The 1,019,624-nt window shown below is 46.3% G+C and overlaps 3 protein-coding genes across 7 annotated transcripts; 1 reads left to right on the top strand and 2 right to left on the bottom strand.

Annotated features, from left to right (window-relative positions):
* Window positions 1-58,412: 58,412 nt before the first annotated feature.
* Window positions 58,413-258,748, bottom strand: LOC147730424 (queuosine 5'-phosphate N-glycosylase/hydrolase-like). Of its 3 annotated transcripts, XM_086955231.1 has the most exons (6): window positions 258,564-258,667; window positions 232,593-232,633; window positions 168,522-168,872; window positions 134,892-135,151; window positions 91,022-91,217; window positions 58,413-59,093 (listed from the first exon to the last, which is right to left on the bottom strand). In XM_086955231.1, the coding sequence occupies exons 3-6, from the start codon at window positions 168,856-168,858 to the stop codon at window positions 58,861-58,863; spliced, it is 1,026 nt and encodes a 341-aa protein (XP_086811357.1). In that variant the 5' UTR covers window positions 168,859-168,872; window positions 232,593-232,633; window positions 258,564-258,667; the 3' UTR covers window positions 58,413-58,860. The 3 variants fall into 3 exon arrangements, with proteins under 3 accessions (XP_086811357.1, XP_086811359.1, XP_086811358.1); XM_086955233.1 differs by lacking the exon at window positions 232,593-232,633 and having other exon boundaries at window positions 258,564-258,748; XM_086955232.1 differs by lacking the exons at window positions 232,593-232,633; window positions 258,564-258,667 and adding an exon at window positions 195,772-195,872.
* Window positions 227,439-712,363, top strand: ORC2 (origin recognition complex subunit 2). 3 transcript variants are annotated; one of them, XM_086955229.1, is made up of 17 exons: window positions 227,439-227,566; window positions 295,560-295,663; window positions 298,343-298,495; window positions 334,071-334,157; window positions 355,929-356,021; window positions 381,502-381,533; window positions 439,909-439,966; window positions 454,918-455,099; window positions 466,316-466,414; window positions 488,432-488,541; window positions 531,935-532,067; window positions 558,783-558,879; window positions 559,997-560,143; window positions 560,766-560,937; window positions 681,327-681,388; window positions 699,963-700,081; window positions 711,939-712,363. In XM_086955229.1, the coding sequence occupies exons 2-17, from the start codon at window positions 295,570-295,572 to the stop codon at window positions 712,023-712,025; spliced, it is 1,725 nt and encodes a 574-aa protein (XP_086811355.1). In that variant the 5' UTR covers window positions 227,439-227,566; window positions 295,560-295,569; the 3' UTR covers window positions 712,026-712,363. The 3 variants fall into 3 exon arrangements, with proteins under 3 accessions (XP_086811355.1, XP_086811353.1, XP_086811354.1); XM_086955227.1 differs by lacking the exon at window positions 227,439-227,566 and adding an exon at window positions 258,686-258,997; XM_086955228.1 differs by lacking the exon at window positions 227,439-227,566 and adding an exon at window positions 278,707-278,836.
* Window positions 712,364-884,828: 172,465 nt separating this feature from the next.
* Window positions 884,829-963,904, bottom strand: BZW1 (basic leucine zipper and W2 domains 1). The gene is made up of 12 exons (XM_086955226.1): window positions 963,518-963,904; window positions 943,404-943,476; window positions 942,938-943,114; window positions 942,317-942,411; window positions 932,928-932,993; window positions 918,372-918,507; window positions 908,319-908,428; window positions 907,774-907,944; window positions 906,388-906,534; window positions 905,706-905,844; window positions 885,993-886,115; window positions 884,829-885,299 (listed from the first exon to the last, which is right to left on the bottom strand). The coding sequence occupies exons 2-12, from the start codon at window positions 943,465-943,467 to the stop codon at window positions 885,268-885,270; spliced, it is 1,260 nt and encodes a 419-aa protein (XP_086811352.1). The 5' UTR covers window positions 943,468-943,476; window positions 963,518-963,904; the 3' UTR covers window positions 884,829-885,267.
* Between the last annotated feature and the right edge of the window lie 55,720 nt (window positions 963,905-1,019,624).

The raw sequence follows: 1,019,624 nt of genomic DNA, 5'->3' as shown, positions 1-1,019,624 counted from the left end.
AATCAGTACCTACAGCATCCCAGTTAGTGCAAGCATTTAATCAGCATGTAATTCGCGCTCATGGGGTTCCTCAAGTAATCCTATCTGACAGAGGCACACAATTCATGTCCAAATTTTCGAACACTTTCATGCGCAACTTGGGCATTGACTCCCGATATTCTACCAGTTATCATCCTGAAACCGATGGTCAAACTGAGAGGTTAAATCAGGAATTGGAACAGTACTTGCATCTCTATTTGTTGGAACAGGATGGTGACCGGTCAGAATTATTGTGGACGGCAGAGTTTGCCTATAATAATGCGATGCATGATTCCACAGGGTATACCCTCTTCTATTTGAACACAGGCAGACACCCTAAAATCATAATGGGCAGTCAGAATAAGGATGTACCAGCCATTACCAGTGTGATGAGGAATTTGAAAAAATCTTAGGAGAAGGCTTTGCAGAATCTAATTAAGGCAAAAGAATCTTATAAGAATCAGGCAGACAAGAAGAGGAGAGTTGGGTCCAAGTTCGAAGTGGGTAAACAGGTGTGGTTATACACAAAACATTTAAGGTTAAAAGGGAACAGAAAGTTTCAACCCAGATTCATTGGCCCATTTAAAATCTTAAAGGTAATAAATCCTGTAGTGGTCAAGATACAACTGCCAAAGTCTTTGAAAATCCATCCCGTCTTTCATGTTTCACTCCTTAAAAAGAACCCATAGAATGTTAGGCTTACAAATACTCCTCAACCCATCAACATTGAGTCATGTGAAGAATTTGAAGTTAGCAGAATCTTGGATTCAAAAATCACTAGAAAAAATCTATTCTACTTAGTTGAGTGGAAGGGTTTCGGTCCAGAGGAACGGTCATGGGAACCTTCTTCCAATGTACATGCCCCAAGATTAGTTAAGAACTTTCATAGAGCACACCCAATGAAACCCAAATTGGGGGAACATTTCTTGGAGGGAGGTACTGTCAAGATCTCTACTGTCACCACCAGTGCAGTAGGAACGTGGGACAGTACAAAGCATCAGGTGAAAGCTACATCTAAATATCCACATTGGAAAAGGCATCACCAAGTGACAACATTGTTTTTGAAACAATGTTTATCCATTCTGGGAGTCCGGACAGCGACAAATGGCGTTAAGGGAAAGACGCGATCGAAATCGAGTTGCTGGTCTAGTCTTTCAGGGCGCGCAGACAGTAGCGGTAACGAAGCGCACGTTTGTCTGAAGAACTGTGCACTTCAACTGAAAACCCTCTGGAGTGACAGCGCGTCTCCTGTGAGAGCTGATTTCTTCAGCGGAAATCCAGTCAGCGAAATTTTGGTGAGGCAGAAATAAACGCATGCACAACGCGGGATTTCTTGACAAGCTACTATGTACTGTTTGAGACTCTTCATTTATTGAAGTTGAATTTTGAGTCAATTCTTAGCCTTTTCTTGAAACGTCTTGGAGCTTCAGAATTTTGAACTGCTACAATGTTTCCTACAGATACTGAAGTAACTATCTAGTTATTCTCAGTTTATTTTACTAATAGGGTAAAAAAATATTATTTGGAGCGAAATTCATGTTCCTTTTTTTTCCTTGTGCTTAACTGGAGTGAGTTACCATCGGACTTTTCATGACACCAGGTAATAGAGATAATACATATAAGGATAAAAGAAGTCATAGCCACAGTAGAGCAGTATTCTAATTGTGTTGTTTGTGGAGGAGCTGTCAAAGACTAAACATACCAACCATCAGGGAGAGAGGCTATAGCCCAGGTTCACATGGTAAGAGTTTTCCACAGTGTATGCATACTTAACTTACAGCATAGTGATATTGTGAATATATGAAATGCTCCTTTGCAGGTGTTGTCATTAAGAACGCCAGTGAAGGAGTCTATTGAGAAGACCAAGGCTAATCAACCGGAGGCTGCCTCTCTTTTTTCTTCCACTTCCCCTTTCCCCCCTGCTTTAAAAGTTACCATTAGTCATCTACTGGTGGCGGTTGAGGCGGAGGGACGTTGGGACCATCGTCGGCTCCTGTGGATGTCTCAGGCCTTCTTGACAAAGATGAAGGTTTGAGTTTTTTTGCAGATAATTGATAATAAGGAACTTGATAAAGTTAAAACTACTAAGGCCATGAGCATGACGTCATTTTGTAGTTTCGAGCTCTCTCATGAGGTTATATGCGAGACTTCGAGCGGAGTTGAACAAAAATGGCTCTTTGTTAAGAAAAAGGGATTTCACCCATCATGCAAAAGGTATTTGTTTTATAAATAACAGCGCTCACTACATTTTAATATATTCGTTGAATGTGTGTGGGGAGGCGCTGTATAATAATGGGCATGTCGAACTGAGACTGTTTTCCAGCCGTACACGGGGCCAATAAAAATGCCTTACCTGAGCCGTTCGTTGCCTCCCCTTATACTCAGGATCTGTCAGAGGCAACGACGGACAGGTAGGCGAGTGAAATGGTTTTGATTAACAGTAACTGGTTTAGCTTGTGGCGTGTTACCTGGATGAATGCAGAATTGGCTAGTTAGTATTAATTTTACCCTCAGAATAGGAGTACAATGACTATCCCTAAGGACTCCATGATATTGGGGGTTTGTTGATGGCAATTAATTGCACAATCAGCCATCTTAAGCTCTAACATTTTACAGGAGATTGAGTACATTCACTCATTGGCTTTTAATCAATGGAATGCATATTTAACTCTGTCTATAATATAAACTTTGTTCAAGAACCTATTTTACAACACACGAAGAGACTCTTGTTTATTGTAATTTTGGAGCATTGCTATCTTTAAATATAAGATGGGAGCGTAGTTGTTGAGAGGAGCTTTTAGGAGATGCTACGTGGTTGTTCTGATTTGACAACTTCTGAGAAGGATTGAGGTTATGAGGGTTCATAAAGTGAGGATGATATGGACTGACAGAGTCAAGTTCTTTTTCTCTTTACTCTATAGTTTCCCTTTGCTTTACCTTCACAGAGCGGGCCTCATATTCCTGAGCTTGGTCCAAGTGAGGTGAGGTCCAGTCCCCGGTCAAGCTAGGTGAGCATATTATAAATTTGTTTTGATTGAGCACTAACCTATAGGAACAAACAAACAAGAGAGCAATTTTTTAGTAACTTGATATATAATGTAATATACTTTAGATGCCATTTGCATGCCTTGATGCAGAGGAGTAGTACAAGCAGGTTGTATTAATTCCAACCTTGACTTTTTCTTTTCTTATCTTTATTTTCACTCAAACAGATATTTTTGACACATAGTTTCTCACCTTGAGCTAGTACACAATTGTTTTTGCAGTAGCAAATTTTGAGAGCGGAGGCCCTGAAGAAAGCCGAGGGATTTTGTTCCCGAGTGGCTGAAACATGTTGGCCTGATAGTTGCAGTTATTTGTTGAAACTGCCCCTTGCACTGTTCTGTTTTTAAACTAGGGGATGAGTCGGTATAAAAATAAAATGTCTTTTTCTTTCGCCTCATTACCCTATTTTAATCACCACTTTTTGTATTTTGCACTGCACTCAATTTTTCTTGTGATCTGACAAACACTTTCTCTGCTCAAAGTGATTCTGGTTTTGATCCAATCTGGCTAATTACCGTTGGAATGGTAGCAAGTCTTGATGATCAGGAGACAAACCATCCCAATAGAGGGATGACCAGATGAGAAGATTGATCACTGTGATACATTGATGGGAATCCAATTAGTTGCTTTTGGATCTCACTAGGAATCACTTTACTTTTGCTCTCTTTTCCTTGTTTTTCCTGCTCTCTGGGCTTTTTTGTGACTTCAGTTCTAACTCACTCTCTGATGAGTTTTAGGCAGCCAGCCATATTGTTGGCTTTTAGACCCCCAGTTCTTATTTGTTTATTAAATTATATGTTAAGAATGCATGGCTGGGAGCCATCGGCCCATTTTGGGACTCAGTGTTTAGCTTTATTCACTCTATCTGCAGGATCCCTCTGGAGCGATCTTTCTTAACACTGCTCAAGGGATTTTTAGACCCAAACATCAGATCCCACTCCGACAGCTTGATAATCGATATTCTTCTCACAGCCACCGGCAAATCTATTCTAACGAATTGGAAAAACACAGTCGCCACCTCCTTCTGCCCTAGGCTAAACTGGATTGCCATTCTGATAGGAACGGATAACTTCTCTTTACAAAATTCAGTACGGATTATACGCAACACATCTATCTGGAACTCCCTTGACAACTATTTTGCCTCCCCAAAACCACCATGATTCTCTTTTGCCCACACCCTATATTCTCATACACCTTTCCCCTATCACATGGGTACAAATATGAGAGATATTTAACATTGTTAACACCACCTTTCAAAACCCTTGGCGAGCACTTTGACTGAATGGAGCATATGATCTGGAATGCACCTGCTCTTAAACACGCTAAGATCTTCGTGAATTTTACGTAATTGTACATGTATTTGGGCTCTATAGCTACTAGTGTCCCCTCTTCTCCCCTTTCGTCTTGCTCAATTTACTTTACTTCTATCTCTTATTTTTACGCCATAACACACATCTTTGGGTTTATTGAATCTCCATTTGTTGTTTTCCTATTATTTAGCATCTGTTTCCTGGATTTTGCTTTGTAAATCTAGAAACTCCGGTCTCGATCAATCCTCCAGGACTCTATGCATTTGAACTGTATATTTTAAGCTGGACCCTTGTATTCTCTGATTGTTCTCTTCTCTATTTATTTGTTTACAAAAAAATGTGTTCAATAAATTTCTCCTAAAATAAAAATGAAACAATGAATGGCTGGGAGAAACACACAAAATCAAGATTTAAAATAACACAGTGCTTGGGGTTGTCTGTACTAATAAAACACAATTACTACCCTGAAATGCCTCTTTTAGCAGCTTTATAAAAACACCAGATTGATAAAAAACAACAAGGTTCTAAACAAAATCCTTGCCGTTTGCATGCAGGCCCTTGATGCGCACTGTGCTATATTAGAAGGATTGCATTTTCTGAACAGCAACCTTGGTGTCAAAAGCAGTACCCACTTAGGCATGTGATATTAATCTGTTATCCGCATATTACACAATGTGCTTTGCAGGAGACACATTAACCCTCTATGCTACTTTATGAGTAATAGCGGTGACTGGACAAAACACAGATCTCTCCAGCTAGTGCATTAACCACCAGAGTTACCCGACCTTTATTATTATTCCCTGAGATTTACCAGGCATACAGAGCTCTCTGCAGCATGTGTCTTCCTAATGCTATAAGATATTTTAAAATGCAACTTTTGCAACCAATTAAGCAGAACAGATTTACTGTCTCGTTGTTGCCAATTTCTTTGAGACATAGTTTGGAAAGAAAAAAATCTATACTTTGACTCACAGACTGCTTTTCATGAATCCGCCTCTCGTTACTCCACCCCCTTTTTGCCACACCTTAACCCCAATTTATGTGTTACCATATTAAAGTTTTTCCATTTACAGCACTGACCAGGGGCGGCTCTAGGCTCTTGGTGGCCCTGGGCAGGGAGCATAGGTAGGGGGCCCCGGAGGAGGAGGTCCGGGCGGGGCGGAGCGTGGAGGCCAGTGAAGAGGGGGGGTCAGGGTGTTTGCCAGGGTCCGCCACGCAAATATGTCTCCATCCTCAGAGGATTATTTTATTAAGGATATATATTAGCGTGGTGGCCCCTGGGTTCTGGTGGCCCTGTGCAGGTGCACAGCTTGCACATGCCTAAGGCCACCCCTGACGGACACAATTGTTACGGAATTGGGCGAGTCGACTCTGAGACTTAGAGCAAGCTCCAGTGACGAATTAAAAAGATTTGTGTATTTTTGGATCTGAGCAGGGCGAGAGGCAGGAAGTGCAGATGATCGGGAGAGACCTTTTGTAACTGAACAGGGGGTCTAAGTCTGGTACACAGCTAAGTTGAGGGTGGAAAAAAAATTGTATTTCCCCTGCTACATGCAGCTAACTTGAGAGTGAAGAAAACATATTTACTGGGGTGATGGGGGGGGGACGACTCGCAGAGTTTCACTTCACAGAATTCTGCGGAGTTTCATAAAGACGCTGTGAGATTCTGCGGGCTGAATCGGCACCGCGGCGCGTTACACTGATGTTTTGCGTCGGGAGCTTGTTCCATGGTGCGTAAAGGCGCTACTTCTTTGCTGCCGCTCGAGTAGATTTTCTACTTTAGCGGCAGCTTTCTCACTGCTAACGGTCGTGACCACCTGCAATGAGAAAATCTCTCTGGGTGTCATCCAATTGCCCTCAAATCGCGCTAAGGGATGTCAATTCTCCCTCGACAACGCTCTGTTGACCATCAGCGTGACAAAAAAACTTCAACGCACGTCCTAGTGTTCACCCAGGTACATGCAGGTAAGTTGCCGGTGAAAAACACATATGTATTTACCCAGGTACCTGCAGCTAAGTTGAGGGTGGTAGAGAGTGAAGAAAACATATATCTTTCCCCAGGTGCATGCAGATATGTTGAGGGTGAAGAAAACATATATATTCAGCCAGGTACATGCAGGTAAGTTGAGGGTTAAGAAAAGATGGATTTCCCCAGGTAGATGCAGCTAAGTGGAGGGTGGTAGAAGGTGAAAAAACATATATATTCACCCAGATACATGAAGCTCAGTTGGGAGTGCTAGAGAGTCAAAAAAGTATATGTATTCACCCGGGTACTGATATTTTCTGGAGGCCAAACATGGGAGCGACTTGGGTGAGACACTAGGTGTGCGAGCCACAGGATTGGCCCAGAGGCCACAGAGCCCTCTGCGTGATATTCTCCGGATTAGGGGGGGAGTGGGTGACAAGAAAGGTGATGAATACACCTGACGTCAGAGCTTGAAATGACAGCGTGTGAGAATCACGGGTATCCCCGTGCTCCCGTTGAAGGGGTTAGTATGCTTCATAGGTTTAAAACAGAAATTATATACAGTGAAGAGATGTTTTGAAATTGAGTATTGTTGTGCATTTATGAGGAAAATTGTTATGACGGTGGCTCAATAAAACCCATTTTAACCTTAAAATAAGTTAATTTTTATAACTGAAAATATCACACGACAGGTTCAGGACCAAGGACCGGCAGGCAGAGCTGAACCTGCCCAAGAGCATTGAACAGCAGGCACATGCACCAGAGAACACCAGAAGCAGCACAGAGCAGGCACAGTCAGCTGGGACCCCTTTGATTTTCATCAGAGGAAATAGAAAATGGGACTAGCTAGACGAGGCTGAACCTCAAAATGGAGTAGAGCAACACAAGGCCCACTTATATGCCAATGGAAAGAAACAAAGGATGTCATTTGTAAAGGTGGTACTAGAGGGGAGGTGCAGGGGTTGGCTGTCAGGTCAACAAAAGCAATTCCAGCAGGACGAAGACACAGTAAGAGTGAGTGAATAGGGGGGAAGAGAGGGGACGGTACTCCCTCCCTGTTGGAAAGAAACAAGCAAAGCATTGGTCAAATCAGACAGTCCTCGTTCAAAATGTTGTTGCTGTACTTTTCGTCTTATACAAATTGGACAGACATGTTTGTTAACAGATCCAGATAGAGAATCGAACAGAAAAACATGGCACTTACGGTAAGTAGCTTGGTTTTCCTTATTTAAGGTGCTTAGCACCAATTCCCTACATAAAGACATTTCAGTTTATACAATTGTGTGATAATTGATATTGTGAAAGTTTGCACCAACGTTAGTATCAGAATATTTCTTTAGATTGGTTTGTGTATTCTTCTTTTACAGCGGACAGCCCTGAAACCCATCAATCGGAAAACCAAGGTGATGATGCGATGCAGGCGCAAAGTGGACCTACAGATCCTCATGGAAGGTGACAGCAGGTTTCAAGAGACTGGAATATAGAAACCCACCCACCCTTGTAAAAACTCACTGCAACAGAATCAGAACAGAAAAAGAGCACACAGTGACACCAATGAGGTGGCTGAACACTTTGGGCTGCTTGTGTCCCCTGCAATAATCGTGGCTTAGAAAAATATTTGAGCTCAGCCCCAAATGGCAAAATAAATGACAATTATCACTAAACTTGAGAAGGACGTCAATGTAATGTAGTCAGCCATAAAGCCAATCATAGAGGTAGCTCAGAGTGTAGCTGGCAATAGAATGTGAATGTTTCTTCCAGCTTGTCTCCTGTGGCTTATATCCAAGTGCAGTTAATTCGATCTGTTCAATCATTGGCCACTGTTTATGATGTCATGTGATCAAGGGTAAGTTCAATATCTGTACGCATTGTAAATTTGACTTGTGATTTTATGTTGTGATTGTAGTGCACTCCTTTGGCCCTGAGTCTCTCTGTGAGGTGACTGCTTTAGAGATAAAGTCTACCTGGCTTTTGCATGTTTGACAGCTTTTAAGATATCTAATTAGGAATTTGTGGTCCTGGCCTTTTAATCTCTGCCCTTCTTCTGAAGGTATCGCCTTATCCGAAAAATGTGCTCTTCCTTCTCATTGTCTATTTATTTGGCGTTTTCCTAGTAAGAATACTCTATGCTCCGTCCTCATTCTCCCCTTGTAATGCTTGATTAAAAAATATTTTATCTGTGAATTGAAAACAAATGTTCTCAAGCGGTGTTAAGAGAGAAAGGTCTCTATTTTTTTTAATAAAAGTAAAAAAATAAAACATTCTCCATCACTGGACGCTAATCATGTTGATAAATTCAGAATTCAGGCAACGTGATCTTCTGGAAATCATAAAATGGATTTATTAATACAACATTTATAGTACATGCATGCAATATAGGTGTATTGATTCAAATCACGTTTGATACAGAAAGGGTTTTGGGGGTAAGGCTTAGTGCAGAGAAGGTGAGGCAAGAACCTGCTCCCTGGGCCTTTAACAGTGAAGTTGTCATGACACGCAGACTTCACTCTCTTCCCGTTGTGGCCACAAATTATTCCAGACCACTTATCATTGCTGATTCCAGGTATAGATAGATACCGAGGGAGCCAGCATTTCTCTCACTTGACCCATTTCAAACCAATATGAAACAGCAGAACTCTCTCTTCCCCGTTTAAAGTGCTGCTTGTAACTTTGTCTAGACATCCATTCTCACTGGGCCTGGGCCACTATCCAGTACAATGGCTTTATGGAGATAATATGAAAAAACCGATAGAGAGAGGGTCCAAGGGAATGTTTAAAGACCAAGCACAGATACAGCCCCCAAAGAAGACAATGCAAAAAAACAAAATGTAACTGTGGGTCTAAGCAATCTACCTGGTATTCAGTGTCTGACATAAAACTCACAAGCAATTATAACAATAGATCATAAAGTGTGACTCAAGCATGACAAGATACTTCCAAAATGTGAAAGTACCCATCAGTTACCGTCCGGTACCACCCATGTCATCATCTGGGACTCCTCAGCCCAAGGAGAGTACCTGCAGCCACTTGTTGTGCTGGAAGTGGATGCCCCAGTGTATTGAGGGTGTGTAAAAGGTGACCGTGTTCCGATAACTGAAAAGCAGTGCGTAGAAGAATGAATGTGTGAGCAAAGTGAAATGTGTAAAATTGGAGAGTAGGGAGGAAAAGAAATTTATTAGGTACCTCTCAGACTTCCAATAGTTAAAACCAGTGCGGGAACATCGTAGGTTAAACAAATAGCTACTATTTAGATTATGTAGGTCAACATGTTTCTGTAGTATGTGGACCCAACAAGGTATCCGCTGCTTTCATCAGGACCAACCATCGCTACTGCGTTGATAAAAAAAAGAAATTTTACGGTACAATAGTGTCACCTGGACGTCCTAGGTACGTATAAATCCTCCAGGATACTATTAGGTAGGAGGATGGTACTACGCCTCACCTGGCTGCAGCTCAGATAGGTAGAGCACCGCTCTGACCGTCGGTACTCTGAGCGTTCCTCTGGGCCGTCTACGGAGATAACACAACATATAAATTGACTGCAATTCATGCTGCAAAATAAAGACTTAAAAATGAACACCCGAAACGCAATACTTCCATTTAGATAAAAAACATATGCGAATAAAAAGGTCTTTTGAAATCTCGCACAGTTTGTAATGAAGCTTCCACTCTTTGCCGAACGCCCTCCTCGCTTGAATGTGTGAAGTATGTCACCCTTTTGAGAAAGCAGTCCCAACCTAGGTACCCAAACAAAACCTATCAGGTATTTAGTTTTCGAAAGCAATGCTGGTACCCACTGAACCAGCAGATTTGCATTGTTATAGTGTTAATACCGGACAAGATCTTACTGACCCGAAAATCCGGCATGGCCGGAAGCCAACGGCGTAGGATGTCATTCTCAGCACTTTAGCTTATTGATCAAAAATCCTACCATTGTCCTCGTGTGCCGGGGGTGCCCATTAAGATGCGTAGCATTACCTTATTGACAATTGTGTATACCTTAAGTGGTTTTATCCCCTTTCCTGGGCCATGACTACAGCTACTGCTGCTGTTGCCCTTCAGTGTCTATGTTTAGATCAAAGATTGTGGCCTTGAGCTATTGCTGAAACATGGATGCATAAGTTGTACAAGAAAGCTGTGGCTACTGAGAGTAAATAGAACTTAGCCATTCCCTGATGGTGTGACTATGCAGCCTCAATAACACCCCTGTGTAATGAGAACACTCGCTCCTCCACCTCATTGTGAGGGCTATCTATATTGAAGTCAGAGCTTCTGAATACTATGATCCCTGTTTCAATCCATATGACTGCTATGAGAGCTCTCAGCAGTAAGTGTAACTCACTCACTCTGAGCGCAGCAATCCACCTTACTTACGTATGCCTACTACCCCTCCTAGGGTACATGCCATCAACCAGGGATCTTAGGCCATCTCTGCCCTGGGCTTTTCTTTCAATCTGACTCCAGGTGTAACCAACCTCCTTGCAGACAGCCTTGAGGCCACAGCGCCAGATCTTTCATGGCCTTCATCTTTTCCTTTTCCCTTGAGCGTTCCAGGCCAAAGCTTGCCTGGTGGTGTTTGATGTGGGCTTCTGGAGGGTGTGACCTAACCAGCCCCAGCATCCTTTCATGATTTCTTCATGAGCTGAAGAACCGGGCCTTTGGGCCTGGCGGCGCAGGGCACGCCTGAAATCTTCGAGTTCACCTGCCTTGTTGCACAGAGACACGGAATACTCTGTTGGCGTAGAAAATTGTGCTTAGCTGCAGCTAAGCACAGTTGTCCAAGAAGTACATCAGGTAGGTTCTCAGGAGACTGCCACTTTACTCCGTGGCTCACAGTCTTTTATAGCAAAAATACATCTGTACAAACATACACCCAATGCACAAAATTTTAGCCAATCAGAAGAGTTCGAAAACAAGGTGTTGCGTAACCACAATGCTCTCTGCTTACATGTTGTGTGTTATGCAGCCCCAAAGTTAATCAATACTGGTACCCATAGTTCAGTGTTGCAATGGCAGGACCTGTCTGTATGCTTCAAAAGAAAGGTTGTGAAATGGGAAAACACAGGGAGAGAAGGCGAAGGCCAAAAAGATAAGATAGGCAAGAGAAGAACACTAAAGGCTAACAGATAGTTGATACAGGGATTGGGTAGTCCAGACAAGGATTAGTTCGGCCGGCTAGTGTCTGAGATTGGTTTCAAAACAAGGACGGAGGGGGTTTTCGACACGTTGCAGTCCAAAAGGGCAGAGATATTTAGTTCATCGAGCAGCCTGTGTAAAGGCAACACAAAATGGCGGCAAATGTAAAATGGAGTCGAAATTAAAGAACCTCAGAGAAGGGAGTTGGAAAGTTTTCTGCCATAGGTCGTTGTTGCTGATGGTGTTTGGCAGGGGATTTGGAGGATTGTCCTCAGACAAGTGTTGATAAAGGTCTGGACTTTGTTGGTGGTGGTCACTTTTGGCCTCCAAGGACAGATTGTACGCTGGTGTTAAAAAGCCCGATCTTCATTTGCAAAAGACCAGGTCATCGAGCTGCGTCCAACATGTCCACTGGATCCCATTTCTTCTCCTTGCTGTTGATATCTTCATGATCCAATCTATGGCCAGCAGAAAGAAAAAAGGTGAGAGCAAGCAGCCAAGACAGACTCTGTTCCTCACTTGGAAGGAGTTGTCCTCCACAGGGACAATCATGGGGGTCATTCCCTCGTAAGAGTTCATGATGGTTCTTACAAGTTTCACTGTAGTGGCAGAGGTGTTTCTAAAGGGTCTCTCTGTTTATGCTGTGAAATGCCTTCTCATAGTCGATGAAGTTGATACAGAGGGGGAAGTTCCATTCCATAATATGTTAATGATGATGCGCTGTGTTGCAATTTGGTCTGTACAGGATCTATCTTGCGGGAGCAAGCTTGCAAGTCTCACAACTGGGCTGGATTTGTTCTGATGGAAGAGGTATCCCTTTATATTTTATGCAGTTACTCTGGTCACATTTCTTAGGGATCATCATGAGATATCCCTCCTTACAGTCCATTGGCACCTTTTCCTCTTCCCAGATCCTTGCAAACATGGGGCAGAGCTCGTCTACTGATGTTTAAATGTCTGCCTTCAGTGCCTCTGCAGGAATGCGGTCTGGTCTGGCTGCCTTCCCATTTCTCAGATGTTTGATGCCTTGCTGTATTTTTTTCTTGTTTGGTCTGCTCCAGTCGATTGACAAGTTCTTGTCGTCTGGTTATATATCTGATGGAGACTGTGGCACAGGCTGGTACAGCAGCTCTTCAAAGTGCTTTACCCATCTTCGTTGTTGGCTTGCAATACCTATGATTGTTTTTCCAGCTTTATCTTTAACAGGTCTTTCTGGCTTGCTGTATCTATTGGGGTGCCCCAGGGGCTACAAAATCATCAGAGCCGATCGGAAAACTGTGAGAGGTGGTGGAACGGCAGTGGTGTTCAGGGATACCTGGTCCTTTTCCAGTAAGGTTTCTGGTGAATTGAGGGAGGGCGAGGTTTTGCATTTTACCTTCATTTTATCTCCTCATTTTACGCTGGGTGGTACATTGGTGTATCGCCCACCTGGCCCGCCCGGTGCTTTTTTAAAAGCCCTGGATGATGTCATCATTTCTCGCGCCCTCCGCTTCTCCAAGTTTTTACTCCTGGGGGATTTTAATATCCACCTGGATGCACATGAATCCCTGGATTCTAAAGTCCTCCTGGATTCATTTAACCTGGCTCAGTTGACCCAGTGGGTCAAGATGCTGTTGCACTCAGGGGGCCATTAACTGGATCTAGTTTGTACCAATTTTGATCTGTATATAAGGGAACCAGAGCAAATTACCTGGTCAGATCACCATCTGATGAAGTTTTCCTGGTCCATGGGGGAGTCTCCTGGTACTTCTGCCATGCCTTCTGGTACCTGCCCCAGAAGATTAATCTCCCGGCGCTCTCCGAAGCTCTGCTTCAGGCCCTTGATCTTGCTGGGGCGGTGGATAGCTTTGACTCCTGGATTTGCCAAGGGGTTAGCTCTACTGCCAAACCTGCTGCTAGTGGTAAACAGCGTTTTCCACCTTCGAAGCCTTGTTTTTCGAACGCCCTAAAAGAGCTGAAACTTCCTTTTTTATTGATAAAATAGCTAAGATTCAGGACAGCTTGGGAACTCCCCTCCTTGAACAGAGGAGTGCTCCTTTAGCACTCCCGCCGACCTTTAGTCCTCCCACCGCCCTGTTCATGCATTTTGTGCTGGTGGCTGAGCCCGATATTTTAGCTATTTTGAAATCACTGAAATCTGGCTCACCCATTGATCCTTGCTCAGCCCGAGATCTAGCTGGGGTAGCAGAGGTGGTTTGCTCAGAGGTAGCTGAGATCATCAATCTCTCCCTTCAGACTACCACCGTTCCTGCGGGCCGGCTCTGCTCTGGTGTGGAAAGAATTGTTTCTGGATGACTGTACTCAGTAGGTTTGGGTGCCTCCCCACTCGTCCTCCGTGAGGAAACTTTCAACTGTAGTACCGTAGAGCCCCCTACTTTTCAATATATATCTGACCCCCCTGACTTTTTTAGCTGAGGAACTGGGTGCAAAAATGATAGCCTAAGTGGATGACACCCAGCTGTTATTTACTTGGAGGGGTTCGGATCTGGATACCAAGGTCGCTCAGACCTGCCTCTCATCTGTTTTCCGCGGGCTTGCACATGCCCAACTTAAGTGCAACGAGGAAAAATTGCAGGTACACCTGTATGGCCAGTTCCCCCCCCGCCTTCAGAGAATCACTGTGGTTTCCCAATGTTCCATGCCCCAACTCCGTGGGTGATCCGGCGAAGAACTTGGGGGTACGGTTTGGGGAATATCTACGGTTTAAAGAACACATTAAAAAACTTACAGGAGTCTGCTTCGGTACCCTCAAGGCCTTATGAAGGTTCTTTCCCTTGCTTCCGAGGGAGGCTAAAAAAATGATAGCACGCGCCCTCATCCTCTCCCGCCTCGATTATGCCAATGCGCTGTTCATTGGTATTCCGGTCTATCTGGTTAAGAAACTACATATCACACAGAAGGCCGTGGCTAGACTCCTGTTCAACATCTCTCGGAGATCTAGTGTCCGGCAAAATTTGCGTAATCTGCATTGGCTAGTTGTGGCCCAGCTGGTGCAATTTAAGGCCCTTATTCTATCTCACAGGGCCAGTCATGGCCAAGGGTCAGCGTATCTTAGGAGGCGTTTTGTTCTGTATATGCCAAATCGCCCTCTACGATCTGCCACTCAGCACCGGCTGGTCATCCCACGGTTTTGTAGGGCGCTCCTGGGTGGCCAGTCCCTCTCTGTTAAAGCAGCAGCTGCCTGGAATGCCCTCCCCGTGGAGTTACAACATACACAGGACTTTTGTCTTTTTAAAAAAAAATTAAAAACCCATCTCTTTAAAAAGGTCATTTAACTTTCCTGCCCGTTCTCCCACAGCCCGCGCAGGAGCCAGGACACTCTAGAGTTTTTGAGCGCAATACAAATCTTTATATAACATAACATAACATGTCGTAGAGTTATTTCAAGTTTCCATGGCTTGCAGCTTTCTGGACTTCTATGGCAAGACCATCAATGAATCTTCGCGCAATCTATCTTGTGCAGCTATTAAACGACTATGGGCCCCATGCTAGTCTTACAGTGGCAACCAATGTCACACATGAAATCCGGTCTAACCAGTATTCATGTGCTCCGTGGACCTCTCCAGTCACCCATTAATCCTTGTGTCAACAATTTCGGGTCCATACTAATGGACTGGCCAGTCACCATCCTAAGGCTGAGCTGAATGAGTTGGCAGAGTACGCTAAGTACCCGACAAACCAAAACCATGCATGACGGTGTATACTGAGGCCTTACACCTGGGGCACTTTGGGTTCTGGCATTTGCCATTCTATCACAATCTCTCTTAGGTATTATATAAGCTATGGAAATCTTTAAATTGTATTGGGTATAAACAAAATTAAATGACCAGCCTCAAGGGGCCATATTTGCCTCTGTTCACTCTGCCCCCTCCAAAGGGCCTAGATCTTGTTTCCATTGGCCCATAAGGGTCAGTAATGGTCAGACAAGTTAACTACCAAAGAAAAACAAGTTCAGGAGGTTCCTTTTTCCCTTAGGTGTTCCAGTTAGTTTCCATTGTATCGAAGTCTGGGAGGGACGCTAGATCTGCCCTATGGACCTCAAGCACATTTCCTGGTTGTAAACAATCAAAAAAATAGGAATTGTGAAGGGAAAATCTTCCTGTGCTTCTTCAAACGATTTAATATTGCTCTTCCCTCATTTTTCCCCGAGCTTTGAAATGCCAATCATGTCTCATGGTCAAAAGCCCTTGAGTTTCGTGGGGTATAAGTGAGCCATGTTCCCTTCCATCATGGGGACTTTCAAATGGGATGCAATCCCACCTCAACATTCTGCCCCAACACTCAAAGTTACCTTGCTGGTGGAGGGGAGCATGTGGGGAATAGCCAAGATGTAACATAGGAACAAAGTCTCAAGTCTGTCATAGTGGTTGATTTCAAATCTGTGGGTTGGGCCATCTGTATCTCCAAAGAGCCAGTAGTTGATGAGGAGAACCTGGACGGGCCGGTAATAAAAGTGGATGTCTGCAACATGCATCATACATCAACTGTACATATTTTATTTAAGGATACTCTTGGCAACCTACCAGTCCACATAAATCGGCAAAATTGGCATGCAGCCCTGTGAAAAAGTCTGTTGGGATCTCATCAGGTAGTTTTGCAGTGTGTACAGTAGAACAGAGTGAAATCCTCTTAAAAAGAGCTATCCTCTCAATAATGAAGATCAGAACTGCATCCCTTTTATGCTTTTCTCACAATTGATCCACAATCGTGGCACTGTTGAGTTTTCAGCACTGCTGAGCATCCCTCGTAACACACAAACCTAAGTATTTAAAACCGGGGGGGGAGCCTAGCCCTGTGGCAAAATGGCTGCTCTCTAGATGGCTCTACTGGCTTAAAATGTGACAGGCATCCTTGCTCAGTGGGCTTCCATAAGCTTAAAACTGCAATGGCATCCTGAAGAAGACAGTGAGCAAGACGTCTGTGCAATTAGGTCGCGACGCCCACATTGCACTAGCTCCTGCGGCGGCCTGCACTGGGCCTCAGCTCCATCCCACTTCTCTGGATGCTCCAGCGGGCCGCTCCTTACAATCTATGCTGGCCTGAACACCAGGAGAGCCACAGAAGTGCCAGCACTGGGCCAGCACTACACCCTCGTAAAACTCAGAACAAGAAGGGCCCCTATTGCTATCGAGGCCCACCACACTGGCACTGCTCGCTTGCTGATTGCAGCCCTACTAACTACTACAAGTCCACTCATGCCAACTGACATGTCCCTCCCCTAAGGCCTCTCTCTTCTGGTCTCCATGCCTGCTTATTCCCCCCCCCCGGACCTTTGATGGTGCCACTTCACTCAACTTGGCCCCTTGTGTTTGGCTCACAGCTGGAATCTCCTCAGTGCCTCACTGAACATCACACTGGTTCTGCACACTTGCCATCCACCTACACTGCAAACTGCCCGCCTACCTTACAACACAACCAATCACGGGGAATCAGGTTGCACAACAATCTAAAGGAACGTTTGAGGGCAAACGTCAACCACGCCACACTGAACAGTATGTGCCCACTAAGGACCCCTCTGACCGGCCTTTGTATGGACCCAATCCACAAGACAATGATCTCAAGGAGATACTAGTAAACATCAAAAATATTCTGCACGCAAAAGACACGAAAATTAACCTTCTGACCAGCAGCACTGACTACATGAAGAAGAGAGTCAACAAACATGAAGACAGACTTTGCCACCTTGAAACTTGCATGTCAGATGCAGACAAAGCGTTAGCGGTCACCAGCAAGCATTTTTTTTGCATGGACATGGTCCTGGAATTTATCTAACTTAGAAATAACGATCTGGAAGCAAAAACCTGGCATAATAATCTCTGCATAATAGGGATTCCAGAGACCACAGCCTTTGACAAAATGGAAGACTACATTGAGACGATGCTCCTCACACTCTTTGGAGATGTTTTATCCCCACTCCCTTGGGCCGTGTTCTCTACCCCTGGGGCCCCCGCCCAATGTATAGTTGCCAGACTCCTTAACTAAAGGGGCCAGGATGTGGCCCTCCGCCTTGAACTCAAGCGTCAATCCATTCAATATCAGGGCAATGCGGTTTCCTTCTACCCCGATTTCAGGTTGGTGGTGCTGGCTACCCACTGTAAATTCCACCCAGCCAAGTGACTTTTCCAAAAGCAGACATCCATTACGCACTTCTTTATCCCGCTAAGTTGCGCAACCTGCACAAGGGGAACCTCACTATTTCACAGATGCTAAAGCTGCCTTAAAATTTGCCAAACACATCACTGCCAAAAAGTAAAACGGGCGTCCCTGCAACATCATAGGGAGAACCACCTCAGCGAAAATGACTAAACCTCTATGCAGTCACGGGTGTGCACTGACAATGCTGGAGCTGCTTCACCTCCCTCGCTGTACCAGCGCTGCGCTTGTCCTTCCAGGCGGCCTGTGGATGCTCTGACCTCTAGTGCTGTCAATCTACATTGGAAGCCTGCTGACCTCATGTTGGGTGCCTCTGCACCCCATCGGCCACCTAGTTGGACCCTGACTGGGGTGTTTGCTTGGCTTGCTGCAGCCCTCAGGGATGATTCCCATGTTGTATCACTGTTTTTGGGATGGATGTTGGGGCGGGGGTGGCATCAAAGCTTTCAACCATGTTTTGGGGTGAGAGTGGGTGTGGGTTGCGTTAAAGGGCTTTCGTTGGTTGATTTCTTTTTCCCTGATACATCTGCACGACTCTGCATGATTTCCCTGCTCCCTACAGATACACGCTGCGCTTGGCCCTGCCTTTTACATCCTTGCCACCGTCTTTTCTCAGCATAATGACCACCACCAGATGCCTAGCTTAGAACATCCGCAGGCTAAATGACAGTAGAAAGGATAGATTGGTACATGCCTATCTTAACATATACCACATAGATATCTGCTTCCTCCAGAATATCCATTTAACTCAGTCCACTGCATTCCGACTGCGTGTAGGCTGGTGCACTGACACTCACACATACTCTAATAATGCTAGAGGAGTGGCAACACTATTGCACAAAGGCCTGCCTTGGCAGTTGTGACATGCCATATGTGATGACAAGGGGAGATATGTCCTCCTTGCCGGCACACTGCATAGACAACTCATCATGCTGGCTTCAATATTCGGTCCCAACACAGATAGCCCCAATTTGTTTCTGAGGTCTGGCGATTGATCAGTAACCCGGGCCTGGGAGCCATTATTTGCGGTGGAGACTTCAATGTGGTCCTTGACAGTGTAGTGGACCACTCAGGCGCCCCAATACAAACGCAGCGGCAAAACTTCATATACTCATGTGTGAAAACTACTTAAACAACGTTTGGCAACGTCCTTTTCCTGTGATCGGAATCCATTAACATCGGGCGTTATGTACCAAGAGTGATATCAATCTTTTACAGGCCCCCTGCTAGCAACGTTTTTTAGAGCAATCTATCCCTACGCTATATGCAGTACCGGCTCAATTTGGAAATATTTAGCCGTTAGAATCTACATGGAAACTAGACAACAGCTACATCTGGAACAGGAATGAGCCTGCTGCCTCTGTCCAGGAAATCGTTTAACCCTAACAACAGTTTCTACTTATAGAATATTACTGTGGAGATCAGGTTACCTTCATCATCTATCCAAACTTAACCTATCAAACATTGCAGAGGATTTCACCTTCCATCATTATTACTGCATGGATAGAGCATCTAATGTTGATTTACTGTGTGTCTCCTGAAGAAGGCGGTTCACTGCCGAAACGCGCGTCGAGTTTTTTATGCTTTTTTATTATTGGATTTACTGTATATATTTTTTGTGTATGAATTTCATTGTATTTAAGTTTGATATTAGATGTTGATTTAATTGTATGTAACTGAAATACTTTTTATCTTTATCATATGGTTTGACCCCTTGGTCATACACAATATGATTTTTAAAGAATACTCATTAAAAATATATATTTTTTATAAACATTGTTAATCTTTCGATTATTTCTCCTTGACCTCTGACCTTACCTGATTGTTCACACTGTCCACTTAGACATCCTAGGAAGTTTTTCACACCTCTTGGCCCTGCCTTTTACATCCTTGCCACCGTCTTTTCGCAGCATAATGACCACCACCAGATGCCTAGCTTAGAACATCCGCAGGCTAAATGACAGTAGAAAGGATAGATTGGTACATGCCTATCTTAACATATACCACATAGATATCTGCTACCTCCAGAATATCCATTTAACTCAGTCCACTGCATTCCGACTGCGTGTAGGCTGGTGCACTGACACTCACACATACTCTAATAATGCTAGAGGAGTGGCAACACTATTGCACAAAGGCCTGCCTTGGCAGTTGTGACATGCCATATGTGATGACAAGGGGAGATATGTCCTCCTTGCCGGCACACTGCATAGACAACTCATCATGCTGGCTTCAATATTCGGTCCCAACACAGATAGCCCCAATTTGTTTCTGAGGTCTGGCGATTGATCAGTAACCCGGGCCTGGGAGCCATTATTTGCGGTGGAGACTTCAATGTGGTCCTTGACAGTGTAGTGGACCACTCAGGCGCCCCAATCCAAACGCAGCGGCAAAACTTCATATACTCATGTGTGACAACTACTTAAACAACGTTTGGCAACTCACTCACATGACCAGCATGGAGGGCACATGTGTTACCACTTCACACAAAGCTTTGTCAGGTATAGATAACTGGCTACCTCAGTGACGCATATGCATCGCACTCTCTCCGACTATGCCCCTGTTCTGTTGGAACTCTCACTACCGCAGTTGGCCCAGCGGGCCTTCGCCTGGCAGTTGCCATCGAAACCACTCTAACATGTGGTTTTCCAGGAGCTCCTAGATGAGTAGCAGGAGCCACAGTCCGCTTCTGTTGGGTACTTCAAACCATGACCTCCTTCTACTCCAACCTCTACGAAGCAACTTTGGCGCCGTGCGCAGAAGAGCCACATACCTAAACTCAATCCAGCTGCTTTGGCTGGACCATGCTTACCGCTCGTATCTGGATGCCCCCTTTTCAGTGGAAAAGGTCATACAAGTCATTCAAGGCCTGCCTGGCAACAAAGCGCCAGGACTAGATGGTCTAACCACCTCTTTTTTAAAAGAGTATGCAGACCTGCTGGTCCCACATTTACTTTCTTATGAGTGAGGACTCTTTTGAGTCTGAGGTGCTAACGCTGTCCCTGCAAGAGGCAGTTATAGCCACAATTCTAAAACCCGGCAAGCCAGCGGATCGCTGGGATTCATATTGGGCACTTTCCATGATAAATGTCAACAACACTTCTTGCGAACTACCTCCTCCCTCTGCTACCTGACATCATACGCCAGGACAGATCCATGTTTTTGCCGGGTTGATCTACTTCACACAATCTCCACACAATGTTTGCCCTCATGCATTCCATTGACCCTCAGCGTGCTACTGCCACCGTATTATTGAATGCCTCAAAGGTATTCGACTCCTTGGAGTGTCTGTATCTATTTCATCTACAATCCCGGCTTGGTCTCAACCCACGCATTTTCTGCTTGATCTAGCTCTTCTATGTCTCCCCAATGGCCTGTCTTTGCCTTAACGGTATGCTGTCAGAGCCATTCCTGATTTACAGTGGCTGTGCTCTAATTTTATCGCCCTGATCTGGGCTGGCAAGCAACCAAGGATCGCATTGGAGACACTCACCCTACCTTTCCAACAGGGGGGCTTGGGTGTACCTGACATGTCCCTCCATGCACTCTGAGCCCACTGTACCCCACTCAATTTCAACCACACGCGGCTATTGAGGCCGACCGTGCAGTGTTGTGTGCCCTAACTGTGGTGCTCTACAAACCACCGGGGACTGTGATTGATTTGATGGAGTGCGTGCAAAGGATATCAGATGGCATGCGACTGCATGCCCAACTTCTCTGTTTATACATGCCTTCAGTTCCCCTTGCGTGCAAACCTCTCCAGCTGCTGGATGAGAGGCCTGCAGTGAGGGTGCGCAGACACGGCCTCAACACCTTCATGGATCTTTATACTGACGACCACTTTCGACTCTTATTTTCACCCTCTAGGCCCACCTCCCACTGCGCTTGAGATCCTCCTTTACCACCAGCTCTGAGCCACATGGCACATTCCCTGCTCGCCCTCCCACACTGAATGCCCTTTAACACATACAGACTAACCCATTACCCTGCCTACTGGTTACTGGTCTTTACTCCGGTATGCAAGAAACAGCATTGGTGACAGCCCTGGCCACTCGTACCGCCTGGGGAGAAGATACCAACCCCCTATTACTGATGCTCAATGGTCATATATTTTTGTGGCCAAATGGCAGTCTTCTCCCCTAACTATAGATTGCGCCTCATCCACTTCAAATTCCTCCACGGGCTATACTGCACCCTGATACAGCTCCATCGCATAAGTCTACTGGAGAACACCCGCTGTCTATGCTGCGCTGCCTCTCAGGCCTCCTTCCTTCACCTGGCATGTGAGTGCCTCCGAGTGGCTGATTACTGGTCTGGGTTTTTTGTGCTCTGCTCCTTTTCACTGGCCAGCCCTACCCCACAAACTCCCCTCGTTAGGCTCCTTGGATATGTCAAAGATGTCCCCCCTAGGGCAAGCCCTCTCACTGCCATAGTCCTACCCCTGGCCAAGCGCTGGTTGGCCATACACTGGGGGAGACGGCCTGCTCCCACAGTGCAGACTTGGCTGCAGGCACAGCCTACTGCTAGGAACAACTCTCCGCATACTGGGAGCTTATGCCTCCTAGCTCCCCCCCAAAGACATCTGGGAACCACTACTAACATTTCTTTATAGACAGGGAGACTGGCCCCACCGGTTGAATGCGGGAAATCCCCCTCTGGATGGCTACCCTTCTCCCTTCCAGACAATGCACATGGCCATCTCTGACACCTGGCCCTCACCTGCTCACTCACCCCCCTGATGCATGAGTGTCCACATCCTGGAGAAATCATGGTCTTCCCCCCATTTTACACTGTTCAGACCACAGACTGCATTCATTGTAGGCATTGTTATATTACCTGGTTCCTAGTAGTTTCCACCATGGGATCTACACATCCGAAAATAATAAGCATGACTCTTACCTTAATTTTAATATTCAGCATAGTAGAAAAGGCCTTACTCACGTCTCTCCAGAATGCCTGGATCTCTGGACAATCCACAAGCATTCATCATTCTCTCTCATACTGCCGCACTTCGGGCAGGCTACATCACCTCCTCTCCCAAATTTTGAATGGAGAAAAGTTTATTTCTTCTCAGGTGTGCAGGTTTGACTACTTTAAATAACATGGACATAGATACTTGCCATTGATGTTCCAGCTAAGCCTCCAGCAAGCATCTTCCCCACAGTTTCGTTGGCAAGATAAAAGCTCCATCCTCCAGTTCAACAGATAATAGATGACGGCCAGCACCTACTTGGCTACAGTCTCTTGCATAAATCGATCTTCAAGCTCGTTTTGATACCTATTATATTTTTCAAAACTTGGTACCAGCTCCATATCTAAAGGTATTTGGAATCTGGATATTTTATGGTCTGTTCGTTGTTTACACATTTCACAAGTAATCTAAATGACCATCTTGAATTATATGCTCTCAACGTGTAAAACCTGCCTTTAGTAATGGTGCTGTGAGTGCATCTCTTGTCCATTCTGGAAAGCCGGGCGAGTCCCAAACAATATGCTATGATATGGAATTTTAGTCTTAAACCTGGTCTCAGCCAGCCCCCTCAAGTTCTTTAGTCTAACTTTTTTAAAATACTTTGGGTCTGCATATTTACACAAAAAGCTGATTAAATTGTCAAATTACCTGCGTTTATCCATATTCTGGTGTTACCCCACCATGACCCTTCCCACGTCATCCCCCGGTAGCACTCCCACCGGGAGCCGCTACTGCCCCAGCCAGACTTATGTATTCGCAGGTGGCGGTCGTGACGGTTCAGTCGTACCTGTTCCCCAGTGTCACCTCATGGCCCCGTGATTGCCCAGTGTAGCAGGAAATGCCCCTGTTGTATTTCCCAGTCAGTGCTGAAGTCCTTGAAGGAGAGAAGCTCCCCATCCCAGAAGAAATCTCCCACCCTCGTGGCCCCTGCTTGTACCCAATCGTCTATTCCCCACCATTGTCCTTTGTGGGGAAGGGTCCCCAGCAGCGACATCGCCATTTCTGGTGAATATGGGTGTTTTGTTCTGGTTTTCTGCAGGCATCGGCCCCAGCAGCGACCCACTAGTCGCAAGCCTCCATGTTTTCCTCCTGATGTCCCTGCCTTGAACTAAAACTTTATTCTGATCGAGTCCACTGTCCAGCTTGGGGCCCTCTTTCATCAAGCCTGCCACATGTTGTTTTTGTGCTGCTGGGGAGAGAGAGACCATATCCCCCAGCATTTCCAGCATGGCAAGGAGGCCGCGAAGCAGTTCACGGATGCCATAACACCCAGTGAGGTGTTCCGCAGCGCAGCCCATGCCTTCTTCAGGGCAAAGAAATAGTCCACACAATCCAAGAACTGTTGTCAATATGATGCGAGCGCAAGTCGAGCTGCACTTTCTCAAATGCTTTAAATTTAGTCGCAGAGTCTGCAAACACATTTTTATTCCATAAGCAATGGTCCTTGGTCACGGTCCCATTCCGGGAACAGACTGTACAGGGTATTACGCGCTCAATCGCCAGCTTCTTCTCACGGCCATCTAATGGAATCGTGTCACTTCAAATGTTTCAGGAAATAGACTACAGTTCCTGGATTGTGTGGACTAATTCTTTGCCCTGAAGAAGCCCGTAAGGGTGAAACACGTTGGCTGTTGTATGTTCAATAAAGAATAAAAGGATCTTCAAAACCAAAAAGTGAAAGGTTCTGCATTTTCTGTCATTGTATTGTTGCATTATTTGTGTGATTTTGAACCTTATGAACTTGTCTTCTCGTAACAATGCCCCTCCTAATCTCTGTATTTCCATCCTTTAATAGGACTGTGCTTGCAGACTGCTTAAAACTCAATCCCTTGGTTTAAGTATATACAGAATGTAAGTCATACTATGGGACAGGAGGACTTGTTTTCCTCTCCTAGTAATGCATTAGCCAGCTCGATTAGGACTCTGAAGAATGCGTTTTTAGAGGGATGCCTATACAACAGAATCCGGAGTGCTGTAGGTAAACCAATAGTCAAGACCTATATGGGTATTTGTCCGGCTGTTAGTACTGCGCCATTCTTAGTGAGGGAGAGAAAAACATGCATCATACATTTTTACTGACTAGATGTAGATTATGCATGGTGCACTTTCTTGCTGCCTTTCCATCACATGGCACATATTTTCTTTACATCTTCCTCTATGCCCTTGTAACCACCAATCATCACAAACTACCTTACATTTTTGGGTATTTTGAAAATTTTATCAGATGCTGAGGAAACGCTATCTGTTGCCCATCATCAGCATGGCCAATATTCATTATTGTAGAGCCTTCTTTATCTACCTGCAAAATCCACCCACAATTAATATCTGCTTCTCTGCTGCCACATATATGGAACGTGCTATCAAGCTCATCTTCAATTTGCACAAGGAACTGGGATCGATTCATGCAGGCGACACTGGGAAATATTTAGATTTGCAGCGGTATATTTCTACATGGAAAAAAAAGGATTTGCATAAACGACTATGGTGCACATGCATCAAAATTCAGAAAAACAAGTCCTTATTAGCGATAAATAAAGAATTGCAAAAAAAGGATTTGTTTTTCGGGATGCAACAACAGATTCTGTATTTTTTAGCGATTCAGTAAAAATCGCTAAGAATCACCGAATACATAATAGCGAATCCTAAAAATAAAGAATAACAATTTCCTAATTAGCTATTACCGAATTCAGTATTAGCGATTTCGCAAAAAACGGGTCACATTGGAAGCAGGCTGATGACATCACAACCAGGAAGTCAGCTGGACCATGCTTCATTTAGTGCCCTGAGGAGCTCAGAGGAGGAGGCAGAGCACAGGAGCTGAGTTGATAGACTTCACCCTCACAACCCAGCCACACCACAGCTATCCAGGTTGGAGAAGAATGCATCCAAACCATCAGATACGCCCAGAAAAAGGAAGAGAAAGTTCTCTGATAGGGAACTGGAACATTTGATAGAGGGGGTGAGCAGCAAGCATGACAAGCTTTTTGGAAAGCTGTCACTCAAGGTGCCCGAAGATGAGAAGCGCAAGATCTGACTGCGCATCAAGGAGAGGGTAAATGCAGTAGGAGTCACTCACCGCAGCATTGGCAATATTAAAAAGAGGTGGTATGACCTCAGGAAGAGGGCAAAGGAGCGAATTGTGGAAAGGGTGAAGGAAGCAGCTGGTACAGGAGCGGGGCCATCCAGAGTACCTGCCAACACAGCCCTGGAGGACCTCGTTGAGGGGACTATTGAGCCAGAGGCAGTCGCGGGAGTCACCCAAATGGACACTTCCGGCGCAGTGACCATAGAACAAGGTAAGATGCATGCCTGTGCTGATACGCTGCATATTGTATCCCCATGACCATCCCCCCAGGCTAATTACAGTGTGCAAGAAGAAGTGCATAACACATATACCCTCACAGAAGTGTTGCAACATGGGTGTTGTAGTCATGTCAGCCAAGAGTGCATGTATGATCACCAATGCGCCAGAAATGAGACCAGCAGCACAGATCTAACAGTCTGTCTAAATATGTCATTTATTATGTTCAAAGTATGTAAAACGATAAACAGATAAAGTAAAAAAAATAACACAACAATGCATTATTTCACACACAGATGCATCTCCGGTGGACTCTGATGACAGCGAATGCCTCATCATTTCTGAAACACCGGCAGAGACTCCGCAGGAACGTCCATCCACACTGCCACCACCGAAATCAACACCATCACCACCATTACCGACAACACCACCAAGACGCAGGGCACATGCACCCTCCCTGCAGGTAATGGAGACGGAACAGAGCCTAGCACCCACAAATGTTCCCCGCCAGTCACGTGTTACTTCGCCAGCTCCAACGCCAGCACATGGCCGAGTCAGACAGTGGTGCAGGCCCATGGGCAGTCTTGCTGAGGGATCTGAACAACCTACACACGTCTATGGTGGGGTAGAGTCCCAGATGATGTGTGTGTAGCGCCTGCAGGGGAGACATACAGTAACAATGACTCTGAACATCTCTAAATTGGCAAAACACATGTGCACAATGACTTACGCTGTGAGTCAACTGACCACAGTTGTAGCAGAGGGGAATCGTGATATCAAACAGAGTCTACAGGAGCTCACCCATGCAGTCCTAGCAGGACAGCACAGCGAGCGCAGGAGGCATCGTCAGAACTTGCTCTGTTCTATTGCATCGACTAGGGCCATCACCAAGCTCTGCAATAGCACTACTGTTTTGTCACGCAGATCCGTGCCACTGCAGATAACCTAGGTCATTACTGCGGTGATGTAGCAAAGGCATTAGGCCAGGTGACCACTGCAGTTGAACATCTGCAGTCTGGCCCATTTAGTGCCAGCAACTTGGGAGGGGAGGAGGGCTGTGAGGCGGCATCGAGCGTGAGCAGCGTCTCTGTGCCGGAGACCAGTAACAGGAGGCAGAGTTTGCACAGCTCTACAGCCACCGACACACATCGTGGTGATGTAGAGGATCCACGCGACAGGAGGCTGGGGGTACGTGGAAAGCGCAAATAGACATGCACTTCTGCCTATTTGGCCATGGTGATGGAACCATGGGCAACTTACATATTGTGATCGTACTCCCTTGATGCCAACTGATATGTATCTTTACACAATGTGTTGAGTCACCGTCATGTTTACTTATTATTTATATTTACTTTGATAAGTGCTCATGTGAATTAAACATTGGCACACCAGAATATATTGTGTTGGCTCATTCTTACCTGCCTCTGCAGTGATGTTGTGTGATGTATGTCCACCTCCTTTGACCTTCAGCTGTGTTTGGCACGTGTGCCTGTCGGTATTGTGTGGGGGGTTGTTCATCACAAAAGTTGTCATCTCCGTTTACCTCTATTGGTAACCCCCTTCTTGTCGCAATGTTATGCAGCATGGCACACACTGCTATTATCCTGCAGCAGGTTACAGGGTTATACTGCAATGCACCTCCTGTCTTATGTAGGATCCTGAAGCAACTTTTAAGGATACCAAATGTTCGCTCTACCACATTCCTGGTACTGATATGTGCTGTGTTGTAGCGCTGTTCCAGAGGTGTTGCTGGGTTGAGGTAGGGAGTGAGGAGATATTCACGCAAGGCGTATGCGCTGTCACCTACAGGGTGGGGAGCTAAGGGTTAGCGGCATAAATACAATTACATATGTGATGATGGAGTAACAAATAGGTATATATATGTACCAAGTAGGTGTCCCTCTCCGAATTCACCGTTGAGCAGACGCCTGTGGATGCCACTGTGTCTGAATATGTAGGAGTCGTGTGTGCTCCCAGGAAATTGCGCTACAATGTCCATAATGATGTGCTTGGCATTGCACACGACCTGCACGTTTATCGAGTTATGGGACTTCCGGTTGTGGAATATGTACTCGTTGGCTGAGGGGGGACAGATGGGGACATGCGTGCAGTCAATGCATCCTATGACATGGGGAAATTGTGCCAACTGGTAGAAGTCCTGTTTAGTCCGGTTCAACTGCTGTGGGGTTGTGGGGAAGGTGATGTGGGTATGTATCATTGTCAGCATGGCATCAATGAATTTGCTGAAGAAGCGTGAAAGTGTGCTTTGTGATACGCCTCTGGCAACAGCTACGACCCCCTGGAAACTTCCAGACGCCAGCAGATGCAGGCTGCATAGGACCTTGACGTTCGCAGGGATGGCATTGGTCCTTCGGGTCTGGTGCTGCAGTAGTGGTTCCAGGTCAGCAATTAGGAGCATGATCATGGCACGATTTAGTCTGTACTTGTCATAGATGTTGTCGTCATTTTGTCCCAGCAATGTGATGCACACCCTGAATACCCTCTCCTGGATCCTCCTTCTGCGCTGTGCTGCTGCATTAATTCTCATCCTCCTTGCAAGCAAGTAGAGGGCAGCCTTTTTGGTTAACATACGGGGTCTCCAGGGCCACTTTTGAAGGGTTTCTGATTTTATCCACCTGTTTCAAAATTATTATTATTTTTTTTTTTACCTTTCGTCAACTTTACCTCCTGGTTGAAATTCCCCTTATTCTGCTCATGCTAGCGAATTTGGGAGTTTTCGGTATTTGATGCATTCCATTGCAATTTATTATTTTCAAATTGCTATTTCCGGGAGCATTTGAATGTTTTGGTATTTTCAAATCGCTATTTTGGGATTCAGTAATTTACCATGTGGGTTAATTTGCGATTCTTTAGTTTTTTCGGTATTGGGGTTGATGCATTGGGAAATGATGTTTTGAGTTGGGTAATGGCCTGTTTTACTGATTCGCTAATTTACCGAGGGCAATTTTGGTTGATGCATGTGCCAGTATGTATTATCAATATATGTGTTCAGCATTGGGAGCATCACTAAATATAGTGAATAAATGGTATAGCATCCCTATTAGAATGATGAAAAGATATCAGTGAGTCAGGCGGCTACTGGAGAAATGGCGGGGGAGGAGAGACCTGCTCCATATTTGGTGTTTTGCCCAAACCTAAAGCCCTTTGGCCTTGAATCTTCTGAAGACCCCACCTTATTATTGCCAGGAGGGAAAGATGAATGCGTTGCACTCCCCTTATGAGTGACTGGGGGAAGTAATTTTATGTGCACGCATGGAAACTGCAGCTAAACTGGTAATTTGCACTCACTGCGGAAAGGAACTGTGCCTGTCTACATTGTATTGTACAGCAGCATTTATATAGCACTTACTACTCCTATTCAGGGCACTGAAGTGCTTACCTACATGTGTGGTTGGAAGGGTGTTGTCTTTGTTTGTGATCCTGTGAGAGAAATGTTTCCATGTCTTGAGTGAGGACCACCGAGGTGCGGTTATCATGTTATGGGACGCAACGCATAGTAGTCTGGTGGATGATGCGGTGTGACAGACTGATGGGCAGTTTTCTGGGCTCTGTTGCTGGTATGTGGGGTGGTGTAGCTATATTGGAAATAGCCATGTTTTCAACCATCTTCTCAAGTGCATATGCTCATGGATGTTCCTAATGTTGGCTGGCAGTGAGTTCCAGAGCTTGATAGCTTTTATTGATAAAGCAGTGCCTCCTATGGATTTATTATGGTATGGTGGCATGATAAGTGGTACCAGCCTGGAGTGCAGTGTTCTGTTTTGTTTGTACTTCTTGAATTTAACTTGTAGATATAACAGTCCTTTTCCATGGGAGGAAGCTGAAAAAATATTAATAAGGAATAATACAAATAACACAAGTCTCTGTCAGCACATAAGATAGCAAGGTTTATTGGAGACCCACAAACAGCAAATTAACGTGCAGCACGGAGACATCAGCAAAAGCCACTGAATGTCCAAAGAGGTGACGGGTCTGACAGTTTATATAGGCCAAAACCACAAAAGGATGTAGCATCATAACATACGTAGCACAAATTAAGCATAGTTCATTTGACCAATTAACAAGAGTTTGAGTAGTCATATACCATGTAAGGTCAAAACTATACTGTTGCCAACCACGTGGCCCCAAGTGGCCAGCTTCTGGGACTTTCCACTGTAATGTAAGATATAAGTCTGGTGCTTTTCCAGTTAATAATTGCAACATAATTGAAAGGACCAGACATATTGTAAAATGTGCTATGCTGAAATGTCTGGGCCTACGAGAGCATCTTCCCTGTCACATATTATTCCTGATCAAACCTTGTCTTACAAAGCTGTGTCTCCGAAGCAATTAGAAAATCACAAGCATTTGTGCACTGCTTTTTATGTCAACTTAGCAGGCCCTAAAAGCTTACAGCATTTGGTATCATACAAGAAAGATGGCTTCAACATCGCTCCATCTGATACTAAATCACTATCTTCTAACCCCTCATCTCCCCGAGCAGGTATCTGCCTCTGGTGTCTTCTGTCTTCTGTTGGAGGCCTAGCCTGCCCCGAGCAGGTATCTGCCTCTTACTTCCCGAGGGTCTTGTCCTGCATGGTGGGTCGGAAGTTGTACCTTCGTAGTACCTCAGAATTCGCTGGTGGTGCAGGTGGAGCTGGTTCTCTGCTGTCTGGTCCTCCTCATTTCTTTGCGTGGGAGCTGTGGATCCAGGATGTCAGCCCTTGGCACTTTACTGATGATCTGGTGTTGTCCCTTTCACCAGGGCTGGAGGCAGTGCCGTCGGTTGTGGGCCTTTACCCAGATCCACTCATAAGGCTGCAGGTCATGTGGCAGTGGAGTTGCTGCTTCTGGAAGAGCCTGCAGAACCTGGCGGTGAAGATAAGGTCTCTGTTAATTCTTGCAAACACATAAAAGCAGGTTGTCTGTTATTGGTAGTGGAGCTTGTGGACATATGGCCTACAATGTTCATAGGGTGGCCAAATACTGTTTCGTGGGGGTTGAGCTTTGTTACCCCATATGGTGTTCTTCTCATTGCCAGCAAGGCTAGTGGTAGTTCGTCTACCCATGAAAGTTCACTTTAAGCACAAATGTGTCAGGTGATTCAAGTCACTCTTACCTGCAAGGCTGTGCAATCTTACCTGTAAGGTGCTTGTAGGGTTTTGCAGAGACGCTATGAGCCAAACTCCCTGAAACCTATCCTACCTCTGGTGGTTAGTAGATTTACACGCCAAGATGCTGGATAGCTAAAAGGGAGAGTGGCCGGATCTGACGCTAATGTGAGTTCTTGTAGTCGACCTGCAAAACAACAAACTCACCTTAGTTTCACTCTCTCTCACTTTTACTATACTGCAATTCTCCCAATCTATTTTCAGTTTTAGAAGTCCTACCTGCGATCTACTAAGAAAGGCTTCGCGTCCTGGAAGTGGTGTGGTGTGTCGGTACTGGTTAGCAGAGATGTGATGTTGACGGGGATTCCGTTCTGGAGGTGAAATGTTGGAAGATGTAGTTTCACTACAAAGATACAAATGCACAATTATATCAACTCTAAAAGAAAGGTTCTAAATTAGCTCAACTTCCCATTACACTTACTTTCTTGCTAACTGTTTTAACTTTCACCACTTCCACGTTTTTTCAGATGACTTTGTTTTCCTGCTTAAAGAACTAAAAGATATGTACATGCACATACAGCAAACAAGAATGTACACGTAACCTAAACAGAATTCACAATCTGTAACCACTTTAAACAAATCACACAGTATGTTCTCTTTGAACACATTAAACAAAAGTCTTTCTTTGTTGCAAATTCTCCTCTTGTATTCAGAGAGAAAGTTTCCAAAAATTGTTCTTTCCAAGTAGGTTGCTAGCGGTGGGCGCCTTAAGAAGAAAAGAGTTTGCACTTAGCTTTCTTAATCATGATGTTGCTTTGTCCAGAATCCGTCCTTGAAAGAAGCGCTGCAATCTGCGAGCCAAGAAGGAGTCCTGAAGGTCTTCCTGAGAAGCGCGATGTTTCCTCATGAAGGGCTGGAAGGCTAAGCGTCTTCCAGAAGCTCGGGTGTGGTTTTTATAGAGGAACCACACCCGAACGTCAAGACGCATGCGTGCCTTCCGATGCTGTGTTTCTCTCCGTGCGCGCAGAGAAGAATGTAAACAAACGCGTCTTTCCAGAAGCGGAACACACGCGTATTTCAGAAAGCTAACCAAACGCGTGTTGCCGCTTGTCTGCAGAAACGAGGCAGAAACCAATGTTGTTTTAAACCAAAGCATTAGGAAAGCATACCGCCTCAAGTTACCACTTTCCAAATCACAAATTAACCCTAAGCTTACCCCGCCAAGAGTCACAAAAAGGAGATCAGTGTTACCATTGTATAATACATGCACAAACAATATTCCTGAAAGATAATACACATCAACACCTTAACACGGAGTGCAGGATGCACGGGACAGGGGTGGGTTTCCTAAATGAAATATAGTTTTCTTCTTTTTCCTTAACGTGCATGCTGCAGGTTTTTGGGAGATTGAAGAGGCTGTGGTGTGATTTCATGACAGTACCCCCCTCGTAGAATCCCTCCTAACACAGTAGGAACTGGTTTGGGCTTATTAGGATACTTAGTATGAAAAATCTTCAGGACTTTGGGAGCATTTTGCAGATTCACCAACGGTTCCCAAGTTCTCTCCTCAGGACCGTAGCCTTTCCAATCAACTAAGTAATGTAATTTTCCTTTTACCCTTTTGGAATCTAATACAGCTTTAACTTCAAACTCTGGAATTCCATCAATTTCAATAGCTGGAGGGTTTTTAAGGTGTCTGGTTCCAGGATTACAGGGTTTAATCAAGGACATGTGAAATACAGGATGAATGCGAAACCTAGCTGGTAATGTTAATTTCACACAAACAGGGTTAACCACCTTTTCTATAGGGAAAGGACCTATGAATCTGGGGCGGAAAGTTTTGTGACACTTCAATTTAAGATTCTTAGTTGCCAACCAGACCTTGTCTCCTACTGCATACTGAGGTGTTTCAGAACGATGTTTGTCGGCATACCTCTTTTGGGTTTCTTTGGCTTGTGCTAGATGTTGTTGAGCTTCTTGCTGAATGTCAACTAGGTCTTTTACATAGTCAGAAACCGCTGGAACTAAAGTTGAACCCAAATCTGATCCCAGTATTTCCTTAGGATGATAACCAAAGGAGCAGAAGAATGGGGACATACCAATAGAAGAGTGGTCAGCATTATTATAGGCGAATTCTGCGGCCCAAAGAACGTCTGACCAATCCTGATCGTGAGAGGCTAACAGGCAACGTAATAGTTGTTCAACAGTTTGATTTGTGCGCTCCGTTAACCCATCGGTTTGGGGATGGTAACTCGTAGAGGTACGAATTTCCATTTTCAAAGCCTTCCCCAAATTACGCCAGAAATGAGAAATAAACTGTGGGCCCCTGTCAGATATTAAGACTGATGGTATTCCATGTAATTTCACTACCTCTTTCATGAAAATTTGAGTTAATTCAGAAGCTGTGGGAAGCTTAGAAAGAGGTATGAAATGAGCATAGCGAGTGAAATGATCAACTACAGTGAGAATCGTAGTGTGACCTGTCTTGGAACAAGGTAATTCTACAATGAAGTCAAGCGACACAGTATGCCAAGGCTGAGGCGGTAAAGCTAATGGCAAAAGGAGACCACTAGGAGCATGATGTTCAGGCTTGTTCTGACTGCAAACTGTGCAAGTATCCACGTAATGTTGTATGTCTTTATACAATGAAGGCCACCAAAACTTTCTCTTGATCAACTGATACATCTTTGTAACCCCAGGATGTATTGACAGAGAAGTATCATGATACAACTGCAAAACCTTTTTTTGAAGAGATTCAATAGGTACAAATACTTGATTATTCATGTACAAAACATTTTCTTTCCATTGTAACGAAGGATAGGCTTTATTCCAATCCTCCTTTGGTTGAGATTGGAATGCTTCTTTAAGATCTAATGCAACATCAGAATCTACAAGACCTACAAGAAAACGTTCAGCAGGAATAATCGGAAGTATAGGCTCTTGTCTTATGTTCATATCATCACTACCTCCAATTCTTGATAAAGCATCCGCTTTATTGTTTTCTTTCCCGGGACGATAGGTGATGATAAAGTCAAAATCATTAAAAAACAGAGTCCACCTTAGCTGTCGAGCAGACAAGGCCTTTACAGATTTAAGTGACTGAAGGTTTCTATGATCTGTGTAAATGGTCACTGGGTGTCTGGCCCCTAGCAAGTAGTGTCGCCATTCTTTGAAGACAGCTTTAATGGCAAGCAATTCTCTATCTGCTATGGCATAGTTCTGTTCTGTTGGATTGAGTTTTCTAGAGAAAAAGGCAACAGGATGCATCTGACCAGTGTTAGTACTTCTTTGGGAAAGTATGCCTCCAATAGCGAATTGGGAAGCATCAGCCTCTACGATAAATGGTTGGGATGGATCTGGGTGTTTTAGAATCGGGGCGGTAGTAAATTGAGTTTTCAATTTCTGAAAAGCTTTATTAGCTTCAAGATCCCATTCAAATTTCACATTTTTTCTCAGCAATTTTGTGATTGGGGTGATTATTTGTGAAAAATCCTTAATGAATCGCCTATAGAAATTTGCGAATCCTAAAAAGCTTTGGATTTGTTTAACACTGTTTGGGATGGGCCAGTCAATGATGGCTTGTACTTTCTTTTGATCCATCTCTATGCCAGAAGGACTGAGGATATACCCCAAGAAATCTACAGTGGTAACATGGAACAGACTTTTCTCTAGTTTCACAAATAGAGAATTCTGTAAAAGCTGTTTCAAAATGGCTCGTACTTGCTTCACATGCTCAGAAATATTCTTGGAGTAAATGAGAATATCATCAATATACACGATACAACATACATCGAGAAATTCCCTTAGAACCTCATTTATGAAGAACTGAAATGCTGCTGGAGCATTGCAGAGTCCGAAGGGCATGACTTGATACTCATATAGTCCAAACTTCGTGCGGAAAGCAGTTTTCCACTCATCACCCTCTCGGACTCTTACTAGGTGATAGGCTCCTCGCAAATCTAGTTTAGTATAGATTGCTGCATCTTTAATTTGGTCAAGTAAAGTCGGAATCAAGGGCAATGGGTATCTATTCTTGACAGTCATGTTGTTAATTGCGCGATAGTCAATACAAGTGCGTAATTCCCCTCCCTTCTTTGGAATAAAAAATAAAGGAGAGGAGACTGGGGACTTAGAGTGTCTAATAAATCCATTTGCAAGGTATTCATCCAAATATGACCTAAGATGTTCGTTTTCCTTCTCAGTAAGGGCATAAATTCTGCTGCATGGTAATGTAGCTCCTGGAACTAGGTCAATTTGACAATCATAATCCCTGTGTGGTGGCAAGGTATTGGCTTTAGTCTTGTCAAATACATCCAGTAGGTCCTGATAATCTTCTGGAACCCCTGAAATAGTTAGTACACTCTGAATTTGTTTAGGAAAATTATAGCCCTGAACTATGAGATCTGTACCAGGATATTGCCTAAAGCACTTTGCATGACAGTAATCAGATTTGAAGAGAATGGTTCTGTTAACCCAATCTATATAAGGGTTGTGGAGGACTAACCAAGGGATACCCAAGATTAAACCAAACTGAGGGGCATCAATTATATCAAAGGTTATATCTTCGCTGTGTTTAGTTGCACATAACATAGTTAAGATCTCAGTGTGATGTTGTATTGGACCTGAAGTTAGTTCTTTTCCATCCACGGCCCTAACTATTTCTGGGGATTTTTTCTCGGTTCTTTGCAAACCTAACTTCTCAAACAATTGGGTGTCAATAAAATTGCCAGTGGCTCCTGAATCTATTAAAGCATCCACAGACCAAGAGCGGGTGTTGTCTATTTGAGATTGAAGTAGTACTCTCATACTAAGATGACTATGGGAGATAGTTGGAGCATTAGAGGCCAAACTAAGCTGCTTACCCGATAAACTGACCTCCTGGTCTATCGAGCTCACAAGTTTTCCGCCTGCGATATCGCGTTGACATCGACTGATTTTGTTTTTGGTTTTGTGGGTCGAGTCGGGCATTCTTTGACAAAGTGCCCTGACTTCCCACAATACATACACTGATTTAATTTTCTCCTCTTCTCTCTTTCGTCTTTGGACAGAGGACCTCTAACTGTCCCAATTTGCATTGGTTCAGTTGGATCCTGCCTAGGCGTGGTTTCATTTTTAGAATTTGCTTTGTCTCTAGATAAAAAGAACTTGAAATCTGTCTTCCCTTTTTCTCCCTTTCTTTCCAGTATGCGGTGATTCAACTTAACTACCAGATCTATAAATTCTTCGCAGCCAGTGGGAGGATCAAGGATCTGAGTAACCATGTCTTTTAAATCGTCCTTCAAACCCCTATAGAACAAAGACACTCGTTTGTCTTCTGGCCATTCAGCTTCTATTACTAACCTGTTGAAAGAGGAGATGTAATGTAAAAGATCTGAAGACCCTTGCTTCAAACTTAATAGTTCGTGATCGGCCGACTGCACAAAGACATGTTTGGCAAATAGTTTTTTCATGGTATTTTTAAATCGCCTTAGATCATATAAAATAGCATCATCCCTCTCTACATAGGGTACAGACCAGAGAGCTGCCTCACCACCCAAATAAGAGAGGATAAAAGCCACCTTCGCCGAATCATCTGGAAATGCTGTGGGTTTAGCTACAAAATGCAAATGGCATTGATTTAAAAATATAGCAAACTTGTTGCAGTCCCCATAGAATCTCTCTGGCGGTGCCAAGGGTACAGAAATAGGGGTAACTACCTGAATTTGAGTGGATGCAGAAGGGGAACTAGATGCGTCTCCCCTGTACAGAGTTTGCAGTGGAGGTTGGAAGGTAGCTGGTCTAATAGGAGAAGTCCAAGATGTTTTAGTAGTTTGCAAATTATTCTGTAGTTCAGAAACGTCCCTACGTAACTCTGCATTCTCGTGCCTGATCTGCGCTAACATAACTGCTATGTCTTGAAGAGACACCTCACCTGTTTGGTCCATAGCGTCTGGGCAAAACTGTTTCCGTGGGCTTAGCCTTCTGTCAGGTGATTCAAGTCACTCTTACCTGCAAGGCTGTGCAATCTTACCTGTAAGGTGCTTGTAGGGTTTTGCAGAGACGCTATGAGCCAAACTCCCTGAAACCTATCCTACCTCTGGTGGTTAGTAGATTTACACGCCAAGATGCTGGATAGCTAAAAGGGAGAGTGGCCGGATCTGACGCTAATGTGAGTTCTTGTAGTCGACCTGCAAAACAACAAACTCACCTTAGTTTCACTCTCTCTCACTTTTACTATACTGCAATTCTCCCAATCTATTTTCAGTTTTAGAAGTCCTACCTGCGATCTACTAAGAAAGGCTTCGCGTCCTGGAAGTGGTGTGGTGTGTCGGTACTGGTTAGCAGAGATGTGATGTTGACGGGGATTCCGTTCTGGAGGTGAAATGTTGGAAGATGTAGTTTCACTACAAAGATACAAATGCACAATTATATCAACTCTAAAAGAAAGGTTCTAAATTAGCTCAACTTCCCATTACACTTACTTTCTTGCTAACTGTTTTAACTTTCACCACTTCCACGTTTTTTCAGATGACTTTGTTTTCCTGCTTAAAGAACTAAAAGATATGTACATGCACATACAGCAAACAAGAATGTACACGTAACCTAAACAGAATTCACAATCTGTAACCACTTTAAACAAATCACACAGTATGTTCTCTTTGAACACATTAAACAAAAGTCTTTCTTTGTTGCAAATTCTCCTCTTGTATTCAGAGAGAAAGTTTCCAAAAATTGTTCTTTCCAAGTAGGTTGCTAGCGGTGGGCGCCTTAAGAAGAAAAGAGTTTGCACTTAGCTTTCTTAATCATGATGTTGCTTTGTCCAGAATCCGTCCTTGAAAGAAGCGCTGCAATCTGCGAGCCAAGAAGGAGTCCTGAAGGTCTTCCTGAGAAGCGCGATGTTTCCTCATGAAGGGCTGGAAGGCTAAGCGTCTTCCAGAAGCTCGGGTGTGGTTTTTATAGAGGAACCACACCCGAACGTCAAGACGCATGCGTGCCTTCCGATGCTGTGTTTCTCTCCGTGCGCGCAGAGAAGAATGTAAACAAACGCGTCTTTCCAGAAGCGGAACACACGCGTATTTCAGAAAGCTAACCAAACGCGTGTTGCCGCTTGTCTGCAGAAACGAGGCAGAAACCAATGTTGTTTTAAACCAAAGCATTAGGAAAGCATACCGCCTCAAGTTACCACTTTCCAAATCACAAATTAACCCTAAGCTTACCCCGCCAAGAGTCACAAAAAGGAGATCAGTGTTACCATTGTATAATACATGCACAAACAATATTCCTGAAAGATAATACACATCAACACCTTAACACGGAGTGCAGGATGCACGGGACAGGGGTGGGTTTCCTAAATGAAATATAGTTTTCTTCTTTTTCCTTAACGTGCATGCTGCAGGTTTTTGGGAGATTGAAGAGGCTGTGGTGTGATTTCATGACAAAATGTTTTCCAATCTTATTCTTCAACACCCCATTATTCCTCTCCACCGCACCCACTGTAATTTCTGTGCGACCCCAGGCTCCTTTCATAGTTCCCTTTCATATGGGAGATGAAAGCAGGGTCATTATCTGAGCTCAGGAGGGATGGAATCCCAAATTGCGGGATGAGTTCTTTTAGAAGGCATTTGGGCCCAGTCTCTGCATCACAGTTCTTGGTGGGATACTCTTCTGTCCACTTGCTGAACATGAACACTATTACCAAAACATATTTGTACTTTCGAGTGGGGGCCATGTCTATGAAGTCCATCTGGATACTTTCAAATGGTCTGTGGGGAAGTGGGAAATGACCAGGTGCAGTTGGTGTGTCTTCTCCAATATTGTATTGTGCGCAAACATTGCATTGTCTGCAAAGTCTTTCTGTTATTTGGTGGAACTTGGAGCTGTACCAACATCGGGAAAACAGTCTGATCATGCCATCTCGGCCAACATGTGAGGGACTGTGAAAAAGGCATATGATGGAAGGAAGCATAGCTGAAGCAGGCATATCCTCCCATTTGGCCTTGTACATAACCCCTCCTTGTTTGCACACATCCTCCTGTGACCCATTCCTCTTTTTCTTTCTCCTCTACTATTTCTCTTCTATTTATTGGGTCAGAGTGTAATGAGCCACTGTTATCTTTAGTGTTCTTCTCGCTGCTTGTTATTTGTACCATTGCTAACTGGCTACCTGTCAGTGCTACTCTCTTTTCTTCCCCATCAATGAATGTGTTGTCCTTCAATACATACTCCTTTGATGATGTGTGTGCTGCACATTTTATTATCTTTTCAAAGTACAAGGGGACCCAACGGGTAGCTAAGTACCATGGGTATAACTACGTTATAAGGAAACAAGGGTTACTTAGCGTATTTGAGATTAAAACTGATATAGTATAGGAACACAATGGAAGCTATACGAAAAACAAATTTCCAAACCCAGCCGGGAAAGGAGTTTATTTTCTGGAGGCAATATCCAATCTTACAATATAAACAGTATAACTTGACACAAGCCTGTGCCGTACAAACCAGAAGGGAAGAAACAAGGATAGCGTAAAAGTGAAAGGGGTGTTTTTCAGGCAAAGGAAAAGGAGCAAGGACAGGGTACTGTAAAGAGTTAACAATTAATCACAGTATCGCCTGAGAGTTGGGTGTACACAGTCACAATTGAAAATAATCTAGGTGTGACCCCACTCATGGGTGTCGACGTTTCGATCCCTTAGCTCAAATAAATACATGGGATCATCATCAGGACTTTTGTAATAGACAAAAACATGCCTGAATGTAGTCAATAACGCCTCATTGAGGTCTAGAGCATAATATGTAATGGTAAAGCGTCCTTCACTTCAAGGTGTGGTACTGGCTCACGTGGATAACGTGATTGAGAGCCTTAATGGGGGATCCGGTGGAAGGTTCTTGCGATACCAAGTACCTCGAAGTCCGTTTTCAACTGCGGAGGGTAGCAGCTCTTAGTTCACTCTGTATGTGAACACGAATCCGTTTTTAGTAATGCAGGCTACGATGGCCGTGCATGTCGGAAGCCAACAATGTGGCGGTAGTGACGCACGTCTGAATGCGGGCGCGTCTCTCGTGGGCTGCTCGGTAAGCATCAGGCACTGACCGAGCAGCCCACGAGAGACGCGCCCGCATTCAGACGTGCGTCACTACCGCCACATTGTTGGCTTCCGACATGCACGGCCATCGTAGCCTGCATTACTAAAAACGGATTCGTGTTCACATACAGAGTGAACTAAGAGCTGCTACCCTCCGCAGTTGAAAACGGACTTCGAGGTACTTGGTATCGCAAGAACCTTCCACCGGATCCCCCATTAAGGCTCTCAATCACGTTATCCACGTGAGCCAGTACCACACCTTGAAGTGAAGGACGCTTTACCATTACATATTATGCTCTAGACCTCAATGAGGCGTTATTGACTACATTCAGGCATGTTTTTGTCTATTACAAAAGTCCTGATGATGATCCCATGTATTTATTTGAGCTAAGGGATCGAAACGTCGACACCCATGAGTGGGGTCACACCTAGATTATTTTCAATTGTGACTGTGTACACCCAACTCTCAGGCGATACTGTGATTAATTGTTAACTCTTTACAGTACCCTGTCCTTGCTCCTTTTCCTTTGCCTGAAAAACACCCCTTTCACTTTTACGCTATCCTTGTTTCTTCCCTTCTGGTTTGTACGGCACAGGCTTGTGTCAAGTTATACTGTTTATATTGTAAGATTGGATATTGCCTCCAGAAAATAAACTCCTTTCCCGGCTGGGTTTGGAAATTTGTTTTTCGTATAGCTTCCATTGTGTTCCTATACTATATCAGTTTTAATCTCAAATACGCTAAGTAACCCTTGTTTCCTTATAAAGCACATTTTATTATGGCCACTTTGGATGGTCTTAGTAATGCTTGGAGGAGGTCACTTATCAACTGTGCATGTTGTATTTGGTGGCCTATGGATGTGAGGAATTCCCTCATGGAGAGAGATGGAGAGAGACATTTTAATAAACACAGAAGGTCATCATTAAATGCCAGACCTAATTAGGTGCCCAGTTATGAAATAAAGTGCACCCACGTTCTTTCATTAAGTGCAGATATACAACTGTTGTTAATTCACAAGACTTTACAGAAGTAGGCCAAGAAACAGTACTCCTAGAATATATTTGTGAACAGCATTTAAGCATGAAATATGCAGGTGTAGTTCTGCTCATGCGACAATCTACACCTCCACTTTTATCCAACCTTGGAAGAAGTATTATGTCTGCCACTTTCAGGAGTAAAATCCAACCTGTCTCAGCATGGGAATATTTTTCAGAGAAGAGCTGGTGAAAACCCTTAAAACATGCAAGTTAGTAGTTTTGCACATACTCCAAACGGCATTTCAGCCCTGTAACTTTTTTCTTCTTCTTACCATTACCTTCAGCCCCTGTTGAATATCTGTGGCACGTCTCAGCATAAGGTAATAGTTATTATTCAAACCCTGCCATGGAAGGAGCCCTGACAATCAGAAATGCTATTTTAGAGATCTTTTATAAGGATATTGCTGCCATAATTTGTCGCCGCATTACATGGCACAAAAGGGACAAGCATTTTTTGGGGTTTTTTTTTTTAGGACACCTATTCACAAACACCCCTCAAGACTGCACCTGTATATTAAAACACATATTAAATGTGTGCACATTGTATCCTTGAAACATCATAATACGAAGCAGAGTTATTCAATGCACACTATCCTTCTGTATTTGCATATATTCATTACTAAAGATCAATTACTAAACATAATATTACAACTCTGTGTCCGAATCCTAGGTGGGCCCGTGCGAATACACTGCTTTAAAAAAAAAAGCATTTTAGCATATTCACATTACAATATAATTGGTTATATTTCTTTGAAGAACCTAGAAATGAAAACATTAATATTCATTCTTTTAGATGCATACATAAAATAGTACTTCTCCTTGCGCCATTCAATTAGGTACAACCCTTATAATCTTGCCCCCTTCCAGTACTTTTCTAGCCGTGCCCACTGTTTAAAAATTTTCAGTGAGCCTGTGTTGTTGCTGAAGCATGAACCAGAATTAGAGCTATATCTCCATTGTGGAAAGGTGTGCCTCTTAAATCACGCTGAATATTTGCATAATTATCTTCAGCTAGCACACATGCATTACTCCTTACCAAACACCCCCTGTCCATGACCCATTGCTAGGTGAGAAATCAGTGAGAAATCCGTAGTGGTACAATGAGTGGGCCTAATTGTCAGAATTATAGAACATATTTGCACAAGTAGAGCTTTCTAACAAGATATGAGAGGGTGAAAACCTTTAGCATTACACTCTGTAGGGGAATGAAGGAAAGAACCTAAAAAGTATGTTATCTTCAAAGCAAAAGAAGAATGAAAGCTTTGTGCTTATGTGGAGGGCCAGTTACCTAACCTGACCAAATTGTGTGATCCTGGGCATTTAATCCCCCCCCTTTTTATATGTGCATATATACACATAGAAATACATATATACAGACACATTTTCCATTATCACATACCTCCCTTCAATTGACTTATAAGCAAATGTTTGCCTCCTTTAAATTAACTTTAAACAACTATAAATTGTAACAGTTATTCCATCCTATTTTGTAAATATACATTTAGGAATTTGCATTCCCTTCCATTCTCCACTGCGAATAATACATTTTTTTTTAACCAGTTCTGTTCATACCCACAGTAAACTGTCGTAGTGTGTGGTTTAGTCTTGGCGCAATGCCCAGAATCCGTGGCCAGCCCATGATCATTATTTCAAAGCCAGTCCAAAAGAGTTTTCTTTAACCCTTCAATGTATCCTATCATCAATGGCCATACTGGCCATTTCTCAGTACCTATTGTTGTATTTATTAAAAAAAAGTATTTCACTCTTTGCACCCTACGAAATTATCAGGCGTTCCCTTCCACCTATTTGTCTCCCTTCCTGTCTAATTAGTTCTCTGTACCCTCTTGTTTGTTCCAGGGGCGTAACACAGGCCCCTGCAGACCCCGCGGTGCGAGGGGGCCCGCGCTCTGGGGGGGGGCCCACTGCGGCCGTGCAGCCAGCAACCACCGACCTAGCACTCCACACATCTGATCTGTCTCGGATGCAGGGAGATACATAACTTAGGTAATGAGCGTCGTAGTTGCACGCACGGCCGGGCCGTGTCATCATAAATTAAACAGTGCGCAGGCGCAGCCGCGTCTGCGTGCTCTTTACCCTTGGGGTGGAAGCGGCTGTCCGTCAAGGATTAATGGTGTATCTGTGTCGTGGTGACTGTCTGCCCGCTCTATGTATATGTTGTTGGTTTGAAGTGGCTGATGGATGTCTTTCAGCCAGAACTCCATGTGGGCAGGCTCTTCGATGAGGAAAATTCCCTGCCGGCCTCCTAGTGCTCAGTGCAACTCAGCAGGGAGCGGAAGGGAGATGCGCACGTGAGGCCCCGACCAGGCTGTTGTTCTCACAGTGACCGGCAGCAGTATGGGCGAAAGCAGTGATAGAGGCAGGCCAGCAGCTGGGCTCCCCAGAAGGCACCGACCGCCGTAGATGGAGTCCCAAAGGCACCTGGCAGGGCAGATGCAGAGGCGCAGGCCACGGAACCGCAGGTAGGCCTGATGGTCAGTGGTGTAACGAAACTTGAGGGGGCCCCCCTGCAAAGCACATGGAAAGGGCCCCCCAGCTGCCCAGCCCATCACCTACCACTTTGCTCCACCGACAGAAATAAGAAGTCACCTAAAGCCGTATTTTCAGCACTCATCTGTGCATACTTCGAACAGCAAATATAAAAAGAAAGCACTTTAATTGTGTTCTAGGGCTGCCTGAATGATGAGATCCATGACTGATAATTAAAGGGAACAAGGACAGAAAAGTCAAATTACAAATGAATACATACATTTTTATTTATAACCCTATTTCGTGCCAAGATAAAGTCTTTCCTGGCTCTTTAAACACATGGCTGGTATTTTTCTTTTGGCAACCCTACTTTATATTCCTATTCATGAAATGGATTCTCACAATACAGCAGTAAATGTACATTTCAAATGCAAGGAATAGGCGAGTGGGGCCCAGGGGGGTACTGGAACCAGAAAAAAACTAAGCCTCTGTAACCAGTTTACAAAGGTATGTTGACTGTGCACCTCAGATAGAGCGTACCGCTGACTGTTGTTGTGCACTGTAGCTCCCCACAACGCTTTTCGATAATATACATCACACTCAAACATGCAATAGCGCACACTGGATAGAGCTTATATAGCACATAACTCAGAAATACCATATAGCTGGATGGCACACAGCTTCCAAGAGCATTGTAAGTAGTTAAATAACACATGCAAGCATCAAACAGAAAGCACTGGACAGACCTTATATGCACCCCTGATAGTGCAGATATACTATACAGCTGGCTGCCATGTGGCCCCGAAGAGCACTTTTCAATAGCATCGAACACACACAAACGTCCAACACAACACATTAAATAGAACATTTTGCTAATATCTAACTAAGCACAGGCAATGCATTTGGGCCATGGGCCATATTTTCCATAGAATGCAGTAAATAAACATAAATACCGTAACGTAACATGTTATTGCTGCTCCTATAGTATTGTAGCTCTCTTACTTGGTCATCAGAATGTGCTACAACAAAGATAATGATGATAGGGTGGTAAACAGGAGAGAGGGCCAACCCATCTTCACTATTAAGAGGCGCAGAAGCGCATCATTAATTTATGAGGCAGCCCGCCTAACTGCAGGACTGATATGAGGCAACCGGTGCAACCATGCTGCAGCTACCCACTACAACTACTGCGCTGATGCCCTGAACTCTATGCCACTGCAATCTACTCCACTGCAGTCTACTCTGCGTCAATGCAGTGTATACCAGTTTACTCAAAACCAATCCACTCTATGCCAATCTACTCTGCACCACTGTACTTAATGCCACTTCACTCTACTCCACTTGGCAACACTCCACTCTTTGATGCTCTTCTGCACTCAATGTCATTCTATGACACTACCTGCGCCATTCCACTCTACACCATTGCACTCTACGCACTGCAGTCTACTCTGCACACTTCACTCTACTCTATTCTGCACTACTCTGCTCTACGCCAATGCACTGTATGCCAATTAATCAAAACCAATACACTCTAAGCCACTGCACTCTATGTCAGTCTACTCTTCACCACTGTACTTTATGCCACTTCATTCTAGGCCACTCTACTCCACTTCACTCTATGATGCTCTAATCCCCTCTATGCCACTCTACGACACTCTATGCTACGCCTTCTACGCCACTTCATGCCATTTCACTCCGCTATGTTCTATAGTACACTCCAGTATACTCCACTGCTCAACTCTATGCCACTCCCCTGTGACACTCTGTGCTACTCCACTTTATGCCATTCCATTCTACTTCCCTACTCCTCTATATGCCAATCTACTGTACAACAATCTGTCTGCTCTACACCACTCTATAACACTGTACTCCACTAGACGCAACCCACTCTATGCACACACTCTATGCCACTGCACTCTGCTCTACACCACTCCACACTCTATGCCACTCCACTCTATGCCACTCTGCTTCACTCTACAATACTCAACTATATGACTCTAATACACTCTACACCCTTCAAATCTACAACACTCTACTACCACCATGACACTCCACAACACTATGACACTTCACCCTATTCAACTCCATGACGCTCCACTCAACTCTACTCTACGGCACTCCATGACTCGACGCCACTCCATAACAGCCCACTCTACTACTCGACACTGTGCTTTACGACACTCCCGCCACGCCAGTCTCCTTTACGCCACTAACTATCTTTTAGCCATGCTGAACAGTTGCCAAGCTAGTGTACAACATGGCTAAAACATGTTGGCAAACCCAATATCTATTGCATTGCAGAGACCTATTGGATTTGCCAATGCTTGCTTAAGAGTAAGCAGGGGTACGTGGTACCACTTCCTGTTCTGTTCTAAAAAAAATACTTTGGTAAACATTTTTAAATGGGAAGGGGTCCAAGGGGTGCCACGCGGCCCCCTTCCTACTTATGAATTGTTACCACCTTCTTCGAAGTGTCAGCAAAAAATGTAGTTTTGTAACCATAATTCTGTCGCAAAACATTAATACATACCACTGCAAGTTAATTAATAGCAATTTGATTTTAGTAGATATGAAAATGCTTTGTTGCAGTTGCAAATGGCCATATTCTGCGAATTTGGCTGTTTGCGACCTCTAAACAACTTTTTAGCATATGATCGTTTGTTCTTTACTTTATCAAAAATAATTGCCTTAACTTTCCAAACCTTGCCTTTTAAAGACATTATTGGAATTGATGATGGTACAGGTCGAGATTGAGGTACAGTGGAGTGGTGTGGCTCACTGGTTAGAGGCGGCAGACCCGAGAGCAGAGGACGGCCCGGGACCAGGGTTCAATTCCCGACGCGGCAGGGTCGTGGACCAGGGTCACCGGACTCGATAATTCTCACCTCGGTGCCTACTCTAACCAGGGATCACACTCGGCAACTCTGGGCATTAGCTTGCCTCATCTCCACAACGGCCCCCCACATACGCCGGGGATGCCTGGTTTCACCTTGGAGATACCCAGTAGGGACCATCTCACAGGGAAAGCCAGGACGGGATCCCCAGCGGTCTACTGCGCAGAGATACTCCTTCGGGAGTCGATTCTAGCGCATTACAAACCCATAATTAATTAATTAATTAATTAATTAGAAGCGCACGGTGTTGCACTGTAACAGAAGTGAATGTCTTGTCAGGATTTCGGGAGATTGGCAAAGCTGTAAGATGGGCTCTGCACTGAACCAACCCGAGGTGATGCTACAGCATTTTGGGTGGAGATGCACCAGTGAGTGAGGAGCCCCAGTACTGGACTAGAAGTGCCAGCTGCAGATCAGAAATGATTGTGCACATATGCAACTCCGAGTGGATCTCTGTACTAAAATTGCACAAAGGGGCTTTCCAACTGGCCAGACACATGCTGGCAGAGTGGCCAACTAGAAGCAGAGCGCAGGGGTCATCCCCAGAGTGTAAGTGTCCATGGCCCACTCTAAACATATCCTCAGAGTGCCATGCAAAGCTGAGACTCCCCCACCATACCCTGGGTGCTTGCCCTCTACTGGTCCCTGCTTGCGTCAGGGGTCAGGCACAAAAGGGCTCCCCCACAACACAAGACCCAAGTGATTGCTGGAATTGAGCCCAAACTAACAAAGATGGCCGTGCACGTCTTCCTACTCAGTCAGAGGCTCTGCACCTATATCACAGCATCCATTTACAGGCCTCAAAGCACACTGAGTAAACAACTGTCAGGCTCCATTTACCGCCTCAGAGAAGGCTGTGCTCACATCCGACTGCATCCATTTACAGGCCTCGAAGCAGGTTGAGCAAAAAACTGCAATGCTCCATTTACAGCCTCCGAGGAGGCTGTGCACACATCTGGCAGAATCAAATTACAAGCCTCAAATGAGGCTGCTTAAACACCCGGCAGTATCCAATTACTCCCTTAGAGGAGGCTGTGCATACATCTGGCAGCATTCATGTAAGGCCTGAAAGGAAGCTGCGTATGCAGCTGGTAGCGCCCATTAGGAACTCAGAGGAGGCTGTGCACACAGCCGACAGCATCCATTTACTGGTCTCAGAAGAGGCTGACTACAGCTAGCAGGATCCATTTACATGCTCCAGACGAGACTGTGCACAGCTAGCTGGCAGGACCCACTATGACCTCTGAACAGTCGGTGTACACAGCTTTCAGGATCCATTTGCAGCCCTCAGAGGACACTAGGTACAGCTGGCAGGATCCTTTTACCTGCCTCGGAGGACACTATGTACAGCTCTCAAGGCCTGTTAAGACCTTAGATGAGGCTGTGAGCAGAGCTGGCCGAATCCATGTCCATGCCTCAGTGGAGGCTGTGCACAGCTGGTTGGACCTCTTTACAGGCTACAGAGGAGGGGCCGTTTTGGCCCCTGTATAAGTGACCATAAAACAACACACTGTTTGTTGTAGTTATTTAGCATGGGGTGTGGTTAAGATTTTGAAACAGATCAAAAGGGAGTCTATTCACAAACTGCATTTTGTAGTACATAAGGTAGTACTGGGTAGAACTTCCCATGTACTATCAAATGCTATTCACAAACTTACAAGCAGAGCTCTCCATATCTGCTGTCTTTTCTATATCAAGATTTCTGTAAAAGTGTCGGAGGTCTCCACACACATAAACCTACAATGTAGCTGTGAATATCAGAGGGACAATGGAAAGCTGCTGGGAAATGAGAAAAAAGTTACTACTGAATGGGAGGGGTTCAAGGAGCAGTAAAGAGAAGTTTATGGTGTAAGGATGGGTTAAGGGTGGGGTCTGCTAACAAACACACCCATTGCTAAGCGTGGGGTCTGCTAACACAAACACACCCATTGCTTTTCAGAAACTACACTTCTAAAGTTACTATAACTCAAAAGGTCACAAATCACTAGTAAATGCATTCCAGCCCAGTCTTGGAGTGAGTATAGCACCACACATGGCCACTCACTAGTACAGACATCCACTCCCAAGGAAAACGTATATCAAATTCAACATAAAATGTAAAGATTTTAAAATGAATAATTAACGAATTAAAAGAAGTAATTCAATTAAACTTGTAAGCTTTTACTATATGTCTAACGATTTTTAATGAATACAAAAATACATCACTTTTGATCAAATTGACTAATCATTGAATATTAAAATGCTAGCTGCAGGTATATTATGCTAGAGGCTGCAAAAAGGCGGAGGGGCTAACTTTGAAACTGTCCCAATAAACTATTGGCAAGGTGTTATCACAAAAGCGTGTGCTGTATGTGCCATGCCTAGAGGTGGATCCAGGAAGGAATGAGTGGAGTGGAGGTAGACTGGACCTCAAGACAGTGTAGCGATTGGTGGAGCATTAGCTTCTGTACGAACTTCAGAATGTTGCTGTGTTATGAGGTCGGTTTTTGTAAATAAAAATGTTAATCTCCAGGGTTGACTTTTGAAAATACCAGTAATTATTTAATTCATAAAAGATTAATCTGATAAACACTGCATGGGCGGGGCTATGGCGGTCAATTGTCCCAACCCATGCTGATGGGGGTGGAGAAAATGGGTTCCATTGAAGATATGGAGGTTGAAAATTATGCCTTGTGAGACAATCAACTTTTCAAACTTGAGAATTTGTAAACTACAAACTGAATCACCCGAGGCCTGGCCTGCAGCTTTTATGGCAGGCGAGAGCGGGCAGCAGAAGACCGGGCAATGTGATCATTGGCAATAATTCAATTAAGGCCTCACCAGTCCGTCCTAAGCCGCAGGTCACTCTCAGCCGCCTCACCTCACGCACACTTTAAATTGCGCAAAGTGGCATGCGAATGAGAATGACCAGCCTCACCATAGTATGCTCCACCCTAAGGGTGAACACCGTGCAGACGTGGCTGCGCACCTTTTAATTTATGATGAGGCGGCCACGCGTGCAACTACAGTGATCGACCTGTTTCCGTAAACAGTATTTATTTCTGTAGATCGTTCTGGCTGCATGCGTGTCATATTTGTACATCAACACGTCATAGAAGCAAAGAATACATTTACCTAAAGGAACTCAGGCATATTAGCTTTGCCAATACTCGTTTTTGTTTAACTGTACATTACCACCAGGTATAACCTGATAGTGAGGGACTGTAAAAAGACAAGCATTTGCAATGCAATAGGTCTCGCAGCATTAAAGTTTGAGTTATTGGCATTGTGTATGACAATGCCAATAGCTATAACATTTGCAAATGTGACACCTACAGCATTTGTAATGCAATATGAGTTGTATTTACATGACTTAGATGTATTGATATTACAAATAACAATGGCTTTTCGTTTTTTTAATACTTAAATAAAAGTTATTGTAATTGAGTTGGTGGAAGGGTGAAGTGGGTCGTGTCCCCGAGTGATGTGGTGGTGTCCCAAGTGATGTGGTGGTGTCCCCGAGTGATGCCCCCGAGTGATGTGGTGGTGTCCCCGAGTGACGAGTGGTGCCCCTGAGTGATGTGGTGGTGACCCAGAGTGGTGTGGTGGTGTCCCCGAATGAAGTGGTGATGTCCCCAAGTGAAGTGGTGGTGTCCCCGAGTGATGTGGTGGTGTCCCCGAGTGATGTGGTGGTGTCCCCGAGTGATGTGGTGGTGTCCCCGAGTGATGTGGTGGTGTCCCCAGAGTGATGTGGTGGTGCCCCCAGAGTGATGTGGGCGCCCCTGAGTGATGTGGCGGATGCAACTAATAACCATTGACAAAGCCAATAGTCCTTACTTGTAGGTATGATGTTACTTGTATCACATATCTGGATGCAATGACAGAAACAGCAAAATGCAAGTCGGGCTGCACACTATGCTAAACACAGATTTTTAGCGTAAGATGTGTAAAGCCACGTCCCTAATTACACTGGCCACACCCCTTGGAGAGACCCCCCAGTTTTTTCATCCCACTTAAAGCCCTGCTGTCTCTTAACCTCATTCAGCCAAACCCCAACAAACAGTAGACATAAATGATTGATACCCTATGAAGTTTGCAGATTCTTGATGGCCTACCTCATAACGAATGCATCACGAAGCTATAAATAAGCTAGTTTGAACTGTACAAATAGGAATAACATGACATTCATGTAAGGTTTCCCTCCAAGCGGGAATTCCATGAAGAGGATGTGAACGCAATTCTTTGAGCGAAAATGTGGAAATAGCTGGAGCAGTTTGAATGGCAGTACTAGTAGGACAGAAACTATTAAAAGGTAAACTTTCCAATAGTAGAAACTTCTATAAAATGCATGTTTCCATAATGAGGGCCTTATTTTGAATTGTCTAGTGGGGCATACAGGGAAGTTGGTGGAGGGGGGTGATACTGCTCTGGACAACAAATGGTCTGGTGCTTCAGACCCCCAAATTACCTTGTCCAGAAACATTGAACTCCGTTTCACAAAGAGCAGTTCAGTGGTCTGTAACCCGTGGCTGGAGAGTGACTGTGAGCAAAGGCATAAGGACCCAGTTCCTCGGGCCTAGGGATATGGACAAAACTCCCCGACCCTGGCATGGCTGTAGAGCCCGGAACAACACCAGCCATCCGCTGGCACCCATCACCTGCTGAAAACAGATGCCAATGACACCAGTAAACCCCCCCACCAACAGTATGGAGGGGCACTTTTAGGAAAAGGTCGGTAATTCTGGGTCTGCTGGGTTATTCCCCATTCCGTGGACGTTAACTCGCGGTGGGGTAAGGCTGGGATTGATTCTGCTCCTGTTACCTCCTTGCTGACAGAGAACACGCTACGAGGCTGAAGAGGAATGTTAAAGCTGCATACATATCTCTTTGCGTCTCGTTAACTCCAGAGCCCTTTCACGTGACTATTCTCAGTCCCTCGTTCAGTTCCTTTCCCCTGTTGACGTTTAAGAAAACGGCGTGGGGTGATGGGATTCTTAAAGGCCTCCATCGTTGCCCTTGCCGGTTGCCTAAGCGCAGTGATGGTTCTATAATAGAGCTGAAAGATTAAACGTGCTTTGTCCTGGCCTGTGAGCCCTAGCAAAGGTTGTGAAGCAAAAAATACTTATTGCAGCGTCTAACCGTCTTTCTATCATATTGGGGATCATTATTGACAATTATTTAAAATCATAATAGAAGCGAAACATGATAAAACATTAAATGCGTCGAAAACAGAGTGGCTTAAAACACTATTAATGCAATCTTCGCTACACACTCTACACATTCAATCTCTCCTGTAAGACATTCGAGATTAGCGAGTAATTCAATGCTTATCCACATTGCATGTAGATGTTTTTATGTTTTAGAAAAAAAATATGTAACCTTGGATTTCAGGTTTCTACGCAATGCAGGTACAATTCCAAATTGATGAATGCCTTTACTCTCTTCACCTGCCGTTACTTGACAATCCATTGATAAACAGTGACTAAACAGACACTATCCCGATGTGGACTACACACCATAAGGGATCTATTTTGTGATGCCGCACTGCGATCTGTATCGGATCTTGCAGGGGGGCACAATGTCTTCCCGATGGACAGATTTCTGTTGCACAGAATACGGGTTTCCAACCTAGCTGCATTACGCTCCTAGACTACTCAGCCGAGGGATTCTCCCCCCCCCCCCCCCCACTCTCTCTTGTCATTACATCTGCCAGCAACACCCATCTGGTTTCCAGTCTTTATCACTTAGTTCAGAAACTCTGGCATAAAGTCATAAACTTCTCCATTTCAAATATCTGCATAGAGCCTACATTATACCAAAAGTCCTTGCCCAGATGCACTCCTCTAGACCTCACCGCTGCCCTATATGCGCAACTGAAAACGCCGATTTTATACCCTTAGCGTGGGACTGCCCGCCATTCAGGGCATTCTGAGGGGGACGTTTTCGGACGTCTAACATTGATGACTGACTCTGAATAGACTCCTTCCCATTGCTGGCACTGCTGGGATATGTCCAGACTCTGGGTGCTGGAATAGGACCATTCGCTGCTATTGCCCTTCTTCCCGCAAAAAGGCAAGGGCTCCAGGCACTGGGGCAGCCCCATGGATGGCCCCAGCGATTAAGGCCTGGGTGAGAGATTTAATTTATTGCAAAATGATTAACGATACTTATGCAACATTGCTACCACTCTCCTCCAGGCCCAAAAATATATGGTAGCCCCTTCACTCTTACCTGTTGCTCCATCCCGAGGAGACAGACTGAAGATGTACATCTCCAATTACCCCAGGGAACCTTTTAACAGAGACGGGAGGGATTGAGGAGGATTCCATACAAGGACATGTAGCGACGACTTGTTAAAATGTACTGATGACTTACTACTGCATCTCCTGCTGTGGATTCTATGTACCTGACGTAGCTCTGCTCCTTTCTATTTTTATCTCTGATGTTCTATTTTTGGGGTCTCTGCAGCTTAATATTGTGCGCAATGCAGGTACAATTCCAAATTGGAGAGGCTCGCGCTTCAATGAAATCGTCCTATTCCGGCCGCCCCGGAAGTCAGGCACGGTCGCCTGTGACGGGGGCGGGGCCACGTCCAGACCGGAAGAGGAGGCAGGCGGAGTCAATGCGTCTCGCGGCCCGGGGCTCCTGTGAGCGGTGTGGAGCCCCGGGGCCGCGCTAGCAGGAGGTTGGGCGCCGCGTGCTGAGAGAAGAGTCCCCGACATTGGCCAGGTAAGTTCCAAAAGGCTGGGGGGGCTTGGTGCACGTGTGTGTGTGTGTGCGCGTGTATGCTCGTGTGTGTGTGTATGTATGTGTGCGACGGTGACGGCGGGGGAGGGGGGGCCTCGGTGCACTTGTGTGTGTGTGTGTGCGCGCGCGCGTGTGTGTATGTGTCAGGGGGGGTGACTCTGTATGTATGTATGCATGTGCGTGCATGGGCGCTTGTGTGTGTGTATGCGCATGCGTGTGTGGTGCTTGCGCTTCCCAGGAGACAGCGCCTGGCCACAGCGCGCGTTCCAGTTTCAAATCCGCTCCAAGGCGATGCACGCGGCCGGGACTGTCTCCTGGGAAGCACAGTCGCTAACAATAGATCTCTAGCGAGACACAGCGCTGACGCGCTGTGTTTTCACTACGAGACCTAAAAAACTAAATACCCACACACTATGGTGGAAAACGCCCATGGTGTGTGGCCATTAGTTTTATTATTTTTCTTATCAAAAACAAACTACAGCTTTGGTAGTTTGCTTTGAAAGATTAACGAAAACATAAAAATGTTTGATAGCCAGTTGTCATGCTTGATGGAGTCTTCTATCAAACATGTTCTACACTGACAGGTACCACCAGGACAGCAGTTCCTGTCAATGTATGGAGATGCACCTTTGTATGGAGACGCTCCTTTGTGCACAGGCAATGGAAGAACTTATCAGCAGACACCCTAGGCCCTGCCCTGGAAATTAATCCCCCAGCTCTGACCACAGACGCCAATACAGACGCGGTGGCGATGAATCTATGGATAGGTAAGACGGTGGAGGCCATCGCTCCAGCTAAACTCTCCATGTCACGCAGAGAATCACCTTCCGCCCTCTGGTTCTCAACAGAGTTGATGGCAGAAAAGAGTAGCTGCAAGAGACTGAAGCGCGTATGGCGGGTAAATTAATGTGAATCAGCTAAGATTTGGTAGAAGAAAGCCCTCCGTGAAATTCATAAATCTATAAAAAAAGGCCAAAAAACTCTTCATTGCTACTTCCATCCAGCAAGCTGAGCAATCTAGCAAAGAAGTCTTTAAGATTGTCTAATCCTTTTTTAAGCCGAGACTCATTGAGACAGAAGTCACTCCGTTAGAGAGACTCTGCGAAGACATCTCGGACTTCTTCGACAATAAAATTTTGAAAGTTTATGATTCCTTCACTAATCCCGGCCCCAAAGTAATGGCGGACTCGGCTGATGACAGCACACCCGCCCCGACCCTAGTTCAATTCCACTCTATCTCTTTTTCTGAGGCACTGGAGGAAATAAAAAAATGTAAATCAGGGGCTCCGGATGATCCCTGCCCTTCCAAGCTATGGAATATGATGTCAGGATCAATTGTAATAACACTCCTACACATTTGGAACACGTCCATTGCGTCAGGAGTGTTTCCCGAGTGTTGGAAATACGCCACACTTCTCCCCCTGAAAAAATAAAACCTAATGGTGCCCCTGAGGATCTTAGCAATCTCCGCCCTATCTCCCTACTAGCAGCCACAGGGAAAATGCTTAAAAAACTGATACAACACCAACTGAATAGCTTTGTAGAGGAAAGCAGGATTTTGCATGAAACTCAATCTGGTTTTAGATCAGGTTTCAGCACCGAGACCGCCCTCATCGAGGTGGCTGAGTCGATTAGGTGATCTTTAGATTCAGGGGCATGGGCAATGCTGGTGCTCCTGGATCTATCTGCCGCGTTCGATACTGTAGACCATGACAGACTCTTGCAACGGTTGGAGAATATCGGTCTAAAGGATAAAGCACTGGGTTGGCTTCATTCCTATTTAACCGACCGTTCCCAGAAAGTGGGTTTGGGTTCCTTCTCCTCTACACCGAAGCGCCTCTGGTGTGGGGTCCCCAAGGGGTCGGCACTTAGCCCTCTACTTTTCAATGTTTACTTAGCCCCACTCTTCACCTTGATTGCCAAATGGTGAGTCATGGCAATTTCATATGCAGACGAAACACAGTTATGTCTTCCCTATTCAGAAGTGTTGGTGGCAGCATTCAGCAAATTTAAGGGCTGTCTTCGTGATGTAGCTAGTTGGATGAATACCAACAAATTAAAACTGAACGCAGGTAAGACTGAGGTGGTCTTTTTTGGCAAAGACATGCGACCCCCAGCGGACCTGTGGTGGCCAGCTGAAATGGGCCCCCGCCGCTCCCCAGCACTAATGCTAAACATTTGGGGGTGAGATGGGATGACAGCCTCTCCTTCTCTTCCCACATTCAGCAAGTCACAGCAGGGTGTCCACATAAACTCAGAAATCTCCGCAAGTTTCATTCGCTATTACCTGAAGATTGCCGTAAAACGGTAGTCCATGCGACTGTTACTTCAAGGCTGGATTACGCGAACGGCCTGTACCTTGGCCTACCAAAATATTTGTTTCAACGATTGCAGACCGTGCCGAATGCAGCTACGAGACTGATAAAGCATATCCCTTTTAGACAGAGTGTCTCTCCGCATCTGCGCGATCTGCACTGGCTCCCAGTGGTAAGCAGAATCAAATTTGAAGCTTTGACCCTGGCTTTCAGGTCACTACAGGCCACCTGCCCTAACTATTTAAAATTGAGACTCCCCCGCTACCATCAGGCGAGGCTCCTGCGCTCAAATTCCTTACTTCAACTCCATGCCCCGCGAGTCAGAAAGGCCCGACTTGGAGGCAGGACCTTTTCTGCTGGTACGGTGAAATTGTGGAACGCCCTACCGCCCTCCATCCAGTCTGCAACTTCAGAATCTGGGTTTAGAAAGCAATTAAAGACTTGGCTCTTTAATCAGTAAATCTAGCCTTTCTTTTCTTCTCTTTGCTACTTGTTTCAGCTAGCTGCTCACATAGCGCCGGGACACCTCCAGGTAAGGTAGCTGTTCGCGCTCTACAAGTATCAGTATTATTATTATTATTATTATGCATTGTTAGAAAGGCGGTCCTATGGGGGAGGCAGCGGTTGTCTGGCCGACCACCCCGAGACCCACCTCTCCTTCTGGAGTTGGCCGAGCGCCGTCAAGAGGCCTCCTGGCAAGGTTCCTCTCCTAGAATCGTACAGGCGAGCAATCACACCACTACAAATGGACACCACACAAGGATATATTCTTAACGTCTTTATAAGCAATCAAGGCAGGTTATCTCAGCGATATATATACAAATGGATCGAGGGATCCTTAAGGTCTCGGTAATTGTGGGAAGGGGGTAGCGGGACAGTCTTGGTACCAGCCTGGTACAGGGATACCCTGCGCTCAGCTCTCAATCCTCGAGCTGGGGGGTTCCTCGGGGTCGGGCCGCGGCAGCGCCAGCAGGGCTCCGAAGATGGTTCAGCGAGGTCGGGCAGCGGCAGTGCCAGCAAGGCTCCAAAGATGGTTCAGCGAGGTCGGGCCGCGGCAGCGCCAGCAGGGCTCCGAAGATGGTTCAGCGTGGTCGGGCCGCGGCAGCGCCAGCAGGGCTCCGAAGATGGTTCAGCGAGGTCGGGCCGCGGCAGCGCCAGCAGGGCTCCGAATATGGTTCAGGGTTCCGTAGTGAGTTCGTCTCAGGGTCAGCCGCGGTTCAACCTGCAGGGCTCTCGACTCCAGGATACAACTCCCGACCCATTTCAGAGCTGCCCCAGATATAGGTCTGGAGTCCTTTGATGTCCGGACCCTCGCACTTGGGGGTCAGAGGGGCCGGGATGAGAGTGTCCAGACACCCAGCAGGGGGGTGGAGCCAGCGCCCAGGGAGGCCGGAGGGCGATCGAAACTAGGCGTCCGGGGACGGCTGGAGGGCCATCGAAACTCTCCTCCTCCTTGATCCGTCAAGGGGCCGTTTTACCACCTGGTTGGATCTTGGTGCCTCGATGTCGGGGCCTCGCTGGGGCCGCGGCCGAGGTTGGGCCGAGGCCACGGGGCCCGGACGTGGAAGGCCCAAGATGGAGTCGGGGCCTGAGAGGGTGGCCCGGGATAGGGGTCGGACCAGCAGCGTGGGGCGAGTAGGGGTCGCCAGGTTCGGGAGGGGGAGAGCCGGGGGTCGATGTCGTCCAGGGCCCGCCATGCGGGAGGAGTGGGACCACGCCACGAGGCCGGGTCCAACATGCATAAAGGCCAACAGACATTTCTAAATTGGGTCGGCGCAGTCAAAGCAGGGTGGCAGACATAAAGTCCCCCAACAGTCTAACTGCCAAACCCTAAATCAGACCCTCTGTCTAGATTGACACAAAAGGCAAGAAACAATGGTTTGGAATGCTACCCCGAGGGATTCCTCGTGGTTAGACTGTTTGCAAGCATTCGTCCCATTACCTTTCGGGTGTTTGGTTTCCAGTAGAATGCCTGGAAACCTGAAACTGGCATAGTTTAACAAGCCTACATCAGTCAATGTTTGTGAATTCGAAACATTTCCGACACTAGCCGATGATCCTGCCTGGAAACAGCATGCTGCTGTTACATGTCGACTGTGTGGTAGCTATAAAGAAGATATAATACACATAATCTGTCATTGTAAGATGCTGTCCAAGGAACGGTCATACTTATTAAAGGAAAGTTTTCGGATCAGGAGACTACGAACATGCAGATCTACAACTATTGGCAGCCTGGACATAACCGCTCCTCGAATACCTTGTAAGCTGGTGAAGTTCCTGCAGGCATTTGAGAAACGCATAAAGCAACATGAAGATTTTAAATTGTTAATGATCTGAGTTTTTTCTGCCTCAATGATCCTTATAGTGATGTAAATAACAGTAGGAAAATTATGAGTTTTACCTTCCGTTTTTATCATAAGCCTTTTTTTCACTCATTTTTAATGATATTTTTATAAATTTGTATACCTGTTGTGTGACATACATCAAATTGTTATGGTTATAATTAACTAAACAATAAAGTTTAAATTTAAACAAAAAAAAAATTCGAAAAAGTAGTACATTTGCATCCATTAAAGGACTACTTTTATTTTTTTGGCGAACTGGTCATTTAAATTCCTGATACAAAAACATAACACGTTTAAACACAGACATAGCACATCCAACTCTCTGGTCCCCCAGACCCAATTAGCAAGCCAGGAATGTATTTATTTGTGGGGTGTCACACAACAAAGTCTCCTCCCTCTTCCCCCGAAGCCAAGTCCCTTACTTTTACACTATTGTTGCAATTTATTTCCTTTTGCGTGCGATTAGTTACCAGAATGCAATATTTCTATTTCATTCAGATACTGGCTGGAGTTGTTAAATAAAACGCCAATCATGTTGAAAAATTCTTAGATTTATTAGAAAAGTTTAGATTGTGTGCTGTGTCAATGCTATTATTCCTCTGTACTTACAATCAGAGTTCCTTCTGCTAATAGGCAAAGCGCTGCATCTTGGAACAGTTCCACTAATTCCTCTAGACATACCTTTCAAAATACTCACAAGGTATCACGGGCCAGACAGGTTCTTACTAGAGAACCTAGAAAAAGATTACATGTTCACTAGCTTTAAGTGCATTAGTAATTGCTAAATTAGCAAGCATTACATCATGTTTTTGCCTTCAAGCTACAGACAGCTTATGTGGAATCATATGTCAATCAGCAACAGGCTAAGGGCAGTATATTCATTGAGTGATTCCCTTTCAGTGCCTAAAGTAGTATGTATTGAATGCAGGTCTGATCCTTACATGATTGCATTTGTAGACCACACCTTGTGACCACTGCAAGCTAGTAGTATATGCAGCGCGCGTGGTGAAAGGGAACATCTTTCATATCTTCGCGGTGATCTCGGGCGTAGTCCCAGAGGTAGTGGTCAAGGTGGATAGCATTGATCTCCTCACTCATCGTCTGTCCCTTCTGCTTAAAAAGCTCCCGGACATGGTCGCAGATCAGTTCAACGCACCAAATAGAGCAGCCTCTGATCTCCATCTCTTGCCGGTCACCATACTGGAACATCACGCCTGCAGGGGACAGGAAGTGAGCATTCTCGTAAATACACAAGTGCCACTCTGTGATGCCAATCAGATAATTCTTGTTTAAGTAATGTCACACCAGTGTATGCAAAGAGGTAGAGTAAAATTATGCAACACATTATTACACCATGGACTTCATTAGCTATCATCCCTCACTTGCTTCCTGCAACCCCTGTTACTACTACCTTTGTGACCCCTTGCCTCAGCGTTGGAAAAAACACTGTCATGAACACAGAGGCAAATTGCCCATATGGGTGCCAGGGTTCCACCCTCCTTACTTTATACCCATTTTGTGTAAACCTTCCTTATGGGCAAATTCCTCGCTTAATTTTCGCCTCAACCCCCCACATACATCTGAGACGATCACTACGAGTAAATTTATAATGCAAAATATACAAACGTATCCTCTATCCCTTATGTACACAGTACCTCGCCACCTCCTACTCTATTGTACACTTTTGAGACTATTGCCACGAGTAATATGTAAAATGTACATACGTACCCTCTATCCCTTATGTACCCAGCACCCTGCCCCTTCCTATACTATTGTGTACTTTTGTGAAATTCAAACCTATTGTATACTGTTTTGTTCCTGTAAAGCTCTCTGATACCCTAACAGGTCAAGTTCGCGCTCTAAAAAAACACTTAAATAAATAAATAGACTAGTGTATTAGTCACTACTAGAGTAATAAAGTAAGGAACACCAGGAGCTGAAACAGGTCCTTTTTTTTTTTTGTTGAAACCTTTATTAGTGACAAAATAAAGAGTACACAGCTTAGCGCCTACAACCTGCGGCTGCAGGCCGGCAGCTATCAATGAAAGAAACATGCAAGTGTTAACCTCCAAAAAAGCAAGGAAATGGTGACTTAACACAGCATGTCGCCTACAACCCTGCTGGGCCGGCCGCGATGTAAAGGTGGTATAATCTGCTGAAGGGTGCATTATGATGACAGTAGGGTAACACGATATATGCAAGCAGTATATACTTGAGGTTTCTTTTATCATTTTTTACAAACTACAAAAACCAAACATAAACTGTTCCCTCCCATGATTACCCACCATACATAGTATGTGGTATATAGGACCTGGAGGTGAAGAGCTATAGAGTGGTACCTGTTATGTCGAAAATTGACCCTCGTAAGGGATAACGTTACTCAGCACCAGATGAACTCTTCTAGCTGACACGGGAAGGAAGGGGGGGGGAGCGGGGGTATTCAATGATCCTATCTATGAGGTTAGCAGTGTGCAAAGTCCTTGGACGCTGTGTTGCTGATGACAGTCTAGTGTAGTGTGCAAACAGTCTGGTGATGCAGACGAGCAGCTCATTAGCCATCCGCCGGGTAGCTTACGCTGGTAAGATATATGGTCTAGTTTCCAGAATACTCAGGGGATAGTGTAGTGTCGGGAGTTAGTCGCCTCAGGGCCTAACATGCAGGCTGGTCTATAAGTGGGATGATGCAGAAGGGGGGAGGAAGCCCGCTAGACGTGGCTAACTGGATATCTGGGTCAGGTCTGAGTAAGGGAGATGGGTTACATTAGCTTGTTTCTCTGTGGCTTCCCGCCTCTGACGAATCATCGCCCTGCTCACGAAGGAGATATGCAGTGAGGGGTCCCATAGGTCCTTGGGGCGTGACTTATGTGGTAAAAGTTCAGCATAGTTATGTAGTTGATCCTGCCAAGTAGACATCGTGTTCAACCATATCTTGAATTTAGGCGCCCGTCCCCGTCCCCATCTACATGCCACGTGGCGTTTAGCTATTAGGAGGCCTAGCGCGAAGAACTTCCTATGCGATTTTATCGCTGGGGCTGAGTGGCCCAGTAGGGCCACCTTAGGGCAGGGAGCGACGACCACCCCGATCATGTCAGACAATGCCTTGAATATCTCACACCAATATGCCGCCACAGAAGGGCACGTCCAAGCCAGGTGGAAGAAGTCTGCACCCTCGCACTTGCAATCGTAGACAGTTGTCATTGTCACGAAGTCCGAAGCGGAACAGTTTGGCAGGGGTATAGTAGAGTCGGTGTAGAAATTTGAAATGAATCAGTCTGAGACGCGCATTGCCCGTCACAGCATTGGTGTGCGAACAGCTTTTCTTCCATTGTTCGTCCGACAACGGGGCGTCTAGATCCTCGTCCCAATCGAGTCGTGCTTTTAGTTGTGGGGGCGATGGGTCAGCCTTGGCATGCTTATATAGCATGGATAAAACATGTCTCGGGGTGTCTGTCTGTAGGAGGGCATGTAGGGGCGCCATAGTATCAGGCTCATCAGGGAAACTGGGAGTGACCATCTTAACATTTTGATGAAGCCGAATATAAAGGAACATATCCATTACTGAGGGGGTGTTATCCCCAAAGAATTGAGCCGATGTAGGAAATTGCCCCTGGAGGTACAGATCGCCCCACGTATGAATCGCCAATTTCGTGAGCATTTTACGTCCGATCTCCTCACAGGTGACGCGTAATCTGGGGTCATGCGCCAGGGGCATACATGGTGAGTATAGAAACCTGACCTCCATGTGATCGGCTAGGCGCTTCCAAGCCTGTACCGTGCAGTCAACCGTGGTTGGGGCCCGGTCTGTGACCCGCATTGCAGTGTATAAATATCCCGACGGTTGTACAGGCCGCATATATCCGTCCTCCACCGCTAGGTGGGCCATGAAGGGAGGAGGATGAAGCCAGTACGCCACGAAGTGGCCCTGGGCACAGTCATAATATCGTTGAAAGTTTGGAACATCAAACCCGCCTTGATGATAAGGTAGCATGAGTGTCTTCAGACCAATCCTGGCCTGTTTGACACCCCATATGAGCCGTGATAATTGGGAATTGAGGGCGCAGAAGAAGTATGAACCAGGGCTGTACGGTATGTTAGTAAAAAGATATAGCAGCTTGGGGAGAACCACCATCTTGATCAGGAAGATGCGTCCCGCCATTGAAAGTGGGAGATGGATCCACTTAGTGATGGTGTCGGCCAGTTTATCCAGGACAGTACCATAATTAGCTCTAATGAGAGCCTCCCAGTTTCCGGTCACTGTGATGCCCAAGTATTTTATTTCCTCAGTCTCCCATATTAGGGGGTAGTCCAGGGGGAAATGCAAGGTCTTATCCGTTAAGGGGAATAGAGCAGACTTCGACCAGTTAATTTGTATCCCCGATATGGCCCCGAATTTGGTGATTTCACGCAGCAGAGGGTTGAGGTTTTCTTGCGGTTTATGCACATATAAGGTCATGTCATCCGCATACAGAGCGACGAGCAGCTGCCGCTCCGGGTATATTAGAGAGCGGTGATTATGATGTAAATTGTTGTGTCTTGTAAAGCGCACTGCTACCCGGAGGCCTCGTAGCGCTATAGACCGCTGGGGAACCCGTCCTGGCTTTCCCTGTGAGATAGTCCCTCCTGGGGGTCTCCAAGGTGAAACCAGGCATCCCCGGCGTTTGTGTGGGGCCGTTGTGGAGATGAGGCAAGCTAATGCCCAGAGTTGCCGAGTGTGCTCCCTGGTCGGAGTAGGCACCGATGCGAGAATTATCAGTCCGCTGATCCTGGTCCAAGACCCTGCCGCGTCGGGAATCGAACCCTGGTCCCGGGCCGTTCTCTGCACTCGGGTCTGCCGCCTCTAACCAGTGAGCCACACCTCTCCAGGTGCTTAGCCGCCAAGGGCTCAATGGCTATCGCGAAGAGAACTGGGGAGAGCGGGCATCCCTGCCGCGTACCCCTGTGGATCTCAAAGGGTGCTGACCTAGAGCCATTGAGCAGGACTGAGGCACGGGGATTACAGTATAGCAGTCGGATCCAATCGAGAAAGCTATAGGGGATCCCCATCCGTTCCAGAAGGGCCAGAAGGTAATCCCACTCAAGGGAGTCGAACGCCTTCGTGGCGTCTAGGAAGACTGCAGCAGCTTCGCAGCGAGGATTAATGTCCTGCAGCACAGCCTGAAGGGTGCGCAGGTTATGTGACGTCTCCCTATTTGGGACAAATCCCGCTTGGTCAGGCAAGACCAGACACTCCATCAAGAAGTTGAGGCGTGACGCAAGCACCTTCGCTAATATTTTCACATCAGTATTGAGCAATGAGAGAGGTCTGTAGGAGTCGCAATGCTCCGGAGGCTTGCCTGGTTTCAAAAGAGACGTTATAAGGGCTTCACGCATAGTGAGCGGCAAAGTACCCTCTTCAAGGGCCGAATAATAAACTTGCTGCAGTATTGGAGCGAGTATATGGATATAGGCTTTATAAAAGTCAATTGGCAACCCGTCAGAGCCAGGTGCTTTGCCTGACTTCATAGACATGACAGCATCTTTTATTTCGTCCACCTCAAGAATATGATGCAAAAATTTCAGCTGGGAAGTGCCAAGCTACGCAATGGCGGTTTCATCGAGAGATGGATGCAAGTTGATAGGTGTCGATCATTGGGAGGTATATAGTGTGGAGTAATGATTGGTAAGAATGCGGAGTTGTTCTGTAAGGTCATGCTGCGGAACTTGATGTTCGTCCAGTAAGGTCGAGACATAGTTATTATATCTAGGGGATCTGACAGCGGAGGCTAGGGCTCTACCGGGCCTATCACCCTCGCCGTAAATACGCGCTGAATGCTGTTTACCGAGGAACTTGCATTCCCTGTCAGCTGCCTCAGCATACTCATTAAGCTTCTCCCTGAGCAGAGCGTTAGAAGTATGTCCTCGAGCGTCGTGAGGCCTGCTCTGTTCTAGGTCTCGGAGCTCAGATTCTAGCCTGCGCAATTCATCACGTAGTGATTTGAGGACGCCACCTCCTTTAGCAATGCACCACCTCCGTACCGTGACCTTAAAGGCTTCCCAAACCGTTGTGAGATTCGACACTGACCCCACGTTACGCTCAAAGAAGTCTTGTATGTCCTGTTCGAGTTCCGCGCTGAAGGCTGAATCCGTGAGATGTGCGGGGTTAAAGCGCCAACTTAAATATGGGGAGGCATCAATGGGTATGCGCAGTGATACTAAGACAGGTGAATGGTCTGAGAATGTGCTGGCTAGGTGTAGGGCATTAACTAACATAGAAGTAAGGCCCGCCGATAAGAACACGTAATCAATACGCGCCCATGTGGAATGCACTGCTGAATGGTGTGTGCCCTGTTTGCGGGACGGGTGTAAGTGCCTCCAGGCGTCGATGTAGTGGTGTTCATCAACAATAGATGACAGCGTACGTTGGGTGTGGGAGTAGTGTAAGGCCTGGGGGTGGGATCTGTCAAGGCCTGGTTCCAATGCTGTATTAAAGTCCCCTCCCAATATGACATGGCCTATGCCCAATGTTTGAATTTTACCCCACATTGTAAGAAGCGTGGAAGTGTCGTCCGTATTGGGGCCATAGTAGCAGGCGAAGAGGACAGTATGCGAGTGGAGTTTTCCCCAGACCATGCAATATCTACCATTTGAATCCACCTCTGTACCAGCGGGTGTAAACCGCATCCCTCGCCTGACCAAGATAGTCACCCCTCTGGCATAATTGGAGTAAGAGGAGAATACTTTGCATGAGGCCCATCGAGACGCAAATAAACGAGAGCTATCTGGCAGTAGGTGTGTTTCTTGCAGCATGGCTATAGATACGCCCTGCCTGTCCAGGTATCCCAGTATTTGTCTCGTTTTCCTTGGTTTGTTCAGCCACCGAATATTCCATGAGACCAGTTGAAACTGCTGTGCCGGTTGTGCACCTGTTACGTCACCCATTCAAACATATAAAGAATCTTACAGCAAGTAATGTCAGCACCATGGACCAAAGCGCAGTCAATATCATATAGGCAAAGGTTCCACCCCCCACAGGACCCACCCAGAACTTGCGTTACCAACATTACAGTAATATCAGCATTAGATCGGAGTGTCTTCCCACCAACACCGGCAACCCCAATTGGCCGGGTATATAGTCCCCTCCCACCTTCCCAGAACCAAAACAGAACCAAAACCAGAAAAAAAGCTACATATGCCCCTGCACTAAGGAGGGATGGGGTGTGTAGGGGTTCGCCCATTGGGGGTCAGAAACTAGGGGCACCAAACCTGCCAACCACCTCCCTACTTGCACCCACAGACATCAGGCTTGCCCCGGACGTCTACTGTGGGATGGAGGTGGGTGACCGAGCACTCAGTTACACTATAGACCAGTGAGATTCAATTCAGAACAAGCATCTCACCAGGATACGTAGGTATCAGTCTCCGCATGATCAATGTTCAGGGGTTGTTTGTCCCCGAGGGCCAATATCACAGTACGCCATTTCAGTCCTGATGTGACATAGGTGATTGTGACCTGGATCGTCGGCGTGCCGCCTCTTCACGGTTCTGTTCTTTCCTGTGTTGCTTGATAAAGTCTTCCACCTGCTGTGGATTTTGAAAGAAGTGATGCTTGCCTTGAAGGGAAATTTTTAATTTTGCCGGGTACAGCATGGCGTACGGGATCTCCTGCGCTTGGAGTTTCTTTTTGACGCCTGCAAATTTACGTCTGGCCTCCTGGACCGAGGGGGTAAAGTCAGGAAAAAAGGATAGCGTTGTGTTGCCATAGTTCTCTCGATCGTCTCAGCACTGCGTCCCGGTCCCTGTAGTTTAGAAATCGCGCAATGATGGGGCGAGGTTGGGCTCCGGGAGGAGGGCGAGCAGCCAAAGACCTGTGGGCTCTCTCGACGATGAGGTGTGAGGAGAAGGATTCTTTCCCAAACAGTTCCATTACGAGGTTCTCAACATAGATCTCCATTTTCCCTGTGTTGGTGGACTCCGCAAGGCCTAAGATACGGACGTTATTGCAGCGGGATCTTGCTTCCAAATCATCGTTTTTGTCCGCAATTATTTTAAGCAGCCTGTCCATTTGAGTGACCTGTCTGCCAGTCGAGGTAGCCCCGTCTTCCAGTACCGAAATCCTGTCTTCCGTCTCCTTGATGCAAGTGTCATGTTGCTCCAGCTTAGCCACCACGCTGTCCATACGTGTATTTATGGTATCAATTTTAGAGTCTATTGTTGACAGGCTCTGCTTCATACCTAGCAAGAGAGTTTTCCAGTCGTCCTCCTGAGGGGCCAGGGCGGTTGGACTGCCCTCCGTCTCCGGCGGCGTTTTGGAAGTTTTCTTGGATTCGAAGGGGATTTTAGACTGTCTAGCATCTTTGCGGCCCATGTCCCGCCTAGGCGTCCGCGATGCAATGGAAGAAGAGGCCGCCAGTGCTTAGGAGGGTTCAGGCTGAAGGGGGGGAGTGGGGGGGGACTGTTGCAGACTGGACGGGAAGGCAGGGTGTGGGTTGAAGAGCGTCCGTTGTAGCCAGCACCAGCTGAATGGGGGTTCGGGCTGCCAGACACACTGAATGCGCAAGGCGTAGTTCGCGGGAAGCGGATGTATTGCGGACCGACGTCCCACGCAATGGCCGCAGGTAGATCAGGCCTCGTGCCGCTTCGTGTCGTCACCACTCCAGATTGGGAAGCAGAGAACAGGCTGATTGATAGTAGGTACAGGGATGCAGTTGGTATGGCCCCGCGTTCGGGGGGGGGGGGGGGGGGGGGGGGTAGCCTTGTCCACTCGGTCTGCTGGAGGGGAGCCGGTAGGAGACTGTGGCGCGGTGACCGCTGAAGCAGGCCCAAACAGTGGCGTGGCCTTGCAGTAGGTACGATCAAGAGGGCCCCACGTGGTTGTCAAGTCCACGGAGATACCGCTTGGGAGCAAGCAATCTAGCGCCAGGGCACTCAATGGCCTAAGCAATGTCAGCAATGGATTCGGCCGGGTCCCCGTGGGCCGTGAAGCACCGGGCTTGTGTGTGCGGCCTGCCCGTAAAACGGGAGGGCCCTCCAGGCGATGTAGCAGAGGGGTGAGCAGCGGCGTCAGTCGGTCGTGTGGCCGCAGCTCTGCAGATGGCGCTTCAGGTATGCAGTGCCGTGGGGGCAGGCGTGTGTCGGCCCAACCGTTGAATAGAAGGGCCCAAGGCGGGAAATGGTAGCAGGGCCCGAGTGGAGGCGAGCGCGGAAAGATACGTCATCAGCGCCGGGGGCGGGGGGGGTTTGCAAATTGCAGGCGGCGCTCACCTCCAGTGCCAGCTAGGGCCACTCCGACGGCGCCAATGTCCACGGGCCCCCAGGCAATCCGATACCCCCAGGTGGGCAGGTCACCTCCGGCAGTTCCGCACAGGCCGCGAAGCCGCGGCTTTGCTTGGCAGGATGGGCCGGTATTCGGGAGCCTTCCCTCCGACGCAGCAGTCCGCTCAGGGTTCTCCGGTCGCTGTCTCCGCGTCAGGTTGGGCTTTTCGGGCAAGTGAGGTACCGCTGTGCTCAGCGCAGTGTAGCGGAGGCAATGATGCGATGTTTAGACCGAATTCACCGGTCAGGATCACTGCAGGATAGAGAAAGGTGCTCGATATGGAGGGAGCCTCACACCAGTGCGGCCATCTTGGTTCCGCGCCACCTAGCGTCCCCCTGAAACAGGTCCTTCGCTTGAAGCTGAGTTAAGTAAAAAATTGCTTTTAAATGTATGCTGTGCACTTGCATAGAGGTGTGTTTGCCTGGGAACATGTATGTGTGAAAGTGGGTGAGAGTGACAGGTTGTGAGTGAGTTGGAGTGTTAGTGCGTCACAGCGAGTGAGAATGATTAGTGAGAGTGACTGAGTGAGAAAGTACAAGAATAAATGTGAATGAATGTTAGAAAGTGTGAGGGTGTGAGTAACTCAGTAGGTGAATGATTGAGAGAAAGAGTGAATGCAAGTGAATGTGAGTGTGCATGTTTGAGAGTAAGAGTAAATGTGAGTATGAGTAAGTGAGTGCAAATGAGTCAAAGTGAGAGAGATTAAGCGAGTCTGTTGGAATGAGTAAGATGACTGGGAACTGATTAGTGGATGGCCTCGGGTAATTATTGACATTTGGAGGCATCCATAGTACATTTTTAAAAATTGTATCAACTCCTGGGGAGCATGGCACACCATGAAAGGACTTGAATATTTAAGGAGTGTCCTTTCACAGCCCATGGATTTTGAGCAAATTTATGTAAGCATTGTGCTTTTAAATGCACTATTTGACCCAATTGTTTAAAAGGAATTTTCTGTGGTGAATTGCCTCTTATCCCCTGACCTTCTCTAAAGGTATTGGGCTCACTTACTCCACTCTCAAAAATTCAGGGTAAATATTACACTACACAGCTTTTAAAGAGTCCAGGTGACAGCGAAAACCTGAACAAAGATGGAAGCGAAAAAAACGCCCAGCAGATTTTCCTTGCTGAGGGCCTGCAGACAGTGCTAGTAGAAGGCCACCCTGCAGTCTCGGTACATCCCGTTCTGCAGGGGCTCGCAGAAACTGCCTCTCCTAATCCCCTGGGCGCCGACAACATAGACTGGAAACAAAAGAGGCTGCCATGTTGCTATGAGTGAGGAGAGACCACAGCCACCCCTCTCGGATGTTACACAACTGTGTATACTGTTTTGTTTTTGTGCTTACTTCATGTAACGTATTTATCTATATGTAAACCAGGTAACTGTCTCTTTGCCAACTATGCAAAGCGCTCTGATGCTTTCAGGTCGAGTTGACCCTATACATAACTCCATAAATAAATACATTCAGCAGTGCAATGCTCACTCTTCTGTTGACGTTTAGAAATGTGTTTGTTTTTAGTTCATTTTTATAAGATGTTGTTGCCATATTTCATTATTGTGGATATATGAAATATTATGTGTTTGAATGAAACCTTCACCTCGTGAGATAGCCCCACTCAAAAGAACATAAATCAAAATGTAGTAATAATAAGGGATCAAAAAAGCAAATAGCATAGTTCATATTCAAATTTAGGCTCCCAGGGCGGTTTTGTGACACTACATCCTCATCAGATGAAAGCATACTTCTTCATGGAATCCAAAGAGTAACAAGAAAACAAGTTACTTACCTATAACTTTGGTTCTCCAGTATTGGAAACTTTCATAGATTCCCATGCTTGTATCATTCTGTCGTTGGAATGGGAGTCCCTGGTATACATAAAATAGCAATAGAAACCATTACCAAAACAGAAACCAGGCCTAGGCCATTCAAGTTTTGTACCATATTCAACATCAGCCTCACCCCTTAGAACCCTCCTGAGAGAAGCTCAGAGCCTCAGATTTTCGTAGCTGTTGTGTAACCATGCTACTGAATGTGCCGAAGGCTAAGCCTTCCCAGGGAAAGAGGGCGGGTCGCATGGGACTCTATGACAGTTTCCAATACTGGAGAACCAACGTTACAGGTAAGTAGGAAAATGCTACTTACCATTATGCAGCTGCAGAGTTACAAACTGTGCATAGATCGCCACCTAGTGTTAGGCCCGGATGTTTGCAGTTTGTTGTTGTCCTGAAAAGTTCTTTGGAAGTCACGAGATAGGTGACTCCTCCTTTCGCCCACATTGCGCATGGGCATCGGCTCCATCCTCAGATTGTTTTTCACCATTAGGGAAATGATGGAGCTTTGCAAGAAAAGGAAGGATGTTCATGTAAAGTGTATCTAATTAAGATAATACTGGAACAGACAAGGGTAGCCGGGGAGGTGGGTGGGCGTGTGTAACTCTGCAGCTCTACATGCCAAGAACAGATGCATACTGGTAATTCGCATTTTCCTTGCGAGGCATATGAGCTGCAGATTACACATTGTGCATAGATTGTATAGCAGTACCCACTCTTAGCGGCGACCACCCCTATCTGTTGTAGTAGTTTGAAATAATGTTTTGAGAACAGCCTGGCCCAATTTAGCTTGTTGTTTGGTTTGCACATCTACACAATAGTGTTTTGTGAATGTGTGCGGTGTAGACCGTGTAGCTGCTCTGCAGATGTCATCCAGTGGAATGTTCCCTAAAAATGCCATTGAAGGCCCTATTTTCCTTGTAGAGTGGGCTTTAGGGGGAACAGATAACGTACGTTTAGCTTTGTGGTAACAAATCTGTATGCATTTGACAATCCATCTAGCTATCCCAGATTTTGAAATGGGATTACCCTTATGTGGTAGTGAGAAAGACACAAAAAGTTGTTTGGTCTTACGAAAGGGTTGTGTTCTCTCGATGTAGTATAGCAATGCTCTTTTGACATCTAGTGTATGAAGAGTTCTTTCTGCTACTGTCTGTGGCTGCGAGAAGAAAACGGGCAGTTCCACAGATTGATCGAGGTGGAAGGGAGAAATGACTTTGGGCAGGAATTTTGGGTTAGTACGGAGAACGACCTTATTAGGATACATTTTCAAGAAGGGTTCTTGAATGGTTAGTGCTTGTAGTTCACTAACTCTCCGCAGAGAAGTAAAGCTACTAGGAACACAACCTTCCATGTTAAAAATTGTAGTTCACGTTTATGTAAGGGTTCGAAGGGAGGTCCCATTAGCCGTGTGAGAACAATGTTTAAATTCCACACAGGTGAAGGTGATACTCTGGTAGGAGTTATTCTCTTAAGGTCTTCCATAAAGGCTTTAGTAGCAGGCACTCTGAACAGAGATAGATGCTGTCTGTTTTTCAGAAATGCTGCTATTGCAGCAAGATGCAGTCTAATAGACTTGTAGGCTAAGTTACATCTTTGGAGGTGCATTAAGTATCCTATGATGTGTTGAATAGACACGTCTAGAAGATTAATATTGTTGTTGTGACAATATATTACAAAGCGTTTCCACTTAGCTGCATAACATGCTCTAGTGGTTGGACGTCTAGCTTCTTTTATGACATTCATGCAGTATGGAGAAAGGTTAAGATATCCAAATTCTAGGATTTCAGGAGCCAGATCGCATGGTTGAGCTGAGCTGGGTCCGGGTGCCTGATCTCTCCACGTTTCTGTGTTAAAAGGCGTGGAGACAGGTATAGTTTTTGGTGCAGTACTACAGACAGTTGTAGCAGTGTGGTGTACCACGGTTGTCTGGCCCACGTTGGAGCAACTAGGATGAGGGTCAGAGAATGTTGCTGTAGTTTGCGTACTACTAGTGGCATGAGTGGTAGAGGTGGAAAAGCATACGCAAATTTATTTGACCAGTTCATCCATATCGCATTGCCTTTGGACAGTAGGTGTGGATATCTGGCGGCGAAGCTTGGGCATTTGGCGTTTTCGTGGGTGGCAAAGAGGTCTATCTGAGGTTGTCCCCCACATCTGAAAGAATGGTTGAAGAACTTGCTGATGAAGTTCTCACTCGTGGATCTGTTGTGTCTGCCGACTTAACAGATCTGCTATGGTATTTTGTATCACTGGGACATGCTGGGCTAAGAGGAATATGTTTTGAGGTATAGCCCACCGCCATATGTTTTGTGCTAGATGAGAGAGTTGCAGGGAGTGTGTTCCGCCCTGTTTCAGTATGTAATACATGGCTGTCATGTCCGTGCGGACTAACACCGCTTTATGTGATACTTGCTGTTGGAAAGCTTTTAGTGCTAGGAATATAGCTAGTAACTCCAGATGATTGATGTGAAGCAACTTTTGGTGCGGATTCCACCTGCCTTACATGGTGTGTTGCAGTAGGTGGGCCCCCCAGCCGGAGTGCGATGTGTCGGTTGTCAAGATTATCTGAGGAAGTGGCTCTAGGAACGGTCGACCTTTGGAAAGGTTTTTGGTGTTCCACCACTGCAGAGAGCGATGAGTCTGACCGTCTACCAACACTAGGTCTGTTAATTGACCTTGAGCCTGGTTCCATTGACGTGATAGGCACTCTTGTAGAGGACACATTTGAAGTCTTGCATGGGGGGCTATGAAAATGCAAGAGGCCATCATCCCTATGAGCTGCATGAACACTCGTGCTGGAAGGGAGCGTTGTGGCTGAAACTTTGTGAGAAGAGTTTGCATGCTGGCTATCCTTGCTGGAGTGGGATAAGCTAGCGCTGTTGAGGTGTTTATTGTGGCACCAAGGTACTGTTGTACTTTGGATGGTTGAAGATGAGACTTGGTGTGGTTTATTGTGAACCCTAAGTTGTGGAGCAGTTGGATCGTGGTATGAGTGTGTTCCACACACTGGTTGTATGAGCTAGCTTTTATGAGCCTGAGCCAGTCATTGAGGTACGGGAAGACATGGATGTGCAGTCTTCGTAAATGTGCTGCCACTACTGCTAGGCACTTGGTGAATACTCTTGGTGCTGTTGTGACTCCGATTGGGAGTACTTTGAATTGATAGTGCAGCCTGTCTATTACAAATCTGAGATACTTCCTGTGAGCTTTGTGAATGGGAATGTGGAAGTATGCGTCTTTGAGATCTAGAGTAGCAAATACGTCGTTTTGTAGCAGGAGAGGAAGGACTTGTTGGAGTGTGACCATGTGAAAATGGTCTGACTGTATGTATATGTTTAGCGGTCTGAGGTCTAGAATAGGCCTTAGAGAGCCATCCTTCTTTGGGATAAGAATGTATAGGGAGTAAACCCCCTTTTGTTGGTGTAGAGGAACTGGTTCTATTGCACTTTTTTCTAGCAAAGATATTACTTCTTGCTTTAACAGTGATAGATGTTCTTGTGACATTGGACGCTGTCTGGGTGGTATGTTTGGGGGGGTAGATGTTAGTTCTAGACAGTAACCTGACTGAATAATTTGTCGCACCCACCTGTCTGATGTGATGTTGGTCCAGGCAGGAAGGAATTGTTGCAGTCTTCCCCCCACAGGATTGGAATGTTGGGGGGGAAGGGGAGGAAAGTCATTGGGTAGGGGTGGAGGTGGAGCAGGAGTTGTTGGTTTTGCCTCTGCCTTTGTTGTTGTTACCCCTGTAACCCCCTCTCTGGTAGCCCCAGTGAATGTGGATTGGCTAGGGGTCTTGTAGGAAGTGGAGGGGCTTTCGGAGGAGTAGCCTCTTGCGTTGCCTCTATATGATGAGCGACGAAAAGAACATCTGGGAGCTTGCAGCTGCAAGGCTCCCATAGATTTTGCTGTGTCGGTGTCTTTTTTCATTTTCTCTAAAGACACATCGACATTAGGGCTAAATAAATGTGTCTCATCAAATGGCTGATTGAGGAACCAATTTTGTACCTCAGGTTTAAAACCTGAAATACATAGCCATGCATATCTACGCAAAAGGATACTGGTATTGATTGCCCTTGAGGCAGTATCTGCTGCATCTAGAGCACAACGAATGGAAGTATTAGTAATATTTTTACCTTCTAGTATAAGTTAGTTGGCCCTATTTTTATACTTGTCTGGTAGATGCTGCATTATGGACTCCAGTTCATCATAATGTGCCCTGTCATATCTTGCCAACAACGCTTGAGTATTGGCAATGCGCCATATGTTAGCTGCCTATGACGCTGCGCGCTTACCAGAGACGTCAAGGAGTTTAGATTCCTTATCTGGTGGTGAGGCCTCACCTGATGTCTGTGAATTAGCATGTTTACCTGCATTGGATACTACTAAAGAATCTAATGGTGCTGGACCTCTAATGTAAACTGGATCTATAGGGGCAGCTTTGAATTTTTTCTCAATGCGAGGGTTGAGGACCCGAGCCCTGACAGGATCTTTAAATACCTCTGTTGCGTGCTTAATGACCCCTTTAAGCATTGGCAAAATGGCAGTGGACCTTTGTGTATTATCAAAAGTGTCCAATAGGAAATCTTCCTCCACAGTATCGGTGTGCAAGTCAACCCCATGGTACTGGGCAGCTCTCTGGACTAGTAGGTTAAAACCTATAGTGTCCTCTAGTAGGGAAGGCCTGGAAGGATGTACATCGTCTTGGGGGACGTAAGGCACATCAGGGGTGTTATAATCATCCCATGGGTTAGGTGACAGAGTAGGACTATTGGCCCCTACTGGGTCATGTGCACCCCCACCTGTGTCATCAGAGTCTGTATCTACATCATCATTTGGATTAGTGGATGGTGTTGGCGAATTATGTGATGGAGGAGGTGTAGGAGGAGGAACAGTATAGGGTGGTGGTGGAGAAGGGACCCTTAATGGAGAGGTTGCAATGTCTCTCTTCTTTGGAGGAGGAGGAGGTGCAGGCGCCTCTAGTGGTCTCTTCTTGGAGCTAAGAGCTAGTTGGCCAGTCTTAGGATCCTTTACAAGAGTCTTTTGAGTAGGATCTGGTGTAAAAAGCTCTTCTGTGTAGGGCAGACTCTCTGGCGTCGAAGTTTTCGGTTCCGGAGGTTTTTTCGGCACCGACTCGGAAGCTGGTCTAGAGTCTTTTGCCTTTCAAGTATGACCTTTCGAAATGTCTTTTACTGGAACGTGTTTTTCCGGCTCCGAAGCGTGTGAGCCGGGACCTTTAGGCGTTTTTTTACTCAGCTCTCAGTGCGGTTTTGGCATCGAAGAGCCGGTGCCAGTCTTCGGCGATGAGTGCTTAGGTCGGCTTGGTTGAAGAAGATGGCTTCTTTTTCGGTGTCGGTATGGGATCGGCACCGGGAATCGGCTGACTCGAGCCCGAGCCGCCTGAAGGCTTAATAGGCTTCTTTGCCAAGCCCGAAGGCAGGGTGTGGGAAGCAGTCTCTCGGTGTGCACCCGGGCCCGAAGGTGAGGGTGTGACTGAAGCCTTTTTTCAGGGTGTCGAGGAAGGGTTGGGTTCGACGGTCTTACTTACGACCCGTTGAGCTGGAGTGATGTCCTCGACATCTGAGTCTTCGGCATCAGAAAGAGTTGGCACTTTCTTTGGCCCGCTGGTGTTCTGTCACGTCAATGCCTTCTTCAAAGATGTCATGGGGAATCGACGCTGACGAGCGAGCCATTTTTCTTCGAGCTCCTCGGTCCCGAATCGTCTTTTTGGAGAGGAAAGAGGCACAAGCGGAACAGTCTTTGGCCTCGTGCTCCGGTGAGAGACAAAGGTTGCACACCTTATGTAGATCTGTGTGGGGAAACTTCGACCCACATTGAGGACACTTCTTGAATGACGTCCTTTCCATGAGCCAGAGAGTAAGGCCTAGGTAGGCCCCGAAGGCCTTCATCGACGACCGGAATCGAAGACTTCGAAGTGGTGAAGAATCGTGTCGATGTGGGGCGCGATCAAAACAATCCGTCGAAATGGGTGAGGATTGCGCGCCAAAGGAAATACGGTTCCAAACCGGAGCGCAGGAAACACATCCGAGCCCGATGGCGGAAAAAAACATGGATGGAGCCGATGCCCATGCGCAATGTGGTCCAAAGGAGGAGTCACCTATCTCGTGACTTCCAAAGAACTTTTCAAAACAACAACAAACTGCAAAAATTCAGGCCCAACACTAGGTGGTGATCTCTGCACAGTGTATAATCTGCAGCTCATATGCCTCGAACACTTTTCTTACTCCAGTATTGGAACTTTCATAGATTCCCATGCTTGTATCAGAGTAGCTAGCAGTTATGAGGAGCACATTTTTAGAACCAAGATCATTCTAAAACCTAGAACAAAGCAACAGCCAATTCACCATAATGACAACTTCAATGGTCAATAAACATTCTTCGAAATATCATTAATTATAAATACCTGAGGTTCAAAAATGTGCAAGAGCTGGAAAACAGTCAAATGGAAGGAGGGATAAAAGGGAAAGCTCACCACTACTGAAAGAGGTTTCCTCAGGACTGCCTGTCCAACTGCTGTGTCGCTCTGTGCCGAAGAATCTAGGCAGTAATGTCTTGTAAAAGTAGGAGTACTGCTCCAGCTCACTGCTCTGCAAATCTCCCGGATAGGAACTCCAGCAACGAGGGCTGTCGAAGATTGTGGAGTGAGCACGGACCTGACCTTCCAGGGGCTTACCCGCTGCTCTGTGACAATATTGGATATCGCTGGTAATCCGACGAACAATACCCTGCCTGGAAAGAGGGAACTCCTTTCGAGGGGCGCTAATAGATACAAATAGTTGAAAAGACTTCCTGAAGTCTTTAGTACGTTGCAGATAGAATTTTAAGCACCTCTGTATGTCCAGCGAGTGGAGTGCTTTTTCTGCTGGAGTAGAAGGCTGAGGGACAAAAGTTTTGAGTATGACCGGCTCATTAAAATGAAAGTCTGAAGGCACTTTCGGTATGAATTTTGGGTTAGTACGGAGTATCACTGTCCACTTTTTTAAATTGGAGAAAACGTTACTGAATGGGGAGAGCCTGCAATTCGCCTAATCTCCTAGCCGAAGTTAAAGCCAGCCTCCTTCCAGGAGAGGAATTTCAAATCCGCCCAGTGAACAGGTTCAAAGGGATGCTTCATGTGCTGGGTGAGAACCAAGTTAAGGTGTCAAAGAAGAGATGAAGGCTTGACTGGAAGGAAAACTCTAAAAAGGCCCTTGAGAAACTGCTTGATTATCTTTGCTGACCATATGGAAGGACCAGAAGATGTGCGTCTGAAGCGAGATATGGCGGCAAGATGAACTTTGATGGATGAGTGAGCCAGCCCTGATTTTGCTAAAATGAAAGAATGTAAGGAAGAACTTCATGCGGTTCAAAAGGAAGAGGATTGATACCCTCTCGTTGGCACCAAAAGCAGAAACGCTTCCACTTTAACCGGTATGTCTTGTTGTACTCGGGGCTCGTGCCTGAGAAAGCACATCCCTACATTCTGCCGAAAGAGTCAAACCAAACAACCCTCGGTTCTCATGAGGCATGCCGACAACTGCAGAGATTGAGGATCTGGGTGCCCAACCTGGCCCTGGGACATTGTCAGCAGCGGAAGAATCGGCTGCAACGGAAGAGGAAGGTCCAGGGAGAGGAGATGCAGCTCTGTGAATACAAAACTGTCGAGGCCAAGCAGGAGCTATCAGGATCATCTTGCAAGGTTCCGCCTTGAGCTTCCTGAGAATCAGCGGAATGGGGGAAAAGCGTAAACAAAGGCGCCTGACCAAGCCATCGAAAGCACATTCCCCAATGATCCCGGATGGTGAAGCCTTCTTGCATAAAATCGGCATTTCTTGTTCTCCGGCGTGGCGAAGAGGTCTATGGAGGACCTGCCCCATAGGCAAAAAACCTGTTCCAGAGTGGACTGGTCCAGTTCCCATTCGTGGCTGACTGATTTCAGTCTGCTCAGCGTGTCCGCCATCTCTGAGCCTGTTCCAGGCGAGGTCGCCCCCACTCCGCTGCTCCTGCCCGCTGACTACCTGAGCTGCCCTGACAAGCTGTTCTGCTGCCTCGCTGCTGCCTCCTGCTACTTCCCCACTCTGCTGCCTCGTGGTTGCCTTCGCCACCGCTTCTGTTGCCGCTCTTGTTTCTTCCCCTCCATGGGTTGCCTTTGACTCGTGTTGCTTCTCTTTTTTCTGCTGCCTCCTGTTTCCCCCCCTTAAGCTGCCCTCCCCCTTCCTTGGAGACCGCTCCCGGCCGCCGGACGCCCCAGCCGCCGCTGAGCCGTCCTCAGTCCCCCTTCCCGCCACTGACCTCCGCCGACTCCGCCCCCCTCCTGCCCATTGGCCGCCCACGCTCCCGCCACCCAGCTGACCCGCCCTCCCGGCTCCTTACTTATGACGCCCCCATGGCGACCGCGGGAGCGCCGATTGCGGCGATTGTGCGCCGAAGGTGCGCCAAAGGTAAGCCCGTCTGCGCCCGTCCGCGCCTGGACCGCGCCCAGTGCCAGGACCCCTGGTTCCCGCAGACCCCAACTCACCCGCCGGACCTACGACGCCACTGAACTCTACGCACTCAACGCCGGTCGAATCCCGAGCTGCTACCGGGCCACCCCGAGACGCACCCACGGACCCTTCTGCTGCCATTCCTGCAAATTCACCTGCATCCGGACCTGCACTACACCTGCATCGACCAAGCCAAGCCACAGCAGCAACCACCTCAAGTGCATCCTGCTCAACACCCGCTCCATCCACAGACATGCCGTCGAGCTCTGGAACCTGCTCGACACCACAGCCCCAGACGTCGCCTTCCTCACGGAAACCTGGATGAATGCCTCCTCAGCGCCCAACATCGCCATCGCCATCCCGGACGGCTACAAGATCATCCGGAGGGACCGCGTCAACCAGACAGGAGGAGGCATCGCCATCATCCACAGGAACACCATCCGCATCACGACCAACTCCGGCGACACCCTCGCACCCGCCGAACACCTGCACTTCCAGATCCACATCAACCCCAGGACCACCCTCAGAGGCACCCTCATCTACAGACCCCCGGGACCACGCACACAATTCAGCGAAGACATCGCTGACTTCATCAGCCCGCACGCCCTCCTCTCCGTGGACTACATCCTCCTCGGGGACCTCAACTTCCACCTGGAGAACAACAACGACCGCAACACCACCACCCTGCTGGACAACCTCGCCAACCTCGGTCTCAAGCAGCTGGTGACCACCCCCACCCACTACGCCGGACACACACTCGACCCCGTGTTCTCATCCAGCAAGGACATCACCCTCAGCCACGCCACCGGACTCCACTGGACGGACCACAGCTGCGTCCACTTCAGCTTCAGAAGGACCACGATCCACCACCACCAGCAACAGGATGCACGCAGAAGCTGGAACAAGATCACAGCCGACCAGCTCGCGACTTCCCTGAGCATGAACCCTCCCACCAGCACAACAAACCCAAGCCAGGCGGCCACCAACCTCGCAAAGTGGATCAGCGACTGCGCAGACAACCTCGCCCCTCTGAAGACCCCGCCTAGCAGACCCGGCAGCAAGAAAGCCCCATGGTTCACCGACAAACTCAAGAGTTCCAAGAAGAACTGCCGAGACCTCGAGAAAGCCTGGCGCAGAGACCCAACACCAAACAACATGGCTGCCCTCAAGCTCGCCACCCGAAAACACCACCAACTGATCCATGCCACCAAGAAAACTGCATTCAAGGAACGACTGGACAACAACGCACACAACAGCAAGGAACTCTTCAACATCGTCAAAGAGCTCTCCAACCCCAACGCCGGAAACAACAACATCACCCCCTCACAAGACCTCTGCACCTCCCTGGCCTCCTACTTCCACAACAAGATCGCGGACATACACAACAGCTTCAGCACTCAACCGACGCACGCCACGACTGAACCACCGCCCCCCACCACCACCCTCCGCGCCTGGACCCCGATCAGCACCGAAGACACCATCGCACGATGAACTCGATCCACTCCGGATCTCCGACCGACCCCTGCCCTCACCACGTCTTCAACAAGGCCGACGCTGTCATCGCACCCCACCTGCGGGACATCATCAACACCTCCTTCGACACCGCTACCTTCCCGGAGAGCTGGAAGCACGCCGAACTCAGCGCCCTACTAAAGAAGCCATCAGCCGACCCCACCGACCTCAAGAACTACCGCCCCATCTCGCTGCTCCCGTTTCCTGCAAAAGTCATCGAAAAGACCGTCAACAAGCAGCTGGCCGCCTTCCTCGAGACGAACGGATCCCTCGACCTCTCTCAGTCTGGCTTCCGGGCCAATCACAGCACCGAGACCGCCCTGATCGCAGCCACCGATGACATCCGAGCCCTGCTCGACAACGGAGAAACAGCGGCCCTCATCCTCCTAGACCTCTCCGCGGCCTTCGACACTGTCTGCCACCGCACCCTAGTGCAGCGCCTCAGCAACGTCGGAATCCAGGAGAAGGCACTGGAATGGATCATCTCGTTCCTCGCCGGAAGGACACAGAGAGTCCGCCTCCCCCCGTTCAGATCCGAGGCCACCAAAGTCATCTGCGGCGTTCCACGAGGATCTTCACTCAGCCCCACCCTCTTCAACGTGTACATGAGCCCCCTCGCAGCCATCGTACGCCAACACAACCTCAACATCATCTCCTACGCCGACGACACCCAGCTGATCCTCTCCCTCACCAACGACCCCGCAACCGCCAGAGCCAACCTACACGAAGGGATGACAGAAGTAGCCAAGTGGATGATGAACAGCCGCCTGAAACTAAACTCGGACAAGACGGAAGTCCTCATCCTGGGATACTCACCCTCCGCCTGGGACGACTCCTGGTGGCCCCGCGCCCTGGGCAGCGCACCCAAACCAACAGACCACGCACGCAACCTGGGCTTCATCCTGGACTGCTCCTTCTCCATGACCAGACAAGTCAACGCCGTCTCCTCATCGTGCTTCAACATCCTGCGCATGCTACGTAAGATCTTCCGGTGGATCCCCACCGAGACCAGGAAGACGGTCACCCAGGCCCTCGTCACCAGCCGACTGGACTACGGCAACTCCCTCTACGCCGGAACCACCACCAAACTCCAGAAGAGACTCCAGCGGATTCAGAACGCCTCAGCACGACTCATCCTGGACATCCCTCGTCGCAGCCACATCTCCGGACACCTGAGAGATCTGCACTGGCTCCCGGTCCCGGTTGCCTCTGGTTATAATTCGGCCAATAAGCTTGCAAGTTTGATCCATATGAGGAATACCGTTGTTGCTGGTATCCTCCTCCATAGGTGACGTTACCTCTACCTCTGGCTCCACGGAAAGGGACCTTGCGGTACCGCAGAGTCCCTAAGGATTTTGCGGTTTCCGTGTCTTTCTTGATGTCCTGGAGCGCATCATCAATATGTTTTCCAAAGAGCGCCTCCCCATCAAATGGTAGGACCTAGATCTTGTTTTGGACCAAAGGACGAAACCATGTAGCCCTCAGCCAGCCTTGACGCTGAAGGACAGCAGCGCCCGCAAGGGAGTGGAACGCAGTCGTTGCAATGTCCATTGCACAGTCAATGACTTCAGCAGATGTTACCTCTCCTTTCTTAAGAATCCATTTCACTTCCTTTTTCGCATCTTCCGGCAATTGGTCCAGATAGGGGGAAAGGTTGCACCACATCTGGTGATCATAGCGACCAAGTATCGCTAAGGAGTTCGCAGCCCTGACCAACAGGCTGGACATGGAGGAAAACCTCTTGCCCACATTATTGAGGCGTCTGCCCTCTTTCTCTGGAGGAGTCGTGAGGATTTCTAGTTTTTCTTTGGGTAGCCTGAAGATGACAGAGTCCGGTTTAGGCTGGCTGACCAAGCAGGCCGGACTATCGTCTGGAGCCTTATATTTCTACTCAAGGCGAGACAGTACCGAAAGTAGCGTAGCTGAATTCCGCATTACTTTCAACCCCTCATCCCAGACGTGAACAACAATAGGAATAGAGCGCAAACTGCTTTCTTATAAGGCTCCTTGAAGTCATAGAGGAAGCATTCAGACTGCATCGTGGGCATGGGCAGTTCAAACCTCTTAGAGGTCCTTCCATTCAAATTGTGGAAACCCCCTATGTCTGTGGGGGAGAATCAACAGGTGCTGGTGAAGGAGAAGCCAGATCAGGAATGACATAGTCATCCTACTTTGTGTCTGGATCTGGTATTGTGACGTTGCCCTGGTCCTCATCAGAGGTGTCATCCTGAATGAGAGACACGATAGGTGGTGCATCCTGGGCCACAAGCATTGGCGGAGGTGGGGGCAATTGAGGAGTAACAGGTCGAGTAGGAGGAACAGCTGTAACTGGCACCACAACTGGAGCTGGAGGTTGTGTTGCGAGACTCCCTTCTCCTATAGTCCAAAAGCATAGACTGCAAGTCTGCCAGTAAGGAGAAAGGCATAGAGATCATCTCCTGCTGGTAGTCTTCCTGATAATCCGAGGAAGGATCATATTGCTGCTCCTCCACATATTCCCCTTCAGAGTCTGTATCCTGACACTTGACGTGCAATTGAGAAGGACTATCCGCATAGGCAAACGGTTCATCATCCTCTTCAGATCCCTCTTCTTCGAGGAGGAGTGCAGGAGGTTGAGGAGTCGCCCTCCAGGGGGAAGTCATATCTGGTGTAATCTGGCGCTTTCTGACAGAAATTGTTTTTTTTTCCTTCATCGACGATGAGAAAACCGTTGACGAAGAAATGGACGTCGTCGAGACTGTCGTCACCACAGCCGTCTTCGCCGTCGTTGTTGACGTGGTAGCTGGTGTCACCATCTTCGCCAACATCCTCGTCGACACCCTCGACGACGATACAGCCACCATCGGCATTGAAGTCGTCGATGCGGAACCCTGAAGAGTCAGGCCATCATCCTCTTCAGATCCCTCTTCTTCGAGGAGGAGTGCAGGAGGTTGAGGAGTCACCCTCCAGGGGGAAGTCATAGCTGGTGTAATCTGGCACTTTCTGAGAGAAATTGAATTTTTTTTCCTTCGTCGATGAAGATGAGAAAACCGTTGAAGAAGAAATGGACCTCATTGAGACAGTCGTCACCACAGCCGCCATCGCCGTCGTTGTAGCCGTTATCACCATCTTCGTCAACATCCTCGTCGATGTCGTCGACACCCTCAACGACAATACAGCCACCATCGGCGTCAAAGTCGTCGATGCGGAACCCTGAAGAGTCAGGGCCGGAGACTAAGAAACCACCGTTGACGGAGCCAGAGTTAAAGAAGATGTAGACTGTACCTTTGATGATTTCTGCGACGAAGTTGTAGACAGCATCATCGACGAGTGGATTTTCTTCATCGATTTTGCCTCAGAAGAAAGAGATGAGGGCTTTTTGAAAGTTTTGGGACGTTCTGGAGGAGAAGATGGAGGAACAGAACTGGATTTCCTCCCAGATACCACTCCTGTTGACAGTCCTTCCCTTTCCTTTACACCTCGGTGAGGAGATTCGCCAGTACTACGCCCTTCAGACCTATGAGAGATCTTTTTCAAGGCCTTACACCAGGACGCTCTTCAGAAGGCGAAGAAGATGCTCTACCCCTTTTTACAGATCTTCTGGAAGATGTTGCAGAGGATGCCCCATCACAGTCACTGGAGACTGGTTCCTTCCTTGACTTGAATTCTTTGGAGCCAGGAACCCCTCCCAGTCTCGCAGAGTCTTTGTAAAAAAAAGTACAACATCTTTTACAGTCTGCTGTCTTTTGGTCTGGGTACAGACAGTAAATACAATCCTTGTGCTTGTCCCCCACATACAACCTCTTTTTAGCACAAGTTGCACAGGCTTTCAATAGGGATTTTTTCTCCTTGTCAGACATCTTGACAGGAAGTCCAGGCAGGGCTTGAAGAAAAACAAGTGAACTGTAGAAGAAAGATTAACAGGAAAAACTGAGCAGAGCTCATTGGAGACTCCCTTTGCACAAAGTGCAGTAGAAATTCTGAGGCTCTGAGCTTCTCTCAGGAGGTTTCTAAGGGGTGAGGCTGATCTGATGTGTTGTTCACTTTATTTGGTCTCTTTTACAAAAAGAGATGGATATGGTTTCTATTGCTATTTTATGTATACTGGGGACTCCCATTCCAACGACGGGGAATGATACAAGCATGGGAATCTATGAAAGGTCCAATACTGGCTTAAGTAGTGCTCCCTTAGCATATCAAGTTTGCACCCTAATGTTGAGCGTCAGTGCTGAAACTCGAACCTGCTTCCCCAGCTTCGAGGTTGACCGCTCTAGCCGTTAGGCCCAGCTGGGCTTAGAGATCCATGACAGCACAGCCCCACAATAACTAGAGAAAATATAAGAGAACAGGTCAGCTAGCTAGAAGACTCTTCCTCTACCATTATTCTAGTAAATCAGATGATTAGGACCCCTCCCTCGCTGCTCCTGATACTCTTCTCCCATTGATGTTGTCAGGGGTACACAGGATCCCTAGCCCCTGGATTCCCTCAGATTACTATTAAGAAACAGTTTCCCAACATAAAGAAAAACACAACAGAGTTATGTGAAGAACTGCAGTGTTTAAAGTGTACACATCAAATTGGGCAGATATGAATCAGTTGTTGTGGTTGGCAGTACTGAGCAAGGTAAGACAGATTGGTGGAAAAGTCAGCATGGCTGAGACTGGACCCCTGAATTGAAGGGAAGCTGAATGCGGCAAAGCATGCGCTGTTGAATGTGGTTAAGGATGTGTGCCAAGTGAAAATTAAACAGATTGCACTAAGATCTCGAATTGCAAACAGAATACTGTTAAGTGGCCCGCCCATTATCTAGACAAGCTGAAGGATGTCTTTAAGATGTTCTTGTACACTGCCAGTCAAATCGAGAGAGCTCAGGAAGCTGTTGTGTCTGCTTTTATGCAAGAATGTTACTAAATGTAATATCCAATATGTTGGATGACAAACTAAGAAGATAGCGGAGTTAGTGACCCTCCCAAATCATTATGTGGTCTCAATGGAGCCTGGGAAAATCACAATTTACCTGCAAAAGTAGATATCTTATTATCCCTTCAAATACAAGGCAGAGGGAGGGATTCATCTTTTAATAGCTGATTTGATCAAACAAGGGGTTTTGGTGCCTATTGTAAGCAGGTGTAATAAACGGGAGGGTACTACACATATCTACTAGTTAATGCAGGATTTATGATCCTTAAATAACGTTGTTACTAGGTTCCCTGTGGTCCGCAACCCTTCCAACATCGTTCCATGCATACCCACAAATGGTTTACTGTAGTAGACCTCTGTTCTGCCTTTTTCTCCTTCCCTGTACACAAGGACACAGTTCCTCTTTATTTTCTCTTTTCAACTGCATCAACGTTTGCGGCAAATGCTCCAACAATGATTTACAGAGCCTTAAACTATAAATTAGAACCTGGAAATGCTGGTTTTCATGCAGTGTTCCTCTTAGGTTCAGTGCATTGTTATGTTATGGTATTTTAATATGTATTTGTATAGCACATGGTTACTACAAGGAGTGTCCCGGCGCTAGAGCAAAACGTGTAGACCACATAACATCAAATCATGCACAGCCGCGGCTCAGAACTTCACTGCTGGAAGAGCCACGTTTTCAGACTTTTTCTGAAAATGAGGAGGTCAGGGCTCTGTCTAATAGCAAAAAGTAGGCTATTCCACAACCTAGAGGCCACAACATGAAAAGATCTACCCCCTAGCCGGGAGAATTGAACCTTAGGGACAGTAATCAACAATTGAGAAGAAGATCTCAGAGTGCGTTGGGGAAGATAAGGAGGTTGGAATCTGTCCCCAAGGGAAGGTGCGCCAAACTTGGGGAGAGCTTTAAAAAGCCAGGACCAGGGCAATGAAGTGAATTCTTTTTCGCACCGGAAGCCAGTGCAGTGAGGACAAAAGCTGAGAGGTATGGGTTCTGGACCCAATCAAGAAAATGGCCCTTGCCGCTGCATTCTGAATCACTTGTAGTAGGCTCAGGAGATAATCCGGATGGCCGAGATACAAGGAATTCACATAATCCAGCCTGGAGACAGCCAAGGCCTGGACAACAGTTTTCCTATAAGGGATGGAAAGCAAGGGTAGGAAATTCCACAGCATTCTCAATAGTCCAAAACATGTCCCAGCTACAGTCTGAACTTGAGCTTTCATGAAGAGGGATGCATCCAACTTGACTCCTAGGTTTTTCACAGTGGAGACAGAAGACACAAAGGGGGGGGGGGGGGGGGGGGGGGACATGTCCTGTGGCCACCATGTATGCCAAGCTTCAGAGGGCCGTTGCCCAATAAAAATAATCTCAGATTTCTCGGAGTTGCATTTTAAATGATTGTGACCGGAAAAAAACTTTAGAAAGACAGGAATTAATGAGAGTGCCATTGAAATCTGAGCCCTTATTGCAAGTGAACAACAGCTGGGTGTCATCAGCTTAAGACACTATTTCAGCTCCAGATTCCTCGGCAAGAGGGGCACGTGGGGCCACATACAGATTAAATAGTGTGGGGCTCAATATAGAGCCCTGAGGGACACCCACGTTCAAAGGGGGGATCTCTGCAGCAAAATGAGGAGCCCAGATAGTTTGGGAGTGGTTAGGCAAAAAAGATGTAAACCATCTCAATACCTGCTTAGGACTTTATTTTGATATCTGTTACTTTCGATCACTGCAGGGTAGACTTACGCTACCCGCTCACTGAACTGGCTATAAAGGGGCACAAGGTTACAAAGAAGAAACTGCAAAGGCCACAAATGTGCTTGTACAAATAAAACAAGCATCAAAATCTGCTCGCACTTTGGGGCTCCCTGTTTATGCTAAAATGTTTAATGTTTAATTGGTCTGGTCATGAATGCAATGGTTTTGCCCTTGGGGTGCATTCCAAGAGTATGGGGATCAACAAAATAACTCTAGCAAATTATTCTGCAGCCCTGAAACCCATCACAGTTGGGGTCACACTAGGTCTCTGCTCTGTGGCTGATGCTTCTTATCTCATTGAATCCTCTGAAAACACTGTACTGAGCTCCACTTTGATTGTTGTGGTGACTCATGCTGTTGATACCCTTCTTCTCACCACCAAAACCCAACATCTATCTACAGCCAGACTGTCAAGATATAACTATTATTGTTATCTGCTTTTCATATTACTCTTTTTCTTTATTTAAAAATAATGTCCACCCTTGAAGAGGAAGAATTCCCACAACTGCTTGATTGCCACTGCCCACATCACCAAACCCTGTACTGATTTAACTGACATTCCTATCCCCAATTGAAAACATCTGCATTTTGTTGATGGTTTATGCCTTCAAAATCATGAAGCTGTCTAGGTTATGCTGTATGCACTTTATATCAAATTGTAGAAAGTTGCTGGTTGCATAATGTTAAATCTGTTCAGGGTACTGAACTCATTCCCCTAACTCAGGCTTGTACTCTGGCCGAGAAAGATTTTAACCATGTATAAGAACTCAAAATATGTGATTGATGCACAGATGTGGGTTCTTCAGATTCAAAGAGGGTTCAGCACATCTGCAGGGACCCCCATAAAAATGTTACCTTCCAATGAGGTGTCCCAAGGGAAGGCCTATGCTGATGGCCATGAAATAGCCCTTCAGGCCTCCAGTGTTGCTATCGCCTCAAAGTCTCCAGTGTCCCCAGGAGCCTTGCCACCCACTTTTCCCACTGTCCCAGATAGCTGTTTTCCAGCCCTCCCCTATGCCCAGTATCCCCTCCGCCCAGGACCTACCTAATGAAGGCCGCAGCGCAGCCGCACAGAGAACGTGCCGCCGGCATGCCAAAAGCAAGCCTGTCTGCGCCTGCCCAAACATGGAGCCGCACCCAGCGCCAAGAACTCTGGCCCTCTGGACTCCCACAGGTTCTCCGCCGCTGATCTCCATACCCTAGACCCCAGACGCAACAACAACTGCTGCAGTGCATCTCTCGACTCCACAGCGGGACCGTTCACCTATCTCCACTGCCACTTCACCTCCACTCCAGGACATACTGCACTCACAGGATCCCACACTGTGCTATCCCTGTCAGACAACACCCCGCCAGATCAACTCAGATGCCTCCTGATCAATGCCAGATTGCTGTGCAAAGATGGCACCGAAGTCTGGGACACAATTTCCACCCTCGCTCCGATGTGACAATCACAGAGACCTGGCTCAACCCCTTTTCAGTCCCGTACTTCGCCACCGCAATACCCAGCGGCTACAAGATAAAACATTACACCCGCACCAACAGGCACAGAGGCAGCATCACCATTGTACACAGGGAAACAATCATCTGTACAACCACCAAACATGAAACCATACCGTTCATGGAAAATCTCAATTTCCAGCTGCATACTGATGACAAAACCACCATCAGAGGCAACTTTACATACCGACCCCCAGGATCACGAACCGGCCTCAGCAACACCGTAACAGAATTTATCACCCCGCTCACCATCGAATCCGTACACTTCGTCTTTCTGAGAGACCTCAGTTTTCACCTGGATGACCTTACAGACTCCACTGACCTCCTGGAATGTGTAGACAACATCAGCATCATTCAGTTGGTCTCCGACCCCATCCACCAAGCTAGACACACACTGGAGCCCATCTTCACGTCTAGCAACAGAACCAGATACGCCCACACAACTGAACTCACCTGATCTGATCATTCCATCGTACACTTTACCATCACTGGATCTCATCGCACCACCCCCCATTGCCACAGCGTCCCTTTCTGCAGCTGGACCAAGGCCACTCAACACCAATGGACAAATGCCCTCAGCCTCTTCCAGCTCTCAGCATCCACCAACCTGAACCAATAAGCAGAGAACTTCAACGCCTGGATCAACTGCACTGCCGACTGAGTCGCCCCCACCAAACCAGCCAGAACGGATGGACCCACCAACTGAGCCAGCTGGTACACCCCAGAGCTCAGCGCGACACAGCGCAGTGCAGATTAAAACAACCGGAAAGAAGATGGCACTTCAGCAGAAACAACAGTGATCGAGCCATCTTCAAGCCTGCCGTCAACAACAACCTCCAGAACTAGTCACCCCATGTCGCTGCTCCAGTTTCCCACTGAAGTCCTGGAGAGGTCAATCAACCTCCAACTCACCGAACACCTGGAAAAAAATAACCTTCTAGACCCCTTCCCAATCAGGATTCAGAGCCAACCACAGCACTGTAACGGCTCTGATGACCGCCACAGATGGCATCCCTACCCTACTCAACAGAGGGAAATCAGTTGCCCTGATCCTTCTCGACCTCTCTGCTGCCGACACGGTCTCCCACCACACACTCATCAACAAACTGCACCAGAGCGGAATCAAAGACAATGCTCTTAGGTGGATGGCATCCTTCCTCTCATGGTGAACATGGAAGATTTATCTCCCTCCCTTCACCTCACAGCCTAACCACACCATCTGCAGTGTCCTGCAAGCCTTGTCCATCAGTCTCACCCACTTCAACATGAGTTTGAGTTTAAAATATTTATAAAGCGCGTGTACACCTGGCGGTTTCATGGCGCTATGAAGTACCGAGTCCAGGAGGGCTAGAAGACAGGGGGAAGAAGGAAGAGACATTTAAGTAAAGAAGGCTTGTGAAAAAAGAAAGGTTTTTAGAGCCTTACGGAAGAGAGTGTATTGGGCAACATCTACATGAAGCAGCAAGCAGACATCATCTCCTATGCCGACGACACCCAGCTCGTCCTCTCACTCTAAGCAGAACTCTCTATGACGAAAACCAACTTTCACAACTCCATGAAGAACGTCTCAGCCTGGATGAAAGACAACTCCCTGAAACTCAACCTGGACAAAAACGAAGTACTGATCCTCACCAGCCAAACCTCCCTCTGGAACGACTCCTGGTGGCAAGACCCACCCCCACTCCAAAACATCACGCCTGCAGCCTCGCCATTATCCTAGACAGCAAACTTTCCATTAAACAACAGGTCAACGCGTCTCCTCAGCCTGCTACTACACGCTCCACATACTCTGCAGAAATTTTGAATGGCTACCCACCTGTGTAGAAAAACAGTGACGCAGGCCCTCATCACCAGCCATCTGGAATATGGCAACACACTCTATGATGGAACCACCGACAAACTCCTCAGAAGACCATAGATGATCCAGAACGCAGCAGCCAGACTGATCCTTGCCCAAAAGAACCCACATCTCCCAGCACCTGAAAGGCCTCCACTGGCTCCCCGTCCAGAAGAAATGCAATTTCAAACTTCTGCCCCACGTCTATAAAGACCTCCCCGATCATGTACCAGCATACATGAACCACTGCCTAAACTTCCACCAGCCACCCAGAAACCTCCGCTCTACTTACCTCCCCTCAGACAAACATTGCGCATTTGCCACTGCTGCACCGGAGGACGATCCTTCTCCTACCTCGCTGCCAAATCCGGGAACGCCTTTCCCCGCCACCTTCGAACATCACCCTCATTGGCAGACTTCAGGAAGGGACTCAAGACCTGGCTCTTCGACTGGGACCCTCAGCCCAGTGCCTGGATACCCTCGCCGGGATTGTCGTGCTATATAAGCAGAGCTTGATTGATTGATTTAGCCACTAGAAAGGCTTCATTTTACAATACTGCTAATGCTTCCACGTACATTGTCAAACTGATCTCTTTTCTGTACCTTCTCTGAAAGGTTGGCCTCTATGGCAGGAACAAGCCTCAGAATGAGAAACGGTATCTATTGGATCAAGCAGAAATAACCAAAGGGACCATGTCAGTAGGGATGGCATGATTTGTGACGCAGCAACCCACTGGTATGCACCCTTCTTTTGCTTTATGGTCTAAAGACGTTGCCAATTCTGTGTCCCTTGTCAGTACCATCATGTTATGTGGTTCTATCCCACTATCATCGCAGATGCACTCAGTCTCTGCATTTTGGTGGAAAACATTCTTGCTGTGGAAAGTGTAGTTGCCAAACGACCTAACTGTACTGAGCCAGACCTAGAGCGAGGCGGCTGGCCGCTCAGTGAATTTGAACAACTACTATGTACTGTAGCAATACTGTCAAACGATTAACCTTTCTTCCTGCTGGATCTGCATTCATTTGCCTGTTGATGTGGTGGGGGAGTTCCTTTGATCGAAGTGCCCCTCTATAAAACCGAAGCTTGCCTAGACTTGTTCTATCAAGGGCACATGCTGCCAGAATGTGCCGGCATCTGTCCCCAGTCTTTACAACGACTCAAAAAGTAGAACAATCCAAACCCGATTTTACTCATCTTGCCATGTCAGAACGTGGCTGGTGTGTGAGCACTGTAAAGATAGTGTCTTTGTGGGCTGGAGGGAGTGTGACACTGTTTCAGAGAATAAAAATCACAGCTCCCTGCTGCTGCCGCAGCAGCACTGTCTCCGTCCCGTCCTGCCACTCAGCTCAGGATGGGTTGGTTGCTCAAAAAAAAAAGTCAATAAACAAAACTTTATTACCATTTAATTTTTCAGCTCTGGCCTGTGTGGCAAAGCTCCTATGCCCAAACAGAGGAGACACTCCTGCCAAAAGGTAGGTCTGTGCAATATCAGGTTATGAGTATTGTACAGTTATACCAAACACCTTACTTAGAATACATGAATAGGTAGACCATATTAAAAGTAGTGTTAAGAAACTACATGAAATCCTACATGGCTTTGATTTCCACCTGATTGGCACCTGGTCTTGGTTGTCGGGTATATTCAGGAATTGGAGAATGAAAATGCTTGAAATCGTGACTGCAATTATTCTGAGCCCTGAATCTTACCTGTACCCAACTATTTGCTAGAAAATACATTTATTATGTTTCCTATCTGTAAAGCACTCTGATACTCTTGGGTCCAGTAGCGCTATATAAAACCTTTTAAATAAATAAAAGTGTAACACACCAATCACCCCCTACCCTCAAGCTTCGCCCCTGGGTAACATCACAAGCAGCACCACCTAGCTGCATTCTGAGCAGTTTTGTTTTGTTCTAAGTCTATTCTTTTGCCCCCTCAGACCCTCAAATCAATCATAATGGGTAAATCACTGTAGCTCTACGCATAGCCATGAAGCTTATTCAACGCAGCTGCTAACCTTCTTGAAGTTTCTTCATCAGGTCTTTCGAATAGTGCATTGTTCCCAGGTGCACTAGAACTTGAGGAATCCGGTAGTCCGCAAACATGGTCACCCCGGAAATGTCGCTGAAGCAGCCATCTCCTTTTCCCTCAAGCACAGCCCAGGTGTCAGCCACCAGAATCTGGACCCGCTTATAGAACGCCACTTTTTTCCCCTGAAGAAAAAGATGAGTGCAGAGAGAGTTGGTTAGCTTGGCACAGCCTACTACAGCCCCACCCTGCACACCAAGCCTGCTTCCGCCACTGGCGATTCTGCATTTCTAAGGGCTGTGGTGATGAAGCTGGCTCATCTCTTGGAGTGTGTGCCAAAGATTTCAACAACAACAGAACTGAATGCTCTTGAGTAAGGCTTTACTATGCTACAGACTAAAACAGTATTCAGTCAAGTTTGTTGTATGAGGACTTAAAATCATTACAAGATGCATATCGCATATATCACAGTACATAAATCCAGACATAAAAACCCTTAAAAAAATAACATTTCCTGGGTGGGAACATATTTTGTGTAAGCAGTAAAATTAATACAAAGCTTATAAAAATGTGATGCGACTTTGTAAAATACAAGTATGTAAAAATAAGAGATGCAACTCAGGATCATGCTGGCGTGTTAACAAGTTGTAAAGCTGAAGTGCAAAGTAGAGTGCCTGATGGTATACATCTTGTAACGTTTTGATAACACAATAAAAGGTCATATACAGAAGCTGCACGAGGTCTGCATTTTGTGAGGCACAGACGACAGAGTTAATAACATTTTTTTTTAAACAGGCCATATGCTAAAGTGCCTAAAAAAGTATGGCTTGTAGGGTGCAGAAGGCATGTAATAATTTGTTGAAAAGAACAACTCGAGATCTGGCCGGTCGTGGTAGCAACTGTGGAGCCACAGAGGAGTAGTGCAAATCATATGTGCCAAATTATGATCTACGACCTTCAGATACAGGGTCCTGCAATTTATGAAGTCCCCATGACAAAGTAAATCAGTTTGTTGCATCAGTGCAGAGCCCTTTAGCACTGCCCCTAGTGGAGAAGGAATACATTAACTACAGAGACTGTTGGCGTTTCGAGTTCTTTAACAAGTTGCAGGCTTGCATTATGTTTTTCCCCAACTTTGCATGTCAACCACTGTGTACAGAGAATATAAAAGAGGGACGGCTCCTTTGGCCGACCGAATGCTGAGCTGTAAAAAGATGGGCTACAGTAAGACTCGTCGTGGATGTAGCAATGCCGGGCATCAGAGAAGTGTGTGTGCTAAGGATTATCTTCTATAGTTACATAATCTACATCTGTTGATTTTTTCGAGAGCTCTCCAGGTTGGATTCAGGTCTCTGATTGGAAGCGGGACTAATCTGGCTGATAAATTGCTTTTAAAACGTGCTTTCCTACTGCCTGGTCAAGAAGAGATTTGGATAAGTTGCTCAGTGGTGGGGTCGTTATTGACTCGTGAGGGGCCCTGGCTAGAAGAGCTTCCATGTCCAATTGTCAAGGACAATGAGTCTATTGCTTTCTTATTGCAGATTTAATGCAATTATAATTGATCGCAATTATGTCCAAGTTCTCCACCGGAAGTTATAAATGTTCCTTTGCTACAGCAAGATTGCTGGACCAGGGTTTGTTAGTGTTTGTAAAAACTGTTTTTATTAGAGCCTTCATGGTGTTGGTGAGAGTGACTGTTACCTGAAAATAGTATTCAGCAAGGGCTGCCAAGTTTTTCTGATCTAGCTGCACCAGCCCAAATTCTCACCTGATCAAAGTGTTCATTGTGTTAGCTTGAAGGAACTTCTTGTAGGCTGTGCAGTGAATCTTTTGTAGGGCTGTTGCCAGCATGCAATGAAATGCTTGCTGGGCATAGTTGAGCAATTTTGCACGGAACACCCTCGGAATGGCGATGGACGTTAGGCTAACGACTGTGGTGTTCAATTTGCACAGGCATATGTAGCAAGTTTTGCCTTGCTTTTCGTTTTATTTAGCTGCAGAGTTGGTCTGCCGGTTTCGCATGGTCATGCTACCAGGTAATTATAGTGGTGTACACAGTCAAGCCTCAGTGCCCCCAGCCGCCAACTAGTTAGCCTCTTCTTTGGTTATCTACCAAAGATCACTTCTTTTGTTTTGCTTCCTTTAGCCACAAGCTCTTTCCTAAGATTATACATATTCAGGGCGTTGAGGGCTTTTTGGAGACCAGTTTTCGTATGATCAAAGAGCGCTAGGTTGTCTGCATACTGCATAAGTGGGAATTCTCCTGTCTCCGATACAGACCTTGATCTGTGTCAGTCTCGGCGGTGGCTGTCTCTCCCCTGTGAGTCTGACTCGCTCCCAGGTCCTGGTGTATAAAGACACGATTGCTCGTAACACTTTGGGGGAGATGTTCCATCCCACTAGCTTCTGTCATAAAATGTTCTGGGCAACTCCGTCAAAGGCGTCCAAGTAGTCAATGAAACATGCGAAGAATGACATTGATATGTTGGTTACAACTTGATGAGCAAGGTATGAGAGGGCTACAGTATTATCCACCGTTGACCCTCCTGCATAGAAACCTGTTTGCTAGCAAGGTGGTAAGCCTTCCACACAGGCCCAGTGCATTAGCTCTTGGAGCATTATGTTGGCATATGCTTTGCTCTCGGTGTCTAACAGCGATATTAGCCGATAATTTCTTGGGACAATGTTAGAGCCCTTCTTAAAGATAGGCTGGAGAAGGGATCCTTTCCAAGACTCCAGAACCTCTTCAAAGAGCCAGCATTCATGACGCTAAGGTTTAGGTCCAATACTGTGAGTCCTCCATAAATAGTGACCCAGGAAGCCTAATGGGGCCCTAGGCACTGTCCTTTCTGATCATCTTTAGGACTCTACCAATGTCAGATGCGCCCCATGGTGGTTTAATCGCTCTGTCGGTTAAATCTGCCACCTTCTTATGTTCTCGGTTGGTCAAGGGGAGTCTGCTCAGAGGCTCACAATAGAAGGATTTAACGTGTGCAAGCCTTTCTTCAGCTTGAAAGGGGTTCGCCCTGCTTTTATCTCCATGACATATTAGATTCACTTATTGCCAGAATTGCTGATTATTTGCCGCTATCAAATCAAAACTTTGATCCACTTGGCTTCCTGCACTTTTCTCCTATGCTCCCATACTAGATGTTAGTGTTCTCGGGCAGCATAGCTTAGGTGCCCCATTGAAGAGATGGTGTTCATTTTACTGTGTGCCCTTTGTGTGTCCCTTGGGTGCTGCCCGCTTTTCTTTATTCCTCTTTCTGGGCCTAATATGTGGGTGTTGTTGTGTTTCGCACAGAGCAGAGGACAGCTCGGACTAGCATGCAATGATTGCAGGCTTTGTGGGCATAGGAGGCCACCTGGGCCAGTTTGATTTCCAGGTTTCAAACTTCTCTTTAAACGTGTAGTGATTGAGCCATTTTGTATGGAAACGGCTAGATTATGACCGTTGCCCACTACCATCTCAGTATATTTTGCTCTAATATATTGCTGTGTAGACCTGCATAATACGAACTAGCTGTAAAGTAAGACCCGATAATGTTCTTTCTGTGTCTGACTGTATCTTCCTCAAAGGCAGGGCTTACCTATTGGCTTTGGCATGCTCTAATGCCATCTTGCATACTAATTCGGGCTCTTTGCGGGAATAGTGGCCTATGCTTAAGCGACTCCATTTTCAAAGCTGTCGCCATCTTCTAAGCTCTTCTGGGTGAGGAGTCATGTTTTACTTCTCACTTGTTTTCCGCACTTTGTATGCTGGTAGGAACCGGTTCTTGTCCGAGGAATGTGCCCGCTCTGCCCCGGAGTCATAACAAACGCCTAGCTAGCTGATGTTGTGGTCTTGGTGCGGAGTGGTACGGAATCTGATGGGAACAGGGGACGAGGCTTGATAGAAGCTTCGACTAACGTTTCCACTTGTACTAAAGGGGGTATTCGGGTCTCGAACACTGGTAGTCCATCACATTGCAGACGTGCAGCTGTGAGAGTGGAGCAGAGAATCCTGATTCGGCTGGAGAAACGGGCTCCCCTCTAGCGAAGTGGAAGCAGGATGTGTAGAAACTTGGTGAGGTATTTCACTAACTCTTATTTCCTAACTGTTCTTATCTAACTGTCTTCTACTATTTTCAGGTTATATACTGATTTACTTATAAGTTCTGTATATGTACATTCTAATTGCATTTAGCAATTGCTTAGGGTTTGATGTGAGGAAGACCAATTGTGACATAGTAGTAATTTCTTTCTTTTGTCCATCTATCATTATGTAATAAAGAAACCCCAGAGTATATCCCTATTTGTCTGTGTTCCTTGGGATGGGAGGTCAGGGCCCTTCTGACCCAAATGCTGTAGCATCGGAAGGATGGTAAGTTTCCCTTCCTGTAGGTAGTTGTAGAACGGGGGATGACTCCGCTCTCATCCAGGGAAGTCAGAACTGATAAGTAATCCACCCGAGGCATTGTTAGGAGGAGCGTACAGAGTTTATTCAGTTCCACCAGGGTGGGCTTTGTTACGCATAGTTTTGCATTGTTGTTACCCTGTGGCCCTTGGTACTGTGTTGTGTTTTCGTACCCTGGGGTACATTGTTACCTTGTGGCCCTTGGTTTCTTGCGTTGTTTTACTGAGTGGCGTAATTTTCCCGAGTTGTTACTGTTGTCGTCACTGGTATTGATTCTTGCATTGTTGTTGCTGTTTGCAAACTCTCCGGCAAATGCCATATATGTATAGATAATCATTAGTATTATTCCTTTCTCGGGTAAGTATTGTGAAGTGTTATATCCTTTTGGGTCCCGAGAGGGGATAAGGTAAGTATGGCCTGGTGATTGGCAGAATTATCAGGCCATTACATCTTGGCGTCGTGACTCACATGATCGAAGAGGTGGGTTATAGGGGAAAAGAGAGGATTATGTTTTCTAGGAAAACAAAGGTTAACTTTCAATTGTCAACCGAAATTCCCGGATGGGGATCGACTAGGCTAAATCTGCTGGTTTGAGTGAAAACTGGAATGCGTGTTTGTTCGAAGCCAAACCGGCTCAGGTGGTTTCATGTTTGCAAAAAGTGACGGTAACAAGAGGAGAAGAGCTTCCTCTATTAGGACGGAGAGGTTGTGTTTTGCTAAACGCTTACAGAATGATACATGAGAAATATGTGAAGTTACAGCGTGAGTGTAAAGAATTGGAAGAACAGTATGTTGAAGCAAAGAATACCACTATGTTGTTATGTCAAAATAAATTATTGTTGGACAAGATAGAGACTTATCAGACCGTAGCGGAAAGGGCTGCGGTGCACATTGCAAAGTACAGGAACAAGCGAGGGAGAGTTAGTAAGAGGAAAGTACACTTAGTCATTGCAAAAGCAGGGCTTGACTGGGATCTCGAGAAGTGGGATGGAAATATTTGGGATTCTTCAGAGTTTTCAGGTTCGGGTGAGGAAGAGGATAAGAAAACAGAGCCTATTAAGACTGAGACCGAAAATAAATCAGAGGAGCGTAGAGAGGTGCATGCGTAGCCGATACATCGGAGAAAGTTGCAGGGTGGCCCGCAACATCCCCAGGGGCTGGCTTTAATCAGCCTGGAGGTTTTACGCAGCAAGAGATGAATGACATTCTGGATAGGTTTCGGCAGAGACCTTGAGAGAATTAGCTTACGTGGATGGTTTGCATCTATGACTTGGGTGCTGCAGGCGTAATGTTAGACCAAGGAGATGCTTTAAAATTTTGTACGATAAGCACAGACCCAACAGTTCAGGAACGTTTTAGAAACTATGGGCTTAACGATCAGATTAGCCTATTACAATTGGCTGTGGCCGGATGCAGTCATAAATACCCGACTGAATCAGATTGGCCAGTGAATGAAAAACCGTGGTATACGTTGAGAGATGTAACACAGAGATTAAAGGAAGAGGTGATGAAAACATCTATTTTTCTAGATATCGCACACAGACTGATGGAAGGATTACTTAATACTTCTGTAAGGAATAAGATCATTCGTACTGCTCCTCCTGCTTATAAGCAGGTAATGATGACATTGTTAATAAATCAAACAGGAAACACACTAACTCAAGTGATTGAAGCAGTGCGTGATTTGGGCGAACTGCGAGAATGGATGAAAATAGAAAGACCATCTAGATCTGAGGTCCGTACAGATAACAACAAATTGACTAGATGAGGTTTGTTTACAGCCTTAATGAAGGACGGGTGAGAATAGAAGACATAGATGGGGAACCTACTCAGAAGCTATGGAATATATATCGAAAAAGGGGTTTGGATAGAAAAGAAGGGAGTAGGAGAGTTAATAAACAGGATCATGCACAGAGACATTCAGAGGGAAGCGGGGACAAGTTATATAGGGGAGAAAGGAAGGATCCCCAGTACATAGAACATGATACGAGGGAAGACTCCTCAGAACGCAGGGCTAGAAATGAAAGAGGTAGATCTCCTGAACTGAGTTTAAAAACTGAAAGAGGTAGGTCTCCTGATCGAAGATCACAGAGTGGCAGGAATATGAGGAATTCATATTATGAAGAGAAAGTGTAGGAGGAAGACGTACTTCCTAAACGATATTAGAGTCTGTACCCTGATTTGTCCTGGGCGCAAGACAGGAACAAAAACGACTAGGAAATAGGTCAAGCATCGGTACAGAATTGGCCTCGCAAAGATCATAGACCCTATGTACATATAGATATTTTCTGGAGGCATCGTAATATGCAACGGGCCCGAGCCTTAGTAGATACAGGAGCGGAGGCCACTTTGATATATGGAAATCCCAAGAAATTTAGAGGACAGTATTTTACAATTATAGGATTAGGTGGTAAAGAGACCCCAGCAGAACAAACTAATCTCCAATTAAGAATCGGACAAATACCAAGAAGAGAATATAGTGTACTAATTGTGCCCCTTTATGAATATATTATTGGAATTGACATCTTAAAAGGAATGGCACTATGTTTAGATGATGGATACGATCGCTTTGGAACGAAACGCTATATCTCAGCTAATGCTGTGAGAGTAGATCGCTTGAAAATTCTTCCTGTAAAAGTGCCTTAGGCGACTAAAGTAATCTCGATGAAACAGTACAGAATCCCAGGTGGGCATGATGAGATCAGTGCTACTATTCAAGACTTAATGGATGCCAGGGTTGTGGTTCCGATTACTTCTGCATGGAACAATACCGTGTGGCCGGTGCGCAAAAGTGATAACTCATGGCGCATGACAGTTGATTACCGCGAATTGAACAAACATACACCATCTTTGACTGTTGCTGTTCCTGACACTGTTACTTTAATTGAGAGAATTCAAAAACATTCAGGGACTTGGTATGCGACTATTGATATTGCCAATGCTTTTTATCCATTCCTTTAGCTCCTGGATGTCAGGAACAATTCAGTTTTTCATGGGGTGCCAGACAAATGACATTTCGAAGTCTGCCACAAGGCTATTTGCATAGTCCGACGATATGTCACCGGCTGGTGACAGAACATTTAGATGAGCTACCGATAACTTCTGGTGTGCAAATTTGTCATTACATTGATGATATATTGATACAAGGCGAAACACAGAAGCAAGTTCAAACTCAATTAGATCAAATTGTAACTCATTTGCAAAGCAAAGGGTGGGAGATTAATCCTGATAAATTAAAGGGTCCAGCACAGAGTCTGAAATTCCTAGGTATTCAGTGGCATCAGGGAAATCGAGAGGTGATCTCACAAGTGAGACAGAAAATTAAGGAATTTGCAGTACCCCGAAACAGGAAAGAGACTCAGAGCTTTATTGGCTTGTTTGGGTTTTGTAGACAACACATTCCCCATCTGAGTCAGATTTTGGCCCCTCTGTACAAGGTTACTCGAAAGAAAAATGCATTTGAGTGGGGTGAGACACAGCAGACTGCATTTGAACTGGCAAAAGAGGCTATTCAGCATGCTTTGGATTTGTAGCCAGTGCGAGATGGTGATGCTGATTTGAATGTGACTGTACATGTTCTATATGCAAATTGGAGTTTATGGCAAAAATAAGGTAAGACAAAAGTACCCCATGGATTTTGGACGAAGAAATTGCCCGACGCAGGTGAGCGTTATACACCTTTTGTGAAACAGTTACTTGCATGTTATTGGGCTTTGGTAGACACATAACAATTGAACTTGGAACACAATGTAAATTTGAGCCCTGAGATTCCGATCATGCAATGGGGTATGAGCTCCCCTAAAACTAATAGAATTGGACATGCACAGGAAGCTAGTGTGATCAAGTGGAAGTGGTACATACAGGGCAGGGCTTGAGTGGGTCCTAAGGGTACAGCGATGTTACATGAGCAGGTGGCGCAGGCGCCAATAGAAGAGACTAATGTAGAGTACAACGTGCCTATAGTACAGGAATCCGCTGTTAAGTGGGGTAAGCCATTTAGCGATCTTTACGCAGAGGAGAGGAAGCACGTGTGGTTTACGGATGGTTCAGCCAGGTATGTTGGAGCAAAGAGACAATGAAACGCAGTATCCTATAATTTGTTACCCAGAAATTATTTAGTACAACTGGTGAAGGAAAGAGCAGTCAGTTTGCAGAACTTTATGCTGTTTATCAGGATTTGAAACAGGAATTACTGGGAGTTTGCCATATTTACACCGACTCCTGGTCAACCGCTAATGGATTGGCGACTAGGCTTCCCACATGGCACCCTCATAACTGGCTAATTAACAGAAAGGAATTATGGGGAAAAGAATTGTGGAAAGAGGTGTGGGATATGCTTCCTCAAAATACTGTATTTGTTTTTCATGTAGACGCTCACTTTTCTGTTGATCCACTTGATAGGTGGTTTAACCTCAATGCAGACGAAAATGCTAAGATTTCTGAGGCAGAGGTGGAAACACAGAATTCTGACCTGGTTGGATTGGCGAGGTGGGCACATCAAAAGTGTGGACACTTTGGAGAAAAGATTACTAGCAGGTGGGCAGCAAATAGAGGGATACATCTGCCCCATGATATGGTTAAAACAGTAATGTTACAGTGCCCCATTTGCAAGCATTCTCGACAACGAGAGGTACCACAGATAGTGAGGGGTCAGTTACATCGAGGTAAGTCATCAGCACACATCTGGCAGATAGATTACATAGGTCCCTTGCCAACATGCAGAAGTTGTCAATATGTATGTACAGTAGTAGACACATATTCAGGATATTTGGTTGCATCCCCTTATAAACGTGCTACCCAGGTAAATACACTGAAAACTTTGGATTTGATTGCTCTTTATTATGGAGTGCCTTTACAAATTCAATCGGACAATGCCACACACTTTAAAGGGAGGATGGTGCAAGAATATTGTGCTCAACGCAATATCGAGTGGGTTTTTCATATTCCTTATTACCCACAGGCTGCGGGATTGATTGAGAAGATGAATGGCCTTTTAAAAGATCAATTGAAAAAACTGACAGACGGATCATTGCGCAATTGGAGAAATCATCTAGTTGATGCCTTAAAAATTCTCAACAATAGACCTTTACATAATTCTGATACACCCATTATGCGAATTATGTCTCCTTCTCTGAATGTGCAACCCCATATGGCAGTGGCTACCATTGTTTATTGGGAAATTACTCCCGGAGCCTTGGCTCCGCACAGAGCGACCCCTGAAGCTACTGGTTCAGATTTACTTACTTTGAAACAACATGTGTTGAAGCAAAGAGATATTGTCCTCATTTAAACTGGAATTGGTGTCCAAATACCAGCAGGTCACTTTGGTCTGATCGCCCCACGCTCTGGACTAGCGCTGAAAGGCATCTAGGTGCTGGGCGGTGTAATCGATTCTGATTATCAAGGTGAAATCAAAATTATTCTGTTGAACAGTGGTGATCTGGTTTTGACAGTTCAACCTGGTGATCGAGTTGCCCAGTTGGTTATAATGCCAGTTCTTGGAGGAGTGGTGAGAAAAGGGACTGCCCCAACCCTCCTAACTGTACGTGGAGAAGGAGGTTTTGGCTCAACTGATAAAAACCCAGGAGCCAAAGTGTGGGTACAGTCGCCTAATCAACCCCCCAAACCGGCTGAAATAATCGCCACGGACAGTGATAACAGGATATTGGTCATTAAAACATGGACAGGAAAAATGGGACCATGTCCCAGCTGAAAATTCTATCTTCGAGAATTAATAATGCTTGTTTTTGACTTGTTTTCTTTTTTTTTTTTTAGTAAATATATTTTTATTGCAGATATTCTTTTACAGATATACATTGGTCAACAACTGTACAATCATCGTTGGTAGCGACGAGTCTATGGTATTCTAGTTACACAGCCATTTAGCCCACAACACGGAGGTCGGGCGGCAAGTATCATTCCCGTATTGTGCGTGTGTACTGTGCATTGCTAGCCATGACCGACTATTAAAACGGCTTGTATCTGCTTTTCTTTTACAACCTGTACCCCAACCAACCAAACTAAACTGCCCCTGAGGTCTAACAACAAGTCATCAATCTCGGGACTTATAGAAGTTTATATGAAGCTTGAAAGTCCCCCCCCGCTCTCCACCTCCCCGAGGCCATCGGTGCATTGTTGGTAGGACAGACAGTATGAAGCAGGAGTCTCGCAGTCAGCAATTGGGGAATCATGCAGTGTACCTGCCGTGCTACGGGGATATAGTCAGATCATTGCCTTCGACGTCTAAGTCACTTTGTGTGTCGTGGTCGCGTAAAGCCTGCACCAAAGCCTCCCATGCATGCGCAGATTCTATGTCAGGACCGGAGGCTTCAGATTATGCTATATCTTCCTTCGCTTTATTAACATAAAGACTCCACAGCAGCTTAGGAAAAGATATAATAAGAACAAAAATGCTTTAAACATAAAGCATTAACGTAATGTTCAACAAAAATAAACAACAACTCCCAAGAGTCTCTTGCGTAACAATAGTCCATAGTCCTTTTACTCTGTCCATCATCACTATATAACCGGACTACTCATCATCTTCCGCCTCTTTCTTCGCTGCTCCCGCAGCCAGATAAGTGCTTTTCTATTTGTTACCTTTTCATTGTGATTGATTGTCTTGTGTACGATCTTTGGGGGGACTCCTTGCATGGTTTATTCCCTTACAGAGTCCCCAGTTGCGGGAACGTTCTTCGTTCCTACGCGACTTTATTCCCACTTGTGTGCGGTGTGTACATAGACCGCAAGGGGGTGGCCTGTCGTCTCGCCGACCCTCCGGCGCGCCTCCGCAGTGCGAGGAGCCACGCCGGGGGCCGACCCTCGCGTACCCCTCTGACACCTGGTGATCCGGGTCAGTACTTTGCCCACTTTTTGACGCCCTCTGGGGTCTGTATGGCGGTTCTGACCGCGTGAATCGCCTTCGGGCGAGATCTGTGCACCTCTTTACCCGTGTGTGGCCTAGCGCGCTTGAGGGGTACGTAGACCCGGTCCCGGCGAGGAGGGTCTGCGCGCTTGGGGGTTGGTGCAGCCCACCTGCCACGTCAGCTGGCCCAAAAACGTGATCGCAGCCGCTTGGCCTGCCCACATTCGAGAACTTTCTCGGTTGCCGCCCTCTTGGGTGCCCCGCATTTGCCCTTGGTTCCGAGATGGAAGGGGGATACGATGAGGAAGCCTGCCCCTATCTGCAGGATGATGAGTTCTATCAGGCGGTAGACAACTCCATCTATCGTTGCGTGACGGAGGTGGTAGGGCCCATGGAGGACCGCCTTTCCGCCCGCATCGTGGAGGAGTGCGCGAAGCTGGCAGCGGCGCAGGTGCCTCCGTCCCCCGAACTCCCGGGGACGTCCGGCGGGTTGCCACCCGCTCCGAAGAGACCTCGTGGGGTGGGATCTTCATCAGAGGCCCAAGGCGTGGACAGGGGCGCTTTCGAGCGGCTTCGTGACGCCTTCCTGGCCAAGGCGACGGCGGTGCCCCCTGCACCCTTGGTGGATCCTGGCACTTCGGGCGACGTGTCTACGGCGCCCGCCTCCCCGATCTACGACTCTCCGGACTCGGATGACGACGGGGAGTCGACCCGTTCTTGGCTTCCGACACCTTCAGCGAAGGAGATGCCCCGAGACGAGTCGGGCATGCTGGACCCGGACGAGATCGTCCACCCCCGATCCGCGGCCGGGGCCCCGGGGGAGACGGTGGCGAAGTTTGTCGCGGGCAGGCTGCGCAAGCCCCTAGAAAAGGAGGCGAGGGGTTGCCTGCGTGGGGAATGCCCTCGGCCTACTCTGGAAGGGAAAGTGGCCATGACACCAGAGTTGGACCCCAAGATGGCCACCTTCCTGGCGAAGTTCATGAAGGATCCCAGGAAGGGGATCGACCGGTCCTGGCGGGCTTGCCAGGACAAGTTGTTGGATGCGGTCGGGCCCGCCACGAAGATCCTCGATATGGCGGAGGAGGCTCGAGTGAATGGCACTACCATTTCTCCGGAGGTGCTCTCCAACTGGGCCCAGAGGGTGATCGTATTTTTGGGCAACGCCAACTGTGCCCTGTCCACGGAGAGGCGGCGTTCGCTCCTTATCAAGCTGGATCCGAAGCTGGGGGACCTGGCCTCGTCGGAGGCAGGTGCCGTGGCTCAGGGTGGCCTCTTCGGTGAGCCTTTCATCCGCGAGCTGGGAAAGTTCGTGAATACGTTCACGTCGCTGGACAAGGCTCAGTCCAGCATCAAGAAGGTCTTCCACCAGCGTTTTTCTGGAGGGGCCGGTCGCGGCAGGGGCCGCGCGATCGGCCGTGGTCAGCAGACCAACAACCGAGGACAAGGCTCCGGAAGAGGTCAGTACCAGACCTCTGCCAACTACACCAACTTCTACCCCACGAGGGGACAGCGCTATGGTGGCAGAGGGTTCAAGAAGAACTCCGGACAAGGAAATGCCCCCGGTAAGTGTACTTTGCTTGGATCAAGTTCCGATTGGGGGGCGGCTGGCAAGCTTTTACGGGGAGTGGGAATTGCTCACTGCCGACGCTTGGGTTTTGCAAACTGTAAGAGGTTTCCATATCGAGTTTTACGACCAGCCAACTCAGGCGAGGCCCCCGCGCCCGATGGTTTTTTCAGAATCCGACGCGCGATTGATAGACGAAGAGGTCTCAAACTTGCTGCGCAAGGGAGCCATCCGTCTATCAATGCGCCACCCACATGGGTTCCTCAGCAACGTCTTCCTAGTGGACAAGACGGATGGGGGCAAGAGGCCGGTGATCAATCTCAAAGAGTTCAATGGGTGGTTGGTCTACCGTCACTTCAAGATGGAGGGGATCCACCTCCTTCGAGACGTGCTCCTCCCTCGGGATTGGATGGTACGACTGGATCTCAAGGATGCCTACTTGGTCGTTCCCATCCACCCCCCTCATCGTCGTTTCCTACAATTCCTGTGGGACGACAAGGTGTTCGAATTCACCGCCCTGCCGTTCGGTCTTTCTTCGGCCCCGTGGTGCTTCACGAAGGTCCTCCACCCGGTGGTGGAGTTTCTCAGAGGTCAGGGGGTCCGGATGCTTGTATACTTAGACGACATCCTCCTCATGGGGCAGTGCCCGGAGGTGTTGGCGGACCAGCTGCGTCAAGCTGTCGGCCTGCTTCAGAGACTAGGGTTCGTCATCAACGGCTCCAAGTCGGTTTTGGTTCCCACTCAGCAGATCACCTTTTTGGGTTTCGTGGTGGACTCGGTACAGGCGGTCTCGAGCCTGCCGGGTCGGAAGGTCGCGAAGATTCGACACCTGCTTCGGCAGACGATCGCAAGAGAGCGTACGTCACTGCGTCATATCGCCAAGGTGGTGGGCCTTCTCTCGTCCTCCATCCAGGCGATTTTCCCGGGCCCGCTGCACTACAGGGCTCTGCAACGCTTGAAGGCGCAGCATCTGCGCCGTGGGATGTGTTACGACCAGTGGGTTCCCCTCACGGACGAAGTGAAGGAGGAAATGTCATGGTGGCTGTCTCACATGGAGGCATGGAATGGGCGAGCGATCTTCGGTTCGGCTCCGGACCTGATCATAGAGTCCGACGCCAGCAGGTCGGGCTGGGGCGCCCGGTGCGGGGTTTCTCCACCGGCGGCGCCTGGTCGTCAGAAGAACAACAATTGCATATCAATTGTTTGGAGCTCCTTGCGGGCTCCTTCGCAGTTCGCTGTTGGACCAAAGACTCGGTCAAGGCTTGTGTCCTGTTACGGATGGACAATATTTCGGCAGTTCGGTATGTGAACCACCTAGGAGGTCCTCGTTCCCGCGCCTTGGCGGATTTAGCGAAGGATTTCTGGGATTATTGCCTGTCTCGTCACATTGCGGTGACGGCGGAGTATCTGCCAGGCCAGTGCAATCAGGTAGCGGATTGGCACTCTCGACATCTCAGGGACGCCAGCCAGTGGAAACTGGATCCGGAAGTCTTCCGGTGGCTACACTCCCTTTGGGGTCCCTTCTCGGTGGACCTCTTTGCTTCCCGTCTCGACCACCAGCTGCCACGGTTTTACAGCTGGAGGCCGGACCCTCTAGCGGAGGCCACGGACGCGTTCTTGCAGGATTGGAGTCGGGATCAGCCGTTCGCGTTTCCCCCGTTCTCCATGATCATGCGAACGGCGGCTCAAATACGCCGCCAGGGTGCGGAACTGGTGTTGGTTACACCGCTGTGGAGGTCTCAAGTATGGTTTCCGGTTCTTCTGGAACTTTCTTGGGATTTTCCAATCCTACTCCCCCTGTTTCCTCTGCTCCTGACGAACCCGGATCAGGAACCTCACCCTCTCGTCGTGCAGAACACTCTCCGCCTCGTGGCGTGGAGGCTCTCAGGAGACGCTGGGCGCTCCCGGGCCTTTCGGGGTCGGCTGAGCACTTGCTCTCCAAAGCATGGGCCGACAGTACGACGAAGCGTTACAGATCCGCTTGGCTTAAGTGGATGCGTTGGTGTTTACGAAGGGATCTGGATCCCGTGGTCGCAGGCCTTGTTCCCGTGCTGAATTTCCTGGCACATTTGGCCGACAAGGGTCTAGCGTATAGGACGATCAATGCTATCCGGTCGGCGATTTCTGCGGGCCATGATAACATCGATGGCCACCCGGTAGGGGAACATCCTTTTGTGTGTCGGCTTCTGCGGGCTGTTCGCCTCGCACTGCCGCCAGAACCCAGGTACTCCGTCCTTTGGGACGTCAATTTGGTTCTGAATTTGTTCCTGTCGTGGCCAGCCAATTCTTATCTGTCTCTTAAGGAGCTGTCGGCGAAGTTAGCCATGTTGTTATGTCTGGTTTCTTGTAGGCGCGTCTCGGACGTGCGCGCGCTGGATGTCTCTGCACGCATTTTTTCCCCGGATGGGGTTACTTTCACCGTGGGCCGGCGTACTAAGACGTCGTCGCGTTCCATTTCTTATCCAGCCTTTACTGACACTCCTAAGTTGTGTGTCGTGCAATGCCTCAAAGCATATGAGGACCTGACCTTGGATCTGCGCCCTCCGGGCGAGCGTCAGTTGTTGATTGCCCTGCGGAAGCCACACAAAGCTGTCTCCTCCCCTACTATTGCTCGGTGGGTGCGATGGGTCATGCAAGAAGCAGGCATCAATACTTCTCTCTTTGGAGCACACTCCGCCAGGGGGGCCATGGCCTCTAAGGCATTCTCGGTGGGTGCTTGTCTGGAGGACCTAATGCGCGCGGCGGATTGGTCCTCGGATTCCACCTTCAAGAGGTTTTATTTTAAGCCGGTGGTGGATTTGGCTCAGTTGGTGGTAAGTAAGCTTTAAACTAGCATAATCTGAAGCCTCCGGTCCTGACATAGAATCGAAATTTGCCTAGCTTACGTAACGGTAAGTTTCAATTCTATTAAGGACACGGAGGCGAGGATTATCCCACCCGGGCCACAGTGGTGTCTCTACCCACCCGTATGGCAGTAAGTAAAGCGTTTTCCTTTACATTGTCAGTACTGTGTTATTCACTGAATGCTCCTCGCCTTGTTGTCGCATTCCTGGGCCACCTCGCTGACGCTGTTCCTTTTTTGACAGGAAACGACGGTGCTAAGCAGGACCAATGAGGCTCAAGCGTGTCCTGCGCGAAGAAAGAGGAGGAAGATGATGAGTAGTCCGGTTATATAGTGATGATGGACAGAGTAAAAGGACTATGGACTATTGTTACGCAAGAGACTCTTGGGAGTTGTTGTTTATTTTTGTTGAACATTACGTTAATGCTTTATGTTTAAAGCATTTTTGTTCTTATTATATCTTTTCCTAAGCTGCTGTGGAGTCTTTATGTTAATAAAGCGAAGGAAGATATAGCATAATCCTCGCCTCCGTGTCCTTAATAGAATTGAAACTTACCGTTACGTAAGCTAGGCAAATTTCGATTCCAGTGCCCTTTCATTCTGCTGTCGCCGCGCTAGCTGGTATCTCAAGGTACTTTCTCCCTCAGCCCATTTAAGAAACTCGCTGCGCCATTTAGCTTCTGTTGGACCCATTTGGGCCTTCCAGTGTCGCGTAATTTCCCGTTTTGCTAGGAGTAGTCCCATATCTATAAATTTGCTGGTGATTTTAGTTTTAGGGGTATGCGGAAACCAATGAAGGATCTCCACCGCCATGTCGTACTGCAGTGTTCGTTCTGTCACCTCATTAAGAGTATCCCTTCCATTCTCCAGTAAAAGGTCAGACCAGGGCAAGTCCATAGCATGTGGCCCAGTTCCGCACCACCTGCCTGACATCTAGGGCAGGCCGCGGTATCTGAAGCAAAATATTTTTGTATCTTTCCTGGGGTCAGATACGCCCGGTGTAGGATGTAGAAGTGGACCAATTGGAACTGCGCATTGCGCATGCTCTTCCAAGCCCGGCGCATCAGGTGAGCCCATGTGGTCTCCGGAATTTCCCTCTCTCTGTCAGCTTCCCATTTGACCCTGAGCGCCTCTAATGGAGGTAGTCTCTCGTTAATCATCCTGGAATATAGACATGTCACTGCTTTGACCGTTCCTGCTGCCATCATGACATATTAAGAAAACAAAGAAGGCTTGGGTCTATCCACTACCTAGCCTAGACCACTTGAATTATAACAACAAAAAATACATTGGCGACTATAAATGAAACGTATTCATATTTACACAATATATACACATTATATACATAAAACACAGACAAAAATACCTATTATCAGTTAATGTGTAAGGCACCAGTCCTACAATACAACCGACAACCAACAAGAGGCACTAGATCCTTTTTCTCGCCTGCTTGTTTGTTTATACTGGAACAATAGCGAATAATAGGGTCACAAAACAGGAGAATTAATGTCCATAGTCACTATCCTGGTGTGCCCTTCCTGAATCTTGTTCCAGTAATATGTCAACGCGTTTCGAGCCCGCGTGTTATTGAGGGGCTCTCCTCAGGACCTGGACTGGAAGCTGTCCTATACTGAAGTATCTGTGGTGAGAAAGCAACAGTGTTCTTATCAAAACGCTCTGAAACTGTGTATCTCAAATTCGTGGTCTTTTTCAGAATTCCCTTGCTTCTACCTGCGGTGCTCTGCATCATTTACTCATGAATGAGCGGTGGAGCAGACTTTACTGCTTTCTGCATTTTCGTGAGAGTGGTTCCTTTCACCAGCTGTTAATTGGGCCTCTCGTTAGTATTAGGCGGGTCGAAAATGAACAGACTCTGCAAGATTCGCTTCTCTTTCTTGCATCCGCTATAAATCCGGCATTCGGTCTTTCACCCTGCTCCAGAGTTAGGCGTCTGACGTAAATATGAATACGTTTCATTTATAGTGACTGTCCAATTTATGTTGTGCAAAGTGTAACTTTATGTGAATTTTTGTTACTGAAACTGTACCTTTCTTGTGTCATATACAAATGATCTTTGTGAAAAGAAGAAAAGAGAGTAAAAATACTAAATGATTAGTGGGTCTGCTTAGATCAATTGGGTAAGTGTGACCAGAATTTGTTATTTCAACTAACCTACCTCGCCAATGTATCATGACATATTGGCATGCCATTGTCGTCTTTAGTTCCTCTAGTCCCCCCTTCCAGTGCGCTTGTATTGCCCTCGTGATCGCTGCGTGCAGTAAAAAATCGCCTTGGGTATGTCGAAACGGTCCGAAATTGCATGGAAGGGCAGCAACACCCCGTCCTCGTATAGATCGCCTATTATTTGTATCCCTGCCTCCTCCCAATTTTGCAATTGCCACCAATCCCGACCATGTGGCAATGCTGTGAGCTTCCCCAGCGGTATTTCAGGGGCATAGGGGTGGTTTACTCCTGCTCTACGCTGTGTGCGGTTCCAACACAACCTAATTGTACGTTCTTCTTGTGTGAGGTCACGCAGTGCTAGTCTCTGCTGCATTGCGATGTAGGAGAGTACGTGTCTAGGTATTCCCAGTCCCCGCTCATCCTCAGGTCCCCGGAATTCCCGTGCTATTTCCTGAGTATAGACCTGTAATTGGACTGCTAAGTAATACACTTCGAAGTCAGCTACAGCCAGCCCCCCCTCCGCCTTGGGTCTCATCAAAGTCGTAAGCGCCACTCCGCGACGGCCCGATCCCCAGAGGAAAGGCACGAACAGTGACTTCAAGTTCCGAAATACAGCAGGAGGGATCAAAATCGGGAGCATCCTAAAATAGTACAGGAGCCTGGGGAGCGCCACCATCTTAAGTAGCGCAATTCGTCCCGCCACCGACAGTGGGAGGGTGGCCCAAAAGGACATGCTGCCCTTCAGCGCTCTGATACTACGGAAGATATTACCCTCCAGTACATCAGCTGGGTTGTGATAAATGTAGACCCCCAAATACTTCAGGCAATCGGGTTCCCATCTAATTGCTCTGGGTGTGGTGGGTTGGGTTTCCCCCTTACGGACTGGGAATAGGCATGTCTTGGAACAGTTTACTCTGAGGCCTGATATTTCACCAAAGGTAGTCAATACAGCATCGGCACCAGCCAAGGCCCCATCAGCATCCTCAAGGAAGAGCAACAGGTCGTCGGCGTAAAGGGAAATAAATTGTTGCCCCATTAGGGTCCGCAGCCCTCTATAGTGGGCCCCTGTGCGGATTGACAGTGCAAGGGGCTCCAACGCAAAAAGCAATGGCTACAGCGAGCATCCCTGTCTCGTTGCTCTCTCCACCGGATAATGTGGGGAGATTAGCGCGCCCGACTTCACTCTTGCCATCGCTGAAGCATATAGCACTGCAGTCCACTGCAGATAGCCCTCTCCTATCCCGTAACAACTGAGTGCCTTACGAAGGTACTCCCATTCCAGACTATCAAACGCCTTTTCCAGGTCGATCGATAATATCATGGGGTGAGGGGCCTCCTCGTGGTCCTCCTCCAGCAGGCGAACTAGTCGGCGTATATTCATGGTGGTATTACATTTGGGTATGAACCCCGCTTGATCTTTATGAACTAGAGTGCCCATGTGTTCGAGTAGTCTGGGCGCTAGGATGCTACTTAAGATTTTATAATCCACTGTGAGCATCGATAACGGTCTGTACGACGCCGGGTCACCGCTCTCTTTGTCAGGTTTAAGGAGGGGGATCACCAGCGCCTCGCGCATCGTGCCCGGGATATACCCCAGTCGTTTCGCCTCTTTATACACTATTAGTAGTCGTGGGCCAACAAGTCTATATAAGCAGCGTAGAATTCAACGGGTAGTCAGTCTAGTCCTGGAGTTTTGTTGGGTGCCATACGTTCTATGGCAATACGGATTTCTCCTATTTCTATGTCTTTACCCAAGTCCTGCTCCTGTTCGGGTTCTAGTTTCGGGATGGGCAGCTCTCCGAAAAATACATTTATAGGAGCGGTATCTGCTATCAGCCTGCTCTGATAGAGAGTTTCATAATAGCATGTGAAACTGTGGAGAATTTCGGGTTGGGTATAGACCTCCACACCCTCAGTGTTGCGCATGGAGACTGTGGGGGAGCTGCGCCTCGTGGGGTTGACTAGCCAAGCCAGCCACGCTCCCGACTTGTCTCCCTCCACGAGAGACCTGGTTATGTAAGCCTTATGATCGAAACTGAGCAGTCTTTCCACTTCGACCGCCACCGCTTCTTTCGCCGCTGCAGTCTGCTGCTGCAGCTCTGGGCGACCGGGTCGCAAGAGCTTCAGTTCTCGGAGTTTACGATCTGCTTTATCGAGGTAGTCTAGAAGTACCCTGCGCATCCCCACCTTCTTAGCTATACAATAGCCTCTCACTACTACCTTAAAGGCATCCCATTCTGTTGCTCTCTCCCCAGTCGTGCCTTCATTCTCAGTGAAATAATTAGTGATCCTTTCCCCCAGTTCCCTTCGGAATAGTGGGTCTTCTAACATTTCAGGGCGCAATCTCCAAGTTGGAACGCAGGAGGCGCCCGGAAACCACTTGAGGTCGGCTAGTAGAGGGTTGTGGTCGGAGATCGTCCTCGCCAAATATTCGGCTCTTGTGACCGCGGGTACCATCTCCGTGGAGCACAAGATCACATCCAGCCTCACGTGTAATTCGTGCATGCCCGAGAAATGAGAGTAATCCCGGATGTGCGGGTGTTGGGCTCGCCAGATGTCTGTCAATCCCCATTTTGTTTGCCATTCCAATCTACCCTTGGCTATTCGGCATGTTGGGGAATCTGCTATTGGGGGATGCGACCTATCAAGGGCTATATCCACCACCGAGTTAAAGTCACCTCCCATCTGTAGTGGCCCCACTAGATAGTGGGCCAGGGAACCCGACAGTGTCGCGAAGAAGGCTAATTGGTCCACATTAGGTGCGTAAATGCTTCAAATATTTATGTCCTTACCTCCCAGGTTACCCGCTATGGCCACAAACAGCCCTTCCGGATCTATCGTGTGTTTGGTCACCTGGAGAGGGACTCCAGCTCTTATCCAAATCAGCGCGCCTCTAGCATAAGCTGAGTATGTAGTATTGTATAGCTGTCCCCTCCATCTGCGCTGCAATGCCAACCCCTCTGCTTTCGTGAGGTGTGTTTCCTGTAAAAGCGCTATTTGCACTCCTCTGCGCACTAAGTAAGCATGTACCTTGTGTTGTCTCGTCATAGTATGAAGCCCGCGTAGATTCCAGGTAATACATTTTAAATTAGATAGTTCAACCATTGTCCCACAATGCTCTGCTCCCTCTCCTCCGCCCGAGCTCTATTTGGGCCAGACATAGTAGTTGCCCTGCACCGATGGCGTACCCACCCCCAAACAAAATAACAACCCCAAATCTCTCCCCCTCCCCCGCCCCCCCGCCCCCCAGAACAGGACCCAAAGACCGTGATCTAGTTACCATCCAAACGTTCCCCAAAGAAAAGTTAGAATATCCTGACGGTAGCCACAGCAGTCTTGCCTTAAGGGCAATGTTGGGGTCGAGCACCGGCAGGAAGCTGCCTTCTGCCCGAGCTTCCTATGTGCGATCGCGCTCTAGTAACACAGGGCCAATTTAGGGCTTATCCCCCAACCCATCTATCAGTAGGCTATCAACCTCCCCCCGTTAAACACTACACTCTCTCCCATTGTTCGTTCTTTTGTCGATTCAGCTCCCCTGGTGTCATCCTTGCCCATCCAGCAGAGCTTCCACCGTCTCTGGGGTGATCGTTGGCAAGGGTACACTGTCAGTCTCAGATTCCTCCGTGTCCGTACGGTCTTCCCCTGTGCCAGGCTCCGTGTCCTCCATTATGGGCATCCCCTGCGAGCCCGACATACTGGACACCACCTCCAAAACCCCTCGCCGTTCCGCTGTTGTCTCCAGAACTGAAGGCCGCCCAAGTCTACTTCGGCCATTTCGAATCCTCCTAGACCTCCGATCTCCGCCGCGGCCCTCCTCTGGTACTGTTGGAAAAAGTGATCCAGAGCCGTCCTTGCCGGCTCTATACAGTTCCAACCAGCTACACGCCTCGTCAGGGGTGTCAAAAAATTTGGTCGTACCGTCCAGTATTATTCGGAGCCTCGCCGGGAACAGTAAGGAGTACTGTATACTCTCGCTTCTCAGCTCCCGCTTTATCGCTAGGAAAGAGGCTCTCTTGCACTGAGTTTCATAGGTATAATCCGGGAAGATGTTGACCCTACTGTTCTCCACCTGGAAGGGACCGTTCAGCCGGGCATTGTTAAGAAGTAAGTCTCTGTCCTGGTAGTGTAACAACCGCGCAACCACTGGGCGCGGGGGCGGCCCTGCTGCGGCGGCCTGGATGGAACTCTATGCGCCCGTTCCAGGGTATAGAATGAGGATAATCCCTCGGGCGCCACCACCGTCCGGAGCCACTCTTCCAGGTAGCAAACCATGTCCCCACCTTCAATTTTTTCCGGCAGCCCCACTATTCGGATGTTGTTCCGTCTATTGCGCCCTTCAGCGTCCTCTGACCTCTTCTCTAGTGCGTCAATCCAGCCCAAGACATCTTTCATGGCAGCAGAGAGTGATTTTTGTGTCGGTTCCAGAGTGCTGATCGAGCTCTCCACCTCCTTAACTCTGCCCGAGAGCTTACCGTGGTTGGCCCTGAGTAGTCCTAGGCCCGTCGCGACTTGTGCTATATCCTATTGGAGCGCCGATCTTGTGTCCGTTATCGCCGTCAGGATCTTGTCTAGTTGGTGTTGGAGGTGCGGGTCCCGCGGCGTCTCTGGGTCCAACTGGTCGCCTCTGTCTGGCATCTCCGCGTCTGATGTAGCCTGCGTGTTGCCCTTGGCTCCCTTTGGTTTCCCCATGGTGTCCGTAGTGTCCAACACTGATCCGGGTGAGCGGAGGACAAGCTGGGAAACAGCAACCAAGTCTTGACAAGCCCCACTTCAGTTCGTTAGTCGTCACACTTCAATAAATACCTTCCTCGGCCTCTCTCCGATCAGGTCCAGGTGGAGTGGCGCGGGGGGCGGGGGTCGACCGCTACGCCATTCAACTCGTGCCTCGGGGACGTCAGGCCAGGATAGCACCAACCAAAGCTACTCCGCTCCCAGTTTCATTCGGCTCCCACGGCTCGTTCACCGGTTTCGTAAAGGATCCACTGGGGGTTTCAGACTGGTTAGCGGCGGCGCCCGCCTCGACCACCGCAGCGGATCACCACGTGCCCCGGGCCTTCCGTGGATCGTCCTTATGGTGGACCGCGCCGCTGGGAGTCCAAGCGCAGGATGACTTCAGCCCCCCGTGGACTGGACACAGGCGGGGGGTAGGGGGGGAGTGGAAGGGCCGTCACCGACCTGCAATGTTCCTCCTGGGACCTCGACCCCCCCCCCGCTCCACCTCCACCTCCACCTCTAGTGCTTCAGGCACTCTCCGTCTTCCACGTAGCCTTAACAGGCCCCAAGGGTCAGGCCGACAACCCTCTCTGTTACTTTTGGCCTCCAGTCCTCTGTTCCGGACCCAGAAGTCTGGCAGTGCGTCCACAGTGGCCCCAGCGCACCTCCCGGGTCACACCTTCAATGGGGGCCGCCAGCAAGTGCCCATATGTTGATTTAGGCAAGGCTCGCACCCGGGACCCCAGCGCCAGCTCCGCCACTCGGTCGCCCAGCAGTGCCCGGAGGGGCGGAACAACTCGTCCAAGTCTCGGTCCGGTAGAGGCCGAGCTCATCAGGGTTCCGATGGGGCTCCGGTCGGCCCTTTTTGCCTCCTTCCTCACCGCAGCACCCAGCGCCCAAGGGGCCGGGCCGGGCAGTACCTCTGATGGATGCCGCGCGGCTGGCGTGCTCCGGAGCCGCCGCGCGGGAAATCAGCAAACGCCGTCGGCCGCCCAGGGGAAATCCGCTCAAATCCCCGGCGTCACAAGTCCGCAGACCGCTCCCGACCAACTAACTCGGAGCGGGCGCCATTTTGGTCTCGGTACGGACCGAGCCGTCGGAGCTCGCCTGGCTCTGCTCGCCTCACCCAGGCTCCGCCGGGACCCTTCGATGTTGCCTTTTAGCCTAGTGCCCCTTCCCACACAGTAGCTTGTGGGTTGGGGAGCCTCCAGCGCCCGGATTTCAGGATTAAAGGCGGCTCGATCGCGGAGCCGAACGCTCAGGCGACCTCCACCTTCGGCGCTCTAGCCACGCCCCCTTGACTTGTTTTCTTTAGGTCATTATATGGATTGTGGCTGCGGGATGTGTTGTCGGTGAACTCCTTTCGGCATGGTGCGTTTGGGGCCGAGATGGGCCGTGGAGGATCAAAAGCGAGACGATCATTCGAGAACGCAGGACGGATTCAATCCATTTTGACACTAAAAAAGTTTGGGAGAGTTTGGCAAATCGAGTACTGAACCATTCCTATTTCTGCATGTCCAACATGAGAAGCGTCCCTGACATTCTGTCCACCTGCCTCGTTTCAGTTCCCACTCCGACGGCTGTTTTGATTAATGCTTTCAACGTTACAAATATCTATAGCAGTGTTGACATCGACACGGTGAAAAGTCGGCTGTCAGTGTATGACTATTGTGCCTCCTGCACAGTGTTACCTGATCTTGATCCGCCGCAGACTTTTGCCGTTACCACTTATAACATTACAGACGGCGATGTTTGCTTTGATTTCACGTTTGATCCACAATTGATTGGCAAATGCATTCAAAGTAAATTAGACAATGTTTCCACGCTTCCCCGACATGTACAGATTTTGTGTTATAGTTGTAAACCCCATATGTGCCTTTCGGTTCGTAACTCTATGTCCTGTAGAATGACTGTTCTTTCAGTTAGTTATTACAAAAATGTCCTACTACCAACAGGATGGCTATTTTCTTGCGGGAATATGTCCTGGTCCTTTATTCCTGCAAACATTTCCTGTGGACCGTGTGCCTTAGCCAGACTTAGTCTAGCCATATTTCCTCTGTTTCCCTCTATGCATACTCGAACTGTACGTGAGGCACCTCCATTGAATGAACATTGTGAATCTAATCTGCATTTGCTCTCTAAATCAGAATATATACGCCTTGCTGCTTCAATTGTGGAAATTCCTGGGATCTCAATTTACAATTCCAGAGCCATTAGTAAGCTGGCATGTCTCATAGTCAAATCTATCAATCACACTTCAACTGCTTTGTCGGAATTTTTATTAGGTGCACTGGGTGAGCGCTAAGCTACTTTACAAAATAAGGCTGCCATTGACTATCTTTTGTTAAAACATGATCACGGGTGCTCTGATTTCGAGGGACTGTGTTGCTTTAATCTGTCAGGCCATTCGAGATCAATTCAGTCCCATATTAATGCCTTGCATAATTTGTCCATTGTAGTTCGTCAAAAAAAAAAGGGTGGTTTAATTGGTTTTTTGGGTGGCTGCTGATTTTAATTTCCTTCGTTCTATTTTGGGTCGTGCAATCTTGGTAATTTTTTTTCTCATTGCTATGTGTTGCTGCATCCAATGTGTACCAAATCTTTTGAATATGTTTCGACCTGGTACTATATCAAGATCTGTTAGTTATGTTTCCTATTATTCTAGTATTGATTTGCGATCTGTTTAATGTTTATATACATTCGCTGGTATTGGACAATGGTCATGGGTGGAATGTAGTGATTGAGCCATTTTGTATGGAAATGGCTCGATTATGAATGTTGCCCACTACCATCTCAGTATATTTTGCTCTAATATAAGGCTGTGTAGGCCTCCATAATACGAACTAGCTGTAAAGTAAGACCCGATAATGTTCTTTCTGTGTCTGACTGTATCTTGCTCAAAGGCAGGGCTTACCTATTGGCTTTGGCATACTCTAATGCTATCTTGCATACTAACTCAGGCTCTTTGGGGGAATAGTGGCCTATGCTTAAGCGACTCCATTTTCTAAGCTGTCGACATCTTCTAAGCTTTTCTGGGTGAGGAGTCATGTTTTACTTCTCACTTGTTTTCAGCACTTTGTATGCTGGTAGGAACCGGTTCTTGTCGGAGGAATGTGCCCGCTCTGTCCCGGAGTCATAACAAACACCTAGCTAGCTGATGCTGTGGCCTTGGCGCGAAGTGGTACGGAATCTGATGGAAACAGGGGGCGAGGCTTGCTAGAAGCTTCGACCATTTCCACTTGTACTAAAGGGGGTGTTCGGGTCTCGACCAATGGTAGTCCATCACGTTGCAGACGTGCAGCTGTGACAGTGGAGCAGAGAATCCTGATTCGGCTGGAGAAACGGGCTCCCCTCTGGTGAAGTGGAAGCGGGATGTGTAGAAACTTGGGGCCAGATGTAGGAGCCGAAACCGGCAGTTACCGACCGGTATTTAGTATTTGGCATGTAGGGGCCCTATTTTACCGATTCGGTAAATTTACCGAATCGGTATTTTTACCGATTCGGTAACTTGCAGATGTAGGTGGGACTCTTCTGAGTCCCACAGGCCTTACCGAATCGGTATTTTACCACCCAATCCAATTGGGTGGTAAAATACCGATTCCAGGTGTGCATGCACATGTGTGCATGCACACCTATGCCATGTGACAGACAGACATGTCCTTAGGGCATGTCTGTGTGCCACATGTCACACGTGCCTGAATTTGGGGTGCTAGAGGGTGTCAAAGTGACACCCCTTGCACCCTTGCAACATTCGGTATTTACCGAATCGGTAAATACCGATTCGGTAATGCCCATTGATTCCTATGGGCTTCAATGCCCATAGGAATCAATGGGCATTACCGAATCGTTATTTACCGTTTCGGTAACTACCGATTCTTACAGAATCGGTAATTCAATTACCGATTCTACCTAAATCTCCCCCCTTCTATTTTACCGATTCATAAATACCGAATCGGTAAAATTCGGTATTTATGAATCGGTAAAATTTACTTACCTACATGTGGCCCAGTGTGAGGTGTTCCACTAACTCTTATTTCCCAACTGTTCTCATCTAACTATTGTCTCCTATTTTCAGGTTATATACAGATTTACATATAAGTTCTGTATATGTACATTCTAATTGCATTTAGCAATTGCTTAGGGACTGATGTGAGGAAGGCATATTGTGACATAGTAGTAATTTCTTTCTTTTGTCCTTCTATCATTATGTAATAAAGAAACCCCAGAGTATATCACTATTTGTCTGTGTTCCTTGTGATGGGAGTTCAGGACTCTTCTGACCCAAATGCTGTAGCATTGGAAAGATGGTAAGTTTCCCTTCCTGTAGGTAGTTGTAGAAGGGGGGATGTACCCGCTCTCATCCAGGGAAGCCAAAACTGATAAGTAATCCACCCAAGGCATTGTTAGGAGGAGCGTGCAGTGTTTATTCAGTTCCACCAGGGTGGGCTTTGTTTCGCATTTTTTCACATTGTTGTTACCATGTGGCCCTTGGTATTGTGTTGTGTTTTCGTTCCCTGGGGTATGTTGTTACCTTGTGGCCCTTGGTTTCTTGCGTTGTTTTACAGAGTGGCGTTGTTTTCCCGGGTTGTTGGTGTTGTTGTCACTTGTATTGATTCTTCCGTTGTTGTTGCTGTATGCAAGCTACCCGGCAAATGCCATATATGAACATAAGTTACTTATCTGTAAACTGTGGTTCTCCAGTATTGGTCTCTTTCATAGATTCACATGCTTGAATATTCCCCGTCGTCGAAGTGGGAGTCCCACGGTACATAAAATAGCAGTAATATATGCATATATAAGTAAAATTATTATAATTATAAAAATACATATACATATATATAAAATACTGTAAACTCAAAAGTACCATAGAACTGAATAGGCCCATAGAAAGCCTAAGGGAGAAAACTCAACTTGGTAACATATCAGTGTCATTATGTTTTGGTCCAAATTCCAGCCAATCAGGCTGCAGTTCCCTCTAGAACCTTCTCCTCAGAAGCCCAAGACCTCAGATTTTTGTAGCACAGAGTAACCAAAGTGCCTGAGGAGAAGGGAGCCTCTGAGGGGAGGATGGGAGGGCCGCATGTGAATCTATGAAAGACACCAATACTGGAGAACCACAGTTTACAGGTAAGTAACTTATGTTCTTCTCCAGTATTAGGGGTGTCTTTCATAGATTCACATGCTTGAATAAGAGTAGAAAGCAGTAATCATCATATAAGTCATAAAGGTAACAGTCATTTCAAGCATATAAAGACATATCATATTAAGAGAGATAACCTTTATGACAGGAGTCGGGTAGCAACAGAGGCTCACCTTTAATGGAAAAGATTCCGCAGTACCGCTTGTCCTACTGCTGCATCTGCGGCATCTGTTGACTGCAGACAGTAATGCTTCGTAAAAGTATGGCTGCTCGACCACGTAGCAGCTCTGCAGATGTGTCGCAGAGGTACCCCCACAAAAAGGGCAGTAGAAGCTGACACAGCTCTAGTTGAATGAGCACGTACTGGAGCTGGAAGAGGCTTGCCAGCTCGCTGATGACAAAAGGCAATAGTGGAAGAAATCCACCTAGTAATAGTTTGTTTGGTACCAGGTTGTCCTTTAGAGGCCGGGCCATAGGCCACGAACAGTTGATCAGATTTCCTGAAGGAAGCAGTGCGCTGAATATAAAACTTGAGGCAACGTTTTATATCCAGGGAATGTAATGAACGTTCCGCAGGAGTTTGTGGATTTGGAAAGAAAGTCTTTAAAATGACCGGTTCATTAAGATGAAAATCACTGGGAACTTTCGGAATAAACGTAGGATTAGTACGTAGTGTAAACAGCCTCCTTGGAGAACTGGAGAAATGGAGGTTGAATTGTGAATGCCTGAATGTCACGGACACGCCTAGATGACGTCAAGGCGAGCAATAGGGCAACTTTCCACGTGAGGAATTTTAAGCTTGCTGAATGGATGGGTTCAAAAGGAGGTAGGAGGAGCCGAGACAAGACCAGGTTTAAGCGCCAAGTAGGCGGAGGACGTCGAATGGGTGGAAACATCCGGAAGAGACCTTTGAAAAACTGTTTAATAATTCTAGACGAATATAGTGAGGAAGAGCCATCATGACGGAAGCGGGATAGAGCCGCTAGAAAGACCTTCAGAGTGGAATGGGAAAGTCCTGATTTCGCAAGGGATAAGAAGAAAGGCAGAATCTGTTCTGGTTTAGCGGTCATCGGATCCAAGGCCTTGGTATGGCACCAGACACAGAAACGCTTCCACTTCAACTGATAGGTTTGAATGGTGAAAGTAGCACGGGCGTGCGCCAACACCTTTCGACAGTCTGCGTCAATGTTCAAACGCGCAAATTCATGGTGCTCAGGTTCCAGGCATGAAGTTGGAGGTATGCTGGATCCGGATGGAAAATCTGCCCCAGCTGCATCGTGAGGAGGTGAGGCAAAGGATGAAGCGGAATTGGCTCGCTCTGGGAGAACAAGAGAAGGTCCGGGAACCATGGGCGTCTCGGCCATTTGGGTGCTATCAAGATGACTTGACAGGGTTGAAGCCTCATCCTGTGCAACAAGCGAGGAATCAGAGGAAGCGGAGCAAAAGCGTAGCTGAATGCGTTCAACCAGCTGATCGAAAATGCATTCCCGCTCGACTCTCTGTGGGGATAAAGACTTGCAAAGCGTTGGCATTTCTTGTTGGTGAAAGTCGCAAAAAGATCTATCTGTGGATGGCCCCACTGGCGGAAAATGAATTCCAGAGTTGGTTGATTGAGTTCCCACTCGTGGTTGTCGGAGAAAGACCTGCTGAGTGTGTCCGCCAGAACATTGGAAACACCCGGCACATGTATGGCAGTGAGATGAATCTAGTGATGAATTGCCCAATTCCATATCTCCTGTGCTTGTTGGGAAAGCAAAAGGGATCTGGTGCCGCCCTGCTTGTTCAGGTAATGCATGCTGGTGGTGTTGTCTGTTCTCACCAGCAGAGATTGACCTTGAACGATCCGTTGAAAAGACTTCAGAGCCAGGAAGATCGCCAGAAGCTCCAGGCGATTTATATGCCAAGTGCGTTGGACCGCAGTCCATTTTCCTTGTACTGACAGGCCTTCGAGATGTGCTCCCCAGCCCTCCAGGGATGCATCGGTTGTAAGCGTCAGAGTTGGGGTAGTGTCTTGAAAAGACCGAACTTTTGAAATGTTTGGAGGGTGAGCCCACCACTCCAGAGCCTTTTGGATGCAGGGTGTAAGAAGGATCTTGTCGTTAAACGATCCTGAAATCTGCTTCCGCTGCTTGTCCAACTCCTCTTGGATGACCCTCATATGAAGTCTGCAGTGGGGAATCAGCTGTATGGCAGAAGAAGTCATGCCGAGGAATGATTTCAACATCCGGACTGAAACGTACAGTTTTGACTGGAGGGATCGTACCATCTGGAGCATACAGTCTTGTCGTTCCTGGGAGACAAAAACCATTGCCAGATGAGAATATAGAGAGGCTCCTAGAAAATCTCGCCGTTGAGACGGGCGAAAGTGTGACTTCTGGCAATTGATGGAAAGGCCCAAGACTTGAAACAGGGAGAGGCAAGACTGTGTGTGCTGGATTGCCAGTTGAAGATTCAGAGCCTTTATGAGACAATCGTCCAGGTATGGATAAAATTGTATGCCTCGTAGACGTAGAAAGGCAGCTACCGGGGCCATCATCTTGGTAAAGACCCTCGGTGCTGAACGGAGGCCGAACGGTAGGACCTTGAATTGAAAGTGCAGGTGTCCGACTGTGAAGCGTAGATACTTCCTGTGTCTGGGGTGAATTGGCACATGGAAATATGCGTCCTGGAGGTCGATCGTGGAGAAGAATTCCCTGGATTGAGGTAATGCAGGATTTGAAGCAGAGTTAACATCTGAAAGGTTTTGCAAATGATGAATTTGTTCAGGGCCTGTAAATCCAAGATTGGACGCCATTCTCCCGACTTTTTCTTCACTAAGAAAAACCGGGAATAGAATCCCTTGCCGCGTTGACCTAGCGGCACTACCTCGATGGCCCTTTTTGGATCATCAATTTTACCTGGGCCAAAAGTTCTTTGAGGTGGGGGGAGGGTGGCCGGAAGGTGAATAAGTGGGAGGGAATTTTGTGAACTCCAGGGTATGGCCTTTGGAGATAACGTCCAGGACCCATTGGTCGGAGGTGATTTCGGACCATTTGCAAAAGTATTTTGAGATGCGACCTCCAAGATGCACAGTCGGCAGACAAAAGGAACTGAGACTGTCACTGTTTTTTGTTGTTTGCGCCACCTCTATACGTTGTTTTACGTTGGTATGGTCTGGAGGAAAACTGACGATTCTGGTTTTGGTGAGAACCTCTCTGCCGGTTATCGCCGTAGGTATTGTATGAGCGATACTGGCCTGATCCACGAAAAGTAGAGGAGCCACCGCCTCTACCTCGTGCCCCCCGAAAGGGCCGCTTTTTGTATTCGAGAGTAGCCAAGGACTTTGCGGTGTCAGTGTCCTTTTTGATCGCCTCAAGAGCATCGTCTACATGCTTGCCAAATAAAGACTCTCCATCGTAAGGCAAGTCGAGGACTTTTGCTTGTACTTCTGGGCGAAATGTTGTAGATTTCAGCCAGCCTTGACGCCTCAAGACTGCAGCCCCAGCTAACTGGCGAAAGCCTGTGGATGAAATGTCAAGCGCACATTCGATAATTTCAGACGAAATTACCTCTCCCTCTTGGATTATTGCCTGCGCTTCTGCACGGATGGCCTCAGGCATTTGAGGAATCAGTGCGGCAATCTCGGACCACATTTGGCGGTCGTAACGGCCCAGAATTTGCCGCTCTGACAGTAGTGGCCGCCATGGTAGTAAACTTTTTTCCTATAGAGTCCAACTTGCGGCCTTCCTGACCAGGAGGAGACGTGAGTGGTGTAGCTGGATTACAAGATCTTTTCTGTGCTGCCTGAGTAATAACCGATTCTGCTTTTGGCTGTGACACTAAACAGGCTGGAGCGGAAGCCGGAGCCTTATATTTTTTGTCCAATCTGGGCAAGACTGCAGGTACTGAGTTAGGATGTTCCATGAGTTTAGGACCCTCTGACCAAATAAAGTCAATAATTGGAATTGTGTGGGATTGTCTTTGTGAAACGTCCTTAAAATCATACAGGAAGCATTCACTTTCATGTTGCTGTTTCTCGACAGTGAGATGAAAGAGTTTCTCTGCACGCACCATTAAATTATGGAAGTTTGCAATGTCCACTGGAGGCGATGCAAGAGGTGAGGTGGGCGGAGTGGAAGGTGTTTGAGCCCTGTAATTGTCCCACTCATTCATATCGACATCATCGCCGTCATCAGTGTCGTGAGGAGCAGGATCCTCATTGTCAGTGTCAGGTCAAGTCCTTTCCGGTGACGCAGGTGTAACCGGAGCAGGTGCTTGTAGGGGTTGAGGTTCAGGCTGGGGAGGAGGTTGTGATGCTGGGGGGGCAGGTGTAGATGGAGGGAACCTGCGGTTATAGTCATCAAGCATGTGCTGTAAATTTTTGACTAAAGATAAAGGTTCTGAAGTGACTGTCTCTGCTTCGTCAACAGGAAATAAATCATTCCCACTTTCGACGTATTCCTCTTCGTCATCCTCATCACTGTACTCCTGGCACTTAATGTGCAAGTCAGATGGACTAGATGCCTGTCCAAACAGTTGTTCCACCTCCGATTCATGGCCGGATTCTTCTGAACCTGATTGAAACAATTTTTCAGGAAGACGTGCTCCACTCCTTATTGGACTTATTTGAATGAGAGGCACAGTTCTCAAGGTAGAAGCAGTAATCACTCTAAAAGTGGTAGCTGAAGTCGGAGGAGGATGAGATGCCAACGAGCCTGTTGATGTAACAGCAGTAGTCGTATGGCCAGCCGGAGGCGCAGAAATTGAAGGTTTGGTCATCGACGATGAAGTAACCGTCGACGAGCTAGCCGTAGACGAAGTCATCGTCGCTGATGCGATGGCCGTCGGCGAGGTTGTCGTCGACGGGCCCGTAGACGAGCTTCTTTTAGATGATTTGGTCTTCGTCGGCGGTATTTGCTTCGACGACGAAACCGTCGACGGAGTTCGCGTCGACGATGGGAGCGTCGACGATGATTTCTTCGTCGACGGCATAGACTTGACACTCGTCGACGAGATCTTAACAATCGACGTAATGGGTCTCGACTCCTGGGCTGTCGTCGACGAGGAGATCGTCGCCAACGCAGCAGTGGAAGACATAGAACATGTCGTCGTCGACGTAGAGGTTACAGACTTCGTCGCTGAAGACGTCGACGGGCGCGTCGACGAGCCCGTCGACGAGCCAATGCCGGATTTCTGAGAGGAAGGGAAGGCTTTGGGCGCAGACGCCAGAGAACCAGGTCCCGTAGACGTGCCCTGAAGCAAATCCTGTGGGGAAACAGTCCTGGAGGATTCCAACAGTCTACTCTTCTTAAGAAAAGGAGATGGAACCTCAGTTTCAGACCCACGCTTCTGAGAGGCTCTAGAAATGCCGGAAGAAAAACTTTCTACATCAGAAACCACCGACTCTGAAGTCTTCAACTTCTTTAGCCACAGAAGGAGACGGGCCTCTCTATCCCTCAGAGTCTTGGGAGGAAAAGTGCGACAGTACTTACAGTTCTTAACCTCGTGGTCTGGGTAGAGACGGTAAATGCATTTACTGTGAGGATCCTAATGGAAAAGGCGCAGTTTACCACAGGAAGGGCAAGCTTTAAACAAAGATTTCTTATTTGAAGACATTTTGAAGAAATAACAGGTAAGGTTGAAGAAAAACTGAGCAGAGCTCAGGGAGACTCCCTTCACACGACGTGCGGTAGAAAATCTGAGGTCTTTGGCTTCTGAGGAGAAGGTTCTAGAGGGAACTGCAGCCTGATTGGCTGGAATTTGGACCAAAACATAATGACACTGATATGTTACCAAGTTGAGTTTTCTCCCTTAGGCTTTCTATGGGCCTATTCAGTTCTATGGTACTTTTGAGTTTACTGTATTTTATATATATGTATATGTATTTTTATAATTATAATAATTTTACTTATATATGCATATATTACTGCTATTTTATGTACCGTGGGATTCCCACTTCAACGACGGGGAATATTCAAGCATGTGAATCTATGAAAGACACCCCTAATACTGGGGAAGTATAGATAATCATTAGTATTATTCCTTTCTTGGGTAAGTATTGTGAAATGTTATATCCTTTTGGGTCCCGAGAGGAGATAAGGCCATGGTGATTGGCAGAATTATCAGGTCATTAAAAACGCCACTGACCATTTGATCCTCCATGTGAGTTTATAGTCATCCGTTGCCGTTGGCAGTTCCTAGAGGGCTGAGACGATGACGGATTCTAGCAGATGCGTCTAGACTGACCCACATGGCGGTATGGTCCCTCTCATTTCGCTGGAACACCTCCGGTTTAGTGACGCATTTAATTTGGCCCCGCGACAGGAAGACAGTCAATGGAGGATGGATTGTTAAAAGAGGGGGAGGGCCATATGAAACTCATGAACTGTTTGTTGCAATTGCTGATTGAACTGGTTAGAGATAGTAGGATTGCAGAAAAGGGTTGAAACTTACAGATTCACTATTGTCCCTGTAGCCAGTGTCGACCAGGTAATGCATGTTAAAGTCCTCCAGTAGTATAATTTCTAAGGCAGGGTGCTATATTATTAAGTTTTCTTTATGTCGGATCATTTGGTCCAATTGATCCAAAATGCCTATGCCGTGGGTACTGATTTAGACGTTGAGCCTTGCCTCATTACACCTTTTAGGACGGCTGCTTGAAACATTTTGGAGTAACCTGTTCAAGTCCATGGTTTTCAGATTAATTGATCGTTAGATATAAATTAAAATTCTACCCAGTGGTCTCCCAAATAGGCGTATTTTTTTCACAAGCTTATAAATTTCGGAGTATGCTGCCAGCAGCCTAGGCGTTAATGCCCATGTGTTTTGTATGCAGATGATATCCACAGCCTCGAAAAGTGCGAGTGCGCCCTTGCTTTGTAAGGTTTTCTTGATCCCAGCCACATTCCATGATACAATATTAATGGCATTAGGCTTGCTGTGCGCTGATCTTTCGTTCTTTTTATGCTAGGACTTGGTCTATTTTCTTTAAGCCAGGTTTGCAGTGACCCAGTTCCAGTAGGCATCATCCGGTGTTTGCCAAAGTGTGCTGCTGTGGGTGGTGGTGACTTGCGGGCCGTTTCCTGCCCGTTTATTCTGAACAGGATGTGTAGGTTCTCATAGCGGCTTGGGGCATCAAGTTTTTTTGTCCCTTTCAGAATGCCCATCCTAGGGCCCATAGAATATATGGGTATTTTTCTTCTATTAGTCGCACGTGGATTTTCCATTCTGCAAACTGTGCTTTTTCCTTCAGGGCATTTGTTGATGTATTGGTATCTTCCCAAGGTACGATGGTGGATTCTCTTCCTAGATCTGGGGCGCTGATGACAAACTGAACCCGGATAATGTTGTTGGTGGTGATGAAGGCCATGTTTGAAATATGATGTAACAGCATTAGTATGTTTGTTCTATTGAGAATGTCCATATTACCTCTGGAGGTGCCCTGCGGTCTGAATATTGTTCTCTGGGGGGCCTCCGTCTGTGACACTACTGCTTTTTGTTACGCAAGTGACAGATGCTCTTACTGCCTGAATTACACTTTTGGTAGGAACGGACTGCCACATGGTCACCCCCACATCTGACTGTGTACTGCTCCCTTGTTCTGGGGTACTCCCAGACTTTCTTGTGGTCCTTTACTATCTCCTGCCACAGCATTGGACTACCAGTTACTGCACCACTAACACAGGGATCTGTCTCGGTTGGGTGGCCATCTACCCTGCCCCTGAGCCTACTGACTTCTGTTGTGTAGCCAGGCTCCCAGCCCATTGCTCTGAATAGGTTCCTACAGACCTGGTCACATGACGCTCCCTCTACTGTGGTGCTCTACTCCATGCTTGGACGTATGTTTGGTGATACAGTGCCCAAAACCTTACGGCACTGGCCGCCCTGTACTTCCTCCTCAGACAGTTTGCGCCACCAGTGAAGATGGTGAAGCCTAAGGGCGCCAGGCCACAGCTTGTGGGAAGCAGCAAAGAGGAAATGAACCCGGTGCCGATGGACAAGACTCTTGGCAGTCTTAAACACCTTGAAAAGACCCTTCAGGCCGTCTCTGCACAATTCGACAGGGTCTCCAGGCCATCATGGACACTAAGGGCCAGTTGTAGGTAATCTCGATTTACCTACTCTTAAATACCGAATCATACCGATTCGGTATTTAGGAGTAGGTAAATGGTATGTAGGTAATTACCGATTCAGTAATTGGGGGAAACATTGAAGGGTGGCAGGGTGTCACTTTGACACCCTGTTGCACCCCTTAATCGTGTATGGGTGCACATGTTGCAGACATACATGCCCTAAGGGCATGTATGTCTGCAACATGGCAGTGTTTGAAAAGCAAAAAAAATGCTTTTTCAAGGCTTTTCATTATTTACCACCAACTTCTAGTTGGTGGTAAATAACGGATTCTTAAAGCCCTGTAGCCATGATTGCAGTGCTACCTACATCTAAAAATACAGATTCGGTAATTTTACAGATTCGTTAATTTGACCGAATCGGTAAAATTACCGATTCGGTAAAATTACCGAATCCGTATTTTAGGTGGCCCTACATCTCAGTATCCAAACACCGGTCGGTAACGGCCGAAAATCGGTATTTTCGGCCGTTACCGACCGGCATTTGGATATCTACATCTGGCCCTAAGACTTCTCTGGTGACCCGCACAGACTTTGTTTCTGTGAAGGTTAATCTGCTGCGGCTGACTACCGCAAGTTGGCAGAACGAGGGCGGAAAACAGAGTCCACATTGGCAGTTGTACGACCATCATTGCAAGAACTGCAGAAGCATCTAAAACAGGTGGATGCTGAATTCGTCACCTTACATCACTGGGCGGAAGAAGAGAGGGCAGATCGAGATGCATTAACATTTGCCTTATGGGCTTTCTCGAAAGCTTGGGGCCCTAGCGTACAGCTGTTCTTGGAAGACTGGCTAGGGAAGAATGTCCTGGAGGGTAAGGCACCTAACCTTTTCCTCTATTGAATGTGCGCATCACACACCGGGTTGATCCCTCTCCCTGGAGCATCTCAACGCCCTATCATAGCTCGTTTCTTCAACTACTGAGACCAGGACCTGCTCTTACAACGCTTGTGCACTGAAGGCCCTTGGTCCTATGGAAATGCTTGGATCACGGCATACCCTGATTTCATCGTGGATCGTCCTCTCGAGCCAATCAATGTCTTTTGGAGCTGGACATCAAATATGCTCTTCTGTTTACCACTAAGTTTTGTGTAGTCAATGGCGAAAAGATTCACATCTTCCACTCGCCGGAGGATATGTGGAAATGGCTCCACACGAAGGACATGCTGCACTCAACTTCTCCGGAGCAGACTGATAGTGACTAGATAGTACCCTAGCCAAGGCATCACCCTCACAGGGCACAACAGACCAAAGATCAGGCAGCTGAGGAACAAGCCCGCGCGGTGGCGGAGGCCGCCCTCCACAGTACGAACTCCTGTGCTCCCCTCCGAATGAGAGTTCTTCGGAGTCAGGTTTGGACTCACAGAACACTGTTGCTCATATACTTGGGCCAAGCTAGGAACCTTAACCCTGGCGCTAAGTCACTGCAATGTTCCCAAGTGGGCTCCATTGTAGACTGCTTTTTGTGTGTTTTTCTCTCTCTTCTTAACACTGTTACCATTGTATAGTTTGGGGGTGATTTTCTGGATGGGCCCTACCAGGGCAACTGTCCTGAGGTGGAATTGAATTTTAACTTGTTGTTATGGTTCAACGAGATGCTCTTAAAGTGTTCCAAACAGTACTTGTTGCTTTCTTGAACGCCACATATAAGTATAGGACTTCCCTAGACTCCATGGGCTGGTTTCGGGATGGACAGGGATGTCTCACACTTTTCCCTTTAGGTTTGCACTTTCACCATCATAGCAGATACGCTGGTTGCACCTGTATCTCCCAATATCACATCATCATCTGGAACGTGCGTGGAATGGCCACTCTGTAAAACGCTATTGCATCCATGTTTGTCTTAAGCAGAGTCATGTACACATAACTATGCTCCAGGAAACACACCTTAATGTCACTGAATTACATACGCTTCGCACTAAATGGAGAGGGTAGGTACATGGCACTTCAGTGTCCTCCTTTGCTAGTGGGGTACTCATATAGATAGCACCAGTAGTACCTTATGTTGTGAATACGCAGAGGGTGGATGCAGGACGATATGTGATTCTGGGGGGTCAGATGGATGGTGTACCAGTTACACTGAATTCAATCTATGCCCCCAACACACAGCAGGGGGAGTTTCTAAAAACTCTTACACTGGCACTTTTTGGGGCATCTGTCTTCCACTGGATTCTGAGGAGTTGGGATTTTAATTGCGTCCTGGAAGTGGTCCTCGATCGCCCCTCCTCCCTCGGGTCGGTTGCCACAAGGCGTGCTGCTCAGCACCACAGATAATGGTTGACACGAATGGGTTGCCAGTGTGTATGGCGACTCCTACACCCACTGGACTGCGAGTACTCCTTTTACTCACAAATGCACGACATGCACACCAGAATAGACCTTTTTTTATGCAGGGCCCAACTTGATGCCCAGTTGGCCAGGGCGGAATTCCTAGTACGCACACTGTTAAATCACTGCCCATTTCTGCTGAACTAGCGATGGGGACGTCAGCGTCCAGTTATACCCACTTTGTGACTAAAAGTGGAAGCTTTGTCTGCCCCACCTTTTTGTGCAGATCTAGCCCAATGCATTGATTAGAACTCAACAGGGACACTGTGACACTACGGGTAGTCGAATGAAATGCCAATTAGGTGGTAGTGCACAGCCACTGTCTATCAGCTTCCTGAGGGATACGTACATGATTGTTGAGGGACCTTCCAAACATCGAGTGCGACCTTTGCTCCCTAGTAATACGGGTGGCCAACCACATGGCCCCGGCCGAGCAGCTTCACCAGCTGCACAAGCAGTGCAATGAAGCAAACCTAAAGCAAGCCCTGCAGCATGCAGAGGGGACAGCTGAGGGAGATTGCTAGCTTGGCTTGTACATGAGGATCAACAGCGTGTTCCCATTGGTGCGGTTCGCTCAGCTGGTAATAGCCTGCTTACCTCGTAGCTGGACATCAATAGGGCCTTCCGCGATTATTATCAGGAGCTTTATGCAGCCCTGGTCCCGCCACCCCTGAACCGCATGCGTGAATTCTTTGGCCCCTTCTAGCTGGTGTGGCTGAATGCCTTACAGCGGGCTGAGCTGGATGAACCACTGAAACTCGAGAAGGTACGCACAGCCATATCTCAGATCGCTCACGACTAGACCCCAGGCACCGATGGCCTACTGGTTGAGTATTAAATCACCTTCCTCACCCAACCACTCAACGCCTTCTTGATGTGTTTAATGAGATTAATAAGCAGGCTCGCCTATCGGATTCACTTTGTGGTGCCCCGGTTGTGGTTTTGCCCAAAACCGGCAGAGACCCGTTAGATATTCATTCATACCGCTCCCTCTCCCTGCCTAATCTAGATTGTAAAATCATGGGCAGGATCTTGGCAAACTGTCTCCTTCCCTTCACTCAGACCAATCCGGTTTCATACCGAGGCGCAGCACATTTTTGAATATTCGCTGTCTAATGCGCCTCCTGCATAACACCAGCAGATGCTTATGACCAGGTTGCGGTATCATCGGACATAGAAAAAGTATTAGACACCCTGAGCTGGGGTTTTCTATTCTTAGTCCTCACTCACATTGGGTTCAGACCGGGATTCTTGGGCTGGGTGCTCACCCTCTATGCTGGCCCTATGGCGCGAGTTAAGACAGGCCAGGTGATTTCGGATAGGTTTAACATCTGCACGGGTACGAGACAGGGTTGTCCGTTATCCCCTCCCATTTTTGCGTTAGCCATGGAGCCCTTGACCTGCCAACTTTGTCAGCGGGCAGTGGACTTGGGCATTCGTGAACGTGACATGTACCACATAATATTGTTATATGTGGACGATCCCTAGGTCTGCCTGCGGGAGGTGGGGTCTCCGCTACCAAGTCTAATGCAGATTTTGGATGGCTTTGGTATGATTTCTGGTTTATGCGTGAACCAGCATAAATCATGAATGTGTCCCTTAGTGCGCAGACCAATCGAAGACCGGACAGAACCCCCAGGGACTTGTTTGCAGTGGAGACACAACGCTTTCAAATACTTAGGCACACAAGTTTACCACACCGAGAGATACCTTAAGGAGGGAAATCTTGACAAAACAATAAGCTCCACCGATGCTGCCCTTCTGGCACTCACTCTCCTTGTCCCCATTAGGATGAGTAGCAATTTCTAAAATGTTAGTACTTACCCTATTGCTGTACTTCTAGTGGCCCTTCCCACTGTAAACCCTAGGAACTTCTTTCGTGAACTACATGCCCTGCTACTAGAACGGACATGGAGCTCGGCCGCCGCCGGGTTGAATTGACCACACTACAATGCCCACTCACTAATGGCGGACTCTGAGAATCTGATCTCGAGATCTATTATGTGGCAGTGAAATTACAATCGTCAATGGCATGGTTGTGCACACCACAACACCCCAAAACGTTACTGGTGTGCACAGCTCTGCAGGCTATGAGCTCTTATACCTGGCTGTCCGATCCTACTGTCCACCCGAGACAGAAGTTCAGACAGATGGTGGTAGCCTGTGCATGCTGGCACAGATGCATATAACCCAAGGGCCCCACACTCCCATCAATTGTTAGTTGGTATTTCCTGCTGCTAATGCGCCGCAAATCAGTGATTCGGCTCAGTGGAGCTCACGCAAGTAGGTGACCTTTATAATGAATGCAGGCTTATGTTGTTCCAAGGAATGGTGGACACATATGGGCTGAGCGCCGGTCAGTTCTTAACACACTGTGCTCTTCAATATGCGATTCACGAGACGTAGAACAATGGGGATGCGGAGCCACCTAATTCTCAGATACTGAACACATTGCTGTCTGCCACTAGCACTGGACCCAACATTACAGCCTTATACACTGTGCTTAACATCCTTTGCCTGATAACGCAACTCAGTGCGCACTGGATGAAACGAGGTTTTACAACAACTTATTTTAAATGTGGCCTGGGCTCGTGCCATCCAAATGACAAAGTGTGTGCCTTGCAACCACAGGTTCCGCTTCTCACAGTTCAACTACTTGCACCACACTTACCTCTCTCCAAGGCGTATCCAAGGCATGTACACCGGCACTCTCCCACAAATGCTCTGGATGCAAGTAACCGAATGCAGATTTTGTTCCACCTGGTATTAGAATGCACTTCACTGCAACTTACATGAACAATGGTCACCTCCACCAGGAAAAGACCATCATCCCTGTGGCTTTACCCTGAGCTCCTGACGGAGAAAAGCCTATGTAAAAAATTGGAGCACACCCGGAGACAATCCTACGACCCCGTTGCCAAACTGGCATATAGAAAAGCCTTTAAAAACGTCCACAAACAAAAGCGTAACACCATGAGGGATTACTTCACACACAAGATTAAATTAGCTGAAAATTCAGCGAAAACTCTTTTTAAAACTGTTCAAGACTTTACCAAACCAGCTGTTCTTGCCAGTACGGTACTTTCCACCTCCTCCCTCTGTTCCAGAATGTCTGACTATTTCCAGGACAAACTTCAATCTATCTACACCACCTTCCCTTCCACCCTGACAACATCAGAGCCAACTGTCTCTCCAGACAACAATGAAGTGCTGACCAGTGCTTTAAATGGGCCGGTACTCACCGGTACTGAGTACCGGCACTTCCAAATTTTCTACCAGTCAGTACCGGCACTTTTCTTTAGTCAGGGAGAGTACCGGTACTCTGACTGAAGGCACGACAGGCTCGGGTTTGGTATCTCCTCTAGATGCTGCTCTGCTTCAGGATCTCGAAGTCGCACTGAGCCTCTGAAGTCGACATTGGCAGAGAGGCTGCTAAAGTCCAGAGGCGCCCCTTTGAATGTCCCCACACTGCAGGGGTTTGAGAGGGCTTGCTTCACGCTGTGTTTAACAGGGCAGTGTCTAGGCAGACCCTGCACTGTTAATTAGGCGTGCAACGAGCATTCAGGTGAAAGTGCTAACTGCCAGCATGAGGTCTGCACCCCCTTGTCTAGAAACGCCTGCCACAGCAAACGCGTCTTGCTGGTGACTAGGAACTGTGGAAGCGTTTTTTTCAAGTTAATTTGTTTGTTTACTGGCCTCCTTCGACCCCGTACTTATGACCTTCACAAATGCCATTTTGTATGCTGATATTCCGAGTGGGACATTGAGACATTTTGGCATTTCACCTGAAAACGTCGGAGTTGTGAGTTGCCGTTTTTCCTGCTATGATTGCTTGCCAATTACCGGCATAAGGAACTTAATGAGACAATCATGTTTCCTGAGGAAATGCGGTTTAACATTCGGCTTCTCCTGAGTTATTTCTATGATAAAATTGCTCTGTACATAAGGCATATGTTAAATTTCAGTAAGTTATGCCTCATATTTTACTTTTGTTCAGGTTGAGACTTGCATAACTTAACCTGAAGCATTATGGGACTAGTAGTCCCGGTTGTGCAATAAATGTTAACATGCAGACCGACAATTTTGTCTGTAAGATTACACAATTTGTGTTTTTCAGCCTCTTGAATGTTGTTCATTAAGCTTAATATTAGACTGCCTCTACCTGTTGAGTGAGTATGTGTAGTATCTTGTGGCGCACTGTTTATTGGATGCTTCAGAATATCGCTCCCCTCTGCAAAGCATTAATAAGACAGTAAGTCTTATTGGTATGTCATTTTCAGATTTTATCCCACATCAAATACTGTCTCCTCTTAATTGGTCAGCATGTTTTTACTACATGTTTTTTATTGAGGTTACATTCACTGAAGGGGTCAGTCCCATCTTATGAGTCAATTCATACACATTTTTGTGTTTTTAATAGTATATACCCAACCCTTTGGCAGGCAATTTGATCATTCATGTGCTCTTTCATGTTCACTGGTAATGTGGACTGATTACGTCCCACGCAGTCAAATGTATTTTATAATTTTGCAGTTTGCTTAATTATGTTTTAATATGTACTGCAACTTGCATAGAAGTTATTATAAATAATTATGTATTACCCTTAGCCCTGCCCCTAGCCCCGCCCACTTGCCACACCTCTAGCTCATTTTAGTGAGTACCTGCACCTATTTTTTCACATTTAAAGCACTGGTGCTGACCGATTTGCGCCCTCTGTCTTTTGATGCTTCCCTACAAAAATCATTAGCATGTAAATCTGGCTCACCGGGTGATCCCAGTTTTTCAACCTCCTGGCTCTCTGATTTAACAGCTCGCTAAACCAGATTTGGAACGCCTCTCTGCAGCAGTGTGGAAATAGGCCTTCCTCCTGCCTATCCTCAAGAAACCAGATGCTGACCCTGCAGAATATAAAAACTTCAGACCCACCACCCTTTTTCCGGCACTCTGAACAAGTAGTCCAATGTCAACTATGTGAATATCTGGAATCAAAGAACTAGTCTACGATTCCCAATCCGGCTTCAGAGCAGGCTACAGCACGGAAACCGCCCTCCTCAAAGTGTACGAGAGTGTCCGCGAGACTATCGACCAGGGCAATGCAGCTATGCTTGTGCTACTAGATCAAATAGTGACCATGCAGTCTGCATAGCTCCTGGAGGCGGAAGAACTCCATACACTCCTTCTAGTTCGTTTGTCTGTACATATCTTCGGCATATGGAGGGAGGGTGTCACTCGCCCTTCCCTTCCTAATACCACACTTTATACACATGGTATTTTGTTTGTTTTTTCCTCTGTAAATAGTCTTAATTTTCTTTTCACTGGTGACATTTTCCAGTACTATGTATTCCTGAAGGATTTCTCGCTGTGGAAACCGGCAGTGTTTTTTTTCAGATCTAGATATATATAAATCAAGTATGTACATTTCAAACTGTTTCACGTTTTGCATTTTAGAAATGTATTTTGATCTTTGAGTACTATAACGTTTTGTAGCTTGTTTTCAAAAGATTGAAGTCTGGTGTCTTGAGAGTCTTCCCCTTAACTCCATTCTATAATCTGATGAAGGAGAGCGGATCAATTCTTTAGTTGACAGTCGCCCTGCCACTACCTATGGATGAGGTACCTTATGATAAAGAGCTTATCAATAACCTGTGAATGTTGTACTATAGATAAACTACGAAATCAAAAGTTACAAAAAGAAAAAATAAAGAACTCTCAGCTTACCTCAAATATTCCCTCATCTTTGTATGAAGGGAAATTCTCCACCACCATCTGCATCAGCTTAAGTGCACTTTTTCCACTCTTTTTCACACAGTTGAGGTAGGAGCCTCCAAATTTCTCTAGCATGATCTTTCCACTTTCGTGGAGCACCCGCAGCCTCTCTTCCATCAGCGGCATCGAGACGTCAGTATCAGAGCGCAGTACGTGCCTTAGCTGGTCCATCGTCATGGAGCTGTAGTAGGAGGCCTTTGTGATTGGAATGCCTGAAAACAGAATCAAACAGAGCATGAGTGACAGCCGATGTATCGAAGAACTCAACACGTGTGTTTTGCTGTCTGCATGACTGCAACCCTGGGCATGACAAGAGCCTTGCATCAGTGAAATGTGTGAAGGTGAAAAAGGGTGCCTAGTTGGATAAGTGGATGTGAAGACGTGTACCTCTCTGCGAGACTTTCAATCCCATAGAAATGTAACGTTTCCTTGCAAATTGTTCCTTAAATCAAAACAGTATGAAGAATCGAAACGCTGGGCCAACAGGTTTAGTGGTTTTGTAACACTGCCCTACTTCACGGGCAGCGCATGTGCAAAATGGAAAATTGAAAGGATAGCAGTGAACTGGCACTCCAAGGCCTGATCCTCTACATATCTGATTATTGGACAGGAACACCATCTCACCGAATCAAGGATAACATAAAGTAATCAAGGGTATGCCTATTTGGACTCAAATATGCTCACGTTTTTAGACACCTTTTTCTGCTGTAAGTTCTATAATCCATCTTCATTGAGTCCTTCACAAGCTGGAACATGGCAGGAAGGGGAGAGAGGAGGTTGAATGATTTTAAGCGTAAGATTACCCCCACTATGGCAATGTATTGCCGCCGCCCCAACGCTAATGCTCTTCATCATATTTTCAAGGATATGAAATACGGCTATATACATGCATTTAGGATGAGAGTAGGAAACAGCTAGACAGGACATAAAAATAGGTTGCTCCCATGATAACATTCTTTACTCTGCCGGTGGGTTTTTCCTATATTTCAACCATCTGTAGGAAAACCCAGGGACTGGCAAAGGCACACATACATGTAGAGATGGAGGACTGTGGCTGGACTGGAGCACAAAGCTATCTGTTTATCAGCTTTAGAAGCAGTTTTCAGTCTTGCCGTAGTTGGGTAATGTGAAAAAGCCTTTGGAACAAGAAGAACAGGGTCACGATTAATGTAACTTTATAATTTTTTCGCAAGGACATTCTTTAACCAAGGTGGCATAGATACCCACAGGTTGATAAAGAGACAACACCTATGGCACTCTTATTCCAGAGTCACCATGAAGGTCATTTTATCCCTGTTCCTCAAGAGTAACAGCATACTTTATCCTAAGCTCTCTAAACCCTACAGGGATGTGGAATTTAATAAAATATGCACTTGTCCATGGGACAAGTCGCTTCACAAATCTACTTGTCCTGTAACAAAATCCACTTGTCCCCTTGGTGCCATGTAGTGCGCCGTCAAATAATGGCTGCAATCTCTTTATAAAAGAGCTCCGATAATAGCCACTCTGGTTATGTCAGGCTAATACTATAAAAGGATTTGAATTTTGGGGGTTTTCACCAGGTCTTCTCTAATCTTTTCCCATACTGAGAAAGGTCTGAAATTTACCCCTGACAATGGCAGAAGTAAAGTTTCTTCCAGGGCTGGGAAAAAAGTGATTGGAGGAAAAAGTGAACTTGTAAACGCTCAACAGATTTCCGCTGAGCCATATTCATATTTGCTCATGCTAAGAAGCCATTCACAAATATTTTCTAGGACTACGGTTTCCTGGCCTACTTAAGGAAATTCATGTGTATTCATGAAAAACGTAAATCTGCATTAATACAAGGACACATATCATGGGTGCACTGTCATGACTAACATTTGAGCCCCTAATTAAATTTGAGTTAACCAAAACCATTTGTTTTTATTAAAATGCTGTCTCATGCTATCTGTGAGCTGGCTTCATTGTGTGTGACAGCATTCTGCTCTTTTACATAGCAGTTTTGTTCAGTGCCAGGAATTTCTATGGCAATGTTGCCTTTATGAGACCAAATACTAGCTGTCTAGTAAGAACACACTGGCAAATAGCACCATGCCTACCTGATAATCCCAAGGTAGAGAAAGGAGCATAGTGTACGCCAAGTGAGTAACCTGAAAATGTAAATACCCCCACGTTGATTCAAAGTTCTTATGACACCAAGCAAGTGAAAAAAAAGTCATTGGAATCCTCTCCAGAATAGCTCGTCTCTTCCATCCATTCATCCTTTCACCCACTGATATCTAGCATTTCACCTTTACATTGGCACCCATTCATTCTTTTATCCATTAGACTTTCACCAATGAGTTCATCCACCTGTTCATCTGTCTGTCCATCCACTCATCCATATCCAAACCTACCCATCCATATCCAAACATATCCATTTCAACCATCCATCCATCCTTTCGCTCATCCATACACCCTCCCTTTCACTTCATCTATATACCCTTCCATTCACTCCATCGATCCACCCTCCCTTTCACTCATCCTTCCACCCACCCTTCGACCCATCCATCAATCCATCCTTCCACTCATCCATCCATTTATCCTTTATTCATCTATCCTTTCATTCTCTAATCCTTACACCCTGTAACCCATCCACTCATTCACCCTTTCCTTCATTATAACATCCTCTGTCCATCCACCATCCCCGTCACTCAACCATCCCGGTCATTCATTCATCCATCCATCCATCCATCTAGCCAGCCACACTTCTACTCACTCATCCTTTCACCCACACATCCATTCATCCTTTCAAATTAATTACGAGTCTTTGTCTGCCGAGTTGCAGACAGAAGAGGCCCATCAAGAGCTCCACCTCTATTGTAGTTGCTAAAGCCTATCCTGCCATCTCCAAACCTATCGATCCAACTGATCCATCCCGCCTTCCTTTCACTCATCTATCCGTTTGCTCATCCATCCATCCTTTCACCCGACACATCCTCCTTTTCAGTCCCATTCATCCACCCTTTCACTCATCCCTCCATCCATCCTTTCACTCATCCATCCATCCTCCTTTTCACTCATCTATCCACCTACCCTTTCACTTCATCCATTTATGCTTTCGCTCATCCACCCACCCTTTCACCCATCCATCTTCCGTTATCTCATATATCCATCCACCCTTTCATTACTCCCTCCATCCACCTTTACATTCAACTGTCCACCCACCCATCCATCCATCCATCCATCCATCCATCCATCCATCCATCCATCCATCAACCCATCCATCCATCCATCCATCCCCCACCCAGTCAGCCATCTATTCAGCTACTCTCTCACCCATTAATCCACCCTTTCAATAAGCCGTCCATCCTTTCACTCAATCCACTTTCAACCTATCCATCCACTCACCCATCGCTTCATTCACCCTTGCACTTATCCTCCCATTCTTTCACACATCCATCCTTACATCCATCCACTCATTCATCCATGCATCTATCCATTCACCCTTTCACTCCACTCATTCATCCATCCATCCATCCAGCCTTTCACTCATTCATCCATGCATCCATCGATTCACCCTATCACTCATTAATGTATGCATCTATCATCGACTCTTGCACGTATTAATCCATGCATCTATACATCCACCCTTTCACTTATTCATATATGCACCTATCCATCCACTCATTCATCAATGCACCTATCCATCCACCCTTTCACTCATTCATTCATTTATGGATATAAACATCCACCCTTACACTCCACTCATTCATCCATCCATTCAGCCTTTCACTCATTCATCCATGCATCTATCCATTCACCCTTTTACTCATTAATTTATGCATCTATCATCCACTCTTGCATGTATTCATCCATGCATTTATACGTCCACCCTTTCACTTATTCATACATGCATCTATCCATTGACCCTTTCATTCATTAATTTATGCATCTATCATCCACTCTTGCACGTATTCATCAATGCATCTATTCATCCACCCTTTCACTTACTCACCCACCCACCCTTTCACATCCAGTATGGGCCTTTGTCTGCAGACCTGCAGACTGAAGAGGCCCATCAAAAACTCAACAGCTGCTGTAGTTTCTACAGCAGTGTGTTCACAATGCCCCTGGTGCAGGCACAAAGTGAGATGAGTGAAAGGACAGAATTGGGGGTGGCCTTAGGCTTGCATGAAAGCCCATGGGAAAACTAATGAGCTTTAATGTAAGCCCTCAATGACGTAAGATATGAAAGGCCAAGGGGAGCGGGTAAGGGATGTCAGAGAGGGTGGCGGAAGGTGGTGGGGTGGGGTTAGCAGGTTTAGGCACCGGGTGTAACATAAGGTGTACAGGAAAGGCAAAGTGCAAAGGAGGGGGTGCACGAGCTGCATAAGAAGAGAAAGCAAAGTGAGTTGAAGATGAGGCCCAGGAGTGGAGCAGAGAATACAAGGCATGGGTCATACAGTTCAAGTCAGAGCAAGGGGCCAAGAGGCAAATAAGGCAGCCTTACATGCCATTTCTGCGAGTGTACTGGAGCTGCAGAAGCTAGATGTTTGTCTCATGCTTGAAGAAAATAAAAGGACCAGGGGAGGGCCTGGAAGCCACACAAGCTTATCGAGCTGGCTCCAACTTTGAGCGCTGCTTTATCATTTTGTTCTGTTCTGGGGAAATTAAAGTGCAGGACCCAGCTTTTGCATTCACCCTTTCACTGCCAATAAACTGCTCAGAGCAACTTATTAACTGGCTGTGACCTACAGGGTTGAACAGCTGTGTATCGGATTACATAAAACTGTCTACTTGTCCTTTGGACAAAATACAAATTAAAACCTCTTGCCCTCCTAAGAAATCTAGATGTCTTGGGCGTCGGGAGATAGGAATTCCCCACCCCTGCCCTACCTTCAGATTCCCCTAATCCCTCTGAGCACGCGTACTGTCCTAAATCCATGGATTCCAAAACCTGGTAGGAAAGATTCTAATTGCAAGAATTATCGAGTAATTTCACTCCTTAATGTAGATACCCAAATCTTGGCAAAGGTCTTTACTTTCACATTAGAGAAATACAATATCAAAAGGTATTAGAGCCCCTCAAACTGGTATTATTAGTGGCATTTGAAAATCTCATTATGGAAATTGTGTATTTAATAGGTGCATTAAAAAACAGCACAGATGTGACCCTTGAGATGGATGTGACTCTGTGACGGATGTCAAGAAACCTTTTGATAAAATGAACTGAGACTGCATGACTTGAATATACACTAGAAAAAGTCTTTTAGAGAGAAATTAAACAATTTATTTAGGGCAATGTATTTTGATTGGCCACTCCTATCCGACAATGATATAAAGCCATCAGATATTCCTCAATGTGGAGCTAGTAAAGTTGTCTGTGATCACCCTTTTTTCAGGTAGACGTCCTTAACAGAAGACTAAACAGAGCAATGCTAGGAACAGGGGCGGCTTTAGGCATGTGCAAGCTGTGCACCTGCACAGGGCCACCAAACCCCAGGGGCCACCACGCCAATATATATCCTTAATATAATAATCCTCTGAGGATGGATACATATTTGCGTGGCGGCCCCTGGCAGGGATTTGGCGGCCTCCGGGGCTATACCACTTCCAAACACCCTGACCCCCCCTTCTTCACAGGCCTCTGTGCTCCGCCCTGCCCGAACCCCCTCTTCTGGGGCCCCCTACCTACGCTCCCTGCCCAGGGGCGCCATGAGCCTAGAGCCGCCCCTGCTGGGAACATCATGCCCAAAACAGGAGTCAGCTGTTCTGTCAATGCCCCAAGCACTTCAATGCCTTGTCAGGGGTAGTAAGCACTAAATAAATACAATTACAATACAAAAGCCTCTACTTCTCATGAAACTGCATCGACACGTGCACTGGTGCAGGGAAGACAATCCTTCCCCCAGCGGTGACTTCAGTGAACCCATCTGCCACCCGCCCTGCAATTAACTTAGCCCTCTGATGCAGGCATTTCCATCAGTATTCCCTCCTTCCCCCACACTGCAATACAATACAATACATTTGTAAAGCGCACGGCTACCTAAAAAGGTGTCCAAAAGCAAAAAGAAGTTCCAAAGGCAAAAACTGGCTTAGGTAAAGGTCATATGGCTGGGTCTAAACTGGGGTGGCATGGTGAGAAAAAGAACAATGGATTTAACCGAGATCTCTTGACTGGGTGCATGTATGATTTATTCGGCATTTCGCCAATCATTTGTTTGCATAGCACTTAGGAGAAGGTCATTGCAAAGTCAAAAAGAAGCGTTTTAAGCTTTTTGCTGAAAACCATTTCAGATGGACTACTTCTCTGGGCCAGAGGTAAGGAATTTCACAGTGTCAGGTAGGCAAAGGAACGACCCTCTCTTCCGGATTTAAACCGCAAGGGGTTTGAAACAGATTAAGGTTGCTGGAGCAAAGGGATCGCACTTTGGAGGACAGTTTGATTCGACCCTTAAGACAGAGAGGTCCCCTGGAGTTAAAAATTTATGAAAGAAAAAGTGAGGGCCTTAAACTGGATCAGATTGGTAACCAATAAAGCTGATGGAGTTGTTTCTTACCTGTAACCCCAGTTCAGTAGTAGGGGTATCTCTGTTATAATCATGATCATGTGAATAGTCCCATGTGCGTGGACCCGGGAGCAATCAAAATAGTCTCTTAAGATGTCCTCTTCAGCAATCCTGCATAGACACTTAAGAGAAAATCAAAGACAAATAATGCAGCCTGAAATTAACAAGGCTACACTGGCCAGTACCTCATTCTGAATTGAAAAAGGATAGCCATATAACACTGAAATTTAAACATTTTGCTAAGTTTCACACATGGAGAACTCCCCTTCACAAAAATCCTTTGTCATGATAGAGAGGAAGGGTTGGACAGACAAGTCCCATAGGCTGCCATTATGTGTCTGTAAATGGATACCGTGCCTTTAAGGAACCCTACAGACACCCTCGGTATCCTGTGATGCACAGCCAAAGGCAAGTTACTTTCAGTTCTTTTTGAAGGTGTATAAAGCCAGGCCTGTAGAATTCAGGATATTATTGTTTTATCCACCGGGGAGGAGGGCGGGTGCGGGTTGCTTATGACTATAACAGAGATACCCCTACTACAGAACTGGAGTTACAGGTAAGAAACTACTCCTTCTGCGGTAGGGGATCTCTGTGTAAAGTCATAATCATGTGAACAGAATGGCAAGCCCACCCCACATAAACCAAACCCAGTGGTGGAAGAAACAGACAGAACCAGTGCAAATAAATTTCTCAGCGAAGCCCGCCCAACCGGAGCATCTGCCCTGGCATCAGAGTCCATGCAGTAGTGTTTAGCAAAGGTATGGACTGACTTCCAAGTGGCAGCCCTACATATGTCTGCAATGGGGACATTGCGCAGCAAAGCAGCTGTAGCAGCTTTACCTCTGGTAGAGTGAGCCTTAGGCTTACCCCCTAGAGTCTTGTTAGCTTTCTGGTAACACAGTTGAATACAGGACACAATCCACCTAAAGATTGTTTGTTTAGAGGTAGCAAGACCAGTCCTGACCGATCCATAATTAACAAATAATTGATCCGATCTACGAATCTCCTTAGTCTAATCTAAGTAGAATTTCAACACCCTTCTCACATTAAGGGAATGAAGGGACCTCTCCACCGGAGAAGGATGCTTAAAAAATGTGGGCAAAGTGATTTTTTGATTCACATGGAAATCTGACACCACCTTAGGAAGAAACTTTGGGTGAGTTCTCATGACAACCTTAGATGCATGAAACACTGTATAGGGCTCTTGGCAACAGAGAGCCTGGATCTCACTCACCCTGCGAGCCGATGTTATAGCCACAAGGAAAGCTGCCTTCCAGGATAGATGCTGTAGAGAAGCCTTATGAATAGGCTCAAAAGGGTCCCTCATTAGTCTAGACAGCACCACATTAAGCTCCCACGGAAGCGAAGGATGCCTAATGGGAGGAAACACCTTCTTCAAACCTTCCAGAAAATCTTTGATGACTGAGATTTGGAAAAAGGAACTTTGTGAAGGGCATTTCCTATACGCAGTTAAAGCTGCTAGGTGAACCTTAATGGAATGAAAATTAAGGCTAGATTGAGCCAGATGCAGCAAGTAGGGGAGGATGACAGTCTCCTTGCAGGATATAGGGTCTGCACCCTTAGACGTGCACCAAATGCAGAATCTCTTCCATTTGCATGCATAGGACGTCCTTGTAGATGGTCGTTTTGCTTCTTTTAATATCTCCCTGAAGTTCTGAGGAAGATTTATATGTCCATACTGCACTAGCTCAGGAGCCGTGCTGCCAAATTCAACGATGAGAGGTTGGGATGCACCATCTGCCCTCCGAACTTCGTGAGAAGGTCCGGTCGACACGGAAGTCGAAGATATGGCAGGAGAGACCAGTGTAGGAGGTCGGTGAACCACCACTGCCAAGGCCATTCCGGAGCAATGAGGATCATACTGGCCCAGGACTGGGACAGCTTGATCAACACTGTCGGGATCAGGGGAATGGGTGGAAAAGCATAGAGAAAGCTGTTCGACCAGTTGATCCACAGTGCATTACCCAGCGTCCCCGGTTGGTAAAACCTGGAGGCGAAGTCTCGGCATTTGCTGTTTTCTGCGGTGGCAAACAAATCGATTTCTGGAGTGCCCCATCTTGCGAAGATGTCTCTTAACACCTTGTTGTTTAAGACCCATTTGTGATTTTCTTGAACGAGCCTGCTGAGCACGTCTGCCTGAGAATTCTGCACACCTGGCAGATGAGTCGCCGTGATAGTCAGACCCCTGGCCAGCAGCCAGATCCGGATCGCGCATCTCGAGACAGTTTGCGCAATCTTGAGCCCCCCTGCTTGTTGAGGTAATACATTGTTGTTGTGTTGTCCATCTGTACAAGCAGGGAACTGGCCCAAAACAATGGCTGGAAGGCCTTCAGCACCAAGTGAACTGCTCGGAGTTCCAGAAAGTTGATGTGATACGTAGACTCCGTCTGGGACCACGTCCATAGTGTCTGAAGGTGGTCTGAATGCGCTCCCCAGCTGTGGAGAGAAGAATCTGTCACAATGATTTGAGACGGTATCTCTTTGTGGAACAGAATCCTTCTGAAGAGATTGTGAGGTGAACACCACCACTTCAACTTCAGGGCCTGGACAGCATGTTGCGTCAGTTGGATCCTGTCCTCCCAGCTCCCTTGTTTCTGGTCCCACTGATCCTCCAGACTTTCCTGCAGCGGCCACATGTGGAGGATTGCATGTGGAGTGAGAAAGATACAAGAGGCCATAGAACCCAGGAGAGAGGATACAGTCCTCACCGTCGCAGAGGGAGCGGACATGAGAGCCTGAGCCTTCTGAAGGATCGATAAGCGTCGCTCCTCCATAGGACACACACTTGCCTGTAGTGTATCGATGGAGGCTGCCAGTACTGCAGACACTGAACAGGGGTCGGGACAGACTTTGACATGTTGATGTGAAGACCCAATTATTTCAACAGAACGGCCGTCCTGTTGAAATGTAGCTGCGCTTCCTGAAACGTGGCGGCTTTGATAGGCTAGTTGTCCAGGTACGGATAAACAAACACCTTGTTCTTCCTCAGGTGCGCAGCAACCACCACCATGCACTTTAAAAAAGTCCTGGGCGCAGACTTCAGGCCGAATGGAAGTACTGTATATTGGTAGTGATTGGTGCCAACTAGGAACCGTAGGAACTTCCAATGCTTCTTTCCAATGGGTACATGGAAGTACGCGTCTTGCAAATCTATGGCGCATAGCCAGTCCCCTTGACAGAGCTGAGGATAAATCTGGTGCAGGGACAGCATTCAGAACTTTTCACTGCGAATCCATTTGTTTGCTTGCCGCAAATCGAGAATAGGTCTGAATTCGTTATTGTCCTTTTTGCGCACAAGAAAGAACCTGGAGTATAGACCTTTTCGCCTTTGAGGAGGAGGAACCAGTTCTATTGCCCCTTTTCTTAACAGGGTGTCGGCCTCCACTTGAAGTTCGCGCAACAGGTATTGTGAACGAACTGGTGGAATAGATGGAGGAGGACTGATGAAAAGTAGACAGTATCCATTGTGAACAATATTCAGCACTCAATTGTCCTGAGTTATTTTTCTCCGCTCTGCCAGGTAATTTTGAATGCTTCCCCCCACCGGAGAAGGTAACAGATGAGGGGGAAGTAATCTCTCAGGGCTTAGAACCAGCGGGGGCCTTGTTCCTCGATGTGAACTGCTGGTTGCCCCTGCCTCTCTGCCGTCTCCGAAAAGGCTGCCGCTGAAACTGCTGTTGCTGTCCAGGCTGACGGCCCTGTCTGCGTCGGAACCGTTGGGAAGACTAGCGCCATTGGTAGGAGCGGAAACTCTTACTCTGTTCCTTAGGCTTCTCCAAGCCAACAGCCTTGAGGGTCTCAACCTCAGCTTTCATACGAGCCATTTCTTTGTCTACATGGGAACCAAAGAGGGTGGAACCAGAGAATGGTAGGTTAGTGATCTGCTGCTGGGCCTCCGGTTTCAGGGAGGTGAAACGCAACCATGAATGGTGCCGCAGAGTCACACCCTGGCAATATCCCTGAACTCCGCGTGCTCTCTGCCAGACGCGCGGCAAGTCACTACTCAGCTGTACTCCTTCACGCGGTTTACCGGACGGCTTGTATTTTCCTAACGGTCCCGCGGGATGCCTTGCCCCCCCTGTAGGATCTCCTCACTCGCTGCTGGCCCCACCTGGACAGCTCGTGACACCTTCAGGAGGAACCATAACGGGTAAGCGCATCGCTGATCGTGACATTGTCCTCGCTCACGCGCACACGTCGAGCAGGGCACTTTATTCATTTATTTATCTGTAACCTCGCGGGTGATCGCGACTACCACGCCGGCGCCGACCTTACTTAGAGACAGGGTGTCAAATTTTACATGATCGTTCTATCTGTGCGGTTCTTTGTTATTGTGGCTAAACTCTTTAGTCTACAGATATATTTTTATAAACATAGGCTCCTCACGCCACCTGACTGTGTTAGGGTGTAACATTACCACTGGCCTTGAATTGTGATTGCCCACCCTACTCAGCATGTTTCACCGCCGTGAGTCCAGCCTTTTTCACCATGATGCATGCTATAACTGAACAGTATGGCAGCTGAATACAGAACGTGATCACCTTGCGCTCTTTACTTTCTAATTCTTTTCTCTCACAGTATCACCATACACTGTCATGAATCATGCAGTTTTTATCCACTGGGCACACATTACTGTCACTTTAAACACAGGCACGATATGATGTATTCCGGGTACAACAATCTTCAACATCATTAATGTCTGTTTATTTCTCTCTAGTTCCCAGGAGGTCCCTCGTAAGGAACCATTTCTGTGCGATACTATACAGGTCGTATAACGGAGTCCTCTTATTTGAGAGGATTCCAGCAATCATATGAGCACCAAGGTCCTGACGAATTGCCCTTATGGCAAGAAACATGTCGACCGCATTCACATCAAGGGTTGAATAAGGATTGGTCCCATTGCCCATCACTCCTTAATACCCCTTTATTTTTAATAAAGCAGTGAGCCTGACTATTAAAACAATTCCTAATGGACTCGACTGACTTTTTTTAGACACACACACCCCCACGCTCACTATTGCACTTTTTTAGGACTCGACTGACTTTTTTTAGACACACACACCCCCACGCTCACTATTGCACTTTTTTAGGCCCCTCACACACACACACCCGTTGGCTCGGAATAAAAGATCTCCGCCAAAGTGCAGCTCCCCCTGCTGCCCGACGGGCATTGCACCGCCAGCCTGCCGCAGGAGCAGGATACCGATGATGACGCTGGACGGCCATCGGCTGGGACAACAGTTGTTATCCTGCCGGTAACCTGTGTGAGGTATCCTTATATTCTGAAAAGGGTCTACACCATGCACTTACCCCTTTATAATCAGTGAGAGAAAAGACAAACTGAGCTAAACCACTGGCTCCCACTGGGGAACTCTGTACAATACTCTTTGTTTACTGCTTCCTAGGACGAGTACATTGGACCCCAATAAAAATCGTCCACTTTTATTCCCCTTGTTTGATACCAATTTCAGCGTGCTTTTCGCACGGGAATCTTTTGCCTGAGGTTACCAGGGTCGAGGAGCTCTCGTTCCCCTGGACCAAACCGCCACAGTATACTTTGCGCTGTGATCACCTTGTTTTGACACTCTGTCCTGGCTTACGTGGTACAGGGCACCCTACCCACTCCGCACTTCAACATGGAGGATGTTCCGGGTCTTAGCTTTAATCAAGACACCATAGCTGAAACACTAAGGAACACGCCATCACTACTCAACAATCCCCCTGCTGCCACCTCTGGAGCCTCCTCTGATGAGTGGTCCATACTAAGTGAAATGAAGAAAGAACTAATTAGAATAACGATCCATGGGATTATGATGACAGAGTACCTGAGGAGCAATATAGCACCACAGGGCCTAATTTTAAACATCATCCCGAGATTGTTTCTGGATGACAAACGCTTTAAAGTAGACTGGTGCCAGGTTTCCTGGAAATGCACCAAGGACCTGCTTTTTCTGATTAGCCAAACTGCGAAACGATTGCCTGAAGCGCTACAGGAGAAAATTTCTGCCATTGAAGCGACCATGAAGAACGCCACTTCAAAAAACAATAAAACAGCATTCACTACAAAGCTCTCCGAGATTAACCAAGAGATGGCTGACCACCACGACTTCTTACTTAAACAGAAAACCACCAAATTGGAGAAGGACATAGCCAAATTCGCAAAGGAGAAGGTATACCCCTACCTTAAAGATGATTTTAAAGGGAAGAAGAACAACTACTCTTCGGACGATAATTCGAGCACGGACACCAGACGTGGTTCCACAAGCAGTGACTCCAGTGGTGGCCACCCGGCGAGGAATGCACGACCTACTCGTCCCTGGCAACAGGGATATCACCAAGGACCAGTGTTCCATGGCCCACCCCATGTACCACCACCGTGGCAATATCCCTTCTACCCACAAGGCCCCCCGCAATTCTACCCCCTTAATCCGCCTCCTTTTCAAGGCAGAGGTTGGGGCAGAGGAAGAGGGCGAAAGCGAGGCGGGCACAAGGGAGTACAGTGGCAGGACCAGACACCAGTACCGACTGGTATGGAAACCAGGAGCGCGACAACCAGAGGGAGACGAGTTTGATCGTGAACCTATCAAAAAGAACCCTCTCCCCTACAGAGAAGAGCGTTCTGGAAAAAGGCCTTGGATTTGTCCCCACCCCGATCCCTGACTCTTTTCAGGAAATGATTGAGCTAAAGCAGTTCTTCAGGAAGATACGTCTCCGGGCCTTCTTTGATAATCGGCCAGAAATCCCCAGTGAAGACACAGGTCTGAGGAAACCTTCCACCTTCACCCCCTCTGATGGGATGGTACCACCGGAAGTCTTGACATTTGAAAGAGCAGTCCTGAGAACCATGCAGAACAAACCTTCAATCAAACCCTTTAACAACCTGTCCAATGCTGAAAGACAGGCAGCTACCTCCCTTGGTAGGGACACCTCAATTGTCATCAAGCAAGCTGACAAAGGGGGAGCTACGGTCATACAAGACTATGAAGATTATGATCGGGAGTGCAGACGCCAACTAGCTAATACAACCCACTACAGACCGCTGACGGAGGATCCCACCAAACGACTGACCACTACCGTGATGGCTCTTGTCATCGAAGCAGAGACAAATGAATGGATCAGCAAGAAAGAGGCAGAATTCCTGGTGACAACGGACCCGGTCACACCGTATTTTTACACTCTGCCCAAAATACACAAGGGCACCACCCCTGTCCCGGGGAGACCGATTGTGTCCGGCATCGGTTCTATCTTAGAACCCCTGTCCCAATTTTGCGATGCATTTCTTCAGCCATTGGTTAAACTCATCCCGTCTTATTTACAAGACACCAGAGATGTACTACGTCTCATTGACGACATGGATGGCAGAGAAGATATCGATCTCCTCCTCACTCTCGACGTGGAAGCGTTGTACACAAACATACCTCAACAAGCAACGCTGGAAGCAGTAGACTCACTTCTACGACAAGAGGATTGGTTGTCCCCCACCCCGATACCATTCATAATGGAGTTGGCACATATTGCACTTACTGAGAATTTTTTCAAGTATGAATCCACTTTATACCACCAAGTCCGTAGAACATCAATGGGCTCGACCTTTGCGCCGAGCCTGGCATGTATCTATATGGCATAATTTGAGAGGAAATGCATCTACCCCCCTGAACACAATCCATACCGTGAAAATCTCACGTGTTGGCGTCGATACATCGACGACATCCTGGTGTTCTGGAAGGGTGACCGTGTGACATGTGAGGCCTTCTGTACGTGGATAAACCAACAAGACCCATTTTTAAAGTTCACGGGCACGATCTCCAATAAATCCATACCTTATTTGGACCTCACCATTTCCTTGGAACCTACCAACATCAGTACCACTCTATACAAAAAGGACACTGACAGAAATAGTCTATTGCCTTATACCAGCCACCACACGAGATCCTTGAGGGACAATTTACCTTTCGGACAATTTCTCCGCCAACGGAGAAATTGTAGTTCAATCACTGATTTCAAACAGCAAGCACTCTCCCTACAAACCAAGCTTCTGGACCGGGGCTATCCCACACGTCTTCTGAAAACTTCCACCAAAAGAGCCCTCAACAACAATAGAGAAGCCCTGCTCGAGGTGCACCCCAAGGAGCAAGACGACACGATCACCTGCGTGACCTCATTCACGAAACACTCATCATTCATTAAAAAAACCGTCAATTCACATTGGGGCATTCTCAACTCTGCAGGGATGGAGCTTCCGCGCCCACGCTTTGCATTTAAGAGGACGGCAAACCTAAAGGACACTCTAATTCACACCCGTCCAAAGAAAACCAACACCCAAGCTGTCAACACTCTCTGGGACCTCCCTCCAGTAACTGGGCACTATCGCTGTGGTTCCTGCGTTGTATGCCCTCAGACCATCCAGGGCAAAACCATTGAACTCCAAAGCAACTACACTTGGACAATGAACAAACATACCAACTGTAACAGCTCTAGATGCATTTATGTTTTGATCTGCCCGTGTGAGATGTTGTACATAGGGATGACCATGCGCCCTGTTAAACATCGGATAATGGAGCACAACAGCAACATTCGGTGTCACAAGACACACACCAAGCTTTATGAACACTGCAAAGAAAATAATAATTTCCCAGAAAACATTCGGTGGACTGTCCTTGAATGTTTACCAAACTTCAATCAACAGGCCCTCTTCAGACTCGAACAAAGATGGGTACATCGACTACAGTGCGATGAACTGGGGTTGAACGATGGGGTGCCCTGGACAACACTCGCCAGATAGTCATCAATCAGGACTACTTTGTCCATACCCAGACGATTACCAACACGTCGTACCAGACAACTCTCCCCTTTCCAAAATGGCCCCCACATTGAAGTGTACTGGCCTCGCTGTTTTGAGCAATCCCTCTTTGCTCTCTACTCCCGCGAGCCGTTGCCTAGCAACCGGAGGGTCCCGCCCCCTTGGTGCGCGCTCAACTCTCCCTTATTTACACCGGACAGTGCCCCACTACTTTTCTGGCTGTCCTGACCTCGGTGTATTCGTGGGAGGGGTAGGTGCTGAGATGCCTTCCACCAGCGACCTTTGAGGTAAGGTGTTGAGCTTATCCCTGAACTCCGCGTGCTCTCTGCCAGACACGCGGCAAGTCACTACTCAGCTGTACTCCTTCACGCGGTTTACCGGACGGCTTGTATTTTCCTAACGGTCCCGCGGGATGCCTTGCCCCCCCCTGTAGGATCTCCTCACTCGCTGCTGGCCCCACCTGGACAGCTCGTGACACCTTCAGGAGGAACCATAACGGGTAAGCGCATCGCTGATCGTGACATTGTCCTCGCTCACGCGCACACGTCGAGCAGGGCACTTTATTCATTTATTTATCTGTAACCTCGCGGGATATCGCGACTACCACGCCGGCGCTGACCTTACTTAGAGACAGAGTGTCAAATTTTACATGATCGTTCTATCTGTGCGGTTCTTTGTTATTGTGGCTAAACTCTTTAGTCTACAGATATATTTTTATAAACATAGGCTCCTCACGCCACCTGACTGTGTTAGGGTGTAACATTACCACTGGCCTTGAATTGTGATTGCCCACCCTACTCAGCATGTTTCACCGCCGTAAGTCCAGCCTTTTTCACCATGATGCATGCTATAACTGAACAGTATGGCAGCTGAATACAGAACGTGATCACCTCGCGCTCTGTACTTTCTAATTCTTTTCTCTCACAGTATCACCATACACTGTCATGAATCATGCAGTTTTTATCCACTGGGCACACATTACTGTCACTTTAAACACAGGCACGATATGATGTATTCCGGGTGTAGGAAGGTACATCCTGACTATGGTTGCCCCCAACTTTTTGCCCTGTGTTTTAGCTGGTTTTGGACATAGTCGACCTGGGACCCTGCCAATCAGGACCCCAGGCCTACTGCTCTCTCTTTAAAATGGATTCCATGTACCCTAGGTACATTTCCAATTGGTACTGGGCCACCCTATCAGACCCTGTAACTCAGGGCATGGGTGTACCCAGGGCTGCCAGGGGCTGCAGCATGTATTATGCCACCCCTGGTTGGCCTCTTAAATTTGACACAACTGGCTGCATGACAGCTGGGGCAAAGTCGTGTAATCACCCTTTGCTGTAGGTGTAGTATACCTATACCTAACCCTAAAATGGACACACAGATTCCTATCAGTCACTCCTATGGCAGGCCTTGACAATCCTGAAGGCAGAGTGCTTGGAATCGTGTGAGATGGTGCTCTGGCATGAGCTGAGCCTGTCTGCAGCTTGCGGAATCAAGTCCTAATAGCTGTTCCATGATAACGCATACCATATACTCTTAAGTGCATTATAATCCTCGCGGTTAAATGCTAACTTTGGTATTGCTTTATCAAAACATGTCGAGTAAGGTGTCATACGAATTGGAATACTAACCCCTCGCCAATTCTGGCGACGGGGTTAGCATTCCACCCTTCTAGAGGGACACGACATGTATGTAACTGTGAACCCCGGTTAAAGTTAACTGAAGCCTCAGCTCCACAAAATGGATGCTGCCACCACAGACACGAGTCTGACCCCCTGCAGCTGGGAGTCCTTCCAGTGAGGGGAGCCTGGACAAAGGGTTTCCTGTCAGGGGCGGTGCTAGCACCGTCCCAGACATGGTTTTGTGTATCCTGGGTAGGCAGGGCTTTACAGGAAGGTGACTGCTGAGTGGCACCCCGGTGCTCACTACGCATAGGCCGGTCTGAACCAGTTCCAGGGGCACACCAGCCCCTGGCCTGGGGAAGTCCGGCATGGCTGAGGGGTGTAACCACCCCCCCACCTAGTCCCACCCATAGGCAGGACCTAGTCACCGGGTCAGCCCCCTTTTTTAGTATAAAGATAGGAGCGGGCCCCCTGTTCAAATTAGATCATCTTTGGAATCAAGATACTACTTTCTTCGAAAGGACTTCACGATTTCTTCTTCAAGATTCTCCCTTGTGGCTAAGGAGTAGTCACCCTGCATCAAGCGGGCACCATCCTAAAGAACACTGCGGTCTGCTGCAAGTCCTTCATCACGAATCTGACGACCCAGCTCGACGAGACCCGGCTTCCCTGGCACCTCTGACCTCTACTCACCTCTACAGCCAAGCTGAGAACCGTGAGTGCGACGAGACCTCGAGGGACCGACGATCGCCAAGACTGCACGACATCTTTACTGCAAGCCCACCGTGTCCTCCACTGGTGAGTGCTTTGGGGTCCGAGAAGCCCCGACCCTGCGCAGCTCCAGCACCCAAGGTCAGCCTCCCTGCATCACCACGATCTGCGTGGGGCCCTTCTGCTGTTTGCTGTGCACCGCGTTGTTTGGCTACTAGCCGGCTGGCTTGTGGCCCTCTGAACGACGCCCGACGACATCTCTTCTGCTGGTCTGGTTGCTCCAGGCTGGCCCTTGCCTCCTTGTTCAAGAGAGGCACCCCGGACCCTCCTGGTCCACTCCAGACGCCATTTTAGGTCCACCGCGTGGGCTTGAATTTGCCAAGGCTTTGTTGCCCAATCCTGGGTCCAGCGACGCCGACAGCTTCCAACTTCGTGGGACAGCTCGATCCTCCATCCTGGTCGCCGACAACGCCTCCTGGTCCGCGAGATCTTCGAGCTACAGCGTCACCCACTCACCTTGTCGAGGTGGCTACCATCCGGTGCCCTCCTGGTGCCCATTGACTACTGGCTAGTAGTCTCGAACTTGGTCCCCTCTGCTTTCAGGTGTCATCTATCTTCGAGATCCAGGCTTGGATCCAACTGAACTTTCTTCACTGGTCACCGGCCAGCATCTTTTCTTCCGGCTCCTGGTCCGTCTACGAGGATTCCCGACGTCTTTTCAGACCTATGCAGCTGCAGCCCCTGGGCTAGGTAACTTCGGCATTTCGGTGCCCCAGCATAGCCTCACTATCCAAGGGTCAGAATCTACTTTCGTTTTCTCCCTACCAGGTCGGGTTCGCCCGAGAACACTAACTTTCTAATTCCTAGTTACCATAGACTTTTGTCCGCATCTCGCGTGAGAGTGCACACACTGCACCCGAGTCCCCTAGGCCTCCTAGAAGTAATCTAACGATTCCCTAGTCAAGTCCTAGCGATTCCAAAAGCTATTAGTACTGTACTTACCTGCTAGGAATTTCGCATTCCACTTTCAGAGTATATGGTTTTCCGTGCCCCTCGGGCATTTGTATATACTGTGCTAACTTAAGTATTTTTGTAAGAGTTTTGGTTTGTGCTTAGTACCCTGTCCTCATAAAGAGTACAGGGCTGTTGTGATCTTTAAATAAATAACTGTTTATTTTCATAACACTTGTGTGGTGTCCTTTCACTTGGTATTCAAGGGGTATATGTGTGGTAAACAGCTGGCTTAACACGCCCTCTCGAGTCTTTAGCCTTAGACTGCTCGTATCCACGCTACTAGGATAGCTGGTCTATAAGGTTGACTTACAACCAATCATCAATAAGGGTTGCTGGACTGATACATAGTGTTCACTAGAATAGTGAGCACTGCATATCAGGCCACCTTCTCACATTGGTGAGCAGCGGTTGGGATTTGAGCTTGCTGTTGTTTTACCACACGTATCCTAAGAATATCTTGTTGAAAGATCACATAAGTACTGTTAGGTACATATAACTAAAGCTTAGAATACTCTGAGTTCTACTGAACCAGCTGTTGTAGCTCCTCAAGGCTTAGCACACCTTGGCTGCAACTCTAGCAAGGGACCAGTAGGTAACACATAGTGTAGGTAGGTGCATCACTTACACCACACTAGAAGCAGTATGTCGGTCACAGGAGGAAACACTGAGTCTCCCCTTGTGTCAGTTGACCCTCCACAGGTCATCCCTTCAAAATATACTGCTCTTAGCTTCCATGAGATGAGACAGGTGTGTACTCTCAGGAAACTAAAACAGGGGTCTAACCCCACCACTTCCTTTCTGATTGGTCTCCTAGAGGCTTATGATGCCAGTAGGGCTGGTAACCCAGACCCTTCTAATCCAGAAGGAAGTATGCCCTCCTTACAGGGTCCCTTTGATATCCATCCCCTCCATGAGGCAGATGATGCTGAGGAGGAGGATGAGTTGTCTGGGGATGAGGCAGATAAGGGACAGGTAGAAGTCAATAGACTAACCAGGTCCAACTTAAGCAGACATGAGCTTGGTACTGGGGGACCCCTGGGCCCACTCTCAGGTCAGCTTAACATTGGGAATGGACGAGTTAGGTCTCTATCAAGAGGCTCTAACAGATCCTTTCGAACCAATGGCTCTCTCAACTCTTCTCACAGAGGAATGTCTTCCCCTAAGAGGAGAGTGTATGAAGCTGAAGAAAGGGCAGTCAAACTGAGGATTGAAAGGGAAGAACTTGCCCTGGCCAAAGAGAGACTTGCCCTTGCTAGAGAGCAAGAATTATGTGGGCTAGTTCCCACTGGTGGCAGCAATAAACCTAGCAATAGGGAAAGGAGTTTTGATACAAAGCACCTGAATAAGATAGTGCCCCCCTTTAAAGAAGGGGATGACATCCACAAATGGATTACTGCTTTGGAGAGAGCCTGCACTGTGCAGGGTGTTCCCCAAAGTAAGTGGGCAGCTATCTTGTGGCTCTCCTTTGATGGTAAAGGTAGAGATAAGCTCCTCACCACAAGGGTGGAGGATGCTAACAATTACCAAGTCTTGAAAAATGTACTGGTTGATGGGTTTGGTTTAACCACTGAACAATACAGGATGCTGTTCAGAGACACCCAGAAAACTCAGTCTCAAGATTGGACTGACTTTGTTGATTGTGCCACTAAGGCTTTTGAAGGCTGGCTACTGGGTAGTAAGGTTACTGATTTTAAAGGATTGTATAATCTAATTATGAGGGAGCAAATCTTAAATAATTGTCAGAACCAGCTATTACATCAGCACCTGGTAGACTCTGAGTTGACCTCTCCACAGGAATTGGGTAAGAGGGCAGACAAATGGGTCAGAACCAGGGTTAGGCCTAAAAACCAGGGTGGTGACCAGAAAAAGGAATCAACCAAGCCTCAAGAGAAGGGTGGGGATAAATCCACAGAGAAGACTTCCCAAGGGCCCCAAAATTCCAACAAGGGTGGTGGGTCCCAGAACACTCCTTCAGAACAGAAGAGACCTTATTGCCATACCTGTAAACAGGTGGGTCATTACAAAAGTGATGCCAGTTGCCCTAAAAATGGTAATAAGGGAAATACACCCCCAGGTAATACTCCTAAACCTCCTGTTACCACTAGTGGTAATCCCCCAGGTGGTGGGAGTGCCCCCAAGAATGTGGTGGGCATTACTCTGGGCCAACAGGAAGACTATGGCTTAGCCAGGTTCCCTGACCACACTCTTGTCTGTGAGACTGGCATGGGGTTTGCCAACTTCACTACTGGACCCCACATTTTGGGCAAGTATAGACAAGAAGTTTTAGTGAATGGTCAGAAAGTTGAGGCATTCAGAGACACCGGGGCCAGCCTCACCATGGTGAGTGACCATCTGGTCCCCTCTGCTCAACTGACCCCTGGTTTTACTTATCAGGTGACAGACATTCATGGAGTGAAGAGAAGGCATCCCATGGCAGTAGTCAAGCTCAGTTGGGGTAATGTCACAGGGCCCATGAGAGTGGCAGTGACAGATAACCTACCTGTAGATTGCTTACTGGGGAATGACCTGGAACTCTCAGCATGGGCTGAGGTGGAACAAGAAACACATTCCAGAATGATAGGCCTATCCAGACAGGTTAGTGGGGCAGTAATAGCTACAGCCCCAGTCCAAGCACCATTCCTCCCTGAAAAGGTTGGAAGGGCAGTGGTAGCCACTGCCCAGGCTCAGACAGACTTTTCAGAACAGGATAGGAGGGCTGTGACAGTCACAGCCCAAACACAGACTGAGTGCCCTCCTGAAAAGGTTGGCAAGGTTGAAATGGTCTCAGCCTCTACTCAGACAGATAGTGAGGTTGTGAAGCCTGAAACAATGGATCACTCCACTCAAACAGAGAGCATTGAGGAGGAAGAAGAGTCTTCCCCCTCCCAGACACTAGGTGAGAGCCAGCCTCCTCAGGGAACTGACTCTACCCCTGTTGAAGGAACTGCCCCAGAGGTAGTCAGGCCTAGCCTGGCAGAGCCCCTGATGGCAGGGGACCCTTCCCAGGTGGGACCCAGTCTGGAGCAGGTAACCTGCACCTCTCTACCCTGCCTCAGTCAGCCCAGGGCTGAAGAGATCAGGGAGGCCAGTGGTGGACCCCAAAGGGCCCCCTGTCCAAAAGAACCCCTTAATCAACAGATTAGGATCACTGAAGCTAGTAAACCTAGCCAAGTGAAAATAAGTCAGACTCCTGAGGGATCCCCCTTAAAAGTAGTTAGGGAACTCCCACAGCTGGACACTGTTGGGCACAGCCAAACATGGGGCCTAAAAACCCCAGACCTGACCTGTCCCTCCAGTAAGCCAAACAGAGGGACTCAGCCTCCAGCTTTAGGTAGCCAGAGGCTGACCCTGAGAGCTCAGTGCATCTCAGCTAAAGAAAGAAAGGCACACATGATGAATGGTGATTGGAGGAAGTTGAGCCCAAAGGTAGAGGAGCCTCACTTCAGCACTCCATCCCAGCATCAGCCTTCTTCTTTCCCAAGACACACCAGAGACAGAGATTCCCTATGGTGGAGACCCTCAGATACCCTTAGGGTGAGGGGTTGCCTAGTGGACCATGACACAGGGGGAAACCAAGCCAGAGCTGGTACTTCCTTATATGGCCACTTAGGTAATAGAGGCTTACCTGGACAAGGATAGCCTTATCTCCTTTCGTTTGGGGGGGGGTTGTGTAGGAAGGTACATCCTGACTATGGTTGCCCCCAACTTTTTGCCCTGTGTTTTAGCTGGTTTTGGACATAGTCGACCTGGGACCCTGCCAATCAGGACCCCAGGCCTACTGCTCTCTCTTTAAAATGGATTCCATGTACCCTAGGTACATTTCCAATTGGTACTGGGCCACCCTATCAGACCCTGTAACTCAGGGCATGGGTGTACCCAGGGCTGCCAGGGGCTGCAGCATGTATTATGCCACCCCTGGTTGGCCTCTTAAATTTGACACAACTGGCTGCATGACAGCTGGGGCAAAGTCGTGTAATCACCCTTTGCTGTAGGTGTAGTATACCTATACCTAACCCTAAAATGGACACACAGATTCCTATCAGTCACTCCTATGGCAGGCCTTGACAATCCTGAAGGCAGAGTGCTTGGAATCGTGTGAGATGGTGCTCTGGCATGAGCTGAGCCTGTCTGCAGCTTGCGGAATCAAGTCCTAATAGCTGTTCCATGATAACGCATACCATATACTCTTAAGTGCATTATAATCCTCGCGGTTAAATGCTAACTTTGGTATTGCTTTATCAAAACATGTCGAGTAAGGTGTCATACGAATTGGAATACTAACCCCTCGCCAATTCTGGCGACGGGGTTAGCATTCCACCCTTCTAGAGGGACACGACATGTATGTAACTGTGAACCCCGGTTAAAGTTAACTGAAGCCTCAGCTCCACAAAATGGATGCTGCCACCACAGACACGAGTCTGACCCCCTGCAGCTGGGAGTCCTTCCAGTGAGGGGAGCCTGGACAAAGGGTTTCCTGTCAGGGGCGGTGCTAGCACCGTCCCAGACATGGTTTTGTGTATCCTGGGTAGGCAGGGCTTTACAGGAAGGTGACTGCTGAGTGGCACCCCGGTGCTCACTACGCATAGGCCGGTCTGAACCAGTTCCAGGGGCACACCAGCCCCTGGCCTGGGGAAGTCCGGCATGGCTGAGGGGTGTAACCACCCCCCCACCTAGTCCCACCCATAGGCAGGACCTAGTCACCGGGTCAGCCCCCTTTTTTAGTATAAAGATAGGAGCGGGCCCCCTGTTCAAATTAGATCATCTTTGGAATCAAGATACTACTTTCTTCGAAAGGACTTCACGATTTCTTCTTCAAGATTCTCCCTTGTGGCTAAGGAGTAGTCACCCTGCATCAAGCGGGCACCATCCTAAAGAACACTGCGGTCTGCTGCAAGTCCTTCATCACGAATCCGACGACCCAGCTCGACGAGACCCGGCTTCCCTGGCACCTCTGACCTCTACTCACCTCTACAGCCAAGCTGAGAACCGTGAGTGCGACGAGACCTCGAGGGACCGACGATCGCCAAGACTGCACGACATCTTTACTGCAAGCCCACCGTGTCCTCCACTGGTGAGTGCTTTGGGGTCCGAGAAGCCCCGACCCTGCGCAGCTCCAGCACCCAAGGTCAGCCTCCCTGCATCACCACGATCTGCGTGGGGCCCTTCTGCTGTTTGCTGTGCACCGCGTTGCGCAGCCGGCTGGCTTGTGGCCCTCTGAACGACGCCCGACGACATCTCTTCTGCTGGTCTGGTTGCTCCAGGCTGGCCCTTGCCTCCTTGTTCAAGAGAGGCACCCCGGACCCTCCTGGTCCACTCCAGACGCCATTTTAGGTCCACCGCGTGGGCTTGAATTTGCCAAGGCTTTGTTGCCCAATCCTGGGTCCAGCGACGCCGACAGCTTCCAACTTCGTGGGACAGCTCGATCCTCCATCCTGGTCGCCGACAACGCCTCCTGGTCCGCGAGATCTTCGAGCTACAGCGTCACCCACTCACCTTGTCGAGGTGGCTACCATCCGGTGCCCTCCTGGTGCCCATTGACTACTGGCTAGTAGTCTCGAACTTGGTCCCCTCTGCTTTCAGGTGTCATCTATCTTCGAGATCCAGGCTTGGATCCAACTGAACTTTCTTCACTGGTCACCGGCCAGCATCTTTTCTTCCGGCTCCTGGTCCGTCTACGAGGATTCCCGACGTCTTTTCAGACCTATGCAGCTGCAGCCCCTGGGCTAGGTAACTTCGGCATTTCGGTGCCCCAGCATAGCCTCACTATCCAAGGGTCAGAATCTACTTTCGTTTTCTCCCTACCAGGTCGGGTTCGCCCGAGAACACTAACTTTCTAATTCCTAGTTACCATAGACTTTTGTCCGCATCTCGCGTGAGAGTGCACACACTGCACCCGAGTCCCCTAGGCCTCCTAGAAGTAATCTAACGATTCCCTAGTCAAGTCCTAGCGATTCCAAAAGCTATTAGTACTGTACTTACCTGCTAGGAATTTCGCATTCCACTTTCAGAGTATATGGTTTTCCGTGCCCCTCGGGCATTTGTATATACTGTGCTAACTTAAGTATTTTTGTAAGAGTTTTGGTTTGTGCTTAGTACCCTGTCCTCATAAAGAGTACAGGGCTGTTGTGATCTTTAAATAAATAACTGTTTATTTTCATACCACTTGTGTGGTGTCCTTTCACTTGGTATTCAAGGGGTATATGTGTGGTAAACAGCTGGCTTAACACGCCCTCTCGAGTCTTTAGCCTTAGACTGCTCGTATCCACGCTACTAGGATAGCTGGTCTATAAGGTTGACTTACAACCAATCATCAATAAGGGTTGCTGGACTGATACATAGTGTTCACTAGAATAGTGAGCACTGCATATCAGGCCACCTTCTCACACCGGGTACAACAATCTTCAACATCATTAATGTCTGTTTATTTCTCTCTAGTTCCCAGGAGGTCCCTCGTAAGGAACCATTTCTGTGCGATACTATACAGGTCGTATAACGGAGTCCTCTTATTTGAGAGGATTCCAGCAATCATATGAGCACCAAGGTCCTGACGAATTGCCCTTATGGCAAGAAACATGTCGACCGCATTCACATCAAGGGTTGAATAAGGATTGGTCCCATTGCCCATCACTCCTTAATACCCCTTTATTTTTAATAAAGCAGTGAGCCTGACTATTAAAACAATTCCTAATGGACTCGACTGACTTTTTTTAGACACACACACCCCCACGCTCACTATTGCACTTTTTTAGGCCCCTCACACACACACACCCGTTGGCTCGGAATAAAAGATCTCCGCCAAAGTGCAGCTCCCCCTGCTGCCCGACGGGCATTGCACCGCCAGCCTGCCGCAGGAGCAGGATACCGATGATGACGCTGGACGGCCATCGGCTGGGACAACAGTTGTTATCCTGCCGGTAACCTGTGTGAGGTATCCTTATATTCTGAAAAGGGTCTACACCATGCACTTACCCCTTTATAATCAGTGAGAGAAAAGACAAACTGAGCTAAACCACTGGCTCCCACTGGGGAACTCTGTACAATACTCTTTGTTTACCAATATCCATGGGCTGCCAGGAGAGGTGTCCCCGGCCGAACTGATGATCTGATTAGAGACCATCAGATCCTCATTGAGAACCTCCTGAAAGTCCTCACGCATGTCTCTAGCCAGGAGTTCCACGAACTGTTGAAGAGACTCTCACAAGGAGCGGTCATACCGGCCCAAGAGGGCAGTCGAGCTCGCTGCCTTCATTGAAGTGGCTGCAGTGATGCAGACTTTTCTCCCCACAGAATCAAGTCTACGGCTTTCCTTGTCCGGTGGAACTGTGGTCGAAGGGGCCATAGCGTGCTGCTTCTTCGGCACCACCACTATGACTGAATCTGGAGGGGGATCCACCCGATGAAATGCAGGATCAGAGTCCGGGGGCCTGTGTTTCTTCTAAAGTCTCGAGGGTGCCGTCTTCACTGAGGCAGGCATCAGGAACAACTCCATCGCTGGTTCCTTCAAACCGGGTACCAAAGGAAGCAGAGAGCGAGAGAGTTGCTTCCGCTGTAATGTCTCAAAGATCACAGACGTGGTAGGGGCAGGCACGGACAGTGCAATACCCAGTTTTGCCGCTCCCCTTACCAGAACCTCCTGAAACGTGGTAATGTCATCAACAGGTGACACCCTCGGAGGTGGGGAATCCGACAAGTTTGTCGAGTATCTTCCTCCACTAGAGGACTCCATGTCCCTAGTGTACCTGGAACGTGACAGCTCATGACGATGACGACAACGATAGCCGGTAGAAGACCGGTGCCGGCTGCGAGAACGATGTCTCGCCGGAAATGAGACCATGGCCTTCTGGGCACCGCCGGGATTACCGGCACAGGTGGAGCCACCGGCGGCCAAGGAAGCGGCTGAGGTGGAGGAGGCGGTGGTGGAGGCATCAGTGAGCGTGGAGGAGGAGGAGGAGGAGGAGAAGGCGTCCTAGGTCGCAGCGGCGACTGAGGAGCGGCCACAGGTGGAGCTGGTTCCGGTGACCTTGTTGGAGAATAGGTCCTGGAATACTCAGAGTCCGAGGTATGAATCACCCTCCTCCGCTTGCGGGCAGGCCTCGAAGAAGAAGCTCTGGAAGCAGTGCCCCTTGATGGCGAACGTCAATGCCATTGTGACCTTGAACTCGCAGACGTGGAGATGCTGACCACAGAGGATGACAGGCTTCTCGACGACGAGCTCCGATGGCTCCTCAATGTCGACTTTCTCCTCGACGTCGATTTTCTCCTCAACATCGACTATCTTCTTGTCGACGGCGACCTGCGCGTCGACATCGAATGGCAGTGTCGCCTCGACGGCGAGCGCTGATGTCTCCTGGACTCCAATCAACCGCAATGATGTGTTGACGTCGTCTGTGATGTCCTCGACGTCGACCTCGTCCGAGGTCTCGACGTCCTTCGCCTCGACATTGATCTTCGACGTTGTTTAGACTCAGAGCCCTAGGTCGACGGGGAGCATATCGTTGTCATACCTGGTTTCGACAGCGACGTCCTCAACGTCGACCAGGACCGGTGTAGTTTCTGAGCCTTCTTTCGACTGGGGAGCCCCCCAGAGGCCGACGCAAGGGCTGTGGAAGAGGAGAGACTCTCTCCATGCCCAGATGTCCCACCTGCAGCCTGTTGTCTTCTCTGCTCTAGGCCTTGAAGACGAATCTCCTCTCTGTCACGCATGGTCCTTCTGGGGAATGATTTGCAGATGACACAGGAGTCAGGAACATGAGATGAAGGAAGACAGAGTATACAAACCCTGTGAGAGTCCGACTTGGCCTTCTTCCTGCCACATTCTGGGCACTTGTCAAAAAAAGATGGCCTTTTGACAAGAAAAAAGCGGCTTAACTTCCCCAAAAAGACAGCAAAAGGAAGGTAAAGGCCTCAGACGTCGAGTGAAACACTCAAACTATCAAAAAAGCAAAAAAAAATTGAAGATATACCACTAAAGGTAGAGCTTTTTCACTTCAGGATGAAGTACTGGCCAGTGTAGCCTTGTTAATTTCAGGCTGCATTATTTGTCTTTGATTTTCTCTTAAGTGTCTATGCAGGATTGCAGAAGAGGTCAACTTAAGAGACTATTTTGATTGCTCCGGGGTCCACGCACATGGGCGGGACTATTCACATGATTATGACTATACACATAGATCCCCTACTACAGAAGCAAGTAACTTGAGATCGAGCACCAGGAAGGAATTTTCAGGATCAATCAGGCAGCAGCGTTTTGAATAATTGGAAGACGCTTAAAAGGAAAGGAAGGGAGTCCGAGATACAGATTATTGGAGTAGTCTAGTTAAGAAGTGATCAAGGCATGTACAATGGTTTTCTGCTGTTTCAAGTCACTCCTGTTTACTCCTCCCTCACACAAGCATTCCTGCTTGCCCTCTTTATTGCTCCTTCCTCTGGCTCTTCTGTTTGTCCCCTCCCCAGGCTGCCCATGGTGCTCCACACCCCAAATACTCCCACTTGAGCGTTTCCCAGCCAGCCAAGTGTTTCCTGCGTGTGTCCTTCCCCTAGCACTCTCACATGCCCACAGTACTAAACGCAGTTTCTCCTCAGGTTGCCCAAGACACTCACTCTCTCTCCCGGGGAGTGCCTATGGGGGAGACATATCCCCAAACTTGTCATGTGAAGGAGAGGCAGCCCAGAGCACCAGTGAAGAAAAAAGTCTCAGGACCACATTTAAAACCATTTCCTTTTGAGACTCACAATTTGCGAGTCGCAAAAGGAAATGTACCATTGTGTCCCAGACACATTTTGCAATTCCCACTGGGATCGCAAATGACCTTCTTCATTAATACTCATGGTACAGTAATAAAAGGTCCCAGCGTGGAACCATCGAAGAACAAAAAGAAAGGAAACTTGCAAGTTTAAGAAAAGGAGTTAAAAGAAAGTAATTGAGATTCAATGTTAATCAATCACATAGAATCAATAGACAATATATGGTTCACAATTTAATTCAGTCACAGGTAGGTTCAATAATTTACAAAGGACCAAAAAGCAACAGTGCCCCGGGGAGGGAAAGGGATAGTGCAAGGAAATGTGTGGGTTGGAGGGATAGATAGTGAAATAATACTGGTCAGTGGGACCCAATTTTCAACAATAATTGCAATACGTGTTGGCTTATAAATTCAGCCACACTAAGTACATAAATATTATACAACATTGATACATAAGCCTCCAAAAATAACCATTTAAGTTATTAGAGCAATATGGTTTGTTCGTGGGCAAAAAACAAGAAAGATACTCGACGTTTCGACCCCTCTAATTCTAGGTAGCGGTGTAACCTTAGACTAGGGTCTTCATCAGGACAAACGCGGAAGGGTCAGGGAACCGTGATTAAAAAGTCAGACTTCATGGTGGATATGGGCCAAAGGCTCCAAGCGAGACGGTGATATACAGACTGTTTTTGATCTAGTGGAGTAATTTCAGGATAACATCAAATGAATAACGCCGCCAGGAACTGGTCGGCACAAAACAAAACAGAGTGCATCCAATTGTGATGCAATCTTTTAGCAAGGAACAGGGTTACCGCCTGATAAGGTCGGGACTCACGTTCAGAGCGCCGGAAAAGGCCGCAAAGAAGTCGGTCACGTTGGGACCGACTTTAGTGCGGGAACAATCTTCAAGATTGCCTGTTGTAGGTAACTCCACCACTACTACCTGTGACCCTTTGTGTGCCCCACCCCCATTAAAACAATTCTAGAGATGCCATTGCCCCTCCCCAATCCACTTGAGAGCAGATGAGGCAGAAGCAGCCCACAAATGGCATTGGGTTGGAAACAAAAGATAGCCAGGAGATCCAACAGAAGGTAAGCATGTAAAAGAAAAAAGCGTGTGTGTTTTCTTGTGTACCCAGGAGGAGTTTGTTTGTGTATGGGCAAGGAGGCTCTAGGAATGTTATGCGCCCACTGCGTTCCCTGCCCAAATAGTGGTCCTAGCACAATTATGGTAATTCTTGGCATCTTGTGGGTATCCATGGGACAAAGCCCACTGACCACTCCTGATAACTTGCTGGCCCTAGCAGAAAGAAGATAATTCTTTGCAACTTGTAGGTCTCCATGAGACGATGTCTATCGTCCACCCCTTGGTATGTGCTAGCCCTGGCACAATGATCGTAATTCTTGGCAACTTGTGGGCATCTATGGAGAGATGCACATTGCCCACCCTTGGTAAATTACTGGCGCCCACATCATTATGGAAATTCTTGGCAACTTGTTGGCAGCCACGTATTATTAACACTTTATTCAAAATATTAATGTTACATCATGTCATAAGGATTCATTACGAAGTATTTGATACTACTGATACATCGAGATATACAGAAAACAACATGCATTTACGCCAGGCATCAATTCAATGATCATTATCTTCACCTGTACGATTAGATGTATAATTGTGGGTCTAACATAACTTGGTAAACTTAGGATAATGGTGTGATTCCTCCTGTCCCCACACAACAGACATGCTGTTACCTCATCAGGTCACATTTTCTGCCACCACGTCAATTCTACCCATTGTGCTTATATTATAATGTTCTGCCCTGAGCAGGCGTTCTTTCAACAGTTTCAATGAAATATCGTGGTCCAGCTGCTCGGTGTATTGTGCCCAACTAGAAATCTATCATTTCACTACAATACGCTGTATCTCGAAGCGTGTCTATGTTTGGGTGGGTGGCCACTAATCCATTTTACATCTACTGTAAGTTTAGCAAGTAATAGAGCCATAGACCCAAAGTTTCTGCAAACATTCATGACTCCTGTTACCTAACCCAGGAGAGCTATCACTGGGTCACAGGTTAAAGACTCTCTTGTCAATACTTCAATGGTCTCAAAGACCATCTCCTAGTACCACCTCCATGAAATGTCTAAGAAATCTTCATCACTAGTGTGGCATCTTCAACAGGTTTTCACTGCATCTTTAGTGTATTTAGCTTTAAGTGTAGGTGTGACATATGTTCCACCTGGAAACTTGAAATAAATCAATGTATGCCAGTCATTGAATGTCATGCGCTCCAGTTGCATATCAGAATTCCCAAACCCTTACCATGAGTGCAGGACAATATCTGTTTGAGACAGATTTCTGATCCAAGGTTTGGTTTAATGAACACTGTCCACTCATGGGCAAAATATTGTCCACCCATGGGTAATTGCTGACCCTTGCATTATGCTAGTATTTCTTCCTGACATATTGTGCCATCCAGGACACCCATGCCCTAACTCTGACCCCTGCTTTATGAGGACCAATGACCTATTGTGTGCATACAATGCATAATGCGGACCTTGGCTCAATGGTATTACTTCCTGTCATATAGTGGACAGCCATGGTATGATAGTGCTGAGAAACAATTTCAAATACATTAAATTTAAAGAAGAATTAGCGGAGAGATACAAATGAATTTGTAAGGCACATACACTAGGATACATGCTTAGCCATTACTCACGCCGATTGTGTGACATAATGCCGCGGTATTTCTCCCCGCAGGGAATCACAACGCGGTTGTTACAACGACCGCGTTGTGATTCCGCATACTATTACTCCGCAAGTCGGAAGAACGACTTGCGGAGGGAGGGCGCTGGATGTTGGAATAGTGTAATTTACTATTCCAACTCCAGTCAGTGCGGACACTAGGGAAGGTGTTGAATTTAAAATACAACACCTCCCCCCCACCTCCCTCCGCAAGTTGTTGTTCCGGCTTGCGGAGTAATTGTATGCGGAATCACAACGCGGTCCTTGTAACAAACGCATTGTGATTCCCTGTGGGGAGAAAAATTCCTGGTAAACGTTGTTTATCCTCACGCCACAACCTACCTGTGGTATTGTAGGGAGGGTTGGGCAAAGCAAAAACGACTGTATTTGTTGAGGCTTTTTAAATTGGAAATGGAACCTCACACATCTATTATTCGCCTAGCATCAGATCTGTTTGGTATTAACTGAGATGAGGACCAACTCAAAACGATCCAAGATTACATATTCGTGTGCCCAACCTATATACAAAAAATAGTCTGCTTTGCTAGAATTAAGGTACATTGTCCGGCCATAAACATTACTGCCATTAGTGAGAAATATTTTTTGTGTCAGAATTTTTTTTAAAGAACATTTTGAACAATGGAAAATCAAATGGGCAAGAAGTAGTCATGAACATTTGGTAGTTACCTTGTAAAGAAAAGAGAAAAGAATGGTGTTTCAATTCATATTAAGCATATGCTTGAAATTAATAATGATAGTCTGACAAGACGGAAATATCTAGCTTTGTTGCACATTTTTGGAATTTCTCAAGCTATGGTCTGCGAGAGGTTTAAAATTGATCATTAGTATCGAGCCTTTCGGTTTTTTTCAGAGATCAAAAGGACTAGATCCTTAATGTAGGAATGTATAATTAGGAGCAGTAGGCTTAACTATCGAACTGTCAAATATTTTTTTTTTCTCCTCATTTCTGAATTTAATCTGAATATATGAATGGAAAGCTCAAAATAGAGGTGCAGAAATCCATACAGGTATCATGGATGGAAAAAATATTAAATTACACTTCAAGCAACTAAATCTGAAAAGACCATTAGTCAAGGAAAGGTATGAATGATATTTCACAAACAAATAAATCTGTGTGGGTAATTCCAAAACCATGACCCATAACAAAAAGCAACACTGAAAATTCTGGGGTGAAACTGGGATCAATATGGTCAAAATTATATGATCTAAAAAAATTAAAAAATGTTTTAAAATGTATTTGTTTACATTGAAACTTAAGCTATTGAAAAAAATAGGAAAAACAAAACGTATTTTATAGTTTGAATAAAATGCTGTATCTTAAGAGTTCCAGAATATCCTGGTATATTCAAAAGCTTAAGCTCTACTCATGCCTCTGCATAATGCTATAAACATTGATTTAAACACACAAAACTTTTCTGGGTATTTCAGGAATTCAGGAAAGTTGTGTTTAGGACCCTGACATACATGTGATTCTGAATGGTAAAATGTATGTATCTCAATTTGAACTTGCAGAACACAATTCAGCATGTCATATTTAAAATCAGTTGGTCTCCTTTTAAAATATCTGAACTAGTTTTATAATGACAAATTTACTGTCTGGTAAGACTTTGGGAATGTAAAGTTGCTAAAAATCACTTTGGTTAATGATCTGACTATTCCAAGAACTGTATCAGGCTAGTATCAATTCTACTCCTGATTTAGCTAAATTTTATACACCTCGGTATCACGGATTTCGTGCAAAAAAGGACATTTCAAAATCCTGGGATTCTAAAAAATAATTAAATGTGGGTGACTGGATTTCACTGCTTTAGCAGCTAAGGGTAAATCAGTGGTTACTAGATGGAAAGTTCTAGACATTTTTTTTAAAAACTATCTGGTGTAGTTTTCATGAAACATTTTTGAACTTGCGAGGAAACTGCTCTTCACGCGTGATCATTTCAGATGTATAGTTCTGCACTGTCTTCATCTTCTCATAATGTCTTTCCTTCTTTCTTTGGTTTCTTATTAAGATACCTCTATTGTGTAATGGCAATATTAATGACCATAAGGTTATTATTCTATTGTTATATTAACATACACCTGATGACTCTTTTTTTGTACTATGCGTAAGGCAAGCATGGTAGGTGACTGACTGGTGAAACCCACAACCCTTTCAGAGTCTCCAACCTCTTTGGAAATGTTCTCTCGGTTCATCTTCCTCTATGATCCATCTACCTACAAGTCTATTCCATACAGAATTAGCCGGCACATTGAAGTGTGATCGATTTTCGAGCAATTCTAATGTTTGAAACAATTTCAACATGAAAATTGATAGGTTATAGGCTGAACTGATTGTAAGAAACTGCAGTTAAGAGAATGGCCCACAAACCTTCATCAAGTGCTCTGTTGACAGCAGCACAGAATGCCCAGAAGCCACTGTAAGTTTTCCCCTTGTAGGTTACCAAACACTTGTGGTCATTATTTTCAGCCCAGAAGGAAAAGTTGAGCGTGTCTGTCAAAAACACCCAGTTGACGGCATCTTCGTCAGTTGCTCGTGGGTTCAGCTCATGAAGGGCTTTCCAGCCGGCAACAGAAAACTGATTCTTGCAGACTTTATCCAACAGTGTTTCTGCAAATGACTTCACTCCATTGTGATCAATAAAGACATCTTTGCTATTTTCTGCAATGAATTTTCCAGATTCTCTTGGAGACAGTGTTTTTGCCATTTTCTTCTAAATATCTGGGGAGGAAAAAAAATCAATAGTTAGAAAACTGCTTCCTAATATTTTCAAGAAGCACTTTAGTTAATACACTCTTTAGGTTGTGACCTATATATAAAGAGAAACTTTGGATACATAGACAATGCGGGGAGAACTTGAGGGCTGGGTGTTGGACAGACTAAAGATATATATGAAAATGTTCATTAAATTATACAGTGTTATCATGCCCTTAAAGCTCTCAGCTATACAAGGAAGCCATAGCTGGAGCAATGGGTTTCTTCAGGAAAAGATAGGTATTTGCCATGAAAGCAGTTGCAGCAGGTGCAAGGAAAGGAGAGTGGGTCTGCTTCAGTAAGACTTTTTCTTGTACATCATGCCTCAGAGCACTGTTTTTCTTCGAGCATCTGTGCATTTGCGCATACAGGTCTCCCAAATGTACACATCTTCAAATATCATACCGAGTAAGACCTTCTGAAACATGACATTAATTTAAGAAAATTAAACAATGATAGGAGTGGGAAGAGTGGCACAACAACCTCTGAAAACTTAGTAAGAACCCCGCAAACAAATCACTTTTTTGGCACACATTCCAGGTTTAAACCCCAAAGCGGATTACAAGTCAGGAACAAACTGTACCTGATGAAAGACTTTGCACTTATGATATGCCACAGATAAAACATGCAAAACATGGATTCAAAGTGCTCTCAATTTTGGATTATGCACCACAGAAAAAATTCATGCACATACTGCAAACAATTCCCCATTCTGGAGACTGCAAGTCAATCAATCAATAAAAAACTTTATTTCGGTTTAGTTTGCAAACCATAAAAGTACAATATACAGCATCCATAGTTCATTTAAAAGAAAACAGAAAAAGTCATTATCAAGATACAATGGTACAAAATTAGCAGCAATTTATCTCAATACATAATATAATAAAATATATAAATACAGAAGAATATTTGATAAAGTTCATTAACAGTCCAAGCATTTTCTGTACTTTAGAGTTGATTTCAGGAATTCTAATACAAAGAGAATGCTGTCGCTATGTAATAATTGTAGATACATCATGGCGGGTCAGATCTGATTAAAATTAAGTTTCTTTAAAAGAGGTACCAGATAGCGCTTGCGGGGAAATTCATAAAATTTACATAAAAACATAAAATGCAGCATGTCCTGCGGAGACTTTCCGTCGCAGCCGCAGGGAGCTGCTTCTTTATTAAAAACAGTTCTTTGTGGTCTAACAAGCAGATAGTAAAACTGGTTCATTCGAAATCTAGTTAATAAAAATTTCTCATAAGATGTCAGTGAGCCCATTAAATAAGGTCCAATAAATGGGGTTGTTTTTAACATAACATATGTTCTGACACTCGATTTCTGAACCTCTGTGGTTTCCCTCAATGTTCTCCTTTCCATGAGGAATGCCGTTTTCATTGCCTCCACGTCCTTCTTGGAGATACAATCAGGGGTTTCAAATAGCTCAACCCGACCTAGGCTCAAGAAACGCGTCTTTAAGTATTTCAACCAAGGTATAGCCAATGAATTATCCCTAAAGAGACAATCTTTTAGAATCATATGCATCAAGGGGATGTCTGGATTTAACCATAGTTTTAGCCAGCAAGTCAGTGGGCGCAGTAAAAAAGTATCACTGACATATTGGACCCCTAGTTCTTCATGAACAGCTAAATTGGATGTACCTTGCGGGAGACACAGTAAACGCTTTAAAAAGATATTCTCCACTATCTGAAGCTGCTCTCCCCGTGTGTACCCCCAAATTTCGCTACCAAATATTGCTGTAGCCACAGACTTAGCATTATATAATTGCAACATTGCATCAGTAGGCTTATTCCCCAATTTAGATGCGAAGTAAAAAATTGAAGCATTCACTCTTGCAACATCCCCCTTCTTTTTCAGAACATGCGGGCCCCAGTTTAATCTGTTATCAAAGAGGACTCCGAGATAGGAGAATGTGTACCACCCACATTAATTTGGAAGTTCCGTCTTGGCGGCTTGCCTACTTGCATGATATAAGATTTAGAGTTTTTTATTGTTAGGTCTCTATCTGTCATAAAGGACTCAAAAGCAGTTAAAAGAGCTTGTAGGCCTTTTTCGGTCCTTGATACAAGGACCGCGTCGTCCGCGTATAATAGGACCGGAATACCCCGACGACCAACTCTGGGGCAATCAGCCCCCACCTCTTGTAAAGCGCTATCTAGATCATTGATATAAAAATTAAACAAAAAGGGAGCCAAAATACATCCTTGTCGGACTCCCCTTTTGATGTTAAAATACTTGATCACACTCAGATCCTAAGAAAATCTTACATTAGCTCTGGTAGATCTATGCAGATCTTCTAGGAAGTTCACAATGCCAGCATCAACCCCCTTTGCCCTCATGGACCGCCACAGCTTCTGCCTGTTTACACAGTCAAAAGCTGAGGACAGGTCCATGAAGGCAAGATGGATGGTCCCCTTTCATGCCACTGTATATTTACTTACTATTAAAAAGAGCTTAAGGCATTGAGTAGTCGTAGAGCGTCCCCTACAGAACCCATACTGTGAGTCAGACATGATGTTATTGTCTTCAACCCAAGTAATGAGTCTCAGCAGGAGAACCCTTACCAGAACTTTCACCATCGAGTCTAAAAGCGATATGGGTCTGTAGCAGTGCGGACTACTTTTATCCCCTTTTTTAAAAACAGGTTCAATAGTGGAGACTCCCCAAGACTGTGGGCATCCACTCTGTACCGCAGCATTAAAAACAGATTCATGGATTGGAGCCCAGAAGGAGGGATCAGACTTATATAAGTCTGGGGGATTCCATCTGGTCCTGGTGCTTTACCGGCTGTTAGACCAAGAATTCCTTCAATTATCTCCCCCCTACCAATTGTGATTTTATTGCTGTTAGAGTCAGGTGTCAGACTATCATGCTCTTCCAGGGGGCAGTCATACATATGCTCAAAATGAGCCTCCCAATCCTCCTTAGCTATATGACATTCAAGCCTATCTCCTGACTCCAGGACAAACAAACAAACAAATCACTTTTTTGGCACGCATTCCAGGTTTAAACCCCAAAGCGGATTACAAGTCAGGAACAAACTGTACCTGATGAAAGACTTTGCACTTATGATATGCCACAGATAAAACATGCAAAACATGGATTCAAAGTGCTCTCAATTTTGGTGCAAGTCATTATCTGGTGCAAATTGCCCATTGTCTAATTATTACACCTTGCATCTATAATCTGCGAAGTCCAGGTAATGAGGGTCTTAACTGTGGATTTCCCTGGATACCCAAAATAATGTGTTCAGGGAAGCTTTGGGGGTTGTTCAGCTTTAGGGGGAAGTATATATATGCGCAATGTATGTGCCTCTCTAGACCAGTATTTCTATTCCAAATGGAAAGGTCAATGGCCTCATGCAACCTTGGCTTATGATGAGGATCAGGCAAGCTTGATAACAGAGTACAAGGTCATAGTAAAAGCTACTGGTGCCACGAAATGGAATGATCAGAAACAGTAATGAAACTTTGGTAAGATATCGTTTTAATTAATGAGGATCTTCCAATCAGAAAGAACAGCAATTATATCCATTATTTTTTGGTTCAATTAATTGATTGCAACATCATAATTTGAGGTTCTCGTGGCATTGAGGTTACAGGTATTTCACCGAGTCTTGATGCTATTTTTTATTCATAAAGTTTTATATAGCGCAAACTTGATCCCAAAGGATTCAGAGCACTTTACAATTTGAGGCAAAGGTAACAAATCAATGGCATAATTACCATCTTCATTCCAGCCAACCCCCACCAGCCCGGCACCAGCAAAGCCGAGAATCCCATGCTGAAATCCACGTCCACACAAGTCCAGACGTCTCAAAAATGGCCCCAACCTCTCCTAATCTACCCATTTCATTGCCAAGACAAATGCACCCCACTGCCTGCAGGCAACAGAGTGGGACAACCCAATTCACTGACTAACTACGTCATACCTAGTGCAGTTAATATTCAAACAGGAGCTTTCACTGGCGGGCCTCATTTCTGCCAAAAGTGATGTAAATTTACTACTGGTTTACAGATATTCAGCACAATATAATTATCAAATAGATTAAATATGGTCCAGTGAGAATAAAAGTAGATACACTCATCAGAATGTTTCCTGTGGACAAGGACATTCAATAGCTTTACAGCCAGTGGTGAAGTTGGGAGGGTTGGGGATTCAAGGGTGGGGTTGGGGGGCGATGAGCAAAGGACACTTTGTGCTATTAATTTAAATGGTGACATGCAATGAGAATCCATTGCTGTATACAGTAACAAGAGGGTTGGTGTAAATTTGCAAAATTAATAACAAAGTATGCTATTGGATTTTTTTCTCTACATAAAGGCACCCAAATTGCAGATGTATTAGTCGGCCTCTATTTTGGAAAGGCCAAATTATCACATCCAAAAATATCTGTTTATCACTATTACTCCACTCGGACCAAGCCACTGCTTTACTGCAACTGAATGGGTGCACTGGTGTGCTTTCATAACTTCTGTTTCTGACTGTGGTCAGGTAGATATGTTTGATTATACCAAATCTGCCATTTCCAATGAAGCTTGAGTGCATCTGGACATCTAACAAAGTGTTAAATATGTATAGCAATACCTTTTTTTCCAGTAGCATCAGGCTGAAACTCTCTATCCAGGGAAGCTGCCAGAAACATATTTGGGCCGGATTTGCAAATGATAACAAATGCACCTCTAAACAAAGTCCATAGACGTTTCTCTATATTTCCTATGTATTTTTCTATGTGCTGAAGAGCCAAATGTGTCTTCTCCAATGCCCCTAAAATCGAGTCAACAAGTATTTCACTCAAAGACACCAATTGCTCTGCTGCCTCTCTCAGTTGGGGAGTCTACATAATTAGGTTTGATTTGATTTTTGTCATAGAGTCATGCATATTTAGCACCTTTAACTTGGTCGTATTACCACAATGGCACTGGTACACACCCATCTCATTCACTGGTGCCAGTGGTGCCTAGGTTCTCTCCAGTTTCCTTAACTATGTGCAGTAAACACATGAGGGAGAAGAGATCCCGTCTAAAGAACACGCTAGTACCGTGGTGAGTTGGTCGCTTGTATCTTTTAAATATTTCATGAAAGCAATGAAAGATACGCATGAAAAACAAATAACATGTAAATAAATGTTTTTGTGAATATTTCCGTTAGACCAGTTGCATTGCTGGAATCTGAATATCAAAACACATGACTAGTTAAGTGACATTTTCCTTCTTCTACTTCTAAAGGAGCTTGTCCCCTAATGTTTTGACTATAAGAATACTTGGTGTAGGCGTATTTCCTGTTGACTGCACTAACTCCACAAATTCTTGGTTAAGTGGCGTATGAAGGATACTGTCCGGTAATAAAAGAGGGTGTTACAGCTTGCTAGTGTTATCACACCCATGTAGTTCTGAGCAAAGTGCTGTAATGCTGTAACTGAGCACTGTGTTATAGTGCTGAAATTGTAATGTATTTGAATATGCTTGCGCTACTGACGCAGTCCTCGAGGTCGTCATCTCGTTCGGATCTCAGGATTCGATAGCTCTTGTTGGCAGTGAACCTGAGATGCGAGGAGGTACGACAGAGGATAGCGGGCTCTATACATTTTGGAATAAAGGAAGCAGGGCATAAGTCTTAACAAGCATTTTCAATGCAATGGTTTCGCCTTTGGAAAAGTTTGAGCTATTGGCATTGTTAATGACAAAATTTTTATTTATGTGTTGGTTTTTAAAACAGATAAATACACACCCAGAGCCACACACACACCCAGAGCAACACACACACCCAGAGCCACACACACACCCAGAGCCACACACACACACACCCAGAGCCACACACACCCAGAGCCACACACACCCAGAGCCACACACACACCCACCCAGAGCCACACACACACCCACCCAGAGCCACACACACCCACCCAGAGCCACACACACACTCAGCAGAGCAAGCACAGCGAGGGGGCAGGGAACTAAAAGTAAAATACTAAAAATAAAATATTCCATGGCGCAATTAAAGTTACCATCAACCAGTCACTGGTTAATGACTGTAAAAACATCATCATCACCTATATACCGAAGGGAGGAGTAAAGAACCTCAGGATTCCACAAACAATTTTGCTGCACCTCTTCAGTGGGTGATTAGGAATGCAGAAATGGGAAAGAGACCTTCAAGCATTGGTACCAAAAATCTTGCTAAATTAGAGGCTTTGTACTATCTCAAATCATAAAGACCTGCATGCTCGGGGCTAAAGTTACTTGTTCATTTAGACATACCTTATCTTTTCTGAAACCATACTTTACAAACCTTTTGTGGTAGTGCATTTCTGACATGGGTTGCCCATTAAGGAAGTACAAGGCTTTTAAGAGGATGTCTTGCCCAGCTGTGCAAGTCACAGATGTCTTCGGAGACACTAAGCTTGTCAAAGATGTAACTGGTGGCAGGCAAGTTTCCACCTGTTGTATGCCTTAAGAGTGGCTGTGTCCCCCTAAGTGCTGGGCTTTAAAGTCATTGATATCAGCCAACATCAAAGTGGGCACTAAATTGCAGATGTGCATATTAGAGATGCAATTTTTCAGGAAAAGTAGTCACCTCCATGCAGTCTGCTATCCATTAGAAATCCTGCAGTTTGGTGTTTGGAACTAAAGTTGAAGAAATCTAATTGGCAGCCATCATTAGCAGCCACTGCTGGACTGCAATTTAAGATTATGGTTGTAATTTTGTGTTATTTATTTGTTATGTTTATCAACAACGTCCTGGTGTATTGCAATAAGGCCACATATGCGGATATGCACCAGAGCCCCAAGACATTTGCTTTCTTCCTTGAAACAATTAGCATCCCCAAAGGCACTCTATACGATGCCAGCACGTTCACTACTGCCACTGACTGCACTGAGAATACCAAGCCAGGCTGTGAACAATCAAAGCAAGGGAGCCAGTTTCCAGCAAAGTAGTGGTCCGTACCGCCTAGAAAATGTTTCCATTTGCCCTTTCCAGATTTTAAAAGTTAGGTAATTCCTCAACAGATTTCCCCATAGAATTGGAACTTCAACTGGCGCATGCCTGGCTACCGCTCTGCAGAGGCCATGGATAGGATGAGCACGTAGTAAGAGCACATTTAAGACAGTGACTGGCCCTGTCAGAATCTCGCGCTGCCTCCAGCCTCCCCCCAGAGCGCGCAGTGCTGATGTCATGAACACTAATCCACTCCTGAGTTCAAACCCACACTCAAAGAAACTCACTCACCGTATGCGCTCGCATGAAAAACATAACCTCTGAAACAAAACGCCTGGGAGAAGACACGGTTACGAGAAAGGCAACATATGCCACACACCATGAAGTTAAAGGGCGAAATGTAACAGAGAACGCATCACTGATTCCAATTACCCAAATAATTCTTGCATACGTTGTCAACAAAGAAATATTGTCTCTGCCTGTAAAGTTAAGCAATTGAAAGACAGGGTCAGTTTCAAAGTCTGTTTTAAAATACAGCCGATGCTAACTACCCGCCGCATATAAATCCCCGACTCACACACAGGCACACTCTCTTTCTCGTTACTCCTCATCTCGCATCTCATGCTGCCATAAGAGACAGACAATTAGTGTTGTGTAAACAGCGTCAGTCTTGCACTGTTTACACAAAACTAACGGGCTGTCGAAAAGCAGCGGTGTGTGTGTGTTTGTCAGGGGGAGGATTGTGAAAGGAATCCCAGTCCCCATGCCGGCGAGCCCCACCGCCACACACTGGTACAAATTAACCACTGAATCTACCTCAGGGGAGCACTTGATGATGCGCCTCTGAGGAACACTGAGTGGCGTGCCTCGTGGCGTGCCTCATGGCAGCACCTGGTGCTGTACATCAAGGCACTGGATGATGTTGTTCAGGGACATGGGTTGTAGATATTAGCGGCTCTGTGATTTGCAGTGAGGGACAGGGTGAAGTCAGAAGTTGTATGAACACATGTGCAATGTAGCACACACTTCGATGTGCTGTAGTCAGGCACACAGGGTGTTATCATAGAGGGCTCAAATTCACCGCATTCTGTACTACAGGCACACGGACAGCGGGAGGGGGGCGGGCAGGCACACGGACAGCAGGAGGCACACGGACAGCGGGAGGGGGGCGGGCAGGCACACGGACAGCGGGAGGGGAACGGGGACACAAACAGCGGGAGGGGGGGGGGCAGGAACGGGAAGACGGACAGCGGGAGGGTGGTGCGGGAACGAACGGGCACACGGAAAGCACTCACCTGGACCTGGACTTCCTCCGGCGGCGGTCGGCCGCGGAATGACGAAAAGAAACCTCGACGACCCAAAAAATAAAACCCGCCCACCGCCGCATGACGTACTAAAAGGGGCAGGATGGGAAAAACATTGCCGGAACGCCCACAAATCGCCTCGGTGAATGACGGACGCCTCTGTCTTCCAATGGCTAGCCTCCATTTATGGAGCTAGCCAATGGAAGAAGGGGCGGATTCAAGTCCCCCATACTGTAAACAAAAGTTTTCTCCTGGGCGGAGCACTGCTTCGCAGTGCTACGGCCAGGCGAAACCTAAAAAAGAAGTGGGGGGAATAACCTAGTTAATCAGAATACAAGTGGCATCATGGCGCGTGACATCACAGGAAGTGGCATCATAAGTGACATCAGATCTTAAGCCCTCACATATATGTTTAACATGTCTATCATTAGTACATTGGGGCACATTTTTTCGAGTATACAGGGAAACCCTCCTGATTTAGGCAGAAGATTCCCACTTCTGAAAGCTACACATAAAGCAATGTTGCCCTTTGTCATCATAAACTTCCTCTACCCATAGTGCTTTACAAGAATAAATAGTGGTACTTAAATTATTTCTACACGTCCTCAGCACTACATAAATCACATTTATTTTGTGTAAATACAGGGAAAGACCAACGCATCTGATATTCTTACACTGAATGCATATCTCCTAAACAGGGAATGAACATAGTGAAAAGCTGCCTCTCTTAAGTAAGTGTGAAGTGCTTACAAGGTGTGAGCCTTTGTTTTCCCTCCACTTCATGTGCATCTAGGTGTGAGCTGCTCCCAGCCAGGAGACTCGACAAAAGGAGGCCGGATGACCCCTCAAATTGGACTTTTGTTCTGGGCCCAGCAGGAATCTGAACTAAGAAAGCCCCCTCCCCGCCTTCACTTTGTTGTAATTGAAAGCAGACAACAACGTGCAGGCGCTGCTGAATGTGTCCCGGTGTTTGCAAATTACACCATGCCGAATTCAGCATATTTTTCATTGGGGCCCATCTTCTTGGCAGGGTGGACGGCGTCCACCCTGTGAAAATAGTGGGCGGATGCCGTCCACCCGTGTGAACCCCCGACTCGTGCCCTGAAAGGAAGCATAAACCCTTTTCTTTGCATGCGGTTCAGTGAAGGTCTTACCTCAGCACAATGCAAGGCAGTTGTAGTGTTTTCTGCCAAAAATACTTCAAGCAATGGGGGTCCTTGTCATATTGGTAAATCTTTTTTGCACAATACGCCGCCCTTACTCCCAGCTCCTCTCCACAAACCTTGTCAGAATCTAGTCTGAGGTGGAAGCTTTGAAACCATTTGGATGATCATCCCTAGATGTCTGCCAGAGTCAGTAAAGATGTCACACATGGCAAATTCTACTCTTGGGGTAAATGGTGCGACCATTTTGGGATGGGTCCGCCTCTGTAACTGTACCTGCATTGTGCCAGTTCATTTTCTCTGCTGGTTCCACTGTGGCTCTGCTGTCATCACTACACTCCAAATGTAATGCATTGCTGCTGCACTATGAATACTGATAATGATGTGATCGCTTTTGAATTGAAAACCAATACAAATGTTTATCGAAAATAAAATAATAATATCAAAGCCACAATCAAACATGAGCCACCATTTGAAAATAGTGGTCATGACCTTACAAACTTTTCATGATCTCACGCAGTATGTATTTTCATGATCAATAGTGAGACCTTAATAATGGCAGACAAGCTAAAATATAGTGGGCAACTTCTGCATCCTGCTGGGGTGCACCATACCATTGATACTTAACTTACAAAATAGCTTGGGATTCATTCCTCCTCCGTTGTAGGGTGATCCCATTTGATAACAGTAGCTTGTAGGGCACATCATTTATGTAAAGATTAGCAAATTGGCAGCCCCCATCCTAGCTAATACACCTCATATTTTTATTATTTTCAGACAACTCGGCCAAAGTAAGGTTCACCTCAAGGTAAACGTACTAAGGAGAGAAACAAGGGGGTCAGAAAGGGATGCTCTTTAGCTCCTTTGATAGTTTATATTTTTTATTAAGTAACTCGATTTCTGATTACTCCCAGTATCTACTGATATTCCATACTTGAACGTGAAACCGTGAATAAGATGTTCTATGCTGGTGATAGAGATCTGATAGCACACACGGAGATAGCCCTAGTCAGTTTTGAGCAGCATTGTGAGCATAAAAGTCACTAAATTGATTACAAAAAGAGTAAAATAATGGGTCGTTTGCAAACAAACTGTATAAAAGCATTTCATTTTGCATAAATTCAAATGGGAGATAGCACCCGATTTTGATTATTCAGGACTCCTTATCAATCCCAGAGAAGGAAGGCATACCCAGATGACTAAAAGTGTAACATTGAGAATTAACGTTTCACAGATACTCTTGCCGTATAATTTTAGAAAAGTAGGGGGCCTTCTTTCAGGTCCCATGAGCATGTGCCAAGCAAAAATGCAAGCTTAAGCTTTCTATGGTATCCTTCATTTTTCACAAAATGCTTCTGAGGGAACCCAGGAGAGTCCATTCCAAGACTTTTACCACAGTTTATAAATGCAAGTATGCCCAGGCTGTCCGAGGAATGGGTCAGAAGGATATCCTCCGACACCCCCAATTTACCACCATGCAGTGGAAGGAGATGGATTTCGCAATTGTCAACTGCAGTTTTGGTAGTTATATTACCAGTCAGGTTGTCAAATTCCACTTACTCCAAGGAGGGCTTCTGCCAAGCACACTAGAGGTGCAGCAATGACAAGTCCTTGTTAGCCTAAGCAGACTACTTTGGGGAGGCATAAGGAATTTCAGTCAGGTCTCTAAGTAAGACACAGACCTGAAGATGTAGTCAAAGCTTAGTCTAGTCTGGTGTTTTACAGCTAAAAAGTAGATGATCAAGGTAGTAGTGACACACGGATGTCTAAACCCACCAATATTCACATAGGTTATATTACAAACATACACCTCTCCAACCACACAATCAGACCTACCTGGAAACCCTCTTGTGTGTTATACAAATGCCAGAAAAAACAAAAGAATCTTCCCCAATGCTAGATGAAAGCATCAGATGAATTAGCATGCCACACTATGTGCGTGAGAATCTACCATCCTACACAATTTTTGTCACATACGTTATTGAATAAAGGAACACGCAATGAAAGAACAAATCATTATGTCTCCACTTTGCATTTGGGGGACTTCCTGTAGTGGCCAATATATGCAGGCACAAAAGTCGGGTGCTGTTTTGACCTACTCTGTGTATCCTGACTATAGCAGTGCACAAACTGCAATTGGACCTCTTATAATGAATCCTTTTGATACACACAAAACCTCCCTTTTAAATATTAATAAGTTAATCCTATGCGGAATACGTACCTCACATGGCAGGGTGCATGTTATTAAAAAGTAGGACAGGTAGTCACTGCAAGGACATGTTAATATAAAATTTCTAACACCAAAAAACTATTTGTTTACGGTAGCAGACGTAGCAGTCCTATGTATAAAACCAGATTAAGTATTAAAATCATAATACTGTATCTCAGGAATGGGACTAACTGACAAAATAATTAAACAAGTATTTTAATGGTTATTAAATAGTTATTAAAAACCAATTGAATGGTGGAATCAGATTTGTAATAAATATTAAGGAACACGTAACTTTTATAAAGTTGCATTTCCCCTGCCTTAGTTCCTGGAGGCTAATTTGCAAATGCTATCCAACTTCTCCCAGCCAGTGATTAGTATTTGAATAGGTGTGAAATGCCTCCCAGGAGCAAACAATAGGATGACTCCTGTGAACCTCACAGAATATGGGCTGTGGGAATCCTTTCAACACTGCAGTGTCAAATCCCGCTAGATGGGTCTGCTCGGTTTTACCTAGAACACTTGGGGCACATTTGAAAGGAAAAGAACAGCATGTCAAGACTATTGTTATGTATCCACTGTCTGGTGACTGAAGAATCCTGCTTTGTCCTACCAGACTTATGTCTCTGGGTTTTACATACAACACTGGGAGTACAGTTGAAAGGAAGGGAGCAGGATGTAGTGGCAATTCTTGTGTATCCACAGTTTGGTTGCTGAAGAATTCTGCTTTTGTCGTACCAGACTTCTGTCTCTAAGTTTATTGGGGATCAATGGCTTCCTCAAACTGGGGTTTGGTGTGGGAGGACACTAGGATTACCACAGTAAAATTCCCATACACACCCATGGCTCTCGGAGCCCATGTCTAGTGTGTTTGAAGACATTTGTCTATTGCAAATGCCATAAATGGGTAGGATTGGCCCGAGGAACTTTTACCCCATTGGTTACGGCATGCCCAGAAAGCCTTTCTTCCCACAGGTCTGTACCAGGCATAAAGGTGGCATCCACTTCAGCTGACCAATGGCAACTGGACCTACACTGGACCTTGCTGTTGTTTCTGCCCGATAGCTTGTGAGTACCTAAGTGCCTCCCCTGAGGTACTGAAGAGCTTTAGAAATGTACTCCTGTGGCGGATTGGGAAATGGAGCATTAAAGTCAGAAGGTAAAATGTTTGACCAGGATGACACTGGTTGCAGTATCAGACCCACACTTCATCGCGGTCAGCATCAAATTGTGCTTAGGTTCCGGTCTACAGCAACAACTGACGAACGGCAGCCAGGCTCATTTTCAACCTTCCTCACGGTACAGTACCTCTTCTGCCCCGATACAAAAGGAGCTCCAATATATTTTTTAAATATCCTTTCTCCACTTCAGGAAAGAGCCATTCTTCAAGAAGCACCTCATCACAGGGTAATCCCATAGTGAATGGACCATTTAAAGAGACTCCTGCTTACCTATCAAATCCCCAATAGCCTCTGCCCTCACTTCTGTTCCGCCTGCACTTCTCTTAATCTTCTCGCCTCTTGTGGACAGACGGAGAGCTGCAGTTTGGAAAGAAGAGGGGGTGGCACTCACAGTATTTTTGTCCTAGGAAAATACTGTACAAAACTACAAATAACTCAATACAACAGGTATGTGGCGACAGATGGGACCCTAGAGAAGCTGGTGTGTGTGTACATTAACTGGCAAAAGTTTTTTTCTTTTCTAACTTGTCCTTCCAAACTTTATCAGTGGAGGGTTGGGGTAGCTGCAGTTAAGGTAATGTGTGATATGGCTCTAGCAGCCCTGTCAATGTGACAATCGCACAGCACCACATGGTGCTCCACTTGTTAAAGTCACAAAGAAAAACTTTTCGAGAAGGGGACGGGGTTACAGGAGTTTTCAAAAATTCAACAATTTTATTTATTTATTTAGAGTTTTATAGAGCGCGAACCAGACGCGTGAGGGTATCAGAGCGCTTTACGGAAATGATAGGAGGTAAACAAAGGGCTTAGGAGGGGAGGAAAGAGTTGGGATAAAAACAGGGAGATACATTATACAAGGAAACAGGCGGTTTCAATCCCAGGATACCTATGGGAAAAAACTGGTGAAAACATTTAGTCTCAGTGTAGGTCGGAATCATCCAGAACGACCATGGATAATGCCAAAATAGAGGGTGGAACAGGGTCACGGAGGTGCATGTAATGCCAGCGTTAGGGGAGGAATTTGCCCATTAGGTAAGTTTTGGCCTCTTTTTTTGACGCAAGCCAGAGAAGGAAGTCTCCTGATGGCGGGTGGAAGTGAGTTCCAAATTCTTGGAGTGGCCCCAGAGAAGGCCTGATTGTAAGGTTTTTTTTCCGCAAGCGTGCCGGTTGGAGCAAATGGTCTCTGGCAGACCGGGAACTTCTGGCGCCTCCGGATATTACGAGTTTCTGGGCCAGAAATGCCAGGGAATTGGAGTATATAGTTTTGTGAGTGATGCAACCCAGCTTCAGTTGGATCCTGGTCTCTAGAGGAAGCCATTTTAGAGGTTTCAAGTGGGGAGAGATGTGGTTGAATTTCTTTGAACCTGTTAGGAGTCTGGCGGCAGCGTAGAGGCAGGCTTTCAGTAGGCCTAACAAGCGCTTGCGTAGACCTGCGAGGGTGGAGTATCCATATTCTAGCCTTTAAATGATTAGCGCCTGGATTGCCATTTTTAGGTCGGGAGTGTCGAGGAAGGGTTTCAGGTTACTTAGGTAGCTGAGGTGAAATCTAGCGGTTTTGGCCATCGAATTGATATGGCCACATATATTCAAGCAGCCGTCAAGGGTTATTCCAAGGGATTTGGCCGAGCCTACAATGATAGGGGGGCAGTTTAACACTGCGATAGCCTTGCTCCATTCTTGAATGTCAGGGTTGTTTGTGTTTGGGGAGATGAGGAGAAATTCTGTTTTTATTGCGTTAAGTTTGAGCTGGTTAGAGGTGAGCCAATGCACAGTCAGCTTAAAGGCCTCATTCAGGGAGAGAATGTCCTCCGGAGTAGAGATTTTAATGTAGATCTGAGTGTCGGCGGCATACATGTGGAGAAGTGTGGCTCACGGGTTAGAGGAGGCAGAGCCTGAAGCAGAGGACAGACCTGGACCAGGGTTCAATTCCCGACATGGCAGGGTCTTGAGCTCAAAATGTCCACTGACTCAATAATTCTCGCTCCGGTGCCTACTCAAATCAGGGACTCACACTCTGCAACTCTGGGCAATAGCTTGCTCAATCTCCACTACGGCCCCCCGCAGCGGGATGCCTGGCTTTCACCTTGGGGGTGCCCAGTAGGGGCTATCTCACAGGGAAAAACCAGGACGGGTTCCCAAAGCAAGCGCCTTGAGACCCTTTGGGGTGATTAGTGCGCTATATAAGAAGCCACACATTTACATTTACATTTACATGTGGTATGCGATATTGGTAGTACGAATCACCTCTGTGAGCGGTTCAAGGTAAAGGTTGAAGTGGGTTGGGGACAGGGTTGATCCTTGGGGAACTCCAACCGTCATCTGAGCTGGAGCGGATAAGTTACCGTTGATTAGGATTCTCTGTGAACAATTCTGGAGGAAGGACCTAAACCATTTGAGAATAGTGCCATCCAATCCATCCTGCGTTTGAGGCGTTCAAGGAGTGTTTCGTGGTTAACCGTATTGAAAGCCGAGGATAGGTCGAGGAGGATTAGGAGATATGTTTTGCCTTGGTCAAGGGCTTGTAGGGAATCATCAACGATTTGTAGGATTGTGGTTTCAGTGCTGGCACTAAATCTGAAACCGGATTGGAAGTCATCCAGTAGGTGGAAGTTGGTGATGTGTTGGCTCAGCTGCTGTTGCACGCATTTCTCAAGAACTTTCGCTAGGAGTGGGATGTTGGATATAGGCCTATAGTTGTCAGGGGATGCAGGATCCAGCGTAGGTTTTTTTAAAATAGGGACGACTTGGCCGGCTTTAAGAGAGTCAGGTATCGTTCCCTGTAGGAGGGATGCATTGATTATTGCAGTCCAAGAGGGGATGATACCTTGAAATGCGGCGGCTAAACAGTTAGAGGGGAGAGGATCGTTGTAGTGGTTGTTCGGGTTTAAGAAAGATAGAATTTTTTAGACAGAATGTTTGTTGTAAACTTTGAAGTTGGACCAGTGCGCTAGGTTTTTGGGTGAAGTCTGGGAAGGCAGCGTGAAGAAAAGAGGTGGAGCTAATGTGGTTTGGGAGTGCGTTGCCGATTTAAGTTAATTTCCTAGGGCAGAGATTTTGTCACAGAAAAAGGAGAAAACTATATTTAAACTCTGCATAATATCCAGCGCACCTTTTAGTCTGAGAGTTGTGTATTCAAATTTAATGACAATAAGTGCATGGACAGTAATGAACCCCTCAGATCTTGTTTATGTATGTGTGGGGTACTCCACTGCATGGGGGGGGGTGTTGCTCGTAGAGGAGTTGCTGTGGGAATAGTCTCATACTTGGGGTGTAGACTGCACACACAGCACCTGCAAGTCACATTGAGGTGGGGGCTGAATTGTGAAAGGGCTAACACATACCTCAACGCCACTGATCTCTCTTGAGCAATATTTAATGTGGTTACATTAGCTGTGGATATGCACCTCCACCTACTACGATCCAGCGCCCTAGGGCGCCTGAGGGAGCGGTGTCATGCCTCACGGGTCAGGGAGGCTGCGGTGCCCCGGCAGCGGAGCATACACGAGTGCTAGAACATCCCAGGGAGAAATAGGGCCCTCTCTCATCGGGGTAGGACTTTAGCTGCGCTTCTGTAGAGATCTGGAATACTCTGCTAAAACAGTTTCCATTGATTTAAGGCTGTAAATGAATGATTATAAGTAAAATAAAATGCCGCAATAATGCATTAAAATGTAAATTTTTGTGCCGCAAAATATGTAAAGGCATGACACAATATCTTGGGGAGTGTGGTTTGGGCTCATTTTTATTATGTCTTTAAAGAAGTGTTGGAGGCAGTCCTGTGTGTCTGTTGTCTCTATGCGCGTAGTGTCTTTGTGCTGCTTTGTCTCCAATAGTTTCATTCAATCTAATGCTGATCTGACCTCGCAACTTTGTCAATGCAAGTCACAATGGCTTGCTATGTTCACAGAAGCAGAATACATATAATGGAGCACACTGTATCGCAAATGAAACACCAGGGACTGTATTTGGTAAAGTACCCGAGGGCGTACTCCAAGAGCACTTTTTGTAATACAGAAGGGGCTTGTGTGAACCCTTCTGTAATACAGGTAGTATCTTTTAGGGAAAGCTTATATTAGCATGGCTCAATGGAATCAGGGCAATACTTTGCCTCTGCGCCCGCACTGCATTGTGAACAGGGGTGCATAGACAAGGAGGTCGTGAGGCAGTGCAATGTGCAAAAAAGAGGCGATACACTCCTTACACCCGGAGGGTACGTACCCCTATGAAGGGGGGAAGAGGGAGTTACATGCAATTCTCCAGACAACCCCTTCAGGTTACCTTACACTTAAATTTCAAACCACACACTTGAACGTTACATTTTTCCTTTTTTACATATGAACATTAATTCAGTCTGATGCCCCATGCCCTTACCCTATACTTTAATCCTTTATCCCCAACTCCAATCCCATAACCTTAAACTCTTCTTCCCTTACACACTTCACTAACTTGATATACTATGTATTTCTGAAACCAAAACTTTGAGAAATGTTCCCTTTTCGAAGTATTTATTTTTAGAACTAACAAATGGGAGGTGTTATGTTTAGAAGTGATATTTTCGAGTTAACATTCAATGTCCTCATTTAATATCAGCTCACACACTTAAAATGTCATTATTTTGCTTCGCTGCATGCTGTCTATCCCATCTCGCCAACCCTCTCCACTTCTACTTGCCCAATCATTCCCATATAGCAGCTACTGTATTCTAATGCATTCAACATTGCTCCAAGCTCTTAAAACACTATTAGGTGATAGTGTAATAGTGTAATAAATACATATCTCCATAAATATTATTAGAAATGCTGCCAATTTGGTGACATTTTAAAGCTCGTAATGTATTTTCATTTGAATGTTTCACTATGACAGTATTTTCCATTAGATTTGTTCAGCGAAATCTTGTCATAAATTGCATTCTATAACACAAATAAACACTAAACTAATTCGCAAACAAATTCATAAGAGGCTTGGGTTCTCCAAGGGGAATTGTTGGGTAAGTCGGTGTGGCCATTTCTGTGCATAACTGCAAATTTTCTCTGCCACCCTGGTTAAAACTCAACTAACTAACAATTTGTGAACAGGGGATTTGGGGTTTCTAGTCCAGGGATTTTTGTCAATGCAGATGATGAACCATAAAGCACACTGGACCACTATCATTGGTTGAAAGTGAATACAATTTCTGTATTCCCTTAAGGAATTTATAAGAAACTTAGTAGCAAATGGTACATTGCAAAGCATAATGGAGTAAGACTGGTAAATACCGGTTATAATTAAGTATATACAACTTTATAGATGGTGTTTAATGCTTCTCCCCAAAGGAATAGATGGTGAACGACATGACAAACAATAAGTTTTCGAATATGTTTAGCTACAACGCATGAATTAAAATTGATCAAGTTTGAATATTAATTGTTAAGAAGAGTTGATCTTTATAGACAAAAATCTTTACAATAGGTACACATCAGTTCCAGCGCACCTCACTACACCCCAAAGCATATGCTAGCCCTAATAAATGCCCTCCTGAACTTCTGCAAAAAGAGGTACACTGACCAAACAAACCAGTCTTCTATCAACCCTTCAACGCAAGGGCTGAGGAACGATGGCCCACATCCTTACTTAGCCTCAAATTTGCTGCTTTTGACACACAACCCGTCAGTATTAAAGCCCATACCAAAATAAGTAAATGTAATGCACCAAATATTAGATGTCCCAATGCAGTCAAGCCACCGTTTCTAACTTACCTGTGCCTCAGTTAGTAGCACTCATAATGCTCGGACTTGGAAAGCCATATTTTTGTTGGAAAAAAGAAAAAGTGTAGAATTTATGGGGCTAGATTAGAATTACTCATATGCCAGAATGAGATCAGCGCAGTTGGGAAAAGGTCGGTCATATTAGGATAGCATTCAAAATAAATATTACTCCTAGCTAAAAAGGATGTGTGAAAGAAGTCCTACTAAATCTAGTAGCTACTTCATTAAAAAAAAATTGACCTTTGGGTTTAGAGCAAATTTGTTGATTTTCAGTCCTGCTCGCCACGTCTTTCTAACGTTTTCTCCTCACTTCCACCCGCACTCTTGCTGGCTATCACCTGCACGCCGTCTAATATTACAATATTGAAATGGGGATGATTTTTGGTTAGGAATGAAACAGGTCACATATAGATGTTTAGTATATAATTACTGTCAAGCGAAACAACATAAAAACTCACTAAATGTAACTAGCCCCATGACAAATACTTTTTTCCTGCTAAACAGGTGCAGATCTGGCATCATCTCATTCATTCTCCTCCTGTTCTGCCTTTTAGGTCTTGTCTGCGACAGCGCATTCATTGAATGTGCTCTAGCTTGCGAGATAGTGCATAAAACAAGGGCAATGCAGCCGGCCCATTGCTTAACATTCGTTGTCTTCTATGTTACTCTTATTTGCTGACTTGTAATTGGCCAGCACATCCTGGCTTCACTTCCTCTTCTTTCAACTGGAGCCTGGGTCAGTTTCTGACTCTTTCAGCTTGATTGCTTACCACGCTGTGATTGAGGAACTACTTTTATGTTTCCTTGTTATCCTTGTCGAACCTCTTGCCATTGTAGTAGCTAAGTTTTACTATGCCACACAACTTCAGAGAAGCCCCTTTCTCCTATTAAATAGATGTTTATCATGCCAGCAGATGTTATCTGCTTTCATTGTGAAAAAAGATTTTATCTGCTTCCAAATGTATTTTCATTAATACATGGACATGGGTGCAATTGCTTCCTTTAAGCAATTGCTTAGGTCTTATTTTATTTTTAATATGCATGGGGAGATTAACTGACTTCACGGAGGCAGGGGTGGGGGAGGGCGTTGTGCAGAGACCTAACAAACATTGGCAAATAAAATAAGTCTTGCCTTTGAGACTTTTGATTGTGCCATTGCCTTTTGTTTGCGCTACACAAAACAGGCATTGCTGATTTTGGCAATGATTTTAGCCATCCTGTATAGCAGCGTGGCTGCTCTGTAGGATGGCTAAAAATAAGAATTAAACAAAGACCATGGTGCATATGTAGGTAATTTTCATTTTGCTATTCTCAAATTGCGATTTTTAGGGAATCACAATTAGAGAATTGGAAAACGAAATGTAAGTAGGATTAGCAAATTTTATTGCGAATCCCACATATTCCTTATTTGCAAATCGCAAATTGCCATTCGCAAATAAGGAATACTTTCTCATTCATTCCTATGGGCTAGAAGGCTCATAGGAATGAGTGGGAAGACATTCTCAATTTGCGATTCTCAATTAGAGAATAGCAAATTGAGAATGCAATTTCAGGGTTGTAAGGGTGTCAATAAGACACCCTTTTGCACCCCTGAAATTGACATGTGTGCACACGTGGCCCACATACATCCCCTAAGGGCATGTATGTGACCCACATGGCACTTTGAAAAATGCCAAAAAGTGCATTTTTCTAAGAAATTGCTAAATACCACGGTGGTATTTTGCGATTCCTTAAGCCAAGTCGCACAACTTGGGTGCTTCCTACATTGCATTTAAGGAATTGCAATTTGCGATTCCTTAAATGCAATAGCAAAATAAGGAATCGCAAATTTTGCGATTCCTTATTTTGCATGTGGGTTTTTGTGGGCTACATAGCACACTGCCCTAATTGCGATTGCAAATGCTGAAATTCTGCGAATTTCAGCATTTGTGAGCGCAATTAGGCTTCCTACATATGGCACTAGGATGCATATGGTGTCTATTCACTTTAAAAGAAAAAGCACACTAGCCCTGGCTGCGTTATGGTGCTTTAAAAAAAAAATTGTGCCACACTGCAAAGCATTTTCTCTGCTGTACAGCACGATTAAAAAACATTGCCAAAGCAAATATCGCTCATATGCATGGCCAATTGGATTTGCGAATACTTGTTTATGTTCTGCCCCTGCTCTAGTTCTACCTGTCCATGATCTAGTCTTATTTCTAGCCCCATGTATATCCCTCCTTCTTTTCTCCTCTCTCTTCCCTAACCTTTTCCTCACAGTTGACATTTTGCTGCATTCCTCTACCCGTCCATTTAGGTACAGGTCTTATGAGAGCAAGCACTGGAAGGTGTTATCTTCCTTTTGATGGCAGGCATACTTTAACTCTTTTAAACTGAGTTTAAGAAGCCGTTGGCACTTCTATCAGTAAGGGGAAAGAAATTCAAAGTTCCAAAAAAATTCAATAAATGAGTGTGACCCTTGATTTCAAGCCCAAGGCTGTCAAAACAAGGTTGTTTGCACATGGTAGGCGTGTACAGTATATCAATATAAAAAGGTTAATGTGTAACTGATTTCAGTTTAACCTCAGGTCTGAGGTAACGAGATCTCGTGTATCAATTATCAAATCAATGGAAACTGGAAAAGCAGGTAGAATAGGACCTATTTCATGGCTGTAGATCCACACAGTCAGTCCCATCCAAACTAGTGTAAGATCTGGCTGAAGTTTTCAGGAGGCCATCCACTTACCAGCACTGCATTAGTTAGTAACCTCTTTTTTACTTTCTGAAAGGACATGGAAAGGGGTGCTTCTGTGCTTTCTGGGCAGAGACATACTTTGGGGCACACTATATGCCAAGTGCAACATAAAAATGATAGAAACTACAAAGGCAGGCTGGAATGTCTGTCCACCTACACTAAACAACTTACGTACTGATTCAAAGTTTTGCGGACGGGTTACTTTATCACAGACATAATAGATATCCCGCCCTCCTTATTACAAGTGCATTATATGCTATGGCACTAGCAATAAAGCAGATGGGATATGACGGAGGACCCAGCCACCAAACTCTACATCAGGCCCTTAATGTTTTATGCAGGAACATATTGCCGATGTGGGCATTATGGCAGTGCCCTACTAGAAATATTCCTTTTTACTCCAAGAGTCTGAATTTGTGAGGTGCCAAAACAGAGGTAATACCACTCAACTCCACAATCTTGGCATGGAATAGAAATAATAATAACTATGCATGTTTGAATTTATTGGCTCAGGCCAATGGCAGAAAGCTATCCAGATTTCTTTCAGCTTCTGGTTCAGACAGCAGAGGTATCCCTCAGGGCGCAGAGACTTTCCAGGCTCAGGGTTCTGACAGGATCGCTTCCCATTGGTGTAGAAAGATTTTAGAGGGTGAGATCTCAAACACAACAATTATACATTAGGCTTCAACATTTGTACATCTATACATTTGACAGCAAAGCCATTCCACGGATTAAGCATATTTTAGAGCAGGGTTATCCAAAGTCAGTTCTAAAGGCCCTGGTCCATGCCAGAATGTTTGCATATCCACATTTAGATAAATGTAGGTATCCTCAAAGTCCACCAGCCATCCAGGACCGACTTTGGAGAACCCTGTTTTAGAGGATCAGATATTTGTGAGAAAAAAATAGCTTTGATGACACAAAACTCACAGGTTCAATCTAACAAATCAGATCGATCTTTAAAATGTCACAGAATGTACTGGCCCAATCACTTTACAGTAGAGCTGTCCTATCTTACAGGCTTCAGTTTCTGAATGAAGAGTTCTCAAGTTACACAGGTCCATCAGACTGCAAGTTATGTTTCTGATTAATATGGAAAACTCTACAGCCGACTTTATGAAATGTCGTCAGTTGTGAGACTCCTGTGAGCCACCATTCAGGGAGGTGAATTTTTGAAGGTTCTTACTTTTATACAGAAACAAAGCCTAATCTAAAAATAGATGAAAGCATTTATTGGTTTATACCTTAACAACTGTGGGATACCGTGACCTTAGTTTGGATGTTTCCATTTGTATTAGTTAAAGTGTAAAAAGGACAAAATAATATAGAGCACGCTTCTCTGACAAGTAGCTTCTGAGCTATTAATATATCTCTCCATGCTACCTGTAAATTGCTCTTCTCTGTGCAGTCCAGACTACTAAATTAGTAGATTGTGCTTTGCTGAATTAATATAGGTTTAGTAAACTTCAAAGTGGGCATTCCAATGTAAAAATTATGGATTTTCAGATCTTGTATACTGATGTCAAGAGAAAAATTGTTGAATTTCCAAAATATTTTTAACGCAGAAATTTGAGTGATAAATCATGCATCTCCGATTAGGGAGATCTATTACTAATGTTATTACGCTAATGCTTGGGCAATGCAGCTACAGCTGATAAAAGCATTACCCATGTAGAGAAATTGCAAGTTGACGAAAGCATTTTCTTACATTACAGCTTGCAACTTTGCCTCATGGCTACTAATTACATCACTAATAATATTAATAGTTCAGGATAATTACATTGAACATAAATAGCTCTTATTACGGAAAGGAAGGGAAAACCTTTTAATGCAGTGAATCATTAAAATACATTTGACCTTTACTTCTGAATGTCATGCAGAACTAACAATGTTAAAAAATCTCTTTCAAAGTCAGTAAAAGTGTCAACAGGTAACTGACAAGGAACCGTACATCCCAAAAAATAACTATAAAATAAAAATAAATGTGTATTCAATAAGAGAGAGGTAGGTTTAAGGCACTCATCCTAGAAAAATTAACAATTATTTCCCAATGGAGTCAAAATGTCCACCCTCCATAGCAGCTTGCTCCCGGACCTTTCTAAAATGGGCTGGTGCTGAGAGCACTGCATTAAGCAGGGAGGAGTGCAGGGGTCTCCGCAAGCGCCCCATCGCAGCAAATCGGGTTGTCTAGCTAGAGCAGTTGAAAGGGTTGATGCCCAAGGCTGGTCGCCCCTTGAATCCACAGCGTCAACTCGTTCCACAAGCCGGTCTAGCTTATTAGCTAGTTTGCAACACCCAGGGCTTTAGATACTTCTATCATATACTGCTTTCAACAAAAACCTAATCGAAAACGTTGCTCCGTTAGCGCCTCACCTGCTACCTGACCGCTCAGGTCCACTAACCTCCCCCATCAACACCCTGCCTTCTCCCTGCTTATCACCTCATCAGTTACTTTGTAACAGACCATCGAAGCTGTAACAAACTAACATGGTCAATTAAGGTACTGTAGTAGATGCGCCAGTATGAAGTGTTTTCGATGGAATTTGCTTATCAGGGTTATTCTATAGGCATTTTCTGAAGGACACTGTTTTTTCTTATTCTAACTTAGTTATCCATGGCCACTACTTCGAATTCAACATCTATATGAGCCCTCTCGCAGCCATCGCCCGCCAACACAACCTCAACAACATCTCCTAGGCCGACAACACCCAGCTGATCCTCTCCCTCACCAACGACCCCGCCACCGCCAAAGCCAACCTCCAGGAAGGAATGAAAGACGTCGCAGAATGGATGAAGACCAGCCGTCTGAAACTGAACTCAGACAAGACGGAAGTCCTCATCCTCGGACCATCCCCCTCCGCCTGGGACGACTCCTGGTGGCCCCCTGCCCTGGGCACCGCACCCAAGCCAACGGACCATGCACGCAACCTGGGCTTCATCCTGGACTCCTCCCTCACGATGACCAAGCAAGTGAACGCCGTCTCGTCATCCTACTTCAACACCCTGCGCATGCTCCGAAAGATCTTCCGATGGATCCCCACCGAAACCAGGAAGACGGTCACCCAGGCCCTCGTCACCAGCCGTCTGGACTACGGAAACACCCTCTACGCGAGAACCACAGCCAAACTCCAGAAAAGACTCCAGCGCATTCAGAACGCCTCAGCATGACTCATCCTGAACATCCCTCGCCACAGCCACATCTCCGCCCACCTGAAAGACATGCACTGGCTCCCCGTCAACAAAAGGATCACGTTCAGACTCCTCACCCACGCACACAAGGCTCTCCACGACACGGGCCCGAAGTACCTCAACAGCCGCCTCACATTCTACACACCCACCCGCCAGCTCCAGCCTCGCCCTCGCCTCCGTCCCACGAATTCTGAAATCCACCATCGGAGGAAGATCCTTCTCCTACCTGGCAGCCAAGACATGGAACTTCCTCCCCACTCACCTACGGCTGACCCTGGACCATCTCTCCTTCAGAAAACAACTCAAGACCTGGCTGTTCGAGCAGTAGCGACCCCCCCCTCCCCTCAGCGCCTTGAGACCCCTACGGGTGAGTAGCGCGCTATACAAATTTACTGATTGATTGATTGAATTCAACTAAGTACAACCATAATAATGTGCAGAATGTACTAGTATGTTTAAAATGCACAAAAGTAAACAAAGATTTTTTTTTAAAGAGGTAGCTTAGTAACAGTAACCTTTATCTGGCTTTAGAACTTTTCATCATTCGTAGTGTGTTAGATATGCCTTTTCTACAAGGAAGATGCCCAAAGACAAAGTGAAAATCTTGGTGGTAACAACGCATTGTATATCGAGTGAGGCACAAAAGTGCAGATATCACTCAGCTGCTGATCAAGCTTTGTATTCGTTGACACTCACAATAATGTTAGCACAAATAGCAGTAGATGTCTAGTCACTTTAACTAGGGGGCCTGCTGAAAGGTTGGCGCCCTGGGCCATTGTCCTGTTTGCCCATACCTTAAAACAACGCTGTGGTGTGACTGAGAATTGAAGAAAGGCCAAGCACTCATTCAGGATTAAATCTGTACCATTCTGGAAAGCCCTTTGTTTTTTCTCTAGTGAGAGCAATAATCATGGAAGCCTACTGCAGATGTAAGGGGGATACCTAAGGTATACTTTCTTTCGGAAGGTTACGCCCTCTCCCCCAGCAACGCGGTGACATGATTATAGACAAGGGTCAACAGCTTATCTGTCTGTACCTCTGTTGTTCGCCCCAATTAAAGGTCCTTTCAGTCGAATCACCGGTGGACTGGTAAATTATGCCCTGGTATCCTTGCTACTCCACTGACTTGTGCTGGTCATTATTATATTGCTGAAAAGGCTTCTTTAACTAAATAACAGGAAAATAAATCCCAGTGTATTGTACATTTATCGGAGGTAGGGATTTAGGTGGGATAACAAAAGTGTATGGGGGGTATCTAAAATGGGCACGTTGCTCAAACACATAAATTACATTTCTCCGATTTCTATAGCATACCATCTGACCGGCATTTTGGTGCCCCTATGAGCTTTCTGTTACTTATTCCAGATACACTGCACAACATGACATATACCTAAAACCAGCTAGGACTTTTGGCTTTATCAATGATTTTAATTATAGGACTATGAAATAAATATTACTGAGGCTTGTGGAAGAGGTAGTGTTCTTCACACTGTCTCAACCAAGCCTGTTATATTCACTCTATCTTAGACATGTACACCCTTTTTCTAGCCACATCTCCTCCATCCACATGTTTTACTTCTTTTGTTCCTCTTCAGCGCCTCTTTTCATTCTCTCCTGAATGCATTTCCTTGCTTCTCGTTTACTACCCCCAACACACAACATACCCACCGACCTGTAACACTGCATTTTCTTTTGCCTGGACAATATTTTGTCACATTTGCACCTCCATCCCACATATGCACAGAATCACAACTGCAACTAGAATAAGTGATCATTGCAGTGTGAGCTCTGCAGAGAATGATTGGATGACCATGTATTCTGAACTCCTTTTTGACTCACTAACCGGTACAGTGAGAAGCTCACTTTGCCTTCATCCTCAACTCCAGATCTCTCAATCATGGCCTGTTAAAAACACCTACAGGCAACTCAACGCAAAGTATGCGCTATCCAAGAGTAATTTATCACACAAAAAATACAGGAACACAACATACTAAAAATAACGGAAACTCTTAGGGATTCCAATATTAGGAAAAAACGAGAAACAAAAATCAGGAATTAAATAACTGATGGATTACCTTAAAGTTTTCACATTCAAATTCTAAGGGCCATATGCATGAACACATTTTCCCATAGACACAGAATGGGCAAAACCCTTTGATGCATCTGGCCCTAAATCACTTGGGGTTATTGCCTGTAATCATTGTATGAACATACAGCCTGTTAGGGACCGGTTTTAATATCCGTTTTAATTGCTACCGGATATGAGACCAGGAGGGACAGTGTGCTAATTCTAATTATAACCGATAATGAGAAATGTTAGGCCACAGCTATGTTTTTCGACAGAGATCTGCACAAACCCTAAAGTAATTACTAATAATTCAAGTACAAAATGAAATTCTTACCTTCCTTTTTCAAAGTGGGGCACTAGACTGTAAATACACATACACAGAGATTTTATAACCAGCAGGCTGCCATAAAATTAACTGAGTGCCGACTGTGCCAATTTAGTTGCAACATTGAATATCTTTTCGTTTATCACCTCGGTTATACATCAACTAGTGATATATTGTGCCCAACCTTGATTCAGGGACATTTCAATCAATACAGTTGATCAGTGGGTGAATACACCTTCTGTAGACATCTGCATTTAACTAACCAGCCGGTCACAGATTGGAGTCGGGTCGAACCTTTTATCCTATCCAATGTGTGACCAGTGTCATCTTAAGGAGTTTAGGGGCTTATGCCAAAGAAATATTTTGTGGTCCGCTGTTTGGAACAACTTTGAATTTTATTAACCATTTTTTGCTAATTCAAGTCCAATGTTGCCTAACAATATTGAGTTATACGTTAAAGGAAGGAGAGGAACGGGCGAGGATGTGGCCTAAGGGCCAGAGCGGCTGACCTCGACGCTGAGGAATCGGGTTCGAGTCTCGGCAGGAACGCACAACATCCTGTGATTCTGGGCAAATTAATGAATCTCCCCGAGCCTAACAAAAAAATTAATGCGCCCTTGTGTAAAGCAACTGTTGCTCATGTAAATTGTTCTGATACCTGAAACCTTTGAGTCAAGTTCAAGCTATATAAAACTAAGGGGGGAAAAAACATAAGATACAAAAATAAAACGGAACCCTGAGACAATGAAAAAAACAAAAAGAGATACAAATATAACAGAAATTAGCCATAGAGAAAGTTCACTTTCCCCAGAATGTGGGTTCCCTGGGCAAATGCCCACTTTGCCCATGTCTTAAAACGGCTCCGTGTGAGACCCTTTCTGTCACCTGTGAAAAGGTGATTTTTGTTATCACTGTAAAGTGTCTGTTAGGAAGTGACTGGCGGCCTATCCCTCTTATAATCTATTACAGATAGGCGAGCGGCATGGGTCCAATTTCAACAGTTCTGCTTGTGCTACCAACGCCTGCTTTAGCGATTTAGATATCCGGTAGGAGTGACAGACAAGAGAGCGCTAGGAGAAACAATGAGAAGAAAGGCAACACAGAGAGAGCGTGAGAAAAGCATCATGAAAGAAAAAGCAATGGAGAGTCAGAGGAGTTGAAGAGGGTGAGGTAGCAGAAGACAGTGAGAGAAAGTGATGAGGCAGAAAGACAAGGTTGAAGGAAACAGAAACAGCAAGAGGGGCATAAAGAAAGGTGATAGTCCACATCCTCAGGACAGGCACCTCAATAGTCAGGGTACAAACAAGATCTAAGTTTGGTTTTTTTACATGGCCATAGCTTATTTTAATAGACAGTCTCGAAAACGGAATGGGTTTTATACAAATGATTTCACCAAAATATTTCTCATTTTAATCGGGTGCAATCTTTTAAACATAAATATTATTTGCACACAAGTTCTGTCCATTTTTCCAGATTCAAAGTGACTCGGTAGCAAACGAAAAGATTTTTGGAGGGGATCCTACCCACCTCCTTTCTCTGAAATAAGCACCTTAATGTATGCAACTGCATAGGACATCTAAAAGGTGCCAATCGCTTGCCCAGCTGATTAATTTCAGACTTTCCGCCACAGGTGAGTTGGTTACGGGGCTTGCGCAGCCTAGCTCCTGCCTGGCACCTTGTATGGTATTTTCACAACAACTGCCCCTAAAATAATTTTTATTAAAACATCTATGCCCTTGTCAGGGAACTGCAATCAGATCAAAGGTCTCCATTTAAGGACGAATGTGTCGAATAGTGGTGAAGCATTCAAGAGCTGATTATTGTCTCCACCAAAAAGTTAAACGTTTGGATAAACAGCGTTACCACTTTTGGACATTCCTTGTTGCCCCACCAGGCTTTTGGGATCCTTTAGCATCACATCACCATAGATTGTCTTGATGGGATTGACCTTAAAACTGAGAGCAAAGGTCCTTTAACTCCATACCACCAGAGAGATACCACATCATTGCCGACCAGGAGGCAGATATAAATACTGCAGACTCTATGGCTTTCTCCACCTTGTTAGGGAACTGATCCAGCCTCAAACACATGATCCCTTACCAGTGATACTAAAATCCTGGCACCACTGCTCAAGTGTGCCGTTTTGGATACTGGTGTCTTTTCTCAGGCCTTTGAGTAAAGGAATGCCTGCACTGGTTCTGGTAGACTACTCTCGGGATAAAGGGAGAAAACTACGCCAGAAAAACACATTAGTGGTTTCCTGTTAAATTAGATGGAGCTGAATAGCTTATTCAAAATAGTGATATGCTCAGCGTCCCACCTCTAACATTGCAGACACAATCTTTAAGTGCAAAGAGAAGCCCTCAACAATTTCCCTTCGTTTGACCCTAGCTATGTGAAAGACCCTAATGAAGTTGAAGATTAGTAGCTTTCCCCCATGTAAATCAGAAGGTTGAGACGCACCCTCCTGGTCGTATCTACAAAAACTCTTTTGCTAGCCTAAAGAGGCAAATGTGAAACCCGATGTGTGTGACATATGAAATAACCCATTCCTGTGCTTGTATGGTTTTTATTTGCAATTCTGAATGAGTCACTCTTGAAGAGACAAGTGTCTGCCATGTTATACCCTTCACCACATCTCGACTACCTTCTCCTGAAACAAAGTATGTCATATTAGTTAGTGGAGTGGTGTGGCTCACAGGTTAGAGGCGGCAGACCTGGAAGCAGAGAACGGCCCGGGACCAGGGTTCAATTCCCAACGCGGCAGGGTCGTGGACCAGGGTCAGCGGACTCGATAATTCTCGCCTCAGTGCCTACTCTAACCAGGAATCACACTCGGCAACTCTGGGCATTAGCTTGCCTAATCTCTACAACGGCCCCCCACATTCGCTGGGGATGCCTGGTTTCACCTTGGAGATACCCAGTAGGGACCATCTCACAGGGATAGCCAGGATGGGTTCCCCAGCGGTCTACAGCGCCACGACACCTCAGGGAAGCAGTGTGCTCTACAAGACACATACATTTACATATCAATGTCAGTGCATATGGCCTCTGGGATAGTATTAAAAAAATAATGACCACAGCTTTGGCTGTGTCTATCAATTTTCTAACTTATCCATGTCTATGAGGAGCCTGACAGTGGGTGTCACTAGGCATTATCGGTACCAACACAGCATTACTTTTCAGACGAGAATTTGTTTGTCATATCTCATGTCAATTTTAGAATGGGTGAAGAAAGCAGTTGTAGCTAGCAGCCTTCTCATCGCACCAAAATATGTATCCGTCACTCTTTGAGTCTCATTGAATCGGATTACATCCCCTAGAGTGAATGCCTCAATTTTTTTGTGCTGCCTGTAGGTCTGCATACAAAAGGACAAAATTATTGCATCACATTCTCATAAGCCTTCTTCTCGTTTTTGAGGAGGTTGCTGCTCCGTGATCAATTTAGGGTAAATGGAGGTCCAAGTTTCCATAGGTCCTTTGAGAATCATGTCGATTGTATACACTGTTCTGCATTTTGTTTTTTACACTACCTTCAGTGGTTCCTCCCGAGTAAGTATCCTATTATTCCACGCAAACTTTTGGTGTCACACACGGGTTGATTTTTTACCATACCACTGAGTTTTATTCTTGACAGCTGTACTGTTTAGCTGTCATGAGAGGTATGTTTGCCACCTATAAGCCAATTCTACCATGCATATCCTTTGGCAACAATCTTGGATTTTAACAATATTCCTACATTTTTGTTTTAGGATGCCCCCTTATCATCTTGTCCTGATGAGGCCCAATTTCCAGTCACAAGTGTCGAAAAGGCAGGCACTGTATGTACAAACATGATAAGCCTAATTATGGAACAGGCTGAGGCACATCAAGTCTAAGGACTGAAGAGTCATGCCTGTTTGTGTTTTCCCGAACACACGTCTTTTTTCTCCGGATTTAAATTCATTTTTGTTTTGGGGTGGTTCTGTTTCACTTGGGACACAATGTTCTTTATAGGTGGTCTTGGTATATGTTAACCAATGTATAAATCATTACAAAATTTGTGATTCGAGTGACGGTTTCTTTTTGCAAAGTTGCTTGCATTAATTGCTCTCAGTGACTGTTGCTGATGACTAATGGTGCCAAAGAGAACCATTGCCACTCGAATACATTACTCACCACTAGAACATGCACCGATCTACAATAAATACTATTAAATAGACACTGGAAGATCGATTATTTTAGAAGCCAAAGAACATATGGGCATTGGGTGCTTTAATTGTTAATAGCTTTAAATGATAGCAGTCTATATGACCAGAATGCTATACATCGAGCTGCTAAGTGTTGTCCCCAAATTTTCATAGCTAAACTATCAGGAAAAGTTCAAAAAATGTCTGTTTTGCTGAAAAGAACTCCATACACGACTTTGTCTGAATAATGACCTAGACCCAAACCCCTTGTTTGTCACTGTACAACACTATGTTCAATTAGGAGGCAGCTGGCTGAGGCCATACGACACTGCAATTAATATCCTGCAAGAAGCAAACTCAAAATCTCATTTATTTCCTGACGTATATAGATTCCCTTGTATGCTGTTTTTTTAAAAGAGCCTCGACATGACTAGCAATATCTTATGAAGGTGGCCCTGTCCAATGAGATAACCAGTAAAGCAAAACCAAGCTGCCCTGTTAGGGCTTGCAGTCGGTATTGTGTTCCTTTTGGGGATTATTTTTTTTTGGACAAGTTTCCAAGGCCAACTAGAATTTTTACAATTTAACTACAAGTAGATTTCATGTGCCTACGCTGAATAGATCTTTATGTCTACAAATGACAGTATTCTTGTTGGACCTTCAGTTTTACCAACGGCTTAGAGGATGCCTAATAAATATCCCTGAAAAGTGAAAGGGCAAACAAATGACCCTGTGGAACCAATAAATAGAACATTATCTAGGCAGTGAACAATGTCCTTGGACTATACACCAACCTTGACATCCTCTCCAAAAAATTACTTGAGTCTTTAAATGTAAAACCCACACAATGGAAGTTCTCCGGGTGCACTGGTAAGAGTCTGAACACAGATTTGCTGTCCCATTTGTCCACTGAAACCCCTTTTTCTATCCTCCGCAAATCTGCAATAGCTTGGTCGAACAAGCACTAGCAAAGCTAATCCGTCTCACCTTTTGCCTTTGCCGATAAAGATCTAAGGCCAGATGTAGGTAAATCTAATTTACCGACTCTTAAACACCGAATCATACCGATTCGGTATTTATGAATCGGTAAATTAGAAGGAGGGAGATGTAGATAAATTATTATTTTGATTTACCGATTCTGTAACATTCGGTATTTGCCGATTCGGTATATACCGAATCAGTATTCCCCATTGATTCCTATGGGCTTTGGAGCCCATAGGAATCAAAGGGAAATACAGATTCGGTATTTGCAGAATCGGTAAATATCGAATCCAGCAAGGGTGCAGGGGGTGTCACTTTGACACCCTCTAGCACCCCAAGTGCAGGCTTGTGTGTCATGTGGCACATATATATGCCCTAAGGGCATGTCTGTGTATCACATGGCACAGGTGTGCATGCACAGATTGGCATGCACACCTGGATTCGGTATTTTACCACCCAATAGGATTGGGTGGTAAAATACCGACTCTTAAGGGCCTGTAGCACTCTGTGGAGTGCCACCTACATCTTGATTTACCGAATTCGGTAAAATTACAGATTCGGTATTTTACAGAATCAGTAAATTTACCGATTCGGTAAATTTACCGATTCTGTAAAATGAAGGGCCCTACATCTCAATATCCAATAACCGGTCGGTAACGGCCGAATTCGGTAATTGGCGACCTACATCTGGCCCCTATTGCGGCCACATGATGCCATCCATATACACATGCATGAACACTCATGGTTGCAATGTTTCGCTAAAATGACCATTTCCAAGATGGTGGATGCCCTGGAGTCAGCAATTAAAATAATTAAATAAAAAGGTGTGCAAAAAGCACGTTTTTAAAAGAAGAGCCCAGCAGCAAATAGCAGCTGCGAGGCCCCCCAATAGTATTAAAGTAATCAAAGAAAAAGGAATAAATGAGGGAGCAACAGAGGATCAGAGAGAAGCAAGAGAAACAATGCCACAGTCGGCATACAGAGAGGGGTGAATATGGCAGTTAAAACATGAAAGTTTTGAACAAAAAAAAAAAAAAGAAAAAAACACAAAGAAATTCACCAGTTATAGTTAAATAGGTGGGCTCCCTGGTACCTACCCACAGCACCCACCAATCACATGTTGGGGGCCACAAGTCGGCTCAATGGCACCCGTGCGGCCATCCTCCCTTTTGATGAGGGCCCTGTGTAAGGATGTCCCTAGGGCCTTTTTAAGTCTTGGGGAGAAGGGCAGAGTGAGTGGCTCCTCTCCCCTTATTAAATATTTTGGGCCCCGTGGATGGAGTCCCTGGAGCAGAATGCGGGGGGTCGGAGGGGTCACTCGCCCTTCCTTAACAAATTTAATTGGGCCCCAGCAGTCAAAAACGACTCGGGGAGCGCTCTCCTTTATGAATAGATTGGCCGACGAAAATGGCTCGGGGAGAGGGGGCTGCACCCCTCCCCCTTCCTAACACATTAAATTGGGCCCAGGGGATGGATTCCCCCCCAGGTAGAAAATGGCTCAAGAGGGTGAGGCATGTGCCCCCCTCCCCTTTATAGATTGGGTCCTGAAGGATGGATTCCCTGGGGCCGAAAATTGCTCAGGGAGGTGGTGGGCCGACCCCTTCCCTTAAATATACTTGGCCCTGGGAGATGGTGACCCTCAGGCCATAAACGGGCTGGGGAGGGGGTCTTACTGATCCCCCCTCCCTATATATATTTTTAAATGGCTATAGATATTTTTCCATGCATTAGTCCCACCATATTGCAGGAAAGAAAAGAAATGCAGATTTACAAATATTTAGGGTTTGGTGAGCTCCCTCTGGATACCCCCATGAGGCATAGGGGGCAGAATATCCCTACCCTGTGCCCATATATCTTTATTTTTGTAAAACTTCAGGACAGGGGACTAAGGACCCGATGTACAAACATTTGAAATACCGATTCCCTAATTGCGATAAACTTCTTACCCCCAAAAAGCAATTCCTAGTAGGTTGCAAATTGATCTACCTCATGGAGGTGTATGAGGTAGGTTGCAATATGCGACCCATTCAGAATTGCAGCCATCACAGGAATAGTGGCCTGCTAATCTCAGTAGACCACCATGTCTGTGATTGCTTTTTAGGTCGCAGCCTTAGAGACAGCGCAGCTGTCTGGTTTGCTAAAGACATCTTTGGGAGTTTCAGAAAGTTGAGCCTGAAACGCATTCTGCCCATTGCTTGCCATTGGTTTTGTCGTTTATGAATCACATTTTCAGACTTTATTTGCATTGGGCTCTCAAGGCTCACTTCGTCCTCACCATTGCCGAAGCCGTGCTCACTGTATTCTTCCACAAATTTATTTTCTGTAACCAGGCCTTTAACCCCTTCGCTGCGGGGGTTATTCCCCCGCTGTATTGGGGGGGCGCACAGCGCCCGCATGCTCACGACGAGCTCAGCTCGTCATGAGGCAGGCACTCCTGTGCTCATGACGAGCTGAGCTCGTCACAGGTGCATTGGCTCCTGTGGAACGTTCAGCACAGCAGGGGAATTCTCCCTGCACCTGAGCGTTCCACGGGCCATGTCATGAGTACAGGAGCACCGTGTCTCATGGCGAGCTCCGCTCGTCATGAGATTAGGAGGGGTTAAATCTTGTTCTTATCTTGTCACATTTGCTGTGCATTCAAAGACAGAGGTCAAATGACAAGCTGTGTCTTCGAGGGAGCTTGCGGGTTTACTTTTCTTTTGGCTAACTTCAAAGTGAGAGCATTTACAGAACATAGGAATGCAGATTACATTACCTATGAAGCCTGCTTGTTTCCCTTTTTTAGACACGCCTGTTGAGATGGTCATCTCATTCTCCAGCTGCACAAAACATTTTGTCTTTCTTTCGTGGGACAAAGTTACTGCATAGGTAGCTGGTCAAATGCATACAAAAGACTAGCTAATTTTGGACTTGCTTTTAAATGCCTTAAAATATAATGTTCTTTTGTTACCACTATGTGCTATTTTTTCTAACATACATGTCGATTTGGGGGATCTTTTCTCACTATTGTGTTCCTTTTTTTTATTTTTTGCATAGAAGACGAGGGGTTTTCGTGGCTAGCTTCTACTAAAACAGTATAGTAACTCTCATATTGATATGAATTATGGCAGCGATCGCCATTTGTTCTTTGTCACCTGTCTGAAACAAAACATAGCACCATGAGGTTGTCTGCAAAAATAAATCGGTTTATAGGTGCTGAAAAGGAGACTACAACAGTTCCTGATCTGCACAATATTTAGGGTATTTACATACAGCGATGAGCCGGGGAGGATTCATTGATGTGCGTAATGATGAACTACAAAAAGACACATGATGAGTACAGGGTGGGGCCCAGAGTTGCAAGGTCTGCCACAGAAGCTGAGACAGCCCACTTCCACCCCATGCACTCCCTCATCCCCAAAAAATGGTGTTCTAAAAAACTTGTGAAATGTGCATTGGTAATTTGTCCTTGAATAAATATACATAAATAGGACTTCCACAATAAGCATGTCAGAATATAAAAAGCGCCGGCAGTACCTGCATTTAGCTACCGGAAAGAGTTCAACGTTGTACCGGAAAGACTATTGTTTTCATTTCTTAATATATTAGGAATGTGGTTTTGAAAAGGTCAGGAATAAGAGGGCATGTAGATACAATATTTTACAAAACTATCAATTATATAAATTATACTTGTGTTGTGTGCCCATGTTCACCATTACAGCAAAAGCTTTCTTTCTTTACTTTCAGCCATGTTGCAACATGGCTAAGAGACAACGGCAAAGCCAATAAATCTCATAGACGAGACCTATTGGCTTTGCCAATGCTTGTTAATAAAGCAATCTTTTTTTCTTTAAATGCAGCCCATTTTCCTTAAAGGAGAAGAAGATGCATTGAAAAAAATGTAAACTTTCAAATTTAATTGGAACCACTGCCTGCCCTTAAAAAACATTTTTTCAATATTCCAAAACACTCCCCTTCCAAACACCAAATCACAAATGCAAATTGCGAGTCGGTAACAATTTACCAAATCGCATTTTGCACATCCGAGAAGGCATTTCTTTCGGTCGCACATGGCCTATTCTACAAATCGGGCTGTTTGAGACCAGAAAAATGCTTTGTACATCTGGCCTAAATGCCAGTGTACTATAATGGCTTTCAGAAACATTTTCTCATGTTGCTGGCAGCCAATCATAGCGCTTGCCAGTTGGCATAAGAGAAAAAAAGCTCCCTGTGACAATCAGAACGCTCTTGCCCTCCTGCGAGATTCTTGCGATCCTATAGCGGACTCAACCGTCTAGATATATACAATTTTAAAAGCCTATTTGTGCAAAAACTACTAAACGGATTTACACCAAATCACAAAAGGCACAATCTGTGGACCAAGATCTAGCTTAATGCCGAAGATGGTATAATTACGGTCAGCAGTTTTTGCGATAGCACTTCCGATATAAGTCTATTGAAAATGCATGGGGATTTTGTGTTTTGGGACCCTCATTTTGTCTCGGCCCCTGCTTGACAAATCACTGCAAACCTTTCTGTGCACAAACTAAGCAAACAAACATTGGCATAGCCAATAGGTCTTGCCTTTGGGACCTTATGTGTTTAGCCAGAACTTTTGGCTATGTTGTAGAGCATTGCGGCTGCTGTGCATTATGTTGAAAAGTTATAATAAAAAGTGTTAAGCATTTTTGTTACCTTTATACAAACGAAGACATTATACACAACTGAAAACCGATTAAAAAAAGATTTTAACATAAAAAATGTCTTCTAGTTTTTTTGTACTTTTACTGCTGGCAACTTTTTCCTGCCGGTTCTGCTGCTTGTTTGTTATAATTTTTTTTGTTATGGGGGAGCGGGACATAAATAACGGGGGAGTAGAGGTTGTAAAACAATAATTTAATTAGAACACGAGCAGCGGACGGACACTAGGGGAGAATCAACAGATGCCAGATTCCAAGGGCATACTGATGTGATGCCTAGGTGGTGCGCTGATGCAAAATGGTGGTGGTGAATGATGTTTGGTGCTTAGGTGGTGACACTATATGGTGTGGATTGGAGGTACGTTGTGGATTGTGGAGTTGAAAAATGTTGTTTGGTGTGTAATTATGCTGTGTGTATTGGAAATGTGTGGAGGTGAATTGTGTGGTCTGGAACTGTGGTGTTGAGTGAAATTATGCTTAGTGAAATTGTGCCATGGTGTGAAGTACATTTATGTTGATTGGTGGTATGTGGTATAAAGTGCATGTATGTGGGGTGTATTTATGTTGTATTGAGTGGAGTGCAATTATGTGGCGTGTAATTATGTGGCACCGAGTGGTATTATGTGAAGTGTATTTGTTGCACTGAGTAGAGAGTAATTATGTGGTGTGTAATTATGTGGCACAGAGTGGTAATATGTTGATTTATGTTTAATTGAGAAGAGTGTAATTATGTGGCGTGTAATTATGTGGCACCGAGTGGTATTATGTGAAGTGTATTTGTTGCACTGAGTAGAGAGTAATTATGTGGTGTGTAATTATGTGGCACAGAGTGGTAATATGTTGATTTATGTTTAATTGAGAAGAGTGTAATTATGTGGCATATAATTATATGGCACTGAGTGGTATTGTGTGGAGTGTATGTTGCATTCAGTAGCGTGTAACTATGTCGTGGGTAAATATATGGCACCGAGTGGTTTTATTTGGAGTGTATGTTGCATTGAGTGCAGTGTAATTTTGTAGCATATAATTATGTGGCACTGAGTGGTATTGAGGGAAGTGTATGTTGCATTCAGTAGAGTGTAATTATGTGGTGTGTAATTATGTGGCACTGAGTGGGATTTGGAGTGTATGTTGCATTGAGTGGTGTAATTATGTAGCATATACTTATGTGGCGCTGTGTGGTATTATGTTGAGTGTATTTATGTTTCATTGAGTAGAGTGTAAGTATGTGGCACTGAGTTGTATTAATGGTATACTTGTATGTACTTAATTGGGACACAGAAAATGATGAAAACACTTTCTTTTTAGCATTTTAAAGTCTTATTCATAATTGTTCATGACATTTTGGACTGATTTACACCTATTGGTGGCTCCTTTGGAGCTTTGGCTCTTGGAGCCAAACCAAAGACTTGGCTCGGCTCTCCCCAAGGCAGCATGTGTCTCACTCAGAAATACTGCGTATCTCCTGCGCATGTGCGCAGCCCTGTCATAAGCTGCCCCTCATGATGAATCTGCAGAGTCAATCATAACACAGCCCCTCCCTGTGCCCGCACCATAATCTGTACAGCACACAACTCCCTGCATTCTGTGTATTCCAATCACACCCTGAACAATACACAGACAGCCCTCTGCCTTTTCATCACAATCTATTCAACACACAACACTTACAGCCTCTGTACTCCCATCACCATAGTTACTGCAGCTCCCTTCACAATCCACACAACACACAGCTACTGCAGCTCCCGTCACAATCCACACAGCCCCTGCAGCTCCCACCACAATCCATACAACACACAGCCACTGCAGCCTCCATCACATTCCATACAACACACAGCCACTGCAGCTCCCATCACAATCCACACACAGCCCCTGCAACTCCCATCAAAATCCATACAACACACAGCATCTGCAGCCAGTTTTCACCACCGCCACATGACAAACTGTGCACAATACAGACCCTGCGGCCTCTGCAGTCTCCTTTACAATCTGCACATACATAGACCCTACGTCCCCATCACAATATGTACAATACACACTCTCTGCAGCACAATCGAACATCAAAAAAACCCTGTAGACTCAGCATTTTCTACAACAATCTATATCCGCACCAACTGTATGTGCCTACTTGTCACAGTCTGTACAAAGCACACACCCCTTAATCCTTATCACAAACACACAACCCCTGCAATATCTGCATATCCCATCAAAATCTGAACACACAACTCCTATAGCAGTAGCATCCCATCACTGTCTGGCAAAACACAACTAACCCCTTCAGCCCCTGAATTTACAATGAAAACTATGCAACGTGCAACCCTTGCATCCTCTGTATTCCATCACAGTCAGTTCAACACATCCTCTGTATCCCATCACAATCTGTTCAACACAACCCTTGCATCCTCTGTATCACATCAAAATCTGTTCAACACAACTCTTGCTGCTGCTAAATTCACCATGACAAGCTGCACAACACACAGATTTTCAAACCCCGTTCCAACCTAAACACACAGCCCCATCTCTTTCTGCACAACACACAGCCCCTGCAACATCAACACAATCTACACAACACGCAGTCCTACATTAATCTGCAAAACACAAAGCCGCTGTGACCACACCATAATCGGCACAACACACAGCCTCCGTAGCCCCGTCACAATTTGCACAACACACAGCCACTGCAACACCATCGCAATCCCCACGACACACAACCCATTTAGCCACCCCATAATCTGCCAAACTCACAGCCCCTGCAACACAATGACAATCTACACAACACAGAACCCCTGCACCTCCTCACAACCTGCATAACACACAGCCCCTTATAACTTCTGCACCCCTCACAGCCTGTACAGAACACAGCCTCTGCAGCCTTCGCATTTCACAAAAGGTGGTGAGTAATCATTTGATATTGTACACAAGACTATAAAAACATGCGGTCCGCCGTAGATAACGAATGGCTGGCTGTCCATTGTGGCATTTGTGTGCCAATTTCTCCTGCTACAACTGCCGGCTAAACTTGCTACAACTCTATGTGCACGCACGGTTCAACTTCGAAACATGTTCATTCAAGCCGAATTTACTTTGAATTAGGTGACGAGAATGACAAGACGTGCTACATAAATTAACATAAATAAAATAATGTGTTCTTGGTAACTATTGCTGGGGAGAAATGATAATGTTTCTCTTCCAGGAATTCAAACCTGTGCAGCTTCTAGGAAGAAATTTATTTATGCGATGATATCACTGTGGAACGCGGAAATCGATTAATGAATCCCAGCTACTCCACCCGATCTCTTGTAAAATTGTGACCATAGGCAAACCACTATAGCTGAGTGGAGTGAAGTAGCAGCAAAATACCAGTCGTCGGCACACTATGCTAAGCACAGATTTCTATTTTACTTGTGTTTAAGCCACACTCTTAATTACACTGGCCACGCCCCGATGATAGCCCCCCCACCTAGTTTTTTCATCATACAAAGCCCTGAGAGGAGCTCCTGTCCTCTCAGGTGGGCCGGCACTGGGTCCTGGTGCTGGCATTGGTGGGTGTGCTAGTGATAGAAAGTTCCTCTGCCTCTCAGGTGTGCAGACATGCAGCATTACAACTTAAGGCCTGCCACACTCCTCTCTTCTCACCAGCACACTTTCTTGCCTCCCTCGCGTCCCCGGGGCACCCCCTGTAGACGGCTGGCGGGCACTGCGCGTGTGCCCATGTACAGGAGATGAGCGCATCTCTGCCCTCGGAAGATGCGCTGGGTGCCAGCTGTGATGGAGGACTGCTCGTGGGCACACAGGGAGGGGGCGAGGAGGAGCCCTGCTCTGCCTTCACTGCTCGGAGGGTCTCACTTCCAACAGCTCTCTCCTGCCGCAGCGCGCGGAAGAGGAGTGTAAAGAAGAAGCTGAAGCTGGTAACTCAGCCTATCTGGATGTGTCTGGGTGCTGTGTTTAGGGTCCGTGGTGTTGAGCCGCTGCGACCGAAGGCGAGTGCCTAGAGGAAATGAGGAGCCGCATCCCCCGAGGGAGCCCGACAACTTTGGGCCAGCTTTCATTTTCCTTGGGAGGCGTTTCTGTGAGTGTTCTTCTTTCCACACACTTGTCACTGGAGGCAGAGTGCCTCTTGAGGTTGGAAGGGTAGGGGCTGGGTCAGCCAGCGGCGACCAGGGCGTACCGGAGCCCTTGTACTGCAACACTGCAGGGTAACCGAGAGACTGTTCAACAAGTTGGTGCTTGAGATAGGGCTGTGGAGCACTGCCCTCCCTCAGCAGGAGCCGGTGCAGGCAGGCTCCCGCTCTTGGGACAGCCCAGGCACGTGAGGTGAGGGGGAGCCCGCGGCGCGTGCCACTAAATCACCCTCAGCTGACAGAGCCCAGCGCGGGAGACGTCCCGGGTGATTACTGACATCTACTCCTCACAGATGCACCCAGGACACTCCCCCAGTAATTCTCCTGCAAAGGGTGTCAGCGTATCAGAGAGGAACCGCGAGCAGCAAGGAATCAGACAACAGATGCGAGAACCACTGATCTGGAGGCGCACGCTTGGCCTCGAAGTGAGATTCCCTTGCGGGAGCCAGCCGGGGACATCATGTGTTTGTAAGTTAATTACAAACATATGCTGCTAAGCGGGCTCCCGCAAGGCAATCTCCTCACGTGCACGCGTTGCCATTGAAGGCAATGGAACACGTGCACGTGCTTGGCTGAAAAGCCAAAGCGATTTCTATAGGTCTTTTTCCTATGCAATGCATGCGCGTTGCGTAGGCAAGACCTAAAAAGAGCACTTTATTAGAAAGTTTAGTTTAGATTATTCAAACGATGCCAAAGTTCTTTACAACACAAATATGGAAATGCTGATCTAACTATAACTGCCCAGTGCCAACTGCCACTGGGTAATATATTACTTCTCTCCTCGGATTCAAAGAAAGGCACCGGCATACTTCAAAGTGCCAAGTGCAAAATAGTTTTTTACTCAGAAAATGTGTTTTGGCTAGCAGCCTTGATCACGATAACGAGCGCTTTGTTGCATTTCCATTTCTCTTAACTACACCACAATACTACCAAGAACTATAAAAGAAATACTGACAACTTTAAACAATGTTTTAGCTCTTGAAGTCTGTCATCAACTGAAATTAGAGTGTGTGTACCTTACCACGAGGAACATAAACCAAAATTATATTTTATAGGTCTCAATAACTTTGATATGTATTCTGACAAAATTCAAAGTTCAAAAGATATAGTAGAATGCGTATATTACAGCCAGAGTTGAAAATGTAGGTAACACTCAATAACTAAAGCTTTGGAGAGAGTGAAGAATAACAAACAGGAGGATTTATTTATCACCAAAGCAGCAAGATGATACAGAAAATCAGTATGATATACACAGATTGATAACTACTCATAACGCTCAACACAATTCTATACGATGAATCCTCCAGAAATACTGACATGTACTAAAAAAACATGATCCTGTCGTAGGAAAAAAAAGCTTGAAAATAAACCATTGTTAACATTTAGAAAACCCCTGTTCAGGAAAGATAGGTTAGTACAAAGCGACCTTAAGACAGAGACAGTCTGCAGTTAGCTTTGAAATGAACGAGGCCTTTATAAGTGTGTGAAGTGCTAAGCTGGCAAGCACGGTCAAAAAATGATATGACAGGAGACAAGAGAGTACTTAATAAACACTGTGCCTGGGATGATCATGTGAGCAATGTTTTAGTTTGTCCTTGCCAAAACATATATATTGTAAGCACGAAATTACCTGTGCACAAAAGGATTTTACAACATCTCAAAACAATTGAACACCAAGATAATACATATCCAGTTGCTAGACATTTTTGGTCAGCCAAGAGGGAAAGAAATCATTATTGAAATACAGTAATATAGATGGGATTCTATGTACTATGAGAGGAGCAAATAGAGAGAAGGGTCTCAGAATGTTAGAAAACAAGTACATTTTGGAATTTGACACTAAGGGCCTTATAAAGGATGTCGGGCAGATGCACTGTATCGGTATGAGAACCGTCCGACCATGGGTCGGCGATTCCCCATAACTTATTACAATGCCACCTCACATGGTGCAGTCACGTACTCCCATTTCCCTATGGGAGCTTGTGCAAATCCCTGCACCTGAAGATGCCTGTCATACGGTGCAGGTATTTAAAGAGGACACCATAAGTGTCCCCTCGGCCCCCAAATGGAGGCCGCAGGGAGAAGGGGACCCCAAATGTCAGTTTTCAACACGCTTTCCACTTTGGAAAGTCTGTTGGAAACCAACATCGTAATCCCAACAGCAGAAACGCCATCCTATAGGGATTACGTGCCGGTTCTCCTTAAGGTTGTCGGAATCCAGCCGGAATGACCGTCAGCCGGTTTCACTTTCGACTGCCGGAATTATAATGCGGCGGTCGAAGGTGAGACCTACAATGTGAAAAGCCTCCAGGCTGTGGTCAGAGGCTTTTCGACTCACATCATAAGGAGGCCCTTAGTAACTTAATGGACCGCCACCCCACCCCCTGCTCTTACATTTGATTCGGTCCCCCTAAGGCCTAGCTATGCCAGACTTCAGGCAGAGTGCTCCCCGCCTTCTTTATAGGGGAAAGTAGCTTTGATTAGGGACACTGACCCTAAATTATCTACCTTTTTAGGAAAGTTTGTAAAGGATTTAAAAAAAGGATTTTCCAGATCCTGGAAAGCTTGCCAGGATAATCTTTTGGCAGGTTGGGTTCACAGGTCTGTTTGCCTCCTGTGCAATGCAAATTGTGCTTTTCCTCAGAACGTTCCTGTTCTATCTTATTAAGACTGGATCTCAAAGTCTGTGAATTGGTGACCAATGAAGCAGGACTTTTGACTGACTGACGTTTGTTCGGTGATCCCTTTGTTAATACCTGTACATCCCCTGACAAAGCCCAAACGGCCTTAATGAGGGTTGTCCAACCATACCTTTTCACCGGGTCTGGTAGAGGCAGGGGTTGCTCCACCAGCTGCTTAGCCTACCAGGCTCAATCTTACAAAGGCATTTCTCGATGCCAACCCGCCTGAAAAGACAGCTAAAAGAAAACCATTTTCTTCCTCTTAAGCGCTTGGGATTTTTTTTTTAAGTCTTTTTGCTGGGTTTTGTAATACAGTAGGTACATACATGGGATCCACATAGGTCTGCATATCATAGTTTAAACATTTAATAGCCCAGGAAACCGGGTGCGACAACATTGTAGGCATAGTAGTGTGCATAGACCCTTCCAGCAGACTATTGTTCAAATGAGCGCAAAAATATGCATTACGTGATTAAACATACTTTCATGGGGACATTGGTTTGGGGGGGGATAGATTAGCGCACAGGCTAGGGATTTCCACAGTTAGAGATCATCTTGAAGCTTATCATCAGTTCTGACCAGTAACATTCTGAGCTCCTCCGCTGTTGACCCTTCTGTCACATTGCGTATCCATCTGTGGATTTCCAGAGCCTTCAAGCTCAGCCAGCAGACTACCACATGGCGCCCAGCCAATAATGATTTATAGTTCACAAATATCTGCTTTATTTTACACTTGGTTATGATAACATCTATACCTAATAAGCATGCTGGTGGGGACCCGGTCACCGTTAGAGACAAATGTTTTGAGTATAGAGCTACTACCACACTGCTCCCCCCGCCGCAACTTTCCCAGAATGTGGCAATTTGAGGACATTCCCAGACCGAATGGAAATAAGTAGTCTTAGGATCACCACACTTGGGGCAGAAGCTCAGAGCGTCAGTATTCAGGCGGTGCAACATTGCATGGGTCATATATGTGTGGTGTATATCATTAAAATGGAGTAAACAAAATCTAGGAGTGCTTCAGAGTTAGGGACACAAGAGGCCGCTTCCAGTATGGAGGCTTCAGCGGCTCATCGGCAAATACAAATTTCAAAAGTAAATCATTCCCCTTCTTTCAATCCAGAACTTGAGGGAAAGAGGGGATCATTTTGTTCATGTTTGGGAACAAATTACTCAAGATGCGTGGATTCTTCAGAACGTCTAGGGGTTTCACTAAGAGGTTTTTGCTTTTCCCTAACAAACATCTCCCCACAATCAAAAACTTTTCTCAGACCAGCAGAAGCAACTCATAGATCAGAAGATTTCATCTCTACTAAGAAAACACGTCATATCTACTGTCAGCCTCATCACTGTCGTTTCCTGCGCAACATCTTCTTTGTCAATAAAAAAAAGGAGTCCTTTGCCTGGGTATTCATCTACAAAAATGTATTCCTGGATTCTTTACAGGCTTTTCAAAATGGATGGTATAAACCTGTTGAGAAACGTTCTAATAAAAAGCGACTTCCTGGTCATACCAAACCTGAAAAATGCCGACTTGAAAAACCTTATCTTTCCTCCTCACCGTCATTTTCTACAATTTCAGGGTCACCAAATTACATATACATTTTTAGGTTTCGCCTGGGGCACGGAGCTCCTAGCTCCGCCCCCAGAGAAATCTTTAGTTTTGAGTATGGGGGACTTGAATCCGCCCTCTGTTCCATTGGCTAGCTCCATAAATGGAGGCTAGCCATTGGAACAGAGATCTGTCCGTCATTCACGGACCAGATTCGTGGGCGTTCCCGCGATTTTTTCCCTGTGCGTTCCCTCTGTGTAGTCATGCGGCGGTGGGCGGAGTTGTTTTTTTTTTGTCTCGGCATTCAGCTCATTCCGCGGCCGACCGCCGCCGCCGGAGGAAGTCCAGTTCCAGGTGAGTGCTTTTGATCCCCCCCCCTCCCGCTGTCCGTGTGCCCCTTCCCGCCCCCCCCCTCCCGCTGTCCATTTGCCCGTTACCGCCCCACCCTCCCGCTGTCCATCCGTAAATGCTTGTTTTCTGCTGTTTGTGAACGTTGCTCGTGTTACTGTAAGCAGAGAGCGCCCCCTGACCCCTGGACAAACTCGCAGATTACTTGTCAACATCTGAGAAGTCCAAGCTGCAGAGACATGTGGGTGCGCATCGCACAATCCACAGCCGGGCAGACCTGACTCAACCAGGGACATGCTGCTGGAAGAGGCATGCAGTTCCGACAGGAGTCTGGGCATCGGGCCCCTTCGCAGTGGCAGGTTGGCACACCTGGGCAGCCTTGCTGTGGAGGGCAGCCTGGCGCATGCAGCCCTGGAGGGCACACACTCAGTATCTGGAAGTGAGCGCCAGGGAGGCTGCCGTGCACAACCGAGTGTGCAGCCGCGCGGCCTCTCAGCACAGATCACATTGCGTCGAAGCACGAAAGGCTGTTTACTTTTTGAGTGTGCTCACTTCTCTCACCGCCTCAGTTTTCATAGCCCAGGGGGCTGGAACGAGGAGGCTGGAATCTGGTGGCAAGTGCAAAGAAAGACAGAGGAATTCTTCTTTAGCAATCAATCGGAATGCAGTGGCATTTTTCTAGTGAGGGCGCAAAAAGTCCTACCTTGGGGCTGTGAGCAAATTTCCAATTTGCACTGCCCTTTTTAAAATGTCCCGGGGAGCTCCAGAAATTCTAATGCTGAGTTGTCACCCATGGAACTGTCTCAACAAGGGACATATATGGTCTTGAAAGCTAGCTAACAAAACTATTGCATGGCCTAATAAAAGAATATTGTCAGCAGAATTCTTCTTTGTGCTTAGAACCCACTTTTCTTCTATTGGGTGTCTGTGGGATAATTTTATTGTACAGATTATGTTAATATACAGATTTGCTGTACAGTTTCACGGATCACACATGTGGGCACGGGTGATACTGTGAGTCCCAAATACTTCCCTTCTCTGCCCACAAAACCGTGCAACTTGTTCAACTGTGATGGTTCTGTAGGAACTGCAATACATACTATGTTTTTTCGCAGCTGATTTGCTAATACCCGCACAATGCAGTAACTGCTACATGATTTTCCAATTGAAATTCTACACTTCTTCCACTTTTTCCATAGAAAGCTAGCAATTTATTTAATAACTTGGGCAGTTCTTACAAGGTGCTATAAGGTGCAGCTTCCAGGCACTAGGGATTCTCTCAAGGTTGAATTGGAGAGGTAGTGCTTCAGATCTCGAGTTTTTAGGAAGATGGCTTCCACCTGGTGATATTTAGTTTTGGAATATTTCCTTGATTGTACAGTCTCTCCTGCTGGTATGAGTGCATTTGGTGATTTCACAATGGGCTGCCAAGCAGTGAACAATAATTCAATGTCTTTATTAGAAACACAAATGGCTGCGGTGGTATCTGCACAACCATTGGTTATAAAGCACAAACAGGCTGCAAACTGGATATTTTCCAGGTTTCTGAATAATAGGCGTTAATGCTACCCAGTTAACTGGTACTCATTTATCAAGGATAGAAGTCTTGAATGCTTTGCTGTAATTTTCATCCTTGACTTGCAGGTTTACATCTGGCGATCTAATGATATATTTTAGACCCCCTGTAGCTCAATGGGTTATACATGACGTATATTGCATGTGTTTTTTTAATCAACTGATATAGTACATTTATTTATTTATTTATTTGACATTTATATAGCGCAGCGAATCATCCCCAGGGGGATTTCTCAGCGCACGCAGCACACTGGCAGAGCCCTCACCCCGGCGAGCACCCTAGAACAACCAGGTTTTTGAACTTTTCTTAAATTGTCACAGAGGAACAGCAGCGTAGTCTGTTCCAATGGAAGGGGGCATGATACGAGAAGGCACGCCCTCCCATTTATTAATACTATATATCAAATTCCGACATGTCATTTAGATTTTGTCTTTTAATATGGTCATAAATGCGGGAATTCCTTAGAGCTACTTGTCCACAGCGATCAAAAACAAAACTTTGGAAGTGAACCAAACTCTGAAGGGGGAAGGAATGACAAACATACTGTCCCGCTGCCGCTGCTGTAACTGCCGACATTTCACAAGGGTTTCCCTAGACAAAAAGCAGAAGGGATTGGCAAGGAACATTATACTGTTTAAAGTTACCTAACAAGGTAGTGAATCATTAGACACACACGAGGCAGACCGTCCATGCATTTATTAGGTTTCCTATTATGAGTGCAGTGCAGTGAATTGGCTTTGTTGTATTAAGGCCCACTGAACATCATGGCGGCTCTGATGCAAGAAGGGAAAATGTTGGCCATTTGAATGTGTTTGGGCTGCCCGAAGTGGCACAGCAAGGATGCCCTTGTACCCAATAGAATCTGGAAAATGGGCATACTCCCCTGATTTGGTAGTAAAAAGGCAGTAGTGTTTGAGGTGCAGTAGGCCCTGCAGACCCCTGTGCCTCCATGCCAGCACACCTGCTGTTCTATTGATGTGGGGGGGGGGCTCGCAGTGTGTGGCGGGGGGCTCTGTGTGGGGGGGGGCTCGCAGTGTGTGCGGGGGCTCTGTGTGGGGGGGGGCTCTGTGTGGGTGTGTGGGGGAGGCTCTGTGTCTGGGGGGGGCTCTGTGTGTGTGGGGGGGCTCTGTGTGGGTGTGTGCGGGGGGGCTCTTTGTGTGTGTGGGGGACTCTCTGTGTGTGTGTGTGGGGGGTTCTTTGTGTGTGTGGGGGGGCTCTGTGTGGGGGGGGGGGCTCTCTGTGTGTGTGTGGCATTTGCAAGAGATTAAGCTATTGGCATTGTAAATGACAATGCCATTTATTTATCTGTTTTCAAAACCAACACATAAATAAAAATGTTGTCATTTACAATGCCAATAGCTCTAACTTTTGCAAAGGCGAGACCGTTGCATTGTAAATGCTTGTTGTCCTGTGCTTTCAGACTGTCTACTGCTTCTTCCTGCTTTTCCAAGTTGCTCAAACCTATTGCAGAGTTTTTGAGAGCCGGGTGCCTTAACCTTAGTTTATTTAGATGACATACCTCTCAAGTCTTGGGCCTGCCACTTCCTGAAGCAGCAACTACATCTCACCATTTCTCTTAGAGGCTTTGGGCTTCATCCTGAATTATCCCAAATAAGATCTAATTCATCTAGACTGATGTCTTTCCTGGGATTTGCAATAGACTCCAACTTTGCCACTTTATCTCTTCCTCTTCACAAGATTCGTTGCTGGCTTGTCAGATTAGTGGGCCTCTTCCATCCAGGCAACCTTTAAGAGCCCTCTGCAGTATCGGATACTACAGAAATGAATGACAGCTCATTTACAGAACGGTCTTATTTCGACCAAGTCCAAAGAACTGCAGAAATTTGACAGGAACTACAGTGGTGCCTCAATCACATGGCTGCTAGGAACAGGAAGGACATTTTTGTTCTTGTTCCATGTTCCATACCTGATAGAGTCAGACCAGAGCTGCCTCGGCTGGAGCACAGGATACAGAGATCTGTCAAGAGCAGACAGATAGTCAAAAGACGAACTATCACTACACTTCAACTTCTTTGAACTTTTAGCAAACTCTTTTGCAATCCATTCCTTTTCACCACAGAAGACCAGCTATTGTATTATTTCAAAAATCAACGGTTCAATATGTCAATCTCCTAGGAGGAAAGAGGTTCTGTCTCCTACCAGGCAGGCAATTCTTAGCAAGGAACTTTATCTTGGTCACTATCACCATTCTTAGGTCTTTTAGAAAAATACAAGGGAAAACCATGGATGTATAGGGACCAGGGGTACATAATGCTTTAAAGGAACAATGGCCCCTATAACACACAATTAACGTTTTACAGAGACAGTCATAACCAGACGCAATGTCCATGAAAACATTGTCCATGCCAGTGCCTAATTTGTGCCTGTGTTTTCCAGCTCCAGTGACACCCCATCATATGGTGGTGTTGTCTTTTTTAATTTTGAGATGAACACAGCAGTCGTGTTTATCAAGTCAATATATACTGAAAACTAATCAAACCAGCCTCTCCTGACATTATTTTAGCTTCGTGTGGCCGGAAATCATCTGAATTGTCAAACTTGTAGGATGTCGATACTTAGGTGTTATGTTGGTACAGTCAATAGCCACACGGGGAGGGTATGGTATGGTTGGTACAGGCTGCAGTAGCCTTCCAAGAAGTGCCCTGGCACGTCATTTTTTTACCAATTAAGCACTGGTCCAGGCACTGACCCTATAACATGTATAAAATAATGAAAACAATGGCAGAATAGCTGATGTAGATTTATTTGTGACACACATTATTGCAGTTTGTTGATATGATGTTATGTCTTCTGTACTTTGTGTCCCCAACTACCAATACGGATTTCTTTGTTAAACAAATGTGATTTTATTTGTTTTCATGGACATTGCGTGTGGTCATAACTATCTCTCCAGTAATCCTTCTAACTGTGTGTGGTAGGGACCTTTGTTCCTTTAAATCATGCTTAAGTCTGGAAGTAGTTCCCCGGAGTCATACACTTCCTTGTAAAATGACAGTAAGTGATTGGTTATATCTGTAGCTATGCATTTAATCGTTCTGCCAGAAAGTAATTCGGGCCTGGGTTCTTACCACTCTGTAACTGGGCTAGGACAGTAGCACTCTCCTCATCCTGAATCTTTTTTGTAGGTTGCATTTAGTGCTATTGTGGGAAGGTTTTTTTTTTTACTAAGTTTTCCATTAATTTTTCTCTATGAGGTGTCTGGGTTCTATATACCCCTCATGTTTCTTGACATATCTGGATAATTCCTCCCTTTGTTTTGTTTCCTGCTCTGTCTCTTACTTTGTATTGCCATCTAGTTACTTCCTCTCTAGTTGGAAAGCGTTATTACTGCAATGAGAGTAAAGATGCCAGAAGACCTTTGCTACGTTTATACTAGGTTTGTTGTGAATATAATAACATCACTAACAGTAAAGGAAATTTATGCAATATTAATACAAGGATACTTTTTAGAATAGAGTCCTTAGAACTGGTTTATCAGTTGCAAGGAGGTCCTCTGTTGGAACAAAATTCGATCCGTTTGGATTGAATGCTCAGGTTCAGGCCTCAGGATGAAATAAAGAAAGAGGTTGGTTGAGACTCATCGCATTATTTCGGGACCATCACCATTCGTGCACAACAAACACAATTAGAACTGTGATGGAATGCTTCCACTTCTCTAATACCTTTCCCGCTTCCTGTTCAGTTAAGGGTGTCCCCGTATGGCCGACAACCCAACCACCATCCCCAGAAACCCCAACATTGGACTTGCCTCTGGCCATAGTTCGAAGTCAGAGCCGTGGCATCCTGAATTTCTTTGGCTTGAATACTGACACACCCTTGCCGGTCTTCTGTGTCTTTGTCTTCTCTTGTGAGGACTGCTGTTGTTGCCCAGCTGCATCCTTCTGTAGCTCTTTCTCCAGTCTTCGATGGCTCGGGGTCCCGCTCTCCAGGTCCTTGATACGCCTCCTCCTTCCTGTCATTTGTTCTCTTATGACCTTCCCACAACTCTATGTTCACCTGGCATCTCTTCCCCCACCTCCTCACATCGCCGCCCTTAATACTTCTCAGCTGTGATGTCAGCAAGGGGGGCGTTCGAGGGTCTAGAGCATTCTGCCCGGGTTTTGCTTGGTCTCCTATTTCAGTGGCCATAGTTGAATAGAAACCACCACCCATATTACAATCACTCACCTCAAACAGGTATCTATGCAAAAAGAGGAAACATTTTTTTACCATTTCATCAGCTAATGCTCTGGCATTTTGCTGTAAAGTCGGCAAAGTACAAGGTGCCTTTTGTGATTGTTCTCTTGCATACTTTCTAACCCAAGTACCTCCGATTAGGAGCGTTGCACTTGTTATTTTCTGGCTTTCTGCATTCCTGTGGTTTGGGAAAGTATACATCTTTATAGGCCTCCCACAGGGATATGTTTGATGCAATCGAGTCTTTATTCTCTGAAAAATATTGGTTGTGTTCCCTGCTAATAATGTTTATAGCTCTGTTCTTAAGCATGCAGGTGTACACTCTCCAGTCCTCTATCTCTATTTGTCAGCATTGTGAAAATCTGAGAATGGTTATTTAGTTCTGGGACCAAAATAGTAGAGTTCAAAATTTGCGAACATACGTGACAAGAATTTTCAATTCTATTAAGGACATGGAGGCGAGGATTATGCTTCTCAATTTTCTATACAGAATTCTTTTTTGTATTGTTTATTTATATAGTTTTTCATACAAAAACAGAAATACATAATCATGCAGCGTGACATGTATATCAGAAGTTACAATTGACAATGACGTCTTATTCATACCTTCTCCGTAGTTGCATTAGAGGCGGCATATCATATCCACATTGCTCACCAGTAGTAGCGGCATACCTCAATATACAATGCATCAATACTAAAAGCACGGTTGTGGAAACATAGGGATATTAGGAAGATCACAGACCATGAAGTGCAGGGGAACAAAAGTTTCCGGTTTACAAGGGAAGTAGGGAAGAACCGCCCTCATTTCTTGCCTCAGCCGCACGTACAGAAAAAACTCCAATGACGCCTCATGGAACAGATCACCCCATGTAACGACATGAAATCGTTTGCACAAAGCTCGAAATCCAGTTTCCCGGAGAATTACCATATTTGGGTGATATGTGAGCGGAAGCCGCGGAGAATACATCAGCTGAGACTCCAGGAGATGTGCCATGTGTCTCCATGCATCTACCGTGCAAGTTACTGTTGTGGATGGTGTCTCTAACACTAGTAGGTCCGTGTATGAGGCCGCTCAAAGGGAGAGGATGTGCCAGCCAATCCTCAGTTGCTAATTGTGGCATGTATGGCATAGGCAACATCCAGTGATATGCATAATGAGCTTGTGCACTAATATAATAGGTTTCAAAGTCAGGAATGTCAAATCCACCCCTATCATAGGGCTGTGTGAGGATCGACCATTTAAGTCTTGGTTGTTTACCTCCCCATAGTAAGCGTATCAATTCCGTGCGCAGGGTTTTGAGGAAAAATGCTCCAGGATAATAGGGAATATTAAGAAATAAAAACAGAAATTGGGGGAGAACCACCATTTTTATAAGAGGCTCTTCCTGCCATCGACAAGGAAAGAGAAATCCAACGTGTGACATTAGTGGTCAGTCTTGTGATCGCTGTGCCACAGTTTAATCTGAATGTTTCCTCCCTGTCCCTAGATACTTGTATGCCTAAATACCTAAGATCAGAATCACACCATTCGAGAGGAAAATCTAACGGCAATTTGGAGACCGCAGGCGTAAGTGGGAAAAATTGCAATTTTCCCCAATTTATGTTGACACCTGAGAGCCGTCCAGAAATTCTCTCAGTAGGGGGTTAATCTTTTGCTGAGGTTCCCTGATATATAATGTTACATCGTCAGCGTATAGCAAAATCAAAATTTCTTTACAGAAAATTCTCAGCAGCCAATCAGATAAAGTAAAAACAAAAATACACAATACCCATAAACACCAATAGGTATCACATGACAACCATAGAGTAGACCACTATATAAGGAGCATAAGAGAATACCACATCCTCTTTCTTTATGTGTAAATAAACAGTTAAGTCTAATAATAAACATAGTCTGACATCTGGAAACAGCTTAAAAGAAAACCAATTCTTCTGCACGAAATCCGCAGGTCAACGGGCAGCAAGGATAGACTTGAAGCCAGGTTCAACGGAACAGCTTTCTCATGTAGAGACCTTGAAAACTCCTTCAACTGTGAAAATCAGCAAATGTTATTTGAGATCAGAACCTGAAAGTGAATGACAGAGCCGTAACACCACATTCCCAGCAACAGTAACTCATATCATAAAGGGAAGGGCAAAAAACAGCATGAGCACATAATGCAAATCAGAAACACAATACTGAATTATGGGTGAGATAATCCTCGCCTCCGTGTCCTTAATAGAATTGAAAATTCTTGTCACTTATGTTCGCAAATTTTGAATTCTATGTCAGGACCGGAGGCTCCGATTATGCTTGTTTAAAGCTGCGCCACCACAACAGATGCAATATTTACAATAGGTTTATAATAAAGAGTTTTAAATGTAGAGTCAGAGGACCAGTCAGCTGCATTCACAATGTCCAATAAACTGACTCCAACAGACAAGGCTTTGAATGCCATAGCACCACGAGCAGAGTAAGCACCAAATCTTGCAACATCAATACCAGCTTCGCCCATGAGCCAACACACCCATCTTGCTAAGGTAGCTTGGGTCACTGTGTGAAAAGGTTTCTGCAGACCGATCAACAACTGACCCCTCATATCCTGGCGAAAGCCTGCAGTACTTACCTCATAAATTCCGCATACATTGTACGACACATTGTTTAGGATTATCAGGAAACACAGGATAAGTGACAGGAGAGGTGTTACATGTAGTGCGTCTAGTGCCTAAAGATTAACACCCTCTGGAGAAAACCTACGACCGGCCAGATCCAGAGCACGGATATCGGAAACTCGCTTGCAGGACACTAGACAAAGCAGCAAAGCTAGTTTAGCAGAAAGTTGTTTACGAGACAGAAATTGATTAGCCGGCCAAGCGTCCAAGAAACGTAATACAGTAGAGAAATCCTAAAGCTCAGAATACTTAGAACAAGGTGGTTTTACCAACCGGATACCTCCGAGTAATTTACACAATAAAGGATGTTCACCAATCTGTTTACCATCAATTGCCAAGTGACCCGCCGAGATGGCTAACCGGAAATTATTGACAGTGCGATAGGCAAGACCCAAAGCAGCTATGGAAGCAAGAAAATTCACTACCAAAGAGACATCCGCTGTAGTAGGATCCACCTCCCGTTGAGAGCACCAATCACACCATCGTTTCCAGGCTGCGGCAGAACGCTTGTGTGTGTTGGGCGACCAACCCTCACTGATAAATCTGGAAGCGTCTTGCAAAAGGCCTGGGATTTTCCAGCGATCCCCGAAATTCGCCACGCGACCAGCATGAGTTGGCCTGATGCTATCAATGGATGCAGGGGTTTGAGAGGGTCTAGCAACAGATTTCACCGGTGGGGAAGAAGGATCGGAACCGCACATAACATTTCCAGCAGTACTGGGAACCACGCTTGAGCCCTCCACAGAGGAGTGATCAGAATCAATTCTGACTGATAACATTTGGTCCGGGCCAGGACCCTGGGAATCATTACAAATGGAGGGAACGCATAACATAGAGCTGGCAGCCACACCTGCAGAAAAGCATCCGTGGCTACAGCCTCTGGATCCAGACTCCAGCTGAAGAGTACTGGAATCTGTTTGTTGAGTCGGGAGGCAAACAGATTGATCTGACAAGGGCCCCATGTCTGGTTCAACAACCGGAACACTCGAGGGTGAAGCCTCTAATCGCAGAAATCCCAGAGATGTCGGGAATCCCAATCGCCAACCTGGTTGCTGCACCCCAGAAGATACTCTGCCACTACAAACAGTTTGTTCTGAAGGCAAAAGTGCCAAAAATCTTTGGCAATCTCCGCTAGAAGTCGGGACCGTGTCCCGCCCAATTTGTTCACATAACGAACCACTGACACGTTGTCCATGTGGAAAAGAATGCAACAATTCGTCCATCGGGGCGAGAGGCAGCGAATCGCAAAATAACCCGCCAGAAGTTCCAGGCACTTGATGTGGAGATTCAATTCCTCCGGAGATCAACGGCCGCCTGTAGATACTTGACCGCAACGGGCTCCCAAACCCCACCGACTGCCATTGGATTAGATCACCACCTCCGGAATGGTGCCGAATAGGGCTCAACCGTTCCACGACTACATATGCTCTAGCCACCACAACATCTCCCACCTCGCCTCCTTTGTGAGAGGAATCTGATCGGAGTACTTGAGGCCTTTCTGGAGATGGCATATTTTGAGCCGTTGAAGTGCTCGTTAATGAAGGGGACCCGGGAAGATCACTTGGATACAGGAAGCTAACAAACCGACGATCCGGGCTACAGACCTCAAGGACACAATCTGCTTGTGCAAAATCAATCTCAACTCTCTCTTGACAGATCTCATCATCTGATTGTGCAAGAGGAGTTAACAAGTGAGGAAGTTGACTAGAAAACCCAGGAACTTGACAGACTGAGGCAGAATCAATATTGATTTCTGAGGATTGATCAAGAAGCCCAGATTCTGCAACAGATCTATGGTCCAAGCAAGATGCTGTATTACCAGGCAAGGACACTGACCCATGATGAGAATGTCATCCAGATAAATTATGAGGCGAACGCCTTGGGCTCGAAGAAGTTCGACCACAGGCCTCAGAAGTTACGTGAAGCACCAAGGTGCTGACAAGAGGCCGAAAGGAAGGACTTTGTACTCTATCAGATTCCCTGCCATTGGAATTGAAGAAAACGACGATGAGGTCTGTAAATGGGCACTGACAGATAGGCATCTTTCAGATCTAGGCGGACCATTCAGTCCCCTTCCTGAAGAAAATCGCGAAGAAGATGGATCCCCTCCGTCTTGAAGTGACGATACACAACGCATCCATTGAACTCCTTGAGATTTAAAACAAGCCTGGATCCACCCCCCTTCTTCTGAACTACGAAGACGTTGCTGACAAAGCCCTGAGGATGACGTGACGTCCGCACTATGGCCCCATTTTGAAGCAGAGACTCGATCTCGCTGGAAATTAACACTTGATTTTGAAGGGAAAAAAACATCGGACGAGGAGGGAGATTCTGAGAGGGGGAATGAAAAAACTTTATTTTGTAACCTTACACCGAATCCAGGATCCACGCATCCTGCGAGATCTTTTGCCAATTATTGAGAAAGTACTGGATTCGGCCCCCAATTGAACTTCTGAAAAGGGAATCAGACTCACCTGAAGTTACGGCATCACGTTGACCTCCTTGGTTACCACCATAACGGCCTTTCTTGTAGTTATTGCGGGATCCACGTGTTGGATAGAAGGAGACGGAGGAGTTGGAGTCCTGATACTTTCCACGTTGCACCTTGATGGTAACCGCGGCCGAACGACCGCCCCCGATGTCGTACGGCCTGGCCAAAAACGGGATGAAAAGCCTGCTTTAAGGAATGTGGGAATATCGAAGGGCTTGTAGTCAGAGAAACAAAGGTGCACAGCCTGACAATCAACACACTTGATATTAGTTGCAAAGGGTGAGTGGAGAGACCTTAGAACCACTCAAAAGTGAGTAGTTACAACTACCAACTGCAGAAATAACGGGGTTACCCAATGCACTCAAAACAGTGAAACATTTGTTAAGTAACAAAAAACGATTCAGTACAAAAAGACAAAGCGACAGAAGAAATCTAGGAATCTCCAGAGGGAGAGTTGTCCGTTGGAGTCCTTTATTGTGTAAAACAGCCAGCCCTCTGGAGATTCCTAGATTTCTTCTGTCGCTTTGTCTTTTTGTACTGAATCGTTTTTTGTTACTTAACAAATGTTTCACTGTTTTGAGTGCATTGGGTAACCCCGTTATGCCTGCTTTAAGGAACCGTGCGCCTTGTCAAAACCACTGAAAGTAGCGACAAACTTAGTCAGCTCTTTCAGAAAAGGCTGATCGCAAAGAAGACCCTGTGCCAAAGGGCCTGACTCAGAGGTAGATAACTCTGCCAACTTAGGGTCGAGCTTCAAAAGAATAGAGCAGCAGCACTCACAGGAAATGGCATAATTGGCATTGCCCAATTGACAGATGGCTTGCTGATCCCATCCGATCAGATCGTCAGGATTTATAATTTGCCGTGAGGTTTTGGATTTGAAACCCAAGTCCTAAACTTTTGTTATGGGACCAGTCAAATCAATTAACTTATCCTGACAGGATCTCCATGCACGATCAATTCCTTTTTTAGGATCTTTCGTGTATTTCTTCAGATAGGTGAGCATGGAGGGATCAACTTCCGGAGTGTCTGCCACCTTGTCTGCTAAATACGGTCTTGGGCATTCCGAGCGCAAACGAGCTCTGACATCCTTATCAAAGGCCTGACGCAGGTGTGACTGCACATACTCAGCAACCTCAGTAGAGGGAAGCCATGAGGAGGAGTTAGGGTGGACAATTTCAGCGGGGTCAGAATTAAGTAAATTTGGATGGGATGGAGCATCCACAAAAGGCTCTTTGCGTTGCTTCTTAGCTGGGGGAGGAGAAGCCTCCGGCTCAGAAGCCGTATCAGAGGCGGTATTACCATCATGTCTTAGAGGCGGGCTAGAAGAAGTATCCTTGGTTGAAAAACCATAAGAATGGTCAGTAGATAAAGCTTTAGCCAATTTTGCAAAAGTCTGAAGAGTGCGGGTTTTTGAAACCCTTTCCGCCTGAGGTAGAACGGGCCGTAGAGCCGGGAAGCCAGCCATGCTGTAGGGCATAATTACACAAATGTTGCTTTAAGGGTTCAATAGTCCTGACCATGGCCTTATTTACGGAGTGCTGGACTCCCACATCAAGAGCCTCGACCAGCTCATGCTCCAAAGACCCAGAGGGGCCCTCATCAAAATATTCCTCATCATAATAGTAATCAGACATATTGCCACTCATAGGTGACTGGTATAACAACCAGAGGAAAAAAGGAGCAAATATGCACGGTCTGTGCTGAAAAAAGGCACTGTATACACTGGAGGGACCGACAGTGATATAGTAAGGGGGAGTGGCGATCTCTAGGCAAGGCAAGGCAAAGCAACACAAGGACGCAAGACCCACTGTGTGCAGCAATAATTGAATGTGGAGGGAGGGCCTGCCTAGTAACACCACTCTAGGCAATGCCAATGCTTTAGTATACAACCCAAGTCTCAGTTGTAGACCCGAGCGTTGGTTGAGGGCTGGCACAAACTGGTGGGTAAAGAGCAATTGCACACTTTGCCCCCGCGGTCACTTAAACCCGAAAGAATTGCAAAATCGGGTAGAAAATGGCCACCGCGCATGCCCGGAACGGCCAGATAGTTGTGCCAGGAAGAGGACTACGCATCGGAACGACGCGCATCCTCACCCTCGTCTCCCGCCGCACTGAAATGAACACGGGCACACAGCGCCCGGTCCGGGAGGCGTCCGCGCTCCCAAACACACTCACAAAAACGGCAGCCGAAGGCCGAAGAAAGCAAGAAACAATGCACGATCAGCACGAGAACGGGAAAATGCAAAGCAGTCGAGAGCACTAACATCACTAGGGGCTCATAGCAGGAGCAACCGACAGAGCGGGAGCAGCGCGAACGGTAACAGGATACAACAAAAGGCTACCGCCTGAAACAGGTGAGAGAAGGCAATGAAGCACAATGCGCAGAGGCACAAAATGTAAATAAATAAATAAAGCGCAAATAACCACTAAGCCAACAATATGAATAATGGGAAAGGTAATGACACTTAACTGGCTGCGAGCAGCAAAGAAAGAGGATGTGATATTCTCTTATGCTCCTTTTATAGGGGTCTACTCTATGGTTGTCATGTGATACCCAGTGGTGTTTATGGGTATTGTAGTGTGTATTTTTGTTTTACTTTATCTGATTGGCTGCTGAGAATTTTCAGTAAAGAAAATTGAGAAGCATAATCAGAGCCTCCGGTCCTGACATAGAATCTGAATATCCACATAGGTCTGGTGAATAAATACTTTAGACAGTATTCTATGGGTGCCAGAGTACAAAATGTGTTGACAGAAGTCCCCACTCAAGTGTTATCTAGGCTGAGTGTGATAACATAAATCGTTAACAAATGTTTGTTATGTCCAAGTTGTTGGTGTTTGTCTAATTGATCAGCAAAGGTGAAATGAAAATAATCTGATTGTAAAATCGTGCTTCAATCCTTCTCAATCTAGTTCTCACAATCCCCAGCAATGTATCAGGCAAATATATTGATTCCATAGTGCTTGAATGCATACATTTTTTCCAACCACGAGACAGAGCGGCTGCCCCTTTCCTTGCATGAACTGACGTATGCGGTTAAACTAAACTTAAATTCCCATGCCGACTTGGTGGTGTGTTCTTAAGCGATACAAACTCTGATACCGCCATTGCAACAGTGTATGCTCGCTTCCCCGAGCAACAGCTCTCTCCCGTAATTGCCTGAATTACTTGGCTCCTGGAGACCACGGAACGTATTCACTTCTGAGACTGACCCTCGGGCCCAAACAAATTATCCACCACCCCCGCTTCAATTCATTATCTCACCGGCCCTCTTCCGGGTGACGAATTCCACATGCTCGCATATTTCGTCCTGAGGAAGAGCTAAAATCACTGAGATCAAAATGCCGTTGACCTTGCTTACAACAAAAAACTCCTTTATTGTTAAATATTATTGCCAGACGTTTTTGTTTATGTTGTCAATGCGATGTATATATTTTCAAATGTCACTTTCACTCGTCACATCACGCACCTTTTCACTTCCTTGTGAGCTCGTGAACTATATTTCAAAAGTATTTGATATAATATTTTTAAATAAATAATCTATTATCTCAATGCCCAAACCTGCGTTCCTTCGTACAATTGTAAACTGTCTACTGTTGATTCTTTTTATGGTATTTATTCAATAATATGCCTCATGCCATAGGCTAAGTGATTAACACTCATAAATCAATAGTTGCCTTTCCTTTAAGGACCATTTGGCCTCTACTGAACCTTTGTTACCTCCCAAGCACTATTAACTACCCCAGGTTCAAATATCGGGGCACCCTTGTTTTTTTTATACACAGTATATTGATTCCAGCACAATAATTTCACCATCCCATCCACAGCTGCATAGCAGTAATTGTGGTCTATCCAACTTTCTGTGAGGACAAAGATGAATTGTTTGACCAAAATTGCCATCATTCTCACTCCCAGGGGAAACCTATCATGAACTAGTCATTTATATTTACCCCTGGATAGATAATTACATTTATTGCCTGTTAAATGTACCTGTAGGACTACACAGGAGCATTTGATAAAATGGTTCCCCTTTTAATGTTATTACTCATACTGTTTACACCTCAGAATAGTATCTCAGGTGGTGTGGCACCATTTTATTTAAGCCCGGCAACTCTAATATCTATTTTGAATCTTAGGGCCATGTTTGAATCTTCTTTGTTTCACATTTTTCTGTAACTGATTCATCCATCTCTCTCTCTCCCCCCTTATCTACCAAAACCAGCTAGTCCACTCTGCACTAGGTTCGAAACTATACACCCCCCCCCCCCCAATTAGAACATTTCTGTCGCCATCCACTATAGAACATATTAAACTATAATATGACCTCACACTCAAAGTTTATCAGTCTGGTTTGCTGGGTTGAATTTTTCTCTTTTGACCCTCCAAACCATCAAGATCTCTCCCTACTAACAGTACTTATTGGTTTTTTTGTCAAAAGCTTTGTTTGGCTTAATATTCAGTTTTCTCTTCCCAGCTTCTATATGACTTCACTCTCTTCCCTCCTCATATCTGGGGATCCTGTTTTTCTTTCAATCCACCATCACATGTGCATGAACACAACCAGACCTATCATTCAGGTGTCTTACTTATATAATGTAGGCATAATTGCTGAAGGAAGGTGAAATCTTCTTGCACTGACCAACTATTAAGGTCACCAGTCATATCCCCTAGTTCTCTCCTTGAGTCCTCTTGCAATTTTATTTTAAGTCTCTGGGTCTAATCTCTTGTGTTCTCAGCATGTCACTGTCTCCATGGCTGCGTCCAGTATGTTCTGAGCTACGCCTTCTCTAACATTTCTTAGGGTTCCTCCTTCTATGTTCTGATCTTCAATTGTTTCTTACAACTTGGTCATTTGTACATTGTTTCTTCTCTACTTCAGCGCTACTGGGCACCATGCTTTGATCCAGCTCCGGGCTTCAACTTTCATTGAATGCCAAGTTGCTTGGATTCATCCTAGACACACACCTCATCCTCAAGGAACACATTGCACAAAATCACAAAAAAGGCTTGGTACCTTTTCTCTCTTCTACTGAAAGTGAAACCGTTTCTTCAAGATACAACTTCAGAACTGTTGTTCAAACTCTTGTTCTCTACCATCAGAATTGATTTGACACTCTGGCTCGTGGTCTAACTACGCAATGGCACCTTTTAAGGCATACTGCACGCCGCACCACGTCTCATGCAGGGTCTGAAGAAATATGATCACATCACCCCCATTATGATGGCACTTCATTGGCTCCTTTTGCTGGCCTGCACCATCGTCAGCACCTGCTTTATCATTTACAAAGCCATCATAACCACCACCTCTACTTATGTTGCAGAAACTGGTGGTTCTTGCCACACTTGATGTCAGGACACCATCAGATATCAGATTAAGACTTGTAAGAAATAAAAAAAAAAGACAGCACTCCTTTTCCATCTATACACCCAGGATCTGGAACGACATGCCTGTATCAATCAGGACATCCCCAATGCTGCTCCAATTAAGGAAAGAGTTGAAGATACACCTCTTTACAGAACACAACATCACTATTCATAAAAAAGACCAAAAACCAGGTACCTCTCCTATTACTCACTGGCTGTAATTTTATTGTTGACCCCTACACAGCACTCCGGTGACTTTTGGATACATTCACCCTCATAAAAAAAAGACACCACTGTGAGGAGCTCTGCCAGCTTGGTTCTGGGTGCCCTTGCTATCTTCCATTTCCCCCTTCTTATTCGCAGGATGTCTTTACATGATTGGTTCTAAAAACATCGAATATACTCTGCTGAGACAGGCGGAACCCTCACTCTTGTCCCAGGTTTGGCAACCTGTGGGGTGCTGTTGCTTCACTTAGATGCAGCAGCACCCAACCTGGTGATTCTACTTTATATTCACCTACTATTGTTCTTTAGGGGTGGGGGCTAGACCTGAATTAGCCTCCTCACTCACCTCTCTTCACAGCACCAAGAAATTTGCAGTTGCTTGCAACACTTAGCCATGTGCCACGGGCATAGCAAAGCCCCTGATATGCTAGCCTAAAACAGGGTGCCTGAGGCAGATAAAATAGTTTTATGGCGCTTCTTAACTTTCACCTCTGGCTTGCAGGTCATTGCAAGGCAGAAGGAAAGACATAAATTACAGTGGTAGAACTGTGGGATGTGGAAGGGGTGGAGGAGTTCAAAAACAAGTTACAATTGTGACAGAATGGAAGAGAAATGTTTATAATACAAAAGAATCAACAAACAATAAGAACGAGCTCAGGTTTAACTAGAATAGAACATAGAATTAAGGTAATCAAAGAAGTCTCCCTTACAGAAAAGCCATTAGGTTTATAAAATAACCCTCCCCCACCAACCTAGCTGGTGGCATGCTTCATCCTTGGGTTCCCACCCATGGGGGCTGAGTGCCTCATAAGTGTGCTTCGACGCCTGATTACAGGATTGATTTGAAGTGAGGAAGTGAATAACGTGAATGTGAACATTTTAAAACTGCCTCCAGGATCCCAGATTCTTTAATATGCAGTTCCTGTGGTAGGGTTAAAAAGAGTAATTGGACTTGAGGGAGAAGAAATTATCTTGCATGTCCCTGAAATTGTGAAAATGGTCAGAGTGAAATGGTCTACATGTTTCAGCCAATATGTTCCAATTCCATTGGCTTTCTTCAGGACCAGTGGCTCAGGGTGAGTTTTGCCCAGAGTTAGGGTTATCTATGCACACAAGCTAAGGTGTGCGTAGGTGCAGTGAGTGCGAAACTTACAAAATTCACCATCAGTTTAAAATGTTTTCTGCAAGAGAAAAGGAGACACATGGGGATTAGCAGTATCCATGGGCAAAAGACGGTGGTGACCAAACGTCAATGCATGCACCCCAAGCCCAGTGTTGTTCGTTTACAAACTAATGAAGTTGTGAGCTTTTTTATCGCATTGTCTGACATGCGATCTATATAGTTGGGTGTAAGGAACGTCTGAAATCTAAAACGTCCTTACTTGTCTTGAATTACCCTGAATTTTACAGTGGACACAGGTCAAATGTTCATATAGAAGATATGAGCACACCAAATGTGCCGACAGGCGACCAAATAGCCCATTTATTTTTATCAAATTTGCACACAACAATGTACCGACAAGTCGGACTTTCAGGCAGGAAAAAACAAGGCTGACGTGATCAAACCATTAAGGGTTCTCAATATGTACATCAATCATAACTGAGACAGATTTTGTACCGCCTACTTAAGTTACAAAGATTTTTTGGAACATGGATCCCGGTGGAAGGCGGTGCCTGTTATCAAACTCGATTAGTGTAAACAAGTAAATGTCAGAGAAACAATGGTATTAGTTGCTCTACGTTTGATTAGTACAGGTAGTAGGCCAAGCGGTTGCTCCTTTGGTACTCACTGCGTCAAGGTCAGCCGCCTGTCTGATTACCTGGAGGTCGTCTTTTCCATGAATATAAAAGAAAAAAAAGTTAGAGGCAAATACAATGAAATAGCTTGGAAGGAAGGAAAGAAAAATGCTAATAAAAAGAGAAATAATAATGGTTAAAAGGAAGTATGATGAAACGTATGCCCAAAAGAAGAATAGAAAGAAGGAGAGAAGAACAGAAAGGGATAAATTTGGAGAGGGAAGAAAAGAATGTAATTCGTAAAAAGGGGTAACATGAAGAAAGATCAAAATATACATAGGAGGAGTTAAAGGAAAGCTGACAATAGAATGAAATATTGGAAAGAAGAAATAAGAGATGTGTGGAAGGTCAGTGGAACAAAGGAAAATAAAGATTTAGCAAATGGGAGGAATTCATGAAGAAAGGGGATGGGAGAAGGGGCAAAGGAAGAACAGGAGATCATAGAAAGTAAGGAACAAGCAGGTGAGAATGGGACTAAGGAAAGATGTAAACAAGGAAGAAGGATTAAACATGAACATAAAGCAGGACAGAAAGTTCATAAGACACCTGAAAGAAGAATGGACAGAACAAAAGAAAGATTGAAAAACGGAATGAGAGGAGAATGAAAAGGGAGGAAAGACACAGAAAGAAAAATGGAGAAAAAAGGGAAGAATACAAAGAAAGAAAGAAGTCAATGTTAGTAAATGTGCAGTGTTTGGCCACATTATTTTCAAATCATGCTGTAAAATGCATCATTCTGAAGCTTTTTCCTCTGGATAACAATCCGCACTAGCTCTTTAATAGGAAGGGTCGGGACTGCTCACTTTGCTAGAACATTTCGTTCCATGTGGCTCAAAGTGGAAGGTGTTTTATTTTTCTGGCTGCTCCCTTGCCAGGTGCTAATTCTTCTGTTTCACCCCTAGTGCTGTTCATCAAACTACGTGGGGGTCCTCTCTATCCCGATCTTCTTACTGCTGCTTTTCACTGATCTAGAAGCGTAGGGCCTCTACAGGTCTCTGTGCCTTCTTATTCCTGTGCCTCTTCTGGGGGATATCTGCAACAAGATGTACCCCGGCACTCCTAGAGTATAGCATGTAAATATATGACATTGTATAGTCAGGACTACTGTAGCATAAGGTATACTTTAGCACAGGAAAATACCAGAGATATTGCTTATCAAAAAAATGTTCATCGGTTTATTTCATAGAAAAAAGCTTTTTTATCAAAGCATTACAGGACTGAGAACACTGATGGTTCTAACAGATGGTTACAAGATGTGATGTCTTATGTTGTAGTAGCGTGATCCAGTCCTTGTAGGGAAAATGTGAGTACAGCCAACACATGTTTCGTCACTTCCGTGACTTCCTCAAGGCTTATGAAGAGATAATTCGCCAGTAGATTCCCGTGATGAAATTATTCAACTTGAAAGTCAGTTTTCCAAATGACAGCTGTACAGTCTTTGGTCGCCTTTGGCAAATCCTAAGAAGTGCAGTCTGATCAATATTCTGAATATGATTCACGTCTAGTACCAGAATGGATAAGGTAAGGCAAAATTGTTGACCCAATTTCTGGTATTTACGTAACACCTACAGGACTAAAGGTCCATTTTATAAATGTCGCTGGCGGAACATTTCAGTGGAACATTGTATTCTGTAGTGACTCTCGGCTGACGCGAAGAGCAGTGAAAAGCCCCGCAACTTGAGAGCAGGCCGTCCGCAGCCGTGGGCCCAAGTACGGCCGATAGGGCTGCGGACGGCCTGCTCTCACGCTACTACAACATAAGACATCTCATCTTGTAACCATCTGTTAGAACCATCAGTGTTCTCAGTCCTGTAAAGCTTTGATAAAAACGCTTTTAGCAAAACTTGAATTTTGTATGGAATAAACTGATTAACATTTTTTTGATAAGCAATATCTCTGGTGTTATCCTTTGCTAAAAGTATACCTTACGCTACAGTAGTCCTGACTAAACAATGTCATATATTTGAATGCTATACTCTAAGAGTGCCGGGGCACATCTTGTTGCATATCATTTTTGTGAGAAGGTGGCCTGATATGCAGGGCTCACTATTCTAGTGAACACTATGTATCAGTCCAGCAACCCTTATTGATGATTGGTTGTAAGTCAACCTTATAGACCAGCTATCCTAGTAGCGTGGATACGAGCAGTCTAAGGCTAAAGACTCGAGAGGGCGCGTTAAGCCAGCTGTTTACCACACATATACCCCTTGAATACCAAGTGAAAGGACACCACACAAGTGTTATGAAAATAAACAGTTATTTATTTAAAGATCACAACAGCCCTGTACTCTTTATGAGGACAGGGTACTAAGCACAAACCAAAACTCTTACAAAAATACTTAAGTTAGCACAGTATATACAAATGCCCGAGGGGCACGGAAAACCATATACTCTGAAAGTGGAATGCGAAATTCCTAGCAGGTAAGTACAGTACTAATAGCTTTTGGAATCGCTAGGACTTGACTAGGGAATCGTTAGATTACTTCTAGGAGGCCTAGGGGACTCGGGTGCAGTGTGTGCACTCTCACGCGAGATGCGGGACAAAAGTCTATGGTAGCTAGGAAATAGAAAGTTAGTGTTCTCGGGCGAACCCGACCTGGTAGGGAGAAAACGAAAGTAGATTCTGACCCTTGGATAGTGAGGCTATGCTGGGGCACCGAAATGCCGAAGTTACCTAGCCCAGGGGCTGCAGCTGCATAGGTCTGAAAAGACGTCGGGAATCCTCGTAGACGGACCAGGAGCCGGAAGAAAAGATGCTGGCCGGTGACCAGTGAAGAAAGTTCAGTCGGATCCAAGCCTGGATCTTGAAGATAGATGACACCTGAAAGCAGAGGGGACCAAGTTCGAGACTACTAGCCAGTAGTCAGTGGGCACCAGGAGGGCACCGGATGGTAGCCACCTCGACTAGGTGAGTGGGTGACGCTTGACTCGAAGATCTCACGGACCAGGAGGCGTTGTCGGCGACCAGGATGGAGGATCGAGCTGTCCCACGAAGATAGAAGCTGTCGGCGTCGCTGGACCCAGGATTGGGCAACAAAGCCTTGGCAAATTCAAGCCCACGCGGTGGACCTAAAATGGCGTCTGGAGTGGACCAGGAGGGTCCGGGGTGCCTCTCTTGAAGAAGGAAGCAAAGGCCAGCCTGGAGCAACCAGACCAGCAGTCGTGAAGTCGTTGGGCGTCGTTCAGAGGGCCACAAGCCAGCCGGCTAGTAGCCAAACAACGCGGTGCACAGCAAACAGCAGAAGGGCCCCACGCAGATCGTGGAGATGCAGGGGGGCTGATCTTGGGTGCTGGAGCTGCGCAGGGTCGGGGCTTCTCGGACCCCAAAGCACTCACCAGTGGAGGACACGGTGGGCTTGCAGTAAAGATGTCGTGCAGTCTTGGCGATCGTCGGTCCCTTAAGGTCTCGTCGCACTCACGGTTCTCAGCTTGGCTGTAGAGGTGAGTAGAGGTCAGAGGTGCCAGGGAAGCCGGGTCTCGTCGAGCTGGGTCGTCGGATTCGTGATGAAGGACTTGCAGCAGACCGCAGTGTTCTTTAGGATGGTGCCCGCTTGATGCAGGGTGACTACTCCTTAGCCACAAGGGAGAATCTTGAAGAAGAAATCGTGAAGTCCTTTCGAAGAAAGTGGTATCTTGATTCCAAAGATGATCTAATTTTAACAGGGGGCCCGCTCCCATCTTTATACTAAAAAAGGGGGCTGACCCGGTGACTAGGTCCTGCCTATGGGTGGGACTAGGTGGGGGGTGGTTACACCCCTCAGCCATGCCGGACTTCCCCAGGCCAGGGGCTGGTGTGCCCCTGGAACTGGTTCAGACTGGCCTATGCGTAGTGAGCACCGGGGTGCCACTCAGCAGTCACCTTCCTGAAAAGCCCTGCCTACCCAGGATACACAAAACCATGTCTGGGACGGTGCTAGCACCGCCCCGGACAGGAAACCCTTTGTCCAGGCCTCCCTCGCTGGAAGGACTCCCAGCAGCAGGAGGTCAGACTCGTGTCTGTGGTGGCAGCATCCATTTTGTGGAGCTGAGGCTTCAGTTAACTTTAACCGGGGTTCACAGTTACATACATGTCGTGTCCCTCTAGAAGGGTGGAATGCTAACCCCGTCGCCAGAATTGGCGAGGGGTTAGTATTCCAATTCGTATGACACCTTACTCGACATGTTTTGATAAAGCAATACCAAAGATAGCATTTAACCGCGAGGATTATAATGCACTTAAGAGTATATGGTATGCGATATCGTGGAACAGCTATTAGGACTTGGTTCCGCAAGCTGCAGACAGGCTCAGCTCATGCCAGAGCACCATCTCACACGATTCCAAGCACTCTGCCTTCAGGATTGTTTAAGGCCTGCCATAGGAGTGACTGATAGGGATCTGTGTGTCCATTTTAGGGTTAGATATAGGTATACTATATCTACAGCAAAGGGTGATTACACGACTTTGCCCCAGCTGTCATGCAGCCAGTTGTGTCAAATTTAGGAGGCCAGCCAGGGGTGGCATAATACATGCTGCAGCCCCTGGCAGCCCTGGGTACACCTATGCCCTGAGTTACAGGGTCTGATAAGGTGGCCCAGTACCAATTGGAAATGTACCTAGGGTACATGGAATCCATTTTAAAGAGAGAGCAGTAGGCCTGGGGTCCTGATTGGCAGGGTCCCAGGTCGACTATGTCCAAAACCAGCTAAAACACAGGGCAAAAAGTTGGGGGCAACCATAGTCAGGATGTACCTTCCTACACAACCCCCCCCCAAACGAAAGGAGATAAGGCTATCCTTGTCCAGGTAAGCCTCTATTACCTAAGTGGCCATATAAGGAAGGACCAGCTCTGGCTTGGTTTCCCCCTGTGTCATGGTCCACTAGGCAACCCCTCACCCTAAGGGTATCTGAGGGTCTCCACCATAGGGAATTTCTGTCTCTGGTGTGTCTTGGGAAAGAAGAAGGCTGATGCTGGGATGGAGTGCTGAAGTGAGGCTCCTCTACCTTTGGGCTCAACTTCCTCCAATCACCATCCATCATGTGTGCCTTCCTTTCTTTAGCTGAGATGCACTGAGCTCTCAGGGTCAGCCTCTGGCTACCTAAAGCTGGAGGCTGAGTCCCTCTGTTTGGCTTACTGGAGGTACAGGTCAGGTCTGGGGTTTTTAGGCCCCATGTTTGGCTGTGCCCAACAGTGTCCAGCTGTGGGAGTTCCCTAACTACTTTTAAGGGGGATCCCTCAGGAGTCTGTTCTATTTTCACTTGGCTAGGTTTACCAGCTTCAGTGATCCTAATCTGTTGATTAAGGGGTTCTTTTGGACAGGGGGCCCTTTTGGGTCCACCACTAGCCTCCCTGACCTCCACAGCCCTGGGCTGACTGAGGCAGGGTAGAGAGGTGCAGGTTACCTGCTCCAGACTGGGTCCCACCTGGGAAGGGTCCACTGCCATCAGGGGCTCTGCCAGGCTAGGCCTGACTACCTCTGGGGCAGTTCCTTCAACAGGGGTAGAGTCAGTTCCCTGAGGAGGCTGGCTCTCACCTAGTGTCTGGGAGGGGGAAGACTCTTCTTCCTCCTCAATGCTCTCTGTTTGAGTGGAGTGATCCATTGTTTCAGGCTTCACAACCTCACTATCTGTTTGAGTAGAGGCTGAGACCATTTCAACCTTGCCAACCTTTTCAGGAGGGCACTCAGTCTGTGTTTGGGCTGTGACTGTCACCGCCCTCCTATCCTGTTCTGGAAAGTCTGTCTGAGCCTGGGCAGTGGCTACCACTGCCCTTCCAACCTTTTCAGGGAGGAATGGTGCTTGGACTGGGGCTGTAGCTGTTACTGCCCCACTAACCTGTCTGGATAGGCCTATCATTCTGGAGTGAGTTTCTTGCTCCACCTCAGCCCATGCTGAGAGTTCCAGGTCATTCCCCAGTAAGCAATCTACAGGTAGGTTATCTGTCACTGCCACTCTCATGGGCCCTGTGACATTACCCCAGCTGAGCTGGATTACTGCCATGGGATGCCTTCTCTTCACTCCATGAATATCTGTTACCTGATAAGTAAAACCAGGGGTCAGTTGAGCAGAGGGGACCAGATGGTCACTCACCATGGTGAGGCTGGCCCCTGTGTCTCTGAATGCCTCAACTTTCTGACCATTCACTAAAACTTCTTGTCTATACTTTCCCAAAATGTGGGGTCCAGTAGTGAAGTTGGCAAACCCCATGCCAGTCTCACAGACAAGAGTGTGGTCAGGGAACCTGGCTAGGCCATAGTCCTCCTGATTGCCCAAAGTAATGCCCACCACATTCTTGGGGGCACTCCCACCACCTGGGGGATTACCACTAGTGGTAACAGGAGGTTTAGGAGTATTACCTGGGGGTATGTTTCCCTTATTACCATTTTTAGGGCAACTGGCATCACTTTTGTAATGACCCACCTGTTTACAGGTATGGCAATAAGGTTTCTTCTGTTCTGAAGGAGTGTTCTGGGACCCACCACCCTTGTTGGAGTTTTGGGGCCCTTGGGAAGTCTTCTCTGTGGATTTATCCCCACCCTTCTCCTGAGGCTTGGTTGATTCCTTTTTCTGGTCACCACCCTGGTTTTTAGGCCTAACCCTGGTTCTGACCCATTTGTCTGCCCTCTTACCCAATTCCTGTGGAGAGGTCAGATCAGAGTCTACCAGGTGCTGATGTAATAACTGGTTCTGACAATTATTTAAGATTTGCTCCCTCATAATTAGATTATACAATCCTTTAAAATCAGTAACCTTACTACCCAGTAGCCAGCCTTCAAAAGCCTTAGTGGCACAATCAACAAAGTCAGTCCAATCTTGAGACTGAGTTTTCTGGGTGTCTCTGAACAGCATCCTGTATTGTTCAGTGGTTAAACCAAACCCATCAACCAGTACATTCTTCAAGATTTTGTAATTGTTAGCATCCTCCACCCTTGTGGTGAGGAGCTTATCTCTACCTTTACCATCAAAGGAGAGCCACAAGATAGCTGCCCACTGACTTTGGGGAACACCCTGCACAGTGCAGGCTCTCTCCAAAGCAGTAATCCATTTGTGGATGTCATCCCCTTCTTTAAAGGGGGGCACTATCTTATTCAGGTGCTTTTTATCAAAACTCCTTTCCCTATTGCTAGGATTATTGCTGCCACCAGTGGGCTGTAGCCCACATAATTCTTGCTCTCTAGCAAGGGCAAGTCTCTCTTTGGCCAGGGCAAGTTCTTCCCTTTCAATCCTCAGTTTGATTGCCCTTTCTTCAGCTTCATACACTCTCCTCTTAGGGGAAGACATCCCTCTGTGAGAAGAGTTGAGAGAGCCATTGGTTCGAAAGGATCTGTTAGAGCCTCTTGATAGAGACCTAACTCGTCCATTCCCAATGTTAAGCTGACCTGAGAGTGGGCCCAGGGGTCCCCCAGTACCAATCTCATGTCTGCTTAAGTTGGACCTGGTTAGTCTTCTGACTTCTACCTGTCCCTTATCTGCCTCATCCCCTGACAACTGGTCATCATCCTCATCCTCCTCCTCAGCATCATCTGCCTCATGGAGGGGATGGATATCAAAGGGACCCTGTAAGGAGGGCAAACTTCCATCTGGATTAGAAGGGTCTGGGTTACCAGCCCTACTGGCATCATAAGCCTCTAAGAGACCAATCAGGAAGGAAGTGGTGGGGTTAGACCCCTGTTTTAGTTTCCTGAGAGTACACACTTGTCTCATCTCATGGAAGCTAAGAGCAGCATATTTAGAAGTGACCTGTGGAGGGTCCACTGACACAAGGGGAGACTCAGAGTTTCCTCCTTTGTCTGACATGCTGATTCTAGTGTGGTGTAAGTGATGCACCTACCTACACTATGTGTTTGCCTACTGATCCCTTGCTAAGAGTTGCAGCCAAGGTGTGCTAAGCCTTGAGGAGCTGCAACAGCTGGTTCAGTAGAACTCAGAGTATTCTAAGCTTTAGTTATATGTACCTAACAGTACTTATGTGATCTTTCAACAAGATATTCTTAGGATACGTGTGGTAAAACAACAGCAAGCTCAAATCCCAACCGCTGCTCACCAATGTGAGGAGGTGGCCTGATATGCAGGGCTCACTATTCTAGTGAACACTATGTATCAGTCCAGCAACCCTTATTGATGATTGGTTGTAAGTCAACCTTATAGACCAGCTATCCTAGTAGCGTGGATACGAGCAGTCTAAGGCTAAAGACTCGAGAGGGCGCGTTAAGCCAGCTGTTTACCACACATATACCCCTTGAATACCAAGTGAAAGGACACCACACAAGTGTTATGAAAATAAACAGTTATTTATTTAAAGATCACAACAGCCCTGTACTCTTTATGAGGACAGGGTACTAAGCACAAACCAAAACTCTTACAAAAATACTTAAGTTAGCACAGTATATACAAATGCCCGAGGGGCACGGAAAACCATATACTCTGAAAGTGGAATGCGAAATTCCTAGCAGGTAAGTACAGTACTAATAGCTTTTGGAATCGCTAGGACTTGACTAGGGAATCGTTAGATTACTTCTAGGAGGCCTAGGGGACTCGGGTGCAGTGTGTGCACTCTCACGCGAGATGCGGGACAAAAGTCTATGGTAGCTAGGAAATAGAAAGTTAGTGTTCTCGGGCGAACCCGACCTGGTAGGGAGAAAACGAAAGTAGATTCTGACCCTTGGATAGTGAGGCTATGCTGGGGCACCGAAATGCCGAAGTTACCTAGCCCAGGGGCTGCAGCTGCATAGGTCTGAAAAGACGTCGGGAATCCTCGTAGACGGACCAGGAGCCGGAAGAAAAGATGCTGGCCGGTGACCAGTGAAGAAAGTTCAGTCGGATCCAAGCCTGGATCTTGAAGATAGATGACACCTGAAAGCAGAGGGGACCAAGTTCGAGACTACTAGCCAGTAGTCAGTGGGCACCAGGAGGGCACCGGATGGTAGCCACCTCGACTAGGTGAGTGGGTGACGCTTGACTCGAAGATCTCACGGACCAGGAGGCGTTGTCGGCGACCAGGATGGAGGATCGAGCTGTCCCACGAAGATAGAAGCTGTCGGCGTCGCTGGACCCAGGATTGGGCAACAAAGCCTTGGCAAATTCAAGCCCACGCGGTGGACCTAAAATGGCGTCTGGAGTGGACCAGGAGGGTCCGGGGTGCCTCTCTTGAAGAAGGAAGCAAAGGCCAGCCTGGAGCAACCAGACCAGCAGTCGTGAAGTCGTTGGGCGTCGTTCAGAGGGCCACAAGCCAGCCGGCTAGTAGCCAAACAACGCGGTGCACAGCAAACAGCAGAAGGGCCCCACGCAGATCGTGGAGATGCAGGGGGGCTGATCTTGGGTGCTGGAGCTGCGCAGGGTCGGGGCTTCTCGGACCCCAAAGCACTCACCAGTGGAGGACACGGTGGGCTTGCAGTAAAGATGTCGTGCAGTCTTGGCGATCGTCGGTCCCTTAAGGTCTCGTCGCACTCACGGTTCTCAGCTTGGCTGTAGAGGTGAGTAGAGGTCAGAGGTGCCAGGGAAGCCGGGTCTCGTCGAGCTGGGTCGTCGGATTCGTGATGAAGGACTTGCAGCAGACCGCAGTGTTCTTTAGGATGGTGCCCGCTTGATGCAGGGTGACTACTCCTTAGCCACAAGGGAGAATCTTGAAGAAGAAATCGTGAAGTCCTTTCGAAGAAAGTGGTATCTTGATTCCAAAGATGATCTAATTTTAACAGGGGGCCCGCTCCCATCTTTATACTAAAAAAGGGGGCTGACCCGGTGACTAGGTCCTGCCTATGGGTGGGACTAGGTGGGGGGTGGTTACACCCCTCAGCCATGCCGGACTTCCCCAGGCCAGGGGCTGGTGTGCCCCTGGAACTGGTTCAGACTGGCCTATGCGTAGTGAGCACCGGGGTGCCACTCAGCAGTCACCTTCCTGAAAAGCCCTGCCTACCCAGGATACACAAAACCATGTCTGGGACGGTGCTAGCACCGCCCCGGACAGGAAACCCTTTGTCCAGGCCTCCCTCGCTGGAAGGACTCCCAGCAGCAGGAGGTCAGACTCGTGTCTGTGGTGGCAGCATCCATTTTGTGGAGCTGAGGCTTCAGTTAACTTTAACCGGGGTTCACAGTTACATACATGTCGTGTCCCTCTAGAAGGGTGGAATGCTAACCCCGTCGCCAGAATTGGCGAGGGGTTAGTATTCCAATTCGTATGACACCTTACTCGACATGTTTTGATAAAGCAATACCAAAGATAGCATTTAACCGCGAGGATTATAATGCACTTAAGAGTATATGGTATGCGATATCGTGGAACAGCTATTAGGACTTGGTTCCGCAAGCTGCAGACAGGCTCAGCTCATGCCAGAGCACCATCTCACACGATTCCAAGCACTCTGCCTTCAGGATTGTTTAAGGCCTGCCATAGGAGTGACTGATAGGGATCTGTGTGTCCATTTTAGGGTTAGATATAGGTATACTATATCTACAGCAAAGGGTGATTACACGACTTTGCCCCAGCTGTCATGCAGCCAGTTGTGTCAAATTTAGGAGGCCAGCCAGGGGTGGCATAATACATGCTGCAGCCCCTGGCAGCCCTGGGTACACCTATGCCCTGAGTTACAGGGTCTGATAAGGTGGCCCAGTACCAATTGGAAATGTACCTAGGGTACATGGAATCCATTTTAAAGAGAGAGCAGTAGGCCTGGGGTCCTGATTGGCAGGGTCCCAGGTCGACTATGTCCAAAACCAGCTAAAACACAGGGCAAAAAGTTGGGGGCAACCATAGTCAGGATGTACCTTCCTACAATTTTCACAGGTCACCTCAGTGGTTATCTGTGTCTCTTTGCCCCTGAGGTAGTGGGGTATTCTCTACCCTTAGTGGCACCACTTCAAACTGTTTTTGTGTCCTTTGTTTACTTATTCCTGGTACCTAAAAGCCCATTTGAATATGTTCAATCTTTGATGTGCGACCTGTGTACCTCATCCTCTGACCTGTATATTCTAGGGGATATCGATCTACTCTCCTGCTTCCTTACTCCGAATGTCTTCTACTCTGGAAGCTATGTGAAGAGGGGCGGGGGGGGGGAATGAGACTCGCCCGCTGCGACACTCCTGATAGTTCAGGAGAGGGGGACTCTTTTTAATCACCGTTGCTGGGCTCTTCATAGGCCCCGCGCCGCAGCGGAGACTTCCATAGAACCCCCTTTATGCGGTGGCCTTGTGAGGCCGCCTCCTATTATGCACAACCAAGTCCTGCTTTCTCCTACTATTGTTCTGAGGCTCCCAACATGAATGGACTTGTCTCTCTAAACTCGTTGGCTGCACCCAGCATTGGGAGACCACATTTTTATAGCTCCTCTCTCAGAGAGAGGATAGAGCTAAAGTGTTCACATACACATTTTTCTGTTGCAGAGTGCCTCCTGCAGTTACATTATCATGCAACTGGATCTCGTTCATTAGCACACTGTTTGGGAGTATCCGTTGATGCATTTTTGTCTAATTGGCGTCGGATGACAGGAGCTTGATGATTACCAGCAGGTAGCTACGCTAGCGTGAGGCCATTTTGCACAATATTCAGCCACGTTGCCTTGACTGCTTTCACCCTAAAGAGCTCTGCTGTCCGCCCATTGGTAGGTCTATAAAAAAAACACATCTTCACCTGCAAACATGTGGGAAAAACTACCAATGCAAGTTCTGTGCCTCTCTGAAACACTGGTCAGTAAGAGGCAAGCTGACTGAGGCGCACCACATCAAAGACTGGTCCATATAGCATTGCTGCCGTTTTATTATCAGCAGGAAATCTTCCAAAGTTCCTGTCAGAGCAATTTGATATCTACTGCACTTCCCTTCCCCAGATCCCACACATTCCTGAGGCCTTGCAGAAATCTTCGAGCAAGCTAGCTGCCCTACCTAAATCAGTCCTTCTCATGTGTCCCTCGCCGGGGTTCCTTTACATTTAATCTGTGAACAGCTCCCTGATCAGAGCCACTGTTAGAGGTAGAGACTCAGAAAGGTATAAATCCTGGCGATGCCTTGACTTCAGCAAAAGTAAACCACTTTTTAGAAAGTCATCTTGGGAGCATAGCTACCAAAATTCTGTATTGGTATTAAATTAGATGCCAGATAAAAAAATCCAACAATGTATGTTCTCTGTTACTGCTCCCAGAGCGAGCTGTCCCAGAAAAAAAGGTGACTCCTATTAAGAAGTGGGCCTTTTACAAAACAAAGTATGCCAAATATGTAGTGCAAGCCAATGTCAAAATCTGGTATGTTCTGCTTTTTACACATAAAGCACCACAACCTTGTGGGCTTCAATGCACTACATAGGAGATTCTCAGCAAATGTTGAAAGCAGGTCTATCCAGGTCAAAATGGTTTACTTTGGTCTGTGCAATTTATGGATGGCATACATAATTCAACTTTGTGCAGAAGAATAAGAGCATGCTGTAGTGGCTCATTCCTCAGATCTAACTGCAGGACTGTGCCCTAATAGGTTTTGTGGCTAAAGCTAACATCATGGTACTTGGGAGGTATGCGTGCTTGCTCTTGCAACAGTTCTTTTGGATGCACTAAGCATGATAGAACGAAGGAAGGAAATACATGTCCTGTCAGACCTCGTACTCACAGCTCATCACACTCTATAAATAAAGATCACACCCTGCTGCTTGTGTTCAGTATTCTGCTGACACCACCTGGTGTCATTGATATCAGAAAGTGGGTTTTTGGGAACATACCGCTTTTGAAGAATAGGCTGACACCGCAGCCATTCAGGGTTTCAATTGCAGTCCTGAGCATGCTTTGCTTTTAAAGTCACCCAAATGGGTGGCGTAAAACTAAACTGCAGCCCACAAACAGCTGACCTTTATGCTACTTACTGGTACATTCTCCTCCACCGTATTACTGTGGCCTTATTGAATAGTCCGGCAAGTCAATCAGCATTAACCAATGTTACTAAGTTTGAGGGGTCTGCGTACAAGCAGAGGGGGCTGTTTAGCAGTTTTCCATTTGCCAGTGTAACAAAAAAAGTTATCAAGATCAAAAAAACTCAGTGAGGCCCGCAGAAAAAAATAGCAGATTCTTACACTCGTCATTTCTCGAATTCGTAATTTATTTACATAGAAATCACTGAACACTTATGGAAGACATTAAAACTAATGCAATATAAGACAAGCATTTGCAATGCAATAGGTCTCGCATTAGGAAAGTTTGAGCTATTGGAATTGTAAATGACAAATTTTTTAGTTAGGTTTTGTTTTTGAAAATAGCGAAATTAATAGCTTTGTCATTTACAATGCCAATAGTTATAATTTTTGCAAATGTGACACATATAGCACTTGTAATGCAATATGTGTTGTATTTACGTGACTTACATGAATTGATATTACAAATAACAATGGCTTATTTTTTTTTTACATAATTAATACTTAAATAAAAGGTATTATAATTTATAATGGAAATAGCTTAAACTTTTGTAAATAACTTGCGAAGATTATGTTCTGTGTCTTTTATTGTTACAAAACTCCTAGAACAGAAGTGAAATATTAACATCTTTTTGTTACATTTGTAATAAAGCTTGAAACATTGAGAGAACATATTTGAACTAGTTGTTGAATGGTTGCACAGATTGATGTTGTGGTGGCGAATGAGTGATGCGGGGTGAGGATTTGAGAGGGTGTTTGAGGGTGAGAGGGGGTGTGAGGGTGAGGGTGAGTGAGGGTGGGTGAGGGTGGGTGAGGCTGGGTGAGGGTGAGAGGGGGTGAGGGTGTGTGTGTGTGAGAGGGCGAGTGTGAGGGTGAAGGGGTGTGTGGGGGTGAAGGGGTGTGTGAGGGTGAGGGGGGGTGTGAGGGTGAGGGAGGGTGAGGGGGTGTGTGAGGGTGAGTGAGGGAGGGTGAAGGGGTGTGAGTGAGGGTGTGTGGCCGAGGAGGTGTGAGGGTGTGTGAGGATGAGTGAGGCTTTGATTGTGTGAGGGTGAGTGTGTGATGGTGTGAGGGTGAGTGAGGGTTTGATGGTGTGAGGGTGAGTGTGTGATGGTGTGAGGGTGCGAGGATGTGAGAGGGTGGGGTGGTGTGAGGGTGTGTGAGAGTTGTGAGGGTGAGGGGGGTGTGTGGGTGAGTGAGGGTGTGAGGGTGAGTGAGGGTGACTAGGAGAAGCTGGCAGTGTAGTTCTCCGGTTCCACACCTAGTGGCACAACATCACTGAATAAAAGAGGAATGGCAGTCCACACAAGTCAATACATCGCATAATCAGCCATCGGAAAATGTGAGAATATTCGGACGCCGCTAACGAAGAAGGAAATCTTGCACAAACATCAAGATCCAGTGTGAGGGCCCCTGGAGCCGAACTGAAACCAACTTGGCATGCAGCCCTAACTGAGACACTGTGGGGTGCTACGGAGAATAGTAGCCCCTCGGAGTGCACTATGGATCCTACACCCTACTCACAATAAAGAGGGAAGACATTTTAACAAGCAGAGTGCATTGAAACAGCACTTAAAGTGCAGAAAGCATGTGAGATGCATTAATCCCCGGCAGAGAGCGCTAAGAATGACCCGTGACGGCCGCTGCGACTCAGACACACCGTGTAGCATCCAGCATCGATCACAATAGCAGGAGCTGCACTCAGAGCGTCACCTACCTTACAAGCCCCCCCCCCCTCGTTTTTTCGTCCCACTTAATGCCCTGGGTGCAAAGGACGCACAGCTCTCACTGCGGTACATGCACTATCATACAATCCTCGCACAGACTTTGCAGGAATCTAGCCGTATGTAGCTCGAGAAAGCACCTAGACTCGAGGCTTGGGGTGACTGGCACACAGATCACTGTCGGTGAGTGGACCGGGGAGCTGGGCTTCAGGGCAGCAGAGGGCGTGTAGGGGCACCTCACTCAGGCATCAATGGGGGGGGGGGGGGGTAAACATCCTTAAATTAAGCACTGCCTGGACCACAGGGGTAGAATGGGGTTTCTAAAAGACCCAGGATACGGGCGTCTTCAGGTAAATGATTGATGTTTGAAGTCTGGGGCTCACCAGCTGCTGCAGGAGGCCTCTCGTCTGCGAGGAGACAGCTCTTGTGCAAGCACAGCGTCAAAGTCCAATGAAGAGCTGCATTTGAAACCAGACGCGCCCACGGAGTGGCTGCTAGGAGAGGAGCAGTGCCCGAGACCGGCCGCAGTGCCCAGAAACGATCACGTGACACGACACGTGGGAAAGGTCTTTCAGTGGAAGCAATTTTTAAATAGTCAAAGCAAGGTTGTTTCCAAAATTATTTCTTTCCTATAACATGCATTGGTAGAAGTTACTCTTTATAACAGTAGAATTCGTATGATTTTCTCCTTTAAAATGTGTGTACATCACCAGACGAAAAACAAAAAATAGCAACCAGACTCAACTGCCGTTGAAATGTAAATGTTGCACTACAAAGGAATGAAATATCTTCCTGCTGAGTGTTTAACTTGTACACAACGCGAAGTCATGCACAACCCACTTCTTCCAGAGAATAAAAAACAAGTTCATATTATAGGGTGCCGCCGCGCTGCCCGCGGCGACCCGGAAGCTCTTGGCCGGCCGGCCAATCCGCTCGCGGCCGACCGAAAGTCCCCCCTCCCGAGGTCCGCGAGCTGCCGGCGAATGGAGCGCCCTGCCGGTCCGGGATAGCCCGGGTCCCCAGGAGGGGGCCGGGGAGAAGGAGGAGTGTGGCGCCTGTTGCTGGGCTCCTCTGACCTGAGGGAGCCCCGATTTAGAAGAGGAGATGTGCCGCGCCGTGAGGAGCGGAGCGCGAGAGGAGCCCCGCCGGAAGAGCGCAGTCGGTGAGTGGGGCCCAGGGCTGATGTGAAGTCCGTGCGTGCCTGTGTGTATGCCTGTGGGGGAGTGGAGGGGAGGGAAGGGGGGGGGAGTGTGTGCGTGTGTGCGCGAGGGAATGTGTGTGCGCATGCGTGACTGTGGTGTGATTGAGAGAGAATGCGAGGCGGGGGACAGTGTGCCCTGTGCCTGTATGTGTGCCGTGTGCCTGCGTGTGCATGCACGCGCCTGTGTGTGAGTGTGCGTGCGTGCATGCAGAGGGGTGGGGGCTGCCTGTGTCTGTGTGCGAGCAAGGGCTTTGCACCGCGAAAGCGCAGCTCAGACGCGCGCTCCCGAGGTGAAATCTGACATTGTCAAAGCGCGCGTCTGATAGCTGTCCACATTCCTAAATATGGGCCACAATAGGTCTGAAGCAGACACCTTCAATGCTCACGCATTGAGGGTAGGTCTGCTCGACCTAAAAAACGGTATAGGTGAAAGTATAAGCAAAGAGAAATAAATGTATATTTTAGTAATTGTCCACCAATTCACATAGTCCGTACGCTCAACCACAAGGGATCTACCGCTAGGACCCCAAACAATCCAGAAAGGCACTATTACAGCTGAAGGAGCATCGTGTTATTCAAAAATGTTCGCAGGTTCAAAATTGTTGATTCACAAAGTTCTTTATTGAAGTCAAGTTCATCAAATAATGGAGACAGCGTTTCATCAAAATCAAAGGTTCCAAATTAATTCAAAAGCATAAAGTATACAGATCACAATACAGCCAACGCGTTTCGTCCGGCAACGGACATCATCAGGGCTCCAAGAACAATAACTGTATAAGAGTAGAATCAATGCCGATCTGTATCCCTGTACTGTACAGCAGCTGCCTCCGGCCTCCCAATTAAAGTGTGACCATCTCAAAAAAGAAACACTTGACTCAGTGGAAAGGAGGCCAGTTTTATGTTCAACAGTTCAATAAATTCTTCATTTCAATAATGTAAACCCTTATCAGGCCTGGATACACAAATTAGTTTTATCTTTTCAATGTAGAATCTCTACTCCGACAAGTATAGAGTAAAATACCCCAGCACTTAATTCAAATCACGATTATCAAAACATCTCCTCAAAAAAGCCAATATTCTTCTGTGCCTTATTCCAAACGGGTATTCTCCCAAACGTGATCCAAATCGGCGACACTGGGCATTTCCAAATCCAATTAACTACTTGGCCTTCAGCAAACATTGCTGCATGAACTCTTACTACAGGATAAGACTCTGAAGTAATCGGCACTTCTCTACATAACGAGTTCAGCTTTTTATAGGAGTTCTAGGCAGATCAGTGAATGAGGACTTCATTAAAACAATAGCCAGAAAGGAACAAGTGAGTAGTCCAGAGTTCCTACCCCTGGTTAAACGTTTAACTGCTGCTAGTTCCAGTTGAAAGACTTGCAGAAGTGTTACATACTTCTGCAGCCTGTGTCTCTAACCCGGACACTGGATTTGATCCAGAGTGTCCTTTCAAATACAGTATTTTCTGCAAGACTGAAAATAATCACAAATGAGAGATGATGGTCAAACACGGGTAAAAAAAACAACACATTTGTGACTGTACGTGCAGATATTTATTGTTAAAAACTTGTCAGGCCAAAGTAGGTCGGAGTGAAAAAAAATAAATAAAAAAAAAAAGATTATTGAACTACGGTCAAAATGAAATGAATTTGGGCCAAAAGACTGAAACCTAAAGGATTCGGAATGAGTAGTTCTGCTGCTGCTTCTTTAGAATGTCCTTTGCAATAAACAAGCTGGTATTTATACCTATACTTCAGGTACCCAAGTTTCCTACAAGCATTACTCAAAAAAGTATTTATGAAATGTAATTGCAATGCTCTCGTACATAGCTGAAATAATACTCAGATGACAACACAGAACGCTGCATCATAAAAGTGCCAGCCCTTTCAGGCAGTATTTGCATTGTAATCGTTTGATATGCCTCACCACGGTTTTCATTTGGGTAAAGAGCTGTTTCTATTTAGTGGTACAAGAGTGGACCCTTCTGGTCAAAGCTAAAGATATCAGGGCAAAGGTGACTGCAAAAGACAAAATAAAGTGTCATACCAGCATCCACTCTTGAGGATCCTTTCTCCTTTTAGTCACCCATATTTTTTTTAAACCATTATTTTAATTAGCATTTTAATAAAACCAGTACAGCGGCAAACATGGTTTTTTATCACATACAATGTTTACAATATGTTGAACTTACCAGCTCTATGTAATATCAGTAAAAACAAAAAAAAAAGAGAAACTGTCAAAAAGATAACAAAACAGACGGCTGTTATCCATGTCCAGCTGACCAAGCAGTCAAATTAACTTGCAGATACACTCATAGCAGATACATTATGCAGGTGGTGGCCAGTCAGTCACCCAACTCTCAAGAAAATAAAGTATAAGAGTTTTACAGCGACAAAGCCAGGGTAAGAGAACTGAGACTTGAGAGCCCTCCTGCATCTCAGGTGTCAGCATGCATCTTTTGGCCATACTTGTGAAATGAAGGACAGTAAACTGGACAATCTGATGTCTCTCTATGGCATGACAGACATAAATGAAAGAAACAGTAAACCTCTAAAATGCGAACAAAAGAAGCCTCCTGGCGCTATTAATCAGTGATAAAAAAAACAGGCAAGAGTTAGCAGATTATGGCCTGAAAAACAGCCATATTTTAGGGATTTTACGAAAAACAAAAACAGCGGATGGTCTGGGCATAAAAGGTGACGTGAAGTTAAATACACCAGCGGAGAAGCATGAGTGTCACCTTTGCCAGACCACAGATGCTGCCGTATTTAGGGGCATATTATCAACGGCCAGCGGTAATATCGCTGGCCGGGCTTAGCAATAATTTTATTATCGCAGGCTATCTCTTGAATTTATCGCCCTGGTACCGCGTTATTAACAACGCGTTACTCCAGGGCGATAAAAATTGCAGAGATAGCGAGGTTATCGCCGTTTTGCAGGGAACATCGCTGGTTTTCCAGCGATGTTCCCTGCAAAACGGCGATAACCTTGCTGATACGACCCACAGGGTCGTATCAGCATAATCCACCCCAATGTTAGGGATAGGTAAGTCTGCATTTTAGCAGACGTTAGTTTTTGCAAAAACTAACGTGTGCTAAAATTCTGGGGCAGCCTTGTAAATATCACGATGTGAACATCAGCGATATTTGCAAGGCTGTCCATCCGGGGTACACTGAGTGACGCCCACTTTGCATCTTATTAGAGATCCTAAGGAAGGCGTTGGGGAAAAAGGGTGCTAACATGCGATTGTGCAGGTTAGCACCCTCTTGTAAATAGGGTGATAATTTTATCACCACCTTTTTGGCTTTTTAAGCTACAAAAGTGGAGATAAAGCCCTTGTAAATATGTCTCTTAATGTTTCGCTACCTAAATTGGCTTATGATCATCAGTGATCCGGAGACTGTTACTTCAGTCTATCATGCCTGGATTGGCTCCGAAGAAAAATACCTTAGTGCCTCTAAAATCTGGTGGGGTGAGCAGATCTACCCCATTCGAGCCCTGGTTCTCTTGGGAACTCAGGCTTGGAAAACGGCGTTGTTGAAGTGGCTGAGTTAGTATCCGACAAACTGAAAGGAGGTGTCTGTAAACTTCCGATGCAGCCGCCACTGATGGAGGGAATTAAAGTATCAGCAGACAGACCTCTAGTATTTTGATTCATACAGACAGCGACCTAACTTTCACCGACTTTTTCTCTATAGAAAAATGCTACAGCGTTGCAGGTTTCTTTTTCTCTGGGAGTTTGGTTAATTTCTGAACAGTGGCAAATAATTATATTGGGCCATTTTTTTGGCCGATTTTATTTTATCTGTAAAGTAGCTGGAGTTCACATTACAGATCAACGCTTTATATTTTGAAATCATTCATCTCTTTCGGAGACCGGGCAACTGGAGAGCTTTAAAAAACGCTTGTATGAGCCCTCTCCGTTCTTCGATTCATCTCTTCTTAGTTTCCATCCTCAGCATGCCTCCTCCGACTATAGCCTACGCTCAATCGCATATCTTTTATTGTATGTCTATACATTGCCTGCCAGCCCCTCATTTCATAGATCACGTCTCCTTTGAAACTGAGTCAGTGCAACCTAAAAACACTCTATCTCCTGTATCCTATTTGTTCAGCCCACCAAACATTGCAGGTAGGCACTAACGCTAACTATTCCATCCCACTACATCAGAGCATTTCAGCCGAGAGCGTTACCTCACAAAGATATCTTTTAGGCTAAATTATCACGATGCGGCCAAATTTAAGATTCGAGAGATCTTGCTGTTTTGGACAATTACATGCATGAACTAAAGTATTCTTAGATGTCATTAAATAACCTCCCCTTTACAGACCCACCCCACCACCCATTGGCTTTGTAAGGGAACTCTGACCTCAGCCTCCACTAAAAAAATCCGTATTCCCCGTTTTTTTGCCCTGAGCTGTGCCCTCTGTGTAGCACTGTTATGTTGTATTATATTGTAATTGTATATTGCTTTAAGGCTCGTGTTGGAGCGAGCCCCTAGAATGCTTGTTGCATCACTTATGTTCTAAGGGTATGAGTCAGTTGGAGCCTGGCTACCTATCTGTATGGTTGTGCTTCCTGGCACTACCTGTTCTTCCACTATTTATCTTATCTAAATAAAGAACTTAAAGGAAATCGATTCCATCTCCTACTTTACAATTGGCGACGACGAGGGATACGGAACTTTTTATGATTTTTGACGTCGTGGTGAAACTGCGGACATTCAAGAAAAAAAATATGTATATTTCGGAGTACGCAGACAATGGAGAAATGACAGAAAACTATGCCTGCGTGAGTCTACTGAGAAGCTGCGACATCTAGCAACTTTCTTTCAAGGTAGGCGGAAAAGATCGCTTTAACTTACAGCTTTCAGTTAAGTGGCGCCTGCCTGCATCTTTTAATCGGGTGCAGAGTTCCAAGCACGATCTCCTTCCAAGCGCGATCTCCACGATCCGGCATTAGAACGTCCTTCCCCTTTTCTGCGCTCTGACGTATTCCCCGCTGTGATGAGTTTGCGGGATGACGAAAGGGCGCAAGGTCACGCAGCGTGACCCTGCGTGGCAGCCATTTTTTTTTTCACGTTGGAAAATAATTTCTGTTGTCAGTTTCACACGACGAAGCACACGTTAAACTGAATAAGGAGGAACATTTGGATTAAATTAAAGCGGTTCTTTAGCGCTTCACAGGAAGAACAGGTGAGACTGTCGGGTCGCTATTACATTGTATTGTGTGTTATTTGAGCATATTTACAACTACTTTATTACACATATATAAGTAAAATACAATTTATGGAAACTGGTGATCAGCCTGAGAGTACATTGAAAGAGGAGATGGCTCAACAAAGTTTTGTAATCAGCCCTCCACAACCTTTCTGGGCTACAGGATCTCAGTCAGATATGAAATGGGTAGAATGGAAGGAGTATTTCCCCAATTATATTTGTGCTATTGACGAAAACGCAAAAATGAAACCAGAACAAAAAAAAAAAAAGAATACTTTTACATTCCTTGGGACCGAAAGGTTTAAAAACGTATTCACGAATGCAAAAAGTGGTTAATGCAGATTTGCCATTGGAGATATGGATAGATAGTTTGCACCAAAAGTTTGTATTGGTGTAGTGAGGCATACATTTTTTTCAGAGGAAGCAAAAGAAAGAAGAATTAGTTGATGAATGGTTAGATGACTTAAAAAAACTTGCAATTGACTGTAAATTTGGAAACCTGCACGATGACCTCATTCGGGACCAACTAGTTATGCACAATGATAACTCACCGATACAAGACCGTCTTTGGGTAAATGGTGATGCACCCTTGGATGATGTACTTGCTATTATGAGGAAGTCGGAAATGTCTGGGAGAGGTGCCATTGTTGTCAAGGACACAGTAAAAGAATCGGACAAAGCGTCATCAGCAGTTTTCAAAATACAAGGAGCAGCAAAAAGTCAGACTAGACAATTTCAAAACAAAAGTTTTAATCAACCTTTCAGGAATCAAGGAAGAGAAAAGAATGTAGAAGAGAGAAGGTGTTACCGTTGCGACAGCAAAGAACACATGGCTTACAGCAAGTCGTGCCCTGCTCTAAGGAAAAAATGTGGAGTGTGTGGGTTAATGGGCCATTTTAGCAAAATGTGTCGCAAGCGTAGTAATGTTAAATATATCTGGAGTGAAGATTTGAGTGCTAATGAGAGTGGCGAAGATGATGAAGGTTGTGTGAAAAATGTGAGGGGGAATTATATGCTCAATATCACTGATGAAGCAATGGAGGGTAAACCAGTTTGCGAAGTGTCTTTAGGGGGTATAAAGGTAAAGGTGTATGCGGATTCTGGATCTCCATACACTATCATTAATGAAGAGATATGGAAGAAGAAATTTACACGCAAAATAGGGGATAAATTGAATATCTCTGATGTTAATCCTGCGAGTTACACGGGAGAAAGGATAGGTTTGTTGGGTTTCAGATGGCTCACTTTCCTTTTTAAAGGTAGGTTGACAAGAGGGAAGTTATACATAGCCAAAACGGGACCATCTGTCCTAGGGTGGCATGACCAGAAGAATCTTCACATCATTTTCGACCCTAACAGCAAAGAGAAGGTGTTGGTCTTAGACGAGTGTAGCAAGATAGAGGATGTCTTGAAAAGTAAATTCACTAATGTAGTGGGAGAAAAGTTGGGCAAGTTGAGAGGTTTTGAGCATAGGATCATGCACAACCTAAAGTGCATACGGTCAGACCTATTCCTTTATTGATAAGGGATGAGGTAAAGAAAGAAATTCAAGGCCTTTTGGCTAAAGGTGTTATCGAAGAAGTAGATTCATCAGAATGGATTAGTCCAGTAGTAGTAGCGAGGTAATCTAATGGCAAGATTCGTTTATGTATAGATTTACACCATCTTAATAAAAATATTGTGATTGAGAGGTTCCCGTTACCAAAGATTAATGAGATGGTCTCTTCCTTAAGAGGAGCAACGTGGTTCTCCATGATAGACCTTTCTGCCGCCTATCACCAAGTGGTTCTGGAGCCAGAATTGAGGCATTTAACGGCTTTCATCACGCCGTTTGGTTGTTACCAATTCAGAAGAATGCCTTTTGGGCTTGCATCAGCCACGGCTGTTTTTCAGCGGTTAATGCACAAATTGTTTGGTGATATGGAAGGTATTTGTTTCTTCCAAGATGATGTTTTAATTGCAGGTACCAACAATGAAGATCATGATGCAAAACTGGGGAAGGTGTTTGACACACTGAATTCAGCAGGATTAACTGTAGAGTTATCTAAGTGTAAATTTGGAGAGAGAAGTGTCTCTTATCTAGGACATATCATCAGTGAGGAAGGTGTCAGGCCAAAGGTGTCACTGGTAGAGAGGATTGTTTCATCGCCTGCCCCAGAATCTAAAGAAGAGATTAAATCCTTCTTAGGAATGGCAGAGTACTGCGCTAAATTCATAAAAAATTTCGCTTCAAAAGTGTATAATATTAGATCATTATTGAAGAAAAATGTGAAGTTTGAATGGACGAAGGAGTGTGAAAGGGAGTTTGCAGAAGTTAAATGGGAATTACAAAAAGTAAATGCCTTGTCGAGCTTTGACCCCAATTTGGATTGCCTTTTGACAACAGACGCAAGCGATAAAGGTTTGGGCGCTGTACTATCGCAGGTTGGGGATGATGGAAAAGAGAGAATTATTTTGTTTGCGTCCAGGGCTTTGTCACCAGCGGAAAGCAGGTACCCAATAATAGAAAGGGAAGCTTTAGCTTGCGCGTGGGCATTAGAGCACTTTCGTGCATTTGTATGGGGAAAAATGGTAAACATCAGGACGGATCATAAACCATTGGTCCACATTTTGTCTACAGATGGAACTGCAACGGCTTTAGCTAGATTGGCAAGAATTTCAATGCGTATGAAGGAATACATATACAGTATTAATTATGTACTATGAAAGGATAATGTAGTGGCGGATTGTTTGTCTAGACTGCCTGCGCCGCTAGAGGAGTGTGTTGATGACCCATGGGGGAACTTCAGCGTAGCTTTAGTACAAGATTCTGGGGTTCCTGCCATCAGCAGAGAAGAATGGTCTAAGGAACATCATAAGGATAAAGAGTTGGTAGAAGTTTCAAAATTTATTTGCAAAGGATGGCCTAAAGAAAAGTTTATGACAGGCAACTTGAAACCGTTTTGGGAAGTACGTTCTGAATTATCTTTTGAAAAGGAAGTTTTAATGAGGGGGGACAGGATTGTTCCACCTGCAGGATTAAGGAAAAAGATTTTACAAATGTGTCATGAGGGACATTTTGTAATAGTAAGAACTAAGTTGGCTGTCAAGGGTTTGTTTTGGTGGCCGAAGGTTGATAAGGAGATAGAAACTTTTGTAAAAGTTTGTCCAGTTTGTAGTTCGGCTGATAAGTCTTTGAGGACGTTAAGACCAACGATGAGTGAGGGACTGATTCCAGATCTTCCTTGGGAAACTATTGCGGTGGACATTTTTGGTCCAATAGGAGACACGAAAGAATATGGTCTGGTTGCTATTGATCTTTTTACTAAGTGGCCCGTGGTCAAGTTTGTGGAAAAAGTGGACACTCAAACAGTTATGAAATTCTTGGATAACATTTTTATGATGGAAGTGTTGCCTGTGAATATTTTAACGGATAATGGAGTGCAATTTTTATCTAAATCTGATAAAGAGTACTTTGAGAAGTGTGGTATCAGACATAAAACAACATCTTTGTACAATCCAAGTGGGAATGGAACGGTTGAACGCTTTAATAGGGTGATTAAAGGTATTTTGCAGGCAGCTAATAACAAGAATTTGGATTGGAAAGTAGAGATACAGAAGGCGGTTTGGTCTTATAAAGTAACTTTGCACAATTGTACTGGTGTATCCCCTTTTGTAATGATGAGAGGTAGATTACCCAGGTGTAAGTTTAATCCAGGTTGGTTATTTAAGGAGAGTGTGCAAAGATGGTCACCTGAAGAAAGAATTTAGAATTAGTTCATTTCAAAAGCAAGGAGTACTATGATAAACGACACGGTGCTAACGATACTATGGCGAAAATTTGAGATTGGGGCAGGATCAGGAAACCATACAGGGTCCAGAAGGGTGAGAATAAATTTGATTTGCCAAAAAAAGTTGTTGATGTTTTTAGAAACTCTGTTAAGTTAAGTGATGGTAAAGTTTGGAACCTTAAAGATGTTGCCTTTGATATTTGTCAAGATCGTGATGAAGAGCAGTTTGTGAGTAAAAGGTCAAGTGACTTTGATTGGGTGGAAGATTATTTTGAAAACAGTGAGTTACAATCTCAGTTAGCTCTGGGTGAAAAACAAACTGGAGATTTACTAAATGGTCCTGATGAAGGTGGTTTGTTTCCTCAATTAAGGGAAGGAGAAGGGATGGTTAGTGATCCTGTTAGGGACAGTCAGGTCGGTGGGTCCTTGTCAGGTCAAGGTGGTGAAGAAGGCAATGTGGGGAACAAGGATGGAAACAGGGATTCTAGTTTCACTGACGTAGACAAAAATATAGAGCCTTGTATTGTTAGTGCTGAAGGCTCAAAAAGGAAAAGAGTTTTGCCTAGTTGGCTTAAAGAATATGTTAGGTAGGATTTCTTAGGTTCTGTATTATTGTTTTTTTTCTTTTTGATTATTTCTTTTTCATTTATTGTTATTCCTAGGTTGTATATTTTGTTTTCATTGTAAGGGGGGGGGAGGGTGTTATGTTGTATTATATTGTAATTGTATATTGCTTTAAGGATCGTGTTGGAGCGAGCCCTTGGAATGCTTATTGTATCACTTATGTTCTAAGGGTATAAGTCAGTTGGAGCCTTGCTACCTATCTGTATGGTTGTGCTTCCTGGCACTATCTGTTCTTCCACTATTTATCTTATCTAAATAAATAACTTAAAGCAAGTACTACATAAAAACACACACTCAGAAAAACATGAGTTACATGTTGAAATGGCTGCATAACTATTGGTGCTATATCACACCCACGCGGCATGTTCGTAAATGCGTAATAAAAAGGAGCACATGGTGCAGTTACAACCGGATGCCGTTAGGATGCATCATAGTCCCACCACCTCTGACATACAAAAAGCAGCGTTGAACAGCAGCCGACATACTATTCCCCATTAGCCGTCAGCCAGGGAAGAGCGTATGCTTCACAAACCAACGCAAGCGAACACCGCCGAATACCTACCTCTCCTGTCAGCCGCTTTACAAACCCTGCCGATTCCAGCCCGGGTTTTCCAAGGGGCTCCTTAGTTTGGGGAGCCGCGCTGCGCTTCTGACGTTAGACGCATGCGCATGGCATCAACACACGTGCTGGAGAGGCAGAAGCAATTCGCTGTAGAAACATCGGCCCAACAGAGCGGGCGCACACTCACTTTCTCTTCCGGAGTGACAGGGCATGGACCTGGGAGGCTGGATCTTCTTTTCAGGGCGGTCTATTTTTCTGATAAATAGTCTTTATTAGGGAGGAAGTACCATAAAGATCCATTTGAAAACACTGCAGCTACCCCACATAGCCCAAAACTCAATAATAAGTTAAACTGGCGAATGTCCCCGCCCCCTTTGGCGTCTGTTAGAGTTGAAATCGAAGCAGAGGCAATCGAACTGTTCTGGCCGGAGGAGGTAAGGTTCGTGCCTGGGACACGCAGGCATTCGGTCTCGTTCTCGAGCGTTTGCCAACAGCGGCGCCCCTGTTACTTGGTTACCTAGTGTGAATGTAACTTCTCCACACTTAGGGTTTATATTTCCAGTTTTCCCCGGTCAATAAAGTTGCTATTGTTTATCTTTTCTGGGTGATTCATAATTCGTCACACAATTTTAAGTGAATGGGAAAACTCGCTGCTCATTCATAGGCAGAGCTCAAGTTTCAGACCTATCCAGTGCTGTCAATTGGGAAAATAAGTAAGTGTCCCCCAGAGTTCGGGGATCAAGGGATGGCAGAGTAGACCGGGGATGAAGTTAAGAGAGACTCACGTGGCGAGAGTCGCAGTCAACTCGCCCAGTGTCTTTTAAAGTCTATTCGCTAAATAAGCTGACAAGCACAAATGTGTTCATGCTGTTGCAGGAGCAATGTTGGTGCAGTCTAATAAGTCATTTACTTTACGAGCTATGTGAAAACTGCAAGGCGTAAGTAAATAGGCGTTCAAACACTTGGCAGCCCTAAATTACTGAGGAAGCAATGCCAAGGTAGCCCCCCTCAGGAGACATTCAGGATAACATACACGAGTACGAGCTAGATTCTATCTACAGTGGGTTTCATTTCCACTCACCTAGGGAGTAGCCTATGGAGTATGTAACGTAACGTATGCTTTTGCAATCTGTTGTTCGTGTAATGTTCTCAGTTTGTATCATTTCTGTTCCTTTTGTGAAGCGCTCTGACGCCTTCGGGTAAAGTCCGCGCTATATAAAATTGCATAAATAAATAAATAGCCTCAAGTACACTACACCCCAACCAAAAAACAATAATTCCACTGTTGTGTCTACCGGCAATGTCACAGGAAATACACTTTATATCAGTTAGTGCATGTGTATTTCAATAATAGTGATCGATCAGGACCAAGGTCACTGCTTTGTTGTTTCAAAAATCAGTTGGACACTTTTTTTTAATAGGTCTTAAAATGGGTGTTCTAATCAGATATCAAATTAAACCTCTGTTCGAGTCTATGTCTGTGTCTTACCTCAAACATCTGATTCTAAAAGTTGCTTTCTTTCAGACAGGGAATTTCAGTCAGGCACTAATGTTACACCAGACATGCCAGCAGGTAAATGAAGGATTAAGAATTTTACAGTCTTATCTAATGCATATTCCAAAACTTGGTTTATCTTACCATACCATCAAATAATTGTACTGTCATTGATATTTCCAAATTCACAATCTGCAGCAGAATGGGCGTTGCCTGCTTTAGGTGCCTGACCGCATTTTAGTCCAATCCAATATTTATTAAGTGCAAAATACTCCAGAATAGATCAACTATCTGAGGATAAGGAAACCCTTGAAGTTAATTTGTCTCCAATCTCTCATACGTCCTTGGTCTTGCCACGTTTTGTAGCATAGCTGCCAAGTTTTCAGCTTGCTTATGTGTGACAGTTCCATAGTTTCAGTGCACTTGAGTGACATTGAACAGCAGAATGTGTGACACTTAAAGTGACACTCGCAAGTAAATCCAAGAATGATGTGCATGGAAAGGGACAAATATCAGAAATGACACCTTTTAATGAGAAGCTTTAACAATATTGTGACGTTGGCTGCAGAACCCTTGGCTTTATAATGAACACTAAATCTGCAGCCTATGTTACACTGCGCGCCATACAATTTTGAAGCAATGTGCACGTTCACAGTGCTTTCAGTCGCATACTGGGATCTCGTATTACTATAATAGAGAAGTCGCAATCCACCATTGCACCAACTCTGACAACATTCAGTGATTGCATGAACCAATTGTAGGTTCCGTAACAATATAAGGGAATGCATTTCCGATCAAATGCATTAAACTTGCTAGGTCAGTGCTTCACCACTTGGGCTGTGTATTCTTTGGCCAGGCTGGCCTGGAGGGGTACGGGCTGCACCAGCAGGCAGTAGTTGAAAGGTGTTTCTGAATCAAAGTAGGACTAGCCCATTGGGCAATCAGATTGTGCCCGAAGGTCTGGTTTGTCAGGTCATTTTGTGCACATTTTTGTTTTTGGGCTGTTTGTGGGCCTGATTTGTGGTCTGCTTGGCTTATTTTCACTGTTGGTTTCCCTGTTATTAAAACAAACATTGCCTTCAGTAAGCTCAGATTCACACACGTCTCCATTCCTTGCAAAACACTTGCACAACATGTCTTTACAAGTTGAAACCTGCCACAAATTGCATTCATGACTCTGGTCACTTTCTTAATTAACTTCTGCAATAATAGGGGCACCTTTATTACTTTTTAGTGCCCAGCCTATTTTCTGTCCTAGTCTGACTCTGGTCTGAGTGGAGAGTCACAAGGCAGCATGATCTCTTTGTGAACTGTTTATTATCCGGTTTCTGTGGGCGGGAAAGACAGTACAGAGTAGATACACACTCGGGCCCATGTAGGCCCTTAAAAACACCCGCCCGCAGCAGCACGATCTCATCTAATTACTAAATAATACAATAACTGCACCTTTGTGGTGCGCACTCACAACAAGCAAACAGTAAACACACAGTATCACAAAACAAAGGCAACACTTTTCCACACTAAAATGCGTAGCTTGTTACACATGTGGGTAAGTGCTACAGTGTCCCACATAGCGATAGTAAGTGCTGTTTAAATTCTGCAATCGAATCCACATGTTAAACATGGCTGATTTTTTCTTCTCATTCCTGTGTTGGTGTAGGATTGCAAAAATAGGTTATTTTAAGGAGTTACAAACTTATTAAGTTCTGTAAAAATGGTTATAGACAAATATATCCAACCTTTTTACAGTTCATGCATATCTTTTCCACAAGGACCTTCAAAAAGTCAAACACGTTCCTCCAAATCATAGTTTACCCAGTAAGGACTTGTAAAGTGCCAAGCTATGGCCCATTATGACAGACAGACCTTGGTGTAGACCCACCGATTATACAAGACTTCCTCTTAAGAAACAGCTCATGTTATAAGGGACCATTAACCACATCTTAAACTGACTTTTACATTTAACCCAGCACTGTAAATATGTATGCATGTGATATTTGTTTGCACAGTTAGGTATTTAAACAATTCACCTGATTAGCTCAGCATTGCCTCCTCAAAATCAGCTTAGCCTCTTATCCACTCATAATTGCCCCCTCATCTCATCATAGCCCGTTGACAGAATCTCTGCATTGCCCCTTGGTCATCTGCATAGCATCATCAGCAGCTGAGCCTTGGCATAAATCAGCATTGTCATGAGTCTTTGTCATCAACTCAAATCTGTTGCATAGCTTCAGCTCAGCAGTACCACAGTTTTGGCACGTCATTGTCCCACGGTTGGCAGCTCGAATACCGTTTGTGGACCTGCTCAGCATTTCACTTGTCTTCACTTTGTGTAAATGGTTACTTGCTCATTATGGCATGAGTGCCTAAAGTCTGTCAATATCTTCATAGCGAGGAAGTAATCGGTACCACATTATGTGTTTTAAAATACATATTTTTTTGAAGATTGTTAAAATTTGAGATTTTTCACAACAGGCCACAATTAAACAAATGTTTGTATAAATTACTGTTTGAGGGTTCCTCCTCTCTGTTCAATAATTGTTTCAGCTGTCTCAACGCTAATCGACCTTCTGAAGCTTTCAACAGCGTTTTGAGACCGCCTTCTCTGTGCCGATCCCGACCCTCCAGGCCTCTTCCTCCCTGTAGATTTGCTGTGTCAGCCATCTGAAGATCATCCCAACTGCTTCATGATACCTAGTTGTCTGAGGTCAGGCAGTATTGGACGGAAAGCCTCAGACCCGGATCAGAGTAGCAGATTCAGTGGAATTTAGGCGTTCTTAATTGCCATTGGAGTGTAAGGTGTGAAACAAGACAGTACTTGTCTGTATAGCTCAGTTACACAGAGCCTCTATTTATTTACAACGTTATTAGCAGTTTAATCAGTCCATGATTCTCATAGAGAACTCTTAGCCAGTGATCATAACCAGAGCTAATGAGCATGTACCTCTCTCCTATTGGAACAACCCTTGAGTGCTTGCTTATTAAGCGGGTCAAAACAGGAAAAAAGTGATCATTTAATCTTATAGTCCGAGCGTCAGTACCTGCAGTATGGCATTGTGTTTCATGTTGTGTTAAGCTGAAGTTGAGGTAAGAATATTCATTTGGTCGTATTTGAGAACATAGTTCCATTTAGGTTTTACTACAGCATTCTTGCAATCTGCCTCTTGTGGTTGGAAGGTCTGCCATGTATAGAAATAGCCTCCATGATTTGGAGTCACACGTGGCTGCTTTCCTCTTCAAGACAAATACCATAGCTGAGTTTCTCCCCCGCACTTGTGGCATCATGGAATTTTCATCAACATATGTGGGCATTGGCAGTGTGCCCGTTCAATTGTGACTTTATTTTCAGTATGCACTTGTCAGTTGTGATGGATATGTTGTGCTATTCTCCCAACATGATAGGGGCATTTAAATTATGGTTAGTGAAAGATGGCCGTCCCCCCAATTTTTTTATGCTGCCACAAATGGCAGCAGACTGTTTGCCTTGGTTGGATGGCTGTCTGTCTTCATTTCTGGCTGCGCCTAAACAGGCAGATTGATGAAGGAGCTAGAGGGACATACCACTTCTGCCACAATCAAGACATTTTGTTTACATACAAGGGGGCTTAGGGCCCGCCCATTGTTTATTATTGGCTTGGTTCATAGCCTGTCTAATTTGCTGGCTTCTGTTCTGTCAGGTTCTGCCTTCTTCACTTAGACTTCACTTTGGTTTCGTGTTTCCTCGTCCCAGGAGCATGAACCAAATACAGCTTCATTTTTTTGGGAGTGTCCTTCGACTGCTTCCACCTCAGCCTACTTTTTTCTTCCACTCGCAGCACTTTGTAGGAGTATATGCATTTTAGGTTGTCTTTTTCTTGGTAGTGCTGTGCACTGTTGCGTCACTACTCGTTTCGCGTGTTCATTCTGTTATACTTTTCATCCTCTCCCCTTCTACTCTACGGTGCAGCCTAACAAAAACCAGCAGGCTACAGGTTTTTAGTGTTGCTTTTTTTTTTTTTGTTTCTTTTTATTGAAAGTTATGAACAAACAAGGCACTAGAGTACCATTTACAAAATACCAGTTCAAACGAGTGAGGAACGAGACAGTACAGAATAATTTGCAATCGGCAATGGGAAGGGGGAGGAGGGGAGAAACAATTCAGTACGACATCAAGATAATACTGCAGTAGGAACGTGAGGTGATGGGGAAAGTGGAGCGTCAGCGTTGGTCGCAATGGGGGGAGTGCAGATGCCACCATGGTAATTGTTCCAGGGACCCCATATCTTGCTCCACTTCCGGAATCGCCCCGGGCAACATATACAGTTTTCTCCCTAAACATCGCCCAGTCCATATTCTCCCTCCATGCTTCAACTGTAGGCGGCCTCCGGGACCCCCATAACTGTGCTATATCTCTTATAGCAATCATGTTTCCAAGGGTCACCCACTGAGTCTTTGCCGCATTGTGATCCGTTGGCTCCCACACATTCAACAAACAGCGCCTGGCCTCAGGCAAAAGAGCAATACCCATAGCTTCCTCCATCGCTTCATGCACCTCATTCCAGAAGACAGTCACCTCACGACACTCCCAGAGAATGTGGAGAAACGTCCCAACCAGCCCACAACCCCGCTTACACAATCCGTCCTCAGAGAATCCCATTCTAACCAGACGGGGCCAGTAACGTAGGTCCCGTGGAGTATCTTGAGCTGCACTAATCGTAGACGAGCCGGAATCGTAACCTCCTTGGGAGAGGAGACCGCTGACTGCCAGTCCTCGTCGTCTAACTCTAGGCCATCTCGGGTCCATGAGTCCCGGAGCAGAATCAGTAGGTCAGCCCTGTCGTTTATTAGTTTTTTGTAGATCAAGGAGATAGTACTGTCAGGCACGTGACCATCCTGCACCCTATCCTCGAGCGGGGCGATTCCGGGATCTTCTCACCCTCTGAGAAATTAGACTTCAAGGCATGGCGGATCTGAAGATATCGAAAGTATTCCCTATCATTTAATTGGAACTCTGTCTTCAGCGCCTCGTATGATTTTAATATTGCCCTTGACCCAGAGGTCACCCACCTTACTAATACCAATCCGGTCCCACTTCTCAAAGCCCTTGGTTTTCCACAGGTTACCCAGTCTCTCAAATGCGAAAAGTGGGGTCGCCAGAGTCATGCGATCTTTCCATCCCATCGAATTATTGGCATTATACCACAGACTCACTGCAGTCCTCGTAGGTCCCGACAGATCCCTACCAGCCAACCTCGAGTACAGTTCTCTATAATAATCACCCCCTGGCAACAACCACCTGTCAATAGAAAACGCGGGGTTAAACGTGGGTCCAAACATGCAATGATTAATAGCGCTCAGTTGAGACGCCCAATAATACCGCTTAATGTCAGGGAGAGCGATACCCCCATCGTACCATGGGAGTGTTAGTTTAGCGAGCGCGATACAGGATCTACTGTCCCAAATCAACTTCTTCTGGAGACCCTCCATTGCACGAAAATAGCTAGCCGGAACTGTGTCAAGGGTGTTTTGGAGTGCATCGAGGAAACGTGGTAAAGACATCATTTTGAAGAGAGCTGCCCGGCCGAGTGGCAAAAGCGGGAGCTTACGCCAACCTGCCACATCCAATTTCAACCTATTCAACGGTGGGATCAAATTCGGCTCATAACGAGCCACAGGGTCTAGTGAAATATAAATACCGAGATACCTAAACCCAGAAAGCGTCACCTGGATGGGACAGTCACGTAGAAGAGGGGGGACCTCACCCCAGAGCACATATAGACAAGACTTGGTCCAATTTATGACAAGACCAGAATTCCTACCAAAGGAGGTTAGGACATCAAACAGCACTATCAGTGATTTCCGGGGCGACGTTAGATACAGCAGGATATCATCTGCATAGAGAGAGATACGATCCTCGAAGTCAGGGGACCACTGAATACCCCTCATCGAGGGCTCCCACCTGATCCATGCAGCAAGGGGCTCGAGGGCCAGGGCAAACAGTAGCGGCGACAAGGGACAACCCTGTTGCGTACCTCTACCCAGAACGAACGGCTTGGAAACCCGCCCTTTAACAACAATCTGTGCCAGGGGGTCTTCATAGAGGAGCTGCACCCAGCCAATAAAACCTGGACCAAATCCGAACTTAGCGAGGGCAGCCCACAAATACGGCCATTCCACGGTATCAAACGCCATCGTGGCATCCAACGAGGCCAAAATGGCCGGCTCACGTAACGTCGCCGCCCTCGCGAGAACACCATGCAAGCGCCTGAGATTCAGAGCTGTGTTTCTGTGCGGCAGGGCTTGAAAAATCCAATAAATGGTACTAGTCCTGCAGGACTAGTACCGTAAAAAATGTCCTCGACCTAACTGCAACCTACTTGACCTAAGTCTCTGAAAGCGGAGCAAATGTGACAAGATAACAAGATTTAAAGGAAACATTATAGTTCATTAACTTTGTGAGCAATAAATATGCCTTTAAATCTTGTTATCTTGTCACATTTGCTCCGTTTTCACAGACAGAGGACAACAGTTGTTTTGTTTTCCTACACGCCAGAAAGGGCGAGTAGGTCCTAAAAACAGCTCGACCTTGTTAAATTCAGCTCGACTATGCGAGCGGTCGAGTGGAATTTTCGAGCCCTGTGCGGGATGAAACCAGATTGGTCTGGATGAATCAGCTCGCTAATCACAGTTATTAATCGATTAGCCAACACTTTCGCAAGAATCTTAGGTTCAGCGTTTAATAGAGATCTCGGCCTATAGCAGAGGTCTTCAAACTTTTTGATGCCGAGACCCCCTTGTAAAACCTTTTTAGGCGTAAGGACCCCCTTCCGACAAAAGTTTCTAGAAACTGGTACTCCTCATCATCAACTTTTGACAACCATAAATGCGCCTGTTAGACCTCATCACATCCCTCCATCATTCATCCACCCACACTTTCACACATCCATCCATCCATCCACCCTTTCATCCTTCCATCCATACATCCATCCTCCATCCATCCATCCATCCTTCATCCATCCACCCTTCCATCCATACATCCGTCCTTTACTCATCCACCCTTCCTTCATCCACCCATCATTCATCCACCCACCTTTTCACACATCCATCCATCATTCATCCATGCAACCTTTTATCCATTCATACATCCATCCACCCTTTCATCTTCCCATCCGTACATCCATCCTTCATCCATCCACTCTTTCATCCTCCCATCCATCATCCATCCACCCTTTCATCCATCCATCCGCCCTTTCATCCATCCATGTACCCATCATTCATCCCCCCACCTTTTCACACATCCATCCATACATCCTTCATCCGTCCACCCTTTCATCTTTCCATCCATACATCTATCCTTCACCAATCTATCCTTCATCCATCCACCCTTTCATCCTTCCATCCATACATCCATCATTCATCCATCCACCCTTTCATCCATCCATTCACCTATCATTCATCCACCCATCTTTTGTACACATCCATCCACCCTTTCATCCATCCATCCTTCATTTGTCCACCCTTTCTTTCTTCCATCCATACATCTATCCTTCACCAATCTATCCTTCATCCATCCACCCTTTCATCCTTCCATCCATCATTCATCCATCCACCCTTCATTCATCCATTCACTCATCATTCATCCACCCACCTTTTCACTCATCATTCATCCACCCACCTTTTCACACATCCATCCATCCATACACCCATCATTCATCCATCCACCCTTTCATCCATCCATTCACCCATCCTTTACCCATCCACCCTTCCTTCCATCCACCCATCATTCATCCACCCACCTTTCCACACATCCATCCATCATTCATCCATGCAACCTTTTATCCATTCATACATCCATCCACCCTTCCATCCTCCGATCCATACATCCATCATTCATCCATCCACCCTTTCATCCACCCATTCACCCATCATTCATCCATCCATCTTTTTACACATCCATCCATCCATCATTCATTTATTTATTTATTTATTTAAAGAGTTTTATATAGCGCAAACAAGATCTTCACAGATATCAGAGCGCTTTACATAGACGGGTACATGAGGGAGCAAAGTCAAACAGGCAAATCAAGCTTTACATAGAAGGGTGCAAGGGGGAGCATATTCAGACGAGTAACTCAATAAATCACAGTATAATAGTACTACTAAGTGACACAACCACTCATGTGGATGATAAAACAACTCATACAAATAAGTCAAGAGTCAAACATGTAATACAGAACGGTGCAAGGTGTTAATAGGATTCGAAATAGTAGCTCAAGTGTATTTAGCCATGAGGATAGCTTTTACTTCTTTTTTAAAGAGTGTAGTGGAGGAGATCAGCCTGGTTTCGGGAGGGAGTGAGTTCCAGATCCTAGGCGCCATTCCTGAGAAGGAGCGCGTGTATGTTTTTTCCTTCCGGAATCTTCGAGGTTTTAGCAGGAGATTGTTTGTGCCTCTCGTGTTTCTAATTCCCCCAGAGATTGTCAACTTCTGAGCGAGGTAGCCGGGTGAGTTTAGGTGTACCGCCTTGTGTGTCATGCAGGCGATTTTCAGCTGTATTCTGCCTTCAAAAGGCAGCCAATTCAGGGATTTCAGGTCAGGGGTAATGTGGGAGTACTTTTTTGACCCAGTGATGAGTCTCGCTGCAGCATTTAGAGAAGCTTTTACTCCCCAGAGGGTGGTGCTGCCGTATTCAATTTGTGGGATGACTAGTGCTTGTACTGCAGTTTGGAAGTCTTTGGCCGGGAGGTAGGGTTTGAGTTTCCTCAGAGTATTGATCTGGAAGTTCGCTCCCTTTGTTGCCTTGCTGATATGTTGCTGCATGTTGAGATTAGTGTCGAGTGTTATGCCTAAAGATTTTGCTGAGTCCACGATGGTGGGTTGGACATTGAGTGCGGTTAGGAGTTTAAGCCAATGTTGAGTGGTTGATATCTTAGCTGGAGGTGAGATCAGAAGGAACTCTGTTTTCAGGGCATTGAGTTTGAGGTGGTTATCGGCAAGCCAGGATTGGGTGCAACTGATCGTTGAGTTCAGGAGCAGGATGTCATTGGGTGATTGTAACTTGAGGTAAAGTTGGGTGTCATCAGCGTACATGTGAAAGCGTACATTGGATGCTTGTAGCAAGGTGGTGAGAGGCTCCATGACTAGGTTGAACAAAGTTGGGGATAGAGAAGATCCTTGGGGGACGCCTAGCGTTACAGGTATTGGCGAGGACATCAGGTTGTTGCTCTTGAATTTTTGCGACCTGTTGTGAAGAAAGGAAGTGAACCACTTGAGGACAGTTCCAGATAGGCCCATTCTTGTGTTTAGTAGTTCTAGTAGATTCTCATGTTTGACGGTGTCGAATGCTGAGGAGAGATCAAGAAGGATGAGGAGGCAGGTGTCTCCATCTACCCTTTCATCCATCCATCATCCATCCACCCTTTCATTCTTCCATCCATACATCTATCCTTCACCAATCTATCCTTCATCCATCCACCCTTTCATCCTTCCATCCATACATCCATCATCCATCCATCCACCCTTTCACCCATCCATTCACACTTCATTCATCCACCCATCTTTTTACACATCCATCCACCCTCATTCATCCATCCACCCTTTCATCCATCCATCCTTCATCCATCCACCCTTCATCCGTCCACCCTTTCATTCTTCCATCCATACATCTATCCTTCACCAATCTATCCTTCATCCATCCACCCTTTCATCCTTCCATCCATACATCCATCATTCATCCATCCACTCTTTCATTTATCCATCCACTCATCATTCATCCATCCACTCATCATTCATCCACCCACCTTTTCACACATCCATCCATCCTTCAGCCTTACATCCATCCAGCCACCCAGCATTCATCCACCCACCTTTTCACACATCCATCCATCCATCCTTCAGCCTTTCATCCATCCACATCCATCCATCCTTCAGCCTTACATCCATCCACATCCATCCATCCACCCATCATTCATCCACCCACCTTTTCTGTGCCTCTCTCATAGGGGGGAGGGGGGATCAGTATCTCTCTGCGTCGTCGTCCTTCTTCTTTCCCGCTCACAGGAGGGCATCTCTGTGCCTCCCTGCTGGGGGCGGGGGACGTGTCACGGGACCCACAGCTCCAGGTGCGCAACATCCATTGAACTCAAAGGGCTAAACTACAGCCACTCCCCCAGCCCTCCCACCCCCAGCTCCACCCAGCTCCACCCAGCTCGTGTATGTGAGCCAGGCTGAAACAGCTTAAGGGACACACACACAGTCACACCCAAGTACTTGAAAGGTCTTTAAAAGACCTTTTACTTGTTAATGAGGCGTTGATGTTTTTCACACCTCGGTGTGAATTAGGCCTCCGCCGTGAGCACCCTCGATCAGCCCAATGCCAGGAACTGCACTCTGCAGAATCTGCGACCATCTTCCAAGGACTCCACGACCCCCCTGGGGGTTGGGCCCCACAGATGGAAGACCGCTGGCCTATAGGAAGCACACTGATCCCACGGTTTCCCTTCCTTGTGAATCACCACAATGGTAGCTAAACGCTGATCACTGGGAAGGGAGCCTTTCTCGCACGATTCCACAAACTTATCCCGTATGTAGGGAGCCATCTTGTCGGGACGCAATTTATAGAGTTCAATAGGGAGACCATTGGGTCCCATAGCCTTCCCTGATCGCAAGGAGCGAATCGCAAGAGCCACCTTATCTACAGTTATCTCTGATTCCATTTGTTCCCTATCTGCGTCAGACAGGCACGGCAACGTGATATCTCGTAATAAAGATGCGAATCCTCCTCCGGCCGCTCTGATACAGGGGAATAGACTGCCTGGAAGTGCTCCGCAAAACATTGGGCGATCTCATCAGGGTCGGTAACCCGCTCGCCACTCACTCTCTCGATCACCGGAACAACACGACTCGCCCTATCTCTCTTATCCAGCCATGCAATCAGTTTACCCGCCTTGTCTCCAACATCACACAAACGACCCTGCTGCTCCCTATTCATAATCTTAGCAGCATCCGTCACCAATGCCTTGTATTCCAGTTGCTTAAGATGCAAAACATGCAGCTTTGCGCGGGTAATCCCCTGCTCAAGGCCACGCTCCAGATCCACGATCTCAGACTCAATCTTTACGACTTCTTCGTTTTTTTCGCACCCGCAATCAAAGACAACGCCTGGCCTCTGATGACAGTCTTGAAAGCCTCCCAAAGCGACACAGCGGACAATACAGATCCCTCGTTTTACATAAAGTACTGGTCAAGAGACTGAACCAGGGCAGCACAGGTTATAGGATTACGAAGATACCAGGGGTTGATCGGGGCCACCCGGCCCTCAGCACCCGCATGTAACTCCATTTGAAGCCACACTAGGGAGTGGTCGGATACACCCCGTGCCAGATGCCTAACCTCGGTAACAGAGAGGGCCTGTGCAGCGGGCATCAGCACATAATCGATCCTGGAAAGGCTACCATGTGCGCCCGAATGAAAGGTGTATTGGTGCTGGACGGGATGTAACAGCCGCCAACAGTCCACCAGGCCCAGCGTGTCTATAAAGCCGCGGAGCCAGGTATGGGCACTCGTGAGGTCCCTAGGCGGATGTCGATCCTCCCTACCGGAAACCACTGAATTAAAATCGCCGCCCAATACCAAAGTCCCCTCAGGGAGTGAAAGGATGACTCGCCCAAGGTCAGCAAAGGTAGTCGATTGCAAGCCCGGGGGAACATACACAGAGACCAAGGATAGAGTACGACCCTCCCACCTACCAGTGATAGCGACATAGCGTCCTCTATCGTCTAGAACTGTTGCGTCAATCTCTAACGGGAGGGAGTTCTTCATTAGGATGCCTACCCCCCTAGATCCAGAGGTAAACCCGGCATGTGCGACCAGACGATATCCCCTCCTATTCATGGCATGACAAGTGTTGCCTATCAAGTGTGTTTCTTGGAGGAGTATCACAGCAGGGAAAAGACGTTTCAACAATTGCAACTACACCCCACGTTTTATCCTATCCCCTAACCCATTCACATTCCAACTAAGTAGTCAGTCAGTCAGTCAAAATACTTTATTGCGATAACTTAATATCATATAAAGACAATGGCAAAATACAGATTGTTTAAGATACATATACTGTATACAGATACAGAAAATACATACTTTAAAAACAGTTAAAATACAATGAGGTAAAAAATCGTACATCATATTACAATTCATGTCAATAAAATAATACAAAGTGCAAAGTGCTAAAGTGCTAAAAAAAAATGCTAAGAAAATCCCCAGCAAAACAAACATTACTAGCACCAAATGTCCCTGTTACAGAGACCTTATATAATTACGATCTTGATATAATTACAAAGTGCCTGTTTGAGGTACACAGTTTCTACTACTAGGGAAAATAGGCACATTTTTTAATCTAATATTCCTGCTCCTAATAGCTTTCACCAAGAAACTAGCCACGTGAAACATGATCTTGGGAGTCTGTAGCAGCTGTAAATACATAAGAGCAGGTTTAACTTGGATAAATCCAGCTTCCCTAAGAATAGGCACAAGAAACTTTCTCCTAGCATCAATGTAATAACTACAGAACATTACAAAGTGCATAGTGTTTTGTTCAGAGAAATGATCACAGGAACATGGTGACGCCTTTTCTGGGGTACTCCATACAGGATAAAAACCAAGATTAAAATGTATCAAATTAAAACGAAAACGGGTTAAAATAAACCTGTGGTAAGGATAAGTCACCGTATTCAAATAATTTTCCGGGCCATCAGGTATGGACAATAATTAACTGACCCTGACACTGGGTTTTTTCAGCTCACATTCTTCCCTCTCCAGAGATAAAAGCTCTTTCATTGCAAATTTTACAGACACTATATCTTTAGATGTTATAGAATCTATTACAGAATAAAGCTCAGGCCTCCCCAACCTTGAGAAAGTTTCCTTGATGTATGTCAGCCACCTAATATTGTTAACTTTGTCCAAACACAAACAATCTCTCATAATAATATGGTTTAAAGGGATTTCTTTGTTGAGCCACAACCTCAGCCAAGCTACTAAAGGTGCTGTTTTTATCAGGTCTGTGATGTAGCCTTCCCCTAATTCCATATGAACAGTGTAGGACGGGGTTGACTGTGGGACGCCAAGAACAGATCTAAAGAATTTGTTTTCCATCGTCTGTAAAGGATCCACTCCCCTATATCCCATATCGAACTACCATATGAAGCCACTGAGATGCATTTGGCCTTATAGATTTTCATTATAGCTGCAATTGGCCTGGCCCCAAGTTTCTTAGAGAACCCCTGAAGGGCTGCAGATGTCCTAGCTAACATAGTTACTCTATTCTTAACATGGGGTCCCCAGTTACCCTTCTCATCAAAGGTAATCCCTAAATAGGGAAAGGAGATTACACGAGCAAGCTTTTCCTGTCCGCAGAGAAAAGTTTTGTGATAGTTTTTTCTAGCTGCCCTGCCCATGAGCATAATTTGAGATTTTTTCGCATTTATTTTCAAATCAAGTGAGCCCATGAAAGATTCAAAGGCGTCCAGAAGGCGTTGGAGCCCCACCCCGGTACGCGCAAGAAGAACCGCGTCATCCGCGTAAAGGAGAACAGGAATCCCCTGATCCCCTGCACGCGGAATATCGAGGGTCACGTCCCTAAGAGCAGGCTCCAATGCATTCACATATAATGTGAACAGTAGGGGTGCAAAATGCACCCCTGTCTGACTCCTTTTTCAGAAGCGAAAACATCGGTACACCTTCCACTCGAGGAAACTCTAATTTTTGCAGTAAGGCCAGAGTGCAGGTCAGCCAATAAATTAACTATTGTCCTATCCAGGCCCATTTCCAGTAATTTAGACCAAAGCTTTGATCTGTTAACCAGATCAAAGGCGGAGGAGAGGTCCATGAAACCAAGGTACATGGACCCCTCCTTAGCCCTGGTATATTTCTCAATCAGCAAGTGGAGATTAAGGCATTGATCCTGTGTACTGCTTTTAGGTCTAAACCCATATTGCACATTTGTCAAAATACTGTTCTCAGTAACCCACTCATTTAATTTTACTAATATAACTCTTCCTAAGATCTTAACTGACGAGTCAATCAGTGAGATTGGTCTATAACATGCAGGATCCTGCCTGTTTCCCTTCTTAAACACAGGGATAATTATAGAAGTTTTCCATGACTCGGGAATATTATCATGGTTTAATACATTAAAGACCCTGCAAAGTAGCCTCGACCAAAAATTGGGGAAACATTTAAAGGCGTCTGCAGGAACACCATCGGGTCCTGGCGCCTTTTTCTTCAGAGTACTGTCTATGGCATGTAAGACTACCGTTACTTCAAAGTGCAATTGATTCCCAATAACGTTAGTTTCAACCTCCTGAGCCCCAGGATCTTCACTGGTGTGATTAGAATAGATGTCACTAAAGTGTTCAATCCAGCCTTCATCAGGAATATTAGTTTCGAGGGGGGAATTTTCCTCCCCTGTAAAAGGTTGGTTGACAATCCTCCAGAATTCTCCACTGTTTTTCAAAATTGCTGGATCTAAGAGCTGTGTCCAGGCTTCATCTTTAATCCGTTTTTTCCTATCGGCTATGGCCTTTTTATACTGGGCTCTACAGGTGGCGATAAGTTCACGATCTTTCGGAACAGCTTTTAAAGCATTTAGCAGTGCAGAATGTGTTTTTGAACATCTGTGATCAAACCATCTTTTAATAGGCTTTGTCTTAGGTTTAGAATCAACAGATAGCCTGCGATTAATCTTACTACATATACTGCCAAATGCAAGTATCACTTCCCTATCTTCGGACACACTAGATAGACACACACCAACCTCATCCTCAGCCTCAGAGAGTACCTCTTGTACGAAGGATTCCGGGGTTATACTATCCCATTTCAGTCTGCGTCCCTGGTCTTTAACTTTGAGTACTTGTTTATTGTTACAAGGGCCATATTTACGCCTTATAAGATCAGAAGTTACTAAGTCCATGGAGACAGGATTGTGATCACTGTAAACAGAAACCACAGTTTTGTACATTAAAACCTTAGCTAAGAAGCGTACAGAAATAAATATATAATCAATAATAGAGCCATTGTCTGTTCCCTTAAATGTAGGGGCCCTAACCCCCCTCCTCCCCGCAGCCAGACTCATATAAGTTCCATCTTGCTAAAAAATTCTCTAGACAATCCCCCTGTTTGTTATGTTCAAGATGGATGGGGGAACAATTTGGAGGGGATTCTGCATCATCGCAAACACACACATTAATAAACACGGGTGAATATTAAAATAACCCAAGAAAATGATTTCAAAAGAATTAACATTTTCACTATAGACTGACAAAAAATGATCCAATCTATCTAGACTATATAAGGTGCAGTCAGATGCATTGGAGTTATAAAAATGTATAAAAAGAATGTTGGGAAATTCTACTGAGGAAAGTTAAACTATTAAACATTGCTCGGATCCCGAGTCACATTTCTTTAGACTAGCTTTAATATCTAGTTTAAAGAGGCTTAACAATCCTCCCTTGGCTCTTCCTGTAGCGCTAGACACTGCGGGAATACAGAAATGGCTATAGCCATCAAAAGAAAAACTGTTGTTTGTATCCCATGTTTCCTGCAATGCAATAATGTCGAACTTAATCACAAAGTCTGTCCATGCCACATTGCCTACTTTAGCCCTGATTCCCGCAATATTCCAAGTAAGCATACTAAATACTGGTACATTGTTCTCTTCTTGGCTTATATGTTCCAGCAAAAGTCAATCATTTTGATCCAAAAAGGATAGAGGAGCATATCGGTTAGACAACAAAAGAGGTTGTGCAAAAGGATTTTGGTGAACTGAAAGAGCTGGAGGATTTACAGTATTTCGATGTTGATCTCGACCCCATCTATTGTTTGTATCCCAATTATTATCCCACCCAAAAGCTGGAGTCCTAGGGTAGGTGACATTCTGTTGTTCTCCATAAATTTATTTTAAGTTAATGGGACAACAGTACCCTGCCTGCGTTGGGGCGGGAATAAGTTAGCGAGGATGTTTGGCAAAACGCCTGTATGTGAAAAGCTCACTGCCACACAATCCCCTTTAAATTTTTTGGGACGATTTCCTAACCAGGAAACCCTTTTTGCATTCTTAATCTCTTGAGCCAACTGTTGCCCCCCCCTCCCCCCCCCCCGGGGCTAGCCTCATATTATCTGTGAGCCATTGCAATGCCTTGTTAGACAAAGAGGAGGGGGATTCTACTATACCAGCTTCTAGGGGGGGAACATTGGCTAATACTAGGACAACAATTGCAACACCATCCCACGTTTTATCCTATCCCCTAACCCATTCACATTCCAACTAAGTAGTTTCAATCCCCTACCCCCCATCCCGAAAATGTAGACACATCCATCCCTCTCCAGAACTCGGCAGTTCAATCAGACAATAAAACAATACGTTGCCTTGCAACAACCCCAAACACCCAAACCAGGACCCTCCCACCCCCCAACCATGACCCGGTACAAACCCCCCCCCCACCCTGCACCCCTGCATAAGCCTAGAAAGCCACCCCAACTTGCAGTGTGCCTGTCGCCCTATCATCAAACTAAACTACAAAAAGTAAAACCGAGGAGGAGAAGACCCACCAATAGCCCCGCCACCCCCCAAAATGTCACTTTAGTTCACTCAGCTAGATTAGCGAACCATTGTCCGAGGCCAACATGATCCAGTAATCGAAGGCCAAGCGCCTACTCCTGCTCCTCCTAGTGTCGCTTTTAGCAATGATTTCAAAGTACATTAATTGCTTCGTGCTATTTCGATTAAGTAAGAACTTGTTTAGTTTCTAACAAAGTGTTTTTAGTACATTTCAAGATTTATAGGATGTGTTTGGCATGATCAAAGTGTTTTATGCAAAAAACAGAGTATGTTTTAAATTGGTTTATGTTAGTACAATTACTTTTTGGATAGAATGTTCTAGCGTGAAAATAACATATTGTAAAGCAGTTTTTTTGCTGTGCCACTCCTATTACGTTTTCTCCTGTAGCTTAATGTGTACATTGTAACAAAGATTACAATACTGTATTATACAGTGATAGGCTATACCATATCATACTATACAATGACAGACCATATTATACAATCACAAGCCATACCAAACCATACGATACAATGACAGGTCATACCATACTATAACATACAGTAACAGGCCATGCCATACTATTCAATAACAAGTAACACTATACACTAGAGTTACTATACAATGATCAGCCATACCATACAATGCTATACTCTACAGTGACTGGCCACACCATATCATATTATACAATAACAAGCCATAACATACTATACAATAACAAGCCACATAATACTATAATGTGACAGGCCATACAATAGCATACAATGACAGACCATACTATACAATGACAAGCCATATAATTCCATACTATGCAAAGACAGTCTATACCATATCATACAATGATGGACCGTGCCATAACATACCATACAATACAGTGAGAGGCCATACTGTACTGTACAATGACAGTCCAAACCAAACTATAAATTGGCAGACCATACCATATCATACAGTACTGTACAATGACGAGTCATACCGTGCCATAGTTTATAATGACATACCGTACCATACTATACAATGATTTATTTTTGTTTAAATCTTTTTATTAGGGTTTTACATTTTCAAGCAAAATCCCTTGGCGGACATACAACAAATCACAAGTCTGTCAGCATATACGTAAACTGTGTTCTCCATTAGTTATCATGGCTTGACAACAGCATAAGGACTCCAGTCTGGAATGTAGCAGGTGTGATAAAGAAAGGGAGCTAGGATCCGTCCCCTGAGTTTGCCGTTGAGCTGTCTCATCGCTGCATGTCGGTCTTGCCTATGCCTAACCTCTCTCACGGTGTGGTAGCTGGGTCGTAGTGAAACTATTAACCCTCCTGATAGCAAGGTACCCTTGTGGAGGTGTGTGAGTGATTATGTTTGCGTAACTGAGTTGGACTTTGAACTGCCGACTGGAACTAAGCTATGAACGATGGAGGGAGGTACCGCCCAAACAATAACTGGTGAAAAGAATGAAGGGTGGGACAGCGGGGGATGGGGGGGAAGAAGTGCAGTGGATGAGGGCAAGTGGCCCATGTGGTCAGTATGCGGACTGGTTATCAGGCAGCGGGGGGTCGACGTGCATGGCCCAGAGGGGAGGGGAGGGGGGGGGGGGAACGGACAACAGGACCCACACTGTCGGTGGGCGATCAATGGAGCAGAAACGGCCACTCATCGTGTGCCTGCCTCTCTGCTAATGTTGTGGCGACGGGTCGCGGCCTTGCGTGAGGTCACTGGGTGTGGGCTGTGTCAGCTCCGGGGTGTCCTCTACGGCTGTCTCCAGCTTAAATTGTATGAGGAGATGCGCCTGTTCCATAGATATTGGGTGTTTGCTTGTGCCTTTTACCTCTTCCTCCCTCAGGGTCTCTTCTTCTGCTGCTCCCCACTTATTTACCGCTCCTATCCAGGCCGCCTCTGGGGGTCCCGTAGGGGACCTCCAATGCATGGCTATATTTCTTTTTGCTAGGAGGAGGATTAGGGATGCAAACCGCCATTATAGTTTCTCAGATTTTTTTCTTATAGATCCACAGGGCGCATACCTCCCATGTGTCATCGTGTTGGAGGTGGACCAAAGTCTGTAAGGTGTGATGCACTCTAATCCAGTACGATTGCAGGGACAGACAATCCCAGAACATGTGTTTGAAGTTCGCGCTTGGCGTCTGACATCAGGGGCATTTAAATTCTGTGTCTGGGTTGAATTTCTGCAGCTTTTCTGGTGTAAGGTAAGTGCGGTGTAGGACGTTATACTGTATATTCTTAAAGCGGGAGTTGCCGGAGACTTATTTTGGGTATTCTAGCGCTTGTGCCCACTCCTTGTCATGGAAGACTCGGCCTACGTCGTCCTCCCAGGTTTGGCGTAGTCTGTCTAAGGGAACTTTAGTCAGTTACCGTATGGCCTTATAGTGCCATGTCCCTCTGTGCCTGCCCGTCCCCATCCGTAGTATTGTGTGTAGTACTGGGTGTGTAGGGGGTTGCCCACTTCTCAGATCCTAGTAAGCTCGGCCACTGTCTATCAGTTGCCTGTGTGTCAGGAATTGCCCCCGTGGGGGAAGTCGTACCACTCGATTAGTTGGTCATATGTTTTCAGTTGCCCTTCGTGGAACAAGGCTTCCATCTCCGTCACTCCACTGTCAGTCCACGTCCGCAGGTCTCCCTCGGTATAGTATCCCTCTTTTCGAGGAAAGCCCACCAAGGGGAGCAGAGGGGAATACAACGGTTGCCCCTTCGACAGCCGGTGGATCCGCAGCATACACTTGCGAGCTTCAGTGAACTGTATCGGGTGTGTGCAAACCGGTTTGGAGCCTGGCATTAGTAGTCGTCTAATGGCGGGCAGAGGCAGGCTCCCTCCATCAGTGATCTTCTCGCCCAAGTGTCTCTCGGCTGTCCAGTGAGACAACCATTGGAGTTGCGCGGTCAGCAAATATGATTCAAATGACGGGGCGCCCAGTCCCCCTTCAGTTGTGGGCAGCTGTAGAGTTCGCAGGGCTATTCTATGTCGCCCGTCCCCCAGATCAGTGTTGTGAGAAGCGTGTCCAATTCGCGAAAGAAGGACCGGGGTGGGATCACCGGTAGATTAGTAAAGTAATACAGTAGTCTAGGCACCATTATCATTTTAGCTACGGCTACCCGCCCTATAGGGGCCAGTGGAAGTGTCTTCCAAAAACCGATCGCAGAGCGAAGGCCTGCCAACACCTTTCGATGATTTCCCTCGTATAAATCCTCAGGTGTTCGGTATAGGCGTACTCTGAGGTATCTGAGGGCCGCATCACTCCATTTCAGGGTGTGTGTGCCCAATTGCATGTCATGGGGTGCCAGATCAGGGCCAAGTGGGTAGATTGCCGATTTTTCCCAATTAACGTTTAGGCCTGATATGGCTCCAAAGTCCTGTAGTGTACGCCAGAGTGAGGTGAGATCACCCGTCGCATCCCAGACATATACAAGCAAGTCGTCCGCGTATAGGGAGACGCAATGGAGCCCGTCTGCTATCAGAATACCCATTCCTCTCCCTCCCTCCGCAACCAGATGGCCAGGGGTTCCACCGCTAGTGCGAACAGGAGGGGGGAGAGGGGGCACCCCTGTCTGGTTCCCCTCTCCACCGGAAACAGGGCAGAAACAAGTTTTCCGATCCGCACCCTGGAGGTGAGTCCTCTGTAGAGGAGCTGGGTGTATGCCGTCAGTATGGGGCCTATCTGTATTGCCCGTAGGACGGCGAAGAGGTGAGACCAGGTTAGGGTATCGAACGCCTTCTCTAAATCGAATATTAGGCAGGCCGCCCGCGGGAACCGGTCCGCGACAGTGTCTTGTATGTGAAACAGCCTACGTAAATTGTGGGAGGTGTTGCGCCTGGGCACAAAGCCGCATTGGTCAGGATGCCCCAAGGCCGGGAGGATTTGACAATAGCAGTCAGCTAGTATCTTCCCCAGAATTTTACAATCCGCATTCTGCAGTGTAATCGGTCTATAAGAGGCCGGGAGTGTGGGGTCCCTGTGCGGTTTCGGGACCGTTACGACTAGCGACTCACGGAACGATTCTGGCAGCATGCCTCCGGCCAGGGCCTCTTCGAATATTAGCACCAATTGGGGCGTCGTTTCGGTCAGGAAGGTCTTGTAGTACTCCAGGGGGAACCCGTCCACTCCTGGTGCTTTTTTCCTCGCTAGCGAGCCTATGGCATGTTTGATGCCAGAGGGGGGGAATTTTACCGCCCAGATCCTTTCTGTCCGCCTGGGATATCACGGGCATGTGTGACGGGTCTAGAAAGTGAGTGAGTTCGCGGAGCGTCGCCGGTGTCGGGGCGCGGTACACCGCAGCGTAATGGGCACGAAATATTTGTAGGATGTCGAGCTGGGAATGCTTAATCTGTCCGTGTGCGTCCACGAGTTCTGTTATGGGGCGGGACATCGTGTCTTGTCTGATCAGCTAGGCTAGAAGCACCCGTGTTCTGTTGCCCTCCTTGTGTGTTCTAGCAGCGTAGGCGCGAAAGTTATATTTGCGCAAGTCTCTCATGGCCTCTGCATGTGCGAGCTTCGCTGCCGACAGTTGTGCAAGCGTGTCCGTTCCCTGGTCCGCGCTGCGTGAGAGTTCCGCTAGCGCTTTCTCTGCTCCCCCCGGTGCCTGTTCTAGTGTGCGTCGTACCCTCACCACCTGTTGAATGCAAACCAAAATATACAATGATAGGCCATACTGTACCATACAATACTAAACAAAGACAGGCCATACCATACTATGTGCTGTCAGTCCATATCAGACTTTGACATGCCATACCATATTATACAATTACAGGCCATACCATGCTATAGCATACCATAAAATCCAAGGCTATATATTACAATGACAGATCATACCATACTGTCTAAAGGCAGGCCCTACCCTATCATACTGAACAATTAATAGGCCATACCATACTATACGACAGGCCGCACCATACCATGCTATACAATGACAGGCCATACCATACTATACAATAAAAGGCCATATCACACCATACAATACTATACAGTGACAGGCCACATCATAGTCCGACTGTATCATACTGTACAATAGCAGACCATACCACACTATAAAATGACACGTCATGCCAAACCATATTATGCAATTCCAGGCTATGCCTTACTATGCTATACAATGACATACCATACAATGAGAAGCCATACAATGTTATACACTGACCATTCATAACATATTATACTGCACAACCCAATGACAGGCCGCACCACACCATACTAAAGGATAGGCCATTCCATAGGCATACCGTACCATACCACCAGGCCTAAAAAAATCATAAACACTTTACGAGACCCGCAGGTCTAGTGATTTGAATAATTTGCTTGATTTAACTATAAAACGATAATGCTTTTTTTTTTTTTTACAGATTTTATTTGTCAAGTTACACATATATTGCAGGGCTCTGTACCCCTGAGACATCTGCACAATCAGATCATTTTATGTTGACTGACATTTTTAATTGAATACACAGGAGATAGAAACGCAATACACATAAAATCTAACTCCCCCAACCCCTCCCGATCGCACTATACACCCACAGTTAGACCAAATATTTTGGAGAGTACAAAAGGACTGCCCATCAGACTATCCCATCACAAAGTACGCCCCGTTCCCACCATTAAAATAATAATCACATCAGAGGGAGGTCAACTGCCACAGAGACCAGCTCCAACTGCAGTCCTCTATAGTCCGTCCACTGTTTCCAATTTTTTTATTTTTTTGAAACAAATTTGATTTGCCTAGTTTCACATAGAGTGCAGGGCTATGCAGTCCAGAGGCCTCTGAACACAGCAAACCCCTTCCCCCGATTGCGCCCATATCACAGAAGTCTATCAAGTTTGTATCTGCACACCCAAAGATCACCGCCTCTCCGGGTCATCCCGTCCCCTCCACCAATTAAACATAAATACAACAGATAAATCACCCGTGGCGGGTCCAGTTCTAATCCCCGGTAGTCCGCCCACCTCTTCCATATCTTATAATGTTTGCGTGGGCACCCACTGGCAAAAAAAACGGGCTGCTCAAGCCCCATACAAAAATCTAGCCCATTTTTCCACGTGGCCAAGGACGGAGCCCGGGGCGCCTTCCAGGCCCTGGCAATATCCCTTTTTGCTAGCATCAGGCCCAGTAGCAAGAGATGGCGTTTATATAGATTGCTCCCTCCATGACATACAGCAGGGCCAAGCGCTGCGTGTAGGGGAGCTCCCAACCCAATACCTCCGAAAGGCAGGGGTACACCCCCCTCCAGAAGTTATGCAGTGAAAGCCAGCTCCAAACTGTATGGAGGAGCGTACCCTTCTCCCCCTGACAGCTTAGACACTTGGGGGGATGCGATCATCCCTGCCCTCCACAGGCACTCTCTGGTGAAGTACACTCTGTGTAGATATTTGAATTGCACCAGCCGCAGGCACGTTGCTATTGCCGCCCCCGCGGGCTCACAGTTTCCACATTTTGAAGTGTTTGTGTGGGCATCCCCTGGCAATGAAGATGGGTTTCTCCAGGCCCATACAGAAGTCTAGGCCATTTTCCACGCACCTACTGAAGGGGCTCCCGGTGCCTTCCACGCCCTAGCTATGTCCCTTTTCACCAGGCTAAAGCCCAATTGCATTAGGTGTCATTTATAGATGTTGCCTCCTACCCCTCCATAACATGTAGCTGAGCAAGTTTTAGCGAGCGGGGTAGATCCCAACCCAGTACCTCTGACAGACAGGTAAAGACCCCCCCTCTAGAAGCGATCTAAGGAGAGACAGTGCCAAACAGTATGTATGTGTACCCTCCTCCCGATTGCATCGGAGGCACACAGGAGAGGCAATCAGCCCCGCCCTCCACAAATGTACCTGTGTAAAGTAGGCCTTATTTAGATACTTAAACTGGACAAGGCGGTCGTATTGCTATGGCCGCCCCCGCGGAGCAGCTACGGCCTCTGTTAAGTCTTCCTCATCCAACGGACCCACATCGCTCTCCCAATCCCTCCGGAGTTTCTGTAGCGTGGGGGAGCAATGGGTAACTAGGGATTGCTAGATCTTGGAGATTTTGTGGTCCTGGAGGTCTTCCATCAAAACTTTCGCCCCTAGGGGGCTGAACTCCGTCAAGGACTCCAAGCCCTCTAAGCCAGGGGACAGAGCGTGCCGAAATCGAAGGTATTAATAGAATTGGGACTTCAGCATGTGAAATTCTGTCTGACGGTCCTGGAAGGATTTGAGTGCCAATCCCCTCATAACATCACCCAAGACCGAGATGCCTATATTATCCCACCCCAGGAATCCCTGCAGGGCTGCCAGATGCGGCAAATGCCCATTATTCCAGAGGGGAGTTTCCCGAGTCAGTGTATTCCACCAGCCCACCCCATCCTTTGCAGCACCTTCCCACAGACCTGCAATACAACCCTTGTTGCCGACGGCAGCGAGCATCGTAGCTGTGCTAAATACAGGATCATATGTAGCGAGCAGTCTCCCATAAGTCGTCGCTCGACCGCGTATGCTGGATCCTCCCTATTGCCATACCACCAATCATTTATGACTAGCAGGTGTGAGGCCTGATAATACGAGAGAATGTCAGAGGACGCTAGCCCCCCGCAATAAGTAGACAAAAACATGTCCGCAGAGCCACACGCATAGAAACTGCCAGAGAGCCACATTCACTTGTCGGAACCATCAGGGTGAAATCTGGTAAGGGTGATTCAGCAATTGGTATAAGAGCCGGGGAAGTGCAACCATCTTAAATATAGCCGATCTGCCATATATAGATAGGGGCATACGGGACCAGGACTTAAGATCGTCGAGCACTCGTTCCCACACCGGAATCAGGTTACGCTCCCATGAGATAGTGGGCACGTCCGATATAAACACACCAAGATATTTCGCCCCCCCGTCGCCAACAGAACCGACAGGACCCACAAACCCACACCCGACCGATCTCCAAGAATCCATAACGTAGACTTACGGGGATTCATGTACAGTCCAGGTGTCTCCCCAAAAATCTGCACAATACGCAGCAACCGCGGCCCCGTCCTGTCCATGTTCGTAAGGAAGAAGAGGACGTCCTCTGCGTATAATGTTATCCTGTCCGACAGTCCCTGTGCCCATTCGAAGCCCTGTACCTGCGCATCCATTCGCACCCATGCAGCCAGAGGCTCCATTGCCAGGGCAAATAAATATGGGGACAGGGGGCAGCCCTGTCTTGTGCCCATCCTGATGGAAAACGTGGAAGAGATCGCACCTGCTACCCGCACTGACGCTGTTAGATCGTTGTATAGGAGAGTTAAGTAGGAAAGGAATCGTATGTTCAAAATTAAGTCTATGCAGTAACGCAAATAGGTACACCCAGCTAAGGGAATCAAATGCCCTGTCCATGTCAGCCAAAGCCAATGGTAGTGCCGCCGGTTCACCCACCTGCTGAATAGCCGTCACTGCCACATGCGCCCTCCTGATGTTATGCCTGACCGCCCTCTGAGGCATAAACCAAGCCTGGTCAGGATGGACCAGAGCAGTAATATGAGGTAGGAGGCGATTTGCTAGGGCCTTAGCCAGGATTTTAGCCTCCACGTTCAGGAGAGAGATGGGACGATATGATGCGTGGTGATCCTGCCCGGCTTGTGAAAAACAATCACCTCCGCATGTCTCCAGTCTAGGGGAAGAGAGCCCCGCTCTTGCGCCTCCTCCACCACCGAGCGAAATTGAGGACCCAACTGCAAGAAGTAGCATTTAAAAAATTCACTGGGGAACCCATTGGGCCCTGGCACCTTCCCGGAATTAAGCTCTCCCAATGCAGCGGCCAACTCTTCATCCATCAGGGCAGCTCCAACTGTTACCTTACCTCGTCCGATAGAGTCTTGGGCGGAAGATCATCTAGGAATCTATCTATTGTGGCGGCTGGCAAACATTCTCTAAGGGCATACACATCTGCATATTATGTGGCAAAGCTCTCAGCTAGGGCCAGTGGGTCTGTGAGCGGTTCGCCTGCTGAGCCCAATATGCTAGGGAGGGCCTGAGAATTAAACATTGCTTGACAAAGCTGATGCAGCATCTTGCTGGATGTATCCCTCCACTGATACACCCTACTACGTGTCGCCAGCCAGGCTTGGCGGGCCTCATCCATCAGGAGTGTGGCATAGTTCTGTTTAGCCATCAGCAATTGCCTTCTGACCTGGCCGTCTCCAGCCTCCCGGTTCCTACGTTCAAGATCGGCTATGCCCGCCTCCACCTGCAGCAGCTCTTCCCTACGTGCCTCTGTACACCAGGAAATGTCCGCCCCCCCCCCGTGTAGGTTTCATCGCCTCCCATAGTAACTCGGCCCTGGGAACTGACCACACATTAATCATCAAGTATTGATCAATAGCGCAGCTCATGTGTTCTCTATAATCATCTTTTTGTAGGTGCCATACAGAGAGGCGCCACCTAAACGGCTGCTTCATCCTCCCCATTTGTAGAGTAAGGGCCACCGGGGAGTGGTCAGACAGGCCGGCAGAAGAATCTCTGCCGCCACCACCCTACCCACCGCTACTCGGGGAGCAAAGAGGTAATAAATTCTGGAATAGGAGTCGTGGACCGCAGAGAGATACGTGAATTCCCGATCATCTCCGTGAAAATGACGCCATACGTCGACACAGTCAAGCCCTGTCGCCAAGGAGTACAACTTCGTAGTATGGAGAAGTGTGGAGAAGTGTGGCTCACTGGTTAGAGGAGGCAGACCCTGATGCAGAGGTCAGACCCGGGACCAGGGTTCAATTCCTGACGCGGCAGGGTCTTGAGCTCAAAATGTCCACGGACTCGATAATTCTCGCCTCGGTGCCTACTCGAATCATGGGTTCACACTCTGCAACTCTGGGCAATAGCTTGCTTAATCTCCACTATGGCCCCACCGCGATGGGATGCCTGGTCTTCACCTTAAGGATGCCCAGTAGGGGTTATCTTGCAGGGAAAGCCAGGACGGGTTCCCAAAGCAAGCGCTAAGAAACCTGTCGGTGATTTGGCGCTATATAAATCGAAATTAACATAACATAACAGTACGACTACCCTCTGGACAACACCCAGCCTTCCAGCGATCCCTGGTTGCCTCGGAGGCACACAGGAGAGGCAATCGGCTCCGCCCTCCACAAATCCATCACATCGTTCCAGTCTTCACCAACTACAGCTAGACCATCTGGTAGATCCGCCCAGAGGGTCATGAGACGCTCCACTAGATTTCACTGCAGTGGGGAGGAACGTATACACTACCCAGCACCAAAGGATCCTCCCCAACCTTGCCCTGGAGGAATAGATATCGCCCCTGAGTGTCCGACCCCTGCTTGGTGTGTGTATAGGGAACTCTGTGGTGTATCAATATTGCCACCCTTGTGATCCCCTCACAAAACCAGAATGGAACACATGCTGTTAACCATTCCGCTGAAAACAGAGGACTTTCGTTCCCATGAGGTGCGTTTCTTGCAGCATAAGGACATCTGAACCTGCCCGTTTAGCCTATGTATGGCCCCTTTTTTGATCTTATCTAGGGCTCCTCGCACATGCCAGGTAATGATGCGAAGTGTACCTGGGACACCTGCTCCCTAGTTGAGATACAGGCCATCTGGGGTTATGTCAGTGAATGCATGGATAAGTAACACTATGTGGTGTATGTGCGAATAACTACTGTCAGTGAGCGAAAGTGCGACCAGAGAACAGAAACGACTCCAACCCAACAAACCCCCCACCCTATACCTCCAAAATGATGAAGCATCTGTCGCAGCAAGGAGGACCCATAACCCCCAACGGAAGGATGCGGCCCACCCCAACCAATGGATCCCCAACTTACAGCCCATGTATCATAGGCACACTCTCCGCTAGCAAAGGTCTAACAGAGATCCCTGCCCATAAACGAGCCCCTCCGATCAGAACAAGGCAGTCTTACTTCACTACAGCCCCTCGTGGGTTCACCAATCAGGCAGCCAATGTCTGTCGCCCAGAGGCCGAGCCAGCCTGGGACGATGCGCCACAGGACTGGGAGCGGTGCCTGGATTGTGATAGTCTGGTGCCCTTCTGCTGCAGCCGGGGCCCCCCTCGGGTCGCCTCACTCAATGAGGAATCTGTCTCCCTTCCGGGCGGCGTATGAGCTCACAACTTCACCGTCTTATCAGTCCATCAAAAAAACCTCTTCTGGTGAGTCAAAGAAATGGGTGCGGGAGCGGTATACTACTCACAGGTGGGCAGGATATAGTAGAGCATATGGAAGCTTAAGGTCTCTCAGACGGGCCTTTGCCTCTAGGAACGATTGCCGCTGTCTCTTTTGTTTGATTTTAATATACTAAACGTTTGCTCCAAGCATATTATTATTCTAACCCACATTTAGGTCAAAAATGACCTTTGACTTGTGTATCAGTTCTCGAACAGCATTGTCATCAAGGCAGATGCAGGAATGTTTCTCAGAAAAACTCATACTCTTAATAAATATATTACTGAAGCATGATGTATCACACTTCCTATACCCTGCACAATTATTAGTTCATTTTACAAAATCCTCCAACTTTTCAGTCAGAGAAAGAAAAGTAAACGCCAATCTCCAGTATAAAATAAGCAACAATTCGAAAGAAGACATAAGCTCATATTTGACCACTTTTGTTTTACACAGCAAACGTGACCAGGTAAAAACAAGATTTAAAGGCATCTTTGTTGCTCATTCACTTTCTGTATGTACAGAACATCTGTTCTTTGTCAGCTCCAGCTTTCTTGCCAGGACTGGGCCCTGATAAAATCTGACTTGTCCTAACGAGTGAGTGAGTAGTGTTTGATTGTACTATGTGATGACAGGCCATACATGACTATAAAATGACAGCCATACCATACAATGGCAGGCTGCTCCATAGCATAATATGTACCATACCACAATAACGTGACAGAATATACCATACTATACAGTAAAATGCCATACTATACCATGCTATACAAAGAAAGGCAATACCATAGTAGCTTACAAACACTATACAATGAAAAGCAATACCATACTACAATGACAGGGCATACCATACCATACTACCATGCATACGACAGGCCTGACCATATCATATAATGACAGCCCATAACATAGCATATCATACTTTACAATGACAGGCCATATCATATGTAACAATCATATTTTAATAAATATTATATTACAACATAACCCTTTTGTACAAAAGTTGTAAAACCTGGCTAAAAGAAATTGACAAAACCAAAAGATCTCTCATATCTGAGACCTATTGGCTTTGCCAGTGCTTGTTGATATACGTCAGTTATCTTGCTCGCCTAGATCTTGCTCCCATGACTCAGTTGATAAGTAGCATTGGGAAAGCCAATAAGTTGTGCCTTTATAATGCACATGCCACATTTATGGCTAGGCCACTGCTTGCTGCTTGATTGTAAAGCATTTATTTTTAAGTAAAGCATTAAAAAAAAATCACAATACTGGATTAAAAGCAAACTCCAATCTTAATGTATCTCAGAACTGCACACTAAATGAATATTTTTCAATCTTTATTCATTTTTTTAAACAAACTTTATTGGGTTTGACAAAAAATTCCAGTTGACATCAATACATCTTGTGCTTCCTTGTTCAGAATCATAACTTTTCAATCTTTAATGGCATGGTTATTTTTCAAATACTTTTTAATTACTCAACTCCAAACACAATTTAGAAAGATTAATGCAGCATCGGAATTTAAAAGAGAATGTTTCCCAAGGGCTAATACGGACAAGAGTCCGAGTGGAAACAAATTAAAGAGCTATTTGGTTGTCTGTAATAGCCCGGCACGCAGATTATCTACCTCCAAGAGAAGAAACCTCAACTTTTTAGTCGTTCAAAGTACACCTTTTTCCTCAGACTCCAGATGTGTGAGTGCCACATCCTACCCACTCCACTTCATTATAAAAGGCTTTGTGTGTGAAGGCCTCTTCTTTCATGCAATATGTGGAACTCAGGAGATAAAGCAAACCGCCCCCCCTTAAAGTGTCCTTTGGATGATATTGTGGTAAAACATGCAATTGTTGCTGGGAGGGCTCGGACTCAACACTGAGTAGGGTCTGGGGGAGGAGGGGCAGGGTTGGGTATTTGAGGGTGGAACTGCAGGTGAGGGAGACAGCTAGAAAACACATGCACTCTCAGAAAAATTTAGTTCACTGAATGTAGGCAGTAAAGTAGGCCGCGCAAAAAGATGGTAGAGAGGATATGTTCTTGGGAGGGGCAAATAAAAGAAGTGTAAGCCAAGCCATGAATGAATAAAAGGCAAGTCTAAAGGCAAGGCAAGAGTAATAATGAAGACAACCAATGTAAGCCTATTGTAAGGTGTTAGCACGGTCCACAAGGGGCCTTTCCCAACCAGACGACTAAATGGTGTCTGATAAGCGAGAACTAAAAATGTATATGTCCTCATTTGTAGCTAATAGATTTACGTGGAACTTGTTACAACAATGGCACTATATTCATGCATGACACAGTTACTGGAAAAACTAGGTTGTGCTACTATGGACGGCAACAATTTCCAGTGTAAGTATACATTTGCTGTGTTCACCAAATAGTCCATCATTAGCTTCATACTTTGTAGATTTAAAAAAAAAAAAATGTTCTAGGTCAAAGTTAAAAAGATATAAAAAATAGCATTGGAAAGCTATGGCAGGTACTATAAGAAAGTTAACTGTCCTTCAGTTGTTGATTTCTGCAATTAGTCACTTATACAAGAGACACTATTCCCAGATAATGAGGGCATTTTTGTCTGCAGCAGATAACAATATTAAATACTTAAATGTAATTCAAAGACAGTGAATAACCTGATTCCTTTCTCATTATTGGTTTTTAATTTTATTGCTAACCCAAATTTAAGTTCACACCACTGCCATTTTTAGGTATTTCCTAAGACTGCTTGCCTGCGCTGTTGCAAGCAAAAGATGTTGTATACAATAAGGGGGTTGGAGCCCACCTATTCCTTACCATTAGTTGGCTTCATTGTCACTTCTGTTTGCTGCCTCCTAATTACCCAGTGCATGTTGGCTTCACTTCCTCTGCTTTCATGTGATGCATGGACCAAGTACTAATTGCTTCATCTTGCTAATTGTCCTTCTGCTCGCACTGTGATTGAGATCTTATTTTATTCTTCCCCTGTCATCTGGGCTGTTTCTTCCTGCCCACTCCCCTTGCCCGTGCTGCTTTTCCCCCTCCCGCCCCCCTTGCTTGTGCTGCTTCTGCCTCTCCCACCCTGCCCGTGTTGCTTCTTCCCCTCCCACCCCCTGCCTGTGTTGCTTCTTCCCCTTGTACGTGTTACCGCTTCCCTCTCCCAACCTTGTCTGTGCTGCTTCTTCCCCCCTCCCACCTCCTTGTCTGCGTTACTGATTCCCATCCCAGCTTGTTACTGCTTCCCTTTTCCAACCTGAAAAGAAGAGCGGACCACAGGTAAGTTGGTAGCTCGTTTATTCATTGACCAGTCCTGATCGCTCCCAGGCAGCAACTGCCAAAGTCAGAACACAGTCAGAACGCTCCAGGTTGGAACAGAGCCATCCCCAGCACGAGCGCAGTGTAGCGCGAGCCAGGAAGATCCCAACACAACTCCTCCCGTGTTGCTTCTTATTGTCCCCCACCCTCCCGTTGCCCATGTTGCTTCTTCCATCCCACCCTCCCATTGTCTAAATTGCTTCTTCCCTCCGACCCCCCTGTTGTTCGTGTTACCCATTCCCTCCGGCCCATTTTTCATGTTGCCTGTTCCCCATGAATTATCTCATTGATTGAAACTCCTGTCTCCCCATTTCCCCTCTGTTATTAATGTTGCCCACCTGCCGTATGATAAAAAAAAGAGCTATGACATGGTCAGCGCTGGTAAACATACTAGAGTTCCCCCATGGTCAAATCATATTATCTTCTAAGGCAAGGCTAATCAAATTGATCAGTTAACCTTCTTAGTGACACAGGTACAACAAATTGAGTACCGTATTTTCCGGCGTATAAGACGACCCGGCGTATAAGACGACCCCCTACTTTGGCAGAAAAATTTTAGCTTTTGTGCTATACTCGCCGTATAAGACGACCCCCCACTTCCAGCGCAGCATAGCCATTCCGAGTATGTACCGGTATTTTGAACTTACCGTATTAGTCTAGTCCTCCTCCCTGTGGGTGAGCAGTAAGGCTTTATCAGTGGGCAGTGGGTACCTATAAGCGTTTATTTTACAAACTGAAAGACTGAACGCAAAGAAATTGGTTGTAGAAACAATCTTGCTTTACTCAGAATATTTTTATTTAAAACCATATCAAAAACTGTCACTTCTGAATATAACGGTACGGTACGGCAAACATAAATAACGTAGTGCATGAAACAGTGCAAGTGCATTAAACGTTCCATAACTTCCCATAAATCCAAGCGATTTCTACAGGATTTATAACGTTCCCTTTAAAAGCCTTCAAAATCCTCCTCTTCGTCATCTGATCTCATAAGTAAGTCAATGAGATCTTGTGGTACATCTGTAAGGCAGTCATCGTATGGATCTTGTACCAATTCCGTATCAGATGATGTGGTCTCTTCTTCGGCATCCTCTTCACCTTCCCACAGATAGTCGTCCTCCATACCATCTAATGAATTCGATATGCCACACTTCTTGAAAGACTTTATGACTGTTTCTGCATCGATGTCGTTCCAGGCCTTTATGACAAAGTTGCACAAAACATCCAACTGTGGCGCACGCATGTTTCCTCCTTTTGTGAATGTTTTTTCACCGGTAACCATCCACTCATTCCACTGTTCTCGGATGCGATCTTTAAATGGCTTGTTTAGGCACACATCCAGTGGCTGCACCAACGATGTCAGTCCTCCAGGTATAACAGCAGCATCCGTTTTTAGTCTTGCCAGCCTTTGCTTGGTGCTGGGAGTTAAATGAGCCCTGAACATATCCCACACCAGTAGACTACGCCTTTGTAGAAGTCCACCTGGTCGCCTGCTCCATACGTTATCAAGCCATAGCTTTACCCCTTCTTCATCCATCCATCCTTTCTCATTCACATGCACAAAACAACCAACAGGAAACTTGAGTTTCGGCATTGTTTTTCTTTTGAAAATAACCATTGGCCTCAGTTTGCCACCATCAGCTGTGCATGCAAGTACCACAGTGAAACTGGACTTCTCATGTCCTGTTGTTTTTATTAAAATTGTCTTTTCGCCTTTTTGATGGACAGTTTTGTTGGCAATCATATCAAAATTCATCGGAGTTTCATCCATGTTTCCGATGCTACTTAGCGCATACACATGTTCATTGCGCAGCCTAATGACGTAGCGATGGAAGCTATGCATTTTGGCATCAAGATCCGCAGGTAATTTCTGGGCAATTTTTGTCTTTTGCCGCAATACCAGATTATGCCTTCCCAAGAATCTGGTACACCAGGACACAGTGGCCTTAAATCTGTGGCTGAGATCGGGATTAGATTTGGCCCACTGAAGTGCAACCAATCGGATTTTATTTCGGGTCACGACATACCCGCTTTGCCGATGCTCGGCCACCGTGTCTGCTACATGCTTTTCCAGTTCTGGCCAATGTGGGGTGCCTCTTCTTAGTGCACACTTGCCCCTTGGCATACTCCGCAATGCTTGCTCATTTGCTCTCCAGGCCCGAACCATCTTCTCTGTCACTCCATATTGCCTAGCAGCAGCACAGTTATTATGTTCCGTGGCAAAAGCCACAACTTTGAGTTTGTAGCTGGCTTCATATTTCCTTCTCCTTGCCACTGCTGGAGCCTTGCTGAGTTCTAGACTGCCAGCCATTTGCTCTGGATGCGCTGCTGGAGCCTTGCCGGGTTCTTCGCTGTCTGCCATTTGCACGGAATGTGCTGCTGGAGCCTTGCCGGGTTCTTGACTGTCAGTCATTTGCACTCGATGTACGGTACTGGTGCTGTACAGTATGGACAGGTGCAGAGACTGTCTTCAACACCACACGTACGGTACGGCAAATACGCTATCTGGTCACGAGACTGCCTTTCCTCTTAGCAACAACCAGCCAATCACGGCAAGTGCTCTACTGCCTTCGGGAACATTCGGGAACATTGTACAGTCCCCTTTCTATGCCACGCCCATGCCAAGGGGAGAGGTGAGCGTGCCAAAACGTGCCAAACGTGTCAACACACTGGGCGCTGCCATCTTCGGCGCTGGCTGCCCATTACCATGTACCGTGTTTCGGACGTCCTGCTGCCTCGTCCTGCTGCCTCGTCTGCCTGGGGATGTGCAAGCGGTTGGAGGCGCGTGTACAGCGGCAGCGGCAGTCGAGGTAAGACTCATGGCGCCATTTGCTCGCTTGTGAACGGTTTGACACCTTCGAGTGAAGTCCTTGCTATGAAAAAAACGCTCGCTTTCGATACTTCATGGCGCGGGGCCTGGGTGTGGACGTTGCCAAGGTCGGTGGCTGTATTTTTTGACATAAGGTGTGTTGTTTCTTGTTATTTCCTATTGTGAAGCGGTCTGACACCTTCGAGTGAAGTCCTCGCTATGACAAAAACACGCTCGCTTTCGATACTTGCACAATTCATGGCGCGGGGCCTGGGTGTGGACGTTGCCAGGGTCGGTGGCTGTATTTTTGGACGTTGCCAGGGTCGGTGGCTGTATTTTTTAACATAAGGTGTGTTGTTTCTTGTTATTTCGTATTGTGAAGCGGTCTGACACCTTCGAGTGAAGTCCTCGCTATGAAAAAGCGCATGAAAAAATACCATAAAATGTTGTACCCGGCGTATAAGACGACCCCCGACTTTCCAGAAAATTTTAAGGGGTTAAAAGGTCGTCTTATACGCCGGAAAATACGGTACATTCATTTGATATATTTCATTTATTTTTTCTTTTTCTGTGATATATCACAAATATTTTTCTTTTTTTAGAACATTTCTTCTGTGTACATCAAGTTCATTGATTATGATGCAATCATTTTAAAATACAGTAAGAAGTACCATGATCTTTACAATACATTAAAAGAAACCCAATTATTTTCACAATACAAAGCAATAAGGCCCTGTCTCTCACACACCAACCAACAAGCACACTAGTCACTCATACATACTCGCATTTATTCCAATCCCAACAAAAACTATTCCTAAGGTTGAGGTAACACAGATGTTGTTTGTGTATTTTCCACGCCAGGTCTACGCGCGTTTCGGTGGGTTGAGACCACCTTCCTCAGGACCAGATCAGAAAGAGTTTTATTCTCTTCTCAGCATGTGTGTATAGGGTACCTTAAGCTTGTTGATAGCCAAAGGTGTCTGAATCCTTTTGTATGTCGATATAGACTTCTCTTTAAAATGGATAAATAAACAGACACACACCCAAATTTATCATAAATGCATCAATTGGGAAGTATTCTTTCTCTTGATCTGTGGGGCTGACCCAGGCATTTTATAATGTAGCTCTCATAATAAGACGTCCTTTGCTTTAAATAGGAGAATGCAGTCTTGGTTCCTCTTTTATATTCATAATGAATGCTCCATGTCAACTCTTTTGATTCCTTACGTTCCAAACCGGAGTGGTCTTAGCCGATGTGTACGGTCGTCTTGCCTCGTCTCCCCTGCTTCAAAAATGGTCAGCGCTGGTTGCATCTTAGCACTTTTTTTGTAACTTTTATTCATGCTGTACAGCAGCCGACCTGTTCTAAAACATGGCTACAAGACATTGGCAAAGCCAATAACTCTTTCATATGTAAGAGCTATTTCTTTGCCAGTGCTTGTTTATAAAGATCTAGTATTTCAGCCTCTCAGACTACAGAAGTCACAAATATGATTTCATCTCTTTTTAAATTTATGTTTTATGTTGCATCTCTTTTTTAGGTGCTTGTCTTTAGGAATACATAATAAATATAAAATGTAATATGCTGTTCTACAGCTTTGGAATGAGGGGTCACATAATGTGCTTTTCCTATCCAAATAATTTTATTACACTTGCTGCGGACTTCAGTGGTCCTGACTTCATTGGTCTGTGTCTCTCCGTAGGGACCTGGTTATGAGTAGGCAGAGAAAACTCGAGAACGAGGAATTCCATGTTCAGTTTGTGGGCGATGAAGATGTTTTGGAACATGTCATCGAAAAGCAAGAAGGTAATGGTTAACATATTAAGTGACCATCTTTTAAAAACTATTTTCTATTTAAAAATATGTAAATTATTGATTATTTCTAACTTTTGTCCTCTTTTCTTATTTTATGAGTCCGCTCTTACTGGGGTAGTGGTGAGTGGGGCCTGAGTGCATGCTATGTCAGCCCACAGGTGAGTTTGCACATTAGAGGATTGAGGGCTCTGTAAATGCATGTTTCCCATTGGTCCTTTAGGGATCAGTGCAGCGTCCTCTGTTAGGATACGGGTAGTGGCATACCCTTGATGGAGATGGTGACTGAGTGCCTGAAGTCTGTATAGAGGGTGTTTTGGTTTGACGAGAGACTTGGAGCCTGAAGGTTAGCTAATAGAGCCGCTAAGGGTCCGTTGCTGCCAGAACACAGTCTCCAGGAGAGGCCCCAGTTTGAAGGGCCTTTTCGTTCTCTTTTATCCCCTTCGCCATGAGTTTGTGCAAATTCCAAGATTGTAAGCGAACAGAAGAGCACTAGGCTTCTGAGAGCCGCTTGTAAATTAGTTACCTAGGGACGTATCGAATGCCACTTCTGTAAAACTCTAGTGTTGCGGGTGGTGCAACACAGCGGCAGACCTGAGAGGAGGATATTAACTAAAAAAGCATGTCTTAAGCCATAATACACAACACTGATGTTTCCACCGTTCAGGCACTAGTAGAACTCCCCCGTTCATATGTCCAGCTTGCGCAGTTCCTGATTCTCCCTAATGGGATAAAGTAGGACTGCCTACTCTGTACCAAAGTTTACCAAGGCGCTTCATTATCTTTCTATCCCCCTTTTTTAAAAAAAAAAAAAAAACCTTTATTGCACCTTTATAATACACAGCGGAGTGCCTACTCTATCCCCCTTTTTAAATGTTAACAGGCTTTTGATTTATTGTGGACTGTATTATAAAACAAACCCCCTCAAACTGCATTTCTTAATTTCCATTGAAGAGGGTGAAGAAAGACAGATTCACTATCTCATTATCTTCTTCATCCTCTACAAGAATTAATAACTCCATTGCCCCAGTATGAAACAGTCGATTAGTATTAAAATAATGATTTACCTTCCAAGCACTCACTATCAAGGGTACATTTGTTGCTCTTAGTTGGTGTAGTTAATTATTCAATTATTTTAGAATTGTCTGTTTCTTCCTCGATGTGCCAATATACCTACTTTCTAAATAAACCCACACACTCTATCTCATGACCATAGGAAGAGCGTTTTTTAGGTTTACTAGTAATCTTGGCGCCACTTGACAAACTCTTTATAAAACATTCCCCCCAAAAAAGTTCATCCACCTCTGCTCCTTCATGGAAAATGTTTTGGGGTGACCCCATTGCCCAAAGATGAAACTGTTTATATTAGAATCATTGACCTTCCATGCACTCACTATCAGGGGTACATTTGTTGCTCTTAGTTGGTGTATTTATTCAATCATTCATGCTTTTAGTGAGTTGGCGGAAATCCGTTCAGTAGTTTTTGATAAATGAAGGTATTAAAATATTTGTATATCTGGATGGTTGGGTTCATGGGATGATTGCGAGAATCTCGCGATCACGCAAGTTAAAAAATTGAAGGATCTTATTTGCTGAGTGGGCTTTTTTATTTCACCCGTCAGCTGGCACACTTCCGCAGGAGCAAGAGGCTCCGGCAAACTCCTGTAGGATCTCGCACTGATTGGCCAGAGCAACATGAAGAGAAATGTTATGGCCGCCATTTAAGATGTCTCAATTTCCTGAAATGTAAGAAAACAAAAGAGATAAGAGGGAAAGGCGGGGGTGGCCTGATCACCTAGACCTTGTGGGTGGTTCAAGAGAGACACATTTGGAGAAGAAAAAAACATTTTTGGAGGTTTTTTTTTGATCCAGCAGGAGCCAGCAATGACCCCTAGACTCCCCCAAGAGTCGCACAGGATTAGAAATAATAATAATAATAATTAGCTGCCCCTGTGGCCTATCTAATGACCTTTGGCCGCATGCTGGGAAAAGGGGTGAGGGCTGGTTACCTGTGGGTGTAGGAAGGTTGGATGCAGAATCTGGCCTTGATTTCTAGCTATTTGAAGTAACTATAATTATAATTTGTGGCCTCGCCATGCACTGCTTATGACCTCACATATTACAACACTTATGACTTGTTCCATGACGTCATTGATCACATTACTGATAACAGAACTAACATCAATGAGGACCACACTGTACATGGCCGGGTGGGGACATGAGTTATAGTTACTTGAAATTATAAAAACTGTAAAATGTCTTTTTTTGTGTTAAAAACGTTACATTTAAACTGACATTTTCACCTAACTATAATGCTTTGATTTGCAAAGTTGGCTAGGTGTTTTCTCATGTTTCACTTAATCTAAAAAAAATGTTGCAATAGAAATGATAATTTAATTTCATGTATGCAAGAAAATTGGTCTCCGGTTAAAGAAAGCCGATGTCTAGAAAAATAACGTTTGTATAAACAAGTGTGCATAATAGTAAGAGATATTTGGCTACTGTGGGGATTCTTCAGCATTTTTCTCAGACATTTGCCACTTTGTAACAGTCTGTGGAAGCAACTGCAATTTGCTGTATATTGATTAGTGTATATTGCTCTCTTTTACATAATTTGTGGATTTTGGAATGGAGAAGAAAATCAAGTGGAAGGTGTTTTTTTTGTTGTTGTAGGTGGTAAAGCGCGGAAGGCTGAAAGTAAGTCTGGAACCATCAACGTGAAGACCTTTCTAAAGAAGGAGCAGGCCACGCCGGAAGGTGAAGGTGAAGGTGGAGATATCCTGAAAGAGCAGGACTATGTGGCTGTTTTGGGGACTGACGTTCAAGGTAACAAGGAGTAGTACAGAATTATGATTTAACTTTGAGCAAAGGGATCTGAAGTAAGGAAGGCACTAATTTGTTACAAAACCAGCTGGCAGCTACCTTGTTAACTAACCCAGGATAGGAGCTCAACCTTATCATTAACTACGCTAAGATTTGAGCCTTTCTGGAGTTCCTTTGCACTTCGTGTTAATTTTGTGTTTGTTGTGGTCTTTGATGCAAAGAGGTTAACTTGGCAAATTTATTTGATAAACTTCAAACAATGAAAACATTAAATGCTAAATTAGATCGCTGGTACACTCCTGCAAAAGTATCACGGCCGGCGGACGGACGGTGGGCAGGGGCAAGGGCTGGATTTGTCCATAGCACCTGGGTAAGAGGAGATGTGCAGTATGTGCAGGTCAATTAACTTTCCTCCTCGGGGAATAGGAGAGTAAGTAGTACGCTGGCAAAAAACATATGCTAAGCAGAAAACAGAAAGTTAAATATAAAATGAACACCAATAATTCCTGTTCAGACATTACTGACTTCTGTGTTTTTAAAACAGAATGCTTTCCTTACCAGCTTTCTGAGTCATCGAGAAAGAACACAGCTTTATAAACAATCATTGGCAAAGCCAATAGGTATGGATTTAAGGTGATAATGCATGAAAATGCATGTGTGTTCTGCGTTTCCGTACGGTACTACAATAAAGCAGTGGTTCATTTGTAAAAAAAATAAGTGCTAGGGCTCTCATCAGGAGGCAGCTGGCACCAGCCCATTTCTCCTGTTATGCCGCTTAAAACAGAACTAACTGCTAACCTTGAAAGTGGGGAGAGAATGTGGCGTAATGGCCAGCGCTGCAGACTTCCGAGCTGGGGAACCAGGTTCGAGTCTCTGCTCAACATCCTGTGATTCGGGGCAAATCACTTAATCTCCCTGTAAATTAATGTGTCCTTAACTGGTGCTCAAGAAAAGCGCTGGTGTTGATTACGTGCTGGTGCTGGAAAGAAACCATCTGCTCAAAGTAAGCATTGCAATAAAGCCATATCTGTTGGCTTTGCTCTGTAGTAGAACAGGCACCATTGCCCTTGGGGAGGCCACTGTATCATGTTTAAACAATGTCTTGGGGGCAGCCCAAGGTGTCCTATAAGAGGCAGAAGATGGTATTCTGGGGCAGTGTATAATCAGTCACCCCTGAGGTGCCGCACACTGTCTCGTGGGGGAATATGCAGTGAATGGTAGTGTGACCTTAGGCAATTAACTGAATCTTTGGGGAATGGAGCTTTAGATGGTGTCCTGAGGGCAGTGTTTGGTGTTGTGTAATGGGGAAGTACACCGTTGGTGTATGATGGAGTACAATACACCCTTGCATAGAGTCATTGAACTGGGGTAGTGGATGGTAGCCTGGAAAAAACACAAATCTAAAATGTTCTGTACGTAATGCATGCATGTGATACATAAATTGTGTGGTGATTCAGTGCACTTTTGAGATGTAATGTCCTCTTCATGCTTTACAACAGAAATATTCCTAAATAGGCAGAATGATACATCAAACAGTCAACAGCATCAGGTGAGAGAGGAATACCCCCATGGGCAGAGCCAAAGCTCACTCTACTTCTATTTGAAAGAACTGCTATAACGGGTCTGCCGACAGCCACACTGTCAAGGCAGGCACAGTATATAGAGAGAGGATTTTTTTGTTTTCACGTGTTTCTGACTGTGGTTCTCTAACTGCAGATATATCTTTACGCAGAACTAAATCCTCTTTTTTGTGTGCAACATGTCATATCTTTGTTTTAGTTATGTTTAGTTCAGAATAAGCATACCAAATATGAGATAACATTTTGTGCAGCAAGAATGTATCTTTTGTTCTTACTACAATTTTTTTCAGGGCAATTTAGATGGTACAAGAGCTTAACAGTAAAATCAAAGATTACAGTTTCATCGTGGTGCCTTATTTCAGCATCATGGAAATTTCATATGAAGCATTCATTAATTTTATGGTGTTATTTAGAAATACAATGATTTGCCCTAAATCGTTCTTTGTGTGCCTGGCCCAAAGCTGGTCCCAAGACTTGAGCTCAGTGAAGAGAGCACTCAGTTCCCCATTATGGGATCGTCGTTCACAAAAATGACCATTAAGTAAGTCTAGCTAGGAGACACTTCTATGCTGTTGCCTTCACTTTATTTATCCATGTCCTAAAAAATAAAATGAAATAAAGGAAAACGATAGAGGAGTAACTTTGAAAAGGGGAACAGAACTAGAAGGAAAGCAAAGACACATGATCGCTTTGGGGAAAAAAGGGCTGATTATTCATGAGTGAGGCCTTGCTTCTGAAGATGATCGCCAAGGACTCTTTAGATCACAAACTCTGAATCCCATTATCACTGTCAATGAGTTTCAATTTTCTGAAAATTAAACCTCACGAAGACAAAAATATATGTGGCTGAACTGCCCAAATCCCCCTTCTGCTGGAGATAACTATTTGTTTCCTGTGAGACTGCGAATCACTAGGGGATCCTATTGAACTCTAATGTTTGAGGCCTAAGATTAAAGATGTAGTGGAGATCCGCTTTTTTTCATTGCAGACCCGTGAGGAAGATTTCCTATATATTGAATTTTCCACGTGCAGCTTAGCTAGTTGTGGCACTGCAGCATCCGGGTTTGACTGTGCCAAAAGTACCTAATTCGGCTTATCTCTGTACGTGTTAGATGAACACCTTTGACTCAAAAGTGCCATCCCCAGGAAATTAGTACCCTCAATTCATGGGGACCTGCACTGGTTTCCTCTATGAGAGGGTGATTTTAGATCCAATGATAGGGTCCATTAGACAGTTCGCAAATAAGGCTTGCCATTTCATGGAAAGAAATGTATTTTCGGTCTCTCCCTTTGAATCCTCCATTGTGGACACCTTTGACTCTATTGTTCTAAAAGTGAATCAGTCCAGGGCGTTCAGTGAGCTTTCTCAGATCTCCCAGCAACTGCTTTATTTATGCCATTTGTATAGAGCTCCTGTACCAAGATAGGTGTTAGGACGCTTTGCAAAGATCTTATAATATCGACTAGGTTACATTGTTAACGGTATGGGTTGGATAATCGCTCAATACATGAGAGGTAAAGAGAGCAACCGAAGTTCAGTGCCTTCATTTGGGTCCAATTAATCAAGCCAAGAAGGTTAACTCCTGAAAATTGGTGACCACCTGAAGTTTATGAATTAGTTAAATAACTCTTTCCACCAGGGCGTACAGTATTTCTTATTTATAACGCTGATTGTATTATGGTTGTAATCTTTCCCTTCCATGTAACTAAAAAGGTATGGCTTGACTGTGTTAATGTTAACTAACGGGATCTTTACATGTCTTTTTACGTCGAGCCTTCAGGCAGTGCGCATACGCTGTCAATATTGCGACCACCTATTGTAAACCTCTACATATAGGCTTTCAGCCTGCCCTTAAATTACCAAGTGCCATCCTAATCACTCTTCTTTGCTGCCTTCTAATTCATTAGTGCATGTAAATTGTCACTTCTTGCGCTGCTTACATTTCATTGTGTATCACATGGACCAAGTGCATAGTTACTTCACTAAATTAGTGTTTACCCGTTTCTCGCTGGGTGATCGAGGCACTAGTTCTTATTTTTGGGGGTATCTCTATGTTGTGTTTAGGCATGGGGAGAGTAAGTGATTTGGGGAGGTTTACAGGATGTTGAGCTGACACCAAGACTCAAACTTGGTTTATTTTGTGGTAGGATTATTCTACAAATTCCATGTAAATGTAGCTAAATACTTTGGGCACATGAAACATCCACATCTGCACACGTGTACTTCGTATGGACGTTAAATGTGAACTTATGAAAAAGTGCATACTAAAAATTGAAAAGTTGTTGGTCCAAGTTGAAATGTTCAACCAGTAGTGTTCAGATTCCAACAGTAGCACTTTTTTAGGAACTCTTTTGTTTTTGGTGTTCAGTCACGATAAAAACACATGCGCAAAAGGATACACTGCTTTTGTGTATTCTTACCTCAAAATTTCACTTGTGCCAAGAAGGAACCTAGTGCAGGTTTAACTGCAAATCTCTAATGGGTCAGACCTGATCCGTGGGCCAGCTGCTATCTTGTAGTGCGGTACAGTCCACTCATTTCAAGCCCTTTGCTGTGCTACATTTATTTCTTCCTTATCGTCAGTGGGGTGTGTTAAAATACACTTGGTGGACCCTTTGTGACCAGTCTTCAGAGTTCTTGCTGTGCAGCCTTGAGCTTAAAGGCCTGCCTTTATCCTCTCAACATACTAAACTCTGGCTGTTCATCTCTTTGAACTTGCAGGACCGAGGCAGATCCCCAACTCATGCTTATTCAACAAGCAAGCAGCAATGTTGTTGGCAGCCAGTATCTATAAATGCGCGTCTTTGATTAGTGGGGCTGATTACTTTTCACATTTTCACAATATGTGTGGACCTGCACAGCATACATTTGTGTTTTGAGACCTGGGCAAATTTGTAAGGACTGTCCCTATGCTAGATTTCAGATGTAATAGTTTGTAGGGTCTTGGTGCCCATCCAGAGACTTGCTTTTTCTATCCACAGATCTCTGTTGTATTTCCTATATTGTTATAATTTGTAAATGTGTTTTCTTGTGGAACATCCTGGTTCCTTGGCAACCGGTCTTTCTTTGTTCATGGTTCTGGAATGCTTACTGATCTCAGAGGAGCAATTGCTGAGGAGACTGGGTGGTGTTCTTCCAAGAGTCTTTGATGTTACTTAATATATCTACTTAAACCTCACATAAAAGGGGTCCTGTCTTCACAAAACTGGCGACGAAGATGGGAGGGTAGACTTGAATGCTTCATAACGATTTTTTAATTATTGGTCTGTGATTTTATGCGACCTCTGGAAGAGATTTAAGCACCTGAATTTGACGGCTGGCTGATGCCCAACGTCCTGTTGTCCCTCAGGCAGAGGTATGTCCTGCATCATTAATATACTGTAATTTTGGGACCAATTTGTCCTTACCTGCTTGGTCAACGGTCCAGAGGCACGCGCTGCGATTTCGAGCCCTCTCTGTGCTCCGCGCACATTCACTCCTGCTGAGCGAGGACTTCCCTTAAGCTGCTCGTGTGTGAAGGATAAATGTAGTATGCTAGTTGTGGAAATAAGAGATGAAATCCGAGTTGAGGATTTACCATAGGAGATTTAATGTCAAGAGTAAATCAACCCACGACCAGCAAAGATGAGTAACAGGCTCGCAATGGTCGTGACATAGCAAACATGGCATTCTAAGAAAACACCATGAGAATTCGCATATAACATTCCTTAAAGCGAACAAGTATAATAAATGCAATACATACTACACATCCTTCCCCCAATAAATAAACCTAAAATTACAGATAAAAAACAGTTACAGATAAAATACACTTACATAAGAAAAAGAAGCACTAATTCAAAACATAATCATGGAGTCTCACAGGAACAGATCTGATTCTGCGACCGACCACCCTACCATCCACCGCACCAATGGTATTGGAAACAGGTTGTAAAGCGGGAAGAGAAGAAAGATTATTTGAATCCCCATAAGCTAATAACGAAGAATCAGGAATAACATTTGCTGAACGATTGACAGGAGCAGATGGAACAGATGGAATCATTGAAGACTCTCCAACACCAAACCAATCCGTACTCAAATCATCGGATAAATCCGAAGTCTGCTTGTTAGAGGAAATAATCCTAGCCTGTTGATCAGAAATCTTAATGAGAGCATTCTTGTTCCACCAACCTCTTTCAAATAAAAGAGCTGCAGATCGAGAGACTTTTAACACTTTGACAGGAGCAGAAAATTTGGACTGACCCTTAGTGATTTTAACAGGTTTCTTAATAATAACCCAATCACCCGAAACAAGAGGCTTTTCAGTAACATGAATACGTTTGTCATAATTGCCTTTGTAACTCTCCTGTTTCATCTTAACACGTTCACAAATCTTAGCTAAATCAACATTGACAAGAGAACTCTTCATCAACCAAGAAGGATTCAATCTAGAAGTAGGAATCCTACCCCGAAGTAAAACAAAAGGAGATACTCCTGTGGTACTGTGCGGGGTACAATTATAGTTCCAGATTTTCTCACACAGAAATTCAGAAATATCAAGTTTGTTAGCACAAGCTGTTTGAACAGCTTCCTTCAACAAACGGTTGGCTCTTTCTACAAGACCATTTGATGCAGGACTGTAAAGAGGAACTAAAATATGCTTGACATCTAAATTATCTAAAAACATATTCACCTCCTGTGAAACAAAGTGTGAACCGTTATCGGAAACAATTTCATGTGGAGTGCCATCGATGACAAATAAACGCTTTAAAATTGAAATCACAGCACCAGAATTAGGATTCTTAACAAAAGAAAAATATATCCATTTAGAAAAGTAATCAATGGCCACAATCAAGAATTTAAGGTTATCATTAAAAATAGAAAATGGGCCAGAAAAATCTATGGCAATTTTTTGCCAAGGAGCCTCAGGCCATTCTACTGGCACAAGTGGTGAATTGGACAACTTCCAATGTTTATCTGAGCATAAACATTGTGGACATTGGTTGACAAATGATTTTACCTGATTATCAATACCAGGCCACCAATAAGTGGTTTTGATTTTATTTGTAGTACCAGTAATACCGGGATGAGTTTCATGTGCCACAGAAATAATGGATTGTCTGATGCTAACAGGTGGGACAAATTTGTCTTGCCTAAACAAAATGTCACCTGATACAGACAACTCAGATGCAACTTGTGCAAAATGTTTCTCCTCCATTGACCTACTTCTATCCCTGGGCCAACCTTTAATCAAAAATCTCTTAACATTCAGTAGGCAAGAATCATTATCCATGCCATTTAACCAATCTTGTTTAGTGATCTTACTTCCTAGAAGAGCATCATCAACTGCAAAAACACACTCTAGATCAGAATTAACTGACTTACATGTGGTCAAAGGAATGCGTGATAAACAATCCGCACGGATGTTTTTACCACCAGGTAAATATTTTATCTCAAAATTGAATTCTTGGAGTCGTGCCAATAATCTAACTAAACGAGAAGAAGCTCTGTTGGAGGAACTTTCACCAAGCATATAAATTAAAGGTTTATGGTCTGTGTACAAAAGAAACCTAGTTCCCCAAATATACATTCTAAATTTTTCCACTGACCATGAACATGCTAAAGCTTCTCGTTCTATAGTACTGTAATTGAATTCAGCCGAAGTCAAAGAACGAGAAGCAAAAGCAATGGTGCATTCTTCACCATTAATCATTTGACTAAGGACTGCACCTAGACCACGGGAACTAGCATCCACAGTAATGATGCTCTGAACACCATGGGAAAAAGGCTTGATGGCAGGAGCAGAGAGAATCATATTTTTGATGGAGTCAAAGGCAGCTTGAGATTCTGTAGACCATACATATTTGGCATGTTTTTTTAACAGATCTCTAAGCGGTTGGACTACTAGTGCGTAGCTCCTGACAAAACGAGCGTAATACTCACTTAATCCCAAGAATGCTCTCAACGAGTCTTTATCTAAAGGAGAGGGCGCATTTTTAATAGCTTCCAACAGAGAAGATTTGGGTTTAATTCCATCTTTTGAGAGGTTGTGGCCCAAATAATCAACTTCATTTGCTAAGAATTTGCACTTCTTCTTGTTGATGGTAAGACCATGACTTTGTAATGACTTTAAAACATATTCCATTAATATGTAATGTTGATCCAGAGATTCAGAATGTACCAAAATGTCATCTTGGAATGCTTGAATTCCCGGACAATTATTAAAAATGCTATCCATTAATCTTTGAAATATACTGGCTGCCGAAGCAAGCCCGAATGGTAGCCTTTTATACATATACACACCAAAAGGAGTAACAAATGTTGTAAGGGGCTGAGATTCTTTGGATAATGGAATTTGGTGGTACGCTGAGCGCAAATCAGTAGTGGAAAAATATTTGCTACTACCGATATTGGCCAGCATATCATGGATTTTTGGCAAAGGATGCACATCAATAACAATGTTGCGATTGAGCACCCGAAGGTCTGCACATAAACGAATTTCCCCAGAAGGTTTTCGTGCTACGACGGCAGCAGAAACCCATTCTGAAGATTCAATTGGACAAATAATGTCTTGAGCAATAAGAGATTCAATGTGCTTCCTCAAATCTTCTCTAACAGATAGAGGAACTGGACGTACCTTTTGGACAACAGGACAAGCGTTGTCTTTTAATTTAATATTATGCTCAAAATGTTTTACCAAACCAATTCTGTCTTCAAATACAACTTTGTATTTTTCTAAAACATTGCAGAGAATAGGATCATTACAATAATCAAAGACGGATAGAATAGGTAGATCACCCAAGGCAACAGGTTCGGGATGACCAGGCTTTAAAATAATACCAAGCCTGGCTTGATCTTGCCAACCCAAAATATCCCTGCCATTCAATGCAACATAAATTTTGGTATAAATTACTCGCCCTTTAAAAGCTATGTTATCAGGAAAATAACCACGCATGGTTATATCAAAACCCCCAAAAGCTTTGGGATTAACATCAGTAGCAAGTAATTCTTTGTTATTCCAAGAACACTGAAAGGTACTTTCATCTAAAATGGTAATGGGAGATCCTGAATCGGCCATAACTTGTATTGTTTGTATACCAATTGAAATCTTACAAATAGGACCCTTAATACTGAAGTCACATAGAGCATTAATCTGAATGAAGGATATGGAAGAAACATTTAACGCATCGCAAATTTCTTCTTCAGAATAAACCATATTAACTTTAGTCTTCTCTCTAGGTAAACGACATGACGCAGCAAAATGACCTATACGTTTACAATTTGAACACCTTTTACCTTGTGCTGGACACTTAGGGTTGTTTCCCACATGAAATTTTGAACCGCACCTGTAACAAAATACATTAGATTTTGGTTCATAAACTTTTTTGCCAGTATTGCGGTTAGAAACAACATTAACATTACAATTATCACTAGATGCCTGTGAAACATTACAAACATTTGAAGAAGAGGCATGCTCAGCTAAAATTTTTGAGGAAACAACGGAACACTCAATACTTTTCGCAATTACAATAACTTCATCCAATGTTGGATTTTTACAAGTCAAAATCCGCTCCTGGATCTTTTTGTTGAAACAATTAAAGACTAACTGATCACGCAGAGCAGTTTCTAAATAGGTACAAAACTCGCATTTTGATGCAAGAACACGTAGGGTTGCCACATAGTCTTCTATAGACTCTTCTTGTAACTGTTTCCTTTTGAAAAACATATGTCTCTCAACCATGACTGATGGATCATCTTTAAACTGTTTGCCCAGACGCGTTAATGCCTCAGTATAAACATTCCAAGTGTCATCATCAGTTGGAGCTTGAACAACTGCTAAATTGTCAAATAATTGTTGACCAGCGTCTCCTAAATGGTTGAAGAGAATAGCTCTTTTCCTAGATGCAGGATAATCCAAAGCATCTATGGCTTCCAAATAGTTTGTAAATACTCGTAACCATTTGTGCCATGGTGTTGGAGGCTTGCCAGGAGCAATTAAAAATGAAGGAGGTGCCACAATCCCATTGTTGTTATTTCCTGAAGTTGCCATAAGAAAATAAAATTAAACAACAATTTTCGAAAATTCTTACTTGTCAGTCTCAATATGTATTGTCTGCCCACACAATCTTCTTGTCTAGAGAAAAAACGACTATAATTTCAATAGTCGCGTAGATCTGACAAGGAATTCACCGTCAATGAGCAAATGGCAGTCGACGTGCTTATTCTGGTGACGCTACGCGCTGGAAGCGTAAACAATGCAGGTTGCTATGGAGCGCATTCAGTAATGACGTCTTAATAATCGACGTGCTGCGCGTGTGCAAGCGTCGCGTGAACAAACAACAAGTCGGCTTGGTTCGCGAGACCAGAACGCCTCTCGCGATTGAATAAACGGTGTTGCAGGGCCAACGTTAAGAAGATCTCTTTCAGGTAATTTGAGAAAGACGAAATAACTTACAGTTTTTGTAGTAGTCCCGTTAAATAAGGACGAAGTTTCAAAGTCAAAATCCAAATTGCCTGGAACGGTTAAGACGCGGTGGCTTTAAAGTTCAAAAGTCGATCTGCTCACGTCGGTGGGTTTGATCTTAACAAGCTTCAAATCGTCGCCAATAAATGTAGTATGCTAGTTGTGGAAATAAGAGATGAAATCCGAGTTGAGGATTTACCATAGGAGATTTAATGTCAAGAGTAAATCAACCCACGACCAGCAAAGATGAGTAACAGGCTCGCAATGGTCGTGACATAGCAAACATGGCATTCTAAGAACACACAATGAGAACTCGCATATAACATTCCTTAAAGCGAACAAGTATAATAAATGCAATACATACTACAATGACGCAACCTCCTACGTCAGCGTGTCGACGTGCCACCATCTCGAAGTCCGGCGAGAGCGTGTTGACGCCCAATGTGAGTGTGCCGCCATATTGGATGTAATTTCCTGCAATGTGCAACTAGCCACTGCGATTTAGTTTTCCTATGAGAGGAGACCATGGCAGCTTATCCTTGGGTTGGTGATATGCTCACCTTTACCGGTGTTGCAGTTAAAATTTTGTCTGCGTGAGGAGACTGTCAAGAGGCAGCGTATCTTTGGATTGGTGATACGCACACCCTTATGAGCATTTTATATTTTTTTTATTCCTTTTGCTGTGCATGTTCCATACTTTTCTGCACATCCTACGACTTTGTGCAAGTGTGATCGGTGAGTCAGTTTCATCACTTTTGTGTGTCAACTATTGTACATCGGTGACACACACACCATTATTTCGAGGGGAACATTCTGCACACAGTTGTCTTTCATTAGTGACACGCACACCATTATTTTGAAGCCACGTTGTGGTAGTAGGTCACATTTCTTTCTTTTATGTCTATGCTTATCTGTATATTGTTAGCTCATTTGTAGAATATGGTTGTGTCATATTTAGAATCACATGATGTAACTTGGAATGATTGAGGTTTGCTTTCTGTGGAGAAAACGGTTGGATTTGGAAGAGTTGGGATGTTTGCCTTACTGTTCCTGTGGGTCTATAGTTTATGAATTAAATAAACTACATTTAAACCACATCTTCGACTGCAGCCCATCAGTAAACACATCAGCAGCACGAAGCTCCTTTCCTTGCACAAGATCATTCCACATGCAACCACTATCCTCATCTTCAGCAAAGAAACGTTGTTGCCCAGGTTTAAGAAGAATAACTGAACCCTTACTCCACCAACCCTTCTCAGCTAGAAAAACAGCAGAATCAGTTACTTTTTCAACCTGAAAAGGATTGGAAAACTTAGAAGAACCCTTGCTAGACAAAGCGGGTTTCAAAACACGAACCCAATCACCAACCTTGATGATCTTATCTTTGGACTTAAGGGAGGCATCATGATAAATTTTGCCAGCAATCCGAGACTCATAAATGTTCTGTTTGACTTCATCAATAACACCTTGCATGCTGACATCACGCCTAACACTCCTCTCTTTTATTTATTCCATGTCAGAGTCTAGGCATGGCTAATGGGCAAATTTGTAATCAACCTACAGTTTTTCTACAAATTCCAGGTAAGCCTAAGTTGGAATGGAAAAAGTGGTTTGAAAGTTTTGAAAATTATATTGTAGCTATTGACGGATCCAAATTTTCCCCTGAAAGATTAAAGGCTATCTTATTCAGTTTTTTGGGTTCTGCTGCCATTGAAATTTTCAAAAACTTAATTCCTATTGCACCACCTAGTGGTGGTGGTGAAGGATGGAATGTCTATAAGGAAGCTGTAGCCAGACTTGAGAAACAATTTCAAGATGAGCCTAATGTTCTTATTGAAAGACATGCATTTCATAAAAGGAAGCAGTTTCCCGATGAGACCATTGAAGAATATGTTGCGGCCTTAAGAGTCTTAGCTGCTAATTGTGACTATGGAGCAACTGTTGATTATTGTATTAGGGATCAATTAATTTTTGAATGTGAATCAAAAAAAGTTCAGGAAAGACTTTTAGCCTGTCGTAATCAGACATTGAGTGAGGCTGTTGATTTGGCCAAAGGGATTGAGAGATCCATTTTATCTTCAGGAGTCATTTCTGCTGAGAGTTCTAAATCTCTTTCAAAAATTGTAAAACATCCAATTTACTCTCTAATGCAGCCTGAATCCCCTCCTTAATAAACCTATTGGCCCTCTCAACTTGACCATTGGCCCTTGGACAATATAAAGGAGTGGTCTCAGACTCTACGCCAAATTTTCCCAAAAAACATTTCATTTTCCTGGAAACAAATTGCACCCCATTATCGGATAAAATGAGATTGAGGGCACCTTTCAAACTGAAAACAAAATCCAAAAAGTCAATGACAGCATTGGTATTGGGATGTTCCACAAAGTGTAATAAATCCACTTTGAAAAATTATCTATCACCACAATAGGAAATCTCTTTTCCCTACCTAAACGTTCAAAGGGACCAGAAAAGTCAATAGAAATGTTATCCCAAGGACCAACAGCACCTTCTCTAAGAGACAAAGGTTGATTCGAAACCTTCCAATGCTTATCAGCCCTAACACAAACAGAACAATTATCAATTACTTTCTCAATACCTGCATCCATGCCAGGCCACCAATAATAGTTCTTGAGAATCCTTTTGGTGCCAGAAATACCTGGGTGACCAGCATGAGCAAGCTTGATGAGTTTGTTTCTTAAACCTTCAGGAGGAATAAACAAATCTTGACGCAACAAAATATTCCCCTCAATACTGAGTTCATCAGCAATCTGGGCAAAACTCCTCAAACCATCTTCCAAGTTCCTAATGGGAGGCCAACCTTCACCAACAAATTCCTTGACTTTATTAAGCACCAAATCCTTGTCCATAGCTTCAATCCAATCTTTCTCAGAAATGCTCAACTCAAAAGAACTCACAGCATCGACCAGAGCTACAACACATTCATGCTCATCTAAAATCTCATTATTATCTTCTTCAAAGGGAGGAAGCCTAGACAAACAATCAGCAGTAACATTTTTACCACCAGGGATATGTTGTGTCTCAAAGTTGTATTCTTGTAATCTAGCAATGAACCTAACAAGTCTAGATGACGCTCTACCACTCCTGACACCATCCATCATGAAAACAAGTGATTTATGATCAGTAACAAGAACAAAAGGCCTACCCCACAAAAAACTTTTGAACAGCCCAAACATAGGCTAAGGCCTCCTTCTCAATGGTACTATAGTGCTTCTCAGCACCACGAATTGCCCTGGAAATGAACGAAATAACTGTTTCTCTACCATCCACAATTTGAGTAAAAACAGCACCAATGCCAATTGTACTCGCGTCCACAGTAACAAAGGATTTACCCTGTGGATCAAAAGTCTTAAGACCAGGTGCTTTGGAAATAAGTTTTTTGACACTGACAAAAGCTTCATCATGAATCTTGCTCCAAATAAATTGAACATCCTTTCTAAGTAACTGTCTGAGGGTATCCACAACTAGCGCATAACCTTTCACGAATCTCGAATAGTACTCTCCCAAACCTAAGAAAGAACACAAAGAATCTTTGTCTTTGGGTGTACTAATTTTATCCAGAGTATTGACTAAATCTTCTTTAGGAAAGATGCCATCAGCCGTGATCCTGTGTCCTAAATAATTTAGCTCTTCAACTAAAAATGTGCACTTCTCCTTGCTGACAGTCATGCCTTTAGAACCAAGAATGCCAAGAACCTTATTGAGAATAACATTGTGCTGATCACATGTTTCAGCAAAAATTAAAATATCATCCTGGAATGACTGAACACCAGAAATACCATGAAACAAATTCTCAATAAGTTTCTGAAACACGCTGGCCGCTGATGCCAAACTAAATGGCATCCGTAAGAATCTATACAATCCAAAAGGCGTAATAAAAGTGGTAAGATCCTTAGAAGATTCGTCGAGAAGCACCTGATGATAGGCAGATTTGAGGTCTATAATAGAAAAAATGTTGGCACCATTTACAGCTGACAACATATCCTGAATGCGGGGTAAAGGGTGTGTATCAACAACAATATTCTTATTAAGCGACCTCAAATCCACACATAGCCTCAAATCTTGATTCTTTTTGAGTGCCAAAACAATAGCCGACACCCATTCAGAACTATCAGTTGACTCAATGATACCTTCTGAACATAAAGTATCAAGATGGACTTTCAATTTCTCACGCATGCTAAGTGGAACCATACGTACTTTATGTTGTATAGGAGTTGCATTTTTCTTTAACTTAATTTTATGCATATAGCCTTTCACTTGACCAACAACATTTTTGAAAACATTTGAATGTCTTTTGAGAATCATTTCTAGACTATATTTGTCCATGTAAACATTGTTAACATCAAAATCTCTAAGTTGCAGAGGGCGTTCAGAACCAGGACATAAAATTACACCCAGCCTACCTAAATCAAACCACCCAACTATATTCTTTCCATCAATGGCAACGTAAATCTTGGTAAAAATTTTCCTGGATTCAAAGTCTAATGAATCTTCAAAGTAACCTAGCATGGTAATATCAAAGTTACCAAAAGCTTTAGGATTAATGTCAGATTTACGGAGATTTACATTTTTCCAAATTTCCTTGAAAAACACATCAGACAAAATGGTAATCGGTGAGCCCGAATCAGCCATGGCTTGAAAAGAAATATCACCAACTAACACAATGCCCAAAGGTGCTTTAAAAGGTAGATTGATGTTGTTCACAGAATACTCAAAAATATTGTCGTAGATAGCCAATAACATATTCTCTAAATCTTCTTCAACAACATCAACATTATTAACACCAGAATTCGAAGAATTAGAAGCTTTTTTAGGTGCATGGCAAACAGAAGGAAAATGGCCAACTTTACCACAATTAACACATTTTCTCTTAATAGCGGGACAGTTGACACTATTGGCTAAATGAGCTTTGGAACCACATCTGTAACAGGACAATTTATTATTAGAAACTTGTTTGAAATTAGATCTTCCTTTGTTGTGAAATTGTACTGCACAAACAGGTGAAACCGCAGATGAGTTGAAAGATTTAGAACTCTCAGCAGAAATGACTCTTGAAGATAAAATGGATCTCTCAATCCCTTTCGCCAAATCAACAGCCTCACTCAATGTCTGATTACGACAGGCTAAAAGTCTTTCCTGAACTTTTTTTGATTCACATTCAAAAATTAATTGATCCCTAATACAATAATCAACAGTTGCTCCATAGTCACAATTAGCAGCTAAGACTCTTAAGCCCACAACATATTCTTCAATGGTCTCATCAGGAAACTGCTTCCTTTTATGAAATGCATGTCTTTCAATAAGAACATTAGGCTCATCTTGAAATTGTTTCTCAAGTCTGGCTACAGCTTCCTTATAGACATTCCATCCTTCACCACCACCACTAGGTGGTGCAATAGGAATTACGTTTTTGAAAATTTCAATGGCAGCAGAACCCAAAAAACTGAATAAGATAGCCTTTAATCTTTCAGGGGAAAATTTGGATCCGTCAATAGCTACAATATAATTTTCAAAACTTTCAAACCACTTTTTCCATTCCAACTTAGGCTTACCTGGAATTTGTAGAAAAACTGTGGGTTGATTACAAATTTGCGCATTAGCCATGCCTAGACTCTGACTCTGAATAAATAAAAGAGATGAGTGTTAGGCGTGATGTCAACATGCAAGGTGGTATTGATGAAGTCAAACAGAACATTTATGAGTCTCGGATTGCTGGCAAAATTTATCATGATGCCTCCCTTAAGTCCAAAGATAAGATCATCAAGGTTGGTGATTGGGTTCGTGTTTTGAAACCCGCTTTGTCTAGCAAGGGTTCTTCTAAGTTTTCCAATCCTTTTCAGGTTGAAAAAGTAACTGATTCTGCTGTTTTTCTAGCTGAGAAGGGTTGGTGGAGTAAGGGTTCAGTTATTCTTCTTAAACCTGGGCAAGAACGTTTCTTTAGAGAAGGTGCTGTTGGTCCTTGGGATAAAATTTCTATTGACTTTTCTGGTCCCTTTGAATGTTTAGGTAGGGAAAAGAGATTTTCTATTGTGGAGATAGATAATTTTTCAAAGTGGATTTATTACACTTTTGTGGAACATCCCAATACCGATGCTGTCATTGACTTTTTGGATTTTGTTTTCAGTTTGGAAGGTGCCCCCAATCTCATTTTATCCGATAATGGGGTGCAATTTGTTTCCAGGAAAATTAAATGTTTTTTGGGAAAATTTGGCGTAGAGTCTGAGACCACTCCTTTATATTGTCCCAGGGCCAATGGTCAAGTTGAGAGGGCCAATAGGTTTATTAAGGAGGGGATTCAGGCTGCATTAGAGAGTAAATTGGATGTTTTACAATTTTTGAAAGAGAAACTGTGGAGTTACCACGTTACTCCAAATTCTTCTACTGGTTTTTCCCCTTATTTGCTTATGAGAGGTAGACATGCTAAGTCTGTTTTAAGACCTAACTTTGTTAAGAGTGTTAGGCGTGATGTCAACATGCAAGGTGTTATTGATGAAGTCAAACAGAACATTTATGATTCTTGGATTGCTGGCAAAATTTATCATGATGCCTCCCTTAAGTCCAAAGATAAGATCATCAAGGTTGGTGATTGGGTTCGTGTTTTGAAACCCGCTTTGTCTAGCAAGGGTTCTTCTAAGTTTTCCAATCCTTTTCAGGTTGAAAAAGTAACTGATTCTGCTGTTTTTCTAGCTGAGAAGGGTTGGTGGAGTAAGGGTTCAGTTATTCTTCTTAAACCTGGGCAAGAACGTTTCTTTGCTGAAGATGAGGATGGTGGTTGCATGTGGAATGATCTTGTGCAAGGAAAGGAGCTTCGTGCTGCTGATGTGTTTACTGATGGATCTGCTCATGATGTTAGTTCTGAAAATGTTGTTCCTTCTGAAAATGTTGATTCTCCTGATTGTCCAGGAACGTCTTTTGTTCCTGCTTCTAACATGCAGGAGTCAACTGAGTCTTCTTCTCAGGTTAATTCTTCTTCCCACAAAAGGATTTCTAGAATCCATAAGAAATTTGATGATTATATTTTGGATGTCTGATTTATTTTATTTTTATTGTTTTTTTGTAAAAAGATACATGTGGTAGTCGGTCACATTTCTTTTTTTTATGTCTATGCTTATCTGTATATTGTTAGCTCATTTGTAGAATATGGTTGTGTCATATTTAGAATCACATGATGTAACTTAGAATGATTGAGGTTTGCTTTCTGTGGAGAAAACGGTTGGATTTGGAAGAGTTGGGATGTTTGCCTTGCTGTTCCTGTGGGTCTATAGTTTATGAATTAAATAAACTACATTTAAACCACATCATCGACTGCAGCCCATCTTTATACACGTGTCATTGGATACATAAATTGTGGAATTATTTATGTGCGTTTTGAATCCAGAGCAAGAGATAGCATGCACTTTATTGTTTCCTTTGATCAGTGATACGCACACCTTTGACTGTGTTGCAATTTACTTTAATTTTAAAGCTCAAGTGCATATATAAGGGGCTGTTATGACGACACAAGCAATTCCTCTGCCACTATTATTTTTACAGAGTCCTGGTCAACCGTGCATGGGCTGGGAAGACTGGAAGGAAACTTTTGAAACATACCTTGAAGCCATAGAGGGTGATGTATATGTAGTGAGAAGAGAATTAGCCATTCTTAAATATTATTTGGGGTTGGAATGAAAGAATGTTCTAAAAACTTTACCTATGATTCAGGGTAACAATATTGAAGTAAATTTGGAAGGAGAGGGTGGTGATAGCAATATAGATGTATATGAAATTGCATTAAATGCTCTAGAAGAGAATTTTGGGAAGAAAGTGAGTGTGGTTGTTTAAAAACACACATTTTTTTCACTTGCCCAGTCACAGGGAGAGTCCATTGAATAGTATGTGGGAAATTTAACAAGGTTAGCGGTCACATGCAAATTTAAGGACGCGAGGGATGAGATAATTATGGATCAATTGATCAATAGATTGTTTAACATTAAGATTCAAGAAAAATGGTTTGGTATGAAAGATCCTACCTTAGAAAGAACCATAGAAGTTGCTAGGAGAATGGAAAATACCTCTAGGTATGTGAAGGAATTGGGTAGTATGAGTTTAAAAAAGGACAACCGAGGGGAAGCGATTCATAATATCAAGAAAGGAGTTAAAAAAGGTGATGAGTCAAAGGTAACCAAAAAGAAACAAGAGATGGTGAAACCCAAATTTAAGTTGTGTTTCAGGTGTGTTAGCGTGAGACATACTGCTGAGCCTAGTCATTGTCCTGCAGCAAAAAGTAGATGCTATAATTGCTGAAAATTAAGACATTCTGCGAGGGTGTGCAAATGCATCGAGCCTACCACTTACAAAAAATCTGTAAATTTAGTAAAAGCTGTAGAGTCATCTGAGAAGGATGATGTTTCATGCAGAAGTGAGGAGGAAGTAATGGAACTATTAATGATCGAAGCTAACAATGGTGCCGATTAGGATGGCGGACGGACCTGCGTCCGTCCGCCACCTCCGAGGTGGAGGGACCGACCACAGGGGCAGCGGCGGTGCCTCCGTTGCAAGTAGGATGTGACCGCCACCCTCGCGGTCACATCTCGTATATTTTACATAGTGGCGGGTGCTGCTTTAAGCAGCACCCGCCGCAATGTAAAATATGCATGTTTACCTTTGGCATGCACAACTTGGCAGGCACCGCGTGGTACCTGCCACCTTGTGCATGCCAAAGCAGGGGGGTACCATAGGTACCCCTCCATGCGCACTCTCCACCCCCCAACACCATGGGGCCTCGCAACGGGCCCCCAAAACCAAAAGACCACATGCTTTTCCACGGCGGAAAAGCCGCTGTGGAAAAGCATGTTTCCGCCTGCATCGTGATATGGCTTGCGGTGTCTTGCAGACACCGCCACCATATGTGCGTACAACCACCGCAGATCAGCGGCGGACGGACTTGCCGTCCGCCGCTGATCCCACCGCCATCGTAATGTGGCAGGTGGTGTTTTCACAAACCAAAGTGGTGAATCCGCTTCCGCCGGCCCGGAGGATGAGGATTCACCGCCATCCTAATCGGCCCCAATATTTTTAATTGCAACTAAGGGAAAAATTACCAACTAAGTGTGCAATTAGGATAAAGCGTAAGGAAGTACTTGTCTGGGCATATTCTTGTTCCCCTTTCACCAATATTGCCGTCTTGTGACTGTGTACTTGGGATTTCTCTCGCCTGTACCCCTGGATTATCATTGACTTTCAAGCTCGCCGATTTGGGGCCAACCTACACGACCTGCAGGGCTGGGACTGCGAGACTCAGCGTTCATCGCGCTTCACCAACTCAGCGCAGCTGGTGTGTCTTCCCGCCCCCAGCGCCCCTGCAGCTACTTACGGCTCGCGCCCCACGCTTCGCGGGAGCCGCTCGCAAGCCGTCTTGTGACTGTGTACTTGGGATTTCTCTCGCCTGTACCCCTGGAATATCATTGATTTTCAAGCTCGCCGATTTGGGGCCAACCTACACGACCTGCAGGGCTGGGACTGCGAGACCTAGTGTTCATCGCGCTTCACCAACTCAGCGCAGCTGGTGTCTCTTCCCGCCCCCAACACCCAACCATGCCCCTCCCTGCGGACCGCGGGACGTGCGCGGGACGGAGCACCGGCCAAGGGCGGGCCCGTTTTAAGCTTGTTTAGAGACCGTGTGAGGCTGGGCTGGGCCCCCACTCTAAAATCTCAGCCCGAGTGAACTGCTCATATGTGTATTCCTAATTCTATTGTATTTTAAATTCTGTTTTAGTGATAGTGGACCTTGCTGTTCATTAGGAGTACACGCGGGAGTAGAAGCAAAACGGCTGCAGGGGGTGCTTCTCTAACGGGCACACTTGACAACTTCATTATAAGGGCAAATACATTTATTGACCAAGGGATTTCCTTAATGGAGCCTAGGGTGACCCAAGATCTAGCTCTGGCGAAAAGATACTCTTTGGGTCATTTCGCCTCAGCTAAAACCCTTGAACAGCTTAGGGAAGTGGGTCAAACAGATACTCATGCTGAACGATAAAGCTTGCCCAATACGGTGGATTTGTCAGCGTCTCACTTATTACCTGTTTCCCAAATTAGCTTGGAACTTGAAAAAACCCCGGACTTAGTTGTTGATACCACACAAGATGACATAAACCCCAGTCAGTCAAGGCGAAGGAGGGAGGGGCTATCCCTAAAATCCCTAAGTTAAAAAAACCAAGGGGTAAGGGCAATCCACCCAATAAGAATAAGGGGGATTTTGCCCAAACGTCACAAGTGAAACATGACCAATTACGCACTGCTGCCCCAATGGAGGGCATCAGTTCTGTAAACGCAGAGGCCTGGTTGAGAAAAGTGTTAATGGTGATGAGTCTGATAGTATACTCCTATTAAAAATAGGGGAGCTCTTTAAAAATTACTTCTCCCCGATTGAGACAAGACTATCTCACTTTGAAAAACAGATAACCGATTTGTGTGCTCTGTCTAAAAACACAAAACGCAAGGTGGCACCAAAAGTAGGGGGTAATAAACCAAGTAATATTAAACCTGCAGGCCCAGTAGTTACAAATTTGCTAGCCTCAGTGGTTAGCACTAAACCAAAGACTGCACCTGCCCCAGAGAAGATTGTAGTAGATAAATCTAAAGTTTGTGCCACCCCCTTGTTAGAGGGGACTATTTCTCCTATGGCGCATTCTCTCAACCTAAAGAGATTAGGAACAAGGGTGCATTAGACAGGAGACGAGTTGTGAATTTGCCCCCTGAGGTTAGCCCCTATGTGGTGGTGATGACCGGGGTTCCGGAACTGGCCAATGCCGCAGAGGAAGCTAGCTGGTCCCTAAAAAATAAGGTCCAACATTGGCTCAATTTTAATCGGCCATTACCTCCCTACTGATTGAGTAAGATCTTGATGGTGCGGAGGGTGCCGTGGGTGGGACACAAGAGGAAAACCATTCAGGGCGATTGTGTCCTGATTAATTTTGAGGATCCTCTTGCGGCCGACCACATATGCTCATGGAATACGCAAGATAGGTTTGAGGGAATTGAAACCAAATGACTCTCCTTCTTTTATCCCCAGAGGAGTCGCACTAATCATGACTGTAATTATGATAGGAATTGGTATAGAGTAGGGCAGCGAGAGTGGAGGGGAGACCGTGGGGTGTGGGGGGGGGGAGGCAGTCCATCAGGGACTCTGTTTATGGGGAAAATTGTGGTGGATTTCCGACTACAAATACGTTCAGCTACCTGGATATGGTCGATTGACAGTCACCAACTAATAGTTTTCCAAAAAGTAAAAGAGTGCATACTACTAAGTCTAATAGAAGAGCTAGTGGGTCTACTCACGTCTGCTCAAATGCTCTAATTGCTCAAATGGATAAAGATAAACCTGTAGCCTCTACCTCTCCTGGCCCAATAGCAACAGGGTTAGATAGCACTGTTGACTTAGTGACCATCCTCACTAGAGATACCGATGGAAACATTTTGATCAGTCTCAATCACCCAGGTGCACTGGAACATGATGTTGGAGCCACAGTAGGAGATACTATAGAAACTACAGCTATGATGGATGTTTTTTATCAGTAGCAGTAGATCCTCCACTAGCTGAGCACACGGATAGGCTGACTCTGTCATCTTGGAATATAGCGGGCTTGTCTAGTAAAGTAAATGACCCTAACTTCCTAGCATTCATAGATAAATTTGATGTAATTTGCCTTCAGGAATGCTGGGAACAGTCTGAGATACATCTAAATGGTTATCGTACCTTTTTTTCCCCAGCGCAGCAGTCCAGTAGGGGTAGGTGTTCAGGTGGGCTATGTTCCTTTATATCTAATACTGCTAACCTAGCAGCCAAATGGTTCCCTAGCAAGGAAAAAAAATAGTATTATCAGGCACCTACACTTAAGGTGGGAGGTAACCAGCATATTACATTGATTAACTTGTATAACAACATTCCTGGGGATGATCGAAAAAGGGTTCTAGACGAACTAAAAGAAGATCTATGTGGGGAAACGGGTCTAGAGCAAGAGGGAAGGTGTGCTATTGTGACAGGAAACTTCAATTGCCATCTCTGTCCTCACGGTAACTTAGACATATGTGGTATGGTCCACCTTAAGGGAGATCCCTGTTCTCATTTTGAGCATTCTACGATGGGGAATTTACTGAATAATTTATTATTCGAGCAAAACCTAGGTTTTGTTAACGAGCTTTGCATCCCCCAGGTCAAGTTTCAACCAACCTTTAATGGGAGGGGAACAAAGTCTGTGATTGACTATACCCTGGTCACTACAAGTTATCACTGCAATGTCATATCGTTTAAAACAGAGGACATTGCCCTCAGCGATCACTTTCCTATCAGTTCATCTTTTAGTAGGGGTCTGAGCTGTGGTCAAGCACCAAATGTAGTAGAAAACCTATATAGCCATTGGATTTCCTTGAACAGAACTAACGGCTATTCAATAAAATGGAGCAAGGTTGACCCAATAGGTTTTCTTCAAAGCTTGGTAGCAGACCATTTCTCCGACTTCATGATCTGTCTTGGGGAAAACCTTAATCCATACGAGGTTACTGCAGCTTTCCAAAAAAATTACCCTACAGATCAGCAGTAAATTAAGAGCGATTACTCGGGGGTGGGGGGGCGGGATAACATCAAGGTCGAGGGCTGGTTTGACTCCGACTGTAGTAAGGCGCACTCTCATCTAAAGAAAACCCTGAAGGTCGTGCCCAGAAACCCCCTGGATATAAAGTCTGCAAGAGCAACTTACAAATTTGCTCTGCAAAAACGAAAAAATGAACTGAAAGAGACCGCTTCGGGAGTCTTGCTTAAGGCATGCATATTAAGGGATAATACTGCTTTCTGGCGAGCAGTAAATGCTCCCTTTTTTGCAGAAAGGAAATGCGATGTGATGGAGATCGCCATTGAGGACACTGTCTGGGTTAATCATTTTGCTGAGCTTTATAAGAAAGATGATTCGGTCAGTTTGGGCAGTATCAGTACTTTTTAGCTTGTAACCCGAGAGTCTATCTTCCAAGATTCTTTCCCACTGGATATAGTCTTTTCTTTATCAGAGGTGGAATTGGCCATCACTGAAAGTTCTAACTGTAAACCCCCAGGTCCAGATGGTATTCCTATTGAATTCTACAAGGCTAATATTGATCTATGGGCCCCGCTCCTGACAAATGTGTTAAACAGTTATAACAAAAGTGGGTTTCCTTCCACTTGGTAGGATGCAATAGTAGTACCAATATTTAAAAAGGGCGATCGAAATGATCCAAAATGTTACCGCCCTATCTCATTGCTTGACTCCCTAATGAAAATAGCAGGTCAAGTCATTTTAAACAGGCTACAGGTATGGGCCAGTGAGGAAGGTATTTTATCTAAATTCCAATATAGGTTTAAGTCCGGTCTGGGTACTATTGAACAAGGACTTAATCTGGCAATGCTGATAGGAAAATATAAGACGGCCAAAAAGGGAAATTTATTTATGGCATTCATTGATCTCACTCCGCGTTTGACTGTCTGAGTCACGATGTCTTGTGGGACACATTGACAAGCCTGGGCGTTGATGTAAACATTCAAAATTTTCTTATGGAACTATATAGAGGGGCAGGGGCAAAGGTGCGTTACGGTAAGAAAGGAGAATGCACTAAAAAAAATTTAATAATGAAGGGTGTACGTCAGGGATGTATCCTTGCACCCTTTCTTTTTAATCTTTATATCAATAGTGTAGCAGACCATTTAACAAAATTGGCTGTGGATTACCCCCAAATTGGTGGTACCGCAGTCCCTATTCTTCTCTACGCAGATGACGCGGTCATCATGGCAAGAACCCAATTAGGCCTCCAGAAGGTGTTAGCCAGCTTTTCAGCATATATGAGTTCTAGGGGCCTGAAAATCAATATTGGGAAAACCTTTACTATGTGCTGCACATCAAAAAATAAGATCGCTTGTAACACTTCTTTAGAACAGTCAAAGATAGCATAAACTGGTACCTTTTCCTACTTGGGGGTTGTTTTTAATAAAAAAGGCACATGGTCCACAGCAAAAACTACTAGAAGTTTAGCTTTCTCACGTGCCATTGGGGCACTAACACAGTTCGCCATCAAGCTGGGTGGCAGGCCTCCACCCATTTTGCTTGATATTTATAAAGCTAAATGCGTGTCGACTGCCACTTACGGGGCTGGTATCTGGGGTATCTCAGACTGCCAGGAAATCCAGTTGAAGGAAAACAGCTTTTTTAGATACTTGCTAGCTGTCCCCAGATCTACTTCAACCTATGCTTGTCACATATAACTTGCCACAGCATATATTTCTGATATAATCCGGATTAGCCCTGTGATGCTTTGGCACAAGATCTGGACCTCTTCAGAAACTGATTTTAATAGGGCGATTATTATAGACTGCATGCGACATGAGGGGCCTAAAAACATACAGTGGCTCTCTTATGTCCAGGAATTTCTAATAAACATAGGGCATCCGGAATTTTTCAATACGCCTGTATCGTTATCCACCATATCCAAAAAAACGCTAAAGGAACGATGCTCTGTCTTTTTGGCTGACCAAGGTTGGTCTATTGAGGGGAAGAAGGCTTCTGTTCTGCATCATTATTCACTATTGCAGGATTTTGGCTTGCAGCTTTACTTGTCCCCCGAGTTGGCTAGCTATGATAGAATGCTTTTGGCATGGTTGAGAATGGGTATATTTTTTAGGATGGTCACTTTCCCAGCCTTAAACGACTGGTCCAAAAACCTAATTAACTGCCCATGCAATAACCATTCTGTGCAGTCTACAATTCATTGCATTCTTTTTTGTAACTATTTTGGGTGGGGAAGAAAAAGATATTTAATTCCCCTGTTAAAGCTTTGGGGCTTAAGACAGTGTAGACCGGCCCTTTTTAAGATCTTCTTGCTTCAGGATGAAATGACTATAAGTGCTGTTTCTAAGTTCCTAAAATTCATTATTAGATGTAGATCTTCTATAGTTTGAACGAACTTTTGCACTGTTAACCGCACTTTGTGCGTAATCGAATTGGTAATGTACTGAGGTAATGAATCTGGAGTGATGTATTTATATGCACTATAGAGAAAGCTCTAATACGCATTACTTACATTTGCAAATTTTTATAACATCTGTCTATACTTTTTATACTTTTTATATATAATCTGCTTTGCATTTACCCATAACGGAATTTTTAAATTTTGCGTGTTTTTATATTGTGCTTATATGATTTTTATGAAATCGAATAAAGCTATCTTTGACTTGACTTGACAAGAATATTTGGAACGGTATGGGAGGTGACCTACAAGATTTTCAAGCCACAGATGTAACACCTAAAGGGTATTGTGATAAATTACCTGTAATTGGTTTTGTCAAAACTGAAATGTGCTTCCAAGCCAGGAAAACTGTTGCAAAACTCTGTGTGATGGATAAAGGAAGATCTCTGCTGGGTTGGAGGGAACAACGTGCGTCGGACATAGTTTTGGACCCAGATCATCCACAACAAGTTTTACTGATGTTATCTCCAAACACTAATATTTGGGTAGAGAAATTTCCTGATCTTTTTAGAAAAAAATTAGGGTGTTTAAAGAAATTCAAGCATTGTATAATATTTAAAAAGAATGCTATTATTAAAGTGCATAAAGTAAGCAATGTCCTGTTAATATTAAGAGGTAAATTGAAGGAGGAATTACAGAGATTGATAGAGCCCATAGAAGCATCTGAGTGGTTAAGTCCAATCGTTATTGCTAGGTAACACAATGGAAGCATTTGGATGTGCATAAACTTGAGAGATTTGAATGACATCTGGATCAATCGCCACCACCAAGTGTTGTTGCACGAAGAATCGAGACACCTTACTTCTTTCATCACCCCTTAAGGGGCATTTCAATTTGTCTGTATGCCATTCGGTTTGGCTTCAGCCGTTTTCCAAAGGGTTATGTCGAGTGTTTTGGCAGATCTAGTGCTGGTCTTTCAGGACGATGTCTTGGTATGGGGGTGTGACAAGAGCGTACATGATGATGTTTTAGGAAAAGTCTTAAAGTAGCTGTTTAATGCTGGCCTCACGATTGGTCTGGAAAAATACTAATTTGGGTTAAGTGAAGTGGAGTATTTTGGTCATACTTTAACCTGTGATGGAGTCAAAGCCAAGCGTAGTCCGGTGGATGTCATTGAGAATGCACCTTCCCCAAGAGACCAGAACCAACTTTGGTCATTCTTTGTCCTTGCGGAATATAACTCCAAATGTGTTTACCATGTTTCTGATAAAGTGCAAGAATTAAGGCAGTTAATGAAAAAACGTGTCAAATTTGAGTGGGCAGATGTTTGTCAACGGGATTCTGATGAGTTAAAGAAAAGCATAGCTAGTGCGGTTACATTGAAATCTTTCGATCCTGATGATGAAACTATTATTTAGACGGACGCGATGCAGGGACACGAAGGTAAAGAAAGGGCTGTGGCGTTTGCCTCTCGTACTTTGAAGGGAATTTTTTTCTATTTCTATACTTTTGCTATAATCGCGGCACCCACGCTTGACTTTTAATGTTAAAAGTAAAGCGCTGGTGCCATGATTATAGCAAAAGTAAGTAAATAGAAAAAACTTCTATTTCTTTACTTTTGTTATAATCGCGACACCCACGCTTTACTTTTAAGATTAAAAGTGAAGCGCGATTGCCCCAATTATAGTAAACGTAAAGAAATAGGGTTTTTTTGCTTTTTCTTTACTTTTGCTATAATTGCGGCACCTGCGCTATACTTTTAATATTAAAAGTAAAGCGCCGGTGCCGCGATCATAGCAAAAGTAAAGAAGTAGATCAAAACTTCTATTTCTTTACTTTTGCTATAATTGCGGCACCCGCGCTTCACTTTTAACATTAAAAGGACAGATTCAAATGCTATGACAAAGACTCTGTCGCTAAAATACTCTCCACCTTAAACCCGAATAACCACTTTAATGACCCTCTACCATCCAACTGCCTCGCTGCTGTCTCCCAATCCAGTGTCCCTAGCTGGACTGCAATTATTAACGCCTCTCTCCAGCAAGGATCGATTCCTGATGTTCTGAAAGCCGGCCAAGTCCTCCCTATTCTAAACAAAACATAACTGGATCCTGCCTCCCCTGACAACTTCAGGCCTATCTCCAACATCCCTCTATAAGTCAACACATCAACAACTTCCACCTACTTGACGACTTTCAATCTGGATTCAGACCGGGGCACAGCACTGAAACTACTATGCTCCACATCGTGGATGATGCCCTCCAAGCCCTAGACCAAGGCAAAACCTGCCTTCTTATCCTCCTAGATCTATCCTCTGCCTTCGACATGGTCAACCATGAATATCTACTCGAACGCCTCAAACTTAGGATGGGTTTGGATGGCTCTGTTTTAGAATGGTTTAGGTCCTTCCTCCACAACCGATCACAGAGATTCTTAAATAACGGCAAACAATCAGCTCCCACCTCAGTCATGGTTGGAGTCCCTCAAGGCTCAACCCTGTCCCCCACCCTCTTTAATCTTTACCTAGAGCCGCTTACCGAAGTTCTTCGCACCGATAACATCTCCTATCATATGTACGCGGACGACACCCAACTATACATTAAAATCTCTTCGCTCGAGGAGATCATCTCCCTGAATGAGGCCCTGAAGCTGACCGTCCAATGGCTCACCTCTAACCAACTTAAACTCAACGCAAAGAAAACTGAATTCCTCCTAATCTCCCCTACAAAAGCCAACCCTGAGATGCAGATGTTGATCATGGCCATCACAGCCCTAAACTGCCTGCCGACCATCGTGGACTCGGCCAAATCCCTGGGTATAATCCTCGACATCAACCTGAACATGCGGGACCACATCAACTCGAAGGCCAAGTCAGCCAGGTTCCATCTGAGCTACCTAAGTGAGCTGAAACCATTCATCTAGACTCCCCACCTAAAAATGTCAGTCCAAGCACTAGTCATCTCTAGGCTGGAATATGGCTGTTCCACCCTCTCCGGTTTACCCAAGCTCTCCCTGGCACCCTTAAAAGCCTGCCTCAACGCTGCCGCTAGACTACTTACTGACTCCAGGAAATTTGACCATATCTCTCCACATCTGAAAGCTTTGAACTGGCTCCCCCTCGAGGCCAGAACACAGCTTAAGCTAGCATGCATCACACACAACGCTCTATACACAAACTCCCCTGCTTATCTGGTACAGAAACTAGTGGTATCTGAAAGAAACAGGAACTCTCGGTCTGCCAGGAGACCTCTTGCTCCAACCTGCCCTTTTCCGGAAGAAAAAACCTACAATCCGGCTTTCTCCGGGGCCGCACCACGAATTTGAAACTCTCTCCCACCCGCCATGAGAAGAATCCCTTCTTTGGCACGCTTCAAAAAGGAGACAAAAACTTTGCTCATGGGTAAATTCCCCATCTAAGCTCTGCCGTCAACCACTACAGTTGTGCCTGACTAATCTAAGACTACCGCCTTGCCGCAGATCACCTATTCACTCCACCAAGATTCGGTGGGGTTTTTACGGTCTCTAACTGTTAACGTACCATCCACTTGTGTTTCCCTTACTCCTCATGGGTCCAGCACCAATGCCCCTCTCCAATTTATTATAATTATTTTTTTAGTATACTCCTGTACATATATGCCTTTTTGTTTGTTCTCTTCTGTAAACCTTGTAAGGCGCTCTGATACTCTTAACGGGTCAAGTTCGCGCTCTATAAAACACTTAAATAAATAAGGTCCCAAAAGCAAGACCTATTGGCTATGCCAATGCTTGTTTCCATTTTATTTTTAGTACTTTGACCCCACATACATGGGGTGCACGGTAGCCTAGAATTTTCTCCTCCTTTTCAAATCTTGCTTGCAACAGCACGTGTTCTTGCTTGCGAGAGATATTACATACAGCAAGAGGCTTACAGACTTCTATTTGCTTAGCATTCAATGGCTTCACTTTCACTCTCATTTACTGCCTTCTGAATTGCCAGTGTGTAATGACTTCATGTCCTCCTCTTTCGGCTGGAGCAAGGACAAAGCTTGATTGCTGTTCTTCCCCTGAGTGTGCTTTGATTGTGGTGCTACTTTTATTTTTATGTCTCACCTAGACAGCGATTGCTCGGTCTCTTCGAGACTGTATTCAGGATAAGGGCAAGAAGTCCTCCCACTTTCCGCCCATCTTTTTATTGGCTCCTGTCCCTGTCCTTTGTAAATGGTGGCTTTTCATTGGCCAATAGGCTTAGTAGTCCCTCCTTAGTACCACTGTTTTTCTTCTTGTAAACTCCCATAAGGACACCTGCTGTTATGCATGTTGTTGCTCGATATGCTTTAAGTACAGCCTCCAGAGCAAGCTGTACATGCTCTCCCTCAGTGCTTACGTTTTCATGTATCCAGCAAGACACGTCTCGGGAAGCTTAATTGCTTTTATTTTCTTATTTGCTGGCCAAACGCGGCGCCTGACTTTTTTTTTTTGTTTAATAACTTTATTTTTAACATGATGTTGCGCACTTTAGCTTTGACCAGCTTAAGCTAATATGGCAGGGATACCCGTCACCCCCTCCCAACACAATCCCCAAGAATGGGAATACGGAAACGGTTCTTGAGCTTTTGGAAGGCGGGAGGGAGTTACCCTCCCGGCCGTATTTATTAAAATATGAAACAAAATTAAAACATTAAAATAACAGTTTCACATCATGTACAATTTCATTTACACATTACGATGTTTCTTGGCTAACCTTAACACATCTCTAATACAATTTGTACATCCTAACATTACGGGCCAACGGCAAGGTCGTAACCGGTGTCAGATCCCTAATACCAGAACTCCCCCCTCACTTGTGAGGGGCGGGCGCACAGAGGACTGTCCCTCTGTGCCAACTTCCAATTTCCCTTGTCTTAGCGGGGGCCCCCTATTTACTCGACGCCATCTTAGTGGTCGTACGAGGACTCGTGTGAGGTGTCTAGAAGGTAGCGTAGACCCCCCTCCCACCCCACACTGCTTACCACATCCGCCGTCGCGGATGTCCTGGCCCCGGGAAATTCCCAGGAGGGGCCCGTAGCCCCTCCTCCCCAGGGAGGGGCCTATGACCGCCTTCCCTTTCGGCGGCCCCATCCTTAGAGGGGACCGCCTCCCCGTTTGAGGGGCCAATGGCCGCCTCCTCCCGGGCGCTCCCATCCATAATGGGTGACGCCCCACCTCTAGGGATCTTCCAATTACTGCTCACCGATCATGACCTTACCGCCACAGGCCGGATAGTTGACCGGCTATCCGGACCCCCCACAAAACTCCTACTTAAAGGTCATGGCTGCACAAACTCTTTAACCAAGCTACGAAGTCTCCTATGAGTAAGGTATTACCCTCCCGGGACAAATGGATCCCATCCTCGAGATACATATGGTCCCCCCGGATACATCCATGTGGAATACAATGCAATTTCCCTGTACGAAACAACCTACCAAGTTTGTTATTCACTTTCTTTACCGACTGATTTAAAGCCGACACAGAGATAGCCCCCCGCCACACCTTCCGCGGAATCATGTGTGACCATGCAATCGTGCACCCCGGAACCCTTCTCGCCAACCAACTTACTGTGGATAAAATTAACTCGAGAAGTACTCGTCGACCAACGGTCACCAAATCATTGCCCCCAAGATGCACTATGATTACAGACGGCGGTGACCTTGTCCGCCCTAACAATCCCTCCATAAAAGTCTGAAACTGGTCAATACAGAGCCCGCCCCTTCCGTGGAAGGTCACCCTGTACCCGTATTCCCCAGCCATGTGAATCATGTCACCTGCTTTGAATACGTCTGCGGCGCGCCTCACGTATGAGTGGCCAACGACCCACACCACTCTTCCCTCAGCCGGTGATCTTTGACCGCTGGTCCCCAGGTGTCGGGTCAACTGCACGTCCACCCCGCAAAGCCTGCTCGCGAAACTGTAAACCAAACAGAAAACAAGAAGCGTGAGTGCATGACATTAGCTTCACAACATGTGCAGCCGCACATACCTTTTATAACAATTCGAGGACCAACGCTCCAACTGTTTCACTTTTTCCACACTCAGACCCCTGGCTGTAGCCTCTGTAGCAGCCCCTATCCGGAAGGAGTGGGTCCCAAAATCGCTCGGGTTCAAGCCCGCTGCCGCGATTGCCATTGTTAACACCCGCTGAAACTGAAACCTGGTTAGTGGGGTGGCGTCGGTATGTCTCAGCAAGCTCCCCCCCCCCATGATGCCGCCCTCTGCGCTAAATAATCCTCCACGCATCTCACTGGGCACATGGGGGACCCTAGTATGCGCTGAACCACCACACTTTCCCCGATCGCTCCCTGATCGGTTTTGGACCTGGCTATAGTGATTACCATCGTATCACTCTTGATCTGAATGTGTTCTCGACACAGACCTCCCCCCGTATCCTGCTTGTTCCTCGCTACCAGTTCGCTTACCCGCATAGCCCCATGGAATGCTAATGCAAAAGCGGCCCGGAACAGCACTGTCTCTGACTGAGATGAACATGTCTCAGGGAGTACGGACATTAACAGGGACAACCTTGCTAGCCCTATCGGGCGCCTCTCGTCCCCTCTACGACCCTGAAGGCGTTGCCACCCGCGCAGCGCCTTCTTCACGAGGAAGGACGCCGTAGGGTCCTGCATGCCATGAGCCTGCGCCATGAAAGCAATGGCGGCTCGGTGCCTATTGGCTGTTGCCACTGATCGGCCTGCCTGCTGTAATGATACCAGAAATTTCAGGACATACTCTTCCTGCCCCCAATGCTCCCTCCTAGCTGAACCCAAAAATGCCCAATAGGAACGAAACGCTCCTTCATATGCCTTCCTCGTCCTGGGTGCTAGACTCTCTCACACGAGGTTTTGTAATCCGGGGCACCGAGAGACCAGAGAACTTCGGGAAATGGTGCCGCAACCAAGTCCGCTGAGGGCAGATAGCCCCGGAAGGCCTGCATGTGGGAACGAGAGAGTGCATCAGCCGCCTGGTTCAGTCCCCCAGGCACATGTCTTGCTCTAAAGTGGACGTTTAATCTCATACACAGCAGGACCATTTCTTTCAGTAATCTCAAGATCAATTTGCAGCGTGCTGCCTGATTATTGACACATTCTACCACGGTCATATTATCGGACCAGAACACCACTGTACGATCACGAAACCCCTCCGGCCATGTTTGTAAGGCCACTAGAATGGGGAACAGCTCAAGAAACCCAATGTTAGCTGTGAGCCCACTATCGTGCCACCATGCCGGCCATGTTTGTGCCGACCATTGATTACCAAAGATGGCGCCAAAACCCACACTCCCTGCCGAGTCGGTCCACAATCCCAGTTCCTCGGAGGAAACTGTTGGCTTGTTCCATACGACACGACCGCTGAAATCCGCCAGAAATGCCAACCATATGCGCATGTCCTGGCGAACCTCTGCCGAGAGTCTTGTGCGGTGATGCCCTTCCCTAAGGCCCACCATGGCTTGTGCGATAGAGCGGGAAAAAGGGGCGTGCCATCGGTATCACTCTAAGTGCAAAGTTAAGCTGACCCACAGCCTGCTGCAACTGATGCAAGGTTACTTTCGTCTCGCTAATACATATGTTGAGCGAGGCCTTACATTTTAATACCTTCTCCTTAGGCAAACGGAAACACCCCTCTTCAGAATCGAGCTCAATTCCAAGAAACTCGAGTGAAGTAGACGGCCCCACTGTCTTGCCTGGTGCCAGTGGCACGCCAAATCGTCTCATGAGATCACAACATTCACTCAAAGCCTGTGCACATTCTGTGTCCCCAGCTGCCCCAAGAAACAGAAAATCATCAAGGTAATGCATAACCTGCGTAAAGCCTGTGGCTCTGGTGAACGCCCTATTGCAAAAAACGACTGAACTTTTCAAAATACGCACAAGAGATGGAGCAACCCATTGGCATACATTTATCCATGTAGTAGCGTCCTTGGAACACAAAACCTAAAAGACGCTGATCTTGTGGGTGTACCGGGAGTAACCGGAACGCTGACTCGATATCAGATTTAGCCATCAGCGCTCCGGGCCCCAGGCGATTCAACATGGCGACGGCCTCATCAAAGGATGCATACCGCACCGAACAAACTCCCGGGTCAATCGCATCGTTCACCGAAAGACCCTTAGGAGCGGACAAATTATGGATTAACCTAAACTCACCTGGGTCCTTCTTGGGGACTACTCCCAACGGTGAACAAACAAAATTAAGAACAGGAGGGTTCGCATATGGACCCGCAACCCGACCTCAGGCCACCTCCTTTGCAATCTTTGCCTGTACTACAACCGTATTCTGTTGAACCGACAGTTGGTTTTTACACAGTGCTTCCCCCCGAAAATCCCCCGCCGGGATGCGGAAACCATATGAGAAACCGTCTCGCAACACCCCGGCGGAGACATGATCGGGGTATTCGTTCAGCCAAGGGATCATTGCCATGATGTCGATGGGGGTAGGTAGCAGCGCCCCTCGGCCGATATTAGACCTGTTTGGCGCCACCTCTACCCCCTGTATCGCCATTTTTGGCTCTGCACGAACTCTCGGGGTGTGAAGACTGACCGCATCCTGCACACTCATGCCTGAACTTGCATGTCCCCTGTGGCCTAGTGCACTTGCCTCTGTTGAAGGTCCAACAGACCCCTCTTTTACCTGAGTTCCCACTACTCTTTGAGTGCTGATCACTGCCGGTGCCCGCTCGAAAGGGCACCGACGAAGAATGGCGGGAAGGCTCCACCCCATTCCCGCCAAATGAAGACGGCTTTGTCGTGTTTGGCATGACCTGTTTCTGCCAGGAAATGGAGTCGAAACAATCCCACGTCAGGGATGAGTCGTGCTCCTTGGCCTTACGAAATTTGTTATCATAACCCAACCATTGATTACCTTCGTACGTTTCATAAAATTCCATTATACGTGTCTGGTAACAAGCCAATTCCTGTAACACTTCGGGCCTACGTTCTCCCATGATTGCAGTGAACATTCCAAAAGCCCTTGCCCAATTAGCGATTGTCTCCTCAACTCTGAAACCCGCCATCTTTGCTCGCCATACACTCGGATGCAACAATTCCTTCTGATTTCTCACATGATCTATCTCATAATGATCGGTCAATAACGAAAACATGTTCACATATTTGTCAGCCCATATCATTTCCTTCGTGGCCATCGGGATATGTTGGACCACCTTTTCCCTCCTTGAGGGTAACGATCCCTCCCTCGCCATTGGCAATGGCTGCTTACCCGAATCAGTAGCTGCACCTGCTGCCGCTGCTGTTCCAACGCCCGAAGATGGCTGTTCCGCGGGAACCTGAGGGGAAACAAAAGGAGAAGGTGCCTTCGCAGCATCTCGCGATTGCCGCAACTGCTTCATTATCAATTTGGCCTCTTCGGCCGCGTCACCCGGAGCCGTGGCACCCTCGTTGTTCTTGCCTAACCACGCCGCTAACTGAGTGGCCAACTCGGGAGGCATATCCCCCTCGTTCACAGGTGTAACTACCATGGGGATCGGCTGTCCCGCGTCCGGAATCGGAACCGGGGCTCCTATTGGCCTGACCGGGCTCGCCGGGGGTGACTCGGGAACCGGGGCCTCACCTCCTGTTGCCCTATTCCTGGCCCTTTTACCTCTCCCGGCTGGGACTACTCCTGGCAATGCTGGTCCGATGACTTTCTTCGGCCTGCCCGTACCATTCATTGCCGCCATCTGCTTCTTCATGTTCGCCATGTCCTTCACCAGCATACGAAGCATTTGGTCGGTCCCAACCTTCTTTCCGACCCTTTTGCCAGGCATATTTTCAGGATAGTCGACCGAAGGTCCTGGATCCAAAGTTCGTAAGCACTGAAAGAGAAACACAAAAATTACAAATTCTCAAAATTGGCTCCTTGTTCCGTCTCGGGCTCACGTGCAACGAGGAGGTGCAGCTTCCAAGCACAGGAACAAGAGGATGCTTCCTTAGATTGTTGCTCCTTTTATCCTTCCTCGGGAGGGCGTGGACCCTCCTCCAATCCGCTTACGGGGCGTGGCCAACGGTGTAGGTGTCTAGGACAACCCCTCTTGGGCGGGAAAAGGCGCGCCCCGGCTACGCCGCTTCGGGCATACCAGCCGAGACTTGCCTCCCGCCCAAAATGGTTTCCCGGGGGGATCGGGGCACCCTACTATACGTTCGGGGGGACCGAGATGTCGCCCCTTTCCAATCGCGGGTGCCGCGATTGTATTAAGGAAAAAATGACTTTTTTGCTATTTATTTACTTTTGAAGCAATCGCGGCACTGCAGTGCAGCATGGCTAAAAATAATCAAAAGACTGTTATGCATCGAGCTCTAGCCTACTAACAGAAAAAAAGGCACAATAGGCCTGGCTGTATTATAGCACTTTTTAAAATTTGTTTTAGCCAAATTACAAAGCATCTGCATGGCTGTACAGCATGGCTACAATACATTCCCAAAACAAATAGCTGTCATAGGCGAGACCTATTGGCTTTGCCAATGCTTGTTTTCTTTCAGTTGCCTAGTGCTGATGTTTGGATATCTTTTTTTTTTCCTTTTTCTTTTCTATTTTCTAAAAATACATTTTGTTCCTATCCCTAAATAGATCCGCAGAAGGCTGGGCCTGTTGTTGGAGGCGGCGAAGTTTACACATTTCAGGCAGTGAAACGCTCAAACAAGATGGCACAGCTTGGTAAGCTTTTGGTGTTGATTGATTGATAAAAACAGAAGTAACTCTGAAAAGGCCCTGATAGTATTCTTTATTGTGTAATAGTACAATTAACACCTGCTCTAAATCTGAAGGACAGTTTAGATATCTTAGCTCCTCCATTAGAGTTGTTTTGCTGGCATTTTGTCAGTGCATTGATCTATCGTCTTTATTATGAAATAGCAACAATATAAATGAGCTGTATAATGATGACACTACTCCAGTTTTCCATGTATGCCATATGATAATGATGTAATCTTCTACACTTATTTGATCGCATTAATCCAGCGGGCATTCACATGATAACACAGCAATTTATAATGGCTTCAGTGTAGGAAGATTGGAGTTTTATAAAGCACCACAATAAATAAAGTTTGAAATTCTTAAATGTCATACCATGTATAAAAAATAGGTTGCAATTATTATTTTCAATTATTATTACTAGTTTATATTGCATCAAAGCCATGGCATAATGGCTACGATAATAGTGATCATTGTTACTTTTGCTATATATAATGTACGGAGAACTGGAGCTGTGAAGTTATTTTCATCATATGTCACAAATGAAATTGTTACTTTAATCACAAAATGTTTACAATGGCACTGCTATTTTATAAGTATTGTTTATAATGCGCCAGGAATTTAGGTCATAGCTGATACTGCTATTCCTGATAAAGTGCCATAGCCCTGTGCACTGGGAAATTGCTAGATACTGAAGAGTTCCAGGACCAAACAGAGATACAGGGCCCCAGAATGATTGCCTTTATAAGGACATTGTACTCTGAGGTGGCTTGCAATCTCCTCCTTTCAGAGGGTGAGGAAGGTAGGATTTTATTGCTTATGATACTTGGTGCCCAGCTAGTATGGTGAAATGATACCCCAGGGAACTTTTCGCACCATGCGTGTGTGACGTCATGATTTATCCAATGTTGACAAATCCTTTTTTACATATCCTATCTAGGTATCACAGACTTGGCACTTCATTGATTTTCATTCTATCTCTGTGGTTGTGCTTTCTAAGTCTTAGTCCTCCTTGCTGTGCACCACCTCTTCTCAACCAACAGTTGTCGTGTAGCACTCAGTCCCTGGCCCTCCCCTACAGCAAACCGCTATTTCACTATCATGACGACACCCAAATCTATCTCCCTTATCATAACCTCTTTCCCTCAAATATCCTAGTTTTCACACCCTAATCCAGAAACATCATTGTACACTCAAACAGTGCTATGAACAAAGAACCATTCATAACCTGCACAGCTATGACAGCTAGGTTTCAATTGGTAATCATTCGTAAAATGTTATGTTTATTTGTAAAACTCACTTTCCCCCTGAGAGCATTCTAGCACTAAGCAGCAGGTGTGTGTGTGTGTGTGCCTAGCCCTACCTATGGTAGGTTGGTTAATTGAAAAGCCAGGCTTTGAGCTTCTTGCAGAATTCAAGATGTGTTAGAAATTAGTGCATTTGGGTATTGAGAGCCAGTGGAGCCTGTGGTGTGATGTGAGGTCTGTGTGGGAGATTGAGGATGAGTCTGGCTGCAGAGTTCTGGATGGTTCGTAGTCTTCTGGTAAGCTGATCCCGGCATAGTGGGTGTTCCCTTAGTCCAACATGCTGGTGACTGGTGCTTGTCTGACGGTTTTCCTAGTGTTGCTTGGTAGGTATTTGAAGGTCTTCATCTGCATTGTCAGGGTGTGGAGCCCAGATGCTGTTACGGCGTTGACTTGTGCAGTCATGTCCAGTTTGCTGTCGATGATGATTCCGAAGTTCCTGGAGTCTATGTTGGGTGTGGGTTCGAGTTCATCCAGCCACCAGTTGGAGTCCCATGGTGGGGTGGTTTTGATGACGAACACTTCTGTCTTTTCGGTTTTGAGCCTTAGTCAGTTGGCTTTCACCAAGTGACCGTCTTTGGTCATGCAGATGGTGAGCTTGTTTCTAGTGTTGAGGGTCTTGTCTGAGAAGGAAAGTATGAGTTGCATGTGGTCGGTGTTGAAGAGGATGTTGATGTCAAGTGCCCTGATAACATTGGCCAGAGGCTTCATGTATGCATTGAAGAGTGTAGTGGCTGAGCAATAAACCTTGAGGCACCCCACAGATGAGTTTGCGGGCTTCCGAGGATTAAAGTGCCAGATTTAGCAGAGAACAGGACCTTGAATGCCGTCTGATGCAGTCGTCTGATGAGGATGGGGTGTGAGACAGTGTTAAATTAGTCCATATGTTTCTTTTCACACAACCAAGATACAGATCTACTCACTTGTGCTTAGCAAACTTGACTGTTGCGTGGGCATCTTGCTGTACTTTTATCCCCTTAGACAAGGCCATGAACTTCTTCACATGGACCCTTTATAATGTTTACAAAAATAATCTTGCTTCCTATTACCTTCACCAAGGTATTTTACTGTCGGCAAAAACAGATCTCTGGACAGGTACTGGGCCTGGCTTTCTGCGCTATGTATGGCACTTCCCCCATCTATTGTCTTTTATCTTAACCAAATATATCTCATCTCTTAATGTATGCTTAGCCATCCTTAATCACCTGGTCATGCCCAAACCTCCTTGGTGTGTCATCCCGATGTTGGTCTTTGTATTTACTGGAACCACTGTGCGACAAAATGTGCTCTACATCTCTTTCCCCCTCCTGCAAGATTTCTCCTAAGCAACAGCTCATGTTATAAGAAACCATTTCCACATCCTAAACTCACTTTTACACTTAATCCAGCACTGTAAATATGTATGCTCGTGATATTTGTTTGCACTGCTAGGTCTTAGTAACACTCCACCACTGACTTATCCATTTCTTCCCTAGTACATTGTCATCCTAATAACTGTTTATATATAGCCTTGCTTTATGATTGAAATACACTTACTTCAATAAATAAAAAGTAAAAGTGTGGCCATCAAACGAGCAGTGCCCTGTTTCTTTAATTTCTGTTGCTCTGCTGTCATTTCTCCCATCTCCTTAAATACACAGTGTAGGTATTTGCAATTATTTCTATTTCTTTCTTTTCAGTGTTTAATTGTTGGGGTTATTGCCCCCTCTTATCAAAAATGAAATATCCCTAGAGCTATGCCTCATCTTCTGTTCATCAGTTGTTTTGTTCAAGAGCTGCAATATAATATGTTTTCTCATTTTAGTATTGATTGAAGACCCCCTTCAAATACCTTGTTTGTCAATTTGTGTTGCACACATGTAAACTTAGTGCTGATTTCTCATAATAAAGCGAAACTGCTAAATCTTTGAATGTTTAGACTGTTGTTTCTGAGCTGCAGACTTGAAAAGAAAAATATTAAATCCCTGTGCCCTCTGTGGCCTCCAAAAACAAAGCCACCAGTTTGTTGTTAGAAGGCTGGAATAAGTTGTGCCACCATGGTGGAGTGAGGCCTTCTGGCATCAGATGAACTATTTAATAAGTTATCACAGCCAACCTGTGATGTTCTTTCTTTATTTCAAGACCACAAGTTATTACAAGATACAAGTTCAATCAATCAATCAATCAATCACAGCATTTAGATAGCGCACTACTCACCCACAGGGTCTCAGGGCGCTAGGGAAGGGGGGTCCGCTACTGCTCGAACAGCCAGGTCTTGAGTTGCTTCCTGAAGGCGTGGTGGTCCTGGGTCAGTCGGAGGTGGGTCGGGAGGGAGTTCCATGTCTTGGCGGCGAGGTAGGAGAAGGACCGTCCTCCTGTGGTGGCTCTTCGGATGCGGGGGACGGCAGCGAGGGCGTGGCCGGTCGATCGAAGCTGGCGTTTGGGAGCGTAGAAGTTGAGGCGGTTGTTGAGGTATCCCGGGCCTTGGTTGTGTAGGGCTTTGTGTGCGTGGGTGAGGAGTCGGAAGGTGATTCTCTTGTTGACCGGGAGCCAGTGCAGGTCTCTCAGGTGTTCGGAGATGTGGCTGCGACGGGGGATGTCCAGGATGAGACGTGCTGAGGCGTTCTGGATCCGCTGGAGTCTCTTCTGGAGCTTGGCGGTGGTTCCGGCGTAGAGGGAGTTGCCGTAGTCCAGACGGCTGGTGACGAGGGCCTGGGTGACCGTCTTCCTGGTCTCGGTGGGGTTATTACAAGACCACAAGTTACTTTTGGAATACCTCCAAAAATGGATCAGAGCAGACAGCTTGGTTCTGAAATGGTTCACCTCATATCGACATAACCGCTCCTAACAAATAAAAACAACTACACCTCAAATACTTTAGGCATAACCACAGGTGTCCCCCAAGGCTCAGTCCTCTCACCTACACTATTCAATATCTACATGGAACTCCTCACTGTCCTACTCAAACAATCAAACATCTCCAAACTAAAAAAGAAAATACAATGAAAATGTTTTTTTTAAAACAAACACGCAAACATTCCCTACCACCTTTATTTGAATGACGCCCAGCTTTACTTGGAAATATCCTTATTAGAGGACTTTACAACGGCTAAGAACTTCTGTCAGAAATGTCCAAAACCGGCTGCCACAATGACTTGAAACTCAACCAAGTTAAGACCAAGACAGAAATACTTCCCCTTTCCAACAAAGGAGAGACCCCCACCCCCAGGTACAAGAGTGGCTACATTAACGCTTTTAATTGCACCCTGACTCTGGCTGATTCCATCAAATCTCTGAGGATCACCCTGGACCAAATCTGAACTTGAGGTCACACACAAAAAATACAGGGAAGATTGCCATCTACTACCTAAAACACCTACACAAAATCAATTTCTTCCTCCCACTGAATGATCCAAAAACCACAGCGCAAGCTCTGGTTGTGTCCGGATTGGTTTATGGGAACTCCATCCTCGCTGGCACCACAACATCTCACTTAGCCTCCTTAAAAGCCACACTAAAAGCAGCAACAAGGATTGTCACTGGTCAACAGACACAGTCTCATCTCTCCCCCTCTTCCCCTCTCTCAAAGACTAAAGAAGCGTGTTGCTGCTTTAAAACTGACTGTCTCCCTCACAAAGTCCGTCACACCAGGAAACAAACCTACCTCGTGTCTAAACTCACAAAGGCAGACAAGAAATCTAAGAAGCACCAACACTGCTTCTCATCCCCCCAAAAAAACAAACGATAATCCCTATCCCACTCTTTCTGAGGTAATGCCACTAAAATCTGGAACTCCCTCCTAGTATATATCAGGACACAACCCTCCATGAGCTTTAAAAGACAATTTAAAAAACTTTTCCTCGATCAGCACCTTAACCCTACGTGCTTTAACGCCTAGCGCACAGCTGGATTCTCTTTCCCCGAGTTGGGTATATATATATGTATGTTTCAGATCCTAAATGCAGCAAGGGATGGGCGTGCGCCAGGTAGTAAAGTCCAGAGAATTGGTATTCGCTTTTCAAAAAAAGTCTTTATTTTCAATTGCTTATTTTTTTCACGATATGGAAACATTACATTCAGCCAACGCGTTTCGTTCTCACATGGAGAACTTCATCAGGGCTGAAAGTGACATAAGGTTACATTTAATTTACGGAAATAAAGCAAGAAAGATGAGAGGAAGAAAGACATGAAAATAGAAAGACCTATTTAAACACCATTGTACATAAAAGCAAAGACATTGTGTCAACAGAAAATAAACCAAACTTATATTACCTGTGTAGAACGAAGAAATAGTAGGAATGTATGGTCGGTGCTCCAGGCAATAACACTGGACGCAATCAGGAATTCGCAGGACTAAATGTGGCCTAAAAGAAGAAGAAGTCAGGAAAGCTGAAAGAGTGTGTAAGAAAGGTTAAACATGCCTCCTGGGTGTGTAGGAAATGTTAAAGGGCCTCTATGATGATGAGTAAAAATGCATGCATGACCTCTCCGGCAAAAATGGACGGCGGACGGTTTCGAGCTAGATGACGAGGACTGGCAGGAGGCAGTATCCTCCCCCAGAGTTGTGGGTATCTTTGCTAGACTGCGCCTGGTCCAACTTAAAATCCTACACAAAATATACATGATCGGACCTAGACTGGTGTTGATGGGCAGGGCACCTACGGGGGATTGTCGCAGGCGGTGTGGTCAGTTGGATACGTTCCTACATATCATCTGCGAATGTCCAGTTGTTCAGTCATAGTGGAGGGAGGTCCACCGAGTAGTGGGGACGATGTTGGGGGTCCCCCTGCGCATTGAGGCACGTAGGTGCTTCCTTAATGTGTGGGAACTCACGGACTTGAACACGCACCAAGCCCAATGGGCCACGCTAGGGTTTATGGTGGCCAAAAGGAACATAGCCCAAGCTTGGGGGGCAATTGCTCCTCCTTCGCTAAAAAACTGGAAGACCAATATGGATTGGAGTATGTTCCGTGAAAAAAACGTCTATGTGGCCAGAGGCTGCCCTAGGAAGTGGTCCCGGATATTGGGGCAGTTGAACCATTATAGAGGTGACATCTGCAACCCACCATTGCAACCAACCCAGGAGGACATGCACTCTCCTTGATTTATCTCAATGACTGTGATGTGCTGTAATGTGATTCAAAACTCTGTGTGCCGGATTGAAATGTCTGTATGAATATACTGTGTGCTATTTCCTGATTGTAGTCATTGATTGTAAATAAAAAAAAAAAATTTAAATGCCTGCATGGAGCAGCAGCAAACATAGTGTATTGTAACACTAGCAACTCATAGACATCTAATAAGGCATTTGCCTGATATGAATCCTCTAAATCAAGTGACCCCAGAGCATGGTGTAGTGGAACCTAAGTGCCTGAACATATCACAGTGCCCGTGTCAGCCCATCTGGTCAGGATATGCTTGGAAAATAGCATACGCCCAAACGCCTCCCAATAAACCGAGGACGTGAATTAAAAAAAATACTAGTATCTATGTCTGACCAGTAACATGCGGGAAACACCACAGGTGTCCTGTGTTGTGGTGGATGTGTGAGTGGAGCCCCGGGGAGACAGGGATGAACCGTGCCAATGTAGCAAGGTGAGGGGGGTGAAAAAAGAGATCAGGGGGAGGAGGAGGCAGCGAGATAAAATCTCAGAGGGGCGCAAGGTAAAACATATAGGCCTTGCCCCCTGTATTGAAACCTCCGTCGGGTTTAAAAATAAAGAATAGAAATTCATGACTCTGCTTCCCAAGGCACCAACTGGTAAGAACGTCTTACCCTTACACCCCATAGGAGAGACATACCTCCCAAGTGAAGCCTGATACTACGGACCCAAAGTAGAGTCCGGTAGCCCCTAATACTCCTTACCTCTCAAAAGCAATACAGCTGTCAGAAATGCCAAAGAAAGTCATTTGCGCCATTGTGCCTTAACACAACATCCTTCCGGAAGGGGTGTGGCCAGAGGAACGTCCCATACGTAAAAGTAAAACATCTAGAATGCCAAGTTTGCAAATGGCCAGGGAACTGAGAAAACGTGTCCCGGAAGGAGGTACGTGTCACGTGTGGTGTGATTACCAAACGGGGAATGGTGTCTAACACAAAGCGAGCATGACTGACATGTTGGAGAAGTTTTGGTGAAAGGAAGTCCCTCACTAGGCTACAGAATGATAACAGCATTGTGATTAGGGAGCGGACAAGCGTGGCAATGTTGTTGTGATGAACACACCAGACTACATGGGTGAAATCGCGTGAGAACTGGACAACAATCATTGCTATGAACAGGTTGGAATCAACCCTATGGATGAACTCACCAGGGACATCAACATGAAATTAACAGACTGGAAAGACATTTGCCGGTTATCCGACAATGAATACTGGTATCTGAAAGAGGAAAGTCCCAAATGCCCTTTTATCTACATTTTACCCAAGATCCACAAGGGAGGGGACTTTCCCCCTGGTAGGCCAATCATATCAGGTGTGGGTTCCTCGACTGAGGGACTTTCTGAATATGTGGACCTCAAACTGCAGCCATATGTACTGAATTTACCCTCCTATGTTTGTGACAGTAAGGACATCCTGACTAAGTTCAAAGACCTCAGTTGGTCTGAGGACCTACTTTTTGTGACTTTCGATGTAGTCAGTTTATACACCTGCATCGAACATCGATATGGTCTCTGGGTGGCCAGGTCCTTCCTTGACAAGGGGGTGCTGAATGCTATGAACACAACAGAATGGTCCTTGAGATGATTGAGTTGATCCTCACAAGGAACTACTCTCTCCACGTCAGTACTTGGTACCATCAAAAACAGGGCACTGCCATGGGCTTCAGGTTTGTTCCCTCCTTTGCCTGCCTATATATAGGGTGGTATGAGAGAGAGCATGCCTGGGGCAAATGTGCCTCCCCTTGGATTGAACACGTGTTCTGGGGGAGGTACATTGACAATATCATCTGTCTGTGGTCAGGATCAGAGTCCTCTCTGCGGGACTACTTCGCATACCTCAACAGAAATCCCTTTAACGTTAATCTTACCATGAACTTTCACCCTGAAAAAATTAATTTCCTAGACTTACAAGTCTATATAGAAGAAGGGGTGAGACATAGCACCCTCTACCGCAAAAGCGCGGCTTGCAATAGTGTGTTGCATGCCAGCAGGGCCCATGCCAGTTCTGTGATTCGCAATATACCCTATGGCGAGATGGTAAGAATCAGGCGCAACTGCAGTGAGGAAGAGACCTTCACTTGGAACATTACAGAGGCAAAGAAGAGATTTGGGGTTAGGGGCTATTCTTTTAAGGCCCAGAACACAGCATAGAAAAGGGTGCACCCCATCAACCGAGAAACCACCTCATCAGAACATACCGCAAGCAAGAGGGAATGTGGGAACAACAGGAAGGTACGCTTCATAATACAGTACACAACCCACAGTGATGAGATCTTAAGGCTGTTCAAACGCAATTGGCATCTCCTACAAATAATCCCCAGCTTGAAAGGCACCATTTGCAACAATCACATACAGAATAGTGTCCACTCTTAGAAACCAACTCTGCCCCAGTTATGTCACTACTACTGCTAGGAGAGAAACAGCTCCCTGAGAAGTCTAGTGGGGTCTATATTTGCTGTTCATGCAACATCTGCAAATTTGGGGTCAACCAGATTAAGAATTTCAGCCACAACGGATCCAGCTGACACACCGTTTATCAACTGTGATATAACTTTTATGATTTATGTTATTGGGTGCCAATGTGATTTGATTTACATTGGAAGCACAAGGAGCAATCTGAAACTCAGTATCCAAGAACATCGGAGTGCCATTATGAATGGCGACATGAAATACCCCTTGGCAGAACACTTTGCCAAAACCCACCCTGGAGAAAGTACGTTCTGGTTTTATGGTATTGACCATATAGAATCAGGACATGGGGTGGTAACAGAGAACTCAACCTAAGACAATGCGAGGCCAAGTGGATATGCAAATTACGTTCTATCACACATGGTCAGAACACCGACAATGAGATGCATTTCTTTCTTCATGACAACCCATGATACCCCTTGACTCCTCATTTTATGCTTTGTTACAATGTCAATTTGATTTGCCTTCATTCCTTATGTCTTTGCGTATCCACAGCTATCCTGATGTGCTGTGTACCAAATCTCTGTTATTTTATTCCACGTGTAACTCACAGGATATGTTACTATCTATTTCTGTGATACACTGGCCATTGATGTAAAATGTATTTGTTGCGCTAATGCTCCTCTAAAAGAATCCCAAGTGAAAACCAATTAGCGCATTATGTAATCTGGGCTCATTTATTCTAACTCAGATTTTATGTTACGTTTCTGTCATCTCTAAGCACTTGCACATCACTGCGACGGGGGGTCCTTTCTCAGTGTTATACCCCACTTTCTGGACTTTCAACATGCATTTTAATCCACCTTACTAATCAGCTATATTCTCCTTACTCTTGTTGATTTCTTCTCTCCATTCACAGGCTTCCACCAGTACATGGTCGTCTACGGTTATTTCTGGCTCCGCTTTAGACAATCCGAAGGTTTTCCTTTTTTCCTTATTCACACAGTTCGCCCCAGTTTTATTTCTCCAACATGTCAGTCATGCTATCGTTGTGCTAGACACCATTCCCCGTTTGGTGATCACACCCACACGTGAGACATCCCACATTCCGGGACACGTTTTCTCAGTTCCCTGGCCGTTCGCAAACTTGACGTTCTAGATGTTTTACTTTTACGTACGGGACTTTCCTCTGGCCATGCCCCTTCTGGAAGAATGGCTTCTTAAGGCACAATGGCGCGAATTACTTTCTTCCGCATTTCTGATGGCTGCATTGCTTTTGAGAGGTAAGGAGTATTAGGGACTACCGGACTCTACCTTGTGTCCGTAATATCAGGCTTCACTTCGCAGGGATGTCTCTCCTATAGGGTTTACGGGTAGCCCGTTCTTACCATTTGGTGCCTCGGGAAGCAGCGTCATGAATTTCTACTCCTTATTTTTAAACCCGACGGAGGTTTCAGTACAGGGGGCAACGCCTATATGTATTACCTCACGCCCGTCTGAGGTTTTATCTCACCTCCTCCTTCCTCTGCTCTCTTTTTTCACCCCCCTCCCGTTGCTACATTGGCACAGTTTGTACCCCGTCTTCCCGTGGCTCCCGTCACTCTTCCATCACAACGCAGGACACCCTTGGTGTTTCCCGCATGTCACTGATCAGACATAGATACTAGTGTTTTTTTAATTCACGTCCTCAGTTCATTGAAAGGTTTTAGACGTATGGTATTTTCCAAGCGTGTCCTGACCAGATGAGCTGTCACCGGGCGCTGTGCTATGTTCACGCACTTAGGTTCCACTACACCATGCTCTGGGGTCACTTCATTTAGAGGATTCAAATCAGGCATATGCCTTATCCGATGTCTATGATTTGCTAGTGTTACAATACACTATGTTTGCTGCTGCTCCATGCATGCATTTTTACTCATTATCATGGAGGCCCTTCAACTTTTCCTAAACACCTAGTAGGCATGTTTAACCTTTCTTGCACACTCTTTCAGCTTTCCTGACTTCTGTGTTTTGCTTTTAGGCCACATTTGGCCCTGGGAATTCTCGATTGCGTCCAGTGTTATTGCCTGGAGCACCGACCATATATTCCTACTATTTCTTCATTCTACACAGGTGAGAGCACACAACTCCAGATTCTTATATCCTTTGGGATTTATGGACCTTTAACCTGTTTTACATTTCTGACCGACTGTTTCTGACTGTTGGATGGCAGCTCAATGCTCAGAGGCCAGATACTTGCCACACTGCGCCCTCCTGTTCTGTTCTGGAGTGCGATTTTGCATAATCTCTTCCTTATTTTAAGGATACTAGCCCTTACTTAGGTCATTTAACATTCCAATCTTGTTTTGTTTTTACATACTCTTCATCCATCTACACTACTTAGACCCACCCTCTTCGTGTACCTCTGACTTTCAGATGTGAGGTCGGACCGTGCCTTTTGTACACCCTACAATGCGCCCTGTATACTTCATTGGAGCGCACCTTCTGTGTAGCCAGACTTCAGTTTCATGAGGATACTCGCCTTATTGAGGTGAGATCAAATTCCACTTATGGATAATTCAATTCCTGGCATTGTCCTTCCTCTGATTCACTGGTGGGGCCTATTTTAATAGAATTTCTTCTCTTTTCATTTTGCAAGGATACCACGCCAATGTTCATGGATTTTAGTTCACGCATTCCTTTTTCCACGCATTCGATTGCTTCTTCATGTTAGTTCTCCCTCAACTTTCTTTCAGCTCTTGACCCTCGTTTCTCGCTATCCCTATATGCATGTGTTTTACTTAAGCATCTATCTGCATCTTATCAAATGTTCACATGCTTGCTCTACCCTCTCTGTGAGAGCTTTTTTTACTGTTTAAGCATCTTTCTGCATCCTAAACAAATGTCCACATGCTTGCTCTGCTATCTCTAGTGAGAGTTCCTTTTTAACTATTTAAAAAATCCTGTGTACCAGTGTCTGTAAAAATCTTTTTCTCCTCCTTGTCTCAATTTTTTTCTTGTCCTCCTTGTCTCAAATAATATAATTTTTGGTTATTTTCTGTTAACACAATGTCTTTGCTTTTATGTACAGTGTTGTTTAAATAGGTCTTTCTATTTTCATGTCTTTCTCTTTCTTCCTCTCATCTTTCTTGTTATTATTTCCGTATATTAAATGTAACCTTATGACAGTTTCAGCCCTGATGAAGTTCTCCATGTGAGAACGAAACGCATTGGCTGAGTGTAATGCTCCCATATCGTGAGAAATAAACAATTGAAAATAAAGACTTTTTTTGAAAAGCTAATACCAATTCTCTGGACTTTACTACCTGGCGCACACCCATCCCTTACTTCGTTTAGGATCTGAACCACAGAGGCGTCACCTGATTGCTGATGCCCAGGCTCGTTGCGCTGGACTTTTACTACATTTGAAACTAGCGTGAGGTGCAGAAGCATTAGTCCGCCGTCAATTTTCTCTTCTGGTGTATATATATGTTTGTCTCTCTCAAGGAAATGTTTTGGTTCGTCTTTCTACAAGATTTTATATTGTAATCAATGTTGACTGATACTGCCTTTGACAATGTTGTAGAGCGCTCTGATGCCCTCGGGTCTTGCCAGCACTATATAAAACGCTTTAAAATAAGTGAGTACGGACACCTGAACATCCTTGTGCTAAAAATATTATTGATAGGAGGAAATAGACAGAGTAACAAGACATCTGTATAATTTCTTGATCATATTTCCTTTACATCCGGCCAGTACTAATTGAGTTCTGTCACCACAATAGATATTGCTACAGCTGGCAAAGTGTTGAAAGCATCCCCCATACAGAAATAGCAACTGGCGCTGTAGACCTTATGGGCAACCCAAAATGGGAGCTTTATTGTTATTTACTAGAGGACACTCCCTCGTAAGGTTAGGTTTTGTTGATGCCTACTATACACTCTTTCTATCAAAAGAAAATGCATATCTAGCCAATGCTGACTTAACCACATTGTACTAAATTAACTATGTTGGCTTCTAGTCCAAGCCAAAATAAACGTATAATGTCTTGCTTCTGAGTGGCCCTCCTTACTTAGCGAAACCTTTGACCATCTCAGGGGGTTCAACGACTAAAGAAATAATTCATTTATAAATCCCAACATTTCAAAAAAGCCATCCCTTAAAACAATCTTTTACTGATACAGCCTTCGAGGCTCCCCTCCACCCGTGAGAAGGACAAAGCTAGACCCCTCTCCTTCTGGAAACGGTTGAAACCTAGTTATTTCCATCTCATTTGAAACTATCGTCCTCCTGGGCAGTGCTATGTGTTTCTACTCCCATCAGTATTTGACTGGTTAGTTCTGCTTTTCTTTTCTGTGAACAAAACAAAATTCTACATTGTAAAGCAAAGAAACGCCGAAGTAGCACTGCAAGGCTATAGAAAACAAGCATTTGCAATGCAATAGGTCTCGCATTAGGAACGTTTGAGCTATTGGTATTGTAAATGACACATTTTTTATTTATGTGTTTGTTTTGAAAATAGCGAAATTGATAGCTTTGTCATTTACAATGCCAATACTTTGAACTTTTGCAAATGTGACACCTATAGCATTTGTAATGTAAGATGTTTTGTATTTACGTGACTTAGATGTATTGATAAAACAAATAACAATGGCTTTTAATTTTTTTAAATAATTAATACTTAAATAAAAGTTATTGTAATGTGGTTGTGTGTGGCTGTGGTTGTGTGTGGCTGTGGTTGTGCTGAGTGATGCTGTGGTGATGCAATAGATAGAGTGAGTGCGATAGATAGAGTGAGTGCGATGGATAGATAGAGTGAGTGCGATAGATAGATAGATAGAGTGAGTGCGATAGATAGATCGATAGAGTGAGTGCGATAGATAGATAGAGTGAGGGCGATAGATAGATAGAGGGAGGGCGATAGAGTGAGGTAGAAAGATAGATAGATTGAGTGAAGGCGATAGATAGATAGATGGAGTGATTGCGATAGAGTGAGTGCGATAGATAGACAGTTAGAGTGAGGGCGATAGATAGATGGATAGATAGATAGATAGATAGATAGATAGATAGATAGACAGAGTGAGGGCGATAGATAGACAGAGTGAGGGCGATAGATAGACAGAGTGAGGGCGATAGATAGACAGAGTGAGGGCGATAGATAGACAGAGTGAGGGCGATAGATAGACAGAGTGAGGGCGATAGATAGACAGAGTGAGGGCGATAGATAGACAGAGTGAGGGCGATAGATAGACAGAGTGAGGGCGATAGATAGACAGAGTGAGGGCGATGGATAGAGTGAGAGCGATGGATAGAGTGAGGGCGATGGATAGAGTGAGGGCGATGGATAGAGTGAGGGCGATGGATAGAGTGAGTGCGATGGATAGAGTGAGGGCGATGGATAGAGTGAGGGCGATGGATAGAGTGAGGGCGATGGATAGAGTGAGGGCGATGGATAGAGTGAGGGCGATGGATAGAGTGAGGGCGATGGATAGAGTGAGGGCGATGGATAGAGTGAGGGCGATGGATAGAGTGAGGGCGATGGATAGAGTGAGGGCGATGGATAGAGTGAGGGCGACAACAAGATATCCACTATAGTTTACATATATAAACAGAAGCCTAAAAAAATGAAGTGTGAGTACTTGTGTTCAATTTTATACTAGATTAATCAAGAGCGCCCTGTAAGAAATACCATGAAAACATCCCATAAAGAAAGATCTAGTGGTGACCCATCAAAAGAGCCAATTTCCTACGGTCCAATGTCAGAAGGGTAATAACAAAAGAAATAAACAAGATGTAATTAATTGATCAGCTACAAAAACGGAAAGAATCTATTTTTAAAAATATAATAATGTAAATACTTCAATCAGGAATAAGAAACAGTTTACTCCAGGAAATCCTCTTGTGCCGATTTCCACAAGTAACAAGCAAGATTAGCCAGGACGGAAGGCAACCCCAGCAGGCCAACCAACAAGATGAAAACAAATGTAAAACCATGATGGAGTAGCGTGTATTGCAGTTTTATATAGCGCAAACTCCACACAAAGATATTGGATCACTGTGCGTGAGCACCAGTTAAATTACACAAGATCACATTCATGTCTTGAGGCACAGGGAGAAGTGATGTGCCCAGAATCACAGGATTTTCAGCACGCCGAGATTTAATCGTTGTTCTCAAATTCCAAATTTTGCAATTCTGGTTGTAACGCCACAGTGAACCCTGCAGCTGGACAGACATGGAGATTAAGACGAACAGCGCCATTAAAAGGAGCCTTGCTGGTGGTGATGTACTGAAGCGCTAGGGACATGCCGGCATACCCACCATAGACCTGAAACGCGACACATGCTCAAGTACACAAGACAACAAAAAGAGCGCTTTGAGGGGAGGGGCGAATGTGGCGTACACATCCAGCACTATAAATTAAACAACTTTTAGCTCTCACAATGCCCAGTGGGGTGACGGTCATCATGATAGAAAATTGTAAATGTTCTGCAGCCACGCAGCGGTGCGCCGAGCAGCGCTGCCATGTCCGTTATACCAAACACACAGTCAAGTCAAGTCAAGTCAAGTCATAGAATTTATATAGCGCACTACATACCCAGAGGGTTTCAAGGCGCTTAGGAGGGGAGGAGGATTACTTGTCAAATATCCACGTTTTAATTTGCTTTCTGAATGCTAGGTGGTTCTGGGTAAGGCGAAGGTAAGCGGGGAGTGAGTTCCATGTTTTAGCAGCCAGGTATGAAAAGGATCTGCCTCCCATGGTGGTCTTGTTGATGCGAGGTACAGTGGCGAGGGCTTGGCTGGAAGAACGTAGTTGGCGGGAGGGGGTGTAAAAGGACAGTCGTGAGTTGAGGCATTCTGGTCCGATGTCGTAGAGTGATTTGTGCGCGTGGGTAAGCAGTCGGAAAGTGATCCTCTTATTGACGGGTAGCCAGTGGAGGTCTTTAAGGTGACCAGAGATGTGTTCGTTGCGTGGGATGTCTAATATGAGCCTGGCTGAGGCGTTTTGGATTCGTTGGAGTTTCTTCTGGAGTTTTGCGGTAGTACCTGCGTAGTGGGTGTTTCCGTAGTCCAGACGGCTCGTGACCAGTGCGTGGGTGACTGTTTTCCTTGTTTCGGGGGGGATCCAGCGAAATGTTTTTCTGAGCATGCGAAGAATGTTGAAGCAGGAAGAGGATACGGCGCTGACTTGTCTGTTCATTGAGAGTGACGAATCCAGGATGACGCCTAGATTCCGTGCGTGGTCTGTTGGGATGGGTGCTTTTCCGAGGGCTTCCGGCCACCAAGAGTCGTCCCATGCAGAGGGGGATGTACCTAAGATGAGGACTTCTGTTTTGTCTGAGTTCAGTTTCAGACGGCTTTGTTTCATCCATTCGGCAACTTCTTTCATTCCTTCGTGTAGGTTAGTTTTGGCGGTGCTGGGATCATTGGTGAGAGAAAGGATTAGTTGAGTGTCATCCGCGTAAGAGATGATGTTGAGGTTGTGTTGGCGTGCGATGGCCGCGAGGGGGCTCATGTATACGTTGAAGAGGGTGGGACTGAGTGAGGATCCTTGTGGTACGCCGCATATGACTTCAGAGGCCTCGGACTTGAATGGTGGAAGGCGGACTCTCTGGGTTCTTCCGGTGAGGAACGAGGTGATCCATTCAAGTGCTTTTCCTTGGATTCCGATGTTATTGAGGCGTTGTAAAAGGGTGCTGTGGCAGACTGTGTCGAATGCTGCAGAGAGGTCAAGGAGGATGAGGGCGACTGTGTCTCCATTGTCCAGTAGAGTTCGGATGTCGTCTGTTGCTGCGATGAGGGCGGTCTCAGTGCTGTGTTTTGCTCGGAAGCCAGATTGTGAGGGGTCGAGGGATTTGTTGGCTTCGAGGAAGGCGGCGAGCTGGTTGTTGACAGCTTTCTCGATGACTTTGGCTGGGAATGGAAGAAGCGAGATGGGGCGGTAATTTTTGAGTTTGGTGGGGTCCGCTGTGGGTTTTTTCAGAAGGGCGGTGAGTTCAGCGTGTTTCCAGTCTTCCGGGAAGGTGGCGGAGTTGAAGGAGCAGTTGATGACGTCTCGGAGGTGCGGTGCTATGACGGTGTCTGCTTTGTTGAAGATGTGGTGAGGACATGGGTCTGTGGGGGATCCTGAGTGGATGGAATTCATCAGGCGGATGGTGTCCTCAGTGGAGTAGCTCTGCTCCCTGTGTGTCATGACACATCCCTCAATAATAATTCCCGGTGACAACTAGTGTCAGTGCTGGTGGTTGTTGGATTGGACCCTCTTTTGTGTCGGACTCCATCCTGACTGTCTTCAGGGCTGAGGTGTCACATGAAACCTTAAGCTTTTGGCTGCTGCTTCTGCAAGCTAAGCAGACAGAAGTCTCCGTGATGTTTTTGTTTCACTGTAGCCTGCAGCACTCCTTCAGCAGCTTTGCCTCAAACGGATGCTGCATGCTTGAAGGCATCCGTTCATCTGCGACTGCCATAACCTAAAAAAACAAGCATTTTGAATTGCGATAGGACTGGCATAGAGTGGGTCATGCAACGCGGCGCATCTTCGGAGCTTTAGGCTGGAAAAGCTTGTGGGTAGGGTCCAGTGGTGATGGTATGGAGGGGTGTGGGGCGGGAGCAGCAAGACAGAGACATGCTGGGTGGGAGGAGCAAGGGAGCGAGTGAAAGCACGACAATTGTTGTGCATTTGAAGCTAAGCAGTCAGAAGTCTCAGTGATGTTTTTGTTTCACTGTAGCCTGCAGCACACCTTCAGCAGCTTTGCCTCAAACTGACGCTGCATGCTTGAAGGCATCCATTCATCTGCGACTGCCATAACCTCAAGCCAGACTAAATAATATATAATAGATGGCATAGGACCAGTATCTTGTGATTGGCTGCTTCAGAAGTGTTGTCCCTGTGATGAGAGTTTTGAGGAGGCACGTTTACAGATGTCAGTGCAAGGTACTGGATCTCCACAATACAGACATATCTTTGTCACGGTAGGGAGAATACATGACGGCCAATTAAACATCTTATTTGGAACAAGTGTACAAAGACACATGCATCCTCCTATTACTGCAAGGGAAAAGTCAAATCCGATGTGGACAGCTACGTTAATGTAAGGAAACATTGCTTCCTCGCTCATAAATTGCATAAATTGCATGTTGCAATGACTGCAGAGCAAACCAACTCGGCACATTATAAGACTGCTTGAACATGATTATTGCTTGACGGGTTTAACTCCTTGTGTCCAGGTAGATAAATATCTTTGTTTAGAATAGCTAAATATGAACAAACAGTATGACATAATAGTCAAAAGCATAGAAAGTGGTTTGCTATTGATAAGCAGTGTTCAGAGAGCCGAGGGACTTCGTGGGCCACTCGATCCTTCGTATCCCACCAGTTCTGGCTATTACCACACTGAGCAATGGCAATAAATCGCTTCATAAATACCTTCCGCACACAACTGTGTGGTGTGTGTGCGCGCGCACACATATACATATATAACATAACATGTGCATTTGTAAAGCACACTTTCACCCAAGGGTATCTTGCCGTTGAATAACATGTTTATTGTTACCCAACTCACTGTTACCCATTTCATCGACCTCAGAAAGATGAAAGGTTGAGTACATGCAGGGGCCTGCATCCATAAGTACATGCGCACGTGTGTGTATACAAAGCACACATTGATAGTCACGTTATGGATGCCTGTACAGTTAGCTATAGGTTATATGCCATTTAAAAGTTACAGAACTGAGTGGGGTGGAAGACACTCCACACATCATTGGACACAGTTTATAGTCTCAAGCCACCTAAACACAGACAGGACCCCCGCCCGGGCCTGTACTGACATTCATCCTTCTGACAGAAGCCCGTCTCCAAGGCACGCAATGTAAACATTGTAACCATGCAGGGCAGCTCGGAGTTTCTAGTTATCCATGTAGCACGTCTATCGCATGTCGAGCAGGCTCAAAAGGTGATTCACCCACTAATGCGGAGTCCTATACATCAGAGAGACATTCTCACTTCCCACAGCTGAGCGGGGAGCCAGCCCTATGTCATTTGTCCATATGCATGTCAAGTCTAAGATTTTCTGACGCCATTGTGCATAGGAGAGGTCCAGCCTGCCTAAGTACTCTTGGATCAAGTTAGTTTGCAGCTTCCCCAGGTAATCGCTCACGTCACGGAAATACAAGCAGTGGTAAATGAGTCATGGCCTGCGGCCGTGAAAAAGTGAAGTGAACGAGCGCACACTGGGGAAGCCTGGAACTCAATTGACCATATGGAGAGGGAGGGAGGTGGGCTGCCTGCTGGGAGAAGGGCTGCCTTTGATGTGGTGTCACGACCATATGGAGAGGGAGGGGGGTGCCTCAAGTAGTGGTTGGGGCTCAGATTTGCATGCAGCCATTGGAGAAGCCTGCTGGTGGGGACTGGGAGGAAGGGTGACAAGACGCAGGCCCTGCAGTGAATAATTATGGGAGGTGAGATGCTGGCGTGAGGCAGAGCGCACCATATGGAGAGGGAGGGGAGTGGGCCGAGTGCAGGAGAAATGCTGCTGGCAGGGGGAAGGCTCGGGCAAGCTCGTGCATGAGGAGCTTGTCACGTGATTCTATTCTCGTGAACTCTTGGGAATCCGGCTTGAAGAGAGCCAATCAGCTGCCTGAAGATTTTGAGCTATTGGCATTGTAAATGATAATGCCTTTTATTTATGTGTTTAAAAAAAAAAGTCAGTAACAAAATGCATTGTCATTTATAATACCAATAGGTCAAACGTTCAAAAATGTAACATCTATTGCATTGCAAATGTTTGTTCTTGCAGGGTTCAAGGTACATAGATCTGAGACACATTGCACAGTTGGGTCGGGAGGAGCAGGGACTTATGTGTGTAAGGGAGAGCACATGGCTGTGTGAGGAGGAGCTGGGACTCACAGGGAGTTAGAAAGATCACACAGTTGTTTGAGGAGGATCAGGGCCTCACAGGGTGTGAGGAAGATCACACAGTTGTTTGAAGAGGAGCAGGGCCTCATAGGGAGTGAGGAAGATCACAAAGTTGTTTGAGGAGAAGCCAGGCGTTTTAGGGAGTAAGGAAGATCACATAGTTGTTTGAGGAGGAGCCGTGCCTTCTAAGGAGTGAGGAAGATCAGATAGTTGTGTGAGGAAGAGTAGGGTCTCATAGGGAGCGAGGAGCAGGGCCAGGAAAAAACAATTTCATGATACATTTATGGACACCTAAAATTAAGGCACGCTGACGGAAGAACATGCAGCTTGTCTTTCGCTCGATTGGTCCGTGATAAATGCTAACAAAAGCTTATGCCCCAGGCCAGTTGTGCATATGTTTCTTTGCCAGACAAGAGGAGGGTTTAGTGCATCCTTAGTGAGGTAATTAAAACAAGCTGGAGACCGGTGACTGATTGGAAGGGATGGGAGAAGGGAGGGAGAGCAGAGAGAGTGGGGTGGAGGGGCGAGGAAAGAGGCAAGAAAACGAAAGCATTACCAGCGCGGCGCTTGTGTACGGGCGCCGTGCTGGAGACCGGTGACTGATTGGAAGGGATGGGAGAAGGGAGGGAGAGCAGAGAGAGTGGGGTGGAGGGGCGAGGAAAGAGACAAAACAATGAAAGCATTACCAGCGCGGCGCTTGTGTACGGGCGCCGTGCTGATAGAGCTCATACCTCCAGTTTTCCCCAGAGACCAGTGCAAGTCCACGTCCGGGGCAGCTGTGAGATGCAGGCACACACAGCAGCACCCCCTGCTTTGAGGCAGCATCACAGCCCCCCCTCTGGTCTGCCTGCCGGCTCTGCTGTGAGGCAGTTGCGGATGAAGACATTTCACTGATTGGGAAGGAGGGGGTAGAGGACCCTGGAAAAGACAACAGTGAAAGCAAAACCAGCGCTGCACTCATGAAACGGGCGCCGCGCTGATAAAATATGTATGCATGTCCACTTTTATTAAACAAGGGGCTGAAACGTATTTGTTTTGAGCACCAAACAGTATTCAATTGCACAGACTGCTCGCTAGAGCCACGTTGAAAACACCCTGTAACGTCCGGTGCTGCGCTGATACAAGTAATATTGCGTGAAGCGTGTGAAAGTTGAATTAATTATAAATAACATCCCGCGAAGCGTGTGCTCTGAGCATTCCCTACATGTTTTAACAAGCAGTGGTAAAGGAGTCACGGCCTGCGGCCATGAAAAAGTGAAGTGAACGAGAGCCTGCTGGTGGGGACTGGGGGGAAGGGTGACAAGACGCAGGCCCTGCAGTGAATAATTATGGGAGGTGAGAAGCTGGCCTGAGGCAGAGCTCACCATATGGAGAGAGAGGGGGGTGGGCCGAGTGCAGGAGAAATGCTGCTGGCAGGGGGACGGCTCGGGCAAGCTCGTGCATGAGGAGCTTGTCACGTGATTCTATTCTTGTGAACTCTTGGGAATCCGGCTTGAAGAGAGCCAATCAGCTGCCTGAATAGAGCATATGGGGAAAGAAGCAGATCAGCGACATAAGGGCTCACCCCTGTTTTCTATTTCTGCGAAATAGAAAAGGGGCGAGCCCTAAACAACCTCTCAAGGGCCTCGCAGGTCGCCATGATGAAAGGTTTTGTTTGCTGCGCTTAGCTGTTAGCAGCGTCAGAGCTATGTGTACCGTGACCTCACTCACAGCTTTTATCACATAAGTGCACTGCAAAGAACATTCTGTGAGTTGTAAAATCTATTATCCAAATGTCTGTCAGGGTCTTCACTCTGCTCAATTTGCTGTACAGATCCAACAAGCTCCTGTCTAAGGTGGGGAAAATAGTTGATGGCTTTCATTATTGTTGCCTTCTACTGCTTGATTACCTAGCTCGTTAAGCATTATTCTGCTCTCCCTTTTCTGCCATTTTCTCAATGAGTATGGTGAGGATGAAAATGATGTAATAACAGATTTTATGTGCTTTGCAGCTTCGGAGCTGGCACGAACACCGGGCAAAAGCGTGACCTTCAGCAAACCTGAAAGCCCTACGGAGGCAACCACCCCTCCTCCAAGCGGCAAGAGTAAGTGGAACCTCTGGTGAAATGTTGTGGTTTTAAAACTTTGCATGCCGTCTGTGGTCACCATTCCAGTAGAGATGATGAATGTGGCCTACAAGCCTTTCAGAACTGCCCAGTTAGCTCATTCATTCGAATCTAGAAAGTACTGACGACACGAAGCAGAAATGTAGACCGGCCTCACCCTGTGCACTTCTTGATCAAGACTGGTTTGAAATCTCCTCTGCCCGCAAAATCTGCAGGTGATCCAGATCACATAATAAAAGGTACACATACACATTAACTGTGACCACGTATAGAATCCGTTTCTTACCCAGTGCTAGTATTTCGTGGCTAATATAAAGATGTTATGATTTTGCCCTTTCGTTTTAGTGAGGCCATGTTTTAAAAGATGCGTTCTTCCTAACCAATGTTTTATAAGAGCAGTGGGAGTGTAAAGACGCTGCTTGAGGGGCTTGGTGGTGTGCAAATGTTTATTATCTGCTCCGCTTTACGATTGTTTTCCTCATTTATATCTTTCCAAAACATAAACGCCACCTTTCATTGTAAACGGTCTACCTGTGAAACATGATGAGACTATGTTCAATAGTATAATTTGGTGATCATGCAAATGATTTTTTAAAATTTTGAATTGTAAGGAAAACAATCCTTTTTAGGTCTTGGCTGGCGTGACTGCGCACATACGCAGCTCGCTCGGTGAGAGTTAATGTTTTGGAGGAGTATCAGTAAAGGGCTTTAAGCCCCGCCCCTCTTTTGCATTGGCTGGCGTTACTGGTTATGCTAAACGGTGGTCAGCCATTGAAAAAGAGCTTTTTGTGTTGTGTACTTTTGGCTTTTTCAGACCGCCCACTTGGACGGGCTCGCCTGCTTTCCGTTGCTCGTAAACGATTTCTTATCTTAATGGAGCCATGTGTTTAAGCACATGGCTCCATACATTCAAGAGATCGTTTTGCTCCGGACGAAAGTGAAAGCAGACCGTGCTTGTTGCTGTATTTTGATCCCGTTGTACATCACGAGCCTGGTGCGTGTTCTCCCTTTAAATGTAACGTGCAGAGATGATTGCTTGAAGCAGAAGAGCGTGTTCGGAGGCTGCAACATCTCCACAAAATGCATATTTTTTGGCGGCTCTTCATCTGTTTCGTAGCGTGGGAATAACGAAGTGCGCATGCGTGTGAGCAAGACACCTTAAATTAACTATATTCAACTAAAGCTTTGTGTCAAAACAATTGCCAACTTATTCGTTTTAAGGTGACAGTACTGCAACTCAGTATGTAATGAAAAGTTTCGGAAAGAATCTGCACCAAGGACTGGTGCTACATTAAGGACACATTTTATTTTACCAGCTGCTCGCCGTCGGTCTGAGGAACGGGTTCGTTTGCAGCTTCTTTCAGTACTAGGTCATACATGCCAACCCTCCCGATTCAGGCGTGAGACCACCGATTTGATGGCTAGTCTCCCGCCTCCCGATTCTTGTATTCAAAACCCGATTCCATGCAAATTGCCGAATGATAGGCTTGAGATAGCTTAGACCTAAATTGAGTTTGGAAATGACCTCTGCCCTCTGCCCTTCCTCCCCCGCCTCCGAAGTTGCCAATACATTAAAACCCGAGCCCATCCTAAACCTATTGGCTGAAATGTGAGCTTGGGCAGGCCCAGGGGCGAGAACTCCGGAAAGGAATTTTGCCTGGCTACGTCCTGCGTAAAAGTATTCCTCGGTGGGCTTCGGCAGGCACCAGGGATTAGTTTCCTGTGACTCGAAGTAGGCACTGCCAGAAACCTACTCCTGCAATATTGTCACACTCCCTTTGCCTGCAATAGCGTTTTTCTGTGCTCCTGACACACGTTAAGGTAAGAAAAAAAGAAAAACAAGTGAAACCCATCAATTGTCCCTGGGAGAAAAAATGTGTTTCAACCAAGGTTTCTAACTCTGTTTCTTTGAACTTTGTTAAACTATGAAAATTAACATGTTGATGCCAATCTCATTCACACTCTAATCTCCCTCTCCAAGAATTGCCTCTGAAATTAAAGCTTAACTCTTTGTCCTCAATTTTTTGGGGAGGGAATTAACTTTTTTTTTGTTTGGGTCCATTTCACATAGTGCTTACAAAAACAGAGTTTAGATAACTGTTTTTGTTAGCGCCAACAATGAAATGCTGATTCTCCCTATACTCAAGGGGCCTCATTTATGAGACCTTGCGTCAGTTTTGCGCTTCCGATGCGTCACTTTTTGTGACAGATCGGCGGCGTAAAACATGCCTCCTGTTGCGCACTATTTACGAAGTGACGCATCTAAGCAGTGAATCCCTGCGCTACATTATACCTGCGTCAGGTATAATGTATGCAGGGGGGGGGCGTTGCCCCGCAAAAAGCCTCGTAGAAGTGACGCAGTGAAATCTATGAGATTTCACTGCGTCATTTCTAGGATGCCTTTGCGTCAAAATCTTGAGCCACAGGCGTAAGACTGACGCAGGCCCTTTTACATGGGACTTGTCCCATATGAAAGGACGCATTGCTGGAGTTGCGTCACTTTTGTGACACTCCAGCAATGCGTCACTTTTGCTCTTACAGATATGTCAGAAATACTGACGTATCTGTAACTCCTTGCGACCTGATGCGTCATACATTAAATATGACACATCAGGTATGGCGCAAGGAGTGCACACTGAGAAGTGACGCATCGCTGCTTTCACGCAGTGATGCGTCATTTCTCATAAATGTGGTGTTAGGGCCAGAGTTGTATCCTTTGGAACTGGGACCCAGTTTTAAGTCCCAGCATTGGCTCAACATCTTGTGATTCTGGGCAAATCACATAATCTACCCATGCCAATAAACAATAAATGGTGACATTGTGTAATATAGCTGGTGCTTATGTAAGGCGCTCCAGTACCTTGGGTCAGTTCATGCTACATGAAAAATGAACAAAAAGGTAAAACCAAAGCATGTGCATAAGTAAAGACAAATAGATACCTATTTAGTGGCCGATTTGTAAATTGTGGCTTCCCCGTTTAAATTGTGTGATCTTAGTCAAATACTTTATTTCACCAAAACTCTTTTTTCTACAACATCGCATATGAAAGCATTTTCAAATATTTGAGTTCAGAATATCAGTTAATCTGGGCAGTTGACAGGTTTTACATGACGCATGACTTGCCTCTTATTTCACCAATGGTTTGTGCCTTAAAACTATCACTAGTAAGTATTTCTTAGTACAGTGCTGTAATGTGACGTTTTAGTGTTAAAGTTTCTACATGTTAGAGAAATTCACTTTTTTGAATTTTTTAGAGATTTTGTCATATTTTACATGATGTTCGTTGTATGATGTACATAGCAAACATTCTCACTGCTCAGCTCGTGCACGAGCCCTAAAAGCCAAGCCACACTCCTGGCTCAGCTCTCCCTGTTAATTTTCTGGTTCTCCCCTCTTAGAAAGCAATATCCTTTAATATCAGAGGCAGGTACCCATCTACTGGCTGTCTGAACTGCACAGTGTGCAACTAGAAAATCAGGGATCATTGCTTTGTCCTTAATTCTTGGAGGGGGTGATTATAGTCTGTGACAAATATCAACATGTTCATTTTGGCAGTTTTACACAGCACAAACCAAAAATAGGAGTTTGGGACTGATTCTGTTGCACTAGCACTAACTATTGTGCGGCTGCTAAAAATAAAATGCTGATTGCCAGTTGCACAGGCTCTAATCTCCCCTTTCAAGAATTAAGGACAAAGCATTAACCTTTGATGGTAAAGATAGTACCCATCTGGTAGCAGAATTGCACAACGTGAACCTGTAAAAGTTGTAGATTAATCCCAACTTCTCTGCTCGACCAAAATGTCTGAGCCATCGCTAGTGCGTGGAATACAAAGCATGTCCCTTTATTAGTGGCCCAGCCATCTTCCTGTATAGCTTCAGTGATTCATCAGTACTTTGATAACTTCCACCTTCTGCTTAACAGCATCCAGTAATGTGATTCTGTAGCCATTCCATATGCACCCTTCTTCGTCGGGTATCTTTGTGTGCGATTATGAACATTCACTAATTTTGATGACAGAAGACACAGAGCTAGATGTGTATTACACCTACCCTTTATTATATATATATATATATGAAGAAAGTGGTATAAGAATCACAACTCGAGTTGACACACAGTCAAGAGGACCTAGAATTCTTGAGGGCCCAATGAACCACCCAAGGTATGTATACAGGGATCCCATGGAGACCGTTTGCTGTGTGCGAACACAACCGCAGTCTCCGTACAATTCAATGTGTATATTGGTGCACGTTGCAAACAGTGCTCTAATGTGCTCTCAGTAGGTTTGTGCTAATGGAGTGTCATTGAGTGGTTGTGTGCAGGTGCGCCTTCATCCAAAGCAGTTCTGAATTATCTTCGAGTCTCGTTCCCACTCTAAACACTAACATTCTTTGAAGTGCAGAGTGACTCTGCACTTCAAAGAGTGTAAGTGTTTATAGAGTGAGAACGCAGACTGGTGCAGAAAATGTTTCTCACTCTGGAGCTACAGCCCTACCACGCATGACGCACCTCTGAGAAGCATACACACTGAGTGCCTTCACTGGACCTAGCTTAAAAAACATAACAATAGAAATGTTTCTGACGCTAGGCCCTGCTGGCACGCAGCGTGTAAATTGCTCAGAGGTGCATGGCACAGGCAGGGCCTAGCTTCAAAAACATTTCTAGCCACGTTTTTTGACATCCCTTTATTAATGTATACTGCACTTTCACAATTGCTTTATTAACCTTCTGGTTTCTCAAATTTGCTTGAAAAGGCACCATTTACCCACTCTTTTTTACAAAATTTTCTCGGGGGTGGGGGGGGGGGAGGGGCTAAACCCCGGCACCCTCCTTAAGGTGTTCAGGCTCGCAAGCTGTGCTCGCTCGCCGCAGTGCACTCCCACAGATGTTTACACCCCACAACTTTCAAATGTCACTAGCCACCACTGCCTGCAATCGATTTTGTGTTACGCCTGACCCGTTTCGTGTTACGCGTTATTCAGGACTTTCCACCCGCGAATATTTCTCCCTCTTATCGAAGTTGAAATGTATGCTAGGTTCGCCTGAGGCTTTGGCAGCAACAGCCCGCGGATCCCAGCTGCAACAGTTCCGCGGATCCCGGCTGCAACAGTCCCACGAGGGTTCCTGGAAGCTCGAGCGCCTCCTTCGGCGGCCCGTGCTGTACGGATTTAGACCTAAGCCTTGAGGAGCTACAACAGCTGGTTCAGTAGAACTCAGAGTATTCTAAGCTAAGTTATATGTACCTGAAGTACTTATGTGATCTTTCACAAGATATTCTTAGGATACGTGTGGTAAAACAACAGCAAGCTCAAATCCCAACCGCTGCTCACCAATGTGAGAAGTTGGCCTGATATATAATGTTCACTATTCTAGTGAGCACTTTGTATCAGTCCAAACAACCCTTATGGTGATTGGTTGTAAGTCAACCTTATAGACCAGCTATCCTAGTAGCGTGGATACGAGCAGTCTTCGGGCTAAACTCTAGAGGGCGTGTTAAGCCAGCTGTTATACCATCACATATACCCCTTGAACACCAAGTGAAAGGACACCACACAAGTGTTATGAAAATAAACAGTGTATTTATTTAGATCACAACAGCCCTGTACTCTTTATGAGGACAGGGTACTAAGCACACAACAAAACTCTTACGAAAATACTTTAAGTTGCACAATTTACACGAATGCCCGAGGGGCACGAAAAACCATATACTCTAAAAGTGGAATGCGAAATTACTAGCAGGTAAGTACTGTACTAATAGGCTTTGGAATCGCTAGGACTTGACTACTGAACCTTCAGATTACTAATAGGAGGCCTAGGGGACTCGGGTGCAGAGTGTGCACTCTCACGCGGGATGCGGGACAAAGTCTATGGGAGCTAGTAAAAGCAAAGTTAGTGTTCTCGGGCGAACCCGACTAGGTAGGTCGAAAACGACAGTGGATCCTGACCCTTGGATAGTGAGGCTATACTGGGGCACCGAAATGCCGAAGTTACCTAGCCCAGGGGCTTCAGCTGCATAGGTCTCAAAAGACGTCGGAAATCCTCGTAGACGGACCAGGAGCCTGAAGAAAAGAAGTTGCTGGCAGGCGACCAGTGAAGATTGTTCGAGTGATCCAAGCCTGGATCGAAGATGGATGACACCTGAAAGCAGAGGGGACCAAGTTCGTGACTACTAGCCAGTAGTCAGGTGGCACCAGGAGGGCACCGGATAGTAGTCACCTCAACTAGGTGAGTGGGCGACGCTGTGCTCTGCAGATCCCACGGACCAGGAGGCGTTGTCGGCGACCAGGATGGAGGTGCGAGCTGTCCCACGATGGATGAAGCTGTCGACGTCGCTGGACCCAGGATTGGGGCAACAAGTCTTGGCAAATTCAAGCCCACGTGGTGGACTCAAAATGGCGTCTGGAGTGGACCAGGAGGGTCCGGGGTGCTCCTCTTTTGGAAGGGAGCAAGGGCCAGTCTGGAGCAACCAGACCAGCAGCAGTGATGTCGTCGGCGTCGTTAAGAAGGCCACAAGCCAGCGGGCTAGTAGCCAAACAACGCGGTGAGCAGCAAAAAGCAGAAGGGCCCCACGCAGATCGTGGAGATGCTGGGAGGCTGGACTTCGGTGCTGGAGCTGCTCAGGGCTGGGGCTTCTAGGACCCCAAAGCACTCACCAGAGGATCCCTCGGCGGTCGTGCTGGATAAGAGTCGTGCAGTTCAGATGATGGCCGTTCCCTCGAGGTCTCGTCGCACCTACGGTTCTCAGCTTAGCTGTAGAGGTAGGTAGAGGTCAGAGGTGCCAGGGAAGCCGGGTCTCGTCGTGCTGGTCGGTCGGATTCCTGAGGAAGGACGTGCAGCAAACCGCAGAGTTCTTAGATGGTGCCTGCGGATGCAGGGTGACTACTCCTTAGCCACAAGGGAGAAATCTTGAGAAGAGTCTTGAGTTTCCTTTCTTAGAAAGTAGTTCTTGATTCAAAGATGATCTAATTTGGAAGGGTCCCCGCTCCTGCCTTTATCCTAAAGAAAGGGGTGGGTACGCAACTAGGTCCTGCCCTAGGGGTGGGACCAGGAAGGGGGGTGGTTACACCCCTCTCCCATGCCGGACTTTCCCCAGGCCAGGGGCTGGTGTGCCCCTGGAACTGGTTCTAGCCGGCAGATGCGTAGTGAGCACCGGGGTGCCACTCAGCAGTCACCTTCCTGTAAAGCCCTGCCTACCCAGGATACACAAAACCCTGTCTGGGATGGTGCTAGCACCGCCCCTGACAGGAAACCCTTTGTCCAAGCTCTCCTTGCTGGAAGGACTCCCAGCAGCAGGAGGTCAGACTCGTGTCTGTGGTGGTAGCATCCATTTTGTGGAGCTGAGGCTTCGTTTAACTTTAACCGGGGTTCACAGTTACATACATGTCGTGTCCCTCTAGAAGGGTGGAATGCTAACCCCGTCGCCAGAATTGGCGAGGGGTTAGTATTCCAATTCGTATGACACCTTACTCGACATGTTTTGATAAAGCAATACCAGAGATAGCATTTAACCGCGAGGATTATAATGCACTTAAGAGTATATGGTATGCGTTATCATGGAACAGCTATTAGGACTTGGTTCCGCAAGCTGCAAACGGGCTCAGCTCATGCCAGAGCACCATTTCACACGATTCCAAGCACTCTGCCTTCAGGATTGTCAAGGCCTGCCATAGGAGTGACTGATAGGAATCTGTGTGTCCATTTTTAGGGTTAGATATAGGTATACTATATCTAAAGCAAAGGGTGATTACACCACCTTGCCCCAGCTGTCGTGCAGCCAGTTGTGTCAGATTTAGATGGCCATCCAGTGGTGGCATAATACATGCTTCAGCCCCTGGTAGGCCCTGGGTACACCTATGCCCTGAGTTACAGGGTCTGATAAGGTGGCCCAGTTCCAATTGGATAATGCACGTAAGGTACACATATCAATTTAGCGAGAGAACAGCTAGGCTGTGGGTCTGATTGGCAGGCCCACAGCCAGAGAAAGTCGTAAACCAGTGAAACAGAAGCAAAAAATCTGGGTGATCATAGGAGTGCAGACCCTACTCTCCTACACACGCTATATTACCAGGTATCCTGCACGAGCTGCAATCATTCCCGCAGCTCAGGCAACACGGTAACCAGAATTGTTAAAATGTACGGGTCAAACATGACACTGGAACTCTCATCCAACTTCGAAAGAGTAGGTCGAATGCATGCCTGTTTTTAATCATATGTATCTGATCTAACAAAACCAGCTGTAATTAAAGAGGGAAATTGCGTATATTCCCCAGTCACTTATGTGAAAATATTAGACACCTGTTCACGACCCACTTCAATGCTGTAAATCTAGAAGAAAAAGCTCTTGCCAATCTAGAAAGGAATTGATCACAGAACAGGGTAAGAACGAGTTGGCAACGTGGGCTAGTTCATGCCTTCAAATTCTTTTTGTTACTACTTTTTGGTCTTTCCGAAACGTTTCCCTGCTAATATTGGTGATTTAGAACCGCCTCAGAGCATGAATCGAGTGCTTACGTGATGGATTCTGCTAGTACTGTGCGAGTGTAGAACTGACAGCTTTCATTTTGCCATCGTCTGGCCGTTTCAAAGCGCTGACTAGACAGAGTTTAGTGTTGCTGTCGGTGGGTCAGCTGGAAGTCAGTATCATTTTAGAAAGGAGCTAGTGGCTTAAGTACTGCTGTACTATTAGAGCCCGTTCGCTTTTGCAATGCTCTAATATTGGTCTTTACTTGGCACTTTCATTTTTATTTCACTGCTTCTAAAGCTCAAAAAGTACCATAGGCATCTTGGTGATGAAAAACAAACCCAACGATTAAAAAAAAATAGACAACCTAAAAGAAATAGAAGCAATACATGGCCACGACCAGTCGTACCTTTATGTTTGCACCTTGCCCTCGAGACCAGGTCCAAGGGCTAGGGATGAGATGTAGGATTAGGAAAACATTTATTTTACTAAATAGCGTAAACGTGGTCCAAAGGCATTAGAGCGATTTACTTGAGCACCATATTTAATTACACAAGGCCAGGTTAATTTGTTTGTATATGTTTTTCAGGCACGGGGAGATTAAGGGAATTGCGTAGAATCACAGTATGCTCAACAAACGCTGACACTCGAACTCGGCCCCCTAAAGTCGGCAGCTCTTGCTGCTTGGCCCTATATCCGCCCATATTCCATTAAGGTTCTCAGGATGCTGTGCTGCTGCTCATTGGATAAGAATAAGACTATGGTCTCGAGGTGTTTAGTGTTGCTTTTGTACAGTATGTGGAAGACCAGTCTTCACTACTACCCGTGGTGAAAATAGTAGTGGCGAGTCCTTTAAACCTGTAAGCACTGTAGATAACTTACATATGACATTTAATTTGTGTCCTCGGTTCGCTTTCACGCCACAGGTCGCGGTGCTTAGTACAGAATTTTTATTTAATTTTACAGAGAGTTTAACTGCTTTATTAGCACTCTTTGTGGAATGCTGACATTTGATCAGCCAATCAGAATACGGATGCCATCTGCCACTGCACCTCACTGCACTTCACAGAGTGAAGCAGGGAAACGGTGAAGTCTGCCTACCTTCAGGACAACTGTAAAAGAGAACAATGTGCGACTGAGGAAGACAGGTAAGTTCACCACACTTAACTGGAAGGAAGGGCCATACCTGCTCTTCTTAAACAATCTTTGCTCATCATGTAACAAAGCCGAGAAGAAAGCTTCAGGGCACAGACAGATTTTAGAGCGCTGCTGATACGATAAAAATATCAGTGTTCGGCCTCTTCGGCAATAACACCAGCTTTCAATAAGCATTGTCAACATTCCAGGTAGTGGTAAGGCACTACTTGAAGGGATACACGTCACGTGCATGCGTGATTCAATCTGTGGGGACTTCCTCTGCATAGAAACATCATTGCGGCCCCTTAAACTGCTTATCAAAGCACCCACCAACCTCAATCCATCAGCATGACGGTTACACGGAAGAGAACACATACTTCAATCTTGTGGAGCACGTGCAGTGCCCTGCTCTCAGTGAAGAACCCCAGAGTAGCCTCGAAGCGCTAGGTGCCCTCTGCAGTGCCAGGAGATCAGTTGCCAGGATTCCCAGAGGGGGAAGGAGGGGGGGGGCGTCCTTTGTAATGCGATGTACCATTAACTACAGCCTCAGCCCCGGCCCTGTCCCCCCAGGCTGCAAGGAAACTAAGACATACGTCTTTTATTCTGTACAAAAAAAGTACAAAAAAACGAATCCAGAGAGAGACAGAGATAGAGCACAAGAGAGAGTGCAGAGATGACTCGGAAGGCTTGTTTTCCTATTTTCAAACTCGGTGAGTGAACAACGTGGACCCTGCCTTTGTGGCTGCTTAGTTGAGATGAAATGATCCTGACTCCGCAATCATGCACACCATTTATACAACTGACCCTGTACAAGGACAAAAATAGACCACTAACACACAGCTGTGCTAAATGTAAGAATCCAGGACAGGAATTTGCTCACTTTGGGTTTCAACAGCACAGTACATTTTGGCCAGTGACGAGTAATGGTAGACCTTTTGTACCTGCTATAAACAGCCTCCGTTCCTCAAGCGTTATGGATCCGGCTCAGATCAAATTGCAATGCAGAGACAACAGCCTACATATTTTTCTTGGTCTTGCACTCAAGAACTCTTGTATATACTTCAGTATATATTTATATGTGTATGTACTTTGTGGGCTTTGGAGATCATCCCTAGGACTTGTATGCTTCCGCTTAGGGACTTTTTTTTCTGTTCAACTGCCTCTATTCAACTGTCTGGATAGAAAACTAGCAGCAGAGGTCAGTAAAATACCAGAATCACTTTAGCATTCTCTAGATTTTTTAGTGATATGACCATCGAAGGCCCTGATTTTATTTTAAAAACAGAGCTTTGGACTATACCATTTCCTGCTGAACGGCAATATTTCTCTCCATGTATTCCCATACCTGGTGTGTCACGTAGTTTGGAGCTTACTTTCCCTCCATGTTAATGAACATTAAATGTTTCAGCACCCAGGCTAATGTGCTGCATAGCTAAATACATATAAGGTCCCAAAGGTGAGATCGATTGCATTGCAAATGCTTGTTGTTAGTGTAACCTATTTTTTGCAAAACTGGAAACTTTCGATCTGCTTTGTAAATCTGCAGTGGCTGTGGTCTCGTAAGCTGTTTTCAGTAACGCCAGGAGACCTCATTTTGGGTGAATGGTTGCACCCAGAGAAACAACTTTTAGAGTAAAATGGAGCACTCCAGTTACTATACCAATTCCATCTAAATTAATCCTTTTGCAACCTGCTAAAGTGGTTGATTTTATAGAGATTTCTGCAGATCCAGCAGGGAGGTTAACTAGCTGTAGGGAAACAAAATTATTTCAGTTAAATGAATTGTCCACGTTTAAGAAAATATACCACCGAGGCCTTTTGACTGTGACCCATCAGCTAAGAAGGTAGCTATTAGGATCATAATCCTTAAGAAGCCACTTTGTGTTGTCGTAATAGCTGTGCCACTTTCATGTAGATTAATTTTTGCTATGATGCCCCGGCAGATAGGTAACGTATTTTCTCATGAAAGCTAGCCTAGAACTGGAAGCTATATGACCATATATGCACTGATCCTTTGGGAAACCTTGCACTTGTTTTTTTTTCTTGCATAATATACTAGATATATTAAAAAATTAACCCCTTAAGCGCTGCGCCCGTCCAGCGGCCGACGGCACCACTACCTCGGGGGTGCTGCCGTCGGCCGTTGGACGTTCCAACTGCACATGCGCAATGGAACGTTCAGCACTGGAGCTGGACGTTCCAAAGCAGCTAAGGTGTTAATTCCTGTCCACTTCTGAGCTAAAACAGTAAAATAATTTTGTTGTTAGCGCACATACATTTACAATTACATTATAAAGTTACCATTATCAATTTTTAATAGACACAAAACATTGATACATATCAAGTCATTAGCCCACAAAATAAATTTGAGTGAAAAATCAAAATGTCCATTGACTCTTTCAGTAATCAAGTTAGGTTTCCACCCCTGTGGTTTTTTCTTTTAGCATTTTGAAATATTCCTGCGTACCTGATGTAAATATTTACAGACTACTCTAAAGGTTTTTTGCCTATTGGGCAGAACTCCCAATCACATGGTCCCTCGCATAGTAAGCTTTTGCGCTCCTTAAACACTGAGGGAACCTTTTCTGTTAGGGCTTGTACACAAGATCAATTTGAGGTCAGAATTCTCCTTAGACTTGTCTCTCATTGCTCTTTTATTCGTAGCCTGGTTTCCTTTCTTTTTTTCAAGCTTATTTGATACTATCCCATTGTAATACTGTTCTTACTTTGGTTTTGTTGATGTACCTTTTCACTATTCAGCTTGTCGTTTTTTATTTCAAGTCTTTTTTATTAAATTTTACAAACTGATAAGCACAATTACAAGAATTACAAAGAATACAAAGTAAATAAAGAAAATAATAATAAAAACCTAAGTGAATAGATATGTTCCTCAAGTGCCTTGCCATGGTGAGTCCATTGACGTCACAGTGATGTACAAGCGGTTAGCCAAGCATAGGTATCACACAAGTGGTAGTACGAGCACTTTGCAGTACAATTATAAGCAAGTATAGGTTGTACAGCTGCAGTAGGGGAAAGTGTGATACAGTACAGGAATATTATATAAATAACGCAAACATTAAGAATTTCCTAGTGTAAAAGAGAGTCAGTCATGGACAAGCATCTGTTATCACATAAGAAGTGATGTGAGTATACTACAGTACAACTGGATTAAGCAAGTACAGGCTACATTAAGAATTATGATATGTGGAAATAAGTCAGCTTTTTACGGAGGCTCATATGAGAAAGAGAAGGCATCAAGGGACTTGCACATTTTCCTTTGTGGTTTATGCCATGGAGAGGCTTGAAGAGCAACGTTTTCTGCTCGTCTTAGGAAGGATAACCATTCTTTCCACATCTTAAATGAGACTTCTTTGGATTTTTTCCACTTATTTAAAACAATTTTACACGCTAAAGTGACCATAAGATCAAACAAGTAACGGTCATTTAGGTCCGTGATACTAGGGTCCAGAGGGCCTAGTATAACATAGGAAAATTCCCTAGGAGGGGTTACGTTGAAAGTCCTGCCTATACATTCATAAATCTTATCCCAGTACACTTTTAGTGTTGGACAATTGAGGCGCATATAGGCCAGGTTACTGACGTGAGAGTTGCAATTCCAGCAGGTGGGACTCTCACTGAGATTAAGCTTAAAAAAATCCTTTCTGGTGTCCACTATTTCCTATTTATTAACATCAGTTTGGTTTGTGATAGTATTGGGGAGATTTTATTCGAAAAGGTGGTTATATGTATCTTTTCCCAGTTGAATGGGCTATTGTTAGAGTTGTCTTCTGATTCCCATTTTTCTTCATATTTCTTTTGAGATTTGCGAGGTTGAGGTGATAGGAGTTTATATATTTTAGAATCTGTGTGTCCTGACTTTAGCAGCTGTGACATCTTTGAGGGTATGGACGGGTTGGAGGGATTAATAGAGCCTGCCACCAGGAGAGATTTTAGTTTTAAAAACTTATAAAAATCTATTGGACCTAGTCCGTGACGTGACTGAAGTGTGGAGAAAGACAAGGGAAGGCTTCCCTCAAAGAGGTCTTTGACTAGATTTATGCCGTTTTTGGACCAATGTTCCCAATTTAACATCCCTCCTTCGATCTTCAAACTCGGGTTGCGCCTGAGAGAGGACAGGTTTGATTTATTAATTTTTATTGTGGAGAGGTTTTCCAGTCGTAGCATGGCTCTTTTAGTATTGAGCAAAATGTACTTTGAGTGAGGAAGGGGGGATATATCCATGGTGAGGAGAGCAGGCAAGGGCATACCATTGATGATTGATCTTTCTATGTCCAACCAAACTGGTGTGTAATCAGTCGGTGGAATCAGCCAGTTGGATCCCTGTTTACAGAGATACGCGGTTTGATAGTTCCTGAAGTTCGGAAGGCCCAGATCACCTTTGTATTTTGGTAATTGAAGTTTTTTCATAGATATTCTGGGTCTCTTTCCTTGTCACAGGAATGTGTTAAAAAGCTTATAGATTTTACATAGGAACTCATTTGAGAACGTCATAAGTAACATGCTGGCTAGATTGTTGACAAGAGAAGTAATCATCATTTTTAATGTCTCAGCTCTTCCCCACCATGTTAAAAATCTAGGTGACCAGCCATCTAACAACAAAGAGATTTTTTTGAAGATGGCATTCTCTTTGGTCTGAAGGGTAGTGATCAGGTCCTTTGTGAAATCCAAACCTAGGTATTTAAAGCACTTAGGATGCCATAAGAGACCAGAGTTACCCATAATTTCTTTTCCTCCAAGGTTGTTCAGGAGTTTCACCTCCGTCTTATCTTTATTCAACCTGTACCCAGATACTGTAGCAAAGTCATCCATTGAGGACATAAGTGCGGGGATAGCACCTTCCGCATTCTCAGAGACAACCAACACGTCGTCGGCATAAACAGTAATTTTAACCGTACATGTTTGAAGCGAATTCCTGTGATTTGTTGATTGTTCTTAAGGTGGAAAAGGAAAGGTCCAATTGCAAGGAGGAATAGAGAGGGAGAGAGAGGGCAGCCTTGCCTTGTGCCCGGATTACATTTGTCTAGTGTTGCTCCCAAGTAGGCCAAGTCAACTTTGTCGAAAGCCTACTCTGCATTCAATGTAATAGCGACTGTTAGTGAGTCAGTGAGTTTGGCTTTCTCTAGGACATGAGCGAGGATGCGAGTATTGTCACTAGATAGTCTGTTTTTTAAGAACCCAACTTGTGACGGGTGAATGAGTTTGGGTAAAACTATTTGAAGGCGTTTGGCGAGGATCATAGCATAAATTTTGCAATCTAGGTTGATTAATGAAATCGGTCTGTAGTTTTTTTTAATATATATTTCTTTTTATTAAACAGTTCAACCAAAACACATCAATTGATTACAAGCGGGCGACTTCATCATTTCTCATTGACATTGTATACAGTACAAAATTCTACACAGTTATTATATTAATTAGATCAAGGGGTTTCAAGTGCATCAGCATCAAACTGTCGATCCAAGGGGGAGACAAACATCGCCCCTGTAACGGTTCCATGCTTCCCACACCATATTCCATTTCCCAGGGCAGCCCCAGGCTATGTAGACTGAATTCTCCCTGAACATACACCAGTCTAGATCCTCCTTCCACCTCCCTATTTGAGGCTGCTGACTAGTGCCCCACTGTTAAGCGGTTTCGTTTCGCTATCATAAATGCTAACGTTGCCCATTGCGTGATGTAAGTGTTGAGATCCGTGGGTTCCCAGACATTTAGTATGCACCTTCGAGCCTCCGACTGCAGGTCAGTCCCCCGGACCGTCCGCAATGTGTGATGGACATCTCTCCAATATGATTGTATATGTTGGCAGTGCCACAGTATGTGGATGAATGTTCCTAGCTCCCCACACCCCCTTCTGCACTCTCTGCTTTCTAGATGACCCATTCGAACCAGGCAGGGTCCCGTAACATAAATCCTATGCAATATTTTAAGCTGCACTAACCTCAGCCTGGCCACTCGTGGGGAAGAGACCGCCTCCTGCCAGTCTTCGTCATCAAGTTCTAGGCCATCTTCGTTCCATTTTCCTTTAATGCTCAGCAATGGATCTTCCATGTTGTTGATAAATTTCCTATACATGAGGGAAATGGTCTTCTCTGGGAGATGCCCGTCCAGCATCCTATCTTCCAGGGGGGAGGCTTCTGGAAGTGTCGTATCACTAGGGATTTGGGTGAGTAGCGCGTGACGAAAGTACTCCGTATCTGTCAAGCTGAACTGTATTTTGGGTGACTCAAATGTGTGGACAGTTCCCTCCCCCTAAACATCTTTGATTATCGAGATCGCAAGTGTAAGTTTGTTTTCCCACTTCAGGTGTCTATTGACTGCATGCCATATCTGGACGGTGTGTGCCATTGGACCAGTCAGCTGGAGTCTACGGGGCCCAGCGTATAGTGCTCTAGTATACTCTCCCCATGGGACCTGCCACCTATCCATGGCATATCTGGGATCATTTGGGTGGCCATAGATCCTGTGGCTGATAGCCGCAAGCTGGGACTCCCAATAGTATTTCTTTAGATCAGACCTATTCCCCCATCATACCAGTTGAGAGTTAACTTTGAGAACGCTATGCAGGATCTGCCATCCCTGAGAAGTTGTCTCTCGAGATTCTCAATTTCTCTGAAGTAGGATGCCGGGACCGGATCCATTGTATTTTGGAGTGCATACAAGAACCGAGGCAGAGCCATCATTTTAAAAAGGACCACTTTACCCAGCATTGAGAGTGGAAGGGATTTCCAATGAGTGATGTTGTTCTTAAGTCTCTGCATGTGTGGGTCCAGATTACGGGTAAAGTGGAGTTTCGAATCTAGTGTAGTGTAAATACAGAGATATCTAAAACCTTCAAGTGCAATTTGGATCGGGCAATTACTCGGAATGGCAGGCGGGTCACCCTGAAGGACGTAAAGTATAGATTTGGACCAGTTTACCGTGAAACCAGAGTATCTACCGAAGACTGCTAGCACGTCCAGAAGGCAGATCAGTGATGCTCTCGGATTGGTGAGATAAAGCAGGATGTCATCCGCTTATAGGGATATCTTGTCTTCTCACTTGCAATCCACGTATGGATTGGTTCTGCCTGATCCACGGTGCCAGCAGCTCCAGTGCCGGTGCGAAAAGGATAGGAGACAGGGGACAACCCTGTCGAGTGACCCTGCTCAGCTGGAAGTCTGGGGATTTGCGATTATTCACCACCACCCGGGCCATCGGGTCAGAGTGCAGGAGGCGAATCCAGCCCGTGAATTCCGGACCAAAGTCCAATTTGTCCAGAACCGTAAATAAATAGGGCCACTCAAACATGTCAAACGCCATGGCGGCGTCCAATGATACTAGGGCTGCCGGCTCCAGTATTGTAGGGGTTCTACCCAGCACTCCATGTAATCGGCGCAGGTTGAGGTCTGTGTTACGATGAGGCATAAAGCCCGACTGATCTGGGTGGTAATGACTTTAATCAAGCGTGTCGCTAGCAATTTTGCAAGAACTTTGGGCTCAATATTCAGAAGCGCTATTGGCCTATAGGATGCGCAGCTTGTTCTGGGTTTGCCTTCTTTATATATGACCACTATGTTGGCTACTTGTTGGCCATATGGGAGCATTCCCTTCTCCTTACTTTCCGTTAACATAGAACAGATGTAGTGGGCAAGCTTATTAGATCTCAGTTTATTTAGTTCAATGGGGATACCGTTGGGTCCTGAAGCTTTCCCTGAATGCACGCATCTGATGGCCTGCACCACCTCATCGTCCGTCAGTGTGGATTCCAGGTAATCCCTGTTTTCTCCCGAGAGCGTGGGTAGTTTGATATCCCTAATCTCTTTTCTTCTTCAGTGAGCCTGCCAGTCGTACTATATACCGTCTGATAGTGGTCAGCAAACTTGTCTGCAATGGCCTGCGGGTCTGTAGTAGTACTGGAATCCTTTCCCTGCACCACGGGCACCAGTCTCGACGCCACTCCCGTCTGTCTTGCCAAGCAATCAGCTTTCCGGCCTTATCTCCGTGCTCGTAGATTCTACTCTGTACCTCTCTACTCTGCGCCCTGGCTCTATCCCTGGCGATGCTGTGGAACTCTTCTTACCTTGACCTCAAGAGGTGAAGGCCCTCGGGGGTTACCGCTCGGCCTATTTCCTCTTCTGAATTTAACACGTTCTCCTCTGCTCTTTCAAGTTCAGCTTGTCTTTCCCTCTTTTGCCCTGCTATCAAGGAGAGCGTCTCTCCCCGGATAACCATTTTGTATGCCTTACACAGGGTCTATGCGGAGTCGACCGTGCCCTCATTTTCCTAAAAATAGCTATTAGTGGCTTTTGCAATGTTCATCCATGTAGTCGGATCTTTCAAGTACCACAGATTAATGGGGGCTACTCTACCGATGCTAACTTGGTCTAATTCCATCCTTAGCCACACCGGGGAGTGATCTGAAATGCCCCGCCCCAGATGACGCACCTCAAGGAGAGCATGGGCCTGCGCAGCCGGGACAAGGATATAGTCTATGCGTGACAAGCTTTGGTGAGCGCCAGATATGTGGGTGTATTGTGTTCTACCTGGGTTGTGTGTCCTCCAGCCATCTACCAGTCCCATTGTGTCTAAGAAGTCAGGTAGCCACCTCTGAGCGGGTCTAATTGCACAAGGCGGATGTCGGTCCAGTTCCCCAGCCATCACCGCATTGACGTCTCCACCAAGCACCAAGAGTCCCAGTGGAAATATCAAGAAGATCGAGCTCAGGTCTTTACATGTTTCCGTCTGTAGGCCAGGCAGGACATAGAGTGAGATGAACGTAGCTGTCTTCCCTTCCCATTGGCCTGAAACCCCTATATACATACCACGCTTGTCTGACCATGTGGCCTGTATTGTGAAAGGGAATGCATTTTTGATCAGTATGCCCATCCCTCGTGAACCAGAGGTAAATCCCACGTGTGGCACCAGTTTATACCCTCCCCTATGTAAGGCCATGCACTTGTTTCCAATTAGGTGCGTTTCCTGTAAAAGGATCACATCTGGGGGCGTGTCTTCTGATGAACTAGTTGACAATTCCTCTCTTTATTTTGTTCCCCAGTCCATTCACATTCCAACTGAGGACGCTGACCCCCGATCCCTGTCTACCGCTCGTCATTAAGTCTCTGTGAAAGTCGCTCTTGCACTGCATGCACCTTTGATGCTGTTGAAACAATTACAATTATAAGCAATTCAAATTCGAGATTGAGAAACATTATACAGCCCTCCCAACTCCCCCCCCCCCCCTCCCTGTACACCTGCTCCCAGTGTCCTCCCATTGCAAACTGGCAGAGTGCCTGTTGCCCTACATAAAAACACTAACTAATAACTAAAGGTAGTAAAGAGGAGGAAGGCCGGCACTCTATCCCCCCATCCCCCAAGTCCGTGCCTACATAAACAAATTGTTCCCTGAGGATCGTACAAAGTTTGCGTCCAATCGTGGGGCTCCTGACCCCGATACCTGACCATTGTTCATCAATCATCTCCGCTGGTCCTCAATCTTGTTCCTGTGTCGCCCGCTCCCCTCCATGATCACGCGTTCCAAACCACTGGGGGGACAACTGTCCAGCCAGTCAGATGCCACTTCTGGATTGTCGAAAAACCATGCTCTACCCTCAACCTCAACTCGCAGTCTCACTGGGAACATCATGGCATATTTCAGTCCTTTGTCTTTAAGTTTCTTCTTGACATCGAGAAAGTTTCGACGTTGTCTCTGCACCAGCTGCATGAAGTCGGGAAAGAAGGAGAGGGTGGCATTCTCATAGCGAAAGGGGGTGGAGCACGGGCGGCCAGCAGGATAGCGTCTCTGTCTCTAAAGTTTAGGACCCGTGCAATCATCAGTCGCGGGGGCGCCCCGGGGTTAGGTCGCCCACCTGGGACCCTATGCGCACATTCAATAGAAGAATTTCCCAAGTCCCTTGGGCTTGAGGTGCTTTAAGATAAGCTCCTCCAGGAACAGATCGGGGGCTAGGCCTTCTGATTTTTTTGGGCACTCCCAGGATGCAGATGTTATTGCGCCTTTATCTCCCTTCGCAGTCGTCTAGCTTCCGTTTGACTGTTTCACAGAAAGATTTCAGGTTGCGTACCTCCTGCTGGGGCTGTGTCACATCCTCCGTCAAGTTGGCTGTCTTTAGGTCTAGTGATTTGACTTTTTCGTTGACCTTGGTAAAGTGAGCTTGAGTAAGATTCACCTCTATGGAGTCTGTGTCTAGTTTATGATCTAAGGACTCAATTTTTTGCCCTAAAGACTATCTGACCCCGTCAATGGCCGCAATAATGTCCTGCAAGGTCAATTTCGAAGCGTGACTCATGCAGTCCTCCCCCCACCTCCCTGCAGTGATGTATCGAGAATCCGTCGGTGAGCCTTTAGGCAGAGTATAACGATCTAGTTTGGCACCGGGTCCACCTCACTTCTGTTTGAAATCGGGCAGGATGGCTGTCGTGCATCCGGTATAGCGTTGCGGGAAAGGGAAGGTGTATAATCACGGCCTCGGCCGCGCCGTGTCCCAGTGCTTCTTAGGGGGGGTGGGGGGGACAATGAGAGCCACTCACCCCCACTCCGCACTCGGTCCCGCTGAGCTCTGGTTACGCCGCCGCACCGCGGCGAGGTCCAGCGATGCTGCGTCACAGGGGTACTTTTCAAATTCAGCTCCGGAGGGGAGCAGGCGTCAGAACGGGGATGTCAGGGGGGAACTCTTCTCGCTTCACGGGCAACAGGATTCAGGGCGTTGATGGAAGGGGATACTGGCTCGACCGGCAACTTCTGGTCAGGGCCGCCAAGATAGTTTCCCTCCGTGGCGGTTCTCGCTTTACTCCAGTCCCTGGCTTTCTTCCTCCAACCAGGTCCGATCTTGCAGGACCCGTAGCTCCGGTTCCCAGCAATGTCGGGAAACCGGGTTTTCGTCCAGCGGCACCGCTATCGTCTCTCTCCAGGTTGCCGTTCTTCAGGGGCAGGATAATGGACAGCACCAAGGGATGGTGGTGATAGAGCCGAGGTTTCACGCGGCCATCTTGGTCCGGCGCTAGGCACCTCCCCTCGGTCTGTAGTTTTATTAGGGTCCTTCCCCTCTTTGGGAATTATGCCTATAATGGCCTACTGGTGTCTCATTAATCTGGCCAGAGTCACTAAATTCATTAAACAGATTTAACAGTGGAGGAGTCAATGTAGAGGAGAAGCACTTGTAAAATTTGGCACCAAACCAATCAGGTCCCGGAGCTTTCCCTACTTTCAGGGTCCTTATTGAGCTTTCAATTTCTGACGTAGTAATGGAGCTGTTTATTTCAGTTTTTTCATCTTCAGAGAGGGCAGGTAATATACATTTATCTAAATATTCATGTGTTTTTGTGTTATCTGTATCCTGGTTCTCACTATACAGGTCTTTATAGAAATCCTTAAAGGTTTCCTCAATTTGGTCAGGGTCAGAGTGAGCCATACCATTTTGTCTATTAGGTTTTTAATTGTGTACTTTTGCATTTTAAACTTTAAGTATGAGGCTAAGCTCTTTCCAGCTTTATTGGATCAACATAACCTGATGCTCTTTTGTTTAGTGAACCAAATTCCCGCTCTATCACCTACTATTTTATTAAACTCTTATTTCTTCCTCACTATTTCATTCATGACTAGCGAATCTCTGGACATTACATGTTTTTCCTCTAACATAGCAATCTCTTTCTCCAACTCCTCAAGATTACTGTTGCTGTCCCTATTCATGGCAGATCTAATTTTAATGATCTCCCCTCTTACGACGCTCTTCAATGCCTCCCACCTTGTTAAGTCCGACTTGTCTCCTATTTTGTTAACTGTAAGAAAGTTTTGTATCGCGCTAATTAATTGTCTATGAGACTTTTTCTAGGACTTCGTTATTGAGACTCCAAAGAGGTTGTTTTTTGGAAGGCTTTGGGTCAGAAATGGATAGGCTAATGCATGAGTGGTCTGAGATCACCCTTGGATCTATCGAGGTTTGTTCGATCCTGTTTAGGGCGTTATTTGATTTAGGTAGGTAATCAATGTGTGAGTAGGAGTTATGTGGGGATAAGTAGAAACTATATTCTCTCCCAGTGGGATTTTGTAGCCTCCATGTGTCTATCAAATTGAAGCGGGTGCAGAGATTTATAAGGGCTTTGTGGGATTATTGGCGTGAAAAGGGCAGTGTGAGTCCCTATCTAAAGCCAGGTCCATGGGCAGTTTGAAATCACCAGCTAGTATGTGCATAGCAGTGTCTGGGATTGTGTCAGTTTGTTTACTTAGGTCCTCCCAGAAGTCCGAACCATCTCTGTTTGGTGCATAAATATTAGTAATGTAAAATTCAGTATTGTCCTTGGTCAATTTTGTTGTGATCCACCTCCCTTTAGTATCAGATATGCATGTCTCTATATCAATGTTTGATTTTTTAGCTACTAAAGTCAGGACACCGTTTTTCTTCCCTATTGCCTCCGAGCCAGCGACGTCAGTATAATACCCATTTCTAAGTGAATTAAACTATTTTGTTTGTGGATGTAGTCTAGGACCTTTCTCCTTTTGATAGGGTGGTTTAAGCCCTTAACATTCAGTGAGACTATCTTTAGGCTATTATGGCTTGGAGTACCTGGAGAATTTTGTGACATCATAATTCTATTAAAAAGATTGCTATTAATTTTTTAACTCTGGAGTAAGGTTTGTGCGGTTTATGCGGTGTATGAAGTTTACTCACTTGTGCTTGCCGTGAAGTTAGTGGAAACAGTTGCACCGAGTTGATTGGCTTCCTGGGACATGTAACATATAACATGGCCTACCATTCAGAGCATTTTTCTCTATTATATTTTCTGCAAACAGGATAATCGTAGCGGAACTTCGCATACAGGATTAATAGGTACATTGCATAGAAAATTAATAGAGTAGCATTATGTACTGTAAAGTAGCACCATGTACTTGAATAATTATCCTGGAACTCAGATGAGGATTACAACATTTGCTTAGTGTATACAGGACATACCTTCCAGAGTAGTAGCTTCCAAAGTAGTATCACCTGTATATGAAGGGCTAACACTGCGAAAGTTACTACAAGAAACATGACATGAGGAAAGAGGCAAGGCCCTTGAGAAAAAAAGGAAAATATGGCAAAAATAGCAAAAATAGCAAATAAAGATAAGTAAAATGAGAAAAACAAGATCTAAAACCCCCAACCGCACCCCTAACCCACCCTACCCCGAAAGTAGATGAGTGGCGTGGTGAGAAGGGAAGAGAGCTCCCCTTCCATGGGAGCCAGGTAAAATATCTTGAACACATAATGGTTACTTGTGGTGTATAGAATAAAGGAAGACTACAGAGTCTAAAAACTAAGAACTGAGTGTGAGCAAGATGTGATGTGGACTATTGCAATACCTGATGTACTGCTAGTCTATGTATTTTCTACTGTTTTCTACTGTTTCCCCTATTCTGTGCTTTGCATTGCATAAGCTTGCATATATTGGCATATTGTTAGTCTGACATAGAGTAGATTGAGTGGCAAACTTAACCATTGCGCGATACTACGCATTACACTACTAATGAACAATAAAAGATTGTGTTAACTATTTAAACAAAACCGAGCACATTTTTAAGTTATATTAAACGCCGAGAAGAGATGTCAGGGTCGTACAGGCATATACGTATACTGTGCTTCAGATATATTTGCCGTTTTGACGCTTTCACTCCTTTTGGTTGTCGATAATGGAATTGTATTGGTTTGAAGAAGAAATAGTGTGACATAGGAAACGTGCAGAACTGTAAGTGAAGCAACGAGGTTAGATCGAATAGAAAAAGGAATTCAAGGAATATTGTAGAGGGACTGAGAAACAGAAAATCTAAGGGAGACCCATCTAAAGTGTGATGGGACAGACAATAAAGCTACGTGGAGGATTTGGCTTTTGAAACTGGGGGAGAAGACCAGGGAACATGTATGAGTAAAACAGGAAATTGTGTAGTGAAGGACATTAGTGTAACATGGAGCATGATATGAAAACTCAGAACACTGTAGTTTAGCAAAAAAAGTAGGAACAAAAAGAAAATCTCGGGTAGGTGTGAGAGGAAACAGGAATTGGAAATGGGACAGGAGAAGAACGCTGGTAACAAGGAGTATTTTCAAAGTTCACGGAGGTTACGAACGGGCCTAGTGTGTTCTACTTGCATTTCTGTGCTTCACAATTCATCACTTAAATTTCCATGCAAACTGAACATTCAATCCGTTGTACCATTAATGCACCAGCATTCGGCCCTATCGGGGTCTGAAATGATGAGTGAATAGCGTACAGGGGTGCTAGAGACCAACACAACCCGATATGGAGGCTTCTTAGGCACAGCAAAACTGAAAAGTATTGAATGTATTTGACCAAAACTAAAGCCAAAGTATTTAAACCCTGCACAGTCAAGTTTTGGTTTGGTGTCCCCAACAAGCTTTTTTATTGTGTCCATGGCTAAAATGGAAGCCTACCCCCACCGAATGCAGAACTGAATATGGGAATCAGCTAAGTGCCCTCGGCAAACTTTGAATAATCAACTCACTACCCAATCACACAACAGAGAATGCAAGAAATAAGTGAGCCTGAGCCTCCCCTACAAACTAAATTTTACACGAACTCCTAAGTGCAAAGAGACTGATAAACAAGGCCGATGTCCGGTGGAGCTGCCTAGACAGCTTTAGAGGAGATCGACTTTCGTCCTCACCTTGGCCGTCACCTACCCAGCCGGACCTTGGACATAGTTCTACTTGTCTCTACCCCTACCTCTGATCCCTTACCTCACCCCTCTTCCTCCCATGCCACATTCGTCTTGTATCATGTTCCTTTGTAACATTGCTATTTGTTTGTCTTTTTTGAGTATGCATCACCATGCTCCAGTAACTGTTTGTAACCATGTAACTTTTACCGAACTACCTACCCCCTACCCCTCCCCGCTCTACTCCTCTCCACTTTCCTGCTACTGACCTCTGCCCTCACCTGTCCTGGCCCTAGTCCCCGCCCTGTTTACCTGTGAATTTTCCCTCATCATTTGAGATCTAGCTATTTTGTCTGATGCCCGATGGAGCTACCTGGTTTAGCTATAGGGGAGACAGGTCGAGGATTCCCTCCTTGGACGTCACCTACACAGTCGGTCTTTAGCCAGACTTCCTTTCGTCTCTCCTGTCGTCTCTTCCCGCATCCTCCTTCTATTTATGTCTCTCCTTCTCTCCTCTCTCAATGTATTGAGACTGAACTATTTTGTCTGATGCTTGATGGAGCTACCTGGTTTAGCTATAGGGGAGATGGGCCGTGGACTCCTACCCAGTCGGCCTTTAGACAGACTTCATTTCGTCTCTCTTTGTTGTCTCTTCCCCTATCCTCCCTTTCTCACCTTCCCTGTCCCCTCCCCTCTACGTTCCATTTATTTTGCCCTCCATGTTCTTTAAATGTTTCCCATTGAGACCTAGCTATTTGGCCAAAGCCCGATGGAGCTACCTGATGGCTATAGAGCAGATGGGTTTTGGGACTTCCCCCTCGACTGTCACCTACCCAGCCGAACTTTGGGCAGACTTTCCTTCGTCTATCTGCCGTATCTCCCTCCCACCCCTTTTCCCTTACTCCCTTCCCCTCTACAATTCACTTATCTCGTTTTCTATGCTCTAGTAATTGTTTGTCTAGCAACTGATGTAAATTGGAACTGATGTAATCTTGTAATTTTGTGGAACCTCATGTAAAGCGCTCTGATTTCTGGGTCTAGCCAGCGCTATATAAAACTCTTAAAATAAATAAATAAAAATATGATGCACAGCAGTTTTTGCGATATTGATTTATTTATCATTCCACTATCTCACAAATGGTTGGTATGTAGCGTTCCCACCTTCTGAGATTTCTGTTTTTCTGTCTTCTAACAGAGCCTTCAACTTCCAATAAAACTCCTTCCAGGGTAAGTAACACGTCTTTTACAAAAATGTAATATTCACATATATATAAATGTCACAGCAATAAATCAAATGCTTGTTGTTAAACTTACTCACTCCTCATCGATGCAATCTGTTTGTTGTTAGTTTTACACCAAAGCAATCCTTCGGTTCCTTTGCTGGACACAAAAGTGATGAAAAATATACCACCACTCAAGTGTGAAAACTTCACAAGGCGATGACATCTATATGATGTCTATAGTAATGAGCGTCTAATACCTCACTAATGACCTCGGTCTGAAAGCCGTCCCTGAGCCTGTCTATTGAGGCACTCTCGCCCTCACCTCCCCTAAGTTTATATAACCAACTATGCATGTGGATCCATCCTAAGTAAGCGCTGCACTGATTCCTTGATCCTTTTGTAGTCGACAGGCACCCTCCCCATCTGTCCAGCCTCCCTCATCAGGTACCATATTCAGGACACTCTCTTTCCTACAATCCTCGAGTCCATCCTTGACTTGCCATATTTGGGTTCCAAAAATTAATTGTGTCTCGACAGTAACTACCCTCCGTTTTGCTGGGCACATCATTTTCACCGTTGCCTCTTTTTGGAGCAATTCCATCCATAATCATGTCCTGTTATGCCTCTGTTCTCTTTGTTGGCTGTTACAGTTCCAAAAATAAAGAGGGCAAGAAGCGGTGGCTGCTCCTTCGTTTATAATGTAGCTAAATTATGGAACACCCTCCCCCTTGACATTCGAAAGGAAACCAATCATCTGTCTTTCAGGAAACCGCTTAAAACCTGGCTATTCTAACTTACCACTTAGCAGAGCTGGCTTCTAGGTCCATGTCCGCAGAAAGCGCTGGGATGCCTTAGGGTAGCTATGCCCTCTATAAATGCTTATTTCATTAATTCATTTCATTTGGAAATAGGAGAGGCCAGGATTTCTGAAATGCAATGTTCGCCCTCTCTTGTCAGTACTGTCCATACCTGTGATCACTGTTGGCTCATTTAATCCCTTTTTTCTCTGCAAATCTTTATCCTCATCTTTATTGGGTAAAATTCCAAGATGCACAGCACAGAAACATCCCAGCTGATCCAAGAGTCCTGGAAAGACAGATTGTAATGTATCCCACCACCCTTCACTACTGTGTTAAACGGACTAACCCTAGGATACGGTCGCTTCTCAAATTCTCAAGAAACTCAAATTCTTTTGACTAAGAGGCAGCTCTTTTCTACTAAGGTTGGTAGAGATATTCCCTACCTTTAACCCCTTAGGAGTGCTCCATGAAATTAATCTGCAGTTACCACACCTCCTCTTCAACTTGACTTGACTGACCCCACAGTCAAGCTATGTAATATTTCTTAATTTTTTTCAGGCCTGGTTTGTGTATTTAATGCTATTTTTTAACCATTTAAAGAATAACCATAGCCACAATTCATTCTTGAGAGTTCTAAGGGCTCTGAATGGGCTATTAAAGGAGGAGTTTTGCTTGCTATGGGCTCCTTTGCTTTCTGGATACCTAATATGTTTTTCTGTTCTGGTTACATCTTCCGCATATATTCAGGCATGAAAAAACTAAAACATATGTGTTGCTCTCCCTTTAAGAAAGAGCCCTCAGTTACCATGTTTGCCCTCCCCTCGAGCAAAGATGGTCGTCTGTTGGTCTGGTAAGTGCCATAATGGCAGACCCTCGCTCTATGCGCCGCCCCTTTATAGTCCTGTAATCGGATAGTCTTCTGGTGTACAGCTCTCACCAGACTTGCTCCACAGTTCCCATTCCCTCCAGGAGCATCCATTGAATCCAATGACCTCTGGTCTGTGGGTCCCAGTTATCTGGAACAAAGTCAATTTGCATCCACCACAGATGAGACCATGGGACAGGCTGTGACTTTAAGCTCTCGAAATGGGATTGTGGGCACAGAGGGATGTTGGCTCGGCCAGTTCAGGCCCCGAGTATAGGAATGAAAACAATGCAAGTCAAGACAGCACCAGTTGGGGACAAGTACGGAAATCAGCCTCACATGCACGTCATTCAAGGGTGAGCTCCAAACTGTTGTTCTGTATCAAGGTTGCAGTGTCCTTCTAATCTCTGCCAGGATGGGTGGTAGGCATCTGCTGCAGGGTGACTGCATTGTGCTGCCATCCTGGTGGTCTTGGGGTCAATCCCATCTAAAAAGCCATTTTATGTAGCGGAGAGTCATTCGAAGTGGGATTCCCCCTTTGAATTCTTTTGTTGACATATGTCACATCATAACCGTGAAAGCGGGATTATGAAAGTCTATTGTGATGATAGGATAACGCTTGGATGGAATGTGAAGCAATTGTAGACTAGGATAACGAAGGGCCTTATTCCGAGTTTGGGGTGCAGGGTTCGCCAAACCCCTCTGGTCGGGTGTATTTTCTGTTTTTCTGAAGAAATGCCCCTGGATCTGCCTCGGAGTAGGAGCCATTGAACTCAGAAAACATGTATGATTATCTGTCTTTCCTTATCTAGAAACATTATATGTCAGATTAAGTATTTGGTAGAAATAAAATAACAATGTGTGCATGTTTCAATAACAACCATTGGTCAAAAAATAACACTTAATCATAATCATGCCTGTTTCTGTCATGCATAATCATGTCTAGATTGTCTACCTCTTATAACCCATATTGTCGCTGTAAGCATGCTGTGTTTCTCGTGTGAATTTCACTACCGTTATACCTTATAACCCATTTCTGAGTTTGTCGTACTGACCTTGAAAGATTCGTATCAACTGTCATACTGAAATAAAAATAAAATAAACATTGCGGTAAAATGCTACGTTTCTCTCGGTCTCATAGTCACTTTTTATAAAATATTGCGGGGACGTTTCCTTACCCGGTGTCAGCTTCCATCTCTTCTCCTCGCTAACTCGGCGTGCTCTATCCTATGCGCTGTGTTACGGCTCTATGATCTGTTCCCGCTCACGTTACCGCGACGGTTGCGTGCATTGTTTACTACTTCTTAAAGTGAACTACACTTAGGTGCTTAGGTAATGCGGTGTGTATCAAAATGTTTAATACTGTGCATTCTTAATCGTGGGTGTTTTTAACAGATAATACCTGTGCAAAATTTATCGACCTTGTTCTAAAATAAATGGTAAGACCGTGGTCCACCTTAGTGTGAAGATAGTGCGCTTATCAATCGCTGTACACATGTTGTGTCCACAAAATGTCAAGTGAGTGTTAAATCACATCCAAAATACATCAGTATCGGATCGCAAAACAATGTTCATTTGAATGTAAAATTATAAAAAACAATTTAGATCCATCCGTTCATTCAGTCCCCTCGATTGTGTGGTACATAAATAGTTGATCCAGAAGACTTCTCTCCTTAACAGATAATTGTTGTTGTCTCTCCCGGGAAGGGTTGCCACCATTTCCAAAATACAAAATTTTAACTGGCTTGCATTGTGGTTGGCTTGATTAAAATGAACTGCCACTGTTGATTTTTGGTTGTTGAGTCTGATGTTACTCTTATGCTCAATGATACACGTTTTTATTTTTCTTTGGGTTTTACCCACATAGGATAAGCCACAAGGGCACCTTAACATGTATATCACTATACTTGAATTGCATGTGCCTGATACTTTCAATTTTATAGGTGTTTCTTTAGTTGGGTGGCTGATGGTGTTGCTTTTGATGATGGCTGAACAATTCCCACAATTGTAACATGGTAATGTGCCATTGTATTTAGTCTGTTCTTGCGTTTTGGATTGTTTGAGGAGTTCTTTCAAATTTCTTGTTCTTTCATATGCAAAAATTGGCGGTTTGTTAAATATTCCCTTGAAATCTTCTTCCAATGCCAGTAATGGCCAATGCTTTCTGATTGTTCTCTTTATTTTAGCACTACGTGTTGAAAATTTGGATACAAATACATTTCTTTGTTCTTCTTGTTTATTTTTGGGTATTAGTAAATGTTGACGTTGTAATTTGTCTGCTCTTTCAGCTGCTGATTCCAAGATGGGTTCCGGGTATCCTCTTTTCTTGAATTTTTGTAATGTTGTACTTTTGTGTTTGAAGTGTGGTCAGTTGAAAACTGATGACATCCCATAGGGCACTCCAATATTAGGAAACAATTCTCCTCTGTTAATCACAAGATAACATAAATGGTTTTCAAGAATTTTTTCTTCTTTTGTTCAAGTATGACGTATTCTTTTAAAAAAACTATAACGTTTCCGTTGTAAAACATATATTTCATTCGAAGACGCCACTAAAGCATGTTGCTGTTCATTGAACAACAGAATGCTCCCCGACGAAGGGCATAGCCCGAAATGCATTGGAGCGAATTCAAGCATATATGAAATGGAATGAAATATATGTTTTACAGCGGAAACGTTATCGTTTTTTGAAAAGAATACGTCTTAGTTAAACAAAAGAAGAATAAATTCTTGAAAACCATTTATGTTATCTTGTGATTAACAGAGGAGGATTGTTTCCTAATATTGGAGTGCCCTATGGGATGTCATCAGTTTTCAACTGACCACACTTCATTTACATTTGTTCTCATTCGCCTAAGGGTGGAGGGCGATACCAAAGGAGCACCCTTTTGAATGTACACATTGCATCATTGAACATTATTTGAACTCAGTTGTGCACGGATCAACAAACATTTCAGTACTTTTGTATTTCACATATAGTTCGTTGGTCAAAAAGAAAAAGAATACCTAATTAAAGAGAATCCAACTATCCCATATATATATATGACACCAAAGATACACAAAGACCCCAAATTTCCTCCACTACGTCCAATCGTGTCAACCATTGGTTCAATACATGAACCAATCGGAAATTACATAGATAAACACCTTCAAAGCATAGTACAAAAACCATCACGTACATTAAGGATACCACCCATTTTTTAAACATCTTGGAAGAAGAAAAAGTGAATTTCACAAAAGATATGATAATGGCAAGCAAAGATGTTAAATCTTTGTATATCTCTATACCACATGATTTGGGCATATCAGCGGTTGAAAGTATGCTGGTACAAGAGGATAAGACTGAAGACTTGAAAGTATTTATCATGGAACTACTAAATTTCACACTATTCCACAGTTACTTTAAATGGGAAGACAAATTTTACATACAAGCGTCTGGAACTTCTATGGGCAATTGTGCCGCGCCTACCTACGCAAATATATTCATGCACATATTTGAGACTGACAACATCCTGGAGAATGAAAATTGGACAAGAAACTTGATTGTGTACAAAAGATTTATAGACGACATATTCGTCCTGTGGAGAGGGAACGAAGAAAGTTTGAGAATGGCTTTACAAGATTTGAACTCAAAAAATGAGAGGATACAGTTCACATTTACTCTGAGCAAAAAAGAATTATCATTTCTGGACGTTTTAATAACGAACAAAGATGGAGAAATCACTACAAGTGTATTTACAAAGACCACAGAAAGAAACAACTTCTTACACTACAACAGTTTTCACCAGGCTCCGCTGAAACACCATTTACTATTTTCCCAATTACTCAGAATAAAACTAATCGCATCCACCAACGAACTATATGTGAAACACAAAAGTACAACATTACAAAAATTCAAGAAAAGAGGATACCCGGAACCCATCTTGGAATCAGCAGCTGAAAGCGCAGACAAATTACAACGTCAACATTTACTAATACCCAAAAATAAACCAGAAGAACAAAGAAATGTATTTGTATCCAAATTTTCAACACGTAGTGCTAAAATAAAGAGAACAATCAGAAAGCATTGGCCATAACTGGCATTGGAAGAAGATTTCAAGGGAATATTTAACAAACCGCCAATTTTTGCATATGAAAGAACAAGAAATTTGAAAGAACTCCTCAAACAATCCAAAACGCAAGAACAGACTAAATACAATGGCACATTACCATGTTACAATTGTGGGAATTGTTCAGCCATCATCAAAAGCAACACCATCAGCCACCCAACTAAAGGAACACCTTTAAAAATGGAAAGTATCAGGCACATGCAATTCAAGTAACGTGATATACATGTTAAGGTGCCCTTGTGGCTTATCCTATGTGGGTAAAACCCAAAGAAAAAGAAAAACGCGTATCATTGAGCATAAGAGTAACATCAAACTCAACAACCAAAAATCAACGGTGGCAGTTCATTTTAATCAAGCCAACCACAATGCAAGCCAGTTAAAATTTTGTATTTTGGAAATGGTGGCAACCCTTCCTGGGAGAGACAACAACAAATATCTGTTAAGGATAGAAGTCTTCTGGATCAACTATTTATGTACCACACAACCGAGTGGACTAAATGAACGGATGGATCTAAATTGTTTTTTATAATTTTACATTCAAATGAACATTGTTTTGCGATCCAATACTGATATATTTTGGATGTGATTTAACGCTCACTTGACATTTTGTGGACACAACATGTGTACAGCGATTGATAAGCGCACTATCTTCACACTAAGGTGGACCACGCTCTTACCATTTATTTTAGAACAAGGTCGATAAATTTTGCACAGGTATTATCTTTTAAAAACACCCACGATTAAGAATGCACAGTATTAAACATCTTGATACACACCGCATTACCTAAGCACTTAAGTGTAGTTCACTTTAAGAAGTAGTAAACAATGCACGCAACCGTCGCGGTCACGTGAGCGGGAACAGATCATAGAGCCGTAACACAGCGCATAGGATAGAGCACGCCGAGTTAGCGAGGAGAAGAGATGGAAGCTGACACCGGGCAAGGAAACGGCCCCGCAATATTTTATAAAAAGGGACTATGAGACCGAGAGAAACGTAGCATCTTACCGCAATGTTTATTTTATTTTTATTTCAGTATGACAGTTAATACGAATCTTTCAAGGTCAGTACAACAAACTCAGAAATGGGTTATAAGGTATAACGGTAGTGAAATTCACACGAGAAACACAGCATGCTTACAGCGACAACATGGGTTATAAGAGGTAGACAATCTAGACATGATTATGCATGACAGAAACAGGCATGATTATGATTAAGGGTTATTTTTTGACCAATAGTTGTTATTGAAACATGCACACATTGTTATTTTATTTCTACCAAGTACTTAATTTGACATATAATGTTTCTAGATAAAGGAAATCCCCTGAGGAAGAGCTTTATGCTTGAAATGCATTGGGACTAAATACTTTTGTGAAATGAAACAAAATAATGATGAAAGAAATATAAAGAATGAAAAAATCGCTAAAATGAAATGTTTGGAAATGAAAATAAAATTTGCAAACAACGTTGAAAACACTGAGTAATAATTGAATGAAAGTTTAAAGGAGTGCAAGGAAGGAGTGGACCCTGTGTTGCAGGAAACACATGTCATAGTATCTGATAAATCTGCCCTGACAGCTCAGCAGGATACCTACCTATGCACCAACGACATTTGTGACAAAAAAACCCAAAACAAAAAAACAAATCTTAGAGTGCGTTACCACCACAAAAATATTTTGAGACCTCCACTCCATGCCCATGGTGGAGTGAAAAACCAATGTTAAGAAAGAGAGAGGAACCCCTTAAAACAGTCAAGGGAAGTGAGGTTATCTAACCAGAGAAAGAAGTTATTCCCTTGAGGTAAATACAAGAAAAGCTAAAACATAGCCTCAAAGTTCACGCTATAGTCTAAAACTAATGCAATCACAAAAATATAAAATACAACATATTTATTATGCAACCGAAAATTACAAACAAATAATTACATACCTATACATATCATGGTTACCTACTCAAATAATTAAAAAGAACATACAAATAATAACTCAATCAATTGTGGCCTGCACAATTGAAAAGACAGACAAAAATTGTAAAACATAAAACTTGTAAAAAATAGTTGGTACATTTAAAGCTGTCAGATATTAACACCTATGTTTTACCACTATTAATCTTGAATATAACCATAGGTGATGGAGACTTAAATTGTACAATAGTAAAAAGCTTTTTACTATTTTGCATTAGTTTTTGACTATAGCGTGAACTTTGAGGCTATGTTTTAGCTTTTCTTGTATTTACCTCAAGGGAATAACTTCTTTCTCTGGAGTGAAAAACCAAGTCAAACCAGTTAAGAAGGTAGTGCACGAAGTGATGGGGTGACACCAAGAGCTATCATGGTCCTTTGTATGCGGGTTAGTACATCTATGGGGCGAAACCACAACCAACAAGGCAACAGTAAAATACAAGGGTGTAAAAAAACGTGCTGTTGGTACACCATACATACGGTTGACACTTGGCCAGTTTATGCTCACAAGTGATCATCTAAAGATCAAGTATGTCCCCTGGCCAAAATGGACAAGGCAGCCTCTTGAGAAGCCGGCAATTAATTGTGGCAAACAAAATATATCCTGTCACAAAAATAGAACAAGCATTGGTATAGCCAATAGGTCTTGCTTTTGAGACCTTATAAGAGTTTAGCCATACAGCACATTATCCTGATTGCTAGTCTTTGAAAGGTGTGAGAATGCTGTTGTACTGGTTATTATAGTGCTATTGATTGTCTGGTATTATCCTTAAGCACATTGAACCTGACTCAATGCGCTTAAGTTAAGTTAATCAACTAATTTCTGTTGCCCAGTCTGGTTGTACACAATTAAGATACTTAACCAATAGTATGCATCAAATTGTTGTTACCCGAAATATGTGGAGCTAACGTACAGCATTTAAACATACAATCATAACTCCCCTAGCATGCTTACAAAATTGTACGAAAAAAGTACATTTGCAAAAAGCAAATGTACAGTGAACGATTCAATAACCTGTTACCATTCTCCTCTCCCCTAGTGTTTATAATCCGGTCTCAAACTAATTCCACTGATCTTTGGGTTTCTATGACCACACTACATTAAATACCAACAAATACATCAACATCCATCTCTACATCCAGGACTAATGTCACATTAAAGTAATATCGAGCAGCTGTCTAAGATTTCACCAAAAGGGGAATGTCAAACTGCCCACAGCGGCACAAACTGTGGATTTGGTTCACAGAACAGAAGCAGAGGTTGGGCATGCATATAGCTGCTCGGTTGAAAGCATTACTTACACAGGTGAAATGCTGGTGATGTTTTTATTTTAGAAATAAAACTGCTGGTGTACTGAAATATGCTTAATTCCTGTGCAACATTAATGTACATAATGGGAATATCCATATCGGCGAATAATAATGACGTCATTGACTAATGTCCAATCAAGATAGTTACTATCGTCATTCAAGCGAAAAAGCAGAGCAAAATGATAATCGGCCCACCGGTGGTAGGAGAGCACAGTGACCTCTGTATGGGGACAGCTTTGGAGACTGAAAAAGGAACTGGCAAAAAGGCAGTGCATTTTCAATTATAAAATTTGCACAAGAATATATGGAATGCACGCAGCCCACTATGGCATCAGCTCTTCCACAGCTGGATAACAACAGAAACCAACCACAGAGTCATTATGTCCTCATGCCCAGCCATGCTGCGGACTCACCGGTTTTGAACTTGCATGAAGTGACAGCTGATACAGAAACATTCATCACCACGGAATGTTACAAAGCTTTAATGCTGGTTTCTACAAATGGCAACAGTGGCTTTTGGGATACCTCTGGCCCTCCCCTCTCTCTCCTCTTTGAGAAGGAGAGCTGAGGAAAACCCTGGCTTGCTTTACCCCGGAATACTACAATAATGTGCCAGACTGCTCACCAGCTCCCTTCAGCCTGTGCAAGGCCCTCGGCAGGGCTAGGGAGGTAAGAAGAAGAAAATACTGCGGAAAACAAAAAAAAGTCTTACAGGGAGGTAGTGGCGGGGGAGAAAGCTAGGCACCCCTCTACAGACAGCAGCAGCCTTCAGGTACACTCCCGCCTCAAACGTCACAACCGCTATCTCTGGCGGTTGTATGTTAGCGGGAGGGGCCAGACCAGTACCCCTACTGGTGTTGACGGTTGGCTTGGACACCTTCAAGCATTGAAAATATCACATTTTATGCTGGGAGGCTCCCGCTGCGCCTGCTGCAGCAAGGGGTCAGGGGGGGATCAGTAGCGCCGCGCAGGTTGCTGGGGAGAAAGAGCCCGACTAGTGAAAGGAAAGAGGCTAAACGAGACTTGGTTTCAGGGCGTCGACTTCAGACAGAGAACATCTAAGGTTGCAACAAACGCTAAATACATTTAAAAAAAGTAGTGTGCTGAAACTTAACATATGAACAATAGTTAACAAATTGATGTAACAGGGGCAGTCTCCAGGGAGGTAACATAACAGCCAAAAGGTGGGACAAGGGTAAACTGCCCACCAAAGGAATTTCAAAAGGCAGAGGAAGGAACAAATGAAAAGTTGTTGGCTGTGCTGAAATCCCATAGAGAAGGCACAGCATGCCAAGAGACCGCGCATGCACTGCCTAGGCTCAACCTAAAAAGGCCTCCTGTATCAAGATTCACAAAATGTCTGCTCACTACGGGAACCCCTAGAATGAGGGGGCGCTTGTGCGAATACCGCAAATCGCACCGAGAGAAATGGTGAGACGACCGTGTGTCTGCCAAGAGCGAACGACTTCTCACCGATATGCCAAAAAGCATGTGACTAGGTCCTAACCATGTCTCACTCCGGCGTAGGAACAAAAAGCACCACAAGTAGCCCAGTCACACATAAGCAGCTATTGTGACTACAACTACCATTGCCCCCACTCCTCTCCTCCTAAGTGGGAGCGTCTCACAGGTCATGTGATTGTGACATTGTGGGCTCGTCAACAGCTAGACTAGAAGGGCTAAAAGGTGTGGTACCATGATTACTCCACAATTTTACTGAGAATTATATTACTATTAACTGTGGGTGTAAAGAGCAGTGAAAATCTGTTGACGAGCACAAAATAATTCTTTACATATTTACAAGGAATATATTCAACTAAATGGTGAGAGATACAAACAACAGCACAGAAATAATATTTTATGTTCTTACAGGCAGCAAGCCCATATCCAACAGTAATTCTATGGCATTACCTGATGCTTCAGGTTATGCTTCACTTTCTTTACTGAGAAATTCACAGCAGCCAATCAAAACACTTAAAATTTAAACTGCATATCCCATGAGCTCCAACAGCATAATGTCCCAACCGATCATAGGGGTCATGCCTCCCTATAGATATTGAAATTACTGTAGTGCTTCCTCTCTTTTTGCTGCTGCAGCATCCGAGCTAAGTGAATTTCTTTCATTATTGCCTTTTATGCACGCGCTGTTTACTGTGACGCAGTATTTATGTATTCTACATTTCAGCGACCGAGCGGAATCTGCTCACTGGGGCCTATACATTGCCCAGTCACCTCTTCCAGAGTGGAGCGGGAGCGGGAAATTGGAGTGCTTTGATTGCTTGAATTGAGGACACAGTCCTCTTTCTGTTTTGTGCTCACACATGCACACAAAGCCGATTCGGGTCCGCCAAATCTCTGAAAGGCTTCGCACACTGCGCATAGGGGTCCAGTTGCTCCTATCCCCACAACACGCCAGATGGGGTGATTACACTTTGTTTCAGGGGGATGCCATTGAATTACTCTGGCTTCCTATTTGTTGCCTGTAAGGCCCTGCTATACCTCTTCCAGCCCCTCGCTGCCTGTTCCTGTCAAGCAGCATGGCGTACTGCGCTAAAGAGAAGGAAGGATATATGTAGTAAACAGAAGTGCCTTATGAGCACTTGGTGGAAGCACTGGATACCCATGTACCGGATTTTGTTAATAGCACTTTGAGGCCTTTTACTCAACCACTGGTCTAATATTGACTGCGTGAGTCGGTGATAACCCCCGTAATTCCTTCTCAAGCGAGGTTGCGACCAATGATGTGGACTTTGACCAGAGAATCTCAGATGGTAGTTCGGGACTATGCATATTGCTGTGCTCCGTCCGAGGTCCCTCAGGGATCTCGGTGAGTTCAACGCCCCACTTGACAAACTTGTCTACTACGTCCTCATCCCCACCATCTGATTTGGGTGTCCCCAGGACAATCCATGACCAGCGCCAAAATGCAAGGCGCACCATGTCACTGTGGATGTACCGCCAGTAGGTCCTAAAAATCTGCTATTTGACCCTGAAAATATCGTTCATCTGCGCTCCACAGTATGGGTGCCCTGTACGGCGGTGACGCACTAGGTTCAAGACAGACTACTCAAAGGCCTTGAGCATGAGGTGCGCAATACTCTGAGGTCAGAATGCCCTCGATCATCTCTTCTTTACAAAGTAGAGGAAACGCAAAGAATTATATCCTGGCTTGGCGACTTTCCTCCAAAAGTTCACCAAGGACCCCAAAAAAGCTCTTGACAGGGCATACCATGGATGACACGATAAGCTACTGGACCTCCCCGGCTCGTTCAAACAGATTTTAGAATTGGCCGTCCCGGTGAAAGAGGCAAATTCCCAATTGGATCTGGTAGATAGGGCGTTGTGCCTCCTCCCGCCGCCTCATCCTGAGAAGAAGAGGACCACAGGTGTCCCCACGTTCACTTGCATCAGCAAGACTTGAACCCTTTGGTCGGTTCAACCCTGTGCATCCAGGTCCAAACCTACAACCTCTTTTCTCACAAACCGATCCCGGGACACTTCTGGGAGTAGCCGCGCACTTTATAAATAAACGTTAACATAACAAAACTAACATTGAGTTCCCAACACTGTATTGCAATCCTGCACCCAGTCGCCCCAGTGCAGCTGGAGGTGACATGTCAGTGCTGCCTTGGACCTATCCCAAAACCCATATTAAGTCCCGGAGATTGGTCTCTTAAGTCGCTTTACTCTACCTGAATGTCCTATTTATTTTTCCTCCAGTAGGATTACATTGAAGCTTCTGAAAAATGTTGTCTCGAATATTTAAACTCAAAAGTATTTCTCTAGAAAAATGTACTTACCTGATCGTATGGATTCTGGTGCCTAAACATATTTAAAGATTTGTGTTATTTTTATAAATTGGTGTGGCTCTCCTTATTGAGTTGTGTGCATCATTTATTGACTTATGTGTATTTGCAGATTTCGAACACTCCGATAAACCTAGGGCTGCTTGACCACACTACTCGCAAGAAGAGCCTCTTAGGGTTGCTGGAGCAAGTCCATGTCTACTCATAAGGGAACCCCTGGACTCTTTGCACGATACTTAATTTTTGCTATGTCATATAAAGCGCCAGCTTCCTGCAAGCATTATAAAATAAAAAAGGTCTATAGAATTCCACCAGCCTAACCGTAAGGATTTTAGATGGATCATGTTCTACGAAACATTTTCGCTAATTACCCCAAACAAGGTCCTAAAGAAACTCCAGAGGCAGGATTTTTACCCCTACTACTTTGGTGTATAAACTATTTCTGGACCATTCTAGACTTTCTCAATTTATGCAAGTTGATGTCTCCAGTATTAGGGTGTCTTTCATAGATTCACATGCTTGAATATTCCCCGTCGTCGAAGTGGGAGTCCCACAGTAAATAAAATGTAAAAAATAGCAATAACATACCAATAACATATGTATGAAATACATAACACATGAAATAGTAGTAGTAAATACATAATAAAGGCTCAAAAACCAATTCCTACGTAGAAATACATGATAGAGATAAAAAACACTTGTAATATATTCCTGTCATTATGTTAGTCCAAACTACAGCCAATCAGGCGCCAGCACCCTTCCAGAACCTTCTCCTCAGAGCTCAGACCCTCCAGATTTTCTACCGCACGTCGTGTGAAGGGAGTCTCCCTGAGCTCTGCTCAGTTTTCTCTATTTCTTCAGGTTTTTTCGGTCTTTTCAACATGTCAAGTAAGAAGTCTTTATTTAGACCTAGCTCTTCTACGTCTTTACTCTGAAGACCCCCACAAAAAGTGCATTTATTGCTTTTATCCCGACCATGAAGTTGGTAGCTGTAAATATTGCAGGACTTTCTCTACAAAGGCCCTTAAGGACAGAGAAGGCTGTCTCCTCATTTGGCTCCAACGTCTTAAGGATAAGGATTAAGCTTTGTCAGATGCAGAAAGTTTGCAGGCATCCAAGCGTAGTAGTGTGCAGGATATGGCTTCACCTTTTCTGAAAAAGAAAAAACTTTCCATGTCTGTGGCTTGTCTTCACCACCTCCTACTACTGCTACGCCCACGAGACCTGGCTCTCAGGCGTCTTCTGTTGCCTCCCATCATGTTTCTGCTCCGAAACATGTTTCACCGGAGCGTCGACGATCGTCCTGACGACGAGATCAGCCGTCTCCGGATCGTCGACGGCAACAGTGACGACGACATCAGCCTCCGGATCGTCGTCGAAGTCGTCCATGTCGACTAAGGTATCTCTCGGCTTCAAGACTGTATCGTCGACGATACCTATTGCTTCGTCGTCGACGAAGCAATCTGCTTCGTCGTCAAAAAATCATCGTCGATCAAGGCTCACAAGAAGTCTTCTTCGTCGACGGTCCCGTCGACGAGGGCTCCGTCGACATCAACTCCGTCAACGTTGGTTTCTCCATCGCCGACGACTTCGTCGACTACCTTACCGTCTAGGATGGTTCCGTCGACTGCGGATTTTTCATCAACGACTTCGTCGACGCCTTTACCAACGTCGTCGTCGGCACCGTCGATGGTGGTTCCTTCGTTTGCCTCATTACCTTTGGTGCCTTTGTCTTCCACTGGGTCTGGGTCTTCCACCGCAGACCCCTTGCACCTTCGTCATCAACGGCCGGTTGACCAACTATCTCTACTGGACCCACCCCCTCCCTCGCCCATGTTCGCCATGGGCTCTGTGCCGGATTCTGACTCTGATCATGATGTGGGCGATTCTTTCAGAGTGGCAATCAGTCCATCGGATTTGGTTATTAAGTGCCAAGATTACGGTGATGATGATGATAAGGACGACGACCAGTATTCTCAAGCAGAAGAACGCTCTATACAAGTTCCTGTTGCGCCATTGCCATTGTTGCTCATCTCGAATCTCCAACATATGTTGGATCACTACAACCAGCGTTTCCCGCCTTCTCTGTAGGGTACGCCTATGCTTCATGTGTCTGCGACTGCGGCGGCTCCTGTCCCTGTTCCGCCACCTTTGCCACCAACGCCTTCACCACAGGTCCAGACGTCAGTGAAGATTCACACTACTGTGTACCCCGTTGATGATGATGACGTCGCTCCCGAACGGGAAGATTATGAAGTCCATGATGATGATGATGACGCAGCCACCCACATGGCTCCAGTATTGATTTGTTTAAGAGCCATTCACTTGCTTATAATTCCCCCTTGATTGGGTTTTCCTATTTTTCTCATTTCTTGATTGTAATGTTTGTTCTAATGTTGTTTGTGACGTATTCTTAGTTTTTTGTAATGTTTGATGCAAGAAATTTTCTTTTTGTACTGTGTAAAGAATCTCTTTTTTATGTATGTACAAAGTATATATAGGTGTGTAAATATTTAATGTATTTTTGTTTTCTGTCATGTAGCTTGTCATAACTTGAAAAAGATAATAAACATTGACACTAAGTAGGATGTCGAGGGGGATCACAATAAATTGATCTTTTCCCTCCTAATAAGCTTGTAGAGATTTTGTGGTTCGGGCAATTTGTGTTATATATTCTATAAAGGGTCTAGCCCCCACCATGTGTTTATGGACCTATCCCCTTTTGTTCTTAGCATCTTACGCAAGTTGGCATCCCCACCACGGGTCGTGCAGGAATGCCCTTTTGATGAATTGGTGCGATCTATTCGCCTACGCTTTTCCTCCGATTCTGTTGGTGCCTCGTGTGCTGTGGAAGATGCGGAGGCAGCCCTGCCACATTCTCCTGATCGCTCCCAGATGGCCCCGTCAGGCATGGTTCTCGGAGTTGCTCCTTCTGTCCCAGTGCGAGCCCATTCTCCTGCATCCTCGACCGAAACTCCTGACGATGGACAAGGGTCAAATTTGCCATCGAAACCCCTCCTCTCTATAATTGTCGGCCTGGAACCTGAGCACCTTGAATTTGCGCATTTAAATATCTCGCCGGAATGCCGAGACATTCTCGCTCAGGCCAGAGCTCCGTCTACCATTAAGACTTACAAGCTCAAATGAAAGAGGTTCTGCCATAGGTGTGTGGCTACGAATATCCATCCTATCCATTCCACTCCGGAGCAGCTACTTCCGTTCTTTCTGGACCACACTACATTAAATACCAACAAATACATCAACATCCATCTCTACATCCAGGACTAATGTCACATTAAAGTAATATCGAGCAGCTGTCTAAGATTTCACCAAAAGGGGAATGTCAAACTGCCCACAGCGGCACAAACTGTGGATTTGGTTCACAGAACAGGAAGCAGAGGTTGGGCATGCATATAGGTGCTCGGTAGAAAGCATTACTTACACAGGTGAAATGCTGGTGATGTTTTTATTTTAGAAATAAAACTGCTGGTGTACTGAAATATGCTTAATTCCTGTGCAACATTAATGTACATAATGGGAATATCCATATCGGCGAATAATAATGACGTCATTGACTAATGTCCAATCAAGATAGTTACTATCGTCATTCAAGCGAAAAAGCAGAGCAAAATGATAATCAGCCCACCGGTGGTAGGAGAGCACAGTGACCTCTGTTTGGGGACAGCTCCGGAGACTGTGAAAAAGGAACTGGCAAAAAGGCAGTGCATTTTCAATTATAAAATCTGCATAAGAATATACGGAATGCACGCAGCCCACTAGGCATCAGCTCTTCCACAGCTGGATAACAACAGAAACCAACCACAGAGTCATTATGTCCTCATGCCCAGCCATGCTGCGGACTCACCGGTTTTGAACTTGCATGAAGTGACAGCTGATACAGAAACATTCATCACCACGGAATGTTACAAGGCTTTAATGCTGGTTTCTACAAATGGCAACAGTGGCTTTTGGGATACCTTTGGCCCTCCCCTCTCTCTCCTCTTTGAGAAGGAGAGCTGAGGAAAACCCTGGCTTGCTTTACCCCGGAATACTACAATAATGTGCCAGACTGCTCACCAGCTCCCTTCAGCCTGTGCAAGGCCCTCGGCAGGGCTAGGGAGGTAAGAAGAAGAAAATACTGCGGAAAACAAAAAAAAGTCCTACAGGGAGGTAGTGGCGGGGGAGAAAGCTAGGCACCCCTCTACAGACAGCAGCAGCCTTCAGGTACACTCCCGCCTCAAACGTCACAACCGCTATCTCTGGCGGTTGTATGTTAGCGGGAGGGGCCAGACCAGTACCCCTACTGGTGTTGAAGGTTGGCTTGGACACCTTCAAGCATTGAAAATATCACATTTTATGCTGGGAGGCTCCCGCTGCGCCTGCTGCAGCAAGGGGTGTGGGGGGGATCAGTAGCGCCGCGCAGGTTGCTGGGGAGAAAGAGCCCGACTAGTGAAAGGAAAGAGGCTAAACGAGACTTGGTTTCAGGGCGTCAACTTCAAAAAGAGAACATCTAAAGTTGTAACAAGCGCTAAATACATTTAAAAAAAGTAGTGTGCTGAAACTTAACCTATGAACAATAGTTAACAGATTGATGTAACAGGGGCAGTCTCCAGGGAGGTAACATAACAGCCAAAAGGTGGGACAAGGGTAAACTGCCCACCAAAGGAATTTCAAAAGGCAGAGGAAGGAACAAATGAAAAGTTGTTGGCTGTGCTGAAATCCCATAGAGAAGGCACAGCATGCCGAGAGACCGCGCATGCACTGCCTAGGCTCAACCTAAAAAGGGCTCCTGTATCAAGATTCACAAAATGTCTGCTCACTACGGGAACCCCTAGAATGAGGCGGCGCTTGTGCGCATACCGCAAATCGCACCGAGAGAAATGGGGAGACGACCGTGTGTCTGCCAAGAGCGAACGACTTGTCACCGACATGCCAAAAAGCATGTGACTAGGTCCTAACCATGTCTCACTCCGGCGTAGGAACAAAAAGCACCACAAGTAGCCCAGTCACACATAAGCAGCTATTGTGACTACAACTACCATTGCCCCCACTCCTCTCCTCCTAAGTGGGAGCGTCTCACAGGTCATGTGATTGTGACATTGTGGGCTCGTCAACAGCTAGACTAGAAGGGCTAAAAGGTGTGGTACCATGATTACTCCACAATTTTACTGAGAATTATATTACTATTAACTGTGGGTGTAAAGAGCAGTGAAAATCTGTTGACGAGCACAAAATAATTCTTTACATATTTACAAGGAATATATTCAACTAAATGGTGAGAGATACAAACAACAGCACAGAAATAATATTTTATGTTCTTACAGGCAGCAAGCCCATATCCAACAGTAATTCTATGGCATTACCTGATGCTTCAGGTTATGCTTCACTTTCTTTACTGAGAAATTCACAGCAGCCAATCAAAACACTTAAAATTTAAACTGCATATCCCATGAGCTCCAACAGCATAATGTCCCAACCGCTCATAGGGGTCATGCCTCCCTATAGATATTGAAATTACTGTAGTGCTTCCTCTCTTTTTGCTGCTGCAGCATCCGAGCTAAGTGAATTTCTTTCATTATTGCCTTTTATGCACGCGCTGTTTACTGTGACGCAGTATTTATGTATTCTACATTTCAGCGACCGAGCGGAATCTGCTCACTGGGGCCTATACATTGCCCAGTCACCTCTTCCAGAGTGGAGCGGGAGCGAGAAATTGGAGTGCTTTGATTGCTTGAATTGAGGACACAGTCCTCTTTCTGTTTTGTGCTCACACATGCACACAAAGCCGATTCGGGTCCGCCAAATCTCTGAAAGGCTTCGCACACTGCGCATAGGGGTCCAGTTGCTCCTATCCCCACAACACGCCAGATGGGGTGATTACACGTTGTTTCAGGGGGATGCCATTGAATTACTCTGGCTTCCTATTTGTTGCCTGTAAGGCCCTGCTATACCTCTTCCAGCCCCTCGCTGCCTGTTCCTGTCAAGCAGCATGGCGTACTGCGCTAAAGAGAAGGAAGGATATATGTAGTAAACAGAAGTGCCTTATGAGCACCAGGTGGAATAAAGGTTGGTGGAAGCACTGGATACCCATGTACCGGATTTTGTTAATAGCACTTTGAGGCCTTTTACTCAACCACTGGTCTAATATTGACTGCGTGAGTCGGTGATAACCCCCGTAATTCCTTCTCAAGCGAGGTTGCGACCAATGATGTGGACTTTGACCAGAGAATCTCAGATGGTAGTTCGGGACTATGCATATTGCTGTGCTCCGTCCGAGGTCCCTCAGGGATCTCGGTGAGTTCAACGCCCCACTTGACAAACTTGTCTACTACGTCCTCATCCCCACCATCTGATTTGGGTGTCCCCAGGACAATCCATGACCAGCGCCAAAATGCAAGGCGCACCATGTCACTGTGGATGTACCGCCAGTAGGTCCTAAAAATCTGCTATTTGACCCTGAAAATATTGTTCATCTGCGCTCCACAGTATGGGTGCCCTGTACGGCGGTGACGCACTAGGTTCAAGACAGACTACTCAAAGGCCTTGAGCATGAGGTGCGCAATACTCTGAGGTCAGAATGCCCTCGATCATCTCTTCTTTACAAAGTAGAGGAAACGCAAAGAATTATATCCTGGCTTGGCGACTTTCCTCCAAAAGTTCACCAAGGACCCCAAAAAAGCTCTTGACAGGGCATACCATGGATGACACGATAAGCTACTGGACCTCCCCGGCTCGTTCAAACAGATTTTAGAATTGGCCGTCCCGGTGAAAGAGGCAAATTCCCAATTGGATCTGGTAGATAGGGCGTTGTGCCTCCTCCCGCCGCCTCATCCTGAGAAGAAGAGGACCACAGGTGTCCCCACGTTCACTTGCATCAGCAAGACTTGAACCCTTTGGTCGGTTCAACCCTGTGCATCCAGGTCCAAACCTACAACCTCTTTTCTCACAAACCGATCCCGGGACACTTCTGGGAGTAGCCGCGCACTTTATAAATAAACGTTAACATAACAAAACTAACATTGAGTTCCCAACACTGTATTGCAATCCTGCACCCAGTCGCCCCAGTGCAGCTGGAGGTGACATGTCAGTGCTGCCTTGGACCTATCCCAAAACCCATATTAAGTCCCGGAGATTGGTCTCTTAAGTCGCTTTACTCTACCTGAATGTCCTATTTATTTTTCCTCCAGTAGGATTACATTGCAGCTTCTGAAAAATGTTGTCTCGAATATTTAAACTCAAAAGTATTTCTCTAGAAAAATGTACTTACCTGATCGTATGGATTCTGGTGCCTAAACATATTTAAAGATTTGTGTTATTTTTATAAATTGGTGTGGCTCTCCTTATTGAGTTGTGTGCATCATTTATTGACTTATGTGTATTTGCAGATTTCGAACACTCCGATAAACCTAGGGCTGCTTGACCACACTACTCCCAAGAAGAGCCTCTTAGGGTTGCTGGAGCAAGTCCATGTCTACTCATAAGGGAACCCCTGGACTCTTTGCACGATACTTAATTTTTGCTATGTCATATAAAGCGCCAGCTTCCTGCAAGCATTATAAAATAAAAAAGGTCTATAGAATTCCACCAGCCTAACCGTAAGGATTTTAGATGGATCATGTTCTACAAAACATTTTCGCTAATTACCCCAAACAAGGTCCTAAAGAAACTCCAGAGGCAGGATTTTTACCCCTACTACTTTGGTGTATAAACTATTTCTGGACCATTCTAGACTTTCTCAATTTATGCAAGTTGATGTCTCCAGTATTAGGGTGTCTTTCATAGATTCACATGCTTGAATATTCCCCGTCGTCGAAGTGGGAGTCCCACAGTAAATAAAATGTAAAAAATAGCAATAACATACCAATAACATATGTATGAAATACATAACACATGAAATAGTAGTAGTAAATACATAATAAAGGCTCAAAAACCAATTCCTACGTAGAAATACATGATAGAGATAAAAAACACTTGTAACATATTCCTGTCATTATGTTAGTCCAAACTACAGCCAATCAGGCGCCAGCACCCTTCCAGAACCTTCTCCTCAGAGCTCAGACCCTCCAGATTTTCTACCGCACGTCGTGTGAAGGGAGTCTCCCTGAGCTCTGCTCAGTTTTCTCTATTTCTTCAGGTTTTTTCGGTCTTTTCAACATGTCAAGTAAGAAGTCTTTATTTAGACCTAGCTCTTCTACGTCTTTACTCTGAAGACCCCCACAAAAAGTGCATTTATTGCTTTTATCCCGACCATGAAGTTGGTAGCTGTAAATATTGCAGGACTTTCTCTACAAAGGCCCTTAAGGACAGAGAAGGCTGTCTCCTCATTTGGCTCCAACGTCTTAAGGATAAGGATTAAGCTTTGTCAGATGCAGAAAGTTTGCAGGCATCCAAGCGTAGTAGTGTGCAGGATATGGCTTCACCTTTTCTGAAAAAGAAAAAACTTTCCATGTCTGTGGCTTGTCTTCACCACCTCCTACTACTGCTACGCCCACGAGACCTGGCTCTCAGGCGTCTTCTGTTGCCTCCCATCATGTTTCTGCTCCGAAACATGTTTCACCGGAGCGTCGACGATCGTCCTGACGACGAGATCAGCCGTCTCCGGATCGTCGACGGCAACAGTGACGACGACATCAGCCTCCGGATCGTCGTCGAAGTCGTCCATGTCGACTAAGGTATCACTCGGCTTCAAGACTGTATCGTCGACGATACCTATTGCTTCGTCGTCGACGAAGCAATCTGCTTCGTCGTCAAAAAATCATCGTCGATCAAGGCTCACAAGAAGTCTTCTTCGTCGACGGTCCCGTCGACGAGGGCTCCGTCGACATCAACTCCGTCAACGTTGGTTTCTCCATCGCCGACGACTTCGTCGACGACCTTACCGTCTAGGATGGTTCCGTCGACTGCGGATTTTTCATCAACGACTTCGTCGACGCCTTTACCAACGTCGTCGTCGGCACCGTCGATGGTGGTTCCTTCGTTTGCCTCATTACCTTTGGTGCCTTTGTCTTCCACTGGGTCTGGGTCTTCCACCGCAGACCCCTTGCACCTTCGTCATCAACGGCCGGTTGACCAACTATCTCTACTGGACCCACCCCCTCCCTCGCCCATGTTCGCCATGGGCTCTGTGCCGGATTCTGACTCTGATCATGATGTGGGCGATTCTTTCAGAGTGGCAATCAGTCCATCGGATTTGGTTATTAAGTGCCAAGATTACGGTGATGATGATGATAAGGACGACGACCAGTATTCTCAAGCAGAAGAACGCTCTATACAAGTTCCTGTTGCGCCATTGCCATTGTTGCTCATCTCGAATCTCCAACATATGTTGGATCACTACAACCAGCGTTTCCCGCCTTCTCTGCAGGGTACGCCTATGCTTCATGTGTCTGCGACTGCGGCGGCTCCTGTCCCTGTTCCGCCACCTTTGCCACCAACGCCTTCACCACAGGTCCAGACGTCAGTGAAGATTCACACTACTGTGTACCCCGTTGATGATGATGACGTCGCTCCCGAACGGGAAGATTATGAAGTCCATGATGATGATGATGACGCAGCCACCCACATGGCTCCAGTATTGATTTGTTTAAGAGCCATTCACTTGCTTATAATTCCCCCTTGATTGGGTTTTCCTATTTTTCTCATTTCTTGATTGTAATGTTTGTTCTAATGTTGTTTGTGACGTATTCTTAGTTTTTTGTAATGTTTGATGCAAGAAATTTTCTTTTTGTACTGTGTAAAGAATCTCTTTTTTATGTATGTACAAAGTATATATAGGTGTGTAAATATTTAATGTATTTTTGTTTTCTGTCATGTAGCTTGTCATAACTTGAAAAAGATAATAAACATTGACACTAAGTAGGATGTCGAGGGGGATCACAATAAATTGATCTTTTCCCTCCTAATAAGCTTGTAGAGATTTTGTGGTTCGGGCAATTTGTGTTATATATTCTATAAAGGGTCTAGCCCCCACCATGTGTTTATGGACCTATCCCCTTTTGTTCTTAGCATCTTACGCAAGTTGGCATCCCCACCACGGGTCGTGCAGGAATGCCCTTTTGATGAATTGGTGCGATCTATTCGCCTACGCTTTTCCTCCGATTCTGTTGGTGCCTCGTGTGCTGTGGAAGATGCGGAGGCAGCCCTGCCACATTCTCCTGATCGCTCCCAGATGGCCCCGTCAGGCATGGTTCTCGGAGTTGCTCCTTCTGTCCCAGTGCGAGCCCATTCTCCTGCATCCTCGACCGAAACTCCTGACGATGGACAAGGGTCAAATTTGCCATCCAAACCCCTCCTCTCTATAATTGTCGGCCTGGAACCTGAGCACCTTGAATTTGCGCATTTAAATATCTCGCCGGAATGCCGAGACATTCTCGCTCAGGCCAGAGCTCCGTCTACCATTAAGACTTACAAGCTCAAATGAAAGAGGTTCTGCCATAGGTGTGTGGCTACGAATATCCATCCTATCCATTCCACTCCGGAGCAGCTACTTCCGTTCTTTCTGGACCACACTACATTAAATACCAACAAATACATCAACATCCATCTCTACATCCAGGACTAATGTCACATTAAAGTAATATCGAGCAGCTGTCTAATATTTCACCAAAAGGGGAATGTCAAACTGCCCACAGCGGCACAAACTGTGGATTTGGTTCACAGAACAGGAAGCAGAGGTTGGGCATGCATATAGGTGCTCGGTAGAAAGCATTACTTACACAGGTGAAATGCTGGTGATGTTTTTATTTTAGAAATAAAACTGCTGGTGTACTGAAATATGCTTAATTCCTGTGCAACATTAATGTACATAATGGGAATATCCATATCGGCGAATAATAATGACGTCATTGACTAATGTCCAATCAAGATAGTTACTATCGTCATTCAAGCGAAAAAGCAGAGCAAAATGATAATCAGCCCACCGGTGGTAGGAGAGCACAGTGACCTCTGTTTGGGGACAGCTCCGGAGACTGTGAAAAAGGAACTGGCAAAAAGGCAGTGCATTTTCAATTATAAAATCTGCATAAGAATATACGGAATGCACGCAGCCCACTAGGCATCAGCTCTTCCACAGCTGGATAACAACAGAAACCAACCACAGAGTCATTATGTCCTCATGCCCAGCCATGCTGCGGACTCACCGGTTTTGAACTTGCATGAAGTGACAGCTGATACAGAAACATTCATCACCACGGAATGTTACAAGGCTTTAATGCTGGTTTCTACAAATGGCAACAGTGGCTTTTGGGATACCTTTGGCCCTCCCCTCTCTCTCCTCTTTGAGAAGGAGAGCTGAGGAAAACCCTGGCTTGCTTTACCCCGGAATACTACAATAATGTGCCAGACTGCTCACCAGCTCCCTTCAGCCTGTGCAAGGCCCTCGGCAGGGCTAGGGAGGTAAGAAGAAGAAAATACTGCGGAAAACAAAAAAAAGTCCTACAGGGAGGTAGTGGCGGGGGAGAAAGCTAGGCACCCCTCTACAGACAGCAGCAGCCTTCAGGTACACTCCCGCCTCAAACGTCACAACCGCTATCTCTGGCGGTTGTATGTTAGCGGGAGGGGCCAGACCAGTACCCCTACTGGTGTTGAAGGTTGGCTTGGACACCTTCAAGCATTGAAAATATCACATTTTATGCTGGGAGGCTCCCGCTGCGCCTGCTGCAGCAAGGGGTGTGGGGGGGATCAGTAGCGCCGCGCAGGTTGCTGGGGAGAAAGAGCCCGTCTAGTGAAAGGAAAGAGGCTAAACGAGACTTGGTTTCAGGGCGTCAACTTCAAAAAGAGAACATCTAAAGTTGTAACAAGCGCTAAATACATTTAAAAAAAGTAGTGTGCTGAAACTTAACCTATGAACAATAGTTAACAGATTGATGTAACGGGGGCAGTCTCCAGGGAGGTAACATAACAGCCAAAAGGTGGGACAAGGGTAAACTGCCCACCAAAGGAATTTCAAAAGGCAGAGGAAGGAACAAATGAAAAGTTGTTGGCTGTGCTGAAATCCCATAGAGAAGGCACAGCATGCCGAGAGACCGCGCATGCACTGCCTAGGCTCAACCTAAAAAGGGCTCCTGTATCAAGATTCACAAAATGTCTGCTCACTACGGGAACCCCTAGAATGAAGGGGCGCTTGTGCGCATACCGCAAATCGCACCGAGAGAAATGGGGAGACGACCGTGTGTCTGCCAAGAGCGAACGACTTGTCACCGACATGCCAAAAAGCATGTGACTAGGTCCTAACCATGTCTCACTCCGGCGTAGGAACAAAAAGCACCACAAGTAGCCCAGTCACACATAAGCAGCTATTGTGACTACAACTACCATTGCCCCCACTCCTCTCCTCCTAAGTGGGAGCGTCTCACAGGTCATGTGATTGTGACATTGTGGGCTCGTCAACAGCTAGACTAGAAGGACTAAAAGGTGTGGTACCAAGATTACTCCACAATTTTACTGAGAATTATATTACTATTAACTGTGGGTGTAAAGAGCAGTGAAAATCTGTTGACGAGCACAAAATAATTCTTTACATATTTACAAGGAATATATTCAACTAAATGGTGAGAGATACAAACAACAGCACAGAAATCATATTTTATGTTCTTACAGGCAGCAAGTCCATATCCAACAGTAATTCTATGGCATTACCTGATGCTTCAGGTTATGCTTCACTTTCTTTACTGAGAAATTCACAGCAGCCAATCAAAACACTTAAAATTTTAACTGCATATCCCATGAGCTCCAACAGCATAATGTCCCAACCGATCATAGGGGTCATGCCTCCCTATAGATATTGAAATTACTGTAGTGCTTCCTCTCTTTTTGCTGCTGCAGCATCCGAGCTAAGTGAATTTCTTTCATTATTGCCTTTTATGCACGCGCTGTTTACTGTGACGCAGTATTTGTGTATTCTACATTTCAGCGACCGAGCGGAATCTGCTCACTGGGGCCTATACATTGCCAAGTCACCTCTTCCAGAGTGGAGCGGGAGCGAGAAATTGGAGTGCTTTGATTGCTTGAATTGAGGACACAGTCCTCTTTCTGTTTTGTGCTCACACATGCACACGAAGCCGATTCGGGTCCGCCAAATCTCTGAAAGGCTTTACACACTGCGCATAGGGGTCCAGTTGCTCCTATCCCCACAACACGCCAGATGGGGTGATTACACGTTGCTTCAGGGGGATGCCATTGAATTACTCTGGCTTCCTATTTGTTGCCTGTAAGGCCCTGCTATACCTCTTCCAGCCCCTCGCTGCCTGTTCCTGTCAAGCAGCATGGCGTACTGCGCTAAAGAGAAGGAAGGCTATATGTAGTAATCAGAAGTGCCTTATGAGCACCAGGTGGAATAAAGGTTGGTGGAAGCACTGGATACCCATGTACCGGATTTTGTTAATAGCACTTTGAGGCCTTTTACTCAACCACTGGTCTAATATTGACTGCGTGAGTCGGTGATAACCCCCGTAATTCCTTCTCAAGCGAGGTTGCGACCAATATGTGGACTTTGACCAGAGAATCTCAGATGGTAGTTCTTCTACTTCTTCTGCAGACGTCCTCTTATAGATTGCTGCCTCAGTCCTTCGGGACTATGTATATTGCTGTGCTCCGTCCGAGGTCGCTCAGGAATCTCGGTGAGTTCAAAGCCCCACTTGACAAACTTGTCTACTACGTCCTCATCCCCACCATCTGATTTGGGTGTCTCCAGGACAATCCATGACCAGCGCCAAAATGCAAGGCGCACCATGTCACTGTGGATATACCGCCAGTAGGTCCTAAAAATCTGCTATTTGACCCTGAAAATATTGTTCATCTGCGCTCCACAGTATGGGTGCCCTGTACGGCGGTGACGCACTAGGTTCAAGACAGACTACTCAAAGGCCTTGAGCATGAGGTGCGCAATACTCTGAGGTCAGAATGCCCTAGATCATCTCTTCTTTACAAAGTAGAGGAAACGCAAAGAATTATATCCTGGCTTGGCGACTTTCCTCCAAAAGTTCACCAAGGACCCCAAAAAAGCTCTTGACAGGGCATACCATGGATGACACGATAAGCTACTGGACCTCCCCGGCTCGCTCAAACAGATTTTAGAATTGGCCGTCCCGGTGAAAGAGGCAAATTCCCAATTGGATCTGGTAGATAGGGCGTTGTGCCTCTTCCCGCCGCCTCATCCTGAGAAGAAGAGGACCACTGGTGTCCCCACGTTCACTTGCATCAGCAAGACTTGAACCCTTTGGTCGGTTCAACCCTGTGCATCCAGGTCCAAACCTACAACCTCTTTTCTCACAAACCGATCCCGGGACACTTCTGGGAGTAGCCGCGCACTTTATAAATAAACGTTAACATAACAAAACTAACATTGAGTTCCCAACACTGTATTGCAATCCTGCACCCAGTCGCCCCAGTGCAGCTGGAGGTGACATGTCAGTGCTGCCTTGGACCTATCCCAAAACCCATATTAAGTCCCGGAGATTGGTCTCTTAAGTCGCTTTACTCTACCTTAATGCCCTACTTGTTTTTCCTCCAGTAGGATTACATTGCAGCTTCTGAAAAATGCTGTCTCGAATATTTAAACTCAAAAGTATTTCTCTAGAAAAATGTACTTACCTGATCGTATGGATTCTGGTGCCTAAACATATTTAAAGATTTGTGTTATTTTTATAAATTGGTGTGGCTCTCCTTATTGAGTTGTGTGCATCATTTATTGACTTATGTGCATTTGCAGATTTCGAACACTCCGATAAACCTAGGGCTGCTTGACCACACTACTCCCAAGAAGAGCCTCTTAGGGTTGCTGGAGCAAGTCCATGTCTACTCATAAGGGAACCCCTGGACTCTTTGCACGATACTTAATTTTTGCTATGTCATATAAAGCGCCAGCTTCCTGCAAGCATTATAAAATAAAAAAGGTCTATAGAATTCCACCAGCCTAACCGTAAGGATTTTAGATGGATCATGTTCTACAAAACATTTTCGCTAATTACCCCAAACAAGGTCCTAAAGAAACTCCAGAGGCAGGATTTTTACCCCTACTACTTTGGTGTATAAACTATTTCTGGCCCATTCTAGACTTTCTCAATTTATGCAAGTTGATGTCTCCAGTATTAGGGTGTCTTTCATAGATTCACATGCTTGAATATTCCCCGTCGACGAAGTGGGAGTCCCACGGTAAATAAAATGTAAAAAATAGCAATAACATACCAATAACATATGTATGAAATACATAACACATGAAATAGTAGTAGTAAATACATAATAAAGGCTCAAAAACCAATTCCTACGTAGGAATACATGATAGAGATAAAATGGAAAGGGGCGACCACTCGGTCCCCCCGAACGTATGGTGGAGTACCCCGATCCCCCCGGGAGGCCATCTTGGGCGGGAGGCGAGTCTCGGCTGGTATGCCCGAAGCGGCGTAGCCGTGGCGCGCCTTTTCCCGCCCTGGAGTGGGTTGTCCTAGACGCTGACGCCGCCGGCCACGCCCCCGGAGGCAGGCGGAGGCGGGTTTACGCCCGCCCGAAGACGGATAAAAGGAGCAACAAGCCAAGAAAGCGTCCTCTTGTTCCTGTGCTCTGAAGCTGCACCTCCCCGCTGCACGTGAGCTCGAGACGGAACGTAGAGCCAATTTTGAGCGTTGTAATTTTGTTCTTGTTCTTTCAGATATCTTCGTTGGAGAATGCCGGGCAAGAAGGTCGGAAAGCGGGTCGGTACCGATCAGATGCTCCGCATGCTCGTGAAGGACATGGCCGAGATGAAGAAGCAGATGGCGGCAATGAACGGGGTTGGAGGCCCTAAGCGAGTCGTCGGACCAGCATTGCCGGGAGTAGTCCCCAGTGGGAGAGGCAAGAGGTCCAAGAGGGGGGCACCTGGGGGGGAGGCCCCGGTTCCCGATACACCGAGAGAGGAGCCAATCCCGGTTCCGAAGGAGGGGCAACCGATCCCCGTTGTAGTTACCCCAGTGAACGGGGAAGATATGCCTCCCGAGTTGGCTGCACAACTGGCAGCGTGGTTGGGAAAAGATAGTGAGGGCACCACGGCGGACGACGCCAGGGCAGTAATGAGGCAATTGCGGGAATCTAGAGAGGCTGCGAAGGCACCATCTTCTGTTCCCCCACAGGTTCCGGTGGCTGAGACCGCAGCAGGCGCGAGTTCGGCAGCAAGTACAGCACCTAGTTCAGGTAAGCGGCTACTGCCGATTGCGGGGGAGGGGTCTGTACCCTCACGAAGGGAGAAAGTGGCCCAGCATGTTCCACTCGAAATTAAGGAAAAGATTTGGGCTGATAAGTATGTGAACATGTTTTCTTTGCTTACTGACCATTACGAGATGGAGCATGTGAAGGGCCAAAAAGAGCTTATGCATCCGAGTGTTTGGCGCGCAAAAATGGCCGCCTTTAAGGTCGACGAGAACATAGGTACTTGGGGCAGAGCGTTTGGCATTTTCACCTCCATTATGGGTGAGCGAAGGCCTGAGTTGTTGACGGAGTTGCCTATTTATCAGACACGTATCATGGAGTATTCTCTAGCATACGAGGGCAATCAGTGGTTTTGTTATGACAATATTTTTAGGAAGGCTAAGGAGCACGACCCAGCTCTAACATGGGATTGTTATGACTCCATTCCTTGGCAAAAAATGGAGAATTCAGGCATGTTAAAGGTACCATTGTCGGGGGGGTAACGGGGGTGAGTCTTCCCGCCAATCCTCGGGTACGCCCTTTCGGACGGGTACAGGTAACGAACATCACTCGAAATAGAGTGGCAACGCAGGAAGAAAGGGGATTTGTTGGAATTTTAACAGGGGAAAATGTACAAGGCCCCAGGGGTCATGCAAGTTTAGACACGAATGTGGGGGGTGTGGACAGTCCTCCCATCCGGAGACCATGTGCAGAGCCAAAACGGGTGATAACGGTGGTAGGGGAAGCGCCAAACAGGTCTGAGATAGGCCGAGGGGCGTCTTTACCTACCCCGGTTGATACCATGGCGATGATTCCTTGGCTCAATGAATACCCGGATCATGTCTCCGCTGGGGTGTTGCGAGACGGTTTTTCGTATGGTTTCCGCATCCCAGTGGGGGATTTTCAGGGTAAAACAAGTTGTAAGAACCAACTGTCGGTCCTGCAGCATACGGCGGTGGTACAGGTAAAAATTGGGAAAGAAGTGACTCGAGGGCGGGTTGCCGGTCCTTTCCATTTACCACCAGTTGCCAACTTTGTTTGTTCCCCCTTAGGAGTGGTCCCCAAGAAGGACCCGGGTGAGTTTAGGCTCATACATAATTTGTCAGCCCCACGAGGTCTTTCCGTGAATGATGCGATAGACCCGGAAGTGTGTTCGGTGCGGTACGCGTCTTTCGATGAGGCCGTCGCCATGTTGAATCGCCTGGGGCCCGGGGCGCTGATGGCGAAATCAGACATCGAGTCAGCGTTCCGGTTGCTCCCGGTACACCCAGACGATCAGCGTCTCCTTGGTTTCATGTTTCAGGGTCGCTATTACATGGATAGATGTATGCCAATGGGTTGCTCCATATCTTGTGCTTATTTTGAAAAGTTCAGTTGTTTTTTGCAATGGGTATTCACAAGAAAGACGGGTTTTCAGCATGTGATGCATTATCTCGATGACTTTCTGTTCCTGGGGGCAGCCGGGGATCCAGAATGTGGACAGGCTTTAAAAGAATTTTGTGTCTTAATGAATCACTTTGGCGTGCCATTGGCACCAGGTAAGACTGTGGGTCCCTCGACTTCACTCGAGTTTCTGGGGATCGAGCTCGACTCGGAGGAAGGTTGTTTTCGGTTACCCAAAGAGAAAGTGTTAAAATTCAGGGCATCCCTTGAAACATGTATTCGAGAGACTAAGGTAAACTTGCATCAATTGCAACAAACGGTGGGCCAGTTGAATTTTGCCCTTAGAGTAATCCCAATGGCCCGCCCCTTTTCCCGCTCGATTGCACAAGCCATGGTCGGCCTTAAGGAGGGACATCACCGCACGAGGCTCTCGGCAGAGATTCGCCAGGACATGCGCATTTGGTTGGCATTCCTGGCGGATTTCAATGGTCGAATTGTCTGGAACAAGCCGGCGGTGTCCTCCGAGGAGCTGGGGCTGTGGACAGATTCGGCGGGGAGTATAGGTTTTGGCGCCATATTCGGTACGCAATGGTCGGCTCAGAAATGGCCGTCATGGTGGCACGAGTGCGGGCTGACGAGTAACATTGCTTTCCTCGAGCTCTTCCCTATTTTGGTGGCCCTGAAAACATGGCCTGAGGGGTTCCGAGATCACTCTGTGGTGTTCTGGTCTGATAACATGACCGTGGTTGAGTGTATCAATAGTCAGGCAGCACGTTGTAAATGGATTCTGAGACTGCTTAAAGAAATTGTATTGTTGTGTATGCAGTTGAATGTGCTCTTTAGGGCGCGACATGTCCCGGGGGTGCTGAACCAAGCGGCTGATGCGCTTTCTCGTTTCCGTATGCAGGCCTTCTGGGGTTTTCTGCCCACAGCGGACCCGGTGGCGGCACCTTTTCCCGAAGCTCTCTGGTCTCTCGGTGCCCCGAACTACAAAACCTCGTGGGAGAGAGTTTAGCACCCAGGACAAGGAAGGCATATGAAGGGGCGTTTCGTTCCTATTGGTCCTTTTTGGGTTCTGCTAGGGGGGGAGCTTTGGGGCCAGGAAGAGCTTGTCGTAAAATTTTTGCTGTCCTTACATCAGGCAGGCAAATCAGTAGCTACGGCCCAGAGGCATCGGGCCGCCATTTCCTTTATGGCGAAGGCTCATGGGATTCAGGACCCGACAGCGTCTTTCGTGGTGCAGAAAGCGCTACGTGCGTGGCAACGCCTTGAGGGTCGCAGAGTATATGAGAGACACCCGATAGGTCTGGATAGGTTGGCCCTGTTATTTTCCGTACTCCCTGCGACGTGTTCATCCCAGTATGAAACAGTGTTATTCCGAGCCACTTTTGCGTTAGCATTCCATGGGGCTATGCGGGTAAGCGAACTGGTGGCGAAGAACAAGCAGGATACGGTGGGGGGACTGTGCCGAGAGCACATTCAGGTTAAGGTGGAGACGATGACTGTCTCGTTTGTCAGGTCCAAGGCCGATCAGGGTGCGATTGGGGACTGCATAGTCATACATAGGATTCCCGGATCTCCCATGTGCCCTGTTGTTTGCGTAGAGGAATATTTAGCGCAGAGGGTGGCATCATGGGGGGGGACCTTGTTGAGACACTCTGACGCCACCCCACTGACGAGGTTTCAGTTCCAGCGGGTGCTTTCAATGTCAATTTCGGCCGCGGGCATGAACCCCGGCGAGTTTGGGACCCATTCCTTTCGGATAGGGGCTGCTACTGAGGCTACAGCCAGGGGTCTGAGTGTGGAAAAAGTGAAACGTTTGGGGCGTTGGTCCTCGAATTGTTACAAGAGGTATGTGCGGTTGCACATGTTGTGAAGCTGTAATCATGTACTCACGCTTCTTGTTTTTGTTTGGTTTACAGTTTCGCAAGCTTACGAGGCGGGGCGGACTGAGCAGTCGACCCGACACCTGGGAACCACCGGTCAGACATCACCGGCTGCGGAAAAAGTGGTGTGGGTCGTGGGCCACTCATACGTGAGGCGTGCCGCGGACGTATTCAAAGCAGGTGACATGATTCACATGGCTGGGGAATACGGGTACAGGGTGACCTTCTATGGAAGGGGCGGGCTCTGTATTGACCAGTTTCAATCCTTTTTCGAGGGTTTGTTAGGGCGGACAAGGTCACCGCCGTCTATAATCATAGTCCATCTTGGGGGTAATGATTTGGTGACCACTGGTAGACGACTGCTTCTCGAGGCAATGCTTTCCACTGTAAGTTGGTTGGCGAGAAGAGTTCCAGGGTGCACAATTGCATGGTCCCATATGATTCCACGAAAAGTGTGGCGGGGGCGATTTCGGTTTCTGCTCTGAATCACTTGGTGAAGAAAGTAAATAACAAGTTGGGTAGATTGTTTCGTTCAAGTACACTGCATTCTATTCCGCATGGTTGTATCAAGGGGGACAGTATGTATTTGGGAGATGGGGTCCATTTGTCCCGGGTGGGGAATGAGTTACTCATAGGAGACCTCATAGCTTGGCTAAAGAGTTTAAAGCATGACCTTTAGGCAGGAGTTGTTGTGGGGGGTCCGGATAGCCGGTCAACTATCCGGCCTGTGGCGGTAAGGTCATGATCGGTGAGCAGTAATTGGAAGATCCCTATGGGGGGGCGTCACCCATTACGGATGGGAGCGCCCGGGGGAGGTGGCCATTGGCCCCTCAACGGGGAGGCGGTCCCTTCTAAGGATGGGCCGCCGAAAGGAAAGGAAAGGCGGTCAAGGCCCCTTCCTTGATAGGAGGGGCTACGGGCCCCTCCTGGGGAATTTCCCGGGGCCAGGACACCTGCGACGGCAGATGTGGTAAGTTGTGTGGGGTGGGGAGGGGGTTTACGCTACCTTCTAGACACCTCACACGAGTCCTCGGACGATCTTTAAATGGCGTCGAGTTCATTGGGGCCCCCGTCAAGTCAAGGGAAATTGGTAGATGCATTTGAGGTACAGCCTCTGTGCGGTCGCCCCTCCCAAGTGGGGGGGGTAATTCTGGTTTAGGGATCTGACACCGGTTACGACCTTGCGGTTGGCCCTTAACGTTAGGATGTACAATTTCAAGTTAAATGTTTTGTAGGATGTTAGTTCGGCTAGGAGAACCTTTGTATTAGAAATATGTTAAGGTTAGCCAAACATCGTAATGTGGAAATGAAATTGTACATAATATGAAACTGTTATTTTAATGTTTTGTTTTTGTTTCATATTTTAATAAATACGGCCGGGAGGGTCACTCCCTCCCGCCTTCCAAAAGTTCAGAACCGTTTCCGTTTTCCCATCCTTTGGGGATTGCGTCGAGAGGGGGTGGCGGGTATCTCAGCCATATGGAAAGGGGCGACCACTCGGTCCCCCCGAACTTATGGTGGAGTACCCCGATCCCCCCGGGAGGCCATCTTGGGCGGGAGGCAAGTCTCGGCTGGTATGCCCGAAGCGGCGTAGCCGGGGCGCGCCTTTTCCCGCCCTGGAGTGGGTTGTCCTAGACGCGGACGCCGCCGGCCACGCCCCCGGAGGCAGGCGGAGGCGGGTTTACGCCCGCCCGAAGACGGATAAAAGGAGCAACAAGCCAAGAAAGCGTCCTCTTGTTCCTGTGCTCTGAAGCTGCACCTCCCCGCTGCACGTGAGCTCGAGACGGAACGAAGAGCCAATTTTGACCCACCCACCAGCCCCTGAAGACAGCAAGTGGTTTTTTAAATAAAGTTTTGATGTGGTAACTCTATTTCTTACAGGTTGTGATGATTGACGTGTTATTTGTGTACGCAATAAAGAGAATGATCATTTAGAGTATGTTTTTTTTTTTTTTTTTTTTTTTTCGAATAAAGTATTTTGCACTATTGTTGATCAGTAATCATACATGAAGTAGTTATGGTTGTCTTTTAATTTAGTAATTTAGTTAATTGTCGTATTTATTTTTGGTCGGGCGGTACGGTCATGATCGGTGAGCAGTAATTGGAAGATCCCTATGGGGGGGCGTCACCCATTACGGATGGGAGCGCCCGGGGGAGGTGGCCATTGGCCCCTCAACGGGGAGGCGGTCCCTTCTAAGGATGGGCCGCCGAAAGGAAAGGAAAGGCGGTCAAGGCCCCTTCCTTGATAGGAGGGGCTACGGGCCCCTCCTGGGGAATTTCCCGGGGCCAGGACACCTGCGACGGCAGATGTGGTAAGTTGTGTGGGGTGGGGAGGGGGTTTACGCTACCTTCTAGACTAGGAGAACCTTTGTATTAGAAATATGTTAAGGTTAGCCAAACATCTTAATGTGGAAATGAAATTGTACATAATATGAAACTGTTATTTTAATGTTTTGATTTTGTTTCATATTTTAATAAATACGGCCGGGAGGGTCACTCCCTCCCGCCTTCCAAAAGTTCAGAACCGTTTCCGTTTTCCCATCCTTTGGGGATTGCGTCGAGAGGGGGTGGCGGGTATCTCAGCCATAAACACTTGTAACATATTCCTGTCATTATGTTAGTCCAAACTACAGCCAATCAGGCGCCAGCACCCTTCCAGAACCTTCTCCTCAGAGCTCAGACCCTCCAGATTTTCTACCGCACGTCGTGTGAAGGGAGTCTCCATGAGCTCTGCTCAGTTTTCTCTATTTCTTCAGGTTTTTTCTGTCTTTTCAACATGTCAAGTAAGAAGTCTTTATTTAGACCTAGCTCTTCTACGTCTTTACTCTGAAGACCCCCACAAAAAGTGCATTTATTGCTTTTATCCCGACCATGAAGTTGGTAGCTGTAAATATTGCAGGACTTTCTCTACAAAGGCCCTTAAGGACAGAGAAGGCTGTCTCCTCATTTGGCTCCAACGTCTTAAGGAAAAGGATTAAGCTTTGTCAGATGCAGAAAGTTTGCAGGCATCCAAGCGTAGTAGTGTGCAGGATATGGCTTCAGCTTTTCTGAAAAAGAAAAAACTTTCCATGTCTGTGGCTTGTCTTCACCACCTCCTACTACTGCTACGCCCACGAGACCTGGCTCTCAGGCGTCTTCTGTTGCCTCCCATCATGTTTCTGCTCCGAAACATGTTTCACGGGAGCGTCGACGATCGTCCTGACGACGAGATCAGCCGTCTCAGGATCGTCGACGGCAACAGTGACGACGACATCAGCCTCCGGATCGTCGTCGAAGTCGTCAATGTTGACTAAGGTATCACTCGGCTTCAAGACTGTATCGTCGACGATACCTATTGCCTCGTCGTCGACGAAGCAATCTGCTTCGTCGTCAAAAAATCATCGTCGATGAAGGCTCACAAGAAGTCTTCTTCGTCGACGGTCCCGTCGACGAGGGCTCCGTCGACATCAACTCCGTCAACGTTGGTTTCTCCATCGCCGACGACTTCGTCGACGAACTTACCGTCTAGGATGGTTCCGTCGACGGCGGATTTTTCATCAACGACTTCGTCGACGCCAACAGTGACGACGACATCAGCCTCCGGATCGTCGTCGACGTCGTCCATGTCGACTAAGGTATCACTCGGCTTCAAGACTGTATCGTCGACGATACCTATTGCCTCGTCGTTGACGAAGCAATCTGCTTCGTCGTCAAAAAATCATAGTCGATGAAGGCTCACAAGAAGTCTTCTTCGTCGACGGTCCCGTCGACGAGGGCTCCGTCGACATCAACTCCGTCAACGTTGGTTTCTCCATCGCCGACGACTTCGTCGACGACCTTACCGTCTAGGATGGTTCCGTCGACGGCGGATTTTTCATCAACGACTTCGTCGACGCCTTTACCAACGTCGTCGTCGGCACCGTCGATGGTGGTTCCTTCGTTTGCCTCATTACCTTTGGTGCCTTTGTCTTCCACTGGGTCTGGGTCTTCCACCGCTGACCCCTTGCACCTTCGTCATCAACGGCCGGTTGACCAACTATCTCTTCTTGACCCACCCCTCCCTCGCCCATGTTCGCCACGGGCTCTGTGCCGGATTCTGACTCTGATCATGATGTGGGCGATTCTTTCAGAGTGGCAATCAGTCCATCGGATTTGGTTATTAAGTGCCAAGATTACGGTGATGATGATGATAAGGACGACGACCAGTATTCTCAAGCAGAAGAACGCTCTATACAAGTTCCTGTTGCGCCATTGCCATTGTTGCTCATCTCGAATCTCCAACATATGTTGGATGACTACAACCAGCGTTTCCCGCCTTCTCTGCAGGGTACGCCTATGCTTCATGTGTCTGCGACTGCGGCGGCTCCTGTCCCTGTTCCGCCACCTTTGCCACCAACGCCTTCACCACAGGTCCAGACGTCAGTGAAGATTCACACTACTGTGTACCCCGTTGATGATGATGACGTCGCTCCCGAACGGGAAGATTATGAAGTCCATGGTGATGATGATGATGATGCAGCCACCCACATGGCTGAGTGGGACGACTACCAAATCCAGACGCCTTCCCCTCCCCCCGGTAGAGCCCGGGGATTTGCCTCCGGTGGACATTGCGAGTTTCCATCAGCTGATGGATAGAGCGGCCCAACGTTTCAAATTGCCTAGAGTCCAGAGGGAGGAGGATTGTTTCCTCTATGATTTCAAAAATCAGCCACTCAAACAAGTCCACACTATACCCATCATAGACTTTATATGGGCTGAAGGGGTGAAGCTCATGCAAACATCAAATTCACTGCCGGCACAACTGCCTCGCCTTGAGGAAAAATATAAGGCGTCCGTAGGATCACCGGCGTGCCTTGTCGCTCATCCAAAGCCCGACTCAGTGGTAACTCAAGCAGCACAACGTCGTTCGCGTAATCCAGCATCGCCAATTTCAGCTCTTCCGGATAGGGAGGGTCAGCGCATGGACGCTATTTGACGCAAGTTCTCCGCGATGGCATCCACTACGGTGAGGGTGGCTAATGCTTTAGCCATCTTAGGCTGCTACGACCACCTGATGTAGGCGGGCTTGTCTCCCCTGGTGAACCTCATTCCTAGCGCTTCCAAGGCTGAAGCTTTGCAAATCCTGCAGGACGGAGAGAGGACGTCAGAGGAAATCATTGATTGTGCAGTTGACATTGCGTGTACTGGCTTTCGTCAGCTTGCTAGTGCAGCGGTGTTACGACAACAGGGCTGGTTACGGTCCACCTCTTTCCGGCAGGAAGTTCAATCCAAGATCCTGGATATGCCATACGACGGCGAGTCGTTTTTTGGAGCGCACATAGACGAGGCTTTTCAGGCCATTAAAAAGGACACTGACACTGCTCACTCTTTCCGGCAGGAAGTTCAATCCAAGATCCTGGATATGCCATACGACGGCGAGTCGCTTTTTGGAGCGCACATAGACGAGGCTTTGCAGGCCATTAAAAAGGACACTGACACTGCTCGCTCTTTGGGGACTTTACAGTTTCGAAAGCAGCCATTTCGGGGTGCTCGCGCACGCGGCACCTCCTCAACTTTTCATGGAGGAAACTCTCAATACCGCTCTTACCATCAAGGTAACCAACGTTACTCTTCCAACCAGCAGCAGTCCTCCCGACAGCAGTCATCCAAATCCTACAGGGGAAAATCCTTGTATAGAGGATCCACTCCCAAACGTCAATGACTTTTGTATTCCCCCCAGCGTTGGAGGTCAAATCTCTGTTCTTTTCTCATTGGTCCTCCATCACCTCAGACCGCTGGGTTCTGGACATTGTCAAAAAGGGCCAGGCCCTGGAGTTCATCAAGATTCCTCCTCCCTCTCCACCATTTGGTCCGCCTCCTCCCTGTAGGAGAGTAGGGTCTGCAATCCTATGATCACCCAGATTTTTTGCTTTTGTTTCACTGGTTTACGACTTTCTCTGGCTGTGGGCCTGCCAATCAGACCCACAGCCTGGCTGTTCTCTTCCTAAATTACCTCATGTACCCTAGGTGCATCTACCAATTGGTACTGGGCCACCTTATCAGACCCTGTAACTCAGGGCATAGATGTACCCAGGGCTGCCAGGGGCTGCAGCATGTATTATGCCACCCCTGGCTGGCCTCCTAAATTTGACACAACTGGCTGCATGACAGCTGGGGCAAAGTCGTGTAATCACCCTTTGCTGTAGGTGTAGTATACCTATACCTAACCCTAAAATGGACACACAGATTCCTATCAGTCACTCCTATGGCAGGCCTTGACAATCCTGAAGGCAGAGTGCTTGGAATCGTGTGAGATGGTGCTCTGGCACGAGCTGAGCCTGTCTGCAGCTTGCGGAATCAAGTCCTAATAGCTGTTCCATGATATCGCATACCATATACTCTTAAGTGCATTATAATCCTCGCGGTTAAATGCTATCTTTGGTATTGCTTTATCAAAACATGTCGAGTAAGGTGTCATACGAATTGGAATACTAACCCCTCGCCAACTCTGGCGACGGGGTTAGCATTCCACCCTTCTAGAGGGACACGACATGTATGTAACTGTGAACCCCGGTTAAAGTTAACTGAAGCCTCAGCTCCACAAAATGGATGCTGCCACCACAGACACGAGTCTGACCCCCTGCAGCTGGGAGTCCTTCCAGTGAGGGGAGCCTGGACAAAGGGTTTCCTGTCAGGGGCGGTGCTAGCACCGTCCCAGACATGGTTTTGTGTATCCTGGGTAGGCAGGGCTTTACAGGAAGGTGACTGCTGAGTGGCACCCCGGTGCTCACTACGCATAGGCCGGTCTGAACCAGTTCCAGGGGCACACCAGCCCCTGGCCTGGGGAAGTCCGGCATGGCTGAGGGGTGTAACCACCCCCCACCTAGTCCCACCCATAGGCAGGACCTAGTCACCGGGTCAGCCCCCTTTTTTAGTATAAAGATGGGAGCGGGCCCCCTGTTAAAATTAGATCATCTTTGGAATCAAGATACCACTTTCTTCGAAAGGACTTCACGATTTCTTCTTCAAGATTCTCCCTTGTGGCTAAGGAGTAGTCACCCTGCATCAAGCGGGCACCATCCTAAAGAACACTGCGGTCTGCTGCAAGTCCTTCATCACGAATCCGACGACCCAGCTCGACGAGACCCGGCTTCCCTGGCACCTCTGACCTCTACTCACCTCTACAGCCAAGCTGAGAACCGTGAGTGCGACGAGACCTCAAGGGACCGACGATCGCCAAGACTGCACGACATCTTTACTGCAAGCCCACCGTGTCCTCCACTGGTGAGTGCTTTGGGGTCCGAGAAGCCCCGACCCTGCGCAGCTCCAGCACCCAAGATCAGCCCCCCTGCATCTCCACGATCGGCGTGGGGCCCTTCTGCTGTTTGCTGTGCACCGCGTTGTTTGGCTACTAGCCGGCTGGCTTGTGGCCTTCTAAACGACGCCCAACGACTTCACGACTGCTGGTCTGGTTGCTCCAGGCTGGCCCTTGCTTCCTTGTTCAAGAGAGGCACCCCGGACCCTCCTGGTCCACTCCAGACGCCATTTTAGGTCCACCGCGTGGGCTTGAATTTGCCAAGGCTTTGTTGCCCAATCCTGGGTCCAGCGACGCCGACAGCTTCTATCTTCGTGGGACAGCTCGATCCTCCATCCTGGTCGCCGACAACGCCTCCTGGTCCGTGAGATCTTCGAGTCAAGCGTCACCCACTCACCTAGTCGAGGTGGCTACCATCCGGTGCCCTCCTGGTGCCCACTGACTACTGGCTAGTAGTCTCGAACTTGGTCCCCTCTGCTTTCAGGTGTCATCTATCTTCGAGATCCAGGCTTGGATCCAACTGAACTTTCTTCACTGGTCACCGGCCAGCATCTTTTCTTCCGGCTCCTGGTCCGTCTACGAGGATTCCCGACGTCTTTTCAGACCTATGCAGCTGCAGCCCCTGGGCTAGGTAACTTCGGCATTTCGGTGCCCCAGCATAGCCTCACTATCCAAGGGTCAGAATCTACTTTCGTTTTCTCCCTACCAGGTCGGGTTCGCCCGAGAACACTAACTTTCTAATTCCTAGCTACCATAGACTTTTGTCCCGCATCTCGCGTGAGAGTGCACACACTGCACCCGAGTCCCCTAGGCCTCCTAGAAGTAATCTAACGATTCCCTAGTCAAGTCCTAGCGATTCCAAAAGCTATTAGTGCTGTACTTACCTGCTAGGAATTTCGCATTCCACTTTCAGAGTATATGGTTTTCCGTGCCCCTCGGGCATTTGTATATACTGTGCTGACTTAAGTATTTTTGTAAGAGTTCTGGTTTGTGCTTAGTACCCTGTCCTCATAAAGAGTACAGGGCTGTTGTGATCTTTAAATAAATAACTGTTTATTTTCATAACACTTGTGTGGTGTCCTTTCACTTGGTATTCAAGGGGTATATGTGTGGTAAACAGCTGGCTTAACACGCCCTCTCGAGTCTTTAGCCTTAGACTGCTCGTATCCACGCTACTAGGATAGCTGGTCTATAAGGTTGACTTACAACCAATCATCAATAAGGGTTGCTGGACTGATACATAGTGTTCACTAGAATAGTGAGCACTGCATATCAGGCCACCTTCTCACATTGGTGAGCAGCGGTTGGGATTTGAGCTTGCTGTTGTTTTACCACACGTATCCTAAGAATATCTTGTTGAAAGATCACATAAGTACTGTTAGGTACACATAACTAAAGCTTAGAATACTCTGAGTTCTACTGAACCAGCTGTTGTAGCTCCTCAAGGCTTAGCACACCTTGGCTGCAACTCTTAGCAAGGGATCAGTAGGTAAACACATAGTGTAGGTAGGTGCATCACTTACACCACACTAGAAACAGTATGTCGGACAAAGGAGGAAACACTGAGGTTCCCCTTGTGTCAGTTGACCCTCCACAGGTCATCCCTTCAAGATATACTGCGCTTAGCTTCCATGAGTTACGACAAGTGTGTACCTCTAGGAAGATTAAGCAGGGGTCTAACCCCACAACTGCCTTTCTGATTGGTCTCTTAGAGACTCATGATGCAAGGAGGGCTGGTAACCCAGACCCTTCTAATTCAGATGGCAACATGCCCTCCTTACAGGGTCCCTTTGATGCCCAGGACCATCCTCTTCAGGAAGCAGATGATGCTGATGATGAGGATGATGATGTGGTATCAGGGGATGAGGCAGAAAAGGAACAGGTAGAAGTCAGCAGACTAACCAGGTCCAACTTAAGCAGACATGAGATGGGCACTAGGGGACCCTTGGGGCCACTCTCAGGTCAGCTTAACATTGGGAATGGACGAGATAGATCTCTATCAAGAGGCTCTATCAGATCCCTTCATACCAATGGCTCTCAACGTTCCTCTCAAAGGGGAATGACATCTCCCCAGAGGAGAATGTATGAAGCTAAGGAAAAGGCAGCCAATCTGAGGATTGAAAGGGAAGAACTTGCCCTGGCCAAAGAGAGGCTTGCCTTTGCTAGAGAGCAACAATTGAGTGGGACAGTCCCCACTGGTGGCAGCATTGTACCTAGCAATAGGGAAAGGAGTTTTGATACAAAACACCTTGGTAAGATAGTGCCCCCCTTTAAACAAGGGGATGACATCCACAAATGGATTACTGCTTTGGAGAGGGCCTGCACTGTGCAAGGTGTTCCCCCAAGTCAGTGGGCAGCTATCTTGTGGCTCTCCTTTGAGGGTAAAGGAAGAGACAAGCTCCTCACCACAAGGGTGGAGGATGCTAATGATTACCAAGTCTTGAAAAATGCACTGGTTGATGGGTTTGGCCTAACCACTGAGCAGTACAGGGTGCTGTTCAGGGATACCCAGAAAACTCAGTCTCAAGATTGGGCTGACTTTGTAGATTGTGCCACTAAGGCTTTTGAGGGCTGGTTGCTGGGCAGTAAGGTTACTGATTATAAAGGATTGTACAATTTGATGATGAGAGAGCAAATTTTAAACAATTGTCAGAACCAGTTGTTGCATCAGCATCTTGTTGACTCAGATCTGACCTCTCCCCAAGAATTGGGAAAGAAGGCAGACAGATGGGTTAGAACAAGAGTTAAACAGAACCAGGGCCAGAATCAAGGTGGTCAGAAGAAAGCAGACCAGAAGGGTAAAGATTCTAAGGGGGAACAAAATGACCAGAAGTCTTCGACAGGTCCCCAACAACCCAAAGAGGGTGGGGGTCAGGCTCCCCAAAAGAAGAAAGAAGGCCAATCTAAAAGGTGGTGCCAATACTGCAAAAGTAAAACTCACTGGTTTAGTGAGTGCACCAAGAAAGGAGGAGGGCAGACTCCTGCCACTGCAGCCCCTAAGGCACCTGTGCCCCCTAGTACAGCCAGCAGTGGTAGTGCACCTCCCAAGGGTTTAGTAGGGTTAACCCTGGGTTCTGAGGGGTGTGACAACTTAGTTGGTACACTCACTCAGGCTGTCCTTGTTTGTACAGGGGATGTGGATATGTCCCCTGATATAAGTCCCAATACTTTGGGCAAATACAGACAGACACCTTTCATTAATGGAAAAATGGCTCAGGCCTATAGGGACACTTGTGCCAGTGTCACAATGGTGACACCTAGCTTTGTGGACCCTGGACAGATCATGCCAGGTACAGAATTCCTGGTGACCAATGCAAGCAATGTCACTACCAATCATAGTATGGCAATTGTAGCTTTCTCCTGGGGAGGGGTAACTGGCCAAAAGAAGGTTGTAGTTAGTTCAGACCTCCCAGTGGATTGTTTGTTGGGCAATGATTTGGAGTCATCACAATGGTCAGAAGTGGAGCAGAGGACTCATCTGGAAATGTTAGGTTTGCCAGCACATGTGTTTGCTGTGACTAGGTCACAGGCCAGAAGATGCCCCACTGAACAGGTGCTGGATCCTGGAACAATGGACCAGACACCTTCCAAGAAAAAGAGCAGTAGGGTTAAGGCTGTGCCTTCCCCCTTGCCCCAGGTTGTGGATCAAGTCTCAGAGGAGGCTGACCTGCAGGAATTGAGGGAAACTGAGCCTAGAGAGTTTGAACTTGATCAAGTTGAATTCTTGGGTTCAGGGGGACCCTCAAGGGAAGACCTGGGGAAGGACCAGTTAGGCTGCCCTTCTCTTGAACCCCTCAGACAGCAGGCTGCTGCTGAGGCTGCTGGGAACGCCACAGGTACCCACAAGGTATACTGGGAAGATGGACTCCTGTACACTGAGTCAAGAGACCCCAAGCCTGGCATGACCAGGAGGCTGGTTGTACCCTTGTCTCAGAGAGGTTTCCTACTTACCTTGGCCCATGAGATTCCCTTAGCAGGACACTTAGGCCAGACAAAGACTTGGGACAGGCTTGTCTCACACTTTCACTGGCCTCACATGAATGAGGATACCAAGGAGTTTTGTCGCTCCTGTGTCACTTGCCAAGCCAGTGGTAAGTCAGGTGGCACAACAAAGGCCCCCCTTATACCAATGCCTGTGGTGGGGGTGCCCTTTGAAAGAGTGGGGATTGACATTGTTGGTCCAATGGAACCCCAGACAGCATCAGGGCACAAGTTTATACTGGTGGTAGTGGATCATGCCACCAGGTACCCTGAAGCTATTCCACTTAGGACCACCACAGCCCCTGTGGTGGCAAGGGCCCTGGTTGGAGTATTCTCCAGAGTGGGCTTCCCTAAGGAGGTTGTCTCTGACAGAGGTGCAAACTTCATGTCAAGCTATTTAACTGCTATGTGGAAGGAGTGTGGTGTCAATTACAAATTCACTACACCCTATCACCCACAATGCAATGGGCTTGTTGAAAGGTTCAACAGGACCCTAAAAGGGATGATTCATGGACTACCTGAAACACTCAGGCGTAGATGGGATGTCCTGATGCCCTGCCTTCTGTTTGCTTACAGAGAGGTCCCACAAAAGGGGGTTGGCTACAGCCCTTTTGAACTTTTGTATGGGCATCCTGTGAGAGGCCCCTTGTGTTTGGTGAAGGAAGGATGGGAGAGACCTCTCAAAAAGCCTGCAACCAACATAATGGACTATGTACTTGGTCTCCGCTCCAGGATGGCTGAGTATATGGAGAAGGCATCAGAAAACCTTAAGGCCAGTCAAGAACTTCAAAAAGCTTGGCATGACCAAAAGGCTGTCCTGACTGTTTATCAGCCTGGACAGAAGGTGTGGGTGCTGGAGCCAGTGGCCCCAGCAGCACTCAAAGACAAATGGTCTGGGCCCCACACAATCCTTGAGCAAAAGGGAGAGGTCACCTACCTGGTGGACCTTGGAACTCCCAGGAGTCCCCATAGGGTACTCCATGTCAACAGGCTCAAAGCATATGTCGACAGGAAGGACATGAGCTTGCTCATGGCCATAGATGAGGGACAGGAGGAAGAGAGTGACCCTCTCCCAGACCTGCTCACTCAGAATCCTGATGATGGGTCAGTAGATGGTGTTGTCTTTTGTGGCAGCCTCTCTGAACATCAGCAGAAAGACTGTAAACAGGTTCTTCAGTCTTTCAGACATATGTTCTCTCTGACACCCAGTCAGACCAATTGGTGTACCCATGAGGTTGACACTGGTGACAGCCTGCCAGTCAAGAGTAAAATCTACAGGCAGCCTGATCATGTTAGAGACTGCATAAAAACTGAAGTGCAGAAAATGTTGGAATTGGGAGTCATTGAACCCTCAGATAGCCCTTGGGCTAGTCCAGTAGTTCTAGTGCCAAAGCCTCACACCCAAGATGGTAAGAGAGAGATGAGGTTTTGCGTAGACTACAGGGGTCTCAATGCAGTCACTAAGACTGATGCCCATCCAATACCAAGGGCAGATGAACTTATAGATAGATTGGCTTCTGCCAACTACTTAAGTACATTTGACTTAACAGCTGGGTATTGGCAAATCAGGTTAGCTGAGGATGCCAAACCCAAAACAGCATTTTCAACCCCTGGTGGGCATTATCAATTTGTGGTAATGCCCTTTGGTCTGAAAAATGCACCTGCCACCTTCCAAAGGTTGGTGAATCAAGTCCTTACTGGGCTGGATGACTTCTGTGCAGCATATCTAGATGATATTGCTGTCTTTAGCTCCACCTGGGAGGATCACCTGGTCCACCTGAGGAAAGTGTTAGAGGCTCTGCAAACAGCAGGCCTCACTATCAAGGCCACCAAGTGCCAGATAGGGCAGACACAGGTTGTATACCTGGGCCACCTTGTAGGTGGAGGCCAGGTTCAGCCACTGGAGAGCAAAATACAGTCAATCAGGGACTGGGCTCCTCCAACCACCCAGACTCAGGTTCGAGCTTTCTTGGGCCTGACTGGATACTACAGAAAGTTTGTCAGGAACTATGGTTCCATTGTGACACCATTAAATGAACTGACAAGTAAAAAAATGCCAAAAAAGGTTCAGTGGACAGCAGGCTGTCAAAAAGCATTCGATGACCTAAAGCAGGCCATGTGCACAGCACCTATCCTTAAGAGTCCAGACTACTCCAAACCATTCATTGTCCAAACAGATGCTTCTGAGTTGGGTGTGGGAGCTGTTCTTTCTCAACTGAATTTTGATGGTCAGGATCAGCCCATTGCTTTTATAAGCAGAAGGCTGACCCCCAGAGAGAAGAATTGGTCAGCTATTGAGAGGGAGGCCTTTGCTGTGGTTTGGGCCCTGAAGAAGCTGAGGCCATACTTGTTTGGCACTCACTTCAAGATTCAGACCGACCATAAGCCCCTCTTGTGGCTAAATCAGATGAAGGGTGAAAACCCCAAACTGCTTAGGTGGTCCATTTCCCTACAGGGGATGGACTTTACAGTGGAACATAGACCTGGTACTGATCATGGCAATGCCGATGGGCTCTCCAGATATTTCCACTTAGAACAAGAAGACTCACCTGGTCAAGGTTAGCTTATTGTCCCAAAGTTTGGGGGGGGGTCATGTAGGAGAGTAGGGTCTGCAATCCTATGATCACCCAGATTTTTTGCTTTTGTTTCACTGGTTTACGACTTTCTCTGGCTGTGGGCCTGCCAATCAGACCCACAGCCTGGCTGTTCTCTTCCTAAATTACCTCATGTACCCTAGGTGCATCTACCAATTGGTACTGGGCCACCTTATCAGACCCTGTAACTCAGGGCATAGATGTACCCAGGGCTGCCAGGGGCTGCAGCATGTATTATGCCACCCCTGGCTGGCCTCCTAAATTTGACACAACTGGCTGCATGACAGCTGGGGCAAAGTCGTGTAATCACCCTTTGCTGTAGGTGTAGTATACCTATACCTAACCCTAAAATGGACACACAGATTCCTATCAGTCACTCCTATGGCAGGCCTTGACAATCCTGAAGGCAGAGTGCTTGGAATCGTGTGAGATGGTGCTCTGGCACGAGCTGAGCCTGTCTGCAGCTTGCGGAATCAAGTCCTAATAGCTGTTCCATGATATCGCATACCATATACTCTTAAGTGCATTATAATCCTCGCGGTTAAATGCTATCTTTGGTATTGCTTTATCAAAACATGTCGAGTAAGGTGTCATACGAATTGGAATACTAACCCCTCGCCAACTCTGGCGACGGGGTTAGCATTCCACCCTTCTAGAGGGACACGACATGTATGTAACTGTGAACCCCGGTTAAAGTTAACTGAAGCCTCAGCTCCACAAAATGGATGCTGCCACCACAGACACGAGTCTGACCCCCTGCAGCTGGGAGTCCTTCCAGTGAGGGGAGCCTGGACAAAGGGTTTCCTGTCAGGGGCGGTGCTAGCACCGTCCCAGACATGGTTTTGTGTATCCTGGGTAGGCAGGGCTTTACAGGAAGGTGACTGCTGAGTGGCACCCCGGTGCTCACTACGCATAGGCCGGTCTGAACCAGTTCCAGGGGCACACCAGCCCCTGGCCTGGGGAAGTCCGGCATGGCTGAGGGGTGTAACCACCCCCCACCTAGTCCCACCCATAGGCAGGACCTAGTCACCGGGTCAGCCCCCTTTTTTAGTATAAAGATGGGAGCGGGCCCCCTGTTAAAATTAGATCATCTTTGGAATCAAGATACCACTTTCTTCGAAAGGACTTCACGATTTCTTCTTCAAGATTCTCCCTTGTGGCTAAGGAGTAGTCACCCTGCATCAAGCGGGCACCATCCTAAAGAACACTGCGGTCTGCTGCAAGTCCTTCATCACGAATCCGACGACCCAGCTCGACGAGACCCGGCTTCCCTGGCACCTCTGACCTCTACTCACCTCTACAGCCAAGCTGAGAACCGTGAGTGCGACGAGACCTCAAGGGACCGACGATCGCCAAGACTGCACGACATCTTTACTGCAAGCCCACCGTGTCCTCCACTGGTGAGTGCTTTGGGGTCCGAGAAGCCCCGACCCTGCGCAGCTCCAGCACCCAAGATCAGCCCCCCTGCATCTCCACGATCGGCGTGGGGCCCTTCTGCTGTTTGCTGTGCACCGCGTTGTTTGGCTACTAGCCGGCTGGCTTGTGGCCTTCTAAACGACGCCCAACGACTTCACGACTGCTGGTCTGGTTGCTCCAGGCTGGCCCTTGCTTCCTTGTTCAAGAGAGGCACCCCGGACCCTCCTGGTCCACTCCAGACGCCATTTTAGGTCCACCGCGTGGGCTTGAATTTGCCAAGGCTTTGTTGCCCAATCCTGGGTCCAGCGACGCCGACAGCTTCTATCTTCGTGGGACAGCTCGATCCTCCATCCTGGTCGCCGACAACGCCTCCTGGTCCGTGAGATCTTCGAGTCAAGCGTCACCCACTCACCTAGTCGAGGTGGCTACCATCCGGTGCCCTCCTGGTGCCCACTGACTACTGGCTAGTAGTCTCGAACTTGGTCCCCTCTGCTTTCAGGTGTCATCTATCTTCGAGATCCAGGCTTGGATCCAACTGAACTTTCTTCACTGGTCACCGGCCAGCATCTTTTCTTCCGGCTCCTGGTCCGTCTACGAGGATTCCCGACGTCTTTTCAGACCTATGCAGCTGCAGCCCCTGGGCTAGGTAACTTCGGCATTTCGGTGCCCCAGCATAGCCTCACTATCCAAGGGTCAGAATCTACTTTCGTTTTCTCCCTACCAGGTCGGGTTCGCCCGAGAACACTAACTTTCTAATTCCTAGCTACCATAGACTTTTGTCCCGCATCTCGCGTGAGAGTGCACACACTGCACCCGAGTCCCCTAGGCCTCCTAGAAGTAATCTAACGATTCCCTAGTCAAGTCCTAGCGATTCCAAAAGCTATTAGTGCTGTACTTACCTGCTAGGAATTTCGCATTCCACTTTCAGAGTATATGGTTTTCCGTGCCCCTCGGGCATTTGTATATACTGTGCTGACTTAAGTATTTTTGTAAGAGTTCTGGTTTGTGCTTAGTACCCTGTCCTCATAAAGAGTACAGGGCTGTTGTGATCTTTAAATAAATAACTGTTTATTTTCATAACACTTGTGTGGTGTCCTTTCACTTGGTATTCAAGGGGTATATGTGTGGTAAACAGCTGGCTTAACACGCCCTCTCGAGTCTTTAGCCTTAGACTGCTCGTATCCACGCTACTAGGATAGCTGGTCTATAAGGTTGACTTACAACCAATCATCAATAAGGGTTGCTGGACTGATACATAGTGTTCACTAGAATAGTGAGCACTGCATATCAGGCCACCTTCTCACACTCCCCACCTCAAGGAGCTTTTCCATCAAGTTCGTCTTCTAATTCAGAAAGGTGCAGTCGAAGTGGTTCCCAAGTCTCAGAGAGGAAAGGGTTTCTATTCCCGTTTTTTCCTAATACTCAAGAAAACGGGAGACTGGCGACCAATTCCGGATTTGCGAGCGCTCAACAGGTACCTCAAGAGCCAATCCTTCCGTATGCTTACACTGGTAGAGATCCTGCGTCTGCTCTCCATGGGCGACTTCATGACCACCATCGACCTACAGGATGCCTACTTCCATGTTCCAATTCTTCAAATGCATCGGAAGTACTTGCGCTTCCAGGTGGGACGGAGAGACTTCCAGTTCAGGGTGTTGCCTTTCGGCCTCCGATCCGCCCCACGCGTGTCTTCACAAAAGTATTGGCTCCAGTAGTGGCTTACCTGCGTCTCCTAGGCGTCAAAATCTTTCCATATCTGGACGACTGCCTCCTCAAGTCACAGTCTCGCAAACAGCTGCTTCAACACACCCGTCTTTGTCAGGACGTGTTTCGATCTCTTGGCCTAACCATCAATGTTGAAAAGTCTCAGGTCGAACCGGCTCAAAGCAGATATTTTCTGAGAGCAACATTGGACACAGTGCTTTCAAAGGCATTCATGTCCCAAGAGCGTCAACAAAAGATTCTTCGCTTGGTGTCTCTGATTCGAGCAAGACTGTCCGTTTCTGTCCGAATCTTGAAGTTGTTTCTGGGGATGGCATCGTCTTGTATTGCACTGATCCCAAATTGCAGACTTCGGACTCGCCCCCATTCAGGAGGAGTTGGACGTACAGTGGCGTCAGGTCTCTGTTTCTTTCAACGACCTCGTGAACGTCACCGCTCGCATGAGATCAGCTCTCCAATGGTGGGCGCAACCATCCAACCTTGCGACAGAAACTTCTTTCCTCTCCACCACTCCAGAACTCACGCTCACAACAGACGCCTCATTAGAAGGTTGGGGCGCTCACCTTCAAGGCTTTCCATCAAAGGCAAATGGTCTCCGCTTCATCGTTCCTGGCACATCAACAGGCTGGAGCTGATGGCAATTTTCCTGGCGCTCAAGTCGTTCCTTCCTGTGATTCAAGGGGAATCAGTGCTCATTCAGACAGACAATACCACCAGTATGCACTATTACAACAAGCAGGGCGGAACCAGTTCTCCCCTCTTGTCTCAGCTGGCTCAGTCGATCTGCGATTGGGCAATCCGTCATCAAGTTTCCCTGACGGCTGTGCATCTGCCGGGCGTCTCCAACATCCTAGCGGATTCCCTCAGCAGGTCCACGTCATCGACCCAGTAGTGGGAGTTACATCAACCGACTCTCGACCTCGTTTTTCAACGATGGGGTCGTCCGTCTCTAGATCTCTGTGCAACGCCGGAGAACCGGAAATGCACATCTTACGCAAGTTTATATAACACAAATTGCCCGAACCACAAAATCTCTACAAGCTTATTAGGAGGGAAAAGACCAATTTATTGTGATCCCCCTCGACATCCTACTTAGTGCAAGTTTTGATCACACCAGCGGCGTGCTGTTATTTTCGAGCAGGACGGCAAATTGAGAGCACATTTCCAAAAATTAAAAAGGGGCACTTTCATAGGGTGGAATATAATGTCATCTCTACGATACTAGGACCGGCTGGTCCAGTATTGATTTGTTTAAGAGCCATTCACTTGCTTATAATTCCCCCTTGATTGGGTTTTCCTATTTTTCTCATTTCTTGATTGTAATGTTTGTTCTAATGTTGTTTGTGACGTATTCTTAGTTTTTTGTAATGTTTGATGCAAGAAATTTTCTTTTTGTACTGTGTAAAGAATCTCTTTTTTATGTATGTACAAAGTATATATAGGTGTGTAAATATTTAATGTATTTTTGTTTTCTGTCATATAGCTTGTCATAACTTGAAAAAGATAATAAACATTGACACTAAGTAGGATGTCGAGGGGGATCACAATAAATTGATCTTTTCCCTCCTAATAAGCTTGTAGAGATTTTGTGGTTCGGGCAATTTGTGTTATATATTCTATAAAGGGTCTAGCCCCCACCACGTGTTTATGGACCTATCCCCTTTTGTTCTTAGCATCTTACGCAAGTTGGCATCCCCACCACGGGTAGTGCAGGAATGCCCTTTTGATGAATTGGTGCAATCTATTCGCCTACGCTTTTCCTCCGATTCTGTTGGTGCCTCGTGTGCTGTGGAAGATGCGGAGGCAGCCCTGCCACATGCTCCTGATCGCTCCCAGATGGCCCCGTCAGGCATGGTTCTCGGAGTTGCTCCTTCTGTCCCAGTGCGAGCCCATTCTCCTGCATCCTGGACCGAAACTCCTGACGATGGACAAGGGTCAAATTTGCCATCCAAACCCCTCCTCTCTACAATTGTCGGCCTGGAACCTGAGCACCTTGAATTTGCGCATTTAAATATCTCGCCGGAATGCCGAGACATTCTCGCTCAGGCCAGAGCTCCGTCTACCATTAAGACTTACAAGCTCAAATGGAAGAGGTTCTGCCATTGGTGTGTGGCTACGAATATCCATCCTATCCATTCCACTCCGGAGAAGCTACTTCCGTTCTTTCTGAACCTGGCTCAATCCGGGCTTTCCCATGCTACTTTGAGAGTTTTCTTGGTGGCAATCTCTCGTTTCCGGCAGGATGGCTCCTCCTCTCTCTGCTCTTCCAGAGTTATTTGTCAGTTTTTCAAAGGACTGTTCCGGAAATTCCCACCTCCTCCCACTTGGCATCTCAATGTCGTCTTAGCCCAACAAATGAAGGCGACCTTCGAGCCTATCCATGGGGCGGACTTAAAGTTTCTAACCTGGAAGGTAGCCCTTTTCCTTGCTCTGACATCATCTCGTCGCGTGAGTCATCTTCACGCTTTCACTGTCAAACCTCCTTTTCTTCAATTTACACCTGAATGTGTGGTGCTTCGCACCAACCCAACTTTTCTGCCAAAGGTGCCTACGGATTTCCATCTAAATGAGCCTGTTTTCTTAAATACTTTCTTGGCCGATCCTCAATCTCCGGCAGAGCAACGATTGCACTCTTTGGACATCAAACGATGCCTTAAATTTTACATCAACAGTGGTCCCATGCAATTTACAATTCACACAATAAATATAGACGAAATCAAATCTATATTTTTAGAATGATATGTCCAGCTGGACAGAGGTCATTCGCGTTTACTTAATAAACCAAATTCAAAAATCAAACAAGGATACCTTCCACAAAGCCCCTGTGAGGTACACAAGCCTGTGCCCAACACTAGCGGGGTGATTTACAGTTGGAGAGAATAGGAAAGGTTTTAAGGCAAACAAGCGTTTTTCTGTTTACATATACATTACACAGAAAATATCAGACAGCACCATTACATCAGTTTCATCAATCAAATATATATGTATAAGGTGCATGAGCAAGTCGACGGCGTTTCGGTTCCCCTAAAGGGTCATGGGAACCATCATCAGGACAAACAAATAATTGCCTTATTACACTCAACCTCAAATTGCCTAAGGAAAAATAGGAGAAAGTAAGAAAGGAACAATTTTTTTTAAGAACAAGACATCAAAATATCAAAGTTACAACAGGGTGACTCTTAGTGCTAGGTGCAAAAAGGCTTAATGTTCCAATTAAAATTATCGCATTGTCACTGCATGTAAAGAGGTGGAGGCAGCAGTGAGTTTAGTTGGGCTACGCTCGTGTGTTCAACCATGCTGAACAGTGCCTCTTGTCAGTGTTATTCCAAGGCAGAAGGCAGTGAATATGCGAGCAAGCACATGGACCGAGGTGCAAGTGATGTTTGGACATGGTGCTCGAGGGTCTAATTCCGTGTGTTAACCCTGCTGGTAAACGTCTTATAGCGAAAAATTACAGCAACAGGTACGCGTGGAGTTTGGCACGGTGGTGAAAGTACGAGTGTTGAAACATGCTAATGAGCGTTTTATAGCGATAAGGATTGCAGCAGGCATAAGGAACGAGGTGCGCGTAAGGTTTAAATGCTTAAAGTCCGTCATGCCAGATGGATACACGTATTTCCGGACCGGGAGGCGCGCTCTGCTTACCGAGGCAGTGCGTAGTTTTCACAGGGCAGGTCGATGCTCAGAATTTAGCCCGTACCGGAGGCCCTATGTAAGGGGAAAACTTGTTTAAAAAGCGGAGTTGGCCCATTTAGGAATAAATACAGCGTGCCATGCAAGTGATCTTACCGAAATAGAGCCGCGGATTTCCAGGTTACAGAGTCGTAACCGGACGGCGCCAGGGTAGCCTGTATAGAGCAAGGAATCGTATCAGGCATAAAAGCGCAAGGAGTCTGTCAAGGCAGGAGTAAACGCGCTGCTGTTTTACTCACCAGAATCGGCGGTCATAGAGGAATTCCCTGGCGTGCTGGTGTGCTCTACCCAGGAAGTGAAGAAGGGGCGGGTGTTTTGTGATTGGTCGGTGCACGTGGGGATTCGGGCATAGACACAAACGAAGGGTGTGAGTTTTAGGAGACATCTTAGGTGAAGTCTAAGGTGATTCCTCATGCAAGGTGACATTTCAAAGTTATACTAACAGAAAACGTTGTCTGAAGGAACAGTTGTTAGCACTTATTTCAGAGTCTTTTAAGTGTATATACACAGAGCTTAGATTAAAGCAGTCCACTCCTCTTGCAGGTTCAAGCCTGAATTCAGGCTGTCTGTCTTCAATATCCACTTCAATTCTTCTCTGTTCAGCATACGTGATAGGTCGCCCCCTCTTGATGGTAACACGACTTGTGTGATAACTGTCCAACGAATCTCATTTTCAGTATGACCCGTGCTTAAAAAATGTTCAACCAAGGGTGCATTTGCTGTTTTACACCTGATGCGGCTGCGATGTTGGGATATTCGCAATTTGATTTTTTGTTTTGTCTGGCCTACATATATGAGATTGCACGGACAAAGAATTGCATATATGAGATTACAACTATTACAGTTTGTAAGAGTACGCAGTTCATTTTTCACATTATTGTATACAAATTCTTTACTCTCAATTGCAAATTCACAGACCACACATGAACCACATTTGTAATGTCCAAGCAGGGGCGGTAATGACCAATGGTCGTGTAGTGTGATATTCCTACCAGTTGTAGGTGGTAATGCTGCCCTGACTAATTGATCTTTGAGATTTTTGCTTTTTTTAAAAGCAAAAAGAGGTGTTTCCCAATTGAGTGGGCCTGAATTCAGAATATGCCAATTCTTTTTTATGCACTGTTTTACACGGCTGGATATTGCAGAAAAGGTGGTAACACATACTACTTTCTCACTGGTCTCCTTGGGTTTGGGCTCTAGTAGAGCGTCGCGGGGGCAGTACCAGGCTCTCTTTATGGAGTTTTTAATCAGACGTTTGGGGTAGCCTCTAAACCTAAGCTTCTCAGATAGAGTATTCGCCTCAGTGAAATAGTCCTCTTTCTTAAAGCAATTCCTTCTGAGTCTTAGGAACTGCGAATAAGGAAGACTATCCCTTAGTGCTCTGGGGTGACAACTGTTGTAGCTCAAGAGGGTATTCCTTTCTGTAGCTTTGCGGAACAAGGATGTGTATAGAGACCCCTCCTGATGTTGAATGGTCAGGTCTAAAAAGGGTATACTATCTTTGTTGTGGGTTAAGGTGAAAGTGAGGCCATTACAATTGTTGTTAAGCCAATGTGTAAGCCCTGGAAAGTCCTCAATGGAGCCACCCCAAATGAAAAAGATGTCTATGTAGCGCTTCCAGATGTGTATACCCTGATGGAATGGGTTACTAGTAGACAGAATAATATGGGTTTCCAACCAGTCCATGTATAGAATCGCCAAAGTGGGTGCAAAAATGGCTCCCATGGAGCAGCCACGTACCTGTTGGTAATATTCCGAGTCATAGAGAAAGAAATTCTGGGTGAGACAAATCTCTAGTAGTTGTATTATGAATAGGGTGGGTACCCTATGGGGACGTGTCCTAGTGTCTAGTATGCTTTGCATTACAAGCAATGAGTCTTTCTGGGGAATGTTTGTATATAGAGACTCTACGTCTAATGTACATAGAGTTTCATGCTCAGGATCAAAAGAGTGGTTTTCAATCAAATTAATCATATGCATGCTATCTCTAATATAGCACGCAGTTGATGGCACAAAATCCTTTAGAAAGAAATTAACATAGTGGCCCAGAGGTTCTAAAACTGAGCCACATCCAGACAGTATTGGTCTGCCCGGAGGGTTATCCAACCTTTTGTGAATTTTGGGCAGTGTGTAAAGAACGGGAGTTCTTGGGTTGACAATGTTCAAGAAATTATATTCATGTTTGCTTAAGATGCCATTTTCCAGTCCTTCCATAGTAACCACTTTAATAAGCTTCTGGATGTCATTAGTAGGGTTACAAGGCAGTCTACAATAATGGTCAGTGTTAGATATCTGGCGCAGAAGCTCATTCTTATAGTTTCCAATGTCCTGGAGAACTATCCCCCCCACCTTTATCTGCTGACTTAATAATCAAGTTGGTGTTATTCCTAAGGGAGTTAATTGCCGACTTTTCATCCAAGGAAATGTTGTAGGGTATATAGAGATGAGACTTCTCTATATTGGAGATTTCCTTGAGAATGACCTTTTCAAACGTTATAATTTCCTTAGGGATCATACTGGATGTAGGGGAAAAGGTGGATGGTGGTCGAAATGGGGTTGTGACGCTCTTAGGCTCTGATGGATTAAGCTCAAAATATGAGCGTAGTCTCAATTTCCTGAAGAAGCCAAGTAGCTCAGACTGGAGATTTAAGAAATTCGGGTAGATGGTGGGGACAAAGGATAAACCTTTGCCAAGGATTGACATTTCCTGGGTGGTCAGGGTATGGTTCGAGATATTGAAAATTGGGATGGTATTAAGATTGGTGTTATCTGTTACCACTGATAAAACTTCTGCCTGGTCTGGCGTTCCCCAGGGGGGATGTGCCATCGTTTCTGTTGTTTGACCCTGCCTCTCTTCTGGGGTTCTGGGTTGCCCCTGGATAAAAAAGGAGTCTGATTGGGTCGTTGTCCACTACCGCCCTCACCAGGATCCGAACTGTCAGATGAGTCTGCTGAGGAGTCGGTGAAACCCACCACAGTGTTTCTTTTATTAAAACGTCCCCAGGGTCTAGGGGTTTGTTGGTGTTGCTGGAAATTACGATTCGTGTAAAAATCTTTGTGTAAGTATGGATACGTACGTTCAAGAGTAAAGAATTTAATGTCTTTTTTAACCTTATTTGATTTTTTGTTTTGCTCTATACAATGAAATTCAGAAACTGTTTTCTCAATTTTCTCAAGTAAGGCTTTTACGTCAGTGATAGTTTTATCATCAGTTATTTGTTTTTCTAAGTCTTTAATAGTCTCCTCAAGTTTTTTGAGTTCCTCGCCAGCAGTTTCAATTCCCAATACTAACCAGTGCCTAGAGCAGGTAGTACCTATACTGCTAAAGCTTGATATATATTTGGGATTGTCAGTAAAGACTCCAGGAATGTTTCTGATCTGGAGGCCGAGGGGAATGGTATTGGATTTGAGATATTGAGTAAGCATTAAAGTCATCAACTCTAGTCTCACATATTTCTTTTTTTGTTTTTCAAGTTCATCAGAAAGACAAGTACTGCTTGTACCACTAGTTTCCTCTTGGTCAGTGAACAGGGATTGGTCTGCACAGATTTTGTTAATATATTCGAGAGAATATAGAGGAGCTGTATCAGACATTACAGTGAGGGAAAGAGTGATGAGCAGTGAAAGCCGCTCGTGCACAGGTAGGGAAGCCGGTGACCACTTAGGAGAAGTGGGAAGGAGGACAAGGCCCTTGCAATCTACTGATTGCGCACAATTATCTTTTTTAACAACAAGGGACCCCAATTCAGTCAGCTAGGGACCTCGGGGAACAATTTTATAAAACAACAGTGGTCCCATGCAATTTACAATTCACACAATAAATATAGACAAAATCAAATCTATATTTTTAGAATGATATGTCCAGCCGGACAGAGGTCATTCGCGTTTACTTAATAAACCAAATTCAAAAATCAAACAAGGATACCTTCCACAAAGCCCCTGTGAGGTACACAAGCCTGTGCCCAACACTAGCGGGGTGATTTACAGTTGGAGAGAGTTTTAAGGCAAACCTTTCCTATTGACCTCTGTGATATCCTGTGTAGTTATTTTGTATCTGCTGAGGAACTGGGTCACCCTGTTGTAATAAATGCTTTTAGTTAAGCGTCAATTCTTCTTAGTGCAGTGTGTGTTATATTGTGAATAATTAAATTGGTTTATTTCTGTTACCAATGGTGCCATTAATCCCATTACAGAGATTGTTAGTAACCCAAAAGCAATAACTCTACTTCAACAGTGTTTTGGTGGGGTTCTGGAGGGCTACAATAATCAGTCTTTCACCTTGAGCGCTGGTGCATCCAACAGAGTTCACCTGTGTGACCCATGTGTTGGTAAGCAAACCTTGTAGAACTATGCCAAAGTCATAGTTTATGTAACACAGTTTCTGATAGTAGAGGTTAGTAAGTCAAGACTAGACTAGAGTTGAGTATATGTTCTAGGGACAAACTATCCTGCACTTTTTTCATCTTAAAGCCACAGAGAATGGCACAAACAGATTTTGTTCCATGGTTGGCTCTATACTGTCATAAACAAAAAAGAAATGAAATAAATATTTTTGTTAAACTCCTATTTTCGCACAGCTTACATCCATGTACCCAATTTCTACTCATTGTAACATTGTGCTTTTCTCCTTGGCCCCAGCTGTTTAGACCAGTGGTTCTTAACTTGTGGTCTGGGGTCCCCTCGGGTCTTCGAAGCCTACTCAAGAGGTCCAGGACTGCTTAGAAAATTAACTAATATTAACAGATTACTAAAGTCTATGTAAACATTAAGCACGATAAACAGTCTAACATTTAAAAACATTCTGTAAATGTGAAGACAATTGAAATTGGAAGCTAAAAATGAAGGTAGTGTCCTCAGATTGATTTATGGGAGCAGTAAAAGAGCACCAAACAGAATATAGCATGGGCGGTCAGTGGCCTCAATTGAATTTAGAAAAGTTCCAAATTTCCCATTCATATTACGTTTTTTGTATTTTTGTGCATTAAATAAAATATTCCATCATTTCTATATATGTTTGATGTATACTTGTTTCTGTGTTTTTTATGTATTGTTTTGCTGTTCAAATTATGGAAAATACTTGCCCTGGAGTCACTGGGTTTCCGTAATTACTCAGGGCCCCCAGTTTCCAATAATGATTCACTGCGGGGTCCCCGGGTTCCAGTAATAATTAAGTGGGGATCCATGGAAGTAAAAAGGTTAAAACCTCTGCTTTTGACTATCCACAAAGTGGTATTGAATTTATAGACCCAAACACGATTTTCAGGCGATGCAGGTAGCATATCATTTTATTAATTTAGATTAAAATTTTTCTTCTTATTTTTCATATCTTGCGTCTCACTTTTTAATTATCAAGCCTTTAAGCAAAGTTAAAAAAAAAAAATAACAGACTTTTCAGCGTGTGTGTCCTAACTACTGTGTTTCCTTTAGGGTAAAAAGAATGAGTTTGTTTCAACAACGCCTCACCGACTGAGAAAGCGCCTAACAGGTATGTACCGGAAAAGCGCACTACAGAGTTTATTAAGCTGCTGCGGTCTCATTATACTTATTATGTTTTTTTTTTTTGTTTAGATGTTCAATTTACATATGTAGTTAGGATGGTTGTGCCGTGCATTTTCAACAGGTATGAGCCTGAGCTCTGTTCTTTGTGATGAGCACAGTTAAGAGTTGTGATGAGACCTAAGCTATGAGAGGATGTCTGTACTTCTGGGAGGATAGCTCCCAGGGAGCAGTGCTTGCTGGGCTGCCCTGGGTGGTGGAGGGGGGAAGAGAATGTCTTTTGATGTCCTCCTCAGCTAGTAAAGGATGCAATCTAGAATCTTGCACAGAAGCTCACAGTAATGGCCAGGAGTTTGTTGATGATGCGGTAGGGAACTCCTTAATCCTAATCACCTTCTCTGGGTTCTATCAGTTGTTGAATTCTCTCTAAATGCCCTCCAGCAGTCAGCGGCAGGTATTACCTCCTTTTGTCCCTTCTTCTTGGTAGAACACAAAGAATGGTAAAGGGAGCTATCCTGGACACCCGCCCTTTCTAATGTTATGATAGGAAGTACAAGAGAGGGGATGGGGGAGGCGGGGCAGGCGAAGGTGCCAAGAAAACAAGGCGAAAGAAACATATAGTAGTACAACAGTAAGACCCAAGATAAAAAAAACTAGAGAACCAAGGGCACTTAAGAGGAAACCCAGGAATGTAGCGTGAGGTGCATAGAATAGGACATAAATGAATTTATCCCACATTATAGATGCGTTACATGTGTAGTTCAAACATAGCCAAAACGTAGAGGAGTGCTGTACAAGGTAAAAGCAAATATACAGTCAATGTATAATTGGAGAGGGAAAGCCTTTTCAAGGAGATGCGGTTGATCTGTTACTTTGTGTTACAGTGTGTGTTTTTTTTAAAGAACGGTGTCTTAACCTCAATCTTTAATTGAAACATGGTTGGGGGAATTTTGATGGATACAGGGTTGTTCTTTCAAATCGAGGGTGCTTTAATGGAGAACGCCTGTTCATTTTTCCATATCTTTGTCTCCTATCTGGTGGTGTCCTGGCTGTGGGTGTACCAACAGCCATCAGAGGTGGCTAGCTTGTCCGCAAAATGGGCAGTTGTTGATGGCTTTGTATATGATGCAGATGGCTTTGAAGAGGGTGGGGGCTGCGTGGGTGCTAAGAACAAGTGAATTTCGGTAAGACTGGTCCTGTCTCCTCAGGCCCTTGATAAAGGGTGGTGTGGTGTGTATGAATGCTGTACAGGGATCCGAGTTGGAGTCTTTGAGACCATGGAGCAGGGCCACAGGGGCTTTAACAGTAGTTCTGAAGTTGCTCACTATATATTGTTCTATTTTATTGTCAGTAATTTCGAGACCTATAGGATTATGTTTTTGGAGATGTATAAATTAATGTGCTGTGCAGAATAGTATTAGTGGTGAGAAAAAAGTCAATCTGTGACCTTAACCGCATCGCTGCGGCGGCTTTTCCCGCTGTGCACGGCAGATTCGAAATTACCGCGTTACGTGACGAGCTGGCCTTGTCATCCGCGCAGGACAGGTAAGCGCGATGACGAGCCCAGCTCGTCAATAGCCTCGAAGGGGTTAATACATGGGGCGACCTATTTCAGGACGGAACGTTCCGTACCAAGGAACAGTTGTTCCAGACTGCTCCTCCGACACCCATGGAGGTGTTTTACTATATCAGGCTCCGGCAGGGTATGCGTGACATACTCCCCAACTTCCCGGAAGAACCTGGGACGGTACTGCCATTGCATGTCATGCTCGTCTCCGATGGCAAGCACTTAGTGTCTAAACTGTACGCCGCTATACGTGGGCAACGCCCAATGATACTGCCGAAAGCCCGGACTAACTGGGACTCTGAACTGCCATCTGCACTTACGGATGAGCAATGGAGCTATTGCTGCGCAGTCACTGCTAGGATTTCCTCCAGCTGTCGGTTGAAAATTATTCACTATAAGTTTGTGCAACGCTACTATTATACCCCAGTCAGGAAACTTCGGTTTCATCCCTCGGAGGATGATAGGTGTGCTAGGTGCCGGGCGGCTGGCGCGGATTTCCTTCATCTGGCCTGGGAATGTGGAGCCATACAAACTTATTGGGAACAGGTACACGCCGCACTCCAGATAATGATTGCTGGCCCACTACCAATGGAGCCAATAGTGATGCTACTGGGTTATACCAAGCAAGTGCCCAAGCCGGACTGCAAATTTGTTGACATTGCGCTGCTCCTCGCTAAGCGAAGAATAGCTTGCAGATGGGGGAGAGGGAGAGCACCAAAATTTAAGGAATGGCTCGACGACCTCACATACTGCCAGGACCAGCATGGCGTTTACGCGGAACTGTTACCCGCCCGGTGCGCGCCTAGCGATTTTTGGTCCCCCTTACAGGTGTACTGGCTGTCTCAGGCGACACACAGCGACTCCTCTGGAGATGACGAACCGGTCCCGAGCCAGTGAGCGTATAGGTTGCTACTTACCGCATTCACCATACTACTTTACACATGGTTAGAGGTAATTTGCACCACCTGCATTAAAATGGGTAGTCGTGACAATTGTTTAAGACTGATATTGAGGGGGCTGGGAGTACTCGAAGGCCTTGTGACACTGTTTTAGGGAGGGACCTCTTACTCATCCATATCTTGGGATTGTGATGGTGGGCGCACACACTGTTGGCCACACATACTCGTTGATGCAGGTGACACTTGCGAAGGGGAGCGATGAGCGCGACTTCGCTCTATGGTATGACCTGAATATCCCTACACTAGACGCTGGCTGCACTGCTTGGCAAGGATGCACACGCTTGCCGTACGTATGGAACAATGCTGCACATAATGGCATAGCCGACTGACTGGACAGATCACAGACGATTACGGATTGGTGGGTTGTGGCGGCGCCGCCCCTGCTGGCCTGTCCTCATGCCTGAAAGCGGAGGGGTGGTGAGGATCATCCTCCTTACACCCTTGACTGTGATGGGGGGGAGGATCCTGGTATACTGGTATCACTTTGATGTACATATGAAGCTGTGCCTGTGATGTACTGGACCGAGTGAAGCTGCTACCTCTCTGGAATGTACCACGATTTTTGCTGTAATGAATTGCAGATGCTGTCACTGTCATGTTTTTGTGCTGAACACAACTAATAAAGGTTAAAAAAAAAAAGTCAATCTGTATTTTTTATGCAGATGAGATAAAAATGTATGTCCTGGATCAAAGCTTAGGAAAGCCTGAATCATATTTCAACACACATCCCTATCCAATTAGTGTGTTCCCTTAGATGCTTTCAGCCATGTAACCTAAATGACTATATGATTTCATTAAGCTTTATTGTTACAGTCCTTGGGTAGTTTCTCCTCATACATTATGGTGTCATTGGATCAGCTGTCAGAATTCAGTACTTCAGCATCTCCTCTCAGCAACCTACCCAATGTCAAATCCAAACCCCTGCACCAGTACCATATATACCGTATTTGTTAATGGTGACTAATAGGACTGGTATGGGTCACTTGTTCTGGGCTCTTGCTTTGATATGAAAATTTCCAAACAATGCTACTTTATAGAAGCATCCGGAAGCTAATGCTACTTTTAGCTCAAGACGTATCTATGCAGGTTCGTCTTTCCTCTGCAGATGTGATTATAACACATGAACAAAAGAAGTGGCCAGTTTTCCTTCTGTCATGTGAGCTTGAATGGTGACCAAAACATGGAGTTTCTTTACAAAAAAACATGACAGTCAAGCACACATTTGTTAACTTAAGCATTTAAACAGTTATTGCATTTTCCTTGGCAATATGCTGATACAGACATTCTCTAATGTTTAATGCATTCTTATGACATGCCATCAGGTCAGTCTTGCATGTACCATGCATTATTAGCATCCAGAATCCCATCAGTGGGTCTAATACACAACTATCCACATGCATAATAGACTTTAAAACTGACAAAGTGTAGTTGCGCTCTGGTTTATGTTATACAATATGCAGATGACAAAGTTCTTTTAAATATAACAAGCATTAGGGTACAGCACATGCTGACGGACGAGTGTTGTATGTGTCATTCTCACAAAAGTAACTGCTGATTAATAATTCAAAGTGTATTGTACTTATCTAAAAAAAAAAAAAGTCCCAAGAAAAGGATTTTTATTTTGACAGTTCACAACAATATCTGGAGATTAAGTTGGGCTCTTCATGCAGTTACTTAGGGAGTAGTCTTTCACAAAAGTGGAGCCAATCAGGATCATATGCTAACCTTGAAACATAAGTAGCATAGTTTATCGTTTCTGTCGATGATCGTTTAATTTTTACCTCTGTGTAAAGCCCTTTGAGACTCTGTCACCGAAGACTCTACTTAAAGGTATTTTTGTTCAATTTATACCAGTGCCAAAGCTTGGGCTAGCTGTGGCCTGAGGAAATGGGCCAGCCCCCAGCCCCCACAGTTAAAGCTAAGACCCTGGGAGTGATCATGGATCACAAACTTGACTATGGAGATTAGGTCAGCGGAGTTGTCTCGACTTGCTTTTTCCTCCTTAGAATCCTGAGGAAAATAACATTTTTCCTTCCAGAAGATTGCTTTAGGACAGCAGTCTCAGCCCTCATTATGTCACGACTGGATTATTTGAACAGTTTGTACCTGAATATGAAAAAAAACATCTATAAAGACTCGGGCAAAATGCGGCGGCTATGCTGCTAACGGGCATACCAAGGTTTGTCTCTGCCAGAGATGGACTTCAGCGATTGCACTGACTCCTAGTAACAAAACGAGCACAATTCAAATCTTTGTGTATTGTTTTCAAGTCATTGATGGGTAGTGGCCCTGAATTTCTGAGCAGACGCTTTAAATGGTATGTCCCTGGTAGAGCGCTGCGCTCCTCGGAAGGAAAGCTTGTAGTTATCCCCAAGTGAAAAAAGCCAACTGGGGTGGCAGCAGCTTTTCCTGTTGTCCCGCGAAAGCCCGGAACAGCCTGCCGGCTCATCTTAGGCATGCCACTGAGCTCCTGCCTTTTAGGAAAGGGCTGAAGACATGGCTATTCTCGGTATAAGACATTTTCCTTTGTATTCAGTGAGACAGTGCTAGGCACCAGGACACCTTTGGGTATAAGTGCGCTTTAAAAGCTTTAATAACATAACATAACATTATCCAGGGTTTACAGTGCCTAAATAGTTTATTCCAGTTTGTCATATCCAGAGATAAAATGTATTTTCTTATGTTATGTCAGTTTGTATAGCGCACTAATCATCCTTGAGGGTATCCATGCGTTTGAGAAGGTGTGTAGGCATATGTAGTCCCCTTAGAGTTATTCAAAGAGCCAAGTCTTCTGCTTCCTGCTGAAGTCCAGAAATGAATAGCAGGCTCTGATATGTTGTGGGTGGCTGTTCCATGTTTTGGGTGTGATGTAAGTGAACAAGCAGCTTCCTGCTCTCCTTATGTAAATGCAGAGGTGTGTGCTAATGAGAGAGGCTGAGCTTGAATGTCTGGCAGGCCGGCTGAAAGTGTATGCAGTTGTTCGGGGTATGCTGCACAGTGTTGTGCAAGACTTTGTATGAATGTGTGTGAGAATTGAGTTTGGCTACATTTGTGAATGAGGAGCCGGTGGGGCGAGATGTGGGTGCGATGTGGAAGGTTAAGTATGAGTCTTGCAGCAGCATTCTGGATGGCCTCAAGTCTGTGAATCAGCTGCTTGGACATTCCGACGTTGAATGCGTTACCATAGTTGAGTCTGCTTGTTATGAATGCTTGTGTTACAGTGCGTCTGGTGTTCTGCGGGAGCCACTTGAAGATCTTTAATAGCATAGGAAGGATGTAGAAGCAGGCAGTGCTCATTGCCTTGACTTTTGCCGTTAACGGTGAGCCTGTTGTACAGGATGAGCCCCAGATTCCTGGTGTGGTCGGTAGGTGTTGGTCCTAGCTCTGTCGTCCACGGGGAGGTCCTATTTCTGAAGTCCAGTACTTCTGTCTTGTCAGAGTTGAGTTTCAAGCAGTTGGTTCTCATCCATTCTGCTACAATGGCCATGCAGTTGGTGATGATTGTCTTGTCCTTCAGGGAGAATGTGAGTTTGATATTGATGAGCAGAGTCATGTGGACATCAAACAGAGTAGGGCAGAGATGATCCTTGGGGGACTCCGCAGATCAGGCTCTTGGTCTCCGATGTGAAGAGTGGCAGTCAGCCTTTTTTGGTTCTTCCCCTGAGGAAGGAACAGGTCCAGTTGAGTGCAGTTCCTTGGGTGCCGAACTTGTGAAACTTCTTATGAGTGTGTTGTGGGAGACCATGTCGAATGCCGCAGAGAGGTTGAGCAGGATGAGGGCCTTTGTTTCTCCTCTGTCCAGAAAGGTCCAGATGTTGTTGGTGGCTTCGTTGAGTGCTGCTTCAGTGCTGTGTTTTTTTCTGAATCTTGATTGATTCTTGTCCAGTAGGTGGTGTTGTTCGAAGTGAGTAGTGAGTTTGCTTGTTAATGGCCCATCTATTATTATGGCTGTGTAGGGGATCAGAGTGATAGGACAGAAGTTGCTCAGTTGTCTCGAGTCGGCCGACAGCTTCTCGAGAACGGCATTGACCACTGCAAGTTTCCAGTCTTCTGGGCATGTGGGGGATGTGATGGATGTGTTGATGACGTGGGTTAGAGCGTTGCTGATGGGTGCTGTTCCCAGGTTGGATATGTGGTGAGGATATAGGGTCTGTTGGGGCTCCTGAGTGGATGGTCTGCATGATCGTCGCTGTATTATCTCTGGTGAGTTTTTTATTTGGTCAGGTTGCCGTCTTCGTTAGTGAGGAGCTGGTTTGCGATGGCATTGCTGAGGTTTGGTTGGTGTGCGAAGTTGCAATAGATGTTTGCAATTTTGTTGTGGAAGAAGCTTGATAGGCGGTCGCAGAGTTCTTGGGAGGGAATGATGCTGTTGATGGAGGCCAAGGGTGTGGTGAAGTCCTTGACAATCGAGACGATCTGTTGGAGCTCCCTTCAATGCGTTCAGCTAGCTCTCTTTTGTTGGTGTCTCTTAGTTGCTTGTGGTAACGTGTAAGTAAAGCTGCTGGTTTTGTGGCTGGCTCTCTATTTTCTTTCTAGATGTTTGCAGTGCCGTTTGGAGTCACAAAGGTGCTCTGAGGACCTGCTTGTTGGTTTTTCTTTGCTTGTTGGGTTTAATGCGTGCAAGGGCATCTGTATAGATCTTGATCAATTTGGTGATGCCCTTGTTGAGGTGGTCTCTTAGGTTAGGTTGATCCGTGTTGAATCAGTCTGCCTCAGAGATTTTGCCCCAGCTGTGGCAGAGTACTGATACTGGCGGGTGTGTTGACTTGCAGTATGTTGATTTGGAAGTGGATGATGTAGTGGTTGTCCATGTGAGTAGAGAAGTAGAGTTCAACTTCATGCTGCTAAATATGTGATCCAGTCCTGCTATGTCTATTGATTCTGTGATGAGCTGGGTTAGTCCAGAATTGTTCAGACTTTCAAGGAGTGCTGTGAAGCAGGCGTTGGTCTTGTTTTCTCAGTGGAATTTGAGGTAGTGAGAAGTATAAAGGCTTTGGGATCTATGGTGAGCGGGGCAATGAAGTCCTTGATGAGGCTGGGGAAGGTAGCTTGGGGTCTGTTTGGTCGGTAGGCAACAGTTATGTTCTGGGTGAAGTTTTCCGAAATTTGCAGCTTGAAGTGCAGATGTTTCATGATTCGAGTGGCGCTCTTTGTGGACATTGAGCACTTTTCGCTGAATAGTCCAAAATCTGACACAATTAATTACCTATGCTTTAATCAGCACGTTAGTTTTGGTGGCCTACTAAAGTTTGATAGGATTCACAGTTGTAATCCCAGTCAAACAGCTCATAGACTCGGGGAACTGCTGGTGGGACAAGGAAGTTTACACCTCCCTTGTAAACCTGAGATGGCCTCTTGCTGTAGTCTGAGGGCTGGTGTCAGACAATTCTAAAATTTTGAATTGCATGTTCCCAGGGTTTTCCCACTAGCACCCTTCTTGGTAGGTGAGAGGTTATCCGATTATCGATTGCCCGTCTTGGATTGTGAGATACCTTGCAGGTTTGGAATATTGGAAACAAGTATTTCATACCCTGAGACCAGTATACATTGTTGCTAAGGCACAGGATTTTGAAGATTACCAATGTAGGGCTCAAAGAGCGGGAATAAGGTCATCAATCAACAGGAAGTTCTAGGATAAGTCTTCCTCCTCTCTTTTCCACTATGTGAGTTGATGTCAACTGTCTTATGGAGCTCTATGTACATGCAGTTGAAATAATGGAGGTGTGGTAGTGCAGCTGAGAAGAAGAACCCTTTGTGATGAGTGCTTAACAATGGTGTGACTTTGCTAAGCATATGAAAGTGGACTTGTGCACTTCTCTTTAAAACATTCACTTTTGGAATGAATAACATTGTAGGATCAAATATGACTTCTTGGTTTCTTACTTTAAAAGCTACAGAAGGGAAAACACTCCAGTGTAGAAGGCCATTTGAAAAGTTTTTTTACCACTTGAAAGGTTTTTATTTTAACTGGCTTAGGTTTAGTTTACCAAAGAGTATAATGTTTGGGAAATTAAGCAACTGCGGTAAAGATTGCTTACCCTCATCCATTACTGCAAAACTTAAGGCATAATGCAGAGTTTAAGCTGTTAGCACTTCCTTCTTTGGGGTGGATTACCTGTGTAGCTACTACATATATTTGAAATGGAGTTTTGAATTGATCAATATTGTCAACATTTGAAAGAGACATGTACGTGATAGATTCCTTACCTTAGAATATCCCCAGGCGTCAGACTGGATCCGGAATTTTTTTCCGTAGCAGTACCCATGCGCGTCGGTAGGCGTCGTCCGCGCCGTGATGACCGTGATGACGTCGTCGGAGTACTTAGACGCCGCCTCCGCGAGCTGACGTCAGTTCTCCTTTTTTCCGCGCAGATCCGGAAAAACTTGTACCCTAGTTTATTTTTGACTAACTTTTTACGATCCTTTTGATTTACTTTCGAAATCTCTCGACTCCGACGGTGCCAGTAGGGATGCCCGGGTTCAAGCCCTGCGCCGACTGATGTCGCTTACCGACCCCCATCGCCGGTGCCTGCACTGTCTAGGCCCGGACCATGACCACAAGTCCTGCTCCCACTGCCGGGCCCTGACGTCTAAAGCTAGACGGGAGCGGTCCCGTAAGCGACTAGCTTCGGCAGTCCGCCCTGCGCCGCTCAAGGTCCCGGTCCGAAAGGAGGTCAAGGGACCGGTCGCGGGGCCGGAGTCCCCACAGTTCCGGGAGTCATCATCGGTCTTCGTGCTCGAAGTCCTCAGGTAAGAGGCACATGAAGTCGAAGAGGCAACATCGCTCTTCTGACTCCCCCGACGCTCGCGCGATGCGGCCGGGGGTTCGGGCGACATTGCCCTCGCAGCTCCGATGGAGCCGCGGGCGTCGCGGCCTGCTCCATACCCGCCGGTCCCTGGGCAGCACGCGACGCCGGAGGAGAGCGAGGCCTTTCTCTCGACCATGAGGTCGCTCACTCCTCCGTCTGGTTCCGTGGCGCCTTCGGGCCAAGCGGCCCTGACTGGGTCCCCCAGCGGGCCGGGTGCTTCGGTCCTGGCGCCGTCGGCGACTTCGGTCCCGACGCCGCAAGGCCCCACTGGATCCAGATCCGGGTCGCCGCAGGTCAACCTCACAACCTCGCTGGCCCCAAGGGTGTCGCCCCCGGCGCCGTCCCAGGACGACGCCGTCCCTGGTCCTACCCCCGATTCGGGTCCAGCGTCGGAGCGCCATATCCGACGCCATTTGAAGATTTCTATTTCTACGACCCGGCCCCATCCTTTGAGCCTCAGTACCAGGCGATGGGTGACGAGGGCGATTGGGAGGGGTCTGAGGACCCTCTGCCACGTGAGTGTCAGTCTTCTGCAGACTGGACAGGAGAACTTGGGGAAGCCAGTGGTCTGGACACTTCGCCCGACACTGGTTTTGTCTCCCCTCCTAGGGGGCTGCTTATAGCGTGGTGCTGATGAGGGCGGTCAGAGCCTTGGGCCTTGAGCTCCCCGTCGCGGCCACGAGGACTAACCTCCTCACTGAGGTCCTTAAACCGCAGGCAAGCTCGGCCGAGCCTCTGTTGCCTTTTAATGAGGCCTTATCAGACGTTCTTCTGGGCACTTGGTCCAAGCCCAAAGACAAATCAAGCGCACACAACAAATGTAATGATATGAGTAATCATAGTAAGGAGTTAAGGATAAGATCACACACAAGTGTTCTTTCTATCTTGTTTTAATGGGTATGTGGATGGTCCTCCTATCAAAGGAGACCCATGGAGAAAGAAACCAGCCGACACGTGTTTCGTCAGATCTTGGTCCAAGCCCGCTACAGGTCAGCCTGTGGATAGGAACGTGGCCAGGCGCCACCGCCCGGCTCCGGGCGACCCTTGCTTTCTGTCTACCCACCCCACCCCCGAGAGCCTGGTTATCCAGGCCTCTAATTCCCAGACCGCATTCCCGGAGGCTCCCCCCCGATCGGGAATCCAAGAGGTACGAGCAATACGGGAAGAAAGTATTCTCCACCCTCAGTTTAGGATTGCGGTCAGTCAACACTGCGTGCCTCTTGGGCCGCTGCACCCACTCTTTGTGGGATACGTTCACAGACGTGCTGCCAGAATGCCTGGTGGAGGTCCGGGCTAAACCTGGCCAAGCCCTTGTGGAGGGTCGAGATGCGGGGCGTTATTCCATCCGGTGTGGGCTGGACACTACTGACTTACTGGGCAGAGCGATGGCAACGACGGTGGCGATTCGTCGCCACGCCTGGTTGAGGTCCGCCAACTTCTCGGCTGATGTCCAAAACACACTTATGGACATGCCGTTCGATGCCCGTCGCCTGTTTGGCGACAAGGCAGACCATGCGCTTGACCGCTTTAAGGACTCCAGGGCTAGGGCCAAGTCCTTGGGCCTCTCGGCCCCGCACCATCAAACGGCTGCCTTTCGCTCCTTTCGTGGCCAAGGAAGGGGCGCCCCCACACGTCCCGCCAGCCACGGGCCGCATACCACCACCCATCATGGTGGCGGATGTGGGAACCGCCGTGGTGGCGGTCGGGGACAACGGCGAGGCCAGTTCACACCTACCCCTGCAGCATCCACCTCAAAACCCTCCTAGTCCGAGCTTTCAGGCCTATGTGACGCCAGTGGGGAGCAGGGTTCGCCATCACCACCAACATTCCCTTCGGGACGTCCCCTCCAGCCATGCCACCGCAGTATCAACGCGTGTCGGGGATCACTTGAAACTTTTGCAGGAAGAAGTTACGGCCCTCTTGGCCAAGGGGGCCATCGAGCGCGTTCCTGGGCCAGAAGTAGGGTGTGGTTGTTATTCCCACTACTTTCTGGTACCCAAGAAGGGCAAAGGGGGCTTACGCCCTATCTCGGACCTACGGAACGTCAACTGCTTCCTCCGGAAGGAGAAGTTTAAGATGCTGACATTGGCTAAGGTCTTAGCTGCCCTAGACCCTGGAGACTGGATGGTAGCGTTGGACTTGCAGGACGCTTATTTTCACATCCCCGTCCTGCCGGCCCACCAACGTTACCTGTGGTTCAGGGTATGCCACGAGGACTTTCAGTTTACCGTGCTCCCCTTCGGCTTTACCAGCGCCCCACGGGTGTTCACGAAAGTGATGGCGGTGGTTGCAGCTCATCTGCGCAGGTTAGGGGTTTCAGTCTTCCCCCTACCTCGACGACTGGTTGTTGAAGGCGGGCTCGCCCCAGACAGTCGTCAGCCACCTCCAGACTACGGCCGACATCCTGCACCTGCTGGGGTTCTCCGTCAATGTGCCAAAGTCACACCTGTGTCCTTCTCAGAAGCTCCTCTTCATCGGAGCAGTTCTAGACTCTGCACAGTTTCGTGTTTTTCCTCCCGAACAGCGGGTTCGGGATATTCAGGCTCTGATTCTGATCTTTCAGCCTTTATCCCGAATGTCATTCAGGTTGATGCTGCAGCTTCTGGGGCTGATGGCCTCCTGCATCCTTCTGGTGCATCACACCTGGTGGCGGATGCGGGTTCTGCAGTGGGACCTGAAGTTTCAGTGTGCCCAGCATCAGGGCAACTTGTCCGACCATGTCTTGATCTCGGAGGGCACTGCAAGACAGTTGCAGTGGTGGCTCACGGACCGTGATTGGGTCAGCGGCAGATCTCTCTCCCTATCCCAACCGGAGCATGTAGTTGTGACGGACACGTCCCTCCAGGGCTGCGGGGGCCACATGGGAGAGGCGGAGATCAGAGGCCTCTGGTCTCTGGTGGAGTCCCGGCTCCACATCAACCTTCTGGAGCTTTGGGCGATCTGGCTTGCACTGAAGGCATTCCTCCCCTCTGTCCGGGGGAGGGTAGTGCAGGTGTTTACGGACAACAACACCGCCATGTGGTACTGCAACAAACAGGGCGGGGTGGAGTCGTGGTCCCGAAGCCAGGAGGCTCTGCGCCTCTGGCAGTGGCTGGAACATCAGGGCGTGACCCTGGTGGTTCAACACCTGGCAGGGTCCCTGAACTCCAGGGCGGACGAACAAAGCCGTTGGTGCATGATGGATCACGAATGGGGTCTCAACTCGGACATGGCGGAAGGCCTCTTTCAGCAGTGGGGAGAGCCTTGGTTAGATCTATTCGCCACAGAAGAGAACACGCAATGTCATCAGTTCTGCGAGTTGGAATTTCCAAGGCAGCACTCGCTCGGAGACGCTTTTCGGCGCGAGTGGAGTTGCGGTCTGTTGTACGCCTTTCCGCCTATACCACTTCTGCCCAGAGTGCTGAAGAAGATGAGGCGCGACCGGGCCCAGGTTATCCTTGTGGCTCCGGACTGGGCACGAAGATATTGGTATCCAGAGCTACTCGGCATGTCTGTCGATCCCCCAATTCGTCTGCCTCTTCTGTCGCAGCAGCAGGGGACGGTCCTCCACCCAAACCTGTCCACTCTCCACCTCCATGCTTGGAGATTGAGCGGCGACAGTTGAGGCTATTTGACTTGCCTCCTGAAGTTTGTAATGTGATTCTGGCAGCCAGGCGTCCCTCCACTAAGTCGGTATACGAATGCTGGTGGAACAGATTTATGGCATGGTGCACAGCAAAGGCTGTGTATTCACTCTCTGCCCCCCTTTCTGAGGTTCTCCTCTTCCTTCTTTCTCTTGCCCAGCAGGGCTCTGCTCTGGGCACTATCAAGGGCTACCTTTCTGCCCTTTCTGCCTTCTTAAGGCTACCTGATCAGCCTTATCTGTTCAAGTCCTCGATTGTTAACAGATTCTTGAAGGGCATCACTCATATGTTTCCTCCTGTTCCTTTCGTGATGCCCCAGTAGGACTTGAACCTGGTTCTAACTTACCTGATGTGCGCTCCCTTTGAGCCGCTTCATAACTGTCCTCTCCGTCTACTTACACTTAAGACTGCTTTCCTGGTTGCCATCACCTCTGCCAGGAGGGTGAGTGAGCCCCAGGCTCTTTCCTCTAAACCTCCTTTCCTTTCTGTCCATCCGGACAAGGTTGTGTTGTGGACAAAACCCTCTTTCCTGCCCAAGGTAGTCACAGCCTTCCACAATGGGCAGTCCATCACCTTGCCCACCTTCTTTCCGCCTCCGCATCCCTTGAAAGAGGAAGTGAGGCTCCACCGTCTGGACCCAAAACCTGCGCTCTCTTACTATCTGGATCGCACACGCCACTTCCGGGTGGATGACCAACTCTTTGTTGGTTGGGTGGGCGCTAAGAAAGGACGGGCGGTGCACAAGCGGACCATCTCTCGTGGATCATGTTGTGCATCCAGGCGTGCTACTCTTTGGCTAAAAAGGAACCTCCTGTTGGGCTGAGGGCCCACTCCACTCGAACAACAGCGACTACTATTGCCCTGGGCCGAGGAGTCCCCTTGCAGGACATTTTTCAGGCAACTATGTCGGCCTCGCAGCACATGTTCGCAAGACACTACTGCCTGGACAGCCATGTCCAGGGATGGCTTCTTTGGCCGTTCCGTCCTCCAGGACTTTCTGGTGTGATTATTGGTTCGCAGACCCACCACCGGGATTGGTATTGCTGGGGTATCTATTCTAAGGTAAGGAATCTATCACTAATGTGTCTCTTTCAGATGCACAAGTTACTACTTGTGTAATGATATATCTGTAAGAGACATTAGTTAGTGATAGATTCCTTACCGACCCACCCATCTTCCCCGTTCTGCAAACCGATATCTGGGGTTACGGTCATCTCCTTTCAGGGCCCAAGTTTCATGGCACCAGTGTTGGTTTTTATCATGGCTCTGCGTTTCTGGCGCGGAAAAGCTGTGTATAAGAACTGACGTCAGCGCGCGGAGGCGGCGTCTTAAGTACTCGGACGACGTCATCACGGCGCCGAAGACTGACGCAGAGCCGCGGACGACGCCTACCAACGCGCATGGGTACTGCTACGCAAAAAAATTCCGGATCCAGTCTGACGCCTGGGGATATTCTAAGGTAATGAATCTATCACTAACTAATGTCTCTTACAGATATATCGTTACACAAGTAGTAACTTGTGCTACAGGGCTAGAGTATGCAGTATTGTGCCTAGGCGAATGTGATTATCTTTGCAGGACCTCTCATTCCTTAGGTTAGCAAAGTAGTCCAACCCTTTTATTTTGCTGCATACCACTTTAAGGGATGACCTGATCCATGCTATGGTTAGCCCTGTAACACTCATGAAGTCTTTGAGGCAACAGTGTAGGATGCCATGATCAAAAGTGTTGTAAGTTATAAAGAGGTTTAATATTATTAATGCTGCCGGTTGGGTCTCAACAAGGGCTATTAGTATCCTTTCACATATGTTGCTGCATGTCAATTCTGTGCCTTTTTCTGATATAAGACCAGGGTTGGAACTCTGATTTTAGAGAAGGGTCCAATCCTTAAATCTCTGACATGGTCCTGATTTCAATCATTTTCAGTGATCACTTTGTAGAACATGTCACATTTGCTGCATACATGTTTTTGTTGCATCTAGCTCCATCCTTGAGGTCGGAAAGTGAGAGTGACTACTCCGCCTCAGGCTCTGAAGGGGAATCAACAGAGGAGCGGGATGAGAAAACCAGTGATGTGGTGACTAATCAAAAGACTCCCAGCAAGACACCAACAACAATAGCTCCCAACAAAACACCATCCAAGAAATCAAAGCATGCTGCTGCGGTGAGTAGACTGCATGCAGGATTTTCTTTACCGAAGAGCAGTCATTTGAAATCAAACATTGCCAAAGTTGTTTACTCTTAGAATTGCCTTTTCTGTGCTGGTTCGTTGAGCATGGAGGTCTGGTAATATTTTTGTCAGGTCACTGTGTTCCTTGGGTGGCACCATCAATCCGAACCTATCCAGGTAGTATATTAGTGCTACTATACACTCACAGTAACCGAAAGGAGCACCCCTTTTCCAACATTTACTGCTCGTTTTACCTCTGTATCAAACACTAAAAGTGAACATTGGGCTTAAATGAATGAGACAACCTCATTAACAATGGTGTACAGATCATTTTATGGAATATTTTTTTTTACTTTGAGTAAAATGAACCGAGAACTAATTTGCATGCAGTTCTGTATTGAGATGTTGGAAGGTGTACTTGTGAGAAGTTGGCCCGATATGCAACGTTCGCTATTCTAGCGACCGCTATGTATCGTTCCAACGACCCTTATGGTGTTTGGTTGTAAGTCAACCTATAGACCAGCTATCCTAGTAGCGTGGATACGAGCAGTCTAAGGCTAAAGACTCGAGAGGGCGCGTTAAGCCAGCTGTTTACCACACATGTACCCCTTGAACACCCAGTGAAAGGACACCACACAAGTGTTATGAAAATAAACAATATATTTATTAAGAATCACAACAGCCCTGTACTCTTTATGAGGACAGGGTACTAAGCACAAACCAAATCTCTTTAGTAAATACTTCAAGTGCACAGTTTAAAACAAGTGTCCGGGGACACGAAAGGTTAAGGCAAGTCGGAAGCGAGGGACTCGGGACCCTAGAGTAAGGAGGCTATGCAGGCACTGAAATGCCGAGTTACCTAGCCACGAGGGCTGCGGCTGCAAGTCTTACAGGCGTCGGGGTCTTCGCTGACGAGCCAGGAGCCGGAAGAAAAGGAGTTGCTGGCCGGCGACCAGTGATGAATAGTTCGTAGAGATCCAAGCCTGGATCGGAGATTGATGAAACCTGAAAGCAGAGGGGACCAAGTTCGTACTACTAGCCAGTAGTCAGAGGGTACCAGGAAGGCACCAGTTGGCCGTCACCTCGACCAGGTGAGTGGGCGACGCTAGGCTCTGCAGTCTCACGGACCAGGAGGCGTTGTCGGCGACCACGGTGGAGGTGCGAGCTGTCCCACGACGGATGTCGCTGTCGGCGTCTTGAGTGGACCAGGAGGGTCCGGGGTGCTTCTCGAAAAGATGGAAGCAAGGGCCAGTCTGGAGCAACCAGACCGGCAGTGTTGATTTTCGGATGTCGTCACAGAAGGACACGAGCCAACGGCTAGTGACCAGACAACGTGCTGAGCAGCGAGCAGAAGGGCCCCACGCAGATCGTGGAGATGCTGGGAGACTGCACTTCGGTGCTGGAGCGGCTCAGGGTCGGGGCTTCTCGGACCCCAGAGCACTCACCAGAGAGTTACCTCGATGGTCGTGCTGGTTAAGAGCGTGCAGGTTCTGATGATGGCCGGTCCCTCGAGGTCTCGTCGCACCCACAGATCACAGCTGAGCTGATGACGTGGGTAGAGGTCAGAGGTGCCAGGGAAGCCGGTTCTCGTCGAGCTGGGCCGTCGGATTCCTTGAGGAAGGACTTACAGCAAACCGCAGAGTTCTTAGATGGTGCCCGCTGATGCAGGGTGACTACTCCTTAGTCACAAGGGAGAAATCTTAAGAAGAGTCTTGAAGTCCTTTCGTAGAAAGTATTCTTGATTCAAAGATGATCTAATTTGGAAGGGTCCCCGCTCCGGCCTTTATTCTAAAGAAAGGGGTGGGTACATGACTAGGTCCTACCCTAAGGGTGGGACCAGGAAGGGGGGTAGTTACGCCCCTCTCCCCTGCCGGACTTTCCCCAGGCCAGGGCTGTCGCCCCTGGAACTGGTTCTAACCGGCAGATGCGTAGTGAGCACCGGGGTGCCACTCCGCAGTCACCTTCTCGCAAAAGCCCTACCTACCCAGAATACACAAACCCTGTCTGGGACGGTGCGAACACCGCCCTCGACAGGAAACCCTTTGTCCAAGTGCTCCTCGCTGGAAGGACTCCCAGCAGCAGGAGGTCAGACTCGTGTCTGTGGTGGCAGCCTCCATTTTGTGGAGCTGAGGCTTTCGTTAACTTTAACCGGGGTTCACAGTTACGTACATGTCGTGTCCCTCTAGAAGGGCGGAATGCTAACCTCGTCGCCAGGGTTGGTGAGAGGGCAGCATCCCGATTCGTATGACACCTTACTCGACATGTCTTGATAACGCGACACCGAAGTTACCGTTATGGTACGCGTTATCATGGAACAGCCATTGGGTCTTGATTCCGCAAGCTGCAACCGGGCTCGGCTCGGGCCAGAGCTTAGTTCACACGAGCCCATGCACTCTGCCTTCAGGATTGTCAAGGCCTGCCATAGGAGTGACTGATAGGAACTCGGGTGTCCATTGGAGGGTTAGATATAGTGCTACTATATCTAAAGCAAAGGGTGATTACACGACTTTGCCCCAGCTGTCATGCAGCCAGTTGTGTCAGATTTAGGAGGCCAGCCAGGGGTGGCATAATACATGCTGCAGCCCCTGGCGGCCCTGGGTACACCTATGCCCTGAGTTACAGGGTCTGATAAGGTGGCCCAGTACCAATTGGTAAATGCACCTAGGGTACATCTCGTAATTTAGAAAGAGAACAGCCAGGCTGTGGGTCTGATTGGCAGGCCCACAGCCAGAGGAAGTCGTAAACCAGTGAAACAAAAGCAAAAAATCTGGGTGATCATGGGATTGCAGACCCTACTCTCCTACATGACCCCCCCCCAAACGTCGGAACAACTAACTAACCTTGACCAGGTGAGTCTTCTTGTTCTAAGTGGAAATATCTGGAGAGCCCATCGGCATTGCCATGATCAGTACCAGGTCTATGTTCCACTGTGAAGTCCATCCCCTGTAGGGAAATGGACCACCTAAGCAGTTTGGGGTTTTCACCCTTCATCTGATTTAGCCACAAGAGGGGCTTATGGTCGGTCTGAATCTTGAAGTGAGTGCCAAACAAGTATGGCCTCAGCTTCTTCAGGGCCCAAACCACAGCAAAGGCCTCCCTCTCAATAGCTGACCAATTCTTCTCTCTAGGGGTCAGCCGTCTGCTTATAAAAGCAATGGGCTGGTCTTGACCATCAAAATTCAGTTGAGAAAGAACAGCTCCCACACCCAACTCAGAAGCATCTGTTTGGACAATGAATGGTTTGGAGTAGTCCGGACTCTTGAGGATAGGCGCCGTGCACATGGCCTGCTTTAGGTCATCGAATGCTTTTTGACAGCTCGCTGTCCACTGAACCTTTTTTGGCATTTTCTTACTTGTCAGTTCATTTAATGGTGTCACGATGGAACCATAGTTCCTGACAAACTTCCGGTAGTAACCAGTCAGGCCCAAGAAAGCTCGAACCTGAGTCTGGGTGGTTGGAGGAGCCCAGTCCCTGATCGACTGTATCTTGCTCTCCAGTGGCTGAACCTGACCTCCACCTACAAGGTGGCCCAGGTATACAACCTGTGTCTGCCCTATCTGGCACTTGGTGGCCTTGATAGTGAGGCCTGCGGCTTGCAGCGCCTCCAATGTCTTCCGCAGGTGGACCAGGTGATCCTCCCAGGTGGAGCTAAAGACAGCAATATCGTCAAGATACGCCGCACAGAAGTCATCCAGCCCAGTAAGGACGTGATTCACCAACCGTTGGAAGGTGGCAGGTGCATTTTTCAGACCAAAGGGCATCACCACGAACTGATAATGCCCACCAGGGGTTGAAAATGCGGTTTTAGGCTTGGCGCCCTCAGCTAACCTGATTTGCCAATACCCAGCTGTCAGGTCAAACGTACTTAAGTAGTTGGCCGAAGCCAGCCTATCAATAAGCTCGTCTGCCCTTGGTATTGGGTGGGCGTCAGTCTTAGTGACTGCATTGAGACCCCTGTAGTCTATGCAGAACCTCATCTCTCTCTTACCACCCTGGGTGTGAGGTTTCGGCACTAGAACTACGGGACTAGCCCAAGGGCTATCCGAGGGTTCAATGACTCCCAGCTCCAACATTTTCTGCACTTCACTTTTGATGCAGTCTCTAACGTGATCAGGCTGCCTGTAGATTTTACTCTTTACGGGCAAGCTGTCACCAGTGTCGACCTCATGGGTGCACCAATCGGTCTGACTGGGTGTCAGAGAAAACAGATGTCGGAACGACTGAAGAACCTGTTTACAGTCGCTCTGTTGATGTTCAGAGAGGCTGCCACAAAAGACAACACCATCTACCGAGCCATCGTCAGGATTCTGAGAGAGCAGGTCGGGGAGAGGGTCACTCTCCTCTTCCTGTCCCTCATCTAGGGCCATGAGCAAACTCATGTCCTTCCTGTCGACATATGCTTTTAGCCTGTTGACATGAAGCACCCTGTGGGGGCTCCGGGGAGTTCCCAGGTCGACCAGGTAGGTGACCTCTCCCTTTTTCTCCAGGATGGTGTGGGGCCCGGACCATTTGTCCTTGAGTGCTGCTGGGGCCACTGGCTCCAACACCCACACCTTCTGTCCGGGCTGGTAAACAGTCAAGACAGCCTTTTGGTCATGCCAAGCTTTTTGGAGTTCTTGGCTGGCCTTAAGGTTTTCGGATGCCTTCTCCATGTATTCAGCCATCCGCGAGCGGAGGCCGAGCACATAGTCCACTATGTTGGCTGCAGGCTTTTTGAGAGGTCTCTCCCATCCTTCCTTCACCAAACACAGGGGTCCTCTTACAGGATGCCCGTACAAAAGTTCAAAAGGGCTGTAGCCAACCCCCTTCTGCGGGACTTCTCTGTAGGCGAACAAGAGGCAGGGGATCAGGACGTCCCATCTACGCCGAAGCTTTTCCGGTAGTCCATGAATCATCCCCTTTAGGGTCCTGTTGAATCTCTCAACAAGCCCATTGCATTGTGGATGATAGGGTGTAGTGAACTTGTAGTTGACACCACATTCCTTCCACATAGCAGTTAAGTAGCCCGACATAAAGTTTGCACCTCTGTCGGAGACGACCTCCTTAGGGAAGCCCACTCTGGAGAATACTCCAACTAGGGCTCTTGCCACAACAGGTGCTGTAGTGGTCCTAAGGGGAATAGCTTCAGGATACCTGGTGGCATGGTCCACTACCACCAGTATAAACTTGTGCCCTGATGCTGTCGGTGGTTCCATGGGACCGACGATGTCGATCCCCACCCGTTCAAAGGGCACCCCCACCACAGGCATTGGTATAAGGGGGGCCTTTGTCGTGCCACCTGACTTACCACTGGCTTGGCAAGTGACACAGGAGCGGCAAAACTCCTTGGTATCTTCGTTCATATGAGGCCAGTGAAAGTGCGAGACAAGCCTGTCCCACGTTTTCGTCTGGCCTAAGTGACCTGCTAAGGGAATCTCGTGGGCCAAGGTAAGTAGGAAACCACGCTGAGACAAGGGGACGACCAGCCTCCTGGTCATGCCAGGCTTGGGGTCTCTTGACTCAGTGTACAGGAGTCCATCTTCCCAGTATACCTTGTGGGTACCTGTGGCGTTCCCAGCAGCCTCAGCAGCAGCCTGCTGTCTGAGGGGTTCAAGAGAAGGGCAGTCTAACTGGTCCTTCCCCAGGTCTTCCCTTGAGGGTCCCCCTGAGCCCAAGAATTCAACTTGATCAAGTTCGAACTCTCTCGGCTCAGTTTCCCTCAATTCCTGTAGGTCAGCCTCCTCTGAGACTTGATCCTCGACCTGGGGCAAGGGGGAAGGCGCGGCCTTAACCCTACTGCTCTTTTTCTTGGGAGGTGTCTGGTCCGTTGTTCCAGGATCCAGCACCTGTTCAGTGGGGCACTTCCTGACCTGTGACCTTGTCACAGCGAACACATGTGCTGGCAAACCTAACATTTCCATGTGAGTCCGATGCTCCACTTCTGACCATTGTGACGACTCCAAATCATTGCCCAACAAACAATCCACTGGGAGGTCTGGACTAACTACAACCTTCTTTTGGCCAGTTACCCCTCCCCAGGAGAAAGCTACAATTGCCATACTGTGATTGGTAGTGACATTGCTTGCATTGGTCACCAGGAATTCTGTACCTGGCATGATCTGTCCAGGGTCCACAAAGTTAGGCGTCACCATGGTGACGCTGGCACAAGTGTCCCTATAGGCCTGAGCCATCTTTCCATTTATAAAAGGCGTCTGTCTGTATTTGCCCAACGTATTGGGGCTTACGTCAGGGGACACGTCCACGTCCCCTGTACTGACAAGGACAGCCTGAGTGAGTGTGCCAACTAAGTTGTCACGCCCCTCAGAACCCAGGGTTAACCCTACTAACCCCTTGGGAGGTGCACTACCACTGCTGACTGTACTAGGGGGCACAGGTGCCTTAGGGGCTGCAGTGGCAGGAGTCTGCCCTCCTCCTTTCTTGGTGCACTCACTAAACCAGTGAGATTTACTTTTACAGTACTGGCACCATCGTTTGGATTGGCCTTCTTTCTTCTTTTGGGGAGCCTGACCCCCACCCTCTTTGGGTTGTTGGGGACCTGTCGAAGACTTCTGGTCATTTTGTTCCCCCTTAGAATCTTTACCCTTCTGGTCTGCTTTCTTCTGACCACCTTGATTCTGGCCCTGGTTCTGTTTAACTCTCGTACGAACCCATTTGTCTGCCTTCTGCCCCAATTCTTGGGGAGAGGTCAGATCCGAGTCGACAAGATGCTGATGCAACAACTGGTTCTGACAATTGTTTAAAATCTGTTCTCTCATCATCAAATTGTACAATCCTTTGTAATCAGCAACCTTACTGCCCAGCAACCAGCCCTCAAAAGCCTTAGTGGCACAATCGACAAAATCAGACCAATCTTGAGACTGCGTTTTCTGGGTATCCCTGAACAGCACCCTGTACTGCTCAGTGGTTAGGCCGAACCCTTCAACGAGTGTATTCTTCAAGACTTGGTAATTGTTAGCGTCCTCTACCCTTGTGGTGAGGAGCTTGTCTCTTCCTTTGCCTTCAAAGGAGAGCCACAAGATAGCTGCCCACTGACTCTGGGGAACACCTTGCACCGTGCAGGCCCTCTCCAAAGCAGTAATCCATTTGTGGATGTCGTCCCCTTGTTTAAAGGGGGGCACTATCTTCCCAAGGTGTTTCGTATCGAAACTCTTTTCCCTATTACTAGGTACATTGCTGCCACCAGTGGGGACTGCCCCACTTAACTGTTGCTCTCTAGCAAAAGCAAGCTTTTCTTTGGCCAGGGCAAGTTCTTCCCTTTCAATCCTCAGATTAGCCGCCTTTTCCTTAGCTTCGTACACTCTCCTCTGAGGGGACGTCATCCCTCTTTGAGAAGAGTTGCGAGAGCCATTGGTTCGAACGGATCTGTTAGAGCCTCTTGATAGAGACCTAACTCGTCCATTCCCAATGTTAAGCGTACCTGACAGTAGCGCCGGGGGTCCCCCAGTACCACTATCATGTCTGCTTAAGTTGGACCGTGTCAGTCTGCCGACTTCTACCTGTCCCTTATCTGCCTCGTCCCCAGAGAGATCCTCATCCTCATCCTCATCCTCCTCGCCGTCTTCGTTCTCAGTTGCGAGGTGTATGAGGTCAGGATCGCCCCGGGTTCCCTCGAGGGGAGGCATGCCTCCTTCTGGATTAGAAGGGCTAAGAAGCTTCTCAGCCTTTCTGGCATCATAAGTCTCTAGGAGACCAATCAGAAAGGAGGTGGTGGGGTTAGCCCCTTGCTTAATCTTCCTAGAGGTACATACTTGTCTTAAGTCGTGGAAGTTAAGCGCAGTATATCTTGACGGGATGACCTGTGGAGGGTCAACTGACACCAGGGGAGACTCAGTGTTTCCTCCTGTGACCGACATACTGCTTCTAGTGTGGTGTAAGTGATGCACCTACCTACACTATGTGTTTACCTACTTTTCCCTTGCTAAGAGTTGTAGCCAAGGTGTGCTAAGCCTTGAGGAGCTACAACAGCTGGTTCAGTAGAACTCAGAGTATTCTAAGCTTTAGTTATATGTACTAACAGTACTTGTGTGATCTTTCAACAAGATATTCTTAGGATACGTGTGGTAAAACAACAGCAAGCTCAAATCCCAACCGCTGCTCACCAATGTGAGAAGTTGGCCCGATATGCAACGTTCGCTATTCTAGCGACCGCTATGTATCGTTCCAACGACCCTTATGGTGTTTGGTTGTAAGTCAACCTATAGACCAGCTATCCTAGTAGCGTGGATACGAGCAGTCTAAGGCTAAAGACTCGAGAGGGCGCGTTAAGCCAGCTGTTTACCACACATGTACCCCTTGAACACCCAGTGAAAGGACACCACACAAGTGTTATGAAAATAAACAATATATTTATTAAGAATCACAACAGCCCTGTACTCTTTATGAGGACAGGGTACTAAGCACAAACCAAATCTCTTTAGTAAATACTTCAAGTGCACAGTTTAAAACAAGTGTCCGGGGACACGAAAGGTTAAGGCAAGTCGGAAGCGAGGGACTCGGGACCCTAGAGTAAGGAGGCTATGCAGGCACTGAAATGCCGAGTTACCTAGCCACGAGGGCTGCGGCTGCAAGTCTTACAGGCGTCGGGGTCTTCGCTGACGAGCCAGAAGCCGGAAGAAAAGGAGTTGCTGGCCGGCGACCAGTGATGAATAGTTCGTAGAGATCCAAGCCTGGATCGGAGATTGATGAAACCTGAAAGCAGAGGGGACCAAGTTCGTACTACTAGCCAGTAGTCAGAGGGTACCAGGAAGGCACCAGTTGGCCGTCACCTCGACCAGGTGAGTGGGCGACGCTAGGCTCTGCAGTCTCACGGACCAGGAGGCGTTGTCGGCGACCACGGTGGAGGTGCGAGCTGTCCCACGACGGATGTCGCTGTCGGCGTCTTGAGTGGACCAGGAGGGTCCGGGGTGCTTCTCGAAAAGATGGAAGCAAGGGCCAGTCTGGAGCAACCAGACCGGCAGTGTTGATTTTCGGATGTCGTCACAGAAGGACACGAGCCAACGGCTAGTGACCAGACAACGTGCTGAGCAGCGAGCAGAAGGGCCCCACGCAGATCGTGGAGATGCTGGGAGACTGCACTTCGGTGCTGGAGCGGCTCAGGGTCGGGGCTTCTCGGACCCCAGAGCACTCACCAGAGAGTTACCTCGATGGTCGTGCTGGTTAAGAGCGTGCAGGTTCTGATGATGGCCGGTCCCTCGAGGTCTCGTCGCACCCACAGATCACAGCTGAGCTGATGACGTGGGTAGAGGTCAGAGGTGCCAGGGAAGCCGGTTCTCGTCGAGCTGGGCCGTCGGATTCCTTGAGGAAGGACTTACAGCAAACCGCAGAGTTCTTAGATGGTGCCCGCTGATGCAGGGTGACTACTCCTTAGTCACAAGGGAGAAATCTTAAGAAGAGTCTTGAAGTCCTTTCGTAGAAAGTATTCTTGATTCAAAGATGATCTAATTTGGAAGGGTCCCCGCTCCGGCCTTTATTCTAAAGAAAGGGGTGGGTACATGACTAGGTCCTACCCTAAGGGTGGGACCAGGAAGGGGGGTAGTTACGCCCCTCTCCCCTGCCGGACTTTCCCCAGGCCAGGGCTGTCGCCCCTGGAACTGGTTCTAACCGGCAGATGCGTAGTGAGCACCGGGGTGCCACTCCGCAGTCACCTTCTCGCAAAAGCCCTACCTACCCAGAATACACAAACCCTGTCTGGGACGGTGCGAACACCGCCCTCGACAGGAAACCCTTTGTCCAAGTGCTCCTCGCTGGAAGGACTCCCAGCAGCAGGAGGTCAGACTCGTGTCTGTGGTGGCAGCCTCCATTTTGTGGAGCTGAGGCTTTCGTTAACTTTAACCGGGGTTCACAGTTACGTACATGTCGTGTCCCTCTAGAAGGGCGGAATGCTAACCTCGTCGCCAGGGTTGGTGAGAGGGCAGCATCCCGATTCGTATGACACCTTACTCGACATGTCTTGATAACGCGACACCGAAGTTACCGTTATGGTACGCGTTATCATGGAACAGCCATTGGGTCTTGATTCCGCAAGCTGCAACCGGGCTCGGCTCGGGCCAGAGCTTAGTTCACACGAGCCCATGCACTCTGCCTTCAGGATTGTCAAGGCCTGCCATAGGAGTGACTGATAGGAACTCGGGTGTCCATTGGAGGGTTAGATATAGTGCTACTATATCTAAAGCAAAGGGTGATTACACGACTTTGCCCCAGCTGTCATGCAGCCAGTTGTGTCAGATTTAGGAGGCCAGCCAGGGGTGGCATAATACATGCTGCAGCCCCTGGCGGCCCTGGGTACACCTATGCCCTGAGTTACAGGGTCTGATAAGGTGGCCCAGTACCAATTGGTAAATGCACCTAGGGTACATCTCGTAATTTAGAAAGAGAACAGCCAGGCTGTGGGTCTGATTGGCAGGCCCACAGCCAGAGGAAGTCGTAAACCAGTGAAACAAAAGCAAAAAATCTGGGTGATCATGGGATTGCAGACCCTACTCTCCTACAGTACTGAGCAGAGAAAGTATTGTTTTTGGTAGAGTAAGACGGAGTGGGGCACACATAGGTTCGCAAGCAGGCCTCCACGCTTGATGAATGTGTGACTATAGGAAAGTGCCTCCCCTTCCCATGTCCACTGATAAAAATAAGGTCAAATTAGGGCTGATGCAAACAGGTTAGTGACCCGAGGTATGAGGGCATTACATCTAGGCTTTTGTGTTGCCTCGTAGTGATCCCGTGAGCCCTGAGGAAGGTTATTGATCCTTATGGGCAAACGGATGGCCGAATCATGTAAGCAGATGTAAATAGATGCATGAAACATTAATTTCTAATGACATCCAATACTTTAAATTTTCTTCATGACAAAGTTACCTACTAAATTAAGAGAAAATATTTTCAGTAATACCTATACACATTTTTAAATATCTGCATTCATGTATTTATCCAGTTAAATTGATCTCTGAACTGGCCAATGTTGGTCTAGTCCATCTAGGGGGTATTTATCCTAAAAGTGGAGAGGACACCAATGAAGCCGCACAACACAAAGAAATATAGGTGAGGTGTCTTTTTTCAATATCTCGGGATGCTGTGAGCGATCAAGAGCAACATTCTCACATACCTGTAAGAAACCTGCATACCCTTAGTGTATATTTAAGGTTTAGCTTTTATCATCCTGTCCACAGATCTCATGGTATAAAAAGCTACATTTAACAGCTTTTGTGTGTTTCAGGCTGAACTGGTGGAGGAGTACTTTGAGGCTCACAGCACTTCAAAAGTCCTGACCTCTGATAGAACATTACAGAGGTTACAGACGCCAAAGCTTGATCAGGTAGGTTGTGTTGGTGCAGTACTCCTGGTATATTGTATTCAGAACTCATGTGTATGTATGTGTACGTGGGTCTGCACTTACTTATGCAGCTAACAGCAACAGTTAAACATGCCTAGGATACAAATTTCCAACAGTCACCTGGGAACTTTATTTGCAATGGATTTTAAGATACTTGTGCACTATTTGTTAATGTTCCCCTAGAAAAGACTCTGAAGGTCACCCGATGTGATAGCAGTTAATATGAGAACATATGAATAACCTGTTATGTGAAGTGTATTGAACAAGGAGCACCAATTGGTGGGATTTCATTACCTACTTGATGTTTCATCTAGTGTCAAAGTTCCATAAATGCAGGCATTGGATTCTGAAGTGTGTTTTTCCACATGTTTCTTACAAAATGCGGTAAACTTGTATATCCTTGCTAGACACACAAGCTCTAGCCTCTGTTGGGTCAAAGGGGTCCACCCTGAGTGCACTCTTCTTAACGTGGGTGACTATTGGCTTGTGATGGAACTAGTGGTAGCTGATTATAGTAGTATAGTACATAACTAGATCACCTAATTCCCACTGATTGTATGCATAAGCATGTGTGGCAGTGCTTGGGAAACATTGAAGTGGGGCACCCCTCTTGCTACACACATATAGAACTACTAGTTTTATTTGGTGCTCTTTGGGATTAGTGGAAGTCATTCAGAGACTGCTGTCCCTTCTCTCCCTGCCGTATGCAACCAAACTCACTACCACCCACCCCTACCTACTCCCATTCTTTCTTCAAAATCAAGTTCAAATTCACTTCTAAAAGAGAAAGAAGAGGGATAGATGTGTTTTGTTCTTCACTACCCCTGGCTAAACAATTTGTTGCAGTCCCTCATGTAATGTAGCTTGAGAAACCTTTACACAAATGAATGGCTAAAGGACGAAGCCAGCCTACTGCAGTGACGAGTAATTATATACCCGACCCCCCATTTGATTTGTGCTGCTGGAAGAAGTATGTTTGTGTGGGTTGTGAGAGACTGAGTGATAGACGGCTTAATCTTGTCAATTTTCTCTTTGAAAAATGAAATAGAGTGCACAGTTTCCCTCATTGGCATTATTTGGTGGAGTTGGTAGGAGGTTTTGTTAATAGTTTCATTAAAACAAAGGGTGTTTTTATGATTTAAGCATGGTTTAACTCCGAGTTACCAAATGAAGTTTTGGTTTCAAAGATTACTATCTTGGACTAATTCCTTCCAGTAAGGTTTTTTTTTGTAGAATTTTTTAATACAATGATTAACTTTTACATTGCACATGAATATGTTGGTGAATGTGATTATATACGGTAGTGATTGATACTTCAGCGCTATGATCTCTATACAACAGGTGAGGTAGGAGGTGAAGGGATAGAGGGCGGAGCACAAATATTACCCCTGTACCCATTCCATTTGCCCCATACTTGTGACCACTTTTTCGGGCTTCCCCTTGCCTCATATAAAAAGCATTTTTTGATTTTAAGATTCAGTCTTAACCCGAGAGCCTCTTTCATACTAAGGAGTACCCACTTCAAGTATTGTTCGATATGTGCACATTCTCATATTATATGTAGAAATGTACTCTCTTGACCACACTGCCATCTGCACCCAGGAGCCTCCCTACTGCTCATCTTAACCAGTGTTGGCTCAGTCACATATATCCTGTGGAGTATCTTTAGTTGCACCAACCTGATTCTGGCGGGGATCGCCACCTCTCCGGGAGAGGCCATTGCCTCCCGCTATTCATCTTCTTCCAATTCTGTTATGTCCCTCTCCCAACCCCTGCAGAGCTTTGCAAGGGGATCTTCAGCATTATTGATTAGCTTTTGGTAAGTTAGGGATATCGTTTTTGTGGGTATATAACCATCCAGGAAACTATCTTCCAGTGGCAAGGCCACCGGGGGGGGGTTCCCCCCCTGGAATCTGCATCCACAGGGCTTGCCGCACCTGTAGGTATCTAAAAGTTCTGTATTTGCCAACTCATATTCTCGTTGAAGGGAGGAAATAGACACAACCCCCCCCCCCTTCCACAGACCCTCCACCTTAGAAATCCCAATAATGTCCTTTCGATCAAAACCCTTCGTCTTTCGTTGTGTGCCCAGTTATTCTGAGCCCCACAGAGGGGTAGCCTGCGTGATTTTTTGGCCCCAGCCCATACTCCTAGTGGCAGTGTGCCACACCTGCACTGAAGACCTGGTGGGTCCAGTCAGTTTAAATGTTGTGGGTTTGGAATGGAGTGCCACAGTGTAGCACCCACCCGGTAGAAGCCATCTGTCCATTCTATAGCCATGGTCATCTCGCTGACGATATGTGCAGGGGTTGATGGCAGTTAGGTGGGCTGCCCAGTAGTAGTTTTTAATATCTGGGAGTCCTATTCCACCATCGTACCACCCCTCACCAATTTTGGAAGCGATATGCCGGGCTGCCCCTCCCAGAGTAATTCTCTCTGTACGCTCTCTACTGCTTTAAAGTATGCTGCCGGAACCAAATTAGGGAAATTTGGTAAGACTTCTAGAAAGCGTGGCAGTGACATCATTTTAAATATAGCGGCCCTTCCTAGCAATGATAGGGGGAGGGCCCTCCAACCCCCCACGTCTTGTTTTAGTTGTTGCAGTGGGGGTACAAGATTACGCTCGTAGCTGACTCTGGGATCGGTTGTTGTGTATATCCCTTACAATTTGAAGCTGCCTTTGGCTTCTTCCACTGGGCACTTCCAGGGCAAGGGGGGGAGTTTCCCGTTAAGTACACAGATCATTGGTTTATTCCAGTTAATAATGGTACCCGAATACTTCCCAAAATTGGTGAATATATTGAGAACCCTTTGCTGTCCGAAGCCAGGTCCAACAAAATATTGTCTGCATGAAGGGAAATGCAGTCCTCCCAGGCTTCTGCTCATCTCAACCCACTTATGATGGGGTCCATGCGAATCCATGTCGCAAGGGGCTCCAGTGTCAGTGCAAAGAGCAATGGGGACTGAGGGCAACCCTGTCTAGTCCCTCTCCCGAAGGAGAAGACTGACGCCTTTTTATTGTTTACGACGACTTGTGCTTGAGGCTCCGAATATCGAAGTATGACCCAACTGGTGAAATTAAAACCGACGCCCATCCTTCCCAAGAATGCAAAGAAGTATGGCCACTCTGTGGTATCGAAGGCCATCGTGGCATCTAAGGACACCAACACCACATCTTCTCTTATAGTACCCTTGCGCCCCAATACCCCAGGTAGCCTCCTCAAATTAAGTCCTGTGTTTCTGGAAGGCATAAACCCTGATTGGTCATGATGGAGGTATGGATTTCTTACGTTTTTAGCTCTAGGCAGTGTGAATAAATAAGCAACTCCTCCATTTTAGGGTTGTAATTGTATAGTTTAGCAATTCTTGAAGATTCTGGATGCATTGAAAGGAAACTAATATTTTATTAGAGAGAGTGTAGAGGTCGATGTGTCTGTAACATCTTACACCTGGTCTTTGCTTCTTCATTGGCCTTTGATTTTTGATTTTGTGTGGGTACGAGAAAATTATGCTGAGTTGTGGTCCAACCAGCTAATGGAGTGTGGGGTGCCTGCCTTAATTGAGGTTTAACTTGCAATTTCTAGCACAAGATCAGTCCTCTTTTACATTTTGGAAAGAGGTGAGCTGAGAAATTTCTGTGCAGAGTAAGAAAGCAGTCGTAAGATGAGAGCGTCATTTTGCTCACCAGTATAGCTTGAAAATACAGAGAGTGATGATGTTTGAAGAAATATGTTTTTCCACTTTCTTGTGCAAGTCATTTATCTTAAAGATTTAGTTGGCACCAGTAGGGTGGAAAATCGAGTTGAATCTGATGAGGAGTGAGTCCACTGTTTTCATTTTGCAAGACATTGGACAAAAGGAACATATTTATTTTTGATAATTTTGTATTGAATGGAACTTTTTTGAATGATTGCAACCCCCTCCAATTTTCCCATTGAGGTGTAGGCAGAAGACCGAATGTTCAGAAAAAATAGAGCTGTTCCAAAACCGACAAGAAACAACTTTGAGCCTTCTCTCATTTAAAGGTAGAATATTTAAGAAATTGTTAGTGATTACATTTCCTATCTCTATCTTGTGTTTTGCGGGGTATCTACAGTTATGATGGAGGCGATTGTAAGAAGTTTACACTGGGACTTACTTTTGATTGTCGACTGACTTTCAATACTGTTCCTTGGGTTGCAAATTCTTTTATTGGAAGTATGCTGTGGTTTCTTATTGCCTACAAAAGTAAAGTCTAGCCTAGGGTGAGAAGGGAATCATGGTGCTTGTGTTTTTTGGAGTCCAAGGAGTGAGCTCATGCTCTTTGGTCATGGAATTTTGTTGGATCGAGGAGTGGATGAATATTCCACCCAATTCTAGAGGAGAGTGAGCATGTAAGTGTGAATTAGCAGTGGTTACTAGAGATGACAAGCACATCCAGGACTTTCTCGGTCTTCAGAGATCAGACTTCTTTTGTGCAGTAGAGTCTATTTTACTTTGGAGTGTCTTCAGGTTTGTGTGCCTATCCATCTAGCCTCTGGAACCACTGGTATCTTTCCTATGAGGGTGAATTAGTAACTCTGAGGATGTTGGGCTGGTGGTGGTGGATGGCTCTATTGAACCATGCTGACAGTTGTCTGTAAGCATCCCAGAGAAGTAGGTGGGGGAAGGAATAGAGGGTGTGTTCAGGCTTTGTGAAAGGTTGTCTTGAAGGAAGGCAGAGTTCTTTGTGGGAGACCACTCGGTTGCCATGGTCTCTTGAGTGTGAGACAGTGCTTTAAGTGAGATGGGTTTTCCTGCACAGATGAAGAGGGCGTCAAAGCACTCTTCCGTACATAAAGGTGTTCTATGGAGAGTAGTTGGTCGGCATACTCACAAGTTTGTGACAGTGGCTCTGGGAGTATGTCTATCAAGTGGTTCTATTAGAGGTGGTGATAGAAGACGGGAGAAAAGGTACAAGTTGGGTGAGGTGAATTGTAGGGATTTCAAATAGGCTCTCTTTAGAGACGTAAAATTGAGGTTACATTGTTCCAGATTCAGGTTGGAGGATGGATTCCTAATTATCCCATTTATGTAGATAGATATCAAGATAATGTATCCGAAACATGGTGACAGAAAGACATGTAACTTACAGCCTAAAGGGATTTTGGATCTTTGAGATACATTCAGTTCCTTCTCAAATGACTCAAGCCACAGAGCGGCATTATGGAATGATAATATCTGGGTTGTTCTCAGAACTACTCAACAACACAACATTGAAGGTTAAGATAGATAGGGCACATTGAGTGGGCTTCTAGCTGGCTGGTTATAGGTGATCCTCTAGGGACGTACAGGCTAAATTACACTCTTTTATAGTAAAAGAAGCCATCCTACAGGTGCCCAAAAGGCAGAATCAGTCTCTCTCTTTCGAGGGGGCCGCTTGGTTTCTTTTCGAGGATATTGCCCCTGCAAAGCTGACCTGATATCAGCAAATCCGTCCAATACCAGACGAACTGCAATAAGACTGTATTAAATATTGCTGGACCTACCCTTGTGGATTGGCGCAACAAACCTCATCATGTCACAGAACTGGTATAGACTCTGACTCTCCTGCAGATACCAACCACTGAGGCCCGTCGCCTGGAGATGACCCATGGACTTCCTGAAGCAACTAAGCGGAATCTCAAAATACACGCCTATAGCTCTCGCAGTGTCTTTCCTGCTAACCTAAGAAGTGCAGATCTTATGGATGTTTGCATAATGCTTTAACTCAATGCTCTGCTTTGAAGCAGCATTAACGGTTTTTGACCTATTCGCCAGTCATTGTCATAATGCCTTGGTACTTTACTAATGTTTGCTATTTGGGACCTATTTTCCCACTTATTCTCTTAGTTAGGTTTTTTTGTTGGTGGCTGAAGAGCGCTTCTCTATGTCGACACAGACGGGTAGGTGGGGGGGGGGGATTGGGGAATGCTGAGGACAGGGGCCGGCAATAACATTGGATTGGGGTGAACTGCCTATTGGATACTGCAGATGTTATTATTTAGTTCCGTTCTGAGGGATCGCCTCTTAAGGGACAACCTAAGGAAAGCTGTCTGAGAATTCTTTCTATTTAATAACACCTGCGGCACGAACCCCTCTAACTACTCAAACACATTCAAGGTAGTATTACATGGGAAATGTATTGCACTTGTTTCAACGCTTAACAAACAGAGAGCAAAGGAGCACTTGACACTAGAAGAGGAGCTTCAACAGCTCGATCAGGCCCACAAAACCTCAGACACTAATCCTGCAGTGGAAAGTCACAGCATTGTGAGGGAAATTAAATGTGATTTACACTAACAGGATGGAACTTACTCTACTGCTCCTCAAATCCCTGTCCTATGAGCAAGATAATAAGGTGGGTTCCCATTTAGTTCGTCAACTCTGTGTCAAAAAGGAAAGAGAATATATAGATGATCTTATGCGAGATTCAAGAGTACTAGAGCGCGAAAGCCCATATATTCGACAAGTTTTACGAAAAACTATACACAGCTGAGCAAATCAACACGCAAGCCTAATGCAATTACCTGAATCTCCCATAGGTGTCCCCCCCTCCCAAAACAAGATTTTGAGTGAGTCCATTAGTGCAGATGAGGTCCAGCAAGCAAAATCCTGCCTGTAACTTCATAAGTCACCAGGAACAGGTGGCCTCACTGCCCAATTTTATAAGGCGTTCAACTCTGACACAGACCCACTCCTGACCATCCTGTTTAATTACATAGCAAATGCAAGTATGGTAGCCCCTTCGATGAGTTAAGCCCTAGTTACCGTCATATCAAAACCGGGTAAAAACCTCGATTCCTCTGGCTCCTATAAGACCATCGCTCTCCTCAACCTAAATACTCTATTAAAAAATCGTAGCTTTGCCGCTGAAGTCATTGATACCAGATTTGATCCATCGGATCAGTCTGGCATCATTAAGAGCCAACAGATGCAGGATAATGTGCGCAGCGTGCTCCATCTGATCACAAAAGTCGCTAATAAATAGACTCCCACAGTGCTGTTAGGGCTTGACACTGAGAAGCCCTTCTACAAAGTAGACAGGCACATTTTCTTTCATACAGCGTTTTGGTTTCTGTGACTCATTCATAACAATGATTCAGGCGAACTATACCACCCCATGGCCTAGAGAGTCTTAGTCAATGGGGTACGTTTGGATCTTTTTCAACTGGTAAAGGGGAGAAAGCAGTGCTGCCCTCTCTTCCCACTGATTTTTGCTCTCGGGATCAAGCCCTTGTCAGCTAAGATGTGGGCAACCCCAGCTATCAGAGGCCCAGGTTTTAGCTCAGTGGAGCATGAGATTTCTCTGTTTGCGGATGATGTGCTCTTGACACTCACCGCCCTCACTCATCTCTAGTGGACCTCCAGGAAGAATTGTGCACCTCTAAAATGGTAGCCGGCTTCCACACATCTTGATGCTGCCCAATGCGGCTATGGAAGCCCTGATAGTCTCTACCCTCTTCTATTGGGCCAAAAAAGACATCATATTTCTCGGCATCAAACATACCCCCAGATTGTCGGAACTCTACCGTGGCAGAATTACCACCATTATTCCAGCAACTGAAAGCAGATCTTAAACGATGGGTACATATGTATATCTCCTGGCTAGGACACATACCCGCCATTAAGATGACGGTTTTACCCAGGGTACTTTACCTTTTTAAGGGCCTTCCTATTGAGTTAAATAGGGAGTTAATACCGACGCTGCGAACCCTAGTCCACCGGTTTATTTTGCAGAATCTTGGGGCCAGCTTGCCGTTTAAACTGCTCCACCTACCAAAAGCTGCAGGGTTAGGCTCCCTGACTTCCAACTTTACCATAATGTGGCCTAACTCGGAGTTATCTCAGAAGGGTCACTGCCTTAGTCTGATAAACATTGACTGCACATGGACAAGTCCATAGTGGAGAGGGTCATCTGGAATATATTGTCGAAATCTAAATCAGACCCCACACAAAATGCCTACCTGAGTACCCCGACAAAAAGACACTTGAAGATTAATTCGACTGTGGACTGGACAATTCCTCCCCCACGTCCCCTCTTATATACGATACACTATAACCAGGCATTTCCTCCGGCTCTTCAAACAGGTCCTTTTGATGCCTAGAGAGAGGGAGGCTGCCTCACACACTCCGACCTCTTTCACAACATGGACATTTTAACATTCGAACATTACCAACGCAACTTTCAGCTTTCCAACTCTGAGCATTACAGTCAAAACACTGTGCGCTGCAACAGTAAGTCAGACTAGCCGCCACTAAAGAACTTATGCCTATTAAATGATTTGTTAGGCAAGTGGAATCCTCTCTGTGAACTATCTCCTTTCTATACTCCTTACAACAATCCTCACCCCTCAGCCGCAGCATATACATTTTTGGGAGCGAACGCTTGGGGAGGAGATTCCTTAATTAAAGTGGAGGAAACTTTGGAGTGATAGCCCAAAATGCAACCATTCTATCGGCATGGGAGAGGCACACTATAAACTACTTTACAATTGGTACCTCTATACCACCAAGCTGAAAAAAAGAAATACCAATTCTTCAAATCTTTGCCGGAGAGGCTGCAGACTGTACGACGACTTTTGCCACATTAGGTGGGACTGTCCTACAATTCCCCTTTTTGGTCAGAAATCCTGGCACAAACTAAAAACATCCTGGGGTATCTCCTCGTTACTCCCCATGTTTTGCATTGCTTGGTTTGAGTGATGATATCCTGAAACGCCAAATCAAGGGTGATAGAACGATCATATTGTTATGGATAGGGGCAGCTAAAATGGCACTGACAGCAGCCTGGAAAAAGAAAGGCGCCTTCACTGACACAATGGCACACACGCTTATGGGACGCCCTCACAATGGAGAGAATGGAGGACATCTTTTGAGATTACTTTAACAACCTCGAATTTACATGGGGGTCCTTGGTGTCTTACGTATCCAAAGGTCTACCATTGATTGCTTGTCCCGCGCGTATAAGAGAACCTCATTTCTTTCAGTCCTAGTGGAATGACTAAGCTTAGTGGACAACCACGTGAGCTACACCCAAACCCTCTTCATCTTTCCTTCAAGACCACCCCCCAATACTCATCAGTCCTGTAGGTTCATCGGGTAACCTCCAGGCTCTCATTTTTAATTTTTTTTATCCTTTCTATTTTGTTCCTTTCTTTCTAGCCAGGTTTACAGTCTCAATAACCTTTCTTTCCTTTGCAATGTTTGAAGGAGTTCGGAGGTTTGAGCGGTGGGAGGGCGGTTTTCAGAGGATAGTATTGCGATTGTTGTGTCTTGACACAATGGTACTTTCAATTCTCATCTGTAAGGCCACAACATAGCTCCCTCAACCTTTAGACACTTTGAACCCAATAGTTTCCATGTGAGAGACTGAGGAAAACCCTATTGCGTGTTTCGTTATACTGAATGTGTGAAATGTAATAAAGAAAACTTTCACCGATTTCTGTACCTGTTCCCCACTGTCTAGCAGATTTAGTGCAAATTTAGTCCAGTTTTTCCTGGTAATATGTGTCTGGGGAAATATTCTGATGTGAGGTGTTCCACTCACAACTAGGAATCCCGCTTCATGAGTAAACTCCTGTTTGCTCATGCATTGAGGTTTCCCACACTACTCCTAATGAGAAGCTTACAATTCTGAAAACGATAACTGAGCTTCCAAGAGATGAGGACGCAGTTGCCATATCTTATGAATTACTTTCTCAGGCTTTCCATTTTCTAAATTCGAAACAAATAGTGCCCAGTAATCCTCACATGTTTTTACCTTGCATTAACACAGTCTAGTGTCAGTAGTTGGAGAGAACACCACAGAGCCAATCTGTAACACTTTTACCTGAGAATGTAGAAGTACAGAACATTTTGAACTCAGTAGTCGAGCTAATGAGCCTAGTTAGACCTGTTTTTTTCACCTTGTAGTGCTACATCCAGGAGTCTTCAGAGCTGCCAGCTGAATGGGAGCTGGCAAATAGAGAAAGAGCACCTAGCTTAGCTTGATCAATGTCTTGCATTCAGACCTGCATGAAACAATAGAGTAAGTAGTACAAGAATACCAGGCTGGGTGGCCTCTCTGGCAGTCCTGGCAGTGGAGCACAACGTAAATTTTAAATTAAGGTAGATTAGCCAAACTAGAGGGGGTAATCTGCAAAGGCTGTGGCATAGGTACAGGAGATGATGAACTTCTGCTGTGGAGGCCATGGTAAATATGGACGAGAAGATTGACGTTCTTGATAATCTTAAGAGGAACACCCACATAAGGGAGCTGGGTGTTACAGAAGAGTTTGTATCTGTTAAACAATTAAAGAGTGTTGTATGGTTATACAGGACCACACGTAGGAGCAAAATGGAAAGGAAACCGGCCTCACTTAGGTAGGTTAGGAAGGCCCTCACTCACCACCTGGTGATGACATGCTTCATCATTGGGCCCCACTAAAGAGGCAGAGTGCCTCTTTAGTGTGCTTCGACGCCAGATGTACTGCGGAGCAGGATTTGTGAGTCAGGGCGTACAGTGAAAGTAAATTAAATGGTGGTGAAGGGTATATAAAAAATGTCAGAGTGTAGCCAAAAAATGATTTATTGTATGGTCACTTAGGGCATATATTTAAAATTATGTGTTGGAAAGTGGTCCACAATTAATTGTGTGGTGATTTCCAAGAGTTATCGTCAGTCAACATGTTTCTGCCTATGAAACGGTGTAAAGATACCAGGCATTCATCAGGACTATAGGAGTGTACTAGACCCTGGCGGTATGGACGCGCTAAGGACCACCCTTACCTAGGGGCGTGAAAGTGAAAAAGAAGGTGAAAAAAGTGCAAAAGGGAAGAAAAATATCTTCCTAGTAACTCCTGGTTTAGGAGGCTTCTGAACATTAGGTTTCTACACTTTAAAGGTGTAACGAGGGGACATCACGGGAGGGGGGTGGAAGCGTATTTGGCACACCGCCCTTGACGCTAGGCACCCACTGTGTACCTGCAAGAACCCTCTGACCGGACCCCGACGTTACAGAAGAGTTCGCAGCAGAGTATCCGCAGCAGAGTATCCTCTCTTCCAGGGATCCTCATCAATAGTCATAAGCACTAGAATATTCCCGCCCATGCGCAGGACCCCGGAAACACAATTATATATGTCAAAACATATATGCATCTCCAAATATATATATATATTAAAAAACGTAAATGCAGCCTTCCATACAGAAGAGCTGAGTAATGCTGTAAGGACTCCCCTGTTTATAATATACAATACATTAAAAACAGGGTAAACCACAGCAAAACATGTTTGAAAACTGTTTTAATGCTTAGCACAATTCCTCAGATAGGACTGAAAGCATTGACAGCTCCCAGGCTGCATTGCAGAAAACATAGCATTGAAAAGCTAACCCATAGCAACATAGAAATAAACAGGCACCATGCTTTTAAGGCAGCCTTGACCCCTAGCTTTCCATCATGCCTCAGGGGTGACTGGTCAGTTGTTCTTTCTGGCTCCTTCAGTCAGGACCCTGGTTACACAGCTCCACCTTTTTCTGATTTTTTGTCAAATATTCTCCAGTTTTTTGGAAATTCTCTTCTTACTTCGACGTCTTACATCTTGAGAAGTAAGATACTCTCTTTTTTGACAGATTTTGGCATTTTTTCTACTCCAAAATGTCATCTCTTTTTGATCCCTGCCCTTCTTGTGGAAACAAGAAGGCCAGGTCAGACTCTCATGCAGTCTGTATACTTTGTCTTCCTAAGGACCATGTCCCCAAGACTTGCCCTCATTGCCAGTCTCTGTCCAAAAGAACCTTGCAAGACAGGGAAAGAATCCGTCTTTATGGACTGGCTGAACTGGATAGAACATCTTCCAGGCGCAGGTTACCGGTGAGAAAAATCTCCAAAAGGACCAGATCCTCTTTAAGAAGCAAGATTCCACACTCTTCTGCTTCAGCGTCGGGCTCGGCGCTGAAAAAACGTCCACTGGTAGGACATACGTCCAAGAAAAGACCATCGACGACGGGCTCGCCGTCGACTGAATGTCGACATTCAGGTGCGTCACTTCATTCGCCGCCTGCGTCGAAGAATCTTCCGCCGTCGTCAACCCGCCAATGATCGGCGTCGAGAGTCTCGAGTCCTCCGCCATCGTCAACCCGGCGACGATCGGCATCTAGGAACTAAAGCCCTCCGCCGTCGTCAACCCGTGAGGATCGGCATCGAAGGCCAGAAGACCTCCCCCGTCGTCAACTCGGCGACGATCGACGTTGAGGGTCAGGAGTCCGCCGTCGTCATCCCGGCGACGATCAGCGTCGAGGAACAGTAGCCCTCCGCCATCGTCATCCAGGCGACGTTCGGCGTCGAGGACCAAAAGCCCTCCACTGTCGTCAGCACCATGATGATCGGCGTCGAGGCACAAAGGTACGCCGACGTCGTCAGCAAGGCACTTGAAGTCGAGAAATTCAGAACTGACATCAAGACCAGATGCAGCTGGGTGAAAATTCGACGTCGAGAAGGAGATCTCATTCAGCATCGAGGGAGGCTCCGTCGGAGCAAGTCATACGCTCAACGTCGAGAGCCCCATCAGTGAGATCTGGAGGAGGTTCTGTAGTTTTAGTGACAGAGTCAGCGTCACGGCACTCGTTGAGGCACCCTTCGCCGGAGCATTCACCATCTACATCTCCAGAGCGACATTCAGATAGGTCGCGGCAAAGGTCTCCTTCACAACACAGGGGTGCTTCCCCTTCTGTTCATTGGTCTCCAAGATGGATGCTTCCACTCCATCACTGGAGTAAAAACCCTACAGGAGCAGCACGGCGAGAGGAAGAATACACCAGTCCGCTCCACAGGTCGCCTTTGCAAAAGTTGGTGCAAGAGGTGGATAGATCTCCTTCAGCCAGACGTAGAGACCATGCTGGCAGATCACGTGAGCGCAGACCTTCGGGTTCTCGTCACAAAAGGAAAAGATCTCCTACATGGTCTTCCTCCTCCACTCGATTCTCTAAAACGGACTATTCACCCACTCTATCGGATAGCCCTCAATCAAGAGTGTCTCCGATCAATGACATAAATACCAAGATGTGCTTCAGAGGGGAGTACAGAAGCTGAACATTGAGATGTCGCGTCCTCAGGTGGCTAAATCGGTGATTTTTAAGACACTACATCAGAGATCAGCGTCTCGACCGTTGCTACCTCTAGTTCCTGGTCTTCTGGAACCGGTGATGGACATTTTTCTAACTCCATCTTCAATTAAGGCTGCACCAGCTAGAATTCAGAAGAAATATAAGCTGGCAGGGACAGACCCTGTTTTCTTGAAATCAGATCTGCCTGCGGACTCTGTGATCATTGTTACAGCAAGAAAAACACATGCTGTAGCTGCATCTTCGGCAGTCCCACCGGACAAAGAAAGTTTTTCGGGTCTGCAGCATCGTTGCTGAATGTATCTAGCGCAGCAGCCTTATTAGGCTGCTATGACAGGGCCTTATGGGGCCCCTTGGACCATTTCAAGGAAAAGCTTCCAAAAGAAGACCAAAGAGACTTTGAGGAGGTTATCAGAGAGGGATCCCTTGTAGCAAACCAAGTGATTAGCACGGCAGCGGATGGTGCTACGCTGTCAGCACATTCTTATGCGCACAGGATTTGCGCTAGGAGGTTTACTTGGTTAAGACTAACAGCTTTTAAACCAGATGCACAGCAGAGGATTCCTTTTTTTTTTGTTTTTTTAAGTTTTCAAACAAACCTTTATTGAGGAACAAAATCATGGCAGACACAGTACATTGCGCAATTCTGCAGTCTTCATCAATAAAATACAGTATAATTCAGTTATTTAGTTACAGGTAAATCACATTGAAAACAACTTAGTTAGCCAAGAGAGTTCAAATCACAGTCCCACTGTACCAAAAACACATCCCACAATGGGGAACACACATATAATAGCAATGTCAGTGTGGATTCTAGAGAAGCGGGGTCGCCAATAGATGGGTAGAGGACAGTTAATGACCAGCACTGGCGGCCGCTGCGGGCACAAGGCCGGCAGGGAGCGCGGGAGATGCAGCGTTGTTGGGATGTGAGCGGGAGAGGAGATATGCGACCAGAGGGCCCCAAATGTCGAACGGGCGAGATCTGGCAGGCATCAAGTCCCAGAATTTGGATAGGAGAGACTGACACAGAGAGGCATCCTCCAGCCAACTCTCGGCTTTAGGAGCAGGCCGCCGACCCCAACACATGGCCACCCTGCGTCTAGCAAGGACAACCAGCATCGAGATCAGACGTCGGGAAGCATCAGGGCAAAACTTAACGAAGCCAAGAAGGCACATGGGTGGATCGGGGGGCACTGCATCGCCGGTGATGTCTGAAATAGTGGAACATACCGCCTGCCAGAACTCAGAGACCTTAGGGCAAACCCATGCTAGATGGGCGAAGTCCGCAGCAGGAGCAGCTCAGCGCACACAATTGTCCCAAGGGAGTCAAGAGGGCAGAAAGGTACTGCGCAGTTAGGGAGCAGCGCAAGCAAGTAGAGACTGATCTTGATGTGTATCAGCAAGCCGGGAAATGCGGGGGCGCGCGCGAGCATCCGACTGGCTGTCATGACCCAGTGGGCGGAGTGCACCAGCAGGTGGTGACAGCACCCCACAGACCCGTCCACAGGGGGGGCGCAGCATATTGCGGGAGGAGGGACCAGTGAGGCAACATGTTTACCCACAAGACATGACCAGTGGGTGTAAACAGCAGATCGGAAAACACAGTGCAGTGTAAAAATTGAAACAGAACAGAACATAGACTGAAATCGACTAGCAGCGAAGCTACGCAGGAAGCACAATGCAATGTCAAGAACTAGGAATGTAGAAATAAGCACAAACAACAATCTCGTTGCATAGTAAAGCCACAACCCCAGTGAAGGAGTAAGACACCCCCACAGTAACACACACCCCCCGCCAACCCCACACCCACTCCAACCACCCAATTAGGCTGAGGAAACCACCCACCCCGCCCAGGGGACCCACAACCTGGAAAGGGTAACACAGCATTAACAGAGGGAATCATCCCGGTGGGGGCATGGCGGGGCTCGGCAAACACCCCTGCAGAAAAGCACAGTGGCCAAGCTTGGGTAGTGGGTAGCATCCAGAACAAACATCATAATAAACAAATCACTATGGTCGGCAAAGTAAATCGTTGTCGCTCAACCTGTCCGTGTTCTCCAGGGGAACCTCAGAGGGGGAGGAACGAGCTTCCCTCTCCAGCCTCTTGGCAAACCCCAGTGTCTTGGAGCCCTGCCGGACTCTCAATTTCGCTGGGTAGGCAAGGGAGTAGCTAACTTCATGTTTCTGAAGGATGCATTTGGCCGGCAGTAACTCCCTCCTGGCGGTCTGTACAGTGAGTGTAGTCCGGATAGAAGGAAAGAGTATTGCCCTGGTGCTTGATAGTGCCCTTGTCTCGTGCAGCTCGGAGGATGGCGTCCCGGTCACGGAAATTTAGGATCTTCACCACAATGGGCCGGGATGGTAGACCAGGGCCATGGCGCATGCCCAAGGAGCGATGAGCTCGTTCTACGACGAAGAACTGGGATAGGACGTCCCCGAATAGCTCCCTGATGAGCTGCTCGATGAAGTCCTCCATTCTGGAAATGTTGGTTGACTCTGGAAGGCCCGTGATTCGAAGATTACTCCGACGGGAGCAGGCTTCTAAATCCTCGTTTTTCTCCCTGATCCCAGGATCTTGTCCATCTGAAGCAACTTCTACCTGTCTTGGGTAGCCGCATCCTCAGCGTCAGACACCCTGGATTCGACATGGAGCAGTCTGTTGTCATGAGAGCCCACACGGACCTTCACTGAATCGATGTGCGCAGAGAGTTAGTCGAGCTGAGACGCTATGCCGGTGACAGTCGACTTCACTTCCAGCATGATCACCTTGAGGCCATCGTCGCGGCTCGGGGTAGTGTCCATCGTGCCAGCAGAATCGGCGCCATCCGAACCCGCACCGTGCTGACGTGAGTATCTTCGGGAGTCAAAGGCGATCTTGGGTTGCTTAGGGTCGGATTTCCCCATAACTATGGGCGCTCCAGACGGACGTGGGCCGACCAGGGTAGGGGTCCACTGGGAGCCAGCAGAACTATCAGTCAATCCTGGCGCAACAGGTCAGGCTTTGTGCCCCACACGGGCAGAGAAAGGGGCGGACAACCGCCAGAGGTATAGAATGGGAGCTGGCACAAAGACTTTAACCCAGCCCCCGCCCGCAAATGGCTAACATAACCATGTATTAAGTTCAAGGCGCAATCAGCGCGGCGATGATGGCAGGAAGGCAGCGAAGATCAAGCACGGAGAGCTGCGAGGTACCTGGATGCCCTCCCCAACCAGGGAGCAGAGGAGGAAGAAGGGGGCTACCACATTGACTGAGAAGCAGCCGTGCAGCATGATCACGGAGTACCAGGCAGGTGTAGAAAGGCAACTACAGGGGGCCTGGGAAGGAGCAGCAGGAGGAGATCACCGCTGGAGAATCGCTGGCAGAGGCGCAGATAGAAAGCGGGAGAACAGGCCTCACCACACACTCCTCAGAAGCCACCGAGGCAGAGTCAGGCCACCTCACGTTGGAAAGGCAGCGGGTTCAGGAAGGGGGGGCCGCAGCTCCAGTATCCCTTAGCAGGCCCAGCAGTGCCCAACAAGCAAGTTTGTGGGGTCGGGACAGCAGCAGGACGTTGGGCAGGGTAGGCCCTTCCCCCTGCACACACAGCAGCAGGCCGCCGAGCCAGAGATAAGGGGCTCCCAGGCGGGCCTCAGCGCAGGGCCGGCACAACAAACAGCGCCTCCCCAAGTCCAAAGAGGTGGGCACACAGCGGGGCTCAGTCAGGCAGGGGCAGGACTGGACTCAGAAGGAGGGCGCCCCCAAGAGTGAAGGACACCGACGAGGGGACAAGGGGGGTCTGCCGCTCACCCTACCAGGCCCGGGCGCCGCAGCAGTTGTGTAGGGAACAGCAGGGGGACGGGAGCAGAGTTAGGCTGCTGCACCACGGAGCCCAGCCGCACAACAGACGGCCCCCAACCCCGCCAGCATCCACCCGGAGGGAGTGCCACTCACCGGACACCAGCAGCTCCAGCGACGGGCGAGGCAGCAGACAAAGCAAGGCGCCCACACAGCACCAGCACCAGCAGAGACTGCCCACCAGAGGCCTAGGCGGGATCACAGCTCCAGCCACGAGATCCAACACTCCACCGTGGGACCAGTTAGGAGAGCGGGAGTTGGGGCGGGAGATTCACGGTGGCACAAGCTGTCCAAAAATCCGGTTTTGGTGAGGAGAGCAGTGAGGATGCAGCAGGATAATGGCGGATAAAGAAGCTTGGCAGGCAGAGCCCACTCAGAGTGCGGCCATCTTGCAGCCGTCCAAGCTACGCCCCCCTAATTTACCTTTTTCTGGCTCCTCCCTGTTTGGCTCCCACACTGATGAGGAGATGGCTAGGATGAAAGCCGAGTTAGACACTCTCAAGGCTGTGGGATTGTAAAAGAAAAAAGAGTTCAAGCTGAGATACAGACCCAACCAGCGCAATGTCTACTAACATAGGGTTCAAACCCCTAAGTAGTCTCAAAACAAAAACCAAGGCAAGTCGCAGTTCCAAGGCCGGAAGTCAAACCGAGGTAGAGGAGGTCATCAGCAGCAGCCCTCCAGCACGGCCAGAGCAGCAGGGAAGCAATGAGCAAGAGCTCCCTCTGACACCGTTGGGAGGAAGTGTTTCCCATCATCTAAGAGAGTGGTGCAACATAACAAAAGATCGGTGGGTGCTCTGGATACTGCACAATGGATACGCACTACGTTTTTGTGTGCCTCCAAAGGACATTCCCCCAAAAAGATCTCGTCCTCAATACCTAAAGTTGCTTCGACAAGAAGTGGTAACCCTTCTGCGAAAAAAAGGCTATAGAAGAGGTTCCTCCTGCTCAGCGAGGGAAGGGAGTTTATTCCTGGTACTTCCTTGTGCCAAAAAGAGATCAAGAGCACAAATTCAGACCTATCCTGGATCTTCGGTTGCTGAACAAAGTCATCTTGAAGGAGAAGTTTTGCATGTTGACGCTTCATCAAATATTTCCACATCTGCAAGAAGGAGATTGGATGCGTTTGATGGACCTTCAAGATGCGTACTTCCACATATACCAGTTCAAGGTCTTGCCCTTCGGACTGAAATCTGCTCCACGAGTCTTTACCAAGTGCATGGCAGTGGTGGCTTCGGCTCTGCACCGAAAGGGTCTGTTTGTTTACCCTTACTTAGACGATTGGCTGTTGAAAGGGCCATCCCCTCGAAAAGTAAAGAACGATTTTTAAGTTTGTTTGAATCTGCTCCGCCGATTGGGACTGAACATGGAAAATTCAGTTCACCGGCCTACTCAGACGATCCAATATTTGGGCTCCACTCTGGATGCAAACATAATAAGATTGTTTCCTTCGGAGGAGAGACTGTTTTCAATGCAGCAGAAATGCGATGCTCTTCTCCAGGCAGCTCAACCAACAGTCCGGCAAGTGGCATCTCTACTAGGATCGTTGGCTTCTTGCATATTCCTCATTCCCATCTTTGCAACAGGATCTAGAGGACAAGTGGGACCAAGCATCAGGTCACTGGGAAGATCAGATTGTGCTCTCTCAAGCAGCAAAGTTGTCCATTCTATGGTGAACTCATCCGAAGAACCTCTTGGTGGGAGTCCCCTTCCATCAACCAGTCCCGACACAGTCCTTGATCACGGATGCATCTCTGCAAGGATGGGGGGGCACACATGGATTGCCTACAGGTGCAGGGCCGGTGGTCCAGCAAGGAGTAGTCCTATCAAATAAACATGCTAGAGCTGCAAGCAGTCCATCTAGCTCTAAAAGCTTTTCAGCCCTCAATCAAATCCAACTAGATCCTGATTCAAACAGACAACACGTCCACCATGTATTAGCTCAACAAACAGGGTGGTACACGCTCTCGCCCACTCTCCTTGGAAGCTCAAGCGATTTGGCACTGGCTTCTTGCCCGAGGCCTCACCATCACGGTTGTGCACTTTCCAGGGGAGCAAAACGTGCGAGCTGACGCACTAAGTCAGCACTTCGAAGATCAGCCAGACTGGGTGCTAAACGACGAGGTGGTGGTGGATATTTTCCATCATTTGGGTCAACCTTCAATAGATAGGTTTGCAGATGACCAAAACAGAAAATGCCACGCCTTCGCGTCCAGGTTCTACCGTCCACGGACGAGGGGGAATGCGCTTGTGATGGATTAGTCTGGAATATTTGCATGACCAACACAGAAAGTGACACGCCTTCGCGTCCAGGTTCTACTGTCCAGGGACGAGGGGGAATGCGCTTTTGATGGATTAGTCTCGAATATTTGCATACTCCTTCTCCCCCTACCTCTAATTCCGAAGGTGGTGTCCAAGCTCATCTGATCCAATATGGCGATGATCTTGATAGCTCCAGACTGGCCTCGTCAGTGGTTGTACCCAGACCTATTGCAGATGTCGGTACTCCCCCACAGGAGGCTGCCTTACAGATCGGATCTTCTAACCAAGATGGACGGGAAGATTCTCCATCCCAGCCTTCCCTCGCTGAACTTGGCAGCATGGCTCCTGAGGTCATGCAATATGGACACTTGAATCTACCGCAGGACTGTATACCCATCTTAAAGGAGGCAAAGAGACCTTCCACGAGGGCGTCTTATGCTTTTAAGTGAAAGGGATTCTACTTGTGGTGTGCATGTAATCATTTTAATCCTACAACGGGGCCATGGCAGGATTAAAGTATTCAACGATTAGGGTGCACTTGGCGGCCATTACGGCCTACAGAAAGTCACCCAACCAACCTTCCTTTTTTCAACTGCAGGTGGTTAAGGATTTCCTACAGGGTTTGAAGAAGGTATATCCCCCTGTCCGGCCTCCTTCTCCTCCTTGGGAGTTGAATTTAGTCCTTTCCAGATTGATGGGTCCCCCCTTTGAGCCCTTCCATAAGGCCTCGTTGCAGCACTTGACATGGAAGACCACTTTCCTAGTGGCAATAACATCAGCGCGCAGAGTAAGCGAGATCCAAGCAATGTGTGCCAAAGAGCCATATACTGTGTTTCACCATAACAGGGTGGTGTTAAGGACTCATCCTGCGTTTTAGCCAAAGGTTGTGTCTGATTTTCATGTTAAACAGACAATCTCTCTACCTTCCTTCTTTCCCAATCCTAATACTCCTGCGGAGAGGTCACTCCACTCTTTAGATCTTAAAAGAGTGCTCAAGTTCTATTTGGAGGGAATGAAGGTCATAAGGAAATCAGACCAATTGTTTTTAAATACAGGCTTTCCAGCTTCCTAATGATCCATTTCAAGATGATAGTGTCCTGTATTAAATTGGCCTACCAGTTGGCAAACAAACCCCTATTGTTGTCTCCTAAAGCTCATTCCGCTAGGGGGAAAGCAGCTACAGTAGCTTTCTTGCATGATGTTCCAATGGCAGAGATTTGCAAGGCAGCAACCTGGAGATCGGTACACACTTTCACAAGGCATTATTGTCTTGAATCCGATTCCAGGGCGGATAACCAAGTAGGCCAAGCCTCCTTGAGGAATCTGTTCAGATAGTAAGATATCTGTGTTTTCAAGTTTAGTTATCTGAGCTTGATTCTTAATTCCCTTTCTTTCCTTTGCCCGCAGGTGGAAGAGGTGAGGCTTGCTATTCTATTCTAGTGCTTATGACTATTGATGAGGATCCCCTGGAAGAGAAGGATTAGTTACTTACCTGTAATCCTAGTTCTCTTCCAGGGGTATCCTCATCAAAGTCATAAGCAACCCTCCTGCCTCCCCGGACAAAGGAACCTTATGTTAAAGTAATGTGAACTCTTTGTACCCTGGCTTTTGAGTCACCACAAAGAACAACTGACCTAACTGTCACCCCTGAGGCATGATGGGAAGCTAGGGGTCATGGCTGCCTTAAAGGCACAGTGTCAGTTTATTTTCTATGTTGCTATGGGTTAGCTTTTCAGCTTTTCTATGCTGTTTTCTGAAATGCAGCCTGGGAGCTGTCAATGCTTTCAGTCCTATATGAGGAGTTGTGCTAAGCATTAAAAAGGTTTTCAAACATGCTTTCCTATTGTTTTCACTGTTTTAAATGTATTGTTTATTATAAACGGGGGAGTCCTTACAGCAATACTCCACTCTTGTGTATGTATATATATATATGGAGATGCATATATGTTTTCACATATATAATTGGGTTTCCGGGGTCACGCGCATGGGCAGGAATATTCTAGTGCTTATGACTTTGATGAGGATACCCCTGGAAGAGAACTAGGATTACAGGTAAGTAACTAATCCTTCCTGGGAATTGAAATACATTTTGGATCATCTTTTGGGTCTGGCATGAGAGCAGATGGCTGAGCTAGTGAGGAAAGCATGCAGGCTCTCCCCTAAGCCACTGAGACCATGCACACAGAGGATCTCAGAGACAGCCTCATACAGGAGACACTTTGGAAGCAAACCGTTTTGCTGGAGGATGTGGTTTTTATTTTTCCCAGATCTGAAATCCGGATAGGATTGCCAGAAAAAGAGCCTTGGTGGCAATCAAGCAAGAACTAATGACAAGGTAATTTGCAGCTGCTATGGGCATCCCGGTTAGTCTTAGTGGAGAGGGAGGGGAAGAAATTTCTGTTCTCTCAGGTTTAATCAGCAAAGGCCTTCCTTGAATGCCCGGGCCTTTTAAACAATTAATGCAGCTTTGTTTTGGGGGCTTGGATGCTTTGATTGAGCCTCGAGTTGGGGCCAGTTCCTGGCATGGAGGAGACTTGGGGTATTCCCCTGCAGAGTAAGGTCAACGAGGGGTTAGTTAATTCTGTTTAAATCCATCTTCTATCTCTACACTTTCCCCTTCTGATATTGATCATTAGTTACCCACAGATTTACCTTGATAACAAAATGGTTAATTCAGATTTCCTGTTCTTGAAGTTTGCCAGTAAAAAGATGTAAGCATTAAATGCATCCCCTAACCTCACCTTTACTTTGGTTCTTTCTCTAAGCTGCTGTCTCAAATAGGTTTGTATTTTGTCAAATGCAGGAAACACTCCGAAACCTCCTGGAAAAGGCCACCCCTGCATTCTCTGAGGAACTGAAGAGCTTGAACCAAAAGCATGAAGCTCTGTTCTATAAGTGGATGTTGCAGTTGCAGTAAGTGTTTGGATTTTGTGAGGGGCAGTCATGTGCACGTGAGTCTGGGGGGAAAAAACGCAACGAAAAGGAAGAGGTGAAACAAAAAGAAAAACAAAAGGGTTTAAATATACAGGTACGGAGGATTTTGGGGGCAAATCCAGGACCGAGTGAAAATCCAAGTGAAAGTTAGATAAAATTATATGCTTGAAGCCGAAGGGCCTCACTTACGGTGGATGGGAGGCTTGTGTGTCCTGCCCGCGCCCATCAACCACTATAGCCAGCAAGCCGAGCCCCAGCCCCCAGCTCCGTCTGATGCTGGCCGCGAAATACTGCAAAGAAAAATCCTGTTGGAACCCCTCGCAGTAATAGTACATCCAACCCCCATGGGACGTGGCTAAGATGCGAGCCAGAACGGCAACGGGTCTGTAGCACAGAGCTGCCCGCCTGCATGGCTACGCCTCGCACAACTAAAAGCTGTCACCGGCCCGTGAGCTGACCTACTGGCTGCCGTCATTGCCCTCGCTATTGCTGGATTTAGCCCCTGGGAGGGCTGCAACGCTGAATTGCATCTGGAACTGTGCCGCACATAGAGGGACTTCATTGCCCAGTGTGCTCTACTGACCTCCTTGGCGCCTCACAGCACGTCATCGCCGGAGCGCCAGGAGGCGCCTTAAAAGCACAAGAGCACTCCTGCAGCGCGGGAGGCACGCGGGCTGGCCCGTCCGCGCCTGTCTAAGACTGAATAAGACTGGACTGGGCCGGACCACCCCCTTGAAAGTTTAGTTCCCGGTCTTTTCTTGACATTTCTTTTGAATTTTTTCGACCAGTAAGAGAACTGATCTAATATAGCTTGTGGTTACTGCCATCTGGGATTTAGTTTATTGTAATAAATTCCTTGTATCTTGAAATCTATTATTACAGGCTGTGTGTTCCATTTTGGGATAGGTGGAGACCTCTATAGCTATACAGTAGGTCTTCTACTCTGAGGATATGTGCTGAGAAGTTATAATAGTTTTACATAGTTACTTTTGCACATTTATCAAGTGTAATATCCTAATTGGTATTGACATTGCTAATGTCCTAATCACTCCTGGTTGGGTGTCCTGGGTCACAGTAGATACTTTAGCAAAAAGCGGCTGTGGGTTTTGTTCGATTGACACTCTTGTACTGCCACCTCAGATAGAATTTTCCCCTTTGGAAGAACATTAGAGATGTGGAAAAGAAAAGCTGCAGAAATAACTACTGGTAGGGAAAAAATCCCAAGGACCCGGAAACCCCCTAAATCCGCAGCTGATAATTGTACATTGGCAGACATTGACAATCTCATTGAAGAGGTTGAGAATATGTTAGCTGATGGCAAGGAGCCTATGACTAGAGGCAGAAATAAAATTTCATCTTACTATAGCAAGAAGAATAAATCTCCAAGCGGGGAAGTTGCTAGCAATGTAGTTATAGTTCATCAGGCAGTGGGAAAAGCCTCTGTCCCGGCAGCACCAGCTTTACCGTTGCAAAAGGTACTGACTCCAACCAGTAACCCTGATGTTTCAAACAAAGAACCAGCACATAAATAGCCCACAGATATTGACATCAAAGATGAAATTGTAACTATTGAATGTTCCAATAGATATTCTGTTTTAGCTGAAAATCTAGAAACCTGCCCAGAGCATTACCAGGTGGGTGGACAAACATCTAATGGGAGTTTAAGTAACCCTCCTGTATTGCATTTCCCTCCGCACCCTTATATTACTGAAACACACAGTTTGATAATTGCACTGACCCTTACACTAACTAAGGTTGAGGAGGAGGTCAGTGTGTTTAAAAAAATTATAGAAATGCTTACTAACAACATACTGATAAGTGAGAGGGGCAGCACTCCTATTCCCAATGGTATTAACCCACGAGAGCTAAGTTCAGAAAATAATGCTATTAAATCGGTTGAGTGTTCTTATTAAACAACAGGTCCAGCTAACCCTCAGCCCTGCAGCACTTATGGGCTCCATAGTGATGACCATGGAAGTGGTTGTCAACAAAACCCAGGATTCCAAGCATCAGCCCGACAGGAACGGCGTAGCCTATATAGACGAGAACAAATTCCTCCCCATATGAGAAGGCCCCCGATAGTTTACCACCTGCTAGTTCACGTGTGTGTGCACGTGAACAGGTGAACTACCAGAGAAAAGTGGCAACTGATAGCTTGCCACCTGCTAGTTCACGTGGGAGTGTACGTGAATGGGCGAACTATCAGAGAAAAGATGTATACCTGGAGTTGCCCCAACAAGACTCAAATTGGGGACCTCCATATACTTTGTATGAGGGACCGATCCAATCCCATGTCTTTCTTACGAACACCCCAAGATTGAAGCCGGGAACTAAGGAGGATTTGGATTCCTTGGCTAACAAGGTTATACATTGGATAAGGACTAAGCACCACTGCCTTTCTATAATCAAATCTGATATTAAAAATGTTGAACGGCAGCGGCAAGAAGGAGGGGACCTAGATGACATTAGGGTAATTTTTCATTCGAGGGTAATAGCTGAGAATTTGATAGCCTTTAATTTGAGAACCCATGTATTTTTTGATTCAAAGATGGGGATCAGACAAAATAAAACATCAGTGTTTAATCCTGGCCCCAGGACGAATATCATGGTGACAGAGGTTATTCCAACTAATTTAGCGATTACTCTGAATTTGCAAAGCGATCTTGAATTAGTGGATTGACTGAGTCTGTTAACCCAACATTGCTAAATTATGGGGACCAGTGTAATTATGTAGGGACCCTAGGGGAAATAATCCCCATTGAAGAAAATGTTTATGAGGACCTTACAGGAGGACGGATTGATGATTTTTCTGTTAATCCGAATACCCCTATGGAAAGCGAGCAGATTATAGCAAGTGATAGCGCCCCTATAATAAGGAGTTTTAACATTTTGTCTTGGAATATAGCCGACCTAACAAAAAAACTACTGGAACCGGACTGGCAAAAATATATAGATACATTTGATATATGTCTCTTTCAAGAGACGTGGATCTTGGAATCATTATTTAAAGTGGGTTATCGAACAGCCAGCATTTCAGCAACGCACCTTAACAAAGGTAGACCTTCTGGTGGGCTCTTAATTTGGATTAGGAACCAAATAGATGTAGAAATAGATGAAGTATGGACAGGTTCACGTGATATTCAGGGATTATTTTTTAAATTCCCCAATAAATCTACTCTTCTACTTTTTAATATATATATAGGACCACGTGGCCCTGCTAAGAAAACTCCGCTAATTACCCAGTTAATTTGGATTATCGATTCTGCTACCAACGATGGTCCTATTCTAATTGGCGGTGATTTTAACTGTTGCTATGAACCCCTACGGGGCATGGTAACAATAACTGAGGAAGAAGATCAAGCATTAGGTATCCAGCAGTTAAGTTCTGATAAATTAGCAAGGTGTACTGCCTCAGCCCTCCAGATTTTTAATTTTACCATAGAAAAAGGTTTACAGGCGTGTAGTGGTAGGTGCCCATCTGATATTGAGCGAACAAATACCTTCACAAGGGGCCAAGCGCTATCACTATTATGATAAGCGCTACACTTTGGGGGTATGTGATTGATTTTAGAGTAGAGGAAAGGAAGTAAAGTGATCACTTCCCTCTGTGCTTATCGTTAGAAGCCAAACACTTCCAGCCTCAGAATTGCCTAGGCATGCAGGTACCACAGCCTATGCTGTGTAATAATAGGAGGGCTTTTAGATGGCTGACAATTCTAGGGAAAATTGAACCGTTGACTTCTATTTCTAATATCTTTAGCGATCTTTTAGTCCTTTTTTTTCTAATGATGATTCAAACCCTATTTTAATCACTCAAATCCACTCTATGTTAGTGGAAAAAATTGAACCCTTCCTCACTGGAGCAACAATGGGGAAACCTTTTCCCAAGAACAAGTTGAAACTAGCTAACCCCTGGTTTAACGAAGCGTGTAGAACTGCCAAAAAGGTTTTAATTAAAACTTTGCGTTCCAAAGAACCAGCTTCAATTAGGCAAGCAAGTAATAATTATAGCAGGATCTAAAGGTTAGAGTGCAAACGATGGGAGGATGCAGGCTGGGAAGATTTGCTTGCCGCAGCAATGGCAAGAGACCACTCACTATTATGGCGGATCATTGCAAATGGTACTTAATCTAGTAAGCCTTCCCAGGACTATTATTTGGCTCCTACCACCTGGTTTAAACATTTTGCACTTTTATATGCACCTGAGGAACCAATATTAAGCCAGAACCCAGGTATAATTAGTGAGCTGTTAAAATCCAATGATCTTGCTCCACTATTTTTTGCTATCACAGAAACCAAGCAGGCTATAGTATCAATTAAGGTATTGAAAGCTCCAGGGCCCGACAACGTCCGGGGGACCTTTTTAGACATGACCCAGATGTATGGGCACTGTACATGAATCTACTGTGTATGCAATAAGTAGTGCTTCATGGAAGGGGGCGGTGATTGTCCCTATACACAAGAAGGGTTGTAGAGACAACCCCGCCAACTAAAGGCCGATCAGCCTGATAGACATTACCCATAAAATATATGCTAAGCAGCTCCTGGAAAGGTTAAATGACTGGTTAAAAGAGAATGACATACAATCCCCTTACCAGGCTGGGTTCAGAAAAAGAATCAGCACCATAGATCAGGTGTTCAGGTTGTTAACCATCGCCTGGAAATATACTAAATTAAGATCGGGTAGTTTGTATGTGGCCTTTATTGATTTTAAGGTCGCATTTGAACTAGTTCCAAGAGACCTGCTGTTGGTAAATCTAATAAAACAAGGTGTCCCCAAAAACATCCTGGTGCAATTGATAAGACTCCACAACAATAACTATGCAAAAGTCCATTGGGGTCTAGGTGGGGAATTAACTGAGGAGATCCGGGTGAGGAGAGGTTTGAGCGCGGGTGTGTCCTGGCGCCAACCCTGTACCTCCTTTACATCAATGATATGGTAGACTCCTTATTGAATTCAAACCATGATTTGCCCAAGCTAGGTGGTTCCCACGTGTGTGCCCTTACTTTTGCGGATGATACTATTTTCTTTTCGCAAAGTCCCAGGGGGCTTCAGAATCTCTTTAACAAGCTGGATGAGTACTGTATAGAAAAAGGGCCTGGAAATAAAACCTTCAAAAACTAAATATGTACATCAGGCCACATAAACGTTTTAAAAACAATATCACACTAAACGGTGCAGCAATAGAGCGGGTTGATAATTTTGTTTATCTAGGAGTAACCCTAGACTCTACGCTTTCTTGGCGTCGCCATATTAGGAAATCGGGAATGATTTTAACGCAGAACTATGCCCATGCTGAAAAAACTCCATGCCACTTACACTAAATCTATTACTCCGGCACTGGAGGTATATTAATCAAACGCCCAAACTGCCACCCTTTATGGGTCTGAATTGTGGGGCGGAGAGCAAATTACCTCAATTACTACGGGGGAAATAGGTTCTTACAAGCACTGATCCCCTTGCCCTAAAATACCCAGATGATTCCGTACATATATGATCTAGGGCTAAAACTCATTGAGTACAGAGCAGTTTTGATGACCCTATTATATTGGATCAGGTTATGGGCTACTGAAGAACTTTTTATTTACAGATAGGCACTAAAATAATTAATTGCACTAGATGCACATGTATCCTTCCCTTGGCTGGTTAACGTATGTAGGTGGTTAATAGATCTGGGGCTCAGCGAGTTCTGGCTCCATCCAGAAAAATTGACTCTCAGTTCAAAAAAGGAACTTAAAAGGATTTATTGGAGCCAGGCTGTATTAAACGTAGCATTGAATAGTAGTGCTGGCCCACTTACAAATGACTACCCGATGGTTAAACCCGTCCCTTGTTTTGAGGTTTTCCTTGATCAAATAGAACCTCAACTTGCAAAAATATTGCACTTAAAATGAAGGTACGGGACTCTTTTAGTGAGATCTTTTACAGCCAGGTGGGGAATTCCTTGCAATGGGGAGGAAGATATTAAGTGTACAATGTGCCAGCTTTCTACAAAGGAAAGCATAGCTCATGTTCTTCTATTCTGTCCTATTTACATGAAAGCTAGATAGAAATGTATTGCATCGCTAGGAAGGAAGCTGGGTGTGAGAAGATACATGGAAAAGTTGCGCATTTTAAAAACTGATAATACCCAGCTTGTTGTTTTTGGAGTCTCGAGATTCTTATTGGCTGCTAATTACATTACAATGAAGAAGGGTCTGAAATTTTAAATAGGACTTTTATTGTAATAATAGATTTAAAAACATCAAGATAGCACCTTCTTTTAGTTGTACATTTTTATTGTATATAGTATGTATATTTTAATATTAAATGTACGCTTAGTAATTTTTTGGGAACATATTTTAGTTTAAGGTATTGCATCTTATATTCTGAATTGTATTTTTTGTCTCTATGACGATTGCATTTTAGTCCGGATCTTGCGTATTTGCACAAATGATATTCCCTATAAATCAGTCATTTGCTCCTGTGAATATTATTATAATGGATTTTAGGAATGTGTTCTCTCTTGCACTGATTGGATTGCTTTTTTAAATTTGTATTGTATTTACGCACAAATGTAATATTGCATAAACTGGCAACCTATAACTGTGAACATATCTTAAGCTGGAAGTGTTTGAACATTTTATGACTTGTCTCTTTTATGATTCCCTGAATCGAATAAAGATATTTTGATGATGATGATATCGGGACACCATATGGTTTCTTCATATATCCTTTATACAGTCTTTAAAGGACACTAGATGATCATTGTTGTTAGTACCTCTGTTTGAGCTTTGGATCTAGTTATCAAGGAGACAGTTGTGTTTTTTAAGGAGTCAACAGTGATCAAAAAGGTTATTTCGAAAGTCAAGGTCTTCTGTAAACCCCTCTTTCTAAGAGCATCATTTAGTACTTACTATACTGTACAGTCTCCTACATTCCTATCACATAGGAAGCAGCAATCATGGGGGACGGGATGCACTCCTATATTTCACACTTTCCTCATAATAATCCAAAACTTTTTTCATTTCCATCTTTTTGCGTGCAGACTTCTTAAGTGTGATGCCCAAACACACTTTAGTGAACATGACACCATTTTGAAGCGCTTTTTCGCACCCATCCGTCGCACAGCATTTCCAAGCCTCTTCTGGCAATTTATCCAACAGTTACACCATCATTTTTTACATCTTCTCATCCTTATCACATTATCCATTCATACTAATTTCATTTATTTGCATATTTCCTCAAACGGGATGTTAAAGTCATTTTCTAGGTTTCTTATGTTGTCACCGTGTCCATCCGGACCTCTTGGTAAAAACACGAGTAAAACATTCTTCGTTCAGGGCAGTGTTTATTTGTAAAAAACCCAATGCATTTCGTGCATTATATCACATAGGAAGACCACCACTTTGATGACAGTACCTAAAGTTGTGCCAGCCTCAATAAGTATGTGAAGGATATTTGCCCTTATTAATTGAAAACATTGCACTTGTGGCACTTGCAACTTCAAGAAACAGTTTTTTCTTTCTGGTGTGGGGTGATTCATAACCTTTTATCATCACCTAACCATATTCTGTGAATTAAAATAGCTTTGGTGTCTCAGTGACATCTGTCAAACTCTGACAGACATCTGAGAAGTGAAAGGAACCTTCGGCATTGCATAGGATTATATGATTTTCAGAATCTCTGATTTGCGTACCTTTTAACTTTAATACAGAAACCTCTAAAAAAGGCATATTGTTATTTTCGATGTTTTCAACTTTTGTCTTTTCTCACCACCATTCCACTGAAAGTCACACTTTTTCTGGCAGGAAATGATTCAGGGGCACATGTATTAAGCATTTTTGCATTCGCAAACGGGCCGATTTGCTGATTTGACCCGTTTGCGAAAAATGTTTTTCAGATGCAGCAAACCCCAATTTGTGATTGGGTAACCGGGTACCGAATTGCAAAATAGGTTTGCGATTCGGTATTTGGAAGGGGTGTGTTTAGGGCGTGAATACGGTAACAAAACATTTGCATATAACCACCTACTTCAAGTAGGTGGTAACCCTTTTGCAAACAGGAAGGGGTCCCCAAGGTACCCCTTCCCCTTTGTGAATGGTTATAAAAGCATTTTTAAATGGAGGCAGGGGTCCCACAGACCACTGCCTGGTCTTAAAAAATAACAATAAAACTTTTCATTTTACTTTTTGAAAGCATCTCGTTTTCCTTTAGGAAAACGTGCTGCTTTACAAAAAAAAGATTGCTTTATTTAAAAGCAAACACAGACATGGTTGTCTGCTGACCTCAGTGATTTTTAGGGCTCGCCTAAGCCAGCGCATGCGCTGGTCTGGCTAGACATTAAGTGAGTGGGCTTTAGAAATCCGACCACAAGCTTTTGCTTGTGGCCTAAAGCTTTGCGGGTACGCTTGCGGGAACGCTGCCATGTGGCTTTCCTCGCGGCACCCTTACAGCGTGCGATCAGGCGCCATCTGGCTTTCCTCTTGCTTGCTCTCCCAATGCCCCTCCCCCACCACAGAGCACGTTCTCGCGATCTCTTTCACTTTCATGGCCAGGTTACTTTCACGGTCTTGCAGCTAATGCTTGTTTTTCTCAGGAACCCTGGCGAATGTGCACATTAAACAGTCAGGATGAGTGTTGATGAGTAAAGACCGGGGAATGAAACCCAGTGCTTAACAGTGGTCTGCACTCCTAATCTCATGACGACTTGTTGAATAAGTCCTTCAGGGGTTCTAATAAACTCACCTCCTTTCTCTCTTTACTCCTCTCACCGATTGACTTTGCCTCCCCCACCTTTTCCTCAGGCGCTGGGAGCTGCTCACACAATGAATGACTGACATGTTAATGAGCTCTCCCACCTCCGCCATAACCTCACGGGTGGCGCTGATTTGCAGCCGCTGCTGTGCAATGAAAAGATAAATATTCTGCACGCTTGTTTGCCCGCGTGGCTTCTGATTCTACGCTGAATAAGATTCCCACCGCAGGAAACTGTTCCACAGGTTCATTCTGCGCCGTAGTCGCCTGCGAACCCACCGAAGATGGAAACAGTTAGAATTCAGCAGCCGGATACACATACTGATCGGTAGATTACTGCAGTGCAACGCAACCGAGTTCAGTTCCATGAATGAAGATTGTAAGAAAGAGCGTTGCAGCGAGCATGAAAAGTGAATATAAGGACAAGAAATATATCTTCTGCAGTTATAATATTTATTAAGTTATTGACGCAACCAACTGTACTTTAAGATCTTCCTACATGCTCGTTTTGAGGCGGAAAATGCCACATCAAGCTGTTACATTGCAAACACTAACTGTAATTGACTAAAGAAATGAATTTTTGTGTCACCGCTGCTACGTGAAAGCCCAGAAGTTAGTGTCTCCCGAGATTACTGCGCAATACAACATTAATGTGCCCTGCAGGTTTGCCAGAGGTGCATATCTAGAGCTGCTAATCAATAATCCAGTGACCAGGAGTACTTCAGTGCAGTGTGCCACCAATGTACACATTCTGACGTAGTTCCAACAGAGAAAGAGGCCTCCAAGAATCCAGCAGAGCAGTATCACACAAATATATGGAAGAACAAGCCAAACCTGATACTAGGCATGTGCATACAAGCAATTTGCTTGCGAACCCAATCCCATAAGGATTTAGCAGAATTAATTTGGGCCCACAATTAATTGATGCACTGCCAGGCTTCCAAAGGTCATGCAAATGCTGGGTGCCTTCTCTGTTCCTTCTTTTTCTATGGCCCTCAGAGACCGGGTGATGAAGGAAGAGGAGTTTTCTGAAGTCAGCGTGCCCCAGTTCCAATTCCACAGTGGAATCAAAAGTCTAGGTGTTCTTCTTACAGGTCCAATCTACAGATTTTACTAGGACTTAAAAAATAATGTTTAGCCTTTTAATTGGAGTAAAAATGAAATGCATAACTGTTGTTTGTCCAATTTAAGAACAACTTTATCAACAGATCCAGATGCTTGTTATATATGTCGAGTGTGTTTGTACATTGATTGTTTCTGTCATGTACTTTATTTTGTATATAATCACCTGTGAGTTCTCTATACTGACCGTTTCTAGCATGTATTTTATTTTGTACATTATCAATTGTGTGATCTGGTTTTGCAGATCTTTTTGTATTTTTTATGTTGGACCTCTGAGTTCGAAATCATACATTTTTTTTTTAAGTTAAAGGCATTCATTACCTGTTCAAAATGTTCCTACATTTTACACCATTCGGCATTTTTTGCACACAATGTCGAAGTGTTAGCACTCACACCTAGGGTGACCAATTTGTCTGTAAATTTCACGGACCGTCCGTAATTTGGACCTCCCGTCCGTTGTCCGTGAGAATCCATTTTACGGACACCTTTTGTCCGTAATTTTGGTCATTGGCTTGGGGAACATCATTGTTCCCCTGCCAGAACCCCCAGCTCTGATAGGGCGGCTCGCACTGCTCTGAGCACGCGCATAGCAACACCCCAGCACTTCACAGGTCTTTAAAAGACCAATTACACGTTAACGAGGCTTTGTTGTTTTTCCCGCCCCTTCTTCTACACTCCCGGACGATTTCTGGAAGAACTAGCCCCCCCCCACCGTGCATCAAAATCCCAGCATGGATTGTTTTATTGGCTGGAAACAAAACCGATAAACAAGTCGCACTTGCATGGGCCTTCCTGGAAGCTGTGGTACCCACTGAGGCAACTGCACCTCTGTTCAGAGCGACGGGTAACGTCACATACAGTTTGATCAAATTCTTTACTTTTCAACATACTTGTACAACTAATAAAGGTCATGTGCGGGAGTGGATATACTGATGCCTGATCCCAGGTAGACCTAAGGGTGATGAAGCTTGATGACAAGCCTTGCAGCAAATAACCCCATGATGTGACCAACCCGGGAGCAGAGCTAAAATAGAAAGGCTACCAGTAAGCCACCCTTCATTTCAGTCCAGCCCGAAACCCACCTCAGAGTCTTTTTCAGGAGTTTCAAATTGACCAAAGATGCATATGTTTGTCCGTCATATTTAATATTTTAGTCTATTCTGACTGCACCTTTGACATTCCTTAACTTAATGGGTTTGGCGTATGAATAATTGCCACTATGTACAGACATGGAGGGGGACAAAGAGTAGACCGAGAGGGCTTGCTATACAGCCTCCAGGCTTTAAACCCCACACTCCCTGACTCGTGCATTACCATAGATGAACCTGGGTCTGCAAAGACCCCTGCCTCTCACAGGAGTCCCTACTGATAGCATACGGGAGCAAAAGATAGGTGTAAGGAGGGTGGGAGCTTCTGAAGAGCTGTTTCCCTGTCAGTGGATAAGAAAGAGAAGCTGTGTGTGGGATCTCCCTTGAGGCAGATTAAAGCCCTTTCCATGTTCTAATGTGAAGGGCCATCACAATGGGAGGGCAGAGGAGGTAGTATGCCCCTGGCCTGTGATCTTTCAGGGCCCCATGCTGATGGAAGGATGGATGGCTAAATGAAAGAGGGATGGAGAGAGAAAGGGAGGATGGATGACTGAAAGGGTGAATGGGTGGATAGATGAGTGACTGGGTGGATGAATGAGTAAGTGAAAGGATGGCTAGATGGGTGAACGGGTAGATGGCTGGATGGAAGAGTGGATGGATGAGTGCACAGATGGATAAGGTGAAAGGATGAATTGAGGGATGGATGAGTAAAAAGGTGAATGTGTGCAAGGATGAGTGACTGGGTGGATGAATGAGTAAGTGAAAGGATGGCTGGATGGTTGAAAGGGTAGATGGCTGGATGGATGAGTGAAAGAGTGGATGGATGAGTGTACAGATGGATAAGGAGAAAGGATGGATGGAGGGATGGATGAGTGAAAGGGTGGATGGAGGGATAGATGAGTGGAATGATGGATGAATGGAAGGATAGATGATGGATAGGTTTGCAAATGGTTGAATATCGATATGGATGGGCACCCAGATGGAAGCACAGAGTGAATGGTGAAAGACTGAATGATGGATGAAAGGATGATTACACTTTGTAAACCCCATCATCTTAAGTACATTTCATATAGATTGACTTTCACATTTATATGAGCCATTGTCTCTATATAATATGTGTGTGATGTAGCTCACTCCGACACCCTGTCCTTCTTACTTGGGATGAGTAGCACTATAAAATTAATTAAATACACATGAGACAGGGTCTATGTGAAGAGGAGGGTCACCATTGGAGGGTTATAGCAAGGCTGGACTGTCCGGACCGGGCATCGGGCATTTCCCTGGGAGACTGGAAAGGTGGAAGGGTTTTGTTAACGCAAAAAGACTTGCACATTTATTCAAAGCGGCACGCATACTGAAAAACCATGAAGTGCACAATTATCTCAAGCTAATATAAACTTCTTTTCCCTTGTACTTAAGTGGTTGTCTATTTACTTACTTGTATACTATTGCGTAACCTCTTCTGATGTGTCTGTAAATGGTAACTTTTGTCCTGAATTTGGACTCCTGTCCGGAATTTTTGTCCGGAATTTTGATCCTTTGTCCTGAATTTTTACACTCACTGTCCTGAATTTGCACCCATGTTAGTTGGTCACCCTACTCACACCGTGGCCAGTTGTAGACATCCGAGTAGATACGTCGCCAAGTCGTTCTCTCGCTGCAGGTTGTGTAAGTGGACTAGTCTGTCGTCTTCCACAATGTTCTCCTGGTTGGAGTTGGTGCTTCTGTTTTGTAAAGGTGTTTGGCGCTCTCCTGGGCTCTAATGCCCCGTCACTAGGTCACTGCTTCTTCAGAGCAGAACAACTCTGGTTTATTTACGTCTGTTTTATAGCATTATGTCCACAGCCAGGTTTTCTTTTTGTTGAGTTTCTTTGACACCCAGAGTTCAATGGTTCTGAGATAGGGGAAGGGGTCGGGTAGGGGAGGAGCTTTAAGTGATGCATCTGTTCTCCAGAAGCTGCTGTCATCAGCGGCTGGTTTAAGGAGTCTAAGGGCAGGAGATGATTTGCCTGGCTGAGCTCTTCTCAGCCCATCTATAGTGTGCTGCTTCATTTGTAGAAAGCAAGCCCAAACTGTCCCTTGGAAGCCCATGCTACGGAAGGCCGTGGGTGCTCAGTCCGGATTCCGCCTCGTGCCTCGTTTTCCCCACTCCACACTTCCTGCCTCCTTAGCTAACTCTTCTAGGGTTTGTTTCACCCAAGCTCCCATTCTTTGTCACTGTTTTCCTACCTTTATTCTCCCTTCTATCTGCCTTTCCCCCTCTCTTGCCCCGAGTCCGTTTACTAAAAGTAAGTTCTGTTCCCCAAAAAAGGAGCGCCGTAACCCACCGGCTGCACCCACCCATCAAGCACTGCCACTCTCGTCTATTTTCTTCTGAACTCTTCTTTTCACCTTTATTATTCTCTCTCTCCCACCCTACATCCTTCTCCAGCGCCTCTTTTCCTCTGCCCCTTTTCCCCCACACCTGGCCCACCAGGCCAGAGCCCTGCTTCCACAAGGGTTGTTATGGTGACACGCAAGGTTTGTTGCAGACTCAATACCGCCCTTGCCCCATCTCCCATGTGCCACACTCGGGAACCAACCCCATTTTCCCCTCATCTTTCTTCTGATCTTCAGTCTCTCTCCCACGTCTCCTCTTTTGCTTCCCATCTCCCTCCTCCTGAAACCTCTCCCTTTGTCCTTGCTCTCTTCCCTCTCACTCTAACGTCCGTTTCTCCCGCCCATCCAACTCGAGCACCGCTGAGCATAATCCCCACCCCCATGGTTGCTATGGTAACAGACTGAAGCCTGTCGCAGACATTTGGTCCCCATCCCCTGAGGTATAAACGCGATCTAGAATGAAATATTTATTTATTTATGCGTTTTTATATAGCGCAGACTTTACCCGAAGGTGTCAGAGCACTTCGCAATAGGAACGTTAAGGATACATGATGAGAAAATTACAAGTGAACAAATTACAGAAGCAAACGTTAAGTTACATGAGGTAAAAGTGACAATTGTGAGCAAATAAAATACAATAGGTAGCAATCGGTACATTCCAGGAGGAAAAAAAGTGACGTGTGCAAGTTACAAAGGCGTACAAAGTATAAGTAGAGGTATAGTACTGTAATAAATGGCAGACACTCAAGCTCAAGAACAAACGTTACGTAGGCAATGGTGGCACTTGTGCAAGTATCTAAAGCAAACAAAATGAAGGAGGTAGCAAACAGTGTGGTACAAGAGAAAGGTTACATTTGCATGTTACAAAAGAGTACCAGACACAGGTAGAAAGATAATACTTTAAAAAAAATGGCAGACCACTCAACACCACTCACACCACAAGAACACACTGGGAAGGCACTTCCATAGTCATGGAGAATACAATTTCCTATAATGGAAGGTCCTCCTTCAGATAATAGAGAGGGCGATCATTATATTTGTAAGTGTCTTTGAAGGAGGAGAACTTTGAGGTCAGTTTTGAAGGCCTGGGAGGAGGTGGTGGTCCGGAGCTGAGGCGGAAGTGAGTTCCAGATTTTCACCGCGTTGCCTGAAAAGGATTGGGCCATCGATCTTTCCTTCTTGAAAGTCGGAGGTTCAAGCAGTAGATTTTCCGCATTACGTGATGGTCTAGAGCCTCCAGAGAGTTTCAGTTTGTTCGCCAGGTAGCTAGGAGAGGAGGAGTGCAAGGCTTTATGGGTGATGCAGGCAGTCTTGTAGATAGATCTTGCCTCGATGGGAAGCCATCGAATGGTGGATAACAAGGGTGTGATGTGGTCGCTTCTTTTAGCCCGATAACTGAAACAAGCTGCTGAATGGAGAACAGATTTAAGGGGGGACAGGTGGGATTTGGGGAGGCCAGTAAGAAGAGAATTACAGTAGTCCAGTCTGGAGAGGACCAGCGATTGGACTAGGGTTTTAAGGTCTTGCTCCGAGAAGAAGCGACAAATTCCCCAAAGAAGGCGCAGTTGGTATCGAGCAGACTTTGCAACAGAATTGATGTGGGAGATTAGATTAAGTTTTTTGTCGATTATGACACCAAGGGATTTTGCGCTGTTGACAATTATGGGTTTATTGTTAAGTAGATTCATCTGATCCATCCATGATTGAACCCGGGGAGGAGAAAGTGAGGAGGAGAGGAGGAGGAATTCAGTTTTGGCGGGATTCAGAATCAGTTGATGAGTTGACATCCAGTTTTGAATGGAGTCGAGAGTAGAGCTTAGGATAGAGAGATCGTGATTGGAGGCAACCTTGAGGTAGATTGGAATGTCATCTGCATAGAGATGATAGTGGATCCCGGATTTACTTAGGAGATTTCCCAGTGGTTCTAAGTAGAGGTTGAACAATGTGGGTGCAAGTATGGAGTCTTGAGGAACACCTTGACCTACCGACAAAGGAGATGAAAGACTGTTCTCTATTTTGATCATTTGGGATCCATCAGAGAGGAAGGAAGCAAGCCATTTAAGCACAGTGCCCTCCATGCCCATACTCTGTTGAAGAGTGTTGAGGAGAGTGTTGTGATTGACAGGGTCAAAGACTGCAGAAAGGTCAAGGAGGATTAGAATACAAGACCCCCCGAGTCGAGTATCCGTGGCGCGTCATCAATCACTTGCAGCAAGGCTGTTTCAGTGCTGCAGTTTTGGATGAAGCCTGACTGAAAATTGTCAAGAAGATTATTGTCCTTGATACGACGAGAGAGTTGTTTCGCTACACATCTTTCTGTGATCTTCGCAAGAAAGGGTAGGTTAGTGATGGGGTGGAAATTGTTGGTCATTTGCATCAGCAGTGGGTTTTTTGAGCAGAGGGGTGACCTGCCCAGTTTTGAAGTAGACAGGAAGGGAGCTTTGAGAGAGGGAGAGGTTGACCAGAGTGGTCCAATAGGAAAGGGAATGGGTATAGAAGTCCATGGCAATGGCACTAGGGGTGGGGTCGAGGGAATGGTTGGAGGGCTTTGTTACGCGGATGCACTTGAGGAGGGCATCTTAAGAGATGGGGGTCAAAGTTCTGCCAAATGGCTAAGAATTTGCGCTCCTCTGGAGGGGTAGGATGAACTACCTGATACACAAGTGATTTCACTTTTTCGTCAAAGAATATAGAGAAATCCTCTGCTTTCTTCGTAGAATCCTCCAACTTGGAGGTTGGGGGAGAGCAGTTGGGAATTTATTTATTTTATTTTATTTTAAGAGTTTTATATAGCGCTGGCTAGACCCGGAGTTATCAGAGTGCTTTACATGAGGTTCCACAAAATTACAAGATTACATCAGTTCCAATTTACATCAGTTGCTAGACAAACAATCACAAGAGCATAGAAAACGAGATAGGTAAAGTGTAGAGGGAAAGGGGGTAAGGGAAAATGGGTGGGAGGGGGATACGGCAGAAAGACGAAGGAAAGTCTGCCCAAATTCCGGCTGGGTAGGTGACGGTCGAGGGGGAAGTCCCAAAACCCATCTCCTCTATAGCTATCAGGTAGCTCCATCGGGCTTTGGCCAAATAGCTAGGTCTCAATGGGAAACATTTACAGAACATGGAGGGCAAAATAAATGGAGGGTAGAGGGGAGGGGACAGGGAAGGTGATCTTGATGAGATCGAATAGTTTTTTGGGTCTATTTTTTGCTGAGTCAAGGAGGGTTCTGAAGTGCGACGCTTTCCCAAGGAAGATGTGTTTGTGGTACTTGGATCTTGCTGAACGAAGCGTGGCCAAAGTATCAGTGGAGGGCGCTTGCCTCCATTGTTTCTCCAGGCATCTTAGGTGCTTCCTTTCTTCATAGAGGGATTTGTTGAACCAAGGAGCTGAGGGAGTGGGCCTTTTCTTTTTGCTTTGGAGAGGACCGACGTTATTGATTTCGACTGCAAGGACTGTGAGGCATTGGGAGGTGAGCTTGTCAACATCTAGGTTCGGGTCTAGCCTTGGAAGTGATAGCAAAGCTGATTCACAGAGGGAACTGACGTCAATATTTTAGTGTCACAGAACCAGGAGGTAGCCCTCTTAGGTTGGCCAAGAGTAATAGAGTGTGATAGGTGAAGAGCGAAAGACCAGTCTACATGAATAGGGGTAGCGATGGAAAGCATGTCTACTTAAGAGAAAACAAGGTTCAGGATTGAGCCCTTGGAGTGTGTTGATTCTGTGCAGTGTTGGCTCAGATCGTTTGCAGAGGAGTTTATCAAACAAGAGACAGACATGTTATTGGTGACTTTGTGCAAGTTGTAAGGCAGAGTGTCTTTCTGTTGTTTGCTAAACTTTTACAGTCTTTATATTCTACGTCACGTTTATACCTAATGAAAAAGTATCAGTTTGTTTCTTAAAACCTTCACCGATATAGGTGCGTTTGTGCGCATTGAAAGGCTCTGTGTCTCTATTCTAATAGTTTTTGAGGAATGTGCTTTACAGGGCATCTGACAGGCAGCCTGTTTTTTCGTCCTGTCCTTATTTAAATTTTTAAATTGCAAACCTTACGTATGTAGGTATAATGTTTACAAAAATATGTTTAGTTACATACACAAGGTTGGCAATATAAAAATTTAAATAGGAACCGAAAAGTCATGCAGCTTTTCAGATGCCCCTAACACACATTCCTAAAAAACAATTAGAAGAGAGACACTCAGCCTTTCAACTGGCACCATTCATTTAGCCATTGAGCAACATGGTTCTTGCTATAGAAACCAGCATTGGCATAGCCAATAGGTCTCGAGACGCCTTTGGGAGCTTAAAAGTGTTTAGCCATGCAACAGTTGATGTTGTTGCACCAAGGATATTGTGCTGCATAACTAAATAATTATAAGGTCCCAAAAGCAAGACCTATTGGCTATGCCAATGCTTGTTGCGATTCCTGTGGGGTCAAAAATTGCAGTCTACCTCAATAATATTAATGAGGTAGAGTGATTTGTGACCCCCTAGGAATCTCAATTTACAATTTTTATGCATGTAGCCCTCAGTCCCTAGCGCACAGAGAAACAACAAAGTGGTAACTTGCCGTTGTTAAGTATCTGTGCTCACGTAGATCTCATTGGTTTAATCAGAACACTGGTGTCCTCTCTCTTTCCCAAAATGTGCTAATTGTTATAGGAATTTCTCAGTGAACTTGTCTTGTTCCCAGGTGGGGGCATAACTTGAAGCAAATATCGCTGGCAAACTGTTGACCTAGATATGAACAATGAAGTACCCATCCTTTCATTTTTTTATTTTCCTTCATTCTTCAGAGAGGAAATGCTTCCTTTTGGGAGTATTATAGGATTCCGGCTTCTCATTGTAATGCATTAGAACACCATTGTCACAACAGGAATTGTTGAGAAAACTTTTACTTCTTAAATTCCCCTAGTCCCCAAAGGGTTTCTTGGAGGGAGTGCACTTCAAAATCTATCCCCACACCTTAGTATGTCCAGTATTTGATGTGTCCTTATTGGGGCGTTCACACCCCTAACAATGAAAATGTCAGGTGGAATTTAGAACCTATTGGTTAGCCTTGATTGTCAAAGTTGTAGCCCTCCAGCCCACATATTCCCATTTCAATCATTCCTATTGTTCTCAACTTGCAATGAACCTGAACCTAACTACATCCATATTTTCACCTTTATCCAAGCAGTTTGAAGCCCTATAGCCAAAAAATCTTCTTAAGGATTCATTGTGAATGTAATATTTTCCTCTTAAAAGGATATAGTATCCGGTTACCCCGCTTTTTTTTGACCTGCAAACACTATTCATCCCTCTTTCTTGCCTACCCTTTTCCCAGAAGGATGATAGTAATTGTATCACATTTCTTTAGGTAGATGGTTATCACTTTGCCTTGGTTTTTTATCCTGTCAAAGCTAGCTTTCCTTTTTAGCGTCCTTTTCTCCCTAGATGAATCAAGGACCAATCCATCTGTTCCACTGATGGTTGTTGTCCTGTTATCTGAGTCCATATGTTTATCCACATCAGTCTTCAGATTGTTGGAACTTTTCTCAAAACTAAAACATGGTATGTCTTATGCTCCAGTTCAAATAGAACATCAAATGGATAACCATCAGAAGTTAACTGTTTGTTCGAGGCATGTATGGCTGTGGATCCACAAGCTGTGCATACTCCCACTATCTAGTGTTGGATCCAGATATGTGCAAGTTGTTTTTCTTTGAAGAAGTCTTTAGAGTCGTGATGTTCAGTGACTCCTCTTGCTAGTAATATGGATTTGCATTGACTCCAATGTTAGATTGTTTTCTTTTCACTGTCTGGTTCGGACGTGTGCTCCAGTGCTGCTGCTCAAGACCGTTGTTGGTACTCTTTTCGGTTTCCAGAGGTAACTTCTAACCGCCAGTATTGTTTTTGATCGCATATCCCATTTTCCTTCCGTTCCAGGTTGATGTCTCCAGCTGCATCCAGGAGATTCTCTGACTCGAACTCGGTCTGTCGTGGAGCCTCGCCCTTTGGGGAGGTCTTTCTCTGAACTTACAACTGGTTCCATACCATGTCACAAGGGTGATGTACGAACGCCTTTTAGATATTGTCTTCGGTGCCACTCAAAATAGCCACAGATGATATTCATCAGGTCAGTAACCTTTGCCTTTCGTCAGAGCATAACAAGCTTACTTGCAACGCTGCGAAGAACCGGTGGACCACTTCAGTACTGAAAAGTTTCAAGAACATCAATGCCAGAGCAAATGCAGACGAGGAGGAGGCGTACTCGCTAGAGAACAGCGCCAGCTCGACCTGGAAATCGAAGACCTTCCAGCAGCTCAATAGACTGTGAGTACAGATCCTTTCCCTCCTTGATACAGCTCGCAGGCGTCCACAAAAGGCCACATAGCCACCTTCCACTACCAGCGGCAGACCATCGAGCCACCACTGCCCTCGGTCCATGATCGGCACCGACCATTGGCTTTGGCTTAAACGCCCAGCTCTGGCTTTGTGCAGAAAAAACTCTCCAAGCACTGACGGCGACCGCGGTCTTTGCACTTTGAAAGGATAGATTGTGTTTTTCTCTAGATACTTTCAGATTCTGCTATCGATGGAGAAGGAATGCATCTGGAGCAAGACATCCATTAGATACTTGGCCCTCATATTGTGGGGTCAATTTTTAACTTTGTTTGATGGTTTTCTCCTAAGAACAGCATAAAGAATCTGATACTCATCTTTGCATTTGCTCACAATTTTTATTTTAATGAACCAATCTTGCCAATTTTCACTGCCTCTAAAACAGTTCATTTAGTTTCCATTACGTCAATTGCATATCTTACATTACTTGCCCCATATCTTAGTATGCCACTGTGGGCAGCCCAGTGCTCAGTAAATCGGTTGTTTCATTTTGGCACATAAGTCCATTCCTCGCCTCCACTTGGCCGGAGTGCGGGGCTGAAGAGATTTCCATTTGCGGACAATATCTCTTTTAGCCATGACTGTGTTCACCCCTGTCATAAGCGATTCGACCTGTGGGGTGAGTTCTAGCTGCCTGTTGAAGACTTCTGACAGTGCCATCTCCACAAGCCCCCAAATCTCAGCCACCCTGGAGGAAGACCACACCATGTGTAAGCAGTTTGCTTTCGTTTTCATTATCGAAAACAATTTTGTTAAGGTAAAGTTCCAACGTACCATAGACGTTTTGGTGTAAAATACGAAGATGGTGACGTTGGATCAAATTCATCCTGGAGGAGATGAAAATGTTCGAGGCATGTGGGCTGCTGAATTCATATCTGTGCATAGATCGCCGCCTAGTGTTGGGTCCGGATGATTGCACATTGTTGTCCTGGAAGAGTCTTCGAAGTATCACGAGATAGATGGCTCTTACCCTGGACTACAGTGCGCATGTGCATCGACTCCATCCTCAGATTGTTTTTAGCCATTGTGGCAAAGATGGAGTGTAACACCGTAAGTGATGACCATGCTAAGAGTAATTCTAAGTGCTGCAGCCGCTACAGGCGCCTGGGAGGATGGCGGGCGATATGAATGTCAGCAGCCCTACATGCCAAGAACATATGTATACTGGTAAGTAGCATATTCGGTTCGAGGCATGTGGGCTGCTGAATTCATATCTGTGCATAGAATACATAGCAGTCCCTCCATTAACGGCGGCTGCCTGTGCCAGCTGCAGCAGTTTGAAAAAGTGTTTTTAGAACAGCCTGCCCTACAGCTGCTTGCTGTTTGGAGTGCACATCTACGCAGTAGTGTTTTGTAAATGTGTGTGTGGTAGACCATGTGGCTGCTCTACATTTGTCTTCTAAAGGAATATTTCCAAGGAAAGCCATGGAGGCCCCCAACTTTTGCGTGGAGTGCGCCCTTGGGGGAACTGTTAATGTGCGCCTGGCTTTTTGATAGCAAATCTGAATGCACTTAACGATCCACCTGGCAGATTGTTTTTTTCCGCTATTGGGTTCGGATGCATATTTGTTAACTCAAGTTCGGAATCGATAAAAAACTTTCTTTTTGGCCAAAAGGCCTTTAGTTATCGTCGGTATTGTCTTGCGATCGGTGCCCAGTTCTGTTCCAGCTCAGTTCCCGAGCCGGACATCCAGAGGCGCTGCGTGGCTTTTCGGCACTGAAGGCCCGGTCGACGCCAGAGGCCTTATCGACGAACCATCATGGAACTGAGCCCGTTCAAAAGATGTCCCGTGTGCAACTCAAAATATCCTCACATCGACTTCCACCCGGTGTGCAACAAGTGCCTGTCGCCGGATCACGATGAAGCCAGCTGTATGGCTTGTTCTCGTTTCCGCTCCAAGAGGACGATTCGACTTCGACGCACAGCGCGCAAGGAGGCCCAGCAGAAGGCACCTGACCCAGTGAACATTTGTGATACAGAGGAGGATGAGGGAGTCGAGCAGGAAGTTCGAGAGAACCTGTCGGATCCTGCATCGGAGATCGACTCCAGCTACGAACTGATATTGAAATGGTCGATAATGAAGACGTCGTCGACGAGGTAGGAGACGACGATGGGGCCTTTGGGGCCATGGAAGATAGCTCGAGCGAGGAGCTAGGTCCAACCGTTGGTACGGGGACCGAGACCGAGACACTTAATAAGGCTCAGGTCGAGGGATCGCCACATGGCCTTACCCAAGATCTTAGACTTGGTTCTACAGCCTCGCCTCAAGGCCCGGCTTCGGACACTTTTAAGGAGCCACAGGTTGACCGATCGAAACCGAAAGTGAGAGTATCGGTGTCTACGCAACCGAAAGCACTGGAGGCGAAATCGAAACCAAAAGTGCGTATTGCTTTGGTCGGCTCAAAGTCCTCTGAACTATCGGCACCGACGAAGCATAAAGGTGTTATCGACCCGGTGAGGTCGCTAAAGGCTGTCGAGCCGATGACTGGGACACCGAAAAAACTGGTCAAGGACGTCGACCCGAAAAAAAACGGCGCCGAAGGCCGTCGACACAGACAAAGGACTCGGAGCTCAGAAGGTTCTCGATCCTCCGCGTCGACCAGACAAGGCTAAGAGCGGTACGAACCTTGAGTCCACGCCTGGCGGTGGCTCGAAGGAACCCGTCGAGTCGACGCAGCTGTCCGCCTCCTTTTCGAAGCAAGTGTCGGACTCGCTGAAACGAATTAAGGAGAAGGCTTCAACTGTCGTACCGAAGGATACTCCACCAACAAAGCCTGCCAGTAAACCTCAGAAATCGTCGCGCCCATCCAGTTCACGCTGCCGCCAAAAGTGGTACCTAAGGCCTTCGCCCCTAAGATGGCCGTCGAAGCGTCCAAGAAGGTGTCCACGGGGCCGAAGCCCACAACTGCGGTAGTGGTCACAAAGCATCGACAACCTCCCCTTGAAGAGCAGCCGGAACAATTCATCGACGCAGACACGGGTAGACTTTCAATTTACAAACGAAAGATCGCCCGGAACAGCCTATGGAGTCATACAAAATTCCATTAAAAAAGAAGAAGGATTCGACTACATCACCAAGTCTTGTCGAACCTATATCACCAGATGGACAGGACACTGCTCCTATCTCGCCCACTTACTCTGATGTGGAGACAGGGGAAGGTGACAATGAGGAGTACAATTATCCTATAGACACTGATCCTGAAGATCACAATGAACCCTGGGCAGACGCTGCTGACCCAGGAGATCCACACACTGCCCCAGGAAGTCATGTGTATGCTGTAAAAACCTCACCCACTGAAGACTCGGCGGCATTTAATGCACTTATTGAAAGGGCAGCCAAAAATTATAATGTCCAGCTCCATGCTGACCCTATTGAAGTGGATTTTTTGTTTGACACCTTTTCCACCTCAGAAAGAACTGTCAAGACTCTGCCAATGCTAAAGGGTGTCTTAAAACATGCTGGAGACATTTTTAAAGAGACCACGAGGGCTAGGATGATAAACCCCAGAATTGAGAAAAAGTACAAACCAGCGCCTGGGGACCCTACCTACATCAAGGGACAGTTGCCGTTGGACTCTCTGGTTGTCTCCAATGCCCGGAAGAGGGCAAACTCGCAAACAACGGGTGATGCTCCTCCCCCTGACAAAGAATCTAAAGTGCTAGAAGTATCAGGGAAAAGGGTGGCAGCTCAAGCGGCCAATATCTGGCGCATTTCCAACACTCAGGCACTCTTAGCCAGATATGACAGGGCCCATTATGATACACTTGAGACCCTGTTACAACACTTGCCAGATGAATATAAGGAGGCAGCGGAGATGCTCATACAGGAAGGGAAGCTTATATCAAATGCATCTATCAAGTGTGCACTGGACGCAGCAGACACCGCGGCCAGAGCCTTTAACACAAGTGTGATGTTACGGCGACATGCCTGGCTGAGAATCTCCGGTTTCAAGCCAGAGATACAAACCACCATACTAAATCAGCCTGTAAACCCTGGTCACTTATTTGGACCACAGGTGGACACCACCTTGGAAAAGATCAAAAAGGACACTTTGACTGCAAAGTCTATGGGGGCTCTCGAGTCGCAGCAGTTCAGGGGTGGTTCTTTTCGTCGCTCAAACAATAGAGGAGTTTCCAGAGGCCAGCTGTCCCAGCAAACACAGTACAGTAAAGGTGGCGCGCAAACCACCTACACCTAACACGGTAGAGGTGGCTATTGTGGAAACAGCGCCAAGGGCAGAGGTTGTGGAAGCAACAGCTCCCGATCCTCCACCACTAACAAACAGTGACGCCTTGTCACTGCCCCCCGACCATACAACAGCGGTCGGGGGAGACTACAGCGGTTCCTGCCAGTCTGGAAATCCATCACTACAGACAGGTGGGTCAGGAAGCTTATCCAGTACGGTTATTGTCTGGGGTTAACATCCACTCCACCCAGCATACCCCCAAGACACCGTCCTATGTCCACAGAGCATTTGCACTTATTGCAGCAGGAGGTAGTCCTCATGCTGCAAAAAGGAGCAATCGAGCTCGTGCCTGTGGAAAAAAGGGGTACAGGAGTGTACTCGCTGTACTTCTTGATCCCAAAAAAGGACGGGTCCCTCAGACCCATACTGGACCTCAGACCCCTAAACCAGTACATTCTATCAGAACACTTTCACATGCTAACATTGCAGCAGCTTCTACCGTTGCTCAGTCAGGGAGATTTCCTCGCAACATTAGATCTGAAGGATGCATATTTTCATATTCCGCTACACCCGTCACACAGAAAATACCTCCGGTTCACCATTCAAAATCAGCATTATCAATTCAAGGTCCTCCCTTTCGGAGTGACGACGGCACCCAGGGTGTTTACAAAGTGCCTGGCGACAGTGGCTGCACACCTACGGAGACAAAACGTTCACGTCTACCCTTATCTGGACGACTGGCTTATCCAAGCAAAGTCGTCCCACACCATCCACCTTCTTCACGATCTGGGATTCTCACTGAATTATCCAAAGTCCCACCTTCAGCCCGCCCACATACGGCAGTATCTGGGCGCGACAATAGATACTCTGGCAGCCAAAGCACAGCCGAATTCAGTGAGGATCAACAGCATTCAATCGCTGATACAAAACTTCAGACCGCAGCACTCGCTTCCAGCACGAGTGTTCATGCAGTTGATAGGCATGATGGCCTCCTGCATCTTCATAGTCCCGCACGCGAGACTACATATGCGTCCGCTTCAGAATTGCTTGGCACGTCAGTGGAATCAGGCTCACGGACAGTTGAAAGACCTAGTGTTGGTGACCGGTCGTGCATACAACTCTCTGCATTGGTGGAATCCACAAAACCTTTGCAGGGGCTCACCGTTCCAGGAGCCTGTGCCACAGATCATTCTGACATCTCTCCAGGGATGGGGAGCTCATGTACTCCACTACACAGTGCAGGGACTATGGACAACGCAGCAAAAGAAGATGCATATCAACCTTCTAGAACTGATGGCTATCTTCATGGCGATGAAAGCATTCAAAGTACATCTGTGCAACAAGGTCGTGTTGATCTAGACGGACAACATAACGGCCATGTACTACATTCAGAAGCAAGGAGGTACACACTCTCCACAGTTGTCTCATCTGGCTCAGAGCATGTGGAAGTGGGCCATTCAGAGGAACATCTTCCTCATGGCGGAACACCTCCCGGGCAAGGACAATCAGATGGCAGACCTGCTCAGCAGGTACAGCCACCAAATGCACGAGTGGGATATACATCCATCAGTACTCTACCCGTACTTCCAGCAGTGGGGTCATCGAGAGATAGACCTGTTCGCCACAAAGGAAAACGCCAAATGCCAAAGATTTGGCGCCAGGTTTCCACACCCACAGTCGCAGGGCAATGCGATGTGGATGAACTGGTCAGGCATATTTGCGTATGCTTTTCCCCCAGCACCTCTAATACCGCTGGTGGCATGCAAGCTGAAGCAACACTCGATGACACTCATCCTGGTTGCTCTGACGTGGGCACGCAAACCATGGTACACCACGTTTCTAGAACTATCTGTGGTACCGCATCAAAGGCTGCACCTCACACCCAGGCTTTTGACGCAGAGCCATGGCGACATTCAGCATCCAGATCCGCAACAGCTCAACCTGGCGATCTGGCTCCTGAGGTCTTAGAATTTGGCTACCTCAACTTGCCTCCCGACTGTATGGATATCATAAGAGGCAAGAAAGCCCACCACCAGAGCATGCTATGCGGCAAAATGGAAGCGGTTTGTCATTTATTGTGCAGACCACATCATCAACCCGCTAGACGCATGTACTCACAACCTCATTTGTTATCTGGTACATCTATACAAATGCAATCTGGCCTATGCTTCCATTCGTATACATTTGTCCGCAATAGCAGCTTATCTACAAAACAGACAGCACCTCTCACTTTTCAGAGTGCCTGCCATCAAAGCTTTTCTGGAGGGACTCAAACGAGTTATTCCTCCACGACACCCACCAGCACCTGTATGGAAACTGAATGTGGTGCTCACCAGACTGATGGGTCCACCTTTTGAGCCTCTACACTCATGCGAGATACAATTCTTGACATGGAAAGTGGCTTTCCTAATAGCAATCACATCACTGCGATGAGTTAGTGAACTTCAGGCACTAACTATCCAGGAGCCGTTCATAAAGATTCACTCCAACAGGGTGGTACTCAGCACTAACCCTAAGTTTCTGCCTAAAGTGGTTTCACAGTTCCATATCAATCAGACTATAGAACTGCCAGTGTTCTTCCAAAATACTGAGTCAGTGGCGAAGAGAATGCACCACACACTAGACGTCAAAAGAGCTCTAATGTCCTACATAGATAGGACAAAAGATTTTAGGAAAACAAAACAACTGTTTGTTGCCTTTTCGCCACAACACAAAGGCAACTCCATTTCCAAGGCAGGTATAGCCAGGTGGATCGTTAAGTGCATTCAGATGTGCTATTAAAAAGCCAAGCGCACATTAACAGTTCCCCCAAGGGCCCACTCCACGCAAAAGTTGGGGGCCTCCATGGCTTTCCTTGGAAATATTCCTTTAGAAGACAAATGTAGAGCAGCCACATGGTCTACCACACACACATTTACAAAACACTACTGCGTAGATGTGCATTCCAAACAGCAAGCAGCTGTAGGGCAGGCTGTTCTAAAATTCTGAATTCAGCAGCCCACATGCCTCGAACCGAATATGCTACTTACTAGTATGCATCTGTTCTTGGCATGTAGGGCTGCTGACATCCATATTGCCCGCCCTCCTCCCCAGCGCCTGTAGCGGCTACAGCACTTAGAATTACTCTTAGCATGGTCATCAATTACTATGTTACACTCCATCTTTGCCACAATGGCTAAAAACAATCTGAGGATGGAGTCGATGCCCATGCGCACTGTAGTCCAGGGGAGAAGCCAGCTATCTCGTGATACTTCGAAGACTCTTCCAGGACAACAATGTGCAATCATCCGGACCCAACACTAAGCGGCGATCTATGCACAGATATGAATGTCAGCAGCCCTACATGCCAAGAACAGATGCATACTGGTAAGTAGCATATTCGTTCCTGGGAGGCCAGTCGGGCTTCCCTCAAGTCTGCATCAACTAAAGCACCCACCCACTCCTCCCTCCTCTGCCTAAATACCGGAAATACATCAGGTACATGGATCACCAGCGTGCGGAAATTGCTCCTTTGCCCAGGTAGCCTTGCTTCAAGGGGAAATGTATGCATCCTGTTTATTATTACACCAGCATTATTATCGTTAAGACTAAACCCCCTTCGCTGCTGTGATAATGGTACTGTTTCCAAAAATGCTTAATAATACTAAGTGTAAAATAAAAGCTTTGTTTTAAGGGGACTTAATTTATGTATGTCAGTAAAGTCGCCTAGGTGGTGGGAGAGAGCATGACGGAGCTGCAGATATTGGTAGAATTGTGTGTGGGTTGAGCAGAATTGTTGTAGGTATTGAAAGGAGCAGATATGTCCGCTTTGCACAACATCAACCAATGTCGTAAGCTCAATTTTGTCCCCAAGACTGAAAACAATCAAATGGGCTGTATGATTCAGCCGTGAATTGTGTAACTTTTTGGTCTCACCCAGTAAACCTTGGTGGTTATATCTAGGTCTGCGGGGAACCCTCTCATTTCTAAATCCTCATGAACCACTTCTAAGAGATAGGGGCTCAGCAGGTCTAGGTACTTTTGGTAAAACTTTAGAGGAAACCTGTCACCCCCTAGGGTTTTTCCTGACTTCATGTAAGTAAAGGTATCTGCAATCTCCTCCAGTGTTATTGGCCCTTTAAGGTCTTTGAGGAGAGGTGGGGGAAGGGGGAGTTGCAGTAGTAGAATATCCTTGAGAATTGGGTCTTTCTATCTGATAGCGAGAGTAGTGCATGTAAAGCCATTGATGATAATTTGCAAATGCCGAAGTTACCCCAGACGAGGTGCATCTAGGAGTATTCAGCAACTCCACTATTTCGTGAACTACCCTCTGTCGTTTCTCTGGTCGGCAACTGTGAGAAGTTGGCCCGATATGCAACGTTCGCTATTCTAGCGACCGCTATGTATCGTTCCAACGACCCTTATGGTGTTTGGTTGTAAGTCAACCTATAGACCAGCTATCCTAGTAGCGTGGATACGAGCAGTCTAAGGCTAAAGACTCGAGAGGGCGCGTTAAGCCAGCTGTTTACCACACGTGTACCCCTTGAACACCCAGTGAAAGGACACCACACAAGTGTTATGAAAATAAACCATATATTTATTAAGAATCACAACAGCCCTGTACTCTTTATGAGGACAGGGTACTAAGCACAAACCAAATCTCTTTAGCAAATACTTCAAGTGCACAATTTAAAAACAAGTGTCCGGGGACACGGAAAGGTTAAGGCAAGTCGGAAGCGAGGGACTCTGGACCCTAGAGTAAGGAGGCTATGCAGGCACTGAAATGCCGAGTTACCTAGCCACGAGGGCTGCGGCTGCACAAGTCTTACAGGCGTCGGGGTCTTCGCTGACGAGCCAGGAGCCGGAAGAAAAGGAGTTGCTGGCCGGCGACCAGTGATGAATAGTTCGTAGAGATCCAAGCCTGGATCGGGGATTGATGAAACCTGAAAGCAGAGGGGACCAAGTTCGTACTACTAGCCAGTAGTCAGAGGGTACCAGGAAGGCACCAGTTGGCCGTCACCTCGACCAGGTGAGTGGGCGACGCTAGGCTCTGCAGTCTCACGGACCAGGAGGCGTTGTCGGCGACCACGGTGGAGGTGCGAGCTGTCCCACGAAGGATGGCGCTGTCGGCGTCTTGAGTGGACCAGGAGGGTCCGGGGTGCTTCTCGAAAAGATGGAAGCAAGGGCCAGTCTGGAGCAACCAGACCGGCAGTGATGTTTCTCGGATGTCGTCACAGAAGGACACCAGCCAGCGGCTAGTGACCAGACAACGTGCTGAGCAGCGAGCAGAAGGGCCCCACGCAGATCGTGGCGATGCTGGGAGACTGCACTTCGGAGCTGGAGCGGCTCAGGGTCGGGGCTTCTCGGACCCCAGAGCACTCACCAGAGAGTTACCTCGATGGTCGTGCTGGTTTTTAAGAGCGTGCAGGTTCTGATGATGGCCGGTCCCTCGAGGTCTCGTCGCACCCACAGATCACAGCTGAGCTGATGACGTGGGTAGAGGTCAGAGGTGCCAGGGAAGCCGGTTCTCGTCGAGCTGGGCCGTCGGATTCCTTGAGGAAGGACTTACAGCAAACCGCAGAGTTCTTAGATGGTGCCCGCTGATGCAGGGTGACTACTCCTTAGCCACAAGGGAGAAATCTTGAGAAGAGTCTTGAAGTCCTTTCGTAGAAAGTATTCTTGATTCAAAGATGATCTAATTTGGAAGGGTCCCCGCTCCGGCCTTTATTCTAAAGAAAGGGGTGGGTACATGACTAGGTCCTGCCCTAAGGGTGGGACCAGGAAGGGGGGTAGTTACACCCCTCTCCCCTGCCGGACTTTCCCCAGGCCAGGGCTGTCGCCCCTGGAACTGGTTCTAACCGGCAGATGCGTAGTGAGCACCGGGGTGCCACTCCGCAGTCACCTTCTCGCAAAAGCCCTACCTACCCAGAATACACAAACCCTGTCTGGGACGGTGCGAACACCGCCCTCGACAGGAAACCCTTTGTCCAAGCGCTCCTCGCTGGAAGGACTCCCAGCAGCAGGAGGTCAGACTCGTGTCTGTGGTGGCAGCATCCATTTTGTGGAGCTGAGGCTTTAGTTAACTTTAACCGGGGTTCACAGTTACGTACATGTCGTGTCCCTCTAGAAGGGCGGAATGCTAACCTCGTCGCCAGAGTTGGTGAGAGGGCAGCATCCCGATTCGTATGACACCTTACTCGACATGTCTTGATAACGCGACACCGAAGTTACCGATGTGGTACGCGTTATCATGGAACAGCCATTGGGTCTTGATTCCGCAAGCTGCAACCGGGCTCGGCTCGGGCCAGAACCTAGTTCACACGAGCCCATGCACTCTGCCTTCAGGATTGTCAAGGCCTGCCATAGGAGTGACTGATAGGAACTCGGGTGTCCATTGTATGGTTAGATATAGAGCTACTATATCTAAAGCAAAGTGTGATTACACGACCTCGCCCCAGCTGTCATGCAGCCAGTTGTGTCAAATTTAGGAGGCCAGCCAGGGGTGGCATAATACATGCTTCAGCCCCTGGCGGCCCTCGGTACACCTATGCCCTGCGTTACGGGGTCTGATAAGGTGGCCCAGTACCAATTGGAAATGCACCTAAGGTACATGGAATCCATTTTAAAGAGAGAGCAGTAGGCCTGGGGTCCTGATTGGCAGGGTCCCAGGTCGACTATGTCCAAAACCAGCTAAAACACAGGGCAAAAAGTTGGGGGCAACCATAGTCAGGATGTACCTTCCTACACAACCCCCCCCCCAAACGAAAGGAGATAAGGCTATCCTTGTCCAGGTAAGCCTCTATTACCTAAGTGGCCATATAAGGAAGGACCAGCTCTGGCTTGGTTTCCCCCTGTGTCATGGTCCACTAGGCAACCCCTCACCCTAAGGGTATCTGAGGGTCTCCACCATAGGGAATCTCTGTCTCTGGTGTGTCTTGGGAAAGAAGAAGGCTGATGCTGGGATGGAGTACTGAAGTGAGGCTCCTCTACCTTTGGGCTCAACTTCCTCCAATCACCATTCATCATGTGTGCCTTTCTTTCTTTAGCTGAGATGCACTGAGCTCTCAGGGTCAGCCTCTGGCTACCTAAAGCTGGAGGCTGAGTCCCTCTGTTTGGCTTACTGGAGGGACAGGTCAGGTCTGGGGTTTTTAGGCCCCATGTTTGGCTGTGCCCAACAGTGTCCAGCTGTGGGAGTTCCCTAACTACTTTTAAGGGGGATCCCTCAGTAGTCTGTTCTATTTTCACTTGGCTAGGTTTACCAGCTTCAGTGATCCTAATCTGTTGATTAAGGGGTTCTTTTGGACAGGGGGCCCTTTTGGGTCCACCACTGGCCTCCCTGTCCTCTTCAGCCCTGGGCTGACTGAGGCAGGGTAGAGAGGTGCAGGTTACCTGCTCCAGACCGGGTCCCACCTGGGAAGGGTCCACTGCCATCAGGGGCTCTGCCAGGCTAGGCCTGACTACCTCTGGGGCAGTTCCTTCAACAGGGGTAGAGTCAGTTCCCTGAGGAGGCTGGCTCTCGCCTAGTGTCTGGGAGGGGGAAGACTCTTCTTCCTCCTCAATGCTCTCTGTTTGAGTGGAGTGATCCATGGTTTCAGACTTCACAACCTCACTATCGGTTTGAGTAGAGGCTGAGACCATTTCAGCCTTGCCAACCTTTTCAGGAGGGCACTCAGTTTGGGTTTGGGCTGTGACTGTCACAGCCCTCCTATCCTGTTTGGTAAAGTCTGTCTGAGCCTGGGCAGTGGCTACCACTGCTCTTCCAACCTTCTCAGGGAGGAATGGTGCTTGGACTGGGGCTGTAGCTATTACTGCCCCACTAACCTGTCTGGATAGGCCTATCATTCTGGAATGAGCTTCTTGCTCCACCTCAGCCCATGCTGAGAGTTCCAGGTCATTCCCCAGTAAGCAATCTACAGGTAGGTTATCTGTCACTGCCACTCTCATAGGCCCTGTGACATTACCCCAGCTGAGCTTGACTACTGCCATGGGATGCCTTCTCTTCATTCCATGAATGTCCGTCACCTGATAAGTAAAACCAGGGGTCAGTTGAGCAGAGGGGACCAGATGGTCACTCACCATGGTGAGGCTGGCCCCGGTGTCTCTGAATGCCTCAACTTTCTGACCATTCACTAAAACTTCTTGTCTATACTTGCCCAAAATGTGGGGTCCAGTAGTGAAGTTGGCAAACCCCATGCCAGTCTCACAGACAAGAGTGTGGTCAGGGAACCTGGCTAAGCCATAGTCCTCCTGATTGCCCAAAGTAATGCCCACCACATTCTTGGGGGCACTCCCACCACCTGGGGGATTACCACTAGTGGTAACAGGAGGTTTAGGAGTATTACTTGGGGGTATGTTTTCCTTATTGCTATTTTTAGGGCACTTGGCATCACTTTTGTAATGGCCCACCTGTTTACAGGTATGGCAATAAGGTTTCTTCTGTTCTGAAGGAGTGTTCTGGGACCCACCACCCTTGTTGGAGTTTTGGGGCCCTTGGGAAGTCTTCTCTGTGGATTTATCCCCACCCTTCTCTTGAGGCTTGGTTGATTCCTTTTTCTGGTCACCACCCTGGTTTTTAGGCCTAACCCTGGTTCTGACCCATTTGTCTGCCCTCTTACCCAATTCCTGTGGAGAGGTCAGATCAGAGTCTACCAGGTGCTGGTGTAATAACTGGTTCTGACAATTATTTAAGATTTGCTCCCTTATAATTAGATTATACAATCCTTTAAAATCAGTAACCTTACTACCCAGTAGCCAGCCTTCAAAAGCCTTAGTGGCACAATCAACAAAGTCAGACCAATCTTGAGACTGCGTTTTCTGGGTATCCCTGAACAGCACCCTGTACTGCTCAGTGGTTAGGCCAAACCCTTCAACCAGTGTGTTCTTCAAGACTTGGTAATTGTTAGCATCCTCCACCCTTGTGGTGAGGAGCTTGTCTCTTCCTTTTCCTTCAAATGAGAGCCACAAGATAGCTGCCCACTGACTCTGGGGAACACCCTGCACAGTGCAGGCCCTCTCCAAAGCAGTAATCCATTTGTGGATGTCGTCCCCTTGTTTAAAGGGGGGCACTATCTTCCCAAGGTGTTTCGTATCGAAACTCTTTTCCCTATTACTAGGTACATTGCTGCCACCAGTGGGGACTACCCCACTTAACTGTTGCTCTCTAGCAAAGGCAAGCCTTTCTTTGGCCAGGGCAAGTTCTTCCCTTTCGATCCTCAGATTAGCTGCCCTTTCCTTAGCTTCGTACACTCTCCTCTGAGGGGACGTCATCCCTCTTTGAGAAGAGTTGTGAGAGCCATTGGTATGAAGGGATCTGCCAGAGCCTCTTGACAGAGATCTGGCTCGTCCATTCCCCATGTTAAGCGGACCTGACAGTAGCGCTGGGGTTCCCCCAGTACCACTATCGTGTTTGCTTAAGTTGGACCGTGTTAGTCTGACGACTTCTACCTGTCCCTTATCTGCCTCGTCCCCAGAGAGATCCTCATCCTCATCCTCCTCGCCATCTTCGTTCTCAGTTGCGAGGTGTATGAGGTCAGGATCGTCCCGGGTTCCCTCGAGGGGAGGCATGTCTCCTTCTGGATTAGAAGAGCTACGAAGTTTCTCAGCTCTCCTGGCATCATAAGTCTCCAAGAGACCAATCAGAAAGGACGTTGTGGGGTTAGACCCCTGCTTGATCTTCCTGGAGTGACATAGCTGTCTTAACTCCTTGAAGCTCAGCACAGTATATCCTGAAGGGATGACCTGTGGAGGGTCAACTGACACAAGGGGAGACCCAGAGTTTCCTCCTTTGTCCGACATACTGTTTCTAGTGTGGTGTAAGTGATGCACCTACCTACACTATGTGTTTACCTACTGTTCCCTTGCTAAGAGTTGTAGCCAAGGTGTGCTAAGCCTTGAGGAGCTACAACAGCTGGTTCAGTAGAACTCAGAGTATTCTAAGCTTTTAGTTATATGTACTAACAGTACTTGTGCGATCTTTCAACAAGATATTCTTAGGATACGTGTGGTAAAACAACAGCAAGCTCAAATCCCAACCGCTGCTCACCAATGTGAGAAGTTGGCCCGATATGCAACGTTCGCTATTCTAGCGACCGCTATGTATCGTTTCAACGACCCTTATGGTGTTTGGTTGTAAGTCAACCTATAGACCAGCTATCCTAGTAGCGTGGATACGAGCAGTCTAAGGCTAAAGACTCGAGAGGGCGCGTTAAGCCAGCTGTTTACCACACGTGTACCCCTTGAACACCCAGTGAAAGGACACCACACAAGTGTTATGAAAATAAACCATATATTTATTAAGAATCACAACAGCCCTGTACTCTTTATGAGGACAGGGTACTAAGCACAAACCAAATCTCTTTAGCAAATACTTCAAGTGCACAATTTAAAAACAAGTGTCCGGGGACACGGAAAGGTTAAGGCAAGTCGGAAGCGAGGGACTCGGGACCCTAGAGTAAGGAGGCTATGCAGGCACTGAAATGCCGAGTTACCTAGCCACGAGGGCTGCGGCTGCACAAGTCTTACAGGCGTCGGGGTCTTCGCTGACGAGCCAGGAGCCGGAAGAAAAGGAGTTGCTGGCCGGCGACCAGTGATGAATAGTTCGTAGAGATCCAAGCCTGGATCGGGGATTGATGAAACCTGAAAGCAGAGGGGACCAAGTTCGTACTACTAGCCAGTAGTCAGAGGGTACCAGGAAGGCACCAGTTGGCCGTCACCTCGACCAGGTGAGTGGGCGACGCTAGGCTCTGCAGTCTCACGGACCAGGAGGCGTTGTCGGCGACCACGGTGGAGGTGCGAGCTGTCCCACGAAGGATGGCGCTGTCGGCGTCTTGAGTGGACCAGGAGGGTCCGGGGTGCTTCTCGAAAAGATGGAAGCAAGGGCCAGTCTGGAGCAACCAGACCGGCAGTGATGTTTCTCGGATGTCGTCACAGAAGGACACCAGCCAGCGGCTAGTGACCAGACAACGTGCTGAGCAGCGAGCAGAAGGGCCCCACGCAGATCGTGGCGATGCTGGGAGACTGCACTTCGGAGCTGGAGCGGCTCAGGGTCGGGGCTTCTCGGACCCCAGAGCACTCACCAGAGAGTTACCTCGATGGTCGTGCTGGTTTTTAAGAGCGTGCAGGTTCTGATGATGGCCGGTCCCTCGAGGTCTCGTCGCACCCACAGATCACAGCTGAGCTGATGACGTGGGTAGAGGTCAGAGGTGCCAGGGAAGCCGGTTCTCGTCGAGCTGGGCCGTCGGATTCCTTGAGGAAGGACTTACAGCAAACCGCAGAGTTCTTAGATGGTGCCCGCTGATGCAGGGTGACTACTCCTTAGCCACAAGGGAGAAATCTTGAGAAGAGTCTTGAAGTCCTTTCGTAGAAAGTATTCTTGATTCAAAGATGATCTAATTTGGAAGGGTCCCTGCTCCGGCCTTTATTCTAAAGAAAGGGGTGGGTACATGACTAGGTCCTGCCCTAAGGGTGGGACCAGGAAGGGGGGTAGTTACACCCCTCTCCCCTGCCGGACTTTCCCCAGGCCAGGGCTGTCGCCCCTGGAACTGGTTCTAACCGGCAGATGCGTAGTGAGCACCGGGGTGCCACTCCGCAGTAACCTTCTCGCAAAAGCCCTACCTACCCAGAATACACAAACCCTGTCTGGGACGGTGCGAACACCGCCCTCGACAGGAAACCCTTTGTCCAAGCGCTCCTCGCTGGAAGGACTCCCAGCAGCAGGAGGTCAGACTCGTGTCTGTGGTGGCAGCATCCATTTTGTGGAGCTGAGGCTTTAGTTAACTTTAACCGGGGTTCACAGTTACGTACATGTCGTGTCCCTCTAGAAGGGCGGAATGCTAACCTCGTCGCCAGAGTTGGTGAGAGGGCAGCATCCCGATTCGTATGACACCTTACTCGACATGTCTTGATAACGCGACACCGAAGTTACCGATGTGGTACGCGTTATCATGGAACAGCCATTGGGTCTTGATTCCGCAAGCTGCAACCGGGCTCGGCTCGGGCCAGAACCTAGTTCACACGAGCCCATGCACTCTGCCTTCAGGATTGTCAAGGCCTGCCATAGGAGTGACTGATAGGAACTCGGGTGTCCATTGTATGGTTAGATATAGAGCTACTATATCTAAAGCAAAGTGTGATTACACGACCTCGCCCCAGCTGTCATGCAGCCAGTTGTGTCAAATTTAGGAGGCCAGCCAGGGGTGGCATAATACATGCTGCAGCCCCTGGCGGCCCTGGGTACACCTATGCCCTGCGTTACGGGGTCTGATAAGGTGGCCCAGTACCAATTGGAAATGCACCTAAGGTACATGGAATCCATTTTAAAGAGAGAGCAGTAGGCCTGGGGTCCTGATTGGCAGGGTCCCAGGTCGACTATGTCCAAAACCAGCTAAAACACAGGGCAAAAAGTTGGGGGCAACCATAGTCAGGATGTACCTTCCTACAGCAACCAACACAGAAGTTTGCCACTTTTATCTTCCTATTCGTATACTCTCTGCATTGATTGCCTCCAGCATTGTCGGTCCTCCTCAAACGAGAGTAGTCTCAGTGAGGCTCAGAGAATGCAGATCTGTCGCTCCTGGGACCCCAATGTCCCTGGAGAAAAATGTGCCCTTGTTTCAGGTAAATTAGGCTTGAGGTTTTGATTATAAATTGTCAGTGCACTGAACGTCACTTCGATGCTAAGCGTTAAGTTGCTAAATAGGGCAGAGCGTGGCACTTGACTGCCCGAAAGAAGCGGTGATGAGCGAGTGATCGGAAATTCCATGAGGGAGAATAGTTACATCTGTTAATTGCAGGGTGTTAGCTGTGGGGGGGTGAGTCTATGCGGGACAATGTCTTGTAAGCAAGCGGTGGAGGTATGAGTAAATTCTTTCTCTGGGGTGCCATACTCTCTAGACATCACAAAGCCCCATAGAGCTCAGCTAGACTGCAAATTGTTTGGCTCATGATAGCCGGTGCATACAGAATCAGTGGGTGTGTTAAAGTCTCCTTCTATAATAGTATTTCCATGGACAAGGATTACGTTCAGAAGTGCGTGCAGGGTTTGAACAGGGAGATTAGACACATAAGCACTCAAAAAGGTCTATTGTTGCGCCTCCCGGCAATTCCCCTCTCCTTCCCCCTCTCCCCTACACGAATTGGACCCTGGTACTTGAGGTTGTGGAAGTTGTCACCAGAGCAAAGGTTCTGTGTAACACTATGGGGACCACCACTAACCTCCTCCCCCCCCCCCCATCCACCCCCCACCACCCCCGGGAGCCCCTTTCGTATTCTTTGGGGTATGCTCAGTTGTAGCCAATGCCTTTCAGGAATGAGGATCGGGTTCCCAGTAAGTGTGTCTTTTGCAGCATCAGTAGGGCAGGCATGAAGCACTATGAAGGTATGGGGTGCCAGATTCTTTGGGTGTGCCCTTGGAACATAACATCAAAATCCAGCAGAATATGCGTCATATAAAGAGAAACGAAAATATTATGAATTGAAATGTAAACCAAACAGGCTCTTTTATAACCACCCAATCCCCCAACTCCTGCCCCCCCCCCATACTTCACCCTTTGAAGTATCTACTCCCCTAAAATATCTTTGAACAAAAACTACTAATTGGGTACAATGTGTACCAAGGGCCTCCTATGCAGGATAAACAAAAGCAATCCGTGGTGGATAGTACATGTCTCCTACTCCCTGTGCCAAGGGCATATAAATGCCAGCTGAGGTCTATAGTAGAAGGGCCTCGGGTCTATAGACCGGCCATGATTGCAGTCTCTGCAAAAGATCTGAGACTCGGCTGCATGGTGGTTCTTACCTCTCACCACTCCTGGAGCGAGTGCTAACAGAGTCTGAGGAGCCAGATGGGTTATGGCCTCTATGCCTCTCCCTTCGTGATTGGCTTTTTCTGCCACGAATGACTAGCAGTTGGCAGCCAAAACAGTCCAAATGATGATTAGATTGGGACGGCTTATCCAGGAGGTGTGGCTTTCGGTAACCCAGTGCCACAGGTCTCTTCAGTAGGCCAGTCCCATGTGTCTTCAGAGGTGTAAAAAATTAAGGTTTTTGAATCATGAATTACTTTATTTTACTGAGAATATTAGCATGTATTGCACACTCATGGCTCAAAGCTTTTGTTAATCTTTGTCATGTATTTTCCTCCACTGGTGAACAGCTCTGGTGTAATCTGCAAATATAATAATGAAATGAGACATTGGTACTTTACGGGATTCACTGAGGATCGCATCTCTGTCTATTGTTAAGAATACTTGCAATCAAAGGGTAGGATTTCACACCACCAGGTGGGCATTGAGCAAGAGAGCAGTGTGTCCTCTCGATCACAAACCAGCTTGATGGTGTCCTTTCTGCCATCCATGACATGCAATTTGTCCAGGTGGGAGCACTCAGCTCCTTCTGGAAAGCCGATGAATTGTAAATTACTTCATTCTGACTTATTCTCCAAGTTCTCTGCCTGAGCCTCTTGGTGCTAGTAGCTGCCTGAGTTGGAAAATGAGCTCTTGAGTTTGTTCACCTTATCTTCCAGCGATTAAATCTGCCCTTCCACCTTGTTGACCCTACCAACGATATTGCGCAGGTCTTGACGTAAAAGCATCACATTTGCCCCAGTCTCTCCAATCTTATCCTCCATCGCATCTCAGGAAGACCGCTTGCAGGGTAGTGCATTGGTCGTTGGGTTCTGGTGGTTGAGTGTTAAGCAGCGTTCTGTCTATAGAGACCACAGTAAATGTGTCCATTTTCATTTGGGCCTAGATCCCAGACCCTCTGTCTTTCCCCACCACAAGGTCTTCCAAATAAGTGACCAGTACAAAGGTCTAATAAACAAGTTGTGGCGCCTATTACATGTACACTGGCCTTACTCTGATGCACGTTACATCCAGTCACGCCCACCACTCAGCTGCTAAGCCCTCTGCGGTACATCACCTTGAAAGGACCTGTGGTTCGGGTGGAGTAAGTTGAAGCGGCGTGGAAGAGGCCCCTGTATGTGTAAAATTCCCTTTTAATTGCCAAGGCTCTTTCTTGTTTGAGGCCTTAAGTTGTCTCCACTTGCTTGGCACAGTCCTGGAGTGCAGTTGGATGGTTAGATCCCAGGCGATCTGAGTATTGCTCAAGACCAGCCTCTAGGCTTCATTACCTCAGACGGTCAGTCAGGAGCATCTTGCATAACCTTGTGGGCTCTCTTAGCACTGAATTCTGGACCCTGACCACTGGGGTTGGGCCCGACCCACTTGCACCCACTGGTTTAGTGGAGCAGGGCAGCACGAGCAGTCTGAACACAATGGGAGCCATAGAAATCTGTTGGCCGGCCCTAGCATCACGGCTCGACTGGTGCCACCTGCCCCAATAGGCAATCTGGTCTCACCCTTGGCACCAAGAGAACCTGGCTGTGTGACCACCACCTCCCTTGCAAACTGGCGAAGGTGGCCCAAACCTGGGAGCACCACAGGAGGGGATCAAGGAACTTGGGGGCACTATGGGGCCCTGGATCACATCTTGCACCCACTGCTTTGGTGAAGTGGGCAGCATGACCACTGGGTGCTTACTGGCAGGCATGAGAATCAGCTGGCCCCTCCCAATGCAGTGCGCCTGTAGAGACCCACTCCGACAACAGGCAAGCAGCCCCCTGGGTGCCCCTCTCCCAGCGCAGGTGCAGGAAGATCTTGGCCAGATGACCGCTGCCACTCTGAGTCCTGAAAAATCACCCCTAAATTCGAGAGCATCACAGGAGGGATCAAGGCGCTCAAGGGCACAATGGATCTTCCTCGCTGACCATAGTCTGCCCTGCAAAAGCATCTCACGGAGTTCGTTACATCACCATTTTGGAATCGGCATTGCTTCAGCAGAGCCCGATCGATATCCGCATCCCAATCATCTCTCGGCGCCACCAGGTGAGCAGAGGGTCCCCCGGGATCCACAGCAGCAGAAAATGTCTTAAATAAGAGTAGTAGTGGCATGGAGCAGTAATATGGCTGAGGAGGCCTGGAACGTTTTTCCATCTTACCCGCTTTATTCACACTCTTCCACTTGTTCTCCATTTACTGCGCTTAAAGATCTATAACTTTGACCTGGGATCCTCTCACTAGTACAGCTTGAAGTGAATATTCTGTACCTTTAGTGGTTGCCGTACATTGCTTAGCTTCTAGGATCACCTTATTTCTGCAATGGCTTGATTTAATCTCTTCAAGTTTAACATAGTGTTCGCAGGGTCACTTTTACACTCCTGTTGAAGTTGTATACACTTTATTAAGGGTTCTTTGTTTCCAGTTACAGTTTCAACGTCAATGGCCTTTATAGAAGCCGGTACCCCTATTTGCTGCATTGATGGAAGGGTCCGATTTAGCTGATCTGCTGGTGTTTTATACTTTCAGGTATCATAGCCATCTGGCAAAGTCCTCTTCTCTTCTTTCCCATGATTCCAGTTATGATCCAATCTCTTCACTCTAGATTTTATTCCTTACTGCTGTTGCTTTACTTGCAGGGATATTGTGCAGTCTCAACGGCCATGCATGCACCTCTTTCTCTTCTTTGTTTTGGTGGATCCTGACTGCCTACTTAGCTGGTATTTGCTGACTTCTTAGGTGGTGTTTCACAATACCTCTTCTTTTACCCCCCTAATGGATCCATGGCCCTGGGAAGGTCTCCACTTCTCTCCTAAAAGAGCACCCACTTCTTCTCTCCTTCTGTACTTACTCCAATGGTCTTCTTTTTCAGTGTTGCTTCTTTCCTGTAACTTGGTTTCCTCCATATAAGTTTTATAGGACTTTATTGACCTACATCGCAACTTAGTTTAGGTTGTCTCACCCCTTTCTTTCTCTTTGCACCTTTACTATTATGTATTGCTGTGTTGACTCATGCTTGGCTTTGTGTTCCTACTTCAAAATTCTATCTGAGAAATCCCACTCTATTTGGCCTTTCATTCTTTCTTGCTTGGCTCAGCACCATCCAGCCCTTCCACTTACCCATGCTGAGTGGAACCAGATTCCCTCTCTCTTCTGGGCACATACTCCCTGTCCCCACTGGGCACCTTTATCTCCCTCTTCCCTATTGCCTATTTGAGGGTGGTCCTGTTAATCTGATCTAGGAACTCCGCCTTGCTCAACCAGCCAGCCATATCCTCTCTGTATTTTGGAAATAGCAGACTAACGTAGGTTACAATTGAGGGTTCCTTCTTTAAGGGGGCATGCCAGGCAGTTTGGGAGGGACTGTTCATTTGAGGAGAAGGGTCAGTGATGATTGCCATAAGGCAGGTCTCAGTATAGAATGGCACAGTGAGTGAAAAACAATTGTTTGGAGTGCTACCCTGAGTAATTGGCAATGGTTAGACTATTTGTAAGCATTCTTTTTGTGTGTTTACCAAATGATACATATAAAGAACGTGAAGATGCTAGCATCCTTTGGGGCTTAGATAAGACCCCAACCAAAGTAAAATCTTTTATGTGCTGGTACTTAGAAAATAAATAACAATGGGCCCTAAGGTCAGTGTTATCCAACAGGCAAGCCCATTTGACACACAGTAAATCTATACTTTAATCTTGTACGGCTGTAGTACTACACCTAGGCCTAAGATCCAAGCACAAGACGGATTGCTACTGACTTGTATCTATACACCCACAAATTAATGAAAGATAAGAGGTCAAATTGCTTTTGCCCTAGAGAAGTCAGAGAGGACAAAAAGTGTTGGCTACGGTTTTATCCATTGTGAAGGAGAAGTCGTGCATAAACAAATTTAAAATTACCTGCCGAATTGGTGTTGTGTTTAACTGTGCAGTAAAAAATACTTGTGAATGAAAAAATAATTGATGTAACTATACTGTACTTGTGTATAACTACAAATAAGGGTGCTGGATCAGTCAGTTTCTACACAGTAAATCTATATCTCAGGGTCTAGTGTGAGGAAATCTGTACGACTTTTTTTGTAAACGGACTGTCACTGGAGCAGTGTCGGCAGAAACCTAACTACAAAGTATCCATTTTTTTTAAATGATACCCTTTGCTCTAGTGTCTTTTGCATCTGGTTCACAACTGGGGGTATAACTTTGCGGGTTTCTGCAAAATTCCGGTGTGTCCTCCATCCCACTATCCAAACACAGAATCCTCCTTGATCTGCTGCGAGGCTTGAACTTCTTTTGTGACTCAAGACTGCATGACACTCAAGGCTTCTTGTGACTCACTTCTTTAATACATCCAGTCAATGCTTTATTAAAAAAAAAACAAACGGAAAAGTGCAAGGTCCCAGTTTGTGCTTGGAAGCCCACAGTCGGGGCTACTGAATGCCAGGGTTGTAAATAACAAGGCTACGAAATTTTGATTCCCACTCCCGCCTCTTTTTTCCAATACCCTACGCTTCCTGTCTCTTTATCTTGTTCTTACAAGTTACTTTTCATTCTAGCTTTCACACTTTGTTACAGTGTTTTCCTTTAAACTTTCAGCTTTTCTCTTGCTCTGCGTCAAAGGTCTTACAATGAAAAATGAATCCCAGCCCTCAGAAATGTGTGCTGAAACCCACGGCCTGCAACAATCTGTGCACCGCATCTTCCTGTCCAAGCTTTAGTTAGCCAGGGTTTCTGTTAATCTTCCTCTCGGTTATGGACCCTACTCCTCCCCTGACATGTTAGTGCAGCTTCCCCTTTCTCCTGACAGGTCACAGCAGCAAATTAACTACAAGCTCCAGGGCTTCTTCCTTGTCCTTATCGACCCATCTGCAAAACTCCTGTGTTTAGAGATTCACTTTCTAGCCCTAGTGGCAGTATGTTTGACATTAGGAAAGTGGTGGAAGAGCTCCACGTAAATGCAACTTGAACAAGCATTTGCAATGCAAATGGTCACACCTTAGGGACCTTATATGTATTTAGCTATGCAGCACATTAGCCTGGATGCTTAAACATCTACTGTTCTTTAGCATGAAGGGAAAGTTAGCACCAAACTGCTTGACACACCAGGTATGTGAACACTTGGAGAGAAATATTGCCTTTCAGCTGGAAATGCTATAGCCCAAAGCTCTGTTTATAATATAAAATCAGGGCCTTCAGTGGTCATATCACTGAAAATCTTAGATTTGAAAAAAATATTATTGTCTACGGGTGCTCGTGGAAGACAATTTCTATGGAATGGAATCTAGAGAATGCTAAATTGATTCTAGTATTTTACTGACCTCTGTTGGTCATTTTCTATAAAAACAGTTAAATAGAGGCAGTTGAACAGAAAAAAAAGTCCCTAAAAGTAAGCAGACAAGTCCTAGGGCTGATCTCTAGAGCCCACAAAGTAAATACACATATAAGTATATACTAAAGTATATGCAAGAGGTCTCGAATGCTCGACCTAAAAATGGAGGTTGTGATTAATACTGTTAGACATACATTGAATTTTGTAAATGTTACCACTCTTTAAGATAGCTTGATCACTTTGCATGCCCCACCGAATGTCTCTCAGTAGGAAATGCTAAAATAAATGCCTAACCACTTACATTTGAGATTCTTTGAATGTTTTTTCTTTTTATTGCAGCTTGGGGTTCAATATCATTCTTTTTGGCCTGGGATCGAAGAGAAATTTACTTGAGAAGTTCCGTACCTGTCTTTTACAAGATTCACCCCATATTGTCATTAATGGGTTCTTTCCTAGTATCACCATAAAATCAGTGAGTAATGTTCCAATCTTAAGTCACTGGATTTTTTTTTGAATAACTGGGATCTTGATGGGAATGTGAAGAGAGAACTCCAGCACACAGAGTTTGAAAAGAACAACATTCATTAAAGTATAAGGTTTCTTGGTTATTTAGTGTCCGACATTTCACAGAAATCACAGTGAATACTGCTTCATTGAGGCTCTGCTTAAGCTTTCTCGTGAGTAGATTTTACCTGCTGCACATCCACGTTTAGTGTAGTGAATGTGAACAGAACTGTCCCTTATTACATAGTAGTTACCATTGAAGTTATTTAGGCTCAGATTTATCAAGCCATTAATTTGACCTTGCATCATGCAAGACAATGCTAGTACAGTGCAAAGGCTTCAGTAATATTTACAAACCACGCAGGGACGATTTGCACCACCTGGCATGGCTTTTTAAAGAAATATAACACAATGCAGCTGGTTGCAAAGCATGTCATTACATCGCAAACTGGGAGGCGTTCCATGGGTAGAGCATGGTCGTTTCCCTTCATCCACCCATGGATTATGGTACATTCCCAGATCTACTAAAACTAGTAAACCTGGGAATGTCTCAAAATGCTACACCAGGGGTTACAAGGAAAAGAATCTTTATTTCTCCTTGTTACTTCCTCTTTCCGCAAGTGCTGCATTCTGCAGCACACATAGAGAGAGAAAAATGCCTCTTAGGTTGGTTTTATGCAGGAAGGTGTTCCTTTCTGCACAAAAACAATCCAGCCTGTAAGGCAGGCACCATTACATTACAGTGAAAGGCTGCGTACGTTGGTGCTAGGCTGCACCCAAGATGCCAGCGTTGGAACATATGGAGCATTTCTGCTCTCTTCCTTTCACTCAATGCAGCACAGCAACTTTGCTTGCTAAACCACGTTGCGTGAAAGATTAGCAATATGCCCCACTAATTCATCTGTCTTTTGACATAGGCAACTGAGGTTAAGGAGGGTAAAGGAATTTCTCCAGAATCATTCAATGTGGTCAAGTGGGGAAGTCAAGATTAGAGCTCACATTCCCAGTCCGCAATTGTAGCCATAACGCTTGTAAAACACTAGTCATCAATCTAGGACATTGAAAGGCTTTCCAACCATTAAACCTAGATCATTTCTAGTGTAGCATATGATCTGTATTTGGATTTGCTTGCATCTTACAGGCAGAACAGGAACCTCTTAAAGGTTTTCATGCTACTTGGGAGCAAGTCTTATTTTTTTAGACTTGTTAGTATCAATGAAAAATTTCCTAGCTAACGTAACGGAAAGTTTCAATTCTATTAAGGACTCGGAGGCGAGGATTATGCCTTCTTTCTTCACTTTATTCCATTAGCAGCAAGAAGGTAAACAAAGACTACGTTTCCCATGAACCATAGGGAAAAAGTAGGCAAGAACAACAACCAATCAAAAACAGAGTCCATGTCCAACCAGGGTCAACCAGCCTAATATAGTCGTCTGTCAGTGACCATTTATCCTCTTTCTAAGCGCGACGACAGCTGTCCCACACTCTTCAGACATCTTGTTTCTAGGCGTCCGAACCTGAAACGACAGGGACGCATTATACATAGCACCGGAAAGTAATGCAGAAACAGCAAGCAGGGTACAGCATACCATCAATACATCAAGATCATGAAAAACAGCTACTTACTCCAATACGGGGGGTCTCCTCCGGTAGAAATAGGCGGGATAATCCTCGCCTCCGAGTCCTTAATAGAATTGAAACTTTCCGTTACGTTAGCTAGGAAATTTTTCATTCTATGTCATGACTGGAGGCGAGGATTATGCTTGTTTAAAGCTTGCCCACAACCAGTTGAGCCATATTAAGAGAACTGGTTTGAAATAGAACCTCTTAAAGGTAGAGTCCGAAGACCAATCTGACACATTAAGGATATTCTCCAGGCAGGCACCCAAGCCAAAGGCTTTCGAGGCCATTCCCCCGCGGGCGGAATGAGCGCCAAACTGTCACAAATTGATGCCAGCCTCTTGCATGACCTACCTAACCCATCTGGCAATGGTGGGCGAGGAAACCGCTTTAAAGGGCTTTCATAGCGAAATCAGTAGCTGACGTTCCTCAGGAGGACGGAAGTCTTCTGTCATCTCTTCATAGGCTTTAAGGCATCTGACCACTCACAACTTAGGAGAGTCTGGAAAAGCCGGGTAAGAAATATCCTTGGTATGGCACTTAGTGCGTCGTTGAAGAGTAAAGGTAACACCCTCAGGCGAGAAAATCCTTCCCGAAATGTCCAAAGCCCGGACATCCGAGACACGTCTACACGAAACCAGACAAAGCAGCATAGCTAACTTCGCGGACAACTCTTTTCTTGACAAAAACCGGTTAGGTTGCCAAGAAAGAAAAAGGTTCAGGACTTGATTAACGTCCCAGAGGGCGGAGTAATGAGGATCCGGGGGCAAAGACAATCTTATGCCACGTAGCAGCTTACATACCAGGGGATGTTCCCCCACCGGAGTACCATCCACAGGGACGTGAGCAGACGAAATCGCTGATCGAAAATAATTTATAGAGCGGTAAGCCAGGCCATCAGAGGCCAGTTGCGCCATTAAGTTCACCACGGCAACCACGTCGGCGACCAAGGGATCGTAACCCCATCGCATACACCAACAGGACCATGTGCCCCATGCCGACCGGTATCGCTTAACCGTACTGTCCGCCCAAGCCTTGGAGATGAGGTCCTCAACCTCTTTCGAAAGGCCCGGGGTTTCCCATCTACTCCGGAACTCCGCCACACGTCATAAAAAACAGAGACCCCGCCAATATCAGCGGGTGAGGATTCCCCTCGGGATTCGTGAGAAGAGCGGGAAACTGGGGGAGTAGGATTGGAAAATCCCAGGAAAGTTCCAGAAGAACTGGAAACCACACTTGCGACCTCCATAGAGGGGAAATCAGGACCACATCTGCTTCCTGTCTGCGGATCTGAGCCGAGGAGCGTGTGATCATCGCGAAAGGAGGAAACGCGTATCCCCGTTCTAGGCTCCAATCCTGGAGGAACGCATCCGTGGCCGCCGCCAGGGGATCCGGTCTCCAGCTGAAAAACCGGGAAATCTGGTGGTCCAGACGGGAGGCAAACAGATCCGCCGAGAACGGACCCCAGTGGTCGTTCAGGGTGGAAAAAATGGCTCGATCCAGCTTCCACAGGCTGGAATCCCGGAAATGACGAGACTGAAAGTCTGCTTCCAAATTCTCCCGACCTGGGAGGTACTCGCCAGTGACCGAAATCTGGCTGTCCAGGCAATACTTCCGCCAGATCCGAGAGGGCCTTGGATCAGTCCCGCCCAAGTGATTCACATACCGAACCGCCGAGCTGTTGTCCATCATCAGGAGCACACAAGACTGTACTGAGTCTCTGGTCAAACACCGTACGGAGAACGAACCTGCTAAAAGCTCCAGACAGTTTTTGTGTAACTTCTGTTCTGCTGGAGACCACAATCCTCCTGTGGACAAATCCCCGCTGCGGGCGCCCCAGCTTAGTCTGCTGGCATCGGACTCGATCACTAGATCCGGGGTAGAACCAAAGATCGCTCGCCCGTTCCAGGCTTCCATGTGGTCCATCCACCATCGAATCTCCGCCATCACCTCGGGTGTCAGATTCACCTTGAGAGAATAGGGGAACCCCTTCCGTAGAAAATACGCCTGCAGGTGCTGCAGAGCCCTGTAGTGAAGAGGGCCCGGAAAGATGGCTTGGATGGAGGCTGACAAGAGACCTACCACCTGCGCTATCTGACCGAGAGACACTTGGCGCTTGGCCAGCGCACTGCGCAACTTGTGGCGGCTCTTGGAGATCTTCTTTGCCGGAAGACTGAGAGAGGAGGACGTCGAGTCAATGACGAACCCCAAAAAGGTAAGGGACTGGGTCGGCTGTAAGAGAGATTTCTTTTTGTTGATCACAAACCCAAGATCTTGGAGGAGAGCAACTGCAATCCAAAGCTGCACTCCCAGGCGTTGCGGACATGAGGTCATCAAAAAGAGATCGTCTAGATAAACGATCATCCTGACCCCCCTGGCTCTCAAACACTCCACCGCCGGCTTGAGGATCTTGGTAAAACACCATGGCGCCGACGAGAGGCCGAACGGAAGGGAGGTGAACTCATAAACGCGGCCTCTCCACATGAACTGTAGGAACTTCCTGTGCGGAGGAAAGACAGGGCCAGATACGCGTCCTTGAAGTCCAAACTGACCATCCAATCGCCGGGACTAAGAACATCCCGCAGGAGATGAATCCCCTCCATTTTGAAACGGCGATACACCAGCCATTCGTTGAAGGCGCCTAAATTTATGATGGCCCGTTTGCCGCCATCCGTCTTGTCCACTAAAAAGATATTGCTTAAAAACCCATCTGGATGACGGATAGACAGGGAAATGGCACCCTTGCGCAAGAGAGAGGCAACCTCTTAGCCTGCCAGAGCAGCATCCGAATCTGAAAAGTGGAGGGGATGTGGGGGAGAAAGCTGCCTTGGGGACCCCATGAACTCTATGTGGAACCCTTGCACTGTCTGGAGAACCCACACATCACGTGTAAGGGATTCCCAAGCCTGATAACAACTTGCCAACCGCCCTCCAAGCCTTGACGGGGAAAAAAGGTGAACACTCACCGGAGTTTGTACTGGTGGAACTTCCACGGTATCCTCTTCCTTTTCTTCTGCGTCCTCTCGTAGGATAGAAATTTCCAAACCGGGACTGGTCTTGCTGTTGGCCGGGGCCTCTCTGGTTACCCTGCTGGTGAGCGCGACCGGCAGAGCGGCCCCTGCCTCTGCCGGCCCCGCGAAAAACACGGGGAAACACATTGCGAATCGTAGACTGGGCCCTATCCAGGGACGTGAATGTGTTCACGAACTTGCCGAGCTCCCTAACGAAGGGCTCGACAAATCGGCCCCCCTGGGCCACCACTCCGGCCTCAGAGTCCGCTAGGTCGCCTAATTTTGAGTCGACCTTGATAAGTAGTTACCTACGATGCTCAGTAGAGAGCGCGCAATTGGCATTGCCCAAGAAGACAATTACCCTTTGAACCCAGTTGGACAAAACTTCCGGAGAAATAGAAGAGCCTGATTCTTTGGCCTCCTCTGCCATGTCCAGGATTTTGGTAGCCGGGCCGAGGACATCCAAGAGCTTGTCCTGGCAAGCTCGCCATGACCTGTCAATCCCCTTCTTCGGGTCGCAAATTAATTTCTGCAGGAAGGTATGCATCCTGGGGTCGATCTCAGGTGTGAGGGACACCTTACCCTCCAAGGAAGGGCGGGGGCATTCCGCCCTCAGGCAATTCCGGGCCTCCTTCTCCAAAGGACGACGATGATGTGTTCTGCCACATAAGCACCCACCTTGTCTCCCGGAGCCCACTCCGACGAGCGGGGTGAGCAATATCGTTCGGGTCCAGCATATCCGAGAGGACCGGAGGTGGAGCCGAGGAAGGCCCCAGAATGCAAGCGCTTGGATCGTTGTCGGGGGTGCCTGTTGGGAAACCCGCAGCGGGTTGAGGCAACGGAGGTGGAGGAGCGGGAAGTGCAGCCGGCTGGCCAGGTCGGCTATCCAAGAAAGCTTGGCGTAAACGCTTGAAAGCGTCCGCGTCCACACCAGGTGTCTGGGGGCGCTTGCCCGGAGGAGATGCCCCTGGAACCGGAGCCGGGGAAGTCACCGGAGCAGAGGGAGGTCCAATGCGCTGTTCCAAGAGCGAAAACGCATCAGCAATCTGACGGGAAAGTCTGTCTTCGAGGGGAGACATAGCTTGGCCGACAGCCTGATAGATGGAAGAATCCACAGCATCGTAAAATGCATCCCCCTAGGGCATCCCTGCAAAGGGGTCCTCCGCCTCGGGGTATTTGTCGTAATACTCCATGATCCAGCGCCTACTGGAGAGGGAGCTGACGGTGAAAACAGTCCCTGCCTCTGTTGAGGACTGTAATAGCAAGCCGCAGGTTTTGCTGACACACTGAGCGGCACCACACAGGCCTCTGTTGGGGTCTAGGAAATAAACGAGCTGGGTGGCAGCTGCAGGTAGGGGCGGCAAGAGTACCGCAATTGGGGAAGGCTGGAGCCCCATCGGACACACTGCTGGCAGCTTAATACACAACACACCCCCGTGCCAGAGGGGTGCTCATCGGTCTGGGCCTTGTCCCCTTTTAGAGCCTAGGACTGGCAGTAGAGGACCTCGTCTGAGGCGTCAGGAGCAGTTCTATGGACCCCGCCACCGCTTAAATACACTCTTTGGTGGCGGAGCATTCATTAAAAGCAATGCGGTGGAAGCGGTAAATGGCCCGTTCCCGCCGCTACAGACCAACGGCGTCTTCCTCAGACCGGGGCCTCAGCAACAGCAGGGGCGGCTCTAGGCTCATGGTGGCCCTGGGCAGGGAGCAAAGATAGGGGGCCCCGGAAGAGGGGGTCAGGGCGGGGCGGAGCCCCCCAGGAGCTCAGGAGGGGGGTTCAGGGTGTTAGGAAGTGGAACAGAGCCGGAGGCCGCCAAATCCCTGCCAGGGGCCGCCACACAAACGTGCATCCATCCTCAGAGGATTATTATATTAAGGATTTATATTGGTGTGGTGGCCCCTGGGGTTTGGTGGCCCTGTGCAGGTGCACAGCTTGCACATGCCTAAGGCCGGCCCTGGCAACAGGATGCGCGCTCGACGTTTGAAACCTCTGAAGGGACAAACGTCGTGCTGCGCTCCAGACGACCTCCGCGACCTCTAGCGGCGGGAGGTCCGCCGAGACCAAGCCAGCATCCGCTTTGCGTAGGTATGAGGAAACTCAACCCCGCGGCAGCCAAAACCAACAAACACACGAAAAGGCGTCGGAACGAACCCCCGCGGGGGAGGCAAACAGTCACACGCGACTCATGAAAAGGAAAGCGATCATGTCTGAAAGTAAAACAAACACAGCGTGAACGCGCAACCACTGCAATAACAGAGCGCCACACAGCGCTAGTACATAGTAACAAACGCAGCAACAGTGCTACCACATATCAATAAGACCAAAGCAATTCAATTAATAGAAAGCACTAGACATTATAATGAACTGAAGAGTACTTATCTTTGCTGCGGAGCAGCGAAGAAAGAGGAAGAATGGTCACTGACAGACAACTATATTGGGCTGGTTGACCCTGATTGGACATGGACTCTGTTTTTGATTGGTTGTTGTTCTTGCCTACTTTTTCCCTATGGTTCATGGGAAACGTAGTCTTTGTTTACCTTCTTGCTGCTAATGGAATAAAGTGAAGAAAGAAGGCCTAATCCTCGCCTCCAGTCCTGACATAGAATCATAAAATGATATAATTGACTTCAGTGACAATATGAATGCTGCCAAAACAGATTTTCAAAAATTCTATATATATATATCCACTATATTCCGTTCACTTTTCCAGAACCAAATGCCAGCGCACCATGCAAGTTCAGTTGGCAAAATGTTTATTAAGATTCTACCGTAACATGCCATGCTCATGTAAGTAAGTCACTATTGTGAATGCCGTTTTTAAATATGCTCACATGCAGAATCCTACAGTAAACATAGAAAAAATACCACTTTTACTCTTTCAAGTTGTATCATGCAATTTGACTTTCCATTACAGTTAAACAATAACATTCATGTATTAATTCATTCCTTAAATGTATATACACTAAGTAATTTTTTAATACCATTTACCTTCTTCCTTTCACTCTTGTGCTAACATGTGACTATCTGAAAGAAACAGTTAGTTATAGATTCCTTACCTTAGAACTATCCCCAGGCATCGGACTGGATCCGGAAAGTTTTTTGTCAGCAGTACCCCTGTGTTTCGGAAGGTGGCGTTGGTCGACACAGCGTCCGTCGTCGGCGTCGTGGTCGCCAGGATGACATTGCGGTAACTACATAGACACCACCCTGATGTCAGTTCTTTCTTTTTCCACGCCAGCAAGCGCAGATCCGAAGAGAGCGGTACCCCAGTCACATTTTGACTGACTTTTTCTCGACTTTTGTCGACTTCGTTTCTTGAGTATTGACTCCTGGTGCACGAGGGATGCCCGGCTTCAAGGCCTGGAGTTCCTGTAACCGACTGATGTTGGTAACGGATCCGCATCACGTGTGCCTCTACTGCCTGGAGCGCGACCAGGACCCCAAGTCGTGCTCTTGACAGCCAGACCATGGCCCCAAAGTCTTTGCGGGAGTGGTCCCAAAAGCTCCTCGATGCCTGGCAGTTGGCTCCGCGTCGTTAGAGGTCCCGGTCACATAAGAGGTCTAAGGACCGGTCGCGGAGCCAACACCATTCTTCATCTAAGTTTTCTCACTCGGGGTCAGGTAAGTCAAAGCACAAAAGGAAGTCGTAGAAAGCATTGTCGCTTCGACTTCTCCCCATCCGTTGGCTGGCGCGACGAGGGTTGCGGGTGGGGCCCTCCCGCGGCTCCGCGTGTGGAGCCCTTAGGGCTGACTCTGGGTTTCCCTCCCTTCCCGGAACCCAGAGCGACCCCGTCCAGCTTTATCAATTTTACAAAGCGATGCACGCCATAGTTGGGGGCCCGACTCCGCTGGTGCACCTTCAGGCCCTGCGGACTCTGCTGAGTGGCTTGTGCATTTGATGCTGGTGTCTCTGGCCTGGCACCTCAGGATTCCCTTGAATCGAGGCCTGGATCCGGATTGGCGCCGGTTGACCTTGTTACGCCTCCCCCGGCGCCACTTCCACCAGCACCACGTCTGCCACCGACGTTGGCTGTGTCCCCAGCCGACCTCGACCTCCACCTTGAAGTGGAGCAGGACTGTCGTCGACTGACATCCGATCCGATGCCGACGGGTACTTTTGTGCCCCTGTTCTACCCTGGCTCTTTGAGGCCAGATTTATTTATTTATTTATTCCATTTCTAAAAGGCATCCTGGCGCTGGCAGACTCATAACAGAGGGGTGTCAAGACTGATGACAATCTAGAACTTCGGGAATATTGGCAGCCATAGGAGGGTGAGGAGGACTGGAATGGGTCTGAGTTAGTGTGTGAACATGACTGGAGAGAGGAACTGGGGAAGCCAGTAGTCTTGATACCTCACCAGACCTTGGCATGTTGCCTCCTCCTACTGTGGCTACGGAGGAGGGAGTGTCATACGCAATGGTTCTCAACCTCGAGCTTCCTATGATGGCAGTCAGGACTAACTTCCTGACAGAGGCGCTTCAACCAGCAGCAAGCTCTTTGGAGCCCCTGCTCCCGTTTAATGAAGCCCTCACGGACATCCTTTTGGGCGACTGCTCCAGGTCCCACACAGGGGCTCCTGTGGACAGGATGATTGCCCAACGCCACCGCCCAGCCCAGGGCGACCCCACTTTTCTCTCCCAACCCCCCACCCCAGAGAGCTTGGTGGTCCAAGCCTCTACATCCAAGGGCGCATTCCCTATTGCTCCACCTGATAGGGAATCCAAAAAGCTGGACCATCTTGGGAAGAAGATGTTTTCTTCCACCAGCTTAGGCCTGCGGTCAGTAAACACTGCATGTCTTTTGGGCCGTTACACCCAATCCGGGTGGAACACGGTTGCACAAGTGCTGCCTTAGGCCCAGGCTGTTCTCTCCCGTGCAGTTGCCGAGGGGAGAGATACAGTAAAGTTTACCATCCGCTGGGGGCTGGATGCCACCGACGCACTTGGCAGGACGATTTCAACATCAGTACCCTTCAACGCTACGCCTAGTTGTGTTCAACTGTTTTTTCTGGGGATGTCCAATCCACTCTTATGGACATGCCCTTTGATGGCCGTCACCTTTTCAGCGACAAGGCAGACAAGGCGCTGGAACGCTTTAAGGACTCTCGGGCTATGGCCAGGTCCTTGGCCCTCTCCACCACCTGCCCTGCGCAGTCTGCCTTTTGCCCCTTTTGTGGCTACGGATGGGGTGCCCCGCCATGTCCCGCCCAGGGCCACAGGCCAGCGCAAGCTGTTCAGCCTCAGCACGGCCCGGGGACGTGGAAACCTGCGCCGTGGTTCTGGGAGCCAGCGGGCGGGCCAGTCCATCACAGACCCCTCTGCAGCTGCCTCCAAACCTTCCTAGTCTGACATTTCAGGGCCGCCAGTGGGCAGCAGGATCCGCCATCACCTCCCCCACTGGTGCACCATCACGTCGGACAGGTGGGTTTTGCAAATACTCCGAAGATCTACTCCCTCGGGCGATTCGTCTTGCACTCAAAGCATTCCTTCCCTCTGTCCAGGAAAGAGCAGTGCAGGTGTTCACGGACAACACCATCGCCAGGTGGTACTTTTACAAACAAGGCGGGCTGGGGTCGTAGACCCTATGTCACGAGGCCCTCCGCCTCTGGACATGGCTGGAACATCAGGGCATATCCCTGAACGCGAGGGCGGACAAGCTCAGCCGCAGGTGCATGGTGGATCACGAATGGCGTCTTCACTCGGAGGTGGTGCAAGGTCTCTTTCAGCAGTGGGGAGAGCCTTGGTTAGATCTATTCGCCAGCAAAGAGAACGCTCAATGTCAGCAGTTCTGCGCATTGGAATTTCCAAGGCGGCACTTGCAAGGCGGCTGGAGCTGCGGTCTTCTATACACCTTTCCGCCTATACCACTTATTCCCAGAGTGCTGAAGAAGATGAGGCACAACTGGGCCCAAGTCATTCTTGTGGCTCCGGATTGAGTCTGGTATCCTGAGCTGCTCAACATAGCCATCAATCCTCCGATCAAACTGCCTCTTCGGGAGGATCTTCTGTCGCAGCAGCAGGGGACGGTCCTCCACCCGAACCTGTCCAGCTTCCACTTCCTTGCTTGGAGATTGAGCGGCGGCAGTTGATGTAGTTTGACCTGCCTCCCGAAGTCTGCGATGTTATCTTGGCAGTCAGGAGTCCCTCCACTAAAACGGTATACGTCTGCAGATGGAACACATTTGTGGCATGGTGCACAGCAAAGGCTGTGGATCCCCATTCCGCCCCTCTTTCTGAGGTTCTCTTGTTCCTACTTTCTTTGGCCCAGTAGGGTTCTGCTCTGGGCACTTTAAAAGGCTACCTCTCTGCCATTTCAGCCTTCCTTAGGCTTCCTGATCCGCCTTCTCTTTTCAAGGACCCTGTTGTAAATAGATTCCTTAAGGACATTACTCATCTTTTTCCTCCTGTTCCCTTCGTAATACCCCAGTGGGACTTGAACTTGGTGCTTACCTATCTTATGTGCGCTCACTTTGAGCTGCTACATAACTGTCCTCTCAGCCTTCTTACTTTGAAAACTGCCTTTCTGGTGGCCATCCCCTCTGCACACAAGGTGAGTGAGCTACAAGCTCTTTCTTCCAAGCCTCCCTTTCTGGCTGTCCATCCAGACAAGGTCGTCATCAGAACTAGACCTTCCTTTCCTCCCAAGGTGGTTACTTCTTTCTACATTGGCCTAACCATCACATTGCCTACCTTCTTTCCGCATCCTTCAAAAGAAGAAGAGAGGCTCCACTGTCTGGATCCAGAACGTGCGCTTTCCTTCTACTTGGATCACACCAAATAATTCAGTATGGATGACCAGCTCTTTGTTTGGTTACATGGGCGCTAAGAAAGGTTGGGCCGTGCACAAGTGGACCATCTCCAGGAGGGCCGTTCTGTGTATTAAGGCTTGCTATTCCTTGGCAAAGAAGGAGCCTCCAGTGGGGCTGTGCACCCATTCCACCAGGGCGACGGCAGCTACTACTACTTTGCGACGGGGAGTCCCCCTCAATGACAACTGTCAGGCAGCTATGTGGGCATCGCTGCACACGTGCACCGAACACTACTGCCTGGACAACCAAATCCAGAGAGACTGCTTCTTTGGCTGGTCTGTTCTCCAGGACTTTCTGGTGTGAACTTAGTTTGCAGACCCTCCTCTAGGATTGGTTTTGCTGGGATATCTATTCTAAGGTAAGGAATCTATAACTATTTCTTTCAGATAAACAAATTACTTATCTTCGGTAATGATATATCTGTAAGAAACATGGGTTAATTATAGATTCCTTACCGCCCCACACATCCTCCCCGTTCTTCGAACTGACTTCTAGAGTTAAGGACATCCTTTCAGGGGCCTAGTTTTGTGCACCAGTGGTCCATGTCTAGCATGGCTCTGCGCTTCTGGCGTGAAAAGCTGTGTACAGAACTGTAATCAGCACACGAGGGTGGCATCTGTGTAGGTACCGGGACGTCATCCCGGCGACGCCGACAACAGACGCGGAGTCGACCGACACCACCTTCCGACGCGCGGGGCTACTGCTAATGAAAAACTTTCAGGATCGAGTGACACCTGTGGGTAATTCTAAGGTAAGGAATCTATAACTAACCTATGTTTCTTATAGATATATCGTTACCGAATGTAAGTAACTTGTTCTTTGATTCATATGGTGAGAGTAATGTTTACTTTCTAATTTGCTTAGAGTCCCTTCTCTTTTATAGTCTTATCATTCATGCCCAAGTGGGTATACACTTTAGAATTGCCAACCAATTTAACATGTGTAACTTTTCATTTTACTCTTTGTAAAGCATCTTGTTTTCCTTTAAGGAAAACCTACTGCTTTACAAAAAAAAGATTGCTTTATTTGAAAACAAGCACAGATATGGTGCTGCAGTGGCGTGGTAATCTGACGGCGTCGGTGGAAGGACGAATCCAAGACAAACGGCAGGTGAGGAAGAGTGCATTGCCTACACTCGCGGTGACGATAAACACATTCCGTGCAAGTATTGTATGGGTCACTGCGGGTAGCGGGCATACAACAAATCTTTCAACAATAAAAGCCACCATGTCCGCGACAACATTAAGGAACAGAGAGAGTGCGGCAGCTGATGTGTTCTCAGACGAGACACCGCAGCCTACAAACACTAACAAGGCAGCCGGCACAAGTAACAGCAGTACGGAAACAGGTTTAAAGGACAAGTACAGAACATTAGAGAAACTCATTCAGAGGGAAACAGCGAAGTGGTGGGAGTCCAAATCGCTTAGAAGATATCTAGATGTAGGTCGTATACCGAGAGGGTTACGAATAATGATTGCCCCGAGTTACGACACTCCCAACCCAAGATTAATGGCGGAATGGGCACAATGCAATTTGGACTCCTCTCGCAAACTGGTGGAACTGCTAGTTAAATATGCGGAAAGTGACAGAGAAGAACTGTTGCCCCAAATTGAAACCCTAAAGAGTGAGATTGAAGATATGAGTGACCCACAAGAGCAGAAAACCAAATATAACGAGGAAATGGAACAAAAACTGGAAAAAGCGGAGGAGAAAATAAAGGCACGAAAAGCGTATAAATTCAGACGAGATCAACAGGATTATGAAAACGGAAAGATTTTTACTTTTGCAAGGAAGTTTGATACAATGCGAAAGGCAGCTGCAAAGAAAAACACACAAGGCACTAATAAATCATCGGTGCCAACAGAAGAATCTGAGCCGGAGATTTCATCCGTGTCGGAAGGCAGCGGGATAACAGAAAACAGCTCGGACTCGGAGGGCGGCAAAGATATGGACAATGCAGCTAAACTAACTATGGCTGAAGAACTGGAGTATGTGAGGCAAAGCCGGCGGGAAACTCTTCGTTCAAGCACTGTGCAGTCGGCAAAAAACGGCGCACAAAGAGGAGGAGGGCGAGGAGGACCGCCAACAAACACCGTGACAAAAAGAGGAGGCAGGGGCAGGGGGTTGTGGACAAACAAGAAAGCCAAGTAAATGGAATAACGACCACCGAAAGCAATGCCAACACCATTATAAAAATCGATCTAACGGCAGCGGAAACACAACTCCTATCGCTGGGCCTTTCCTTTTGTCCTGAATCAAACTTCCACTACACCAAAACTAGGGCTGACGTCTATCAGTACATAAGGAAACTGAAACTGTGTAAACATCACAAACAGGCAAACACGAAAGCTAAGATATCATCAGCTAATGCAACTGCCATGCCAAATCTATTAGCAGGTGACTTCGACCTACTAAGGGATGTTCAATCCATTGTGAATGTAACGTCAAGCCCTCATACTACTATCGCCTCTCAAGGAAGCCAAGGGAGCCAGCAGGATTTTCAGTTTCTAAATACTCAAGAAATTGACAGCATTGGAAACAAAAAACCGGATACTCCATTTAAGAAAAAGTCTAAGTTCGTGCCGATAATGACAAAAGATGCCATTGATGTATTCAATGATGTTGTAGTTTCACAAATAAAAAAACTTAATATCAAAATAACAAACTCCAAAAGGAAACTAACTACTCAAGAAAGGAGCTATGGGGCACTAATGGAAAAACTGAAAAAGCAAAACAATATTGTAATAAGGAACTCGGATAAGGGGGGAAACATTGTGCTGTGGCCCCTCAAAGACTACCTAACCGAGGCAGAAAGACAACTGAGTGACACACAGTGCTACCACCACAGTACGCCCCTTAAATATAAGCAGATGCAAGACGAACTTTGGAGTAAACTACTAGCCTGCAAAAGTAAAGGACTCCTAAGCCTAGATGAATTCAAATTTTTAAAAAAGGATTTTCCAAAAACACCTGTAATTTACTTTATACCCAAAATTCACAAGAATAAAGAACAACCACCAGGACGCCCAATCATTGCAGCTTGTGATGGGCCACTTGAAAATATGTCAAGGTACATAGATTTCTTTCTCCAAGAACATGTACAAAATCCTGAATCGTATGTAAAAGATACTGGAGACTTTTTGGTCAAAATTGGCAAAGTGAAATGGCAGGAGGGGTACAAGTTGATTACTCTAGATGTAACGTCTTTGTATACATGGCTAAGAAACATTGATGGCACCAAAGCAGTAGATTACTTTTTGGCAAGGAGACCCATAGAATATACTTCACATAACAAAATGCTTATGGACATGTTGGTCTTCTGTCTTGAACACAATTTCTTCCTCTTCAGAAAGCAAATGTTCCGACAAGTACAGGGTGTCGCGATGGGGGCCAGCTTTTCCCCCAGCTATGCCTGTCTTTTTATGGGCTAGTGGGAGGAGCTGGTCCTCCGGAGACAACATGGCGACACATACAAGGACACGGTTATATCGTGGCTACGGTATATAGACGATCTGATGATCATATGGAATGGGACTGAGGGCGAAGCAGAGGAGTTTATTGCCAAGCTAAATGATAATGACATAAATCTGAATTTTACATCTAACATCAGTAGAGAACAAATCCCTTTCCTAGATGTCCTTATCAAAATTGAGAATCTTAATATTAGTACCACGCTGTACAGGAAGGAAACTTCTGGGAACACGTTACTGCACGCAACAAGCTCTCATCCAGCCCATCTTGTACAAAGTATCCCCTATGGGGAAATGCTTAGATTGAGCAGGATATGCAGTAGCGAGGCAGAATTGGTAAAGAACCAACAAGCAAGTAAATTAAGATTCATGGAACGGGGTTACAGCGCCAAAACAATTAAAAGCGCGATTCAAAAATCCAGGGCGAGAGCTAGGGAGGATCTGTTGGTCCAACACAACACAGAGTCAAAATCACAGGAACAGGAAACATCAGCAGTAGATGGGAGCCCTAGACTCATATTAACTTACAACCGCCAACACAAATCTTTGCGCCAAATAATTAAGAACAATTGGCACATTGTAAAAGACGACCCCGTCATAGGCAATTCTCTATCTGAATATCCTGCCATAACATTTAGAAAGTCAACATCTATGGCAGACATTCTAGTCACCAGCAGTCCAGAATGTAAAAATAATACGGACTGGCTGAGTGCAAGAAAGGGGTTCTACAAATGTATTAGTTGCAAGGCTTGCACATTTGGAATAAATAGAACGACCTACACGACAGCCTTCAGCCCAAAACCCCAAACAATCAAATTACATCTAACATGCAGAAGTGAATATGTAGTATATATTTTAGAGTGCAGCTGCAATCTTAGGTATGTGAGAAGTACTAAGTTGCCCGGGTATCAAAGAATATTACAGCATATCAGGGCAATAACCAACAGCGACCCTAGCTACCCGGTAGCCCGTCACTTTAAGGAACACCACGGGGGAAAAACTAAAGATCTAAAGTACTATTTGATAGATAGTGTCCCCACTCAAAGAAGGGGAGGTGACAGGGAAGGGGCACTGCGTCGCTTGGAGACCCACTACATTTTACTATTGGATAGCAAGCAACCCAATGGGTTAAATATGGGGAAAGATTTATATACGTATCTAGATTAGCGGGAAAAATATGATCAAGTAAAGAAATAAACAAATATCTGTTTTAACCAATATACTACATAATCTATGTATCAATTGGTATGCGTAAAAACCTGTCCTTATATAATAGAAATAAAAGTGAGGTACACAAAATTGACAAACTCGTTATACAAGGTATATCTGCAGAAATTGAAAATTCATGAAACTGTACAATATCATGTATTTTAGATTATGGGAATATTAATTGTTGAATTTTATCTTAATTGGTTATTTATATGATCTATTATAATGTTTTACAATTTTAAGGTACAATGGATCAGACTTTTTTTAGTTCAGACATGAATTAGTTTTTTAAGCATTTTTTATCAAATGTTTTTAAACTAATTGTGGGAAGCATGTTTTAGAACTTAGAGTAAGTAAAAACTTTGTCCATTTGACCTGTGTTCCTAGAGTTGTGAAAACTGCCGACATATACTAAAGTAAAAGAAAGAATATATAAATATGAATTTAGACAATATAATCTGCACTATGGCGAAAGTTAAGAAAGGACTTAGCCACACTTGCACTTTATTATTTTAGCACTTGTTAGCACTTTAAGTATACATACACCAATAGGGTGATTCATGGGTTGTTCCTGGGGAGAAGCACAATAAAACAAGGCTTAGAAGAGATTTAAACACTTGTAAATTTGATAGTTATATAGCGGTTGCAATCGTAAATGAAAATGGGGGATGGTGCAAATATATATATACCGAAGTATATATGCATATAACAGTTACTTTTCAAATTTTGTGCATTTAAGCAAAGTATTACAAAAATAGAAAACATTGTATTTTACATATATTACAAAAATAGAAAACATTGTATTTTACATGTATTTTCTTAAACTGTTTTTAAATGCTATTCTATTTTTAGCTAGAAAACGTATTTATTGTTTTACACTATTATTAACATGTCCCTCTATATGTATTAACAATAATGTGGTGTTTATCATTTAAGTTGCAAAATGTATTTTACGCATAATTTTCAAACAAACAAATTTGGAAATAATCCAAAGAGATAGGAGGTGGTAGAAAGAAAAGAAAAAAACAGACTCCTAGAACATGTGATTACCTCTTCTATGTTTATTATTGGCACTTGCACTTTAAAAGGATTTGTGCTTCACGACCATGTTGTCATGTGATCAAGGCAGGGATCTGCCGAAACGCGTCGTGAGGGCTGGTGGCGTTGAATAGAAAATAAACCAAAATTGCACCAAGTTGGGTCTGCCTCGTCTTCTTTACTAACCCAGCTGGAGTTGGTGGCTGGAACGAGTAACATTGGAGAATATATATATATATATATATATCCCTCACGTGCAAGCAGCCGCCGCACCTCGCTATGGCCCCTCCTCTGGCAACAGCGGTCCGTACTGGGCAGAGAGCCCAAAGTATCCAAGGTATCCACACACAAGTCCTAAACTCCAAAGGACAGTATGAAGTACGGACGCAATCGGCGTTTTTCTCAAAAATTCATTTATTAGCGTTTTGAGCAGCAAAACATCAGTCACCCGACGCGTTTCGGGGCTCCTCCCCTTAGTCACGAGTCAGTGGATGCTCATTGGTACAGAAGTGATATAGTCATGGTCACATTATCATTCATGAAAATAAACAAAATACTTTTCGTGCTGCAAGCACGAACAAAAATTCCAAAAAGGACGGTGTAAATTACATTTGATGACATCAAGCGAAAAATAATACTTTTTCATACTCCTGAACCATCTTAAACCTTATAAACAATCGACTACTCAACTCGAGGATTTCCTCATTTTCGTTATTGTTGGCCATAAAAATAAATGACAGACTCAAAACCATTGGGATTCCCATATTATCGGACTATTATCCCGAATTGTGTACATGATAACAATCGTATTCAATCACGCCTCAGTGGGCGAATCAATGATTCCATCTCATAATGCAATTCATAAAGTCATGCATTGTAATTCATAAATAATGAATAATAAATCACTCCCATGTGGGCAAAAGTGCATTCTATTCTCCCAACATCAGTTGTAATGTGTTGCATTTAATAAATCACATTTCATGATAAATCACGCCCATAGTGGCCCAATAATCGCATTCTCATGTACCAACTCCATACTTGAGGCAAGTCAAGTCAAGTCAAAATTATGTTTATTATGACCGTAGTCTTTAAACAAACAAGCAGTGAGCATAACACACTAAGAGGAATGTATACAGTAAAACCTATTCTTATTTTTAAAAAGTTATTCTTTAAAACAATTCTACATTTCAATTCCAAAAATACAAAGTCCAGTTATAAAATACTAGTCACCTCTAAAAAATACAAATGCTTTAAAACGTGTTTATAAAAAATTTAAAATCCTATTCACTTTTCTCACCATCCTAACAGTTTCGGTCAATAAAACTTCATACAGAACTACATTTTTCCTAGGTTCTCAGTACCTCTGGGTCACCTTTAGAAATTTCCCTAGGGCAATTGCAATGTCAATGGAGGGTACTTCTGTTAGGAGGCTGGCTGCCTGCGTCCTTGTTTTAGTTCCGTATTTTAGGAAAACTGGGCGCAGCCATAGTTTTCTCTGTTCAAGGAGAAACTGGCAGTCCAACAGAATGTGCAGCCAGTCACACTTAGTTCTCAGGTTACACTTGCAGATTCCTTCTTGGTCTAGGAATGTGACTTTGAGCTCTTTGTTTATTATCCACGGGTTAATCCCAATTCTACACCTCAGGATCTCTTGCCTAAACCCGCGGTTAGGTAGTCTATCAAGGTAGGGGAACCAGTTTCCGTTGGGCCAAGCCTTTAGCATATGCGCCACTGATTTTTTATTTGTTAAATAGCTTAAATCCATTGCTTTAGAAGCTTCCCTCCCCCTTTGTTTCAGCTCCCCTTTGGTACTTATTACCTGCAACGTTTCCTGGTCCCAATCAATCTCTAGTGAGTTGCAGATTCCTTTCAATTTGTCCCTGCATACTTTTGCCCATTTTAACTCACTTCTCAGTATTTCATTGCGACACCAATATGCGACTTTTTGGCTCTCGGGGTCTTCCAATCTCTTCCAAAATCTAATTACAGCCATCTGGGTTTGTATTTCCCAGGATTTTGAGGCTATTTCTAGCCTGATGGCTTGTGTCATCGAAGATCGAGGAAGGGATAAGAGTCTTTTTAAGCAATTTCCCTCTATCACGTCCCAGGACCCTTTACCGCTCAAATAAAGGATCTCTGCGCCATATAAAATTTGAGAGGGTATCATTGCTTCGAAGGCTCTCAGCATAGGTCGGTGTGACATCTCTCCATACGCCCTATTAAACCTTTTTAACCCACATATGGAGGAAAGAGCCTTAGCTTTTTGGGTATCCAGATGGGAGTTCCAATTTAAAACTCTATCAAACCACAGACCCAAATATCGATATTCGTTAACCGTCTCCAGTTTGAGGTCGCCTATATACCATGAAAATTTACTTATCTTTTTCCCGAAACATAGGGTTTTCGTTTTATCTAAATTAATTGTTAGAAATTTTTTATCACAATATGTTTTGAAGGCGTTAAGCTTCCTTTGTAGGCCCCTCTCGGTCTGGTCTACTATCACCAGATCGTCTGCGTACAATAGGCAGGTTATTTTATTGCCATCCATTTTGGGGCTGGCGCTGCCCTCCACCTCTAAATGTGCCGGGAGATCTGACAGGAAGATTGAGAAGAGCTGTGGGGCCAGCACACAGCCTTGTCTTAATCCATTCTCTATGGGTATTTTTGGTGTTAAGGATCCGACCTTATCCTTAATTACTTGCCCCCAGTTTTCCCTGTGGAGTTCTTTTATTATAGTGAGTAGATCATTGGGAATCTTCAGCCTCTCTAATAACTCCCATAGGCAGGCCCGATCCACTGAATCAAAGGCAGCTCTGAAGTCGACGAAACAGCAGCATAATTTGCCGTCCTGTTCCGTCGACTTCTTTGCCATCGCCCAAAGTGCAAATCCGTGGTCTATTGTAGAATGGCCTGCTCTAAATCCCCCCTGTTCTGTGGGTATTATTTGAAACTCCTCTACCCATACATTCAATTGCTTCAACAAAATTTTAGAGAACACCTTCTCGCCTATATCTAGCAGATTGATTAGCCGGTAATTTTGCGGCTCTTCCTTGCTCCCTTTCTTATGAATAGGCCTAATTATTGCCCCCTTCCAAGTTGGTGGCATTACCCCTTCTTTTAGGACTACCTGGAACATCTTGGCAAGAAATCTTGCCCACCATTTTACCTCGGATTTCAAAATTATTGCAGGAAGATTGTCCGGGCCTGCTGCCCGAGTTAGCTTAAGTTCCCTTATTGTGCGCTCGACGTAGTCTTCATTAAATTGTAGTAGTAGGTCCTCTGAGATTTCTTGCCATACTTTGTGCTCCACCTCCTCTCTAGAAGCCCTTGCCCCATACAGTTTCCCTATGTACCCTTCCCATGCAGCCTCACTCACCACACAGTTCAGGTCTCCATCTGGTGTTCCTGCTACAGACTTTACTAGTCTCCAAAATTGCCTTAAGTTTTTATCCTCTATGGCTTCTAGTAGTTCTAGCCAACACTTTTCTTTATAAACCCTTTTTGCGTTAGTTACCATTATCTTAAATTCTTTTTTCAGTTTGGCTAGCTGGGCCTGTCTCTCAGATGTAAAATTCTTTTTTTGTCTTCTTTGTGTTGCGCGTATCTCCTTTTTCTTATTTTGGCACTCCACTGAAAACCCTTTACATTGATTTATTTGTTTAGCCATTTGCGATGGTTCCCTTTTAACTTTATCTTTAGGCATTGGACCACCTCTTCTAGTTTCCCTATGAACCATTCCAATTTCTTATTCTCACAGTTTTCCGGTGCTAATTTAATTTGCAGGGTCTTCAGTTTTTCCATATATTCTTCAGTTAGGCGTGTCGTCACCCGTTTGGGATATTCAACCTCCTGGGTGATCACCCTTTCTCTCTGTAGTTCACTACCCCCTGTCATTGATATGTACAGAAGTTTGTGATCACTCACAGCTTTTTGTTCTAACCTAAACTCCCTGATCTGGGTGAAATTCCAGGCCTGCAGGAATATATAATCTATTGGGCATTTCTGTTGCCCTGGGATGAATGTCTTTCCTGCTGGTGAGTCTGTCTCCGTTCTCCCATTTACGCAATGAAAGCCTCTCCCTCCCAGGGTGTGAACAAGCTCGAGATCTTGTTTCGAAATTTCCCCATCTGGGAACTTAGCCGGGTTTATTCCATACACCTCTAACTGTTCCCTATTCCATTGGTCTGCTTTTTTTGGATTTAGTTTATGGTTAAAATCCCCCATTATCATTATTGACTCTGCGGGATATTTTTCTAAAAAACTGTCTACATCCTCTTTGAAGTACTTCATTTCCCTTTCATATTCCTCCCCGTTATCCCACTGGATGTATACATTCATTAAAATCAACATTTTATATTTATGATCCACCTTCATGAGTTCAATTCTGCAAGCTTGTGCCCATTTACATTTTGTATTCAACAATTTAAAGTCCCTCATCGCTTTTGTTGATATCAGTGTCAGCAGCCCCCCCGAGGGCCGTCCATGGTTTTTCTTTATTGCTGACTGCTGTATCTGAGCATATCCGTCAAATGTAGGGGTGTTGTCGCATAGCCAGGTCTCTTGCAGGCAGGCAATGTCTACTTTATTTATGACTTCCTTTATATACTCACGTTTTTGCTCATTGCCTATCCCATTTATATTCCAGGTTAAGAGACCTAAATCTTGCGACCCCCCTCCATCCTATTCAACGTCACTCAAATCGCCTTCTTCCTCCATATCCAAAAGATTACTTGGGTTGCCTTCTTCCATAGGATTACTATGGGTCGACCAATTGCCCCATGAGGCGTCATTCCTTGTGTTATTTATTACGACATTCAGGCGGCTTAGATCCTTCTCCGTTTCTCTACAGAGGATTACTTGCCTCTTCTGGAGCCCGGCATGGTGATTTAGAAAGTTTTTATCATTGGAGGTTTTTATTTCCCTCTCTGGGATAATCCTTATTCCCTGTTGAGTTATCTCCATTGAGGCTTTCAGGATTGCCCTTTTTACTAGGCCTGAGTGGAGGGTAATTTTTGTTATCTCCTTTCCATACCTATTTTCTACAAAACCAACATGCTGTAGATCTTTAGAACCAATCCCTCTCAAGCTGTCGCATTTTTGAAATGCGGACAGAATCCGTGCCCTATTTAGGGGACCTGGATTTCCTGTCGGCTTCTCTTTCCTCCCGGGCGGTATTGGGTCTAAAAATAGCCAATTGTTCCTATCCCTCTCGGATAGGTACGTGTTTGTTACCAGCGCCTGCTGAGAGTCGATTGGTCTCCCCGTTTGCCGTCCGTTCCTTCTCTCACTCGGATCTTCATGTACCTGTGGTCTTACTGTCCTTTGAACTATAACTTGTTCATCCCTATGCCTTACTTTCTGTTTCGTCGTTCGGAAGGAAGGGTTGGCCTCAATTGCCTCCTTAGGTCTCAGCGATTCCTTAGGTCTCAGATCCATACTTGAGGCATAATAGCCATATTGGCATATAGGTCCTTTTAATGGTCAAGTCCAATTCTCAAGCCACAAGTGTTTAAATCATCGGGACTGGAACTTCCATCCGGTATAGGTTGAAGTAAATTCAGGTCTTGAAAATAACCGTCCCTATAAACAAAGAAAATATACAAACCTATGACCATCAATTTAAAAGTCTAAAACCATTCACATCTCAACAATAAAGACATGAGAAGTTAAAAACAGTTAAGGGCAATAACTATGTATCATTTACCAAAGTTGATTCTCACTAGACTACAACTGCGGATAGCTCATCTGAAACTGGAAACATACAATTCTACTCATTCATCACCCTAAGTGTACTTCCATCTCTTCATCACAATTATGCCCTCCTGGGGTCATGGTTTTGTGCTGAATAATCATTCTGGATTCTAATCTGCGCAGGTTTTGCAAACGATTTCCACCTCTCTCATTAAATTTCACTGTACATAAAACACAGAAACTCAATAAGTTCGCATTTTGGTTGTGATGACTATGAAAATGGCGGGCTATCGGATATGTTTTATCCATATTGACAATAGCCCGCAAATGCTCAAGCACCCTTAGTTTTGCTTGCTTGATGGTACTGCCTATATAGGCCTTGTTACATGGACAAAACAGTGCATATACTGCATAGTCACTTGTACAGGATGTATGTTCTTTTATTGTAAAAGTCTCTGATGTAGGTGTTAATTGGTCTTTCTTTACATTCCGGCTGTTTTTGCAAGCTTTGAAATTCCTGCAGGTAAAAAACCCTTGCACACCTAAAGTTTTTGGTTTTTTGGCAATCACTGCACTGCATAATAGATCTTTTAGGGACCTTGCCATCCTAAAAGAAATTTGGGGTGAATCATTGACACAATTGGTTAAGTCCGGATCACTGTGAAGTAAGAGCCCTAAAAATAAATTCATTTGAGAAGTGCCTGGTCGGTGTAGCTCGATCTTCTTTGCAGAATTGGAGAAGCCTGGTGAATAAATATGATGTGAACATGGCAGGTGTGCTGAAACGCGTCATGCTTTTACAATAAAATAACCCTGAAAGGCTGATGACCCAATCCGCACCTGTGTCGGTGTCTGGTTTTTTTGAAGAGAAATCGGGTGTGGTTGGGGAACAGCACTAATTTGTGACACGGGTGTAAGGGAGGCACGAGACCCCGTTCATGCGAACATTTCATTAAGTCTGGTTGAAACCTAATATGATCCTACAACTAGCTTCATCGGGGTCTTGCCCGGGTAAATATGAGAGAGTTTTTGTCAACATATCACCAATGTTTATTATTGATTGCAGTGCGATATATAAGCAATTATAAGCGTAATGATGTGACCAGCGAGATGATTTAATATACGGCCTCGGTCTTTGGCTATGGTAAATAAACATGAAAGTGATCGTGTTTTTTATGATGCTGGTTTTCATTTACATTGAATCTGCTGACTATAGTGGTATGTGTAGCATTATGCGCGTATTGAAAACTATTGATGCATCATGATATGATTTATTATTTATGATGTAAATAGCCACAATGTACAGGCTTTATATGAAATGTTTCTTTAGGCAATTGCTCACCAGATTTTAAATGTTTGAACTAATTATATTTAAATAAATAGATCTTCTATGTTTATAAGTTTGTCAGAGTATAAAGGCTACAATAAAAATGGCGCTAGTAAGATTGAGAAAGCCTGCTGTGACAGGCGAAACGCCTCTCCCTGTGCTGGGTTGGAGGAGGCTTAATTTAATAAAGAAGCCTTTACCTGAAAGGTCCTCGTGTGCACACTCTTTTTCCTGAAGTGGGGTGGAGATTTCTTTGATTGATATATATCAATCTTGTTGCATCTGCTGGACCCACAGACCCTTGGAATGTAGTGTGTGCGTCGGCGAAGCGCACTGATATGTATATACATTATATCCTTCCCCTCCTGTTCACCAATACATTTCTTTTTGTTTATTTAATTTCGATCTTGCTACTCTGCCATGACTCGTTTCGGTTCCTGCTGTGACCTTGTTCACATAGCGCGCTGCGCTTTGGCTGACTTTTAAATATAGTCACATTTTTTTTTTGTTTTTTTTTTATTTTATATTGACAAGCAAGTCAAGGAGATAAACATTTTCCATATACAAAAAGAACAAAAAATAAATCAATTTCAAATTAGTGCAAATTCACATTGGATACAGATACAGATACAACAAACAATAGACAAAAAGAAAAACTCACATGTTTTTCAGAGGAAAGACTCTGCCTTTCGAATGCCTCGTTATGGACACTTCTTTTTTCCTTATTTCATTTACATTTTCCTACATAGTACACATCGTGTATTTTTTTTTACAATGTACCACTTGAACATTTTTGATATCCTTTGTCATTTTCTGACATTTCTTAACTTTCCTTCTTGTTCAAGATTTGATATATTTCTTTAAGCATGATTACTTTCATTTGTAAAAATGTTTTGTGCATCAATGTATCAAACACTAAGATTAAATCAAATAATAAAATAATAATTCAAGAACATATATAAATATTCTCTGAGATGTAAGACATATATATTCTGCTCCCTATGTAAATATAATTCAGGTTTCTGCTTTAATGCATGATTGTTGTTGTACTGTAGACTTCATTAAAAGTTTTTCCTTCGTTGAATAGCGAGGCATATTGATTGCCTTGCTGGCGCAAGTTCAAAGTTACTTTCATTAAGTATATGATATCTAGCCGCCCTACTTCTAAAACCTTCGAGTGTATTGGATAATGTATACTGCAGTTAGAGACATATACATGTGTACTCCTTCCTGTTTGTCAGTGGTTTCAAAGCTCGTATTTCCCAGAAAAGGAGTCTCACTGTGAGTTATTACCTGAAATTCACAGTGCTCAATTTATTTGCACGATATTTAGCTTACATAAACAAATAAAGTAAAACCTAGCATTTCTTTTTTTCTTTCATTTCTGGTTTACAAAATAGAGCTTTTACAAGCTCAGTGCTGCTCATAGAACATTAATCAGTACACCTGAAAAGCTCACCATTGGAGGCCTATGCCTAATGCAAGCATTTACCAATAAATGCTTCCCTGTGTAAAAATAAACATTGTGAATGCAGAACCCTGTCAGCAAAAATTGAAACGGTCTGCAGTATACTACTTTCTTTGTTTATATATCTTCTGTTATACTTACTCTGTAGTATCAATGTATTACATCAGAAAAGCACATTTTAGAACGCATGTTTTTATTTTCCATACAGTGTGCTTTACATTTAAAATGTGATTTATAATATTACTATACATGTATGCATAAAACACTTTTTAAATATTAGCACATTAACCCTAACAAAAACGCCCATTTCTTGAAACATTTACAGGCATAACTGATGTCTCAGGCAGACAATAAAAAAAATTAACAGACGACACTCAAATGTACTAAATCTTTATAAGTACTAAGCTCAATTCAATTTCATGTATTATAAGAAAATGTACATAAGGAATAGCATGTAACATGGTCCTATTTTCCCATCTCAGCAGTCAGGTGATATTTATAAAACCATTTGTCTTTCGGCCTCATGGTTTGTAAATGTCACCCGAACCCCTCAATGGCAATATAGCTCTTTACTCCACAGATACTGGTTATTCTTACTGCTGTTTTTTCAAAGTTATGCTGTCTGTTCGTCTTCAGCCTCCGTTCTTTGCAATTCCTTTTAATGCAGAGTTGAAGCCCATACAACCTTTTGTCTTTCTAAAGTTGATAGGTCTAAAAAGCCCCATTAAAAGGGGATTATCTGTGGGTTCAATTAACAAATTCATATCATGCTGCAATTTTCAGTAAACATTACAACTTTTTATGCACATTGAAACATATGAGTGGCTTTGTAATAAAGCAAGTCACATGTCTTGACAGCTGCAGATCTGACTTGTGGCTGCATAAGATCACCATGTTTGTCATCACTGTGTTCTTGCACCCAAGCTGACCAAAGAGCTGTGAGCTCACCACCACAGCAACTGGTCTTCTTTCATACTATATGTTCCTGCATTACATCTCTCTTTCCTCACAACATAGACCTATAGTTTTTTCATTTCAGATTCTGAATTCCATTACAGAAGAAGTGCTAGATCACATGGGCACTTTCAGGAACCCTATGGATCAGCTGGAGTTCATCATCAAATCTTTCAGAAAAGGTGAATCCAAAATGCATGCTATCATGGTGGGCGTGTGTGCTATGGAGGGGCAAACACTTAAGGACTGTATATTCTTAACAGAAGTAGAGCATAAATCGTATGAGATAAACATCTTTGAAAAAGTTACAGAGGACGGACTTCTATTCAGTGGCTGAAGCAAGCCAGAGGGCTAGACAGCAGATATAGGTGTCTATTCCAGAGGGGAAAGTGCAATGCCTCATTTGGGTACCACTTAACAAAGCCATCACAGTATTTTGAGAGGGAAAACCAACGTCTGTCCTAGTAGCGTACCCTGACAAAAGAAGCTTCGAGTGGCCTTTGGCACATGGAGGAAAGGCATGCACAGGGAAAGGTGAGGAGGACTATTCCAACTGGAGTAGGACCAACACTGACTTTCATATTGGTGGTTTCAGTATAGGTAGCGTAATGGGGAAATTACAATGGACTGGGAAGCAGCTTGAGTAGTTGCCTGTAGCAGGGATTTTTTGAAGAATTCTATCTAAAAGTTTTTCGTTTACCAATTATATTTAATTTTGAATTACTTGCCGTTGGGGGAATTGACTTCGCTAAGAGCTGCCTTACAAAGGTTTTAGTACCTTGGTTTGTAAACCGAGCTAGAATATTTAGTTTTTAGTTGCATTAAGGAACTAATCAGGAAAGTATAAGTGGAATATCCTACTTTCAAGTTGAGTGTATTTTATTGCAAAGCTTGTGTTTTTTCATTGTAGTTCTATACATTGGTAATAATAAGAATCAGAATTTTACAGCAGCATAGTTGTGTTTTCTATGACGTGAAGATGAAAGATATATCACTATAGCTCATATATAGGTTTGTGGTGTGTGCATGGACCAGCTTTTGTTAAATTGGAAATGGAAATGGTCTTGGCTGTTAAAAGCTACCACAATAGCATTGAGACAGGGTCCTATGTAACACATTCAGATCATAGTTTAGGTAAAGGGCACTGCAGCATAATAGGGAAGAGGGGGGCTGGATTTAGGAAATAAGTAAAGCTAGAGTAGCTTATACATTCAGGTTTATTGACAGGGTTTTACTGGAAAACAAATTGGGAAGCAGCTATGTACGTCTGATCACCAATGCGTGTTTCCTTTTTCACAGATACTTCCTTGGACCTTTATCTCCTTATCCACAACCTGGACAGTCAGATGTTGAGGGGGGACAAAACGCAGCAAGTCCTTGGGCAGCTGGCTGCTGTGCCCAACATTCACCTGATTGCCTCAATTGATCACATCAACGCACCGCTCAGTAAGGCTGCATCTAGGCTTTGGAATAAAAAAAAAGATTATTGATGGTTATGAAGTGTTGGTGTTATGCCTCTTTGCAGTACTCGCCTCTTAAGTAGTGGTTCTACCAAAGTGGGTCAGTAGCTGTGCCAAAAGTGGGATCCTCCCAAGACTCCTCTATTAATAGCTCGACATTCTTGCATGGGTTACCTGATATCACTGTGGTTGTCACTGTTCATAACCTATAACTTGTCTTAATCGGCTTAACTTCCATGTTCTGTGCTGATGTTGCCAAACCTAAAGGCTGAACATGCAGTTTTTGGAATCATCAACTGATGAGTTTTGCCAAACCTTACACCCAGCATTTGGTTGACTTCCTTCACCTGCACTTACTCATTGTTACTTTTCTCTCTCTGTGTGGGCCTTTAGCAGCATTATCATATTTTTACCATTCATCTGTGTTGGCCGTTAGCAGCATTATCATATTTTTACCATTCATTTGTGTTTGAGGGAGACACTTACCCAAGGTGAGGAGCTTAGTTAAGCTACATACAGCACGTAGCAACTAAAAATACTGCTATCTAATGTGCAATACAAAACGTTCAAATTGTATGCCAAGTTCTAATGACATTCTTTCTTTACAGTGTGGGACCAGTCAAAGCAGAGTCTTTACAACTGGCTGTGGTATGAAACCACTACGTACAGCCCATACCTGGAAGAGACCTCCTATGAGAACTCTCTCTTAGTGAAGCAGTCAGGAGCCCTGGCCCTCAGCTCCTTAACGCATGTTCTTCGCAGTCTAACACCCAATGCCAGGTGAGAAATGAACAATGTGTATCCCTCTACCAAACCTTGTCATTGTTTACCATGTATTGTGGTGTACCAGAGCCTACGTTTTAACTACTGCTTCCTCAATGCTGATCTGACGAGTGCAATTTGGCAGAGGCAATAGAGTATAATGAGACTTGAGGTAGCACCTCCTCCGGCAAAGTGCTCTGAAACTATGCTAGGTCATAGAAAAAAATAAGTGCCAGAAAGTTAAAACCATACCACAGAGTGGGTCATTTTGCCCTCAGCCAGCTACAGAAACATGCTAGGCCTTCATGATATTCTCTGTGGATTTAGTGCAGTAACAGTACTTCACTCAAGCATCTGTACGGTATTTTAGATTGGGTTAGTGCCCCAATAGTCTGACTACTTTGAGTGGTTGTGCCATCTCTAATATAAGATCTGAACGCTTGACCTTTCAACCAATCACAACTATTCCTTTTGGTTATCCTTTAAATATAAGGTGTTGTATTTGATTAATGAAAATATATTTCAAATGTTTAAATGCATTTGTTTAACCGTTATAAACATAAGGAATGTGACCAGTGTGCATTCCCTGTATGCTTTTTGTTAGTTAGATGTCTTTAACAACTTGATGACAGAAAAAAGGTGTGTTAAAGCTAATGTTTTATTGGTTACTTTATGTGAAATCACTGGCAAGTAGCAAAACCTTAAAAGGTACTGTAATAATTACACCAAGTGCCCTAAGTGGGATGGGTATGCCCAGACGTGGTTCCCTTGCTCACTGTGCCACTGGAATCAAGCTAGCCTGGCTGAAGAAGGGTTACATACCCTGATCTGGGTTAAATCCATTGTTATTTTGCTCACCATGCCACCCCAGTATAGACCCAGCCATATGCAAATCAGTCTTGAACCTGTGCCTCATGGGAGCAGTCCAGCCGAACTGCCAAGCCATGTCTACTCTGGACCGGAAACAAGCATCCTGGGACCGGTTTCGGGTTCATAACCCTCATCAGCCAGGCTATCTTGAATCCAGTGGCAGAGTGAGCAAGGGACCCACGTCTGGGCATACCCTGCCAACGTAGGGCGAACAAAGCGATACCAAAGGAGATGATGGACGGAGCGTTTGAGCAAATCAAACACTCGCCCCCAGTCAACTGATCTGGGTTTAATCCATCATCATTCTTTAGCTCACTCCACCACCCCAGTTCAGACATGGCCATATGCAAATCAGTCTTGAACCTGTGCCTCATGGGAGCAGTCCAGCCCAAACTGCCAAGCCATGTCTACTCTGGACCGGAAACAAGCATCCTGGGACCGGTTTCGGGTTCAAAACCCTCATCAACCAGGCTATCTTGAATCCAGTTGCAGAGTGAGCAAGGGACCCACGTCTGGGCATACCCTGCCAACGTAGGGCGAACAAAGCAATACCAAAGGAGATAATGGACGGAGCGTTTGAGCAAATCAAACACTCGCCCCAGTCAACTGATCTGGGTTTAATCCATCATCATTCTTTAGCTCACTCCACCACCCCAGTTCAGACATGGTCATAGGCAAATCAGTCTGACCATGTGCCTCATGGGAACAGTCCAGCCCGAACTGCCAAGTGATGTCTTCCCTGGAACGGAAACAAGCATCCTGGGACCGGTTTCGGGTTCATAGCCCTCATCAACCAGGCTATCTTGAATCCAGTGGCAGAGTGAGCAAGGGACCCACATCTGGGCATACCCTGCCAACTTACAGTAAAAGTTATGTACTGATATTTTAAAATATCAGCAGTTAAGAAAGTGCAAATTAAGCAATTTTCTTTGTAATTCTAAAGAGTGATCGAAACAAAGATGTCAATAGGATCAAAATAAAGCATGATTCTTTACCTGGCGATGCCCAAATTATAAATATTTGCTGAAACCCTGCTGCAGAAACCGACCTGACAGACCTCAAGAATCTCCGCCCCATCTCCTTGCTGTCCTTCTCAGCCAAGGTCATGGAGAAGACCATCAACCCCCAACTCTCAGAGTTCATCTAAGCCAGCTACGTCCTTGACTCCTCTCAGTCCGGCTTCCAAAGCAACCACAGCACCTAGACGCCCTCATCCGCTCCCTCCTTAACCGGGGAGAAACAGCATCCCTCTTCCTCCTGGACCTCTCTCGGCAGCCTTCTGCAATCTGTCCCACTGCACCTAAGCATGAGACTTCATGAGGCCGGCATCTGCAACAAAGCTCTGGACTGGATTTGTTCCTTCCTCACCAGTAGAACACAGTGAGTCAGACTACCACCATTCCTCTCATAACCCACGGAGATTGGCTGCTGAGTCCTCCAGGGCTCTTCCCTGAGTTCCACACTCTTCAACATCGACACATCCGGCTCCCAGCCATAGTCCGGAACCACGGACTCAATGTAGTCTCTGATGCCGACGACACTCAGCTGATCCTCTCCCTCACCAACGAGCCCACAATCACCAGAAACACCTTCCACAACGGGATGAAGGCCGTCACCACGCGGATGAGTGACAACTGCTTCAAGCTAAACTCAGAAAAGACTGAAGTCCTCATCCTGGGGCCCAACACGTCCGCTTGGGAAAACTCCTGGTGGCCTGCCGCATTATGAACCCTCCACTGCCCCACACCCACTGACCACACATGAAGCCTCAGCATCATACTGAACTCTTCGCTCACTATAAACCTCTAGATCAATGCCTTCTCCTTATCATGCTTGCACACTCTTCACCTGCATTCCCCCACCCCCCCACCCCCCACCCTCTACAGCCACATCTTCGAAAGCCTACAAGAAATCCACTGGCTCCGTCAACAAAAGAGTCACCTTCAAGTTCCTCACACACGCCTACAGAGCTCTCCACGGCGCTAGACCATCATACCTGAACCACCGCCTCTCATTCCACGTTCCCACCAGACACCCCTGCTCCGCCCAACTGTCCCTCGGATCCACAAGACGAGGACCGGAGGAAGATCCTTTTCCTACCTCACTACCAAAACCTGTAACACCCTGTCTCTCCACTTCAGGCTATGCCCGTCGCTGACCCAATTCAGGAAGGATCTTCAAGACCTGGCTATTCGACTGAATCTCAGCGCCTAGGCGGACCGGCAGCCCCCTCCCCCGACCCACACACCCCCCAGGGCCTTGAGACCCTCACAAATGTGTAGGCGTGCTTAACAAATTCTGATTGATTAAAACCCGATTTCCGTACATTATCCTTTGCGCTGTACAGAATTATCAGTAGAACTACACATTTGTGCAAATTTAGTGGTAGTTTCAATAGAAAATGTGTAAATTACAGTGTGCTACCACGCTTTACTAATATATTTGCAACAGTGTGCTCTAATATTCGCCACAACTTACAAACCACACCCATACCATTCTCCAGCTGAATAGGTGTGGCTCATTTGCTACACTTATCCTAGTGTGACGCTTGGGTATTTCACAAGTTCGAGGCATGTGGGCTGCTGAATTCATATCTGTGCATAGATCGCCGCCTAGTGTTGGGTCCGGATGATTGCACATTGTTGTCCTGGAAGAGTCTTCGAAGTATCACGAGATAGGTGGCTCCTCCCCTGGACTACAGTGCGCATGGGCATCGACTCCATCCCCAGATTGTTTTTTTCCGCCATTGGGTTTGGATGTGTTTTGGTTCCCTCTGTCGGAATCGATAGTTGTTTAACTTACTTTGCTCGAGACCAAAAGGTCTTTAGGACTCGCGTCGGTATTGTCTATCGTTCGGGTTCGTTTGTTTCATCGACTCCGAACCATCTCTACCCTTCCGCGTGCTTTCGGCGCGGACGGGCCTACACGACGCTCCAACCTACTTCATCATGGAACGAAGTCCATTTAAGAGGTGCCCGGTGTGTGCCTCAAAGTACCCACATATCGACGTGCACCCAGTGTGCAATAAGTGCTTGTCGCCGGACCACGACGAGGCCAAGTGTATGGCCTGCTCCAAGTTCCGGTCGAAAAAGACACTCAAGCTCCGCCGAGCTGCAAGACTGCAGGCCCAGCGATCGGCACCCCCTCCGACGGACATCTTCGAGGAGGATGTCGGAGACGACACTATCCAAGATATCACAGAATCTAACCCGGCGTCGGAGGTCGAGGAAGACTACGACGCGGAAGACGAGGATTTCGAGGAAGTCGTCGAGGAGGTAGGGGACGACGACGGGGCCATTGCCACCGTAGAGGATAGCTCGGAAGAGGATCTTCCTCACACTGACTCCGGGGCCAGCCCCCATTCTAAGGCCCAGGCCGAGGGATCGCCTTCGGGCCTTACCCAAAGCCTTGATTCCCGTCCCACGGCTCCGCCTTCAGGCCCGGCCACGGACATTGATACGGCACCGCTTAGGTACAAAAACCGAAAGTGAAACCATCGGTCTCGACGCCGGACGTATCGAAAGCACAAGTCGCACTAGTCGGTTCCAAGACTTCGGAGGCCTCGGCGCCGAAGAAATCCAAGATGGCCGTCGAGCTCAAGAGACGCGCCAAAATGGCCGACCCGAAGACTACGGTGTTGAAGCCGAAGGTGACAACGCCCGACGCGGCCGCGTCGGCGCCGAAGTTGTTCGACGCACTGAAGAGTCGCATCGATACCAAGAAGGTCGACGACCATAAGAAGGCCACGAAGAAGCGGCAGGACGACCCCAAGTCTCTCACTGCCCGCTTCCACTCGACAAGGCCAAGGGGGGAGCTGCGTCGGCTCTGAAGACTGCGTCCTTGGTCGCCGTCCCAAAACCAGCTTCAGAAGACTCTCTCGAGCCGGTCCGTCCCTCCGCCTCGTTCACCAAGAAGGTCACAGAGTCCCTTCAGCGTATTAGGGAGGGGGCCGCAGCAGTCGAGCCGAAGGACACTGTGCCGCCCAAGCCTCTACAAAAACCGGCGAAGGCGCCAACGCCGATTCTGTTCACGTTGCCGCCGAAGACGGCGCCGAAGGCTTTCACAGCAAAACCTGGGGCCGGGGTGCCCTTGAAGTTATCTTCGGCGCCGAAGGCATCGTTGGTGGTTCCAAGCCCGCGCCACCAACCACTGGCAGAAGAGGAGCGTCGAGAAGTGATCATCGACGCCAACACAGGCAAGCTCTCTCTCCTTAAACGGAAGATCACCCCTGAGCCAGCTTTGGAACATTTCCAAATCCCACTTAAGAAAAAGTTGGACTCTGCTGGTGCCTCTGCCCCTATGGAGCCTGCATCACCACAAAGCCATGAACTCTCACCCACTTTTTCTAATGTTGAGGAGGGTGATGGAAACGAAGAGGATGAGTATGCCTATCCAGTTTACTCAGACCCAGAGGATGTGACTGAGCCTTGGTCTGCTGGTGGCGACCCTGGGGACCCTCATTCGGGACAGGAGCCTCAGCTTTTTTCAGCAAAAACTTCCCCAACAGAGGACACTGCGGCTTTCAATACTCTGATTGAAAGAGCGGCAGCCAATCATGACGTTGACCTCCATGCGGACCCAGTAGACGTCGATTTTCTTTTTGACACCTTTTCAGTCGCTGAAAAAACTGTAAAGACATTGCCAATGCTAAAAGGGGTGTTAAAACATGCGCCAGAGGTCTTCAAGGAGCCCACCCGAGCAAGAGTCATCAACCCTCGTATCGACAAGAAGTACAAGGCAGCGCCCACTGATCCAACATACATCAAAGGACAGTTGCCTCTGGATTCCTTGGTTGTCTCCAATGCACGCAAAAGAGCCAACTCACAGACTACGGGTGATGCTCCTCCCCCAGACAAGGAATCAAAAGTATTTGAGGTTTCGGGGACACGTGTTGCTGCGCAGGCAGCCAACATTTGGCGCATATCCAACACACAGGCGCTACTTGCGCGTTACGACAGGGCACACTACGACACTCTTGAGACCCTCCTACAGCACTTGCCAGATCAATATAAGGAGGCAGCAGAAATGTTGATTCAGGAGGGGAAGCTTATCACCAATGCTTCAATTAAGTGCGCTCTGGATGTGGCTGACACCGCCTCAAGGGCAATAAACACTAGTGTTCTACTGCGTAGACATGCATGGCTCAGAATATCCGGTTTCAAACCGGACATTCAAACTACCATCCTAAACCAAACTGTCAATCCAGACCACCTGTTTGGCCCAGAAGTTGATACCACCCTCGAAAAAATGAAAAAGGACACCGACACTGCTAAGTCTATGGGTGCCTTGCAGTCCCAGCAGTTTCGGGGTGGTTCCTTTCGGCGCTCCAATAATAGAGGCACCTCGAGGGGTCAAGCGTCACAGTCCACGCAATTCTATAAGAGTAACACCCAATCCTCCTATACCAACAAGGGTCGGGGTGGATACCGTGGCAACAACGTCAAAGGCAGAGGACGTTGTAATAACAGCTCCAGGTCCTCCACCGTCAGCAAACAGTGACGCCTTGTCACTGCCCCCCGACCACGCAACACCGGTCGGGGGGAGACTCCAGCAGTTCCTGCCCGTGTGGAAGTCCATCACCACGGACAGGTGGGTCAGATCTCTTATCCAATATGGTTATTGTCTGGAGCTCACATCCACTCCACCCAACATACCCCCAAAGAGCCGTCCTATGTCCGGCGAGCACTTGCACTTGTTGCAGCAGGAAGTCAACGTCATGCTGCAAAAAGGAGCAATAGAGCTCGTGCCCCTGCAGGAAAGGGGTACAGGAGTTTACTCCCTGTACTTTCTGATTCCAAAGAAGGACGGATCCCTCAGGCCCATCCTAGACCTCAGACCTCTCAACTTTTACATTCTGTCAGAACATTTCCATATGCTCACGCTGCAGCAGGTTCTCCCACTGCTTCAGCAAGGGGACTTCCTGGCGACTCTGGACCTCAAGGATGCGTACTTTCACATTCCACTGCATCCTTCACACAGAAAGTACCTCAGGTTCACCATTCAAAACCAGCACTACCAGTTCAAGGGTTTGCCTTCCGGGGTCACCACAGCGCCCAGGGTCTTCACAAAGTGCCTAGCAACGGTGGCGGCGCATCTGAGACGTCAGAACATCCACGTCTACCCCTATCTGGACGACTGGCTCATTCAAGCGAAGTCGGCCCAGCAGTGCGCCGACCACGTGTCCCACACCATTCACCTTCTGCACGATCTGGGGTTCTCACTGAATTACCCAAAATCCCATCTCCAGCCCTCCCACGTACGGCAGTATCTGGGTGCAACCATAAACACTCTGGCGGCCACTGCGCAGCCAAATTCAGTGAGAGTCAACAGCATTCAGTCGCTGATCCAACGATTCAGACCTCAACACTCGCTTCCAGCAAGAGTGTTCATGCAGTTGATAGGCATGATGGCCTCCTGCATCTCCATAGTCCCACACGCGAGACTACATATGCGTCCGCTTCAGGAGTGCTTAGCACGTCAGTGGACTCAGGCTCACGGGCAGTTGAAAGACCTAGTGTTGGTGAGCGGTCGGGCATACAACTCTCTGCATTGGTGGAATCCACAAACCCTTTGCAAGGGCCGACCGTTTCAACAGCCTGTGCCGCAGATCGTACTGACAACGGACGCTTCTCTCCAGGGATGGGGAGTGCATGTACTCCAATACACAGTGCAGGGACTATGGACACTACAGCAAAAGAAGATGCACATCAATGTACTGGAACTGATGGCAATCTTCATGGCCTTAAAGGCATTCAAAGTACATCTGTGCAACAAGGTCGTGTTGATCCGGACGGACAACATGACGGCCATGTACTACATTCAGAAACAGGGGGGCACACACTCTCCGCAGCTCTCTCATCTGGCTCAGAGCATGTGGAAGTGGGCCATTCAGAGGAACATTTTCCTCATGGCAGAACATCTCCCAGGCAAGGACAATCAGATGGCGGACCTGCTCAGCAGGCACAGCCACCAAATGCACGAGTGGGAGATACATCCATCAGTACTCCAACCGTACTTCCAGAGGTGGGGTCATTCAGAGATAGACCTGTTCGCCACAGGGGAGAACGCAAAATGCCAAAGCTTCGCCGCCAGGTTCCCACACCCGCAATCGCAGGGCAATGCGATATGGATGAACTGGTCAGGCAGATTTGCGTACGCTTTTCCCCCAGCACCTCTGATACCGCTGGTGGCGCGCAAGCTCAGGCAGCACTCGATGACTCTCATCCTAGTTGCTCCAACGTGGGCTCGCCAACCATGGTACACCACGTTTCTGGAACTTTCCGTGGTACCGCATCAAAGGCTTCGTCTCACACCCAGCCTTCTGACGCAGAGCCATGGCGACATTCAGCACCCAGATCCGCAACAGCTCTACCTGGCGATCTGGCTCCTGAGGTCCTAGAGTTTGGCTACCTTAATCTTCCTCCCAATTGCATGGACATCATTCGGGAGGCAAGAAAGCCCACTACTAGAGCATGTTATGCGGCTAAATGGAAGCGGGTTGTCATCTATTGCGCAAACCACAACATTAATCCTCTAGATGCTTCCATTCAGAACATCATCTGTTACCTGTTCCATCTATACCAGTGTAATCTGGCATATACTTCCATCCGCATTCACCTGTCTTCGATGGCCGCATACCTCCAAAATAGACAGCACCTTTCACTTTTCAAGGTGCCTGCTATCAAGGCATTTCTGGAAGGACTCAAAAGGGTCATTCCGCCACGGACTCCACCAGCTCCAGAATGGAACCTCAATGTGGTTCTTACAAGACTGATGGGTCCTCCCTTTGAGCCACTACATTCTTGCGAACTTCAGTTCTTCACTTGGAAAGTGGCTTTCCTAGTAGCAATGACATCGCTACGGAGGGTTAGTGAGCTGCAGGCCCTCACAATCCAAGAGCCTTTCTTCCAAGTTCATTCAAACAGGGTAGTGCTCCGCACTAACCCTAAATTTCTACCCAAGGTTGTGTCTCAGTTCCACATCAACCAAACCATTGAGTTGCCGGTGTTCTTTCAAAATCCAGAGTCACTGGCTGAGCGGATGCTCCACACCCTTGACGTTAAACGGGCCCTAATGTATTACATTGATAGGACCAAGGATTTTAGAAAGACTGAGCAGCTTTTTGTTGCCTTTGCGCCACATCACAAAGGTAACCCTATTTCCAAGGCTGGTATTGCTAGGTGGGTCGTGAAATGTATTCAAATCTGCTATGCAAAGGCAAAGCGCACTCTTATCATTCCACCAAGAGCCCACTCCACCAGAAAGTTGGGGGCCTCTATGGCTTTCCTTGGAAACATTCCCTTAGAGGACATATGTAGAGCAGCCACATGGTCTACCACACATACATTTACTAAGCATTACTGTGTAGACGTGCACTCCAAACAGCAGGCAGCTGGAGGGCAGGCTGTTCTCAAGACACTTTTCCAAACTGCTGCAGCTGGCACGGGCGGCCGCCGCTAATGGAGGGACTGCTATGTATTCTATGCACAGATATGAATTCAGCAGCCCACATGCCTCGAACTGCAAATGCTACTTACCAGTATGCATCTGTTCTTGGCATGTAGGGCTGCTAACATTCATATCGCCCGCCCTCCTCCCCGGCGCCTATAGCAGCTGCAGTGTTCACATTTCATTTCATGGCATGGTCATCATTCACTGAGTTTCACTCCATCTTGGCCACAATGGCTAAAAACAATCTGGGGATGGAGTCGATGCCCATGCGCACTGTAGTCCAGGGGAGGAGCCACCTATCTTGTGATACTTCGAAGACTCTTCCAGGACAACAATGTGCAATCATCCGGACCCAACACTAGGCGGCGATCTATGCACAGATATGAATGTCAGCAGCCCTACATGCCAAGAACAGATGCATACTGGTAAGTAGCAATTGCATTCCTAGGACTTCAGTGCTGTAATATAGTTGGCAGTACCGCCACTCTGAAAATTGTTCCAGCACTACTGCCGATGATTTTATCTAAGACCCGTAGGGAAAATTCCATATTTTCTCTTATTTTTACCATGTTTGGGCAAGTCAAGTTGGCCAAACAATGTGGCCTTACTGCAGTAAGAAGCAGGGAATGTGTGAAGAAACAATTCTACTTTAACCTGCAGCCTTTCGCACATTTTCCTCTTCCTGACGGTTTTGGCTGCAGGAAGCTCTCTTTCAAAATCGCGGGAGCGCATTTTTAAACTGCTTGGCTTTGAGGTGCTGGTTGTGTCAAAAGATTGCATTGGAATGTCTGATCTGTGTTGAAATTGTAAATACCTACAGGTAATCAACATCACCTGGTTATATTGATGTGAATTTACATTGCCACATTGGGAAGATCTCAAACCAAATAAATAAAATGTAGCAAAAAGGTTTGACACTTGCATTAGCAACAGACCTATCGGTTATCTTTGCTGCAGCCTCCCTATCTCTGATAGACACCAAGCATACTCTTGACATTGATACTCTAGATTGATCCGCTGTTGACAGTGGGAGCTTAGACAATCCGATTAGAATGGATCTAGATTCACCCATGGTAGGCTTGGCTTTCCTCTGTGAGAAATGCAGATAACTTTGTACCACAAACCGCACACTTAACGCAGATGATCAAGACTACAATGGGATTATCTTCATGGGTTTCTTTTTACCTTTAAACAAATTTACATATTAGACATCCTTTTAAAAAAATTTCCTCAAAGGGTTTTGGACTCACCTGAAAATAATGTAAAACTGATGGCACAAACAAAAATTGAAGGGAATTGTAGCCTTCTTCCCATGTGCACTGAAAAACCAGGAAACTGCAGCATACGCAGGACACACCTGCTGCCCCCTGCACTGGCTGTGGACAGTATCTGCTTACTGTACGCCTCCTGCCACACAGTTCATCTGCAACAAAACAGAGAAGATTTTGTTAACTATCGCGTACACAAATTATAACTTGATATATGGTGTGCGGGTTTGAACAAAGGTCTTGCTATTTAACAGATTTAACTGTGATAACTCTGCACCCATAGTTTAAATTATGTCCAAAATAGTATATGAGCTGTGCGTTCTAGTGAACTTTGAAGTCCTCTGTTCCCATTTTTTAGTTGCCCTTGCTTTTGAACAGAATTTTTTTTTTCTTTCATAGTGATCATAGACATGTTGTACTCCTATCTCGTACAGGAAATACATATTTTAAAATCTCGCTATAAGCCACAGGGTAGACCCAACACTTCATAAGAAAACACGTTTTTCTTCTTGAATTATTTTGTCCTCAGCTTTCCCCTCTGACCCCTTTGCACTAAGCTTTGGAACAGCGTAGTCTGTTTGTTTTCATCAGACCTATTACAGTGCTCTTTGGTTAAAAAGGCAGAAAGTTATAGGGGGTGGTACCAAAACAGTTTACCTTTTGGATTTCATATTGGGGTTCCCATAGGAAAAGATAAACAAATGCATGAAAGTGCACCAAAGTTGGAAGCAAATAGTGCCTGACTCCATTTAGTAGAGCATGATGGTGGAAGGGGTGTATGTCTTGCCTTTCTTTCCTCACTGTCACAATGTGTACACCCCACTGTCCCCTCCCTTTTTCCGAGGGGCGAAGGGTCATTTATTGCTTCCCTCACCGTACATATAGGAAGGAGGGTATTTGTTTTCTCTGTTTTGCTCCAGGATGGGAGGTATGTGGTGTAGGAAGGTACATCCTGACTATGGTTGCCCCCAACTTTTTGCCCTGTGTTTTAGCTGGTTTTAGACATAGTCGACCTGGGACCCTGCCAATCAGGACCCCAGGCCTACTGCTCTCTCTTTGAAATGGATTCCATGTACCCTAGGTACATTTCCAATTGGTACTGGGCCACCCTATCAGACCCTGTAACTCAGGGCATGGGTGTACCCAGGGCTGCCAGGGGCTGCAGCATGTATTATGCCACCCCTGGCTGGCCTCTTAAATTTGACACAACTGGCTGCATGACAGCTGGGGCAAAGTCGTGTAATCACCCTTTGCTGTAGGTGTAGTATACCTATACCTAACCCTAAAATGGACACACAGATTCCTATCAGTCACTCCTATGGCAGGCCTTGACAATCCTGGAGGCAGAGTGCTTGGAATCATGTGAGATGGTGCTCTGGCATGAGCTGAGCCTGTCTGCAGCTTGCGGAATCAAGTCCTAATAGCTGTTCCATGATATCGCATACCATATACTCTTAAGTGCATTATAATCCTCGCGGTTAAATGCTATCTTTGGTATTGCTTTATCAAAACATGTCGAGTAAGGTGTCATACGAATTGGAATACTAACCCCTCGCCAATTCTGGCGACGGGGTTAGCATTCCACCCTTCTAGAGGGACACGACATGTATGTAACTGTGAACCCCGGTTAAAGTTAACTGAAGCCTCAGCTCCACAAAATGGATGCTGCCACCACAGACACGAGTCTGACCCCCTGCAGCTGGGAGTCCTTCCAGCGAGGGGAGCCTGGACAAAGGGTTTCCTGTCAGGGGCGGTGCTAGCACCGTCCCAGACATGGTTTTGTGTATCCTGGGTAGGCAGGGCTTTACAGGAAGGTGACTGCTGAGTGGCACCCCGGTGCTCACTACGCATAGGCCGGTCTGAACCAGTTCCAGGGGCACACCAGCCCCTGGCCTGGGGAAGTCCGGCATGGCTGAGGGGTGTAACCACCCCCCACCTAGTCCCACCCATAGGCAGGACCTAGTCACCGGGTCAGCCCCCTTTTTTAGTATAAAGATGGGAGCGGGCCCCCTGTTAAAATTAGATCATCTTTGGAATCAAGATACCACTTTCTTCGAAAGGACTTCACGATTTCTTCTTCAAGATTCTCCCTTGTGGCTAAGGAGTAGTCACCCTGCATCCGCAGGCACCATCCTAAAGAACACTGCGGTCTGCTGCAAGTCCTTCATCACGAATCCGACGACCCAGCACGACGAGACCCGGCTTCCCTGGCACCTCTGACCTCTACTCACCTCTACAGCAAAGCTGAGAACCGTGAGTGCGACGAGACCTCAAGGGACCGACGATCGCCAAGACTGCACGACATCTTTATTGCAAGCCCACCGAGTCTTCCACTGGTGAGTGCTTTGGGGTCCGAGAAGCCCCAACCCTGCGCAGCTCCAGCACCCAAGATCAGCCTCCCTGCATCTCCACGATCGGCGTGGGGCCCTTCTGCTGTTTGCTGTGCACCGCGTTGTTTGGCTACTAGCCGGCTGGCTTGTGGCCTTCTGAACGACGCCCGACGACAACTCTTCTGCTGGTCTGGTTGCTCCAGGCTGGCCCTTGCTTCCTTGTTCAAGAGAGGCACCCCGGACCCTCCTGGTCCACTCCAGACGCCATTTTAGGTCCACCGCGTGGGCTTGAATTTGCCAAGGCTTTGTTGCCCAATCCTGGGTCCAGCGACGTCGACAGCTTCTATCTTCGTGGGACAGCTCGATCCTCCATCCTGGTCGCCGACAACGCCTCCTGGTCCGTGAGATCTTCGAGTCAAGCGTCACCCACTCACCTAGTCGAGGTGGCTACCATCCGGTGCCCTCCTGGTGCCCACTGACTACTGGCTAGTAGTCTCGAACTTGGTCCCCTCTGCTTTCAGGTGTCATCTATCTTCGAGATCCAGGCTTGGATCCAACTGAACTTTCTTCACTGGTCACCGGCCAACATCTTTTCTTCCGGCTCCTGGTCCGTCTACGAGGATTCCCGACGTCTTTTCAGACCTATGCAGCTGCAGCCCCTGGGCTAGGTAACTTCGGCATTTCGGTGCCCCAGCATAGCCTCACTATCCAAGGGTCAGAATCTACTTTCGTTTTCTCCCTACCAGGTCGGGGTCGCCCGAGAACACTAACTTTCTAATTCCTAGCTACCATAGACTTTTGTCCCGCATCTCGCGTGAGAGTGCACACACTGCACCCGAGTCCCCTAGGCCTCCTAGAAGTAATCTAACGATTCCCTAGTCAAGTCCTAGCGATTCCAAAAGCTATTAGTACTGTACTTACCTGCTAGGAATTTCGCATTCCACTTTCAGAGTATATGGTTTTCCGTGCCCCTCGGGCATTTGTGTATACTGTGCTAACTTAAGTATTTTTGTAAGAGTTTTGGTTTGTGCTTAGTACCCTGTCCTCATAAAGAGTACAGGGCTGTTGTGATCTTTAAATAAATACCTGTTTATTTTCATAACACTTGTGTGGTGTCCTTTCACTTGGTATTCAAGGGGTATATGTGTGGTAAACAGCTGGCTTAACACGCCCTCTCGAGTCTTTAGCCTTAGACTGCTCGTATCCACGCTACTAGGATAGCTGGTCTATAAGGTTGACTTACAACCAATCATCAATAAGGGTTGCTGGACTGATACATAGTGTTCACTAGAATAGTGAGCACTGCATATCAGGCCACCTTCTCACATTGGTGAGCAGCGGTTGGGATTTGAGCTTGCTGTTGTTTTACCACACGTATCCTAAGAATATCTTGTTGAAAGATCACATAAGTACTGTTAGGTACATATAACTAAAGCTTAGAATACTCTGAGTTCTACTGAACCAGCTGTTGCAGCTCCTCAAGGCTTAGCACACCTTGGCTGCAACTCTAGCAAGGGACCAGTAGGTAACACATAGTGTAGGTAGGTGCATCACTTACACCACACTAGAATCAGCATGTCAGACAAAGGAGGAAACTCTGAGTATCCCCTTGTGTCAGTGGACCCTCCACAGGTCACTTCTAAATATGCTGCTCTTAGCTTCCATGAGATGAGACAAGTGTGTACTCTCAGGAAACTAAAACAGGGGTCTAACCCCACCACTTCCTTTCTGATTGGTCTCTTAGAGGCTTATGATGCCAGTAGGGCTGGTAACCCAGACCCTTCTAATCCAGATGGAAGTTTGCCCTCCTTACAGGGTCCCTTTGATATCCATCCCCTCCTTGAGGCAGATGTTGCTGAGGATGAGGATGAGTTATCAGGGGATGAGGCAGATAAGGGACAGGTAGAAGTCAGCAGACTAAGCAGGTCCAACTTAAGCAGACATGAGCTTGGTACTGGGGGACCCCTGGGCCCACTCTCAGGTCAGCTTAACATTGGGAATGGACGAGTTAGGTCTCTATCAAGAGGCTCTAGCAGATCCTTTCGAACCAATGACTCTCTCAACTCTTCTCACAGAGGAATGTCTTCCCCTAAGAGGAGAGTGTATGAAGCTGAAGAAAGGGCAGTCAAACTGAGGATTGAAAGGGAAGAACTTGCCCTGGCCAAAGAGAGACTTGCCTTTGCTAGAGAGCAACAATTGAGTGGGACAGTTCCCACTGGTGGCAGCAATAAACCTAGCAATAGGGAAAGGAGTTTTGATAAAAAGCACCTGAATAAGATAGTGCCCCCCTTTAGGGAAGGGGATGACATCCACAAATGGATTACTGCTTTGGAGAGAGCCTGCACTGTGCAGGGTGTTCCCCAAAGTCAGTGGGCAGCTATCTTGTGGCTCTCCTTTGATGGTAAAGGTAGAGATAAGCTCCTCACCACAAGGGTGGAGGATGCTAACAATTACCAAGTCTTGAAGAATGTACTGGTTGATGGGTTTGGTTTAACCACTGAACAATACAGGATGCTGTTCAGAGACACCCAGAAAACTCAGTCTCAAGATTGGACTGACTTTGTTGATTGTGCCACTAAGGCTTTTGAAGGCTGGCTACTGGGTAGTAAGGTTACTGATTTTAAAGGATTGTATAATCTAATTATGAGGGAGCAAATCTTAAATAATTGTCAGAACCAGCTATTACATCAGCACCTGGTAGACTCTGAGTTGACCTCTCCACAGGAATTGGGTAAGAGGGCAGACAAATGGGTCAGAACCAGGGTTAGGCCTAAAAACCAGGGTGGTGACCAGAAAAAGGAATCAACCAAGCCTCAAGAGAAGGGTGGGGATAAATCCACAGAGAAGACTTCCCAAGGGCCCCAAAATTCCAACAAGGGTGGTGGGTCCCAGAACACTCCTTCAGAACAGAAGAAACCTTATTGCCATACCTGTAAACAGGTGGGTCATTACAAAAGTGATGCCAGTTGCCCTAAAAATGGTAATAAGGGAAATACACCCCCAGGTAATACTCCTAAACCTCCTGTTACCACTAGTGGTAATCCCCCAGGTGGTGGGAGTGCCCCCAAGAATGTGGTGGGCATTACTCTGGGCCAACAGGAGGACTATGGCCTAGCCAGGTTCCCTGACCACACTCTTGTCTGTGAGACTGGCATGGGGTTTGCCAACTTCACTACTGGACCCCACATCTTGGGCAAGTATAGACAAGAAGTTTTAGTGAATGGTCAGAAAGTTGAGGCATTCAGAGACACAGGGGCCAGCCTCACCATGGTGAGTGACCATCTGGTCCCCTCTGCTCAACTGACCCCTGGTTTTACTTATCAGGTGACAGACATTCATGGAGTGAAGAGAAGGCATCCCATGGCAGTAGTCAAGCTCAGTTGGGGTAATGTCACAGGGCCCATGAGAGTGGCAGTGACAGATAACCTACCTGTAGATTGCTTACTGGGGAATGACCTGGAACTCTCAGCATGGGCTGAGGTGGAACAAGAAACTCATTCCAGAATGATAGGCCTATCCAGACAGGTTAGTGGGGCAGTAATAGCTACAGCCCCAGTCCCAGCACCATTCCTCCCTGAAAAGGTTGGAAGGGCAGTGGTAGCCACTGCCCAGGCCCAGACAGACTTTCCAGAACAGGATAGGAGGGCTGTGACAGTCACAGCCCAAAAACAGACTGAGTGCCCTCCTGAAAAGGTTGGCAAGGTTGAAATGGTCTCAGCCTCTACTCAAACAGATAGTGAGGTTGTGAAGCCTGAAACAATGGATCACTCCACTCAAACAGAGAGCATTGAGGAGGAAGAAGAGTCTTCCCCCTCCCAGACACTAGGTGAGAGCCAGCCTCCTCAGGGAACTGACTCTACCCCTGTTGAAGGAACTGCCCCAGAGGTAGTCAGGCCTAGCCTGGCAGAGCCCCTGACGGCAGTGGACCCTTCCCAGGTGGGACCCAGTCTGGAGCAGGTAACCTGCACCTCTCTACCCTGCCTCAGTCAGCCCAGGGCTGAAGAGATCAGGGAGGCCAGTGGTGGACCCCAAAGGGCCCCCTGTCCAAAAGAACCCCTTAATCAGCAGATTAGGATCACTGAAGCTGGTAAACCTAGCCAAGTGAAAATAAGTCAGACTCCTGAGGGATCCCCCTTAAAAGTAGTTAGGGAACTCCCACAGCTGGACACTGTTGGGCACAGCCAAACATGGGGCCTAAAAACCCCAGACCTGACCTGTCCCTCCAGTAAGCCAAACAGAGGGACTCAGCCTCCCGCTTTAGGTAGCCAGAGGCTGACCCTGAGAGCTCAGTGCATCTCAGCTAAAGAAAGAAAGGCACATATGATGGATGGTGATTGGAGGAAGTTGAGCCCAAAGGTAGAGGAGCCTCACTTCAGTACTCCATCCCAGCATCAGCCTTTTGCTTTCCCAAGACACACCAGAGACAGAAATTCCCTATGGTGGAGACCCTCAGATACCCTTAGGGTGAGGGGTTGCCTAGTGGACCATGACACAGGGGGAAACCAAGCCAGAGCTGGTACTTCCTTATATGGCCACTTAGGTAATAGAGGCTTACCTGGACAAGGATAGCCTTATCTCCTTTCGTTTGGGGGGGGGTTGTGTAGGAAGGTACATCCTGACTATGGTTGCCCCCAACTTTTTGCCCTGTGTTTTAGCTGGTTTTAGACATAGTCGACCTGGGACCCTGCCAATCAGGACCCCAGGCCTACTGCTCTCTCTTTGAAATGGATTCCATGTACCCTAGGTACATTTCCAATTGGTACTGGGCCACCCTATCAGACCCTGTAACTCAGGGCATGGGTGTACCCAGGGCTGCCAGGGGCTGCAGCATGTATTATGCCACCCCTGGCTGGCCTCTTAAATTTGACACAACTGGCTGCATGACAGCTGGGGCAAAGTCGTGTAATCACCCTTTGCTGTAGGTGTAGTATACCTATACCTAACCCTAAAATGGACACACAGATTCCTATCAGTCACTCCTATGGCAGGCCTTGACAATCCTGGAGGCAGAGTGCTTGGAATCATGTGAGATGGTGCTCTGGCATGAGCTGAGCCTGTCTGCAGCTTGCGGAATCAAGTCCTAATAGCTGTTCCATGATATCGCATACCATATACTCTTAAGTGCATTATAATCCTCGCGGTTAAATGCTATCTTTGGTATTGCTTTATCAAAACATGTCGAGTAAGGTGTCATACGAATTGGAATACTAACCCCTCGCCAATTCTGGCGACGGGGTTAGCATTCCACCCTTCTAGAGGGACACGACATGTATGTAACTGTGAACCCCGGTTAAAGTTAACTGAAGCCTCAGCTCCACAAAATGGATGCTGCCACCACAGACACGAGTCTGACCCCCTGCAGCTGGGAGTCCTTCCAGCGAGGGGAGCCTGGACAAAGGGTTTCCTGTCAGGGGCGGTGCTAGCACCGTCCCAGACATGGTTTTGTGTATCCTGGGTAGGCAGGGCTTTACAGGAAGGTGACTGCTGAGTGGCACCCCGGTGCTCACTACGCATAGGCCGGTCTGAACCAGTTCCAGGGGCACACCAGCCCCTGGCCTGGGGAAGTCCGGCATGGCTGAGGGGTGTAACCACCCCCCACCTAGTCCCACCCATAGGCAGGACCTAGTCACCGGGTCAGCCCCCTTTTTTAGTATAAAGATGGGAGCGGGCCCCCTGTTAAAATTAGATCATCTTTGGAATCAAGATACCACTTTCTTCGAAAGGACTTCACGATTTCTTCTTCAAGATTCTCCCTTGTGGCTAAGGAGTAGTCACCCTGCATCCGCAGGCACCATCCTAAAGAACACTGCGGTCTGCTGCAAGTCCTTCATCACGAATCCGACGACCCAGCACGACGAGACCCGGCTTCCCTGGCACCTCTGACCTCTACTCACCTCTACAGCAAAGCTGAGAACCGTGAGTGCGACGAGACCTCAAGGGACCGACGATCGCCAAGACTGCACGACATCTTTATTGCAAGCCCACCGAGTCTTCCACTGGTGAGTGCTTTGGGGTCCGAGAAGCCCCAACCCTGCGCAGCTCCAGCACCCAAGATCAGCCTCCCTGCATCTCCACGATCGGCGTGGGGCCCTTCTGCTGTTTGCTGTGCACCGCGTTGTTTGGCTACTAGCCGGCTGGCTTGTGGCCTTCTGAACGACGCCCGACGACAACTCTTCTGCTGGTCTGGTTGCTCCAGGCTGGCCCTTGCTTCCTTGTTCAAGAGAGGCACCCCGGACCCTCCTGGTCCACTCCAGACGCCATTTTAGGTCCACCGCGTGGGCTTGAATTTGCCAAGGCTTTGTTGCCCAATCCTGGGTCCAGCGACGTCGACAGCTTCTATCTTCGTGGGACAGCTCGATCCTCCATCCTGGTCGCCGACAACGCCTCCTGGTCCGTGAGATCTTCGAGTCAAGCGTCACCCACTCACCTAGTCGAGGTGGCTACCATCCGGTGCCCTCCTGGTGCCCACTGACTACTGGCTAGTAGTCTCGAACTTGGTCCCCTCTGCTTTCAGGTGTCATCTATCTTCGAGATCCAGGCTTGGATCCAACTGAACTTTCTTCACTGGTCACCGGCCAACATCTTTTCTTCCGGCTCCTGGTCCGTCTACGAGGATTCCCGACGTCTTTTCAGACCTATGCAGCTGCAGCCCCTGGGCTAGGTAACTTCGGCATTTCGGTGCCCCAGCATAGCCTCACTATCCAAGGGTCAGAATCTACTTTCGTTTTCTCCCTACCAGGTCGGGGTCGCCCGAGAACACTAACTTTCTAATTCCTAGCTACCATAGACTTTTGTCCCGCATCTCGCGTGAGAGTGCACACACTGCACCCGAGTCCCCTAGGCCTCCTAGAAGTAATCTAACGATTCCCTAGTCAAGTCCTAGCGATTCCAAAAGCTATTAGTACTGTACTTACCTGCTAGGAATTTCGCATTCCACTTTCAGAGTATATGGTTTTCCGTGCCCCTCGGGCATTTGTGTATACTGTGCTAACTTAAGTATTTTTGTAAGAGTTTTGGTTTGTGCTTAGTACCCTGTCCTCATAAAGAGTACAGGGCTGTTGTGATCTTTAAATAAATACCTGTTTATTTTCATAACACTTGTGTGGTGTCCTTTCACTTGGTATTCAAGGGGTATATGTGTGGTAAACAGCTGGCTTAACACGCCCTCTCGAGTCTTTAGCCTTAGACTGCTCGTATCCACGCTACTAGGATAGCTGGTCTATAAGGTTGACTTACAACCAATCATCAATAAGGGTTGCTGGACTGATACATAGTGTTCACTAGAATAGTGAGCACTGCATATCAGGCCACCTTCTCACATGTGGTGCTTCCCCTTTTCCTGCCTTGTCAAAGACAGTGGTTATTAGGTGGCTCTCCTACCTTTCCCCAAGCAAGGAAGGGACATTTAACTTCACCGTCTTGCACAAAGACGTGGGAAGTGTGCCAGCATGGTGTTGTGTCCATATTTGTGAACAGAGCAAACACAAGGAGATGATGGACGAAGCCCTGAAACATTTCAGACACTCACCCCCAGTCACAGATCTGGGTTGATTCTATCATCATTCTTTAGCTCACTTCGCCACCCCAGTTCAGACACAGCTATATGCAAATCAGTCTTGACCCTGTGCCTCATGGGAACAGTCCAGCCCGAACTGTCAAGCCACGTCTTCCCTGGACCAGAAACAAGAATCCTGGGACCGGGTTCGGGATAACAGTGCTCATCAGCCAGGCTAGCTTGAATCCAGTGGCAAAGTGAGCAAGGGACCCACGTTTGGGCATTCCCTGCCAACTTATGACAAACAAAGAAAACACAAGGAGATGATGGACGGAGCGCTGAAACTTTTCAGACACTCACCCCCAGTCCCAGATCTGGGTTGAATCCATCATCGTTCTTTAGCTCACTTCGCCACCCCAGTTCAGACACAGCTATATGCAAATCAGTCTTGACCCTGTGCCATATTTGTGAACAGGGCACTGCGACAGCTGTTACCTGCTTTGGTTCTTGTTGGCTTACAAAATTGTGTGGTTCGTCATAGCACCCTCTTTGAATTTGTAAACAGAGCAAACGCTATTTTGGGCTCCTTCACTCAAATAAAAATGGAAGTGAACATGTTCTGGGTCATGGAAGGTGTGCATTGGTGCAAACCGGGGTCTGTGCCTTGCCGAAATTCTGTAATTATGTGCCAGATCACTTTGCTCTATTTTTGTTATGATCAATATTGTACAATGTAAACTTTATAAAGCACTTAAAATCTGATAGACTGAGCTGAAGGAGCTGTCCAATTATGTTAGCAAACCATTATCTAATGCCTTTGGACATTTTGTAGGTTTTAATTTATGAATACAGCTTTCAGGATCCTGTCATGTCAAACCCTTTAGATAGAAGAGGGGCTTAGTGAACGGCATAGAACTGCCTACCTTGTGATTGGTTAAACGAGAAAGGAATGCAACTCTCTCACCATCTTTTTTATAGGGCAGATTCTATTTTTCGCTGGTGATGATGTTAGAAGGAATTCTTGTTTTCACAGAAAGGTCAAGGTATTTGTAGTTTTCAGCAACAGCAGTACCAGTTGACAACTAATTTACCCTTACAAAGCTTTATTGCTTGCGACTCACCAACAGACTGTTGGGAAATCTGACCAAGAACAAGCTTGTGATGGCTCAGCGGAGTGAATACATTTTAACCAAAAACAAACAAAAAAAGTTAAATTGTCAACTTCTTTAAGACCAATTTATTTCTAGTGTTAAATCATCTGTATGCACGTTTGTGCTTTAGCCTAGTTGGCAAGTGGCCTGTGTCACTTGAGAAAACCGTTCTTGCTTTGTAGTAAACAACATGGTGTGTTTTTGAGATGTTAGTTTGAGGTTTGCCACTATAAATATGTGTTTGTAACATGTGTCGCTGCAGATAGACATGCTGTGGATTCTCCGTCCCTCTAGGGCTCCGCATGGAGCTTTACAAGTTGTATTTCTTTAAAAAAGTCTCGAGATATTTCCTGACTCCTTGCTGAGCCCTCAATGGGTCAGGACAAAAATTTCCATCTCAGATGGGTATTTTTCCGCCATTGTAGTCAGATGTTCGGCTTGAGCTCAGAGACCTTTACGTTATCTGCTCCTTTCAGCTTCAGTCATAAGATATCCAGATCCATTGTTGGAAGGATCAGCTTCTGCAACACTAGTGACCCCGTCTCTGTGGTTCCTGGCCAGGACTCCGGTCATATTAAGAATGCCTGTTAGGGGGAGGGTGGTATGGAAAGTCAAAGAGATGCTTCATTTTTTTTACAAAAATATGGACTCTACTAAAGCCGTAGGTGGCATCCAGACTTAATCATGTAAGTCTTCTTTTTACAAGTAAGTGAGAATGAGAGCAAAATCTGCAGTAACTCTTCACAGACCGAGATAGCAGCAAAGGCAAGCATTTTAAGCGGCGTACAGTTCCAAAGCCGACAAAGATGTGGTTACTGCAGAAACTGCAGAGTTAAAGGTAGAGGTGACTCAGATAGGGGTCGCACTACCAACAAACAGTAGCTCACCCTCCATCCCTTCTGATCACAACAAATCTGTATGGGGAAGATTAAAGGTATTTCTTCTGCAATAGGAGGAGATTATCTCGGACAATCAGGTGCGGTTGTCGTGTAGTTCCTATGAACCTATATAGAATCTGCACATTTAGACAACATAGACTATGGGATTGGTATCCAGACTGATTCCAGATAGCCCCAAAGGATGTTAGCCTTTAGTCCTGCTAGCTCACAGTGCCCCTATGCAACCCTCTTACAATGAAGTGAATAGTTTCTGGCAACTATCGAACATGACAACCCTGATCCCTCAGAATCGTCGAAACAGTACAGTACTTTTTTCTCAGACACTCGTGCTCACTTTGTCTCAGAGAAATGCACAGAATAGACGATGGGTACGTTTTCCAAGAAGTATTTATTGGACCAGCGTCATTCTAATGTAAATCAGGTGTGCTGAAACAACCATAATATAGAAACGGATATAAATGGTTGTAAGCACCAATGGAATAAAAGGATGGTAGATTCGTACCACAGTACTAAAAGAATGAATACAGGCAAATATATAAAATACATGATAGTAATCAATGCATACTCCTACAATGCCACCCTGTCTAGATGTAGCTACGTGTACCTAACATGTATGTAGGTGTAGAGCCAAGAAGTCCCCTAGGATAAAGCCAACCTTATTACCTGAAGTGAGAGACTGTGGGACCCCGTCTTGGTTTCAAGATGGACACCATGCGTGGGATGTCAGACCATGCGAGCGGGAGTGTCTGCGTGCAGAAACCTCAGCGTCTTGCGTCCGTGTGTCAGCATGGAAGTCTTTTTCTACTCTCTCTGCCTCAGCAATTATATGCTGTTTATAGACCCAAAGTGGTACACTCAGGGGATCTACCTTGCTGTGTTCATGTAGGACTAGGATGACGGAAGGAATGGCCCTTATACATAGTTATAACGCAAGAGATGGTTGTCCTGCTGAGATTCCAAGAATCGTCATCAATCATATCAATCAATCAATCATATTATTTGTAAAGCGCACTGCTCACCCGTGAGGGTCTCAAGGCGCTGGGGTGGGGAATGCTGCTACTGCTCGAAAAGCCAGGTCTTGAGGAGTTTTCTGAAGGTCAGCAGGTCTTGGGTCTGCCGTAGGTGGATGGGGAGGGTGTTCCAGGTCTTTGCGGCGTGGTGGGAGAACGATCTGCCGCCTGAGGTCGCTCTTCGGGAGCAGGGGACTGTAGCGAGGGCGAGGTCGGCGGAGCGGAGCTGGCGGGTGGGTGAGGGTGTAGAAGCTGAGTCGTCTGTTGAGGTACCTTGGTCCGGTGTTGTGGGGTGCCTTGTATGCGTGGGTGAGGAGCTTGAAGGTTATCCTCTTGTTGACCGGGAGCCAGTGCAGGTCTCTCAGGTGGGGTGTAATGTGGCTGCGGCGAGGGATGTCGAGGGTCAGGCGTGCAGAGGCGTTCTGGATGCGTTGGAGCCGTCTCATGAATTTGGCCGAGGCTCCTGCGTAGAGGGCGTTTCTATAGTCCAACCTACTGCTGACAAGGGCCTGGGTGAATGTTCTTCTTGTTTCTGTGGGTATCCACTTGTAGATCCTACGGAGCATGCGGAGGGTGTTGAAGCAGGAGGAGGAGACGGTGTTGACCTGTTTAGTCATGGAGAGGGTGGAGTCGAGGATGACCCCTAGGTTGCGTGCGTGGTCGATGGGTGTTGGAGCGGTTCCCAGTGCGGTCGGCCACCAGGAGTCGTCCCAGGCCGAAGGGTTGGATCCGAGGATGAGGACCTCCGTCTTTTCCGAGTTCAGCTTCAGTCGGCTGTTCCTCATCCATTCAGCAACGGCCTTCATTCCTTCGTGAAGGTTGGTTTTGGCGGTGTGGGGGTTCTTGGTGAGGGAGAGTATCAGCTGGGTGTCATCGGCGTAGGAGAGGATGTTGAGGTCGTGCCGATGGGCGACATGGGCGCGCTGTGCCATGTAGATGTTAAAAAGAGTTGGGCTGAGGGATGAGCCCTGGGGTACACCGCAGATGATCTCGGTGGCTTCGGAGCAGAAGGGGGGAAGGCGGACGCTCTGTGTTCTGCCGGAGAGGAAGGAGGTGGTCGAGTCCAGGGCCTTCTCTTGGATCCCAGCGTTGTGGAGGCGTGTTTGTAGTGGGTGGTGACAGACCGTGTAGAAGGCGGCTGACAGGTCCAGGAGGATGAGGGCCGCCGTTTCTCCATTGTCCAGCAGGGACTTGATATCATTGGTTGCAGCGATGAGGGCAGTCTCGGTGCTGTGGTTGCTGTGGAACCCGGACTGGGAAGGGTCCAGGATGTTCTCCTCGAGGTAGCGGGTCAGTTGTTCATTGATGGTCTTCTCTATGGCCTTTGCCGGGAATGGAAGCAGGGATATGGGCCGGAAGTTCTTGAGGTCCTTGGGGTCTGCCTTGGGTTTCTTGAGTAAGGCGTTGATCTCTGCGTGCTTCCAGCTCTCCGGGAAGGTTGCTGTCTCGAAGTAGGTGTTGATGACTTTCCCGGAGATGGGGTGCGATGGATGTGCTCGCTTTGTTGAAGATCTGGTGTGGGCATGGATCTGACGGAGATCCGGAGTGGATGGTGTTCATGATTTTGATGGTGTCATAGTCGTTGATGTTGGTCCAGTAGAGCAGGCGGTTGGTGCGGATGGTGGTCGTAGAGGCGGAGGTCTCAGTGGTTGTCGGGCCGGTCGTGGCATTGAAACTGTTGTGGATGTCTGTGATCATGCATAATGAATGAGGCTAGTTTTCTGAGAAAACCCTACGTCCTTTAGGCAGTAGCGTAAATTGTGAACAATTGTGCTTGTTTCCTTCTGCCTCGTGGCCGGCTAACACCGCTGCCGTCTGTTTTGTTTGTTTTTGTGAACAATTGTGCTTGTTTCCTTCTGCCTCGTGGCCGGCTAACGCCGCTGCCGTCTGTTTTGTTTTTGTTTCTGTGAACAATTGTGCTTGTCTCCTCCCAGTATTAGCGTCCTGTTTAGCATTTGTGCCTCTTGTTTTTGGTCACGTTTGCCCGTTTTTCGCGCTCTCCTTCCTGTCTGCCCGCCTTCCCTCCCCGCTCCCCGCTTCCCGCCACCACCGCTGACCACGCCCCTTTTCCCTCTGCTCCCGCCTCCCAGCTGCCCCGCCCACCCGCGCACTTCGCCTTAAATGGCGACCGTGCGAACGCGCAGCGGTCACGCGCAGCGGGCGCGCCGATTGTGCGCCGAAGGCGCGCCAAAGGTAAGCCCGTCTGCGCCCGTCCGCGACCGGATCGCGTCCAGCGCCAGGACCCCTGGCCCACGAAGACCCCGACCGACCCACCTGACGTACTCCGCCGCCACCCTCATCGCGCTCAACTCCGGCCGACTCCCTGAATGCCATCAAGCCACACCACGACACACCCACGGACCTTTCAGCTGCCACGCCTGCAAGTTCTCCTGCATCCGGACCTGCCTCGCACCAGCACCCGCCAAGTCGAACTCCAGCAGCACCCACCTCAAGTGCATCCTGCTCAACACCCGCTCCGTCCACAGACACGCCATCGAACTCTGGAACCTCCTAGACGCCACAGCCCCTGACGTTGCCTTCCTCACGGAGACCTGGATGAACGCCTCTTCAGCTCCCGACATCGCCATCGCTATCCCGGAGGGCTACAAGATCGTCCGGAGGGACCGAAACGCCAACCAGATGGGAGGAGGCATCGCCATCATCCACAAGAACACCATCCGTCTCACGACCAGCACCGACAACACCCTGACCAGCGCCGAACACCTGCATTTCCAGATCCACACCAACCCGAAGACCACCCTCAGAGGCACCCTGATCTACCGACCCCCCGGACCACGCACGCAATTCAGCGAGGACATCGCCGACTTCGTCAGCCCGCATGCCCTCCCCTCCGCTGACTACATCCTCCTGGGGGACCTGAACTTCCACCTGGAGAACAACAACGACCACAACACCAGCACCCTGCTCGACAACCTCGCCAACCTGGGACTCAAGCAACTGGTGTCCACCCCCACCCACCTCGCCGGGCACACACTCGACGCCGTCTTCTCATCCAGCACAGACATCGACTTCAGCCACGCCACAGAGCTTCAATGGACGGACCACAGCTGCGTCCACTTCACCTTCAAGAGAACGACGACCCACCAACACCAGCAACAGGCCGCCCGCAGAAGCTGGAACAAGATCACAGCAGACCAGCTCGTCACCTCCCTGAGCCAACACCCTCCTGCCAGCTCAGCGAACCCCAGCCAGGCCGCCGATAACATCACGAAGTGGATCAGCAACTGCGCGGACGAACTCGCCCCGCTGAGGACCCCGCCCAGCAGACCCGGCAGCAAGAAGGCCCCATGGTTCACCGACGAACTCAAGAACTCCAAGAAGAACTGCCGAGCCCTCGAGAAAGTCTGGAAAAGGGACCCGACACCGGACAACAGAACCTCCTACAAACTGGCCACCCGGAAACACCACCAGCTGATCCGCGCCGCCAAGAGAACAGCATTCAAGGACCGGTTGGACAACAACGCACACAACAGCAAGGAACTCTTCAACATCGTGAAAGAGCTTTCCAACCCCAGCGCAGGAAACAACGACATCACCCCATCGCAAGACCTCTGCAACTCCCTCGCCTCATACTTCCACAACAAGATCACGGACATACACAGCAGTTTCAACAACCAACCAACGCACACCACGACCGACCAGCCGCCCCCCCCCACCACCACCCTCCACGCCTGGACCCCGATCAGCACAGAAGACACCATCCGCACGATGAACTCCATCCACTCCGGATCACCAACCGACCCCTGCCCTCACCACGTCTTCAACAAGGCCGACGCTGTCATCGCACCCCACCTGCGAGACATCATCAACACATCCTTCGACACCGCCATCTTCCCCGAAAGCTGGAAACACGCCGAACTCAGCGCTCTACTCAAGAAACCAACAGCGGACCCCACCGACCTCAAGAACTACCGCCCCATCTCGCTTCTCCCGTTTCCAGCCAAAGTCATCGAGAAGACCGTCAACAAGCAGATGGCCGCCTTCCTCGAGACGAACGGATCCCTCGACCCCTCACAGTCCGGCTTCCGAGCCAAACACAGCACCGAGACCGCCCTCATCGCCGCCACCGATGACATCCGAACCCTGATGGACAATGGAGAAACAGCGGCCCTCATCCTCCTAGACCTCTCCGCGGCATTCGACACGGTCTGCCACCGCACCCTAATACGGCGCCTCAGCAACATCGGAATCCAGGACAAGGCGCTGGAATGGATCATCTCCTTCCTCGACGGAAGAACACAGCGAGTCCGCCTACCACCGTACAAGTCAGAGGCCTCCGAAGTCATCTGCGGCGTCCCCCAAGGATCATCACTGAGCCCCACCCTCTTCAACGTCTACATGAGCCCCCTCGCGGCCATCGTACGCAAACACCACCTCAGCATCATCTCCAACGCCGACGACACCCAGCTGATCCTCTCCCTGACCAACAACCCCGCCGCCGCCAGAACCAACCTGCACGAAGGGATGAAAGAGGTAGCCGAGTGGATGACGACCAGCCGCCTGAAACTGAACTCGGACAAGACGGAGGTCCTCATCCTGGGCTCTTCACCCTCCGCCTGGGACGACTCCTGGTGGCCTCCCGCCCTGGGCACCGCACCCAAACCGACAGACCATGCACGAAACCTGGGCTTCATTCTGGACTCCTCCCTCTCCATGACCAGGCAAGTCAACAGCGTCTCCTCGGCGTGCTTCAACATCCTACGCATGCTACGGAAGATCTTCTGGTGGATCCCCACAGAGACCAGGAAGACCGTCACCCAGGCCCTCGTCACCAGCCGACTGGACTACGGCAACGCCCTCTACGCCGGGACCACCGCCAAGCTCCAGAAGAGACTCCAGCGGATCCAAAACGCCTCAGCCAGACTCATCCTCGACATCCCACGATCCAGCCACATCTCCGGACATCTGAGAGACCTTCACTGGCTCCCCATCAACAAGAGAATCACCTTCCGCCTCCTCACCCACGCACACAAAGCCCTACACGACCAAGGCCCGAGCTACCTCAACAGCCGAGTCAACTTCTACGCTCCCAAACGCCACCTCCGTTCAGCCACCCACGCCCTCGCCGCCGTCCCCCGCATCCGAAGAGCGACTACAGGAGGAAGGTCCTTCTCCCACCTGGCCGCCAAGACCTGGAACTCCCTCCCGTCCGACCTGCGCCTGACCCAAGACCACCTCTCCTTCAGGAAGAAGCTGAAGACCTGGCTGTTCGAGCAGTAGCGGCACCCCCCCTCCCCAGCGCCTTGAGACCCTACGGGTATGTAGCGCGCTCTATAAGTGTCACTGATTGATTGATTGATTAGGTAAAAGGTCAGTACCAAGAAACGCTATGTAGTGTAAAGGCAGAGGAAATATAGCTAAAAGGTTTGGTTACTACCCGAGCCTATATTGGGGTACCAATTTATTTATTTATTTTTTGTTTTATAGAGCGCGAACGTGACTTGTTTGGGTATCAGAGCGCTTTACAGGAGACATAGCAATGTACAACAGGCTTAGAATCAAACAGTACACAATGATTAGGATGGCTCAGGGAGGTGGGTATATAAGGGATAGAAGGACACGTATGTACAGTTTACATTTACAATTTCTCAAGGTAGGCACCAGGTATCTTGGCTGGTTATGCTGGTAATCCGGTAGAGGCAGTAGTCAGGAGTTGTTTAGGTCTCTGTGGTGGTTGAAGGGGAATTCTTAGCGAGGAATTTACCCATAAGGAAGGTTTTGGCATCCTTTTTAGGGCTCGGCCTACGTCAACCCTGCGTCAGCAGGGGAGACAGAGCTTCGAGCTCTTATGGTATAAAAAAAAAAAAGTTTCATTAGGGGTCCGGGCTGGTACATTCCTTAGTGCGCGCCGCGTTTTTTATGGCATCTGCCTAGTGATTCGTCTTCGCTGTGCTGTCTATTTAGTAGCCTTGACGTGAGAGGCTATATTTACTTTTCGTCCGTCATTCATTTCAGTTTCATGGCATAAAGTGTGCGGTTACGTGCACGGAAGACTTATTAATCTTAATTAGGAGCTGTCAGAGTGCCCGTGTAATGCAATGCAGATGGTGGGAGCGCGTTCACCATTGCAGGAGCTGTCAGAGTGCCGCGTTCACGGCGGAGATAATTGAAAGAAATTTCCTGTAGCTTCAAGGGCAGTCACAGTACTTTTTAAGAAACACGCGCAGAAGAATACATAAATCCTCAATTACCAGCTGTCCGAGGTGCCGGTAATTGAAGGCAGATGGTGCTGGGAGCGTGTGCACTGCTGTGTTTTTTTTCCCTTCAGCTCTGTGCGCGCATGAACAGCCGGCCAGCAATGTAGAGAATCACATGCATCAGATCTAGTTTTCACACCATCACACGCACACGCACACACGTACACACACACACACACACACACACCTTTGCACAATGGTGCCTGCTTGTGCATCATGGAGCAGTGCAGTGGGAGAATGCAGGAACAGGCCTTTTTTAGTAAATATAACTCGCCAATATTTCTCTCTCAATTGAACCACGCACACAGAAACATTGATTGCTGGGATCAGTTGCGCTAACATTTAGTAAATTTGCCCTTTACTTTCCACTTTTTTTCAAGTTTCTTACCTAAAATATTCATCACCCCTGGTCCATTTTTTAGATCACCAGAACTCCTTTACCCCTTCTCCCCAACCCCCAGTGGTCATCCATATTGTTACTTCTTCTAAGCTTACTTAGTATGTAATAAGCAGTTTATAAGGAGACAATCACGTCACATGGGGCTCTAAGGCTGGTACACTGACATAGAAGGGAGGCTCACACTAACATCAGAAAACTGACACAGGAGTAGAGTAGTGAGTAAAGTAGTGAGTGCAGAGTGGCGGTGAGTGCAGAGTGGCGGTGAGTGCAGAGTGGCGGTGAGTGCAGAGTGGCGGTGAGTGCAGAGTGGCGGTGAGTGCAGAGTGGCGGTGAGTGCAGAGTGGCAGTGAGTGCAGAGTGGCAGTGAGTGCAGAGTGGCCAGTACTACCAGTACTACCACCATCAGTACTACCACCACCAGTACTACCACTACTACAGCCACCAGTACTACCAGTACTACAGCCACCAGTACTACCAGTACTACAGCCACCAGTACTACCAGTACTACAGCCACCAGTACTACCAGTACCACCACCAACAGTACTACCACCACCAGTACTACCAGTAGCAGTACTACCACAACCAGTACCACTACCACCACCAGTACTACCACCACCAGTACTACCACCACCACCACCAGTACTACCACTAACAGTATTACGGGCAGCAGTAACACCACCACCAATGCTACTGCTACCAGTACCACCACCACCAGTACTCCCGCTACCAGTACCACCACTACCAGTACTCCCACCACCAGTACTACCACCACCACCATTACCAGTACCACCACCTCCAGTACTACCACTATTACCACTACCAGTACCACCACCAGTACTACCAGTACCACCACCACCAGTACTACCACTACCAGTACCACCACCACTAGTACTACCACTACCATCACCAGTACTACCACCATCAGTACTACCAGTACTACCACCACCAGTACTACCACTACTACAGCCACCAGTACTACCACTACTACACCCACCAGTACTACCACTACCACCACCAACAGTACTACCACCACCGCCAGTACTACTAGTACCACCACCACCAGTACTACCACTACCACCACCACCACATTAACACACTCCATAACACTTAGCAAAAATACATTACCATTTACAATGCCATTAGCTCAAACTCAAATAAATCCGAGCCTGATTGCATTTCTAATGCTTGTTTAAGTGTGCCAGAGAAGGGATTCTTTTGATGGCTGGTGGGAGAGAGTCCATATTCTTGGTGCAGCCCCAGAGAAAGTCCGATTGTATGTTTTTTTCCCGAACATGTGCAGGTTGGAACAAGAGGTCTCTGGATGACCGGGAGTTTCTGATTCCTCATGATACCACAAGTTTCTGAGCAAGATAGGCAGGGGAGTTTGAGTATAAGGCCTTGTGTGTGATGCATACCAGTTTAAGCTTTATTCTGGCCTCAAGAGGAAGCCAGTTCAGCGCTTTTAGGTATGGGGAAATGTGGTCGAATTTCCTTGTGCCGGTAAGTAGTCTTGCGGCCGCGTTGAGGCAGGGTTTTAAAGGTGCAATTCAATACAGAAGAATGACCTGCCCCGTCTGATGTGGAGGTGGGCTTGGTTAGAGTCCCAAGATAAAATTAGACAGTAGTAAGCTCACTTTGACCAACAATAAATCATAACCTCAAGAACAAAATGGTTGATAAAAAACGTTCCATATTTATTCAAATTCTTTTTTTATATATATAAATTCAAGATAAAATCAGTTCATATCATCGTCATATACAGTAAATTCATTCAACCCACATTCCACACATCCCTTCAATCAATCACTCAAGTCTAACTCATACATACTCATACATTCTTCATACACACAATACACATCAACTACGATAGCCAGTTGTTAATGATGTATCGGGTCCCGCAAGGTCGCCAGGAGCAGTAGAGACTTGATGGCAGAATGGCAGGACAAACTTGAAGCGCGTTTCGGTGTTCGGCCGGTTCCAAGGCCACAAAGTGGAAGGGAGGGGAACAACAGCAACAGTCTGCAATGATTAAAATAACAATATAAGACTTTCTCATGTTATTTACAATAGTCTAAAGATGCTCAATTTCAAGAGCAAAACAGCAGAAAAAGATTTTTTTAAACAGTCAGTTTGGTCTCGAAAAGGGAGCTTCGTACTGTAGGATAATTCAGTTTCAATAAAGTTTCATTTAATCGTAACAAGTGGAACCGAGGAGCAGTGTATTCCATCAATAGACAACATAAAACAGTGAGCAAGTTTAGAGAAAAAGGTTTCTTTAGTCTCCTTGAATATTAAAAGACCGCTACGGATTGTGAAAAGGGCCGGGGGACCACAACCAGCAAAACTTTCTACAATCCTGAAACATCAAGATAGAATTGGCCATTTTCACTGGTTGAGTAACCTCAGATATATGACAATACAGACACAGAGGGAAGTTTTTACCTGCCTTGTACAATACGGCCAATCTAATAATGTTGGTAATGCAAGAATTCCTTCAGGATAGATGCTGAACTAGCGGAGGATGTTCGCAAGAAGTTCAAGAACCAAAAATTTCAGGGTAGTCCTGTCAAGCTGGAAAGTCAGGGGGAGAGAAGGATAAGGAACGAGTCAAAAAATAAAATATATATATACACATCAGAGCAGTAAGAAGGACCCTTTTTGGGGAGTCAAGAGACAGTACGCGACGGGACTGAAGGTAGCTCTGTCGGCTTCGTGGCTCAATACTCAAAGAGACTGAATGCTCACCTGTACTGATGGCAAGTACTTTGTAGATAGAAGATATCCCTGTAGTAGGAGACGGCGTGTAGTCAATAGTCACAGACCCATTGCACGCGCACTGTACACTCTGGTTCTGAGGGGGAAATCACTATTAGAAGCCTTTCATCATGTGCTAATCGTCAATGAAAGAGGCGAGAAAATAAAAAAATTCGAAAATGTTCATAATCCCCAAGTTTAGGAAAACAGAGATTTAGTTAAAAAATTAAGGCCCGGGGTCTAAATTACGCCAGCCTGAGAAATTTAGGACCCTTCTTTCAAGTCATTATATTCAAAGTAAACAAATAGAATACATGTTTTATGCCTTTCTGCAATCTAATTACCTTAGTGGTTAGGCGCCACTCGCATTTGGCAACCGACTTAGATGAATCAGCGAATGGACTCGGTATTTATTCAGGAGGCTGGGAATACAGCAAAAATATATCTACTAGTAATAGTTAGTGTGCCGATTAGGTAATCTAAAGTCAGGGGATAAAGAGTCTTATGAGATAAGAGTGAAAAGACATAAACAACATGAATCAGAAAAAATCAAGTCAGATAAGACTCTTCGCTGAATTGTTAAGCGAAAGAACTAGAGTGAGCATGAGATTACCCCCACGAGTAAATGGAGAGGGTACAAGGCAGTGTCAAACGGCTAGGAACGAATACACATAAAAAGTGCCAAGATATAAAGAAAGGGGAATATCTAATTGGGTCCTAGGTGAACGTACCTTTGGGAGAAAGAATTCCGTTATACCAGGTAGAGAGCCGAGCGATAAGCGTGCCGGAGAGGGTCCGCACAGTCAGCGTCGACGAGGGAGTCCTAACGGTTTTAGCCTCATTTAAAGGTCCCAGGGTGCTACTGCAGCCTATCAGCGCATACAGCCAATGAAGCAGTAGAGGTGAGGTAAAAAAAAAAATCTGAGCTGGATTAAATGTACTGGGTTCGGGACGGATCGAAAAACATAGCACTAGCTGCGAATGAACAGGCGGAAAGGTTCTCCCATTGTAATGATACTTGATTTTTAAAAAAACGACGGGGGCCAAGTAAAGGCCACCAGGGTTCAGAAATGGACCGCATAGGTACATCCGATCGAATCCGCACCTCGAAAGGGGCACGAGAGTGGACAGGATATTGTCATGCTCAAAACTGGTAAAACATATAAGCTGATTGGGGTCAATAATCGGCGGGGGGAAGACGATGAAAACGGGAGGGGGCAAGGAGGGGGAGGGAGGGAAAAGGTTACTTAATTTGTCTCAGCCCAGGTACGCAAGGCCTGCATCATGAAGAATTCAGGTGGAACAGAAGGAGACCGTGGGTAGTTGTAATGTCTCTTTATATCAATAGGGAAGGATCGATGGGACTCGTAGAAGGGCATTTTCCCATGGACAGTGTTCATTGAGTCCCTTTCTCGTCGCATTTAAAAGAAAGATCCAAAATACCTCCCTATTTTTCCTTACGGCAACAGAGTCCTTGCCAGGGAACCCTCGTACTTTCTCAAGGATTGACCACTTAAGATCGACTTCCTGGTGTTTCATGTCCAGTCAGTGTTTAACCAAAGGGGTCCCACTCTTGTTATTTCTAATGTTGGATTTGTGTTCTCCAATCCTAAAACGGCATTCGCTGCCTGTTTCTCCAACATAGGGTAATCCGCATGGGCACAAGATCACATATATCACGTTGGAGGAGCGGCAATTGCTCATTTCCTTCAACTGTATTGTACGATTGTCAATAGCCAAATGGGTGCCCACAATGGCATTTGGGCAGGCTTGGCATGTTCCACAGCGTTGGTTGCCCATAATGGGATTGGTGCCCGTGATGGAAGTTTGATGCATTTCCTTAGGGGTGGCCAGTTTGCCACGTACAAGATGGTTCTTGATGTTTTTGTTTCTTCAGAATGCGAACAGAGGCTTGGGGATAATGTTCTCACTCATTCTCCCCTAGGTTCAACAAATACCAAAAGGGAGTTGACGGTTTCTCTCAACTTGTGGTTGATGGTAGAGTGTTTTGTTATACAAACCAGTCTGTCCAAGGTGACTCTGTTTTTATCCTGGAACATGGACTCCCTGTTAAAGTATCTGGCGCTTTTAAATGAATCGCGAATGAGAAGTTGAGGGTATCCTCGCTCGGCCAGTTTGTTTTTCAGAATATCGGCTTGGAGTAGAAAGTCCTTAATTTCCGAACAGTTCCTTCGCAAGCGAAGGAACTGACTAAGCTGAATGGAATCCCTCTGGCAACGAGGGTGATCACTCCCGTATTGGAGGAGAGTATTTCTGGCTGTGGGTTTTACATACATGGATACAATGAGTTCCTTGTTCGCGTGTTCGACCCAGACGTCCAAAAATTCAACTTTAGTATTGCTAGAATTGGCTGTGAATTTCAAGTTAGGATCGGCAGAGTTAATCCACAGAACAAATTCGTTAAGGGATAACTGATCTCCTTCCCAAACAAAAAAATATCATCAATATAACGAGACCAGGCTCGGATATTTAAAAAAAAAAAAAAAGGGAGCCATCTCGTTATAGATGTTTCTGTCCTCAGTCTCCCATGTATAGGCAAGCAACACTGGGGGCACAAGATGCCCCAATGCTGACTCCTTGGATTTGGTTGAAATATTCGTTGTTGAATTCGAAATAGTTCTCGCGGAGAACTATTCTCAGAACTTCAGCAATGAAAGGGGTGTTGGGTGACCCACCTTCAGACATCAGGACTTTTTTCAGGACCTAGATCGCTCCTTCTTGCGGGATGTTAGTGTAGAGCGATTCCAGGTCCATGGTGACCAGAAGTTCCCTATCGCAGTTGAAGGGCATTTTCTCCACTTTAGCTATAAAGTCTCCAGTATCCTTAACAAAGGATTGTAGTTTGCTTACCAAAGGTTTTAAAAAGTGGTCAGTAAACTTGGAAAGGGGTTCTGTGGCAGCACCAATCGTGGATACGATTGGTCTCATGGGGGGGTCCAGGGTATCCTTGTGGATTTTAGGTAAATCGTATATGATAGGCATACGAGTAAACGTAGGGGTGAGATACTCAGCTTCCTTGGAGCATATATGCCCATCATCAACCGCCATGGTAACTAACGTCAAAATGCGTTGTTTTAAAGACTCCTCCGGGTTTCTGATAATTCGTCTGTAATGTTTACTCGAAGAGAGTAAGGTGGTCATTTCATCGATATAGGTGGGGGTATTAAAAATGGCAATTCCCCCACCTTTGTCACAGGGTTTTATCGTTAAGCCGTAATCGCCTCGCAATGTTTTTAGCGCCATATTTCCTCCTATCAGGAGATTATGGTTGGGTTTTGGGACAAATTTTATGATTCTGTCAATCTTTTTTGATACTGCCTTCTCAAAAGATTCCTACCTCGGGGCACAGGGTGTCGAGGCTAGGGGTGACATAGGAAGTAGGTTTTAGGCCATATAGGTTATCGCCTCCATTGAGGGATGGTCAATCGAGGAAGAACTTTTTTAACTGTATCTTCCTAAAGAAGGCGTGGAGCTCTTTCATGAATTCAAATCGGTCGAAACCAATGGTCGGTACAAATGAAAGTCCCCTTGAAAGTAAAGTGAGGGAGTCTGGAGGAATCTGTGACGTGGACAGATTAAAAACAGGAAGGGTGTTCATGTTCTCCAATATTGAGTTTGTCAAGTTTGGATGCATCTTCGAGGCTGTCCCTGACCCGGATCGAACATCCTCGTTTGAGACGTCCGGTTTTTGGGTCGGAAGTTGCCCCTGTGGTTCTCTAAAAAATGATCCTGTACGGAGGGTCTATCAAAAGTGTCTTGACGGGGCATATAGTTAGTGTTGTAGTTAGGATCATAATTAGATGATCCTTCACCGTCAGAATCAGTCGTGTCGGAAAAGGTAGTGACTCTCCGGTTGCCCCAACGGGGCGGGCCTTGGTTTCGTTCCACTCCATCGGTGGAGGAGTAGAATTGAGGAGCCAGGTATGGATATGCCCGTTCCTGTGAAAAAGGTCTGACATCCTTTCTGAATTTCTCGGTTTTCCTTTTGAGGAGATATTCCGAGAAGGAGTCCAGTTCCAAATTGATGTCTTCCAGTTTCTTCTTTCCTAGGTCTATAGGGTTGTCTTTTTTAAGGGTTTCTTCTAGTTCTTCTATTTCTTTAGCTAAAATGGCTAAGACCTCTCTAGCTGTCTCAATAATCAGCATCATGTAGTCTCTAGAGCATCTATTCGATATAAGTGCCCATTTTTCGAAAAAGTGTCTAATTTCAACAAACAAGCCAGGAATATTCCTGACCCTTAGGCCAATAGGGATAGTTCCCGCTTTTAAATAATCCAAAATGAAGAAGATCTTGGGTAGACCCGAGAGGGTAGAACAGCCGTATTCCAATCTTGAGATGACCAGTGCTTGGACTGACATTTTTAGGTTGGAAGCGTCAAGGAAGGGTTTCAGTTTCCTTAGGTAGCTTAGGTGGAATCTGGCTGATTTGGCCATCGATTTGATGTGGTCCCGCATGTTAAGGTTGGAGTCAAGGGTTATTCCCAGAGATATGGCCGAGTCCACGATGGTCGGTGGGCAATATAAGGCTGTGTTAGCCTTAATCCATGCCTGAATCTCAGGATTGGTTTTTGTAGGGGTAATTAGGAGAAATTCTGTTTTCTTTACGTTTAGTTTTAGTTGATTAGAGGTGAGCCATTGGACAGTTGATTTCAGGGCCTCATTCAGGGAGAGAATCTCCTTGAGAGAGGAGGTTTTGATGTAGATCTGAGTGTCGACAGCGTATATATGGTAGGAAATATTAGCGGTGCGTAGTACTTTGGTAAGCGGTTCTAGGAAAAGGTTGAAGAGGGTGGGGGACAGGGTTGGTCCTTGAGGGACTCCAACCGTGACCGGGTAGGGAGTAGTCAGGTCGCCGTTAATTAGGAATCTCTGTGATTGGTTTTGGAGGAAGGATTAAACCATTCAAGAACAGAGCCATCCAAACGCATCCTGAGTTTGAGGCTTTCGAGTAGTTTTTCATAGTTAACCGTGACGACGGCCGAGGATAGGTCTAGGAGGATAAGTAGACAGGATTTGCCTTGGTCAAGGGCTTGGAGGGAATCATCCATGACGTAGAGCATGGTGGTTACGGTGCTGTACCTAGGTCTGAATCCGGATTGAAAGTCATCGAGTAGGTGGAAGTTATTGATGTGTTGACTTAGCTGCTGTTGCACACACTTCTCCAGCACTTTAGCTAAGAGAGGGATGTTGGAGATAGGTCTGAAGTTATCAGGGGAAGCAGGATCCAGTGACGGCTTTTTCAAAATGGGGAGGACTTGGCTGGGTTTCAGAGAATTGGGAATCGATCCCTTCTGTTGAGAGGCGTTAATTATTGCAGTCCAACTAGGAATAATGAATTGGGCAGCGGCAGCTAGGCAGTTGGAGGGGAGCAGGTCATTTAAATGGTTATTAGGGTTTAACGTAGATAGGATTTTAGAGACCGAGTTTTCATCATAGAATTTGAAGTCTTTCCAGTGTGCTTGATTTTTAGGTGAAGCCAGTGGGGGCAGCGTGGCAGGAGGAGGCAGGTCAGGAAAGGGTTGAGAGTATGTGGCGGAACTGAGTTAGTTTCCTAAGGCTGTGGTTTTGTCCACGAAATAAGAGGAGAATTCCTCGGTTGATCTTAGAGGCTTAAGGGTTTCTTTCGATGTTTTTGCCAGTTTATTGGATTGGTGCTTGACCAGTTCGAAGAGCTTGCAGGGTCTGTGCTTGGTGTTCGCCAGTTCGAATTTGAAGAAATATGTTTTTGAATTGAGGATGATCTTGTTGTAGGCAGTTCTGGCCTGGCGGAGAAGTTTTAGATGTGTGGCAGAGGGGTGCTGTCTCCAAAGTCTTTTAGATTGCTGGAGGGATCTCCTCTCATTTTGAGGGATCCAGTGAACCAGGGGTTTCTGTCTTTGATTTGGGTTCTTTTCAGTTTTAGTGGGGCTAGGTCATCCAGAATGTTCGATATAGTCGCAGAGTAGTGATCATTGAGGTCATTGACCGAAGTGATATACGAGGGGGGGTAGGGATGGGGGGGAGAGAGTCAGATTTGCAGCTAGCCTCCAGTTCCCTGTAGTCCAGGTTCTTGGTGTGTCTGTTCCAGCGTTTGGGAATCACAGGTTGCAATGCTCTTGTCTTGTGGGTGCCAGGTAATAGGAAGGCCATGGTGTGGTGGTCAGACTAGTCACATGGGTCAATAGAAATAAGTTTGACTGTTGATTCTTTAGAGATGATTCAGTCAAGGGTGGCCCCTTTCGAGTGAGTTGGGAGTAAATAGGGTTGAGTCAAGGCTTGGTCGGCCAAGAGGTCCTTGATGGCGTTGACATGAGGGTCCTTGGGGTCGATCCAGTGCAAATTGAAGTCACCTAGGAAAATATCTGTAGTGATGTGGGAAATCTTAGCAGTGATGATTTCCATGAGGTGGTTGGTGAAGGAGTCGTTCCTGCCTGGGGGGTGCTAAAAGATGTGCAGAATGCACAGTTGGGTGTAGTTGATGCAAATGGAGAGGTATTTGCAGTAGTCAGTAGTATCCGCCATAAGTTCAGTGACAAGGAGGTTACAGCAGTAAATGCAGGCGATGCCTCCTCCTTTATTGCTAGATTGTCTGTCCAGCCTTGCAATGTTATAATTGGGAGGGACTAAAAGATCCAGACATGGAGATGGGCATTCGTTGAGCCATGATTCTGTTGAATAGCTACGTCTGAATTGTTGTCCAGGATGAGATCAGCAATATCGGCAGACCGCTTAACTACCGATCGGCAGTTGATTAAGAGAGAGGTTCATAAGTTCCAGAATTGAGATATGGATGCTCTGAGTTAATTTGGCATCTATGGAGTGCGGAGTTTGGATATCCGTGAAGGAGGGAGGCGCTGGAGGGCAGGGGGGCACTGTTTCAGGAGCAGTACTATCGGCATGCATAGGGGGAAGGATAGAAGGGCTGGCTTGATCTTAGTCGTGGGTCTTTTGGAGGTGTACCAGTCTTGCAGTCAGAATGGGGAGCTAGCAGAGAGGAGACCAAAGGTCTACGGACAATTCTGTTGGCAGGGCCTGGAGACATGCTAGAGAGGTTAGGATGATCTGTGTTGGAGACCCTGATGGGGAGGTTTGTGGGCTAGAAGGGCTAGCTCAACCAGTAGCGTAGGTCTTTGGGGGAGTACCAGTCTTACAGTTAGAGTGGGGAACAAGCCACGAGGAGACCAATGGTCTAGGGTCGATTCTGTAGGCAGGGCCAGGGGACAAGCTAGATGGGTTAGGAAGATCTGTGTTGGAAACCCTTGGCGGTGGCCAGGTACGCTAGACATGTTGGACAGAGGGTCGACGGGGCAGGTGTTAGTAACCCTGCCAGAGTTTTGCACATGGTTTCTTAAGAGGGTAAACAGGTCTGCAAAGTTATTAAAGTTTTTGGTTGAGGCTTGTATGAAAACGATGCCTTTTTTGTAGAGGGTGATGTTGAGGTCAGCTCGCAGGGTTGAGGAGGGCGCTATTGTAAGCTTAGTGCCATATGGAATGTTCCTGGTTGCGCGTACATTGAGGAGGTGAGCAAAGGTTTTACGCCAAGAGGAGGTTTTTCTGGAGTAGAAGATGAGGTCATTAATGACTATGCCGTTGTTTGCGCTGTAACGCAGATCAGAGACCAATGTCTCAGGGTGACTTTTTAGGTTGGAGTGCTTGAAAGATTTTGCAGCAGGTTGGGAGAGGTGGAGGGGTTGGGGGAGGGTGGTTAAACCAGAGAATGAGTTTTCCCCAGTCGAGGTCAGGCCAGGACCTGCAATGCTGGCTGGGGTGGATCACAGCAGAGTTGTGGAGAAGCAAGTGTGGTGAGCTGTATTGAATGAGTATGCTAAGGCGCCAAGATGACTAGTCCCATCTTAAATGGTCCGCAATAGAGCAAATGTAAAATGAAGTAAAAAGAAAACCTGTATGTACCACAACACCCACTCATCATCCGAATGGATGACATACTAAAAGGACTAAAAAACGTAAGTCTAAAATAAGCTAATACTTGATAACTCTATATGTACAAATAATTGTAGCATAAGCTATAGAAGTCCGGTAAAATATGTTTGTATATAGGGTCTGAACAACTATGAGTGCCTGAAAGCCATGCTGTCAGCAAGAGGAGCGTAAAAAAGTGTTTTTGTTTTAAAATTCCAAGTTTGGTTGTTTTTGAAAAAGGCCACATTTTTCCCAGCACACGATAAGTCAAATATTTGTGTCATGTGTGGGAGATGCAACATCACTGCTGCTTGCCATCGCAAATGACGATCCCTGCAACACCTCACAGATTAGGTCAATCGAGCACTGATGATCTAATGCAGTGCCCACAGCTAATGCTGGGGAATTTCTGTACGATATCCAAGGCCCGGATGCCTATAGAGGAGCCGGTCTCCGTTCCAACAGGAGTGGAAGCATCCCGTGATGGCTCTGAGAATGCAGACATCAACATGAGAATACGCCGAGAACACAGCAGTACATGGGCCATTAACGGGTCCAGTAAAGCATCCACGTCCAGTGGGGATCCAATGGAATTGTTAGACAGAGATCTAACACGCAATCCTGTCTGCTGAAGAGGCATCGGAAGACAGGCAGAACAAAGTCAATCCAGACTGGTCTAAATGATGGGAAACAAGTCTCGCTTTGTCCCTGAACTCAAGGTGTGCCCAGATGGAGTACCATGCGATCACGGTATTGGCGCTCCAAGTGCGTTTTTTTCATGTCGTTGGTGACTGGGACATCCCTTGCATAGCAGAAAAATTACAATCAGGATTCCTGCTATTAGGAACAGGATCAGCGTAATTCTTCCATAAATGTGTATGAAGTTTGGGATCACTCCGAAGACTGTCTGAAAGTTGCTTAACAGTTTGTTTTGTAATCAGTAGTGTCCTCTAATATTTCAATCCTTGAAAATGCAGCAGATCGTTCTAAATAAGACATGTTATTTACAGTTTCGAAATCCCAAACGTCAGAAAATGTACTGGAGGAAATGATATAATTTAAGGAGATTTTAAATACATGAGGTATTTCTAAAAGTTCTGTAGGACAAAATACATCATATGAAACTCTGTCCCAAACTATACCATCAGGAATTGGAACAGCTGAAATGTTCTCTTTGTTCATGATGAGATGACGAATGAGGTTTCAGGACCAAGTTCACATTTGATACTGCAGAGCGTTCTGGGAGATTGTTTCCGTTCATGAGTAAGCAAAAGACAGTTACTAGGCCAATCCAGAATAGAAAAAAAAGAATATTCCAGTTATTATCCAGATCTGTAGCATTAGGTAAGTCTTTTTCAGAAAAAGTCATGAAGTGGTTGTTTACGGGAAACTGGAGCTGGCATTCATTCGGGTTCCTGGGATCAAGAGAGAAGTTATCAAAATCGATAAAGTAGCCAGATGCAGTTCGAACTCTCTTTGGTAGCTCAGCAGGTTTTGTTGAACTGGCAGACGTCTCATGTAGAGGCATGTTTATGTAGATTTTGGTGGTGGGCCAAATTGATATTTGTCTTTAATTTGAGTTTTGATGTTCTGTTTCAACAGGAACGAATTCCATTTCATTGTTGGTAAGTCCATTACTTGGTATTGGTGACTCTTCTAATGTTATGAGTCTTTCTGTCGGAACTTCCTGTATGGTAGCGAGAGGAGAGCGCCGGCTACCCAGGATCCCATGATGATTACTATTCAGTATCGGCCACATAGTGTGGTTTAATTGGATCAATGGAGACAAATCTCTTTTCTTTTTTGATGGCAAGAGGCGGAAGAAGTACTGTTCTTGTTCCTTCGACAGCCAGGACTGGTAGAGGCTTTCTGTATGATGGCCCACATTCTTTCTTGTCCACTATCTTTTCTCTGACCAGATCCCCTTACTTTTTTGATCCAAGCAGTTCTTGCAATGACTGATGGTTTATTTTATTTAAAAAAATGTTTTATTAATTATAATAAAACAATAGAGGTCATGTTTGTGTCTATACAGACAACACATTTTTACCCAAAATACTAGGTCTTCCCCCCAAAGAGCCCCTTCCAAGGCAAGTATAATCATGTGTGTCCAGTATCTTGTCTTTTGTTCATCGCCATTTCAGCAGTTGGGGAGATACATAGCTCTTGTTGGTAGGTGTTCCATCTTCCCCATTTTTTTATCCCATTTTTTGGGACACCCTCTATGTTTACACACTGCTTTCTCTACGATTATACATTTGTCCATTTCTTTGGCCAACTCCCTCGAGTTCGGCCCCTTGGCAGCTCCCCATTGCATTGCTATGCAACGTTGAATGAATGTCTTTGCCGATGGCCATTTGTAGGTGTTGTGTAGCTTTCTCCCAGAGTGGCGCTATGCCGGGGCATTCACACAGTATGTGATAGAATGTAGCCTCTTCCGCGCAGTGTCCAAGGCAAAGTGGGTCTTCTCTACGCCCAATTTTGTTTAGGAGGGGATCCCGGTTAGGTAAGTTCTGTGTAAAATCTTAAATTGAATAAGGCGGAGATTTAGCGGTATGGCCGCTTCGTGTGGGGACATTATTGTAGTTTGCCATTTCTCATCCTCAAGTGGCCCTAGATCATTGTAGTGGATCAGGAAAGTTATTAATCAGCTTACTATATGTCAATGATATTGCTTTTTTCCCCAGGTTCTGATAACACTCTATCTTCCAAGGGGACGTCTCCGGTATCTCCCCTTATGTGGGAATCACAGCAGTCAAGGCATGACAGATATTTAGGTATCGGAACATTTCCCTATGGTCCAAATCGTATTCTTTCTGAATTCAGAACTTTTTTTAGAATTTTCCTATTTTTCCATAGGTCACCTATAGTAGAGATACCGATAGTGTTCCATTTGTCAAATCCCTGTTGGTTGCCTAGCATCCAGATTCTCTGGGTAAACCATAGTGTACCCTGTCAGCCAAGTTTTTTATTGGCCTGGTGCCAGACGTCCATGGTTAGGACAGTGGGGCCTAAGTAACAACTTTTCTTTGCTAGTGAGTATAGAGCCCGGTTGTGCCCCTCCCTTCCCATCAGTATCTGTCCAGTTGATAAGCAGGTTCCCTCTGGGGATGATACACCCAGTAATTGACAACCACTAGCTGTGATGCCCAGTAGTAGAGGCGCATATCGGGGAGTGCAATTCCCCCATTGTACCAGCTTCGGGTTAATTTATGCATGGCAATACGGGGTATCCTCCCATCCCATAGCTGTGTCCTGATTTCACTGTCAATGTTTTGGAAGTAGGACTCAGGGACTTTAAAGGGGTAGTTCTGGAGGATATATAAAAAGCGGAGGAGAGCCAACATTTTGAAGAGAGACGCTCAGCCGAGCAGAGAAAGGGTCAGTGTCTTCAGTGTTTTACGTCATTTCGCAATCTGTTCAGGGGGGGCCTCAAGATTTTGACTATAGAAAAGAATTGGATCCGGGATTATAAAGATAACAAGGTAGCAGAAGACCTCCTTCGCCACCTTAACCTCACACCCTGTGGGCGTTTTGGGTATGAACCATGGATTTTATAGATTACTGATTTGGACCAGTTAAAAGCGTAGCCAGAATATTTCCGGAAGTTTGTAAACATTTTAAGAATTCTATGTATTGACTTTGCAGGAGATGCTAGATAAAGCAGGATATCATCAGCATATAGGGATATTCTGTCTTCCTGTCTTTCTGCCCATTTAAGTCCTCCAAGCAAACTGTCTCCTCTGATCCATGTCTCCAGCCGTTCAAGCATCAGCGAGAAAATCAGTGGCAACAGGGGGCACCCCTGACTAGTACACTTCCTTAGTGGGAATATTCTTGATGTGCGGTTATTTACCTTGATTTGTCCCCTTAGGTCTGTGTATAGAAGCTTGACCCAACCCCAATCGCAGCAACGCCTCAAAAAGGTATAGCCATTCAATTGTATCAAACTCCATTCTGGCATCTAAGGAAAGTATTACGGCGTCTTCTGTGATTATATGTTTCCGACCCAGAATGTTCTGGCGTTGGCAGATATTCAAGGCCGTGTTTGGGCCAGGCATGAAGCCTGATTGATCGGCGTGCATTAACCAGGTGATGATAGGGGCGAGTCTGGAGGCTAGTTTTTTAGCTAAGATTTTGGCCTCAGCATTTATTAAAGAAATGGGTCGATAGGACCCGCAGCTGTCAGCAGGCCTTCCTTTCTTGTGGGTGACTACGATTGAGGCCATTTGTAGGTCCTCCAGTAGGAACCCTTTCTCACTACTCTCAAGATATATTTCTCATAGGTATGGCGCTACCTGAGATGCTACTAATTTAAGAAATTCAATACGAACACCATTGGGTCCCATTGCCTTCCCTGATGTATGTTTCTGATTGCTGAACAAATTTCTGCTTTGGTGATGTCCCCTTCCAGCGAGTCTCTATGTTGGGGGACAGGGTAGGCAGCGGGATATCTGTCAATAATTGGAGCAAATCTTCCGCTGTAGTGGTTACTGTTGGGGTGTAGATCTGAGAGAATGTGAGTGTTGTTTATGCATAATTGGGGGACCCAGCGCTCAGCCTGCTCCCTTTTTTCGAGCCAGGCAGTCTGCCCGCCCTATCCCCCAGCTCATATATTTTGTGTTGGGTGACTATGTGTTTGGCCCTGGCCATTTCTTTTACCAAGGCCTTATATTCCAGTTGTTTGATGTTTAACTTGTGCTTCATGGCCACATTTGGGGTCTGTGTATACTCTGTTTCGCTTATATGGAGCTCCATCTTGAACTGTTCTATTTTGTTTCTCTGGTTTCTGATGTGTCCGACCTTGAGTACCAATGCCTGGCCCTTCAATTCTGTTTGGAAGGTATCCCGTAATATTTGTGCAGACTCAACTAAGCCCACATTTTCTTTAAAATAGTTTTCCGTTTGTTGTATTAAGTTCTCTTTTATGTCTGGGATTTTAAGAAGCCAGGAGTTTAGTGTTAGTGTAGTTCTGTGGCGATAGTGATTAAGAGTGAATATAGCCCAGACTGAATCGAGGCGTGCTAGGATTAAAATGGCGCCATATATCACACCTATGGTGTTGAGAAATTCTGATGGGAGTGAAGTGGTTCTGGTCGGTTGTCATGCCGGCTGTCGGTCCATACTGTCATCTAGTGCCATATTAAGATCTCCCCCTAGGATTAATGTTCCAACTGGCTATTCAAGAATAATCCTCCCCCTGTCCGCTAGAGCTGATCTGTAGAGAGGAGGTGGGGCATGGACCAACATGATGATAACCGCTCGCCACTCCCAGCTGTCCTCCTGACCCGTGAATTTGTTCTGGGGGTCAGCCCGTGTTCGATGTATACTTAATGCCAGGTTCTTACGAATCAGCATGTTAGTTCAAGAGGGAGCATGAGTCAGGTACATTTTTTTCTCAAATGCATCGGTTTAGGACTCACCAGGGTTCCCACCTACAACCACTCTGCAGGCGAGTACCGTTGTCTGTCTAGGTCAGAGGCTCTGCGACCCGCCCCGTCGCATGATTCATCGGGTGGTCTGGTTCGATTCCATTTCGACCCAGAATATCTTTTCTTACTGGAGTTTTCCAATTGGTGCCACCCTCCAGCCAGTCCCATGCCTCCTCTGGCGTTGGGAAGAACCAGTTTTTACCATTGGGTTCTATGCACAGTTTTGCCGGGTATATCATGGCATACTTAATGTCTCGCAACGCTTTTTTAACTTCCATGAAACTGCGTCTTTAGTTTTGAACTTTCATCGTAAAGTTTGGAAAAAAGGAAATCGCATTATTTTCACGTTTGATTGGTGGAGCGCAGCAGGCTGTCTGCAGGATAGCGTCTCGGTGTTGGAAATTAAAGACTCTGGCGACTATTGGTTCTGGAGGGGCCCATGGTTTAGGTCACCCTCCAGGGACATGGTGTGCTCTCTCAATTGAAAAATAGTGTGAGAGGGCCTTTGGTTGCAAGTGTTTAATGATGAGCTCCTCGATGAAAAGGTCCATTGCTGGGACCTCTGCACGTTCTGGCACCCCCACGATGTGCATGTTATTGCGGCGCGCCCGACCCTCGTAGTAATCCAGTTTGTCTTTTTCGGTTAGCTGTTGCACTTGTTGCTAGAGTTGGGAGGTGTCGGTGGAGAGCGTTTTGGTGGCGTCCTCCACCTCTTTGACTCTTGTGTCCATTTTTGTGAGGTCTGCTCGCACATGAGAGATTTCAATGTTTACTGTGTCGATTCTGGACTCAAGGGAGGATCACACGCTGTTGATGGTGGCCATAATTTCTTGGAGTGTAACTTAACCTGGCCATTCGGGGATTGTGGCTTCTCCTGTCCGATTGCTGTGGGTGTGTCTTGTTCCTCTCCGTTTTTGGTCCAGGTGTATTTGTCCAGCTTAGTTTGTAGCGATGACCTGCTACCCTTGCTGGCTGCCATCGCAAGTGAGTGTGTTATCTCGGTGGCGTAATTGTTTGGTGATATAACGCAGTACTTTCCGCCGCCTGCCTGGGGGCCGCCTTACTTTATCGCCCTGCCAGGTTTCCTTAGTTATATAATATCGACCTGTGCCACTGTTCCGTGGATTATAGCCTGGTGACTCTTTGCCCAAAGCGATGAGGCGGTCCGGGATTTGTGCTCGTATGTTGCTCTTCCTTTCTTTATGGGAGACCGTGTGGCGAACAGCACCCCGACAGTGTTACCACGTTGGTGGAGAGTCACCCCCCCCCCCCCCCCCCGCTGCGGGCGAGCATCCGCACCTGTCTCCAGGATTGTGGGACCGGGATTTGATGACTGGTTCTCGCTTCTGGTCCTCAGGCCTATCACCTGCGCAGGCACCTGTGGCTTTGATATGCCGTTTTGTGTGTGGGCTATTTTCTCGTCAACTCAGTCACTTATTTATACCTCGGGCCAGCACTTATGCCTCCGCCTTTCCCCTTCATCTGAATGCTGGCCACAACGTATCTCTGTTTACTCTGTGCCCTTGGGATCCAGACTCCGTGGTAAAAATTGATACTTGTATAGCTCACTACTCACCCTCAAGGGTCTCAAGGCGCTTGTACGAATACCGCTGTGGAACCCATCCTGGCTTTCCCTGTGAGACGTCCACTCCTGGGCACCCCCAAGGTGGAGGCCAGGCATCCTTAGCGTTGTGGGGGCCGTTGTGGAGATTAAGCAAGCTATTGCCCATGGTTGCAGAGTGGGACTCCATGATTGGAATGGGCACCGAGGCGAGAATTATCAGGTCTGTGTGATTTTGAGCCCAAGACCCGCCGAGGCGGGGAATTGAACCCTGGTCCCGGGCTAGACCTCTGCATCAGGGTCTGCCGCTCTAATCATTAAGCCACACTTCTCCACCAGGCTCACTCTATTATCCACTCCCGACAGAGGTGCAGATCGGGCCCTTGGGGATCACGACCTGCAGTGTGTCGCTGGCTCTCTCCGCATTCTGTCCCACACCACAGTAGCTTTGCTACCGCAACCCTAAACGTGTGGGTGTCGACATACCCCAACTTTTGTGCAGTCAACGATGCATTAGGTATGCCCCCCCCCTTGCGGGCCCTCTGATGTGGATTAACATCTCAGGGCACGTACTAAATGAGATCTGGGGAGTGGAGCACCCCTTACCTCCTCAATCTATCACACAAGGTCCACTCGGCCTCATCTCGCTCCTCCAGCGACACCGGGCACATATCCGCAGGGGCAGGGTGCCTCCCCTCCCATTCCTCTCTTCCGTTGTTGATCCCCTGTGTCCCTCGGCAATGGGTCCCAGGCGGGGTGGTCACACCTTTGTTCGCTGCTCCCAGCATCGGCCACCTTTCTCCGCTGCTCTCGTCCCTGGCAACACCGCCTCTTCGGACCGTCCCGACACCTCGAATTCCCCAGGTCGCAGGCCTCCTGCGCGGCTCCACAACACGATCTGGTAGGTTTGTGGATGGATTTCAATACAAGTTACCTTGGGGCTGTGGTAATGTGTTTCGTGGGTTTTGGAACAACCGATGGCCCCAGATTAGTGGCGGATATTAGGCGAGGGCTTCGGAGCCGTGCTAGTGTGCGCTCAATCCTGTTGGCTGCTGGCCATGCCCCCTGCCGTGACTGACTTGACCACCCCAGTGGCAGTGCGTTTTACTTACATGTTTCTTTGTAGTGCCCCGAATCCATTGAGATCCTGTAAAACAGCCAAACTTTTATTGATGTAAAATGTTTTTTCGTCCGCAACTATGCTTTCATAATCGAGATCAGGTACCCACATTCTTGTACCAAATAGGACTTTGTAAGGAGTGATAACTACTAGGGAACTTCTTGGCATATTGTGGAGTGCTCTTTGGACCCCAAATAAATGATTGAGGCAACTACCACCCGAACCTACTACCCTTGCTGTTAAAGATTGCTTTAAGTCACGGTTTTTCCTCTCCACGACTGAATTTCCCTCAGGATGGTACGGAGAGGAGAATCGCAGTGCAACACCCAAACTTCCCATGGCTTCCTTGTTAGCCCTAGAGCTAACCGTGGGGCCACGGTCAGAATGTAATGTGCCAACAGCTTATGTCACTATGAAGAATCACAAATCTTTTATAACGTTCAGAGCGTCAGCCGAGCACTGAGGCTAAACCCACAGGAACCTAAAGCATGAATCCACCCACCAAGATATACTTGTAAGCCCCATCTGATTGTAGGGGGCCGCAGCGGTCCAAATAGACACAAGCAAGTGGTCTGCCTGATATCAAAAATGGTGTCTGTGCTTGAAGTGTTACGGTGGAACCCTTCATCTGCTGATAGATTTCACACTTTAAGACAAAATTATTTGTCTGTTTAGCTATTCCTGGCCACCAATAGTGTTGTTTCAATAAAGAATCTGTTGCAGTAACCCCTGCATGTGCAGAACCCAGACTCTTGTGTGCAGCCAGTATTAAGACTAATCTGCGATCCATGTTTGGTATTACTCTATCCTCCATTCTTGGAACCAGAGCATTCGGAATGTTATTTGCATCTAACTTGTAGGAGTGGAAATGTCTTTGGTACAGCTGGACTGTTTTTGCGTAAAGCAATGACAGCTACCATGTCTCTGTCTATTCTCGTTCTAGAACGAGTGATGGCAGCTACGGCAGCAGTTCTTACTGCCTCTTTTGCTGCTTCATCAGCCAATAAATTCCCTTCAATGTGAACGGCATCACGTTGATGACCCTGCGCGTGTGTCACGTGAGCTCTTGGTAGTTTGTCTTTTAACTCGGCTACCTGTTCCCATACCAATTTATGTTTAATTGTGCAACCTTATGAGTCTTTAACTCCATTCTGACCCGAGTAGTGAAGATATTCATTGTATGACTGGACACAGTAAAATCGCACACTATCATTGTGGGGAATTCCCGATCCATATTTATCAGTGCCAATAAGAAGGATTTTAATTCTGCTAGCTGTACCATGCAGTCTCCTAGAGACTGTGTCTTCCTACTTCTAAGATGGAACTTGCCTTCCTTCATACAAATCTTCATAATCGCTCATGCAGCGCTGTATTGTTGTTTACTTCCTATGGCCAGCTGAGCAGATCCGTGAGCGGAAATAATATATTCATACTGACCTAGAGGCATTTAATTTGGGAGAGGATATTCTTGTTCGTATTACAGGAATGCTTGCAATTTAAGTGTGGAGTCAGATTTGTAATCTACATCTGTTGCAGGGAGAGAATTAGCCCATTGTATTCATCTTGGATGTAAAGCTTAGCATTTGGAACGCTTGCCTTTTGACAGCCTCTAAGGCCGGTAATGGAGTCACGACAATTATTAGTTTCTCCTGAGCCCGTGCTCTTTCTCTCTCTACAGTAGTCTGTACTGCTGTCAGAATTTTTTCTGTGGAAGCAAAATACATTTCTGCATTTGTGTACAAGTGCAAGTGTGATTTATAGGCTGTAGGTACTGTTTCGCCTTCATTGAAGGTTAGGTAAGTGTACCCAGATTGACCGGCTATACCACGGATCACCAAATTTGTGGTCCTTACACGTGTGTATAGGTGTTTGGAAGCGATCATGTCAGCTTGTAAAGAACAAAGGATATCTTGAGTATTCCTGTGTCCAATGCCTAACTGAAAAATCAGGTCTTATTAGGTCGTAGAAAGGTTGCACTTTTTCCATGTAATCTGAATGTAAATTCTACCAAAATTTAAGAATCCCAATATGGATTGTACATTTTTCACTGATTTAGGAGGTTGGAGCAGCGCACAATTTTATAAAAGTTAGCTGCCAGGATTTTCCCTTCACTTGAAAGCTCATATCCCAAAAAAATGACATTGAGGTGGGCTATTTTTGATTTTTTTGAAGTTTAATTTGTAACCCTCATAGGCGAACCCCAAAATTATGTTGCTCACCCTGGTCAAATGATCTATTAAGTCATCATCCGTCAGATAAATGTCATCTACGTAGGACAATGCCTCTTCATCCAAATTCTGAAGTAACTCTTTTCCCCTAGCTGAGAACAACCCAGGGCTATTCGGATACCCTTGGGGGAGTCACAGAATAGACCTTGAGTGTGCTGTCAAATTTCTGCTTTCCGGCGCTATATTCTGGCAGAAAAACCATTTGAGATATCTGTCGTTTTGTATTTTTTTGCACAATTTTATTCATTAATGCGGCACTGTGTGCTTTCTGTACTGCAAATGTTTTAGTGCATGTGTTAAGATGTCTGTAGTCTAAAACGAAACAATATGAATTATCTGGTTATATTACAGGAAACAAAGGATTATTTATTGAAGAGGTGCAAATTTCAATTACACCCTGGTATTCAAGTTGATCTAAGATCTCCCTGACCTGTGTTTTCGCTTCTTGTATTATTGGGTATTTAGTGTCTCTGTGGAGTTGGAGTCGTTTTTACTGGGATTATTTGGTGAGGTGATTCTGCATCCCACCCAACATGGTTTGAATATAACGTTGGAGCGAGTGCTACTGCCCACTCCTGCGCGTATGAATGTTTTAAGTATACTGAAACTATGTTGGAAAAAATTTGTAAAATTACAGTTTCTCCCTATGGCATACCATAACAATTTCAGGTGGGCAATCTTTTTCAGCCAAAAGGATGTCATATCCATAGGTCAGGTTCTCCCAAAAGAGACCTTTAGTTTTTCTGGGGTTGTTCCCCTCCACCTGGAGTCTTATTTCGTGTACCCTATGTGGGACACTTACCCTCGTATCAGGTGTCTCCACCGTGATGTGTTCATTCAACTCTGCTGTCGCAAGAATTCCATCAGGTTCTGGCGAGCTATTGCTACTTCTGCTGCGCTGTCTAGCATCATCAGAGCCCATTTGCCGTTTAGAATTTGATTCCTCAGAATTCTGAGGCTGTCTAACTTTAAGACCTGCTACTTTCTTCTTTTTAAATTGAGGTTTTGATTTTGATTTCTCTTCTTTTTTGGAAGTATAGTCTGAAGCTCTCCTCTTGTCTGTGTTCTTGTGGTAAATATTTGATTTACCGTCTTAATTTCTATGCAGGTAAGTACTTAATCAATAATAACTCAATCGGAAAAAAAGATGCAGAGTCCGTGGTGTTAGAGTTCTTAGGGGTTTTATTCCTTAAAAAGGAATGGTCATGACCGGATATCTGATTCTTACCACCACAGGGGTGTAAGAAGGGATAGAGCCATATTTTATTGACAATACATAGCTTATATACTTAAGTTACATTATAGAAACCAATACAGTAGGCGTAACAGCTGAGAGAAACAAGATAAAACACACACGTGATACTGATACGTAATTAGAAGGCGTGAACAAGGCGTGAACATAGAGGTGTGTGCTAGAAACGTCACAGGTAGGTGTCATAAGTGGGTGGCAACAATAAGCAGAATCTTGCAATGTCAGCAGAAATCTGAGGCCTGGATGCGCGCGCAGCTGCATGACGTGTGATTGACGTGAAGCTGGAGGGTGCTGGGGACTTGACATTTACACTGACGGAAAGAGACAGAAGTCTGGCATGTCAGATCAACTTGTGCTTCTATCATATCTGATATCTGATGTTTAGGAACTGAGCTATCTGGGCGGAAAGGTCTCTGGGGCAGAAGCTATTCTATACTGGCTGAGAGTGCGTGTATAAGCGCCTAAGTGTCTGCATGAGGAGCGTGGGGGCATGGGCCTTCCATGGGAGCATGGTAACAGAGGCTATGAATTACTTGCACAGAGACAGTGAGGCCGGGCCCTTTCGCTCTGCAGCTGGGGGGATGTTTACTTAAACTAGTAGGCAGGAATGCATTTTCGAGGAGCGGACGAGATAATTCGAAGGTTGAAGTCAGTCTTGGCAGGCAGCAGGCTAAGCTAAGCGCGGTGGGCCGCGCTGGAAGTAAGGCAGAGTTCACGGGTACAGAGGCAGCCTGGGCTGAGGCTTTCAGAGTCAGGAGGCAGGAAAAAGGCTCGATGGCAGAATTCAGGGCCTACTTCGCCAGAGCTGAAAAACGTGTAAAGTACACCACAAAAAGACGTTGGCATGGCATACTTAGAAACTGAATATTCAACCCATTCAGGGTGGGTCTGAAAGAGGACATGTTAACGTTGGACGCAAATGTATTTGCGTCTTCATAGCTGGCACAGGAGGGAAGTTACATGCACTTTAAGCTGGTACATGGAGACGGTGGGGTACACGATAGGGAACATAACTTGACCAAAAATTTATATTTCCTCATTCCCTCCTTGTTCCCTACGGACCCTTCATGATATCTCGATCCTCATGAATCGATCAGTCTGTTCTTGTAACATCATGTGTTCGTCTTTCTTTCTTTGACGCTTTGAGAGGAAACTGCAATGTTCGATGCATGATGTGGCACACAGTCCACAAATCGCTGGCCCACACTGTAGGCACAGGCAGCAACTGAATACTATGACAAGGGCAATGCCTAGGAAGGATAGGATCTTCCATCCCCAAGCGGTTAACGTTGTCCAGAACCAACCGGACCAAGTCCAGGTGCCTGGATTCTGATGTATCAAACTTGCAATCTTATGAAGACGTGTAATAGCTTTGTATACAGATGGCGCGTTTTCTGGAATGAAAACACAGCAACTTGACCCGATGACCTTACAAGCTCCACCTCTATCTGCCAAGATGACGTCAATTACAAGACGATTTTGAAGGACAACAATCCGCATAGCAGACTGTTCCTCTGTTAAGTTACCTAGGGCGGAGGCAGTTTCATGTACTACTGCTTCAAGTGTTCTAGTTAATCTACGTATTAATTTACTGTTTTGGACGGGGCCTGTGAAGAAAAAGAATCCTTTATTGAAATCTGTGTATTGCTCCCATGCCGTTTCAGTATAGTCGACAATCGGGAGGTCTCTTCGGAATCTACTGTTTACTAGATTTGTATTTCTATGATAATCAGGAGGAGCGAGGAAAACAGGGGGCAGAAGGAAGGCAATGTAACAGGTACCATCCCAATCTGGAGGCAAACGTATGTATGCGGTATGGCCACACACAAAGTAGGAATGACGTCTAGCTCGAAATGAGGACCTACCCTCATCAGTGAATTCGACCACAGTAGTACATTTACTATGACCTAAGTGTACTGAACCCTTCTTTCTAACACAAAGGTGACCAGTGACTGGTAATACTGACATGGCGGGGAGAACGGGTGCAGCTTCGGACTCAATAGTAAGAATCATAAGGTTAACTGTGTAATTACCTAATCCATATACTTCGTTTTCTAGATCAGTTCCTATTCTAACGGATTGTCCCTCACTGTCAGGGTAACAGACGTCGAACAGAACTAAATTCAGGTTTCCCCAAATCCAGCCCCCCTCGAGGGTAACATCAATATCAGAATCTATAGAATTTATCAATCTACTCCATGCACCGCAGGAGCCATTGTGAGAGAACGGATACGGAAAGAGAGGCAGAGCTCCCTGGTATTTCTGATGGGGAGGGAGTCGGCCACATATCCAGCAGTTGGTAGCATTGCTAGTCTGATGAGAGTGATGTAACATACTAATGAATGTATTGTTGCGCAGCGCAAGTCTGTAAGACAGTTCGTGAGGCGGTAATGTAATAAAAGAATGTTCAGCAGAAACATTGTAAGCAGATTGTTCACGCTTGAAGATAGGGCAGTATATAGGAAGCAATATACCTGCTACAATAATCAGAAAACTTAGAAAAAACATAATCAATAATGTCACTATACAGTGACTGCGGAGTGATTTGCAATATGCACGTTTCTTGAATTGTCTCTCTCTCTCTCTATCTCGATCTAGGGGATACATGTCAGAAACTATTTAACCGATTCACCTAGAGGAGGACTTAAACAATTAAACTGTCTGACTTGCTAGATCGGAGTTTCAGTTTATACTCCTCTTGGGGAGTTTTCTCTCGTTCGGGAACTTTAAAGTCACTAGGTTCAATACAGTCTTTGGTGGGGGTGGACGAGTCTGGGTCTGGTTTCAGTTCGTTGCATTTCTTAACATGACTCGTATGTATCCACCCCTTTCTGCCTTCCACCTTTATTGCTGTCCTCGTAGTAAGAAGGACGGTCTTCAGCTCTTTCCAGCGGGGCTCCAGCGGACTTTTCCTGTCAAAGTTCCTTATTAAGACGGTGTCACCAGGACGGACATCATGCGGCTTTACATCAGTGTTGTCAGGGAAGGCTGCGGCAACCTGTGAACGACATGATTGGAGTGCAGACATCAAGGAGGCAAGGTAATCTGTCAGCATATTACAATCGACATCAGTAATTTTCTTAGGCATGGGCGTCCCCCACATATTCGGTGGCCTGCCAAAGACCACTTCGTACGGGGATAGTCCTGATCTCGAATGGGCAACCATTCTCATATAGAATAACGCAACTGGAAGGGCGACTATCCAGTCGACCCCTTTCTCTTTACAAACTTTTGCAAGGCGGGTCTTTAGTGTCTGGTTATGCCTTTCTACAAGGCCTGCGGCTTCGGGATGTCGGACACAATGGAATCTCCACTGATATCCTAACAGAAGGGAGACATGCTTCATGAGTTCGGATGAGAGCGGCTGTCCGTTATCTGAGTACACGACACGAGGCAAGCCGTATCGTGGGAAGAATTCTCGAACCAGCTGCCTGGCAGTGGTCGGGGCAGTGTAATCTGAGACTGGGTATGCTTCGGTCCAACGGGAAAGTGCACAAACAACTACGAGGACATATTTGAATCCCCGACAACGGTCCATCTGGATATAATCCATCTGGAGGACTTCAAAAGGGTGATCGGGAGGATGGAATCCACCTTGCTCTACAGGAACGCTTTTACCTGGATTGAACTGACAACAGATCATGCAAGTACGCACTTTCTGTTTTGCTGCTGCTCGTAAGTGTTTGTTGTACCAGAGATTTTGTAAACGGTCTATCATAGCTTTTTCTCCTAGATGTGCAGGACTATGTGCTGTATTTATCATGATTTGAACCATTGAGTCAGGGAGAAACCATGTAGATTTTCCCTTCGTCATCCATCCTTGATCTGTCTGAATCCCTCCTAGTTCAGTCCATTTCTTTATTTCATCTGAAGTGGCATGCGTCTGGATATCGATTACATCTAGGGTGGGATCCCTGACTGACATACACTGTGTCGGTACTATTGTCTTTGTCATATCAGTAGTCTGGGTGTGAGTCAATGCTGTATGTTTTGCTGTCTGGTCTGCCAGGTCATTACCCTGGGAAACAGAATCTGTAACTTTAGTATGTGCTTTACACTTCATGACTGATATGCCCGAGGGCAAATGTATTGCTTCTAACAGTGCTTGAATGAGGGGACCGTGTTGGATCTTGGCCCCGTGAGAGGTCAAGAAACCTCTTTCTTGCCATAACATGCCGAAGTCGTGTACGACTCCGAACGCATAACGGGAATCAGTGTATATGTTAACATTTCTGTTCTTGGCTAGTATACAAGCTCGGGTCAGAGCGATGAGCTCCGCCGCTTGAGCAGACAATGTGTCAATACGATGTGTTTCTTTGACTTCGGTTTCAGTGGTCACTGCATACGCGGCCACTAATTCTCCTGTACTTGTTCTCATGCATGAACCGTCCACATAAAGTGTCAGGTCTGGATTTGTCAGTGGAACATCTGTTAAGTCTCGTCGAGGTTTTGTCACTGCATTAATGATCTCTATGCAATCATGCGGGGCTGGATCTGTCATAATTGTAGGTAACAATGTTGCGGGGTTCAGAATGCTACAGCGTCTGATTTCTATGTGTGGCTGGAAGAGCGTCAGTTCATAACCTGTCAGTCGTGCTATAGTTGAGTGCTGAGTCTGGGTTCTGTTAAAAAGAACCTCTACAGAATGTGGAACTTGAACTGTTAATGGATGTCCTAAAACAATTGAGTCGCTCTGTCTGATTGCTAGCGCTGTTGCTGCTACTGACTTCAAGCACGCAGGGAGTGCCTGGGCTACTGAATCCAATGTACTAGAAAAATAACCGCAAGGCTTATGTGAACCTGCTTGGTCTTGAGTGAGGACAGACAACGCTGTACCGTCACGTTCTGTAACAAAAAGTGTAAAAGGTTTGCTGTAACATGGTGTCGCTAGAACTGGTGCTTGACATAAAGCTTTCTTTAATTCTTCAAAAGCCTGTGTATGTTCCTGAGTCCAAGGAAGGGCAGTCGGAGTCGCTGCCTCCTGCGTTGTTAACTGAATGAGTGGTTTGGCTAGAAATGCATACTGGGGAATCCATTGTCTGCAGTACGAGGTGAGGCCTATAAAGGCCCGCACTTCCTTTTGTGTCTGTGGTTGCGGCATATTTACAATTAACTGAATGCGATCGGGAGTGAGCTGTCTCCCCACTTTGGACAGCAAGTGACCCAAGTACACAACTTGCTGAACACAGAATTGTAGCTTCGAAGGAGACACCTTGTGTCCCTTGTCGGCCAGAAAATGTAAAACCGTCAGTGATGCTTGTTCACATTCGGGTTCACTTCGTGCGGTGATCAGCAGATCATCGACGTATTGCAGTAAGGCGGTGTTAACTGGCATTATGACACAATCAAGTTGTCGTTTCAGTGCTTGACTATAGATGCTGGGGCTTTCTGTGAATCCTTGAGGTGCGCGTGAAAATTTGAAACTTCGTCCATTTAAACTGAATCCGAAGAGATATTGGCTCTCCGGATCAATAGGTGCACTGAAGAAGGCGTTCTTGAGGTCAATTACAGTAAAGAACGTTGCTTCTGAATCAATAGCAGTCAATAGGGAAGAGATGTCGGGAACCACAGGGTACTGTGGAACAATACATTTATTTAGCTCTCTTAAATCAATCACCAGCCGATATACTGGCGGTGCATTGGGATCAGTACGTTTAAGAATCGGAATGATGGGTGAATTACAGATATTGGAGTCGGTTTCTACGACCACTCCTTGGGCAATGAGCTCTTCAATGATTTCCAGTAAAGCCACTACAGCATCGGGTGGTAACTTGTATTGTCTGATTCTGGGTAAAACAACACCTGGTTTGAGTGTAACACGGTATGGTGTAATGTGCATACAACCTACATCAGCTGGGCCTTTTGCCCACAAGTGATCTGGTACATTTTTCAATCTGACATCAAACTCTCGTAACACATAATGACCCTTAAAGTCTCTTAAGAAAAGTCTAACTCCTTCCGGAGAGCAACATATAACAGCTCCTAGAGCCTTCAATGTTTTTATTCCTAACAAGTTTTCTGGACATGATTTCGTGAGTAACAGGTCTGTAACACGTGATAATGGACCCACAGCCAGAGGGACGGGTTTCGATACCTCATTTACAATAGGCTGACCCGAAAAACCAAGGGAAACATTCTGTGAGCCTGAGAGGGGTGCCCCTGGGACTTCATTATGGCTGATTGTGGTGCGACTTGCCCCTGTGTCAATTAAAAACTTTCTGTCTTTTCCCAATACTTGACTGTGTACATAAGGACCCTCTTGATCTACAGGAATCTCAATAAGAGGCAAGCCACCTTCCCTCTCTAGGCTGTTTCATGTGTATCGTGGATAATCGGGATAATCAGATTGGGCATACTGGTACATCTGTTGCGAAACTTGCTGAGTCGCTGCAATGGGCTGTGGCTGTGACTGTCTCTGAGGTACTGCTACTGTCTGTGCTGTATGAGATGGAACATGCATAGGCTGTGTATTCTGCACGGGCTGTATATTCTGTGAAGACTGATGCTGACTATGATCTTGTCTAGGCGGATGCGGTCTTTCTTTAGTTTTACCTGTCGATATATTATGTTTCAGAACTGGGCATTCGTGTACGTAGTGACCTGGCTGCTTGCAATAGTTGCATGTCCCTTTAACGGGAGCTGTGGCGTGACCTGTCTGGGTCGCACCCTTTCTCTGACCGTCGGCTGGAACCGACTGGGCTACTAACATTTTCATTTTCGTGTCTTTCATGCGTTTCTGTTCCTGATCCTGTTCTTCTCTAATTCTGTTCTGATGATATTGTAACATCTGTAACATCTGGGATGGCGTATTTGCCTGCCAAGTACTTTCGACTTTGTACACGCGGTTCTTAACTAATGGCAGGGAATTCTCGACTAATTTTGATACAAAAAGATGCGGGTACGACTCGCTACTTGGTTTAAGGCCACTATTAATAATGAAACATTTCTCGAATCTTGAATAGAAGTCACTAGTATCTTCATCGTGTTTCTGTTTACAGGACGAGATGGCGTCCCAATCTTCCTTTCTAGTTGTCAGTAATCTTGGCAGAACCTGTACTATCAAACCTGGTAATGCTTTTGTTTTCTCCCCAAGGCCTAGCCCTGGGGTACGCTTTTCCTCCTCGTCTTCTATTTCTGCCCATACAATCTTTTTGTCTCCCACTTCCCATTCTTTTTCCTTGAGTTTCTCGTAGATGCCCGTGGGCAGCAATACCTTTAACATTTTCATGATATCTTCATATGTGTAATCCCCCATCAGTAACATGTCTTTAAGTTCTCTATGAAAACCGGCAGGGTCTTTATCATGGCAGGGTACTAGTTTCTTCATTTCCAATAGTTCTAACTTGGTCAGAGGTGTGTGTACATACACACGTTTCAGAGTATGATCGGTACCCATGACTGGATGTACTTCTCGTAAGGGATTCTGACTTTCAATGCCATGCAGGCGCTCCATATGATACATTTTTCTTTCTGGGGGCGGAGCGGGAACATATTGTGAACCTAGGTAAGTGTTATATCTGTGCCGTTGTTCTAGAATTATTTGAATTAATTTTGTACTTAAGCCTCTCCATCTATCCATGAGTAGTGCTTCTAATGTATCGTGTAAGGGACCTGGGTCAGCATGTTGATATCTGAATAACGTGAGGAGGTGCTGAATCATGTATACACCTGCTAACTTCTGCTCGTCTGGGGAAAGGTTCAGAAATGTCTGTACTACTGTGTCATCATTGTATATATTAGGATTGTCAGCCCACAATACTGCTGACCGGGCTAGTTCTTGTTCATCCATAGAATTGAGTACATGGTACCCCATTCGTTCTCGGAGCATTTTGTCAGTTTCTTGGAACTGGTGTTCAGGAGAATTCGGTTTTGTTATGCCAGAGAGAAAGACTCTCTTGCTTTCTGGACGAATGCCTTTCCTAAGGTAAGTTCCCTTACCTACATACGCTATCGTTTCTGTAGTCTTTTCTGGTTCTTCAGGCTCTTCCTCCTCCTCCTCGGAGGCATTCCCCTTTTCTTTCTCTTTTTCGTGTATCTCTATTACTGCTTTTCTTATTTTCTTGTACATACTAGCTATGCAACCACCTTTATCATGTCTTCCTTCGGATATATTCTGACCCCACTTATTTAGGCCGTCCAGTTCGTCCTGTTCTGTCCCAGGCCTGTCTCGTTCTCTTATTAAGCAATTTATGAAAAAACGTAGTATATATGCTTGAGTGTCAACTTTCTGATGTGCCATGGCTTCCTTAATACTGTCAGGGTCTTCCCCAGTCCGGACAAAATTATATATTCTGTCTAGGTACTCTTTCATTCCTGAGAAGTACAGTAGGTAATCTGTAGCTTGTCGTAAGCGTAGTGATGCTATAAACATCCTATCGTCTTTACCGGGTACTGGGTCGTATCTGCAAACTTGAAGCGGTTCTTTGAGTGGGTCGAGGCGGGGTGAGTGGAGCGTAAAAGGCTTCTGCAAGTGTAATCTGTGTGTTGGTGGCGGGGTCTGGAAACCCCCGGACGCACCTCCTGAGGCTGAAGCTTGAGCATTATCTCTTTGTGGAGTCTGTATCGGTATGTGAATTTGTCTTTTAGTAGGATCAGGCAGAAGCGGTTTCGGTAGATTAATTTTAGGTGCGGGAAGTGGTGGAGGTGGTGGAACAGGGGGAACCTGTCGGGCGGGGGAACCTTGTTGTGGTACTGGCGGGATACGATCTTGGGGTGGGTTACCACCTCCGTCCCCGTCGGTAGGCGGGGCGCGGACAGGTAGATTGGTGTAAGCGGGAGCTACATCCTCTAGATAGGAATTCAGAAATATGTCTTTAGTGGTCCTGTGAGTTACTTTAGTTGGAACCAATGGTGGCGGCAGATTTTTCGGTATTTCTGAAGTGGCTTCAGGCGAACCCTCGGCCACAAGATACATGCCATTTACGAGATTATTTCGTGCGCGGTCTATTTGCTCTGATTTTACTCGAATCCCCTCAGTAACTAATTCGTTTTCTTGAGCTTTATCTGATTCTTTAAGTCTGTCTTCTCTACGGAGTGCTTTTTCTGTACGTTTATGTGATTCCTTACGCCAGAATTCTATGGCGTCTTTCTGCGATTGTCTAGCTTTCTTTTTCCATAGTGCTTCTTCTACCTTCATGATGCACTCGGCATCCCATGTCCCGGTAACGGGCCATCTGTGTCTTTCGTCTAGATGCTTAGTATAATCGGCCCACAAATCTAGATACAATATGGCATCTATGCCATGTTTCTGATACATGAAATTTCCAGGCGTGTCCCTAGGGGGGATAGGAATTTCTTCCTCTAGTATCCCTTTCCTAGTTCCTATCTGCTTTAACTTGTTGAAAAACGGCATTTTGCTTACTTAGTACTGAATGCTCAATCCTTACTGCTTAGATCTAAACAGCTAGTTACACAAGAACACGATAATGCACATTAAAAACAGTCACTCATACAACGACATTAATCACATGAAAACATTTGAAAACACATATGTCTACCCCCTATACTGGATGTACTGCTAAACAGCACAGATACACTGCTGAGAACAGTGCAAGAACCTGAATCATCGGATATACTGCTAAACAGTACAGATACACTGTCTAAAACAGTGCAGACCGGACTTGTGTACCCAAACCCGTCTAGATACGTCCCAGCAATGGTACTCACCGGGAAGCACGGACAACAGAAGGCCTCGGAAAACTCGACTGGACTGGACAGGACTCGACTCGACTCGACACGTGGATACTTCGGAAACTGGTGGGCCTCTTGACACCTCGGACCTTGCTTCTTACGGCTAGGCTCTGGTCGGGATCCTCCGCACTCCTCACCGCCTCGTCTGGGTGCTGATTGCAGTCTTCGTCACCTCCGTGGGCCAGAGGGAGATACAGGAAATCCTGCCGGTACGCGTAGGTTCCGTCTAACTGATGGCAGGGGACAGAGTTTGCAACGCACCAACCGGCGCGTGGGGTGGGGGAGGGGTCCCTGTTCGGGCGCCAAAATAATGTGGTAAATATTTGATTTACCGTCTTAATTTCTATGCAGGTAAGTACTTAATCAATAATAACTCAATCGGAAAAAAAGATGCAGAGTCCGTGGTGTTAGAGTTCTTAGGGGTTTTATTCCTTAAAAAGGAATGGTCATGACCGGATATCTGATTCTTACCACCACAGGGGTGTAAGAAGGGATAGAGCCATATTTTATTGACAATACATAGCTTATATACTTAAGTTACATTATAGAAACCAATACAGTAGGCGTAACAGCTGAGAGAAACAAGATAAAACACACACGTGATACTGATACGTAATTAGAAGGCGTGAACAAGGCGTGAACATAGAGGTGTGTGCTAGAAACGTCACAGGTAGGTGTCATAAGTGGGTGGCAACAATAAGCAGAATCTTGCAATGTCAGCAGAAATCTGAGGCCTGGATGCACGCGCAGCTGCATGACGTGTGATTGACGTGAAGCTGGAGGGTGCTGGGGACTTGACATTTACACTGACGGAAAGAGACAGAAGTCTGGCATGTCAGATCAACTTGTGCTTCTATCATATCTGATATCTGATGTTTAGGAACTGAGCTATCTGGGCGGAAAGGTCTCTGGGGCAGAAGCTATTCTATACTGGCTGAGAGTGCGTGTATAAGCGCCTAAGTGTCTGCATGAGGAGCGTGGGGGCATGGGCCTTCCATGGGAGCATGGTAACAGAGGCTATGAATTACTTGCACAGAGACAGTGAGGCCGGGCCCTTTCGCTCTGCAGCTGGGGGGATGTTTACTTAAACTAGTAGGCAGGAATGCATTTTCGAGGAGCGGACGAGATAATTCGAAGGTTGAAGTCAGTCTTGGCAAGCAGCAGGCTAAGCTAAGCGCGGTGGGCCGCGCTGGAAGTAAGGCAGAGTTCACGGGTACAGAGGCAGCCTGGGCTGAGGCTTTCAGAGTCAGGAGGCAGGAAAAAGGCTCGATGGCAGAATTCAGGGCCTACTTCGCCAGAGCTGAAAAACGTGTAAAGTACACCACAAAAAGACGTTGGCATGGCATACTTAGAAACTGAATATTCAACCCATTCAGGGTGGGTCTGAAAGAGGACATGTGAACGTTGGACGCAAATGTATTTGCGTCTTCATAGCTGGCACAGGAGGGAAGTTACATGCACTTTAAGCTGGTACATGGAGACGGTGGGGTACACGATAGGGAACATAACTTGACCAAAAATTTATATTTCCTCAACTCTGCTGTCGCAAGAATTCCATCAGTTTCTGGCGAGCTATTGCTACTTCTGCTGCGCTGTCTAGCATCATCAGAGCCCATTTGCCGTTTAGAATTTGATTCCTCAGAATTCTGAGGATGTCTAACTTTAAGACCTGCTACTTTCTTCTTTTTAAATTGAGGTTTTGATTTTGATTTCTCTTCTTTTTTGGAAGTATAGTCTGAAGCTCTCCTCTTGTCTGTGTTCTGACCGTCCTTCCCTTTGAGTTTTTTGATGAACCCTGAAAGGAATGAGAGGAGTGTGTATCAGTATCCTGATACCTCTCAGGTTTTTTTTTTATGTTATCAGGATTCCTAAGGTTGTACCTCCTTTCGGAGAGCTCCTGTTGAGATCCACCCCTGGTCTGTGAGCTATTTTCTCTATTCTTTTGTTTTTTATTATTATTATCCCATTTTGTCTTGAAAGAATCAGATTCTTGCTTGGTGTTATCTTTATCAGGACCATCCATGAGTTGAGGTTTGCTCTAGCTTTCAAACAATCTCTACCTAATTCGGCCTAGGTATCTTCGATGTTTTTAGGTAATTCATGCCCCTGTTGTAAAGGAGTGATATCCATAATACGTTGACGTATTGTTTCTGCTGCTGCCTCCCCTTTTATGTTTGCTAATATAATAGTTGATACCTTGGCAAAATTGCCTAACAATTTCATCCCTAAGTTCACAGCAGGTTCTGCTCCATACTCATTCTGTATTTATCTTAACACATCTGGTATTATTACTGCTATTGAAGGGATACCATGAGTTCTGGTATATATGGCAGTTAAAACTGTACCCCAAGCGGTACAATCCTCTAACTAGAGAGCTATCCCCATTGGCAAGCAAATTGTTAGCATTCTGTGTTTTTCTTGAGGACTTGTTTGTGGAAACACTGCCTCTAGCTGTGTTATTTTCGAGCTATCCAAAATGGCATTTGCTCATGTCTAGTGGGCATTTTACCCAAATTGCATGTAGCTTTTGTGGACCCCTAAATTTGCCCTGCTGGTGTAGCCCTTGTTGGCTGAAATGTGAGTGTTCTCATCACAAATTGTGTCAGGTTTCTGTAATGTTTTATTATTTCTTTATGAAGTAGACGCAAGTCTACTACTGGCATTGAGTAAATGTCTGGATGCCGTGTGTAAGCCGCAAGGACTGGCCAAGTTGCTCCATCTATTCCGAGCAGACTGAGGCTCACTTTTTCTTTAGTTTGTGGGAGGGCACTTTTAAACCAGTTTATGTGCTCCAAGTAGGTGAGCGGAACTTCAATGTCCTAATACAGACAGTAATCATCTGGCGTTTCATCTTCAGTGTAAGAATGAAATGTATGTGTGCCTGCATCTGCTGGTGGGAATATAACCCATGAATAGCATACCTCTGTTCTATATGACTTGTGTGCCTCAATTACGAAAGTAGCTGTCCCACCCCTAGCTGTGACTCCATATTCTGCTAGTTTAAAAGAAAGGGCAGTTCTGCCATTTTCTGCAATATTTATTTCACCTTCTTGTTCTCCCTCCCTTGCTGCAGTCGCATGTAGTGCTGACGCAGCAGCATCTTCGTCAGCCATTATTTAAAAAGGAGATACGATTTTATGCACAACAGGGAACTATTTGTCCTTCAAGCCTGATAAACCTACAGCCAATACATATGATATGCCTACTCAGCTGTGGCGGATTGTTCCCGTCCCACTCCAGACGTTTCTGGAAAATTGTGAGTAGGGGTCTCTGAGAATAGCACGGTTGAACTACTCAGATTTGACCATTAAATAAGTACCAAACCAACTTTGTGTAGTTCCTATACACCTATATAGAATATGCGTGTTTAGACTATATAGACTATGGGATTGCTATCCAGACTGATTCCAGATACCCCCACAGGATACGTTAGTCTGTAGTCCTGCTAGCTCACAGTGCCCCTATGCAACCCTCTTACCATGGAGTGAATTATTTCTGGCAACTATCGAACATGACAACCCTGATTCCTCAGAATCGTGGTTACAGTACTTTTTGCTCAGTCATTTGTGCTCACTTTGTCTCAGAGAACAACACAGAATGGCTGGTGGGGACGTTTTCCAGTAAGTATTTATTGAACCAGCGTCATTCTAATGTAAAATAGGTGTGCTGAAACAACCGTAAGACAGAAACAGATATAAAGGATTGTCAGCACCAATAGAGTAAAAGGATGGTAGATTCCTACCATAGTACTAAAACAATGAATACAGGCAAGTATATAAAATATATGACAGTAATCAGTGCATACTCTTACAATGCCACCCTATCTAGATGCACCTATGTGTACCTAACCTGTATGTAGGTGTAGATTCAAGAATTCCCCTAGGATAAAGCCAATCCCATTACCTGTTGTGAGAGACTGTAGGACCCGGACTTGGTCTTGAGATGGACACCCTGCGAGGGATGTCGGACCACTGCAAGCTGGAGTGGCTGCGTGCAGGAACCTGAGCGTCTTGCATCAGTGTATCAGCATGGAAGTCCTTTTTCTCCTCTCTCTGCTTCAGCAATGATATGGTGTTTATGTATCCAAAGTGGTACCATCTGGGGATCTACCTTGCTGTGTTATGTCGGACTAGGATGACGGAAGGTATGACCCTTAGGAGATGGTAGTCCTGCTGAGATTACAAAGAATCCTCATGCACAATGAATGAGGCTAGTTTTCGGAGAAAACCCCACGCTCTTTAGGCACTAGCGTAACTAGGTAAAAGGTCAATACCAAGAACCGTTATGTAGTGTAATGGCAGGGGAAATATAGGTGAATGGTTTGGTTACTACCTGGGCCTATATTGGGTTACCTGTATGAAACAAAACACCCATTCCTCATCCAACTGGACGACATACAATGTAAACTTTATAAAGTAGTTAAAATCTGATAAACTGAGCTGAAGGAGACCTGTCCAATCATGTTAACAAACAATTATCTAATGCGTTTGGACATTTTGTAGGTTTTAATTTATGAATACAGCTTTCAGGATTCAGTCAATTTAAACCCGTTAGATAGAAAAGGTTCTTAGTAAGCACAAAGAATTGCCAGCTTTTTGATTTTGGTGAAACGAGAAAGGAATGCAACTGTCTTACCATGATTATTATAGGGCAGGTTCTATTTTTCACTGGTGATGATGTTAGAAGGAAATATTTTTTCCTTAGAAAGTTCAAGGCATTTGTAGTATTCATCAACTGGAGTACCAGTTGACAACTAATTTATCATTACAAAGGTTTATTTCTTGAGACTCGCCAACAGACTGTTGGGAAATCAGACCAAGAGCAGGCTCGCGATGGCGGCTCAGTAGAGAGAAGACATTTTTAAATTTCCAAATGACTTATTCATTTGGAAGCAGGAAAACAAATGAAGTTAAATTGCAACTTCATTAAGACCAATATATTTCTAGTTTTTAAACGTCTACATGCATATTTGTGCTTTGGCCTAGTTGGCAAGTGGCATGTGTCTCTTGAGAAACCAGTTCTGGCTTTGTAGTAAACAACATGGTGTAGTTTTGAGATGTTAGTTTGAGGTCTGCCACTATAAATATGTGTTTGTAACATGTGTCACTGTAGATAGACATGCTGTGTATACACGAGGGCTCTGCATGGACCTTTACCATTGGTATTTCTTTGAAGAAGTCTTGATATATTTATTGACTCATTGCTTAGCCCACAATGGGTCAGGACAAACATTTCCATCCCAGATGGGTATTTTTCCGCCATTGTAGTCAGATGTTCGGCTTGAGCTCAGAGACCTTTGCGTTATCTGCTCCTTTCAGCTTCAGTTGTAAGATATCCAGATCCATTGTTGGAAGAATCAGCTCCTGCAATAAGTGACCCCGTCGCTGTGGTTCCTGGCTAGGACTCTGGTCATATTAACAATGCCTGTTGGGGGGAGGGTGGTATGGAAAGTAGAAGAGATGCTTGAAAAAATAAACAAACAACATGGACTCTACTAAAGCCGTGGGTGGCATCCAGACTCAATCATGTTGTAAGTCTTCTTTTCACAAGCAGCAAGCATGAATGGAGCCAAATCTGCAGTAACTCTCCACAGACTGAGATACCAGCAAAAGCAAGCATTTTAAGTGGTGCACATTTCCAAAGCCTAGAAAGATGTGGCTACTGCGGAAAGAGCAGAGTCAAAGGTAGAGGTGGCAAAGATAAGGGTCCCGCTACCAACAAACAGTAGCTCACCCTCCATCCCTTCTGATCACAACAAATCTATCAGGGGAAGATTAAAGGTATTCCTTCTGCAATGAGAGGAGATTACCTCGGACAATCGGGTGACCTCAGTGGCAAAAATACCGCCTCATCAACATGCAATCCATCAAGAACACTTGAGACTAAACCAAGATAAAGTGTGGGTGTTACTCAGCATGGGTGTCATCAGACTTGTGCCACCCCCCCACACCAAAGGGATAAGGGGTGTACTTCCAGTACTTCCTCATTACAAAGAAGGATGGTACACTGAAGCTTATCTTAGACTTCCTGTTGGAGTACTTCATAATGACCACCTTACCGAATGTCATTCATCCGCTCTGTGCAGGAAGCCATGTAGCCACCCACAAGAAAGCCTACTTCCACATCCACATACATCCGGTGCATCACCGCAACCTGTGCTTTGTCTTAAGCGGACAGCATAGCCAGTTCAAAGTACTGCCCTTCTGGATCACATTGGACCATGGATCTTCACCAAATGCTTAGCAGTGGTGGCATTACTCCTGACCGCAATACCAATCATGTGTGCCCACATTTGGATGACTGGGTGATAAAGACCAGCAGCTGACAGCACACACTCAGGCACTCACAAGTTACTGTTCACATTCAATTCAATTTCCAACCACTGCAAACCCAACATTTTTAGGTGTTGTTTTAAACGCTGTCCGCGAAAGCCAAACCAAGCCAAGAAAAGGTGATGACATTTCAAAAGCTGCTGCCTCTTTTTCAGACATTGTGCTCTGTTACTGTAAGGTAATGACACTGTGGGTGAAGTTGACTTTGTCTATTGCAATTGTACCTCATGCAAGAATATAAATCTGCCCACCTCAATAGTGTCTAGCAAGGCAATGGTCTCAAACTGAGGGTCTCCAGGGATATCTTGTGTTGGTGAATCCGAGTATCCAGCAAAGCCTAAAATAGTGGAAATACAGTAACTTGTTACTGGGCAGGCTATTCCTGGGCCCTCAAATGTAAGTGACCATTATTACTGATGTTTTCCTCAAGGGCTGTGTTGCATTTTACACCCTAATTCGGGGTAAACAGTTGTAGTAAAGATGGACAACATGACAGCCCTATCAAGAAGCAGCATGTATGCGCCCCAGCTGTCAGCAACAGTAAAAACAATATGGCATTGGGGCCATTGACAACCGCATTGGGCTCTTAGCGAAGCATCTTACTGAGATTGACAGTGACTTTGCAGACCTCTTACGAAAGACACATCAAAAAATGCAAAAGAGTAGTTCAAATGGATTTTCAAAGATGATAGCTCATACACCATGAATCTGTGCAAAACCGTTGAATGAGTAAAATGCCATGGCTTTGCCTCCAGATACCCACAGTCCATGGGCGATACAGTATAAATGAATTGGTCAGAAATCTTTGCTTATGCTTCTCGGCCATTACATCTGGTCACAGATGTAGTGAGGAAAATAAGAGAAATGTGCATGCCTCTTCTTCTGGTCACACCTACTTGGGCGGGACAGCTATGGTGTTCGAAGATACTGAAGTTGTCGATCCATCCACAGGAGGCCAGCCCTCCTGACTCAGCACTGGGGTCAGCTCAGACATCCACACCTCAAAGACATTAAGCTATCAACCTGGCTCCTGAGGTTTCAGATTTGATTGCTGTAAACTCTGAAAGGATTGTATTAAACCCTGCTTGAAGCATACAAGCCCAATATGTAGTTTGATCAGCTGCAAGGTGGAAAAGTCTTGTTGACTACTGTTTAGGAAAACAGATTTCAGAGGCGCTTAATCCATCAGTCAAGATATAATTTGTTAGTCACTGCAACTTGAAAATATGGGATTAGCATACACTTCCAAACAACTACTCTTGGCTCAGTAGCAGCTTACAGGTGGAATAGGTAACCCTTGTCTCTTTAAAATTCCAGTTGTCAGCATTTTCATGGAGGGCCCCAAATGTGTAGTTTCTTCACGAGATCCACCAGCCCTTACCTACGATCTCCATATAGAGTTGACAAGAATTATGGGGCCTCAGTTTTACCTCTTACACTCTTGTGAAATTACTTTTCTTTCATAGTAGGTTGTCTTCCTTGTTGCAATCACCTCTCTAAGAGTCCGTGAGGTGCAAGAACTAAAAGTTGAGGAATCATGTATTCATGTACACAAGGATACGGCTGTCTTAAGAACCAATGGCAACTTTTTTCCAAAGATGGTTTAAGGGTGGCATTGCCAGATAGATTGTTATCTTATACAGACATGCTGTGCTAAAGTGAAGAGTATACTGCATGTAGTACCTGGGCCCTCAACACTAGAAAGAATGAGGCTGATATGTTCATCTTAGTATGGTCTCTTAATAGCAGACATCTGTAAAGCTGCTATAGGGTGAACACCTGTTTACAAACACTATTGTATGGATATTCGACTCTGTCAGAAGTCTTTAGTTGGACAGACTATATTACAACCTTGTCCACACATAATAATTCTGCTACCTACTACTTATGGGAGGCACTGCTTACCAGTCTATGCACAGCACGTGTAGCTACAGTAACACATGCTACAAATGAAAAATGTTGACAACAAACGCATGGTTACACGATAATTAAGATTTCCCATTTTATAAATCTGTGGCGGTTTAGAAGGAGGGACTCAGACACTAGAGCAGGGTAAATGGGGTTTTATTTTTATAAAGGTCTTTTTCTTCCTCTTGGTGAGTCTCTCTTGAGCTAAGGCTGCTAGGTCCAAGGTGTCGGCAAGAGAGCGGGTCTTCTTGGACCGGTCCACCTTGTCTCCGTCTCTGGGGATTCCTGTTCTCTCTCTCTTCTTGTGTTCCAGCTCCACATGCGGGAGAGGAAATGAGAGGGCTTTTAGCACTTTGTATTCCTGCTGTAACATACCCCCAGGGCACCAGGGAAGTGAGGACACCGGTTGTTTGTGAGCTATACAGTGTAATAGTGCTCAGGACTAGTGACGGATAATATAGTGAGGATAGGAGGTGGGGGGGGGGTTTGGGAACAAAGAGGTAGGGAAGAGAGTACGATATTTACACTATTTACACGGCGTTGCCACGCTGCCCCAGCCAACCCGAAATACGGTGACGCACCTGAGTGAGCCACACTCCTCCTTGAGTGTGGCTGGGCGGTGCTTAGTATCGTTGGCCTCCAGGCACAGCTACTCCCGATCTCCGCTTCTCTATTTCCTCGCTCGAACCTCCTCCGTCCTCCGTAGTCTCCGTTCGCTCTCCTGTCTTTTCCCAGGTGTCTGGACACACCTCTCCTTCCTCTTCCCGCTTCTTGTCCACTCCTTGCGATGCTACGTCATCAGGGGGCGTGTCTACGTTCTTCCAGCTGCTTGTTCCGCACATCAACATGTCATAGGGGTTTGTCTCTTCCTTTGCATATCCCGCCTCGTTAAAGGAACAGTCTCCACTTCGCAGGGGTTATAGGTGCCAGCACGCTTCAGACTCTGTCTCCCAGGTGTCCTGAGGCGGTGAGAGAGAGGAGGTGTAAGGACCTTCGGTCTTTCACCAGTCCTCATTGGTGGTGTCCCCCGACTCTCCGTTACAAAATCCCAGCATATAATAGTGCTTTTGAGCAAGACATCAGGAATGACTGACTGTGTTACATAAGGCATGGAGCAGGAGTGCAGCTGTGCTTGTATATGTTCTCCTGCATGTTGTCTCCATATATGTGTGCTTATGTCTGTCCTGTATGCATGGTTGCTTATATGTATGTTGTCTGTGTGCGTATTGTGTGTGCTAGTATGTGTGTGCGCAGAAGCCTACGACTGTGCGCTGTGTGCATTTCATCTTATGTTGTGCGCCTGGATGTGTATGAAGTATACAAAAGCCAAATCTTTTGTTTTTGTCAATACTTGACACTTGTTGATGGCAAATCAACAAAACATAAATTACCTTCCTGACCATAACAACAAATTCAAGGCATGTGGGCTGCTGAATTCATATCTGAGCATAGATCGCCGCCTAGTGTTGGGTCCGGATGATTGCACATTGTTGTCCTGGAACAGTCTTCGAAGTATCACGAGATAGGTGGCTCCTCCCCTGGACTACATTGCGCATGGGCATCCTCTCCATCTTCAGATTGTTTTTTTCCGCCATTCGGTTCGGATGTACTTTCTTGACTCAAGTTCGGAATCGATATAAATTATTTTCGCAAGGCCAAAAGGCCTTCGGGGCGTCTGTATTGTCTCTTGTGCGGTGCCTAGTACTTGATCCAATTCTTCGAACAGGACGTCGAAGGCAGTTTGCCTTTTTTCAACACCAAAGGCCCCAACGGCGATCGACGATGGAACGGAGCCCGTTCAAGAGATGCCCCGTCTGCAACTCCAAATACCCTCACATTGATGTGCACCCAGTGTGCAATAAATGTCTTTCTCCGGACCACGATGAGGCCAGCTGCATGGCCTGTTCCAAGTGCCGGTCCAAGAAGACGCTTCGGCTTTGACGCGCCGCACGACAGTCGGCGCAGAAAACGGCACCCGACCCAGAGAACATCTTCGAGGCTGAAGACGAAGAGGGCGCCGATGAAGAGGATCCTGACCGGCAGTCGGACCCTGCGTCGGAGCACGACTCCAACTACGATGTGGACGAGGAAGAAGACTACGTCCATGAGGATGACGTCGTCGAGGTAGGAGACGACGCAGAGGCCATCGGAGCCGTCGATGACGACTCGAGAGATGAGCAAGGCCCACCCGCAGTTGCGGGGCCCAAGAGTGACACTGTACTCTCTACGGCTCAGGTCGCGGCATCGCCAGAAGGCCTCAGCCAAGATCTTCACCCACATTCTATAGCCCCGTGTCAAGGCCCGGCTAAGAATGCTTCTAAAGAGCCATCGGTTGATCAGCCAATCTCAGTGGCGAAGTCGAAACCGAAACCTACGGATGCAAAATCGAAACCGAAACTGCTAAAGACAGTACTCGGATCGACGGCCTCGGATTCGTCAGCTCCGATGAAATCTAAAAGTGTCATCCACCCTTCGGGGTCACAAGGGGGTGTCGACCCGAACAGCGGGGTGCCGAAGCCTGTCTCTACAGTCATGATTCAAAAAAGGGGGGTGGTGATGAACAGAGTGTCTGAATTAAGCAGACCACTCTTACCCAGTCCAAAGATCAGGGCTTGATCCATTACCGTTTTTTAGCTCACTGCACCATCCCAGCTCAGAACCTGGCTACATGCAAATTAGTCTGTCCCTGGCCCAGTGCATCATGGGAACAGGGCAGACCAAACTACCAAGCCAATTCTTATACCGGGAAGGAAACAAGCTTCCGGGGACCGGTTTCTGGCATTTCAGCCGTCTTCGGCCCGGCTTGCTTGAATCCTGATGGTGCAGTGAGCAAGGGACTCGTGTCTGAGTATACCCTTCCACGGTTATGGTGGACAAAATGATTAAAAAAAGGGGGGTGGTGATGAACAGAGTGTCTGAATTAAGCAGACCACTCTTACCCAGTCCAAAGATCAGGGCTTGATCCATCACCGTTTTTTAGCTCACTGCACCATCCCAGCTCAGAACCTGGCTACATGCAAATTATTCTGTCCCTGGCCCAGTGCATCATGGGAACAGGGCAGACCAAACTACCAAGCCAATTCTTATACCGGGAAGTAAACAAGCTTCCGGGGACCGGTTTCTGGCATTTCAGCCGTCTTCGGCCCGGCTTGCTTGAATCCTGATGGTGCAGTGAGCAAGGAACTCATGTCTGAGTATACCCTTCCACGCTTATGGTGGACAAAATGATTCAAAAAAGGGGGGTGGTGATGAACAGAGTGTCTGAATTAAGCAGACCACTCTTACCTAGTCCAAAGATCAGGGCTTGATCCATCACCGTTTTTTAGCTCACTGCACCATCCCAGCTCAGAACCTGGCTACATGCAAATTAGTCTGTCCCTGGCCCAGTGCATCATGGGAACAGGGCAGACCAAACTACCCAGCCAATTCTTATACCGGGAAGGAAACAAGCTTCCGGGGACCGGTTTCTGGCATTTCAGCCGTCTTCGGCCCGGCTTGCTTGAATCCTGATGGTGCAGTGAGCAAGGTACTCATGTCTGAGTATACCCTTCCACGCTTATGGTGGACAAAATGATTTCAAAATAGGGGGGTGGTGATGAACAGAGTGTATGAATTAAGCAGACCACTCTTACCCAGTCAGAAGATCAGGGCTTGATCCATCACCGTTTTTTAGCTCACTGCACCATCCCAGCTCAGAACCTGGCTACATGCAAATTATTCTGTCCCTGGCCCAGTGCATCATGGGAACAGGGCAGACCAAACTACCAAGCCAATTCTTATACCGGGAAGGAAACAAGCTTCTGGGGACCGGTTTCTGGCCTTTCAGCCGTCTTCGGCCCGGCTTGCTTTAATCCTGATGGTGCAGTGAGCAAGGTGCTCATGTCTGAGTATACCCTTCCACGCTTATGGTGGACAAAATGATTTCAAAATAGGGGGGTGGTGATGAACAGAGTGTCTGAATTAAGCAGACCATTCTTTCCCAGTCCAAAGATCAGGGCTTGATCCATCACCGTTTTTTAGCTCACTGCACCATCCCAGCTCAGAACCAGGCTACATGCAAATTAGTCTGTCCCTGGCCCAGTGCATCATGGGAACAGGGCAGACCAAACTACCAAGCCAATTCTTATACCGGGAAGGAAACAAGCTTCCGGGGACCGGTTTCTGGCATTTCAGCCGTCTTCGGCCCGGCTTGCTTGAATCCTGATGGTGCAGTGAGCAAGGGACTCATGTCTGAGTATACCCTTCCACGCTTATGGTGGACAAAATGATTCAAAAAAGGGGGGTGGTGATGAACAGAGTGTCTGAATTAAGCAGACCACTCTTACCCAGTCCAAAGATCAGGGCTTGATCCATCACCGTTTTTTAGCTCACTGCACCATCCCAGCTCAGAACCTGGCTACATGCAAATTAGTCTGGCCCTGGCCCAGTGCATCATGGGAACAGGGCAGACCAAACTACCCAGCCAATTCTTATCCCGGGAAGGAAACAAGCTTCCGGGGACCGGTTTCTGGCATTTCAGCCGTCTTCGGCCCGGCTTGCTTGAATCCTGATGGTGCAGTGAGCAAGGTGCTCATGTCTGAGTATACCCTTCCACGCTTATGGTGGACAAAATGATTTCAAAATAGGGGGGTGGTGATGAACAGAGTGTATGAATTAAGCAGACCACTCTTACCCAGTCCAAAGATCAGGGCTTGATCCATCACCGTTTTTTAGCTCACTGCACCATCCCAGCTCAGAACCTGGCTACATGCAAATTAGTCTGTCCCTGGCCCAGTGCATCATGGGAACAGGGCAGACCAAACTACCCAGCCAATTCTTATACCGGGAAGGAAACAAGCTTCCGGGGACCGGTTTCTGGCATTTCAGCCGTCTTCGGCCCGGCTTGCTTGAATCCTGATGGTGCAGTGAGCAAGGTGCTCATGTCTGAGTATACCCTTCCACGCTTATGGTGGACAAAATGATTTCAAAATAGGGGGGTGGTGATGAACAGAGTGTCTGAATTAAGCAGACCACTCTTACCCAGTCCAAAGATCAGGGCTGGATCCATCACCGTTTTTTAGCTCACTGCACCATCCCAGCTCAGAACCTGGCTACATGCAAATTAGTCTGTCCCTGGCCCAGTGCATCATGGGAACAGGGCAGACCAAACTACCCAGCCAATTCTTATACCGGGAAGGAAACAAGCTTCCGGGGACCGGTTTCTGGCATTTCAGCCGTCTTCGGCCCGGCTTGCTTGAATCCTGATGGTGCAGTGAGCAAGGTACTCATGTCTGAGTATACCCTTCCACGCTTATGGTGGACAAAATGATTTCAAAATAGGGGGGTGGTGATGAACAGAGTGTATGAATTAAGCAGACCACTCTTACCCAGTCCAAAGATCAGGGCTTGATCCATCACCGTTTTTTAGCTCACTGCACCATCCCAGCTCAGAACCTGGCTACATGCAAAATTTTCTGTCCCTGGCCCAGTGCATCATGGGAACAGGGCAGACCAAACTACCAAGCCAATTCTTATACCGGGAAGGAAACAAGCTTCCGGGGACCGGTTTCTGGCATTTCAGCCGTCTTCGGCCCGGCTTGCTTGAATCCTGATGGTGCAGTGAGCAAGGGACTCATGTCTGAGTATACCCTTCCACGCTTATGGTGGACAAAATGATTTCAAAAAAGGGGGGTGGTGATGAACAGAGTGTATGAATTAAGCAGACCACTCTTACCCAGTCCAAAGATCAGGGCTTGATCCATCACCGTTTTTTAGCTCACTGCACCATCCCAGCTCAGAACCTGGCTACATGCAAATTATTCTGTCCCTGGCCCAGTGCATCATGGGAACAGGGCAGACCAAACTACCAAGTCAATTCTTGTACCGGGAAGGAAACAAGCTTCCGGGGACCGGTTTCTGGCATTTCAGCCGTCTTCGGCCCGGCTTGCTTGAATCCTGATGGTGCAGTGAGCAAGGGACTCATGTCTGAGTATACCCTTCCACGCTTATGGTGGACAAAATGATTAAAAAAAGGGGGGTGGTGATAAACAGAGTGTCTGAATTAAGCAGACCACTCTTACCCAGTCAGAAGATCAGGGCTTGATCCATCACCGTTTTTTAGCTCACTGCACCATCCCAGCTCAGAACCTGGCTACATGCAAATTAGTCTGTCCCTGGCCCAGTGCATCATGGGAACAGGGCAGACCAAACTACCCGGCCAATTCTTATACCGGGAAGGAAACAAGCTTCCGGGGACCGGTTTCTGGCATTTCAGCCGTCTTCGGCCCGGCTTGCTTGAATCCTGATGGTGCAGTGAGCAAGGGACTCATGTCTGAGTATACCCTTCCACGCTTATGGTGGACAAAATGATTCAAAAAAGGGGGGGGGGGTGATGAACAGAGTGTCTGAATTAAGCAGACCACTCTTACCCAGTCCAAAGATCAGGGCTTGATCCATCACTGTTTTTTAGCTCACTGCACCATCCCAGCTCAGAACCTGGCTACATGCAAATTAGTCTGTCCCTGGCCCAGTGCATCATGGGAACAGGGCAGACCAAACTACCAAGCCAATTCTTATACCGGGAAGGAAACAAGCTTCCGTAGACCGGTTTCTGGCATTTCAGCCGTCTTCGGCCCGGCTTGCTTTAATCCTGATGGTGCAGTGAGCAAGGGACTGAGTATACCCTTCCACGCTTATGGTGGAGAAAATGATTCAAAAAAGGGGGGTGGTGATGAACAGAGTGTCTGAATTAAGCAGACCACTCTTACCCAGTCCAAAGATCAGGGCTTGATCCATCACCGTTTTTTAGCTCACTGCACCATCCCAGCTCAGAACCTGGCTACATGCAAATTAGTCTGTCCCTGGCCCAGTGCATCATGGGAACAGGGCAGACCAAACTACCCAGCCAATTCTTATACCGGGAAGGAAACAAGCTTCCGGGGACCGGTTTCTGGCATTTCAGCCGTCTTCGGCCCGGCTTGCTTGAATCCTGATGGTGCAGTGAGCAAGGTACTCATGTCTGAGTATACCCTTCCACGCTTATGGTGGACAAAATGATTTCAAAATAGGGGGGTGGTGATGAACAGAGTGTATGAATTAAGCAGACCACTCTTACCCAGTCCAAAGATCAGGGCTTGATCCATCACCGTTTTTTAGCTCACTGCACCATCCCAGCTCAGAACCTGGCTACATGCAAATTATTCTGTCCCTGGCCCAGTGCATCATGGGAACAGGGCAGACCAAACTACCAAGCCAATTCTTGTACCGGGAAGGAAACAAGCTTCCGGGGACCGGTTTCTGGCATTTCAGCCGTCTTCGGCCCGGCTTGCTTGAATCCTGATGGTGCAGTGAGCAAGGGACTCATGTCTGAGTATACCCTTCCACGCTTATGGTGGACAAAATGATTCAAAAAAGGGGGGTGGTGATGAACAGAGTGTCTGAATTAAGCAGACCACTCTTACCCAGTCCAAAGATCAGGGCTTGATCCATCACCGTTTTTTAGCTCACTGCACCATCCCAGCTCAGAACCTGGCTACATGCAAATTAGTCTGTCCCTGGCCCAGTGCATCATGGGAACAGGGCAGACCAAACTACCAAGCCAATTCTTATACCGGGAAGGAAACAAGCTTCCGTGGACCGGTTTCTGGCATTTCAGCCGTCTTCGGCCCGGCTTGCTTTAATCCTGATGGTGCAGTGAGCAAGGGACTGAGTATACCCTTCCACGCTTATGGTGGACAAAATGATTCAAAAAAGGGGGGTGGTGATGAACAGAGTGTCTGAATTAAGCAGACCACTCTTACCCAGTCCAAAGATCAGGGCTTGATCCATCACCGTTTTTTAGCTCACTGCACCATCCCAGCTCAGAACCTGGCTACATGCAATTTAGTCTGTACCTGGCCCAGTGCATCATGGGAACAGGGCAGACCAAACTACCAAGCCAATTCTTATACCGAGAAGGAAACAAGCTTCCGGGGACCGGTTTCTGGCATTTCAGCCGTCTTCGGCCCGGCTTGCTTGAATCCTGATGGTGCAGTGAGCAAGGGACTCATGTCTGAGTATACCCTTCCACGCTTATGGTGGACAAAATGATTCAAAAAAGGGGAGTGGTGATGAACAGAGTGTCTGAATTAAGCAGACCACTCTTACTCAGTCCAAAGATCAGGGATTGATCCATCACCGTTTTTTAGCTCACTGCACCATCCCAGCTCAGAACCTGGCTACATGCAAATTAGTCTGTCCCTGGCCCAGTGCATCATGGGAACAGGGCAGACCAAACTACCCAGCCAATTCTTATACCGGGAAGGAAACAAGCTTCCGGGGACCGGTTTCTGGCATTTCAGCCGTCTTCGGCCCGGCTTGCTTGAATTCTGATGGTGCAGTGAGCAAGGGACTCATGTCTGAGTATACCCTTCCACGCTTATGGTGGACAAAATGATTTCAAAATAGGGGGGTGGTGATGAACAGAGTGTATGAATTAAGCAGACCACTCTTACCCAGTCCAAAGATCAGGGCTTGATCCATCACCGTTTTTTAGCTCACTGCACCATCCCAGCTGAGAACCTGGCTACATGCAAATTATTCTGTCCCTGGCCCAGTGCATCATGGGAACAGGGCAGACCAAACTACCAAGCCAATTCTTATACCGGGAAGGAAACAAGCTTCCGGGGACCGGTTTCTGGCATTTCAGCCGTCTTCGGCCCGGCTTGCTTGAATCCTGATGGTGCAGTGAGCAAGGGACTCATGTCTGAGTATACCCTTCCACGCTTATGGTGGACAAAATGATTCAAAAAAGGGGGGTGGTGATGAACAGAGTGTCTGAATTAAGCAGACCACTCTTACCCAGTCAGAAGATCAGGGCTTGATCCATCACCGTTTTTTAGCTCACTGCACCATCCCAGCTCAGAACCTGGCTACATGCAAATTAGTCTGTCCCTGGCCCAGTGCATCATGGGAACAGGGCAGACCAAACTACCCAGCCAATTCTTATACCGGGAAGGAAACAAGCTTCCGGGGACCGGTTTCTGGCATTTCAGCCGTCTTCGGCCCGGCTTGCTTGAATCCTGATGGTGCAGTGAGCAAGGGACTCATGTCTGAGTATACCCTTCCACGCTTATGGTGGACAACATGATTCAAAAAAGGGGGGGTGGTGATGAACAGAGTGTCTTAATTAAGCAGACCACTCTTACCCAGTCCAAAGATCAGGGCTTGATCCATCACCGTTTTTTAGCTCACTGCACCATCCCAGCTCAGAACCTGGCTACATGCAAATTAGTCTGTCCCTGGCCCACTGCATCATGGGAACAGGGCAGACGAAACTACCAAGCCAATTCTTATACCGGGAAGGAAACAAGCTTCCGGGGACCGGTTTCTGGCATTTCAGCCGTTTTCGGCCCGGCTTGCTTGAATCCTGATGGTGCAGTGAGCAAGGGACTCATGTCTGAGTATACCCTTCCACGCTTATGGTGGACAAAATGATTTAAAAAAGGGGGGGTGGTGGTGAACAGAGTGTATGAATTAAGCAGATCACTCTTACCCAGTCCAAAGATCAGGGCTTGATCCATCACCGTTTTTTAGCTCACTGCATCATCCCAGCTCAGAACCTGGCTACATGCAAATTATTCTGTCCCTGGCCCAGTGCATCATGGGAACAGGGCAGACCAAACTACCAAGCCAATTCTTATACCGGGAAGGAAACAAGCTTCCGGGGACCGGTTTCGGGCATTTCAGCCGTCTTCGGCCCGGCTTGCTTGAATCCTGATGGTGCAGTGAGCAAGGGACTCATGTCTGAGTATACCCTTCCACGCTTATGGTGGACAAAATGATTCAAAAAAGGGGGGTGGTGATGAACAGAGTGCCTAAATTAAGCAGACAACTCTTACCCAGTCCAAAGATCAGGGCTTGATCCATCACCGTTTTTTAGCTCACTGCACCATCCCAGCTCAGAACCTGGCTACATGCAAATTATTCTGTCCCTGGCCCAGTGCATCATGGGAACAGGGCAGACCAAACTACCAAGCCAATTCTTATACCGGGAAGGAAACAAGCTTCCGGGGACCGGTTTCTGGCATTTCAGCCGTCTTCGGCCCGGCTTGCTTGAATCCTGATGGTGCAGTGAGCAAGGGACTCATGTCTGAGTATACCCTTCCACGCTTATGGTGGACAAAATGATTCAAAAAAGGGGGGTGGTGATGAACAGAGTGTCTGAATTAAGCAGACCACTCTTACCCAGTCCAAAGATCAGGGCTTGATCCATCACCGTTTTTTAGCTCACTGCACCATCCCAGCTCAGAACCTGGCTACATGCAAATTAGTCTGTCCCTGGCCCAGTGCATCATGGGAACAGGGCAGACCAAACTACCCAGCCAATTCTTATACCGGGAAGGAAACAAGCTTCCGGGGACCGGTTTCTGGCATTTCAGCCGTCTTCGGCCCGGCTTGCTTGAATCCTGATGGTGCAGTGAGCAAGGTACTCATGTCTGAGTATACCCTTCCACGCTTATGGTGGACAAAATGATTTCAAAATAGGGGGGTGGTGATGAACAGAGTGTATGAATTAAGCAGACCACTCTTACCCAGTCCAAAGATCAGGCCTTGATCCATCACCGTTTTTTAGCTCACTGCACCATCCCAGCTCAGAACCTGGCTACATGCAAAATGTTCTGTCCCTGGCCCAGTGCATCATGGGAACAGGGCAGACCAAACTACCAAGCCAATTCTTATACCGGGAAGGAAACAAGCTTCCGGGGACCGGTTTCTGGCATTTCAGCCGTCTTCGGCCCGGCTTGCTTGAATCCTGATGGTGCAGTGAGCAAGGGACTCATGTCTGAGTATACCCTTCCACGCTTATGGTGGAGAAAATGATTCAAAAAAGGGGGGTGGTGATGAACAGAGTGTCTGAATTAAGCAGACCACTCTTACCCAGTCAGAAGATCAGGGCTTGATCCATCACCGTTTTTTAGCTCACTGCACCATCCCAGCTCAGAACCTGGCTACATGCAAATTAGTCTGTCCCTGGCCCAGTGCATCATGGGAACAGGGCAGACCAAACTACCAAGCCAATTCTTATACTGGGAAAGAAAAAAGCTTCCGGGGACCGGTTTCTGGCATTTCAGCCGTCTTCGGCCCGGCTTGCTTGAATCCTGATGGTGCAGTGAGCAAGGGACTCATGTCTGAGTATACCCTTCCACGCTTATGGTGGACAAAATGATTTCAAAAAAGGGGGGTGGTGATGAACAGAGTGTATGAATTAAGCAGACCACTCTTACCCAGTCCAAAGATCAGGGCTTGATCCATCACCGTTTTTTAGCTCACTGCACCATCCTAGCTCAGAACCTGGCTACATGCAAATTATTCTGTCCCTGGCCCAGTGCATCATGGGAACAGGGCAGACCAAACTACCAAGCCAATTCTTATACCGGGAAGGAAACAAGCTTCCGGGGACCGGTTTCTGGCATTTCAGCCGTCTTCGGCCCGGCTTGCTTGAATCCTGATGGTGCAGTGAGCAAGGGACTGAGTATACCCTTCCACGCTTATGGTGGACAAAATGATTCAAAAAAGGGGGGTGGTGATGAACAGAGTGTCTGAATTAAGCAGACCAGTCTTACCCAGTCCAAAGATCAGGGCTTGATCCATCACCGTTTTTTAGCTCACTGCACCATCCCAGCTCAGAACCTGGCTTCATGCAATTTAGTCTGTCCCTGGCCCAGTGCATCATGGGAACAGGGCAGACCAAACTACCAAGCCAATTCTTACACCGAGAAGGAAACAAGCTTCCGGGGACCGGTTTCTGGCATTTCAGCCGTCTTCGGCCCGGCTTGCTTGAATCCTGATGGTGCAGTGAGCAAGGGACTCATGTCTGAGTATACCCTTCCACGCTTATGGTGGACAAAATGATTCAAAAAAGGGGAGTGGTGATGAACAGAGTGTCTGAATTAAGCAGACCACTCTTACTCAGTCCAAAGATCAGGGCTTGATCCATCACCGTTTTTTAGCTCACTGCACCATCCCAGCTCAGAACCTGGCTACATGCAAATTAGTCTGTCCCTGGCCCAGTGCATCATGGGAACAGGGCAGACCAAACTACCAAGCCAATTCTTATACCGGGAAGGAAACAAGCTTCCGGGAACCGGTTTCTGGCATTTCAGCCGTCTTCAGCCCGGCTTGCTTGAATCCTGATTGTGCAGTGAGCAAGGGACTCGTGTCTGAGTATACCCTTCCACGGTTATGGTGGACAAAATGATTAAAAAAAGGGGGGTGGTGATGAACAGAGTGTCTGAATTAAGCAGACCACTCTTACCCAGTCCAAAGATCAGGGCTTGATCCATCACCGTTTTTTAGCTCACTGCACCATCCCAGCTCAGAACCTGGCTACATGCAAATTAGTCTGTCCCTGGCCCAGTGCATCATGGGAACAGGGCAGACCAAACTACCAAGCCAATTCTTATACCGGGAAGGAAACAAGCTTCTGGGGACCGGTTTCTGGCATTTCAGCCGTCTTCGGCCCGGCTTGCTTGAATCCTGATGGTGCAGTGAGCAAGGGACTCATGTCTGAGTATACCCTTCCACGCTTATGGTGGACAAAAGGATTCAAAAAAGGGGGGTGGTGATGAACAGAGTGTCTGAATTAAGCAGACCACTCTTACCCAGTCCAAAGATCAGGGCTTGATCCATCACCGTTTTTTAGCTCACTGCACCATCCCAGCTCAGAACCTGGCTACATGCAAATTAGTCTGTCCCTGGCCCAGTGCATCATGGGAACAGGACAGACCAAACTACCAAGCCAATTCTTATACCGGGAAGGAAACAAGCTTCCGGGGACCAGTTTCTGGCATTTCAGCCGTCTTCGGCCCGGCTTGCTTTAATCCTGATGGTGCAGTGAGCAAGGGACTGGGTATACCCTTCCACGCTTATGGTGGACAAAATGATTCAAAAAAGGGGGGTGGTGATGAACAGAGTGTCTGAATTAAGCAGACCATTCTTACCCAGTCCAAAGATCAGGGCTTGATCCATCACCGTTTTTTAGCTCACTGCACCATCCCAGCTCAGAACCTGGCTACATGCAAATTACTCTGTCCCTGGCCCAGTGCATCATGGGAACAGGGCAGACCAAACTACCAAGCCAATTCTTATACCGGGAAGGAAACGAGCTTCCGGGGACCGGTTTCTGGCATTTCAGCCGTCTTCGGCCCGGCTTGCTTGAATCCTGATGGTGCAGTGAGCAAGGGACTCATGTCTGAGTATACCCTTCCACGCTTATGGTGGACAAAATGATTCAAAAAAGGGGGGTGGTGATGAACAGAGTGTCTGAATTAAGCAGACCACTCTTACCCAGTCCAAAGATCAGGGCTTGATCCATCACCGTTTTTTAGCTCACTGCACCATCCCAGCTCAGAACCTGGCTACATGCAAATTAGTCTGGCCCTGGCCCAGTGCATCATGGGAACAGGGCAGACCAAACTACCCAGCCAATTCTTATACCGGGAAGGAAACAAGCTTCCGGGGACCGGTTTCTGGCATTTCAGCCGTCTTCGGCCCGGCTTGCTTGAATCCTGATGGTGCAGTGAGCAAGGTGCTCATGTCTGAGTATACCCTTCCACGCTTATGGTGGACAAAATGATTTCAAAATAGGGGGGTGGTGATGAACAGAGTGTATGAATTAAGCAGACCACTCTTACCCAGTCCAAAGATCAGGGCTTGATCCATCACCGTTTTTTAGCTCACTGCACCATCCCAGCTCAGAACCTGGCTACATGCAAAATTTTCTGTCCCTGGCCCAGTGCATCATGGGAACAGGGCAGACCAAACTACCAAGCCAATTCTCATACCGGGAAGGAAACAAGCTTCCGGGGACCGGTTTCTGGCATTTCAGCCGTCTTCGGCCCGGCTTGCTTGAATCCTGATGGTGCAGTGAGCAAGGGACTCATGTCTGAGTATACCCTTCCACGCTTATGGTGGACAAAATGATTCAAAAAAGGGGGGTGGTGATGAACAGAGTGTCTGAATTAAGCAGACCACTCTTACCCAGTCAGAAGATCAGGGCTTGATCCATCACCGTTTTTTAGCTCACTGCACCATCCCAGCTCAGAACCTGGCTACATGCAAATTAGTCTGTCCCTGGCCCAGTGCATCATGGGAACAGGGCAGACCAAACTACCCAGCCAATTCTTATACCGGGAAGGAAACAAGCTTCCGGGGACCGGTTTCTGGCATTTCAGCCGTCTTCGGCCCGGCTTGCTTGAATCCTGATGGTGCAGTGAGCAAGGGACTCATGTCTGAGTATACCCTTCCACGCTTATGGTGGACAAAATGATTAAAAAAAGGGGGGGTGGTTATGAACAGAGTGTCTGAATTAAGCAGACCACTCTTACCCAGTCCAAAGATCAGGGCTTGATCCATCACCGTTTTTTAGCTCACTGCACCATCCCAGCTCAGAACCTGGCTACATGCAAATTAGTCTGTCCCTGGCCCAGTGCATCATGGGAACAGGGCAGACCAAACTACCAAGCCAATTCTTATACTGGGAAGGAAACAAGCTTCTGGGGACCGGTTTCTGGCATTTCAGCCGTCTTCGGCCCGGCTTGCTTGAATCCTGATGGTGCAGTGAGCAAGGGACTCATGTCTGAGTATACCCTTCCACGCTTATGGTGGACAAAATGATTTTAAAAAAAGGGGGGTGGTGATGAACAGAGTGTCGGAATTAAGCAGACCACTCTTACCCAGTCCAAAGATCAGGGCTTGATCCATCACCGTTTTTTAGCTCACTGCACCATCCCAGCTCAGAACCTGGCTACATGCAAATTAGTCTGTCCCTGGCCCAGTGCATCATGGGAACAGGGCAGACCAAACTACCAAGCCAATTCTTATACCGGGAAGGAAACAAGCTTCCGTAGACCGGTTTCTGGCATTTCAGCCGTCTTCGGCCCGGCTTGCTTTAATCCTGATGGTGCAGTGAGCAAGGGACTGAGTATACCCTTCCACGCTTATGGTGGACAAAATGATTCAAAAAAGGGGGGTGGTGATGAACAGAGTGTCTGAATTAAGCAGACCACTCTTACCCAGTCCAAAGATCAGGGCTTGATCCATCACCGTTTTTTAGCTCACTGCACCATCCCAGCTCAGAACCTGGCTACATGCAAATTAGTCTGTCCCTGGCCCAGTGCATCATGGGAACAGGGCAGACCAAACTACCAAGCCAATTCTTATACCGAGAAGGAAACAAGCTTCCGGGGACCGGTTTCTGGCATTTCAGCCGTCTTCGGCCCGGCTTGCTTGAATCCTGATGGTGCAGTGAGCAAGGGACTCATGTCTGAGTATACCCTTCCACGCTTATGGTGGAGAAAATGATTCAAAAAAGGGGGGTGGTGATGAACAGAGTGTCTGAATTAAGCAGACCACTCTTACCCAGTCAGAAGATCAGGGCTTGATCCATCACCGTTTTTTAGCTCACTGCACCATCCCAGCTCAGAACCTGGCTACATGCAAATTAGTCTGTCCCTGGCCCAGGGCATCATGGGAACAGGGCAGACCAAACTACCCAGCCAATTCTTATACCGGGAAGGAAACAAGCTTCCGGGGACCAGTTTCTGGCATTTCAGCCGTCTTCGGCCCGGCTTGCTTGAATCCTGATGGTGCAGTGAGCAAGGGACTCATGTCTGAGTACACCCTTCCACGCTTATGGTGGACAAAATGATTCAAAAAAAGGGGGGTGGTGATGAACAGAGTGTCTGAAATAAGCAGACCACTCTTACCCAGTCCAAAGATCAGGGCTTGATCCATCACCGTTTTTTAGCTCACTGCACCATCCCAGCTCAGAACCTGGCTACATGCAAATTAGTCTGTCCCTGGCCCAGTGCATCATGGGAACAGGGCAGACCAAACTACCCAGCCAATTCTTATACCGGGAAGGAAACAAGCTTCCGGGGACCGGTTTCTGGCATTTCAGCCGTCTTCGGCCCGGCTTGCTTGAATCCTGATGGTGCAGTGAGCAAGGTACTCATGTCTGAGTATACCCTTCCACGCTTATGGTGGACAAAATGATTTCAAAATAGGGGGGTGGTGATGAACAGAGTGTATGAATTAAGCAGACCACTCTTACCCAGTCCAAAGATCAGGGCTTGATCCATCACCGTTTTTTAGCTCACTGCACCATCCCAGCTCAGAACCTGGCTACATGCAAAATTTTCTGTCCCTGGCCCAGTGCATCATGGGAACAGGGCAGACCAAACTACCAAACCAATTCTTATACCGGGAAGGAAACAAGCTTCCGGGGACCGGTTTCTGGCATTTCAGCCGTCTTCGGCCCGGCTTGCTTGAATCCTGATGGTGCAGTGAGCAAGGGACTCATGTCTGAGTATACCCTTCCACGCTTATGGTGGACAAAATGATTTCAAAAAAGGGGGGTGGTGATGAACAGAGTGTATGAATTAAGCAGACCACTCTTACCCAGTCCAAAGATCAGGGCTTGATCCATCACCGTTTTTTAGCTCACTGCACCATCCCAGCTCAGAACCTGGCTACATGCAAATTATTCTGTCCCTGGCCCAGTGCATCATGGGAACAGGGCAGACCAAACTACCAAGCCAATTCTTGTACCGGGAAGGAAACAAGCTTCCGGGGACCGGTTTCTGGCATTTCAGCCGTCTTCGGCCCGGCTTGCTTGAATCCTGATGGTGCAGTGAGCAAGGGACTCATGTCTGAGTATACCCTTCCACGCTTATGGTGGACAAAATGATTCAAAAAAGGGGGGTGGTGATGAACAGAGTGTCTGAATTAAGCAGACCACTCTTACTCAGTCCAAAGATCAGGGCTTGATCCATCACCGTTTTTTAGCTCACTGCACCATCCCAGCTCAGAACCTGGCTACATGCAATTTAGTCTGTCCCTGGCCCAGTGCATCATGGGAACAGGGCAGACCAAACTACCAAGCCAATTCTTATACCGAGAAGGAAACAAGCTTCCGGGGACCGGTTTCTGGCATTTCAGCCGTCTTCGGCCCGGCTTGCTTGAATCCTGATGGTGCAGTGAGCAAGGGACTCATGTCTGAGTATACCCTTCCACGCTTATGGTGGACAAAATGATTCAAAAAAGGGGAGTGGTGATGAACAGAGTGTCTGAATTAAGCAGACCACTCTTACTCAGTCCAAAGATCAGGGATTGATCCATCACCGTTTTTTAGCTCACTGCACCATCCCAGCTCAGAACCTGGCTACATGCAAATTATTCTGTCCCTGGCCCAGTGCATCATGGGAACAGGGCAGACCAAACTACCAAGCCAATTCTTATACCGGGAAGGAAACAAGCTTCCGGGGACCGGTTTCTGGCATTTCAGCCGTCTTCGGCCCGGCTTGCTTGAATCCTGATGGTGCAGTGAGCAAGGGACTCATGTCTGAGTATACCCTTCCACGCTTATGGTGGACAAAATGATTCAAAAAAGGGGGGTGGTGATGAACAGAGTGTCTGAATTAAGCAGACCACTCTTACCCAGTCAGAAGATCAGGGCTTGATCCATCACCGTTTTTTAGCTCACTGCACCATCCCAGCTCAGAACCTGGCTACATGCAAATTAGTCTGTCCCTGGCCCAGTGCATCATGGGAACAGGGCAGACCAAACTACCCAGCCAATTCTTATACCGGGAAGGAAACAAGCTTCCGGGGACCGGTTTCTGGCATTTCAGCCGTCTTCGGCCCGGCTTGCTTGAATCCTGATGGTGCAGTGAGCAAGGGACTCATGTCTGAGTATACCCTTCCACGCTTATGGTGGACAACATGATTCAAAAAAGGGGGGGTGGTGATGAACAGAGTGTCTGAATTAAGCAGACAACTCTTACCCAGTCCAAAGATCAGGGCTTGATCCATCACCGTTTTTTAGCTCACTGCACCATCCCAGCTCAGAACCTGGCTACATGCAAATTAGTCTGTCCCTGGCCCAGTGCATCATGGGAACAGGGCAGACGAAACTACCAAGCCAATTCTTATACCGGGAAGGAAACAAGCTTCCGGGGACCGGTTTCTGGCATTTCAGCCGTTTTCGGCCCGGCTTGCTTTAATCCTGATGGTGCAGTGAGCAAGGGACTCATGTCTGAGTATACCCTTCCACGCTTATGGTGGACAAAATGATTTAAAAAAAGGGGGGTGGTGGTGAACAGAGTGTATGAATTAAGCAGATCACTCTTACCCAGTCCAAAGATCAGGGCTTGATCCATCACCGTTTTTTAGCTCACTGCATCATCCCAGCTCAGAACCTGGCTACATGCAAATTATTCTGTCCCTGGCCCAGTGCATCATGGGAACAGGGCAGACCAAACTACCAAGCCAATTCTTATACCGGGAAGGAAACAAGCTTCCGGGGACCGGTTTCGGGCATTTCAGCCGTCTTCGGCCCGGCTTGCTTGAATCCTGATGGTGCAGTGAGCAAGGGACTCATGTCTGAGTATACCCTTCCACGCTTATGGTGGACAAAATGATTAAAAAAAGGGGGGTGGTGATGAACAGAGTGTCTAAATTAAGCAGACCACTCTTACCCAGTCCAAAGATCAGGGCTTGATCCATCACCGTTTTTTAGCTCACTGCACCATCCCAGCTCAGAACCTGGCTACATGCAAATTAGTCTGTCCCTGGCCCAGTGCATCATGGGAACAGGGCAGACCTAACTACCAAGCCAATTCTTATACCGGGAAGGAAACAAGCTTCCGGGGACCGGTTTCTGGCATTTCAGCCGTCTTCGGCCCGGCTTGCTTGAATCCTGTTGGTGCAGTGAGCAAGGGACCATGTCTGAGTATACCCTTCCACGCTTATGGTGGACAAAATTATTCAAAAAAGGGGGGTGGTGATGAACAGAGTGTCTGAATTAAGCGGACCACTCTTACCCAGTCCAAAGATCAGGGCTTTATCCATCACCGTTTTTTAGCTCACTGCACCATCCCAGCTCAGAACCTGGCTACATGCAAATTAGTCTGTACAGTCAAGCACGTCGCATTGACGCCGTCGACGTCCAAACATGGCGACACTGGCAAGGGACTGAAGTCTAAAAAGACTGTCGATCCGAAGCTTACAGCCTCCAAGCCAATGTTGAGCAAGGCCTTCGAGTCGAAAAGCAAACCCGACCCGAAAGAGCATGTTGCGTCGAAGCAAAAAAGCATACCTGCTGCGCATCAGGAGCTCGAGTCGACGCAATGCCGCAAGCCAGCTAGTGATCAGATGAAGTCGGTCGGATCGAAGACAGCGCCACCCTCAAAAAAGGTCGGTTCGTCTCCAATGCTTGCGCCACCAATTAAATTCGGACTACCCCTGACCGCTCGACCCAAAGCGTTCGAGCCACAGAAAAGCACCGACACGTCTAAGAAGGTATCAGTAGTTTCAAGGTCTCCGTCCATGCTAGAGGGCGCACACTCGGAATGGCTGCCTAGCTGTGTAGCTCCCGCTCCTTGGAACATTATCCTCCATATATATCCTTCACCACTGGCGAGCAAATTTATAATGCTGCACATCATCTGATGCAGCGAATGGCCTCCTACACTCGACCCGAAGCTTGGACTTCCAGCGGCTTCGGGGACGGAGAAATCGCCCTCTGAAAATCTGCCGCCCAGATCCTCGGAGACAGCTGGGTATGAGGGCCGGCTGCCGGGGGCTACGCAGGGCCGCAGCTCATCACGAGGCTACGGGCCCCACCCGCTTCCTCGTCTCTGCCACCTGGGATTATCCTGGGTCTGTCCCCTATTGTGGCTGGAGTGGATCGCTACTGACTCCGGATGCTGGCTGACCCCCGGGAGTGCCTGCCCGTAATACCTGGCTTACCTCCGGCGGGCCCACCTCCTAAGACCTGCGCCTTCCACCTCGGCGCGGTCCGGGCTGTGTGTCAGCCATCGAGAGGGACAGTTGGGGCAGCCGCTGCTGAGCCCGTACACTTATGGCGGAGGGAGATTGCTCGAGGATCCCGCTCCCGCGCTGGATGAGGTGAGGAGGTCTGGAGATCCGGCGGCGGCCCGATTGTCCCGTGATCGGCGGGGAGCGGGGACATGCACGCCCACCCTGTGGGAGCCCTAGCCTGGGTTGTCTGGTGGCGCTTGGGGCCAGCGCGGTCTCCTGCCTGACATTCTGCCCTGTGAACACTGCCGCTGCTGCCTAGTGCGACGGATATGGCCGGCTGTCGGAGCCTGCGCTGACCGCATTGCTTCACACCCCTGCGGTTGTGTTGCCTACTGCTGGCTCGCCCTTACTTCCCGAGGGCCACGTTGACAGCTCCCGGACACTGGTTCACGGCCTGAATGGCCGAGTAGCGCTTCCTTTCTCGGAGTTTCCTTAACATTGCACGTCCTTGGCCTGTTACTGCTGCGAGGCCCCCTTAGCCTATCTCCACCACGCAACTACACTGCACGCGCAGGCTGACGACCAGACCACAATCCCCAACCTCCGCTTCACCTGGTTGCAGCATTCAGAATCACTGCATGGGTTGGCAAGGTGTCGACTGTAGCGAGGGACGGTCGCTGTCGGCGCTATCCTTCCTCACGTCTAAAACCTTGCGACGCTGCGGGGGTGGTGAGTGGACTACCGGACGGCGGGTGGCCGGAGAGCAGTATGGTGCGCCCCGAAAATCGTCAGACGAAAATAAGCTTTGATGGGGCGAGGAAGGGCACAAAATCGACGCCTACTGACCCAGGGCCCAGCGACGCAAATTCGTCTACCATTGCTTCTCCTGCCAAGGACCTCGACCTGCACTGCCTATTTCAGGAGATGAGACAGGGGTTTTCCACAGTTGTGGAAAAAGTTGATGGGATGACGTCTCGGCTGGACGCCCTGGTACATAAGGTGAACCAACACGAAGAAAGGATAACGTCCACTGAGCAACGTATCTCTGACAATGATGACATCACCTCCTCCCATACCACACAATTGGCCCGTATGGACAACTTGCTACGGCTCATACCCGCCAAGAACGAGGACTTGGAAGCCCGTAGCCGACGCAACAACAAACGCGTTACGGGCATTCCGGAATCCACAGACACAGGCAGAATGGAACTCTATGTCGAGAAGCTCCTCAAGGGGTCAGTGGGGGAAGATGCATTCTCTCCTCAATTCATTGTCGAATGAGCGCACAGGTCTTTGGCTCCTGTGCCCAAGCCCGGACTGCCGCCTAGGCCGATCATTGCTAAGTTACTAAATTACCGCGATCGAGATGTGGCAATTAGGGCTGCTCGGACTCAACAAACTCTGAAATACAATGGACTCACTTTCTCCATATATCCTGATTTCACCCCGCTGGTGCAGGAAGAGCGCCGCAAATTCCTACCCGTAAAGAAGAAACTGCGAGAGGCCCAGGTGGAGTATGCCCTGCTCTACCCGGCGAAACTGCGTGTCACACACCAGGGGAAAAATCGCTTCTTCACTAATCCCCAGAAAGCTGAGGACTTCCTAAAAACAATTCGTAGGGCCCGGAGGGGCGGCCGAGATGGTCTCGGAGGGAGAGGACCCGCCCTTTGATGCGCATAAACATTGACCACAAAGCCTTGACTGGGCCGGACTTACTGCCATCTTTCGCGGCCTTGCCCGGCCCCTGCTCGGGGTGTGCGGGGGGCATGAATTTTCTGCAGCAGCATGGGACTAACTGACCTCTCCAGTGGTAATGTACTCCAAGGACCACTATCTCTGTCTTGGCCTCCACCGAGGGCTGCATAGTATGGGAGGCTATTGGCGGGAGAAGTGGTTGTGCGCCCTTGCTGTTTTTTCCCTCACGGGTGCTCCCCATATGTACTGTTCAGATGTTACAGTTGAAGGAAGGGAGGGGGGGGGGAGGAGGTGAGGGGGAATGATGGCCGCTGGCATGTTTAGGATTCTGGGGTGGGAGGGGGGATGGGCTGTTTCGGGAGGGGGCTTTCCTTACTTGGAACGAATGTTCGAGTTGTGCACTGTCATGATTATTTATATCGACTGCTTCAGGTGGGCTCTGTTACATCGTACAGAACAAGATTGGCTAACCTATTATTTTCCTGGTTATGGCTGCCTTAAATGCTGATGCACAATTGACCTGCATGTCATGGAATGTTAGAGGGCTTAATAATGCCAAAAAATGTCGGAATGTCATTGCTTATTTCAACAGACATCATGTCCAGGTGGCTATGTTGCAGGAAACTCACTTGTCACCGCAGGGGCGGACCGCCTTTGCGAGTAATTGGGCCGGCGCCCGTGTCTTCTCCTCTTATTCCACCTACCCGAGAGGGGTCACCATCCTTCTTGCTCGTACTGTACCCTTTCATAAATGCGGAGAGCTGGTGGATAGCGAGGGGCGGTATGCCCTCCTGTGGGGTCGACTGGGTCGTGACACATATACATTTGTTACCTGCTATGCCCCTAACATAGATGTGCCCGCTTTCTTTACCACACTCTGGGGCAAAATCCTGGACGTCGGATCGCGCCACATTATTTGGGATGGGGACTTTAATTTGGCATTGATACCGCAGATGGATAGAGCAGACGGGGTGAGTCACTACAAGCCTAGGGCGAGGGAGGCGCTGGATGGCGTGGTTGCTGAAGGCGGGTTGGTGGACATATGGCGGCACTTACATCCTACTAAGAGGGAAGGCACGCACTTTACCTCACAAACAGGCACATGGGCACAGTTAGACTATTTTCTCCTTACCAGGGAGATAACTGCGGGGGTGTTAAGAGCGACACATTTGCCAAGGTCATACTCTGATCACCGTCCCGCACTACTGCACCTCCGCATACCTGGGTGGGATAGCCCTCGACCGCACTGGAGACTGCAACCTAAGGCTCTGTTAGATAATCTTTTCTGAGTTGAGCTGGGTGAAGAGATAGCTGCATTTTTCCCCAGAAACAGGGGAACGGTAGACTCGGTTGAACACATTTGGGATGCCTTTAAAGTAACCATTAGAGGTTACTGCATATCCAAAAGCTTTGGGGTCCTGCGAGATATCCAAAACACTATTCGTACATTAGAAAAGGAGCTGCGAGCTTTGGAGCTTCGCATGGTGACGGACGACAGCCCTGATGTGCATGCTGAATTTAGGGACACACTGTCGAAATATGAAGAAGAGGCTATTAGGGAGGCTAAATTCTGAGGGAAACACTGGCAGGCCAGGAAGTACTGCGAGGGCGATAGGCCAGGGAAGGCACTTGCGATGCTTACACAGGCCCCACGGGACCACAACACTATACTGGAACTTAATGACGATCAGGGAACCACTGTCAGGGACTCGGATGCACTGCTTGATACCTTTACATCTCACTATCACACACTGTATACCTCTGACACCGTGGCCGATACACCATACGCAGACTATCTGGGTGATGTGGCGCTCTGCTGGCTCAGTGATGGTGACAGGGCGTTTCTGGCGGCCCCCTTTGAACTGGATGTATTTCGCGAGGCCATTATGTCCCTCTAGAACGGCAAGGCTCCTGGTTTCGATGGCATCCCTGCTGAATTTTATAAAGCATACATAGATATCATGGCCCCTGTCCTCCGTGAGGTTTACGAGGAATCACTGGGCGCGGCGTCCTCCCTGGCTCCATGCGGGAGGTGGTCATTACTTCCCTCTTAAAGCCCGGCAAGGATCCTAGCTCCTGCAGTTCTTATCGCCCGCTCTCCTTCTTGAACTGCGATGTCAAGATTCTCGCTAAAGTCCTGGCCACTCGCCTGTCCCTACTTATGACCAGGATCGTATTGCCCGATCAATCGGGGTTTATATCTGGTCGGTCCACCTCTCATAACCTACGCACTTTATTCTTGTTACTCCGCACGGTGCACCCTGACTTACCAGTTGCTGCCGTCTTCCTCGATGCCTCTAAGGCATTCGACTCTGTTGAATGGCCTTACTTATTCTCTGTCTTCGCTAGCATGGGATTCCCGAAACTCTTCATCTCCTGGGTCCGCTTGCTCTATACTCGACCTACGGCGAGGGTCCTCGTCAATGGTCGCCTTTCGAACACCATCGCCATTACTAGAGGCACGCGTCAGGGATGCCCACTATCTCCTCTCTTGTTTGTCTTAGCTGTCGAGCCTCTTGCCTGTAGACACCGTCAGTTGCACCGAGAGGGGGCGGTACAGTGCTTACAGCGCCAAATTGATGTGTCTCTTTGCGCTGACGACGTCATGCTCTATATCAAACACCCTGATCGGAACCTCAACCCACTACTGAGAGAATTCGTTGTATTCGGCGGGATGTCCGGCATACATATTAATTGGTCCAAGTCGCAGTTCTACCCCCTGACGGACGCGGTTGCCGATTTCCCCCTTGATTATTCGCTAGAGTGGTGTCAGACTGATCTCCGATATCTAGGCATACAAATTTCCCGTGATAGAAGCGAAACGCTACGATCCAACTATGGAGTAGCAATCACGAAGCTTACTGCTGCAGTGGACCGTTGGATCATCCTGCCGCTCTCCATGGCCGGCAGGGCATCCCTTATCAAAATGGTGGTTCTTCCTCGTTTCCTGTACCTTTTCCTTAATATTCCTTATTTTCCGGGCGCCTTTTTCTTCAAAACCCTGAAATCGGAGCTACTCCGGTTATTCTGGGGGGGTAAGAACCCACGGTTAAAATGGTCCACGCTTATCCTGCCATATGACAAGGGAGGCTTTGATATTCCTGACTTTGAATCGTATTATCAATGTGCGCAGGCGCAGTATGCCTACCACTGGCTGACTCCCACCCCCTTCATGCATCACCTTGCGGTGGAGGATTGGATTGTACATCCTATTCCACTCAATGGTCTACTCCACTGCCCGGAATCATCGATACCTACACCGAACACTTCTGTTTCGTGTACACTGGACGCATGGTGCCGCATAGCCAAGAGTATGTCCTGCCGCCTAGCGTACTCACCCAAGCTACCGCTGACATTTCATCCTGACCTCGCCTTGCTGCAGGAACGGGGCTTTCGCACCAGGTGCACAGGTGCACAAGGTGCGGATCGCATGCTGGGGTGACCTGTTCTCGAACGGTCAGTTCAAATCAGCTGAGCTATTCTTCGCATCCCATGACCGCACCCCGCTAGAAGTCTTTTACTAAGCACGCTTGCGTGCGGGAATGAAGGACATCCTGCCTGATTCCCCTGCTGAGCCTGAAATCCTACCCCCACTTCATTTCTTACTGTGCTCACAGGATGGGGCACACTTAGTCTCTGGCCTTTATCGTCAGATCAGGACTGCGGCTCCGATGCCTGCGGCAGGTGCCCGGGTACATTGGAATGCTGAGCTGACTGCCGAGATCACTGACGAACAGTGGCAATACTGCTGCAACCTTACGGTCCCGTATATCTGCTAGCAGTAGACTGAAGATCATACATTACAAATTCCTGCAGCGAAGATATTATACACCGGTAAGGAAACATAGGTTCGGCTTGGCGGATAGTGATCGATGCGAGCGATGCCGTGCCGAACATGCGGACTTCCTGCATCTGGCGTGGGGATGCCCTCTTGTATATCATTACTGGCAGCAGGTTACTGACGACCTCATTGCAATGACGAAGGAAACTGTCCCTATGGACCCGTTCACGCTTCTCGGGCATACTCCACATATCCCTAAATCCTATTGGAAATTTGTAGATACTGCCTTGCTTTTGGCCAAGAGACGAGTGGCTTGTCGTTCGGGCCGTGGCAGAGCGCCTAAATTTAAGGACTGGCTGGCGGACATGACCTACTGTCAAGATCAGCACACGAACTATGCTGAATTGTTGCCTATCATGAGTCGACCTAAAGACATCTGGGGCCAGCTAGTAGGATACCTACTCACACAGACAGAAGACAGTGATGTTCCTGAGGGGGGACACACTAGCGACTAAAGACACAACCAACGCTCAGGGAGGGGACACCAAACCCGCCTGCATATATACACTCCACTTCCCACCTATCAGGGGTTGTATCCAGCCTGCCACGCCATGGCTCACTGCTCTACCCAGAGCGCCTCACACGTCGCCCATAGACATTGTAATCCCGGGCGTTGTGCCCTACCCCCTCGCCCACTCCATGGCTATCCCGTGCTGTCCATGACATGTGCCTGTCTCTCTCCACTCAATGATATTCTATGACACCGCGCATGATGCTTACTCTGACGTTTATTGCATGTCACCATGACTACTGTTATATACCTGTGTATTTCAGACAGACCTTTATTACCTGCATAGCTTTGCCGACTCGGACCTCCACTTCCAAGTGTGTTTATTGAGCCTCGTAGTTTGTTTACTGTTGAGAAGTTCTACACATCAGAAAAAAATGATGAAAACAATGTTCTACTGCAGTACATCCTCAGGTATTTTTTCTGCACTACATACAGCACACCTATCTCCTGATCCTATGTTATGCCGCCGGACTTCCGGGATGCCGGTCACAAGGCTGTGTCATAACTACTTCATTCGCTGCTGGCCCCAGGGTTGTAAGCACATGAAGCTGTGTACTGTACTACCTATGCAATAAAGCAGTTTTGAACACCAAAAAAAAAATGTAGTGTTCCAGCTACCCTCCTATGACAATCAGTCAAAGCTGTTCATCGACTCAGATTCTGGCAGACTCACCATCCACAAAAGGAAGATCGCTCCAGAGCACCCCTTGGAGTCATACAAAATCCCTCTCAAAAGGAAAAGGGATTCTGCCACCTCACCTGTTCTTTTTGAACCTGTGGAGTCACATGCCCAAGACTATGCCTATTCTCCCACACGCATCAATGAGGATGTGGGGGAGGGATACAATGAGGATGAATTTACTTATCCTGCTGACACAGATCAGGAGGAACCTCAAACCTGGATTGACCCTGATGAGCCTCAAACCACGCCTGACACTCAGTCCTACACTGTCAAAAACTCGCCTACTGAAGATACGGCAGCGTTCAATGCATTGATTGAAAGGGCAGCCAATAAACATGATGTGGAAATGCACGCTGACCCAGTGGAGGAAGACTTTCTGTTTGATACCTTTTCAACTTCAGAAAGATCGGTAAAGACATTACCTATGCTAAAGGGTGTCCTTAAACATGCTACTGACATTTTCAAGGAGACCACAAGTGCAAGGGTTGTAAACCCAAGGATTGAGAGGAAATACCGGCCTGCGCCTGTGGACCCTACGTATATCATGGGCCAACTCCCATTGGACTCCTTAGTGGTGGCTAATGCTCGCAAGAGAGCAAACTCTCAAACAAGTGGTGATGCTCCTCCTCCGGACAAAGAATCCAAAATCTTGGAAGCTTCATGCAGAGGCTGCTCCCGAAGGGGGCTCGAGAGCCGGCGCCATAACCAGCGCTGCGCCCCTGGACACAAACAACTAGTGGGGGCCGGTTTTTGGCGCGCAAAGTGACCAGGAGCTAAGAAAATGCCCGGCCCCTCCCCCCGCGGCGGCCGCCGAAGAGGAGCCGGCACCTCTGGCCAATGGAGGCCGAGGCAGGCTACGAATTCGCCAATGGGCATGGGGGCCTACCTGGCCTGGAAGGTGAATGGGGGGCATATAAGCGCTGCTCCCCCAGGCAAGCTCCTATCTTATCGGAGCAGGGGAGCAGCACCGGCGGTGGAGCGCAAATTCTTGTCGAGTCGAGAATCCCATTCATATGCGAAGGTTCTATTGATGAAGGCGAAGCCTTTCACGACTGAGGAACCGGCCACTGCTGCCCGAAGAGGAACAAGGGGTTACCAGAGAAGTCGGAGTGCACACCCCGTTCCACTTGCAAGAAAGTGAAAAACTCCCGGAGCTCGCCGGAAGCGAAGGTACCCCCTCCGATTCGCAGGACAGAGCAAAGCAGCAGCACGACATCAGAGCTAGGCGGCACCTCGCGGGAACCGGGGTCCAGGAAGTTGGGATCAACTACCAGCGGTGGGGATGACGACCGACGCGGAGCAGGGTGCCAGAACGGCGACCCGTATGCACTTCAAGCCAGAACGGCGGTGCTCACGAGGAAGCGATCCAGGGCAGCTGGCAGGTGTTGGCGCATGGAGCTGGGGCATTTAAGGAACAGCAGCCAAGGCAGAACCAGTCGGGGCGGGCGGTGGTGCCCCCGAGATGACAGAGGCTGGGGCGGGCGGCAGTGCCCCCGCAGCGATCGAAGGAGGTAAGAAACAGGGTGGCAGGAATATTGTTTGCTGCCCGCAACGCAAGGTACAAGGAAATAGGGAGGATAGAAAGCGCCCGATACCGAGCATCCTTGGCATGCCAGAGATCGATGGCGCGGCACTTCTGGCGGCACCCCCGCAGAAGGACCGGTGCTTCAGGCAATGGTTTCAGCCAATTGTGCTTCTGGCAGGGTTTCTCACATCGCGCTATGGTGGAGGTTCCACCTAGGGGCGCGAGTAAAAAAAAAAAAAAAAAAGATGGCGATAGTAGCCGGTGGCCCAGGCTGGTCAGGTCATCTCACGCTGCAGCTGCTGATCCTGGCGGAGGGGTCAGGGTGGAGCCTTAGATCAGCTCCGCGCTGCTTTTACATCAGACACTCATGGGATCCCAGCAAAGAGATACCATGGAAATAAGGTAAATGAAATAAAATAGTGAACGATAGAGGGAGAACTATTTTACTCGATACATGCCCCCGGTGCTCTCATGTCGGGAAACGAGGATTTGAAACCCGCGCTACCGTTGCTTTAAACGTGCTGTTGTTTTGAGAAACACTCCTCACACGCACCATACCCCCACGCTTCATAGGCTGAATATGCACAGATGCCGGAGCCCTTGTGTGCTGGCTCAGCTGCGCACAAGAATCAGGATTGGCTCAGGGAATAGGCCGAAGCCTTGCGGAATGCTAGCTGAGAATCGCGCAATTACAAGATGAGTGACACCATATTAGTGGCAGATAGTTTTTCAGTTCAGGATATAATTGTACTGCTGCCCCCCGACCCCCCTTTTTAGGTTTTGCCTCGCCGAAGGATGCGCTCTGCGCATCCTTTCGGCGCAGGCGAAATCCTGTTGAGTTCCATAGTGTGGCTTGGTTCGGCCCTCGTCCTTGATTGGCTGGCTCCGTAAACGGAGCCTTGCCATTGGACGAGGGGCCTGTCCGTCAATGCCGGACCAGACACGGGGGCGTTCCCGACATTCTTTGGCTTTTGCCGACGTCACGGGACGCCGGGAACGCCCCCGTGTCTGGTCCGGCATTGCCGGCACTACTGCGTCTCTTCTTCCCGTTTCCCGCCCCGTGACTGGCCGGCCGGCCAATCCTAGCGCGGCCGGCCGGAAGTGCCCGCCCCCCGCAGCCCGGGGAAGAAGGAGAGGAAGACGGCAAGCACTATGGCGGCGCCCGCGGGGAGACCGGAGAAGTGCCTCTCCAACCTGCCGCTCTGTCTGGGCTGCCCAGCCTGTCGCTGCTCGCCTCTGCGGTGCTACAGTCACCGGTCTGTGCTGCCTGCAGCCGTGCCCTCCGTGCCCGCTGGCTGCTTCCTGGGAGAAGGCGACTCGGCGTGAACGCTGAACCCAGCATTCTGTGCTAAAGACGTCACAAATCCATTGGTACATCACAAATAGGTAAGCACAATTATCTAGGCACGTGGCTTTTTACTCGAATGAATAAAAGATGTAATTAATTAGCACACGAATGAATGAGTGAATGAAAACTTTATATCGAAGCCAGTGAAGCGATTCGCCTGTAGTCGTCCTTGCTAAAGAAGATAAGCCTTGGTGGTAAGAGGTTTTGCGGGCACACGCGAAGTGCGGAGTGAAGCCTCTACTCTATAGTCTCAGCAAAGAGGCCAAAGACCGTACTTCTGACAATCTGCGCTGCTCCCGATGCTTCCTGGCTTAGTTTGGTGCAGTGAGCTCATGAAACGGAGGCCAAGGGCCCAGAGGTGACTCGGATAAGCGCATGACCCAAAAGTGATGAATTTAACACCACGGCCTGGAGGCGGGAGACTCGACACCTAAACACGGAAGTGAATCGGCTAACTCCAAACCCTGTGACTTGCAACACCTCAGTCTCGCCTAGTGCCCAGAGTAGTGCTTAGATGTCATTCATTTGGCACTAGTGTCCAGAAAAGACGCATTTGACCGATTTCGGTTCCCACTGCTGTATGGGAAGGGGCGGGGGTACCGGCTGCGCTAGGGGATTCAATGACATGACGAGTCGCGCTTTTGATCGGGCAGTGTGTGCTGCCCAAACACTGGGCTGTGTATTGCGTAGATATCTTGTATCTTCCCATCTCGTTCGTCTTTTTACTTTTCTGATGTCGTTATTTTCTTACTTTCGCTGTAAAACCCAACCACACATGCTCTCTTCTGTCCGACTTCATTTCACCGATCTCTGCTCGTTTCAACCCCCATGCCTCTATTTTCCTCCCTTGTGCCGTTCTTTCGCTGTCTCCATTATCGCCTAGTTCTTTCTCTAATTCCAGCCCGAGTCCCCCCAACCTTTACTCCTTTCTCCTTACGGCTTTTATCTCGTTCACCGCCCACAGCTCCTCCTCTTTCCTCCCCCTTTAGCTTTCATCTCCTTTTTCGTCTTCACACCTCATCCTTTCTTCTCTCTTCTGTCATAATTCCCCTCTCGTTCACCCTCCTTCTTCTTCATTTCTCTACACTCCCTTGTCATTTTACTCGTGTCTCCCATTTTATTATCTCTTCTTGTTTCTTTCCCCTCTCCATGTTCCTCTCACCTCACCTCGCATCTCACCCCCACCCGCACTTCAGTTCTCTTTTGCTTTCTCTTCCGTTTTCTCGTCTTACCTCATCTCATCACTCTTTCTTCCTCTTAGTCTCTTACTTTCATGTATTTCCGCTTCTCTAAATTTCTTTATCGTTCCTGTATTCCCCGTTTAATGTTATTTCCCCCGCCCCCCCCCCCCCTGCCTCTCTCTGTTTTATTTCCATGCCTTTTTCTCTAGTCGCTCCTCATTTCGCATCGTTTCCTTTCAATTTGTTCTCGTCTTCTTCCCATCCACACTTCCTTAAACCTAACTCCCAATCTCCTTTCTTTCCTATAGGCGTTATCCTCGTCTCTCCTTCCATCTTGCAGAACTTCTTCTGTCCCCTCTCTATTCAATTCATTCTTCCTCCCCTTCCCTATTCTACCCAACTCTTGCCTCGCGAACTCCTACAACCTCGTGACATTTCCTTGTGCACAAAAGTGATCTGGTCTCTCCTGTGTTAGAGGGTTTTTCACGTAGAAATGATTGAAAGCCCAGTGTCGGTCACAATCAGGTGTCAGACTTCAGTGCCTGGAGGCGTTTCATACCTAGGCACTATAGCAATGTATGCAGACGCTTGTTTATTTCTGCAGTGTGTCACTTATAAAGTGTTAAATATAGAGGTCAACTCATTTTCTCAGCAGCTGGGGAATCGCCATTGGCTATTTGGTATGAGTCATCTACCTGTGTGTGGATCGGAATACTTCTCTATGCAAGTTAATTTTTATAAATTGCTGCGCTGTCAAGCCAGGCCTAAAAAGCCAAGAGATGATTCCAGCGTGATAACTCTCATGAAGAACAGGGCAGACTTTTTTTTATTTTATGAGTTTATATGAGCTTGGCAAATCTGTAGTGGATGCCAATTTTTTTTGTGTGTGTTTTCCAACTTTTTGTGTTTGGTGTATCAAGCTCGTGTACTATCATTACAGTGTGGATTTTTTTTACTCTATTCAGTCATTTTAATGTTGGTTGTGCTCCTGAAACTATGCCCAATCCTGTAGTGGCTAACGCTGGTTTTATTGTGGTTGGTCACGGTCTCACATGACCATGGGCTAAAACAGTGGAGAATGCCCTGAGATAATTACCAGAGGTTCAGATTGATTCCGTCATTCCATCCATAATGCTCCTGCGGCCTTAGTCGCCCCAAATGATTTGGGTGTAACCCCATTTGTACCCGAGATGGCTGTGGCATTGTAACCCCAACTGTACCTCGCTGATGAAGCTGAAACGCATCTGGGGTAACTTTCTACCATTCAGGGCGCTTGTATCCTAGCAGTTCAGGCTGTACTGGCCCTTTTAGGAAGTGGTCAAGACTGACTCGAATGCAGCTGGGTGCTGGCTAGAACAGAATAAATAAGATGACAATGATGGAATGGAATGTGCCCTGAATAGTTATCAGTGAATTAGGTTAATTTATGAATTTCATTTAATTGTTTGTATGCTAAGTGCGCCAGACCGTTCATCATTTCCATGTCTTAATACACTAGGCTCAATCCCCGCCTTGATTTCCTCCGGCACAATTTAATTAGAAGGCACGCCTAAGCTGACGCAGGTACAATTTTATTAAATTCTTCTAACGTTTTTTAAATCATGGCTGCTCCTGTTTTTTAACATCAGTGAACCAAGATGATGATGTTAGGTAGTGGAAACTGTCCAAACTGGGGTGCAGACAGCCCCTCTCACCTTTCAGCCTGGTACCACTGCACCAGCCGCACTACTTCCCTACTGACCGTTCTCCACTTCAGCCCCGTCTAAATTACAATTCCTGCTTGTGACCCTTTTGCCTGCTTGTGCATGTTTTCGTGACCCTGTTGCCTGCTTGTGCCTCCGTGTGCCCCTATTGCCTGCTTGTGCCTCCGTTTTCGTGCCCCTGTTGCCTGCTTGTGCTGTGTGGGTGTGTGTGGAAGGCTCTGTGTGGGTGTGTGGAGGGCTCTGTGTGGGGAGCTTTGTGTGGCTGTGTGTGTGGGGGGCTCTGTGTGGCTGTGTGTGTGGGGGGCTCTGTGTGGGTGTGTGTGGGGGGGCTCTGTGTGTGTTTGTGTGTGTCATTTGCGAGAGATAAAGCTAGTGGCATTGTAAATGACAATGCCATTTATTTATGTTAAAAAAAAACATAAATAAAAATAATGTCAAGAGCAATGTCAATAGCTCTAACTTTAACAAAGGCAAAACCATTGCATTGTAAATGCTTGTTGTGTGATACAATGCAGGGCTGGAAGTGAACGTTTTTCGGGGAACTTGAGCAGAGGAGCACTCGCACCTGCCCCCCAGACGGCCATTACACTGGGGACACGGGGTGGGTCTTGCCCTAAGTATGTTCAGAGCGTGAGATCGCCCCCGGTGTGTCGGCATGCCTGTGCGTGCACTCTACGGCAATAAGACAGTGAAAATGAACCAGGCCATTGTGCAAGAGCCCATGCGGTGCTCCCTGGCGGCTAAGTAATGGCGACAGGCAAGAAACTAGACGCTTTCAGAATTTTTTATTTATTTATTTATGCAATTTTATATAGCGCGGACTTTACCCGAAGGTGTCATAGCGCTTCACATTAGGAACAGAAATGATACAAACTGAGAACATTACACGAGCAACAGATTGCAGAGGCATACGTTACGTTACATACGGTAAAGTGATAATTGTGAGCAAACAAGAATACATGAGGTAGAAAAAATTGTGAGAAACCAAAAATACATGAGGTTGAATGCATGAGGGAGAATGAAAGTCATCATGTCATTCTTGGCACAGCACTCACTCTCCCCGCGCCTGAATGCGTAATGTCAAAACGGGGCCCATATAAAGTGCTCCAATACCCCCAGGGCGAGCTATAGCCATATAACAGATACAGTCGGGGTTTGCAGGGTGCTTTTGATAACGCCAGTTAAGACAGCTACCCTTGTACAGGGGTTCTTGGTTCCCGGTCAGTTCAGAAGTACCTTCATGGTGGAAAGAATGTTGGGTAATCTGGAGCGTGGTTAATTACTACATTAACCGGTAAATCCTGGTAGGACCAGGGCCACTTTTTCTTTCAGCAGGATAGGAATGTATGCCTATAATATCCACCACCCAGGCAACTAGGTGAATAGATCAAGCTGCGTTCTCATAAGGGATACGGGGTGTTAGCTTGCTAGGTGATTTTGGGAGCTCAGGCCCGATCCAAAATGACAAAAATGGAGATATGAAGAAAATTCCTTGGCTTTCGCGAATCCCCACGTGTAAAACCATTTACGAGCATGGAGAGACCCTATTTCAGCCTGACCATGGTGATTCGTCTGACGAGGCCAGAGGAGTCCAACACTTGCAACGCTAGAGTCACAGAGGCGACGGATGGTAAATAGGCTTGCTTCAAAGGGCTTGGGCCAGTCAGAGAGCAATGCCCGCTATCAGGTTAATGTTAGATGGCGGCCTGGGGGCAGGGGCGCCATTTCCTGTGATGGTAAGCACTGAGGTATCAGATTACTGCATAATAAATCAGGCGTGCACATTAGATACCGGACTAATGAACTCCGCCCCTAGCGCGGCTGGGTGCAAGGAGGAGCGAGGCAGCAGCAAACATGACATGAGTGAGGACGCGCTGCGAGGGGCTCTACAAGGCACGAGCTCCGATGAGGGGAAGACGGGCCCATCTTTCAAAATACTTCAAAGAGTGGGGAAATAAGTAACTGCACTCAGGGTCTGCCTGAGTGTCGCAGGAAGCGAGAGATGAAAGGCGCATAGGAATCAGACGACGCAAGGTATTGCACGAGGCCAGGTCACAGCGGGCATTACTGATTTGTTTGCAAAGTGTAGTAAGGTCGCTGCAAGGTTGTTGAGTCCTGGTGTTCATATCGCAACTTCTCTGTCGGGTTGCCTACTCCTGCTTAGGGGTCCGTGACTGCACTCACATTGTGCGACAGGGAGAAGGCAGCGTACAATGGACCGATTTACTGTGAGCACCAAATTACCCCATAAAGTGATAAGCAGCTTTCAGCAGCCAGTCATTGCCCGGAGGTTATTCAAGAGGTTATGTGCAGGCTGATCCGGGAGTGGTTTAATCCAATCTCCGGGTCATAGGAGTGTCCTCGGGAGAGACATATCTTTACTTGTAGAACTCCCCAAGATTCGGGAACGGCATGACTGAGTTGCGGGATTGGGACCTTTTTCTCTTTACACATAATTTGAATAAATTAATTGGTTCCGGTTTTACGCCACTTCACTGGCACATATTCTAACATCGGGATGTAGCTCAGTGGTAGATCGCGTGCTTTGCATGTACGATGAGGCCGCGGGTTCAATCCCCGTCCTCCAGTTAATAAAAAAATAAATAAATAAATAATAATAATAATAATATTTGCTTTGAAGAGCGCATCGCTTTCTTTAGTCCAAAAGGAACATATACTATTACGATGCATACGGACAGCACATTGAAGTGCAGAAAAGCCACATATCAGCAACTGTTAAAAAATAAATAAATAAATTATGACAATTGGCACCGCCAGAAATGCAGTGATAAAAAAGCGTGTTTAAGGGCTGGCATCAAGTGATTTTCAATGGCCAAGGCCAGTCAAGCGAGCAGTTAACAGTGTTTTATAGATTTTAATGCTTTGTGGCATTAGGCGTGTGGGGAAGGCAAGAGAGACAGGAGAAGACGGAGGGGGCTATTGGTGACATCGAAATTGTGTGAAATAAAAACCCAGAGCCGAGCAACTGCAGCGTAAATAAATAAGCTAGATTGAAAAGGTTCCTGCAGACCTGCTGTCTGGGCATAAGCTACCCGTTCAGCGCCGATGCCAGTTTAATTTTGTGATTAAGAGCCAGGCTGCCTCATTTCTGCCCTCCAGCAATTTGGCAGGAAACAATCGAAAGGCATGAAATCTCCCAACGGGCTGGCAGGAGCAGAGTCTTGTGTAGTTGGAGTTTTGACTCGGAAGTTCTGGGTTTTAGTCATAGTAAACAGGGCCGAGGGTTAATGTGCCTGCTGCAAGGAACATGGACCATGTGGACCACGAGACTCCCCTTGTTGGTAATAACAGTATACAGTTAGCCAGGAGCTGGCACAGAACTTGCAAAAAAAAAAAAAAAAAGACTTTGTGTCAAAAACATCCGGCAGCTCTGCAGTCTGGGTAGAATAGGGAAGAAGGAGAAGGTAGAGAGAACACCCCCCCCCCCCCGCCCCAGCGCTAACTGCCTTCATCATATCTATCCCTTTTGGCAAAACCAGCCGTGGAAATTGCAGTCAATATGTTTACAGTAAGTTAAGACAGATCTCGGCGGGTGCTAAAGGGTGCCCGGGTTGTAATCAAGATGCCAGCTAGGGCTGAGGGGTTCCAGAGTACAAAAGGGGGTCAGTAGCTCACACTCTCGCCGATGAAATGCGAGAGGGCAACAGTTGGCATAAAGCCAAGAGCCTGGTCAGGTATTGAGGTCAATAACAACCATAAAGCAGCTGTTATTCAGCGCAAAGATGTCCTGTGGCAACATGAGCTTTACAAATAGGACTGTTAGGCTTCCTGCCACCCCAGTGGGGCCAACCCATGATTCTATCCTTCCAAGTAAGAAATGAGTACAGTTGAGGGCGGGGTGGCAGGTAAGGAACAATGCCCCATGTGGAAATACCACAATGAAATGCGCAATCGAGTGGGTATATTGGATACTAGAAGAAGCAAAAGCAATGGCAAAAGTGTGAAATAATAAAATGATTATTTGGACAAGATTGCAAGGGAGTTGGCGGTTACAAAGTTAAGCAAATGTCTTACCAATGCAACGTTTACCGAATGGGAATGATGGCTGCATCTCAATAGAACAGGCCCAGACAGCTTGCTGGTAGTGTCCTGGTCCCCGGGGACAAGGGAAAGAGTGCGAGATGGGGTGACCTCAACTTAAGATGTAATTACGCCCGTTATACAGGCTCAGATGGGCAGTATAGAAGACAAGGGCGGCCTACCACCATGGGACAAGTAGAGGCAATGATCCTGCAAGCCCCTCGGGAAGCCTCACATGGTGGCACCGAGGAAAGAAAATGGAAGAAGGCAGTCTCATGAGGGATAGAGAGGGTAGACGCTCAAGTCGGGCCAACCCGTGGGAGGCGATGCTCTTGGCAGGGTGCAAACCAGGAAGAGCAGGGCGTAGTTGGGGGGAGCCGCGGGGAGACGGAAGCCTCCCAGACGGCGTGGCGAAGAACTACGCTGATATCGGTTGGTACGGAGGCACACCGGAGGGCGGTGTGCCAGAATAGGTCCACTCACCTTCAGATGCCTCACGGCTGGGTGAGTTGGCCTAAGGACAGGTGTGTAGGACCACTCTCTCTGGGATGCCTCACGGCTGGGAAGGAAGTTGGCCTACCAATGATGGGGGGGGGGTAGCAAACGGAGACGGCGCTCGCAGCCCAGCCCCCGCCTGAAGGCAGGGCACAACAAGAGTCGGACAAGGTAGCGAGGGGGCCTAACTCCGGGACAGAAGCTACCCCCTCCCCGCGCAAAGGGAGCGCAAAAACCAACCTACCAAAGAGAACGACCCAGAAGGGCCATGAGACAATAACAAGGAAGTTTTGTCAGGACATAACATGCCAAAATATGCAAAGTATATACATGTTTCTTTGTATTCCTAATAAGCTGCGGCCAACAAATGACCACTATGTGACGAATGTGTATGTTGGCCTTTTCTTGTCCAGATAAGGAATACAGTATGGGCGAAGGTGGTATACATGTGGGAATGGGGGCAGAGTGCGGGGGTTATGGCAAACGTGTAGCGGCTCAAGCGGCTAATATTTGGAGGATCTCAAATACACAGGCCCTATTAGCCAGATATGATAGGGCTCACTACGACACGTTAGAGCAGCTACTACAACACCTGCCTGATGCTTATAAAGAGGGAGGAGAAATGCTGATACAGGAGGGGAAGTTAATTTCCAATGCATCCATCAAGTGTGCACTCGATGCAGCAGACACAGCAGTTAGGGCCATCAACACTAGTGTGATGCTAAGACGCCATGCCTGGCTCCGCATCTCTGGTTTTAAACCGGAGATACAAACAACTCTGCTCAATCAGCGGGTTAACTCTGACTTTCTTTTTTAGGTCTCGGAACTGCGAACAGATTGCGAAGCAATCTGTCGTTCCTAGACTCTTTTGCAATCATTCTGGCTTTCAAGGAGTCAAGGGAGACAGACAAGTGAGGTGCACGCGCAACCTTGGAACTGGGATCAGGTCGCGCGCGCTTCCTCTCTCCCATGGCTCCTTGGAAGCAGACTCACACGCACGCACACACATACAGACTCCCCCCCCCCCCCTTCGCCGCACATACACACACTCACATACACACACTCACACACACACCTACAGAACATCCCCCCCCTCGCCGCAGCGCATGCGCACGCACACACAGAGACCCCCCCCCCCCTTCCTACCTCGTCTCGGCGTGTCTTTGCGCTCAATGGTGAAGTTCGCCAAATGAGGGTGAGCACTGGACAGACTGTCTTGCACAAGGACGGGCAAGTGCACAGTCGTCAACAGGCCCCCAACAAGTCACCGAGCACCTAAGGAGGGGCACCCTCTTTCAACAGGACACACCGGCTTGCCCCAGTCGCGTGCCGTCCCTGCCTCTCAGATTGCGTGCTAGTGCTCGCGCGCAGCCGCCGTTCACGGCTGTACGTTTTTGTGTCCCATAAAATGTGTCCTTCGAATATATTTGATTTAACGTTGCCACTAACGGGGTATGCTTTTTGGGTATTGAATGAATGTTTGTTTAATTTCACCACTTCATTCGTCTATAAACATGCGCTACTCCCCTTTGTCACTTGGGTCAGAGAAAAAAATAAAGATAATGTTTTGGTATTTTGGAAATGCTAAGTGATTACGCCAACTCCATTTTGTACATTAATGCATCGTTGTGGTTACCGGTTCTATTATCACTTCAGCGTTTTCATATTGAGTCTTTTGTGGTAGTTTCGTCAACTTCTTTAAATTAGGGTCATTTTAAGAATGTGGGGGTCCTCGAACAAGAACTATACTTGGGGGAGGCTGTTCAGTTCAACTGTTTTATTTATACTGTTTTATTTATTCTAATGCAAGTAGCATGGTGCTAAACAACATTGAATTTTATGCGAAATGTTGTGACACAGTAATCTATACACAGGAACTATAAACGTCCCTTTCCCGGAGGTGCCGTGCGGGGTTTAAGGCTTGGAACGTGTGCCCTCTGGGCAAACTTGCCCATTTATGTAAAAGCCTGAGCTGTAACTTATCAAATATTTCACTTTGCGCACCCTCGTCCCCTTGCTTTACCCAGAAGTACATAGGGGCTTATTTACAAGCCCCTTGCTCTGCCGGTGCGCCACTTTTAATTGCGGGAAAAAGTGACTCAACGGTGGCGCAAGGGGCTTGTAAAAAGACCCACAGTGTATATGTTTATACATTTTCGACTTGTTGTAGGATGATAACCCACTTAGTGCAGATGAACCATAACCACTTAAGAAGATGTAGACAAAAACCTTCACATTCAATGTATTTTCCATATACTATGGCTTGCATAGTCTGATAATTACATTAGAAAAATTGGTCGTACTTTTCTGTATTTTCATCCGTTTGACCCAGCGTGCACGCGGTCGCACTTCCTTTTACATGGAAGACAGTAAAATGTCTTGCATCCCCACCACCACTGCCATGCAAACACGCACACCACCACTGCCATGCACACACAGACACCACCAGCTGAGTGCAGAGTGCTGAGTAGTGAGTAGTGAGTTTCCAGAGTGCAGAGTAGTGAGTGCAGAGTAGTGAGTAGTGAGTGCAGAGTAGTGAGTGCAGAGTAGTGAGTAGTGAGTGCAGAGTAGTGAGTAGTGAGTGCAGAGTAGTGAGTAGTGAGTGCACAGTAGTGAGTGCACAGTAGTGAGTAGTGAGTGCAGAGTAGTGAGTGCAGAGTAGTGAGTGCAGAGTAGTGAGTAGTGAGTGCAGAGTAGTGAGTAGTGAGTGCAGAGTAGTGAGTAGTGAGTGCACAGTAGTGAGTGCAGAGTAGTGAGTCGTGAGTGCACAGTAGTGAGTGCAGAGTAGTGAGTCGTGAGTGCACAGTAGTGAGTGCAGAGTAGTGAGTAGTGAGTGCAGAGTAGTGAGTAGTGAGTGCACAGTAGTGAGTAGTGAGTGCACAGTAGTGAGTAGTGAGTGCAGAGTAGTGAGTGCACAGTAGTGAGTAGTGAGTGCAGAGTAGTGAGTGCAGAGTAGTGAGTGCGGAGTAGTGAGTGCAGAGTAGTGAGTAGTGAGTGCAGAGTAGTGAGTGCAGAGTAGTGAGTAGTGAGTGGTGAGTGCAGAGTAGTGAGGGCAGAGTAGTGAGGGCAGAGTAGTGAGTAGTGAGTGGTGAGTGCAGAGTAGTGAGTGCAGAGTAGTGAGTGCAGAGTAGTGAGTGCAGAGTAGTGAGTGCAGAGTAGTGAGTAGTGAGTGCAGAGTAGTGAGTAGTGAGTGCAGAGTAGTGAGTGCTGAGTAGTGAGTGCAGAGTAGTGAGTAGTGAGTGCTGAGTAGTGAGTGCAGAGTAGTGAGTGCAGAGTAGTGAGTAGTGAGTGCTGAGTAGTGAGTGCAGACTAGTGAGTAGTGAATGCAGAGTAGTGAGTAGTGAGTGCAGAATCGTGAGTGCAGAGTAGTGAGTGCAGAGTAGTGAGTAGTGAGTGCAGAATCGTGAGTGCAGAGTAGTGAGTGCAGAGTAGTGAGTAGTGAGTGCAGAGTAGTGAGTGCAGAGTAGTGAGTGCAGAGTAGTGAGTAGTGAGTGCACAGTAGTGAGTAGTGAGTGCACAGTAGTGAGTAGTGAGTGCAGAGTAGTGAGTGCAGAGTAGTGAGTGCAGAGTAGTGAGTAGTGAGTGCAGAGTAGTGAGTAGTGAGTGCAGAGTAGTGAGTAGTGAGTGCAGAGTAGTGAGTGCTGAGTAGTGAGTGCAGAGTAGTGAGTGCAGAGTAGTGAGTGCAGAGTAGTGAGTAGTGAGTGCAGAGTAGTGAATAGTGAGTGCACAGTAGTGAGTGCAGAGTAGTGAGTAGTGAGTGCGGAGTAGTGAGTAGTGAGTGCTGAGTAGTGAGTAGTGAGTGCAGAGTAGTGAGTCGTGAGTGCACAGTAGTGAGTGCAGAGTAGTGAGTCGTGAGTGCACAGTAGTGAGTGCAGAGTAGTGAGTAGTGAGTGCAGAGTAGTGAGTAGTGAGTGCACAGTAGTGAGTAGTGAGTGCAGAGTAGTGAGTAGTGAGTGCAGAGTAGTGAGTGCAGAGTAGTGAGTGCAGAGTAGTGAGTAGTGAGTGCAGAGTAGTGAGTAGTGAGTGCAGAGTAGTGAGTAGTGAGTGCAGAGTAGTGAGTGCAGAGTAGTGAGTAGTGAGTGCAGAGTAGTGAGTGCAGAGTAGTGAGTAGTGAGTGCACAGTAGTGAGTGCAAAGTAGTGAGTAGTGAGTGCAGAGTAGTGAGTAGTGAGTGCAGAGTAGTGAGTGCTTAGTAGTGAGTAGTGAGTGCAGAGTAGTGAGTGCAGAGTAGTGAGTGCAGAGTAGTGAGTGCACAGTAGTGAGTGCACAGTAGTGAGTAGTGAGTGCACAGTAGTGAGTGCAGAGTAGTGAGTAGTGAGTGCAGAGTAGTGAGTAGTGAGTGCAGTGAGTAGTGAGTGCAGAGTAGTGAGTAGTGAGTGCAGAGTAGTGAGTAGTGAGTGCACAGTAGTGAGTAGTGAGTGCAGAGTAGTGAGTGCAGAGTAGTGAGTGCAGAGTAGTGAGTAGTGAGTGCAGAGTAGTGAGTGCAGAGTAGTGAGTGCAGAGTAGTGAGTAGTGAGTGCACAGTAGTGAGTGAAGAGTAGTGAGTAGTGAGTGCACAGTAGTGAGTGCAGAGTAGTGAGTAGTGAGTGCAGAGTAGTGAGTAGTGAGTGCAGAGTAGTGAGTAGTGAGTGCAGAGTAGTGAGTGCAGAGTAGTGAGTGCAGAGTAGTGAGTGCAGAGTAGTGAGTAGTGAGTGCAGAGTAGTGAGTAGTGAGTGCCGAGTAGTGAGTAGTGAGTGCTGAGTAGTGAGTGCAGAGTAGTGAGTGCAGAGTAGTGAGTAGTGAGTAGTGAGTGCAGAGTAGTGAATAGTGAGTGCACAGTAGTGAGTGCAGAGTAGTGAGTGCAGAGTAGTGAGTGCGGAGTAGTGAGTAGTGAGTGCACAGTAGTGAGTGCACAGTAGTGAGTGCAGAGTAGTGAGTAGTGAGTGCAGAGTAGTGAGTCGTGAGTGCACAGTAGTGAGTGCAGAGTAGTGAGTCGTGAGTGCACAGTAGTGAGTAGTGAGTGCAGAGTAGTGAGTGCACAGTAGTGCGTAGTGAGTGCAGAGTAGTGAGTAGTGAGTGCAGAGTAGTGAGTGCAGAGTAGTGAGTGCAGAGTAGTGAGTAGTGAGTGCAGAGTAGTGAGTAGTGAGTGCAGAGTAGTGAGTGCAGAGTAGTGAGTAGTGAGTGCACAGTAGTGAGTAGTGAGTGCAGAGTAGTGAGTGCAGAGTAGTGAGTAGTGAGTGCGGAGTAGTGAGTGCAGAGTAGTGAGTAGTGAGTGCAGAGTAGTGAGTGCAGAGTAGTGAGTGCAGAGTAGTGAGTGCAGAGTAGTGAGTAGTGAGTGCACAGTAGTGAGTGCAGAGTAGTGAGTAGTGTGTGCACAGTAGTGAGTGCAGAGTAGTGAGTAGTGAGTGCAGAGTAGTGAGTAGTGAGTGCACAGTAGTGAGTAGTGAGTGCAGAGTAGTGAGTGCAGAGTAGTGAGTGCAGAGTAGTGAGTGCAGAGTAGTGAGTGCAGAGTAGTGAGTGGTGAGTGCAGAGTAGTGAGTGGTGAGGGCAGAGTAGTGAGGGCAGAGTAGTGAGGGCAGAGTAGTGAGGGCAGAGTAGTGAGGGCAGAGTAGTGAGGGCAGAGTAGTGAGTGCAGAGTAGTGAGGGCAGAGTAGTGAGTAGTGAGTGCAGAGTAGTGAGTGCAGAGTAGTGAGTGCAGAGTAGTGAGTGCAGAGTAGTGAGTGCAGAGTAGTGAGTGCAGAGTAGTGAGTGCAGAGTAGTGAGTGCAGAGTAGTGAGTGCAGAGTAGTGAGTGCAGAGTAGTGAGTGCAGAGTAGTGAGTGCAGAGTAGTGAGTAGTGAGTGCAGAGTAGTGAGTGCACAGTAGTGAGTGCAGAGTAGTGAGTGCAGAGTAGTGAGTGCAGAGTAGTGAAGGCGTGCACAGTAGTGAGTGAGTGCACAGTAGTGAGTGAGTGCACAGTAGTGAGTGAGTGCACAGTAGTGAGTGCACAGTAGTGAGTGAGTGCACAGTAGTGAGTGCACAGTAGTGAGTAGTGAGTGCACAGTAGTGAGTAGTGAGTGCACAGTAGTGAGTAGTGAGTGCACAGTAGTGAGTAGTGAGTGCACAGTAGTGAGTAGTTAGTGCACAGTAGTGAGTGCACAGTAGTGAGTGCACAGTAGTGAGTATTGAGTGCAGAGTAGTGAGTGCAGAGTAGTGAGTAGTGAGTAGTGAGTGCAGAGTAGTGAGTGCAGAGTAGTGAGTGCAGAGTAGTGAGTGCAGAGTAGTGAGTGCAGAGTAGTGAGTGCAGAGCAGTGAGTGCAGAGCAGTGAGTGCAGAGCAGTGAGTGCAGAGCAGTGAGTGCAGAGCAGTGAGTGCAGAGCAGTGAGTGCAGAGCAGTGAGTGCAGAGCAGTGAGTGTGCAGGGTGAACAATTCCAATCCATACCACATAATTCCATTACACACCACATGCATACACTCCATAACACATGGCTAAAAGACATTGCCATTTACAATGCCATTAGCTCTAACTCAAATAAATCCGAGACCTATTGCATTTCCAATGCTTGTGGTCCTGATGTAGACACGACCCTTGAAAAGATTAAAAAAGACACTGAGACAGCAAAATCCATGGGGGCTCTGCAGTCACAACAGTTCAGGGGCGGTTTCTTTTGTTGCTCCGGTAACAGGGGAGCCTCTAGAGGTCAAGCATCACAGCAAGCCCAATACAACAAGGGAGCACGCAGGCCACCTATGTCAAAAACAACAGGGACGGATATCGTGGGAACAGCACCAAGGGCAGAGGACGTGGAAATAATAATGCCAGAACCTCCGCCACCATTAAACAGTGATGCCTTGTCACTGCCCCGGACCATATAACACCGGTCGGGGGAAGACTTCAGCAGTTCCTGCCAGTCTGGGAAGGCATCACCACAGACAGGTGGGTGAGACAACTTATACAATACGGCTATTGTCTAGAACTAACCTCCACTCCACCCAACATACCCCCAAGGCACCGTCCTATATCCGCAGAGCACATGCACTTATTGCAGCAAGAAGTACTCTGCATGCTGCAAAAAGGGGCCATAGAACTCGTGCCTTTAGAACTGCAAGGCACAGCAGTGTACTCACTGTACTTCTTAATCCCAAAAAAGGACGGGTCTTTCCGGCCCATTCTAGACCTCAGACCCCTGAACCAGTACATCTTGTCAGAACATTTTCACATGCTAAATTTACAGCAGGTTCTACCATTGCTCAGTCAGGGGGACATCCTAGCAACCCTAGACCTATAGGACGCATATTTCCACATCCCCATTCACCCAGGACACAGGAAATATCTCAGGTTCACCATAAACAACCAGCATTACCAGTTCAAGGTCCTGCCTTTCGGGGTCACTACTGCCCCCCGGGTGTTCACCAAGTGCTTGGCGACAGTGGCTGCACACCTTCGGAGACAACACATCCATGTCTATCCTTATCTGAACGACTGGCTTGTCCAAGTAAAGTCAGCCCAACAGTGTGCCAGCCACATGTCCCGCACGATTCACCTCCTACACAGTCTGGGATTTTCACTAAATTATCCAAAATCACACCTTCAACCCGCACATGTGCAACAGTACCTAGGTGCGACAATAAACACTCTGATAGCAACTGCGCAGCCGAATTCTGCCAGAGTCAACAGCATGCAATTGCTGATTCGGAAATTCAGGCCCAACACTTACTCCCAGCGCAGGTATTTATGCAGCTGATAGGTATAATGGCCTCCTGCATCTTCATAGTCCCAAACGCGAGGCTACACATGCGTCCCCTCCAAGAGTGCTTAGCACGACAGTGGAACCAGACTCATGGACATCTAAAAGACTTAGTGTTGGTGACCGGTCGTGCATACAACTCTCTGCATTGGTGGAACACACAAAACCTTTGCAGGGGACGACCGTTCCAAGAACCTGTCCCGCAAATAGTGCTAACAACGGACGCATCTCTCCAGGGCTTGGGAGCGCATGTCCTCCATTATACCGTGCAGGGACTATGGACGACACAGCAGCAAAAGATGCATATCAACCTGTTGGAGCTGATGGCAATCTTCATGGCAATGAAGGCATTCAAATTGCATTTGTGCAACAAAGTCGTGCTGATCCGGACAGACAAAATGACTGCCATGTATTTCATCCAGAAGCAGGGAGGCACACACTCTCCACAATTGTCTCATCTAGCCCAGCGCATGTGGAAGTGGGCCATTCAGAGGAACATGTTCCTCATGGCGGAACATCTCCCAGGCAAGGACAACCAGTTGGCGGACCTGCTCAGCAGGCACAGCAATCAGATGCACGAGTGGGAGATACACCCCTCAGTGCTCCAACCATATTTCCAGCAGTGGGGTCATCCAGAGATAGAGCTATTCGCAACAAAGGAAAACGCCAAATGCCAACCCTTCGCCTCCAGGTTCCCACACCCGCAGTCTCAGGGCAATGCGATATGGATGAACTGGTCAGGCAGATTTGCGTACGCTTTTCCTCCGGCACCGCTCATCCCGCTAGTGGCACGCAAACTGCGACAACACTCCATGACGCTCATCCTGGTTGCTCCAACATGGGCAAGGCAGTCGTGGTTCACCACGTTCCTGGAACTTTCAGTTGTGCCTCACCAACGACTGCACCTCACTCCCAGCCTCCTCACTCAGAGCCATGAAGACATTCAGCACCCAGATCCACAACAGTTGAGCCTTGCAATATGGCTGCTGAGGTCATGGAGTTTGGCTACCCCAACTTGCCCCCTGATTGTATGAACATCATCAAGGAGGCCAGGAGACCTACTACCAGGGTATGCTACTCGGCCAATTTACTGTTCCAATAATGACATAAATCCGCTGGATGCGTCCACACAAAACATTATCTGTTATTTGCTGCATCTATACAGATGCAATCTGGCATATAGTTCCATCGGGATACATTTGGCTGCAATGGCAGCTTATCTTCAAAACAGACAGCATCTTTCTCTTTTCAGGGTGCCAGCCATTAAAGCTTTTATGGAGTGACTCAAAAGAGTGATTCCTACCAGACACCCTCCTTCACCTGTCTGGAATCTAAACGTGGTTCTCACTAGATTAATGGGACCACCCTTTGAACCTCTTCACTCTTGTGAGATACAGTTTCTGAAATGGAAAGTGGCCTTTCTAGTAGCAATCTCATCGCTAAGAAGAATTAGTGAGCTTCAAGCACTAACTATTCAAGAGCCTTTCATGCTAACAGGGTAGTGCTGCGTACCAACCCTAAATTCATGCCTAAGGTGGTGTCGCAGTTCCACATTAACCAAACCATAGAGCTACCCGTTTTCTTCCCAAATCCTGATTCAGTGGCAGAACGAGCACTGCACACTTTAGATGTTAAAAGAGCTCTTCTGTACTACGTTGACAGGACAAAAGATTTCAGGAAAACTAAGCAACTGTTTGTTGCCTTCTCCCCACAACACTAAGGCAACCCCATTTCCAAATCAGGTATAGCCAGGTGGATTGTTAAGTGCATACAGATATGTTATCAAAAGGCTAAATGCACGATAACAGTTCCCCCACGAGCGCATTCCACATGCAAGCTAGGGGCATCCATGGCTTTCCTGGGTAACATTCCTCTAGAGCAGTGGTTCCCAAACTTTTGACTCCTGAGGACCCCCACGGAATCACTACTGGAAGCCGGGGACCCCCAAACAATTTGTACAATTCAAATGTTAAAACATTAAACAGTAATTCACAAAAAATACACATACAAATACATACCAAACAAATACTTGCACTACTAAAGCGTTTAATATTTTATATGGAAAAATATGCAAAAAAAAGCATTTTAATGGGATGGATGATGCGTCTCGGCGACTAATTTTTCAATGTTTGGTTTTATTTCAGAAAGTTGAATCCTCAGGTCAGATTCAACATTTACCAAGCGATTTCTGTACCTATTTTTTAGGTACATAAGATTTGGGAATGCCTTTTCACATAAATATGTGGGGCCATTTACTTACTCAACCATCAAAGCAGCTAACAATCCACACGATCATACTAAAACATATGCATCAAACAGAAAGGGTGTTTTACTGCTGTTGCAGACTGTGCTGCACCCGTTACATGATAGAGGCAGCTTCACCGATAATTCCTAAGCTTTACTTGTTCTGTGACTGTAGGAAGTCTGTACTGTTATAAAGGTTTTCTGTCACAGAGTAAAGCTTCCACTGCCGTTACCATGCTGTGCCTCTTCTGTAAAGGAGGGAAGCTTGCACTCATGCCCTTGCCTTATACGTTCTATGAGGAATGGAAGTGTGCAATGGTGATGCTGAGCTGTGCCTGTTATGTGAGGGATTGTGTCGTATACTTCCATGAACCTGGGAAACTTGTCAACTGATGCACCTTGTGTAGCTGTTCTGCGAGAGAGGAAAGCTTGCACTGCTAATGCCACTATGTGTTTGTTCTGTGAGTGATACTTGCACTGTTGATGATGTGCTGTACCTATTCTTTGAGGGAGAGAAGCTTGCCCTGAAACTACCACTCATGTTTCAGAAGCATTAATCACACTCACTATTGTGTACCTGTCCATTGGTGCCTTTGGAGTGCATCTGGTTGTGGGTTCTAACCATGATTGTGAGCATCCACTTGATACCCTGTCTTACTTGAACATTTGCAGGGAGGGCTGTCCCCTTCCTCAGAGATATTCCTGTGGATTTGAGACTGTTGAAGGGCCGGGAAACGGTAACAGTTTGCATAAAGCACTGTATGCTTTTTCCTCTCTACCCCTAAGTGATGTCTGCTGCTGGGCTTGGGCTATTAAAAGCCCTGCTCTCACTGCCCACACTGGACCGGGTTTGCAGATATTAGTTATAGGTTTATGCTTGCCTGTTTTGCTTGGCCTCTCTAGTATTTCTGCACCTGCCTTAGACACTGCACTGCTGCCTCTGGTTGACCCGTTTCTAAATTCCTGTCCCCCCCTAACTTTCTTCATGTTGTACTATACCTCCATAACCTTGCCCGATACCAGTCCCTTGCTTTCTCACTGTACCATTCTCTTCCCAGTTCTACCACACACATCCCTCACTAGAGTTCTTTATGATTAGTAATCCTAATAACTTATTTTCAAAAGCGCTCCATGCCACACTCTTGCAGTTTCAAAGCACTGGAAATAACAGATGCAACTACTGCTCTATATAACAGTTCTCCACGTACCATTCTCTGGAGAGTGGCAGATAAAGCTTCTGTCCGATAATTTAAGCTCACAATTTAAAGGTCACACCAAATGTCAGAGGAAAGACAATGCAGAATTTCGTCAGTCTCTTCCCTTTTCTCAGTTTCCGATGCTCTGACCTACCCCTTCGAGCCGCATTCCAGTCACCTGCTTTTCTTCCAACCTCCTGTGCTTCTATGACCTGCACCTCAAGATCTATGGGTATTTTTTTTATTTCTCTTGCCAACTTTTTACCTCTCTACCCCTAGTATTAACCCTGCTGCCCAACATTGCACTTTCATTGCTGACATAAACACTCTCCTTCCTGCCCAGCCCAGCGCCGTCATACGTCATCAAAGTCGGCTCCCTCCTCATTGGCCGCCCATAAATTCCACTGGCCATTTTCTTCTGTTGTTCACCACAACCCAATTACAAACTGCCCCAACCCAATGTGCTTTCGCCTCACCCCATCTTTTCCGTCACCATATTCTCTTCCCCAAGTTCGGCATGTAACAGCCTACTTGCATTTCGTTTTTCCCAATTACCAATGATGTGATAAGGTTTAGTATTTAGTGTCGTATTACACCTGGAATCCGCTCAATGTCAGGTCACCTCTGCCACCCTCGGCAGCTGAGAAGAGACAGGCGTGGTCTCTCTAAAAGCCCTGCTTCCCCAGCTTTCCATTTGAGACACCAGTTAAGAAAAAAAGCTCTGTAAAAAAACCACACACACATATGAAAATGTTACACATAGACAAACTGAAACATTGGCAGCTATGTTACATGAGGCGCTGATGACATAAAAAGGAAACACGTTATGTGCACGCTTTTACTGTAAAAGGGTACACTTACAAAAGACTCGCAGTTCCAGAGGGAGGAGAGCCCTTCAGCCTCGACCCAAGAGGAACAGCTGTACCCTGCTTTCAGGTCAAAAGGGGGCACATGATAGCAAAATGCCCTGGGGCTGCCTGCAAACACAGGAGGGAACACACGCACTGCAGTGCGAGCGTGACGTTGAGCGACAGTCAGGACAATCTCCCTTCAGCTCACACCTAAAGCTGAGCCAGAGTTCATTGTGGTTTTGCCGCCCCTGTGCAAACATTCACATCTCTTGTGAGCTGTGAGGGCGCATGGGCGTTTGGTCTTTTACTACGACGTCAGGTACTCAAATCCTGCGGACCCCCTGGGAATGTGTCACGGACCCCTGGGGGTCCGCGGACCACAGTTTGAGAAACGCTGCTCTAGAGGATATATGTAGAGCAGCCACATGGACCACCATACATACATTTACCAAACACTACAGCGTGGATGTACACTCCAAACAGCAAGCTGCTGTAGGACAGGCTGTTCCCAAAACTCTTTTTCAGACTGCTGCAGCTGGCAGGGGCAACCACCGCTAAGGAGGTAACTGCTATTTATTCTATGCACAGATATGAATTCAGCAGCCCACATGCCTCAAACGGAATATGCTACTTACCAGTATGCATCTGTTCTTGGCATGTAGGGCTGCTGACATTCATATCGCCCGCCCTCCTCCCCGGTGCCTGTTGCAGCTGCAGCACTCAGAATCATTCTCAGGCATGGTCATTACGTACTGTACTACACTCCATCTCTGCCACAATGGCGAAAAACAATCTGAAGATGGAGAGGATGCCCATGCGCACTGTAGTCCAGGGGAGGAGCCACCTATCTCGTGATACTTCGAAGACTCTTCCAGGACAACAATGTGCAATCATCCAGACCCAACACTAGGCAGCGATCTATGCACAAGATATGAATGTCAGCAGCCCTACATGCCAAGAACAGATGCATACTGGTAAGTAGCATATTCCTTTAAGTGTCTGGGCTCTTAGTCATCGACTTATAATGTTACATGGTACATTGTTTGTAAGGAATCCTAAAATGAGCTGTATGTTGGTAGAAGAATGGAACAAGCAACCTAGTTTCTCTTGAAAATTCTATACCTGCATTTAATTCGTTCATGCCAAAGGATTAACAGCCTTTAATGTTGTTTAGGTTAACTTTGGATTTCGATTCTTTTTAATTTGAATGAAGGAGGATGGTTGCCTCTAGACCATCACCTGATTGTATGCACATCAGCCTGTCTACTTTGAAACTGGAATCATATCCTGTCTTATGTACTGTTATTTTCTTTTATAGAGGTATATTCAGGCTTTTGGCAGAGTACCAACTTGCGAATAAAGATAACCCTTCATTTCCAGGTGAAGTATCCAGTGTTGTTGATGTACACAATATTTAGGCAATGAATTCCAGACTCTTGTGCTTCTTCCTTATGCCTTATAATACAGGTGCAGCACGGCTATAGTTGTTTAGTTTTTTAAATAACAAGTGAATATGTACCTTTATTGAGAGTTTACATGTTTAGGAAGGCATTGTGTGGGTCATTTACAAGACCACAAAATCGTACACAGACATTCATGCATTTCAACATTACATATACAGTGTTATTAAATTTGCTCCAGCCACTGTGACCATTATACAGGGGCATAAAGTAGGGGCCAACCCCCGAGACATCAGTGTCCGATTTTAGTGCAGGCAGTAACATATCCCATCTCATCCCATGATCTGGGTGTCCCACTCAAAGGTTAACATTGTCCCTCCCGGCCGTCACAGCCGTGCCAAGGTGCTTTTCCAGTGCATTGTTATTTTTGGGTGTGGCAGGTCTATAAGCCTGCTCCCTGCCTTGTCCGCTTTGGGGAGAGGCATCAGGCCCAACAGGCATGTCTTGGGCACATTGATGCACTGCCTACCTGTGATGCATGTAGGATAGGTGCAGCCATCAGTCCAGAAGGGGCTCAGTGCTGCGCGCCACCAAGTCATGTGGTATAAGTCGGCATGCTCTGCGCCACATCTAGGACATTCATGGGACACCATGCCAAACATCCTTTACAGATGTGTGTGGGGTTAGATATGTGCAGTGGACATAGTTGAATTGTAACAGTTTCAGCCGTGCTTTCCTCAAGACCTGCAGGATGTGGCTTGGGATCTTATTCCAATCTGCATCGTTCAGGGCAATCTGTAGATCATGACTTCATCTGCATTTCAAACTGGAAAACACCAGGCCCCCTGTTGGACTAATCACTATATACACTTTGATGATCCAGCATCTCTCCCGGCACCATGTGAGTAATACCTGCAGTATAGGGTCTACGTTGGGTTCTTTGCCTGGATTTCCCAACACATCCCATATGGCTCCCCTGATCGCTGCATGAGTCAGGAACTGTCCCACAGGGACATGAGCACCACTGAGTTGGGTAACATTAAATGACTGTTATTTAGCGTCAAGAGAACCTCCCGGGTGATCATGCGCTTTACAAAAACACATTATGTGATATGTCTCTCGAAGGTCCTCAAAGGAGAGGGCTGACCTTTTACGTGAACAGTTGCCCTGAGTGACAACAGAGGCGCCCCACCTTTGCGACTGGTATGCTGTTGACCTGTCCTTATTGAAAGCCAGAAAGCACCATAGGGGCAGGTCCGGCGAATATGCGGTCTCTCCATGAAGATGGCACTGGTAATGCACTCAACAGTACCGTAGAGCATGGAGCAGTAGAGGGACCCGCCCAGCAAGTGCGGCAGTCTGCAATACGTCTGAGTACCCCTTCTCTCATCCTAAAAGAAATTGGGCGTCATCTACAGGACAAGCCACGTCCTCAGCCACAGCAGTTGGCACGTCAGATAGTACAATTCATAGTTTGGGTCCCCAAATAAATGTGTACTTAAAGTCCTCCTGTCAAGGAACACTTAAGCACTGTGTATTCTGCCATAGAATTGTATAGTGTTCAACTGTCATTTGTATGGTCCTAAGGAACTTTTGGAATGTGGGCATTCTTTAAGGGTACTTGCTGATCCTGGCCAAAGTGGTCTCTTGACATTGTATTTGGATGTATTTCGTATTATGAAGAGGTGAGTCATACTCGATAGTGCCCAACAAAGTTAGAATAGACTAGTGGAGTTGCTTAGCGATGCATTATATTGATTGGGGGCTGGCTCACTCCTTTTAGCGCCTTGATTGATGCATTGTGTGCATAGATGTATATGATGAAGAACGTTGCTGTTGTTTTGTAGTGTCTGTGTGTGGTTACCCATTGCTCAATTTTAGGTGACTGTTCTATTTAGAGGCATCTTTTCTTATGTGGCTTTGAAGGGATGTTCTATTTATCTGTTTCTGGTAAACTTGAAGTTGATGTGCAGATAAGTGGAGGATGTTGGTGAGGTTGCATTTATTAGCAGACAATAGTCCTGGAAGCCTTGAATGACATATGAATATTACTTGGTATGAATTTGCTGTTGAGCTGCCAAATGCGTAACCAATGTTTGTCTTGGAGCTTTTTGTGTGTGATGGTGCCAGTGATTGGGTCTAATGTGTACTGTTGGAGTAGAGTCTGCTAAAAGTTCAAGTAACTAGTTGAGGTAGCACACTTTAAGGGTTATGTTAAGTTCACATAAGCTCTAAAAACTAATTCAATTGCCTACTTGTGGTTATCGGACCACTCCACCCTTATACCTCTAATTTAAGGTTCTCTCCATTGATCCATTCCTGTTGTGTTACAACTGACCATATCTGAGCAATTCTATAGTTTTTTTTGTACTTGACCATAATGTCCCTTAGCTTAGGGACTTATGGTTAAGTGTTATGTAATGTTGTCTTTCAATGTGTTTGGTAGTCTCAGATGGTCTGTGGTGCAACAGTCATCATAATCTCTGTAGTAGAAAAATATATTACAAATGGCTTGTTCTTGTACATTTTCATTGTTATGGTGAGCTCAGTTCATCTTTCTGTGAGCACACGGAACTTTAGGAGGATGCACATCAAAAACAAATGATAGGGAATCTATCCTCTTGCCCCAGTATTGGAACTTTCATAGATTTCCATGCTTTTGTATCATTCCCCATCGTCGGAATGGGAGTCTTGGTAACAAAAATAACATAGCGGTAGGTACAAAAGAGTAAGAAAAAGGCCTAGGCCTCATTCCCTTTTGTAGCATATCACCCTCTTTTTGTAAAAGAGACCAAGCTTAGGCGTCAGCCAATCAGAAGAGCCTCACCCCTTAGAACCCCCCTGAAGGAACCTCAGAGCCTTAGATTTTCTACCGAACGTTGTGCCAGGGAGTCTCCGTTGAGCTCTGCTCAACTTCTACTCTTCAGAGAGTTTCTTCAAGGTTTTTTCTTCAGATTCTTTTCAAATTCACTTCAGATTGTTAGCTGATCCTTCCAGCATGTCTGACAAGGAGAAGAAGGCGGCCCTTTTCAAGCCATGTTCCACCTGTGGCAAGAAAAGGCTTTTCATTGAGGATAAGATTAAAGACTGCATCTATTGCCTCTATCCTTACCACAAGGATGCGGACTTTAAGATCTGTCGCACGTTTTCAACCTAGACCCTCCGGGACCGTGATGGTATGCTTCTGACATGGCTCCAGAAGTTGAAGTCCAGGAAGGATACGGTCTCCAGTGACAGTGAGGACTCTGCGTCTAAGTCTTCTTCAAGAAGGTCAGTCAAAAGGGGTAGGGGTGCCCCTTCTCCTTCTGTGGAGCATCCTTCTAAGGCCTCAAAAAAGACCCCCAGAGAGTCTGAGAGCCAAGGTCCAGGCAAATCTCCTCACCGTGGTGAAAAGGAGAGGGTGGGACCATCTACACCTTCTAAGGGTTTGAAGACTGATCCAGCCTTCAGAAAACCCTCTTCCCCATCTTTCGGGAAAGTCTGACAGGAATTCCAGGTCGTTGTCGATGAAGGCGTGGTTGATGGAGGCTCCGTCGACGAAGAAAAAGAAGCCTAAGCTGACACTGGTTCCATCGACGGGACAACGGGAAGGAGTCGTCAACGAGGATACCGACGACAACAACGTCGACGAGGAAGTCGACGACAACGTCGTCGGCGATGGCGCCGGCGAGAAGTTAGTCGACGGTGGCGACGACGACAGTGTTGCGACGAGAGCGTTGACGACGACAACATTGACAACTACGACGGCGGGGATGTCGACAGTCTCGTCGACGGCAACGACGACGACACCTATCTTGTCGTCGAGTGTTTCAGTGTTGACGAAGTATATTCCGTCGACGTAGCCGACGACAGTTGCGCTTTCAGTACCATTGTCGACGGGGCCGTCGACGATTTTGGCATTGGAGAAGAGAATCACTATCTCAATGACCAGAATTACGCCGAACATGACACCTCCGAGAAGGGTAACCCCCTTTCCGCCAGCGCTACTGTTGGATGAGGATGAGTCAGAGGAGGAGGATCAGGACTCATATGACTATGCTGACAGTCCTTCTCAACTTCTGGTAAAATGCCAGGAAACTGATTCAGAAGGAGGTTATGACCAAGAGGGTGAATATCATCATCACCATCATTCTGCCCAACCAAATCAATATTCAGATCAGGGCATGGTTTCGGTTCCATCTTCTTTCTTGCAAGATCTGCACAAGATGCTACAGGATTACAAATCTAGAGCAGCAAGGCCTGCTCCGGCTCCAGTTGTACAAGCCGTTCCTGTCACGACATCTACCTCAACAGCTGTTCCTGAGGTACCAGTTCAGGTGTCTCCTCAATTACAGACATCAATGCCAGAAGAGCCTTCCAGGCCAGTAGGCACCCATGATTATTCCTCGGATGAGGATCATGATTCAGACGATGGTGCTCAAACTACGGAATGGGATGAATACATCATTCCGGACCCTCCATCTCCATGTCCGGACACTGTAGATTCCCCTCCGGCGGATATAGGCGGATTCCATCAGTTAATGGAAAGCGCTTCTGGCAGATTTAAGTTGGCAATGCCTACGGTGGCCACTGAGTGTTTCTTGTACGATTTCAAGGAACCTTATAGGAAGTCGACAAGATCCATTCCGATAGTGCAGCATCCGTGGGAGGAAGGCATTAAGGTGATGAAGAATCCAGCAACTGTGGTCCCTGTACTACCGCGTCTTGATAAGAAATACAAAGCGCATGACGATGGTCCGGCTGCCTTGACGGGTCACCCAAAACCGGACTCGGTGATTACCCATGCGGCTCAGAGAAAATCCTGCAACCCTTCTGCTCCTTTAACAATTCCACCGGACAAGGAAGGAAGGAGATCGGACAATGCGGGAAAAAAATTCTCTTCAATGGCGAGTCTCCTAGTGCGTGCTGCTAATGCCCTGGCAATATTGGGCAGATATGATTGCCAACTATGGTGTGATGTCGCACCGTTACTGGAACAGCTTCCTCCGGAATCAAAAGTAATAATAATAATAATAACACTATTTATATAGCGCCTGGTTACACTAGGCAACAGTGTGTCCCCGCGCTTAAAAACTAATTGCTAGCACAGAACCCCAGAGAAAAGGCCGCTGAAGGAAAGGGCGCAGGACCTCAGAGTTTTGGAAAAAGGTAAGTTTTCAGTTTGCGTCTAAAGATTCCTTCCGATGGCTCCATCCGGAGCTCAATGGAGAGGTCATTCCACTGTTTGCTGGCCAAGTATCTGAATGACCGACCCCCCATCCGTGCCCGTTGGATTCTGGGCACCTGAAAGAGCATACGGCCCTGAGATCGTAAATAACGATTAGGGTAGTACTTGGTAAGCAATTTTTGAAGATATACTGGACCTCTATCATAAGCAATGCGATGGGTTATACACATGCTTTTAAATATAATGCGCTCTCGTATGGGGAGCCAGTGGAGGCGCGTTAAGGCTTGTTTCCCTGAAGATCTTCTAGGGAGGTTAAGAGCCAGTCTAGCTGCTGCGTTTTGAACGCACTGAAGCCTATGAAGTCCCTTCCTACTCAGACCAAGATACAAAGCGTTACTATAGTCGAGATGGGGCGTCAACAGAGTATGAATTAGCGTTTTCCTGCTGACTGCAGGAAGCGAGTCCAGGGTCTTGCGTAAGATCTTAAGGATCCCATAGCATTTCCCTGCTATCCCTCTAGTGTGTTGTTCACAGGATAGAGTCTCGTCCAGTTTGACCCCTAAATTCTTAACCTGTTCCAATGGTTTGGGAACAGTGCCAAGTTCTTTGGGCCACCATGCCGACGACCAGATGGATGGGGATTTCCCCAACACCAGGAGTTCAGTTTTCTTAGCGTTGAGGCGTAGACAATTTGTATTCATCCATCCCGCTAGTCCGCTCAGACAGGCTGTAAAGTAGAGGCAAGGAAAGTCTTACAGGAGGGAGAGGCTACATCTATGGAGATCATTGACTGCACCATGGACATTGCCACAACGGCGTTTCGGTCTCTGGCGGGGGCTGCAGTCCTTCGTGGACAGGGGTGGCTGAAAGCAACCTGTTTCGACCCGAGATCCAAAATAAGGTTCTGGATCTTTCTTTTGATGGAGAGGCACTTATTGATGACACTCTCCAAGACATAAAAAAGGACACTGAGACCGCCAGATCTATGGGTACTCTACAGTACCGCAAGACTCCTTTTAGAGTGTCCGGAGGAAAGAGTACAAACTACAGTAGATCATATCAACAACAGAGATACTCTTCCTATGGCTCAGGTTCGCAACAGTACCGCCAGCCTTATCAACAAAGGCAGGGTCAATCCTCCAATTACTCCAGGCCTAACAATAGAGGGAAGCAAGCTCGCCAGTGATGTGATACCTCCAAACCTCAATAGTGGCCTCCTGGCTCTTCCTACTGTGCCCTCCTCCAGGAACTCATCAGTTGGAGGCAGGGTATCCCAATACCTTCAGAATTGGTCCAGGATAACATCGGACCGTTGGGTGCTCAACATCATTCGAAAGGGCCATACCTTAGAATTCACTCAAATCCCACCATCCAAAGCCCCTGCAGCCATTCCATCGAAAACACCTGCTTCTCCTGCAGCTCAAAGCACATCAAATGCTCCTGAAAGGAGCAATAGAGCCAGTTCCTGCCGACCAAAGAGGACAGGGATTCTATTCCAGGTTCTTCCAGGTAAGGAAGACGCTAGAAAAATGGCGCCCCATTTTAGATCTCAGGGAGCTCAACACCTATCTCATCAACCTGTCTTTCCGGATGGTCTCTCTTCAAGACATCCTGCAGGTAATCAATCCGGGGGATTTCATGGCCACGCTCGATCTCAAAAATGCGTACTTTCATGTACCGATTCACCCAGCGCACAGAAGGTTCCTACGCTTTACAGTAGGCAAGAGCCATTTTCAATTCAGGGTTTTGCCCTTTGGTCTTCGCTCAGCCCCGAGGATTTTCACGAAGGTGCTGGCGCCAGTAGCAGTAGTCCTTACCTGGACGACTGGTTGCTGAAGGCCCCGTCCAGGGGAGCTGCGCAGGACGCGGTTCAGGCTTGTACAAACCTCTTTCAAAATTTGGGTCTCACGTTAAACAAGGACAAATCGTCTCTGATCCCATCCAGGGAGGCACATTTCCTGGGAGCAATCCTGGACTCAAGACTCTCAAAGGCTTTTCCAACTCTAGAGAGACGAGAGAAACTGCAGTCCATGTCTCTGGACATACACAAAAGAAGGTGTCTTTCAGTCTCTGCTGGGGGTAATGTCGTCATGTATACCTCTGATTCCGCACTGCAGACTGCGAATGCGTCCTCTACAAGAACAACTAGACATCCAGTGGACACAGGTTCACGGGTCATTCGACGACAATGTAAACATCACTCTGTCGATGAAAAGAGCGGCCCTGTGGTGGACAGACCAGAGAAACCTATCCCAAGGTCTATCCTTCGTAAGCGATCCATCTCCTCAGGTAGTGACAACGGATGCGACCTTGGAGGGCTGGGGAGCGGTGATACAAGACCTGCATGTCAGTGGCCATTGGTCTCCTCACGATCGTCGGCTCCACATCAATCTTTTAGAGCTAAGAGCAATAAAACTGGCTCTACAAGCCTTTCTCCCTCGCCTGAAAGATTCACAAGTGCTCATCAGGACGGACAACACCACGGTCATGCATTATGTGAACAAGGAGGGAGAAACCAGGTCTCCCCCATTGTCACAGGAAGCTCAAAAGATCTGGGAATGGGTGATCATTCATGGAATTTCGCTGCAGGCAGAACACTTGCCAGGAATTCTGAACGAAAATGCAGACAGATTGAGCAGGTTATCCACGGTCAGTCACGAGTGGGAGTTGAACCAACGGATTCTGGAAGAGGTCTTTTACCAGTGGGGCAGACCAACAATAGATCTCTTTGCCACACCGACCAACAAGACATGCCGGTCTTATGTAAGCAGGCTTCACCACCAAGGATCATTGGGAAATCCGCTTTCGATAGCCTGGTCAAGGACATTTGTCTACGCCTTTCCCCCCATTCCACTGATCCAGAGATTGATCAGGAAGATCAAAGTGGAACCATGCAGGATGATCCTAATAGCCCCTGCTTGGCCGAGACTATTCTGGTACACGGAGCTCCATCTGCTATCGCTAGCTCCTCCTCTCCCCTTGAGGACTATTCCAGATCTCCTCACAATGTCCGGAGGACAGGTTTGGCATCCAGATCCACAGTCATTACACCTGACAGCAAGGCTCCTGAGCAGCGACAATTTATGAATCTCCCCATCTCAAACGAAATTAAAGAAGTCCTCTCCCAGTCCTCAAACAGGGCTTACCGCTTAAAATGGAAGAGATTTTGTATTTGGTGCAGGAGAGAGAAAGTTGACCCCTTTACTTCAAAGCCTCATCAACTTCTACCTTATCTCCTGTCCCTGGCTAAGTCGGGACTGGCCCATTCTTCTTTAAAGGTTCATTTGGCAGCCATTTCAAGATACAGACGGTCTGAGTCTGGTCCTTTGTTGTGGTCTTCCAGAATTGTGAAGCAATTTCTAAAGGGCTTGTTCCGGGTCTATCCACCAGTGAGGCCTTCGCCTCCTTCCTGGCACCTAAATCTAGTCCTCAATCAACTCATGAAGAGCCCATTTGAACCAATTCATCGTTCAGACATGAAGTTCATTTCATGGAAATTGGCTCTCCTTCTTGCCCTCACATCAGCAAGACGTATTGGAGAATTGCACGTTCTCCCAATCCAAGAGCCTTTCCTGCAATTTAAAAGAAACACCGTTATCTTGAGAACTAATCCAAGGTTCATACCCAAAGAACCCTCGGACTTCCAATTGAATGAGCCGGTTATTCTAAAGGCGTTCTTTCCTCACCCTGCTTCACCAGCGGAGAAGTCGCTGCATTCTCTGGATGTTCAACGATGTTTAAATTTCTATTTAGATCGGACCAAGGGATTTCGGAAATCTTCCCAATTGTTTGTTGCTTTTGGTGGTCCGAGCAAGGGTCTCCCTCTATCAAAGCAGGGGATTGCAAGATGGATTACGAGTGCCATTCTACATTACCATACTGCAGTAGGTAAACCACTGACTGGCAGGGTTCGGGCGCATTCTACAAGATCGGTGGCTTCTTCAACAGCCCTCTTTGCGGGGGTGCAGATTAAAGATATTTGCAGAGCTGCTACCTGGAGCAGCGTCCACACCTTTACTACGCATTACTGCTTGGAATCCTTACAGCAAGAGGATGCGGCAGTGGGCCAGGCTGTCCTGAGGAACCTTTTCCAATAATTGGTGAGCTTTCCTAGCTATCCGACCTTCCGTTATTGTGCACATTTTGTATCTTTATGTCATATTAGCTATCGCAATGTTTTTATTATACGAAATGTTTTTTCTTATTGCTAACTGCTTGCTACTCTGATACAAAAGCATGGGAATCTATGAAAGTTCCAATACTGGGGCAAGAAAACAAGTTACTTACCTGTAACTTTGGTTCCCCAGTATTGGTAACTTTCATAGATTCCCATGCGCCCACCCACCTCCCCGGGGAAAGCTCAGCCTACAGCAGATATGGTGACTGTTGCACAACGGCTACGAAAATCTGAGGCTCTGAGGTTACTTCAGGAGGGTTCTATGGGGTGAGGCTCTTCTGATTGGCTGACGCCTAAGTTTGGTCTCTTTTACAAAAAGAGGGTGATATGCTACAAAAGGGAATGAGGCCTAGGCCTTTTTCTTTCTCTTTTGTACCTACTGCTATGTTATTTTTGTTACCGAGACTCCCATTCCGATGACGGGGAATGATACAAAAGCATGGGAATCTATGAAAGTTACCAATACTGAGGAACCAAAGTTACATGTAAGTAACTTGTTTTCTTCTTTTAATATAGAGGGGTCTACGTAGTTTTTAGTCCAAGAATCCCACATAACTTTGGCAGAGAGGACTAGTCTTCAGAAATGCCATGGAAAGTACAAGACCTTTACACTATATTGCCTGCATACACGCAAGCATCTACACCCAAACATGAAAGATTGTGCATTCCTGAGCATAATGTTTCAGCAACTTGCAAAAAAAAGATACATATTCCATTGATACTGGGTGGGATTGGTAATGTAATTGTGTGCTTTTGTTTCCTATACGTCATATTGGATAAGTCATACCCACAAGCCCAGGTGACTCACAATGCTAAAGTGCTAACCCGCTGGCTCGAAAAATGATGGATAAATGGAGGCTATGAGATCCTGGCTTAGAATAAACTTTTTTTAATCGCTTTCACACGACCTCTATGTAAGATTGGATTGTCGGATTTTATCCCTTTGTCTGACTACCTACGCATCTCTTACCACACCCCATTGTTAATTGGCTGGACTTAAGGTAAAGTCAACCTCCCACTCCAACATGATTCCTTCAGGCTCAAAGATTCAGCATTTCTCAGCACACTGGACAAAAGTATTCTTAACAATATAGAGGAAAATTACCATACAACCTCCTCACTAGCCGAATGGGAAGCCTTCCAATTTTCAATTTCAATTTATAGGGCGCAACAGCTACCCAAAAAGGGTTTCCAAGTAGTGACTAGAGGTCATTACCTCCACCCCCTGTCAGAGCAGAGAGAACTGTCAGAAATAGTACACTTTCTCACTCAAATCGAAAAAAACCTCTATGAACAATGCTAACCTTCTGAATTCCATTTTGACACAATATTTTGGTGCCACAATATTTTTCAACTGATATTAAGATAGAATACCAGCCTACCCAAAAACCTCTTGCGTCTTTTAGAAAAAAAACAAAAAACATGCACCTGAGGACACCGCAACCATTCAATACCTGTGATCACACTCTAAACCTGACCTTCTTTATAATTGAAACGCCATTATTGAAGGTGTACTTATGCTCACTCTATGAGGCAAAACCCAGATGGCATCTTTGCCTTAACACTACAAATTATGCTATCCTCCTTCCCGCCTGCTACATTAACGGTTTACGTTTAAAGTGTATTCTTACTTTACTTCTTGCTTCATCTAAAAAAATTGAGATTATTTATGGCTCAAATTTATGACTAACATACTGCTTAGTGCAACTAAGTGTATGAATGTTATTACAGATGACAACAACTTGTACTGAAACATTGTATGCTGTGTTGTGCAGGCTCATGTCAAATGCTTTCCATCACTGCACAATTGTTTGTCCAACATAATTGAAATACCAGTAAAGATGATTTAAAAAACACTACATGATAGTAATCCACAAGGATATTGAAAATGTTCATGTTTTTCCCAGGCAAATGTATACTCTTGTCCTGCCAGTACGTATCTGCAGCAGTTTAACTCTTCAAGGCATGGAGTGAGGGTGTTTTAAATTTATAAATAGCTTCCAAAACACTGATCCTATTTACAACAAACCACTAGAAGGTATGTCTATGTGCCAAATTTAGTTTAATTATGTCTAGCTGTTTGGGTTGGAGATTTGAACATGACAACCTGGGGTTTTTGAGTGCACACCTCCAAAAGTGTTATGCTATAATTACTTTCGAACCTCTCAAGCAATTCATTTCAAACTTTGACTGAAATTGTGTACGGGTTGTAGGAAGCTGGCTCTCTATGCAGTGCACCAAAACGAGTTACACTGTGCTGAGAGTCCAGGCAACCTTTATTGGTTTACAGATGCACAAGTTTACAAACCTAAAGGATCTCTTTTGTGGTAGTGTGGGTGAGCAGTTTAGGCTCATCAGAAGGTAGTGCTAAGCATTTGTTGTACTTACTGAGGCAATAAATGAGATACACACAAAAATAAATCCCAGACCAATTCAGAAAAACAACAAGTATTTTTGTATAAATTTCAACATCAAAAACTTTGGGATCAAGTAAGTCTTTTTCGAAATATTGATTTTTACAGTAGGTTACATTTTCACTTAAATGCGTCTTTACACAGCAATGCTTTCCTATAGGGAAAAAGGCATATACTGCAAACAGTTACTTGCAATAGGTTTCTGGGGGTCCCCTACAGGACTTTAGGTGGTTGGGGGCCAAGGTCCAAAGAACCACCAGCAGTTAGTCTTTACTTGCCCTGGAGCGTCGGGGTTCGGAGGTACTGGTCGGGTTGGTAGCTTTGCGCGCTACACCCAAGGAGAGAGAGTGGGGCACCTAGAAACAGGCCCAGAGGGAGACTTCGAGACAAGTCCAGCAGCTCCCACTGTTGTATAGCATTTTAGGACCCTAGTGTAATTTTCCCGATTCATGCCCTTATATAGGTATGAATCACCATATCCTTATATAGGCATAGAAATCATAACCATATTTAGACATAGCTCATGCAGTCCAAATACGGCAGGGCTACTTCCACTAGTTCAGAAAATCCACAACGATTTCTTGGAAAACTCTGCTTCAGCGGCTAGGGACTTCCCCTTGCTTGCATATTGATTTATCCAAGAAATTATGGAGTTTTCAAAGAACTGAGACTCTTTGATGACGTTATTATGTCCAACTATACGTCAAACTTGGCACCTTCAAGGTAGAAATATGCCCACACTTGCCATAGCAAACACACATTGGTTTGGAGCAGTTCGACTATCTACTTGCCTGACGCATCCTGCTACAGCGAGTGCTGAAGGAAGCCGACCCTCCAGCAGACGCACTGAGAGAGATCTGTCTTTTCTCTTGCAGAGAAATCCAGCTCCAGTGTTTCCAAGCTACCCTTGCTGGTTGTTGGGAAATGGAGTCCTGAGATTGACGGTCTTCAATCTAAACCAAGATAGGGAGCTGATTAGACCCTAAGAGAAATCTTGGATAGATTCTTGGCAAATAATACTAAATGTATGCTACACCTCACTTACTTCTTCCCTCGTACCAGGCTTAGGTTAGGTACATCGGGGTAGGCGTATCTAAGAAGCACCAGTTGAGTACTTTTTAGCCTTTGTTATTTATGTATGTATTCCTCTATGGTCTAGGAACCATACAATGCTCTTACAGTATTATTTTATTCTACTCTTCTTACTGTACGCATTATACTTTGCAACCAGTATTACGATTGTAGCAGTTCATTTCTTCTGCATGAGAAAGAAGACTGTTCAATAAACACTTTCATTGAAAACACCCGTCTCTCTAGTTCTCTGCACCTCTGATGAAACGAAGCATGCACGAATGAGTAAAATTTCTATCTATTGTTTCCACGATTCTGTAGATCAGTTTTATCTTGGGGAAACAAAGTTGTCATGTTTATGCGGTTGTCAGAAACTAAAAACCTTCTTGTGAACTCGAGAAGGTTTCTAGTGACCTCTGAGCTAGCTGGCACTCTCAATTAAGTCTAATATGTTCGATAGAGACCTACGTCACATCTATGGGATATATTATTCCAATGCGCAGAGCCTATTGGTAATATAGGAACTACACTACATGGCGCCAAACGTTTGGTAAGGCACTAATGTAACGCTAGATACTAGAGTAACTCAGTCGTGCTTTTCACAGAGACCCCTTTATCCCGTAAAATACTCCAATAGACGTCTGGAGTGGGTTAAAGGATAAAATATCCGCCATAACTGAGTTGGACGAAAAATCCTATTTTTTACGTTTTTGGTTTGTTCAACGTTGAAGGATACAGTGTTCCAAAATATTGTGCACCTTATCTTTATTTCCTTGAAACTTGCTCAGCAAGACTTTCAACAAAATGTCGGATACCGACGAGGATAATCCTAGGGAAAGTGGAACTGCAGTAAATGCAAACCAGCCAGGTCTTGACACTACAGGTTTTCAATAAGACGGTGTGGATGCTATAATCATCCCAAAAAACGTAAGGAAAACAATAGCTATAAAGCTCATAGAATAGGGCTTAACAGCAAAAGGTGGTAGGGTAATTTTTGTCATAGAGGCACATGAATATCGGCAGACAGAGGTATTCTATTCATGGATTATCTTTCAACAAGCAAATCCAACAACACATGTGTTCCACTTCTATAAGATAGAGGATCATCCAAGGAATACTTTCCTTACGAGGACATTGAAATTCCACTAACTTACCAAGAGCATCAGCTCTGGTTTAAAGGCGCCCTACAACATCAAAATCACATTACCAGGCCCTGTCCACTAGGCAGACCTGGAGCGACATGGCCGGTACTAGCCAGCTATACACCACATCCTGCCATTGAACAAATGACAGCTCCAGAACTATTAGCTCAGCTAAAACAATTAATTAAAATCCATAGACAATTAGTACAATATGTCATGCGGACTCTAACAGTCCAACCTGCTATAAGAATTCCACAGCACACCCCTCATCAGGGGAACACAAACAAAATTACACTAGGGTCCTAAAATTCTATACATCACTACGGGGAGGCTCGGTTTTTGAGTGCCCTGGGAGCACGGAAGCACAGTTCATTCTCAGAAAACCGGGTTGGAGCGCTCGGATGCAGAGGAGTTAGATCGGCTGATCTATTACGTCACGGGCACTCGCGGCTGTCTGTCTCATCGGGTGAGGGGACAAAAGGCCACTCTCGAAGTGGGTCTCCTCAGTGCTGACGTCCCTCGATGGCTGCTCGGTCTTGGAGTTGTTGAAGTCTGGATTCGATTCAAACAGGCTTTGGTTGCCGCAAGGGGTCCGATGCCCAGGTATTAGTGCTGTGTGGCTCTGGTTGGTCCTGGCGTCTTCTCACTTGATGCGGAGACTGGTCTGACCTTCTGGAACACAGAGAACTCTTCCTGGGCGGCTGCTGCGTCGGTGTAAAAAGGGGGCAGCAGAATGGTAGACTGCTGTTTGGAGCCTGCAAGTTGCAGGGGAGTAACTCCTCTACTCCAAGGGAGTTTGCTGTAAGGTTGCAAAGTGCTGACAGCCCACCGGGGTTCTTGGTAGATGCACAGCAGCAGGATGAGTTGGTTTGTCTCGATTGTCGGGACAGGTGCTGGTAGGCATGGTTTGGCATTAAAAGGTCTACAGCTAGCCCTCAGTTCTCGCTTTCTCTGCTCTGCTTTGTCCTCTTCTTCTTGTGTCTGTTGAATCTGTGTTGTACTAACCTAATCGAACAGAGCCAGTCGACTCCTGTTCGGGGAATCGATCACGCCGTATTCCAGACCAACAACTGTTCACAAAAGAGACAGTCCAAAGACTGCCCTGGGATCATCAGACAGGCGAACCACGAACCCTCTTACAGACCATCCCATAGTCCTGTGCTGGTTGGGCCGGGTGGCTGGGCGCGTGGCTCCAGAACCCAGGCTCACCCAGTTGCTCCTAGGGCTTTTCCGAAGAGAACCCGGCCGAGTGAGAACTCTCCGTGCAACACTAAGGCGTCCGATGTTGGCTCAAATATCACCAAACAAGTCTGTGGGGCATCCACCCGTGCAGCCACTCTGCTGCCACGTCAGACCCCCAGATTCCCTGTGGCTCGCCGACCACTACTTTCCAAATACAGTTAACTGTTTCCATAAGCCACTTCTTCAAAAGGGCCTGTTCCAATGACGTCGGTATACATACAATACTTAAGCCGCTTCTCCAAAGTGCTTGTTCCAAAGACGTCTAAATACATACAATACAATTCACTCACATGGTGCACTCAGGTCTGATTGCGAGTTCTCCACTGCTAGCTCCTGAAGACCAGCACAGTCAGTTCCCAGGTTTCACCTCATAGGATCCCGGCGAGGGGTCACTAGCAGTTGGGGCTCCCTAATCGCGAGAGCGGAGTTCAGCCAGAATTATTACCCAGTCCACCCCCTCGACCAGAGCGCACCCCCTAATGTCCTAATTTCACCCCGTAGTACGGGAGGACAACCCCAACGCGGAATCCCGGACGAGCCCCCAAACTGTTGTACTAAAAAAATAAGTCTAATAGAGCCATACCCTCCAATAGCCCCAATACCAATTAGCAAATAATAATCAGTCAGTTGGCAGTGAAGAAGTTCCAAACATTTATTCTAAATGGACTCTGCGCAGAGGAGCCTCCCCGTCCAACTCCCAGTCAGTGTGACAAGTAGACTGCTGTTGCGCTTCACCAAACCCTGAATAGAATAGAATAGAATATTCAAACAGGTCAATTATATACTTTCAGTTCGACACACATAATCACTTGAAAAGGAAGAACGCCACTTGGCCCCTTCGCTCCAGGAAGAAACCATATATGGCACACATGATTAGTTCAAAGCTTAGCTATTCGTTACTGGGCAGGTCAGGAAGGGCGACTTTCTTTCGTCTTGGAGCTTTGGGAGGGTACGCACGGCGCCTCCAGGAATGTGCTTATCAATTCTGAAACCAGATGCAACCTTGGGCCTCAGAACAGTGGGAGAATAACAGGAATTCAGCTGTCTATGTAACTCGGCTGACAGCAGTAACGTGCTGAAGGACAGCACATTACTGCTGCCTGAATCTCAGACATGTACACCAAAATGGCGTCAGTTTGGTTTAGGCCCGATTCTCAATGTATGCAGGATTCAAGTGTATTTACAAGGGATTCGTAAGATGGCATATTAATATATTGGATACATTAGGTCAACATTATATGATATCGATTTTATATTCCTTAATCTGAGTTCTTGGTGTCAGGGTTGCCACCTAAATACTCAATTTAGGGGCGTTAAGGGGAATGTTAAGTAGTAACCAATGGGTCACTTATCTTTGGGGTGCCAACAACCCCTATATGACCACTTCCTGTGGGGAGTGGTCATAATCCTGACCCAATGTATCTAATTTCACCAAAAACCAAGATGGTGGAATTCTACATTTTGTGTTCACTTCAGGTAGCTCACCTTAGGAGTGTAACTAGCCTGGTAGTGAATACGCCTCCTGACTAGCTAATTTTCCCATCTTTTCCTGGTGCCAATGGGCCCTGGACAGGGGGTGGCAGCCCTGTCTGGGGGAAGCTGGGGCTGCATATCAAAGGCGGCAAAGGCCTTTGCAGCCTCCTACCTTGATATGATGTTTACTAGCCACCCTACTTGGAGGAAGTGCCAACACCTCCGGCCAGAGCAGGCATTGTTTCTGACCTCCGAGAGTGAAGGCTCTCAGCTCCAGGAGGTCAGAACCCCCTCGGTGAATGACAGTCAGACAGCACACTAGCGATTGGTGTGTTTGCAGTGGATACCTCTAAGCTGGGTGCGTGTCATAATACATCTAGTACTGGTATCAGTACAGATTTATCAAGACAAGGTGTTTGGTACCAAGCAGCATAGGTTTCAATGAAGCCCTCATGTAGATGGGGAACTCGTAATGACCAGTGCCCAGGACATGTACTCAAGATGGCTTCCCTGTTCACTTGTACTATAGCAATTGGGCTAGACAGCACACAGGCATATCTGCTCATGCAGATATGTCCTCTCATGTGATATAATGAACCCTGCTTTAGGGCTTTAAGACCTGCTGCAGGGGTGACTTACAAATATTGCATGCAGTGTCAGTGGGCATGGCGACAGGGTGCGTGCCATGTCGAGTTTTCACTTTTGTATGCACCATTTCACGCAACCTGCAATGGCAGTCTGCATGAGTTTGGTGGTGGGTGCATTAGGGTGGCACAATACATGCTGCAGCCTTTAGGGACCCTCTTTAGTATCCATGCCCTATGTACCAGGGGTACAATTTACTAGGGACTTACAGGGGTGCTAAAGGCCTTTCCAATTGTGGAACCTTGTTTTGGGGAAAGAACACTGGCGACTTGGTTAGCAGGAACACAGTGCACTTCAGTCAAGGTTACATCAAATACCAGGCAAAAAATGGGGTTGACCATGTCAAAAGGGGGTACTTTTCCACACGTGTGAATAATAACCTGTGCTCTGTTCTTTTTGTCTCACATCTCTTCCGTAGACTGTCAAAACTTACCCTTTGCTGCCGTTCTCTCTTATTCCAGACCAGTGTTCTACGTGGTATCTTTTCTGTTTCAACTCCCCTCCTCTGATCAAAATAGAGCATGTGTTTTTTTATTCAACTATTATATGTGGAATTTGCTGGCAAGGGGCACCATATGGATTATTGTTGTACAGCTCTTTAGGATCTGGTCAGAATATTTCAAGAAATGTAAAGTTAGGAATAACAGATTCCAAGAGACATTCTTAATATGGTGCATGATTTTATGATTAGTTGGTACACTCGAATTCTAGACTCTGCTTCTTGAATAGAGGAGGCTTCATGCTTTCTCATAAAATAACTGCAACTGCTCATGTTCATGAATGGGAATTGAGGGTATAGTTGTGCTGGATCTAACCTGGCAGCCAGACAAGTTAAAAGCATCCATGCTTATGCAGAACTCCGGAAGTTCTCCTCATGTTTCATGCCAAATCTCCATGGTAACAGCCTCTCTGGTACAAGGAAATTTCCACCAGAACTTTGCAAAACACAGTAATTTTCTGTATTGCTCAGCACACTTAAAAGGTAAAAAGAGACCAGTAACAACTGTGCCAATCATGTATATAAATATGGTGGCAAGCTTGCGTTGGTTCGGAGCTGTATGGGAGTTATAAATTAAAGCAGTGGAGTGGAGGTCCACAATACTGTAGACGAGAGTAAAAGCAACAGTAAAACTGTAAGCAACCGTTGTTTCCTATTTGAGCCAACGTAAAACATATAAGAGTTTAAATGACCTTTATAATGTAACTTGTCATCTCCCACACAGGTCTATCTTTTCAAGATTTCTATCAGCAGTGTCGTGAGGCTTTTCTAGTAAACAGCGATCTGACCCTGAGAGCTCAGCTGACGGAGTTCAGGGACCACAAACTCATCCGGACAAAGAAGGTGAGTCTGGTGGTAGTGGCATACTCTGTGCTTGCAGCTGTTAAACATGTCTTTTGAAATTTCTGGTGCTACATGATCATGTATTTGCAGCAACTTTTCGAGCAGCTCAGTGTCATGTTTAGTAGTAGCAAAAAGGCAAGAATTTTCTGATGGATATTTCCTCACCTATACAAATTTTCTTTCCAGTGTGCAAGAGAATATTTGCTCTCTTAAAACTACAGGGCTAAGCCCTATAGACACTATTGCAAACAAATGTCTGTGACAGACCCCATGAGATGTGTCTCTGGTGTTTAGGGTCAGGTCATGACTCAGTCGTGTGAGGAATGTGCCCTGATGCATGGAAAGTCGATCCGGCACCTTGAAGCCAAGTTGTACATAGTCGAACACCAAAGGAAATTGAGTAAAGGCCACTCAAATTTCAAGAGACAGACCTGTTCCTGAGACAGGTTGCTGTCGCGATCTAAGTCTTCAGGTAAGTCCAAATCTAAAAAGAAGCACAAGAAGCCCAAGCGGTCCTTGTGTCAGCCTCCCCACTTTCCTTCTGAGAAGTTACAAGGACAACAAAACATCACTAGCTAGATCCTTGGGTCGGAGGCAACGATACTACAGAGACCCAAGACAGAAGCGTCTCTTTATATACTTTGTCACTGGTAATTTCCATGTCGAAACCACTACAGCTCAAACAGTAAGAGGAATGCCTTGCAACAAAAGGCTTGCCTTCGAATAACCCTCACTGGATGCTCCTATGGAGCCAGTGCCAAGAAGGAAAACCAAAGGAAATGATGGACGGAGCGTTGATAATACAAGTACTCACCCCCAGTCAACTGATCTGAGTTTAATCCATCACCATTCTTTAGCCCACTCTGCCACCCCAGTTCAGACATGGCCATATGCAAATCAGTCTGACCCTGTGCCTCATGGGAACAGTCCAGCCCGAACTACCAAGCCATGCCTTCCATGGACTGGAAACAAGCTACCAAGGACCGGTTTCTGGCATTTCAGCCGTCTTCAGCCCGGCTTGCTTGAATCCAGTGGCAAAGTGAGCAAGGGACTCACGTCTGAGCATACCCTGCCAACTTATGGCGAACAAAGAAAAACTAAAGGAAATGATAGACAGAGCATTGACAATACAAGCACTCACCCCCAGTCAACTGATCTGGGTTTAATCCATCACCGTTCTTTAGCCCACTCTGTCACCCCATTTCAGACATGGCCATATGCAAATCAGTCTGACCCTGTGCCTCATGGGAACAGTCCAGCCCGAACTACCAAGCCATGCCTTCCCTGGACCGGAAACATGCTACCAAGGACTGGGGGTGAGATTGATTTGCTCAAACGCTCCGTCCATCATCCCCTTTTGTATCGCCAGTGCCAAGAAACCACAGGGACACCAGCTCTTTCCTATATTTTCTACCTCCACCACCACCACACTTAAGCACACTACCTCCTCTGCCTCCACCCGTTACCTGACGGGTGCCCACACACCTTTCCGATCCAGGCAGTTCATATGACCAGCCCCCAGAACAGCTAACTGATATCCGCTGGGAGGACTACAGTGTCGTCCAACCAAGATATCAGAAATTCCCTTGAGGCAGAATTACTTAAACATACCTTCCAATACCAAGAATACAATTATATACAACATCAAGAAATTGAAAATTTTAAAATTCATTTATTTTGAAAACACTGTAAAAGAACCATATTGTTGGGCTGACTAATCTGCACAATTGAGGTTGAAGACAGAACAAGTACACCATAACATTGATAAATACAGATTGCATATTCGGGCTCCGTTGTGGTTACATCGATATTTTGCTACTACAGCGTCGGTACATCAACATCGATGTTGGAGTCTTGAATTATACCAGGAATGGCGTCGACGCGTTTCGGTGGGTTCTTGTGATAATAGCCTCAAAGGATCAGGGATATGCAGTGCAGCAAGCAACCGTGTAATAAACACTTAGCGGCGCTCCTAACAGTTGCGTTAAGCCTCAAACAGAACTTCGCCTGTGCAGCCACGAATATAGCGTTTCAGAAATGTAACTACCAGGAGAGAGCCAACATAGTGTGAGTATTGTAAATAAAACAAATATGTTCTTACCTTGACTTCAGTAGAGGGACCACAGCACCTCGTAACAGACAGCACCGCCTCTTGTGGTGAAAAAGCCAGGGAAATTTGCTGAGGCTTAATGGACAGGAAGATTGCCTGCTTTTACGCCTCCTGCTTGCCGGTTTGTCGCTAAGAGGCAGAAAGTGCACCAAATAACATGCATTAGACTCTGTACACCTGGCCTGCACTCCAGAGATCTGTGTAGTTCATAAAGGACTCTGCTCAGCAAGTGTGACCACAGTGCCCCTGACTGGTTTTGTTGGTGCACGGGGGTGCAGTGGTGCTTAGTTTGGGAACTACTGGCCTTGGGTGTGTGGAGGTGTTGGTGTGCCCTTAAGAGGATGGCCCCTATGGGCTGCACCGAAGGACTTGATTACCTTCAGAGAGGCCTTCCCTGTCACAGGCAGATTTAGCTAAATCCCATGCCTTCACTCTTCTATTGTTTACTCCCCAGTCTCATCCCCAACCCAGCCAGACAGATTCCATCATAATGGGCCTCTTGTTGACATCGGTGTTGGATCCTCCTGGAGTGTAAAGCTCTGCATGACAGGTTTACTGGGGGGTTTTCATATGAAATTTTGAGTGTGTTTAAAAAGAGGGAAACAGAATGCTTAAACAATTTGTGTGTATCCACTGTCTGGTTGCTAAAAGTTCAGATGTTATCCTACCACACTTCTGTCTCAGAGTTTATTGGAAGTCTGGGGACTGACTAAAACTGGATTTTTTCTATAACTTATAAGTTGATAACCGTACATAAAAAACATATCAAGCGTGGACTGCCCAACTTCAGCCTAGAATATGCCCAGCATGGGGGAGATATTGCAAACGTTGTCACATCAACCACTGCTATCACTTCAAAGCCCGGAGTAAGTCCACCACTGCCCCTTAACTTAGTGTGTTTACGTCGACAGTCCCTGGCCAAATAAATGGGGTCTTCCAACTTAGCACACCATTTCATCCTGGGAGGCCAGTGGCTTGCTAGGTCTCTTTTAGCTAGTAACATACTGATGACCACTAAATTGCATTTGCTTCAGGTTCTCCCCCCCCCCCCATCCCTTTCTCTCCACCTCCCCCCTACACACCCCCCCTCCCACGGACAAGTCTTGGATGCGCAGTAAAATTATACTAACAGAGAGCTCTATTAGTCTTTCTATCACTTCTGACAACACCTTCCAAATAGCTGTCCAGTACTGTACTATAAATGTTCAAAAAACATCCTTGAGCCCTCAATTGGTAAACTTAGTAGTCCATAATATATTGAGAAAGTCCAACAGATTCTTGATCCAAGGTCAATGTCTTTATTCAATCTTCCCAATCCACAATGTAGAACCAAGAAAACTTTTCTAGGCACAGCTAGATGTTCAAATACACAGAAGAAACAGCCAACACGGGTTTCGTTGTGCAATATAATGCATGGATGACTTCTTCAGGGCTGAAATCCCAAGAGGAAACACAAATTATTTAACCATTCTATATCTATATCAGACTGAAAGTGGGTTATCACAGTTTTAACCCACTATTATAAAAAGAGAGTGAGAGCAATCCACCACAGAGTTATATCCAAAGTCCAGTATGAAAAGAAAGCGTTATAACCACAGTCCAGTAAGAAAGAAGGGGAGGCACCAAAATCGTGATAACTAGAGAGCAGAAAAAAGTCAAATACAAAAAGAGTCAGATACAAGAAACAATAATGCCAAAGTCCAGTGAGAAAATGAAAAGGTAATATCATATAACCCCTTACGTGAATATCTGAGGGCATAGACAATTAAACGCAAAAGCAAACCAATCATCTAATAATTGTCTCTTTCGATAAGTAATAAATGAAAGAATCTCAAAAATGTGTGCGTTCTTAAAGGACGAAAACCTAAAGTGCGAAAAACATACAACGTAAAATAAATAATATTACCTGAACAAACCTAGCAATTGGTCTGATATACCTGAATGTCTGACTTTATTCACCTTGTGCCTTGCTCACTTATTCTTAACGAGAACCGAATACTGTGTCCAAAATGATAATGTAAGGTCGAGCTAAGGTATTTATGAACTGAAGTGAGATAGGACCGCAAATAAGCAAATGAGACACCCCAAACACATTAAAAAAGTATCAATGGTGAGGGTATAAAATAATCTCACCTTAGGTTTTGCGTTCCAGGGCTGAGAGAAGTATCTCATCAGCAAGCTTCAAATAAATTCGAAGTAAGATGCAAAATTAGAATAACAGCAAGTCACAAGTTTGTGACCTACGTGAAATAAAACAAAAAAAAAACAAATGGAACCGCAAGTCAACCGTTCGGTGTAGTAAACTAAAATAAGTGTTAAATCATTCCAGAAAAAACTGAAAATGAGTCCTGTATAGTCGGACTATAACAAAGTATAACCACAATACGCCTCCATTCCCCATTAAATCTCGTATCCTAATCTTTTAACTATCATCTCCGTACCTGTATGGATTACTGCATCCCGGTATGTATATGTATGTATTTATAGGCATTTATATAGCGCACTACTTACCCGTAGGGTCCCAAGGCGCTTCGACCGCTGCGAAACCCTTCCTGGCTTCCCTGAGAGATGGTCCCTTAATGGGTATCTCCAGGGTGAGACCAGGCATCCCCGGCGGTCTGGTGGGGCCGTTAGTGAAGATGAGGCAAGCTAATGCCCAGAGTTGCCGAGTGTGATCGCTGATCAGAGTGGGCACCGAGGCGAGAGAATTATCGAGTCCGCTGACCCTGGTCCAGAAACCTGCCGCGCCGGGAATCGAACCCTGGTCCCGGGCCGTCCTCTGCTCTCGGGTCTGCCGCCTCTAACCAGTGAGCCACACTACTTAAGTCCTATTCCCTCGATGACATGCACCATAAGCGCCATCTTAACGTTGCTATATATACGTTTTTAAAGACCGTAGCCATCTTGGAGTGGTCCGTAAGTAGATAAGCTTAAAAAATTTGTAAATATAATCAAATACGCAACTATTAAACTGTGGTTAAACTGTGGAGCATTCAATAGATGCCCAAGTACATAAGCTACTACAATGTCTAACGGTAAAATCGATATCAATATGTATCCATCACAAACATCTTGACCATTTCCGCGTCTCGGCAATAAAAATCTCAAGATTACTAACGTCACACTCCTCTACTTAATAGCGTACCGTACGTATATTAAATCGATGCCATCTTGTAGTGATCAGTTTAATAGAGTACGTAGTTCGTGTAGACCATATTTCAAACATAATCAGAAAGTGTATATGACTATTTCAGTCAAAATCTGTTCAAGGACATAAGTTACTCCCAAGTCTATTGATAAAAGCAATATACTTATATATCCATCTCAAACCTAATAACCATATCCGCATCTCGAAAATCTAAATCTCGTTATAGCAAGCGTCACAATCGTCATCTAAGTGACGTGCTGAACGTATAGGTGCCATCTTGTAGTGATCAGTATAATCGAGTACATGGTTCGAATAAGCCATATATCAAACATAATCAGAAGACATCATTGACTATATCAGTCATAAAACTAAGTTCTTAATATTGTTATACTATTCAAAATATTAGTAATGAAAGTATCTAGGTGGTAAACTGAATAGGCAATACCTAAATAATAACACGATAAATGAAGGGAATGGTTAGCAAGGGTTAAAGTCAAAAACAGATAAGCCCAGAGTATAGACATAAAACAAAATAAAAGATTTAACAGAATTAGAAAGTGTAACAGAAAGAGAGTATAACGTAAGAAAAAATGTAATTACTGAATACTCCGATATTGGTCACAGTTACAAAAGTAGCGAGATACATACATTAGATTCATGGTCTTTTAGAATTACAAAATTAATAACAAGATCCACACAATGTATGATTCATGGTCAATGGAATAACATTACAAAAAGAGTATCCTATTACAAAATTAACAGTACTAGGGATATCATTGAATATATAATTCATCAACATTTGAACAGTATTGTATATTCATCAAAGATAGGTTAACAGACAAACAACCTACTCTATGAATATATTGTCTCATACTCTACATAAGTGAAGAAAGAACCATTATATTGTCCGTTACTACTTCTCATTCCTCTCTATCTTTATCTTAAAGACCACTAAATTCAGAGTTACTTGACATATACAAAGAATGATCAAGTCATTGTCCAAGAAAGTACTGTAACTCACTCCCAATATTCAAACCAAGTTCTACTGCCCTCAATTTCATAATCCATAATGCTTAATTACGTCTGAGCAGTAGTTCTGTGTTACCACCACGTATATCCATTCTCACATCAAAGGGGATCTGGAATTGAGCGATTCACTATAACTTACAACTCCTAGTGGAACATCTTCTGTGGGGTTGGCTTTGCATACCTGCTCAGCAGGGCACATTACCACATTCACAAGTAGGAACTCCACCGGCAAGTCCTACACAGTGATTCCCAACAATATTTCTTCCAACCCCAAAAACACACAATGCCCAAGACTCACCTCCAGGTACCCACACCAACAGTCCATGGGCAATGCACTATAGATTAACTGATCAGGGATCTTTACCAATGCTTTTTCTCTTCTTCCACTCCTCCTGTACGTGGTGTAGAAAATGCGACAGGTGTCACTGATGTTGATCCTGGTGGCTGTCCCTTGGGCCAGGCAGCCCATGTACTCTATGCTCCTGGAAATGTTCATCAGCCCTGCGAGAGCGGCTGATCAGGCCATACCTTCTCACACAGTCAAGCCCAATTAGCCACCTAGACCACAAACAGCTCAACCTAGTGATCTGAAACCCAAGTCCTAGAGTTTGTGTGAGAAGTTGGCCTGATATATGATGTCTCCAATTCTGGGGGCACCTTGTATCAGTCCAAACAATCCCTTATGGTGGTGGTTGTAAGTCAACCTTATAGACAAGCTATCCTAGGGGTAGCATGGACTAAGCAGCCTTCAGGCTAAACTCAAGAGGGCATGTGAAGCCAGCTGTTTTACCAAATGTAATCCTGTAATATCAAATGAAAGGACACCACACAAGTTATATATTATAAAAATATATGTATTTATTACTAGAATAATCCTCTGTACTCTTTATGAGTATAGAAGCACAAGCGTTTAAACAAAAGCACAGTTAAACATATGAAAGTTGCACAATTATGGATGAGGCCAGGGGCCACTCAAACCATATATTAAAAAAGTGGTATAAGTATCACTATTCGAACAGTGGTAAGGCCTAGGGCCTTGGGAATCGCTGGGACTACTTGGGACTAGCAGTGATGAAGTCGGGAAAAGCCCGCGGGATTCGGGTGCAGCGCTAAGAGCACACGCATACACCAATGCAAAGTCTATGGTACGTAAAAGTTATCGAGTTACAGTGTTAGGAGTCTTCCGACTGGACTAGAAATACAAAACTTTAGACTTAGACACTAGAGGTGTAAACCACTACAGGAGCACCGGCGTTCAAGAGCTACCCCACCCACAGGAAGCGGGTGCACAGGTGCAAAGTCGAGTCTGGTTTCGTCGTGTAGATCTATGGAGCCTGGAGATGAAGATGCTGCAGGCGGCCAGAAGAAAAGTGTCCGGTGTGATCCAAGGGTGGATCGAAGATGTAGAGTACCTGAAAGCAGAGGGGACAGAGTCTGGGTCACTCAGCAGTGACCAGTGTGGAACCAGGAAGGAACCAGGCAATGTCGGGCGCAATCAGGTGGTTGTCGAGAAGCTTGTCTCCCCTGCCACATGGACTCTGGGGCACCGAGGATGTCCAGGAATGGTTCACGAGCTGTCCCACGAAGGCTCTCACTGTCGGCGGTGTCGGCTTCCGGGTTGGAGCAAACAGACCTTGGCAAATGCAACCCACGCAGGATTCGAAGATCGCTTCTTACTCGGACCAGCAAGGTCAGAGCGAGTGCTCCTTTTCAGGATAGCGAGGGCCAGTCTGGAGCAACCAGACTAGCAGAGCAAATTCAAAAGTTCGTCGGTACTGGGGCCGCTAGCCAACGGGCAAGCGACCGGACCAACGCGTCGAGCAGAAAAATGCAAAAGGGCCCCACGCAGCACTCGGTGAGTGCAGAGGGGAGAGCTTTGGTGCAAAGGCTGCTCGGGGCTGGGGCTTCTCAAACCCCAATGCACAGCGTCGAGGGAGCCTTGGGAGCTGCACGGTCAGCACTTCGTAGTTTTTCCAAGATGGCCGGCCCCACGCTTCAGGTCGCCTCCACGGGTCTCAGACTCGCTGGGACTGTGGATCAGGCTGTTGGAAGGCGGGAACGCTGGGTCTTGTCGATCTCTGTTGCTCGAGTTCCGGCGGGAAATGCAACAAAGCAAACGGTGAGGCGCTGGATGGTGCCTATTTGCACAGGGTGGTCACTCCTTGACCACAAGGGAGATTCTTCAATCTTCCACGTCGAGTGGTATGTCAAAGGGTCCAGAGTTTCGTTTCATAAGTTTCAGTCAGGATAATCTGATGTGCATCTGCACAGCTCCTACCTTTATTCCAAATCAAGGGGCTGGATTACCTGCTAGGTCCCTCCCATGGGTGGGACCCAGGAAGGGGGTGGTTACACCCCTTTCCCTTTGTCCAGTTTCGCGCCAGAGCTGGGGCTGGAGTGCCCCAGCACCGGTTTGAACTGGACTATGCATGGGAAGCCTTGTGCTCCCCAGGCAGTGTCTAGTTTCATTCAACCCTCCTTGCTACAACCAACTATCTCCTGTCTAGGGTGGTGTGACACCTCCCTGTGACAGGATATCTATTGTCCAGGCCTCCCCTGCCGGAGTTTCGGTCAGCAGCATGAGGCCAGACTCCTGTCTGTGGCAGCAGCATCCATTTTGTGATGCTGGGGCTTTGGTTAGATTTAACCGCGTTTAAGCAAAGTAACATGTCTTCGTCCTCTAGAAGGGTGGAATGCTACCCCCGTCGCCGGGACTGGCGAGGGGGGGTAGTATTCCAAAGCGTATGACACCTTACACGACATGTTTTGATAAAGCCAAACCAAAGTTAGCAAATAACCGCGAGGATTATAATGCACTTAAGAGTATATGGTATGGCAATATCCCGGAACAGCTGAGGGAATTGGTCCCGGCAGCTGCAGACCGGCTCAGCTCATGCTAGAGCACCATCTCACATAAAACCAAGCACTCTGCCTCCCGGATTGTTAAGGCCTGCCATAGGAGTGACTTATAGGTATATATATGTCCAGATATAGGTTTAGATATAGGTATACTATATCTAAGCAAGGGGTGATTACACAACCTTGCCCCAGCTGAGTGATCAGCCAGTTGTGTCAGTTTGGATAGCCAGCCAGGGGTGGCAAAACATATGCTGCAGCCCCTGGTAGGCCTTGGATGCACCTATGCCCTGGGTACCTATAGTACACTGTACAGGGGCTGATAAGGTGACCCAAGCCAATTTAGTTATGCACCTAGGGTGCATAGAGTCCATTTTAAAGAGAGAGCAGATAGCCTGGGGCCCTGATTAGCAGGATCCCAGGCCAACTAAGTCGAAAACCAGCTAAACACAAGGCAAAAATCTGGGGTAACCATAGTCGGGTATCCACCTTCCTACAGTTTGCTAATCTAAAGCTGCATTACTACTCTGCAAAAAGCTCTAAGGGCCACCACATAAGCCTGTTATGCGGAAAGTGCAAAAGATGTGTCCAGTACTGCATTTCCAAAAATTCAAACCCATAAAGGCCAATGTCCAGGATATCATCTGCTATCTTTGAAATTGTGAGCAGTCCGGCCTCGCTTCACCTAGCTGCCATAGCAGTTTACTTGTAAAACAGGGAACATTTGTCCCTCTTTAGGATCCAAGTAGTTAAGGCTTTTATGGAGTGCCTTATGATCGTCATACCTCTTCTTCTGTGGAGAAGTGTGGCTCAATGGTTAGAGCGGCAGACCTTGATGCAGAGGTCTGGCCCGGTACCAGGGTTCAATTACCGCTTCGGCGGGTCTTGGGCTCAATTTCCTCGGACCTGATAATTCTTGCCTCAGTGCCTATTCTAATCATGGGTCTCACTCTGCAACTCTGGGCAATAGCTTGCTTAATCTCCACAACTGCCCCAACAGCGCTGGGATGAGTGGTTTCACCTTGAGGGTGCCCAGGAGTGGACATTTCACAGGGAAAAGCCAGGAAGGGTTCCACAGCGGTATGCGTACAGCGCCAGGAAACCCCAGTTGGGCAATAAGTGCGCGTTACAAGTACAAATTAATTTCATCTCAAATACTGCTTACCTTTGTGTGAACCCTTAATGTAGTCCTCACAAGGTTCACTGAGCCACCCTTCGAACCTTTACACACATGCCATCTACAGTTCCTTTCCTGGCAGGTACCATTTTTAGTGGCCATTTCTTCCCTCAGATGCATTAGCAAGCTGCAAACACTCCCCTTACAAGAACCCTTCATTCAGGTTTACAAACATAGAGCTGTTCTGTGGACTAATCCTAAATTTTTCCTCGATGTGGTATTACTTTTACACCACAGTCACCCTATTGAGTCTTCTTTCTGAAACTATATACAGCAACAGAAAGAGCTCTACACATGTTAGAAGTTAAAAGAACTCTTTTGTACTACATGAACAGGGCCAAGCCCTTTAACAAGACTGGCCAACTCTTTGCAATAACTCACTACCATCATTCCATCTCTAAGGCAGGCACAGCAAGATGGATAGACAATTGTACCAAAACCTGCTACTATAAATCTAAGAGAATCTTACCTGTCTCACCCTAAAGCACCCTCCAACCATAAGAAAGATACAACTATGGCTTTCTTAGGGAACATACGGTAGTTGACAACTACCAAGCGTCCTCTTGGTTAACACAACATATTCTTATCAAGGACTCATTTGTTTCTCTTAGCCCGCCAGCAGGCAGTTGTTAGCCAAACAGTTTTATGGTCAGTTTGCCACACACCTACATCATCTACCTAATACCAATGAGGCAGGGAGAGCACTCTTTAAAGTTGATGCACAGCATGTGTATCTTCAGTCACCGCACATCTTAAAAACGGAAAATGTTTCTAGCTCTGGAAGAGTCTGGTCCTACTGTGAAGTGCAGTAGATTAACATGTTTCACCCTCATCCCCAGAAGCTTGTGATAACTGCTGGTTTTCTTGGGTACTGCTGATAACTATTATACTAATGGTGCCCTTGGTATTAATGGTGCCTAGGAAACAAGTAGTATTATTACTGACAACTCAAGCGGTTCAAAGGTTTCAGTGTCAAGCTCCTTGTCAATGAACAGCCGCATATGTGTTAGATTTATGTAATGTGAAAGGGATTTCTTGTTTTGAAGAAGTTGCTATACTGAAAAAAACACGTCTTTTGATACTGTTGATAGTGTTGTAACAAAGTGTATGTATTCCTTTTATAAAAGTGTAAATTGTAAAGTTGTTAAAGAAGACATCTACAATAAATGTATGTGCATTGGAATGGACTTCTAATGCTGCGGGAACTTAACCTAGCTGATAATGGTGAAGTACTCATTTCAGGGTAGTTCAATTGAATTGAATGTTAGATCCTCCTTTGTAACAATCCATAAACCCATGTAAGCTAAAAAAAAATTAGCAAACCACTGAAGAAGAAAAAAAAGATGGGAAAAGCAACTTGCCAAAAGTACAAGTGATCTGTAGCCTCTATTTTCCAAATATCACTTTCAAGTGTGCCTTGCCGTACTGGTTTGAGCCAAAGGAGATCGTCTGGCTATATTTGCTCTTGTATATTAATATTACCCTAATTATTTTTAGTAGATGTGTTCATGGGCTTATGTATTTTTGTATTCCACAGGGTGCAGATGGAGTGGAGTACTTGTCGATTCCTGTGGACCAGGGGACATTGACTGATTTCTTAGAAAAGGAGGACAGCGAGATGTGAAACTAATGCTGTCCGAATAAGTAGAAATTATTAAGGAAGAAAGCTGCTACATGTTTGCGGAGAGTAGGCAGCCACCACAGTGGAACATCATCTGACAAAAGACTCATGGCAATAACTAAAGGCCATTGTTGGATTTAGATGAGCTGTTTTCGTGTACAGTCTTACTTGAAAGCGTATCATAAAGGCCGTGTGCTAACTAAGCAAACTGACATCTGGTCATACTTCGAGCTGAGAGACCTATACTTTTTGATTTAACAACTGGGTGGTGAATTGCACATTTTTACATTCAATTAATTGGTGTAAGTATTTTTGTAGGCAATTAAAATTTATTTGAAAAATCCTGTTTTGTTGTTTCATTATCTGATGGTCTTCTGGTTGAAAACTAAGGGGAATATTTGAAGTCTGGGGCGACGGGGCATCTACCAAAAAGTGTTGGATTTCCCATCTGGTATATTTTTAGTGCACAAACAGGTATGCACTCAGAATAGACCGACTGGTCGTCCATCAACACACCTGTGGGCCTCCTCCATCAGTATGCATTGACCCTGTGTGTGTGTCCTCAGTAACTTCCTAGAGAGACCCTGGCTCCCTTCGAATGTTTCCTATTTTTCATTCTTATTCATACTTAATATTGGGTAGCTTATATTATCTTATTTTCGAAGTCAAACAAACCTTTATTCTGGTAAAAAAAAATCCATAAAATAGACAGAGATAAAATTCATACGGGTAAGTCATAGAACACAGATTTAAAATGGAAAGATAAAATTCATACATATTAGTCAATCAATCAATAAAGGGAATTATAAGTGCACTACTCACCCGTGAGCATCTCATGGCGCTGGGAGGTAGGAGGGGAATCAGCAGTTCTGTTTCATTTAAAGAGCCAGGTCTTCAGAGCCTTCCTGAAGGAGTTTAGAGAGGGGGGCACGTGTGATATTGGTGGGGAGCTCATTCCAGGGCTTGGCCGCAATATAGGAGAAGGATCTTTTCCCTGCTCTGGCTCTGCGGATGTGTTGGTTTTAGGCGAGGAGGAGGTTGGTGGAGCAGAGGTTTCATTTCGGTACGTGGAGGGTGATTCTGTTTCTGAGGTATTGGGGTCCGGTGTTTTGTAGGCATTTGTAGGAGTAGGTGAGTTTATCCAGTATTGGGGTATCTTTCATAGATCCACATGCCTGAATTATTCCCCGTCGCCGAGGCGGGAGTCCCACAGTATATAAAAAAGCAGTGCCAAAGGTAAATTAAAGTAGTAGGCCTAAGAGAAAGTCTAGTAGCCTATCTACCTCATTATGCCAAAAGGACCAAAGACTTCGTCCCAACCAATCAGCTTACAGCACCCTCTAGAACACTCTCTGCAGAGCCAGTTCTCAGATTTTCACCGCACGTCGTGTGGAAGGGAGTCTCCCTGAGTTCTTACTCAGTTTTGCTTCCTTCAGGATGTCTGACAAGAAGGCCTTGTTTAGACCTTGCAGAACATGCGACAAAAAGAGAGTCCATGTTGAGGATCAACATAAGGACTGTATTTATTGCCTCTACCCAAAGAATGAAGCAAAACATTGTAAGATCTGCCGCACCTTCCCTTCTAAAACCTTAAGGGATAGGGAGGCCAGAGTCCTTTTATGGCTCAAATCTTCTTCTGCTGAAGAGGTTGACAGAGCTTCGACCTCCAGCAAGAGAGCAAGATCTCAGGATAGTTTGTCAAGTGAGTGGAGAAAACATCTCAAAACCTCCCACTCTACTTCTGGTCCTTCTCAGAGATCTCCTTCATATTCCTCAGAAGCGTCAGCTCTCAAGGACTTAAGAAGCATAAAACAGTGAGTAAAAGCTACTTTGTCTCTTCAGCTTTTTCTATGACGACCATCTCTGTCACGTCTTCAGCTCCTTCGTCGACGGCGCCAATTTCTCATTAATCACCTCTCCTATCCTGTCAACTAGGATTTCCATTGTGACGAAGAAAACCAGCGTCGACGATCCGCCAACAACAGCCTCCTCGTCGAAGTCAAAACACTCGTCAACGAAGCCACCGTCAACGAAGCCTCCGTTGTCGACGAAGACATCTACGGTGCCGTCGACGATGGTTTCGTCGACGACAGTCCCGTCAACGTAGAGTCTGTCGACGATGATCCCGTCGAGTCCGTCGACGAGGGTCCAGTCGACGTTGAGTCCGTCGACAATGATTCTGTCGACGTTGAGTTCGTCGACGATGGTTCCGTGGACTATGCCAGCAACGACGACTACAATCAAGAGCCCTTTGACAGCAACTCTGTCTCCACTGCCTCAGTTGTCTACCATACCATCTACGACAATAGATACTGCTTCTACAAAGCGTTTAGTGGCAATAAAAACATTTTCTACGCCTGTCTCCTCGAAGGCTTTTCAACTAAGATCTTTCCAAAGACAAGAATGTTCTTACATCTCACCACTTACGCCGTCTCACCTCCTCGACACTTATGCTCATGAAGAGGAGGATGACTATGATGATGATGATAAACGAAGGAGCTTTTGGAATAGCTCACCATCCTTCGGAATTAAACATTAGGTGTCAAGATGATGAGGAGGATGAAGATTACACTGAACATTACTATCACGAGGACATTGTTGTTCCTCATCGTTCAGGATACCAGAGGCAGTCTCAAGCTTCAGAGTCCAGCCATCTGCCCCCGAACCTCATCCAGGACTTACAGGCCATATTGGCAGATTATAGGCAATGTTTTCCACCACAGCAGGTCATTTCACCACCCCCCCCTGCGGCAGTTCCAGACCCTATTCCTCAACCTGAGATTCCAGCACCTATGTCTTCGGTCCCGGAACCTCAACAGGCTGTTTTGCCTACTCAAACTCCGGATACATCTTCTGATGAAGAAGTAGAAGAAGTCGAATTACCATAAAATCCTCCTTTGGATCCGTGGGATTCTTATGTTATCCCCATGCCTTCTCCACCAACTCCACAACCATCAGACTCACCACCAGAAGACATAGGTGGGTTTCATAACCTTATGCAGCGAGCTGCGGATAGGTTTCAACTGCCAGTAACAGTGGAACAATCAGAGTGTTTTCTACACGATTTCAAAGAGGACACTAGAAAGGTTTCCAGAATCATTCCAATAATTGGCTACATATGTGAGGAGGGCATCAAAATAATGAAAAATCCTGCTTCTGTGCCTGCCGTGCTTCCACGGATTGATAAAAAAATATTGTGATCCGATCAATAGCCCCTCCTGTGTTATTGGTCACCCGCGGCCAGATTCGGAAATTTCACAGGCTGCACAACAAAGAACAAAAAACCCAGTCACTCCCATCACTACACCACCGGATAAAGAAGGATGTAGTCTGGACCGTATTGGTAAGAAATTCTCTACCAGGGCTGCCGCCTCCATCAGGGCAGCAAATTCTTTGGCGATTATAGGACGTTATGATCGCCAAATGTGGTCAGACATGGCTGGTCTTATTGACATAATTCCAGAGGATAAACGTCAAGAGGCTCAGAAGATCTTGATGGAGGGAGAGCGCACAGCTGCAGAAACTATAGACTGCGCCTTGGATATTGTGAACACAAATTTTAGGCAGTTAGCTGGGGCTGCAGTTCTCAGGTGCCAGGGCTGGTTGAAGGCTACCACTTTCCGGCCTGAAGTTCAACTAAAGATTCTGGATATGGCCTACGATGGCGAGTCTTTGTTTGGAAAACATATAGACAAAGCACTCCAGGCAATCAAGACGGACACTGATACCGCAAGGTCTTTGGGTTCCCTGCAGTACAAGCGAGGGTCTTTTAGAGGTGCTAGAGGGCGTGGTTACTCCTCTAGAGGAAGTTACCATCAGCAAAACAGACAATATCAGCCTCAATACTGGCAAAATTATCAATGTTCATACTGCCAATCTAATACGGCTGGTTTCTCTCGCCAAGTAGGCCGAAAACGCTCCAACAATCAAGGGCGAGACACTCACAGAAAACAGTGAGATCAGCCGGGCACCATCCATATTTCCTCCCCTCCCTGTGGGCGCCAACATTTCTTGTTTCACCAGTGGCAACAGATTACCTCAGACCAATGGGTGCTAGACCTCGTTCAACATGGACACACCCTAGAGTTTGTCACCAAACCACCAACTACTCCGCCCAAGGGACCCCCTCCCCCTCGTCTTCACTTATTGTTCAAGGAGGTTTATTCATTGTTCCTCAATAACGCTATAGAAAATGTTCCAATTCATCAGAGGCGGACAGGCTTCTATTCCCGTTTTTTTCTCATAAAGAAGAAATCAGGGGAATGGCGATCGAATCTTGACCTGCGCAACCTCAACGGGTATCTCAAGAAACCGGGTTTTCGCATGGTCACTCGTTCAGAAATTCTAAGCTGCCTGAACGAGGGAGATTTTATGGCTACCTTGGACATGGAAGACGCATACTTTCACATCCCAATCCATCCAAAACATCGAAAGTGCCTCCAATTCACTGTGGCTGGCGCCCACTATCAGTTCAAAGTGCCCCAATTTGGCCTCAAATCGGCTCCAAGGATTTTCACGAAGTGCCTTGCTCCGGTAGCGGCGACTTTACGTTCTTGGGGAATCCAGGTATTCCCGTACTTGGACGATTGGCTGATCAAAGGTCCTTCAAAGAACAGTGTATAGAACGATATGACGTGTCGCAATCTCTTTGCATCCCTGGGTCTCACTGTGAACACAAGCAAATCCCAATTACTTCAGAAAAGGATCCTGCCTTTCTTAGGTGCTTGTCTAGACGCAAAGCAAAGTATTCTTGTCTCAAGAAAGACAACTCCGCCTGCAGAAATCAGCAATTCAAGTGTCAAAAAGAAAGACACTTTCTGTTCGCCTGTTCGCTTCACTCCTGGGAATGTGTTCCTTAGCCATAAATCTCATCCCACTGGCGCGTCTGAAAATGCGGCCTTTACAGGAAGAACTACATCTTCAATGGGAACAAGCGACAAGCTCCTTCGACGACATCATCAAAGTCACCCCACGCATGGTGGATGCTCTTTAATGGTGGTCGCAACTGCACAGTCTGAAGCAAGGGCTCACGTTCATGCAGATTCCTCCGGACTTCGTTCTGACAACGGATGCGTCCATGGAAGGATGGGGAGGTCATCTCCAAGATTTACAAGTACAAGGCAAATGGTCTCAGAAATACAGACAATGTCACATCAACAGTCTGGAATTGAGAGCCATTTTTCTATCCTTGCAGGCGTTCCTTCCCAGCATCGCAGGATCTTCAGTTCTGGTCTGCACAGACCATACCACCAGCATGTTTTATGTGAACAAGCAAGGAGGAACAAGATCAGCTACGCTATCAAAGGAAGCTCAGGAGTTATGGGAATGGCTTACACTTCCCAACATAACTCTCAAAGCAGAACATGTCAAGAGCCTCCACAATACTCTAGCGGACAAGCTCAGCCGATCCCTATCAGACTGCCACAAGTGGGAATTAGACAACATTCAATTAAACAGAGTTTTCCAGGCTTGGAGCAAACTAACTTTGGACTTGTTTGCAACACAGCAGAACAAAAAATGCCGGTATTACGCCAGCAGATACCCTCAACAGGGATCAAGAGAGCATGGCCCTGTCCATGCGATGGTTAGGGATTTGTGCTTACGCTTTTACTCCGATCCCGTTGATTCCAAGGGTGTTGCGCAAGATGAAGTTGGAGAGCTGCCGTCTCATCCTGATTGCCCCCAGGTGGCCGCGCAAGTATTGGTTCCAGGAGCTCATGTTACTATCCCAGGAGCCTCCAATCCATCTTCTTCCGACTCCAACACTGCTATTGCGCAACGAGGGACAGATACTTTACCCAGATTCTCAATCTCTGAAATTGCACACATGGCTCCTGACTTCTTAAAATTTCAAGACCTTCATATTCCTCAGGATTGCAGTGACATTTTAGGAAAGGTGCGAGCACAAAGCACATTGAAGACTTACCGTCTTAAATGGAAACGATTATGCTCTTTGGGTATCTCAATCACTTTACATCCGATTAAAGCTCCTGCAGAAAAAAATCTTCCTTATCTATTACATTTGGCTCGCTCTGGTCTTTCCTTTTCATCAATAAAGGTCCATCTAGCGGCTCTATTCAGGTTCAGGAAGGTGGGTAATATTCCCTCACTGTGTTCTTCATCTTTAATAAAACAGTTCATGAGAGGTCTTTTCCGAGCTTATCCTCCGGTTAGGCCTTCTCCACCGGAATGGGAACTCAATAGGGTTCTCTCACAACTGATGAAGCACCCATTCGAACCTATTCACAAAGCCGACCTCAAGTATCTCACATGGAAGGTCTCCTTACTTCTAGCCCTAACATCTGCCAGAAGAGTAAGTGAAATTCAAGCATTCACCATAAAAGAACCCTTCCTGCATTTCTCACACGATTATGTCACTCTCCGAACAAATCCAACATTTATACCCAAAGTACCATCACAGTTCCATTTAAATGAACCAGTGAAGTTAAGAGCTTTCTTTCCAAATCCTACTACACCGGCGGAAAGAACACTGCATTCTTTGGACGTCAAGCGATGTTTGAAGTTTTACCTACAAAGGACAAAAACCTTCAGAAAATCAGATCAGTTATTCGTGGCTTATGGCCAAACTACGCTGGGGAAAGCGGTCACTAAAACCACAATTTCCAGGTGGATAGCCTCCGCAATCCATTTCTGCCACATCAAATTTAACAGACCACTACGGAGAAATGTCAGGTCTCATTCTACAAGAGCTGTAGCAGCGTCTACAGGGTTATTTGCAGGAGTAACGTTGGAAAATATTTGCCGTGCTGCGACATGGAAAAATATCCAAACATTTACAAGACATTACTGCCTGCAATCGACAAGTCAAGAAGATGCGGCAGTTGGTCAAGCGGTCTTACGTCATCTATTTCCATAGGAACAGCTTCAGGTAACCCGTGTTCCTTCATTTTGTGGTTAAAATATATTTTTTAATATTTCTATATATATATATGTGTATATATATATATATATAGGTGGTAACGTTTTTATAGATGGACTGTGTATTATGTGCATATAGATATATTTAAATTTGCCTAATTATTATGTGTGATGTTACTCTTCCTGGTTGATACTCTATGACTACTCTTTTTTAATCTAGTCAATGTACTTACTTCACACTTGTTGGTTGTTAAATATGGTGTATCTGGAAGTGTATCAGTATAAGTTTCCCACCTTCCGCAACCGACTCTTACCTGGCATACTGCTTGCTACTCTGATTCAGGCATGTGAATCTATGAAAGATACCACAATACTGGATAAGAAAACAAGTTACTTACGGGGGCGTGGCTTGCACGCTGAGGGTGATGGCGGCGTGAGCCCAGAGCTCCGCGCCTATTCCCCGTACTAATCCTGCCTGCTGCTGCGAGGAGCCCGGCGCTGTGCCTGGAAATTATCGGGCCGAGCGTGGGCGCTGCTGGAGTGATAGCGGTGCGATCAAGGGGCCGCGGAGAGGACCGGACTGCGCCGCACTGCTGAGCCGCCGGAGCCGAGCCGAAGGGAAGCCCAAAATGGCGGCCGCAGCGACGGACTCGAGACGCCCGGCTCTCTAACCTGTGGGCCGACGCTTGGGGACACGGCCGGGACCCGCCCAGGACCGAAACCGGTGAGGGGACGCCCTTTCCCCCCCCTCGGGGGCCCTGAGGAGAATCCGGGGAGCGGCGGAGCGGCCGTGAACGAGCGACCCGGGAGGGCTGTGGGGAGAGCGCTGCGCACTGAGGACGCCCTGAGGCCCGACGGACGCGGCTGGGGCCCGGCGCACCGGAGAAATCCTGACCGCTCCCCCCCCCCTGAACTATGCGGTGAGCCACAGAGCAGAACGACACGCAGGGGGGGCTGTGGGAGGCACGGGAGGGGGAGAGAGCCCAACGAACAGGAGCACCCTGCACTGACCGCGAGGGAAGCGAGCACGCCAGGGGGCGATTGGGACTGCCTGCTGGAGGGCCTCGAGAGCTGGTAAGCCTTGACCCCGGATAGAGGCGGACGACTGCGGGGAGTAATCCTATCCCTGGCGGCGCTGCGACATCGGAGCCCCACCACTCACGGCCTGAGGCCCCACGCACGTACCCCTCTGGGGTCTGCCCCCTACCCGGCGACACTGACTGCCAACGCTGGATGCCTGAACAAGGAGGGTGGCCTAGCTTTGTGAGTGCTCGCGCCACGCTGACGGAGCAGTAAGACGAAAGGGTGCTGCACTGAGCCCCGTGACCACGCGCAGGCCACAATGGGGAAGCCAAAAGGCAAGCAAGAGGAGGCGACGGCTTCGGGAGCGGCGGATGGGGATGTGGGGGAGTCCCCGGACCTGAAGAGGCTGCAGGATCGAATCCTGGAGGCCATCACGACAACGAGAGAAGCGCTGCACAACGACATTGCGCAGGTGGCGTCGGGGCTCGGCCTGCTCCGAGCCGACCACGACAAATTGAAAGACAGGGTGACGGAGACTGAGGGGGCCCTGAAAGTCCTGGCTCCGGCCCACAAAACTCTTGAGGGAAGACTCACGGAGGCGCTAGACCGGATTCAGGTATTGGAGCGTCGAGCAGAGGATGCGGAAAACAGAAGCCGTCGCAGTAACGTGCGAATCGTAGGTGTGCCGGAGAGCGAAGGGGGGACGGACCTACTGGCCTACTGCGACAACTGGCTAAGAACTGTGGTGGCACCTGAGGGCTTGTCGCCCTTCTTCACACTGGAGAGAGCCCATCGGGTCCCGTCTGGCCCACCCAAACCAGGCCTGCCACCGAGGCCTATCGTGGCTAAACTGCTGCACTACAGGGACAGGGACCTGCTGCTACAAAGGGCCCGAGACGATGGCCCGTACCAAATCGCGAACAGCAGGGTTACGCTGTTCCCGGACTTCACGTTCGAAACGCAGAAGCAGCGGGCCTCCTTCCTGTCGATCAAGAAAGAGCTGCGCACAGAGGGCATCCAATACTCATTGCTGTTCCCTGCCAGACTCCGAATTGTGGTGGACGACAAAACAATGTTTTTCAACCTGGCCGCAGACGCTTGGGACTGGTGGGAATCCTACAAAGCGGGCACGGATGGCGCCAAGGTCCGGGAGGAGATGGAAAGGGAACGGGAAAGAGCGCCGGCGGGACCGCGCCAATCGCAGAGGCTGCGCAAGCGACGTCGCGGAGCTGGGAAACCGACTGCTTCGCAAACGGAAGCCGAGCGCAAAGCTGCGCTGCAAGCAGTGATCACCATTGGGAAAGGGGGTGGCTCTCAATCCACACGAGGCACGGACACAGAGACGATCATATCGGCCTCGGGCTCGGAGTCGGACCTGTCGGGGGTCCATGATGCCAAGGATCCGGTGGTAACGCCGCAGACAGCAGAAGAAATCCTGAACATTTGATTTGGACCTGTTGGGTAAGGGGGATGGGCCTTGAGGGGGGTCCACCCGATTAGCGGGAGAGTTAGCTCCAGGCATGGGCGCTGGGGGACTGGCTATGCGCTGTTCTCCGTAGTGGGGGGATAGCGGCGGGCCTGGGTCATGCAGCCCCCTCTTGGGCGAAGCCCCGCTCCGCACGCCCTTAAGGCGATTGCAGCTCCGGCTGTGACCTAAACACCTGGGGGTTCTGAGTTAAGGGAGTTTGGATGGGGTCTGGTATCTTGATATTGGGGCCTGTTCTGGGGGGAGGGAGAACACCACAGTTGGGGTTTGGTGATGGGGGGACTCTGCAGACGCTGCTTTTGGCTTTCTTAGGGGTTGACCAGTTGGGAGGTTCTGTTTGGGGACGGGGGGGGGTCCATCATCCGCGGGAGTGTGAATAGGGAGGGGGAGAAGAACCGAGACTTATGGGACAATGGCTAACTCGACTGTTTTGAAATGCATGACCTGGAACGTGAGGGGACTACACACAATGCAGCGCAGGCATAAAGTGCACGCCTACCTACAGAGGAGAGGGATACATATAGCGCTCTTACAGGAGACACACATCACGAAGCAGGAAGGGGTGGCACTGCAGAGGAGATGGCGGGGGCAGGTTTTCCACACCTCTTACTCGGCCTACGCAAGGGGTGCTCTGATCTGGGTGAGGGCGGGGACGCCTTTTCAAATGACTAGACAGCTGATAGATCCAGAGGGGAGATTTGTAGTAGTGGAGGGCAGGTTACGGGGTAAGGCTATAGTCCTATGCAGTGTGTATGCCCCGAATATAGACCAATTGACCTTTTATGCGAGCTTATCGGGGACACTGGCGCACTTCCTAGTGGGTCCAATACTCATGGGAGGGGACTTTAACTCCGTGGCGGATGTACAACTGGATAGGTCCCACCCGCCCCTGAGAGATTCCCCAGTGTACCGCGTAGCTAAGGGTAGGCAAGAATGGCAAGAGAGCTGGGGGTTAACTGATGCATGGAGGGCGCAGCACTCAGCAGACCGGGACTACTCATTTTACTCCGGGGTACACGAACTCCACGTTAGGCTGGATGCGATATTGTGCACACGAGACGTGCTGACGCAGGTTGCCTGGTCGGAGTACCTGACGAGAACGGTGTCGGACCACAATCCGCTCTTAATCCACCTAGACTGGATGACGGAAAAGCCTAGGGTGCCAACCTGGAGGCTCCGGCCGGAGACTTTAGAGGACCCGATATTCGGGGCGGCCCTGGAGGAGGGGCTGACACAATACTTCGCTAATAACGAGGGCTCCACGGGCTCTAGAGCAGTGGAATGGGATGCCTTCAAAGTGGTAGTGAGAGGGCAGTGCATCACACAGTTTGTAGGCACGAGGCGGGTGCTGCTGACCGACCTAGAGAGGGCAGACGCCAAACTGAGGGCAGCGGAGAGGGACCGACCAGGCAGGCCGGAGCTGCAGGGCACGGTTAGCTCGGCCAGGGAGGCGGTGGCGGCTGAAGTGGAAAGACTACGGGCTTTCGACTACCGAGCATACATGCTGAGATCTCACGTAGAAGGCGACCGGTCGAGCACTTTGTTGGCGTGGCTCTCCAACCCCACGAAACGCTGCTCCCCTATATTGCAACTTGCCGGTGAGGGGGGTAACCTGTCCTACACCCAGTCGGCCATAGTGGACGGCTTTCAGGGATACTACGAGACACTTTATAGTAGCACCCCGGGCGACCGGGAAATGAAAGCGGAGGCATTCCTGGATGACCTCACCCTACCGCGCCTAGAAGACGAGCAGGCGACGGATTTGGGAAGGGACATCGACTTAGGGGAAATCCGGACAGCTATTAAGTCCATGGCCCGTAATAAGACGCCGGGTATAGATGGCCTGCCCATCGAATTTTATGGCAAATACGTCGACGCCTTAGCGCCGCGGCTTCTGGCTGTGTACAAAGAGGCAAAGACCCTGGGTCGCCTCCCCCCGTCGATGCGGGAAGCGATAGTCATCCCGCTACTGAAACCTGGCAGAGAAGGTAGTAGTCCGGCCTCCTATAGGCCGCTCTCGATGCTCACGGCCAACTATAAAATCTTGAGCTCTATACTAGCATCGAGACTCCTACCGCACATGACCACCCTGGTCCACGAGGACCAGAACGGCTTTATCCCTACCCGCAACACGACATTAAACATTAGGAGGCTTATCCGACTCATGGAGGAACTGCGGGAGGGGAACGGAACACCACTTGCCCTCTCGGTCGATATAGAAAAAGCGTTCGATAGCCTAGAGTGGGATTATCTATACGCAGCCATGGCGCGTTTCGGGCTGGGCGCAGGATATATCCGATGGACACAAGTGCTCTACACGGCGGCCGTAGCGAGGGTGCGAGTTGGTTCCCTGGTGTCCCATCAGTACCCAGTGGAGAGGGGCACCCGGCAGGGCTGCTCCCTGTCCCCGCTACTGTTCGCGTTAGCGATCGAGCCGCTGGCTGTGGAAGCCCGCAGGGGGCGATACTTCGCAGGCGTGCACACTGGTGACGGGCGACAGTTTATCTCGCTGTACGCCGATGATCTCCTGCTGTTCCTGGACAACGACGCGACTGAGCTCGAGGGGGCGGAGGAGTTGCTGGGACGATTTGGAGACCTTTCGGGCCTAAGAGTTAACTGGGCGAAGACGTGCCTCTTTCCACTAAAGGAAAACGCGGCCCGCCCAGAACACAGGCCGCTGCTTCATTGGGAGCCGACTTGTCTCCACTACCTTGGAGTGTACGTCTATCACACAGCGACGGCTTTGTTCGAGGGCAATGTGGAGAGATGCATCAGAGGGCTGAAGGGTAGCATGGCATTCTGGGCCACGCTTCCGCTGTCCATAGCTGGTAGGATAGCGCTGCTAAAAATGGTGGCCCTCCCGAGGCTGCTATATTTCTTCCGAACGCTTCCGATCTGGATCCCCAGCTCCTTTTTCCGCCGACTTCGCTCCCAGCTCACTTCCTTCCTATGGGGGACGGGCAGATGTAGAGTGGCGCTGGTGACACTCACCCGCCCGAAAGATGAGGGCGGCTTGGCATTCCCAGACTACGAGCTCTATTATCTCGCTGCCCAGTTGCAGATCTTCACGCAAGAGGTGGCTCGGGTTTACCGAGGCCCGGAAGATAGACGTCTGCGGGGTACGCCACGACACATACTAGCCTACATCGCGCTAGGACAGAAACTCGCCGCCCGGGATCTCTCCCTTGAACAGGATACATTTCGGCGTTGCTGGAACAGGGCACAGAGGCGGGCAGGGATTCAGCACCCCTACGCCCCGGAGATGCCACTGGGCATGTTAACAGCGTTGCCCCATGGAGGCGATTGGTCCCATCTGATGCAGTGGGAGGAGGTAGGAATACAGGTGGTAGGGGACCTTTTCGAAAACGGGGAGCTCCTCCCGTACTCGGCCCTCCAGGAACGCTTTGACCTCCCACGCGGGGGCTATCTCCTTCATGCAGCTGTGACGAGAGCAATGCAGAAACACTGGGGACTGGGACTGGCGGAGCCGGAGACGGCCATGCCGTGCCAATACACCATGATGGCGGCGGGAACGGTGAAAGCGGTATCTTGCTTATACAACAGAATGCTCCACGGGCACCTGCCGCCCCTCGATGCACTAAAACTCAAGTGGGAAGCTGACCTGGGTAAGCCCATCCCGGACACGACATGGGCCCAGCTGGTACGGAGGGCGCGTAACAGCACAAGGAACGCTCGTTTTCAAGTTATCCACTATTACATATTGCACAGGGCATACATGACCCCTGGGAGAATCCTGAGGTACTTTGGCGCGACTGATGCGAGGTGCCCCCGCTGCGCGGCAGATGGAGCCGAGCTGGTGCATATGCTCTGGTCATGCCCGGCCCTATCAGACTATTGGCGAGCCGTGGGTGAATCCATGAACGAGGTGACGGACCGGACTGTTGACTTTGATGCAGCGGCGTGCATCCTGCATTGGTTTCCACATACCCCCAAAAACAAGCTCTCGAGCAAGTTCATAGATATGGGATTAATGGTAGCCAAGCGTGAGATAACCAGAAACTGGAAAGCAAGAGCGAGCCCGACATATAGGAGGTGGTACAACGAATTTCTGAAGTGGGCGGCCTGCGATAGCACGCATAGGTATCAGATGGCGCATAGAACAGCTAATGAGAGAGCGCTAGAACAAGCAACGGCCTGGGAAGTAATGGTACAAGGCCTCAGGGATAGTGGAATAGTGGACGACGGGGAAGACCTAGACGTGACAGGGATCAGCACTGTACAATAATCGGGGGATAAGAGAACCGGTGGAGGCGAGAGCCTACAGCCCGAGGTTGGAGGTACACAACGGGAGGCTCCCGTGCGGATGATGGGGGGGGAGGGGGGAACAGGGGGGGGGGGGACAAGGGGGATTTGGGACTGGGGGGTAAGTTGGGGGGGGTGTTTGGGGTTTTGTTAGGCGGGGACGGAAAAGTAGGCACACACACGAATCCGAGTCCATACTCCTGAGGAAGAGAAACCAGGCATGAGGGTGCGAAATTACTGCCGCCGCCCGGCCCCCGGGATGTGGGCCTGCAGGCTGTGTAAACGAGAAGCAGCTGAATCTGACTGTAGCACTATGAATGATGCTGAATATGTGCAACTATTGGCCTGTGTAAAGTGTGTCTACAATAAAAATTACTTTAAAAAAAAAAAAAAAGAAAACAAGTTACTTACCTGAAACTTCAGTTATCCAGTATTGGTATCTTTCATAGATTCACATGCAGCCACCCTCCTCCCCTCCTCCCCGGAGAGTCAGTTCTCTATTTTCGGGATTCTCATTCTCAAATCGGAGGAGAACTGGCTCTGCAGAGAGTGTTCTAGAGGGTGCTGTAAGCTGATTGGTTGGGATAAAATCTTTGGTCCTTTTGGCATAATGAGGTAGAGAGCTACTAGAGTTTGGGCCTCAGGCCTTTCTCTTAGGCCTACTACTGTAATTTACATTTGGCACTGCCGTGGGACTCCCGTCTCGGCGACGGGGAATGATTCAGGCATATGAATCTATGAAAGATACCAATACTGGATAACTGAAGTTACAGGTAAGTAACTTGTTTTCATCTTGAAGGTGACTGTTTTCTTGATGGGGAGCCAGTGAAGCTTGCGTAGGTGTTGGCTGATGTTTTTGTGTCGAGGGATCCCGAGGACGAGTCTCGCAGCGGTGTTCTGTATTGTCTGGAGCTTGCAGAGTAGGGACTTGTTGATGCAGGCGTAGAGGGCGTTTCCGTAGTCGAGCCAGCTGGTAATGAGTACATGGGGGACTGTCTTCCTTCCCTTGGGGGGAACCATTTGAAGGTCTTATGGAGGATGCGGAGGGTGTTGAAACAACTGGAGGTGACGGCGTTTTCCTGTCGATTCATAGAGAAGGAGGAGTCTAGTACGATACCGTGGTTCTTGCCGTGGTCTGTGGGGGTCGGTGGGCTGCCGAGGGCAGTGGGCAACCAGGTGGTGTTTTATGCCGAGGGGTGGCTCCGAGGACTTCTGTCATCTCCAAGTTGATTTTTAGACAACTATTGCTCATCCAGGCTTCAGACGTCCTGCATTCCTTCCTGGAAGTTGAGTCTGGTGGTGGTGTGGTTCTTGGTGAGGGAGAGTATGAGCTGGGTGTTGTCGACGTAGGAGACTATGCTGAGGCTGTGCTGTTGGACATTGGCGGCGAGGGGAGCCATGTAGATGTTATACAGGGTTGGGCTCAGTGATGATCCCTGTTGGACTCCGCAGTTGATATCCGTGGGTTCGGAGAGGAAGGGTGGCAGTCTGATCCTTTGGCTCCTGCTGGTGAGGAACGCTCTGATCCAGTAGAGGGCAGTGCCTTGTATGCAGGCGTTGTGTAGTCTGGCTACGAGTGTGTGGTGGGAGACGGTGTCGAAAGCTGCTGACAGATCAAGTAGAATCAGGGCTGCGGTGTGGCCTTGGTCAAGGAGGGTGCGGATGTCTTCGGTGGCTGCCAGTAGGGTGGCCTCGGTGCTATGGTAGCTTCAGAATCTGGATTGAGAAGGGTTGAGGATGGCGTTGTCTTCGATAAACCTCGTCAGTTCTGCGTTGACTGTCCTCAGCGACTTTTGCTGCAAATGGGAGGAGCGAGATGGGCTGGTAGTTCTTGAGGTCCGTCGGGTCTTCTGAGGGCTTTTTGAGCATGGGCCTGATTTCTGCGAGTTTCCAGTGGTGGGGGAAGGAGCTGGTCTCGAAAATTAGTCACAAAACATTCACAGTTTAGATGAAAAAGGGCAAATCTAAAAGTAATGTTCGGTCGCCAGTAGAAGAAAAGTCATGGTCATATAATAACAAATAGATGGAGGTTATTTAGCATGTATATTCCCCATCTGTCAATAGGACCCTGCTATGGCGATACAGCTCTACAGTCCTCATTACTCATCTTCAATACGCTTTGGATCTTCAATTTAAAATAATAAAAATGGGCAAAAGTAAAAACCTGTAATAATAGTCAGACGCAACAGATTATTTTAAAATCTGATATCCTTTTTGTTCTACTTCATATGTTAAAGCATCCAAGGTTGAAAGCAGTTTTCTTCTCTAAATGAACAGATACTCTATGACATAAAGCCACAATATCAAGATTACAGATTAAGTTAAAAACGTCTTTGTAATAAATACATCTTTAGTGTAAAAGTAATTGGTTGCAATATTTGTTTCCTCGGGTCCCTGGAAAAATTACAGAAAAGAATACAATGCAATGTGGACTGATTTGACTTGCCATCACATGGGCCTTTAGGAAGGCCATCCTTTTACCCAAGAGGATAGTTTCAAGTATGGGCGAATTTTGCGAATTCGCGGTACGCGAATTCGCGCAAAAGCGGTTCGCAAAATTCGCTAACTTTCGCAAGATTGCGGATTTTTGTGAGTTTGCGGGATTTTTTTCACTGCGGCTACCGCGAAGTTACCTATGTGGTCGTGTATCGGCGCGGCCATCTTGTTTTCACTGTTCGCGTTGCGTATTTCCGTTTCCAGGTGCTAGTTGCATGCTCGCATTATGCATTTTCTGTTGCAGGGCGCAATTCCGTGTTCGCGTCCCTTTTTGCGTGCTTGCGGGGAAAATATCGCACAAACTTACCCAAGTGGTTGCAATGGGCGCGGCCATCCTGTTTTTCTTTTATTGCAATGGTTCTGGGCATACCTTTTCTATCCTGCTTTAATCTTTGTAATCCTTTGTTTGTTTGAACTTTTTTTTAATCTTTTTTACTCATTACCTATCTCTATTTTTGTACATCTATATTTTGTGTTTTTTTCTAATTTTTGTTACTTTAATAACTACTTTTTTTTATTCAGCTCTCTTTTCTTTTCTTTACTTTTTTCCCTATTCTTTCCTATTTTTCCTTTCTTTGACCCAGGACCATGGCAAAGGGAGCCGGCAAGTCCAAGGTGAAGAGTCCCGCACCCCGCAGTCGGCTCCCTTGCGGGCGTTTAAGGGGGGAGTCTAAGTCCCAGGGAGATCCTCAGCGCGGTGGAGGTGGCCGCACTGGTCTTCTTTGTGCAGCACCACCTCCCGAAGACCGTCGCAGCAGGCGGCAGACCCGATACCGGGTACGGCCTCCGGGAGCGTCGCAAGCTATGGGGTAAGGTGTGCTGGGCCATGTATCAGGAGTCAAGGGTCCGGCGCACCTACAACCAGGTGACGCACCGGTGTTCCGACATACTGGACCGGGAACAAGACCTGCTCGACCTGCTTGTCGTCGGGATCCCTGGGCTTGGTGAGTACCAGTAGCTATTTAATAACTACTTTGTTTACTTCTGCTCTGTTATATTGCAAATATATGTTTTTTCCGAAGAACAAGAAAGCTGCTGATTACATTGCAGGTAAATTATGTTTCAAAAGCTTCTGTGGTTGCAGGTGCTCGCCTGCTCAGTCAGTGGCGGTGCTACTATTCTTACTTGTTTTCAATTTTGTGCTCATTTGGCCTGAGTGATTATGTATGAGTGTACTTTACAGAACTGCGTAATGCTAGAGAGACTAGAGACTCTAGTCCAGTCCTTTCTTTGTACTCCTGCCACTAAGAAGAGATAGTGGTGGTGGATTGATAGGTTGAGTATATTATGACTTGTTATTTAGTAGGATATTTTTTAGTGGTCTGCAATCATGACGGAGGGTGTCTGTCACTTCGCGTGCTGCTGAGTGCTGCCAGTCCTAGTAGAACCTTTTTGTAGTTGGTTTAGTGAGTTACATAACTTTCCAAGTAGACGGTCCGCGAATCCAGCAATACTAATATCCTAGTAGACCACATTAGATAGGTCAATAAATTTAGTGCAATTGTTGTTTATTTCCCCAAAATATTTTATTGTTTTTTTGAGCAGGAAGGCCAGGATCGGTCTGCCGAGGGCTCTTCTGCTGGCCCTAGTAAGTTTTCCTGTTAATATTAATAATTATACTTACCTAACTTTTACAGCACCTATTTATTCCAAACGTTCATCATAATTCTATTTTTTCCAAAATCTTCTTTGATCTTCTTGTAGACTGTTTCTAAATTCTTATCCTGCCTCTACTGAGTGCAGTCCTCTGGGTTGTCCATAATGTGTATTGAGGTCTTCTTAATGTTTATGCTTTGACAATTCCCAACAATAAAATGTCAATGGCCACCAAGAATAAGATACTAGTTTACTTTTTGATTGGATAGGAGGACATACTACTACTGTTACAGGGACTATTCTGCACATACAGAACTATGGACAAGAAATAGGGCATTGGTGATGATAGGCGCAGGTAGACTTTCCACATACCTCAGTCATAACAGAAGTTGAACCCCCAATCTCCTTACTGACTAGCTAGTGTGTCAGAGTCATCATTATTTAGCTCCCGAATGTAGCGATGATCCCCAATGATTATACAACCCAGAACATAAGACTACGGAGTCAGAGTCCCAACCTCTCAGAGTCAGGGAATCATGCTTGCAAATTGCAAACCCTTTCGCTCACTCACTCATGACTAAAAACCCCAGAGTCTATGTAAGTTTTAAAGCTTTATTAAAAGTAAAACAACTAGCTCTGTGTGTACTCTGTATATTAATTTTCAATTGTGCATTATATAAAAATATTTATTAAAATCAACTGCATAGAAGAGAAACGGTGAACTCTTGAAAACTGAACAGTGGCTGATTTTACACATTAATTGTGGGAGACCCCTCACCTGGTTGGAACATTTTAAAGTACTGGTGGTGATGATCAGTAACATATTGCTTTTGTTCCTAGAAGGGAAGCTTCTGTCTGTTATGAGAAAAATGGTGCCTGTTAAAAAGCAAGCATTCATCAGGTGTGCCAAAAAGTGTAGCATGTCCTGGCTAAGCATAAATAAAAACTCCCTCCCCCTCCGAAAGGGGAATTTTTAGTTTAGACTAGAGAGTCACAAATAATTAAATTTGTTTATAGTAATATTTTTTTTCATTCCTAGACAAAATAGGGAGTCGTGTATGGCATCTAAAAATATGAAATGTACTTTCTAGGCGGAACAACATCGGCACAGCCCACCACCAGTGCCGGGGCCAGCGCGGAGGTGGTCACTCCAGGGGCGGCTGCGGTGCCACCAGTGCCAGCAGGAACTGCTGCTGTAGGGGATGCCTCGGTAGTGACGGGCAGTGGTAAGCTATTATATTCCTTACTTATTGAGATTGCACAGTAGGCTCGCTGAAGGGGTGTATATGTTGTACAGTACAAGTAAACTTTACTGTTAAGAAGACTTACAAATTTAGAACTAAGTTTTTGTCAACCTGGTAGAAGACTGTCACCCTTGACTTCGCATTAGCAATAGCATTAGCGGCAGGAGTTGAGGAGTAACCAATGGCCTCCTCTAAATTTGACTTCAACTCAGCTGTGAAAGTTTTATTGAGAAGCCAAGTCAGATCAGAGATGAACTTGATGGATGGGATGAACGAAAAGGGAAAGAAGGGTGTAAGGAAGGACGAGGGAGTTAAATTAATGACAGGCAAAGAATGATACGTGTTTTTGAATGCAGGCAAAGGTGGCTGGTAGGAATCTGATGCATGGCCGGTTGAAGCAAGGATGGGTGGAAGGAGAAAGAAAAGAGGACTGCCTGGGTGGGTGAAACAGAAACTGTATGTGTGCGCAATATATCCTTTGGGTCAAATTCAAATGCAAGTCAAGCACGGATGCATGGGTGGCGGTTTACAAAATAAAATAAAAAGGGTGTTTTTCGGTGAGAAAAAGTAATGTTTGTCCAGTTGAGACATTAAGAAGAATGATTGACATTTACTTTGAATGGATGGATGCCTGGATGGTATCTTCCTCATAGATAGCATAGGTGTATGTAGAGTAGACTGTCACTGGATGAAGAGTGTTAGTTTGAAGAGCATGTAACTCTGCACGTCCGTGCCAGAGTAGGAAAGCTGAGGAAAGTAGAAGTTGTAATTTTTCAGAATACTCCCTTGTCTAACAGTAGTTTGCAAGCACAGCATTTGTGTATCTATATTGTATAGTTCACATTATCAAGTCAAGTCACAAGTGCCTTCCTCCGGCGATTACGGGGACCACTCACTACCTATGTTAATACATTTTTTTCAACTCTGTCATTCATGTGCGGCCTATCTGAGTTCACTCAATCAATAGAAACAAAGCACCTAAATTCATCCCTTATATAAGCAAATATCATGTGAAGGGATAGATGATCATATTATCTTCTTCATTTTCCTTTTGTAGTAGTCGGGGGCAGGGTGAAAGTTAAATTAATTGAGCAGTAGCCCTTGTTGTAACTTGTAACAGAGTATGGCCAGTATCACCGGTAATAGAAAAGTAAGACCTTCCCCACCTGCATGTACTGGTAACAGTAACGTGAGTGTGCGTCATCATGGCTTGGGTCTGTTTTTCTTGGATGCAAGCTGACTGCGCTGGCATTATGCCGGCTTCCACAAGTTTACGTACTAAGTTCGCTAAACAAGAGAAAAGAATAAGACTGGTGTACTGTCTGAGTCTAATGTAGTGAGTCCATTGTGCTAGTAGAAATTCTGAAACTCCCACTAATGTTAGAGCAGAGGCCGACGAAGTGGGAGGTTAGATAGATACATGCCACAAATCTTATGTACTGTGCTTGCAAGTTGCTAGTACTACTGTGACACAACTTTATGTTGAATTATTTTGTGTTAATCTTAAAGAGAATTGGTTACAGTATTTTTTTCTTTCTTCATATAGATACTCCTTCTAAAAACTTTTAAGTAAGGAGTTGGCTATCCAGGCCAGGCGACGGAAGCTGGAGGCAATTGTCGCTGAATGTCGGCAGCTGGTGGCTCAGGAGGAGGAGGATGACTCGCAGCCCACAACAACAGCTGTATCCTCCCCCACTGCCACTGGGTCATACAGCCAGCGCAATCCTCCAGCGGTACGGCGCCGTGGTTCGGCAGCCACCCGCCGCCGCCGAGCAGCAAAACCAACAGCTGCTCCCCACAGTACCTGCATGGCGCGTGTGCACCGCCTAACCCTGCGAGTGGCCTACCTTGAGCAGGAGGTGGAGAGGCAGAAAGTCCTGCTCAAGTCCCTCCGGAGAGAGCTGCGTGACCACCTGGCCACAGGACACCGCCGGCCAAAGTAGAGAGAGACTGTCCCTTGCCCCTATGTTAAAGACTTTTGGGGGGGTGGGAATTGGGCATTGGGTTTTTTGGACTTTTGGGAACATTTCATGGACATTGGTTGGGGTCAGGGAGGGGGTGCGTCGGGTCTTGTGGGATAGTTTATTTTTGTTAGGGTCGAAAAATAATTATTTATCTTCCACTTAAACATAGCATACTCGTTTTTACTGTTTTGTGGGGGAGGCGGGGGGGGGGGGTTTACTGGAGTCCTGGACGGATGAAATGGCATCGTTGTGGTGATAGTAGAAGTGGTACACACTGGCAGTAGCAGCATATGAAAAAAAGGAAATGAGACATTAAGTGACCTGAGAGGAGCATTAGAACAGTACGATAGTACAGTACAGAAGAACAGTGCCATAAATTATAGCCTAAGCAATGCTAAAGTATTCAATCAAAAGTTTACTAGTTGCGTGGATTATGGCTACTACAAGAACTAGTACTGAAGGACACAGCAGAGCAAGCATTCGTCACGTGTAGGAAGATGTTGTTGATGATGAATCCACTCGATGGCGGACATGAAATTCTGAATTGATTTGCAAATACTCATGAGAGTGTGTCAAGCAGAAACAGAATGTATCCTCGGATTCCTTGACCTGCCTTGAAATTGATTTTCTGTTGCTTTTGACCTTATACTCCCCAGCAAGTGTGTGGAATTATTGGTGTCATTTAGTCACACCTCAATGAAAACCACACATCCCGGGGGAAGAGGGTTAGGGTTTGAAAAATGGATGGGAATGGGGGTTTTTGGGAAAGTTTTTTGGAGAGAGCAAAAAAACAGTATGGACAATGGACAAATGAAGAAAAACAAAGCTTTGGATACGAAGATATCCATAAATCTTTTAAGGGACATAAAGGAAGTGCATGCATGAAGTTGTTTGTTGAATGGATGGTTACGTTACTGAAAAGTAGTACTCACTAACTAGTACTAAACAATTAGACAGTACAGGGCTGCAGTAATTACGCAATTTCACTTGCCTAGCTGCCCTCAGAGAGAAAAAACACTTAGTAGTACATTACATTAGTTTTAAAAATAGCAAAGAAACTTATCAAATAGCTGTAGGGATGAATTTGAAGCAGAGAGCAATTGCACAAAGTCTCACTCATAGAAGTTCACAACAATAACAATATTTAAAATATAAGGACAAGTGAAGTGGATACTGTAACTGTATGTTATAGTTGTCCTGGTCAAATTGGGAAGTTGCATGCATCCAGCCATTTCTCTTATTTGCGGTACTCCTCCATTGCATCGGGCGCTCCGTCGATCAATCTTGGTGACCACACTGTCCACTGCCTGCTTGGCGGATGCGGAATTGCGGATTGCTATGGTAAGCCCGAGTTAATGTTTTTCCCATCGCACAGGGTGCCGGCCTGTAATTGTTGATGGAAAAACAGAAAGGGATATTAAAATACCCCAGAGGAAAAATATAAGGTATGGTGTGTGGTGCAAAAATAACACTTTCACTTTCAGAGGCGACAGTATTACATACATGCATCTTTTCTAAAGTGCCTACTCTGAGTCTCTGTTTCCAGGATAATAATTAGCACACAGCAGGCCAGGTCCATGCATACGGTCCAGGCAGACACCACTGAGTGAACCAACCTCCATGTAGCTTACCTCTTTGACACAGACAGACAAATCAGATCAAATTTTATACAGCAAGCCACATAGCTGCAATTTTACATGAAGTGCTGCCTGGACTCTGGCATAAAACTACACTGGCTCAACCACTCCATACCACGATTAGACAGACATGTAGTTCTGCTGTGGTTGTTGTTGACTTGTTTACCTGTTTGCCACTCACGAAATGGCCATAGTTCTTCCGTAAATCGACGATGATGATCCATCCATCCAAGTGAATGACTGTAAAGATATTATGTAACTTTGGTCATCATGACTCATCATCATCATGGTGTTGGCAAACTCAATGTTGTTCATGCAGTCACAGTCTACACACAGTGAGTCCAAGGACATTTTCCATATTAAAAAATGCAACGTAGTGGCCCCTGCAGTAGAAGTACAATTTGCATCAAACAAGGTAAACAGAGTAGACTTGAGTTACATTTAGTGTGTAAAAGATTAAATAATAACAGAACACATAGGATTAATTTCATGCACAACAAACAAACAGCAATTGCTTTCATCAGAGCCAGACAGCCAGTGTTGTCCAGTGGATGCCATCTCATCATTCATTACCTGTTCTACTTTTTGTCAACATCTTATTCTTAAGTGAAGGGCCACAGGGCAGCCTCTCGTGTCAATTTCAGAAGTAACACTCAGCATAGTCAGTCATTCCAGTCCCACTTCTTTTGAGGGGACTCGTCTATGAAGCGACAGTTTCTTGATTCTGCGTAATCCGGCCATCTGCCTGGAGGGAAATGGATAGGGGGAGTCTGGAGGAGGAGGAGGATAGAGGAGCATGACTGAGTTGTGAACTTGTGAACTTCAGGAATGCAGACAGCAGCACCTTCAATAAGGAAATAAGACGAAGACCGTGCTGCTGATGGATTTGTTGTGATTAGAGTTTTGTTGTACTAAAAATTGCAAAATAAAGAAAGCCATACAGAAATAAAAGTGAATAAGGACGAAAAAAAAAAAAAGTATTTCAAGCTTAGGTGTCCGGGAAGTAGAGCTCATCCTCAAACTCTGGGAATTGAAACAGGAGTAGGTCAGCTAACAGAGAAGAACTTCCGTCACCTAAGTCGGTGTCCTCTTCTTCCTGCGTGGATTCACGTATTTTGTAATCTGGTGGCATGAAGTGCTGATTCATCTTGATCATTGTTAACCTCTCCACATTTTTGGGCAAGAGACGGGTCCTTTTTGAAGTTACAATGGCACCAGCAGCACTGAAAACACGTTCAGAAGACACGCTTGCGCGTGGGCAAGCCAAATAATTTATAGCCAGCTTGGTGATCAGTGGCCATTGAGGCCTTTTCCCATACCAATACACCAATGGGTTCTGATCAAAGACCTCTGGTGGGTCATCCAGATTGGTCTGCACCATCCATTCAAGATCCTCCAGGGGTGCTCCACTTTGCGTACCATCTGTTGCCTTTGCATCAACACTGGAACGAGCAAACCCTTGATGAGTTATCCAATCCGCTTCCGACAATATTATGGCTGGGCCTGGTGTAGGTGATGATGATACGGTTGCTGGTGTCGGTAACGGCTCTGAGGGAAAGGGACTGCCTTCGGCCACAGAAGTGGACCTTGACACCGGATGGCCTGCTGCTTCAGTAGTACTTGTGGTGGTTCCTTCAATTTCCTGCCGCTCTTTTTCGAACCTAGTGGCTGACGGAGCTAGCCAATGTTTGTACTTGGAAATATCTGCTTCAGAAAAAGGAATTAATGTATTGCGCAATTGTAAGGTGGCAGAAAGGCTCTGGCGCCAGCAGTATGATCCTGGGGCCAAGGCTGCCTATAGGGCTGCCATCAAGGTCTATCATGCGGACATTCTGATCGAAAAGAAGAATTATTTCTCTGCGAGAATTGAGACTGCTTCAAGTTCCTGCAGGGAAATTTTCACTATTGTAAAGGAGTTTACAACTCCTAAGGCAAATGCGTCGCATCATGAGTTCTCAGAGCCGTGGGTGATCTCGCTAGCTAGCTTTTTCACCACTAAGATCAGGCGGATTCAGGACTCCTTTTCTTCCTTGGGCCCGAGTGACGTCACCATCCCGGGAGACCAGTTGAATTTGTCAGCTGGATCTGGACCCTTTCTCTCGGAGTTTCCATCTCTCTCTGACTCTGCTTCTCAGGATCTCCTGATCAAGCTCAGGTCAGGTTCACCCTCTGACCCTTGCCCTGCTAAATTTCTGGCTAGGGTAGCGGAGGTTCTGAACCCGCTGATTAATCCCATTCTTAACCGGTCACTGACTAGTGGTGTGGTTCCTGCGGTTTGGAAGCAGGCGATGGTTGTCCCACTCCTTAAAAAGTCATGTCTAGACCCCGAGCTACATGCCAATTATAGGCCGATTTCCCTCCTGCCTGCTCTCGCAAAGATAGTAGAAAAGCATGTACACACTGTGCTTTCTACTTTCCTTGAAACCCATAGCTTGCTGCACTCCACCCAGTCTGGCTTTCGGTCCAATCTTAGCACCGAGACGGCGCTATTGGAGGTCAATGAGGCTATCAAGGAAGTGCTGGTGCAGGAGGAAGGGCCATGTTGGTAATGTTAGACCTGTTGGCGGCTTTCGACACCGTCCCTCATGAGGGTCTCCTCTGCATGCTCCATGAGATCGGTCTGAGAGGGACGGTGTTGAGCTGGTTTCGATCTTATTTAGCCGGTCGCCGGCAGGTGGTCTGGAACCCCCCATACTCAGCCGAAGTACCGCCTCTGGAGGTCGGAGTCCCGCACGGCTCGGTGCTGAGCCCGACTCTCTTCAATATCTTTATTACCCCTCTGGCGGTGCTGGCTGAGTCTTTCGGGGCTCAGATCGTGTCATACGCCGATGACACCCAGCTCCTTTTCACTTGTGGGAAGGGGGCCGAGTTTGACGGAGAGAGCATCCGTGGGTGTCTTGGGGCTGTTTTCTAATGGTCTCAGCGAAACAGCTTCAAGTGCAACCCAGATAAATCGGAGGTGCTCTTCTTCGGGTGTCAGTCTGACCCGAGCTGGCAGGGTTGGTGGCCGGTGAACATGTTCCCTCCCGCGTCATCTTCTCTGGTTGCCAAGACCCTGGGGGTCAAGATTGACAACGGCTTGACGCTTAAGTCCCAGATCCTTGGACTGACTGGCACGTGTTATAGCCTCCTTAAAATGTTACGTAAGTTCCTTCCCCTGCTCCCGCTGGCGCATAGGAAGACTACGGTCCAGGCCCTTATTGGCTCAAGGCTGGATTATTCGAATATCCTATATTTGGGTCTTCCCGAATACCTACTCCAAAGACTCCAGGTGGTCCAAAACTCGGCAACACGGGCCATTTTTGGCCTACAGCGCCGAGCAAGAGCCTCGGATCTTCTACACTCCCTACATTGGCTGCCTATTCGGAAGCGGATTGTTTTTAAAGCACTTACGCTGGCACATAAGGCACTCCATGCTGTGGGAGCTGAATATATTCAAAAACGTCTTTCTTTCTACAAACCATCTAGATCCTTAAGATCGGAATCTCTCAGCTTTTCCCTTGTCCCTGCTGTCAGGAAAGCAAGGGTGGGGGGACGTTCCTTTAAACGCTTGGCGCCCCAGCTATGGAATACCCTTCCTCTGTCACTCCGCAGTACTTCGAGCCTGCTGGCCTTTAGAAAGGGTCTGAAGACGTGGCTTTATGGACAGTAATTTGCTTGCCCTTTTTCTCCTTTTTGCCTGCCCTCTATACTGTGCTGTGGGTTAGAAAGCGCCGGGACACTCCTCGGAGTAGCCGAGCGCTATATAGGACACCCATAACATTAACATTAACATTGCTGGCCAGTGCCTTTTTGTACCGTGGATCCAGAATAGTGGCACAAATGTAATGTTCTGAATGTATTGCTTTAAGCCTTGCATTGTCAACTAGGCGGCTTAATAAGCTCTCCGCCAACTGATATGCGTCTTGTTTTTCAGCATCAACTCAGAACGTTGAAGACACCGCCTTCAGTTGGTCCTCTAGCATGGGTAACAATGGGATAGCTTTGCCCAAAGTACAGTCCTCCCTGCTGACTTCAAGCGTGAACACCTCAAAAGGACGAAGCATGTCTGTCAGGCTTTTAACTACGTCCCATTCCTCCACCTCTCGCCTCATGTCTTTCATAGAAGCACCCCGTGCGTGAAAGGCATACTCATTGATTACCAAGTACTGCTCAAACAGACGCTTAAGCATGCAGAAGGTTGAGTTCCAACGTGTTCCCCCCTCCTGGATGAGTCCTCTGACTGGCACTCTACGGTCACGTTGAATGATCCTCATCTGCTTCCGGTCCTTAAAAGAATGGCTGAAATGTGTGCAGATTCTTCGGCAGGTGGTCAGTAACTTGCTGACTGTGTTTTCTCTTTTCAAGAAATCTTGAACAATAATGTTAATGCTGTGCGCCAAACACAGCACTCTGAAATAGCCACCATCAGCCATGGCCTTAACTATATTACTGCCATTATCTGTGGAAACATAACCAATCATGCGCTTTCTTGGCTGCAGCCATTCAAAGACCTTACTGTTAAACTCCTCCAAAATGTTTACTGCAGTATGAGATTTCTCCGTGGCAAACATGGCTACTGTTGCATGTTTCCGAGTAGCTTGAAAAATTGTGACACTGTCAACACCTGCAGCTATCTTCTCTCTAACCCCCGCAAAAGAGACCCAGTTTGCAGTGATGCACATGTAATCAACGGCTTTGCAACTGGTCCACATGTCTGTTGTCAGGTGGATAGTGTGAACAGCACTCTTCTGCAAAGCTGCCCCAATCACGTCCAGCACATCTTGATGTAGTGCTGGAACCGCAACTCTGGCAAAATAGGACCGGCTAGGAAGCTTCCATTTAGGGCAGACTGTTGCCACAAATTCTAGAAAAGCCACCCCTTCCACAAAAGAAAAAGGGAGAAGGTCCAGCGCTAACATTTTAGCCAGCATTGCATTATACAGACGTGCCGTCGGGTGGTTGCATTCCAATGGCGCCTCCGACCAAAACATGCTTTTAATGGTGGTCTGGACCGTTTTCATATGTGATGATGATCCAGACTTCTTCAACCCAGTTAGGCTCATTGATGTACTTTTTCGCATTGGTGTCTCTACCAGATTCTTACTGTGCCACCTGGATGTTGCTTGGGTAGAGGTTGTGGGCGCTACTACTGCAGTGCTGCTGCCAGGGGTACTGTGTGTACCAGAAAAAATATCTCTCGCTTCTTCACCTCCCCCCGGCACGATCAGCTCCTCGTCATCAGATGCAATCTCAATGGCTACATTTGGATTTCTACTGTTGGCTTTCTAGATGTTACTTAGGTGCGCCTCCCACTAGATGCTGTGGTGTTTTTGGAGATGACCTTTCTGGCCTCCGGTACCATAGTTGGTACCAAGCTTACCCTGACTAACTACTTGTTTACAAATCGAACAAATAACTTGGTTTTCCACCTTTTTGCTAATACTGAAGAAGTCCCAAACTGGGGAGTTGAGATTTCTGGTGGTGGTGGTGGTGGTGGAGGTGCCAATTTCAATGCCAGATGAAGTGGAGGATGGGCGTGGCGGAATTTGACTCCGATGTGCACTTACAGCACCACTACTTGAGGTAATGGAGGTCGAGCTGGATGGAGGTCCCTGCCGGCCCTTCTGAAGAGAAAGTATGGAAGCTTTAGATTGTGTTTGTGTAGTAGTTACCTGTTTTGGTGGTGGTACCAGTGCCACGCCGCCCACATCCTGCGCAGCATTTCGGGATAGGGTAAAAATGTCTGTCTGCTGCATACCCACTGGGGCTGGAGTGACTACTGTGATGACTGGGTCGTCATCGTTGGACTCTTCCTCAGCAGCAGAATGCACCACTTCTACTTCTTCGTCATCACCCATAACTGAAAGCTTTGCGGGAACCTTCCTTTTACCTAGCTTTGTCGGCTCATGGCGTGCCTCACTCTCAGACTGAATTGGTGGGTGCCAATCAAGAGCTAGATCATCAGAAGGAAGGGGGCTTGAAGAAGAAGTTGTACTAGCCCTCCTTGAGCTTTTCCTTGCTGGGGATCTGGAAGACAATGGATCATCAGGAGTGGTTTGCTCAGCTGATACCTCCACATGAAACTCGATTTCCTGATGTGCCGCTACTTCTGGAGGAACAAGAATTGTGGGCAGTTGTGCCTCTCCTTGTGCCTCTTCTTGCGCCTCTCCTTGCACCTCTCCTTGCTGCACCTGTGGTTGTCGTTGCGGCTGTGGTTGAACACTGGTCAGATGAGTTACACCCTGCGTTGATTGGATGCTACTTTGCGATGAGTCAACGCCAACATCACTGGTCGATGGTGAAAGAGCAATTAAAGTGGCTGCCTCTGCGGCACTCATGGGCTTGGGCCTAACTTGGCGTGGTGGCACTGAGACCAATGAAGCGGAGGTGCTGTTCCCAGCTTGGTCCCCGGCGGACACCGCTGCTGCAGGCGTCGTTTTTTCCCAAAAAAAAGTGTTGGTCGGCACACCAGCCTCCTTGGTAAGTGGCACCATTTGCTTCTTCTGCTCCTTCTGACTGGCAGTGGCACTGGCAACTTTCTTGGTAGAGGAGCTACGGCCACCTTTCTTTGGGCCCATCTTCTTCAGATGTCAGAACAGCAGGACACAGTTGCACGAGTTGCAGAGTTGTGCACACACCGCAGCAGAACTTCATCACTTGTTGTAGTGCCAGGAAGTTAATGAGGATGATTCCTGGTTCTCAGTCTTTGTGCACCGAATACCAAAGAAGCCAGAGCAACATCAGTTAAATAAATGTTGCACATGTCGTGCTTCATTAATACTATTGCAACTAGGCATTTATTATTATTAACACAACACACCCAAAAATGGAAATACCTAAAATAAAAATTGCAATTCTAATCAAAAATGGAGGTTTAAATTAATAGAAGAGAGAACACACAGAGAGAGTTGTTTCATGCACCCATTTGTAACCCTAGGCCTACTGGCCCGCAAGCTTGCCGGCCTATGGCAAAAACTGCCTGGCCTCAATATGCCCCCCACCCCCAACCCACATGGGCAGCCCCTGGACCAGGCCCCAACAACACCCACAAAATCGAAATACACACAAAATCACCCAATCCAATGCCATCCATGCCCTAAATGATGATTAAATTCAAGAGACCCCACAGAATGACTTGGTATATGCAACACTGAGTACCCCTGGGCATAATGGATGAGAGCAAGGCAGACTGGGTGCAAGCCTATGGCAAAAAAGCACACTGCCTGGCTTCAAAACGGCCCCTAGACCCCCCCCCCTTTGGCCAGGCCCTGGACCAGGCCTCAAAATGGCCCCCACCCACATGGCCAGGCCCTGGACCAGGCCCCAACAACACCCAAAAAATCTAAATACACATACAAATCACTCCAATCCAATGCCATCCATGCCCTAAATGATGTTTAAATTCAAGAGACCCCACAGAAAGTGTTGGTCCATGCTCCACTGACTACCCCTGGGCATAATGGATGAAAGCAAGGCAGACTGGGTGCAGGCCTATGGCACAAAGCACACTCCCTGGCTTCAAAATGGCCCCTAGATCCCCACCCACATGGCCAGGCCTCAAAATTGCCAGGCCCTGGACCAGGCCCCAACACCCAAAATATCTAAATACAAACAAAAATCACCTCAATCCAATGCCATCCATGCCCTAAATGATGTTTAAATTCAAGAGACCCCACAGAAGGACTTGGTCCATGCACCACTGGGCCTACTGGCTAGTGTGGCTTTAACACGCACCCCGAAATTAAAAAAAAATCCACATATAACAGTGAGCTATTCAATTCTATGCCATCCATGCCGTAAATTATATTTGAGTTCAACAAAACTCACAGAAACAGTTGTATCATGCACCCATGACGAACCCTGGGCCTACTGGATACTGTGGCTAGCCACGATATATATTTTTTTAAGTTGTGAAAAAGTTTATAAATTGTAGTTGCAGCAACTGCAATACCCCAAACAAACAACACCAACTTACTTGTAAAATCTCAAATCCAAAAGTGATCCAAACAAAAAGTCCTCAAATACAAACATCCAGCAGCAGCAACAAAGAGTAATCCTTCAAGCTCCAGATCCAAATGAAAAGTGACCAGGACATGGACAAAGCACTGGAAGGAGCCTGCTGGACAGGAACAGGAAGTTGGAGACTCTGGGGCACTTCCTTCCTCCCACCTCCCCAAAAATGGACTCCTTGCTCAAAAAAGTGCAGCCAAATGTCAATCTGAAGAGTTATTCTGATCCAAATCATCATTTTTAGAAGGTTTATGCTGCCTGCGATTGATTTCTTGTGCAGAATTGCAATTTTTGTGACTTCGGGAAAGCGAGCTTTTCAAATCCCCTACCGGATGTCAGCTGCGCGTCGCATCTACGTATTCGCTATTGTTTACTCTCGCGATGCGTGATCGCGGGCCCTTATGACGTATTCGCATTCTCAAAGTCTCGCAGTGCAAGATGGCGGGACTCCTTGACGTACTCGCGGTCGAAAAGTCTTGCGCGATCACGCAGCCAGATCCAAAATGGCGCAGCGCACGCAAACAGGGAGGAAAACAACTCGGCAAACTCGGAATCCCGGTAATTCAACGCCGCGTGCGTGAGATTGTATTTTTGAAGCGCGACCAAGCAAAAAAAATTCGCCAACTCGCAAATTACTGATTGTTTGGCAATTTCACGCGATTCGCGGACCGCAAAATTGCCAAAAATGTGCAAATTCTGTGAGCGGAACAAATTTTCAGTCCATACTTAGATAGTTTTCTTACAGTATTGTAACATGCTAGCAGGGCCCTCAATACTCATGTTTCCATCCACTTTCTTTAAAAGACTATGCACGTAGGCCAGCCATGGAATTCTCGCTCTGTACTCGAGGATTAGGCAGTCTGCTCTCACTTGTCTCATGAATTTAGTGCCACTTTGCTCCATACACTATGCCAGAGGGTGATGGGACTTATCTGCAATGCATCCTCAAAATAAGGGTCTGCCAGTTTATTGTGGACTAAGTAAGAGGAGGTTGAAGAGGGCACTGCAAGTAATCTACATTAAAAGTGTCCTGTGGCTGTAAGAGGGGAGCACCTTGTCGAGCCCAACAAAGAGGCCCTATAGTTAACACTGGGGATACATTTATTTTCTTATGGGGTCAGAGCTCTCTAATGGGCTTATTCCCAATTTTGGCTGCTAATCTAAAATGGCTTCTGAGCATCTTGTAAATTTGTTTTTCTGCTTTCAGATGTGTCCTCCATTGTCCATTACTAAAGAAGTGAATACCTAATTAAGTAAAACTTTGTTTCGGCAAGTGCTTCTCTCTTAATATGGTGAATTTTCATTTTAGGCTTCTTATTCCCACGTCATGGTAAATGTTTTCTATAGGTTGGTTTTTATGTCCCTGTTCCCCATATACGAGACGAAGCAATCGATCACCAGCTGGAGGCCATTGACAGTTCTAGAGATCAAAACGGCATTGTCTGTGTACAGGAGGACCAGAGTTGGGTGTTTGCCAACATTGGGGGCATCTGCCTTAATCTTTTGCAGGGATTTGTCCACTCCGTTAATGTATAACAGAATAAAAGTGGAGCAAGGACGCAGCCTTAACAGATCCCTTGTGTTACATTGAAACGTGGTGTAACTTTTACCATTCGCTTAGCCCATAACGTATCTGTGCATTTAACTGTGCATAGAACTGTGACAAAGTCCCGATCTCAATGGGGGCACCCATCTTGGTCAATGACCGCCACATCCTAGTGTGGTTTACTAAATCAAATGCACCGCTCAAATTGGCAAAGCATAAATGGATAGGGCTTTCTTTAGCCAGGGTGTATTTTCTAATGAGTAGATGGAGTTTGGCACATTGTTCCGTAGTGCCCACATCCTCTCTAACCCCTATTTGGAGGCTGTTAGGATCAGATTTTCTATCACCCATGATTCCAGCCTCTCTAGTAGGATTTTGCCCATTAGTTTAGCTGAAGAGGGATATTGGATGGTAACACTTTGGGTCCCCTTGCCCCCTTTTTTAAAGATCATGACTATGATGACTCTGTCCAAGAAAATGCCAGATGTCCTCTGGCTGCGGCATTACACAGCTGTGCCAATATAGGAGCCTACAGGTTGAAACATGATTTAAATGTGTGTCTATTGGAACCCCTTTGGGCCTGGTGCCTTTTCAGTAGCAGGCTTTTCTAGTGCAGTGGCAATATATTCCTACATGGAATATCACACCAGGGGGGGTTCCGTGACTTGATTATCTGGGTTAAAGATTCTGCCATATGGCTTACCCAATCAGCCTGTTGCACAAGCACCTCTAGTCAAGGTATGAGAGATGACCCCTCGTGTTTCTGGGAACAGGGTACTAAATGACCAAGCAAGTCTGAGAAATATCCCTGGACTAACTTAAAGGCAACAAATTATATGATAGTATCACACTGAACACAGATTATCCTTACACCTGCTTTTAGGAAACAGGCCAATACTGAAATATAACGTTTACACTCTTTTATTAAAATAATTTCATTTAAAATTTCAGAAGAAACAAATATTCTGAAAACATACATTATACAGCTATCTTATACATTCAAATAAAATACATTAAAAAATACATACAAAAGTTTCTTGTCAATACCTAAAAAATCATCTAGTGCATTACATACATTTTACATAGCATTCATTTTCAATTAAATAAGTAGAATTTTATACAAAACAACCAGACACCCCTTATAGTCAAATGGTTCGAAGGATATTTCTACCAATTCAGAAGATCCAATAGCCTTAAGCAAATCATATATTTCTACCAGAATTTATAGATTGACATGTTACTGGTATCCTTTTGGCTTTACTTGGATTCTGTAGTTAATCAATGCGTCTGCGCGTTTCGGTGTAGGTACCGTTGATAAAGTAACACCTTCCTCAGGACAAATTATATACGGGGTCCTCAATTTCATATGTTGAGAATCCTTCTGTGTATTAGAAAGATAACCGTCAATGAAGGACACTATTGTGATTAGACAAACACTGCCTACCACTGCACAGGTAATATTCACATTTAGTTTCTAATGTATTAGCTGTGGTAGCATCTATACTTAATTTGTTGCTTACACCTGTATTTTATAATCACATAATCTTCAATACGACCAGGAACATATTACCATCAGTACATTATATATAATCCACAAATATTTATTTACAGGTACTTTGTAATTTCTTTTGTACTTCAGTAAGATAACCATCAGTGAATGACACTCTTGCGATTTACCAAACAGTGCCTGATACTCAACAGGTAACATTCACATTGTGATTTCCTTGTACTTAAATAAGGTTTGAATCCCTATACACATCTCTGGGTCCTCCATTATATTTCAGTTGTTGGCCTTATAGACCCTACCACCCTCCAGGTTACCCACCGAATAGTATATGAATGACTACCAACCTAATTATTTTTGTAACTCCGGCGTGATCTTGTTATATCTCTCACCCGATGTCATCTAATGTCTCACCATTATATTAGGTATGGTTTCTGATTCAATGTCTTGGTTCTGGGGAAATTATGGCAACAACCTTATTAGTTCCTGCGCTTGATAGAGACATTTAAAGGAGTTTGGTTTTTTTGTATTATATTTTTTGCAATCACCTACCCACCTTCTCACTGGAGATACTCGTAACGGCATCTCATATGCCCAAACTCCTGAGTCTTAGGATCTGGCGCCTCTTCATTCAAATATAATTTTCTTTATTATCTAAACTATGCTGGAAATTTCAAAGGGGAACCATTAGAATCACATCATGATTCCGTATTTATTTGCCTAATTGTTGTCTGGGTTTTATTCTGTTATTTTTCTTAGCTTTTTTTTGTAGCACGATCTTTAAACTTGATTTCCTCTCTGGTGTAGATTAGATTTGTGTTAGAGATTCCCTCTCCTTCTTGGTGTTTAAAGATTTTCCTCTTCTGTTTAGATGTGCCGAAGTCTATTTCCTAGAGGATGTACAGTATCGTATTTATCATTACTCAATTTTGCCTCTTGCGTAATAGTACTGTCTCTTTTAGGATTCTAATGAATTATCCTTACCTTCTATTATCTGTGCCTTTTGCTGATTATAGAGGTTTCATCTGGACATGGAGGTTGTATATTACGTTCTTCAGCGTAGTTCTAGAACTGGATATGTTCTAAGGGGAATATAACATGCCTATATTTCATATTTGCTCTTCTTATCAAACTCAGTTTATGTTATTCTTATCACACTCAATTTATATTAGTTTCATATGACTGACCCCCGTTTTTCTTCCACTATCTACCATCTTAACACCATAGGGGACGAGCTTTATTTGGTTTGTATTGATGTTGTGGTTCTTACCTGCCCATTATTGTATCCCTTTCTGGTTCTTACTACGGGCTTCCCTGTCTCTTAACCCAAATTCGTTTTGGTTGAGGAACACCTTTAATGCTTTCCTCCACTTAAATTTACACTCCGACCAGTAGATACGAGTGTAGTAACTGATCTTTGGCTATTTGTACATTCCACTCTCCACTCAATGCTCCATATGACTACGGTACCCCATCTTAGTCTGCACTTAGTTAAATCGTGCTCCCTGGTAAGCTGTTCTGTGAGTCGCGATCTACTCCCACCAACCATTTATCTACCCGGTTTTACTGGCGGCGCTCGAAGAACCTTTCCCATTCCATACCTCCCGAAATGTCAACTGTGACTGAAGACTATGTGATTATAAAATACAGGTGTAAGCAACAAATTAAGTATAGATGCTACCACAGCTAATACATTAGAAACTAAATGTGAATATTACCTGTGCAGTGGTAGGCAGTGTTTGTCTAATCACAATAGTGTCCTTCATTGACGGTTATCTTTCTAATACACAGAAGGATTCCCAACATATGAAATTGAGGACCCCGTATATAATTTGTCATGAGGAAGGTGTTACCTTATCAACGGTACCTTCACCGAAACGCGTCGACGCATTGATTAACTCCAGAATCCAAGTAAAGCCAAAAGGATACCAGTAACATGTCAATCTATAAATTCTGGTAGAAATATATGATTTGCTTAAGGCTATTGGATCTTATGAATTGGTAGAAATGTCCTTCGAACCATTTGACTATAAGGGGTGTTCTGGTTGTTTTGTATAAAATTCTACTTCTTTAATTGAAAATTAATGCTATGTAAAATGTATGTAATGCACTAGATGATTTTTTAGGTATTGACAAGAAACTTTTGTATGTATTTTTTTAATGTATTTTATTTGAATGTATAAGATCTGTATAATGTATGTTTTCAGAATATTTGTTTCTTCTGAAATTTTAAATGAAATAATTTGAATATATTTTAATAAAAGAGTGTAAACATTATATTTCAGTTTTTGCCTGTTTCCTAAAAGCACGTGTATGGATAATCTGTGCTCAGTGTGATACTAGTTTACCAAACGCACTCCAATGTAGTTAAAGTATAACAAATGTTGAAAACTGTGATCAGTTTTGTTGTTCAATTAATCACACGAAAAGATACTTCTTAAGAAAAAGACCATGTATTTTTATCATTATTGCATTAAACATTGCAATTCCAACATTTACATCATAAACTGAATAATGCAAAATTAAGATACTTGAACCTCTTGTTACAAAAACATTATAAAACTGTTGTGATTACAATACAAAACATTTTTGAATGAAATTATAAACCGCAGTTGAGGAAAAGGCCCAATGCATTTCGGGGGGTTCCTTCTTCAGGGGCACTGGAAAAAATGAAACAATGTATGAACAATATGTCACAAGTTGGTGATACAGAAATGCAATTTTAACTCTTATTTGCGTAGGCAGTTTATACCAAGTACACATGTAGTATATAAACTTGTTCACAAACCTAAATTAATGGGCTTCATATTAAGGTCAAAACTGAAGAAAAAAATGTTAACACCAAGTGAATGAAAAAACAGACACAGAGTTAAAGAAAGCTAGGAAAATACCGCCACCACAGATGAATAATGTTACTTTAGAACCTAATATGGTAGAAAAAGGGTGAAAGATAGTATCTCCAAGACCGTTTATACAAGATTGTGAAAGCCTAGTTGTTGATGCCACAGATAAGAAACTATTCCACCACGCTGTGACTGCCAGAAAAACAAGTAGTACCCATGTACTCACTTCTCAACTACTGAGTAATGTAACGAAACTGCAGGTCCAACAGAAAAAGGCTAACTGAAGCAAATACTTCCGCTGAAGGAACAAACAATAAAAACCATATCAATCATAAGTAAAAGGTGGGACCAATGCACTCGATTCCCAAGAAGACAATGTACCGCTGAGAAATACTTACTCACTTGTTGCGAATGAAACTGCAACAAATGGACAGCCAGAAGGAATTTCACTATTATGTCACCGTCTGTCTAATGACTGTGTTCATCAGATAGAAACGATAATTCCATCTGTTTTTTCTCTACTTAATTGTAGACCAACCAAAGTGGAAAAAACTCTTTTGTATCCACTGCCTGTGTATAAATGAAAGTGATGTCATAAGAAGATTTTCACTCCATTAGAAATACTGTCATCGCTGATACAAAATGTTCTTAAGATGCACACGGGTTTAAAATATTGCTGTCATGTATTCACTAGGTAACAGGCCATAGTACTAACTAAATTTATTAGAAGAAGATCCTACCTCTAGTTTTACGACAACACTTTGTCAAATTCTAGATAGAGCAGAAGAAATGGATTGGATTACGACAACACTACGTAAGTTCTTGACAGTGCAGTACCCAAGAAGACCAAGGTTGTATATGCTCCCGAAAGTACACAAATGTTTAAACAATCCACCATTCCGACCAATAGTGTCAGGTTGCGACTCTATTTTTGCACCTTCGGGCCAGCTGATTGATCATTTTTTACAAAAATTCGTTCAATCCTGGCGTAGTTATGTAAAGGACACTACCCATTTTTTGAACTTGTTCCAACAAGTACAGAATGAATACAATGCAGACTGGTTGATGTGCACTATTGATGTGACTTCACTGTATACGTCCATCCCTTTAAAAGATGGCGTAGAAGCTTGTGAGTGGGCTCTTCTACAATTACCTGATTTGGAAGTCAATAAAATCTTTATTCTGGAATTATTGATATTTTGTCTTCAACATAGCTACTTGTCGTGGCAAGACAAATTCTTTCTCCAAGTAAGTGGAACCTCCATGGGTTTTTCTGGCGCACCAGCGTACGCCAATACCTTTATGGCTCAATTTGAGGACACACACATTTTTAAGCAAGAAATTTGGGCTACGAATTTGGCATTTTACATCAGATTCATCGATGATATTTTCCTAGTATGGAAAAACTCTCAAAAATTGCTGGAACAGTTGATTGGTGAACTCAACAATAAACATGAGAGAATCAAATTCACCCATGAGATAAGTCAACAGCAAATCCATTATCTGGATGTCTTGATTACTCAAACAACCAACAAGCTGGAAACGTCAGTGTATACAAAACCCACTGATAGAAACAATTTGCTTCTGTATTCAAGTTTTCATCCCCCTTCATTGAAAAATAACCTTCCGTACTCACAATTGCTAAGGGTGAAACGGATAACCTCTAACTCAGCGGATTTACAAGAAGCTTTAAAAAAACAGCAAGAGAAATTTAAAGAAAGAGGTTACCCCACGGAAATCTTGGCTATAGCTTTGACTAAGACTGACTGCAAACAACGTGAGATGTTACTTACTGACAAACCAAAAGAGAAGTCAAGCAGACATGTCTTTGTTTCTAATTACTCATCAAGATCTTTAGCTATCAAACATATCATCAAATCCAGATGGGAACTACTGAAACAAGAGCCTGATTTTAAGGGCCTTTATGATGAAGAGCCTTTGTTTGCATACACAAGAAGTAAGAACCTCAAGGAGATTTTAACCACTAAAGTGTTTGAAGATCAACAACAATTTAATGGAATGCGCAAATGTTATAATTGCGTACATTGCAATAATGTAATGACAGGGAACGTTATCCATCACCCTCAATCAGGGAAAAGCATTTCATTAAAATACAACGGGGACTGCAATAGCTCTAATGTAATTTACACTATCAGATGCCCGTGTGGGTTACTTTATGTAGGTAAAACCTCCAGAAAGATTAAGGTACGCATATCTGAACACAAAAGTACATTCAGGACCAAATCCACTAAGTCTTTTTTTGCCACACATTGGTTAGAACATCAACACACCATTGCCCAGCTTAGGTTCACTATACTTGAAATAATTGCAGTGAAACCTGATCAAAATCATTCAATTCTTTTAGCTCAGAGAGAAGCTTGGTGGACAAAATTTCTGCAAAGGTTGGTGCCGAGTGGGCTCAATGACAGAATTGAATTACAGTGTTTTTTGTAATGCTCGTCCATAAACAATGTTTGATAGCATATATGCCATTTCTTATGCCATTACTTGTGTTATTTTTTCAGCATATGCTTGTTTTTATTTCTGAAACACCGTTGTTTGTAAATGGGCACTAATTCAGGTCAAACAACTAATATGTTTATATGGTTGTCTTCATATTTCATGCTACCTTAGCCGATCCCTTATGAATCAGTCTGTTGTATTTGTTGATCTTTTTTCAGTTCATACATTACCTTATTCTTTTCACACGCTTCTTCAACCTCTTTTAATCTCTGATTCAGTTTCCATGTGAATAGTTGTATCAGCCCTCCGGTCATAGATCAGATCATCATTTCCGTTTTACACATGCCAGTACTTGCGACTCATAGCATCACAAGAAGGTGTTTGACTGTCTTCCTAGTCCGTAGTAACTGTTAATAATATTTTTCTACTTTGATTCATATTTTCATTAAACTGAGTTACCATTGAGACTCTTTTTTGTTTCCGATAGTTCACATTATTATTATTTTAGTACTTTCCTTGTTGAATTTGTTGGTATTCAACATTTCACCATTTAAAGATGGCTGCGTCAGTTTAGTCCTACTTCACTGTTTAGTAGGCCTACGTGGGAGTATAAAGCTGATGCACGTCAGGTGTAGGTTTGCGCATGGCGGTGTTTGGAAGAAGTGTCGTCGCGGTTTTTGCAGTTTGAGGTGAGCAGGAAACCCGTTCAGTTAGTACTACTGCTTAGATTCGCGTATCAGGTTCTCAAACAGATATATTTATCTTTTAGATTGAGAGTACGCGTCTTGATCAGAATCTGCTTGGATTACACTGTATCGGTGAGTCAAGAATGCTTTGGTGATAAGTTTTTGAAGAAACAGCATAGTATCAGAAATATAGGTGTAATGTCTAGGAATGTGGTTTTCAGAGGCGATTATAGTGTCGATTTTGTCAACTGAGCTAGTGAGTAAATGAGTCTCAACCGTTCATGGCAGGGCATTCTGTTTAATAACTGTTTTTCCTAGTGCATGGATAATAAAGTTCTCACAGATTCAGAGGATTTTTGTCAGTTATAAATTTAGTTAGTACTATGGCCTGTTACCTAGTGAATAAACATGACAGCAATATTTTAAACCCGTGTGCATCTTAAGAACATTTTGTATCAGCGATGACAGTATTTCTAATTGAGTGAAAATCTTCTTATGACATCACTTTCATTTATACACAGGCAGTGGATACAAAAGAGTTTTTTCCACTTTGGTTGGCCTACAATTAAGTAGAGAAAAAACAGATGGAATTGTTGTTTCTATCTGATGAACACAGTCATTAGACAGACGGTGACATACTAGTGAAATTCCTTCTGGCTGTCCATTTGTTGCAGTTTCATTCGCAACAAGTGAGTAAGTATTTCTCAGCGGTACATTGTCTTCTTGGGAATCGAGTGCATTGGTCCCACCTTTTACTTATGATTGATATGGTTTTCATTGTTTGTTCCTTCAGCGGAAGTATTTGCTTCAGTTAGCCTTTTTCTATTGGACCTGCAGTTTCGTTACATTACTCAGTAGTTGAGAAGTGAGTACATGGGTACTACTTATATCTTTTTCTGGCAGTCACGGCGTGGTGGAATAGTTTCTTATCTGTGGCATCAACAACTAGGCTTTCACAATCTTGTATAAACGGTCTTGGAGATACTATCTTTCACCCTTTTTCTACCATATTAGGTTCTAAAGTAACATTATTCATCTGTGGTGGCGGTATTTTCCTAGCTTTCTTTAACTCTGTGTCTGTTTTTTCATTCACTTGGTGTTAACATTTTTTCTTCAGTTTTGACCTTAATATGAAGCCCATAAATGTAGGTTTGTGAACAAGTTTATTTACTACATGTGTACTTGGTATGAACTGCCTACGCAAATAAGAGTTAAAATTGCATTTCTGTATCACCAACTTGTGACATATTGTTCATACATTGTTTCATTTTTTCCAGTGCCCCTGAAGAAGGGAACCCCCCGAAATGCATTGGGCCTTTTCCTCAACTGCGGTTTATAATTTCATTCAAAAATGTTTTGTATTGTAATCACAACAGTTTTATAATGTTTTTGTAACAAGAGGTTCAAGTATCTTAATTTTGCATTATTCAGTTTATGATGTAAATGTTGGTATTGCAATGTTTAATGCAATAATGATAAAAATACACGGTCTTTTTCTTAAGAAGTATCTTTTCGTGTGATTAATTTAACAACAAAACTGATCACAGTTTTCAACATTTGTTATACTTTAACTACATTGGAGTGCGTTTGGTAAACTAGTGAAGTTTCCACCAGCGGTTGATTGTTATTTTGGGCTGGCTGCCTTTCAACCAAACATCACACAAACACAGTACAAATAGTTTTTTGAATAATTGATTACTTGCAGTAGATAAGGGTGTGCGCAGGCAAAAATATTTTCCTCAGTGTGATACTACCATATAATTTGTTGCCTTTAAGTTAGTCCAGGGATATTCCTCAGACTTGCTTGCACAAGCACCTCTAGCCTGGGCGCTGATGAGTCTTTTAGAAATGGCTGGTTGATTGTTCTCCAAAAGAGAGCGGCATCCCTTGTATCAGCTGACTGGTGTAAATTAGACCACACTTACTTCTGCAGTTCTGCCCTTTTTCTTAGCGCCTGCTTATAGGAGAATCTCAGTGTTGAGATCTCTCTATTTCTATAAGTCTGGAGAACCTTTTTCAGGTTCCGGTTTGCTGGTGAGAAGTCTTTATCAAACCACCTAGAGGGTTTATAATAAGTCCTCCTCCTAGTTGGTCTTAAGTTACCTGCAATTGCTGTTAATATTTTAATAAAGGCCGCTAGAATTTGGTGGGGAGAGGAATTTAGATCAGTACAGATGGAAAATTCATTGGCGTTATCAAAGTTCAGTGAATCACCTTCTCTAACAGAGCAGTTCTATTAATGTTTGTCCACATGAGACTGATACCATTTGTGCCCTGGGTTTCAATATGTTCAGCAAGTTGTGGACCATTAGTCCGCTGAGTCTTGATATTCAGTATCATCAACAGAGGGTGATGATGGCTAAAATGACTTGGGTCAACTTTAAAGGATTCTACCAATTCCAATTCAGTTTCAGAGATCAAATTATGATTTACTTAGGAAGGATCCAGGTCTTGAGAGCTTTCCTGAACTGCAATGGATCAGTTAAGGACCTTAATGAGAGAGGAAGTGAATTCCATAGCTTGGCTGCATTGACCGTTAAAGATCTGGCCACCTTGCCTTGATTACACATAGCATATTGGCTGACACAGACCGAAGAGATCTACTAGAAATGTACCTTCTTAGCATCTTTCACAGGGGAACAGGGTCCAGCCACTGCAACGCAATGCAGCGTGATTTAAACAAAATTATTTGCTTAAGTCTTAGCCAATGCTAATCCTTTAATGCCATGGAGGCAGAGGCTCTCCTGGGTCTATTCAGGGCAGGTTTGGCTGCTGCAACCTGAACCCTCGACAAGCAATTTAATAAATAATCTGGTGCACCTAACAAAAGGGCACTATAGTAGTCTCGGGGACTAAGAATAACACTACAAACTACCATGGCTCTGTTGGAATGTGGTTGCACCGGCAGGATCTTGCACAAGGTTCTCAGTAGCTCAAAGCAAGTGCATGCAACTTTATTTATGTGACTCTCCATACTAAGTTTGCCATCGAAAATTACTCCTAAATTCTGGACCGACTCAACAGGAACAACAGGCCCAACAAAAGGCCTAAGCCAGAAATTGGGAGGGAAGAGCACTGGTGAGTGTCTGGGCTGAGCAACATAGTAGCTCAGTCTTATCCCTATTAAACTTTAGTGAATTTAGGCGAGCTACTGTCCCTCATGCAATCATGAAAGGTGGAAAGTTGCCGATTGCTTGCCAACGAAAGGATAAGGTGAGTATCGTCTGCATAGTTGACCATGGTCACCATATGAGATTTATTACGTCTCATCAAGGGGGCCATATAGATGTTGAGCGAATCAGGCTACTAGAGGAGCACTGTGGCACACCCTCTTTGATCACCCTGAACTGGGAGTGGAATGGAGGGATGATAGGTATGAACAGAATCAGTCCAAGACTATTCCGTCAAACCCAATGGCCGCTAACTGGGCCAAAAGTGTGGCATGACAGACCGTATTGGTAGCGGCCAAGAGGTCCAATAGAATCCGCCCAGCTGATTGCCCCTCCTCGACTTACATTCTTAAGTCATCCATGATCAATGGTATAACCGCAACAGCTACCTTGGAAGGTGGGGATAATTGTTCCTTTGCTATGGTATGTTCCATGAACTCTAAGTTGTATCTAAAGAAGAGTTCATTAAGGGCCTTGCTATATGGGTTATGTGAAAAGTAGATTTAGTTACATCCATGAATGTTTGAATAGCTACAGATATTACTATTAGGCTTATTGTAAGTGTTGATGTTAATGTCTGCAGCCTGTATATAAATACAATTATCTGTGACACGGGTCTCAAAATTTCAATTTTTCTCCCTAGGTCAGCAATGAACCTATTCCTCGTGTTGTCAAAGACAATATTGTTAAAAAGTTAATCAGGATAGAGTTTACTTTCTCAGTGGTCTGGAGATTAAATATCTGGAAGTTGCGTGAAGTGGAAAAAACTTGTTATCTTTAATTGGGAAGTAGTAGATGTTAATAGAGCTAAAGTCCCCTAGCTCGTCCATAGCTGGAGGGAGTAGCTGGCATGCTGAAGGTCTTATATCCATCTAAGTGAAATCCCCCATCTGCCAGGTTTTCTGTAGGCAGATCAGTAAGGATGACTTAATCAGGTTAACCCAATCCTTTTGACCCTGCTTGTTATTAATACCTGCAATATTCCATGACCAGATTTTTTCTTTAGTACCCTTACTATACGGATTTGGCTAATCTGGCCTATCCACAAGAGCGGGATCAGCTATGTTTCTATGGATTACGGCTTGCCCAACAGTGTGCCAGCGGTTGGACTTATGCTCATTTCCAGTATGGTCGATTGAATCCTCCTCTCACTGATCTTTTAAAGCCCACGCGTCCCCTCCCAAGTGACCGTGGCTGTCCAGTCAATCGCAATAGACGAGGAGAGTCGGAGGGGCGTATCTGTTAGAAAGATCCACCTCCCTCCATTTCGACCGTTGGGGATATACATAAACCGCGTCTGTGTGTGTTCCACCCTCCTCATTTTTTATCCCATTTTTTAGGGCACCCTCTTGATTTATACACTTCTTTTTCGGCAACCATACATTTGTCCATTTCCGCTGCCCAGTGCTTGAAAGATGGTCGTTCCGCTGCCCCCCATTTCATTGCTAACCCTCTTTTGACCAGTGTGTATCCCATGGGACAGTCCCATATAGTGTGAAAAAAGGTAGCCTCTTGATAACAGCCAAGTGGACAGAGAGCACTTTGTCTGGTTCCCATGTTTATTAGGGTCCCTCCCGTGAGGTATGTTCTATGAAGGACTTTCAATTGGATTAACTTAAAGCGGAGAGTGATAGCTCGTTCCCTCGGAGACATCAGTGCTGTCTGCCAGTCCTCGTCTTCAATTTGTCCTATGTCTCCCTGCCACCTGCCTCGCAAAGCCTGAAAGGGATCTGGCAGATTATTACAAATTTTCCGATACGTTAGTGATACGGCTTTCTTTGGCATTGGTTCAGAGAGTAGCCGGTCGCCCAGAGGGGACGATTCCTGGAGGGTATTTAGGTCTGGAAGTGCTGTCATGAGTGCACGGCGGATTTGCAAATAGCGGAATAATTCCCCTTGGGCCAATTTATATTTCTGTTGTTCGTTAAATGTGAGGATTTTGCCCATCTTCACTAGATGGCCAATGATAGATATGCCAATTGTGTCCCACTTATCAAAGCCTGGTTGAGAACACAGGAGGCCGAGTTTCTGAGTGGACCATAAGAGTGTGGCCTTGGTCAGCAAAAAACCAATGGGAGGGCCCTAATAGAAGATGAACAACTGTTACCATCAGGCGTCTGAGGTAGGCAAAACGTTTCTCTGCCATGCATGGGCTTTTAAAGTTTATAATAACGGTGTCCTTCCACAGATTTCTCATCTTTGCCTCTCCAGTTTATTTGTTGAACCATATTGATCCATCTCCCAGCGTGGACACCAATTGTGGGATTGAAATCTAGCCTGTGTAACCTTCCTCAGTTGGATAAAACCTTAAGTTGAGCCAGCCTTAATTGGAAGAATATCTTCCAACACCACAACATTAGGGGTAGCTTCCGGTGGCAGGTTAGGTATGACAACGTTTTGCCCGTCTTGTGAGGGTGTTGCCTTAGACCTCTTCAGTCAAACCTTTCAGGGTGACATGTGGCCAGTCATAACCGCTGCAGATCTCTCCAGCCCTCTGTGGCTCCAAAAACATGAGTGACATACACACTCTCACGTTATAGGCCTGAAGCATATGAGGTAGAACCCGTGCTCTAAATGGGCCGGTACCCACTGGTACTGAGTACCGACCTTTTTATTTTTAACCTCCTGAGTACCGGCACTTTTTCATTTCCATGGAGCTTACCGGTACTCATGACTGGTAGGCTCAGTGGTACTTGTGCTTCTGAGTATGAGGCTGTCTGAACGCCACTCTCAGCCAAAGGGCCACTGTAGCCCTGTGCCGAGCCGCTGCTGAATCATTCAGCAGCGGCTCATTTACATTTTATTAGTGTGGCAGGTGTGGCAAGCTCAGTATCACGCTATGGGTGACAGGGTCCGAGCAGACCCTGCACTGTAAATCACAGCTGTGAAGTTGTGCAGGCACTGAAAGTCCAGACAACGGGTAAGTCTGAAAGGAGAAAGACGTGGGAGGTAAGAATTGCAGGCAACGTTTTTAATTCTGTTGTGAGAATTTAGTGCCAGTGAATGTCTGCTTTTGTGTGTGAATGCGGAAGCGACAGAGAGAGAACCAGGACATTAGCTGAAGGTATTTTAAAGAAAATGTGAGGAATGTTTTGTGTGTACAAATCTACTTGGACTTGTGCCTGTGTGTGAGCCCATGCACATGGGAAGGACAATGTATGAATGTTGTACCTAAAACAAACAAATAAGAACTGAAGCTGCAAATATGTATTTTTTTAAACGCATAAGCTAAGGCATAACACATTGTTTGGCCTTCATTGAATTTTTTTTGTAAGGAGTTAACCACGTTATGTTAATACATTTATCATGTGTTTTGGTGTGTGCTGAAACTGCTGTAACTCATTATTTTTGCCAATCCGAAGTCTGAGGTGGCTGCACTGAAGGTTAAGAGGCTCCTTCTTGTTAGGGTCAGGGCCTCTACCAGCAGGTCTTCACACCCCTCTTTAGCATATCTAAAGTTAAACCATTCTCCATATCACTGTGTAAAGAAGGATTGGACACTGAAAGTCATTCTATCACTTTATTCACGCTGTAGCTACATCCTCTTGGAACAATTTGGTCAACTCCTGCAGGGTGCTTTCAAATTCAACTATCAGAGAACCAGGGATACATTTTTACTCCATTTTAATAAACAAACTCATTATAATGGCAGTTATGTTGTAAGTTCATAACAATCACTGATACAATCAGCACATGGCTACCTGAAATACTTTTCTGTCAAGGGGATACATAAGCGTCTACATCTGGTGCAAAAATAGCTTATTTTATCACACTATATATGCTTGTTATAAAATGATGGCTTGAATTAATCCACGTTCATATAGAATGTCTATAGAAAGTCACTTGATAGGAAATGTGTAATTATAATAACTCTCTATTTGGAGTTAACCTTGAAAGAATAAAGGCTCTCCTCAAATAGAGCAGGGTTGTGCTTATAATCAAAGTGTCACTTTTAAACATTTAATGGGATGTACGGACAATTCCTTGTACGTAATGTTGGTGTATAAAAACACCAATCTCAATACACTGTGCACGCCCAGTCCATCTAAATACACAATTAGGCAGAGGTCACACAGCATTGTTGCTGTATCACAAGGCCCAAATGGCATTACAAAGCACAACTCCATTATGAAACTACACTTGTTCAGTATACATCACTAGCCCAAACTTCACAAACCATCTCACCAACGCCCAAAGTCCTGGGGTCACATATGCTGGCCTACAACATCGTGCAGGTCCAACATAACCCACAGTGATTTGTGCGCAGTTCTTAATCTGTCAAATTGATTCTGAAGTTCCTTTGGCATGGTCTGATGTGGTCTGTCCCCATAAGCAGCAAACTGCATAAATATGTCCAGTGTGTTTAAGAGATAGTAAGGATGGATTAATTCAAATGAGGAGAACTTGAATACCATGGTGCAGATGGGGTGGTGCCTAGAACTGTACATTTATTACCTAGTGTACATGTATTACCAAATGAAAATTTACAATTTGGCAAAGCAGTGATGTCAGTGTGTTGTAGCTGTTCTGTAGGAACTGCCCCTGCAATCCCCCTCCATGGTAGTAACGATAGGTGGAAGGGCCATGACACTTCACAATACAGAGGTCAATGTTTGCATGGCAATATATTGGGACTACTTGGGAATAGTTTTAGATTACCTACATTGCAATAAAATGTTATTTTCCAGTTAGCTTTCATCAGAATGAAAGGAAAATTAGGAGAACGTTAAAAAATAGTTTTAAGCAAAAAATCTCTCACCTACATCATGAGGTTTCTCACTCGGAACTGGGTAGTGCTCTCCTTTATCATTTCATAGGCTGTGCCTCAATGAGTAACACAGCCCTGGGAAAGATCTGCAATAACTGAGCCATGATCAGTCAGGGCTGAGCCAGCACCCCACAGGACTGGAGCAAGATCTCATCCAGCATTGGCCAACATCACACCAATGGCTCAAGATCAGGACAGGATAGCTTAAGATCACACAGTGCTGAACCAGGAACACGCTGGCCAAAGATCATACACTGTGAGTCAAAGTCACACAGTACTGACCCAATATCAGACACTGCTTTGCCAAAATCGACTAGTTGATGGCCCTAGAACAGGCACTGTTGGATCAACATCACACAGGGCTTAGACAAGATCACATACTGGTGATAAAAAGAACAATCAAAAACATGCATGATTGATTCAAGGTCTCGAAGCACTGAGTGAATCCAACATAGTGCTGGCTCAGTCGTTCCTATTGCTAACCTACTCTTACTCAACACAAGCGCCAGAGCATACATCTCTGGCTTAACAACACACAATGCAGGCAAAGAAACAAACACTGCTGGTCTTTGATCTAATACTGAGGACCCAAAATCAAACAGTACTTGGCCATGGTACAACTAATATCACACTGAGTGTAATTCAAGGGCAAAATGATTACTTGACAGAGGCAGTAGTGTCTTTATATAATCTTGTCTCGCCCTCAGCCCGCCACTTACCCTACCCCTAGATCAATTTGATAAGTACCTGCACTTATTTTTTCATATTTAAAGCACTGGGTAGAACAGATGTCTCACTATCCCTTGCGCTCCCATAATAGGTGCTGACTCTTTATGATTTGTCAGTGCCAATTCGCTTGCTGCTAGATCCCTATAAACCGGTTCTAATTTATCGTCCAAAGCACCAATCCATACAGCAAATCCATGCAGGTTTACAGCGTGTGCTTCTTCCTGGGCACAGTGGCATTAGTCCTTAGGGATTGAGTGGTGGTAATCCTTGGGCGTTTAGATTTGCTGCCCATCTCCACTCTCTTTCCTATGTCTCCGTGTCCCCTATTCGCGCTCACCAATACTTTGGGTTCTAGAAGTAAAGGATCCATATGGGCCTAGGTGATAAAGGGGGATTGAGTACTGCAGGGTTCTGTGAGGTAATTAGAGACCTTTCATAGCCACAGCCAGCGAGGGGGAAGACACATCCCCAAGATCACAAGCCTGGGTGGTAATTCTCCAAGGATGGCGAGATGGAGGAGGAAAGGAATAAACAGTGTTCAACCAGCTCGATCACTTTGCTGATAACGCCTACAGCACGTTGCAGGCATGCGCCCATAGTGGTGTTGGAGTAAGACGTGGTTACACTCACCTGTGGCTTTAGTTTTCCCATAATTCAAATCTCCTTGTATAAAGGCCAGGATTGGGAGCACTACGGACCTGTGAACTGAAACTAGGCAGGCAAGCCATCCTTTGGGCCCACTTAATACCCCAACAATTAGTTAGGGATGGCTAACCCTTCCAACCCACCCCACTCCCGTCAACAAGTTAATAAAGTCTTACCACTCTATAAATGGCTCGAGAGACTTGGAAGGAGGGGGGGAGGGTGGATCCAGCGCCTATTGGCTGGTGCACTGTAAAGGTTTCGGTTGGAAAGTGGGTAATTCGGACCACCTACCACTGGTGAGCAGGTGCAGACTGGATCGCACAACAGACTCCGGCGGGATTGACAAAACTTCTACAGGGCCTTACCAGAGAAGTTTGAAGGCACGTATAAAGTGGGCTCTGGCCCTGGGCCCCCAGCTTTTCAGGGGGCCCCCTGATAGAGCCAGCTCTGATCTGCAAAGTCTTGCCTTGGATAACTCGAGTAATTCTTAAACAGGCTATTTTAAATACCATGTTTCTTTAATTGATTTTAAATGTGGGTGATATGTGAGAGTCTATTACAGTCATTTTGCAGACAAATGAGTTTGTTTAATGCAAAATCCATAAAAAAAGTTTCCCGTAGATCACAACAGGACCACACATATGGGAAATGGGAGATGTCACTGAGATGATTTGCAGTGATATTAGTGAGCTACAGCAGTGTTACAATACTGAAAACACATGCCACTATCCCGGAATATTAGATGTAAACGCATTTAGTATTTGGACAATTGTGCCTGTGCACTGTCAGAGAGTGACCTGTCCATCCTGCTATCAGACTCGGTTAGTCCCAGCAGCATTTTAAGGATTTTGGGGGCCCTGGGCCAAACATATTTTGGTGGTGCCTGTTCGGAACAGCTTTGAATTTATGATTCAATTTTTCAGCTCTGTCGTGCACTCCTTGGTCAACGCGGGAAGCAAAAACCAAGAAACGGGGCCAGCCCAGCCACCGACGGGCGTGCACAGACCCAGGGGCGTAACACAGGCCCCTGCAGCCCCCGCAGTGCGGGGGGGGGCCCTCACCCTCCAGGGGGCCCCGTCAGCACCGCACTTCTGCTGGGGAGCTCTAGATTGAGGCCGGAGGGGGCCCCTTTGCTAGAGCGCGCAGTTTTCCCCCGGTCACCCGAGTTACCAATTCTTTTACACGCACTGGGCCCTTGGCGTGGAAATACTTTTTATCATCACACTAATTTGTTTGGGTGAACCGGGTGAGGATTTCTCCTCTTGCGCGCTGCTAAGAGTAATAAAGTTTGGATTTACCTCTGCTTACCATGTACCCGACTTACCACAGGCACAATTCTTACGACGGACCTGGAGCTATTAGGGAAAATAGTAGACAGGCCTAACATCCAATACACTTAAAATCAGTAATATACTTTCCACAATTCTGTAAAATGACCACAGACACCTGATGAAGTCAAAGAAACTTTATATAAGAATTCAAAGAGAAGATGCCAAGATAATAAGCGATACACAGAGTAATATATCAGACATTAAAATCAACACCAACAGGTAACTTTGTATCAAAAATATGACCATTAGGATATATGGGGAGACTAAAGGTAGAAGTTTTAGAACAAAACTAGTCACTGCAATTTTATACTAGAACATAGGATTGGGGATGAGACCTAGAACATGTATTTAACCTAAGTATTTAAGCTATTCTTGCTAAGTTCACTGCAAACCTCTAAAGGAAAGGGGAAAAAAAGGGAACATGCTATGGTTTATAAAATCAATGAGTTTCTAAAGGAGGGGGGGAGAGAAGGAACCAACTAAAATTCAGACACATATAATTGCAATGGCAATAAAGTAATAACACAGGTAAGAATGCTTTTACCAGATCAGATAAGAAAAAGAGAGAGAGAAGAGAGACGTAAACCCACAATCTATATTTACCTAGATCAGATTGAAGACCAACCCTGGCCACGGGTCAGTGGGAAGACGGGGACAGGGACCCTCAGAAAAGGAATGCCAGAATGCGAGCAGGTACAGCTCACGGACAGTGAGGACAGGATACCCCTCAGGTTCAGGTCAAGGACTGGGCCTCCCAGGGTACGACCAACACCCACAGCTTCGGACAGCAACGCCTGCGTTACCCCCTCCTGCAAGTAATCCGCCAGAAACCCCGATTGGATTTCGAATTCCCCAGCAAAGTGCTTCGCCAGCACTTAGGATTTTCCACCCCTTAGGGGATTGTGGAAAGTATGGACAAAGTGCTCCGCAGCACTTTCAGAATGAGCACCTATTGAGATCGTAGGGTCAGTGACAGGTCTGCTACTCGGACAAGTCGGACAATTTTCCTAAGCTAAACTAGGGCAGTTATACGGTTTTGGGGACCCTTAGACCACCCACTAATGTTGCAAGTGACAGTTTCCCACATTGTGATTGGTCAGGAGAGGTGGTGCGGTCATTACCACCTCCTAGAATTCAGTTTTCACATGTTTAATATTCAATTTTACACACCCGCCCCCCGGGTTCACGTTCCCATGCATAGAATACAGCAGTACAGGACAGTTCACAATAGGTAGCAACAATATTGCTTCTTCCAAGGTAAGACTCCGTATTCCCAGCGATGTTCCCAGGCGCATTGTGCTTCAGGAGCCAGCTGGCTAGATTTAGCTTCTGCGCGGTTGGAACTTTCTCCGGTCATGTGACGGTGCCCAGCAGAGCTTCAAGTATGGCTCTGCTCATGATTGCCCCAGCCCACAAAGACGCGGTACATGAAAAGTAAGCGAAAACAAATTAAAATCATACATAAAAATGATCGCACTGTATACCAAGCTAAAACTTAACCAACCCTTACTTTATAATGACTATAGCATTAAGGATTAGTGCGAAAAGATAGATAGGCTAAAGCTGCTGCAGTAAGCAGAGAGCGTGGTGAGAGACAAGCAGCCATATTTAGCATCAATGCGCATGAGCACAGAATCCCTCCAGAATGCGAGTGCGTCACATCACATGGGTATGACCGACGCATGCGCAGACTGAATTTCGGCAAAGCAGCCATTTTCAGTGCAAGCTTCGTTTTAGTACGGAAAGACAAACAAGCAAGCATCCTGGGGACACCCGCGTGTTGGGAAAACGCTTTATAAATGACGAATAACGAGGTTAATATTATTATGCAGTTTAGACAAGGGTTTTGCATACGAGCAAGGCGCTTTACGGGCAAATCCTTGCTCCATCAATCCCCTCTTTGATGATATTTACTATCATCACTACATGAAGGAAACAGATGCCAACTTTTCTCATTCATCCACATCACTCATCCGAATTTCAACAAATTTGTCGTTGAGTTTTCTTGCAGCTTCTCTATGAGAGTGGTCATTTTTCGCCTTTTTGTAAATTGCGCTCTTCAACTCTTCTAATTCTAAATCATCAATATTTCTTTTCACCCCCCTCGGATTGACTGTATATTTCTTTTTGCACTTTTGACATTTGCAGCAGATAAAAATGATTAATACAATCACACCTATTATAACTATTGGCATCAGTATTTTCCACAAAATATTCCTACCTAAGTTAGTAAACCAACTACCTATAGAGGAGAGACCTCCAGTCAGTCTCGTCCAGGCACTGTCAACCTCCAATGGTTTGAGTTCCTTTTCCAAATTAGTTATGTTCTTCACATATTGTTTTAATTCGATACTTTTATCAGGAATGTAGGTGCAACAATGTTGCGCTTTCAGCATTCTACAGACTCCGCCCTCTTTTGCTAATAGGGTGTCAAGGGCAAGACGGTTTTGTAAAACCATTGATCTGATCGCAACCATTTCAGTATTGACCAGCAGGAAACCAGCAGCAGTGTCCGTTGATAACCGGTCCACTACTGTAGACAATTTGCAGATTCTATGGGTGTTCAGAACTACCCCCATTCCAGGTATCAGTGCACTAAAAATATCACCTATAATTTCACCTACACTTTCGCGCCTACTACGCACTAAGCCATTAGTTTCATCATCGCTTCCAGCTGCATTATTCACATGGTATATTTTCGGGAAAACGATGCCAAAATAGCAGCTTCCATACCAGTGATCCGGCAATTTGAAATAAGCCTTGTTCCCACATATATAATATATTCCGGGGAACACAGGTTCTGACCCATTTTTGAAACCCCAACCTCCAATTACCTTATAATTATGTTCACACTCGCTGGAACCGATGAATACATTGTTATAGTACTCTGTCTTTTCCCTATGGATACAAAGTTTCCCCTTTCTTTCAAAATCCAGCAACAAGGCAGGACTGGCTTCGCCTTCTGAGGTGTTATCCATGTGCTCAGCCCACCTAGGGATTCTATCCTTCTCGTCATTTGCCTTCTTCTGAAACTTTTCTCTCCTTCTGTCTGCCATCTTTATAAACATCTTTTCCTGCTCTTGCAGTGACCAGGTCAGATTGTCTTCTCTTGCTTGATCTAAGTCTATGTTACCTATAGTCAGGAAATATTCTCCCATATAGCGGGTCACGTCACTTGTAGTATGTACCCGGTTCAAATGTCCTCTAACAGGAAGTTCAGAAAATACTACGTCATCGTTTGAATAATAGTACTGCAAGGTGCTTCTATAGAACAAGCTAGCTAATATACTACAGGAGATTCCATAGGTCAAAGGTAGATGGTGGTATGTCACGCCTTCAGCCACTGAGGTTGGTAGCTTCATGCAGACATAACAGTCCTCTATTTCCATGGCTTCTACATAATGCACTAACAAGTTAGCAAAAACATTTAGATGCGTCCTGTTCTTCATTTTATGAAAATGTAGTCCATCCTCATCTGGTGCTTCTAAATTAGGTCGCGTGTGTGTCAGTCCTACTCTTTTGTCGCGTCTTTCTAGTCTTCGTGGTGTTTCTGCAGTCTGTACAACCCCTACATCTACTGCTTCGGGTTCAGTAGGGGACAAGTTTGGATCTCTACTTATCATAAAGGGTAGAAAAACTGTTAGTCCTATCCACATTACTATTAGCATAGCTACACTACACAAGCATATCTTACAACAGGTTTTGAGACACCCACACCGGGATCTCCCAGAGACACTCGGATCAGACATTTTTAGCTTACAGGTGGCTTTTGCTACCCCTCTTCGTTCCTTTGTACCAAAGGCTCACTTCAGGGGTTCTCTCACGGAGGGTCTTCGTCCGAACTCCGATCAGCAATAGACTCGTTGTCACTGTTGCCACTGTGGTGTGGCTCGTCAATCTCCTCCAACACAAAGTACGTCCACTCAGGGCTCCGATACAGTCGGTTCTGTCTCTTTATTCTGTCGCTTTTTCTCAGCGATTTGCCTTGGGCTGCATTCCTTTCACTTTGAGCCCTTTTTCGGTCTTTATCGTTTTCTTCGACTGTCTTTAGTCTGAGCCTTAGTCTCTTGACGTATCGGGGTGCACTTCTTCCTCCGTGCCTCCCAGTTGTTGAGGAGACTTCGCCTTCTTCGTGCACTCTTTTCACTTTTTGTTGTGGCACCTCTGTTTTCCTGCCTGTCTGACTAGTTCCAGGTCTTTCGTCTATTTCTTCTGCCTGGTCGCTAATCTGTCCCTGCTCAGATTCAAATCGCACTTTCTTTTTATTTCTGGTTACTGTTGTTTCCGTTGTCTGAGCACTTTGATCTAGTTCTATCTGTTCCTGTTCATGCTCTTCGATCTCTTCGTTTTCTTCTGCATGAACGTCAGCTCTAATTTCTAACTGTCCCTCTCTCGGCTCCTGAGTTTCAGGAGGAGTCTCGAGATCTTGATCTGACCCTACTTGGCCTATGTCCTGATCAGGTGTGTTGTGGCTTTCGTTGACCAGACCTGCTTCTTCTATTTCTGACTCACCTGGACTATCCCACTCACTGTCTAAGTAGGAATATTTCCTGGTTCGTATTGGATCATGAACTGGTTCGTCGGCGGGATACCATTCAACGTCTCGACTTGTGCTCGGCAGTTCGATGTCAGCTAGTTCCGGACCTTCCTCCTCGGAAGTCTCTTCAGCTGTGCTGCCTTCAGCTCCAGTCGCGTTTTCTCCAGATACCCGCTTTGTGTGGCTGGCGTGGATCCACTTCGGTACACCAGCGCACTTCACAGCAGTGGTAGTGACGAGGATCACTTGTCGTCGCTTTCCCCACCTTGGCTTCAGGCAACTGCTCCGGGTGTGTTTCTTTAACACCACCCAGTCTCCTGGCTGCAGATTGTGTGCTGGAGTCTTTGGCCACTCGTCTTCTGTCTCTCCAATCTGCTGAGAGAGAGAACGCACTTGGTCACCCAGCTGCTTGCAGTATTCTAGCACCATATCATCAGAAATGCTTAGCAGTTTGTTTCCGGGTACCCATGCCTGGCGCATCACTCTTCCCATCAACACTTCATGGGGACTTAGGCCAGTCTTTCGATTCGGGATACTTCTCAAACTCATCAGCACCAGGGGTAAAGCTTCTATCCAGTTCATTTTTGTGGAATCACACATTTTTCCCAGTCTGGACTTCAGAGTGCCATTTATTTGTTCCACTACCCCAGAAGCCTCTGGGTGGTAGGCACAGTGCAATCTTTGCTTCATTTTGAATGCTCTACAGAGTTCCAATAGGACATCGTTGGCAAAATGCCCACCTTGGTCCGTTTCGATCGTCTCTGGGATCCCATACCTAGGTATCAACTCCCTGAGCAATAATTTGGCTGTGGTGATAGCGTCATTTTTCTTAGCTGGATATGCTTCCACCCACCTGGAGAATAGACATACTACGACTAAGACATATCTATATCCTTTGCATCTGGGCATGGTTATGAAGTCTGCCTGCATTCTAACGAAGGGACCTACTGCCTTTCCAATAGTACTCTGTTTCACTACTGTCTTCTTTCCTGCATTGAATTGCTGACACACTAGGCACCTCTGGCAAAGCCTTTCCGCCTGGTCCCTGAACTTTGAATTACAGAACACTTGTTCAAACACCCGACACATCGCGTCTCTTCCCATATGTGTTGGCTCATGTATCATTCTGACCATGGGGTCGATCAAGCTATCAGGCAATACAGGCACCCCAGCCGGATTTACCACCACACCATCTTCTCGCAATTCGCATTCCTTTGCGGCCCACCTGCCTTTTTCTTGCCTGTCTGTTGCTTGTTGTATCTCCTTTAATTCTTCCCACGTTGACACATTATCAAACAACATAAGTTGGCAGCTGGTTCCATCCCACCGGGCAATTTGTAGGGACATCTGGTGTCGGGCACAAAACTGTGCAATTTGGTCAGCGTACCTATTACCGGCAGTCACATCATCATTTCCAGATCTGTGAGCCGCACACTTGACCACAGCCAATTCTTTGGGTAATTGGATAGCTTCCAGTAAGTCATGCACTACTTTTCCATTCCGGATAGGTGTGCCAGAGGAAGTCATGAATTCTCTTTGTAACCACAATTGGCCGAAGTCATGAACAACCCCGAAACAGTACTGACTGTCTGTGTAAACAGTAATTCTTTTGTTTTTTCCCCTCTTACATGCTCGAGTTAACGCGATGAGCTCCGCCACTTGTGCAGATTTCACCTCGCGCATGTAAGATGCCTCGACGACTCCTGTCAGTGTAACCACAGCATAGGCAGCACTCAGACTCCCACTCTCATGTCTCAAACACGAGCCATCCACAAACATGGTTTTATCCCCGTCCCGTAGTGCTATTTCACGAATGTCTGGACGGGGCTTGGTGTAAGCATGAGCGAATTTTGCGGATCTCGCGTTCGCGAATTTTGCGGATTTGCGGATTCGCAATCCGCAAAATCCGCGAATTCCCGCGAATTTGCGGATTTTTTTTTTTTTTGTGTTCGCCCGTGTTTCTGCCAGTTCGCGAGGGTTTTGTACACTTTCGCAAATTGCGAACTTACCTGTCGGGTCGCAAGTTTCGCGAACTTGTTGTTTCTACGTGTCCAGCCTGTTTGGGACACTCTTCTTCATCACTGCCACTCTCTGTCACCACTGCCACTCTCTGACTACTCATGCCACCCTCTGGCCCACCCATGCCACCCTCTGTTTCATCACCACACCCTCTGGTTGTCCAGTGTACATTATTTTCGGCAAAGCAAAGCACACCTTCCCTGCCTCAAGTGACCTGAATTAATTTGGGGCTGATTCATGTGTCACAGAATATTTTTTTAGCTGGCACCTGCTTCCTTAGTGCGCCCTGATTAGTGATCTTTTGCACTTGCTAAGTGCTTTCATTGTTGCAAAATTAGTTACAACACCTGCCCTGCCCCAACTGACAATAATGAATTAGGGGCTGATTAATGGATTTTAACTTCCAGCCTGGCTCCTGCTTGTCTCCCTTAGCTGTAATTCAGGACCTTTGTGGCATATGTGTAACTATTCTGAGGTTCAGAGCAGGGTCACATACTAGTTTCAACTGGCAACTGAACTCTGGAGGGGCCCCTCAGGAAGCACTCCAGGAAATGGCTACTAATGATGAGCCTGAACTTTTGAACCTGGTAAGTAGTTACTTTCAGTTTTGCTAAGATCGTATTTCTGCAATTTTGCACTTATTCGCGGGGCGCGAACTCACGCGAACAGTGCGAGCAGTGCGAGCAAAATCCGCTGCTCGCGGATTTGCGGATTTTGCGGGAAATTCGCAAATCTCGCGGATTGCGGATTTCCCGAAAATCCGCAAAATCCGCGAGCGGAACGGAATTTCCGCCCACGCCTAGCTTGGTGCTATATTCAGTCAGATCGATGCAATTATGTTCCCCGTCCTCATCAGATTCTGCATCCAGAGGAACAGGTAACAGTGTCGCAGGATTTAGGACATTGCACCGGGAAATAGTTACATTTTCAGCACCAATCAAAATTCTCTCATACTTAGTCAGCCGACTAGGTGTGAGGTACTGGGTCTTAGTTCTAGTCAGTAGGATGACAACAGAATGAGGAACATAGACAGTGACGGGATGTCCCATGACAATGCTCTCACTCTGTTCTAGACTGACGCAAGTAGCCGCAACGGCTTTCAAGCATCCAGGCAATCCAGCGGCCACTGGATCTAAGGTGGCCGAAAAGTAGGCTACTGGTCGTCTGACTGATCCGTGCTCCTGGGTCAGGACTGAAAGAGCACAATTTTCTCTGGTGTCACAGAACAGTTCAAAGGGTTTAGTGTACTCAGGCATACCCAATGCAGGTGCGGTACATAGACAGTTTCTCAGAGTTACCCAAGCATTCATGCTCTCACTGTCCCAGTGGACGGGGTCTTCCACTCCTTTCTTTGTCATATTTATCAGGGGTCGGGCTAGAGCCGCAAATCCTACAATCCATTGCCTGCAGTAACCCACAACTCCCAAGAACATTCTCACCTCTTTCTGGGTTGTGGGCAGTTCCATTGCTTTAATTATTTTGATCCTTTCGGTAGTGACCTTCCTGATTCCTTTTTACAGAATTGTAATTTGTCAGGCGATACTTTATGTCCTCCTTTTCCTAGGTGATTCAGCAAGGCAATTGTGTCAGTGACACAGTCAGACTGGGTTTTAGATGCCACTAACAGGTCATCTATGTACTGCACCAAAACAGACTCTCTCGGCAGCACTAGGGATTCAAGGCACTTTTTCAGTATCTGGTTGAAAATCGATGGACTTTCGGTGTACCCCTGGGGGACACGATTCCAGACATAGATATGACTGTCAAATTCAAAACTGAAAAGGAATTTGCTTTCTGGATGCAATGGGATGGAAAAGAATGCGTGGCACAGATCGATGACAGTGAACCATTCTGCGTTCCAGGGAATCTGGTAGAGTATTACTGCAGGGTTGGGTACAATAGGACAGCAAGGCACAACAATTTGGTTTACCTTGCGCAAATCTTGCACCACTCGGTACTTCCCACTAGGCTTTTTGATCCCAATGATAGGCGAATTACAAGGGCTGCTCAACACTTCTTCTATTATTTCTGCTTCTAGCAGCCTCGTGATTTCAGTCGCTACTCCTGCCTTCACTTCTGCACTCATTTTGTACTGTCTGGTTTTGGGGTATACAGCATTTGTTTTTATTGCTATCTTAACTGGGTCCACATTTGCCATCAGGCCTACATCTTTTCCCGTGAAATCCCACACTTCTGGTACTACTCTTAGCTGGAGTTCCTCAGGTAAATCCTCAATTGTCAAAGGCTTGATATCAGCATCTTGTCTGACTAACATCAGTTTGTACAGGCCATCTTCATCGGGTGTCTGAATTTCGACGCCATTTGGTGTGCAGAAAATGGTACAACGCATCTTGCACAACAAATCACGTCCCAGTAGGTTTACAGGACTGGAATCACAGACCACAAATCTGTGCATTTCCTTGAAATTTCCTATGGAAATCTCCATTGGTTCAGTTACAGGGGTACTTATTATCTGATTTGAGACACCCACTACTTGGATTGCTTCTCCCGAGAGGGGTAGGTTAGGAACATCCACTGTTCTTACAGTAGATCTGGTAGCACCAGTGTCCAACAGAAAGGTGACGTCTTTGCCTTCAACCTTTCCTTCAATGTATGGTCCAGTCTGGTCTACCGGTAAGGAGGCGCCAAGTACGCACTCCTCATCCTCCCCTCTCAGGCCCCGTCAATCGTGATCTTCACAAAGGAAGGTGTCATTTAGCAAGTACTGTGGAATGACTGCATTTCTTTCACTCTCAACCTCCCATACTTCCGCCCTCTCATTCTGCTGACCCTGACTCTTAAAATTTTGTCTAGGAGCGCGAGGTACTGGAGGTAATTTTACCTGTTGCTGGGTTTTTCTTGTCCCCTCTTTCGGCACCTGTGGATTTAAACCATTTACAGGGGCATTACCAGCCTGTAGGTGTGGACACTCGTCTCTCCAATGCCCCATCTGGCCGCACCCATGGCACGGAAACTTTTTCATGGCCTCTTCACGACTCATTTTAGGTCTGGGCTTTCCTCCCCCCCCAGAATTGGTATTCGGAACATTATTATCAGAAGTCATTTTACTTAACTGTTTTTCTTGCTGTTCAGCTAATTTCACCTGTGCCCACATCACTTTCTCCTTGAGGGCTTTCTTTTTATTTTCGATCTCATCTTCGCAGTATTTTGCATATTTCAGGACATCATCTATGGGTTTTCCCTGCCAACTGATTTTGTTATCCCGAATCCATTGTGATATTTCAGGCCTTAATCCTAGCACAAACCTATAACTGAAATGCGTCATGTCTTTCATGTCTACATTATCGATACCACTGTAAGTTTTGAATACCTGCAGTAACCTTTCATAAAATGAATGCACTGTTTCATCCCGTTCTTGGGTGGTTCTATCTATTCTGGTCCAATCTGTTTCCTTTGCTGGCACCTTTTTCTTAAGGTACTGTATGACCTGGTCATATTTCCTCATTACATCTGGTGAAGGGGCCCCCGTTTTCTCATCTCTGGGATATTCATCATTAGGCCAATCAATTTCTATCTTACATTCGGTCCATAGATCTACAGGGACCACAATGTCGAAAAACCCATCCAGGTCTTTCAGCAGACATTTCTGAACTTTTATGAAACGTTCTACCTGTCTGTACCAGTCAACTGGTTTCTCACGTAATTTCGGGAAGTCGTTTGTAAACGACACAATGTCTTGTCTGGACCAAGGGACATGGACATATTTCCCTCCCGGGACCTCTCTCATGGGGCACAATTTTTCTGTTGGGGTTACTTCCTTCAATACGAATTCTGAAGTTACGGACCCAGCCCTGCTGCCTTCCTTTTTCTTTGCCCACCGGGTTCTCAATTTCCCCACTTCGCCCCACTTCTGCAGGATTTTCAACAACTCTCTTACTTGGATCTGTTTTCCCATCACATTCAGGCTTTCTAAATCCTTGTCTGAGAAGTCTACTCTGTAGGGTTTCTGAAGAATTTTGGAGCGACTAACATCAACTCCCATTTCTGTGGCGGCATCCATTATCTTTTCGTGGAGCACCCTAGCACTCCGGGTAAGATTTTTACTGATGAATAGTAACTCTTCCTCATTATACGAGCTCAGGCGCTCAACTCCCACATTCCCAGCCATCATTTCTTCTATTTCTATTCTTAATTTATATATTTCCAATGCTTTAGGTTGGGGAGTGGTCTCCTTCTCTACCTCCTTTGTCCATCTGTCTAATTCTTCAGGGGAAACTAAAGAGGCGTTCCTAATTCCAGTTGCACTTTCAATCACCACTTCCTTTTGTCTGGGCTGACTTCTTGTCCCTACTACACTGGCCCTTGACTCCCTTATGGGCAGATCCATCAAACTTCCAGATTCACATTCACTTTCCTGATCCTCCTCTATGAATACTTCCTTCCTCGGGGTCTGGAAGCTAGGAGTAGGCAGTATTGGGGTGATAACAGGAGGAAGGGGACTAGTCAGGTCATTTTTATACATTGGGATAGCAGGACCAATAGTTACCGGAATGGTCAAGGAATCAGGATGGGGATGCATCTGGGCAATGGTTCTGACTAATTCCTCTCGCTGTTTAGTCAGGGCTTCTCTCTCTTTTTCCTGCAACCCCCTTTCAGCAGAATTGCCATGCAATACCTGGGGTACTAAGGATAGATAAATACTCGGGGCAGTCGGGGCAACCAATCGAGGGGGACTTTCCCCGAATGGCTGATAATTCGGGACTGTGGACTTAGGTCTGCAAAACCCATCCCTTCCACTATATTTACTGCCTGTAGCTGTCCCGTCTGAATCACTTTCCCTCCTACTTCGGGGGTAATTGGTAACAGAATTTTGAGAATGCATCGAATCTGATTCTGCTACATAGGGAGGTGGATCCTTCATTAACAATTCTTCCAGGTGTTCATCTTCTATGTCCCCCATAGGTGCTAGGTGATGGGTCTTTTCTTTACTTTTTCCTCTTTTCTCCTCTAATACCCCCATCATGGGGAATAGCCCTTCAGTTAACATAGACTGCCTCCACTGTTTCATTTTCTGCTCTTTGGTCGGCGTTGGAAGTCTGGGATACCACTTACTCACTCCTTTATCCATTCGGGGTTTATCTCGCTCTGCAGCCTCAATCTCCCATTCCTCCAAAGCTTCGTACTGGGTCAACCTAGGTCTAGGGTGTAATTCGTTCATGCGGGTCCTTAAGTTAAACAGGATCCGACCATTAAATGTACCTTCAACAGGGAATGCTAGGACTCCGTCATCTACAGTATACTTTGCCCAATTTTCTAGCCAGACACAAGTGTGATACCCTTTATCAAACAACATGAAAGAGGCAGGGGTGTTTGGCGGGGGAATGAGTACGCCTTCCCTCGTTCTAATGGGTTTGTCAGTTTTGAAAAAATTCTTTACTTTATCCGAAAATGACAATTTTCTCTTTATTCCATACATCATGTGCGGTCTACCTCGTATAAGCTGATCCTTATGAAATCCTAGGTGCTTTGGATTCGGTATGAAGTCTGGATACCACATACAACTCTCCAGACTCGCTTCTAGCTCGGCCTGATTAATTTTGTTTACCTTTGAGCTTCCAATGCTAGCGCGAATTTTATTTCGCACCACCCAATCAGTTCAGAGAATACAAACACGGTTAACCAATGGGTGCGCGGCCTTTTCGCAAGACAGAGTCTCACGCTTCGGCACTCACCCCTCCTTTACAAATTCAGCTCCACTATCCACCCGCTGACTTGACCAATACCAGCGCGGCACGGAGTGACGTCAGAGCAGCTCTCCGACTGACTCCCTCCTTCACAAGGTAACGGAAACTTTTTACTCTCTCTAAAGTGCGAGTGCAAGTTTTAGTCAATAACACACAACGTTTGCCACTATGTCTGAGTGTTCTAAAGAGAGAAAAGACTTTTCTTTCGCTACTAGTAAACCACTTCTGTCTACTTTTCATTCACTCTGGATAGACTTCTTTGCCTGTCCCTTCACACTAGTAACCTAGAACCCGTTATTCTTCTGACTCATCCACCTTAGTCGGGGATATGTACTGAGCCAGGATTTCACCAGCGAACTATTTTACTTACCAGACAAGCCTCGGAGACCCTACTACTCCTTCCGTATGCGACCCTTACTAGGTGATATCGCAATGAAAGTTTTATAAGGGACTCGTAGCTATCATTCACTCCAGAAACAAAGGTCCTAATTAGTGCTTCCAGTTATCCTTAACCCTGCACTAATACCTCAAACTTAGTGACTTCAACAGCTAACCGGATTCTACTCACCGTTAGCTAAAATACCTCCCCGGGGATTCGGACTACACTGAACATTTACAAACAATTCTGGGTTAATTCAACATGCAATATTTATAACAGCAATGCAAAATCATGCACATTTACATATAAAAACACATTTCAAAATTTTTTTTTTTTTTTTGTAAAAATACAGTAGCAATCAGCAGCACGTTTTTATATTCAAGGTTTGTTTATGCCTATCCTGTCTACCTAATCTAATTAGTCCAAACCATCCTCTGCTTGCCAGAAATTACTGCTAGAGCGCGCAGTTTTCCCCCGGTCACCCGAGTTACCAATTCTTTTACACGCACTGGGCCCTTGGCGTGGAAATACTTTTTATCATCACACTAATTTGTTTGGGTGAACCGGGTGAGGATTTCTCCTCTTGCGCGCTGCTAAGAGTAATAAAGTTTGGATTTACCTCTGCTTACCATGTACCCGACTTACCACAGGCACAATTCTTACGACGGACCTGGAGCTATTAGGGAAAATAGTAGACAGGCCTAACATCCAATACACTTAAAATCAGTAATATACTTTCCACAATTCTGTAAAATGACCACAGACACCTGATGAAGTCAAAGAAACTTTATATAAGAATTCAAAGAGAAGATGCCAAGATAATAAGCGATACACAGAGTAATATATCAGACATTAAAATCAACACCAACAGGTAACTTTGTATCAAAAATATGACCATTAGGATATATGGGGAGACTAAAGGTAGAAGTTTTAGAACAAAACTAGTCACTGCAATTTTATACTAGAACATAGGATTGGGGATGAGACCTAGAACATGTATTTAACCTAAGTATTTAAGCTATTCTTGCTAAGTTCACTGCAAACCTCTAAAGGAAAGGGGAAAAAACGGGAACATGCTATGGTTTATAAAATCAATGAGTTTCTAAAGGAGGGGGGGAGAGAAGGAACCAACTAAAATTCAGACACATATAATTGCAATGGCAATAAAGTAATAACACAGGTAAGAATGCTTTTACCAGATCAGATAAGAAAAAGAGAGAGAGAAGAGAGACGTAAACCCACAATCTATATTTACCTAGATCAGATTGAAGACCAACCCTGGCCACGGGTCAGTGGGAAGACGGGGACAGGGACCCTCAGAAAAGGAATGCCAGAATGCGAGCAGGTACAGCTCACGGACAGTGAGGACAGGATACCCCTCAGGTTCAGGTCAAGGACTGGGCCTCCCAGGGTACGACCAACACCCACAGCTTCGGACAGCAACGCCTGCGTTACCCCCTCCTGCAAGTAATCCGCCAGAAACCCCGATTGGATTTCGAATTCCCCAGCAAAGTGCTTCGCCAGCACTTAGGATTTTCCACCCCTTAGGGGATTGTGGAAAGTATGGACAAAGTGCTCCGCAGCACTTTCAGAATGAGCACCTATTGAGATCGTAGGGTCAGTGACAGGTCTGCTACTCGGACAAGTCGGACAATTTTCCTAAGCTAAACTAGGGCAGTTATACGGTTTTGGGGACCCTTAGACCACCCACTAATGTTGCAAGTGACAGTTTCCCACATTGTGATTGGTCAGGAGAGGTGGTGCGGTCATTACCACCTCCTAGAATTCAGTTTTCACATGTTTAATATTCAATTTTACACACCCGCCCCCGGGTTCACGTTCCCATGCATAGAATACAGCAGTACAGGACAGTTCACAATAGGTAGCAACAATATTGCTTCTTCCAAGGTAAGACTCCGTATTCCCAGCGATGTTCCCAGGCGCATTGTGCTTCAGGAGCCAGCTGGCTAGATTTAGCTTCTGCGCGGTTGGAACTTTCTCCGGTCATGTGACGGTGCCCAGCAGAGCTTCAAGTATGGCTCCGCTCATGATTGCCCCAGCCCACAAAGACGCGGTACATGAAAAGTAAGCGAAAACAAATTAAAATCATACATAAAAATGATCGCACTGTATACCAAGCTAAAACTTAACCAACCCTTACTTTATAATGACTATAGCATTAAGGATTAGTGCGAAAAGATAGATAGGCTAAAGCTGCTGCAGTAAGCAGAGAGCGTGGTGAGAGACAAGCAGCCATATTTAGCATCAATGCGCATGAGCACAGAATCCCTCCAGAATGCGAGTGCGTCACATCACATGGGTATGACCGACGCATGCGCAGACTGAATTTCGGCAAAGCAGCCATTTTCAGTGCAAGCTTCGTTTTAGTACGGAAAGACAAACAAGCAAGCATCCTGGGGACACCCGCGTGTTGGGAAAACGCTTTATAAATGACGAATAACGAGGTTAATATTATTATGCAGTTTAGACAAGGGTTTTGCATACGAGCAAGGCGCTTTACGGGCAAATCCTTGCTCCATCACCTTCATGTACCCTGCAGGGGGGCCCCCTCAAGGTTTGTTACGCCACTGCACGGACCTGCCATAGGCACGGGCGGTGCCCGCGTGCGTCCGGGCTGGGGGAGGTTGTAGGGCGCTTAAGGAGCACGCGGCGCACAAAAAAAACAGGCACGCGACCTCCTCAGGCAGCACAGCAGGGTGGGACAGAGTCCCCTGGAACAGCCAAACCTCCTGCACGTCCCGTCTTACGTTCTATTATGGTATAAATTCCACCACGGGTATTGATAGTCTCAGCCTTTGTGCTGCAAATTTCTGGTTTTAAACGATGCACGGCTGTTGGCAGCAGGTGACCTACATGTATTTGTTTCCAGTGTATTCATATGCTTTATGCTCTATTAACAAAACACGTCTGAGAGTGAGACGGATGCGGAGTGAGATGGCTGGCTTCAGAAACCCTTGGGTTCTCACCAAGAAGAGGATGAGCTCTGAAACCTAGTGCAGGAGAGAGCACCCTTCCTGCCTTTAGAAACCTAAGCACCCTGTCCAAGAGACGTTGGCTTATTTCTTAGAAAAGGAGGGCAGAGGAATATGAGCTTGTTACTAAACTGACGAATAAAGGCCACTTTCACTGACCCAATGCAAATGATGTGAGTACCAACCTGGAAATAGGAAAGTGCATAATCATTTTTCTGGCAGTGAGTAACAACTTAATCCCCGTTTCAGTTCTGAAAGTCCACTCAATCCCGGGAGCTTTGGGCTCTCCAGGGACCAAGGCTCTCAGACTTTGTGCACTGTCACTGACCACATATAGGTATTTCTATCCTGAACTGTGATCACATGGTGGCATTGCTGCTCTCTCTGGGTGCAGGGCTGATTCTGGTAATGAGCCCGAGTAAGGAAACCCAGCCTGCCCCGTTGCCTTGGGATAGGGGAGCAACAGGTGCAATGCTTGAATGAATCTCAGTTGCTGATAATGAGCCTGGCTGGATTCCATTCCGTTGCTGTCGCCTCCACTGTGCCCCTGTAGACTGAGAGCAGCCATAGGAAGATCAGCTAAGGTCTTGCTCCAGGAAGAGGGGCTGGACCAGGTCCTCACCAGATAAGCACAAACAATAGCAGACCAGTTCCTGCCTATTTATCCCTCATCAGTGAGTTTTAGCTTCATTCCCCTGGCACAGCAGACATGGGACTCCTGTCTGGGCACACCTTTCGCAGTGAAGCAAACAAAGTGATGGGTGGAATTTGGCATTGACGTCCTGTGTGGCAGCTGCAGCCTGCTAGACCTGCTGCCCTCCTTACTCCAGAGTGGAGACTAGCCTTAGCTCTGGCCCATTAAAAGAGATTGCTAAGAGAGAGGGTTGCTAAGACGGTACAAGAGCAAGTGTGAGCGGCCTGCCTTCCCCAGTGCTTGGATACAATCTTTTTTTTTTTGTTGTATTAGAGACACAGAAGGCTCAGGCAGTGATGGTTACCTTCTCCTGGCTATACATCTGCTGTGATTGACCAGCAAAAAAATATCTTGTTGGGTGTGAGAGGTTGCCTTATCTCGTTGGGAATGAGAGGTTGCCTTATCTTTTTGGGCATGTAAGGTTTCCTTATCTTGTTTGGCATGCGAGGTTGCCTTATCTTGTTAGGCATGAGAGATTGCCTTATCTTTTTGGTCATGAGGCTACCTTATCTTGTTGGGCATGGGAGGTTGCCTTATCTCGTTGGGCATGAGGGGTTGCCTCATCTTGTTGGGTATGTGAGGTTGTCTTATCTTGTTGGGCATGAGAGGTTGCCTTATCTCCTTGGGCATGAGAGGTTGCCTTATCTCGTTCGGCATGAGAGGTTGCCTTATCTTGTTGGGTATGAGAGGTTGCCTTATGTAGTTTGGCATGAGAGGTTGCCTTATCTCGTTGGGCATAAGAGGTTGCCTTATTTTTTTGGGCATGAGAGGTTGCCTTATCTTGTTGATTGATTTATCTTTTAGGGCATGTGAGGTTGCATTATCTTGTTGGGCATGAGAGGTTGCCTTATCTCGTTCGGCATAAGAGGTTGCCTTATCTCGTTGGGCATGAGAGGTTGCCTTATCTTTTTGGGAATGAGAGGTTGCCTTATCTTGTTGGGCATGAGAGGTTGCCTTATCTCGTTGGGCATGAGAGGTTGCGTTATCTCGTTGGGCATGAGAGGTTGCCTTATCTTGTTGGGCATGAGAGGTTGCCTTATCTCGTTTGGCATGAAAGGTTGCCTTATCTCGTTTGGCATGAGAGGTTGCCTTATCTTGTCGGGTATGAGAGGTTGCCTTATCTTGTTGGGTATGAGAGGTTGCCTTATGTAGTTTGGCATGAGAGGTTGCCTTATCTCGTTGGGCATGAGAGGTTGCCTTATCTTGTTGGGCATGAGAGGTTGCAGTATCTTGTTGGGCATGAGAGGTTGCCTTATCTCGTTCGTTGCCTTATCTTGTAGGGCATGTGAGGTTGCTATATCTTGCTGGGCATGAGAGGTTGCAGTATCTTGTTGGGCATGAGAGGTTGCCTTATCTCGTTGGGCATGAGAGGTTACCTTATCTGGTTGGGCATGAGAGGTTTCCTTATTGTTTTGGGCATTAGAGGTTGCCTTATCTTTTTGGGCATGGGAGGTTGCCTAATCTCGTTGGGCATGAGAGCTTGCCTCATCTCGTTGGGCATGAGAGGTTGCCTTATCTCGTTGGGCATGAGAGGTTGCCTTATCTTTTTGTGCATTAGAGGTTGCCTTATCTCGTTAGGCATGGGAGGTTGCCTTATCTCGGTTGATTTATCTTGTAGGGCATGTGAGGTTGCCTTATCTCGTTGGGCTTGAGAAGTTGCCTTATCTTGTTGGGTATGAGTGGTTGCCTTATCTTGTTGGGTATGAGAGGTTGCCTTATTTGTTGGGCATGAGTGGTTGCCGTATCTCGTTGGGCATGAGAGGTGTCCTTATCTTGTTGGGCATAAGAGGTTGCCTTATCTCGTTGGGCGTGAGAGGTTGCCTTATCTCTTTGGTCATGAGAGGTTCCCTTATCTTGTTGGGCATGAGAGGTTGCCTTATCTTGTTGGGTATGAGAGGTTGCCTTATCTTGTTGGGTATGAGAGGTTGCCTTATCTTGTTGGGTATGAGAGGTTTCCTTATCTAGTTGGGCATGAGATGTTGCCTTATCTCGTTGGGCATGGGAGGTTGTCTTATCTCGTTGGTTGCCTTATCTTGTAGGGCATGTGAGGTTGCCTTATCTTGTTGGGCATGAAAGGTTGCCTTATCTCGTTGGGCACGAGAGGTTGCCTTATCTGGTTGGGCATGAGAGGTTTCCTTATTTTTTTGGGCATTAGAGGTTGCCTTATCTCGTTGGGCATGGGAGGTTGCCTTATCTCATTGGGCATGAGAGGTTGCGTTTTCTCGTTGGGCATGAGAGGTTGCCTTATCTTGTTGGGCATGAGAGGTTGCCTTATCTCGTTTGGCATGAAAGGTTGCCTTATCTCGTTTGGCATGAGAGGTTGCCTTATCTTGTCGGGTATGAGAGGTTGCCTTATCTTGTTGGGTATGAGAGGTTGCCTTATGTAGTTTGGCATGAGAGGTTGCCTTATCTCGTTGGGCATGAGAGGTTGCCTTATCTTGTTGGGCATGAGAGGTTGCAGTATCTTGTTGGGCATGAGAGGTTGCCTTATCTCGTTCGTTGCCTTATCTTGTAGGGCATGTGAGGTTGCCTTATCTTGCTGGGCATGAGAGGTTGCAGTATCTTGTTGGGCATGAGAGGTTGCCTTATCTCGTTGGGCATGAGAAGTTACCTTATCTGGTTGAGCATGAGAGGTTTCCTTATTTTTTTGGGCATTAGAGGTTGCCTTATCTTTTTGGGCATGGGAGGTTGCCTAATCTCGTTGGGCATGAGAGCTTGCCTCATCTCGTTGGGCATGAGAGGTTGCCTTATCTTTTTGTGCATTAGAAGTTGACTTATCTCGTTGGGCATGGGAGGTTGCCTTATCTCGGTTGATTTATCTTGTAGGGCATGTGAGGTTGCCTTATCTCGTTGGGCTTGAGAAGTTGCCTTATCTTGTTGGGTATGAGTGGTTGCCTTATCTTGTTGGGTATGAGAGGTTGCCTTATCTTGTTGGGCATGAGAGGTTGCCTTATCTTGTTGGGCATGAGAGGTGTCCTTATCTTGTTGGGCATAAGAGGTTGCCTTATCTCGTTGGGCGTGAGAGGTTGCCTTATCTCTTTGGTCATGAGAGGTTCCCTTATCTTGTTGGGCATGAGAGGTTGCCTTATCTTGTTGGGTATGAGAGGTTGCCTTATCTTGTTGGGTATGAGAGGTTGCCTTATCTTGTTGGGTATGAGAGGTTGCCTTATCTAGTTGGGCATGAGAGGTTGCCTTATCTCGTTGGGCATGGGAGGTTGCCTTATCTTTTTGTGCATTAGAAGTTGACTTATCTCGTTGGGCATGGGAGGTTGCCTTATCTCGGTTGATTTATCTTGTAGGGCATGTGAGGTTGCCTTATCTCGTTGGGCTTGAGAAGTTGCCTTATCTTGTTGGGTATGAGTGGTTGCCTTATCTTGTTGGGTATGAGAGGTTGCCTTATCTTGTTGGGCATGAGAGGTTGCCTTATCTTGTTGGGCATGAGAGGTGTCCTTATCTTGTTGGGCATAAGAGGTTGCCTTATCTCGTTGGGCGTGAGAGGTTGCCTTATCTCTTTGGTCATGAGAGGTTCCCTTATCTTGTTGGGCATGAGAGGTTGCCTTATCTTGTTGGGTATGAGAGGTTGCCTTATCTTGTTGGGTATGAGAGGTTGCCTTATCTTGTTGGGTATGAGAGGTTGCCTTATCTAGTTGGGCATGAGAGGTTGCCTTATCTCGTTGGGCATGGGAGGTTGTCTTATCTCATTGGTTGCCTTATCTTGTAGGGCATGTGAGGTTGCCTTATCTTGTTGGGCATGAAAGGTTGCCTTATCTCGTTGGGCACGAGAGGTTGCCTTATCTGGTTGGGCATGAGAGGTTTCCTTATTTTTTTGGGCATTAGAGGTTGCCTTATCTTTTTAGGCATGGGAGGTTGTCTTATCTTGTTGGGCATGAGAGCTTGCCTTATCTCGTTGGGCACGAGAGGTTGCCTTATATTTTTTGTGCATGGGAGGTTGCCTTATCTCGTTGGGCATGGGAGGTTGTCTTATCTCGTTGGGCATGGGAGGTTGCCTTATCTCGTTGGGCATGGGAGGTTGCCTTATCTCGGTTGATTTATCTTGTAGGGCATGTGAGGTTGCCTTATCTTGTTGGGCATGAAAGGTTGCCTTATCTCGTTGGGCACGAGAGGTTGCCTTATCTGGTTGGGCATGAGAGGTTTCCTTATTTTTTTGGGCATTAGAGGTTGCCTTATCTTTTTAGGCATGGGAGGTTGTCTTATCTCGTTGGGCATGAGAGCTTGCCTTATCTCGTTGGGCACGAGAGGTTGCCTTATATTTTTTGTGCATGGGAGGTTGCCTTATCTCGTTGGGCATGGGAGGTTGTCTTATCTCGTTGGGCATGGGAGGTTGCCTTATCTTGTTGGGTATGAGAGGTTGCCTTATCTTGTTGGGTATGAGAGGTTGCCTTATCTCATCGGGCATGAGAGGTGTCCTTATCTTGTTGGGCATGAGAGGTTGCCTAATCTCGTTGGGCGTGAGAGGTTGCCTTATCTCGTTGGGCATGAGAGGTTGCCTTATCTTGTTGGGCATGAGAGGTTGCCTTATCTCGTTTGGCATGAGAGGTTACTGTATCTTGTTGGGTATGAGAGGTTGCCTTATCTTGTTGGGTATGAGTGGTTGCCTTATCTCGTTGGGCATGAGAGGTTGCCTTATCTCGTTGGGCATGAGAGGTTGCCTTATCTCGTTGGGCATGAGAGGTTGCCTTATCTCTTTGGGCATGGGAGGTTGCCTTATCTCGTTGGTTGCCTTATCTTGTAGGACATGTGAGATTGCCTTATCTTGTTGGGCATGAGAGGTTGGCTTATCTCATTGGGCATGTGAGGTTGCCTTATCTTGTTATTCATCAGAGATTGCCTTATCTGGTTGGGCATAAGAAGTTGCCTTATTTTTTTGGGCATGAGAGGTTGCCTTATCTTTTTGGGCATGGGAGGTTGCCTTATCTCGTTGAGCATACATCTCTGGCTTAACAACACACAATGCAGGCACAGAAACAAACACTGCTGGTCTTTGATCTAACACTGAGGACCCAAAATCAAACAGTACTTGGCCATGGTACAACTAATATCACACTGAGTGTAATTCAAGGGCAAAATGATTACTTGACAGAGGCAGTAGTGTCTTTATATAATCTTGTCTCGCCCTCAGCCCGCCACTTACCCTACCCCTAGATCAATTTGATAAGTACCTGCACTTATTTTTTCATATTTAAAGCACTGGGTAGAACAGATGTCTCACTATCCCGATCACTTAATAGCTCTGTAACTTTTCCCCCTACTTGGTCATAGGCAGCCTGTGGAATAGCAGCATTAGAGGGTGGAGATGGGACTGGGGGGGGGGGTCTAACCTTGCGCTCCCATAATAGGTGCTGACTCTTTATGATTTGTCAGTGCCAATTCGCTTGCTGCTAGATCCCTATAAACCGGTTCTAATTTATCGTCCAAAGCACCAATCCATACAGCAAATCCATGCAGGTTTACAGCGTGTGCTTCTTCCTGGGGACAGTGGCATTAGTCCTTAGGGATTGAGTGGTGGTAATCCTTCAGTGTTTAGATTTGCTGCCTATCTCCACTCTCTTTCCTATGTCTCCGTGTCCCCTATTCGCGCTCACCAATACTTTGGGTTCTAGAAGTAAAGGATCCATATGGGCCTAGGTGATAAAGGGGGATTGAGTACTGCAGGGTTCTGTGAGGTAATTAGAGACCTTTCATAGCCACAGCCAGCTAGGGGGAAGACACATCCCCAAGATCACAAGCCTGGGTGGTAATTCTCCAAGGATGGCGAGATGGAGGAGGAAAGGAATAAACAGTGTTCAACCAGCTCGATCACTTTGCTGATAACGCCTACAGCACGTTGCAGGCATGCGCCCATAGTGGTGTTGGAGTAAGACGTGGTTACACTCACCTGTGGCTTTAGTTTTCCCATAATTCAAATCTCCTTGTATAAAGGCCAGGATTGGGAGCACTACGGACCTGTGAACTGAAACTAGGCAGGCAAGCCATCCTTTGGGCCCACTTAATACCCCAACAATTAGTTAGGGATGGCTAACCCTTCCAACCCACCCCACTCCTGTCAACAAGTTAATAAGGTCTTACCACTCTATAAATGGCTCAAGAGACTTGGAAGGAGGGGGGGAGGTGGATCCAGCGCCTATTGGCTGGTGCACTGTAAAGGTTTCGGTTGGAAAGTGGGTAATTCGGACCACCTACCACTGGTGAGCAGGTGCAGACTGGATCGCACAACAGACTCCGGCGGGATTGACAAAACTTCTACAGGGCCTTACCAGAGAAGTTTGAAGGCACGTATAAAGTGGGCTCTGGCCTTGGGCCCCCAGCTTTTCAGGGGGCCCCCTGATAGAGCCAGCTCTGATCTGCAAAGTCTTGCCTTGATTAACTTGAGTAATTCTTAAACAGGCTATTTTAAATACCATGTTTCTTTAATTGATTTTAAATGTGGGTGATATGTGAGAGTCTATTACAGACATTTTGCAGACAAATGAGTTTGTTTAATGCAAAATCCATAAAAAAAGTTTCCCGTAGATCACAACAGGACCACACATATGGGAAATGGGAGATGTCACTGAGATGATTTGCAGTGATATTAGTGAGCTACAGCAGTGTTACAATACTGAAAACACATGCCACTATCCCAGAATATTAGATGTAAACGCATTTAGTATTTGGACAATTGTGCCTGTGCACTGTCAGAGAGTGACCTGTCCATCCTGCTATCAGACTCGGTTAGTCCCAGCAGCATTTTAAGGATTTTGGGGGGTCCTGGGCCAAACATATTTTGGTGGTGCCTGTTCGGAACAGCTTTGAATTTATGATTCAATTTTTCAGCTCTGTCGTGCACTCCTTGGTCAACGCGGGAAGCAAAAACCAAGAAACGGGGCCAGCCCAGCCACCGACGGGCGTGCACAGACCCAGGGGCGTAACACAGGCCCCTGCAGCCCCCGCAGTGCGGGGGGGGGGCCCTCACCCTCCAGGGGGCCCCGTCAGCACCGCACTTCTGCTGGGGAGCTCTAGATTGAGGCCGGAGGGGGCCCCTTCATGTACCCTGCAGGGGGGGCCTCTCAAGGTTTGTTACGCCACTGCACGGACCTGCCATAGGCACGGGCGGTGCCCGCGTGCGTCCGGGCTGGGGGAGGTTGTAGGGCGCTTAAGGAGCACGCGGCGCACAAAAGAAACAGGCACGCGACCTCCTCAGGCAGCACAGCAGGGTGGGACAGAGTCCCCTGGAACAGCCAAACCTCCTGCACGTCCCGTCTTACGTTCTATTATGGTATAAATTCCACCACGGGTATTGATAGTCTCAGCCGTTGTGCTGCAAATTTCTGGTTTTAAACGATGCACGGCTGTTGGCAGCAGGTGACCTACATGTATTTGTTTCCAGTGTATTCATATGCTTTATGCTCTATTAACAAAACACGTCTGAGAGTGAGACGGATGCGGAGTGAGATGGCTGGCTTCAGAAACCCTTGGGTTCTCACCAAGAAGAGGAGGAGCCAAAGGATGAGCTCTGAAACCTAGTGCAGGAGAGAGCACCCTTCCTGCCTTTAGAAACCTAAGCACCCTGTCCAAGAGACGTTGGCTTATTTCTTAGAAAAGGAGGGCAGAGGAATATGAGATTGTTGCTAAACTGACGAATAAAGGCCACTTTCACTGACCCAATGCAAATGATGTGAGTACCAACCTGGAAATAGGAAAGTGCATAATCATTTTTCTGGCAGTGAGTAACAACTTAATCCCCGTTTCAGTTCTGAAAGTCCACTCAATCCCGGGAGCTTTGGGCTCTCCAGGGACCAAGGCTCTCAGACTTTGTGCACTGTCACTGACCACATATAGGTATTTCTATCCTGAACTGTGATCACATGGTGGCATTGCTGCTCTCTCTGGGTGCAGGGCTGCTTCTGGTAATGAGCCCGAGTAAGGGAACCCAGCCTGCCCCGTTGCCTTGGGATAGGGGAGCAACAGGTGCAATGCTTGAATGAATCTCAGTTGCTGATAATGAGCCTGGCTGGATTCCATTCCGTTGCTGTCGCCTCCACTGTGCCCCTGTAGACTGAGAGCAGCCATAGGAAGATCAGCTAAGGTCTTGCTCCAGGAAGAGGGGCTGGACCAGGTCCTCACCAGATAAGCACAAACAATAGCAGACCAGTTCCTGCCTATTAATCCCTCATCAGTGAGTTTTAGCTTCATTCCCCTGGCACAGCAGACATGGGACTCCTGTCTGGGCACACCTTTCGCAGTGAAGCAAACAAAGTGATGGGTGGAATTTGGCATTGACGTCCTGTGTGGCAGCTGCAGCCTGCTAGACCTGCTGCCCTCCTTACTCCAGAGTGGAGACTAGCCTTAGCTCTGGCCCATTAAAAGAGATTGCTAAGAGAGAGGGTTGCTAAGACGGTACAAGAGCAAGTGCGAGCGGCCTGCCTTCCCCAGTGCTTGGACACAATCTTTTTTTTTTTGTTGTATTAGAGACACAGAAGGCTCAGGCAGTGATGGTTACCTTCTCCTGGCTATACATCTGCTGTGATTGACCAGCAAAAAAATATCTTGTTGGGTGTGAGAGGTTGCCTTATCTCGTTGGGAATGAGAGGTTGCCTTATCTTTTTGGGCATGTAAGGTTGCCTTATCTTGTTTGGCATGCGAGGTTGCCTTATCTTGTTAGGCATGAGAGATTGCCTTATCTTTTTGGTCATGAGGCTACCTTATCTTGTTGGGCATGGGAGGTTGCCTTATCTCGTTGGGCATGAGGGGTTGCCTCATCTTGTTGGGCATGTGAGGTTGTCTTATCTTGTTGGGCATGAGAGGTTGCCTTATCTCCTTGGGCATGAGAGGTTGCCTGATCTCGTTTGGCATGAGAGGTTGCCTTATCTTGTTGGGTATGAGAGGTTGCCTTATGTAGTTTGGCATGAGAGGTTGCCTTATCTCGTTGGGCATGAGAGGTTGCCTTATCTTGTTGGGCATGAGAGGTTGCAGTATCTTGTTGGGCATGAGAGGTTGCCTTATCTCGTTCGTTGCCTTATCTTGTAGGGCATGTGAGGTTGCCTTATCTTGCTGGGCATGAGAGGTTGGCTTATCTCATTGGGCATGTGAGGTTGCCTTATCTTGTTAGTCATGAGAGATTGCCTTATCTGGTTGGGCATAAGAGGTTGCCTTATTTTTTTGGGCATGAGAGGTTGCCTTACCTTTTTGGGCATGGGAGGTTGCCTTATCTCGTTGGGCATGAGAGGTTGCCTCATCTCGTTGGGCATGAGAGGTTGCCTTATCTTTTTGGGCATGGGAGGTTGCCTTATCTTGTTGATTGATTTATCTTTTAGGGCATGTGAGGTTGCATTATCTTGTTGGGCATGAGAGGTTGCCTTATCTCGTTCGGCATAAGAGGTTGCCTTATCTCGTTGGGCATGAGAGGTTGCCTTATCTTTTTGGGAATGAGAGGTTGCCTTATCTTGTTGGGCATGAGAGGTTGCCTTATCTCGTTGGGCATGAGAGGTTGCGTTATCTCGTTGGGCATGAGAGGTTGCCTTATCTTGTTGGGCATGAGAGGTTGCCTTATCTCGTTTTGCATGAAAGGTTGCCTTATCTCGTTTGGCATGAGAGGTTGCCTTATCTTGTCGGGTATGAGAGGTTGCCTTATCTTGTTGGGTATGAGAGGTTGCCTTATGTAGTTTGGCATGAGAGGTTGCCTTATCTCGTTGGGCATGAGAGGTTGCCTTATCTTGTTGGGCATGAGAGGTTGCAGTATCTTGTTGGGCATGAGAGGTTGCCTTATCTCGTTGGGCATGAGAGGTGTCCTTATCTTGTTGGGCATAAGAGGTTGCCTTATCTCGTTGGGCGTGAGAGGTTGCCTTATCTCTTTGGTCATGAGAGGTTCCCTTATCTTGTTGGGCATGAGAGGTTGCCTTATCTTGTTGGGTATGAGAGGTTGCCTTATCTTGTTGGGTTTGAGAGGTTGCCTTATCTTGTTGGGTATGAGAGGTTGCCTTATCTAGTTGGGCATGAGATGTTGCCTTATCTCGTTGGGCATGGGGGGTTGTCTTATCTCGTTGGTTGCCTTATCTTGTAGGGCATGTGAGGTTGCCTTATCTTGTTGGGCATGAAAGGTTGCCTTATCTCGTTGGGCACGAGAGGTTGCCTTATCTGGTTGGGCATGAGAGGTTTCCTTATTTTTTTGGGCATTAGAGGTTGCCTTATCTTTTTGGGCATGGGAGGTTGTCTTATCTCGTTGGGCATGGGAGCTTGCCTTATCTCGTTGGGCACGAGAGGTTGCCTTATATTTTTGTGCATGGGAGGTTGCCTTATCTCGTTGGGCATGGGAGGTTGCCTTATCTCGTTGGGCATGAGAGGTTGCGTTATCTCATTGGGCATGAGAGGTTGCTTTATCTTGTTGGGCATGAGAGGTTGCCATATCTCGTTTGGCATGAAAGGTTGCCTTATCTTGTTTGGCATGAGAGGTTGCCTTATCTTGTCGGGTATGAGAGGTTGCCTTATCTTGTTGGGTATGAGAGGTTGCCTTATGTAGTTTGGCATGAGAGGTTGCCTTATCTCGTTGGGCATGAGAGGTTGCCTTATCGTGTTGGGCATGAGAGGTTGCAGTATCTTGTTGGGCATGAGAGTTTGCCTTATCTCGTTCGTTGCCTTATCTTGTAGGGCATGTGAGGTTGCCTTATCTTGCTGGGCATGAGAGGTTGCAGTATCTTGTTGGGCATGAGAGGTTGCCTTGTCTCGTTGGGCATGAGAAGTTACCTTATCTGGTTGAGCATGAGAGGTTTCCTTATTTTTTTTGGCATTAGAGGTTGCCTTATCTTTTTGGGCATGGGAGGTTGCCTAATCTCGTTGGGCATGAGAGCTTGCCTCATCTCGTTGGGCATGAGAGGTTGCCTTATCTTTTTGTGCATTAGAGGTTGCCTTATCTCGTTGGGCATGGGAGGTTGCCTTATCTCGGTTGATTTATCTTGTAGGGCATGTGAGGTTGCCTTGTCTCGTTGGGCTTGAGAAGTTGCCTTATCTTGTTGGGTATGAGTGGTTGCCTTATCTTGTTGGGTATGAGAGGTTGCCTTATCTTGTTGGGCATGAGAGGTTGCCTTATCTTGTTGGGCATGAGAGGTGTCCTTATCTTGTTGGGCATAAGAGGTTGCCTTATCTCGTTGGGCGTGAGAGGTTGCCTTATCTCTTTGGTCATGAGAGGTTCCCTTATCTTGTTGGGCATGAGAGGTTGCCTTATCTTGTTGGGTATGAGAGGTTGCCTTATCTTGTTGGGTATGAGAGGTTGCCTTATCTAGTTGGGCATGAGAGGTTGCCTTATCTCGTTGGGCATGGGAGGTTGTCTTATCTCATTAGTTGCCTTATCTTGTAGGGCATGTGAGGTTGCCTTATCTTGTTGGGCATGAAAGGTTGCCTTATCTCGTTGGGCACGAGAGGTTGCCTTATCTGGTTGGGCATGAGAGGTTTCCTTATTTTTTTGGGCATTAGAGGTTGCCTTATCTTTTTAGGCATGGGAGGTTGTCTTATCTCGTTGGGCATGAGAGCTTGCCTTATCTCGTTGGGCACGAGAGGTTGCCTTATATTTTTTGTGCATGGGAGGTTGCCTTATCTCGTTGGGCATGGGAGGTTGTCTTATCTCGTTGGGCATGGGAGGTTGCCTTATCTCGTTGGGCATGGGAGGTTGCCTTATCTCGGTTGATTTATCTTGTAGGGCATGTGAGGTTGCCTTATCTTGTTGGGTATGAGAGGTTGCCTTATCTTGTTGGGTATGAGAGGTTGCCTTATCTCATCGGGCATGAGAGGTGTCCTTATCTTGTTGGGCATGAGAGGTTGCCTAATCTTGTTGGGCGTGAGAGGTTGCCATATCTCTTTGGGTATGAGAGGTTGCCTTATCTTGTTGGGCATGAGAGGTTGCTTTATCTCGTTTGGCATGAGAGGTTACTGTATCTTGTTGGGTATGAGAGGTTGCCTTATCTTGTTGGGTATGAGTGGTTGCCTTATCTCGTTGGGCATGAGAGGTTGCCTTATCTCGTTGGGCATAAGAGGTTGCCTTATCTCGTTGGGCATGAGAGGTTGCCTTATCTCTTTGGGCATGGGAGGTTGCCTTATCTCGTTGGTTGCCTTATCTTGTAGGACATGTGAGATTGCCTTATCTTGTTGGGCATGAGAGGTTGGCTTATCTCATTGGGCATGTGAAGTTGCCTTATCTTGTTATTCATCAGAGATTGCCTTATCTGGTTGGGCATAAGAGGTTGCCTTATTTTTTTGGGCATGAGAGGTTGCCTTATCTTTTTGGGCATGGGAGGTTGCCTTATCTCGTTGAGCATACATCTCTGGCTTACCAACACACAATGCAGGCACAGAAACAAACACTGCTGGTCTTTGATCTAACACTGAGGACCCAAAATCAAACAGTACTTGGCCATGGTACAACTAATATCACACTGAGTGTAATTCAAGGGAAAAATGATTACTTGACAGAGGCAGTAGTGTCTTTATATAATCTTGTCTCGCCCTCAGCCCGCCACTTACCCTACCCCTAGATCAATTTGATAAGTACCTGCACTTATTTTTGCATATTTAAAGCACTGGGTAGAACAGATGTCTCACTATCCCGATCACTTAATAGCTCTGTAACTCTTCCCCCTACTTGGTCATAGGCAGCCTGTGAAATAGCAGCATTAGAGGGTAGAGATGGGACTGGGGGGGGGGGGGTCTAACCTTGCGCTCCCATAATAGGTGCTGACTCTTTATGATTTGTCAGTGCCAATTCGCTTGCTGCTAGATCCCTATAAACCAGTTCTAATTTATCGTCCAAAGCACCAATCCATACAGCAAATCCATGCAGGTTTACAGCGTGTGCTTCTTCCTGGTCACAGTGGCATTAGTCCTTAGGGATTGAGTGGTGGTAATCCTTCGGTGTTTAGATTTGCTGCCCATCTCCACTCTCTTTCCTATGTCTCCGTGTCCCCTATTCGCGCTCACCAATACTTTGGGTTCTAGAAGTAAAGGATCCATATGGGCCTAGGTGATAAAGGGGGATTGAGTACTGCAGGGTTCTGTGAGGTAATTAGAGACCTTTCATAGCCACAGCCAGCGAGGGGGAAGACACATCCCCAAGATCACAAGCCTGGGTGGTAATTCTCCAATGATGGCGAGATGGAGGAGGAAAGGAATAAACAGTGTTCAACCAACTCGATCACTTTGCTGATAACGCCTACAGCACGTTGCAGGCATGCGCCCATAGTGGTGTTGGAGTAAGACGTGGTTACACTCACCTGTGGCTTTAGTTTTCCCATAATTCAAATCTCCTTGTATAAAGGCCAGGATTGGGAGCACTACGGACCTGTGAACTGAAACTAGGCAGGCAAGCCATCCTTTGGGCCCACTTAATACCCCAACAATTAGTTAGGGATGGCTAACCCTTCCAACCCACCCCACTCCTGTCAACAAGTTAATAAAGTCTTACCACTCTAGAAATGGCTCGAGAGACTTGGAAGGAGGGGGGGAGGGTGGATCCAGCGCCTATTGGCTGGTGCACTGTAAAGGTTTCGGTTGGAAAGTGGGTAATTCGGATCACCTACCACTGGTGAGCAGGTGCAGACTGGATCGCACAACAGACTCCGGCGGGATTGACAAAACTTCTACAGGGCCTTACCAGAGAAGTTTGAAGGCACGTATAAAGTGGGCTCTGGCCCTGGGCCCCCAGCTTTTCAGGGGGCCCCCTGATAGAGCCAGCTCTGATCTGCAAAGTCTTGCCTTGATTAACTTGAGTAATTCTTAAACAGGCTATTTTAAATACCATGTTTCTTTAATTGATTTTAAATGTGGGTGATATGTGAGAGTCTATTACAGACATTTTGCAGACAAATGAGTTTGTTTAATGCAAAATCCATAAAAAAAGTTTCCCGTAGATCACAACAGGACCACACATATGGGAAATGGGAGATGTCACTGAGATGATTTGCAGTGATATTAGTGAGCTACAGCAGTGTTACAATACTGAAAACACATGCCACTATCCCGGAATATTAGATGTAAACGCATTTAGTATTTGGACAATTGTGCCTGTGCACTGTCAGAGAGTGACCTGTCCATCCTGCTATCAGACTCGGTTAGTCCCAGCAGCATTTTAAGGATTTTGGGGGCCCTGGGCCAAACATATTTTGGTGGTGCCTGTTCGGAACAGCTTTGAATTTATGATTCAATTTTTCAGCTCTGTCGTGCACTCCTTGGTCAACGCGGGAAGCAAAAACCAAGAAACGGGGCCAGCCCAGCCACCGACGGGCGTGCACAGACCCAGGGGCGTAACACAGGCCCCTGCAGCCCCCGCAGTGCGGGGGGGGGCCCTCACCCTCCAGGGGGCCCCGTCAGCACCGCACTTCTGCTGGGGAGCTCTAGATTGAGGCCGGAGGGGGCCCCTTCATGTACCCTGCAGGGGGGGCCCCTCAAGGTTTGTTACGCCACTGCACGGACCTGCCATAGGCACGGGCGGTGCCCGCGTGCGTCCGGGCTGGGGGAGGTTGTAGGGCGCTTAAGGAGCACGCGGCGCACAAAAGAAACAGGCACGCGACCTCCTCAGGCAGCACAGCAGGGTGGGACAGAGTCCCCTGGAACAGCCAAACCTCCTGCACGTCCCGTCTTACGTTCTATTATGGTATAAATTCCACCACGGGTATTGATAGTCTCAGCCTTTGTGCTGCAAATTTCTGGTTTTAAACGATGCACGGCTGTTGGCAGCAGGTGACCTACATGTATTTGTTTCCAGTGTATTCATATGCTTTATGCTCTATTAACAAAACACGTCTGAGAGTGAGACGGATGCGGAGTGAGATGGCTGGCTTCAGAAACCCTTGGGTTCTCACCAAGAAGAGGAGGAGCCAAAGGATGAGCTCTGAAACCTAGTGCAGGAGAGAGCACCCTTCCTGCCTTTAGAAACCTAAGCACCCTGTCCAAGAGACGTTGGCTTATTTCTTAGAAAAGGAGGGCAGAGGAATATGAGATTGTTGCTAAACTGACGAATAAAGGCCACTTTCACTGACCCAATGCAAATGATGTGAGTACCAACCTGGAAATAGGAAAGTGCATACTCATTTTTCTGGCAGTGAGTAACAACTTAATCCCCGTTTCAGTTCTGAAAGTCCACTCAATCCCGGGAGCTTTGGGCTCTCCAGGGACCAAGGCTCTCAGACTTTGTGCACTGTCCCTGACCACATATAGGTATTTCTATCCTGAACTGTGATCACATGGTGGCATTGCTGCTCTCTCTGGGTGCAGGGCTGCTTCTGGTAATGAGCCCGAGTAAGGGAACCCAGCCTGCCCCGGTGCCTTGGGATAGGGGAGCAACAGGTGCAATGCTTGAATGAATCTCAGTTGCTGATAATGAGCCTGGCTGGATTCCATTCCGTTGCTGTCGCCTCCACTGTGCCCCTGTAGACTGAGAGCAGCCATAGGAAGATCAGCTAAGGTCTTGCTCCAGGAAGAGGGGCTGGACCAGGTCCTCACCAGATAAGCACAAACAATAGCAGACCAGTTCCTGCCTATTTATCCCTCATCAGTGAGTTTTAGCTTCATTCCCCTGGCACAGCAGACATGGGACTCCTGTCTGGGCACACCTTTCGCAGTGAAGCAAACAAAGTGATGGGTGGAATTTGACATTGACGTCCTGTGTGGCATCTGCAGCCTGCTAGACCTGCTGCCCTCCTTACTCCAGAGTGGAGACTAGCCTTAGCTCTGGCCCATTAAAAGAGATTGCTAAGAGAGAGGGTTGCTAAGACGGTACAAGAGCAAGTGCGAGCGGCCTGCCTTCCCCAGTGCTTGGACACAATCTTTTTTTTTTTGTTGTATTAGAGACACAGAAGGCTCAGGCAGTGATGGTTACCTTCTCCTGGTTATACATCTGCTGTGATTGACCAGCAAAAAAATATCTTGTTGGGTGTGAGAGGTTGCCTTATCTCGTTGGGAATGAGAGGTTGCCTTATCTTTTTGGGCATGTAAGGTTGCCTTATCTTGTTTGGCATGCGAGGTTGCCTTATCTTGTTAGGCATGAGAGATTGCCTTATCTTTTTGGTCATGAGGCTACCTTATCTTGTTGGGCATGGGAGGTTGCCTTATCTCGTTGGGCATGAGGGGTTGCCTCATCTTGTTGGGCATGTGAGGTTGTCTTATCTTGTTGGGCATGAGAGGTTGCCTTATCTCCTTGGGCATGAGAGGTTGCCTTATCTCGTTTGGCATGAGAGGTTGCCTTATCTTGTTGGGTATGAGAGGTTGCCTTATGTAGTTTGGCATGAGAGGTTGCCTTATCTCGTTGGGCATGAGAGGTTGCTTTATCTTGTTGGGCATGAGAGGTTGCAGTATCTTGTTGGGCATGAGAGGTTGCCTTATCTCGTTCGTTGCCTTATCTTGTAGGGCATGTGAGGTTGCTTTATCTTGCTGGGCATGAGAGGTTGGCTTATCTCATTGGGCATGTGAGGTTGCCTTATCTTGTTAGTCATGAGAGATTGCCTTATCTGGTTGGACATAAGAGGTTTCCTTATTTTTTTGGGCATGAGAGGTTGCCTTATCTTTTTGGGCATGGGAGGTTGCCTTATCTCGTTGGGCATGAGAGGTTGCCTCATCTCGTTGGGCATGAGAGGTTGCCTTATCTTTTTGGGCATGGGAGGTTGCCTTATCTTGTTGATTGATTTATCTTTTAGGGCATGTGAGGTTGCATTATCTTGTTGGGCATGAGAGGTTGCCTTATCTCGTTCGGCATAAGAGGTTGCCTTATCTCGTTGGGCATGAGAGGTTGCCTTATCTTTTTGGGAATGAGAGGCTGCCTTATCTTGTTGGGCATGAGAGGTTGCCTTATCTCGTTGGGCATGAGAGGTTGCGTTATCTCGTTGGGCATGAGAGGTTGCCTTATCTTGTTGGGCATGAGAGGTTGCCTTATCTCGTTTGGCATGAGAGGTTGCCTTATCTCGTTTGGCATGAAAGGTTGCCTTATCTCGTTTGGCATGAGAGGTTGCCTTATCTTGTCGGGTATGAGAGGTTGCCTTATCTTGTTGGGTATGAGAGGTTGCCTTATGTAGTTTGGCATGAGAGGTTGCCTTATCTCGTTGGGCATGAGAGGTTGCCTTATCTTGTTGGGCATGAGAGGTTGCAGTATCTTGTTGGGCATGAGAGGTTGCCTTATCTCGTTCGTTGCCTTATCTTGTAGGGCATGTGAGGTTGCCTTATCTTGCTGGGCATGAGAGGTTGCAGTATCTTGTTGGGCATGAGAGGTTGCCTTATCTCGTTGGGCATGAGAGGTTACCTTATCTGGTTGGGCATGAGAGGTTTCCTTATTTTTTTGGGCATTAGAGGTTGCCTTATCTTTTTGGGCATGGGAGGTTGCCTAATCTCGTTGGGCATGAGAACTTGCCTCATCTCGTTGGGCATGAGAGGTTGCCTTATCTCGTTGGGCATGAGAGGTTGCCTTATCTTTTTGTGCATTAGAGGTTGCCTTATCTCGTTGGGCATGGGAGGTTGCCTTATCTCGGTTGATTTATCTTGTAGGGCATGTGAGGTTGCCTTATCTCGTTGGGCTTGAGAAGTTGCCTTATCTTGTTGGGTATGAGTGTTTGCCTTATCTTGTTGGGTATGAGAGGTTGCCTTATCTTGTTAGGCATGAGAGGTTGCCGTATCTCGTTGGGCATGAGAGGTGTCCTTATCTTGTTGGGCATAAGAGGTTGCCTTATCTTGTTGGGCGTGAAAGGTTGCCTTATCTCTTTGGTCATGAGAGGTTCCCTTATCTTGTTGGGCATGAGAGGTTGCCTTATCTTGTTGGGTATGAGAGGTTGCCTTATCTTGTTGGGTATGAGAGGTTGCCTTATCTTGTTGGGTATGATAGGTTGCCTTATCTAGTTGGGCATGAGATGTTGCCTTATCTCGTTGGGCATGGGAGGTTGTCTTATCTCGTTGGTTGCCTTATCTTGTAGGGCATGTGAGGTTGCCTTATCTTGTTGGGCATGAAAGGTTGCCTTATCTCGTTGGGCACAAGAGGTTGCCTTATCTGGTTGGGCATGAGAGGTTTCCTTATTTTTTTGTGCATTAGAGGTTGCCTTATCTTTTTGGGCATGGGAGGTTGTCTTATCTCGTTGGGCATGGGAGCTTGCCTTATCTCGTTGGGCACGAGAGGTTGCCTTATATTTTTGTGCATGGGAGGTTGCCTTATCTCGTTGGGCATGGGAGGTTGCCTTATCTCGTTGGGCATGAGAGGTTGCGTTATCTCGTTGGGCATGAGAGGTTGCCTTATCTTGTTGGGCATGAGAGGTTGCCTTATCTCGTTTGGCATGAAAGGTTGCCTTATCTCGTTTGGCATGAGAGGTTGCCTTATCTTGTCGGGTATGAGAGGTTGCCTTATCTTTTTGGGTATGAGAGGTTGCCTTATGTAGTTTGGCATGAGAGGTTGCCTTATCTCGTTGGGCATGAGAGATTGCCTTATCTTGTTGGGCATGAGAGGTTGCAGTATCTTGTTGGGCATGAGAGGTTGCCTTATCTCGTTCGTTGCCTTATCTTGTAGGGCATGTGAGGTTGCCTTATCTTGCTGGGCATGAGAGGTTGCAGTATCTTGTTGGGCATGAGAGGTTGCCTTATCTCGTTGGGCATGAGAAGTTACCTTATCTTGTTGAGCATGAGAGGTTTCCTTATTTTTTTGGGCATTAAAGGTTGCCTTATCTTTTTGGGCATGGGAGGTTGCCTAATCTCGTTGGGCATGAGAGCTTGCCTCATCTCGTTGGGCATGAGAGGTTGCCTTATCTTTTTGTGCATTAGAGGTTGCCTTATCTCGTTGGGCATGGGAGGTTGCCTTATCTCGGTTGATTTATCTTGTAGGGCATGTGGTGTTGCCTTATCTTTTTGTGCATTAGAGGTTGCCTTATCTCGTTGGGCGTGAGAGGTTGCCTTATCTCTTTGGTCATGAGAGGTTCCCTTATCTTGTTAGGCATGAGAGGTTGCCTTATCTTGTTGGGTATGAGAGGTTGCCTTATCTTGTTGGGTATGAGAGGTTGCCTTATCTTGTTGGGTATGAGAGGTTGCGTTATCTTGTTGGGTATGAGAGGTTGCCTTATCTAGTTGGGCATGAGAGGTTGCCTTATCTCGTTGGGCATGGGAGGTTGTCTTATCTCATTGGTTGCCTTATCTTGTAGGGCATGTGAGGTTGCCTTATCTTGTTGGGCATGAAAGGTTGCCTTATCTCGTTGGGCACGAGAGGTTGCCTTATCTGGTTGGGCATGAGAGGTTTCCTTATTTTTTTGGGCATTAGAGGTTGCCTTATCTTTTTAGGCATGGGAGGTTGTCTTATCTCGTTGGGCATGAGAGCTTGCCTTATCTCGTTGGGCACGAGAGGTTGCCTTATATTTTTTGTGCATGGGAGGTTGCCTTATCTCGTTGGGCATGGGAGGTTGTCTTATCTCGTTGGGCATGGGAGGTTGCCTTATCTTGTTGGGCATGGGAGGTTGCCTTATCTCGGTTGATTTATCTTGTAGGGCATGTGAGGTTGCCTTATCTTGTTGGGTATGAGAGGTTGCCTTATCTTGTTGGGTATGAGAGGTTGCCTTATCTCATCGGGCATGAGAGGTGTCCTTATCTTGTTGGGCATGAGAGGTTGCCTAATCTCGTTGGGCGTGAGAGGTTGCCTTATCTCTTTGGGCATGAGAGGTTGCCTTATCTTGTTGGGCATGAGAGGTTGCCTTATCTCGTTTGGCATGAGAGGTTACTGTATCTTGTTGGGTATGAGAGGTTGCCTTATCTTGTTGGGTATGAATGGTTGCCTTATCTCGTTGGGCATGAGAGGTTGCCTTATCTCGTTGGGCATGAGAGGTTGCCTTATCTCGTTGGGCATGAGAGGTTGCCTTATCTCTTTGGGCATGGGAGGTTGCCTTATCTCGTTGGTTGCCTTATCTTGTAGGACATGTGAGATTGCCTTATCTTGTTGGGCATGAGAGGTTGGCTTATCTCATTGGGCATGTGAGGTTGCCTTATCTTGTTATTCATCGTAGATTCCCTTATCTGGTTGGGCATAAGAGGTTGCCTTATTTTTTTGGGCATGAGAGGTTGCCTTATCTTTTTGGGCATGGGAGGTTGCCTTATCTCGTTGGGCATGAGAGGTTGCCTCATCTCGTTGGGCATGAGAGGTTGCCTCATCTCGTTGGGCATGAGAGGTTGCCTTATCTTTTTGGGCATGGGAGGTTGCCTTATCTTGTTGGGCATGGGAGGTTGCCTTATCTTGTTGATTGATTTATCTTTTAGGGCATGTGAGGTTGCATTATCTTGTTGGGCATGAGAGGTTGCCTTATCTCGTTGGGCATGAGAGGTTGCCTTATCTCGTTGGGCATGAGAGGTTGCCTTATCTTGTCGGGCATGAGAGGTTGCCTTATCTTGTCGGGCATGAGAGGTTGCCTTATTTTTTGGGCAGGAGAGGTTACCTTATCTTTTTGGGCATGGGAGGTTGCCTTATCTCGTTGGTTGCCTTATCTTGTAGGGCATGTGAGGTTGCTGTATCTTGTTGGGCATGAGAGGTTACCTTATCTGGTTGGGCATAAGAGGTTGCCTTATCTTGTAGGGCATGTCATGTGAGGCTGCCTTATCTTTTTGAGCATTGGAAGTTGCCTTATCTTTTTGGGCATGGGAGTTTGCCTTATCTCGTTGGGCATGGGAGGTTGCCTTATCTCATTGGTTGCCGTATCTCGTTGGTTGCCTTATCTTGTTGGGCATGTGAGGTTGCTTTATCTTGTTGGACATGAGAGGTTGCCTTATCTTGTTGGGCTCGAGAGGTTGCCTTACCTTGTTGGGCATGAGAGGTTGCCTTATCTTGTTGGGCATGAGAGGTTGCCTTATCTTTTTGGGCATGAGAGGTTGCCGTATCTTTTTGGGCATGTGAGATTGCCTTACCACAGCAGACTGGGTCCACTTAGAAGACTCTTTGGGGAATTCCTGCCATCCACAGACTGTATCAGCAGTCTACTTCCTCAGGACTCCATTGTTTCAGGGTTACCCTCCGGCTGTCTGTCTCTTTGGAAAGATGGTCTCCATGGCAGTCTCTTCCTCTCCAGTTGAACCTTGAGTTTAGTAAGCCTTACTGCTTCCATCCATTCGGTTTCTGTCAAGTTTGACTGCTGAGAGACTGCTATAACTTCTTCAGCACTCCTCAGGATTCAAATCCAAATAATGTAGGACCTGACCTTAGTGTCATCTACCAAGCCAGCTACCAGTCCATCTGGAACCTGCATCCAGAGTTGTATGGTGCGCCCGGTACTTGTCCAGCAGCTCCCATACCAGCAGCGGTGCTAGATAATCAGGCTGAACCATCAGGAAAAGGCAAGGCAAGGCTCTGACCAGTATTACCCCTACTGCTCCCCCAGATACCCAGGCCCTGTACTGGTCATGTTTAGAAGGGTTCCAAACGGTGACTTGGACATCGACCGCCAGTTTGTAGTGGTGAGCGTGAGGACACCATCCAAAAAAGTGGCATTGTGAGGTCTCACGACCGATTCAGCTACGTTGTTTTGAAAGACAGAGAAAGGCGTTACAAGTAGGGTGACCAGATTTTGAAAACGAAAAACTGGTACAGTCAACAAACATAGAAGTAGGACAAAAAAATGCATCAACTTTACGGGCACAGAAATACTAAATTGACATAGGAAAGACAATAGGTAAATTAGGAAATTAAAAGTAATTTTTACACAAAGTATTATATGTGCTAACTAAAATACTCTCTGATAAGGACTAATAGTTAAGTCTGCACCAAACTCCCTTTTCAGAGTTTGTTTCCGTAAAAGAATGATGAGCAACTTGCAAAAACGTAACCTTCTTTTGACACCATAAAAAGGAGAAGGTCCGAAATGTATAAAGCATTCCAAGAGCACCATTATTTTCTCCGGGTAAGTAAATTAATCCATATATCTCGGCTCGGAACTCCAAAGAAGTGAGATATATTTTGCGACACATGAGCCAATAGCCTCAAGTAGATCACAGTTTGACAATGGGACCCGACGTTATCTGTGGCATGCATGGGTGATGACCTTACAAGTGAGGCTTGTGTCCACTTCATGAAGTAGTTTATTGACCCCTGCCTAATTTATTTATTTTATTTGGTCATTTGATTTCGCGCACAATTCACTCCCGAAGGAGTATCTCGGCGCTGCACTGCACGAGAAAAGGAGGGAGTCTAAAACAGCCAAGTCTTAAGCCCCTTCTTAAAGGAGCTTAAATCTGTGCAAGAGCAAAGGCTAAGAGGGAGTTTATTCCAATGATGGGGGCTGTGTAGGAGAAAGATCTGCCCCCATATCTTGAAGTACGGATACGAGGGATCACCAAAAGTGCCTTGTCCGTAGGGTGACCAGACGTCCCCGTTTTCCCAGAACGGTCCCCGTTTTTGGAGAAATGTCCCCGTGTCCCGACACTTTTCTCCAAGTGACTCAAATGTCCCCATTTTCAAACAGTGTCCCAGGTAAACACAGAAATGTCCCTGTTTTTCATTGTTCCAGTTGAGCATGCACGTGCATGCTCTCTTTGCACTGGCATTTGCTAGCCTGTGATGTTTTATTGATTTTTGGCAAATATATGCTGTAGTCCTTAAAAGTGTAAATGTAATGAGAAGTACTAATGCTGCTGCGTAAAGGAGAGGGGTGCCAATAAAAGACCTCGGATTTGTTGTCTGTAAAGCCTCATCTCAGTCTGTGGAGGGAGCTGTCGTTGTTGTCACTTTTCTATGTCTATGACAGCTGTCGAATAATCCTACTTTTATGTCGATGGTTACTGCAAACTGTAGTCCTACTTCTATGTCTATGACCGGTCCCCGTTTTTTGTTTTGAGAATCTGGTCACCCTACTTGTCCGACGATCTCAGACATCTTGAGGGAAGGTAAACATTTAGTCGAGAAGACCAATAAGCTGGCCGAGACTTAAGGAGAGCTTTGTGTGGCACACAACAAACTTTAACCCTTTCGATGCTGATGATGAGCTCAGCTCGTCATGATGCACAGTTGAGCTGTGCTGATGACGAGCTGAGCTCGTCATGAATACAGGAGAAGAGTAATTTCCAGCACAGGGGGGGAAAACACCTAGCAGCCAAGGTGTTAAAGATGTCACTCTTCCTAATAGGCAGCCAACAAAGCTTTCTAAGGATCTGGGAGGAACGTGAGCGAGAAGGAAGATTACAGATTAGCCGCGCAGCAGTGTTCTGTACCACCTGCAGTTTAGACTGCAGAGTGTTGTTTACTGAGGTCAACAGGGCATTCCCATAGTGCAGACGACTGGTGATGTGAGCTCGGACAAGAGTCTTCCTAGTGGTGTCTGGAAGCCACAACAGCTTTTTTTTAAAAGCCTCATGGTAGCGAAACATATGTTGCAGGTGGAGCTAATTCGATCTTTCATGAAGAGAGATTGATCCAGCCTCACAACAATATTTTTTACTACCTGCTTAGGTGCAGGAACTGAGTCGAGTTGTACGGACCACGAGTCAACTGACCATATATCTCAGTCGCGTTGTCAAATGGCATGATCTCTGTCTTGTCGCTGTTTAATTCGAGACAGTTGTTTCTCATCCAAACGGCGACTTCCATCATGCAGTTTGCGAATTTACCTCTCCCCTTGTCAGAATCGGGACATAGGAGAACCGCAGATGAGTGCAATCTTCACACCGCAGGCTCTAACGATTCGTGCTATGTCCGACATTGTTTAACGCAGAAGAGGCTCTTGCTGCCTGATTTACTTTCTGATACTTCAAAGAAGTGGCACTATTCTGTTGGAGTTTGTTAAAAAGGTCAAATGTTATAAATTAATTTGATTTCTACCATCTAAAGAAAGAGGAACTGGGCTTCAAACCATAAGATTACTTTTTGTATTTTTGTTTTCTCCAGAAAATTTTAGCTTTTTTATTTTATTTAATCTTTACTTGGCTGTATGACAACTCACCTGACTCTGGTATCATCTTAAACAAGTCATAAGTCATAAGTCATAAAATTTGTATAGCGCGCTACATACCCAGAGGGTTTCAAGGCGCTAAGGAAAGGGGAGGAGGATTATTTGTCAAATATCCACGTTTTAAGCTGCTTTCTGAACGCTAGGTGATTCTGGGTGAGGCGAAGGTAAGCGGGGAGTGAGTTCCATGTTTTGGCAGCCAGGTATGAAAAGGATCTGCCTCCCATGGTGGTCTTGTTGATGCGAGGTACAGTGGCGAAGGCTTGGCTGGAAGAGCGAAGTTGGCGGGAGGGGGTGTAGAAGGACAGTCGAGAGTTGAGGCAATCTGGTCCGATGTCGTAGAGTGATTTGTGTGCGTGGGTAAGCAGTCGGAAAGTGATCCTCTTATTGACGGGTAGCCAGTGGAGGTCTCTAAGGTGACCAGAGATGTGTTCGTTGCGTGGGATGTCTAATATGAGCCTGGCTGAGGCGTTTTGGATTCGTTGGAGTTTCTTCTGGAGTTTAGCGGTGGTGCCTGCGTAGAGGGTGTTTCCGTAGTCTAGTCGGCTCGTGACCAGAGCATGGGTGACTGTTTTCCTTGTTTCGGAGGGGATCCAGCGGAATGTTTTTCTGAGCATGCGAAGGATGTTAAAGCAGGAAGAGGATACGGCGCTGACTTGTCTGTTCATTGAGAGTGAAGAATCCAGGATGACGCCTAGGTTCCGTGCGTGGTCTGTCGGGATGGGTGCTTTTCCGAGGGCTTCCGGCCACCAGGAGTCGTCCCAAGCAGAGGGGGATGTACCTAAGATGAGGACTTCTGTTTTGTCTGAGTTCAGTTTCAGACGGCTTTGTTTCATCCATTCTGCGACTTCTTTCATTCCTTGTAGTTATTGAGTGCTGAATGAAAACAAATGACCTTATTCCTCAATGGAGTGGGAACTTTAGCAACAGGGGTAGACTAGGGGAAGACATTTGGTGTTGAGGTGGTTTCCTTATATTCCCAGACAAGGGACGTTGAGGCTCACTATGTATGGGCTCATCTCAGAAAGGATACACACTACTATGTCAGCACTGGTGGCTATATATATTTGACTTGTTGCATTTGGAGGGTGTGATCGGGAAGTTCGTTTCATTTCCTGGAGCGGTTTCAAACATTACTTTCCAGTACAACACATATTAGGATTGGCAAGGTTGTTGGATTCTCAAAGGGGTAGTCTGTTTTTTCAACTCTACAAAAACGCTGCCTGCGTTTTTCACTTCATTTCAAAAATGTTTTTCAATGTCGTTTCAAAGCAACAAATTGAAATATGCTGCAAAGAGGTCTTCACGATTTTATTGTTGAAGTCTTACTTTTTAAAAAGGAAGTGGAAAGCTTGAAATTTGGAATAATGGTGCAGTGATAGGCCGCAATTCTATTCTATTTCTGGCACTGTGAATACAGTTACGTGTACCATTTCTTTCTATATTGTATAACTATTTATGGTAAAGGAAGTGTTCTGGGATCCCTTGTGGAACTGGGCAAATTTGAAGATGCCTAAACCGAAGAACTAAAATTACAAGTAAGCAAGTTTCCCAGTATCAGAAATGACTCCAGCATTGTGTTTAATGGGTTTGTTTCCAGCCACTTGGGTTTGAGGGTCTCCTAAGGTAGAATTATTGTACGCTGAGTTTTTTGTGTGGATTTCAAAATTGGTATGATCATTGTGAACTTAACCAAAGGTATTGAAGCACTTTACCAGCTCACCAGTTATATTAGACAAGGACACATTCAATTTATAGGCAGGGGAGAGTAGATGATTTGCCTAGAATCACAGGATGAGGATGGTGGAGCCCACGCTGAGACTTGAACTTGGCTCCCCAGCTCAAAAGTCAGCAGTTCTGACCATTACGCCACAACCTCTCAACTAAGCATTGCTTCAGAAGATCACCGCTTTTAGCTATGTTTAAAGCAAAGGCAAAACAATGTTGTTGGGTTTTTTTTTTTTTACATGATTATCACCTCTAACACAGAAAACATATATTTCTCTGTACAACCTCGTGTCATCTTAGAGCTAACTGGCAACAATCCTTCAGTCTGCACCTTTTGCTTAAATTACATTACATTTGAGAGCATCATAAATCTTTACTTTTAGCCATTCTACACAGCCATGCTGCTGTATAACATGGCTAAAAGACATTGGCAAAGCCGATAGGCTAGCTCTTGTATAGGCGAGACCTGTTGGATTTGCCAATGCTTGTTCCCCCTCCAACCCACACCCCACCCCCTGCCCCGCAGTTGCAGTTCGAGCGCAGATGTCATCGGGTCGTTTTGTTTAGCAAACGTGAGTGTAGGTGAGTGGGAATTGGGATCTTTAGCCTCAACTTGCCAGAGGTGTGTGGAGATTATTATCTCACCCCATTGGCGTTTCTAAGTGAATGTACTGGGTTATCAGGCTACTGACAGACCCAGGACCTGCTGACCTTCAGGAGACTTCTCAAGACCCGTCTGTTCGAACAGTAGCAGCTTCCCCCACCCACCCTTGCGCCTTGAGACCCTCGTGGATGAGTAGTGCGCTCTACAAATGCTTGATTGATTGATCGATGGCTCTGACCACCTGGGCGGCGTTGGCAGCGAGAGACAGCTTGTTATGCCATAAAGCTAGAGTGTGTGTGGCTGTTGCCTGCTAGGGAGGTCTGGTAATTGAGAATAAAGATGGTTTACATCTCTATATGATGGGCACTTCATTGGAAGAGCTGCAACGGGCACCGGAGCACTCTCTACCTGTTTTGTGCATGTCCGTAATCATTCCAGGGCTTTGAGAAGCACAGATTAATGGCGAGAGGAGAGTACTGGCGGATTCTTCACACTGGTGCACAGTAACAACAAGTCCTCAATCTGTAACCAAGTTAGTACATCTTGACAATTCAGATGATCTTAATATGTCTTCTGTGTCTGATGTGCCAGGTGTGTGTGGTGGTGTTATGGCTGCATCACTGTGTGCCACTGACACAACAGGGTGCGGAGGTGTAATGGCTGCATCACTGTGTGCCAATGACACATCAGGGGCGGATATGTGTGTGTCGATGTTCCTGCAGCAGTTATCTGGGACAGGCTCTGTGGCAGCAATGGCAAGATGGGGATCTGCAGGGCATGGAAGATCCCAGCTACATCTCGCTGGTGTTCAGCCGTGGCAGCCGTCCTTCCAGCCTGCATTCGCTCCATATTCTCCGCAGCTGTGCCAACTCTGTGCTGTCCTCGCTGGAGCCTGTCTGACTAGACAGATCTTGTATCTGATTAATGACTCCAGCGAGGTCAGCCAAGAATTGTTGTAGAGCATGGAACGGACTATGGGTGTCCGTTAGAGACTGTAAGTGGTCCCTGATGAGACTTATACACCCACGTATGGCATCCAGTTTGGCTGCCATGAGGTTGAAACCCACACGCACCTGTTCAGCCATCTCATTCTGGCAGTCTAACACACAGCGTTGGAATGCCATGTGTCTTTTTGTGAGGTGGTGGGAGCCAGCCATGGTGGTGGGTGCTTCCTGCTGTGTGGTCTGTGCAGAGGGTGGGCTCATCTCGATGCAGTTGGGCTGCCCTGCTCCTGGAGGTGGGGGCAGAGGCTGTCTCTTCACTGATGATGAAGAGGACCCCCTGGCCACCTGCTCCGACACCCTCCAACGGATGTTGGAGGGTGTCAGAGCAGGTGACCAGGGGGTTCTCTTCATCATCAGTGAAGAGATGTCTGGTCTGCTCTGCAGGAGGTGTTAATTGTCCCTCTGCAATATAATAGGGGTGATGCAGGTTAACAGTGTGTTCCATGTATGTTGACGCATTGTACATGTTTCCAGACAGACAGCATGACAATGTACATTGTGACTGTTTTGGAGGAGTTAGCTATTTGATGGGAGACAGTGGACATTTCGACTACCTGACGGATGTGAGGTTGTACTCGTACGTTATCACCTCGCAGTTTCCTCCTATGCCAAATGTGATTGGCCAGTTTCTACGCACAACCGACACCAGTTGTGACCTCTGTCTTGTAGTGAAAGTGTTGCACTTTGTACCACATTGTCGTCAATGTTGATGTGATATGATTGCTATGTGTGTGTGCTGCATTGTGTGAGAGTTGCCCCTGTAGCTCTGATTTAGGGGCCCCATATCCCTTTGAGGTGGTGTGCCTTTGACTTGTGTGCTTTTACGGTGCTGAGATGTTGGCGACTTGGGTCATTTGTGCTCTTGGATAGTTTTTGTGCTTTTGTGCATCGTTTGTCTGCAGATGTGTTGTTGGCGTCAGGGGTTTTATGTGCATGTGGATGTGTCGAAGTGTGACCTGCTACTTTGAGGATGTGAACCACCTCGGGCCACCTCAGTGTTGTTGTGCACCATGTCATGTATTTTGACTGCAGCCATGCTATTGGTCATGCAGTGTCACTTGCTTTGTCAGTGTTGCTCACAGAGCCGCTGCTTTGCTAGATTCAGCACATATGCATGGGTTTGTTGTGGGATTGGTGATGTGGAGGGCCCTTTGTGCACATAGTGGACGGGGGCCTACTTGGTGTTTCTATGTGTGCTGCAGTGTGCGAAGGGTATCAAGGACATGTTCCAAAATCATTGTGGGTGTACAGTGTGCTACACATAATTGTGCATGTATGCCATTGTGCCCATCTCCCACAGTCCCCCCCCGTCCCCTCCGTCCCCCCGTCCCTGGTCGTTACTCGCCCTGTTGCTGTTGGGTCCAGTCATATCGAGCTGTGTCCGGACTCCCAACTCCTTGCACCGTCTCCACACTGATGACTGAGGCCACCATTTGTTCCAGCTTATCCAGCTCCTCCTGTGGAGCAGGACTCCCACCTCCAGTCACTGTTTATGCCTTCCTGTTGACAGCGAGTTTCTACTTGGCTTTTCACATCATGCCAGCGCTTCGTGACCTCCTTCATTGACCTCCTCAACACTCCGTCTGCATTCACGTTGTTCACGATGGACTGCCATATTTCCGCTTGTGTTGCCAATGACACAGTGGAGATGACAAACAGTTGTTGGTAGTGTTCTATCACCTCCGTGACGAGGATCCAGTTTTCCTGCAGACTGAACCCAGTGTTTCTCTTCCTCTTCTCCTTGCCCTTCCCCGAACATGGGGTTCCTGGATGGCCCTCTGTGGGGCTTGTGGGTTTCGAGTCGTCCTCTGCACTCGGTCATGGTGCGTCCATGGTGCTACGCAGTTTATTTTGGTTTAGATGTGTTTTTTTGTTGCTTTTATATTGCATTTTCCTGCATGACGCGTGGGAATTGCAGGTCTGTCGCTGATTTTTGTATCACGATTTGGGGCGTCGCAGCTTTTTTCACGTTCGTGTTTCACATTTTTTCGGTGTAGGCGATAATTATTGCATGGTCATTTGGTGCGTTATCGTGTGACTATCGCTTGTGCTGCCGGGTTGGTAATACAACATTAACACTGTGTGCGATAGACTGTGATGTGCAGAGTTGCGTTAAGCTAATTTTGCAATAATTGTCACACGTTCTTGAGAATATCCCTCAAAGTTGTTAATATAGTGCTCTTAAGGAGATGGAGAAACAAGCAAACAAACTTATTTTCGCTTGCAGTGATCTTGGCTATACTAGCATGGCCCCAGACCTCATCTCTGTACAAGGCTTCCAATTGAGCCTTTAGTTCGATTAATTCTAGGATTGGGGGTAGAGTCCTGTAGGATGTTCCCTGGTAATTCTTGTAAATCGTTGCAGCTTGATACTGGGCCAAAACCCCTATTTGAAATGGGGAGACCACAATAACCTCTTATCAAGCATTATACCCAAGTACTCGAATCGAGAAATGCTTTCATTACCCAGGAACTGAGTATAAGTATAAGTTATTGAGTCTAACTGCCATGAATTCAGTTTTTGAAATATTAATCTATAGGTCCTCGAAAGAGCAGAAAGTACTAAAAATCACGAACAGCTACTACAGTCCCATGGGAGTCTGAAATTTGATGGGTATCAAATGAAATAGGTAGTGCTGGCCCCATAGACTCATTAAATTTTGGTACATCTATGTTGCCTTGCGAAAGGGTCTCCACTACGTCATTGACATATTAGGAGAAAAGGATAGGGGCCAAACGTACCCATGCCTCATGCCTCACACCTCTACATATTAAGATTTTGTCTGGTAATTGCCCCTGGGGACCACATCGTACTTGGGCAGTTATTGTAGTGGAGGTTTATGAGTTGGACAGCTTCGGGGACCCCTGGGTCCTTTAGGGATTCCCAAAGCAATCATCTAGAGACCAGGTTAAAGGCTGCTTTGCGGTAAACCAAGTCAATGTAAATGTCACCTTGCGAGTCTGGTGTATCTCCAGATAACGAGCAGTAATCTTAGAACTTGGTCATTGTTACTGACTTTGGGCCTAAACCCGCTTGATAAGGGGTCAATTTCTGTGCCCTCTATCCTGTAATTTACTTTATTAAGCAACTGCCTTGAATATACTTTCTGGAGGGTATCTAGAAGGCTAATTGGCCTGTAATTAGCAGGATTCCCAAATTTCCCCCTTTTAAAGATGGTAATAATTTTCACCCTTCTCATTGTATTAAGATTAGTGATGAGACTGCATAGGTCAGGCAATTAACGCAGGGGACCCAAACAGACACACTGTGACACAATAAATCCCCGGTTATCTGGCCTCGGGCCTTGTCCAGTTTAACAGAGGCAATTGCTACCCTTGTATCCTCTAGTGAAGATCTGGGGGTGGTGTTAATCTGAAGGGGCAAGATTTCTAGCAATATATGGGCCTCTCCTTACAACTGGGTGAAGCAATCTACCCAGACCAATGGGTTCAAGTGACATTCTATGGGTTTTGGGACCTACTCAATATGCAAATATTTTTGCAAAATAGCCTGCTCCTACCCCTTCCCTTACAGCCATTACCAAGTCTCCCTGAGCAGGCATCCTCCCACACATGCCGTGCTGTTCTTATTGTCCTTTTATATGCGCCCCCTCAGTATAAGAACCTTTTGCAACTTTTTACCTTTAAGTGCATCTACTAGAGCATTTTCTGCTTCCTGCCTATCGGCCAAGATCGGCTGTTACATGCTCTCTACCCAAGATTAGATGATGTTAAACTAACAACCTGCATGGCAGCCACTGAACCCAGGACAAGGTGGAGTTATGGGAGGGTGTGCTCCAGCACTTGTCCTCCTCTTCAAGGATCATATCATAATCATATTTCACTTCAAAGTTTATATTAAGGTCCCCCCTATAAGGATCAGATCATTAGGATTAGTTATGTGGACAGTTTTGCAGGGCAATCGGAGTAGATGATTCTGCACTCCTGCTTCTAGGCCTATAATATATATTATACAAGTAGATACTGGTCCCTTCTTGTGAGGAGATTTTTAGATCCAAAATATCAAGAGAGTCAATGTCTAGAGTCACAATATGCAGATTTATATCTATTCTTACCCAAATCATAAGCCCCCCCCCGATGGCTTCCCACGAGAAGACAGTAGAATATTGATGTATGTGGTGTACCCCAGTTTATACAAGGGTCCATGGCCCCGGTCTCTTGAAACAAACAAACATCAAATGATCTATATATTCTATACCGTCAAGTGGTAACAGGTTAGAATTGATGCCTGCAATGTTTTAAGAGAGGAGGTTGTTTGCAACAATAGGAATGTTTTTTTTCCACTGTAGAAAGGGTCCACTACCCAAACCTCCTGATTTTTAGGTATGGGTGGTAATGGAGATGGGATTGGTCAAAGAGAGCATGACCCATCTGTTTGAGTTGAAGACAAGGGGGCTATTACGAGTGGATCTAAAACACCTGCATCGGTGGGTGCTTGTAGTAATCCACTTAACAACATTCAGTTTAAAGAGTGGTTTATTCATCAAAAGACTACACAGCTGAACAACTGCTAGGCACGTCTATCTCACCAGTCAGTTAGCTTTCAGAGTTGAATCATAACATTCCAAGTGTAACAAGATGTAGTGACATCAAAAACCCAATGACAGAATGATGAATGCTGCATAAAACATTGAACATAGAATATAACATACCTCCTCTTCTCCAACCCAAAACGAAACACAACAGCAAAAACAAAATGTAAAAAACAGTACTTAGGAAAAAGTACAACAATGCAACAGCTTAATCACAAAACTTATGAGGAGTAATAGGAACTCTAGAGCTCTTTCTACGTTGCCCAAGAGAAGGGGTAAAAGAACCCTCCTGACCATTCGAACTTGGAACATTCGGAATTGGACAAGATCTTGTCTTGACCAACTTGGACAAGTTCCACCAACAACCACCCTCCACCTGAACAGCATTGTTACAAATTCTAATAACCATGACAGGTTCACCAAATGTACATTTTCCTTTCTTTGTGTGTACAGGATTCTTAATGGGAACAAAATCACCGACAGAGAGAGGAACAATCTTGACACCTTTCTTTCTGTAATACAATTTTTTTTCTTTTCCCTTTGCAATTGACTTTAACCTTTTCCATAAGAGATTCAACATTTGTCAGAGCATCTATCCACTTCCCCATCCATCCCGGTCAAAAACTAGTATTAGCCTTTCTTCTCCATAACACATCAAAAGGAGAAATTTTAGTGGATGAATGAGGCGTGGTCCTGTAAAACCACAGCATACTTTCAAGTGAATTAAAAACATTATGTTTACCAGTCACAGCCCACTTAACACACTCCCCCACAACTTTGTTCATTCTCACCATGAGACCATTGGTCTGTGGGTGATATAGAGAGCTTCTTAGGTGTTTAATTCCACTTGAACTAAAAAAAGACTGAAACTTTTCACTTAAAAATTGAGGGGCATATTAGCAAGAACCTCGTTAAAATTAACGGCAGGAAACGGCTGCTAAAACGGCAATAATGGGCTTGCTAATATGCGTTATAGAATTCCAATAGAAGCCCAGGTTAGATGTCCTGCACATCTAACCTGGGCTTCAATTGGAATTCTATAACACATATAACACTAAAACGTCGAGGACTTTAACGAGGTTCTTGCTAATATGCCCCCAGGTTCCATTGCCAGAAACCAAAAATTGTGGAAACCCTTCCCTCAAAAATATGTCTTTAAGAAACTCGACAGACCCAACGACAGCTGTATCTAAGAGAATGATGAATGCTGCATAAAACATGGAACATAGAATATAACAGTGCTGTATGCAGTCACCAATAGTTTTGGATCAATGGTTTTGTTGTCAACAAGAAGGTGCAGGCTTCACACGGTTTGTACGTGTCTGTGGCCAGTTTGGGAAGGACTATTTGTTGTTAGCCTAGCCAGGATGTACAGATTAAGGTAGTTCTGGAAGCAACTCTAGTGTTATTTGTGGTAATCAATAAGTGGGGGATTTATTTCAACCCTATTATACTAACGATAGCCCGCTCATTGATTTTCCAAATTAGAGAACACAACTGGTTCCAACTTTACTGGGTTAGAGGGGGGAGGTTGAGAAACATCAAGGACGAAGTAGTTTGAAGAGGCATTTGCAAAACATGTGGGTGATTGAGAGTTTTACAGCCTTGTGCCATTATTTGGAACTTTCTGAAACCAACCAGAGATATACTACTCCAATAAAGTAATTTTGAGTTTTTAAAGTATCAGTTTCTGCGCGGTTTTGCCCTTTTTGAATGCAGAATCCACACGATTTGTATCTCATTTTAGTATCCGGCATAGTCACTTTACCTCGCTATTAACTGTAAATATGTATATTCGTGTTTTAAAAAAAAGATTTTTAGTCTATTCAACAGGGTTATTGAGGATTGATGAGTAATCAATTTTTGGGAGTCAATTTATCGACTACTGTCATAGCACTATGCATCAGCAATTCTTTTGTTTTCCCTTTGTAATGGAAATGTTTACTATTAGCACAGTTGCACTTAAACATTTACTTTGGAAAAAAGGGACTTGCTTGTGTTCTGCCTGGACTTACTTGAGTATGCTACTAACCTGTTCTGACTGATTTATTTGCTATGCCACTTTAGGTTTGCTATATTCTGTTTATTTACATATCTTGATGTACTAGCCTGCTTCTCTTGGTATTCATTGTGCATTTCTGCTCAGTAATAAAAAAAAGTGTGCCTAGGCTACATTCCACCTCATACCTATTTCTTCATACACCCAAAACTCACATCTTCCATTTCAATGTTTGATCCTTTCTTTGCATCAAAGTGATAACCGAAAAATCAAGTCCGGACCCCCCAAAAAAACCATATGAGAGCATGACCAGTACAAATTATGCACTGCCTCCAGATCTGCACCATCTTTGTTCGGAGACCAATACCCAATAATAGGGGCATAACCATTTCTACAATAGTAAAATATATATAACCAAGAATGAAGAACCAAACAAATGAACGGTGAAGAGAAATTTGATTTCACAAGAGGAAGGATGAAAGGGGGTGGAGGGAGAAATCACTAGACAGTTTTCAGACCAACTCCAATATTTCTACCCTGCATTCACTTCAAATCGTCCTGGCCCATACTTTGTGCTGTGTCCTGCGCATTTGAAATGCCCTTTTGCCTACACACTATATGTGAAAATTTACTTGTTTTGGAATTTCGGGCCTTAGCGTGGGCTACAAACACTTCTTAAATGATCCAAAGACTTGGTAATTGACGAGAGTCCATCTTTGCTTTTTGTACTACAAATTAGGAGCAATCGTACCATTTTCTTAAAAACCTTTCAAGGTAGAGAGGATGTGGCCACACAGCTAGAGCGGTCAACCCTGAAGATGGGGAACCAGGTGCGAGTCTCAATAGGGACGCTCAACATCCTGCAATTCTAGGCAAATCACTTAATCGCCTTGTGCCCAACAAAAATAAATGTGTTCCTCTGTAATGCAACTAGTGCTCATGAAGAGCGCTCCAATACATTCAGAATTCACAAGAAAGGGAACCCTTTTCAATGTAGCCAGATGTCCGTAGGAGAAGTGTAAACCCACCTGGCGGTAGGCAACTGCATTGTAATTGCATTTATAGAGCACTTACTGCCCCTGACGAGGAGTCAAAGCGCTTTTTTGGCGATAGACTCTCTACTCCGGAACCCATGAAGGATTGGTGGTGAAGTAGCATGTGAAAATATGGAAGTAATTTGAGAGGTGAGTATGTTAGTCAGTTATTTGGATTAAGAAGAAAAGTGGAGGGATAGAAGAGGGAAAAAAGCTTGCATATATATGCCGCTTGCTACCCATGATGGGATGTTTATGGCTGAGATACCCGTCACCCCCTCTCAACACAATCCCCAAGGATGGGAAACCGGAAACAGTTCTGAACTTTTGGAAGGCGGGAGGGAGTGACCCTCCCGGCCGTATTTATTAAAATATGAAACAAAATCAAAACATTAAAATAACAGTTTCATATTATGTACAATTTCATTTCCACATTACGATGTTTGGCTAACCTTCACAGATCTCTAATACAAAGGTTCTCCTAGCCGAACTAACATCCTACAAAACATTTGACTTGAAATTGTACATCCTAACGTTAAGGGCCAACGGCAAGGTCGTAACCGGTGTCAGATCCCTAAACCAGAAATCTCACCCTCACTTGTGAGGGGACCAACCGCACAGAGGCGTACCTCAAGTGCATCTACCAATTTCCCTTGGACTTGACGGGGGCCCCAATGAACTCGACGCCATTTAACGGTCGTCCGAGGACTCGTGTGAGGTGTCTAAAAGGTAGCGTAAACCCCCTCCCGAACCCCATACAACTTACACATCTGCCGTCGCAGATGTCCTGGCCCCGGGAAATTCCCCAGGAGGGCCCGTAGCCCCTCCTATCCAGGAAGGGGCCTTGACCACCTTTCCTTTCCTTCCGGCGGCCTATCCTTCGACGGGACCGCCTCCCCGTTGAGGGGCCAATGGCCACCTCCCCCGAGCGCTCCCATCCGTAATGGGTGACGCCCCCCCATAGGGATCTTCCAATTACTGCTCACCGATCATGACCTTACCGCCCGACAATAAATACGACAAATCTACCTAAATTACTAAATTACAAAAAAACAATTATAACTTATAAGCATGATTACTGATCAACACTAGTGCAAAAATCTTTATTGCAAAACATCCTGAAAGTGACCATCTTTATTGCATATTCAAAGTATCACGACAATCATCACAACCTGCAAGAAATAGAGTTACCACATCAAACTTTATTCAAAACAACTAGCTGTCCTCAGGGGCTGGTGGGTGGGTCAAAATTGGCTCTTCGTTCCGTCTCGAGCTCACGTGCAGCGGGGAGGTGCAGCTTCAGAGCACAGGAACAAGAGGAAGCTTTCTTGGCTTGTTGCTCCTTTTATCCGTCTTCAGGGCGGGCGTAAACCCGCCCCCGCCTGCCTCCGAGGGCGTGGCCGGTCGCGTCAGTGTCTAGGACAACCCACTCCAGGGCGGGAAAAGGCGCGCCCCGGCTACTCCGCTTCGGGCATACCAGCGGAGACTCGCCTCCCGCCCAAGATGGCTTCCCGGGGGGATCGTGGTACTCCACCATACGTTCGGGGGGACCGAATGGTCGCCCCTTTCCATATGGCTGAGATACCCATCACCCCCTCTCAACACAATCCCCAAGGATGGGAAACCGGAAACGGTTCTGAACTTTTGGAAGGCGGGAGGGAGTGACCCTCCCGGCCGTATTTATTAAAATATGAAACAAAATCAAAACATTAAAATAACAGTTTCATATTATGTACAATTTTATTTCCACATTACGATGTTTGGCTAACCTTAACAGATCTCTAATACAAAGGTTCTCCTAGCCGAACTAACATCCTACAAAACATTTGACTTGAAATTGTACATCCTAACGTTAAGGGCCAACGGCAAGGTCGTAACCGGTGTCAGATCCCTAAACCAGAAATCTCACCCTCACTTGTGAGGGGACCAACCGCACAGAGGCGTACCTCAAGTGCATCTACCAATTTCCCTTGGACTTGACGAGGGCCCCAATGAACTTGACGCCATTTAACGGTCGTCCGAGGACTCGTGTGAGGTGTCTAAAAGGTAGCGTAAACCCCCTCCTGAACCCCACACAACTTACACATCTGCCGTCGCAGATGTCCTAGCCCCGGGAAATTCCCCAGGAGGGCCCGTAGCCCCTCCTATCCAGGAAGGGGCCTTGACCACCTTTCCTTTCCTTCCGGCGGCCTATCCTTAGACGGGACCGCCTCCCCGTTGAGGGGCCAATGGCCACCTCCCCCGAGCGCTCCCATCCGTAATGGGTGACGCCCCCCCATAGGGATCTTCCAATTACTGCTCACCGATCATGACCTTACCGCCACAGGCCGGATAGTTGACCGGCTATCCGGACCCCCCACAACACTCCTGCCTAAAGGTCATGTTATAAACTCTTTAACCAAGCTATCAGGTCTCCTATGAGTAACTCGTTCCCCACCTGGGACAAATGAACACCATCCCCCAAATACATACTGTTTCCTTTAATACAACCATGCGAAACAGAATGCAGTGTACTTGAACGAAACAATCTACTCACTTTGTTATTAATTTTCCTTACTGAATGATTCAGAGCAGAAACCGAATTAGCCCCCCGCCACACTTTTCGTGGGATCATATGGGACCATGCAATTGTGCACCCTGGAACTCTTCTCGCCAACCAACTTACAGTGGAAAGCATCGCCTCAAGAAGAAGTCGTCTACCAGTGGCCACCAAATCGTTGCCCCCAAGATGGACTATGATTATAGACGGCGGTGACCTTGTCCGCCCTAACAAACCCTCGAAAAATGATTGAAACTGGTCAATACAGAGCCCGCCCTTTCCGTAGAAGGACACACTGTACCCGTATTCCCCAGCCACGTGAATCATGTCACCTGCTTTGAATACGTCCGCGGCACGCCTCACGTATGAGTGGCCCACGACCCACACCTCCTTTTTCACAGCCGGTGATGTCTGACCGCTGGTCCCCAGGTGTCGGGCCGACTGCACAGTCCGCCCCGCCTCGTAGGCCTGCGCAACTGAAACCAAACAAAAACAAGAAGCGTGAGTACATCATTACAGCTTCACAACATGTGCAACCGCACATACCTTTTATAACAGTTCGAGGACCAACGCCCCACACGTTTTACTTCTTCTACACTTAGACCCCTGGCTGTAGCTTCCGTAGCAGCCCCTATCCGAAAGGAATGGGTCCCAAACTCGCCGGGGTTCAAGCCCGCGGCCGAAATCGACATCGCAAGCACCCGCTGGAACTGAAACCTCGTCAGTGGGGTGGCGTCAGCGTGTCTCAACAAGGTCCCCCCCCATGACGCCACCCTTTGCGCTAAATATTCCTCTACGCAAACCACAGGGCACATGGAAGACCCGGGAATCCTTTGTATGATTATGCAGTCCCCAATCGCACCCTGATCGGTTTTGGACCTGACAAACGAGACAGTCATCGTCTCCCCCTTGACCTGAATGTGCTCTCGGCACAGTCCCCCCATCGTATCCTGCTTGTTCCTCGCCACTAGCTCGCTTACCCGCATAGCCCCATGGAATGCTAGCGCAAAAGTGGCTCGGAATAACACTGTTTCATACCGGGATGAACACGTTGCCGGGAGTACGGATAATAACAGGGCCAACCTATCCAGACCTATCGGGTGCCTCTCATCTACTCTGCGACCCTCAAGGCGTTGCCACCCACGTAGCGCTTTTTGCACAATGAAAGACGCTGTCGGGTCCTGGATCCCATGAGCCCTTGCCATAAAGGAAATGGCGGCCCGATGCCTCTGGGCCGTAGCCACTGATTTGCCTGCCTGATGTAAAGACAGCAGAAATTTTACTACAAACTCTTCCTGGCCCCAAAACTCCCCCCTAGCAGTCCCCAAAAAGGCCCAATAGGAACGGAACGCCCCTTCATATGCCTTCCTCGTCCTGGGTGCTAAACTCTCTCCCACGAGGTTTTGTAGTTCGGGGCACCGAGAGACCAGAGAGCTTCGGGAAAGGGTGCCGCCACCGGGTCCGCTGTGGGCAGAAAACCCCAGAAGGCCTGCATACGGAAACGAGAAAGCGCATCAGCCGCTTGGTTCATTACCCCCGGCACATGTCTTGCCTTAAATAGCACATTCAATTGCATACACAATAACACAATTTCTTTGAGCAGTCTCAGAATCCATTTGCATCGTGCTGCCTGACTATTGATACACTCAACCACGGTCATGTTATCAGACCAGAACACCACAGAGTGATCCCTGAACCCCTCGGGCCAAGTTTTCAGGGCCACCAGAATGGGGAAAAGTTCAAGAAAAGCAATGTTGCTTGTCAGCCCGCACTCGTGCCACCATGACGGCCATTTCTGAGCCGACCATTGTGTGCCGAATATGGCACCAAAACCAATACTCCCTGCCGAATCTGTCCACAGCCCCAGCTCCTCGGAAGACACCGCCGGTTTGTTCCAGACGATTCGACCATTGAAATCCGCCAGAAATGCCAACCAAATGCGCATGTCCTGGCGAACCTCTGCCGAGAGCCTCGTGCGATGATGACCCTCCTTCAGGCCGACCATGGCTTGAGCGATCGAGCGGGAAAAGGGGCGGGCCATCGGCATTACTCTCAGGGCAAAATTCAACTGGCCCACCATTTGTTGCAATTGATGCAGTTTTACCTTGTTCTCACTAATACACGTTTCAAGGGATGCCCTGAATTTTAACACTTTTTCTCTTGGCAATCGAAAACAACCTTCCTCCGAGTCGAGCTCGATCCCCAGAAACTCGAGGCAAGTCGAGGGACCCACAGTCTTACCTGGCGCCAATGGCACACCAAAATGATTCATTAAGACACAAAATTCATTCAAAGCCTGTCCACATTCTGGATCCCCGGCTGCCCCCAGAAACAGAAAGTCATCAAGATAATGCATAACATGTTGAAAACCCGTTTTCTTCGTGAAGACCCATTGCAAAAAACAACTGAACTTTTCAAAATAGGCACAAGATATAAAGCATCCCATTGGCATACATCTATCCATGTAATAGCGACCCTGAAACATGAAACCTAGTAGACGCTGATCGTCTGGGTGTACCGGGAGCAACCGGAACGCTGACTCAATATCTGATTTTGCCATCAGCGCACCAGGCCCCAGGCGATTCAACATGGCGACGGCCTCATCGAACGATGCGTACCGCACCGAACATACTTCCGGGTCTATCGCATCATTTACGGAAAGACCACGTGGGGCTGACAAGTTATGTATCAGCCGAAACTCACCCGGGTCCTTCTTGGGGACCACCCCTAAAGGGGAACAAACAAAGTTAGCAACCGGTGGCACATCAAATGGACCGGCGACTCGACCTCGAGTAACCTCCTTCCCAATCTTTACCTGTACCACGGTCGTATGCTGCAAGACCGACAGTTGGTTCTTACATTTTGCTACACCCTTAAAATCCCCCACTGGGATGCGGAAACCATATGAAAACCCATTTCGCAACACCCCAGCGGAAGCATGATCCGGGTATTCATTGAGCCAAGGAATCATTGCCATGGTATCAATCGGAGTAGGTAAAGGCGCCCCTCGGACTATTTCAGACCTGTTTGGCGCTTCCCCTACCACCGTTATCACCCGTTTTGGCTCTGCACATGGACTCAGGATGGGATGGCTGCCCACACCCCCCACATTCATGTCTAAACTTGCATGACCCCTGGGGCCTCGTACATTTTCCTCTGTTAAAATTCCAACAAATCCCCCTTTTACCTGCGTTGCCACTCGGCTTTGAGTGATATTCGTTACCTGCACCCGTCCGAAAGGGTGTCCCAGCGTATTGGCGGGAGGATTCGCCCCCGCTACTTCCTACCAATGGTACTTTCAACATTCCTGTACTCTCCATTTTTGACCATGAAACGGAGTCGTAACAATCCCAAGTCAGGATTGGGTCGTGTTCTTTCGCTTTTCTAAAAATATTATCATAGCAGAACCACTGATTGCCCCCATACGCTACGGAATACTCCATGATACGTGACTGATAAATAGGCAACTCGGTCAGCAACTCGGGCCTACGCTCGCCCATGATGGAGGTAAAAATGCCCCATGCTCTGCCCCAAGTACCAATGTTTTCGTCAACCTTAAAGGCGGCCATTTTGGCGCGCCAAACACTCGGATGCATGAGCTCCTTTTGGCTCTTAACATGCTCCATCTCATAATGGTCGGTAAGCAAAGAAAAAATGTTTACATACTTATCCGCCCAAATCTTTTCCTTAATTTCCAGTGGAACATGCTGAGCCACCTTCTCCCTTCGTGAAGGTGCAGACCCCTCCCCCGCGATCGGCAATGGCCGCTTACCTGAACCAGAAGCTGCATTTGCCGCCGAACCTGGGCCTGTTGCATTTTCCGCCGCCGGAGCCGGCGGGGTAACTGACGATGGTGCCTTCGCAGCCTCCCTAGTTTCCCGCAGTTGTCTCATTAACACCCGGGCGTCGTCAGCCGTGGCGCCCTCGCTATCTTTTCCCAACCGCGCTGCCAATTGTGCTGCTAACTCGGGAGGCATATCTTCCCCGGACACGGGAGTGACCACCACGGGAATCGGATTCCCCTCCTTCGGCACCGGGGTTGGCTCTTCAAGTGGGATATCGGGAACCGGGGTTTCCCCCCCAGGTGCCCCCCTTCTGGACCTCTTGCCTCTCCCTCCGGGGACTACTCCCGGCAAAGGTCGTTTCGGTCCTCCTTCCCCGTCCTTAGCCGCCATCTGCTTCTTCAAATCGGCTACCTCTTTCATGAGCATGCGGAGCATCTGATCGGTACTGACCCGCTTTCCGACTTTCTTGGGCATTCTCAGACGGAGTATCTGTAAGACAAAAAGAAAGATTACAACGCTCAAAATTGGCTCTTCGTTCCGACTCGAGCTCACGTGCAGCGGGGAGGTGCAGCTTCAGAGCACAGGAACAAGAGGAAGCTTTCTTGGCTTGTTGCTCCTTTTATCCGTCTTCAGGGCGGGCGTAAACCCGCCCCCGCCTGCCTCCGAGGGCGTGGCCGGTCGCCTCAGTGTCTAGGACAACCCACTCCAGGGCGGGAAAAGGCGCGCCCCGGCTACGCCGCTTCGGGCATACCAGCCGAGACTCGCCTCCCGCCCAAGATGGCTTCCCGGGGGGATCGTGGTACTCCACCATACGTTCGGGGGGACGGAATGGTCGCCCCTTTCCAGAAGCTCTCTTTCCGCGAGTAGCACGCTACTTCAGAACCCATAAAGTATTAGTGGTGAATATACATTCCTAGATTGATCCATATAGATCAATGTGGATTTGTACCGGGAAGGAGTACAGCCCTCAATATTAGGAGACTGTACCAGATAATGTCCCAAACTCCTGTGGAAGCTCGGCCGTGAGGATGCATTTCCTTGGACCTCCGTCAAGCATTCGATTCATTGCACTGGACATACATGTTAACCGTGTTGTCCAAATTTGGAATTCCGAGCAAATTCATAAAATGGGTGCGTCTGCTCTACACGAACCAGATGGCATGGGCACGTACGGGGGCTCACATAGCCCTACAATATCAGATAGCTCAGGGCACTAGACAAGGATGTCCACTATTGCCGTTATTATTTATTTTAGCTCTGGAGCCTCTGCTCCTTCGGCTCCGCTCCCTGGCGAACCCTAATGGAATACGAATAAATGGTGTGAAACATGTGGTGTCGGCGTATGCGGACAACCTCATCTTATACTTTGGCAATCTGGATGACGACTATGAGCCTACTCCGACTCTCTTCGCTAAATATCAGAAGCTCTCTGGGCTCTCGATTAATGAAAACAAATCTACTATTTTAATGATACAACCAGGACTGAACCTATCCGGTTCGGTAACTGCACATTTCAGACTGCGACTGCAACCTTCAAATATTTGGGGGTCAAAATATATAGAGACGTAGAAGATTTAGTGGATGGCAACTTGACTGGAGCTATAACATCGCTTAGAAAGCAGGTTCGGTTGTGGACCTTGTTGCCCATATCGGTGCTGGGTCGTGTAGCCATTGCCAAAATGGTAAGGTTTCCCAGGCTGCTAATTTACTTCATAACTCTGCCTATTATATTCCCGTTTCAAACGATTCAGGTACTCAACACTCTTCTCATTGAACTGATTTGAGGCTCGGGACGTAGATGTATTGGTCTACCTAAACTACAGCTGACCTCTAAACAGGGGGGACTTGGAGTCCAGGATATGAGAGCTTACTGTTATGTGGGCCAGCTGCAATGGTTGGCATATTGAATAGTGGGCCGCAATCCGGGGGAAATTGCAGGGAGTGGTTCCGCAGGCTTGGAAGCAGGCAATGGTCATCCCGCTGCTCAAGAAGCCTGGTCTGGATCCAAAGGCCCCAGTCAACTACCGGCCTATCTCCCTGTTGCCAGCTCTCACGAAAATTGTAGAAAAGCACGTGCAGACGGTGCTGTCCAATTTTCTAGAGACGAATGAGATTCTGCATGCCACCCAGTCGGGCTTTCGCCCAAATCTCAGCACGGAGACTGCGCTCCTCGAGGTCTCAGAAACCATTAAAGGGGTTCTGGATACGGGGGGTAAAGCCATGCTGGTGATGCTGGATTTGTCGGCGGCTTTCGACACCGTCCCCCATGATGGCCTGCTCACAAGACTCAGTGAGATTGGACTACGGGGGACGGTGCTCAGCTGGTTTTCGTCCTTTCTAGCCGGCCGCCGGCAAACGGTCTGGGCCTCGCCAGATTCTGCCGTGATGCCGCCCTTGGGAGTTGGGGTCCCCCAGGGCTCTATCTTGAGCCCGACCCTCTTTAATATCTTCATGACCCCTTTGGCGGCGCTGGCGGAGTCGTTTGGGGCCCGGATCGTATCCTATGCAGACGACACCCAGCTCCTCTTCTCGTGCAAGAGAGGAGGAGACTTCGATGGGGAGAGTATCCGGGATTGCCTTGGGGCTGTGTTCCAATGGTTCCAACTGAACAGCCTCAAGTGCAATTCCGATAAGTCCGAGGTACTCTTCTTTGGGTGTGACATGGAGCCAGACTGGCAGGCGTGGTGGCCTACTGATATGTTCCCCCCCACTTGTTCATCCCAAATGGCTAAGAACTTGGGGGTCAAGATGGACAAGGGGTTGACTATGAAGTCCCAGATCCTGGGGTTGTCGGGCACCTGCTTCGGCCTCCTTAGGATGCTGCGGAGGTTTCTTCCCCTTTTATCAGAGGAGCACAGGAAGCTGACTGTGCAGGCTCTGATAGGCTCTAGGCTAGATTATTCAAATGTTCTGTACCTGGGCCTGCCAGAGTACCTGCTACAGCGGCTCCAAGTTGTTCAGAATGCGGCGGCGAGAGCGATTTTTGGCCTGAACAGACGTGCTAGTGCAGCGGGCTTGTTGCAGACCCTACATTGGCTCCCAATCCGCAAGCGGATTGCTTTTAAGTCTTTGACCTTGACATACAAGGCCCTCCATGCAACGGGAGCTAAGTACCTCCAAAAGAGACTTGCCTTCTACCGGCCGGCTCGTTCTCTGAGGTCAGAATCCCTGTTTTTAGCGACTGTCCCACGAGTGAAGAGAGCGCGCCTGGGAGGTCGCTCTTTTGGACTACTGGCGCCACAGCTGTGGAACTCCCTGCCTCTTATACTTCGAGGAGCCACCAGCTTACTAGCTTTTAGAAAAGGCCTCAAAACCTGGTTGTTCACCCAGTAGGCCTTTTGCTTGTTCTGTTCTTTTTATCTGTGATATTTTCTCTTTTAATGTGTTATATTAGCATATTGCAGCCCTCCTTTTTAAAAGCGCCGGGACACTCTTTTTGAGTAGCCGAGCGCTCTACAAAAGCCATTATAACATAACATAACATAACTATGACCCTCTGGGAATGGGAAAATGGGGAATTGAACATTTTCTTAAGTCTGTCGGTGCACTCTATTAACGTCTGGTGTACCAGTTATCTCTATTTAATCTGTGTGCATCTCCTTCCCAGTGTTTTGTCTGGAAACACTCTTGTTATGATAATCACAAGGAAGGGTGGAGGATTCCACCCTTGGTGGGTGTGTGCACTTACACAATGACTGTGTTAGTCTTATCAAATTCTTCTCTTTAAATAAATTGTTCCACTCTTTATTTTCTTTTAAGAATAATATTTATTTCATAATTCCTTTTTCTTCTTGAATCATTTATATATTTCATTCTTATTTCAAAATAACTTCATGAATTCCACATATTCCCTATGCATTTCGGGTCATATGGGACCCTTCCTCGGGGGTCTATAATCGGATAGAAACGGAAACTTAGGCTAGCCTTATATAGTGTAAATTATAGTATGTACAAGTACATTAATACATATATACTTGTTAGTGAGGACTTCACAAATGTATCTCAATTATATCACTTTCTCCTAATCGTTTATGCAGTCATTTAAACTCCACTGTTGCTGGTGTTCCTTTTTGTGCTGTGGTAACTGTGTGCTGCTAGTTATAGCTGGTGAATAAAGCATCGAATTCGAACAAAAAATAATTTTGTTTTACTATTTCTAAACATTAGAAGTCCAACTGCTCTATTGTCAGTGTTTCTGGTTGCACTATGTTGGCTGTGTGCTGCTAGTTATAACGGGTGAATAAAACCTTGAATTTAAACCAAAATGCGGCATACTTTTGCTATTTATGAACGTTAAGAATCTAACTCGTAAGCAATTCTATGTCAGGACGGAGGCGAGGATTATGCAGTCCTTTCTTCTCTTTATTATAATCAGCACTTAAAAGAAAACCAATCAAAACATTTTTTATCGAACATCAACTCCCATGAGCACATGGGATACAGTGTCCATAGTAACCAACAGCCAATCATGGATCCGTCCGCTGTATAATTAGCCATGACGTCCTATCCTCTTCCTCTTTCTTCTCTGCTCGTCAGATAAGTCACCCTCTTTTCCTTTTCTGACATATTGCGTATTTTGGATGAATTTGTTGGTTCTTTTTGTGCCTGTGCAGTAGCGCTTTCTCTTTGGTGCGCTTTTCTCCTTTAGTCATCGCGGCAGTTTGTTGAGCGTCAGGCGCTGCTTGCACCGACTCTGCCGTGCGATCGCGGGCTCTGTGGGGAGCGGCCTCGCTTTCCCTCGGCCCTGTGGGGCGCCACCGCTAGGATTAAGGTTGCGCTCGCGGTGCTTGCCTGGCGGGACGGCGCGCTGAGGCGGTAATTCCCACCTCACCAACCCTCGCCTTTGACACCGGCTCGGTGTATTAGTCCTCGCTGTGTGCACAGCGCCACCTGGTGGCGGCTTTCTGTCACCGCAAGTAAAATCGGACGGTGATATTACTTGAGCACCGGCGAGGGGGCTACCTTTTGAATTGGTTTAAGGTGTTACTGTGCTCACACCCTCAGGAACATGCAGACTGCCGAGCAGTCACAGCCCCCCATTCAGGAGGCGGAACAAATGAGCTGCTCCCAACCCTTACCACCGGCGGTTGGTCGCGCGCTTTCGCACGCGCTGGACTCGGCGCTGGCACCCTTGAGGGAGAGAGTGGATGCCCTCGCACAGAGTCTCCCCGGGGTGTTTGGCGGAGCAGGCCCTGCGGACCGCGGAACCAAAGGTGTACAAGGTGGTAGGAAGTAATCAGCGAAGCGTCACGCGGGGCACTTGGAGGAGTTCGATCGTTTGAGAGACTCCTTCCGCAAGAGTGCGCGAACGCTAAAAGCATTACCCTGCCGGGAGGGGTTTTTCCCCGGAGAAGATGGCGACGAGGTCCCCCCGGACTCTGACCAGGACGATGGTTTCCACTTGGAGGGAGAGGGTGTAACGGATGATGATCCCTGGCGTCCTGCGTCCCATTCCTCAGAATCCGTGGAGGGGGATGACAAGACCCTAGATATGTTCGACCCCACAAGAATCTACCACCCGAGATCTTCGGAGTGGATCCCGGACCCCAAGGTAGCTGCGTACGTAGCTGGTAAGGTACGCCAACCTCTAGAGAAGGAGGTTAGGACCCGCATGCAGGTGAGTGCCCTCGGCCTAAACTGGAGGGCAGAGTGGCGGCCACTCCAGATATTGACGAAAAGCTCTATGCGTTCTTCGCTAAATTTATGAAGGACCCTAGGAGGGGCATAGATCGATCCTGGCGCAACTGCCAGGATAAGCTCCTGGATGCCGTGGGCCCCGTGACCCAGATAATCCAGTTAGCCGAGAGGGCCAAGGAGTCGGGGACGGCGATGTCCACGGAGGTCGTGGCAGGTTGGGCGCAGAGAGCCCTATGCTTCCTGGGCAACGCGAACTGTGCGTTGGCAGCAGAGCGGAGGAGATCTCTCCTCATAAAGATCGACCCGAAACTTGGAGATCTAGCCACTTCGGAGGCTTGCTCTATTGCACAAGGCAAACTTTTTGGGGAACCATTTATAAAGGAACTAAATAAATTCGTCACCACTTTCTCTGCTTTGGACAGAGCACAAACTTCCATCAAGAAAATTTTCCCCGGGCTGGTTTTTGCAGGGGCCGGACGAGGACGGGGTCGCTCCTCCGGCCGCCAATCCCAGCAAGGCCCTAACAACAAGACCCAACAGCGCCGTAACAACGGCTGGATTGATGGTCGCCAGGGGAACTTCTACCCGAGTCGAGGCGCCGGTAGAGGGCGCGGCAGAGGCTACCACGGCGGTGCCACTGCACCGGGAGGCCCATCCGGTGAGTGTTACCCTTTTTTCCCCATCCGTTCTGGGGGGGAGGCTACGGGATCACCTCCACAACTGGTGCAAAATCTCCTCAGACCCTTGGGTTCTCCAGACGGTCAGGGGCTTCCGGATAGAATTCTATGGTACCCCCCATCAAAGGGTTCGCCCTCGCCCCTTGGTTTTTTCCACAGCAGACAGACTTCTTATCGACAACGAGATTTCAGAACTCCTCAGAAAAGGTGCGATTCGCAAAACACACCTTCACCCTGCGGGGTTCTTGAGCAACATTTTTCTGGTCCAGAAAAAGGACAAAGGGTTTCGCCCGGTGATCAACTTACGGGAGTTCAACGAATGGCTGGTTTACCGCCATTTCAAGATGGAGGGAATCCATCTGTTGCGAGACATTCTCCTACAGGGGGATTGGATGGTTCGCTTGGACTTGAAGGATGCGTACCTCACGGTACCGATCTTTCCTCCTCACAGGCGCTTCCTGCAGTTCTTGTGGAACGGGGAGGTCTTCGAATTCCAAGCCCTACCCTTCGGCCTCTCGTCGGCCCCTTGGTGCTTTACGAAGCTCCTTCGGCCGGTGGTGGAGACGCTTCGCGAGAGGGGCGTGCAGATGATAATATATCTCGACGACATCCTGATAATGGATCAGTCGCCAGAGCTGCTTCAGTCGCACTTGACCATGACTATTGCCCTGCTCCAGGATTTGGGGTTTGTAGTGCATGCTCAGAAGTCCGAGCTTCTTCCGAGGAAACAGATTACCTTTCTAGACTTCCTCATAGACTCCGAGACTGCCTCCCTCAGCCTCCCGCAGCAGAAGGTGAACAAGATTCGCAAGGAACTCTCCCAAACTCTGCGGAAGGACAGGAACTCCCTTCGACACTTGGCTCGCATCGTGGGCCTTCTGTCATCCTCGATTCAGGCGATTTTTCCGGGCCTGTTGCATTACAGGGCACTTCAGCACCTGAAGGCGCAACATCTCCGGAAGGGTCTTACTTACTCCGAACTCCTCTCCCTGACAGAGGAAACGAGGACGGAGTTGCGCTGGTGGATAGAGCACATGAGTGCGTGGAATGGAAGCGCGATCTTCGGATCCAGCCCGGACCTGATCATCGAATCGGATGCCAGCAGAGCGGGCTGGGGAGCCCGTTGCAGCAATGTAACCATGGGGGGCCGGTGGTCGGAGGACGAGCTACAGCTCCACATCAACTGCCTGGAGCTCCTAGCGGGCTCCTTCGCGGTGAAGTCTTTGACACAGAACCAGGTGTCGTGCTGCATCCTCCTGCGCATGGACAATGTGTCGGCGGTACAGTATATCAATCGCCTGGGCGGGCCTCGGTCCAAGGCGCTGGCGAACCTGGCGAAGGACTTCTGGCACTATTGCCTGTAAAAAAGGATTTTAGTCTCGGCGGAATATCTCCCGGGGACGCAGAACTCAATCGCGGATTGGCATTCCAGGAATTTCCAGGATTTCAGCGATTGGAGGCTGCACCCTACGGTCTTTCAAGCTTTGATGGAGACTTGGGGACCGTTCTCATTGGACCTGTTTGCTTCCCGGCTCAACCGTCAACTTCCGAGGTTCGTGAGCTGGAGACCGGACCCGGAGGCGGTCGATGCATTCTTGCAGAATTGGTCGACGGAACAGGCGTACGCCTTTCCCCCGTTCCTCATGATTCCTCGGATAGCGGCACAAGTTCGCCGACAGCAAGCCTCGCTGGTCCTAGTGACCTCCTTCTGGCGGGCTTAGGCCTGGTTTCCCCCACTGCTAGAGCTGTCGTGGGATTGTCTGATTCTTCTGCCCTTGTTCCCGTCGCTACTTTTGGGGCCCTTGGGAGAGGGGCACCCGTTAATACTTCAGGAAACATTCATCCTCATGGCGTGGAGGATTTCCGGGGACGTTGGCAGGACGGACGCCTTTCGGCGGGCGCTGAGGAACTCATCAGCAGAGCCTGGGCCCCTGGTACCGTCAAGAGGTACCGATCGGCTTGGCAGCGGTGGCGTCGTTGGTGTCTGGGAAGACACGCCGATCCCGTGGGGGCTGACGTTACCCACATTCTGAATTTTCTGGCTGAACTAACCCATTCGGGTTTGGCCTATAGGTCCATCAACACTTTCAGGTCCGCTATTTCGGCAGGTCATTCTCACATAGACGGCAGGCCGGCGGGGGAACATCCTTGGGTCTGCAAGCTCATGAAGGGTGTCAGATTTTCCACGCCCCCTGAACCTAGGTATCACAATCTCTGGGATGTCAAGATCATCCTCAGGTTCCTTACCTCCTGGCGTGACAACCAGTATCTGAACAGGAAAGAACTGTCATCTAAACTGGCGATTTTGCTGTGTCTAGTCCCATGTAAGCGAGTTTCTGACGTGCGTGCTCTAGATGTCACGGCACGCGTATTCACTCCGGAGGGAGTGACTTTCACAGTTGCTCGACATACAAAAACTAGCATCAGGTCAGTATCCTACCCTATGTTCCCCGGATCACCCGAAGTTGTGTGTGGTGCCTTGCCTCAAGGCGTACGAGGATATGACGGCGGATTGCCGCCCCCCTGGGTGACGACAACTCTTCATTGCATTACAGAAGCCTTTTAAGGCGGTGTCGGCTCCGTCTATCGCTAGGTGGGTCCGTTGGATCATGACCAAAGTGGGAATAGATGTGACCAGATTTGGAGCTCACTCCGTGAGGGGCGCTATGGCCTCTAAGGCCATTCAAGTGGGCGGTAGGTTAGAGGACATCATGGCAGCTGCAGACTGGTCCTCGGAGTCCACATTCAAAAAGTTTTACTTCAAGCCCATCTATGGCGCGGCAGAGCTTGTAGTGCAGAAGCTTTGAAACTGCATAATCCTCGCCTCCGTCCTGACATAGAATGAAAAATTTCCTAGCTAACGTAACGGAAAGTTTCAATTCTATTAAGGACTATGAGGCGAGGATTATCCCACCCGAGACTGGCTGGTCTCGCCCCGCCCGAACACCTTCGTACTTACGTAAGTAATAATTTTACGATTTGATTCAATGCTATGCTAATGCAATGACTTTGGCTGGAATGGTACCTTATTTGCATGCATGTTTGAAAACCGGTACGTTCATTGTCAAACTATCTTGATTCTGGTGCATGCTGTGTACTGCCTTTTGCCTTCCTTCTTGTAAGAAGAGCGGGATAACGGTCTTCTTGTTTGATTTAGGACAAGACCAGAAGGATTGAAGAAGTTTCCTGGGGTTCTGCCTCACTGAGAAGAAGAGGAAGAGGATAGGACGTCATGGCTAATTATACAGCAGACGGATCCATGATTGGCTGTTGGTTACTATGGACACTGTATCCCATGTGCTCATGGGAGTTGTGGTTCGATAAAAAATGTTTTGATTGGTTTTCTTTTAAGTGCTGATTATAATAAAGAGAAGAAAGGACTGCATAATCCTCGCCTCCTAGTCCTTAATAGAATTGAAACTTTCCGTTACGTTAGCTAGGAAATTTTTCATTTACATGCATAGTGAAGTTGCCGGTAAAGAGATTGTTGCTTACGTTAGTGGACATGAAGTCAGCTTCGAAGTATTCAAATCTGTTCACCGCTCTGGAGCCAATCGCTGTTAGGAAGAGGTTCCTGTGTGATGGTCTATTTGAACTCTCTTTCTTCATTGGAGATATTAAGCATGTGATCGCAACTATGGAGGTTGTGAAAAGGTTCTAATGGAATGTTGGGAATATTACGAAGAATCTAGACATTTTCTCAATAGTAGGCAGCGGTCTGTTATATATTTATAAATAACCCAAAATATTCATAAAGTTGCCGAAACTAAACATAATGGATAATTAAATGTCGTGCTTTGAAACTAGTATGAGTATTATTTACATATATGTAAAATGAAAGTGTGAAACGAATATGATGCAAAAAAAAACGAAAATACGGGTTTTTTGAAGTAAACCCATTAAAATAAACATAAATATGGAACTGTGTGGTATCATGTGTCGGCCATATTGGATAGGGCTAGCTATACACATCTATTCTACTAGTGTGTAAGTATAAAAGCTACGAAAATATATATATAGCAGCAAGTTTGTATAGATGTTACTCTGACGTGTTGGTTCTTTTTAGTTTCTGATTGCAAATACCATATGGAGTGAATGCAGAAATATAAACATTGAGTGAATGCAGAAATATAAAAACATTCTTATTACATTATTACAGAAAACATGATAATTCTGTTCTGTCATTTAATCCTTGTGGGTGGAGACTCCCCATTTTGCGGATCCAATAGTATTCCACTCTTAGTCTTTTTTATGTTGATCCATATCCTTTTGTGGTTTAATGACTTCTAGTATCGTGAATCTGAGTTGTGTTATATTGTGTCCAGCTTCCATCCAATGAGTGGCCACTGTGGATTTCTGATTTTTTTTTTGGCAAATGTTACTTTTGTGCTCAGTAATCCTTATCTTTATTTTTCTTTCTGTTTGTCCTACATAAAGTTTTTCGCAAGGACATTTTATGCCATAAATAACATTCTTAGTGTCACACGTGCTGGAGTGTAACAAAGGGATCTTTTTCCCTGTCATCGGATGAGTGAATGTTTGACCCAATATCACATTATTACAGTGAATGCAATTTTCACATTTTTGCATGCCTTTATGTATCACATTCTCCCCTTTTTGTTTTTTAAGTAATTCCTTTATGTTCTTTGATCTACTGTATGCGAAGGTGTCATATAGATATACTTTGCCTATATGCTGTGTTAAGTTAGCATGAGCTTATTAAGAGTTTAAACGCCATTTTACCTTTCTGCTGCTTCTGCACACAACACATAGCTGTTGCTTTAGCTTTGAGCCTAGTAGAATGTTTTGATTCATGCGATAATAATATGTTTGGTACTCTGATATCAGCCTTGCTTGGTGAGCTGTGTCTGTACAGTGAGTGCAGAAACCTTCAAGGATATCTCAACACAGTGGTTGTTGTGAGGTCTGATCTTCGCATGTTCCTAGACATAACATACATACAGCTGCGGCCAAATTCTGGCTTTAGGCACGTTTTATATTGCTTTGCACAAGAGCATAGAAACACACTTGATGGTGCTTCGCATGCAGAGAGCTGGTGGAAGATGATGTGATCCGTTACCATTAGGATCTTGAGGTATGGGGCCGCCGTGCTAAAAGCCCAAAGAGACCTTCTTAGATATAATATAATATACTAGCAGGGGAGGGTGAGAATTAGGTGTTACTGAACCCTATTCGTTTTGCACTTTACCATGCTTTCACCTTTTGTGTTCTATGGACTAGTGACTATGCTGATTACTTTGTTTCTTATAATCTGTTTGCTTGTATTAGCTAAGATACTGCATTTGAGAACACTGCATTAATGAATAAACATTTCAAATATGCACGCATCCTCATTTACTCCTTGTTCTGGATTGAAATGATTGTATAACGAAAGAGTGTTCATGTGTTCCACGTAACCTGAGGTGTAATAAGTCCATGTTCTGATTTGTTTAAGCATTGGGAGTTTATGATAACCAATGAGACACTGTAGCCTGTCTGGTAGGGGATTTGGGGTACTAAGGTGAGTTTTGGTACACCCTAATTCACTGAGGTTCCATGTCTCTATGCACAGTTCTGTATGAGAACGGAATCCCTGCGACATGGCGCCCAACGTTGGTGGCCTTATAACATGGCACTTGAGTAGTACAATGTTCAGTCCTTAACACCTTCACTATTGTTTCCGGTTAACGGTGGTGTCGGACAAACCTACCTATATTTACATAGGTCTTTTCAAGCTTGAATCTTTCGAAACGGTTTCCTTGAATTACTCCTCAGTTGTGTTACAAAGTTTTAGTTGTACCTTTTCTTTTTTGTGTCACTATTGCCGCGGTGGACATTCCGCAACATAGTCGCATTGCGGTGCGCAATCATTTGCAGACTTATAATGTCCCCGAGGATGGCATGGCCGTGATAATGGTGGTGAGTGTAGAGGTGGCTTACCCGTATGAGATTTTTTACTCATGGGTGACCTTCCTAGCTATGAACGTGAATACTCATGTGTTTGACACGTACACTCCCACGGCTGTGCCACATTATTATGCCCCATATAGGGCACAGGAAATTCCTATAGATATTTAGCAGCATCGTGTTTGGTTTGATGGCGCCCTACCCCATTCTTTGGCAGCTCCGAGGTTAGGTCCTTTGTCCATTCCAGGCGCAAATTGGCCTGTTTTGGCTGGATTTACACCTCATCCTCCACACAGAGCCTGTAACGTTGTTGAGTTAAGACGACTACATCTAGTCGCAATTAGCGTGATTAGGTTGTTAGTGCCATACATTACCCGTAATCTCCCGGGCGGGGCCCGAGTGTTGCGGCGCTTCCTGCCGGACAGGTCGGTATGAAACTCAGTCCCATTATGGTCAACGCTGTGATGGGCAAGCGCCCCCAGGAAAAGGATGATTTTCCTTTCTGTCTTGCCGAGAAGTTTGACCAGCTGGAAGCAGTATTTCCTAATACGACTCCTGGTGAAAAACACAGGATTCTGACAATTAGCTTACCAAAAGTCTTGACCCCTGAAATCGGTGACTGTGAGACCTGGGGTAAAACATGTGCGGTGGTCTATACAAGGTGTTACGGCACTCCGTCTATGACTGTCCTGCCGACGGTCCTTAAACGTGTTCAGGATGAGCACGGACCTGAGGCTGCAGTTGAATTGGGTATGCGCCTCTGTGGCTCCTTTGATGTGGTTTCCGATCTCATACTTGATAATGTCAAGGGGGATGCGGTAAACTTTCAGGTTGCCAATGCTTTGCAGGCATTTCCCGATGCCGAAAAACCCCGATAGTTGGCGAGGATTATTGTGGCGGCTTATAAAACCGTGGGCCGCAAAATAGTAGGGGTCTCAAGCCTTTTTCTACTATAGAGAAAAAACAACCCCAAGGGCAGAAGTCAGAAACTGATGAACAGCCCAAGACCAAAAAACAAAATTGGCCGAAAAAACTAAAACAGGGAAAGCAATAACAACAGAAACAAGAGTCTCGTCCTGCGTCTCCATTGCCTGCGCCCCAGAACGTGTTTATGACTTGCTTGATCGTGCGATGATAAAATCACCAGATCGTTTTCAGGTTTCTGATCAACGCTCTCCTCGTTCTTTTCAGGAGTCATCAGCCTTTTCGACCGGTGGTGGAGGAGTCGGTAGGGGTTGGGGTGGCCAGATAGGACGCGACCAGCCCCGCCCGAAAGACGGTAAAGGCAAGCAGGACGGTTCTACACCGAAGAGACCCCAGTTTCAGAAAAAGAAAGTCGCCGCCTTAACAGCGAGATATGCCACAGATAGTGAGAACGCAGCTTCGGAATCAGACATGGGCTGACCTTGCTGGTTAGCGCGGCGGAGATTACCATAGTGCGAGAGGCCCTGTGTCCACTACTGAAGGTGACAGCCACTGACCGTTATATTGTTGGGAAGACAGCTAACACTAGAGTAGCTCCCCCTGACAGACTTTATGAAATAGTCCTGTTCATTGAAGGTGACATTCAACGTACCATAAAAGGGGTATTTTGGGAGAATCTTACGACTACCTATGACATTTTGTTAGTGAGGCTGACTGGACCCCACCTTTTGTGCTCGCGGCTCCAAGAGGGGAGGAGGTAATCCTCCCGAGTTTCGCGCACACTGTCTCGAAGGAGCATGCTCTGAATTTTGCAGAAGAGTAGGCTAAAGCCCTCGCGCCGGCTCTGTACCGTACACACTGTGGTTGGGATAAATTTTCCCCACACCACGAGATTCCTTTGCGGTCTATGCCACAGCCTCAACCTCAATATCCCATAAGACACTAAGCTATGGCTTCTGTTGTGGAAATCCTTGAACAATTGGAATATCAAGGAGTGATTGAAACTTTTGTGTCACCAATGAATAACCCTCTTTTTACTGGGACCAAGCCTGACGGTTCATATTGTTTGGTATTGGATTACCGGCATTTAAACTCGCATTGCCATACCTGTGCAGTACAGAATACTCATGGCTCTGCATTAGTGGATAGTCTTGTGCGTAAGCGGTTTAAAACCACGCTTGACATTTCCAACGGTTTTTATGCCCCCCATTTGGATGGTCTGAGTTCCCATTGGACCTCCTTTACTTGCGGCGGTGTCAAAAAACATTTCAAAGGCTTACCGATGGGCTATAAGAATAGTCCTGGGGTGTTTGCTGCCCGCATAGTCTCTCTCTTGGAGAGAGTTGACCCAGATGCTTGTTCGTATGTGGATGACATTTATCTCACGGATGATGAATTTTGGGAGCATCTGTGTCGAGTTGACCACTTGATTTGTAGCTTTGCAGACTTCGGTTACAAATTCAACTTTGCAAAATCGCACATTGCGGAGTACACAGTGTTGTTTCCGGGCTACGAGCTCAACAATGAAGTTCGAAGATTAGCTCCTCACTTCTTGGAGAAATGCGCACAATTGCGCTCTCCGACATCTCTGAAAAAAATACAGTCTTTGCTGGGATTTTTTAATTTCGGGAGGACATACATATCTGAATATGCCCAGCGTATCAAGCCTTTGTGTTTTTTTTTATACAACCAACTTTTACCAAATCAAACTGGCTGCCGGAGCACTCCGCTATACTGCAGTCTTTGCAGGCTGATCTGTTCGCTTCTAAATACTTGTTGACTCGTGACAATCACACCAACCTGGTGATAACAATCATCCCAAGGACGGTGGGTTTCACATACCTTACTTTTAACGAAGGAGAACAGTACCTATTGCCTACAAGTCGCACTTGTACACTTCGGCTGAAATGCGATTTTCCACTGTGGAGAAAGTTTTGACGGCTGTACAGATGGCGATTCTGAAGGAACGCGCTCTGTCACAGGGAAAACGCATGTTGGTTGTTACCCCGTGTCCTGCTTTGGAAGCAGTTACGAAAGCCAGTGTACCCAATTCTAAAGCTTTGTACCCTCGGTGGATACAATGGGCAGCATCATTGACGTCTCCGGATGTCACGTTTATTTTTGATGCCTCCTTACGGTCGCAGGAGTTTTTTGCAATATGAATTTGTTCATCCTGCACCTTTGGCTATGCGGCCTTTGGAGGATTTCCATTGCATCATATACACTGATGGTCCGGCGCAGGTTGCGCATGGTTCTAAACATGCATACGTTTCCACATGCGCCATTGTGGTAGGTGCCATGGTGAATGATGAGTTCAAGTCCAGAGTCCTGCACACACAGACTTTAGGAGACTGCACCTCACAATTAGCAGAGCTTCGTGCTCTGATGCTTGCATTGGAGTACGCAGATCTTAGTGTGACGACACTAATCGTAAGTGATTCTTACTAATGTGTCCTGTCTTACAATGAAAACTTGTTCTTTTGGATTCAGAATGATTTTCGTGATTCCAAGGGTAGCACAATAAAACATAAAATGATCTGGGTCTGAGTGGCTGAGCTTAATGAGCAGTTGTCACTCGTGTTTGTAATTCATACTCTTGGTCATCAGCGCCTGGGAGTCCACGCTGTTGGCAACTCGCTTGCTGATGAAGCAGCGAAATCAGCAGTATCAACATATTTAGTTGCAGCAGTCACACGGTCCAAAAGTAAGATTGATGATGATATCTTGGCGGCTGTTGCTGCCACTGAGAAGGGAGGTAAATATCCGACGGGGTTCCCTTCCCTTCGAAGTACACATACCATTTAAGTCCCGATAAGGTTCCTTATGTGAAAATTACTGAAGTTGGGGAAAGATTGATTCCCAACTCGGATCGCAGGCATACATTGATCACAGCGGCCCATGAAGGAGTGGCGTCTGCGCATGCGAGCGTTTCAGCCACTGTGACTCAATTACAACAGCGTTTATGGTGGCGGGGACTGTACAAACAGACGCGTGATTATGTACTTCAATGTGACATTTGCCAGCAGATTAAGCCTTCAACTGCTACGCGTCCGCCCCAAACACAGTTGTTTATTTCTAATAAACCATTAGGTTGTGTTTATTTAGATCACTGCGGTCATTTTTCTTCTGCTACTGCGTATAAGTACATCTTAGTAGCAGTTGATCCATGCACACGCTTTGTATGGGTGTGGCCTCACCGCAGCGCTGATTCACGGACTGTCATAAGGGATTTGCGTGTCTTTGTAGGGATTTTTGCCTGTGGCACCTTCCATTCGGATCAGAGTCCTGCTTTCGCCTCTAAGGCATATAAGGATGCCATGGCTTCGATGGGGGTCCAAGTCAAGTTTTCGTCTCCATACTGACCTGAGGGTAATAGTGTTGTGGAACGAATGAACCGTGACTTAAAGCAATCATTGACAGCTCGAGTTATAGGCACTGGCAGGAACTATCTGGCCCATCTCAATGGCGTGCAGCGTGCTCTTAATAATCTCCTTAGAAGGTCTCTGGATGGGCGGACCCCATACGAAATGTTCTTTGGTATCAAGATGTATGTAGCGGACCTTGACGGTCTAGACTCAGTGGCTGTTGCTGCCTCCTTTGACGTAGATGAACATTGCAATGTTTTACAGACTCTACAAAAGACAAGAGACAGTCTTGCGAAGGAACATTTGCCCTCCACTTCGGATGATGCGTTGCAGATCCCGGTAGTTTATTTTTTTTAAACTTTATTTTTTCGTTATGCAATAAAGAGAACACAAACATTCACCCCCAATTGCGGCATCATATAAGAACTGTTGCATACAGAACGACGACCTCATTAAGGGACAGTAGGGAAACAATATCACTAGACAAAAATCGGACATTAGGGTTATAAAAAAAGAACCATACATTACAACCAGGACATAGCGACAATGAACGTGAGGCTGCGGCTGAGCGCAGACGACAACCCAGATCTACTCATCCCCGTTACCCCATTCCTCCCCATCAGTTCTGGACCCCTCAGGCATAAACAGGTCAGCACTAGTCCCCTCAGATTCACTCAGGGACAGACCAGCGGCAAACATTGCTCTCCATGCCAACAGGTCTTCCTGCAGTCTCCCATCCCTGCGCGCACATTGCATATGAGTCTTCTCTGCCAGAGACCACTCTTGGACATCCCTCAGCCATGTAGAAATCTCTGGGACCCTCCGCCCCATCCAGGTAATGGCTACTCTCCGCCGCGCCAGAACCAACATGAGTTGCAGTAGTTTATAAGGGATTTTCTTTTTCCTAGGCCGGGGAACCAGCGCCAGCAAGCAGTGGAGCGGTGTTAAGTCTATCGCAAGGCCGGTAGCAGCGGCTATGTGTCCCACCACCACTGACCAAAAACGACGCACCGGGGCGCACTCCCAGGCCAAGTGTAGGAACCCAGCCCTCTCAGCTCCGCATCTGGGGCAGGTGTCCTCCCTATCTGGCGAGAAGTGCTGCAAGGAGACCGGTGTCATATAAGTGCGGTGTATAAAATTAAAATGTGTAAGCTTGAATCGTGCATTACATGACACTTTACGTGTAAGACCCCTATACGCTTGCGCTGCCCGGCCCCGAGGTTCTCCCCGAGATCAGTTTCCCACGCGCTCCACGCAGGCTGGACCAGCGGCTCCGTGTCCCAATGCAGTGCAGAGTAAAGCAGAGAAATCAACCTACCGCCCCTGCCACATGAGAGAATGATGTTTAATGTATGGGACGTCAGAGGCGCCTCCGGGAACTGAGGCCACATCTCCTTGACCACCTCCTGAATGCCGCGATAATGTATAAATTGTCCCCCCCCAACTCAAAGGATTCCGCAGCCTCCTCTGAGACAAACGAGTCACCCGGATAGAGGTCAGCCAGGGTTTCGCAGCCCCCATCTCTGCAGTCCCTAAAGGACATATGCGCCACCATAGCCACAATGGGCGCTAAGATCCAGACTGACAATTCCCTGTGAAACGGGGCCCGTCTCAGGACTCGTTCCACACACCTCTGCCAGACTGCAGCAGTGTGGTGCACTACATATGGTAGGGTCGCGTCCGCTTCCCTCCCCTTCATTAAGGCCACCTGTAGTGCCCGTTCATTGGAACTTCCAGCCAAAAGCTGCATCTCCCACCCGTCCGCCTCTGCGAACCACTTTGCCGCCGGCAGCAATTGTGCTGCATAATAATACAGATCAAACCTCGGAGCCTCCAGACCACCTTCCTCCCAGCTCCGAACCAGGGTGTGTAGCGCAACTCGGCTACGTCGACCCACCCAAAGCAGTGACGTTAGCAAAGTATTAAGGGTACGAAATATTTGCGGTGGGATAGGGCAGAGCGAGTTCTGGAGGACATATAATAACCTGGGAAGCATCACCATTTTTGCAACAGCGAGCCGTCCCTTAAGGGAGAGTGGCAACGTATTCCAGAAGACTACTGAAGACTGTAAAGACGTAAGTATCCGACAAACATTTCGAGCCAGTGCCTGTGTGTCCGACGGGGCCACCTGAATCCCCAGATACCGAAAAGCCTCCCGTTCCCATGGCAGTCCCAGGTCTGGGAGACCCGCCGCCTGTCCCCCCTCGTATCCCGCCAGAGGGAATATCAAGGACTTGTTGCGATTAAGCGGTCAAGGTGGTGCAACAATACGGGTAGTGATTCCTCCGGCGCCCTCAGGTAGAAAAGAGCGTTGTCCGTATACAGGGAGACCACGTTACACGTATCCCCTAACAGAATACCCCATTGTGCCATCTCCGAGCGGATCCGGACCGCAAAGGGCTCTATAGCCAGCGCAAAGAGGAGCGGCGAGAGGGGGCACCCCTACCACGTCCCCCGACCCAGCCGCCACTCCGCGGAACGCCCCGTGCCCAACCGTACTCTGGCACTGGGAGCTGTATACAACAGGCGGACCCAACGGCGGAAATTGGGGCCCATGCCCACCACTCGGAGGACCTCCAGGAGGTATCCCCAATCAACCGTGTCGAACGCCTTGGCAATGTCAATAGACACCACAACCAATGGCTCCTCCTGATCACGCACTTCATGCAGAATATGGTTCAACCGTCGCAAGTTCATGGCGGTATTACGTCCCGGGATTAAACCACATTGATCCGAATGGATCAAAGGTGTCATGTGCGGTGCTAGTCGGGCTGCCAAGAATTTTGTCAGAATCTTAACGTCCATATTGATCATAGTAATGCGCCTGTACGCCGTCAGGTCACATTTGTCGCCCCCTGGCTTCAAAATCATGCATATCTTGCCTTGCTTCATGGTAGGCGGTAGACCCCCGCTCCTTGATAAAATTCCGGGGGGGAACAGTCACTCCCCGGAGCCTTGGCTCTCGAGAGACAAGCCATAGCGACCCGGCAGATCCCGGTAGTTGGCTGGCTACCCCAAGTTGGAGAACTGGTTCGGGAGAAGATCAAGAACAAGAAGGAATTTGGTCCCTCATAACGTGCTCCAGTTCCTGTGCTTGGTGTGAAGGGCATAAGAACAGTCATTTTACCACCACTTCCAGGTCGTAAAGAAAACAGGTATATCTCCATTGACAATGTCAAGATACACAGAGTGGCCGATTCTTCTTAGCATGACACCGGCAGTCTCCTGTCCTTCGATGGTGAGAAATTCTGTAATGGCCACTGCTTCGGATCTTGCGCTGGATGTGGCCCTCGAGATGCCTGCAGTTTATATTCCTTTATTGAGTTCATTGCCTGGTACTCAACTTGATGAAACTGACTACACATACCCAACTGACTTATCGATGCCTGATTTGCAAACTCGTTTAGCCACAGAATTCAGATTTTAATTTGATACTGTTTCACGCACTTCAGGAAAGCCCACAAGGATTAGGGCCTATGCAACATTGTTTTAAAGAATATTTTTGATTCCCCCTTGGACTTACATTTGGTTGGGGCTTTTTTCACTTTACCTTTTTATGTCAATTAGTTTTGTGTTTTATTTTTTCCGATTCATTAATGGACACTATGTTGAGGAGAGAACATGCATTCGACATCTGAATGGAACATTGGCACCCCATTCCTCGTCACATTCTGCTCACAGATTGAAGAGAGAGTTGGGTTTTGTTAACATCACTGCTTGGCCTGTCCTGGGTGGGATAGTCTGGGATGCTGTTAAATTTCAAATCCATGGGCCCACTGAAGTTATAAATGTCCCTAATGTGCTTAGAGTTTACATGGGGGATGTGGTTAAACAAAACATAGCTTCTGATGATTGGGATGTTCAGGCCGTAGAGGCTTTGTTTGCTGCTTTGAAATATTATGCTGCCTTTGATGCTGAAGATTTATATTTAGAATCTGCTAATTATGGTGATTTTTTTTGCTTCCAACATTTTGGCAATTACTACCTACATAAAAATAATTCCAGGAGGAGTACTGTAAATTATACACAGTGGGAGCATTGCCCAGCTCCTTTGCGAGGCAGCTCAAGTACATTTTTGAAAAAGTACACTTATTTTACTGATTTTAATCAGTCCAATCCCGCTTCATTTTATTTTAGAATGACAGAAAAATCCATGTCCAAAGTTAGACTTACCGATACTAAGTTATTGTACTCGAAGTCCTTTGTAGACCAGCTAGCTGTTGGAGGCTACGAGTTGTGGAAGGAAACCATTGACCTTAAATCAGTTTGGGGTTCTAAAAGTTGGCAGGTACAAGGCACTGATGCTTTGCACCGTGCATGTCTCATCTCGAATCATATGTTTTTGAATTCTACCATCTCACAGACAACATGCTTTGGATTGGCTACTTCTAAAAAATTAAATACTCCTTCCCTGATTTGGAAGAATATTCAGGTTAGGAAAATTCAACAAAATGTTCGATTAGAGAGTTGCAAACTCTATTGCAAAATTCGTCCTTTAACATATCCAGTTAGGATCCCAAGGGTTGGTTGATGTGGCACAGAAGTGCAGATTCGTGCCGGCATCGTTTTTGGGTCTGGCTGATGGCTTTACACAGGTCAGGGTAAATCCCCGTTTTGATAGTGACCATTCTCTTACTACTTATTCAGTAGGCAAGCTGTGTCAGAATTGGCTCAAACATTTTACATTGGCGTCCGTCAAACTACATTTGTCTAAACTGACTGATGATGTTGATTTGAATGATTTCATAAAAGGCCCAGCAAGAGGTAGATCTAGAAGATGGATATATGCAGTTTATAATGAACTTTGGAAAAAGTCACAGATTGAGGCGGCTACTGCCTTAGGGCTATTGATCTAGCTAATTTAGGGAAAGTGCTTGCAGTAGTGGATAACAGCATTAACACACTTTCCTCCTGCCTTTACACATTGAATAATATTGTGTCATCTGTTGTTGATATTGTACAAGATGATGTGTCTGTTTTGTACCATGGTCAAAATCAATTGCGTTCTATTATGCAGTTTGCGTGGACCCTGAAGATGCTGAAGGCCGGGAAGGTGCCTTGGAATTACAAGAATGTCTTATCGCATTTAATTTAACTGATAAGCAATGTTTGCTTTCAATGAGAGATGCGTCTTTTTCGTGTTACACATTGAACAATTGGAGTCTTTACCTTTCTCAGTGGCAGAGGCCACTACTGCTACGTGGCTTATCCAAGGGTTGATAACTTTACCATTTGCACTTTTCCAGTTTACAAATTGCATGAAATATTTTTTTATTGGTAGGTACGAGCCTCTTGGTAGCTCCTACTTACATGAAGCCTGGTCGCTCCCTTTCACTTACAGGTGCCTTAGGGATGGAAAAGAGGTTTATCTGAAAGGTGAGGAGTGCATGGAAACACCAGATCACTCATTAATGTGTAGACATATTCAATTGCATGGCTCTTGTAATCAGGAACGGCCTAATTTAGCATGTGTTTTAAAAGGTACGCCCGTGCCCGCTATCATCCCCACATTCACTTTACTGGCAAACGGTAGTTATTTACTTTTAAATAATGAAGATTGCTGTGGGTTATTAAAAGGCATAACTTATGTACTTACAGTCAGTGAATGTGTGGTTTGCTGTAAAAATGTGCTGTATCCACCCACGCATGGGAACTTGGATGTTTACATCTGGCTGAGGATTCCGACCTTGAAACCATAGTTCAATAAGATGAGTTGAATAAGAGGGCACAAAAAGAAGTTGCCCAGACATCTGCTCGTGAAACATTTGTCCTTCACGTAGCTAACACCCGCACAGAGGTGCATGCTTTATTAAATACTGACCTACCATTGCATTTCGGTGAGCTGATTCATACAATCTTTAACGCATCCTCCACATCGGGGCTGGCGCACTTTTTTAAAGTAGTGAGCAGTGGTCTTGTGACTTCTTTCCAAAAGATATTTGGAGTAATTTCTGCTTTCTTCCATTCAATCTTTTCCAGCCTATTTGGTGGATTTCCCGTTTTACTGGCGCTGGCTGCAGGCTTTCTAGTGCTATTTTGTTTTATTAAAAATGGATGCCCGTCCTGTGTTCCAAGACGAGCAGTCGCGGTTAGCACTGTTTGGCAACAGGATGCTTGAATATTATGGAACGCTGCCTTAAGTGCACCATATGGATTATCGTTTCGATTTTCCTATTTCACATGTGTCCAGCCTGTCTTTCATTGCCTGAGCTGTGATTTCGACTGGGCCCTGGATTTGAGTCTCTGCAATATGGTATCTCCTGAAGTGGATTTTAATCATCTCATGAGCCCCTTAGTTGCTCATGAATTGCTTTGTTCTGACGGAGGGATTATGGCCTTTGCAGTGATGCATGGAATACTGGGTCGTTGGAATATATTCGCAGCAGTACAAGATTTCTTGGCACACAGCTTCATTGAGAACCCGCCGAGTTGTCCTCTGATGGTACTAGAGGCTCTGGTAATTGAAGAGCATGTATGTTCTTTCTCACTATTGAATTGGATGGCTGAGTTATTTTCGGATGATAACAGTGACTTCCTTTTGGAAGCTGTTGCTGCTTATTTTGCATACTCCGTATTTGGCTGAGTCCTATCGAGGCCTTTGATAGCATGACATTTTTTCATTTTTTTTTTTAAATTATGATGGACATTTTTAGTCTCGGACCTATTGATTTTAATTACAGTGAACACTAAATTGTCATGCTGGTGAGATTTTGTTTTTTTGGGTGACAAAAATATTTTTTCTCACCTGCTCAAATTTGAACTGACTACTTCATTGAACTCTGCATTTCAAAATTGAGTCCCTTATGTTATCTTATCCGTGCTCGGATCATGGGAGGGTGTCATATAGACATACTTTGCCTATATGCTGTGTTAAGTTAGCATGAGCTTATTAGGAGTTTAAACGCCATTTTACCTTTCCGCTGCTTCTGCACACGACACATAGCTGTTGCTTTAGCTTTGAGCCTAGTAGAATGTTTTGATTCATGCAAGAATAATATGTTGTTACTCTGATATCAGCCTTGCTTGGTGAGCTGTGTCTGTACAGTGAGAGCAGAAACCTTCAAGGATATCTCAACTAAGCATGAGCGAATTTTGCGGATCTCGCGTTCGCGAATTTTGCGGATTTGCGGATTCGCAATCTGCAAAATCCGCGAATTCCCGCGAATTTGCAGATTTTTTTTTTTTTTGTGTTCGCCCGTGTTTCTGCCAGTTCGCGAGGGTTTTTACAATTTCGCAATTTGCGAACTTACCTGTCGGGTCGCAAGTTTTGCGAACTTGTTGTTTCTACGTGGCCAACCTCTTTGGGACACTCTTCTTCATCACTGCCACTCTCTGTCACCACTGCCACTCTCTGACTACTCATGCCACCCTCTGGCCCACCCATGCCACCCTCTGTTTCATCACCACACCCTCTGGTTGTCCAGTGTACATTATTTTCGGCAAAGCAAAGCACACCTTCCCTGCCTCAAGTGACCTGAATTAATTTGGGGCTGATTAATGTGTCACAGAATATTTTTTTAGCTGGCACCTGCTTCCTTAGTGCGCCCTGATTAGTGATCTTTTGCACTTGCTAAGTGCTTTCATTGTTGCAAAATTAGTTACAACACCTGCCCTGCCCCAACTGACAATAATGAATTAGGGGCTGATTAATGGATTTTAACTTCCAGCCTGGCTCCTGCTTGTCTCCCTTAGCTGTAATTCATGACCTTTGTGGCATATGTGTAACTATTCTGAGGTTCAGAGCAGGGTCACATAATAGTTTCAACTGGCAACTGAACTCTGGAGGGGCCCCTCAGGAAGCACTACAGGAAATGGCTACTAATGATGTGCCTGAACTTTTGAACCTGGTAAGTAGTTACTTTCAGTTTTGCTTAGATCGTATTTCTGCAATTTCGCACTTATTCGCGGGGCGCGAACTCACGCGAACAGTGCGAGCAGTGCGAGCAAAATCCGCTGCTCGTGGATTTGCGGATTTTGCAGGAAATTCGCAAATCTCGCGGATTGCGGATTTCCCGAAAATCCGCAAAATCCGCGAGCGGAACGGATTTTCCGCCCACGCCTAATCTCAACACAGTGGTTGTTGTGAGGTCTGATCTTCGCACGTTCCTAGACATAACATACATGCAGCTGCGGCCTAATTCTGGCTTTAGGAGAGTTTTATATTGTTATGTTATGTTATGTTATATTGTCTTGTAAAGCGCACAACTGCCCCAGCGAAGGGGCGTCCCGGCGCTAATACTGAAGAAGAAACAGAACTGAATTCAGGGAGAGAGAGAAACAGAAAAAGGTTATTTCAAAGGAAATAAATGAGTTTTGATGGCTTTCCTAAATTGGAACAGCTCCTCCATTTCCCGAATATGGACTGATACAGTGTTCCATAATTTTGCTACTAGGAAGCGGAAAGAACGTCCACCCGCTCTGCTTCGATTGAACCGGGGTACCTCAACCAGGTTCTGACCAGCTGAACGTAGAGCCCGCATGGGCCCATACATGTTCAGCAGTGGCCCCAGCATTTCGGGGGTAGACAGTCTTAAGATTTTAAATGAGATACACAAGGTCTTAAACTGTATCCGCTGGGCTGCTGGAAGCCAGTGAAGTTTCCGGATAGTAGCAGAGGTAGGGCTAAAACGTGGCAGACCTACTAAGGCCCTAGGAGCCGCATTTTGAATCCGTTGCAGACGGGCAATTTCCGACTTATTAGCACCTAAAAGCAGTGAACATGCATAGTCCAATCTGGACAGCACCGTAGATTGGACAATCAGCTGCCTGGTAGCAGGATCAAAGAATTTAAAGACCGGTTTCAAGCTGCGTAGAATGCCGAAACAAGTGGCGGCAACTTTTTTAGTTTGGGTACAGAAGCTTAGAGCGGAGTCTAACCAGACTCCCAGATTTTTCACTTCTGTCTTCGGTGTAGGAACTAGATGGCCACCAGTGGTCTCCCCATAACTCGGTATTTCTGCCGACCAATAGCACCTCTGTCTTAGCCGCGTTAAGTTGTAGACAGTTAGCTGCCATCCACTCTGCTACAGCAGCCAGACCTGCTTTGAACCTTACGTGATCCATGGCGGTACCTTCCGAGAGGGCGACCACTAGCTGCGTATCGTCAGCGTTTGACACGATGTTAAGGTCCTGCGCTTTGGCGACCGCAGCCAGAGGCTGAACGTAAAGATTGAATAGGGTGGGGCTCAAAGCCGAGCCCTGAGGGACACCCTGCTCAATAGAATGCGCCCTGGAAAGGAAGGGAGGAGTGGAAACACAAAATGATCTGTCGGTCAGGAAAGACCTAAACCAAGCAAGAGCCATATCCGTGATCCCTGCCTCTTCAAGCCGGTGAAGCAGGATCTGGTGGGAGACAGTGTCAAAGGCAGCAGTAAGATCCAATAGGATCAGTGCCGCCGTTTGACCATGGCCAAGAGTGGACCGAAGATGCTCATTCATAGCCAAGAGCGCCGTCTCTGTGCTATGACCGGCGCGAAACCCATGTTGAGTTTCATCCAGAATGTCATTGGCATTTAAAACGTTGGTAAGGATTGAGTTTACATGAGCCTCAGCAATCTTCGCAGCCCAGGGTAGCAGGGAAATAGACCCTTTGAAACCCGAAAACTTCAGGCCTAAGGTGGGTTTTTTAAGTATGGGGGAGACCCATGCCTGCTTCCACTTAACTGGCAAGGTAGCAGCTGAAAAAGAAGCATTAATAAGACTTTGAAGCAGGGCCAAACAGTACAAGAAGAGTCTCTGAATAGGGCAGGCTTGAGGGGATCTGCCGGGGAGCCAGATTTAATATGCCTAGTTAACTTGTCAAACTCCTCCTCAAAGATTTCGGGAATAGCCGATAGTTTAGAGACAGGACTAGGTCTCGTGGCAGAGATAGAGCGAGGCTCTATCACAGGGGTGAAGGCTTGATAGATGGCCTGGATCTTCTCCACAAAAAAGGAGGCCAGCTCTTCACACTGGGCCGCCGAAGTGGGGATATTGTTAGCAGATTTTTTTGTGCTGAGTTCTTTAAGAATCTTAAAGATAACTTTAGCAGGATTAGAGCTGATTTTTTCGGAGGCATAGTACTCCGCCCGAGTCCTGCAGATGGCTTTATGATATATCATAAGCTCTGTTAGATAGCAGGTCTTTCCTCCATTCGCGCTCATATCTTTTACAGATCTTCTTCAGGCCCGCCAAGGTATCGTTGTACCAAGGATTGGCGTCCTGCTTGCGTCCTTTGACCCACGTGGCTGGGATGAGTCTATGTAGTGCCCGGGTTAACCATGTGCAAAAGGAGTCATAACCTGTCTCAATATCAGTAAAAGGGCCCAATGGATCAGATTCCAAATTATTGCTTTGCACAAGAGCATAGAAACACACTTGATGGTGCTTCGCATGCAGAGAGCTGGTGGAAGATGATGTGATCCTTTACCACTAGGATCTTGAGGTATGGGGCCGCCCTGCTAAAAACCCAAAGAGACCTTCTTAGATATAATATAATATACTAGCTAGGGAGGGTGAGAATTAGGTGTTACTGAACCCTATTCATTTTAGCATTTTACCATGCTTTCACCTTTTGTGTTCCATGTACTAGTGACTATGCTGATTACTTTGTTTCTTATATGTTTGCTTGTATTTGCTAAGATACTGCGTTTGAGAACACTGCATCAGTGAATAAACATTTCAAATATGCATGCGTCCTCATTTACTCCTTGTTCTGGATTGAAATGATTGTATAACAAAAGAGTGTTCATGTGTTCCACGTAACCTGAGGTGTAATCAGTCCATGTTCTGGTTTGTCTAAGCATTGGGAGTTTGTGATAACCAATGAGACACTGTAGCTAGTCAGGTAGGGGATTTTGGGTACTGAGGTGAGTTTTGGTACACCCTAATTCACTGAGGTTCCAAGTCTCTATGCACAGTTCTGTATGAGAATGGAATCCCTATTGACAAAGGTTATTTGTTCTGCAAATAAAGGTTTTAAGTCTGGTTCTTAAGTGATCAGTGGCCAATGTTTTCTCATGATTCTGGTTATTTGTTGTGTTTGTACAGAATGTTTCAGAACACATACAGTGGATTTTAAATCGAATTTAATTTTGTTTCTAAGTAGAGATTCTCTATTCATGTTCATGACTTTTGTTTTGGATTCTTCTAATAGTGATCTTGGATATCCGCGTTTCAAATATTTTTGGATTTGGTTGTGGATAGTGGTGGGAACGTCTTCCGGGCAAGATGTCATTCTTTTCTGTCAAATAAACTGTGACAACGGTAGATGTTTTTTGAGGGAGTAGTGATGAAAGCTTTCATAATGTAAACAATTGTTCCGATCTGTGCTTTTTGAATATACATTGGTTCTTATTTCCTTGTTCTCTGTACTGATCCGTACATCCAGAAAAGCTAATTCGTGATTATCAATTTAATGAGTAAACTTTATACGTTCATGCCGTGTATTCAATGTTTTGATGTTATCTTCCAAATTCGTTTTGTGTCCTTTCCACATTATAAAGATATCTTCTATATACCTTTTAAATTATATAATTCCTTGTTGCCAATCAGGATTATTGATGATATGATCAGATTCAAATTTGGCCATGAAGGTGTTTGCATAGGATGTAGCCCCCGCAAATCCCTTGGATGTACCGCTACATTGCTCAAAAAATTCATCTTTCCACTGTAGATAATTATGAAATAAGGCAAAATGGAGCAGTTCCAGTAAAAATATCTTTTCTGATCCTTTAATTTCATTCTCGAGTAGACACCATTCCATTGCTTCCATCCCTTCGTTGCGTGGGATGGAGGTATATAAGGCTGTTACAACTATTGCGCATAGCCATGTTTCTTCATATGTTGAGATGTCTATATTTTGTAACATATTCAGATATGATGTAGTGTCTTTTATGTGGGTTATCCAGTTTTGTACTATTGGTTGTAGAAACCAGTCCAAGTATTGACCTAGAGGTTCAGATAGTGATCCGCATGCTGAGACTATTGGTCTGAAAGGAGGTTTGCTTGCATTTTTATGCATTTTTGGCAGCATATAGAATTGAGGTCTCCGTGGGTATTTGATGTTCAAAAATTGATAGGTTTTTTCTGTAATCCATTTCATCTCTAGGGCATGATCTAATATACTTTTTAATGTTGCATATATGTCTGTCGGCTCTTGATTTCGTTTTCTATAGATATTTGTGTCTTGTAGATGGTTCCAAACACTGTCTTCATAGTATTGAATATTCATCACCACTAGGGCTCCCCCTTTATCCGCTCTTTGTATTGCAATTTCATTTTTGTCCGTCAAGCTTTTTAATGTGCTCCATTCTTTTTTAAAAAAGTTGCTTTTGGTTCCGCCATGAAAGTTGATTTTCTTGATTTCTGCCATGATAACTCTTTCATATGTATCTATGGTTTTGTGCGATATTGGTGCACAAAATGTGCTCTTTACTCTAAATTCTTTAGTTTCTTCTTCAGGTTTATCCAATATTTGTACATTGCTAAAGAAGTTCTTAAGTAGCAGGATTCTTAGAAACTTGAATATCGCTATTTCTGTTTCTTGTGAATTGGATTTGTACTTTGGAACAAATGGTAAGCCTTTATTTAATAAAACTGTTTGTGCTTGTGTTAGTTGAACATCTGATATATTCATTACTAATTGTTCCTCTTCTTTGTCTTTGATCTCATTGCTCTCTCCTCCTCTGTTTCTTTTTCTTTTTTCTTTTTCCCCTCCTGGTTTTGATGTTTGTCCTCCAGTATTTGCCATTGAGGCATTGTTTGCCGCTGGGCTTGTTAATAAAAAAAAAACCTGATTTGTTGGTTTGATCGGTCGGACCTCCTTGGGAACTTATGTTTATTGGTCTCCTGTTTTGAGCCGTATCTGAATCCGAGACTATACTTTCTTGTGATGAGTTGGTGTTCGTATTAGGTTGTTATAACAACAAACAATAACTGTGGGTCTGCATGAAACTAAGGACTCTGTATATAGAGAAGTGTCAACCATGTTGTAAAGTACAAAAGGGACTAATCACACTGTGATATATGTACCCATCAGTTACGCACTCTGAAACGCCCTGTTGTCATCATTTGGGCGATTTCACAAAGTGGTATGTCCACATTGCACATACCACTAGTCAACACACAGTGGTAACCGGAAGCAGTGCTCAAAACAATATGTGTGAGTGAAAGTGTAAGGATAAAAATGGATAGTGGGAACACAAATAATTCTAATGAAAAAGTAACCACTTCCAAGATTAAAAACCAAATATGTGCAAAGTAACAGTAGTTTGTAACAAATATCTACTGCATGTTATTAAAGGTCGACATGTTTCTGCAGTGGATAGACCCAACCGGGGTCTTCTGCTTCTTCAGGACCAAAAATCTACTTTGCGACTGCTTCTAAAGTGAGTGAGTGCAAAAAGGAAAAGTAAATTGAATATCACCTTAGTAAGTCCTCTCACTGTTCTGTTAGAGTGATGCACAGGTGTTGGAGACACATATAAAAGAAAACAGAGATGATAGGATAACATATTATTCTTAGAGTTATCTCTCCTTAGTTGCAAAATAAAGTCTAGTAACTTATACGTTTGTACTATATACAAAGCATATTGCCCAACCATTTTTTAATTGGATACTCCTCTCACTCACCTGAAGAATGAGGGACCAGCGCCACTCCTCACCTGGCTACAGCTCAGGAATTGGGGGCACCGCTCTAATTTGAAATCATAAAAACGAAAGTGAGAAAACCCCACTAGCCAGCTGCTGTTCCAAATCTGAACAAGATCATCACTAAGTATGCAAAATTATGATGATATCAATGTCTATAACAGTCAAAGCCCTATGTTGTGCTACAATGTCATATCTCACTCGACATCCAAACACGGCTTTTATATGATATTTCACAGTTGTAAGCCCTTGATCTCCTATAGTTGGTAAAAAGGGGGGGATTTTTGTGTGCTCTGTCTACCCCAGTAATTTGTGGGCACATGGGTAGGGAGGCTGTTGCTATAATGCCTCACTAAGATTTTTAAAATGTAAGCCCTTGATCCTCTGTATTTAGTAAGAGAAGATAAGTATTCTGTCTATCTGGCTTAAAGCGGCCGTACGAGTAAGGAGGCTTTGTTAAGGCGCTCACCGCGGGAGTGCCACGCAACCGATTAGCGTCCCGCCCCTTGCTAAGCAAGTCCCCAGAATCCCAAGCAGCCGGTCTACATACCTGTCTGTCGGTGCACCGATCAGGCATCTGCGCTGTTCGGGGAGGCACCGAAGGACGTCCATTTCCGTGATTTATTTCGCCAGGACTGATGTGATTACACGTCATAGCGCGACGTGTTGCTCCATTGGTCCAGGCCCAAGGAGTAATCAAACTGTGCCTACAGACTCATGGGAGTTGTGGTTTGTAGCGCGCTGTTGCTAGACGCGATCCCTTGGAAACAGATCCAGTGATCATATAAGTCTAGTAGCGTGATAATCAGCTCTACAACGATCTGGTAGTCACCCATATTGCGTTCTTATATGGGAATCTTGCGAACTTATTTTAAAGAGCCTGGCGATATTGTTTACGGACTTTTTTTAAGAAAAAGGAGAGTCATCAAACTGCGCCTAAAAACACATGAGAGTTTGTGGTTTCTGGCTCGCTGTTACTAAACGCGATCCCTTGTATACCCATCCAGTAATCATATATGTATGGTAGCTTGATAATCAGCTCTATTACGGTCTGGCGTACAACCATATTGCGTTTCTTTGTGAGAATCTTATGAACTATTTAAAGAACCTTGCGATCTTTTTTAAGTTCCTTGTAAGAAAAAGGGGGCGGAACGTTATATTGTAACACCAGGACACAATCGGTCATTGAAACTGAGGTAGTTAGAGTGCCTAGCGCAATAGTTAATATTATTATGCACAAATGTCCTTTCTCCAGCCCAACGGTATTGACTAGGTGAGACAAAGGCACAGAGAATGCCTATGATAAAGGAAACGACAAGGGGAGCCATAATCTCGACTCCTGTTATAAATGTCTGCAATGTATTGTTTGTTAGAAATGATGTAGGCCTACTACTTGTAAATTGTAGTGTTCCTATATTACTATTGCGGTTACCTCACCGAGTCATAATAATTCATCATAGATTATTAGCGCTATCATGACAAGTTTATGAGATAGTCTATTTAAGCCTATCTAGATGTGTCTATGTCCTTCCTCCGTCTGCTAGGTTCTAACAAATTTTGGATCATCATATGTGGCACATATGGTTGAGGCCTCCATGAGGCCTGACACTAAGGTCGCTGACACACAACCGCTAGAGAAAAACAAATCCTAGAAGTCAAAAGAGACCAAGTTCTTATATTGCTGTCCATGGAATGTCTTCGTTCAGGCCATTTTTGTCCGTGTTCAAACGGTATACCCATTTCTGCTCAAGTTTAAATAGAGGTTTGTTGATGTCGGTAATGGGAGGTGGGATACGTGGTTGCTCTAGAACAGTCCAAGTAAAATCAGTTGGCTTGTGTCCTACCTCTAAGAAGTGGTTCGTGAGGCGGGTTGCCTGCTTCTTGCATCTGATTGTACTCTTGTGTTCGGAAATCCTCACCTTGATTTTTCGTGTTGTCATCCCGACATATTGTAGAGGGCAAGGACATGTGATCAGGTAGATGAGATTGGTACTATTACAGTTGGTAAACTGTTTTTGTTCCCACCGTCTGGATGTTCCAATGTCTAGGCTCGTCGAGCGACTAGTCTGAGGGCAAGCAGCGCAGTGTCCACAGGGATGATGTCCCACAATTGGAGGTAAATCCCACAAAGTCCCCACTTGGTGGGCATTATGGGGCACTGGTCGTGTATGCACCAGCCGATCTCTTATACTGGTGCCCCTTTTGTAAGCGAAGAGTGGTTCTGGAAGGGTATCTGGGCCAGTGTTAAGGATCTTCCAATGTTGGCGCACGATCTTCTGGATGGCATTTGACCTTACATTGAAGGTGTTCACAAAAGCTATCCTTTCATTTTTAGGTTTAGGGAGGGTAGGTTCTAGTAAAGATTCTCGATTGTTATTTGAGGCTCGTTTCATAGAGTCTTTATTCAGCTTTTTTGGATATCTCTTCTCTCGAAGGCAAACCTCTAATTCCTTTGCGTGTTTCTGGAAATCCTCCTTGGTGGTACAATTTCGCTGAATGCGTAGAAATTGCCCAAAGGGCAAATTATCCCGCAACGCTTTGGGATGGCAGCTGTCGTATTGAAGCAGCGAATTGCGTGCCATGGGCTTCTTATGTAATTCAGATGTCAAACCCCCTGGGGTTACATCGATCCGTAGATCTAAGAAGGCCAGTGTGGAAGTCGAGTGTTCACATGTAAAGCACAGAAACAGGTTTTGTTCATTCAACCACGAGTGGAAGGACTTAAGTTCACTTTCGGATCCGCGCCGCACAATCAGAATATCATCTATGTACCGTTTCCACACCCTTATTGATTGTAAGTAAGGGTTCATAGATGACAAAACACAATCCTGTTCGAATTTGTGAACGTACAGGTTTGCCAGACTGGGGGCAAAAACGCTCCCCATGCTGGTACCTGACGTTTGCAGGAACAATGTATCTTCAAAACGAAAGAAGTTCTCTTTCATTGCGATGGTAGCCAGTTCCGTGATAAATGATACTACAATATGTCGGGATGACAACATGAAAAATCAAGGTGAGGATTATCGAACACAAGAGTACAATCAGATGCAAGAAGCAGGCAACCCGCCTCACGAACCACTTCTTAGAGGTAGGACACAAGCCAACTGATTGTACTTGGACTGTTCTAGAGCAACCACGTATCCCACCTCACATTACCGACATCAACAAACCTCTATTTAAACTTGAGCAGAAATGGGTATACCGTTTGAACACGGACAAAAATGGCCTGAACGAAGACATTCCATGGACAGCAATATAAGAACTTGGTCTCTTTTGACTTCTAGGATTTGTTTTTCTCTAGCGGTTGTGTGTCAGCGACCTTAGTGTCAGGCCTCATGGAGGCCTCAACCATATGTGCCACATATGATGATCCAAAATTTGTTAGAACCTAGCAGAAGGAGGAAGGACATAGACACATCTATATAGGCTTAAATAGACTATCTCATAAACTTGTCATGATAGCGCTAATAATCTATGATGAATTATTATGACTCAGTGAGGTAACCGCAATAGTAATATAGGAACACTACAATTTAGTAGTAGGCCTACATCATTTCTAACAAACAATACATTGCAGACATTTATAACAGGAGTCGAGATTATGACTCACCTTGTCATTTCCTTTATCATCGGCATTCTCTGTACCTTTGTCTCACCTAGTCAATACCGTTGGGCTGGAGAAAGGACATTTGTGCATAATAATTTTAACTATTGCGCTAGGCACTCTAACTACCTCAGTTTCAATGACCGATTGTGTCCTGGTGTTACAATATAACGTTCCGCCCCCTTTTTCTTAAAAGGAACTTAAAAAAGATCGCAAGGTTCTTTAAATAGTTCATAAGATTCTCACAAAGAAACGCAATATGGTTGTACCCCAGACCGTAACAGAGCTGATTATCAAGCTACCATACATATATGATTACTGGATGGGTATACAAGGGATCGCGTTTAGTAACAGCGAGCCAGAAACCACAAACTCTCATGTGTTTTTAGGCGCAGTTTGATGACTCACCTTTTTCTTAATAAAAGACCGTAAACAATATCGCCAGGCTCTTTAAAATAAGTTCGCAAGATTCCCATATAAGAACGCAATATGGGTGACTACAAGATCGTTGTAGAGCTGATTATCACGCTACTAGACTTATATGATCACTGGATCTGTATCCAAGGGACCGCGTCTAGCAACAGCGTGCTACAAACCACAACTCCCATGAGTCTGTAGGCGCAGTTTGATTACTCCTTGGGCCAGGCCCAATGGAGCAACACGTCGCGCTATGACGTGTAATCACATCAGTCCTGGCGAAATAAATCACGGAAATGGACGTCCCTCGGTGCCTCCCCGAACAGCGCAGATGCCTGATCGGTGCACCGACGGACAGGTATGTAGACCGGCTGCTTGGGATTCTGGGGACTTGCTTAGCAAGGGGCGGGACGCTAATCGGTTGCATGGCACTCCTGCGGTGAGCCCCTTAACAAATCCTCCTTACTCGTACGGCCGCTTTAAGCCAGATAGACAGAATACTAATCTTCTCTTACTAAATACAGAGGATCAAGGGCTTACATTTTAAAAATCCTAGTGAGGCATTATAGCAACAGCCTCCCTACCCATGTGCCCACAAATTACTGGGGTAGACAGAGAGCACAAAAAAAACCCTTTTTACCAACTTTAGGAGATCAAGGGCTTACAACTGTGAAATATCATATAAAAGCCGTGTGTGGATGTCGAGTGAGATATGACATTGTAGCACAACATAGGGCTTTGACTGTTATAGACATTGATATCATCATAATTTTGCATACTTAGTGATGATCTTGTTCAGATTTGGAACAGCAGCTGTCTAGTGGGGTTTTCTCACTTTCGTTTTTATGATTTCAAATTAGAGCGGTGCCCCCAATTCCTGAGCTGTAGCCAGGTGAGGAGTGGCGCTGGTCCCTCATTCTTCTGGTGAGTGAGAGGAGTAGCCAATTAAAAAATGGTTGGGCAATATGCTTTGTATATAGTACAAACTTATAAGTTACTAGACTTTATTTTGCAACTAAGGAGAGATAACTCTAAGAATAATATGTTATCCTTTCATCTCTGTTTTCTTTTATATGTGTCTCCAACACCTGTGCATCACTCTAACAGAACAGTGAGAGGACTTACTAAGGTGATATTCAATTTACTTTTCCTTTTTGCACTAACTCACTTTAGAAGCAGTCGCAAAGTAGATTTTTGGTCCTGAAGAAGCAGAAGACCCCGGTTGGGTCTATCCACTGCAGAAACATGTCGAGCTTTAATAACATGCAGTAGATATTTGTTACAAACTACTGTTACTTTGCACATATTTGGTTTTTAATCTTGGAAGTGGTTACTTTTTCATTAAAATTATTTGTGTTTCCACTATCCATTTTTAATCTTACACTTTCACTCACACATATTGTTTTGAGCACTGCTTCCGGTTACCACTGTGTGTTGACTAGTGGTATGTGCAATGTGGACATACCACTTTGTGAAATCGCCCAAATGATGACAACAGGGCGTTTCAGAGTGCGTAACTGATGGGTACATATATCACAGTGTGATTAGTCCCTTTTGTACTTTACAACATGGTTGACACTTCTCTATATGCAGAGTCCTTAGTTTCATGCAGACCCACAGTTATTGTTTGTTGTTATAGTATGCTGTAAGGGGTTATAACTGTGTACTTGGTCTTTAAATATCCTCTCGGGCCCTACTCCGTCCGTGTTTGTTATAGTATTAGGTTGTTGCCATTTTCTTTGATGGTAAACTTCTGCCCAGCTATATACTTCTTACAGTTTATAGTCTATTGTGTCTCGTCTGTATTTTTTTATTATTTTTATGATTATCATAAAAAGAGTGTTTCCAGACAAAACACCCGGAAGGAGATGCACACAGATTAAATAGAGACAACTAGTACGCCAGACATTAATAGGGTGCCCCGACAGACTTAAGAAAAAGTTTCGTACCAGACCATTGTCGTGGACCAGGGTCAGCGGACTCGATAATTTTTGCCTCGGTGCCTACTCTGACCAGGGATCACAATGGTCATTAGCTTGCCTCATCTCCACAATGGCCCCCCACATACGCCGGGGATGCCTGATTTCACCTTGGAAATACCCAGTAGGGACTATCTCACAGGGAAAGCCAGGTTCCCCAGCGGTCTACAGCACGGAGATACCCCATGTGGGGTGATTCATGCGCTTTACAAGACATCATTAAATTGTCACTCCTCAAATGCGGGTTTAATACACATGATATGGGACTGCCCGAGATTAACCCACTACTGGTCGGTGGTGCACAAACTAGTGAAAGACGTAGCCCCAATACGGAATGTTGGGACACTGGTATGTAGGGTATGTAGCTTAATAGGTTTAGGGCCGAAGGGCAAGAAAAGGAGTAGCCCTGCCAGTAGATTTGCACAGCTAGCACCGATACTGGCTAAAAGGAATATCACTATGCGATGGAAGGCAGCACGATCGCCCCCTACCTTAGACTGGTATAATGAGGTGAACAGATGGGGTAAGGCGGAGGGAGCTGAGTTTCAGCGCAAGGAGCACAGGGGGTTGTGAATGATACCCATCTCGCTAGAATGGAACACCTAACTGGAGGAACTTGTGAGCATAGATTTACAGACAGAGGGGGGGAACATATAGATGGGAGAGGCAATCATGGTCCCCCCACTACGTGTGGGAGGATACAGAATGCTGTAAAATTTGAGCAATATTTATGTATTGAAATGTCCATCTGCTAGCGTAAATAACTACTAGACATTGTATGGTATTGGAGACAAATTTACAAATATATGATGTTATGTTGAGTCCAGGGGGGGAATAGTTGGAAGGTTTTACAATTCTTGCTTATGGCATTGGATTTGCCACACACTGTACAAGATAAACACTGTGGAACACGAGAATTGTATTGTTATAAAATCAGTAAAATGGGGCAGAAGGGGCTGGGGGCAGCATATCAGGCTTGCGTGCACTCCCGCCCTGGCCCACGCCCGCCACAACATTTCCACTCCTCCACGCGCTTCACTCAGCCGCACACATTCCGCCTTGCGTGCACTCCCGCCCCGGCCCACGTCCGCCGCGACATTTCCACTTCTCCCCGCGCTTCCCTCAGCCGCACACGTTCCGCCTCCTCCCAGCGCTTCACCTACCTCAGCCCGACTTCACCGCTCCTCGTTCTGCCTCCTCACATCAGCCCGACTTCACCGCTCCTCGTTCCGCCTCCTCCCTTCAGCCAGACTTCACCGCTCCTTGTTCCGCCTCCTCCCATCACTTCTGAGCCGCACATGTTCCGCTCCTCCCCGCGCTTCATGTATCTCAGCCGGACTTCACCGCTGCTGTCCACCGCTCCTCCCCAAGCTAGATGATGTCAGCACACACGTCCACGTTGTTAGCGCACACGGCCGGCGCTACTTCTTAGGGACTACTTTTTTTATTGTTTATTTTTTAAATAACGTTTATTTTTAGGGCTTGCCTGCTGTGCGCATGCGCAAAGCTGGCGAAGCTCTATAGGGGCTTAAACAGCGTTTAACCAAGCACGATTCCACTGGCGATTCCACGCAGTGCAGGTGCTTTTTAGGTCATTGCGCAAGCCCTAAAAAGCGCGTGCACAATGCCACCAGCCGCCTGCCTGCCTGCCTGGCATTACCACATCAAAGGCAGCCCAGCCTCCCTCCCACAAGCTTATCAGCATGCACTCATCCCCTAATTATTCACAACCAGCCGGCCGGCCGGCCGGACTTTCAGTTTCACGGCCGCCGGCCGTGTCTCCTTTTATGCATCTACTTTGGTTTGCATTTCTCTTCTCGTGTTTCCCTTTGCTCCCCCTCCCACGGAGCCTTGTCCCTCTCCTCATTCTCCACCTCGTCTCTCCTTTCCTCCCGCTGGTCTGGGTGAACTTTCAACGTTACTATCATTAACTCCCTCTGTACCTCTCCTTGCATCCTCCTCTTTACTTCGATTCCTGCCGTTTTCTCTCTTCTCCAGCTGTTTGCTTTGCTTCCTTGAGTGAACGCTTGTCGTGAGCTAATCGTCTTTACTACCCCTCTTTGCTTCCATTCCCGTCATGTTCTAGCCCAGTTTTGCAGTTTATGACTCTTTAAATGGCCGATGTAGATGCTGTACAAATGGCTGAATATGCGCAACTATCGAGAACGAGTGAACTCGCAGAGGGAGAAAGCAAGGCTCAGACAATATGCGAATGACTGAAAATTGCAGAATATTAATTGTGCAAGACTTGCAGAAGAACTATAAATCTAAAACTATGTAATTTACATATGTAGGCTATAACATTTGGCTGAAAAGTTGTTTTCTAAGATTTGTAATATCATAGGTCGACATTTTTTGTATTCAATGTCCCACCACCTCTGCTATGAAATCCCACCATGATGCATACCATCTTTGCGTTGACCATTGCAGCTTTCATTAGCTGGAGGACTGCAGTGTCCAGGTTCTTCAGTAACTCAGTGTTGATGGTTTCTGAAAACAAGCTGTAGAAATACTCTCTGTGGGAGAAGCTGATCAGGTTCCGCTCTGACGTTCCAGAGAGCGGCACTGACAGCATCACTGTATTCAGCAGGAGGCTCACCAGCTCCTCGCACTGTGGAAGTGGGGACACACGGTTAAACAATGCACAAGGCCCAACAGCAAAAATACAACGTGGAAAAAAGTTCTGATTTATATTAAGCAGGTCATGTATGACTCCCCTGTGGTTAAACTTATTTCAGTGTAAACAAGAAGAGAGGGGCTCTATGTTACCCAGAGGGAAATGGAGCGCCAATGTACTGTTAAGTAAAACAAAAAGTTTTCCCGCTGGGAAGTATTATAACCTGTTACTAGATCAGGATTCGAACTCACAACCATATATCACAACATTCATTTTTGTGGAACTAAAACACTTACCAAGAAGGAACATATACAAACAAGTTATAAAAAAGTTGCAATTTATTAAAAATAATTGGTTACAAAATTTATCGACAAGGTTATCAATTAAAAACATATATAGCAAAAAAATCCCAAACCTATACACAATATTAAAACACAATCAGAGCCACCTAACGTGGACGTGGAGAAATTTTGGAAAGACACTGCTATCTATCTTTTTCATTTCATTTCGGACATCTAGTTTGACAACAATGGAAGGAATGTTGTTCCTTTGGACCAGAATTGTTGTTGGCAACGCCGAATATGAGTTTAAGTTATGGCGTCGACGCGTTTCGGAAGCTTCAACTTGATAACGGCTTCCTTCCTCAGGACCAGTTTATATTTTTATTCTCCACAACGTGAACCAGTTAGTCCTAATGCACAAAAATATACAATACAATGCAACTATTATACTGACATGCGGTGTATTATGGATTACAAGTAAATCATATTGCTGTACTTTGCTACTGATTTAACTCCATTCATTTTTTATTCCCCTGTTGTTTTAACAAAATATTTCAAAAGATATATTAAAACTGAACTACTGGCTCTTAACGAGAGGTTACTGATAAAACCATAAAGACTTGCCCAACCATGGTTTGTACATTTTTCTCTATCTTTTTTTGTATAAAAACTGACAGTACCCATTTTTTCCACAATGCATAAAAATATTTAAAAAGCCCTATATGTTACACTATGGTCTATTGTTTTTACTATTGCAACAATCCTCAAATGTAGCCTTCTGGTTTGTGTTGTCCACATCTTTTAGTCCCATACATAACCATACACGCATCTTTCATACCAATAAGTTCATATTGAGCACTGACCAGAATGGTTCTGTTGCTCGTAGGGATCTACCCAGATTGTAGCTCCTTATAGTTTGTGAAGTCATCAAACTTTTTGTACTCCGATCTAGGATTTGGAGGAATATAATGTTTAGTGAGGCAAACCCAAATCTTACTGTTTTTTTAAGCAGTTTATCGGTTCGCGTTTTTTTAATATATATGTATTATTACCTTGAGTGCTTTTGTTTAGCAACTTCTCCGTTTGAAAAATAATAATAATAGTAATCCAAAGGCAGAACTGGCTCCAACCTGCATAAATTGCAGAGAGTGAATTAGTATATTACCCCTTTTAGAGTTACTAGGTTCGTAATAAATTGCAGGGAAAACCTCCTATGTATTCATATCCAGTTTAGTATCTACCTCTTTTCGACTGTGCCAACCGGCGTGCTTAATTAGATGGCTCCCCTCCGATTGGAATCGTTTTTTCGAATCGTTTTATACTGTAAAACATATGTTTTATTGTATATTATAAAATGAGATAAAATGTACTTCTAACCAAATCTCTATATCTAAGAGGGGAGCCATCTAATTAAGCACGCCGGTTGGCACAGTCGAAAAGAGGTAGATACTAAACTGGATATGAATACATAGGAGGTTTTCCCTGCAATTTATTACGAACCTAGTAACTCTAAAAGGGGTAATATACTAATTCACTCTCTGCAATTTATGCAGGTTGGAGCCAGTTCTGCCTTTGGATTACTATTATTATTATTTTTCAAACGGAGAAGTTGCTAAACAAAAGCACTCAAGGTAATAATACATATATATTAAAAAAACGCGAACCGATAAACTGCTTAAAAAAACAGTAAGATTTGGGTTTGCCTCACTAAACATTATATTCCTCCAAATCCTAGATCGGAGTACAAAAAGTTTGATGACTTCACAAACTATAAGGAGCTACAATCTGGGTAGATCCCTACGAGCAACAGAACCATTCTGGTCAGTGCTCAATATGAACTTATTGGTATGAAAGATGCATGTATGGTTATGTATGGGACTAAAAGATGTGGACAACACAAACCAGAAGGCTACATTTGAGGATTGTTGCAATAGTAAAAACAATAGACTATAGTGTAACATATAGGGCTTTTTAAATATTTTTATGCATTGTGGAAAAAATGGGTACTGTCAGTTTTTATACAAAAAAAAAGATAGAGAAAAATGTACAAACCATGGTTGGGCAAGTCTTTATGGTTTTATCAGTAACCTCTCGTTAAGAGCCAGTGGTTCAGTTTTAATATATCTTTTGAAATATTTTGTTAAAACAACAGGGGAATAAAAAATGAATGGAGTTAAATCAGTAGCAAAGTACAGCAATATGATTTACTTGTAATCCATAATACACCGCATGTCAGTATAATAGTTGCATTGTATTGTATATTTTTGTGCATTAGGACTAACTGGTTCACGTTGTGGAGAATAAAAATATAAACTGGTCCTGAGGAAGGAAGCCGTTATCAAGTTGAAGCTTCCGAAACGCGTCGACGCCATAACTTAAACTCATATTCGGCGTTGCCAACAACAATTCTGGTCCAAAGGAACAACATTCCTTCCATTGTTGTCAAACTAGATGTCCGAAATGAAATGAAAAAGATAGATAGCAGTGTCTTTCCAAAATTTCTCCACGTCCACGTTAGGTGGCTCTGATTGTGTTTTAATATTGTGTATAGGTTTGGGATTTTTTTGCTATATATGTTTTTAATTGATAACCTTGTCGATAAATTTTGTAACCAATTATTTTTAATAAATTGCAACTTTTTTATAACTTGTTTGTATATGTTCCTTCTTGGTAAGTGTTTTAGTTCCACAAAAATGAATGTTGTGATTTATGGTTGTGAGTTCGAATCCTGATCTAGTAACAGGTTATAATACTTCCCAGCGGGAAAACTTTTTGTTTTACTAAACTTATTTCAGTGCATCGTATTGCAACAATCTTCCTATATTCAAAACTACAAGTGTTGCAGCCAAAAATGATTACAGGCAGCTGATGTGACAGTTAGAAAGATCGTCAATAATATAAATCTCGGAAGAAGAAAAATACAGCAGTGTGTTTTTCCTCATACTAAAGGACACCAGAAAATTACATTAAAAAAAATCTGTCATTAACTCGTTTTTGACAGGAGTAGTTTATAATCAATATTTTAGCAATTCTGCATTTATTTTGAGTTATTGTGGAAATTTTTGTAATATATTTCTTCTCCCCGTAATCGATCCACTGGCATCACCCTACTGAAAATTTTGTTTTGGAAACAGATGAGCTTTCAAACAGAAGCAGTCAGGCTATTAACTGGTATCTGTGGAATATATATAGCTGGGATTTTTTTTTTTTTGCAGCTTCATATAGCGTGAACTCGACCTAAAGATACTGGAGAGCTTTATATGACAACTAGTTACATAGCGCATAGAAACACTTCCACCACCACCACATCCACCACCACCACATCCACCACCACATCCACCACCACCCCATCCACCGCCACCACATCCACAACCACAACCACATCCACCACCACCACATCCACCTCCACCACATCCACCACCACATCCACCATGACATCCACCACTACATCCACCACCCCATCATCCACCACCCCATCATCCACCACCCCATCATCCACCACCACACCATCCACCATCACCTTCACATCCACCATGACATCCGCCACATCCACCACCACCGCATCCACCACCACCGCATCCACCACACCCACCACCACTACATCCACCACCACCACCGCCACATCCACCATCACATCCACCATGACATCCACCACCACATAAACCACATCCACCACCACCACATCACCACCACATCCACCATCACATCCCCCACCACCACCACCATCACATCCACCACCACCATCACATCCACCACCACCATCACATCCACCACCACCATCACATCCACCACCACCACCACATCCCCCACCACCACATCCCCCACCACCACATCCACCACCACCACATCCACCACCACCACATCCGCATCCACCACCGCCATCACATCCACGATCACCTCCACATCCACCATGACATCCACCGCCAACACATCCACCACCGCATCCACCACCACACCCACCACCACCACCACCACCACCACCACCACCACCACCTCATCCTCCACCACATCCACCACCACCGCCGCATCCACCACCGCCGCATCCACCACCGCCTCATCCACCACCACCACCTCATCCACCACCACCACCTCATCCACCACCACCACCTCATCCACCACCACCACCTCATCCACCACCACCACCTCATCCACCACCACCACCTCATCCACCACCACCACCTCATCCACCACCACCACATCCACCACCACCGCATCCACCACCACCACCACCGCATCATCCACTACCACCGCATCCACCACCACATCCACCATCACCACCACATCCACCACCACCATATCCCCAGATCCACCACTACCACATCTGTGTGTGTGTGCGCGCGTGTGTAGGTGCAAATGCAATGTTCTTGTATTTTCGTCACAATAAAATACACTGAACATAATCTTCACAAAAGTTATTTACAAACGTTTAAGCTATTGCCATTATAAATGACAATAACTTATTTAAGTATTAATTATTTACACAATTAAAAGCCATTGTTATTTGTAATATCAAGACATCTAAGTCACGTAAATACAACACATTGCATTACAAATGCTATAGGTGTCACATTTGCAAAAGTTAAAACTATTGACATTGTAACTGACAAAGCTATTAATTTTGCTACTTTCAAAACCAACACAAATTTTAAAAAAAGTGTCATTTGCAATACCAATAGCTCAAACTTTCCTAATGCGAGACCTATTGCATTTCCAGTGCTTGTTATAGCCTATGTCCATCTACAGGACCCCCCCCCCCCCAACGAACACATCTCCGGTCACCTTAAAGACCTCCACTGGCTACCCGTCAATAAGAGGATCACTTTCCGTCTGCTTACCCACGCACACAAATCACTCTACGACATCGGACCAGATTGCCTCAACTCACGACTGTCCTTCTACACCCCCTCCCGCCAACTACGCTCTTCCAGCCAAGCCCTCGCCACTGTACCTCGCATCAACAAGACCACCATGGGAGGCAGATCCTTTTCATACCTGGCTGCCAAAACATGGAACTCACTCCCCGCGTACCTTCGCCTTACCCAGAACCACCTAGCATTCAGAAAGCAACTTAAAACATGGATATTTGACAAGTAACCCTCCTCCCCTTCCTAAGCGCCTTGAAACCCTCTGGGTATGTAGTGCGCTATACAAATTCCATGACTTGACTTGACTTGACTGCATAACTAAATACTTACAAGGTCCCAAAAGAGAGAACTATAGGCTATGCCAATGCTTGTTTTTAATGAGTTTCTCTTACTGCAGAAGGACAGGAGGGTCTCCTGTGCAGGTGTGACCACCAGCTTGTTTATTTAACTCTTAGCAAACAGGGAGCTCTTCATGGGCCATGGTCTATTCGCATTCGGTTTTTTAGGCTCGGGAGGATTAAGTGAGTTGCCCAGGATCACAGGATGAAATGACACAGAGACTTGAACCTGGTTCCTCAGATTCAAAGTCGGCAGCTCTGGCCACTCACTGCCTGATGACAAACATTGGCAGCGCTTTCTCTAAACCACTGTATGTGAATATGTGTATAATGCACACCATTGTACCTGTGGTAGAAAATATCAACGCATTGACTGGATCTGTTCTAGTTCCTCGCAGTGACAGTAATTCGAGATTTCCTTTTTTCCCCAAATCATCCCCATGGACGCAGTGTGCCTCGAGGCAGCGTGTTTACCCAATGCGGTGTGCACATCCATACACGCATGCATACGAGCACTCAACAGAACATTAGCCCTGGTCTTTCCGATTCCTGTGTTTTACTCGTTCATCTAAAGCTTAATTCGCCTCTGGATTAAAGCAGGGTGCAGTGTTGCTATAAGGAGTGTCTCTTTGCGGTGTTGAACTCTCTCCGAGGCAGGGAGGTGCCTTCAGCACCGGGGTCCTGGGAGACACTCTGAGTGGTGCTTCGCTAGGGGAAAGAAGAGAATGGGGCATTTTAATGCAAGAACTGGTGTGGGGTGTTTGTTTCCGATCCTTTTTAGAGTGTCATTGGCCACTTCAGTGCGCTTTTGTCTTGGATGAGAAGCATACATAAATGGAGCTGATCTCCCAGTTAGAAGAAATAGATACATGGGAAAGGGTATACTTTAATGAACTGTGTTTCCTCAAAATACAGGCATTTGTAGACCGAAACAAGCTATTCTTGACGATTGAAAGCCATGATTGTTTTCTATAGCACAGATCATACACAACTGGGTTCAAAGCGCTAAGAAAGACCATGTGTAAAATCATGTCCGTGGAGCAGTAGGGCGAACAGCAACTCGCTGGGGTCAGACAACCGTGCTCAATGATCACCCTGTAGGTGAATCCCGCCGAGGAGTCAGAAATACCCTGAAATGGGGGTCTCTAGTTGGCAAGGGCTTGCACTCCTAAAATACCCCCTTGGTAGCTTGGCACGAGGAGTCTGACTTATCTTAGAGGCAGTGTGTAAAGCATTTGCACATAACCAACAGTAACAACATGAGCAGCATGAACACTAATTTCAGGTCACAGTGAAATCAAAATAAAGCACAAATCATTCTGATCCTAAAGGAATATATGGGAAGGGAGAAAAAGGCCATACAAAATAAAAAAGGAAAAATAAACCCCCCCCCTCCGACCCCCCCACCCTGCACCCCTGCCGATGGCTATAGCCCAACCCCACTAGCAGCGTGCCTGTCGCCCCTTAACCTAAACCCTAAAAGAACCCTAAAAGAAGGAGGAAGAAGAGGAAGAATGGAGGAGGGCATAGTCATACGATGTTCCCGGCCCTTTGGCTCCCCCGCCAAAACACAGACACCCCTTGCAGAAAAAGACGGACGAATAGCAACTCTTTCAAAAGACAATAAGGGTCACCGTGATACACCGCCCAGCCTCTATATTTAGACGGTTACAATTTAAACTTCCATAACAAGTGTTCCAAACCATCCCAATTTAATTGACTCAACCTTGTCCCTTTCGAATCAGCACACAAACGCTCCCTCGAGAAACCCATGAAGACACAAACGAGTCATAGATGAGGGGGAAAGCATCGAAAGTCAATCCGTTACCCCATGTAGCTGGTAACTCCACGAGGACTTCACGCGTGGAAAATTCCCCTCTCCAAACTGGACCGTCCCGATGTTTCTTGCCCCGGAACCATGGAACGTCCAGAAACGGGGGATAAAACCACAAGATGAGGGAAGAGTTTACAACACAGGGTTCCGGGGGGGAACGCCATTCGATACCTCCAAAGTCAACAATGATGAAAGGTACGGTGATACACTCATGGTCTCGGGGACACCATCTTCCAGGGCGCCATACGTTGGATTCGATATTAACATCCGTTCACGGTCCCATACGGGGTCCTTGCACAAAGTCAAAAGGGCCGCGGCGTGAGTGGCTGTTTGCTGGTTCAACCGTAGGGCAGGGTCCGGTACCTCGAACAGAATCCTAGTCAGACTTGCATCCATTTTAGTCATGAAGACATCCACTTGTGCATGAAACGCCCAAAGTTCTGCCAAAATTGATCTCAGTGTTAGCCCAGACGCCGTTAGATCCATGATGTCAAGTTCGATAGCAGGCACAATCGACTCCCTGGGCGAATCCGGCTTTTTCGGGGGGGGACGAACAGGATAATGAGAGGGCAAACGTGGACGGCGACCCGTAGTTATCCACAGCCGGGAAAACCCAGTACAGCACTGCAGTCCGGGGTCCCGAACCGCCGAACCCCGGCAGGGATCTATACCGGGTCCGCGGAACGGGGATTCCCACACACAGTCCGCAGCAGCAGGTCACCTCTCTCTCAACGCTGGGCAAGAAAACAGTCACCACCAAATTCGGGCATAGACAAAGTCTCAACTACGATGGACCGGACCCTGCCAGGGTCTCTCAGCCGATGTTGCACTACAACCTGGCCATGCAATCACTCGAGGCCCCGGCCTCACCGCTGGAACAGGCCACCATCTTTAACTCCGTGTAAGTCTGTGAAATCAACCGATAAAAGCTTGGGAATTTCACCGCTGGAATTAGGAACGCTTCACCCAGGCAGAGGCTGGGTGTAAGATCAGGATATCGTACAGGATCTTGTGGCGGAATACGGAGGTCGGCGGAGCCGGGAACCTAAGCAGCCATCTTGTTTGCCATCGTAGCTCTTCCCCCCCAAAAATAAGTGGTATTTTCAAACACAATGTTAAAACCAACTTCACTAAGAGATGTATTTTATCATTCTGAGTTCAGGCATACTAAACTCGAAGTTCAACTATGTTCCCTGAGTCAGTTAGGATTATTATAGGATGTTATAATCAAACTGCCCACTCTGGCCTATGGGGAACAGGTAGCCTTGCACTAGTGAAAAACGAAGTAGACTAAAATTCACTATCAGGACATGCCACACACACCAGGGCCTGTCCTAGGTTTCAAATTCAATGCCCCAGGGGTGGTGCGTCCATTGGGGCACTGGGGTGTTGCCCCACTAATGCAGCCCCATTCATTGTTCTCTGCTCACTCCGGTTGTTGCTTGAGTAATTACTCAAATTTAAAGCCAGGTTGGGCCACGGCTCACAATGAATTGGGCCACACCCAGAGACAATCGGACGTGGGGCTGCGGCAACACTCCTGTGTTGGAGTGACAGCCAGGTCAAGCGCACCACAGCGGCAGCACCAGCAATACAGTGCGCATGTTCGATTTTGGGCTTGTCATTTTTAGGACCAGCCCGAAAATGTGCACTAACTAGCCTTCCCCTGCCTTGACCCAAGTTGAAGTTCCCCACCCTTAGGAGTGCGAGGTGCAGAAGCCCCCGGTCTTCTATGGGTGGTGAGTATAACTGCTCTAGCCAAACCTGGCACTGCTAATGCAGCGTCTGGATTGGCTGAGAGTGAGACCATTCACTCACTGCCCTGCCCTGCCCGTGAGACAATGGAGTCAAGAATGCCCTACAGAGACGAGCAGCACCGCCCGCGAGGGGAAGCACCACACTCCCCATGTATCTAGGGAAGGGTTCCACAGCTGTTGGAGAGCTGGGTCAATGTTAGAAATGGACGAGTCAGGGCAGGACTTCGGCCCAGGAGTAGAGGCGGTGCGGACCCAGGCAAGTCAGGTAAGAAGTTTCCTTTATTTTAACCACCCCCCCTCCTCCTCCTCCTCCCCCCCGACCCCCCCGACACCCACCTCCCCCTGTGAGTATGCGAGCCGCGACTGCTCCAGTCCTGGGTGCTCCCCAGTCCTCCCACAATGGCCACAGATATGGAGCCATCTATTTCTCACGCTTTGCCTGCACATGGGAACGTTTTTGAATGGCACGTCTAGATTGGGTCCCCTCTATGGGTGGAGGTGCACTCTGGGGCGCCCATTGGTATCCTGGGAAGTTAGGACAGTACATGACACTGAACCCAGTCTCTCTACCCTCGTCTCACCCTCTTGCAGGTGCCAGGTGTAAGAAGGGGATATGGAGAGATATATATCTCCATCTATCAACTCTAAAGGAGGAGAGTTCCCGAAACGCGTTGAGTTTGGTTGCCTTTGAAGTAAAATAAAGGCTGTTTTCCATCAAGAAGTGTCCGTGTGTTTCTGGAAAGTGAAAGCTGCAGAAATTGGAGTTGATTTACGGGCTCGGAACCCACACATGGACCGCCTTCGTAAGTGGCTGTGAGCATACCGGAGCTCAGCGGCTGCCGGGTCATTTTGAATTGAATATATATATATATATATATATATATACACACACACACATACACACTGGACCAAAGTAAGGTACAGTGTGTATAGAGTTCCCAATCACCAGAGGTATAACAGAGGTTAAAGTCATATCTGACCTTACTGCTCGACCAAGCTACCACTTTAGAGACTAAGGCAGTATCAGAAGACAGTGTAAAGCATTTGTTGTACACACTCAGTCAGCAAAAGGTTTCACACACTCAAGAACTGAACTCTAGACCAATTGTTTTTATATCAAAAGATAGTTGTTTTATTTCAGAACCAACTGGTATCAAAATATACTTCTCAATATGAGTGACTTCAGGTAGTTACTTTGCAGAAAGGCTATAAACTTTGTAAGCACAATAGTTACAGTGGTTGCAATAGGCAACACAATTCTAAACACAATTTAACATTTAGCTCAATTAGTTTTTCTACATAAATGCAGTTGATTACTGTAAGGATTACTTTTCTAACCACAGGACTGGATCCTAGATTCAGTCCTGTATCCTGGATTCAGTCCCAGGACCTAAGCTATAAACAGTTAAGTAAAAGCGTTTGTTACAGTTGCCATTTTTAAAGAATAGAAATTTATTTTCAAAGTTGACAAACTTCAGTGAAAAACTAGCAATGTTATCCTATGGAAGGAAATTCAAGTCACAGGTAAAGTAGGTTCTCGTTATTCTGGTAATCCAGTACTGGACTCCTAGGTTCTGCACTGTGATCTCTACCCAAGACATGCAAGTAATTACGTTTTAGCAGTTGGTACGATTAAGGAATATTTGTAGTTTGCAAAAATAGACACTAAGAAGAAATTTCACAGAAAAACAGTCAATGCTTCCTATGGAAGAAAATTCAGGTTACTGGTAAGTACAGTTATAATTACTTTTGAGGTTCAGCACTGGGCTAAAAGGTACAGTACTAGCTCCTCTCCTGATCACAGGTGAGTAGTCCGGAATTAGTTATTCGTCTGATTTTAGATATTTTAAAGTTTCAAAACTTCACACTTAGGAGGGGCGTGGCTAGCAGCCAGAGGGAATGGTCGCTTGCTGAAGCGGCTCCCGGCCCTCGCCTGAGAATCCACCCCAATAATCAGTTATCCTGATCGGGGGACCCCTCTACAATGGGAGGACCACCAAGAGCAACCGGTGGTGCACACATCTGACCCGGAGCAGGCTGGGCGGACGGTGCCATCAAGAAGAACAGAGCGGGTTAAGTGCGCCTCCGGTCGCACACAAGATGGCGCCAGCTACGGAGCCCAGGCCTTGAAGCGCCGCTTACAGTGAAGAACCTGAACCGGTAGCAGCTCGGCACGGCCCCCATCGCTGAACGGAGCAGAGCAGACTCCCGCCGCGAATGTAGAGCTGCCTGCCGAGCCACCAGACGGTCCAGGTGAGCCTTATTGGGAAGGCGGAGTGCAGCCGCCCACGGCCCCGGGGAGACAAATATGCAAGACCCCGGCTTCTATGCCGAAGACCCCGCGACCGGATCGATCCGCCTTTGGCGCTTGTGAATACTGTGAGTCGAACCAGAGGCAACTTAATTAGCTCTCCTGGGGCCCCAAAGCAGACAACAAGGCAGAGACTTCTTCCAGGGACCCACCCCCCACATCTCCCTCGCCAGGAGGGAAATCTCTAACCCTAGAAGACGTCATGGAGGCAATAGCAGGGGTCCGGTCCTCCTTGGAAACCCGAATTGATTCAGTCAACATAGAGGTGAACCTACTGAGAGCAGACTTGCGAAAAATGGACTCAGTCAAAGATGTAGAGGTCAAAACCGCAGCTCTTATTGAAGACACCTCTACCCTCCAGCAACAAATGGCCCAGCTTCAAAAACAACAAAAGCAAATGGGTGACCTTCTGGACGACTATCAAGGTCGGGCACGAAGAAACAACATCCGTATCCTAGGCGTGCCGGAAAGAATGGAACTGCCAGCTGCTGACCTGTTTGTTGAAGACCTAATTATGAAACACCTCCAGCCCAAGAACCTCTCCAATTACTTCTTAATTGAACGGGCCCACAGGGTCCCAGGAGGGAAACCGAAACCAGGGGCTCCACCTCGCCCCATCATTGCGAGGGTCTTCAACTTTAGAGATCGAGATACCATCCCCCAGACGGCTCGCTCAGGCCCACCTCTACTAGTAGAGAATACCCGCATCACACTGTTTCCGGACTTCACAATGAAGGTACAGGCACAGAGACAGCTTTCTAGAAGTTAAGAAAGCCCTCCGGGATAAAAGCGTCAAGTATTCTATGCTCTTTCCAGCGAGGCTGCGAGTTGAAATGGACGGTAAAGCTTTGTTTTTCCTGTCGCCGGACAAAGTGTGGGATTGGCTGGAGGGCTGGCGAAAAGTTGGGATATCACCGAAGAAGCGCAATCTCTCTCCGGAACGCCAATGGTACGAAGATCGGCCGGAGAGTTGGGAACTGTTCACTGGAACTAACGAAGATGAGATTTGAAAACTCTCCACCACAAGTGGTTTACTATGTGTCACGACCCGGAGCTCGCTCGTCTAATCGGCGCCCTTCACGCCAAGGCGGTGGTGTGAGGTGAGTTGCGGCTTCATTAGTATCTCTTCTCCCGGCAGGCTCATTTCGATGGACCGGACAGAAACTGAGAATGTATACCAAAAGATTCCTTCGGTAAGGCGTTGATGTGCTCTGACATTTTTTTTCCAGATTCCACTGTATCGGGTAAAAATCTCCTTGAATCAGGCGAGAAGCTTCCACGGCTCAGCAGGTACCCCTGTAATGGTTGGGAGGGCGACAGGCACTCTGCCTAGTTGGGGTGTGGATAGTTTTAAATCCGCGGGCAGGCAAGCAGGGAGGGGACAACCAGGAACCATTGTGCTGGTGGAGCACACGCCAGGTCCCCTCACTGCTCCGCGAGCACAGGCCTCTTGACGTGTAAGGAGCTGAGGGGCTGCTGAGGGTCAGCTTTGTCCCCTTACTGGTCGCCACATCGGTGGCTGGCTGTGCTTGCAACACCGGCTGTGAAAGGAACGAGGTCGGTCCTCAGAAGGAGATGCTGATGACTGTCTGAATCACAGCTGCTTTGAAGAGCTGTATGCTGGGATATGTAGTGAGGTACAACTGCTGTAGAGTGCACAGCTCGTGTAATTAGATGCTTAACATGCTGTCCAGAGCGGTTAGCTGCACATTATTGAAGCGGGTTTTCTCAAGTGATTGGTCTGCTAATCTTCTATAGTCCTTCGAATAGAATATCTCAGTGCCTATATTCAACCATAAATCCAAGCAGAGGCTTTTTTTCTTTCATGGACAGGTCTACTTGATTATCTGAATAAGAAAAAATGGTTCGCCCCCACTGACACCTGGAGTCTGCTTCATGCTGTTCTGTCTAATATAATCTTGGTAATTCAGCTTCTCCTTCTGCTGTATTTCTAATAATATCCCCTCAAGCATCAAGGAGGAAGCCTCTCTGGCCTGGGGCCCCAGGATCCAGTCACAGGATCCAGTCACGGCTGAAGGGCCCAAGGCTTCTGGAGGGAAATGAGTGAAGCTCCTCTGATTTACTTACATTGTGACATCACAGACAATGACATCACAGGAGGTGCCAGCGATTAACGATTGCCGAAGCTCCTTTGCAAGAAGCAACCTTATTGATGAAGATAGCAGAAAAACATAAAAAGTCTAAATCATAACCTTGATAAAATAGGTACATACATTTTGAAGTTCTATTTAGAGGAAATACTTCATTATACACAGAGTGGGCAGAAGGGTTTGGCCAAGGTCTCTCCAAGTCTTCTATATTTAAGAAAATTCCCCAATTTTGTTTGATTAGTGTATTATGCCTGTATGTATGTGGTATTAATACAGCACAAACTTAGCCAAATGTTTTCAGAGCTCTGTACAGGGCCAAAGCCAAAGACTCCGTCAACATTTGAAAGGAGGGGGTAGATGGTTGGTGGTCTGTTACTGCATGACGATGTAGTGTGCGGGCTGTCAGATGGATATGGGCATATGGGGATATTGTTCCAAATCCTTGGTGCATTACCAGCTTTTCGTTCCACACCTAAGTATAACATACATGAGCCCTGGTGCCACTTCATCTGCTGCACTACTGATAGCTATGCCCGTGGCATGAATTGATGAACAGAACCATTGTACAGTGTGGGGTACCCATTGACATTAAAAAAAATGGACTGATGTTACTTGGGGAGAGGTTGGTATATTCACCTATACGCAGGAGTAAATGTATATAGCAGTCTCAGGGCGCGAAGGGAGCAGGCATGGAGGAAAGGGGCAGTCTCAGGGCACAAAGGGAGAAGGCATGGAGGGAAGGGGCAGTCTCAGGGCACAAAGGGAGGAGGCATGGAGGGAAGGGGCAGTCTCATGACACGAAGGGAGCAGGCATGGATAGAAGGGGGAGTCTCAGGGCACAAAGGGAGAAGGCATGGAGGGAAGGGGCAGTCTCAGGGCACAAAGTGAGCAGGCATGGAGGGAAGGGGCAGTCTCAGGGCACGAAGGGAGGAGGCATGGAGGGAAGGGGCAGTCTCAGGGCACGAAGTGAGCAGGCATGGATAGAAGGGGCAGTCTCAGGGCACGAAGGGAGCAGGAATGGATAGAAGGGGGAGTCTCAGGGCACGAAGAAAGGAGGCATGGAGGGAAGGGGCAGTCTGAGGGCGTGGGGACAGGCATGGACAGAGGGGGCAGTCAGAGTGCAACAGGAAGTACTCCCGAGGTCGGGCTTACATCCCCCACCCACCCGTCCACCGGTAAAAAAAATGGGGGGGGAGCCACGGCCAACTGCGAATTAGGGCAAGGGAGCCACGGGTCAAAAAAGTTTGGGAACCACTGCCCTAGGCCGTTTTGCATTGGCTGAGGCCACGTGGGAGGGGCGCCCACTGAACATTCTCAGCTTATCTTCCGCCGACTTTGGTCCGAGACTCCCTTAAGGAGCTGGGCACTCAATTACTAAGTCTTTCCCCAGGGACGCTCGTGATAGGTGGTGATTTTAATGTAACGATGTCTGATGACATTGACCGAAGGCCCCAGCGAGGTTACCATTGTCGTAGCTCGGACTTGGCAGACTTCGCGCACGCCATGGGGCTGGAAGACATATGGCGCCGTCACTACCCAAACACCGTATTTCACACGACTATTCGAATGCACACGACTATTATAATGCACACAACAGTAGGTCTCGAATAGATTTTTTATTTTGCCCTGCTGCGGACGTAGGTTGCTTCGTTCACCCGAGGGGCCTTCCCCGTGGCATCTCCGATCATTCACCCCTTAGTGTGGACCTCACCTATAATCACCAATTCGCAAGGGGCCCAATTATCATCAGTCCCTGGCTAATGCAGATCCCAGATATCAGAGAAGCGTTGCAAGAACGCACTGAACTATATTTCGCTGAAAACGTTGGGTCTGTGGACTAGACACTCTGGGAGGCTTATTTGGCGGTGATAAAAGGAGAGGCGCTGGATCTTAAGATGGGCTATCTGTGGAAACACGACGAGCAGATCCATCAGGCTGAATCTGACCTCATCCTCCTTGAGGCATCCCATAACGCGACCGTCAGATGCTAGTGCTGCTAGGATCCATGCCCAGCAGCTGGTCTATAAGGCCTTGTCACAGGAGAAGGCGCAAGCGCGGCTGCTTCACACGTGCCATCGGGTCTACGAGTTTGGGGATAACTCAGGTAAGATGCTTGCCTGGCTGGAGCGTCGTGACCAAGGGTCCAGGTGGGTGTCATCCATAATCGAGCCAGACGGCTCCACAATTGTGGACATGCAAAGACATCGCGGATGCCTTTGCAGACCACTTGGAACGGGTCTATACGGCTGGCGATTGCTACACATCTGATGAATCCAGACAACTTCTGGATGAGGTGCGCCTCCCAAATGTGTCGGATGCAGATAGAGTGGCCCTGGACGCCGACATCACGGCAGAGGAGCTAACTGCAGCACTGTTTGCCGTTAACTCCAGCAAGGCAATGGGCCCCACCGGGGTCCCTGTTGAATTTCTGAAGGGCATGGTCCCCGACATTATCCCTCATCTTCAGAATATGTTCACAAAGAGGCGAGAGGTCGGGGTCCTTCCGCTTGCCCAAAGGCTTGCCTCCATAGTGGTCCTACTTAAGCCCACTAAACCACCCTCTGACTGCAGCTCTTACCGGCCTACCTCCTTAATTAGTACGGGGCTAAGGTCCTGGCTAAACTTCTAGCACATCGCCTTCTCTTAGTGCTCCCCACCCTGATACAGGATGACCAGTCCGGTTTTCATCCGGGTCGCAACACAGCATTGAATCTTCGCAGGGTACATAATGTAATGAGCAGCGGGTCCACTCTGCAACAAGACGCGGCCATTTTGTCGAGTTAGACTCGATCGAATGGCTATATGTTAGAGGTTCTCAGTCTCTTCCGCTTCGGGCCTCAGTTCATTAGTTGGGGGAGACTCCTTTATAGAGACCTTTGGGTCAAGTCAGAGTCAACAACCACACATCTCGGAGGTTTCAACTTCATCGGGATACCAGGCAGGGCTGCCCCCTATCCCCACTATTGTTTGCCCTCACCCTGGAACCCCTGGCTCATTGGGTCCGCATGGACGTCTCTATTAGAGGCCTGCACTGGAACGAGGACATTACGGATAAAATCTCCCTCTATGCGGACATCCTCATATACGTGTCATCTCCCCGATCCTCTATTAATAGCCTATTTCACGTTCTTACTAATTTCGGTAGGTACTCAGGACATTCTACAAATTGGACTAAATTGGTGCTATGTTACATGGCCCCCCGCCACGTTTGCCCAAAGGGTTTTCCATAACAATAGCCACGGAGGGTTTTATGCATCTTGGTATTTTTATTACACCAGATTCCAAAGCATTTTACAATCGCAACTTGTCAGGCCCCCTGCGTAGGCTCCGCAGTGATGTTGCCCACTGTCGCTCCCGGGCAGGGCGGCGTTGTTTAAGATGCTGGAGCTCCCATGCTTCTTACATGTCCTGCAGAATTGCCCTTTCTTGATTCCCGATTTATATTTCCTGTCTGTAGAGAGCGAGCTGCGACTTGTTATGGGACGGGGGTGCCGCTCGGATTGCCCTCTGTAAACTTTTCCAGGGATGGTATGACGGGGCATTGCCCTGCCTAACCTTCGCCTCTATTATTGGGCTTCGCAGTTGGTGGCTATAAACCATTGGTTCGCCCTTTAATCCGGCCTCCTCTTAGACAGTTGTCAGACTGGTCAAGAAGGATACCTGGGAGCTCTTTACAGTAAACCAGCTAAAGCTAGATACTTGGGGCCAATGGCACCAACAGTAGCTATTTGGCACAGGTCTAATAGAGGTTTGTGGTGGTCGAACAGAATCACTAGGGCAACTCCTCTGTGGTCGGCGCAAAGTTTGGGTTCCCTCTGCTTCCTTCGAGGCTTCGATAGGTGGGACACAATTGGGATCTTGGAGATAGGGGACCTTGTTCATAAGGGTAAACTGCTTACCTTTTGTGATCTCCAGACTAAATATGCTCTGGGGCCAACTGAATTCTTCCGTTATTTGCAAATTACACACGCTATTCTTGCGGCTGTCCCGGATCTTGCCACCTTACCAGACTCATCTCCTTTGGAGGACAGGCTCCTATCAGAACCCCTCCCCGAGAAGGCCATCTCCCTTACATATCGCAAGCTATGTAATCTCCCTAATCCCTTCCAGTCACTGAGATCCAAGTGGGAGGCTGACCTAGGTCCCTTAGATGAGGAAGACTGGCGTTCGGCCTTAATGTCAGAGGGAATCAGCCATAGGTTTCGGTTGATCCAATTGAAGGTGCTACATAAAGCATATGCCTGCCCTTACCCTGGCCAGGATTGGAAGGCGCCCGGATGCACTGTGTCTGCGAGGTTGTGGTCTCCCTGGTACCTTCTACCACATATTGTGGGACTGCCCGGTGGTGCACAGTTTTGGAGCAGAGTACTTCGGAAAATGAGTAACTCCCTGGGTAAGCCACTCTTGCCATTGCTCAGGGAATGTGTCCTCAACATCTGGGGTGCCAATGACCTGAATGAACAGGAGCTACATTGGTCAGCGTTAGGTTTTCTGCTGGCTAAACGTGCAATAGCAATGAAGTGTGGATCACCAGACAGGCTATTGGTGGTGGGCTGAGTGGCTGAAATGGCTAGATGTATGATTGCTGAAAAGACAGTCTACAAGGTTCAAGGATGCCCAAAAACATGGGACAAGAAATGGGGGCATTGGAATGCTTATCGGGGGGAAATATGTGACTCTCCAACAGCAGAACTGGCCCTGTCCCGTGACGGACATGTGGGAAGACCTGTACGGTGAATCTGTTATGCTTGATTTGTGTATAACTTTATGAACTATGCAGTGCGTGTGACTGATTGGACTCATTTTGTTTTAACTGGAACATTGAATGAAACAAAGCGAATAGGCCGCTAGGATATCCTTGTAAGTATTGGGGGTTCTGAATAGGTCTTACTCTGCTGCGCCGCCAGACCCCAGGATTGCCTGCCAACGGGCTGTGTTGAATGAAAAATGATCTGATTATTGCTGCCGGCCCCTGGGTTGTAGGCATGTAGCTGTGTTTTACAGAACTATATAATAAAGGTCTTAAAAAAATAAAAACTTCACACTTCGAAGATTTTCCTAGTCAAACCAGTCAATGTTATCCTATGGAAGGAAAGTGAGTTATCGGCTTTCAGGTGAGTACTCGACTGGTGAAGGTAAGGTCCTGGGCATAGACTCGGGGGTCTTCCAGGGACGGAAAAACACAGTAGTTACACCCTCAGCGGTACAGGGGCAGAGAGAGTAGGCCCAATGCAGAGAGAGTAGGCCCAATGCAATCCAATGGAGGCGAGGGGGCCTTTGGTTGGTGGCTGCAAGCAGGCAGGCCAAGCGAGTGGGGGAGCTGAGCTCCTGGTCACTTACTCAGGGCAAGTGGGGGAACTAGAGTGAGTAAGGTAGGGTAGTAGTTGCACTTCCAACGGCACTAAGACGGCTTGGTGCAGGGTGCTTTTGAGCCGTCGAGCGCTCAATGTTATCGAATGGGAAAGTGAACAAAGGCTGCAGGCTCTGGGACAAAGATTCGTCAGGTGCGACCACCACTTTGAGAGGTAAGTTGGGATCTTGGAGAAGAGGTAGGTACCCCAAAGGAAGGCACAGGGGACCGTGGAGTGCAGGGGTGCCTTTTGGTGTCAGGAAATCTTACCCTCAGCTGGTCGCGGTTGGAGGGGTCCCTGGTTCTGAGGCTGCAGGAGTCGTCTAGGAGGGTCTTTGGGCAATGGAGTTCAGGTCCCAATCACTGAGGGGACGTCCTTGTGGTCTTGGATCACTCAGGCACAGGCCGGGCTGGTGCAGAGTGGCAGTTCCTGGCTGGCACTATGGGTATTGCTGTTTGAGCAGAACCACTGCTCGTGAGAGTCCCAGTCTTTTGGAAGGTTCAAGGCAGGCAGGTCCTCCGGGGTTTAAGGTCGCTGTCCGCAGGAGATGCCGGAGTTTCGCAGCAGCAGGTTCAAGGATCAACAGCTCGGTAAGGTTATTGGGCCAGGTCAGGGGGCGGTGTCCTTTTGTTAGCAGCTGCACGGCAGGTCTTGTTGCAATTGGGATCTGAGGAAGGAAGGTTCAGGGAGCATCTAAGTTCTAAATTTAGGAGCGTTACAGGTAGGGCAAGGGCAGGGACCAATAGGTCCCTATCCTGGGGTGGGTACACCCCCTAGTTTGCTCCTTTCCTGTGGGAGGGAGGCAGGAGCCTAGCTGTGATTGCGCAGGGCTCCCCATCCTCAAGATGGCCAGAGCCCGGGGGTCGTGCTTTACCTCGCCTCTCCCACCTGAGGGGTGGTGTTGGCACACACTCCTTTCCTGCGTAGGGTTTCCCACCAGAGTGGGGGTCAGAACTGGTGGGGGCCAGTTGCCTAGTACAGCAAGTGGTCTGGGAAAGCTCACAAAGGGGGCATGCCTTTGAAGCTTCCCCCTGCTCATCCTGGGGGAGGGGAGAAAACCCTGCCTGCTGCTGAAAAGACCCGACTCATCCAACAGCTGAGCATCCTCCTAAAGCCTTGGCAGGCTGGCAGCATTTCAACCAGTCAGCATCTCTTGAAGTGAACGAACCACTTCCCTGCAGTCACCAGCTGCATCAGCCTGGTACACCGTTCTGCTGACCTCTGGCGTCACCTATGCAGCACCTCAGGACTTAGTGGCTCCACAAGGTAGCCCCGTGTCACGAGTGAGTTTTGGTGCACTAGACCCACCCCAGCACCAATACCCTCGGTACCAGCACCCTTGCAGCAGCCAATTTTTAAGTGTCGAGTCTGAACACCCACCCTTTTGAGACCAGACGAAGTGCATCAACATGGCCCAGTTTCCTCTTTTCCAACCACCAGTTCGACCCAAAGCAGTGAGCCTCCAAGGCAAGAGATTCACCAGAAAAACCACCTTTGTTTGCAAGCCCCACAGCTTGAGCAAACTGATGGTGCTCCCTTGCTCCAGTAACCCTCAAGAGCAGAGGCCCCATTTGGGTTTTGCCAGTCCTGACCCCTTCCCCAGTACCCAACTTGTCAAACATTTACAGATGCCGCCCTTGTAAGTTTACCTGCTACCTGAAGTGTCTGCCGTCAGAGAGCACCATATGCGACATGGGTGGAGTCACCACGCTACAAAACCATCCTGGCGATTGACATTTCTAAGACACCAGTAGGTCTATGGGGTTTTGCGCTAGAGGGCAGAGGTGCCTGGCATCAGAAACTCGACACTGTAAATGAAATACAAGCACTTCTAAAATACATAACGTATTTGAGGCTGGATCAGACAGTGCCCGCAGGAGACAAGTTCGCCTCCAAGTGGGGCTGGTTCAGGCCTTCATCCTTAGAGATCAGTGTGCGAGTTCTATCGGGTTTAATAAGAACATATTTTAAAGCTTCACTCAGCCACACATTATCATCCAAAACAATAAGTGCTAATGGACCTACTGCAAGCAAGAAAAAGTAGTAACACAAGGGCCAGCAGGGCATGTGCTTTGAGGTGGGTGGGGGGGCTCAAGCAAGGAGAGACTGCCAATGCAAAACAGTCTGCTGGGATTGCCCTGTTTTCCCCATGACCCTATGCACCTTTCCGCTCCGTGCCTGCTTCAGGGCTGCACTGAAGAATTTTCTTATATGCTTGTTAAAATAAACAAGCAGACAGAAAAGTCTTCTCGGCAAACCAGGCCATGGTGTCCAAAGGGGCTGTCTGAAAAACACTGGGTGGCACCCAAAAACACTCCTTTCCATTGGGAAGCCAGCGTTTACCATAAACACGGACGCTACCCAATGGAAAAGAGGGGCAGGGCTTAGAGTCCCTTTTAGAAATCTTACATATACAATATCTCTCGAAGAGGCGGAGCAGCCCTTTGCGCCGACACAAGACCTAAAAATGCCATTGAAGCCCCTAGTTTGCATTTGAAGTGCGCTCTATGGGGGGGAATTGTCAATGTTAGTTTTGCATAGCATGTCTGAATGCACTTGACTATCCTCTGTGCAATACTCGAGTTTGATATGAGATTGCCTTTATGTGGTGGAGCAAAAACCACAAATAGTTTGGTATTACAGAAAGGTTTTCTATGTAGTAGAGTAATGCTCTTTCCACATCTAAGGTGTGTAGAGCACGGTCTGCACTCAGAATCTGGTAGAAGGCATAACAAAAGCAACTCAGATTAGTTGATCTGAAAGTTATCTTCGGTAGAAATTTAGGGTTGGTCCCAAGAACCAATTTGTTTTGGTGTACTGGTAAAAATCGTTCTTTTATGGTTAGTGCCTGAAGCTCACCCAATCTTCTCATGAGTATTGTTAATAAAAATAATTTTTAAAAACTGATTTACATATGGCTGGGTTCAAACTGGATTCGCATGGTGAGCAAAGAAAATGATGGATTTAAGTCCAGATCTCCATATTGGGGTGAATGTATGACATTGTCCTGCATTCTGTCAATCAATTGTTTTTTGAAATATTTTTGGAGCCATCCCTGTAAAAGGAGCGATGAAAGGATCCCATTTGAAGGGAATTTGTAAAGCCCTCATGGATCTCGTGTCCTTCATTTTTTCTAGCAAAGGTTCCACTGCTGGGCCTTAGAGGTGTTGGTGTAGGTAATGGTTGAAAATATAGGCTTGCACCTCCAGTTTGAATACTAAAATTCTTAACCAAGTATGCCTACGTAGCAGTCCGCTAGTGTTGACTACGCGGGCTGCTGTGTCTGCAGAGTCTGCAGCGCACCTGACGGAGGTATTGGTAATTAATTTACCCTCATGAATTAAGCCTATTAGCTTTTCATTTGTGTTCATCAGGCAGGAAATGCATTAGTTTCTCTAGCTTATCTAATGAGCCGTTATAGCAAGTTAACAAAGCTTGCGCATTAGCAATGCGCCAAGGATTGGCCGCTTGTAACACTACCCTTTTGCCAGCTGAATTAATTAATTTTGACTCCTTATCAGGAGTAAGGGCCTCACCTGTAGACTGAGTTAGCTCTCTTGCGAGCGTTGGAAACTACAAAAGGTAGCAGACCTTTGATATAAGCGGAAAGTGTAGGAGCTGGCATATACTTTTTCTCCACCCTGTGTGTAATAATTATTGGCCTCACAGGATCTTTAAAGATCTCATCTACATGCTTAAGAATCCTTTTGAGCATTGGTAAAGTAAGTAGCTCTCTGAGAGGAACTTAGGATTTCGAATAAGAAATCCTCTTCTAGGGACTCCATGCAACTTCACCCCATGATAATGGGCAGCCCTTTTAAGTAGCTCGATGTTGTTGAGGGTTTAGAAGGATATATATCTGGCTCATTATTAGGGTAAGGATCAGTGTCATAGCCTTCCTCTGGGTCAGTATCCCCATCACCCTCTGGGTCAGGTGATAGTGGGTGTGATGAGCAAATTGGATCAGTGTGCAAAGGCGGTGGAATGTAAGGTGGAGAAGGGTTAGTACACATTCTCTTTAGAGGAATGTGGTAATCCTCCTACAGGCCCATTTTCCTCTTTTGTGGTAATTTGGCATGAATATGTCCAGTGTCTGGATTTATTACTAGTTCTTTTTGTTTAGGACCCGAAGGCGGAACGTTGGACAGAGGCTCTTTTGGTGGAGTCGGACCACTGTTATGGCGTAAAAGTTTCAGCTCTGAAGATCTACTCTTTGGTGTCTTCACCGAAGCATGTCTTGATAACCATTCCATTGTTACCAAAGCTTTCAGCTCAGCACGGGGCACCAGAACTTCCTCAATGCAGACCTAGGTCCGAAGGCAGAGGAGGGACTGGAGCCTTTCTTCTTGTGTTTCTGGGGCAAGGGGGTTTCTGTACTCCCAGTACGCTGACCCAGTGTAACTTGCTCCTCTTCCATGTCAGAGTCTGCCTCAGACAGATATGCTCTGTTCCTTCAGCTCCTTGAGTGTGGAATTTTTGTCGGAATCTTCGCCCAAGATATCCGGTGCAGAGCCTCTCTGATGTTGCATTTCGTGGTTGTTGAGCCAGACAGTCAGAGCGTCTTCAATCTAACGGGAACACGCAACGAACGGGTGCACAGCAATTCACATCTCAACCTGATGGCAGAAGAAAAAAAAAAAACACACAAAAGAGGAGTCACCGACCTCGTGACCGGAAAAGACTTCTTCGAAGAATAAAATGCAAGCATCTGGACTCACTAGATGGCAGGCTATGCAAAGCATGTGATCTACAGCCCAAATGTGTGGTATGTTCCCAAAATTGTCTTAAGTTTCTTCTTGAGTGTCATTCATTGAATGTATAACAAATGTTTACCACTACCCTCTGATAGCCTATAAGCCTAAACTGCTCGCCCATACTACCAAAAATGTGACTATTAACTTTAATCCCAGCAAACCAATAAGAGTTGTCTGGACTTTCTGCAGGGTACCTCATTTTGGTACACTATATAGATAGCCAGTTTTCTACAGCAACAGTCTCCCAGTTTCTCACTAAACTTCATCCCAAAGTAATAGCTGGTAAACACTGCAGCACTATCCATTCCTCATCCACCAGAGACGTGTACACCCTAAGGAGCTGAAATTTCAGGTTCAAGTAAACTTTATGTAGAAAACCTGGCGGGTGAGCAGGGAAAGCAGCTCAACAGAAAGGAAAATCTTGGCTCGACAAAGGAAAACCCAAACAGGGTTGGTATGGATAGAGGCTGTGATCAGCAGAAAAACGTTCCTCCTAGGATACAAGGCACAGGTTTATCACATGGTGTTTAACACTAAAACGCTTTAAAATGTCACCACTTAACAGCGATCATTTACAATGCATTGCTATTTTATACATTATAAACAAAACCAAGGAGTATCGCATATTAGAAATAAAGTCTTTCAAAAGCCATGTGTAGACAAAGTTCATCCAAAAGAAACTTTAGAGCAGGCTTGCTTCTTTTCTTTTTTTTATTTCTTTCATTTTCACTTCGAACGTTATTTTTCAAAAAGTACTTCAAAATAATTGATCAAATACAGCCAGTTCAATTGATGATCAAATACATCCCAATACAGCCTACGCGTTCCGTCCTCACAGGGACATCATCAGGGCTAGATTTATCAAAAAAACAGGAAAAATCTTCCATTTGAATCAAGTAGTTTTCACAAAAGCGGTTGAGAAGTCTTCAGTTCTAAGAGCACGTAATCTCTTATGGTACACTAATCCTTTAAATCCTGCCAACTCTGCCTGTTCAGTCAGCTTGCTATAAATAATTTTCCCTTCGTTACGATAGTTCTCAATTCGACGTTCCTCCGTCAATATTGATTGGCTTCTCCCGCATATGACTTCCTCAACAACTCACTTGGTAAAGAGTCGACTCTTTACCAAGCGAGTCGTCTAGGACGAAGGGAAAATTATTTATATCAATTGAACTGGCTGTATTTGATCATCAATTATTTTGAAGCACTTTTTGAAAAACAACATTTGAAGTGAAAAATAAATAAAAAACGAAAAGAAGCAAGCCTGCTCTAAAGAGATTTTTGGATGAACTTTGTCTACACATGGCTTTTGAAAGACTTTATTTCTAATATGTGATACTCCTTGGTTTTGTTTATAATTTCTAATTGTAGTGGCCTTTGCGGTGGACCATTCCAAGTTGAGTGTCTAAATAACAATTACAAATTGATTGTACTTAGTATTGGATCTCTTAAAGTGCATTAGTAGGTAACTTTCGCCGCACCGTTCTGTTGTATTGCTATTTTATACACCTGTAACCAACACAAATGTTTGCACTTACCAGTTTGAGCTGGCCTGTTCCGAGCTTCATACTTCCACAGTCATCACCAAGTTGAACCCAAAGGGAAAATACAAATCTGGCACAGATTTGTTCCCCACACAGTGAGCACATGTTCTAGGTTTGAAAATTATTCACATTTGGTTTTGCCTAAATTTCCAGGCAGATGCGCAGGTAGAAAAATCTGTTTGATTACATTAGTGCAATGTGACATGCACCTTGCATTTCCAATTTTAACCTTGGTAGGTGTTAGGTGCCTTAAGGGCCAGCCTAAAGATATTTATCAGTTGCCACTGCTGACTATTTCAGTGGCTAAGTTCCCCTCTCTTAACAAGTGGCTTAGTTCTAGGTCTTAAGTGACATTAAGCTCCGGCTGGCTTTCATGACCAAAGTAGAAATGCAGATTTTACATCTCCTGTATTATGGAGCTTGGTTGGTCTTCCATCACTGAAAATGCCCTTCTTTGCTGGTCACTTTCTCTCCGTGGGTGCACATCCAAATCCCTAAATTGCGGGTCACAGTTCTACTACAAAGTCCATACCTGTTTAAGTCACCAATGGAGGATACAAGGCATAGGGTGTACATGGATACGATTAAGTACAGGATCAAAGTTTAAATACCTAAATCAAAAAGTTTAATACAAGTGCAAGAAGAAAAACCTGGCCAAAAACGATTGTAAATAAATTATGTCTTCCAGAAAACAGTCATTTTCTTTTTTACAGCTGTAGGCAACAATTCCAGTTTTCAAAATAATTGTGCATTTGTAGTACTAAATGGGTTGGGCTGCAAAGTCATCACAATTTAATACATGTAATAAGAGGATACTCCGTGGCGAGACTGTGATGGCGGAGTAACACTCCACATGAGGGAACAGTCCAGAAAAATAAGAGTTTGTGCTCCCAAAGTTCCCCATGAATTTATGTAGACGTGCTACTCTGTTCATGATTAAAGTAACCAAATGGCATGTCCTTGGATTACTGCTGCATGGCAAAGTTACTCACAATTATCAAAAGGATCTTTTCTCCTAAGATATAGAGTCCAACAGCAAGTGAACACTTTTGTAAATCAGAGCATTAATAATTCAGATCAGGAAAGCATAAAAATAAGCATAAAAATAAGCATCTAAACACAAAGTAAATTGGACATTGCACACTGAATATAAAAAGTCTTTTTTAATTTTGGATTATCGCCATTTAATTTGCAAATAGTTTGTCCATAACAAATTTGCCAAATCATAAGTACTTGTAAACTTTATTTACGTAGAAAACCTGGGGGGTAAAATGAATTGCTCATTTTGAAAGGCCTTAAATTACATTATTACAGTAGAAAATACAGGAGGTAGAATATAACTGAAGGGGAATAATGTAACATCTGATTCAAATCTGGTCATCCTGCAGCTACTTAAAACATGGTTTTAAAACTAAACCGACATTACTTCACCACAGAAACAAATAAAATAAAAATTTGCCATGAAAGCCCTTATATCATGCTTGATACAGGAGGTAGGATGTAAAAACCAGGACACATAATGAGACGAGATGCAACAGTTTTATCTACAGCTCCTGTGTTTGCTTACTGGGGACATGGTTTGACAACTCAATCACCCTCTTCGGTTTCAGACTCTGATTCTGTTGGATAGAAACAAACATAAATTAGCAGTATTAAAAATCAGTGCAATAGGTTTAGCAAATAAGTCCGCCCATCTTTTGAAATAGGTTTAGCAATTAAGTTAGTCTTATCTTGCAGTATTGGCAAAGCAAAAGATGGGAGTGACAGAAGAAGCCATGCAGTGCACTGGAGTGCCTGCCAGACCAATTCAAAGACGACCATATTAATCTGTGGCAAACAAATCTAATGAAATTTAGCTCGGACTAAGAATGAATCACTACTGAAGGGGGTAAACTATTTTAATGTTTAAAGGCTCACATTTAATTGCACTACTAAAGACATTCTGTAGTAACCGTTTAGGGGAAGGGGTTTCTAAAACCAGAAACACTTACTGTTAAATGCCCGAACCATTTTGTTATTCAACTCAAAGCACTATTTTCCTACCATACTTAAAACTTTTGCAAGGGAATGACCACGGCCGGATTACCTGCAGTCTCAATTAATACACCATACGGATGCCCAACCGCACCTTTATTCAACAAAAATGTCAGAATCTAAAGTGGGGATAGTTTAAATGTAAAAGAAAACCTACAGCCCGAAATATGGCCAGCTTCCCCTTTTCTGATCAAAATGCAAAATAAATGACAATCAAAATATAATTTTCTTGCGTCAAGTTGAGACTAGTCTGGGTTGGTCATTGACAAAAAGCTTACCTTCTTCAGCATTCTTCAGCCATTCTACAAATTTTCTCATTTGTTCCAGAAAGACACTTTTCCCCTTAGCAAGATGTGCGTCTTTATACCATTTCATGATGGGCTCCTCGCTCAGAACTTCAGCTGAAAGTTAAGAATTAGGTCAAATGGAAAGGCATTAGCTTGGGGAAGGTGGTTGTGCAGATTCAATATCAGCCAAGCCAACTTGTGAGTTGGCAACTACATCACATCAGTGTGATCCTAGAAGCTGGACATGAATTAAGCTTGCTTTAAAGTACAGAACACATTAAAGGTAAGTTTTAACTATGTTCAGCCACTGAGTTACAGCCCTTCGCTTTCCACAAGAACAGTCTAAAAAGTTAATGTTTTCAGCTGAGAATTACAATTCAGATACCTAAAATTGAATAAATCCAAATCAGATAATTAAAGTATTTGCTTACATTCTGACAATGTGAAATCTGAATTAGAGGACAGGTATGGCACAGCCTTCTGGGAAAAGTCAACTTGCGGTTTAGTAACAGCATATTGGCAACATGGTCTTCCCTCATACTGCAAACAAAGCAATCCGCAGGCAAATGGAATATGCTACTTACCAGTATGCATCTGTTCTTGGCATATAGGGCTGCTGACATTCATATCTGTGCATAGATCGCCGCCTAGTGTTGTGTCCGGATGATGGCACATTGTCCTGGAAGAGTCTTCGACGTATCACAAGATAGGTGGCTCCTCCCCTGGACTACAGTGCGCATGGGCATCCTCTCCATCTTCAGATTGGTTCTCGCCATTGTGGCAGAGATGGAGTGTAATACAGCAAGTGATGACCATGCCTGAGAATGATTCTGAGTGCTACAGCTGCGACAGGGAGGAGGGCGGGCGATATGAATGTCAGCAGCCCTACATGCCAAGAACAGATGGATACTGGTAAGTAGCATATTCCGTTCGAGGCATGTGGGCTGCTGAATTCATATCTGTGCATAGAATAAATAGCAGTTACCTCCTTAGCGGTGGTTGCCCGTGCCAGCTGCACCAGTCTGAAAAAGAGTTTTGAGAACAGCCTGTCCTACAGCAGCTTGCTGTTTGGAGTTGCAAATGCTACTTACCAGTATGCATCTGTTCTTGGCATGTAGGGCTGCTGACATTCATATCTGTGCATAGTCCGCCACCTAGTGTTGGGTCCGGATGATTGCAAATTGTTGTCCTGGAAGAGTCTTCGAAGTATCACGAGATAGGTGGCTCCTCCCCTGGACTACAGTGCGCATGGGCATCGCCTCCATCCCCAGATTGTTTTTAGCCATTGGCAGAGATGGAGTGAGAAGTGAGTGATGACCATGCTATGAGCATATAGGTGTATATGAATACATACTGCAGCTGCTACAGGCGCCGGGGAGGAGGGTGGGCGATATGAATGTCAGCAGCCCTACATGCCAAGAACAGATGCATACTGGTAAGTAGCATTTGCAGTTCGAGGCATGTGGGCTGCTGAATTCATATCTGTGCATAGAATACATAGCAGTCCCTCCATTAGCGGCGGCCGCCCGTGCCAGCTGCAGCAGTCTGAAAAAGTGTTTTTAGAACAGCCTGACCAACAGCTGCCTGTTGTTTTGAATGCACGTCTACACAGTAGTGCTTAGTGAAAGTATGAGTGGTAGACCATGTGGCTGCTCTACAGATGTCTTCTAAGGGAATGTTACCTAAGAAAGCCATAGAGGCCCCCAACTTCCTAGTGGAGTGGGCCCTCGGTGGGATAGTGAGAGTGCGCTTAGCTTTAGCGTAGCAGATCTGAATGCACTTTACTATCCATCTAGCTATTCCTGCTTTGGAGATCGCATTTCCCTTGTGTTGTGTGGCAAAAGCAACAAAAAGTTGTTGGGTTTTGCGGAAATCTTTTGTCCTGTCCACATAATACATCAAAGCCCTTTTTACATCAAGGGTGTGGAGCATCCGCTCCGCCAGCGTCTCTGGGTTTTGGAAAAACACCGGCAATTCAATGGTTTGGTTTATGTGAAAGTGTGAGACCACTTTTGGTAAGAACTTAGGGTTAGTGCGGAGCACCACCCTGTTAGCATGTACCTGGAAGAAAGGTTCTTGGATGGTGAGCGCCTGCAGTTCGCTAACCCTCCGTAGCGATGTGATTGCTACTAGGAACGCAACCTTCCAGGTTAAAAACTGCAGCTCACAAGAGTGTAGTGGCTCAAAGGGAGGACCCATCAGCCTTGTAAGAACCACATTGAGGTTCCATTCCGGAGCTGGTGGAGTCCTTGGTGGAATGACTCTTTTGAGTCCTTCCAGAAAAGCCTTGATAGCAGGGACCTTGAAGAGTGACAGGTGCTGCCTATTCTGGAGGTATGCTGCCATAGCCGACAGGTGAATGCGGATGGAAGAGTAAGCTAGATTACAACGATACAGGTGAGAGGTAGCATATGATGTTTTGAATGGAAGCGTCTAGCGGGTCAATGCTGTGCTCCACGCAGCAGACGACAAACCTCTTCCATTTAGCCGCATAACAAGCTCTAGTAGTGGGCTTTCTTGCCTCCCGAATGATGTCCATGCAATCGGGAGGAAGATTAAGGTAGCCAAACTCTAGGACTTCAGGAGCCAGATCGCCAGGTTGAGCTGTTGCGGATCTGGGTGCTGAATGTCGCCATGGCTCTGCGTCAGAAGGCTGGGAGTGAGATGAAGCCTTTGATGCGGTACCACGGAGAGTTCCAGAAACGTGGTGTACCACGGTTGGCGAGCCCACGTTGGAGCAACCAGGATGAGCGTCATCGAGTGTTGCCTGAGCTTGCGTGCCACCAGCGGTATCAGAGGTGCTGGGGGAAAAGCGTACGCAAATCTGCCTGACCAGTTCATCCACATCGCATTGCCCTGTGATTGGGGGTGTGGGAATCTGGCGGCGAAGCTTTGGCATTTTGCGTTCTCCTTTGTGGCGAACAGGTCTATCTCTGGATGACCCCACCTTTGGAAGTACGGTTGGAGTACTAATGGATGTAACTCCCACTCGTGCATCTGATGGCTGTGTCTGCTGAGCAGATCCGCCATTTGATTGTCCTTGCCTGGGAGATGTTCTGCCATGAGAAAGATGTTCCTCTGAATGGCCCACTTCCACATGCTCTGAGCCAGATGAGACAGCTGTGGAGAGTGTGTGCCTCCCTGCTTCTGGATGTAGTACATGGCCGTCATGTTGTCCGTCCGGATCAACACGACCTTGTTGCACAGATGTACTTTGAACGCCTTTAAGGCCATGAAGATTGCCATCAGTTCCAACACATTGATGTGCATCTTCCTTTGCTGAAGTGTCCATAGTCCCTGCACAGTGTAGTGGAGTAGATGCGCTCCCCATCCCTGGAGAGAGGCGTCCGTTGTCAGGATGATCTGTGGGACAGGCTCTTGGAATGGTCGGCCCTTGCAAAGGTTTTGTGGATTCCACCAATGCAGAGAGTTGTATGCCCGACCGCTCACCAACACTAGGTCTGTCAGTTGCCCATGAGCCTGAGTCCACTGACGTGCTAAGCACTCCTGAAGCGGACGCATATGTAGTCTCGCGTGCGGGACAATGGAGATGCAGGAGGCCATCGTGCCTATCAACTGCATGAACACCTTCGCTGGAAGCGAGTGCTGGGGTCTGAACCGTTGGATCAGCGCCTGGATGCTGGCGATTCTCACTGAATTCGGCTGCGCAGTGGCTGCCAGAGTGTCGATCGTCGCGCCCAGATACTGTCGCACGTGGGCGGGCTGGAGATGGGACTTTGGGTAGTTCAGAGAGAATCCCAGATCGTGCAGGAGATGAATGGTGCGTGACACGTGGTCCACGCACTGCTGCTCCGTCTTTGCCTGAATAAGCCAGTCTAGGTATGGAAAGACATGGATGTGCTGGCGACGGAGATGCGCCGCCACAGTCGCTAGGCACTTTGTAAATACTCTCGGTGCCGTGGTGACCCCGAACGGCAGGACTCTGAACTGGTAATGCTGGTCTAAGATCTTGAATCTGAGATACTTTCTGTGGGAAGGATGGAGGGGAATATGGAAATAGGCATCCTTCAGATCCAGCGTTGCTAGGAAGTCCCCCTGCTGAAGCAGGGGAAGCACCTGCTGCAATGTGAGCATATGGAAGTGCTCCGAGTTGATGTACCAGTTCAGGGGCCTGAGGTCCAGGATCGGCCTGAGTGATCCGTCCTTTTTGGGGATTAGAAAGTACAGGGAGTAAACTCCTGTTCCCCGTTCTTGCAATGGAACGAGCTCTATTGCCCCTTTTTGCAGCATGACCAGTACTTCTTGCTGCAACAAGGTGAAATGCTCGTCGGACATAGCACGGCCTCTTGGCGGTATGTCCGGTGGAATGGACGTAAGTTCTAGACAGTACCCGCACTGGATAATAGACCTCACCCACCTGTCCGTGGTGATGGACTTCCACGCCGGCAGGAACTGCTGGAGTCTCCCCCCGACAGGTGTCGTGTGATCGGGGGGAAGTGACAAGACGTCACTGCTTGTTGGAGGTGGTGGACCTGGAGGCATTGTTTCCACGTCCCCTGCCTTTGATATTATTGCCTCTGTAGCCACCCCTGCCCTTGTTGTTGTTATACGAGGGCTGGGTGTTACCCTTGTAGTATTGCGTTGACTGGGATGCCTGGCCCCTTGAGGTGCCTCTTGAATTTGAGCGGCGAAAAGAACTCCCCCGAAACTGCTGACTTTGCAAAGCCCCCATAGACTTGGCAGTTTCGGTATCTTTCTTCATCTTTTCTAGGGAGGCATCCACCTCAGGGCCGAACAGATGGTCGGGATTCACTGTTTGACCCAAGATAGTGGTCTGTATGTCGGGTTTGAACCCAGAAATTCGAAGCCAGGCATGGCGTCTAAGTAAAACGCTAGTATTGATAGCCCTGGAGGCAGTGTCTGCCACGTCTAGGGCACATTTGATGGATGCGTTTGTTATAAGTTTACCCTCCTGAATGAGCATCTCCCCCGCCTCCTTGTATTGGTCAGGCAAGTGTTGCAGGATGGCCTCTAATGTGTCATAATGGGCCCTATCATAACGTGCAAGCAGGGCTTGAGTGTTAGAGATCCTCCATATGTTTGCTGCCTGCGCAGCAATGCGTTTGCCTGATGCCTCAAATATTTTGGATTCCTTATCTGGGGGAGGAGCATCACCAGTAGTCTGCGAATTTGCCCTTTTTCGAGCGTTGGACACCACCAGAGAGTCCAATGGCAAATGTCCCTTAATGTACGTGGGATCCGTGGGCGCCGCCTTATACTTCCTGTCGATGCGAGGGTTGACCACCCGTGCCCGGGTGGGTTCCTTGAACACCTCCTGTGCATGCTTCAGCACCCCTCTAAGCATCGGTAGTGTCTTGATTTGCTTTTCGGCCACCGAGAAGGTGTCGACCAAGAAATCGGCATCCACGGGGTCGGAGTGCAGTTCGACGTCATGGTTCGCTGCAGCTCTCTCAATCAATGCATTGAATGCCGCTGAGTCCTCCGTCGGGGACGTCTTCGCGGCGAAAAGTTGAGTGTCCTGGCCCGACTGCGGGTCGTCTGTGTCGCCTCCTGCTGTCCAGGGCACATGCTCCGCTTCCGGATCCGAGTACGCAGGATAGTTGTACTCGTCCTCTTCCTCGTCCACCTCAGGCACGGGGGAGTGTGCCGGCGAGTGTTCCGGGGCCTGTGGAGACAGAGGTTCCATCAGAGCCGAAGAGTCTCTCTTGTTCTTGAGTGGAATCCTAAAAGGTTCCAAGGCCGGCTCCGATGTAATCTTTCGCTTGAGGAGCGATAATTTTCCGGTGTTGGCGTCGATGATCACCTCACGACGTTCCTCTACCGCCAGCGGTTGGAGCCGAAGCTTCGATACCACCAATGCAGCCTTCGGCGTCAACACTTCTTGAGAGTGTCCGCTCTGCTTAGGCGCGAAAGCCTTCGGCGCCGACTTCGGAGGAAGGGTAAAACGAATGGGCGTTTGCTCCTTGGTAGACTTCGGCGTGGGCCTAGGCACTACAGTGTCCTGGCTGGGAACCACAGTGGACTGTTGGATCCGCTTTAAGGATTCTCCCACCTTCTTTGCAAGGGATGCCGAGGGCTGAACCGTCTCAAGCGACTCTTCGTCTCCAAGAGCCCGGTCGCCGATAGGCCGTTTCTTCGGAGCCGACGCCCCATGTTCTGGCGCCCCGCCGGCGTGACGCTTCTTCGAAGCCGTCTTCGGGTCCGCGACCCCTTTCGGTGCCGACGTAGCCGCGTCGGGTGCCTTTATCTTCGGCGCCGACCCCGAAGGCTTCGGGTCGGCCATTTTGGCGCGGCTCTTGTGGTCGGCCATTTTGGCGCGGCTCTTGTGGTCGGCCATTTTGGCGTGGCTCTTAGAGTCGGCCATTTTGGGTTTCGTGGAAGTTGACGCCTCCAGAACCTTCTTCACCAGCGCCACTTTCGGTTTCGGTTTCGCATCCGAAGGTGCGAGACCAGTCGGCTTCACTTTCGTTTTCTTGGTAGAAATGTCCGTGACCGGGCCCGGGGACGTAGGACTCAAAGTTAGATCTTGGGTAAGGCCCGAAGGCGATCCCTCGACCTGGGCCGTATGACGGGGAGTAACCCCGGAGTCTGGTTGGGGATGCTCTTCCTCTGAGCTATCACCCATCGTGGCACAAATCAGTTCGTCGTCCCCTACCTCACCGGAGACTTCGTCGTAGGCCTCCTCATCCGCGTCATAGGCCTCTTCCTCAGACGCGGGGCCAGAGTCCGATTCTCGTACGTCGTCTGCTTCCTCGACAGACTCCTGAAAGATGTCATCAGGCGGGGGCGCCGAGGCCGACAATTGAGCCTGGAGCCGATTAGCCCGGCGAATCTTCAGAGTTTTCTTACTCCTAAACTTGGAACACGCCATGCAGGTGTCCTCACGGTGATCCGGTGACAAGCATGTATTGCACACGGGGTGCACGTCGAGGTGCGAGTATTTAGAGTGACACAGCGGACACTTCTTGAATGGAGTCCGCTCCATAGCAAAGGTTGTAGTGTAGGCCCGTCCGCGTTGAAGGCACGTGGAAGGGTAGTAGGAGATCGGAGCTGAGAGTCAGTAAGAAACCCGAACGCAACTATACCGACGCCCAGCCTAAAGACCTTTTGGTCTCGAGTAAAAGTCGAACAACTATCGGTTCCGATAGAGGGAACCGAAAACACATCCGAACCCGATGGCGGAAAAAAACAATCTGGGGATGGAGGCGATGCCCATGCGCACTGTAGTCCAGGGGAGGAGCCACCTATCTCGTGATACTTCGAAGACTCTTCCAGGACAACAATGTGCAATCATCCGGACCCAACACTAGGTGGCGGACTATGCACAGATATGAATTCAGCAGCCCACATGCCTCGAACGCACTTCTACGCAGTAGTGTTTGGTAATGAATATGCTACTTACCAGTATGCATCTGTTCTTGGCATGTAGGGCTGCTAACATTCATATCTTAGCATTAGATCGCCGCCTAGTGTTGGGTCCGGATGATCGCACATTGTTGTCCTGGAAGAGTCTTCGAAGTATCCTGAGATAGATGGCTCCTCCCCTGGACTACAGTGCGCATGGGCATCGGCTCCATCCCCAGATTGTTTTTCGCCATTGTGGCAGAGGATGGAGTGACAAGTGTAAAGGATGTCCATGCTAATTATTGAATACAATAGTATATCTGCAGCTGCGACAGGCACCGGGGAGGAGGGTGGGCGATATGAATGTTAGCAGCCCTACATGCCAAGAACAGATGCATACTGGTAAGTAGCATATTCAGTTCGAGGCATGTGGGCTGCTAAATTCATATCTTAGCATAGAATACATAGCAGTCCCTCCATCAGCGGCGGTTGCCCGTGCCAGCTGCAGAAACCTGAAAAAGTGTCTTGAGAACAGCCTGTCCTACAGCTGCTTGCTGCTTGGAATGCACATCAACACAGTAGTGTTTTGTAAAGGTATGTGGTGTAACCCACGTGGCTGCTCTGCAAATGTCCTCTAAAGGAATGTTCCCTAGGAAAGCCATGGATGCCCCCAATTTGCGTGTGGAGTGTGCCCTTGGGGGTACTGTTAAAGTGCGCTTGGCCTTTTGATAACAGATTTGAATGCACTTAACAATCCATCTGGCTATTCCTGCTTTGGAAATCGGGTTGCCTTTGTGTTGTGGTGAGAAGGCAACAAAAAGTTGTTTTCTTTTCCTAAAGTGTTGTGTCCTGTCTATGTAGTACATCAACGCCCTCCGTACGTCTAACGTATGGAGCATTCTTTCCGCCACTGTTTGTGGGTTTTGGAAGAATGCCGGCAAGTCGATAGTTTGGTTGAGATGAAATTGTGACACCACCTTCGGAAGGAATTTGGGGTTAGTACGTAGCACTACCCTATTCGGATGAATCTGAATGAATGGCTCTTGGATTGTGAGCGCCTGTAGCTCACCAACACGCCTCAGTGACGTAATAGCAATTAGGAAAGCTACTTTCCACGTTAGGAATTGTAGTTCACACGAGTGCAGTGGCTCAAATGGTGGTCCGATCAGTCTGGTGAGGACCACATTGAGGTTCCACACCGGAGCTGGCGGTGTTCTTGGGGGAATGACTCGTTTCAGACCTTCAAGGAAAGCTTTAATGGCAGGCACCCTGAAGACAGAGAGATGCTGCCTGTTTTGAAGGTAAGCTGCGATGGCGGATAGATGTATCCGAATAGAAGTAAACGCCAGGTTGCACTTGTAAAGATGTAACAGATAGCAAATGATGTTAGGGATAGATGCATCTAGCGGGTTTATGTCATTGGCTGCACAGTAAATGACAAAACGCTTCCATTTTGCGGCATAGCATGCTCTGGTTGTTGGTTTCCTCGCCTCCTTGATGATGTTCATGCATTCAGGGGGTAGGTTGAGGTATCTAAACTCTAAGACTTCAGGAGCCAGATCGCTAGGTTGAGCTGTTGCGGATCTGGATGCTGAATTTCTCCATGGTTCTGCGTCAAAAGCCTGGGCGTGAGGCGCAGTCTTTGATGCAGTACCACAGAGAATTCGAGGAACGTGGTGTACCAGGCCTGGCGCGCCCACGTTGGAGCAACTAGGATGAGTGTCATCGAGTGTTGCCTTAGTTTCCTCGCCACCAGTGGTATCAGAGGTGTCGGCGGAAAAGCGTACGCAAATTTGCCTGACCAGTTCATCCATATCGCATTGCCCTGTGATTGCGGGTGTGGGAACCTGGCGGCGAAGCTTTGGCATTTTGCGTTCTCCCTTGTGGCGAACAGGTCTATCTCTGGACGACCCCACTTTTGGAAGTACGGCTGGAGTACTGATGGGTGTATCTCCCACTCGTGCATTTGATGGCTGTATCTGCTGAGCAGATCCGCCATCTGATTGTCCTTCCGAGGGAGGTGCTCTGCCATGAGGAAGATGTTCCTCTGAATGGCCCACTTCCACATGCTCTGAGCCAGATGAGACAGCTGCGGTGAGTGGGTGCCCCCCTGCTTTTGGATGTAGTACATCGCGGTCATGTTGTCCGTCCGGACTAACACTACTTTGTTGCACAGATGTACAATGAAGGACTTAAGCGCCATGAAGATCGCCATCAGTTCTAGATAGTTGATGTGCATCTTCTGTTGCTGCGTCGTCCATAGTCCCTGCACCGTGTAAGTGAGCAGATGAGCTCCCCATCCCTGGAGAGATGCGTCCGTTGTCAGGATAACCTGTGGCACTGGCTCCTGGAACAGTCGGCCCTTGCAAAGGTTGTGTGGCGTCCACCAATGCAGAGAGTCTTATGCCCGACTGGTAACCAACACTAGGTCTGTTAATTGTCCCTGAGCCGGTGTCCACTGGTTTGCTAAGCACTCCTGGAGCGGGCGCATATGCAGCCGTGCGTGAGGGACTATGAAGATGCAGGAGGCCATCATGCCTATCAACTGCATGAACACTCTCGCTGGAAGTGAGTGTTTTGGTCTGAACTTTTGGATTAGAGACTGCATGCCGTCTATCCTGACTTGGTTCGGTTGAGCTTTGGCCGTCAGGGTGTTGATTGTCGCACCCAGAAACTGCCGGACATGTGCCGGCTAAAGATGAGACTTTGGGTAATTCAACGAGAAACCCAGGTCGTGAAGGAGGTGAATGGTAGTTGACATGTCCGCGGCGCACTGTTGTTCCGACTTGGCTTGAACGAGCCAGTCGTCCAGGTAGGGGTAGACATGGATGTTCTGCCTCCTGAGGTGCGCTGCTACTGTCGCCAGGCACTTGGTAAACACCCTTGGGGCCGTGGTGACTCCGAAGGGTAGGACCTTGAACTGATAATGCTAGCCTTGGATAGTGAACCTGAGGTATTTTCTGTGGGACGGGTGTAGTGGAATGTGGAAATAAGCATCCTTGAGGTCTAAGGTTGCTAAGAAGTCTCCTTGGTTTAACAAGGGAAGAATCTGTTGCAGTGTAAGCATATGGAAGTGTTCTGATAGCATATACAGATTGAGGGGACGGAGATCCAGAATCTGTCTGAGAGATCCGTCCTTCTTTGGAATGAGGAAGTACAGGGAATATACCCCCGTGCCTTCCTCCCCCACTGGCACGAGCTCGATTGCTCCTTTTTGCAGCATCACCACCACTTCCTGCTGCAATAAGTGCAAGTGCTCTGCGGACATAGGTCTTTGCCTTGGTGGAATGTTGGGTGGAGTGGATTTTAACTCTAGACAATAACCGTACTGGATAAGTTGTCGCACCCACCTGTCTGTGGTGATGTTGATCCAGACGGGCAGGAACTGCTGTAGTCTCCCCCCCGACAGGTGTTAAGTGGTCAGGGGGCAGTGACCGAGAGTCACTGTTTGCTTGGGGTAGAGGAGCGCGAGTTGTTGTTTCCTCTGCCGCGTCCTCTGGTGCCATTTCCCCTGTAGCCCCTTTTGTTCTGTTTGGGGTACGAGGATTGTGCTCCACCTCTAGAGAATTGTGACTGCTGACCCATCTGTCCTCTGGTGACTCCACGGGCACCTGAGCGACGAAAATTATTGCCACGAAACTGTTGTGATTGTAGGGCCCCCATAGACTTAGCAGTTTCGGTGTCTTTTTTAATTTTTTCTAGGGTGGTGTCAACATCTGGACCAAACAGTCTATCAGGATTGACTGGTTGATTAAGTATGGCTGTTTGAATGTCCGGTTTAAACCCAGATATGCGTAGCCACGCCTGTCGTCTCAGCATGACGCTAGTGTTAATGGTCCTAGCGGCTGTGTCCGCGGCATCAAGTGCACACTTTATGGCCGCGTTGGAGATCAGTTGCCCTTCCTGTATAATCATCTTGGTGCCCTCTTGAAACTGCGGAGGCAGGTGTTGCACAATTTGCTCTAGGGTGTCGTAATGCGACCTATCATAACGTGCCAATAGTGCCTGTGTATTTGCAATACGCCAGAAATTGGCAGCCTGTGCAGCTACTCGTTTGCCTCCTGCCTCTAGCACTTTGGACTCCTTATCCGGGGGAGGAGCTTCACCCGTTGTTTGGGAGTTGGCCCTTTTTCTGGCATTTGCGACCACCAGGGAGTCAAGCGGCAACTGTCCCCGAATGTATGCAGGATCTGCAGGTGCTGGTCTGTACTTCTTTTCAATACGTGGGTTGACCACCCTCGCCCTGGTAGGCTCTTTAAAGATGTCCGCAGCATGCTTGAGGACCCCTTTGAGCATAGGCAGTGTCTTTACAGTTCTTTCTGAAACTGAAAAAGTGTCAAATAGAAAGTCTTCTTCAACTGGGTCAGCATGCATGTCCACATCATGATTAGCAGCTGCCCTCTCAATGAGTGCATGGAAAGCCCGCAGAATCCTCTGTTGGGGATGCACGTGTACTGAAAGGCTGTGGGTCCTGTCCCACATTTTGGGTGTCTTGGTCCCCAATGTCATCATATGAATCCGGCTGTGAATCTGGTTCATTGACTGGGAAAGTATATTGGGCATCTTCATCATAACCCTCACTTTCAGAGTGGTCTGGAGACGGAGTTGGGCTTCTTCTTGGAGGAGGCTGGATAGGTTCCATGAGGCCCGAGGCGTCCTGGGGAAACTTTTTCTTCTTCAGGGGGATGACATAGGAGTCCACCGGCTGTGAAGTGATCCTCCTCTTGTACAGGGTCAATTTGCCCGTGTCTGCGTCGATAAAACACTCAGAATCCTCTTCTGAGTCGAGTACTCAACCTGAAGATGCCCCTGCCGTCGAAGAATCAGACTTCTTTGGCGTCGATTTTGTTGAAAAGGCCTTCGGCGCTTCTTTTGGCGGCAGAAGGAAGAGGAGTTTACTTGCAGGCTTGACCGGAATGTCTATCGCCTTCTGCGGCGATGGCGCCGGCGCCGACGAAGCAGAGGCCATCTCCCTAATTCTTTGTAGTGAAGAAGCGATGGGGGACGCATCACTGACCGCGGCCTTTGGCACCGACGAGGAGGCCTTGCCTTCGGATCCGACGCCGTGTTGGCCCTTTTGAGTCTTGGACGATGATGCCGCGTCCGCCGACCCAGAGTCCTTGGACCGATGCGCAGATGTGCCAGCCTTCGATCCGTGTGACTTTGACGGCACTGCTTCCTCCACGCGTCCGACAACTGAAGTCCCAGTCGGAGCTGGAGCCGTGTCGCTGGCTTTGGCGGGCTTAGCCGGCGTCGCAGCGCTTGACCTGTGCGTGCCACCTTTCTTAGAGGATCCCTCCTCTGGCGCCGATTTCGACACTGTGGAATCGACAGATTTCTTCGACTTCTGTGGACCGGAGGTCGACGGAGTCGATGAAGCAGCGGGCTTAGTCGTTTTCGCTGGTACGGCCGCCATCTTAGGGGCGTTCGAGTCTTTAAGTTTCGGTTTCGGTTCGGCCATTTTAGGTGTAGTCGATACCGTAGGTTTCAGTTTCGGTTTAGATACCCTCTGCGCAGCAAGTATGTCCGTGGCCGGGCCTGAAGGCGGGGCCGTGGCTTGCGCTACGGGGTCTTGGGTAAGGCCGACAGGCGATCCCGTGACCCGCTCCTTATGTCCGTAAACTTCGGGGCATAGCTCGTCCCCTGAGCTATCTTCTGCGGCCCCATAAACCTCTTCGACGTCCCCTACCTCGTCGACGTATTCAAGGCCTTGACCCACGACTCCGTCGTCGTCTTCCGGATCTGCCTCGACCTCCGTCTCGGGCGGGGAGATTTGAAGATGATGGCTTTGGTCCTAGTCTTCTTGGTCGTCGAAGATGTTTTCTGGATCCGGGGCCGCTTGCTTGGCCTCAAGGCGCACCGCGCGCCGAATCTTGAGTGTCTTCTTTGACCTGAAACTCGCACAGGCCATGCAGTTGGTTTAGTTATGGTCTGGTGAAAGGCATTTGTTACAGACCGGGTGTACGTCTATATGTGGGTATTTGGACCCACAGAGCGGACAGAGTTTAAACGGACTCCGCTCCATGTTGGAAAGTCGCTGTTGAGTTGCGATGAGAAAGCCTCGATGTCCGAAGAGTGCAAAAACTCCGCTGATTCCGGCTCCGAGAGACGGAAGAACTCGAGACCGCACGCAAACAATACCGACGTAAAGAATACAAGGCCTTTTGGCCGTCTAAAGTTATGTTTTCTCGGTTCCGACAGAGAGACGTCGAGACCGCATCCGAACCCAATGGCGGAAAAAAACAATCTGGGGATGGAGCCGATGCCCATGCGCACTGTAGTCCAGGGGAGGAGCTACCTGTCTCAGGATACTTCGAAGACTCTTCCAGGACAACAATGTGCGATCATCCGGACCCAACACTAGGCGGCGATCTAATGCTAAGATATGAATTTAGCAGCCCACATGCCTCGAACATGTATGTATGGTGGTCCACGTGGCTGCTCTACATATATCCTCTAGGGGAATGTTACCTAGGAAAGCCATGGATGCCCCTAACTTGTGTGGAATGCGCTCTTGGGGGAACTGTTAAATTACGTTTAGCTTTTTGATAACAGATTTGTATGCACTTAACAATCCATCTGGCTATACCCGATTTGGAAATGTGTTGTGGAGAGCAGGCAACAAACAGTTGTTTAGTCTTTCTGAAATCTTTTGTCCTGTCTATGTAATACAGGAGAGCTTTTTTAACATCTAAGGTGTGCAGTGCTCGGTCTGCCACTGAATCTGGATTGGGGAAGAAAACTGGCAGTTCTATGGTTTGATTAATGTGAAACTGCGACACCACCTTAGGCATGAATTTAGGGTTGGTACGTAGCACTACCCTATTAGCATGAATCTGTGAAAGGCTCATGAATAGTTAGGGCTTGAAGCTCACTAACTCTTCTTAGCGATGTGATGGCTACCAGATAAGTCACTTTCCATGTAAGAAACTATTTCACAAGAGTGAAGAGGTTCAAAGGGTAGTCCCATTAGTCTGGTGAAAACTAGGTTTAGATTCTAGACGGGTGCCTGGGAGAGATCACTCTTGAGTCCTTCCATAAAAGCTTTAATGGCAGGCACCCTGAAAAGCACGACTGTTGCACAAACGCAATTTGAATGCCTTCATCGCCATGAAGATTGCCATCAGTTCCAGCAGGTTGATGTGCATCTTCTGCTGCTGCGTCGTCCATAGTCCCTGCACTGTATAATGGAGGACATGTCCCAGCCCTGGAGAGATGCGTCCGTCGTCAGCACCATTTGTGGGACAGGCTCTTGGAACGGTCATCCAACTCTCTGCAATGTTCCACCAATGCAGAGAGTTGTATGCACGACCAGACACGCCGGGACATATGTGCAGCCTTGCGTGTGGGACTATGAAGATGCAGGAGGCCATCATACCCATCAGCTGCATGAACACCTGCGCTGGGAGCGAGTGTTGGGGTCTGAATTTCTGAATTGGCAATTGCATGCTGTTGACTCTGGCTGAGTTTGGCTGCGCTGTTGCTGTCATAGTTATTGACGAACCTAGGTACTGTTGTACATGTGCAGGCTGAAGGTGTGATTTCGGGTAATTTAGTGAAAATCCTAGACTGTAGGAGGTGATTGTGCGGGACATGTGGCTGGCACATGGCTGGGCTGACTTTGCTTGGACAAGCCAGTCGTCCAGGTAAGGATAGACATGGATGTGTTGTCTCCAAAGGTGCGCAGCCACTGTCGCTAAGCACTTGGTGAATACCCTGGGGGCTGTAGTGACCCCGAAAGGCAGCACCTTGAACTGGTAATGCTGGTTGTTGACGGTGAACCAGAGATACTTCCTGTGACCTGGGTGAATGGGAATGTGGAAATATGCATCCTTCTGGTCTAGGATTGCCAAGTCCCCCTGACTGAGCAATGGTAGAACTTGCTGTAAAGTTAACATGTGAAAGTGTTCTGACAAGATGTACTGGTTCAGGGGTCTGAGGTCTAGAATGTGCCGCAGGGAACCGTCCTTTTTTGGGGGATCAAGAAGTACAGCGAGTACACCCCTGTACCTTGCTGTTCTAAAGGCCCGAGTTCTATGGCTCCTTTTTGCAGCATGCAGATTACTTCTGGCTGCAATAAGTGTATGTGCTCTGCGGACAAAGGACGGAGCCTTGGGGGGTATGTTTGGACGAGTGGAGGTTAGTTCCAGACAATAGCTGTATTGGATAAGGTCTCACCCACCTGTCTGTGGTAATGCCTTCCCAGACTGGCAGGAACTGCTGGAGTCTTCCCAGACCGGTGTTATATGGTCTGGGGGCAGTGACAAGGAGTCACTTTATTGGTGGAGGATCTGGCATTGTTATTTCCACGTCCTCTGCCTTTAATGCTGTTCCCACGAAATCCACCCCTTTTATTTTTGTTATAGGTGGTCTGCGTGCTCCCCTTGCTGTATTGGGCTTGCTGCAATGCTTGAACTCTGACCTCAAGAGGCTCCCCTGTTACCGGAGCGACGAAAGGAACTGCCCCTGAACTGCTGTGACTGCAGACCCCCATGGATTTTGCGGTCAGTGTCTTTTTTAACCTTTTCAAGGGTCGTGTCTACATCAGGACCAAAAAGAAAGTCAGGGTTAACTGGCTGATTGAGCAAAGTTGTTTGGATCTCTGGTTTGAAACCAGAGATGCAGAGCCAGGCATGACGTCTCAGCATTACACTAGTGTTGATGGCCCTAGCTGCTGTGTCTGCTGCATCGAGTGCACACTTGATGGATGCATTTGAAATCAACTTTCCTTCCTGTATCAGCATTTCTGCTCCCTCCTTATAAACATCAGGCAGGTGTTGCATTAGCTGCTCTAACGTGTCGTAGTGAGCCCCATCATATCTGGCTAATAGGGCCTGTGTATTTGAGATCCTCTAAATATTAGCCGCTTGAGCTGTTACACGTTTGCCAGAAGCTTCCAAGATTTTGGAAGCTTTGTCCCGAGGAGGAGCATCACCACTTGTTTGAGAGTTTGCTCTCTTGCGAGCATTAGCCACTAATAGGGAGTCCAAGGGGAGCTGGCCCTTGATGTACGTAGGGTCCACAGGCGCAGGACGATATTTCCTTTCAATCCTTGGGTTTACAACCCTTGCCCTTGTGGTCTCCTTGAAAATGTCAGTAGCATGTTTAAGGACAGCCTTTAGTATAGGCAATGTCTTTGCTGATCTTTCTGAGGTGGAGAAAGTATCGAACAGAAAGTCCTCCTCCACTGGGTCAGCGTGCATTTCCACGGCATGGTTAATGGCCGCCCTTTCAATTAAAGCGTTAAACGCCACCATGTCTTCAGCAGGCGAGGTTTCAACACTATAGGACTGAGTATCAGGCGTAGTGTGGCTCAGGGTCAACAGGGTTAGTCCAGGGTTGAGGTTCCTCCTGATCTGTGTCAGCAGGATAAGTAAATTCATCCTCATTGTAACCCTCCCCCACATCCTCATCGGTGCGTGTGGGAGAATAGGCATAGTGTTGTGAATATGACTCCACAGGTTCAAAGCGAACAGGTGAGGTGGCAGAATCCCTTTTCCTTTTGAGAATGATTTTGTATGACTCCAAAGGATGTTCTGGAGCGATTTTCAGTGTGTGAATGGTGAGCCTGCCAGAATCAGAGTCGATGAAGAGCTTCGACTGATTGTCATACGAAGGTGCCTGGAACACCTCCTCCTGAATGGACTGAGACCTGGAAAGTCCCGACACCTTCTTGGACGTTTCGGTGCTCTTTTGTCGAGCGGTCGGGGCAGTCCGTATTTAATTGGTGGAGAAAGCACCGGAGACAAACCGACCTTTGAGATGGACGTAGTCTTCGATCCGATCGGCTTTGTTGGATCACCAGCTTGCTTGCGGCCTTGCGTCGACTCGAGCTCATGGTGCGCCTTGGGCTTCGACTCGAGGGCCTTGCTCAACATTGGCTTGGAGGCTGTAAGCTTCGTTTCGACAGGCTTCATAGCCTGGAGTCCTTTGCCAGTGTCACCATGTTTGGACATCGACGGCGTCAGTGACGTGCTTGACCGTAGACTGGCTTCGGCGCCCCGCTCTTCGGGCTGACACCCCCTTGTGAACCCAAAGGGTCGATGACACTTAGACTTTACTGGAGCCGAGGAGTCAGAGGGCGTCGATCCGAGGACTGTCTTCAACAGTTTAGTTTTCGCCTCTGTTGGTTTCGATTTTGGTGGATCGACCGATGGCTCCTTAGAAGTATTCTTAGCCGGGCCTTTGACGCGGGGCTATTGAATGTGGAGTAAGATCTCAGCTAAGGCCTTCCGGCGATGCCTCGACCTGAGCCTTAGAGAGCACAGTGTCAATATTAAGCCCCGCGACTGCGGGTGGGCCTTGCTCATCGCTCGAGTTGTCATAGACTGCCCTGATGGCCTCTGCGTCTTCATCGTGGACGTAGTCTTCATCGTCGTCCACACCGAAGTTAGAGTCTTGCTCCGACGCAGGGTCCGACTGCTGGTCAGGATCCTTGTCGACACCTTCATAGTCATCGGCCTCGAAGATGTTCTCCAGATCAGGCGCCACTTATACGCCGACTGTTGTGCGGCGCGTCTAAGTGTCTTCTTCGACCGAAACTTGGAACAGTCCATACAGCTGGCCTAGTCGTGGTCAGGGGATAAACTTTTATGGCACACTGGGTGCACATCAATATGAGGGTATTTGGAGTTGCAGACAGGGCATCTCTTGAACAGGCTTCGTTCCATCGTAGTCGTAGTTGGGGCTTTTGGTGTCAAAAAGGCAAACGGCCTTTGGTGTCAAAAAGGCAAAAGGCCTTCGACGTCCTGTTCGAAGAACTGGATGAAGTAAAGGCACTGAACGAGACAATACAGACACCCCGAAAGCCTTTTGGCCTTGCGAAAAGTGTTTTATACCGATTCCGAACTGGAGTCAAGAAAGTACATCCAAACCCAATGGCGGAAAAAAACAATCTGAAGATGGAGGATGCCCATGCGCACTGTAGTCCAGGGGAGGAGCCACCTATCGTGATACTTTGAAGACTAATGTGCAATCATCCGGACCAAACACTAGGCGGCGATCTATGCACAGATATGAATTCAGCAGCCCACATGCCTCGAACATACACTTTCGCTAGAGTTTAAAATGCACGCCATAACATGGTCCTTACAACAAACACGTCATTTCGCATACCGTTCCAACGCAAGTCGGAACAACTTGCTTTAGGGGGCACAGGATGTTGGAATAGTATAATTTGCTATTCCAACTCTAGTCTGTGTGGAAACTAGGGAAGGTGTTTGATTTTAAATCAAACACCTTCTTCCCCCTTAACTCAAGTAGTTTTTCTGACTTGCTTTGTATGTAAAATTGGGGGGGGGGGGGGGGGGGAGGGGGGGAGGGTTTGGTGGGTCTCTGCCAGGGCGAGGTTCCTTTTAGGTATGTGGAAGGATACTCTTGTTGAGTTATTTGGTTTTGATGTTGGAGGGGTTTGGTGGCGTGGGTGACAAGTTTGAAGGTCACTTTTCTTGCAGGGAGGGGATAGTGGAGGTCTCACAGGTGTTAGGTCATGTGTTCATGCCACAGGACCCGAGGAAGAGTCTGGCTGTGGCGTTCTGGATGGTTTGGAGCTTGTGTAGGAGAGTTGGGTTGATTCCAGCATATAGTGTGTTGCCGTAGTACAGTCCGCTGGTTATGGAGAGCTGGGGTGAGTCTCCATTCGTGGGGTATCCATTTGAGGCTTGCAGAGGATGCAAAGGCAGTTGAAACAGGGGGGCACCGAGTTGATCCAGCGTGTCATGGTGAGGGAGGAGTCTAGGATGATGCAGAGGTTCTGTGCATGGTCTTAAGAGGTGGGTGGGGTCTAGAGGGAGGCAGGCACCAGGTGTTGTCCCAGGCTGAGGTGGAAGGTCCAAGGAGATGACCTCAGTCTTCTGAGTTGAGCTTCCGGCACCTATATTACATCCATTCTGCAAGGTCTTCATTCCTTCCTGGAAGCTGAGTCTGGTGTCTTCGAGAGGATGAGCTGGGTGTTGGCGTAGGATACTATGCTGAACCCATGCTGTCCGAGGATGGCGATCAATACTGTATTTGTACATTCTTGGTACCCAAGATAAGTAACCTGTCCTAGGAGGATATTTTGACTAGTCTTTGTTGGCAACTGAATTGTCATTGTAAGACGTTTGGCATCACTAGGTTACAAAATATGCCCATTCACCTCCCCCTCAAGAACACCAACCCCACCAACAAAAAAAAAAAAACAACAAAAAAAATACAATTGAGTGCCTTATGAGAGGTCAGTTAGCTAAGACAAAGAAATGCATTTGTATCTTTTTTCCCCTTAAAAAGGAGCATTCGGGAGGAGGCAATGTTTCTAAACATTTGAAACAGACTGACTGCTAAACATTTTGTGATTTTTGGTATCTAACTGGAGCAAAAGGGGAGGAAACCCCCACATACCTTTATAAAAAAGCACCACGATTTTCTGGAAGGACTTCATGAAGTGAATGTTGTCATAACAGTACTCCTGAATCTTCAGCAGCAGAGTCAGCTCGGACTGACCTTGGGTAGTAAAGGCAGCAAGGAGAGGGCTGTATTGCTGGAAAAGTTGCAAAGGGTCAATAACCACATCAAAATAATGTGTAAATATAGAAGTACAACAAGCCACACGTGACCTTTTAGGCAACAAATCAAATTTGGGAGGACAAAAAGAAACATTCTATTCTCACCGCACTAGAAGCCCAAGTTAATCACATGCCAGCTACTCCGATTCACTGTATTGTAGCCAGTCAGACTGCCTGCAAATAGGGGGCAGTCTCAGAATTGCTGAAGTGCACTGCAGCCTCAATTATTCATAGCAGGAGAGTTGTAGATTAGGTCGAAGGACACAGAACCATCTCAGTCCACTATCTATCCAGGTCAGACATGTTCATTTAAGAGGGCTTATAGGGTAAGGGGTTAAAAGAAATTGGTTTGGGATGTTCATTCTTTCCTAAACCACGCTATGTTCAAATGTTACTGCATCACAGCTTAACTTGCTGCTGTCACTCAACTTCATACTCCATGATCAGTAGTAGGATTTTTTTTAATAATTCTGTAAGAGTAGCAACAGTAATCAGTCACAATAATAAGATTATTATACCTTCAAGTGCTTGATGGCTTGCTCCGTTACCAGCTCCTCCTTTTTGTTCCATTCAACAAGGCTCATAACACTGGACCACATGATACCTATTACAGTCTGTTCAGAGATGTTGTTTTTCTTCATCTCTTCCTTGACATACAAGCTAATCTATATTAAAAAAAAAAATTTTTTAAAGTGAATCATATAAGAGTTGCCTTTAATTTTACTGCCCAACATTTGGAAAGATAGGTTATCACATGGTATACAAGCATGCAGCAAAAATTACAGCTCTCCGTTTTGTTTACTTTATGCCTATTCAAGCCCCATCGGATTTCTAGTTACTCCTACTTTGAGGTTTAAGGCATGCTACGTTGGAGGTTACTTTAACTAAAATTAAGCTGGCAAAATGTAGGCTAGCTCCTTATCGCAGGCAGCTAGGTAATGCTACACAGCAGCAAGGTGGCAAAGGACTTTCTGCGGCTGCAGCATAGAATGGAGCGAGCAGGATAACCCGGCAGGGGTTAAAGTCCAGGCTTCAGTATCTTAGCCTTTCAAAGTACTCGTGCACAGTAAGTACTGCCTTGGTAATAAACGCTGAACAAACTACAGGCCGAGGTAGCCATGGTTTTTACTCCATGGCTTATCCAATCAAAGCCTGCAATGAAATCCCAGAGAGTACTTTTTCCCTAATGAAGCTCACAGTTCTAGGTTCGGTTGTCCCCCTGAATGCTGCCTTGGTGAGCCATTTATAGGGGGTTGAAATTTAATGGACTAGAAAGCTTACATGAACCTTTATGGGGCGCAAGACCAGCCTCTTCTAGACGTAAATAAGATCATAGCGTTACTACTATATGAAGTCTGCTTTTATTTAGAAGTAAACCTCCAACTGTATTCAGACCAAGGCCACTATTTAGTGAAATGCAGCTGTACTCCGTGACAGATCAGTTACACATAGGACTTGCAGTTAAAGATACTGGCACATTGTCCAAACCAGCTTTGTCAAATCTGCAAGGTGAATCCCCCACCTACCCCCAATTCTTATTTAAAAATCATAGTACTCTGCACCAATAAGGGAGAAAACATACATATGACGTTAACCACTTAGTCTGGAAAACACATGCCTCAAGTGAAATCCTTTACAAACAAGCACCAAAGAGTCTATAATCTTTTGGGCGTTTCCCAAGAAAAAATGTTCAACTTGGGACGAAGACTTAGACTTGCCCGTCAGCCAGGTAAAACATGGTCATAAAAGTGTGTTATAAGTCTATAAAGCATTTTGAAAAACCCCACATTATCTAAATTAGCCAACGCGCCAAATCCAATTGGTAATTACACAGATTTGTTCTCGTAGGGCACTACCTATAATACATTAAATATTAAAACCCATACAGAACAAAATGCACTTACGTCCTTAAGAGGTTCTCCATGAGACATCATCTCTGCAAGTTCCTTCTGAAGCTCTTTGCGAGCTCCAATTGTTTGCTGGTTCCGTACATACTCCGAAAGCTCTTTCAGTCCAGCATCAGTAAAATATTTTGTGAAGTGTTCCACGCTTTGTTTATTAGCAGGAAATAGCTCCTGCAAGAAATTTCAATAAGACTGCAAGTCAGGCAGAAGTGGTTTAGAAAAGGTCAAAGTGCAAAGAAGGAATTGTTATGACAGTGTCGATATGAAAAACAGAAATGGTCCACTGAAGACTACTGGCACAGGCAAAATGAACACCCCCCCCCCAACCACCACCACGCCCACAAAGTCTTGATACTTAAAAACTTAATTGTAGCCCACGGAACAACCTCCTAGAAGGAAAGTTAACTTTGTTTACGGAAACTAAATGTAAACAGTTAGAAAAATTCACTTTCCAATTACTCAAGGTTTAGAAATTTGTGGGTAGATGTTGAATGCAACCAAGAAACTCACCCTGAGGCAATTGCAAAGCAGCAGCTTAAGCTTACCATAAGTCTATTGTCCATTCCAACTTTACGAAGACTTCCAGCCACTGCATTTATGTCTTTTTCGTTTATCCATGATTTGAACAGTTTGACTGCAAAGGCTGCAGAAACACCTACGCAGAATAAAACAGACAACTATTGGCAAACTGCAATTGTTGACAAATGTGTATCACATTAGCATCAATTCAAACAAGGAACATCAAAGCAAAACTTGTTTTGAGAAAGGCAACTGTTACTTCAGACTGGTGATCAGCTTGGTCAACATATGGTCTGCAGGCAACATGCACCTTCCACACCATGGTCACTTTAAGTAGCCAATCAGTGGTTCCAAGATGATCTGAGTGCATTTGCGGCCAACCCATCTAGGTTGGAAAGCACGAGTACATCTCTAGCAGATGACAAACTGACTGCTCAATTTTTCCACAATTAGCTGGCCAAGGGCAGACATTTGTCAGTGAGAACCCATATTTGTACGTTGCTACTTGCTAGATGACTTTTGGTAAAGTCCAATCATAGATGAACAGAAAAAGGTTATTGGAAGCAAACAAGTGTTGTAAGTATGTATAAGCAGGTTTACAATTTGAGCAATACACTGAATACAACCAAGGTCACTTTAACCACTATACCCTCATTTTGTAGGAGGAGCCTTGTTTATTTTGGTAACTAGCAGCACATCACGTAGTGCGGTTTTATATTTAACTGTCGCTGCTGCACTGCTTTCCACTTTTTTTTAACAATACAGAGCACCTCACTTGTCAACAGTAAAATGATCTGGTTTCTCGCTCAGTAAAAGACATACGTCTATCTTTTAAGAAAATTGGTAGCAATGTGTAAGTGGGCGAGGCTGGCTTTGTGAGACGCATAACGGATTTTAATGGTACAACAATGTTTGTTAACTATGCATCGTCTTACTCCCAATAAGGTGTTTTGCAATTAAATTCTCTTCAGGATTGGTCTGTTCCTGGCATGCTTTTTACAGACAGAAAAACATTTTTTGGTCTGGATTTTTAAATGTGAATAAAAACAGAAATTGAGTGTTTTGAGGGATTCTAAATACACTTTGCCATGACTGCCAGGCCAATAACTGTATGGATGGAAAGGGGGTTAAAGAAATGTTTTAAGTGAACAGGCTTAAAAACAGTAAATATGCACAAGGCTGATTTTGACGTGCATATTTTCATATAAGTGCATTGATTTATCTTCTGCAGGTGTTCATATCACTGAAACCTGACGGGCATTGAAGCAGAAATAAATTTGGAAATATACCAGTTTCCGCTTTTTTCACAAAACCCATAATAAATATGGATAAATACATATAAAGATGATAAATATGGATAAATAGAGATGACAGGTCAAAAAAATAAGCATAAACCCGGAAGCCCTACTCAAAACATTCCATGTGCGGCAGAGACCACAATGTGCACAACCAAAATCCATTACATTTTAATTTAGAGATCTTTGCAAACCGCATCACATTGGTATAAATCGGTCTTAGAGCAATTGTGAATGAAAGAAGAGATCTTCAAATTACTCTGAAATGTTAGAAGTCTAAGGATTCATTAGGTACACTCCCACAACGAGAAGCATCAGGAGCGGAGACAGCTCTTTCATAACATTTCAACATACCCAGATAACCCTTTGGTTCACATCACACATTATCAACCGTAAGTTTAAAAAAAAAAAAACGGTTCACCAATGAAAATTCATTTGGCAGGTTCCCTATGTTTCATGTAAATCGTCCTTATTTAACAGTTTTAAAGCCTCTAAATACACTTTAGCTCCATATACAAAGCTACGACCCCTTTATTTGAAGAACCAAACAAGCCTAATCCTAATTTTTAAACTCCCCGGCACAAATGTAGCTATACTTTCCTAGATCGCTAAATCCCTAGCACCAGAGCATTTGGCATTACTCTGAATTATGTACTAATTGCCCAACTATATCACCAGCATCTTTATCACTGTTCACGGAACCCCTCATATTGCAAACGTTGTACTTATTATTAGGTTTAAGTCGTCAACCAACAAGCTTAACCTTTCTTTTTTAAACAATTTTATGGTTATAAAAGTAAACATTGGGCATTTCCAAGTCTTTCAGTGCATACATCAATAGGACAAGGTTAAAAAGGCGAATCAGAGTAGACACAGCAGAGCATTTCAGAGAGGTAACATTAATACATTTATGGCAGCATTTTAATATATCCACCCCACTTCACGAATACCCCCCCCCCTTTATTCTGAATCAGTATCACTATCCATCTGAGACGGTTCACAAATGCACCCTCTATATTCATTCCAAGCGCCCCAAATCTTGGCCCATTTTCTCAGACATTTCAGATTCAAATATACCGCCTTTTCAGCAACCATCGCGGAGTCCAGATCAGTACACCAGTCACTGAGCGCCGGCACCAAGGGAGACCCCCAGGCTCTAGCCACATTTTGTTTAGCATACATAATGCCGAGCGTGGCCCAGTCTTGTAAGGGGGGGGGGGGGGGGGGGGGGGGGGGGACTAAACTCATTAGGCTACCAAATGTTCAGCAAACAGCGACGCGGTTCGGGGGATCAGTGAGACCTGAACAACTTGTGATATAGTCCGCAGACAATCAAGGGGCAATCCGAAATGGTATGGTAGAAGGTCCCTTACCTCTCCACAGCTTCTCAAACAATACGGATATGTAATTCTCCCTATCCTGTGTAGTGTGACCCTAGTATAGTAGACTCTGTAAAACTTCAATTTTATCAATCTGAGTCGCGACAGCACAGCAACCTCCAGAGGAGAGCGCGGCCTGCCAGTCTGACTCGTCAAATTCGCCTACCTCTGCAGTCCAGGCCGCTCAGAGTCTCAGTGGGGTCAGGCGTGAAAAAGCCTTTTATTGTTCTATTTAAAATTACAATATGCCAACAATATAAAATACTTGTCTAAAACCAAATAAGTTAATTTCCTTGATTACTACTACAGCCTAATAAAATCGTAAAACATTTAGTATATCATGATCTGCCTATACAGTTGAAGAACAAAGTGCATTGGTTTTTAAGTGGGATGTATGTCCGCCTCTCCCATGTTTACAGACCTATAATTCTTTATACGGCTCTGCATTTGCGGACAATGCTGCGCGAATTAATTCTATACATTTTCCTGCCATGCTACTGTTTGACTTGCTGTTGAAGAAAAACACAAGTCAGATTTCGCTGCATCGAGTGAGGCCCTGAGCTCTGCAGATGGGGTGATCAAACGGTGCCTCTCACTGGCTAGCTTTGGGCAGCAGCACAACAAATGGTACCAGGATTCTTGATGGTAATCAATGTCCGCATGCTGCTGATTTATCCACACGGGCCCAACTTTGATTAAATTCCGCTATGGGTAATACGAGCAGCCTCATGTAGGTAATCTTTTCACAGGTTTGGACGGTTCGTGCTTGCTCAAGATATGGCTGTGCTTTCCCCACTTTATAAGAGGCATCGAATGTGGAAAAATTTGGATGTGCAGGCTATCGAGATCTCCTGCGAATGATATATGCGTGACCTGCCTGTTCACTGCTCTTTTCCATGCAGCTATTGGAATATTAGCATTGACCACGTTTTGCACCTCTATTTCTAACAGATGAATGGCTGCTGTAAGTTGCGCTTGCCATGGGGATCCGCTTTCTTCAAAGATAGTTTTAATTTGTGCTTTCAAGGCTATTGCTGGAGCTCTCAAAGTGCTAATATAGACCGGCCCGAGGACCAGGGTGAGGGTCAATGGGATACTTTCACGTGAGTTCCAAATCCAAAGAGGTACTAGGCAGGGCTGTCACCTTTCCCCTCTTCTTTTCACGCTTGTTATTGAGGTACTCGCGGCCAGAATCCGGCACAATAAAACATTCATGGCTTTACCGCTGGTGAAACTGCACTGAACCCTGAGAAGATTTTGCTTTACACAGACGTCTTGCTCTATATTACCGAGCCGGAGACCACCTTGCCAGAGCTCTTCCAAGAACTAGAGCGATACGGGGGGGATGGCGGGCCACAATATAAATTGGCACAAATCAGTACTCTACGATCCGAGGGGGCGCAATCAGTGGGGAAGACTACCAGAGGAACTGATGACAACAGCCGAAGGATTCCAATACCTCGGGGTTTATATAACGACGGATGCGACTTAAATTCCGAAGAACCCTGGAACGAATCGCGATAGCGGCTATGGATCGCTGGAGACAGCTCCCTTTAACACTTCTGGGCAAGGCGGCCATGTACAAAATGGTCATTCTACCGAAATTCCTATACGCCTTACAAAATGAAGACAGCCACTGGTAGTGGGTAATATTCAACAGGATCCACGCAGATTTAAGATCCTTCCTTTGGCTGGGCAAGCAGGCTAGGGTGGCCCTGTCCACATTACAGAGGCATCAGTATATAGTGGAGGAATCTTACTCCCCAATTTGGAGGCCTACTATTGGGCGGAACATCTGACTCCAATTAATGACTGGCTCCATGTGTCAGCGGACCACCCGACATACGCGTTAAAAGAACTAAACTGGCACCCAAAAACATATTACGCTATCTCTATGGGAGCGCTAGGGGGGCCCACCTTCTCCCTGCCACATCAATAACGCTTAGGGCATGGACGAAAGCTACTCGACACATGGGCTGGGAAAAGAAACCCACGCGGCAGACACCGCTGTGGCACTGCCAATGGTTGAACGAGCTGCATAAACTGAGGGTTCCAGAGGTGGGACGACATCGGCATCTCCACCATAGGTGACGTAATAGCAAGGGGGTGGGGGGTGGGAGGGGGGGGGGGGGGGGGGAGTTGAAGCCGTTCAGAGTTCTCCAAGCAGAGTTTGGGTTAAACAATACGCAATATTTCAAATATGTCCAGCTAAGCCATGCCTGGATAGCCCAATTTATCACGCTTATTGATATTCCCGAGTACGCACCACTGGAGGGGAGGCTTCAAGAGCAAATGGTAGGGAAGGTGGTCTCCCTTACGTACAAAACACTGACCAATCACATGCTAGGTGACTTAACAAAACTTAGGCACACGTGGGAGGCAGAGGTGGGGGGAGATGGAGGAACTGGATTGGGAGATAGCCACTTCCCGAGGATGCATCAGGACTATCAAATATAGACTACGGCTGATTCAATTTAACTTTCTCCATAGAACATACTTTGACAGGGTGCGTCTATGCAAAATGGGGAAATAGAGGACTCAAGATGCCTACAGGAGGAGGGATATTTCATTCATACTGTATGGACGTGTGATGTAATAGAGATATTGGGCTCAGATATTTGGGGAATTGGAGGAGGTCCTCGGGGCTTCCATCCCTCTTGACCCCAAGTTAGCGCTGCTTGGAATGACGAACGAGGTGGACCTGACCCGCCCACTACTCACTTTCCTAGTCCTGGCATTGGTTGTCGCCAAACGAGACATAGCAAAACACTGGGGAGCGCCAGCACCACCAGACCTGGAGGAGTGGAGAAGAGGCTTAGACCTGTACATTGCAGCGGAAAGGGTCACATATAAGGCCAGGGGTTGTCCCAAAAAATTTCAGACAGTTTGGTCCAAATGGAGACACTACCACAGGTTTGATGGGGGGCTGTAGCAGGGTTGGTAATGGTAGGGGGAGGGGGGGGGGGGGATGCGACAACTCATGGACAGCAGGGGCATAGGATGGGTCATGAATACATAATGTTGACCATAGGGCGCAATGAGTCACCTGTTACGATGGGCCTTGAACGAGTGGATGTCCTTGACCGATAATGGGGTTGGGGGGGGGGGGGGGGGGGGGGGGGTAAGGTTGCGAAACTGATGCATTTCCTTTCGTCTATGTATACATTGCAGGATCTTAACTTAACTTCTTCTTCAGCTCACCTAAGGGAGAGGGAGGTGGGAGGGACGTTTAAAAATAAAAATGCAGAAACTTGGAATGCCTATGACTGATTGCAGCTGGGTAATTGTGGGTAAACATACTACATCGACCATGCTCGCCGCCCGACCTACGGGTGTGAGCTAAATGGCTGTGTCTCTCCAGGGCGAAGGGTAGCAACAGCTGTGATGCATAATGGGGTTCCGACAGACTATACAATGGCTCCTTGTGCATCTGGAATAAAAAAAAATGTGCTAATATAGTATTTATTGTGTCTCCCAGACATGAGATATCTGGGCGACAAAGACCCAGCTCCAGTCTTACTCTAGCTTTCCTGGCCTGTCGTGAGATGCCCAACACTCTTATATACGGAAATTTGGAAACTCATAAAAAGTTGGTAAGGGCAGCAGGGAAGATTAAATGGCCATAGTTGACTGAGGGCACTACTTTTGCTTTCAGGACTTTCAAGATAGGTTCTGTCGACGGAACCTATGTAATTTTCTATTGAGACCTCAGACTGCCGATGATTCCTGCCCTTTTTTTTTAAATGTTTCAAATGAGCTGTTTTTGCTCCTTCCGTGAGCCTGAGACCCAGGCAGTTATAATTTTTGCAAGATCTGATTTGCCGTGGGGTCAGGCATATTGTTGACCAGCTTACGGTAGACCAGAAAGGTCGCTTTTTTTAGCATAAGATCCGTAATAATCTATCTTCTAAAAGGGTGGATTCAGGCAGCTCTCAATCAAGTGGGAGCACAGACTTGAGGGCATGGCTAATCTGCAAGTAACAGAAACGTTCCGTCTGTACCAAGTCAAATTGGACCGCCAGCTGGTCAAAGGTGAGGATGGCACCCCGCCTGCAGAGGTCTCCAACCATCGATATGCCCATCTGATCCCAGGCCTCAAATCCACTATTACAGAGCCGGCCGAGGCGTCACGACGTCCAGAGCGGCGTTATCTTGTCTTTACATGCAAGGCAAGCATAGGCCAGATACCATAACCTCACTGTATGCGCCGTAGGGCCCAGCAGGGCCGCCGCACCCTTGGGGTCATAAAGCGCAGCCATCACACCTCCGCCCCCTAGGTCATATCTATCCACCTTGTACACTGGCTCAGTCTGCGGCGCGTGGAGCCAGTGGTTTATGGTCTTAGTTGGGCCACCCAATAGTACAATTGGATATCCGGAAGGGCTATACCTCCTTCGAACCATTTCCGAACCACCTTCTGCCGGGAAATGCGTGCCGGTTTGTCCCCCCCAGAGGAGACCAGAACGTTTATGGACGTAAAATATTGGACACGAGAAACTGAGTATTTTCAAGGGTATACAGTAGTCGTGGTAAGGTCATCATTTTGATTAACGCTGCGTTTCCTAAGAGAGTCAATGGTAGACCTCATCCGTCGTAAAGTCAGACTCCAACAGCGCAGCGTCAGTCTGAGAGGAAGGGCATTCGTATACCTTTAATGTAATTCTGCACCTCTTCAGATGACATGCGGGAGGTGGGGGTGTAAACCGCCTCATAATAATTGGCTAAAGTGTCTACTATATCCGTAGGGGTGGTTACTACGTCAGCGTCGCGGAGCTGTGCTATTGTCCTTTGGGCCTGGTCTTTATTTTCCAGCCATGCCAAAAGTCTCCCTGCCTTATCGCCAACCTCGTATATAGTGTGTTGCGTGCGCATAAGCCGCTGTCTAACCTGTACCCGCTGGTATTCAGTAAATTCAGTAAATTCAGCCTGTTTGAGGCTGAACTGAAGCGCAGCCTCCTCAGTAGGATCAAGATCATGTCTGGATTGTAGAACATCAAAGTCGTACTAGAGTACCCAAGGTAGTCTTATACAGTTAGTTTATGACCAGTTATGGAAGCTATCGCCTGGCCCCGTAGCACCGTTTTATATGCCTCCCACAGGACCCCAGGCGAGTCGACGGAATCTGTATTTTCTTGGAAGTAACATTCCGTAGCCTTGACCAGTTTTCTAATTTGTGGAATTTGTAAATATTTAGGTGAAATCGGGACACTGCGCCTCTGGGCTTTCACATAAGAGGAATATACCATAGAGACAGGGAATGATCTGAGATACCTCTCGGTCCGATCGTTGCCTCGGTTAAATAGGGCAGGCTATCTGCAAAGACGAAAAAATAATCAATACGCGAGACACTATTGTGTACCCAGGGCGTCTGCCACTAACCGTCCTCAGGTCTGCTCCTTTACTATTTCAGGCACATTCCAGGGATTCCCGCCGCAAGGCACCAAGCACCCCCAGGCCAGAAACAAGGCCTGGTCAGCACTGCCACCTCTATTCTACAGCTAGGTGGCTATAGTGTTCTCCGTTGGGAGGGGGTTGGAGGGGGTGGGGATATTGGGGGATCAGCACCCCCAATTTCTCCACGGCGCCCCACCTCCCGCAGCGTGGGCAGGAAAGGATCACCAGTCAGTGAGAGGGGGGCCCCCGCAGCACTCCAGCCCCAAACATTCACAGCGTGCCTCCCCAGTGTCTGCCAGGGACCGGCCCCAACTCCAGGGCCTAAATATACAACAGTCTCTGGGGCCTTCCTCACCACAACATCCAAGTGGCTCCACAATTCAGTGCTTTCATTTGGCAGAATGGAGAGCTCTATACATACCATGCAGGACAGGTGCAAATGTTGAACTTCTGATTTTACAGACCCATCTATGTATTAAGGTTCCTAGGTATTCACAGACACAAAAAAACCACTAACACTAACCAAATCAAGCATTTACTCACCACACTTCGGCAAGAGAAAAGTGACGAGCCGGTGGGGGCGTCTGCTTGTGTACGATTTGAAACCTCAAGTTGTTTAATGTGCTGCTTTTTATCTACAAATCAGGTCTTTAGTTTAAATTCGCTCATGTATTTTAGCAACTGACTTGCTTGGACCCCACAGAGCAAGATTGTAAGTTTGTGGGTTGAGCTCCTGCAAGCTGAAAGGGCTCATCAGCTTACATACTTGCTCTGTCAAAAGACAAAGTTATACCTCAATTACAATCCATTTCATCACCAAGGCAAACAATACAGGAAAAGTCGACAAGGGAGAAATGAGCCCATATTAATTCTGGCATTTTATCCAGTTCATACTATTTGATCACAGTAGCTGGAATTTGTTAGTGACCAATTACAGACAGGATTCTACAGCAGGCCATAACTAGATTCTCACAAAAAATATGGACAACTCTGGCTATCGCTCAAGTACAAAGGCAGTGGTGCCATAAGCAGGAATCACTAAAGTGACTCATGCCAACTCTAGAAGTGAATTGACCCCTCACAGCGGACTGTTTCAATTACTTGGTGCATACGCCCAGCAGAATCGGTCTTATCACAGATCGATGTAGTAAACTTTGGGCCTTCTCTGGACCACCCTCAAGGGACCTTCCATAGTCTCCTCCTCTGAGCCACCTGCCCAGCAGAGTTGTCCCAGGTTTTTGCCAGATTTATTACGAGACCCCCCTCTACTAAGATTGGGATTTCAGTCACGATACGTCACCTCAGCTATAGAAATTAGAGTAACCTGGTCCTGATAATGGCCTAAATAATCCAACAGGCCGAAACACGGTCTACTTTCACAGCGAAAATTCTGGGGCCCATTTACTCAAGGATACCCAGCTTAGCATTCATTGTTTGGGTATTGCGAATATGTAAATCTCACCACCAATGGTTTGTTTTTTGTTGCGCCCCTTCATGTCACTGTACATACTTCTTCAAGTGTCACTTAGTCGTAATCATTTTCACAAGCACTTGTGCACAGTATCCCACAGGTTACATGCCATTTAATGTAACGCAGTGCTGTTCGTACGTATGAAGTTAAATGACAAATATATATATATATTAAACTCAATCCTATGTTGTTAAATTGTTTTTGGTCTTACTGGTTTTTCCTCCTGCTACCAGCAATTAATTGTGCTGCTTTAAACGGACCTTTAACTAACCCTACAAGACATTGTAGTAGGTTACATAAGCAGGAATCAGACAGCACTCAGTTACGCAACTCCAGCTTGAAAGGAGTCATGTGCATGCCAAACCTCAGCCAAAAATGTACACATAAACTACATAAAACTGAAGAGGGCCTGGTTCAAAGTCAGACAGGGAAGTGAAAGACGAGGAAAACTCTGCACAGCTACAAAGAATACAGCTTTTAATACCACTTAAAGACAAGTTATTATTAATCTGTCAAATAGAACAGCATCATAAAGCTTACCTTCCTTGACCAAATTCTCATTATAAAGGCTGTTGAGAATGGATGCAGAAAGGTTACCATTGGCCAACAAAATGCCAGTCAGCATGGCAAGCTTGTTTCGCTCAGACTCTGTAAAACCCTTTAGAAATAGCAGCAGCTAAAAAAAAAAAAAAGATATATATATGCACGGTTATATTAAAGTAGAACGCGCCCAGATGACCACTGATTGAAACAACAAAACTAACAGTTTAGTTGACATTACAACTGCTCTTCCCTTGGTTAAAGCAACAGGCAATCAGTTAACCAATAACACAAAAGATCACTGTATTAAGCCAACATTTTGTAGTGTTGTGCTCTACAAACTTTGGCTACACCCATCAAATGGGCATATTACCCATGCTAATCCGTGGAGCGGATGGCGTATTTTAACATTTTACCTGCCACTTGCAGCAATAAGTAACATTCAGTACTTGTGGGGTGGAAGCAAAAAACAAAATAATCATGTTCAAAGCCAATTGTTATAACCCACGCTGGAGTGCTGACAAAACTAATACGAAATACCTGGCCCAGAGGCCATTTAAATCATACAGCAGGAAAGTCAGCTAGGTGTATGGATGGACCCAGAAAAATGCTACTTCAGAATAACTAAATGGTGCTGCTTTATGCAATTGAAAAGGAGGGCAACTATGGGATGGAAAATACTGTAGTGACAGTTATATAGAATGTATGAAAACAAGTTACTTACCTGTAACTTTAGTTGCACAGTATTGGTAACTTTCATAGATTCCCATGCTTTGTATCATTCCCAGTCGTCGGAATGAGAGTCTCTGTAACAAAAATACCATAGCTGTAGGTACAAAAGACAAAGGAAAAAGGCCTAGCCCTCATTACCTTTTGTAGCATATCACCCTCTTTGTGTAAGAGACCAAACTTAGGCATCAGCCAATCAAAAGTGCCTCACCCCTTAGAACCTTCCTGAAGGAACCTCAGAGCCTCAGATTTTTGTAGCCGTTGTGTACTTAGACACCATATTTGTTGTAGGCTGAGCTTTCCTCGGGGAGGTGGGTGGGCGCATGGAAATCTATGAAAGTTACCAATACTGGGGAACTAAAGTTACAGGTAAGTAACTTGTTTTCTTCGTATCAGAGTAGCAAGCAGTTAGCAAGAAAATCACGTTTTGCATCATAAAATTATAGCAATAGGCAACATGACATAAGATACAAAATGTGTAATACGGAAGGTGGGATAGAAAGGTAAGCTAACCATCGGTGGAAAAGGTTCCTCAGGACAGCCTGTCCTACTGCCACATCATGTTGGTGCAAGGATTCCAAGCAGTAATGCTTGGTAAAGGTGTGAACGCTGCTCCATGTAGCAGCTCCGCAAATGTCCTTAATCTGTACCCCCGCAAAGAGGGCTGTTGAAGAAGCCACAGATCTTGTGGAATGTGCTCGAATCTTTCCAGTTAGAGGTTTTCCTGCAGCCGGGTGACAATGCAGAATGGCATTCGTGATCCATCTTGAAACACCCTGTTTGGATAGCAGAAGGCCCTTGCTTGGACCTATAAAGGCAACAAATAGCTTTGAGGATTTTCGAAAACGAATAGTTTACCTGTCGGTGTAGTTTTGCCGCTTGAAGAACTTTCTGGATTCACTATGCGGTGCATATTCCGCGGTCTTGTGGTTGGGTCTGGATTCGTAGTCTTTTCTTTGTAGCCCTTGTGGGCGTCGGCGTCACCCCTCCTCGGGCGCATTTCCGGTGACGTCGGCATGCTTCCTGCGGAAGCTCCCACTCTTGGGCGCAATCTTCGGATTCTTTTTTTCGTGTTTCCTTCCTTTCCGAACCAATGGCAATGTTCTATTCAAGGTGATAATTTGTTTACCACTTGTCCTTATATTCTGTTACTTCTTCTCCTCCTATCACTTTTTTTTTTTGACCACCTCTTCTCTCTCCAGCCTCATCTTTCTGGCGGAGGTGGGTGGGTTCGCTAGTGAATCCAGAAAGATCTTCAAGCTGCAAAACTACACCGACAGGTAAGAAACTATTCGTTTTGCAGCGTGAATCTCTCTTGATTCACTATGCTGTGCATAGATTTCGTAGCGGTTTCTCACTTCCTTGGTGGCTGGGTGGAAGATGAGCTCTGGTTTCTGAATATATGCTGGAGCACCCTTTGCCCGACTTGTGCTTCCTTGTTCATCTGAACATCCACGCAATAGTGCTTCGTGAATGTGTGTACCGAAGCCCATGTTGCCGCCAGGCATATGTCTTGTATGGGTGTATTGGCCAGGAAGGCTATTGTAGCCCCCTTCTTCCTAGTGGAGTGGGCGCGTGCCCCCTCTGCCAGTTCTTCTCCTGCCCTTTTGTGGCAGAGTTGGATTGTTTGCGCGATCCATCGTGCAATAGTGTTCTTAGTGACTGCTCTGCCCATGTAACTGTTGGCGCACGACACAAAGAACTGTTTCGTTTTCCTGTGTCCTTTTGTCCTTTCGATGTAATGCATGACCACCCTTCTGGCGTCCAGGGTATGCAGAGCTCGCTCTGCGCTAGTGGTTGGTTTTTGGAAAAAACTCGGTATCTGTATGGACTGGTTCATGTGGAACCTGGACACCACCTTCGGCATGAAGTGTGGGTCGGTCCTCATCACCACCCTGTCATTGTGTATTTGTAAGTAGGGCTCCTGTAGCGTTAACGCTTGCAGTTCGCTCACTCTGCGTAAGGACGCAATTGCAACCAGGAACGCAGTTTTCATAGTTAGCATCTTCAAAGAGGCCTTGTGAAGCGGCTCGAAGGGCTCCTTCATGAGTTCCGTCAGGACTACGTTTAAGTTCCATGCCGGTGGTGGCACCCGCTTGGGTGGTGCAATCCTTTTTGCTCCTTCGAGGAACCTCTTTACAACTTGTGATGTGAAGAAGCTTCTGCCCATCTCACCCCTTGTGTATGCCACTATAGCCGCCAGGTGAACTCTCAAGGAGGACAAGCTGAGCTTTTTGTCCAGTAAGTGTGTCAGGTACTTCAGTACCGTGGAGTCTTTCTTCCATTTTATTGTGAAGTCTCTCCCTCCTGCACCACATCGTGAACCTTTTCCACTTTGCGACATAGCACTTCCTTGTGCTGGGCCTTCGAGCCTCCCGAAGGACCCCGAGTGTGCTCTCTGGCAGTTTTAAATGTGCGAATTCGATGTCCTCAGGAGCCATGCTACTAGGCTCATGCTCTCTGGTTCTGGGTGCAGCACCTCTCAGTTCTGCATGGAGAGCAGGTCCTTTCTCCTGCTGAATCTGTGGGGCGCACACTGCACCATCTCCATGATCTGCGAGTACCAAGTCTGCCTCGCCCACTGCGGCGTGACCAGTATCAGGGTCATGGTGCTCGCCCTGCACTTGCTCAGTACTCTGTATCAGCGGTATCGGGGGAAAAGCGTATGCAAATTTCCCGTACCAATCTATCCATAGGGCATTCCCAAGGGACCCTTCTTCGTGTTGTCTGGATGCGAAGTTTCGGCATTTCGCATTCTGGCGTGTTGCAAACAGGTCCACTGTTGGTGTCCCCCACCTGTTGAACAGCCTCCTCGTCTCCTGAGCATTGAGCTCCATCTCGTGGGATGCCGAGGTCTGTCTGCTCAGCCAGTCTGCCTGGATGTTCTCCTTGCCTGGTAGGTGTATGGCTAGTAAGTCTTATCTGGAGAGGGATGGCCCACCTCCATATCTCCTGCGCCAGCGTCGAAAGCGTTGTCGACTGTGTTCCACCCTGTTTGTTGATGTAGAACATCGCCGTGGTGTTGTCTGTAGCAACACCCTCTGCCTGTACAGTCTTGTCTGGAAGGCTTTCAGTGCAAGGAAGATTGTCTTCAGTTCTAGGTAATTGATGTGCTTTGTTGCATCTGCTGGCGTCCAAAGACCCCTCACTTTGAGTTCCTCCATGTGAGCGCCCCATCCCTTCAGGGATGCGTCCGTGGTGATGGTCACTGTCGGAGTTGGAGTGTAAGAGGCTGCCCCCTTGTTAGGTTCCCCAGGGTCCACCATGCCATCTCCTTCTGCACTGCGTGCGTCACCACCACAAGATCCTCCCAACTGCCCGAAGCCTGTGACCATTGTTCCTGCAGCCATTCTTGCATGGGTCTCATGTGGAGCCGCACATTCGGCACTAGGTGGATGCATGATGCCATTATCCCCATGATCTTGCTCGCAGTCCTCACTGTCCGAGCTTGCCCCTTCCGGTATAGGCGAGTTTCCTTGACCAGTGCCCTTGCTCTCTTCTCGCTGGGGAACACTTTGCCCTGTACGGTGTTGATCTCTGCCCCCAGGAAGATCTTCACTTGCTCCGGCTCCATTGATGATTTCTTCCAATGGACGGAGAACCCCAAGTTTATGAGTGTGCTTGTCACTGTATGTGCATGCTGCTTGCACTTCTGGTACGAACTTGCTTTCACCAGCCAGTCGTCGAGGTAAGGGTATACGTGTACCCCCTGTCTTCGTAAGTGCGCTGCGACTGCCGCGAGGCACTTCGTGAATACCCTCGGTGCTGATTTCAGTCCGAAGGCCAGCGTTGTGAACTGGTAGTGGCCTCCTCCGATAGCGAACCTGAGCATATGCTTGTGCTTGTCGTTCATCGGTATGTGTAAGTAGGCGTCCTTGAGGTCTATCGTGACCATGAAGTCTCCGACCTGCAACTGCGGCAGCACCTCCTGCAAGGAGGTCATTTTGAACTTTTGTGTTCTTATGAATTGGTTGAGGAACCTCAGGTCTAGGATGGGTCTCACTTTGTCGTCGACCTTTGGTACTAGGAAGTACGTTGAGTATATTCCCTTGTTCCTTTCCCTGAAGGGAACTCTTTCTATGGCCTTTTGTAGAAGTTCTTGCACTTCTTCCTGAAGTCTCGCCAGCTGTTCTTTTGCTGGTGGCTTCCCCCTTGGTTTTCTGTTTGTTGGTTCTCTCTCCAACTCCAAGCAGTATCCGAATTGAATGATGTTTAGGATCCATTTGTCTGATGTTATTTCTCTCCATTCCTGGAGATAGAACTTTAATCTTCCTCCCACTGGTGTCATGTGGTCGTAGGTCATTAGATGGTCCTGACCCATTTGTACGCGGTGCCCCCTGGGATCTTTTCTGTGGTCAGGCACCCGGGGGAGTGTGAAGTCACTTCGAGGTGGGCTGCTGCCCCCCTCTTCTATTCTGGCCACGTCCATTTCTCCCTCGAAAGGACTGACCCCTTGGTTGGTATTGCCAGGACTGCTTCTGGTGACCTTGCTGGGCCTGCGAGTCTGCCTGGTGCGTCTGCTGGAAGGCCTGGTGCGATGTACCTGGCTGGTTTCCACCTCTCCCGCCGGGCCTCCGTGCCGGGGTGCCTCTTCTGTTGCCTCTGAACTGCAATGCCCCCATGGATCTTGCAGTCTCGTTATCTTTTTTGAGATGGCATAGTTTGTCGTCAACCGTTGCTCCGAAAAGTGTTTCGCCGTTGAACGGTGTGTTCAGGATACTGTGTTGCACCTCGGGTTTGAACCCTGAGATCCTGAGCCAGGCGTGTCTCCTCTCCGTGACACCCATCATCATTAGCCTGCTGGCGGTGTCTGCTCCGTCCAGGGCCGTCTTAAGGCAAGAATTTGCCGCGTTCTTCCCTTCTTCGATCAATTTTTCGGCCTTCTGCCTGGCATCCTGGGGTAGGTCCTTCACCAAGTGCCCCAGCCCCTCCATGATCTGGTACATGTGCCTGTTCAACAGGGCGTTGGAATTAGCCATGCGCCAGTGGGTCGCGGCATTTCGCTCGATCCTTCTTCCCACCAGATCCATCCTCTTGCTCTCCTTATCCGGCGGTGGGCCCGAGGTAGTAGATACGCTCGCCCTCTTCCTAGCTGTGGCCGTGATAATGGAGTCAGCGGAGACCTCGCCTCGAATGCAGGCCGGGTCCTTCGAGGAGTGTTTGTATTTTTTCTCTGTTCTGGGAGTTACTGCCTTGCATGTTGCGGGCTCTTTGAACGCTTCCTTTCCCTGCGCCAAGAGGCTCTCGAGCATTGGGAGGAACTGGCTTCTTGTTTGTGTTGGTAGCAATGTCTCTAGCAGGAAGTCTGCTTTCCTTAGTCGAGCTTTAACTTGAATGCAGTCGCGGCAGATTGTATCGCCGAGTTGTATGCCCCGATGTCGTCCGGCGGCGAGGGTCTCGAGGGGTACGAGTCGACTGCCTCCTCCAGGCTCTCGGTGTCTAGGTTATCATCCTCGCGTGGGTCAGAGGTGACCGACTCGTCGTCCACTCTACTGCCCTCTTCGTCCTCGTAGCTGTAATCCTCGTAGGGATTTTCTTCAGCTTCCCGGTCTCGTCGCTAGGCACATGGTCGTCGACATGCTCCTCTTCCTCCTCAACCAGATCTAGCACGGCGTGCTTGGTCTTGTGTGGAATCGTGAAGGCACTATCTCGGCGGCGACCTCCTTTCTCCGCTGCAAGAGGCTTGCCATCTCGGCTTCCAGCCGACGTCTTTTCCACCTCGGCCGCGTTTTCGGCTTCGGAACGTTCGGCTCCCCTCTTCGGCGCCTGGCTCGGCGTCGACGGCTTGGACGTCGAACTGGCCTTCGGGTCCTTGGACGTTGCCGAGGCTTTAGGGTCTTTCTCCCTAGACATCGATCGGTCCCTTTCGGCGACGATCTTCGACGCTTTCTGCTGGTCAACAGCCTTCGGCGCCAGGGACTCCTTCTCCGAGGATCCGCTGGGCCTGCTTGTGGTCGCGGACGGCAGATGTCGCTGCGTCGGCGCCTTCGGGCTCTTGGCCTCGTGCTTTCAAGACTCAGGGTCTCGTGTTCTTATGGGACGTCGAGTCTCCTACCTTATCAGGTGTCTTCTTGTGATCGGTCTTTACGACCGTGTAGCCGCCGTCGTCTTCGGCGGCAGCGTTGTCCTCCTCCTCTGAGGACATCCCCAGCTCGTACAGCGATGGCGTCGGGGATTTTCCTCCGAGGGCGGCGTGTGCTACCCTCCATCTCTTCCTCACCCGGAGGATCTTCTGGGCTAAGACGGCGCAGGCGTTGCAGTCCTCGCTTCTGTGTTCTACCGGTAGGCAGAGGTTGCAAACCGGGTGCTGGTCTTTGTGCGTACTTGTGTCTGCAGTTCGGGCAGAACTTGAACGGCGTGTTGTCCATCCTAGTGCGTTCAGGCCTCCCTGAGCGCGTGGACGTCGATGATAGTCGAAGTTCGAGGTTTTCACCTTCTTTCCTCTTCATCAATGTTCTGCGAAGTCTTCTTTAGTCTTCTTCTTCCAATATCTCCTCCAACTTACTCTTTTCAGTACTTTCTCTGTAGCCCAACGGGAACGATCCAGACCCGACCGCAGAAAAAAGAATCTGAAGATGGCGCCCAAGAGTGGGAGCTTTCGCAGGAAGCATGCCGACGTCACCGGAAATGCGCCCGAGGTGGTGTGACGCCGACAAGGGCTAAAAAAAAAAAAAAAAAAAAAAAAAAAAAAAAAAAAAAAAAAAGACTACGAATCCGGACCCAACCACAAGACCGCGGAATATGCACAGCATAGTGAATCCAGAAAGATTCACGCTGCAAAACCTTTAGTACGTTCTAAATAGAATTTCAAGCATTGTTGCACATCCAGCGAATGCAATGCTTTCTGCTGGCGTAGCCGGTTGAGGAAAGAACGCCTTCAGAATGACCGGCTCATTCAAGTGGAAATCAGAGGGAACCTTAGGCATAAACCTAAGATTAGTTCTCATGATCAGTGTTTCTCTTGAATTGAAGGAAAGGTTCTTGGATGGTCAAAGACTGCAATTCTCCAACACGCCTAGCCGACGTGAAAGCCAGGAGGTGAGCCAATTTCCACGAAAGGTATTTCATGTCAGAACGATGGATTGGTTCTAATGGGCCCTTCATGAGTTGAGAAAGGACTAGATTTAAATGCCATGTAGGAGTGTCATATGGATACTTCGTTACATATATTGCGTTAAGTTAGCATGAGTGTATTACATGTTTAAAACAGCCGTTTTTCCTTCGGCTTTAGTTTTGCACACGACACCTACTTGTTGTTGTCGCTTTCAACCTAGAAGCGGTGATGTGTTTATTTGAGAATAATATGTTATTACTATGCTATCAGCTTTGCCTGGTACACTTGGTACAACTGTCTGCACACTGAGAGCTGCACACTCTAGAATAACCTAACACAAGGTTGCTGGGAGGCCTGATCCCAGCACCACATTAGACATAACACAAATAATGTTGATGCCAACATTTTGGGCTCTACGCGGGTTTAAGATAGAGTTACAGGGAATGAATGCAGACACTTGGTGCTGCGCATGAAGAGAGCTGGTAGCGGTTGATGCGATCTACACCTGCTGACATTTAGAGGTATGGGTCCGCCCTGCTAAAGCCCGAATGAGACCTTCTTAGATATAAAATATGCTAAATAGGGTGCGCGAAATATAGGCGATATAGATTTCTATAGATTTTGCATTGTAACATGCTATCACCTTTTGCTTACTATGGATTAGTGACCATGCTGCTAACTCTGATTTTTATAATCTGCATTTTGGTATTATACAAGATACTGCGTTTGAGAACTTTGCATTGAATAATAAATATTTCAAACTTGCACGTGTGTTCTTTGACTCAGTTTTGGTTTGAAATGATTATATAACGAAAGAGTGTTCATGTGTTCCACGATTCCTGAGGTATTCTAAAGATCATGTTCTGGTTTGTCTAAGACATGGATCATTCCATAATGATCCATGAGACACTGTAGCTAGCTAGGTAAGGGGATTTCTGACACAGATGAGTTTTGGATCAGCCTAACTCACTGAGGTTCTAGATCTCTATGCACAGTTCTGTGGGAGAACGGAAACCCTGCTACAGGAGGGGGCGGTCTCACTGGTTGATAGACCCTGAACAAGCCCTTAAGGAAAGGCTTGATAATTCTGGAAGACCACAGGGAAGGACCAGACCCTGTCCTTCTGAACCTTGATAATGCAGCCAAATGGACCTTAATCGATGAGTGGGCCAGTCCCGACTTAGCCAAGGACAGCAGATAAGGTAGGATCTTATGAGGCTTGGAGGTGAAAGGATCAATGCTTTCTTTCCTACACCAGCAACAAAATCTTTTCCACTTAAGGCGGCAAGTCCTGTTCGTTGGTAAGTCCTGTTCGTTGAAGGAGCCCTTGCCTGGGTCAGAACCTCCTTAATCTCTCTTGATAAGGGTAGATTCATAAACTCTCGCAGCTCAGGAGCCATGCAGTCAGGTGTAACAACTGTGGATCTGGGTGCCAAACTTGTCAGTCGGACATTGTGAGAAGATCCGGCAGAACTCTCAAAGGAAGAGGAGGAGCTATTGACAACAGATGGAGCTCGGTGTACCAGAACTGCCTCGGCCAAGCAGGGGCTATCAGGATCATCCTGCACGGCTCCACCTTGAACTTCCTGATAAGTTGTGGGATCAGAGGTATGAGAGGAAAAGCATAGACAAATTTCCTCGACCATGCTATCGAAAGCGCACTCCCAGAGAACCGCGATGGTGAAGCCTGCTTGCATAAGACCGGCATTTCTTGTTGGTCGGAGTGGCAAAAAGATCGATCCCCGGTCTGCCCAACTGGCTGAAGACCTCCTCAAACGCTGATTCAATTCCCATTCGCAGCTGACCGGGGATGACCTGCTCAGTCTGTCGCCGTTTTCGTTTAGGACCCCCTGGTAAGTGTTCTGCCTTCAGCGATATCCTCTGAAGGATCGCCCATTCCCAGATCTGTTGAGCTTCTTGCGACAATGGACGAGATCTGGTTCCTCCTTCCTTGATCACATAGTGCATGGCCGTGGTGTTGTCCGTCCTGATAAGCACTTGCGAACCTTCCAGGCGAGGAAAAAAAGCTTGCAGAGCCACTCTTATCGCCCTTAGCTGTAAAAGGTTGATGTGGAGACATTTCTACTGGGGCGACCAATGACCGCTGACATGCAGGTCTTGCATCACTGCTCCCCAACCATCCAATGACGCGTCCGTTGTCACTACATGTGGGGACGGGTCGCTTACGAAGGATAGACCTTGGGACAAGCGGTCTTGATCTGTCCACCATAAGGTTGCTTCTTTCATCCTTGGAGTGACAGTCACCATGTCCTCGAATGAACCGTGGACCTGTTGCCACTGGTTGTCCAGTTCCTCCTGCAGAAGACGCATTCTCAGTCTGCAATGGGTAATCAGGGGAGTACACAATGAAATCACCCCCAGTAGAGATTTGAAGCGGCGTACGGAAAGACACCACCTTGCCCGTAAGTCCCGAGCCAAGGTCTGTAATTTTTCCCTCCTTTCCAGAGTAGGGAAGGCTCTTGAGAGCTTTGAATCCAAGAGGGCCCCAGGAAGCGAGCCTTTTTGGACAGGACCAGGGAGGACCTAGTTGTTCAGAGTGAGGCCTAGATTCTGAAACAAATTCATACAAGCTTGAACAGCCTCCAGCGCTGCCTCCCTGGACGGACCTTTCAGCAACCAGTCGTCCAGGTAGGGGAAGACTTGGAAATGGTTCCTTCGCAAGAAAGCTGCTACTGGCGCCAGCACCTTTGTAAAAATTCTCGGGGCTGAGCGGAGTCCAAAGGGTAGGACCCTGAACTGAAAAAGGCTTATGGCTACTGTGAATTGCAGAAACTTTTTGTGTGCTGGGTGAATCGGAACGTGGAAATACGCATCAGAGAGAGCGTGGCCATGAAATCCCCCGGATTGATGAGCCTCAAGATGTCCTGGAGAGAGACCATCCAGAAGGACAGGAAGATGATCGGTGTTTAGCTGTTTAGCTCCCTGAGGTCTAAAATGGGGCGCCATTTTTCTAGCGTCTTCCTCACCAGGAAGATCCTGGAATAGAATCCTTGTCCCCTTTGGTTTGAGGGAACCAGCTCTATCGCTCCCTTCCGGAGCATCTGTTGGACCTAGAGTCGCAGGAGACGCTGGTGTTTTGATGGAATGGCTGCCAGGGGCTTGGGTGGTAAACAGGGAAGGTTAAACCCAGTAAAGTCAAGGGACCTGGGTAGTTAAACGGTATACGGGAAAAGGGTCCCAGACAAAAACAAGTGATTACAATTTTATTATAATTTGAAAAGGACAAATTATTAAATGCAACAGGATTTATTTCAAAATTGCATTGTTACCTTTCATTGGTTAGGTTATCAATAATATTTCAACAAACTGTATGCATATGTGCCCACATACACAACAAGGAAGGGGGGTGAAGTGAGGGAAAGTGTCAGGGATAGAGTAGGATTGAGGGGAATAGTCCGAATCATTCGTGACAGGTATTCATCATGGCTTCGAAGACAATGTTGATGTGGTGCCTTGACCCAAGGGCCACAATATTATGCTCATATAGAGTCCAGAAAACAAGTGCTGTAGACCACCTAACTCGCCTTTAGCTGCTTCGGTCTAGCTTGGGGGTAGGAGTTGAAGTTTATATGGTCTACGTTTCGACCCGAAAGATGCGTAGGATAGTAGTCCTTACAAAAGGGGTCTTCTTCAGGACAGATTGGTTGTGGGTGGGCAACCTCCTAAAAAGTAATAAAAAAATTAATTAGTACACACCGTGTGTGTGTGTGTGGGTGTGTGGGTGTGTGGGTATTCTAAAGTATGCCCTTTCCGAATGATGTTGAGCACCCAACGGTCCGATGTTATCCAGGACCAGTTTTAAAGGTATTTGGTGACCCTGCCTCCAACTGATCTCTTGGAGGGTCCAGTAGGAAGAGTCCCGTCCTCGTGCAGCCCGTTTCCCCTTATTGTAAGGCCGGAGTAGTTTGTAGACTGGCCCTGGCGCTGTTGATAAGGCTGACGGTATTGCTGGGAACCTGATCCCGTGGAGGAATAGCGCTGTTGTTGGAAGGATCCCCTATAGGTACTACCTCTGCCTCTGGATCCCTTAAAAGGAGACTTGCGGTATTGAAGGGTTCCCAAGGACCCTGCAGTCTCCGTGTCCTTTTTTCTCTTGAAGTGTATAGTCAATGAGTTTCCCAAATAATGCCTCCCCATCAAACGGGAAATCGAGGACCTTGTTCTGGATCTCAGGCCGGAACAAAGTCGCCTTAGCCATCCTTGGCGACGGAGGACTGCCGCCCCAGCCAGGGACCGAAACGCTGTGGTTGCAATGTCCATTGCACAGTCAATGATTTCCATTGAAGTCGCTTCTTCTTGCAAGATTTTTTGCTTCAGATGTTGACTCTAGAGGCAGCTGGTCAATGTACGGGGCGATATCACACTAAAGCTGGCGGTCATATCTCCCCAAGATCGCCAGGGAATTAGCAGCTCGTACTAGTAAACTCGCCATTGATGAGAATCTCTTCCCAACATTGTCCTATCTCCACCCTTCCTTGTCTGGAGGAGCTGTTAAGGGAGCAGAGGGGTTATGGGATTTTCTCTGCGCTGCCTGCGAAATAACGGAGTCTGGTCTTGGATGACCCGTTAAAGCAGTCGGACCCTCCTCGGTTGCCCTGTATTTCTTGTCCAGACGCGGAGGCACAGGGACCACCATCACCGGGTGCTTCATGGCCTTAAGGCCCTCCTTCCACAGACGATCCACGATAGGAATGGACCGTGCCGATTTCCTAAAAGGCTCTTTGAAATCGTATAGGAAACAATCAGTAGTAACCTTAGGCATGGCCAATTTGAATCTGCCAGCTGCTCTCTCCATCAACTGATGGAAGCCCCCAATGTCCGCTGGCGGGGAATCCGCCGGATCTGGGACTGGTGAAGCGGGATCAGCAATGATATATTCATCATATTCAGTATTAGGAATAGAGTCATGATCAGACTGCTGATCCCCATCCGAGGAATCATGGGCCTCTTGCAGCCCAGAGGAATACTGTTGGAAGGATGCTTGAGGCGGAGGAGAAAACTGAGCCGGTAAAGTTGGCGTCACTGGCGAGGCCGAAACTACTGTAGGTGCAGCATATGCTGCCGGGACTTGAACTGGTCTATTCGCCCTAGATTTGTAGTCCTGCAGCAGGTTATGCAGATCTTGGAGAAAAGATGGTGGCACAGTCACCATATCCTGCCCAGAATGATGTTGTAACTGGGCAGTTTGATGATGACCAATCTCCTTGTGGTCGCATTCACCTTCAGAGTCAGTCTTCTGGCACTTGACTAGAAGTTAGGAGGGACTGTTGGCATAGCTGTAAGAGTCCTGGTCCTCCTCCTCCGACTCCCCTTCTTGAAAAAGCATGGTTGGCAGTAGGGGGACACACTCCTCGGAGAAGTCATCTCCGGCGTTATTCTTGTCACAGAAATAGTAATCCTTTTTTCCGAGGATTATATAGTAGACGGTTCCGTCGTCGACGGTTGAACATGAGTCGACGAGATCGGGGTAGTTAAAGTAGTCGACAAGGAAACTGGACACACAAGCCATCGCCATAGTCAGTCGTCGATGCCCTCGTCGAGACAGTCGTCATAGTCTATCATTGTCGTTGGCGCTGATGTACTTGCAGTCGACGAAACTCCCGTCGACGTCATAGTCGACGATATCGCAGTATTAGTCGTGGAGGACTTGGAGCTCCTCTCAGAAGACTGGAAGAAGGTTTTTTGAAGGCATAGGCAGTCTTCTCACCTTTTGAAGGCGTAACAGGTCCTACCCTCTCCTTTTCACCTCAGTGAGGAGATTTGCTGGGACCTAAGCTCAGACTCACTGGGGGTCTTTTTAGAGGCCTTAGAAGGTCTTTCCGGAGAAGGGGAACCCCTACCCCTCTTCACTGACCTTCTTGAGGAAGACATCGACGCTGCATCCTCACTGTCACTAGAGACAGTCTCCTTCCTGAATTTCAGCTTCTGGAGCCATGTCAAAAGTCTACCCTCACGGTCCTGGAGGGTCTTGGTTGAAAAGGTGCTACGGATCTTGCAGTCAGCAGCCTGGTGGTCAGGATAGAGGCAATAGATGCAGTCTTTGTGCCTATGCTCCACAAAAAGCCTTTTCTTGCCACAGGTGGAACATGGCTTGAAAAGGGCTTTTTCTCCTCCATTTCAAACATCCTGGAAGGCAGACAACAATCCTGAAGTGAATCTGAAAGATTCTGAAGAAATTATCCAAAAGAAATTCCTTAGAATAGTAGAAGTTGAAAAGAGCTCACAGGAGACTCTCAAAGCACAACGTGCGGTAGAAAATCAGAGGCTCTGAGATTCCTTCAGGAAGGTTAAGGGGTGAGGCACTTCTGATTGTGTAAAAGAGACCAACCTTAGGCATTAGCCAAAGAGGGTGATATGCTACAAAAGGGAATAAGGCCTAGGCCTTTTTCCTTTGTCTTTTGTACCTACAGCTATGGTATTTGTTAGAGACTCCTATTCCGACGACGGAAAATGATACAAACTATGGGAATCTATGAAAGTTCCAATACTGGGGTAAGATGAGTTACCAATAAAAAAAAAAAAGCACCAGAATAGATACAGAACAAGCGCCCGTACACAAATTTCCATGACTGACACAAGCCCAATTACTAAACCTAAAAATCAGAACACAATCCTAGGGCTCCAACAGGCAAATTCAAAACATTTGTGCAGTAGGATCCTTGATGAGAGGAAATGTTATGAGCTAACAGAAGCATGCAAAAATACACCTGCAGTCACCATGTAAGACATTTATGTTAAGAAATAAGACCTACCTTTTTCACCTCTTCTTCGAAGCCTTTCTCCAGGTACTTGTAACGCCGGATTAGCTTGTTGAAAACCTAAAAAACAGAAAGTTAGTCATCTCATTTGTGATCACTTAAACATTTATAAACCTATACAAAGCTACAGGCTACAACCCGAGGGGGAACCAGAAGTCAAAGGGAATACGACAAAAAAGATAAAGGAAAAGCAACTGAACCGTCCCATTCTTTACCCAGCCCGCTCACTCATTAGGTCCTAACAAACAGCTTCTTTCCAACTCTCCTGCAAGTAACTTCGTATCACTATGCCTACTAACTGGGATTTGACTCCACATGCATTAGCTTATGGGACTTAGGACGTGTAAATTTACAGAATTCAGTTGAGGAGTGCGAGAGATTCTCACTGAATAGGTATCCTTCATGTTCATTAGAGTGTGGTATTAGGGCCCACAGCCTATGAGGCCAGTTAGTGTAATCTGGAATCATGTCCAAGTTTCAAAAGGAAAAATTGCATAGAGTGTAGCATAAACACAAGAGCAATTGGTCAGATTCTTAACTTTACGCAGAAATATTTGCCTAGGAGATAGTCCTAATATTATGCAAGGCAGAAAGTGCAGGATGCGTGTACTTAATGTTTTGTCTATATCATACAAGTCCCTCTCCCCAAATAGTCAACATGGGACAGTTCCACAAACCGAAGGATGGAACCCACACAACCCCACCAGCATTCCTTTTCACATATGGGCACCATTTCGGAGTCACAGCTGGAGTAAAATACCAATGTGTTGATATCTTGAACATGGTTTCCTCGGCTAGAAACATTCGTTGCTGTATTTCTGGTAAAGTAAACAAGCACTGGCATTGCCAATAGGTCTCGCAGTAGGAAAGTTGGAGCTATTACAATTGCAAATAACAATGCCTTTTATTTTTGTTTTTTTTAAAAACATAAAGGGCTTTGTCATTTACAAAATCAATAGCTCCAGCTTTCCTACTGCGAGACCTATTGGCAACGCCAGTGCTTGTTACATTATGGGACACCAGCCAGGCTGGACCTCCGCGCCAAGCAGCAGAGATAAAATGCGAGCATAGAGTGAGTTTGGACGCACTGTTGGAGTAGACTGCAGTGCCAGTAGGGGGTGACATGCGGCACCGTTATTCACAGTGACAGTTCCTCAGTGTTTGAACCACTGTAAATCCCCAGGACGTTACTAAAGCCCCAGAACCCGAGCTGAACGTGGCAAGACCCTCACATCACTTGATAAAAGCCCACTCTGAAATTGTAGACTAGTTCACGAACACCCACAAAACAATCTGCCACTGTGTTTGGTCCATTCAATCCAAGCGAGGCCTCTTTCACACGCCCCATCCATGGGTGTCATCAGATAGGTAATTGTAGTTTCTGTTTCCTTCTTCTCCATGTGCACATTTCTTTTTTCTTCAGTAGTAATTTACATTTTTTTAGATTGTCGTCATCTGACGATGCCTGATAATAGTTATCTAGCAGAGTGACCGTAGTGAGAATGAACATCCTGTCTTTGACAGGGGTGGGAACAGTAAGGTTTTGTGTGTAGTGTCAGGGAGATCTGGGTGGTGCATAGATGTGTAATGACAGGGAGCTGTGAGGCAGGGCATAGGTGGGAACAGCCAAGGGAATCTGGGGGTGGGGCATAGGTGTGCCCATCCAGAGTCCTGTAGATGGCGGGCATACATGTATACAGTCCGGTAAATCTGGGAGCGGCAAAAAAAAATTGCAGGAGAAAACCTGAATTCTTTCCTTGCAAGTGTTTGGAGTTACTGAGAACACACCCAAATCAGCTGTTTAGAACAGGCAGAAAGAGAGGTACTAATCACTAATAACAAAAGCTTCATTAGCATGACTAGAGAGAGTAACTAAAGTACACATTCTTAGTTCATTTTGACGTTAAACACCGTGGTGGTTATAAATTGACAAGTCTACTAGACAAGGGTTCAATTGATGAATCGTGGTGGCCCGTTTCTTCAGTTGCCTGTAAACAGGCCGCCATACCCTGCAAAACACTTGCACAGCGGTCTGTGCAAGTTAACAAAAAACAACAAACACCAGCCCTCGTTTGCAAATTCGTGACACTTTAAAAAAAGCCTTTGATGCAGCAGAATCTGCATTAAAAAAATGAAATTCAAGCAGCGGTTCGAGGTCCAGTCTTCATGCCCTTCATCCTTCCGAGGCCAGTTAGACAAGTTACAGTTCCTTGTCACTGCGGTGCCTACGGGCGCCCAAGAGACATGAGCGGGGGTCAGGCGCTGTCTGGGGAGGGGTGAAGGGGTGTTCTTACAGTTGGGCATCGAGTACATACAATTCCGTGGAACCTGCAGCACGCATGGAGGACTGACTTGCACCCCCTCCCTGGGCCTCCCACCACCACCACCGCCGCCTCCCACCACCACCACCCCCCCCCCCCCCCAAGTTCACCCGGCGGCAGGAGTGGAGCACCGTGCGAGAGGATGGGTGATTGGGAGGAGGGTTACACAGGGTATTTTATTTAATGTATTTAATGCAATTTTATATAGCGCGAACTTTACCCAAATGTGGGAGCGCTTTACATAAGAACCAGTTGCAAAACATAAGGACTGTCAAGTCAATAAATTTATATAGCGCGCTACATACCCAGAGGGTCTCAAGGCGCTTGGAGAAGGGTGGGGGATTACTTGTCAAATATCCACGTTTTAAGTTGCTTTCTGAATGCTAGGTGGTTCTGAGTAAGGCGAAGGTGAGTGAGAAGTGAGTTCCAGGTTTTAGTTGACAGGTAGGAGAAAGATCTACCTCCCATGGTGGTTTTGTTGATGCGAGGTACAGCGGCAAGGGCTTGGTTGGCGGATCGTAGCTGGCGGGAGGGGGTGTAGAAGGACATTCTTGTGTTGAGGCATTCGGGTCCGATTTCGTAGAGCGCTTTGTGTGCGTGGGTTAGGAGTCGGAAAGTAATTCTCTTATTGACGGGGAGCCAGTGGAGGTTTTTCAGGTGACCAGAGATGTGTTCTTTACGCGGGATGTCTAATATGAGCCTGGCTGAAGCGTTCTGGATGCGTTGGAGTTTTGCGGTGGTGCCGGCGTAGAGGGTGTTTCCGTAGTCCAGACGGCTCGTGACCAGAGCGTGGGTGACTGTTTTTCTAGTATCGGTGGGGATCCAGCGAAATGTCTTTTTGAGCATGCGAAGAATGTTGAAGCAGGATGAAGAAACGGCGTTGACTTGTCTGTTCATCGAGAGTGAGGAATCCAGGATGACGCCCAAGTTCCGTGCGTGGTCCGTCGGGATGGGTGCTTTTCCAAGGGCCTCTGGCCACCAAGAGTCATCCCAGGCGGAGGGGGAGGTGCCTAGGATGAGGACTTCTGTTTTGTCTGAGTTCAGTTTCAGACGGCTGTGCTTCATCCATTCGGCTACTTCTTTCATTCCTTCATGCAGGTTGGTTTTTGCGGCGTTAGGGTCTTTGGTGAGTGAGAGGATCAGTTGAGTGTCATCAGCGTAGGAAATGATGTTGAGGTTATGTTGGCGTGCGATGGCCGCGAGGGGGCTCATGTAAACGTTGAAGAGGGTGGGGCTGAGTGAAGATCCTTGTGGTACACCAGATGACTTCAGTGGCCTCTGACTTGAATGGTGGAAGGCGGACTCTCTGGGTTCTTCCGGTGAGGAATGAGGTGATCCATTCCAATGCTTTTCCTTGTATTCCGACGTTTCTGAGGCGTTGTAGAAGGGTGCTATGACAGACCGTGTCGAAGGCTGCGGAGAGGTCGAGGAGGATGAGGGCGACTGTCTCCATTGTCCAGTAGAGTTCGAATGTCGTCTGTTGCTGCGATGAGGGCGGTTTCAGTGCTGTGCTTGGCTCGGAAGCCGGATTGTGAGGAGTCGAGGGATTTGTTGGTTTCGAGGAATGCGGCGAGCTGGTTGTTGACCGCTTTCTCGATGAATTTGGCCTGGAATGGAAGGAGTGAGATAGGGCGGTAGTTTTTGAGTTTGGTGGGGTCAGCTGTGGGTTTCTTCAGGAGGGCGCTGAGGATTACTGCGTTACATAAAAGATACATAAAGATACAAACAGAAAAAATTGCAAATGTACAAGATTTGGCTTTAACGTGTGTAGGGTGGGGGCGTTATCAATTCAAGTCGGGTATGCCCAAATACTTGGAAATGGCAGAGGATGAATGTTTTGCCGTGCTCGGCCCACTGACATGTAACTATCTGTGAAGGAATAGAAGGTTTAATGAGTGAGGCAGCCACGGGAAGAGGCAGCGACAGGTCTAGTTACAGGGCTGGAGAGAGAGGGGGGGGGGGGGGGGAGCCGGGGGACGAGACCCTCCAAGAGAAGGAATTTTCAGATAAGGAGAATTGGGTGGGCTGGCTATGAGCCATTGGGCGGTCCCTCAAATCTGGTCTGTAGGGGTGAGACGGCGAAAGTTTACCTAGCACTCCGCCTTGCATCTTTCCAAGGCCAGTTACAGGAAAGACTGTCATTTCTTGTGTGTCTGGGGCGGTAGGAAGGGAGTTTATACAGTGAGAGATGCGAGGGAAGCCGGAGCTGGTTTGCACAGGTGGGGGCAGAGCAGACTGTCACCTTCGGGAGAGGAGGGGGCCCCTCGAGGCGGGTGGCGGTTCGGACACATGGGGAGTACGAGTCATACTCAAACAAGGAGGAGCATAAGGCACAGAGACAGGGAGCCAAAAGTGCCGAGAAGCACACAAGCAGTACGTGCTGTTGGGATAGGGTAACCGATGACTGACAGTGATAGAGGTCATTCCACGAGAGAAAGGCATGTTAGATGCTTTATGAATCCAAGGAAGTGATATCGGACCGTTAGCTTGCTTATAGTTCCTCAATTGGAATTGCAGGGGCAGTGTGCGAGAACACAAACGTAGTTACAGGGGCAGGGTTTAACAAGCGATGCGCGCTCTCTGCTGGGGGAGGGAGAGGGCCATTAAAGGAAGGGGGCGGAGAGGAGCCTGAAAGTTCAAAGAAAAGCGAGATCAAAGGAAGGGTGGAAGGGACATTGGCGAGCGAGCGTCATTAACACACAAAACATGTAAGCAGCAAGAACAAGTTGAAGAGTTAATGGGAAGATGCTCCTGAAACAAGGAAAGCGAAAGTAAATGGGAAATCTAAAGCGGAGCTGGAGAGTGAGCGCACGCACGAGCTGCCTGTGAGAGGGAGGCTGATTACCTGATGTGTCACTCGAGTGCATTCAAATATATGCGTAGATAAGTGACGGTCGCACAGAAGTATAATTGTGGCGAAGGCACACTATTAAGAGAAGGAAGGGAAAAGAGCCACGCTATAGGTCGGTCAATAAGGCACTTATGTTTAAGAGGTAACAACCAACATAATCACGTGAAACACTAAGGGAGAAGCATCGTGCCATGTTTTACCTGATATGTTTGTACCACTGGCCGGCCTTGGGCAGTGAATAATTAGGGGAGGAGAACTGCCTGAGGCCGAGCAAGCGCATGCTGGGGTTAGCTTCAGAAGGCAGTGGGAGGGAGGCTGATTGCTTTGGATGTGGACTCAGATGGTGCCTTTGGGGGGGAAAAGCGCGTGCTTGTTGCGAGAGTGGAGAAGATAACGAGATGCAGCCTTTGATGTGCGAGCAAGTGGGAGGGAACAGCAGAGGGCGGAGAAGCAGATTGCCTTCAAGGCAGGAGGCAGGCAAAAGGCTCGGGCAAGCTCGTGCATGAGAGCACATGCACTGGTGAAAAACCTCTTTTTTGGGCTCATGGTGAAACTCTTGGTTTCACTGCTATAGACTCGTCCTATTCCATTCCAGCGGAATGGAAATAGGCCGAGACCTAAAAATCTTACATTTTTATTTGCATGTGTGCCCATAATCAGCTACTCAACCGCTTCCGACCAGCGTATCTCTTTCCAAACTGTGGCTAGCAAAGGATACATTTCAGAGATTAAGAGTATCGTTGTCATCATACTTTTCGAATGCCAAGTAGGGAGGGGTCAGTGTACCTTGGTTTGCCCATATTTATTTCTTTGCAGTCAATGGGCACGATCCCATCTGTGTCAAATAAATTGCAAACCAGTTTGCTTTGGTGTGCCACGATCCTCCAATAGAACTGGGTGAAGTCTAGTTTAACAAGGACCGGCATAAGCGGCGAGGTCAAACCCCTCCTTGCTGCTAGCCTATTGCATCTGCCAAAGAGGCTTTGGTTTTAGGGGTGAATATGGGGCTAATATAGGCCTCCTGCTGAATTTGGGCTGCCAGAAGACATTCCAAATGTGTATGCTTACAACCACTTGATGTACAAAGCACCAATGCTTTTCAGATTCCTCACTTCCACATTCCACAGTGTACCTCAATAGGGCTGCCTGACAATATTGATCATCAGTAAGTACAAGAACACCCTAGTCTATAGTACATTCGTGGCTTCTCCCACGCCTACAGATTTTGATCCAATTGCAGTGTTAAAGGGGCGATTGTAGATGGAGCACCTGGTATAAAATAAAGATATTGGGTAGGGTGCTCATCTTTAAAGCAGCAATCCATCCGAATCGAAAAAGCTAGTACTGCTGCCAGAGACCTTGTTTAACTGATCTGAAGCGGTTGGCAATTGAGGCCCCATTTCCACAGCAGACTTGGAGATTTTTGGTGCAAATTTAAAACGGCAGTCTCAGCCCAAGCTATCGGAAATTGGGCATGAAGAATTTATTGATGCGTAGGGGAGTAGCGATTTACCTGAGATTTTTGTACATTTTAAACCATGCGATGTACTCTAAGAGTGTCCACCAAGGCGAGCAAGGAGAATGCAATTGGAAAGTGCTGCTAGCATATAGGCTGATCGAATGAAACTTCCTAGACCTTAGCCCGAGGTATGCAGGTTCTCTCAAACAATTTGGGACAGTGGCTCCTATTTAGAGGACAAAAAGAAGCAGTGACTTCAGGCAGCCCTGAAACATACTGAAGTGAAGTTCACCTGCACCATTGCCTTGCGTCTATAACCGCACAGTATACACCGGCAAAGCGATCCACTACCAAAATGTTTTTAAGTCTGGATGCGGTAAAGCCAGTGAACCCTGTAAAACACCTTTTGCCACAGACTGCAAACAGCAGTGCTTCCTTTTTGAGACCTACACAACTTATAATGTACAATAGGTTTAGTATGACCCCCGCATTTTCACTCCGGGATAAAAAATCCCCCTGGTCCAGCTCCACCAGGTTGGGCATACAGGGGTTCAGCCTGGCAACTAGGATACTTTGGCATGGATGTTAAGTCAGCAACACACGTCTATATGAACTACAACGCGGCTTATTTTTGCCCTTCTTGGATGATAACTGCTGCAGACGTCTATCACCAACTGCTTTCAAAGGAGTTAAATAGCTTTGCAAGTATCGAAGGTATGGTCTAGCAGAATATTCTAAACTACTAAGGTGTAAATCCATACGGACCCAGATATTTAAAGAGCTTAAACCTGGAGATAGCAGAAGTTATTTCTATTCTAGGGTTGTCTTGGTCAGACCATATCCAGGGGTTACTTTGCTTTTATGGGGTTCTTTCTAGATGGTGAACTTATACCAGTGTCATCTACTTGTGAGGAGGAATGGGTCTGATGAAAGGCCACAAATTTCACAGTGATGTGGTCATCTTGTCAGCTCCATGGCCATGATACAGTGTAAATTTGAGCACAATTTATGCGCTAGCCTGCATTGCTGCCACCCACATAGCATTGTATCAACACAATCTGAAGAATGGACACTTGAGTGTGGTCAGAAAGGGCCTCTATACACACCCTCTAAACACCAGCATTTCAGGCCAATTTACAGAGAATAGAAGCACAGGTTTTATTGAGAGCTGAGAAACAACTAGTCTGTCGGGGTAGGGTAAGTTTTCTTTAAATATAGTTCTGTTTTTAAAGAAATCATTGAGGGCAGACTTAACCAGGTCATTCCTTTCTTGGTGAAGGCTCCAGTTTGATCAAAACGTTGGCATGACCTATCCAAGTAGCTAACCACCACAATTAATTCCCAACAGGATAGCAGAGTCTGGGGTTTGCAAGAGGTTTGATCGCTTGTTCCATGATTTGCTCTTCATTCTGGTTAGGGGAATCTACACCGGCTAAAGTAAAATGTTGCTCCTTAACTTTTACAAGGTAAGCAAGTATTCTTCCACCATTTCTGCCCATCTTATCTGCCACTTCCCATTGATATTTAAGAGACAACTATGGCAACTAGTTGCTTCTTGGTTCGACCAGAGTATAGAGAATGTTTGGGAAATCATTGCGATTTTATTCTATACCAGTCCTAGAACAGTAAAAATCCTAGAATAGTAACATTCTTTAAGTAAATAAGTATCACAACCTCACTGCTTCAGCATGGACAGTATTGCTATCAGCTTTGCTGAATTGTTCAAGCCTCATAAGTTATGGAAAATTATCAGAATATCAAAGCGGTTGGAGGTTTTAACAGCTATTATGGAGGCCTGTGTCTTTGTCAAGAGAAACAGGTGTAGGAGCGGGATATCGGATTTTATAAATCAAGGCAAGAAAGAGGGAGGCAGGTCTTAAGAGCGAGAAATCCAACAAACCCCCTAAACTACATTGGAATACGGTAATTAGTCCACGTGGCCATTTAAAATAGATCATTTGTAGTCATATTCACGAAGCGCAGCATGGACTGTGGGAAAATCACCATACATAAAATAGCAATTAGTGGCGGCTCAATCCTCCACCCTGCCCGTACCACTCGCAGGTAGATGTTGGCCATTAAAGGACACAATCCACAGCACCAAAGTACCTAATCTTTCACCAAAAGTGACATGCTTGTCTTGAATCGCTGCCACAGGAGGTAAATTAATGCTTTCAAAAAGCAGATCTAATGCGCACAATCACTCCAGCCTATACTTCACCCACACAGGCCAGCAGCAGAAAGTTGATTAACACGTGACCTACAGGTCAGAGTAGATGCCAGCATCAAGCATTTAACTAACTGAGCCATCAACCACATGCCCCAGTAATCTCCAAGTCTTCCTCAAAAGTACCCCCAATATCAAAAAACATTAAAATTATGGAGTATATTTATGCAAGACCAAGACAGCGCAATGGGGTTACCTTATAAGATTAAGGTCATTTTACATTCAGAAAAACCCCAGCGACAGCAACCTCACTAAAGCCATTGTTTAAATTGCCATTGGCTTGACTTACAAATGTGCACAATTTAGCATGCCCAGAGTCGACATTTCTCAACTAGTGCCACTTTCCAGGGAGGGAGTGAGAAAGGTCAAGATGATACCTACTCCCAACTCAGTAGGCAAATCCAATAATTGGCAGGGTGGAGTTTAACAATCTTTAAGTGATATTTCTAAGGGAAGAGAACTTATCCTATTAAGCTTCAACTTCCAGATAAACCTTATAGTGCCAAAAATCTGCCAATGACTTACCGAGGCAAATGCTTGCATGGTCTCTAGGTCCTCCTGCGCCTTGAAGACGCAGACATCGGTGTGTATCACGTCATCTGCCAGGGTACCTCCTGGGGCTGGAAAATAAATGAATGCAAACCCAATAAAAAATAAAAACTTTCATAAGCAGTTCCGTCAATTGTTTATTCACAAAATTGGGAATTCTTTCAAGTTTAGACTTTACTTGAACGAGAAGGGACTTCATTTTAGATGAGCAAGTTTATGCATTACTATCAGGTTTCCAATGGGTGCTCACAAGTTGATCAAAACAATGTGGTACTGATGGCAAATTTCCTTCAGCAGCTGCAGCCAGATAGTACAATAGAATGCATACGGCCACTCACCTTATACCTTGGGTATTACACTAGACAGGAAGTGAAAACATATGTATTGGTTAAAACTCCGTTCTGGTGGGGAAGGAGGATAAAACAAAGCAATTCAACTGAAGTTTATTTTAAGAAAAAGCCAGTGAAGGGGTCCAGAGTTTAATTAACGCTAAGATCAATTTCAAAATGTAAACCCTTAATGGCGATTAAGTAAACCAGATGCAAAGTAAATTGCTGCCACATGATGAAAAACTAGGGACACTGCTGCCCTGCTTACCCAGCATCCCGCCAGCCACCAGGATGTCGAAGAGAGTCTCTGCATAGCGGCGGTAATCAAGTTTTGCTCCAGAAGCATCAAGAAACTTGGCTACAGCTTCCAAATCACTTCCTGTTTCATTCAAACCTTGAATAATGCAGTCTTGAAACTGAGTAGGATCAAACCTCTCTTTTTCATCTAAAGAAAAAATGTTTGAGGATTTCAGTGTTCTGCGTGCAACTGAACATAATTTTTTTTGCCATGTATGTTAACCAAGCAATTTTTACCCTGCCTGAACATTTATCCATTTCAGAAAGGTACACAAAAAATCCATTCTCTTTTTGCTGGCTACATCTTTACATGAACCCTTGCAGATAAGTCAAAAAAGTAGCCCACGCAAACAATTGTGAAAATGCATGTAGGAATGCAAATAAACCCCACAGAAGCGGTTACTGTTCACAAGGTCTGGCATTAGAAGGTCCTTTACCTCTTTTTCTAGTTTTAAAACGCTGGCCGGATAGCGTTGGCTTCTGCTGCTTTTGATTACTCATAAAAGACACCTGTGAAGAAACATTCATATTAGACTTGTATGAAGACAAATTCTCAGTTGTATAGTTTATTACAAGCAAAACTTACCCACCAAGCACCACACTATACACTACAGTTCCAACTATGACTTTGAGGTATCCAACACAGGCCCTGGCTTGTTCAAATTAATTCTGTGAGGATGTGTCAGATTGCAGCCTCTTCCAGTCAGAGTAATTAGAGGTTCTAACGACAAAGCAACTGCTGAGCAGCTACCTGCTTGACCTGTTAGGGTACCAGAGCGCTTCACAGTTAATACTATACAAAAGACTAAGGGGGCTGGATACATAAGGGATAAAAGGCAATTATGTACAATTTACAATCACATTTTGCGAGAAATGCAAGGTCCCAAGTTCCACTGTGGGATGCCCAGAGGTGGTGGATAGTGACTAGGTACTCCAGGGGATGCACTAGTCTGAGGTCGAGCAAGGTCTCTGGGAAGTTAGAAGGCAAGATTTAAGCAAGGAATTTGCCCATTAGGCAGGTTTTCGCATCTTTTTTTAAACAAGCCATAGAAGGGATTCTTCTAATGGTGGGCGTGAGTTCCATATTGTTAGTGCAGCCCCAGAGAACACCAGATTGTACGTTTGTTCCCCCAAAAGTGCAGGTTGGAGCAAGAGGTCACTGGTGGACCGGGAGTTTCTGTCTTAACATGCACTCTGCCACAAGACGGACCTGCAGGCACATTTTGAACATAGCTAATGAAACTAGAGATGTTTAGAAGAAAGAAAACATTAAAGATGGTTGTATAGCGTTTGTTAGTGACAGGCCAGCTCACGCCAATCAAGATTAGGAAGATTCAGCCTACTGGACAACCTATTGAAAGAGTATACATGCACTAATGGAAGAAATGACAAATAACCCATTTTAGAGAATGTGTCTTCTAGATGAGCAAGCTTCTAGACTCCTGGTTTGGAGGGCCATTACTTATCACTCTAGTAGTATTGTTAGCAAATGTAAATTAGAATTTTAACAATGTGAGAATTTCTATAAAAATGCAGGGTGTTCATCTTCCATGAGCTGGGAAACAGAAGCAGGACTCTAGGGGGAGCAGCTCAGAGTGGAGTTGGGCAGAAGCATCACTTCTCTTTAACCCTTACAGTGCTGGCTACAACAGCTACTCAATCATACTAAACAAGCATTTGCAATGCAATCGGTCTAGCATTAGGAAAGTGAGCTATTGGCATTGTAAAGGACAATTTTTTTAAATATGTGTTGGCTTTGAAAATCTATAAATTAATAGCATTGTTATTCAAAAACCCAATAGCTTTACACTTTCCTAATGAGTCATATTGGCTATGGCAATGCTTGTTAGCAAGCAAGGACAGTGCTGTTGTGGGGCTGAGTGACGTGGTGGTGCCTCTCAGGGCTGTGGAGGTGGTGTCCGAGTGATGATGAGGTGGTGGTGTCCGAGTGATGATGAGGTGGTGGTGTCCGAGTGATGATGAGGTGGTGGTGTCCGAGTGATGATGTCCCCGAGTGGTGTCCCTTAATATTTAACACAAACTGTAGGAATGACCCGGACTAGTGCTTTAAAGGCTAAAACATACTTATTTATTAGATTACGATTTAATACTTGATGTTTGACAGCCGAGTTTACTGGACTCAATATGTATGGCTAGTGTTGCTGGGGCGGTTAATAAATTGTTCCTTGTAATATTAGCAGAGATTCTATTAACAGCATGGGCATAGTTCACACTGACTATTTACATGTGTGTATTAGTGGTGCAGCAGGCGCAGTGACACTAAGACGCATAGGGGCAAGGGGCCTACTAATTTCGTTGTCCACGCTGCATTGCCAAATGCGATGCAGCGTCACCGCCCCAGTATAACGCCCGGCACTGACGGATGGTGGTGTGTATGCCTGGTTGAAGCGTGCACTGACGGATGGTGGTGTCTATGCCAGGTGGAAGCATGCAATTATAGCTGGTGGTGTGTATGTTTGGTGAATATGTGCACTGACGGCTGGACGAGTGTGCCTGTTAAAACGTGCAATGACAGTTGGCGTGTGTCTGTCTGGTGAAATCGTGCACTAACGGATTGTGATGTGTGTGCATGATGGAAGTATGCACTGACTGGGGATGATAGCTGGTGGTGTGTGTGCTATAGGAAGCGTGCACTAATGGCTAGTGGTGTGCGGGTCTGTTGGAATTGTGCACAGATGGCTGGTGGTGTGTACGCTTGGTGAAAGTGTACACTGACGGTTGGAGTGTTTTGGTTAAAACGTGCACCGACAGTTGCCGTTGTGTGTCTGCCTGGTGAAAGAGTGCACCGACGGCTGGTGGTGTGTGCCTGGTGAAAGTGTGCACTAACGGCTGGTGGTGTCTGCCTGGTGGAAGCGTGTACTGACAGCTGGTGATGTATGCCTGGCAAAAGTGTGCACCGACAGCTGGTAATGTGCCAAAGAAAAATTGTGAAACAAAAACAACGAGCGAGACAAAGATCAAAGATGTGAGCAATTTTAATCTCCATTCAAGATACATATTTGAAAGTTATATACCTTTTGGGTTAATGTGACCGAAAAAAAAAATTGAAAAAAAGAAAAGGAAGAGAAACAATCTAGTGTACTGTGTTAACTTGCTAACAGGGGGGAATACTTAGATGCAACCATCATAGTGCCGTTCTAATTTGACCACAAACACATTACTGTTTAAGATTCTAAAAAAGAAAACCTTTTGTATGTTAGGAGTTACGTGTAAAATAACTGCTCTTAGAGGAAACAAAGAGCATTTGCATGTCAGCAACGCCGGATGCTGCGTTTCGAAAAGACATCTCTGAAGTCAGTGCTGTGTTGTAAGAAAGTGACTCGGGTAATTGCTGCGTTAATAAAAAAAAAAAACTATCGAAGTCCAGGCATTGTTAAAGATCATGTATCGAGTCGCTGCGTTTAAAAGAGATAACATTTTAGTCAGTGCAGTATTAAAGGAAATAGCTGCGTGAAACCGTGATGAAGGAGATGCTGCATTAGTAACAAGCTCTTGGCATTGCTGTGGGGATGGAAGCGCATTGCTTTGAAGTCTGATGCGGGGGAGCTGCTTGGGAGCTCATGACATTGAAGTCTGGTGCAAGGCTGATGGGTTTTGACGCGCGCGGCTTAACGACTGCATCACATGAACTGAACGTAATCGCAGTTGGTAGAGATTTTGTTTTGCCTACTATATACTCGCCTATTTAATCCCTATGGGATTAATAGGCGAGACCTAAAAACTGGATGTGCGATGCATCTGCCACCGCCGCTCGACTGCATCACATGAACTGAACGTAATCGCAGTTGGTAGAGATTTTGTTTTGCCTACTATATACTCGCTCAACGGGTTTCTCAAATACAAGGAGTCACGCTCCGCGGTCTTAAAAAAAAACCTGGGCACGGATGTTTACCGACGAGAGTTTCTCCAGCACTATAGAATCAGCATGTAATGCACCATACGGAGTGCCAGAGGGAGGCTGCTTCTTTTTCCCACTCAAGTACATCTTCTACCACACGCCGGCAGTGAAATGAATCTATCGCTCACAGCGGGACAGCCAATAATCACAAAGCGGTTTTAAAGCGCTCCATAATCTGAAGCTGGCCCATTCAGCATAAGGTCTGGGTATTAGCGCCGATCTATTGACAGTGGGCACAGCAGGTTGACCCTTTTATGTAGAGCCACCAATGAATCATTAAATGGAGTAACGCTCAGATTTCTGTAAAGATACTCTAACAATCAAGATCCTTGGTAAATTGAATCCCTATTGAGGCAGCAGCTAACAAGCTGTTGGCAAATAGTGGTGTACAAAGGATTGAAGCCGATATTACTTAACCGTGGTGGAAAGCCGGCCGCGGTTTAGCCGTGTGGGCGGGGCCGCATCAGACAACAGACGTGTGCAGCACTACGGAGGTAGTGCTCGCGACAGCCGTTGGCAGACAGAAGAATCAAAGGGGCTAAGAGAGAACTATATTTTAAGGTCTTGATAAAGATGGAACTATATCAGTAAATTCATCCAAATGAGTCAACGCATTCCTCACACAATCCATATCAGTGGCTGGATCCATAGATACTAAAGTTCGGCCGGTTCAGGACCCAGCTACAACATTGTGTAAATGAATATGTACTTGTAAATGACAAAGGATATGGTCTGTTTTTGCTCTCCTTTTTATGGTTGTGATGTATTGTGTTTTGTAGTGTTCATTAAAAACAGTCATTCCACCCTTGTGACACCTTGTATGCAACAAAAATTTTTAATTGAGTATTTAATTGTGTCATTTGTTAGTTTCTCGATAGGCCGTAAATATTTTTGATGAAAAGTAATTGTTTTTTCATGTATTACTGATTTGTCTAATATATGGGCTGCATGTTAAGAAATTCCATTGTGGATAATTAGGAGACTAGGACTACATGCTTATAAAGCGACCTGGGAAAACTCTTTTGACATCTTCTACTTGAGCAGCAACTTTCTCAACACAAGTGACAGTGACCTGCCGCAGCTGACCGCATTTAGAAATCGCTGGGAAGCGGTGCCATGCAAGATTTCCCTTGCTCTGCACTGAGTTCTAATAAACTCTGCGAATCGATGCAGAGTGGAATTCTTTGCCCACCCCTAATACAAAGCCATTTTCACCTTCAAGCGTTAGAAATTACCAGACATTGACAAACACAAATTTCCCACTAGCCAACATTCCAATACTTGCTCTAATAGTACCCCACATTGTGAATGGTTCAATTACAAAGAAGATGAACAGGGATAAACTTCAACTATCAAGATCATATTAAGAGTATGCTCAGTTCATGCAGGTAGCTTTGGCTTGTTCAGGGCGTTATGATGGTCCCATGAAAACAAGTTACTGCTTTTAAATCGACCAAGTGAGAAAAAGAAAAATAATAAAAGAGTGGCTAGTAGGACTTAAGCTGCCAACTACAAATTGGATTAGCGAATCGATATTAGGAAGGGGTGTTCCGAGGGAGTCTCTTCCGAATCGAGAGTCTGAGCACTACGACTGTTTTGCGACCGCAATTGCACCCGCAAAAGTCGCAGTTTACCACCCTTCGCAAAAGGGTGGTAAAACACTGGCAAAAGGGATGGGGTCTCCAGGGGACCCCTTTCCCTGTGAGAATGTAGGGGGAAATATTTTTTAGGGGACAGTGGTCTTATGGACCACTAACAGCCCTTAAAAAAAACAAAGTTTTTTTTAATACATCCCGTTTTTCTTTAATGAAAATGGGCTGCATTTTTTTTAAAAACTTCCTTATCCCATCACTTGTTGAAAATAAGTTATGCTTACAATGTGTGTTAAGGGCGACGTGAATGCCGAATATCCCTCTCAAACATGTGAATGGTGCAGCACCTCCCTCTGCCCACAAATCTCCATATGAAAGATTCTCAACTCCAGAACTCCCACTAATCCCTCTAGGATTAGGGACGGAAGCACAGAAATGACAAAAGCCTCCTAAAAGGAAATTCAAATCTTTGAACCCTCACACTAATTCCGTTTACCCTTGCAATTCATATAAGATAATTCACCAGTTTACGGACAAATATTTTTGTTAAACAGTCTTCGAAATGCAAAGGCCTAATTACCACTGGTGATGGCAAGTATTGCATGCAACATGAAGCTACTGAAATTATTTCATTAGTTGATCTTTCGAACTGCTGTAAAATGGTGATTTGCATGTCCATCCAATATTGTTCCAGATACCAAAAGAAGCATTTGCAATAGGTCTCGCATTAGGAAAGTTTGATCTATTGGTCTTGTAAATGACAATTTTTTTATTTATGTGTTGGTTTTGAAAATAGCTACATAGCTTTGTCATTTACAATGCCAATAATAAATTTCGCAAATGTGACACCTATGATGCTGGGGTGGCGCCGAGTGATGCTGGGGTGGCGCCGTTACATTAGTTACAAGTCAACGAGTAATTTAAGTCCTCATTCTTAGTCCATAAAGCAATTTATGGCACCAAATTTACACCTCTTTGCAGTGTTTCAAGTGGTATATGCCAACTCGTGCTCAGGGATTCTCATGCCACACTCTTTAAGAGGTTCAAATGAAAAGTTTTGGGGTTACAGGCTATCTCGGTGGCCGCACTAGTGCTATAGTTTGTTGCCTCAATCTTTGTGTCAAAAGTAGGGGTGGGCGTAACGCGCATAGCTTGGTAGAGCAGAATTACGTGACATACCAGCACATTATGCAGCATATGAAGAACTTAACCCAGATTTTAATCCTAATTCCATAGTGCAATACAGATCCTCCATCCGAAACACAAGAGGAGTTGCCTTGATGACCTGCTGTTACAGGGACAGAGGCTCTCCTTGAGTTTTACAAATAGGAAGTTTCCCTACGGAGTGAGTGGTGCGCACTCGCAACTCTTGCACCAGGGTGTTTGAACTGCTAATTTGGCCATGTGTTCGCGAAATCAAAGCAGCATCAACACTGCCGCCCGCAAAATAATTTCCCAAAACAGAATAAGCAGTACAAAAGTGGCACATCGCTGCAGGTACTGCACTTAAATGGTTTCTAAGCTATGTGAAAATGTGCCGGGGATGTATAAATATGCATGGGAGCTAAATATCACGTTTTAGAGCTCACGCTGCCTGTGCTCATGATGAACAGCAGAGGAAGGAAAGGAAACCCGCTTGCCATTAAATGCAGCACTTACATTAACCAGGAGCAAAACATAAGGAGCACGAGGAAGGGTGCTGTAAAAATATGAAATGTGGCAGACACAACTGTACCAGAGTGAGCCACTGAACAGCAGACTTGATTTGCGAGGACAATGGTATTTTTTGTTTTCACCGTAGGAAGATTTTCTTGACATAACAGAGCTTCCTTGGAAAAAATACAGGAACACAGCTGCAAGGCGTGTCTGGCCACGCAATGCTTTAGAAATTCAGAATGTGTGGGGAAGGGACAATGGAGTTTGCTTATAAGTGGGTCACAGTGAAGTTGTATTAGGAGGGGGTAGTGCATTCTGAGGGACGCAGGGAGAGAAGGGAGGGGAAAGTGCAATTAAAGGAGCCTTCAGAAAGCAGAGGTGAAGGGAGGAGTTAGTGCAATCTGAATGACGCTAAGAGCTGGGAGAATAGGGAGGGAGTGGGTAATACGAGCTGAGGGGGCTGATGCAGGTTTGCTGAAGCACAGATTCAAAACTTTTTTTAAATGCTGAAAGGAGCCTACTTTATTTTAGCCAGCGGTGATGGTGGGGAGGGATGTGGGGTGGGGGCAGCAAGACAGCCATGCTGGGTGGAAGGAGAAAGGGAGCGAGTGAAAGCACGAGTGCCACGAGAAAAACAAGTCTTTGGAGGAGGGCTGATTAATGCGATGAGGGCTGATTAATGCGATGATGCGAGGCGGCTCGGGGAGCAAACGGCAAGCGCGTGCACATGCACTCTGCCTAATCCGCGAGGGTTTCAGACCTTGGTTTGGCCTCTATACTCTAGTCCCATTATCCCTGGCAGGATTAATAGGCGAGACCTAAAAATAAGTGAATGTGTCCTTGTGTAACGTAACCAGCGCTCCAGTACACTCTGGTCGAATTTGCGCTATATGAATCTGCATTAAAATTAACAATGAAATTCAAGCAGCGGTTCGAGGCCCGGTCTTCATCCTTCTGAGGCCTGTTAGACAAGTTACAATTCCTTGTCACTGCGGTGCCCACGGGCGCCCAAGAGACATAAGCGGGGGGGTCAGGCGCCGCCTGTGGAGGGGTGTTATTACAGTTGGGCATAGAGTACATACAATTCCGCTGAACCTGCAGTGCGCATGGAGGACTGACAGCACCCCCCTCCCACAGGGCCCCCCATTACCACCCCCCCACGTTAATCGGCAGCAGGAGTGGAGCAACGTTCGAGAGGATGGGTGATGGGGAAGGGGTTACACAGGGTATTTTATTTAATGCGATTTTATATAGCGCAAACTTTACCTGAAGGTGTCAGAGTACTTTACATAAGAACCAGTTGCAAAACATAAGGACTGTGGATTACATGTGTTACATAAAAGATACAAACAGAAAAAGTTGCAAATGTACAAGATGTGGCTTTAAAGTGTGTAGGGTGGGGGCGTTATCAATGCAAATCAGCTATGCGCAAATACTGGGAAATGGCAGAGGATGGATGTTTTGCCGGGCTCGGCCCACGGACATGTAACTATCTGAAGGATTAGAAGTATCACAGAAGGTTTAAAGAGAAGGAGCGACAGGAAGAGGCAGTGACAGGTCTAGTTACAGGGCTAAAGGGAGGGGGGAGCCGGGGGACGAGACCCTCCAAGAGAAGGAATTTTCAGATAAGGAGAATGGGGTGGGCTGGCTATGAGCCATTGGGCGGTCCCTCAAATCTGGTCTGTAGGGGCGGGACGGCGAAAGTTTACCTAGCACTCCGCCTTTAATCGTTCCAAGGCCAGTTACAGGAATGACTCATTTCTTGTAGGGGGGGGGGGGGGATATGGGGGGGGGGGGGGTGACACTGTCTGGGGCGGTAGGAGTGGTTTACACAGTGAGATGCAAGGGAAGCCGGAGCTGGTTTGCACAGGCAGGGGCAGAGCATACTCTCCTTCGGGAAAGGAGGGGGCCCCTCAAGGTGGGTGGCAGTTCAGACGCACGGGGAGTACGAGTCACTCAAAAAAGTAACTGTTAACCCTTTATATTAACAGAGCGCTTTACATAGCACCAGTTGCATTACATGAGGGTACATTCATTTTTGTTAGGCACAGGAAAATTTTGTGATTTGCCCAGAATCACAGCATGTTCAGAGTCCTTGCCGAGACTCTAGCCGTTAGACCAATCGTACTCTGGTATACTTTAGAAAAAGCTGTGGTACTAAGCGATTTTCATGCAAAGGATTTATATTACCGAGGATATTACGAGTCTTTAATTGACAAGACACAGATAGGGTTATTTTAAAGTTTCACCAGGTAATTGGGAGTATAACCAACTGCTCTGTTTGTCGAAAATGTACTTGTTCAATTAACCTGCTAGATTTGACCTTAAATCCAGAATAGGGTCACAGATTACCACAAACAGTAGACAAGATTAGACATTGCAAAACAGACATATACGATGCGGCTATAATTACCCATTGAGAGAGTAACTAAAGTGCACATTCGTAGTTCATTTTGATTAAACACCGTGGTGGTTATACATTGACAAGTCTACTAGTCCAGGGTTTAATTTATGAATCAGTGAGGCCCGTTTCTTTGGTTGTCTGTAACAGGCCGCCATACCCTGCAAAAACAGTTGTACAGAGGTCTGTGCAAGTTAACAAAAAACAACGAACACCAGCCCTCGTTTGCAAATTCGTGACACATAAAATAAGCCTTTGATGCAGCAGGGGGCGGAGCGGAACCCCTTGAAGTGAAGCTGCTGGCGGCACCACGCTGGGGGAAGCAACAGATGGCTGGCTTTGATGTGGTGATGCGAGGCAGGCGGAAAGAAGCGCATGCACGGGACACATGCACTTCTGGAAATCTGCATTTTTTGAGAAGTTAGTTTAGCTCTTAGTTTAGCCCCCAATAGGTTTCGAGTTAGCCTCAATAGGTTTAGAGTTATAAATAACTACCTAAAAAGTGACTGGGCTAAACCTAGAGAAAAAGAAAGAAGTGGGCCTGGTGCTTATTTCATTACAAACTGAGCACTGGGTAAGGTGCTCCACAGTCTACATGTTTTTAAATAGTGGTGTGATTGACAGGAGTGGCACTCTTTAGCTAATGCTGGGCTACTGGAATTAGGAAGACCAAGTCATGTGGAAGAGCTGACTAAATTATGGGGCAAGTAAAGGCACATTATGCAGTACATAATGGGGCAAGAAAAAAGGCACATTATGCAGTACATAATTGGATAGTACTACATAATTTTTACACTTTATAGTCTGGGCATAGGTTTCACCTCAGTACCAATTTAACGCCCATATATAGCAATATGCCGCAGAAAGGTGACCACTCATCTTAGTCAAGGGCCTTCAACTGTGCAGCAACTTGTGTTGCAATGTTCAGGAACTTTGAGCTAATTCGTTTAAAACCTGCAGCATATGCAATTAATGGCTAGTGTGGCAAATGCAATGGTAAAAAAAAAAAAAAAAAAAAAAAAAAACCCCATCCTTTGAGTAGCCCAGATCAAAATTTTCCCGTTTTGGGATTGGAGAAACTGGTAGAGATATGGCAAAGAACTTTTAATGATCTTCTTGTGACCAGTAAAGATTCAAACTTGCCTGGCTGAGGTTGCCGCACCTTGGCCACTACATAGCTCAGCAAAAGCAAGGTTTCAAGCCAGTAGCCTTGCCAGCACTCGCGTCGCAAGCACCTCTAACTGCCCGGCTGTTAGCAGGGGTGATCTTCTGTATGGGCAGTGGGTACCCCGGGCAGCTGACAAAGTGGCAGACTCAACACGTTGGGCTCTTCCCACCTATACATGCACCCCGTATTGGCACACACACACAGCAAGTCTACAGCGCCCGTGTAGTCAGCAGTGGTTGCAAGCGCTTGCCAAACGTCCCATCCGTATCTGATCTCTGGCGACAAGTATCGTGGCTCCAAAATCGTGGATTAACCCAATAGCAGGGACAGTGGGTGCTCATGGCTGCTGCTAAAACGACTGACTCCCCGCGTTTAGCTCTTCCTGCCTCTCCAGGCGCCCGCACTGTTGCACTCACCCACAGCAGGTCTGCAGCGCCAGTGTAGTCAGCAGCGGGAGTCCGCACATCTCAAATGTCCCAGTAGTCCCAACCGCAACTAATCTCCAGCATCTGATATCGCGGACCCAAGATGGCGGCAGTGGCTTCCAGGACAGCACGTCTCGGGTCGGGTCCCTGCACACAGCACCTTGGTGCACCATAACTCTCCGCATCCCAGTAGGCTTCGGCTAAGCCTTAAAGCTGCTGGTGCGATGTAAACAGGGTTATCACAGCTTCACCTCAGGAGGAGGGCCAGTAGCAGCCGTGGGCTCGATTTCCAGGGCAGCCCAGCCACAGCAGGAGGTGAGGATTGTCAGACCTCCAGCAGCTGGTCTCACAACTCAGTCCTGGAGCCTGCTTGAGCACCAGGGACCTCAGAAGCTCCACCACCAGAGGATTGTTAACACGCGCCTCAGCAGCTCTCCATTTCAAGGATTATTAAAGGATTAAGTCCTGGCAGGCGGAGCTCACTCACAGAGCGGCCATTTCGCAGCACAGTAGACCACGCTCCATGGCTGGGACAGTCTTTGCCAGAAAGAGGCGAGGCAGGGCAGGGCCATCTCTCCAACGCTTTGCTGCCTGTAGCTTGGGCAAGGTCTGGACCTGTACTTTGATTCCAAGCAAACAGACTGCCTGTTCACACTTTTTATGTAACTGTTATGGACCTTTGACACTGGTCGTTTGCTCTTATTCCGCCTCTGTGCCCTGCCTCGGCCCAATTAGTCTTCTTGTGGCAGCTCTTTTCTTGTCCCAAGTATTGGAGAGAAGTTATTTGGGCACCCACCGCTTTGTACCGTTTGGAGAATTAATCCCCTTGCCTAGCCCCAACTCCTTCCTACTCAGTTACAGGGCTAAAGCCCACTGACCGTGATTGTGTAGGCTACTTGTTGAACAAAGTGTTTGCTCTATTACCACTGCACTGCGTTAATATGGGTATAAAAAGTGTTGGGCTGATATTCATCTGCCTTGGTCCATTTTCAAGGACTGGGGAGGAGAAAAAACTATGGAGGGCATTGGGGGTGGGCAACCACCGCCCCAATTTTTTTTTTAATAAAAAAACACAAAACACGCAGGCAGCAATTGCGTTCTAGATTACATTGATAACCTGATTAGCAAGTGTGAAGGCATTTTTGAAGATGTCAATATTTTTTCACACATTTACTACAACATAATTATGAAGATATTTTCCATGACTACAGCCAAATAACATACCCCTTGCCGCCTACATGGCCAACAATAGTAGGTTAAAAAACGGACATTTGTACCAAAATCATGTGGCCTGAGGGAATACCACTGCACACCAATCAAGCACTGTTGAAAGAAGGCATTACAGCAGCACCGGACACCACTTAGGCATGTCCGCCCACTGATTAGGGTTTAATAGAAGACATTAAGTGAGCGCCTACATGACAGCTTTCAGTAGAGAAGCCGTCCACAATTTAATTCAACAAACTGTCTAAAGGGATATTGCATTTACTAACCGGCAAACATAAGGGCTAAGTAACATGCTACCATTATAACCCTAAATTACCCTTGTTGTAATCAAAGGAAGATGATTCTACAGTGCTAGATACCATTCCATCATGGCTGCCCACTGTGGATCATAAACCACATGACTGCCACAATGAAACAACCCTAGTCACATGACAAGGGAGCGTACACATAAGCAAGATGGCCGCACTGGGAAGACACCTCCTGGACCTGGCGGCGTGGGGTTGGTCCCATCGGTGAGCACATGAGGTGCAAATTGTGAGTAATATATACAAGCCCTGACTGTTCCTAATGTGATTGTTAATATTTTTTGTAGGGGGGGGGGGGGGGGGGGGGGGGGGGGGGGAGTCAGCACAATTTGGCCTCTTCAAGGCTCATTACGTTTTAAGCAAGCGCACCGCAGGGCGGGCTTCGCGTCCCTAGATTGTTTTAGTTGTAGCGTTACGACCAGTATTTACAGCCATTGAGTACCAACTGAGTGACAGCGCTGTGAACAAGGGAACAGGGCTGAAGCTTATGTAATCACTACACATAACCAGGACCGAGAAGGTGGCTATATATGAAAAACCTGTAGCGACACTACCACACTAACCACTACGGGTTGCTAATAGGTATACGTAATCAACTACATAAGGTTAAGTCCAGCGATATAACCTTTTTATATACCGCCATAGAGTTCTCACCCAGATTGATAGCATACTAAACATGGGAACAGAGCGAAGGATTATTTCAGCGCTTTACACTTAACCAGGGGCAAGAGAAAGATCATACACACATGCACAGGCAACCCACTATGATCACTATCGAGGAATGTACTAACACCGCCTAGGTTTACTTTGCACACCTTGTGATAATATCCCTTGAAGATGGTCGGTTTTAACTTTAGAAAACTAAGCTGCAACAATACAACCAAACTAACCGTTACAGGTAGAAGAAAGATATACACAACCTACAATAGCCACCGCTACTAACAAAGTGAGACGTGTATACACAGTCGAGTTTTACTTTACACACATTGCTGAATTATCCCTTGAGGGCGGTTGATTGAGATTACAGAAGGAAAAGCGTTAGCAATATGGCCATTATGACCATCGCAAAGAGTTGTCTAATCTCTATTAACACCCAAAGAATCAGAGACAAACAAGGAAAATGATAAACAAGTAGTCATGGAAGTAATAACTAGGAACCTTTACAGCCAGATTGATCTGATAATCCAGATCAACCAAGATCACTTGACAAATGATTCACTTTACATACAGCCAAAACTTGATGGAAGCCTCCACCATTGTGCAGACCGCAAGTACTGTTGATGCCTTGGTCTTTTGCAGAATAGACGAGTCCAATACCTCCTTTTTACCACTGATTGCTATGCTTCATTCTCCACATGGGCATGCAGCACACGACTACCTCACTGAGGACATCTGTTTTTAATCACTTTTAAAGCACTGCACACGCTAGTCTCACTTCATCAAGTGTGTCCAGGAGAAATGTATGCAAGTCACAATAGACTGGGCTGTAAACCTACACCTGTTTTTATATGCCTCTCAGCACTATAGGAAGATCCAGCCCATCACAGACCGTTGAACACAATTAGTACTTTTCTTCTTGTGATACCTAAACCAACCTACTGGACACTTACCTAGGTCCTCTAGTGTAGACAAATTCAAATTAATAGTTTAAGGTCCTGAAGAATCGCTAGCGATCTTACAGATGCGAGAAAAATGTTGTCCACTACAAATACTAACCAGCACTGAAACAGGAACATCAAATTCCGCCAAGTGCTAATTTTCACATTTTAATTAAGGCATGATACCCCCAGAATAAAAAGATTTATAGGTACTCCCAGCCTTATTTTAACTCACTCCCAAGTCTACACACCCCTGGCCCCACACCCGCACTTCACCAAACGGCTTTTGAAAAATGAACTCCGGTAAAGAGCCCCTCCTTGAGGTGAGCCCGTTGGGTATTGCGCCGCCGACCCAACGAGGAGCAGCCCAGATGATGAAGCAGGACACCTGCAAGGGAGTGTGAGGGCATTACATCCAACAAAATGGATGCCTAACTGATCTTACCAAGACCAGTGGCACCTACATAGCGTGACTAAAACCTTTCTCCTTCTGAGGAACGGCACAGCTCTTTCTTGTTCTGATTCTTGAAGATGAATCAGCCCCCTCAACACGCAACCCTTCTGACCAACCCAACCCCCCACGCCCCCCCCCCCGAATCTCTTGCCCAAAACGTTCACCCACCATCCCAACACTATCTAAAGGGACCCTTAGACACAACTAGGAAGCATTATCTGACTGCGAGGGTTCACCGAACCTCTATTAATTCCCACGACATCCCTAGCAACATCACTCTGCAGCTAGGACCTGCTAAGTCTTGTGTTACAGGTTCACTCCTTTTTTGGACCTTTCCGATGAGCCTATGGAAGACACTCCCCAGTCTTCTTTTGTGATTGCCGATTCAAATCGCATCAGCATCAAATTTAGAACTCCAGTACACCCACCAACGTATTAATACGCTCAGGGCTGAAATAGGGACAATGACATCCATGGCGGAGTGCCTCAACATCTCAAGTTAAATCATTACTGTAGACCGGCTCACCTCCTCAGCTTGGCATCCCTGCGCTAGGAGCTCATTTGCAGCCTACCCGTAATCACCACATGCCCCACCATGGTCCCCATCCACTTGTTCAATGTTTATGTGAGGGGGGACTAAAGGGGTAGACCCTCACCTACCATTACTCTATTGGAAGATGTGCTAGGCATCGAGGATGACTGCCCCAAGTGGGCTGTCCCCTCCTTAAAACCTACCCCCAGTCAAAAGATGGATACAGATGGCGCTCCAACTTAAAGCCCTTAATGAAGTTCAGGTTGAGGGCAGTAAACGGCAGAACACTCGTATACGCAGGGCGTGAATACGTGCAATAGAGTTGGCTGCCCGTCCCACATGGATTACATCCTCCTTGATGTGAGGCTCTGGGAAGACTTGATTGACATGTGTGGGCACCACTACAGAAAGGGATTACAATCCTCTGTTCAAGCAGGAGTCATTTGTGGGAATCTCTACTATTCCTTGAGCAGCTCACACCAGATCCATACTAGGGAGATCATCCCCTCGAATATCAACAAATCCTTAAAAAGGCGGAAGGTAGCACTGCAAGAATCTAAGATCAGACATACAGCATGACCTGGCAGTAGGTATACTTGAGCGCAAGGCTTTGGGTAGCTATTTTTAATTCTCGCACCTTTGACACTTATCGCATATTTAATTTAGCTCCCAGGCCAGACCATAAGACCAGTATGCCATCAAAAGAGGCCCATTTGTGGTACACAAGACTGTAAGCATGAGCGATTTACGCCTAGCAGCAGCAATTAAAGATAAGAATTGCCCCTTGATTAAAACTGCCAAGAAGTGCTACATGGCTGCTTTGCACTTGGAAAAGTTAGCATGAGATGAATCCCGCAGGCAGCAACTCAAGGAAGCAAGCGCAGCCAAGGATGCTAAGTTATTTTGGACCCTAGTCACCTGGGTTAGCAAGTCAGGAACACATTCACCCCCAACTACATTACTGGCCAGGAATGGTACGACCACTTCTGGAAGGTCTACTCCATTCCTGATGTCGCGCCCTCAGCAGAAGCGGCCGAGTTATACAGGCATCACTTGGATGACCAGCTTTTTACCCTGGGTGAGATAGAGAAAGCACTAGGTAGAATAATGCCGTCCAAAGCAGCAGGACCAGACAGCATTCCTGGAGATTTATTTCTTGCAGACATTCTTAGCTGGCAAATGCAATAGCTAATGGCGCTCCAGTTCCTTGGTTGTAGAAAGGAGCAGAGGTGGTCCAGATTTATAAAAATGGAGCTAGAGATGATCCCTCAAACTACAGGCCCATAGGCCTGATCGATTCCCTACAGAAGGTCTTCAGCAGACTTCCGCTGTAAACGATTCAGCTGTAGGCAGACGACAATGCCATCTTATCACAGTATCAGGCCGGCTGTAGGGCGAGGACAGGATCAACCAACCAGGCATTTCGGCTCCTACTTCTCTACTGGAAAGTGGTAATTGGCAAGGGTAGTCTTAACCTAGTATTAATGGTTTTAAAGACTGCCTTTGATTTAGCCCCTAGGAGTAAATTATGAAGACATGGGCACCCCCCACTTATTCTTAACTTGGTGGTCCGGCTACATGAAGAGAACCACGTTCAGATTAGGTGGGGATGCAAGGACTGCTGAATCAGCGTATTCCAGTCAGAGGAGATTGACAGGTGTGCTTTGGCTCCCACTCTAGTCTCCCTTTATATGAATAGAGTGGTTGTCTTTCTGCAAGAAGATCCAGCAGACGCACCAACCCTGGGGGCTGATAAGGTACATAACCTATGTTCGGAGAAACCCTGCTGGTATCAAAGACCCCAGCAGAGTTGCAGTGACTACTTAATTAGGTTTCAACTCTTCTGTGAAATCCGGGGGTTGGTTATTAATTGCTCAAAAACCAAATGTATGGCCTTTAACCACAACAAGTCCTACAAAGGCAGCCCCTTGCTAGGTGGGACACCCCTGGAAAGAATTGGCACCTTTGATTACCTTGGTGTCCGACTGATAAAGTGTCATGGAACCTTACCTAGCAAAGATGATGGGCCATAAGAGAGTAGCAGGATCACTTGGGAGGGAACACTGTTCTTCACATAGCAGACAGGTAGCCCCAGCCCTAGGACTCCAAAGCAGTCCGCCCAGCACTGTACGGTGCAGAGCTTTGGGGATTTGAAAAGGCCCAAGATCTCTGCAGATCTAAGCATAAATGTCTTAGGGTTTAATAGTGCTGCCTCAAAACATTCCCCTTATGCTAGATATGGGTGACGACATAGCAAGGCTTCACCCGCTGCTCTTTTGGGCCCATATTAGGTGGACCCCAGAGCTACTACCCTATGCAGAAGCCATCAGAGGTTATACGGATAGGCACCAGCAGCAACATAGGTTGGATCTCCAACGTTAGGAAAATGATGTCAGCACTGGGTCTTCAAGCACATTGAGGCAAGCAGGACCCACCTAGAAAATAAGTGTTCAAATGTTTATACTAGGAATGGGCAGAACAAGAATTCAGCAAACCTAACTTGGGGAGAGTAACTAGAGCATTTTATATTCACAAACAGACCAGACATTTTGAGCCCTTTGTTAGATCTAATTCAGGTCCCTCGGGACAGGATGTTATACATCCATTTTAGGCTTGGCACACTACCTGTCTGAGACAACAGTAAAATGGCACTCAAACAATCAAACACCAAAGGACTGACCATGTTGCAAGGCACCAGTAGAAAGTGTTGCCCAAGTTATGTTTGCTTGCCAGGCATACAGAACTCCGACCGTGAAATGGTTAAAACTGATTTTTCGGCAATTGGGTACATGGGAATATCTGGTTGCCCTACGCATTCTCAGATCAGACCCTAGCCCACTTTTTGCGTGCTGCTTGGCAGAGTTCTTAAGTCAGGCGTGGCTCATCAGACGAAAGACCCAGAAAGTAATGCTACAGCACTCAGCAACACGATCACACACAACTGTAGTATGGCTCATAGGCTGGCTATTTAGGTTTTACATATAGGTTATGCATGTGCACTTTATTGTTCTTAGTCTCAATGATGTTGCACAGAAGAGGGTTGGATATCCTAAGGAGGTTTGCAGGGGATTCCAATTTGAGTTCAACAGGAGTACCACACTAGGAAGTATTGTAATGCTTCCTTCCTCTTACTTATAAGATGTTCAATGTATGCTTTTTATTTCTCACTGACCTGTCAAATTGCATTTTGTACCCTGGTTGAGATAGATATTAAAGTAAACATGCTCAGTGCACCGAGATCGCCATGACCTTGCCTCTTGCGGCGGCGGTCCGTGGTGAGGGGGCGAGCCCCCAAACAATAATTCACTGTGAAGATCCAAGGAAAAAACGACAACAACAATGGACTACAAAATAGCTTAGTTAGCGGTGATTTATTCAGCAAAGAATCTGCAACTGTGCCGATTCTTTGCTGAGTAAATCACCGCTAACAAAGCTATTTGAGTCCGTGGTTGCTGTTTTTTCCTTAGATCTCCACAGTGAGTTGATATCTATCTACATCAGCTCTACGAACTGTTTATTTTTTAATATAAAATGCTGTTTATAGCTTTTATGACATGAGCTGTAGAAATGAAGCTTATACATCAACAAGATTGTATTTGTATTGTCATTCCACTAGTTCTGGTCATAGTACAACCTGATGAGGTTTCAAACAGAACCCCCAGTCACTATGGAGTGAATGCCAACAGCAGCAAATATAGTATCAATGTTTCAGGGTCAGTCAAAACACTTATTATCACTCATGTTTAGCAAACAAATGGAAAGGGAAGGACCCTAGTAGTTTCATCTCACAACGAAAGCAACAAAGATTAGACCAATTTACATTTCTAATTAGACACTTCACCAGCAGCTACCCCCAAAGAATCCTGTGTTGAACTTATGGTGTGGGAAGATTTCCAAACCTAGTTTTGAAACTCTGGAACATTGCTTCTATGATAATTTAGCATGCAGGTACCTACTGCTGTGACATATTGCAATTGTTTTTCATTAGTATTTAACTTTGTAAAATATCCCCACAGCAAAACAGAACTCGGCAATAAAATTCCTAAATCATGCACACCTTTGGAACAAGACATCAGTTTATCCCCACAGAACCAGCCTTAGCCATGCTACACATCAAAAGCACTAGGTACATTGAAGCAGAAGTAATTATCCAATAAATAAGGAAGAAAGGCAGGCCTTAAAAACAAAATCGATTGAGTCTCAAAGCAACCAGACGCTTTATTGAATTTACAAATTAGAAGGTATTCACTACAGTATGTTCTGTCATATCTTCATTTGCTCTACTTGAAAAACATGCAAAGTCATAAATGGGCATCCCTGTTGGCACATCTTTAAAGTTAATAAACGTCTCTTGTAGAAAGATAATGTGGTGTGCTGTCAAGTGAAAATATTTTCTGAGATGCTATTGCATTAGCTAAACTGGAGCAGTAGTTAAACAAATATTCTGATTTCGTGCAAATTAAATCCTTTTGTTTCCTGGCCAGCTGGAGAGTGAATTCACAAGACGTTTAATACGCACTCATTTTAGGACACGAAATACATGGGACAAAAATAGAAGGGTACAAGAAATCAAGAGTTTATGAACGTGTCACTTAGCAGAATGTAAAAACACAAGTCTTAATACTTGCCTTTGTAACAGGCGGACAGAACATACCACGAACGTCGGAAAACCACGGCATTAGATTAATAAAAATTCAGTAATTTACGTGCCGAATGGCAAATTTAAAGGTCCATGCATACAGTTCGCCAGTTGCTGTACAAAAACCGAAAATTATTTTTAACGTAAGTGTGTACTAACTATTCATTTAGACAGTGGGGGTCTTGGAATCACCTTGTCGGTGTCCAGTCCGCATGACATTTCCGGGTAAGCACGGGCTCCACTCTGACACACGGCTCGTCGTGGTCGTACAAAACCTCTCCGACTGAGATCTTTATTCCAACGACCGATAAAGACAAACGTGAGCCGGATGAGAGTGGCCAATGGATATGTTCTCACTAGAACTCTATGTCTTTCGGTATAAAGTAAAGGATTAATCCATGTGGCCCCGCCACCCCATGACAAAAGATCCCGAAGCCTTCCCGACTACCAAAGAATGACATTGAAGCCTTCACAGCACCGGAAAGATAGGCCAGAACCATAACCGGCCTTTGGGGGAATACTTCACCCTTCTAGACAAGGTGCCGCTATGACCAGGAAAGACCGGACAGCCCCTATCCAAGCAAAACAGCTTGCTCATGCCTTTCACTGTACCCAAGGACTCGGTCACAACTCACCGAATGAAAGTCTGAGAAGAAACGGGCGACGTGAATGGGCTGAGCGGCGACGACTGTGCGGACTTCCCCCCTTTACGCTGTGCGACGCCGGAGAGGAGGGAAAGAGGAGAAAAAAGGCTTATTAACGTCACGCAAAAGCGTCATCGCGAGAGTTCATGCAGCTGGGTGAGTCCATTCCTCCAGTGGTGTAAGTGTTAAGACTTCCTATTCGCCTTTCGATAGACTTCACGTCCGTGACACTGTAAGCAGTTACTAAATGGAGTAATTTTTGAAAATAGTTACGTAAAACTTGATATTTGCGGCTGCCAGTGCCACTTCAGAAGATTTAAATTACAATGGCGCTTTAACTCCCCTTTTTAGCTATGGACTATGCCCAAAATATTGCGTAATCACGCCACAGGCCTCTTCCTGGCGAGCACCAGATTTATCCGACATGGGAGGAACCATTGCTGTAGTAATAGACAGAGAAGAAATATTGAGCTGTCACGACGCAGCTGATCACGGGCCAGGGCAAGTGACATCAACACAGCACCCATGTTGGATTGCACACATTATTGAGTGAGACGTGCAGTCTACAGTTGTTTTCGTTGGAAAAAATAATGAGTTGTGCAAGGTTCAATAGATATTTTAAGTCGGAAAGCTCTAATCTAACTTTTTTGACTTCGCTTTTGTCAGCAAGAAATCTAGTGTATGCCCTCAGTATTGGTGTTTTTACTTGTACCTGTTCCATGCGTCAGTATTTCATCCAAGCCAGTTGTTTTCTTTGCATGCTTGAATAAAAAATAGTTTTAGCATTTGCAATAATAATTTTCAATGATATTAAGGACACGGAAGCGAGGATTATGCTTCTCTTTCTTTACTCTTTAATTTTCAGCAGCCGATCAAATGTAAAACTTTCAAAACACTCCATTTCCCATGATCACCATAATCACATGACCCAACCATACAGTCCACAACCCTACATAATCTTCACGTTGATATTCAGCTTCTTCTTTCTTTGCATCAAATATCAGCAAAACTATTAAAAAGTCTGAGAGCCCGAATTGAATGTCCTGGGTCCAAGGAATCCGAATTCATCTGCTTGCAACAACAGGAAGATCATCCCACGAAGTACCCAAATATCACTGGAGAATACTTCCAGAAACTTCAAGCTTCCACATGGCATGAATCACCTGTTCTGATTTCCTAGGAAAAACGAAAACACTAAAGCCGTAAACACTAGCTCATATATCAGAAACAGGGATGTGGAATTCCTATAGCCCGACACCCAGGATATATTGTTTGGGGTCAAGGGCAACAAGTTTTCATGTGTATTTTGTCCTTGGGACAAGTAGGTCCAACGCTCTTAAGCACAAACCCTTTGGCTTCCAGTACCACATTATTGATTAGGGAAGGGCACTGTCTGCCGTTGAGGTAATATTTTTGCCCGTATGTTAACGTTGTTCAAACTTGGATTTATGGTTCATTAAATGAAAGCTTTTATTATTAGGGTGAGCGCTGAAAGTGAATGTTGTAAGCTCCAACTGCACTACTGACAGTGTTTCCAGTATGAAAATGTGTACACACGTTTTCAAAGTTTAGCAATATGAGGCTATGTATAATGTTCCCAGAATGGTGTCTGATTTGATGCAAATATTTGCAGAAGCTTGAAATCAAGATCGATGATTCTTTGCTTTCAAAATAAAATGTTGATAAAAAAATTAAAGCAGGAAAAAAACATTTAGCTAAACTACTGTCATTTCAGGTACAATTTCTTTGCAACATAATTTAGTAACATGTGTTGATGCATTCTAGTATTTCCCAAAAATATTCATAATGAAAAATCAGTGTAACCGGTTTCAATAGGATTATTGGAAACAAAAATAAACAATTATTGGCAAAGCCAGTAGGTCTGAAATTGGTGAGGCTATATCAGAGCTCATAAATAATGACATTGCTGCCATAATTTCTCGCTGCACTACATGGCACCAAATGATCAAGTGGATTTTGTCACAGGACAAATAGCTTTTTGAAACAAGGTGCCGCATGGACAAGGAGATATTTTTATAAAATTCCACACCCCTGCTGAAAACATAATGAAATAATCAATACTATCAGGAAGGGAGATACATATATGTGAAAATGACTAAGTGGGATAATCCTCATTTCTGTGTCCTTAATAGAATTGAAAATTTGTGTTGCGAATGGTAGAACAATTTTGGTTCTATGTCAGGACCGATTATGCCACTGACTGAGCCACCACCACAGAAGCAAGATACATCCACAATCAGCTTATAATAGAATGACTTAAACGCATATTCTGACAACCAATCTGCTGCTCTTAAGATGTCCTCTAAACGTGAACCTAAAGCAGTGGAGTGAGCACCAAAAACAGAGGTATCAATGCCCACTTCGGACAATAACCAATGCACCCACCTAGCTAGTGGTGAGCTGCTACAGGTCTAAATGTTTCTGTAAAGCAATCAACAATTGACCTCTCATATCAGTAAGAAACTCAGCAGTACTCATCTCGTACGTTTTCAGGCACTGAACCATGCAAAGCTTAGAGTTATCCGAAAAGTCAGGTAGGATACTGACCTGGAATTGCACTTCATCTATCTGTAAATAGAAAAGGTAACACCCTCAGGCAAAAAAACTCACCTAGCTAGGTCTGGGGCACACATGCCAGACACTCGCTCACATGAAATTAGATTCAAGAGCATAGTTAATTTAGCTATTGTTTCCTCAATAGATATTTATTTTCAGGCCAAGATTCTAAAAACCACAGGACTATGTTAACGTCCTATAAAACAGAGTACTTTGGAAGAGGTGGTTTCACTATTCGAATACCTCGTAATAACTTACACACCATAGGGCCTTTGCCAATCGGCTTACCAGCAACTGGCAGATGCCATGCCGAATTAGCAGAGCTGAATTTGTTCACTGATCGATAACCAATGCCAGATGAGGCCAGCAATGACAAAAAACGTATGACTAACTACAATTTGCTCCAATGGGATCTGCACTCCATTCACAGTACCAATTCCTCCATGCTTAGGCAAATCTCCTGTGTGTTATTGAGGACCATGCTTGACAGATGAAAGCATTAGTTTCCTGTGAAAGGCCTGGGAGGCTCCATCTTTCCCAGAAACTCTCCAAGTCACCAGAGAAAGATGTTCCAACAGGAGTAGTTGATGTGGAAGGCCCACTGGATCCATAAGGAGATTCCAACTGAAAGAGATCAAAGCTCGGCATGCACACGTCAGTTCCAGAATCACCGAAATCCAAGCTTTTGCTCTCCAGTGTGGGGTCACTAAGATCAAGCCTGCCCTTTAGCGTCCGTCTCATCTGCGCAAGATCCCTGGAAGTCATCATAAATGGGGGAAAGGCATAGCTCAGGAAGGGGGACCAGTCCTGGAGAAATGCATCCGTGGCTTAGGGTTCCGGATCCAGGCACAAACTGAAAAAAGTCAGAGGTTGACGACTGAGGCAAGATGCAATAAGGTCTATCAAGCACAGCCCCCAACTGTGGGGAAGGTCATGGAAGACTTTTGGGTGAAACAAAAGGGGGTAGTGATGGACAGACCATCTGAATCAATCAAATACTCACACCCAATCAAAAGATCTGGGTTTAATCCATCACCGTTCTTTAGCCCACTCTGCCACCCCAGTTCAGACATGGCTATATGCAAATCAGTCTGACCCTGTGCCTCATGGGAACAGTCCAGCCCGAACTGCCAAGCCATGTCTTCCCTGGACCGGAAACAAGCTTCCGAGGACAGGTTTCTGGCATTCCAGCCGTCTTCAGCCCGGCTTGCTTGAATCCAGTGGCAAAGTGAGCAAGGGACTCACGTCTGAGCATACCCTGGCACACTTCCGGCGACCAAAAGCGGTACAAAAGGGGGTGGTGATGGACGTAGCATCTGAATCAATCAAATACACACACCCAATCAAAAGATCTGGGTTTAATCCATCACCGTTCTTTAGCCCATTCTGCCAGCCCAGTTCAGACATGGCTATAGGCAAATCGGTCTGACCCTGTGCCTCATGGGAACAGTCCAGCCCGAACTGCCAAGCCATGTCTTTCCTGGACCGGAAACAAGCTTCCGAGGACCGGTTTCAGGCATTCCAGCCGTCGTCAGCCCGGCTTGCTTGAATCCAGTGGCAAAGTAAGCAAGGGACTCACATCTGAGCATACCCTGCCACACTTATGGCGGCCAAAAGCGGTACAAAAGGGGGTGGTGATGGACGGAGCATCTGAATCAATCAAATACTCACACCCAATCAAAAGATCAGGGTTTAATCCATTACCGTTCTTTAGCCCACTCTGCCACCCCAGTTCAGACATGGCTATATGCAAATCAGTCTGACCCTGTGCCTCATGGGAACAGTCCAGTCCGAACTGCCAAACCATGTCTTCCCTGGACCGGAAACAAGCTTCCGAGGACCGGTTTCAGGCATTCCAGCCGCCTTCAGCCCGGCTTGCTTGAATCCAGTGGCAAAGTGAGCAAGGGACTCACGTCTGAGCATACCCTGCCACACTTATGGCGGCCAAAAGCGGTACAAAAGGGGGGTGGTGATGGACGGAGCATCTGAATCAATCAAATACTCACACCCAATCAAAGATCGGGGTTTAATCCATCACCGTTCTTTAGCCCACTCTGCCACCCCAGTTCAGACATGGCTGTATGCAAATCAGTCTGACCCTGTGCCTCATGGGAACAGTCCAGCCCGAACTGCCAAACCATGTCTTCCCTGGACCGGAAACAAGCTTCCGAGGACCGGTTTCAGGCATTCCAGCCGTCTTCAGCCCGGCTTGCTTGAATCCAGTGGCAAAGTGAGCAAGGGACTCACGTCTGAGCATACCCTGCCACACTTATGGCGGCCAAAAGCGGTACAAAAGGGGGGTGGTGATGGACGGAGCATCTGAATCAATCAAATACTCACACCCAATCAAAAGATCGGGGTTTAATCCATCACCGTTCTTTAGCCCACTCTGCCACCCCAGTTCAGACATGGCTGTATGCAAATCAGTCTGACCCTGTGCCTCATGGGAACAGTCCAGCCCGAACTGCCAAGCCATGTCTTCCCTGGACCGGAAACAAGCTTCCGAGGACCGGTTTCTGGCATTCCAGCCGTCTTCAGCCCGGCTTGCTTGAATCCAGTGGCAAAGTGAGCAAGGGACTCAGGTCTGAGCATACCCTGCCACACCTATGGCGGCCAAAAGCGGTACAAAAGGGGGTGGTGATGGACGGAGCATCTGAATCAATTACATACTCACACCCAATCAAAAGGTCTGGGTTTAATCCATCACCGTTCTTTAGCCCACTCTGCCACCCCAGTTCAGACATGGCTATATGCAAATCAGTCTGACCCTGTGCCTCATGGGAACAGTCCAGCCCGAACTGCCAAGCCATGTCTTCCCTGGACCGAAAACAAGCTTCCGAGGACCGGTTTCTGGCATTCCAGCTGTCGTCAGCCCGGCTTGCTTGAATCCAGTGGCAAAGTAAGCAAGGGACTCACATCTGAGCATACCCTGCCACACTTATGGCGGCCAAAAGCGGTACAAAAGGGGGTGGTGATGGACGGAGCATCTGAATCAATCAAATACTCACACCCAATCAAAAGATCAGGGTTTAATCCATCACCGTTCTTTAGCCCACTCTGCCACCCCAGTTCAGACATGGCTATATGCAAATCAGTCTGACCCTGTGCCTCATGGGAACAGTCCAGTCCGAACTGCCAAACCATGTCTTCCCTGGACCGGAAACAAGCTTCCGAGGACCGGTTTCAGGCATTCCAGCCGTCTTCAGCCCGGCTTGCTTGAATCCAGTGGCAAAGTGAGCAAGGGACTCACGTCTGAGCATACCCTGCCACACTTATGGCGGCCAAAAGCGGTACAAAAGGGGGGTGGTGATGGATGGAGCATCTGAATCAATCAAATACTCACACCCAATCAAAAGATCGGGGTTTAATCCATCACCGTTCTTTAGCCCACTCTGCCACCCCAGTTCAGACATGGCTGTATGCAAATCAGTCTGACCCTGTGCCTCATGGGAACAGTCCAGCCCGAACTGCCAAGCCATGTCTTCCCTGGACCGGAAACAAGCTTCCGAGGACCGGTTTCTGGCATTCCAGCCGTCTTCAGCCCGGCTTGCTTGAATCCAGTTGCAAAGTGAGCAAGGGACTCACGTCTGAGCATACCCTGCCACACCTATGGCGGCCAAAAGCGGTACAAAAGGGGTTGGTGATGGACGGAGCATCTGAATCAATCAAATACTCACACCCAATCAAAAAATCTGGGTTTAATCCATCACCGTTCTTTAGCCCACTCTGCCACCCCAGTTCAGACATGGCTATATGCACATCAGTCTGACCCTGTGCCTCATGGGAACAGTCCAGCCCAAACTGCCAAGCCATGTCTTTCCTGGACCGGAAACAAGCTTCCGAGGACCGGTTTCTGGCATTCCAGCCGTCTTCAGCCCGGCTTGCTTGAATCCAGTGGCAAAGTGAGCAAGGGACTCAAGTCTGAGCATACCCTGCCACACTTATGGCGCCCAAAAGCGTTACAAAAGGGGGTGGTGATGGACGGAGCATCTGAATCAATTACATACTCACACCCAATCAAAAGATCTGGGTTTAATCCATCACCGTTCTTTAGCCCACTCTGCCACCCCAGTTCAGACATGGCTATATGCAAATCAGTCTGACCCTGTACCTCATGGGAACAGTCCAGCCCGAACTGCCAAGCCATGTCTTCCCTGGACCGGAAACAAGCTTCCGAGGACCAGACTTTTGGGTGAAGCCTCCAGTCACTAAAATCACACAAATGTTAAGAGTGCCAGTCCGCAATCATATTGCGTTGTGCTGTGAGATATTCTGCCACTACCGAGATTTGCTGTTGTAGGCAAAAAAGGCCAAAAATCTTTGGTTATGTCCACCAGGAGACGTGAGTTGGTCCCACCCAATTTGCTCACATACCTGACCATGGAACATTGTCCATACGTAGGAGGATGCAACTATCCGTCTTTTCCGACAAGAGATTATGAATTGCAAGAGAACTCACTAAGAGTTCCAGACAACTGATATGGAGATCCAGTTCCGCCTTGGAACAGCGATCCCCGGTGGAGATCAGACCGCAACAAGCACCATACCCCAGCGGCTGGCATCTGACTCTATTATCATCTCTGGAGTCAAGACAAAAATTGACCTGCCATTCTAGTCTTCCATGTGGTCTAGCCACCAAGACATTTCTGTTGTGGTCTCCTCTGATAGAAGAATCTGTTCCGAATAGCTGAGACCCTTGCAGAGATGCTGAATTTTGAGCTGCTGAAGGTTATGATAATGAAGGGAACCTGGAAAAATGGCCTGGGTCGATGAAGTTAACAGTCCCACAAGGTGAGCTATCGACCTCAAGGATACAGTGTGTTTGCTCAATGCTGGCCTCAACTCTTTCTTGATGTTCCAGACTTTTTAGTCTGGTAAGACATGTGTAGCCAGCAGAGAGTTTACTGCAAAACCCAGGAATTCCAGATGCTAGGAAGGTGTTAGGATTGATTTATGAGCATTTATGACGCAACCCAGATCTTAAAGGAGAAGGATCGTCTACCCTAGATGAGCCAAAGTCAACTGGGGGTCAATGGGCCATGATAATTATGTTCTCCAAAAAGATGATCAGATGCACTGCTCGAGCCCCATGGCCTCCACGTCAGGCCTCCTGATCTTTGTAAAACACCTTGGGGTGGATGAGAGGTAAAAATGGAGAACTCTGAATTTGTAACTAAGACCGTGCCAAAGAAACGGAAGAAAGCGTTGATGCAGAGGAAAAATGGGGACTATTATGTAAGCATTTTAAAAATTGAATCAAACCATCCAATCTCCCCCGTGGACAATGTCCCTCATAAGCTAGATATCCTCCATCATGAAATGACTGTAGACTATCCACCCATTGAAGTCTGTCAGGTTTAACACCAAGCATGACCCAGCCCCTTTCTTTCTCACCAGAAAGATGCAACTGAGAAACCTATTTCAATACCACTTCTATATACAAAAAGAAGAGTTCTCCCAATATATTTTAGGTCAAGAGGGGGAGAAAAGAATAAGCTAAGCATAGGAAGTACCTCTAATAAGACCTATATTGCTTTATCACAAGAATTTATCCAGAAACATTTTCATAAAGGAGGATGCTATAGACAGAGAAAAAGACTTTTAGTTATTTCAAAGACATTATTTTATTATCTTTCTTTTTATCTTTTTTTGTTTTTTCACTTTAACTGTTTATACATACATACAATTTATTTTGTCACATAAAGACATAATCATAAATAACAGACTTTCAAAAGAGATTTTGTAAATTTCATAAAGTGCAGTTGAAGCAAAACACCCCTAACAGTTTATCATATCCTACTACCATACATTCTCTCATGCATACCTTATATACCTCTGCATTCACTACTTTTTATAAAAACACATATAGACACATAAACAGAACTTTTACATAGGAATAACCCAAAATTATCTCTGGTGGCCCGCTGTGGATGTAAGAGATAAGGGTCCCACCAGTTAGTCATTAGCCGATCTATACATTGTTCTCCAATCAGCAGAACATTGTCCAGGTCTTTAGAGTGTACGGCCTACGTACGTTTCAGTGATGACAGATAGTTGAATCACCTTCTTCAGGGCCAAAAGCAAAAGGACTAACAAATACAGTAACAAATATGTACAGAAGTTAAAAGGGGGCGGGTTTTTTTTCTTCAATTTCTGAAAAGTAAGAGGAAACATCTATGAACACTTATGCTCTTTATATTAGTTTACAAGCAACAGTTTATGTTAAACATTTTTGTAATATAGCATCCTGCTAGTGCGATTGTCTGTTAGATCAATCTGTTTACAAATATCAAAGAAGAGAGCTGCTATAGTATAAGATCTAGTAGAAGCTTTCTAAAGACAAAGTATGCAGAATGAAGGAGAAACTTGAATGCCAAGCAGGCTTGTATGGTTGAGCAAAGGGACACCCAGTGAGGTCTCAGTGATGGTACACTGAAAGTGATTATGGTGCTGAGGACAACCAGGGATGAGGTTTAGATACCAAAGATGATGAGAGTAGCATGGAAAGAATAAGGATTATAGTGAAAATGTGAGGTGTTACCTATTACTATGCGACTGGGTCCTATTTCTTCCACGAAATGGACTTTAAAAGGAATCTTTATGCCACAGGTAAAGTTGTATCTGAAAAATGTGGTCAGACTTATTAGGGTTCTTTTTTAGATTAAGCCAGACAGGTAGAGATTGCCAAAGATTCAGGAGAAATTACCTGAATGTAGAGAATAGCTGATGTTATCGGTAATTCCAGGGGTTGGTTGGGAACTGTATGAAACGTATTGTTTAGCGATTGAGCTTTGTACATTGATTTCTTCTCATAATTCTGCATGAAAGAATTTTAATAGCTGATATTACAAACCTCATTTAGCTAATATTGAGCAATTTAAAACAGTGTGAATTAAATTATTAGTTTACCTGGTCATAATTGTATTCTTGTTCAAAGACCAAGTATTTGATAGGGTATCTTCACTCCACCTGAGAAGTGTAGTCACTTAACACATTTTACAATTTTACATTCAAGGGCTTCAACGTGGAGTCAACTTTTTAAAGCTCAGGGTGTCATTTGAAATGAATTCTATTATTCATGATTTGTAAGGACAGAATAACATGTTTGTATAGGGAACCTATATAACATGTGCTACTAAAATTATCTACGCTAACCTAGATTCGAATGTTGTAGAAGTGGACTATCTGGTATTTTTAGGAAAAACGCATGGAATATTCACTATAGGTGAGGTGTATTATTTATCTAGAACCCTCAATAATAGAGCATGCTGTTTAGGCATACAAAACGATATATGATTAGCAAATAACAGGCCCCTGGGAAACAACGTCTGAAAAAACGGCATATGTCCATGTTTTTTATTATGAAACGCATAGGCGCATTACCAGCATGTACTAAGGGGGGTAACTATCGGTATCAATACTTATTGCGTAAGGATTGTGCAATACTGTATTTTGTTACGATGTTGAAACCTGTCTTAGAAGAGCGACAACAATGCATTATTTAGTTTAAATGTACACGAGCAACGATGGTGCTTGTGTTGTTATAGGCGTGTGCTACCTATACAGGAAAAAGCCATTCAATATCGCGCTAGCAGGCTAAAGATTTTACAGGGGGAGCTCCGTTTTTCTAGCAATCTCCTTACCGTAGTGTATACGATGTGGGCTGTGGCAGGGGGTTCCGTGCGTTTCCGCACCATTTTCAAAAAGCTGTGGCGAAGGACGCCGTTTTAAATCAGAGAGTTCCCGCCGGTTCAGGGCTTAATTGGATGCAGCTGAATTACCTAGCTCTGGCGTATTTGGTAGGAGACAGGGAAGTAGGACTGCTGTGCGTTCATTGTGGGTAGGAAAAGTAAATGTTGGACTATTCTCGTACCGATATAAGTGTAACAACATGGGGTCTGAGGCGAACTATCTTATTGCAAATGCATTCTGGATATCCTTCTTAGTCTTATTGATCTATTTTGCGTTCAGCGTGGGTAGGAAAAGTAAAGGTTGGACTATTCTCGTAACGATATAACTGTAACAACATGAAGTCTGAGGCAAACTATCTTATTGCAAATGCATTTTAGATATCCTTCTTAATCTTATCGATCTATTTTGACAGTCCGTTTGATAGTTGATCTGTTTTGGCAGTCCATTCAATTATTGTGAGGGTCCATGTCCATATTTTTCATGGTCTCTATTGTCAAGATGGTACACATTTCTTGACATTTGTGGTGGGGTAAAATAGCTAATGCTATGAGTGTCTGATGGAAACTTTGTTTATATTACATGTGGAATAAACCATACCTTATATCTCTGACGGTGTATCATCCGAGTGCTGTTCTGTTCATATTGCACTTATGATATCAGGGGTGTGAGCCAGATGTTTGAGACAGTCATTGGGTCACTATCCATAATATCTCTTTGTTGTGGCCATGTCGTACAGTGTCTAGGTGATAGATCCAAAATGTTTCGCGTTGTCTTCTGATGTTGGTGGTTTCTTTACCTGGTATGGCATGGATGCGCTCTAAAATCTGCCATCTCATGTCTTTTTCAGTGTGACCATATTGTAAAAAATGCAATACCATGGGGGCATTGGTTTTATTTGTTCTTACTGCTGATTTATGTTCTGAGAATCTCGTCCGAAATTCTCTGGATGTTTCTCCTATGTACCCGATGTTGCAAGGGCACATTATTAGGTATATTACATTTGATGTTTTGCAATTGGTCATTTCTTTCAGACTTCCTGTTTTCTGTCCATATGTCCATGTGTCTCCTGGGATTATTTGGTCACAAGCATGGCAATTGCCACATTTGTGATTTCCTTTGGGTAAAGGTTTCCCATCAATAGTAAGCTGTCGTGTTGAATCTTTATTTTTCCACCTACTATGGACCAATTTGTCTCTTAGATTCTGGTTGCGTCTGAAGGCTATTATTGGTCTGCTTAATTCCTCTTCTTGTTCGTTGATGTCAAGGATTTCCCAATTTTTGTTTATCACTTTTCTGATCTTGTTATTTATGGTTGAGTGATTGAGGACTCCCACTAGTTTCTGGACCGTGGGCTTTTCTGCAGGGTGAAGAAGGGCATCTCTGTTGTAATATTTTGCCCTCTTCATGGAGTTTCGTACCAATCTTTTTGGGTACCCTCGCAGCAGTAAGCGGTCTGTTAACATACTGGCGTGTATCATGAAGTCCTTCATGGTGGTGCAGTTCCTTTTGATTCTCAGGAACTCTCCGAAGGGGATAGAGTCTTTTTGACAAACTGGGTGGAAACTCCCATGTTCAAGGATGGTATTTCTGGCTGTCGGTTTTCTGTATAAATTGACAGTGAGTTCACCTTCAGTGTGTTGTATCCATATGTCCAAGAATTCTACCTTATCAGATGAAAAGTTACAGGTAAACTTTAGGTTTTTGTCAGCAAGATTGAGCCATTCAATGAATTCTTTTAGCATGTCTTCTGATCCAGTCCAGATGAAGAAGACATCATCAATAAATCTGTGCCATCTTGTAATATTTTCATAAAATGGGGCAATTTCGTTAAAGATGTTCTTGAGTTCAAACTCTCCCTTGTAAATGTTAGCAATGCTGGGGGCACAAGAGGCCCCCATGCTTACCCCTTTGATATGATGGTATAGATCTTCTTTGAATTCGAAAAAGTTGTTTTGGAGGACTATTCTTAGACATTCCAATATGAACATATTAGGCCTGGATCCCGGTGTCCTTGCCAAGAGCGCTGCCACCGACTCTATAGCTTGGTCCTGGGGTATGTTGGTGTATAAAGATTCAATGTCACATGTGACAAGCAACTGTGTGACATTGTTAAATGGAATATGTTCTAAAACACCAATCATATGTCCTGTGTCTTTGATATAGGATTCATAGGTTGTGGTAAGTGGGCATAGAAAGGTGTCCAGGTATTTGGACAGGGGTTCCGTGCTAGAATTAATAGATGCTACAATAGGTCTTAAGGAAGGGTCAGTCGCATTTTTATGTGTCTTGGGGACACCATAAAGAGCAGGAACCACTGGGTTAGTATTTATAAGGTAGTCCATCTCTTTCTGACAGATATATCCTTCAGTGAAGGCATTGGTGACTACTTCCTTTATTTCTTCTTTTAGAGCAGTTAGGACTCGCCTGTTGGTCCTTTTGTAGTGCTCTTCTATTTTTAACATTTGATCAATCTTATCTGAGTAGTGGTTGGTGTTCATAACTACTATCCCTCCTGCTTTGTCGCAGGGCTTGATCGTGATGTCTGTGTTTTCTTGTAGTAGTTTTAACGCCTGCCTTTCTTTTGTTTCCAAATTAGTGTGGGGTTTCGGGATATATTTCAGAATTCTGTCGAGTTCTTTGAGAACACTCTTCTCAAAAATGCTTACCTCAGGGCCTAGCATGTCCAAAGATGGTGTAAATGTGGATAATGGTTTGCATCCTGACTGATTTTCTTCTTCCTCCCTGTTTTCGATCCTGTCAAAGTACTTCTTCAGTCTGATTTTTCTGAAGAAGGAAAAGATGTCCTGGTTTATTTTGAATTTATTGGCTCCTATGCTTGGGACAAAAAATAGCCCTTTACTCAGAACTCGAATTTCTTCTGATGATAAAGTATGTGAAGACAGATTGAAGATGGTTATGGAGGTGTTACTTTGCCCTTTCACTGTTTCCAGTATTGTTGTCTCCTGGTTTGCACATATGGTTGAGGATGTGGAGGGTTCGGTTGTTGGTATTGGTTCGGATTCATTGCCGGATATCGGGGTCTCCCCCGTCCTCTGCCTCTCGATAAAGAAGGCTGTCTAGGGCCTCTGTTAGATCTTCCAGAAAAGTGACCTCTTTGGTTACTATTTTGATAGCCATAGTCAAATTCTTCTTTGCCCATTTGTCCATCTTGATCAGAATCTGAGGAGTTTGTTTCAGAGAAATTTTGGATTCTGACTCTTTTATTATATCTTTGGTTGTACTGAGTCTGATCATATGATCTAGCTCCTCCAGCTGTGTCTTCATTGTGCTGTGTTTGATAAAAATCTGGTTTTAAGTATGGATATATTTTTTCTTGTGAAAACCATCGGACATCTTTTTTCAATTTGTCCATTTTCTTCTTTATAAGATACGTATCGAATTCTTCAATTTCATCATTTATCTCTTGAAGCTTTTTTTTGCTTCTTCTACTGCTGGACTCGTTTTAAGTTTTTCCTCTAGTTCTAAGATTTCTTTGTGTAGTGCAGTGACCATTTCTCGCACTGTGTTGATTATAAGAAGCATCCAATCTCTCGAGCAGCGATTTGCAATGAGAGACCAGCGTTCAAGAAAACTGCGTACGTCTATAAATAGAGCCGGCATGTTTCTGACTCTTAGACCTATGGTGATTGCTCCTGCTTTTAGGTATTCTCCCATGAAGAAGGCATGGGATTCCATACGTTTGGCTTTCTTTTTTAGATGTAATAATTTGAGCCAGTCACTATTTGTACTCGGCGTAGAGTTGGTACTAGTTTTGTTACTGCCTGTGATTTGATCCATCATGTTTAAAAAATCTTCATCTGAAAAACCAAATGTTTTTAGATTGTCCATGATGGTTGGTAGGCAGGGAATGAGGATATTTATTTGAAGGTATGAGTGTTGAGAATATTTAATTTGAGTTAGTGGGTATATGATAGTGCTCACCAAGAAGTTTTGCAGACAGTCTTAAGAAAGGGATATACTTTTAGCAGTACAGTAACAAGGAGAGGTTACTCTACAGTAAACACTGTTGAGACATACAAAAATAAGAGTTCTCCCAATATATTTTAGGTCCAGAGGGGGGAGAAAAAAATAAGCTAAGCATAGGAAGTACCTCTAATAAGACCTATATTGCTTTATCACAAGAATTTATCCAGAAACATTTTCATAAAGGAGGATGCTATAGACAGAGAAAAAGACTTTTAGTTATTTCAAAGACATTATTTTATTATCTTTCTTTTTATCTTTTTTGTTTTTTCACTTTAACTGTTTATACATACATACAATTTATTTTGTCACATAAAGACATAATCATAAATAACAGACTTTCAAAAGAGATTTTGTAAATTTCATAAAGTGCAGTTGAAGCAAAAAACCCCTAACAGTTTATCATATCCTACTACCATACATTCTCTCATGCATACCTTATATACCTCTTCATTCACTACTTTTTATAAAAACACATATAGACATATAAACAGAACTTTACATAGGAATAACCCAAAAGTATCTCTGGTGGCCCGCTGTGGATATAAGAGATAAGGGTCCCACCAGTTAGTCATTAGCCGATCTATACATTGTTCTCCAATCAGCAGAACATTGTCCAGGTCTTTAGAGTGTACAGCCTATGTACATTTCGGTGATGACAGATAATTGAATCACCTTAATCAGGGCCAAAAGCAGAAGGACTAACAAATACAGTAACAAATACGTACAGAAGTTAAAAGGGGGCGGTTTTTTTTTCTTCAATTTCTGAAAAGTAAGAGGAAACATCTATGAACACTTATGCTCTATATATTAGTTTACAAGCAACAGTTTATGTTAAACATTTTTGTAATGTAGCATCCTGCTAGTGCGATTGTCTGTTAGATCAATCTGTTTACAAATATCAAAGAAGAGACCTGCTATAGTATAAGATCTAGTAGAAGCTTTCTAAAGACAAAGTATGTAGAATGAAGGAGAAACTTGAATGCCAAGCAGGCTCGTTTGGTTGAGCAAAGGGACACCCAGTGAGGTCTCAGTGATGGTAGACTGAAAGTGATTATGGTGCTGAGGACAACCAGGGATGAGTTTTAGATACCAAAGATGATGAGAGTAGCATGGATAGAATAAGGATTATAGTGAAAATGTGAGGTGTTACCTATTACTATGCGTCTGGGTCCTATTTCTTCCACGAAATGGACTTTAAAAGGAATCTTTATGCCACAGGTAAAGTTGTATCTGAAAAATGTGGTCAGACTTATTAGGGTTCTTTTTTAGATTAAGCCAGACAGGTAGAGATTGCCAAAGATTCAGGAGAAATTACCTGAATGTAGAGAATAGCTGATGTTATCGGTAATTCCAGGGGTTGGTGGGGAACTGTATGAAATGTATTGTTTAGCGATTGAGCTTTGTACATTGATTTCTTCTCATAATTCTGCATGAAAGAATTTTAATAGCTGATATTACAAACCTAATTTAGCTAATATTGAGCAATTTAAAACAGTGGGAATTAAATTATTAGTTTACCTGGTCATAATTGTATTCTTGTTCAAAGACCAAGTATTTGATAGGGTATCTTCACTCCACCTGAGAAGTGTAGTCACATAACACATTTTACAATTTTACATTCAAGGGCTTCAACGTGGAGTCAACTTTTTAAAGCTCAGGGTGTCATTTGAAATGAATTCTATTATTCATGGTTTGTAAGGACAGAATAACATGTTTGTATAGGGAACCTATATAACATGTGCTAGTAAAATTATCTACGCTAACCTAGATTCGAATGTTGTAGAAGTGGACTATCTGGTATTTTTAGGAAAAACGCATGGACTATTCACTATAGGTGAGCTGTATTATTTATCTAGAGCCATCAATAATAGAGCATGCTGTTTAGGCATACAAAATGATATATGATTAGCAAATAACAGGCCCCTGGGAAACAACGTCTGAAAAAACGGCATATGTCCATATTTTTTATTATGAAACGCATAGGCACATTACCAGCATGTACTACGGGGGGTAACTATCGGTATCAATACTTATTGCGTAAGGATTGTGCAATACTGTATTTTGTTACGATGTTGAAACCTGTCTTAGAAGAGTGACAACAATGCATTATTTAGTTTGAATGTACACGAGCAATGATGGTGCTTGTGTTGTTATAGGCGTGTGCTACCTATACAGGAAAAAGCCATTCAATATCGTGCTAGCAGGCTAAAGATTTTACAGGGGGAGCTCCGTTTTTCTAGCAATCTCCTTACCGTAGTGTATACGATGTGGGCTGTGGCAGGGGGTTCCGTGCGTGTCCGCACCATTTCCAAAAAGCTGTGGCGAAGGACGCCGTTTTAAATCAGAGAGTTCCCACCGGTTCAGGGCTTAATTGGATGCAGCTGAATTACCTAGCTCTGGCGTATTTGGTAGGAGACAGGGAAGTAGGACTGCTGTCCGTTCAGCGTGGGTAGGAAAAGTAAAGATTGGACTATTCTTGTACCAATATAAGTGTAACAACATGGGGTCTGAGGCGAACTATCTTATTGCAAATGCATTCTGGATATCCTTCTTAGTCTTATCGATCTATTTTGCGTTCAGCGTGGGTAGGAAAAGTAAAGGTTGGACTATTCTCGTACTCTCTCTTAGCGCGGGGACACGCCGAGATGGCGTAATCCATGCGCTCTATAAATGTCTTTATTATATAAGTGTAACAACATGAAGTCTGAGGCAAACTATCTTATTGCAAATGCATTTTAGATATCCTTCTTAATCTTATCGATCTATTTTGACAGTCCGTTTGATAGTTGATCTGTTTTGGCAGTCCATTCTTCTATAGCCTTCTTTTCTAATAGAGTTTGGATTTCTGACGAGATAAAATCTTGCTCTTGTTGGGAAATATACATTGTGGGTGGAAGTCAGGGTTGGACAGGGGTGTTGTAAAACTCTAACTTGTAACTGAATAGATTGCAAGGGTTTCACGTTAGACTCTGCCAGTTGCGAAGTGTTCTTCCCCCCAGTAATACTTCTGAAAGAGGAATAATTCTTACCTGTGGAACCAGATTTTTTTAAATGATCCTGGCAAACCCCTGTATTGCACCTTCTTGAAGCGATTCCAGCTTCCACAGGAATGAGAAGAGTAAAAGGGGGAGTATTTGTGGGACTCCTGTTTCCTTCTCTACCTCATTTTGGTAGAAATCTTGTTGTGGGCCTTGGTAGTAGTCATGTCCAAACGCACACCCTCCAAAGCATCCGCAGCTACAAAAAAGTGGTCTGAATACCTTTTTAATGGATCCATGTCAAGATTGCTATACGTAGCCACAAACGTAGAATGTTCTTTCAGAAAAGGGGTCCCAAACAAAAGGCCTTGACCTATCAACACTTAATTAGATGACGCAAGCTCAGTGAGCTTCGGGTCGATTTTGAGGAGGATGGATTATTGACGTTTGCTGGATATAGCGCAATTCACATTGCCTAGTTGGCATACTGCTGTTTGGGCCCAACTGACTAAGACGTCTGGATCTATGTTTTTCGGTGAATTCTTGGCCTGATAAGCCTATTGCAGGATTTTAGTTAGTGGCCTGATACATCCAGTAACTTTCCCTGGCTGCTGCGCCAGGCACAATCTAGTCCCTTTTTAGGATCCTTAGAGTATTTCTTTAGGAAAGTCACTGTGTTGCTTCTGACTTGGAACAATGGGGCACACTCAAAACTCAGCACTCCCAACCTGAGGCAAAAATATGTGGTACTGCACCTTTAAGTGACACAAGTAGAAAATGAACCCAACACTCTCAAAATGAGGCAACTAGACTGATTCAGATGCATTTAAAATGAAAGGTGTATTTATTAGTACCACACTTTTAAAAGGAAGACAAAATATATGTGTAATAAGGCAACTTCTTCCCAGATCTTAAATGAAAGAGTCAAATATAAAAGGCATGTCTACACAGCATAGACACATGTGAAATATGTACACAGAGCAATGCAGCTTATAAAAATATATACACAAAGTAGGTAAGAGATATAAATCACCGAAAGAGTTTCTTTCAACATTCTGGCCAGCATGACTGGGGAGCCCTTTTACAATCAGCCAGAAGTGTTGATTAGGATCCTCAAATGTTCCCTCCCTGCAGCTACACGTCTGTTCCAAAGCCAGCTCCTGTCTGAAAGCCAAGATTCCCTGTCTTTAATACCTTTAACTCAACCACAGGAACCTCTCCCCCTTCCTTCTGTTGCAAAAACAAGGCTTGCCATACCGGTCTGCATCGGTCACTCACAGACCAGGCCCCCATGTTTGCTTCGAGGCAGAGCTGTACATTCTACATTTCTTTGCCAAGAACAAACTCAATCCTGTGAACAGTACCAAGTGCGCATCCCACATGATATATTTCAGCTTATTCGGCATGATGGAGAGCAAAAATAAGTAAAGAGCAAAAAAATCCCCTTCCCATCATCCACATGCGTGAGAGCATTGAAAATGGTGTCAGTTATTCAAAATGGAGCTGATGGTCAATTTCTCATTTCCAATTGCATCTCACTTCTCGTTTTGACCATTGACTCTCATACCATATTGGTCTGAAATCGACAATTTTAGGTCAAAACATAGATAAAAGATTAGGCACACACTGAACACAACACCATAATAATATCGAAATGCAGATTGCCATTATTATTCCACCTAAGATAGAGCGAAATTTACCAAAGTCTGGCAACCACCCGGAAATCAAATCTCACCATCCTTTATCTACATCATGTCAACTCCTTTGACCAGTTTGTTTAAAGCATCAATGTGAGAATGGATTGATTTAGAGTGATCTGAAAGGTTAAAACAACACAGACCCTCAAATTCTGAACATCTATGATCATGTTCCCAGAAGTAAATGATTGATTGCTGCTATATTTTGTAAGATAGTATTTCTTGCCCCTTGCATATCTAATAATAATTGTGCCAAAGCAATAGATGTGTGATTAATATTTTTAACTATCAAAAATGCTAATTCATTAATAATCCTATAATTCTAAATGGTTAAACTGGAACACCTACTATTGAAGCTGCTAAACTTATGTATTTTGACTTGGATAATAAATGAACATCAGAGTCACAATCTGCATTTAGCTGAATAGTTTCCCTCATATTCTGAACATGCAATGTTGGATTCAACTAAAACTTCCTAAGTTCTGACTGGGTGAAAGCACACAGTCCACCTGATATATTTGCTGGAATATAGGAATATGTAACATTACCACAAGAGAATAACCACACTATAGGCAATATAACATGCTTGATATGAATAGCTGCAGATACTTCATTCTCATATGACATCCTGTTATGCACATTTTTACACATATTTTCATTTCCAACTTTTACATAAAATTTGCTGTTCCCAAGTCTTCTTTAAAATTGGTTTCTTCAAGTCACGTTTGCGCATATTTACCAATGTTAACTGGATTACTGGTTAAATTGTAGCAAACATCACCCCCAGTGATATTATATGTTGTCACTTGAGTTAAAATATCCCAAGTATCATCAGAAGCTTCTGGACAAAATTGGCAAAATTCATACAGTGACATTGAGTTCTCACATGACTTTCTTCCACTGCCTCGTCTGCACTTGTGGCATTGAATGCCTGCAGTAAAACATTAACTAGGGTAGGTATAGCTACCAAGCAGGTGGAAATAATATCAATGGTGCTCTTCAGGTTTGTATTGCAAAAATATGACCTGTTGAGGACAGTCTGTGGAAGTTAGTTCCAGACATTGTCAGGTCGATTCAGCAAAGATGTCAGTCTGCGCTCTTGGCTGGTCATTTTGGAGTCAGGGGCTTCTGGTCCCGCCTGCCCTAGTTCAACATGACCAAACGCACTGAAAGTGCTACACTGAATAGACCAACACTCCACAATATGATTTAGAAGAACACAGAACAAACAAGTATTATTCATTCTTGCAAGTAACATTTATCAGCAGGCACATGTTCCCATTTCTCTTGCCCTGATTTCATGATTAACAGAACATTGTCTTTCCCTTTTGCAATGATTTCTGCCTGTTCGGGGTGACTATTCAGAGTTTCTTCCCACAGCTTGGCCCCTGGGTTCTTGTTGGCAGAGCCAAACTCTTCTTCCCTTGAAAGGTGAGAAGGGCTGGGGCAGTCCCTTACTTGACTATCCCTCCGTACACTGGAATAATCACTATTTGAGAAATGTTGTCTCCAGTCTGTATTACCAAATCAGAGTCTCCACTGTTCACTAATATGACCTTGATTTCACCTTGAGGGGCTGCATCAATCAACCCTCCCAACGCTTGAATTCCGTTGAGAGTCAACCCAGATCGAGGAGCAATCAATCCGAATTGCCCAGGGGGAATCTGTATTCCCACCCCTGTCTCAATGAGTACCATATCGCTTGGTTTGAGTCTGTACAGTTTCTGAGCATGCAAATCAGGACCTGCAACTTCTGGTGTCACCCGGTATGGGGCCACGGTTCCGGCAGGTAGTCTCCAAGTACAGAGAGTATTAGTGGCCATATGACTCTGAATCTGCAGAGCTGGTGTTAGCATCTGCATCAATGGATCTCTGCATCAGCAAAGGGGCAGTTGTTCAATATTTGTAATGCTTCATTCAAATCGTCTCTCCAATTTTTCAGTGACCCATGTGACAACTTTCCCAATTGGTCTTTCAACAATCCGTTCATCCGATCTATAAAGGCCAAAAGCCTGCGGGTAGTAGGGAATGTGAAAGATCTACTGTAACACATTCTAGGCACAACAATTTGGCAGCTGCAAGCCGAGTAGGATTCTGGCGCCTTTATCACACACACTTGCCAGAATTGAGCACACTAGGAAGATTCCAGGCATGCAGAGAGACTAACCGATCCTGATGTAATTTACACTTACTGAGCGGACAGGTAAATGCCCCCCCCCCCCCCCCAAGAAAACTCCAGAGACCTTCTATAGTTTTATAATACATAGTTCCTAGGTAGGGAGGGTGCTTCAAATAGGCGCTTTTATCACCTGTTTGCACTATCATTGTAATATGATTCCTCCTTTTGTATTTTATGGAATTGTAACCATGCTGTCTGTATTATTCTTATCCAAATGTATGCTTATGTTGATTAAAATACTGCGCTTGAGATCACGTTGTTAAAATAAATATTTTAACCTTACCGTGTCTCTATTTTACTCCTGTTGTGGACCGGTATGAACGTATAACAAAAGAGTGTTCTCACTTCCCACCATACCTGAGATGGTCCTAAGTCGCATGTACTAGGTTGTCTAATCATTGGTTTCTTTGCTATAGGACGAAGAGCTAATGTGACACTGATTGCTAGTCTGGCAGGGGATTTTGGGTACTAAGGTGAGTTTTGACACACCCTAATTCACTGAGGTCCTAAGTCTCTGTGCACAGTTCTGTGTTTGTGCACAATCGCTGTTACATGGCGCCGCCAACTAGTGTGGTCTTATTGTGAGACACTTGAGTAGTGCTTATATCAGTCTACAACCCCCTCACTATCGTTTCCGGTTGACGGTAGTGATGGATACAAAAACCTACTTATATTTGCATAGGTTGTTTCAAGCTTGATAATTCTCAAAGGTTTCTTCTTTGAATTACTACCCAGTTTGCGTTATAGTATTGTATTGTACTTCTCTATTACTGTTTCGATATGGCTGCGGTTGATATCCCGGCACACAGTTGTGTAGCTATGCATAATCATTTGCAGGAATACCTCGTTTCTCTGGAGGGACAGGCAGTGGTTTTTGTGGTTTCTGATGACATGGCGTACCCGTTTGAGTTGTATTACTCATGGGTCGCGTTCCTTGTGGTGGATGCTATTTCTGGTGTTTTTCACTTGTATACCCCCGCTGATGCTCCTGCAGTGTACGCTCCATATCGGACAGTAGAAATTTCGATTTCTGTTTGGCAGCATGCCGTTTGGTTTAATGGCACCCTCCACATGTTTTTACAGCGGTCAGACAAGGACAGTTGTCCATTCCAGTCACTACTTGGCCTGTCTTGGCTGCTTACAGCCCGCATCCCCAGGTGGGTGCTATGACAGCCCAACAACTGCGACCCCTATATGTCTCTTTGGTAGCAGTAATTAGGGTCTGGTTCACAAAATTACTCGCAACTTCCCGGATGGGGCCCCGGGTGGTGCAGCGCATCCAGTTGGCGGTGGCGGACTCAAACTTAGTCCCGTCATGGTTAATGCAGTCATGGGCAAGTGTCCACAAGATAAGAAAGAAATGCCTTTTTGGCTTGGCGAAAAATTTGACCAACTAGAAGCAGTTTTCCCAAATACTAATCCTGTTGAGAGTCACAGGATTCTCACTGTGAGTTTGCAGAAAGTCTTAGTGCCTGACGTAACTGAGTATACAACTTGGAGGGTGATGTTTGCAGCATTCTATACTAGGTGCTTTGGCAACCCCGTCAATGACTGTTTGGCCCACTGTGATCAAGGGTATTCAGGATGAGCACGGACCAGAGGCAGCAGTGGAGTTGGGAATGCGCCTCGTGGGAGCGTTTGATATGGTACGCGATCTCGCCCGTGCTAATTTCAAGGGGGATGCTGTAAATTTCCTGGTTGCTAATGCTCTTCGGGAGGTCCCCGATGCCGATAAACTCTGTCAGTTGCCAAAAATTATTACGGAGGCTTATAAGACCGTAGGCCGTAATAGTTTAGGTGTTAAGCCTTTCGCGAAAAAAGAGAAACAACAGCAAACTCAGCAAGGGTCGTCCAATAAAGATGACCACCCGAAAGTTCAGAAACAAAATTGGAGTAAGAACAAAAAACTGGGGAAGCAGCAGCTGCAGAAACAAGGTTCCCGTCCAGCTTCGCCTACACCTGCCCGTGTGGAGCGTAAATATGATTTGCGCAATCGCAGTAGTATTAAGTCACCTAATAGGTTTCAGGTTCCTGAACAACGTTCTCCTCGCTCTTTGCAGGAAACATCGGTAACAGCCACCGGTGGAGGAGGCAGCGGCAGAGGTCAAGGTGCCCAACAGAGCCGTGAGCAGCCTCGTAAGGCTAACGGAAAAGGCAAGCAGGACGAGCCGCCACGTCAAAGACCGCAGTTTCAGAAGAAAAAAGTTGCTGCTGTAACAGCCAGATATGCCACAGATAGTGAGAACGCAGCTTTGGAATCTGACATGGGCTCTGACCCTGCTGGACAGCAGGGTGGAGATTACCATCATTCGAGAGGCGCTGCGTCCACTACTGAAGGTGACAACGACTGACACCTTTTTTGTAGTTAAAACAGCAGACACTAGAGTGGCTACCCCTGAAAGACTTTATGAAATAGTCCTTGTAATTGAAGATGACATAGAACGTACCATAAAAGGTTTTTTTGGGGAAAATATAATGACATATTTATGATATTTTGTTGGAGGAGGTCGACTGGCCACCACCGTTTGTCTTGGCCGCTGCACAAGGGGAAGCAGGCGCTGCAATTTGCAGAAGATTGGGCTAAGGCGCTTGCGCCAGCGTTGTATCGTACTCACTGTGGATGGGACAAATTTTCCCCTCAACATGAGATCCCTTTGCGGTCCATGCCACAACCACAACCCCAATACCCCATACGGCGTGAGGCGAAAGCCTCTGTGGCCGAAATCCTTGAACAATTGGAATATCAAGGTGTAATTGAAACGTCTGTGTCCCCGATGAATAACCCACTTTGTACTGTGACCAAGCCAGATGGCTCGTACCGTTTGATATTGGATTACCGCCGCTTAAACTCACATTGTCGTACGTGTTCTGTGCTGAATACTCACAGCTCTGTTCTAGTGGATAGTCTTGTGCGTAAAAGGTTCAAAACCACGCTTGACATTTCCAATGGCTTCTTTGCTCATAACTTGCCCCACTTAGTAGTAAGTGGACGAGTTTTACCTGTGGTGGCAAACAACGCCAATTTCTTTGTTTGGCCATGGGCTACAAGAACAGTCCAGGCGTTTTGCTGCCCGAATAGTCTCTCTGCTTGAGAGGCTCGACGCCGATGCATGTTCGTATGTGGATGACATTTATTTCACAGACGATGAATTATGGCCGCATCTGTGCCGTGTTGACCGCATAATTTGCAGTTTTTTGGACTTTGGCTATAAATTCAACTTTGCAAAATCACACATTGCAGAATACACAGTGTTGTTCCTGGGCTACGAGTTCAACAATGAAGGTAGAGGCTTGGCTCCTCCTCACTTGTTGGAGAAATGCGCACTTTTGCGCGCTCCCACAACGCTGAAAAAGCTACAATCCTTACTTGCTTTTTTGAATTTCAGACGAACATATATTCCGGAATATGCCCATTGTATCAACCCCCTTTATGCATTGATACAACCTACTTATTCCAAATCGTGCTGGCTGCCAGAACATTCAGCCATCTTGCAATCTCTGCAGGCTGACCAACTTGAATCTAAGCTCTTGTCGACTCGTGATAACCACACAAACCTGGTGATAAGAATCGTACCAGGTGCAGTGGGTTTCACAAACCTCACTTTTAATGAGGGAGACACAGTTGCTATTGCTTACAAGTCACACCTGTACACTTCGGCCGAGTTGCGGTTTTCCAGCAGTGCAAATGGCGATTCTTAAGGAACGTGCACTATCACAGGGAAAACGCATTGTGGTTGTTACTCCGTATCCTGCCTTGGAGGCAGTGACGAAGGCCAGTGTACCAAATTCCAAGGCTTTGCACCCTCGGTGGATACAATGGGCTACATCCTTGACATCCCCGGATGTAACATTCATTTTCGATTCCTCTTTGCAGACTCAAGAGTTTTTGCAGTGTGAGTTTGTTCATCCTGCTCCTCTAACTATGCGCCCGCTTGAGGATTTTCGTTGTATCATTTACACTGATGGAAGTGCGCAAGCGGCTACGGGTTCTAGGCAAGCGTATTCCGCGGCCTGTGCAATTGTGGTTGGTAGGATGGTCGATGGTGAATTCAAGACCGATGTCATGCATGCACAGACATTAGGTGACTTTACCGCCCAGTTAGCAGAACTACGTGCTCTGATGCTTACATTGGAGTGGTGCGGACCCCAGTGTGACTACTCTTATTGTGCGTGATTCTAGCTACTGTGTACAGTCTTTCAATAACAATCTACCCGTTTGGACTCAAAATGATTATCGTGACATAAAAGGTCGCAACATAAAACATAAAATGATCTGGGTTCGAGTGGCGGAGCTTAAAGAACGTCTCCCACTCGTTTTTGTAATTCATACTCTGGGCCATCAGCGCGTGGGAGTTCAAGCTGTTGGCAACTGTCTCGCAAACGAAGCTGCGAAGACAGCAGTAGCAACATTTGCAGTGGCAGTGGTTACACGTTCCAAAAGTAAGATTGATGATGACATCTTGGCAGCTATTGCCGCGACTGAGAAGGGAGGTAATTATCCTAAGGGTTTCCCATCGAAGTACACTTATCACTTAAGTCCCGCTAAAGTTCCTTATGTGAGAATTAACGACAATGGTGACAGACTGATTCCCAACGCGGACCGCAGACAGGTTTTGATTACAGCGGACCACACCGGGATGGCTTTGCCGCATGCCGGCGTGTCAGCTACTGTCCCTCTCCTTCAACAACGATACTGGTGGCGGAGTTTGTATAAACAGACACTTGATTTTGTCTTTCAATGTGACATTTGTCAGCAAATTAAGCCTTCTTCTGCTGCACGCCCGCCCCAAACTCAGTTGTACTTATCTAATAAGCCACTTGCGTGTGTTTATTTAGATCACTGCGGTCCTTTCTCCTCTGATACTGCATATAAGCACATCTTAGTAGCAGTTGACTCTTGCACGCGCTTTGTGTGGGTGTGGCCTCAAAGGAGCGCTGATTCCGGAACTGTCATAAGACATTTGCTTGTCTTTGTGGGAATTTTTGCATGTGGCACCTTCCATTCGGACCAGGGTTCAGTGTTCGCCTCTAAGGCGTACAGTGATGCCATGTGTTCATTGGGGGTCCAAGTCAAATTTTCGTCTCCATACAGGCCTGAGGGCAATAGTGTTGTGGAGCGGATGAACCATGATTTAAAGCAATCATTGACAGCGAAGGTGTTAGGTGCTGGCAGAGAATGGCTCACCCACTTGAATAGCGTACAACGTGCACTTAATAATCTTCCTAGAAGGTCTCTGGGTGGGTGGACCCCATACGAAATGCTCTTTGGCATCAAGATGTTTGTTCTGGACGTTGACGGTGTAGACATGGCGGCGGGAGCTGCATCCTTTGACGTAGACAAATATTCTAATGTTTTGCAGAACCTACAAAAGACCAGAGACAGTCTTGCAAAGGAACACTTGCACTCCACGTCTGAAGCTGCGTTGCAGATTCTGGTAGTCGGCTGGCTACCCCAGGTTGGAGAACTGGTCCGAGAGAAGAACGACAACAAAATAGAATTTCGGTCCTTCCTATCAAGCTCCAGTTGCCGTGCTTGGTGTGCAGGGTACACGAACAGTCATTTTACCTCCTCTTCCTGGGCGAAAGGAGAACAGGTACATTTCAATTGACCATGTGCAACCACACAGGGTGGCCGATACTGTATAGTATGACGCCTGCGGTTTCGTGTCCAGCAATGGTGCGACACTCTGTTTTGGTCCCGGATCTTGCCAACGGGCCTGATGTTGCTATTGAAATGAGTGAACTTATAAATCCTATATTGAATCTATCTGCTGGTGATCCTCTTAATGACACCGAATGTAGTTACCCAACTGATTTGTCTATGCCTGATTTGGAGACCCGTGTGGCTAATCAATCCCTTTTTTCATTTGACACTGGCTCATCCACATCAAAGACCCCTTCAAAAGTTTCAATTTTCGTTACTTGGTTTAAAAAACATTTTTTAATCCCACCTTTGATTTACATTTGGCTGGTGCTGATTGCAATTTTTTGTTCATGTCCATAGGATTTGTGGTATATTTTTTCCGATTTATCAATGGACACTATGTTGAAGAAAGAACGTCCATACGAGTGATTGATGGAATTTTGGCTCCCCATTCCTCTTCGCACATCATGAAGAGGGACCAGACATTTGTGAATATAACTGCTAGGCCCATTTTAGATGGGATTGTATGGGATGCTGTAAAGTTCCACATTCATGGTCCTACAGAGGTTCTTAATGTTCCCAATGTACTCCGTGCTTCTATGGGGGATGTGGTTAAAGAAAATATTCGCTCTGATTATTGGGATGTAAAAGAGGTTGAAGCTTTATTTACTGATTTGAAATATTATGCTGCCTTCGATGCTGAAGATTTATATTTAGAGTCTGCAAATATGGTGCTTTGTACTGTTACCAACATTTTGGCAATCACTTTCTGCATCAGACTAGCTCATTTAGAAGCATGGTTAATTTCACACAGTGGGAGCATTGTCCCACACCAATGGAAGGCAGCTCCAAAACATTTCTGAAAACGTTTTCCTATTTTACTGATTTTGATCAATCCAACCCTAATGCATTTTATTTTAAATTGACTGATGAGTCATTTTCCAAGGTTGGACTTACCCACACCAAATTACTTTATTCAAAGTCCTTTATTGACCAGTTGGCTGTTGGGTCTATGAACTGTGGAGAGATACTAATGATCTTAAATCTGTTTGGGGTTCTAAAAGTTGGCAAGTGCAAGGCACTGAGCCTTTGCATCGTGCATGTCTCATCCCAAACCACATGTTGTTTCTGAATGATACTATTTCACAAACCACATGCTATGGATTGGCTACTTCTAAAAAATGAAATGCTACTTCATTTCCTGATTTGGGTGAATTCCCCTATTGGAATAATGTTACCAGTACACCCCTGAGTGAAATACAGGCACTGTTTAGTAATTCCTCTTTAAATGTTTCTAGCATTAATCCCGAAGGCTGGTTACTATGGCAAAAAAGTGCAGATTCCTTCCAGCACCGCTTTCTGGGTCTGACCCCTGGTTATACGGTGGTTAGAGTTGATCCCCGTTTTCAGACTCACCATTCAGTCACCACCTATTCTGTAGGCAAGTTGTGCCAGAGTTGGCTCAGACATTCATCCTTAGCGTCTGTTACGTCGCATTTGTCCAAACTCTCTGAAACTGTCGATTTAAATTACTTTGTGAAAGGCCCTGCGGGTGGTAGATTGAAAAGATGGATATATGCTGCTTACACTGAGGTTTGAAAACTGTCTCAAATTGAAGCTTCTTCTAGGCTTAGGGCTATAGATCAAGCCAATTTAGAAAAAGTGCTTGCTGTTGTAGATAATAGCATTAACACCCTTTGTTCCCGAATTTACACTTTAGATAATATTGTGTCACCTGTGGTTGATATTGTACAAGAAGATGTTGCAGTGTTATATTATGGGCAAAATCAATTGCGTTCTGTTATGCAGTTTGCCCGGACTTTGCAAACATTAAAAAATGGTCGCTTTCCATGGGATTACATGAACACAAGATTGTTATTTCTGCCTTTTAATTTGACTTTGAAACAGCAATTTATGTCAAAGAAAGATGCCACGTTTTCCCTGTTGCATATTGAAAAATTAGAACCATTACCTTTTTCTGTAGCAGAGGCAAATTCGGCTGTTTGGCTTATACGCGGGTTAATAACCTTACCGTTCTCTCTTTTCAAATTCGAGAATTGCATGAAACACTATGCTATAGGCAGATTTGAGCCCCTGGGTGGATCATATCTTCATGAAGTTTGGAACCTCCCATTCACTTACAGATGTTTGAGGGATGGTAAAGAAGTGTTTTTGAATGGCGAAGATTGCGTCTCTACACCAGATTATTCATTACCATGCAGAAATCTTCAGTTGCAAGGCTCGTGTAATGTGCTTGCACCAAATGTAGCGTGTGTTTTGAAAGGCACCCCAGTCCCGGCCATTACACCTACATTCACACTGCTTGCTAATGGTAGTTATTTTTTATTAAATAATGAAGAGTGTTGTGGGATGCACGCCAGTATTGCTTACATTGTTACCGTTTCCCAGCGTGTTACTTGTTGCAAGAATGTGTTGTTCCCTCCTCCGCATGGCAGACTTGATGTTTCCATCTGGCCCTCGATTCCGACCCTGAGAGCAGAGTTCAACTAGATGAGCCGAATAAGAGCTCTTTTATCCCAGAAGGAAGTTCCCCTTACATCTGCGTGTGAGACGTTCGTCCTTCACGTTGCAAATACTTGTACTGAAGTAAATGCCTTATTAAACACGGACCTGCCCTTGCACTTCGGTGCTTCGATCCACACAATCCTAAATGCCTTGTCAACTACTGGCTTGACAAATTTTTTAAAGTAGTATGCTCTGGCCTTGTTACCTCCTTTCAGACTATATTCGGTGTGATCCCTGCATTTTTTCTTTTGATTTTTTCGAGTGTCTTTGGAGGTTTCCCCTTGCTCCTGGCTTTGGGCGCCGGCATTCTGCTTTTATTTTGTTTATTGCAAAATGGATGCACAGTATGTGCCCCTCGACGTACAGTCACGGCTGCTCCACCTGCGTGACCGGATGCTAGAATACTATGGAGCGCTGCCTTTGGCAACTCTAAGTGTGGCGTATGGTTTATCCTTCCAGTTCTCTTTCTTCACTTGTGTGCAGCCTGTTTTCCATTGCCTGGATTGTCAATTCGAATGGGCCCTGGATTTGTGTCTCTGCAACACAGTGTCTCCTGATCTGGATTTTGATCTACTAATGAGTCGCTTAGTTGCTCATGAAATAGACTGTTCTAGTATCGGAATTATGGTCTGCGCAGCGGCACATGGGGTTCTAGGCAATTGGAATATTTGGACTGCGGCCAATGACTTTCTGGATCGCAGTTAACTTGAAGTAAGCCCGAGTTGTCTTCTGATGATGCTAGAGGCTCCGGCAATCGAGGAACATGTATGTTCATTCCCTTTGCTTAATTGGATGGCTGAAATGTTCATGGATGAAAACAACTTGCTTGTTGGAAGCAGTTGCAAGATTTGGTGCTTACACGTTGTTGGACTGAAGTATCATTTTATTTTTTTGCTTCATAGACACGTGCTGGACTCGTGAATATTTAAACTTTTTGTCTTGCTTTTTCATTACATCTCTGAGGTATTTTCACACACCATAGCCACGTGTGATTGTATTTACTGATTTTAATTTTTTTTTTGAATTTTCAATCCTGAATTTCAAGTTTGGCAACTTTCTGAACTTGGTTCTGTCTCCCTCGAACTTGAACTCTGGGTTTTTTAATGATTGCCCTGAGTGCTGTGTCTTCTCCGAACATGGGGGGTGTAGTGTGGTTTATGGGCCTCTTTCTGTGTGCATGTTAAGTTAGCATGGCTTATTAGATGTTTAAACGCCAGCTTTAGGTCTCATCCTACGCAAAGCGCATGCGTTACATAGGAGGGGACCTAATCTCATCGGCAGAGCTTTTTCTTCAAAGAAATGCACGCGTTGGTGCACATCTTGGCGATTTCCTTTTGGGAGCACGCAGCGCCATATGGTCGCACTCTCCCGAAAGGAAATCGCCCATGCCCCCTCCCCCTGCTGCCACTTTTACTGCCGCTCGGCTTTACTGCCGCACGGCCAATGCTTGTTGTTAATGCGATCTCTGCACATCTCCGTTAATGCACAGACTGCCGAGATGGTCTGCGCCCACTGCATATCTTTGTAACCACAAACTTTGTAGCTGCTGGTCTGTGCCGCTGGAGATTTCTGTTAATGCACAGACTGTTGCCTGATGGTCTTTATCGCCTGCAGACATCAGTTGATGCCTAAGTTGTCCCCCCCTCCCCGGTCATCGTCCCCTGTGGAGCTCTGTCACCATTTGGTGTGCATCCACAGTCGAGCTGCATCAGTGCCCGGCCTCTGCCTGCATGTGCCCGCGCCCCTGCAGATCTCCAGTAACGCACATTGCCTGTTACCTCTACCTTGCTACCCCTGCAGAGTTCTGATATAGCACCGTCTCTTTAGCGCTAGCTGTGAGTCCCTGGTAGAGATCCATTAATGCCCCGTTTCTGTCACGGTTTGGCTCGTCCCGGCAGATCTACGTTAATGCCCAATCTCTATCACCACTACCTTCCGCCTCCCTGCAGCTTTCAGTTAGTGCCCAGTTTGTCACCTGCTAACAATATAGATTTATGCGTTTACCCCAGTCTGATTAGATTCCCGAGGTATGAATAAGCGCTCTTCTTCATCTGCATCCCACTGTACTGCTGAGGTTTTCCGCTTTATCATACATTTCATTAACCTACTGAAATGTATCATAGCCTGATGCATTTAAACACCTCTCATACACATGCACAATTTTTGTTCTCCTGTCTCTCATGGAGCAGTGAGCAGGGACACAGGTTTGGGCATACCCGCCTCATGTAGGGCATCAGCTGCAACGACACCTAACGCCCCAAGCAATCACCAGGCACTGAGATTAAATGAAGCACTCTTTCCGCCATCTTTTTTTTGTTGCATACCCCAATTCTTCCATTTTAAGCGCTGTTAATAAGAGGCACTACTGTAAGGATATCAAGTTTGCTGACCCCATAATCATAGCCTAAGCTTTCAGTTTGTGACTCGTAGATCATCTCCTATGTCCACAGCAAGTGTTTTGCTTGCTTAGCAATCTGGTTGCCTTTCCAGCTGCCGAATTCCTTGAGTTGTCAAAATGATGCACACTGCTGGCCTATCCCTCCTGATGACTAAAAAGACCATAGCACTACCTCGAGGGTAGAGGGGTATAGAGGAAAAGACAACAACATAGGCACCTTCCTTCAGAGATTGCTCACCTCCGCTATTTGCTGGATGCTTTTGTCAGACGTTTCAGATATCCTGTCTCCAAGGGGCCTTGATTCTGTGTCCTAGCCGAGTGCAGACAGAGAAGCTCCTGAAGGCAAATACTTCTTTGCTGAAAATAGAATCTTAGGCGCTATATTTATGGGTGTCCACTGGTGCATGGACAGTTGGGTGTTTAGACCCTCATGCCTAACCAGCCCCCGCAGGACAGGGAACTGTGAATATGTGAAAAACATTTTCTGAGGTGCTACCTTGGTGGGTGTTCACCGGTGCAGGAACTAATAGAGATTTATAGCCCTTTGCCTGCAGGGAGAGGATGCAGTCGTGAAACAGTAACATTTGTGGGCGTCCACGGGTGGTGAGTGATACATATTCAGAGTCTCAGATGATAGAGATCCTGATGTATGTTAGGCGCTACATTTGTGGGCGTTCACTGGTGCAGGCCTCATTAGTGTTTATAGCCCATTGCCTTCAAAGAGATTTTGCAGTGCTTAAAGCAGTATCCAGGGTGCTACATTTGTGGATGTCCTCCAAGGTAAGTACTAATAAATTGTTAGCCCTTTTCCTGCAGAGATGGCGCTGTGCTAAAGCTCGTCCACTCTACTCTACTTTACTCCAGGCCTGGCCTCTACTTCACTCCACTCTGTTTTACTCTGCTCCAGGCCACTCTGCTTTGCTTCACGCCACTCTACTCTCCTTCACTTCACTCAATGCCACTCTGCTTTACTCCAAGCCACTCTGATTCACTCTGCTTTACTCAATCCCTCTCCACTCCACTTTCCTTTACTCCACTCCCCTCAGCTCAACACCATTCTCCTTTACTCCACGCCACTCTGCTTTACTCCAATAAGTGTCAGTCTGCTTTACTCCACTCTGCTTTACTCCATGCCACTCTCCTTTACTCTGCACCACTCTTCTTTACTCTGCGCCACTCTTCTTTACTCCGCACCACTCTGCTTTATTCCACGCTCTCTGCTTTACTCCACGCCTCTCTGTTATATACAACTTCACTCTATGCCACTCCATGCAGCGCCACTCTACGCCACTCCACACAACACACAGCACAACTGCACTTCACTCTGCACCACACCTCTCCACGCATTGTCAATCAATGCAGCGCCACCCACCCGATTCTCCCCTAGTGTCCGTCCGCTGCTCGTGTTCTAATTGAATTACTGTTTTCCAACCTCCACTCCCCATTATTTATGTTTCACACCTCCATAACAAAAACATGTATAATACACAAGCATGAGAACTGGCAGTAAGAAGTTGCCAGCAGGGCAAGTACAAAAAAAACAGAAGACATTTTATATGTTAAAATCTTTATTTTAATCAGGTTTTTCAGTTGTATATATTGTTGTCTTTGTTTGTATAAGGGTAATTAAAATGCTTAACACTTTTTATTATAACTTTTCAACATAATGCACAGCAGCCACTATGCTCTACAACATAGCCAAAAGTTCTGGCTAAACACATAAAGTCCCAAAGGTGAGACCTATTGGCTATGCCAATGCTTGTTCCTTTTTGCTGCTTTGTGCACACAACACTGCTTAGCTGTTTTTGCTGAGTTACCTTTCACGAAGGTCTATACATGAGAAAAGGGTTTTTTTCGACATCTCTAGACATATATTGTGTCCCCAGTCTGTACAGTGAGTGCTAAGCCGCCAAGGTTATCATAACGTGCAAGCCTGTTTATCGGCGTGCCCGTGTAACACATTCTAGACACAACAATTTGGCAGCTGCAAGCCGAGTAGGATTCGGGCGCCTTTATCATAGCACACTTGCCAGAATTGAGCACACTTGGAAGATTCCAGGCATGCAGAGAGACTAACCGATCCTGATGTAATTTACACATACTGAGCGAACAGGTAAATGGAGTCCGCCTAAGAAAACTCCAGAGACCTTCTATAGTTTTATAATATATAGTTCCTAGATAGGGAGGGTGTTTTAAATAGGAGCTTTTATCACCTGTTTGCACTATCATTGTAATACGATTCCTCCTTTTGTATTTTATGGAATTGTAACCATGCTGTCCGTATTATTCTTATCCATATGTATGCTTATGTTGATTAAAATACTGCGCTTGCGATCAAGTTGTTAAAATAAACATTTTAACCTTACCGTGTCTCTATTTTACTCCTGTTGTGGACTGGTATGAATGTATAACAAAAGAGTGTTCTACATTCCCACCATTCCTGAGATGGTCCTAAGTCGCATGTTCTAGGTTGTGTAATCATTGGTTTCTTTGCTATAGGACGAAGAGCTAATGTGACACTGATTGCTAGTCTGGTAGGGGATTTTGGGTACTAAGGTGAGTTTTGGCACACCCTAATTCACTGAGGTCCTTAGTCTTTGTGCACAGTTCTTTGTTTGCGCAGAATCCCTGTTACAAATCCAATAGTACAGAATCAACAAGTCTAACATTTTGAGTGTATTCAACTGAGTAGCATGGTCACATGGAGTAAGTGTCCACTGCTGGGAAGGCATATCGACATCCTCAACTATTTGGCATGGGGCCCAATGTAATCAATCTGCCATATCTGCACTGGAAATTTTCCTCTACATAGCTGACCTCTCACTATCTGTGGGGCTGGTCGGTGTTGAGTGTGCTGACAAATAGGGCATTGTATGATCACAGTTTTAATAAAATCTAGGGGAATATGCATCCTTCTATTCTCTGCCCACCTGTTAGTGGCTTTCTCTCTCAGGTGGACACATTTTTGGTGTGCTTACTTAGCCATTCCCACCAAATCAGAATCCTGCGCCACCACCTCAGCCTTCGAGATTTTAGCCTTTTCACCTGTTAGGGAATTCAATTATCTAGTGAATCCGTGGGATAGTAGCTATGTATATGATACACAGTAACCGTGCTTTGTGGTAACATTTCCCAGATCTCTTGCCACAACTCCTTATCCCACACCTCTTTTGAATGTATCATGGAAATATGAGCATGCCATGTGGGAAGTCAAGTGGCTAGCCCATTGGCAGTAGACCATGAAGCTGTGTAGATGTGGCACTTGCCTAGGAGATTCTTGTTTCAAAGCCTGATACAAGTGTATAGTTCTGCAAACTGGCTACTCTTTCCCTCTCGGTAGTAGCCAACAATTTCGTGGTCGCAGGATTATATGACCCTGCTTTCCAATGCCTCTTAGCTCCCAACTACCTGGCTGCACCATCAGTAAACCACACATGTCTCTTGTCTTCTGAAGACAATTCTGCAAATGGCTCTCCCTACTTCACGGTGAACTCCTGTATCTCAGGCACATCGCGGAACACCTCTGTATCCTCCACTTGGCCCTGTGCCACCTGCTCATGCAATACTGCTGTGCTTTTGGGACCTACTCAGGCCCTGTCCTGTATGTGGCACTTCCACTTGATTATGCTAGATTCTTGTTAATGTGACACTGTTTTTGACTAGTCTGACTGGGATCCTGCTAATCATGACCCATTCTATCTGCTTTCTCCTATAACTATTATGTTATGTGTAGGAAAGTAGTATCTCCTTCCTATGGTTACCCCCACTTTTTGCTTGATGTTTCACTGCTTTTGACTAGTCTGACTGGGATCCTACTAATCAGGACCCCAGTCTATCTGCTTTTTCCTTTAAATTGTTACACATGTATTTTGGTACACTCCAGATTGGAATCTGGGGTACCCTTATAAGTCCCTCGTATATGGTATTCATGTACCCAGGGCATAGATACCCCAGAGGCATCCCATGGGCTGAAGCATATATAATGCCACCCATGAGAGACCATGCAAACTGTAACTCCAGGTCTGCCTCTGCAACCTGTGTAAGAGGGTGCTTGATGTGTTAGATATAGGTCCCCCAAAATGTTCTTTGCGCGGCTACAGCAACAGATGGTCAAGCTTGCCTGGGCGGGTGGACAGCCATGTGTCCGATAGACGACACTTACCATGCCGTATTCTATGGGGAGACTCGGAGCACCTGACTTTGAGGCATACTACCGTGTAGCTCAGGCGTCACACCTGCACACTTGGGTACATGGAGACCGGAACATACCGCATAGAGACACTCTTTGCTTTCCCCAACTCACTCCCTCACACGTTATTCCAACAGACTGACCACAGGACAGGTATATTAGATTCTATAACAGCCACGAATCATGCATGGCACAGTCTTTTACACATGCAAAATGGCGCGTTATTATACTCGCCTGTGATGCCAGTCGACTGGGCCAGATGGCTGCCCCCGCCAAAGGATAAGGGAGTAGTCTCTGCTTTACAGACACTGAACATAGAGACAGCAGGAGACCTATTCATTGACGGAGAGGCAAAGTCATGGGAGCAGGCTCTGGGAAATAGCAACACGCCCTCGCTTCTGACACGTTTTCAATACCACAGGGTGCGCCGCGCACTCGGGGACCTGCTGGGCGGAGACATGGCAGAGCCCCCTGAGGTCCCTGAACTCACATGTGTACTTAAAACCGCTACTCCCCGTAAACTGTTGTCTAATATATATAAACTGACCCAGGCACATAAGCAACAAACTTACACTAAGGCACGCTTAGCATGGCAGACTGACTTAGACACTGTAATGGACGATGACACGTTGCGATATTGCTGCACTATTACTAAGAAAGTATCACTTAATGGCAGACATAGACTGGTTCATTTCAAATTCTTAAACAGGGTTTATTACACCCCAGCTAGACTCTGCAGATATGGCTTAAGAGACTCGGCTCGCTGCGAGAGGTGTGGTGCCCCGAACGCTGACTTCCTACATCTCGCATGGCAATGCCCGGGTGTATGGGATTTCTGGAGGAGAATATTTGCTGATATTAGCGAACTGACGAAGGTCGCTATCACGATACACCAAAAAGCTGCCTAGAGCGATCAGACGCCTAGTAGACATGGGCCTACTCGTGGCCCGCCGGGTGCTAGCATGTTGCTGGATGAGAGGCTCATTGCCCACTCCTAAGCGCTGGGCGAATGACATGCTATATTGCTGCACTCAGTCAGAAAATTATAGTGAACTACAACCCCCCACTAGCAGACCTAAGAACTTCTGGGGCCTGTACCAAAACTACTTGACTAACAGAGAGGGAACCGAAGGGGCAACAGAATGAAAATGTACTGTATGCTTAGACGACGCATAATGCTAGAGAGAAGAACTAAGGGGCTATTGTGGCATTGGCACTGGGAAGTGTGCGGGGTACCTCTCCACAGGAGTATACTTTTGCTATTATGGTGAATCGCTGCCTGCTCTGCAGTGGGTTGTTGGCTAAATGGCTGTGTATATACTAATTGAATGAAGGCAATGTCATCCAGTAAAGGGGAAGGTCAGCAATGTCAGATGGGGGGGAGGGGGGCAATGGAAATGTGCTGTCATTTTATCTTGATATTCTTACTCCAAAAGCAATAAAGAAACTTAATTTAAAAAAAAGTTAGATATAGGTTCACTATATCCATATGTCACTACACTTAAAACTTATAAGTCACCCCTATAGCAGGCCTTATCAATCCTGAAGGCAGGGTGCAGGGGTTTTAGTCAGAGGGTGCCCCTGCATGAGCAGAGCCCCTCTGAAGCCTTTGAAGACCATTCTCCCGGGTTGCGGTGACTCAGCCGGACATATAGGTAGAGCTGCATTATAACCTCGCTGTAAATGCTATATCGAAAACAGCTGCATAGAAACCTATTGTGTTCGTATCAAACTCCTTGGAATCATACCTCCACAGCGGTAACTGGTGTGGGAGGTATGATTCCACTCTTCAGAAGCGAGCTTTATGGTGTCTCTGGTCTATCCGGTGCCAGCCTTCTCGACCCGGACAGCACACAATGGATGCTGCAGACCAGAGACACATTTCTGCCCTCCTGTTGCTGAGCCCAGCTCGAGCAGAGGAAGGCTGCAAAATACTGAAAATAGGCATCCTGTCACAGGGAGGTGAGCCCACCTCCCAGACAGGATTTTGTGTATTGGGGCTGGGTGGTTGCACTCTGAGAGTCCCTGAAAGTCTGCACTGGTGGCACATTTTGTATCCCTGTGCATAGTCTTGCTCAAACCAGTTCTGGGAGCCATTGGCTCCTGCTCTGGGGCAAAACTGGACAAAGGCAATGGGTTTAACCACCCCTCTGTCCTGACCCTCCTCTAGGAGGGTCCCCCGAATCTGTCCAACCCTTTCCCGTGGGTACAAAATGGCTTACCTGGCTGTAAGACTTTAGATTTTACATGGACAAGAATCTACAAGAAGAAATCACTGACCTTCCACCATCTGGACACTCTGGACTTCGACTGGGCCCGACTTCGTCTCCCTCTCAGTCCAAAGCTTTTTCTGTGCCCTTGTTCCATACAGGACCTGTGGTGCACTAAGGACAACTGAAGAATCTCCCTTGGAGTGAAGGAGTCACTCCCCTGCAACTGTAGGCACCTTAACGCAACTGACAGGTCTGCTGCTCCTGAGCTCCTGTGGACTCCGAAGACTTCAACCATACAGGTGATGGGATTTTGAAGGTCCCTGAGGTCGATCTGCCCTCTCAGCAAGTCTGAGGCCAGTATCCTTCACAGGGACTGCATAAACTGCGCCCCTGTGCACTGAGTCCATTTGCAGTTGCATGTGCTTGTTGGAGATTCCCGAGCTTGTGCATTAGCCTCCATGCAGTCCTAAACCCAGAGCAGTATTTGCACCAAAGAACTCCGGCCTCCTTGCACGGAGTGCTTCGTGGGCTGGTACTTTGCAATCTTGCATGAAGTCCCCTCCGACTCCCGGTCCTTTGGCCTGTGGGTCCACCTGAGGGCCATCTTGATTTCTGTTGGGCTGTCCTGGTTGCTCTAGACGTGCCCTGTCTCACCATTGCTTGGTGATTCTCCTGGACCTTGCTGGTCGACACCGTAAGCTGCTTGACCTTCCTGTGTGGGGTGCTTTTGCCAAGGCTTGTTGATGCGCCAGCCTGACACTGACCCATCAGCACTCAACATCCTTTGTGGGACAGCTCACCTCCGTCTCCTGGTAGTCCTGGACGTCTCCTGGTCCTCGTGGCTCCAGAGTCAAGCACCCTTTCTTCGCTCCGAAGCACCCCACATCGGTGGGCATTCGTCTACTGAGCCCCTGGTCACCTTGAAGTAACCCAGACTCTGTTCCCTCTGCCTGCAGGCTCCTTCTTTCCTGAATACAGGCTTGGATTCCTCCGGACCCTTTTCACCTTCAATGCAGCAGTACTTCTTCACAGCCCTCCATTGAGAACAACAGCGGTTTCCAACACCACTCCAGACCTAGGAACCCGGTTCCTCTGGGATAGGTAACTCGGGTACTACAGTATCCACAGGTGGGGTGACTCTCCAACCTCTTGAGTTTCAAAGGATTGACTCGAAGTCCGCCTAGAAGGGTCCTTAAACTTTAAAACTGTAACTGCAACTTTCCCATAGAATTGTACGAAGCCCGCTGTATCCGTCCTCTGTGGGGGTCCCTATCTACTGACGTTGGGTTGTTCCTTGGGGTCCCAGCTATTCTATGTGCCCTAGACTGTGTCTTGACCCAAGTCGTGATTGTTATACCACTATTTTAGTATATGGTTTGGTCTCTCCATGAAGCCCATTGTGTATTGTGCTACTTACAAGTGTTCTATTGATCTTGTATTGTGTGCTTTGTGTTCTACCCTCGTGTAGAGGATACTAGAGAGTATTACATTAATGAATACATATTTTTATATAACTACTCTGTGGTTCTCCTTTCATTTGATCAATATAGAACGTGGTATTGTGGTAAAACAAGCTGCTTTGCATTCCTTTAAGATTACGCCCGAATGACTGCTCTCCACATCTCCCATTAGGATATCTTTCTAAAGGGTATCTTCAACCTCATACATCATAAGGGTCATTTGGACTGGTGCAAGGTGCCCACTTTAATTGGTGAAAGCATATACCAGGCTAACTTCTCGCATTGGTGTGCAGCGGTTGAGATTCAAGACTGTAATGTTTTACCAGATATCGAAAACCACTAAAGTATTCAGGCACATGAAATACTTAAAGATTAGAATAAGTAAGTTCTACTGAACTTAGGGGTGGGTAGTTAAGGGTCTAGCACTTCTTTTCTCCAACCTAAGAGAGTTTAGTACCCTCTAGGTTAGGTAGGTGCATACACCACACCACACTAGTTATGTCTTCAAAGCAAAGCCATTACTAAACTAGTACCGATTAAACTCATAACCAGGAACAGGAATTCCCCTTCAGCACCTTGGTATTCTGAGGAATTAAGAAAACAGAAACAACTCTGTAGAAACAGAGAAAGGCACTGGAGGAAAAACTATGATGAGGAAAGTAAAAAAATCTACAAGGAGTTGCTAGCTCAGTATAAATATATGATTGCGGAAGCAAAAAAAAAGTATTTCAGCGAGCAAATAGAGAGCGCAAAAAACTCCAATAAAAGGCTATATGATATAACTAGTTTGCAAAAACAACAGGTGATGGACCGAATGAGGATCAATGTCACACATTCAACCCAGTCAAAAGATCTGGGTCCTAATCCATCGTTTTTTTGCACTCCACACCACCCTGGGTTAGACAATGGCGATATGCAAATCAGCTCTGACCCTGTGCCCCATGGGAACAGTCCAGTCCGAACTACAAAAGCCATGTCCTTCCCAGAACGGAATCAAGCATCCGAGGACCGGACCGGTTTCGAGGTAACACCTCTCATCAGCCCGGCTAGCTTGACTCCAGTGGTGTGGAGTGCCTGGGACCCACGTCTGGGCATCCCCAGTACACTTATAGCGAGTTTGCAAAAACAACAGGTGATGGACCGAATGAGGATCAATGTCACACATTCAACCCAGTCAAAAGATCTGGGTCCTAATCCATCGTTTTTTTGCACTCCACACCACCCTGGGTTAGACAATGGCGATATGCAAATCAGCTCTGACCCTGTGCCCCATGGGAACAGTCCAGTCCGAACTACAAAAGCCATGTCCTTCCCAGAACGGAATCAAGCATCCGAGGACCGGACCGGTTTCGAGGTAACACCTCTCATCAGCCCGGCTAGCTTGACTCCAGTGGTGTGGAGTGCCTGGGACCCACGTCTGGGCATACGATGGATTTGGGCCCAGATCTTTTGACTGGGGGAATGTGTGACATTGATCCACATTCGGTCCATCACTTGTTGTTTTTGCAATATGATATAACTAAGCAGTTGGCAGGAAACGCCCCTGACCTTAATCCCCCGACCTCACAAATCTTTTGTGACTCATTAGCATTATTTTTCTTCACAAAAGTGAATGATATTTATTCAGCATTCACCTAAACTGCTACTTACAGCACCAACGATATACATACGGCCCCCCTTAGTAACACACTCTCACAGTTTGTGGATATTTCAGAGACCCAAGCTAGAGACATCATAAGCTCTATTAAATCGGGTTCAGCATTGGATCCATGTCCCTTGAAAACCTTGATCCCAATCATGGATTGTTTGATTCCAGCTATCACACAAATTTGTAACCTCATGTTCAGTACTGGAATCTATCCTAGTCCGTTAAAAAAAAAACCCTCCTGAAGCCCTTATGAAAAAACCAGGCCTAGATAAAACAGAGCTAAAAAATTACAGACCTATCGCCAACCTTCCTTTTCTGGCTAAGGTGGTGGAAAAGGCTATGAATATCCAACTAGCAGCTTTTATTGAGGAACACCACCTTCTTGATGAGACCCAATTTGGGTTTCGCAAGTTTCATGGAACAGAAACGGCTCTGATCAAGGCTGCAGACGACATCAGAGTCATCCAAGACCAATGAGGCTCAGCACTGCTGGTGCTACTGGATCTCTCGGCAGCTTTCGACACGGTCGACCATCAGATTTTGGTCGACCATGGCGAGGAAATGGGTGTGCAGGGCTTAGCCAAGAATCTACTGGCGTCGTTTCTGAATGAAACATCACAGGCAGTGACGCTAGGACCATTTGAATCAGCTGACTTGTCTTTGCCGTGTGGGGTACCTCAAGGTTCATCCCTAAGTCAAACACTATTTAATATCTATGTGTCGGACCTAGCTAAAACCATCAAAGCCCATGGGATGAACCTTACCTCACACGCAGATGACACTCAGCTGATTCTAACCATCAAAAATGACGGAGAAACAGTGGCAGAGGGTTTCAAAACAGGTATGCTGGCAATCGGACAATGGATGTCGGCAAACTGTTTAAAACTTAATTCCGAAAAAACAGAGGTGGTAACTTTCGGACATCTTCTTCCCAGTTGGTCCCCAGTTTGGTGGCCAACATCTTTAGGAACTTTGCCGACACCAACTCCAAAGGTGAGGAACCTGGGTGTTATCTTTGATAACGACCTTAATTTCATGGCTCACGCCAACCAGACGCCACTACTGCTTTTTATAAATTACGACTGGTAAAAAAAATCCTCCCTTTTCTCCCAAAGAGCGCAGGCAAGACCCTGGTAAGCGCTCTAGTTTTATCTGCGTTAGACTACTGCAATGGCTTGTTAGCCAATGCCCAAATCAGGGTCATTAAGAAAGTGCAGACAGTACAGAATGCGGCTGCCAGACTTCTTTCGGGAATTCCCAGATACAAACCTATAGCCAACACCATTAGAAGCTATCACTGGCTCCCCATTAGGAATAGAGTTAAATTTAAGACCTTATGCATAGTTTATAAATCACTGCATCAACAAGCACCTCAATTTTTGAGAGACCAGCTTATCCCATACAATCCTTCTCGACCTCTCCGCTCGGCCAATCTTAACGACTTGGTGGTGCCTCGCACTAAAATGGTCACTTGGGGAGATCGTCGTTTTTTGGTTGTGGCTCCAAAACTGTGGAACACACTCCCTCAATCTATCAGGACAAGCCCAAATCTCATGTCATTTAGAAAGCAACTGAAAACCTGGTTGTTTAACCATTAAGGCTTGAAGCCCAGCAAAGGAGAAATCTGCAATAGCAATAGCGCCGAGACGCCTGCGGGCAATTGTTCGCGCTTTATCAAATATCAAAAATAAATAAATAAATAAAGGAGAAACCAGTGGCTCTCTAACTTCAAGGTACAATGTTCTTCATTTCAAGAATTGAAAGCCAATTGTAGTTCTAGGAAGGTGAAGACAGGGAGAAATGCCAACACCCAACGTCGCAAAGAGATGTTAATCTTGGATGACCTCAGAAATACCCCAGGGTCAGATGAGGTAGAAAGGATGGGTGGGGCACGGAATGAAGGCAGGTCAGGAGGTGACACCTTTTATGACCTAGACTCAAACTCTGGCCAGGCGGATCAAAATTATTCCAACCTGGACAATTTAGACATTCAGGAAGAGGGTGGAGAAGGCCCCAGTGGCCCTCTCTTTACTCCTCCTGGAAAAGTGCAGAGTTTACCCAGGAGATCTAGATCTCCCTCTGCAGAATCTGACCATTCAGGACATTCTATAAGGACCTCCATATCTCATTAGAGAGATAACTCTTATGAAAGACACTCACAATTTCCAGAGCTTGAGAAAGTCAAGCTTAGACTCAGGCAAGAACAATTGGCCCTCGATAAGGAATCCTTAGAACTCCAGAAGGCTAGAAAGAAAATGGGACTAGAGTCCCATGGTGGCAGCAACAGTGTTCCTAGAGTTAAGGAGGTTTCTTATGACCATAGGAACCTAAGCAAGATAGTCCCTACCTACTAGGTGACCAACTGGCATGGTTGTAAATTCAGGACGATGAGTGTAAAAACTCAGGACAATGGGTCAAAATTCAGGACAAAAATTCAGGACGGAAGGTCAAAATTCAGGACAAAAATTCGGGACAAAGGTATGTTCTACAGACACTCCGAAGGTCGCGCAAAGGTATATTACAGGCAGGGCACCAAAAGGGCTAAATCCCGACCACACAGCCCTGAAGTGTCTAGTTAGTGCAAGTTTGAAAAACTCTCCATTTTTAAGAACTGTTGTTTGGCTCTACTGTACTCTGGTCTCCACATCTCTGCACTTGATGAGATCAGATAGAGAACCGAGAATAAGTATTCATCAGAAGTTCTGTGGGACTGTCATTTTTCTGTGGGTAGCCACCGCCCAGAGAGTTCTAACTGTTTTTGCCAACAGTTCTCAATCAGAAACACAACCTTATTTGACTTGCATCCGGCCTAAATGATAAGACTGTGATGTTGTTGAAAGAAATAGCCATGAGAGTAGCACTCCCACCCACAGTACTTGGAAACTTGGAGCGCAAATCCCTTGACATAGAATTTACTGCAGACGTGTTCTTGAACTTTCAAGATTTTGTCATGGGGCATCATCTATGGGTGCAACGGTGACCCCTGGTCTCAGGGGGGTAAGGGCTGTATCAGAAACAGGATTGATACAAAGCTCTAATGAGGCTTCTTTACTTTCTGTACCTCTCACCTACGTCATTTGAAAGTAAAGTCATGGAAGTTCTAACCAGCAGCAGGTTGTAAGCTAAGCTACAGACTTGCAAACCAATTATTTATTTCTAAAAGTGGGACCAACCCTAGTAAAAGGTAGTCTCTGTCACTCCTCCACCCCCAGAGCGCGTGAAGGGAGCAAGAAATAAGTACAACAGAGGGGGAGAAATGGGTAAAAGAGAAAAACTATGAGGGGAAAAATACGGAAGGAAGAGCATGAAGAGGACACTAAAGAGAGTGGGATTAAATACATAAGAGACGGACGACAGGTGTAAGTGAAATATAGACATGTGAAAAAGAATGAGGTAGGTGACAGCAGTAGGTGATATGCACATAGACAGGTGACAAAGTGAGCCAAGAATCAGAGAGAGAGGAAAAGTGGTGATATGGGACGACAGTATGAGAGTTATGATCTACATAGAGGCAGATGCTGAAGAGAGACAGGGAGAGAGGAGAGACAGATGTGAGAGAGGTGCGATAAAGAGAGGTTATAAAGACCGCTGGAAGGGTGGGGTGGTAGACAAGTGAGAAAGTACAGATGAAATAAGGGAGACAATTGAGAGTGTGGAGATAAAATAACAGACAGGTTATGTCGTTTATAGTGAGAGAGAAAGAAAAAGAGAAGCTGGTGATAAGAAGACACCGGTTAGTAAAAACAGCTGGGGGAGAGGCAGGAAGGAGTAAGGTGAGCGGTATGGACCTGATATAAGACTACTGCGAAAGAGACAGACAAGGGGTTATAAGAGAGGTGGACAAGTGAAATAGGTGAAAAAGTGATACAACAGGTAAGAAAGCAAGTTGAGACTCCTTAAGTTACAGATCTGTAAAACGGCATCAAATATTTTCGCCCAACCACATCCAAGTGACAGGGAATTCTACTAGAGCTGAGTTGTGCCCACCGGAACAGGTTTTTTCATATATTGTTTTTAAAGCCAGACAAACTATCATCTGCTCAATAGCTGATAAAGGACAAATGGAGGCAGGGTGAGCAAGCATAATCTATTCACAGCTCGGCTGAACATCTTCACCTTTAGAGACGAAAAAACCATTGATGAGGTTTCTTGAACCGTAAACATCATGTACCCAATAGCTGTGATCTTGATAAGATATTTTGATCCTGCTCTCAGGAAGACTAAGGGGCCCATTTCATGTTAGATGAGATATTGTTCTCCAGATTCCAGCTTTACTGGGTGCAGAAATGCAGGCAGAAAAAACAAATGTGTTTCTGTTGAATGTGCAGGCACAAGGCCTCGAATCAGGACACACATGTCAAATTGAACTTGGTAATTCCATATCAAACATGATTTCCCCGATTTTGGACCCAATAACTCGTGACTCCTTGTAATTGGGGAAGACAGTGACTGAAGTCATTAACTTCCGCCCAGTATCCCCTCACCTCGTTAACAATTATTATTATTTTTTTTAGAGTTTTAGATAGCGCGAACAAGACCTGAGACATCGGGTATCAGAGCGCTTTACATGAGCATCAGTTTTGTTACAGTTGGACACATTCATTTTTGTTAGGCACGGGGAGATTAAGTGATTTGCCCAGAATCACAAGATGTTGAGCATTGTTGCCGAGACTCGAACCCAGTTCCCCAGCTTATAGGTCGACAGCTCTAACCGTAAGGCTACATCCTAGCATTCATCAGCCAGGCCCCCTTGCAATTCATGTCCAGTCGATTTAAAAGGCTGCTGCAAAATGTAAGTCTACACTTTTTACACTGCAAAATGTAGACATGCGAAAGTACAGTCACGCATAGTATTAGTAAACTTAACCATTGGCCCTTACATTCTGCTGCCCCATAAGGTACCATGGGTGAAGTTGAAAAAGCAAATGGAAAGAATTTAAATAAATGCATCTACTTGTATGTTTTGCCTTACACACGTGTATATGGGTTGGTAGGCATACATTTTCAATACAATACAATTTTCACTACTGCCCACTGGAACATTTCATATGCACTGAACAAGTGGTGTAACATGGCTCACACACCACTTGCACTGAAAGGAGCACTTCAATGCAAAACCATAGTTGTGTCTGTGCATATGTTGATACACAAGCCCTCAATCAACAAATTCATGGGAGAACTTCACCAATTGATCACTTTCCTAAAGTTAGTCGATGGCTAAAACAGGCTCAAGACTAATTCTTCTAAAACATTTCATACTCTGGTTGTCTACCCTTCTGCAACAATGTGGCCAGTGGAGAACTGGCCTTATTTTTCTCCAAATCCCTGCTCCAGTCCGCCTCTTACCCAGTTGAATTTTTCAAGAACCCAGTAGTATATTGTTATTGCTCTAACGATATTGCTAGATAGCATATAACAAACAATATTGCACCAAGGCAAAAAAAGGGCCTACACTCAAAGTGCTCTGTTTTTGCAGAGTAATTATTAGAAGAAAAAAAAATCTCCTTTTAAAATACAAAGATTAAACTAATTTAGCGGAAGAATTACTTAGCTTTTATAAAAAAAAAACTGTTTACCGTAAAATATTAAAATAGATCCTTCATTGATGAGGATTTCTTTTGTTAGTTCTGCATTAACAATACCATTAAATAATTCGCCAACAAAGATGCCTCATACATTATGAGCAATTGTTTTGCAAACTGCTGTCTCCGTTTTTGCACTGATTGAATAAGGATCGAAGCAAAATCTTTTTGTTGCATTCGATATTCCAAAAGCAGTAAAAACCATGTAAAAGACCATTTCCCCAATATTTCACTGATGCAAATTAATTTGAACAATTTAACAATCATTCCTCTTATCTACAGAGTGAGGTGTAGTTTGAAGGCGAAAAGGGCGAGCGAAAGCTAGAGAGCGCCTAGGAACGAGTACACTAGTGGAAACTGTGAAAACAGCAGACAAACTTCGATGAACTGGAAATAAGTGCACACACACACACACGTAAAAGAAGGGTAAAAAGCACATTTATTAAATTTACCGACCATTTGAGAAGTTCTTTGTTACAAAGTCCATGGCTGACTCTGTGGTCCAGAAACTGGGAGTGAGAGAGTCTGCCGGCCTGGGAAACGACATCACTCTTCCAAAATGCATCAGTCAGACCCTAAAAACACAAAACCGAAAGCGTGCTTCTGCACGTACTACAGTACTGTAAAGGTGGTGCCCTAAAGCTGTTCTCATTGGCCCTGAAGCATTGGTGCCATGAAAACAGTCCTGCAGTGGCGCCTTGAGCACTAGCATTGGCTGAAGGCTTTCAAGCCAATCCTAGACTCTCTACACAACGTCTTGGGCAATCATTGAAGAGTGAAAGCCACAAAATTATTGGCTGTCACCCAAAACCTGCGGAATTACGGACAAATGGCGTTTGTTAAAGATGTTGTCACGGACAACGGACAGAGGGTGAAAATTACGGACTGTCCGTGAAATCTACGGACGGTTGGTCACCCTACAACCTACCATGGTGGGGATGACATCCACAAGTGGATAACTGCTTTAGAGAAGGCCTGTAAATTACAGAGGGTCCCTCAAGAGCAATGGGCAGCTATCTTTTGTCTCTCCTTTGCTGACAAAGGTAGAGATAAGCTCCTCACTGTTAGAGAAAAGGATACTAACAACTATTCAGTCCTGAAAGGTGCTCTCATTGATGGGTTTGGCTTAACCACTGATCAGTACAGGATTAAGTTCAGAGACACCCAGAAGACATAGACTCAAGACTGGGTAGACTTTGTAGATTGTGCTACTAAGGTTCTGGAAGGCTGGTTACCTGGCAGCAAAGTGAATGATTTCAAGGGATTGTACAATTTGTTTATGAGGGAGCAGATCGTTAATAATTGCCAACAACAGTTGTTGCATCAATACCTGGAATTGGGAAAGAAGACAGATAGGTTGGTCAGAACGAGGGTGAAGCAGAAAAATCAGACCACAGGTAATGACAATGTTAAACCTGAAGATAAGGTTGAGGAGAAGGATAAAGACCAGCAGTCTTCATCAGGGCCCCAACAACCTGCATCTGGGGGGGGGAGTCACAGTCTAACAAAGGTAAAGGCAAAAATAAACCTTGGTGCTTCCTGAGTAAGGAGAAAACCCATTTGACAAGAGATGGCAATTGTTCAAGGGCCACGGATCCTTGAACCACCACCACTGCCTCTAAGGCAACTGTTCCCCTAGTTAAGCTCAAAGTGGTGGTACAGGGAACAAGGGTATAGTAGGGCTAACCTTGGGTTCTGAGATGGGTTCTGGCTTAGTCAGAACTCCAGCTCAGGCTGTGTTAGTCTGTGATGGAGGCATGGATATTGCCTCTCTATTTGGAAGTTCCAGTAATCTGGAAAAATACAGACAACATCCTTTAATCAATGGTAAGGAGGCCATGGCATATAGGGACACAGGAGCAAGTGTCACAATAGTGACAAAAGATCTTGTGGAACCTAACCAGATCATACTTGGTGAGATGTATCAAGTGACCAATGCTAACAATGTCAGAACAGACCATTCCTTGGCAGTTGTGAATTTCAGCTGGGGAGGGGTAACTGGCTCTAAGAAGGTTGTGGTTAGACCTCCTTGTAGAATGCTTGTTAGGAAATGTTTTGGAAACTTCAGCCTGGGCTGAAGTGGAACTCAGGACACATGCAGCAATGTTGAGCATCTCAGCAGATGTGTTTGCTGTTGCTGTGACTAGGTCACAGGCCAACCTATTTTCCACTGAACCAGCCATGGATCCTGGAAAAATGGACCAGATGCCTTCTAAGAGAAGGAGCAGTAGGGGTAAGGCAATGTCTTCCCCCCAGACTCAGAGTGAGGATCAGTCTCCTGACAAAGATGATCCATCCCAGTCACTGTGAAGGAACCGTCTCAAAGGAACTTGAACCTTATCAGGGTTAGTTTTTGGGGACAGGGGTCCCTTCCAGGGCAGATCTGAGTCAGGAACAGCACAGCTGCACCTCTCTTGAACCCCTCAGACAGCAAGCTGCTGTTGAGGCTGCCGGGAGTGCCAGTGGGTCCCACATGATCTAGTGGGATGAAGGATTCCTTTGCTCTTGAGGGTAGAGAACAGAAGCCTGGTGCTACCATGAGGTTGGTCATACCTCTGAAGTTTAGGGGCTTCCCACTGACACATGATATCCCTTTAGCAGGACACCTAGGCCAAAGTAAGACTTGGGATAGGCTTGTCCCTCACTTTCACTGACCTCATATGTCAGAGGACACAAAGGAGTTTTGTCACTCCTGTACCACATGTCAAGCAGTGGTAAGTCTGCTGGCACCACAACCCCCCCCGATACCACTACCTGTGGCGGGGGTTCCCTTTGAGAGGGTTGGGATTGACATCATTGGTCCCATGGATCCTCCAACTGCATCTGAGCACAGATATATTCTAGCGGTAGTGCACAATGCCACTAGGTACCCAGAGGCAATAGCCATTAGACCACCACTGCTACTGTGGTGGCCAGGGCCCTCCTGGGAATTTTTTCCAGAGTGGGTTTCCCTAAGGAGGTCATTACTGACAGAGATGCAAACTTCATGTCTAGTTATATTACTGCTATGTGGAAGGAGTGTGGAGTAAATTACAAATTTACCACACTCTATCACCCACAATGTAATGGGTTAATTGAAAGGTTCAACAAAACGCCAAGGGGCATGATCATAGGCCTTCCAGAAAAGCTTAGGCGAAAATGGGATGTCCTGTTGCCCTGCCTTCTCTTTGCCTACAGAGAGGTTCCTCAGAAGGGGGGTTGGCTACAAGTCTGTTGTACTTCTGCTTGGATATTCAGTTAGGGGTCCCTTGTGTTTAGTGAAGGTGGGATGCGAGTTACCTCTCAAACCACCTAAACAAGACATAGTGGACCATGTACTTGGTCTCCTCTCCAGGATGGCTGAGTATATGAAGAAGGCAAGTAAAAACCTTGAGGCTAGCCAAGAATTACAGAAAGCTTATCAATCCTGAAGGTAGGGTGCAGGGGTTTTAGTCAGAGGGTGCCCCTGCATGAGCAGAGCCCCTCTGAAGCCTTTGAAGACCATTCTCTCGGGTTGTCGGTGACTCAGGCTGACATATAGGCAGAGGTGCATTTTAACCTCGCTGTAAACGCTATCTCAAAAACACCTGCATAGAAACCTATCGTGTTCGGTATCAAACTCCTTGAAATCATACCTCCACAGCGGTAACCAGTGTGGGAGGTATGATTCTACCCTTCAGAAGCGAGCTTCATGGGGTCACTGGTCTATCCGCTGCCAGCCTTCTCGACCCGGACAGCACAAAATGGATGCTGCCGACCAGAGACACATTTCTGCCCTGCCGCTGCTGAGCCAAGCCCGAGCAGAGGAAGGCAGTAAAATACTGAAAATAGGCATCCTGTCACAGGGAGGTGTGCCCACCTCCCGGACAGGATTTTGTGTATTGGGGCTGGGTGGTTGCACTCTGAGAGTGCCTGAAAGTTTGCACTGGTGGCACATTTGGGATCTCTGTGCATAGTCTTGCTCAAACCAGTTCTGGGAGCCATTGGCTCCTGCTCTGGCGCAAAACTGGACAAAGGCAATAGGTTTAACTACCCCTCTGTCCTGTCCCTCCACTAGGAGGGTCCCCCGGATCTGTTCAACCCTCTCCCGTGGGTACAAAAATGGCTTACCTGGCTGTAGGACTTTAGATTTTATGTGGACAAGATTCTACAAGAAGAAACCACTGACCTTCAACTGTCTGGACACTCTGAACTTTGCTGTATTTCGACTGGGCCCAACGTTGTCTCCCTCCACGTCCAAAGCTTTGTCTGTGCCCTTGCCCCATACAAGCTCAGCGCAGGACCTGTGGTGCACTAAGGACAACTAAAGAATCTCCCTTGGAGTGAAGGAGTCACTCCCCTGCAACTGCAGGCACGTTAACGCAACTGACAGATCTGCTGCTCCTGCCATCTCTGAAGATTTCAGCAACACAAGAGGTGGATTTTTGAAGGTCCCTGAGGTCGATCTGCCCTCTTAGCAAGTCTGAGGCCAGTATCCATTGTGGGGACTGCATAACCCGAATCCCTGTGCACCGCATCCATTTGCAGTTGCATGTGCTTGTTGGCAATTCCTGAGCTTGTGCATTGGACTCTGTTTAGTCCTGACCCAGAGCAGTATTTGCACCAAAGTACTGCGGCCTCCTCTCACCGAGTGCTTCGTGGGCTGGTACTTTGCAATCTGGCTCGATGTCTCCTTGCGACTCCTGGTCCTTTGGCCTGCGGGTCCCCCGGAGTGCCATCTTGATTTCTGTTGGGCTTTTCAGATGTGACCTGTCTCCCGATTGCTTGGTGAGTATCCTGGACTCTGCTGGTCCACACCGTAACCTGCTTGACCTTCCTGCATTGGTTGCTTTTGCCAAGGCTTGTTAGTGCTCCAGCGGGACACAGAGCCCTCAGCACACGACATCCTTTGTGGGACAGCTCACCTCTGGCCGTCCTTGACATCTCCTGGTCCTCGCGGCTGCAGAGTCAAGCACCCCTTCTTCGTACCTGAAGCATCTGACATCGGTAGGCATTCGTCTACCGAGCCCCGGGTCACCCTGAAGTGACACAGACTCTGTTGTCCCCTCTGCTTTGAGGCTCCTTCCTTCCAGAATCCAGGCTTGGATTCCTCCGGACTCTCTACACCTTCACAGCTGCAGTACTTCTTCACAGCTCTCCATAAAGAACAACGGATGTTTCCGACTCCACTCCAGTCCTATGCACCTGGCTCCTTTGCGTTAGGTAACTCAGGTATTATGGTATCCACAGGTGGGGTGGCTCTCCAACCTCTTAAGTCCCTCCCTACCATGGTGGGGATGACATCCACAAATGGATAACTGATTTAGAGAGAGCCTGTAAATTAAAGAAAGGTCCCTCAAGAGCAATGGGCAGCTATCTTTTGTCTCTCCTTTGCTGACAAAGGTAGAGATAAGTGCCTCACTGTTAGAGAACAGGATGCAGACAACTATTCAGTTTTAAAGAATGCGCTCATTGATGAGTTTGGCATAACCACTGAACAGTACAGGATTAAGTTCAGAGACACCCAGAAGACACAGAATCAAGACTGGGTAGACTTTATGGATAGGGCCATCAAGGTTCTGGAAGGCTGGTTGCTTGCTTGGCAGCAAAGTGAATGATTTCAAGGGATTATACAATTTGATTTTGAGGGAGCAGATCCCTAACAATTGCCAAAAACAGTTATTGCAGCAATACCTGGTTTACTCTGATCCGACTTCTCCCCAAGAACTGGGAAAGAAGGCAGATAAGTGGGTCAGAACCAGAGTGAAGCAGAATAACCAGAACAATGGCGGTGATCAAAAGAAGCAAGATTTTAAAACTCCAGATAAGGGTGGGGACAAGAGTAAAGATCACAAACAGTCTTCATCAGGACCCCAAAAACCTGCATCTGGGGGGAAGTCACAATCCAACAAAGGTAAAGGCTCCCCCTACCACCACTGCCCCTAAGGCAACTGCGTCCCCTAGCACAAGTACAAGTGGTGGCACAGGGAACAAGGGATTAGTATGGTTAACCTTGGGCTCTGAGATGGGTTCTGGCTAGAGGTGGGCAGGATTCGGGTAATGGCGACACGCCAGAGATCTTCAAACTTTTTGATGCTGAGACCCACTTGTCAAACTTTTTTAGGAGTAAGGACCCCTTTCCTGATAAAAAGTTATAGAACCTGGTACTGCTCATCATCGACAACTGTAAACGTCATCAATTCCTACACAAAATAATGTTTACAGTGGGGAAATAATACTAAACAGTGTTTGGCAAACCAAAGGTCAGGGAGCATGGGTGCATGGTCAAAGGTATAGCTAAAAACAAAGGGCCTCATTTTTAAGTAATTGGGGTCTGGCAGCGCTGCAAGTCCTTTTGCTGCGCTGCCCTATGCCAATGTGGAAGTGCAGGAACACACCTTATTTATAAAATACGGTGCATTCCTGTCCTTTCCCCTTGCGTTGGCGCACAAATTGCTGCCTAGCACCAATATAGGCAGGATTGTTTTTGTGCAGGAAGGGCACCTTCCTTCACAAAAATAATCCCAAGAGAAGTTCTCCCCTTTCTATGTGAGCCGCAGAATGCAGCACACATGGAAAGAGGAAAACACGAGGAGAAATGTTTTCATTGGGGAGACGTGCGTTTTTGGTGCTGCCCCAGGTTTAAGTGGTTTTAATAATATGAGGCAGCATCAAAATACATGGGTGTTGTGTGGGAACACCCATGCAACGCACATGGAACACCTCCTTGACGCAGAGTTAGGCAAGGCAGTAACTTGCCCTGCTTTGTCTTATTCCATATCTATGAGGCCATGCAAAGCCATGCAGGGTGAATTTGCGAAGCTCATAGGTATGGTTAAGATGCTCGCTCCCCCAGAGCATAAAAAAAACTGGTGCTCTGGTGGCGCAAGCCTCTCATAAATAAGCCCCAAAATATTCTGTATGTTTTTTAGGTCTTTCACCATCAGGTACCTACATATACAATAATGGGCAGTGTAAATTAAAAATCAATGTAAAAAGTTGTTGCTCAGTGGGAAAAGCACTAAAGTACATTATAAAACCTCTATTAGTTAATGCATTGCATAGATCTGTGTGTAACCAGAGAGACACAGAATTAAATCTTGGTTGGTGCAAAGGAGACTAGTGTATTTTTAGTGCCACGTGATCACAGCCTGTGACAGAAAGCACTGTGAGTATATAAGTCGTTATTTTATTCTTGCATTGCATTACACACAGTAAAATATAGACTGATACAAAATGTATAAACAGTTTTAAATAAAATGGTTATTCCAAAATTTAGATTTTAAGAATCCCAGGGCTTATGTAATGCAATTTCTTTTTTAAACAACTTTCCGTTCAACACCTCCTTAAGGGTACCAAGGGCTGTGAAAGTACAGTTATGATTAAAAGCAAACACTTCACAGCCCAGTTGTTTACTCTTTGCACTACCACTCAAAAAACAACTCTTTGTCATCACAAAGGTTGAAGTGATTCATCGGTCTCAAGCACCCTTTACAGTTCCAGATTAAATAATGGGGCCTCCGGGCCGGCTTTAGCACTGGTGGCGCCCTGTGCGACAATGTTAGTTGGCGCCCCCCTCAAAGACCCCTCTGCCACGGATTCCCTCACTACCATCATTTGACAATCACCCCCAAGTCTCCATAACCACTATCTCTTAGATTTGTTTAGTTTTATAGCGCCACTCATACCTGTTTAAAGTGTCAGAACACTTTACATCACACATGCAGTGACGGGAGGCAGCCATACGTGTGTAAATCAGTGTACAGGAAATATTACATAAGACAGAGGACATTAAGGTGTAGGAGTCACATGTCATCCATACAGGTATGTAGTATAGCTTAAGGGTCTTTGGTCTGGAAAAGCATACATTCAGAATTTAAAACGTAACACCATTGTTTAATATTAAGAATTGATTTCTACCCAAATGTTTTTGCAATATCAGAATAAGGAAAGACTAGGCAAAACAAAACGTAGCTTTAATATTTTCCTTGCAGTTTGCATGTGGCACTTTGATGACAGTAAATGGCTTACTGCTCTGTATTAGGATTTTAGTTTATACACTGGAAGCAACAAAAGAATCTCTCTGACAAAAACAATAACCTATTGACCTATTTATAGTACATGCACTTTGTGATCTGAATGCAACACTTTCATTGCAGTAAGCATATTACAATGAGTCAAAACTTCTACTACCAGACAAAGCTCTCTCCAGGAAGAACATTAATCACTTTGACATTTTTATTGATGCTTTAAAATTGCTGGTACAAGGAAGGTGATCTCGGGTGCTTTTTAAACAATTAACTTGACGCCCCCATCCCAAGTCAGTGCCTGGTGCGGTGGCACCGATCGTACCAACCTAGAGCCGGCCCTGTGGGGCATATTTGCAAAAGCCTTTCATGGAATAGGAGATTCAGCATTTCTAATGATCGAATTTAGCTGCCCCAGGACCGCTCTCCTTTTCCAAAAACAAACCAAATGTTTTTGAAATCAGGTTAAGTGAGGTGGCGGAATGCGTGACCCCCTTCCCAGGGCTCCATGGCCCCTCTGGGGGTCGCGCCCCACAGTTTGAAGACGTCTTCTTTACGCAAATGTCCGCGAAACGGTAAAAAATCTCCGTGAACATGCAGAAATTCAGCCAACACGTGGAATTGCTTGCTCGCGATGCTTTTTTCACGTTCGCAATTGCTGTTTGCGTGCTCGGGGGGAAATATCTTGCGAACACGCATTTTTAGAATGCGAACAAGCGAACAACTTCGCGAAGTCACGGAACGCAGAACTTGGGGCAATTTTGCTTTCTCCGCGGGATGCGAAATTACCCAATTTCCGGAAATTCCGCGAACGGAACAGAATTTGCCACCCAGGCCTAGTTCTGGCCTAGTCAGAACTCCAGTTCAGGCTGTGCCTGTCTGTGATGGTGGCATGGATATTGCCACCCTATTTGTCAGTCCCAGTAAGCTGGGCAAATACAGACAGTAGCGTTTAATCAATGGTAAAGAGGACATGGCATACAGGGGCACAGGTGCAAGTGACACTCTGGTAACAGAGAATGTTGTGGCCCCTAACCAAATCATACTTGGAGAAATATACCAAGTGACCATTCCTTGGCAGTTGTTAATGTCAGCTGGGGAAGGGGTAACTGGCACTAAGAAAGTGGTGGTTAGCTTAGACCTACCAGTAGAATGTTTGTTGGGCACTGATTTGGAGACTTCATCCTCGGCTGAAGTGGAACCTAGGATTCATGCAGCAATGCAGGGTATCTCTGCAGATGTGTTTGCTGTGACCAGGTCACAGCCCAAACTGACTAACACTGAATAGGCCCTGGATCCTGAAACAATGGACTAGGTGTCTTCCAAGAGAAGGAGCAGGAGGG

The sequence above is a fragment of the Lissotriton vulgaris genome, chromosome 2_1, assembly GCF_964263255.1.
Source record: "Lissotriton vulgaris chromosome 2_1, aLisVul1.2, whole genome shotgun sequence".
NCBI classification, from domain to species: Eukaryota; Metazoa; Chordata; class Amphibia; order Caudata; family Salamandridae; genus Lissotriton; species Lissotriton vulgaris.
This window is presented reverse-complemented; position numbering and strand designations above follow the sequence as displayed.

Excerpts from the sequence above, each read along its gene's own strand:
- BZW1 (XM_086955226.1), bottom strand. The coding sequence starts at position 943,467 with ATGAGTAATCAAAAGCAGCAGAAGCCAACGCTATCCGGCCAGCGTTTT. Across the intron at positions 907,945-908,318 it reads GAATGGACAATAGACTTATG|GAGCTATTTCCTGCTAATAA; the intron begins GTAAGCTTAAGC and ends AATTTCTTGCAG. Across the intron at positions 906,535-907,773 it reads ATGGAGAACCTCTTAAGGAC|ATTAGCTTGTATGTCAAGGA; the intron begins GTAAGTGCATTT and ends TTTTTAATATAG.
- ORC2 (XM_086955229.1), top strand. The coding sequence starts at position 295,570 with ATGAGTAGGCAGAGAAAACTCGAGAACGAGGAATTCCATGTTCAGTTT. Across the intron at positions 356,022-381,501 it reads CCCTCCTCCAAGCGGCAAGA|AGCCTTCAACTTCCAATAAA; the intron begins GTAAGTGGAACC and ends GTCTTCTAACAG. Across the intron at positions 466,415-488,431 it reads AGACGCCAAAGCTTGATCAG|GAAACACTCCGAAACCTCCT; the intron begins GTAGGTTGTGTT and ends TGTCAAATGCAG.
- LOC147730424 (XM_086955233.1), bottom strand. The coding sequence starts at position 168,858 with ATGGCAAAAACACTGTCTCCAAGAGAATCTGGAAAATTCATTGCAGAA. Across the intron at positions 135,152-168,521 it reads CAACAGAGCACTTGATGAAG|GCATTCCAATCACAAAGGCC; the intron begins GTTTGTGGGCCA and ends TTCTGTTTTCAG. Across the intron at positions 91,218-134,891 it reads AAGATGAGGGAATATTTGAG|GGGAAAAAAGTGGCGTTCTA; the intron begins GTAAGCTGAGAG and ends CTTTTTCTTCAG.